A 1,153,433-nucleotide genomic window follows, 5' to 3' on the forward strand; every position below is an offset into this window, starting at 1 on the left:
GTATTTATTTTATCTTACTTGTATTTCCTAAAGTTTTCCCTATTTGTTCCAGTTTTTGCTCTAGTCCTTTACTGTTGGCATGCAGTGATACCATGATATATTGTTAAAAATGTTAGGCTGAAAGAACAACTGGAATCTTTTGGTTTGGGAATAGATAGCTTTTCCTCAACATTTGTATCTGATTTGTTTTTGACAGTGTATCCCTTAGGTAACCCAAACTGGTCTCATACTTAGTGTATACTCCCAGCTACCTTTGCTCTTAGAATTCGGGTTGCCTTGGCCTCCAGAATACCTGAGTTTATAAGCAGGTGCCACCACAATGAGCCAGGAATTTTTTGTGTGTAGCATTGTACTATGTAGTTTACATTTTCTCTGTCAATCAAATACAATTTTCTTTCTCTGTGCCACATTATAATGAACTTAAATATTTAATGGAATAAAGGGGTATTTAGAATAATGCATATTTAAGATTATTTCCTAATTCAAGTCAATTTTTTAATTTTATCCTATAATACTTTCCCACCACTTTAAGATGATTATATTCTATTCAGTGAACAGGACATTTTACATCTCAAAATGAAGTCATGTTTGCTCATTGCCACTCTAAATGTTATCATGGTTCATCACAGTACAACAAATGGATTTTAAGGAGATTTTCAAAAGGGAGACACTACAGAGAATACAAAAAATTTGAAATGAGGACAATCAGAATGACACACTGTAAGAAACACTCTTCCTGTGTCTGGATTAGGAGATGTAAGAGGGCTACAAAACAAGACATATAAATGGTCACCATATACTGAAAAGGCAGGAAATCAGAATGTTTCTCTCCCCAGAAGGAACTGAAACTTGATGCCAGATTGATTTTAACTTATCAAAACTATTTGGATCTCGAGCACATAGAAAACAGTTTTTTAGCAATGACGATAATGTGTTATGACAACAATAAAGTCTAACACAAGCATGTTTTGTATGCTATGTAAGTGTATACATATGTAAACATATAAAGCAAGTAGGGTCAAAATTGGATATCATCTTCAAATGCTTCTCTAATTTATTTTTTGAGACAGGGTCTCAGTCACCCATGGTATGAGTCAGTGTTCTCTAGAGAAAAAAAAAAAACTTATAGGATAAGTATATGTGTGTGTGTGTGTGTTTATTTGTGTGTGTTTGTATATATGTATGTGTATAAAAGAGAGAGGGGGAGAGAGAGAGAGAGAGTAGTGGGAAATTAACCAGAGTGAAAAAGAGATCCCTTTGCAACTCAGAAAGCCAAGTCCCAGTTGCCAAAGAAGAAAATGGAAATGAAAAGGTCTCCACGGGCTTTTGGGATCTGCACCAGTGTGAACAGCTGTGAAGGCCCAGTTGGTGAAAAGAAGGAGCCTGGAGGCAAGGCAGTGTGGCAGGTGTATAACACAGACCCAGTTCCCGAATATGAAAAGAGAAAGGAAAAGCTCTGGGCAGGCGTTTGGGATTTTCACCAGGTGTGTTAGCTTCAGCACTAATGAATATTGTCTTCATTTCTCCCCTTTGTATACATGGATGTTCACGAATAAACATTTGTGTGTATATACATATGATTGGAAAGAGAGAGTCATTCATAGGCATAGCCATAGAGAGTTGATAGCATCTGTGTGAGTGTGCATGTGTGTGCAAGGGTGTGTGTATGTGTGTATGTGTGTGTGTGTGTGAGAGAGAGAGAAAGAGACAGAGACAGAGAGAGAGACAGAGAGAAAGAGTGTGTTTGGGACAGAGAGAGACAGAGAAAGACAGAGAGAGCGCAGTAGGACAGAGTCGCCTATGCATGGAGATGGAGCCACGCAAGCTCTACAAAGCCCTGAAGAAACTCGCCTCCATGCCCAGCCTATCTGAACGTCTGGCAGAGATAGGCTTCAGGCAGACCATCAAGATCTTGAGGAAACAGCAGCTGCTAGTACCCTTCACCAGGGACTTGGCGGCCAAATGGGGGGACAGTTCCCCGCTGGGTCCCAGGTCTGAGCGGGACCCACTCTCCCCTGACTCTGCCTTGGTGCTGAGCGAGAAGGCAGAGCAAGGAAGAACATCTCCGGCAGAGGAGACCCAAGCATCCACGTCTAGAGGAGCCCAAGACAAGCGGGCAGAGGCCTTGCAGCTGAGCAGCAGCAGGCCAGTCCCGAGCAGGAAGGGAAGCACATGCAAGACGCCAGAGGCAAGTGACTCTTGCAGTGAAAGCCTGGACCCAGCAGCCAAGAAGATCCGAAGGTGCAGACAGGACGCCCTCCGCGGGTCCCAGGAGGATGGCCCTGCCTGCTCTTTGGGGGCTTGCCCCAAATCTGACTATTCCCGCTACCCCCTGGGTGTCCCGGAGCCCTCTTGGGGCCAGACTGAGAGAGAAGTGCAGCTGGCGCCTGTCAGGGTGGATTCCAAGACGTCTGTCTACACAGGTGCCAGGAGGCCCGTTCTCCAGCAGGAATGGCCAGAAGGGCTCCTCCTTTCCCAAGATCTCGTGGGCATGTGGGAGGCTCACTGCCAAGCCAAGGAGGCCATTGCAGCCCATGCAGCTGATGCCACCGAACAACCTGCTTTCCAAGGAGTCTCCCAAGCCAAGGAGGCCTTTGAAGCCGCCACAGCCCAAGCAGCCCAAGAAGCGGAACATGGGCACGCAGGCGACGAGACTGAGACCCACAGCCAGACTGAGACCAAGACACAGCAGCAGATGGAGGAGGCAGACCAGGAGCTGAGGCTGCGAGCCGTCACAGCCCGCAACTGGAGCAGACAGGCCAAGAAGCTGCAAGGGCGCCGACAAACCAAGATGGTCACCTTCTTCATCCAGGCCAGGAGCCCAGGCCAGCCAGAGGTGCCCGGACCCCCGGCTCGGGGGCCCTCCTCCGAAGCGCACCTCCTCCCGCAGGCCTCTGGCCACGGCCCGACCCGGCGGGGTCTCTGCACCAAGACCCAGGCTAAGAAGGGACCCGCCCCTCTCATGGCCAAGGCTCTCCGGGATTATCACAACCGGTTCTCTCACAGGTGAACCCCAGAAGGACACTCTCTGCTCAGGCATGTCTTGGGACACCCCGGCGGCACTGGACACACCCACTCTTCTCTCACGGAAAACCCAGGCTTTCCAGAGCTTGCACCTGGGATCCCGCTTGGAGCTCTGGAGACAATCTCTGGAGGCCTCTCGGCCTGATCTCCACACCCTTTGGGCGGGTTCCACCCACCCGTGAGAGCCTAGGCTGCAGCCATCTTCCCAGAGCAAGCACTCCGTCCTGCATCGGCCTACCAGACATCCACTACCCAAAGACTCTGGCCAAGGCTCAAGGTCTAGGCTTCAGGAAGAAAGACCAGCACCCACACCTCAACTCACACCTACGCCTTCACCTGCCCAACGGACTCACTGTCAGACACGCCCACCCACTGATGCACACCTGCGTGATTTGGAAGGGAAGGATGGATTTCCTGGAATTCTCACCCCCTCTTCTGGAGGGCTGTGCGGAAGCAATCATTGCCACTTCTCCAGTGCTTGGACAGATCTTCTTTCCAGAGTTAGTTTTCCACGCCTTAGGTACACAACTGCCCGAGGGAGAACTGCTTAGGGTAAGTGTCAGGTGTGTTAGCTTCAGCACTAATGAATATTGTGTGCATTTCTCTCCTTTGTATACATAGATGTTCACGAATAAACATTTCTGTGTATATACATATGATTGGAAAGAGAGAGTCATTCGTAGGCATAGTTATAGAGAGTTGATAGCCACTGTGTGAGTGTGCATGTGTGTGCAAGGGTGTGTATGTGTGTGTGTGTGTGTGTGTGTGTGTGTGAGTGTGTGTGTGTTTGAGACAAACAGAGAGAGAGAGAGACAGAGACAGAGACAGAGACAGAGACAGAGAGTGCGCAGAGGGAAATTAACCAGATTGAAAAAGGGATCCTTTGGAACCCAGAAAGCTAAGACCCAGTTGCCCAGGATCAGAAGAGAAATGGAAAGCTGTGGGCCGGCTTTTGGGAACTGCACCAGTGTGAACACCTGTGAAAGCCTAGTTGGTTGAAAGATGGGCCCAGGCCGTCAAGGCGGTGTGGCAGGTGTGCAAGACAGGATTTCCAGGCTCCGAGCAGAAATCCACTTTCCCCGACAGGCTCAACTTGCTGGGGTGAAAGCGATGTGTCTCCCACCCACCCTCCATGCACTGTGCGAAATTGGAGCCCAGAGCAGATTCTCGGCTTATTTATTTATTTATTTGTTTGTTTGTTTGTTTATTTACTTATTGATTGATTGATTGACTCGATTTTACTTCCCTCTGCTTTTGTGTGAGCATGTGCAGTCTCTGGCAGGCTCCCGAAGCTGGCGTCCTACAGCGGGGAGCAGACTATCCCGAGAGCCCCAGCAAAGACCTTGAGGAAGCCCCCATTTGCCAGAGCTCGCCTGGAAGCAAGGCAGGGCTGTGAACCCCCGGGATTTGGCCAGAGTGGGCTCTGGCGTCAGAGATCATGTTTTCTGAGCTGTGGATGGGGCGTGGCACAGGGAAGCAGAAGTCAGAAGGGGCGGGCCCAGAACCAGCAGCCTCGGCCGCTGACTGGGCAGATTTGAGCCAAGGCGTGGTCCAGCCCCTGTATATATATCTAGGGTAGGGATGCGCCCCTCCACAGTGAGGCAAAGCGAGGCAGCAGCTGGAAAACTCCCAGCAGCCTAGCCCAGAATCTGCTGCAGAGACACAGGTAGCCACCACGAGAGGAAGAGGAAAAGAGCAGTCCGACGTACTGTCTGCCCGGTGGGGCCCAGTCCTGTTCTCAGCCATGGACATGGAGGCTGGCTCTTCCCAGGCAGCCCTGCAGAAGCTGTGTGATCGCCTGTGCACGGAGACAGAGCCACGCAAGCTCTACAAGGCCCTGAAGAAACTCGCCGCCGTGCCCAGCCTGTCTGAACGTCTGGCAGAGATAGGCTTCAGGCAGACCATCAAGATCTTGAGGAAACAGCAGCTGCTAGTGCCTTTCGCCAGGGACTTGGCGGCCAAATGGGGGGACAGTTCACGGCTGGGTCCCAGGTCTGAGCGGGACCCACTCTCCCCTGACTCTGCCTTGGTGCTGAGCGAAAAGGCAGAGCAAGGAAGAACATCTCCGGCAGAGGAGACCCAAGCATCCACGTCCAGAGGAGCCCAAGACAAGCGGGCAGAGGCCTTGCAGCTGAGCAGCAGCAGGCCAGTCCCGAGCAGGAAGCGAAGCACATGCCAGACGCCAGAGGCAAGTGACGCTTGCCGTGAAAGCCTGGAGCCAGCAGCCAAGAAGATCCGAAGGTGCAGACAGGACGCTCTCCGCGGGTCCCAGGAGCATGGCCGCGCCTGCTCTTTGGGGGCTTGCCCCAACTCTGACCACGCCCGCTACCCCCTGGGTGTCCCGGAGCTCTCTTGGGGCCAGACTGACCGAGAAGTGCAGCTGGCGCCTGTCAGGGTGGATTCCAAGACGCCTGTCTACTCAGGTGCCAGGAAGCCCGTTCTCCAGCAGGAATGGCCAGAAGGGCTCCTCCTTTCCCAAGATCTCGTGGGCATGTGGGAGGCTCACTGCCACGCCAAGGAGGCCATTGCAGCCCATGCAGCTGATGCCACCGAACAACCTGCTCTCCAAGGAATCTCCCAAGCCAAGGAGGCCTTTGAAGCCGCCACAGCCCAAGCAGCCCAAGAAGCGGAACATGGGCACGCAGGCGACGAGACTGAGACCCACAGCCAGACTGAGACCAAGACACAGCAGCAGATGGAGGAGGCAGACCAGGAGCTGAGGCTGCGAGCCGTCACAGCCCGCATCCGGAGCAGACAGGCCAAGAAGCTGCAAGGGCGCCGACAAACCAAGATGGTCACCTTCTTCACCCAGGCCAGGAGCCCAGGCCAGCCAGAGGTGCCCGGACCCCCGGCTCGGGGGCCCTCCTCCGAAGCGCACCTCCTCCCGCAGGCCTCTGGCCACGGCCCGTCCCGGCGGGCTCTCTGCACCAAGACCCAGGCTAAGAAGAGACCCGCCCCCCTCATGGCCAAGGCTCTCCGGGATTATCACAACCGGTTCTCTCACAGGTGAACCCCAGAAGGACACTCTCTGCTCAGGCATGTCTTGGGACACCCCGGCGGCACTGGACACACCCACTCTTCTCTCACGGAAAACCCAGGCTTTCCAGAGCTTGCACCTGGGATCCCGCTTGGAGCTCTGGAGACAATCTCTGGAGGCCTCTCGGCCTGATCTCCACACCCTTTGGGCGGGTTCCACCCACCCGTGAGAGCCTAGGCTGCAGCCATCTTCCCAGAGCAAGCACTCCGTCCTGCATCGGCCTACCAGACATCCACTACCCAAAGACTCTGGCCAAGGCTCAAGGTCTAGGCTTCAGGAAGAAAGACCAGCACCCACACCTCAACTCACACCTACGCCTTCACCTGCCCAACGGACTCACTGTCAGACACGCCCACCCACTGATGCACACCTGCGTGATTTGGAAGGGAAGGATGGATTTCCTGGAATTCTCACCCCCTCTTCTGGAGGGCTGTGCGGAAGCAATCATTGCCACTTCTCCAGTGCTTGGACAGATCTTCTTTCCAGAGTTAGTTTTCCACGCCTTAGGTACACAACTGCCCGAGGGAGAACTGCTTAGGGTAAGTGTCAGGTGTGTTAGCTTCAGCACTAATGAATATTGTGTGCATTTCTCTCCTTTGTATACATAGATGTTCACGAATAAACATTTCTGTGTATATACATATGATTGGAAAGAGAGAGTCATTCATAGGCATAGTTATAGAGAGTTGATAGCCACTGTGTGAGTGTGCATGTGTGTGCAAGGGTGTGTATGTGTGTGTGTGTGTGTGTGTGTGTGTGTGTGAGTGTGTGTGTGTTTGAGACAAACAGAGAGAGAGAGAGACAGAGACAGAGACAGAGACAGAGACAGAGAGTGCGCAGAGGGAAATTAACCAGATTGAAAAAGGGATCCTTTGGAACCCAGAAAGCTAAGACCCAGTTGCCCAGGATCAGAAGAGAAATGGAAAGCTGTGGGCCGGCTTTGGGAACTGCACCAGTGTGAACACCTGTGAAAGCCTAGTTGGTTGAAAGATGGGCCCAGGCCGTCAAGGCGGTGTGGCAGGTGTGCAAGACAGGATTTCCAGGCTCCGAGCAGAAATCCACTTTCCCCGACAGGCTCAACTTGCTGGGGTGAAAGCGATGTGTCTCCCACCCACCCTCCATGCACTGTGCGAAATTGGAGCCCAGAGCAGATTCTCGGCTTATTTATTTATTTATTTGTTTGTTTGTTTGTTTATTTACTTATTGATTGATTGATTGACTCGATTTTACTTCCCTCTGCTTTTGTGTGAGCATGTGCAGTCTCTGGCAGGCTCCCGAAGCTGGCGTCCTACAGCGGGGAGCAGACTATCCCGAGAGCCCCAGCAAAGACCTTGAGGAAGCCCCCATTTGCCAGAGCTCGCCTGGAAGCAAGGCAGGGCTGTGAACCCCCGGGATTTGGCCAGAGTGGGCTCTGGCGTCAGAGATCATGTTTTCTGAGCTGTGGATGGGGCGTGGCACAGGGAAGCAGAAGTCAGAAGGGGCGGGCCCAGAACCAGCAGCCTCGGCCGCTGACTGGGCAGATTTGAGCCAAGGCGTGGTCCAGCCCCTGTATATATATCTAGGGTAGGGATGCGCCCCTCCACAGTGAGGCAAAGAGAGGCAGCAGCTGGAAAACTCCCAGCAGCCTAGCCCAGAATCTGCTGCAGAGACACAGGTAGCCACCACGAGAGGAAGAGGAAAAGAGCAGTCCGACGTACTGTCTGCCCGGTGGGGCCCAGTCCTGTTCTCAGCCATGGACATGGAGGCTGGCTCTTCCCAGGCAGCCCTGCAGAAGCTGTGTGATCGCCTGTGCACGGAGACAGAGCCACGCAAGCTCTACAAGGCCCTGAAGAAACTCGCCGCCGTGCCCAGCCTGTCTGAACGTCTGGCAGAGATAGGCTTCAGGCAGACCATCAAGATCTTGAGGAAACAGCAGCTGCTAGTGCCCTTCGCCAGGGACTTGGCGGCCAAATGGGGGGACAGTTCCCCGCTGGGTCCCAGGTCTGAGCGGGACCCACTCTCCCCTGACTCTGCCTTGGTGCTGAGCGAGAAGGCAGAGCAAGGAAGAACATCTCCGGCAGAGGAGACCCAAGCATCCACGTCCAGAGGAGCCCAAGACAAGCTGGCAGAGGCCTTGCAGCTGAGCAGCAGCAGGCCAGTCCCGAGCAGGAAGCGAAGCACATGCCAGACGCCAGAGGCAAGTGACGCTTGCCGTGAAAGCCTGGAGCCAGCAGCCAAGAAGATCCGAAGGTGCAGACAGGATGCTCTCCGCGGGTCCCAGGAGCATGGCCGCGCCTGCTCTTTGGGGGCTTGCCCCAACTCTGACCACGCCCGCTACCCCCTGGTTGTCCCGGAGCTCTCTTGGGGCCAGACTGACCGAGAAGTGCAGCTGGCGCCTGTCAGGGTGGATTCCAAGACGCCTGTCTACTCAGGTGCCAGGAAGCCCGTTCTCCAGCAGGAATGGCCAGAAGGGCTCCTCCTTTCCCAAGATCTCGTGGGCATGTGGGAGGCTCACTGCCACGCCAAGGAGGCCATTGCAGCCCATGCAGCTGATGCCACCGAACAACCTGCTCTCTAAGGAATCTCCCAAGCCAAGGAGGCCTTTGAAGCCGCCACAGCCCAAGCAGCCCAAGAAGCGGAACATGGGCACGCAGGCGACGAGACTGAGACCCACAGCCAGACTGAGACCAAGACACAGCAGCAGATGGAGGAGGCAGACCAGGAGCTGAGGCTGCAAGCCGTCACAGCCCGCATCCGGAGCAGACAGGCCAAGAAGCTGCAAGGGCGCCGACAAACCAAGATGGTCACCTTCTTCACCCAGGCCAGGAGCCCAGGCCAGCCAGAGGTGCCCGAACCCCCGGCTCGGGGGCCCTACTCCGAAGCGCACCTCCTCCCGCAGGCCTCTGGCCACGGCCCGTCCTGGCGGGCTCTCTGCACCAAGACCCAGGCTAAGAAGAGACCCGCCCCCCCCATGGCCAAGGCTCTCCGGGATTATCACAACCGGTTCTCTCACAGGTGAACCCCAGAAGGACACTCTCTGCTCAGGCATGTCTTGGGACACCCTGGCTGCACTGGACACACCCACTCTTCCCTCTCTGAAAACCCAGGCTTTTTAGAGCTTGCACCTGGAATCCTGCTTGGAGCTCTGAAGACACTCTCTGGAGGCCTCTCGGCCTGATCTCCACACCCTTTGGGCGGGTTCCACCCCCCCGTGACAGCCTAGGCTGCAGACTTCTTCCCAGAGCAAGCACTCCGTCCTGCATCGGCCCACCAGACACCCACTCCCCAACGACTCTGGCGAAGGCTCAAGGTCTAGGCTTCAGGAAGAAAGACCAGCACCCACACCTCAACTTACACCTACATCTTCACCTCCCCAACGGACTCACTGCCAGACACGCCCACCCATGCCAGTTCCTGATGCACACCTGCATGATGTGGAATGGGAAGGATGGATTTCCTGGAATTCTCACCCCCTCTTCTGGAGGGCTGTGTCCTTCTCTCTGCCTGCCAATCTGGATAAAGAACCTTCAGCTACTCTCCAACATTATATCTGCCTGCTTGTTCCCATGTCTCCCACTATGATAATGGACTAAACCTCTGAACTGTAACCAAGTTCTCGTTAAATGCTTTTCAAAAATAAGTGCTTCTGAGTCATAGCATCTCTTCATAGCAGTAGAACATTTGACTAAGAGCACATTTCTAAAGTTCTTTTAATTTCAGTTTTAATTATTTTTATAAATACATATTGATTACTTTCCTTTCACTTTTTCCAGATCTTCCCCACCAACTTTACATTCTCTTGCTTCCCCAAAAGCCCCACCAAACCCCAAAAATTAAAAAAAAAAATAAAGTACAAAACCACAAAAAAGAGAAACAAATCCAACAATCAAAACAACAATGAAACAATAAATGTCAAAACTGAACAAAAATGCTTCTTTGTTAAAGATGGGACCCTGGGGTGCACTTCCTCCTCTCAGTTGAGATCCTTCTCTGGCTTGAAAATATGCAGATCTTGTGCATGTCTGAGAACTTGAGAAGTTGTTTTTGAGTCAGGTTTGAATTGAAGAACCAATAACCTGATTTGAGAAGGATGATCCCAAGCAATTTGTCAATGGTTTCATTCTGGATGCTGCCTTAATGAGAAAATTAATGTTCTTTGGATAATGACAAAGAAAGATGGCACATACTGAATGCTTTCACTTACACTTGCAATTGATGTCCAACTAATACATTGCTTAGTGTCAACATAGAGACTTGCAAAATAAGGAAAAATACAAAACATAACTACTCCAGAAGTTTATACATTCTTAATAACTGATATTGAAAATAGTATAGGACCAAAATGTTAGGTATATAATTCAGTGAATGATTTTTTAAATGATCAATAAATGCAAGAAATGGGTATTGGTAGTTGCATGTATTAACTAATAAACTATAGGCTAATAAAGAACAATTGATTAAGTGATGAGTTTTCTGAACGAGAGAGAAACTCAAATCTTGGCAATGAAAATGTCAATAGACCATATGTAAAATTCAATAGAAATTTTAATCATATTCTAAATCTAATGAAAACAACAGTGTCAGGACTTGGAAAGCAATTGAAATGTCTCATGGTAAGGATTGCTTCTAAGAAGGCCCTTGCCAATATGAGGAAGGACAGCATCCTAGACTGCTCCCGTTGTGAGCAATGTGGGGGGAAATGGTGGACAAGTCTAGATACTATTTCAATGGAACCCACTTGGATACTGAACTGCCATGGGCTACATATGTGCAGGGGCCTTAGGTTATCTCCATGCATAGTGGTTGGGTGGAATAGCAGTTTCAGGAAAAACCCCTGTGCTCATATTTTTTTTTTATTTTGTTTCTCTACTTATGGAGTTCCGATTGGCCTGCTCTTTAATTACTTCCCCCTGAAGGTGAAGCAGCATTACCAGGCCACAGAAGAAGACAAGGCAGCCACTCCTGATGAGACCTAATTGACTAGGATCAGAAGGAAGGAAAAGAAGTCCTCCCCTCTCAGTGCACTTGGGGAGGGGCATGCAATCAGAGGGTGGAGGAAGGGATGGATTGGGAAGGGAGGAGAGAGGGAACCACCAGGTTATACAAAGAGAGTAAAGTCTAATTAATAAAGAAAAATAAATTAAAAAAGAAAAAAAAATTATGTTTTTTTTGCAGTGTCCTCTAGTGGTGAATAGGGCTTCCTTTACTATGATCACAAGACACTTGTTTTATGAAGTTAAAGTTCAGGTAAAGGAACTGTCCACAGTCATTCCTCTCCAAGAACTTGATTTACAGGAAATATCACCCTGCATTTCACTTGGATCAGGAGGCTTCAGGACTTTTCACAGGATGGGGGATGAGCTGCTCTTTTGAGACACTTCATCGATTGACAATATATAACTGTACCATACCAAATATCCTGTCCATGCCATGCTTTTAAAATTCTCTATTTTGCTGCATTATTTAGGTAGTCATTAGAGAAAAATATTTAGTTAATGTCAAGTGGGTTGGTGTTTAATATTTGTTCAGTAAGTAAACAAACCGATTCCTAATGTAAATTTGTGTATATTGTACAAAGTTTATAGCTCTTACAATTTTATAAATAATAAAATCGCTGAATTTAGATTGTAAACTTACTATTTTGAGTTAATATTCCAAGTTTGCTTAGCATTAAGAACACAGACTTCTAGAACTCAGAAGGCTGAAGCAGGTGAAACTTAGGTTTAAGTCCAGTCCAAGATACAAAACAGATTCTACTTCAACTTTTACAAAAGCAAAGCGATCAAAAGAGAGAAGAAACAAGTTTGACAACAAAGAAAAAAGTATTCAAAATAGTCTTACATACTAGACAAGCTCATGTTCATTGTACAGTGATTATAGTTATATGAAAATTTTAGGTATGTGAAAACAGTCAGTGAAGATTGACTTTCAAGCAACCTTTGACCTGATAAAGTTTTTATTATTATTATTACTTATATTTTATTATTTTTACAATTTGTTCACTTTCCATCATGATTGTAACCCCCTCCTTCATCTCCTCCCTGTCGCACCCTCCCTTCCTCTTCCCCCCATCCTCTTCCCCCAGTGCACTGAAAAGGGGGAGTCCTTCTCCCCTACTCTCTAACCCTAGCTTATCAAGTCTCATCAGGATGGCCTGGGTTCTCTTCCTTTGTGGCCTAGTAAGGCCATCCTCTTAGTCGGAAGTGATCAAAGAGCAGGCAACTGAGTTCATGTCAGAAACTGCCCCTGCTCCCTTTATTAGGAATCTGACTTGGATTCTGAACTGCTTATGGACTACATCTGAGCATGAGCTATAAGTTCTTTCCATGCTAGTCCTTGATTGGTGCATCAGTCTCTGCAGTCCTCCTGCAAAGAGCAATGATTTTAATGAAAATTCAAAAAGATGGATGAAATAAATACACCAATTCAAGACTCAGGTGAGAAATTCAGCAACTTAAACAACACATTCTGCAAAGGAAAAAACTGAAGATAATCAAATTAAAAGATTAGAACTTAAAAGTTCCACAAAACATATAATATCAGTGTAAAATATCTCCAGCAGTAAACACTATAAGAAAGAATGTTGAAGATAAAGCTGAAGAATTATTGCCTTTAGAGAGCACTAGTGAAAATATTAAGCAATAATGACCTTAACTTTCAAGAATTCTGGGGAAAAAAACTCAATACTAAATATATGATGAATAATACAGAACAAGGGATGCAGAGAGGGCTCAGCAATTCAAAGTACATGCTGCTCATGCAGTGGACTGAAATTTTGTTTCTTGTGCGCATATGGGGGCTCACAACTTTTTGTAGTAACTCTTGTTTCAGGGGATTTCATGTCCTTTTCTTCCTCCAGGTTCTATCTGATAGGCACCGAAGCACATCTAAAATTCTCAAGCATACCTCTACACCAACTTTTCCAATTTCTTATGGATTAAACTCACAAACTCTTCACCTTCATTAAAATTATAAGTTGTAGTTCATCAATCTCTTCCTTTCCTTCCTTCTTTCCTTCCTTTTTCCTTTCTTTCCTCCTGTCTCCCTTTCTTCTTCTCTCCCTCTCTTCCTCTATCACTCTGTCCCTGACTCTCACTCACACACTCTCCTGCAATTTTGTTTATCTCTCTCCTCTCTCTCTCTCTTTCTTCCTTCCTTTCTTTTTTCTTTCCTGACAGCTTTTTTTTTCCTAACAGCTTATCTTAGAGAATTCATGAATCAGTGCTCCATTCTAAAAACTTTGCATTTTATTGCCACAGGACTTGTAAATTCTGCAAAGAAAAAAGTCTATGTGTAGAGAGCTTTTTGGAATAGCACAGGATATGCAGCTTTGGGTAGAGATCAAGAAGTAAAATTCATAATGAAAAAAAATAAAATGTCAATGTGATCTGCTTTCTATATGGTCCTAACTGCATATTCATTGATGAAAATTATATAAGCGCTATCAAAATGTAAAATAATAATTGTAAAATAATGATTGTAATCAAAATGTAAAATAATAAATGTAAGATAATGATTGTAAATCAGTAATTCACCGAGGAATAGAAAAAAAGGAAATCAAATGGAAAAGAGGAGATACAGGTATAAGCATTATTACAAGGTTATACTTTCATATGTGTAACTTGAAATAGTATGGTAAAGCAGGCCTCAAATGAGACATATAGGAAAAGTACATTAAAATTTCAGAAGAATTTAACACAAAAAAACTTATTTTAGGTTATTGTAGATTTAGTATCCAGTAGATGGAAAAGCTATTTATACTAATTACTTTTTTTGGGGGGTCAGTTTGACAAGTCAGAATTACTGTGAAAAGGAAACCCAGAAGTCTTTCAGATGTCTTCTTAATTAATCTTTGGCACATCAGTACTAGCTCTGGGCAGCTGTGCTGAGCTGTAATAGTGGGCTGAGCAAATCATGAGGAGGAAGCCAGTAAGTAGCATTCCTCCATGGCTTCAGTGTCAGTTCCTACCCGGAAGTTCTTGCCTGCTTGAGTTCTTGTCCTGAGTTCTGTCCATAAAGGACTGTTACCTGTTTACTGTAAGATGATATAAATCCTTTCTTCACCAAGTTGCTTTTGGTCTTAGTGTTTATCATAGTGATGGAAACCCTAACTGAAGAACACTTTTAAGTGTATTGAAAGAGGAAGGATGGAGATATAGATAATATATATTAGAATATATCAGAGAGGCAAAGAAAAAAGCATATACAGAGACAATGTGGTCAAAAGATATTGAGGAAGGAAGGAAAGAAGGAATGAAGGGAGGAAGGAAGGAAGGAAGGAAGGAAGGAAGGAAGGAAGGAAGGAAGGAAAAGGGTAATGGAGGAAGATTTTAAGATATTATAGGGAATGATATGCTTTCTGCAAAGTGTGGAGTATCACTGATAAAAAAAGTTCATTTCACAAGGGTTTACCTTTATTCAGTAGCAGTTAGGCACATAAAAAGCTATAATTAAGTATTAAAATTAAATGTATCGACCTGTACATATGTGATTTTGCACTGGGCAACATACACATTTTTATGGAAGTATATTGTGTTATTAAAATTCCTCCATAATGGTACTTTTCTAAGTCACTAGATGTCAGCATCCAATAATTCTTCAGAAGAACTTACATTGTCTTTTTATTTTCCTCTGTAACAGTGTTTCTGTTTGGCCATTTTCATGTAAGACACAGGAACTAAAAATTGAATGGTGATAATAGTCTCAGACACCCGAGACAATCTTTTGATGTAACTGATTTTCTGATCATGAGTTTAACATTATGTTAGGCAGAGGTATCAATAACAATGTCAGTCTGACCCCACACACACACAAACACACACACACACACACACACACACACACACACACACACACCCCACAACAGGTTATGTATGTGTATGCATGCAAACAAATATAATTCAAATTTCCATGACAGCAGAAAACTGCCTAAATCGTGTTTTCCACTTAAATCTCTCAGCAAATGTTTCTGTATTTTATGACTTATTTCATATACTGTTTCATGAATAAAAATGAAGAGTGAACTTACCTTGCCACTTTTACTATATTGCAAATTTAATTCTTTCTACTTTTCCTGTGGCTATACTTAGATACTGGTCTGCTTCAGGATATCTATTAGTTCTTGTTCCCTAGAGAAATATCTTATGCATTGTATATGAAAGGTAAATTCATATCCTTGTTAATTGTATGGACTTGTTCATAATAAAAAAATAATTTTTGCATCAAATTTTTTCACTTAAGCTAAGTGTTGAGTTCTTGAGGAGCAATGGAGAATACCTACTATGTATATATTAAATATATTTATAATTCACAATATAATATGTATAATTAAATTTCCTTAGACAATAATTATTTAGGATACTTGAATAACAATTTTAAAATGTATATTTCCTTTCCTCTAATATCTTTACCAAGTACCCAGAGCCAAAGGGGATGAATGAAGGTAAGGAGTAATTCTATATTTATCCTAACTAAGACACATACAATCAAAAGAGATCTTCTGAACACTTTGCCTACAGTTGGCAGTGGGAGGGTTTACAGTCTCTGTATTGTGCAGGGTACAGAGAAAATTGGCTACTGTGGACACAAATGTCTTAAACGTTAGTTAGTCGATAATTTACTCTTTTGAACTGGCTGAAGTTTAGATTCATTTGTCTTTCAGGAATTTTGTGTGTTTTCTCTATCTCAGTTTTAAATACAGTCCTTTCTCTGGAAAAAGGTAGTTACAGACTGACTGTAAAATCTATCCCTTTAACAAAAATCATTTTATGCCATCTTTCTGTGAGGTGTTTTGCCAGGTTCTGTGGTGTACACAAAGATGTATTCAAAGGAATTCTTGTTCTAAGAGATTGAAATGGATCCTGCAAGTAAATCACAGTATCATATAGTCTTATATTCTATTAGTACTCCATACCCAGAAAGCACAGCTAGTTAAAAGACATTGAATCGCCTTGCAAATAACAAAATCTCACTGGTACATTTTTACATAAAGAGAAATCAAATCATACCGACAAGATTTCTGTTTTAGTTAAAGTACTTAAAATTCTTAGACTTAATGATTTGCTAAAGGCTATTGAAGAGACTGTGATTACATAACTAGTTTCAATAGCATCCTGGTAATATTCTGTACTAAGTCCTATAAAATCTTGATTGAAACCAATTGGTCAAACAACAGTAAAACACAAAATATGAATTAATGAGTATGTTTTCAATCAATATCACTGTTAGCATGTTAACAATGTGAGTTGGCTGCTGGGAATTTAATGTTTAGTGGAAGAGGCTTCATTTCAGCTTATCTCAGAAAATATGTAGGGTTTTCTTCTGCTTACACTTAACATGAATAGAATGGTAGTGAAGTTAACACTTTTTGCATTAATGTGTACCTGAATTTCTTTTCTCTCTCTTGGTGGTAAAATGAATGCTGAGAAACAGGTCTGTCACTCAGGCAGCATGAACAGATGGAATAAAATATTTTTATGTACAGACAGCTCTGAAGATCTCCTCAAAGAACATATTCAAAGGACAATTCAAACTCAATTTGCCTTAACATTATATTATGCCTTTATGGAAATGCCTCTTTCTTTACCTGAATCTTTTGTTGCACTACTCCATAACCTATTACATTAATTAGCTACTTGGTTTATCATAAGAAAAACTATCAAGGAGTTCTATCTCTTGCACATAATTTAAAGTACAATTTGGTAATGAAGTTTATTCTTCAAAAATTTTGAGATTATAATATACTTAAAATGTTTCTCTTTTCTTTCCTCCCTCCAAACCCTCCAATATACTCCTCCCCGAGGTCCAAATTAATTGCCTTGTTTTTCAATAATGGTTATTGCACAGACACACATACACACCTACCTATATACTTGGAAAGCACACACACACACACACATACACACACATATATATATAATGGAACACACATACATATATATTCTTTAATTTAACTTGTTCAGTACACATACAGTTACTTGTATGTATTTTTTGCAGGTCTGGCATGGGACAACCAATTGCCATACTCTTCTCTGTGGAAAAAATCACCTCTCCTGCTCCAGCTTTTTTCAGTTGCCCACATTTCTATGTAGGGTTGAAGCCTTCTAGACTTTTCTCTATCCATGGTGGCCTGTCCCTTGGTGTTATCCAATTTCATCTCACATTTGGGCAGTCATGTTGATGAGAAATGATGGCTGTAGTCCCCGGTTTTATAAGGAAAAACAATTATAGAAAGCTCCCTGATCCTCTGGTTCTTACAGTCTTACAGTGTCCTCTTCTACAATGTTCCCTGAACCTTAAGTGCTGGATTGTTCTGTATAGGTATTCATTGGGACTGGGCTCCATACTGCTGCATTTTGATAGATCATGGTTTTCTGTAGTAGTCTGAATCTGCTCAAAGAAACATTTTCTCAATGAGAAGTGAATACTACACCGATTTCTGATAATAAGGACAAATATTTATAGTTTGCGCTATTGGTAAATTAATGACTGTAGATATTTTCCCAAAACCCACAACTTCACTAGAACTGGGACGTGAGCTAGGTTTTTAATATGAGGCATGGTATCCTTCTCATTGAGTGGGTTTTTAAGTCCAATTAGAAAGCTGTTGCTCACTGCCAAGGTATGAGTGCTATATTCCAGCCTTATGTTTACCTTGCCATGTTCATCGTTGATATGGTTCATAGGCACCAAAGCTATGAAGGAATGTTAGTTACTTCCCTCATTTGGAAGCTGGCATGGTGTCTTCTGGAAAGCTAATTCTCACAAAGGAAAATTTATTCAGGGCCAGATAATAGGTCTCTGGGTCCTATTTCTAAAGTAAGTGGTATCTTCAGGATGAAAGACTTATCTTTCACTTCTTAGCAGATGGCTAAGGGCAATAGTAGTAATCTGTTTTTGTTGTTGTTGTTGTTGTTGTTTTTTAACTTCCCTGGCCAACAACAAAGAAGAGTGTTTCTTATGTCTGATTTTTTGTTGTTGTTGTTAGGTGGCCTTTGAATCAAAGAGGGAACATCATGAGTACAGATGAAAAAAGTTGAACTTTTTTTACTCTTTGCATATTTCATAGCATGATATTAAACAGGAGCTCCAAAAGGAGAGCAACACAAGCAAAAAACCTGGACACAGGGGTCTTTTCTGAGACTGATACTCCAACCAAAGACCATTCATGATATAACATAGAACCCCTGCTCAGATGTAGCCTATGGCAGCTCAGTATCCAATTGGGTTCCCAGGGACTATCTCTGACATGAACTCAGTGGCTGGCCCCTTGATCACCTCCCCCTGAGGTGGGAGCAGCCTTACCAGACCACAGAGTAAGACAATGCAACCAGGCCTGATGAGACCTGGTAAGCTAGGATCAGATGCAAGAGGAGGAGGACCTCCCCTATCAGTGGACTTAGAAAGGGGCACAGGAGGAGATGAGAGAGGGGAGGTGGGACTTGGAGGGAATGAGGGGAGAGGGCTACCTCTGGGATACAAAGTGAATGAACTGTAATTAAATTTTTTGAGCTATTAAAGGAGAAATGGGTATGTCATCAACATAGGACCATAGAGCCAGGATTTATGCAGATACAATATAAATCACATGCTTTATTCTTTATTATATAAATTTGTGTAATGTAGAAAAAGAATAAAAAATGTCTCTAAAATATTCTGGATAAGGCTTATTGTTAGTAATGTAAATTTGTGTGTATGTGAGTGTGTGTGCATGTGTGTGTGTGCACTTCTTTGTCTTTGTAGTGATTATGTCAAAACATAGAAACAAAAGGCTAATTAATCAAATAAAAAAACAAGACATTGAAATAGTGATCAACTGTTATTTTGAAGAAAAGTAAATAATCAAGTTTCTCAGACAGAATTGCCAAGTGTATTGAGCAAGTACTTATCGATTATTCTTTTACATACAAACTCTTACACATTTGAAAGAAGCAGTATTTATCTTAAGAGAAACAATATAGTTAATAAAAATAAATTTAATGTTTATAGATAATGAAATAAAAAACGCTTTACCCTATGGAAATAGTAACATTTTTTTTTTATTAATTACAGTTTATTCACTTTGTATCCCCCATAAGCCCCTCTCTCCTCCACTCCCAGGGTTTTGAATATGTATTTCAATACTTCAAGGACTTTCAAGCCTTGGTCATTATTTGGTTACTCTTATCTCTATTTTTCCATTTGGGATGGATTAAAGGGCATCATGTTTGCAAGTCTAGTGTTCTCTGTCCTTGAGCTAGAGACTTCTTAAATTTTTTGTTGTTGTTGTTGTGAGAGAGAATCTTACTAATTTGTCCATGTTGGCCTTTAGCTCACTGTGTAGCCTAGCTGAGTCTTGAGTTTATGGTCCCGATGGAACATCCTGAGTAGCTTAGATTACAGGTCTGTGCCTCCAAATCTGGCTAGATCATGAGTCTTATTTCTTCCTATGCTTGCCAAGTTTTTCTGATCCAAGGATTTTTTTTTTTTTTAGTGGAATCTGTTTAAGTAGCCCTGGATGTCTTGGAACTGGATATGTAGATCTGGTTGGTCTTGATCACAAAGATCCATCTGTCTCTGCCTCCAGAGTGGTGGGATTAAAGTTATGTGCAACTGCACCTCTTCGGGGATTATTTTTGATGTTTGTTTCAAATACACAACTTTCAGTTTTTCTTTTTTTTTTTTTTTTGGCTGTCTATAAAAATAAAAAAAAAAACAACAACTTTTTTTCATGGATTCAAATTTATGCCTAAAACGAATTGGATTCAATATCTTATTCTCAGTTTTCAGACAAAAGTTAGAAACTACTTAAATAGTGATAGGATTGTCAGAGAAATCCGGTGAAATCTCTTGGAATTTTCTTCTTTTCCATGTTGAATATAATTGGCAGGAACCTATTCTTCTTCTGTGGACCCACTTGTTTTCAAACCAACACTTTTGGAAAGTTACCTTCCACTATCTTTTTTAGGATACCATGAAGCCAGTCTTCATATTTCCTTGAAAACATGTCACTTCCCCAACTTGTCATAAGCATGAAAATTTTACACTGCAGAAGAAGAAACAAGGCAAATTTAGGCAGGACATTGCTACTCTTTGAGAATAAAAATGGATTCTACATACTAAATACTAAAACATTAAGGACATGCTATTTAAATATTGTGGGAAAGGTACCATAAACTATCTGAGCTAATAATTATGAGGTTAAACTATGGAGGTAATTGAACGGCGGCAGAGTAAAGACACCTTCAAATGCAACTTTACACAGGAAACAGTTTCTGGAATGGCACTCAAGCCATTGGGTAGTAATGAACATAGCTCCCAAAGAAATACAGGCAAATAGAACCAAACAAGTAGAGGCACAATTAGCGGAATATAGAGAGGAAACAAACAAAAAAATAGAAGCCATCATTGAAAAGCAGGACCCTTGGGGTTGGGAGAGCTTCCCAGGATGGGCACATATTATTGGCTTGGTCTGGGATGTTGCCAATTTATATCGGGAAGAATTCCAGGTGCCCAGGCTACTTGATTACTCCAAGAATAGCAGAGGTAGGGGGTCAAGACTACAAGTGCCAATGCATGCTGGCACAGAACAGGGAAGTAGCAATGCTTCCACCTACCCATATCAAGAATGAGATGTCCAAGGTATGAATGTCTCCACCTCACTCTAGCTCTATGCAACAATCCGTGGTGGCAATGTATGCATGCCTCACAACAAATTCTTCATTACCATTACAGCTACCATCTGTCTTTACCCTTTCCCTTTTCCCCACTTATATAAATTTTTAAAATTCTTTATTTATTACATTTTATTCCTCCCCAAGTCCACTGATAGAGGAGGTCTTCTTTTCCTTCCTTTTGATCCTAGTCAATTAGGTCTCATCAGGAGTGGCTGCATTGTCTTCTTGTGTGGCTTGGTAATGCTGCTTCCCCCTCAGGGGAGTTAATTAAAGGGCAGAAAAATCAGTTCATGTCAGAGACAGTCCCTTTTCCTATAACAATAGAACATACTTGAATACTGAACTGCCATGGGCTACATATATACAGGGATCTTAGGTTATCTCCATACATAGGCCTTGGTTGGAGTATCACTCTCAGGAAAGACCCTTGTGCTCAGCTTTTTTTTTTTTGGTTCTGTTGCTCTCCTTGTGGAGTTCCTGTCCTCTCCAGATCTTACTGTTTCCCATTTCTTTCCTAAGATTCCCTGCACTCTGCCCAAAGGTTTCCCATAAGTCTCAGCATCTGCATTGATAGTCTGCAGGGCAGAGACTTTAAGAGGTCCTCTGTGTCAGGCTCTTTCTTGACACAATTCAAAGTAGCCAAGCAATTATTACCTTGCAGTTCTCTTGCCCCAGAATTCTTGCCTGAGAAATGTCCTAAAAAATTAGTGTAAATTTTAAAAGGTAGGAAGTTCATGCTTAGAGGGCCCTTTGTGAAATGAATCTGATGGCTTTGAACAAAGATTGAGCAATAATACATAACTGGAATAAAATAAATTATTAAATGTAATACTCTTTCTAATTAAGATGCTATGAGAAACTTCAGTAATTGGTGGAGAAAGTGGTATGTGTTATATTCCTATTATAAGGTATGGGGAGTGGGAAAGGAAGTAAAACAAAAAGAAAAGTAAGAAGGAAGATAGAGGAAGAAGAGAAGAATTAAGGGGGGAAAAGAAAGAGTGCAACAAGCTAAAATGCAAATGCTAGGATATATACCTTTCAAAAATACAAACTCTTAGTATAAATGAAAAATATCAATGATACAATAAAATCATGAGTGAAAAATATTGTGGTATCTACAGCTACTCTGGGTAAAGCATAAAAATTTTTATTACATTTTAATGTGCTTGTGTGTGAGAGAGAGTGTGAAATTGCTTTAAATTGAAAGTATGTAAGGAAATCATGCATGCCTGAGTGGAGATGAGTATGTGGGATGACTCTGTGTATGTGTGTACAATTTGTGGAGCTTCCTTCTCTTCTCACACTATCTGTGACCTGGGTCATGGACTCAGTTGTCAGCAGGTAAATTTACCTGTCTAAGTGGAAAGAGATACAAATAATTTTTAAAAGCACTGAAAACTGTCAAAAAAAAGGGAGGTATTAAACTTAAATGAAAGGAAAGTCTAAAATCCATGAGGTGTCAAAGGTATTTACAAAGTCATTAGCTACGTGGGGAAGAGCCTAGAACTCATAGCCACAGGAAACAACTTCCTAAACAGAACACCAACAGCACAGGCTCTAAGATCAACAATCAATAAATGGGACCTCATGATTCTCAAAGCTTCTAAAAAGCAAAGGATACTGTCGTAAGAACAAAATAACATGGCTGGATCTTGAGGAAGCAGTATTACTAGTTGTCTGAGAAAGTGCCAGATTGATTTACAGAGTGATTTTACAAGTTTACATTCCCACCAGCAGTGGAGGAGGGTTCCCCTATCTCCAGTATGTGTTGTCATTCAAGTTTTTCATCTTGACCATTCTGATTAGTATAAGGTGAAATCTCAGGGTCATTTTGATTTGCATTTCCCATATGGCTAATGATGTTGAGCATTTCTTTAAGTGTTTCTCTGCCATTCTGTATTCCTCTACTAAGAATTCTCTGTTTAGCTCTGTTCCCCATTTTTTAATTGGATTACTTTGTTTGCTGCTTTTCAACTTCTTTAGTTCTTTATATATACTGGATATTAGCCCTCTGTCAGAAGAAGTTTTGTTGAAGATTTTTTTCCAATCTGTAGGTATTCCTTTTGTTTTGATGACAGTGTCCTTGGCTTTACAGAAGCTTTTCAGTTTCATGAGGTCCCATTTATTAATTGTTGCTCTTAGAGCCTGTGCTGTTGGTGTTCTGTTCAGGAAGTTGTCTCCTGTACCAATGTGTTCTAGGGTCTTGCTCACTTTTTCTTCTAAGTGATTTAATGTCTGGATTTATGTTGAGGTCTTTGATCCACTTGGACTTCAGTTTTGTGCAGGGTGATAAGGATGGATCTATTTGCATTTTTCTACATGTAGACATCCAGTTAGACCAGAACCATTTGTTGAAGATGCCATATCTTTTCCATTATATGATCAGGTGTCCATAAGTGTGTGGGTTTATTTCTGGATCTTCTTTTTGGTTCCATTGATCCACCATTGTGTTTCTAAGCCAGTACCATGCAGTTTTTGTTACTGTTGCTCTATGATAGAGCTTAAGATAAGGGATGGAGATACCCCCAGAAGATCTTTTGTTGTAGAGGGTTGTTTTAGCAATTCTGGGTTTCTTGTTATTCTATATGATGTTGAGAATTTTTCTTTCAAAGTCGGTGAAGAATTGTGTTGGTAATTTGATGAGAATTGCATTCAATCTGGCGTTTGCTTTTGTTATCCAAAAAAAGGCTCAAGTACACATTAAAGACATTTTCACAACCGTGTTTTTAGCAGCCTTATTTGTAATAGCCAGAAGCTGGAAACAGCCCAGATGCCCCTCAACTGAAGAATGGAAGCAGAAATTCTGGTATAACTACACAATGGAATATTACTCATCAATGAAAAATAAGGAAATCTTGAAATTTGCAGGTAAATGGTGGAACCTGGAAAGGATCATCCTCAGTGAGCTGTCCCAGAAGCAGAAAGACACACACAGTATATACTCACTCATATAGACATGTAATATAGGATAAACCTACAGAAATCTGTACCTTTAAAGAAACTAATCAAGAGAGAAGACACTGACTAAAATGCTCAATCCCTATCCCAAAGGCAAAGAGGATGGACATCAGAAGAAGAAGAAAACAGGAATCAAGCTAGAAACCCGCCATGGAGGGCCTCTGTAAGGCTCTGCCCTGCAGACTGTCAAAGCAGATGCTGAGGCTTATGGCCAAACTGTTGGGCAATTAGCATGGAATCTTATGTAAGAAGTGGGAAATAGTAAGATCTGGAGAGGACAGGAACTCCACAAGGAGAGAAACAGAACAAGAAATTTGAACACAGGGGTCTTCCCAGAGTCCATACTCCAACCAAGTATCAGGGATGGAGATAACCTAGAACTCCAGCAAAGATGTAACCCATGGCAGTTTAGTGTCCAAGTGGGTTTCATAGTAATGGGAAGAGGGACTGCAACTGACATGATCTGATTGGACCGCACTTTGATCACCTCCCCCTGAGGGGGTAGCAGCCTTAGCAGGCAGCAGAAGCAGACAATGCAGCCAGTTCTGATGAGATCTGATAAACTAAGATCAGAAGGTAGGAAAGGAGGACCTCCCCTATCAGTGGACTTGGGGAGGGGCATGCATGAAGTAGGGGGTAGGGAGATTGGATCAGGAGGGGATGAGGGAGGGGCTAATGGGGGATACAAACTGAATAACATGTAATTAATAAAAATTAAAAAAAGATACAGAAAAAAAGAACAAAACAACAGCATAGAGACTGGGAAAGTATCATCACCAACCCTACATTAAACATAGGCTAATATCTGGAATATATAAAGAATTGAAGAATTTAAACACTAACACACCAAGTAATCCAAATAAAAAATGAGGTACAGAGTTAAACAGAGAATTCTCTGTAGAGGAATATCTAATGGCAGAGAAAGACTTAAAGAAATGCTCTCCTAATTTCTTTCTCAGCCCTTTTGACTTTTGTATACAGAAGCACTATTCTTTTTTTTTTTTTTTTTTTTTTTGAGTTAATGTTGTAACTGGCCACGTTGCTGAAGGTGTTTATCAGCTATAGGAGTTCACTGGCAGAATTTTTGGGGTCACTCAGGAATGCTATCCTATCATCTACAAATAGTGACACTTTGGCTTCTTCCTTTTCAATATGTATCTGCTTGATCTTCAACTGCATATTGCTCTAGCAAAGATTTCCAGAATAGATATGGAGAGAGTGGGCAGCCTTGCCTTGTCCCTGATTTCAGTGGGATTGTTTTAAGTTTCTCTACATTGAGTTTGATATTGGCTATAGGCTTGCTGTATATTGCCTTTACTATGTTCATTTATGTGTCTGGTATCCCTGATATCTCCAAGACTTTAAACATGAATGTATGTTGGATTTTGTCAAATGCCTTTTCAGCATCTAAGGAGATGATCATGTGGTTTTTCTCCTTCAGTTTGTTTATATGGTGGATCACACTGATGAATTTCTATATATTGAACCACCCCTGCATGCCTTCATTGAAGCAGACTTAGTCATAGTGGATGATACCTTTGATGTGTTCTTGTATTCGGTTTGCAAGTATTTTGTTGAGTATTTTTGCATCAATGTTCATAAGTGAGATTGGCCTGAAATTCTTTTTTCTTGTTGGGTCTTTGTAAGGGTTAGGTACCAAGGTGACTATGGCTTCATAGAATGAGTTTGGTAGTGTTCCTGCTGTTTCTATTTAGTTTGAAGAGAACTAGAGTTAACTCTTCTTTAAAGGTCTGGTAGAATTCTGTACTGAAATCATCTGGTCCTGGGCTTTTTTTGGATGGGAGAATTTTGATGACCACTTCTATTTTCTTAGGGCATGTAGGATTATTTAATTGATTTACCTGATCTTGATTCAGCTTTGGTAAGTGGAATCGATCGAGAAAATTGCCAATTTCATTTATATTTTCAAATTTTGTGGCATACAGACTTTGAAGTAAGTTCTAATGATTGTTTGGGTTTCCTTTGTATCTGTAGTAATGTCCCCTTTTCATTTCTGATTTTCTTGATTTGGATGGTGTCTCTCTGCCTTTTAGTTAGCTTGGCTAATGGGTTGTCTATCTTGTCGATTTTCTCGAAGAACAAGCTCTTGGTTTCATTGATTCTTTGAAGTGTTTTCTTTGTTTCTAATTTATTGATTTCAGCCATGATTTTCATTATTCCCAGCCATCTACATCTTCAAAATAGCCACAAACGACATAAAGTACCTTGGTGTAACCCTAACCAAGCAAGTCAAAGACTTGTATGAAAAAGATTTCAAGTCTCTGAAGAAAGAATTAGAAGATATCAGAAGATGGAAAGATCTCCCATGCCCATGGCTTGACAGAATTAACACAGTAAAAATCGCCATCTTATCAAAAGCAATCTACTCATTCAATGCAATTCCCATCAAATTACCAACACACTTCTTTACAGAGCTTGAAAGAAATATTCTCACCTTCATATGGAACAAGAAGAAACCCAGAATTTCTGAAACAGTCCTCTACAATAAAAGATCTTCTGGAGGCATCTCCATCCCTCATCTCAAGCTCAACTATAGAGCAACAATACTAAAAACTGCATGGTACTGGTATAGAAATAGACTGGTGGATCAATGGAATTGAATAGAAGATCCTGACATAAATACACAAACTTACGAAGATTTTTTTACAAAGATGCCAAAATCATTCAATGGAAAAAAGACAGTATCTTCAACAAATGGTGCTGGTCTAACTGGATGTCTACATGTAGAAAAATGCAAATCAATCCAGCCTTATCACCCTGCACAAAACTAAAGTCCAAATGGTTCGAAGACCTCAACATAAAACCAGATATACTAAAATGCTTAGAAGAAACAATGGGAAAGAGCCTTGAACTCATTGGCACATGAAATGACTTCCTGAAGAGAACACCAACAGCACAGGCTCTAAGAGCAACAATCAACAAATGGGACTGAAAATCTTCTGTAAAGCAAAGGGCACTGTCATCACAACAAAATGACAGCCTACAGATTGGGAAAGGATCTTCACCAACTCCATAACTGACAGAGGACTAATACCCAGTATATATAAAGGAGTAAAGAAGTTAAACAGCAAAAAATCTAGAAATCCAATTAAAAAATGGAGTACAGCACTAAACAGAGAATTCTCAATAGAGGAATATAGAATGGCAGAGAAACACTTAAAGAAATGCTCAATGTCATTAGCCATCAGGGAAATGCAAATCAAAACCATCCTAAGATTTCACCTTACAACCCTCAGAATGGCTAAGTTCAAAATCACAAGAGACAACACATGCTGCAGAGGTTGTGGAGAAAGGGGAACCCTCCTGCACTGCTGGTAGGAATGTAAACTTGTAAAACCACTCTGGAAAGCAACCTGACACTTTCTCAGACAACTAGGAATAGTGTTTCCTCAAGATCTAGCTATACCACTTCTAGGCATATAACCAAAAGAGTCTCAAGTACAAAATGAGGACATTTGCTCAACCATGTTTGTAGTAGCCATATTTTTAATAGCCAGTAGCTGGAAACAGTCCAGATGCCCCTCAGTGGAGGAATGAATGCACAAATTGTGGTATATCTACACAATGGAATATTACTCAGCAATAAAAAAAGGAAATCATGAAAATTGCAGGTAAATGCTGGAATCTGGAAAATATCATTCTGAGTGAGCTATCTCAGAAGCAGAAAGATGCACACTGTATATATTCACTCATATAGATATATGAGATAAACCTACTAAAATCTGTACACCTAAAGAAACTAATTAAGAGGGAGGACTCTTCCTAAACTGCTCAATTCCTATTCAGAAAGGCAAAGAAGATGGATATCAGAAGAAGGATAAAAGAGGTAACAAGTCAGGAGCCTGACACAGAGGACCTCTGAAAGACTCTGCCCTGCAGACTATCCATGCTTGTGTTGAGACTTATGGGCAACCTTTGGGCAGAGTGCAGGGAATCTTAGGAAAGAAGTGGGAAACAGTAAGATCTGGAGAGGACAGGAACCCCACAAAGACAGCAACAGAACAGAAATTCTGAGCACAGGGGTCTTTCCTGAGACTGATACTCCAACAAAGGACTATGCATGGAGATAACCTAAGACCCTTGCACAGATGTAGCCCATAGCAATTGAATATCCAAGTGGGTTTCATTTTATTAGGAACAGAGACTGTCTCTGACATGAACTGTTTGGCCTGCTCTTTAATTACCTCCCCCTGAGGGAGAAGCAGCATTACCAGGCCACACAAGAAGACAATGCAGCCACTCCTGGTGAGACCTAATTGACTAGTATCAGAAGGAAGGAAAAGAAGATCTTCCCTATCAGTAGACTTGGGGAGGGTCATGCATGCAGAGGGTGGAAGAAGGAAGCGATTGGGACTGGAGGAGGGAGGGAACCACAAGGGGGATACAAAGTAAATAAAGTGTAATTAATGAAGAATAAAGAAAAGTTTTAAAATGTCAAAAAAAAATTCTGAATGTGTTGCAAATCAAAATGACCATGAGTTTTCATCTAACATCCATCAGAATGGATAAGAACAAAAAATCAAGTGACAACACATGCTGGAGAGGATGTGGAGAAAGGGGTAAAGTCCTCCATTGTTGGTGGGAATGTAAATAATTACAACCACTTTGGGAATCAATCTGCTGCTTTCTCAGAAATTTAGAAACATTGCCACTTCAAGATCCATCTACAACACTCCCAGTAATATATATCAAAAATATGAGCAAGGACATTTGCTCAAATATGTTCAAAACAGCTTTATTCATAATAACCAGAATATGGAAATAACCCAGATGTCCCTAAACTTAGGAATGGATACAGAAATGGTGGTACATTTACACAATGGAATACTACTCAGCAATTAAAAACAGGGAAATCATGAAATTTTGCAGGGCTATGGTGGGAACTAGAAAAGATGATCCTGAATGAGGTGACCTAGAAGCAGAAGGACACACATGGTATATATTCACTATAGGCATATATTACTCATATAATATGGGATAAACATCTAAAATCTATAATTCTAAAGAATCTAAATGAGAAGGAGGACCCTAGGGAGTTTGCTCAATCCTCACTCAAAACAAATGAGATAGACATTGGGAGTAGGAGAAAACAGGGAATAGGACAGGAGCCTACCACAGAGGGCCTCTGAAGGATTCTAACTAGCAGGGTATCGAAGCAGATGCTGACACTATTTGCCAAACTGTGGGCAGATTTCAGGGAATCTTATGAAATAAAGAGGAAATAGAAAGACCTGGAAAGGATAGGAGCTCTACAAGGAGAGCAACAGAACCAAAATATCTGAGCCCATAGGTATTTGCCAAGTCTTATACTCCAACAAGGACCATGCATGCATGTTACCTAGACCTCTGGCACAGATGTTGCAAATGGCAGCTCAGCTTCCATGTGTGTTCCCAAGTAAGGGGAGTAGCAGGGGCTGTCTCTGATGTGAACTAAGTGTCTGGCTCTTTGATCACCTCACCCTAGAGGGAGTGCAACTGTACCAGACCACAGAGGAAAGCAATGCAGCCAGTCCTGATGACACCTGATAGGCTAGGGCCAGATGGAAGGGGAGGTGGACTTGGGAATTGGCATGAGAGGAGATAAGAGAGGTAGGGTGGAATTGAAGAGGACAAGGGAAGGGGTTACAACTGGGATATGAAGTGAATAAACTGTAATAATGAAAAGTAAATAAATAAAATTATAAAAGAGAAAAATTATAGGAAAAATAAGAGAAAGGAAATTGAAAGAGAGAAAGGAGAAAAAGAGAGACAGAGTCAGAGCCAAAACAAAAGAACTGTGGATTGTCTTCAGTTCTTCTGCTGTTAACCAACAAACAAACAAAATCTAAAAAAACAAATGTGGTAGAATGAACATTGTTTTTTAAAATATCTTCAGTTTGAAGCATGAAGAAATTGAAAAAAGAATAGAGGGAAGCATCCAAGATGTTATTGCCTACTATGCATGGTATCTGAACAACAGCTCAGCAGTGAAAGCAGAATGAATGGCAGGCCATACTGTAGAAAACCCAAACCACAACATCTCTCTGTTTCTCAGATGAGATGAGAATCCACAGGGATACTTGAGAGTCCATCTTTAGTCTAATACTGAGAAAAATAATTGGGCTCCTGTCCAGCACTGACACAGCCCCAGGCTACATGCGAAGCCCACTGTCTGTAGATACCTTCAGATACCAGTAGTTGGTATCTCCAACTTTGGGCACTCACTCTCACTGGTACTGGGGGTGAGGTTACAAACCCAGGTGCCCACTCTCACAGTCCTGTGGACACCTTCTGGGTACCAGTGGCTCCTAGCTTTAAACCCTGGAGCACACTTTCACCATCCAGTGGAACACCTTCCTGGTCACAGTAGCTAGTGGTGCTCACTCTCATGGTCTTATGGAGTGGATACCTCCTGTATTTGGGAAGGAGCATGGCTCCATTCTGCTTGCTCAATGGGCCATCTTCCTGGCCTACCTGGGTCAGAAACATGGAACCCAGCACAGTCAGTGAACCCAGTGAATCTGAACTATATGTGAGAACCACATCATATTGTACATCTTGAGGAAGCCTATGGAGCATTGGTGCAGCCCTAGACTTGGAGATCTTTCTGCCTGAACCACAGCTACCTGGCATACCTGGATCACAGACAGTGAGCCAGTAGAGAGCATGAACTCAGCAGAGAGAACTCCCTTCCTTAGCCACATCTGAATTTCCAGCATGCATTCTCAAGACCTTGGAATCTCCCAGCTTCCTGTATATTAGTGCAGACTTCAGACACAGGTGCACATGGCAGTACAGGCTCCAAGAAAAAAAGAGTCAAGGTTACAGACATCCTGAAAACTAGAGGCTGGGGAAAGAATCTGATCAGCAAAAATCAGGACACTATGGATACACCAGAATCCCCCCAAACCAGTAGATATTCTAATGCAGAGGAAACATAGGAAAATTATCTTAATTCTGTGATTATGAAATTATTTGTGGATCATAAAGTCAAAATAAACAACAAAAAAAATAGAGGCCATCATGGACAGATATGAATCCACAATCAAACAGGTGAAGAAAATGAATAAAATCTTTCAAGACATGAAAACGGAATTAGAATCAATAAAGAAAACACAAACAGAGAAAAGCCTGGACTTGCTGAACTTAGAGAACAGATCAGGAACCACAAAAGTAAGCATCTTCAGCAGAATGCAGGAGACAGGAAAGAGACAGGGAAGAGACTATCAGGCACCAAAGATAGAATTGCAGAAATATATATGTCTCTAGAAGAAAACGTAAAAGTGGAAAAGTTCCTGATACAAAATGTTGAAGAAATCAAGGATACCATGAAAAGAAGAAACCTAAGAATAATAGGAATAGGTAAAAAAGAAAATTCCAGTTTCCAAAGTGCAGAAAATATTCTCAGTAATATCATAGTTGAAAATTTCCCCAACCTTAAGAAAGAGATGCCCTTTAACATACAAGATGCTTACAGAACACAAAATAAATTAGACCGGAAAAGGAATTCCTCCTGTCACATAATAATCAAATCACTAAATCTACAGAACAAAGAAACATATCAAGAGTGGCAAGGTAAGAAGGACAACTAACACATAAAGACAGACCAATCACAACCACACCAGAATTCTCAACAGAAATTACGAGATCCAGAAAGGCCTGGGTGGATATCATGAAAAAGCTAAGAGACCACAGATACCTACCCAGACTACTATGCCCAGCAAAATTTTAAATCAACACAGATGGAAAAACAAAATATTCCATGACATAAATAAATTTAAACAATATATACACAACAACCCAGCCCTACAGCTAAAAAGGAAAAGGAAAACCCAATCAAACAAAATCAACAAGAACAAAGGAAATAGAGGAGAAAAAAATACCTTCACAATAAAACAAACAAAAAAAACCACGCAAACAAACAAACAAAAACCAGGCACACAAACACACAAGCCCCACCAATTCCACAATAAAAGGAACTAGACATCATTGGTCACTAATATCTAACAACACCAATGGACTTGATTCTCCAATAAAAAAAAAACAAAGAATAACAGGATGGTTGTGGAAACAGGAAACAACACTCTGCTGCATTCAGGAAACACAACTTTACAGCAAAAAAGGATGCTCCCTCAGAATAAAGGGAAGGAAAAGTGTTTCTTTAAGCAAGCAGATACAAGAAGCATGCTGAATTAGCCATCCTAATATCTAACAAAATAGACTTTCAACCAAAATTAACCAAAAGAGAGGGGGAGGAACACTTCACTCTCACTATAGGAAAAAAATCCATGAGGAGGATATCACAATAATGAACATTTATGTCCAAACACAAGCTCTTCTGCATTTATAAAATAAACATTATTAAAGCTTAAATCACACATCCATCCCAAGACCTTAATGATAGGAGGCTTCAATATTCAACTCTCACCAAGGGACAGAAGTCAGAAGCTAAGTTATCAAGTCAGAAGCTAAACAGAGAAATGATGTCACTTAAGAGATCCTAAATCAAATGGACCACATAGATGTCTACAGAACGTTTCACCCAAACTCAAAGAAGTATCTCTTTTTCTCAGCAGCTCGGGGAACCTTCTCCAAAACTGACCATATAGTAAGGCACAAAGCAAGCCTCAAAAAAAGATACAGAAGAAAAGTTAAAATACTCCCTTGTATCATATGAGACCACCATGTTATACCTCAACAATAATAGAAATAGCAAAAAGCCTACACATGCATAGAAACTGAGCAACTTTATATTCAACAGCAGCTGGGACAGGGAAGAAAGTTAAGGACTTCCTAGAATTCAACAAAAATGAAGACACAACTTACCCAAACTTATGGGACACAATCAAAGCAGTGCTGAGGAAAGTTCATAGCACTACGTTTCTTCGTAGAAAAATACAAGATTTCACATACAAGCAACTTATTGGCACATCTGAAAGCACTAGGGAAAAAAGCAGACATAACCAGGAGGAGTAGACAGCTGGAAATTATCAAACTAAGAAATCAATAAATTAGAAACAAAACAATTCAAAGAAACCAAGAGCTGTTTCTTTGAGAAAATCAACAAGACAGACAAACCCTTTGCAAAACTAACTAAAGGGAGGAGAGATACTATCCAAATCAACAAAATCAGAAATTAAATGGAGGTCATAACAACAGACACTGAGGAAATCCAAAGATTCATTATGTCCTACTTTAAAATACTATATGCCACAAAATTCTAAAATCTAAGTGAAATGGAAAATTTTCTTGGTAGCTTCCATTTAAAAAGCTGAATCAAGATCCAAAAACTAAATTAAATAGTCCACTTCCCCTATAGAAAAAGAAGAGGTCATCAAAAGTCTCACATCAACATAAAGCCCAGGGCCAGATGGTTTCACTGCAGGATTATACCAGACATTCAAAGAAGACCTAGTTCCAATACTCTTCGAACTATTTCACAAAACACAAACAGAAGGAACATTACCAAATTTATTCTATGAGGACACAATCAACTTGATACCTAAACAACACAAAGACCCAACAAAGAAAGAGAATTTCAGACCAATCTCTCATACGAACACTGACACAAAAATATTCAATAAAATACTCGCTAACCGAATCCAAGAACACATCAAAGATATCATCCCCTATGAACAAGGAGGCATCATTCCAGGCATGTAAGGGTCGTTCAACATAAGGAAATACATCAATCTACCAAACAAACAAACAAAAAAAAAAACATAATCATCTCCTTAGATGCTGAAAAAGGCATTTGACAAAAATCTCACACCTGTTTATGTTTGAAATCTTGAGAAATCATGGACACAAGGCACATACCTAAACATAGAAAAGGCAATGCACAGCAAGCCTATAGCCAACATCAAATTAAATGGAGAATAACTTAAGTCAATTCCACTGAAATCAGGAGCAAGGCAATGCTGCCCACCCTCTCCATATTTCTTTGATACTGTACCAGAAGTCCTAGCAATAGCAATAAGACAACTAAAAGAGCTAAAGGTACAAAATAGAAAGGAAGAAGTCAAAGTATCACTATTTGCAGATAATATGACACTATACATGAGTGACCCCAAAAATTCTACCAGGGAACTCCTACAGCTGATAAAAAACTTTAGTAAAGTGGCTGGGTACAAAATTAACTCAAAATATCAGGAGCCCTCCTGTATACAAAAGACAAATGGATTGAGAAAGAAATTAGGGAAACAACACCCTTCACAATAGCCACAAATAACATAAAACACCTCGTTGTAACTCTAACAAAGAAGGTGAAAGAACTGTTAAAAAAAACCCTTCAAATCTTTGAAGAAAGAATTTGAAGAACATATCAGAAGATGGAAAGATCTACCATGCTCATTGATAAGACAGATTAGCAGAGTAAAAATAGCCATCCTACTAAAAGAAGTCTACAGGTTCAATGCAGTTTCATCAAAATACCAACATTATTCTTCACAGACTTTGAATGAAAAATTCTCAACTTTATATGGGGAAAAAGAAAAAAAAAACCAACTGGATAGCTAAAACCATCCTGAACGGATACCTTCTGAAGGCATCTTCATCACCGACCTCAAGTTGTATTTTTGAGCAACCATAATAAAAAATGGCATGGTGCTAAAATAGAAACAACAGACTGGAGAATCAATGCAATCAAATAGAAGACCCAGAAATAATTCCATACAACTGTGTACACCTGATTTTTGACAAAGAATCCAAAATCATACATTGGGAAAAAAGACAACACCTTCAACAAATAATGCTCTCCTAACTGGATATCTACATGTACAAAACTGAAAATAGATCCATATTTGTCACCCTGCACAAAGTAAGCTCCAAGTGGATCAAAGACCAAAACATAAAACTAGACACACTAAAACTGTTAGAAGAAAAATTTGTGAAGATCCTGGAACTCATTGGTACAGGAGGCAACTTCCTGAATAGAATGCCAACAGCACAGGCTCTAAGATAAACATTCAATAAATGGGATCTCATGAAATGGAAAAGCTACTGTTAAGCAAAGGACAGCCCTCACACTGGGAAAATATCTTCACCAACCCTATATCTGACAGAAGGCTAACATCTAGAATATATAAACAACTCAAGAAATTAAACACCAACAAATCAAATAATCAAAATAAAAATGAGGTACAGAACTAAACAGAGAATTCTCAAAGAAGGAATATCGAATGACAGAGAAGCACTTAGTACAATGCTCAACATCCTTAGTCATCAAGAAAATGCAGATCCAAATGGCTCTGAAATTCCATCTCAGAGCCATCATAATGGCTAAAATAAAAAACTTAAGCTACAACATATGCTGGAGAGGATGTGGAAAAAGGGTAACCCCCCCCCCCAATTGATTTAGGGAATGTAAACTTGTACAACCACCTTGAAAATCAATCTGGAGCTTTCTCAAAAAAATTGGAATAGTGCCAGCTATACTACATGTAGGTATATACCCAAAAGATGCTCAACCATACAAGGTCATTTGCTCAACTATGTTCATGACCTCTTTACTCATTATAGCCATAACCTGTCCCTCAACTGAAGAATGCTACATTTACACAGTGGGACATTACTCAGTTATTAAAAACAAGGACACAATGAAATTTGCAGGCAAATGGTGGGAACTAGAAAAGATCATCTTGAGTGAGGTAACCCAGATACAGAAAGACACAGGTGGTGTATATTCACTCATACATATATATTAGCCACATAGTATAGGATAAACATACTAAAATCTGTACACCTAAAGCAGCCAAGCAAGAAGGAGGACCCTTCTTGAGTCCTCAAGATGCTCAATCCTCATTCAGAAAGGCAAACAAGATAGACATTGGAAGAGGGTGAAAACAAGGAACAAGACAGGAGCCTTCCACAAAGGGCCTCTGAAAGACTGGACTGTAAGACCTGGGGTCTCACAGCTCAGGAGTTCAAGATCACTCCCTTCCCAGAAACTCCCACAGACCACAACTCAATGGAAAAGCAAGAGGTTTAAATTAACCATTGTGCAATGGGGTCACCCCTGCCTGTCAGCAAAGAGTGGCACCAGGCGACAAAGGCCTTAGGTTTTTTAAAAGAAAAAGTGTGGGAAATTTGAAGTTGCAGTTTTGGCAATTTAGGATTGGATGAGGAAGCTATAAATTAAGATAATTGGTTAGTCTTAGGTGCTCAAGCTTGGCCAAGTGTGGATGCAGTTGCAATTGAAGGTGGGTTTGGTTAGCCCATCCTTGAAGATCAGGGTTGTGGGCTTTTGGCTGGAGGTCAGAAGCTACTCAGAAGAAAGATTGAGGTCATCTGGTTTGGTTGCTAAGAAACACTATCTCAAAAACAAGGGTCTGGTCATTCTTTTTGCTGAGTGAAGGTCATTGATTGTTGCTTTTTGTTGTTGTTGTTGTTTGTTTGTTTGTTTTTTGCTTAACCTAGACCTAAAACTCAAAACTATAGGCTTTAAAAGACATATAGGTTACAAAGTTAGTTTGACCCTTTCAGTACCAAGCAGGATATTAAAGTGAATGCTGAGACACATAGCCAAACTTGGGCAGAGTGCAGGGAATCTTATGAATAAGAGGGAGATAGAAAGACATGGAGGAGACAGGAGCCTTACACAGAGTCCAACAAAACAACAAAAACCTGGGCCCAGTGGGGGACTGTAGAGATTGATGCATCAACCAAAGGCTATGCATAGGGAGGACCTAGAACCCCTGCTCAGTCGTAGCCCATAGTTAGCTCAGTCTCCAAGCGAGTACCCTTACTTGGATAAGTAGAGAAGACAAAGTCTCTGTCATGAACTAGGTTGCCTATTCCCTGAGCGCTTTTCCCTGCTTGGAAGACCTAGCTAGCCCACTGAGGAAGAGGATCCAGGCAGTCATGATGGGACCTAATATTCTAGGGTCAGACAGTAAAGGAGAAGGACTTCCCCTATCTGTGGACTAGGGAAGAGGGATAGCGAAGGAAGAGGAAGAGAGGGTGGGACCATAAGCAGAAGAGGGAAGGGGCTACATCTGGGATGTAAATAAATTGTAAATAATAATAGTAAGGATAAAAATATAAACAAGACATATCCACCTGTGCTTATTTCTGCATTTGGATCTGGAAGCATTTAGCTTACACTTAGGACACTGCATTACTAAAACTCCTTCTAGGCCTATATTTTCACCTCCACTAGATGTCAGCATTTTATAATTTTCTGGAAAAGGCTTAAAATTTACTTGTATTAATTACATTTGTTCTTTTTGTTTTGTGACAAAGAAAGAAAGGAAGGAAATATGAAAGAAACAGAAAGAAAGAGGGAAAAAAACAGAAAAAGAAAAAAAAATACCTAACATAGGAAAAATAGAGGGTTAACAATACCTTTTCCTTCCACCTTCCCGATGGTGAGTGCTCTCTGTCACGAACAATTCCACATTTGGCTAAGGCTGAGGATTTGGCTTGCTTCCATGTATGTGGACCTATCTGCATTGCACACGTGGCACACCTGGGTTGGCTACCCAGAGGCTATTTAAGCTGTGGGCTGGCTTTCCCCAGGGTCAGATGATTGTTCAAGGTTCCTGAATAAACTGCATTGAAAAAAAAAAGAATAAAAAAAAAACAATACCTTTTGAGGATTGTTTTGTTATTGCATAGGAATGGTTACACTATGGGAATGGAATTTTTAAACTTGATCTTTAAGCGAATACTTTTTCCATCTGCTGGGTTGAGGTAAGGGAAAAATAGCACCAAGAATCTGTGATCTGCCTGGATTGGTTCAGATGCTCTGGTAATTGTTTAGGTGTGCATAGCAATTAAACTAGCCCTGATGACTACTCTCACACCCAGCAGAGCTCTTCCATCTAACATCTCTATGCTCCCCATAAATTAATCTCTCCATCTCCATCTCTCTCTCTCTCTCTCTCTCTCTCTCTCTCTCTCTCTCTCTCTCTCTTCTCTCCCATTCTTTCTCTCATATCTTTTGTGAGTTATGGAGTATGTGACGCTGAGTTTGAAGGTGTCCATTGATGAGTGTTTTAGCTTCCAGGATCAGACAAGATAAGGCACATTCTGGGTGGTATGAACATGGACTTGATGAGTGTTTTTTTTTTTAAGTGTTTCTCAGCCATGTGTTTTTTTTTTCAATGCAGTTTATTCAGGAACCTTGAACAATCCTCGGACCCTGGGGATTGATGAGTGTTTTAAACTTCTCTTTATGACTCAGGTTTTGCCATTAAGCAGGAAATCATATGATGTTTACAATAATTCTGTAACTCATAAAAAAATAAGTAATTAATTTTCTGTAGCCTGTTTTCAGCCATTATTTCAATTATTACTTGCTATAGGAACAGAAATGTCATTCTATATGTTCTACATATATATACAGTCTGTGCTGTGTATATATATAACTGTGCATGTTTAGTATGTTCATGTATCAACTAGAAGATTGAAGTCCTTTTCTTCCAATATCACTTTTCTCACTTTTTGGTTGTGATTACAATAATAAACTCAAAACAGTTCTTCTAAAAACTGTGTAATGAACCACCAAAGTATATTACAACATTTTATAATCAATACTTGATCATTTAAAGGTGCTTAAAATCCATACAGGATAATCAGGTAACATTAAATCATTCTGAAAAGAAATCTTCACTGTCACCTGTAATATAGGAAAAAAAAATCAAATCTTATGTACTTTTTATAAATTTACGGAAATTCTTAGAAAAAAAATGTGTCTATAGAAATAGTTGAAACTGTATGGCCATGGTAATTTAGAGAATATTAGCATTCATCTTCAGTAAAGCATTAAAGGCCAGACAAGAGCTCAGATGCATCCTTCTGCATTCGGATAGTTTCTTTCTTGCTGATGAAGAACACAGGTCTCTGTCATTCATGCACAAATGATAAAATTCCATGAATTTCTATTTGCAGACAGTCCAAAGCTTAAAATGTATATGCAATGGACAACTCATTCAACTTTCATATTGTGTTGTGATTTTGAGGAAATGTCTATTTCTTTACCTGAATGTTTACTTCAGTTACATCAAATGTGCTGTAAGAGAATTACACATTTACATTCTCAGTTTACAAATAAAGCCCTAAAAGGAAAATTTATGTCCTATTAACTTGTCTTCATTCCTTCATGTCTGCCCACCTCCCTTTGTCTGTCTCTGTTCCTCTCTCTCCCTCATCTCTCTCTCACACACACTATTTGGAGGTATTTTGTTGTTCTTCATTTACTTTAATATTTATCCTCTATTACATTTACTTGTTTAATCTTTACTTATGTTGTCCACGGTCTGCATGATGCATGCTGAACTACCATTACATTTTAGTGTGTCAATTTTCATTGTATCTATCAAGCTATGTATTTATTTGTTTATTAATCTATATGTAAATATACATACAATGATATATCATCTGTCAATAAGTACAAGTACCAATTAAATAACTATGCATATTACTGTCAATTAATTTTGTGCAAATATATATCAACAGGTTTGAAGACAAAGTACAGAAAAGAAAACAATAGTGTTCAAACACACTCACACCAGGCATCTATGATAGGCATCCTCAGTGAAAGGGGTTTTCCTAAATGGGATTGGATATCATAACTTGCAAGCCTGCTTCACCACCTTGCTGGCTGATGCTCACCAACTCTTTCTTCCCACTGTTTGCACATAGCTAGGAGCCCATCCACAGAGAAGCAAAACTTCAAGCCCATCTATGGCTTTTCACTGCTTTTCTGATATTGGGACATTGGATCCTTGCTGCAGCTTATCCATGACATTTTAAGTCCCCCCATTCTTTTCCTCTCTCTTTCTCCTTTTGTAACTGTCAGTGTTTCACTATTATTTTATTTCTTCCATATCTTTCACCTCTTCACTGTCTGTCTGTGGACCCTCCCAACTTCCTTTATAAATTAAGGCATATTCCTCTGTTTTTCTCATCAGGTTTTCTCACCTGATCACTGTGGCCACGAAACAAAGGGCATCCCAAAAGTGTGGGTTGTCATAGGTCTGGTCTATTTTGGCTTCATTTTTTTTCTGCATCAATTCCCCCACCTCTTTTAAAAACAGACATATTCACACATTTTATTTTATGGTTTTTGGTTTTACCTTTAATTTTATTACAGATATCGAGAAGATGAACTTATTGAAACGTTATTCGGAACGGAATAGATGTTTGCATGCCAAAATTTGATCACATTTTGATGTGTTACTCCCCTATGCCTCTTTAATTACATGAATCCATAGGTTACTCTGTTAAATTATATGAACGCATGCTCATCATTCAAAAATATTGGAACGATATGTACAAATACAATGCAAATATCTCTGAATGGTTATCAAATTAAAATTTATCATTCTAAACATAATCATGCTTAAAAGACTGTGAATACAAAGAGGAAAATAAAAACATTAGTGTTCAAACACACACATCTGGCTCTTATCCTAAGCAGTCCTCCCCCAGGCACTTGTGTACCTTGGCATGGGCAAAGCCCTAAGGGATGGAAAACTAACTCTGGGAAAAAGATCTGTCCAAGGACTACAGAGCTGGAAATGGGAAGTGAGGTCAATGATTGGTTTGGCACAGCCCTCCAGAAGAGGGGGTGAGAATTCCAGGAAATCCATCCTTACTTTACAATTCACGCAGGTGTGCATCAGGACGTGGCACTGGTGGGCTTATCTGCCAGTGAGTCCGTCGGGGAGGTGAAGGCCAAGGTGTGAGATGTTGGTGCTGGTCTTCCTTCCTGAAGCCTAGATCTTGAGCCTTCGCCAGAGTCCTTGGGTAGTGGGAGACTGGTGGGCCAATGGAAGACGGAGTGCTTGATCTGGGAAGATGGCTGCAGCCCAGGCTCTCACGGGTGGGTGGAACCTGCCAAAACAGTATGGAGATCAGGCAGAGAGGCCTCCAAAGAGTGTCTCCAGAGCTCCAAGTGGGATGCCAGGTGCAAGCTCTGGAAAGCCTGACTTTTTTTGTGAGGGACAAGTGGGTGTGTACAGTCCCAGGGAATCTCAAGGCATGCCTGAGCAGACAGTGTCCTTCTGGGGTTCATCTGCAAGAGAACTGGGTGCAATTATCCCGGAGAGCCTTGGCCATGAGGGGGGCAGTTCTTTTTTTAGCCTGGGTCGAGGTGCAGAGAGCTCGCTGGATTGGGCCGTGGCCAGAGGCCTCCAGGAGGAGGTGCGTTTCGGAGGAGGGCCCCCGCACCGGGAGTCCGGGCTCCTCTGGCTCGCCTCGGCTCCTGGTCTGGGTGAAGAAGGTGGCCATCTGGGTTTGTCGGCTTCCGGATGCGGGCTGTGAGGGCTTGCAGCCTCAGCTCTTGGTCTGCCTCCTCCATCTGCCACTGTGTCTTGGTCACAGTCTGGCTGTGGGTCTCAGGCTAGTCCCCTGCTTGCCCATGTTCTGCTCCTTGGGCTGCTTGGGCTGTGTTGGCTTTGAAGGCATCCTTGGCTTGGGAGATTCCCTGGAGAGCAGATTGTTTGGCTGCATCAGCTGCATGGGCTGCAGTGGCTTCCGTGGCTTGGCACTGAGCATCCCACGTGCCCTTGGGATCTTTTGCAAGGAGGAGACCTCCTGGCGATTCCTGCTGGTGAACGGGACTCCTGGGACCTGAGTAGACCAGTGTCTTGGAATCCAACTTGACAGGCCACAGCTGCACTTCCCCATCATTTTGGCCCTAAGAGGGACCCGGGACACCCAGGGGGTAGCGGGCTTGGTCAGAGTTGAGGCAAGCCCCCAAAGAGTCAGCGCGACCATCCTCCTGGGCCAGAGGAGGGCCACTGTCTTCACCTTTGGATCCTCTTGGCTGCTGGTCCCAGGCTTCCATGGCCTGTGTCACTTGCCTCTGGCCTCTGGCATGTGCTTCGCCTCTTGCTCGGGCTGGGCCTTCACCTGCTCAGCTGCAAGGCCTCTGTATGCTTGTCTTGGGCTTCGCTGGACGTGGATACTCGGTGCTCCTCTGCCAGAGATGTTCTTCCTTGCTCTGTCTTCATGCTCAGCACCAAGGCAGAGTCAGGGGAGTCCTGGTCTGAGCCAGACCAGGACAACAGCAGGGAACTCTCCCACAATCTGGCCTCCAGGTTCCTGGGTAGGGCACTAGGAGCTGCTGTTTCCTCAAGACTTTGATGGTCTGCCTGAAGCCTATCTCTGCCAGACGTTCAGACAGGATGGGTACGGAGGCGAGTTTCTTCAGGGCCTTGTAGAGCTTGCGTGGCTCTGTGTCCTTGCACAGGTGATCACACAGCTAATTCAGGGCTCCCTGGGAACAGCCAGCCTCCATCCTGAGGACAGGACTGGGCCCCACCTAGCAAACAGCATGTCAGACTGATCTTGTCCTCTTCCTCTGGCGGTGGCTACCAGTGTCTCTGCAGCAGATTCTGGGATAGGCTGCTGGCAGTCTTCCAGCCTGCAGCCTCACTTTGCCTCACTGTAGAGGGGCTCATCCCTCCCCTAGATATATATAGAGTTGCTGGACCACGCCTTGGGATCAAATCTGCCCAGTCAGCAGCTGAGGCTCCTGGATCTGAGTCAGCCCCTTCTGACTTCTGCTTCCCTGGGCCACGCCCCGTCCACAGCTCAGGAACCCTGTTCTCTGACCCCAGAGCCCACACTGGAGGTCTCCAGGGGATTCACAGCCCTGCTTGGCTTTTAAGCAAGCTCTGGCAAATGGGGGCTTCGGTAAAGTCTTTGCTGGCTCTCTCGGTATAGCTGGTTCCCCAGTGGGGGACACCAGCTTCGGGTGCCTGCCAGACACTGCTCATGCTCACACAACAGCAGGGGGAAGGGAAAAAAAGCTTAGTAACTGCTCTGAGCTCCGATTTTAGTCATTGCATTGTGGGGGGAGTTTGGAGGGGACAGATTTCTTTCACCCTAGTGAGTGGAGCCTCCTTGGGTCAAGTGGATTTCTGCTTGGTGCCTGGATGTCCTGTCTTGCACACCTATCACACCACCTTTCTGCCCTGGCTCCTTCAGCCCAGGAGCTAGGCATTCGCAGGTGTTCACACTGGTGCAGATCCCAAAAGCCCGCCCAGAGCTTTTCATTTCCATTCTGATCCTGGGCAACTGGGTCTTGGTTTTCTGGGTTGCAAATGGATCCCTTTTTTTCTCTGGTTTATTTCCCACTACTCCCCCTCACACACACACATAAACACACTTGCACACACATGCATACTCACATAGAGGCTATCAGTTCTCTATGTCCATGCCCATGAATGACTCTCTCTTTCCAATCATATGTATATACACACAGATGATTATTCATGAACAGCTTGTTATACAGAGGAGAGAAATGAACACAATATTCATTAGTGCTGAAACGAACACACCTGGCACTTATCCTAAGTAGTCCTACCCCAGGAATTTCTGTAACTTGGCATGGACGAAGCCCTAAGGGATATAAAACTAACTCTGAAAAGATGATCTGTCCAAGCAGAGGAGAGCTGGAAATGGGAAGTGACGTCAATGATTGGTTCGGCACAACCCTCCAGAAGAGGGGTGAGAATTCCAGTAAATCCATCCTTCCTTTCCAGTTCAGACAGGTGTGCATCAGGAAGTAGCATGCATGGGCGGGTCTGTCAGTGAGTCCCTCAGGAAGGTGAAGGACATTTTGTGAGTTTTTGGTGCTGGTCTTTCTTCCTGAAGCCTAGACCTTGAGCCTTCGCCAGAGTCCTTGAGTAGTGGGAATCTGGTGGGCCAATGGAAGACACAGTGCTTGATCTGGGAAGATGGCTGGAGGAACGCGCCCAAAGAGTGTGGAGATCAGGCAGAGAGGCCTGCAGAGAGTGTCTCCAGAATGTTTGCCCATCAGGTAGTAGTGGGATCCCAAGTTAAAGTGCTGGAAAGCCATGCCTCCTCCATAGCTCATGAAGCCTGTTCTTGGAACCCAGAGCCCACTCTAGCTGACTCCATGGGGTTCACAGCCCTTCCTTGCCTCCAAATGTGCTCAGGTCAACTGTGTTTTTCTGCGTGGTCTTTTTGGTTACCCTGCTCACCACTGTGGTTCTCCAGCTTTGAGGTCATTAGAGGACCTTGTCTCTTCTTAGCCTGGATGATGGTTCTGTAGCCTTCCCAATAGTCAGGCAAGGATCCCTCTGGCATGTGCTGTGGGTAGAGGCTTCATGGAGGAAGTGCTTGTCAGAAAAGTCAACACCTCTCACCTGAGGTTCAGTCTCCTTTTCTGCATTGGTCTTTTTGCCTGGATTTGGAAAGTGACCAACTTGATTTGTCTGCATCCTTGCAGTTTCTTGGCTTGTGTGCTCTGTATGCAGGCTCTCAGGGTTTGCAGCCTCAGCTCTTGTGACTCCTTCATTTTCAAGTGTGTCTTGCTCTTAATCTGGCTCTGGGATAGTTTCCCAAGCTGGGACTTCTCTTCTGAGTGCCCAGGTTCAGGCTTCTCAACCATATATATATATATATGTGATATACATTCATATATTTATATGTATATATAAATGTACCTTGATATATACATATATATTCTCAACCATATATATATGTGATATACATTCATATATTTAAATGTATATATAAATGTACCCATATATATATATATATATATATATATATATATATATATATATCACAGGTTACTTGCACCTGTGTGATGCCTGCTGTGATATATATATATATATATATATATATATATATATATGTGTATATATATAATATTCTGTTTAAATTATCATAAATTATACATATATATATCCCTCTGTATGATGGCCACTGTATATGTGATCTCTGTTTGATATTCAATGTAGTCTTCCCTATCTGATGGAGACAATGTTTGACCATGAGTTGATTTACACTATGAGATGGACTTGTCATGATATTCAACTTTGTGCTGTTCACTCTAATTTAATCCATGTGACGTTTGGGTGAGAACTCTGTTTAATTATCATTTTGTGAGGGCTACAATGTAATGGCCACTGTGAAATGGTCATAATTAATGGCTACTGTGTTGTGTTCACTGTGTGATGGTTACTCTGTGATGGTTACTGTGTTATGGCCACTTTTTGAGGGCCTCTGATTGACAGTAATGTGTTTTTTGACACTGTTGATGGTCACTGTATGCTGGCCACTTAATGATGGCCTGTGTGTGTTGGTCACTGAATTATAAATTCTGTGGGATCCCACTATGTGATGGTCAAAGTTTGATAGCCACTGTGATGGTCACCCTGTGATGGCCATTATCTGATGCTCACTGTTTGATATCCCACTATGTCATTTATATGGTGTGATGGTCACTGTGTAAATTTGACCTTGTGTTGGACAATGTGTGATTGACATTGAGTTTTGTTCACTCTGCAAAGATCAGTGCTTCATCACCAATACATGATTTTCACTACCATGGCCTGTGACTGACGGTTGTTTTGTAATGGCCATTCTGTGCTGGCTAATAATTGATGGTTAGCTGTATGATTTAATTGCATAATGGTCACTCTGTAATCACTGATATGTGATGAACATTTTGATTGATACTGTTTTATTGTCACTGTGTAATATTCATTATATGATGGCCACTGTGTGATAGTGATTATGTCATAAACATGGTGATGCCCAGAGTGTTAAAGACGGCATGTGATGGACACCGAGTGTTGGCCAATGTTAATGTACATGGTGATGGCCAACTCTCTGATGGTCACAGTGTGAGAGACACTGTGTGAAGGCCATGATGTGATGGTCACTGTGTTGGTCAACATATGCTTATCATTTTATACTCTCCACATTTTCATTATCATTGCAATATGAAAGTAGATTGATAGCTGTTGTTTTCTGGCTACAGCATAATGGTCACTCTGTAATGGCATCTCTGTGGTCATATCTGGGTGATGGATACTGTAAAATCCACTATGTTGTGACCAGCATGTGATGGCCACAAATGATGCCCAATTTGTGATAGTCATTGTGATGAACCGCTGTGAGTAATTCACTGAGGGATCATCATTTTGTGATGGACATAGTGTGATGGTCACTGTGTGATGGCCACCTTGGAGTGGAAAGTATGTAATGTTCTCTTTTTATCATCACTATGCGATGGCTTCCATATGGAGGTCACTAGTAATCAACATAATGTGTTGACCAAAGTTTTATATCCTCTGTGTGATGGTTGAGGATCATAACCCCTATAGGATGCCCAATGTGATATAGACACAATGAGATAGCCAACTCTCTGATGGTCACTCTGCAATGGCCACACTGTGAACACTGTCTGATCCCCAGTATTCGATGTTTGCTTTTTGACTGTCACTCTTTAATTGAAATATATGGTGAACACTAAGTGAGCATCACTATTTGATAGCCACTCTAATGGACTCTCTTCTATGGATACAATGGGAAGTCCAGTGACTGATGGCCATTGTGTGATGTCCACTGTTTAAGGGCCAACTCTGTGATTTATTCTCCATGATGGGCATTGTTTGATGCTCTCTGTGTGATAGCCTTAATGATGCTCAATTTATTAAAGGTCCTATGTTAATGTCCAGCTGTGTAATGATCATACTGAGGGACACTATGTGATCGGAATTATGTGATGGCCACTCTGTGATTGCTAATACATGATGGTTACTTTTGATGACTAAAAATATGATGGTCACAGTTTGATGGTCACTATGTGCTGCCCCACTTTAGGTGATGTCTGCAGATGTCCTGCTCCAGCATTGTTGTCTAACCATGGACATTTGTGTGCAGTTTGTGAGAATGAAGACACTAACCACCAGTTCTCATTCAAGCAAGGGGCCTGTAACAGCTTCAGCCATCATTATTTATACAAGATATAAAGCATTGAATCAGTCCTTAAACCATATACACACAATCAACAAAACCAAACTTAGCAGGTTGTCATCATGTATTACAACATACTTCTTCATACAGAAGAAGGAAGAAGTCTGAAGTGAAGGATTTGGAAGGCATGGATGGAAGACAAGAAAGGGGGAAAGTGATGTACTATATTTTAATCAAAGATTATAAAAGTCAATTTAAATTTAGAAAGTTGGTCTAGAAATGTCTCAGCAGTTAACAGCCTGGGGTGCTGTCCAGAGGGCCCTGGTTTTATTTCCAGAACACATATGTGCTGTAAGATCATTTGCTGGAATCTTCCACCCTGCTCTTGCCTCTGTGGGTACTTCACAGAGACACATGCAGGCAAACACCCATATAACTAAAATAAAAATAAAGGGTAAAACACGAAGTAGAACGAATTTTCTACAGTGATGTCACACTCCTGACACAGCAGCCAGGGCTACTGAAAATGAACTCTGTCTGGTCTTGCATGGAAGCAGCTGTGACCTTCTTCTGAGCCAGCCTGCTCAGTGGCAAAAGCATCTTTGTTCTGAGGACACACTGGCTCATCACAGCCATGCATTGTTGAACAATGTCTATGGTGCTAATTAATAGGTGACTATTCCTAGATGATTTTTGTATTTGTGGTTTTGGTTCTTCCTATTTGTGAAAATTGTGACATTGATATCTCTACATTTCGATCATAAATCATGGTTAAGAAATAGCACTGGCTCAAAAGCAATCTACTGTCTCAGTGTCATTGACTTGTAAGGAATCTGTCTGTCTCCATTTTCAATACAGAAGATATGACCCCCGTATTTGTAAATATATGGTTACATTTATTGTATGAGCTGAGTTGCTGCTTTTAAGTCCATTTTCTGGAGCCATCCTTGCCCCAAATCTTGACCTTGACTTGTTTTTGAGAACACCCTGATTCCCCCTCATTACCCTTTAATCACATAGCGAAAAATTGGTGTTAATTTGAGATTTTACTGTATGACTTTACTGCCCCATTTTTTTCACTTTAGTAAACCTTTCTAAAAGTGAAATTTTTCACTTTTGTAACTATCTGTGATTTTACTCCTTAAAAGTGTCCCAGGAAATGAATCCATTGCTGCACTCTTAAACTGGAATTAGGAGCAGTCTTAGCCATCCTTTGGCTACAAACCAGTATAATCAAGCTTGCTTCAAATAATGTGCAAAATTGTGGTAGTGGCCTTATTCTTTCCTGAGGCGATTACTACTTGATCATCATTTAGATGTTACAGTACGAGACGAAAATGGCAGAGATATGTCTTTCTATCACCTTTATGCATGACTTTGAGTAAAATTTCCCCAAATACTAGCTTTTACATTGTGACCATGTTCAAATGTGGAACTGTTAACTTAGCATGTGTAGAAATAACTAGAACTCTACATGAAGGTACCCAGATTCTCAAAGTAAAATCACCACACTTTCGTTTTTTCAATTAATTTTTATTTCAATTAATATGAGTTATAGTTTATTAACTTTTTATCTCAGCTATACAATGCTCCCCCCACTTTCTTTTCTTTCTCTTTTTTTTTTTTTTTTTGAGAAAAAGCATTTCTTTGGGAATGTCTCTATGCTTTTCTTGCTTATTTCAGGTAGGATATGTCTCAGCTGTTCTGACTTGGCTCTTGTGATAGCCAAGCTTAGTAGTAAAACAGCCTACATCTGGAATTAACTCACACAGTTGGATATACCTGTGAGTGGTTTTAATTCTTTTAAATTTATATTCATTTTGCCTTCTTGTTGTAGACTCAAGCTAACTGACACACTGTTTTAAAGGCCTAGGTCCAATTCATTCATAATCCTTGATTGATGCTTCAGTCTCAGCAGGCACCTCTTGGCCTTAGTTAGTTGGCAGTGTTGGTCTTCTTGTGGAGTTCCTGTCCTTTCCAGGTCTTTTTCTCTTTCCTCCCTCTTTTCCACAAATGTCCCTATGCATCACCCAATGTTTGGTTTTGAGACTGCATGTGTTTTGAGGTGCTGCTGGTTAACACCTCTCAGAGGACAATGCTGTCAGGTTCCTGTCTGCAAGTTTAGCAGAGTATCATTCATAGTGTCATGTGTTGGCACTCTCTGGTAGGTTGGGTCTTTGGTTGGGCTAGGCATTGGTTGGGCATTCCCTCAGTCTCTGCTCTCTCTGCTTATCTTCTTTGCTGCACATATTATAGGCAGGGTAAATTTTTGTTCAACGTTTTTGTGAGTGGGTTGGTGTTCCCTTCACTCTGCTAGGAGACTAGTCTAGTTAGTGGGTGTCCTCTTTAGTCCCTATTGCCTCTGCCATTAGGAGTCTCTGCTTGTGTACCCCTCATATCCTCCCAGGAGCCTACCCTGACTTAGGTTTCCAGCTTGTCACAGACACATCCCATGCTCAGATTTTCTTTTCTCTACAGGCCTTCTTTACTCTCGCCTTTGCTCTTTCCAGGTCTGACCTCCTCCTCTTTTCACTGCGACCCCTCTGCCACCTTGTTCTTGTCTTTAGCCTATAACCTCTGTCGATTGCAAATAAATTCCTGAGTGGAATTTATGCATCCCTTCTTGAATCTTCTGTGCTACTTACTGTCTTTGGTTCAGTGCCTTACAGTATGCTTATCATGTACTCTATGGCTAAAATCCACCTGTAAGTGATTACATACCATGTATGTATTTCCAGATCTGACATATCTCACTGAGAATGATCTTTTCGAGTTCTATCCATTTCCCTGCAAATGTCATGGTTTCTTTTTTTTTATAGCTGAGTTGTATTCCATTGTGTAAACTTACCAATTTCTTTATCCATTGTTTGGTGGAGGCACACCTGGGTTGTTTCCAGATTCTGGATATTACTCATAAAGTTGCTGTGAACATAGTTGAGCAAGTATCCTTGTCTGGTGGATTGTCTTTCAGGTATATATCCAGGAGTGCTATAGATGGGTCTTGAGGTAAAGCTATTCCCAGTTTTCTGAGAAATTGCCAGATTGATTTCCAAAGTGGTTTTACAAGTTTACACTCCCACCAGCAATGGAGCAGTGTTCCCCTTTCTCCACACTCTTGCTAGTATGTGCTGTTGCTTGAGAATTTGATCTTAGCCATTCTGACAGGTGTGAGAGGGAATCTCAGGGTCATTTTGATTTGCATTTCCCTGTTGACCAAGAATGTTGAACATTTCTTTAAGTGCTTTTCAGCCATGAGAATCCTCTGTTGAGAACTTTCTGTTTAGTTCTGTACCCCATTTTTTAAATAGGTTATTTCTTTATTGGTGTTTGATTTCTTGAGTTTATTATGTATTTTGGATATTAACCCTTTGTAGGATGTAGGATTGGTGAAAATCCATACCTAATCTACAGACTGTTGTTTCCTTTTATTGACAGTGTCCTTTGCCTCATAGAAGATTTCCAGTTTCAAGAAGTGCCAATTTTGAGTTATTGACCTTAGATTCTGTGCTGCTGATATTCTGATCAGGAAGTTGTCTCCTGTACCAATGAGTTCCGGGTGCTTCTCCACTTTCTCTTTTTATAGATTTATTGTATTTGGTGTTATATTGGGGTTTCAATCAACTTGAATTTGAGTTTTGTAGAGGGGCATAAATAAGAATCTATATTTGTTTTACCATATGAAGTTTAGAGTGTTCTTTCAAGGTCTATTAAAAATTGCGCTGGTATTTTGATGGGGATTGCATTGAATTTGTCGATTGCTTTTGATAAGATGGCCAATTTTACTATATTAATCCCACCAGTCTACAAGCATGTGATATCATTCTATCTTCTAGTATCTTTTTCAGTTTCATACTTCAGACACCTAAAGTTCTTGTCAGACAGGCCTTTCATTTGCTTGGTTAGAGTTACACCAAGATAACTTATATTATTTGTTACTATTGTGAAGGGAGTAGTTGCCCTAATTTCTTTCTCCATCAGTTTGTTGCTTTTGTATAGGATGGCTACTGTTTTTTTTGATTTTTTTTTTTTATCCAGCCACTGTTTATCAGTTTTCAGTGTTGTTTGGTAGAATTTTTGGTGTCCCTTGCATACACTATCATGTCATCTTCAAATAGTGATAGGAGAGCTCTACATGAATTTGTCAAGACTCCCCATGCTTCCTTTTTTGAGTCAAACTGTTGCTTTAGAAATGATTCCAGGCTTTCCTTGCCTGTTTCATGAAAGAACTAAGTCTCAGCCCTTCTGTCTTGGCTGTTGTAATGGCAAAGTTTGCTAATTCAACTGACTCCATCTGGAAATAACTAACACCTTCACACGTAGGTACACTTGTTAGGGTAGTGTATTGTTTTCTTTCTTTCTTTCTTTCTTTCTTTGGATTCAGAACCCAATGTCTAGTGTACTAATAAGGGGCCTTGAGGCAAGAAGTCTTGGATCAGGCCCAGTCTCTAACAGATACTGTCTTGCTTAACCCATAATGTTAAAATTTGATTGAATGACCACACCACACAGCAAAATACCCCTCACCTTGAGGTATTCACCCTTCAATTATGCAACACATCATCTCCTCAGGGATGCTGTTTTGATCCCATGCAGACCACCTCCTTTTGCAGGCAGAAAATAAAGCCTACTTTTTCAAGTTTATGTCTCTGATGTGGGTTTTCTAGGCTTCCTCCTAGAAACCAACACCTACTGAGTACAAGAAGGCAGAAGGGCCAGCTATTGGAGTTCGGGTGCTAGTGCTACTGAAATGCAAGTCTCTGCAGATCTAGGAAAATACTGTGCCTGGGCCTGAAACCAGTGCCAGGAAACACTGTGCTATGTGCCTTTAGCAATCCTAAGGTAAGTGCTCTTGTTTCAGCCCTCACTAGCCAATCAGAATGTGTAGGTGAACTGCCAGTCAGACAAGACGGCAGGATTTCCTGGACAACATCCTCCAAGGCTGGATTCTGTAGCTGAGTAAGTGCTTGTGATCCTGAGCTTCTGCCTGGAGCTGCAAGGGCTCTGAGTATGAGCTTGGAAACCTCAACATGGTAAGTGAGGGACCACCATGTGGGGAGGAGTGGGCTGATGAGCCTTGGGAGCTTCTGCGGTGGACCCTCCTAGTGGCTCCATGTGAAGTAGTGGCCCAATGTGGTCTGAGCAACTATCAGGACCCACACGTTGTACTCTGAATAATTTCATTCTGTGCATTGCCTCTGTGTGTTGGCAACAGGGCTGTGTGTAGACATATCCTAGTACTCCACATTACAATGCTTGTGGTGTGACACACATGGCGGTTAGGTAGGCCGCAGCTGCAGCAGCAGGTGCCGCTGGGACTTGCAGGGGCATGTCCTGCCTGGTGTTGGGTGCTAACATCCTAGCTGGTGTTCCCCTCCAATAAGCAGCTGGCCTAGCCCATGCAAACTGGAGAAGTTTGCAGTTGGCCACAGGAAGGAACACAGCAGGGGCGCCCAGCTTTCTGCTCTTGGCATCTGGGGCTCCTATGAGACCCACCTGTGAGAAGCTGTTGATTCCAAGCTCAGGTGATGGAGCATGGAGCTGAGGGCTGTGCAGTAGAGGCCCTAGCCAGGTGGTAGCCACAAGAACTTGAATTTGGCAGGACTGGGCAGGGGCGTTGATCCTCAATTGGCTGCAGCATTGGATCAGGCTGGCAAGCCATAGCCCTAGGAGGCTTCTTGTAACAGATACTTAAGTTTTGGTAACAGCAAGACCAAGAGCCAAGGCCCGACAACCCCAAGCAGAGGCACATGGGAGAGAAGCGCAACTATCCTCCTCCCTAGGCCTTACAGCAGGGCTGATCCGCATCCTAGGCATCCTGAGGGTCCACTGGGGCCTGTTTCTCGGCATTGTCGGGATTTCTGCCCTAAGACAGCACAGTTGCAGCACGGGTATCCTATCCGTGCCTACCATGCTCAGATGAGGACCTGTACAATGGTGCTGGGCTCCTGACTGCACAAAATGTGCACCCTGTGCCATCTCAACTACTGCACTGGTGGCGTGGAGTCCTGTTAGGGGCAGCATGCCTTCACTACTGCTGCTGCTGCTGCTGCAAGGATCAGGGCTGCAGACCATCCACATCAGCGTCCTAGGCCCTGTGCTTGTGCTCATCCCACAATGCTCAGCACCTCTACTCTAGCAGCAGCAAATGGAAGCCCACTACCCCAGAAGTGGTGCACTACATATCCTGGTAGTACTAGCTTATCAAAGTGTCCTGAGTTCAGGCCCTTGGGGTGGGGACTGAGAGGTGTGAGCTGTGTTGGCTATAACTGGAGCCCAGTGACCTGCTGTTAGCTGCAGGGGAGAGCTGAGTGGGCTAGAAAGACAAGATGACCATAGCTGATGACTACTCAGATCCCTTTGATGCCAAAAATGAGCTGAAGAGCTAATCAGGAAAGGGGCAAAGTACTGGCAACAGGGAGCCCTATGTAGCCCAAAGGATTCTGACAGAATTCAAGAGGTAAGAGAGTGTATGGTCCCAACACAAAGGCATCCAGTTGTATGACTCCACTTGTGAGCCCAAAGGCCAGAGCATGGACTCTGACTCAGAGCACTGTGTGAGTTTTACCTGCAGATGAGCCAGCTGCCCCATTATGATGATAGGATGGCTAATGAGTATCATCAGCCATGGGAAAGGAAGCAGGTCACCATCTCCACCCTGGCATCCCTGTTCAACAGCAATGAAAAGAGGAATTCATCCCCCTCACCCTCCAAGGACCTATGTTGTCATGTCTTTGCTCCTGGAGAAGGGGGTGAGATCCATTTGGACTTCATTTTGTGGAGGTAGAAATCTTTACTACTAAGCTGTGATGTGCAAGATTAGAATTGATGATGGAAAGGATTTACCAATGCTTAGGGATAGTCACACAAAGGGGAAATTACCTAAAGGAGGGTTGCTTCTACAACACTCCAAAATATGTGGTAGGCTAACCAGGCTTGTTAAAGATTAGGTCCTAGAAAATATGTTCATTCACTATGACTGCCCCAACCATAGGAAAAGCAGACAACTGATTTACAACCCACCACTAGCAAATCCCCATGTTAAATGAGAAGGAGACTCAACAAGCTTCTCAAAGGGGCATTACAGGGTCACAACCAACATTAAGACCTGGTGTGCTCTAAAGGTCAATTTTTCTTCCTGAGAAAAGCATAGATCTGCCAGGTAGTCAAGAAGATCCCAGGTGACAACTATTTGAGAAAGACGAACACTGCTGTTCTTGATCAAGCTTGATCTTGAACTCGCTTGATCAAGCAAGGCTTTCCCTGAGTCCTTCATGTGTAGAAAAGAAACAGCTCTTTCTCACACTTAGGAACCTGCTTTTCAGATCCAGTAACACCCTGGGGCCTAGGCCTAGAGAACTATTTGTAGGGCCCTGAGTTACAGCGAAATTAACAGAGCTCCTTCTCCAAAACCAGGAATATGTTTGGGAGAGTTGGACATGCTCTGGTGCCAGGACATTTGGGGTGGGGTCACTTCTGTTACTGAGACCTCCAACTCTTCCCTCTACATGGGGCTGTTGTTTTCAATTCCAAGGCTGCAATGGGCTACATCAGGAATGTATTTGAAATACCCTGCGTGTTCCCCTTAAGCAGCACTCTTTAACTTCCTTGCGTGATTATGCCACTGTATGATTGTTTCTGCTGTCTTCATAGATGTCCACCATTTCCTTCAACTTTTACCTGGAAGTAGTGGACACAATGTTCTTTCTTTCTTCTTTCTTTCTTTCTTTCTTTCTTTCTTTCTTTCTTTCTTTCTTTCTTTCTTTTTTCTTTCTTTCTTTCACTTTATTCACTTTTATGCCCCTTAAGCTCCCTCCACCCCACCACAATCCCTCCCTTCCTCCTCCCTCTGCAAGGATGCCCCTCCCCAAGTCCATTGATAGGGGAGGTCTTCTTTTTCTTCCTTCTGATTCTAGTCAATTAGGTCTCATCAGGAGTGGCTGAATTGTCTTCTGCGGCATTGTGATGCTGGTTCCCCTTCAGGGGGAGGGAATTAGAAAGCAGAAAATTCAGTTCATGTCAGAGACAGTCCCTGTTCCTATTACTATGGAACCAATTTGGACCCTGAACTGCCATGGAGTACATCTGTGCAGGGGTCTTAGGTTATCTCCATACATGGTCCTTGGTTGGAGTATCAGTCTCAGGAAAGACCCCTGTGCCTAGATTTTTTGATTGTGTTGGTCTCCTTGTGGAGTTCCTGTCCTCTCCATATCTTATTGTGTACCACTTCTTTTCCTAAGCTTACCTACACTCTGTCCAAAGGTTGGCCATAAGTCTCAACATCTGCTTTGATAGTCTGCAGGGCAGAACCTTTCAGAGGTCCTCTGTGTCAGGCTCCTGACTTATTCCCTCTTTTCTCCTTCTACTGATGTCCATTCTCTTTGCCTTTCTGGATAGGGCTTGAGCAATTTATCAAGAGTCCTCCCTCTTGATTAGTTTCTTTAGATATACAGATTCTAGTAGGTTTATTCTATATTATATGTCTATATGAGTGAGTATATACCGTGTGTGTGTGTGTGTGTGTCTTACTGTTTGGGGGATAGCTCACTCAGGATGATCTTTTCTAGATCTCACCATTTACCTGAAAATTTCATGATTTCCTTCTTTTTTATTGCATAGTAATATTCCATTGTTTAGATGTACCACAATTTCTGTATCCATTCCTCCACTGAGGGGGATCTGGGATGTTTCCAGCTTCTGTCTATTACAAATAAAGCTGCTACAAACATGGTTGAGCAAATGTTCTTATTGTGTACTTGATCCTCTTTGTGTATATACTGAGGAGTGGTATAGCTGGATCTTGAGGAAGTACTATTCCTAGTTTTCTGAGGAAGTGCAAGATTGCTTTCCAGAGTGGTTGTACAATTTTACATTCCCAAGAGCAGTGGAGGAGGGTTCCCCTTTCTCCACAACCTCTGCAGCATGTGTTGTTATTTGAGTTTTTCCTCTTAACCATGTTGATGGGTGTAAGGTGAAGTGTTAGTGTCCTTTTGATTTGCCTTTCTCTGATGGCTAATGAGGTTAAGCATTTCATTAAGTTTTTCTCTGCCATTCGATAATCCTCACTTGAGAATTCTGTGTTTAGCTCTGTACTCCATTTTTTAATTGGATTACTTGATTTGTTCCTGTTCAACATCTTCTTTTTTTAATTTCTTTTTTTTTCTTATCAGTTACATTTTATTAACTCTGTATCCCAGCTGTGTCCTGTTCCCTCATACCTTCCCAATCCCACCCTCCCTCTCTCATCTCCACCATGCCCCTTTCCATGTCCACTGATAGGGGGGACCTCCTCCACATTCATCCTATCCAGTTTTTTTTTTCAGGTATCGTCAGGACTGGCTGCAAAGACCTCCTCTATGGCCTAACAGGGCTACTCCTCCTGAAAAGAACACCAACAGCACAGGCTCTAAGAGCAACAATCAATAAATGGGACCTCATGAAACTGAAAAGCTTCTGTAAAGCAAAAGACACTGTCATCAAAACAAAATGACTGCCTACAGATTGGGCAAGAATCTTCACCAACCCTTTATCTGACAGAGGGCTAATATCCAGCATATATAAAGAACTAAAGAAGCAAAAAAACAACAAACCAAATAATCCCATTAAAAAAATGGAGAATGGAGCTAAACAGAGAATTCTCGAAAGAGGAACATTGAATGGCAGAGAAACAGTTAAAGAAATGCTCAACCTCATTAGCCATTATGGAAATGCAAATCAAAACGACCCTGAGATTTTACCTTACACGCATCAGAATGGCCAAGATGAAAAACTCAAGTGATAAAACATTCTGAAGAGGTTGTGGAGAAAGGGGAACCCTCCTCCACTGCTGGTGGCAATGTAAACTGGTTCAACCACTTTGGAAGTCAATCTGGTGCTTTCTCAGACAATTAGGAGTAGTGCAACCTCAAGAACCAGCTCTACCACTCCTAGGTATATACCCAAAATTTACTCAAGTACACAACAAGGACATTTGTTCAACAATGTTTGTAGCAGCTTTATTTGTAATAGCCAGAACTTGGAAACAACCCAGATGTCCATCAATGGAGGAATGGATAGAGAAATTGTGGTATTTTTACATGATGGAATACTACTCAGCAATCAAAAAGGAGGAAATCCTGTTTAACTTCTTGAGGTACTTATATATACTGGAAATTAGTCTTCTGTCAGATAAAGGGATAGTGAAGATCCTTTCCCAATCTGTAGGCAGTCACTTTGTTCTGAGGACATTGTCCTTTGCTTTACAGAAGCTTTTCTGTTTCATGAGGTCCCAGTTATTGATAGTTGCTCTTAGAGCCTGTGCTGTTGGTATTCTGTTCAGGAAGTTGTCTTCTGTGCCAATGAGGTCATTTTTGTCAAAAATCAGGTATCCGTAAATGTGTGAGTTTATTTCAGGGTCTTCTATTCAATTCAATTGATCCACCAGTCTGTTTCTGTGCCTGTACCATGCAGGTTTTATTATTGCTCTATAGTACAGCTTGAGATCAGGGATGGAGATACCTCCTGAAAATCTTTTATTGTAGAGAATTATTTTAGCAATTCTGGGATTCCTGTTGTTCCAAATGAAGGTGAGAATTTTTATTTTAAGGATGTAAAGAATTGTGTCGGTAATTTGATCGGAATTGCATTGAATCTGTAGATTGCTTTTGGTAAAATGGCCATTTTTAATATATTAATCCTGCCAAGCCATGAGTATGGGAGATCTTTCCATCTTCTGATATCTTCTTCCAATTCTTTCTTCAGAGACTGAAAATATTTTTCATACAAGTCTTTGACTTGCTTGGTTAGTTTCAGACCAAGGTACTTTATGTCCTTTGTGGCTATTGTGAAGGGTGTTGTTTCTCTAATTTCTTTCTCAGACCTTTTGTCTTTTGTATACAGGAAGGCTACTGATTTTTTTGAGTTAATTTTATATCCAGCCACTTCGCTGAAGCTGTGAATCAGCTGTAGGAGTTCCCTAGTAGAATTTTTGGAGTCACTCAGGTGTACTATCATATCATCTTGTATTTCCTTGTTCTCTTTTAATTGTCTAAATGCTCTAGGAAGGATTTTACGAACAATGTTGAAGGGATATGGAGAGAGTGGGCAGTCTTGCCTTGTCCTGGATTTCAGTGGGATTGATTTAAGTTTCTCTCCATTGAGTTTATTGTTGGCTATAGGCTTGCTGTGTGTTGTCTTTACTATGTTCAGGTATGTGCCTTGTATCCCTGATCTCTCCAAGACTTTCAACATGAATGGATGTGGGATTTTGTCAAATGCCTTTTCAGCATCTAAAGAGACTACCATGCATTTTTTTCTTTCAGTTTATTTGGTGGATCACATTGATGGATTTCCATATATTGAATCACCCCTGCATGCCTGGGATGAAGCCTACTTGGTCATAGTCGATGATGTTTGATGTGTTCATGGATTCGGTTTGCAAGTATTTTGTTGAGTATTTTTGCATCAATGTTCATGAGGGAGATTGGCCTGAAATTCTCTTTCTTTGTTGGGTCTTCAAAAGGTTTAGGTACCAAGGTGACTGTGGCTTCATAGAATAAGTTTGGTAGTGTTCCTTTTGTTTCTATTTTGTGGAATAGTTTGAAGAGTATTGGTGTTTGCTCTTCTTTGAAGGTCTGGAACCATCTTGCCCTGGGCTTTTTTTTTTTTTTTTTTTTTTTTTTTTTTTTTTTTTTTTGCATGGGGGACTTCTGTTGACATTTTCTATTTCCTTAGGGGAAGGGCTATTCAACTGATTTACCTGGTCTTGATTCAGCTTTGGCATGTGGAATTGGTCAAGAAAATTGCACATTTCATTTAGATTTTCAAATTTTGTGGCATATAGGCTTTTGAAGTAAGACATAACTATTGTTTGGATTTCTTTGGTGTCTGTGGTTATGTCCCCCTTTTCATTTCTGATTTTGTTGATTTGGATAGTGTCTCTCTGCCTTTTAGTTAGCTTGGTTAAGGGTTTGTATATCTTTTTTTTATTTTCTCAAAGGTACAGCTCTTGGTTTCATTGATTCTTTGAATTGTATTATTTGTTTCTAATTTATTGATTTCAACCATGTGTTTGATAATTTCCAGCCGTCTACTCCTCTTTGGTGTGTCTGCTTCTTTCTATTCTAGGGCTTTTACGTGAGCCATTAAGTTGCTTGAATGAGATGATTTGAATTTCTTCTTAAAGGCACAGAGTGCTATGTACTTTCCTCTTGGCACTGCTTTCATTGTGTCCCATAAGTTTGAGTATGTTGTGCCTTCATTTTCATTGATTTCTAGGAAGTGTTTAATTTCTTTCTTTATTTCTTCTCTGACCCAACTGCCTGATCAAGCAAGGCTTTCCCTGAATCCTTCATATGTAGAGGAGGAACATAGCTCCTTCTCAAACTTAGGATCCTGCTTTTCTAGTAACAGCCTGGGGCCTAGGCCTTCGACACTTTTTGTAGGGCTCTGAGTTACAGTGAAATTAAGAGAGCTCCTTCTCCAAAACCAAGAATATGTTTGGGAGAATTGGTCATGCTCTGGTGCCAGGACATTTGGGGAGGGTTCACTTCTGTTCCTGAGACCTCCAACTCTTCTCTCCACATAGGGCTGTTGTTTTCAATTCCAAGGCTGCAGTGGGCTAGATCAGAAAGTTTTTGAAATACCCTGTGTGTTCCCCTTAAGCAGCACTGTTTAACTTCCTTGTGTGTTTATTCTACAGTATGCTTGTTTCTGCTGTCTTCATAAACATCCCCCATTTCCTTCTATTTTTACCTGGAAGTAGTGGAGACAATGTTCTTCTTAAGAAGCTTGCATGGCATGAGACCTCTCTACCCAAGCTTTTATCTTTTCTTCCTTGTATTTTACCAGTCTTTCTCATCCCCTGGTACATTCCCTTCTGGACCCCGTCACTGAAGAATGATGTGCTGTTTCAGGACACTCATGTACTTAAGAAATAATTTTGGATATATATTTTGTTTATTTATTTAAAGTTTTCATTCTCTATAATATCTCTACAGTCCTAATTTCTCTCTCTGATTTCACATTCTGCTTCTATGATATAGGAAATAACTCCAAGTTTTAAGTTCTGTTTGCAGATGCCCTCTCTCCATTATTCATTTGTATATACTTTTATGTAGTGCTGTTTAAGTGTTATTGAGGCATTCTGATATGTTTTTAATTAATTAATTAATTAGTTAATTTTCTTTACATCCCAAGCACAGATTTTCTTTCTTCTTCACCTCTTAGTCCTTCTCTCTCACCTTTCCCCAGTAATTCCTCCTCTCCTATTCTTCAGAAAAGGGAAGGCCTCCTAATGACAACAAGCAACCTTGGCATTTCAAGTTGCAGTTGCCTAGGCACAGCTTCTCCTATTGAGGCCAGTCAATGTGATCCAGTTAGGTAAAGAGATTCAAAGGCAGGCAACAGAGTCAGAGACAGTTCCTGCTCTAACTATTAGGAGTCTGACATGAAGACCTTGCTACACAACTGTTGCATGTGTGCAGCGGGTCTTGGTCCTTCCAAGGCATACTCTCTTTGAGCTTTTATTGGCCCAGGTTAGTTGATTCTATAGGTTTTCTTGCGGTGTCTTTGACCCCTCTGCCTCCTACAATTCTTCTTCCTTTTTTTCCATAGGAATTCCCAACTCCATCTAATGTTTGTCTGCATGTTTTTGCATCTGTTTCCATGAGTTAGGGGGTGAAGCCACTCTGATGACAGTTATGCTAGGTTCTTGTCTCTGTACAGCTTATAGGCAGGATGACATCTTGCCTGCTTAGAGGAGATAGCTTGTTTAGGCTCCATAGGTCCTATCACAAGGGAATCTTAGCCAGAGTCACCCTCATAGATTCCCGGAATTTTCTACTGTACTAGATTACTGCCTGTGCCAGTGCTACTCCTCCATCCACAATCCACTAACTCCAGTTTTCTTTTCAGCCATCCTCCACACACTTCTCTCCTATTCTCCTTTCAACCCCTTCTTCCACTGGATTCCCCATCCATATCCACCACAGATATCAGATGTCTCTTTTATTCTACCTTCTCAATGAGATTCAAGCTTCCTACCTTGAGTACTACTTGTTACTTAGCTTCAGGTCCAAGGACGAAAGGAGTTTCTCAGCTGCAGAGGTTCTGCAGGTGTTCGTGGAATTGAGAGAGTGGATAAGGCATTTTCCACAACTTGTGACATAGTTTTTGTGGCAGGAAGCAGACATTAAATTATTCTTCAATGTCATTTTGTGTGTGCACTTCACTGATTCTAGTTTTGCCAGAAACCAAAACGGAATATGAATGACTACAGAGCCAAGGCAGACCTTTCTGATCATATCCATTTGAGAGATAAATCTAGACCATGGGACTTCTTTGTTCAAAAGAAATATTAGTATCTGGTGGTTCAAAAACACTTACACTTGAGAGGTCACTTTGAGTTAATTTTGTGGGAGTTTTAAAGTTTGTCTATAATTTCTTTTTTTCCTTGTTCTTTATTCTTCCCTCTTACAATACATCTTGACTGATTCCTCCTTTTCTTCCTCTTTTTTCAACCCCCATCCCTTCTCTGCAATATTCATTGCTCCTCCATTTCCCTTGAGAAAAGAGCAAATCTTCAGTGATATTAGCTGAACAAGGCATACCAAAATTCTATAAGACTATGCATAAACCATCGTATCAAGGTTGGACAAAGCAACTCAGTTGGAGGAAAAAAATTTTGACATCCAAAAGAGTCAGAGATACCCTACTCCAACTCTTAGGAGTTCCACAAAAACCCCCAAATCAAACAACCACAGCATGTACACAGAAGACCAAGCTCAGACCCATGCAGGCTCCATGATGTTGCTTCAGTGTTGGTATAATGTTCTTTTAAAAAGTATATGCCTTACCCTTGTTAATTCAAATGCTGATTTCTCCACCCACAACTCTCTGGTTTCAATTTGGATATTGCATTGTGATACTCACTATAAGCATCCTGTCCCAGCTCTTGTGTAAACAGGACACAAATAAAGCAGCTGGATACAATGTTGTGTAATGGGAGGAGCCAGAGGACAGGAAAGAGGGGAGGAGCTAGAGAACGAGGAGGAGCTCGAGGAGAGGGGTGCTCTAGGAGAGCAGAGTGGGAGGAGAGCTTGGAGGACTTGGAGCATGAACCAGACCTAAGATTTCACAAAAAGCAAGTATAATGTGGGAAATCTAAATGTTAGGAAACTGAGGGCATGGAGGTTTAGGAGGGAGTAAATATTGCCCAGCATTGTGTTCTAGGTTAACTAAAAACCCAGTCTCTGTGTGGTGATTTGGTTTTACAGCTGCTGAGGATTAACAGCAGCAATACCAGAAGTTAAACCCATAGTAAATATTAATAACTTTATACAACAAATGGCGCCCAACTAATCTAAGAATCCACACCCTTTAAATCATACTTTATCATAATTTGGTGGGGGGAATAAGCTCCCAGTGATGTAAACCAAACTTAAAATCTAAAAACTCTCAGGTCAGTTACTGTCTCTTTAAGAGAGACTCTTAAACAGGCCTTGGAGCAAAAGGCAGCCTACTGTGGGCAGACCTGAGACTTCCCTAACAAAACTAGCTGCCACTACAGTCTAACAGGATGGAAGAAACAATAAAACAGATTTCTTGGAGCTTGGCTGATAATCTATTCTATGGTTTTAAGACTGAAATAAAGGAAAGTCTAGAAATTGTAACTATGCTTACATTCATAGTCCTCAATTTAACCTTAATCATTGCATTAGCCTTTTATGTCTTCTCGAAGGCAAAGGCTTTAGAAAAGATACTGGAACAGCACAAAGAACAACTAGAACAACATAAAGGAAAAAATGAAGACTGGAAACAGGACCAAAAACAAGAGATACAAAAACTTACAGAACGCAATCAACTACAGGAAGATAGGGCAGAGGTTTTAGAAAAGATACTGGAACAGCACAAAGAACAACTAGAACAATATAAAGAAAAAATTAAAAGTTGGAAGAGAAGCATAAAACAAGAGATTCAAGAGATTATTGAACAAAACAAACAACAGGGAGATAGGTATGAAATATGGGTGCAGACCTTAAGAGAAGAATTTAGAATACTAAGTAAAGAAAATACTCAGGTAGAGGCAAAAGACAAAAATAAAGAAAGCCAACCAAAGGTGTTTAGAAAACCAACGTTGGCTTATCCAGTCACTATACAGCAGAAACCAGCAGATGATGATCATCCACTGAATTATCATGAAGCTGAATGGCGCCCTGTGGAAGTGCTAGATCTGAGGAAATTTAAGGAAAGTGTTACTAATTTTGGAATGCATTCACCATTTGTAAAACAAATGTTGACTTCCTGGTCAATCAAAAGTAGAGTAATCCCCAAGGATTGGGAGGATATGGCAAAGGCAATATTAGAACCTGGGCCATATTTACAGTGGCTATCATGGTGGAGAGAAGAGGCTAGAGAGATAGCACCCAAAAATAGAGCCAGAGGTGTTGGTGTTTCTAAGGAACAGCTGCTTGGTGATGGCCAGTATGCTGACACAGAGATACAAGCTGTATATAACGAAGAAACCTTAGCATTATGTCGCTTAGCAGCCTGAAATGCTTGGGACAAGGTTGAGGAATCAGGAAAAAGGCTTGAGCCATTCTCCCAGGTCATACAAGGTCCAAGTGAAACATTTACTAACTTTTCACAAAGATTGACTTCAGCTGTGGATAGAAGTATATCAGATCCACTAGCTAGAAAAGCACTAATAGAATCTTTAGCTTTTGAAAATGCTAATACTGAATGCAAAGAGGCAATAAGGCCATTAAGAGCAAGATCTGCTCCAATAGACGAATGGATTAGAAATATGATTGATATTAGACCTCATTCACCCAATTTGACCTTGGTAAGAGAAGCTACCTCAAAAGACCTTGGGAGATGTTGTAATTGTGATGGGCGAGATTACTACAGAAGAAATTACCAGGAAAACCAATATAATTCAAGAAGGGAGCCTATGCTTCCTAGAATATGCAGAAGATGTGGCAAGGGTCGTCACTGGCCTAGTGAATTAGAGCATTCATAGATAAATGGGGTAATCCTTTATCAAAAAACGCCCAAGGGGGCCTCTTGCAGGCCCCAGAACAGGACAGGGATACTCCTCCACAAGAAAATTAAACACCACTGCTCTGGGAATAAACATTAAAAACTTGGACAGTGAGGCCAAACCAGATTCTATAGATAAATCAAAAAACCAGGAGAACAAAAAACAAATATATTGGCAAACCTCTATAAATGATCAAAGGCCAAAGTTAAAGATAATTTTAAATAATATTGAAATTGAAGGCTTGGTAGATACTGGGGCTGATGTCACAATTCTTACTTGTAAATCCTGGCCTCCAAATTGGCCACTTCAGGAGGTGGATATTCAATTCCAAGGAGTTGGGAATTTATCTAAAGTGAAACAAAGTGTTAGGTGTTAAACGGCTTAAATGTATAGGACCAGGAGGTCAAATAGGAAAACTAAAACGATACGTGGCTGAGATAGCCATAAACTTATGGGGAAGAGATCTGTTACAACAATGGAAGACCCAGATTAACATCCCCCCAAGTTCTGAGAGAAGCCAAAAAAGAGGTAATACTCCTGATAAAGAAGCTAAAATTATTAAAAAAATGTCATCAAAAACAGTTTCAGACTGTCCAGGCTGTCCATAAACAAAATACAGCAGAGGCCGTCTCTTCAACTGCCTGTTAGGAAGCCACTGCTAATAAAATTCCCACAGCCTTACCACTGAGGTGGTTGGCTAACCAACCTATATGGATTGAACAATGGTCTATGAGTAAAGAAAAATTACTGGCACTAGAACAGCTAGTCCTGGAACAGCTGGAGGCTCAACATATAGAGGAGTCCAACAGCCCTTGTAATTCTCCGGTATTTGTCATCAAAAAGAAATCTGACAAATGAAGGATGTTAACAGATCTAAGAGCAATTAACAAAATTATTCAGCCAATGGGATCGTTACAATCTGGAATCCCACTGCCTTCCTTGTTACCTAAAGAATGGCCTATTATAGTGATTGATTTAAAGGATTGCTTTTTCACAATTCCTTTACATGAACATGATAGGGAAAGGTTTGCTTTCTCAGTACCCACTTTGAATAGAAGATGTCCAATAAACAGGTATCACTGGAGGATCTTACCACAGGGGATGTTAAACAGTCCTGCTTTGTGCCAATATTTTGTACAACAACCGTTGGAGGTAATTCGTAAGCAGTTTCCTCAATCCATAATTTACCACTATATGGATGATATCTTATTAGCTGATTCAGATATGAAAACCTTAGAAAATATTTTTGATAAAATAAATAGAACTTTGCCTTGTTGGGGATTACAGATTGCTCCCGAAAAAATACAAAGAGGAGATTCTATTAATTACCTAGGATATAAAATAGGTCTACAGAAAATTCGACCACAAAAAGTACAAATTAGAAAAAAACAGCTAAGAACTCTTAATGATTTTCAAAAATTGCTGGGAGATATTAACTGGCTACGGCCTACCCTTGCTTTAGCTACTCAAGAGATAAGTAACTTATTTCAAACCTTACAGGGTGATAAGGACTTAAATAGTCCAAGAACGTTACCAGCTGAAGCTGAAAAGGAATTGGCTCTGGTAGAAAGGAAATTACAAGATGCATGTATAGACCGTATTGATCCAAAGAGGGCCTGTATTTTGGTTATTTTGCCCTCCACTCATTCTCCCACAGGAATTCTTATGCAGAGGGAGGACTATATTTTAGAATGGATATTTTTGGCACACAAACAAAACAAAAAACTAAAAACCTATATAGAAAAGGTTTCTGAATTGATCCTAAAAGGAAAAATGAGACTTCGTCAACTGGCTGGAATAGATCCAGCTGAAATTGTGGTGCCCTTTACCAATGCTGAGATTTTGTCATTATGGGCAGACAACGAATATTGGCAAAGAGCTTGGTGTGAATTTTTGGGAGAAATCAACAACAAATACCCAAAAAGCAAGCGACTTCAGTTTATAAAAAAACCAATTGGATTCTCCCTCATATAGTAAAAGGAACTCCAATTTCTGGAGCTCCCACATTTTATACAGATGCCAATAAATCAAAAAAGGCAGGTTATAAGTCAGAAAATCTGAGTAAAGTGGTGGAGAGTCCATATGATTCAGTTCAAAAATCAGAATGATATGCAATTCTCTTGGTGTTATCAGATTTTCAGGACTCTCTTAATATAGTCACTGACTCTCAATATGCAGAAAGAGTTGTTCTGCATATAGAAACTGCTGATCTAATTCAGGATAATTCAGACTTAACTTCACTCTTCCTTCAATTACAACCAGTAATCAGAAATAGAAATAATCAATTGTATATAACACATGTCAGATCTCATACAGGTTTACCAGGTCCTCTAGCACAAGGCAATGATGAAATTGATGAACTATTGATAGGAAGCGTGTTAGAGGCCTCAGAATTTCATAAAAAACACCATGTTAACAGCAAAGGTTTAAAAAGAGACTTTTCTATCACTTGGCAACAAGCCAAAGACATTGTGAGAAAATGCCCAGCTTGTTCTTTATATAGCCAAACTCCACTCCCTGCAGGAAGTAACCCTAAAGGTAACCAAAGAAATGAAATTTGGCACATGGACATGCTTTATTTTACAGAGTTTGGTAAATTGAAATATGTGCACCATACTATAGACACATATTCAGGGTTTCAGTGGGCAACAGCCTTAAGCTCTGAAAAGGCTGATTCAGTTATTACCCATTTATTAGAAGTGATGGCAATTATGGGCATACCTAAACAATTTAAGACTGATAATGCTACAGCGTATGTCTCTAATAAAATGGAAGGATTTTTTACATATTACAAGATGAAGCATGTCACAGGTATACCTCACAATCCTACTGGTCAAGCAGTTATTGAAAGATCCAATCGTACTTTAAGGGACATGCTTAACAAACAGAGAGGGGTATTAAAAACCCCAGAGACAGATTACATAATGCTTTGTTGACCTTAAATTTCTTAAATGTTAATGAACAACAAACAACAGCTGCGGAGAGACACTGGGTTATAGAAAAAACTGCTGAATTATGTCAGCCTATATATTTCAAAGATACCCTAACTTCACAGTGGAGAGTGGGGAATGTGTTACGCTGGGGAAGAGGTTTTGCTTATGTTCATGCAGGAGAAGAGAAATTATGGGTTCCTTCAAAACTAATAAAAATCAGAAATGACAGTGGAAGACCACCGGAAGACCTTAGCCACTCAGAAGAGGAGAGAAATCAAGATCAAACAGAACAGGTAACATAAATTGATAATCCCTTTACCTGGAAATACCTCTGAAACTGACAGACATAAAAAATGTCTCCAGTCAGAACTCCATCAATACTTGGCCAGTAATTCTTGGCTATAATATCCTCAAAATGTATTATGCTAACCTTTTAATTTGCATAGATAAAATTGGCTTACATTTTAGTTTCATCCTGCACCTCTCATACATTTATAATTTTAGAACTCTATAATGCTTGTGAGAAATTATATGTTTGCAGAACAAAAGAACTAGACAACAGAGATGCTAGAGCAAACCTAACAGAATCATTCTTCAGCATGTTGAGAAACTGACACATCTGTTCCAGCATCTTGCACGTTCCAGCATTCTGCTTGTACCTGCCTCAACTTCTTCAACTGCCGTTTCACATCAAAGCCTGCTCCCAAAAGAACTTTGAAGAAAGCCACTAATTTTAACTGGTCCAGCATTGTGGACTGTTCCAAAAAAGACTTTTATTAAGCCTGAAATTTCTCAACATTCAAATGTTATTGGACCACAAATGTTATTACTTGCTTAATTAACCATTTTTATTTGGGCCCCCTATAGGATTTCTACATGTCCACAATGTCAGCTAGAAGAAACTCATGAGAATGGCGTCCAATTTCCTTTAAAGGGGGCTGGGTATGTTTTTGGTTGTTTGATATGGCTACAAAATTTTATTGTCATTGGGAGATGTTTATTATTAATGGTCTTATTCCAAGTGAAACAAGGAATATACAGGGATATTTTATAGAAATAGAAAAAGGGTAGATTATTGAATCTACTCAACTTAAGGTTTTATTTGTTATTCACAAATAAGGTTAATTTTAACTCTGGTATAGGATTTTGCATATTGATGCAAAAATAAGTATTTTTAATACATTGGTATAAGCTTTAGTATATTGATAAAAAGTCAAGGTTACTTCCAATATTTTTAAACTACTATTAAAAGGTGGTTAGGATATTAGGTATACAAGTTAATTGTTAGTTATTCAACTCAAAGTCATGTCAGACACTAGTTTAATTTGTCACAGGAGTATATCTTGTAGGTTTGACAGATAAATATGATTTTGTATACAAAGCGATTACATAAAGATAGGTAGTCTTCAAAAACTTCGGAGACCTACAGAATATGGCATTTAAAATGTTCTTATTATTTTAAAGATTCTTTGACAATGAGACAAGTCATTTCCTGGCAGCACCCCACCTACCTGAAAGAAGATAATGAGCATCAAAGAACCTCCATATGGAGATGGCTTCAAATGTGGCAAACAAGCCACTCGGGTAAAGAAAATACCCTCGCTTCACAACAGACAAATTCTGCCTAAAATGGGCAAGCTTAAATGCAGGACAAGTCAACTGCCAAACTCTGCCAAGACAGGGTAAGCAAGTCCTAAAAAGTTCCTGCTTCACGTATATGTCTGTCAAAATATTCTGAGCCAGAAGGCTGAAGATGATGCTCCAATGTTATATAGAGTTATGGGTGACTAACTGTTCAGCAGCAAACTGTCTCTGTCAATTTTTTTATTTTTTGGAAGCTGCTAACATGCACTTCCTATTTACTCTCATAACTAATTTTATTCCGTCTCAAGTCTCTGATGGGGTTGAAGAACAAATAATTACAGTACCACATTTAAGCTTAAGTTGCTTAGAAATTAAGAAATCTTTATATATATTTAATACCAATAAGGATAAAAGTTAATTTAAGTATAGAATTTTAAACTTATCAAGATAGATAGGATAATCAGACACTTTCTCCTAAGATACCCTCTCCATGTGCTAACTACACATGGACTAGACATTGCATGTGTAGATCTTACCTAACAGTTTTCATAATTTCATAATTATTGTTGTATTGAAAGAAAAAGAGCCTTTATTGGACTTAAAGGGGAAATGTTGGTATAATGTTCTTTTAAAATGTATATGCCTTACCCTTGTTAATTCAAATGCTGATTTCCCCACCCACAACTCTCTGGTTTCAATTTGGATATTGCATTGTGATACTCACTATAAGCATCCTGTCCCAGCTCTTGTGTAAACAGGACACAAATAAAGCAGCTGGATACAATGTTGTGCAATGGGAGGAGCCAGAGGACAGGAAAGAGGGGAGGAGCTAGAGAACGAGGAGGAGCTCGAGGAGAGGGATGCACTAGGAGAGCAGAGCGGGAGGAGAGCTTGGAGGACTTGGAGCATGAACCAGACCTAAGATTTCACAAAAAGCAAGTAAAATGTGGGAAATCTAAATGTTAGGAAACTGAGGGCATGGAGGTTTAGGAGGGAGTAAATATTGCCCATCATTGTGTTCTAGGTTAACTAAAAACCCAGTCTCTGTGTGGTGATTTGGTTTTACAGCTGCTGAGGATTAACAGCAGCAATACCAGAAGTTAAACCCATCATAAATATTAATAACTTTATACAACACTTCAGTCTGTGTCTTTTGGAGTATTTCATTGCCCTCCTTATGAATTCTCCTTAGTTGACTTATTAGGCCATGTTCTCGTGGTGTCCTTGAACTTTTTGGCTCCAACAATCCTCCGTCCTCCTCCTCTTTCTCCCGGCTCCCTGAGTTAACCCTAATGTTTGGATGTAGATTACTGTATTTGCTCCCTTCACTATGGGGGCTCCCCCTCTGATCACTATTGAACTAGGCAGCATCTATGAATATAGCAGAATATTGTAAGCTATCATTTCATTGACTTTTTTATTTTATTATTTTTTTTTTTATCAGTTACATTTTATTAACTCTGTATCCCAGCCGTGTCCTGATCCCTCATTCCCTCCCAGTCCCTCCCTCCCTCTCTCATCTCCACCGTGCCCCTTTCCAAGTCCACTGATAGGGGGGACCTCCTCCCCATTCATCTGATCCTGTTTTATTAGGTATCTTCAGGACTGGCTGCAAAGCCCTCCTCTGTGGCCTAACAGGACTGCTCCTCCCTTCGGGGGTGGGGAGACCAAAGAGCCAGTCATTGAGTTCCTGTTAGAAATAGTCCTTGTTCCCCTCACTTTGGGAAACCAATTGGTTACTGAGCTACCACAGGCTACATCTGAGTGGAGGTTCTAGGTTATATCCATACATGGTCCTTGGTTGAATGTCAGTCTCAGAAAAGACCCTGTGCCCAGATATATTTGGTCCTTGTGGAGCTCCTATCCTTTCCCCATCAGACTAACTCCCCTTCTTTCTTGTGATTCCCTGTACTCTGCCAAAGGTTTGGTCATGAGTCTTTTCTTTGAAAACATTGCTAGTTAGAGTCTTTCAGATGCGCTCAGTAGACTCCTGTCATACATTCAATGCACATCCCATCTGTCTTTCTAAATGAGGATTGATCATCTTACCCCATGTCTGCTCAATTGATTATCTTTTTTAGGTGTATAGATTTCATTATGTTTATCATATCTTATAGGTCTAGATGAGTGAGTATATCCCATGTTTGTCTTTCTCCTTCTGGGATATTTCACTCAGAATGATCTTTTCTAGATCCCACCATTTGCCTGCAAATTTCATGATTTCCTCCTTTTTGATTGCTGAGCAGTATTCCATTGTGTAAAAATACCACAATTTCTGTACCCATTCCTCCGTTGATGGACATTTGGGTTGTTTCCAGGTTCTGGCTATTACAAATAAAGCTGCTATAAACATGGTTGAGCAAGCATCCCTTTTGTGTACTTGAATGAATTTGGGTATATACCTAGCAGTGGTATAGCTGGGTCTTGAGGAAGCACTATTCCTAATTGTCTTAGAAAGTGCCAGATAGCTTTCCAGAGTGGTTGTAACAGTTTACATTCCCACCAGCAGTGGAGGAGGGTTCCCCTTTCTCCACAACCACTCCAGCATGTGTTATCGCTTGAGTTTTTCATCTTGGCCATTCTGATGGGTGTAAGGTGATATCTCAGGGTTGTTTTGATTTGCAGTTCCCTGATGACTAATGAGGATGAGCATTTCTTTAAGTGTTTTTCTGCCATTCGATATTCCTCTGTCGAGAATTCTCTATTTAGCTCTGTTCCCCATTTTTTAAGTGGATTACTTGGTTTGCTGCTTTTCAGCTTCTTTAGTTCTTTGTATATACTGGATATTAGTCCTCTGTCAGATACAGGGTTAGTGAAGATTTTTGCCCAATCTGTAGGCAGTCATTTTGTTTTCATGACGGTATCCTTTGCTTTACAGAAACTTTTCAGTTTCATAAGGTCCCATTTATTGATTGTTGCTCTTAGAGCCTGTGCTGTTGGTGTTCTGTTCAGGAAGTTGTCTCCTGTGCCAATGAGTTCTAGGCTGTTCCCCACTTTTATTTCCACTTGATTTCGGTATCTTGTTTTATGTTGAGGTCTTTGATCCACTTTAACTTTGGTTTTCTGCAGGGTGATAAATATGGATCTATTTTCATTTTTCTGCATGTAGACATCCAGTTGGTCCAGCACCATTTGTTGAAGATGCTGTCTTTTTTCCATTGAATGGATTTGGCTTCTTTGTCAAATATCGAGTATTCATATGTATGTGGATTGATTTCTGGGTCTTCTATGTGGTTCCATTGATCCTCCTTTCTGTTTCTACGCCAATACCATGCAGTTTTTATTACTATTGCCCTGTAGTACAGCTTGAGATCAGGGATGGAGATACCTCCAGATGATCTGTTGTTGTACAGGATCGTTTTGGAGATTCTGGGTTTTTTATTTCTCCATATGAAGCTGAGAATCTTTTTTTCAAGGTCTGTAAAGAATTGAGTTGGTATTTTGATGGGAATTGCATTGAATCTGTAGACTGCTTTTGGCAGTATGGCCATTTTCACAATGTTAATCCTACCAATCCATGAGCACGGGAGATCTTTCCATCTTCTGATATCTTCTTCAATTTCTTTCTTCAGAGACTTGAAGATTTTCTCAAACAGGTCTTTCACTTTTTTGGTTACAGTCACACCAAGGTACTTTATGTTATTAGTGGCTATTGTGAAGGGTGTTGTTTCCCTAATTTCTTCCTCAGCCTTTTTGTTTTTGGTATATAGGAGGGCTTCTGATTTTTTTGAGTTGATTTTGTATCCTGCCACGTTGCTGAAGGTGTTTATCAGCTGAAGGAGTTCTCTCATTGAATTATTGGGGTCGCTCATGTATACTATCCTATCATCTGCAAATAGTGACACTTTGCCCTCTTCCTTTCTGATTTGTATCCCCTTGATCTCCTTTAGTTGTCTTATTGCTCTGGCTAGGATTTCAAGTACTATGTTGAAGAGATATGGGGAAAATGGACAGCCTTTTCTTGTCCCCGATTTCAGTGGGATTGATTTAATTTTCTCTCCATTGAGTTTGATGTTGACTAGAGGCTTGCTGTATATTGCCTTTACTATGTTTAGGTATGTGCCTTGTATCGCTGATCTCTCCAAGACTTTAAACATGAATGGGTGTTGGAGTTTTTCAAATGCTTTTTCGACATCAAAGGAGATGATTATGTGTTTTTTTCTCCTTCAGTTTGTTTATGTAGTGGATTACATTGATGGATTTCCGTATGTTGAACCACCCTTGCATGCCTGGGATGAAGCCTACTATGTCATGGTGGATGATATCTTTGATATGTTCTTGATTCGGTTTGCAAGTATTTTATTGAGTATTTTTGCGTCAATGTTCATTATAGAGATAGGCCCGGAGTTCTCTTTTTTGTTGGGTCTTTGTGTGGTTTAGGTATTAAGGTGACTGTGCCTTCATAGAATGAGTTTGGTAGTGTTCCTTCTGTTTCTATTTTGTGGAATAGCTTGAGGAGAATTGGAGTTAGCACTTCTTTGAAGGTCTTGTAGAATTCTGCGCTGAAGCCATCTGGTCCAGGGCTTTTTTTGGAGGGGAGACTGTTAATGACTGCTTCGATTTCCTTGGGAGATATAGGGCTATTCCGTCTTTCTACCTGATCTTGATTTAGTTTTGGTAGATGGAATCTTTCAAGAAAATTATCCATTTCATTTAGATTCTCAAATTTTGTGGCATATAGGCTTTTGTAGTATGACCTAATAATTGTTTGGATTTCCTCAATGTCTGTGGTTATTTCCCCATTTTCATTTCTGATTTTGCTGATCTGGATAGTTTCTCTCTGCTTTTTAGTTAGTTTGGCTAAGGGTTTGTCTATCTTGTTGATTTTCTCAAAGAACCAGCTTTTTGTTTCATTGATTCTTTGGATAGTTTTATTTGTTTCTAGTTGATTGATTTCATCCCTTAGTTTGATTATTTCCAGCCTTCTGCTCCTCTTGGGTGTATCTGCTTCTTTTTTTTTTTTTTCTAGGGTTTTCAGTTGGGCCATTAAGTTGTTTGTATGTGATGTTACGAATTTCTTCTTGCAGGCACTTAGTGCTAAAAATTTTCCTCTGAGCACTGCTTTCAATGTGTCCCATAAATTTGGGTATGTTGTGCCTTCCTTTTCATTAAATTCTAGGAAGTCTTTAATTTCTTTCTTTATTTCTTCCTTAACCAGGCTGTCATTGCGTAGTAAGTTGTTCAGTTTCCATGTGCGTGTCGGCTTTTTGTTGTTTCTCTTGTTGTTGATGTCTAGCTTTAGTCCATGGTGGTCAGATAGTATACAAGGGATTATTACAATCCTTTTGTATCTGTTGAGGTTGTGACCCACTATATGGTCTATTTTGGAAAAGGTTCCATGCGGTGTTGAAAAGAAGGTGTACTCTTTTGAGTTTGGGTGAAACGATCTGTAGACGTCTATTAGGTCCATTTGATTTAGGGATTCTGTGAGTGCTTTTATTTCCCTATTTGGTGTCTGTCTAGTTGATCTGTCCCTTGGTGAGAGTGGAGTGTTGCAGTCTCCCACTATTAAGGTATTAGGATCAATGTATGATTTAAGCTTTAATAATGTTTCATTTATGAATGTCGGTGCTCTTGTATTTGGGGCATAGATATTCAAGATTGTGATGTCCTCTTGGTGGATTTTTCCTTTGATGAGAATATAGTGGCCCTCCTTATCTTTTTTGATTAACTTGGGTTGAAAGTCTATTTTATTAGATAATAGGATGGCTACTCCAGCTTGTTTTCTGGAATCGTTTGCTTGAAAAGCAGTTTTCCAGCCCTTTACTCTGAGGTAGTGTTTGTCTTTGTTGCATAGGTGTGTTTCTTGGATGCAACAGAATGTTGTATCCTGTTTCCTTAACCATTCTGTTAGCCTGTGTCTTTTTATTGGTGAGTTGAGTCCACTGATATTGATAGATAATAGTGACCAATGCATGTTAGTTCCTTTTGTAAAGGAGTCCGTGATCTAACCCTGTTTCATTGCTTGTTTTCTTTTCATTTTTGTTGGGATATTATCTGTATGCCCTGTTTTCTTGGGTGAATTTGTTTTCATTGGATTGGAGTTTTCTTTCTAGTATCTTCTGTAGGGATGGTTTGCTGTGTAGATATTGTGTAAATTTAGTTTTGTCATGGAATATTTTGTTTTCTCCATTTATGTTGATTGAAAGCTTTGCAGGGTATAGTAGTCTGGGTTGACATTTGTGATCTCTTAGAGTCTCCATGATACTTGCCCAGGCCCTTCTGGCTTTCATAGTTTCTGATGAGAAGTCTGGTGTGATTCTGATAGGTCTACCTTCATATGTTACTTGGCTTTTTTCCCTTGCTGCTTTTAATATCTTTTCTTTGTTCTGTAGATTTAGTGTTTTGACTATGATGTGACGTGATGTGTTTCTTTTCTGGTCTAGTCTATTTGGAGTTCTGTAGGTGTCTTGTATATTTATAGACATCTATTTCTTTAAGTTGGGAAAATTTTCGTCTATGATTTTCTTGAAAATATTTTCTGGACCTTGGAGTCTGGAGTCTTCTTTTTCATGAATTCCTAATATTCTTAGATTTTGTCTTTTCATAGCATCCTTGATTTCTTGGATATTTTGTGATTGGAACTTTTCTGATTTTACTTTTTCTTTGAGAGAAGTATCCATTTCTGCTAGTGTGTCTTCACCTCCAGAGATTCTCTCTTCCATCTCTTGTATTCTGTTGGTGATGCTTACTTTTGTGGTTCCTGATCTTTTCTCCAAGTTCTCCAGCTGAAGGGTTTTCTCATTTTGTGTTTTCTTTATTGATTGTAATTCTGTTTTCATGCCTTGCACCATTTCTTTCATGTGTTTGAATTTGGATTCCTGTCTCTCTACAATGGCCTCTATTTCTTTTTTCATTTCCTTCTTATATGCCACTAATTTTTCCTCTACTTGTGTATCTATTTGTTTGGCTATGTTTGCCTGTGTTTCTTTAAGGATATTGTCTATTTCTTCTTTCTTTGCCTCCAATTGACTGGCCATCTCTTTGAAAGACTTGTTCATTTCCTCCTTATGAGCCTCAAATAATTGGGCAAGCATCGCTTTAAAATCATTTTCCTGTGCTTCTGCCGAATTGGAGTATCCATCAATTTGGGGGTTTGCTGGTGAAGTCATGATGTCCTGATTTATGTTGAAAGTGTTCTTTGCCTACCCCTGGCCATTGGCTTATCTGAAACCTTCCCTGTTTGTTTTTGGATTCTGCAGATCAGACTGGTGCTGTCTCTCTCTGGTGTCTGGAGAGTTCTTCAGGAAGCTGAGCACTCTCAGCGTGTGCTGAGGACTAGCTGTACCTGTGGGAGGAAAGTACACAGGCACAAACGGGGCAAATGCAAGCGTGTGTGCACGCGCGTGTGTGTGTCTGTGTGTGTAAGTGTGCGTGGAAATGTTTCTCGAGGGAAGAGTGATGGCTAATGTTGAACCCTTGAGTGTGTGGGAGGGGCTCTGCACTGTATATGTCGCAGGTGCTAAAGATGATAGCGGCGCAATTTCTGGCATTAACTGCCTAAACTCCTCAATCAGGCCCACAGGGCAGGAACTTCAATGTCCCTAGTGCCCCTCTGTTTCCCAAAGTGGGTATGTGGGTGGGAGGGGGTTCGATGCCTGGCTTCTGATTTAGAAGGACCCAGGATCTGGGGAACTGCAGATTCTCAAGGGTGCACTCACTTACAGGCAGGTCTCTTGGCATAGATCCTGGTATCCTGGGCTCTCTGCTCTCTGGTTTGGCCCTGCTTCTTTGATGTGTTCCGCCAGTTCTGTGCTGCTGTCACTGCCAGGTTCTGAGGTCTTGCTGCAGCTGGAGATTTCAGGGTGGTCACTTCAGCAGGGATGGGGTAATCACGCTCTCTGTTCTCTGGTTTGGCCCTGGTTAGTCTTAAACTGGAGGGTTGTGGCGCCCCTCCAGTTCAGTGCTGCTCCACTGCCAAGTCCTGCTGTAACTGGAGACTGGGTCGCTAGTCCCAATGCTTTCTGGGAAGTCCTGGGGTCTCTTCACTGTGCTCTCCAAGACTGGGAGGCCCAGCGCCTGGTGTGTCCAGGTTGTATGATGTTTCTGCCTGGTTTTGGTGAGTATATAGTGTATTCTCTGTCACTGTGGGATTGGGCGGGCAGTACCGTCAGTGATGGCGATCCTGCAGAGCTAGTATGGTGTCTAGCAGATTCGCGCCCTGGGAGGATGGTGCAGCCGCTGCATGAATCTGGGACTCCGGGACACCTCATTGACTTTTTTTAAAAAATCAGTATTACATAGTTTAACACTAGATCTTTGAGGCATCTACCTTTGGGTTCCTGGTCATCCAGGAAGTTTCAGGCATGGGCACTCTCTTATGGCTTGGTCCTCAAGTTAGGCCAGTCATTGGTTACCCATAACCACAAACTCTGCCACCACTGCTGCAGCACATCTTACAGAGAATAGGTTGTGGCTAGAAGGTTTTGTGGCTGAGTTAGTGTCCCAGTCCCACAAGTGGGAACTTAACCTGTTTACCTGTTTATGTTCAGGTTCTATATACTCTATTACTAGGAGGGTTTTTTAGGTTCACCCTCATAGGTTCCCAGAAGATCCCATTGCACCAGGATTCTATGTTACCGCCTAAATGTTCAGAGACTCAAGTTGTCTCTCATTATACTCTCTCCCTCTGCCTCTTTCTCACTTTCTGTTTCTATCCCCACCATGCGCCCCATTACCTGTCTACCCTCAATATTTATTTTATTTCCACTTTCCAAAGATATCCATGCTATCCAACCTAGAACGCTTCCTTTTACTCAGCTTCTCTTATTGTGTGGATTGCAGTGTGATTATCCTACACTTGACAGCTAATATCTTCTTCTAAATACATATCATGTTTGTCTTTCTGTGTATGGGTTACCACATTCAGGATAATTTTTTTCCTAGTTTAATTCATTTGTGTGTGAATTTCATGGTCCTTATTTTATTCCACTAATTTATTTGTTCATTGTACATCACAATTGCAGGTCTACTACCTCTTCCCCATTCCAACCCTCCCATCCACTTTCACTATCCCCCTCCCCCTTCTTACTCAGAGAATGGAGTCTCCCTGCACAGCATACCAATCTGCATTGGCACATCAAGTCTCATCAGGACTAAGTGCCTCCTCTTCCCTTGAGGCAAGACAAGGCCCTGCTAGGGGAAAAGGATTCAAAGGCAGGCAACAGAGCCCAATTTAGAGATGCCCCACCTCTAGTTGCTAGAGAACCCACAGAAAGATCAAGCAGCCCATCAACTTTATATAATTCATAACTCAGGAAGATTTTTTTCAGTTCCATACATTTTCCTGCCTATTTCATGATCCTATTTTTTTTCTAAAACCTGAGTAATACTCCATTTTTAAAATATACCACATTTTCTTTATCCGTTCTTCCATTGAGGAATATCTAGGATATTTCCAGATTCTGGCTATTATGAATTAAAGCCATTATGAATATGGTTGAGCAAGTGTCCCTGTGGTAAGATGGAGTGTCTTTTGGCTATATGCCCAATAGTGGTATAGCTGTATCTTGAGGTCTCAATTACCAAAATTTCTAAGGAACCACCAAATTGATTTACATAGTGGTTGTAAAGTTTGCTTTCCCAACAAAAATGAATAGGTGTTTGCCTTTTTCTACATCTTTGCCTGTCACTTGTTTTGTTGATCTTGGCTGTTCTGACAGGTGCAAGATGGAATTTCAACTAGTTTTGATTGGCATTTCCCTGAAGGCTAAGGATGTTTCTTGTCCATTTAGATTTCTCTTCTGAGAATTCCCTGTTTATTTCTTTGCCCCATTTTTAATTGGATTGTTTAGTTACTGGTTGTCTAATTTATTGAGTTCTTTTTTAAAATTTGTATATTAGCCCTTCATTGCATGCACATTTGATGAAAATCTTTTGTAGGCTGCCATGTTTTCTAATTGATGGTGTCCTTTGCATTTCAGTATTCAAGGTACCATTTATTAATTGTTGATCTTAGTGCCTGCCTGATCAGTATTCTGTTTAAGAAATTGTCTCCTGTGTCAATGTGTTCAAGGCTGTTCCTTATTTGCTCTTCTGTCAGGTTCAATGTGTCTGTTTATATGTTGAGATTTTGTTCCACTTGGACATAAGTTTGTGCAAATATTGATCTCTTTGAATTCTTCTACATATATATATATATATATATATATATATATATATATATCCAGTTATATCAGCAAAATTTCTTGAAGATGCTTTCTTTTCTCATTGTTTCTTTTTAGCTTCATAATAAAAAAGCAACTGTCCTTAGGTGTGTGGATTTATGTGTGGGTCGATGATTTAATTTTATTTAATTGACATGTCTGTTTTTATGCAAATGCCATGAGATTTTTATGACTATGACTTTGTAGTGCAATTTGAAATCAGGGAGGGCAATAACTCCATAAATTCTAATATTGCTCAGGAATGCATTTAGCTATCCTGTTTTTGTTTTGTTTTGTTTTGTTTTGTTTTTTGCTTTTCCATATGAAATTAAGTATTGACTTTCCAAGTTTTGAAAAGAATTCTGTTGAAGTTTTGATAGGAACTATGTTGAATCTATAGATTGCTTTTAGAAGGATGGCCATTTTTACTATGTTAATCCTATCCATTCATGAGAATGAGAGATCTTTCTGTCTTCTGATATTTCTTTAAATTTCATTTGCTAAAGATAAAGAAAAGTTCTGTAACATTTTTGTCATAGAAGTATTTTGCTTGCTTAGTTAGAGTTACCCCAAGATATTTTATATTATTTGTGGCTATTGTGAACAACTGTGTTGTTTTCCTGATATATTCCTCAGCCTATTTTTCATTTGTTTATAGGAGAGCTACTGGTTTTTGTTTTGTTTGTTTTTAGGTAATTTTGTACCCAGCCATTTTGCAGAAGGTATTTATCAACTGTAGGAGTTCCCTGACAGAATTTTTGGAATCTCTCATATATATTATCATATCTTTTGCAATTATTGACATTTTGACTACTATTTTTCCAATTTGTATTTCTTTGATCTCTTGCAGTTTTCTTACTGTCCAAGCTAGAACTACAAGTACAATATTAAATAGATATGGACAGAGGAGACAAACTTGTCTTGTTCCTGATTTTAGAGGAATTGCTTTGAGTTTCTCACCATTTAATTTGCTGTTGGCTATAGGCTTGCTGTAAATTTCCCTAATTATGTTTGTGCATACTCTGTGTATTTCTACTCTCCACAAGACTTTTATCATGAAGGGGCATTGGACTTTCTCAAAGCCTTTTTCAGCATATAATGATTTGATAATGTACTTTTTTCTTTCAATATATTTACATGGTAGATTGCACTGACAGATTTTATATTTTGTACCACCCCTGAATTTCTGGGATGAAGCCTACTTGAATACGGTGAATAATCTTTTTTGATGTGTTTGTAAAATTGATTTGAAATTATTTTATTGAGTATATTTTATGTATATTTATAAGGGAAGTTTTTTTATAATCCTCTGTCTTTATGTAATCTTTATGTAATCTTCGTGTAATCTTTGTGGTTTGAATATCAGGGTGACTCTGGCCTCATAAAAGAATTTGGAAATATACATTTGTAATATTTTGGAATAATTTGAGAAGTGTTGGTATTGGCTCTTCTTTGAATGTCTAATAAAATTCTGCACTAAAACCATGTGAATGTGCAAGTCTCTGGGTTTGGAAATTTTTGTGTTGAAATGTTTGTAGTTTATCCTCAGTTAAAAACAAACTCATGAAGGGACACATCATCTTGCCAGCTGAAAACTGACACATGAGAGAGCCAGTGATGTTTTGCTAGAAGCTGTCCTGTGCAAGGGGCATGGCATGTTCAGGTTGTAAAACAGCTTTGTGTGGGCTATGATAAACAGAAGCCCACAGACAGGGAGACATGCATTTGTATTGCTACTCATTGCTGGTCTTCATTTTTCTAAACTTTTCAAAGAGAAACACTGCAGAGCAGACAACTTCTTGTAGCAATCCAGCTGAGTCTTGCAGCTTTTGCTGACTCTGTTTTTTTTGGGAGTCTTGTTTTCTTTGCTGAATTGTGCCAATTCATGTTGTTGTTGGGTGTTGTCTATTGGATAGGAATGCTGGTATCTGGAAAGCATAGAGTGTATTTGCCCCAAGGAAATACTGCTAAAAAAGGTCCACAAAATCCTTTATTCTAAGAACTTTCTTTCTCCCCTTCCTATGATCAGTGGGATAGAAGGTAGGTAGAAGAATTTAAAAACCCTAAATAAACTAGGGTTTTGGAAAATCAAAGGGTACAGATTTTAATGACTGCCTCTGTTACAGATTATAGATCTATTTAAATTTTGTGTGTGTGTGTATGTGTGTGTGTGTCTGATTGAGACGTAGCTTTGGTAAATGGCATCTATTGGGAAATCTATCCATTTCTTTTATTTTTTTCAATTTTATGGTATACAATTTTTTAAAGTATGATCTGATTATTTTATGGATTTCTTCAGTGTCTGTTATGTCTTTTCATTTTTGATTTTGTTAATTTGTATATTCTCCCTTTGTCTTTTAGTTAGTTTGGATAAGGGTTTGTCCATCTTCTTGATTTTTTTTTCAAAGAGCCAGGTTCTTGTTACCTTGATTTTCTTAAAAATAATGTTCTCGGGCGGAGCCAAGATGGCGACTAGCACACACAGTTTCTGAGCAGTGGGATACCTGATCTTCTGAGTTGGAGAATGGAAGGACCCCCAACCCAGGAAAACCACAGCGAGGCTTTCTGAACACCAGAGAACATCGCAGGAGGTGAAAACTTTGGCCTCCGGTCACCCGGAGACTTGCTTGGGGAGGGAGAGAAAAGATCCTTTGTTCTTGCTGCACTCCCTTCCCCCAGACCTCCTTCCTCCTGGGCACAGCGGCACAGCGGACTCATCTTTCTCAGCGCAGACCTAACTGCCTGGGGTATACAACCGCTGAGACGGAGCCCCAACCACTTTAGCGGCAGACAAAAGCCAGCAGTACGTACCCCGGAGTCCCAGATTCGCGCAGCGGCTGCACCATCCTCCCAGGGCGCGAATCTGCTAGACACCATACTAGCTCCGCAGGATCGCCATCACTGACGGTACAACCCGCCCAATCCCACAGTGACAGAGAATACGCTATATACTCACCGAAACCAGGCAGAAACGTCATACAACCTGGAGACACCAGGCACTGGGCCTCCCAAGCTTGGAGAGCACAACGAAGAGATCCCAGGACTTCCCAGAAAGCATTGGAACTAGCAAGCCAGTCTCCAGTTACAGCAGGACGTGGCAGCGGAGCAGTACTGAACTGGCGGGGCACCACAGCCCTCCAGTTTAAGACTAACCAGGGCCAAACCAGAGAACAGAGAGCCTGATTACCCCATCCCTGCTGAAGTGACCACCCTGAAATCTCCAGCTGCAGCAAGACCTCAGAACCTGGCAGTGACAGCAGCACAGAACTGGCTGAACACATCAAAGAAGCAGGGCCAAACCAGAGAGCAGAGAGCCCCGGATACCACCATCTCGGCCAAGAGACCTGCCTGTAAGTGAGTGCACCCTTGAGAATCTGCAGTTCCCCAGATCCTGGGTCCTTCTAAATCAGAAGCCAGGCATCGAACCCCCCTCCCACCCACATACCCACTTTGGGAAACAGAGTGGCACTAGGGACATTGAAGTTCCTGCCCTGTGGGCCTGATTGAGGAGCTAAGACAGTTAATACCAGAAATTGCGCTGCGATCATCATTAGCGCCTGCGACATATACAGTACAGAGCCCCTCCCACACACTCAAGGGTTCAACATTAGCCATCACTCTGTCCCTCGAGAAACTCATCCACGCACACTTACACACACAGACACACACGTGCGCGCGCGCACACACACGCTTGCATTTGCCCCGTTTGCGCCTGTGTACTTTCCTCCCACAGGTACAGCTAGTCCTCAGCACATGCTGAGAGTGCTCAGCTTCCTGAAGAACTCTCCAGACACCAGAGAGAGACAGCACCAGTCTGATCTGCAGAATCCAAAAACAAACAGGGAAGGTTTCAGATAAGCCAATGGCCAGAGGTAGGCGAAAGAACACTTCCAACATAAATCAGGACATCATGACTTCACCAGCAAACCCCCAAATCGATGGATACACCAATTCAGCAGAAGCACAGGAAAATGATTTTAAAGCCATGCTTGCCCAATTATTTGAGGCTCATAAGGAGGAAATGAACAAGTCTTTCAAAGAGATGGCCAGTCAATTGGAGGCAAAGAAAGAAGAAATAGACAATATCCTTAAAGAAACACAGGCAAACATAGCCAAACAAATAGATACACAAGTAGAGGAAAAATTAGTGGCATATAAGAAGGAAATGAAAAAAGAAATAGAGGCCATCGTAGAGAGACAGGAATCTAAATTCAAACACATGAAAGAAATGGTGCAAGGCATGAAAACAGAATTAGAATCAATAAAGAAAACACAAAATGAGAAAACCCTTGAGCTGGAGAACTTGGAGAAAAGATCAGGAACCACAAAAGTAAGCATCACCAACAGAATACAAGAGATGGAAGAGAGAATCTCTGGAGCTGAAGACATACTTGCAGAAATGGATACTTCTCTCAAAGAAAAAGTAAAATCAGAAAAGTTCCAATCACAAAATATCTAAGAAATCAAGGATGCTATGAAAAGACAAAATCTAAGAATAATAGGAATTCACGAAAAAGAAGACTCCAGACTCCAAGGTCCAGAAAATATTTTCAAGAAAATCATAGAAGAAAATTTTCCCAACTTAAAGAAAGAGATGTCCATAAATATACAAGAGGCCTACAGAACTCCAAATAGACTAGACCAGAAAAGAAACACATCACGTCACATCATAGTCAAAACACTAAATCTACAGAACAAAGAAAAGATATTAAAAGCAGCAAGGGAAAAAGGCCAAGTAACATATGAAGGTAGACCTATCAGAATCACGCCGGACTTCTCATCAGAAACTATGAAAGCCAGAAGGGCCTGGGCAAGTATCATGGAGACTCTAAGAGATCACAAATGTCAACCCAGACTACTATACCCTGCAAAGCTTTCAATCAACATAGATGGAGAAAACAAAATATTCCATGACAAAACTAAATTTATACAATATCTACACAGCAAACCATCCCTACAGAAGATACTAGAAAGAAAACTCCAATCCAATGAAAACAAATTCACCCAAGAAAACAGGGCATACAGATAATGTCCCAACCAAAATGAAAAGAAAACAAGCAATGAATCAGGGTTAGATCATCGACTCCATTACAAAAGGAATTAACATGCATTGGTCACTATTATCTATCAATATCAATGGACTCAACTCACCAATAAAAAGACACAGGCTAACAGAATGGTTAAGGAAACAGGATCCAACATTCTGTTGCATCCAAGAAACACACCTATGCAACAAAGACAAACACTACCTCAGAGTAAAGGGCTGGAAAACTGTTTTTCAAGCAAACGGTTCCAGAAAACAAGCTGGAGTAGCCATCCTAATATCTAATAAAATAGACTTTCAACCCAAGTTAATCAAAAAAGATAAGGAGGGCCACTATATTCTCATCAAAGGAAAAATCCACCAAGAGGACATCACAATCTTGAATATCTATGCCCCAAATACAAGAGCACCGACATTCGTAAATGAAACATTATTAAAGCTTAAATCATACATTGATCCTAATACCTTAATAGTGGGAGACTTCAACACTCCACTCTCACCAAGGGACAGATCAACTAGACAGACACCAAATAGGGAAATAAAAGCACTCACAGAATCCCTAAATCAAATGGACCTAATAGACGTCTACAGATCATTTCACCCAAACTCAAAAGAGTACACCTTCTTTTCAGCACCCCATGGAACCTTTTCCAAAATAGACCATATAGTGGGTCACAACCTCAACAGATACAAAAGGATTGAAATAATCCCTTGTATACTATCTGACCACCATGGACTAAAGCTCGACCTCAACAACAACAGAAACAACAAAAAGCCGACACGCACATGGAAACTAAACAACTTACTACTCAATGAGAGCTGGGTTAAGGAAGAAATAAAGAAAGAAATTAAAGACTTCCTAGAATTCAATGAAAAGGAAGGCACAACATACCCAAATTTATGGGACACACTGAAAGCAGTGCTCAGAGGAAAATTTATAGCACTAAGTGCCTGCAAGAAGAAATTCGTAACATCACATACAAACAACTTAATGGCCCAACTGAAAACCCTAGAACAAAAAGAAGCAGATACACCCAAAAGGAGCAGACGGCTGGAAATAATCAAACTAAGGGCTGAAATCAATCAAATAGAAACAAATAAAACTATCCAAAGAATCAATGAAACAAAAAGCTGGTTCTTTGAGAAAATCAACAAGATAGACAAACCCTTAGCCAAACTAACTAAAAAGCAGAGAGAAACTATCCAGATCAGCAAAATCAGAAATGAAAATGGGGAAATAACCACAGACATTGAGGAAATCCAAACAATTATTAGGTCATACTACAAAAGCCTATATGCCACAAAATTTGAGAATCTAAATGAAATGGATAATTTTCTTGAAAGATTCCATCTACCAAAACTAAATCAAGATCAGGTAGAAAGACGGAATAGCCCTATATCTCCCAAGGAAATCGAAGCAGTCATTAACAGTCTCCCCTCCAAAAAAAGCCCTGGACCAGATGGCTTCAGCGCAGAATTCTACAAGACCTTCAAAGAAGTGCTAACTCCAATTCTCCTCAAGCTATTCCACAAAATAGAAACAGAAGGAACACTACCAAACTCATTCTATGAAGCCACAGTCACCTTAATACCTAAACCACACAAAGACCCAACGAAAAAAGAGAACTTTAGGCCTATCTCTCTTATAAACATTGACGCAAAAATACTCAATAAAATACTTGCAAACCGAATCCAAGAACACATCAAAGATATCATCCACCATGACCAAGTAGGCTTCATCCCAGGCATGCAAGGGTGGTTCAACATACGAAAATCCATCAATGTAATCCACTACATAAACAAACTGAAGGAGAAAAACCACATGATCATCTCCTTAGACGCCGAAAAAGCATTTGACAAAGTCCAACACCCATTCATGTTTAAAGTCTTGGAGAGATCAGGGATACAAGGCACATACCTAAACATAGTAAAGGCAGTATATAGCAAGCCTATAGCTAACATCAAACTCAATGGAGAGAAACTTAAATCAATCCCACTGAAATCAGGGACAAGACAAGGCTGTCCATTGTCCCCATATCTCTTCAACATAGTACTTGAAGTCCTAGCCAGAGCAATAAGACAACTAAAGGAGATCAAGGGGATACAAATCAGAAAAGAAGAGGTCAAAGTGTCACTATTTGCAGATGATATGATAGTATACATGAGCGACCCCAAAAAATCAACCAGAGAACTCCTTCAGCTGATAAACACCTTCAGCAAAGTGGCAGGATACAAAATCAACTCAAAAAAATCAGAAGCCCTCCTATATATCAAAGACAAAAAGGCTGAGAAAGAAATTAGGGAAACAACACCCTTCACAATAGCCACTAATAACATAAAGTACCTTGGTGTGACCCTAACCAAGCAAGTGAAAGACCTGTTTGAGAAAAACTTCAAGTCTCTGAAGAAAGAAATCGAAGAAGATATCAGAAGATGGAAAGATCTCCCGTGCTCATGGATTGGTAGGATTAACATTGTGAAAATGGCCATACTGCCAAAAGCAGTCTACAGATTCAATGCAATTCCCATCAAAATACCAACTCAATTCTTTACAGACCTTGAAAAAAAGATTCTCAGCTTCATATGGAGAAACAAAAAACCCAGAATCTCCAAAACGATCCTGTACAACAACAGATCATCTGGAGGTATCTCCATTCCTGATCTCAAGCTGTACTACAGGGCAACAGTAATAAAAACTGCATGGTACTGGCATAGAAACAGAAAGGAGGATCAATGGAACCGCATAGAAGACCCAGAAATAAATCCACACACCTATGAATACTCGATATTCGACAAAGAAGCCAATTCCATTCAATGGAAAAAAGACAGCATTTTCAACAAATGGTGCTGGACCAACTGGATGTCTACATGCAGAAAAATGAAAATAGATCCATATTTATCACCCTGCACAAAACTAAAGTCAAAGTGGATGAAGGACCTCAACATAAATTCCGATACCCTAAATCAATTGGAAAAAAAAGTGGGGAACAGCCTAGAACTCATTGGCACAGGAGACAACTTCCTGAACAGAACACCAACAGCACAGGCTCTAAGAGCAACAATCAATAAATGGGACCTCATGAAACTGAAAAGTTTCTGTAAAGCAAAGGATACCGTCATCAAAACAAAACGACTGCCTACAGATTGGGAAAGAATCTTCACTAACCCTTTATCTGACAGAGGACTAATATCCAGTATATACAAAGAACTAAAGAAGCTGAAAAGCAGCAATCCAAGTAATCCACTTAAAAAATGGGGAACAGAGCTAAACAGAGAATTCTCGACAGAGGAATATCGAATGGCAGAAAAACACTTAAAGAAATGCTCATCCTCATTAGCCATCAGGGAAATGCAAATCAAAACGACCCTGAGATATCACCTTACACCCATCAGAATGGCCAAGATGAAAAACTCAAGCGATAACACATGCTGGAGAGGTTATGGAGAAAGGGGAACCCTGCTCCACTGCTGGTGGGAATGTAAACTGGTACAACCACTCTGGAAAGCTATCTGGCGCTTTCTAAGACAAATAGGAATAGTGCTTCCTCCAGACCCAGCTATACCACTGCTAGGTATATACCCAAAGTTTGTTCAAGTACACAAAAAGGACACTTGCTCAACCATGTTTATAGCAGCTCTATTTGTAATAGCCAGAACCTGGAAACAACCCAGATGTCCATCACCGGTGGAATGGGTACAGAAATTGTGGTATTTTTATACAATGGAATACTACTCAGCAATCAAAAAGGAGGAAATCATGAAATTTGCAGGCAAATGGTGGGATCTAGAAAAGATCATTCTGAGTGAAATATCCCAGAAGGAGAAAGACAAACATGGGATATACTCACTTATATAGACCTATAAGATATGATAAACATAATGAAATCTATACACCTAAAAAAGATAATCAATTGAGCGGACATGGGGTAAGATGATCAATCCTCATTTAGAAAGACAGATGGGATTTGCATTGAACGTATGACAGGAGTCTACTGAGCGCATCTGAAAGACTCTTACTAGCAGTGTTTTCAAAGCAAAGACTCATGACCAAACCTTTGGCAGAGTACAGGGAATCATAAGAAAGAAGGGGAGTTAGTCTGATGGGGAAAGGATAGGAGCTCCACAAGGACCAAATATATCTGGGCACAGGATCTTTTCTGAGACTGACATTCAACCAAGGACCATGTATGGATATAACCTAGAACCTCCACTCAGATGTAGCCTGTGGTAGCTCAGTAACCAATTGGTTTCCCAAAGTGAGGGGAACAGGGACTATTTCTAACAGGAACTCGATGACTGGCTCTTTGGTCTCCCCACCCCCGAAGGGAGGAGCAGTCCTGTTAGGCCACAGAGGAGGGCTTTGCCGCCAGTCCTGAAGATACCTGATAAAACAGGATCAGATGAATGGGGAGGAGGTCCCCCCCATCAGTGGACTTGGAAAGGGTCATGGTGGAGATGAGGGAGGGAGGGAGGGAGGGAGGGACTGGGAGGGAATGAGGGATCGGGACACGGCTGGGATACAGAGTTAATAAAATGTAACTGATAAAAAAAATAAAATAAAATGGGGAAAAAATAAAAAATAAATAATAATAATGTTCTCTTTTTCCTATTCCTTTGGGTATGCTTGCTTCTTTAGTTCTATACTTTTCAGATGAGCTGTTTTTTTTTTTTTTTTTTTACGTAGTCACTTAATGATATTAAGTTTCTTTTTTGTACTACTTTCATTGGGTCCTATATGTAGGGTATGTCGTGCAGTCATTTTTATATTCTAGGAAATCATTAATTTCTTTCTTTATTTCAATGTTGACCCAATATTCATTAAGAAGTGAGTGGTTCAGTTCCCATGAGTTTGTAGGCCTTTTGTTGTTTTGTTGTTGTTGAAATCTAGCTTTAATATGTGGTGACTAATTGGATACTGGAGGATATTTCAATTTTCCTTTATCCGTGGAAACTTCTTAAGCAAATGCATATGTGGTTAGTTTTGAATGAAGTTCCACAAGGTACTGAGAAGAAGGTATATTCTTTGGTGTTTGGGTGCAATGTTCTATGGAACTCCATTTGGTTTTTAATATATGTTAGCTCGAGTGTTGGTTGGTGAAGTTAGGGTGATAAAGTCTTCCACTACCAGTATGTAAGGATACATGTATGGTTTAAGGGTAAGTCATAATTTTGTTTTTGTTTTTGTTTTCAGATATGGGTATCCTTGCATTTGCAGCATAGATGTTCAGAACTGAGATACCTGCTTGCTGTATTTTTCCTTTGATGAATATGAAATGTATTTTCCAATTCCTTTTGGTTAATTTTGGTTTAAAGAGTATTGTGTTAGATATTAGTAAAGTTACACCAACTTAATTCTCAGGTCCACTTGGTTGGAAAATCTTTTTTCCAATCCCTTTTTGATATTGACGTGTGTTTCTTGTATGCACCAGAAGGATGGATCCTGTTTTCACATGCATTCTGATAGTCTGAAGTTTTTATTAGGGAATCGATGCCTTTTATATTGAGAGATATCTGTGACCAATGGTTGTTAATATCTGTAGTTTTGTTGTTGCTGGTAGTAGTTGAGGTGTGTGTGTGTGTGTGTGTGTGTGTGCATGTGTTTGTGTGTTTTTTTTTTATTTACGTTTTGCTGGTGTGAGATTATTTATTTCCTGTCTTTTTGTATGTATAGTTAACCTCCTTTGTTTAGAGTTTTTCTTCTGACACTTTCTGTAGGGCTGGATTTGTAGATAGATGTTGTTCTAATTGTGGAAGCTCTTATTTTCTCCATCTCTAGTGATTGAAAGTTTTGCTGGGTTTAGTAATCTTGGCCGGTATCTGTGGACTCTTTATTCTTTAGTACATCTTGCCCAAGGCTTTCTGCCTGTTACTGTTTCAGTTGAGAAGTTAGGTGTAATTTTCATAGGCCTATCTCCAGATGTTAGTTTTTTTTTTTTTTCTCTTGCATGTTTTAATGTTCTTTCTACATTTTGATTATTAGGTTGTGAGGAGACTTTGCTTTCTGGTTCAATCTAATTGGTGATCTGTATATCTTCTTGTATATTTATATATTTCTTTTTTTAGTTATGAAAATTTTCTTCTATGTTTTGTTAAAATCATTTCAGTGCCAATGAGCTTCTATTCTTCTCCTTTCTGTATTCCTATTATTCTTAGATATAGTCTTTGCATGATATCTAAGATTTTCTGGATTTTTTGTCATTGGAATTTTTTAGATTTAACATTTTCTTAGACCAACACATGTATTTGTTCGATAGTTTCTTCAGTGCCTTATAAGTACTGCCAATTGAACTCACCTGCTTTAGAAGTCCAAAAAGTACGTTTGATTCTCAAGACATATCTTTGGTTCTCTTATGTTTTTTTTTTCATGATCTACATATACATTGCTTTATTTTCATCTATCCATTTCAAACTGGTTAAACATGCATTCTCTTTTAGTAGTATCTTATTAATAGTTTAAACTGTGAGTATTCATATTTCTGGGAGATAAAAGCAGAGCTAGAGTGAATGCATAACTTTTTTAATGACTTCAGTGAGACCTTCAAATTTTTTAATTTTTTCTCTAACATTTTCATTTATTTAGTTGGTTGATTGGTTAATTTTTGTTTGTTCCTTAGTTTGTTTGTTTATTTGGTGGGGATGAGTAGGGACAAGGTCTTAACATACACCTCAGGTTGTCCTTGAACTCATTCCATAGCTTAGGCCTTCCTCCAACTCAATGAGATACATCTGCCTCTAACTCCTGAGTGCTAGGGATAAAGGCATGTGCCCAAATAACCTGCTTGCCCATGTTTTTTGTTTGTTTTGCTTTTTTGTAGTTAGTAATTGTTCATACAACTTCTCTGATGTGTACTCATTATGATTGATCTGTTGGTTTGTTTTTCTTTTTCTATGTCTATATGTCTGTTAAGAGGAACTTCCCTTGCAAAGCTCTATCCTATTCAAAGAGCACAGAAATGACAGGAATGAACCACCTCTTCTATTTCATGTCATAGAATAAGTATGGAAATCACCTGAATCATTTAAACTTAGTTGTAAAAGATGTATATATTCACAATATTGTCTGAATTATGCTTTCTGTTGGACACATCTTTGGGATATTTTAGGATGTAATGACCTATAATGATGTGCACATAAACTTCACTCTGGAAGACTGTGCTTTGCTGAATCCTTCCAGAAGAGTGTCCATGTAAATATCATGCTAGAGACCTACAGGAATCTCACTGCTATAGGTAAGACTTTGATTTTCTTCTACTTTTTAAATATGGGGGAAAGGTTTTCTTGATTATCAATGCTCTTCTATAATTTTGATTGTGAAAAAAGCAGAATGTGGTAAATAAAACAGGCATAGTTCTAAGGATCACTGAGGATAGTAACTTAAATTTTATGTAATTATCAGTCGTGTTCATTTTCTGGTAATTTATTTTAGGTTACAAATGGAAAGACTAAGATATTGAAGAACACTGTCAAAATTCTAAAATACATGGAAGGTGAGTTTCATGTGCAAGATGACATAAATGTGCTTATAAAGATATTTTAATGTGTTCTGGAAATTTTAAGGAAAAGCAACAGTGTAAAGGAGCACGGCTTTAAGTACATTGATGAGTAGTAAATATTTCATATACCTCAGGGTCAAGTAGCTGATTCATGTTTGCAAGGAACAAGACAAGGAATCAATGATTTAAGAGCTATCAACATTGTAATCATCACAACATAAGATCTACTCTGTAGAACTGCCAATTCATTTAGTTTGATGCTACTCAGATATTGCAGTAGACCTACACAAAAATTACATGTACAAAACCTTCTAGTGCTCAATTAGTTTATGCTGAGTCCCATGTTACTCATGTACTTGTAGTGGCTTATGAAAGTTTACTGAGATGGGCAGTTTATGAGATGCAAAAATGTTTTTGTGGAGAAACCTTAATCTTTATATTATATGTCTGTAATGAGTAATAAGTTAAACTGTATTAATCCAATGTGGATAGCACTTATTTGTTATTCTTGCTTTAATATGTATATCACAGGTCACATTAGATACAAGCAACATGAACATTAGGGATATGGAGAAAGGCAAGATTCCACTCTCTCTCCCAGAACAATTAGAAGATATGACATTGTCACCACTCTGAAAGATTTTGTAAATGTATAAAATTAATCGTGTTTCAGACTTTATTGGGAATACATTAACAAGCTCACACTGCAGTAAAACCCTGTTATTAAATTATGAAAATTCTTCCATTTGTGTTGTTCCAAATACAAATATAGTCTGAGTCGTATTATAGGAAAACATTATGAATGCAATCACTGTGGTAAAGCTGTGAGTTCTTCCAGTTCTCTTCAAAGATGTGAAAATACCTGCTTGGAAAATGGATGCTGTATATGTGAACCACATACAAAACGCTCTACTCTTCACAAATTTATTTTCAGACACACAAAAGACACCTAATAAGTAGGTACTTCATAAATGAAACAATGTAACAAAATCTTAAGGTCTGTTTCTTTTCTACAATTAGACAAAACTGTGAAATTACACAGTTAGACAGATTCATCAGTCTAAGCAATGTGGTAAAAGTTTACACATTCTATTTATCTTTCCAGGCACGAAATAATTCATTCTGGAAAGAAACCCTATGAATGTAGTCAATGTGGTAAAGCCTTCTTTAGTAATGGTAAACTTCAGAGTCATGAAATAATTCATTCTGGAGAGAAACCCTATGAATGCAGTCAATGTGGCAAAGCCTTGGCACATCGCTCTCATCTTCAAAGACATGAAAGAGTTCATATGGGAGAGAGATCCTATGAATGTAAACAATGTGGTAAAGCATTCAGCATTAATAGTAATCTTCAATGTCATGAAAGAATTCATACTGGAGAGAAACCCTATGAATGTAGTCAGTGTGGTAAAGCCTTTGCATGTCACAGCTATCTCCAAATTCATGAGAGAATTCATACTGGAGAGAAACCCTATGAATGTAGTCGATACGGTAAAGCCTTTGCACATCATACAAGTCTTCAAACTCATAAACGAATTCATACCAGAGAGCAATCCTTGAAATGTTATCAATGTGGTAAAGCCTTTGTATGTCACACCTTTCTTCAAAAACATAAAAGAATCCATTTGGAGAGAAACCCTATGAATGTAACCAATGCGATAAAAACTTTGCACTTCACAGCCATCTTCAAAGTCATGAAAGAATTCAGACTGGAGAAAAATCCTATGAATATAGTCAATACGGTAAAGCTTTTTATACATCAGAATACTCTTCCAAATTGTGAAAAAAAATCAAACTGGAGTGCAACCCTACGAATGTAATCAATGTAGTAAAGCCTTTCCATGTTATATAAAATAATGCATACTGAAGGGAATCTATGACTACAAAATATTTAGTAAGATTGTTAGCCAACACACTTGTTTTAGTTACTTGGGATTATTTATTCTGTATTTAAAAGAATCTGACAAGTGTCAGTAATCTGTTCAAGCCTATGTCCATTTTTACTTCATGTGTACCTACAAACTCATGTGGATAAAACATTGTAAATTTACATGATGAGGTAGTTCATTCTGATTTCACATTTCTTTTATTTTTATATGCAATAACTCACCCAGGATGTATATTAATGCCTTTTCCATTGATGTGATAAAATATAATATCTAGGGCACCTTATCAAAGAGTTTAATTTGTTTTATGGTTCCAGAAGGACATGGAATCACCATCAAACAGGCGTCAGCTAAAGCAGCTAAAGCAGTTCAAAGCTCACATCTTCAGGCCAGACAACTAGTCACTAGAAGTGGGGTCAGGATTTAAACTCAAAGCCCATCCCCTAGTGACATATTTCTCAATCAAAGTGGCAGTTACTAAATATTCACAAATTATATCACAAGATGAAAAGGGTTGATTCTCCGATTTCAAGCCTTCCTGCCTGCTTTTTGTTATGTGAACCAGTTCATGGGAAGAAAAACCCTGTTGGTGAGCCACAAGGACACAGGCAGATAAGGTGAATGAATCTAGAATTTATTCCTCCTGTAATGGAGGAAAAGCAATTTGCAGGCTGACTTGTCTGACAGAAGCAGAAATCTGCTTCCCTGCTACCTACGAAACCCTTAGTTAAGAGTCCTGAGTGTAGTGCTGATTCCAGAAGACATTGAGTTTGGCAGAGGTTGTTGAGGCTGAACTCGAAGTCTGGGGGGAATTGAGAATTTACAAAGAACTATGGAATATGGAGACAATTTTGAGTATACAAAACGTAAGACAAGAGGACAATTGCTGGAGTGTGTGCCAAAGGAATAGCAAACAGCTCTAGAATGCATGGAATGCAATCAACCAGTTAGCAGAGCCATGATGGGTTTGTCTCAGTTTGTGGCAGAGCTCAGAAGTACAAGGAAGTACAATTTCTAGGTCTTTCATGCTGTTATGGAACCATAGCTCTGCTTATTACCCTTGTAGCCTTATAATCCTCCTAATATACGAATCATATGAAAACTCTAATGGAAATTCCAGCCCCTGACTATGCAGCGTATCTGGCACTTAAAATTAAGAATGCTTGATCTCTTTTAGGCAAGGTTGTTGGAGACGTTAATGATTTAATTTTAACTACCACCTTTGAGGAGAACCTTCAGATGCAGATTGTTAGCAATGGCCATTAACTTTACAATGAGTTTGGAAAAATAGATTTATTTAGCAAGGTTAGGAAAAGATGCTTTTGCCAGTGGATATGATGTAGAAAATTTTAGGAAAAAACAGAGTGTTTAGCAAGGTTAAGTAAAGATATTTTTGTTAATGGCTGTGATGTAAATTATCTTAGAGAACATTCTGAAGTTCAGGAAAGTACACCTTAATAGTAAGGCCAGGGACTTTTAAAGGTTGGTGAGTGAGAACAATGGCCCAAGATAGCACTGGCTGAGGTGACATTCTCAACAAAACAATTGACTTCCTTATACTTGCTTTTGCTCTCAGCTTCCTGATAGTGAATTAAAACAAAATTATTAATGTGTAGATGTACACCTTAAAGATTTAAAGTAGAGATGGCTGGTTGGTTTTTATTATATAAAAGTTTAGATTTGTGATTCTTTTAAGACTTTTGTGAGAGATTACTTTGTAAGTTAATTCTTTCTTTGTAACTGTAAATTGCAGCCTGCTAGTAGAGAAAAGTAGCTAAGAAATTACCTTGTTTGCTCACCTTGTTAATTTATAACAAGTTGTTTAGTTACAAATGTATATGGATTCTTGAAAATAACTTGTTTTGCTTTTTGGTTTTTCACCCAGAATATGTAAAACCTTGATCATGTGAAGGTATTGGGGAATATATTTTTCTTACATATACTCATTGTAATTCACTTAAAGAAAAATAACATGTAATCAAATTGTAATTTTTATTTTGTTTAAAAGAATTTTCTTGGGTGTATAAACTGGGAGAAAGAAAAGCTAGAAAAGCTTGTTGAAACCTACCTGCTGGAGTCTGTCTTACTTCATCAGGTGTAAATGTGTGTGTGTGTGTGTGTATGTGTGTGTGGTCTTTTCTCTCCTTCCTTTTCTTTTTAAGACGATGCTTTGCCACTTTCAGTGGAGCACCAATGCTAGAGCCAATAGCCATCTCCGATGCTTACACGGTAGATGTAAGACCATGCTACGAAGCTACCAGCACTGGCCTGGCCTACACCAGTAATCTAATTCTGCCCCCTCAGTTTGCCACTGTCAGTGGAAGCCATGGTTGGTAACCATCAGTTGCAGCCTGAAAAATTAGCATCAGAAAAAGCCTGCTGGATTACCAACCAGGCAGCAACTGGGGATCTACACTCTGACTTAGTTTACCCCTTTGGTTTTGAAGCAGGACTTTGACAGAGAAACACAATGTGCAGTTTGTATCTTAGGACAAATTGGCTGATACTGTCTGCTCTATTATAAGCTTCCTTATGAGGTTCTAGGTATTACTCTAAGGTCCTATGGAAAAATAGTATGTGTTCAATCTTTTCAAACACTTCATCCTCTTCCTTATGCCTCCCAGAACCATCTGCTCAAAGGTGGCATTGTACACAATGGGCCGATTCCATGAACACCAAACATTGCTGAAGAGAATGACCCGGTAGATTTACATAAACACTAATCTGGTGGAGGCACTTCCTCAAAGGGGGCTCTCTCTTTCCACATGCTTGTAGCTTAAGTTAAGGAAAACAAACAAACAAACAAACAACAAAAAAAAACCTAACCAACTAACCAGTACAGGACAGAACACAGTTCAGGCACACAAATAAGGTTACTTAAACTTTGCATTTTTGTAATAATGCTTTACATTAAGCAAATGTTACTCAATATATACTGAAATGTTTTATACTATATTAGTGTTCTTAGTGTAATGACAATAACTGAGTTATTTTTTTTTCTTTTTATAATACTGTAGGTTATGTAGGGGGATAAATTTGTACGGTTGTAAAAACATTTGTGTTAAATTTTCTTTCCACAGTGAAATTTACTAGAGATGCAAGCATCCCATCCATATCCATACACAAGGGATGTAGAGCTACTCAGTAATATGAATGTGCTATTATTTTATTAAGCCTTATCGGAAACAGCGTAAATAAATAAATAAGTGAATTAGAATGTTGGCTGCCACAAGGAGTGGCAATAGCACATTATCATTTTACAAATTTTGAACTGAATTCATATATTGGAAGTACAGGAACAATGAGGTCTGTTAGTTTAGACAAGCAAACTTGAGATACTCAATGTTTATGATAGGAGGTGACCTGTAGAGGCTGCTCCAAATGAAGTAGCAGGAGTTTGCACAAAGCATCTGGGGACACCATGACAAGTTGTGGATTAGAAGCTTTTTGAGCATATAGTAGAGTCCACAGAATCCTCAGGAATACTCACAGGGAATCTTCTTCCTGTAAGTACATCTACTTATCTACTTTCTTTGTCTTTTAAATTGATTTGTGTTTGATTTTGCATTTTTTTTTTTTTAGATTTTCATGAAAACTTCCTTTATACTTTGCCAAAATCTCCATTTGACCATAATAAACTAAAGTGAATGTGCTTTCCTATTCTAGAAAATATTCCGGACACTATACGAACAAGAAACAATTATGGCCACCGAATTAGAATGTTATCTTAATTATCAAATCATGTTGGTATTAGATTTGTTTTCTAAAATGCAAGGCAAATGTTTCAAGGTTGACTAGTATAGATTCTTTGTCCCACTAGCATGACCTTTCCATTTACAAATGCTCCAAGGAAAGTGATCAAATGGAATGATGAAATCAATGCCTAATGATGAAATGCTGACATTGGCTAATTTTTTTTCCTGAGTGACATATAACACATAGAGGGATTATATTACCATTCTTAGTGTTCATCGATGGCACCCATGGAGAGACTAACATTGTTATGAGGTCCTATCTAAACACAATGACAGATACTTTTCAATTTTAATGTAACTCCCCTATGAAATGCATCAACTAATTTATTTTAGATATCCTGATTCATAACATTCTTTCTTTTGTTACTGCAGTTTAAAGGAAAAAGTTAAAAAAAAAAACTTCTTGGGACTATTATATGGAACATGAAGTTTGGGTTATCATAGTATCTTACAAGACTATGGTAGACTATGGTCACATATATTAGGTCCTGTAACTGTTATGTTTTCAATGTAAAAAAAAAAATCCTCCTGAAAATTTCTGTTGAATATTGGATCCCAAGGTGGTGATGCTATTTTTCAGTTTGTAGTACCTCTAGGAAATGGAGTCTCCTTGGAGGAAATGAATTACTGTGGAGTATGTGAGGTTTTACACCTGTGGAAATTTCTATTTGCTTGTGAACCTGGCATTAGACCCAGTTCTGGAGGTATACTCCCAACACTGTCCTCATGTCTTTCCCAACATAAGGAAGTATTTCTGTTGGAGTTATAAGCTAAAATATAATTTAATTCCTTACATCACTTGTAGTCAGATATTTTTTTTGAGGAAGCAGGTGTGCAGTAGAACTAGCCTGAAAGACATTCTGTGTGTTACAAGTGACAGAGCCGCAGGAATGGGAACACCTTTGTTTCTTTCTTTGTGGAATGGCAATATTTAGTCTGTGGCATTGTATGTTGGAAGCATAACATTCTCACTTAAGTGTATGGTAGGGTTTGTGCAGATGAAAAGTATTAAAGAAATGTGTGGTGGTTTGAAAGAGAATGACTCCCTTAGATTCAATTGTTTGAATACTTCTTTCCAATTCGGTGGAAGCATTGGAGGTATGGCTGTCTTTAAGGATCTGTGTAACATGAGTAGGCTCTGAGGTTTCCAAAGACTGCACTATCCCAAGTGTACTCTCTCCTTCCTGCTTAGCTTTGGATTTGAACCATCAGTTATTCTTGCTGCCATACCTTTAGTCCCTCATCAGAAATTTCAACTCTCTAGAACATAAGTCCAATTTAATGCTTCCTTTTTAAGTTGCCTTGATTGTGGTGGTTTCCTCACAGTAACTGAGATACCCAAAACAGAATTGTCTTGTCGAAGTTGAGAAGGTGAAATGGTTCCTCTTTCAACTACAGAAACTGTGTAAGAATTTGTTCTGATATTATCTCTACAACAGATACCATAAATCTGTGCCCTTGAGGGTAGAAGCAAACCTGAGATTCACAAGTCTAGATGGCCATGAGAAAGCAACCTTGTTGAGAATGCTCTTCATTAGTTCCACTAGTACTGACATCATATTGCTTGGAAACTTCCCCTTCTATGGATGACTGCCATTCTAGGATTCATGAGCCAAAGATAAATAATTATATATCAGTATTCATCTTAAAATATTTAATATATATTAAATATTATAGTTTACATAGTTCATCAGTGCAGCTCTACCTGCTGCCTGTATATCTGGATGTAGAACTCTCAGCTTTTATTAACCACATCTCTGACTCTGTGCCACCATGGTCTCCACCATGAAAACAATGGACTAAACATCTGAAACTGTAAGCAAGCCCCAATTAAATGCTTTCTTGTACAAGAGATCAATGGTCACAGTATCTCTTCACATCAATAGAAGACTGACTAAGACTTCAGAAGTTGGTGACAGGAACTGGGGTATTGCTGTGACAGGTCTGAATATGCTTTGGTTTTGAGGAATATAGAACATGTTGGAACACAGGACTAGATAAAGATTGGACATTTTATGAGGGCCTTAATGGCCCATCCTAGTTTGCACATGGCAGTCAGTAGGGCTGAGGGTGATGTGAACCATGAGGGTCAGTTTCAGGGGTAACAATATTAATATGTGGCCTAGAGTCCCTTGTTATAATACTCTGGCAAAAGATGTGGCTGATTTTTGCCATTGTCTAAAAACTCAGCCTGAGGCTAAACTAAAGACCCAAGGGCAAGAATTTGATTAATAGAATTAGCAGAGGACATTTCAAAGCAACCTAGTATTGAGTGTGCTGCAGCATTGTTAATGGCCAGTCTTATGCAGATCTATAATGAAAAAGGTTGAGCAAGGAAAAGTACAAAGTATACAGTTCCAGGAAAAAGAGGACCCAAGGTAATGTAATAGAACTAAGTTCTTCATTAAAGGACATAAACAGATGAAATAACATTCTATACTGTTAAATGGAATAAAGGGAGTGGTGATGTTAGCTCAAACTCCAAGTTTTATGAATACATAGCCTGGGGATGATGAAATGCTGACATTGCCACAGTAGTCATCTCGCTGCATTAATATTTCTCTACAGCATGCCAAAGCAATCAGCAAACTTTTAATAACTAACTTAGAAGAGTTTGGGGCCCCTGGTGGGCTAAACTTCTAATATTTCTTGCAAATATTCCCTTGACCCGGTTCTCCAAATTCATAATCTGTTAATCTCTGTTACATTTTTTAATCTAGATATGAGTCATGTATGACAGCACTCAAGTTAAATTCCCAATTTTAGAGATGGATTTCTATAAGTCAGGCTGCCTGGGTTATGGAATGCATGGTATAATTTACCATATGCTTTCTTAGACTAAGTACCTATAGGACATAGGATATAGGACACAGAAAAAACATAATATAATGGAGCAAGAAATGATATTAGCATGTTATTTTTTCTATAGTATGTTTATATCATAGCAACTAGAGATGAAGGCAAGAGCATGGGTTTGGAGGGCCTGTTGCAGCACACACTAGTAGGCAGTGAACTGGACCAAAGGAGTCCCAAGTATCTGAAAGAAAAAGAGGTTAGGAGAGTCCATGAGGAGGGTGGGGCTGGGACAGCACATGAGGACTCAGCACTGCCTGAGGCTACAGCCTCCAGCTGTCATGGCTACAGGGGCAACAGAGTGTCTGAAACCCACCAACCTATTATTTTGATTCCTGTTGGATGTTTGCTTCCCAAGACTGGCTCTGTGCTGATGCAAATTACCATGAGCCTTCCTAGTCAAAACATGTTAAGTTTCAGCATCCTTTGATTGTTATCTATCACTGGAGGCACATGACTAAGAAAATTCTTTAGTAACCTGTGAAAGTCAGAAAGTTTATCACAGAAAGCAAACCACCAAAAATAAAATACAGCATATATACACCCTGGAAATCTGGTGTCACCTTCTTAGTGGAAATGGGGTAACATCCTGATGGCTCAGTCACACCAGAAAGTTTATAGCTGTTCCCATTTTGGTTTATGTAAAAGTGGTTACATCACCCACATTGGGCTTGGCACTCCCTCATCATTCACTAATTAATAAAGTGCACTGCATGCTTGCGTAAAGCTACATGTTATGGAAGCCTTTTATTAAGAGTCCTTCCTCTCAGATGACTTCAGCTTATGTGAAGTTGACATAAAACTATTCAACACAATCACTGACTCAATGTTTTCTCAAAAATGTCAGCTCCTTATTTTTTAATTCTGCCTTTCTGTTTCTCAGGACATGGGCAGAATACAGACAGATTACAGGCAGAATACAGACATTAGAGAAACGACCTTTCTTGGTTTTTGTTTTTCTCCTGTGAGGAGACACCATTGCAAAGCAACACTTACAAGAAAGCTTTTTATTGGAGGCTTGCTTATACTTTCAGAGGATACTTCATTATCCTCATGGGAAAAAACAATGGCAGTAGGCAAGCAAGGAGCTGTTGCAGGATATTTGATTCCATTGTGAACCCTTATATTGTAAAGTATAAACCCCTGTTTCTAATTGTGGTATGGTTCAAACTTTAATGCTAGGGCTTTCTTTCTTCTGTAAATACTAACCCATGGAGCAGCTCACACCCCTCATCCAAGAGCCTTCTGTAAACAGGATTAAATACAGTTAGCCCTAGACCAAGAGTCAGACCAAGTAACCAGCTGATGCTGTGTCTCGACATTTTGTTTTTAGCTGTCGGCTTTGGGCTTTGCCATCTGAGATGTAAGCTGAAGGTCAGCTAGTTGCTTTCTCTTTCCTCACTGAGCCAGCAAGTTCTCAAGCCAGCATCTAGCTCATGAGTTTGTATTGGTAAAATCGAACATCTGGGATTTTCTGATCATTAAATCAACATGGAGCTGAAAAGGTACATCTAGATCTGCAAGCAGCATGCAGAAAAAGAAACTCTGATCCTGGCATGTGATTTTGAAGTTTCAAAACACGTTCACTGAAAGAGCTCCTCCAACACAGCATTTCTACTGATATTTCCAAATCTGTTCCACTAACTGAAAATTGAGTGTTCAAATATATGAGCAGATCTGGGCCATTCCAACCACATGGTCTCTAGTCTAATTGTTAATGTGCTCTTTTCCCCACTGAATCTTCCTCACTGTGACCACTATCTTCTTAAGCTCAACACTTTCATTTTCCAGTTTCTCCTTAAATGGCTCATTGCATGCATACTACAGTTCACAACACATGAGAAGAAACAGAAGCCATGGAACAAAACACTTCTCCAAGTAAGACAAACTCAGAAATAAGGCCTGAATCAATAATTACCTGGAACATTTATACAAAAGAAAAAAAAAACAATGCGAGAATACAGTCTATAAAGAGATCCATGATGGCTGATGGTGTCACCAACCATGCAGAGATCTGAACAGCAGCTCAGGAGTGAGAGCACAGTGACCAGCAGGGAATACTGTGGCCCTCAAAACCTTTACATCTGTTCTTTGCAGGTGAGAGAAGAACCCACAGGGAAACTCAAGGGTCCACCTTCAGGCCACCCTGCTATTCCCTGGAATAGTTCCCAGGCTTCTGCCTGGCACAGCCAAAGTGATAGGCTTCCTGCCATAGCTCACTGTCTGGTACTGGTGGTTTGCAGCTCTTACTTCAGGTGCTTACTCTCACTGACCATGCAGTACATATCTTCCTTCCAGTACCTGGGTGAGGCTCCAGAGCAGAACACACACTCTCACTGTCCCATAAATACCTTCTGGGTATTCTGGTTTATGGCTCAAAACTCAGGTGCCTACTCTCAGTGTCCTTAAAGGGGATACCTTACAGTACCAGGGACACCCAGCTCCAAACTCAGGGACCACTCTCACCATTCTGAGCACCTGGCTCCAACCATGGGCCTTCTGACACTTGGGACCCACAGAAGAAACTAAGACACTGCTCCAAGACACACTCAGTCTTCCTATGGAGACCAGCAGAACCTCTGAGCTCACAGGTTCTCTAGAAAGGCTACATACAGCAAGCACATTGTCTAAGCACAGTGACTGGGCTCACTAACTTAAGAGAAATAAAGGCAGTAGTAGAGTAGCTGACTCCAGGTCTTCCCTGTGAGAGGAGGATCCTTGAGTACCTGAGGAGTCCACATGTTCCCCAGGATCAAACATCTGATGATTCTGACTGGAAATTCCTGGAGAGCCACCCACCAGTCTCAGGTTATTTCCACCAAACTGAGAAGGGCTCCTGCAGGAATATCCAGTTTCTTGTCCAGGATTATTTCCACATCCCTGAGCACTTCAGTAGGCAACAGGATCTAATGTCCAATGCCAGAGTCAGCCAGTTGGCTGAAGGTCAGTATAAAAACACAATCAACAAAAGCCAAAGCAATATGGCCTCCCCAGAACCCAGTGGTCCAAAGGGAAGTAACCATGAATGCCCAAATACAAATGAAACAGAAGAAAATAACCTTAAATCTATGCTTATTAAGATGATAACAAAGGGAACAAGTAAAATCCATAAAGAAATACAGGAAGATAGAGAAAAAAGTCTGAAACCTTTAGAGATAGAAATAAATTAATCACTGAAAGATCAGCAGGAGAATTCAAAGAGATGAAGAATATTGGACAGATCATCTAATAAAAAAAAACAGGAAAATACAAACAAACAGGTGTAGGAAATTAACAATACTGTGCAAAAGCTGAAGATGGAAATGGCAACATTAAAGAAAGCACAAATTTAAGAAATCCTAGAGAGGGAGAACTTAGGGAAGAAAGCAGGAATTACAGAGGTAAGCATTAACAACAAAATACAAAAGATGGAGGAAAGAACCTCAGGTGTAGAAGACACAATGAAAGAAATTGATGCTCCCAAAGTGAGGGGAACAGGGACTATTTCTAACAGGAACTCAATGACTGGCTCTTTGGTCTCCCCACCCCCGAAGGGAGGAGCAGTCCTGTTAGGCCACAGAGGAGGGCTTTGCAGCCAGTCCTGAAGATACCTGGTAAAACAGGATCAGATGAATGGGGAGGAGGTCCCCCCTATCAGTGGACTTGGAAAGGGGCATGGTGGAGATGAGGGAGGGAGGGAGGGACTGGGAGGGAATGAGGGATCGGGACACAGCTGGGATACAGAGTTAATAAAATGTAACTGATAAAAAAAATAAAAAATAAAAAAAAAATCTAAAAAGAAAAAGAAATTGATGCATCATCCAAACCAAAAATGTTAAATCCTAAGAAATCTGTGACAGAAAACATCAAAGAAATCAAGGACACTGTGAAAAGGAAAAACCTAAGAATATTATAAATAGAAGAAAGAAAAGATTCCCAGGTCCAAGGACCATAAAATATTTCCAACAAATTATAAAAGAAAAATTTCCCAAAGTTAAGAAAGAGATGCTTACAAGGATACAAGAGAACTACAATAAATTAGGCCAGAAGAGAAAATCATCTGGCCGCATAACAGCTAAATCACTAAATGAACAGAAGAGAAAATGAAAATTGAATGCTGAAAGGGAAAAGGGCCCAGAAAAAAATTTAAAAAAGGCAAACTTATCAGAATCACAAGTGACTTCTCTATAGAGCTCATAAATGAAAGAAGTGTCTGGGCAGATATCTTGAACACCACCCCCCAGAAAAAAAAATAAATAAAGGATACTGGTCCATACTACTATACCTAGCAAAACTTTCAACATATACGGAGAAAACATACATGGAGAAAAGAAGATATTACAGAACAGAACAAAATTTAAATAATATCTATGCAAATACCCAGTCGTACACATGATACTAAAAGGAAAACCACCACTCAAGGTTAACCATACCCTCCCCCCACCAAAAAAAACAAAAAAACGGACATAAATAACTTCACTATAGCAAAACCAAAAGTAGAAAAGGACACAAACACACTATTGCAACCAACACCAAACTGAAAGGAACTTACAGTCACTGGTCATTAATACCTCAAAATATCAATGAAGTCAACTCTCCAATAAAAAGACACAGACTAAAAGAATGGATGAGTGACCAAGCTTTCTGCTGCATATAAGAAACACAACTCAAACACATCTCAACCAAAGACAGATATTACCTGAGAGTAAATGTTCCCCAAACAAATGGACAACAAGAAGCAAGCTGCAGTAGCCATTCTAATATCTAATAAAATACTTTCAACCAAAATAAATCAAAATGAATGAAGAAAGACACTTCATGCTCAAAAGAGAAAAATTGTGCCAAGAAAAAATTCAATTTTGAACATCTATGCCCCAAATTCAAATGCAGCCACATTTGTAAAAGAAACATTAATAAAATTTAAACCACATATTAATCCCCATACATTAATAGTGGATGACTTCAACATCCCACTCTCATCAAAGGACAGGTCAAGGAAACAGAAACTAAACAGAGAATTAATAACACTAACAAATGTCATGAAACAAATGGATGTAACAGACATCTACAGAACTTTTCTCGCAAACACAAAAGAATATCACTTCTTCTCAGCACTGCATAAAACCTTCTCCAAAATAGATCACACAGTTGGTCACAAAGCAAGCTTCAACACATACAAAAAGACCAACATAATCAACATATACAAAAAGACTGAAATAATCCCTTGTACCTTTCAGACCACCATAGACTAAGCTGACTCTCAACAACAACAGAAATAGAAAAAGTCGACATAAGCATAGAAACTGAACAACTCTCCACTCAATGACAGCTGGGTCAGGGAAGAAAGAAGAAAGAAATTAAAGACTTTCTACAAATCAATGAAAATGAAGGAACAGCATATCCACACTTATGGAAAACAATGAAATCAGTGATAAAAAGAAAGTTCATAGCATGAAGTACATTCATAAAGAAATTAGAGACATCTCATACAAGCAACTTGATGTCACACCAGAAAAAAATGGAAGCAGGTGAACCCAAGAAGAGCAGACAGCTGGAAATAATCAAATTCAGGACTGAAATCAATAAATTAGAACAAAGAAAACAATTCAAAGAATCAATGAAACCAAGAGCTGAATCTTTGGAAATTCAACAAGATAGAGAAATCCTTAGCAAAACTAATGAAAAGGCAGAGAAACACTATCCAAATCAACAAAATAAGAAAAGAAAAGGAGGACATAATGACAGACACTGAGGAAATTCAAAGAAACATTAGGTCTTAATTCAAAAGGATGTATACCACATAATTTAGAAATCTAAATGAGATGGGCAATTTTCTTGATAGATTCCACTTACAAAATTAGAATTAAGATCAGATAAACAAGTTTAATAGTCTTGTGTCCCCTAAAGAAATAGAAACAGTCTTCAAAACTCTCCTATTCAAAAAATGTCCAGCACCAGATAGTTTCAGTGCAAAATTCTACCAGACACTCAAGGAAGAGCTAATACCAACACTGTTCAAACCATTCTACAAAATAGAATAATTTTCCTAATGAACACTGATGCAAAAAATGCTGAATACTTACAAACCAAATACAATAAAACACATCAAAGGTATACATCATGACCAAGTGTGCTTCATACCAGGCATGCACTGTGGTTCAATATATGTAAATCTGTCTGTGTAATAGAGCATATAAACAAATGGAAGGACAAAAAACACATAATCATCACCTTAGATGCTGAAAAAACATTAGACAAAATCCAATACCCATTCATGTTTAAAATTTTGGAGAAATCAGGGCTACAAGGCACATACCTAAACATAGAAAAAGCAATATACAACAAGGTATAGCCAACATCAAGCTAAATGGAGAGAAACTTAAATCAATTCCACTGAAATAAAACAGGCAAGACTGTTCACTCTTGCCCTATCTCTTGAAAATATTACTTGAAGTCCTAGCTAGAGCAATTAGAAATATAAAGGAAATCAAGGGGATAGAAATCCGAAAAGAAGTCAAAGTATCACTATTCAGAGATGATATGATAGTATACATAAGTAACCCCAAAAATTCTACAAGAGAATCCCTACAGCTGATAAACACCTTCAGCAAAGTGGCTGGATAAAAAATTAACTCAGAAAACTCCGAAGCCCTCCTGTATACAAAAGATAAAAGGGGAAAGAAGGAAATTAGGCAAACAGAACCTTCACAACAGAAAAAACAAAAACAAAACAAAACAAAAAACCATAATGTATTTTGGTATAATTCTAACAAAGCAAGTGAAAGACTTGTATGAAAAAAAAAAATTCAAGTCTCTCAAGAAAGAAATCGAATAAGATATCAGAAGATAGAAAGATCTCCCATGCCCATGGATCAATAGGATTAACATAGTGAAAATGGCCATTCTAGCCAAAAGAATATAGATTCAATGCAATTCCCATGAAAATACCAACAGACTTCTTTAAAGATTTTGAAAAAAAAAAAAAACAATTCTCAATTTCATGTGGAAAAAAATAGCTAAAACAATCCTGTACAATCAAAGATCCTCTAGAAGTATCTCCATCCCTGATCTCAAGTGGTACTACAGAACAACAGTAATAAAAATGGCATGGTACTCTCATAGAAACAGAATAGAGGATTAGTGTAATTAATGGGAAATCCAGAAATAAACCCAGACACCTACAGATATTTAATTTTTGACAAAGAAGCCAAAACCAAACAGTGTAAAAAAAGACAGTATCTTCATCAAATGGTAGTGGCCCAGTTTGATGTCTCCATATAGAAAAATGCAAAAAGACCCATATGTATCACTCTGAGAAAAACTGTAGTTCAAGTGGGTCAAAGACCTCAACATAAAACCAGACACAATGAACCTGTTAGAAGAGAAAGGAATGAAGAGCCTTGAACTCATTGGCCCAAGAGACAAGATCCTGAATAGAACACCAAAAACACAGGCTCTAATATCAACAATCAATAAATGGTATCTCATGAACTGAAAAGCTTCTGTAAAGCAAAGGACACTGTCATCAGAACAAAATGACAGCCTACAGACTGAAAACAGATCTTCACCAACCCTACATTTGACAGAAGGCTAATATGCAAAATTTATATAGACTCAAGAAATTAAACACCAAACTGGGATACAGAGCTAAACAGAGTATTCTCAACAGAGGAATACTAAATGTCAGGGAATGACTTAAAAAGGGCTCACTGTCCTTAGTCCTCTGGGAAATGCAAATGCAAATGACTCTGAGATTCTATTAGAATGGCTAATAACAATAACTCAAGTGACAACACATCCTAGCAAGGATGCAGGGAAAGTGAAACCCTCCTCCGTTGCTGGTGGAAATGTAAACATGTACAACCACTTTGGAAATCAAGATGGCGCTGTCTCAGATAATTCGGAATAACTACCTCAAGATCCAGCTATATTACTTCTGGGCATGTACCCAAAAGATGCTCCACCATACATAAAGGACATTTGCTCAACTATATTCACAGCAGCTTTATTCATAATATTCAGAATCTGGAATCAACCTATATTTTTCTCAAGCAAAGAATGGATACAGGAATTCTTATACAATTACACAACAGAATACTATGCAGCTAATAAAAACAAGGAAGTCATGAAACTTGCAGGCAAATGGATGGGACTAGAAAAGATCATCCTGAGTGAGGTAGCCAGAACTAGAAAGATATGCATGGCACATACTCACTTATAAGCAAATATTAGCCAGTTAATATAGGATAATCATACTAAAATCCAAAGACTTAAAGAAAGTAAAGAACAAGGAGGACCCTAGGGAGGATTATGAATTCCCATTAAGAAGGGCAAACAGGATAGACACCGGAAGTATGAAGGAGAGAACAGGACAAGAGTCTAGCACAGATGTTCTCTGAAAGTCTCCACCCAGCAGAAGATGGAAGCAGAAGCTGAGAATTACAGCCAAACTCTGGGCAGAGCACAGGGAGTCTTAAGGGAGAATGGGGAAATGGAAGGGGGTCAGAAGCTCTACAAGGAGACCAAAAAAGTTAAAAATCTTGATCCAAGGAGCCCTGCCAAGACAGATGGGCCAACCAAGTCCCATACATGGAGAAGAATTAGATCTCCTACCAGGAAGCAGCCCATAGGCACTCAGTCTCCATGAGGGTTCCCAATAAGTGGAGCAGGTGTTATCTTTGATATAAACTTTGTTGCCTGCTCTTTGATCACTCCCTTCTGGCAATGTGGCCTTACCAGGACACAGAAGAAGAGGATCCAGGCAGTTCTGATGAGACTTGATAGACTAGGGTCAGATGGTAGTGGAGGAGGACTTCCATTTTCAGTGGATTAAGGAAGGATGTAAGGTGGAAAAGAAGGTGAAGATGGGAATGGGAATTGATGTGGGAGGGGGCTACAATTGGGATGTAACGTGAATAAATTATTAAAAATACAAATAAATAAATAAACAAATAAACAGGTAGCTAGCTAGCTAGCTAGATAAATAAATAAATAAATAAATAAATAAATAAATAAATAAATAAGAATACGATCTATAACAGCCAGGTCGATATATTCCACTGGCTATCCTACTACAGCAAGCCCTGAATAGTCCAACAAAGCAGAAGTACATAACATATAAAATCTGTCAATGTATTCTACCATATAAACAAACTGAAAGGAGAAAAAAAATAACATTATGAGATCATTAGATGCTGAAAATGGCTTTAACAAAATCCAACACCCTGTAATGAGAAAGCATTTGTGGAGAGTAGGAATATACAAGACATACATAAATATAATAAGGGAAATTCACAGCAAGCCTACAGCCAACAACAAATTAAATGGTGAAAAACTCAAGGCAATTCCACTAAAATCAGGAAGAAGACAAGCTTCTTTCCTCTGCCCATATCTATCCAACAGAATACTTTAAATTCTTTCTAGTGAGGGCAATGAAAAAGATCATGGAAATACAAACTAGAAAAGAAGTAATTAAAGTATCGTTAATTGCAGATGATACCATAGTATCCATGAGAGATCCCAAGAATTCTACCAGGGAACTCCTACACCTGATAAATACCTTTCACAAAACAGCTGGATACAAAGTTGCTTGAAACAAACAAAACCAAATAGAGAAAAAGAAATCAAACAAACAGACAAAAAAACAGTAACTCTCCTATATACAAATGACAAACAAGCTGAGGAAGATATGAAAAACCACACAGTTCACAATAGCCACAATTAATATAAAATATCTTGGGGTAATTCTAACCAAGAAAGTGAAATTCTTGTACAGCAAGAATGTTAAAGAAGTTTTTTTTAGGGTCTTTCTAGACTGTTTAGAGAATTAAAGTGAAGAAGATACCAGAAGATAGAAAGATTTCACTCATGGATAGAATTAATATAGTAAAATGGCCATCCTACCAAAAGCAACCTACGGATTGAACACAATTCTCAAATTTCCACACAATTATAATCAAATCAAAGACCCATATATAAATCCACACACCTATGCCCATTTGATTTTTGATAAAGAAGGTAAAAAGACACAACAGAAAAAAGAATGCTTCTTTAAGAAATGCTATGGATTCCATGCACTCTGCCCAACAGTTGGCCATGAGTCTCAGTGTCTGCTTTGATAGTCTGCAGGGCAGAGCTTTTCAGAGGCCCTCTGCAGCAGGTTTCTAGGTTGTTTCCTGTTTTCTTCTTCCGATGTCCATCCTTTTTGCCTTTCGGGATGTGGATTGACCATTTTAGTCAGGATCCTCTCTCTTGATTAGTTTCTTTAGATGTATAGATTTTAGTAGGTTTATCCTATGTTATAAGTCTATATGAGTGAATATATACCTTGTATGTCTTTCTGCTGCTTGGACGGCTCACTCAGGATGATCCTTTCCAGGTCCCAACAATTGCCTGCAAATTTCATGATTTCCTTATTTTTCATTGCAGAGTAATACTCCATTGTGTAGATATACCACAATTTCTGCATCCATTCTTAAGTTGAGGGTCATTTCGGCTGTTTCCAGCTTAGGGCTATTACAAATAAAGCTTCTACAAACATGGTTGAGCAAATGTCCTTATTGTGTACTTGAGCCTCTTTTCAATATATGCCTAGAAGTGGTATGGCTGCATCTTGACGATATGCTATTTCTAGTTGTCTATTAAAGGGCCAGATTGATTTCCAGAGTGGTTGTGCTAGGCTGAAAAGAAATTTAGGTATATAGTTAACAGAATATGACAGTAACAATAGTGTTCCACAGATCTTTGCCAATTCATGAAGAAAAAAAAATGATCCAACTGGAAAAAATTATGATTCTCTTATCCCAAGAAAAGGTCTTTGAACATAACTATTACTATTATCTTTCTGATATTATACTGCAAATGAAACTCATTCACCAATTCTCTGAAGGCAATTCCTCAAATAAATCTTTTTTTTAAATTTTTCATCAATTACACTTTATTCATTCTGCATCCGCCCATAAGCCCTTCCCTCCTCCACTTCCAATCCCACCCTCCCTCCTCCCTCTGCTTGCATGCCACTCCCCAAGTCCAATGATATGGGAGGTTCTCCTCTCCTTTCTGAACTTAGTCTATCAGTGCACATCAAAAGTGGCTGCATTGTCCTCTACTGTGGCCTGGTAAGGCTGCTCCCCCCCTCAGGGGGAGGTGATCAAAGAGCAGGCCAATCAGATTATGTCAGAGGCAGTCCCTCTTCACATTACTATGTAACCCAATTGGACTCTGAACTGCCCTGGGCTACATCTGTGCAGGGGTTCTGGGTTATCTCCATGAATAGTCCTTGGTTGGAGTATGAGTCTCTGGGAAATTCCCTGTGTTCAAATTTTCTTGTTCTGTTGCTGTCCTTGTGGAGACCCTGTCCTCTCCAGCTCTTACTATTTCCCAGTTCTTACATAAAATTCCATTCAATCTGCCCAACAGTTGCCCATCAGGCTCAGCATCTGCTTTGATAGTCTTTACGGCACAGGCTTTCAGAGGCCCTCTGTGGTAGGTTCCTAGGTTGTTTCCTGTTTTCTTCTTCTTCTGATGTCCATCCTCTATGCCTTTCCGGATGGGGATTGGACATTTTAGTTAGGGTCCTCTCTCTTGCTTAGTTTCTTTAGAGGCACAGGTTTTAGTGGGTTTGTCCTATGTTGTATGTCTATATGAGTGAGTATATACCATGTGTGTCTTTTTGCTTCTGGGACAACTCACTCAGGATGATCCTTTCCAGATCCCACCATTTACCTGCAAATTTCATGATTTCCTTATTTTTCATTGCTCAGTAATATTCCATTGTGTAGATGTACCACAATTTCTGCATCCATTCTTCAGTTGAGGGGCATCTGGGTTGTTTCCAGCTTCTGGCTATTACAAAGAAAGCTGCTACAAACATGGTTGAGCAAATGTCCTTTTTGTGTATTTGAGCCTCATTTGGATATATACCCAGGAGTGGTATGGCTGGATCTTGGTGAAGCGCTATTCCTAGTTGTCTGAGAAGGTGCCAGATTGATAACCCCAGAAAATAAATCTTTTTTATAGGCCATATAAACAGAAATGAACTGGTTTGTAACGTTTCCATTTGTTTTCCTACAGAATAAACTCATTACAATCATCCTATGAAAAAATAATATTAAAGATTTAATTGCCTGTGCATATTAAATATGTTTAAATTTAGGAAAATAAACATTTTGAAGTTGAAGAAAAAAAAAAGAAATGCTATGGATATATGAATGCAGAAGAATGCAAACACACCAATATTTACAATCCTGCTCCAAACTTATGTTCAAGTGGGTCAAAGATCTCAACATAGAACTCTGAACCTTACAGAAGAGAAAAACAGGGAACACTCTTGAACACACTGACATAGGAGACAACTTCCTAAGCAGAATATGATTCATGCAGGCACTAATAACAACAGTTAATAAATGGGACCTCAGCATAGTGAAATATAACGAACATCATCAAAAGACAAAATATCAGCCTACAACAAAGAAAAAGATTTTCATGAAATCCCCATCCTATAGAGTGTTAACATTCAAAATTAAAAAAAGCCAAACAAACAAAAAAAAAACTTAACAAATTAATCATCCACAAACTAAACAATCCAACATTTAAAAAATGAGGCACAGAAATACATAATTCTCAGTATGTGAATCTCAAATGGCCAGGAAACACTTAAAGAAATGTGGAATATCCTTAGCCAACAGGGAAATGCACATCAAAACTAGTTTGAAATTCTGTCTCGCAAATGTCAGAATAAAAAAGATCAACAAAATAAGTGACAGGAAATTTGCTCTTGTTGGGAGCATAAATTTTACAGCCACAATGTAAATCAATTTGCTGGTTCCTCAGAAAGTTGGGAATGGAGAACTCAACTGCCAGCTATACCACTATTGGGCATATGCCCAAAAGACACTCCATCTTATCACAAGGACACTTGCTCAACCATATTCATAACATCTTTGTTCATAATGGCCAGAATCTGGAAACAACCAGGATGTCACTCAGTGGAAGAACAGATAAATAAAATGTATATTTTAAGATGGAGTATTACTCAGGTGTTAGAAAAAAATTCTGAAATTCTCAGGCAAATGTATGTAACTGAAAAAATCTTCCTGATTGTTGTAACCCAGACCCAGAAAAGCAAACATTGTATGTACTCTCTTGCAAGAAGACATTAGCTGTTAAGTGTAGGATAATCACACTACAATCCACAAAACCAGAGAAGGTAAGTAAAAAGAAGGGTTTTAGGTGGGATAGCAAGATCTCCCTGGAAATTGAAAATAAAATAAATTTGGGGGGAGTAGACAGGTGGCAGGGTACAGAGAATGGAAAGGAATAGGGTGAACCAAATAGAGGAGGGAGAGGCAGAGAGAGAGAATATGACCAGAAACAACTTGAGTTGCTGAGCATTTAGAGGATGATATGGAATCCTGGTGCAGGGGAAATTTCTGGGAACCTATCAGGGTGACTCTAACAAAGTCTCCTAGCAACAGAGGATATGGAACCTGAACAGACTATCTTCTGTAAACAGGCTATGCTCCCAGTGGTGGTACTGGGACATCAACTCAGCCACAAAGCCTTCTACCTTCAACCTGTCCTCTGTAAGATGTGCTGCAGCAGTGGTGACTCATAGCTTGTGGGTATGAAAAACCCACAAGCTGGCCTAAATCCACAAAAATTGGCCTAGCTTGAGGCCCAAACCATGAGAGAGAGAGCCCATGCCTCACACTTCCTGTATCACCAGGAACCTAAAGGTGGATACCTCAAAGACCTAGGGTTGAACCACATAAGACTAACATTAATAAAAAAGTCAATGAAATAGTATCTTATGATATCCTGCTGTATTCATAGATGCTGCCTAGCCCAATAGTTATCAGAGGGGGATGCCCCAGAAGTGAAAGGAGCAGACACAGTCATCCACCCAAACATTAGACTAACTCAGGAACCCGGGGAAAAGAGGAGAAGGGAGGATTGTTGAAGCCAGAAAGTTCAAGGACACCATAAAAACGTGGACCACTGAGTCAGCTAAGGAGGGCTCATAAGGGCTCACACAGACTGAAGCAACAATCACGGAACCTGCATGGGTCTGAGCTTGGCCCTGTGTGTACATGCTGTGGTTGTTTGATTTGAGTGTTTTTGTGGAACTCCTAAGAGTTGGGGTGGTAGTATCTCTGACTCTTGGCTGCTCATGGAACTCTTTTCCTCCAACTTTGGTGCTTTGTCCAGCCTTGATATGATGGTTTATGCATACTCTTATAGCATCTTGTTATGCTTTGTTCAGCTGATATCACTGGAGGTGTGATCTTTTCTGAAGGGAAATAGAGGAGCAATGGACATGATTGAGAAGATTGGGGGTTTAAAAAAAGAGGAGGAAGGGGACCATTCAGTCAGGATATGTAAGAAAAGAATAAAGAAAAAAATTATAGACAAACTCCACAACTACCACAAAATTAACTCAAAGTGACTCCTAAATTGTTGGGTTTGACCCAACACCTACTGATATTTCCTATAGTGAGAGAGAGTGACCATGCTCTAGAGCTCTCTCTCAAATGGATAAGATCAAAAGCTCTGCCATAGATTGGTAGCCCCACATGTCCCCTTGTGGATTCATGCAAACCCAGACCCACTGAAACTCACAGACAAAATGACATTAAATATTTTAATGTCTATTTTTTGCCACAAAATCTATGTCACAAGATGTGGAATTTGCCTTAGCCACCCAACCCCATGAACACCTGGGAAACCTCTGCAGCTCAGAAACTCCTTTTGTCCTTGGAAATGAATTTCTCTGAATCACAGAAACATAAAAGGATTTTTATTTGATATTTTATTTTATTTTATTTTATTTTATTTTATTTTATCTGTGATTTGGTTGTTGAGACAAGGTTTCTGCATGCAACTTGAGCTATCCTAGAACTGACTGTGTAGACCAGAGTGGTCTTGAACTCCGAGCTCCAGCTGCCTCTGCCTCTTGAGTGTTGAAATGAAATGCATATGTCAGCAACACCTAGCTTTTCAAATATTTTAAATTCTTGTGTATATGAAGAATTGTGTATGTGTGCATTTGTGTGTGTGTGTGTGTGTGTATATATACCCAGTGAAGTAAGAGTAGATCATAAGGTCCCCTGGAGGTGTGGTTGCAGGTAGTTGTGAGCCACATGCTATATATCCTGGGATATTAACTCTGGTCTTATCCATAAGTGCTCTTAACCACTTAGCCATCTCTCTAGCCATAGTATTCTAACCAAGCATTGCTGTATTGTTGAAGGGTAACCCCTGTCACCTATTTACTACCAGTTTCTAAACCCTTCACAGAACTTGTAACACAAACCTAAAAGCAGAATGAAAAATTCAGAACTTCTATAAAAAAGACCTTCAATTTTATAATGTCTTCTTCCTATAATACACCAAAAGCAATGATTGTTTATGCACTATGTAGTGATGTATGTACAAGCACCACAGGGTCCCACAGCCATGGATGCAGAGAGCCTCCTTCTTCCAAAGAATCCACAATCAGCGAAGCTCAGAGGCCAAGGGCCACTGCTCAGGTCACCACATGAACAAACCCACAGTCTGTTTCACAGTCCATCCCAGTACCAGCTGCTCTGACAGTTCAACGGGCCTGCTCCTCCTGACCTAAGAAAAGAGTGACCACAATCACCATGGTGTGGCTTGTGGTCTCCTGCACAGATCCCTAGAGCAGAACCAGGGACGAATCGAGGAAGGAACCTGCAAGCTAACGTCCATTAGAGCTTCTGTTGGCTAGGCCTTTCCAGAGTCTTTCCTAAGCAAGGACCACCAAGGTGGGGTTTGGGGAACAGTGTTTCCCTTACAGGGTGAATAGAAAGCAAATGACTCAGACAGCACAGCCCTTCCTAGCTCTGCCCTTGTACCCTTGGAGCAGACAAGATTTTAGTCTGGAAAAATCTATTTTAATAGAAATTCTTCCAATGTCCCAAAGCAGTTCCTGTTCCAGGACATGGGTCCTTGTGTGACATTTCATTTCATATTCAATGTCCAAGGGAGCCATTTCTTGGCTTACTATCTGGGAAATCCTTGAGCAAAACTTAAGTAAAATTCAACCAGTAACCATAATTTAACCAAAAGGCCATGAAATTGAAGGCAAGGAGCAGTATATGTGAGGGAGAAAAATGAATTTGGAAATAACGTAATTAAAATTACAAAAATTATATTCTAGATGTACAGATTTTAGAAGGATTATCCTATATTATATGTCTATATGAGTGAGAATATACCGTGTGTGTCTTCCTGCTGCTGGGACAGCTCACTCAGGATGATCCTTTCCAGGTCCCACCATTTACTTGGAAATTTCATGATTTCCTTATTTTTCTTTGCTGAGTAATATTCCATTGTGTAGATGTACCACAATTTCTGTATCCATTCCTCCACTGAGGGACATCTGGGATGTTTCCAGCTTCTGGCTATTACAAATAAAGCTGCTACAAACATGGCTGAACAAATGTCTTTATTGTGTACTTGAACCTCTTTGTGAAATATGCCTAGGAGCGGTATGGATGGATCTTGAGAAAGCACTATTCCTAGTTGTCTGAGAAAGCACCAGATTGCTTTCCACAGTGGTTGTACAAGTTTACATTACCACAAGCAGTGGAGGAGGGTTCTCCTTTCTCCACAACCTCTCCATCATGTGTTGTCACTTGAGTTTTTGATCTTGGCCATTCTATGGTTGTAAGGTGAAATCTCAGGGTGGTTTTGATTTGCATTTCCCAAATGGCTAGTGACTTTGAGCCTTTCTTTAAGTTTTTCTCTGCCACTCGATATTCCTCTACAGAGAATTCTCTGTTTAGCTCTGTTCCCCATTTTTTAATTGGATTACTTGGTTTGTTGCTTTTCAGTTTCTTTAGTTCTTTATAAATACTGGGTATTAGCCCTCTGTCAGATAAATGGTTGGTGAAGATTTTTTCCCAATCTGTACGCATTCATTTTGTTTTGATGACAGTGTCCTTTGCTTTACAGAAGCTTTTTAGTTTCATGAGGTCCCATTTATTGATTGTTGCTCTTAGAGCCTGTGTTGTTTGTATTCTGCTTAGGGAGTTTTCTCCTGTACCAGGGAGTTCTAGGGTCTTTCCTACTTTTTCTTATAACTGACTTAATGTTTCTGATTTTATGTTGATGTCCTAACTAATCAAGAGGGAGTCAACCCTGACTAAAATGCTCAATCCCCATCCTGAAAGGCAAAGAGTATGGACATCAGAAGAAGAAGAAAACAGTAAAGGGTCTCTGAAAGGCTCTGCCCTGCAGGCTATGAAAGCAGATGCTGAGACTTATGGCCAACTCTTGGGCAGAGTGCATGGAATCTTATCAAAGAAGTGGTAAATAGTAAGATCTGGAGAGGACAAGAACTCCACAAGGAGAGAAACAGAACCAGAAAATTTGAACACAGGGGTCTTTCCAGAGATGCATACTCCAACCAATTACCAGGTATGGAGATAACCTAGAACCCCTGCACTGATGTAGTCCATGGCAGTTTAGTGTTCAAGTGGGTTACATACTAATGGGAAGTGGGACTACCTCTGACATAATCTGATTGGCCTGCTCTTTGATCACCTCCCCCTGAGAGGGAAGCAGCCTTACCAGGCCACAGAAAATTACAGTGCAGCCACTCCTGATGAGATATGATAGACTAAAATCAAAAGGAAGTAGAGGAAGACCTCCCCTATCAGTGGACTCAGGGAGGGGCATGCGTGAAGAAGGGGGAAGGAAGGTGGGATTGGGAGGGATGGGTGAGGGGCTTATGGGGAGATTCAAAGTGAGTAAGGTTTAATTAATAAAAGTATAAAAATTTATATTTTAAAGTTGAAACCAAGCTGTGGCAGTGGTGACACCTGTAATCTCAGCACTCCAGGGGACAGAGGCACATGGATTTCTGTGAGATCAATGCCAGCCTTCTCTACAGAATGAGTCCAGGACAGCCAAGGTAACACAGAGAAACTCTGTCTCAAAAAACAAAACAAAACAAAAAACAAAACAAAACAAACAAACAAACAAAAAAAAAACAAAGCAAAGCAAAACAAAAGCTGAAACCTGCTTTATGGCCCTATATGCCCCAGGAACAAGCAGTCTATAGAGAAGCACACCACAGAATACTCACAGCTTTTCTCTCAGGATGTACATTTTTAGCCAGAAAAAATAACAATCCTGTCATACAGTGCCACATCAGTTTGTCCAAATCTCCTGTTTTAGTTGAAGTAGTGTAACTACAATAATTTGTTTTCTAGAAATACATTCAGTTTTTTAAACAGATTCTTGACTGCCTGGTTCATGGACCCAAGACATGAAGAGTCACCATCATAGAGTAGACTATTTCATTGTGCCTATAGCACAGGGGGCATCCCTAGGAGTTATGCTATTTGACCATCACACAGAGGTTATAAAACATTGGTCAACACATTATGTTTATTCCTAGTGACCTCCATATAGAAGCCATCACATAGTGATGATAAACAGAGACCATTACATACTTTCCACTCCAAGGTGGCCATCGCACAGTGACCATCACAATATGTCCATCACAAAATGATGATCACTCAGTGAATTACTCACAGCTGTTCATCACAATGACTACCACAAACTGGTCATCACATTGTGGCCATCACATGCTGGTCACAACATGGTGGATTTTACAGTACCCATCACCCAGATATGACCACACAGATACCATCACACAGTGACCATTATGCTTTAACCATAAAACAACAGCTATCAATCTGCTTTCATATTGCAATGATAATGAAAATGTGGACAGTATAAAATGATAACCATATATTGACCAACACAGTGATCATCACATCATGGCCTTCACACAGTGTCTCTCACACTGTGACCATCACAGAGTATGCCATCACCATGAACATTGACATTGGCCATCACTATGTATCCATCACATGCCATTTTTAACACTCTTGGCATCGCCATGTTTATGACATAATGACTATCACACAGTGGCCATCATATAATGAATATTACACAGTGACAATAAAACAGTATCAACCAAAATGGTCATCACAGATTAGTGATTATACAGTAACCATTATGCAATTAAATCACACAGCTAACCATCAATTATTAGCTAGCAGAGAATGGCCATCACAAAACAACTATCAGTCACAGGCCATGATAGTAAAAATCATGTATTGGCGATGAAGCACTGATCATTGCCCAGTGAACAAAACTCAATGTCAATCACACATTGTCCAGCACAAAGTCAAATTTACACAGTGACCATCACACCATATAAAACACATAGTGGTATATCAAACAGTGACCATCAGGTAATGGCCATCACAGGATGACCATCACAGTGGCTATCAAACTTTGACCATCACATAGTGGGATCCCACAGAATTTATAATTCAGTGACCAACACACACAGGCCATCATTAAGTGGCCAGCATACAGTGACCATCAACAGTGTCAAAAACAAATTACTGTCAATAAGAGGCCCTCAAAAAGTGGCCATAACACAGTAACCATCACAGAGTAATCATCACACAGTGAACACAACACAGTAGCCATTAATTATTACCATTTCACAGGGGCCATTACATTGTAGCCATCACACAATAATTAAACAGAGCCCTCACCCAAACATCACATGGATGCAATTAGAGTGAACACCACAAACTTGAACATCATGACACAGCCATCTCATAGTATCAATCAATTCATGGTCATTCATGGTCTCTGTTACATAGGGAAGACTACATTAAATATCAAACAGTGATAAAAATTACAATGGCCATCATACCGAGGGATATATATATATATATATATGCTAATTTATACATATATATATATCACAGCATGCGTCACACAGGTGCAAGTTACCTGATATATATACATATACATATAAATGTACGAATGTATATCACACACAAACACACACACACACACACACACACACACACACACACACACACACACACATATATATATATATATATATATATATATATATATATATATATATGTTTGATAAGCCTGAACCTGGGCACGCAGATGAGGATTCCTAGCCTGGGAAACTAAACCAGAGCCAGATTGAGAGCAACACACATGCAAATGAAGGAGTTACAAGAGCTGAGGCTGCAAACCCTGAGAGCCTGCAAACAGAGCACACAAGTGTAGAAGCTGCAAGGATGTAGACAAAACAAGATGGTCACTTTCCAAATACAGGCAAAAAGACCCATCCAGAAGGAGGAGAGTGAACCTCAGGCGAGAGGTGGGGACTCTTCTGACAAGCACTTCCTCCATGAAGCCTCTACACACAGCACATGCCAGATGGATCCCTGTCTGCCCTATAGGGAAGGCCACAAAAGCATGAAGCAGGGTAAGAAGAGACCAGGTTCTCTCATGACTCCAAAGTTGGAGACCCACAGATGTGGGCAGGTTAACCCAAGAGTACCAAAAAGATCATACAGAAAAACACATTTGACCAGAGAACGTTTGGAGGCAAGGAAGGGCTGTGAACCCCATGGAGTCAGCTAGAGTTGGCTCTGAGATCTGAAACAGGCTTCCTGAGCTATGGAGGAGGCATGGCTTTCCAGCAATTTCACCTGAGATTCCACTTCCTGTTCACGGGCGACCTTTCTAGAGAAACTCTCTGGAAGCCTCTCTGCCTGATCTCAACCCCATTGGATGTGTTCCCCCCACCCGTGAGAGCCTAGGCTGCAGACATCTTTCCAGAGCAAGTACTCCATCTTGCATTGTCCAACCAGACAGGCGATACCCAAGGAATCTAGCAAAGGCTCAAGGTCTAGGCTTCAGGGAGAAAGACCAGCAACAGGACCTCAAACTTTGGCTATAGCCATGGAGACCATTGCAGCCCATGAAGCTGATACAGCCGAACAAACTGCTCTCCAAGGAATCTCCCAAGCCAAGGACGCCTTCCAAGCCAACACAGCCCAAGCAGCCCAAGAGGAGGAACCTCGTCACGCAGGGGACCAGACTGAGACCCACAGTCAGACTGAGACCAAGACAGAGCAGTAGATGGAGGAGGCAGACCAAGAGGTGAAGCTGCAAGCCCTCACAGCCCGCATCCGGAGGACACAGGCAAAGAAGCTGCAAGGCCTCGAACGTATTCAGACGGTCATGTTCTTCCCCCAGGCCAGGACCCCAGGCCAGCATTAGGAGCCCGGACCCCCGGCGCGGGGGCCCACCTCTGAAAGGCACCTCCTCCAGGAGGCCTCTGGACACAGCCTATCCCAGCGGGCTCTCTGCATCAAGATCCAGGCTAAGAAGAGACCTGCCCCCCTCATGGCCAAGGCTCTCTGGGAATATCGCAACCGGTTCTCTCGCAGGTTAACCCCAGAAGGACACTCTGATCAGGCATATCTTTGGATGGCACGGGACTGCACACACCCACTCTTCCCTCACGGAAAACCCAGGCCTTCCAGAGCTTGCACCTGGGATCCTACTTGGAGCTCTGGAGACACTCTCTGGAGGCCTCTCTGTCTGATCTCCACACCCTTTGGGCGGGTTCCACCCACTCATGAGAGCCTAGGCTGCAGCCATCTTCCCAGAGCAAGCACTCTCTCCTGCATCGGCCCACCAGACACCCACTACCCAACGACTCTGGCGAAGGCTCAAGGTCTAGGCTTCAGGAAGAAAGACCAGCACACACACCTCAACTCACACCTAGGCCTTCACCTCCCCATCGGACTCACTGCCAGACATGCCCACTCCTGCCACTTCCTGATGCACACCTGCATGAATTGGAAGGGAAGGATGGATTTCCTGGAATTCTCACCTGCTCTTCTGGGTGGCTGTGCCTCAAAAATCATTGACCTCACTTCCCATTGCTAGTTCTCCAGTGCTTGCACAAATCTTCTATCCAGAGTTAGTTTTCCACACTTTAGGGCTCCGCCCATGCCAAGGTACACAACTGCCTGGGGGAGAACTGTTTAGGATAACTGTCAGGTGTGTTAACTTCAGCACTAATGAATATTGTGTTCATTTCTGTCCTTTGTATACATAGATGTTCATGAATAAACATTTGTGTGTATATAGATATGTTTGGAAAGAGAGTCATTCATAGGCATGGACATAGAGAGTTGATAGCCTCTGTGTAAGTGTGCCTATGTGTGCAAGTGTGTGTGTGTATGTATGTAAGAGAGAGAGAGAGAGAGGAGAGAGAGAGAGAAAGAGAGAGAGAGAGAGAAAGAGAGAGCACACTGAGAAATAAACCAGAGCGAAAAAGGGATCAATTTGCAACCAAGAAAACCAAGACCCAGTTGCCAAGGATCAGAATGGAAATGAACAGTTCTGGGTGACCTTTTGAGATCTGCACCAGTGGAGTTGGAAAGGTCATTGGTGTTTAAGGACACCCTAGGATTGCATTCTTTTGGTTTAGAAGAGGTATTGATCTATTTCACGGAGGTTGGGAATCGTCCTTCTTAATGTCATTAGAAGTTATGTCTCATCCGTCTTTAACTGCCTTTGAAAACCAAATAAACTTGAAGCACAGACGCTAAAGATGACAGAAAGAGATGATGAGGTTCAACAAACTAAAATTTAGGACTGTGGACCATCACGGAGAAATAGAATAAAATAGAATTGGATATATACCTCAAGTAGTTTTCTCATCCCTGGGAGTGGCACTTGTTCCCAGCTTCTATTCACTTAGTCACACTTCCTTTTTGAATTGAGCACAGATGAAACAATACAGCTCCCATGTCAGGCAGCTTTTCATTTGTACAACAACAGATCTGTAGAACTACGCTTATAATAAGGAAACATTTATTTTACTAAATAACTGTGTGTGCTTACCTTCTGCTTTCATGTAATTTTGCATTTAACAACTTTTCTTAGTTCCCTCCATGCCCAAAGAAATCTTTGAACTCCATGGAATTAGACTTACATAATACTCAAAGCAACCGTGATGTGCTGAGAACTCAACTGAATGCTTTCGAGTACAAACTAGTGCACTTATCAGTGAGCCATAAATCTAACACCAAAATATTTATTTTATTTCATGTAAAGCACAATTAAAACTTTTATTCATTTTATATGTTGCCTGCATGGAAGTTGCACACTGCTTGCATTGTGGTGTCCTTGGAAACAAGAAGATGGCAATGGATCTCATAAAACTGAAATTACTCATGCTTGTGAAATTACAGATGCTGAGTCTTCTGAGATAACTGCCAATGAATATAACTTCTGACACACCACTTCACATAATAGTTTACCTTAACCTTGTTTCACCAAGGAATTTACTTTAAATTGTTTTACTGATTGTTTCAAATTTAGTATTGATAAGCTTATTTTTTCATTAAAAGCCTCAGAGTAAAATTTCAGGTGGTGCGAGAAAATTCCTAAGAAGAAAATATATTTTCACTTGTTAAGAAGAAAGCCAATTGAGACACAGGCAGAGAAAGATAGGACACCTGCATTCCCTCTAATACCAGAGCTGCCTACCAGTTGCCTCACAGTGGGGCTTACTTCTTAAAGCATAATTCCCAAGTAAAATCCTTAAAGATTTTATGATTAGCATATATGTCTCCTGAGGATAGCAGCCACTAAGAAGTTGGACATGATAGATTTGCAAACAGAAAGGGTACAAAGTTCAGTAGGAATAGGACTGAATTTTAAAACTGAATAAAATTTAAAAATATAATGCCATAATGTGCAGATGCAGTCTGATAAGACCCTTTTTGTGTTTTTTGTCAAAATGAGAGACAAAAACCTTTTAAGAAAGTATGGGGGGTGCCTTCTTGCAAAAAAAAGGTGCAGAAGAGCTGGCCCTGGTGGCATGATTTGCAGGAGAGTTGGCAAGCTGACTAAGCCAAGACCCAGATCCAAGACTTTGAGCTGGCCCATCCCAACATCTCCATCTATGAACTTTTGGAACATGTGAAGAGGCTGGTCCTGAACGCCCAAAGCTGCTGGAAATCCATGGCTAGGTACAACAGGAGGATATCCAGAATATCTGAGAGAGTCTCTGAGAGGATCTATTATTGATGGTGTAGCACAAAACCATTAGGCTCTGCACCAGAGTATTGACTCATTTTAGTGAACATCTGCAAACGGAGCTGTTTGAGCAAAAGGATATTAGTGTGACACAACACAGCTTACATGGAATAATTTAGTGATTTATACACACACACACGATAATAAAAATTATATATATATATATATATAATATTTTTTTGTTTTCTTTTGTGGGATTTAAAGGGTGGTAAGCAGTAATGGAAGGATTGGGAAATTTGTGGGTTTGGGGTACATGATGGAAAATTCACAAAGAATCAATAAAATCATATGTTAAAAAAGAAGGAAAAGAAATAAAAAGAAAGGAAGGGGTATATTTAACTAGCACCTTTCGGGAATCAGGGGCACAAAACAGAAGTCATGATACATTGCAGTAGTTAAACACAAGTTATGACACTCGCATCCAGGACTCTTCTTGGCTCTATTCAGCTACCAAGCAACTGGCAACCTAAAATCCAAGTCTTAATAAAAATTCACGTTCAGTACAAAAAGAACAATGAAATATAATTTTCACTCTTAAGTGCTATTAATGATTTTCTTTTCTAAACAGTTCTATTCATATATATTCCTTTATGCAGTCAGAGAAGAAAACAAAGAAGGATCACTATTCTGAACTATTTGTGTATGAAACAAGAAAATTACAGCCGCCATTGTTACTGCCATCTCATTGGCGGCTGTTGGAGATACCACTGCTGCATTAGCCATGAGTCATACTATGCAGACTGCTCAGACCCTAAATAATATTTTAGCCAATGTAGCTCATGCTTTAGATGTACAAAAAGAAATTAATGCTCAACAAAAAGGATACTTGATGGTGTTCAATCAGAGGATTGACCTCGTGCAGGAGCAAATTGATACCCTATGGCAAATCGCTCAACTTGGCTGTCAATGGAAGTATGCTGGACTTTGTGTCACTAGCATACAATATAAGATTTTTTTCCGTGCTTTAAATCTGTCTAAACAATTGTCTAGCTATATTTTAGGTAATTGGACTAAAAAATTCGATACTATGGTGGAGCAGCTGAGAGTGGCCATTGTTACGGCAAATTCTACCAGAGTGGACGCAGGACTAGCCAGAGGATTATCATCATGGATTGCTGCAGCCATGAATCATCTGAAGGAATGGGCGGGCATGGGAGTGTTAGCAGGCCTTCTGGGGTTGGTCTCCTTGGTTTGCCTGTGGTGTATATGCAAGATTAGAGTCTCACAACAGCGTAATGCAGCCATGATCATTCAGGCCTTTACAGCCATTGAAGCAGGACAGTCTCTCCAAACATGGTTGGCTACCATAAAAAGCTAAAATGTTACGCTCAGGATGCAAAGCTAAGCACTGCACTCAGGGTCAGCTGCTTTCGACCCAGAGAAGAGCATGTCTGATTGCATGTGGGTTGATGCCCCAGGTCCCGCCTCTGAGAAAAAGGTATCAGACGGGTCTGATGCTCTTTGGGTGGATGGCACCTAAAGGAACATTGGTACAAAGTCCCAATTTATTCCTAATATCAGAGATCAGACCTCTACTCTTGCCTGATGTGTCTAAAACAAAAAGGGGGAACTGTAGAGAGCTGTGTAATGCCACGACTTAAAGATGGAGCTGGTTTCTGCCTTCCACCTTCCCGATGGTGAGTGCTCTCTGTCACAAACAACTCCATATTTGGCTAAGGCTGAGGATCAGGCTTGCTTCCGTGTATGTGGACCTATCTGCATTGCCCACGAGGCACTCTGGGGTTGGCTACAAAGAGGTTATTTTAAGCTGTGGGCTGGCTTTAACCAGGGTCAGAAGATTATTCAAGGTTCCTGAATAAACTGCATTGAGAACAACAACAACAACAAAAAAAAAATCAGAAAGAAGGACCTCCCCTATCAGTGGACTTGGGGAGAGGCATGCATGTAGAAAGGGGGGGAGGGTGGGACCAGGATGGGAGGAGGGAGGTGCCTATGGTGGGACATAAAAGGAATAAAGTGTAATTAATAAAAGTTAAATAAAAAATTAAAAAAAGAGAGAATACAAAAAAAAAGAATATCATCTAAGTGTGATATTCCTGAAAATTATTTCTTTGCTACCTTGTTTAAGACTGGTAAATTATTTTTGGTTGTGAGCCTAGACTTTACCTGCTGAGCTGGCAGGAGGTTCTCACCTGTCACAGGACTTAGGGAAGGGGCAAAGAAGGAGAAGAGGGAGGGTGTGTGGTTCTAAGAGGAGACCAGGGCGTGGACTGCAGTAGGGAAATTTGAATAAATTGTAATAAATGAATAATTTTTAAAAGCCTGGTCAAATATAAAATGAGGTGTATCATGGGAAGAAACATAAAAGTTAAACAAAAACAGTCATTGTTGTGAGGCTACTGAAACTTTTCCTTATTTTACTGACTATACATTAAATATGTGCCCATACTATTCTTACTCTTTTCGTGGGTTGATACCTGCATGTAGTAACTCCTAATTTTTTTGTCATTTCAAGACTCTGGTATCAAATTTGTAAACAATGTGAAATGACAGAATCTAGTTTCTGTACTGTTGATTTACAGGTTTCTCTTATAAAAATTCTCACTGAATATTTTCCAAAGATCTTTGAAGAGGATACTACTACATTGTATAAAGACATGCAAAGGAGTGTGGAGGACATCAAGAACTCCTCTGGTTTATAAACTGCTGTTGAGAAGTCTTGTGATAAGGCTGATGCCCATAACCAAAGTGACAATAACTTTCCAAATGATAATACTGAAGAATTAAATCTTACATCTATTCCTTCTCAGGAGGACTTTCTGACAGGTAACAGGAAGATTTAAAGTAGTAATCAGATGAATGGAAGGATGACATCCTCTCCTGATTTCACAAAACTGTAATTAACATCACAGCAGTATTGGCACACATCTTGATATTTTAGCATGGAAAAAGTCTTTTTTAATTAAATATAATTAAACAGCATAATTAAAAAATATAAATATAATCATACTTACATATTGACCTTGAACACATATACACATGCATGTTTATACTCACATATATGCATGCATGTATGTATGACAGATGTCCTCCTAATTCAGCCCCTGAAAGGATTCTAGAATATTACCTGCTGTGTTTCTCACCTTTCCTTCTCCTGGTCCCTGAGTCAATGTAGGATATCTTGGTTACCAAAGTATTACTTTTGAAAAGATCACTTAGAGACAACGTTTGGATTCAAAAACCCCTCAAATATTCTGGAAGATTAAGCCCTGTGCCACTGTCAACAAACTGTGCAATCCTCCTGCAAAAACAGTAATGTTGGTTGGATTTCTTATGAGAGATAAATCTTATCAATGCTTAGCATTATGTAACTACTGGATTCACAGGATCAACTACAACAAATACATGAAGAATGATAAATAGGAAAAACATATCTGAATCAATAATAGGACCTCTCAAAATCAGATATGTTGTAAACACATGAAATTTTCTGTGTAGAGTTATAAAAATAGACTGAAAGACTCATTTTGTCTGAGTTGAGTGGAATCTGTCTTCTGAGAATGTTTTTTATCATGATTTTTTTTTGTTTTATTGACAGTGAATATTGGAACAATTTTCTTCTCCAGTACAATTGATCATCCTGTGGAGGATGATAACTGAAGAAGCTTTTGGATTGTCCAAGCAACCTTACTTCCCTTCAGTTTCTTATTAAACTGAATCATGGAATCCCACAATTCCATTTGCCTACATCCTTCCTTCCTTTTATAGCTCATTATAATACATCCCTAATGTTCTCTATTTTACTTTATTATTATTTACAATGTTTCACTTCTATTACATTTATGTTGTATATTAAATACTTTTATTGTTGTAATCAATGTCATCTTTGGAAAATGCCATTTGGCAGTCTTCTCCTCCCTCTCAGTTACTTAGGAAGCTGCTTTCATGTGATAGAGCCACAAGAATCAATTTATTAAATATTACAAACTCCCATCAGAAAGACATGTTAAGTTCTGCTTAAAAAATGAAAACGGGACATTTCTCTGACCAAATTCTTTCAGACTCTAGCCGCCAAAAAGTCCCAAAGGCAAAGAATCAACTAAGGGGGTATACCACAAAACCTGACTCAACCTGGGCATTATAAGAACATTTTTATTTGAAGTTATTTCCCTCTTGGTGTGAAAAAGAGCTTTAGGATATTATTTACATTAGAAATACATTTGGCTCAGTGTTTGTAGGCTTATGGTAGCGCTATAGGGCAGGACTGATGTCAGGAGGTCACAGCAAGTGAAGTGGCTGACTTAGTTAAGAAACAGAGGACGCAGAAGATGACAATGCAGCCACTCCTGATGAGATCTGATAGACTAATTTCAGAAGGAAGGAGTGGGAGACCTCCCCTATCAGTGGACTTGTGGATGGGCATACATGAAGAAGGGGGAGGGAAGGTGGGATTAGAAGGGAAGGAGGGAAGTGTTTATGGGAGGATACAAAGTGAATAAAGTGAAATAAAGAAAAAATAAATAATAACAAAGAAGCAGAGGACAATGACGGCTCATACTCACTGAGCTTTCTCCTGTTTATGCATTCTGGAAATCATGTTTGTAATTTCACAGCCCAATAATAGTTGATATAGTTTTCTCACCGTGATTACCTAATCCAATTAATTGCTCAGAAGCATGGACAGAAGGTAACATAATTGAAATAATCCTGCAGAGTTGTGCTTAGGGAACTGTATCATAGATGGTTCCAGACAAAATACCATTAACAATCAAAATTAAGCATCACACATGACAAAGTTGGAAGTAGATTCCAATTGTAAGAATGTGCACAATGGCCTGAAAAGGTGGCTCAATATCTAAAGCAACTAAGATACAAACTTTGTAGCTGACGTGAGTACTGATCTTCAAAACTATAATTAATATAAAAACTAAAAATTGGTGGCTACACCTGGGATACAATTGAATAAACTGTAATCAATTTAATAAAAAAATTATTAAAAATTTGTTTTAGAAATAAAGCTTCAGAGAAAGGAGTGTCTATGACATAGTGTATCTTAGTTATTATATTATATATTATATTATTATATAATATATTATATAAAAATATTATTATATAATATATAATATATAATATATTATATATTATATTATATTATTCCTTGTGAATACCAGGAACAAAAATTGGAAATAGGGGTGTCCTACACATATCTATAAGATTTTTTTTTTTATTTTCTGTGCTCTCACAGAACTGGAGATCATGACTCCAACCACAAACCACTCAGATAGAATTTGAAATAAGAGGTATCCTACACATACTATAGAAGATTTTTCATTCTCTCTGTTCTCAGGCTTGCTTCTTGAAGTACTGGAGATCATGAACCCAATCACTAAGGATAGACATTTACAAGAGGTTATTCCAAGGGGACACTGTGTCCATGTACACCAATTAGAAATAGAAGGCATGATCATGGGTATAGTGATTCAGTGAAAACAGAACAGAAATTAGAATTCTGAGTGATTCATTTACGTAATTTCTTCCTTCAGTTGGTTCATTGCAAATGTCAATGAGAAAAGATAACACACATGGTTTGAGATTAATCTACTTTACATAAACCAAAGTGAATGTTTGGTTTATAGCATGAGAGAAGTCAATAATGTCTACCAAGGTCACAAATGAGGACGGAAGACTTTTAGAACAGAGTCAAGAAGTAAGAAGTTAATTACAGTTTTACTCAGAAATCATAAAATGGCAATCAGTTTCCCTTCAGGAAAACAAGACAAAGGGCATGAGCACCATGGTTATGTTATACCATAATCATGAAGGAGACCCTGCGTAGCACAGTCATGTAGTGTTTAGCCCACGAAGAGATACCAGCAGTTGCTAGTTAGGAGTTAAAATCACATTCTCTCCAAGGACATACTTCTGCGAGCCTTTATTCAGCAAGAGGCTGTCTGGATGTGACAGTGGTTTCATAGAACCCTTCCTTCAAAAAACCTGGAGCTTCTTCCAGTGGATAACTTTGATTGTGTATTCCTCAGTATTTTGGTAAAAACAAACAAAAGAAAAGGAGCATATTGCAAAGTACATAAGAATCAATTTGGGAGTAAAAAATATTTTCCAAAACAAAACAGCCTGAAAATTATAATATAAAAATAACACAAATATAATTAAATTACCTGAAATATTTGACATATCTAAAAGTAATTCAGAATGAAAAAGTTATAAATTACTAAATAAGCATAAATAATTTACAACAATTTAAAATTCAATGGAATTTCATACAGGAATTTAATATGTTCATTCATTAGAAACAAATTAAATTTTAAGTAGATCCTTTATTACTTAATTAGTTAAAACAAAAAGACAATAAAATTTTTAATTAAGTTTTTGTTTTTTATATTAATTACAGTTTATTTACATTGTATCCCAGCTGTAGCCCCCTCCCACATTCCCTCCCAATCCTACTGTTCCTTCCTCATTTCCTCCCTGCCCTTCTCTAAGTCCACTGATAGAGAGTTCCTCCTCCCCTTCCTCTGACCCTAGCTTATCAGGTCTCCTCAGGACTAGCTGCAATGGCCTCCTCTGTGGCCTATCAAGGCTGCTCCTCCCTTGGGGTTGGGGGGAGGTTAAAGGTCCAGCCACTGAGTTCATATCAGTTTCAATCCCTGTTTAACTTACTGGGGTATCCAACTTGGATACTGAGCTGCCTTGGGCTATGTCTGAGCAGGGGTTTTAGGTTACATCCATGCATGATCCCTTGTTAGAGAATCATTTTTAGAAAAGACTCCTGTGCCCAGATATGTTTGATCCTTGTGGAGCTCCTTTCCTCTCCAGGTCTTACTAACTCACCCTTCTTTCATATGATTTCCTGTACTCTGCCCAAGGTTTGGTTATGAATGTCAGCATCTCCTTTGTACTTGTAATAGCTGGAACCTGGAAACAACCTTGTATGGCCCTCTATGGAGGAATGGTTACAGAAATTGTGGTACATTTACATAATGGAATACTACTCAGCAATTAAAAACAAGGAAATCATGAAATTTGCAGGCAAATGGTGTGGTCTAGAAAAGATCATCATAAATAGGGTATCCCAGAAGCAGAAAGAAACACATGGTATATATTCACATATAAGTGGATACTAGACCTAAAAGATAGGATCTACATACTAAAACCTATATACTTAAAGAAGCTAAGCAAGAAGCAGGACCCAGGGTAAGATAATCAGTCCTCATCTAGAAAGACAAATGGGATAGACATTGGAAGTAGGAGAAAAAAAGAAACACGACAGGAGCCTACCATAAAGGGTCTCTGAAAGACTCTATTTTTTCTAGCAGAGAAAATAAATTTCTGATAGGAGGATTGTTATATAAATATTTCTAATTTATGTAAAACACATTTGCACATTTAAAATTATATTAAATAAAAATATTTTCAGGAAAAAGGTTAAATCTAGTGAGAGAGAATACAAATTAGACTACACATATAATTGTCATTGTATAAAAAGAAATATAATAAATACAAATGAATAAGTACCATCAAATACCATTGATGAAAATCAATACATGTTATTCTAAAGGTGAAGAAAAATCTAGTCTAAGAATAAAAAGAAAACAGAGAAATCAATTTGTCACTTGGATTGTTTATGAACATTATTTTGAAATTACATAAAGACAATGATATTTAGAGAAGGTTCTGATAAGAGAATTTAAACAGATATAAATTACACTGGTAGATTATGTTTTGTCCTCTTCTAACTCGCTTTGAAGAGTGAAAACATGGTAACATGTAAGAAAAGCTTAAACAGGTATTTTAGGATGAACTCTTAGGAGAAACTTAAGAGTTCTTAGGAGAAACTCATTATCTCTTGAGAATGAGCTACTGCTTTCATGAGATTGCACTGCTTACCCTGTGAATTGGTTTAAATTGTCTGCCCACTTGCTATGATCTAGAATCTCCAAAAGATAAACCTCACCAGATGCCTATGGGATGAGCCTCAATTAGATCAACTGAGATGGAAAAACTTCTGAAATAGTCTAAGTGTAGCACTTTAGCAATGGTTGGCTTCATTACATGGGTTGAGGTTCTAGATATACTAAAGCTCGAAAACAGGCTGAGCATGCTTTTCCCCCAACCTCCTCTTGGCCATGATGCATTAGCTCCCTTCAAACTGTGAACCAGAATTTACTGTCCTCACATTAAGTTGCTCTTATTAGTTATTTTGTCACATCAGTGAAACAAGGAACTAATAGAATATCCAAGGGCTTTGTAATAAAGCAAGTCATGTAAACAAATTTTCAGTTTCTATTTGTCCATTTTTCCTTCTCCTCCTCAGCCATCTTGTTCCTCTTGGCAAGCTCTATGATAAGCTCCAAGATAGGGAGGGACTCTATTCCTGTACCAACAGTAGATTTCCATCAGTGAATATGTATAAGAATATAAAAGCATGAAGACAGAAACTATGTAATATTAATCATACTAAAATGTATTCAGAAAGTTAGACAATGATTCTAATCCATAACACTGGATAAATGAATCTTGTGCTTTAAAAGCTTAACTATTTATTAAATGGTTTGGTAACCATGACAAAGAACCTCACATACACAGATTTCCTATCTATGCATTCATTCTTAGGACTTATTAGCCCATTATCATAAAAGTATCTTCATTAATTAGTTACAAGAGTAGGAGGAAAACATGTGCAGAGCAGTAGAAAATTAGCTTAAATATTTTAATAAACAAAGTAAAATTAATATTGGCAAAGATTTTAATGAGAATTATTAAAATAGTCATAATGAGCATCCAAGATAACAGCACCAGGAGGACACTGTTTCTGACCAGCAGCACAGCAGGGACAGAGAGTGACCAACACACAGAACTCTTGGCCTTAACACACCAAAATTGTACTTGCCAGCTGAGAGGAAAGCCCATGTTGTGGGAATCAATTTGGTTCAGTTCACCCAGCTAAACTCCTGGAAGAGTACCCAGTCCCAGCTGGCACTTGGTCACCAGCCCAGAGGCGCATGCCTGCATGCCTGAACTGTGGGCCCCACAACACCTGAGACTGGGATTTCCAGTCTGGAGAAAACCCCACGGTGAAGGAAGCGATCAGGAACCAACCCCAGGACACTCAGACAACCCTTGCAAAAGGTACTGGGGTCCAGCTGATAATCAGCTGCCAGCCTAGAGAACTGCTGTGCACCTGACTCATTGTCCCAGACAGAATTCTGTCCCAGACAGAAATGTGGGCCCCAGGGCAACAGAGACTGTCATTTTCTGTCAGAAGGAAAACCGACAGTGTGGGAAAGAGCAGGCCCAAACTCAGGGCACCACAACTCCCATCCACCCACCCCCAACCCAGCCAGGTTCCTCTGGGAGCCCAGTCCATAACAAGGCAGAGTCACTCTGCCTGCACTCTACTTGCCATCCCAGATGAAACTGTGGATGCCAAAACACTGCACACTAGGTCTTTTTGTTGGGAGGAACACACAGTGGTAGATACAACTGGACCGACCTCAGGAAAACCACTTCCAGAAGAGTTTCTGGGTTCCCGCTGGGTTCCCCCTGGGTTCTTTCTGGGTTCTTGCTGAGGTCCTGCTGGGTTCTTGCTGGGTTCCCACAGGCTCCAAGCTCTGGCCTCTGGCTGCCCACATGAGCACTGTACTCAACTGCCATGTTTTACCACTAAGGTACTGGGGCACACAGCTCCAACCTCAGACCTACAGAAGCCTGAGACCATTGGATCAGGCCCCAGATACTGCTCCAAAGTGCAACCAGTTATCTCTAGCTAAACTGAAGAAACCACTGCACTTCCTGGTTCTTCAAGTGGACTATGCTCAGAAAACAAAATAAAGGAGCAAAGGTAGCAGCTCAATATGTTCTAAGCAAGAAACACAGAGAGGCAGCTGTCTCCAGGACTTCTCTTGGAAAGAGGAGAGCCTTCCTGACTACCAAGAACCATAGTTACCACACAGGTCCTTCAACTGGGTTGAATTGTGCCAATTTTGGAAAAGCACCACCAATCCATTGATCACACTCAAAGAGCTGAGGACGCTCCCTTCAGAACCCTACCAAGGGGATTCCCTCCACCCCAGGATTCCAGCAGGTACCAGAAATTAATAGCCCATACCTGAGACACCAAGATGGGTAGAGGCTACTGTTAAAGCACAACCAACAAAAGGCAAAGCAATATGCTATTCCCAGAACCCAATTATCCAGGGACAACCAGCCCTGGACATCCTAACATAAGTAGAATTTAAGAAGATGACTTTACATCAATGCTTAAGAAGAAAATAATGGAGGAAACAAATAAAATGTTTGAAGATTTAGAGGGAGATAAAGTCAAACAGATTACGACCATTAGTAAAGAAATGCAGGAAACTGTAGTAAAACAGCTTGTTGCTTTCAGAAAGAAAATGATTAAATCACTGAAAGAAATAAAAGAAACAGAGGAATGTTCAAACAAACAGGTGAAGGAATTGAAGGAAGATACAGTCAGACAGGTAAAGGAAATAAAAAAATGGTTCAGGATCTGAAAATAGAATTGGAAAAATTAAAGAAAACACAAACAGAGGAAACCATGGTGAGAAAGAACAAAGAAAAGAACACAGGAACTACAGAGGTAACCATAACCAACAGACTACAATAGATGGAAGAAAGAATCTCAGATATGGAAGATACAATGAAATAAATGCAGGTAGCCGTTAAAGAAAATACTAAATCCCAAAAATTCCTGACACAAACCATCCATGAAATCCAAGAAAACATGAAAAGACAAAACCTAAGAGTAGACTTAAGGGTGGAGGGGCCAAGATGGCAGCACTGGGAGAATACTGTGTCTGAGAAGTGGGAAAACACTCTCCGTGCAGCGACCAGGAGACTGAACTCTGGGCCCTAAAACTAAAGCGTGTTTCCCAGGTGAGGGGAGGCTCCCACAGCATGGGAATCAGTCAGGTCCACTCTGAGGCGGCCAGCCAGAACCCGGAAGAGATCCCTGGTAACATGGGCTTTGGGTCTCTGTGCTGGAGCTGCACACCTGCACGTACCGATCACTTTCCCAGGCTGATTGGTGGGCACAAAGGGAGTCCCATTCGCAAGAAAACCCCACGGGGAAGCAAAGTTGCGAGGCTGATTATGGGTCACCCAGTCTTTCCCTGGAAGTTCTCGCTGACTGCGGGTACCCGCCTCCATCACAACTGAGCTCCAGCCATGCTCAGAGAGCAGCTGCGAGCCCAGCTCAAAATCCCTACTCCCTCTTCAGAGGAGGCAGGTGGTGTCTAGCAGAATCTGCCACAGACCACATTGTCTGTACCCCAACCTGAGATCGGAGCTGAGAAAACCCAATCCTTTCGGGCACTCCCCCAAACGCTGCCATAACCCTGCTGCAGTGGAGCAGAAGGACAAAGAGGCGCACAGGGGCTTCACCGTGCTGGCCGCTGCTCCTTGCAAATAAACTTCAGCTCAGGATCTGGGACTGTGATCATTCAACACGTCCTGAGACGCTCCCAGTTCCAGCACAATAAGGTCTATCACCATGTCCTATCACTGGCGACCCCCCCCCGACTCCTGGCAGAGAAAACCCGGCTCAGAATCTGGACTGAGAAGTCCCAACCCCTTCTGGCACTCCCCTGAGAACACTGCCATAAGCTTGCCCTAGCGGAGGGGAAGATCAGAGGGGAAGGACAGAGAGGCAGCCTGCCACAGGACACAGTACCCCCTCTCCAGCTCACCCAGTGGCCCCTGGCAGATAAACCCAAGCTCTGGATCTGAGGACACTCAACCCTACCTGGTACTCTCTCAGGATCAGCAAACATAGGTTCTACCACCAGGCTGCTTCTGGCAGAGAGTTCTGGGCCCAGGATATTGAGAACACTCAACCTAACTCTTTCCCGAGTTACCCCAGGACAAATCAACATAACCCCTCCTGGCAGAGGGAAAGGACAGAGAGGCAGCACACAGGAGAGGTGGAAATCGTGTCCTGCGGCCACAGTGTCACAGAGTTGACTGTTAGCCTACTCGCACATTTCCCGCAGCAGGACCAAATCAGAGAGTAGAGAGCAAGGGAAACCCCAGTGCATTCCAAGTGGTCCTGCAAGAGAGTGAGTGAGCCTTCTAGGGAGAGTTTGCCCCAGACCCAGGGCCTCTCCACAGAAGCAACCAGATGAGATCCCTGCCACCCAGACCCCTAATGTGGGCATCATAGGGATTCTTGGGATAGCGACCCCAACGTTGAAGCCTCTGCCTTGTGGGTCCACCAGTTTAATCCAGGCAAACAGTCCCTGGATCTCAGACATAATACTTCATAATAGTGGCCTGCAGGCCACTGCAATAGTCACAGAATCCCCACATGTACACTACGCCTGCTAAAAGTGCATGCAAATAGTGCCAGCGTCACATTCCTTACTTAGGCAAAACTGAAACCACAAGGCACACTCCCAAACCAGTGAACCTCTCTCATCTTCCTGAAAAAAACGTCCAGAAAACAGGAAGAGATGATCATTGTCTGAACTACAAACTCGAGGAACAAACAGTGAGGGTTATAAATAACCAGATGGCTAGAGGCAGACTTAAGAACACACCCAACACAAATCAGGACATAATGACCTCACCAGCAACCCCACAAAAAAATGGACACTTCAATTCACTAGATATACAAGAAAACAACCTCAAAACTATGTTTCTCCAGCTATTAGAGCCCATATAGGTGAAATGAACAAAGCCCTCAGAGAAATAGCCAAAGAAATCGAGATGAATCAAGAGGAAACAAATTGAGATCTCAGAGAAATGACCATGAATATTGAGGCAAACAAAGAAGAAATGAACAAAGCTTTCAAAGAAACGTCCACACAAATGAAGGCAAATGAAGGAGAAATAAACAAACTCTCATAGAAATACAGGCAATTATACCCAAAGAAATAGAGGCACAATCAGTGATGCATAGAGAAGAAATGGAAAAAAAACAATAGAAGCTGTCATTGAAAAGCAGGACTCCACATTCAAACAGATGAAGGAAATGGTGCAAGTCATGAAAACAGAATTAAAATTAAAAAAAAAGAAAATACAAATGGAGAAAAACTAGGAGCTGTAGAACATAGAGAAAAGATCGGGAACTCCAAAGGTAAGCATCACCAACAGAATACAAGAGATGGAAGAAAGAATCTCAGGCGCCGAAGATACACTTCCAGGAATTGACACGTCTCTCAAAGAAAAAATAAAATCAGAAAAGTTCCAAACACAAAACATCCAAGAACTCAAGGACACCATGAAAAGACAAAACCTAAGAATAATAAGAGTAGAAGGAAAAGAAGACATCAGGCTCAAAGGTCCGGAAAATATTTTCAAGAAAATTATAGAAGAAAACTTTCCCAACTTAAAGAAGGAGATGGCCATAAACATACAAGATGCCTACAGAACACCAAGTAGACTAGACCAGAAAAGAAATTCTTCACGTCACATCATAGTCAAAACACTGAACCTACAGAACAAAGAAAAAATTCTAAAAGCAGCATGGAAAAAAGGCCAAGTAACATATGAAGGTAGACCTATCAGAATCACACAAGATTTCTCAACAGAAACTATGAAACTATGAAGGCCAGAAGGGCCTGGACAGAAATCATACTGTCCTTAAGGGACCACAGATTCCAACCCAGACTACTATACCCAGCAAAACTTTCAATCAACATAGACAGAAATTCAGAATATTCCATGACAAAACCAAATTTAAACAATATCTACATAGTAACCCAGCTCTACAGAAGGTACTAGAAGGGAAACTCCAAACCAAAGAAAACAACTACATCTAAGGAAACAGAGGAAATAGATAACTACACACACACAACACACACACACAAAAAAAGAATACAAGCAATGAAACTCAGTGACACCACCAACCCCATATCAAAAGTAAGCAACAATTGTTGGTCACTAGTATCTATCAACATCAACTGACTCAACTCCCCAAGAAAAAGACACAGACTAACAGAATAGTTGTGGAAACAGGATCCAACCTTCTGTTGCATCCAAGAAACACACTAACCAAGCAAGTGAAAGACCTGTTTGAGAAAAACTTCAAGTCTCTGAAGAAAGAAATTGAATAAGACATCAGAAGATGGAAAGATCTCCCGTGATCATGGATTGGTAGGATTAACATTGTGAAAATGGCCACCCTGTCAAAAGTAATCAACAGATTCAATGCAATTCCCATCAAAATACCAACTCAATACTTTACAGACCTTGAAAAGAAGATTCTCAGCTTCATACAAAGAAACAAAAAAACAGGAATCTCCAGAACAATCCTGTGCAACAACAGATCATGTGGAGGTATCTCCATCCCTGATCTCAATTTGTACTACAGAGCAATAGTAATAAAAACTGCATGGTATTGTCATAAAAACAGAAAGGAGGATCAAAGGAACTGCACAGAAGACCCAGAAATAAACGCATACACCTATGAATACTTGATTTTTTACAAAGAAGCCAAAACCATTCAATGGAAAAAAGAAAGCATCTTCAACAAATGGTGCTGAACCAAATGGATGTCTACATGCAGAAAAATGACAATAGATCCATATTTATCACCCTGCACAAAACTAAAGCCCAAGTGGATCAAAGACCTCAACATAAAACCAGATACTCTAAATCTCTTAGAAGAAAAAGTGGGGAACAGCCTAGAACTCATTGGCACAGGAGACAACTTCATAAACACCAACAGCACAGGCTCTAAGAGCAACAATCAGTAAATGGGACCTCATGAAACAAAAAAGCTTCTGTAAAGCAAAGGACACCGTCATCAAAACAAAATGACTGCCTACAGATTGGGAAGGAATATTCACTATCCCATTATCTGACAGAGGACTAATATCCAGTATATACAAAGAACTAAAGAAGCTGAAAAGCAGCAAACCAATTAATCCAATTAAAAAATGGGGAACAGAGCGCAACAGAGAATTCTTGACAGAGGAATATCGAATGGCAGAGAAACACTTAAAGAAATGCTCAACCTCATTAGCCATCAGAGAAATGCAAATCAAAACGACCCTGAGATTTCACCTTACACCCATCAGAATGGCCAAGATGAAAAACTCAAGTGACAACACATGATGGAGAGGTTGTGGAGAAAGGGGAACCCTCCTCCACTGCTGGTGGGAATGTAAACTGGTACAACCACTCTGGAAAACTATCTGGCGCTTTCTCAGACAATTAGGAATAGCGCTTCCTCAAGACCCAGCTATACCACTGCTAGGTATATACCCAAACTTTGCTCAAGTACACAAAAGGGATATTGTTCAACCATGTCTATAGCAGCTTTATTTGTAATAGGCAGAACCTGGAAACAACCCAGATGTCCATCAATAGAGGATTGGGTACAGAAGTTGTGGTATTTTTACACAATGGAATACTACTCAGCAATCAAAAAGGAGGAAATCATGAAATTTGCAGGCAAATGGTGGGATCTAGAAAAGATCATTCTGAGTGAAATATCCCAGAAGGAGAAAGTCAAACATGGTATATATTCACTTATATAGACCTATAAGATATGATAAACAGAATGAATTCTATACACCTAAAAAAGATAATCAAGAGAGTGGACATGGGGTAAGATGATCAATCCTCACTTAGAAAGACAGATGGGATGTGCATTGAATGTCTGATAGGAGTCTACTGAGGGCATGTGAAAGACTCTAACAAGCAGTGTTTTCAAAGCAGATACAAAGACTCATGACCAAACTTTCGGCAGAGTAGAGGGAATCATATGAAAAAAGGGGAGTTAGTATGATGGGAAAGGATAGGAGCTCCACAAGGACAAAATATATCTGGGCACAGGGTCTTTTCTGAGACTGATATTTAATGAAGGACCATGTATAGATATAACCTAGAACCTCTACTCAGATGTACCCTGTGTTAGCTCAGTAACCAAGTAGTTTCCCATAGTGAGGGAAAAAAGGACTATTTCTAACAGGAACTCAATGACTGGCTCTTTGACCTCCCCACCCCCCAAGGGAGAAGCAGTCCTGTTAGGGCACAGAGGAGGGCTTTGCAGCCAGTCCTGAAGATACCTGTTAAAACATGATCAGATGAATGGGGATGAGGTCCCCCTATCAGTGGACTTGGAAAGGGGCATGGTGGAGATGAGGGAAGGAGGCTGGGATTGGGAGGGAATGAGGGAGCAGGATACGGCTGGGATACAGGGTTAATAAAATGTAACTGATAAGAAAAAAATAAAATTAAAAAAAAAAACTGAGTAATAGGAATAGAGAAAAAAGAAGATTCCTGTCTACAATGCCCAGAAAATATTTTCAAAAAATAATAGAAGAAAATCTCCCAACTTAAAAAAGAGGCCTATAAATAAATATACAACAGACCTACAGAACACCTAATAAATTAAACCAGAAAAAAAAATCCTCCTGCCACATAATATTCAAAACAGAACAAAGAAAAAATACTAAAAGCAGCAAAGGAAAAAGGCCAAGTATCAAGTAACACATAATGGCAAACTATCAGAATCACATCTGACTACTCAACAGAAGCTATGAAAGCCAGAAGGGCCTGGATGGCTATAGTACAAACCCTAAGAGAACATAGATATCAGCCCAGGCTACTTTACACAGCAAAACTCTCAATCATCATAGATGGAGGAAACAAGATATTCAACGACAAAAACAAATTTAAACAATACCTAGACACAAATACAGCATTACAGAAAACATTAGAAGGAAAAATACAGCCGAAGAAAAATAACAACATTAGGAAAACACAGGAAATAAATAACCTCAGTGCAGCAAAACTAAAAGTAGCTAAGCACACAAACCACAACCAGCAGCAAAATCAAAGGATCTAACAGCTACTAGTTATTAATCTCTCTTAACATCAATGAACTCACAAACTAAAAGAGAATGGATGTGCAAGCAAGACCCAAAAATTTGATGCATACAAGAAACACACTTAAGCCACAAAGATAGATATTAACTGAGAATAAAGGGTTAGAAGATGGTTTTCCAAGCAAATGGACCCAAGAAGCAAGCTGCAGTTGTCATTCCAGTATCTAATAAAATAGATATTCAACCAAAATTAAACATAAGAGACCGGGAAAGTTACTTAATACTCATCAAAAAAAAAAAAAAAATCGACCAAGAAGACATCACAATTCTGAACATTTATGCTCCAAATAGGAGAGCACCCACAATAGTAAAAGAAAGATTAATAACACTGAAACCACACATAGATCCACACACATTAATAGTGGGAGACTTCAACACTCCACTCTCAACAAAGGACAGGTGAACAAACCGAAATTAAACAAAGAAACGATGACTCAAATAGATGCCATGAATCAAATGGACCTATCATCTACAGAGCTTTTCACCCTATCACAAAAAGAATTACCTCCTCAGCACCTCATGGAACCTTCTCCAAAATAGACCATATAATTGGGCACAAAGAAAACCTCAACAGATACAGGAAGATTGAAATAATCCCTTGTCTCCTATCAGACTACCATGAACTAAAGCTGGATCTCACCAACAACAGAAATAGCAAAAAGCCTACACACACATGGAAACTGAACAACTCGCTACTCAATGACAGCTGGGTCAGGGAAGAAACAAAGAAAGAAATAAAAGTCTTCCTGGAATGTAATGAAAATGAAGATATAACATACCCAAACTTATAGGATATGATGAAAACAGTACTAAGAGGAAAGGTCATAGCACTAAGTGCCTTCAAGAAGAAATTTGAAGCATCCCATAGAAGCAACTTAATGGCTCACCTGAAAGTTCTAGGAACAAAGAAACAGACACACCCAAGAGGAGTAGACAGCTGATAATAATCAAACTCAACCAAGGAAATCAATAAACTACAAACAAAGAGAACAATTCAAACAATCAAGGAAACCAAGAGCTATTTCCTTGAGAAAATCAACAAGATAGACAAACCTTTACATAAACTAACAAAAGGACAGAGAGACACTATCCAAATCAACAAAATCTGAAATGAAAAGGGGACATATCAACGGACATGGAAGAAATCCAAACAATCACTAGGTCTTTCTTCAAAAGCCTATATCCCACAAAGTGAAAAAATCTCAATTAAATGGACAATTTTCTTGAGTGATTCCACTTACAAAAGATGAATCAAGTTCACATAAATAAACTAAATAATCATACATCCCCTAAGGAAATAGAACTTTTCATCAAAAGTCTCCCATGCAAAACGAAAGCCCAAGGCCAGATGGTTTCAGCACAGAATTTTACCAGACCTTTGAAGAAGAGCTAACACCAATACTCTTCAAAGTAATCCACAAAAGAGAATCAGAAAAAATGTTACCATCTCATTCTTTGAAGCCATAGTCACCTTGAAATTTAAACCTTAAAAAAACTGGAGAGAGAAAGAGAATTTTAGGCCAGTTTCTCTTGTGAACACTGATACAAAAAATACTCAACAAAATCCTTGCAGACTGAATCTAAGAACACATCAAAGATATCATCAATTATGACCAAGTAAGCTTCATCTCAGGCATGCAGGGATGATTCAATAAATGGAAATCCATCAATGTAATCTACCATATAAAAAACGAAAGAAAAAAAAAAAAAACACAAGATCATCTCCTTCAATACTGAAAAAGCATTTGATAAATCTAACACCCATTTCTGTTTAAAGTCTGGAGAGATCAGGGATACAAGACACTTACCTAAACACAGTAAAGACAATATACAGCAAGCTTATAACAAATATAAAACTAAATGGAGAGTAACTTAAATCATTCCAACTGAAATCAGGGACAACAGAGAGCTGCCCTCTCTCTTCATATTTCTTCAACATAGTTCGTGAAATCCTTGCTAGAGCAATAAGATAATTAAAAGAGATTAAGGGGATTCAATACAGAAAGGAAGAAGTCAAAGTATCATTCTTTGCAGATGATATGAAAGTATACATGAGTGTCCCCAGAGATTCTACCAGGGAACTCCTACAGCTGATAAACACATTCAGCAAAGTGTTTGGATACAAAATTAACTCGAAATAAAAGTACAGTAACCCTCCTGCATACATACGACAAATGGACTGAGAAAGAAATTAGGGAAGCAACGCCTTTCACAATAGCCACAAATAACAAAAAGTACCTTTGTGTAACTCCAACCAATCGAGTCAAAGACTTGTATGAAAAACACTTCAAGTCTTTAGGAAAAAAACAGAAGAAGTTATTAGAAGATGGAAAGATCTCCCATGCTCATGGGTTGGCAGGATAAACAGTAAAAATGACCATCTTACCAAAAGCAATCTACACATTCAATGAAATTCCCTTCAAAATAACAACAGAATTCTTTACAAAACTTAAAAGGAAAATTCTCAACTTCATAAAGAATAGGAAAAAACAAAAACAAAAAACAAACAAACAAACAAACAAACAAAACAAACAAAAAAACAGAATAGCTAGAATAATCCTCTGCTCTGCAACAAAAGATCTTCTGGAGATATCTTCATCCCTGATTTCAAGCTGTCCTATAGAACAACAGCAATAAAACCTGCATAGTGCAGGCTGTGAAACAGACTGGTGAATCAATGGAATTGAATAGAGGATTCACAAATAAATCCACACAACTCTGAACACCTGATTTTAGATACCAAAATCATACAATGGCAAAAAAAGATAGCATAATCAACAAATAGTGCTGGTCTAACAGGATATCTACATGTAAAAAAATGGAAATGCATCCATTAACAGTATTAGAATTTTTGTTATTGAAAGTATACCCAGATGATTATCTTCAATGATTTAGAAAAGTGTAAAGTTTGACTTATCTGAATATTCAGCAAAATTGAGTTAAAAAACAAATATAAGACATTAAAAGCTCAAAAATATTTACAAATCCTACAAGCTAATGTACTTATTTTATAGAATTTGAATAAGTTGGGATAATTTTAAATTTGAGAAAAAAAACAAATGGAAAGTAGAACATCAAAAATAAAGCTCATAGACTTCCGAAAATTTTTATGAAGAAAGTTAAATTTAGTACATAATTCATAGGATAAAATACCTTCAGCTGGCTTAGAAATGCATCTGACTTAACTTTTTATATCTGTAGTTGGTTGTAAAAATAATTTTCTGTGAAGATATGTTTAATTCATACTGTGATTATTAATTTTAATATCACAAATTTTAAAATGTTTTAAAATTGTTGCACAGTTTATTATAGAAGAATATGTATAACTTATACAAAAAAATTCCTGGTAAATCTCAAATAATTATAACAGTCTTTATTATCATTACTAGCTGCTACATAAAGATAATATAGTACAAATTTACCATTAAAATTGTCATGAGAAGCTGGCATACAAAAGGAAAGAATCATCTTTCAAATGTCGTAAGCAGACCATAATGGAAATTTTAGTAGCTTAGTGTTTACAACTGTGCAGATTAAAATCTCTGACAATATCAGGACAATTAGCCCCAATGTCTACACCTCCAACTCCCAAAATAATCATTTAGAAAGATCCTTTCTCTAAATAAACTGAATGCAGAACTTTCCATCCATTCATGGAAACAGAAAACAGTGATGTTTGGCATTGGCTAGTGATCACAGTAACATACAGTTCTGAGAACCCAAACCAGACTTTCTCTAGGTAACTCCATATACTCACATTTTATTCTAGAGTGTATAGGCTCGAGTATCTATTTTAACTAATATTTTTATATGAAATAAATCAAGAAGAAATGGGATTTAATTTTGTTCTGTATTTATTTTATCTTACTTGTATTTCCTAAAGTTTTCCCTATTTGTTCCAGTTTTTGCTCTAGTCCTTTACTGTTGGCATGCAGTGATACCATGATATATTGTTAAAAATGTTAGGCTGAAAGAACAACTGGAATCTTTTGGTTTGGGAATAGATAGCTTTTCCTCAACATTTGTATCTGATTTGTTTTTGACAGTGTATCCCTTAGGTAACCCAAACTGGTCTCATACTTAGTGTATACTCCCAGCTACCTTTGCTCTTAGAATTCGGGTTGCCTTGGCCTCCAGAATACCTGAGTTTATAAGCAGGTGCCACCACAATGAGCCAGGAATTTTTTGTGTGTAGCATTGTACTATGTAGTTTACATTTTCTCTGTCAATCAAATACAATTTTCTTTCTCTGTGCCACATTATAATGAACTTAAATATTTAATGGAATAAAGGGGTATTTAGAATAATGCATATTTAAGATTATTTCCTAATTCAAGTCAATTTTTTAATTTTATCCTATAATACTTTCCCACCACTTTAAGATGATTATATTCTATTCAGTGAACAGGACATTTTACATCTCAAAATGAAGTCATGTTTGCTCATTGCCACTCTAAATGTTATCATGGTTCATCACAGTACAACAAATGGATTTTAAGGAGATTTTCAAAAGGGAGACACTACAGAGAATACAAAAAATTTGAAATGAGGACAATCAGAATGACACACTGTAAGAAACACTCTTCCTGTGTCTGGATTAGGAGATGTAAGAGGGCTACAAAACAAGACATATAAATGGTCACCATATACTGAAAAGGCAGGAAATCAGAATGTTTCTCTCCCCAGAAGGAACTGAAACTTGATGCCAGATTGATTTTAACTTATCAAAACTATTTGGATCTCGAGCACATAGAAAACAGTTTTTTAGCAATGACGATAATGTGTTATGACAACAATAAAGTCTAACACAAGCATGTTTTGTATGCTATGTAAGTGTATACATATGTAAACATATAAAGCAAGTAGGGTCAAAATTGGATATCATCTTCAAATGCTTCTCTAATTTATTTTTTGAGACAGGGTCTCAGTCACTCATGGTATGAGTCAGTGTTCTCTAGAGAAAAAAAAAACTTATAGGATAAGTATATGTGTGTGTGTGTGTGTTTATTTGTGTGTGTTTGTATATATGTATGTGTATAAAAGAGAGAGGGGGAGAGAGAGAGAGAGAGAAGTGGGAAATTAACCAGAGTGAAAAAGAGATCCCTTTGCAACTCAGAAAGCCAAGTCCCAGTTGCCAAAGAAGAAAATGGAAATGAAAAGGTCTCCACGGGCTTTTGGGATCTGCACCAGTGTGAACAGCTGTGAAGGCCCAGTTGGTGAAAAGAAGGAGCCTGGAGGCAAGGCAGTGTGGCAGGTGTATAACACAGACCCAGTTCCCGAATATGAAAAGAGAAAGGAAAAGCTCTGGGCAGGCGTTTGGGATTTTCACCAGGTGTGTTAGCTTCAGCACTAATGAATATTGTCTTCATTTCTCCCGTTTGTATACATGGATGTTCACGAATAAACATTTGTGTGTATATACATATGATTGGAAAGAGAGAGTCATTCATAGGCATAGCCATAGAGAGTTGATAGCATCTGTGTGAGTGTGCATGTGTGTGCAAGGGTGTGTGTATGTGTGTATGTGTGTGTGTGTGAGAGAGAGAGAAAGAGACAGAGACAGAGAGAGAGACAGAGAGAAAGAGTGTGTTTAGGACAGAGAGAGACAGAGAAAGACAGAGAGAGCGCAGTAGGACAGAGTCGCCTATGCATGGAGATGGAGCCACGCAAGCTCTACAAAGCCCTGAAGAAACTCGCCGCCGTGCCCAGCCTGTCTGAACGTCTGGCAGAGATAGGCTTCAGGCAGACCATCAAGATCTTGAGGAAACAGCAGCTGCTAGTGCCTTTCGCCAGGGACTTGGCGGCCAAATGGGGGGACAGTTCACGGCTGGGTCCCAGGTCTGAGCGGGACCCACTCTCCCCTGACTCTGCCTTGGTGCTGAGCGAGAAGGCAGAGCAAGGAAGAACATCTCCCGCAGAGGAGACCCAAGCATCCACGTCCAGAGGAGCCCAAGACAAGCGGGCAGAGGCCTTGCAGCTGAGCAGCAGCAGGCCAGTCCCGAGCAGGAAGCGAAGCACATGCCAGACGCCAGAGGCAAGTGACGCTTGCCGTGAAAGCCTGGAGCCAGCAGCCAAGAAGATCCGAAGGTGCAGACAGGACGCTCTCCGCGGGTCCCAGGAGCATGGCCGCGCCTGCTCTTTGGGGGCTTGCCCCAACTCTGACCACGCCCGCTACCCCCTGGGTGTCCCGGAGCTCTCTTGGGGCCAGACTGACCGAGAAGTGCAGCTGGCGCCTGTCAGGGTGGATTCCAAGACGCCTGTCTACTCAGGTGCCAGGAAGCCCGTTCTCCAGCAGGAATGGCCAGAAGGGCTCCTCCTTTCCCAAGATCTCGTGGGCATGTGGGAGGCTCACTGCCACGCCAAGGAGGCCATTGCAGCCCATGCAGCTGATGCCACCGAACAACCTGCTCTCCAAGGAATCTCCCAAGCCAAGGAGGCCTTTGAAGCCGCCACAGCCCAAGCAGCCCAAGAAGCGGAACATGGGCACGCAGGCGACGAGACTGAGACCCACAGCCAGACTGAGACCAAGACACAGCAGCAGATGGAGGAGGCAGACCAGGAGCTGAGGCTGCAAGCCGTCACAGCCCGCATCCGGAGCAGACAGGCCAAGAAGCTGCAAGGGCGCCGACAAACCAAGATGGTCACCTTCTTCACCCAGGCCAGGAGCCCAGGCCAGCCAGAGGTGCCCGGACCCCCGGCTCGGGGGCCCTCCTCCGAAGCGCACCTCCTCCCGCAGGCCTCTGGCCACGGCCCGTCCCGGCGGGCTCTCTGCACCAAGACCCAGGCTAAGAAGAGACCCGCCCCCCTCATGGCCAAGGCTCTCCGGGATTATCACAACCGGTTCTCTCACAGGTGAACCCCAGAAGGACACTCTCTGCTCAGGCATGTCTTGGGACACCCCGGCGGCACTGGACACACCCACTCTTCTCTCACGGAAAACCCAGGCTTTCCAGAGCTTGCACCTGGGATCCCGCTTGGAGCTCTGGAGACAATCTCTGGAGGCCTCTCGGCCTGATCTCCACACCCTTTGGGCGGGTTCCACCCACCCGTGAGAGCCTAGGCTGCAGCCATCTTCCCAGAGCAAGCACTCCGTCCTGCATCGGCCTACCAGACATCCACTACCCAAAGACTCTGGCCAAGGCTCAAGGTCTAGGCTTCAGGAAGAAAGACCAGCACCCACACCTCAACTCACACCTACGCCTTCACCTGCCCAACGGACTCACTGTCAGACACGCCCACCCACTGATGCACACCTGCGTGATTTGGAAGGGAAGGATGGATTTCCTGGAATTCTCACCCCCTCTTCTGGAGGGCTGTGCGGAAGCAATCATTGCCACTTCTCCAGTGCTTGGACAGATCTTCTTTCCAGAGTTAGTTTTCCACGCCTTAGGTACACAACTGCCCGAGGGAGAACTGCTTAGGGTAAGTGTCAGGTGTGTTAGCTTCAGCACTAATGAATATTGTGTGCATTTCTCTCCTTTGTATACATAGATGTTCATGAATAAACATTTCTGTGTATATACATATGATTGGAAAGAGAGAGTCATTCATAGGCATAGTTATAGAGAGTTGATAGCCACTGTGTGAGTGTGCATGTGTGTGCAAGGGTGTGTATGTGTGTGTGTGTGTGTGTGTGTGTGTGTGAGTGTGTGTGTGTTTGAGACAAACAGAGAGAGAGAGACAGAGACAGAGACAGAGACAGAGACAGAGAGTGCGCAGAGGGAAATTAACCAGATTGAAAAAGGGATCCTTTGGAACCCAGAAAGCTAAGACCCAGTTGCCCAGGATCAGAAGAGAAATGGAAAGCTGTGGGCCGGCTTTTGGGAACTGCACCAGTGTGAACACCTGTGAAAGCCTAGTTGGTTGAAAGATGGGCCCAGGCCGTCAAGGCGGTGTGGCAGGTGTGCAAGACAGGATTTCCAGGCTCCGAGCAGAAATCCACTTTCTCGACAGGCTCAACTTGCTGGGGTGAAAGGGATGTGTCTCCCACCCACCCTCCATGCACTGTGCGAAATTGGAGCCCAGAGCAGATTCTCGGCTTATTTATTTATTTATTTATTTGTTTGTTTGTTTATTTACTTATTGATTGATTGATTGACTCGATTTTACTTCCCTCTGCTTTTGTGTGAGCATGTGCAGTCTCTGGCAGGCTCCCGAAGCTGGCGTCCTACAGCGGGGAGCAGACTATCCCGAGAGCCCCAGCAAAGACCTTGAGGAAGCCCCCATTTGCCAGAGCTCGCCTGGAAGCAAGGCAGGGCTGTGAACCCCCGGGATTTGGCCAGAGTGGGCTCTGGCGTCAGAGATCATGTTTTCTGAGCTGTGGATGGGGCGTGGCACAGGGAAGCAGAAGTCAGAAGGGGCGGGCCCAGAACCAGCAGCCTCGGCCGCTGACTGGGCAGATTTGAGCCAAGGCGTGGTCCAGCCCCTGTATATATATCTAGGGTAGGGATGCGCCCCTCCACAGTGAGGCAAAGAGAGGCAGCAGCTGGAAAACTCCCAGCAGCCTAGCCCAGAATCTGCTGCAGAGACACAGGTAGCCACCACGAGAGGAAGAGGAAAAGAGCAGTCCGACGTACTGTCTGCCCGGTGGGGCCCAGTCCTGTTCTCAGCCATGGACATGGAGGCTGGCTCTTCCCAGGCAGCCCTGCAGAAGCTGTGTGATCGCCTGTGCACGGAGACAGAGCCACGCAAGCTCTACAAGGCCCTGAAGAAACTCGCCGCCGTGCCCAGCCTGTCTGAACGTCTGGCAGAGATAGGCTTCAGGCAGACCATCAAGATCTTGAGGAAACAGCAGCTGCTAGTGCCTTTCGCCAGGGACTTGGCGGCCAAATGGGGGGACAGTTCACGGCTGGGTCCCAGGTCTGAGCGGGACCCACTCTCCCCTGACTCTGCCTTGGTGCTGAGCGAGAAGGCAGAGCAAGGAAGAACATCTCCGGCAGAGGAGACCCAAGCATCCACGTCCAGAGGAGCCCAAGACAAGCGGGCAGAGGCCTTGCAGCTGAGCAGCAGCAGGCCAGTCCCGAGCAGGAAGCGAAGCACATGCCAGACGCCAGAGGCAAGTGACGCTTGCCGTGAAAGCCTGGAGCCAGCAGCCAAGAAGATCCGAAGGTGCAGACAGGATGCTCTCCGCGGGTCCCAGGAGCATGGCCGCGCCTGCTCTTTGGGGGCTTGCCCCAACTCTGACCACGCCCGCTACCCCCTGGGTGTCCCGGAGCTCTCTTGGGGCCAGACTGACCGAGAAGTGCAGCTGGCGCCTGTCAGGGTGGATTCCAAGACGCCTGTCTACTCAGGTGCCAGGAAGCCCGTTCTCCAGCAGGAATGGCCAGAAGGGCTCCTCCTTTCCCAAGATCTCGTGGGCATGTGGGAGGCTCACTGCCACGCCAAGGAGGCCATTGCAGCCCATGCAGCTGATGCCACCGAACAACCTGCTCTCCAAGGAATCTCCCAAGCCAAGGAGGCCTTTGAAGCCGCCACAGCCCAAGCAGCCCAAGAAGCGGAACATGGGTACGCAGGCGACGAGACTGAGACCCACAGCCAGACTGAGACCAAGACACAGCAGCAGATGGAGGAGGCAGACCAGGAGCTGAGGCTGCAAGCCGTCACAGCCCGCATCCGGAGCAGACAGGCCAAGAAGCTGCAAGGGCGCCGACAAACCAAGATGGTCACCTTCTTCACCCAGGCCAGGAGCCCAGGCCAGCCAGAGGTGCCCGGACCCCCGGCTCGGGGGCCCTCCTCCGAAGCGCACCTCCTCCCGCAGGCCTCTGGCCACGGCCCGTCCCGGCGGGCTCTCTGCACCAAGACCCAGGCTAAGAAGAGACCCGCCCCCCTCATGGCCAAGGCTCTCCGGGATTATCACAACCGGTTCTCTCACAGGTGAACCCCAGAAGGACACTCTCTGCTCAGGCATGTCTTGGGACACCCCGGCGGCACTGGACACACCCACTCTTCTCTCACGGAAAACCCAGGCTTTCCAGAGCTTGCACCTGGGATCCCGCTTGGAGCTCTGGAGACAATCTCTGGAGGCCTCTCGGCCTGATCTCCACACCCTTTGGGCGGGTTCCACCCACCCGTGAGAGCCTAGGCTGCAGCCATCTTCCCAGAGCAAGCACTCCGTCCTGCATCGGCCTACCAGACATCCACTACCCAAAGACTCTGGCCAAGGCTCAAGGTCTAGGCTTCAGGAAGAAAGACCAGCACCCACACCTCAACTCACACCTACGCCTTCACCTGCCCAACGGACTCACTGTCAGACACGCCCACCCACTGATGCACACCTGCGTGATTTGGAAGGGAAGGATGGATTTCCTGGAATTCTCACCCCCTCTTCTGGAGGGCTGTGCGGAAGCAATCATTGCCACTTCTCCAGTGCTTGGACAGATCTTCTTTCCAGAGTTAGTTTTCCACGCCTTAGGTACACAACTGCCCGAGGGAGAACTGCTTAGGGTAAGTGTCAGGTGTGTTAGCTTCAGCACTAATGAATATTGTGTGCATTTCTCTCCTTTGTATACATAGATGTTCACGAATAAACATTTCTGTGTATATACATATGATTGGAAAGAGAGAGTCATTCATAGGCATAGTTATAGAGAGTTGATAGCCACTGTGTGAGTGTGCATGTGTGTGCAAGGGTGTGTATGTGTGTGTGTGTGTGTGTGTGTGTGTGTGTGAGTGTGTGTGTGTTTGAGACAAACAGAGAGAGAGAGACAGAGACAGAGACAGAGACAGAGACAGAGAGTGCGCAGAGGGAAATTAACCAGATTGAAAAAGGGATCCTTTGGAACCCAGAAAGCTAAGACCCAGTTGCCCAGGATCAGAAGAGAAATGGAAAGCTGTGGGCCGGCTTTTGGGAACTGCACCAGTGTGAACACCTGTGAAAGCCTAGTTGGTTGAAAGATGGGCCCAGGCCGTCAAGGCGGTGTGGCAGGTGTGCAAGACAGGATTTCCAGGCTCCGAGCAGAAATCCACTTTCTCGACAGGCTCAACTTGCTGGGGTGAAAGGGATGTGTCTCCCACCCACCCTCCATGCACTGTGCGAAATTGGAGCCCAGAGCAGATTCTCGGCTTATTTATTTATTTATTTGTTTGTTTGTTTGTTTATTTACTTATTGATTGATTGATTGACTCGATTTTACTTCCCTCTGCTTTTGTGTGAGCATGTGCAGTCTCTGGCAGGCTCCCGAAGCTGGCGTCCTACAGCGGGGAGCAGACTATCCCGAGAGCCCCAGCAAAGACCTTGAGGAAGCCCCCATTTGCCAGAGCTCGCCTGGAAGCAAGGCAGGGCTGTGAACCCCCGGGATTTGGCCAGAGTGGGCTCTGGCGTCAGAGATCATGTTTTCTGAGCTGTGGATGGGGCGTGGCACAGGGAAGCAGAAGTCAGAAGGGGCGGGCCCAGAACCAGCAGCCTCGGCCGCTGACTGGGCAGATTTGAGCCAAGGCGTGGTCCAGCCCCTGTATATATATCTAGGGTAGGGATGCGCCCCTCCACAGTGAGGCAAAGAGAGGCAGCAGCTGGAAAACTCCCAGCAGCCTAGCCCAGAATCTGCTGCAGAGACACAGGTAGCCACCACGAGAGGAAGAGGAAAAGAGCAGTCCGACGTACTGTCTGCCCGGTGGGGCCCAGTCCTGTTCTCAGCCATGGACATGGAGGCTGGCTCTTCCCAGGCAGCCCTGCAGAAGCTGTGTGATCGCCTGTGCACGGAGACAGAGCCACGCAAGCTCTACAAGGCCCTGAAGAAACTCGCCGCCGTGCCCAGCCTGTCTGAACGTCTGGCAGAGATAGGCTTCAGGCAGACCATCAAGATCTTGAGGAAACAGCAGCTGCTAGTGCCTTTCGCCAGGGACTTGGCGGCCAAATGGGGGGACAGTTCACGGCTGGGTCCCAGGTCTGAGCGGGACCCACTCTCCCCTGACTCTGCCTTGGTGCTGAGCGAGAAGGCAGAGCAAGGAAGAACATCTCCGGCAGAGGAGACCCAAGCATCCACGTCCAGAGGAGCCCAAGACAAGCGGGCAGAGGCCTTGCAGCTGAGCAGCAGCAGGCCAGTCCCGAGCAGGAAGCGAAGCACATGCCAGACGCCAGAGGCAAGTGACGCTTGCCGTGAAAGCCTGGAGCCAGCAGCCAAGAAGATCCGAAGGTGCAGACAGGACGCTCTCCGCGGGTCCCAGGAGCATGGCCGCGCCTGCTCTTTGGGGGCTTGCCCCAACTCTGACCACGCCCGCTACCCCCTGGGTGTCCCGGAGCTCTCTTGGGGCCAGACTGACCGAGAAGTGCAGCTGGCGCCTGTCAGGGTGGATTCCAAGACGCCTGTCTACTCAGGTGCCAGGAAGCCCGTTCTCCAGCAGGAATGGCCAGAAGGGCTCCTCCTTTCCCAAGATCTCGTGGGCATGTGGGAGGCTCACTGCCACGCCAAGGAGGCCATTGCAGCCCATGCAGCTGATGCCACCGAACAACCTGCTCTCCAAGGAATCTCCCAAGCCAAGGAGGCCTTTGAAGCCGCCACAGCCCAAGCAGCCCAAGAAGCGGAACATGGGCACGCAGGCGACGAGACTGAGACCCACAGCCAGACTGAGACCAAGACACAGCAGCAGATGGAGGAGGCAGACCAGGAGCTGAGGCTGCAAGCCGTCACAGCCCGCATCCGGAGCAGACAGGCCAAGAAGCTGCAAGGGCGCCGACAAACCAAGATGGTCACCTTCTTCACCCAGGCCAGGAGCCCAGGCCAGCCAGAGGTGCCCGGACCCCCGGCTCGGGGGCCCTCCTCCGAAGCGCACCTCCTCCCGCAGGCCTCTGGCCACGGCCCGTCCCGGCGGGCTCTCTGCACCAAGACCCAGGCTAAGAAGAGACCCGCCCCCCTCATGGCCAAGGCTCTCCGGGATTATCACAACCGGTTCTCTCACAGGTGAACCCCAGAAGGACACTCTCTGCTCAGGCATGTCTTGGGACACCCCGGCGGCACTGGACACACCCACTCTTCTCTCACGGAAAACCCAGGCTTTCCAGAGCTTGCACCTGGGATCCCGCTTGGAGCTCTGGAGACAATCTCTGGAGGCCTCTCGGCCTGATCTCCACACCCTTTGGGCGGGTTCCACCCACCCGTGAGAGCCTAGGCTGCAGCCATCTTCCCAGAGCAAGCACTCTGTCCTGCATCGGCCTACCAGACATCCACTACCCAAAGACTCTGGCCAAGGCTCAAGGTCTAGGCTTCAGGAAGAAAGACCAGCACCCACACCTCAACTCACACCTACGCCTTCACCTGCCCAACGGACTCACTGTCAGACACGCCCACCCACTGATGCACACCTGCGTGATTTGGAAGGGAAGGATGGATTTCCTGGAATTCTCACCCCCTCTTCTGGAGGGCTGTGCGGAAGCAATCATTGCCACTTCTCCAGTGCTTGGACAGATCTTCTTTCCAGAGTTAGTTTTCCACGCCTTAGGTACACAACTGCCCGAGGGAGAACTGCTTAGGGTAAGTGTCAGGTGTGTTAGCTTCAGCACTAATGAATATTGTGTGCATTTCTCTCCTTTGTATACATAGATGTTCACGAATAAACATTTCTGTGTATATACATATGATTGGAAAGAGAGAGTCATTCATAGGCATAGTTATAGAGAGTTGATAGCCACTGTGTGAGTGTGCATGTGTGTGCAAGGGTGTGTATGTGTGTGTGTGTGTGTGTGTGTGTGTGTGAGTGTGTGTGTGTTTGAGACAAACAGAGAGAGAGAGAGACAGAGACAGAGACAGAGACAGAGACAGAGACAGAGAGTGCGCAGAGGGAAATTAACCAGATTGAAAAAGGGATCCTTTGGAACCCAGAAAGCTAAGACCCAGTTGCCCAGGATCAGAAGAGAAATGGAAAGCTGTGGGCCGGCTTTTGGGAACTGCACCAGTGTGAACACCTGTGAAAGCCTAGTTGGTTGAAAGATGGGCCCAGGCCGTCAAGGCGGTGTGGCAGGTGTGCAAGACAGGATTTCCAGGCTCCGAGCAGAAATCCACTTTCTCGACAGGCTCAACTTGCTGGGGTGAAAGGGATGTGTCTCCCACCCACCCTCCATGCACTGTGCGAAATTGGAGCCCAGAGCAGATTCTCGGCTTATTTATTTATTTATTTGTTTGTTTGTTTGTTTATTTACTTATTGATTGATTGATTGACTCGATTTTACTTCCCTCTGCTTTTGTGTGAGCATGTGCAGTCTCTGGCAGGCTCCCGAAGCTGGCGTCCTACAGCGGGGAGCAGACTATCCCGAGAGCCCCAGCAAAGACCTTGAGGAAGCCCCCATTTGCCAGAGCTCGCCTGGAAGCAAGGCAGGGCTGTGAACCCCCGGGATTTGGCCAGAGTGGGCTCTGGCGTCAGAGATCATGTTTTCTGAGCTGTGGATGGGGCGTGGCACAGGGAAGCAGAAGTCAGAAGGGGCGGGCCCAGAACCAGCAGCCTCGGCCGCTGACTGGGCAGATTTGAGCCAAGGCGTGGTCCAGCCCCTGTATATATATCTAGGGTAGGGATGCGCCCCTCCACAGTGAGGCAAAGAGAGGCAGCAGCTGGAAAACTCCCAGCAGCCTAGCCCAGAATCTGCTGCAGAGACACAGGTAGCCACCACGAGAGGAAGAGGAAAAGAGCAGTCCGACGTACTGTCTGCCCGGTGGGGCCCAGTCCTGTTCTCAGCCATGGACATGGAGGCTGGCTCTTCCCAGGCAGCCCTGCAGAAGCTGTGTGATCGCCTGTGCACGGAGACAGAGCCACGCAAGCTCTACAAGGCCCTGAAGAAACTCGCCGCCGTGCCCAGCCTGTCTGAACGTCTGGCAGAGATAGGCTTCAGGCAGACCATCAAGATCTTGAGGAAACAGCAGCTGCTAGTGCCCTTCGCCAGGGACTTGGCGGCCAAATGGGGGGACAGTTCACGGCTGGGTCCCAGGTCTGAGCGGGACCCACTCTCCCCTGACTCTGCCTTGGTGCTGAGCGAAAAGGCAGAGCAAGGAAGAACATCTCCGGCAGAGGAGACCCAAGCATCCACGTCCAGAGGAGCCCAAGACAAGCGGGCAGAGGCCTTGCAGCTGAGCAGCAGCAGGCCAGTCCCGAGCAGGAAGCGAAGCACATGCCAGACGCCAGAGGCAAGTGACGCTTGCCGTGAAAGCCTGGAGCCAGCAGCCAAGAAGATCCGAAGGTGCAGACAGGACGCTCTCCGCGGGTCCCAGGAGCATGGCCGCGCCTGCTCTTTGGGGGCTTGCCCCAACTCTGACCACGCCCGCTACCCCCTGGGTGTCCCGGAGCTCTCTTGGGGCCAGACTGACCGAGAAGTGCAGCTGGCGCCTGTCAGGGTGGATTCCAAGACGCCTGTCTACTCAGGTGCCAGGAAGCCCGTTCTCCAGCAGGAATGGCCAGAAGGGCTCCTCCTTTCCCAAGATCTCGTGGGCATGTGGGAGGCTCACTGCCACGCCAAGGAGGCCATTGCAGCCCATGCAGCTGATGCCACCGAACAACCTGCTCTCCAAGGAATCTCCCAAGCCAAGGAGGCCTTTGAAGCCGCCACAGCCCAAGCAGCCCAAGAAGCGGAACATGGGCACGCAGGCGACGAGACTGAGACCCACAGCCAGACTGAGACCAAGACACAGCAGCAGATGGAGGAGGCAGACCAGGAGCTGAGGCTGCAAGCCGTCACAGCCCGCATCCGGAGCAGACAGGCCAAGAAGCTGCAAGGGCGCCGACAAACCAAGATGGTCACCTTCTTCACCCAGGCCAGGAGCCCAGGCCAGCCAGAGGTGCCCGGACCCCCGGCTCGGGGGCCCTCCTCCGAAGCGCACCTCCTCCCGCAGGCCTCTGGCCACGGCCCGTCCCGGCGGGCTCTCTGCACCAAGACCCAGGCTAAGAAGAGACCCGCCCCCCTCATGGCCAAGGCTCTCCGGGATTATCACAACCGGTTCTCTCACAGGTGAACCCCAGAAGGACACTCTCTGCTCAGGCATGTCTTGGGACACCCCGGCGGCACTGGACACACCCACTCTTCTCTCACGGAAAACCCAGGCTTTCCAGAGCTTGCACCTGGGATCCCGCTTGGAGCTCTGGAGACAATCTCTGGAGGCCTCTCGGCCTGATCTCCACACCCTTTGGGCGGGTTCCACCCACCCGTGAGAGCCTAGGCTGCAGCCATCTTCCCAGAGCAAGCACTCCGTCCTGCATCGGCCTACCAGACATCCACTACCCAAAGACTCTGGCCAAGGCTCAAGGTCTAGGCTTCAGGAAGAAAGACCAGCACCCACACCTCAACTCACACCTACGCCTTCACCTGCCCAACGGACTCACTGTCAGACACGCCCACCCACTGATGCACACCTGCGTGATTTGGAAGGGAAGGATGGATTTCCTGGAATTCTCACCCCCTCTTCTGGAGGGCTGTGCGGAAGCAATCATTGCCACTTCTCCAGTGCTTGGACAGATCTTCTTTCCAGAGTTAGTTTTCCACGCCTTAGGTACACAACTGCCCGAGGGAGAACTGCTTAGGGTAAGTGTCAGGTGTGTTAGCTTCAGCACTAATGAATATTGTGTGCATTTCTCTCCTTTGTATACATAGATGTTCACGAATAAACATTTCTGTGTATATACATATGATTGGAAAGAGAGAGTCATTCATAGGCATAGTTATAGAGAGTTGATAGCCACTGTGTGAGTGTGCATGTGTGTGCAAGGGTGTGTATGTGTGTGTGTGTGTGTGTGTGTGTGTGTGTGAGTGTGTGTGTGTTTGAGACAAACAGAGAGAGAGAGACAGAGACAGAGACAGAGACAGAGACAGAGAGTGCGCAGAGGGAAATTAACCAGATTGAAAAAGGGATCCTTTGGAACCCAGAAAGCTAAGACCCAGTTGCCCAGGATCAGAAGAGAAATGGAAAGCTGTGGGCCGGCTTTTGGGAACTGCACCAGTGTGAACACCTGTGAAAGCCTAGTTGGTTGAAAGATGGGCCCAGGCCGTCAAGGCGGTGTGGCAGGTGTGCAAGACAGGATTTCCAGGCTCCGAGCAGAAATCCACTTTCTCGACAGGCTCAACTTGCTGGGGTGAAAGGGATGTGTCTCCCACCCACCCTCCATGCACTGTGCAAATTGGAGCCCAGAGCAGATTCTCGGCTTATTTATTTATTTATTTGTTTGTTTGTTTGTTTATTTACTTATTGATTGATTGATTGACTCGATTTTACTTCCCTCTGCTTTTGTGTGAGCATGTGCAGTCTCTGGCAGGCTCCCGAAGCTGGCGTCCTACAGCGGGGAGCAGACTATCCCGAGAGCCCCAGCAAAGACCTTGAGGAAGCCCCCATTTGCCAGAGCTCGCCTGGAAGCAAGGCAGGGCTGTGAACCCCCGGGATTTGGCCAGAGTGGGCTCTGGCGTCAGAGATCATGTTTTCTGAGCTGTGGATGGGGCGTGGCACAGGGAAGCAGAAGTCAGAAGGGGCGGGCCCAGAACCAGCAGCCTCGGCCGCTGACTGGGCAGATTTGAGCCAAGGCGTGGTCCAGCCCCTGTATATATATCTAGGGTAGGGATGCGCCCCTCCACAGTGAGGCAAAGAGAGGCAGCAGCTGGAAAACTCCCAGCAGCCTAGCCCAGAATCTGCTGCAGAGACACAGGTAGCCACCACGAGAGGAAGAGGAAAAGAGCAGTCCGACGTACTGTCTGCCCGGTGGGGCCCAGTCCTGTTCTCAGCCATGGACATGGAGGCTGGCTCTTCCCAGGCAGCCCTGCAGAAGCTGTGTGATCGCCTGTGCACGGAGACAGAGCCACGCAAGCTCTACAAGGCCCTGAAGAAACTCGCCGCCGTGCCCAGCCTGTCTGAACGTCTGGCAGAGATAGGCTTCAGGCAGACCATCAAGATCTTGAGGAAACAGCAGCTGCTAGTGCCCTTCGCCAGGGACTTGGCGGCCAAATGGGGGGACAGTTCACGGCTGGGTCCCAGGTCTGAGCGGGACCCACTCTCCCCTGACTCTGCCTTGGTGCTGAGCGAAAAGGCAGAGCAAGGAAGAACATCTCCGGCAGAGGAGACCCAAGCATCCACGTCCAGAGGAGCCCAAGACAAGCGGGCAGAGGCCTTGCAGCTGAGCAGCAGCAGGCCAGTCCCGAGCAGGAAGCGAAGCACATGCCAGACGCCAGAGGCAAGTGACGCTTGCCGTGAAAGCCTGGAGCCAGCAGCCAAGAAGATCCGAAGGTGCAGACAGGACGCTCTCCGCGGGTCCCAGGAGCATGGCCGCGCCTGCTCTTTGGGGGCTTGCCCCAACTCTGACCACGCCCGCTACCCCCTGGGTGTCCCGGAGCTCTCTTGGGGCCAGACTGACCGAGAAGTGCAGCTGGCGCCTGTCAGGGTGGATTCCAAGACGCCTGTCTACTCAGGTGCCAGGAAGCCCGTTCTCCAGCAGGAATGGCCAGAAGGGCTCCTCCTTTCCCAAGATCTCGTGGGCATGTGGGAGGCTCACTGCCACGCCAAGGAGGCCATTGCAGCCCATGCAGCTGATGCCACCGAACAACCTGCTCTCCAAGGAATCTCCCAAGCCAAGGAGGCCTTTGAAGCCGCCACAGCCCAAGCAGCCCAAGAAGCGGAACATGGGCACGCAGGCGACGAGACTGAGACCCACAGCCAGACTGAGACCAAGACACAGCAGCAGATGGAGGAGGCAGACCAGGAGCTGAGGCTGCAAGCCGTCACAGCCCGCATCCGGAGCAGACAGGCCAAGAAGCTGCAAGGGCGCCGACAAACCAAGATGGTCACCTTCTTCACCCAGGCCAGGAGCCCAGGCCAGCCAGAGGTGCCCGGACCCCCGGCTCGGGGGCCCTCCTCCGAAGCGCACCTCCTCCCGCAGGCCTCTGGCCACGGCCCGTCCCGGCGGGCTCTCTGCACCAAGACCCAGGCTAAGAAGAGACCCGCCCCCCTCATGGCCAAGGCTCTCCGGGATTATCACAACCGGTTCTCTCACAGGTGAACCCCAGAAGGACACTCTCTGCTCAGGCATGTCTTGGGACACCCCGGCGGCACTGGACACACCCACTCTTCTCTCACGGAAAACCCAGGCTTTCCAGAGCTTGCACCTGGGATCCCGCTTGGAGCTCTGGAGACAATCTCTGGAGGCCTCTCGGCCTGATCTCCACACCCTTTGGGCGGGTTCCACCCACCCGTGAGAGCCTAGGCTGCAGCCATCTTCCCAGAGCAAGCACTCCGTCCTGCATCGGCCTACCAGACATCCACTACCCAAAGACTCTGGCCAAGGCTCAAGGTCTAGGCTTCAGGAAGAAAGACCAGCACCCACACCTCAACTCACACCTACGCCTTCACCTGCCCAACGGACTCACTGTCAGACACGCCCACCCACTGATGCACACCTGCGTGATTTGGAAGGGAAGGATGGATTTCCTGGAATTCTCACCCCCTCTTCTGGAGGGCTGTGCGGAAGCAATCATTGCCACTTCTCCAGTGCTTGGACAGATCTTCTTTCCAGAGTTAGTTTTCCACGCCTTAGGTACACAACTGCCCGAGGGAGAACTGCTTAGGGTAAGTGTCAGGTGTGTTAGCTTCAGCACTAATGAATATTGTGTGCATTTCTCTCCTTTGTATACATAGATGTTCACGAATAAACATTTCTGTGTATATACATATGATTGGAAAGAGAGAGTCATTCATAGGCATAGTTATAGAGAGTTGATAGCCACTGTGTGAGTGTGCATGTGTGTGCAAGGGTGTGTATGTGTGTGTGTGTGTGTGTGTGTGTGTGTGTGTGTGAGTGTGTGTGTGTTTGAGACAAACAGAGAGAGAGAGAGACAGAGACAGAGACAGAGACAGAGACAGAGAGTGCGCAGAGGGAAATTAACCAGATTGAAAAAGGGATCCTTTGGAACCCAGAAAGCTAAGACCCAGTTGCCCAGGATCAGAAGAGAAATGGAAAGCTGTGGGCCGGCTTTTGGGAACTGCACCAGTGTGAACACCTGTGAAAGCCTAGTTGGTTGAAAGATGGGCCCAGGCCGTCAAGGCGGTGTGGCAGGTGTGCAAGACAGGATTTCCAGGCTCCGAGCAGAAATCCACTTTCTCGACAGGCTCAACTTGCTGGGGTGAAAGGGATGTGTCTCCCACCCACCCTCCATGCACTGTGCGAAATTGGAGCCCAGAGCAGATTCTCGGCTTATTTATTTATTTATTTGTTTGTTTGTTTGTTTATTTACTTATTGATTGATTGATTGACTCGATTTTACTTCCCTCTGCTTTTGTGTGAGCATGTGCAGTCTCTGGCAGGCTCCCGAAGCTGGCGTCCTACAGCGGGGAGCAGACTATCCCGAGAGCCCCAGCAAAGACCTTGAGGAAGCCCCCATTTGCCAGAGCTCGCCTGGAAGCAAGGCAGGGCTGTGAACCCCCGGGATTTGGCCAGAGTGGGCTCTGGCGTCAGAGATCATGTTTTCTGAGCTGTGGATGGGGCGTGGCACAGGGAAGCAGAAGTCAGAAGGGGCGGGCCCAGAACCAGCAGCCTCGGCCGCTGACTGGGCAGATTTGAGCCAAGGCGTGGTCCAGCCCCTGTATATATATCTAGGGTAGGGATGCGCCCCTCCACAGTGAGGCAAAGAGAGGCAGCAGCTGGAAAACTCCCAGCAGCCTAGCCCAGAATCTGCTGCAGAGACACAGGTAGCCACCACGAGAGGAAGAGGAAAAGAGCAGTCCGACGTACTGTCTGCCCGGTGGGGCCCAGTCCTGTTCTCAGCCATGGACATGGAGGCTGGCTCTTCCCAGGCAGCCCTGCAGAAGCTGTGTGATCGCCTGTGCACGGAGACAGAGCCACGCAAGCTCTACAAGGCCCTGAAGAAACTCGCCGCCGTGCCCAGCCTGTCTGAACGTCTGGCAGAGATAGGCTTCAGGCAGACCATCAAGATCTTGAGGAAACAGCAGCTGCTAGTGCCCTTCGCCAGGGACTTGGCGGCCAAATGGGGGGACAGTTCACGGCTGGGTCCCAGGTCTGAGCGGGACCCACTCTCCCCTGACTCTGCCTTGGTGCTGAGCGAAAAGGCAGAGCAAGGAAGAACATCTCCGGCAGAGGAGACCCAAGCATCCACGTCCAGAGGAGCCCAAGACAAGCGGGCAGAGGCCTTGCAGCTGAGCAGCAGCAGGCCAGTCCCGAGCAGGAAGCGAAGCACATGCCAGACGCCAGAGGCAAGTGACGCTTGCCGTGAAAGCCTGGAGCCAGCAGCCAAGAAGATCCGAAGGTGCAGACAGGACGCTCTCCGCGGGTCCCAGGAGCATGGCCGCGCCTGCTCTTTGGGGGCTTGCCCCAACTCTGACCACGCCCGCTACCCCCTGGGTGTCCCGGAGCTCTCTTGGGGCCAGACTGACCGAGAAGTGCAGCTGGCGCCTGTCAGGGTGGATTCCAAGACGCCTGTCTACTCAGGTGCCAGGAAGCCCGTTCTCCAGCAGGAATGGCCAGAAGGGCTCCTCCTTTCCCAAGATCTCGTGGGCATGTGGGAGGCTCACTGCCACGCCAAGGAGGCCATTGCAGCCCATGCAGCTGATGCCACCGAACAACCTGCTCTCCAAGGAATCTCCCAAGCCAAGGAGGCCTTTGAAGCCGCCACAGCCCAAGCAGCCCAAGAAGCGGAACATGGGCACGCAGGCGACGAGACTGAGACCCACAGCCAGACTGAGACCAAGACACAGCAGCAGATGGAGGAGGCAGACCAGGAGCTGAGGCTGCAAGCCGTCACAGCCCGCATCCGGAGCAGACAGGCCAAGAAGCTGCAAGGGCGCCGACAAACCAAGATGGTCACCTTCTTCACCCAGGCCAGGAGCCCAGGCCAGCCAGAGGTGCCCGGACCCCCGGCTCGGGGGCCCTCCTCCGAAGCGCACCTCCTCCCGCAGGCCTCTGGCCACGGCCCGTCCCGGCGGGCTCTCTGCACCAAGACCCAGGCTAAGAAGAGACCCGCCCCCCTCATGGCCAAGGCTCTCCGGGATTATCACAACCGGTTCTCTCACAGGTGAACCCCAGAAGGACACTCTCTGCTCAGGCATGTCTTGGGACACCCCGGCGGCACTGGACACACCCACTCTTCTCTCACGGAAAACCCAGGCTTTCCAGAGCTTGCACCTGGGATCCCGCTTGGAGCTCTGGAGACAATCTCTGGAGGCCTCTCGGCCTGATCTCCACACCCTTTGGGCGGGTTCCACCCACCCGTGAGAGCCTAGGCTGCAGCCATCTTCCCAGAGCAAGCACTCCGTCCTGCATCGGCCTACCAGACATCCACTACCCAAAGACTCTGGCCAAGGCTCAAGGTCTAGGCTTCAGGAAGAAAGACCAGCACCCACACCTCAACTCACACCTACGCCTTCACCTGCCCAACGGACTCACTGTCAGACACGCCCACCCACTGATGCACACCTGCGTGATTTGGAAGGGAAGGATGGATTTCCTGGAATTCTCACCCCCTCTTCTGGAGGGCTGTGCGGAAGCAATCATTGCCACTTCTCCAGTGCTTGGACAGATCTTCTTTCCAGAGTTAGTTTTCCACGCCTTAGGTACACAACTGCCCGAGGGAGAACTGCTTAGGGTAAGTGTCAGGTGTGTTAGCTTCAGCACTAATGAATATTGTGTGCATTTCTCTCCTTTGTATACATAGATGTTCACGAATAAACATTTCTGTGTATATACATATGATTGGAAAGAGAGAGTCATTCATAGGCATAGTTATAGAGAGTTGATAGCCACTGTGTGAGTGTGCATGTGTGTGCAAGGGTGTGTATGTGTGTGTGTGTGTGTGTGTGTGTGTGTGTGTGTGTGAGTGTGTGTGTGTTTGAGACAAACAGAGAGAGAGAGAGACAGAGACAGAGACAGAGACAGAGACAGAGAGTGCGCAGAGGGAAATTAACCAGATTGAAAAAGGGATCCTTTGGAACCCAGAAAGCTAAGACCCAGTTGCCCAGGATCAGAAGAGAAATGGAAAGCTGTGGGCCGGCTTTTGGGAACTGCACCAGTGTGAACACCTGTGAAAGCCTAGTTGGTTGAAAGATGGGCCCAGGCCGTCAAGGCGGTGTGGCAGGTGTGCAAGACAGGATTTCCAGGCTCCGAGCAGAAATCCACTTTCCCCGACAGGCTCAACTTGCTGGGGTGAAAGGGATGTGTCTCCCACCCACCCTCCATGCACTGTGCGAAATTGGAGCCCAGAGCAGATTCTCGGCTTATTTATTTATTTATTTGTTTGTTTGTTTGTTTATTTACTTATTGATTGATTGATTGACTCGATTTTACTTCCCTCTGCTTTTGTGTGAGCATGTGCAGTCTCTGGCAGGCTCCCGAAGCTGGCGTCCTACAGCGGGGAGCAGACTATCCCGAGAGCCCCAGCAAAGACCTTGAGGAAGCCCCCATTTGCCAGAGCTCGCCTGGAAGCAAGGCAGGGCTGTGAACCCCCGGGATTTGGCCAGAGTGGGCTCTGGCGTCAGAGATCATGTTTTCTGAGCTGTGGATGGGGCGTGGCACAGGGAAGCAGAAGTCAGAAGGGGCGGGCCCAGAACCAGCAGCCTCGGCCGCTGACTGGGCAGATTTGAGCCAAGGCGTGGTCCAGCCCCTGTATATATATCTAGGGTAGGGATGCGCCCCTCCACAGTGAGGCAAAGAGAGGCAGCAGCTGGAAAACTCCCAGCAGCCTAGCCCAGAATCTGCTGCAGAGACACAGGTAGCCACCACGAGAGGAAGAGGAAAAGAGCAGTCCGACGTACTGTCTGCCCGGTGGGGCCCAGTCCTGTTCTCAGCCATGGACATGGAGGCTGGCTCTTCCCAGGCAGCCCTGCAGAAGCTGTGTGATCGCCTGTGCACGGAGACAGAGCCACGCAAGCTCTACAAGGCCCTGAAGAAACTCGCCGCCGTGCCCAGCCTGTCTGAACGTCTGGCAGAGATAGGCTTCAGGCAGACCATCAAGATCTTGAGGAAACAGCAGCTGCTAGTGCCCTTCGCCAGGGACTTGGCGGCCAAATGGGGGGACAGTTCACGGCTGGGTCCCAGGTCTGAGCGGGACCCACTCTCCCCTGACTCTGCCTTGGTGCTGAGCGAAAAGGCAGAGCAAGGAAGAACATCTCCGGCAGAGGAGACCCAAGCATCCACGTCCAGAGGAGCCCAAGACAAGCGGGCAGAGGCCTTGCAGCTGAGCAGCAGCAGGCCAGTCCCGAGCAGGAAGCGAAGCACATGCCAGACGCCAGAGGCAAGTGACGCTTGCCGTGAAAGCCTGGAGCCAGCAGCCAAGAAGATCCGAAGGTGCAGACAGGACGCTCTCCGCGGGTCCCAGGAGCATGGCCGCGCCTGCTCTTTGGGGGCTTGCCCCAACTCTGACCACGCCCGCTACCCCCTGGGTGTCCCGGAGCTCTCTTGGGGCCAGACTGACCGAGAAGTGCAGCTGGCGCCTGTCAGGGTGGATTCCAAGACGCCTGTCTACTCAGGTGCCAGGAAGCCCGTTCTCCAGCAGGAATGGCCAGAAGGGCTCCTCCTTTCCCAAGATCTCGTGGGCATGTGGGAGGCTCACTGCCACGCCAAGGAGGCCATTGCAGCCCATGCAGCTGATGCCACCGAACAACCTGCTCTCCAAGGAATCTCCCAAGCCAAGGAGGCCTTTGAAGCCGCCACAGCCCAAGCAGCCCAAGAAGCGGAACATGGGCACGCAGGCGACGAGACTGAGACCCACAGCCAGACTGAGACCAAGACACAGCAGCAGATGGAGGAGGCAGACCAGGAGCTGAGGCTGCAAGCCGTCACAGCCCGCATCCGGAGCAGACAGGCCAAGAAGCTGCAAGGGCGCCGACAAACCAAGATGGTCACCTTCTTCACCCAGGCCAGGAGCCCAGGCCAGCCAGAGGTGCCCGGACCCCCGGCTCGGGGGCCCTCCTCCGAAGCGCACCTCCTCCCGCAGGCCTCTGGCCACGGCCCGTCCCGGCGGGCTCTCTGCACCAAGACCCAGGCTAAGAAGAGACCCGCCCCCCTCATGGCCAAGGCTCTCCGGGATTATCACAACCGGTTCTCTCACAGGTGAACCCCAGAAGGACACTCTCTGCTCAGGCATGTCTTGGGACACCCCGGCGGCACTGGACACACCCACTCTTCTCTCACGGAAAACCCAGGCTTTCCAGAGCTTGCACCTGGGATCCCGCTTGGAGCTCTGGAGACAATCTCTGGAGGCCTCTCGGCCTGATCTCCACACCCTTTGGGCGGGTTCCACCCACCCGTGAGAGCCTAGGCTGCAGCCATCTTCCCAGAGCAAGCACTCCGTCCTGCATCGGCCTACCAGACATCCACTACCCAAAGACTCTGGCCAAGGCTCAAGGTCTAGGCTTCAGGAAGAAAGACCAGCACCCACACCTCAACTCACACCTACGCCTTCACCTGCCCAACGGACTCACTGTCAGACACGCCCACCCACTGATGCACACCTGCGTGATTTGGAAGGGAAGGATGGATTTCCTGGAATTCTCACCCCCTCTTCTGGAGGGCTGTGCGGAAGCAATCATTGCCACTTCTCCAGTGCTTGGACAGATCTTCTTTCCAGAGTTAGTTTTCCACGCCTTAGGTACACAACTGCCCGAGGGAGAACTGCTTAGGGTAAGTGTCAGGTGTGTTAGCTTCAGCACTAATGAATATTGTGTGCATTTCTCTCCTTTGTATACATAGATGTTCACGAATAAACATTTCTGTGTATATACATATGATTGGAAAGAGAGAGTCATTCATAGGCATAGTTATAGAGAGTTGATAGCCACTGTGTGAGTGTGCATGTGTGTGCAAGGGTGTGTATGTGTGTGTGTGTGTGTGTGTGTGTGTGTGTGTGAGTGTGTGTGTGTTTGAGACAAACAGAGAGAGAGAGAGACAGAGACAGAGACAGAGACAGAGACAGAGAGTGCGCAGAGGGAAATTAACCAGATTGAAAAAGGGATCCTTTGGAACCCAGAAAGCTAAGACCCAGTTGCCCAGGATCAGAAGAGAAATGGAAAGCTGTGGGCCGGCTTTTGGGAACTGCACCAGTGTGAACACCTGTGAAAGCCTAGTTGGTTGAAAGATGGGCCCAGGCCTTCAAGGCGGTGTGGCAGGTGTGCAAGACAGGATTTCCAGGCTCCGAGCAGAAATCCACTTTCCCCGACAGGCTCAACTTGCTGGGGTGAAAGCGATGTGTCTCCCACCCACCCTCCATGCACTGTGCGAAATTGGAGCCCAGAGCAGATTCTCGGCTTATTTATTTATTTATTTGTTTGTTTGTTTATTTACTTATTGATTGATTGATTGACTCGATTTTACTTCCCTCTGCTTTTGTGTGAGCATGTGCAGTCTCTGGCAGGCTCCCGAAGCTGGCGTCCTACAGCGGGGAGCAGACTATCCCGAGAGCCCCAGCAAAGACCTTGAGGAAGCCCCCATTTGCCAGAGCTCGCCTGGAAGCAAGGCAGGGCTGTGAACCCCCGGGATTTGGCCAGAGTGGGCTCTGGCGTCAGAGATCATGTTTTCTGAGCTGTGGATGGGGCGTGGCACAGGGAAGCAGAAGTCAGAAGGGGCGGGCCCAGAACCAGCAGCCTCGGCCGCTGACTGGGCAGATTTGAGCCAAGGCGTGGTCCAGCCCCTGTATATATATCTAGGGTAGGGATGCGCCCCTCCACAGTGAGGCAAAGAGAGGCAGCAGCTGGAAAACTCCCAGCAGCCTAGCCCAGAATCTGCTGCAGAGACACAGGTAGCCACCACGAGAGGAAGAGGAAAAGAGCAGTCCGACGTACTGTCTGCCCGGTGGGGCCCAGTCCTGTTCTCAGCCATGGACATGGAGGCTGGCTCTTCCCAGGCAGCCCTGCAGAAGCTGTGTGATCGCCTGTGCACGGAGACAGAGCCACGCAAGCTCTACAAGGCCCTGAAGAAACTCGCCGCCGTGCCCAGCCTGTCTGAACGTCTGGCAGAGATAGGCTTCAGGCAGACCATCAAGATCTTGAGGAAACAGCAGCTGCTAGTGCCCTTCGCCAGGGACTTGGCGGCCAAATGGGGGGACAGTTCCCCGCTGGGTCCCAGGTCTGAGCGGGACCCACTCTCCCCTGACTCTGCCTTGGTGCTGAGCGAGAAGGCAGAGCAAGGAAGAACATCTCCGGCAGAGGAGACCCAAGCATCCACGTCCAGAGGAGCCCAAGACAAGCGGGCAGAGGCCTTGCAGCTGAGCAGCAGCAGGCCAGTCCCGAGCAGGAAGCGAAGCACATGCCAGACGCCAGAGGCAAGTGACGCTTGCCGTGAAAGCCTGGAGCCAGCAGCCAAGAAGATCCGAAGGTGCAGACAGGATGCTCTCCGCGGGTCCCAGGAGCATGGCCGCGCCTGCTCTTTGGGGGCTTGCCCCAACTCTGACCACGCCCGCTACCCCCTGGTTGTCCCGGAGCTCTCTTGGGGCCAGACTGACCGAGAAGTGCAGCTGGCGCCTGTCAGGGTGGATTCCAAGACGCCTGTCTACTCAGGTGCCAGGAAGCCCGTTCTCCAGCAGGAATGGCCAGAAGGGCTCCTCCTTTCCCAAGATCTCGTGGGCATGTGGGAGGCTCACTGCCACTCCAAGGAGGCCATTGCAGCCCATGCAGCTGATGCCACCGAACAACCTGCTCTCCAAGGAATCTCCCAAGCCAAGGAGGCCTTTGAAGCCGCCACAGCCCAAGCAGCCCAAGAAGCGGAACATGGGCACGCAGGCGACGAGACTGAGACCCACAGCCAGACTGAGACCAAGACACAGCAGCAGATGGAGGAGGCAGACCAGGAGCTGAGGCTGCAAGCCGTCACAGCCCGCATCCGGAGCAGACAGGCCAAGAAGCTGCAAGGGCGCCGACAAACCAAGATGGTCACCTTCTTCACCCAGGCCAGGAGCCCAGGCCAGCCAGCGGTGCCCGGACCCCCGGCTCGGGGGCCCTACTCAGAAGCGCACCTCCTCCCGCAGGCCTCTGGCCACGGCCCGTCCTGGCGGGCTCTCTGCACCAAGACCCAGGCTAAGAAGAGACCCGCCCCCCCCCCCATGGCCAAGGCTCTCCGGGATTATCACAACCGGTTCTCTCACAGGTGAACCCCAGAAGGACACTCTCTGCTCAGGCATGTCTTGGGACACCCTGGCTGCACTGGACACACCCACTCTTCCCTCTCGGAAAACCCAGGCTTTTTAGAGCTTGCACCTGGAATCCTGCTTGGAGCTCTGAAGACACTCTCTGGAGGCCTCTCGGCCTGATCTCCACACCCTTTGGGCGGGTTCCACCCACCCGTGACAGCCTAGGCTGCAGACTTCTTCCCAGAGCAAGCACTCCGTCCTGCATCGACCCACCAGACACCCACTCCCCAACGACTCTGGCGAAGGCTCAAGGTCTAGGCTTCAGGAAGAAAGACCAGCACCCACACCTCAACTTACACCTACATCTTCACCTCCCCAACGGACTCACTGCCAGACACGCCCACCCATGCCAGTTCCTGATGCACACCTGCATGATTTGGAATGGGAAGGATGGATTTCCTGGAATTCTCACCCCCTCTTCTGGAGGGCTGTGTCCTTCTCTCTGCCTGCCAATCTGGATAAAGAACCTTCAGCTACTCTCCAACATTATATCTGCCTGCGTGTTCCCATGTCTCCCACTATGATAATGGACTAAACCTCTGAACTGTAACCAAGTTCTCGTTAAATGCTTTTCAAAAATAAGTGCTTCTGAGTCATAGCATCTCTTCATAGCAGTAGAACATTTGACTAAGAGCACATTTCTAAAGTTCTTTTAATTTCAGTTTTAATTATTTTTATAAATACATATTGATTACTTTCCTTTCACTTTTTCCAGATCTTCCCCACCAACTTTACATTCTCTTGCTTCCCCAAAAGCCCCACCAAACCCCAAAAATTAAAAAAAAAAAAATAAAGTACAAAACCACAAAAAAGAGAAACAAATCCAACAATCAAAACAACAATGAAACAATAAATGTCAAAACTGAACAAAAATGCTTCTTTGTTAAAGATGGGACCCTGGGGTGCACTTCCTCCTCTCAGTTGAGATCCTTCTCTGGCTTGAAAATATGCAGATCTTGTGCATGTCTGAGAACTTGAGAAGTTGTTTTTGAGTCAGGTTTGAATTGCAGAACCAATAACCTGATTTGAGAAGGATGATCCCAAGCAATTTGTCAATGGTTTCATTCTGGATGCTGCCTTAATGAGAAAATTAATGTTCTTTGGATAATGACAAAGAAAGATGGCACATACTGAATGCTTTCACTTACACTTGCAATTGATGTCCAACTAATACATTGCTTAGTGTCAACATAGAGACTTGCAAAATAAGGAAAAATACAAAACATAACTACTCCAGAAGTTTATACATTCTTAATAACTGATATTGAAAATAGTATAGGACCAAAATGTTAGGTATATAATTCAGTGAATGATTTTTTAAATGATCAATAAATGCAAGAAATGGGTATTGGTAGTTGCATGTATTAACTAATAAACTATAGGCTAATAAAGAACAATTGATTAAGTGATGAGTTTTCTGAACGAGAGAGAAACTCAAATCTTGGCAATGAAAATGTCAATAGACCATATGTAAAATTCAATAGAAATTTTAATCATATTCTAAATCTAATGAAAACAACAGTGTCAGGACTTGGAAAGCAATTGAAATGTCTCATGGTAAGGATTGCTTCTAAGAAGGCCCTTGCCAATATGAGGAAGGACAGCATCCTAGACTGCTCCCGTTGTGAGCAATGTGGGGGGAAATGGTGGACAAGTCTAGATACTATTTCAATGGAACCCACTTGGATACTGAACTGCCATGGGCTACATATGTGCAGGGGCCTTAGGTTATCTCCATGCATAGTGGTTGGGTGGAATAGCAGTTTCAGGAAAAACCCCTGTGCTCATATTTTTTTTTATTTTGTTTCTCTACTTATGGAGTTCCGATTGGCCTGCTCTTTAATTACTTCCCCCTGAAGGTGAAGCAGCATTACCAGGCCACAGAAGAAGACAAGGCAGCCACTCCTGATGAGACCTAATTGACTAGGATCAGAAGGAAGGAAAAGAAGTCCTCCCCTCTCAGTGGACTTGGGGAGGGGCATGCAATCAGAGGGTGGAGGAAGGGATGGATTGGGAAGGGAGGAGAGAGGGAACCACCAGGTTATACAAAGTGAGTAAAGTCTAATTAATAAAGAAAAATAAATTAAAAAAGAAAAAAAAATTATGTTTTTTTTGCAGTGTCCTCTAGTGGTGAATAGGGCTTCCTTTACTATGATCACAAGACACTTGTTTTATGAAGTTAAAGTTCAGGTAAAGGAACTGTCCACAGTCATTCCTCTCCAAGAACTTGATTTACAGGAAATATCACCCTGCATTTCACTTGGATCAGGAGGCTTCAGGACTTTTCACAGGATGGGGGATGAGCTGCTCTTTTGAGACACTTCATCGATTGACAATATATAACTGTACCATACCAAATATCCTGTCCATGCCATGCTTTTAAAATTCTCTATTTTGCTGCATTATTTAGGTAGTCATTAGAGAAAAATATTTAGTTAATGTCAAGTGGGTTGGTGTTTAATATTTGTTCAGTAAGTAAACAAACCGATTCCTAATGTAAATTTGTGTATATTGTACAAAGTTTATAGCTCTTACAATTTTATAAATAATAAAATCGCTGAATTTAGATTGTAAACTTACTATTTTGAGTTAATATTCCAAGTTTGCTTAGCATTAAGAACACAGACTTCTAGAACTCAGAAGGCTGAAGCAGGTGAAACTTAGGTTTAAGTCCAGTCCAAGATACAAAACAGATTCTACTTCAACTTTTACAAAAGCAAAGCGATCAAAAGAGAGAAGAAACAAGTTTGACAACAAAGAAAAAAGTATTCAAAATAGTCTTACATACTAGACAAGCTCATGTTCATTGTACAGTGATTATAGTTATATGAAAATTTTAGGTATGTGAAAACAGTCAGTGAAGATTGACTTTCAAGCAACCTTTGACCTGATAAAGTTTTTATTATTATTATTACTTATATTTTATTATTTTTACAATTTGTTCACTTTCCATCATGATTGTAACCCCCTCCTTCATCTCCTCCCTGTCGCACCCTCCCTTCCTCTTCCCCCCATCCTCTTCCCCCAGTGCACTGAAAAGGGGGAGTCCTTCTCCCCTACTCTCTAACCCTAGCTTATCAAGTCTCATCAGGATGGCCTGGGTTCTCTTCCTTTGTGGCCTAGTAAGGCCATCCTCTTAGTCGGAAGTGATCAAAGAGCAGGCAACTGAGTTCATGTCAGAAACTGCCCCTGCTCCCTTTATTAGGAATCTGACTTGGATTCTGAACTGCTTATGGACTACATCTGAGCATGAGCTATAAGTTCTTTCCATGCTAGTCCTTGATTGGTGCATCAGTCTCTGCAGTCCTCCTGCAAAGAGCAATGATTTTAATGAAAATTCAAAAAGATGGATGAAATAAATACACCAATTCAAGACTCAGGTGAGAAATTCAGCAACTTAAACAACACATTCTGCAAAGGAAAAAACTGAAGATAATCAAATTAAAAGATTAGAACTTAAAAGTTCCACAAAACATATAATATCAGTGTAAAATATCTCCAGCAGTAAACACTATAAGAAAGAATGTTGAAGATAAAGCTGAAGAATTATTGCCTTTAGAGAGCACTAGTGAAAATATTAAGCAATAATGACCTTAACTTTCAAGAATTCTGGGGAAAAAAACTCAATACTAAATATATGATGAATAATACAGAACAAGGGATGCAGAGAGGGCTCAGCAATTCAAAGTACATGCTGCTCATGCAGTGGACTGAAATTTTGTTTCTTGTGCGCATATGGGGGCTCACAACTTTTTGTAGTAACTCTTGTTTCAGGGGATTTCATGTCCTTTTCTTCCTCCAGGTTCTATCTGATAGGCACCGAAGCACATCTAAAATTCTCAAGCATACCTCTACACCAACTTTTCCAATTTCTTATGGATTAAACTCACAAACTCTTCACCTTCATTAAAATTATAAGTTGTAGTTCATCAATCTCTTCCTTTCCTTCCTTCTTTCCTTCCTTTTTCCTTTCTTTCCTCCTGTCTCCCTTTCTTCTTCTCTCCCTCTCTTCCTCTATCACTCTGTCCCTGACTCTCACTCACACACTCTCCTGCAATTTTGTTTATCTCTCTCCTCTCTCTCTCTCTCTTTCTTCCTTCCTTTCTTTTTTCTTTCCTGACAGCTTTTTTTTTTCCTAACAGCTTATCTTAGAGAATTCATGAATCAGTGCTCCATTCTAAAAACTTTGCATTTTATTGCCACAGGACTTGTAAATTCTGCAAAGAAAAAAGTCTATGTGTAGAGAGCTTTTTGGAATAGCACAGGATATGCAGCTTTGGGTAGAGATCAAGAAGTAAAATTCATAATGAAAAAAAATAAAATGTCAATGTGATCTGCTTTCTATATGGTCCTAACTGCATATTCATTGATGAAAATTATATAAGCGCTATCAAAATGTAAAATAATAATTGTAAAATAATGATTGTAATCAAAATGTAAAATAATAAATGTAAGATAATGATTGTAAATCAGTAATTCACCGAGGAATAGAAAAAAAGGAAATCAAATGGAAAAGAGGAGATACAGGTATAAGCATTATTACAAGGTTATACTTTCATATGTGTAACTTGAAATAGTATGGTAAAGCAGGCCTCAAATGAGACATATAGGAAAAGTACATTAAAATTTCAGAAGAATTTAACACAAAAAAACTTATTTTAGGTTATTGTAGATTTAGTATCCAGTAGATGGAAAAGCTATTTATACTAATTACTTTTTTGGGGGGGTCAGTTTGACAAGTCAGAATTACTGTGAAAAGGAAACCCAGAAGTCTTTCAGATGTCTTCTTAATTAATCTTTGGCACATCAGTACTAGCTCTGGGCAGCTGTGCTGAGCTGTAATAGTGGGCTGAGCAAATCATGAGGAGGAAGCCAGTAAGTAGCATTCCTCCATGGCTTCAGTGTCAGTTCCTACCCGGAAGTTCTTGCCTGCTTGAGTTCTTGTCCTGAGTTCTGTCCATAAAGGACTGTTACCTGTTTACTGTAAGATGATATAAATCCTTTCTTCACCAAGTTGCTTTTGGTCTTAGTGTTTATCATAGTGATGGAAACCCTAACTGAAGAACACTTTTAAGTGTATTGAAAGAGGAAGGATGGAGATATAGATAATATATATTAGAATATATCAGAGAGGCAAAGAAAAAAGCATATACAGAGACAATGTGGTTAAAAGATATTGGGAAAGGAAGGAAGGAAGGAAAGAAGGAATGAAGGAAGGGAGGAAGGAAGGAAGGAAGTAAGGAAGGAAGGAAGGAAGGAAGGAAGGAAGGAAGGAAAAGGGTAATGGAGGAAGATTTTAAGATATTATAGGGAATGATATGCTTTCTGCAAAGTGTGGAGTATCACTGATAAAAAAAGTTCATTTCACAAGGGTTTACCTTTATTCAGTAGCAGTTAGGCACATAAAAAGCTATAATTAAGTATTAAAATTAAATGTATCGACCTGTACATATGTGATTTTGCACTGGGCAACATACACATTTTTATGGAAGTATATTGTGTTATTAAAATTCCTCCATAATGGTACTTTTCTAAGTCACTAGATGTCAGCATCCAATAATTCTTCAGAAGAACTTACATTGTCTTTTTATTTTCCTCTGTAACAGTGTTTCTGTTTGGCCATTTTCATGTAAGACACAGGAACTAAAAATTGTATGGTGATAATAGTCTCAGACACCCGAGACAATCTTTTGATGTAACTGATTTTCTGATCATGAGTTTAACATTATGTTAGGCAGAGGTATCAATAACAATGTCAGTCTGACCCCCCACACACACAAACACACACACACACACACACACACACACACACACACACCCCACAACAGGTTATGTATGTGTATGCATGCAAACAAATATAATTCAAATTTCCATGACAGCAGAAAACTGCCTAAATCGTGTTTTCCACTTAAATCTCTCAGCAAATGTTTCTGTATTTTATGACTTATTTCATATACTGTTTCATGAATAAAAATGAAGAGTGAACTTACCTTGCCACTTTTACTATATTGCAAATTTAATTCTTTCTACTTTTCCTGTGGCTATACTTAGATACTGGTCTGCTTCAGGATATCTATTAGTTCTTGTTCCCTAGAGAAATATCTTATGCATTGTATATGAAAGGTAAATTCATATCCTTGTTAATTGTATGGACTTGTTCATAATAAAAAAATAATTTTTGCATCAAATTTTTTCACTTAAGCTAAGTGTTGAGTTCTTGAGGAGCAATGGAGAATACCTACTATGTATATATTAAATATATTTATAATTCACAATATAATATGTATAATTAAATTTCCTTAGACAATAATTATTTAGGATACTTGAATAACAATTTTAAAATGTATATTTCCTTTCCTCTAATATCTTTACCAAGTACCCAGAGCCAAAGGGGATGAATGAAGGTAAGGAGTAATTCTATATTTATCCTAACTAAGACACATACAATCAAAAGAGATCTTCTGAACACTTTGCCTACAGTTGGCAGTGGGAGGGTTTACAGTCTCTGTATTGTGCAGGGTACAGAGAAAACTGGCTACTGTGGACACAAATGTCTTAAACGTTAGTTAGTCGATAATTTACTCTTTTGAACTGGCTGAAGTTTAGATTCATTTGTCTTTCAGGAATTTTGTGTGTTTTCTCTATCTCAGTTTTAAATACAGTCCTTTCTCTGGAAAAAGGTAGTTACAGACTGACTGTAAAATCTATCCCTTTAACAAAAATCATTTTATGCCATCTTTCTGTGAGGTGTTTTGCCAGGTTCTGTGGTGTACACAAAGATGTATTCAAAGGAATTCCTGTTCTAAGAGATTGAAATGGATCCTGCAAGTAAATCACAGTATCATATAGTCTTATATTCTATTAGTACTCCATACCCAGAAAGCACAGCTAGTTAAAAGACATTGAATCGCCTTGCAAATAACAAAATCTCACTGGTACATTTTTACATAAAGAGAAATCAAATCATACCGACAAGATTTCTGTTTTAGTTAAAGTACTTAAAATTCTTAGACTTAATGATTTGCTAAAGGCTATTGAAGAGACTGTGATTACATAACTAGTTTCAATAGCATCCTGGTAATATTCTGTACTAAGTCCTATAAAATCTTGATTGAAACCAATTGGTCAAACAACAGTAAAACACAAAATATGAATTAATGAGTATGTTTTCAATCAATATCACTGTTAGCATGTTAACAATGTGAGTTGGCTGCTGGGAATTTAATGTTTAGTGGAAGAGGCTTCATTTCAGCTTATCTCAGAAAATATGTAGGGTTTTCTTCTGCTTACACTTAACATTAATAGAATGGTGGTGAAGTTAACACTTTTTGCATTAATGTGTACCTGAATTTCTTTTCTCTCTCTTGGTGGTAAAATGAATGCTGAGAAACAGGTCTGTCACTCAGGCAGCATGAACAGATGGAATAAAATATTTTTATGTACAGACAGCTCTGAAGATCTCCTCAAAGAACATATTCAAAGGACAATTCAAACTCAATTTGCCTTAACATTATATTATGCCTTTATGGAAATGCCTCTTTCTTTACCTGAATCTTTTGTTGCACTACTCCATAACCTATTACATTAATTAGCTACTTGGTTTATCATAAGAAAAACTATCAAGGAGTTCTATCTCTTGCACATAATTTAAAGTACAATTTGGTAATGAAGTTTATTCTTCAAAAATTTTGAGATTATAATATACTTAAAATGTTTCTCTTTTCTTTCCTCCCTCCAAACCCTCCAATATACTCCTCCCCGAGGTCCAAATTAATTGCCTTGTTTTTCAATAATGGTTATTGCACAGACACACATACACACCTACCTATATACTTGGAAAGCACAAACACACACACACACACACACACACACATACACACACATATATATAATGGAACACACATACATATATATTCTTTAATTTAACTTGTTCAGTACACATACAGTTACTTGTATGTATTTTTTGCAGGTCTGGCATGGGACAACCAATTGCCATACTCTTCTCTGTGGAAAAAATCACCTCTCCTGCTCCAGCTTTTTTCAGTTGCCCACATTTCTATGTAGGGTTGAAGCCTTCTAGACTTTTCTCTATCCATGGTGGCCTGTCCCTTGGTGTTATCCAATTTCATCTCACATTTGGGCAGTCATGTTGATGAGAAATGATGGCTGTAGTCCCCGGTTTTATAAGGAAAAACAATTATAGAAAGCTCCCTGATCCTCTGGTTCTTACAGTCTTACAGTGTCCTCTTCTACAATGTTCCCTGAACCTTAAGTGCTGGATTGTTCTGTATAGGTATTCATTGGGACTGGGCTCCATACTGCTGCATTTTGATAGATCATGGTTTTCTGTAGTAGTCTGAATCTGCTCAAAGAAACATTTTCTCAATGAGAAGTGAATACTACACCGATTTCTGATAATAAGGACAAATATTTATAGTTTGCGCTATTGGTAAATTAATGACTGTAGATATTTTCCCAAAACCCACAACTTCACTAGAACTGGGACGTGAGCTAGGTTTTTAATATGAGGCATGGTATCCTTCTCATTGAGTGGGTTTTTAAGTCCAATTAGAAAGCTGTTGCTCACTGCCAAGGTATGAGTGCTATATTCCAGCCTTATGTTTACCTTGCCATGTTCATCGTTGATATGGTTCATAGGCACCAAAGCTATGAAGGAATGTTAGTTACTTCCCTCATTTGGAAGCTGGCATGGTGTCTTCTGGAAAGCTAATTCTCACAAAGGAAAATTTATTCAGGGCCAGATAATAGGTCTCTGGGTCCTATTTCTAAAGTAAGTGGTATCTTCAGGATGAAAGACTTATCTTTCACTTCTTAGCAGATGGCTAAGGGCAATAGTAGTAATCTGTTTTTGTTGTTGTTGTTGTTGTTGTTTTTTAACTTCCCTGGCCAACAACAAAGAAGAGTGTTTCTTATGTCTGATTTTGTTGTTGTTGTTGTTAGGTGGCCTTTGAATCAAAGAGGGAACATCATGAGTACAGATGAAAAAAGTTGAACTTTTTTTACTCTTTGCATATTTCATAGCATGATATTAAACAGGAGCTCCAAAAGGAGAGCAACACAAGCAAAAAACCTGGACACAGGGTTCTTTTCTGAGACTGATACTCCAACCAAAGACCATTCATGATATAACATAGAACCCCTGCTCAGATGTAGCCTATGGCAGCTCAGTATCCAATTGGGTTCCCAGGGACTATCTCTGACATGAACTCAGTGGCTGGCCCCTTGATCACCTCCCCCTGAGGTGGGAGCAGCCTTACCAGACCACAGAGTAAGACAATGCAACCAGGCCTGATGAGACCTGGTAAGCTAGGATCAGATGCAAGAGGAGGAGGACCTCCCCTATCAGTGGACTTAGAAAGGGGCACAGGAGGAGATGAGAGAGGGGAGGTGGGACTTGGAGGGAATGAGGGGAGAGGGCTACCTCTGGGATACAAAGTGAATGAACTGTAATTAAATTTTTTGAGCTATTAAAGGAGAAATGGGTATGTCATCAACATAGGACCATAGAGCCAGGATTTATGCAGATACAATATAAATCACATGCTTTATTCTTTATTATATAAATTTGTGTAATGTAGAAAAAGAATAAAAAAATGTCTCTAAAATATTCTGGATAAGGCTTATTGTTAGTAATGTAAATTTGTGTGTATGTGAGTGTGTGTGCATGTGTGTGTGTGTGCATGTGTGTGTGTGCACTTCTTTGTCTTTGTAGTGATTATGTCAAAACATAGAAACAAAAGGCTAATTAATCAAATAAAAAAACAAGACATTGAAATAGTGATCAACTGTTATTTTGAAGATAAGTAAATAATCAAGTTTCTCAGACAGAATTGCCAAGTGTATTAAGCAAGTACTTATCGATTATTCTTTTACATACAAACTCTTACACATTTGAAAGAAGCAGTATTTATCTTAAGAGAAACAATATAGTTAATAAAAATAAATTTAATGTTTATAGATAATGAAATAAAAAACGCTTTACCCTATGGAAATAGTAACATTTTTTTTTATTAATTACAGTTTATTCACTTTGTATCCCCCATAAGCCCCTCTCTCCTCCACTCCCAGGGTTTTGAATATGTATTTCAATACTTCAAGGACTTTCAAGCCTTGGTCATTATTTGGTTACTCTTATCTCTATTTTTCCATTTGGGATGGATTAAAGGGCATCATGTTTGCAAGTCTAGTGTTCTCTGTCCTTGAGCTAGAGACTTCTTAAATTTTTTTTTGTTGTTGTTGTGAGAGAGAATCTTACTAATTTGTCCATGTTGGCCTTTAGCTCACTGTGTAGCCTAGCTGAGTCTTGAGTTTATGGTCCCGATGGAACATCCTGAGTAGCTTAGATTACAGGTCTGTGCCTCCAAATCTGGCTAGATCATGAGTCTTATTTCTTCCTATGCTTGCCAAGTTTTTCTGATCCAAGGATTTTTTTTTTTTTAGTGGAATCTGTTTAAGTAGCCCTGGATGTCTTGGAACTGGATATGTAGATCTGGTTGGTCTTGATCACAAAGATCCATCTGTCTCTGCCTCCAGAGTGGTGGGATTAAAGTTATGTGCAACTGCACCTCTTCGGGGATTATTTTTGATGTTTGTTTCAAGTACACAACTTTCAGTTTTTCTTTTTTTTTTTTTTTTTTTGGCTGTCTATAAAAATAAAAAAAAAACAACTTTTTTTCATGGATTCAAATTTATGCCTAAAACGAATTGGATTCAATATCTTATTCTCAGTTTTCAGACAAAAGTTAGAAACTACTTAAATAGTGATAGGATTGTCAGAGAAATCCGGTGAAATCTCTTGGAATTTTCTTCTTTTCCATGTTGAATATAATTGGCAGAAACCTATTCTTCTTCTGTGGACCCACTTGTTTTCAAACCAACACTTTTGGAAAGTTACCTTCCACTATCTTTTTTAGGATACCATGAAGCCAGTCTTCATATTTCCTTGAAAACATGTCACTTCCCCAACTTGTCATAAGCATGAAAATTTTACACTGCAGAAGAAGAAACAAGGCAAATTTAGGCAGGACATTGCTACTCTTTGAGAATAAAAATGGATTCTACATACTAAATACTAAAACATTAAGGACATACTATTTAAATATTGTGGGAAAGGTACCATAAACTATCTGAGCTAATAATTATGAGGTTAAACTATGGAGGTAATTGAACGGCGGCAGAGTAAAGACACCTTCAAATGCAACTTTACACAGGAAACAGTTTCTGGAATGGCACTCAAGCCATTGGGTAGTAATGAACATAGCTCCCAAAGAAATACAGGCAAATAGAACCAAACAAGTAGAGGCACAATTAGCGGAATATAGAGAGAAACAAACAAAAAAAATAGAAGCCATCATTGAAAAGCAGGACCCTTGGGGTTGGGAGAGCTTCCCAGGATGGGCACATATTATTGGCTTGGTCTGGGATGTTGCCAATTTATATCGGGAAGAATTCCAGGTGCCCAGGCTACTTGATTACTCCAAGAATAGCAGAGGTAGGGGGTCAAGACTACAAGTGCCAATGCATGCTGGCACAGAACAGGGAAGTAGCAATGCTTCCACCTACCCATATCAAGAATGAGATGTCCAAGGTATGAATGTCTCCACCTCACTCTAGCTCTATGCAACAATCCGTGGTGGCAATGTATGCATGCCTCACAACAAATTCTTCATTACCATTACAGCTACCATCTGTCTTTACCCTTTCCCTTTTCCCCACTTATATAAATTTTTAAAATTCTTTATTTATTACATTTTATTCCTCCCCAAGTCCACTGATAGAGGAGGTCTTCTTTTCCTTCCTTTTGATCCTAGTCAATTAGGTCTCATCAGGAGTGGCTGCATTGTCTTCTTGTGTGGCTTGGTAATGCTGCTTCCCCCTCAGGGGAGTTAATTAAAGGGCAGAAAAATCAGTTCATGTCAGAGACAGTCCCTTTTCCTATAACAATAGAACATACTTGAATACTGAACTGCCATGGGCTACATATATACAGGGATCTTAGGTTATCTCCATACATAGGCCTTGGTTGGAGTATCACTCTCAGGAAAGACCCTTGTGCTCAGCTTTTTTTTTGGTTCTGTTGCTCTCCTTGTGGAGTTCCTGTCCTCTCCAGATCTTACTGTTTCCCATTTCTTTCCTAAGATTCCCTGCACTCTGCCCAAAGGTTTCCCATAAGTCTCAGCATCTGCATTGATAGTCTGCAGGGCAGAGACTTTAAGAGGTCCTCTGTGTCAGGCTCTTTCTTGACACAATTCAAAGTAGCCAAGCAATTATTACCTTGCAGTTCTCTTGCCCCAGAATTCTTGCCTGAGAAATGTCCTAAAAAATTAGTGTAAATTTTAAAAGGTAGGAAGTTCATGCTTAGAGGGCCCTTTGTGAAATGAATCTGATGGCTTTGAACAAAGATTGAGCAATAATACATAACTGGAATAAAATAAATTATTAAATGTAATACTCTTTCTAATTAAGATGCTATGAGAAACTTCAGTAATTGGTGGAGAAAGTGGTATGTGTTATATTCCTATTATAAGGTATGGGGAGTGGGAAAGGAAGTAAAACAAAAAGAAAAGTAAGAAGGAAGATAGAGGAAGAAGAGAAGAATTAAGGGGGGAAAAGAAAGAGTGCATCAAGCTAAAATGCAAATGCTAGGATATATACCTTTCAAAAATACAAACTCTTAGTATAAATGAAAAATATCAATGATACAATAAAATCATGAGTGAAAAATATTGTGGTATCTACAGCTACTCTGGGTAAAGCATAAAAATTTTTATTACATTTTAATGTGCTTGTGTGTGAGAGAGAGTGTGAAATTGCTTTAAATTGAAAGTATGTAAGGAAATCATGCATGCCTGAGTGGAGATGAGTATGTGGGATGACTCTGTGTATGTGTGTACAATTTGTGGAGCTTCCTTCTCTTCTCACACTATCTGTGACCTGGGTCATGGACTCAGTTGTCAGCAGGTAAATTTACCTGTCTAAGTGGAAAGAGATACAAATAATTTTTAAAAGCACTGAAAACTGTCAAAAAAAAAGGGAGGTATTAAACTTAAATGAAAGGAAAGTCTAAAATCCATGAGGTGTCAAAGGTATTTACAAAGTCATTAGCTACATGGGGAAGAGCCTAGAACTCATAGCCACAGGAAACAACTTCCTAAACAGAACACCAACAGCACAGGCTCTAAGATCAACAATCAATAAATGGGACCTCATGATTCTCAAAGCTTCTAAAAAGCAAAGGATACTGTCGTAAGAACAAAATAACATGGCTGGATCTTGAGGAAGCAGTATTACTAGTTGTCTGAGAAAGTGCCAGATTGATTTACAGAGTGATTTTACAAGTTTACATTCCCACCAGCAGTGGAGGAGGGTTCCCCTATCTCCAGTATGTGTTGTCATTCAAGTTTTTCATCTTGACCATTCTGATTAGTATAAGGTGAAATCTCAGGGTCATTTTGATTTGCATTTCCCATATGGCTAATGATGTTGAGCATTTCTTTAAGTGTTTCTCTGCCATTCTGTATTCCTCTACTAAGAATTCTCTGTTTAGCTCTGTTCCCCATTTTTTAATTGGATTACTTTGTTTGCTGCTTTTCAACTTCTTTAGTTCTTTATATATACTGGATATTAGCCCTCTGTCAGAAGAAGTTTTGTTGAAGATTTTTTTCCAATCTGTAGGTATTCCTTTTGTTTTGATGACAGTGTCCTTGGCTTTACAGAAGCTTTTCAGTTTCATGAGGTCCCATTTATTAATTGTTGCTCTTAGAGCCTGTGCTGTTGGTGTTCTGTTCAGGAAGTTGTCTCCTGTACCAATGTGTTCTAGGGTCTTGCTCACTTTTTCTTCTAAGTGATTTAATGTCTGGATTTATGTTGAGGTCTTTGATCCACTTGGACTTCAGTTTTGTGCAGGGTGATAAGGATGGATCTATTTGCATTTTTCTACATGTAGACATCCAGTTAGACCAGAACCATTTGTTGAAGATGCCATATCTTTTCCATTATATGATCAGGTGTCCATAAGTGTGTGGGTTTATTTCTGGATCTTCTTTTTGGTTCCATTGATCCACCATTGTGTTTCTAAGCCAGTACCATGCAGTTTTTGTTACTGTTGCTCTATGATAGAGCTTAAGATAAGGGATGGAGATACCCCCAGAAGATCTTTTGTTGTAGAGGGTTGTTTTAGCAATTCTGGGTTTCTTGTTATTCTATATGATGTTGAGAATTTTTCTTTCAAAGTCGGTGAAGAATTGTGTTGGTAATTTGATGAGAATTGCATTCAATCTGGCGTTTGCTTTTGTTATCCAAAAAAAGGCTCAAGTACACATTAAAGACATTTTCACAACCGTGTTTTTAGCAGCCTTATTTGTAATAGCCAGAAGCTGGAAACAGCCCAGATGCCCCTCAACTGAAGAATGGAAGCAGAAATTCTGGTATAACTACACAATGGAATATTACTCATCAATGAAAAATAAGGAAATCTTGAAATTTGCAGGTAAATGGTGGAACCTGGAAAGGATCATCCTCAGTGAGCTGTCCCAGAAGCAGAAAGACACACACAGTATATACTCACTCATATAGACATGTAATATAGGATAAACCTACAGAAATCTGTACCTTTAAAGAAACTAATCAAGAGAGAAGACACTGACTAAAATGCTCAATCCCTATCCCAAAGGCAAAGAGGATGGACATCAGAAGAAGAAGAAAACAGGAATCAAGCTAGAAACCCGCCATGGAGGGCCTCTGTAAGGCTCTGCCCTGCAGACTGTCAAAGCAGATGCTGAGGCTTATGGCCAAACTGTTGGGCAATTAGCATGGAATCTTATGTAAGAAGTGGGAAATAGTAAGATCTGGAGAGGACAGGAACTCCACAAGGAGAGAAACAGAACAAGAAATTTGAACACAGGGGTCTTCCCAGAGTCCATACTCCAACCAAGTATCAGGGATGGAGATAACCTAGAACTCCAGCAAAGATGTAACCCATGGCAGTTTAGTGTCCAAGTGGGTTTCATAGTAATGGGAAGAGGGACTGCAACTGACATGATCTGATTGGACCGCACTTTGATCACCTCCCCCTGAGGGGGTAGCAGCCTTAGCAGGCAGCAGAAGCAGACAATGCAGCCAGTTCTGATGAGATCTGATAAACTAAGATCAGAAGGTAGGAAAGGAGGACCTCCCCTATCAGTGGACTTGGGGAGGGGCATGCATGAAGTAGGGGGTAGGGAGATTGGATCAGGAGGGGATGAGGGAGGGGCTAATGGGGGATACAAACTGAATAACATGTAATTAATAAAAATTAAAAAAAGATACAGAAAAAAAGAACAAAACAACAGCATAGAGACTGGGAAAGTATCATCACCAACCCTACATTAAACATAGGCTAATATCTGGAATATATAAAGAATTGAAGAATTTAAACACTAACACACCAAGTAATCCAAATAAAAAATGAGGTACAGAGTTAAACAGAGAATTCTCTGTAGAGGAATATCTAATGGCAGAGAAAGACTTAAAGAAATGCTCTCCTAATTTCTTTCTCAGCCCTTTTGACTTTTGTATACAGAAGCACTATTCTTTTTTTTTTTTTTTTTGAGTTAATGTTGTAACTGGCCACGTTGCTGAAGGTGTTTATCAGCTATAGGAGTTCACTGGCAGAATTTTTGGGGTCACTCAGGTATGCTATCCTATCATCTACAAATAGTGACACTTTGGCTTCTTCCTTTTCAATATGTATCTGCTTGATCTTCAACTGCATATTGCTCTAGCAAAGATTTCCAGAATAGATATGGAGAGAGTGGGCAGCCTTGCCTTGTCCCTGATTTCAGTGGGATTGTTTTAAGTTTCTCTACATTGAGTTTGATATTGGCTATAGGCTTGCTGTATATTGCCTTTACTATGTTCATTTATGTGTCTGGTATCCCTGATATCTCCAAGACTTTAAACATGAATGTATGTTGGATTTTGTCAAATGCCTTTTCAGCATCTAAGGAGATGATCATGTGGTTTTTCTCCTTCAGTTTGTTTATATGGTGGATCACACTGATGAATTTCTATATATTGAACCACCCCTGCATGCCTTCATTGAAGCAGACTTAGTCATAGTGGATGATATCTTTGATGTGTTCTTGTATTCGGTTTGCAAGTATTTTGTTGAGTATTTTTGCATCAATGTTCATAAGTGAGATTGGCCTGAAATTCTTTTTTCTTGTTGGGTCTTTGTAAGGGTTAGGTACCAAGGTGACTATGGCTTCATAGAATGAGTTTGGTAGTGTTTCTGCTGTTTCTATTTAGTTTGAAGAGAACTAGAGTTAACTCTTCTTTAAAGGTCTGGTAGAATTCTGTACTGAAACCATCTGGTCCTGGGCTTTTTTTGGATGGGAGAATTTTGATGACCACTTCTATTTTCTTAGGGCATGTAGGATTATTTAATTGATTTACCTGATCTTGATTCAGCTTTGGTAAGTGGAATCGATCGAGAAAATTGCCAATTTCATTTATATTTTCAAATTTTGTGGCATACAGACTTTGAAGTAAGTTCTAATGATTGTTTGGGTTTCCTTTGTATCTGTAGTAATGTCCCCTTTTCATTTCTGATTTTCTTGATTTGGATGGTGTCTCTCTGCCTTTTAGTTAGCTTGGCTAATGGGTTGTCTATCTTGTCGATTTTCTCGAAGAACAAGCTCTTGGTTTCATTGATTCTTTGAAGTGTTTTCTTTGTTTCTAATTTATTGATTTCAGCCATGATTTTCATTATTCCCAGCCATCTACATCTTCAAAATAGCCACAAACGACATAAAGTACCTTGGTGTAACCCTAACCAAGCAAGTCAAAGACTTGTATGAAAAAGATTTCAAGTCTCTGAAGAAAGAATTAGAAGATATCAGAAGATGGAAAGATCTCCCATGCCCATGGCTTGACAGAATTAACACAGTAAAAATCGCCATCTTACCAAAAGCAATCTACTCATTCAATGCAATTCCCATCAAATTACCAACACACTTCTTTACAGAGCTTGAAAGAAATATTCTCACCTTCATATGGAACAAGAAGAAACCCAGAATTTCTGAAACAGTCCTCTACAATAAAAGATCTTCTGGAGGCATCTCCATCCCTCATCTCAAGCTCAACTATAGAGCAACAATACTAAAAACTGCATGGTACTGGTATAGAAATAGACTGGTGGATCAATGGAATTGAATAGAAGATCCTGACATAAATACACAAACTTACGAAGATTTTTTTACAAAGATGCCAAAATCATTCAATGGAAAAAAGACAGTATCTTCAACAAATGGTGCTGGTCTAACTGGATGTCTACATGTAGAAAAATGCAAATCAATCCAGCCTTATCACCCTGCACAAAACTAAAGTCCAAATGGTTCGAAGACCTCAACATAAAACCAGATATACTAAAATGCTTAGAAGAAACAATGGGAAAGAGCCTTGAACTCATTGGCACATGAAATGACTTCCTGAAGAGAACACCAACAGCACAGGCTCTAAGAGCAACAATCAACAAATGGGACTGAAAATCTTCTGTAAAGCAAAGGGCACTGTCATCACAACAAAATGACAGCCTACAGATTGGGAAAGGATCTTCACCAACTCCATAACTGACAGAGGACTAATACCCAGTATATATAAAGGAGTAAAGAAGTTAAACAGCAAAAAATCTAGAAATCCAATTAAAAAATGGAGTACAGCACTAAACAGAGAATTCTCAATAGAGGAATATAGAATGGCAGAGAAACACTTAAAGAAATGCTCAATGTCATTAGCCATCAGGGAAATGCAAATCAAAACCATCCTAAGATTTCACCTTACAACCCTCAGAATGGCTAAGTTCAAAATCACAAGAGACAACACATGCTGCAGAGGTTGTGGAGAAAGGGGAACCCTCCTGCACTGCTGGTAGGAATGTAAACTTGTAAAACCACTCTGGAAAGCAACCTGACACTTTCTCAGACAACTAGGAATAGTGTTTCCTCAAGATCTAGCTATACCACTTCTAGGCATATAACCAAAAGAGTCTCAAGTACAAAATGAGGACATTTGCTCAACCATGTTTGTAGTAGCCATATTTTTAATAGCCAGTAGCTGGAAACAGTCCAGATGCCCCTCAGTGGAGGAATGAATGCACAAATTGTGGTATATCTACACAATGGAATATTACTCAGCAATAAAAAAAGGAAATCATGAAAATTGCAGGTAAATGCTGGAATCTGGAAAATATCATTCTGAGTGAGCTATCTCAGAAGCAGAAAGATGCACACTGTATATATTCACTCATATAGATATATGAGATAAACCTACTAAAATCTGTACACCTAAAGAAACTAATTAAGAGGGAGGACTCTTCCTAAACTGCTCAATTCCTATTCAGAAAGGCAAAGAAGATGGATATCAGAAGAAGGATAAAAGAGGTAACAAGTCAGGAGCCTGACACAGAGGACCTCTGAAAGACTCTGCCCTGCAGACTATCCATGCTTGTGTTGAGACTTATGGGCAACCTTTGGGCAGAGTGCAGGGAATCTTAGGAAAGAAGTGGGAAACAGTAAGATCTGGAGAGGACAGGAACCCCACAAAGACAGCAACAGAACAGAAATTCTGAGCACAGGGGTCTTTCCTGAGACTGATACTCCAACAAAGGACTATGCATGGAGATAACCTAAGACCCTTGCACAGATGTAGCCCATAGCAATTGAATATCCAAGTGGGTTTCATTTTATTAGGAACAGAGACTGTCTCTGACATGAACTGTTTGGCCTGCTCTTTAATTACCTCCCCCTGAGGGAGAAGCAGCATTACCAGGCCACACAAGAAGACAATGCAGCCACTCCTGGTGAGACCTAATTGACTAGTATCAGAAGGAAGGAAAAGAAGATCTTCCCTATCAGTAGACTTGGGGAGGGTCATGCATGCAGAGGGTGGAAGAAGGAAGCGATTGGGACTGGAGGAGGGAGGGAACCACAAGGGGGATACAAAGTAAATAAAGTGTAATTAATGAAGAATAAAGAAAAGTTTTAAAATGTCAAAAAAAAATTCTGAATGTGTTGCAAATCAAAATGACCATGAGTTTTCATCTAACATCCATCAGAATGGATAAGAACAAAAAATCAAGTGACAACACATGCTGGAGAGGATGTGGAGAAAGGGGTAAAGTCCTCCATTGTTGGTGGGAATGTAAATAATTACAACCACTTTGGGAATCAATCTGCTGCTTTCTCAGAAATTTAGAAACATTGCCACTTCAAGATCCATCTACAACACTCCCAGTAATATATATCAAAAATATGAGCAAGGACATTTGCTCAAATATGTTCAAAACAGCTTTATTCATAATAACCAGAATATGGAAATAACCCAGATGTCCCTAAACTTAGGAATGGATACAGAAATGGTGGTACATTTACACAATGGAATACTACTCAGCAATTAAAAACAGGGAAATCATGAAATTTTGCAGGGCTATGGTGGGAACTAGAAAAGATGATCCTGAATGAGGTGACCTAGAAGCAGAAGGACACACATGGTATATATTCACTATAGGCATATATTACTCATATAATATGGGATAAACATCTAAAATCTATAATTCTAAAGAATCTAAATGAGAAGGAGGACCCTAGGGAGTTTGCTCAATCCTCACTCAAAACAAATGAGATAGACATTGGGAGTAGGAGAAAACAGGGAATAGGACAGGAGCCTACCACAGAGGGCCTCTGAAGGATTCTAACTAGCAGGGTATCGAAGCAGATGCTGACACTATTTGCCAAACTTTGGGCAGATTTCAGGGAATCTTATGAAATAAAGAGGAAATAGAAAGACCTGGAAAGGATAGGAGCTCTACAAGGAGAGCAACAGAACCAAAATATCTGAGCCCATAGGTATTTGCCAAGTCTTATACTCCAACAAGGACCATGCATGCATGTTACCTAGACCTCTGGCACAGATGTTGCAAATGGCAGCTCAGCTTCCATGTGTGTTCCCAAGTAAGAGGAGTAGCAGGGGCTGTCTCTGATGTGAACTAAGTGTCTGGCTCTTTGATCACCTCACCCTAGAGGGAGTGCAACTGTACCAGACCACAGAGGAAAGCAATGCAGCCAGTCCTGATGACACCTGATAGGCTAGGGCCAGATGGAAGGGGAGGTGGACTTGGGAATTGGCATGAGAGGAGATAAGAGAGGTAGGGTGGAATTGAAGAGGACAAGGGAAGGGGTTACAACTGGGATATGAAGTGAATAAACTGTAATAATGAAAAGTAAATAAATAAAATTATAAAAGAGAAAAATTATAGGAAAAATAAGAGAAAGGAAATTGAAAGAGAGAAAGGAGAAAAAGAGAGACAGAGTCAGAGCCAAAACAAAAGAACTGTGGATTGTCTTCAGTTCTTCTGCTGTTAACCAACCAACAAACAAAATCTAAAAAAACAAATGTGGTAGAATGAACATTGTTTTTTAAAATATCTTCAGTTTGAAGCATGAAGAAATTGAAAAAAGAATAGAGGGAAGCATCCAAGATGTTATTGCCTACTATGCATGGTATCTGAACAACAGCTCAGCAGTGAAAGCAGAATGAATGGCAGGCCATACTGTAGAAAACCCAAACCACAACATCTCTCTGTTTCTCAGATGAGATGAGAATCCACAGGGATACTTGAGAGTCCATCTTTAGTCTAATACTGAGAAAAATAATTGGGCTCCTGTCCAGCACTGACACAGCCCCAGGCTACATGCGAAGCCCACTGTCTGTAGATACCTTCAGATACCAGTAGTTGGTATCTCCAACTTTGGGCACTCACTCTCACTGGTACTGGGGGTGAGGTTACAAACCCAGGTGCCCACTCTCACAGTCCTGTGGACACCTTCTGGGTACCAGTGGCTCCTAGCTTTAAACCCTGGAGCACACTTTCACCATCCAGTGGAACACCTTCCTGGTCACAGTAGCTAGTGGTGCTCACTCTCATGGTCTTATGGAGTGGATACCTCCTGTATTTGGGAAGGAGCATGGCTCCATTCTGCTTGCTCAATGGGCCATCTTCCTGGCCTACCTGGGTCAGAAACATGGAACCCAGCACAGTCAGTGAACCCAGTGAATCTGAACTATATGTGAGAACCACATCATATTGTACATCTTGAGGAAGCCTATGGAGCATTGGTGCAGCCCTAGACTTGGAGATCTTTCTGCCTGAACCACAGCTACCTGGCATACCTGGATCACAGACAGTGAGCCAGTAGAGAGCATGAACTCAGCAGAGAGAACTCCCTTCCTTAGCCACATCTGAATTTCCAGCATGCATTCTCAAGACCTTGGAATCTCCCAGCTTCCTGTATATTAGTGCAGACTTCAGACACAGGTGCACATGGCAGTACAGGCTCCAAGAAAAAAAGAGTCAAGGTTACAGACATCCTGAAAACTAGAGGCTGGGGAAAGAATCTGATCAGCAAAAATCAGGACACTATGGATACACCAGAATCCCCCCAAACCAGTAGATATTCTAATGCAGAGGAAACATAGGAAAATTATCTTAATTCTGTGATTATGAAATTATTTGTGGATCATAAAGTCAAAATAAACAACAAAAAAAATAGAGGCCATCATGGACAGATATGAATCCACAATCAAACAGGTGAAGAAAATGAATAAAATCTTTCAAGACATGAAAACGGAATTAGAATCAATAAAGAAAACACAAACAGAGAAAAGCCTGGACTTGCTGAACTTAGAGAACAGATCAGGAACCACAAAAGTAAGCATCTTCAGCAGAATGCAGGAGACAGGAAAGAGACAGGGAAGAGACTATCAGGCACCAAAGATAGAATTGCAGAAATATATATGTCTCTAGAAGAAAACGTAAAAGTGGAAAAGTTCCTGATACAAAATGTTGAAGAAATCAAGGATACCATGAAAAGAAGAAACCTAAGAATAATAGGAATAGGTAAAAAAGAAAATTCCAGTTTCCAAAGTGCAGAAAATATTCTCAGTAATATCATAGTTGAAAATTTCCCCAACCTTAAGAAAGAGATGCCCTTTAACATACAAGATGCTTACAGAACACAAAATAGATTAGACCGGAAAAGGAATTCCTCCTGTCACATAATAATCAAATCACTAAATCTACAGAACAAAGAAACATATCAAGAGTGGCAAGGTAAGAAGGACAACTAACACATAAAGACAGACCAATCACAACCACACCAGAATTCTCAACAGAAATTACGAGATCCAGAAAGGCCTGGGTGGATATCATGAAAAAGCTAAGAGACCACAGATACCTACCCAGACTACTATGCCCAGCAAAATTTTAAATCAACACAGATGGAAAAACAAAATATTCCATGACATAAATAAATTTAAACAATATATACACAACAACCCAGCCCTACAGCTAAAAAGGAAAAGGAAAACCCAATCAAACAAAATCAACAAGAACAAAGGAAATAGAGGAGAAAAAAATACCTTCACAATAAAACAAACAAAAAAAACCACGCAAACAAACAAACAAACAAAAACCAGGCACACAAACACACAAGCCCCACCAATTCCACAATAAAAGGAACTAGACATCATTGGTCACTAATATCTAACAACACCAATGGACTTGATTCTCCAATAAAAAAAAAAACAAAGAATAACAGGATGGTTGTGGAAACAGGAAACAACACTCTGCTGCATTCAGGAAACACAACTTTACAGCAAAAAAGGATGCTCCCTCAGAATAAAGGGAAGGAAAAGTGTTTCTTTAAGCAAGCAGATACAAGAAGCATGCTGAATTAGCCATCCTAATATCTAACAAAATAGACTTTCAACCAAAATTAACCAAAAGAGAGGGGGAGGAACACTTCACTCTCACTATAGGAAAAAAATCCATGAGGAGGATATCACAATAATGAACATTTATGTCCAAACACAAGCTCTTCTGCATTTATAAAATAAACATTATTAAAGCTTAAATCACACATCCATCCCAAGACCTTAATGATAGGAGGCTTCAATATTCAACTCTCACCAAGGGACAGAAGTCAGAAGCTAAGTTATCAAGTCAGAAGCTAAACAGAGAAATGATGTCACTTAAGAGATCCTAAATCAAATGGACCACATAGATGTCTACAGAACGTTTCACCCAAACTCAAAGAAGTATCTCTTTTTCTCAGCAGCTCGGGGAACCTTCTCCAAAACTGACCATATAGTAAGGCACAAAGCAAGCCTCAAAAAAAGATACAGAAGAAAAGTTAAAATACTCCCTTGTATCATATGAGACCACCATGTTATACCTCAACAATAATAGAAATAGCAAAAAGCCTACACATGCATAGAAACTGAGCAACTTTATATTCAACAGCAGCTGGGACAGGGAAGAAAGTTAAGGACTTCCTAGAATTCAACAAAAATGAAGACACAACTTACCCAAACTTATGGGACACAATCAAAGCAGTGCTGAGGAAAGTTCATAGCACTACGTTTCTTCGTAGAAAAATACAAGATTTCACATACAAGCAACTTATTGGCACATCTGAAAGCACTAGGGAAAAAAGCAGACATAACCAGGAGGAGTAGACAGCTGGAAATTATCAAACTAAGAAATCAATAAATTAGAAACAAAACAATTCAAAGAAACCAAGAGCTGTTTCTTTGAGAAAATCAACAAGACAGACAAACCCTTTGCAAAACTAACTAAAGGGAGGAGAGATACTATCCAAATCAACAAAATCAGAAATTAAATGGAGGTCATAACAACAGACACTGAGGAAATCCAAAGATTCATTATGTCCTACTTTAAAATACTATATGCCACAAAATTCTAAAATCTAAGTGAAATGGAAAATTTTCTTGGTAGCTTCCATTTAAAAAGCTGAATCAAGATCCAAAAACTAAATTAAATAGTCCACTTCCCCTATAGAAAAAGAAGAGGTCATCAAAAGTCTCACATCAACATAAAGCCCAGGGCCAGATGGTTTCACTGCAGGATTATACCAGACATTCAAAGAAGACCTAGTTCCAATACTCTTCGAACTATTTCACAAAACACAAACAGAAGGAACATTACCAAATTTATTCTATGAGGACACAATCAACTTGATACCTAAACAACACAAAGACCCAACAAAGAAAGAGAATTTCAGACCAATCTCTCATACGAACACTGACACAAAAATATTCAATAAAATACTCGCTAACCGAATCCAAGAACACATCAAAGATATCATCCCCTATGAACAAGGAGGCATCATTCCAGGCATGTAAGGGTCATTCAACATAAGGAAATACATCAATCTACCAAACAAACAAACAAAAAAAAAAACATAATCATCTCCTTAGATGCTGAAAAAGGCATTTGACAAAAATCTCACACCTGTTTATGTTTGAAATCTTGAGAAATCATGGACACAAGGCACATACCTAAACATAGAAAAGGCAATGCACAGCAAGCCTATAGCCAACATCAAATTAAATGGAGAATAACTTAAGTCAATTCCACTGAAATCAGGAGCAAGGCAATGCTGCCCACCCTCTCCATATTTCTTTGATACTGTACCAGAAGTCCTAGCAATAGCAATAAGACAACTAAAAGAGCTAAAGGTACAAAATAGAAAGGAAGAAGTCAAAGTATCACTATTTGCAGATAATATGACACTATACATGAGTGACCCCAAAAATTCTACCAGGGAACTCCTACAGCTGATAAAAAACTTTAGTAAAGTGGCTGGGTACAAAATTAACTCAAAATATCAGGAGCCCTCCTGTATACAAAAGACAAATGGATTGAGAAAGAAATTAGGGAAACAACACCCTTCACAATAGCCACAAATAACATAAAACACCTCGTTGTAACTCTAACAAAGAAGGTGAAAGAACTGTTAAAAAAAAAACCTTCAAATCTTTGAAGAAAGAATTTGAAGAACATATCAGAAGATGGAAAGATCTACCATGCTCATTGATAAGACAGATTAGCAGAGTAAAAATAGCCATCCTACTAAAAGAAGTCTACAGGTTCAATGCAGTTTCATCAAAATACCAACATTATTCTTCACAGACTTTGAATGAAAAATTCTCAACTTTATATGGGGAAAAAGAAAAAAAAAAACCAACTGGATAGCTAAAACCATCCTGAACGGATACCTTCTGAAGGCATCTTCATCACCGACCTCAAGTTGTATTTTTGAGCAACCATAATAAAAAATGGCATGGTGCTAAAATAGAAACAACAGACTGGAGAATCAATGCAATCAAATAGAAGACCCAGAAATAATTCCATACAACTGTGTACACCTGATTTTTGACAAAGAATCCAAAATCATACATTGGGAAAAAAGACAACACCTTCAACAAATAATGCTCTCCTAACTGGATATCTACATGTACAAAACTGAAAATAGATCCATATTTGTCACCCTGCACAAAGTAAGCTCCAAGTGGATCAAAGACCAAAACATAAAACTAGACACACTAAAACTGTTAGAAGAAAAATTTGTGAAGATCCTGGAACTCATTGGTACAGGAGGCAACTTCCTGAATAGAATGCCAACAGCACAGGCTCTAAGATAAACATTCAATAAATGGGATCTCATGAAATGGAAAAGCTACTGTTAAGCAAAGGACAGCCCTCACACTGGGAAAATATCTTCACCAACCCTATATCTGACAGAAGGCTAACATCTAGAATATATAAACAACTCAAGAAATTAAACACCAACAAATCAAATAATCAAAATAAAAATGAGGTACAGAACTAAACAGAGAATTCTCAAAGAAGGAATATCGAATGACAGAGAAGCACTTAGTACAATGCTCAACATCCTTAGTCATCAAGAAAATGCAGATCCAAATGGCTCTGAAATTCCATCTCAGAGCCATCATAATGGCTAAAATAAAAAACTTAAGCTACAACATATGCTGGAGAGGATGTGGAAAAAGGGTAACCCCCCCCTCAATTGATTTAGGGAATGTAAACTTGTACAACCACCTTGAAAATCAATCTGGAGCTTTCTCAAAAAAATTGGAATAGTGCCAGCTATACTACATGTGGGTATATACCCAAAAGATGCTCAACCATACAAGGTCATTTGCTCAACTATGTTCATGACCTCTTTACTCATTATAGCCATAACCTGTCCCTCAACTGAAGAATGCTACATTTACACAGTGGGACATTACTCAGTTATTAAAAACAAGGACACAATGAAATTTGCAGGCAAATGGTGGGAACTAGAAAAGATCATCTTGAGTGAGGTAACCCAGATGCAGAAAGACACAGGTGGTGTATATTCACTCATACATATATATTAGCCACATAGTATAGGATAAACATACTAAAATCTGTACACCTAAAGCAGCCAAGCAAGAAGGAGGACCCTTCTTGAGTCCTCAAGATGCTCAATCCTCATTCAGAAAGGCAAACAAGATAGACATTGGAAGAGGGTGAAAACAAGGAACAAGACAGGAGCCTTCCACAAAGGGCCTCTGAAAGACTGGACTGTAAGACCTGGGGTCTCACAGCTCAGGAGTTCAAGATCACTCCCTTCCCAGAAACTCCCACAGACCACAACTCAATGGAAAAGCAAGAGGTTTAAATTAACCATTGTGCAATGGGGTCACCCCTGCCTGTCAGCAAAGAGTGGCACCAGGCGACAAAGGCCTTAGGTTTTTTAAAAGAAAAAGTGTGGGAAATTTGAAGTTGCAGTTTTGGCAATTTAGGATTGGATGAGGAAGCTATAAATTAAGATAATTGGTTAGTCTTAGGTGCTCAAGCTTGGCCAAGTGTGGATGCAGTTGCAATTGAAGGTGGGTTTGGTTAGCCCATCCTTGAAGATCAGGGTTGTGGGCTTTTGGCTGGAGGTCAGAAGCTACTCAGAAGAAAGATTGAGGTCATCTGGTTTGGTTGCTAAGAAACACTATCTCAAAAACAAGGGTCTGGTCATTCTTTTTGCTGAGTGAAGGTCATTGATTGTTGCTTTTTGTTGTTGTTGTTGTTTGTTTGTTTGTTTTTTGCTTAACCTAGACCTAAAACTCAAAACTATAGGCTTTAAAAGACATATAGGTTACAAAGTTAGTTTGACCCTTTCAGTACCAAGCAGGATATTAAAGTGAATGCTGAGACACATAGCCAAACTTGGGCAGAGTGCAGGGAATCTTATGAATAAGAGGGAGATAGAAAGACATGGAGGAGACAGGAGCCTTACACAGAGTCCAACAAAACAACAAAAACCTGGGCCCAGTGGGGGACTGTAGAGATTGATGCATCAACCAAAGGCTATGCATAGGGAGGACCTAGAACCCCTGCTCAGTCGTAGCCCATAGTTAGCTCAGTCTCCAAGCGAGTACCCTTACTTGGATAAGTAGAGAAGACAAAGTCTCTGTCATGAACTAGGTTGCCTGTTCCCTGAGCGCTTTTCCCTGCTTGGAAGACCTAGCTAGCCCACTGAGGAAGAGGATCCAGGCAGTCATGATGGGACCTAATATTCTAGGGTCAGACAGTAAAGGAGAAGGACTTCCCCTATCTGTGGACTAGGGAAGAGGGATAGCGAAGGAAGAGGGAGAGAGGGTGGGACCATAAGCAGAAGAGGGAAGGGGCTACATCTGGGATGTAAATAAATTGTAAATAATAATAGTAAGGATAAAAATATAAACAAGACATATCCACCTGTGCTTATTTCTGCATTTGGATCTGGAAGCATTTAGCTTACACTTAGGACACTGCATTCCTAAAACTCCTTCTAGGCCTATATTTTCACCTCCACTAGATGTCAGCATTTTATAATTTTCTGGAAAAGGCTTAAAATTTACTTGTATTAATTACATTTGTTCTTTTTGTTTTGTGACAAAGAAAGAAAGGAAGGAAATATGAAAGAAACAGAAAGAAAGAGGGAAAAAAACAGAAAAAGAAAAAAAAATACCTAACATAGGAAAAATAGAGGGTTAACAATACCTTTTCCTTCCACCTTCCCGATGGAGAGTGCTCTCTGTCACGAACAATTCCACATTTGGCTAAGGCTGAGGATTTGGCTTGCTTCCATGTATGTGGACCTATCTGCATTGCACACGTGGCACACCTGGGTTGGCTACCCAGAGGCTATTTAAGCTGTGGGCTGGCTTTCCCCAGGGTCAGATGATTGTTCAAGGTTCCTGAATAAACTGCATTGAAAAAAAAAAGAATAAAAAAAAAACAATACCTTTTGAGGATTGTTTTGTTATTGCATAGGAATGGTTACACTATGGGAATGGAATTTTTAAACTTGATCTTTAAGCGAATACTTTTTCCATCTGCTGGGTTGAGGTAAGGGAAAAATAGCACCAAGAATCTGTGATCTGCCTGGATTGGTTCAGATGCTCTGGTAATTGTTTAGGTGTGCATAGCAATTAAACTAGCCCTGATGACTACTCTCACACCCAGCAGAGCTCTTCCATCTAACATCTCTATGCTCCCCATAAATTAATCTCTCCATCTCCATCTCTCTCTCTCTCTCTCTCTCTCTCTCTCTCTCTCTCTCTCTCTCTTTCTCTCCCATTCTTTCTCTCATATCTTTTGTGAGTTATGGAGTATGTGACGCTGAGTTTGAAGGTGTCCATTGATGAGTGTTTTAGCTTCCAGGATCAGACAAGATAAGGCACATTCTGGGTGGTATGAACATGGACTTGATGAGTGTTTTTTTTTAAGTGTTTCTCAGCCATGTGTTTTTTTTTTCAATGCAGTTTATTCAGGAACCTTGAACAATCCTCGGACCCTGGGGATTGATGAGTGTTTTAAACTTCTCTTTATGACTCAGGTTTTGCCATTAAGCAGGAAATCATATGATGTTTACAATAATTCTGTAACTCATAAAAAAATAAGTAATTAATTTTCTGTAGCCTGTTTTCAGCCATTATTTCAATTATTACTTGCTATAGGAACAGAAATGTCATCCTATATGTTCTACATATATATACAGTCTGTGCTGTGTATATATATAACTGTGCATGTTTAGTATGTTCATGTATCAACTAGAAGATTGAAGTCCTTTTCTTCCAATATCACTTTTCTCACTTTTTGGTTGTGATTACAATAATAAACTCAAAACAGTTCTTCTAAAAACTGTGTAATGAACCACCAAAGTATATTACAACATTTTATAATCAATACTTGATCATTTAAAGGTGCTTAAAATCCATACAGGATAATCAGGTAACATTAAATCATTCTGAAAAGAAATCTTCACTGTCACCTGTAATATAGGAAAAAAAAATCAAATCTTATGTACTTTTTATAAATTTACGGAAATTCTTAGAAAAAAAATGTGTCTATAGAAATAGTTGAAACTGTATGGCCATGGTAATTTAGAGAATATTAGCATTCATCTTCAGTAAAGCATTAAAGGCCAGACAAGAGCTCAGATGCATCCTTCTGCATTCGGATAGTTTCTTTCTTGCTGATGAAGAACACAGGTCTCTGTCATTCATGCACAAATGATAAAATTCCATGAATTTCTATTTGCAGACAGTCCAAAGCTTAAAATGTATATGCAATGGACAACTCATTCAACTTTCATATTGTGTTGTGATTTTGAGGAAATGTCTATTTCTTTACCTGAATGTTTACTTCAGTTACATCAAATGTGCTGTAAGAGCATTACACATTTACATTCTCAGTTTACAAATAAAGCCCTAAAAGGAAAATTTATGTCCTATTAACTTGTCTTCATTCCTTCATGTCTGCCCACCTCCCTTTGTCTGTCTCTGTTCCTCTCTCTCCCTCATCTCTCTCTCACACACACTATTTGGAGGTATTTTGTTGTTCTTCATTTACTTTAATATTTATCCTCTATTACATTTACTTGTTTAATCTTTACTTATGTTGTCCACGGTCTGCATGATGCATGCTGAACTACCATTACATTTTAGTGTGTCAATTTTCATTGTATCTATCAAGCTATGTATTTATTTGTTTATTAATCTATATGTAAATATACATACAATGATATATCATCTGTCAATAAGTACAAGTACCAATTAAATAACTATGCATATTACTGTCAATTAATTTTGTGCAAATATATATCAACAGGTTTGAAGACAAAGTACAGAGAAGAAAACAATAGTGTTCAAACACACTCACACCAGGCATCTATGATAGGCATCCTCAGTGAAAGGGGTTTTCCTAAATGGGATTGGATATCATAACTTGCAAGCCTGCTTCACCACCTTGCTGGCTGATGCTCACCAACTCTTTCTTCCCACTGTTTGCACATAGCTAGGAGCCCATCCACAGAGAAGCAAAACTTCAAGCCCATCTATGGCTTTTCACTGCTTTTCTGATATTGGGACATTGGATCCTTGCTGCAGCTTATCCATGACATTTTAAGTCCCCCCATTCTTTTCCTCTCTCTTTCTCCTTTTGTAACTGTCAGTGTTTCACTATTATTTTATTTCTTCCATATCTTTCACCTCTTCACTGTCTGTCTGTGGACCCTCCCAACTTCCTTTATAAATTAAGGCATATTCCTCTGTTTTTCTCATCAGGTTTTCTCACCTGATCACTGTGGCCACGAAACACAGGGCATCCCAAAAGTGTGGGTTGTCATAGGTCTGGTCTCTTTTGGCCTCATTTTTTTTCTGCATCAATTCCCCCACCTCTTTTAAAAAACAGACATATTCACACATTTTATTTTATGGTTTTTGGTTTTACCTTTAATTTTATTACAGATATCGAGAAGATGAACTTATTGAAACGTTATTCGGAACGGAATAGATGTTTGCATGCCAAAATTGGATCACATTTTGATGTGTTACTCCCCTATGCCTCTTTAATTACATGAATCCATAGGTTACTCTGTTAAATTATATGAACGCATGCTCATCATTCAAAAATATTGGAACGATATGTACAAATACAATGCAAATATCTCTGAATGGTTATCAAATTAAAATTTATCATTCTAAACATAATCATGCTTAAAAGACTGTGAATACAAAGAGGAAAATAAAAACATTAGTGTTCAAACACACACATCTGGCTCTTATCCTAAGCAGTCCTCCCCCAGGCACTTGTGTACCTTGGCATGGGCAAAGCCCTAAGGGATGGAAAACTAACTCTGGGAAAAAGATCTGTCCAAGGACTACAGAGCTGGAAATGGGAAGTGAGGTCAATGATTGGTTTGGCACAGCCCTCCAGAAGAGGGGGTGAGAATTCCAGGAAAACCATCCTTACTTTACAATTCACGCAGGTGTGCATCAGGACGTGGCACTGGTGGGCTTATCTGCCAGTGAGTCCGTCAGGGAGGTGAAGGCCAAGGTGTGAGATGTTGGTGCTGGTCTTCCTTCCTGAAGCCTAGATCTTGAGCCTTCGCCAGAGTCCTTGGGTAGTGGGAGACTGGTGGGCCAATGGAAGACGGAGTGCTTGATCTGGGAAGATGGCTGCAGCCCAGGCTCTCACGGGTGGGTGGAACCTGCCAAAACAGTATGGAGATCAGGCAGAGAGGCCTCCAAAGAGTGTCTCCAGAGCTCCAAGTGGGATGCCAGGTGCAAGCTCTGGAAAGCCTGACTTTTTTTGTGAGGGACAAGTGGGTGTGTACAGTCCCAGGGAATCTCAAGGCATGCCTGAGCAGACAGTGTCCTTCTGGGGTTCATCTGCAAGAGAACTGGGTGCAATTATCCCGGAGAGCCTTGGCCATGAGGGGGGCAGTTCTTTTTTTAGCCTGGGTCGAGGTGCAGAGAGCTCGCTGGATTGGGCCGTGGCCAGAGGCCTCCAGGAGGAGGTGCGTTTCGGAGGAGGGCCCCCGCACCGGGAGTCCGGGCTCCTCTGGCTCGCCTCGGCTCCTGGTCTGGGTGAAGAAGGTGGCCATCTGGGTTTGTCGGCTTCCGGATGCGGGCTGTGAGGGCTTGCAGCCTCAGCTCTTGGTCTGCCTCCTCCATCTGCCACTGTGTCTTGGTCACAGTCTGGCTGTGGGTCTCAGGCTAGTCCCCTGCTTGCCCATGTTCTGCTCCTTGGGCTGCTTGGGCTGTGTTGGCTTTGAAGGCATCCTTGGCTTGGGAGATTCCCTGGAGAGCAGATTGTTTGGCTGCATCAGCTGCATGGGCTGCAGTGGCTTCCGTGGCTTGGCACTGAGCATCCCACGTGCCCTTGGGATCTTTTGCAAGGAGGAGACCTCCTGGCGATTCCTGCTGGTGAACGGGACTCCTGGGACCTGAGTAGACCAGTGTCTTGGAATCCAACTTGACAGGCCACAGCTGCACTTCCCCATCATTTTGGCCCTAAGAGGGACCCGGGACACCCAGGGGGTAGCGGGCTTGGTCAGAGTTGAGGCAAGCCCCCAAAGAGTCAGCGCGACCATCCTCCTGGGCCAGAGGAGGGCCACTGTCTTCACCTTTGGATCCTCTTGGCTGCTGGTCCCAGGCTTCCATGGCCTGTGTCACTTGCCTCTGGCCTCTGGCATGTGCTTCGCCTCTTGCTCGGGCTGGGCCTTCACCTGCTCAGCTGCAAGGCCTCTGTATGCTTGTCTTGGGCTTCGCTGGACGTGGATACTCGGTGCTCCTCTGCCAGAGATGTTCTTCCTTGCTCTGTCTTCATGCTCAGCACCAAGGCAGAGTCAGGGGAGTCCTGGTCTGAGCCAGACCAGGACAACAGCAGGGAACTCTCCCACAATCTGGCCTCCAGGTTCCTGGGTAGGGCACTAGGAGCTGCTGTTTCCTCAAGACTTTGATGGTCTGCCTGAAGCCTATCTCTGCCAGACGTTCAGACAGGATGGGTACGGAGGCGAGTTTCTTCAGGGCCTTGTAGAGCTTGCGTGGCTCTGTGTCCTTGCACAGGTGATCACACAGCTAATTCAGGGCTCCCTGGGAACAGCCAGCCTCCATCCTGAGGACAGGACTGGGCCCCACCTAGCAAACAGCATGTCAGACTGATCTTGTCCTCTTCCTCTGGCGGTGGCTACCAGTGTCTCTGCAGCAGATTCTGGGATAGGCTGCTGGCAGTCTTCCAGCCTGCAGCCTCACTTTGCCTCACTGTAGAGGGGCTCATCCCTCCCCTAGATATATATAGAGTTGCTGGACCACGCCTTGGGATCAAATCTGCCCAGTCAGCAGCTGAGGCTCCTGGATCTGAGTCAGCCCCTTCTGACTTCTGCTTCCCTGGGCCACGCCCCGTCCACAGCTCAGGAACCCTGTTCTCTGACCCCAGAGCCCACACTGGAGGTCTCCAGGGGATTCACAGCCCTGCTTGGCTTTTAAGCAAGCTCTGGCAAATGGGGGCTTCGGTAAAGTCTTTGCTGGCTCTCTCGGTATAGCCGGTTCCCCAGTGGGGGACACCAGCTTCGGGTGCCTGCCAGACACTGCTCATGCTCACACAACAGCAGGGGGAAGGGAAAAAAAAGCTTAGTAACTGCTCTGAGCTCCGATTTTAGTCATTGCATTGTGGGGGGAGTTTGGAGGGGACAGATTTCTTTCACCCTAGTGAGTGGAGCCTCCTTGGGTCAAGTGGATTTCTGCTTGGTGCCTGGATGTCCTGTCTTGCACACCTATCACACCACCTTTCTGCCCTGGCTCCTTCAGCCCAGGAGCTAGGCATTCGCAGGTGTTCACACTGGTGCAGATCCCAAAAGCCCGCCCAGAGCTTTTCATTTCCATTCTGATCCTGGGCAACTGGGTCTTGGTTTTCTGGGTTGCAAATGGATCCCTTTTTTTCTCTGGTTTATTTCCCACTACTCCCCCTCACACACACACATAAACACACTTGCACACACATGCATACTCACACAGAGGCTATCAGTTCTCTATGTCCATGCCCATGAATGACTCTCTCTTTCCAATCATATGTATATACACACAGATGATTATTCATGAACAGCTTGTTATACAGAGGAGAGAAATGAACACAATATTCATTAGTGCTGAAACGAACACACCTGGCACTTATCCTAAGTAGTCCTACCCCAGGAATTTCTGTAACTTGGCATGGACGAAGCCCTAAGGGATATAAAACTAACTCTGAAAAGATGATCTGTCCAAGCAGAGGAGAGCTGGAAATGGGAAGTGACGTCAATGATTGGTTCGGCACAACCCTCCAGAAGAGGGGTGAGAATTCCAGTAAATCCATCCTTCCTTTCCAGTTCAGACAGGTGTGCATCAGGAAGTAGCATGCATGGGCGGGTCTGTCAGTGAGTCCCTCAGGAAGGTGAAGGACATTTTGTGAGTTTTTGGTGCTGGTCTTTCTTCCTGAAGCCTAGACCTTGAGCCTTCGCCAGAGTCCTTGAGTAGTGGGAATCTGGTGGGCCAATGGAAGACACAGTGCTTGATCTGGGAAGATGGCTGGAGGAACGCGCCCAAAGAGTGTGGAGATCAGGCAGAGAGGCCTGCAGAGAGTGTCTCCAGAATGTTTGCCCATCAGGTAGTAGTGGGATCCCAAGTTAAAGTGCTGGAAAGCCATGCCTCCTCCATAGCTCATGAAGCCTGTTCTTGGAACCCAGAGCCCACTCTAGCTGACTCCATGGGGTTCACAGCCCTTCCTTGCCTCCAAATGTGCTCAGGTCAACTGTGTTTTTCTGCGTGGTCTTTTTGGTTACCCTGCTCACCACTGTGGTTCTCCAGCTTTGAGGTCATTAGAGGACCTTGTCTCTTCTTAGCCTGGATGATGGTTCTGTAGCCTTCCCAATAGTCAGGCAAGGATCCCTCTGGCATGTGCTGTGGGTAGAGGCTTCATGGAGGAAGTGCTTGTCAGAAAAGTCAACACCTCTCACCTGAGGTTCAGTCTCCTTTTCTGCATTGGTCTTTTTGCCTGGATTTGGAAAGTGACCAACTTGATTTGTCTGCATCCTTGCAGTTTCTTGGCTTGTGTGCTCTGTATGCAGGCTCTCAGGGTTTGCAGCCTCAGCTCTTGTGACTCCTTCATTTTCAAGTGTGTCTTGCTCTTAATCTGGCTCTGGGATAGTTTCCCAAGCTGGGACTTCTCTTCTGAGTGCCCAGGTTCAGGCTTCTCAACCATATATATATATATATATATATATATATATATATATATATATGTGATATACATTCATATATTTATATGTATATATAAATGTACCTTGATATATACATATATATTCTCAACCATATATATATGTGATATACATTCATATATTTAAATGTATATATAAATGTACCCATATATATATATATATATATATATATATATATATATATCACAGGTTACTTGCACCTGTGTGATGCCTGCTGTGATATATATATATATATATATATATATATATATATATATATATATGTGTGTATATATATAATATTCTGTTTAAATTATCATAAATTATACATATATATATCCCTCTGTATGATGGCCACTGTATATGTGATCTCTGTTTGATATTCAATGTAGTCTTCCCTATCTGATGGAGACAATGTATGACCATGAGTTGATTTACACTATGAGATGGACTTGTCATGATATTCAACTTTGTGCTGTTCACTCTAATTTAATCCATGTGACGTTTGGGTGAGAACTCTGTTTAATTATCATTTTGTGAGGGCTACAATGTAATGGCCACTGTGAAATGGTCATAATTAATGGCTACTGTGTTGTGTTCACTGTGTGATGGTTACTCTGTGATGGTTACTGTGTTATGGCCACTTTTTGAGGGCCTCTGATTGACAGTAATGTGTTTTTTGACACTGTTGATGGTCACTGTATGCTGGCCACTTAATGATGGCCTGTGTGTGTTGGTCACTGAATTATAAATTCTGTGGGATCCCACTATGTGATGGTCAAAGTTTGATAGCCACTGTGATGGTCACCCTGTGATGGCCATTATCTGATGCTCACTGTTTGATATCCCACTATGTCATTTATATGGTGTGATGGTCACTGTGTAAATTTGACCTTGTGTTGGACAATGTGTGATTGACATTGAGTTTTGTTCACTCTGCAAAGATCAGTGCTTCATCACCAATACATGATTTTCACTACCATGGCCTGTGACTGACGGTTGTTTTGTAATGGCCATTCTGTGCTGGCTAATAATTGATGGTTAGCTGTATGATTTAATTGCATAATGGTCACTCTGTAATCACTGATATGTGATGAACATTTTGATTGATACTGTTTTATTGTCACTGTGTAATATTCATTATATGATGGCCACTGTGTGATAGTGATTATGTCATAAACATGGTGATGCCCAGAGTGTTAAAGACGGCATGTGATGGACACCGAGTGTTGGCCAATGTTAATGTACATGGTGATGGCCAACTCTCTGATGGTCACAGTGTGAGAGACACTGTGTGAAGGCCATGATGTGATGGTCACTGTGTTGGTCAACATATGCTTATCATTTTATACTCTCCACATTTTCATTATCATTGCAATATGAAAGTAGATTGATAGCTGTTGTTTTCTGGCTACAGCATAATGGTCACTCTGTAATGGCATCTCTGTGGTCATATCTGGGTGATGGATACTGTAAAATCCACTATGTTGTGACCAGCATGTGATGGCCACAAATGATGCCCAATTTGTGATAGTCATTGTGATGAACCGCTGTGAGTAATTCACTGAGTGATCATCATTTTGTGATGGACATAGTGTGATGGTCACTGTGTGATGGCCACCTTGGAGTGGAAAGTATGTAATGTTCTCTTTTTATCATCACTATGCGATGGCTTCCATATGGAGGTCACTAGTAATCAACATAATGTGTTGACCAAAGTTTTATATCCTCTGTGTGATGGTTGAGGATCATAACCCCTATAGGATGCCCAATGTGCTATAGACACAATGAGATAGCCAACTCTCTGATGGTCACTCTGCAATGGCCACACTGTGAACACTGTCTGATCCCCAGTATTCGATGTTTGCTTTTTGACTGTCACTCTTTAATTGAAATATATGGTGAACACTAAGTGAGCATCACTATTTGATAGCCACTCTAATGGACTCTCTTCTATGGATACAATGGGAAGTCCAGTGACTGATGGCCATTGTGTGATGTCCACTGTTTAAGGGCCAACTCTGTGATTTATTCTCCATGATGGGCATTGTTTGATGCTCTCTGTGTGATAGCCTTAATGATGCTCAATTTATTAAAGGTCCTATGTTAATGTCCAGCTGTGTAATGATCATACTGAGGGACACTATGTGATCGGAATTATGTGATGGCCACTCTGTGATTGCTAATACATGATGGTTACTTTTGATGACTAAAAATATGATGGTCACAGTTTGATGGTCACTATGTGCTGCCCCACTTTAGGTGATGTCTGCAGATGTCCTGCTCCAGCATTGTTGTCTAACCATGGACATTTGTGTGCAGTTTGTGAGAATGAAGACACTAACCACCAGTTCTCATTCAAGCAAGGGGCCTGTAACAGCTTCAGCCATCATTATTTATACAAGATATAAAGCATTGAATCAGTCCTTAAACCATATACACACAATCAACAAAACCAAACTTAGCAGGTTGTCATCATGTATTACAACATACTTCTTCATACAGAAGAAGGAAGAAGTCTGAAGTGAAGGATTTGGAAGGCATGGATGGAAGACAAGAAAGGGGGAAAGTGATGTACTATATTTTAATCAAAGATTATAAAAGTCAATTTAAATTTAGAAAGTTGGTCTAGAAATGTCTCAGCAGTTAACAGCCTGGGGTGCTGTCCAGAGGGCCCTGGTTTTATTTCCAGAACACATATGTGCTGTAAGATCATTTGCTGGAATCTTCCACCCTGCTCTTGCCTCTGTGGGTACTTCACAGAGACACATGCAGGCAAACACCCATATAACTAAAATAAAAATAAAGGGTAAAACACGAAGTAGAACGAATTTTCTACAGTGATGTCACACTCCTGACACAGCAGCCAGGGCTACTGAAAATGAACTCTGTCTGGTCTTGCATGGAAGCAGCTGTGACCTTCTTCTGAGCCAGCCTGCTCAGTGGCAAAAGCATCTTTGTTCTGAGGACACACTGGCTCATCACAGCCATGCATTGTTGAACAATGTCTATGGTGCTAATTAATAGGTGACTATTCCTAGATGATTTTTGTATTTGTGGTTTTGGTTCTTCCTATTTGTGAAAATTGTGACATTGATATCTCTACATTTCGATCATAAATCATGGTTAAGAAATAGCACTGGCTCAAAAGCAATCTACTGTCTCAGTGTCATTGACTTGTAAGGAATCTGTCTGTCTCCATTTTCAATACAGAAGATATGACCCCCGTATTTGTAAATATATGGTTACATTTATTGTATGAGCTGAGTTGCTGCTTTTAAGTCCATTTTCTGGAGCCATCCTTGCCCCAAATCTTGACCTTGACTTGTTTTTGAGAACACCCTGATTCCCCCTCATTACCCTTTAATCACATAGCGAAAAATTGGTGTTAATTTGAGATTTTACTGTATGACTTTACTGCCCCATTTTTTTCACTTTAGTAAACCTTTCTAAAAGTGAAATTTTTCACTTTTGTAACTATCTGTGATTTTACTCCTTAAAAGTGTCCCAGGAAATGAATCCATTGCTGCACTCTTAAACTGGAATTAGGAGCAGTCTTAGCCATCCTTTGGCTACAAACCAGTATAATCAAGCTTGCTTCAAATAATGTGCAAAATTGTGGTAGTGGCCTTATTCTTTCCTGAGGCGATTACTACTTGATCATCATTTAGATGTTACAGTACGAGAAGAAAATGGCAGAGATATGTCTTTCTATCACCTTTATGCATGACTTTGAGTAAAATTTCCCCAAATACTAGCTTTTACATTGTGACCATGTTCAAATGTGGAACTGTTAACTTAGCATGTGTAGAAATAACTAGAACTCTACATGAAGGTACCCAGATTCTCAAAGTAAAATCACCACACTTTCGTTTTTTCAATTAATTTTTATTTCAATTAATATGAGTTATAGTTTATTAACTTTTTATCTCAGCTATACAATGCTCCCCCCACTTTCTTTTCTTTCTCTTTTTTTTTTTTTTTTTTTTTTTGAGAAAAAGCATTTCTTTGGGAATGTCTCTATGCTTTTCTTGCTTATTTCAGGTAGGAAATGTCTCAGCTGTTCTGACTTGGCTCTTGTGATAGCCAAGCTTAGTAGTAAAACAGCCTACATCTGGAATTAACTCACACAGTTGGATATACCTGTGAGTGGTTTTAATTCTTTTAAATTTATATTCATTTTGCCTTCTTGTTGTAGACTCAAGCTAACTGACACACTGTTTTAAAGGCCTAGGTCCAATTCATTCATAATCCTTGATTGATGCTTCAGTCTCAGCAGGCACCTCTTGGCCTTAGTTAGTTGGCAGTGTTCGTCTTCTTGTGGAGTTCCTGTCCTTTCCAGGTCTTTTTCTCTTTCCTCCCTCTTTTCCACAAATGTCCCTATGCATCACCCAATGTTTGGTTTTGAGACTGCATGTGTTTTGAGGTGCTGCTGGTTAACACCTCTCAGAGGACAATGCTGTCAGGTTCCTGTCTGCAAGTTTAGCAGAGTATCATTCATAGTGTCATGTGTTGGCACTCTCTGGTAGGTTGGGTCTTTGGTTGGGCTAGGCATTGGTTGGGCATTCCCTCAGTCTCTGCTCTCTCTGCTTATCTTCTTTGCTGCACATATTATAGGCAGGGTAAATTTTTGTTCAACGTTTTTGTGAGTGGGTTGGTGTTCCCTTCACTCTGCTAGGAGACTAGTCTAGTTAGTGGGTGTCCTCTTTAGTCCCTATTGCCTCTGCCATTAGGAGTCTCTGCTTGTGTACCCCTCATATCCTCCCAGGAGCCTACCCTGACTTAGGTTTCCAGCTTGTCACAGACACATCCCATGCTCAGATTTTCTTTTCTCTACAGGCCTTCTTTACTCTCGCCTTTGCTCTTTCCAGGTCTGACCTCCTCCTCTTTTCACTGCGACCCCTCTGCCACCTTGTTCTTGTCTTTAGCCTATAACCTCTGTCGATTGCAAATAAATTCCTGAGTGGAATTTATGCATCCCTTCTTGAATCTTCTGTGCTACTTACTGTCTTTGGTTCAGTGCCTTACAGTATGCTTATCATGTACTCTATGGCTAAAATCCACCTGTAAGTGATTACATACCATGTATGTATTTCCAGATCTGACATATCTCACTGAGAATGATCTTTTCGAGTTCTATCCATTTCCCTGCAAATGTCATGGTTTCTTTTTTTTTATAGCTGAGTTGTATTCCATTGTGTAAACTTACCAATTTCTTTATCCATTGTTTGGTGGAGGCACACCTGGGTTGTTTCCAGATTCTGGATATTACACATAAAGTTGCTGTGAACATAGTTGAGCAAGTATCCTTGTCTGGTGGATTGTCTTTCAGGTATATATCCAGGAGTGCTATAGATGGGTCTTGAGATAAAGCTATTCCCAGTTTTCTGAGAAATTGCCAGATTGATTTCCAAAGTGGTTTTACAAGTTTACACTCCCACCAGCAATGGAGCAGTGTTCCCCTTTCTCCACACTCTTGCTAGTATGTGCTGTTGCTTGAGAATTTGATCTTAGCCATTCTGACAGGTGTGAGAGGGAATCTCAGGGTCATTTTGATTTGCATTTCCCTGTTGACCAAGAATGTTGAACATTTCTTTAAGTGCTTTTCAGCCATGAGAATCCTCTGTTGAGAACTTTCTGTTTAGTTCTGTATCCCATTTTTTAAATAGGTTATTTCTTTATTGGTGTTTGATTTCTTGATTTTATTATGTATTTTGGATATTAACCCTTTGTAGGATGTAGGATTGGTGAAAATCCATACCTAATCTACAGACTGTTGTTTCCTTTTATTGACAGTGTCCTTTGCCTCATAGAAGATTTCCAGTTTCAAGAAGTGCCAATTTTGAGTTATTGACCTTAGATTCTGTGCTGCTGATATTCTGATCAGGAAGTTGTCTCCTGTACCAATGAGTTCCGGGTGCTTCTCCACTTTCTCTTTTTATAGATTTATTGTATTTGGTGTTATATTGGGGTTTCAATCAACTTGAATTTGAGTTTTGTAGAGGGGCATAAATAAGAATCTATATTTGTTTTACCATATGAAGTTTAGAGTGTTCTTTCAAGGTCTATTAAAAATTGCGCTGGTATTTTGATGGGGATTGCATTGAATTTGTCGATTGCTTTTGATAAGATGGCCAATTTTACTATATTAATCCCACCAGTCTACAAGCATGTGATATCATTCTATCTTCTAATATCTTTTTCAGTTTCATACTTCAGACACCTAAAGTTCTTGTCAGACAGGCCTTTCATTTGCTTGGTTAGAGTTACACCAAGATAACTTATATTATTTGTTACTATTGTGAAGGGAGTAGTTGCCCTAATTTCTTTCTCCATCAGTTTGTTGCTTTTGTATAGGATGGCTACTGTTTTTTTTGATTTTTTTTTTTTATCCAGCCACTGTTTATCAGTTTTCAGTGTTGTTTGGTAGAATTTTTGGTGTCCCTTGCATACACTATCATGTCATCTTCAAATAGTGATAGGAGAGCTCTACATGAATTTGTCAAGACTCCCCATGCTTCCTTTTTTGAGTCAAACTGTTGCTTTAGAAATGATTCCAGGCTTTCCTTGCCTGTTTCATGAAAGAACTAAGTCTCAGCCCTTCTGTCTTGGCTGTTGTAATGGCAAAGTTTGCTAATTCAACTGACTCCATCTGGAAATAACTAACACCTTCACACGTAGGTACACTTGTTAGGGTAGTGTATTGTTTTCTTTCTTTCTTTCTTTCTTTCTTTCTTTCTTTCTTTGGATTCAGAACCCAATGTCTAGTGTACTAATAAGGGGCCTTGAGGCAAGAAGTCTTGGATCAGGCCCAGTCTCTAACAGATACTGTCTTGCTTAACCCATAATGTTAAAATTTGATTGAATGACCACACCACACAGCAAAATACCCCTCACCTTGAGGTATTCACCCTTCAATTATGCAACACATCATCTCCTCAGGGATGCTGTTTTGATCCCATGCAGACCACCTCCTTTTGCAGGCAGAAAATAAAGCCTACTTTTTCAAGTTTATGTCTCTGATGTGGGTTTTCTAGGCTTCCTCCTAGAAACCAACACCTACTGAGTACAAGAAGGCAGAAGGGCCAGCTATTGGAGTTCGGGTGCTAGTGCTACTGAAATGCAAGTCTCTGCAGATCTAGGAAAATACTGTGCCTGGGCCTGAAACCAGTGCCAGGAAACACTGTGCTATGTGCCTTTAGCAATCCTAAGGTAAGTGCTCTTGTTTCAGCCCTCACTAGCCAATCAGAATGTGTAGGTGAACTGCCAGTCAGACAAGACGGCAGGATTTCCTGGACAACATCCTCCAAGGCTGGATTCTGTAGCTGAGTAAGTGCTTGTGATCCTGAGCTTCTGCCTGGAGCTGCAAGGGCTCTGAGTATGAGCTTGGAAACCTCAACATGGTAAGTGAGGGACCACCATGTGGGGAGGAGTGGGCTGATGAGCCTTGGGAGCTTCTGCGGTGGACCCTCCTAGTGGCTCCATGTGAAGTAGTGGCCCAATGTGGTCTGAGCAACTATCAGGACCCACACGTTGTACTCTGAATAATTTCATTCTGTGCATTGCCTCTGTGTGTTGGCAACAGGGCTGTGTGTAGACATATCCTAGTACTCCACATTACAATGCTTGTGGTGTGACACACATGGCGGTTAGGTAGGCCGCAGCTGCAGCAGCAGGTGCCGCTGGGACTTGCAGGGGCATGTCCTGCCTGGTGTTGGGTGCTAACATCCTAGCTGGTGTTCCCCTCCAATAAGCAGCTGGCCTAGCCCATGCAAACTGGAGAAGTTTGCAGTTGGCCACAGGAAGGAACACAGCAGGGGCGCCCAGCTTTCTGCTCTTGGCATCTGGGGCTCCTATGAGACCCACCTGTGAGAAGCTGTTGATTCCAAGCTCAGGTGATGGAGCATGGAGCTGAGGGCTGTGCAGTAGAGGCCCTAGCCAGGTGGTAGCCACAAGAACTTGAATTTGGCAGGACTGGGCAGGGGCGTTGATCCTCAATTGGCTGCAGCATTGGATCAGGCTGGCAAGCCATAGCCCTAGGAGGCTTCTTGTAACAGATACTTAAGTTTTGGTAACAGCAAGACCAAGAGCCAAGGCCCGACAACCCCAAGCAGAGGCACATGGGAGAGAAGCGCAACTATCCTCCTCCCTAGGCCTTACAGCAGGGCTGATCCGCATCCTAGGCATCCTGAGGGTCCACTGGGGCCTGTTTCTCGGCATTGTCGGGATTTCTGCCCTAAGACAGCACAGTTGCAGCACGGGTATCCTATCCGTGCCTACCATGCTCAGATGAGGACCTGTACAATGGTGCTGGGCTCCTGACTGCACAAAATGTGCACCCTGTGCCATCTCAACTACTGCACTGGTGGCGTGGAGTCCTGTTAGGGGCAGCATGCCTTCACTACTGCTGCTGCTGCTGCTGCAAGGATCAGGGCTGCAGACCATCCACATCAGCGTCCTAGGCCCTGTGCTTGTGCTCATCCCACAATGCTCAGCACCTCTACTCTAGCAGCAGCAAATGGAAGCCCACTACCCCAGAAGTGGTGCACTACATATCCTGGTAGTACTAGCTTATCAAAGTGTCCTGAGTTCAGGCCCTTGGGGTGGGGACTGAGAGGTGTGAGCTGTGTTGGCTATAACTGGAGCCCAGTGACCTGCTGTTAGCTGCAGGGGAGAGCTGAGTGGGCTAGAAAGACAAGATGACCATAGCTGATGACTACTCAGATCCCTTTGATGCCAAAAATGAGCTGAAGAGCTAATCAGGAAAGGGGCAAAGTACTGGCAACAGGGAGCCCTATGTAGCCCAAAGGATTCTGACAGAATTCAAGAGGTAAGAGAGTGTATGGTCCCAACACAAAGGCATCCAGTTGTATGACTCCACTTGTGAGCCCAAAGGCCAGAGCATGGACTCTGACTCAGAGCACTGTGTGAGTTTTACCTGCAGATGAGCCAGCTGCCCCATTATGATGATAGGATGGCTAATGAGTATCATCAGCCATGGGAAAGGAAGCAGGTCACCATCTCCACCCTGGCATCCCTGTTCAACAGCAATGAAAAGAGGAATTCATCCCCCTCACCCTCCAAGGACCTATGTTGTCATGTCTTTGCTCCTGGAGAAGGGGGTGAGATCCATTTGGACTTCATTTTGTGGAGGTAGAAATCTTTACTACTAAGCTGTGATGTGCAAGATTAGAATTGATGATGGAAAGGATTTACCAGTGCTTAGGGATAGTCACACAAAGGGGAAATTACCTAAAGGAGGGTTGCTTCTACAACACTCCAAAATATGTGGTAGGCTAACCAGGCTTGTTAAAGATTAGGTCCTAGAAAATATGTTCATTCACTATGACTGCCCCAACCATAGGAAAAGCAGACAACTGATTTACAACCCACCACTAGCAAGTCCCCATGTTAAATGAGAAGGAGACTCAACAAGCTTCTCAAAGGGGCATTACAGGGTCACAACCAACATTAAGACCTGGTGTGCCCTAAAGGTCAATTTTTCTTCCTGAGAAAAGCATAGATCTGCCAGGTAGTCAAGAAGATCCCAGGTGACAACTATTTGAGAAAGACGAACACTGCTGTTCTTGATCAAGCTTGATCTTGAACTCGCTTGATCAAGCAAGGCTTTCCCTGAGTCCTTCATGTGTAGAAAAGAAACAGCTCTTTCTCACACTTAGGAACCTGCTTTTCAGATCCAGTAACACCCTGGGGCCTAGGCCTAGAGAACTATTTGTAGGGCCCTGAGTTACAGCGAAATTAACAGAGCTCCTTCTCCAAAACCAGGAATATGTTTGGGAGAGTTGGACATGCTCTGGTGCCAGGACATTTGGGGTGGGGTCACTTCTGTTACTGAGACCTCCAACTCTTCCCTCTACATGGGGCTGTTGTTTTCAATTCCAAGGCTGCAATGGGCTACATCAGGAATGTATTTGAAATACCCTGCGTGTTCCCCTTAAGCAGCACTCTTTAACTTCCTTGCGTGATTATGCCACTGTATGATTGTTTCTGCTGTCTTCATAGATGTCCACCATTTCCTTCAACTTTTACCTGGAAGTAGTGGACACAATGTTCTTTCTTTCTTCTTTCTTTCTTTCTTTCTTTCTTTCTTTCTTTCTTTCTTTCTTTCTTTCTTTTTTCTTTCTTTCTTTCACTTTATTCACTTTTATGCCCCTTAAGCTCCCTCCACCCCACCACAATCCCTCCCTTCCTCCTCCCTCTGCAAGGATGCCCCTCCCCAAGTCCATTGATAGGGGAGGTCTTCTTTTTCTTCCTTCTGATTCTAGTCAATTAGGTCTCATCAGGAGTGGCTGAATTGTCTTCTGCGGCATTGTGATGCTGGTTCCCCTTCAGGGGGAGGGAATTAGAAAGCAGAAAATTCAGTTCATGTCAGAGACAGTCCCTGTTCCTATTACTATGGAACCAATTTGGACCCTGAACTGCCATGGAGTACATCTGTGCAGGGGTCTTAGGTTATCTCCATACATGGTCCTTGGTTGGAGTATCAGTCTCAGGAAAGACCCCTGTGCCTAGATTTTTTGATTGTGTTGGTCTCCTTGTGGAGTTCCTGTCCTCTCCATATCTTATTGTGTACCACTTCTTTTCCTAAGCTTACCTACACTCTGTCCAAAGGTTGGCCATAAGTCTCAACATCTGCTTTGATAGTCTGCAGGGCAGAACCTTTCAGAGGTCCTCTGTGTCAGGCTCCTGACTTATTCCCTCTTTTCTCCTTCTACTGATGTCCATTCTCTTTGCCTTTCTGGATAGGGCTTGAGCAATTTATCAAGAGTCCTCCCTCTTGATTAGTTTCTTTAGATATACAGATTCTAGTAGGTTTATTCTATATTATATGTCTATATGAGTGAGTATATACCGTGTGTGTGTGTGTGTGTGTCTTACTGTTTGGGGGATAGCTCACTCAGGATGATCTTTTCTAGATCTCACCATTTACCTGAAAATTTCATGATTTCCTTCTTTTTTATTGCATAGTAATATTCCATTGTTTAGATGTACCACAATTTCTGTATCCATTCCTCCACTGAGGGGGATCTGGGATGTTTCCAGCTTCTGTCTATTACAAATAAAGCTGCTACAAACATGGTTGAGCAAATGTTCTTATTGTGTACTTGATCCTCTTTGTGTATATACTGAGGAGTGGTATAGCTGGATCTTGAGGAAGTACTATTCCTAGTTTTCTGAGGAAGTGCAAGATTGCTTTCCAGAGTGGTTGTACAATTTTACATTCCCAAGAGCAGTGGAGGAGGGTTCCCCTTTCTCCACAACCTCTGCAGCATGTGTTGTTATTTGAGTTTTTCCTCTTAACCATGTTGATGGGTGTAAGGTGAAGTGTTAGTGTCCTTTTGATTTGCCTTTCTCTGATGGCTAATGAGGTTAAGCATTTCATTAAGTTTTTCTCTGCCATTCGATAATCCTCACTTGAGAATTCTGTGTTTAGCTCTGTACTCCATTTTTTAATTGGATTACTTGATTTGTTCCTGTTCAACATCTTCTTTTTTTTAATTTCTTTTTTTTCTTATCAGTTACATTTTATTAACTCTGTATCCCAGCAGTGTCCTGTTCCCTCATACCTTCCCAATCCCACCCTCCCTCTCTCATCTCCACCATGCCCCTTTCCATGTCCACTGATAGGGGGGACCTCCTCCACATTCATCCTATCCAGTTTTTTTTTTCAGGTATCTTCAGGACTGGCTGCAAAGACCTCCTCTATGGCCTAACAGGGCTACTCCTCCTGAAAAGAACACCAACAGCACAGGCTCTAAGAGCAACAATCAATAAATGGGACCTCATGAAACTGAAAAGCTTCTGTAAAGCAAAAGACACTGTCATCAAAACAAAATGACTGCCTACAGATTGGGCAAGAATCTTCACCAACCCTTTATCTGACAGAGGGCTAATATCCAGCATATATAAAGAACTAAAGAAGCAAAAAAACAACAAACCAAATAATCCCATTAAAAAAATGGAGAATGGAGCTAAACAGAGAATTCTCGAAAGAGGAACATTGAATGGCAGAGAAACAGTTAAAGAAATGCTCAACCTCATTAGCCATTATGGAAATGCAAATCAAAACGACCCTGAGATTTTACCTTACACGCATCAGAATGGCCAAGATGAAAAACTCAAGTGATAAAACATTCTGAAGAGGTTGTGGAGAAAGGGGAACCCTCCTCCACTGCTGGTGGCAATGTAAACTGGTTCAACCACTTTGGAAGTCAATCTGGTGCTTTCTCAGACAATTAGGAGTAGTGCAACCTCAAGAACCAGCTCTACCACTCCTAGGTATATACCCAAAATTTACTCAAGTACACAACAAAGACATTTGTTCAACAATGTTTGTAGCAGCTTTATTTGTAATAGCCAGAACTTGGAAACAACCCAGATGTCCATCAATGGAGGAATGGATAGAGAAATTGTGGTATTTTTACATGATGGAATACTACTCAGCAATCAAAAAGGAGGAAATCCTGTTTAACTTCTTGAGGTACTTATATATACTGGAAATTAGTCTTCTGTCAGATAAAGGGATAGTGAAGATCCTTTCCCAATCTGTAGGCAGTCATTTTGTTCTGAGGACATTGTCCTTTGCTTTACAGAAGCTTTTCTGTTTCATGAGGTCCCAGTTATTGATAGTTGCTCTTAGAGCCTGTGCTGTTGGTATTCTGTTCAGGAAGTTGTCTTCTGTGCCAATGAGGTCATTTTTGTCAAAAATCAGGTATCCGTAAATGTGTGAGTTTATTTCAGGGTCTTCTATTCAATTCAATTGATCCACCAGTCTGTTTCTGTGCCTGTACCATGCAGGTTTTATTATTGCTCTATAGTACAGCTTGAGATCAGGGATGGAGATACCTCCTGAAAATCTTTTATTGTAGAGAATTATTTTAGCAATTCTGGGATTCCTGTTGTTCCAAATGAAGGTGAGAATTTTTATTTTAAGGATGTAAAGAATTGTGTCGGTAATTTGATCGGAATTGCATTGAATCTGTAGATTGCTTTTGGTAAAATGGCCATTTTTAATATATTAATCCTGCCAAGCCATGAGTATGGGAGATCTTTCCATCTTCTGATATCTTCTTCCAATTCTTTCTTCAGAGACTGAAAATATTTTTCATACAAGTCTTTGACTTGCTTGGTTAGTTTCAGACCAAGGTACTTTATGTCCTTTGTGGCTATTGTGAAGGGTGTTGTTTCTCTAATTTCTTTCTCAGACCTTTTGTCTTTTGTATACAGGAAGGCTACTGATTTTTTTGAGTTAATTTTATATCCAGCCACTTCGCTGAAGCTGTGAATCAGCTGTAGGAGTTCCCTAGTAGAATTTTTGGAGTCACTCAGGTGTACTATCATATCATCTTGTATTTCCTTGTTCTCTTTTAATTGTCTAAATGCTCTAGGAAGGATTTTACGAACAATGTTGAAGGGATATGGAGAGAGTGGGCAGTCTTGCCTTGTCCTGGATTTCAGTGGGATTGATTTAAGTTTCTCTCCATTGAGTTTATTGTTGGCTATAGGCTTGCTGTGTGTTGTCTTTACTATGTTCAGGTATGTGCCTTGTATCCCTGATCTCTCCAAGACTTTCAACATGAATGGATGTGGGATTTTGTCAAATGCCTTTTCAGCATCTAAAGAGACTACCATGCATTTTTTTCTTTCAGTTTATTTGGTGGATCACATTGATGGATTTCCATATATTGAATCACCCCTGCATGCCTGGGATGAAGCCTACTTGGTCATAGTCGATGATGTTTGATGTGTTCATGGATTTGGTTTGCAAGTATTTTGTTGAGTATTTTTGCATCAATGTTCATGAGGGAGATTGGCCTGAAATTCTCTTTCTTTGTTGGGTCTTCAAAAGGTTTAGGTACCAAGGTGACTGTGGCTTCATAGAATAAGTTTGGTAGTGTTCCTTTTGTTTCTATTTTGTGGAATAGTTTGAAGAGTATTGGTGTTTGCTCTTCTTTGAAGGTCTGGAACCATCTTGCCCTGGGCTTTTTTTTTTTTTTTTTTGCATGGGGGACTTCTGTTGACATTTTCTATTTCCTTAGGGGAAGGGCTATTCAACTGATTTACCTGGTCTTGATTCAGCTTTGGCATGTGGAATTGGTCAAGAAAATTGCACATTTCATTTAGATTTTCAAATTTTGTGGCATATAGGCTTTTGAAGTAAGACATAACTATTGTTTGGATTTCTTTGGTGTCTGTGGTTATGTCCCCCTTTTCATTTCTGATTTTGTTGATTTGGATAGTGTCTCTCTGCCTTTTAGTTAGCTTGGTTAAGGGTTTGTATATCTTTTTTTTATTTTCTCAAAGGTACAGCTCTTGGTTTCATTGATTCTTTGAATTGTATTATTTGTTTCTAATTTATTGATTTCAACCATGTGTTTGATAATTTCCAGCTGTCTACTCCTCTTTGGTGTGTCTGCTTCTTTCTATTCTAGGGCTTTTACGTGAGCCATTAAGTTGCTTGAATGAGATGATTTGAATTTCTTCTTAAAGGCACAGAGTGCTATGTACTTTCCTCTTGGCACTGCTTTCATTGTGTCCCATAAGTTTGAGTATGTTGTGCCTTCATTTTCATTGATTTCTAGGAAGTGTTTAATTTCTTTCTTTATTTCTTCTCTGACCCAACTGCCTGATCAAGCAAGGCTTTCCCTGAATCCTTCATATGTAGAGGAGGAACATAGCTCCTTCTCAAACTTAGGATCCTGCTTTTCTAGTAACAGCCTGGGGCCTAGGCCTTCGACACTTTTTGTAGGGCTCTGAGTTACAGTGAAATTAAGAGAGCTCCTTCTCCAAAACCAAGAATATGTTTGGGAGAATTGGTCATGCTCTGGTGCCAGGACATTTGGGGAGGGTTCACTTCTGTTCCTGAGACCTCCAACTCTTCTCTCCACATAGGGCTGTTGTTTTCAATTCCAAGGCTGCAGTGGGCTAGATCAGAAAGTTTTTGAAATACCCTGTGTGTTCCCCTTAAGCAGCACTGTTTAACTTCCTTGTGTGTTTATTCTACAGTATGCTTGTTTCTGCTGTCTTCATAAACATCCCCCATTTCCTTCTATTTTTACCTGGAAGTAGTGGAGACAATGTTCTTCTTAAGAAGCTTGCATGGCATGAGACCTCTCTACCCAAGCTTTTATCTTTTCTTCCTTGTATTTTACCAGTCTTTCTCATCCCCTGGTACATTCCCTTCTGGACCCCGTCACTGAAGAATGATGTGCTGTTTCAGGACACTCATGTACTTAAGAAATAATTTTGGATATATATTTTGTTTATTTATTTAAAGTTTTCATTCTCTATAATATCTCTACAGTCCTAATTTCTCTCTCTGATTTCACATTCTGCTTCTATGATATAGGAAATAACTCCAAGTTTTAAGTTCTGTTTGCAGATGCCCTCTCTCCATTATTCATTTGTATATACTTTTATGTAGTGCTGTTTAAGTGTTATTGAGGCATTCTGATATGTTTTTAATTAATTAATTAATTAGTTATTTTTCTTTACATCCCAAGCACAGATTTTCTTTCTTCTTCACCTCTTAGTCCTTCTCTCTCACCTTTCCCCAGTAATTCCTCCTCTCCTATTCTTCAGAAAAGGGAAGGCCTCCTAATGACAACAAGCAACCTTGGCATTTCAAGTTGCAGTTGCCTAGGCACAGCTTCTCCTATTGAGGCCAGTCAATGTGATCCAGTTAGGTAAAGAGATTCAAAGGCAGGCAACAGAGTCAGAGACAGTTCCTGCTCTAACTATTAGGAGTCTGACATGAAGACCTTGCTACACAACTGTTGCATGTGTGCAGCGGGTCTTGGTCCTTCCAAGGCATACTCTCTTTGAGCTTTTATTGGCCCAGGTTAGTTGATTCTATAGGTTTTCTTGCGGTGTCTTTGACCCCTCTGCCTCCTACAATTCTTCTTCCTTTTTTTCCATAGGAATTCCCAACTCCACCTAATGTTTGTCTGCATGTTTTTGCATCTGTTTCCATGAGTTAGGGGGTGAAGCCACTCTGATGACAGTTATGCTAGGTTCTTGTCTCTGTACAGCTTATAGGCAGGATGACATCTTGCCTGCTTAGAGGAGATAGCTTGTTTAGGCTCCATAGGTCCTATCACAAGGGAATCTTAGCCAGAGTCACCCTCATAGATTCCCGGAATTTTCCACTGTACTAGATTACTGCCTGTGCCAGTGCTACTCCTCCATCCACAATCCACTAACTCCAGTTTTCTTTTCAGCCATCCTCCACACACTTCTCTCCTATTCTCCTTTCAACCCCTTCTTCCACTGGATTCCCCATCCATATCCACCACAGATATCAGATGTCTCTTTTACTCTACCTTCTCAATGAGATTCAAGCTTCCTACCTTGAGTACTACTTGTTACTTAGCTTCAGTCCCAAGGACGAAAGGAGTTTCTCAGCTGCAGAGGTTCTGCAGGTGTTCGTGGAATTGAGAGAGTGGATAAGGCATTTTCCACAACTTGTGACATAGTTTTTGTGGCAGGAAGCAGACATTAAATTATTCTTCAATGTCATTTTGTGTGTGCACTTCACTGATTCTAGTTTTGCCAGAAACCAAAACGGAATATGAATGACTACAGAGCCAAGGCAGACCTTTCTGATCATATCCATTTGAGAGATAAATCTAGACCATGGGACTTCTTTGTTCAAAAGAAATATTAGTATCTGGTGGTTCAAAAACACTTACACTTGAGAGGTCACTTTGAGTTAATTTTGTGGGAGTTTTAAAGTTTGTCTATAATTTCTTTTTTTCCTTGTTCTTTATTCTTCCCTCTTACAATACATCTTGACTGATTCCTCCTTTTCTTCCTCTTTTTTCAACCCCCATCCCTTCTCTGCAATATTCATTGCTCCTCCATTTCCCTTGAGAAAAGAGCAAATCTTCAGTGATATTAGCTGAACAAGGCATACCAAAATTCTATAAGACTATGCATAAACCATCGTATCAAGGTTGGACAAAGCAACTCAGTTGGAGGAAAAAAATGTTGACATCCAAAAGAGTCAGAGATACCCTACTCCAACTCTTAGGAGTTCCACAAAAACCCCCAAATCAAACAACCACAGCATGTACACAGAAGACCAAGCTCAGACCCATGCAGGCTCCATGATGTTGCTTCAGTGTTGGTATAATGTTCTTTTAAAAAGTATATGCCTTACCCTTGTTAATTCAAATGCTGATTTCTCCACCCACAACTCTCTGGTTTCAATTTGGATATTGCATTGTGATACTCACTATAAGCATCCTGTCCCAGCTCTTGTGTAAACAGGACACAAATAAAGCAGCTGGATACAATGTTGTGTAATGGGAGGAGCCAGAGGACAGGAAAGAGGGGAGGAGCTAGAGAACGAGGAGGAGCTCGAGGAGAGGGGTGCTCTAGGAGAGCAGAGTGGGAGGAGAGCTTGGAGGACTTGGAGCATGAACCAGACCTAAGATTTCACAAAAAGCAAGTATAATGTGGGAAATCTAAATGTTAGGAAACTGAGGGCATGGAGGTTTAGGAGGGAGTAAATATTGCCCAGCATTGTGTTCTAGGTTAACTAAAAACCCAGTCTCTGTGTGGTGATTTGGTTTTACAGCTGCTGAGGATTAACAGCAGCAATACCAGAAGTTAAACCCATAGTAAATATTAATAACTTTATACAACAAATGGCGCCCAACTAATCTAAGAATCCACACCCTTTAAATCATACTTTATCATAATTTGGTGGGGGGAATAAGCTCCCAGTGATGTAAACCAAACTTAAAATCTAAAAACTCTCAGGTCAGTTACTGTCTCTTTAAGAGAGACTCTTAAACAGGCCTTGGAGCAAAAGGCAGCCTACTGTGGGCAGACCTGAGACTTCCCTAACAAAACTAGCTGCCACTACAGTCTAACAGGATGGAAGAAACAATAAAACAGATTTCTTGGAGCTTGGCTGATAATCTATTCTATGGTTTTAAGACTGAAATAAAGGAAAGTCTAGAAATTGTAACTATGCTTACATTCATAGTCCTCAATTTAACCTTAATCATTGCATTAGCCTTTTATGTCTTCTCGAAGGCAAAGGCTTTAGAAAAGATACTGGAACAGCACAAAGAACAACTAGAACAACATAAAGGAAAAAATGAAGACTGGAAACAGGACCAAAAACAAGAGATACAAAAACTTACAGAACGCAATCAACTACAGGAAGATAGGGCAGAGGTTTTAGAAAAGATACTGGAACAGCACAAAGAACAACTAGAACAATATAAAGAAAAAATTAAAAGTTGGAAGAGAAGCATAAAACAAGAGATTCAAGAGATTATTGAACAAAACAAACAACAGGGAGATAGGTATGAAATATGGGTGCAGACCTTAAGAGAAGAGTTTAGAATACTAAGTAAAGAAAATACTCAGGTAGAGGCAAAAGACAAAAATAAAGAAAGCCAACCAAAGGTGTTTAGAAAACCAACGTTGGCTTATCCAGTCACTATACAGCAGAAACCAGCAGATGATGATCATCCACTGAATTATCATGAAGCTGAATGGCGCCCTGTGGAAGTGCTAGATCTGAGGAAATTTAAGGAAAGTGTTACTAATTTTGGAATGCATTCACCATTTGTAAAACAAATGTTGACTTCCTGGTCAATCAAAAGTAGAGTAATCCCCAAGGATTGGGAGGATATGGCAAAGGCAATATTAGAACCTGGGCCATATTTACAGTGGCTATCATGGTGGAGAGAAGAGGCTAGAGAGATAGCACCCAAAAATAGAGCCAGAGGTGTTGGTGTTTCTAAGGAACAGCTGCTTGGTGATGGCCAGTATGCTGACACAGAGATACAAGCTGTATATAACGAAGAAACCTTAGCATTATGTCGCTTAGCAGCCTGAAATGCTTGGGACAAGGTTGAGGAATCAGGAAAAAGGCTTGAGCCATTCTCCCAGGTCATACAAGGTCCAAGTGAAACATTTACTAACTTTTCACAAAGATTGACTTCAGCTGTGGATAGAAGTATATCAGATCCACTAGCTAGAAAAGCACTAATAGAATCTTTAGCTTTTGAAAATGCTAATACTGAATGCAAAGAGGCAATAAGGCCATTAAGAGCAAGATCTGCTCCAATAGACGAATGGATTAGAAATATGATTGATATTAGACCTCATTCACCCAATTTGACCTTGGTAAGAGAAGCTACCTCAAAAGACCTTGGGAGATGTTGTAATTGTGATGGGCGAGATTACTACAGAAGAAATTACCAGGAAAACCAATATAATTCAAGAAGGGAGCCTATGCTTCCTAGAATATGCAGAAGATGTGGCAAGGGTCGTCACTGGCCTAGTGAATTAGAGCATTCATAGATAAATGGGGTAATCCTTTATCAAAAAACGCCCAAGGGGGCCTCTTGCAGGCCCCAGAACAGGACAGGGATACTCCTCCACAAGAAAATTAAACACCACTGCTCTGGGAATAAACATTAAAAACTTGGACAGTGAGGCCAAACCAGATTCTATAGATAAATCAAAAAACCAGGAGAACAAAAAACAAATATATTGGCAAACCTCTATAAATGATCAAAGGCCAAAGTTAAAGATAATTTTAAATAATATTGAAATTGAAGGCTTGGTAGATACTGGGGCTGATGTCACAATTCTTACTTGTAAATCCTGGCCTCCAAATTGGCCACTTCAGGAGGTGGATATTCAATTCCAAGGAGTTGGGAATTTATCTAAAGTGAAACAAAGTGTTAGGTGTTAAACGGCTTAAATGTATAGGACCAGGAGGTCAAATAGGAAAACTAAAACGATACGTGGCTGAGATAGCCATAAACTTATGGGGAAGAGATCTGTTACAACAATGGAAGACCCAGATTAACATCCCCCCAAGTTCTGAGACAAGCCAAAAAAGAGGTAATACTCCTGATAAAGAAGCTAAAATTATTAAAAAAATGTCATCAAAAACAGTTTCAGACTGTCCAGGCTGTCCATAAACAAAATACAGCAGAGGCCGTCTCTTCAACTGCCTGTTAGGAAGCCACTGCTAATAAAATTCCCACAGCCTTACCACTGAGGTGGTTGGCTAACCAACCTATATGGATTGAACAATGGTCTATGAGTAAAGAAAAATTACTGGCACTAGAACAGCTAGTCCTGGAACAGCTGGAGGCTCAACATATAGAGGAGTCCAACAGCCCTTGTAATTCTCCGGTATTTGTCATCAAAAAGAAATCTGACAAATGAAGGATGTTAACAGATCTAAGAGCAATTAACAAAATTATTCAGCCAATGGGATCGTTACAATCTGGAATCCCACTGCCTTCCTTGTTACCTAAAGAATGGCCTATTATAGTGATTGATTTAAAGGATTGCTTTTTCACAATTCCTTTACATGAACATGATAGGGAAAGGTTTGCTTTCTCAGTACCCACTTTGAATAGAAGATGTCCAATAAAGAGGTATCACTGGAGGATCTTACCACAGGGGATGTTAAACAGTCCTGCTTTGTGCCAATATTTTGTACAACAACCGTTGGAGGTAATTCGTAAGCAGTTTCCTCAATCCATAATTTACCACTATATGGATGATATTTTATTAGCTGATTCAGATATGAAAACCTTAGAAAATATTTTTGATAAAATAAATAGAACTTTGCCTTGTTGGGGATTACAGATTGCTCCCGAAAAAATACAAAGAGGAGATTCTATTAATTACCTAGGATATAAAATAGGTCTACAGAAAATTCGACCACAAAAAGTACAAATTAGAAAAAAACAGCTAAGAACTCTTAATGATTTTCAAAAATTGCTGGGAGATATTAACTGGCTACGGCCTACCCTTGCTTTAGCTACTCAAGAGATAAGTAACTTATTTCAAACCTTACAGGGTGATAAGGACTTAAATAGTCCAAGAACGTTACCAGCTGAAGCTGAAAAGGAATTGGCTCTGGTAGAAAGGAAATTACAAGATGCATGTATAGACCGTATTGATCCAAAGAGGGCCTGTATTTTGGTTATTTTGCCCTCCACTCATTCTCCCACAGGAATTCTTATGCAGAGGGAGGACTATATTTTAGAATGGATATTTTTGGCACACAAACAAAACAAAAAACTAAAAACCTATATAGAAAAGGTTTCTGAATTGATCCTAAAAGGAAAAATGAGACTTCGTCAACTGGCTGGAATAGATCCAGCTGAAATTGTGGTGCCCTTTACCAATGCTGAGATTTTGTCATTATGGGCAGACAACGAATATTGGCAAAGAGCTTGGTGTGAATTTGTGGGAGAAATCAACAACAAATACCCAAAAAGCAAGCGACTTCAGTTTATAAAAAAACCAATTGGATTCTCCCTCATATAGTAAAAGGAACTCCAATTTCTGGAGCTCCCACATTTTATACAGATGCCAATAAATCAAAAAAGGCAGGTTATAAGTCAGAAAATCTGAGTAAAGTGGTGGAGAGTCCATATGATTCAGTTCAAAAATCAGAATGATATGCAATTCTCTTGGTGTTATCAGATTTTCAGGACTCTCTTAATATAGTCACTGACTCTCAATATGCAGAAAGAGTTGTTCTGCATATAGAAACTGCTGATCTAATTCAGGATAATTCAGACTTAACTTCACTCTTCCTTCAATTACAACCAGTAATCAGAAATAGAAATAATCAATTGTATATAACACATGTCAGATCTCATACAGGTTTACCAGGTCCTCTAGCACAAGGCAATGATGAAATTGATGAACTATTGATAGGAAGCGTGTTAGAGGCCTCAGAATTTCATAAAAAACACCATGTTAACAGCAAAGGTTTAAAAAGAGACTTTTCTATCACTTGGCAACAAGCCAAAGACATTGTGAGAAAATGCCCAGCTTGTTCTTTATATAGCCAAACTCCACTCCCTGCAGGAAGTAACCCTAAAGGTAACCAAAGAAATGAAATTTGGCACATGGACATGCTTTATTTTACAGAGTTTGGTAAATTGAAATATGTGCACCATACTATAGACACATATTCAGGGTTTCAGTGGGCAACAGCCTTAAGCTCTGAAAAGGCTGATTCAGTTATTACCCATTTATTAGAAGTGATGGCAATTATGGGCATACCTAAACAATTTAAGACTGATAATGCTACAGCGTATGTCTCTAATAAAATGGAAGGATTTTTTACATATTACAAGATGAAGCGTGTCACAGGTATACCTCACAATCCTACTGGTCAAGCAGTTATTGAAAGATCCAATCGTACTTTAAGGGACATGCTTAACAAACAGAGAGGGGTATTAAAAACCCCCAGAGACAGATTACATAATGCTTTGTTGACCTTAAATTTCTTAAATGTTAATGAACAACAAACAACAGCTGCGGAGAGACACTGGGTTATAGAAAAAACTGCTGAATTATGTCAGCCTATATATTTCAAAGATACCCTAACTTCACAGTGGAGAGTGGGGAATGTGTTACGCTGGGGAAGAGGTTTTGCTTATGTTCATGCAGGAGAAGAGAAATTATGGGTTCCTTCAAAACTAATAAAAATCAGAAATGACAGTGGAAGACCACCGGAAGACCTTAGCCACTCAGAAGAGGAGAGAAATCAAGATCAAACAGAACAGGTAACATAAATTGATAATCCCTTTACCTGGAAATACCTCTGAAACTGACAGACATAAAAAATGTCTCCAGTCAGAACTCCATCAATACTTGGCCAGTAATTCTTGGCTATAATATCCTCAAAATGTATTATGCTAACCTTTTAATTTGCATAGATAAAATTGGCTTACATTTTAGTTTCATCCTGCACCTCTCATACATTTATAATTTTAGAACTCTATAATGCTTGTGAGAAATTATATGTTTGCAGAACAAAAGAACTAGACAACAGAGATGCTAGAGCAAACCTAACAGAATCATTCTTCAGCATGTTGAGAAACTGACACATCTGTTCCAGCATCTTGCACGTTCCAGCATTCTGCTTGTACCTGCCTCAACTTCTTCAACTGCCGTTTCACATCAAAGCCTGCTCCCAAAAGAACTTTGAAGAAAGCCACTAATTTTAACTGGTCCAGCATTGTGGACTGTTCCAAAAAAGACTTTTATTAAGCCTGAAATTTCTCAACATTCAAATGTTATTGGACCACAAATGTTATTACTTGCTTAATTAACCATTTTTATTTGGGCCCCCTATAGGATTTCTACATGTCCACAATGTCAGCTAGAAGAAACTCATGAGAATGGCGTCCAATTTCCTTTAAAGGGGGCTGGGTATGTTTTTGGTTGTTTGATATGGCTACAAAATTTTATTGTCATTGGGAGATGTTTATTATTAATGGTCTTATTCCAAGTGAAACAAGGAATATACAGGGATATTTTATAGAAATAGAAAAAGGGTAGATTATTGAATCTACTCAACTTAAGGTTTTATTTGTTATTCACAAATAAGGTTAATTTTAACTCTGGTATAGGATTTTGCATATTGATGCAAAAATAAGTATTTTTAATACATTGGTATAAGCTTTAGTATATTGATAAAAAGTCAAGGTTACTTCCAATATTTTTAAACTACTATTAAAAGTTGGTTAGGATATTAGGTATACAAGTTAATTGTTAGTTATTCAACTCAAAGTCATGTCAGACACTAGTTTAATTTGTCACAGGAGTATATCTTGTAGGTTTGACAGATAAATATGATTTTGTATACAAAGCGATTACATAAAGATAGGTAGTCTTCAAAAACTTCGGAGACCTACAGAATATGGCATTTAAAATGTTCTTATTATTTTAAAGATTCTTTGACAATGAGACAAGTCATTTCCTGGCAGCACCCCACCTACCTGAAAGAAGATAATGAGCATCAAAGAACCTCCATATGGAGATGGCTTCAAATGTGGCAAACAAGCCACTCGGGTAAAGAAAATACCCTCGCTTCACAACAGACAAATTCTGCCTAAAATGGGCAAGCTTAAATGCAGGACAAGTCAACTGCCAAACTCTGCCAAGACAGGGTAAGCAAGTCCTAAAAAGTTCCTGCTTCACTTATATGTCTGTCAAAATATTCTGAGCCAGAAGGCTGAAGATGATGCTCCAATGTTATAGAGAGTTATGGGTGACTAACTGTTCAGCAGCAAACTGTCTCTGTCAATTTTTTTATTTTTTGGAAGCTGCTAACATGCACTTCCTATTTACTCTCATAACTAATTTTATTCCGTCTCAAGTCTCTGATGGGGTTGAAGAACAAATAATTACAGTACCACATTTAAGCTTAAGTTGCTTAGAAATTAAGAAATCTTTATATATATTTAATACCAATAAGGATAAAAGTTAATTTAAGTATAGAATTTTAAACTTATCAAGATAGATAGGATAATCAGACACTTTTTCCTAAGATACCCTCTCCATGTGCTAACTACACATGGACTAGACATTGCATGTGTAGATCTTACCTAACAGTTTTCATAATTTCATAATTATTGTTGTATTGAAAGAAAAAGAGCCTTTATTGGACTTAAAGGGGAAATGTTGGTATAATGTTCTTTTAAAATGTATATGCCTTACCCTTGTTAATTCAAATGCTGATTTCCCCACCCACAACTCTCTGGTTTCAATTTGGATATTGCATTGTGATACTCACTATAAGCATCCTGTCCCAGCTCTTGTGTAAACAGGACACAAATAAAGCAGCTGGATACAATGTTGTGCAATGGGAGGAGCCAGAGGACAGGAAAGAGGGGAGGAGCTAGAGAACGAGGAGGAGCTCGAGGAGAGGGATGCACTAGGAGAGCAGAGCGGGAGGAGAGCTTGGAGGACTTGGAGCATGAACCAGACCTAAGATTTCACAAAAAGCAAGTAAAATGTGGGAAATCTAAATGTTAGGAAACTGAGGGCATGGAGGTTTAGGAGGGAGTAAATATTGCCCATCATTGTGTTCTAGGTTAACTAAAAACCCAGTCTCTGTGTGGTGATTTGGTTTTACAGCTGCTGAGGATTAACAGCAGCAATACCAGAAGTTAAACCCATCATAAATATTAATAACTTTATACAACACTTCAGTCTGTGTCTTTTGGAGTATTTCATTGCCCTCCTTATGAATTCTCCTTAGTTGACTTATTAGGCCATGTTCTCGTGGTGTCCTTGAACTTTTTGGCTCCAACAATCCTCCGTCCTCCTCCTCTTTCTCCCGGCTCCCTGAGTTAACCCTAATGTTTGGATGTAGATTACTGTATTTGCTCCCTTCACTATGGGGGCTCCCCCTCTGATCACTATTGAACTAGGCAGCATCTATGAATATAGCAGAATATTGTAAGCTATCATTTCATTGACTTTTTTATTTTATTATTATTTTTTTTATCAGTTACATTTTATTAACTCTGTATCCCAGCCGTGTCCTGATCCCTCATTCCCTCCCAGTCCCTCCCTCCCTCTCTCATCTCCACCGTGCCCCTTTCCAAGTCCACTGATAGGGGGGACCTCCTCGCCATTCATCTGATCCTGTTTTATTAGGTATCTTCAGGACTGGCTGCAAAGCCCTCCTCTGTGGCCTAACAGGACTGCTCCTCCCTTCGGGGGTGGGGAGACCAAAGAGCCAGTCATTGAGTTCCTGTTAGAAATAGTCCTTGTTCCCCTCACTTTGGGAAACCAATTGGTTACTGAGCTACCACAGGCTACATCTGAGTGGAGGTTCTAGGTTATATCCATACATGGTCCTTGGTTGAATGTCAGTCTCAGAAAAGACCCTGTGCCCAGATATATTTGGTCCTTGTGGAGCTCCTATCCTTTCCCCATCAGACTAACTCCCCTTCTTTCTTGTGATTCCCTGTACTCTGCCAAAGGTTTGGTCATGAGTCTTTTCTTTGAAAACATTGCTAGTTAGAGTCTTTCAGATGCGCTCAGTAGACTCCTGTCATACATTCAATGCACATCCCATCTGTCTTTCTAAATGAGGATTGATCATCTTACCCCATGTCTGCTCAATTGATTATCTTTTTTAGGTGTATAGATTTCATTATGTTTATCATATCTTATAGGTCTAGATGAGTGAGTATATCCCATGTTTGTCTTTCTCCTTCTGGGATATTTCACTCAGAATGATCTTTTCTAGATCCCACCATTTGCCTGCAAATTTCATGATTTCCTCCTTTTTGATTGCTGAGCAGTATTCCATTGTGTAAAAATACCACAATTTCTGTACCCATTCCTCCGTTGATGGACATTTGGGTTGTTTCCAGGTTCTGGCTATTACAAATAAAGCTGCTATAAACATGGTTGAGCAAGCATCCCTTTTGTGTACTTGAATGAATTTGGGTATATACCTAGCAGTGGTATAGCTGGGTCTTGAGGAAGCACTATTCCTAATTGTCTTAGAAAGTGCCAGATAGCTTTCCAGAGTGGTTGTAACAGTTTACATTCCCACCAGCAGTGGAGGAGGGTTCCCCTTTCTCCACAACCACTCCAGCATGTGTTATCGCTTGAGTTTTTCATCTTGGCCATTCTGATGGGTGTAAGGTGATATCTCAGGGTTGTTTTGATTTGCAGTTCCCTGATGACTAATGAGGATGAGCATTTCTTTAAGTGTTTTTCTGCCATTCGATATTCCTCTGTCGAGAATTCTCTATTTAGCTCTGTTCCCCATTTTTTAAGTGGATTACTTGGTTTGCTGCTTTTCAGCTTCTTTAGTTCTTTGTATATACTGGATATTAGTCCTCTGTCAGATACAGGGTTAGTGAAGATTTTTGCCCAATCTGTAGGCAGTCATTTTGTTTTGATGACGGTATCCTTTGCTTTACAGAAACTTTTCAGTTTCATAAGGTCCCATTTATTGATTGTTGCTCTTAGAGCCTGTGCTGTTGGTGTTCTGTTCAGGAAGTTGTCTCCTGTGCCAATGAGTTCTAGGCTGTTCCCCACTTTTATTTCCACTTGATTTCGGTATCTTGTTTTATGTTGAGGTCTTTGATCCACTTTAACTTTGGTTTTCTGCAGGGTGATAAATATGGATCTATTTTCATTTTTCTGCATGTAGACATCCAGTTGGTCCAGCACCATTTGTTGAAGATGCTGTCTTTTTTCCATTGAATGGATTTGGCTTCTTTGTCAAATATCGAGTATTCATATGTATGTGGATTGATTTCTGGGTCTTCTATGTGGTTCCATTGATCCTCCTTTCTGTTTCTACGCCAATACCATGCAGTTTTTATTACTATTGCCCTGTAGTACAGCTTGAGATCAGGGATGGAGATACCTCCAGATGATCTGTTGTTGTACAGGATCGTTTTGGAGATTCTGGGTTTTTTATTTCTCCATATGAAGCTGAGAATCTTTTTTTCAAGGTCTGTAAAGAATTGAGTTGGTATTTTGATGGGAATTGCATTGAATCTGTAGACTGCTTTTGGCAGTATGGCCATTTTCACAATGTTAATCCTACCAATCCATGAGCACGGGAGATCTTTCCATCTTCTGATATCTTCTTCAATTTCTTTCTTCAGAGACTTGAAGATTTTCTCAAACAGGTCTTTCACTTTTTTGGTTACAGTCACACCAAGGTACTTTATGTTATTAGTGGCTATTGTGAAGGGTGTTGTTTCCCTAATTTCTTCCTCAGCCTTTTTGTTTTTGGTATATAGGAGGGCTTCTGATTTTTTTGAGTTGATTTTGTATCCTGCCACGTTGCTGAAGGTGTTTATCAGCTGAAGGAGTTCTCTCATTGAATTATTGGGGTCGCTCATGTATACTATCCTATCATCTGCAAATAGTGACACTTTGCCCTCTTCCTTTCTGATTTGTATCCCCTTGATCTCCTTTAGTTGTCTTATTGCTCTGGCTAGGATTTCAAGTACTATGTTGAAGAGATATGGGGAAAATGGACAGCCTTTTCTTGTCCCCGATTTCAGTGGGATTGATTTAATTTTCTCTCCATTGAGTTTGATGTTGACTAGAGGCTTGCTGTATATTGCCTTTACTATGTTTAGGTATGTGCCTTGTATCGCTGATCTCTCCAAGACTTTAAACATGAATGGGTGTTGGAGTTTTTCAAATGCTTTTTCGACATCAAAGGAGATGATTATGTGTTTTTTTCTCCTTCAGTTTGTTTATGTAGTGGATTACATTGATGGATTTCCGTATGTTGAACCACCCTTGCATGCCTGGGATGAAGCCTACTATGTCATGGTGGATGATATCTTTGATATGTTCTTGATTCGGTTTGCAAGTATTTTATTGAGTATTTTTGCGTCAATGTTCATTATAGAGATAGGCCCGGAGTTCTCTTTTTTGTTGGGTCTTTGTGTGGTTTAGGTATTAAGGTGACTGTGCCTTCATAGAATGAGTTTGGTAGTGTTCCTTCTGTTTCTATTTTGTGGAATAGCTTGAGGAGAATTGGAGTTAGCACTTCTTTGAAGGTCTTGTAGAATTCTGCGCTGAAGCCATCTGGTCCAGGGCTTTTTTTGGAGGGGAGACTGTTAATGACTGCTTCGATTTCCTTGGGAGATATAGGGCTATTCCGTCTTTCTACCTGATCTTGATTTAGTTTTGGTAGATGGAATCTTTCAAGAAAATTATCCATTTCATTTAGATTCTCAAATTTTGTGGCATATAGGCTTTTGTAGTATGACCTAATAATTGTTTGGATTTCCTCAATGTCTGTGGTTATTTCCCCATTTTCATTTCTGATTTTGCTGATCTGGATAGTTTCTCTCTGCTTTTTAGTTAGTTTGGCTAAGGGTTTGTCTATCTTGTTGATTTTCTCAAAGAACCAGCTTTTTGTTTCATTGATTCTTTGGATAGTTTTATTTGTTTCTAGTTGATTGATTTCATCCCTTAGTTTGATTATTTCCAGCCTTCTGCTCCTCTTGGGTGTATCTGCTTCTTTTTTTTTTTTTTTTTTTTTCTAGGGTTTTCAGTTGGGCCATTAAGTTGTTTGTATGTGATGTTACGAATTTCTTCTTGCAGGCACTTAGTGCTATAAATTTTCCTCTGAGCACTGCTTTCAATGTGTCCCATAAATTTGGGTATGTTGTGCCTTCCTTTTCATTAAATTCTAGGAAGTCTTTAATTTCTTTCTTTATTTCTTCCTTAACCCGGCTGTCATTGCGTAGTAAGTTGTTCAGTTTCCATGTGCGTGTCGGCTTTTTGTTGTTTCTCTTGTTGTTGATGTCTAGCTTTAGTCCATGGTGGTCAGATAGTATACAAGGGATTATTACAATCCTTTTGTATCTGTTGAGGTTGTGACCCACTATATGGTCTATTTTGGAAAAGGTTCCATGCGGTGTTGAAAAGAAGGTGTACTCTTTTGAGTTTGGGTGAAACGATCTGTAGACGTCTATTAGGTCCATTTGATTTAGGGATTCTGTGAGTGCTTTTATTTCCCTATTTGGTGTCTGTCTAGTTGATCTGTCCCTTGGTGAGAGTGGAGTGTTGCAGTCTCCCACTATTAAGGTATTAGGATCAATGTATGATTTAAGCTTTAATAATGTTTCATTTATGAATGTCGGTGCTCTTGTATTTGGGGCATAGATATTCAAGATTGTGATGTCCTCTTGGTGGATTTTTCCTTTGATGAGAATATAGTGGCCCTCCTTATCTTTTTTGATTAACTTGGGTTGAAAGTCTATTTTATTAGATAATAGGATGGCTACTCCAGCTTGTTTTCTGGAATCGTTTGCTTGAAAAGCAGTTTTCCAGCCCTTTACTCTGAGGTAGTGTTTGTCTTTGTTGCATAGGTGTGTTTCTTGGATGCAACAGAATGTTGTATCCTGTTTCCTTAACCATTCTGTTAGCCTGTGTCTTTTTATTGGTGAGTTGAGTCCACTGATATTGATAGATAATAGTGACCAATGCATGTTAGTTCCTTTTGTAAAGGAGTCCGTGATCTAACCCTGTTTCATTGCTTGTTTTCTTTTCATTTTTGTTGGGATATTATCTGTATGCCCTGTTTTCTTGGGTGAATTTGTTTTCATTGGATTGGAGTTTTCTTTCTAGTATCTTCTGTAGGGATGGTTTGCTGTGTAGATATTGTGTAAATTTAGTTTTGTCATGGAATATTTTGTTTTCTCCATTTATGTTGATTGAAAGCTTTGCAGGGTATAGTAGTCTGGGTTGACATTTGTGATCTCTTAGAGTCTCCATGATACTTGCCCAGGCCCTTCTGGCTTTCATAGTTTCTGATGAGAAGTCTGGTGTGATTCTGATAGGTCTACCTTCATATGTTACTTGGCTTTTTTCCCTTGCTGCTTTTAATATCTTTTCTTTGTTCTGTAGATTTAGTGTTTTGACTATGATGTGACGTGATGTGTTTCTTTTCTGGTCTAGTCTATTTGGAGTTCTGTAGGTGTCTTGTATATTTATAGACATCTATTTCTTTAAGTTGGGAAAATTTTCGTCTATGATTTTCTTGAAAATATTTTCTGGACCTTGGAGTCTGGAGTCTTCTTTTTCATGAATTCCTAATATTCTTAGATTTTGTCTTTTCATAGCATCCTTGATTTCTTGGATATTTTGTGATTGGAACTTTTCTGATTTTACTTTTTCTTTGAGAGAAGTATCCATTTCTGCTAGTGTGTCTTCACCTCCAGAGATTCTCTCTTCCATCTCTTGTATTCTGTTGGTGATGCTTACTTTTGTGGTTCCTGATCTTTTCTCCAAGTTCTCCAGCTGAAGGGTTTTCTCATTTTGTGTTTTCTTTATTGATTGTAATTCTGTTTTCATGCCTTGCACCATTTCTTTCATGTGTTTGAATTTGGATTCCTGTCTCTCTACAATGGCCTCTATTTCTTTTTTCATTTCCTTCTTATATGCCACTAATTTTTCCTCTACTTGTGTATCTATTTGTTTGGCTATGTTTGCCTGTGTTTCTTTAAGGATATTGTCTATTTCTTCTTTCTTTGCCTCCAATTGACTGGCCATCTCTTTGAAAGACTTGTTCATTTCCTCCTTATGAGCCTCAAATAATTGGGCAAGCATCGCTTTAAAATCATTTTCCTGTGCTTCTGCCGAATTGGAGTATCCATCAATTTGGGGGTTTGCTGGTGAAGTCATGATGTCCTGATTTATGTTGAAAGTGTTCTTTGCCTACCCCTGGCCATTGGCTTATCTGAAACCTTCCCTGTTTGTTTTTGGATTCTGCAGATCAGACTGGTGCTGTCTCTCTCTGGTGTCTGGAGAGTTCTTCAGGAAGCTGAGCACTCTCAGCGTGTGCTGAGGACTAGCTGTACCTGTGGGAGGAAAGTACACAGGCACAAACGGGGCAAATGCAAGCGTGTGTGCACGCGCGTGTGTGTGTCTGTGTGTGTAAGTGTGCGTGGAAATGTTTCTCGAGGGAAGAGTGATGGCTAATGTTGAACCCTTGAGTGTGTGGGAGGGGCTCTGCACTGTATATGTCGCAGGTGCTAAAGATGATAGCGGCGCAATTTCTGGCATTAACTGCCTAAACTCCTCAATCAGGCCCACAGGGCAGGAACTTCAATGTCCCTAGTGCCCCTCTGTTTCCCAAAGTGGGTATGTGGGTGGGAGGGGGTTCGATGCCTGGCTTCTGATTTAGAAGGACCCAGGATCTGGGGAACTGCAGATTCTCAAGGGTGCACTCACTTACAGGCAGGTCTCTTGGCATAGATCCTGGTATCCTGGGCTCTCTGCTCTCTGGTTTGGCCCTGCTTCTTTGATGTGTTCCGCCAGTTCTGTGCTGCTGTCACTGCCAGGTTCTGAGGTCTTGCTGCAGCTGGAGATTTCAGGGTGGTCACTTCAGCAGGGATGGGGTAATCACGCTCTCTGTTCTCTGGTTTGGCCCTGGTTAGTCTTAAACTGGAGGGTTGTGGCGCCCCTCCAGTTCAGTGCTGCTCCACTGCCAAGTCCTGCTGTAACTGGAGACTGGGTCGCTAGTCCCAATGCTTTCTGGGAAGTCCTGGGGTCTCTTCACTGTGCTCTCCAAGACTGGGAGGCCCAGCGCCTGGTGTGTCCAGGTTGTATGATGTTTCTGCCTGGTTTTGGTGAGTATATAGTGTATTCTCTGTCACTGTGGGATTGGGCGGGCAGTACCGTCAGTGATGGCGATCCTGCAGAGCTAGTATGGTGTCTAGCAGATTCGCGCCCTGGGAGGATGGTGCAGCCGCTGCATGAATCTGGGACTCCGGGACACCTCATTGACTTTTTTTAAAAAATCAGTATTACATAGTTTAACACTAGATCTTTGAGGCATCTACCTTTGGGTTCCTGGTCATCCAGGAAGTTTCAGGCATGGGCACTCTCTTATGGCTTGGTCCTCAAGTTAGGCCAGTCATTGGTTACCCATAACCACAAACTCTGCCACCACTGCTGCAGCACATCTTACAGAGAATAGGTTGTGGCTAGAAGGTTTTGTGGCTGAGTTAGTGTCCCAGTCCCACAAGTGGGAACTTAACCTGTTTACCTGTTTATGTTCAGGTTCTATATACTCTATTACTAGGAGGGTTTTTTAGGTTCACCCTCATAGGTTCCCAGAAGATCCCATTGCACCAGGATTCTATGTTACCGCCTAAATGTTCAGAGACTCAAGTTGTCTCTCATTATACTCTCTCCCTCTGCCTCTTTCTCACTTTCTGTTTCTATCCCCACCATGCGCCCCATTACCTGTCTACCCTCAATATTTATTTTATTTCCACTTTCCAAAGATATCCATGCTATCCAACCTAGAACGCTTCCTTTTACTCAGCTTCTCTTATTGTGTGGATTGCAGTGTGATTATCCTACACTTGACAGCTAATATCTTCTTCTAAATACATATCATGTTTGTCTTTCTGTGTATGGGTTACCACATTCAGGATAATTTTTTTCCTAGTTTAATTCATTTGTGTGTGAATTTCATGGTCCTTATTTTATTCCACTAATTTATTTGTTCATTGTACATCACAATTGCAGGTCTACTACCTCTTCCCCATTCCAACCCTCCCATCCACTTTCACTATCCCCCTCCCCCTTCTTACTCAGAGAATGGAGTCTCCCTGCACAGCATACCAATCTGCATTGGCACATCAAGTCTCATCAGGACTAAGTGCCTCCTCTTCCCTTGAGGCAAGACAAGGCCCTGCTAGGGGAAAAGGATTCAAAGGCAGGCAACAGAGCCCAATTTAGAGATGCCCCACCTCTAGTTGCTAGAGAACCCACAGAAAGATCAAGCAGCCCATCAACTTTATATAATTCATAACTCAGGAAGATTTTTTTCAGTTCCATACATTTTCCTGCCTATTTCATGATCCTATTTTTTTTCTAAAACCTGAGTAATACTCCATTTTTAAAATATACCACATTTTCTTTATCCGTTCTTCCATTGAGGAATATCTAGGATATTTCCAGATTCTGGCTATTATGAATTAAAGCCATTATGAATATGGTTGAGCAAGTGTCCCTGTGGTAAGATGGAGTGTCTTTTGGCTATATGCCCAATAGTGGTATAGCTGTATCTTGAGGTCTCAATTACCAAAATTTCTAAGGAACCACCAAATTGATTTACATAGTGGTTGTAAAGTTTGCTTTCCCAACAAAAATGAATAGGTGTTTGCCTTTTTCTACATCTTTGCCTGTCACTTGTTTTGTTGATCTTGGCTGTTCTGACAGGTGCAAGATGGAATTTCAACTAGTTTTGATTGGCATTTCCCTGAAGGCTAAGGATGTTTCTTGGCCATTTAGATTTCTCTTCTGAGAATTCCCTGTTTATTTCTTTGCCCCATTTTTAATTGGATTGTTTAGTTACTGGTTGTCTAATTTATTGAGTTCTTTTTTAAAATTTGTATATTAGCCCTTCATTGCATGCACATTTGATGAAAATCTTTTGTAGGCTGCCATGTTTTCTAATTGATGGTGTCCTTTGCATTTCAGTATTCAAGGTACCATTTATTAATTGTTGATCTTAGTGCCTGCCTGATCAGTATTCTGTTTAAGAAATTGTCTCCTGTGTCAATGTGTTCAAGGCTGTTCCTTATTTGCTCTTCTGTCAGGTTCAATGTGTCTGTTTATATGTTGAGATTTTGTTCCACTTGGACATAAGTTTGTGCAAATATTGATCTCTTTGAATTCTTCTACATACATATATATATATATATATATATATATATATATATATCCAGTTATATCAGCAAAATTTCTTGAAGATGCTTTCTTTTCTCATTGTTTCTTTTTAGCTTCATAATAAAAAAGCAACTGTCCTTAGGTGTGTGGATTTATGTGTGGGTCGATGATTTAATTTTATTTAATTGACATGTCTGTTTTTATGCAAATGCCATGAGATTTTTATGACTATGACTTTGTAGTGCAATTTGAAATCAGGGAGGGCAATAACTCCATAAATTCTAATATTGCTCAGGAATGCATTTAGCTATCCTGGTTTTTTTTTTTTTTGTTTTGTTTTGTTTTGTTTTGTTTTTTGCTTTTCCATATGAAATTAAGTATTGACTTTCCAAGTTTTGAAAAGAATTGTGTTGAAGTTTTGATAGGAACTATGTTGAATCTATAGATTGCTTTTAGAAGGATGGCCATTTTTACTATGTTAATCCTATCCATTCATGAGCATGAGAGATCTTTCTGTCTTCTGATATTTCTTTAAATTTCATTTGCTAAAGATAAAGAAAAGTTCTGTAACATTTTTGTCATAGAAGTATTTTGCTTGCTTAGTTAGAGTTACCCCAAGATATTTTATATTATTTGTGGCTATTGTGAACAACTGTGTTGTTTTCCTGATATATTCCTCAGCCTATTTTTCATTTGTTTATAGGAGAGCTACTGGTTTTTGTTTTGTTTGTTTTTAGGTAATTTTGTACCCAGCCATTTTGCAGAAGGTATTTATCAACTGTAGGAGTTCCCTGACAGAATTTTTGGAATCTCTCATATATATTATCATATCTTTTGCAATTATTGACATTTTGACTACTATTTTTCCAATTTGTATTTCTTTGATCTCTTGCAGTTTTCTTACTGTCCAAGCTAGAACTACAAGTACAATATTAAATAGATATGGACAGAGGAGACAAACTTGTCTTGTTCCTGATTTTAGAGGAATTGCTTTGAGTTTCTCACCATTTAATTTGCTGTTGGCTATAGGCTTGCTGTAAATTTCCCTAATTATGTTTGTGTATACTCTGTGTATTTCTACTCTCCACAAGACTTTTATCATGAAGGGGCATTGGACTTTCTCAAAGCCTTTTTCAGCATATAATGATTTGATAATGTACTTTTTTCTTTCAATATATTTACATGGTAGATTGCACTGACAGATTTTATATTTTGTACCACCCCTGAATTTCTGGGATGAAGCCTACTTGAATACGGTGAATAATCTTTTTTGATGTGTTTGTAAAATTGATTTGAAATTATTTTATTGAGTATATTTTATGTATATTTATAAGGGAAGTTTTTTTATAATCCTCTGTCTTTATGTAATCTTTATGTAATCTTCGTGTAATCTTTGTGGTTTGAATATCAGGGTGACTCTGGCCTCATAAAAGAATTTGGAAATATACATTTGTAATATTTTGGAATAATTTGAGAAGTGTTGGTATTGGCTCTTCTTTGAATGTCTAATAAAATTCTGCACTAAAACCATGTGAATGTGCAAGTCTCTGGGTTTGGAAATTTTTGTGTTGAAATGTTTGTAGTTTATCCTCAGTTAAAAACAAACTCATGAAGGGACACATCATCTTGCCAGCTGAAAACTGACACATGAGAGAGCCAGTGATGTTTTGCTAGAAGCTGTCCTGTGCAAGGGGCATGGCATGTTCAGGTTGTAAAACAGCTTTGTGTGGGCTATGATAAACAGAAGCCCACAGACAGGGAGACATGCATTTGTATTGCTACTCATTGCTGGTCTTCATTTTTCTAAACTTTTCAAAGAGAAACACTGCAGAGCAGACAACTTCTTGTAGCAATCCAGCTGAGTCTTGCAGCTTTTGCTGACTCTGTTTTTTTTGGGAGTCTTGTTTTCTTTGCTGAATTGTGCCAATTCATGTTGTTGTTGGGTGTTGTCTATTGGATAGGAATGCTGGTATCTGGAAAGCATAGAGTGTATTTGCCCCAAGGAAATACTGCTAAAAAAGGTCCACAAAATCCTTTATTCTAAGAACTTTCTTTCTCCCCTTCCTATGATCAGTGGGATAGAAGGTAGGTAGAAGAATTTAAAAACCCTAAATAAACTAGGGTTTTGGAAAATCAAAGGGTACAGATTTTAATGACTGCCTCTGTTACAGATTATAGATCTATTTAAATTTTGTGTGTGTGCATGTGTGTGTGTGTCTGATTGAGACGTAGCTTTGGTAAATGGCATCTATTGGGAAATCTATCCATTTCTTTTATTTTTTTCAATTTTATGGTATACAATTTTTTAAAGTATGATCTGATTATTTTATGGATTTCTTCAGTGTCTGTTATGTCTTTTCATTTTTGATTTTGTTAATTTGTATATTCTCCCTTTGTCTTTTAGTTAGTTTGGATAAGGGTTTGTCCATCTTCTTGATTTTTTTTCAAAGAGCCAGGTTCTTGTTACCTTGATTTTCTTAAAAATAATGTTCTCGGGCGGAGCCAAGATGGCGACTAGCACACACAGTTTCTGAGCAGTGGGATACCTGATCTTCTGAGTTGGAGAATGGAAGGACCCCCAACCCAGGAAAACCACAGCGAGGCTTTCTGAACACCAGAGAACATCGCAGGAGGTGAAAACTTTGGCCTCCGGTCACCCGGAGACTTGCTTGGGGAGGGAGAGAAAAGATCCTTTGTTCTTGCTGCACTCCCTTCCCCCAGACCTCCTTCCTCCTGGGCACAGCGGCACAGCGGACTCATCTTTCTCAGCGCAGACCTAACTGCCTGGGGTATACAACCGCTGAGACGGAGCCCCAACCACTTTAGCGGCAGACAAAAGCCAGCAGTACGTACCCCGGAGTCCCAGATTCGCGCAGCGGCTGCACCATCCTCCCAGGGCGCGAATCTGCTAGACACCATACTAGCTCCGCAGGATCGCCATCACTGACGGTACAACCCGCCCAATCCCACAGTGACAGAGAATACGCTATATACTCACCGAAACCAGGCAGAAACGTCATACAACCTGGACACACCAGGCACTGGGCCTCCCAAGCTTGGAGAGCACAACGAAGAGATCCCAGGACTTCCCAGAAAGCATTGGGACTAGCAAGCCAGTCTCCAGTTACAGCAGGACGTGGCAGCGGAGCAGTACTGAACTGGCGGGGCACCACAGCCCTCCAGTTTAAGACTAACCAGGGCCAAACCAGAGAACAGAGAGCCTGATTACCCCATCCCTGCTGAAGTGACCACCCTGAAATCTCCAGCTGCAGCAAGACCTCAGAACCTGGCAGTGACAGCAGCACAGAACTGGCGGAACACATCAAAGAAGCAGGGCCAAACCAGAGAGCAGAGAGCCCCGGATACCACCATCTCGGCCAAGAGACCTGCCTGTAAGTGAGTGCACCCTTGAGAATCTGCAGTTCCCCAGATCCTGGGTCCTTCTAAATCAGAAGCCAGGCATCGAACCCCCCTCCCACCCACATACCCACTTTGGGAAACAGAGTGGCACTAGGGACATTGAAGTTCCTGCCCTGTGGGCCTGATTGAGGAGCTAAGACAGTTAATACCAGAAATTGCGCTGCGATCATCATTAGCGCCTGCGACATATACAGTACAGAGCCCCTCCCACACACTCAAGGGTTCAACATTAGCCATCACTCTGTCCCTCGAGAAACTCATCCACGCACACTTACACACACAGACACACACGTGCGCGCGCGCACACACACGCTTGCATTTGCCCCGTTTGCGCCTGTGTACTTTCCTCCCACAGGTACAGCTAGTCCTCAGCACATACTGAGAGTGCTCAGCTTCCTGAAGAACTCTCCAGACACCAGAGAGAGACAGCACCAGTCTGATCTGCAGAATCCAAAAACAAACAGGGAAGGTTTCAGATAAGCCAATGGCCAGAGGTAGGCGAAAGAACACTTCCAACATAAATCAGGACATCATGACTTCACCAGCAAACCCCCAAATCGATGGATACACCAATTCAGCAGAAGCACAGGAAAATGATTTTAAAGCCATGCTTGCCCAATTATTTGAGGCTCATAAGGAGGAAATGAACAAGTCTTTCAAAGAGATGGCCAGTCAATTGGAGGCAAAGAAAGAAGAAATAGACAATATCCTTAAAGAAACACAGGCAAACATAGCCAAACAAATAGATACACAAGTAGAGGAAAAATTAGTGGCATATAAGAAGGAAATGAAAAAAGAAATAGAGGCCATCGTAGAGAGACAGGAATCTAAATTCAAACACATGAAAGAAATGGTGCAAGGCATGAAAACAGAATTAGAATCAATAAAGAAAACACAAAATGAGAAAACCCTTGAGCTGGAGAACTTGGAGAAAAGATCAGGAACCACAAAAGTAAGCATCACCAACAGAATACAAGAGATGGAAGAGAGAATCTCTGGAGCTGAAGACATACTTGCAGAAATGGATACTTCTCTCAAAGAAAAAGTAAAATCAGAAAAGTTCCAATCACAAAATATCTAAGAAATCAAGGATGCTATGAAAAGACAAAATCTAAGAATAATAGGAATTCACGAAAAAGAAGACTCCAGACTCCAAGGTCCAGAAAATATTTTCAAGAAAATCATAGAAGAAAATTTTCCCAACTTAAAGAAAGAGATGTCCATAAATATACAAGAGGCCTACAGAACTCCAAATAGACTAGACCAGAAAAGAAACACATCACGTCACATCATAGTCAAAACACTAAATCTACAGAACAAAGAAAAGATATTAAAAGCAGCAAGGGAAAAAGGCCAAGTAACATATGAAGGTAGACCTATCAGAATCACGCCGGACTTCTCATCAGAAACTATGAAAGCCAGAAGGGCCTGGGCAAGTATCATGGAGACTCTAAGAGATCACAAATGTCAACCCAGACTACTATACCCTGCAAAGCTTTCAATCAACATAGATGGAGAAAACAAAATATTCCATGACAAAACTAAATTTATACAATATCTACACAGCAAACCATCCCTACAGAAGATACTAGAAAGAAAACTCCAATCCAATGAAAACAAATTCACCCAAGAAAACAGGGCATACAGATAATGTCCCAACAAAAATGAAAAGAAAACAAGCAATGAATCAGGGTTAGATCATCGACTCCATTACAAAAGGAATTAACATGCATTGGTCACTATTATCTATCAATATCAATGGACTCAACTCACCAATAAAAAGACACAGGCTAACAGAATGGTTAAGGAAACAGGATCCAACATTCTGTTGCATCCAAGAAACACACCTATGCAACAAAGACAAACACTACCTCAGAGTAAAGGGCTGGAAAACTGTTTTTCAAGCAAACGGTTCCAGAAAACAAGCTGGAGTAGCCATCCTAATATCTAATAAAATAGACTTTCAACCCAAGTTAATCAAAAAAGATAAGGAGGGCCACTATATTCTCATCAAAGGAAAAATCCACCAAGAGGACATCACAATCTTGAATATCTATGCCCCAAATACAAGAGCACCGACATTCGTAAATGAAACATTATTAAAGCTTAAATCATACATTGATCCTAATACCTTAATAGTGGGAGACTTCAACACTCCACTCTCACCAAGGGACAGATCAACTAGACAGACACCAAATAGGGAAATAAAAGCACTCACAGAATCCCTAAATCAAATGGACCTAATAGACGTCTACAGATCATTTCACCCAAACTCAAAAGAGTACACCTTCTTTTCAGCACCCCATGGAACCTTTTCCAAAATAGACCATATAGTGGGTCACAACCTCAACAGATACAAAAGGATTGAAATAATCCCTTGTATACTATCTGACCACCATGGACTAAAGCTCGACCTCAACAACAACAGAAACAACAAAAAGCCGACACGCACATGGAAACTAAACAACTTACTACTCAATGACAGCTGGGTTAAGGAAGAAATAAAGAAAGAAATTAAAGACTTCCTAGAATTCAATGAAAAGGAAGGCACAACATACCCAAATTTATGGGACACACTGAAAGCAGTGCTCAGAGGAAAATTTATAGCACTAAGTGCCTGCAAGAAGAAATTCGTAACATCACATACAAACAACTTAATGGCCCAACTGAAAACCCTAGAACAAAAAGAAGCAGATACACCCAAAAGGAGCAGACGGCTGGAAATAATCAAACTAAGGGCTGAAATCAATCAAATAGAAACAAATAAAACTATCCAAAGAATCAATGAAACAAAAAGCTGGTTCTTTGAGAAAATCAACAAGATAGACAAACCCTTAGCCAAACTAACTAAAAAGCAGAGAGAAACTATCCAGATCAGCAAAATCAGAAATGAAAATGGGGAAATAACCACAGACATTGAGGAAATCCAAACAATTATTAGGTCATACTACAAAAGCCTATATGCCACAAAATTTGAGAATCTAAATGAAATGGATAATTTTCTTGAAAGATTCCATCTACCAAAACTAAATCAAGATCAGGTAGAAAGACGGAATAGCCCTATATCTCCCAAGGAAATCGAAGCAGTCATTAACAGTCTCCCCTCCAAAAAAAGCCCTGGACCAGATGGCTTCAGCGCAGAATTCTACAAGACCTTCAAAGAAGTGCTAACTCCAATTCTCCTCAAGCTATTCCACAAAATAGAAACAGAAGGAACACTACCAAACTCATTCTATGAAGCCACAGTCACCTTAATACCTAAACCACACAAAGACCCAACGAAAAAAGAGAACTTTAGGCCTATCTCTCTTATAAACATTGACGCAAAAATACTCAATAAAATACTTGCAAACCGAATCCAAGAACACATCAAAGATATCATCCACCATGACCAAGTAGGCTTCATCCCAGGCATGCAAGGGTGGTTCAACATACGAAAATCCATCAATGTAATCCACTACATAAACAAACTGAAGGAGAAAAACCACATGATCATCTCCTTAGACGCCGAAAAAGCATTTGACAAAGTCCAACACCCATTCATGTTTAAAGTCTTGGAGAGATCAGGGATACAAGGCACATACCTAAACATAGTAAAGGCAGTATATAGCAAGCCTATAGCTAACATCAAACTCAATGGAGAGAAACTTAAATCAATCCCACTGAAATCAGGGACAAGACAAGGCTGTCCATTGTCCCCATATCTCTTCAACATAGTACTTGAAGTCCTAGCCAGAGCAATAAGACAACTAAAGGAGATCAAGGGGATACAAATCGGAAAGGAAGAGGTCAAAGTGTCACTATTTGCAGATGATATGATAGTATACATGAGCGACCCCAAAAAATCAACCAGAGAACTCCTTCAGCTGATAAACACCTTCAGCAAAGTGGCAGGATACAAAATCAACTCAAAAAAATCAGAAGCCCTCCTATATATCAAAGACAAAAAGGCTGAGAAAGAAATTAGGGAAACAACACCCTTCACAATAGCCACTAATAACATAAAGTACCTTGGTGTGACCCTAACCAAGCAAGTGAAAGACCTGTTTGAGAAAAACTTCAAGTCTCTGAAGAAAGAAATCGAAGAAGATATCAGAAGATGGAAAGATCTCCCGTGCTCATGGATTGGTAGGATTAACATTGTGAAAATGGCCATACTGCCAAAAGCAGTCTACAGATTCAATGCAATTCCCATCAAAATACCAACTCAATTCTTTACAGACCTTGAAAAAAAGATTCTCAGCTTCATATGGAGAAACAAAAAACCCAGAATCTCCAAAACGATCCTGTACAACAACAGATCATCTGGAGGTATCTCCATTCCTGATCTCAAGCTGTGCTACAGGGCAACAGTAATAAAAACTGCATGGTACTGGCATAGAAACAGAAAGGAGGATCAATGGAACCGCATAGAAGACCCAGAAATAAATCCACACACCTATGAATACTCGATATTCGACAAAGAAGCCAATTCCATTCAATGGAAAAAAGACAGCATTTTCAACAAATGGTGCTGGACCAACTGGATGTCTACATGCAGAAAAATGAAAATAGATCCATATTTATCACCCTGCACAAAACTAAAGTCAAAGTGGATGAAGGACCTCAACATTAATTCCGATACCCTAAATCAATTGGAAAAAAAAGTGGGGAACAGCCTAGAACTCATTGGCACAGGAGACAACTTCCTGAACAGAACACCAACAGCACAGGCTCTAAGAGCAACAATCAATAAATGGGACCTCATGAAACTGAAAAGTTTCTGTAAAGCAAAGGATACCGTCATCAAAACAAAACGACTGCCTACAGATTGGGAAAGAATCTTCACTAACCCTTTATCTGACAGAGGACTAATATCCAGTATATACAAAGAACTAAAGAAGCTGAAAAGCAGCAATCCAAGTAATCCACTTAAAAAATGGGGAACAGAGCTAAACAGAGAATTCTCGACAGAGGAATATCGAATGGCAGAAAAACACTTAAAGAAATGCTCATCCTCATTAGCCATCAGGGAAATGCAAATCAAAACGACCCTGAGATATCACCTTACACCCATCAGAATGGCCAAGATGAAAAACTCAAGCGATAACACATGCTGGAGAGGTTATGGAGAAAGGGGAACCCTGCTCCACTGCTGGTGGGAATGTAAACTGGTACAACCACTCTGGAAAGCTATCTGGCGCTTTCTAAGACAAATAGGAATAGTGCTTCCTCCAGACCCAGCTATACCACTGCTAGGTATATACCCAAAGTTTGTTCAAGTACACAAAAAGGACACTTGCTCAACCATGTTTATAGCAGCTCTATTTGTAATAGCCAGAACCTGGAAACAACCCAGATGTCCATCACCGGTGGAATGGGTACAGAAATTGTGGTATTTTTATACAATGGAATACTACTCAGCAATCAAAAAGGAGGAAATCATGAAATTTGCAGGCAAATGGTGGGATCTAGAAAAGATCATTCTGAGTGAAATATCCCAGAAGGAGAAAGACAAACATGGGATATACTCACTTATATAGACCTATAAGATATGATAAACATAATGAAATCTATACACCTAAAAAAGATAATCAATTGAGCGGACATGGGGTAAGATGATCAATCCTCATTTAGAAAGACAGATGGGATTTGCATTGAACGTATGACAGGAGTCTACTGAGCGCATCTGAAAGACTCTTACTAGCAGTGTTTTCAAAGCAAAGACTCATGACCAAACCTTTGGCAGAGTACAGGGAATCATAAGAAAGAAGGGGAGTTAGTCTGATGGGGAAAGGATAGGAGCTCCACAAGGACCAAATATATCTGGGCACAGGATCTTTTCTGAGACTGACATTCAACCAAGGACCATGTATGGATATAACCTAGAACCTCCACTCAGATGTAGCCTGTGGTAGCTCAGTAACCAATTGGTTTCCCAAAGTGAGGGGAACAGGGACTATTTCTAACAGGAACTCGATGACTGGCTCTTTGATCTCCCCACCCCCGAAGGGAGGAGCAGTCCTGTTAGGCCACAGAGGAGGGCTTTGCAGCCAGTCCTGAAGATACCTGATAAAACAGGATCAGATGAATGGGGAGGAGGTCCCCCCCATCAGTGGACTTGGAAAGGGTCATGGTGGAGATGAGGGAGGGAGGGAGGGAGGGAGGGACTGGGAGGGAATGAGGGATCGGGACACGGCTGGGATACAGAGTTAATAAAATGTAACTGATAAAAAAAATAAAATAAAATGGGGAAAAAATAAAAAATAAATAATAATAATGTTCTCTTTTTCCTATTCCTTTGGGTATGCTTGCTTCTTTAGTTCTATACTTTTCAGATGAGCTGTTTTTTTTTTTTTTTTTACGTAGTCACTTAATGATATTAAGTTTCTTTTTTGTACTACTTTCATTGGGTCCTATATGTAGGGTATGTCGTGCAGTCATTTTTATATTCTAGGAAATCTTTAATTTCTTTCTTTATTTCAATGTTGACCCAATATTCATTAAGAAGTGAGTGGTTCAGTTCCCATGAGTTTGTAGGCCTTTTGTTGTTTTGTTGTTGTTGAAATCTAGCTTTAATATGTGGTGACTAATTGGATACTGGAGGATATTTCAATTTTCCTTTATCCGTGGAAACTTCTTAAGCAAATGCATATGTGGTTAGTTTTGAATGAAGTTCCACAAGGTACTGAGAAGAAGGTATATTCTTTGGTGTTTGGGTGCAATGTTCTATGGAACTCCATTTGGTTTTTAATATATGTTAGCTCGAGTGTTGGTTGGTGAAGTTAGGGTGATAAAGTCTTCCACTACCAGTATGTAAGGATACATGTATGGTTTAAGGGTAAGTCATAATTTTGTTTTTGTTTTTGTTTTCAGATATGGGTATCCTTGCATTTGCAGCATAGATGTTCAGAACTGAGATACCTGCTTGCTGTATTTTTCCTTTGATGAATATGAAATGTATTTTCCAATTCCTTTTGGTTAATTTTGGTTTAAAGAGTATTGTGTTAGATATTAGTAAAGTTACACCAACTTAATTCTCAGGTCCACTTGGTTGGAAAATCTTTTTTCCAATCCCTTTTTGATATTGACGTGTGTTTCTTGTATGCACCAGAAGGATGGATCCTGTTTTCACATGCATTCTGATAGTCTGAAGTTTTTATTAGGGAATCGATGCCTTTTATATTGAGAGATATCTGTGACCAATGGTTGTTAATATCTGTAGTTTTGTTGTTGCTGGTAGTAGTTGAGGTGTGTGTGTGTGTGTGTGTGTGTGTGTGCATGTGTTTGTGTGTTTTTTTTTTTTATTTACGTTTTGCTGGTGTGAGATTATTTATTTCCTGTCTTTTTGTATGTATAGTTAACCTCCTTTGTTTAGAGTTTTTCTTCTGACACTTTCTGTAGGGCTGGATTTGTAGATAGATGTTGTTCTAATTGTGGAAGCTCTTATTTTCTCCATCTCTAGTGATTGAAAGTTTTGCTGGGTTTAGTAATCTTGGCCGGTATCTGTGGACTCTTTATTCTTTAGTACATCTTGCCCAAGGCTTTCTGCCTGTTACTGTTTCAGTTGAGAAGTTAGGTGTAATTTTCATAGGCCTATCTCCAGATGTTAGTTTTTTTTTTTTTCTCTTGCATGTTTTAATGTTCTTTCTACATTTTGATTATTAGGTTGTGAGGAGACTTTGCTTTCTGGTTCAATCTAATTGGTGATCTGTATATCTTCTTGTATATTTATATATTTCTTTTTTTAGTTATGAAAATTTTCTTCTATGATTTTGTTAAAATCATTTCAGTGCCAATGAGCTTCTATTCTTCTCCTTTCTGTATTCCTATTATTCTTAGATATAGTCTTTGCATGATATCTAAGATTTTCTGGATTTTTTGTCATTGGAATTTTTTAGATTTAACATTTTCTTAGACCAACACATGTATTTGTTCGATAGTTTCTTCAGTGCCTTATAAGTACTGCCAATTGAACTCACCTGCTTTAGAAGTCCAAAAAGTACGTTTGATTCTCAAGACATATCTTTGGTTCTCTTATGTTTTTTTTTTTCATGATCTACATATACATTGCTTTATTTTCATCTATCCATTTCAAACTGGTTAAACATGCATTCTCTTTTAGTAGTATCTTATTAATAGTTTAAACTGTGAGTATTCATATTTCTGGGAGATAAAAGCAGAGCTAGAGTGAATGCATAACTTTTTTAATGACTTCAGTGAGACCTTCAAATTTTTTAATTTTTTCTCTAACATTTTCATTTATTTAGTTGGTTGATTGGTTAATTTTTGTTTGTTCCTTAGTTTGTTTGTTTATTTGGTGGGGATGAGTAGGGACAAGGTCTTAACATACACCTCAGGTTGTCCTTGAACTCATTCCATAGCTTAGGCCTTCCTCCAACTCAATGAGATACATCTGCCTCTAACTCCTGAGTGCTAGGGATAAAGGCATGTGCCCAAATAACCTGCTTGCCCATGTTTTTTGTTTGTTTTGCTTTTTTGTAGTTAGTAATTGTTCATACAACTTCTCTGATGTGTACTCATTATGATTGATCTGTTGGTTTGTTTTTCTTTTTCTATGTCTATATGTCTGTTAAGAGGAACTTCCCTTGCAAAGCTCTATCCTATTCAAAGAGCACAGAAATGACAGGAATGAACCACCTCTTCTATTTCATGTCATAGAATAAGTATGGAAATCACCTGAATCATTTAAACTTAGTTGTAAAAGATGTATATATTCACAATATTGTCTGAATTATGCTTTCTGTTGGACACATCTTTGGGATATTTTAGGATGTAATGACCTATAATGATGTGCACATAAACTTCACTCTGGAAGACTGTGCTTTGCTGAATCCTTCCAGAAGAGTGTCCATGTAAATATCATGCTAGAGACCTACAGGAATCTCACTGCTATAGGTAAGACTTTGATTTTCTTCTACTTTTTAAATATGGGGGAAAGGTTTTCTTGATTATCAATGCTCTTCTATAATTTTGATTGTGAAAAAAGCAGAATGTGGTAAATAAAACAGGCATAGTTCTAAGGATCACTGAGGATAGTAACTTAAATTTTATGTAATTATCAGTCGTGTTCATTTTCTGGTAATTTATTTTAGGTTACAAATGGAAAGACTAAGACATTGAAGAACACTGTCAAAATTCTAAAATACATGGAAGGTGAGTTTCATGTGCAAGATGACATAAATGTGCTTATAAAGATATTTTAATGTGTTCTGGAAATTTTAAGGAAAAGCAACAGTGTAAAGGAGCACGGCTTTAAGTACATTGATGAGTAGTAAATATTTCATATACCTCAGGGTCAAGTAGCTGATTCATGTTTGCAAGGAACAAGACAAGGAATCAATGATTTAAGAGCTATCAACATTGTAATCATCACAACATAAGATCTACTCTGTAGAACTGCCAATTCATTTAGTTTGATGCTACTCAGATATTGCAGTAGACCTACACAAAAATTACATGTACAAAACCTTCTAGTGCTCAATTAGTTTATGCTGAGTCCCATGTTACTCATGTACTTGTAGTGGCTTATGAAAGTTTACTGAGATGGGCAGTTTATGAGATGCAAAAATGTTTTTGTGGAGAAACCTTAATCTTTATATTATATGTCTGTAATGAGTAATAAGTTAAACTGTATTAATCCAATGTGGATAGCACTTATTTGTTATTCTTGCTTTAATATGTATATCACAGGTCACATTAGATACAAGCAACATGAACATTAGGGATATGGAGAAAGGCAAGATTCCACTCTCTCTCCCAGAACAATTAGAAGATATGACATTGTCACGACTCTGAAAGATTTTGTAAATGTATAAAATTAATCGTGTTTCAGACTTTATTGGGAATACATTAACAAGCTCACACTGCAGTAAAACCCTGTTATTAAATTATGAAAATTCTTCCATTTGTGTTGTTCCAAATACAAATATAGTCTGAGTCGTATTATAGGAAAACATTATGAATGCAATCACTGTGGTAAAGCTGTGAGTTCTTCCAGTTCTCTTCAAAGATGTGAAAATACCTGCTTGGAAAATGGATGCTGTATATGTGAACCACATACAAAACGCTCTACTCTTCACAAATTTATTTTCAGACACACAAAAGACACCTAATAAGTAGGTACTTCATAAATGAAACAATGTAACAAAATCTTAAGGTCTGTTTCTTTTCTACAATTAGACAAAACTGTGAAATTACACAGTTAGACAGATTCATCAGTCTAAGCAATGTGGTAAAAGTTTACACATTCTATTTATCTTTCCAGGCACGAAATAATTCATTCTGGAAAGAAACCCTATGAATGTAGTCAATGTGGTAAAGCCTTCTTTAGTAATGGTAAACTTCAGAGTCATGAAATAATTCATTCTGGAGAGAAACCCTATGAATGCAGTCAATGTGGCAAAGCCTTGGCACATCGCTCTCATCTTCAAAGACATGAAAGAGTTCATATGGGAGAGAGATCCTATGAATGTAAACAATGTGGTAAAGCATTCAGCATTAATAGTAATCTTCAATGTCATGAAAGAATTCATACTGGAGAGAAACCCTATGAATGTAGTCAGTGTGGTAAAGCCTTTGCATGTCACAGCTATCTCCAAATTCATGAGAGAATTCATACTGGAGAGAAACCCTATGAATGTAGTCGATACGGTAAAGCCTTTGCACATCATACAAGTCTTCAAACTCATAAACGAATTCATACCAGAGAGCAATCCTTGAAATGTTATCAATGTGGTAAAGCCTTTGTATGTCACACCTTTCTTCAAAAACATAAAAGAATCCATTTGGAGAGAAACCCTATGAATGTAACCAATGCGATAAAAACTTTGCACTTCACAGCCATCTTCAAAGTCATGAAAGAATTCAGACTGGAGAAAAATCCTATGAATATAGTCAATACGGTAAAGCTTTTTATACATCAGAATACTCTTCCAAATTGTGAAAAAAAATCAAACTGGAGTGCAACCCTATGAATGTAATCAATGTAGTAAAGCCTTTCCATGTTATATAAAATAATGCATACTGAAGGGAATCTATGACTACAAAATATTTAGTAAGATTGTTAGCCAACACACTTGTTTTAGTTACTTGGGATTATTTGTTCTGTATTTAAAAGAATCTGACAAGTGTCAGTAATCTGTTCAAGCCTATGTCCATTTTTACTTCATGTGTACCTACAAACTCATGTGGATAAAACATTGTAAATTTACATGATGAGGTAGTTCATTCTGATTTCACATTTCTTTTATTTTTATATGCAATAACTCACCCAGGATGTATATTAATGCCTTTTCCATTGATGTGATAAAATATAATATCTAGGGCACCTTATCAAAGAGTTTAATTTGTTTTATGGTTCCAGAAGGACATGGAATCACCATCAAACAGGCGTCAGCTAAAGCAGCTAAAGCAGTTCAAAGCTCACATCTTCAGGCCAGACAACTAGTCACTAGAAGTGGGGTCAGGATTTAAACTCAAAGCCCATCCCCTAGTGACATATTTCTCAATCAAAGTGGCAGTTACTAAATATTCACAAATTATATCACAAGCTGAAAAGGGTTGATTCTCCGATTTCAAGCCTTCCTGCCTGCTTTTTGTTATGTGAACCAGTTCATGGGAAGAAAAACCCTGTTGGTGAGCCACAAGGACACAGGCAGATAAGGTGAATGAATCTAGAATTTATTCCTCCTGTAATGGAGGAAAAGCAATTTGCAGGCTGACTTGTCTGACAGAAGCAGAAATCTGCTTCCCTGCTACCTACGAAACCCTTAGTTAAGAGTCCTGAGTGTAGTGCTGATTCCAGAAGACATTGAGTTTGGCAGAGGTTGTTGAGGCTGAACTCGAAGTCTGGGGGGAATTGAGAATTTACAAAGAACTATGGAATATGGAGACAATTTTGAGTATACAAAACGTAAGACAAGAGGACAATTGCTGGAGTGTGTGCCAAAGGAATAGCAAACAGCTCTAGAATGCATGGAATGCAATCAACCAGTTAGCAGAGCCATGATGGGTTTGTCTCAGTTTGTGGCAGAGCTCAGAAGTACAAGGAAGTACAATTTCTAGGTCTTTCATGCTGTTATGGAACCATAGCTCTGCTTATTACCCTTGTAGCCTTATAATCCTCCTAATATACGAATCATATGAAAACTCTAATGGAAATTCCAGCCCCTGACTATGCAGCGTATCTGGCACTTAAAATTAAGAATGCTTGATCTCTTTTAGGCAAGGTTGTTGGAGACGTTAATGATTTAATTTTAACTACCACCTTTGAGGAGAACCTTCAGATGCAGATTGTTAGCAATGGCCATTAACTTTACAATGAGTTTGGAAAAATAGATTTATTTAGCAAGGTTAGGAAAAGATGCTTTTGCCAGTGGATATGATGTAGAAAATTTTAGGAAAAAACAGAGTGTTTAGCAAGGTTAAGTAAAGATATTTTTGTTAATGGCTGTGATGTAAATTATCTTAGAGAACATTCTGAAGTTCAGGAAAGTACACCTTAATAGTAAGGCCAGGGACTTTTAAAGGTTGGTGAGTGAGAACAATGGCCCAAGATAGCACTGGCTGAGGTGACATTCTCAACAAAACAATTGACTTCCTTATACTTGCTTTTGCTCTCAGCTTCCTGATAGTGAATTAAAACAAAATTATTAATGTGTAGATGTACACCTTAAAGATTTAAAGTAGAGATGGCTGGTTGGTTTTTATTATATAAAAGTTTAGATTTGTGATTCTTTTAAGACTTTTGTGAGAGATTACTTTGTAAGTTAATTCTTTCTTTGTAACTGTAAATTGCAGCCTGCTAGTAGAGAAAAGTAGCTAAGAAATTACCTTGTTTGCTCACCTTGTTAATTTATAACAAGTTGTTTAGTTACAAATGTATATGGATTCTTGAAAATAACTTGTTTTGCTTTTTGGTTTTTCACCCAGAATATGTAAAACCTTGATCATGTGAAGGTATTGGGGAATATATTTTTCTTACATATACTCATTGTAATTCACTTAAAGAAAAATAACATGTAATCAAATTGTAATTTTTATTTTGTTTAAAAGAATTTTCTTGGGTGTATAAACTGGGAGAAAGAAAAGCTAGAAAAGCTTGTTGAAACCTACCTGCTGGAGTCTGTCTTACTTCATCAGGTGTAAATGTGTGTGTGTGTGTGTGTATGTGTGTGTGGTCTTTTCTCTCCTTCCTTTTCTTTTTAAGACGATGCTTTGCCACTTTCAGTGGAGCACCAATGCTAGAGCCAATAGCCATCTCCGATGCTTACACGGTAGATGTAAGACCATGCTACGAAGCTACCAGCACTGGCCTGGCCTACACCAGTAATCTAATTCTGCCCCCTCAGTTTGCCACTGTCAGTGGAAGCCATGGTTGGTAACCATCAGTTGCAGCCTGAAAAATTAGCATCAGAAAAAGCCTGCTGGATTACCAACCAGGCAGCAACTGGGGATCTACACTCTGACTTAGTTTACCCCTTTGGTTTTGAAGCAGGACTTTGACAGAGAAACACAATGTGCAGTTTGTATCTTAGGACAAATTGGCTGATACTGTCTGCTCTATTATAAGCTTCCTTATGAGGTTCTAGGTATTACTCTAAGGTCCTATGGAAAAATAGTATGTGTTCAATCTTTTCAAACACTTCATCCTCTTCCTTATGCCTCCCAGAACCATCTGCTCAAAGGTGGCATTGTACACAATGGGCCGATTCCATGAACACCAAACATTGCTGAAGAGAATGACCCGGTAGATTTACATAAACACTAATCTGGTGGAGGCACTTCCTCAAAGGGGGCTCTCTCTTTCCACATGCTTGTAGCTTAAGTTAAGGAAAACAAACAAACAAACAAACAACAAAAAAAAAAACCTAACCAACTAACCAGTACAGGACAGAACACAGTTCAGGCACACAAATAAGGTTACTTAAACTTTGCATTTTTGTAATAATGCTTTACATTAAGCAAATGTTACTCAATATATACTGAAATGTTTTATACTATATTAGTGTTCTTAGTGTAATGACAATAACTGAGTTATTTTTTTTTCTTTTTATAATACTGTAGGTTATGTAGGGGGATAAATTTGTACGGTTGTAAAAACATTTGTGTTAAATTTTCTTTCCACAGTGAAATTTACTAGAGATGCAAGCATCCCATCCATATCCATACACAAGGGATGTAGAGCTACTCAGTAATATGAATGTGCTATTATTTTATTAAGCCTTATCGGAAACAGCGTAAATAAATAAATAAGTGAATTAGAATGTTGGCTGCCACAAGGAGTGGCAATAGCACATTATCATTTTACAAATTTTGAACTGAATTCATATATTGGAAGTACAGGAACAATGAGGTCTGTTAGTTTAGACAAGCAAACTTGAGATACTCAATGTTTATGATAGGAGGTGACCTGTAGAGGCTGCTCCAAATGAAGTAGCAGGAGTTTGCACAAAGCATCTGGGGACACCATGACAAGTTGTGGATTAGAAGCTTTTTGAGCATATAGTAGAGTCCACAGAATCCTCAGGAATACTCACAGGGAATCTTCTTCCTGTAAGTACATCTACTTATCTACTTTCTTTGTCTTTTAAATTGATTTGTGTTTGATTTTGCATTTTTTTTTTTTAGATTTTCATGAAAACTTCCTTTATACTTTGCCAAAATCTCCATTTGACCATAATAAACTAAAGTGAATGTGCTTTCCTATTCTAGAAAATATTCCGGACACTATACGAACAAGAAACAATTATGGCCACCGAATTAGAATGTTATCTTAATTATCAAATCATGTTGGTATTAGATTTGTTTTCTAAAATGCAAGGCAAATGTTTCAAGGTTGACTAGTATAGATTCTTTGTCCCACTAGCATGACCTTTCCATTTACAAATGCTCCAAGGAAAGTGATCAAATGGAATGATGAAATCAATGCCTAATGATGAAATGCTGACATTGGCTAATTTTTTTTCCTGAGTGACATATAACACATAGAGGGATTATATTACCATTCTTAGTGTTCATCGATGGCACCCATGGAGAGACTAACATTGTTATGAGGTCCTATCTAAACACAATGACAGATACTTTTCAATTTTAATGTAACTCCCCTATGAAATGCATCAACTAATTTATTTTAGATATCCTGATTCATAACATTCTTTCTTTTGTTACTGCAGTTTAAAGGAAAAAGTTAAAAAAAAAAACTTCTTGGGACTATTATATGGAACATGAAGTTTGGGTTATCATAGTATCTTACAAGACTATGGTAGACTATGGTCACATATATTAGGTCCTGTAACTGTTATGTTTTCAATGTAAAAAAAAAAATCCTCCTGAAAATTTCTGTTGAATATTGGATCCCAAGGTGGTGATGCTATTTTTCAGTTTGTAGTACCTCTAGGAAATGGAGTCTCCTTGGAGGAAATGAATTACTGTGGAGTATGTGAGGTTTTACACCTGTGGAAATTTCTATTTGCTTGTGAACCTGGCATTAGACCCAGTTCTGGAGGTATACTCCCAACACTGTCCTCATGTCTTTCCCAACATAAGGAAGTATTTCTGTTGGAGTTATAAGCTAAAATATAATTTAATTCCTTACATCACTTGTAGTCAGATATTTTTTTTGAGGAAGCAGGTGTGCAGTAGAACTGGCCTGAAAGACATTCTGTGTGTTACAAGTGACAGAGCCGCAGGAATGGGAACACCTTTGTTTCTTTCTTTGTGGAATGGCAATATTTAGTCTGTGGCATTGTATGTTGGAAGCATAACATTCTCACTTAAGTGTATGGTAGGGTTTGTGCAGATGAAAAGTATTAAAGAAATGTGTGGTGGTTTGAAAGAGAATGACTCCCTTAGATTCAATTGTTTGAATACTTCTTTCCAATTCGGTGGAAGCATTGGAGGTATGGCTGTCTTTAAGGATCTGTGTAACATGAGTAGGCTCTGAGGTTTCCAAAGACTGCACTATCCCAAGTGTACTCTCTCCTTCCTGCTTAGCTTTGGATTTGAACCATCAGTTATTCTTGCTGCCATACCTTTAGTCCCTCATCAGAAATTTCAACTCTCTAGAACATAAGTCCAATTTAATGCTTCCTTTTTAAGTTGCCTTGATTGTGGTGGTTTCCTCACAGTAACTGAGATACCCAAAACAGAATTGTCTTGTCGAAGTTGAGAAGGTGAAATGGTTCCTCTTTCAACTACAGAAACTGTGTAAGAATTTGTTCTGATATTATCTCTACAACAGATACCATAAATCTGTGCCCTTGAGGGTAGAAGCAAACCTGAGATTCACAAGTCTAGATGGCCATGAGAAAGCAACCTTGTTGAGAATGCTCTTCATTAGTTCCACTAGTACTGACATCATATTGCTTGGAAACTTCCCCTTCTATGGATGACTGCCATTCTAGGATTCATGAGCCAAAGATAAATAATTATATATCAGTATTCATCTTAAAATATTTAATATATATTAAATATTATAGTTTACATAGTTCATCAGTGCAGCTCTACCTGCTGCCTGTATATCTGGATGTAGAACTCTCAGCTTTTATTAACCACATCTCTGACTCTGTGCCACCATGGTCTCCACCATGAAAACAATGGACTAAACATCTGAAACTGTAAGCAAGCCCCAATTAAATGCTTTCTTGTACAAGAGATCAATGGTCACAGTATCTCTTCACATCAATAGAAGACTGACTAAGACTTCAGAAGTTGGTGACAGGAACTGGGGTATTGCTGTGACAGGTCTGAATATGCTTTGGTTTTGAGGAATATAGAACATGTTGGAACACAGGACTAGATAAAGATTGGACATTTTATGAGGGCCTTAATGGCCCATCCTAGTTTGCACATGGCAGTCAGTAGGGCTGAGGGTGATGTGAACCATGAGGGTCAGTTTCAGGGGTAACAATATTAATATGTGGCCTAGAGTCCCTTGTTATAATACTCTGGCAAAAGATGTGGCTGATTTTTGCCATTGTCTAAAAACTCAGCCTGAGGCTAAACTAAAGACCCAAGGGCAAGAATTTGATTAATAGAATTAGCAGAGGACATTTCAAAGCAACCTAGTATTGAGTGTGCTGCAGCATTGTTAATGGCCAGTCTTATGCAGATCTATAATGAAAAAGGTTGAGCAAGGAAAAGTACAAAGTATACAGTTCCAGGAAAAAGAGGACCCAAGGTAATGTAATAGAACTAAGTTCTTCATTAAAGGACATAAACAGATGAAATAACATTCTATACTGTTAAATGGAATAAAGGGAGTGGTGATGTTAGCTCAAACTCCAAGTTTTATGAATACATAGCCTGGGGATGATGAAATGCTGACATTGCCACAGTAGTCATCTCGCTGCATTAATATTTCTCTACAGCATGCCAAAGCAATCAGCAAACTTTTAATAACTAACTTAGAAGAGTTTGGGGCCCCTGGTGGGCTAAACTTCTAATATTTCTTGCAAATATTCCCTTGACCCGGTTCTCCAAATTCATAATCTGTTAATCTCTGTTACATTTTTTAATCTAGATATGAGTCATGTATGACAGCACTCAAGTTAAATTCCCAATTTTAGAGATGGATTTCTATAAGTCAGGCTGCCTGGGTTATGGAATGCATGGTATAATTTACCATATGCTTTCTTAGACTAAGTACCTATAGGACATAGGATATAGGACACAGAAAAAACATAATATAATGGAGCAAGAAATGATATTAGCATGTTATTTTTTCTATAGTATGTTTATATCATAGCAACTAGAGATGAAGGCAAGAGCATGGGTTTGGAGGGCCTGTTGCAGCACACACTAGTAGGCAGTGAACTGGACCAAAGGAGTCCCAAGTATCTGAAAGAAAAAGAGGTTAGGAGAGTCCATGAGGAGGGTGGGGCTGGGACAGCACATGAGGACTCAGCACTGCCTGAGGCTACAGCCTCCAGCTGTCATGGCTACAGGGGCAACAGAGTGTCTGAAACCCACCAACCTATTATTTTGATTCCTGTTGGATGTTTGCTTCCCAAGACTGGCTCTGTGCTGATGCAAATTACCATGAGCCTTCCTAGTCAAAACATGTTAAGTTTCAGCATCCTTTGATTGTTATCTATCACTGGAGGCACATGACTAAGAAAATTCTTTAGTAACCTGTGAAAGTCAGAAAGTTTATCACAGAAAGCAAACCACCAAAAATAAAATACAGCATATATACACCCTGGAAATCTGGTGTCACCTTCTTAGTGGAAATGGGGTAACATCCTGATGGCTCAGTCACACCAGAAAGTTTATAGCTGTTCCCATTTTGGTTTATGTAAAAGTGGTTACATCACCCACATTGGGCTTGGCACTCCCTCATCATTCACTAATTAATAAAGTGCACTGCATGCTTGCGTAAAGCTACATGTTATGGAAGCCTTTTATTAAGAGTCCTTCCTCTCAGATGACTTCAGCTTATGTGAAGTTGACATAAAACTATTCAACACAATCACTGACTCAATGTTTTCTCAAAAATGTCAGCTCCTTATTTTTTAATTCTGCCTTTCTGTTTCTCAGGACATGGGCAGAATACAGACAGATTACAGGCAGAATACAGACATTAGAGAAACGACCTTTCTTGGTTTTTGTTTTTCTCCTGTGAGGAGACACCATTGCAAAGCAACACTTACAAGAAAGCTTTTTATTGGAGGCTTGCTTATACTTTCAGAGGATACTTCATTATCCTCATGGGAAAAAACAATGGCAGTAGGCAAGCAAGGAGCTGTTGCAGGATATTTGATTCCATTGTGAACCCTTATATTGTAAAGTATAAACCCCTGTTTCTAATTGTGGTATGGTTCAAACTTTAATGCTAGGGCTTTCTTTCTTCTGTAAATACTAACCCATGGAGCAGCTCACACCCCTCATCCAAGAGCCTTCTGTAAACAGGATTAAATACAGTTAGCCCTAGACCAAGAGTCAGACCAAGTAACCAGCTGATGCTGTGTCTCGACATTTTGTTTTTAGCTGTCGGCTTTGGGCTTTGCCATCTGAGATGTAAGCTGAAGGTCAGCTAGTTGCTTTCTCTTTCCTCACTGAGCCAGCAAGTTCTCAAGCCAGCATCTAGCTCATGAGTTTGTATTGGTAAAATCGAACATCTGGGATTTTCTGATCATTAAATCAACATGGAGCTGAAAAGGTACATCTAGATCTGCAAGCAGCATGCAGAAAAAGAAACTCTGATCCTGGCATGTGATTTTGAAGTTTCAAAACACGTTCACTGAAAGAGCTCCTCCAACACAGCATTTCTACTGATATTTCCAAATCTGTTCCACTAACTGAAAATTGAGTGTTCAAATATATGAGCAGATCTGGGCCATTCCAACCACATGGTCTCTAGTCTAATTGTTAATGTGCTCTTTTCCCCACTGAATCTTCCTCACTGTGACCACTATCTTCTTAAGCTCAACACTTTCATTTTCCAGTTTCTCCTTAAATGGCTCATTGCATGCATACTACAGTTCACAACACATGAGAAGAAACAGAAGCCATGGAACAAAACACTTCTCCAAGTAAGACAAACTCAGAAATAAGGCCTGAATCAATAATTACCTGGAACATTTATACAAAAGAAAAAAAAAACAATGCGAGAATACAGTCTATAAAGAGATCCATGATGGCTGATGGTGTCACCAACCATGCAGAGATCTGAACAGCAGCTCAGGAGTGAGAGCACAGTGACCAGCAGGGAATACTGTGGCCCTCAAAACCTTTACATCTGTTCTTTGCAGGTGAGAGAAGAACCCACAGGGAAACTCAAGGGTCCACCTTCAGGCCACCCTGCTATTCCCTGGAATAGTTCCCAGGCTTCTGCCTGGCACAGCCAAAGTGATAGGCTTCCTGCCATAGCTCACTGTCTGGTACTGGTGGTTTGCAGCTCTTACTTCAGGTGCTTACTCTCACTGACCATGCAGTACATATCTTCCTTCCAGTACCTGGGTGAGGCTCCAGAGCAGAACACACACTCTCACTGTCCCATAAATACCTTCTGGGTATTCTGGTTTATGGCTCAAAACTCAGGTGCCTACTCTCAGTGTCCTTAAAGGGGATACCTTACAGTACCAGGGACACCCAGCTCCAAACTCAGGGACCACTCTCACCATTCTGAGCACCTGGCTCCAACCATGGGCCTTCTGACACTTGGGACCCACAGAAGAAACTAAGACACTGCTCCAAGACACACTCAGTCTTCCTATGGAGACCAGCAGAACCTCTGAGCTCACAGGTTCTCTAGAAAGGCTACATACAGCAAGCACATTGTCTAAGCACAGTGACTGGGCTCACTAACTTAAGAGAAATAAAGGCAGTAGTAGAGTAGCTGACTCCAGGTCTTCCCTGTGAGAGGAGGATCCTTGAGTACCTGAGGAGTCCACATGTTCCCCAGGATCAAACATCTGATGATTCTGACTGGAAATTCCTGGAGAGCCACCCACCAGTCTCAGGTTATTTCCACCAAACTGAGAAGGGCTCCTGCAGGAATATCCAGTTTCTTGTCCAGGATTATTTCCACATCCCTGAGCACTTCAGTAGGCAACAGGATCTAATGTCCAATGCCAGAGTCAGCCAGTTGGCTGAAGGTCAGTATAAAAACACAATCAACAAAAGCCAAAGCAATATGGCCTCCCCAGAACCCAGTGGTCCAAAGGGAAGTAACCATGAATGCCCAAATACAAATGAAACAGAAGAAAATAACCTTAAATCTATGCTTATTAAGATGATAACAAAGGGAACAAGTAAAATCCATAAAGAAATACAGGAAGATAGAGAAAAAAGTCTGAAACCTTTAGAGATAGAAATAAATTAATCACTGAAAGATCAGCAGGAGAATTCAAAGAGATGAAGAATATTGGACAGATCATCTAATAAAAAAAACAGGAAAATACAAACAAACAGGTGTAGGAAATTAACAATACTGTGCAAAAGCTGAAGATGGAAATGGCAACATTAAAGAAAGCACAAATTTAAGAAATCCTAGAGAGGGAGAACTTAGGGAAGAAAGCAGGAATTACAGAGGTAAGCATTAACAACAAAATACAAAAGATGGAGGAAAGAACCTCAGGTGTAGAAGACACAATGAAAGAAATTGATGCTCCCAAAGTGAGGGGAACAGGGACTATTTCTAACAGGAACTCAATGACTGGCTCTTTGGTCTCCCCACCCCCGAAGGGAGGAGCAGTCCTGTTAGGCCACAGAGGAGGGCTTTGCAGCCAGTCCTGAAGATACCTGGTAAAACAGGATCAGATGAATGGGGAGGAGGTCCCCCCTATCAGTGGACTTGGAAAGGGGCATGGTGGAGATGAGGGAGGGAGGGAGGGACTGGGAGGGAATGAGGGATCGGGACACAGCTGGGATACAGAGTTAATAAAATGTAACTGATAAAAAAAAATAAAAAATAAAAAAAAAATCTAAAAAGAAAAAGAAATTGATGCATCATCCAAACCAAAAATGTTAAATCCTAAGAAATCTGTGACAGAAAACATCAAAGAAATCAAGGACACTGTGAAAAGGAAAAACCTAAGAATATTATAAATAGAAGAAAGAAAAGATTCCCAGGTCCAAGGACCATAAAATATTTCCAACAAATTATAAAAGAAAAATTTCCCAAAGTTAAGAAAGAGATGCTTACAAGGATACAAGAGAACTACAATAAATTAGGCCAGAAGAGAAAATCATCTGGCCGCATAACAGCTAAATCACTAAATGAACAGAAGAGAAAATGAAAATTGAATGCTGAAAGGGAAAAGGGCCCAGAAAAAAATTTAAAAAAGGCAAACTTATCAGAATCACAAGTGACTTCTCTATAGAGCTCATAAATGAAAGAAGTGTCTGGGCAGATATCTTGAACACCACCCCCCAGAAAAAAAAATAAATAAAGGATACTGGTCCATACTACTATACCTAGCAAAACTTTCAACATATACGGAGAAAACATACATGGAGAAAAGAAGATATTACAGAACAGAACAAAATTTAAATAATATCTATGCAAATACCCAGTCGTACACATGATACTAAAAGGAAAACCACCACTCAAGGTTAACCATACCCTCCCCCCACCAAAAAAAAACAAAAAAACGGACATAAATAACTTCACTATAGCAAAACCAAAAGTAGAAAAGGACACAAACACACTATTGCAACCAACACCAAACTGAAAGGAACTTACAGTCACTGGTCATTAATACCTCAAAATATCAATGAAGTCAACTCTCCAATAAAAAGACACAGACTAAAAGAATGGATGAGTGACCAAGCTTTCTGCTGCATATAAGAAACACAACTCAAACACATCTCAACCAAAGACAGATATTACCTGAGAGTAAATGTTCCCCAAACAAATGGACAACAAGAAGCAAGCTGCAGTAGCCATTCTAATATCTAATAAAATACTTTCAACCAAAATAAATCAAAATGAATGAAGAAAGACACTTCATGCTCAAAAGAGAAAAATTGTGCCAAGAAAAAATTCAATTTTGAACATCTATGCCCCAAATTCAAATGCAGCCACATTTGTAAAAGAAACATTAATAAAATTTAAACCACATATTAATCCCCATACATTAATAGTGGATGACTTCAACATCCCACTCTCATCAAAGGACAGGTCAAGGAAACAGAAACTAAACAGAGAATTAATAACACTAACAAATGTCATGAAACAAATGGATGTAACAGACATCTACAGAACTTTTCTCGCAAACACAAAAGAATATCACTTCTTCTCAGCACTGCATAAAACCTTCTCCAAAATAGATCACACAGTTGGTCACAAAGCAAGCTTCAACACATACAAAAAGACCAACATAATCAACATATACAAAAAGACTGAAATAATCCCTTGTACCTTTCAGACCACCATAGACTAAGCTGACTCTCAACAACAACAGAAATAGAAAAAGTCGACATAAGCATAGAAACTGAACAACTCTCCACTCAATGACAGCTGGGTCAGGGAAGAAAGAAGAAAGAAATTAAAGACTTTCTACAAATCAATGAAAATGAAGGAACAGCATATCCACACTTATGGAAAACAATGAAATCAGTGATAAAAAGAAAGTTCATAGCATGAAGTACATTCATAAAGAAATTAGAGACATCTCATACAAGCAACTTGATGTCACACCAGAAAAAAATGGAAGCAGGTGAACCCAAGAAGAGCAGACAGCTGGAAATAATCAAATTCAGGACTGAAATCAATAAATTAGAACAAAGAAAACAATTCAAAGAATCAATGAAACCAAGAGCTGAATCTTTGGAAATTCAACAAGATAGAGAAATCCTTAGCAAAACTAATGAAAAGGCAGAGAAACACTATCCAAATCAACAAAAAAAGAAAAGAAAAGGAGGACATAATGACAGACACTGAGGAAATTCAAAGAAACATTAGGTCTTAATTCAAAAGGATGTATACCACATAATTTAGAAATCTAAATGAGATGGGCAATTTTCTTGATAGATTCCACTTACAAAATTAGAATTAAGATCAGATAAACAAGTTTAATAGTCTTGTGTCCCCTAAAGAAATAGAAACAGTCTTCAAAACTCTCCTATTCAAAAAATGTCCAGCACCAGATAGTTTCAGTGCAAAATTCTACCAGACACTCAAGGAAGAGCTAATACCAACACTGTTCAAACCATTCTACAAAATAGAATAATTTTCCTAATGAACACTGATGCAAAAAATGCTGAATACTTACAAACCAAATACAATAAAACACATCAAAGGTATACATCATGACCAAGTGTGCTTCATACCAGGCATGCACTGTGGTTCAATATATGTAAATCTGTCTGTGTAATAGAGCATATAAACAAATGGAAGGACAAAAAACACATAATCATCACCTTAGATGCTGAAAAAACATTAGACAAAATCCAATACCCATTCATGTTTAAAATTTTGGAGAAATCAGGGCTACAAGGCACATACCTAAACATAGAAAAAGCAATATACAACAAGGTATAGCCAACATCAAGCTAAACGGAGAGAAACTTAAATCAATTCCACTGAAATAAAACAGGCAAGACTGTTCACTCTTGCCCTATCTCTTGAAAATATTACTTGAAGTCCTAGCTAGAGCAATTAGAAATATAAAGGAAATCAAGGGGATAGAAATCCGAAAAGAAGTCAAAGTATCACTATTCAGAGATGATATGATAGTATACATAAGTAACCCCAAAAATTCTACAAGAGAATCCCTACAGCTGATAAACACCTTCAGCAAAGTGGCTGGATAAAAAATTAACTCAGAAAACTCCGAAGCCCTCCTGTATACAAAAGATAAAAGGGGAAAGAAGGAAATTAGGCAAACAGAACCTTCACAACAGAAAAAACAAAAACAAAACAAAACAAAAAACCATAATGTATTTTGGTATAATTCTAACAAAGCAAGTGAAAGACTTGTATGAAAAAAAAAATTCAAGTCTCTCAAGAAAGAAATCGAATAAGATATCAGAAGATAGAAAGATCTCCCATGCCCATGGATCAATAGGATTAACATAGTGAAAATGGCCATTCTAGCCAAAAGAATATAGATTCAATGCAATTCCCATGAAAATACCAACAGACTTCTTTAAAGATTTTGAAAAAAAAAAAAAAAACAATTCTCAATTTCATGTGGAAAAAAATAGCTAAAACAATCCTGTACAATCAAAGATCCTCTAGAAGTATCTCCATCCCTGATCTCAAGTGGTACTACAGAACAACAGTAATAAAAATGGCATGGTACTCTCATAGAAACAGAATAGAGGATTAGTGTAATTAATGGGAAATCCAGAAATAAACCCAGACACCTACAGATATTTAATTTTTGACAAAGAAGCCAAAACCAAACAGTGTAAAAAAAGACAGTATCTTCATCAAATGGTAGTGGCCCAGTTTGATGTCTCCATATAGAAAAATGCAAAAAGACCCATATGTATCACTCTGAGAAAAACTGTAGTTCAAGTGGGTCAAAGACCTCAACATAAAACCAGACACAATGAACCTGTTAGAAGAGAAAGGAATGAAGAGCCTTGAACTCATTGGCCCAAGAGACAAGATCCTGAATAGAACACCAAAAACACAGGCTCTAATATCAACAATCAATAAATGGTATCTCATGAACTGAAAAGCTTCTGTAAAGCAAAGGACACTGTCATCAGAACAAAATGACAGCCTACAGACTGAAAACAGATCTTCACCAACCCTACATTTGACAGAAGGCTAATATGCAAAATTTATATAGACTCAAGAAATTAAACACCAAACTGGGATACAGAGCTAAACAGAGTATTCTCAACAGAGGAATACTAAATGTCAGGGAATGACTTAAAAAGGGCTCACTGTCCTTAGTCCTCTGGGAAATGCAAATGCAAATGACTCTGAGATTCTATTAGAATGGCTAATAACAATAACTCAAGTGACAACACATCCTAGCAAGGATGCCGGGAAAGTGAAACCCTCCTCCGTTGCTGGTGGAAATGTAAACATGTACAACCACTTTGGAAATCAAGATGGCGCTGTCTCAGATAATTCGGAATAACTACCTCAAGATCCAGCTATATTACTTCTGGGCATGTACCCAAAAGATGCTCCACCATACATAAAGGACATTTGCTCAACTATATTCACAGCAGCTTTATTCATAATATTCAGAATCTGGAATCAACCTATATTTTTCTCAAGCAAAGAATGGATACAGGAATTCTTATACAATTACACAACAGAATACTATGCAGCTAATAAAAACAAGGAAGTCATGAAACTTGCAGGCAAATGGATGGGACTAGAAAAGATCATCCTGAGTGAGGTAGCCAGAACTAGAAAGATATGCATGGCACATACTCACTTATAAGCAAATATTAGCCAGTTAATATAGGATAATCATACTAAAATCCAAAGACTTAAAGAAAGTAAAGAACAAGGAGGACCCTAGGGAGGATTATGAATTCCCATTAAGAAGGGCAAACAGGATAGACACCGGAAGTATGAAGGAGAGAACAGGACAAGAGTCTAGCACAGATGTTCTCTGAAAGTCTCCACCCAGCAGAAGATGGAAGCAGAAGCTGAGAATTACAGCCAAACTCTGGGCAGAGCACAGGGAGTCTTAAGGGAGAATGGGGAAATGGAAGGGGGTCAGAAGCTCTACAAGGAGACCAAAAAAGTTAAAAATCTTGATCCAAGGAGCCCTGCCAAGACAGATGGGCCAACCAAGTCCCATACATGGAGAAGAATTAGATCTCCTACCAGGAAGCAGCCCATAGGCACTCAGTCTCCATGAGGGTTCCCAATAAGTGGAGCAGGTGTTATCTTTGATATAAACTTTGTTGCCTGCTCTTTGATCACTCCCTTCTGGCAATGTGGCCTTACCAGGACACAGAAGAAGAGGATCCAGGCAGTTCTGATGAGACTTGATAGACTAGGGTCAGATGGTAGTGGAGGAGGACTTCCATTTTCAGTGGATTAAGGAAGGATGTAAGGTGGAAAAGAAGGTGAAGATGGGAATGGGAATTGATGTGGGAGGGGGCTACAATTGGGATGTAACGTGAATAAATTATTAAAAATACAAATAAATAAATAAACAAATAAACAGGTAGCTAGCTAGCTAGCTAGCTAGATAAATAAATAAATAAATAAATAAATAAATAAATAAATAAATAAATAAATAAGAATACGATCTATAACAGCCAGGTCGATATATTCCACTGGCTATCCTACTACAGCAAGCCCTGAATAGTCCAACAAAGCAGAAGTACATAACATATAAAATCTGTCAATGTATTCTACCATATAAACATACTGAAAGGAGAAAAAAAAAATAACATTATGAGATCATTAGATGCTGAAAATGGCTTTAACAAAATCCAACACCCTGTAATGAGAAAGCATTTGTGGAGAGTAGGAATATACAAGACATACATAAATATAATAAGGGAAATTCACAGCAAGCCTACAGCCAACAACAAATTAAATGGTGAAAAACTCAAGGCAATTCCACTAAAATCAGGAAGAAGACAAGCTTCTTTCCTCTGCCCATATCTATCCAACAGAATACTTTAAATTCTTTCTAGTGAGGGCAATGAAAAAGATCATGGAAATACAAACTAGAAAAGAAGTAATTAAAGTATCGTTAATTGCAGATGATACCATAGTATCCATGAGAGATCCCAAGAATTCTACCAGGGAACTCCTACACCTGATAAATACCTTTCACAAAACAGCTGGATACAAAGTTGCTTGAAACAAACAAAACCAAATAGAGAAAAAGAAATCAAACAAACAGACAAAAAAACAGTAACTCTCCTATATACAAATGACAAACAAGCTGAGGAAGATATGAAAAACCACACAGTTCACAATAGCCACAATTAATATAAAATATCTTGGGGTAATTCTAACCAAGAAAGTGAAATTCTTGTACAGCAAGAATGTTAAAGAAGTTTTTTTTAGGGTCTTTCTAGACTGTTTAGAGAATTAAAGTGAAGAAGATACCAGAAGATAGAAAGATTTCACTCATGGATAGAATTAATATAGTAAAATGGCCATCCTACCAAAAGCAACCTACGGATTTAACACAATTCTCAAATTTCCACACAATTATAATCAAATCAAAGACCCATATATAAATCCACACACCTATGCCCATTTGATTTTTGATAAAGAAGGTAAAAAGACACAACAGAAAAAAGAATGCTTCTTTAAGAAATGCTATGGATTCCATGCACTCTGCCCAACAGTTGGCCATGAGTCTCAGTGTCTGCTTTGATAGTCTGCAGGGCAGAGCTTTTCAGAGGCCCTCTGCAGCAGGTTTCTAGGTTGTTTCCTGTTTTCTTCTTCCGATGTCCATCCTTTTTGCCTTTCGGGATGTGGATTGACCATTTTAGTCAGGATCCTCTCTCTTGATTAGTTTCTTTAGATGTATAGATTTTAGTAGGTTTATCCTATGTTATAAGTCTATATGAGTGAATATATACCTTGTATGTCTTTCTGCTTCTTGGACGGCTCACTCAGGATGATCCTTTCCAGGTCCCAACAATTGCCTGCAAATTTCATGATTTCCTTATTTTTCATTGCAGAGTAATACTCCATTGTGTAGATATACCACAATTTCTGCATCCATTCTTAAGTTGAGGGTCATTTCGGCTGTTTCCAGCTTAGGGCTATTACAAATAAAGCTTCTACAAACATGGTTGAGCAAATGTCCTTATTGTGTACTTGAGCCTCTTTTCAATATATGCCTAGAAGTGGTATGGCTGCATCTTGACGATATGCTATTTCTAGTTGTCTATTAAAGGGCCAGATTGATTTCCAGAGTGGTTGTGCTAGGCTGAAAAGAAATTTAGGTATATAGTTAACAGAATATGACAGTAACAATAGTGTTCCACAGATCTTTGCCAATTCATGAAGAAAAAAAATGATCCAACTGGAAAAAATTATGATTCTCTTATCCCAAGAAAAGGTCTTTGAACATAACTATTACTATTATCTTTCTGATATTATACTGCAAATGAAACTCATTCACCAATTCTCTGAAGGCAATTCCTCAAATAAATCTTTTTTTTAAATTTTTCATCAATTACACTTTATTCATTCTGCATCCGCCCATAAGCCCCTCCCTCCTCCACTCCCAATCCCACCCTCCCTCCTCCCTCTGCATGCATGCCACTCCCCAAGTCCAATGATATGGGAGGTTCTCCTCTCCTTTCTGAACTTAGTCTATCAGTGCACATCAAAAGTGGCTGCATTGTCCTCTACTGTGGCCTGGTAAGGCTGCTCCCCCCCTCAGGGGTAGGTGATCAAAGAGCAGGCCAATCAGATTATGTCAGAGGCAGTCCCTCTTCACATTACTATGTAACCCAATTGGACTCTGAACTGCCCTGGGCTACATCTGTGCAGGGGTTCTGGGTTATCTCCATGAATAGTCCTTGGTTGGAGTATGAGTCTCTGGGAAATTCCCTGTGTTCAAATTTTCTTGTTCTGTTGCTGTCCTTGTGGAGACCCTGTCCTCTCCAGCTCTTACTATTTCCCAGTTCTTACATAAAATTCCATTCAATCTGCCCAACAGTTGCCCATCAGGCTCAGCATCTGCTTTGATAGTCTTTACGGCACAGGCTTTCAGAGGCCCTCTGTGGTAGGTTCCTAGGTTGTTTCCTGTTTTCTTCTTCTTCTGATGTCCATCCTCTATGCCTTTCCGGATGGGGATTGGACATTTTAGTTAGGGTCCTCTCTCTTGCTTAGTTTCTTTAGAGGCACAGGTTTTAGTGGGTTTGTCCTATGTTGTATGTCTATATGAGTGAGTATATACCATGTGTGTCTTTTTGCTTCTGGGACAACTCACTCAGGATGATCCTTTCCAGATCCCACCATTTACCTGCAAATTTCATGATTTCCTTATTTTTCATTGCTCAGTAATATTCCATTGTGTAGATGTACCACAATTTCTGCATCCATTCTTCAGTTGAGGGGCATCTGGGTTGTTTCCAGCTTCTGGCTATTACAAAGAAAGCTGCTACAAACATGGTTGAGCAAATGTCCTTTTTGTGTATTTGAGCCTCATTTGGATATATACCCAGGAGTGGTATGGCTGGATCTTGGTGAAGCGCTATTCCTAGTTGTCTGAGAAGGTGCCAGATTGATAACCCCAGAAAATAAATCTTTTTTATAGGCCATATAAACAGAAATGAACTGGTTTGTAACGTTTCCATTTGTTTTCCTACAGAATAAACTCATTACAATCATCCTATGAAAAAATAATATTAAAGATTTAATTGCCTGTGCATATTAAATATGTTTAAATTTAGGAAAATAAACATTTTGAAGTTGAAGAAAAAAAAAAGAAATGCTATGGATATATGAATGCAGAAGAATGCAAACACACCAATATTTACAATCCTGCTCCAAACTTATGTTCAAGTGGGTCAAAGATCTCAACATAGAACTCTGAACCTTACAGAAGAGAAAAACAGGGAACACTCTTGAACACACTGACATAGGAGACAACTTCCTAAGCAGAATATGATTCATGCAGGCACTAATAACAACAGTTAATAAATGGGACCTCAGCATAGTGAAATATAACGAACATCATCAAAAGACAAAATATCAGCCTACAACAAAGAAAAAGATTTTCATGAAATCCCCATCCTATAGAGTGTTAACATTCAAAATTAAAAAAAGCCAAACAAACAAAAAAAAAAAACTTAACAAATTAATCATCCACAAACTAAACAATCCAACATTTAAAAAATGAGGCACAGAAATACATAATTCTCAGTATGTGAATCTCAAATGGCCAGGAAACACTTAAAGAAATGTGGAATATCCTTAGCCAACAGGGAAATGCACATCAAAACTAGTTTGAAATTCTGTCTCGCAAATGTCAGAATAAAAAAGATCAACAAAATAAGTGACAGGAAATTTGCTCTTGTTGGGAGCATAAATTTTACAGCCACAATGTAAATCAATTTGCTGGTTCCTCAGAAAGTTGGGAATGGAGAACTCAACTGCCAGCTATACCACTATTGGGCATATGCCCAAAAGACACTCCATCTTATCACAAGGACACTTGCTCAACCATATTCATAACATCTTTGTTCATAATGGCCAGAATCTGGAAACAACCAGGATGTCACTCAGTGGAAGAACAGATAAATAAAATGTATATTTTAAGATGGAGTATTACTCAGGTGTTAGAAAAAAATTCTGAAATTCTCAGGCAAATGTATGTAACTGAAAAAATCTTCCTGATTGTTGTAACCCAGACCCAGAAAAGCAAACATTGTATGTACTCTCTTGCAAGAAGACATTAGCTGTTAAGTGTAGGATAATCACACTACAATCCACAAAACCAGAGAAGGTAAGTAAAAAGAAGGGTTTTAGGTGGGATAGCAAGATCTCCCTGGAAATTGAAAATAAAATAAATTTGGGGGGAGTAGACAGGTGGCAGGGTACAGAGAATGGAAAGGAATAGGGTGAACCAAATAGAGGAGGGAGAGGCAGAGAGAGAGAATATGACCAGAAACAACTTGAGTTGCTGAGCATTTAGAGGATGATATGGAATCCTGGTGCAGGGGAAATTTCTGGGAACCTATCAGGGTGACTCTAACAAAGTCTCCTAGCAACAGAGGATATGGAACCTGAACAGACTATCTTCTGTAAACAGGCTATGCTCCCAGTGGTGGTACTGGGACACCAACTCAGCCACAAAGCCTTCTACCTTCAACCTGTCCTCTGTAAGATGTGCTGCAGCAGTGGTGACTCATAGCTTGTGGGTATGAAAAACCCACAAGCTGGCCTAAATCCACAAAAATTGGCCTAGCTTGAGGCCCAAACCATGAGAGAGAGAGCCCATGCCTCACACTTCCTGTATCACCAGGAACCTAAAGGTGGATACCTCAAAGACCTAGGGTTGAACCACATAAGACTAACATTAATAAAAAAGTCAATGAAATAGTATCTTATGATATCCTGCTGTATTCATAGATGCTGCCTAGCCCAATAGTTATCAGAGGGGGATGCCCCAGAAGTGAAAGGAGCAGACACAGTCATCCACCCAAACATTAGACTAACTCAGGAACCCGGGGAAAAGAGGAGAAGGTAGGATTGTTGAAGCCAGAAAGTTCAAGGACACCATAAAAACGTGGACCACTGAGTCAGCTAAGGAGGGCTCATAAGGGCTCACACAGACTGAAGCAACAATCACGGAACCTGCATGGGTCTGAGCTTGGCCCTGTGTGTACATGCTGTGGTTGTTTGATTTGAGTGTTTTTGTGGAACTCCTAAGAGTTGGGGTGGTAGTATCTCTGACTCTTGGCTGCTCATGGAACTCTTTTCCTCCAACTTTGGTGCTTTGTCCAGCCTTGATATGATGGTTTATGCATACTCTTATAGCATCTTGTTATGCTTTGTTCAGCTGATATCACTGGAGGTGTGCTCTTTTCTGAAGGGAAATAGAGGAGCAATGGACATGATTGAGAAGATTGGGGGTTTAAAAAAAGAGGAGGAAGGGGACCATTCAGTCAGGATATGTAAGAAAAGAATAAAGAAAAAAATTATAGACAAACTCCACAACTACCACAAAATTAACTCAAAGTGACTCCTAAATTGTTGGGTTTGACCCAACACCTACTGATATTTCCTATAGTGAGAGAGAGTGACCATGCTCTAGAGCTCTCTCTCAAATGGATAAGATCAAAAGCTCTGCCATAGATTGGTAGCCCCACATGTCCCCTTGTGGATTCATGCAAACCCAGACCCACTGAAACTCACAGACAAAATGACATTAAATATTTTAATGTCTATTTTTTGCCACAAAATCTATGTCACAAGATGTGGAATTTGCCTTAGCCACCCAACCCCATGAACACCTGGGAAACCTCTGCAGCTCAGAAACTCCTTTTGTCCTTGGAAATGAATTTCTCTGAATCACAGAAACATAAAAGGATTTTTATTTTATATTTTATTTTATTTTATTTTATTTTATTTTATTTTATCTGTGATTTGGTTGTTGAGACAAGGTTTCTGCATGCAACTTGAGCTATCCTAGAACTGACTGTGTAGACCAGAGTGGTCTTGAACTCCGAGCTCCAGCTGCCTCTGCCTCTTGAGTGTTGAAATGAAATGCATATGTCAGCAACACCTAGCTTTTCAAATATTTTAAATTCTTGTGTATATGAAGAATTGTGTATGTGTGCATTTGTGTGTGTGTGTGTGTGTATATATATATACCCAGTGAAGTAAGAGTAGATCATAAGGTCCCCTGGAGGTGTGGTTGCAGGTAGTTGTGAGCCACATGCTATATATCCTGGGATATTAACTCTGGTCTTATCCATAAGTGCTCTTAACCACTTAGCCATCTCTCTAGCCATAGTATTCTAACCAAGCATTGCTGTATTGTTGAAGGGTAACCCCTGTCACCTATTTACTACCAGTTTCTAAACCCTTCACAGAACTTGTAACACAAACCTAAAAGCAGAATGAAAAATTCAGAACTTCTATAAAAAAGACCTTCAATTTTATAATGTCTTCTTCCTATAATACACCAAAAGCAATGATTGTTTATGCACTATGTAGTGATGTATGTACAAGCACCACAGGGTCCCACAGCCATGGATGCAGAGAGCCTCCTTCTTCCAAAGAATCCACAATCAGCGAAGCTCAGAGGCCAAGGGCCACTGCTCAGGTCACCACATGAACAAACCCACAGTCTGTTTCACAGTCCATCCCAGTACCAGCTGCTCTGACAGTTCAACGGGCCTGCTCCTCCTGACCTAAGAAAAGAGTGACCACAATCACCATGGTGTGGCTTGTGGTCTCCTGCACAGATCCCTAGAGCAGAACCAGGGACGAATCGAGGAAGGAACCTGCAAGCTAACGTCCATTAGAGCTTCTGTTGGCTAGGCCTTTCCAGAGTCTTTCCTAAGCAAGGACCACCAAGGTGGGGTTTGGGGAACAGTGTTTCCCTTACTGGGTGAATAGAAAGCAAATGACTCAGACAGCACAGGCCTTCCTAGCTCTGCCCTTGTACCCTTGGAGCAGACAAGATTTTAGTCTGGAAAAATCTATTTTAATAGAAATTCTTCCAATGTCCCAAAGCAGTTCCTGTTCCAGGACATGGGTCCTTGTGTGACATTTCATTTCATATTCAATGTCCAAGGGAGCCATTTCTTGGCTTACTATCTGGGAAATCCTTGAGCAAAACTTAAGTAAAATTCAACCAGTAACCATAATTTAACCAAAAGGCCATGAAATTGAAGGCAAGGAGCAGTATATGTGAGGGAGAAAAATGAATTTGGAAATAACGTAATTAAAATTACAAAAATTATATTCTAGATGTACAGATTTTAGAAGGATTATCCTATATTATATGTCTATATGAGTGAGAATATACCGTGTGTGTCTTCCTGCTGCTGGGACAGCTCACTCAGGATGATCCTTTCCAGGTCCCACCATTTACTTGGAAATTTCATGATTTCCTTATTTTTCTTTGCTGAGTAATATTCCATTGTGTAGATGTACCACAATTTCTGTATCCATTCCTCCACTGAGGGACATCTGGGATGTTTCCAGCTTCTGGCTATTACAAATAAAGCTGCTACAAACATGGCTGAACAAATGTCTTTATTGTGTACTTGAACCTCTTTGTGAAATATGCCTAGGAGCGGTATGGATGGATCTTGAGAAAGCACTATTCCTAGTTGTCTGAGAAAGCACCAGATTGCTTTCCACAGTGGTTGTACAAGTTTACATTACCACAAGCAGTGGAGGAGGGTTCTCCTTTCTCCACAACCTCTCCATCATGTGTTGTCACTTGAGTTTTTGATCTTGGCCATTCTATGGTTGTAAGGTGAAATCTCAGGGTGGTTTTGATTTGCATTTCCCTAATGGCTAGTGACTTTGAGCCTTTCTTTAAGTTTTTCTCTGCCACTCGATATTCCTCTACAGAGAATTCTCTGTTTAGCTCTGTTCCCCATTTTTTAATTGGATTACTTGGTTTGTTGCTTTTCAGTTTCTTTAGTTCTTTATAAATACTGGGTATTAGCCCTCTGTCAGATAAATGGTTGGTGAAGATTTTTTCCCAATCTGTACGCATTCATTTTGTTTTGATGACAGTGTCCTTTGCTTTACAGAAGCTTTTTAGTTTCATGAGGTCCCATTTATTGATTGTTGCTCTTAGAGCCTGTGTTGTTTGTATTCTGCTTAGGGAGTTTTCTCCTGTACCAGGGAGTTCTAGGGTCTTTCCTACTTTTTCTTATAACTGACTTAATGTTTCTGATTTTATGTTGATGTCCTAACTAATCAAGAGGGAGTCAACCCTGACTAAAATGCTCAATCCCCATCCTGAAAGGCAAAGAGTATGGACATCAGAAGAAGAAGAAAACAGTAAAGGGTCTCTGAAAGGCTCTGCCCTGCAGGCTATGAAAGCAGATGCTGAGACTTATGGCCAACTCTTGGGCAGAGTGCATGGAATCTTATCAAAGAAGTGGCAAATAGTAAGATCTGGAGAGGACAAGAACTCCACAAGGAGAGAAACAGAACCAGAAAATTTGAACACAGGGGTCTTTCCAGAGATGCATACTCCAACCAATTACCAGGTATGGAGATAACCTAGAACCCCTGCACTGATGTAGTCCATGGCAGTTTAGTGTTCAAGTGGGTTACATACTAATGGGAAGTGGGACTACCTCTGACATAATCTGATTGGCCTGCTCTTTGATCACCTCCCCCTGAGAGGGAAGCAGCCTTACCAGGCCACAGAAAATTGCAGTGCAGCCACTCCTGATGAGATATGATAGACTAAAATCAAAAGGAAGTAGAGGAAGACCTCCCCTATCAGTGGACTCAGGGAGGGGCATGCGTGAAGAAGGGGGAAGGAAGGTGGGATTGGGAGGGATGGGTGAGGGGCTTATGGGGAGATTCAAAGTGAGTAAGGTTTAATTAATAAAAGTATAAAAATTTATATTTTAAAGTTGAAACCAAGCTGTGGCAGTGGTGACACCTGTAATCTCAGCACTCCAGGGGACAGAGGCACATGGATTTCTGTGAGATCAATGCCAGCCTTCTCTACAGAATGAGTCCAGGACAGCCAAGGTAACACAGAGAAACTCTGTCTCAAAAAACAAAACAAAACAAAAAACAAAACAAAACAAACAAACAAAAAAAAAAAAAAACAAAGCAAAGCAAAACAAAAGCTGAAACCTGCTTTATGGCCCTATATGCCCCAGGAACAAGCAGTCTATAGAGAAGCACACCACAGAATACTCACAGCTTTTCTCTCAGGATGTACATTTTTAGCCAGAAAAAATAACAATCCTGTCATACAGTGCCACATCAGTTTGTCCAAATCTCCTGTTTTAGTTGAAGTAGTGTAACTACAATAATTTGTTTTCTAGAAATACATTCAGTTTTTTAAACAGATTCTTGACTGCCTGGTTCATGGACCCAAGACATGAAGAGTCACCATCATAGAGTAGACTATTTCATTGTGCCTATAGCACAGGGGGCATCCCTAGGAGTTATGCTATTTGACCATCACACAGAGGTTATAAAACATTGGTCAACACATTATGTTTATTCCTAGTGACCTCCATATAGAAGCCATCACATAGTGATGATAAACAGAGACCATTACATACTTTCCACTCCAAGGTGGCCATCGCACAATGACCATCACAATATGTCCATCACAAAATGATGATCACTCAGTGAATTACTCACAGCTGTTCATCACAATGACTACCACAAACTGGTCATCACATTGTGGCCATCACATGCTGGTCACAACATGGTGGATTTTACAGTACCCATCACCCAGATATGACCACACAGATACCATCACACAGTGACCATTATGCTTTAACCATAAAACAACAGCTATCAATCTGCTTTCATATTGCAATGATAATGAAAATGTGGACAGTATAAAATGATAACCATATATTGACCAACACAGTGATCATCACATCATGGCCTTCACACAGTGTCTCTCACACTGTGACCATCACAGAGTATGCCATCACCATGAACATTGACATTGGCCATCACTATGTATCCATCACATGCCATTTTTAACACTCTTGGCATCGCCATGTTTATGACATAATGACTATCACACAGTGGCCATCATATAATGAATATTACACAGTGACAATAAAACAGTATCAACCAAAATGGTCATCACAGATTAGTGATTATACAGTAACCATTATGCAATTAAATCACACAGCTAACCATCAATTATTAGCTAGCAAAGAATGGCCATCACAAAACAACTATCAGTCACAGGCCATGATAGTGAAAATCATGTATTGGCGATGAAGCACTGATCATTGCCCAGTGAACAAAACTCAATGTCAATCACACATTGTCCAGCACAAAGTCAAATTTACACAGTGACCATCACACCATATAAAACACATAGTGGTATATCAAACAGTGACCATCAGGTAATGGCCATCACAGGATGACCATCACAGTGGCTATCAAACTTTGACCATCACATAGTGGGATCCCACAGAATTTATAATTCAGTGACCAACACACACAGGCCATCATTAAGTGGCCAGCATACAGTGACCATCAACAGTGTCAAAAACAAATTACTGTCAATAAGAGGCCCTCAAAAAGTGGCCATAACACAGTAACCATCACAGAGTAATCATCACACAGTGAACACAACACAGTAGCCATTAATTATTACCATTTCACAAGGGCCATTACATTGTAGCCATCACACAATAATTAAACAGAGCCCTCACCCAAACATCACATGGATGCAATTAGAGTGAACACCACAAACTTGAACATCATGACACAGCCATCTCATAGTATCAATCAATTCATGGTCATTCATGGTCTCTGTTACATAGGGAAGACTACATTAAATATCAAACAGTGATAAAAATTACAATGGCCATCATACCGAGGGATATATATATATATATATATATGCTAATTTATACATATATATATATCACAGCATGCGTCACACAGGTGCAAGTTACCTGATATATATACATATACATATAAATGTACGAATGTATAACACACACACACACACACACACACACACACACACACACATATATATATATATATATATATATATATATATATATATATATATGTTTGATAAGCCTGAACCTGGGCACGCAGAAGAGGATTCCTAGCCTGGGAAACTAAACCAGAGCCAGATTGAGAGCAACACACATGCAAATGAAGGAGTTACAAGAGCTGAGGCTGCAAACCCTGAGAGCCTGCAAACAGAGCACACAAGTGTAGAAGCTGCAAGGATGTAGACAAAACAAGATGGTCACTTTCCAAATACAGGCAAAAAGACCCATCCAGAAGGAGGAGAGTGAACCTCAGGCGAGAGGTGGGGACTCTTCTGACAAGCACTTCCTCCATGAAGCCTCTACACACAGCACATGCCAGATGGATCCCTGTCTGCCCTATAGGGAAGGCCACAAAAGCATGAAGCAGGGTAAGAAGAGACCAGGTTCTCTCATGACTCCAAAGTTGGAGACCCACAGATGTGGGCAGGTTAACCCAAGAGTACCAAAAAGATCATACAGAAAAACACATTTGACCAGAGAACGTTTGGAGGCAAGGAAGGGCTGTGAACCCCATGGAGTCAGCTAGAGTTGGCTCTGAGATCTGAAACAGGCTTCCTGAGCTATGGAGGAGGCATGGCTTTCCAGCAATTTCACCTGAGATTCCACTTCCTGTTCACGGGCGACCTTTCTAGAGAAACTCTCTGGAAGCCTCTCTGCCTGATCTCAACACCATTGGATGTGTTCCCCCCACCCGTGAGAGCCTAGGCTGCAGACATCTTTCCAGAGCAAGTACTCCATCTTGCATTGTCCAACCAGACAGGCGATACCCAAGGAATCTAGCAAAGGCTCAAGGTCTAGGCTTCAGGGAGAAAGACCAGCAATAGGACCTCAAACTTTGGCTATAGCCATGGAGACCATTGCAGCCCATGAAGCTGATACAGCCGAACAAACTGCTCTCCAAGGAATCTCCCAAGCCAAGGACGCCTTCCAAGCCAACACAGCCCAAGCAGCCCAAGAGGAGGAACCTCGTCACGCAGGGGACCAGACTGAGACCCACAGTCAGACTGAGACCAAGACAGAGCAGTAGATGGAGGAGGCAGACCAAGAGGTGAAGCTGCAAGCCCTCACAGCCCGCATCCGGAGGACACAGGCAAAGAAGCTGCAAGGCCTCGAACGTACTCAGACGGTCATGTTCTTCCCCCAGGCCAGGACCCCAGGCCAGCATTAGGAGCCCGGACCCCCGGCGCGGGGGCCCACCTCTGAAAGGCACCTCCTCCAGGAGGCCTCTGGACACAGCCTATCCCAGCGGGCTCTCTGCATCAAGATCCAGGCTAAGAAGAGACCTGCCCCCCTCATGGCCAAGGCTCTCTGGGAATATCGCAACCGGTTCTCTCGCAGGTTAACCCCAGAAGGACACTCTCTGATCAGGCATATCTTTGGATGGCACGGGACTGGACACACCCACTCTTCCCTCACGGAAAACCCAGGCCTTCCAGAGCTTGCACCTGGGATCCTACTTGGAGCTCTGGAGACACTCTCTGGAGGCCTCTCTGTCTGATCTCCACACCCTTTGGGCGGGTTCCACCCACTCATGAGAGCCTAGGCTGCAGCCATCTTCCCAGAGCAAGCACTCTCTCCTGCATCGGCCCACCAGACACCCACTACCCAACGACTCTGGCGAAGGCTCAAGGTCTAGGCTTCAGGAAGAAAGACCAGCACACACACCTCAACTCACACCTAGGCCTTCACCTCCCCATCGGACTCACTGCCAGACATGCCCACTCCTGCCACTTCCTGATGCACACCTGCATGAATTGGAAGGGAAGGATGGATTTCCTGGAATTCTCACCTGCTCTTCTGGGTGGCTGTGCCTCAAAAATCATTGACCTCACTTCCCATTGCTAGTTCTCCAGTGCTTGCACAAATCTTCTATCCAGAGTTAGTTTTCCACACTTTAGGGCTCCGCCCATGCCAAGGTACACAACTGCCTGGGGGAGAACTGTTTAGGATAACTGTCAGGTGTGTTAACTTCAGCACTAATGAATATTGTGTTCATTTCTGTCCTTTGTATACATAGATGTTCATGAATAAACATTTGTGTGTATATAGATATGTTTGGAAAGAGAGTCATTCATAGGCATGGACATAGAGAGTTGATAGCCTCTGTGTAAGTGTGCCTATGTGTGCAAGTGTGTGTGTGTATGTATGTAAGAGAGAGAGAGAGAGAGGAGAGAGAGAGAGAAAGAGAGAGAGAGAGAGAAAGAGAGAGCACACTGAGAAATAAACCAGAGCGAAAAAGGGATCAATTTGCAACCAAGAAAACCAAGACCCAGTTGCCAAGGATCAGAATGGAAATGAACAGTTCTGGGTGACCTTTTGAGATCTGCACCAGTGGAGTTGGAAAGGTCATTGGTGTTTAAGGACACCCTAGGATTGCATTCTTTTGGTTTAGAAGAGGTATTGATCTATTTCACGGAGGTTGGGAATCGTCCTTCTTAATGTCATTAGAAGTTATGTCTCATCCGTCTTTAACTGCCTTTGAAAACCAAATAAACTTGAAGCACAGACGCTAAAGATGACAGAAAGAGATGATGAGGTTCAACAAACTAAAATTTAGGACTGTGGACCATCACGGAGAAATAGAATAAAATAGAATTGGATATATACCTCAAGTAGTTTTCTCATCCCTGGGAGTGGCACTTGTTCCCAGCTTCTATTCACTTAGTCACACTTCCTTTTTGAATTGAGCACAGATGAAACAATACAGCTCCCATGTCAGGCAGCTTTTCATTTGTACAACAACAGATCTGTAGAACTACGCTTATAATAAGGAAACATTTATTTTACTAAATAACTGTGTGTGCTTACCTTCTGCTTTCATGTAATTTTGCATTTAACAACTTTTCTTAGTTCCCTCCATGCCCAAAGAAATCTTTGAACTCCATGGAATTAGACTTACATAATACTCAAAGCAACCGTGATGTGCTGAGAACTCAACTGAATGCTTTCGAGTACAAACTAGTGCACTTATCAGTGAGCCATAAATCTAACACCAAAATATTTATTTTATTTCATGTAAAGCACAATTAAAACTTTTATTCATTTTATATGTTGCCTGCATGGAAGTTGCACACTGCTTGCATTGTGGTGTCCTTGGAAACAAGAAGATGGCAATGGATCTCATAAAACTGAAATTACTCATGCTTGTGAAATTACAGATGCTGAGTCTTCTGAGATAACTGCCAATGAATATAACTTCTGACACACCACTTCACATAATAGTTTACCTTAACCTTGTTTCACCAAGGAATTTACTTTAAATTGTTTTACTGATTGTTTCAAATTTAGTATTGATAAGCTTATTTTTTCATTAAAAGCCTCAGAGTAAAATTTCAGGTGGTGCGAGAAAATTCCTAAGAAGAAAATATATTTTCACTTGTTAAGAAGAAAGCCAATTGAGACACAGGCAGAGAAAGATAGGACACCTGCATTCCCTCTAATACCAGAGCTGCCTACCAGTTGCCTCACAGTGGGGCTTACTTCTTAAAGCATAATTCCCAAGTAAAATCCTTAAAGATTTTATGATTAGCATATATGTCTCCTGAGGATAGCAGCCACTAAGAAGTTGGACATGATAGATTTGCAAACAGAAAGGGTACAAAGTTCAGTAGGAATAGGACTGAATTTTAAAACTGAATAAAATTTAAAAATATAATGCCATAATGTGCAGATGCAGTCTGATAAGACCCTTTTTGTGTTTTTTGTCAAAATGAGAGACAAAAACCTTTTAAGAAAGTATGGGGGGTGCCTTCTTGCAAAAAAAAGGTGCAGAAGAGCTGGCCCTGGTGGCATGATTTGCAGGAGAGTTGGCAAGCTGACTAAGCCAAGACCCAGATCCAAGACTTTGAGCTGGCCCATCCCAACATCTCCATCTATGAACTTTTGGAACATGTGAAGAGGCTGGTCCTGAACGCCCAAAGCTGCTGGAAATCCATGGCTAGGTACAACAGGAGGATATCCAGAATATCTGAGAGAGTCTCTGAGAGGATCTATTATTGATGGTGTAGCACAAAACCATTAGGCTCTGCACCAGAGTATTGACTCATTTTAGTGAACATCTGCAAACGGAGCTGTTTGAGCAAAAGGATATTAGTGTGACACACAGTGGCACAACACAGCTTACATGGAATAATTTAGTGATTTATACACACACACACGATAATAAAAATTATATATATATATATATATATATATATATATATATAATATTTTTTTGTTTTCTTTTATGGGATTTAAAGGGTGGTAAGCAGTAATGGAAGGATTGGGAAATTTGTGGGTTTGGGGTACATGATGGAAAATTCACAAAGAATCAATAAAATCATATGTTAAAAAAGAAGGAAAAGAAATAAAAAGAAAGGAAGGGGTATATTTAACTAGCACCTTTCAGGAATCAGGGGCACAAAACAGAAGTCATGATACATTGCAGTAGTTAAACACAAGTTATGACACTCGCATCCAGGACTCTTCTTGGCTCTATTCAGCTACCAAGCAACTGGCAACCTAAAATCCAAGTCTTAATAAAAATTCACGTTCAGTACAAAAAGAACAATGAAATATAATTTTCACTCTTAAGTGCTATTAATGATTTTCTTTTCTAAACAGTTCTATTCATATATATTCCTTTATGCAGTCAGAGAAGAAAACAAAGAAGGATCACTATTCTGAACTATTTGTGTATGAAACAAGAAAATTACAGCCGCCATTGTTACTGCCATCTCATTGGCGGCTGTTGGAGATACCACTGCTGCATTAGCCATGAGTCATACTATGCAGACTGCTCAGACCCTAAATAATATTTTAGCCAATGTAGCTCATGCTTTAGATGTACAAAAAGAAATTAATGCTCAACAAAAAGGATACTTGATGGTGTTCAATCAGAGGATTGACCTCGTGCAGGAGCAAATTGATACCCTATGGCAAATCGCTCAACTTGGCTGTCAATGGAAGTATGCTGGACTTTGTGTCACTAGCATACAATATAAGATTTTTTTCCGTGCTTTAAATCTGTCTAAACAATTGTCTAGCTATATTTTAGGTAATTGGACTAAAAAATTCGATACTATGGTGGAGCAGCTGAGAGTGGCCATTGTTACGGCAAATTCTACCAGAGTGGACGCAGGACTAGCCAGAGGATTATCATCATGGATTGCTGCAGCCATGAATCATCTGAAGGAATGGGTGGGCATGGGAGTGTTAGCAGGCCTTCTGGGGTTGGTCTCCTTGGTTTGCCTGTGGTGTATATGCAAGATTAGAGTCTCACAACAGCGTAATGCAGCCATGATCATTCAGGCCTTTACAGCCATTGAAGCAGGACAGTCTCTCCAAACATGGTTGGCTACCATAAAAAGCTAAAATGTTACGCTCAGGATGCAAAGCTAAGCACTGCACTCAGGGTCAGCTGCTTTCGACCCAGAGAAGAGCATATCTGATTGCATGTGGGTTGATGCCCCAGGTCCCGCCTCTGAGAAAAAGGTATCAGACGGGTCTGATGCTCTTTGGGTGGATGACACCTAAAGGAACATTGGTACAAAGTCCCAATTTATTCCTAATATCAGAGATCAGACCTCTACTCTTGCCTGATGTGTCTAAAACAAAAAGGGGGAACTGTAGAGAGCTGTGTAATGCCACGACTTAAAGATGGAGCTGGTTTCTGCCTTCCACCTTCCCGATGGTGAGTGCTCTCTGTCACAAACAACTCCATATTTGGCTAAGGCTGAGGATCAGGCTTGCTTCCGTGTATGTGGACCTATCTGCATTGCCCACGAGGCACTCTGGGGTTGGCTACAAAGAGGTTATTTTAAGCTGTGGGCTGGCTTTAACCAGGGTCAGAAGATTATTCAAGGTTCCTGAATAAACTGCATTGAGAACAACAACAACAACAAAAAAAAAAATCAGAAAGAAGGACCTCCCCTATCAGTGGACTTGGGGAGAGGCATGCATGTAGAAAGGGGGGGAGGGTGGGACCAGGATGGGAGGAGGGAGGTGCCTATGGTGGGACATAAAAGGAATAAAGTGTAATTAATAAAAGTTAAATAAAAAATTAAAAAAAGAGAGAATACAAAAAAAAAAGAATATCATCTAAGTGTGATATTCCTGAAAATTATTTCTTTGCTACCTTGTTTAAGACTGGTAAATTATTTTTGGTTGTGAGCCTAGACTTTACCTGCTGAGCTGGCAGGAGGTTCTCACCTGTCACAGGACTTAGGGAAGGGGCAAAGAAGGAGAAGAGGGAGGGTGTGTGGTTCTAAGAGGAGACCAGGGCGTGGACTGCAGTAGGGAAATTTGAATAAATTGTAATAAATGAATAATTTTTAAAAGCCTGGTCAAATATAAAATGAGGTGTATCATGGGAAGAAACATAAAAGTTAAACAAAAACAGTCATTGTTGTGAGGCTACTGAAACTTTTCCTTATTTTACTGACTATACATTAAATATGTGCCCATACTATTCTTACTCTTTTCGTGGGTTGATACCTGCATGTAGTAACTCCTAATTTTTTTGTCATTTCAAGACTCTGGTATCAAATTTGTAAACAATGTGAAATGACAGAATCTAGTTTCTGTACTGTTGATTTACAGGTTTCTCTTATAAAAATTCTCACTGAATATTTTCCAAAGATCTTTGAAGAGGATACTACTACATTGTATAAAGACATGCAAAGGAGTGTGGAGGACATCAAGAACTCCTCTGGTTTATAAACTGCTGTTGAGAAGTCTTGTGATAAGGCTGATGCCCATAACCAAAGTGACAATAACTTTCCAAATGATAATACTGAAGAATTAAATCTTACATCTGTTCCTTCTCAGGAGGACTTTCTGACAGGTAACAGGAAGATTTAAAGTAGTAATCAGATGAATGGAAGGATGACATCCTCTCCTGATTTCACAAAACTGTAATTTACATCACAGCAGTATTGGCACACATCTTGATATTTTAGCATGGAAAAAGTCTTTTTTAATTAAATATAATTAAACAGCATAATTAAAAAATATAAATATAATCATACTTACATATTGACCTTGAACACATATACACATGCATGTTTATACTCACATATATGCATGCATGTATGTATGACAGATGTCCTCCTAATTCAGCCCCTGAAAGGATTCTAGAATATTACCTGCTGTGTTTCTCACCTTTCCTTCTCCTGGTCCCTGAGTCAATGTAGGATATCTTGGTTACCAAAGTATTACTTTTGAAAAGATCACTTAGAGACAACGTTTGGATTCAAAAACCCCTCAAATATTCTGGAAGATTAAGCCCTGTGCCACTGTCAACAAACTGTGCAATCCTCCTGCAAAAACAGTAATGTTGGTTGGATTTCTTATGAGAGATAAATCTTATCAATGCTTAGCATTATGTAACTACTGGATTCACAGGATCAACTACAACAAATACATGAAGAATGATAAATAGGAAAAACATATCTGAATCAATAATAGGACCTCTCAAAATCAGATATGTTGTAAACACATGAAATTTTCTGTGTAGAGTTATAAAAATAGACTGAAAGACTCATTTTGTCTGAGTTGAGTGGAATCTGTCTTCTGAGAATGTTTTTTATCATGATTTTTTTTGTTTTATTGACAGTGAATATTGGAACAATTTTCTTCTCCAGTACAATTGATCATCCTGTGGAGGATGATAACTGAAGAAGCTTTTGGATTGTCCAAGCAACCTTACTTCCCTTCAGTTTCTTATTAAACTGAATCATGGAATCCCACAATTCCATTTGCCTACATCCTTCCTTCCTTTTATAGCTCATTATAATACATCCCTAATGTTCTCTATTTTACTTTATTATTATTTACAATGTTTCACTTCTATTACATTTATGTTGTATATTAAATACTTTTATTGTTGTAATCAATGTCATCTTTGGAAAATGCCATTTGGCAGTCTTCTCCTCCCTCTCAGTTACTTAGGAAGCTGCTTTCATGTGATAGAGCCACAAGAATCAATTTATTAAATATTACAAACTCCCATCAGAAAGACATGTTAAGTTCTGCTTAAAAAATGAAAACGGGACATTTCTCTGACCAAATTCTTTCAGACTCTAGCCGCCAAAAAGTCCCAAAGGCAAAGAATCAACTAAGGGGGTATACCACAAAACCTGACTCAACCTGGGCATTATAAGAACATTTTTATTTGAAGTTATTTCCCTCTTGGTGTGAAAAAGAGCTTTAGGATATTATTTACATTAGAAATACATTTGGCTCAGTGTTTGTAGGCTTATGGTAGCGCTATAGGGCAGGACTGATGTCAGGAGGTCACAGCAAGTGAAGTGGCTGACTTAGTTAAGAAACAGAGGACGCAGAAGATGACAATGCAGCCACTCCTGATGAGATCTGATAGACTAATTTCAGAAGGAAGGAGAGGGAGACCTCCCCTATCAGTGGACTTGTGGATGGGCATACATGAAGAAGTGGGAGGGAAGGTGGGATTAGAAGGGAAGGAGGGAAGTGTTTATGGGAGGATACAAAGTGAATAAAGTGAAATAAAGAAAAATAAATAATAACAAAGAAGCAGAGGACAATGACGGCTCATACTCACTGAGCTTTCTCCTGTTTATGCATTCTGGAAATCATGTTTGTAATTTCACAGCCCAATAATAGTTGATATAGTTTTCTCACCGTGATTACCTAATCCAATTAATTGCTCAGAAGCATGGACAGAAGGTAACATAATTGAAATAATCCTGCAGAGTTGTGCTTAGGGAACTGTATCATAGATGGTTCCAGACAAAATACCATTAACAATCAAAATTAAGCATCACACATGACAAAGTTGGAAGTAGATTCCAATTGTAAGAATGTGCACAATGGCCTGAAAAGGTGGCTCAATATCTAAAGCAACTAAGATACAAACTTTGTAGCTGACGTGAGTACTGATCTTCAAAACTATAATTAATATAAAAACTAAAAATTGGTGGCTACACCTGGGATACAATTGAATAAACTGTAATCAATTTAATAAAAAAATTATTAAAAATTTGTTTTAGAAATAAAGCTTCAGAGAAAGGAGTGTCTATGACATAGTGTATCTTAGTTATTATATTATATATTATATTATTATATAATATATTATATAAAAATATTATTATATAATATATAATATATAATATATTATATATTATATTATATTATTCCTTGTGAATACCAGGAACAAAAATTGGAAATAGGGGTGTCCTACACATATCTATAAGATTTTTTTTTTTTATTTTCTGTGCTCTCACAGAACTGGAGATCATGACTCCAACCACAAACCACTCAGATAGAATTTGAAATAAGAGGTATCCTACACATACTATAGAAGATTTTTCATTCTCTCTGTTCTCAGGCTTGCTTCTTGAAGTACTGGAGATCATGAACCCAATCACTAAGGATAGACATTTACAAGAGGTTATTCCAAGGGGACACTGTGTCCATGTACACCAATTAGAAATAGAAGGCATGATCATGGGTATAGTGATTCAGTGAAAACAGAACAGAAATTAGAATTCTGAGTGATTCATTTACGTAATTTCTTCCTTCAGTTGGTTCATTGCAAATGTCAATGAGAAAAGATAACACACATGGTTTGAGATTAATCTACTTTACATAAACCAAAGTGAATGTTTGGTTTATAGCATGAGAGAAGTCAATAATGTCTACCAAGGTCACAAATGAGGACGGAAGACTTTTAGAACAGAGTCAAGAAGTAAGAAGTTAATTACAGTTTTACTCAGAAATCATAAAATGGCAATCAGTTTCCCTTCAGGAAAACAAGACAAAGGGCATGAGCACCATGGTTATGTTATACCATAATCATGAAGGAGACCCTGCGTAGCACAGTCATGTAGTGTTTAGCCCACGAAGAGATACCAGCAGTTGCTAGTTAGGAGTTAAAATCACATTCTCTCCAAGGACATACTTCTGCGAGCCTTTATTCAGCAAGAGGCTGTCTGGATGTGACAGTGGTTTCATAGAACCCTTCCTTCAAAAAACCTGGAGCTTCTTCCAGTGGATAACTTTGATTGTGTATTCCTCAGTATTTTGGTAAAAACAAACAAAAGAAAAGGAGCATATTGCAAAGTACATAAGAATCAATTTGGGAGTAAAAAATATTTTCCAAAACAAAACAGCCTGAAAATTATAATATAAAAATAACACAAATATAATTAAATTACCTGAAATATTTGACATATCTAAAAGTAATTCAGAATGAAAAAGTTATAAATTACTAAATAAGCATAAATAATTTACAACAATTTAAAATTCAATGGAATTTCATACAGGAATTTAATATGTTCATTCATTAGAAACAAATTAAATTTTAAGTAGATCCTTTATTACTTAATTAGTTAAAACAAAAAGACAATAAAATTTTTAATTAAGTTTTTGTTTTTTATATTAATTACAGTTTATTTACATTGTATCCCAGCTGTAGCCCCCTCCCACATTCCCTCCCAATCCTACTGTTCCTTCCTCATTTCCTCCCTGCCCTTCTCTAAGTCCACTGATAGAGAGTTCCTCCTCCCCTTCCTCTGACCCTAGCTTATCAGGTCTCCTCAGGACTAGCTGCAATGGCCTCCTCTGTGGCCTATCAAGGCTGCTCCTCCCTTGGGGTTGGGGGGAGGTTAAAGGTCCAGCCACTGAGTTCATATCAGTTTCAATCCCTGTTTAACTTACTGGGGTATCCAACTTGGATACTGAGCTGCCTTGGGCTATGTCTGAGCAGGGGTTTTAGGTTACATCCATGCATGATCCCTTGTTAGAGAATCATTTTTAGAAAAGACTCCTGTGCCCAGATATGTTTGATCCTTGTGGAGCTCCTTTCCTCTCCAGGTCTTACTAACTCACCCTTCTTTCATATGATTTCCTGTACTCTGCCCAAGGTTTGGTTATGAATGTCAGCATCTCCTTTGTACTTGTAATAGCTGGAACCTGGAAACAACCTTGTATGGCCCTCTATGGAGGAATGGTTACAGAAATTGTGGTACATTTACACAATGGAATACTACTCAGCAATTAAAAACAAGGAAATCATGAAATTTGCAGGCAAATGGTGTGGTCTAGAAAAGATCATCATAAATAGGGTATCCCAGAAGCAGAAAGAAACACATGGTATATATTCACATATAAGTGGATACTAGACCTAAAAGATAGGATCTACATACTAAAACCTATATACTTAAAGAAGCTAAGCAAGAAGCAGGACCCAGGGTAAGATAATCAGTCCTCATCTAGAAAGACAAATGGGATAGACATTGGAAGTAGGAGAAAAAAAGAAACACGACAGGAGCCTACCATAAAGGGTATCTGAAAGACTCTATTTTTTCTAGCAGAGAAAATAAATTTCTGATAGGAGGATTGTTATATAAATATTTCTAATTTATGTAAAACACATTTGCACATTTAAAATTATATTAAATAAAAATATTTTCAGGAAAAAGGTTAAATCTAGTGAGAGAGAATACAAATTAGACTACACATATAAATGTCATTGTATAAAAAGAAATATAATAAATACAAATGAATAAGTACCATCAAATACCATTGATGAAAATCAATACATGTTATTCTAAAGGTGAAGAAAAATCTAGTCTAAGAATAAAAAGAAAACAGAGAAATCAATTTGTCACTTGGATTGTTTATGAACATTATTTTGAAATTACATAAAGACAATGATATTTAGAGAAGGTTCTGATAAGAGAATTTAAACAGATATAAATTACACTGGTAGATTATGTTTTGTCCTCTTCTAACTCGCTTTGAAGAGTGAAAACATGGTAACATGTAAGAAAAGCTTAAACAGGTATTTTAGGATGAACTCTTAGGAGAAACTTAAGAGTTCTTAGGAGAAACTCATTATCTCTTGAGAATGAGCTACTGCTTTCATGAGATTGCACTGCTTACCCTGTGAATTGGTTTAAATTGTCTGCCCACTTGATATGATCTAGAATCTCCAAAAGATAAACCTCACCAGATGCCTATGGGATGAGCCTCAATTAGATCAACTGAGATGGAAAAACTTCTGAAATAGTCTAAGTGTAGCACTTTAGCAATGGTTGGCTTCATTACATGGGTTGAGGTTCTAGATATACTAAAGCTCGAAAACAGGCTGAGCATGCTTTTCCCCCAACCTCCTCTTGGCCATGATGCATTAGCTCCCTTCAAACTGTGAACCAGAATTTACTGTCCTCACATTAAGTTGCTCTTATTAGTTATTTTGTCACATCAGTGAAACAAGGAACTAATAGAATATCCAAGGGCTTTGTAATAAAGCAAGTCATGTAAACAAATTTTCAGTTTCTATTTGTCCATTTTTCCTTCTCCTCCTCAGCCATCTTGTTCCTCTTGGCAAGCTCTATGATAAGCTCCAAGATAGGGAGGGACTCTATTCCTGTACCAACAGTAGATTTCCATCAGTGAATATGTATAAGAATATAAAAGCATGAAGACAGAAACTATGTAATATTAATCATACTAAAATGTATTCAGAAAGTTAGACAATGATTCTAATCCATAACACTGGATAAATGAATCTTGTGCTTTAAAAGCTTAACTATTTATTAAATGGTTTGGTAACCATGACAAAGAACCTCACATACACAGATTTCCTATCTATGCATTCATTCTTAGGACTTATTAGCCCATTATCATAAAAGTATCTTCATTAATTAGTTACAAGAGTAGGAGGAAAACATGTGCAGAGCAGTAGAAAATTAGCTTAAATATTTTAATAAACAAAGTAAAATTAATATTGGCAAAGATTTTAATGAGAATTATTAAAATAGTCATAATGAGCATCCAAGATAACAGCACCAGGAGGACACTGTTTCTGACCAGCAGCACAGCAGGGACAGAGAGTGACCAACACACAGAACTCTTGGCCTTAACACACCAAAATTGTGCTTGCCAGCTGAGAGGAAAGCCCATGTTGTGGGAATCAATTTGGTTCAGTTCACCCAGCTAAACTCCTGGAAGAGTACCCAGTCCCAGCTGGCACTTGGTCACCAGCCCAGAGGCGCATGCCTGCATGCCTGAACTGTGGGCCCCACAACACCTGAGACTGGGATTTCCAGTCTGGAGAAAACCCCACGGTGAAGGAAGCGATCAGGAACCAACCCCAGGACACTCAGACAACCCTTGCAAAAGGTACTGGGGTCCAGCTGATAATCAGCTGCCAGCCTAGAGAACTGCTGTGCACCTGACTCATTGTCCCAGACAGAATTCTGTCCCAGACAGAAATGTGGGCCCCAGGGCAACAGAGACTGTCATTTTCTGTCAGAAGGAAAACCGACAGTGTGGGAAAGAGCAGGCCCAAACTCAGGGCACCACAACTCCCATCCACCCACCCCCAACCCAGCCAGGTTCCTCTGGGAGCCCAGTCCATAACAAGGCAGAGTCACTCTGCCTGCACTCTACTTGCCATCCCAGATGAAACTGTGGATGCCAAAACACTGCACACTAGGTCTTTTTGTTGGGAGGAACACACAGTGGTAGATACAACTGGACCGACCTCAGGAAAACCACTTCCAGAAGAGTTTCTGGGTTCCCGCTGGGTTCCCCCTGGGTTCTTTCTGGGTTCTTGCTGAGGTCCTGCTGGGTTCTTGCTGGGTTCCCACAGGCTCCAAGCTCTGGCCTCTGGCTGCCCACATGAGCACTGTACTCAACTGCCATGTTTTACCACTAAGGTACTGGGGCACACAGCTCCAACCTCAGACCTACAGAAGCCTGAGACCATTGGATCAGGCCCCAGATACTGCTCCAAAGTGCAACCAGTTATCTCTAGCTAAACTGAAGAAACCACTGCACTTCCTGGTTCTTCAAGTGGACTATGCTCAGAAAACAAAATAAAGGAGCAAAGGTAGCAGCTCAATATGTTCTAAGCAAGAAACACAGAGAGGCAGCTGTCTCCAGGACTTCTCTTGGAAAGAGGAGAGCCTTCCTGACTACCAAGAACCATAGTTACCACACAGGTCCTTCAACTGGGTTGAATTGTGCCAATTTTGGAAAAGCACCACCAATCCATTGATCACACTCAAAGAGCTGAGGACGCTCCCTTCAGAACCCTACCAAGGGGATTCCCTCCACCCCAGGATTCCAGCAGGTACCAGAAATTAATAGCCCATACCTGAGACACCAAGATGGGTAGAGGCTACTGTTAAAGCACAACCAACAAAAGGCAAAGCAATATGCTATTCCCAGAACCCAATTATCCAGGGACAACCAGCCCTGGACATCCTAACATAAGTAGAATTTAAGAAGATGACTTTACATCAATGCTTAAGAAGAAAATAATGGAGGAAACAAATAAAATGTTTGAAGATTTAGAGGGAGATAAAGTCAAACAGATTACGACCATTAGTAAAGAAATGCAGGAAACTGTAGTAAAACAGCTTGTTGCTTTCAGAAAGAAAATGATTAAATCACTGAAAGAAATAAAAGAAACAGAGGAATGTTCAAACAAACAGGTGAAGGAATTGAAGGAAGATACAGTCAGACAGGTAAAGGAAATAAAAAAATGGTTCAGGATCTGAAAATAGAATTGGAAAAATTAAAGAAAACACAAACAGAGGAAACCATGGTGAGAAAGAACAAAGAAAAGAACACAGGAACTACAGAGGTAACCATAACCAACAGACTACAATAGATGGAAGAAAGAATCTCAGATATGGAAGATACAATGAAATAAATGCAGGTAGCCGTTAAAGAAAATACTAAATCCCAAAAATTCCTGACACAAACCATCCATGAAATCCAAGAAAACATGAAAAGACAAAACCTAAGAGTAGACTTAAGGGTGGAGGGGCCAAGATGGCAGCACTGGGAGAATACTGTGTCTGAGAAGTGGGAAAACACTCTCCGTGCAGCGACCAGGAGACTGAACTCTGGGCCCTAAAACTAAAGCGTGTTTCCCAGGTGAGGGGAGGCTCCCACAGCATGGGAATCAGTCAGGTCCACTCTGAGGCGGCCAGCCAGAACCCGGAAGAGATCCCTGGTAACATGGGCTTTGGGTCTCTGTGCTGGAGCTGCACACCTGCACGTACCGATCACTTTCCCAGGCTGATTGGTGGGCACAAAGGGAGTCCCATTCGCAAGAAAACCCCACGGGGAAGCAAAGTTGCGAGGCTGATTATGGGTCACCCAGTCTTTCCCTGGAAGTTCTCGCTGACTGCGGGTACCCGCCTCCATCACAACTGAGCTCCAGCCATGCTCAGAGAGCAGCTGCGAGCCCAGCTCAAAATCCCTACTCCCTCTTCAGAGGAGGCAGGTGGTGTCTAGCAGAATCTGCCACAGACCACATTGTCTGTACCCCAACCTGAGATCGGAGCTGAGAAAACCCAATCCTTTCGGGCACTCCCCCAAACGCTGCCATAACCCTGCTGCAGTGGAGCAGAAGGACAAAGAGGCGCACAGGGGCTTCACCGTGCTGGCCGCTGCTCCTTGCAAATAAACTTCAGCTCAGGATCTGGGACTGTGATCATTCAACACGTCCTGAGACGCTCCCAGTTCCAGCACAATAAGGTCTATCACCATGTCCTATCACTGGCGACCCCCCCCCCCGACTCCTGGCAGAGAAAACCCGGCTCAGAATCTGGACTGAGAAGTCCCAACCCCTTCTGGCACTCCCCTGAGAACACTGCCATAAGCTTGCCCTAGCGGAGGGGAAGATCAGAGGGGAAGGACAGAGAGGCAGCCTGCCACAGGACACAGTACCCCCTCTCCAGCTCACCCAGTGGCCCCTGGCAGAGAAACCCAAGCTCTGGATCTGAGGACACTCAACCCTACCTGGTACTCTCTCAGGATCAGCAAACATAGGTTCTACCACCAGGCTGCTTCTGGCAGAGAGTTCTGGGCCCAGGATATTGAGAACACTCAACCTAACTCTTTCCCGAGTTACCCCAGGACAAATCAACATAACCCCTCCTGGCAGAGGGAAAGGACAGAGAGGCAGCACACAGGAGAGGTGGAAATCGTGTCCTGCGGCCACAGTGTCACAGAGTTGACTGTTAGCCTACTCGCACATTTCCCGCAGCAGGACCAAATCAGAGAGTAGAGAGCAAGGGAAACCCCAGTGCATTCCAAGTGGTCCTGCAAGAGAGTGAGTGAGCCTTCTAGGGAGAGTTTGCCCCAGACCCAGGGCCTCTCCACAGAAGCAACCAGATGAGATCCCTGCCACCCAGACCCCTAATGTGGGCATCATAGGGATTCTTGGGATAGCGACCCCAACGTTGAAGCCTCTGCCTTGTGGGTCCACCAGTTTAATCCAGGCAAACAGTCCCTGGATCTCAGACATAATACTTCATAATAGTGGCCTGCAGGCCACTGCAATAGTCACAGAATCCCCACATGTACACTACGCCTGCTAAAAGTGCATGCAAATAGTGCCAGCGTCACATTCCTTACTTAGGCAAAACTGAAACCACAAGGCACACTCCCAAACCAGTGAACCTCTCTCATCTTCCTGAAAAAAACGTCCAGAAAACAGGAAGAGATGATCATTGTCTGAACTACAAACTCGAGGAACAAACAGTGAGGGTTATAAATAACCAGATGGCTAGAGGCAGACTTAAGAACACACCCAACACAAATCAGGACATAATGACCTCACCAGCAACCCCACAAAAAAATGGACACTTCAATTCACTAGATATACAAGAAAACAACCTCAAAACTATGTTTCTCCAGCTATTAGAGCCCATATAGGTGAAATGAACAAAGCCCTCAGAGAAATAGCCAAAGAAATCGAGATGAATCAAGAGGAAACAAATTGAGATCTCAGAGAAATGACCATGAATATTGAGGCAAACAAAGAAGAAATGAACAAAGCTTTCAAAGAAACGTCCACACAAATGAAGGCAAATGAAGGAGAAATAAACAAACTCTCATAGAAATACAGGCAATTATACCCAAAGAAATAGAGGCACAATCAGTGATGCATAGAGAAGAAATGGAAAAAAACAATAGAAGCTGTCATTGAAAAGCAGGACTCCACATTCAAACAGATGAAGGAAATGGTGCAAGTCATGAAAACAGAATTAAAATTAAAAAAAAAGAAAATACAAATGGAGAAAAACTAGGAGCTGTAGAACATAGAGAAAAGATCGGGAACTCCAAAGGTAAGCATCACCAACAGAATACAAGAGATGGAAGAAAGAATCTCAGGCGCCGAAGATACACTTCCAGGAATTGACACGTCTCTCAAAGAAAAAATAAAATCAGAAAAGTTCCAAACACAAAACATCCAAGAACTCAAGGACACCATGAAAAGACAAAACCTAAGAATAATAAGAGTAGAAGGAAAAGAAGACATCAGGCTCAAAGGTCCGGAAAATATTTTCAAGAAAATTATAGAAGAAAACTTTCCCAACTTAAAGAAGGAGATGGCCATAAACATACAAGATGCCTACAGAACACCAAGTAGACTAGACCAGAAAAGAAATTCTTCACGTCACATCATAGTCAAAACACTGAACCTACAGAACAAAGAAAAAATTCTAAAAGCAGCATGGAAAAAAGGCCAAGTAACATATGAAGGTAGACCTATCAGAATCACACAAGATTTCTCAACAGAAACTATGAAACTATGAAGGCCAGAAGGGCCTGGACAGAAATCATACTGTCCTTAAGGGACCACAGATTCCAACCCAGACTACTATACCCAGCAAAACTTTCAATCAACATAGACAGAAATTCAGAATATTCCATGACAAAACCAAATTTAAACAATATCTACATAGTAACCCAGCTCTACAGAAGGTACTAGAAGGGAAACTCCAAACCAAAGAAAACAACTACATCTAAGGAAACAGAGGAAATAGATAACTACACACACACAACACACACACACAAAAAAAGAATACAAGCAATGAAACTCAGTGACACCACCAACCCCATATCAAAAGTAAGCAACAATTGTTGGTCACTAGTATCTATCAACATCAACTGACTCAACTCCCCAATAAAAAGACACAGACTAACAGAATAGTTGTGGAAACAGGATCCAACCTTCTGTTGCATCCAAGAAACACACTAACCAAGCAAGTGAAAGACCTGTTTGAGAAAAACTTCAAGTCTCTGAAGAAAGAAATTGAATAAGACATCAGAAGATGGAAAGATCTCCCGTGATCATGGATTGGTAGGATTAACATTGTGAAAATGGCCACCCTGTCAAAAGTAATCAACAGATTCAATGCAATTCCCATCAAAATACCAACTCAATACTTTACAGACCTTGAAAAGAAGATTCTCAGCTTCATACAAAGAAACAAAAAAACAGGAATCTCCAGAACAATCCTGTGCAACAACAGATCATGTGGAGGTATCTCCATCCCTGATCTCAATTTGTACTACAGAGCAATAGTAATAAAAACTGCATGGTATTGTCATAAAAACAGAAAGGAGGATCAAAGGAACTGCACAGAAGACCCAGAAATAAACGCATACACCTATGAATACTTGATTTTTTACAAAGAAGCCAAAACCATTCAATGGAAAAAAGAAAGCATCTTCAACAAATGGTGCTGAACCAAATGGATGTCTACATGCAGAAAAATGACAATAGATCCATATTTATCACCCTGCACAAAACTAAAGCCCAAGTGGATCAAAGACCTCAACATAAAACCAGATACTCTAAATCTCTTAGAAGAAAAAGTGGGGAACAGCCTAGAACTCATTGGCACAGGAGACAACTTCATAAACACCAACAGCACAGGCTCTAAGAGCAACAATCAGTAAATGGGACCTCATGAAACAAAAAAGCTTCTGTAAAGCAAAGGACACCGTCATCAAAACAAAATGACTGCCTACAGATTGGGAAGGAATATTCACTATCCCATTATCTGACAGAGGACTAATATCCAGTATATACAAAGAACTAAAGAAGCTGAAAAGCAGCAAACCAATTAATCCAATTAAAAAATGGGGAACAGAGCGCAACAGAGAATTCTTGACAGAGGAATATCGAATGGCAGAGAAACACTTAAAGAAATGCTCAACCTCATTAGCCATCAGAGAAATGCAAATCAAAACGACCCTGAGATTTCACCTTACACCCATCAGAATGGCCAAGATGAAAAACTCAAGTGACAACACATGATGGAGAGGTTGTGGAGAAAGGGGAACCCTCCTCCACTGCTGGTGGGAATGTAAACTGGTACAACCACTCTGGAAAACTATCTGGCGCTTTCTCAGACAATTAGGAATAGCGCTTCCTCAAGACCCAGCTATACCACTGCTAGGTATATACCCAAACTTTGCTCAAGTACACAAAAGGGATATTGTTCAACCATGTCTATAGCAGCTTTATTTGTAATAGGCAGAACCTGGAAACAACCCAGATGTCCATCAATAGAGGATTGGGTACAGAAGTTGTGGTATTTTTACACAATGGAATACTACTCAGCAATCAAAAAGGAGGAAATCATGAAATTTGCAGGCAAATGGTGGGATCTAGAAAAGATCATTCTGAGTGAAATATCCCAGAAGGAGAAAGTCAAACATGGTATATATTCACTTATATAGACCTATAAGATATGATAAACAGAATGAATTCTATACACCTAAAAAAGATAATCAAGGGAGTGGATATGGGGTAAGATGATCAATCCTCACTTAGAAAGACAGATGGGATGTGCATTGAATGTCTGATAGGAGTCTACTGAGGGCATGTGAAAGACTCTAACAAGCAGTGTTTTCAAAGCAGATACAAAGACTCATGACCAAACTTTCGGCAGAGTAGAGGGAATCATATGAAAAAAGGGGAGTTAGTATGATGGGAAAGGATAGGAGCTCCACAAGGACAAAATATATCTGGGCACAGGGTCTTTTCTGAGACTGATATTTAATGAAGGACCATGTATAGATATAACCTAGAACCTCTACTCAGATGTACCCTGTGTTAGCTCAGTAACCAAGTAGTTTCCCATAGTGAGGGAAAAAAGGACTATTTCTAACAGGAACTCAATGACTGGCTCTTTGACCTCCCCACCCCCCAAGGGAGAAGCAGTCCTGTCAGGGCACAGAGGAGGGCTTTGCAGCCAGTCCTGAAGATACCTGTTAAAACATGATCAGATGAATGGGGATGAGGTCCCCCTATCAGTGGACTTGGAAAGGGGCATGGTGGAGATGAGGGAAGGAGGCTGGGATTGGGAGGGAATGAGGGAGCAGGATACGGCTGGGATACAGGGTTAATAAAATGTAACTGATAAGAAAAAAATAAAATTAAAAAAAAAACTGAGTAATAGGAATAGAGAAAAAAGAAGATTCCTGTCTACAATGCCCAGAAAATATTTTCAAAAAATAATAGAAGAAAATCTCCCAACTTAAAAAAGAGGCCTATAAATAAATATACAACAGACCTACAGAACACCTAATAAATTAAACCAGAAAAAAAAATCCTCCTGCCACATAATATTCAAAACAGAACAAAGAAAAAATACTAAAAGCAGCAAAGGAAAAAGGCCAAGTATCAAGTAACACATAATGGCAAACTATCAGAATCACATCTGACTACTCAACAGAAGCTATGAAAGCCAGAAGGGCCTGGATGGCTATAGTACAAACCCTAAGAGAACATAGATATCAGCCCAGGCTACTTTACACAGCAAAACTCTCAATCATCATAGATGGAGGAAACAAGATATTCAACGACAAAAACAAATTTAAACAATACCTAGACACAAATACAGCATTACAGAAAACATTAGAAGGAAAAATACAGCCGAAGAAAAATAACAACATTAGGAAAACACAGGAAATAAATAACCTCAGTGCAGCAAAACTAAAAGTAGCTAAGCACACAAACCACAACCAGCAGCAAAATCAAAGGATCTAACAGCTACTAGTTATTAATCTCTCTTAACATCAATGAACTCACAAACTAAAAGAGAATGGATGTGCAAGCAAGACCCAAAAATTTGATGCATACAAGAAACACACTTAAGCCACAAAGATAGATATTAACTGAGAATAAAGGGTTAGAAGATGGTTTTCCAAGCAAATGGACCCAAGAAGCAAGCTGCAGTTGTCATTCCAGTATCTAATAAAATAGATATTCAACCAAAATTAAACATAAGAGACCGGGAAAGTTACTTAATACTCATCAAAAAAAAAAAAAATCGACCAAGAAGACATCACAATTCTGAACATTTATGCTCCAAATAGGAGAGCACCCACAATAGTAAAAGAAAGATTAATAACACTGAAACCACACATAGATCCACACACATTAATAGTGGGAGACTTCAACACTCCACTCTCAACAAAGGACAGGTGAACAAACCGAAATTAAACAAAGAAACGATGACTCAAATAGATGCCATGAATCAAATGGACCTATCATCTACAGAGCTTTTCACCCTATCACAAAAAGAATTACCTCCTCAGCACCTCATGGAACCTTCTCCAAAATAGACCATATAATTGGGCACAAAGAAAACCTCAACAGATACAGGAAGATTGAAATAATCCCTTGTCTCCTATCAGACTACCATGAACTAAAGCTGGATCTCACCAACAACAGAAATAGCAAAAAGCCTACACACACATGGAAACTGAACAACTCGCTACTCAATGACAGCTGGGTCAGGGAAGAAACAAAGAAAAATAAAAGTCTTCCTGGAATGTAATGAAAATGAAGATATAACATACCCAAACTTATAGGATATGATGAAAACAGTACTAAGAGGAAAGGTCATAGCACTAAGTGCCTTCAAGAAGAAATTTGAAGCATCCCATAGAAGCAACTTAATGGCTCACCTGAAAGTTCTAGGAACAAAGAAACAGACACACCCAAGAGGAGTAGACAGCTGATAATAATCAAACTCAACCAAGGAAATCAATAAACTACAAACAAAGAGAACAATTCAAACAATCAAGGAAACCAAGAGCTATTTCCTTGAGAAAATCAACAAGATAGACAAACCTTTATATAAACTAACAAAAGGACAGAGAGACACTATCCAAATCAACAAAATCTGAAATGAAAAGGGGACATATCAACGGACATGGAAGAAATCCAAACAATCACTAGGTCTTTCTTCAAAAGCCTATATCCCACAAAGTGAAAAAATCTCAATTAAATGGACAATTTTCTTGAGTGATTCCACTTACAAAAGATGAATCAAGTTCACATAAATAAACTAAATAATCATACATCCCCTAAGGAAATAGAACTTTTCATCAAAAGTCTCCCATGCAAAACGAAAGCCCAAGGCCAGATGGTTTCAGCACAGAATTTTACCAGACCTTTGAAGAAGAGCTAACACCAATACTCTTCAAAGTAATCCACAAAAGAGAATCAGAAAAAATGTTACCATCTCATTCTTTGAAGCCATAGTCACCTTGAAATTTAAACCTTAAAAAAACTGGAGAGAGAAAGAGAATTTTAGGCCAGTTTCTCTTGTGAACACTGATACAAAAAATACTCAACAAAATCCTTGCAGACTGAATCTAAGAACACATCAAAGATATCATCAATTATGACCAAGTAAGCTTCATCTCAGGCATGCAGGGATGATTCAATAAATGGAAATCCATCAATGTAATCTACCATATAAAAAACGAAAGAAAAAAAAAAAAACACAAGATCATCTCCTTCAATACTGAAAAAGCATTTGATAAATCTAACACCCATTTCTGTTTAAAGTCTGGAGAGATCAGGGATACAAGACACTTACCTAAACACAGTAAAGACAATATACAGCAAGCTTATAACAAATATAAAACTAAATGGAGAGTAACTTAAATCATTCCAACTGAAATCAGGGACAACAGAGAGCTGCCCTCTCTCTTCATATTTCTTCAACATAGTTCGTGAAATCCTTGCTAGAGCAATAAGATAATTAAAAGAGATTAAGGGGATTCAATACAGAAAGGAAGAAGTCAAAGTATCATTCTTTGCAGATGATATGAAAGTATACATGAGTGTCCCCAGAGATTCTACCAGGGAACTCCTACAGCTGATAAACACATTCAGCAAAGTGTTTGGATACAAAATTAACTCGAAATAAAAGTACAGCAACCCTCCTGCATACATACGACAAATGGACTGAGAAAGAAATTAGGGAAGCAACGCCTTTCACAATAGCCACAAATAACAAAAAGTACCTTTGTGTAACTCCAACCAATCGAGTCAAAGACTTGTATGAAAAACACTTCAAGTCTTTAGGAAAGAAACAGAAGAAGTTATTAGAAGATGGAAAGATCTCCCATGCTCATGGGTTGGCAGGATAAACAGTAAAAATGACCATCTTACCAAAAGCAATCTACACATTCAATGAAATTCCCTTCAAAATAACAACAGAATTCTTTACAAAACTTAAAAGGAAAATTCTCAACTTCATAAAGAATAGGAAAAAACAAAAACAAAAAACAAAAAAACAAACAAACAAACAAAACAAACAAAAAAACAGAATAGCTAGAATAATCCTCTGCTCTGCAACAAAAGATCTTCTGGAGATATCTTCATCCCTGATTTCAAGCTGTCCTATAGAACAACAGCAATAAAACCTGCATAGTGCAGGCTGTGAAACAGACTGGTGAATCAATGGAATTGAATAGAGGATTCACAAATAAATCCACACAACTCTGAACACCTGATTTTAGATACCAAAATCATACAATGGCAAAAAAAGATAGCATAATCAACAAATAGTGCTGGTCTAACAGGATATCTACATGTAAAAAAATGGAAATGCATCCATTAACAGTATTAGAATTTTTGTTATTGAAAGTATACCCAGATGATTATCTTCAATGATTTAGAAAAGTGTAAAGTTTGACTTATCTGAATATTCAGCAAAATTGAGTTAAAAAACAAATATAAGACATTAAAAGCTCAAAAATATTTACAAATCCTACAAGCTAATGTACTTATTTTATAGAATTTGAATAAGTTGGGATAATTTTAAATTTGAGAAAAAAAACAAATGGAAAGTAGAACATCAAAAATAAAGCTCATAGACTTCCGAAAATTTTTATGAAGAAAGTTAAATTTAGTACATAATTCATAGGATAAAATACCTTCAGCTGGCTTAGAAATGCATCTGACTTAACTTTTTATATCTGTAGTTGGTTGTAAAAATAATTTTCTGTGAAGATATGTTTAATTCATACTGTGATTATTAATTTTAATATCACAAATTTTAAAATGTTTTAAAATTGTTGCACAGTTTATTATAGAAGAATATGTATAACTTATACAAAAAAATTCCTGGTAAATCTCAAATAATTATAACAGTCTTTATTATCATTACTAGCTGCTACATAAAGATAATATAGTACAAATTTACCATTAAAATTGTCATGAGAAGCTGGCATACAAAAGGAAAGAATCATCTTTCAAATGTCGTAAGCAGACCATAATGGAAATTTTAGTAGCTTAGTGTTTACAACTGTGCAGATTAAAATCTCTGACAATATCAGGACAATTAGCCCCAATGTCTACACCTCCAACTCCCAAAATAATCATTTAGAAAGATCCTTTCTCTAAATAAACTGAATGCAGAACTTTCCATCCATTCATGGAAACAGAAAACAGTGATGTTTGGCATTGGCTAGTGATCACAGTAACATACAGTTCTGAGAACCCAAACCAGACTTTCTCTAGGTAACTCCATATACTCACATTTTATTCTAGAGTGTATAGGCTCGAGTATCTATTTTAACTAATATTTTTATATGAAATAAATCAAGAAGAAATGGGATTTAATTTTGTTCTGTATTTATTTTATCTTACTTGTATTTCCTAAAGTTTTCCCTATTTGTTCCAGTTTTTGCTCTAGTCCTTTACTGTTGGCATGCAGTGATACCATGATATATTGTTAAAAATGTTAGGCTGAAAGAACAACTGGAATCTTTTGGTTTGGGAATAGATAGCTTTTCCTCAACATTTGTATCTGATTTGTTTTTGACAGTGTATCCCTTAGGTAACCCAAACTGGTCTCATACTTAGTGTATACTCCCAGCTACCTTTGCTCTTAGAATTCGGGTTGCCTTGGCCTCCAGAATACCTGAGTTTATAAGCAGGTGCCACCACAATGAGCCAGGAATTTTTTGTGTGTAGCATTGTACTATGTAGTTTACATTTTCTCTGTCAATCAAATACAATTTTCTTTCTCTGTGCCACATTATAATGAACTTAAATATTTAATGGAATAAAGGGGTATTTAGAATAATGCATATTTAAGATTATTTCCTAATTCAAGTCAATTTTTTAATTTTATCCTATAATACTTTCCCACCACTTTAAGATGATTATATTCTATTCAGTGAACAGGACATTTTACATCTCAAAATGAAGTCATGTTTGCTCATTGCCACTCTAAATGTTATCATGGTTCATCACAGTACAACAAATGGATTTTAAGGAGATTTTCAAAAGGGAGACACTACAGAGAATACAAAAAATTTGAAATGAGGACAATCAGAATGACACACTGTAAGAAACACTCTTCCTGTGTCTGGATTAGGAGATGTAAGAGGGCTACAAAACAAGACATATAAATGGTCACCATATACTGAAAAGGCAGGAAATCAGAATGTTTCTCTCCCCAGAAGGAACTGAAACTTGATGCCAGATTGATTTTAACTTATCAAAACTATTTGGATCTCGAGCACATAGAAAACAGTTTTTTAGCAATGACGATAATGTGTTATGACAACAATAAAGTCTAACACAAGCATGTTTTGTATGCTATGTAAGTGTATACATATGTAAACATATAAAGCAAGTAGGGTCAAAATTGGATATCATCTTCAAATGCTTCTCTAATTTATCTTTTGAGACAGGGTCTCAGTCACCCATGGTATGAGTCAGTGTTCTCTAGAGAAAAAAAAAAAAAAACTTATAGGATAAGTATATGTGTGTGTGTGTGTGTTTATTTGTGTGTGTTTGTATATATGTATGTGTATAAAAGAGAGAGGGGGAGAGAGAGAGAGAGAGAAGTGGGAAATTAACCAGAGTGAAAAAGAGATCCCTTTGCAACTCAGAAAGCCAAGTCCCAGTTGCCAAAGAAGAAAATGGAAATGAAAAGGTCTCCACGGGCTTTTGGGATCTGCACCAGTGTGAACAGCTGTGAAGGCCCAGTTGGTGAAAAGAAGGAGCCTGGAGGCAAGGCAGTGTGGCAGGTGTATAACACAGACCCAGTTCCCGAATATGAAAAGAGAAAGGAAAAGCTCTGGGCAGGCGTTTGGGATTTTCACCAGGTGTGTTAGCTTCAGCACTAATGAATATTGTCTTCATTTCTCCCCTTTGTATACATGGATGTTCACGAATAAACATTTGTGTGTATATACATATGATTGGAAAGAGAGAGTCATTCATAGGCATAGCCATAGAGAGTTGATAGCATCTGTGTGAGTGTGCATGTGTGTGCAAGGGTGTGTGTATGTGTGTATGTGTGTGTGTGTGTGAGAGAGAGAGAAAGAGACAGAGACAGAGAGAGAGACAGAGAGAAAGAGTGTGTTTGGGACAGAGAGAGACAGAGAAAGACAGAGAGAGCGCAGTAGGACAGAGTCGCCTATGCATGGAGATGGAGCCACGAAAGCTCTACAAAGCCCTGAAGAAACTCGCCGCCGTGCCCAGCCTGTCTGAACGTCTGGCAGAGATAGGCTTCAGGCAGACCATCAAGATCTTGAGGAAACAGCAGCTGCTAGTGCCTTTCGCCAGGGACTTGGCGGCCAAATGGGGGGACAGTTCACGGCTGGGTCCCAGGTCTGAGCGGGACCCACTCTCCCCTGACTCTGCCTTGGTGCTGAGCGAGAAGGCAGAGCAAGGAAGAACATCTCCGGCAGAGGAGACCCAAGCATCCACGTCCAGAGGAGCCCAAGACAAGCGGGCAGAGGCCTTGCAGCTGAGCAGCAGCAGGCCAGTCCCGAGCAGGAAGCGAAGCACATGCCAGACGCCAGAGGCAAGTGACGCTTGCCGTGAAAGCCTGGAGCCAGCAGCCAAGAAGATCCGAAGGTGCAGACAGGACGCTCTCCGCGGGTCCCAGGAGCATGGCCGCGCCTGCTCTTTGGGGGCTTGCCCCAACTCTGACCACGCCCGCTACCCCCTGGGTGTCCCGGAGCTCTCTTGGGGCCAGACTGACCGAGAAGTGCAGCTGGCGCCTGTCAGGGTGGATTCCAAGACGCCTGTCTACTCAGGTGCCAGGAAGCCCGTTCTCCAGCAGGAATGGCCAGAAGGGCTCCTCCTTTCCCAAGATCTCGTGGGCATGTGGGAGGCTCACTGCCACGCCAAGGAGGCCATTGCAGCCCATGCAGCTGATGCCACCGAACAACCTGCTCTCCAAGGAATCTCCCAAGCCAAGGAGGCCTTTGAAGCCGCCACAGCCCAAGCAGCCCAAGAAGCGGAACATGGGCACGCAGGCGACGAGACTGAGACCCACAGCCAGACTGAGACCAAGACACAGCAGCAGATGGAGGAGGCAGACCAGGAGCTGAGGCTGCAAGCCGTCACAGCCCGCATCCGGAGCAGACAGGCCAAGAAGCTGCAAGGGCGCCGACAAACCAAGATGGTCACCTTCTTCACCCAGGCCAGGAGCCCAGGCCAGCCAGAGGTGCCCGGACCCCCGGCTCGGGGGCCCTCCTCCGAAGCGCACCTCCTCCCGCAGGCCTCTGGCCACGGCCCGTCCCGGCGGGCTCTCTGCACCAAGACCCAGGCTAAGAAGAGACCCGCCCCCCTCATGGCCAAGGCTCTCCGGGATTATCACAACCGGTTCTCTCACAGGTGAACCCCAGAAGGACACTCTCTGCTCAGGCATGTCTTGGGACACCCCGGCGGCACTGGACACACCCACTCTTCTCTCACGGAAAACCCAGGCTTTCCAGAGCTTGCACCTGGGATCCCGCTTGGAGCTCTGGAGACAATCTCTGGAGGCCTCTCGGCCTGATCTCCACACCCTTTGGGCGGGTTCCACCCACCCGTGAGAGCCTAGGCTGCAGCCATCTTCCCAGAGCAAGCACTCCGTCCTGCATCGGCCTACCAGACATCCACTACCCAAAGACTCTGGCCAAGGCTCAAGGTCTAGGCTTCAGGAAGAAAGACCAGCACCCACACCTCAACTCACACCTACGCCTTCACCTGCCCAACGGACTCACTGTCAGACACGCCCACCCACTGATGCACACCTGCGTGATTTGGAAGGGAAGGATGGATTTCCTGGAATTCTCACCCCCTCTTCTGGAGGGCTGTGCGGAAGCAATCATTGCCACTTCTCCAGTGCTTGGACAGATCTTCTTTCCAGAGTTAGTTTTCCACGCCTTAGGTACACAACTGCCCGAGGGAGAACTGCTTAGGGTAAGTGTCAGGTGTGTTAGCTTCAGCACTAATGAATATTGTGTGCATTTCTCTCCTTTGTATACATAGATGTTCACGAATAAACATTTCTGTGTATATACATATGATTGGAAAGAGAGAGTCATTCATAGGCATAGTTATAGAGAATTGATAGCCACTGTGTGAGTGTGCATGTGTGTGCAAGGGTGTGTATGTGTGTGTGTGTGTGTGTGTGTGTGTGTGTGAGTGTGTGTGTGTTTGAGACAAACAGAGAGAGAGAGAGAGAGAGACAGAGACAGAGACAGAGACAGAGACAGAGAGTGCGCAGAGGGAAATTAACCAGATTGAAAAAGGGATCCTTTGGAACCCAGAAAGCTAAGACCCAGTTGCCCAGGATCAGAAGAGAAATGGAAAGCTGTGGGCCGGCTTTTGGGAACTGCACCAGTGTGAACACCTGTGAAAGCCTAGTTGGTTGAAAGATGGGCCCAGGCCGTCAAGGCGGTGTGGCAGGTGTGCAAGACAGGATTTCCAGGCTCCGAGCAGAAATCCACTTTCTCGACAGGCTCAACTTGCTGGGGTGAAAGGGATGTGTCTCCCACCCACCCTCCATGCACTGTGCGAAATTGGAGCCCAGAGCAGATTCTCGGCTTATTTATTTATTTATTTGTTTGTTTGTTTGTTTATTTACTTATTGATTGATTGATTGACTCGATTTTACTTCCCTCTGCTTTTGTGTGAGCATGTGCAGTCTCTGGCAGGCTCCCGAAGCTGGCGTCCTACAGCGGGGAGCAGACTATCCCGAGAGCCCCAGCAAAGACCTTGAGGAAGCCCCCATTTGCCAGAGCTCGCCTGGAAGCAAGGCAGGGCTGTGAACCCCCGGGATTTGGCCAGAGTGGGCTCTGGCGTCAGAGATCATGTTTTCTGAGCTGTGGATGGGGCGTGGCACAGGGAAGCAGAAGTCAGAAGGGGCGGGCCCAGAACCAGCAGCCTCGGCCGCTGACTGGGCAGATTTGAGCCAAGGCGTGGTCCAGCCCCTGTATATATATCTAGGGTAGGGATGCGCCCCTCCACAGTGAGGCAAAGAGAGGCAGCAGCTGGAAAACTCCCAGCAGCCTAGCCCAGAATCTGCTGCAGAGACACAGGTAGCCACCACGAGAGGAAGAGGAAAAGAGCAGTCCGACGTACTGTCTGCCCGGTGGGGCCCAGTCCTGTTCTCAGCCATGGACATGGAGGCTGGCTCTTCCCAGGCAGCCCTGCAGAAGCTGTGTGATCGCCTGTGCACGGAGACAGAGCCACGCAAGCTCTACAAGGCCCTGAAGAAACTCGCCGCCGTGCCCAGCCTGTCTGAACGTCTGGCAGAGATAGGCTTCAGGCAGACCATCAAGATCTTGAGGAAACAGCAGCTGCTAGTGCCTTTCGCCAGGGACTTGGCGGCCAAATGGGGGGACAGTTCACGGCTGGGTCCCAGGTCTGAGCGGGACCCACTCTCCCCTGACTCTGCCTTGGTGCTGAGCGAAAAGGCAGAGCAAGGAAGAACATCTCCGGCAGAGGAGACCCAAGCATCCACGTCCAGAGGAGCCCAAGACAAGCGGGCAGAGGCCTTGCAGCTGAGCAGCAGCAGGCCAGTCCCGAGCAGGAAGCGAAGCACATGCCAGACGCCAGAGGCAAGTGACGCTTGCCGTGAAAGCCTGGAGCCAGCAGCCAAGAAGATCCGAAGGTGCAGACAGGACGCTCTCCGCGGGTCCCAGGAGCATGGCCGCGCCTGCTCTTTGGGGGCTTGCCCCAACTCTGACCACGCCCGCTACCCCCTGGGTGTCCCGGAGCTCTCTTGGGGCCAGACTGACCGAGAAGTGCAGCTGGCGCCTGTCAGGGTGGATTCCAAGACGCCTGTCTACTCAGGTGCCAGGAAGCCCGTTCTCCAGCAGGAATGGCCAGAAGGGCTCCTCCTTTCCCAAGATCTCGTGGGCATGTGGGAGGCTCACTGCCACGCCAAGGAGGCCATTGCAGCCCATGCAGCTGATGCCACCGAACAACCTGCTCTCCAAGGAATCTCCCAAGCCAAGGAGGCCTTTGAAGCCGCCACAGCCCAAGCAGCCCAAGAAGCGGAACATGGGCACGCAGGCGACGAGACTGAGACCCACAGCCAGACTGAGACCAAGACACAGCAGCAGATGGAGGAGGCAGACCAGGAGCTGAGGCTGCAAGCCGTCACAGCCCGCATCCGGAGCAGACAGGCCAAGAAGCTGCAAGGGCGCCGACAAACCAAGATGGTCACCTTCTTCACCCAGGCCAGGAGCCCAGGCCAGCCAGAGGTGCCCGGACCCCCGGCTCGGGGGCCCTCCTCCGAAGCGCACCTCCTCCCGCAGGCCTCTGGCCACGGCCCGTCCCGGCGGGCTCTCTGCACCAAGACCCAGGCTAAGAAGAGACCCGCCCCCCTCATGGCCAAGGCTCTCCGGGATTATCACAACCGGTTCTCTCACAGGTGAACCCCAGAAGGACACTCTCTGCTCAGGCATGTCTTGGGACACCCCGGCGGCACTGGACACACCCACTCTTCTCTCACGGAAAACCCAGGCTTTCCAGAGCTTGCACCTGGGATCCCGCTTGGAGCTCTGGAGACAATCTCTGGAGGCCTCTCGGCCTGATCTCCACACCCTTTGGGCGGGTTCCACCCACCCGTGAGAGCCTAGGCTGCAGCCATCTTCCCAGAGCAAGCACTCCGTCCTGCATCGGCCTACCAGACATCCACTACCCAAAGACTCTGGCCAAGGCTCAAGGTCTAGGCTTCAGGAAGAAAGACCAGCACCCACACCTCAACTCACACCTACGCCTTCACCTGCCCAACGGACTCACTGTCAGACACGCCCACCCACTGATGCACACCTGCGTGATTTGGAAGGGAAGGATGGATTTCCTGGAATTCTCACCCCCTCTTCTGGAGGGCTGTGCGGAAGCAATCATTGCCACTTCTCCAGTGCTTGGACAGATCTTCTTTCCAGAGTTAGTTTTCCACGCCTTAGGTACACAACTGCCCGAGGGAGAACTGCTTAGGGTAAGTGTCAGGTGTGTTAGCTTCAGCACTAATGAATATTGTGTGCATTTCTCTCCTTTGTATACATAGATGTTCACGAATAAACATTTCTGTGTATATACATATGATTGGAAAGAGAGAGTCATTCATAGGCATAGTTATAGAGAATTGATAGCCACTGTGTGAGTGTGCATGTGTGTGCAAGGGTGTGTATGTGTGTGTGTGTGTGTGTGTGTGTGTGTGTGTGAGTGTGTGTGTGTTTGAGACAAACAGAGAGAGAGAGAGAGAGAGACAGAGACAGAGACAGAGACAGAGACAGAGAGTGCGCAGAGGGAAATTAACCAGATTGAAAAAGGGATCCTTTGGAACCCAGAAAGCTAAGACCCAGTTGCCCAGGATCAGAAGAGAAATGGAAAGCTGTGGGCCGGCTTTTGGGAACTGCACCAGTGTGAACACCTGTGAAAGCCTAGTTGGTTGAAAGATGGGCCCAGGCCGTCAAGGCGGTGTGGCAGGTGTGCAAGACAGGATTTCCAGGCTCCGAGCAGAAATCCACTTTCTCGACAGGCTCAACTTGCTGGGGTGAAAGGGATGTGTCTCCCACCCACCCTCCATGCACTGTGCGAAATTGGAGCCCAGAGCAGATTCTCGGCTTATTTATTTATTTATTTGTTTGTTTGTTTGTTTATTTACTTATTGATTGATTGATTGACTCGATTTTACTTCCCTCTGCTTTTGTGTGAGCATGTGCAGTCTCTGGCAGGCTCCCGAAGCTGGCGTCCTACAGCGGGGAGCAGACTATCCCGAGAGCCCCAGCAAAGACCTTGAGGAAGCCCCCATTTGCCAGAGCTCGCCTGGAAGCAAGGCAGGGCTGTGAACCCCCGGGATTTGGCCAGAGTGGGCTCTGGCGTCAGAGATCATGTTTTCTGAGCTGTGGATGGGGCGTGGCACAGGGAAGCAGAAGTCAGAAGGGGCGGGCCCAGAACCAGCAGCCTCGGCCGCTGACTGGGCAGATTTGAGCCAAGGCGTGGTCCAGCCCCTGTATATATATCTAGGGTAGGGATGCGCCCCTCCACAGTGAGGCAAAGAGAGGCAGCAGCTGGAAAACTCCCAGCAGCCTAGCCCAGAATCTGCTGCAGAGACACAGGTAGCCACCACGAGAGGAAGAGGAAAAGAGCAGTCCGACGTACTGTCTGCCCGGTGGGGCCCAGTCCTGTTCTCAGCCATGGACATGGAGGCTGGCTCTTCCCAGGCAGCCCTGCAGAAGCTGTGTGATCGCCTGTGCACGGAGACAGAGCCACGCAAGCTCTACAAGGCCCTGAAGAAACTCGCCGCCGTGCCCAGCCTGTCTGAACGTCTGGCAGAGATAGGCTTCAGGCAGACCATCAAGATCTTGAGGAAACAGCAGCTGCTAGTGCCTTTCGCCAGGGACTTGGCGGCCAAATGGGGGGACAGTTCACGGCTGGGTCCCAGGTCTGAGCGGGACCCACTCTCCCCTGACTCTGCCTTGGTGCTGAGCGAAAAGGCAGAGCAAGGAAGAACATCTCCGGCAGAGGAGACCCAAGCATCCACGTCCAGAGGAGCCCAAGACAAGCGGGCAGAGGCCTTGCAGCTGAGCAGCAGCAGGCCAGTCCCGAGCAGGAAGCGAAGCACATGCCAGACGCCAGAGGCAAGTGACGCTTGCCGTGAAAGCCTGGAGCCAGCAGCCAAGAAGATCCGAAGGTGCAGACAGGACGCTCTCCGCGGGTCCCAGGAGCATGGCCGCGCCTGCTCTTTGGGGGCTTGCCCCAACTCTGACCACGCCCGCTACCCCCTGGGTGTCCCGGAGCTCTCTTGGGGCCAGACTGACCGAGAAGTGCAGCTGGCGCCTGTCAGGGTGGATTCCAAGACGCCTGTCTACTCAGGTGCCAGGAAGCCCGTTCTCCAGCAGGAATGGCCAGAAGGGCTCCTCCTTTCCCAAGATCTCGTGGGCATGTGGGAGGCTCACTGCCACGCCAAGGAGGCCATTGCAGCCCATGCAGCTGATGCCACCGAACAACCTGCTCTCCAAGGAATCTCCCAAGCCAAGGAGGCCTTTGAAGCCGCCACAGCCCAAGCAGCCCAAGAAGCGGAACATGGGCACGCAGGCGACGAGACTGAGACCCACAGCCAGACTGAGACCAAGACACAGCAGCAGATGGAGGAGGCAGACCAGGAGCTGAGGCTGCAAGCCGTCACAGCCCGCATCCGGAGCAGACAGGCCAAGAAGCTGCAAGGGCGCCGACAAACCAAGATGGTCACCTTCTTCACCCAGGCCAGGAGCCCAGGCCAGCCAGAGGTGCCCGGACCCCCGGCTCGGGGGCCCTCCTCCGAAGCGCACCTCCTCCCGCAGGCCTCTGGCCACGGCCCGTCCCGGCGGGCTCTCTGCACCAAGACCCAGGCTAAGAAGAGACCCGCCCCCCTCATGGCCAAGGCTCTCCGGGATTATCACAACCGGTTCTCTCACAGGTGAACCCCAGAAGGACACTCTCTGCTCAGGCATGTCTTGGGACACCCCGGCGGCACTGGACACACCCACTCTTCTCTCACGGAAAACCCAGGCTTTCCAGAGCTTGCACCTGGGATCCCGCTTGGAGCTCTGGAGACAATCTCTGGAGGCCTCTCGGCCTGATCTCCACACCCTTTGGGCGGGTTCCACCCACCCGTGAGAGCCTAGGCTGCAGCCATCTTCCCAGAGCAAGCACTCCGTCCTGCATCGGCCTACCAGACATCCACTACCCAAAGACTCTGGCCAAGGCTCAAGGTCTAGGCTTCAGGAAGAAAGACCAGCACCCACACCTCAACTCACACCTACGCCTTCACCTGCCCAACGGACTCACTGTCAGACACGCCCACCCACTGATGCACACCTGCGTGATTTGGAAGGGAAGGATGGATTTCCTGGAATTCTCACCCCCTCTTCTGGAGGGCTGTGCGGAAGCAATCATTGCCACTTCTCCAGTGCTTGGACAGATCTTCTTTCCAGAGTTAGTTTTCCACGCCTTAGGTACACAACTGCCCGAGGGAGAACTGCTTAGGGTAAGTGTCAGGTGTGTTAGCTTCAGCACTAATGAATATTGTGTGCATTTCTCTCCTTTGTATACATAGATGTTCACGAATAAACATTTCTGTGTATATACATATGATTGGAAAGAGAGAGTCATTCATAGGCATAGTTATAGAGAATTGATAGCCACTGTGTGAGTGTGCATGTGTGTGCAAGGGTGTGTATGTGTGTGTGTGTGTGTGTGTGTGTGTGTGTGAGTGTGTGTGTGTTTGAGACAAACAGAGAGAGAGAGAGACAGAGACAGAGACAGAGACAGAGACAGAGACAGAGAGTGCGCAGAGGGAAATTAACCAGATTGAAAAAGGGATCCTTTGGAACCCAGAAAGCTAAGACCCAGTTGCCCAGGATCAGAAGAGAAATGGAAAGCTGTGGGCCGGCTTTTGGGAACTGCACCAGTGTGAACACCTGTGAAAGCCTAGTTGGTTGAAAGATGGGCCCAGGCCGTCAAGGCGGTGTGGCAGGTGTGCAAGACAGGATTTCCAGGCTCCGAGCAGAAATCCACTTTCTCGACAGGCTCAACTTGCTGGGGTGAAAGGGATGTGTCTCCCACCCACCCTCCATGCACTGTGCGAAATTGGAGCCCAGAGCAGATTCTCGGCTTATTTATTTATTTATTTGTTTGTTTGTTTGTTTATTTACTTATTGATTGATTGATTGACTCGATTTTACTTCCCTCTGCTTTTGTGTGAGCATGTGCAGTCTCTGGCAGGCTCCCGAAGCTGGCGTCCTACAGCGGGGAGCAGACTATCCCGAGAGCCCCAGCAAAGACCTTGAGGAAGCCCCCATTTGCCAGAGCTCGCCTGGAAGCAAGGCAGGGCTGTGAACCCCCGGGATTTGGCCAGAGTGGGCTCTGGCGTCAGAGATCATGTTTTCTGAGCTGTGGATGGGGCGTGGCACAGGGAAGCAGAAGTCAGAAGGGGCGGGCCCAGAACCAGCAGCCTCGGCCGCTGACTGGGCAGATTTGAGCCAAGGCGTGGTCCAGCCCCTGTATATATATCTAGGGTAGGGATGCGCCCCTCCACAGTGAGGCAAAGAGAGGCAGCAGCTGGAAAACTCCCAGCAGCCTAGCCCAGAATCTGCTGCAGAGACACAGGTAGCCACCACGAGAGGAAGAGGAAAAGAGCAGTCCGACGTACTGTCTGCCCGGTGGGGCCCAGTCCTGTTCTCAGCCATGGACATGGAGGCTGGATCTTCCCAGGCAGCCCTGCAGAAGCTGTGTGATCGCCTGTGCACGGAGACAGAGCCACGCAAGCTCTACAAGGCCCTGAAGAAACTCGCCGCCGTGCCCAGCCTGTCTGAACGTCTGGCAGAGATAGGCTTCAGGCAGACCATCAAGATCTTGAGGAAACAGCAGCTGCTAGTGCCTTTCGCCAGGGACTTGGCGGCCAAATGGGGGGACAGTTCACGGCTGGGTCCCAGGTCTGAGCGGGACCCACTCTCCCCTGACTCTGCCTTGGTGCTGAGCGAAAAGGCAGAGCAAGGAAGAACATCTCCGGCAGAGGAGACCCAAGCATCCACGTCCAGAGGAGCCCAAGACAAGCGGGCAGAGGCCTTGCAGCTGAGCAGCAGCAGGCCAGTCCCGAGCAGGAAGCGAAGCACATGCCAGACGCCAGAGGCAAGTGACGCTTGCCGTGAAAGCCTGGAGCCAGCAGCCAAGAAGATCCGAAGGTGCAGACAGGACGCTCTCCGCGGGTCCCAGGAGCATGGCCGCGCCTGCTCTTTGGGGGCTTGCCCCAACTCTGACCACGCCCGCTACCCCCTGGGTGTCCCGGAGCTCTCTTGGGGCCAGACTGACCGAGAAGTGCAGCTGGCGCCTGTCAGGGTGGATTCCAAGACGCCTGTCTACTCAGGTGCCAGGAAGCCCGTTCTCCAGCAGGAATGGCCAGAAGGGCTCCTCCTTTCCCAAGATCTCGTGGGCATGTGGGAGGCTCACTGCCACGCCAAGGAGGCCATTGCAGCCCATGCAGCTGATGCCACCGAACAGCCTGCTCTCCAAGGAATCTCCCAAGCCAAGGAGGCCTTTGAAGCCGCCACAGCCCAAGCAGCCCAAGAAGCGGAACATGGGCACGCAGGCGACGAGACTGAGACCCACAGCCAGACTGAGACCAAGACACAGCAGCAGATGGAGGAGGCAGACCAGGAGCTGAGGCTGCAAGCCGTCACAGCCCGCATCCGGAGCAGACAGGCCAAGAAGCTGCAAGGGCGCCGACAAACCAAGATGGTCACCTTCTTCACCCAGGCCAGGAGCCCAGGCCAGCCAGAGGTGCCCGGACCCCCGGCTCGGGGGCCCTCCTCCGAAGCGCACCTCCTCCCGCAGGCCTCTGGCCACGGCCCGTCCCGGCGGGCTCTCTGCACCAAGACCCAGGCTAAGAAGAGACCCGCCCCCCTCATGGCCAAGGCTCTCCGGGATTATCACAACCGGTTCTCTCACAGGTGAACCCCAGAAGGACACTCTCTGCTCAGGCATGTCTTGGGACACCCCGGCGGCACTGGACACACCCACTCTTCTCTCACGGAAAACCCAGGCTTTCCAGAGCTTGCACCTGGGATCCCGCTTGGAGCTCTGGAGACAATCTCTGGAGGCCTCTCGGCCTGATCTCCACACCCTTTGGGCGGGTTCCACCCACCCGTGAGAGCCTAGGCTGCAGCCATCTTCCCAGAGCAAGCACTCCGTCCTGCATCGGCCTACCAGACATCCACTACCCAAAGACTCTGGCCAAGGCTCAAGGTCTAGGCTTCAGGAAGAAAGACCAGCACCCACACCTCAACTCACACCTACGCCTTCACCTGCCCAACGGACTCACTGTCAGACACGCCCACCCACTGATGCACACCTGCGTGATTTGGAAGGGAAGGATGGATTTCCTGGAATTCTCACCCCCTCTTCTGGAGGGCTGTGCGGAAGCAATCATTGCCACTTCTCCAGTGCTTGGACAGATCTTCTTTCCAGAGTTAGTTTTCCACGCCTTAGGTACACAACTGCCCGAGGGAGAACTGCTTAGGGTAAGTGTCAGGTGTGTTAGCTTCAGCACTAATGAATATTGTGTGCATTTCTCTCCTTTGTATACATAGATGTTCACGAATAAACATTTCTGTGTATATACATATGATTGGAAAGAGAGAGTCATTCATAGGCATAGTTATAGAGAGTTGATAGCCACTGTGTGAGTGTGCATGTGTGTGCAAGGGTGTGTATGTGTGTGTGTGTGTGTGTGTGTGTGTGTGTGTGTGAGTGTGTGTGTGTTTGAGACAAACAGAGAGAGAGAGAGAGAGAGACAGAGACAGAGACAGAGACAGAGACAGAGAGTGCGCAGAGGGAAATTAACCAGATTGAAAAAGGGATCCTTTGGAACCCAGAAAGCTAAGACCCAGTTGCCCAGGATCAGAAGAGAAATGGAAAGCTGTGGGCCGGCTTTTGGGAACTGCACCAGTGTGAACACCTGTGAAAGCCTAGTTGGTTGAAAGATGGGCCCAGGCCGTCAAGGCGGTGTGGCAGGTGTGCAAGACAGGATTTCCAGGCTCCGAGCAGAAATCCACTTTCTCGACAGGCTCAACTTGCTGGGGTGAAAGGGATGTGTCTCCCACCCACCCTCCATGCACTGTGCGAAATTGGAGCCCAGAGCAGATTCTCGGCTTATTTATTTATTTATTTGTTTGTTTGTTTGTTTATTTACTTATTGATTGATTGATTGACTCGATTTTACTTCCCTCTGCTTTTGTGTGAGCATGTGCAGTCTCTGGCAGGCTCCCGAAGCTGGCGTCCTACAGCGGGGAGCAGACTATCCCGAGAGCCCCAGCAAAGACCTTGAGGAAGCCCCCATTTGCCAGAGCTCGCCTGGAAGCAAGGCAGGGCTGTGAACCCCCGGGATTTGGCCAGAGTGGGCTCTGGCGTCAGAGATCATGTTTTCTGAGCTGTGGATGGGGCGTGGCACAGGGAAGCAGAAGTCAGAAGGGGCGGGCCCAGAACCAGCAGCCTCGGCCGCTGACTGGGCAGATTTGAGCCAAGGCGTGGTCCAGCCCCTGTATATATATCTAGGGTAGGGATGCGCCCCTCCACAGTGAGGCAAAGAGAGGCAGCAGCTGGAAAACTCCCAGCAGCCTAGCCCAGAATCTGCTGCAGAGACACAGGTAGCCACCACGAGAGGAAGAGGAAAAGAGCAGTCCGACGTACTGTCTGCCCGGTGGGGCCCAGTCCTGTTCTCAGCCATGGACATGGAGGCTGGCTCTTCCCAGGCAGCCCTGCAGAAGCTGTGTGATCGCCTGTGCACGGAGACAGAGCCACGCAAGCTCTACAAGGCCCTGAAGAAACTCGCCGCCGTGCCCAGCCTGTCTGAACGTCTGGCAGAGATAGGCTTCAGGCAGACCATCAAGATCTTGAGGAAACAGCAGCTGCTAGTGCCTTTCGCCAGGGACTTGGCGGCCAAATGGGGGGACAGTTCACGGCTGGGTCCCAGGTCTGAGCGGGACCCACTCTCCCCTGACTCTGCCTTGGTGCTGAGCGAAAAGGCAGAGCAAGGAAGAACATCTCCGGCAGAGGAGACCCAAGCATCCACGTCCAGAGGAGCCCAAGACAAGCGGGCAGAGGCCTTGCAGCTGAGCAGCAGCAGGCCAGTCCCGAGCAGGAAGCGAAGCACATGCCAGACGCCAGAGGCAAGTGACGCTTGCCGTGAAAGCCTGGAGCCAGCAGCCAAGAAGATCCGAAGGTGCAGACAGGACGCTCTCCGCGGGTCTCAGGAGCATGGCCGCGCCTGCTCTTTGGGGGCTTGCCCCAACTCTGACCACGCCCGCTACCCCCTGGGTGTCCCGGAGCTCTCTTGGGGCCAGACTGACCGAGAAGTGCAGCTGGCGCCTGTCAGGGTGGATTCCAAGACGCCTGTCTACTCAGGTGCCAGGAAGCCCGTTCTCCAGCAGGAATGGCCAGAAGGGCTCCTCCTTTCCCAAGATCTCGTGGGCATGTGGGAGGCTCACTGCCACGCCAAGGAGGCCATTGCAGCCCATGCAGCTGATGCCACCGAACAGCCTGCTCTCCAAGGAATCTCCCAAGCCAAGGAGGCCTTTGAAGCCGCCACAGCCCAAGCAGCCCAAGAAGCGGAACATGGGCACGCAGGCGACGAGACTGAGACCCACAGCCAGACTGAGACCAAGACACAGCAGCAGATGGAGGAGGCAGACCAGGAGCTGAGGCTGCAAGCCGTCACAGCCCGCATCCGGAGCAGACAGGCCAAGAAGCTGCAAGGGCGCCGACAAACCAAGATGGTCACCTTCTTCACCCAGGCCAGGAGCCCAGGCCAGCCAGAGGTGCCCGGACCCCCGGCTCGGGGGCCCTCCTCCGAAGCGCACCTCCTCCCGCAGGCCTCTGGCCACGGCCCGTCCCGGCGGGCTCTCTGCACCAAGACCCAGGCTAAGAAGAGACCCGCCCCCCTCATGGCCAAGGCTCTCCGGGATTATCACAACCGGTTCTCTCACAGGTGAACCCCAGAAGGACACTCTCTGCTCAGGCATGTCTTGGGACACCCCGGCGGCACTGGACACACCCACTCTTCTCTCACGGAAAACCCAGGCTTTCCAGAGCTTGCACCTGGGATCCCGCTTGGAGCTCTGGAGACAATCTCTGGAGGCCTCTCGGCCTGATCTCCACACCCTTTGGGCGGGTTCCACCCACCCGTGAGAGCCTAGGCTGCAGCCATCTTCCCAGAGCAAGCACTCCGTCCTGCATCGGCCTACCAGACATCCACTACCCAAAGACTCTGGCCAAGGCTCAAGGTCTAGGCTTCAGGAAGAAAGACCAGCACCCACACCTCAACTCACACCTACGCCTTCACCTGCCCAACGGACTCACTGTCAGACACGCCCACCCACTGATGCACACCTGCGTGATTTGGAAGGGAAGGATGGATTTCCTGGAATTCTCACCCCCTCTTCTGGAGGGCTGTGCGGAAGCAATCATTGCCACTTCTCCAGTGCTTGGACAGATCTTCTTTCCAGAGTTAGTTTTCCACGCCTTAGGTACACAACTGCCCGAGGGAGAACTGCTTAGCGTAAGTGTCAGGTGTGTTAGCTTCAGCACTAATGAATATTGTGTGCATTTCTCTCCTTTGTATACATAGATGTTCACGAATAAACATTTCTGTGTATATACATATGATTGGAAAGAGAGAGTCATTCATAGGCATAGTTATAGAGAGTTGATAGCCACTGTGTGAGTGTGCATGTGTGTGCAAGGGTGTGTATGTGTGTGTGTGTGTGTGTGTGTGTGTGTGAGTGTGTGTGTGTTTGAGACAAACAGAGAGAGAGAGAGACAGAGACAGAGACAGAGACAGAGAGTGCGCAGAGGGAAATTAACCAGATTGAAAAAGGGATCCTTTGGAACCCAGAAAGCTAAGACCCAGTTGCCCAGGATCAGAAGAGAAATGGAAAGCTGTGGGCCGGCTTTTGGGAACTGCACCAGTGTGAACACCTGTGAAAGCCTAGTTGGTTGAAAGATGGGCCCAGGCCTTCAAGGCGGTGTGGCAGGTGTGCAAGACAGGATTTCCAGGCTCCGAGCAGAAATCCACTTTCCCCGACAGGCTCAACTTGCTGGGGTGAAAGCGATGTGTCTCCCACCCACCCTCCATGCACTGTGCGAAATTGGAGCCCAGAGCAGATTCTCGGCTTATTTATTTATTTATTTGTTTGTTTGTTTATTTACTTATTGATTGATTGATTGACTCGATTTTACTTCCCTCTGCTTTTGTGTGAGCATGTGCAGTCTCTGGCAGGCTCCCGAAGCTGGCGTCCTACAGCGGGGAGCAGACTATCCCGAGAGCCCCAGCAAAGACCTTGAGGAAGCCCCCATTTGCCAGAGCTCGCCTGGAAGCAAGGCAGGGCTGTGAACCCCCGGGATTTGGCCAGAGTGGGCTCTGGCGTCAGAGATCATGTTTTCTGAGCTGTGGATGGGGCGTGGCACAGGGAAGCAGAAGTCAGAAGGGGCGGGCCCAGAACCAGCAGCCTCGGCCGCTGACTGGGCAGATTTGAGCCAAGGCGTGGTCCAGCCCCTGTATATATATCTAGGGTAGGGATGCGCCCCTCCACAGTGAGGCAAAGAGAGGCAGCAGCTGGAAAACTCCCAGCAGCCTAGCCCAGAATCTGCTGCAGAGACACAGGTAGCCACCACGAGAGGAAGAGGAAAAGAGCAGTCCGACGTACTGTCTGCCCGGTGGGGCCCAGTCCTGTTCTCAGCCATGGACATGGAGGCTGGCTCTTCCCAGGCAGCCCTGCAGAAGCTGTGTGATCGCCTGTGCACGGAGACAGAGCCACGCAAGCTCTACAAGGCCCTGAAGAAACTCGCCGCCGTGCCCAGCCTGTCTGAACGTCTGGCAGAGATAGGCTTCAGGCAGACCATCAAGATCTTGAGGAAACAGCAGCTGCTAGTGCCCTTCGCCAGGGACTTGGCGGCCAAATGGGGGGACAGTTCCCCGCTGGGTCCCAGGTCTGAGCGGGACCCACTCTCCCCTGACTCTGCCTTGGTGCTGAGCGAGAAGGCAGAGCAAGGAAGAACATCTCCGGCAGAGGAGACCCAAGCATCCACGTCCAGAGGAGCCCAAGACAAGCGGGCAGAGGCCTTGCAGCTGAGCAGCAGCAGGCCAGTCCCGAGCAGGAAGCGAAGCACATGCCAGACGCCAGAGGCAAGTGACGCTTGCCGTGAAAGCCTGGAGCCAGCAGCCAAGAAGATCCGAAGGTGCAGACAGGATGCTCTCCGCGGGTCCCAGGAGCATGGCCGCTCCTGCTCTTTGGGGGCTTGCCCCAACTCTGACCACGCCCGCTACCCCCTGGTTGTCCCGGAGCTCTCTTGGGGCCAGACTGACCGAGAAGTGCAGCTGGCGCCTGTCAGGGTGGATTCCAAGACGCCTGTCTACTCAGGTGCCAGGAAGCCCGTTCTCCAGCAGGAATGGCCAGAAGGGCTCCTCCTTTCCCAAGATCTCGTGGGCATGTGGGAGGCTCACTGCCACGCCAAGGAGGCCATTGCAGCCCATGCAGCTGATGCCACCGAACAACCTGCTCTCCAAGGAATCTCCCAAGCCAAGGAGGCCTTTGAAGCCGCCACAGCCCAAGCAGCCCAAGAAGCGGAACATGGGCACGCAGGCGACGAGACTGAGACCCACAGCCAGACTGAGACCAAGACACAGCAGCAGATGGAGGAGGCAGACCAGGAGCTGAGGCTGCAAGCCGTCACAGCCCGCATCCGGAGCAGACAGGCCAAGAAGCTGCAAGGGCGCCGACAAACCAAGATGGTCACCTTCTTCACCCAGGCCAGGAGCCCAGGCCAGCCAGAGGTGCCCGGACCCCCGGCTCGGGGGCCCTACTCAGAAGTGCACCTCCTCCCGCAGGCCTCTGGCCACGGCCCGTCCTGGCGGGCTCTCTGCACCAAGACCCAGGCTAAGAAGAGACCCGCCCCCCCCCCATGGCCAAGGCTCTCCGGGATTATCACAACCGGTTCTCTCACAGGTGAACCCCAGAAGGACACTCTCTGCTCAGGCATGTCTTGGGACACCCTGGCTGCACTGGACACACCCACTCTTCCCTCTCGGAAAACCCAGGCTTTTTAGAGCTTGCACCTGGAATCCTGCTTGGAGCTCTGAAGACACTCTCTGGAGGCCTCTCGGCCTGATCTCCACACCCTTTGGGCGGGTTCCACCCACCCGTGACAGCCTAGGCTGCAGACTTCTTCCCAGAGCAAGCACTCCGTCCTGCATCGACCCACCAGACACCCACTCCCCAACGACTCTGGCGAAGGCTCAAGGTCTAGGCTTCAGGAAGAAAGACCAGCACCCACACCTCAACTTACACCTACATCTTCACCTCCCCAACGGACTCACTGCCAGACACGCCCACCCATGCCAGTTCCTGATGCACACCTGCATGATTTGGAATGGGAAGGATGGATTTCCTGGAATTCTCACCCCCTCTTCTGGAGGGCTGTGTCCTTCTCTCTGCCTGCCAATCTGGATAAAGAACCTTCAGCTACTCTCCAACATTATATCTGCCTGCGTGTTCCCATGTCTCCCACTATGATAATGGACTAAACCTCTGAACTGTAACCAAGTTCTCGTTAAATGCTTTTCAAAAATAAGTGCTTCTGAGTCATAGCATCTCTTCATAGCAGTAGAACATTTGACTAAGAGCACATTTCTAAAGTTCTTTTAATTTCAGTTTTAATTATTTTTATAAATACATATTGATTACTTTCCTTTCACTTTTTCCAGATCTTCCCCACCAACTTTACATTCTCTTGCTTCCCCAAAAGCCCCACCAAACCCCAAAAATTAAAAAAAAAAATAAAGTACAAAACCACAAAAAAGAGAAACAAATCCAACAATCAAAACAACAATGAAACAATAAATGTCAAAACTGAACAAAAATGCTTCTTTGTTAAAGATGGGACCCTGGGGTGCACTTCCTCCTCTCAGTTGAGATCCTTCTCTGGCTTGAAAATATGCAGATCTTGTGCATGTCTGAGAACTTGAGAAGTTGTTTTTGAGTCAGGTTTGAATTGCAGAACCAATAACCTGATTTGAGAAGGATGATCCCAAGCAATTTGTCAATGGTTTCATTCTGGATGCTGCCTTAATGAGAAAATTAATGTTCTTTGGATAATGACAAAGAAAGATGGCACATACTGAATGCTTTCACTTACACTTGCAATTGATGTCCAACTAATACATTGCTTAGTGTCAACATAGAGACTTGCAAAATAAGGAAAAATACAAAACATAACTACTCCAGAAGTTTATACATTCTTAATAACTGATATTGAAAATAGTATAGGACCAAAATGTTAGGTATATAATTCAGTGAATGATTTTTTAAATGATCAATAAATGCAAGAAATGGGTATTGGTAGTTGCATGTATTAACTAATAAACTATAGGCTAATAAAGAACAATTGATTAAGTGATGAGTTTTCTGAACGAGAGAGAAACTCAAATCTTGGCAATGAAAATGTCAATAGACCATATGTAAAATTCAATAGAAATTTTAATCATATTCTAAATCTAATGAAAACAACAGTGTCAGGACTTGGAAAGCAATTGAAATGTCTCATGGTAAGGATTGCTTCTAAGAAGGCCCTTGCCAATATGAGGAAGGACAGCATCCTAGACTGCTCCCGTTGTGAGCAATGTGGGGGGAAATGGTGGACAAGTCTAGATACTATTTCAATGGAACCCACTTGGATACTGAACTGCCATGGGCTACATATGTGCAGGGGCCTTAGGTTATCTCCATGCATAGTGGTTGGGTGGAATAGCAGTTTCAGGAAAAACCCCTGTGCTCATATTTTTTTTTATTTTGTTTCTCTACTTATGGAGTTCCGATTGGCCTGCTCTTTAATTACTTCCCCCTGAAGGTGAAGCAGCATTACCAGGCCACAGAAGAAGACAAGGCAGCCACTCCTGATGAGACCTAATTGACTAGGATCAGAAGGAAGGAAAAGAAGTCCTCCCCTCTCAGTGGACTTGGGGAGGGGCATGCAATCAGAGGGTGGAGGAAGGGATGGATTGGGAAGGGAGGAGAGAGGGAACCACCAGGTTATACAAAGTGAGTAAAGTCTAATTAATAAAGAAAAATAAATTAAAAAAGAAAAAAAAATTATGTTTTTTTTGCAGTGTCCTCTAGTGGTGAATAGGGCTTCCTTTACTATGATCACAAGACACTTGTTTTATGAAGTTAAAGTTCAGGTAAAGGAACTGTCCACAGTCATTCCTCTCCAAGAACTTGATTTACAGGAAATATCACCCTGCATTTCACTTGGATCAGGAGGCTTCAGGACTTTTCAGAGGATGGGGGATGAGCTGCTCTTTTGAGACACTTCATCGATTGACAATATATAACTGTACCATACCAAATATCCTGTCCATGCCATGCTTTTAAAATTCTCTATTTTGCTGCATTATTTAGGTAGTCATTAGAGAAAAATATTTAGTTAATGTCAAGTGGGTTGGTGTTTAATATTTGTTCAGTAAGTAAACAAACCGATTCCTAATGTAAATTTGTGTATATTGTACAAAGTTTATAGCTCTTACAATTTTATAAATAATAAAATCGCTGAATTTAGATTGTAAACTTACTATTTTGAGTTAATATTCCAAGTTTGCTTAGCATTAAGAACACAGACTTCTAGAACTCAGAAGGCTGAAGCAGGTGAAACTTAGGTTTAAGTCCAGTCCAAGATACAAAACAGATTCTACTTCAACTTTTACAAAAGCAAAGCGATCAAAAGAGAGAAGAAACAAGTTTGACAACAAAGAAAAAAGTATTCAAAATAGTCTTACATACTAGACAAGCTCATGTTCATTGTACAGTGATTATAGTTATATGAAAATTTTAGGTATGTGAAAACAGTCAGTGAAGATTGACTTTCAAGCAACCTTTGACCTGATAAAGTTTTTATTATTATTATTACTTATATTTTATTATTTTTACAATTTGTTCACTTTCCATCATGATTGTAACCCCCTCCTTCATCTCCTCCCTGTCGCACCCTCCCTTCCTCTTCCCCCCATCCTCTTCCCCCAGTGCACTGAAAAGGGGGAGTCCTTCTCCCCTACTCTCTAACCCTAGCTTATCAAGTCTCATCAGGATGGCCTGGGTTCTCTTCCTTTGTGGCCTAGTAAGGCCATCCTCTTAGTCGGAAGTGATCAAAGAGCAGGCAACTGAGTTCATGTCAGAAACTGCCCCTGCTCCCTTTATTAGGAATCTGACTTGGATTCTGAACTGCTTATGGACTACATCTGAGCATGAGCTATAAGTTCTTTCCATGCTAGTCCTTGATTGGTGCATCAGTCTCTGCAGTCCTCCTGCAAAGAGCAATGATTTTAATGAAAATTCAAAAAGATGGATGAAATAAATACACCAATTCAAGACTCAGGTGAGAAATTCAGCAACTTAAACAACACATTCTGCAAAGGAAAAAACTGAAGATAATCAAATTAAAAGATTAGAACTTAAAAGTTCCACAAAACATATAATATCAGTGTAAAATATCTCCAGCAGTAAACACTATAAGAAAGAATGTTGAAGATAAAGCTGAAGAATTATTGCCTTTAGAGAGCACTAGTGAAAATATTAAGCAATAATGACCTTAACTTTCAAAATTCTGGGGAAAAAAACTCAATACTAAATATATGATGAATAATACAGAACAAGGGATGCAGAGAGGGCTCAGCAATTCAAAGTACATGCTGCTCATGCAGTGGACTGAAATTTTGTTTCTTGTGCGCATATGGGGGCTCACAACTTTTTGTAGTAACTCTTGTTTCAGGGGATTTCATGTCCTTTTCTTCCTCCAGGTTCTATCTGATAGGCACCGAAGCACATCTAAAATTCTCAAGCATACCTCTACACCAACTTTTCCAATTTCTTATGGATTAAACTCACAAACTCTTCACCTTCATTAAAATTATAAGTTGTAGTTCATCAATCTCTTCCTTTCCTTCCTTCTTTCCTTCCTTTTTCCTTTCTTTCCTCCTGTCTCCCTTTCTTCTTCTCTCCCTCTCTTCCTCTATCACTCTGTCCCTGACTCTCACTCACACACTCTCCTGCAATTTTGTTTATCTCTCTCCTCTCTCTCTCTCTTTCTTCCTTCCTTTCTTTTTTCTTTCCTGACAGCTTTTTTTTTTCCTAACAGCTTATCTTAGAGAATTCATGAATCAGTGCTCCATTCTAAAAACTTTGCATTTTATTGCCACAGGACTTGTAAATTCTGCAAAGAAAAAAGTCTATGTGTAGAGAGCTTTTTGGAATAGCACAGGATATGCAGCTTTGGGTAGAGATCAAGAAGTAAAATTCATAATGAAAAAAAATAAAATGTCAATGTGATCTGCTTTCTATATGGTCCTAACTGCATATTCATTGATGAAAATTATATAAGCGCTATCAAAATGTAAAATAATAATTGTAAAATAATGATTGTAATCAAAATGTAAAATAATAAATGTAAGATAATGATTGTAAATCAGTAATTCACCGAGGAATAGAAAAAAAGGAAATCAAATGGAAAAGAGGAGATACAGGTATAAGCATTATTACAAGGTTATACTTTCATATGTGTAACTTGAAATAGTATGGTAAAGCAGGCCTCAAATGAGACATATAGGAAAAGTACATTAAAATTTCAGAAGAATTTAACACAAAAAAACTTATTTTAGGTTATTGTAGATTTAGTATCCAGTAGATGGAAAAGCTATTTATACTAATTACTTTTTTGGGGGGGTCAGTTTGACAAGTCAGAATTACTGTGAAAAGGAAACCCAGAAGTCTTTCAGATGTCTTCTTAATTAATCTTTGGCACATCAGTACTAGCTCTGGGCAGCTGTGCTGAGCTGTAATAGTGGGCTGAGCAAATCATGAGGAGGAAGCCAGTAAGTAGCATTCCTCCATGGCTTCAGTGTCAGTTCCTACCCGGAAGTTCTTGCCTGCTTGAGTTCTTGTCCTGAGTTCTGTCCATAAAGGACTGTTACCTGTTTACTGTAAGATGATATAAATCCTTTCTTCACCAAGTTGCTTTTGGTCTTAGTGTTTATCATAGTGATGGAAACCCTAACTGAAGAACACTTTTAAGTGTATTGAAAGAGGAAGGATGGAGATATAGATAATATATATTAGAATATATCAGAGAGGCAAAGAAAAAAGCATATACAGAGACAATGTGGTCAAAAGATATTGAGGAAGGAAGGAAAGAAGGAATGAAGGAAGGGAGGAAGGAAGGAAGGAAGGAAGGAAGGAAGGAAGGAAGGAAGGAAAAGGGTAATGGAGGAAGATTTTAAGATATTATAGGGAATGATATGCTTTCTGCAAAGTGTGGAGTATCACTGATAAAAAAAGTTCATTTCACAAGGGTTTACCTTTATTCAGTAGCAGTTAGGCACATAAAAAGCTATAATTAAGTATTAAAATTAAATGTATCGACCTGTACATATGTGATTTTGCACTGGGCAACATACACATTTTTATGGAAGTATATTGTGTTATTAAAATTCCTCCATAATGGTACTTTTCTAAGTCACTAGATGTCAGCATCCAATAATTCTTCAGAAGAACTTACATTGTCTTTTTATTTTCCTCTGTAACAGTGTTTCTGTTTGGCCATTTTCATGTAAGACACAGGAACTAAAAATTGTATGGTGATAATAGTCTCAGACACCCGAGACAATCTTTTGATGTAACTGATTTTCTGATCATGAGTTTAACATTATGTTAGGCAGAGGTATCAATAACAATGTCAGTCTGACCCCACACACACACAAACACACACACACACACACACACACACACACACACACACACCCCACAACAGGTTATGTATGTGTATGCATGCAAACAAATATAATTCAAATTTCCATGACAGCAGAAAACTGCCTAAATCGTGTTTTCCACTTAAATCTCTCAGCAAATGTTTCTGTATTTTATGACTTATTTCATATACTGTTTCATGAATAAAAATGAAGAGTGAACTTACCTTGCCACTTTTACTATATTGCAAATTTAATTCTTTCTACTTTTCCTGTGGCTATACTTAGATACTGGTCTGCTTCAGGATATCTATTAGTTCTTGTTCCCTAGAGAAATATCTTATGCATTGTATATGAAAGGTAAATTCATATTCTTGTTAATTGTATGGACTTGTTCATAATAAAAAAATAATTTTTGCATCAAATTTTTTCACTTAAGCTAAGTGTTGAGTTCTTGAGGAGCAATGGAGAATACCTACTATGTATATATTAAATATATTTATAATTCACAATATAATATGTATAATTAAATTTCCTTAGACAATAATTATTTAGGATACTTGAATAACAATTTTAAAATGTATATTTCCTTTCCTCTAATATCTTTACCAAGTACCCAGAGCCAAAGGGGATGAATGAAGGTAAGGAGTAATTCTATATTTATCCTAACTAAGACACATACAATCAAAAGAGATCTTCTGAACACTTTGCCTACAGTTGGCAGTGGGAGGGTTTACAGTCTCTGTATTGTGCAGGGTACAGAGAAAATTGGCTACTGTGGACACAAATGTCTTAAACGTTAGTTAGTCGATAATTTACTCTTTTGAACTGGCTGAAGTTTAGATTCATTTGTCTTTCAGGAATTTTGTGTGTTTTCTCTATCTCAGTTTTAAATACAGTCCTTTCTCTGGAAAAAGGTAGTTACAGACTGACTGTAAAATCTATCCCTTTAACAAAAATCATTTTATGCCATCTTTCTGTGAGGTGTTTTGCCAGGTTCTGTGGTGTACACAAAGATGTATTCAAAGGAATTCTTGTTCTAAGAGATTGAAATGGATCCTGCAAGTAAATCACAGTATCATATAGTCTTATATTCTATTAGTACTCCATACCCAGAAAGCACAGCTAGTTAAAAGACATTGAATCGCCTTGCAAATAACAAAATCTCACTGGTACATTTTTACATAAAGAGAAATCAAATCATACCGACAAGATTTCTGTTTTAGTTAAAGTACTTAAAATTCTTAGACTTAATGATTTGCTAAAGGCTATTGAAGAGACTGTGATTACATAACTAGTTTCAATAGCATCCTGGTAATATTCTGTACTAAGTCCTATAAAATCTTGATTGAAACCAATTGGTCAAACAACAGTAAAACACAAAATATGAATTAATGAGTATGTTTTCAATCAATATCACTGTTAGCATGTTAACAATGTGAGTTGGCTGCTGGGAATTTAATGTTTAGTGGAAGAGGCTTCATTTCAGCTTATCTCAGAAAATATGTAGGGTTTTCTTCTGCTTACACTTAACATTAATAGAATGGTAGTGAAGTTAACACTTTTTGCATTAATGTGTACCTGAATTTCTTTTCTCTCTCTTGGTGGTAAAATGAATGCTGAGAAACAGGTCTGTCACTCAGGCAGCATGAACAGATGGAATAAAATATTTTTATGTACAGACAGCTCTGAAGATCTCCTCAAAGAACATATTCAAAGGACAATTCAAACTCAATTTGCCTTAACATTATATTATGCCTTTATGGAAATGCCTCTTTCTTTACCTGAATCTTTTGTTGCACTACTCCATAACCTATTACATTAATTAGCTACTTGGTTTATCATAAGAAAAACTATCAAGGAGTTCTATCTCTTGCACATAATTTAAAGTACAATTTGGTAATGAAGTTTATTCTTCAAAAATTTTGAGATTATAATATACTTAAAATGTTTCTCTTTTCTTTCCTCCCTCCAAACCCTCCAATATACTCCTCCCCGAGGTCCAAATTAATTGCCTTGTTTTTCAATAATGGTTATTGCACAGACACACATACACACCTACCTATATACTTGGAAAGCACACACACACACACACATACACACACATATATATATAATGGAACACACATACATATATATTCTTTAATTTAACTTGTTCAGTACACATACAGTTACTTGTATGTATTTTTTGCAGGTCTGGCATGGGACAACCAATTGCCATACTCTTCTCTGTGGAAAAAATCACCTCTCCTGCTCCAGCTTTTTTCAGTTGCCCACATTTCTATGTAGGGTTGAAGCCTTCTAGACTTTTCTCTATCCATGGTGGCCTGTCCCTTGGTGTTATCCAATTTCATCTCACATTTGGGCAGTCATGTTGATGAGAAATGATGGCTGTAGTCCCCGGTTTTATAAGGAAAAACAATTATAGAAAGCTCCCTGATCCTCTGGTTCTTACAGTCTTACAGTGTCCTCTTCTACAATGTTCCCTGAACCTTAAGTGCTGGATTGTTCTGTATAGGTATTCATTGGGACTGGGCTCCATACTGCTGCATTTTGATAGATCATGGTTTTCTGTAGTAGTCTGAATCTGCTCAAAGAAACATTTTCTCAATGAGAAGTGAATACTACACCGATTTCTGATAATAAGGACAAATATTTATAGTTTGCGCTATTGGTAAATTAATGACTGTAGATATTTTCCCAAAACCCACAACTTCACTAGAACTGGGACGTGAGCTAGGTTTTTAATATGAGGCATGGTATCCTTCTCATTGAGTGGGTTTTTAAGTCCAATTAGAAAGCTGTTGCTCACTGCCAAGGTATGAGTGCTATATTCCAGCCTTATGTTTACCTTGCCATGTTCATCGTTGATATGGTTCATAGGCACCAAAGCTATGAAGGAATGTTAGTTACTTCCCTCATTTGGAAGCTGGCATGGTGTCTTCTGGAAAGCTAATTCTCACAAAGGAAAATTTATTCAGGGCCAGATAATAGGTCTCTGGGTCCTATTTCTAAAGTAAGTGGTATCTTCAGGATGAAAGACTTATCTTTCACTTCTTAGCAGATGGCTAAGGGCAATAGTAGTAATCTGTTTTTGTTGTTGTTGTTGTTGTTGTTTTTTAACTTCCCTGGCCAACAACAAAGAAGAGTGTTTCTTATGTCTGATTTTTTGTTGTTGTTGTTAGGTGGCCTTTGAATCAAAGAGGGAACATCATGAGTACAGATGAAAAAAGTTGAACTTTTTTTACTCTTTGCATATTTCATAGCATGATATTAAACAGGAGCTCCAAAAGGAGAGCAACACAAGCAAAAAACCTGGACACAGGGTTCTTTTCTGAGACTGATACTCCAACCAAAGACCATTCATGATATAACATAGAACCCCTGCTCAGATGTAGCCTATGGCAGCTCAGTATCCAATTGGGTTCCCAGGGACTATCTCTGACATGAACTCAGTGGCTGGCCCCTTGATCACCTCCCCCTGAGGTGGGAGCAGCCTTACCAGACCACAGAGTAAGACAATGCAACCAGGCCTGATGAGACCTGGTAAGCTAGGATCAGATGCAAGAGGAGGAGGACCTCCCCTATCAGTGGACTTAGAAAGGGGCACAGGAGGAGATGAGAGAGGGGAGGTGGGACTTGGAGGGAATGAGGGGAGAGGGCTACCTCTGGGATACAAAGTGAATGAACTGTAATTAAATTTTTTGAGCTATTAAAGGAGAAATGGGTATGTCATCAACATAGGACCATAGAGCCAGGATTTATGCAGATACAATATAAATCACATGCTTTATTCTTTATTATATAAATTTGTGTAATGTAGAAAAAGAATAAAAAAATGTCTCTAAAATATTCTGGATAAGGCTTATTGTTAGTAATGTAAATTTGTGTGTATGTGAGTGTGTGTGCATGTGTGTGTGTGCACTTCTTTGTCTTTGTAGTGATTATGTCAAAACATAGAAACAAAAGGCTAATTAATCAAATAAAAAAACAAGACATTGAAATAGTGATCAACTGTTATTTTGAAGATAAGTAAATAATCAAGTTTCTCAGACAGAATTGCCAAGTGTATTGAGCAAGTACTTATCGATTATTCTTTTACATACAAACTCTTACACATTTGAAAGAAGCAGTATTTATCTTAAGAGAAACAATATAGTTAATAAAAATAAATTTAATGTTTATAGATAATGAAATAAAAAACGCTTTACCCTATGGAAATAGTAACATTTTTTTTTTTATTAATTACAGTTTATTCACTTTGTATCCCCCATAAGCCCCTCTCTCCTCCACTCCCAGGGTTTTGAATATGTATTTCAATACTTCAAGGACTTTCAAGCCTTGGTCATTATTTGGTTACTCTTATCTCTATTTTTCCATTTGGGATGGATTAAAGGGCATCATGTTTGCAAGTCTAGTGTTCTCTGTCCTTGAGCTAGAGACTTCTTAAATTTTTTGTTGTTGTTGTTGTGAGAGAGAATCTTACTAATTTGTCCATGTTGGCCTTTAGCTCACTGTGTAGCCTAGCTGAGTCTTGAGTTTATGGTCCCGATGGAACATCCTGAGTAGCTTAGATTACAGGTCTGTGCCTCCAAATCTGGCTAGATCATGAGTCTTATTTCTTCCTATGCTTGCCAAGTTTTTCTGATCCAAGGATTTTTTTTTTTTTTAGTGGAATCTGTTTAAGTAGCCCTGGATGTCTTGGAACTGGATATGTAGATCTGGTTGGTCTTGATCACAAAGATCCATCTGTCTCTGCCTCCAGAGTGGTGGGATTAAAGTTATGTGCAACTGCACCTCTTCGGGGATTATTTTTGATGTTTGTTTCAAATACACAACTTTCAGTTTTTCTTTTTTTTTTTTTTGGCTGTCTATAAAAATAAAAAAAAAAAAAACAACTTTTTTTCATGGATTCAAATTTATGCCTAAAACGAATTGGATTCAATATCTTATTCTCAGTTTTCAGACGAAAGTTAGAAACTACTTAAATAGTGATAGGATTGTCAGAGAAATCCGGTGAAATCTCTTGGAATTTTCTTCTTTTCCATGTTGAATATAATTGGCAGGAACCTATTCTTCTTCTGTGGACCCACTTGTTTTCAAACCAACACTTTTGGAAAGTTACCTTCCACTATCTTTTTTAGGATACCATGAAGCCAGTCTTCATATTTCCTTGAAAACATGTCACTTCCCCAACTTGTCATAAGCATGAAAATTTTACACTGCAGAAGAAGAAACAAGGCAAATTTAGGCAGGACATTGCTACTCTTTGAGAATAAAAATGGATTCTACATACTAAATACTAAAACATTAAGGACATGCTATTTAAATATTGTGGGAAAGGTACCATAAACTATCTGAGCTAATAATTATGAGGTTAAACTATGGAGGTAATTGAACGGCGGCAGAGTAAAGACACCTTCAAATGCAACTTTACACAGGAAACAGTTTCTGGAATGGCACTCAAGCCATTGGGTAGTAATGAACATAGCTCCCAAAGAAATACAGGCAAATAGAACCAAACAAGTAGAGGCACAATTAGCGGAATATAGAGAGGAAACAAACAAAAAAATAGAAGCCATCATTGAAAAGCAGGACCCTTGGGGTTGGGAGAGCTTCCCAGGATGGGCACATATTATTGGCTTGGTCTGGGATGTTGCCAATTTATATCGGGAAGAATTCCAGGTGCCCAGGCTACTTGATTACTCCAAGAATAGCAGAGGTAGGGGGTCAAGACTACAAGTGCCAATGCATGCTGGCACAGAACAGGGAAGTAGCAATGCTTCCACCTACCCATATCAAGAATGAGATGTCCAAGGTATGAATGTCTCCACCTCACTCTAGCTCTATGCAACAATCCGTGGTGGCAATGTATGCATGCCTCACAACAAATTCTTCATTACCATTACAGCTACCATCTGTCTTTACCCTTTCCCTTTTCCCCACTTATATAAATTTTTAAAATTCTTTATTTATTACATTTTATTCCTCCCCAAGTCCACTGATAGAGGAGGTCTTCTTTTCCTTCCTTTTGATCCTAGTCAATTAGGTCTCATCAGGAGTGGCTGCATTGTCTTCTTGTGTGGCTTGGTAATGCTGCTTCCCCCTCAGGGGAGTTAATTAAAGGGCAGAAAAATCAGTTCATGTCAGAGACAGTCCCTTTTCCTATAACAATAGAACATACTTGAATACTGAACTGCCATGGGCTACATATATACAGGGATCTTAGGTTATCTCCATACATAGGCCTTGGTTGGAGTATCACTCTCAGGAAAGACCCTTGTGCTCAGCTTTTTTTTTTGGTTCTGTTGCTCTCCTTGTGGAGTTCCTGTCCTCTCCAGATCTTACTGTTTCCCATTTCTTTCCTAAGATTCCCTGCACTCTGCCCAAAGGTTTCCCATAAGTCTCAGCATCTGCATTGATAGTCTGCAGGGCAGAGACTTTAAGAGGTCCTCTGTGTCAGGCTCTTTCTTGACACAATTCAAAGTAGCCAAGCAATTATTACCTTGCAGTTCTCTTGCCCCAGAATTCTTGCCTGAGAAATGTCCTAAAAAATTAGTGTAAATTTTAAAAGGTAGGAAGTTCATGCTTAGAGGGCCCTTTGTGAAATGAATCTGATGGCTTTGAACAAAGATTGAGCAATAATACATAACTGGAATAAAATAAATTATTAAATGTAATACTCTTTCTAATTAAGATGCTATGAGAAACTTCAGTAATTGGTGGAGAAAGTGGTATGTGTTATATTCCTATTATAAGGTATGGGGAGTGGGAAAGGAAGTAAAACAAAAAGAAAAGTAAGAAGGAAGATAGAGGAAGAAGAGAAGAATTAAGGGCGGAAAAGAAAGAGTGCATCAAGCTAAAATGCAAATGCTAGGATATATACCTTTCAAAAATACAAACTCTTAGTATAAATGAAAAATATCAATGATACAATAAAATCATGAGTGAAAAATATTGTGGTATCTACAGCTACTCTGGGTAAAGCATAAAAATTTTTATTACATTTTAATGTGCTTGTGTGTGAGAGAGAGTGTGAAATTGCTTTAAATTGAAAGTATGTAAGGAAATCATGCATGCCTGAGTGGAGATGAGTATGTGGGATGACTCTGTGTATGTGTGTACAATTTGTGGAGCTTCCTTCTCTTCTCACACTATCTGTGACCTGGGTCATGGACTCAGTTGTCAGCAGGTAAATTTACCTGTCTAAGTGGAAAGAGATACAAATAATTTTTAAAAGCACTGAAAACTGTCAAAAAAAAGGGAGGTATTAAACTTAAATGAAAGGAAAGTCTAAAATCCATGAGGTGTCAAAGGTATTTACAAAGTCATTAGCTACGTGGGGAAGAGCCTACAACTCATAGCCACAGGAAACAACTTCCTAAACAGAACACCAACAGCACAGGCTCTAAGATCAACAATCAATAAATGGGACCTCATGATTCTCAAAGCTTCTAAAAAGCAAAGGATACTGTCGTAAGAACAAAATAACATGGCTGGATCTTGAGGAAGCAGTATTACTAGTTGTCTGAGAAAGTGCCAGATTGATTTACAGAGTGATTTTACAAGTTTACATTCCCACCAGCAGTGGAGGAGGGTTCCCCTATCTCCAGTATGTGTTGTCATTCAAGTTTTTCATCTTGACCATTCTGATTAGTATAAGGTGAAATCTCAGGGTCATTTTGATTTGCATTTCCCATATGGCTAATGATGTTGAGCATTTCTTTAAGTGTTTCTCTGCCATTCTGTATTCCTCTACTAAGAATTCTCTGTTTAGCTCTGTTCCCCATTTTTTAATTGGATTACTTTGTTTGCTGCTTTTCAACTTCTTTAGTTCTTTATATATACTGGATATTAGCCCTCTGTCAGAAGAAGTTTTGTTGAAGATTTTTTTCCAATCTGTAGGTATTCCTTTTGTTTTGATGACAGTGTCCTTGGCTTTACAGAAGCTTTTCAGTTTCATGAGGTCCCATTTATTAATTGTTGCTCTTAGAGCCTGTGCTGTTGGTGTTCTGTTCAGGAAGTTGTCTCCTGTACCAATGTGTTCTAGGGTCTTGCTCACTTTTTCTTCTAAGTGATTTAATGTCTGGATTTATGTTGAGGTCTTTGATCCACTTGGACTTCAGTTTTGTGCAGGGTGATAAGGATGGATCTATTTGCATTTTTCTACATGTAGACATCCAGTTAGACCAGAACCATTTGTTGAAGATGCCATATCTTTTCCATTATATGATCAGGTGTCCATAAGTGTGTCGGTTTATTTCTGGATCTGCTTTTTGGTTCCATTGATCCACCATTGTGTTTCTAAGCCAGTACCATGCAGTTTTTGTTACTGTTGCTCTATGATAGAGCTTAAGATAAGGGATGGAGATACCCCCAGAAGATCTTTTGTTGTAGAGGGTTGTTTTAGCAATTCTGGGTTTCTTGTTATTCTATATGATGTTGAGAATTTTTCTTTCAAAGTCGGTGAAGAATTGTGTTGGTAATTTGATGAGAATTGCATTCAATCTGGCGTTTGCTTTTGTTATCCAAAAAAAGGCTCAAGTACACATTAAAGACATTTTCACAACCGTGTTTTTAGCAGCCTTATTTGTAATAGCCAGAAGCTGGAAACAGCCCAGATGCCCCTCAACTGAAGAATGGAAGCAGAAATTCTGGTATAACTACACAATGGAATATTACTCATCAATGAAAAATAAGGAAATCTTGAAATTTGCAGGTAAATGGTGGAACCTGGAAAGGATCATCCTCAGTGAGCTGTCCCAGAAGCAGAAAGACACACACAGTATATACTCACTCATATAGACATGTAATATAGGATAAACCTACAGAAATCTGTACCTTTAAAGAAACTAATCAAGAGAGAAGACACTGACTAAAATGCTCAATCCCTATCCCAAAGGCAAAGAGGATGGACATCAGAAGAAGAAGAAAACAGGAATCAAGCTAGAAACCCGCCATGGAGGGCCTCTGTAAGGCTCTGCCCTGCAGACTGTCAAAGCAGATGCTGAGGCTTATGGCCAAACTGTTGGGCAATTAGCATGGAATCTTATGTAAGAAGTGGGAAATAGTAAGATCTGGAGAGGACAGGAACTCCACAAGGAGAGAAACAGAACAAGAAATTTGAACACAGGGGTCTTCCCAGAGTCCATACTCCAACCAAGTATCAGGGATGGAGATAACCTAGAACTCCAGCAAAGATGTAACCCATGGCAGTTTAGTGTCCAAGTGGGTTTCATAGTAATGGGAAGAGGGACTGCAACTGACATGATCTGATTGGACCGCACTTTGATCACCTCCCCCTGAGGGGGTAGCAGCCTTAGCAGGCAGCAGAAGCAGACAATGCAGCCAGTTCTGATGAGATCTGATAAACTAAGATCAGAAGGTAGGAAAGGAGGACCTCCCCTATCAGTGGACTTGGGGAGGGGCATGCATGAAGTAGGGGCTAGGGAGATTGGATCAGGAGGGGATGAGGGAGGGGCTAATGGGGGATACAAACTGAATAACATGTAATTAATAAAAATTAAAAAAAGATACAGAAAAAAAGAACAAAACAACAGCATAGAGACTGGGAAAGTATCATCACCAACCCTACATTAAACATAGGCTAATATCTGGAATATATAAAGAATTGAAGAATTTAAACACTAACACACCAAGTAATCCAAATAAAAAATGAGGTACAGAGTTAAACAGAGAATTCTCTGTAGAGGAATATCTAATGGCAGAGAAAGACTTAAAGAAATGCTCTCCTAATTTCTTTCTCAGCCCTTTTGACTTTTGTATACAGAAGCACTATTCTTTTTTTTTTTTTTTTGAGTTAATGTTGTAACTGGCCACGTTGCTGAAGATGTTTATCAGCTATAGGAGTTCACTGGCAGAATTTTTGGGGTCACTCAGGTATGCTATCCTATCATCTACAAATAGTGACACTTTGGCTTCTTCCTTTTCAATATGTATCTGCTTGATCTTCAACTGCATATTGCTCTAGCAAAGATTTCCAGAATAGATATGGAGAGAGTGGGCAGCCTTGCCTTGTCCCTGATTTCAGTGGGATTGTTTTAAGTTTCTCTACATTGAGTTTGATATTGGCTATAGGCTTGCTGTATATTGCCTTTACTATGTTCATTTATGTGTCTGGTATCCCTGATATCTCCAAGACTTTAAACATGAATGTATGTTGGATTTTGTCAAATGCCTTTTCAGCATCTAAGGAGATGATCATGTGGTTTTTCTCCTTCAGTTTGTTTATATGGTGGATCACACTGATGAATTTCTATATATTGAACCACCCCTGCATGCCTTCATTGAAGCAGACTTAGTCATAGTGGATGATATCTTTGATGTGTTCTTGTATTCGGTTTGCAAGTATTTTGTTGAGTATTTTTGCATCAATGTTCATAAGTGAGATTGGCCTGAAATTCTTTTTTCTTGTTGGGTCTTTGTAAGGGTTAGGTACCAAGGTGACTATGGCTTCATAGAATGAGTTTGGTAGTGTTCCTGCTGTTTCTATTTAGTTTGAAGAGAACTAGAGTTAACTCTTCTTTAAAGGTCTGGTAGAATTCTGTACTGAAACCATCTGGTCCTGGGCTTTTTTTGGATGGGAGAATTTTGATGACCACTTCTATTTTCTTAGGGCATGTAGGATTATTTAATTGATTTACCTGATCTTGATTCAGCTTTGGTAAGTGGAATCGATCGAGAAAATTGCCAATTTCATTTATATTTTCAAATTTTGTGGCATACAGACTTTGAAGTAAGTTCTAATGATTGTTTGGGTTTCCTTTGTATCTGTAGTAATGTCCCCTTTTCATTTCTGATTTTCTTGATTTGGATGGTGTCTCTCTGCCTTTTAGTTAGCTTGGCTAATGGGTTGTCTATCTTGTCGATTTTCTCGAAGAACAAGCTCTTGGTTTCATTGATTCTTTGAAGTGTTTTCTTTGTTTCTAATTTATTGATTTCAGCCATGATTTTCATTATTCCCAGCCATCTACATCTTCAAAATAGCCACAAACGACATAAAGTACCTTGGTGTAACCCTAACCAAGCAAGTCAAAGACTTGTATGAAAAAGATTTCAAGTCTCTGAAGAAAGAATTAGAAGATATCAGAAGATGGAAAGATCTCCCATGCCCATGGCTTGACAGAATTAACACAGTAAAAATCGCCATCTTACCAAAAGCAATCTACTCATTCAATGCAATTCCCATCAAATTACCAACACACTTCTTTACAGAGCTTGAAAGAAATATTCTCACCTTCATATGGAACAAGAAGAAACCCAGAATTTCTGAAACAGTCCTCTACAATAAAAGATCTTCTGGAGGCATCTCCATCCCTCATCTCAAGCTCAACTATAGAGCAACAATACTAAAAACTGCATGGTACTGGTATAGAAATAGACTGGTGGATCAATGGAATTGAATAGAAGATCCTGACATAAATACACAAACTTACGAAGATTTTTTTACAAAGATGCCAAAATCATTCAATGGAAAAAAGACAGTATCTTCAACAAATGGTGCTGGTCTAACTGGATGTCTACATGTAGAAAAATGCAAATCAATCCAGCCTTATCACCCTGCACAAAACTAAAGTCCAAATGGTTCGAAGACCTCAACATAAAACCAGATATACTAAAATGCTTAGAAGAAACAATGGGAAAGAGCCTTGAACTCATTGGCACATGAAATGACTTCCTGAAGAGAACACCAACAGCACAGGCTCTAAGAGCAACAATCAACAAATGGGACTGAAAATCTTCTGTAAAGCAAAGGGCACTGTCATCACAACAAAATGACAGCCTACAGATTGGGAAAGGATCTTCACCAACTCCATAACTGACAGAGGACTAATACCCAGTATATATAAAGGAGTAAAGAAGTTAAACAGCAAAAAATCTAGAAATCCAATTAAAAAATGGAGTACAGCACTAAACAGAGAATTCTCAATAGAGGAATATAGAATGGCAGAGAAACACTTAAAGAAATGCTCAATGTCATTAGCCATCAGGGAAATGCAAATCAAAACCATCCTAAGATTTCACCTTACAACCCTCAGAATGGCTAAGTTCAAAATCACAAGAGACAACACATGCTGCAGAGGTTGTGGAGAAAGGGGAACCCTCCTGCACTGCTGGTAGGAATGTAAACTTGTAAAACCACTCTGGAAAGCAACCTGACACTTTCTCAGACAACTAGGAATAGTGTTTCCTCAAGATCTAGCTATACCACTTCTAGGCATATAACCAAAAGAGTCTCAAGTACAAAATGAGGACATTTGCTCAACCATGTTTGTAGTAGCCATATTTTTAATAGCCAGTAGCTGGAAACAGTCCAGATGCCCCTCAGTGGAGGAATGAATGCACAAATTGTGGTATATCTACACAATGGAATATTACTCAGCAATAAAAAAAGGAAATCATGAAAATTGCAGGTAAATGCTGGAATCTGGAAAATATCATTCTGAGTGAGCTATCTCAGAAGCAGAAAGATGCACACTGTATATATTCACTCATATAGATATATGAGATAAACCTACTAAAATCTGTACACCTAAAGAAACTAATTAAGAGGGAGGACTCTTCCTAAACTGCTCAATTCCTATTCAGAAAGGCAAAGAAGATGGATATCAGAAGAAGGATAAAAGAGGTAACAAGTCAGGAGCCTGACACAGAGGACCTCTGAAAGACTCTGCCCTGCAGACTATCCATGCTTGTGTTGAGACTTATGGGCAACCTTTGGGCAGAGTGCAGGGAATCTTAGGAAAGAAGTGGGAAACAGTAAGATCTGGAGAGGACAGGAACCCCACAAAGACAGCAACAGAACAGAAATTCTGAGCACAGGGGTCTTTCCTGAGACTGATACTCCAACAAAGGACTATGCATGGAGATAACCTAAGACCCTTGCACAGATGTAGCCCATAGCAATTGAATATCCAAGTGGGTTTCATTTTATTAGGAACAGAGACTGTCTCTGACATGAACTGTTTGGCCTGCTCTTTAATTACCTCCCCCTGAGGGAGAAGCAGCATTACCAGGCCACACAAGAAGACAATGCAGCCACTCCTGGTGAGACCTAATTGACTAGTATCAGAAGGAAGGAAAAGAAGATCTTCCCTATCAGTAGACTTGGGGAGGGTCATGCATGCAGAGGGTGGAAGAAGGAAGCGATTGGGACTGGAGGAGGGAGGGAACCACAAGGGGGATACAAAGTAAATAAAGTGTAATTAATGAAGAATAAAGAAAAGTTTTAAAATGTCAAAAAAAAATTCTGAATGTGTTGCAAATCAAAATGACCATGAGTTTTCATCTAACATCCATCAGAATGGATAAGAACAAAAAATCAAGTGACAACACATGCTGGAGAGGATGTGGAGAAAGGGGTAAAGTCCTCCATTGTTGGTGGGAATGTAAATAATTACAACCACTTTGGGAATCAATCTGCTGCTTTCTCAGAAATTTAGAAACATTGCCACTTCAAGATCCATCTACAACACTCCCAGTAATATATATCAAAAATATGAGCAAGGACATTTGCTCAAATATGTTCAAAACAGCTTTATTCATAATAACCAGAATATGGAAATAACCCAGATGTCCCTAAACTTAGGAATGGATACAGAAATGGTGGTACATTTACACAATGGAATACTACTCAGCAATTAAAAACAGGGAAATCATGAAATTTTGCAGGGCTATGGTGGAAACTAGAAAAGATGATCCTGAATGAGGTGACCTAGAAGCAGAAGGACACACATGGTATATATTCACTATAGGCATATATTACTCATATAATATGGGATAAACATCTAAAATCTATAATTCTAAAGAATCTAAATGAGAAGGAGGACCCTAGGGAGTTTGCTCAATCCTCACTCAAAACAAATGAGATAGACATTGGGAGTAGGAGAAAACAGGGAATAGGACAGGAGCCTACCACAGAGGGCCTCTGAAGGATTCTAACTAGCAGGGTATCGAAGCAGATGCTGACACTATTTGCCAAACTTTGGGCAGATTTCAGGGAATCTTATGAAATAAAGAGGAAATAGAAAGACCTGGAAAGGATAGGAGCTCTACAAGGAGAGCAACAGAACCAAAATATCTGAGCCCATAGGTATTTGCCAAGTCTTATACTCCAACAAGGACCATGCATGCATGTTACCTAGACCTCTGGCACAGATGTTGCAAATGGCAGCTCAGCTTCCATGTGTGTTCCCAAGTAAGGGGAGTAGCAGGGGCTGTCTCTGATGTGAACTAAGTGTCTGGCTCTTTGATCACCTCACCCTAGAGGGAGTGCAACTGTACCAGACCACAGAGGAAAGCAATGCAGCCAGTCCTGATGACACCTGATAGGCTAGGGCCAGATGGAAGGGGAGGTGGACTTGGGAATTGGCATGAGAGGAGATAAGAGAGGTAGGGTGGAATTGAAGAGGACAAGGGAAGGGGTTACAACTGGGATATGAAGTGAATAAACTGTAATAATGAAAAGTAAATAAATAAAATTATAAAAGAGAAAAATTATAGGAAAAATAAGAGAAAGGAAATTGAAAGAGAGAAAGGAGAAAAAGAGAGACAGAGTCAGAGCCAAAACAAAAGAACTGTGGATTGTCTTCAGTTCTTCTGCTGTTAACCAACAAACAAACAAAATCTAAAAAAACAAATGTGGTAGAATGAACATTGTTTTTTAAAATATCTTCAGTTTGAAGCATGAAGAAATTGAAAAAAGAATAGAGGGAAGCATCCAAGATGTTATTGCCTACTATGCATGGTATCTGAACAACAGCTCAGCAGTGAAAGCAGAATGAATGGCAGGCCATACTGTAGAAAACCCAAACCACAACATCTCTCTGTTTCTCAGATGAGATGAGAATCCACAGGGATACTTGAGAGTCCATCTTTAGTCTAATACTGAGAAAAATAATTGGGCTCCTGTCCAGCACTGACACAGCCCCAGGCTACATGCGAAGCCCACTGTCTGTAGATACCTTCAGATACCAGTAGTTGGTATCTCCAACTTTGGGCACTCACTCTCACTGGTACTGGGGGTGAGGTTACAAACCCAGGTGCCCACTCTCACAGTCCTGTGGACACCTTCTGGGTACCAGTGGCTCCTAGCTTTAAACCCTGGAGCACACTTTCACCATCCAGTGGAACACCTTCCTGGTCACAGTAGCTAGTGGTGCTCACTCTCATGGTCTTATGGAGTGGATACCTCCTGTATTTGGGAAGGAGCATGGCTCCATTCTGCTTGCTCAATGGGCCATCTTCCTGGCCTACCTGGGTCAGAAACATGGAACCCAGCACAGTCAGTGAACCCAGTGAATCTGAACTATATGTGAGAACCACATCATATTGTACATCTTGAGGAAGCCTATGGAGCATTGGTGCAGCCCTAGACTTGGAGATCTTTCTGCCTGAACCACAGCTACCTGGCATACCTGGATCACAGACAGTGAGCCAGTAGAGAGCATGAACTCAGCAGAGAGAACTCCCTTCCTTAGCCACATCTGAATTTCCAGCATGCATTCTCAAGACCTTGGAATCTCCCAGCTTCCTGTATATTAGTGCAGACTTCAGACACAGGTGCACATGGCAGTACAGGCTCCAAGAAAAAAAGAGTCAAGGTTACAGACATCCTGAAAACTAGAGGCTGGGGAAAGAATCTGATCAGCAAAAATCAGGACACTATGGATACACCAGAATCCCCCCCAAACCAGTAGATATTCTAATGCAGAGGAAACATAGGAAAATTATCTTAATTCTGTGATTATGAAATTATTTGTGGATCATAAAGTCAAAATAAACAACAAAAAAAATAGAAGCCATCATGGACAGATATGAATCCACAATCAAACAGGTGAAGAAAATGAATAAAATCTTTCAAGACATGAAAACGGAATTAGAATCAATAAAGAAAACACAAACAGAGAAAAGCCTGGACTTGCTGAACTTAGAGAACAGATCAGGAACCACAAAAGTAAGCATCTTCAGCAGAATGCAGGAGACAGGAAAGAGACAGGGAAGAGACTATCAGGCACCAAAGATAGAATTGCAGAAATATATATGTCTCTAGAAGAAAACGTAAAAGTGGAAAAGTTCCTGATACAAAATGTTGAAGAAATCAAGGATACCATGAAAAGAAGAAACCTAAGAATAATAGGAATAGGTAAAAAAGAAAATTCCAGTTTCCAAAGTGCAGAAAATATTCTCAGTAATATCATAGTTGAAAATTTCCCCAACCTTAAGAAAGAGATGCCCTTTAACATACAAGATGCTTACAGAACACAAAATAGATTAGACCGGAAAAGGAATTCCTCCTGTCACATAATAATCAAATCACTAAATCTACAGAACAAAGAAACATATCAAGAGTGGCAAGGTAAGAAGGACAACTAACACATAAAGACAGACCAATCACAACCACACCAGAATTCTCAACAGAAATTACGAGATCCAGAAAGGCCTGGGTGGATATCATGAAAAAGCTAAGAGACCACAGATACCTACCCAGACTACTATGCCCAGCAAAATTTTAAATCAACACAGATGGAAAAACAAAATATTCCATGACATAAATAAATTTAAACAATATATACACAACAACCCAGCCCTACAGCTGAAAAGGAAAAGGAAAACCCAATCAAACAAAATCAACAAGAACAAAGGAAATAGAGGAGAAAAAAATACCTTCACAATAAAACAAACAAAAAAAAACCACGCAAACAAACAAACAAACAAAAACCAGGCACACAAACACACAAGCCCCACCAATTCCACAATAAAAGGAACTAGACATCATTGGTCACTAATATCTAACAACACCAATAAACTTGATTCTCCAATAAAAAAAAAAAAACAAAGAATAACAGGATGGTTGTGGAAACAGGAAACAACACTCTGCTGCATTCAGGAAACACAACTTTACAGCAAAAAAGGATGCTCCCTCAGAATAAAGGGAAGGAAAAGTGTTTCTTTAAGCAAGCAGATACAAGAAGCATGCTGAATTAGCCATCCTAATATCTAACAAAATAGACTTTCAACCAAAATTAACCAAAAGAGAGGGGGAGGAACACTTCACTCTCACTATAGGAAAAAAATCCATGAGGAGGATATCACAATAATGAACATTTATGTCCAAACACAAGCTCTTCTGCATTTATAAAATAAACATTATTAAAGCTTAAATCACACATCCATCCCAAGACCTTAATGATAGGAGGCTTCAATATTCAACTCTCACCAAGGGACAGAAGTCAGAAGCTAAGTTATCAAGTCAGAAGCTAAACAGAGAAATGATGTCACTTAAGAGATCCTAAATCAAATGGACCACATAGATGTCTACAGAACGTTTCACCCAAACTCAAAGAAGTATTTCTTTTTCTCAGCAGCTCAGGGAACCTTCTCCAAAACTGACCATATAGTAAGGCACAAAGCAAGCCTCAAAAAAAGATACAGAAGAAAAGTTAAAATACTCCCTTGTATCATATGAGACCACCATGTTATACCTCAACAATAATAGAAATAGCAAAAAGCCTACACATGCATAGAAACTGAGCAACTTTATATTCAACAGCAGCTGGGACAGGGAAGAAAGTTAAGGACTTCCTAGAATTCAACAAAAATGAAGACACAACTTACCCAAACTTATGGGACACAATCAAAGCAGTGCTGAGGAAAGTTCATAGCACTACGTTTCTTCGTAGAAAAATACAAGATTTCACATACAAGCAACTTATTGGCACATCTGAAAGCACTAGGGAAAAAAGCAGACATAACCAGGAGGAGTAGACAGCTGGAAATTATCAAACTAAGAAATCAATAAATTAGAAACAAAACAATTCAAAGAAACCAAGAGCTGTTTCTTTGAGAAAATCAACAAGACAGACAAACCCTTTGCAAAACTAACTAAAGGGAGGAGAGATACTATCCAAATCAACAAAATCAGAAATTAAATGGAGGTCATAACAACAGACACTGAGGAAATCCAAAGATTCATTATGTCCTACTTTAAAATACTATATGCCACAAAATTCTAAAATCTAAGTGAAATGGAAAATTTTCTTGGTAGCTTCCATTTAAAAAGCTGAATCAAGATCCAAAAACTAAATTAAATAGTCCACTTCCCCTATAGAAAAAGAAGAGGTCATCAAAAGTCTCACATCAACATAAAGCCCAGGGCCAGATGGTTTCACTGCAGGATTATACCAGACATTCAAAGAAGACCTAGTTCCAATACTCTTCGAACTATTTCACAAAACACAAACAGAAGGAACATTACCAAATTTATTCTATGAGGACACAATCAACTTGATACCTAAACAACACAAAGACCCAACAAAGAAAGAGAATTTCAGACCAATCTCTCATACGAACACTGACACAAAAATATTCAATAAAATACTCGCTAACCGAATCCAAGAACACATCAAAGATATCATCCCCTATGAACAAGGAGGCATCATTCCAGGCATGTAAGGGTCATTCAACATAAGGAAATACATCAATCTACCAAACAAACAAACAAACAAAAAAAACATAATCATCTCCTTAGATGCTGAAAAAGGCATTTGACAAAAATCTCACACCTGTTTATGTTTGAAATCTTGAGAAATCATGGACACAAGGCACATACCTAAACATAGAAAAGGCAATGCACAGCAAGCCTATAGCCAACATCAAATTAAATGGAGAATAACTTAAGTCAATTCCACTGAAATCAGGAGCAAGGCAATGCTGCCCACACTCTCCATATTTCTTTGATACTGTACCAGAAGTCCTAGCAATAGCAATAAGACAACTAAAAGAGCTAAAGGTACAAAATAGAAAGGAAGAAGTCAAAGTATCACTATTTGCAGATAATATGACACTATACATGAGTGACCCCAAAAATTCTACCAGGGAACTCCTACAGCTGATAAAAAACTTTAGTAAAGTGGCTGGGTACAAAATTAACTCAAAATATCAGGAGCCCTCCTGTATACAAAAGACAAATGGATTGAGAAAGAAATTAGGGAAACAACACCCTTCACAATAGCCACAAATAACATAAAACACCTCGTTGTAACTCTAACAAAGAAGGTGAAAGAACTGTTAAAAAAAAAACCTTCAAATCTTTGAAGAAAGAATTTGAAGAACATATCAGAAGATGGAAAGATCTACCATGCTCATTGATAAGACAGATTAGCAGAGTAAAAATAGCCATCCTACTAAAAGAAGTCTACAGGTTCAATGCAGTTTCATCAAAATACCAACATTATTCTTCACAGACTTTGAATGAAAAATTCTCAACTTTATATGGGGAAAAAGAAAAAAAAAAAAACCAACTGGATAGCTAAAACCATCCTGAACGGATACCTTCTGAAGGCAACTTCATCACCGACCTCAAGTTGTATTTTTGAGCAACCATAATAAAAAATGGCATGGTGCTAAAATAGAAACAACAGACTGGGGAATCAATGCAATCAAATAGAAGACCCAGAAATAATTCCATACAACTGTGTACACCTGATTTTTGACAAAGAATCCAAAATCATACATTGGGAAAAAAGACAACACCTTCAACAAATAATGCTCTCCTAACTGGATATCTACATGTACAAAACTGAAAATAGATCCATATTTGTCACCCTGCACAAAGTAAGCTCCAAGTGGATCAAAGACCAAAACATAAAACTAGACACACTAAAACTGTTAGAAGAAAAATTTGTGAAGATCCTGGAACTCATTGGTACAGGAGGCAACTTCCTGAATAGAATGCCAACAGCACAGGCTCTAAGATAAACATTCAATAAATGGGATCTCATGAAATGGAAAAGCTACTGTTAAGCAAAGGACAGCCCTCACACTGGGAAAATATCTTCACCAACCCTATATCTGACAGAAGGCTAACATCTAGAATATATAAACAACTCAAGAAATTAAACACCAACAAATCAAATAATCAAAATAAAAATGAGGTACAGAACTAAACAGAGAATTCTCAAAGAAGGAATATCGAATGACAGAGAAGCACTTAGTACAATGCTCAACATCCTTAGTCATCAAGAAAATGCAGATCCAAATGGCTCTGAAATTCCATCTCAGAGCCATCATAATGGCTAAAATAAAAAACTTAAGCTACAACATATGCTGGAGAGGATGTGGAAAAAGGGTAACCCCCCCCCTCAATTGATTTAGGGAATGTAAACTTGTACAACCACCTTGAAAATCAATCTGGAGCTTTCTCAAAAAAATTGGAATAGTGCCAGCTATACTACATGTGGGTATATACCCAAAAGATGCTCAACCATACAAGGTCATTTGCTCAACTATGTTCATGACCTCTTTACTCATTATAGCCATAACCTGTCCCTCAACTGAAGAATGCTACATTTACACAGTGGGACATTACTCAGTTATTAAAAACAAGGACACAATGAAATTTGCAGGCAAATGGTGGGAACTAGAAAAGATCATCTTGAGTGAGGTAACCCAGATACAGAAAGACACAGGTGGTGTATATTCACTCATACATATATATTAGCCACATAGTATAGGATAAACATACTAAAATCTGTACACCTAAAGCAGCCAAGCAAGAAGGAGGACCCTTCTTGAGTCCTCAAGATGCTCAATCCTCATTCAGAAAGGCAAACAAGATAGACATTGGAAGAGGGTGAAAACAAGGAACAAGACAGGAGCCTTCCACAAAGGGCCTCTGAAAGACTGGACTGTAAGACCTGGGGTCTCACAGCTCAGGAGTTCAAGATCACTCCCTTCCCAGAAACTCCCACAGACCACAACTCAATGGAAAAGCAAGAGGTTTAAATTAACCATTGTGCAATGGGGTCACCCCTGCCTGTCAGCAAAGAGTGGCACCAGGCGACAAAGGCCTTAGGTTTTTTAAAAGAAAAAGTGTGGGAAATTTGAAGTTTCAGTTTTGGCAATTTAGGATTGGATGAGGAAGCTATAAATTAAGATAATTGGTTAGTCTTAGGTGCTCAAGCTTGGCCAAGTGTGGATGCAGTTGCAATTGAAGGTGGGTTTGGTTAGCCCATCCTTGAAGATCAGGGTTGTGGGCTTTTGGCTGGAGGTCAGAAGCTACTCAGAAGAAAGATTGAGGTCATCTGGTTTGGTTGCTAAGAAACACTATCTCAAAAACAAGGGTCTGGTCATTCTTTTTGCTGAGTGAAGGTCATTGATTGTTGCTTTTTGTTGTTGTTGTTGTTTGTTTGTTTGTTTTTTGCTTAACCTAGACCTAAAACTCAAAACTATAGGCTTTAAAAGACATATAGGTTACAAAGTTAGTTTGACCCTTTCAGTACCAAGCAGGATATTAAAGTGAATGCTGAGACACATAGCCAAACTTGGGCAGAGTGCAGGGAATCTTATGAATAAGAGGGAGATAGAAAGACATGGAGGAGACAGGAGCCTTACACAGAGTCCAACAAAACAACAAAAACCTGGGCCCAGTGGGGGACTGTAGAGATTGATGCATCAACCAAAGGCTATGCATAGGGAGGACCTAGAACCCCTGCTCAGTTGTAGACCATAGTTAGCTCAGTCTCCAAGCGAGTACCCTTACTTGGATAAGTAGAGAAGACAAAGTCTCTGTCATGAACTAGGTTGCCTGTTCCCTGAGCGCTTTTCCCTGCTTGGAAGACCTAGCTAGCCCACTGAGGAAGAGGATCCAGGCAGTCATGATGGGACCTAATATTCTAGGGTCAGACAGTAAAGGAGAAGGACTTCCCCTATCTGTGGACTAGGGAAGAGGGATAGCGAAGGAAGAGGAAGAGAGGGTGGGACCATAAGCAGAAGAGGGAAGGGGCTACATCTGGGATGTAAATAAATTGTAAATAATAATAGTAAGGATAAAAATATAAACAAGACATATCCACCTGTGCTTATTTCTGCATTTGGATCTGGAAGCATTTAGCTTACACTTAGGACACTGCATTCCTAAAACTCCTTCTAGGCCTATATTTTCACCTCCACTAGATGTCAGCATTTTATAATTTTCTGGAAAAGGCTTAAAATTTACTTGTATTAATTACATTTGTTCTTTTTGTTTTGTGACAAAGAAAGAAAGGAAGGAAATATGAAAGAAACAGAAAGAAAGAGGGAAAAAAACAGAAAAAGAAAAAAAAATACCTAACATAGGAAAAATAGAGGGTTAACAATACCTTTTCCTTCCACCTTCCCGATGGTGAGTGCTCTCTGTCACGAACAATTCCACATTTGGCTAAGGCTGAGGATTTGGCTTGCTTCCATGTATGTGGACCTATCTGCATTGCACACGTGGCACACCTGGGTTGGCTACCCAGAGGCTATTTAAGCTGTGGGCTGGCTTTCCCCAGGGTCAGATGATTGTTCAAGGTTCCTGAATAAACTGCATTGAAAAAAAAAAGAATAAAAAAAAAACAATACCTTTTGAGGATTGTTTTGTTATTGCATAGGAATGGTTACACTATGGGAATGGAATTTTTAAACTTGATCTTTAAGCGAATACTTTTTCCATCTGCTGGGTTGAGGTAAGGGAAAAATAGCACCAAGAATCTGTGATCTGCCTGGATTGGTTCAGATGCTCTGGTAATTGTTTAGGTGTGCATAGCAATTAAACTAGCCCTGATGACTACTCTCACACCCAGCAGAGCTCTTCCATCTAACATCTCTATGCTCCCCATAAATTAATCTCTCCATCTCCATCTCTCTCTCTCTCTCTCTCTCTCTCTCTCTCTCTCTTTCTCTCCCATTCTTTCTCTCATATCTTTTGTGAGTTATGGAGTATGTGACGCTGAGTTTGAAGGTGTCCATTGATGAGTGTTTTAGCTTCCAGGATCAGACAAGATAAGGCACATTCTGGGTGGTATGAACATGGACTTGATGAGTGTTTTTTTTTAAGTGTTTCTCAGCCATGTGTTTTTTTTTTCAATGCAGTTTATTCAGGAACCTTGAACAATCCTCGGACCCTGGGGATTGATGAGTGTTTTAAACTTCTCTTTATGACTCAGGTTTTGCCATTAAGCAGGAAATCATATGATGTTTACAATAATTCTGTAACTCATAAAAAAATAAGTAATTAATTTTCTGTAGCCTGTTTTCAGCCATTATTTCAATTATTACTTGCTATAGGAACAGAAATGTCATCCTATATGTTCTACATATATATACAGTCTGTGCTGTGTATATATATAACTGTGCATGTTTAGTATGTTCATGTATCAACTAGAAGATTGAAGTCCTTTTCTTCCAATATCACTTTTCTCACTTTTTGGTTGTGATTACAATAATAAACTCAAAACAGTTCTTCTAAAAACTGTGTAATGAACCACCAAAGTATATTACAACATTTTATAATCAATACTTGATCATTTAAAGGTGCTTAAAATCCATACAGGATAATCAGGTAACATTAAATCATTCTGAAAAGAAATCTTCACTGTCACCTGTAATATAGGAAAAAAAAATCAAATCTTATGTACTTTTTATAAATTTACGGAAATTCTTAGAAAAAAAATGTGTCTATAGAAATAGTTGAAACTGTATGGCCATGGTAATTTAGAGAATATTAGCATTCATCTTCAGTAAAGCATTAAAGGCCAGACAAGAGCTCAGATGCATCCTTCTGCATTCGGATAGTTTCTTTCTTGCTGATGAAGAACACAGGTCTCTGTCATTCATGCACAAATGATAAAATTCCATGAACTTCTATTTGCAGACAGTCCAAAGCTTAAAATGTATATGCAATGGACAACTCATTCAACTTTCATATTGTGTTGTGATTTTGAGGAAATGTCTATTTCTTTACCTGAATGTTTACTTCAGTTACATCAAATGTGCTGTAAGAGCATTACACATTTACATTCTCAGTTTACAAATAAAGCCCTAAAAGGAAAATTTATGTCCTATTAACTTGTCTTCATTCCTTCATGTCTGCCCACCTCCCTTTGTCTGTCTCTGTTCCTCTCTCTCCCTCATCTCTCTCTCACACACACTATTTGGAGGTATTTTGTTGTTCTTCATTTACTTTAATATTTATCCTCTATTACATTTACTTGTTTAATCTTTACTTATGTTGTCCACGGTCTGCATGATGCATGCTGAACTACCATTACATTTTAGTGTGTCAATTTTCATTGTATCTATCAAGCTATGTATTTATTTGTTTATTAATCTATATGTAAATATACATACAATGATATATCATCTGTCAATAAGTACAAGTACCAATTAAATAACTATGCATATTACTGTCAATTAATTTTGTGCAAATATATATCAACAGGTTTGAAGACAAAGTACAGAGAAGAAAACAATAGTGTTCAAACACACTCACACCAGGCATCTATGATAGGCATCCTCAGTGAAAGGGGTTTTCCTAAATGGGATTGGATATCATAACTTGCAAGCCTGCTTCACCACCTTGCTGGCTGATGCTCACCAACTCTTTCTTCCCACTGTTTGCACATAGCTAGGAGCCCATCCACAGAGAAGCAAAACTTCAAGCCCATCTATGGCTTTTCACTGCTTTTCTGATATTGGGACATTGGATCCTTGCTGCAGCTTATCCATGACATTTTAAGTCCCCCCATTCTTTTCCTCTCTCTTTCTCCTTTTGTAACTGTCAGTGTTTCACTATTATTTTATTTCTTCCATATCTTTCACCTCTTCACTGTCTGTCTGTGGACCCTCCCAACTTCCTTTATAAATTAAGGCATATTCCTCTGTTTTTCTCATCAGGTTTTCTCACCTGATCACTGTGGCCACGAAACACAGGGCATCCCAAAAGTGTGGGTTGTCATAGGTCTGGTCTCTTTTGGCCTCATTTTTTTTCTGCATCAATTCCCCCACCTCTTTTAAAAAACAGACATATTCACACATTTTATTTTATGGTTTTTGGTTTTACCTTTAATTTTATTACAGATATCGAGAAGATGAACTTATTGAAACGTTATTCGGAACGGAATAGATGTTTGCATGCCAAAATTTGATCACATTTTGATGTGTTACTCCCCTATGCCTCTTTAATTACATGAATCCATAGGTTACTCTGTTAAATTATATGAACGCATGCTCATCATTCAAAAATATTGGAACGATATGTACAAATACAATGCAAATATCTCTGAATGGTTATCAAATTAAAATTTATCATTCTAAACATAATCATGCTTAAAAGACTGTGAATACAAAGAGGAAAATAAAAACATTAGTGTTCAAACACACACATCTGGCTCTTATCCTAAGCAGTCCTCCCCCAGGCACTTGTGTACCTTGGCATGGGCAAAGCCCTAAGGGATGGAAAACTAACTCTGGGAAAAAGATCTGTCCAAGGACTACAGAGCTGGAAATGGGAAGTGAGGTCAATGATTGGTTTGGCACAGCCCTCCAGAAGAGGGGGTGAGAATTCCAGGAAAACCATCCTTACTTTACAATTCACGCAGGTGTGCATCAGGACGTGGCACTGGTGGGCTTATCTGCCAGTGAGTCCGTCGGGGAGGTGAAGGCCAAGGTGTGAGATGTTGGTGCTGGTCTTCCTTCCTGAAGCCTAGATCTTGAGCCTTCGCCAGAGTCCTTGGGTAGTGGGAGACTGGTGGGCCAATGGAAGACGGAGTGCTTGATCTGGGAAGATGGCTGCAGCCCAGGCTCTCACGGGTGGGTGGAACCTGCCAAAACAGTATGGAGATCAGGCAGAGAGGCCTCCAAAGAGTGTCTCCAGAGCTCCAAGTGGGATGCCAGGTGCAAGCTCTGGAAAGCCTGACTTTTTTTGTGAGGGACAAGTGGGTGTGTACAGTCCCAGGGAATCTCAAGGCATGCCTGAGCAGACAGTGTCCTTCTGGGGTTCATCTGCAAGAGAACTGGGTGCAATTATCCCGGAGAGCCTTGGCCATGAGGGGGGCAGTTCTTTTTTTAGCCTGGGTCGAGGTGCAGAGAGCTCGCTGGATTGGGCCGTGGCCAGAGGCCTCCAGGAGGAGGTGCGTTTCGGAGGAGGGCCCCCGCACCGGGAGTCCGGGCTCCTCTGGCTCGCCTCGGCTCCTGGTCTGGGTGAAGAAGGTGGCCATCTGGGTTTGTCGGCTTCCGGATGCGGGCTGTGAGGGCTTGCAGCCTCAGCTCTTGGTCTGCCTCCTCCATCTGCCACTGTGTCTTGGTCACAGTCTGGCTGTGGGTCTCAGGCTAGTCCCCTGCTTGCCCATGTTCTGCTCCTTGGGCTGCTTGGGCTGTGTTGGCTTTGAAGGCATCCTTGGCTTGGGAGATTCCCTGGAGAGCAGATTGTTTGGCTGCATCAGCTGCATGGGCTGCAGTGGCTTCCGTGGCTTGGCACTGAGCATCCCACGTGCCCTTGGGATCTTTTGCAAGGAGGAGACCTCCTGGCGATTCCTGCTGGTGAACGGGACTCCTGGGACCTGAGTAGACCAGTGTCTTGGAATCCAACTTGACAGGCCACAGCTGCACTTCCCCATCATTTTGGCCCTAAGAGGGACCCGGGACACCCAGGGGGTAGCGGGCTTGGTCAGAGTTGAGGCAAGCCCCCAAAGAGTCAGCGCGACCATCCTCCTGGGCCAGAGGAGGGCCACTGTCTTCACCTTTGGATCCTCTTGGCTGCTGGTCCCAGGCTTCCATGGCCTGTGTCACTTGCCTCTGGCCTCTGGCATGTGCTTCGCCTCTTGCTCGGGCTGGGCCTTCACCTGCTCAGCTGCAAGGCCTCTGTATGCTTGTCTTGGGCTTCGCTGGACGTGGATACTCGGTGCTCCTCTGCCAGAGATGTTCTTCCTTGCTCTGTCTTCATGCTCAGCACCAAGGCAGAGTCAGGGGAGTCCTGGTCTGAGCCAGACCAGGACAACAGCAGGGAACTCTCCCACAATCTGGCCTCCAGGTTCCTGGGTAGGGCACTAGGAGCTGCTGTTTCCTCAAGACTTTGATGGTCTGCCTGAAGCCTATCTCTGCCAGACGTTCAGACAGGATGGGTACGGAGGCGAGTTTCTTCAGGGCCTTGTAGAGCTTGCGTGGCTCTGTGTCCTTGCACAGGTGATCACACAGCTAATGCAGGGCTCCCTGGGAACAGCCAGCCTCCATCCTGAGGACAGGACTGGGCCCCACCTAGCAAACAGCATGTCAGACTGATCTTGTCCTCTTCCTCTGGCGGTGGCTACCAGTGTCTCTGCAGCAGATTCTGGGATAGGCTTCTGGCAGTCTTCCAGCCTGCAGCCTCACTTTGCCTCACTGTAGAGGGGCTCATCCCTCCCCTAGATATATATAGAGTTGCTGGACCACGCCTTGGGATCAAATCTGCCCAGTCAGCAGCTGAGGCTCCTGGATCTGAGTCAGCCCCTTCTGACTTCTGCTTCCCTGGGCCACGCCCCGTCCACAGCTCAGGAACCCTGTTCTCTGACCCCAGAGCCCACACTGGAGGTCTCCAGGGGATTCACAGCCCTGCTTGGCTTTTAAGCAAGCTCTGGCAAATGGGGGCTTCGGTAAAGTCTTTGCTGGCTCTCTCGGTATAGCCGGTTCCCCAGTGGGGGACACCAGCTTCGGGTGCCTGCCAGACACTGCTCATGCTCACACAACAGCAGGGGGAAGGGAAAAAAAGCTTAGTAACTGCTCTGAGCTCCGATTTTAGTCATTGCATTGTGGGGGGAGTTTGGAGGGGACAGATTTCTTTCACCCTAGTGAGTGGAGCCTCCTTGGGTCAAGTGGATTTCTGCTTGGTGCCTGGATGTCCTGTCTTGCACACCTATCACACCACCTTTCTGCCCTGGCTCCTTCAGTCCAGGAGCTAGGCATTCGCAGGTGTTCACACTGGTGCAGATCCCAAAAGCCCGCCCAGAGCTTTTCATTTCCATTCTGATCCTGGGCAACTGGGTCTTGGTTTTCTGGGTTGCAAATGGATCCCTTTTTTTCTCTGGTTTATTTCCCACTACTCCCCCTCACACACACACATAAACACACTTGCACACACATGCATACTCACACAGAGGCTATCAGTTCTCTATGTCCATGCCCATGAATGACTCTCTCTTTCCAATCATATGTATATACACACAGATGATTATTCATGAACAGCTTGTTATACAGAGGAGAGAAATGAACACAATATTCATTAGTGCTGAAACGAACACACCTGGCACTTATCCTAAGTAGTCCTACCCCAGGAATTTCTGTAACTTGGCATGGACGAAGCCCTAAGGGATATAAAACTAACTCTGAAAAGATGATCTGTCCAAGCAGAGGAGAGCTGGAAATGGGAAGTGACGTCAATGATTGGTTCGGCACAACCCTCCAGAAGAGGGGTGAGAATTCCAGTAAATCCATCCTTCCTTTCCAGTTCAGACAGGTGTGCATCAGGAAGTAGCATGCATGGGCGGGTCTGTCAGTGAGTCCCTCAGGAAGGTGAAGGACATTTTGTGAGTTTTTGGTGCTGGTCTTTCTTCCTGAAGCCTAGACCTTGAGCCTTCGCCAGAGTCCTTGAGTAGTGGGAATCTGGTGGGCCAATGGAAGACACAGTGCTTGATCTGGGAAGATGGCTGGAGGAACGCGCCCAAAGAGTGTGGAGATCAGGCAGAGAGGCCTGCAGAGAGTGTCTCCAGTATGTTTGCCCATCAGGTAGTAGTGGGATCCCAAGTTAAAGTGCTGGAAAGCCATGCCTCCTCCATAGCTCATGAAGCCTGTTCTTGGAACCCAGAGCCCACTCTAGCTGACTCCATGGGGTTCACAGCCCTTCCTTGCCTCCAAATGTGCTCAGGTCAACTGTGTTTTTCTGCGTGGTCTTTTTGGTTACCCTGCTCACCACTGTGGTTCTCCAGCTTTGAGGTCATTAGAGGACCTTGTCTCTTCTTAGCCTGGATGATGGTTCTGTAGCCTTCCCAATAGTCAGGCAAGGATCCCTCTGGCATGTGCTGTGGGTAGAGGCTTCATGGAGGAAGTGCTTGTCAGAAAAGTCAACACCTCTCACCTGAGGTTCAGTCTCCTTTTCTGCATTGGTCTTTTTGCCTGGATTTGGAAAGTGACCAACTTGATTTGTCTGCATCCTTGCAGTTTCTTGGCTTGTGTGCTCTGTATGCAGGCTCTCAGGGTTTGCAGCCTCAGCTCTTGTGACTCCTTCATTTTCAAGTGTGTCTTGCTCTTAATCTGGCTCTGGGATAGTTTCCCAAGCTGGGACTTCTCTTCTGAGTGCCCAGGTTCAGGCTTCTCAACCATATATATATATATATATATATATATATATATATATATATATATGTGATATACATTCATATATTTATATGTATATATAAATGTACCTTGATATATACATATATATTCTCAACCATATATATATGTGATATACATTCATATATTTAAATGTATATATAAATGTACCCATATATATATATATATATATATATATATATATATATATATCACAGGTTACTTGCACCTGTGTGATGCCTGCTGTGATATATATATATATATATATATATATATATATATATATATATATGTGTATATATATAATATTCTGTTTAAATTATCATAAATTATACATATATATATCCCTCTGTATGATGGCCACTGTATATGTGATCTCTGTTTGATATTCAATGTAGTCTTCCCTATCTGATGGAGACAATGTATGACCATGAGTTGATTTACACTATGAGATGGACTTGTCATGATATTCAACTTTGTGCTGTTCACTCTAATTTAATCCATGTGACGTTTGGGTGAGAACTCTGTTTAATTATCATTTTGTGAGGGCTACAATGTAATGGCCACTGTGAAATGGTCATAATTAATGGCTACTGTGTTGTGTTCACTGTGTGATGGTTACTCTGTGATGGTTACTGTGTTATGGCCACTTTTTGAGGGCCTCTGATTGACAATAATGTGTTTTTTGACACTGTTGATGGTCACTGTATGCTGGCCACTTAATGATGGCCTGTGTGTGTTGGTCACTGAATTATAAATTCTGTGGGATCCCACTATGTGATGGTCAAAGTTTGATAGCCACTGTGATGGTCACCCTGTGATGGCCATTATCTGATGCTCACTGTTTGATATCCCACTATGTCATTTATATGGTGTGATGGTCACTGTGTAAATTTGACCTTGTGTTGGACAATGTGTGATTGACATTGAGTTTTGTTCACTCTGCAAAGATCAGTGCTTCATCACCAATACATGATTTTCACTACCATGGCCTGTGACTGACGGTTGTTTTGTAATGGCCATTCTGTGCTGGCTAATAATTGATGGTTAGCTGTATGATTTAATTGCATAATGGTCACTCTGTAATCACTGATATGTGATGAACATTTTGATTGATACTGTTTTATTGTCACTGTGTAATATTCATTATATGATGGCCACTGTGTGATAGTGATTATGTCATAAACATGGTGATGCCCAGAGTGTTAAAGACGGCATGTGATGGACACCGAGTGTTGGCCAATGTTAATGTACATGGTGATGGCCAACTCTCTGATGGTCACAGTGTGAGAGACACTGTGTGAAGGCCATGATATGATGGTCACTGTGTTGGTCAACATATGCTTATCATTTTATACTCTCCACATTTTCATTATCATTGCAATATGAAAGTAGATTGATAGCTGTTGTTTTCTGGCTACAGCATAATGGTCACTCTGTAATGGCATCTCTGTGGTCATATCTGGGTGATGGATACTGTAAAATCCACTATGTTGTGACCAGCATGTGATGGCCACAAATGATGCCCAATTTGTGATAGTCATTGTGATGAACCGCTGTGAGTAATTCACTGAGTGATCATCATTTTGTGATGGACATAGTGTGATGGTCACTGTGTGATGGCCACCTTGGAGTGGAAAGTATGTAATGTTCTCTTTTTATCATCACTATGCGATGGCTTCCATATGGAGGTCACTAGTAATCAACATAATGTGTTGACCAAAGTTTTATATCCTCTGTGTGATGGTTGAGGATCATAACCCCTATAGGATGCCCAATGTGATATAGACACAATGAGATAGCCAACTCTCTGATGGTCACTCTGCAATGGCCACACTGTGAACACTGTCTGATCCCCAGTATTCGATGTTTGCTTTTGGACTGTCACTCTTTAATTGAAATATATGGTGAACACTAAGTGAGCATCACTATTTGATAGCCACTCTAATGGACTCTCTTCTATGGATACAATGGGAAGTCCAGTGACTGATGGCCATTGTGTGATGTCCACTGTTTAAGGGCCAACTCTGTGATTTATTCTCCATGATGGGCATTGTTTGATGCTCTCTGTGTGATAGCCTTAATGATGCTCAATTTATTAAAGGTCCTATGTTAATGTCCAGCTGTGTAATGATCATACTGAGGGACACTATGTGATCGGAATTATGTGATGGCCACTCTGTGATTGCTAATACATGATGGTTACTTTTGATGACTAAAAATATGATGGTCACAGTTTGATGGTCACTATGTGCTGCCCCACTTTAGGTGATGTCTGCAGATGTCCTGCTCCAGCATTGTTGTCTAACCATGGACATTTGTGTGCAGTTTGTGAGAATGAAGACACTAACCACCAGTTCTCATTCAAGCAAGGGGCCTGTAACAGCTTCAGCCATCATTATTTATACAAGATATAAAGCATTGAATCAGTCCTTAAACCATATACACACAATCAACAAAACCAAACTTAGCAGGTTGTCATCATGTATTACAACATACTTCTTCATACAGAAGAAGGAAGAAGTCTGAAGTGAAGGATTTGGAAGGCATGGATGGAAGACAAGAAAGGGGGAAAGTGATGTACTATATTTTAATCAAAGATTATAAAAGTCAATTTAAATTTAGAAAGTTGGTCTAGAAATGTCTCAGCAGTTAACAGCCTGGGGTGCTGTCCAGAGGGCCCTGGTTTTATTTCCAGAACACATATGTGCTGTAAGATCATTTGCTGGAATCTTCCACCCTGCTCTTGCCTCTGTGGGTACTTCACAGAGACACATGCAGGCAAACACCCATATAACTAAAATAAAAATAAAGGGTAAAACACGAAGTAGAACGAATTTTCTACAGTGATGTCACACTCCTGACACAGCAGCCAGGGCTACTGAAAATGAACTCTGTCTGGTCTTGCATGGAAGCAGCTGTGACCTTCTTCTGAGCCAGCCTGCTCAGTGGCAAAAGCATCTTTGTTCTGAGGACACACTGGCTCATCACAGCCATGCATTGTTGAACAATGTCTATGGTGCTAATTAATAGGTGACTATTCCTAGATGATTTTTGTATTTGTGGTTTTGGTTCTTCCTATTTGTGAAAATTGTGACATTGATATCTCTACATTTCGATCATAAATCATGGTTAAGAAATAGCACTGGCTCAAAAGCAATCTACTGTCTCAGTGTCATTGACTTGTAAGGAATCTGTCTGTCTCCATTTTCAATACAGAAGATATGACCCCCGTATTTGTAAATATATGGTTACATTTATTGTATGAGCTGAGTTGCTGCTTTTAAGTCCATTTTCTGGAGCCATCCTTGCCCCAAATCTTGACCTTGACTTGTTTTTGAGAACACCCTGATTCCCCCTCATTACCCTTTAATCACATAGCGAAAAATTGGTGTTAATTTGAGATTTTACTGTATGACTTTACTGCCCCATTTTTTTCACTTTAGTAAACCTTTCTAAAAGTGAAATTTTTCACTTTTGTAACTATCTGTGATTTTACTCCTTAAAAGTGTCCCAGGAAATGAATCCATTGCTGCACTCTTAAACTGGAATTAGGAGCAGTCTTAGCCATCCTTTGGCTACAAACCAGTATAATCAAGCTTGCTTCAAATAATGTGCAAAATTGTGGTAGTGGCCTTATTCTTTCCTGAGGCGATTACTACTTGATCATCATTTAGATGTTACAGTACGAGACGAAAATGGCAGAGATATGTCTTTCTATCACCTTTATGCATGACTTTGAGTAAAATTTCCCCAAATACTAGCTTTTACATTGTGACCATGTTCAAATGTGGAACTGTTAACTTAGCATGTGTAGAAATAACTAGAACTCTACATGAAGGTACCCAGATTCTCAAAGTAAAATCACCACACTTTCGTTTTTTCAATTAATTTTTATTTCAATTAATATGAGTTATAGTTTATTAACTTTTTATCTCAGCTATACAATGCTCCCCCCACTTTCTTTTCTTTCTCTTTTTTTTTTTTTTGAGAAAAAGCATTTCTTTGGGAATGTCTCTATGCTTTTCTTGCTTATTTCAGGTAGGAAATGTCTCAGCTGTTCTGACTTGGCTCTTGTGATAGCCAAGCTTAGTAGTAAAACAGCCTACATCTGGAATTAACTCACACAGTTGGATATACCTGTGAGTGGTTTTAATTCTTTTAAATTTATATTCATTTTGCCTTCTTGTTGTAGACTCAAGCTAACTGACACACTGTTTTAAAGGCCTAGGTCCAATTCATTCATAATCCTTGATTGATGCTTCAGTCTCAGCAGGCACCTCTTGGCCTTAGTTAGTTGGCAGTGTTGGTCTTCTTGTGGAGTTCCTGTCCTTTCCAGGTCTTTTTCTCTTTCCTCCCTCTTTTCCACAAATGTCCCTATGCATCACCCAATGTTTGGTTACCCTGCTCACCACTGTGGTTCTCCAGCTTTGAGGTCATTAGAGGACCTTGTCTCTTCTTAGCCTGGATGATGGTTCTGTAGCCTTCCCAATAGTCAGGCAAGGATCCCTCTGGCATGTGCTGTGGGTAGAGGCTTCATGGAGGAAGTGCTTGTCAGAAAAGTCAACACCTCTCACCTGAGGTTCAGTCTCCTTTTCTGCATTGGTCTTTTTGCCTGGATTTGGAAAGTGACCAACTTGATTTGTCTGCATCCTTGCAGCTTCTTGGCTTGTGTGCTCTGTATGCAGGCTCTCAGGGTTTGCAGCCTCAGCTCTTGTGACTCCTTCATTTTCAAGTGTGTCTTGCTCTTAATCTGGCTCTGGGATAGTTTCCCAAGCTGGGACTTCTCTTCTGAGTGCCCAGGTTCAGGCTTCTCAACCATATATATATATATGTGATATACATTCATATATTTATATGTATATATAAATGTACCTTGATATATACATATATATTCTCAACCATATATATATGTGATATACATTCATATATTTAAATGTATATATAAATGTACCCATATATATATATATATATATATATATATATATATATATCACAGGTTACTTGCACCTGTGTGATGCCTGCTGTGATATATATATATATATATATATATATATATATATATATATATATATATATGTATATATATAATATTCTGTTTAAATTATCATAAATTATACATATATATATCCCTCTGTATGATGGCCACTGTATATGTGATCTCTGTTTGATATTCAATGTAGTCTTCCCTATCTAATGGAGACAATGTATGACCATGAGTTGATTTACACTATGAGATGGACTTGTCATGATATTCAACTTTGTGCTGTTCACTCTAATTTAATCCATGTGACGTTTGGGTGAGAACTCTGTTTAATTATCATTTTGTGAGGGCTACAATGTAATGGCCACTGTGAAATGGTCATAATTAATGGCTACTGTGTTGTGTTCACTGTGTGATGGTTACTCTGTGATGGTTACTGTGTTATGGCCACTTTTTGAGGGCCTCTGATTGACAGTAATGTGTTTTTTGACACTGTTGATGGTCACTGTATGCTGGCCACTTAATGATGGCCTGTGTGTGTTGGTCACTGAATTATAAATTCTGTGGGATCCCACTATGTGATGGTCAAAGTTTGATAGCCACTGTGATGGTCACCCTGTGATGGCCATTATCTGATGCTCACTGTTTGATATCCCACTATGTCATTTATATGGTGTGATGGTCACTGTGTAAATTTGACCTTGTGTTGGACAATGTGTGATTGACATTGAGTTTTGTTCACTCTGCAAAGATCAGTGCTTCATCACCAATACATGATTTTCACTACCATGGCCTGTGACTGACGGTTGTTTTGTAATGGCCATTCTGTGCTGGCTAATAATTGATGGTTAGCTGTATGATTTAATTGCATAATGGTCACTCTGTAATCACTGATATGTGATGAACATTTTGATTGATACTGTTTTATTGTCACTGTGTAATATTCATTATATGATGGCCACTGTGTGATAGTGATTATGTCATAAACATGGTGATGCCCAGAGTGTTAAAGACGGCATGTGATGGACACCGAGTGTTGGCCAACGTTAATGTACATGGTGATGGCCAACTCTCTGATGGTCACAGTGTGAGAGACACTGTGTGAAGGCCATGATGTGATGGTCACTGTGCTGGTCAACATATGCTTATCATTTTATACTCTCCACATTTTCATTATCATTGCAATATGAAAGTAGATTGATAGCTGTTGTTTTCTGGCTACAGCATAATGGTCACTCTGTAATGGCATCTCTGTGGTCATATCTGGGTGATGGATACTGTAAAATCCACTATGTTGTGACCAGCATGTGATGGCCACAAATGATGCCCAATTTGTGATAGTCATTGTGATGAACCGCTGTGAGTAATTCACTGAGTGATCATCATTTTGTGATGGACATAGTGTGATGGTCACTGTGTGATGGCCACCTTGGAGTGGAAAGTATGTAATGTTCTCTTTTTATCATCACTATGCGATGGCTTCCATATGGAGGTCACTAGTAATCAACATAATGTGTTGACCAAAGTTTTATATCCTCTGTGTGATGGTTGAGGATCATAACCCCTATAGGATGCCCAATGTGCTATAGACACAATGAGATAGCCAACTCTCTGATGGTCACTCTGCAATGGCCACACTGTGAACACTGTCTGATCCCCAGTATTCGATGTTTGCTTTTGGACTGTCACTCTTTAATTGAAATATATGGTGAACACTAAGTGAGCATCACTATTTGATAGCCACTCTAATGGACTCTCTTCTATGGATACAATGGGAAGTCCAGTGACTGATGGCCATTGTGTGATGTCCACTGTTTAAGGGCCAACTCTGTGATTTATTCTCCATGATGGGCATTGTTTGATGCTCTCTGTGTGATAGCCTTAATGATGCTCAATTTATTAAAGGTCCTATGTTAATGTCCAGCTGTGTAATGATCATACTGAGGGACACTATGTGATCGGAATTATGTGATGGCCACTCTGTGATTGCTAATACATGATGGTTAATTTTGATGACTAAAAATATGATGGTCACAGTTTGATGGTCACTATGTGCTGCCCCACTTTAGGTGATGTCTGCAGATGTCCTGCTCCAGCATTGTTGTCTAACCATGGACATTTGTGTGCAGTTTGTGAGAATGAAGACACTAACCACCAGTTCTCATTCAAGCAAGGGGCCTGTAACAGCTTCAGCCATCATTATTTATACAAGATATAAAGCATTGAATCAGTCCTTAAACCATATACACACAATCAACAAAACCAAACTTAGCAGGTTGTCATCATGTATTACAACATACTTCTTCATACAGAAGAAGGAAGAAGTCTGAAGTGAAGGATTTGGAAGGCATGGATGGAAGACAAGAAAGGGGGAAAGTGATGTACTATATTTTAATCAAAGATTATAAAAGTCAATTTAAATTTAGAAAGTTGGTCTAGAAATGTCTCAGCAGTTAACAGCCTGGGGTGCTGTCCAGAGGGCCCTGGTTTTATTTCCAGAACACATATGTGCTGTAAGATCATTTGCTGGAATCTTCCACCCTGCTCTTGCCTCTGTGGGTACTTCACAGAGACACATGCAGGCAAACACCCATATAACTAAAATAAAAATAAAGGGTAAAACACGAAGTAGAACGAATTTTCTACAGTGATGTCACACTCCTGACACAGCAGCCAGGGCTACTGAAAATGAACTCTGTCTGGTCTTGCATGGAAGCAGCTGTGACCTTCTTCTGAGCCAGCCTGCTCAGTGGCAAAAGCATCTTTGTTCTGAGGACACACTGGCTCATCACAGCCATGCATTGTTGAACAATGTCTATGGTGCTAATTAATAGGTGACTATTCCTAGATGATTTTTGTATTTGTGGTTTTGGTTCTTCCTATTTGTGAAAATTGTGACATTGATATCTCTACATTTCGATCATAAATCATGGTTAAGAAATAGCACTGGCTCAAAAGCAATCTACTGTCTCAGTGTCATTGACTTGTAAGGAATCTGTCTGTCTCCATTTTCAATACAGAAGATATGACCCCCGTATTTGTAAATATATGGTTACATTTATTGTATGAGCTGAGTTGCTGCTTTTAAGTCCATTTTCTGGAGCCATCCTTGCCCCAAATCTTGACCTTGACTTGTTTTTGAGAACACCCTGATTCCCCCTCATTACCCTTTAATCACATAGCGAAAAATTGGTGTTAATTTGAGATTTTACTGTATGACTTTACTGCCCCATTTTTTTCACTTTAGTAAACCTTTCTAAAAGTGAAATTTTTCACTTTTGTAACTATCTGTGATTTTACTCCTTAAAAGTGTCCCAGGAAATGAATCCATTGCTGCACTCTTAAACTGGAATTAGGAGCAGTCTTAGCCATCCTTTGGCTACAAACCAGTATAATCAAGCTTGCTTCAAATAATGTGCAAAATTGTGGTAGTGGCCTTATTCTTTCCTGAGGCGATTACTACTTGATCATCATTTAGATGTTACAGTACGAGACGAAAATGGCAGAGATATGTCTTTCTATCACCTTTATGCATGACTTTGAGTAAAATTTCCCCAAATACTAGCTTTTACATTGTGACCATGTTCAAATGTGGAACTGTTAACTTAGCATGTGTAGAAATAACTAGAACTCTACATGAAGGTACCCAGATTCTCAAAGTAAAATCACCACACTTTCGTTTTTTCAATTAATTTTTATTTCAATTAATATGAGTTATAGTTTATTAACTTTTTATCTCAGCTATACAATGCTCCCCCCACTTTCTTTTCTTTCTCTTTTTTTTTTTTTTTTGAGAAAAAGCATTTCTTTGGGAATGTCTCTATGCTTTTCTTGCTTATTTCAGGTAGGAAATGTCTCAGCTGTTCTGACTTGGCTCTTGTGATAGCCAAGCTTAGTAGTAAAACAGCCTACATCTGGAATTAACTCACACAGTTGGATATACCTGTGAGTGGTTTTAATTCTTTTAAATTTATATTCATTTTGCCTTCTTGTTGTAGACTCAAGCTAACTGACACACTGTTTTAAAGGCCTAGGTCCAATTCATTCATAATCCTTGATTGATGCTTCAGTCTCAGCAGGCACCTCTTGGCCTTAGTTAGTTGGCAGTGTTGGTCTTCTTGTGGAGTTCCTGTCCTTTCCAGGTCTTTTTCTCTTTCCTCCCTCTTTTCCACAAATGTCCCTATGCATCACCCAATGTTTGGTTTTGAGACTGCATGTGTTTTGAGGTGCTGCTGGTTAACACCTCTCAGAGGACAATGCTGTCAGGTTCCTGTCTGCAAGTTTAGCAGAGTATCATTCATAGTGTCATGTGTTGGCACTCTCTGGTAGGTTGGGTCTTTGGTTGGGCTAGGCATTGGTTGGGCATTCCCTCAGTCTCTGCTCTCTCTGCTTATCTTCTTTGCTGCACATATTATAGGCAGGGTAAATTTTTGTTCAACGTTTTTGTGAGTGGGTTGGTGTTCCCTTCACTCTGCTAGGAGACTAGTCTAGTTAGTGGGTGTCCTCTTTAGTCCCTATTGCCTCTGCCATTAGGAGTCTCTGCTTGTGTACCCCTCATATCCTCCCAGGAGCCTACCCTGACTTAGGTTTCCAGCTTGTCACAGACACATCCCATGCTCAGATTTTCTTTTCTCTACAGGCCTTCTTTACTCTCGCCTTTGCTCTTTCCAGGTCTGACCTCCTCCTCTTTTCACTGCGACCCCTCTGCCACCTTGTTCTTGTCTTTAGCCTATAACCTCTGTCGATTGCAAATAAATTCCTGAGTGGAATTTATGCATCCCTTCTTGAATCTTCTGTGCTACTTACTGTCTTTGGTTCAGTGCCTTACAGTATGCTTATCATGTACTCTATGGCTAAAATCCACCTGTAAGTGATTACATACCATGTATGTATTTCCAGATCTGACATATCTCACTGAGAATGATCTTTTCGAGTTCTATCCATTTCCCTGCAAATGTCATGGTTTCTTTTTTTTTATAGCTGAGTTGTATTCCATTGTGTAAACTTACCAATTTCTTTATCCATTGTTTGGTGGAGGCACACCTGGGTTGTTTCCAGATTCTGGATATTACACATAAAGTTGCTGTGAACATAGTTGAGCAAGTATCCTTGTCTGGTGGATTGTCTTTCAGGTATATATCCAGGAGTGCTATAGATGGGTCTTGAGGTAAAGCTATTCCCAGTTTTCTGAGAAATTGCCAGATTGATTTCCAAAGTGGTTTTACAAGTTTACACTCCCACCAGCAATGGAGCAGTGTTCCCCTTTCTCCACACTCTTGCTAGTATGTGCTGTTGCTTGAGAATTTGATCTTAGCCATTCTGACAGGTGTGAGAGGGAATCTCAGGGTCATTTTGATTTGCATTTCCCTGTTGACCAAGAATGTTGAACATTTCTTTAAGTGCTTTTCAGCCATGAGAATCCTCTGTTGAGAACTTTCTGTTTAGTTCTGTACCCCATTTTTTAAATAGGTTATTTCTTTATTGGTGTTTGATTTCTTGAGTTTATTATGTATTTTGGATATTAACCCTTTGTAGGATGTAGGATTGGTGAAAATCCATACCTAATCTACAGACTGTTGTTTCCTTTTATTGACAGTGTCCTTTGCCTCATAGAAGATTTCCAGTTTCAAGAAGTGCCAATTTTGAGTTATTGACCTTAGATTCTGTGCTGCTGATATTCTGATCAGGAAGTTGTCTCCTGTACCAATGAGTTCCGGGTGCTTCTCCACTTTCTCTTTTTATAGATTTATTGTATTTGGTGTTATATTGGGGTTTCAATCAACTTGAATTTGAGTTTTGTAGAGGGGCATAAATAAGAATCTATATTTGTTTTACCATATGAAGTTTAGAGTGTTCTTTCAAGGTCTATTAAAAATTGCGCTGGTATTTTGATGGGGATTGCATTGAATTTGTCGATTGCTTTTGATAAGATGGCCAATTTTACTATATTAATCCCACCAGTCTACAAGCATGTGATATCATTCTATCTTCTAATATCTTTTTCAGTTTCATACTTCAGACACCTAAAGTTCTTGTCAGACAGGCCTTTCATTTGCTTGGTTAGAGTTACACCAAGATAACTTATATTATTTGTTACTATTGTGAAGGGAGTAGTTGCCCTAATTTCTTTCTCCATCAGTTTGTTGCTTTTGTATAGGATGGCTACTGTTTTTTTTTGATTTTTTTTTTTTTTATCCAGCCACTGTTTATCAGTTTTCAGTGTTGTTTGGTAGAATTTTTGGTGTCCCTTGCATACACTATCATGTCATCTTCAAATAGTGATAGGAGAGCTCTACATGAATTTGTCAAGACTCCCCATGCTTCCTTTTTTGAGTCAAACTGTTGCTTTAGAAATGATTCCAGGCTTTCCTTGCCTGTTTCATGAAAGAACTAAGTCTCAGCCCTTCTGTCTTGGCTGTTGTAATGGCAAAGTTTGCTAATTCAACTGACTCCATCTGGAAATAACTAACACCTTCACACGTAGGTACACTTGTTAGGGTAGTGTATTGTTTTCTTTCTTTCTTTCTTTCTTTCTTTCTTTGGATTCAGAACCCAATGTCTAGTGTACTAATAAGGGGCCTTGAGGCAAGAAGTCTTGGATCAGGCCCAGTCTCTAACAGATACTGTCTTGCTTAACCCATAATGTTAAAATTTGATTGAATGACCACACCACACAGCAAAATACCCCTCACCTTGAGGTATTCACCCTTCAATTATGCAACACATCATCTCCTCAGGGATGCTGTTTTGATCCCATGCAGACCACCTCCTTTTGCAGGCAGAAAATAAAGCCTACTTTTTCAAGTTTATGTCTCTGATGTGGGTTTTCTAGGCTTCCTCCTAGAAACCAACACCTACTGAGTACAAGAAGGCAGAAGGGCCAGCTATTGGAGTTCGGGTGCTAGTGCTACTGAAATGCAAGTCTCTGCAGATCTAGGAAAATACTGTGCCTGGGCCTGAAACCAGTGCCAGGAAACACTGTGCTATGTGCCTTTAGCAATCCTAAGGTAAGTGCTCTTGTTTCAGCCCTCACTAGCCAATCAGAATGTGTAGGTGAACTGCCAGTCAGACAAGACGGCAGGATTTCCTGGACAACATCCTCCAAGGCTGGATTCTGTAGCTGAGTAAGTGCTTGTGATCCTGAGCTTCTGCCTGGAGCTGCAAGGGCTCTGAGTATGAGCTTGGAAACCTCAACATGGTAAGTGAGGGACCACCATGTGGGGAGGAGTGGGCTGATGAGCCTTGGGAGCTTCTGCGGTGGACCCTCCTAGTGGCTCCATGTGAAGTAGTGGCCCAATGTGGTCTGAGCAACTATCAGGACCCACACGTTGTACTCTGAATAATTTCATTCTGTGCATTGCCTCTGTGTGTTGGCAACAGGGCTGTGTGTAGACATATCCTAGTACTCCACATTACAATGCTTGTGGTGTGACACACATGGCGGTTAGGTAGGCCGCAGCTGCAGCAGCAGGTGCCGCTGGGACTTGCAGGGGCATGTCCTGCCTGGTGTTGGGTGCTAACATCCTAGCTGGTGTTCCCCTCCAATAAGCAGCTGGCCTAGCCCATGCAAACTGGAGAAGTTTGCAGTTGGCCACAGGAAGGAACACAGCAGGGGCGCCCAGCTTTCTGCTCTTGGCATCTGGGGCTCCTATGAGACCCACCTGTGAGAAGCTGTTGATTCCAAGCTCAGGTGATGGAGCATGGAGCTGAGGGCTGTGCAGTAGAGGCCCTAGCCAGGTGGTAGCCACAAGAACTTGAATTTGGCAGGACTGGGCAGGGGCGTTGATCCTCAATTGGCTGCAGCATTGGATCAGGCTGGCAAGCCATAGCCCTAGGAGGCTTCTTGTAACAGATACTTAAGTTTTGGTAACAGCAAGACCAAGAGCCAAGGCCCGACAACCCCAAGCAGAGGCACATGGGAGAGAAGCGCAACTATCCTCCTCCCTAGGCCTTACAGCAGGGCTGATCCGCATCCTAGGCATCCTGAGGGTCCACTGGGGCCTGCTTCTCGGCATTGTCGGGATTTCTGCCCTAAGACAGCACAGTTGCAGCACGGGTATCCTATCCGTGCCTACCATGCTCAGATGAGGACCTGTACAATGGTGCTGGGCTCCTGACTGCACAAAATGTGCACCCTGTGCCATCTCAACTACTGCACTGGTGGCGTGGAGTCCTGTTAGGGGCAGCATGCCTTCACTACTGCTGCTGCTGCTGCTGCAAGGATCAGGGCTGCAGACCATCCACATCAGCGTCCTAGGCCCTGTGCTTGTGCTCATCCCACAATGCTCAGCACCTCTACTCTAGCAGCAGCAAATGGAAGCCCACTACCCCAGAAGTGGTGCACTACATATCCTGGTAGTACTAGCTTATCAAAGTGTCCTGAGTTCAGGCCCTTGGGGTGGGGACTGAGAGGTGTGAGCTGTGTTGGCTATAACTGGAGCCCAGTGACCTGCTGTTAGCTGCAGGGGAGAGCTGAGTGGGCTAGAAAGACAAGATGACCATAGCTGATGACTACTCAGATCCCTTTGATGCCAAAAATGAGCTGAAGAGCTAATCAGGAAAGGGGCAAAGTACTGGCAACAGGGAGCCCTATGTAGCCCAAAGGATTCTGACAGAATTCAAGAGGTAAGAGAGTGTATGGTCCCAACACAAAGGCATCCAGTTGTATGACTCCACTTGTGAGCCCAAAGGCCAGAGCATGGACTCTGACTCAGAGCACTGTGTGAGTTTTACCTGCAGATGAGCCAGCTGCCCCATTATGATGATAGGATGGCTAATGAGTATCATCAGCCATGGGAAAGGAAGCAGGTCACCATCTCCACCCTGGCATCCCTGTTCAACAGCAATGAAAAGAGGAATTCATCCCCCTCACCCTCCAAGGACCTATGTTGTCATGTCTTTGCTCCTGGAGAAGGGGGTGAGATCCATTTGGACTTCATTTTGTGGAGGTAGAAATCTTTACTACTAAGCTGTGATGTGCAAGATTAGAATTGATGATGGAAAGGATTTACCAATGCTTAGGGATAGTCACACAAAGGGGAAATTACCTAAAGGAGGGTTGCTTCTACAACACTCCAAAATATGTGGTAGGCTAACCAGGCTTGTTAAAGATTAGGTCCTAGAAAATATGTTCATTCACTAAGACTGCCCCAACCATAGGAAAAGCAGACAACTGATTTACAACCCACCACTAGCAAATCCCCATGTTAAATGAGAAGGAGACTCAACAAGCTTCTCAAAGGGGCATTACAGGGTCACAACCAACATTAAGACCTGGTGTGCCCTAAAGGTCAATTTTTCTTCCTGAGAAAAGCATAGATCTGCCAGGTAGTCAAGAAGATCCCAGGTGACAACTATTTGAGAAAGACGAACACTGCTGTTCTTGATCAAGCTTGATCTTGAACTCGCTTGATCAAGCAAGGCTTTCCCTGAGTCCTTCATGTGTAGAAAAGAAACAGCTCTTTCTCACACTTAGGAACCTGCTTTTCAGATCCAGTAACACCCTGGGGCCTAGGCCTAGAGAACTATTTGTAGGGCCCTGAGTTACAGCGAAATTAACAGAGCTCCTTCTCCAAAACCAGGAATATGTTTGGGAGAGTTGGACATGCTCTGGTGCCAGGACATTTGGGGTGGGGTCACTTCTGTTACTGAGACCTCCAACTCTTCCCTCTACATGGGGCTGTTGTTTTCAATTCCAAGGCTGCAATGGGCTACATCAGGAATGTATTTGAAATACCCTGCGTGTTCCCCTTAAGCAGCACTCTTTAACTTCCTTGCGTGATTATGCCACTGTATGATTGTTTCTGCTGTCTTCATAGATGTCCACCATTTCCTTCAACTTTTACCTGGAAGTAGTGGACACAATGTTCTTTCTTTCTTCTTTCTTTCTTTCTTTCTTTCTTTCTTTCTTTCTTTCTTTCTTTCTTTCTTTCTTTTTTCTTTCTTTCTTTCACTTTATTCACTTTTATGCCCCTTAAGCTCCCTCCACCCCACCACAATCCCTCCCTTCCTCCTCCCTCTGCAAGGATGCCCCTCCCCAAGTCCATTGATAGGGGAGGTCTTCTTTTTCTTCCTTCTGATTCTAGTCAATTAGGTCTCATCAGGAGTGGCTGAATTGTCTTCTGCGGCATTGTGATGCTGGTTCCCCTTCAGGGGGAGGGAATTAGAAAGCAGAAAATTCAGTTCATGTCAGAGACAGTCCCTGTTCCTATTACTATGGAACCAATTTGGACCCTGAACTGCCATGGAGTACATCTGTGCAGGGGTCTTAGGTTATCTCCATACATGGTCCTTGGTTGGAGTATCAGTCTCAGGAAAGACCCCTGTGCCTAGATTTTTTGATTGTGTTGGTCTCCTTGTGGAGTTCCTGTCCTCTCCATATCTTATTGTGTACCACTTCTTTTCCTAAGCTTACCTACACTCTGTCCAAAGGTTGGCCATAAGTCTCAACATCTGCTTTGATAGTCTGCAGGGCAGAACCTTTCAGAGGTCCTCTGTGTCAGGCTCCTGACTTATTCCCTCTTTTCTCCTTCTACTGATGTCCATTCTCTTTGCCTTTCTGGATAGGGCTTGAGCAATTTATCAAGAGTCCTCCCTCTTGATTAGTTTCTTTAGATATACAGATTCTAGTAGGTTTATTCTATATTATATGTCTATATGAGTGAGTATATACCGTGTGTGTGTGTGTGTGTGTCTTACTGTTTGGGGGATAGCTCACTCAGGATGATCTTTTCTAGATCTCACCATTTACCTGAAAATTTCATGATTTCCTTCTTTTTTATTGCATAGTAATATTCCATTGTTTAGATGTACCACAATTTCTGTATCCATTCCTCCACTGAGGGGGATCTGGGATGTTTCCAGCTTCTGTCTATTACAAATAAAGCTGCTACAAACATGGTTGAGCAAATGTTCTTATTGTGTACTTGATCCTCTTTGTGTATATACTGAGGAGTGGTATAGCTGGATCTTGAGGAAGTACTATTCCTAGTTTTCTGAGGAAGTGCAAGATTGCTTTCCAGAGTGGTTGTACAATTTTACATTCCCAAGAGCAGTGGAGGAGGGTTCCCCTTTCTCCACAACCTCTGCAGCATGTGTTGTTATTTGAGTTTTTCCTCTTAACCATGTTGATGGGTGTAAGGTGAAGTGTTAGTGTCCTTTTGATTTGCCTTTCTCTGATGGCTAATGAGGTTAAGCATTTCATTAAGTTTTTCTCTGCCATTCGATAATCCTCACTTGAGAATTCTGTGTTTAGCTCTGTACTCCATTTTTTAATTGGATTACTTGATTTGTTCCTGTTCAACATCTTCTTTTTTTTAATTTCTTTTTTTTCTTATCAGTTACATTTTATTAACTCTGTATCCCAGCAGTGTCCTGTTCCCTCATACCTTCCCAATCCCACCCTCCCTCTCTCATCTCCACCATGCCCCTTTCCATGTCCACTGATAGGGGGGACCTCCTCCACATTCATCCTATCCAGTTTTTTTTTTCAGGTATCTTCAGGACTGGCTGCAAAGACCTCCTCTATGGCCTAACAGGGCTACTCCTCCTGAAAAGAACACCAACAGCACAGGCTCTAAGAGCAACAATCAATAAATGGGACCTCATGAAACTGAAAAGCTTCTGTAAAGCAAAAGACACTGTCATCAAAACAAAATGACTGCCTACAGATTGGGCAAGAATCTTCACCAACCCTTTATCTGACAGAGGGCTAATATCCAGCATATATAAAGAACTAAAGAAGCAAAAAAACAACAAACCAAATAATCCCATTAAAAAAATGGAGAATGGAGCTAAACAGAGAATTCTCGAAAGAGGAACATTGAATGGCAGAGAAACAGTTAAAGAAATGCTCAACCTCATTAGCCATTATGGAAATGCAAATCAAAATGACCCTGAGATTTTACCTTACACGCATCAGAATGGCCAAGATGAAAAACTCAAGTGATAAAACATTCTGAAGAGGTTGTGGAGAAAGGGGAACCCTCCTCCACTGCTGGTGGCAATGTAAACTGGTTCAACCACTTTGGAAGTCAATCTGGTGCTTTCTCAGACAATTAGGAGTAGTGCAACCTCAAGAACCAGCTCTACCACTCCTAGGTATATACCCAAAATTTACTCAAGTACACAACAAAGACATTTGTTCAACAATGTTTGTAGCAGCTTTATTTGTAATAGCCAGAACTTGGAAACAACCCAGATGTCCATCAATGGAGGAATGGATAGAGAAATTGTGGTATTTTTACATGATGGAATACTACTCAGCAATCAAAAAGGAGGAAATCCTGTTTAACTTCTTGAGGTACTTATATATACTGGAAATTAGTCTTCTGTCAGATAAAGGGATAGTGAAGATCCTTTCCCAATCTGTAGGCAGTCATTTTGTTCTGAGGACATTGTCCTTTGCTTTACAGAAGCTTTTCTGTTTCATGAGGTCCCAGTTATTGATAGTTGCTCTTAGAGCCTGTGCTGTTGGTATTCTGTTCAGGAAGTTGTCTTCTGTGCCAATGAGGTCATTTTTGTCAAAAATCAGGTATCCGTAAATGTGTGAGTTTATTTCAGGGTCTTCTATTCAATTCAATTGATCCACCAGTCTGTTTCTGTGCCTGTACCATGCAGGTTTTATTATTGCTCTATAGTACAGCTTGAGATCAGGGATGGAGATACCTCCTGAAAATCTTTTATTGTAGAGAATTATTTTAGCAATTCTGGGATTCCTGTTGTTCCAAATGAAGGTGAGAATTTTTATTTTAAGGATGTAAAGAATTGTGTCGGTAATTTGATCGGAATTGCATTGAATCTGTAGATTGCTTTTGGTAAAATGGCCATTTTTAATATATTAATCCTGCCAAGCCATGAGTATGGGAGATCTTTCCATCTTCTGATATCTTCTTCCAATTCTTTCTTCAGAGACTGAAAATATTTTTCATACAAGTCTTTGACTTGCTTGGTTAGTTTCAGACCAAGGTACTTTATGTCCTTTGTGGCTATTGTGAAGGGTGTTGTTTCTCTAATTTCTTTCTCAGACCTTTTGTCTTTTGTATACAGGAAGGCTACTGATTTTTTTGAGTTAATTTTATATCCAGCCACTTCGCTGAAGCTGTGAATCAGCTGTAGGAGTTCCCTAGTAGAATTTTTGGAGTCACTCAGGTGTACTATCATATCATCTTGTATTTCCTTGTTCTCTTTTAATTGTCTAAATGCTCTAGGAAGGATTTTACGAACAATGTTGAAGGGATATGGAGAGAGTGGGCAGTCTTGCCTTGTCCTGGATTTCAGTGGGATTGATTTAAGTTTCTCTCCATTGAGTTTATTGTTGGCTATAGGCTTGCTGTGTGTTGTCTTTACTATGTTCAGGTATGTGCCTTGTATCCCTGATCTCTCCAAGACTTTCAACATGAATGGATGTGGGATTTTGTCAAATGCCTTTTCAGCATCTAAAGAGACTACCATGCATTTTTTTCTTTCAGTTTATTTGGTGGATCACATTGATGGATTTCCATATATTGAATCACCCCTGCATGCCTGGGATGAAGCCTACTTGGTCATAGTCGATGATGTTTGATGTGTTCATGGATTTGGTTTGCAAGTATTTTGTTGAGTATTTTTGCATCAATGTTCATGAGGGAGATTGGCCTGAAATTCTCTTTCTTTGTTGGGTCTTCAAAAGGTTTAGGTACCAAGGTGACTGTGGCTTCATAGAATAAGTTTGGTAGTGTTCCTTTTGTTTCTATTTTGTGGAATAGTTTGAAGAGTATTGGTGTTTGCTCTTCTTTGAAGGTCTGGAACCATCTTGCCCTGGGCTTTTTTTTTTTTTTTTTTTTTTTTGCATGGGGGACTTCTGTTGACATTTTCTATTTCCTTAGGGGAAGGGCTATTCAACTGATTTACCTGGTCTTGATTCAGCTTTGGCATGTGGAATTGGTCAAGAAAATTGCACATTTCATTTAGATTTTCAAATTTTGTGGCATATAGGCTTTTGAAGTAAGACATAACTATTGTTTGGATTTCTTTGGTGTCTGTGGTTATGTCCCCCTTTTCATTTCTGATTTTGTTGATTTGGATAGTGTCTCTCTGCCTTTTAGTTAGCTTGGTTAAGGGTTTGTATATCTTTTTTTTTATTTTCTCAAAAGTACAGCTCTTGGTTTCATTGATTCTTTGAATTGTATTATTTGTTTCTAATTTATTGATTTCAACCATGTGTTTGATAATTTCCAGCTGTCTACTCCTCTTTGGTGTGTCTGCTTCTTTCTATTCTAGGGCTTTTACGTGAGCCATTAAGTTGCTTGAATGAGATGATTTGAATTTCTTCTTAAAGGCACAGAGTGCTATGTACTTTCCTCTTGGCACTGCTTTCATTGTGTCCCATAAGTTTGAGTATGTTGTGCCTTCATTTTCATTGATTTCTAGGAAGTGTTTAATTTCTTTCTTTATTTCTTCTCTGACCCAACTGCCTGATCAAGCAAGGCTTTCCCTGAATCCTTCATATGTAGAGGAGGAACATAGCTCCTTCTCAAACTTAGGATCCTGCTTTTCTAGTAACAGCCTGGGGCCTAGGCCTTCGACACTTTTTGTAGGGCTCTGAGTTACAGTGAAATTAAGAGAGCTCCTTCTCCAAAACCAAGAATATGTTTGGGAGAATTGGTCATGCTCTGGTGCCAGGACATTTGGGGAGGGTTCACTTCTGTTCCTGAGACCTCCAACTCTTCTCTCCACATAGGGCTGTTGTTTTCAATTCCAAGGCTGCAGTGGGCTAGATCAGAAAGTTTTTGAAATACCCTGTGTGTTCCCCTTAAGCAGCACTGTTTAACTTCCTTGTGTGTTTATTCTACAGTATGCTTGTTTCTGCTGTCTTCATAAACATCCCCCATTTCCTTCTATTTTTACCTGGAAGTAGTGGAGACAATGTTCTTCTTAAGAAGCTTGCATGGCATGAGACCTCTCTACCCAAGCTTTTATCTTTTCTTCCTTGTATTTTACCAGTCTTTCTCATCCCCTGGTACATTCCCTTCTGGACCCCGTCACTGAAGAATGATGTGCTGTTTCAGGACACTCATGTACTTAAGAAATAATTTTGGATATATATTTTGTTTATTTATTTAAAGTTTTCATTCTCTATAATATCTCTACAGTCCTAATTTCTCTCTCTGATTTCACATTCTGCTTCTATGATATAGGAAATAACTCCAAGTTTTAAGTTCTGTTTGCAGATGCCCTCTCTCCATTATTCATTTGTATATACTTTTATGTAGTGCTGTTTAAGTGTTATTGAGGCATTCTGATATGTTTTTAATTAATTAATTAATTAGTTATTTTTCTTTACATCCCAAGCACAGATTTTCTTTCTTCTTCACCTCTTAGTCCTTCTCTCTCACCTTTCCCCAGTAATTCCTCCTCTCCTATTCTTCAGAAAAGGGAAGGCCTCCTAATGACAACAAGCAACCTTGGCATTTCAAGTTGCAGTTGCCTAGGCACAGCTTCTCCTATTGAGGCCAGTCAATGTGATCCAGTTAGGTAAAGAGATTCAAAGGCAGGCAACAGAGTCAGAGACAGTTCCTGCTCTAACTATTAGGAGTCTGACATGAAGACCTTGCTACACAACTGTTGCATGTGTGCAGCGGGTCTTGGTCCTTCCAAGGCATACTCTCTTTGAGCTTTTATTGGCCCAGGTTAGTTGATTCTATAGGTTTTCTTGCGGTGTCTTTGACCCCTCTGCCTCCTACAATTCTTCTTCCTTTTTTTCCATAGGAATTCCCAACTCCACCTAATGTTTGTCTGCATGTTTTTGCATCTGTTTCCATGAGTTAGGGGGTGAAGCCACTCTGATGACAGTTATGCTAGGTTCTTGTCTCTGTACAGCTTATAGGCAGGATGACATCTTGCCTGCTTAGAGGAGATAGCTTGTTTAGGCTCCATAGGTCCTATCACAAGGGAATCTTAGCCAGAGTCACCCTCATAGATTCCCGGAATTTTCCACTGTACTAGATTACTGCCTGTGCCAGTGCTACTCCTCCATCCACAATCCACTAACTCCAGTTTTCTTTTCAGCCATCCTCCACACACTTCTCTCCTATTCTCCTTTCAACCCCTTCTTCCACTGGATTCCCCATCCATATCCACCACAGATATCAGATGTCTCTTTTATTCTACCTTCTCAATGAGATTCAAGCTTCCTACCTTGAGTACTACTTGTTACTTAGCTTCAGGTCCAAGGACGAAAGGAGTTTCTCAGCTGCAGAGGTTCTGCAGGTGTTCGTGGAATTGAGAGAGTGGATAAGGCATTTTCCACAACTTGTGACATAGTTTTTGTGGCAGGAAGCAGACATTAAATTATTCTTCAATGTCATTTTGTGTGTGCACTTCACTGATTCTAGTTTTGCCAGAAACCAAAACGGAATATGAATGACTACAGAGCCAAGGCAGACCTTTCTGATCATATCCATTTGAGAGATAAATCTAGACCATGGGACTTCTTTGTTCAAAAGAAATATTAGTATCTGGTGGTTCAAAAACACTTACACTTGAGAGGTCACTTTGAGTTAATTTTGTGGGAGTTTTAAAGTTTGTCTATAATTTCTTTTTTTCCTTGTTCTTTATTCTTCCCTCTTACAATACATCTTGACTGATTCCTCCTTTTCTTCCTCTTTTTTCAACCCCCATCCCTTCTCTGCAATATTCATTGCTCCTCCATTTCCCTTGAGAAAAGAGCAAATCTTCAGTGATATTAGCTGAACAAGGCATACCAAAATTCTATAAGACTATGCATAAACCATCGTATCAAGGTTGGACAAAGCAACTCAGTTGGAGGAAAAAAATGTTGACATCCAAAAGAGTCAGAGATACCCTACTCCAACTCTTAGGAGTTCCACAAAAACCCCCAAATCAAACAACCACAGCATGTACACAGAAGACCAAGCTCAGACCCATGCAGGCTCCATGATGTTGCTTCAGTGTTGGTATAATGTTCTTTTAAAAAGTATATGCCTTACCCTTGTTAATTCAAATGCTGATTTCTCCACCCACAACTCTCTGGTTTCAATTTGGATATTGCATTGTGATACTCACTATAAGCATCCTGTCCCAGCTCTTGTGTAAACAGGACACAAATAAAGCAGCTGGATACAATGTTGTGTAATGGGAGGAGCCAGAGGACAGGAAAGAGGGGAGGAGCTAGAGAACGAGGAGGAGCTCGAGGAGAGGGGTGCTCTAGGAGAGCAGAGTGGGAGGAGAGCTTGGAGGACTTGGAGCATGAACCAGACCTAAGATTTCACAAAAAGCAAGTATAATGTGGGAAATCTAAATGTTAGGAAACTGAGGGCATGGAGGTTTAGGAGGGAGTAAATATTGCCCAGCATTGTGTTCTAGGTTAACTAAAAACCCAGTCTCTGTGTGGTGATTTGGTTTTACAGCTGCTGAGGATTAACAGCAGCAATACCAGAAGTTAAACCCATAGTAAATATTAATAACTTTATACAACAAATGGCGCCCAACTAATCTAAGAATCCACACCCTTTAAATCATACTTTATCATAATTTGGTGGGGGGAATAAGCTCCCAGTGATGTAAACCAAACTTAAAATCTAAAAACTCTCAGGTCAGTTACTGTCTCTTTAAGAGAGACTCTTAAACAGGCCTTGGAGCAAAAGGCAGCCTACTGTGGGCAGACCTGAGACTTCCCTAACAAAACTAGCTGCCACTACAGTCTAACAGGATGGAAGAAACAATAAAACAGATTTCTTGGAGCTTGGCTGATAATCTATTCTATGGTTTTAAGACTGAAATAAAGGAAAGTCTAGAAATTGTAACTATGCTTACATTCATAGTCCTCAATTTAACCTTAATCATTGCATTAGCCTTTTATGTCTTCTCGAAGGCAAAGGCTTTAGAAAAGATACTGGAACAGCACAAAGAACAACTAGAACAACATAAAGGAAAAAATGAAGACTGGAAACAGGACCAAAAACAAGAGATACAAAAACTTACAGAACGCAATCAACTACAGGAAGATAGGGCAGAGGTTTTAGAAAAGATACTGGAACAGCACAAAGAACAACTAGAACAATATAAAGAAAAAATTAAAAGTTGGAAGAGAAGCATAAAACAAGAGATTCAAGAGATTATTGAACAAAACAAACAACAGGGAGATAGGTATGAAATATGGGTGCAGACCTTAAGAGAAGAGTTTAGAATACTAAGTAAAGAAAATACTCAGGTAGAGGCAAAAGACAAAAATAAAGAAAGCCAACCAAAGGTGTTTAGAAAACCAACGTTGGCTTATCCAGTCACTATACAGCAGAAACCAGCAGATGATGATCATCCACTGAATTATCATGAAGCTGAATGGCGCCCTGTGGAAGTGCTAGATCTGAGGAAATTTAAGGAAAGTGTTACTAATTTTGGAATGCATTCACCATTTGTAAAACAAATGTTGACTTCCTGGTCAATCAAAAGTAGAGTAATCCCCAAGGATTGGGAGGATATGGCAAAGGCAATATTAGAACCTGGGCCATATTTACAGTGGCTATCATGGTGGAGAGAAGAGGCTAGAGAGATAGCACCCAAAAATAGAGCCAGAGGTGTTGGTGTTTCTAAGGAACAGCTGCTTGGTGATGGCCAGTATGCTGACACAGAGATACAAGCTGTATATAACGAAGAAACCTTAGCATTATGTCGCTTAGCAGCCTGAAATGCTTGGGACAAGGTTGAGGAATCAGGAAAAAGGCTTGAGCCATTCTCCCAGGTCATACAAGGTCCAAGTGAAACATTTACTAACTTTTCACAAAGATTGACTTCAGCTGTGGATAGAAGTATATCAGATCCACTAGCTAGAAAAGCACTAATAGAATCTTTAGCTTTTGAAAATGCTAATACTGAATGCAAAGAGGCAATAAGGCCATTAAGAGCAAGATCTGCTCCAATAGACGAATGGATTAGAAATATGATTGATATTAGACCTCATTCACCCAATTTGACCTTGGTAAGAGAAGCTACCTCAAAAGACCTTGGGAGATGTTGTAATTGTGATGGGCGAGATTACTACAGAAGAAATTACCAGGAAAACCAATATAATTCAAGAAGGGAGCCTATGCTTCCTAGAATATGCAGAAGATGTGGCAAGGGTCGTCACTGGCCTAGTGAATTAGAGCATTCATAGATAAATGGGGTAATCCTTTATCAAAAAACGCCCAAGGGGGCCTCTTGCAGGCCCCAGAACAGGACAGGGATACTCCTCCACAAGAAAATTAAACACCACTGCTCTGGGAATAAACATTAAAAACTTGGACAGTGAGGCCAAACCAGATTCTATAGATAAATCAAAAAACCAGGAGAACAAAAAACAAATATATTGGCAAACCTCTATAAATGATCAAAGGCCAAAGTTAAAGATAATTTTAAATAATATTGAAATTGAAGGCTTGGTAGATACTGGGGCTGATGTCACAATTCTTACTTGTAAATCCTGGCCTCCAAATTGGCCACTTCAGGAGGTGGATATTCAATTCCAAGGAGTTGGGAATTTATCTAAAGTGAAACAAAGTGTTAGGTGTTAAACGGCTTAAATGTATAGGACCAGGAGGTCAAATAGGAAAACTAAAACGATACGTGGCTGAGATAGCCATAAACTTATGGGGAAGAGATCTGTTACAACAATGGAAGACCCAGATTAACATCCCCCCAAGTTCTGAGACAAGCCAAAAAAGAGGTAATACTCCTGATAAAGAAGCTAAAATTATTAAAAAAATGTCATCAAAAACAGTTTCAGACTGTCCAGGCTGTCCATAAACAAAATACAGCAGAGGCCGTCTCTTCAACTGCCTGTTAGGAAGCCACTGCTAATAAAATTCCCACAGCCTTACCACTGAGGTGGTTGGCTAACCAACCTATATGGATTGAACAATGGTCTATGAGTAAAGAAAAATTACTGGCACTAGAACAGCTAGTCCTGGAACAGCTGGAGGCTCAACATATAGAGGAGTCCAACAGCCCTTGTAATTCTCCGGTATTTGTCATCAAAAAGAAATCTGACAAATGAAGGATGTTAACAGATCTAAGAGCAATTAACAAAATTATTCAGCCAATGGGATCGTTACAATCTGGAATCCCACTGCCTTCCTTGTTACCTAAAGAATGGCCTATTATAGTGATTGATTTAAAGGATTGCTTTTTCACAATTCCTTTACATGAACATGATAGGAAAAGGTTTGCTTTCTCAGTACCCACTTTGAATAGAAGATGTCCAATAAAGAGGTATCACTGGAGGATCTTACCACAGGGGATGTTAAACAGTCCTGCTTTGTGCCAATATTTTGTACAACAACCGTTGGAGGTAATTCGTAAGCAGTTTCCTCAATCCATAATTTACCACTATATGGATGATATTTTATTAGCTGATTCAGATATGAAAACCTTAGAAAATATTTTTGATAAAATAAATAGAACTTTGCCTTGTTGGGGATTACAGATTGCTCCCGAAAAAATACAAAGAGGAGATTCTATTAATTACCTAGGATATAAAATAGGTCTACAGAAAATTCGACCACAAAAAGTACAAATTAGAAAAAAACAGCTAAGAACTCTTAATGATTTTCAAAAATTGCTGGGAGATATTAACTGGCTACGGCCTACCCTTGCTTTAGCTACTCAAGAGATAAGTAACTTATTTCAAACCTTACAGGGTGATAAGGACTTAAATAGTCCAAGAACGTTACCAGCTGAAGCTGAAAAGGAATTGGCTCTGGTAGAAAGGAAATTACAAGATGCATGTATAGACCGTATTGATCCAAAGAGGGCCTGTATTTTGGTTATTTTGCCCTCCACTCATTCTCCCACAGGAATTCTTATGCAGAGGGAGGACTATATTTTAGAATGGATATTTTTGGCACACAAACAAAACAAAAAACTAAAAACCTATATAGAAAAGGTTTCTGAATTGATCCTAAAAGGAAAAATGAGACTTCGTCAACTGGCTGGAATAGATCCAGCTGAAATTGTGGTGCCCTTTACCAATGCTGAGATTTTGTCATTATGGGCAGACAACGAATATTGGCAAAGAGCTTGGTGTGAATTTTTGGGAGAAATCAACAACAAATACCCAAAAAGCAAGCGACTTCAGTTTATAAAAAAACCAATTGGATTCTCCCTCATATAGTAAAAGGAACTCCAATTTCTGGAGCTCCCACATTTTATACAGATGCCAATAAATCAAAAAAGGCAGGTTATAAGTCAGAAAATCTGAGTAAAGTGGTGGAGAGTCCATATGATTCAGTTCAAAAATCAGAATGATATGCAATTCTCTTGGTGTTATCAGATTTTCAGGACTCTCTTAATATAGTCACTGACTCTCAATATGCAGAAAGAGTTGTTCTGCATATAGAAACTGCTGATCTAATTCAGGATAATTCAGACTTAACTTCACTCTTCCTTCAATTACAACCAGTAATCAGAAATAGAAATAATCAATTGTATATAACACATGTCAGATCTCATACAGGTTTACCAGGTCCTCTAGCACAAGGCAATGATGAAATTGATGAACTATTGATAGGAAGCGTGTTAGAGGCCTCAGAATTTCATAAAAAACACCATGTTAACAGCAAAGGTTTAAAAAGAGACTTTTCTATCACTTGGCAACAAGCCAAAGACATTGTGAGAAAATGCCCAGCTTGTTCTTTATATAGCCAAACTCCACTCCCTGCAGGAAGTAACCCTAAAGGTAACCAAAGAAATGAAATTTGGCACATGGACATGCTTTATTTTACAGAGTTTGGTAAATTGAAATATGTGCACCATACTATAGACACATATTCAGGGTTTCAGTGGGCAACAGCCTTAAGCTCTGAAAAGGCTGATTCAGTTATTACCCATTTATTAGAAGTGATGGCAATTATGGGCATACCTAAACAATTTAAGACTGATAATGCTACAGCGTATGTCTCTAATAAAATGGAAGGATTTTTTACATATTACAAGATGAAGCATGTCACAGGTATACCTCACAATCCTACTGGTCAAGCAGTTATTGAAAGATCCAATCGTACTTTAAGGGACATGCTTAACAAACAGAGAGGGGTATTAAAAACCCCCAGAGACAGATTACATAATGCTTTGTTGACCTTAAATTTCTTAAATGTTAATGAACAACAAACAACAGCTGCGGAGAGACACTGGGTTATAGAAAAAACTGCTGAATTATGTCAGCCTATATATTTCAAAGATACCCTAACTTCACAGTGGAGAGTGGGGAATGTGTTACGCTGGGGAAGAGGTTTTGCTTATGTTCATGCAGGAGAAGAGAAATTATGGGTTCCTTCAAAACTAATAAAAATCAGAAATGACAGTGGAAGACCACCGGAAGACCTTAGCCACTCAGAAGAGGAGAGAAATCAAGATCAAACAGAACAGGTAACATAAATTGATAATCCCTTTACCTGGAAATACCTCTGAAACTGACAGACATAAAAAATGTCTCCAGTCAGAACTCCATCAATACTTGGCCAGTAATTCTTGGCTATAATATCCTCAAAATGTATTATGCTAACCTTTTAATTTGCATAGATAAAATTGGCTTACATTTTAGTTTCATCCTGCACCTCTCATACATTTATAATTTTAGAACTCTATAATGCTTGTGAGAAATTATATGTTTGCAGAACAAAAGAACTAGACAACAGAGATGCTAGAGCAAACCTAACAGAATCATTCTTCAGCATGTTGAGAAACTGACACATCTGTTCCAGCATCTTGCACGTTCCAGCATTCTGCTTGTACCTGCCTCAACTTCTTCAACTGCCGTTTCACATCAAAGCCTGCTCCCAAAAGAACTTTGAAGAAAGCCACTAATTTTAACTGGTCCAGCATTGTGGACTGTTCCAAAAAAGACTTTTATTAAGCCTGAAATTTCTCAACATTCAAATGTTATTGGACCACAAATGTTATTACTTGCTTAATTAACCATTTTTATTTGGGCCCCCTATAGGATTTCTACATGTCCACAATGTCAGCTAGAAGAAACTCATGAGAATGGCGTCCAATTTCCTTTAAAGGGGGCTGGGTATGTTTTTGGTTGTTTGATATGGCTACAAAATTTTATTGTCATTGGGAGATGTTTATTATTAATGGTCTTATTCCAAGTGAAACAAGGAATATACAGGGATATTTTATAGAAATAGAAAAAGGGTAGATTATTGAATCTACTCAACTTAAGGTTTTATTTGTTATTCACAAATAAGGTTAATTTTAACTCTGGTATAGGATTTTGCATATTGATGCAAAAATAAGTATTTTTAATACATTGGTATAAGCTTTAGTATATTGATAAAAAGTCAAGGTTACTTCCAATATTTTTAAACTACTATTAAAAGTTGGTTAGGATATTAGGTATACAAGTTAATTGTTAGTTATTCAACTCAAAGTCATGTCAGACACTAGTTTAATTTGTCACAGGAGTATATCTTGTAGGTTTGACAGATAAATATGATTTTGTATACAAAGCGATTACATAAAGATAGGTAGTCTTCAAAAACTTCGGAGACCTACAGAATATGGCATTTAAAATGTTCTTATTATTTTAAAGATTCTTTGACAATGAGACAAGTCATTTCCTGGCAGCACCCCACCTACCTGAAAGAAGATAATGAGCATCAAAGAACCTCCATATGGAGATGGCTTCAAATGTGGCAAACAAGCCACTCGGGTAAAGAAAATACCCTCGCTTCACAACAGACAAATTCTGCCTAAAATGGGCAAGCTTAAATGCAGGACAAGTCAACTGCCAAACTCTGCCAAGACAGGGTAAGCAAGTCCTAAAAAGTTCCTGCTTCACGTATATGTCTGTCAAAATATTCTGAGCCAGAAGGCTGAAGATGATGCTCCAATGTTATAGAGAGTTATGGGTGACTAACTGTTCAGCAGCAAACTGTCTCTGTCAATTTTTTTATTTTTTGGAAGCTGCTAACATGCACTTCCTATTTACTCTCATAACTAATTTTATTCCGTCTCAAGTCTCTGATGGGGTTGAAGAACAAATAATTACAGTACCACATTTAAGCTTAAGTTGCTTAGAAATTAAGAAATCTTTATATATATTTAATACCAATAAGGATAAAAGTTAATTTAAGTATAGAATTTTAAACTTATCAAGATAGATAGGATAATCAGACACTTTCTCCTAAGATACCCTCTCCATGTGCTAACTACACATGGACTAGACATTGCATGTGTAGATCTTACCTAACAGTTTTCATAATTTCATAATTATTGTTGTATTGAAAGAAAAAGAGCCTTTATTGGACTTAAAGGGGAAATGTTGGTATAATGTTCTTTTAAAATGTATATGCCTTACCCTTGTTAATTCAAATGCTGATTTCCCCACCCACAACTCTCTGGTTTCAATTTGGATATTGCATTGTGATACTCACTATAAGCATCCTGTCCCAGCTCTTGTGTAAACAGGACACAAATAAAGCAGCTGGATACAATGTTGTGCAATGGGAGGAGCCAGAGGACAGGAAAGAGGGGAGGAGCTAGAGAACGAGGAGGAGCTCGAGGAGAGGGATGCACTAGGAGAGCAGAGCGGGAGGAGAGCTTGGAGGACTTGGAGCATGAACCAGACCTAAGATTTCACAAAAAGCAAGTAAAATGTGGGAAATCTAAATGTTAGGAAACTGAGGGCATGGAGGTTTAGGAGGGAGTAAATATTGCCCATCATTGTGTTCTAGGTTAACTAAAAACCCAGTCTCTGTGTGGTGATTTGGTTTTACAGCTGCTGAGGATTAACAGCAGCAATACCAGAAGTTAAACCCATCATAAATATTAATAACTTTATACAACACTTCAGTCTGTGTCTTTTGGAGTATTTCATTGCCCTCCTTATGAATTCTCCTTAGTTGACTTATTAGGCCATGTTCTCGTGGTGTCCTTGAACTTTTTGGCTCCAACAATCCTCCGTCCTCCTCCTCTTTCTCCCGGCTCCCTGAGTTAACCCTAATGTTTGGATGTAGATTACTGTATTTGCTCCCTTCACTATGGGGGCTCCCCCTCTGATCACTATTGAACTAGGCAGCATCTATGAATATAGCAGAATATTGTAAGCTATCATTTCATTGACTTTTTTATTTTATTATTATTTTTTTTATCAGTTACATTTTATTAACTCTGTATCCCAGCCGTGTCCTGATCCCTCATTCCCTCCCAGTCCCTCCCTCCCTCTCTCATCTCCACCGTGCCCCTTTCCAAGTCCACTGATAGGGGGGACCTCCTCCCCATTCATCTGATCCTGTTTTATTAGGTATCTTCAGGACTGGCTGCAAAGCCCTCCTCTGTGGCCTAACAGGACTGCTCCTCCCTTCGGGGGTGGGGAGACCAAAGAGCCAGTCATTGAGTTCCTGTTAGAAATAGTCCTTGTTCCCCTCACTTTGGGAAACCAATTGGTTACTGAGCTACCACAGGCTACATCTGAGTGGAGGTTCTAGGTTATATCCATACATGGTCCTTGGTTGAATGTCAGTCTCAGAAAAGACCCTGTGCCCAGATATATTTGGTCCTTGTGGAGCTCCTATCCTTTCCCCATCAGACTAACTCCCCTTCTTTCTTGTGATTCCCTGTACTCTGCCAAAGGTTTGGTCATGAGTCTTTTCTTTGAAAACATTGCTAGTTAGAGTCTTTCAGATGCGCTCAGTAGACTCCTGTCATACATTCAATGCACATCCCATCTGTCTTTCTAAATGAGGATTGATCATCTTACCCCATGTCTGCTCAATTGATTATCTTTTTTAGGTGTATAGATTTCATTATGTTTATCATATCTTATAGGTCTAGATGAGTGAGTATATCCCATGTTTGTCTTTCTCCTTCTGGGATATTTCACTCAGAATGATCTTTTCTAGATCCCACCATTTGCCTGCAAATTTCATGATTTCCTCCTTTTTGATTGCTGAGCAGTATTCCATTGTGTAAAAATACCACAATTTCTGTACCCATTCCTCCGTTGATGGACATTTGGGTTGTTTCCAGGTTCTGGCTATTACAAATAAAGCTGCTATAAACATGGTTGAGCAAGCATCCCTTTTGTGTACTTGAATGAATTTGGGTATATACCTAGCAGTGGTATAGCTGGGTCTTGAGGAAGCACTATTCCTAATTGTCTTAGAAAGTGCCAGATAGCTTTCCAGAGTGGTTGTAACAGTTTACATTCCCACCAGCAGTGGAGGAGGGTTCCCCTTTCTCCACAACCACTCCAGCATGTGTTATCGCTTGAGTTTTTCATCTTGGCCATTCTGATGGGTGTAAGGTGATATCTCAGGGTTGTTTTGATTTGCAGTTCCCTGATGACTAATGAGGATGAGCATTTCTTTAAGTGTTTTTCTGCCATTCGATATTCCTCTGTCGAGAATTCTCTATTTAGCTCTGTTCCCCATTTTTTAAGTGGATTACTTGGTTTGCTGCTTTTCAGCTTCTTTAGTTCTTTGTATATACTGGATATTAGTCCTCTGTCAGATACAGGGTTAGTGAAGATTTTTGCCCAATCTGTAGGCAGTCATTTTGTTTTGATGACGGTATCCTTTGCTTTACAGAAACTTTTCAGTTTCATAAGGTCCCATTTATTGATTGTTGCTCTTAGAGCCTGTGCTGTTGGTGTTCTGTTCAGGAAGTTGTCTCCTGTGCCAATGAGTTCTAGGCTGTTCCCCACTTTTATTTCCACTTGATTTCGGTATCTTGTTTTATGTTGAGGTCTTTGATCCACTTTAACTTTGGTTTTCTGCAGGGTGATAAATATGGATCTATTTTCATTTTTCTGCATGTAGACATCCAGTTGGTCCAGCACCATTTGTTGAAGATGCTGTCTTTTTTCCATTGAATGGATTTGGCTTCTTTGTCAAATATCGAGTATTCATATGTATGTGGATTGATTTCTGGGTCTTCTATGTGGTTCCATTGATCCTCCTTTCTGTTTCTACGCCAATACCATGCAGTTTTTATTACTATTGTCCTGTAGTACAGCTTGAGATCAGGGATGGAGATACCTCCAGATGATCTGTTGTTGTACAGGATCGTTTTGGAGATTCTGGGTTTTTTATTTCTCCATATGAAGCTGAGAATCTTTTTTTCAAGGTCTGTAAAGAATTGAGTTGGTATTTTGATGGGAATTGCATTGAATCTGTAGACTGCTTTTGGCAGTATGGCCATTTTCACAATGTTAATCCTACCAATCCATGAGCACGGGAGATCTTTCCATCTTCTGATATCTTCTTCAATTTCTTTCTTCAGAGACTTGAAGATTTTCTCAAACAGGTCTTTCACTTGTTTGGTTACAGTCACACCAAGGTACTTTATGTTATTAGTGGCTATTGTGAAGGGTGTTGTTTCCCTAATTTCTTCCTCAGCCTTTTTGTTTTTGGTATATAGGAGGGCTTCTGATTTTTTTGAGTTGATTTTGTATCCTGCCACGTTGCTGAAGGTGTTTATCAGCTGAAGGAGTTCTCTCATTGAATTATTGGGGTCGCTCATGTATACTATCCTATCATCTGCAAATAGTGACACTTTGCCCTCTTCCTTTCTGATTTGTATCCCCTTGATCTCCTTTAGTTGTCTTATTGCTCTGGCTAGGATTTCAAGTACTATGTTGAAGAGATATGGGGAAAATGGACAGCCTTTTCTTGTCCCCGATTTCAGTGGGATTGATTTAATTTTCTCTCCATTGAGTTTGATGTTGACTAGAGGCTTGCTGTATATTGCCTTTACTATGTTTAGGTATGTGCCTTGTATCGCTGATCTCTCCAAGACTTTAAACATGAATGGGTGTTGGAGTTTTTCAAATGCTTTTTCGACATCAAAGGAGATGATTATGTGTTTTTTTCTCCTTCAGTTTGTTTATGTAGTGGATTACATTGATGGATTTCCTTATGTTGAACCACCCTTGCATGCCTGGGATGAAGCCTACTATGTCATGGTGGATGATATCTTTGATATGTTCTTGATTCGGTTTGCAAGTATTTTATTGAGTATTTTTGCGTCAATGTTCATTATAGAGATAGGCCCGGAGTTCTCTTTTTTGTTGGGTCTTTGTGTGGTTTAGGTATTAAGGTGACTGTGCCTTCATAGAATGAGTTTGGTAGTGTTCCTTCTGTTTCTATTTTGTGGAATAGCTTGAGGAGAATTGGAGTTAGCACTTCTTTGAAGGTCTTGTAGAATTCTGCGCTGAAGCCATCTGGTCCAGGGCTTTTTTTGGAGGGGAGACTGTTAATGACTGCTTCGATTTCCTTGGGAGATATAGGGCTATTCCGTCTTTCTACCTGATCTTGATTTAGTTTTGGTAGATGGAATCTTTCAAGAAAATTATCCATTTCATTTAGATTCTCAAATTTTGTGGCATATAGGCTTTTGTAGTATGACCTAATAATTGTTTGGATTTCCTCAATGTCTGTGGTTATTTCCCCATTTTCATTTCTGATTTTGCTGATCTGGATAGTTTCTCTCTGCTTTTTAGTTAGTTTGGCTAAGGGTTTGTCTATCTTGTTGATTTTCTCAAAGAACCAGCTTTTTGTTTCATTGATTCTTTGGATAGTTTTATTTGTTTCTAGTTGATTGATTTCATCCCTTAGTTTGATTATTTCCAGCCTTCTGCTCCTCTTGGGTGTATCTGCTTCTTTTTTTTTTTTTTTCTAGGGTTTTCAGTTGGGCCATTAAGTTGTTTGTATGTGATGTTACGAATTTCTTCTTGCAGGCACTTAGTGCTAAAAATTTTCCTCTGAGCACTGCTTTCAATGTGTCCCATAAATTTGGGTATGTTGTGCCTTCCTTTTCATTAAATTCTAGGAAGTCTTTAATTTCTTTCTTTATTTCTTCCTTAACCCGGCTGTCATTGCGTAGTAAGTTGTTCAGTTTCCATGTGCGTGTCGGCTTTTTGTTGTTTCTCTTGTTGTTGATGTCTAGCTTTAGTCCATGGTGGTCAGATAGTATACAAGGGATTATTACAATCCTTTTGTATCTGTTGAGGTTGTGACCCACTATATGGTCTATTTTGGAAAAGGTTCCATGCGGTGTTGAAAAGAAGGTGTACTCTTTTGAGTTTGGGTGAAACGATCTGTAGACGTCTATTAGGTCCATTTGATTTAGGGATTCTGTGAGTGCTTTTATGTCCCTATTTGGTGTCTGTCTAGTTGATCTGTCCCTTGGTGAGAGTGGAGTGTTGCAGTCTCCCACTATTAAGGTATTAGGATCAATGTATGATTTAAGCTTTAATAATGTTTCATTTATGAATGTCGGTGCTCTTGTATTTGGGGCATAGATATTCAAGATTGTGATGTCCTCTTGGTGGATTTTTCCTTTGATGAGAATATAGTGGCCCTCCTTATCTTTTTTGATTAACTTGGGTTGAAAGTCTATTTTATTAGATATTAGGATGGCTACTCCAGCTTGTTTTCTGGAATCATTTGCTTGAAAAGCAGTTTTCCAGCCCTTTACTCTGAGGTAGTGTTTGTCTTTGTTGCATAGGTGTGTTTCTTGGATGCAACAGAATGTTGTATCCTGTTTCCTTAACCATTCTGTTAGCCTGTGTCTTTTTATTGGTGAGTTGAGTCCACTGATATTGATAGATAATAGTGACCAATGCATGTTAGTTCCTTTTGTAAAGGAGTCCGTGATCTAACCCTGTTTCATTGCTTGTTTTCTTTTCATTTTTGTTGGGATATTATCTGTATGCCCTGTTTTCTTGGGTGAATTTGTTTTCATTGGATTGGAGTTTTCTTTCTAGTATCTTCTGTAGGGATGGTTTGCTGTGTAGATATTGTGTAAATTTAGTTTTGTCATGGAATATTTTGTTTTCTCCATTTATGTTGATTGAAAGCTTTGCAGGGTATAGTAGTCTGGGTTGACATTTGTGATCTCTTAGAGTCTCCATGATACTTGCCCAGGCCCTTCTGGCTTTCATAGTTTCTGATGAGAAGTCTGGTGTGATTCTGATAGGTCTACCTTCATATGTTACTTGGCTTTTTTCCCTTGCTGCTTTTAATATCTTTTCTTTGTTCTGTAGATTTAGTGTTTTGACTATGATGTGACGTGATGTGTTTCTTTTCTGGTCTAGTCTATTTGGAGTTCTGTAGGTGTCTTGTATATTTATAGACATCTCTTTCTTTAAGTTGGGAAAATTTTCGTCTATGATTTTCTTGAAAATATTTTCTGGACCTTGGAGTCTGGAGTCTTCTTTTTCATGAATTCCTAATATTCTTAGATTTTGTCTTTTCATAGCATCCTTGATTTCTTGGATATTTTGTGATTGGAACTTTTCTGATTTTACTTTTTCTTTGAGAGAAGTATCCATTTCTGCTAGTGTGTCTTCACCTCCAGAGATTCTCTCTTCCATCTCTTGTATTCTGTTGGTGATGCTTACTTTTGTGGTTCCTGATCTTTTCTCCAAGTTCTCCAGCTGAAGGGTTTTCTCATTTTGTGTTTTCTTTATTGATTGTAATTCTGTTTTCATGCCTTGCACCATTTCTTTCATGTGTTTGAATTTGGATTCCTGTCTCTCTACAATGGCCTCTATTTCTTTTTTCATTTCCTTCTTATATGCCACTAATTTTTCCTCTACTTGTGTATCTATTTGTTTGGCTATGTTTGCCTGTGTTTCTTTAAGGATATTGTCTATTTCTTCTTTCTTTGCCTCCAATTGACTGGCCATCTCTTTGAAAGACTTGTTCATTTCCTCCTTATGAGCCTCAAATAATTGGGCAACCATCGCTTTAAAATCATTTTCCTGTGCTTCTGCCGAATTGGAGTATCCATCAATTTGGGGGTTTGCTGGTGAAGTCATGATGTCCTGATTTATGTTGAAAGTGTTCTTTGCCTACCCCTGGCCATTGGCTTATCTGAAACCTTCCCTGTTTGTTTTTGGATTCTGCAGATCAGACTGGTGCTGTCTCTCTCTGGTGTCTGGAGAGTTCTTCAGGAAGCTGAGCACTCTCAGCGTGTGCTGAGGACTAGCTGTACCTGTGGGAGGAAAGTACACAGGCACAAACGGGGCAAATGCAAGCGTGTGTGCACGCGCGTGTGTGTGTCTGTGTGTGTAAGTGTGCGTGGAAATGTTTCTCGAGGGAAGAGTGATGGCTAATGTTGAACCCTTGAGTGTGTGGGAGGGGCTCTTCACTGTATATGTCGCAGGTGCTAAAGATGATAGCGGCGCAATTTCTGGCATTAACTGCCTAAACTCCTCAATCAGGCCCACAGGGCAGGAACTTCAATGTCCCTAGTGCCCCTCTGTTTCCCAAAGTGGGTATGTGGGTGGGAGGGGGTTCGATGCCTGGCTTCTGATTTAGAAGGACCCAGGATCTGGGGAACTGCAGATTCTCAAGGGTGCACTCACTTACAGGAAGGTCTCTTGGCATAGATCCTGGTATCCTGGGCTCTCTGCTCTCTGGTTTGGCCCTGCTTCTTTGATGTGTTCCGCCAGTTCTGTGCTGCTGTCACTGCCAGGTTCTGAGGTCTTGCTGCAGCTGGAGATTTCAGGGTGGTCACTTCAGCAGGGATGGGGTAATCACGCTCTCTGTTCTCTGGTTTGGCCCTGGTTAGTCTTAAACTGGAGGGTTGTGGCGCCCCTCCAGTTCAGTGCTGCTCCACTGCCAAGTCCTGCTGTAACTGGAGACTGGGTCGCTAGTCCCAATGCTTTCTGGGAAGTCCTGGGGTCTCTTCACTGTGCTCTCCAAGACTGGGAGGCCCAGCGCCTGGTGTGTCCAGGTTGTATGATGTTTCTGCCTGGTTTTGGTGAGTATATAGTGTATTCTCTGTCACTGTGGGATTGGGCGGGCAGTACCGTCTGTGATGGCGATCCTGCAGAGCTAGTATGGTGTCTAGCAGATTCGCGCCCTGGGAGGATGGTGCAGCCGCTGCATGAATCTGGGACTCCGGGACACCTCATTGACTTTTTTTAAAAAATCAGTATTACATAGTTTAACACTAGATCTTTGAGGCATCTACCTTTGGGTTCCTGGTCATCCAGGAAGTTTCAGGCATGGACACTCTCTTATGGCTTGGTCCTCAATTTAGGCCAGTCATTGGTTACCCATAACCACAAACTCTGCCACCACTGCTGCAGCACATCTTACAGAGAATAGGTTGTGGCTAGAAGGTTTTGTGGCTGAGTTAGTGTCCCAGTCCCACAAGTGGGAACTTAACCTGTTTACCTGTTTATGTTCAGGTTCTATATACTCTATTACTAGGAGGGTTTTTTAGGTTCACCCTCATAGGTTCCCAGAAGATCCCATTGCACCAGGATTCTATGTTACCGCCTAAATGTTCAGAGACTCAAGTTGTCTCTCATTATACTCTCTCCCTCTGCCTCTTTCTCACTTTCTGTTTCTATCCCCACCATGCGCCCCATTACCTGTCTACCCTCAATATTTATTTTATTTCCACTTTCCAAAGATATCCATGCTATCCAACCTAGAACGCTTCCTTTTACTCAGCTTCTCTTATTGTGTGGATTGCAGTGTGATTATCCTACACTTGACAGCTAATATCTTCTTCTAAATACATATCATGTTTGTCTTTCTGTGTATGGGTTACCACATTCAGGATAATTTTTTTCCTAGTTTAATTCATTTGTGTGTGAATTTCATGGTCCTTATTTTATTCCACTAATTTATTTGTTCATTGTACATCACAATTGCAGGTCTACTACCTCTTCCCCATTCCAACCCTCCCATCCACTTTCACTATCCCCCTCCCCCTTCTTACTCAGAGAATGGAGTCTCCCTGCACAGCATACCAATCTGCATTGGCACATCAAGTCTCATCAGGACTAAGTGCCTCCTCTTCCCTTGAGGCAAGACAAGGCCCTGCTAGGGGAAAAGGATTCAAAGGCAGGCAACAGAGCCCAATTTAGAGATGCCCCACCTCTAGTTGCTAGAGAACCCACAGAAAGATCAAGCAGCCCATCAACTTTATATAATTCATAACTCGGGAAGATTTTTTTCAGTTCCATACATTTTCCTGCCTATTTCATGATCCTATTTTTTTTCTAAAACCTGAGTAATACTCCATTTTTAAAATATACCACATTTTCTTTATCCGTTCTTCCATTGAGGAATATCTAGGATATTTCCAGATTCTGGCTATTATGAATTAAAGCCATTATGAATATGGTTGAGCAAGTGTCCCTGTGGTAAGATGGAGTGTCTTTTGGCTATATGCCCAATAGTGGTATAGCTGTATCTTGAGGTCTCAATTACCAAAATTTCTAAGGAACCACCAAATTGATTTACATAGTGGTTGTAAAGTTTGCTTTCCCAACAAAAATGAATAGGTGTTTGCCTTTTTCTACATCTTTGCCTGTCACTTGTTTTGTTGATCTTGGCTGTTCTGACAGGTGCAAGATGGAATTTCAACTAGTTTTGATTGGCATTTCCCTGAAGGCTAAGGATGTTTCTTGTCCATTTAGATTTCTCTTCTGAGAATTCCCTGTTTATTTCTTTGCCCCATTTTTAATTGGATTGTTTAGTTACTGGTTGTCTAATTTATTGAGTTCTTTTTTAAAATTTGTATATTAGCCCTTCATTGCATGCACATTTGATGAAAATCTTTTGTAGGCTGCCATGTTTTCTAATTGATGGTGTCCTTTGCATTTCAGTATTCAAGGTACCATTTATTAATTGTTGATCTTAGTGCCTGCCTGATCAGTATTCTGTTTAAGAAATTGTCTCCTGTGTCAATGTGTTCAAGGCTGTTCCTTATTTGCTCTTCTGTCAGGTTCAATGTGTCTGTTTATATGTTGAGATTTTGTTCCACTTGGACATAAGTTTGTGCAAATATTGATCTCTTTGAATTCTTCTACATACATATACATATATATATATATATATATATATATATCCAGTTATATCAGCAAAATTTCTTGAAGATGCTTTCTTTTCTCATTGTTTCTTTCTAGCTTCATAATAAAAAAGCAACTGTCCTTAGGTGTGTGGATTTATGTGTGGGTCGATGATTTAATTTTATTTAATTGACATGTCTGTTTTTATGCAAATGCCATGAGATTTTTATGACTATGACTACTATGCACTTTGTAGTGCAATTTGAAATCAGGGAGGGCAATAACTCCATAAATTCTAATATTGCTCAGGAATGCATTTAGCTATCCTGTTTTTGTTTTGTTTTGTTTTGTTTTGTTTTTTGCTTTTCCATATGAAATTAAGTATTGACTTTCCAAGTTTTGAAAAGAATTGTGTTGAAGTTTTGATAGGAACTATGTTGAATCTATAGATTGCTTTTAGAAGGATGGCCATTTTTACTATGTTAATCCTATCCATTCATGAGCATGAGAGATCTTTCTGTCTTCTGATATTTCTTTAAATTTCATTTGCTAAAGATAAAGAAAAGTTCTGTAACATTTTTGTCATAGAAGTATTTTGCTTGCTTAGTTAGAGTTACCCCAAGATATTTTATATTATTTGTGGCTATTGTGAACAACTGTGTTGTTTTCCTGATATATTCCTCAGACTATTTTTCATTTGTTTATAGGAGAGCTACTGGTTTTTGTTTTGTTTGTTTTTAGGTAATTTTGTACCCAGCCATTTTGCAGAAGGTATTTATCAACTGTAGGAGTTCCCTGACAGAATTTTTGGAATCTCTCATATATATTATCATATCTTTTGCAATTATTGACATTTTGACTACTATTTTTCCAATTTGTATTTCTTTGATCTCTTGCAGTTTTCTTACTGTCCAAGCTAGAACTACAAGTACAATATTAAATAGATATGGACAGAGGAGACAAACTTGTCTTGTTCCTGATTTTAGAGGAATTGCTTTGAGTTTCTCACCATTTAATTTGCTGTTGGCTATAGGCTTGCTGTAAATTTCCCTAATTATGTTTGTGTATACTCTGTGTATTTCTACTCTCCACAAGACTTTTATCATGAAGGGCCATTAGACTTTCTCAAAGCCTTTTTCAGCATATAATGATTTGATAATGTACTTTTTTCTTTCAATATATTTACATGGTAGATTGTACTGACAGATTTTATATTTTGTACCACCCCTGAATTTCTGGGATGAAGCCTACTTGAATATGGTGAATAATCTTTTTTGATGTGTTTGTAAAATTGATTTGAAATTATTTTATTGAGTATATTTTATGTATATTTATAAGGGAAGTTTTTTTATAATCCTCGGTCTTTATGTAATCTTTATGTAATCTTCGTGTAATCTTTGTGGTTTGAATATCAGGGTGACTCTGGCCTCATAAAAGAATTTGGAAATATACATTTGTAATATTTTGGAATAATTTGAGAAGTGTTGGTATTGGCTCTTCTTTGAATGTCTAATAAAATTCTGCACTAAAACCATGTGAATGTGCAAGTCTCTGGGTTTGGAAATTTTTTGTGTTGAAAAGTTTGTAGTTTATCCTCAGTTAAAAACAAACTCATGAAGGGACACATCATCTTGGCCAGCTGAAAACTGACACATGAGAGAGCCAGTGATGTTTTGCTAGAAGCTGTCCTGTGCAAGGGGCATGGCATGTTCAGGTTGTAAAACAGCTTTGTGTGGGCTATGATAAACAGAAGCCCACAGACAGGGAGACATGCATTTGTATTGCTACTCATTGCTGGTCTTCATTTTTCTAAACTTTTCAAAGAGAAACACTGCAGAGCAGACAACTTCTTGTAGCAATCCAGCTGAGTCTTGCAGCTTTTGCTGACTCTGTTTTTTTTGGGAGTCTTGTTTTCTTTGCTGAATTGTGCCAATTCATGTTGTTGTTGGGTGTTGTCTATTGGATAGGAATGCTGGTATCTGGAAAGCATAGAGTGTATTTGCCCCAAGGAAATACTGCTAAAAAAGGTCCACAAAATCCTTTATTCTAAGAACTTTCTTTCTCCCCTTCCTATGATCAGTGGGATAGAAGGTAGGTAGAAGAATTTAAAAACCCTAAATAAACTAGGGTTTTGGAAAATCAAAGGGTACAGATTTTAATGACTGCCTCTGTTACAGATTATAGATCTATTTAAATTTTGTGTGTGTGCGTGTGTGTGCATGTGTGTGTGTATGTGTGTGTGTGTCTGATTGAGACGTATCTTTGGTAAATGGCATCTATTGGGAAATCTATCCATTTCTTTTATTTTTTTCAATTTTATGGTATACAATTTTTTAAAGTATGATCTGATTATTTTATGGATTTCTTCAGTGTCTGTTATGTCTTTTCATTTTTGATTTTGTTAATTTGTATATTCTCCCTTTGTCTTTTAGTTAGTTTGGATAAGGGTTTGTCCATCTTCTTGATTTTTTTTCAAAGAGCCAGGTTCTTGTTACCTTGATTTTCTTAAAAATAATGTTCTCGGGCGGAGCCAAGATGGCGACTAGCACACACAGTTTCTGAGCAGTGGGATACCTGATCTTCTGAGTTGGAGAATGGAAGGACCCCCAACCCAGGAAAACCACAGCGAGGCTTTCTGAACACCAGAGAACATCGCAGGAGGTGAAAACTTTGGCCTCCGGTCACCCGGAGACTTGCTTGGGGAGGGAGAGAAAAGATCCTTTGTTCTTGCTGCACTCCCTTCCCCCAGACCTCCTTCCTCCTGGGCACAGCGGCACAGCGGACTCATCTTTCTCAGCGCAGACCTAACTGCCTGGGGTATACAACCGCTGAGACGGAGCCCCAACCACTTTAGCGGCAGACAAAAGCCAGCAGTACGTACCCCGGAGTCCCAGATTCGCGCAGCGGCTGCACCATCCTCCCAGGGCGCGAATCTGCTAGACACCATACTAGCTCCGCAGGATCGCCATCACTGACGGTACAACCCGCCCAATCCCACAGTGACAGAGAATACGCTATATACTCACCGAAACCAGGCAGAAACGTCATACAACCTGGACACACCAGGCACTGGGCCTCCCAAGCTTGGAGAGCACAACGAAGAGATCCCAGGACTTCCCAGAAAGCATTGGGACTAGCAAGCCAGTCTCCAGTTACAGCAGGACGTGGCAGCAGAGCAGTACTGAACTGGCGGGGCACCACAGCCCTCCAGTTTAAGACTAACCAGGGCCAAACCAGAGAACAGAGAGCCTGATTACCCCATCCCTGCTGAAGTGACCACCCTGAAATCTCCAGCTGCAGCAAGACCTCAGAACCTGGCAGTGACAGCAGCACAGAACTGGCTGAACACATCAAAGAATCAGGGCCAAACCAGAGAGCAGAGAGCCCCGGATACCACCATCTCGGCCAAGAGACCTGCCTGTAAGTGAGTGCACCCTTGAGAATCTGCAGTTCCCCAGATCCTGGGTCCTTCTAAATCAGAAGCCAGGCATCGAACCCCCCTCCCACCCACATACCCACTTTGGGAAACAGAGTGGCACTAGGGACATTGAAGTTCCTGCCCTGTGGGCCTGATTGAGGAGCTAAGACAGTTAATACCAGAAATTGCGCTGCGATCATCATTAGCGCCTGCGACATATACAGTACAGAGCCCCTCCCACACACTCAAGGGTTCAACATTAGCCATCACTCTGTCCCTCGAGAAACTCATCCACGCACACTTACACACACAGACACACACGTGCGCGCGCGCACACACACGCTTGCATTTGCCCCGTTTGCGCCTGTGTACTTTCCTCCCACAGGTACAGCTAGTCCTCAGCACATGCTGAGAGTGCTCAGCTTCCTGAAGAACTCTCCAGACACCAGAGAGAGACAGCACCAGTCTGATCTGCAGAATCCAAAAACAAACAGGGAAGGTTTCAGATAAGCCAATGGCCAGAGGTAGGCGAAAGAACACTTCCAACATAAATCAGGACATCATGACTTCACCAGCAAACCCCCAAATCGATGGATACACCAATTCAGCAGAAGCACAGGAAAATGATTTTAAAGCCATGCTTGCCCAATTATTTGAGGCTCATAAGGAGGAAATGAACAAGTCTTTCAAAGAGATGGCCAGTCAATTGGAGGCAAAGAAAGAAGAAATAGACAATATCCTTAAAGAAACACAGGCAAACATAGCCAAACAAATAGATACACAAGTAGAGGAAAAATTAGTGGCATATAAGAAGGAAATGAAAAAAGAAATAGAGGCCATCGTAGAGAGACAGGAATCTAAATTCAAACACATGAAAGAAATGGTGCAAGGCATGAAAACAGAATTAGAATCAATAAAGAAAACACAAAATGAGAAAACCCTTCAGCTGGAGAACTTGGAGAAAAGATCAGGAACCACAAAAGTAAGCATCACCAACAGAATACAAGAGATGGAAGAGAGAATCTCTGGAGCTGAAGACATACTTGCAGAAATGGATACTTCTCTCAAAGAAAAAGTAAAATCAGAAAAGTTCCAATCACAAAATATCTAAGAAATCAAGGATGCTATGAAAAGACAAAATCTAAGAATAATAGGAATTCACGAAAAAGAAGACTCCAGACTCCAAGGTCCAGAAAATATTTTCAAGAAAATCATAGAAGAAAATTTTCCCAACTTAAAGAAAGAGATGTCCATAAATATACAAGAGGCCTACAGAACTCCAAATAGACTAGACCAGAAAAGAAACACATCACGTCACATCATAGTCAAAACACTAAATCTACAGAACAAAGAAAAGATATTAAAAGCAGCAAGGGAAAAAGGCCAAGTAACATATGAAGGTAGACCTATCAGAATCACGCCGGACTTCTCATCAGAAACTATGAAAGCCAGAAGGGCCTGGGCAAGTATCATGGAGACTCTAAGAGATCACAAATGTCAACCCAGACTACTATACCCTGCAAAGCTTTCAATCAACATAGATGGAGAAAACAAAATATTCCATGACAAAACTAAATTTATACAATATCTACACAGCAAACCATCCCTACAGAATATACTAGAAAGAAAACTCCAATCCAATGAAAACAAATTCACCCAAGAAAACAGGGCATACAGATAATGTCCCAACAAAAATGAAAAGAAAACAAGCAATGAATCAGGGTTAGATCATCGACTCCATTACAAAAGGAATTAACATGCATTGGTCACTATTATCTATCAATATCAATGGACTCAACTCACCAATAAAAAGACACAGGCTAACAGAATGGTTAAGGAAACAGGATCCAACATTCTGTTGCATCCAAGAAACACACCTATGCAACAAAGACAAACACTACCTCAGAGTAAAGGGCTGGAAAACTGTTTTTCAAGCAAACGGTTCCAGAAAACAAGCTGGAGTAGCCATCCTAATATCTAATAAAATAGACTTTCAACCCAAGTTAATCAAAAAAGATAAGGAGGGCCACTATATTCTCATCAAAGGAAAAATCCACCAAGAGGACATCACAATCTTGAATATCTATGCCCCAAATACAAGAGCACCGACATTCGTAAATGAAACATTATTAAAGCTTAAATCATACATTGATCCTAATACCTTAATAGTGGGAGACTTCAACACTCCACTCTCACCAAGGGACAGATCAACTAGACAGACACCAAATAGGGAAATAAAAGCACTCACAGAATCCCTAAATCAAATGGACCTAATAGACGTCTACAGATCATTTCACCCAAACTCAAAAGAGTACACCTTCTTTTCAGCACCCCATGGAACCTTTTCCAAAATAGACCATATAGTGGGTCACAACCTCAACAGATACAAAAGGATTGAAATAATCCCTTGTATACTATCTGACCACCATGGACTAAAGCTCGACCTCAACAACAACAGAAACAACAAAAAGCCGACACGCACATGGAAACTAAACAACTTACTACTCAATGACAGCTGGGTTAAGGAAGAAATAAAGAAAGAAATTAAAGACTTCCTAGAATTCAATGAAAAGGAAGGCACAACATACCCAAATTTATGGGACACACTGAAAGCAGTGCTCAGAGGAAAATTTATAGCACTAAGTGCCTGCAAGAAGAAATTCGTAACATCACATACAAACAACTTAATGGCCCAACTGAAAACCCTAGAACAAAAAGAAGCAGATACACCCAAAAGGAGCAGACGGCTGGAAATAATCAAACTAAGGGCTGAAATCAATCAAATAGAAACAAATAAAACTATCCAAAGAATCAATGAAACAAAAAGCTGGTTCTTTGAGAAAATCAACAAGATAGACAAACCCTTAGCCAAACTAACTAAAAAGCAGAGAGAAACTATCCAGATCAGCAAAATCAGAAATGAAAATGGGGAAATAACCACAGACATTGAGGAAATCCAAACAATTATTAGGTCATACTACAAAAGCCTATATGCCACAAAATTTGAGAATCTAAATGAAATGGATAATTTTCTTGAAAGATTCCATCTACCAAAACTAAATCAAGATCAGGTAGAAAGACGGAATAGCCCTATATCTCCCAAGGAAATCGAAGCAGTCATTAACAGTCTCCCCTCCAAAAAAAGCCCTGGACCAGATGGCTTCAGCGCAGAATTCTACAAGACCTTCAAAGAAGTGCTAACTCCAATTCTCCTCAAGCTATTCCACAAAATAGAAACAGAAGGAACACTACCAAACTCATTCTATGAAGCCACAGTCACCTTAATACCTAAACCACACAAAGACCCAACGAAAAAAGAGAACTTTAGGCCTATCTCTCTTATAAACATTGACGCAAAAATACTCAATAAAATACTTGCAAACCGAATCCAAGAACACATCAAAGATATCATCCACCATGACCAAGTAGGCTTCATCCCAGGCATGCAAGGGTGGTTCAACATACGAAAATCCATCAATGTAATCCACTACATAAACAAACTGAAGGAGAAAAACCACATGATCATCTCCTTAGACGCCGAAAAAGCATTTGACAAAGTCCAACACCCATTCATGTTTAAAGTCTTGGAGAGATCAGGGATACAAGGCACATACCTAAACATAGTAAAGGCAGTATATAGCAAGCCTATAGCTAACATCAAACTCAATGGAGAGAAACTTAAATCAATCCCACTGAAATCAGGGACAAGACAAGGCTGTCCATTGTCCCCATATCTCTTCAACATAGTACTTGAAGTCCTAGCCAGAGCAATAAGACAACTAAAGGAGATCAAGGGGATACAAATCGGAAAGGAAGAGGTCAAAGTGTCACTATTTGCAGATGATATGATAGTATACATGAGCGACCCCAAAAAATCAACCAGAGAACTCCTTCAGCTGATAAACACCTTCAGCAAAGTGGCAGGATACAAAATCAACTCAAAAAAATCAGAAGCCCTCCTATATATCAAAGACAAAAAGGCTGAGAAAGAAATTAGGGAAACAACACCCTTCACAATAGCCACTAATAACATAAAGTACCTTGGTGTGACCCTAACCAAGCAAGTGAAAGACCTGTTTGAGAAAAACTTCAAGTCTCTGAAGAAAGAAATCGAAGAAGATATCAGAAGATGGAAAGATCTCCCGTGCTCATGGATTGGTAGGATTAACATTGTGAAAATGGCCATACTGCCAAAAGCAGTCTACAGATTCAATGCAATTCCCATCAAAATACCAACTCAATTCTTTACAGACCTTGAAAAAAAGATTCTCAGCTTCATATGGAGAAACAAAAAACCCAGAATCTCCAAAACGATCCTGTACAACAACAGATCATCTGGAGGTATCTCCATTCCTGATCTCAAGCTGTACTACAGGGCAACAGTAATAAAAACTGCATGGTACTGGCATAGAAACAGAAAGGAGGATCAATGGAACCGCATAGAAGACCCAGAAATAAATCCACACACCTATGAATACTCGATATTCGACAAAGAAGCCAATTCCATTCAATGGAAAAAAGACAGCATTTTCAACAAATGGTGCTGGACCAACTGGATGTCTACATGCAGAAAAATGAAAATAGATCCATATTTATCACCCTGCACAAAACTAAAGTCAAAGTGGATGAAGGACCTCAACATAAATTCCGATACCCTAAATCAATTGGAAAAAAAAGTGGGGAACAGCCTAGAACTCATTGGCACAGGAGACAACTTCCTGAACAGAACACCAACAGCACAGGCTCTAAGAGCAACAATCAATAAATGGGACCTCATGAAACTGAAAAGTTTCTGTAAAGCAAAGGATACCGTCATCAAAACAAAACGACTGCCTACAGATTGGGAAAGAATCTTCACTAACCCTTTATCTGACAGAGGACTAATATCCAGTATATACAAAGAACTAAAGAAGCTGAAAAGCAGCAATCCAAGTAATCCACTTAAAAAATGGGGAACAGAGCTAAACAGAGAATTCTCGACAGAGGAATATCGAATGGCAGAAAAACACTTAAAGAAATGCTCATCCTCATTAGCCATCAGGGAAATGCAAATCAAAACGACCCTGAGATATCACCTTACACCCATCAGAATGGCCAAGATGAAAAACTCAAGCGATAACACATGCTGGAGAGGTTATGGAGAAAGGGGAACCCTGCTCCACTGCTGGTGGGAATGTAAACTGGTACAACCACTCTGGAAAGCTATCTGGCGCTTTCTAAGACAAATAGGAATAGTGCTTCCTCCAGACCCAGCTATACCACTGCTAGGTATATACCCAAAGTTTGTTCAAGTACACAAAAAGGACACTTGCTCAACCATGTTTATAGCAGCTCTATTTGTAATAGCCAGAACCTGGAAACAACCCAGATGTCCATCACCGGTGGAATGGGTACAGAAATTGTGGTATTTTTATACAATGGAATACTACTCAGCAATCAAAAAGGAGGAAATCATGAAATTTGCAGGCAAATGGTGGGATCTAGAAAAGATCATTCTGAGTGAAATATCCCAGAAGGAGAAAGACAAACATGGGATATACTCACTTATATAGACCTATAAGATATGATAAACATAATGAAATCTATACACCTAAAAAAGATAATCAATTGAGCGGACATGGGGTAAGATGATCAATCCTCATTTAGAAAGACAGATGGGATTTGCATTGAACGTATGACAGGAGTCTACTGAGCGCATCTGAAAGACTCTTACTAGCAGTGTTTTCAAAGCAAAGACTCATGACCAAACCTTTGGCAGAGTACAGGGAATCATAAGAAAGAAGGGGAGTTAGTCTGATGGGGAAAGGATAGGAGCTCCACAAGGACCAAATATATCTGGGCACAGGATCTTTTCTGAGACTGACATTCAACCAAGGACCATGTATGGATATAACCTAGAACCTCCACTCAGATGTAGCCTGTGGTAGCTCAGTAACCAATTGGTTTCCCAAAGTGAGGGGAACAGGGACTATTTCTAACAGGAACTCGATGACTGGCTCTTTGATCTCCCCACCCCCGAAGGGAGGAGCAGTCCTGTTAGGCCACAGAGGAGGGCTTTGCAGCCAGTCCTGAAGATACCTGATAAAACAGGATCAGATGAATGGGGAGGAGGTCCCCCCCATCAGTGGACTTGGAAAGGGTCATGGTGGAGATGAGGGAGGGAGGGAGGGAGGGAGGGACTGGGAGGGAATGAGGGATCGGGACACGGCTGGGATACAGAGTTAATAAAATGTAACTGATAAAAAAAATAAAATAAAATGGGGAAAAAATAAAAAATAAATAATAATAATGTTCTCTTTTTCCTATTCCTTTGGGTATGCTTGCTTCTTTAGTTCTATACTTTTAAGATGAGCTGTTTTTTTTTTTTTTTTTTTATGTAGTCACTTAATGATATTAAGTTTCTTTTTTGTACTACTTTCATTGGGTCCTATATGTAGGGTATGTCGTGCAGTCATTTTTATATTCTAGGAAATCTTTAATTTCTTTCTTTATTTCAATGTTGACCCAATATTCATTAAGAAGTGAGTGGTTCAGTTCCCATGAGTTTGTAGGCCTTTTGTTGTTTTGTTGTTGTTGAAATCTAGCTTTAATATGTGGTGACTAATTGGATACTGGAGGATATTTCAATTTTCCTTTATCCGTGGAAACTTCTTAAGCAAATGCATATGTGGTTAGTTTTGAATGAAGTTCCACAAGGTACTGAGAAGAAGGTATATTCTTTGGTGTTTGGGTGCAATGTTCTATGGAACTCCATTTGGTTTTTAATATATGTTAGCTCGAGTGTTGGTTGGTGAAGTTAGGGTGATAAAGTCTTCCACTACCAGTATGTAAGGATACATGTATGGTTTAAGGGTAAGTCATAATTTTGTTTTTGTTTTTGTTTTCAGATATGGGTATCCTTGCATTTGCAGCATAGATGTTCAGAACTGAGATACCTGCTTGCTGTATTTTTCCTTTGATGAATATGAAATGTATTTTCCAATTCCTTTTGGTTAATTTTGGTTTAAAGAGTATTGTGTTAGATATTAGTAAAGTTACACCAACTTAATTCTCAGGTCCACTTGGTTGGAAAATCTTTTTTCCAATCCCTTTTTGATATTGACGTGTGTTTCTTGTATGCACCAGAAGGATGGATCCTGTTTTCACATGCATTCTGATAGTCTGAAGTTTTTATTAGGGAATCGATGCCTTTTATATTGAGAGATATCTGTGACCAATGGTTGTTAATATCTGTAGTTTTGTTGTTGCTGGTAGTAGTTGAGGTGTGTGTGTGTGTGTGCATGTGTTTGTGTGTTTTTTTTTTATTTACGTTTTGCTGGTGTGAGATTATTTATTTCCTGTCTTTTTGTATGTATAGTTAACCTCCTTTGTTTAGAGTTTTTCTTCTGACACTTTCTGTAGGGCTGGATTTGTAGATAGATGTTGTTCTAATTGTGGAAGCTCTTATTTTCTCCATCTCTAGTGATTGAAAGTTTTGCTGGGTTTAGTAATCTTGGCCGGTATCTGTGGACTCTTTATTCTTTAGTACATCTTGCCCAAGGCTTTCTGCCTGTTACTGTTTCAGTTGAGAAGTTAGGTGTAATTTTCATAGGCCTATCTCCAGATGTTAGTTTTTTTTTTTTTTCTCTTGCATGTTTTAATGTTCTTTCTACATTTTGATTATTAGGTTGTGAGGAGACTTTGCTTTCTGGTTCAATCTAATTGGTGATCTGTATATCTTCTTGTATATTTATATATTTCTTTTTTTAGTTATGAAAATTTTCTTCTATGATTTTGTTAAAATCATTTCAGTGCCAATGAGCTTCTATTCTTCTCCTTTCTGTATTCCTATTATTCTTAGATATAGTCTTTGCATGATATCTAAGATTTTCTGGATTTTTTGTCATTGGAATTTTTTAGATTTAACATTTTCTTAGACCAACACATGTATTTGTTCCATAGTTTCTTCAGTGCCTTATAAGTACTGCCAATTGAACTCACCTGCTTTAGAAGTCCAAAAAGTACGTTTGATTCTCAAGACATATCTTTGGTTCTCTTATGTTTTTTTTTTCATGATCTACATATACATTGCTTTATTTTCATCTATCCATTTCAAACTGGTTAAACATGCATTCTCTTTTAGTAGTATCTTATGAATAGTTTAAACTGTGAGTATTCATATTTCTGGGAGATAAAAGCAGAGCTAGAGTGAATGCATAACTTTTTTAATGACTTCAGTGAGACCTTCAAATTTTTTAATTTTTTCTCTAACATTTTCATTTATTTAGTTGGTTGATTGGTTAATTTTTGTTTGTTCCTTAGTTTGTTTGTTTATTTGGTGGGGATGAGTAGGGACAAGGTCTTAACATACACCTCAGGTTGTCCTTGAACTCATTCCATAGCTTAGGCCTTCCTCCAACTCAATGAGATACATCTGCCTCTAACTCCTGAGTGCTAGGGATAAAGGCATGTGCCCAAATAACCTGCTTGCCCATGTTTTTTGTTTGTTTTGCTTTTTTGTAGTTAGTAATTGTTCATACAACTTCTCTGATGTGTACTCATTATGATTGATCTGTTGGTTTGTTTTTCTTTTTCTATGTCTATATGTCTGTTAAGAGGAACTTCCCTTGCAAAGCTCTATCCTATTCAAAGAGCACAGAAATGACAGGAATGAACCACCTCTTCTATTTCATGTCATAGAATAAGTATGGAAATCACCTGAATCATTTAAACTTAGTTGTAAAAGATGTATATATTCACAATATTGTCTGAATTATGCTTTCTGTTGGACACATCTTTGGGATATTTTAGGATGTAATGACCTATAATGATGTGCACATAAACTTCACTCTGGAAGACTGTGCTTTGCTGAATCCTTCCAGAAGAGTGTCCATGTAAATATCATGCTAGAGACCTACAGGAATCTCACTGCTATAGGTAAGACTTTGATTTTCTTCTACTTTTTAAATATGGGGGAAAGGTTTTCTTGATTATCAATGCTCTTCTATAATTTTGATTGTGAAAAAAGCAGAATGTGGTAAATAAAACAGGCATAGTTCTAAGGATCACTGAGGATAGTAACTTAAATTTTATGTAATTATCAGTCGTGTTCATTTTCTGGTAATTTATTTTAGGTTACAAATGGAAAGACTAAGATATTGAAGAACACTGTCAAAAATCTAAAATACATGGAAGGTGAGTTTCATGTGCAAGATGACATAAATGTGCTTATAAAGATATTTTAATGTGTTCTGGAAATTTTAAGGAAAAGCAACAGTGTAAAGGAGCACGGCTTTAAGTACATTGATGAGTAGTAAATATTTCATATACCTCAGGGTCAAGTAGCTGATTCATGTTTGCAAGGAACAAGACAAGGAATCAATGATTTAAGAGCTATCAACATTGTAATCATCACAACATAAGATCTACTCTGTAGAACTGCCAATTCATTTAGTTTGATGCTACTCAGATATTGCAGTAGACCTACACAAAAATTACATGTACAAAACCTTCTAGTGCTCAATTAGTTTATGCTGAGTCCCATGTTACTCATGTACTTGTAGTGGCTTATGAAAGTTTACTGAGATGGGCAGTTTATGAGATGCAAAAATGTTTTTGTGGAGAAACCTTAATCTTTATATTATATGTCTGTAATGAGTAATAAGTTAAACTGTATTAATCCAATGTGGATAGCACTTATTTGTTATTCTTGCTTTAATATGTATATCACAGGTCACATTAGATACAAGCAACATGAACATTAGGGATATGGAGAAAGGCAAGATTCCACTCTCTCTCCCAGAACAATTAGAAGATATGACATTGTCACCACTCTGAAAGATTTTGTAAATGTATAAAATTAATCGTGTTTCAGACTTTATTGGGAATACATTAACAAGCTCACACTGCAGTAAAACCCTGTTATTAAATTATGAAAATTCTTCCATTTGTGTTGTTCCAAATACAAATATAGTCTGAGTCGTATTATAGGAAAACATTATGAATGCAATCACTGTGGTAAAGCTGTGAGTTCTTCCAGTTCTCTTCAAAGATGTGAAAATACCTGCTTGGAAAATGGATGCTGTATATGTGAACCACATACAAAACGCTCTACTCTTCACAAATTTATTTTCAGACACACAAAAGACACCTAATAAGTAGGTACTTCATAAATGAAACAATGTAACAAAATCTTAAGGTCTGTTTCTTTTCTACAATTAGACAAAACTGTGAAATTACACAGTTAGACAGATTCATCAGTCTAAGCAATGTGGTAAAAGTTTACACATTCTATTTATCTTTCCAGGCACGAAATAATTCATTCTGGAAAGAAACCCTATGAATGTAGTCAATGTGGTAAAGCCTTCTTTAGTAATGGTAAACTTCAGAGTCATGAAATAATTCATTCTGGAGAGAAACCCTATGAATGCAGTCAATGTGGCAAAGCCTTGGCACATCGCTCTCATCTTCAAAGACATGAAAGAGTTCATATGGGAGAGAGATCTTATGAATGTAAACAATGTGGTAAAGCATTCAGCATTAAGAGTAATCTTCAATGTCATGAAAGAATTCATACTGGAGAGAAACCCTATGAATGTAGTCAGTGTGGTAAAGCCTTTGCATGTCACAGCTATCTCCAAATTCATGAGAGAATTCATACTGGAGAGAAACCCTATGAATGTAGTCGATATGGTAAAGCCTTTGCACATCATACAAGTCTTCAAACTCATAAAAGAATTCATACCAGAGAGCAATCCTTGAAATGTTATCAATGTGGTAAAGCCTTTGTATGTCACACCTTTCTTCAAAAACATAAAAGAATCCATTTGGAGAGAAACCCTATGGATGTAACCAATGCGATAAAAACTTTGCACTTCACAGCCATCTTCAAAGTCATGAAAGAATTCAGACTGGAGAAAAATCCTATGAATATAGTCAATACGGTAAAGCTTTTTATACATCAGAATACTCTTCCAAATTGTGAAAAAAAATCAAACTGGAGTGTAACCCTATGAATGTAATCAATGTAGTAAAGCCTTTCCATGTTATATAAAATAATGCATACTGAAGGGAATCTATGACTACAAAATATTTAGTAAGATTGTTAGCCAACACACTTGTTTTAGTTACTTGGGATTATTTATTCTGTATTTAAAAGAATCTGACAAGTGTCAGTAATCTGTTCAAGCCTATGTCCATTTTTACTTCATGTGTACCTACAAACTCATGTGGATAAAACATTGTAAATTTACATGATGAGGTAGTTCATTCTGATTTCACATTTCTTTTATTTTTATATGCAATAACTCACCCAGGATGTATATTAATGCCTTTTCCATTGATGTGATAAAATATAATATCTAGGGCACCTTATCAAAGAGTTTAATTTGTTTTATGGTTCCAGAAGGACATGGAATCACCATCAAACAGGCGTCAGCTAAAGCAGCTAAAGCAGTTCAAAGCTCACATCTTCAGGCCAGACAACTAGTCACTAGAAGTGGGGTCAGGATTTAAACTCAAAGCCCATCCCCTAGTGACATATTTCTCAATCAAAGTGGCAGTTACTAAATATTCACAAATTATATCACAAGCTGAAAAGGGTTGATTCTCTGATTTCAAGCCTTCCTGCCTGCTTTTTGTTATGTGAACCAGTTCATGGGAAGAAAAACCCTGTTGGTGAGCCACAAGGACACAGGCAGATAAGGTGAATGAATCTAGAGTTTATTCCTCCTGTAATGGAGGAAAAGCAATTTGCAGGCTGACTTGTCTGACAGAAGCAGAAATCTGCTTCCCTGCTACCTACGAAACCCTTAGTTAAGAGTCCTGAGTGTAGTGCTGATTCCAGAAGACATTGAGTTTGGCAGAGGTTGTTGAGGCTGAACTCGAAGTCTGGGGGGAATTGAGAATTTACAAAGAACTATGGAATATGGAGACAATTTTGAGTATACAAAACGTAAGACAAGAGGACAATTGCTGGAGTGTGTGCCAAAGGAATAGCAAACAGCTCTAGAATGCATGGAATGCAATCAACCAGTTAGCAGAGCCATGATCGGTTTGTCTCAGTTTGTGGCAGAGCTCAGAAGTACAAGGAAGTACAATTTCTAGGTCTTTCATGCTGTTATGGAACCATAGCTCTGCTTATTACCCTTGTAGCCTTATAATCCTCCTAATATACGAATCATATGAAAACTGTAATGGAAATTCCAGCCCCTGACTATGCAGCGTATCTGGCACTTAAAATTAAGAATGCTTGATCTCTTTTAGGCAAGGTTGTTGGAGACGTTAATGATTTAATTTTAACTACCACCTTTGAGGAGAACCTTCAGATGCAGATTGTTAGCAATGGCCATTAACTTTACAATGAGTTTGGAAAAATAGATTTATTTAGCAAGGTTAGGAAAAGATGCTTTTGCCAGTGGATATGATGTAGAAAATTTTAGGAAAAAACAGAGTGTTTAGCAAGGTTAAGTAAAGATATTTTTGTTAATGGCTGTGATGTAAATTATCTTAGAGAACATTCTGAAGTTCAGGAAAGTACACCTTAATAGTAAGGCCAGGGACTTTTAAAGGTTGGTGAGTGAGAACAATAGCCCAAGATAGCACTGGCTGAGGTGACATTCTCAACAAAACAATTGACTTCCTTATACTTGCTTTTGCTCTCAGCTTCCTGATAGTGAATTAAAACAAAATTATTAATGTGTAGATGTACACCTTAAAGATTTAAAGTAGAGATGGCTGGTTGGTTTTTATATAAAAGTTTAGATTTGTGATTCTTTTAAGACTTTTGTGAGAGATTACTTTGTAAGTTAATTCTTTCTTTGTAACTGTAAATTGCAGCCTGCTAGTAGAGAAAAGTAGCTAAGAAATTACCTTGTTTGCTCACCTTGTTAATTTATAACAAGTTGTTTAGTTACAAATGTATATGGATTCTTGAAAATAACTTGTGTTGCTTTTTGGTTTTTCACCCAGAATATGTAAAACCTTGATCATGTGAAGGTATTGGGGAATATATTTTTCTTACATATACTCATTGTAATTCACTTAAAGAAAAATAACATGTAATCAAATTGTAATTTTTATTTTGTTTAAAAGAATTTTCTTGGGTGTATAAACTGGGAGAAAGAAAAGCTAGAAAAGCTTGTTGAAACCTACCTGCTGGAGTCTGTCTTACTTCATCAGGTGTAAATGTGTGTGTGTGTGTGTGTGTGTATGTGTGTGTGGTCTTTTCTCTCCTTCCTTTTCTTTTTAAGACGATGCTTTGCCACTTTCAGTGGAGCACCAATGCTAGAGCCAATAGCCATCTCCGATGCTTACACGGTAGATGTAAGACCATGCTACGAAGCTACCAGCACTGGCCTGGCCTACACCAGTAATCTAATTCTGCCCCCTCAGTTTGCCACTGTCAGTGGAAGCCATGGTTGGTAACCATCAGTTGCAGCCTGAAAAATTAGCATCAGAAAAAGCCTGCTGGATTACCAACCAGGCAGCAACTGGGGATCTACACTCTGACTTAGTTTACCCCTTTGGTTTTGAAGCAGGACTTTGACAGAGAAACACAATGTGCAGTTTGTATCTTAGGACAAATTGGCTGATACTGTCTGCTCTATTATAAGCTTCCTTATGAGGTTCTAGGTATTACTCTAAGGTCCTATGGAAAAATAGTATGTGTTCAATCTTTTCAAACACTTCATCCTCTTCCTTATGCCTCCCAGAACCATCTGCTCAAAGGTGGCATTGTACACAATGGGCCGATTCCATGAACACCAAACATTGCTGAAGAGAATGACCCGGTAGATTTACATAAACACTAATCTGGTGGAGGCACTTCCTCAAAGGGGGCTCTCTCTTTCCACATGCTTGTAGCTTAAGTTAAGGAAAACAAACAAACAAACAAACAACAAAAAAAAACCTAACCAACTAACCAGTACAGGACAGTACACAGTTCAGGCACACAAATAAGGTTACTTAAACTTTGCATTTTTGTAATAATGCTTTACATTAAGCAAATGTTACTCAATATATGCTGAAATGTTTTATACTATATTAATGTTCTTAGTGTAATGACAATAACTGAGTTATTTTTTTTTCTTTTTATAATACTGTAGGTTATGTAGGGGGATAAATTTGTACAGTTGTAAAAACATTTGTGTTAAATTTTCTTTCCACAGTGAAATTTACTAGAGATGCAAGCATCCCATCCACATCCATACACAAGGGATGTAGAGCTACTCAGTAATATGAATGTGCTATTATTTTATTAAGCCTTATCGGAAACAGCGTAAATAAATAAATAAGTGAATTAGAATGTTGGCTGCCACAAGGAGTGGCAATAGCACATTATCATTTTACAAATTTTGAACTGAATTCATATATTGGAAGTACAGGAACAATGAGGTCTGTTAGTTTAGACAAGCAAACTTGAGATACTCAATGTTTATGATAGGAGGTGACCTGTAGAGGCTTCTCCAAATGAAGTAGCAGGAGTTTGCACAAAGCATCTGGGGACACCATGACAAGTTGTGGATTAGAAGCTTTTTGAGCATATAGTAGAGTCCACAGAATCCTCAGGAATACTCACAGGGAATCTTCTTCCTGTAAGTACATCTACTTATCTACTTTCTTTGTCTTTTAAATTGCTTTGTGTTTGATTTTGCATTTTTTTTTTTTTTAGATTTTCATGAAAACTTCCTTTATACTTTGCCAAAATCTCCATTTGACCATAATAAACTAAAGTGAATGTGCTTTCCTATTCTAGAAAATATTCCGGACACTATACGAACAAGAAACAATTATGGCCACCGAATTAGAATGTTATCTTAATTATCAAATCATGTTGGTATTAGATTTGTTTTCTAAAATGCAAGGCAAATGTTTCAAGGTTGACTAGTATAGATTCTTTGTCCCACTAGCATGACCTTTCCATTTACAAATGCTCCAAGGAAAGTGATCAAATGGAATGATGAAATCAATGCCTAATGATGAAATGCTGACATTGGCTAATTTTTTTTTCCTGAGTGACATATAACACATAGAGGGATTATATTACCATTCTTAGTGTTCATCGATGGCACCCATGGAGAGACTAACATTGTTATGAGGTCCTATCTAAACACAATGACAGATACTTTTCAATTTTAATGTAACTCCCCTATGAAATGCATCAACTAATTTATTTTAGATATCCTGATTCATAACATTCTTTCTTTTGTTACTGCAGTTTAAAGGAAAAAGTTAAAAAAAAAAAAACTTCTTGGGACTATTATATGGAACATGAAGTTTGGGTTATCATAGTATCTTACAAGACTATGGTAGACTATGGTCACATATATTAGGTCCTGTAACTGTTATGTTTTCAATGTAAAAAAAAAATCCTCCTGAAAATTTCTGTTGAATATTGGATCCCAAGGTGGTGATGCTATTTTTCAGTTTGTAGTACCTCTAGGAAATGGAGTCTCCTTGGAGGAAATGAATTACTGTGGAGTATGTGAGGTTTTACACCTGTGGAAATTTCTATTTGCTTGTGAACCTGGCATTAGACCCAGTTCTGGAGGTATACTCCCAACACTGTCCTCATGTCTTTCCCAACATAAGGAAGTATTTCTGTTGGAGTTATAAGCTAAAATATAATTTAATTCCTTACATCACTTGTAGTCAGATATTTTTTTTGAGGAAGCAGGTGTGCAGTAGAACTGGCCTGAAAGACATTCTGTGTGTTACAAGTGACAGAGCCGCAGGAATGGGAACACCTTTGTTTCTTTCTTTGTGGAATGGCAATATTTAGTCTGTGGCATTGTATGTTGGAAGCATAACATTCTCACTTAAGTGTATGGTAGGGTTTGTGCAGATGAAAAGTATTAAAAAAATGTGTGGTGGTTTGAAAGAGAATGACTCCCTTAGATTCAATTGTTTGAATACTTCTTTCCAATTCGGTGGAAGCATTGGAGGTATGGCTGTCTTTAAGGATCTGTGTAACATGAGTAGGCTCTGAGGTTTCCAAAGACTGCACTATCCCAAGTGTACTCTCTCCTTCCTGCTTAGCTTTGGATTTGAACCATCAGTTATTCTTGCTGCCATACCTTTAGTCCCTCATCAGAAATTTCAACTCTCTAGAACATAAGTCCAATTTAATGCTTCCTTTTTAAGTTGCCTTGATTGTGGTGGTTTCCTCACAGTAACTGAGATACCCAAAACAGAATTGTCTTGTCGAAGTTGAGAAGGTGAAATGGTTCCTCTTTCAACTACAGAAACTGTGTAAGAATTTGTTCTGATATTATCTCTACAACAGATACCATAAATCTGTGCCCTTGAGGGTAGAAGCAAACCTGAGATTCACAAGTCTAGATGGCCATGAGAAAGCAACCTTGTTGAGAATGCTCTTCATTAGTTCCACTAGTACTGACATCATATTGCTTGGAAACTTCCCCTTCTATGGATGACTGCCATTCTAGGATTCATGAGCCAAAGATAAATAATTATATATCAGTATTCATCTTAAAATATTTAATATATATTAAATATTATAGTTTACATAGTTCATCAGTGCAGCTCTACCTGCTGCCTGTATATCTGGATGTAGAACTCTCAGCTTTTATTAACCACATCTCTGACTCTGTGCCACCATGGTCTCCACCATGAAAACAATGGACTAAACATCTGAAACTGTAAGCAAGCCCCAATTAAATGCTTTCTTGTACAAGAGATCAATGGTCACAGTATCTCTTCACATCAATAGAAGACTGACTAAGACTTCAGAAGTTGGTGACAGGAACTGGGGTATTGCTGTGACAGGTCTGAATATGCTTTGGTTTTGAGGAATATAGAACATGTTGGAACACAGGACTAGATAAAGATTGGACATTTTATGAGGGCCTTAATGGCCCATCCTAGTTTGCACATGGCAGTCAGTAGGGCTGAGGGTGATGTGAACCATGAGGGTCAGTTTCAGGGGTAACAATATTAATATGTGGCCTAGAGTCCCTTGTTATAATACTCTGGCAAAAGATGTGGCTGATTTTTGCCATTGTCTAAAAACTCAGCCTGAGGCTAAACTAAAGACCCAAGGGCAAGAATTTGATTAATAGAATTAGCAGAGGACATTTCAAAGCAACCTAGTATTGAGTGTGCTGCAGCATTGTTAATGGCCAGTCTTATGCAGATCTATAATGAAAAAGGTTGAGCAAGGAAAAGTACAAAGTATACAGTTCCAGGAAAAAGAGGACCCAAGGTAATGTAATAGAACTAAGTTCTTCATTAAAGGACATAAACAGATGAAATAACATTCTATACTGTTAAATGGAATAAAGGGAGTGGTGATGTTAGCTCAAACTCCAAGTTTTATGAATACATAGCCTGGGGATGATGAAATGCTGACATTGCCACAGTAGTCATCTCGCTGCATTAATATTTCTCTACAGCATGCCAAAGCAATCAGCAAACTTTTAATAACTAACTTAGAAGAGTTTGGGGCCCCTGGTGGGCTAAACTTCTAATATTTCTTGCAAATATTCCCTTGACCCGGTTCTCCAAATTCATAATCTGTTAATCTCTGTTACATTTTTTAATCTAGATATGAGTCATGTATGACAGCACTCAAGTTAAATTCCCAATTTTAGAGATGGATTTCTATAAGTCAGGCTGCCTGGGTTAGGGAATGCATGGTATAATTTACCATATGCTTTCTTAGACTAAGTACCTATAGGACATAGGATATAGGACACAGAAAAAACATAATATAATGGAGCAAGAAATTATATTAGCATGTTATTTTTTCTATAGTATGTTTATATCATAGCAACTAGAGATGAAGGCAAGAGCATGGGTTTGGAGGGCCTGTTGCAGCACACACTAGTAGGCAGTGAACTGGACCAAAGGAGTCCCAAGTATCTGAAAGAAAAAGAGGTTAGGAGAGTCCATGAGGAGGGTGGGGCTGGGACAGCACATGAGGACTGAGCACTGCCTGAGGCTACAGCCTCCAGCTGTCATGGCTACAGGGGCAACAGAGTGTCTGAAACCCACCAACCTATTATTTTGATTCCTGTTGGATGTTTGCTTCCCAAGACTGGCTCTGTGCTGATGCAAATTACCATGAGCCTTCCTAGTCAAAACATGTTAAGTTTCAGCATCCTTTGATTGTTATCTATCACTGGAGGCACATGACTAAGAAAATTCTTTAGTAACCTGTGAAAGTCAGAAAGTTTATCACAGAAAGCAAACCACCAAAAATAAAATACAGCATATATACACCCTGGAAATCTGGTGTCACCTTCTTAGTGGAAATGGGGTAACATCCTGATGGCTCAGTCACACCAGAAAGTTTATAGCTGTTCCCATTTTGGTTTATGTAAAAGTGGTTACATCACCCACATTGGGCTTGGCACTCCCTCATCATTCACTAATTAATAAAGTGCACTGCATGCTTGCGTAAAGCTACATGTTATGGAAGCCTTTTATTAAGAGTCCTTCCTCTCAGATGACTTCAGCTTATGTGAAGTTGACATAAAACTATTCAACACAATCACTGACTCAATGTTTTCTCAAAAATGTCAGCTCCTTATTTTTTAATTCTGCCTTTCTGTTTCTCAGGACATGGGCAGAATACAGACAGATTACAGGCAGAATACAGACATTAGAGAAACGACCTTTCTTGGTTTTTGTTTTTCTCCTGTGAGGAGACACCATTGCAAAGCAACACTTACAAGAAAGCTTTTTATTGGAGGCTTGCTTATACTTTCAGAGGATACTTCATTATCCTCATGGGAAAAAACAATGGCAGTAGGCAAGCAAGGAGCTGTTGCAGGATATTTGATTCCATTGTGAACCCTTATATTGTAAAGTATAAACCCCTGTTTCTAATTGTGGTATGGTTCAAACTTTAATCCTAGGGCTTTCTTTCTCCTGTAAATACTAACCCATGGAGCAGCTCACACCCCTCATCCAAGAGCCTTCTGTAAACAGGATTAAATACAGTTAGCCCTAGACCAAGAGTCAGACCAAGTAACCAGCTGATGCTGTGTCTCGACTTTTTGTTTTTAGCTGTCGGCTTTGGGCTTTGCCATCTGAGATGTAAGCTGAAGGTCAGCTAGTTGCTTTCTCTTTCCTCACTGAGCCAGCAAGTTCTCAAGCCAGCATCTAGCTCATGAGTTTGTATTGGTAAAATCGAACATCTGGGATTTTCTGATCATTAAATCAACATGGAGCTGAAAAGGTACATCTAGATCTGCAAGCAGCATGCAGAAAAAGAAACTCTGATCCTGGCATGTGATTTTGAAGTTTCAAAACACGTTCACTGAAAGAGCTCCTCCAACACAGCATTTCTACTGATATTTCCAAATCTGTTCCACTAACTGAAAATTGAGTGTTCAAATATATGAGCAGATCTGGGCCATTCCAACCACATGGTCTCTAGTCTAATTGTTAATGTGCTCTTTTCCCCACTGAATCTTCCTCACTGTGACCACTATCTTCTTAAGCTCAACACTTTCATTTTCCAGTTTCTCCTTAAATGGCTCATTGCATGCATACTACAGTTCACAACACATGAGAAGAAACAGAAGCCATGGAACAAAACACTTCTCCAAGTAAGACAAACTCAGAAATAAGGCCTGAATCAATAATTACCTGGAACATTTATACAAAAGAAAAAAAAAAACAATGCGAGAATACAGTCTATAAAGAGATCCATGATGGCTGATGGTGTCACCAACCATGCAGAGATCTGAACAGCAGCTCAGGAGTGAGAGCACAGTGACCAGCAGGGAATACTGTGGCCCTCAAAACCTTTACATCTGTTCTTTGCAGGTGAGAGAAGAACACACAGGGAAACTCAAGGGTCCACCTTCAGGCCACCCTGCTATTCCCTGGAATAGTTCCCAGGCTTCTGCCTGGCACAGCCAAAGTGATAGGCTTCCTGCCATAGCTCACTGTCTGGTACTGGTGGTTTGCAGCTCTTACTTCAGGTGCTTACTCTCACTGACCATGCAGTACATATCTTCCTTCCAGTACCTGGGTGAGGCTCCAGAGCAGAACACACACTCTCACTGTCCCATAAATACCTTCTGGGTATTCTGGTTTATGGCTCAAAACTCAGGTGCCTACTCTCAGTGTCCTTAAATGGGATACCTTACAGTACCAGGGACACCCAGCTCCAAACTCAGGGACCACTCTCACCATTCTGAGCACCTGGCTCCAACCATGGGCCTTCTGACACTTGGGACCCACAGAAGAAACTAAGACACTGCTCCAAGACACACTCAGTCTTCCTATGGAGACCAGAAGAACCTCTGAGCTCACAGGTTCTCTAGAAAGGCTACATACAGCAAGCACATTGTCTAAGCACAGTGACTGGGCTCACTAACTTAAGAGAAATAAAGGCAGTAGTAGAGTAGCTGACTCCAGGTCTTCCCTGTGAGAGGAGGATCCTTGAGTACCTGAGGAGTCCACATGTTCCCCAGGATCAAACATCTGATGATTCTGACTGGAAATTCCTTGAGAGCCACCCACCAGTCTCAGGTTATTTCCACCAAACTGAGAAGGGCTCCTGCAGGAATATCCAGTTTCTTGTCCAGGATTATTTCCACATCCCTGAGCACTTCAGTAGGCAACAGGATCTAATGTCCAATGCCAGAGTCAGCCAGTTGGCTGAAGGTCAGTATAAAAACACAATCAACAAAAGCCAAAGCAATATGGCCTCCCCAGAAACCAGTGGTCCAAAGGGAAGTAACCATGAATGCCCAAATACAAATGAAACAGAAGAAAATAACCTTAAATCTATGCTTATGAAGATGATAACAAAGGGAACAAGTAAAATCCATAAAGAAATACAGGAAGATAGAGAAAAAAAGTCTGAAACCTTTAGAGATAGAAATAAATTAATCACTGAAAGATCAGCAGGAGAATTCAAAGAGATGAAGAATATTGGACAGATCATCTAATAAAAAAAAAACAGGAAAATACAAACAAACAGGTGTAGGAAATTAACAATACTGTGCAAAAGCTGAAGATGGAAATGGCAACATTAAAGAAAGCACAAATTTAAGAAATCCTAGAGAGGGAGAACTTAGGGAAGAAAGCAGGAATTACAGAGGTAAGCATTAACAACAAAATACAAAAGATGGAGGAAAGAACCTCAGGTGTAGAAGACACAATGAAAGAAATTGATGCTCCCAAAGTGAGGGGAACAGGGACTATTTCTAACAGGAACTCAATGACTGGCTCTTTGGTCTCCCCACCCCTGAAGGGAGGAGCAGTCCTGTTAGGCCACAGAGGAGGGCTTTGCAGCCATTCCTGAAGATACCTGGTAAAACAGGATCAGATGAATGGGGAGGAGGTCCCCCCTATCAGTGGACTTGGAAAGGGGCACGGTGGAGATGAGGGAGGGAGGGAGGGACTGGGAGGGAATGAGGGATCGGGACACAGCTGGGATACAGAGTTAATAAAATGTAACTGATAAAAAAATAAAAAATAAAAAAAATCTAAAAATAAAAAGAAATTGATGCATCATCCAAACCAAAAATGTTAAATCCTAAGAAATCTGTGACAGAAAACATCAAAGAAATCAAGGACACTGTGAAAAGGAAAAACCTAAGAATATTATAAATAGAAGAAAGAAAAGATTCCCAGGTCCAAGGACCATAAAATATTTCCAACAAATTATAAAAGAAAAATTTCCCAAAGTTAATAAAGAGATGCTTACAAGGATACAAGAGAACTACAATAAATTAGGCCAGAAGAGAAAATCATCTGGCCGCATAACAGCTAAATCACTAAATGAACAGAAGAGAAAATGAAAATTGAATGCTGAAAGGGAAAAGGGCCCAGAAAAAAATTTAAAAAAGGCAAACTTATCAGAATCACAAGTGACTTCTCTATAGAGCTCATAAATGAAAGAAGTGTCTGGGCAGATATCTTGAACACCACCCCCCAGAAAAAAAAAATAAATAAAGGATACTGGTCCATACTACTATACCTAGCAAAACTTTCAACATATACGGAGAAAACATACATGGAGAAAAGAAGATATTACAGAACAGAACAAAATTTAAATAATATCTATGCAAATACCCAGTCGTACACATGATACTAAAAGGAAAACCACCACTCAAGGTTAACCATACCCTCCCCCCACCAAAAAAACAAAAAAACGGACATAAATAACTTCACTATAGCAAAACCAAAAGTAGAAAAGGACACAAACACACTATTGCAACCAACACCAAACTGAAAGGAACTTACAGTCACTGGTCATTAATACCTCAAAATATCAATGAAGTCAACTCTCCAATAAAAAGACACAGACTAAAAGAATGGATGAGTGACCAAGCTTTCTGCTGCATATAAGAAACACAACTCAAACACATCTCAACCAAAGACAGATATTACCTGAGAGTAAATGTTCCCCAAACAAATGGACAACAAGAAGCAAGCTGCAGTAGCCATTCTAATATCTAATAAAATACTTTCAACCAAAATAAATCAAAATGAATGAAGAAAGACACTTCATACTCAAAAGAGAAAAATTGTGCCAAGAAAAAATTCAATTTTGAACATCTATGCCCCAAATTCAAATGCAGCCACATTTGTAAAAGAAACATTAATAAAATTTAAACCACATATTAATCCCCATACATTAATAGTGGATGACTTCAACATCCCACTCTCATCAAAGGACAGGTCAAGGAAACAGAAACTAAACAGAGAATTAATAACACTAACAAATGTCATGAAACAAATGGATGTAACAGACATCTACAGAACTTTTCTCGCAAACACAAAAGAATATCACTTCTTCTCAGCACTGCATAAAACCTTCTCCAAAATAGATCACACAGTTGGTCACAAAGCAAGCTTCAACACATACAAAAAGACCAACATAATCAACATATACAAAAAGATTGAAATAATCCCTTGTACCTTTCAGACCACCATAGACTAAGCTGACTCTCAACAACAACAGAAATAGAAAAAAGTCGACATAAGCATAGAAACTGAACAACTCTCCACTCAATGACAGCTGGGTCAGGGAAGAAAGAAGAAAGAAATTAAAGACTTTCTACAAATCAATGAATATGAAGGAACAGCATATCCACACTTATGGAAAACAATGAAATCAGTGATAAAAAGAAAGTTCATAGCATGAAGTACATTCATAAAGAAATTAGAGACATCTCATACAAGCAACTTGATGTCACACCAGAAAAAAATGGAAGCAGGTGAACCCAAGAAGAGCAGACAGCTGGAAATAATCAAATTCAGGACTGAAATCAATAAATTAGAACAAAGAAAACAATTCAAAGAATCAATGAAACCAAGAGCTGAATCTTTGGAAATTCAACAAGATAGAGAAATCCTTAGCAAAACTAATGAAAAGGCAGAGAAACACTATCCAAATCAACAAAATAAGAAAAGAAAAGGAGGACATAATGACAGACACTGAGGAAATTCAAAGAAACATTAGGTCTTAATTCAAAAGGATGTATACCACATAATTTAGAAATCTAAATGAGATGGGCAATTTTCTTGATAGATTCCACTTACAAAATTAGAATTAAGATCAGATAAACAAGTTTAATAGTCTTGTGTCCCCTAAAGAAATAGAAACAGTCTTCAAAACTCTCCTATTCAAAAAATGTCCAGCACCAGATAGTTTCAGTGCAAAATTCTACCAGACACTCAAGGAAGAGCTAATACCAACACTGTTCAAACCATTCTACAAAATAGAATAATTTTCCTAATGAACACTGATGCAAAAAATGCTGAATACTTACAAACCAAATACAATAAAACACATCAAAGGTATACATCATGACCAAGTGTGCTTCATACCAGGCATGCACTGTGGTTCAATATATGTAAATCTGTCTGTGTAATAGAGCATATAAACAAATGGAAGGACAAAAAACACATAATCATCACCTTAGATGCTGAAAAAACATTAGACAAAATCCAATACCCATTCATGTTTAAAATTTTGGAGAAATCAGGGCTACAAGGCACATACCTAAACATAGAAAAAGCAATATACAACAAGGTATAGCCAACATCAAGCTAAACGGAGAGAAACTTAAATCAATTCCACTGAAATAAAACAGGCAAGACTGTTCACTCTTGCCCTATCTCTTGAAAATATTACTTGAAGTCCTAGCTAGAGCAATAAGAAATATAAAGGAAATCAAGGGGATAGAAATCCGAAAAGAAGTCAAAGTATCACTATTCAGAGATGATATGATAGTATACATAAGTAACACCAAAAATTCTACAAGAGAATCCCTACAGCTGATAAACACCTTCAGCAAAGTGGCTGGATAAAAAATTAACTCAGAAAACTCCGAAGCCCTCCTGTATACAAAAGATAAAAGGGGAAAGAAGGAAATTAGGCAAACAGAACCTTCACAACAGAAAAAACAAAAACAAAACAAAACAAAAAACCATAATGTATTTTGGTATAATTCTAACAAAGCAAGTGAAAGACTTGTATGAAAAAAAAAAATTCAAGTCTCTCAAGAAAGAAATCGAATAAGATATCAGAAGATAGAAAGATCTCCCATGCCCATGGATCAATAGGATTAACATAGTGAAAATGGCCATTCTAGCCAAAAGAATATAGATTCAATGCAATTCCCATGAAAATACCAACAGACTTCTTTAAAGATTTTGAAAAAAAAAAAAAAAAAAAAAAAAAACAATTCTCAATTTCATGTGGAAAAAAATAGCTAAAACAATCCTGTACAATCAAAGATCCTCTAGAAGTATCTCCATCCCTGATCTCAAGTGGTACTACAGAACAACAGTAATAAAAATGGCATGGTACTCTCATAGAAACAGAATAGAGGATTAGTGTAATTAATGGGAAATCCAGAAATAAACCCAGACACCTACAGATATTTAATTTTTGACAAAGAAGCCAAAACCAAACAGTGTAAAAAAAGACAGTATCTTCATTAAATGGTAGTGGCCTAGTTTGATGTCTCCATATAGAAAAATGCAAAAAGACCCATATGTATCACTCTGAGAAAAACTGTAGTTCAAGTGGGTCAAAGACCTCAACATAAAACCAGACACAATGAACCTGTTAGAAGAGAAAGGAATGAAGAGCCTTGAACTCATTGGCCCAAGAGACAAGATCCTGAATAGAACACCAAAAACACAGGCTCTAATATCAACAATCAATAAATGGTATCTCATGAACTGAAAAGCTTCTGTAAAGCAAAGGACACTGTCATCAGAACAAAATGACAGCCTACAGACTGAAAACAGATCTTCACCAACCCTACATTTGACAGAAGGCTAATATGCAAAATTTATATAGACTCAAGAAATTAAACACCAAACTGGGATACAGAGCTAAACAGAGTATTCTCAACAGAGGAATACTAAATGTCAGGGAATGACTTAAAAAGGGCTCACTGTCCTTAGTCCTCTGGGAAATGCAAATGCAAATGACTCTGAGATTCTATTAGAATGGCTAATAACAATAACTCAAGTGACAACACATCCTAGCAAGGATGCAGGGAAAGTGAAACCCTCCTCCGTTGCTGGTGGAAATGTAAACATGTACAACCACTTTGGAAATCAAGATGGCGCTGTCTCAGATAATTCGGAATAACTACCTCAAGATCCAGCTATATTACTTCTGGGCATGTACCCAAAAGATGCTCCACCATACATAAAGGACATTTGCTCAACTATATTCACAGCAGCTTTATTCATAATATTCAGAATCTGGAATCAACCTATATTTTTCTCAAGCAAAGAATGGATACAGGAATTCTTATACAATTACACAACAGAATACTATGCAGCTAATAAAAACAAGGAAGTCATGAAACTTGCAGGCAAATGGATGGGACTAGAAAAGATCATCCTGAGTGAGGTAGCCAGAACTAGAAAGATATGCATGGCACATACTCACTTATAAGCAAATATTAGCCAGTTAATATAGGATAATCATACTAAAATCCAAAGACTTAAAGAAAGTAAAGAACAAGGAGGACCCTAGGGAGGATTATGAATTCCCATTAAGAAGGGCAAACAGGATAGACACCGGAAGTATGAAGGAGAGAACAGGACAAGAGTCTAGCACAGATGTTCTCTGAAAGTCTCCACCCAGCAGAAGATGGAAGCAGAAGCTGAGAATTACAGCCAAACTCTGGGCAGAGCACAGGGAGTCTTAAGGGAGAATGGGGAAATGGAAGGGGGTCAGAAGCTCTACAAGGAGACCAAAAAAGTTAAAAATCTTGATCCAAGGAGCCCTGCCAAGACAGATGGGCCAACCAAGTCCCATACATGGAGAAGAATTAGATCTCCTACCAGGAAGCAGCCCATAGGCACTCAGTCTCCATGAGGGTTCCCAATAAGTGGAGCAGGTGTTATCTTTGATATAAACTTTGTTGCCTGCTTTTTGATCACTCCCTTCTGGCAATGTGGCCTTACCAGGACACAGAAGAAGAGGATCCAGGCAGTTCTGATGAGACTTGATAGACTAGGGTCAGATGGTAGTGGAGGAGGACTTCCATTTCCAGTGGATTAAGGAAGGATGTAAGGTGGAAAAGAAGGTGAAGATGGGAATGGGAATTGATGTGGGAGGGGGCTACAATTGGGATGTAACGTGAATAAATTATTAAAAATACAAATAAATAAATAAACAAATAAACAGGTAGCTAGCTAGCTAGATAAATAAATAAATAAATAAATAAATAAATAAATAAATAAGAATACGATCTATAACAGCCAGGTCGATATATTCCACTGGCTATCCTACTACAGCAAGCCCTGAATAGTCCAACAAAGCAGAAGTACATAACATATAAAATCTGTCAATGTATTCTACCATATAAACAAACTGAAAGGAGAAAAAAAAATAACATTATGAGATCATTAGATGCTGAAAATGGCTTTAACAAAATCCAACACCCCGTAATGAGAAAGCATTTGTGGAGAGTAGGAATATACAAGACATACATAAATATAATAAGGGAAATTCACAGCAAGCCTACAGCCAACAACAAATTAAATGGTGAAAAACTCAAGGCAATTCCACTAAAATCAGGAAGAAGACAAGCTTCTTTCCTCTGCCCATATCTATCCAACAGAATACTTTAAATTCTTTCTAGTGAGGTCAATGAAAAAGATCATGGAAATACAAACTAGAAAAGAAGTAATTAAAGTATTGTTAATTGCAGATGATACCATAGTATCCATGAGAGATCCCAAGAATTCTACCAGGGAACTCCTACACCTGATAAATACCTTTCACAAAACAGCTGGATACAAAGTTGCTTGAAACAAACAAAACCAAATAGAGAAAAAGAAATCAAACAAACAGACAAAAAAACAGTAACTCTCCTATATACAAATGACAAACAAGCTGAGGAAGATATGAAAAACCACACAGTTCACAATAGCCACAATTAATATAAAATATCTTGGGGTAATTCTAACCAAGAAAGTGAAATTCTTGTACAGCAAGAATGTTAAAGAAGTTTTTTTTAGGGTCTTTCTAGACTGTTTAGAGAATTAAAGTGAAGAAGATACCAGAAGATAGAAAGATTTCACTCATGGATAGAATTAATATAGTAAAATGGCCATCCTACCAAAAGCAACCTACGGATTTAACACAATTCTCAAATTTCCACACAATTATAATCAAATCAAAGACCCATATATAAATCCACACACCTATGCCCATTTGATTTTTGATAAAGAAGGTAAAAAGACACAACAGAAAAAAGAATGCTTCTTTAAGAAATGCTATGGATTCCATGCACTCTGCCCAACAGTTGGCCATGAGTCTCAGTGTCTGCTTTGATAGTCTGCAGGGCAGAGCTTTTCAGAGGCCCTCTGCAGCAGGTTTCTAGGTTGTTTCCTGTTTTCTTCTTCCGATGTCCATCCTTTTTGCCTTTCGGGATGTGGATTGACCATTTTAGTCAGGATCCTCTCTCTTGATTAGTTTCTTTAGATGTATAGAATTTAGTAGGTTTATCCTATGTTATAAGTCTATATGAGTGAATATATACCTTGTATGTCTTTCTGCTTCTTGGACGGCTCACTCAGGATGATCCTTTCCAGGTCCCAACAATTGCCTGCAAATTTCATGATTTCCTTATTTTTCATTGCAGAGTAATACTCCATTGTGTAGATATACCACAATTTCTGCATCCATTCTTAAGTTGAGGGTCATTTGGGCTGTTTCCAGCTTCTGGCTATTACAAATAAAGCTTCTACAAACATGGTTGAGCAAATGTCCTTATTGTGTACTTGAGCCTCTTTTCAATATATGCCTAGAAGTGGTATGGCTGCATCTTGACGATATGCTATTTCTAGTTGTCTATTAAAGGGCCAGATTGATTTCCAGAGTGGTTGTGCTAGGCTGAAAAGAAATTTAGGTATATAGTTAACAGAATATGACAGTAACAATAGTGTTCCACAGATCTTTGCCAATTCATGAAGAAAAAAAAAATGATCCAACTGGAAAAAATTATGATTCTCTTATCCCAAGAAAAGGTCTTTGAACATAACTATTACTATTATCTTTCTGATATTATACTGCAAATGAAACTCATTCACCAATTCTCTGAAGGCAATTCCTCAAATAAATCTTTTTTTTTTAATTTTTCATCAATTACACTTTATTCATTCTGCATCCGCCCATAAGCCCCTCCCTCCTCCACTCCCAATCCCACCCTCCCTCCTCCCTCTGCATGCATGCCACTCCCCAAGTCCAATGATATGGGAGGTTCTCCTCTCCTTTCTGAACTTAGTCTATCAGTGCACATCAAAAGTGGCTGCATTGTCCTCTACTGTGGCCTGGAAGGCTGCTCCCCCCCTCAGGGGGAGGTGATCAAAGAGCAGGCCAATCAGATTATGTCAGAGGCAGTCCCTCTTCACATTACTATGTAACCCAATTGGACTCTGAACTGCCCTGGGCTACATCTGTGCAGGGGTTCTGGGTTATCTCCATGAATAGTCCTTGGTTGGAGTATGAGTCTCTGGGAAGTTCCCTGTGTTCAAATTTTCTTGTTCTGTTGCTGTCCTTGTGGAGACCCTGTCCTCTCCAGCTCATACTATTTCCCAGTTCTTACATAAAATTCCATTCAATCTGCCCAACAGTTGCCCATCAGGCTCAGCATCTGCTTTGATAGTCTTTACGGCACAGGCTTTCAGAGGCCCTCTGTGGTAGGTTCCTAGGTTGTTTCCTGTTTTCTTCTTCTTCTGATGTCCATCCTCTTTGCCTTTCCGGATGGGGATTGGACATTTTAGTTAGGGTCCTCTCTCTTGCTTAGTTTCTTTAGAGGCACAGGTTTTAGTGGGTTTGTCCTATGTTGTATGTCTATATGAGTGAGTATATACCATGTGTGTCTTTTTGCTTCTGGGACAACTCACTCAGGATGATCCTTTCCAGATCCCACCATTTACCTGCAAATTTCATGATTTCCTTATTTTTCATTGCTCAGTAATATTCCATTGTGTAGATGTACCACAATTTCTGCATCCATTCTTCAGTTGAGGGGCATCTGGGTTGTTTCCAGCTTCTGGCTATTACAAAGAAAGCTGCTACAAACATGGTTGAGCAAATGTCCTTTTTGTGTATTTGAGCCTCATTTGGATATATACCCAGGAGTGGTATGGCTGGATCTTGGGGAAGCGCTATTCCTAGTTGTCTGAGAAGGCGCCAGATTGATAACCCCAGAAAATAAATCTTTTTTATAGGCCATATAAACAGAAATGAACTGGTTTGTAACGTTTCCATTTGTTTTCCTACAGAATAAAGTCATTACAATCATCCTATGAAAAAATAATATTAAAGATTTAATTGCCTGTGCATATTAAATATGTTTAAATTTAGGAAAATAAACATTTTGAAGTTGAAGAAAAAAAAAAAGAAATGCTATGGATATATGAATGCAGAAGAATGCAAACACACCAATATTTACAATCCTGCTCCAAACTTATGTTCAAGTGGGTCAAAGATCTCAACATAGAACTCTGAACCTTACAGAAGAGAAAAACAGGGAACACTCTTGAACACACTGACATAGGAGACAACTTCCTAAGCAGAATATGATTCATGCAGGCACTAATAACAACAGTTAATAAATGGGACCTCAGCATAGTGAAATATAACGAACATCATCAAAAGACAAAATATCAGCCTACAACAAAGAAAAAGATTTTCATGAAATCCCCATCCTATAGAGTGTTAACATTCAAAATTAAAAAAAGCCAAACAAACAAAAAAAAAAACTTAACAAATTAATCATCCACAAACTAAACAATCCAACATTTAAAAAATGAGGCACAGAAATACATAATTCTCAGTATGTGAATCTCAAATGGCCAGGAAACACTTAAAGAAATGTGGAATATCCTTAGCCAACAGGGAAATGCACATCAAAACTAGTTTGAAATTCTGTCTCGCAAATGTCAGAATAAAAAAGATCAACAAAATAAGTGACAGGAAATTTGCTCTTGTTGGGAGCATAAATTTTACAGCCACAATGTAAATCAATTTGCTGGTTCCTCAGAAAGTTGGGAATGGAGAACTCAACTGCCAGCTATACCACTATTGGGCATATGCCCAAAAGACACTCCATCTTATCACAAGGACACTTGCTCAACCATATTCATAACATCTTTGTTCATAATGGCCAGAATCTGGAAACAACCAGGATGTCACTCAGTGGAAGAACAGATAAATAAAATGTATATTTTAAGATGGAGTATTACTCAGGTGTTAGAAAAAAATTCTGAAATTCTCAGGCAAATGTATGTAACTGAAAAAATCTTCCTGATTGTTGTAACCCAGACCCAGAAAAGCAAACATTGTATGTACTCTCTTGCAAGAAGACATTAGCTGTTAAGTGTAGGATAATCACACTACAATCCACAAAACCAGAGAAGGTAAGTAAAAAGAAGGGTTTTAGGTGGGATAGCAAGATCTCCCTGGAAATTGAAAATAAAATAAATTTGGGGGGAGTAGACAGGTGGCAGGGTACAGAGAATGGAAAGGAATAGGGTGAACCAAATAGAGGAGGGAGAGGCAGAGAGAGAGAATATGACCAGAAACAACTTGAGTTGCTGAGCATTTAGAGGATGATATGGAATCCTGGTGCAGGGGAAATTTCTGGGAACCTATCAGGGTGACTCTAACAAAGTCTCCTAGCAACAGAGGATATGGAACCTGAACAGACTATCTTCTGTAAACAGGCTATGCTCCCAGTGGTGGTACTGGGACACCAACTCAGCCACAAAGCCTTCTACCTTCAACCTGTCCTCTGCAAGATGTGCTGCAGCAGTGGTGACTCATAGCTTGTGGGTATGAAAAACCCACAAGCTGGCCTAAATCCACAAAAACTGGCCTAGCTTGAGGCCCAAACCATGAGAGAGAGAGCCCATGCCTCACACTTCCTGTATCACCAGGAACCTAAAGGTGGATACCTCAAAGACCTAGGGTTGAACCACATAAGACTAACATTAATAAAAAAGTCAATGAAATAGTATCTTATGATATCCTGCTGTATTCATAGATGCTGCCTAGCCCAATAGTTATCAGAGGGGGATGCCCCAGAAGTGAAAGGAGCAGACACAGTCATCCACCCAAACATTAGACTAACTCAGGAACCCGGGGAAAAGAGGAGAAGGGAGGATTGTTGAAGCCAGAAAGTTCAAGGACACCATAAAAACGTGGACCACTGAGTCAGCTAAGGAGGGCTCATAAGGGCTCACACAGACTGAAGCAACAATCACGGAACCTGCATGGGTCTGAGCTTGGCCCTGTGTGTACATGCTGTGGTTGTTTGATTTGAGTGTTTTTGTGGAACTCCTAAGAGTTGGGGTGGTAGTATCTCTGACTCTTGGCTGCTCATGGAACTCTTTTCCTCCAACTTTGGTGCTTTGTCCAGCCTTGATATGATGGTTTATGCATACTCTTATAGCATCTTGTTATGCTTTGTTCAGCTGATATCACTGGAGGTGTGATCTTTTCTGAAGGGAAATAGAGGAGCAATGGACATGATTGAGAAGATTGGGGGTTTAAAAAAAGAGGAGGAAGGGGACCATTCAGTCAGGATATGTAAGAAAAGAATAAAGAAAAAAATTATAGACAAACTCCACAACTACCACAAAATTAACTCAAAGTGACTCCTAAATTGTTGGGTTTGACCCAACACCTACTGATATTTCCTATAGTGAGAGAGAGTGACCATGCTCTAGAGCTCTCTTTCAAATGGATAAGATCAAAAGCTCTGCCATAGATTGGTAGCCCCACATGTCCCCTTGTGGATTCATGCAAACCCAGACCCACTGAAACTCACAGACAAAATGACATTAAATATTTTAATGTCTATTTTTTGCCACAAAATCTATGTCACAAGATGTGGAATTTGCCTTAGCCACCCAACCCCATGAACACCTGGGAAACCTCTGCAGCTCAGAAACTCCTTTTGTCCTTGGAAATGAATTTCTCTGAATCACAGAAACATAAAAGGATTTTTATTTGATATTTTATTTTATTTTATTTTATTTTATTTTATTTTATTTTATTTTATCTGTGATTTGGTTGTTGAGACAAGGTTTCTGCATGCAACTTGAGCTATCCTAGAACTGACTGTGTAGACCAGAGTGGTCTTGAAATCCGAGCTCCAGCTGCCTCTGCCTCTTGAGTGTTGAAATGAAATGCATATGTCAGCAACACCTAGCTTTTCAAATATTTTAAATTCTTGTGTATATGAAGAATTGTGTATGTGTGCATTTGTGTGTGTGTGTGTGTGTGTATATATATACCCAGTGAAGTAAGAGTAGATCATAAGGTCCCCTGGAGGTGTGGTTGCAGGTAGTTGTGAGCCACATGCTATATATCCTGGGATATTAACTCTGGTCTTATCCATAAGTGCTCTTAACCACTTAGCCATCTCTCTAGCCATAGTATTCTAACCAAGCATTGCTGTATTGTTGAAGGGTAACCCCTGTCACCTATTTACTACCAGTTTCTAAACCCTTCACAGAACTTGTAACACAAACCTAAAAGCAGAATGAAAAATTCAGAACTTCTATAAAAAAGACCTTCAATTTTATAATGTCTTCTTCCTATAATACACCAAAAGCAATGATTGTTTATGCACTATGTAGTGATGTATGTACAAGCACCACAGGGTCCCACAGCCATGGATGCAGAGAGCCTCCTTCTTCCAAAGAATCCACAATCAGCGAAGCTCAGAGGCCAAGGGCCACTGCTCAGGTCACCACATGAACAAACCCACAGTCTGTTTCACAGTCCATCCCAGTACCAGCTGCTCTGACAGTTCAACGGGCCTGCTCCTCCTGACCTAAGAAAAGAGTGACCACAATCACCATGGTGTGGCTTGTGGTCTCCTGCACAGATCCCTAGAGCAGAACCAGGGACGAATCGAGGAAGGAACCTGCAAGCTAACGTCCATTAGAGCTTCTGTTGGCTAGGCCTTTCCAGAGTCTTTCCTAAGCAAGGACCACCAAGGTGGGGTTTGGGGAACAGTGTTTCCCTTACTGGGTGAATAGAAAGCAAATGACTCAGACAGCACAGGCCTTCCTAGCTCTGCCCTTGTACCCTTGGAGCAGACAAGATTTTAGTCTGGAAAAATCTATTTTAATAGAAATTCTTCCAATGTCCCAAAGCAGTTCCTGTTCCAGGACATGGGTCCTTGTGTGACATTTCATTTCATATTCAATGTCCAAGGGAGCCATTTCTTGGCTTACTATCTGGGAAATCCTTGAGCAAAACTTAAGTAAAATTCAACCAGTAACAATAATTTAACCAAAAGGCCATGAAATTGAAGGCAAGGAGCAGTATATGTGAGGGAGAAAAATGAATTTGGAAATAACGTAATTAAAATTACAAAAATTATATTCTAGATGTACAGATTTTAGAAGGATTATCCTATATTATATGTCTATATGAGTGAGAATATACCGTGTGTGTCTTCCTGCTGCTGGGACAGCTCACTCAGGATGATCCTTTCCAGGTCCCACCATTTACTTGGAAATTTCATGATTTCCTTATTTTTCTTTGCTGAGTAATATTCCATTGTGTAGATGTACCACAATTTCTGTATCCATTCCTCCACTGAGGGACATCTGGGATGTTTCCAGCTTCTGGCTATTACAAATAAAGCTGCTACAAACATGGCTGAACAAATGTCTTTATTGTGTACTTGAACCTCTTTTTGAAATATGCCTAGGAGCGGTATGGATGGATCTTGAGAAAGCACTATTCCTAGTTGTCTGAGAAAGCACCAGATTGCTTTCCACAGTGGTTGTACAAGTTTACATTACCACAAGCAGTGGAGGAGGGTTCTCCTTTCTCCACAACCTCTCCATCATGTGTTGTCACTTGAGTTTTTGATCTTGGCCATTCTATGGTTGTAAGGTGAAATCTCAGGGTGGTTTTGATTTGCATTTCCCTAATGGCTAGTGACTTTGAGCCTTTCTTTAAGTTTTTCTCTGCCACTCGATATTCCTCTACAGAGAATTCTCTGTTTAGCTCTGTTCCCCATTTTTTAATTGGATTACTTGGTTTGTTGCTTTTCAGTTTCTTTAGTTCTTTATAAATACTGGGTATTAGCCCTCTGTCAGATAAATGGTTGGTGAAGATTTTTTCCCAATCTGTACGCATTCATTTTGTTTTGATGACAGTGTCCTTTGCTTTACAGAAGCTTTTTAGTTTCATGAGGTCCCATTTATTGATTGTTGCTCTTAGAGCCTGTGTTGTTTGTATTCTGCTTAGGGAGTTTTCTCCTGTACCAGGGAGTTCTAGGGTCTTTCCTACTTTTTCTTATAACTGATTTAATGTTTCTGATTTTATGTTGATGTCCTAACTAATCAAGAGGGAGTCAACCCTGACTAAAATGCTCAATCCCCATCCTGAAAGGCAAAGAGTATGGACATCAGAAGAAGAAGAAATCAGTAAAGGGTCTCTGAAAGGCTCTGCCCTGCAGGCTATGAAAGCAGATGCTGAGACTTATGGCCAACTCTTGGGCAGAGTGCATGGAATCTTATCAAAGAAGTGGTAAATAGTAAGATCTGGAGAGGACAAGAACTCCACAAGGAGAGAAACAGAACCAGAAAATTTGAACACAGGGGTCTTTCCAGAGATGCATACTCCAACCAATTACCAGGTATGGAGATAACCTAGAACCCCTGCACTGATGTAGTCCATGGCAGTTTAGTGTTCAAGTGGGTTACATACTAATGGGAAGTGGGACTACCTCTGACATAATCTGATTGGCCTGCTCTTTGATCACCTCCCCCTGAGAGGGAAGCAGCCTTACCAGGCCACAGAAAATTACAGTGCAGCCACTCCTGATGAGATATGATAGACTAAAATCAAAAGGAAGTAGAGGAAGACCTCCCCTATCAGTGGACTCAGGGAGGGGCATGCGTGAAGAAGGGGGAAGGAAGGTGGGATTGGGAGGGATGGGTGAGGGGCTTATGGGGAGATTCAAAGTGAGTAAGGTTTAATTAATAAAAGTATAAAAATTTATATTTTAAAGTTGAAACCAAGCTGTGGCAGTGGTGACACCTGTAATCTCAGCACTCCAGGGGACAGAGGCACATGGATTTCTGTGAGATCAATGCCAGCCTTCTCTACAGAATGAGTCCAGGACAGCCAAGGTAACACAGAGAAACTCTGTCTCAAAAAACAAAACAAAACAAAAAACAAAACAAAACAAACAAACAAAAAAAAAACAAAGCAAAGCAAAACAAAAGCTGAAACCTGCTTTATGGCCCTATATGCCCCAGGAACAAGCAGTCTATAGAGAAGCACACCACAGAATACTCACAGCTTTTCTCTCAGGATGTACATTTTTAGCCAGAAAAAATAACAATCCTGTCATACAGTGCCACATCAGTTTGTCCAAATCTCCTGTTTTAGTTGAAGTAGTGTAACTACAATAATTTGTTTTCTAGAAATACATTCAGTTTTTTAAACAGATTCTTGACTGCCTGGTTCATGGACCCAAGACATGAAGAGTCACCATCATAGAGTAGACTATTTCATTGTGCCTATAGCACAGGGGGCATCCCTAGGAGTTATGCTATTTGACCATCACACAGAGGTTATAAAACATTGGTCAACACATTATGTTTATTCCTAGTGACCTCCATATAGAAGCCATCACATAGTGATGATAAACAGAGACCATTACATACTTTCCACTCCAAGGTGGCCATCGCACAGTGACCATCACAATATGTCCATCACAAAATGATGATCACTCAGTGAATTACTCACAGCTGTTCATCACAATGACTACCACAAACTGGTCATCACATTGTGGCCATCACATGCTGGTCACAACATGGTGGATTTTACAGTACCCATCACCCAGATATGACCACACAGATACCATCACACAGTGACCATTATGCTTTAACCATAAAACAACAGCTATCAATCTGCTTTCATATTGCAATGATAATGAAAATGTGGACAGTATAAAATGATAACCATATATTGACCAACACAGTGATCATCACATCATGGCCTTCACACAGTGTCTCTCACACTGTGACCATCACAGAGTATGCCATCACCATGAACATTGACATTGGCCATCACTATGTATCCATCACATGCCATTTTTAACACTCTTGGCATCGCCATGTTTATGACATAATGACTATCACACAGTGGCCATCATATAATGAATATTACACAGTGACAATAAAACAGTATCAACCAAAATGGTCATCACAGATTAGTGATTATACAGTAACCATTATGCAATTAAATCACACAGCTAACCATCAATTATTAGCTAGCACAGAATGGCCATCACAAAACAACTATCAGTCACAGGCCATGATAGTGAAAATCATGTATTGGCGATGAAGCACTGATCATTGCCCAGTGAACAAAACTCAATGTCAATCACACATTGTCCAGCACAAAGTCAAATTTACACAGTGACCATCACACCATATAAAACACATAGTGGTATATCAAACAGTGACCATCAGGTAATGGCCATCACAGGATGACCATCACAGTGGCTATCAAACTTTGACCATCACATAGTGGGATCCCACAGAATTTATAATTCAGTGACCAACACACACAGGCCATCATTAAGTGGCCAGCATACAGTGACCATCAACAGTGTCAAAAACAAATTACTGTCAATAAGAGGCCCTCAAAAAGTGGCCATAACACAGTAACCATCACAGAGTAATCATCACACAGTGAACACAACACAGTAGCCATTAATTATTACCATTTCACAGGGGCAATTACATTGTAGCCATCACACAATGATAATTAAACAGAGCCCTCACCCAAACATCACATGGATGCAATTAGAGTGAACACCACAAACTTGAACATCATGACACAGCCATCTCATAGTATCAATCAATTCATGGTCATTCATGGTCTCTGTTACATAGGGAAGACTACATTAAATATCAAACAGTGATAAAAATTACAATGGCCATCATACCGAGGGATATATATATATATATATATATATATATGCTAATTTATACATACATATATATATATATATCACAGCATGTGTCACACAGGTGCAAGTTACCTGTGATATATATACATATACATATAAATGTACGAATGTATATCATACACACACACACACACACACACACACACACACATATATATATATATATATATATATATATGTTTGATAAGCCTGAACCTGGGCACGCAGAAGAGGATTCCTAGCCTGGGAAACTAAACCAGAGCCAGATTGAGAGCAACACACATGCAAATGAAGGAGTTACAAGAGCTGAGGCTGCAAACCCTGAGAGCCTGCAAACAGAGCACACAAGTGTAGAAGCTGCAAGGATGTAGACAAAACAAGATGGTCACTTTCCAAATACAGGCAAAAAGACCCATCCAGAAGGAGGAGAGTGAACCTCAGGCGAGAGGTGGGGACTCTTCTGACAAGCACTTCCTCCATGAAGCCTCTACACACAGCACATGCCAGATGGATCCCTGTCTGCCCTATAGGGAAGGCCACAAAAGCATGAAGCAATGTAAGAAGAGACCAGGTTCTCTCATGACTCCAAAGTTGGAGACCCACAGATGTGGGCAGGTTAACCCAAGAGTACCAAAAAGATCATACAGAAAAACACATTTGACCAGAGAACGTTTGGAGGCAAGGAAGGGCTGTGAACCCCATGGAGTCAGCTAGAGTTGGCTCTGAGATCTGAAACAGGCTTCCTGAGCTATGGAGGAGGCATGGCTTTCCAGCAATTTCACCTGAGATTCCACTTCCTGTTCACGGGCGACCTTTCTAGAGAAACTCTCTGGAAGCCTCTCTGCCTGATCTCAACACCATTGGATGTGTTCCCCCCACCCGTGACAGCCTAGGCTGCAGACATCTTTCCAGAGCAAGTACTCCATCTTGCATTGTCCAACCAGACAGGCGATACCCAAGGAATCTAGCAAAGGCTCAAGGTCTAGGCTTCAGGGAGAAAGACCAGCAACAGGACCTCAAACTTTGGCTATAGCCATGGAGACCATTGCAGCCCATGAAGCTGATACAGCCGAACAAACTGCTCTCCAAGGAATCTCCCAAGCCAAGGACGCCTTCCAAGCCAACACAGCCCAAGCAGCCCAAGAGGAGGAACCTCGTCACGCAGGGGACCAGACTGAGACCCACAGTCAGACTGAGACCAAGACAGAGCAGTAGATGGAGGAGGCAGACCAAGAGGTGAAGCTGCAAGCCCTCACAGCCCGCATCCGGAGGACACAGGCCAAGAAGCTGCAAGGCCTCGAACGTACTCAGACGGTCATGTTCTTCCCCCAGGCCAGGACCCCAGGCCAGCATTAGGAGCCCGGACCCCCGGGGCCCACCTCTGAAAGGCACCTCCTCCAGGAGGCCTCTGGACACAGCCTATCCCAGCGGGCTCTCTGCATCAAGATCCAGGCTAAGAAGAGACCTGCCCCCCTCATGGCCAAGGCTCTCTGGGAATATCGCAACCGGTTCTCTCGCAGGTGAACCCCAGAAGGACACTCTCTGCTCAGGCATATCTTTGGATGGCACGGGACTGCACACACCCACTCTTCCCTCACGGAAAACCCAGGCCTTCCAGAGCTTGCACCTGGGATCCTACTTGGAGCTCTGGAGACACTCTCTGGAGGCCTCTCTGTCTGATCTCCACACCCTTTGGGCGGGTTCCACCCACTCATGAGAGCCTAGGCTGCAGCCATCTTCCCAGAGCAAGCACTCTCTCCTGCATCGGCCCACCAGACACCCACTACCCAACGACTCTGGCGAAGGCTCAAGGTCTAGGCTTCAGGAAGAAAGACCAGCACACACACCTCAACTCACACCTAGGCCTTCACCTCCCCATCGGACTCACTGCCAGACATGCCCACTCCTGCCACTTCCTGATGCACACCTGCATGAATTGGAAGGGAAGGATGGATTTCCTGGAATTCTCACCTGCTCTTCTGGGTGGCTGTGCCTCAAAAATCATTGACCTCACTTCCCATTGCTAGTTCTCCAGTGCTTGCACAAATCTTCTATCCAGAGTTAGTTTTCCACACTTTAGGGCTCCGCCCATGCCAAGGTACACAACTGCCTGGGGGAGAACTGTTTAGGATAACTGTCAGGTGTGTTAACTTCAGCACTAATGAATATTGTGTTCATTTCTGTCCTTTGTATACATAGATGTTCATGAATAAACATTTGTGTGTATATAGATATGTTTGGAAAGAGAGTCATTCATAGGCATGGACATAGAGAGTTGATAGCCTCTGTGTAAGTGTGCCTATGTGTGCAAGTGTGTGTGTGTATGTATGTAAGAGAGAGAGAGAGAGAGAGGAGAGAGAGAGAGAAAGAGAGAGAGAGAGAGAAAGAGAGAGCACACTGAGAAATAAACCAGAGCGAAAAAGGGATCAATTTGCAACCAAGAAAACCAAGACCCAGTTGCCAAGGATCAGAATGGAAATGAAAAGTTCTGGGTGACCTTTTGAGATCTGCACCAGTGGAGTTGGAAAGGTCATTGGTGTTTAAGGACACCCTAGGATTGCATTCTTTTGGTTTAGAAGAGGTATTGATCTATTTCACGGAGGTTGGGAATCGTCCTTCTTAATGTCATTAGAAGTTATGTCTCATCCGTCTTTAACTGCCTTTGAAAACCAAATAAACTTGAAGCACAGATGCTAAAGATGACAGAAAGAGATGATGAGGTTCAACAAACTAAAATTTAGGACTGTGGACCATCACGGAGAAATAGAATAAAATAGAATTGGATATATACCTCAAGTAGTTTTCTCATCCCTGGGAGTGGCACTTGTTCCCAGCTTCTATTCACTTAGTCACACTTCCTTTTTGAATTGAGCACAGATGAAACAATACAGCTCCCATGTCAGGCAGCTTTTCATTTGTACAACAACAGATCTGTAGAACTACGCTTATAATAAGGAAACATTTATTTTACTAAATAACTGTGTGTGCTTACCTTCTGCTTTCATGTAATTTTGCATTTAACAACTTTTCTTAGTTCCCTGCATGCCCAAAGAAATCTTTGAACTCCATGGAATTAGACTTACATAATACTCAAAGCAACCGTGATGTGCTGAGAACTCAACTGAATGCTTTCGAATACAAACTAGTGCACTTATCAGTGAGCCATAAATCTAACACCAAAATATTTATTTTATTTCATGTAAAGCACAATTGAAACTTTTATTCATTTTATATGTTGCCTGCATGGAAGTTGCACACTGCTTGCATTGTGGTGTCCTTGGAAACAAGAAGATGGCAATGGATCTCATAAAACTGAAATTACTCATGCTTGTGAAATTACAGATGCAGAGTCTTCTGAGATAGCTGCCAATGAATATAACTTCTGACACACCACTTCACATAATAGTTTACCTTAACCTTGTTTCACCAAGGAATTTACTTTAAATTGTTTTACTGATTGTTTCAAATTTAGTATTGATAAGCTTATTTTTTCATTAAAAGCCTCAGAGTAAAATTTCAGGTGGTGCGAGAAAATTCCTAAGAAGAAAATATATTTTCACTTGTTAAGAAGAAAGCCAATTGAGACACAGGCAGAGAAAGATAGGACACCTGCATTCCCTCTAATACCAGAGCTGCCTACCAGTTGCCTCACAGTGGGGCTTACTTCTTAAAGCATAATTCCCAAGTAAAATCCTTAAAGATTTTATGATTAGCATATATGTCTCCTGAGGATAGCAGCCACTAAGAAGTTGGACATGATAGATTTGCAAACAGAAAGGGTACAAAGTTCAGTAGGAATAGGACTGAATTTTAAAACTGAATAAAATTTAAAAATATAATGCCATAATGTGCAGATGCAGTCTGATAAGACCCTTTTTGTGTTTTTTGTCAAAATGAGAGACAAAAACCTTTTAAGAAAGTATGGGGGGGTGCCTTCTTGCAAAAAAAAGGTGCAGAAGAGCTGGCCCTGGTGGCATGATTTGCAGGAGAGTTGGCAAGCTGACTAAGCCAAGACCCAGATCCAAGACTTTGAGCTGGCCCATCCCAACATCTCCATCTATGAACTTTTGGAACATGTGAAGAGGCTGGTCCTGAACACCCAAAGCTGCTGGAAATCCATGGCTAGGTACAACAGGAGGATATCCAGAATATCTGAGAGAGTCTCTGAGAGGATCTATTATTGATGGTGTAGCACAAAACCATTAGGCTCTGCACCAGAGTATTGACTCATTTTAGTGAACATCTGCAAACGGAGCTGTTTGAGCAAAAGGATATTAGTGTGACACACAGTGGCACAACACAGCTTACATGGAATAATTTAGTGATTTATACACACACACACACACGATAATAAAAATTATATATATATATATATATATATATATATATATATATATATATATATAATATTTTTTTGTTTTCTTTTGTGGGATTTAAAGGGTGGTAAGCAGTAATGGAAGGATTGGGAAATTTGTGGGTTTGGGGTACATGATGGAAAATTCACAAAGAATCAATAAAATCATATGTTAAAAAAGAAGGAAAAGAAATAAAAAGAAAGGAAGGGGTATATTTAACTAGCACCTTTCAGGAATCAGGGGCACAAAACAGAAGTCATGATACATTGCAGTAGTTAAACACAAGTTATGACACTCGCATCCAGGACTCTTCTTGGCTCTATTCTGCTACCAAGCAACTGGCAACCTAAAATCCAAGTCTTAATAAAAATTCACGTTCAGTACAAAAAGAACAATGAAATATAATTTTCACTCTTAAGTGCTATTAATGATTTTCTTTTCTAAACAGTTCTATTCATATATATTCCTTTATGCAGTCAGAGAAGAAAACAAAGAAGGATCACTATTCTGAACTATTTGTGTATGAAACAAGAAAATTACAGCCGCCATTGTTACTGCCATCTCATTGGCGGCTGTTGGAGATACCACTGCTGCATTAGCCATGAGTCATACTATGCAGACTGCTCAGACCCTAAATAATATTTTAGCCAATGTAGCTCATGCTTTAGATGTACAAAAAGAAATTAATGCTCAACAAAAAGGATACTTGATGGTGTTCAATCAGAGGATTGACCTCGTGCAGGAGCAAATTGATACCCTATGGCAAATCGCTCAACTTGGCTGTCAATGGAAGTATGCTGGACTTTGTGTCACTAGCATACAATATAAGATTTTTTTCCGTGCTTTAAATCTGTCTAAACAATTGTCTAGCTATATTTTAGGTAATTGGACTAAAAAATTCGATACTATGGTGGAGCAGCTGAGAGTGGCCATTGTTACGGCAAATTCTACCAGAGTGGACGCAGGACTAGCCAGATGATTATCATCATGGATTGCTGCAGCCATGAATCATCTGAAGGAATGGGCGGGCATGGGAGTGTTAGCAGGCCTTCTGGGGTTGGTCTCCTTGGTTTGCCTGTGGTGTATATGCAAGATTAGAGTCTCACAACAACGTAATGCAGCCATGATCATTCAGGCCTTTACAGCCATTGAAGCAGGACAGTCTCTCCAAACATGGTTGGCTACCATAAAAAGCTAAAATGTTACGCTCAGGATGCAAAGCTAAGCACTGCACTCAGGGTCAGCTGCTTTCGACCCAGAGAAGAGCATGTCTGATTGCATGCAGGTTGATGCCCCAGGTCCCGCCTCTGAGAAAAAGGTATCAGACGGGTCTGATGCTCTTTGGGTGGATGACACCTAAAGGAACATTGGTACAAAGTCCCAATTTATTCCTAATATCAGAGATCAGACCTCTACTCTTGCCTGATGTGTCTAAAACAAAAAGGGGGAACTGTAGAGAGCTGTGTAATGCCACGACTTAAAGATGGAGCTGGTTTCTGCCTTCCACCTTCCCGATGGTGAGTGCTCTCTGTCACAAACAACTCCATATTTGGCTAAGGCTGAGGATCAGGCTTGCTTCCGTGTATGTGGACCTATCTGCATTGCCCACGAGGCACTCTGGGGTTGGCTACAAAGAGGTTATTTTAAGCTGTGGGCTGGCTTTAACCAGGGTCAGAAGATTGTTCAAGGTTCCTGAATAAACTGCATTGAGAACAACAACAACAACAACAACAACAAAAATCAGAAAGAAGGACCTCCCCTATCAGTGGACTTGGGGAGAGGCATGCATGTAGAAAGGGGGGGAGGGTGGGACCAGGATGAGAGGAGGGAGGTGCCTATGGTGGGACATAAAAGGAATAAAGTGTAATTAATAAAAGTTAAATAAAAAATTAAAAAAAGAGAGAATACAAAAAAAAAGAATATCATCTAAGTGTGATATTCCTGAAAATTATTTCTTTGCTACCTTGTTTAAGACTGGTAAATTATTTTTGGTTGTGAGCCTAGACTTTACCTGCTGAGCTGGCAGGAGGTTCTCACCTGTCACAGGACTTAGGGAAGGGGCAAAGAAGGAGAAGAGGGAGGGTGTGTGGTTCTAAGAGGAGACCAGGGCGTGGACTGCAGTAGGGAAATTTGAATAAATTGTAATAAATGAATAATTTTTAAAAGCCTGGTCAAATATAAAATGAGGTGTATCATGGGAAGAAACATAAAAGTTAAACAAAAACAGTCATTGTTGTGAGGCTACTGAAACTTTTCCTTATTTTACTGACTATACATTAAATATGTGCCCATACTATTCTTACTCTTTTCGTGGGTTGATACCTGCATGTAGTAACTCCTAATTTTTTTGTCATTTCAAGACTCTGGTATCAAATTTGTAAACAATGTGAAATGACAGAATCTAGTTTCTGTACTGTTGATTTACAGGTTTCTCTTATAAAAATTCTCACAGAATATTTTCCAAAGATCTTTGAAGAGGATACTACTACATTGTATAAAGACATGCAAAGGAGTGTGGAGGACATCAAGAACTCCTCTGGTTTATAAACTGCTGTTGAGAAGTCTTGTGATAAGGCTGATGCCCATAACCAAAGTGACAATAACTTTCCAAATGATAATACTGAAGAATTAAATCTTACATCTGTTCCTTCTCAGGAGGACTTTCTGACAGGTAACAGGAAGATTTAAAGTAGTAATCAGATGAATGGAAGGATGACATCCTCTCCTGATTTCACAAAACTGTAATTAACATCACAGCAGTATTGGCACACATCTTGATATTTTAGCATGGAAAAAGTCTTTTTTAATTAAATATAATTAAACAGCAAAATTAAAAAATATAAATATAATCATACTTACATATTGACCTTGAACACATATACACATGCATGTTTATACTCACATATATGCATGCATGTATGTATGACAGATGTCCTCCTAATTCAGCCCCTGAAAGGATTCTAGAATATTACCTGCTGTGTTTCTCACCTTTCCTTCTCCTGGTCCCTGAGTCAATGTAGGATATCTTGGTTACCAAAGTATTACTTTTGAAAAGATCACTTAGAGACAACGTTTGGATTCAAAAACCCCTCAAATATTCTGGAAGATTAAGCCCTGTGCCACTGTCAACAAACTGTGCAATCCTCCTGCAAAAACAGTAATGTTGGTTGGATTTCTTATGAGAGATAAATCTTATCAAATGCTTAGCATTATGTAACTACTGGATTCACAGGATCAACTACAACAAATACATGAAGAATGATAAATAGGAAAAGCATATCTGAATCAATAATAGGACCTCTCAAAATCAGATATGTTGTAAACACATGAAATTTTCTGTGTAGAGTTATAAAAATAGACTGAAAGACTCATTTTGTCTGAGTTGAGTGGAATCTGTCTTCTGAGAATGTTTTTTATCATGATTATTTTTGTTTTATTTGACAGTGAATATTGGAACAATTTTCTTCTCCAGTACAATTGATCATCCTGTGGAGGATGATAACTGAAGAAGCTTTTGGATTGTCCAAGCAACCTTACTTCCCTTCAGTTTCTTATTAAACTGAATCATGGAATCCCACAATTCCATTTGCCTACATCCTTCCTTCCTTTTATAGCTCATTATAATACATCCCTAATGTTCTCTATTTTACTTTATTATTATTTACAATGTTTCACTTCTATTACATTTATGTTGTATATTAAATACTTTTATTGTTGTAATCAATGTCATCTTTGGAAAATGCCATTTGGCAGTCTTCTCCTCCCTCTCAGTTACTTAGGAAGCTGCTTTCATGTGATAGAGCCACAAGAATCAATTTATTAAATATTACAAACTCCCATCAGAAAGACATGTTAAGTTCTGTTTAAAAAATGAAAACGGGACATTTCTCTGACCAAATTCTTTCAGACTCTAGCCGCCAAAAAGTCCCAAAGGCAAAGAATCAACTAAGGGGGTATACCACAAAACCTGACTCAACCTGGGCATTATAAGAACATTTTTATTTGAAGTTATTTCCCTCTTGGTGTGAAAAAGAGCTTTAGGATATTATTTACATTAGAAATACATTTGGCTCAGTGTTTGTAGGCTTATGGTAGCGCTATAGGGCAGGACTGATGTCAGGAGGTCACAGCAAGTGAAGTGGCTGACTTAGTTAAGAAACAGAGGACGCAGAAGATGACAATGCAGCCACTCCTGATGAGATCTGATAGACTAATTTCAGAAGGAAGGAGAGGGAGACCTCCCCTATCAGTGGACTTGTGGATGGGCATACATGAAGAAGGGGGAGGGAAGGTGGGATTAGAAGGGAAGGAGGGAAGTGTTTATGGGAGGATACAAAGTGAATAAAGTGAAATAAAGAAAAAATAAATAATAACAAAGAAGCAGAGGACAATGACGGCACATACTCACTGAGCTTTCTCCTGTTTATGCATTCTGGAAATCATGTTTGTAATTTCACAGCCCAATAATAGTTGATATAGTTTTCTCACCGTGATTACCTAATCCAATTAATTGCTCAGAAGCATGGACAGAAGGTAACATAATTGAAATAATCCTGCAGAGTTGTGCTTAGGGAACTGTATCATAGATGGTTCCAGACAAAATACCATTAACAATCAAAATTAAGCATCACACATGACAAAGTTGGAAGTAGATTCCAATTGTAAGAATGTGCACAATGGCCTGAAAAGGTGGCTCAATATCTAAAGCAACTAAGATACAAACTTTGTAGCTGACGTGAGTACTGATCTTCAAAACTATAATTAATATAAAAACTAAAAATTGGTGGCTACACCTGGGATACAATTGAATAAACTGTAATCAATTTAATAAAAAAATTATTAAAAATTTGTTTTAGAAATAAAGCTTCAGAGAAAGGAGTGTCTATGACATAGTGTATCTTAGTTATTATATTATATATTATTATATAATATATTATATAAAATATTATTATATAATATATAATATATAATATATAATATATTATATATTATATATTATATTATATTATTCCTTGTGAATACCAGGAACAAAAATTGGAAATAGGGGTGTCCTACACATATCTATAAGATTTTTTTTTTTTTTTTCTGTGCTCTCACAGAACTGGAGATCATGACTCCAACCACAAACCACTCAGATAGAATTTGAAATAAGAGGTATCCTACACATACTATAGAAGATTTTTCATTCTCTCTGTTCTCAGGCGTGCTTCTTGAAGTACTGGAGATCATGAACCCAATCACTAAGGATAGACATTTACAAGAGGTTATTCCAAGGGGACACTGTGTCCATGTACACCAATTAGAAATAGAAGGCATGATCATGGGTATAGTGATTCAGTGAAAACAGAACAGAAATTAGAATTCTGAGTGATTCATTTACGTAATTTCTTCCTTCAGTTGGTTCATTGCAAATGTCAATGAGAAAAGATAACACACATGGTTTGAGATTAATCTACTTTACATAAACCAAAGTGAATGTTTGGTTTATAGCATGAGAGAAGTCAATAATGTCTACCAAGGTCACAAATGAGGACGGAAGACTTTTAGAACAGAGTCAAGAAGTAAGAAGTTAATTACAGTTTTACTCAGAAATCATAAAATGGCAATCAGTTTCCCTTCAGGAAAACAAGACAAAGGGCATGAGCACCATGGTTATGTTATACCATAATCATGAAGGAGACCCTGCGTAGCACAGTCATGTAGTGTTTAGCCCACGAAGAGATACCAGCAGTTGCTAGTTAGGAGTTAAAATCACATTCTCTCCAAGGACATACTTCTGCGAGCCTTTATTCAGCAAGAGGCTGTCTGGATGTGACAGTGGTTTCATAGAACCCTTCCTTCAAAAAACCTGGAGCTTCTTCCAGTGGATAACTTTGATTGTGTATTCCTCAGTATTTTGGTAAAAACAAACAAAAGAAAAGGAGCATATTGCAAAGTACATAAGAATCAATTTGGGAGTAAAAAATATTTTCCAAAACAAAACAGCCTGAAAATTATAATATAAAAATAACACAAATATAATTAAATTACCTGAAATATTTGACATATCTAAAAGTAATTCAGAATGAAAAAGTTATAAATTACTAAATAAGCATAAATAATTTACAACAATTTAAAATTCAATGGAATTTCATACAGGAATTTAATATGTTCATTCATTAGAAACAAACTAAATTTTAAGTAGATCCTTTATTACTTAATTAGTTAAAACAAAAAGACAATAAAATTTTTAATTAAGTTTTTGTTTTTTATATTAATTACAGTTTATTTACATTGTATCCCAGCTGTAGCCCCCTCCCACATTCCCTCCCAATCCTACTGTTCCTTCCTCATTTCCTCCCTGCCCTTCTCTAAGTCCACTGATAGAGAGTTCCTCCTCCCCTTCCTCTGACCCTAGCTTATCAGGTCTCCTCAGGACTAGCTGCAATGGCCTCCTCTGTGGCCTATCAAGGCTGCTCCTCCCTTGGGGTTGGGGGGAGGTTAAAGGTCCAGCCACTGAGTTCATATCAGTTTCAATCCCTGTTTAACTTACTGGGGTATCCAACTTGGATACTGAGCTGCCTTGGGCTATGTCTGAGCAGGGGTTTTAGGTTACATCCATGCATGATCCCTTGTTAGAGAATCATTTTTAGAAAAGACTCCTGTGCCCAGATATGTTTGATCCTTGTGGAGCTCCTTTCCTCTCCAGGTCTTACTAACTCACCCTTCTTTCATATGATTTCCTGTACTCTGCCCAAGGTTTGGTTATGAATGTCAGCATCTCCTTTGTACTTGTAATAGCTGGAACCTGGAAAAAACCTTGTATGGCCCTCTATGGAGGAATGGTTACAGAAATTGTGGTACATTTACATAATGGAATACTACTCAGCAATTAAAAACAAGGAAATCATGAAATTTGCAGGCAAATGGTGTGGTCTAGAAAAGATCAACATAAATAGGGTATCCCAGAAGCAGAAAGAAACACATGGTATATATTCACATATAAGTGGATACTAGACCTAAAAGATAGGATCTACATACTAAAACCTATATACTTAAAGAAGCTAAGCAAGAAGCAGGACCCAGGGTAAGATAATCAGTCCTCATCTAGAAAGACAAATGGGATAGACATTGGAAGTAGGAGAAAAAAAGAAACACGACAGGAGCCTACCATAAAGGGTCTCTGAAAGACTCTATTTTTTCTAGCAGAGAAAATAAATTTCTGATAGGAGGATTGTTATATAAATATTTCTAATTTATGTAATACACATTTGCACATTTAAAATTATATTAAATAAAAATATTTTCAGGAAAAAGGTTAAATCTAGTGAGAGAGAATACAAATTAGACTACACATATAATTGTCATTGTATAAAAAGAAATATAATAAATACAAATGAATAAGTACCATCAAATACCATTGATGAAAATCAATACATGTTATTCTAAAGGTGAAGAAAAATCTAGTCTAAGAATAAAAAGAAAACAGAGAAATCAATTTGTCACTTGGATTGTTTATGAACATTATTTTGAAATTACATAAAGACAATGATATTTAGAGAAGGTTCTGATAAGAGAATTTAAACAGATATAAATTACACTGGTAGATTATGTTTTGTCCTCTTCTAACTCGCTTTGAAGAGTGAAAACATGGTAACATGTAAGAAAAGCTTAAACAGGTATTTTAGGATGAACTCTTAGGAGAAACTTAAGAGTTCTTAGGAGAAACTCATTATCTCTTGAGAATGAGCTACTGCTTTCATGAGATTGCACTGCTTACCCTGTGAATTGGTTTAAATTGTCTGCCCACTTGCTATGATCTAGAATCTCCAAAAGATAAACCTCACCAGATGCCTATGGGATGAGCCTCAATTAGATCAACTGAGATGGAAAAACTTCTGAAATAGTCTAAGTGTAGCACTTTAGCAATGGTTGGCTTCATTACATGGGTTGAGGTTCTAGATATACTAAAGCTCGAAAACAGGCTGAGCATGCTTTTCCCCCAACCTCCTCTTGGCCATGATGCATTAGCTCCCTTCAAACTGTGAACCAGAATTTACTGTCCTCACATTAAGTTGCTCTTATTAGTTATTTTGTCACATCAGTGAAACAAGGAACTAATAGAATATCCAAGGGCTTTGTAATAAAGCAAGTCATGTAAACAAATTTTCAGTTTCTATTTGTCCATTTTTCCTTCTCCTCCTCAGCCATCTTGTTCCTCTTGGCAAGCTCTATGATAAGCTCCAAGATAGGGAGGGACTCTATTCCTGTACCAACAGTAGATTTCCATCAGTGAATATGTATAAGAATATAAAAGCATGAAGACAGAAACTATGTAATATTAATCATACTAAAATGTATTCAGAAAGTTAGACAATGATTCTAATCCATAACACTGGATAAATGAATCTTGTGCTTTAAAAGCTTAACTATTTATTAAATGGTTTGGTAACCATGACAAAGAACCTCACATACACAGATTTCCTATCTATGCATTCATTCTTAGGACTTATTAGCCCATTATCATAAAAGTATCTTCATTAATTAGTTACAAGAGTAGGAGGAAAACATGTGCAGAGCAGTAGAAAATTAGCTTAAATATTTTAATAAACAAAGTAAAATTAATATTGGCAAAGATTTTAATGAGAATTATTAAAATAGTCATAATGAGCATCCAAGATAACAGCACCAGGAGGACACTGTTTCTGACCAGCAGCACAGCAGGGACAGAGAGTGACCAACACACAGAACTCTTGGCCTTAACACACCAAAATTGTGCTTGCCAGCTGAGAGGAAAGCCCATGTTGTGGGAATCAATTTGGTTCAGTTCACCCAGCTAAACTCCTGGAAGAGTACCCAGTCCCAGCTGGCACTTGGTCACCAGCCCAGAGGCGCATGCCTGCATGCCTGAACTGTGGGCCCCACAACACCTGAGACTGGGATTTCCAGTCTGGAGAAAACCCCACGGTGAAGGAAGCGATCAGGAACCAACCCCAGGACACTCAGACAACCCTTGCAAAAGGTACTGGGGTCCAGCTGATAATCAGCTGCCAGCCTAGAGAACTGCTGTGCACCTGACTCATTGTCCCAGACAGAATTCTGTCCCAGACAGAAATGTGGGCCCCAGGGCAACAGAGACTGTCATTTTCTGTCAGAAGGAAAACCGACAGTGTGGGAAAGAGCAGGCCCAAACTCAGGGCACCACAACTCCCATCCACCCACCCCCAACCCAGCCAGGTTCCTCTGGGAGCCCAGTCCATAACAAGGCAGAGTCACTCTGCCTGCACTCTACTTGCCATCCCAGATGAAACTGTGGATGCCAAAACACTGCACACTAGGTCTTTTTGTTGGGAGGAACACACAGTGGTAGATACAACTGGACCGACCTCAGGAAAACCACTTCCAGAAGAGTTTCTGGGTTCCCGCTGGGTTCCCCCTGGGTTCTTTCTGGGTTCTTGCTGAGGTCCTGCTGGGTTCTTGCTGGGTTCCCACAGGCTCCAAGCTCTGGCCTCTGGCTGCCCACATGAGCACTGTACTCAACTGCCATGTTTTACCACTAAGGTACTGGGGCACACAGCTCCAACCTCAGACCTACAGAAGCCTGAGACCATTGGATCAGCCCCCAGATACTGCTCCAAAGTGCAACCAGTTATCTCTAGCTAAACTGAAGAAACCACTGCACTTCCTGGTTCTTCAAGTGGACTATGCTCAGAAAACAAAATAAAGGAGCAAAGGTAGCAGCTCAATATGTTCTAAGCAAGAAACACAGAGAGGCAGCTGTCTCCAGGACTTCTCTTGGAAAGAGGAGAGCCTTCCTGACTACCAAGAACCATAGTTACCACACAGGTCCTTCAACTGGGTTGAATTGTGCCAATTTTGGAAAAGCACCACCAATCCATTGATCACACTCAAAAAGCTGAGGACGCTCCCTTCAGAACCCTACCAAGGGGATTCCCTCCACCCCAGGATTCCAGCAGGTACCAGAAATTAACAGCCCATACCTGAGACACCAAGATGGGTAGAGGCTACTGTTAAAGCACAACCAACAAAAGGCAAAGCAATATGCTATTCCCAGAACCCAATTATCCAGGGACAACCAGCCCTGGACATCCTAACATAAGTAGAATTTAAGAAGATGACTTTACATCAATGCTTAAGAAGAAAATAATGGAGGAAACAAATAAAATGTTTGAAGATTTAGAGGGAGATAAAGTCACACAGATTACGACCATTAGTAAAGAAATGCAGGAAACTGTAGTAAAACAGCTTGTTGCTTTCAGAAAGAAAATGATTAAATCACTGAAAGAAATAAAAGAAACAGAGGAATGTTCAAACAAACAGGTGAAGGAATTGAAGGAAGATACAGTCAGACAGGTAAAGGAAATAAAAAAATGGTTCAGGATCTGAAAATAGAATTGGAAAAATTAAAGAAAACACAAACAGAGGAAACCATGGTGAGAAAGAACAAAGAAAAGAACACAGGAACTACAGAGGTAACCATAACCAACAGACTACAATAGATGGAAGAAAGAATCTCAGATATGGAAGATACAATGAAATAAATGCATGTAGCCGTTAAAGAAAATACTAAATCCCAAAAATTCCTGACACAAACCATCCATGAAATCCAAGAAAACATGAAAAGACAAAACCTAAGAGTAGACTTAAGGGTGGAGGGGCCAAGATGGCAGCACTGGGAGAATACTGTGTCTGAGAAGTGGGAAAACACTCTCCGTGCAGCGACCAGGAGACTGAACTCTGGGCCCTAAAACTAAAGCGTGTTTCCCAGGTGAGGGGAGGCTCCCACAGCATGGGAATCAGTCAGGTCCACTCTGAGGCGGCCAGCCAGAACCCGGAAGAGATCCCTGGTAACATGGGCTTTGGGTCTCTGTGCTGGAGCTGCACACCTGCACGTACCGATCACTTTCCCAGGCTGATTGGTGGGCACAAAGGGAGTCCCATTCGCAAGAAAACCCCACGGGGAAGCAAAGTTGCGAGGCTGATTATGGGTCACCCAGTCTTTCCCTGGAAGTTCTCGCTGACTGCGGGTACCCGCCTCCATCACAACTGAGCTCCAGCCATGCTCAGAGAGCAGCTGCGAGCCCAGCTCAAAATCCCTACTCCCTCTTCAGAGGAGGCAGGTGGTGTCTAGCAGAATCTGCCACAGACCACATTGTCTGTACCCCAACCTGAGATCGGAGCTGAGAAAACCCAATCCTTTCGGGCACTCCCCCAAACGCTGCCATAACCCTGCCGCAGTGGAGCAGAAGGACAAAGAGGCGCACAGGGGCTTCACCGTGCTGGCCGCTGCTCCTTGCAAATAAACTTCAGCTCAGGATCTGGGACTGTGATCATTCAACACGTCCTGAGACGCTCCCAGTTCCAGCACAATAAGGTCTATCACCATGTCCTATCACTGGCGACCCCCCCCGACTCCTGGCAGAGAAAACCCGGCTCAGAATCTGGACTGAGAAGTCCCAACCCCTTCTGGCACTCCCCTGAGAACACTGCCATAAGCTTGCCCTAGCGGAGGGGAAGATCAGAGGGGAAGGACAGAGAGGCAGCCTGCCACAGGACACAGTACCCCCTCTCCAGCTCACCCAGTGGCCCCTGGCAGAGAAACCCAAGCTCTGGATCTGAGGACACTCAACCCTACCTGGTACTCTCTCAGGATCAGCAAACATAGGTTCTACCACCAGGCTGCTTCTGGCAGAGAGTTCTGGGCCCAGGATATTGAGAACACTCAACCTAACTCTTTCCCGAGTTACCCCAGGACAAATCAACATAACCCCTCCTGGCAGAGGGAAAGGACAGAGAGGCAGCACACAGGAGAGGTGGAAATCGTGTCCTGCGGCCACAGTGTCACAGAGTTGACTGTTAGCCTACTCGCACATTTCCCGCAGCAGGACCAAATCAGAGAGTAGAGAGCAAGGGAAACCCCAGTGCATTCCAAGTGGTCCTGCAAGAGAGTGAGTGAGCCTTCTAGGGAGAGTTTGCCCCAGACCCAGGGCCTCTCTACAGAAGCAACCAGATGAGATCCCTGCCACCCAGACCCCTAATGTGGGCATCATAGGGATTCTTGGGATAGCGACCCCAACGTTGAAGCCTCTGCCTTGTGGGTCCACCAGTTTAATCCAGGCAAACAGTCCCTGGATCTCAGACATAATACTTCATAATAGTGGCCTGCAGGCCACTGCAATAGTCACAGAATCCCCACATGTACACTACGCCTGCTAAAAGTGCATGCAAATAGTGCCAGCGTCACATTCCTTACTTAGGCAAAACTGAAACCACAAGGCACACTCCCAAACCAGTGAACCTCTCTCATCTTCCTGAAAAAAACGTCCAGAAAACAGGAAGAGATGATCATTGTCTGAACTACAAACTCGAGGAACAAACAGTGAGGGTTATAAATAACCAGATGGCTAGAGGCAGACTTAAGAACACACCCAACACAAATCAGGACATAATGACCTCACCAGCAACCCCACAAAAAAATGGACACTTCAATTCACTAGATATACAAGAAAACAACCTCAAAACTATGTTTCTCCAGCTATTAGAGCCCATATAGGTGAAATGAACAAAGCCCTCAGAGAAATAGCCAAAGAAATCGAGATGAATCAAGAGGAAACAAATTGAGCTCTCAGAGAAATGACCATGAATATTGAGGCAAACAAAGAAGAAATGAACAAAGCTTTCAAAGAAACGTCCACACAAATGAAGGCAAATGAAGAAGAAATAAACAAACTCTCATAGAAATACAGGCAATTATACCCAAAGAAATAGAGGCACAATCAGTGATGCATAGAGAAGAAATGGAAAAAAACAATAGAAGCTGTCATTGAAAAGCAGGACTCCACATTCAAACAGATGAAGGAAATGGTGCAAGTCATGAAAACAGAATTAAAATTAAAAAAAAAAGAAAATACAAATAGAGAAAAACTAGGAGCTGTAGAACATAGAGAAAAGATCGGGAACTCCAAAGGTAAGCATCACCAACAGAATACAAGAGATGGAAGAAAGAATCTCAGGCGCCGAAGATACACTTCCAGGAATTGAAACGTCTCTCAAAGAAAAAATAAAATCAGAAAAGTTCCAAACACAAAACATCCAAGAACTCAAGGACACCATGAAAAGACAAAACCTAAGAATAATAAGAGTAGAAGGAAAAGAAGACATCATGCTCAAAGGTCCGGAAAATATTTTCAAGAAAATTATAGAAGAAAACTTTCCCAACTTAAAGAAGGAGATGGCCATAAACATACAAGATGCCTACAGAACACCAAGTAGACTAGACCAGAAAAGAAATTCTTCACGTCACATCATAGTCAAAACACTGAACCTACAGAACAAAGAAAAAATTCTAAAAGCAGCATGGAAAAAAGGCCAAGTAACATATGAAGGTAGACCTATCAGAATCACACAAGATTTCTCAACAGAAACTATGAAACTATGAAGGCCAGAAGGGCCTGGACAGAAATCATACTGTCCTTAAGGGACCACAGATTCCAACCCAGACTACTATACCCAGCAAAACTTTCAATCAACATAGACAGAAATTCAGAATATTCCATGACAAAACCAAATTTAAACAATATCTACATAGTAACCCAGCTCTACAGAAGGTACTAGAAGGGAAACTCCAAACCAAAGAAAACAACTACATCTAAGGAAACAGAGGAAATAGATAACTACACACACACAACACACACACACAAAAAAAAAGAATACAAGCAATGAAACTCAGTGACACCACCAACCCCATATCAAAAGTAAGCAACAATTGTTGGTCACTAGTATCTATCAACATCAACTGACTCAACTCCCCAATAAAAAGACACAGACTAACAGAATAGTTGTGGAAACAGGATCCAACCTTCTGTTGCATCCAAGAAACACACTAACCAAGCAAGTGAAAGACCTGTTTGAGAAAAACTTCAAGTCTCTGAAGAAAGAAATTGAATAAGACATCAGAAGATGGAAAGATCTCCCGTGATCATGGATTGGTAGGATTAACATTGTGAAAATGGCCACCCTGTCAAAAGTAATCAACAGATTCAATGCAATTCCCATCAAAATACCAACTCAATACTTTACAGACCTTGAAAAGAAGATTCTCAGCTTCATACAAAGAAACAAAAAAACAGGAATCTCCAGAACAATCCTGTGCAACAACAGATCATGTGGAGGTATCTCCATCCCTGATCTCAATTTGTACTACAGAGCAATAGTAATAAAAACTGCATGGTATTGTCATAAAAACAGAAAGGAGGATCAAAGGAACTGCACAGAAGACCCAGAAATAAACGCATACACCTATGAATACTTGATTTTTTACAAAGAAGCCAAAACCATTCAATGGAAAAAAGAAAGCATCTTCAACAAATGGTGCTGAACCAAATGGATGTCTACATGCAGAAAAATGACAATAGATCCATATTTATCACCCTGCACAAAACTAAAGCCCAAGTGGATCAAAGACCTCAACATAAAACCAGATACTCTAAATCTCTTAGAAGAAAAAGTGGGGAACAGCCTAGAACTCATTGGCACAGGAGACAACTTCATAAACACCAACAGCACAGGCTCTAAGAGCAACAATCAGTAAATGGGACCTCATGAAACAAAAAAGCTTCTGTAAAGCAAAGGACACCGTCATCAAAACAAAATGACTGCCTACAGATTGGGAAGGAATATTCACTATCCCATTATCTGACAGAGGACTAATATCCAGTATATACAAAGAACTAAAGAAGCTGAAAAGCAGCAAACCAATTAATCCAATTAAAAAATGGGGAACAGAGCGCAACAGAGAATTCTTGACAGAGGAATATCGAATGGCAGAGAAACACTTAAAGAAATGCTCAACCTCATTAGCCATCAGAGAAATGCAAATCAAAACGACCCTGAGATTTCACCTTACACCCATCAGAATGGCCAAGATGAAAAACTCAAGTGACAACACATGATGGAGAGGTTGTGGAGAAAGGGGAACCCTCCTCCACTGCTGGTGGGAATGTAAACTGGTACAACCACTCTGGAAAACTATCTGGCGCTTTCTCAGACAATTAGGAATAGCGCTTCCTCAAGACCCAGCTATACCACTGCTAGGTATATACCCAAACTTTGCTCAAGTACACAAAAGGGATATTGTTCAACCATGTCTATAGCAGCTTTATTTGTAATAGGCAGAACCTGGAAACAACCCAGATGTCCATCAATAGAGGATTGGGTACAGAAGTTGTGGTATTTTTACACAATGGAATACTACTCAGCAATCAAAAAGGAGGAAATCATGAAATTTGCAGGCAAATGGTGGGATCTAGAAAAGATCATTCTGAGTGAAATATCCCAGAAGGAGAAAGTCAAACATGGTATATATTCACTTATATAGACCTATAAGATATGATAAACAGAATGAATTCTATACACCTAAAAAAGATAATCAAGAGAGTGGACATGGGGTAAGATGATCAATCCTCACTTAGAAAGACAGATGGGATGTGCATTGAATGTCTGATAGGAGTCTACTGAGGGCATGTGAAAGACTCTAACAAGCAGTGTTTTCAAAGCAGATACAAAGACTCATGACCAAACTTTCGGCAGAGTAGAGGGAATCATATGAAAAAAGGGGAGTTAGTATGATGGGAAAGGATAGGAGCTCCACAAGGACAAAATATATCTGGGCACAGGGTCTTTTCTGAGACTGATATTTAATGAAGGACCATGTATAGATATAACCTAGAACCTCTACTCAGATGTACCCTGTGTTAGCTCAGTAACCAAGTAGTTTCCCATAGTGAGGGGAAAAAGGACTATTTCTAACAGGAACTCAATGACTGGCTCTTTGACCTCCCCACCCCCCAAGGGAGAAGCAGTCCTGTTAGGGCACAGAGGAGGGCTTTGCAGCCAGTCCTGAAGATACCTGTTAAAACATGATCAGATGAATGGGGATGAGGTCCCCCTATCAGTGGACTTGGAAAGGGGCATGGTGGAGATGAGGGAAGGAGGCTGGGATTGGGAGGGAATGAGGGAGCAGGATACGGCTGGGATACAGGGTTAATAAAATGTAACTGATAAGAAAAAAATAAAATTAAAAAAAAAACTGAGTAATAGGAATAGAGAAAAAAGAAGATTCCTGTCTACAATGCCCAGAAAATATTTTCAAAAAATAATAGAAGAAAATCTCCCAACTTAAAAAAGAGGCCTATAAATATACAACAGACCTACAGAACACCTAATAAATTAAACCAGAAAAAAAATCCTCCTGCCACATAATATTCAAAACAGAACAAAGAAAAAATACTAAAAGCAGCAAAGGAAAAAGGCCAAGTATCAAGTAACACATAATGGCAAACTATCAGAATCACATCTGACTACTCAACAGAAGCTATGAAAGCCAGAAGGGCCTGGATGGCTATAGTACAAACCCTAAGAGAACATAGATATCAGCCCAGGCTACTTTACACAGCAAAACTCTCAATCATCATAGATGGAGGAAACAAGATATTCAACGACAAAAACAAATTTAAACAATACCTAGACACAAATACAGCATTACAGAAAACATTAGAAGGAAAAATACAGCCGAAGAAAAATAACAACATTAGGAAAACACAGGAAATAAATAACCTCAGTGCAGCAAAACTAAAAGTAGCTAAGCACACAAACCACAACCAGCAGCAAAATCAAAGGATCTAACAGCTACTAGTTATTAATCTCTCTTAACATCAATGAACTCACAAACTAAAAGAGAATGGATGTGCAAGCAAGACCCAAAAATTTGATGCATACAAGAAACACACTTAAGCCACAAAGATAGATATTAACTGAGAATAAAGGGTTAGAAGATGGTTTTCCAAGAAAATGGACCCAAGAAGCAAGCTGCAGTTGTCATTCCAGTATCTAATAAAATAGATATTCAACCAAAATTAAACATAAGAGACCGGGAAAGTTACTTAATACTCATCAAAAAAAAAAAATCGACCAAGAAGACATCACAATTCTGAACATTTATGCTCCAAATAGGAGAGCACCCACAATAGTAAAAGAAAGATTAATAACACTGAAACCACACATAGATCCACACACATTAATAGTGGGAGACTTCAACACTCCACTCTCAACAAAGGACAGGTGAACAAACCGAAATTAAACAAAGAAACGATGACTCAAATAGATGCCATGAATCAAATGGACCTATCATCTACAGAGCTTTTCACCCTATCACAAAAAGAATTACCTCCTCAGCACCTCATGGAACCTTCTCCAAAATAGACCATATAATTGGGCACAAAGTAAACCTCAACAGATACAGGAAGATTGAAATAATCCCTTGTCTCCTATCAGACTACCATGAACTAAAGCTGGATCTCACCAACAACAGAAATAGCAAAAAGCCTACACACACATGGAAACTGAACAACTCGCTACTCAATGACAGCTGGGTCAGGGAAGAAACAAAGAAAAATAAAATTCTTCCTGGAATGTAATGAAAATGAAGATATAACATACCCAAACTTATAGGATATGATGAAAACAGTACTAAGAGGAAAGGTCATAGCACTAAGTGCCTTCAAGAAGAAATTTGAAGCATCCCATAGAAGCAACTTAATGGCTCACCTGAAAGTTCTAGGAACAAAGAAACAGACACACCCAAGAGGAGTAGACAGCTGATAATAATCAAACTCAACCAAGGAAATCAATAAACTACAAACAAAGAGAACAATTCAAACAATCAAGGAAACCAAGAGCTATTTCCTTGAGAAAATCAACAAGATAGACAAACCTTTACATAAACTAACAAAAGGACAGAGAGACACTATCCAAATCAACAAAATCTGAAATGAAAAGGGGACATATCAACGGACATGGAAGAAATCCAAACAATCACTAGGTCTTTCTTCAAAAGCCTATATCCCACAAAGTGAAAAAATCTCAATTAAATGGACAATTTTCTTGAGTGATTCCACTTACAAAAGATGAATCAAGTTCACATAAATAAACTAAATAATCATACATCCCCTAAGGAAATAGAACTTTTCATCAAAAGTCTCCCATGCAAAACGAAAGCCCAAGGCCAGATGGTTTCAGCACAGAATTTTACCAGACCTTTGAAGAAGAGCTAACACCAATACTCTTCAAAGTAATCCACAAAAGAGAATCAGAAAAAATGTTACCATCTCATTCTTTGAAGCCATAGTCACCTTGAAATTTAAACCTTAAAAAAACTGGAGAGAGAAAGAGAATTTTAGGCCAGTTTCTCTTGTGAACACTGATACAAAAAATACTCAACAAAATCCTTGCAGACTGAATCTAAGAACACATCAAAGATATCATCAATTATGACCAAGTAAGCTTCATCTCAGGCATGCAGGGATGATTCAATAAATGGAAATCCATCAATGTAATCTACCATATAAAAAACGAAAGAAAAAAAAAAAAAAAAACACAAGATCATCTCCTTCAATACTGAAAAAGCATTTGATAAATCTAACACCCATTTCTGTTTAAAGTCTGGAGAGATCAGGGATACAAGACACTTACCTAAACACAGTAAAGACAATATACAGCAAGCTTATAACAAATATAAAACTAAATGGAGAGTAACTTAAATCATTCCAACTGAAATCAGGGACAACAGAGAGCTGCCCTCTCTCTTCATATTTCTTCAACATAGTTCGTGAAATCCTTGCTAGAGCAATAAGATAATTAAAAGAGATTAAGGGGATTCAATACAGAAAGGAAGAAGTCAAAGTATCATTCTTTGCAGATGATATGAAAGTATACATGAGTGTCCCCAGAGATTCTACCAGGGAACTCCTACAGCTGATAAACACATTCAGCAAAGTGTTTGGATACAAAATTAACTCGAAATAAAAGTACAGCAACCCTCCTGCATACATACGACAAATGGACTGAGAAAGAAATTAGGGAAGCAACGCCTTTCACAATAGCCACAAATAACAAAAAGTACCTTTGTGTAACTCCAACCAATCGAGTCAAAGACTTGTATGAAAAACACTTCAAGTCTTTAGGAAAAAAACAGAAGAAGTTATTAGAAGATGGAAAGATCTCCCATGCTCATGGGTTGGCAGGATAAACAGTAAAAATGACCATCTTACCAAAAGCAATCTACACATTCAATGAAATTCCCTTCAAAATAACAACAGAATTCTTTACAAAACTTAAAAGGAAAATTCTCAACTTCATAAAGAATAGGAAAAAACAAAAACAAAAAACAAACAAACAAACAAACAAACAAAACAAACAAAAAACCAGAATAGCTAGAATAATCCTCTGCTCTGCAACAAAAGATCTTCTGGAGATATCTTCATCCCTGATTTCAAGCTGTCCTATAGAACAACAGCAATAAAACCTGCATAGTGCAGGCTGTGAAACAGACTGGTGAATCAATGGAATTGAATAGAGGATTCACAAATAAATCCACACAACTCTGAACACCTGATTTTAGATACCAAAATCATACAATGGCAAAAAAAGATACATAATCAACAAATAGTGCTGGTCTAACAGGATATCTACATGTAAAAAAATGGAAATGCATCCATTAACAGTATTAGAATTTTTGTTATTGAAAGTATACCCAGATGATTATCTTCAATGATTTAGAAAAGTGTAAAGTTTGACTTATCTGAATATTCAGCAAAATTGAGTTAAAAAACAAATATAAGACATTAAAAGCTCAAAAATATTTACAAATCCTACAAGCTAATGTACTTATTTTATAGAATTTGAATAAGTTGGGATAATTTTAAATTTGAGAAAAAAAACAAATGGAAAGTAGAACATCAAAAATAAAGCTCATAGACTTCCGAAAAATTTTATGAAGAAAGTTAAATTTAGTACATAATTCATAGGATAAAATACCTTCAGCTGGCTTAGAAATGCATCTGACTTAACTTTTTATATCTGTAGTTGGTTGTAAAAATAATTTTCTGTGAAGATATGTTTAATTCATACTGTGATTATTAATTTTAATATCACAAATTTTAAAATGTTTTAAAATTGTTGCACAGTTTATTATAGAAGAATATGTATAACTTATACAAAAAAATTCCTGGTAAATCTCAAATAATTATAACAGTCTTTATTATCATTACTAGCTGCTACATAAAGATAATATAGTACAAATTTACCATTAAAATTGTCATGAGAAGCTGGCATACAAAAGGAAAGAATCATCTTTCAAATGTCGTAAGCAGACCATAATGGAAATTTTAGTAGCTTAGTGTTTACAACTGTGCAGATTAAAATCTCTGACAATATCAGGACAATTAGCCCCAATGTCTACACCTCCAACTCCCAAAATAATCATTTAGAAAGATCCTTTCTCTAAATAAACTGAATGCAGAACTTTCCATCCATTCATGGAAACAGAAAACAGTGATGTTTGGCATTGGCTAGTGATCACAGTAACATACAGTTCTGAGAACCCAAACCAGACTTTCTCTAGGTAACTCCATATACTCACATTTTATTCTAGAGTGTATAGGCTCGAGTATCTATTTTAACTAATATTTTTATATGAAATAAATCAAGAAGAAATGGGATTTAATTTTGTTCTGTATTTATTTTATCTTACTTGTATTTCCTAAAGTTTTCCCTATTTGTTCCAGTTTTTGCTCTAGTCCTTTACTGTTGGCATGCAGTGATACCATGATATATTGTTAAAAATGTTAGGCTGAAAGAACAACTGGAATCTTTTGGTTTGGGAATAGATAGCTTTTCCTCAACATTTGTATCTGATTTGTTTTTGACAGTGTATCCCTTAGGTAACCCAAACTGGTCTCATACTTAGTGTATACTCCCAGCTACCTTTGCTCTTAGAATTCGGGTTGCCTTGGCCTCCAGAATACCTGAGTTTATAAGCAGGTGCCACCACAATGAGCCAGGAATTTTTTGTGTGTAGCATTGTACTATGTAGTTTACATTTTCTCTGTCAATCAAATACAATTTTCTTTCTCTGTGCCACATTATAATGAACTTAAATATTTAATGGAATAAAGGGGTATTTAGAATAATGCATATTTAAGATTATTTCCTAATTCAAGTCAATTTTTTAATTTTATCCTATAATACTTTCCCACCACTTTAAGATGATTATATTCTATTCAGTGAACAGGACATTTTACATCTCAAAATGAAGTCATGTTTGCTCATTGCCACTCTAAATGTTATCATGGTTCATCACAGTACAACAAATGGATTTTAAGGAGATTTTCAAAAGGGAGACACTACAGAGAATACAAAAAATTTGAAATGAGGACAATCAGAATGACACACTGTAAGAAACACTCTTCCTGTGTCTGGATTAGGAGATGTAAGAGGGCTACAAAACAAGACATATAAATGGTCACCATATACTGAAAAGGCAGGAAATCAGAATGTTTCTCTCCCCAGAAGGAACTGAAACTTGATGCCAGATTGATTTTAACTTATCAAAACTATTTGGATCTCGAGCACATAGAAAACAGTTTTTTAGCAATGACGATAATGTGTTATGACAACAATAAAGTCTAACACAAGCATGTTTTGTATGCTATGTAAGTGTATACATATGTAAACATATAAAGCAAGTAGGGTCAAAATTGGATATCATCTTCAAATGCTTCTCTAATTTATTTTTTGAGACAGGGTCTCAGTCACCCATGGTATGAGTCAGTGTTCTCTAGAGAAAAAAAAAAAATTATAGGATAAGTATATGTGTGTGTGTGTGTGTGTTTATTTGTGTGTGTTTGTATATATGTATGTGTATAAAAGAGAGAGGGGGAGAGAGAGAGAGAGAGTAGTGGGAAATTAACCAGAGTGAAAAAGAGATCCCTTTGCAACTCAGAAAGCCAAGTCCCAGTTGCCAAAGAAGAAAATGGAAATGAAAAGGTCTCCACGGGCTTTTGGGATCTGCACCAGTGTGAACAGCTGTGAAGGCCCAGTTGGTGAAAAGAAGGAGCCTGGAGGCAAGGCAGTGTGGCAGGTGTATAACACAGACCCAGTTCCCGAATATGAAAAGAGAAAGGAAAAGCTCTGGGCAGGCGTTTGGGATTTTCACCAGGTGTGTTAGCTTCAGCACTAATGAATATTGTCTTCATTTCTCCCGTTTGTATACTTGGATGTTCACGAATAAACATTTGTGTGTATATACATATGATTGGAAAGAGAGACTCATTCATAGGCATAGCCATAGAGAGTTGATAGCATCTGTGTGAGTGTGCATGTGTGTGCAAGGGTGTGTGTATGTGTGTATGTGTGTGTGTGTGTGAGAGAGAGAAAGAGACAGAGACAGAGAGAGAGACAGAGAGAAAGAGTGTGTTTGGGACAGAGAGAGACAGAGAAAGACAGAGAGAGCGCAGTAGGACAGAGTCGCCTATGCATGGAGATGGAGCCACGAAAGCTCTACAAAGCCCTGAAGAAACTCGCCTCCATGCCCAGGCTATCTGAACGTCTGGCAGAGATAGGCTTCAGGCAGACCATCAAGATCTTGAGGAAACAGCAGCTGCTAGTACCCTTCACCAGGGACTTGGCGGCCAAATGGGGGGACAGTTCCCCGCTGGGTCCCAGGTCTGAGCGGGACCCACTCTCCCCTGACTCTGCCTTGGTGCTGAGCGAGAAGGCAGAGCAAGGAAGAACATCTCCGGCAGAGGAGACCCAAGCATCCACGTCTAGAGGAGCCCAAGACAAGCGGGCAGAGGCCTTGCAGCTGAGCAGCAGCAGGCCAGGCCCGAGCAGGAAGGGAAGCACATGCAAGACGCCAGAGGCAAGTGACTCTTGCAGTGAAAGCCTGGACCCAGCAGCCAAGAAGATCCGAAGGTGCAGACAGGACGCCCTCCGCGGGTCCCAGGAGGATGGCCCTGCCTGCTCTTTGGGGGCTTGCCCCAAATCTGACTATGCCCGCTACCCCCTGGGTGTCCCGGAGCCCTCTTGGGGCCAGACTGACAGAGAAGTGCAGCTGGCGCCTGTCAGGGTGGATTCCAAGACGCCTGTCTACACAGGTGCCAGGAGGCCCGTTCTCCAGCAGGAATGGCCAGAAGGGCTCCTCCTTTCCCAAGATCTCGTGGGCATGTGGGAGGCTCACTGCCAAGCCAAGGAGGCCATTGCAGCCCATGCAGCTGATGCCACTGAACAACCTGCTTTCCAAGGAATCTCCCAAGCCAAGGAGGCCTTTGAAGCCGCCACAGCCCAAGCAGCCCAAGAAGCGGAACATGGGCACGCAGGCGACGAGACTGAGACCCACAGCCAGACTGAGACCAAGACACAGCAGCAGATGGAGGAGGCAGACCAGGAGCTGAGGCTGCGAGCCGTCACAGCCCGCAACTGGAGCAGACAGGCCAAGAAGCTGCAAGGGCGCCGACAAACCAAGATGGTCACCTTCTTCATCCAGGCCAGGAGCCCAGGCCAGCCAGAGGTGCCCGGATCCCCGGCTCGGGGGCCCTCCTCCGAAGCGCACCTCTTCCCGCAGGCCTCTGGCCACGGCCCGACACGGCGGGCTCTCTGCACCAAGACCCAGGCTAAGAGGGGACCCGCCCCTCTCATGGCCAAGGCTCTCCGGGATTATCACAACCGGTTCTCTCACAGGTGAACCCCAGAAGGACACTCTCTGCTCAGGCATGTCTTGGGACACCCCGACGGCACTGGACACACCCACTCTTCTCTCACGGAAAACCCAGGCTTTCCAGAGCTTGCACCTGGGATCCCGCTTGGAGCTCTGGAGACAATCTCTGGAGGCCTCTCGGCCTGATCTCCACACCCTTTGGGCGGGTTCCACCCACCCGTGAGAGCCTAGGCTGCAGCCATCTTCCCAGAGCAAGCACTCCGTCCTGCATCGGCCTACCAGACATTCACTACCCAAAGACTCTGGCCAAGGCTCAAGGTCTAGGCTTCAGGAAGAAAGACCAGCACCCACACCTCAACTCACACCTACGCCTTCACCTGCCCAACGGACTCACTGTCAGACACGCCCACCCACTGATGCACACCTGCGTGATTTGGAAGGGAAGGATGGATTTCCTGGAATTCTCACCCCCTCTTCTGGAGGGCTGTGCGGAAGCAATCATTGCCACTTCTCCAGTGCTTGGACAGATCTTCTTTCCAGAGTCAGTTTTCCACGCCTTAGGTACACAACTGCCCGAGGGAGAACTGCTTAGGGTAAGTGTCAGGTGTGTTAGCTTCAGCACTAATGAATATTGTGTGCATTTCTCTCCTTTGTATACATAGATGTTCACGAATAAACATTTCTGTGTATATACATATGATTGGAAAGAGAGAGTCATTCATAGGCATAGTTATAGAGAGTTGATAGCCACTGTGTGAGTGTGCATGTGTGTGCAATGGTGTGTGTGTGTGTGTGTGTGTGTGTGTGTGTGAGTGTGTGTGTGTGTTTGAGACAAACAGAGAGAGAGAGACAGAGACAGACACAGACACAGAGACAGAGTCAGAGACAGAGTATGCGCAGAGGGAAATTAACCAGATTGAAAAAGGGATCCTTTGGAACCCAGAAAGCTAAGACCCAGTTGCCCAGGATCAGAAGAGAAATGGAAAGCTGTGGGCCGGCTTTTGGGAACTGCACCAGTGTGAACACCTGTGAAAGCCTAGTTGGTTGAAAGATGGGCCCAGGCCGTCAAGGCGGTGTGGCAGGTGTGCAAGACAGGATTTCCAGGCTCCGAGCAGAAATCCACTTTCTCGACAGGCTCAACTTGCTGGGATGAAAGGGATGTGTCTCCCACCCACCCTCCATGCACTGTGCGAAATTGGAGCCCAGAGCAGATTCTCGGCTTATTTATTTATTTATTTGTTTGTTTGTTTATTTACTTATTGATTGATTGATTGACTCGATTTTACTTCCCTCTGCTTTTGTGTGAGCATGTGCAGTCTCTGGCAGGCTCCCGAAGCTGGCGTCCTACAGCGGGGAGCAGACTATCCTGAGAGCCCCAGCAAAGACCTTGAGGAAGCCCCCATTTGCCAGAGCTCGCCTGGAAGCAAGGCAGGGCTGTGAACCCCCGGGATTTGGCCAGAGTGGGCTCTGGCGTCAGAGATCATGTTTTCTGAGCTGTGGATGGGGCGTGGCACAGGGAAGCAGAAGTCAGAAGGGGCGGGCCCAGAACCAGCAGCCTCGGCCGCTGACTGGGCAGATTTGAGCCAAGGCGTGGTCCAGCCCCTGTATATATATCTAGGGTAGGGATGCGCCCCTCCACAGTGAGGCAAAGAGAGGCAGCAGCTGGAAAACTCCCAGCAGCCTAGCCCAGAATCTGCTGCAGAGACACAGGTAGCCACCACGAGAGGAAGAGGAAAAGAGCAGTCCGACGTACTGTCTGCCCGGTGGGGCCCAGTCCTGTTCTCAGCCATGGACATGGAGGCTGGCTCTTCCCAGGCAGCCCTGCAGAAGCTGTGTGATCGCCTGTGCACGGAGACAGAGCCACGCAAGCTCTACAAGGCCCTGAAGAAACTCGCCGCCGTGCCCAGCCTGTCTGAACGTCTGGCAGAGATAGGCTTCAGGCAGACCATCAAGATCTTGAGGAAACAGCAGCTGCTAGTGCCTTTCGCCAGGGACTTGGCGGCCAAATGGGGGGACAGTTCACGGCTGGGTCCCAGGTCTGAGCGGGACCCACTCTCCCCTGACTCTGCCTTGGTGCTGAGCGAAAAGGCAGAGCAAGGAAGAACATCTCCGGCAGAGGAGACCCAAGCATCCACGTCCAGAGGAGCCCAAGACAAGCGGGCAGAGGCCTTGCAGCTGAGCAGCAGCAGGCCAGTCCCGAGCAGGAAGCGAAGCACATGCCAGACACCAGAGGCAAGTGACGCTTGCCGTGAAAGCCTGGAGCCAGCAGCCAAGAAGATCCGAAGGTGCAGACAGGATGCTCTCCGCGGGTCCCAGGAGCATGGCCGCGCCTGCTCTTTGGGGGCTTGCCCCAACTCTGACCACGCCCGCTACCCCCTGGGTGTCCCGGAGCTCTCTTGGGGCCAGACTGACCGAGAAGTGCAGCTGGCGCCTGTCAGGGTGGATTCCAAGACGCCTGTCTACTCAGGTGCCAGGAAGCCCGTTCTCCAGCAGGAATGGCCAGAAGGGCTCCTCCTTTCCCAAGATCTCGTGGGCATGTGGGAGGCTCACTGCCACGCCAAGGAGGCCATTGCAGCCCATGCAGCTGATGCCACCGAACAACCTGCTCTCCAAGGAATCTCCCAAGCCAAGGAGGCCTTTGAAGCCGCCACAGCCCAAGCAGCCCAAGAAGCGGAACATGGGCACGCAGGCGACGAGACTGAGACCCACAGCCAGACTGAGACCAAGACACAGCAGCAGATGGAGGAGGCAGACCAGGAGCTGAGGCTGCAAGCCGTCACAGCCCGCATCCGGAGCAGACAGGCCAAGAAGCTGCAAGGGCGCCGACAAACCAAGATGGTCACCTTCTTCACCCAGGCCAGGAGCCCAGGCCAGCCAGAGGTGCCCGGACCCCCGGCTCGGGGGCCCTCCTCCGAAGCGCACCTCCTCCCGCAGGCCTCTGGCCACGGCCCGTCCCGGCGGGCTCTCTGCACCAAGACCCAGGCTAAGAAGAGACCCGCCCCCCTCATGGCCAAGGCTCTCCGGGATTATCACAACCGGTTCTCTCACAGGTGAACCCCAGAAGGACACTCTCTGCTCAGGCATGTCTTGGGACACCCCGGCGGCACTGGACACACCCACTCTTCTCTCACGGAAAACCCAGGCTTTCCAGAGCTTGCACCTGGGATCCCGCTTGGAGCTCTGGAGACAATCTCTGGAGGCCTCTCGGCCTGATCTCCACACCCTTTGGGCGGGTTCCACCCACCCGTGAGAGCCTAGGCTGCAGCCATCTTCCCAGAGCAAGCACTCCGTCCTGCATCGGCCTACCAGACATCCACTACCCAAAGACTCTGGCCAAGGCTCAAGGTCTAGGCTTCAGGAAGAAAGACCAGCACCCACACCTCAACTCACACCTACGCCTTCACCTGCCCAACGGACTCACTGTCAGACACGCCCACCCACTGATGCACACCTGCGTGATTTGGAAGGGAAGGATGGATTTCCTGGAATTCTCACCCCCTCTTCTGGAGGGCTGTGCGGAAGCAATCATTGCCACTTCTCCAGTGCTTGGACAGATCTTCTTTCCAGAGTTAGTTTTCCACGCCTTAGGTACACAACTGCCCGAGGGAGAACTGCTTAGGGTAAGTGTCAGGTGTGTTAGCTTCAGCACTAATGAATATTGTGTGCATTTCTCTCCTTTGTATACATAGATGTTCACGAATAAACATTTCTGTGTATATACATATGATTGGAAAGAGAGAGTCATTCATAGGCATAGTTATAGAGAGTTGATAGCCACTGTGTGAGTGTGCATGTGTGTGCAAGGGTGTGTATGTGTGTGTGTGTGTGTGTGTGTGTGTGTGAGTGTGTGTGTGTTTGAGACAAACAGAGAGAGAGAGACAGAGAGAGAGACAGAGACAGAGACAGAGAGTGCGCAGAGGGAAATTAACCAGATTGAAAAAGGGATCCTTTGGAACCCAGAAAGCTAAGACCCAGTTGCCCAGGATCAGAAGAGAAATGGAAAGCTGTGGGCCGGCTTTTGGGAACTGCACCAGTGTGAACACCTGTGAAAGCCTAGTTGGTTGAAAGATGGGCCCAGGCCGTCAAGGCGGTGTGGCAGGTGTGCAAGACAGGATTTCCAGTGTCCGAGCAGAAATCTACTTTCTCGACATGCTCAACATGCTGGGATGAAAGGGATGTGTCTCCCACCCACCCTCCATGCACTGTGCGAAATTGGAGCCCAGAGCAGATTCTCGGCTTATTTATTTATTTATTTGTTTGTTTGTTTATTTACTTATTGATTGATTGATTGACTCGATTTTACTTCCCTCTGCTTTTGTGTGAGCATGTGCAGTCTCTGGCAGGCTCCCGAAGCTGGCGTCCTACAGCGGGGAGCAGACTATCCCGAGAGCCCCAGCAAAGACCTTGAGGAAGCCCCCATTTGCCAGAGCTCGCCTGGAAGCAAGGCAGGGCTGTGAACCCCCGGGATTTGGCCAGAGTGGGCTCTGGCGTCAGAGATCATGTTTCCTGAGCTGTGGATGGGGCGTGGCACAGGGAAGCAGAAGTCAGAAGGGGCGGGCCCAGAACCAGCAGCCTCGGCCGCTGACTGGGCAGATTTGAGCCAAGGCGTGGTCCAGCCCCTGTATATATATCTAGGGTAGGGATGCGCCCCTCCACAGTGAGGCAAAGAGAGGCAGCAGCTGGAAAACTCCCAGCAGTCTAGCCCAGAATCTGCTGCAGAGACACAGGTAGCCACCACGAGAGGAAGAGGAAAAGAGCAGTCCGACGTACTGTCTGCCCGGTGGGGCCCAGTCCTGTTCTCAGCCATGGACATGGAGGCTGGCTCTTCCCAGGCAGCCCTGCAGAAGCTGTGTGATCGCCTGTGCACGGAGACAGAGCCACGCAAGCTCTACAAGGCCCTGAAGAAACTCGCCGCCGTGCCCAGCCTGTCTGAACGTCTGGCAGAGATAGGCTTCAGGCAGACCATCAAGATCTTGAGGAAACAGCAGCTGCTAGTGCCCTTCGCCAGGGACTTGGCGGCCAAATGGGGGGACAGTTCCCCGCTGGGTCCCAGGTCTGAGCGGGACCCACTCTCCCCTGACTCTGAATGGTGCTGAGCGAGAAGGCAGAGCAAGGAAGAACATCTCCGGCAGAGGAGACCCAAGCATCCACGTCCAGAGGAGCCCAAGACAAGCGGGCAGAGGCCTTGCAGCTGAGCAGCAGCAGGCCAGTCCCGAGCAGGAAGCGAAGCACATGCCAGACGCCAGAGGCAAGTGACGCTTGCCGTGAAAGCCTGGAGCCAGCAGCCAAGAAGATCCGAAGGTGCAGACAGGATGCTCTCCGCGGGACCCAGGAGCATGGCCGCGCCTGCTCTTTGGGGGCTTGCCCCAACTCTGACCACGCCCGCTACCCCCTGGGTGTCCCGGAGCTCTCTTGGGGCCAGACTGACCGAGCAGTGCAGCTGGCGCCTGTCAGGGTGGATTCCAAGACGCCTGTCTACTCAGGTGCCAGGAAGCCCGTTCTCCAGCAGGAATGGCCAGAAGGGCTCCTCCTTTCCCAAGATCTCGTGGGCATGTGGGAGGCTCACTGCCAAGCCAAGGAGGCCATTGCAGCCCATGCAGCTGATGCCACCGAACAACCTGCTCTCCAAGGAATCTCCCAAGCCAAGGAGGCCTTTGAAGCCGCCACAGCCCAAGCAGCCCAAGAAGCGGAACATGGGCACGCAGGCGACGAGACTGAGACCCACAGCCAGACTGAGACCAAGACACAGCAGCAGATGGAGGAGGCAGACCAGGAGCTGAGGCTGCAAGCCGTCACAGCCCGCATCCGGAGCAGACAGGCCAAGAAGCTGCAAGGGCGCCGACAAACCAAGATGGTCACCTTCTTCACCCAGGCCAGGAGCCCAGGCCAGCCAGAGGTGCCCGAACCCCCGGCTCGGGGGCCCTACTCCGAAGCGCACCTCCTCCCGCAGGCCTCTGGCCACGGCCCGTCCCGGCGGGCTCTCTGCACCAAGACCCAGGCTAAGAAGAGACCCGCCCCCCCCCATGGCCAAGGCTCTCCGGGATTATCACAACCGGTTCTCTCACAGGTGAACCCCAGAAGGACACTCTCTGCTCAGGCATGTCTTGGGACACCCTGGCTGCACTGGACACACCCACTCTTCCCTCTCGGAAAACCCAGGCTTTTTAGAGCTTGCACCTGGAATCCTGCTTGGAGCTCTGAAGACACTCTCTGGAGGCCTCTCGGCCTGATCTCCACACCCTTTGGGCGGGTTCCACCCACCCGTGACAGCCTAGGCTGCAGACTTCTTCCCAGAGCAAGCACTCCGTCCTGCATCGGCCCACCAGACACCCACTCCCCAACGACTCTGGCGAAGGCTCAAGGTCTAGGCTTCAGGAAGAAAGACCAGCACCCACACCTCAACTTACACCTACATCTTCACCTCCCCAAAGGACTCACTGCCAGACACGCCCACCCATGCCAGTTCCTGATGCACACCTGCATGATTTGGAATGGGAAGGATGGATTTCCTGGAATTCTCACCCCCTCTTCTGGAGGGCTGTGTCCTTCTCTCTGCCTGCCAATCTGGATAAAGAACCTTCAGCTACTCTCCAACATTATATCTGCCTGCGTGTTCCCATGTCTCCCACTATGATAATGGACTAAACCTCTGAACTGTAACCAAGTTCTCGTTAAATGCTTTTCAAAAATAAGTGCTTCTGAGTCATAGCATCTCTTCATAGCAGTAGAACATTTGACTAAGAGCACATTTCTAAAGTTCTTTTAATTTCAGTTTTAATCATTTTTATAAATACATATTGATTACTTTCCTTTCACTTTTTCCAGATCTTCCCCACCAACTTTACATTCTCTTGCTTCCCCAAAAGCCCCACCAAACCCCAAAAATTAAAAAAAAAAATAAGGTACAAAACCACAAAAAAGAGAAACAAATCCAACAATCAAAACAACAATGAAACAATAAATGTCAAAACTGAACAAAAATGCTTCTTTGTTAAAGATGGGACCCTGGGGTGCACTTCCTCCTCTCAGTTGAGATCCTTCTCTGGCTTGAAAATATGCAGATCTTGTGCATGTCTGAGAACTTGAGAAGTTGTTTTTGAGTCAGGTTTGAATTGCAGAACCAATAACCTGATTTGAGAAGGATGATCCCAAGCAATTTGTCAATGGTTTCATTCTGGATGCTGCCTTAATGAGAAAATTAATGTTCTTTGGATAATGACAAAGAAAGATGGCACATACTGAATGCTTTCACTTACACTTGCAATTGATGTCCAACTAATACATTGCTTAGTGTCAACATAGAGACTTGCAAAATAAGGAAAAATACAAAACATAACTACTCCAGAAGTTTATACATTCTTAATAACTGATATTGAAAATAGTATAGGACCAAAATGTTAGGTATATAATTCAGTGAATGATTTTTTAAATGATCAATAAATGCAAGAAATGGGTATTGGTAGTTGCATGTATTAACTAATAAACTATAGGCTAATAAAGAACAATTGATTAAGTGATGAGTTTTCTGAACGAGAGAGAAACTCAAATCTTGGCAATGAAAATGTCAATAGACCATATGTAAAATTCAATAGAAATTTTAATCATATTCTAAATCTAATGAAAACAACAGTGTCAGGACTTGGAAAGCAATTGAAATGTCTCATGGTAAGGATTGCTTCTAAGAAGGCCCTTGCCAATATGAGGAAGGACAGCATCCTAGACTGCTCCCGTTGTGAGCAATGTGGGGGGAAATGGTGGACAAGTCTAGATACTATTTCAATGGAACCCACTTGGATACTGAACTGCCATGGGCTACATATGTGCAGGGGCCTTAGGTTATCTCCATGCATAGTGGTTGGGTGGAATAGCAGTTTCAGGAAAAACCCCTGTGCTCATATTTTTTTTTATTTTGTTTCTCTACTTATGGAGTTCCGATTGGCCTGCTCTTTAATTACTTCCCCCTGAAGGTGAAGCAGCATTACCAGGCCACAGAAGAAGACAAGGCAGCCACTCCTGATGAGACCTAATTGACTAGGATCAGAAGGAAGGAAAAGAAGTCCTCCCCTCTCAGTGGACTTGGGGAGGGGCATGCAATCAGAGGGTGGAGGAAGGGATGGATTGGGAAGGGAGGAGAGAGGGAACCACCAGGTTATACAAAGAGAGTAAAGTCTAATTAATAAAGAAAAATAAATTAAAAAAGAAAAAAAAAATTATGTTTTTTTTGCAGTGTCCTCTAGTGGTGAATAGGGCTTCCTTTACTATGATCACAAGACACTTGTTTTATGAAGTTAAAGTTCAGGTAAAGGAACTGTCCACAGTCATTCCTCTCCAAGAACTTGATTTACAGGAAATATCACCCTGCATTTCACTTGGATCAGGAGGCTTCAGGACTTTTCACAGGATGGGGGATGAGCTGCTCTTTTGAGACACTTCATCGATTGACAATATATAACTGTACCATACCAAATATCCTGTCCATGCCATGCTTTTAAAATTCTCTATTTTGCTGCATTATTTAGGTAGTCATTAGAGAAAAAATATTTAGTTAATGTCAAGTGGGTTGGTGTTTAATATTTGTTCAGTAAGTAAACAAACCGATTCCTAATGTAAATTTGTGTATATTGTACAAAGTTTATAGCTCTTACAATTTTATAAATAATAAAATCGCTGAATTTAGATTGTAAACTTACTATTTTGAGTTAATATTCCAAGTTTGCTTAGCATTAAGAACACAGACTTCTAGAACTCAGAAGGCTGAAGCAGGTGAAACTTAGGTTTAAGTCCAGTCCAAGATACAAAACAGATTCTACTTCAACTTTTACAAAAGCAAAGCGATCAAAAGAGAGAAGAAACAAGTTTGACAACAAAGAAAAAAGTATTCAAAATAGTCTTACATACTAGACAAGCTCATGTTCATTGTACAGTGATTATAGTTATATGAAAATTTTAGGTATGTGAAAACAGTCAGTGAAGATTGACTTTCAAGCAACCTTTGACCTGATAAAGTTTTTATTATTATTATTACTTATATTTTATTATTTTTACAATTTGTTCACTTTCCATCATGATTGTAACCCCCTCCTTCATCTCCTCCCTGTCGCACCCTCCCTTCCTCTTCCCCCCATCCTCTTCCCCCAGTGCACTGAAAAGGGGGAGTCCTTCTCCCCTACTCTCTAACCCTAGCTTATCAAGTCTCATCAGGATGGCCTGGGTTCTCTTCCTTTGTGGCCTAGTAAGGCCATCCTCTTAGTCGGAAGTGATCAAAGAGCAGGCAACTGAGTTCATGTCAGAAACTGCCCCTGCTCCCTTTATTAGGAATCTGACTTGGATTCTGAACTGCTTATGGACTACATCTGAGCATGAGCTATAAGTTCTTTCCATGCTAGTCCTTGATTGGTGCATCAGTCTCTGCAGTCCTCCTGCAAAGAGCAATGATTTTAATGAAAATTCAAAAAGATGGATGAAATAAATACACCAATTCAAGACTCAGGTGAGAAATTCAGCAACTTAAACAACACATTCTGCAAAGGAAAAAACTGAAGATAATCAAATTAAAAGATTAGAACTTAAAAGTTCCACAAAACATATAATATCAGTGTAAAATATCTCCAGCAGTAAACACTATAAGAAAGAATGTTGAAGATAAAGCTGAAGAATTATTGCCTTTAGAGAGCACTAGTGAAAATATTAAGCAATAATGACCTTAACTTTCAAGAATTCTGGGGAAAAAAACTCAATACTAAATATAGGATGAATAATACAGAACAAGGGATGCAGAGAGGGCTCAGCAATTCAAAGTACATGCTGCTCATGCAGTGGACTGAAATTTTGTTTCTTGTGCGCATATGGGGGCTCACAACTTTTTGTAGTAACTCTTGTTTCAGGGGATTTCATGTCCTTTTCTTCCTCCAGGTTCTATCTGATAGGCACCGAAGCACATCTAAAATTCTCAAGCATACCTCTACACCAACTTTTCCAATTTCTTATGGATTAAACTCACAAACTCTTCACCTTCATTAAAATTATAAGTTGTAGTTCATCAATCTCTTCCTTTCCTTCCTTCTTTCCTTCCTTTTTCCTTTCTTTCCTCCTGTCTCCCTTTCTTCTTCTCTCCCTCTCTTCCTCTATCACTCTGTCCCTGACTCTCACTCACACACTCTCCTGCAATTTTGTTTATCTCTCTCCTCTCTCTCTCTCTTTCTTCCTTCCTTTCTTTTTTCTTTCCTGACAGCTTTTTTTTTTCCTAACAGCTTATCTTAGAGAATTCATGAATCAGTGCTCCATTCTAAAAACTTTGCATTTTATTGCCACAGGACTTGTAAATTCTGCAAAGAAAAAAGTCTATGTGTAGAGAGCTTTTTGGAATAGCACAGGATATGCAGCTTTGGGTAGAGATCAAGAAGTAAAATTCATAATGAAAAAAAATAAAATGTCAATGTGATCTGCTTTCTATATGGTCCTAACTGCATATTCATTGATGAAAATTATATAAGCGCTATCAAAATGTAAAATAATAATTGTAAAATAATGATTGTAATCAAAATGTAAAATAATAAATGTAAGATAATGATTGTAAATCAGTAATTCACCGAGGAATAGAAAAAAAGGAAATCAAATGGAAAAGAGGAGATACAGGTATAAGCATTATTACAAGGTTATACTTTCATATGTGTAACTTGAAATAGTATGGTAAAGCAGGCCTCAAATGAGACATATAGGAAAAGTACATTAAAATTTCAGAAGAATTTAACACAAAAAAACTTATTTTAGGTTATTGTAGATTTAGTATCCAGTAGATGGAAAAGCTATTTATACTAATTACTTTTTTGGGGGGGTCAGTTTGACAAGTCAGAATTACTGTGAAAAGGAAACCCAGAAGTCTTTCAGATGTCTTCTTAATTAATCTTTGGCACATCAGTACTAGCTCTGGGCAGGTGTGCTGAGCTGTAATAGTGGGCTGAGCAAATCATGAGGAGGAAGCCAGTAAGTAGCATTCCTCCATGGCTTCAGTGTCAGTTCCTACCCGGAAGTTCTTGCCTGCTTGAGTTCTTGTCCTGAGTTCTGTCCATAAAGGACTGTTACCTGTTTACTGTAAGATGATATAAATCCTTTCTTCACCAAGTTGCTTTTGGTCTTAGTGTTTATCATAGTGATGGAAACCCTAACTGAAGAACACTTTTAAGTGTATTGAAAGAGGAAGGATGGAGATATAGATAATATATATTAGAATATATCAGAGAGGCAAAGAAAAAAGCATATACAGAGACAATGTGGTAAAAAGATATTGGGAAAGGAAGGAAGGAAGGAAAGAAGGAATGAAGGAAGGGAGGAAGGAAGGAAGGAAGGAAGGAAGGAAGGAAGGAAGGAAAAGGGTAATGGAGGAAGATTTTAAGATATTATAGGGAATGATATGCTTTCTGCAAAGTGTGGAGTATCACTGATAAAAAAAGTTCATTTCACAAGGGTTTACCTTTATTCAGTAGCAGTTAGGCACATAAAAAGCAATAATTAAGTATTAAAATTAAATGTATCGACCTGTACATATGTGATTTTGCACTGGGCAACATACACATTTTTATGGAAGTATATTGTGTTATTAAAATTCCTCCATAATGGTACTTTTCTAAGTCACTAGATGTCAGCATCCAATAATTCTTCAGAAGAACTTACATTGTCTTTTTATTTTCCTCTGTAACAGTGTTTCTGTTTGGCCATTTTCATGTAAGACACAGGAACTAAAAATTGTATGGTGATAATAGTCTCAGACACCCGAGACAATCTTTTGATGTAACTGATTTTCTGATCATGAGTTTAACATTATGTTAGGCAGAGGTATCAATAACAATGTCAGTCTGACCCCACACACACACAAACACACACCCACACACACACACCCACACACACACACCCACACCCCACAACAGGTTATGTATGTGTATGCATGCAAACAAATATAATTCAAATTTCCATGACAGCAGAAAACTGCCTAAATCGTGTTTTCCACTTAAATCTCTCAGCAAATGTTTCTGTATTTTATGACTTATTTCATATACTGTTTCATGAATAAAAATGAAGAGTGAACTTACCTTGCCACTTTTACTATATTGCAAATTTAATTCTTTCTATTTTTCCTGTGGCTATACTTAGATACTGGTCTGCTTCAGGATATCTATTAGTTCTTGTTCCCTAGAGAAATATCTTATGCATTGTATATGAAAGGTAAATTCATATCCTTGTTAATTGTATGGACTTGTTCATAATAAAAAAATAATTTTTGCATCAAATTTTTTCACTTAAGCTAAGTGTTGAGTTCTTGAGGAGCAATGGAGAATACCTACTATGTATATATTAAATATATTTATAATTCACAATATAATATGTATAATTAAATTTCCTTAGACAATAATTATTTAGGATACTTGAATAACAATTTTAAAATGTATATTTCCTTTCCTCTAATATCTTTACCAAGTACCCAGAGCCAAAGGGGATGAATGAAGGTAAGGAGTAATTCTATATTTATCCTAACTAAGACACATACAATCAAAAGAGATCTTCTGAACACTTTGCCTACAGTTGGCAGTGGGAGGGTTTACACTCTCTGTATTGTGCAGGGTACAGAGAAAACTGGCTACTGTGGACACAAATGTCTTAAACGTTAGTTAGTCGATAATTTACTCTTTTGAACTGGCTGAAGTTTATATTCATTTGTCTTTCAGGAATTTTGTGTGTTTTCTCTATCTCAGTTTTAAATACAGTCCTTTCTCTGGAAAAAGGTAGTTACAGACTGACTGTAAAATCTATCCCTTTAACAAAAATCATTTTATGCCATCTTTCTGTGAGGTGTTTTGCCAGGTTCTGTGGTGTACACAAAGATGTATTCAAAGGAATTCCTGTTCTAAGAGATTGAAATGGATCCTGCAAGTAAATCACAGTATCATATAGTCTTATATTCTATTAGTACTCCATACCCAGAAAGCACAGCTAGTTAAAAGACATTGAATCGCCTTGCAAATAACAAAATCTCACTGGTACATTTTTACATAAAGAGAAATCAAATCATACCGACAAGATTTCTGTTTTAGTTAAAGTACTTAAAATTCTTAGACTTAATGATTTGCTAAAGGCTATTGAAGAGACTGTGATTACATAACTAGTTTCAATAGCATCCTGGTAATATTCTGTACTAAGTCCTATAAAATCTTGATTGAAACCAATTGGTCAAACAACAGTAAAACACAAAATATGAATTAATGAGTATGTTTTCAATCAATATCACTGTTAGCATGTTAACAATGTGAGTTGGCTGCTGGGAATTTAATGTTTAGTGGAAGAGGCTTCATTTCAGCTTATCTCAGAAAATATGTAGGGTTTTCTTCTGCTTACACTTAACATTAATAGAATGGTGGTGAAGTTAACACTTTTTGCATTAATGTGTACCTGAATTTCTTTTCTCTCTCTTGGTGGTAAAATGAATGCTGAGAAACAGGTCTGTCACTCAGGCAGCATGAACAGATGGAATAAAATATTTTTATGTACAGACAGCTCTGAAGATCTCCTCAAAGAACATATTCAAAGGACAATTCAAACTCAATTTGCCTTAACATTATATTATGCCTTTATGGAAATGCCTCTTTCTTTACCTGAATCTTTTGTTGCACTACTCCATAACCTATTACATTAATTAGCTACTTGGTTTATCATAAGAAAAACTATCAAGGAGTTCTATCTCTTGCACATAATTTAAAGTACAATTTGGTAATGAAGTTTATTCTTCAAAAATTTTGAGATTATAATATACTTAAAATGTTTCTCTTTTCTTTCCTCCCTCCAAACCCTCCAATATACTCCTCCCCGAGGTCCAAATTAATTGCCTTGTTTTTCAATAATGGTTATTGCACAGACACACATACACACCTACCTATATACTTGGAAAGCACACACACACACACACACACATACACACACATATATATATAATGGAACACACATACATATATATTCTTTAATTTAACTTGTTCAGTACACATACAGTTACTTGTATGTATTTTTTGCAGGTCTGGCATGGGACAACCAATTGCCATACTCTTCTCTGTGGAAAAAATCACCTCTCCTGCTCCAGCTTTTTTCAGTTGCCCACATTTCTATGTAGGGTTGAAGCCTTCTAGACTTTTCTCTATCCATGGTGGCCTGTCCCTTGGTGTTATCCAATTTCATCTCACATTTGGGCAGTCATGTTGATGAGAAATGATGGCTGTAGTCCCCGGTTTTATAAGGAAAAACAATTATAGAAAGCTCCCTGATCCTCTGGTTCTTACAGTCTTACAGTGTCCTCTTCTACAATGTTCCCTGAACCTTAAGTCCTGGATTGTTCTGTATAGGTATTCATTGGGACTGGGCTCCATACTGCTGCATTTTGATAGATCATGGTTTTCTGTAGTAGTCTGAATCTGCTCAAAGAAACATTTTCTCAATGAGAAGTGAATACTACACCGATTTCTGATAATAAGGACAAATATTTATAGTTTGCGCTATTGGTAAATTAATGACTGTAGATATTTTCCCAAAACCCACAACTTCACTAGAACTGGGACGTGAGCTAGGTTTTTAATATGAGGCATGGTATCCTTCTCATTGAGTGGGTTTTTAAGTCCAATTAGAAAGCTGTTGCTCACTGCCAAGGTATGAGTGCTATATTCCAGCCTTATGTTTACCTTGCCATGTTCATCGTTGATATGGTTCATAGGCACCAAAGCTATGAAGGAATGTTAGTTACTTCCCTCATTTGGAAGCTGGCATGGTGTCTTCTGGAAAGCTAATTCTCACAAAGGAAAATTTATTCAGGGCCAGATAATAGGTCTCTGGGTCCTATTTCTAAAGTAAGTGGTATCTTCAGGATGAAAGACTTATCTTTCACTTCTTAGCAGATGGCTAAGGGCAATAGTAGTAATCTGTTTTTGTTGTTGTTGTTGTTGTTTTTTAACTTCCCTGGCCAACAACAAAGAAGAGTGTTTCTTATGTCTGATTTTTTGTTGTTGTTGTTAGGTGGCCTTTGAATCAAAGAGGGAACATCATGAGTACAGATGAAAAAAGTTGAACTTTTTTTACTCTTTGCATATTTCATAGCATGATATTAAACAGGAGCTCCAAAAGGAGAGCAACACAAGCAAAAAACCTGGACACAGGGGTCTTTTCTGAGACTGATACTCCAACCAAAGACCATTCATGATATAACATAGAACCCCTGCTCAGATGTAGCCTATGGCAGCTCAGTATCCAATTGGGTTCCCAGGGGCTATCTCTGACATGAACTCAGTGGCTGGCCCCTTGATCACCTCCCCCTGAGGTGGGAGCAGCCTTACCAGACCACAGAGTAAGACAATGCAACCAGGCCTGATGAGACCTGGTAAGCTAGGATCAGATGCAAGAGGAGGAGGACCTCCCCTATCAGTGGACTTAGAAAGGGGCACAGGAGGAGATGAGAGAGGGGAGGTGGGACTTGGAGGGAATGAGGGGAGAGGGCTACCTCTGGGATACAAAGTGAATGAACTGTAATTAAATTTTTTGAGCTATTAAAGGAGAAATGGGTATGTCATCAACATAGGACCATAGAGCCAGGATTTATGCAGATACAATATAAATCACATGCTTTATTCTTTATTATATAAATTTGTGTAATGTAGAAAAAGAATAAAAAAATGTCTCTAAAATATTCTGGATAAGGCTTATTGTTAGTAATGTAAATTTGTGTGTATGTGAGTGTGTGTGCATGTGTGTGTGTGCACTTCTTTGTCTTTGTAGTGATTATGTCAAAACATAGAAACAAAAGGCTAATTAATCAAATAAAAAAACAAGACATTGAAATAGTGATCAACTGTTATTTTGAAGATAAGTAAATAATCAAGTTTCTCAGACAGAATTGCCAAGTGTATTAAGCAAGTACTTATCGATTATTCTTTTACATACAAACTCTTACACATTTGAAAGAAGCAGTATTTATCTTAAGAGAAACAATATAGTTAATAAAAATAAATTTAATGTTTATAGATAATGAAATAAAAAACGCTTTACCCTATGGAAATAGTAACATTTTTTTTTATTAATTACAGTTTATTCACTTTGTATCCCCCATAAGCCCCTCTCTCCTCCACTCCCAGGGTTTTGAATATGTATTTCAATACTTCAAGGACTTTCAAGCCTTGGTCATTATTTGGTTACTCTTATCTCTATTTTTCCATTTGGGATGGATTAAAGGGCATCATGTTTGCAAGTCTAGTGTTCTCTGTCCTTGAGCTAGAGACTTCTTAAATTTTTTGTTGTTGTTGTTGTGAGAGAGAATCTTACTAATTTGTCCATGTTGGCCTTTAGCTCACTGTGTAGCCTAGCTGAGTCTTGAGTTTATGGTCCCGATGGAACATCCTGAGTAGCTTAGATTACAGGTCTGTGTCTCCAAATCTGGCTAGATCATGAGTCTTATTTCTTCCTATGCTTGCCAAGTTTTTCTGATCCAAGGATTTTTTTTTTTTTTTTTAGTGGAATCTGTTTAAGTAGCCCTGGATGTCTTGGAACTGGATATGTAGATCTGGTTGGTCTTGATCACAAAGATCCATCTGTCTCTGCCTCCAGAGTGGTGGGATTAAAGTTATGTGCAACTGCACCTCTTCGGGGATTATTTTTGATGTTTGTTTCAAGTACACAACTTTCAGTTTTTCTTTTTTTTTTTTTGGCTGTCTATAAAAATAAAAAAAAAAAACAACTTTTTTTCATGGATTCAAATTTATGCCTAAAACGAATTGGATTCAATATCTTATTCTCAGTTTTCAGACAAAAGTTAGAAACTACTTAAATAGTGATAGGATTGTCAGAGAAATCCGGTGAAATCTCTTGGAATTTTCTTCTTTTCCATGTTGAATATAATTGGCAGGAACCTATTCTTCTTCTGTGGACCCACTTGTTTTCAAACCAACACTTTTGGAAAGTTACCTTCCACTATCTTTTTTAGGATACCATGAAGCCAGTCTTCATATTTCCTTGAAAACATGTCACTTCCCCAACTTGTCATAAGCATGAAAATTTTACACTGCAGAAGAAGAAACAAGGCAAATTTAGGCAGGACATTGCTACTCTTTGAGAATAAAAATGGATTCTACATACTAAATACTAAAACATTAAGGACATGCTATTTAAATATTGTGGGAAAGGTACCATAAACTATCTGAGCTAATAATTATGAGGTTAAACTATGGAGGTAATTGAACGGCGGCAGAGTAAAGACACCTTCAAATGCAACTTTACACAGGAAACAGTTTCTGGAATGGCACTCAAGCCATTGGGTAGTAATGAACATAGCTCCCAAAGAAATACAGGCAAATAGAACCAAACAAGTAGAGGCACAATTAGCGGAATATAGAGAGGAAACAAACAAAAAAATAGAAGCCATCATTGAAAAGCAGGACCCTTGGGGTTGGGAGAGCTTCCCAGGATGGGCACATATTATTGGCTTGGTCTGGGATGTTGCCAATTTATATCGGGAAGAATTCCAGGTGCCCAGGCTACTTGATTACTCCAAGAATAGCAGAGGTAGGGGGTCAAGACTACAAGTGCCAATGCATGCTGGCACAGAACAGGGAAGTAGCAATGCTTCCACCTACCCATATCAAGAATGAGATGTCCAAGGTATGAATGTCTCCACCTCACTCTAGCTCTATGCAACAATCCGTGGTGGCAATGTATGCATGCCTCACAACAAATTCTTCATTACCATTACAGCTACCATCTGTCTTTACCCTTTCCCTTTTCCCCACTTATATAAATTTTTAAAATTCTTTATTTATTACATTTTATTCCTCCCCAAGTCCACTGATAGAGGAGGTCTTCTTTTCCTTCCTTTTGATCCTAGTCAATTAGGTCTCATCAGGAGTGGCTGCATTGTCTTCTTGTGTGGCTTGGTAATGCTGCTTCCCCCTCAGGGGAGTTAATTAAAGGGCAGAAAAATCAGTTCATGTCAGAGACAGTCCCTTTTCCTATAACAATAGAACATACTTGAATACTGAACTGCCATGGGCTACATATATACAGGGATCTTAGGTTATCTCCATACATAGGCCTTGGTTGGAGTATCACTCTCAGGAAAGACCCTTGTGCTCAGCTTTTTTTTTTTGGTTCTGTTGCTCTCCTTGTGGAGTTCCTGTCCTCTCCAGATCTTACTGTTTCCCATTTCTTTCCTAAGATTCCCTGCACTCTGCCCAAAGGTTTCCCATAAGTCTCAGCATCTGCATTGATAGTCTGCAGGGCAGAGACTTTAAGAGGTCCTCTGTGTCAGGCTCTTTCTTGACACAATTCAAAGTAGCCAAGCAATTATTACCTTGCAGTTCTCTTGCCCCAGAATTCTTGCCTGAGAAATGTCCTAAAAAATTAGTGTAAATTTTAAAAGGTAGGAAGTTCATGCTTAGAGGGCCCTTTGTGAAATGAATCTGATGGCTTTGAACAAAGATTGAGCAATAATACATAACTGGAATAAAATAAATTATTAAATGTAATACTCTTTCTAATTAAGATGCTATGAGAAACTTCAGTAATTGGTGGAGAAAGTGGTATGTGTTATATTCCTATTATAAGGTATGGGGAGTGGGAAAGGAAGTAAAACAAAAAGAAAAGTAAGAAGGAAGATAGAGGAAGAAGAGAAGAATTAAGGGGGGAAAAGAAAGAGTGCATCAAGCTAAAATGCAAATGCTAGGATATATACCTTTCAAAAATACAAACTCTTAGTATAAATGAAAAATATCAATGATACAATAAAATCATGAGTGAAAAATATTGTGGTATCTACAGCTACTCTGGGTAAAGCATAAAAATTTTTATTACATTTTAATGTGCTTGTGTGTGAGAGAGAGTGTGAAATTGCTTTAAATTGAAAGTATGTAAGGAAATCATGCATGCCTGAGTGGAGATGAGTATGTGGGATGACTCTGTGTATGTGTGTACAATTTGTGGAGCTTCCTTCTCTTCTCACACTATCTGTGACCTGGGTCATGGACTCAGTTGTCAGCAGGTAAATTTACCTGTCTAAGTGGAAAGAGATACAAATAATTTTTAAAAGCACTGAAAACTGTCAAAAAAAAAGGGAGGTATTAAACTTAAATGAAAGGAAAGTCTAAAATCCATGAGGTGTCAAAGGTATTTACAAAGTCATTAGCTACGTGGGGAAGAGCCTAGAACTCATAGCCACAGGAAACAACTTCCTAAACAGAACACCAACAGCACAGGCTCTAAGATCAACAATCAATAAATGGGACCTCATGATTCTCAAAGCTTCTAAAAAGCAAAGGATACTGTCGTAAGAACAAAATAACATGGCTGGATCTTGAGGAAGCAGTATTACTAGTTGTCTGAGAAAGTGCCAGATTGATTTACAGAGTGATTTTACAAGTTTACATTCCCACCAGCAGTGGAGGAGGGTTCCCCTATCTCCAGTATGTGTTGTCATTCAAGTTTTTCATCTTGACCATTCTGATTAGTATAAGGTGAAATCTCAGGGTCATTTTGATTTGCATTTCCCATATGGCTAATGATGTTGAGCATTTCTTTAAGTGTTTCTCTGCCATTCTGTATTCCTCTACTAAGAATTCTCTGTTTAGCTCTGTTCCCCATTTTTTAATTGGATTACTTTGTTTGCTGCTTTTCAACTTCTTTAGTTCTTTATATATACTGGATATTAGCCCTCTGTCAGAAGAAGTTTTGTTGAAGATTTTTTTCCAATCTGTAGGTATTCCTTTTGTTTTGATGACAGTGTCCTTGGCTTTACAGAAGCTTTTCAGTTTCATGAGGTCCCATTTATTAATTGTTGCTCTTAGAGCCTGTGCTGTTGGTGTTCTGTTCAGGAAGTTGTCTCCTGTACCAATGTGTTCTAGGGTCTTGCTCACTTTTTCTTCTAAGTGATTTAATGTCTGGATTTATGTTGAGGTCTTTGATCCACTTGGACTTCAGTTTTGTGATAAGGATGGATCTATTTGCATTTTTCTACATGTAGACATCCAGTTAGACCAGAACCATTTGTTGAAGATGCCATATCTTTTCCATTATATGATCAGGTGTCCATAAGTGTGTCGGTTTATTTCTGGATCTTCTTTTTGGTTCCATTGATCCACCATTGTGTTTCTAAGCCAGTACCATGCAGTTTTTGTTACTGTTGCTCTATGATAGAGCTTAAGATAAGGGATGGAGATACCCCCAGAAGATCTTTTGTTGTAGAGGGTTGTTTTAGCAATTCTGCGTTTCTTGTTATTCTATATGATGTTGAGAATTTTTCTTTCAAAGTCGGTGAAGAATTGTGTTGGTAATTTGATGAGAATTGCATTCAATCTGGCGTTTGCTTTTGTTATCCAAAAAAAGGCTCAAGTACACATTAAAGACATTTTCACAACCGTGTTTTTAGCAGCCTTATTTGTAATAGCCAGAAGCTGGAAACAGCCCAGATGCCCCTCAACTGAAGAATGGAAGCAGAAATTCTGGTATAACTACACAATGGAATATTACTCATCAATGAAAAATAAGGAAATCTTGAAATTTGCAGGTAAATGGTGGAACCTGGAAAGGATCATCCTCAGTGAGCTGTCCCAGAAGCAGAAAGACACACACAGTATATACTCACTCATATAGACATGTAATATAGGATAAACCTACAGAAATCTGTACCTTTAAAGAAACTAATCAAGAGAGAAGACACTGACTAAAATGCTCAATCCCTATCCCAAAGGCAAAGAGGATGGACATCAGAAGAAGAAGAAAACAGGAATCAAGCTAGAAACCCGCCATGGAGGGCCTCTGTAAGGCTCTGCCCTGCAGACTGTCAAAGCAGATGCTGAGGCTTATGGCCAAACTGTTGGACAATTAGCATGGAATCTTATGTAAGAAGTGGGAAATAGTAAGATCTGGAGAGGACAGGAACTCCACAAGGAGAGAAACAGAACAAGAAATTTGAACACAGGGGTCTTCCCAGAGTCCATACTCCAACCAAGTATCAGGGATGGAGATAACCTAGAACTCCAGCAAAGATGTAACCCATGGCAGTTTAGTGTCCAAGTGGGTTTCATAGTAATGGGAAGAGGGACTGCAACTGACATGATCTGATTGGACCGCACTTTGATCACCTCCCCCTGAGGGGGTAGCAGCCTTAGCAGGCAGCAGAAGCAGACAATGCAGCCAGTTCTGATGAGATCTGATAAACTAAGATCAGAAGGTAGGAAAGGAGGACCTCCCCTATCAGTGGACTTGGGGAGGGGCATGCATGAAGTAGGGGCTAGGGAGATTGGATCAGGAGGGGATGAGGGAGGGGCTAATGGGGGATACAAACTGAATAACATGTAATTAATAAAAATTAAAAAAAGATACAGAAAAAAAGAACAAAACAACAGCATAGAGACTGGGAAAGTATCATCACCAACCCTACATTAAACATAGGCTAATATCTGGAATATATAAAGAATTGAAGAATTTAAACACTAACACACCAAGTAATCCAAATAAAAAATGAGGTACAGAGTTAAACAGAGAATTCTCTGTAGAGGAATATCTAATGGCAGAGAAAGACTTAAAGAAATGCTCTCCTAATTTCTTTCTCAGCCCTTTTGACTTTTGTATACAGAAGCACTATTCTTTTTTTTTTTTTTTTTTTTGAGTTAATGTTGTAACTGGCCACGTTGCTGAAGGTGTTTATCAGCTATAGGAGTTCACTGGCAGAATTTTTGGGGTCACTCAGGTATGCTATCCTATCATCTACAAATAGTGACACTTTGGCTTCTTCCTTTTCAATATGTATCTGCTTGATCTTCAACTGCATATTGCTCTAGCAAAGATTTCCAGAATAGATATGGAGAGAGTGGGCAGCCTTGCCTTGTCCCTGATTTCAGTGGGATTGTTTTAAGTTTCTCTACATTGAGTTTGATATTGGCTATAGGCTTGCTGTATATTGCCTTTACTATGTTCATTTATGTGTCTGGTATCCCTGATATCTCCAAGACTTTAAACATGAATGTATGTTGGATTTTGTCAAATGCCTTTTCAGCATCTAAGGAGATGATCATGTGGTTTTTCTCCTTCAGTTTGTTTATATGGTGGATCACACTGATGAATTTCTATATATTGAACCACCCCTGCATGCCTTCATTGAAGCAGACTTAGTCATAGTGGATGATATCTTTGATGTGTTCTTGTATTCGGTTTGCAAGTATTTTGTTGAGTATTTTTGCATCAATGTTCATAAGTGAGATTGGCCTGAAATTCTTTTTTCTTGTTGGGTCTTTGTAAGGGTTAGGTACCAAGGTGACTATGGCTTCATAGAATGAGTTTGGTAGTGTTCCTGCTGTTTCTATTTAGTTTGAAGAGAACTAGAGTTAACTCTTCTTTAAAGGTCTGGTAGAATTCTGTACTGAAACCATCTGGTCCTGGGCTTTTTTTGGATGGGAGAATTTTGATGACCACTTCTATTTTCTTAGGGCATGTAGGATTATTTAATTGATTTACCTGATCTTGATTCAGCTTTGGTAAGTGGAATCGATCGAGAAAATTGCCAATTTCATTTATATTTTCAAATTTTGTGGCATACAGACTTTGAAGTAAGTTCTAATGATTGTTTGGGTTTCCTTTGTATCTGTAGTAATGTCCCCTTTTCATTTCTGATTTTCTTGATTTGGATGGTGTCTCTCTGCCTTTTAGTTAGCTTGGCTAATGGGTTGTCTATCTTGTCGATTTTCTCGAAGAACAAGCTCTTGGTTTCATTGATTCTTTGAAGTGTTTTCTTTGTTTCTAATTTATTGATTTCAGCCATGATTTTCATTATTCCCAGCCATCTACATCTTCAAAATAGCCACAAACGACATAAAGTACCTTGGTGTAACCCTAACCAAGCAAGTCAAAGACTTGTATGAAAAAGATTTCAAGTCTCTGAAGAAAGAATTAGAAGATATCAGAAGATGGAAAGATCTCCCATGCCCATGGCTTGACAGAATTAACACAGTAAAAATCGCCATCTTACCAAAAGCAATCTACTCATTCAATGCAATTCCCATCAAATTACCAACACACTTCTTTACAGAGCTTGAAAGAAATATTCTCACCTTCATATGGAACAAGAAGAAACCCAGAATTTCTGAAACAGTCCTCTACAATAAAAGATCTTCTGGAGGCATCTCCATCCCTCATCTCAAGCTCAACTATAGAGCAACAATACTAAAAACTGCATGGTACTGGTATAGAAATAGACTGGTGGATCAATGGAATTGAATAGAAGATCCTGACATAAATACACAAACTTACGAAGATTTTTTTACAAAGATGCCAAAATCATTCAATGGAAAAAAGACAGTATCTTCAACAAATGGTGCTGGTCTAACTGGATGTCTACATGTAGAAAAATGCAAATCAATCCAGCCTTATCACCCTGCACAAAACTAAAGTCCAAATGGTTCGAAGACCTCAACATAAAACCAGATATACTAAAATGCTTAGAAGAAAAAATGGGAAAGAGCCTTGAACTCATTGGCACATGAAATGACTTCCTGAAGAGAACACCAACAGCACAGGCTCTAAGAGCAACAATCAACAAATGGGACTGAAAATCTTCTGTAAAGCAAAGGGCACTGTCATCACAAAAAAATGACAGCCTACAGATTGGGAAAGGATCTTCACCAACTCCATAACTGACAGAGGACTAATACCCAGTATATATAAAGGAGTAAAGAAGTTAAACAGCAAAAAATCTAGAAATCCAATTAAAAAATGGAGTACAGCACTAAACAGAGAATTCTCAATAGAGGAATATAGAATGGCAGAGAAACACTTAAAGAAATGCTCAATGTCATTAGCCATCAGGGAAATGCAAATCAAAACCATCCTAAGATTTCACCTTACAACCCTCAGAATGGCTAAGTTCAAAATCACAAGAGACAACACATGCTGCAGAGGTTGTGGAGAAAGGGGAACCCTCCTGCACTGCTGGTAGGAATGTAAACTTGTAAAACCACTCTGGAAAGCAACCTGACACTTTCTCAGACAACTAGGAATAGTGTTTCCTCAAGATCTAGCTATACCACTTCTAGGCATATAACCAAAAGAGTCTCAAGTACAAAATGAGGACATTTGCTCAACCATGTTTGTAGTAGCCATATTTTTAATAGCCAGTAGCTGGAAACAGTCCAGATGCCCCTCAGTGGAGGAATGAATGCACAAATTGTGGTATATCTACACAATGGAATATTACTCAGCAATAAAAAAAGGAAATCATGAAAATTGCAGGTAAATGCTGGAATCTGGAAAATATCATTCTGAGTGAGCTATCTCAGAAGCAGAAAGATGCACACTGTATATATTCACTCATATAGATATATGAGATAAACCTACTAAAATCTGTACACCTAAAGAAACTAATTAAGAGGGAGGACTCTTCCTAAACTGCTCAATTCCTATTCAGAAAGGCAAAGAAGATGGATATCAGAAGAAGGATAAAAGAGGTAACAAGTCAGGAGCCTGACACAGAGGACCTCTGAAAGACTCTGCCCTGCAGACTATCCATGCTTGTGTTGAGACTTATGGGCAACCTTTGGGCAGAGTGCAGGGAATCTTAGGAAAGAAGTGGGAAACAGTAAGATCTGGAGAGGACAGGAACCCCACAAAGACAGCAACAGAACAGAAATTCTGAGCACAGGGGTCTTTCCTGAGACTGATACTCCAACAAAGGACTATGCATGGAGATAACCTAAGACCCTTGCACAGATGTAGCCCATAGCAATTGAATATCCAAGTGGGTTTCATTTTATTAGGAACAGAGACTGTCTCTGACATGAACTGTTTGGCCTGCTCTTTAATTACCTCCCCCTGAGGGAGAAGCAGCATTACCAGGCCACACAAGAAGACAATGCAGCCACTCCTGGTGAGACCTAATTGACTAGTATCAGAAGGAAGGAAAAGAAGATCTTCCCTATCAGTAGACTTGGGAAGGGTCATGCATGCAGAGGGTGGAAGAAGGAAGCGATTGGGACTGGAGGAGGGAGGGAACCACAAGGGGGATACAAAGTAAATAAAGTGTAATTAATGAAGAATAAAGAAAAGTTTTAAAATGTCAAAAAAAAATTCTGAATGTGTTGCAAATCAAAATGACCATGAGTTTTCATCTAACATCCATCAGAATGGATAAGAACAAAAAATCAAGTGACAACACATGCTGGAGAGGATGTGGAGAAAGGGGTAAAGTCCTCCATTGTTGGTGGGAATGTAAATAATTACAACCACTTTGGGAATCAATCTGCTGCTTTCTCAGAAATTTAGAAACATTGCCACTTCAAGATCCATCTACAACACTCCCAGTAATATATATCAAAAATATGAGCAAGGACATTTGCTCAAATATGTTCAAAACAGCTTTATTCATAATAACCAGAATATGGAAATAACCCAGATGTCCCTAAACTTAGGAATGGATACAGAAATGGTGGTACATTTACACAATGGAATACTACTCAGCAATTAAAAACAGGGAAATCATGAAATTTTGCAGGGCTATGGTGGGAACTAGAAAAGATGATCCTGAATGAGGTGACCTAGAAGCAGAAGGACACACATGGTATATATTCACTATAGGCATATATTACTCATATAATATGGGATAAACATCTAAAATCTATAATTCTAAAGAATCTAAATGAGAAGGAGGACCCTAGGGAGTTTGCTCAATCCTCACTCAAAACAAATGAGATAGACATTGGGAGTAGGAGAAAACAGGGAATAGGACAGGAGCCTACCACAGAGGGCCTCTGAAGGATTCTAACTAGCAGGGTATCGAAGCAGATGCTGACACTATTTGCCAAACTTTGGGCAGATTTCAGGGAATCTTATGAAATAAAGAGGAAATAGAAAGACCTGGAAAGGATAGGAGCTCTACAAGGAGAGCAACAGAACCAAAATATCTGAGCCCATAGGTATTTGCCAAGTCTTATACTCCAACAAGGACCATGCATGCATGTTACCTAGACCTCTGGCACAGATGTTGCAAATGGCAGCTCAGCTTCCATGTGTGTTCCCAAGTAAGGGGAGTAGCAGGGGCTGTCTCTGATGTGAACTAAGTGTCTGGCTCTTTGATCACCTCACCCTAGAGGGAGTGCAACTGTACCAGACCACAGAGGAAAGCAATGCAGCCAGTCCTGATGACACCTGATAGGCTAGGGCCAGATGGAAGGGGAGGTGGACTTGGGAATTGGCATGAGAGGAGATAAGAGAGGTAGGGTGGAATTGAAGAGGACAAGGGAAGGGGTTACAACTGGGATATGAAGTGAATAAACTGTAATAATGAAAAGTAAATAAATAAAATTATAAAAGAGAAAAATCATAGGAAAAATAAGAGAAAGGAAATTGAAAGAGAGAAAGGAGAAAAAGAGAGACAGAGTCAGAGCCAAAACAAAAGAACTGTGGATTGTCTTCAGTTCTTCTGCTGTTAACCAACAAACAAACAAAATCTAAAAAAACAAATGTGGTAGAATGAACATTGTTTTTTAAAATATCTTCAGTTTGAAGCATGAAGAAATTGAAAAAAGAATAGAGGGAAGCATCCAAGATGTTATTGCCTACTATGCATGGTATCTGAACAACAGCTCAGCAGTGAAAGCAGAATGAATGGCAGGCCATACTGTAGAAAACCCAAACCACAACATCTCTCTGTTTCTCAGATGAGATGAGAATCCACAGGGATACTTGAGAGTCCATCTTTAGTCTAATACTGAGAAAAATAATTGGGCTCCTGTCCAGCACTGACACAGCCCCAGGCTACATGCGAAGCCCACTGTCTGTAGATACCTTCAGATACCAGTAGTTGGTATCTCCAACTTTGGGCACTCACTCTCACTGGTACTGGGGGTGAGGTTACAAACCCAGGTGCCCACTCTCACAGTCCTGTGGACACCTTCTGGGTACCAGTGGCTCCTAGCTTTAAACCCTGGAGCACACTTTCACCATCCAGTGGAACACCTTCCTGGTCACAGTAGCTAGTGGTGCTCACTCTCATGGTCTTATGGAGTGGATACCTCCTGTACTTGGGAAGGAGCATGGCTCCATTCTGCTTGCTCAATGGGCCATCTTCCTGGCCTACCTGGGTCAGAAACATGGAACCCAGCACAGTCAGTGAACCCAGTGAATCTGAACTATATGTGAGAACCACATCATATTGTACATGTTGAGGAAGCCTATGGAGCATTGGTGCAGCCCTAGACTTGGAGATCTTTCTGCCTGCACCACAGCTACCTGGCATACCTGGATCACAGACAGTGAGCCAGTAGAGAGCATGAACTCAGTAGAGAGAACTCCCTTCCTTAGCCACATCTGAATTTCCAGCATGCATTCTCAAGACCTTGGAATCTCCCAGCTTCCTGTATATTAGTGCAGACTTCAGACACAGGTGCACATGGCAGTACAGGCTCCAAGAAAAAAGAGTCAAGGTTACAGACATCCTGAAAACTAGAGGCTGGGGAAAGAATCTGATCAGCAAAAATCAGGACACTATGGATACACCAGAATCCCCCCAAACCAGTAGATATTCTAATGCAGAGGAAACATAGGAAAATTATCTTAATTCTGTGATTATGAAATTATTTGTGGATCATAAAGTCAAAATAAACAACAAAAAAAAATAGAGGCCATCATGGACAGATATGAATCCACAATCAAACAGGTGAAGAAAATGAATAAAATCTTTCAAGACATGAAAACGGAATTAGAATCAATAAAGAAAACACAAACAGAGAAAAGCCTGGACTTGCTGAACTTAGAGAACAGATCAGGAACCACAAAAGTAAGCATCTTCAGCAGAATGCAGGAGACAGGAAAGAGACAGGGAAGAGACTATCAGGCACCAAAGATAGAATTGCAGAAATATATATGTCTCTAGAAGAAAACGTAAAAGTGGAAAAGTTCCTGATACAAAATGTTGAAGAAATCAAGTATACCATGAAAAGAAGAAACCTAAGAATAATAGGAATAGGTAAAAAAGAAAATTCCAGTTTCCAAAGTGCAGAAAATATTCTCAGTAATATCATAGTTGAAAATTTCCCCAACCTTAAGAAAGAGATGCCCTTTAACATACAAGATGCTTACAGAACACAAAATAGATTAGACCGGAAAAGGAATTCCTCCTGTCACATAATAATCAAATCACTAAATCTACAGAACAAAGAAACATATCAAGAGTGGCAAGGTAAGAAGGACAACTAACACATAAAGACAGACCAATCACAACCACACCAGAATTCTCAACAGAAATTACGAGATCCAGAAAGGCCTGGGTGGATATCATGAAAAAGCTAAGAGACCACAGATACCTACCCAGACTACTATGCCCAGCAAAATTTTAAATCAACACAGATGGAAAAACAAAATATTCCATGACATAAATAAATTTAAACAATATATACACAACAACCCAGCCCTACAGCTGAAAAGGAAAAGGAAAACCCAATCAAACAAAATCAACAAGAACAAAGGAAATAAAGGAGAAAAAAATACCTTCACAATAAAACAAACAAAAAAAAAACCACGCAAACAAACAAACAAAAAAAACCAGGCACACAAACACACAAGCCCCACCAATTCCACAATAAAAGGAACTAGACATCATTGGTCACTAATATCTAACAACACCAATGGACTTGATTCTCCAATAAAAAAAAAAAAAGAATAACAGGATGGTTGTGGAAACAGGAAACAACACTCTGCTGCATTCAGGAAACACAACTTTACAGCAAAAAAGGATGCTCCCTCAGAATAAAGGGAAGGAAAAGTGTTTCTTTAAGCAAGCAGATACAAGAAGCATGCTGAATTAGCCATCCTAATATCTAACAAAATAGACTTTCAACCAAAATTAACCAAAAGAGAGGGGGAGGAACACTTCACTCTCACTATAGGAAAAAAATCCATGAGGAGGATATCACAATAATGAACATTTATGTCCAAACACAAGCTCTTCTGCATTTATAAAATAAACATTATTAAAGCTTAAATCACACATCCATCCCAAGACCTTAATGATAGGAGGCTTCAATATTCAACTCTCACCAAGGGACAGAAGTCAGAAGCTAAGTTATCAAGTCAGAAGCTAAACAGAGAAATGATGTCACTTAAGAGATCCTAAATCAAATGGACCACATAGATGTCTACAGAACGTTTCACCCAAACTCAAAGAAGTATCTCTTTTTCTCAGCAGCTCGGGGAACCTTCTCCAAAACTGACCATATAGTAAGGCACAAAGCAAGCCTCAAAAAAAGATACAGAAGAAAAGTTAAAATACTCCCTTGTATCATATGAGACCACCATGTTATACCTCAACAATAATAGAAATAGCAAAAAGCCTACACATGCATAGAAACTGAGCAACTTTATATTCAACAGCAGCTGGGACAGGGAAGAAAGTTAAGGACTTCCTAGAATTCAACAAAAATGAAGACACAACTTACCCAAACTTATGGGACACAATCAAAGCAGTGCTGAGGAAAGTTCATAGCACTACGTTTCTTCGTAGAAAAATACAAGATTTCACATACAAGCAACTTATTGGCACATCTGAAAGCACTAGGGAAAAAAGCAGACATAACCAGGAGGAGTAGACAGCTGGAAATTATCAAACTAAGAAATCAATATATTAGAAACAAAACAATTCAAAGAAACCAAGAGCTGTTTCTTTGAGAAAATCAACAAGACAGACAAACCCTTTGCAAAACTAACTAAAGGGAGGAGAGATACTATCCAAATCAACAAAATCAGAAATTAAATGGAGGTCATAACAACAGACACTGAGGAAATCCAAAGATTCATTATGTCCTACTTTAAAAGCCTATATGCCACAAAATTCGAAAATCTAAGTGAAATGGAAAATTTTCTTGGTAGCTTCCATTTAAAAAGCTGAATCAAGATCCAAAAACTAAATTAAATAGTCCACTTCCCCTATAGAAAAAGAAGAGGTCATCAAAAGTCTCACATCAACATAAAGCCCAGGGCCAGATGGTTTCACTGCAGGATTATACCAGACATTCAAAGAAGACCTAGTTCCAATACTCTTCGAACTATTTCACAAAACACAAACAGAAGGAACATTACCAAATTTATTCTATGAGGACACAATCAACTTGATACCTAAACAACACAAAGACCCAACAAAGAAAGAGAATTTCAGACCAATCTCTCATACGAACACTGACACAAAAATATTCAATAAAATACTCGCTAACCGAATCCAAGAACACATCAAAGATATCATCCCCTATGAACAAGGAGGCATCATTCCAGGCATGTAAGGGTCGTTCAACATAAGGAAATACATCAATCTACCAAACAAACAAACAAACAAAAAAAAAACATAATCATCTCCTTAGATGCTGAAAAAGGCATTTGACAAAAATCTCACACCTGTTTATGTTTGAAATCTTGAGAAATCATGGACACAAGGCACATACCTAAACATAGAAAAGGCAATGCACAGCAAGCCTATAGCCAACATCAAATTAAATGGAGAATAACTTAAGTCAATTCCACTGAAATCAGGAGCAAGGCAATGCTGCCCACCCTCTCCATATTTCTTTGATACTGTACCAGAAGTCCTAGCAATAGCAATAAGACAACTGAAAGAGCTAAAGGTACAAAATAGAAAGGAAGAAGTCAAAGTATCACTATTTGCAGATAATATGACACTATACATGAGTGACCCCAAAAATTCTACCAGGGAACTCCTACAGCTGATAAAAAACTTTAGTAAAGTGGCTGGGTACAAAATTAACTCAAAATATCAGGAGCCCTCCTGTATACAAAAGACAAATGGATTGAGAAAGAAATTAGGGAAACAACACCCTTCACAATAGCCACAAATAAGATAAAACACCTCGTTGTAACTCTAACAAAGAAGGTGAAAGAACTGTTAAAAAAAAAACCTTCAAATCTTTGAAGAAAGAATTTGAAGAACATATCAGAAGATGGAAAGATCTACCATGCTCATTGATAAGACAGATTAGCAGAGTAAAAATAGCCATCCTACTAAAAGAAGTCTACAGGTTCAATGCAGTTTCATCAAAATACCAACATTATTCTTCACAGACTTTGAATGAAAAATTCTCAACTTTATATGGGGAAAAAGAAAAAAAAAACCAACTGGATAGCTAAAACCATCCTGAACGGATACCTTCTGAAGGCATCTTCATCACCGACCTCAAGTTGTATTTTTGAGCAACCATAATAAAAAATGGCATGGTGCTAAAATAGAAACAACAGACTGGAGAATCAATGCAATCAAATAGAAGACCCAGAAATAATTCCATACAACTGTGTACACCTGATTTTTGACAAAGAATCCAAAATCATACATTGGGAAAAAAGACAACACCTTCAACAAATAATGCTCTCCTAACTGGATATCTACATGTACAAAACTGAAAATAGATCCATATTTGTCACCCTGCACAAAGTAAGCTCCAAGTGGATCAAAGACCAAAACATAAAACTAGACACACTAAAACTGTTAGAAGAAAAATTTGTGAAGATCCTGGAACTCATTGGTACAGGAGGCAACTTCCTGAATAGAATGCCAACAGCACAGGCTCTAAGATAAACATTCAATAAATGGGATCTCATGAAATGGAAAAGCTACTGTTAAGCAAAGGACAGCCCTCACACTGGGAAAATATCTTCACCAACCCTATATCTGACAGAAGGCTAACATCTAGAATATATAAACAACTCAAGAAATTAAACACCAAATCAAATAATCAAAATAAAAATGAGGTACAGAACTAAACAGAGAATTCTCAAAGAAGGAATATCGAATGACAGAGAAGCACTTAGTACAATGCTCAACATCCTTAGTCATCAAGAAAATGCAGATCCAAATGGCTCTGAAATTCCATCTCAGAGCCATCATAATGGCTAAAATAAAAAACTTAAGCTACAACATATGCTGGAGAGGATGTGGAAAAAGGGTAACCCCCCCCCCTCAATTGATTTAGGGAATGTAAACTTGTACAACCACCTTGAAAATCAATCTGGAGCTTTCTCAAAAAAATTGGAATAGTGCCAGCTATACTACATGTGGGTATATACCCAAAAGATGCTCAACCATACAAGGTCATTTGCTCAACTATGTTCATGACCTCTTTACTCATTATAGCCATAACCTGTCCCTCAACTGAAGAATGCTACATTTACACAGTGGGACATTACTCAGTTATTAAAAACAAGGACACAATGAAATTTGCAGGCAAATGGTGGGAACTAGAAAAGATCATCTTGAGTGAGGTAACCCAGATACAGAAAGACACAGGTGGTGTATATTCACTCATACATATATATTAGCCACATAGTATAGGGTAAACATACTAAAATCTGTACACCTAAAGCAGCCAAGCAAGAAGGAGGACCCTTCTTGAGTCCTCAAGATGTTCAATCCTCATTCAGAAAGGCAAACAAGATAGACATTGGAAGAGGGTGAAAACAAGGAACAAGACAGGAGCCTTCCACAAAGGGCCTCTGAAAGACTGGACTGTAAGACCTGGGGTCTCACAGCTCAGGAGTTCAAGATCACTCCCTTCCCAGAAACTCCCACAGACCACAACTCAATGGAAAAGCAAGAGGTTTAAATTAACCATTGTGCAATGGGGTCACCCCTGCCTGTCAGCAAAGAGTGGCACCAGGCGACAAAGGCCTTAGGTTTTTTAAAAGAAAAAGTGTGGGAAATTTGAAGTTGCAGTTTTGGCAATTTAGGATTGGATGAGGAAGCTATAAATTAAGATAATTGGTTAGTCTTAGGTGCTCAAGCTTGGCCAAGTGTGGATGCAGTTGCAATTGAAGGTGGGTTTGGTTAGCCCATCCTTGAAGATCAGGGTTGTGGGCTTTTGGCTGGAGGTCAGAAGCTACTCAGAAGAAAGATTGAGGTCATCTGGTTTGGTTGCTAAGAAACACTATCTCAAAAACAAGGGTCTGGTCATTCTTTTTGCTGAGTGAAGGTCATTGATTGTTGCTTTTTGTTGTTGTTGTTGTTTGTTTGTTTGTTTTTTGCTTAACCTAGACCTAAAACTCAAAACTATAGGCTTTAAAAGACATATAGGTTACAAAGTTAGTTTGACCCTTTCAGTACCAAGCAGGATATTAAAGTGAATGCTGAGACACATAGCCAAACTTGGGCAGAGTGCAGGGAATCTTATGAATAAGAGGGAGATAGAAAGACATGGAGGAGACAGGAGCCTTACACAGAGTCCAACAAAACAACAAAAACCTGGGCCCAGTGGGGGACTGTAGAGATTGATGCATCAACCAAAGGCTATGCATAGGGAGGACCTAGAACCCCTGCTCAGTCGTAGCCCATAGTTAGCTCAGTCTCCAAGCGAGTACCCTTACTTGGATAAGTAGAGAAGACAAAGTCTCTGTCATGAACTAGGTTGCCTGTTCCCTGAGCGCTTTTCCCTGCTTGGAAGACCTAGCTAGCCCACTGAGGAAGAGGATCCAGGCAGTCATGATGGGACCTAATATTCTAGGGTCAGACAGTAAAGGAGAAGGACTTCCCCTATCTGTGGACTAGGGAAGAGGGATAGCGAAGGAAGAGGGAGAGAGGGTGGGACCATAAGCAGAAGAGGGAAGGGGCTACATCTGGGATGTAAATAAATTGTAAATAATAATAGTAAGGATAAAAATATAAACAAGACATATCCACCTGTGCTTATTTCTGCATTTGGATCTGGAAGCATTTAGCTTACACTTAGGACACTGCATTACTAAAACTCCTTCTAGGCCTATATTTTCACCTCCACTAGATGTCAGCATTTTATAATTTTCTGGAAAAGGCTTAAAATTTACTTGTATTAATTACATTTGTTCTTTTTGTTTTGTGACAAAGAAAGAAAGGAAGGAAATATGAAAGAAACAGAAAGAAAGAGGGAAAAAAACAGAAAAAGAAAAAAAAATACCTAACATAGGAAAAATAGAGGGTTAACAATACCTTTTCCTTCCACCTTCCCGATGGTGAGTGCTCTCTGTCACGAACAATTCCACATTTGGCTAAGGCTGAGGATTTGGCTTGCTTCCATGTATGTGGACCTATCTGCATTGCACACGTGGCACACCTGGGTTGGCTACCCAGAGGCTATTTAAGCTGTGGGCTGGCTTTCCCCAGGGTCAGATGATTGTTCAAGGTTCCTGAATAAACTGCATTGAAAAAAAAAAAGAATAAAAAAAAAACAATACCTTTTGAGGATTGTTTTGTTATTGCATAGGAATGGTTACACTATGGGAATGGAATTTTTAAACTTGATCTGTAAGCGAATACTTTTTCCATCTGCTGGGTTGAGGTAAGGGAAAAATAGCACCAAGAATCTGTGATCTGCCTGGATTGGTTCAGATGCTCTGGTAATTGTTTAGGTGTGCATAGCAATTAAACTAGCCCTGATGACTACTCTCACACCCAGCAGAGCTCTTCCATCTAACATCTCTATGCTCCCCATAAATTAATCTCTCCATCTCCATCTCTCTCTCTCTCTCTCTCTCTCTCTTTCTCTCCCATTCTTTCTCTCATATCTTTTGTGAGTTATGGAGTATGTGACGCTGAGTTTGAAGGTGTCCATTGATGAGTGTTTTAGCTTCCAGGATCAGACAAGATAAGGCACATTCTGGGTGGTATGAACATGGACTTGATGAGTGTTTTTTTTTTTAAGTGTTTCTCAGCCATGTGTTTTTTTTTTCAATGCAGTTTATTCAGGAACCTTGAACAATCCTCGGACCCTGGGGATTGATGAGTGTTTTAAACTTCTCTTTATGACTCAGGTTTTGCCATTAAGCAGGAAATCATATGATGTTTACAATAATTCTGTAACTCATAAAAAATAAGTAATTAATTTTCTGTAGCCTGTTTTCAGCCATTATTTCAATTATTACTTGCTATAGGAACAGAAATGTCATCCTATATGTTCTACATATATATACAGTCTGTGCTGTGTATATATATAACTGTGCATGTTTAGTATGTTCATGTATCAACTAGAAGATTGAAGTCCTTTTCTTCCAATATCACTTTTCTCACTTTTTGGTTGTGATTACAATAATAAACTCAAAACAGTTCTTCTAAAAACTGTGTAATGAACCACCAAAGTATATTACAACATTTTATAATCAATACTTGATCATTTAAAGGTGCTTAAAATCCATACAGGATAATCAGGTAACATTAAATCATTCTGAAAAGAAATCTTCACTGTCACCTGTAATATAGGAAAAAAAAATCAAATCTTATGTACTTTTTATAAATTTACGGAAATTCTTAGAAAAAAAATGTGTCTATAGAAATAGTTGAAACTGTATGGCCATGGTAATTTAGAGAATATTAGCATTCATCTTCAGTAAAGCATTAAAGGCCAGACAAGAGCTCAGATGCATCCTTCTGCATTCGGATAGTTTCTTTCTTGCTGATGAAGAACACAGGTCTCTGTCATTCATGCACAAATGATAAAATTCCATGAACTTCTATTTGCAGACAGTCCAAAGCTTAAAATGTATATGCAATGGACAACTCATTCAACTTTCATATTGTGTTGTGATTTTGAGGAAATGTCTATTTCTTTACCTGAATGTTTACTTCAGTTACATCAAATGTGCTGTAAGAGAATTACACATTTACATTCTCAGTTTACAAATAAAGCCCTAAAAGGAAAATTTATGTCCTATTAACTTGTCTTCATTCCTTCATGTCTGCCCACCTCCCTTTGTCTGTCTCTGTTCCTCTCTCTCCCTCATCTCTCTCTCACACACACTATTTGGAGGTATTTTGTTGTTCTTCATTTACTTTAATATTTATCCTCTATTACATTTACTTGTTTAATCTTTACTTATGTTGTCCACGGTCTGCATGATGCATGCTGAACTACCATTACATTTTAGTGTGTCAATTTTCATTGTATCTATCAAGCTATGTATTTATTTGTTTATTAATCTATATGTAAATATACATACAATGATATATCATCTGTCAATAAGTACAAGTACCAATTAAATAACTATGCATATTACTGTCAATTAATTTTGTGCAAATATATATCAACAGGTTTGAAGACAAAGTACAGAAAAGAAAACAATAGTGTTCAAACACACTCACACCAGGCATCTATGATAGGCATCCTTAGTGAAAGGGGTTTTCCTAAATGGGATTGGATATCATAACTTGCAAGCCTGCTTCACCACCTTGCTGGCTGATGCTCACCAACTCTTTCTTCCCACTGTTTGCACATAGCTAGGAGCCCATCCACAGAGAAGCAAAACCTCAAGCCCATCTATGGCTTTTCACTGCTTTTCTGATATTGGGACATTGGATCCTTGCTGCAGCTTATCCATGACATTTTAAGTCCCCCCATTCTTTTCCTCTCTCTTTCTCCTTTTGTAACTGTCAGTGTTTCACTATTATTTTATTTCTTCCATATCTTTCACCTCTTCACTGTCTGTCTGTGGACCCTCCCAACTTCCTTTATAAATTAAGGCATATTCCTCTGTTTTTCTCATCAGGTTTTCTCACCTGATCACTGTGGCCATGAAACACAGGGCATCCCAAAAGTGTGGGTTGTCATAGGTCTGGTCTCTTTTGGCCTCATTTTTTTTCTGCATCAATTCCCCCACCTCTTTTAAAAAACAGACATATTCACACATTTTATTTTATGGTTTTTGGTTTTACCTTTAATTTTATTACAGATATCGAGAAGATGAACTTATTGAAACGTTATTCGGAACGGAATAGATGTTTGCATGCCAAAATTTGATCACATTTTGATGTGTTACTCCCCTATGCCTCTTTAATTACATGAATCCATAGGTTACTCTGTTAAATTATATGAACGCATGCTCATCATTCAAAAATATTGGAACGATATGTACAAATACAATGCAAATATCTCTGAATGGTTATCAAATTAAAATTTATCATTCTAAACATAATCATGCTTAAAAGACTGTGAATACAAAGAGGAAAATAAAAACATTAGTGTTCAAACACACACATCTGGCTCTTATCCTAAGCAGTCCTCCCCCAGGCACTTGTGTACCTTGGCATGGGCAAAGCCCTAAGGGATGGAAAACTAACTCTGGGAAAAAGATCTGTCCAAGGACTACAGAGCTGGAAATGGGAAGTGAGGTCAATGATTGGTTTGGCACAGCCCTCCAGAAGAGGGGGTGAGAATTCCAGGAAATCCATCCTTACTTTACAATTCACGCAGGTGTGCATCAGGACGTGGCACTGGTGGGCTTATCTGCCAGTGAGTCCGTCGGGGAGGTGAAGGCCAAGGTGTGAGATGTTGGTGCTGGTCTTCCTTCCTGAAGCCTAGATCTTGAGCCTTCGTCAGAGTCCTTGGGTAGTGGGAGACTGGTGGGCCAATGGAAGACGGAGTGCTTGATCTGGGAAGATGGCTGCAGCCCAGGCTCTCACGGGTGGGTGGAACCTGCCAAAACAGTATGGAGATCAGGCAGAGAGGCCTCCAAAGAGTGTCTCCAGAGCTCCAAGTGGGATGCCAGGTGCAAGCTCTGGAAAGCCTGACTTTTTTTGTGAGGGACAAGTGGGTGTGTACAGTCCCAGGGAATCTCAAGGCATGCCTGAGCAGACAGTGTCCTTCTGGGGTTCATCTGCAAGAGAACTGGGTGCAATTATCCCGGAGAGCCTTGGCCATGAGGGGGGCAGTTCTTTTTTTAGCCTGGGTCGAGGTGCAGAGAGCTCGCTGGATTGGGCCGTGGCCAGAGGCCTCCAGGAGGAGGTGCGTTTCGGAGGAGGGCCCCCGCACCGGGAGTCCGGGCTCCTCTGGCTCGCCTCGGCTCCTGGTCTGGGTGAAGAAGGTGGCCATCTGGGTTTGTCGGCTTCCGGATGCGGGCTGTGAGGGCTTGCAGCCTCAGCTCTTGGTCTGCCTCCTCCATCTGCCACTGTGTCTTGGTCACAGTCTGGCTGTGGGTCTCAGGCTCGTCCCCTGCTTGCCCATGTTCTGCTCCTTGGGCTGCTTGGGCTGTGTTGGCTTTGAAGGCATCCTTGGCTTGGGAGATTCCCTGGAGAGCAGATTGTTCGGCTGCATCAGCTGCATGGGCTGCAGTGGCTTCCGTGGCTTGGCACTGAGCATCCCACGTGCCCTTGGGATCTTTTGCAAGGAGGAGACCTCCTGGCGATTCCTGCTGGTGAACGGGACTCCTGGGACCTGAGTAGACCAGTGTCTTGGAATCCAACTTGACAGGCCACAGCTGCACTTCCCCATCATTTTAGCCCTAAGAAGGACCCGGGACACCCAGGGGGTAGCGGGCTTGGTCAGAGTTGAGGCAAGCCCCCAAAGAGTCAGCGCGACCATCCTCCTGGGCCAGAGGAGGGCCACTGTCTTCACCTTTGGATCCTCTTGGCTGCTGGTCCCAGGCTTCCATGGCCTGTGTCACTTGCCTCTGGCCTCTGGCATGTGCTTCGCCTCTTGCTCGGGCTGGGCCTTCACCTGCTCAGCTGCAAGGCCTCTGTATGCTTGTCTTGGGCTTCGCTGGACGTGGATACTCGGTGCTCCTCTGCCAGAGATGTTCTTCCTTGCTCTGTCTTCATGCTCAGCACCAAGGCAGAGTCAGGGGAGTCCTGGTCTGAGCCAGACCAGGACAACAGCAGGGAACTCTCCCACAATCTGGCCTCCAGGTTCCTGGGTAGGGCACTAGGAGCTGCTGTTTCCTCAAGACTTTGATGGTCTGCCTGAAGCCTATCTCTGCCAGACGTTCAGACAGGATGGGTACGGAGGCGAGTTTCTTCAGGGCCTTGTAGAGCTTGCGTGGCTCTGTGTCCTTGCACAGGTGATCACACAGCTAATTCAGGGCTCCCTGGGAACAGCCAGCCTCCATCCTGAGGACAGGACTGGGCCCCACCTAGCAAACAGCATGTCAGACTGATCTTGTCCTCTTCCTCTGGCGGTGGCTACCAGTGTCTCTGCAGCAGATTCTGGGATAGGCTGCTGGCAGTCTTCCAGCCTGCAGCCTCACTTTGCCTCACTGTAGAGGGGCTCATCCCTCCCCTAGATATATATAGAGTTGCTGGACCACGCCTTGGGATCAAATCTGCCCAGTCAGCAGCTGAGGCTCCTGGATCTGAGTCAGCCCCTTCTGACTTCTGCTTCCCTGGGCTACGCCCCGTCCACAGCTCAGGAACCCTGTTCTCTGACCCCAGAGCCCACACTGGAGGTCTCCAGGGGATTCACAGCCCTGCTTGGCTTTTAAGCAAGCTCTGGCAAATGGGGGCTTCGGTAAAGTCTTTGCTGGCTCTCTCGGTATAGCCGGTTCCCCAGTGGGGGACACCAGCTTCGGGTGCCTGCCAGACACTGCTCATGCTCACACAACAGCAGGGGGAAGGGAAAAAAAAGCTTAGTAACTGCTCTGAGCTCCGATTTTAGTCATTGCATTGTGGGGGGAGTTTGGAGGGGACAGATTTCTTTCACCCTAGTGAGTGGAGCCTCCTTGGGTCAAGTGGATTTCTGCTTGGTGCCTGGATGTCCTGTCTTGCACACCTATCACACCACCTTTCTGCCCTGGCTCCTTCAGCCCAGGAGCTAGGCATTCGCAGGTGTTCACACTGGTGCAGATCCCAAAAGCCCGCCCAGAGCTTTTCATTTCCATTCTGATCCTGGGCAACTGGGTCTTGGTTTTCTGGGTTGCAAATGGATCCCTTTTTTTCTCTGGTTTATTTCCCACTACTCCCCCTCACACACACACATAAACACACTTGCACACACATGCATACTCACACAGAGGCTATCAGTTCTCTATGTCCATGCCCATGAATGACTCTCTCTTTCCAATCATATGTATATACACACAGATGATTATTCATGAACAGCTTGTTATACAGAGGAGAGAAATTAACACAATATTCATTAGTGCTGAAACGAACACACCTGGCACTTATCCTAAGTAGTCCTACCCCAGAAATTTCTGTAACTTGGCATGGACGAAGCCCTAAGGGATATAAAACTAACTCTGAAAAGATGATCTGTCCAAGCAGAGGAGAGCTGGAAATGGGAAGTGACGTCAATGATTGGTTCGGCACAACCCTCCAGAAGAGGGGTGAGAATTCCAGTAAATCCATCCTTCCTTTCCAGTTCAGACAGGTGTGCATCAGGAAGTAGCATGTATGGGCGGGTCTGTCAGTGAGTCCCTCAGGAAGGTGAAGGACATTTTGTGAGTTTTTGGTGCTGGTCTTTCTTCCTGAAGCCTAGACCTTGAGCCTTCGCCAGAGTCCTTGAGTAGTGGGAATCTGGTGGGCCAATGGAAGACACAGTGCTTGATCTGGGAAGATGGCTGGAGGAACGCGCCCAAAGAGTGTGGAGATCAGGCAGAGAGGCCTGCAGAGAGTGTCTCCAGAATGTTTGCCCATCAGGTAGTAGTGGGATCCCAAGTTAAAGTGCTGGAAAGCCATGCCTCCTCCATAGCTCATGAAGCCTGTTCTTGGAACCCAGAGCCCACTCTAGCTGACTCCATGGGGTTCACAGCCCTTCCTTGCCTCCAAATGTGCTCAGGTCAACTGTGTTTTTCTGCGTGGTCTTTTTGGTTACCCTGCTCACCACTGTGGTTCTCCAGCTTTGAGGTCATTAGAGGACCTTGTCTCTTCTTAGCCTGGATGATGGTTCTGTAGCCTTCCCAATAGTCAGGCAAGGATCCCTCTGGCATGTGCTGTGGGTAGAGGCTTCATGGAGGAAGTGCTTGTCAGAAAAGTCAACACCTCTCACCTGAGGTTCAGTCTCCTTTTCTGCATTGGTCTTTTTGCCTGGATTTGGAAAGTGACCAACTTGATTTGTCTGCATCCTTGCAGTTTCTTGGCTTGTGTGCTCTGTATGCAGGCTCTCAGGGTTTGCAGCCTCAGCTCTTGTGACTCCTTCATTTTCAAGTGTGTCTTGCTCTTAATCTGGCTCTGGGATAGTTTCCCAAGCTGGGACTTCTCTTCTGAGTGCCCAGGTTCAGGCTTCTCAACCATATATATATATATATATATATATATATATATATATATATATATATATATATGTGATATACATTCATATATTTATATGTATATATAAATGTACCTTGATATATACATATATATTCTCAACCATATATATATGTGATATACATTCATATATTTAAATGTATATATAAATGTACCCATATATATATATATATATATATATATATATATATATATATATCACAGGTTACTTGCACCTGTGTGATGCCTGCTGTGATATATATATATATATATATATATATATATATATATATATATGTATGTATATATATAATATTCTGTTTAAATTATCATAAATTATACATATATATATCCCTCTGTATGATGGCCACTGTATATGTGATCTCTGTTTGATATTCAATGTAGTCTTCCCTATCTGATGGAGACAATGTATGACCATGAGTTGATTTACACTATGAGATGGACTTGTCATGATATTCAACTTTGTGCTGTTCACTCTAATTTAATCCATGTGACGTTTGGGTGAGAACTCTGTTTAATTATCATTTTGTGAGGGCTACAATGTAATGGCCACTGTGAAATGGTCATAATTAATGGCTACTGTGTTGTGTTCACTGTGTGATGGTTACTCTGTGATGGTTACTGTGTTATGGCCACTTTTTGAGGGCCTCTGATTGACAGTAATGTGTTTTTTGACACTGTTGATGGTCACTGTATGCTGGTCACTTAATGATGGCCTGTGTGTGTTGGTCACTGAATTATAAATTCTGTGGGATCCCACTATGTGATGGTCAAAGTTTGATAGCCACTGTGATGGTCACCCTGTGATGGCCATTATCTGATGCTCACTGTTTGATATCCCACTATGTGATTTATATGGTGTGATGGTCACTGTGTAAATTTGACCTTGTGTTGGACAATGTGTGATTGACATTGAGTTTTGTTCACTGTGCAAAGATCAGTGCTTCATCACCAATACATGATTTTCACTACCATGGCCTGTGACTGACGGTTGTTTTGTAATGGCCATTCTGTGCTGGCTAATAATTGATGGTTAGCTGTATGATTTAATTGCATAATGGTCACTCTGTAATCACTGATATGTGATGAACATTTTGATTGATACTGTTTTATTGTCACTGTGTAATATTCATTATATGATGGCCACTGTGTGATAGTGATTATGTCATAAACATGGTGATGCCCAGAGTGTTAAAGACGGCATGTGATGGACACCGAGTGTTGGCCAATGTTAATGTACATGGTGATGGCCAACTCTCTGATGGTCACAGTGTGAGAGACACTGTGTGAAGGCCATGATGTGATGGTCACTGTGTTGGTCAACATATGCTTATCATTTTATACTCTCCACATTTTCATTATCATTGCAATATGAAAGTAGATTGATAGCTGTTGTTTTCTGGCTACAGCATAATGGTCACTCTGTAATGGCATCTCTGTGGTCATATCTGGGTGATGGATACTGTAAAATCCACTATGTTGTGACCAGCATGTGATGGCCACAAATGATGCCCAATTTGTGATAGTCATTGTGATGAACCGCTGTGAGTAATTCACTGAGTGATCATCATTTTGTGATGGACATAGTGTGATGGTCACTGTGTGATGGCCACCTTGGAGTGGAAAGTATGTAATGTTCTCTTTTTATCATCACTATGCGATGGCTTCCATATGGAGGTCACTAGTAATCAACATAATGTGTTGACCAAAGTTTTATATCCTCTGTGTGATGGTTGAGGATCATAACCCCTATAGGATGCCCAATGTGATATAGACACAATGAGATAGCCAACTCTCTGATGGTCACTCTGCAATGGCCACACTGTGAACACTGTCTGATCCCCAGTATTCGATGTTTGCTTTTGGACTGTCACTCTTTAATTGAAATATATGGTGAACACTAAGTGAGCATCACTATTTGATAGCCACTCTAATGGACTCTCTTCTATGGATACAATGGGAAGTCCAGTGACTGATGGCCATTGTGTGATGTCCACTGTTTAAGGGCCAACTCTGTGATTTATTCTCCATGATGGGCATTGTTTGATGCTCTCTGTGTGATAGCCTTAATGATGCTCAATTTATTAAAGGTCCTATGTTAATGTCCAGCTGTGTAATGATCATACTGAGGGACACTATGTGATCGGAATTATGTGATGGCCACTCTGTGATTGCTAATACATGATGGTTACTTTTGATGACTAAAAATATGATGGTCACAGTTTGATGGTCACTATGTGCTGCCCCACTTTAGGTGATGTCTGCAGATGTCCTGCTCCAGCATTGTTGTCTAACCATGGACATTTGTGTGCAGTTTGTGAGAATGAAGACACTAACCACCAGTTCTCATTCAAGCAAGGGGCCTGTAACAGCTTCAGCCATCATTATTTATACAAGATATAAAGCATTGAATCAGTCCTTAAACCATATACACACAATCAACAAAACCAAACTTAGCAGGTTGTCATCATGTATTACAACATACTTCTTCATACAGAAGAAGGAAGAAGTCTGAAGTGAAGGATTTGGAAGGCATGGATGGAAGACAAGAAAGGGGGAAAGTGATGTACTATATTTTAATCAAAGATTATAAAAGTCAATTTAAATTTAGAAAGTTGGTCTAGAAATGTCTCAGCAGTTAACAGCCTGGGGTGCTGTCCAGAGGGCCCTGGTTTTATTTCCAGAACACATATGTGCTGTAAGATCATTTGCTGGAATCTTCCACCCTGCTCTTGCCTCTGTGGGTACTTCACAGAGACACATGCAGGCAAACACCCATATAACTAAAATAAAAATAAAGGGTAAAACACGAAGTAGAACGAATTTTCTACAGTGATGTCACACTCCTGACACAGCAGCCAGGGCTACTGAAAATGAACTCTGTCTGGTCTTGCATGGAAGCAGCTGTGACCTTCTTCTGAGCCAGCCTGCTCAGTGGCAAAAGCATCTTTGTTCTGAGGACACACTGGCTCATCACAGCCATGCATTGTTGAACAATGTCTATGGTGCTAATTAATAGGTGACTATTCCTAGATGATTTTTGTATTTGTGGTTTTGGTTCTTCCTATTTGTGAAAATTGTGACATTGATATCTCTACATTTCGATCATAAATCATGGTTAAGAAATAGCACTGGCTCAAAAGCAATCTACTGTCTCAGTGTCATTGACTTGTAAGGAATCTGTCTGTCTCCATTTTCAATACAGAAGATATGACCCCCGTATTTGTAAATATATGGTTACATTTATTGTATGAGCTGAGTTGCTGCTTTTAAGTCCATTTTCTGGAGCCATCCTTGCCCCAAATCTTGACCTTGACTTGTTTTTGAGAACACCCTGATTCCCCCTCATTACCCTTTAATCACATAGCGAAAAATTGGTGTTAATTTGAGATTTTACTGTATGACTTTACTGCCCCATTTTTTTCACTTTAGTAAACCTTTCTAAAAGTGAAATTTTTCACTTTTGTAACTATCTGTGATTTTACTCCTTAAAAGTGTCCCAGGAAATGAATCCATTGCTGCACTCTTAAACTGGAATTAGGAGCAGTCTTAGCCATCCTTTGGCTACAAACCAGTATAATCAAGCTTGCTTCAAATAATGTGCAAAATTGTGGTAGTGGCCTTATTCTTTCCTGAGGCGATTACTACTTGATCATCATTTAGATGTTACAGTACGAGACGAAAATGGCAGAGATATGTCTTTCTATCACCTTTATGCATGACTTTGAGTAAAATTTCCCCAAATACTAGCTTTTACATTGTGACCATGTTCAAATGTGGAACTGTTAACTTAGCATGTGTAGAAATAACTAGAACTCTACATGAAGGTACCCAGATTCTCAAAGTAAAATCACCACACTTTCGTTTTTTCAATTAATTTTTATTTCAATTAATATGAGTTATAGTTTATTAACTTTTTATCTCAGCTATACAATGCTCCCCCCACTTTCTTTTCTTTCTTTTTTTTTTTTTTTTTGAGAAAAAGCATTTCTTTGGGAATGTCTCTATGCTTTTCTTGCTTATTTCAGGTAGGAAATGTCTCAGCTGTTCTGACTTGGCTCTTGTGATAGCCAAGCTTAGTAGTAAAACAGCCTACATCTGGAATTAACTCACACAGTTGGATATACCTGTGAGTGGTTTTAATTCTTTTAAATTTATATTCATTTTGCCTTCTTGTTGTAGACTCAAGCTAACTGACACACTGTTTTAAAGGCCTAGGTCCAATTCATTCATAATCCTTGATTGATGCTTCAGTCTCAGCAGGCACCTCTTGGCCTTAGTTAGTTGGCAGTGTTGGTCTTCTTGTGGAGTTCCTGTCCTTTCCAGGTCTTTTTCTCTTTCCTCCCTCTTTTCCACAAATGTCCCTATGCATCACCCAATGTTTGGTTTTGAGACTGCATGTGTTTTGAGGTGCTGCTGGTTAACACCTCTCAGAGGACAATGCTGTCAGGTTCCTGTCTGCAAGTTTAGCAGAGTATCATTCATAGTGTCATGTGTTGGCACTCTCTGGTAGGTTGGGTCTTTGGTTGGGCTAGGCATTGGTTGGGCATTCCCTCAGTCTCTGCTCTCTCTGCTTATCTTCTTTGCTGCACATATTATAGGCAGGGTAAATTTTTGTTCAACGTTTTTGTGAGTGGGTTGGTGTTCCCTTCACTCTGCTAGGAGACTAGTCTAGTTAGTGGGTGTCCTCTTTAGTCCCTATTGCCTCTGCCATTAGGAGTCTCTGCTTGTGTACCCCTCATATCCTCCCAGGAGCCTACCCTGACTTAGGTTTCCATCTTGTCACAGACACATCCCATGCTCAGATTTTCTTTTCTCTACAGGCCTTCTTTACTCTCGCCTTTGCTCTTTCCAGGTCTGACCTCCTCCTCTTTTCACTGCGACCCCTCTGCCACCTTGTTCTTGTCTTTAGCCTATAACCTCTGTCGATTGCAAATAAATTCCTGAGTGGAATTTATGCATCCCTTCTTGAATCTTCTGTGCTACTTACTGTCTTTGGTTCAGTGCCTTACAGTATGCTTATCATGTACTCTATGGCTAAAATCCACCTGTAAGTGATTACATACCATGTATGTATTTCCAGATCTGACATATCTCACTGAGAATGATCTTTTCGAGTTCTATCCATTTCCCTGCAAATGTCATGGTTTCTTTTTTTTTTATAGCTGAGTTGTATTCCATTGTGTAAACTTACCAATTTCTTTATCCATTGTTTGGTGGAGGCACACCTGGGTTGTTTCCAGATTCTGGATATTACACATAAAGTTGCTGTGAACATAGTTGAGCAAGTATCCTTGTCTGGTGGATTGTCTTTCAGGTATATATCCAGGAGTGCTATAGATGGGTCTTGAGGTAAAGCTATTCCCAGTTTTCTGAGAAATTGCCAGATTGATTTCCAAAGTGGTTTTACAAGTTTTCACTCCCACCAGCAATGGAGCAGTGTTCCCCTTTCTCCACACTCTTGCTAGTATGTGCTGTTGCTTGAGAATTTGATCTTAGCCATTCTGACAGGTGTGAGAGGGAATCTCAGGGTCATTTTGATTTGCATTTCCCTGTTGACCAAGAATGTTGAACATTTCTTTAAGTGCTTTTCAGCCATGAGAATCCTCTGTTGAGAACTTTCTGTTTAGTTCTGTACCCCATTTTTTAAATAGGTTATTTCTTTATTGGTGTTTGATTTCTTGAGTTTATTATGTATTTTGGATATTAACCCTTTGTAGGATGTAGGATTGGTGAAAATCCGTACCTAATCTACAGACTGTTGTTTCCTTTTATTGACAGTGTCCTTTGCCTCATAGAAGATTTCCAGTTTCAAGAAGTGCCAATTTTGAGTTATTGACCTTAGATTCTGTGCTGCTGATATTCTGATCAGGAAGTTGTCTCCTGTACCAATGAGTTCCGGGTGCTTCTCCACTTTCTCTTTTTATAGATTTATTGTATTTGGTGTTATATTGGGGTTTCAATCAACTTGAATTTGAGTTTTGTAGAGGGGCATAAATAAGAATCTATATTTGTTTTACCATATGAAGTTTAGAGTGTTCTTTCAAGCTCTATTAAAAATTGCGCTGGTATTTTGATGGGGATTGCATTGAATTTGTCGATTGCTTTTGATAAGATGGCCAATTTTACTATATTAATCCCACCAGTCTACAAGCATGTGATATCATTCTATCTTCTAATATCTTTTTCAGTTTCATACTTCAGACACCTAAAGTTCTTGTCAGACAGGCCTTTCATTTGCTTGGTTAGAGTTACACCAAGATAACTTATATTATTTGTTACTATTGTGAAGGGAGTAGTTGCCCTAATTTCTTTCTCCATCCGTTTGTTGCTTTTGTATAGGATGGCTACTGTTTTTTTTTTTATTTTTTTTTTTATCCAGCCACTGTTTATCAGTTTTCAGTGTTGTTTGGTAGAATTTTTGGTGTCCCTTGCATACACTATCATGTCATCTTCAAATAGTGATAGGAGAGCTCTACATGAATTTGTCAAGACTCCCCATGCTTCCTTTTTTTGAGTCAAACTGTTGCTTTAGAAATGATTCCAGGCTTTCCTTGCCTGTTTCATGAAAGAACTAAGTCTCAGCCCTTCTGTCTTGGCTGTTGTAATGGCAAAGTTTGCTAATTCAACTGACTCCATCTGGAAATAACTAACACCTTCACACGTAGGTACACTTGTTAGGGTAGTGTATTGTTTTCTTTCTTTCTTTCTTTCTTTCTTTGGATTCAGAACCCAATGTCTAGTGTACTAATAAGGGGCCTTGAGGCAAGAAGTCTTGGATCAGGCCCAGTCTCTAACAGATACTGTCTTGCTTAACCCATAATGTTAAAATTTGATTGAATGACCACACCACACAGCAAAATACCCCTCACCTTGAGGTATTCACCCTTCAATTATGCAACACATCATCTCCTCAGGGATGCTGTTTTGATCCCATGCAGACCACCTCCTTTTGCAGGCAGAAAATAAAGCCTACTTTTTCAAGTTTATGTCTCTGATGTGGGTTTTCTAGGCTTCCTCCTAGAAACCAACACCTACTGAGTACAAGAAGGCAGAAGGGCCAGCTATTGGAGTTCGGGTGCTAGTGCTACTGAAATGCAAGTCTCTGCAGATCTAGGAAAATACTGTGCCTGGGCCTGAAACCAGTGCCAGGAAACACTGTGCTATGTGCCTTTAGCAATCCTAAGGTAAGTGCTCTTGTTTCAGCCCTCACTAGCCAATCAGAATGTGTAGGTGAACTGCCAGTCAGACAAGACGGCAGGATTTCCTGGACAACATCCTCCAAGGCTGGATTCTGTAGCTGAGTAAGTGCTTGTGATCCTGAGCTTCTGCCTGGAGCTGCAAGGGCTCTGAGTATGAGCTTGGAAACCTCAACATGGTAAGTGAGGGACCACCATGTGGGGAGGAGTGGGCTGATGAGCCTTGGGAGCTTCTGCGGTGGACCCTCCTAGTGGCTCCATGTGAAGTAGTGGCCCAATGTGGTCTGAGCAACTATCAGGACCCACAGGTTGTACTCTGAATAATTTCATTCTGTGCATTGCCTCTGTGTGCACCCTGTGCCATCTCAACTACTGCACTGGTGGCGTGGAGTCCTGTTAGGGACAGCATGGCTTCACTACTGCTGCTGCTGCTGCTGCAAGGATCAGGGCTGCAGACCATCCACATCAGCATCCTAGGCCCTGTGCTTGTGCTCATCCCACAATGCTCAGCACCTCTACTCTAGCAGCAGCAAATGGAAGCCCACTACCCCAGAAGTGGTGCACTACATATCCTGGTAGTACTAGCTTATCAAAGTGGCCTGAGTTCAGGCCCTTGGGGTGGGGACTGAGAGGTGTGATCTGTGTTGGCTATAACTGGAGCCCAGTGACCTGCTGTTAGCTGCAGGGGAGAGCTGAGTGGGCTAGAAAGACAAGATGACCATAGCTGATGACTACTCAGATCCCTTTGATGCCAAAAATGAGCTGAAGAGCTAATCAGGAAAGGGGCAAAGTACTGGCAACAGGGAGCCCTATGTAGCCCAAAGGATTCTGACAGAATTCAAGAGGTAAGAGAGTGTATGGTCCCAACACAAAGGCATCCAGTTGTATGACTCCACTTGTGAGCCCAAAGGCCAGAGCATGGACTCTGACTCAGAGCACTGTGTGAGTTTTACCTGCAGATGAGCCAGCTGCCCCATTATGATGATAGGATGGCTAATGAGTATCATCAGCCATGGGAAAGGAAGCAGGTCACCATCTCCACCCTGGCATCCCTGTTCAACAGCAATGAAAAGAGGAATTCATCCCCCTCACCCTCCAAGGACCTATGTTGTCATGTCTTTGCTCCTGGAGAAGGGGGTGAGATCCATTTGGACTTCATTTTGTGGAGGTAGAAATCTTTACTACTAAGCTGTGATGTGCAAGATTAGAATTGATGATGGAAAGGATTTACCAATGCTTAGGGATAGTCACACAAAGGGGAAATTACCTAAAGGAGGGTTGCTTCTACAACACTCCAAAATATGTGGTAGGCTAACCAGGCTTGTTAAAGATTAGGTCCTAGAAAATATGTTCATTCACTAAGACTGCCCCAACCATAGGAAAAGCAGACAACTGATTTACAACCCACCACTAGCAAATCCCCATGTTAAATGAGAAGGAGACTCAACAAGCTTCTCAAAGGGGCATTACAGGGTCACAACCAACATTAAGACCTGGTGTGCCCTAAAGGTCAATTTTTCTTCCTGAGAAAAGCATAGATCTGCCAGGTAGTCAAGAAGATCCCAGGTGACAACTATTTGAGAAAGACGAACACTGCTGTTCTTGATCAAGCTTGATCTTGAACTCGCTTGATCAAGCAAGGCTTTCCCTGAGTCCTTCATGTGTAGAAAAGAAACAGCTCTTTCTCACACTTAGGAACCTGCTTTTCAGATCCAGTAACACCCTGGGGCCTAGGCCTAGAGAACTATTTGTAGGGCCCTGAGTTACAGCGAAATTAACAGAGCTCCTTCTCCAAAACCAGGAATATGTTTGGGAGAGTTGGACATGCTCTGGTGCCAGGACATTTGGGGTGGGGTCACTTCTGTTACTGAGACCTCCAACTCTTCCCTCTACATGGGGCTGTTGTTTTCAATTCCAAGGCTGCAATGGGCTACATCAGGAATGTATTTGAAATACCCTGCGTGTTCCCCTTAAGCAGCACTCTTTAACTTCCTTGCGTGATTATGCCACTGTATGATTGTTTCTGCTGTCTTCATAGATGTCCACCATTTCCTTCAACTTTTACCTGGAAGTAGTGGACACAATGTTCTTTCTTTCTTCTTTCTTTCTTTCTTTCTTTCTTTCTTTCTTTCTTTCTTTCTTTCTTTCTTTCTTTTTTCTTTCTTTCTTTCACTTTATTCACTTTTATGCCCCTTAAGCTCCCTCCACCCCACCACAATCCCTCCCTTCCTCCTCCCTCTGCAAGGATGCCCCACCCCAAGTCCATTGATAGGGGAGGTCTTCTTTTTCTTCCTTCTGATTCTAGTCAATTAGGTCTCATCAGGAGTGGCTGAATTGTCTTCTGCGGCATTGTGATGCTGGTTCCCCTTCAGGGGGAGGGAATTAGAAAGCAGAAAATTCAGTTCATGTCAGAGACAGTCCCTGTTCCTATTACTATGGAACCAATTTGGACCCTGAACTGCCATGGAGTACATCTGTGCAGGGGTCTTAGGTTATCTCCATACATGGTCCTTGGTTGGAGTATCAGTCTCAGGAAAGACCCCTGTGCCTAGATTTTTTGATTGTGTTGGTCTCCTTGTGGAGTTCCTGTCCTCTCCATATCTTATTGTGTACCACTTCTTTTCCTAAGCTTACCTACACTCTGTCCAAAGGTTGGCCATAAGTCTCAACATCTGCTTTGATAGTCTGCAGGGCAGAACCTTTCAGAGGTCCTCTGTGTCAGGCTCCTGACTTATTCCCTCTTTTCTCCTTCTACTGATGTCCATTCTCTTTGCCTTTCTGGATAGGGCTTGAGCAATTTATCAAGAGTCCTCCCTCTTGATTAGTTTCTTTAGATATACAGATTCTAGTAGGTTTATTCTATATTATATGTCTATATGAGTGAGTATATACCGTGTGTGTGTGTGTGTGTGTCTTACTGTTTGGGGGATAGCTCACTCAGGATGATCTTTTCTAGATCTCACCATTTACCTGAAAATTTCATGATTTCCTTCTTTTTTATTGCATAGTAATATTCCATTGTTTAGATGTACCACAATTTCTGTATCCATTCCTCCACTGAGGGGGATCTGGGATGTTTCCAGCTTCTGTCTATTACAAATAAAGCTGCTACAAACATGGTTGAGCAAATGTTCTTATTGTGTACTTGATCCTCTTTGTGTATATACTGAGGAGTGGTATAGCTGGATCTTGAGGAAGTACTATTCCTAGTTTTCTGAGGAAGTGCAAGATTGCTTTCCAGAGTGGTTGTACAATTTTACATTCCCAAGAGCAGTGGAGGAGGGTTCCCCTTTCTCCACAACCTCTGCAGCATGTGTTGTTATTTGAGTTTTTCCTCTTAACCATGTTGATGGGTGTAAGGTGAAGTGTTAGTGTCCTTTTGATTTGCCTTTCTCTGATGGCTAATGAGGTTAAGCATTTCATTAAGTTTTTCTCTGCCATTCGATAATCCTCACTTGAGAATTCTGTGTTTAGCTCTGTACTCCATTTTTTAATTGGATTACTTGATTTGTTCCTGTTCAACATCTTCTTTTTTTTAATTTCTTTTTTTTCTTATCAGTTACATTTTATTAACTCTGTATCCCAGCTGTGTCCTGTTCCCTCATACCTTCCCAATCCCACCCTCCCTCTCTCATCTCCACCATGCCCCTTTCCATGTCCACTGATAGGGGGGACCTCCTCCACATTCATCCTATCCAGTTTTTTTTTTCAGGTATCTTCAGGACTGGCTGCAAAGACCTCCTCTATGGCCTAACAGGGCTACTCCTCCTGAAAAGAACACCAACAGCACAGGCTCTAAGAGCAACAATCAATAAATGGGACCTCATGAAACTGAAAAGTTTCTGTAAAGCAAAAGACACTGTCATCAAAACAAAATGACTGCCTACAGATTGGGAAAGAATCTTCACCAACCCTTTATCTGACAGAGGGCTAATATCCAGCATATATAAAGAACTAAAGAAGCAAAAAAACAACAAACCAAATAATCCCATTAAAAAAATGGAGAATGGAGCTAAACAGAGAATTCTCGAAAGAGGAACATTGAATGGCAGAGAAACAGTTAAAGAAATGCTCAACCTCATTAGCCATTATGGAAATGCAAATCAAAACGACCCTGAGATTTTACCTTACACGCATCAGAATGGCCAAGATGAAAAACTCAAGTGATAAAACATTCTGAAGAGGTTGTGGAGAAAGGGGAACCCTCCTCCACTGCTGGTGGCAATGTAAACTGGTTCAACCACTTTGGAAGTCAATCTGGTGCTTTCTCAGACAATTAGGAGTAGTGCAACCTCAAGAACCAGCTCTACCACTCCTAGGTATATACCCAAAATTTACTCAAGTACACAACAAGGACATTTGTTCAACAATGTTTGTAGCAGCTTTATTTGTAATAGCCAGAACTTGGAAACAACCCAGATGTCCATCAATGGAGGAATGGATAGAGAAATTGTGGTATTTTTACATGATGGAATACTACTCAGCAATCAAAAAGGAGGAAATCCTGTTTAACTTCTTGAGGTACTTATATATACTGGAAATTAGTCTTCTGTCAGATAAAGGGATAGTGAAGATCCTTTCCCAATCTGTAGGCAGTCATTTTGTTCTGAGGACATTGTCCTTTGCTTTACAGAAGCTTTTCTGTTTCATGAGGTCCCAGTTATTGATAGTTGCTCTTAGAGCCTGTGCTGTTGGTATTCTGTTCAGGAAGTTGTCTTCTGTGCCAATGAGGTCATTTTTGTCAAAAATCAGGTATCCGTAAATGTGTGAGTTTATTTCAGGGTCTTCTATTCAATTCAATTGATCCACCAGTCTGTTTCTGTGCCTGTACCATGCAGGTTTTATTATTGCTCTATAGTACAGCTTGAGATCAGGGATGGAGATACCTCCTGAAAATCTTTTATTGTAGAGAATTATTTTAGCAATTCTGGGATTCCTGTTGTTCCAAATGAAGGTGAGAATTTTTATTTTAAGGATGTAAAGAATTGTGTCGGTAATTTGATCGGAATTGCATTGAATCTGTAGATTGCTTTTGGTAAAATGGCCATTTTTAATATATTAATCCTGCCAAGCCATGAGTATGGGAGATCTTTCCATCTTCTGATATCTTCTTCCAATTCTTTCTTCAGAGACTGAAAATATTTTTCATACAAGTCTTTGACTTGCTTGGTTAGTTTCAGACCAAGGTACTTTATGTCCTTTGTGGCTATTGTGAAGGGTGTTGTTTCTCTAATTTCTTTCTCAGACCTTTTGTCTTTTGTATACAGGAAGGCTACTGATTTTTTTGAGTTAATTTTATATCCAGCCACTTCGCTGAAGCTGTGAATCAGCTGTAGGAGTTCCCTAGTAGAATTTTTGGAGTCACTCAGGTGTACTATCATATCATCTTGTATTTCCTTGTTCTCTTTTAATTGTCTAAATGCTCTAGGAAGGATTTTACGAACAATGTTGAAGGGATATGGAGAGAGTGGGCAGTCTTGCCTTGTCCTGGATTTCAGTGGGATTGATTTAAGTTTCTCTCCATTGAGTTTATTGTTGGCTATAGGCTTGCTGTGTGTTGTCTTTACTATGTTCAGGTATGTGCCTTGTATCCCTGATCTCTCCAAGACTTTCAACATGAATGGATGTGGGATTTTGTCAAATGCCTTTTCAGCATCTAAAGAGACTACCATGCATTTTTTTTCTTTCAGTTTATTTGGTGGATCACATTGATGGATTTCCATATATTGAATCACCCCTGCATGCCTGGGATGAAGCCTACTTGGTCATAGTCGATGATGTTTGATGTGTTCATGGATTCGGTTTGCAAGTATTTTGTTGAGTATTTTTGCATCAATGTTCATGAGGGAGATTGGCCTGAAATTCTCTTTCTTTGTTGGATCTTCAAGAGGTTTAGGTACCAAGGTGACTGTGGCTTCATAGAATAAGTTTGGTAGTGTTCCTTCTGTTTCTATTTTGTGGAATAGTTTGAAGAGTATTGGTGTTTGCTCTTCTTTGAAGGTCTGGAACCATCTTGCCCTGGGCTTTTTTTTTTTTTTTTTTTGCATGGGGGACTTCTGTTGACATTTTCTATTTCCTTAGGGGAAGGGCTATTCAACTGATTTACCTGGTCTTGATTCAGCTTTGGCATGTGGAATTGGTCAAGAAAATTGCACATTTCATTTAGATTTTCAAATTTTGTGGCATATAGGCTTTTGAAGTAAGACATAACTATTGTTTGGATTTCTTTGGTGTCTGTGGTTATGTCCCCCTTTTCATTTCTGATTTTGTTGATTTGGATAGTGTCTCTCTGCCTTTTAGTTAGCTTGGTTAAGGGTTTGTATATCTTTTTTTATTTTCTCAAAGGTACAGCTCTTGGTTTCATTGATTCTTTGAATTGTATTATTTGTTTCTAATTTATTGATTTCAACCATGTGTTTGATAATTTCCAGCCGTCTACTCCTCTTTGGTGTGTCTGCTTCTTTCTATTCTAGGGCTTTTACGTGAGCCATTAAGTTGCTTGAATGAGATGTTTTGAATTTCTTCTTAAAGGCACAGAGTGCTATGTACTTTCCTCTTGGCACTGCTTTCATTGTGTCCCATAAGTTTGAGTATGTTGTGCCTTCATTTTCATTGATTTCTAGGAAGTGTTTAATTTCTTTCTTTATTTCTTCTCTGACCCAACTGCCTGATCAAGCAAGGCTTTCCCTGAATCCTTCATATGTAGATGAGGAACATAGCTCCTTCTCAAACTTAGGATCCTGCTTTTCTAGTAACAGCCTGGGGCCTAGGCCTTCGACACTTTTTGTAGGGCTCTGAGTTACAGTGAAATTAAGAGAGCTCCTTCTCCAAAACCAAGAATATGTTTGGGAGAATTGGTCATGCTCTGGTGCCAGGACATTTGGGGAGGGTTCACTTCTGTTCCTGAGACCTCCAACTCTTCTCTCCACATAGGGCTGTTGTTTTCAATTCCAAGGCTGCAGTGGGCTAGATCAGAAAGTTTTTGAAATACCCTGTGTGTTCCCCTTAAGCAGCACTGTTTAACTTCCTTGTGTGTTTATTCTACAGTATGCTTGTTTCTGCTGTCTTCATAAACATCCCCCATTTCCTTCTATTTTTACCTGGAAGTAGTGGAGACAATGTTCTTCTTAAGAAGCTTGCATGGCATGAGACCTCTCTACCCAAGCTTTTATCTTTTCTTCCTTGTATTTTACCAGTCTTTCTCATCCCCTGGTACATTCCCTTCTGGACCCCGTCACTGAAGAATGATGTGCTGTTTCAGGACACTCATGTACTTAAGAAATAATTTTGGATATATATTTTGTTTATTTATTTAAAGTTTTCATTCTCTATAATATCTCTACAGCCCTAATTTCTCTCTCTGATTTCACATTCTGCTTCTATGATATAGGAAATAACTCCAAGTTTTAAGTTCTGTTTGCAGATGCCCTCTCTCCATTATTCATTTGTATATACTTTTATGTAGTGCTGTTTAAGTGTTATTGAGGCATTCTGATATGTTTTTAATTAATTAATTGATAAGTTAATTTTCTTTACATCCCAAGCACAGATTTTCTTTCTTCTTCACCTCTTAGTCCTTCTCTCTCACCTTTCCCCAGTAATTCCTCCTCTCCTATTCTTCAGAAAAGGGAAGGCCTCCTAATGACAACAAGCAACCTTGGCATTTCAAGTTGCAGTTGCCTAGGCACAGCTTCTCCTATTGAGGCCAGTCAATGTGATCCAGTTAGGTAAAGAGATTCAAAGGCAGGCAACAGAGTCAGAGACAGTTCCTGCTCTAACTATTAGGAGTCTGACATGAAGACCTTGCTACACAACTGTTGCATGTGTGCAGCGGGTCTTGGTCCTTCCAAGGCATACTCTCTTTGAGCTTTTATTGGCCCAGGTTAGTTGATTCTATAGGTTTTCTTGCGGTGTCTTTGACCCCTCTGCCTCCTACAATTCTTCTTCCTTTTTGTCCATAGGAATTCCCAACTCCACCTAATGTTTGTCTGCATGTTTTTGCATCTGTTTCCATGAGTTAGGGGGTGAAGCCACTCTGATGACAGTTATGCTAGGTTCTTGTCTCTGTACAGCTTATAGGCAGGATGACATCTTGCCTGCTTAGAGGAGATAGCTTGTTTAGGCTCCATAGGTCCTATCACAAGGGAATCTTAGCCAGAGTCACCCTCATATATTCCCGGAATTTTCCACTGTACTAGATTACTGCCTGTGCCAGTGCTACTCCTCCATCCACAATCCACTAACTCCAGTTTTCTTTTCAGCCATCCTCCACACACTTCTCTCCTATTCTCCTTTCAACCCCTTCTTCCACTGGATTCCCCATCCATATCCACCACAGATATCAGATGTCTCTTTTATTCTACCTTCTCAATGAGATTCAAGCTTCCTACCTTGAGTACTACTTGTTACTTAGCTTCAGTCCCAAGGACGAAAGGAGTTTCTCAGCTGCAGAGGTTCTGCAGGTGTTCGTGGAATTGAGAGAGTGGATAAGGCATTTTCCACAACTTGTGACATAGTTTTTGTGGCAGGAAGCAGACATTAAATTATTCTTCAATGTCATTTTGTGTGTGCACTTCACTGATTCTAGTTTTGCCAGAAACCAAAACGGAATATGAATGACTACAGAGCCAAGGCAGACCTTTCTGATCATATCCATTTGAGAGATAAATCTAGACCATGGGACTTCTTTGTTCAAAAGAAATATTAGTATCTGGTGGTTCAAAAACACTTACACTTGAGAGGTCACTTTGAGTTAATTTTGTGGGAGTTTTAAAGTTTGTCTATAATTTCTTTTTTTCCTTGTTCTTTATTCTTCCCTCTTACAATACATCTTGACTGATTCCTCCTTTTCTTCCTCTTTTTTCAACCCCCATCCCTTCTCTGCAATATTCATTGCTCCTCCATTTCCCTTGAGAAAAGAGCAAATCTTCAGTGATATTAGCTGAACAAGGCATACCAAAATTCTATAAGACTATGCATAAACCATCGTATCAAGGTTGGACAAAGCAACTCAGTTGGAGGAAAAAAATTTTGACATCCAAAAGAGTCAGAGATACCCTACTCCAACTCTTAGGAGTTCCACAAAAACCCCCAAATCAAACAACCACAGCATGTACACAGAAGACCAAGCTCAGACCCATGCAGGCTCCATGATGTTGCTTCAGTGTTGGTATAATGTTCTTTTAAAAAGTATATGCCTTACCCTTGTTAATTCAAATGCTGATTTCTCCACCCACAACTCTCTGGTTTCAATTTGGATATTGCATTGTGATACTCACTATAAGCATCCTGTCCCAGCTCTTGTGTAAACAGGACACAAATAAAGCAGCTGGATACAATGTTGTGCAATGGGAGGAGCCAGAGGACAGGAAAGAGGGGAGGAGCTAGAGAACGAGGAGGAGCTCGAGGAGAGGGGTGCACTAGGAGAGCAGAGTGGGAGGAGAGCTTGGAGGACTTGGAGCATGAACCAGACCTAAGATTTCACAAAAAGCAAGTATAATGTGGGAAATCTAAATGTCAGGAAACTGAGGGCATGGAGGTTTAGGAGGGAGTAAATATTGCCCAGCATTGTGTTCTAGGTTAACTAAAAACCCAGTCTCTGTGTGGTGATTTGGTTTTACAGCTGCTGAGGATTAACAGCAGCAATACCAGAAGTTAAACCCATAGTAAATATTAATAACTTTATACAACAAATGGCGCCCAACTAATCTAAGAATCCACACCCTTTAAATCATACTTTATCATAATTTGGTGGGGGGAATAAGCTCCCAGTGATGTAAACCAAACTTAAAATCTAAAAACTCTCAGGTCAGTTACTGTCTCTTTAAGAGAGACTCTTAAACAGGCCTTGGAGCAAAAGGCAGCCTACTGTGGGCAGACCTGAGACTTCCCTAACAAAACTAGCTGCCACTACAGTCTAACAGGATGGAAGAAACAATAAAACAGATTTCTTGGAGCTTGGCTGATAATCTATTCTATGGTTTTAAGACTGAAATAAAGGAAAGTCTAGAAATTGTAACTATGCTTACATTCATAGTCCTCAATTTAACCTTAATCATTGCATTAGTCTTTTATGTCTTCTCGAAGGCAAAGGCTTTAGAAAAGATACTGGAACAGCACAAAGAACAACTAGAACAACATAAAGGAAAAAATGAAGACTGGAAACAGGACCAAAAACAAGAGATACAAAAACTTACAGAACGCAATCAACTACAGGAAGATAGGGCAGAGGTTTTAGAAAAGATACTGGAACAGCACAAAGAACAACTAGAACAATATAAAGAAAAAATTAAAAGTTGGAAGAGAAGCATAAAACAAGAGATTCAAGAGATTATTGAACAAAACAAACAACAGGGAGATAGGTATGAAATATGGGTGCAGACCTTAAGAGAAGAGTTTAGAATACTAAGTAAAGAAAATACTCAGGTAGAGGCAAAAGACAAAAATAAAGAAAGCCAACCAAAGGTGTTTAGAAAACCAACGTTGGCTTATCCAGTCACTATACAGCAGAAACCAGCAGATGATGATCATCCACTGAATTATCATGAAGCTGAATGGCGCCCTGTGGAAGTGCTAGATCTGAGGAAATTTAAGGAAAGTGTTACTAATTTTGGAATGCATTCACCATTTGTAAAACAAATGTTGACTTCCTGGTCAATCAAAAGTAGAGTAATCCCCAAGGATTGGGAGGATATGGCAAAGGCAATATTAGAACCTGGGCCATATTTACAGTGGCTATCATGGTGGAGAGAAGAGGCTAGAGAGATAGCACCCAAAAATAGAGCCAGAGGTGTTGGTGTTTCTAAGGAACAGCTGCTTGGTGATGGCCAGTATGCTGACACAGAGATACAAGCTGTATATAACGAAGAAACCTTAGCATTATGTCGCTTAGCAGCCTGAAATGCTTGGGACAAGGTTGAGGAATCAGGAAAAAGGCTTGAGCCATTCTCCCAGGTCATACAAGGTCCAAGTGAAACATTTACTAACTTTTCACAAAGATTGACTTCAGCTGTGGATAGAAGTATATCAGATCCACTAGCTAGAAAAGCACTAATAGAATCTTTAGCTTTTGAAAATGCTAATACTGAATGCAAAGAGGCAATAAGGCCATTAAGAGCAAGATCTGCTCCAATAGACGAATGGATTAGAAATATGATTGATATTAGACCTCATTCACCCAATTTGACCTTGGTAAGAGAAGCTACCTCAAAAGACCTTGGGAGATGTTGTAATTGTGATGGGCGAGATTACTACAGAAGAAATTACCAGGAAAACCAATATAATTCAAGAAGGGAGCCTATGCTTCCTAGAATATGCAGAAGATGTGGCAAGGGTCGTCACTGGCCTAGTGAATTAGAGCATTCATAGATAAATGGGGTAATCCTTTATCAAAAAACGCCCAAGGGGGCCTCTTGCAGGCCCCAGAACAGGACAGGGATACTCCTCCACAAGAAAATTAAACACCACTGCTCTGGGAATAAACATTAAAAACTTGGACAGTGAGGCCAAACCAGATTCTATAGATAAATCAAAAAACCAGGAGAACAAAAAACAAATATATTGGCAAACCTCTATAAATGATCAAAGGCCAAAGTTAAAGATAATTTTAAATAATATTGAAATTGAAGGCTTGGTAGATACTGGGGCTGATGTCACAATTCTTACTTGTAAATCCTGGCCTCCAAATTGGCCACTTCAGGAGGTGGATATTCAATTCCAAGGAGTTGGGAATTTATCTAAAGTGAAACAAAGTGTTAGGTGTTAAACGGCTTAAATGTATAGGACCAGGAGGTCAAATAGGAAAACTAAAACGATACGTGGCTGAGATAGCCATAAACTTATGGGGAAGAGATCTGTTACAACAATGGAAGACCCAGATTAACATCCCCCCAAGTTCTGAGACAAGCCAAAAAAGAGGTAATACTCCTGATAAAGAAGCTAAAATTATTAAAAAAAATGTCATCAAAAACAGTTTCAGACTGTCCAGGCTGTCCATAAACAAAATACAGCAGAGGCCGTCTCTTCAACTGCCTGTTAGGAAGCCACTGCTAATAAAATTCCCACAGCCTTACCACTGAGGTGGTTGGCTAACCAACCTATATGGATTGAACAATGGTCTATGAGTAAAGAAAAATTACTGGCACTAGAACAGCTAGTCCTGGAACAGCTGGAGGCTCAACATATAGAGGAGTCCAACAGCCCTTGTAATTCTCCGGTATTTGTCATCAAAAAGAAATCTGACAAATGAAGGATGTTAACAGATCTAAGAGCAATTAACAAAATTATTCAGCCAATGGGATCGTTACAATCTGGAATCCCACTGCCTTCCTTGTTACCTAAAGAATGGCCTATTATAGTGATTGATTTAAAGGATTGCTTTTTCACAATTCCTTTACATGAACATGATAGGGAAAGGTTTGCTTTCTCAGTACCCACTTTGAATAGAAGATGTCCAATAAAGAGGTATCACTGGAGGATCTTACCACAGGGGATGTTAAACAGTCCTGCTTTGTGCCAATATTTTGTACAACAACCGTTGGAGGTAATTCGTAAGCAGTTTCCTCAATCCATAATTTACCACTATATGGATGATATTTTATTAGCTGATTCAGATATGAAAACCTTAGAAAATATTTTTGATAAAATAAATAGAACTTTGCCTTGTTGGGGATTACAGATTGCTCCCGAAAAAATACAAAGAGGAGATTCTATTAATTACCTAGGATATAAAATAGGTCTACAGAAAATTCGACCACAAAAAGTACAAATTAGAAAAAAACAGCTAAGAACTCTTAATGATTTTCAAAAATTGCTGGGAGATATTAACTGGCTACGGCCTACCCTTGCTTTAGCTACTCAAGAGCTAAGTAACTTATTTCAAACATTACAGGGTGATAAGGACTTAAATAGTCCAAGAACGTTACCAGCTGAAGCTGAAAAGGAATTGGCTCTGGTAGAAAGGAAATTACAAGATGCATGTATAGACCGTATTGATCCAAAGAGGGCCTGTATTTTGGTTATTTTGCCCTCCACTCATTCTCCCACAGGAATTCTTATGCAGAGGGAGGACTATATTTTAGAATGGATATTTTTGGCACACAAACAAAACAAAAAACTAAAAACCTATATAGAAAAGGTTTCTGAATTGATCCTAAAAGGAAAAATGAGACTTCGTCAACTGGCTGGAATAGATCCAGCTGAAATTGTGGTGCCCTTTACCAATGCTGAGATTTTGTCATTATGGGCAGACAACGAATATTGGCAAAGAGCTTGGTGTGAATTTGTGGGAGAAATCAACAACAAATACCCAAAAAGCAAGCGACTTCAGTTTATAAAAAAACCAATTGGATTCTCCCTCATATAGTAAAAGGAACTCCAATTTCTGGAGCTCCCACATTTTATACAGATGCCAATAAATCAAAAAAGGCAGGTTATAAGTCAGAAAATCTGAGTAAAGTGGTGGAGAGTCCATATGATTCAGTTCAAAAATCAGAATGATATGCAATTCTCTTGGTGTTATCAGATTTTCAGGACTCTCTTAATATAGTCACTGACTCTCAATATGCAGAAAGAGTTGTTCTGCATATAGAAACTGCTGATCTAATTCAGGATAATTCAGACTTAACTTCACTCTTCCTTCAATTACAACCAGTAATCAGAAATAGAAATAATCAATTGTATATAACACATGTCAGATCTCATACAGGTTTACCAGGTCCTCTAGCACAAGGCAATGATGAAATTGATGAACTATTGATAGGAAGCGTGTTAGAGGCCTCAGAATTTCATAAAAAACACCATGTTAACAGCAAAGGTTTAAAAAGAGACTTTTCTATCACTTGGCAACAAGCCAAAGACATTGTGAGAAAATGCCCAGCTTGTTCTTTATATAGCCAAACTCCACTCCCTGCAGGAAGTAACCCTAAAGGTAACCAAAGAAATGAAATTTGGCACATGGACGTGCTTTATTTTACAGAGTTTGGTAAATTGAAATATGTGCACCATACTATAGACACATATTCAGGGTTTCAGTGGGCAACAGCCTTAAGCTCTGAAAAGGCTGATTCAGTTATTACCCATTTATTAGAAGTGATGGCAATTATGGGCATACCTAAACAATTTAAGACTGATAATGCTACAGCGTATGTCTCTAATAAAATGGAAGGATTTTTTACATATTACAAGATGAAGCATGTCACAGGTATACCTCACAATCCTACTGGTCAAGCAGTTATTGAAAGATCCAATCGTACTTTAAGGGACATGCTTAACAAACAGAGAGGGGTATTAAAAACCCCCAGAGACAGATTACATAATGCTTTGTTGACCTTAAATTTCTTAAATGTTAATGAACAACAAACAACAGCTGCGGAGAGACACTGGGTTATAGAAAAAACTGCTGAATTATGTCAGCCTATATATTTCAAAGATACCCTAACTTCACAGTGGAGAGTGGGGAATGTGTTATGCTGGGGAAGAGGTTTTGCTTATGTTCATGCAGGAGAAGAGAAATTATGGGTTCCTTCAAAACTAATAAAAATCAGAAATGACAGTGGAAGACCACCGGAAGACCTTAGCCACTCAGAAGAGGAGAGAAATCAAGATCAAACAGAACAGGTAACATAAATTGATAATCCCTTTACCTGGAAATACCTCTGAAACTGACAGACATAAAAAATGTCTCCAGTCAGAACTCCATCAATACTTGGCCAATAATTCTTGGCTATAATATCCTCAAAATGTATTATGCTAACCTTTTAATTTGCATAGATAAAATTGGCTTACATTTTAGTTTCATCCTGCACCTCTCATACATTTATAATTTTAGAACTCTATAATGCTTGTGAGAAATTATATGTTTGCAGAACAAAAGAACTAGACAACAGAGATGCTAGAGCAAACCTAACAGAATCATTCTTCAGCATGTTGAGAAACTGACACATCTGTTCCAGCATCTTGCACGTCCAGCATTCTGCTTGTACCTGCCTCAACTTCTTCAACTGCCGTTTCACATCAAAGCCTGCTCCCAAAAGAACTTTGAAGAAAGCCACTAATTTTAACTGGTCCAGCATTGTGGACTGTTCCAAAAAAGACTTTTATTAAGCCTGAAATTTCTCAACATTCAAATGTTATTGGACCACAAATGTTATTACTTGCTTAATTAACCATTTTTATTTGGGCCCCCTATAGGATTTCTACATGTCCACAGTGTCAGCTAGAAGAAACTCATGAGAATGGCGTCCAATTTCCTTTAAAGGGGGCTGGGTATGTTTTTGGTTGTTTGATATGGCTACAAAATTTTATTGTCATTGGGAGATGTTTATTATTAATGGTCTTATTCCAAGTGAAACAAGGAATATACAGGGATATTTTATAGAAATAGAAAAAGGGTAGATTATTGAATCTACTCAACTTAAGGTTTTATTTGTTATTCACAAATAAGGTTAATTTTAACTCTGGTATAGGATTTTGCATATTGATGCAAAAATAAGTATTTTTAATACATTGGTATAAGCTTTAGTATATTGATAAAAAGTCAAGGTTACTTCCAATATTTTTAAACTACTATTAAAAGGTGGTTAGGATATTAGGTATACAAGTTAATTGTTAGTTATTCAACTCAAAGTCATGTCAGACACTAGTTTAATTTGTCACAGGAGTATATCTTGTAGGTTTGACAGATAAATATGATTTTGTATACAAAGCGATTACATAAAGATAGGTAGTCTTCAAAAACTTCGGAGACCTACAGAATATGGCATTTAAAATGTTCTTATTATTTTAAAGATTCTTTGACAATGAGACAAGTCATTTCCTGGCAGCACCCCACCTACCTGAAAGAAGATAATGAGCATCGAAGAACCTCCATATGGAGATGGCTTCAAATGTGGCAAACAAGCCACTCGGGTAAAGAAAATACCCTCGCTTCACAACAGACAAATTCTGCCTAAAATGGGCAAGCTTAAATGCAGGACAAGTCAACTGCCAAACTCTGCCAAGACAGGGTAAGCAAGTCCTAAAAAGTTCCTGCTTCACGTATATGTCTGTCAAAATATTCTGAGCCAGAAGGCTGAAGATGATGCTCCAATGTTATAGAGAGTTATGGGTGACTAACTGTTCAGCAGCAAACTGTCTCTGTCAATTTTTTATTTTTTGGAAGCTGCTAACATGCACTTCCTATTTACTCTCATAACTAATTTTATTCCGTCTCAAGTCTCTGATGGGGTTGAAGAACAAATAATTACAGTACCACATTTAAGCTTAAGTTGTTTAGAAATTGAGAAATCTTTATATATATTTAATACCAATAAGGATAAAAGTTAATTTAAGTATAGAATTTTAAACTTATCAAGATAGATAGGATAATCAGACACTTTCTCCTAAGATACCCTCTCCATGTGCTAAATACACATGGACTAGACATTGCATGTGTAGATCTTACCTAACAGTTTTCATAATTTCATAATTATTGTTGTATTGAAAGAAAAAGAGCCTTTATTGGACTTAAAGGGGGAAATGTTGGTATAATGTTCTTTTAAAATGTATATGCCTTACCCTTGTTAATTCAAATGCTGATTTCCCCACCCACAACTCTCTGGTTTCAATTTGGATATTGCATTGTGATACTCACTATAAGCATCCTGTCCCAGCTCTTGTGTAAACAGGACACAAATAAAGCAGCTGGATACAATGTTGTGCAATGGGAGGAGCCAGAGGACAGGAAAGAGGGGAGGAGCTAGAGAACGAGGAGGAGCTAGAGAACGAGGAGGAGCTCGAGGAGAGGGGTGCACTAGGAGAGCAGAGCGGGAGGAGAGCTTGGAGGACTTGGAGCATGAACCAGACCTAAGATTTCACAAAAAGCAAGTATAATGTGGGAAATCTAAATGTTAGGAAACTGAGGGCATGGAGGTTTAGGAGGGAGTAAATATTGCCCATCATTGTGTTCTAGGTTAACTAAAAACCCAGTCTCTGTGTGGTGATTTGGTTTTACAGCTGCTGAGGATTAACAGCTGCAATACCAGAAGTTAAACCCATCATAAATATTAATAACTTTATACAACACTTCAGTCTGTGTCTTTTGGAGTATTTCATTGCCCTCCTTATGAATTCTCCTTAGTTGACTAATTAGGCCATGTTCTCGTGGTGTCCTTGAACTTTTTGGCTCCAACAATCCTCTGTCCTCCTCCTCTTTCTCCCGGCTCCCTGAGTTAACGCTAATGTTTGGAAGTAGATTACTGTATTTGCTCCATTCACTATGGGGGCTCCCCCTCTGATCACTATTGAACTAGGCAGCATCTATGAATATAGCAGAATATTGTAAGCTATCATTTCATTGACTTTTTTATTTTATTATTATTTTTTTATCAGTTACATTTTATTAACTCTGTATCCCAACCGTGTCCTGATCCCTCATTCCCTCCCAGTCCCTCCCTCCCTCTCTCATCTCCACCATGCCCCTTTCCAAGTCCACTGATAGGGGGGACCTCCTCCCCATTCATCTGATCCTGTTTTATCAGGTATCTTCAGGACTGGCTGCAAAGCCCTCCTCTGTGGCCTAACAGGACTGCTCCTCCCTTCGGGGGTGGGGAGACCAAAGAGCCAGTCATTGAGTTCCTGTTAGAAATAGTCCTTGTTCCCCTCACTTTGGGAAACCAATTGGTTACTGAGCTACCACAGGCTACATCTGAGTGGAGGTTCTAGGTTATATCCATACATGGTCCTTGGTTGAATGTCAGTCTCAGAAAAGACCCTGTGCCCAGATGTATTTGGTCCTTGTGGAGCTCCTATCCTTTCCCCATCAGACTAACTCCCCTTCTTTCTTATGATTCCCTGTACTCTGCCAAAGGTTTGGTCATGAGTCTTTGCTTTGAAAACACTGCTAGTTAGAGTCTTTCAGATGCGCTCAGTAGACTCCTGTCATACATTCAATGCACATCCCATCTGTCTTTCTAAATGAGGATTGATCATCTTACCCCATGTCTGCTCAATTGATTATCTTTTTTAGGTGTATAGATTTCATTATGTTTATCATATCTTATAGGTCTAGATGAGTGAGTATATCCCATGTTTGTCTTTCTCCTTCTGGGATATTTCACTCAGAATGATCTTTTCTAGATCCCACCATTTGCCTGCAAATTTCATGATTTCCTCCTTTTTGATTGCTGAGCAGTATTCCATTGTGTAAAAATACCACAATTTCTGTACCCATTCCTCCGTTGATGGACATTTGGGTTGTTTCCAGGTTCTGGCTATTACAAATAAAGCTGCTATAAACATGGTTGAGCAAGCATCCCTTTTGTGTACTTGAATGAATTTGGGTATATACCTAGCAGTGGTATAGCTGGGTCTTGAGGAAGCACTATTCCTAATTGTCTTAGAAAGTGCCTGATAGCTTTCCAGAGTGGTTGTAACAGTTTACATTCCCACCAGCAGTGGAGGAGGGTTCCCCTTTCTCCACAACCACTCCAGCATGTGTTATCGCTTGAGTTTTTCATGTTGGCCATTGTGATGGGTGTAAGGTGATATCTCAGGGTTGTTTTGATTTGCATTTCCCTGATGACTAATGAGGATGAGCATTTCTTTAAGTTTTTTTCTGCCATTCGATATTCATCTGTCGAGAATTCTCTATTTAGCTCTGTTCCCCATTTTTTAAGTGGATTACTTGGTTTGCTGCTTTTCAGCTTCTTTAGTTCTTTGTATATACTGGATATTAGTCCTCTGTCAGATACAGGGTTAGTGAAGATTTTTGCCCAATCTGTAGGCAGTCATTTTGTTTTGATGACGGTATCCTTTGCTTTACAGAAACTTTTCAGTTTCATAAGGTCCCATTTATTGATTGTTGCTCTTAGAGCCTGTGCTGTTGGTGTTCTTTTCAGGAAGTTGTCTCCTGTGCCAATGAGTTCTAGGCTGTTCCCCACTTTTATTTCCACTTGATTTAGGGTATCTGGTTTTATGTTGAGGTCCTTGATCCACTTTGACTTTGGTTTTCTGCAGGGTGATAAATATGGATCTATTTTCATTTTTCTGCATGTAGACATCCAGTTGGTCCAGCACCATTTGTTGAAGATGCTGTCTTTTTTCCATTGAATGGATTTGGCTTCTTTGTCAAATATCGAGTATTCATATGTATGTGGATTGATTTCTGGGTCTTCTATGTGGTTCCATTGATCCTCCTTTCTGTTTCTATGCCAATACCATGCAGTTTTTATTACTGTTGCCCTGTAGTACAGCTTGAGATCAGGGATGGAGATACCTCCAGATGATCTGTTGTTGTACAGGATCTTTTTGGAGATTCTGGGTTTTTTATTTCTCCATATGAAGCTGAGAATCTTTTTTTCAAGGTCTGTAAAGAATTGAGTTGGTATTTTGATGGGAATTGCATTAAATCTGTAGACTGCTTTTGGCAGTATGGCCATTTTCACAATGTTAATCCTACCAATCCATGAGCACGGGAGATCTTTCCATCTTCTGATATCTTCTTCGATTTCTTTCTTCAGAGACTTGAAGTTTTTCTCAAACAGGTCTTTCACTTGCTTGGTTAGGGTCACACCAAGGTACTTTATGTTATTAGTGGCTATTGTGAAGGGTGTTGTTTCCCTAATTTCTTTCTCAGCCTTTTTGTTTTTGGTATATAGGAGGGCTTCTGATTTTTTTGAGTTGATTTTGTATCCTGCCACTTTGCTGAAGGTGTTTATCAGCTGAAGGAGTTCTCTCATTGAATTATTGGGGTCGCTCATGTATACTATCCTATCATCTGCAAATAGTGACACTTTGCCCTCTTCCTTTCTGATTTGTATCCCCTTGATCTCCTTTAGTTGTCTTATTGCTCTGGCTAGGATTTCAAGTACTATGTTGAAGAGATATGGGGAAAATGGACAGCCTTTTCTTGTCCCCGATTTCAGTGGGATTGATTTAATTTTCTCTCCATTGAGTTTGATGTTGACTAGAGGCTTGCTGTATATTGCCTTTACTATGTTTAGGTATGTGCCTTGTATCGCTGATCTCTCCAAGACTTTAAACATGAATGGGTGTTGGAGTTTTTCAAATGCTTTTTCAACATCAAAGGAGATGATTATGTGTTTTTTTCTCCTTCAGTTTGTTTATGTAGTGGATTACATTGATGGATTTCTGTATGTTGAACCACCCTTGCATGCCTGGGATGAAGCCTACTAGGTCATGGTGGATGATATCTTTGATATGTTCTTGGATTCGGTTTGCAAGTATTTTATTGAGTATTTTTGCGTCAATGTTCATTATAGAGATAGGCCCGGAGTTCTCTTTTTTGTTGGGTCTTTGTGTGGTTTAGGTATTAAGGTGACTGTGCCTTCATAGAATGAGTTTGGTAGTGTTCCTTCTGTTTCTATTTTGTGGAATAGCTTGAGGAGAATTGGAGTTAGCACTTCTTTGAAGGTCTTGTAGAATTCTGCGCTGAAGCCATCTGGTCCAGGGCTTTTTTTGGAGGGGAGACTGTTAATGACTGCTTCGATTTCCTTGGGAGATATAGGGCTATTCCGTCTTTCTACCTGATCTTGATTTAGTTTGGGTAGATGGAATCTTTCAAGAAAATTATCCATTTCATTTAGATTCTCAAATTTTGTGGCATATAGGCTTTTGTAGTATGACCTAATAATTGTTTGGATTTCCTCAATGTCTGTGGTTATTTCCCCATTTTCATTTCTGATTTTGCTGATCTGAATAGTTTCTCTCTGCTTTTTAGTTAGTTTGGCTAAGGGTTTGTCTATCTTGTTGATTTTCTCAAAGAACCAGCTTTTTGTTTCATTGATTCTTTGGATAGTTTTATTTGTTTCTAGTTGATTGATTTCATCCCTTAGTTTGATTATTTCCAGCCTTCTGCTCCTCTTGGGTGTATCTGCTTCTTTTTTTTTTTTTTTCTAGGGTTTTCAGTTGGGCCATTAAGTTGTTTGTATGTGATGTTACGAATTTCTTCTTGCAGGCACTTAGTGCTAAAAATTTTCCTCTGAGCACTGCTTTCAATGTGTCCCATAAATTTGGGTATGTTGTGCCTTCCTTTTCATTAAATTCTAGGAAGTCTTTAATTTCTTTCTTTATTTCTTCCTTAACCCAGCTGTCATTGCGTAGTAAGTTTTTCAGTTTCCATGTGCGTGTCGGCTTTTTGTTGTTTCTCTTGTTGTTGATGTCTAGCTTTAGTCCATGGTGGTCAGATAGTATACAAGGGATTATTTCAATCCTTTTGTATCTGTTGAGGTTGTGACCCACTATATGGTCTATTTTGGAAAAGGTTCCATGCGGTGTTGAAAAGAAGGTGTACTCTTTTGAGTTTGGGTGAAACGATCTGTAGATGTCTATTAGGTCCATTTGATTTAGGGATTCTGTGAGTGCTTTTATTTCCCTATTTGGTGTCTGTCTAGTTGATCTGTCGCTTGGTGAGAGTGGAGTGTTGCAGTCTCCCACTATTAAGGTATTAGGATCAATGTATGATTTAAGCTTTAATAATGTTTCATTTATGAATGTCGGTGCTCTTGTATTTGGGGCATAGATATTCAAGATTGTGATGTCCTCTTGGTGGATTTTTCCTTTGATGAGAATATAGTGGCCCTCCTTATCTTTTTTGATTAACTTGGGTTGAAAGTCTATTTTATTAGATAATAGGATGGCTACTCCAGCTTGTTTTCTGGAATCGTTTGCTTGAAAAGCAGTTTTCCAGCCCTTTACTCTGAGGTAGTGTTTGTCTTTGTTGCATAGGTGTGTTTCTTGGATGCAACAGAATGTTGGATCCTGTTTCCTTAACCATTCTGTTAGCCTGTGTCTTTTTATTGGTGAGTTGAGTCCACTGATATTGATAGATAATAGTGACCAATGCATGTTAGTTCCTTTTGTAAAGGAGTCCGTGATCTAACCCTGTTTCATTGCTTGTTTTCTTTTCATTTTTGTTGGGATATTATCTGTATGCCCTGTTTTCTTGGGTGAATTTGTTTTCATTGGATTGGAGTTTTCTTTCTAGTATCTTCTGTAGGGATGGTTTGCTGTGTAGATATTGTGTAAATTTAGTTTTGTCATGGAATATTTTGTTTTCTCCATTTATGTTGATTGAAAGCTTTGCAGGGTATAGTAGTCTGGGTTGACATTTGTGATCTCTTAGAGTCTCCATGATACTTGCCCAGGCCCTTCTGGCTTTCATAGTTTCTGATGAGAAGTCTGGTGTGATTCTGATAGGTCTACCTTCATATGTTACTTGGCTTTTTTCCCTTGCTGCTTTTAATATCTTTTCTTTGTTCTGTAGATTTAGTGTTTTGACTATGATGTGACGTGATGTGTTTCTTTTCTGGTCTAGTCTATTTGGAGTTCTGTAGGTGTCTTGTATATTTATAGACATCTACTTCTTTAAGTTGGGAAAATTTTCGTCTATGATTTTCTTGAAAATATTTTCTGGACCTTGGAGTCTGGAGTCTTCTTTTTCATGAATTCCTAATATTCTTAGATTTTGTCTTTTCATAGCATCCTTGATTTCTTGGATATTTTGTGATTGGAACTTTTCTGATTTTACTTTTTCTTTGAGAGAAGTATCCATTTCTGCTAGTGTGTCTTCACCTCCAGAGATTCTCTCTTCCATCTCTTGTATTCTGTTGGTGATGCTTACTTTTGTGGTTCCTGATCTTTTCTCCAAGTTCTCCAGCTGAAGGGTTTTCTCATTTTGTGTTTTCTTTATTGATTGTAATTCTGTTTTCATGCCTTGCACCATTTCTTTCATGTGTTTGAATTTGGATTCCTGTCTCTCTACAAAAGCCTCTATTTCTTTTTTCATTTCCTTCTTATATGCCACTAATTTTTCCTCTACTTGTGTATCTATTTGTTTGGCTATGTTTGCCTGTGTTTCTTTAAGGATATTGTCTATTTCTTCTTTCTTTGCCTCCAATTGACTGGCCATCTCTTTGAAAGACTTGTTCATTTCCTCCTTATGAGCCTCAAATAATTGGGCAAGCATCGCTTTAAAATCATTTTCCTGTGCTTCTGCCGAATTGGAGTAACCATCAATTTGGGGGTTTGCTGGTGAAGTCATGATGTCCTGATTTATGTTGGAAGTGTTCTTTGCCTACCCCTGGCCATTGGCTTATCTGAAACCTTCCCTGTTTGTTTTTGGATTCTGCAGATCAGACTGGTGCTGTCTCTCTCTGGTGTCTGGAGAGTTCTTCAGGAAGCTGAGCACTCTCAGCGTGTGCTGAGGACTAGCTGTACCTTTGGGAGGAAAGTACACAGGCACAAACGGGGCAAATGCAAGCGTGTGTGCACGCGCGTGTGTGTGTCTGTGTGTGTAAGTGTGCGTGGAAGTGTTTCTCGAGGGACAGAGTGATGGCTAATGTTGAACCCTTGAGTGTGTGGGAGGGGCTCTGCACTGTATATGTCGCAGGTGCTAAAGATGATAGCGGGGCAATTTCTGGCATTAACTGCCTAAACTCCTCAATCAGGCCCACAGGGCAGGAACTTCAATTTCCCTAGTGCCCCTCTGTTTCCCAAAGTGGGTATGTGGGTGGGAGGGGGTTCGATGCCTGGCTTCTGATTTAGAAGGACCCAGGAACTGGGGAACTGCAGATTCTCAAGGGTGCACTCACTTACAGGCAGGTCTCTTGGCATAGATCCTGGTATCCTGGGCTCTCTGCTCTCTGGTTTGGCCCTGCTTCTTTGATGTGTTCAGCCAGTTCTGTGCTGCTGTCACTGCCAGGTTCTGAGGTCTTGCTGCAGCTGGAGATTTCAGGGTGGTCACTTCAGCAGGGATGGGGTAATCACGCTCTCTGTTCTCTGGTTTGGCCCTGGTTAGTCTTAAACTGGAGGGTTGTGGCGCCCCTCCAGTTCAGTGCTGCTCCACTGCCAAGTCCTGCTGTAACTGGAGACTGGGTCGCTAGTCCCAATGCTTTCTGGGAAGTCCTGGGGTCTCTTAACTGTGCTCTCCAAGACTGGGAGGCCCAGTGCCTGGTGTGTCCAGGTTGTATGATGTTTCTGCCTGGTCTTGGTGAGTATATAGTGTATTCTCTGTCACTGTGGGATTGGGCGGGCAGTACCGTCAGTGATGGCGATCCTGCAGAGCTAGAATGGTGTCTAGCAGATTCGCGCCCTGGGAGGATGGTGCAGCCGCTGCATGAATCTGGGACTCCGGGACACCTCATTGACTTTTTTAAAAAAATCAGTATTACATAGTTTAACACTAGATCTTTGAGGCATCTACCTTTGGGTTCCTGGTCATCCAGGAAGTTTCAGGCATGGGCACTCTCTTATGGCTTGGTCCTCAAGTTAGGCCAGTCATTGGTTACCCATAACCACAAACTCTGCCACCACTGCTGCAGCACATCTTACAGAGAATAGGTTGTGGCTAGAAGGTTTTGTGGCTGAGTTAGTGTCCCAGTCCCACAAGTGGGAACTTAACCTGTTTACCTGTTTATGTTCAGGTTCTATATACTCTATTACTAGGAGGGTTTTTTAGGTTCACCCTCATAGGTTCCCAGAAGATCCCATTGCACCAGGATTCTATGTTACCGCCTAAATGTTCAGAGACTCAAGTTGTCTCTCATTATACTCTCTCCCTCTGCCTCTTTCTCACTTTCTGTTTCTATCCCCACCATGCGCCCCATTACCTGTCTACCCTCAATATTTATTTTATTTCCACTTTCCAAAGATATCCATGCTATCCAACCTAGAACGCTTCCTTTTACTCAGCTTCTCTTATTGTGTGGATTGCAGTGTGATTATCCTACACTTGACAGCTAATATCTTCTTCTAAATACATATCATGTTTGTCTTTCTGTGTATGGGTTACCACATTCAGGATAATTTTTTTCCTAGTTTAATTCATTTGTGTGTGAATTTCATGGTCCTTATTTTATTCCACTAATTTATTTGTTCATTGTACATCACAATTGCAGGTCTACTACCTCTTCCCCATTCCAACCCTCCCATCCACTTTCACTATCCCCCTCCCCCTTCTTACTCAGAGAATGGAGTCTCCCTGCACAGCATACCAATCTGCATTGGCACATCAAGTCTCATCAGGACTAAGTGCCTCCTCTTCCCTTGAGGCAAGACAAGGCCCTGCTAGGGGAAAAGGATTCAAAGGCAGGCAACAGAGCCCAATTTAGAGATGCCCCACCTCTAGTTGCTAGAGAACCCACAGAAAGATCAAGCAGCCCATCAACTTTATATAATTCATAACTCAGGAAGATTTTTTTCAGTTCCATACATTTTCCTGCCTATTTCATGATCCTATTTTTTTTCTAAAACCTGAGTAATACTCCATTTTTAAAATATACCACATTTTCTTTATCCGTTCTTCCATTGAGGAATATCTAGGATATTTCCAGATTCTGGCTATTATGAATTAAAGCCATTATGAATATGGTTGAGCAAGTGTCCCTGTGGTAAGATGGAGTGTCTTTTGGCTATATGCCCAATAGTGGTATAGCTGTATCTTGAGGTCTCAATTACCAAAATTTCTAAGGAACCACCAAATTGATTTACATAGTGGTTGTAAAGTTTGCTTTCCCAACAAAAATGAATAGGTGTTTGCCTTTTTCTACATCTTTGCCTGTCACTTGTTTTGTTGATCTTGGCTGTTCTGACAGGTGCAAGATGGAATTTCAACTAGTTTTGATTGGCATTTCCCTGAAGGCTAAGGATGTTTCTTGTCCATTTAGATTTCTCTTCTGAGAATTCCCTGTTTATTTCTTTGCCCCATTTTTAATTGGATTGTTTAGTTACTGGTTGTCTAATTTATTGAGTTCTTTTTTAAAATTTGTATATTAGCCCTTCATTGCATGCACATTTGATGAAAATCTTTTGTAGGCTGCCATGTTTTCTAATTGATGGTGTCCTTTGCATTTCAGTATTCAAGGTACCATTTATTAATTGTTGATCTTAGTGCCTGCCTGATCAGTATTCTGTTTAAGAAATTGTCTCCTGTGTCAATGTGTTCAAGGCTGTTCCTTATTTGCTCTTCTGTCAGGTTCAATGTGTCTGTTTATATGTTGAGATTTTGTTCCACTTGGACATAAGTTTGTGCAAATATTGATCTCTTTGAATTCTTCTACATATATATATATATATATATATATATATATATATATCCAGTTATATCAGCAAAATTTCTTGAAGATGCTTTCTTTTCTCATTGTTTCTTTTTAGCTTCATAATAAAAAAGCAACTGTCCTTAGGTGTGTGGATTTATGTGTGGGTCGATGATTTAATTTTATTTAATTGACATGTCTGTTTTTATGCAAATGCCATGAGATTTTTATGACTATGACTTTGTAGTGCAATTTGAAATCAGGGAGGGCAATAACTCCATAAATTCTAATATTGCTCAGGAATGCATTTAGCTATCCTGGTTTTTTGTTTTGTTTTGTTTTGTTTTGTTTTTTGCTTTTCCATATGAAATTAAGTATTGACTTTCCAAGTTTTGAAAAGAATTGTGTTGAAGTTTTGATAGGAACTATGTTGAATCTATAGACTGCTTTTAGAAGGATGGCCATTTTTACTATGTTAATCCTATCCATTCATGAGCATGAGAGATCTTTCTGTCTTCTGATATTTCTTTAAATTTCATTTGCTAAAGATAAAGAAAAGTTCTGTAACATTTTTGTCATAGAAGTATTTTGCTTGCTTAGTTAGAGTTACCCCAAGATATTTTATATTATTTGTGGCTATTGTGAACAACTGTGTTGTTTTCCTGATATATTCCTCAGCCTATTTTTCATTTGTTTATAGGAGAGCTACTGGTTTTTGTTTTGTTTGTTTTTAGGTAATTTTGTACCCAGCCATTTTGCAGAAGGTATTTATTAACTGTAGGAGTTCCCTGACAGAATTTTTGGAATCTCTCATATATATTATCATATCTTTTGCAATTATTGATATTTTGACTACTATTTTTCCAATTTGTATTTCTATGATCTCTTGCAGTTTTCTTACTGTCCAAGCTAGAACTACAAGTACAATATTAAATAGATATGGACAGAGGAGACAAACTTGTCTTGTTCCTGATTTTAGAGGAATTGCTTTGAGTTTCTCACCATTTAATTTGCTGTTGGCTATAGGCTTGCTGTAAATTTCCCTAATTATGTTTGTGTATACTCTGTGTATTTCTACTCTCCACAAGACTTTTATCATGAAGGGCCATTGGACTTTCTCAAAGCCTTTTTCAGCATATAATGATTTGATAATGTACTTTTTTTCTTTCAATATATTTACATGGTAGATTGCACTGACAGATTTTATATTTTGTACCACCCCTGAATTTCTGGGATGAAGCCTACTTGAATATGGTGAATAATCTTTTTTGATGTGTTTGTAAAATTGATTTGAAATTATTTTATTGAGTATATTTTATGTATATTTATAAGGGAAGATTTTTTATAATCCTCTGTCTTTATGTAATCTTTATGTAATCTTCGTGTAATCTTTGTGGTTTGAATATCAGGGTGACTCTGGCCTCATAAAAGAATTTGGAAATATACATTTGTAATATTTTGGAATAATTTGAGAAGTGTTGGTATTGGCTCTTCTTTGAATGTCTAATAAAATTCTGCACTAAAACCATGTGAATGTGCAAGTCTCTGGGTTTGGAAATTTTTGTGTTGAAATGTTTGTAGTTTATCCTCAGTTAAAAACAAACTCATGAAGGGACACATCATCTTGGCCAGCTGAAAACTGACACATGAGAGAGCCAGTGATGTTTTGCTAGAAGCTGTCCTGTGCAAGGGGCATGGCATGTTCAGGTTGTAAAACAGCTTTGTGTGGGCTATGATAAACAGAAGCCCACAGACAGGGAGACATGCATTTGTATTGCTACTCATTGCTGGTCTTCATTTTTCTAAACTTTTCAAAGAGAAACACTGCAGAGCAGACAACTTCTTGTAGCAATCCAGCTGAGTCTTGCAGCTTTTGCTGACTCTGTTTTTTTTGGGAGTCTTGTTTTCTTTGCTGAATTGTGCCAATTCATGTTGTTGTTGGGTGTTGTCTATTGGATAGGAATGCTGGTATCTGGAAAGCATAGAGTGTATTTGCCCCAAGGAAATACTGCTAAAAAAGGTCCACAAAATCCTTTATTCTAAGAACTTTCTTTCTCCCCTTCCTATGATCAGTGGGATAGAAGGTAGGTAGAAGAATTTAAAAACCCTAAATAAACTAGGGTTTTGGAAAATCAAAGGGTACAGATTTTAATGACTGCCTCTGTTACAGATTATAGATCTATTTAAATTTTGTGTGTGTGCATGTATGTGTGTATGTGTGTGTGTGTCTGATTGAGACGTAGCTTTGGTAAATGGCATCTATTGGGAAATCTATCCATTTCTTTTATTTTTTTCAATTTTATGGTATACAATTTTTTAAAGTATGATCTGATTATTTTATGGATTTCTTCAGTGTCTGTTATGTCTTTTCATTTTTGATTTTGTTAATTTGTATATTCTCCCTTTGTCTTTTAGTTAGTTTGGATAAGGGTTTGTCCATCTTCTTGATTTTTTTTCAAAGAGCCAGGTTCTTGTTACCTTGATTTTCTTAAAAATAATGTTCTCGGGCGGAGCCAAGATGGCGACTAGCACACACAGTTTCTGAGCAGTGGGATACCTCATCTTCTGAGTTGGAGAATGGAAGGACCCCCAACCCAGGAAAACCACAGCGAGGCTTTCTGAACACCAGAGAACATCGCAGGAGGTGAAAACTTTGGCCTCCGGTCACCCGGAGACTTGCTTGGGGAGGGAGAGAAAAGATCCTTTGTTCTTGCTGCACTCCCTTCCCCCAGACCTCCTTCCTCCTGGGCACAGCGGCACAGCGGACTCATCTTTCTCAGCGCAGACCTAACTGCCTGGGGTATACAACCGCTGAGACGGAGCCCCAACCACTTTAGCGGCAGACAAAAGCCAGCAGTACGTACCCCGGAGTCCCAGATTCGCGCAGCGGCTGCACCATCCTCCCAGGGCGCAAATCTGCTAGACACCATACTAGCTCCGCAGGATCGCCATCACTGACGGTACGACCCGCCCAATCCCACAGTGACAGAGAATACGCTATATACTCACCGAAACCAGGCAGAAACGTCATACAACCTGGACACACCAGGCACTGGGCCTCCCAAGCTTGGAGAGCACAACGAAGAGATCCCAGGACTTCCCAGAAAGCATTGGGACTAGCGAGCCAGTCTCCAGTTACAGCAGGACGTGGCAGCGGAGCAGTACTGAACTGGCGGGGCACCACAGCCCTCCAGTTTAAGACTAACCAGGGCCAAACCAGAGAACAGAGAGCCTGATTACCCCATCCCTGCTGAAGTGACCACCCTGAAATCTCCAGCTGCAGCAAGACCTCAGAACCTGGCAGTGACAGCAGCACAGAACTGGCTGAACACATCAAAGAAGCAGGGCCAAACCAGAGAGCAGAGAGCCCCGGATACCACGATCTCGGCCAAGAGACCTGCCTGTAAGTGAGTGCACCCTTGAGAATCTGCAGTTCCCCAGATCCTGGGTCCTTCTAAATCAGAAGCCAGGCATCGAACCCCCCTCCCACCCACATACCCACTTTGGGAAACAGAGTGGCACTAGGGACATTGAAGTTCCTGCCCTGTGGGCCTGATTGAGGAGCTAAGACAGTTAATACCAGAAATTGCGCTGCGATCATCATTAGCGCCTGCGACATATACAGTACAGAGCCCCTCCCACACACTCAAGGGTTCAACATTAGCCATCACTCTGTCCCTCGAGAAACTCATCCACGCACACTTACACACACAGACACACACGTGCACGCGCGCACACACACGCTTGCATTTGCCCCGTTTGCGCCTGTGTACTTTCCTCCCACAGGTACAGCTAGTCCTCAGCACATGCTGAGAGTGCTCAGCTTCCTGAAGAACTCTCCAGACACCAGAGAGAGACAGCACCAGTCTGATCTGCAGAATCCAAAAACAAACAGGGAAGGTTTCAGATAAGCCAATGGCCAGAGGTAGGCGAAAGAACACTTCCAACATAAATCAGGACATCATGACTTCACCAGCAAACCCCCAAATCGATGGATACACCAATTCAGCAGAAGCACAGGAAAATGATTTTAAAGCCATGCTTGCCCAATTATTTGAGGCTCATAAGGAGGAAATGAACAAGTCTTTCAAAGAGATGGCCAGTCAATTGGAGGCAAAGAAAGAAGAAATAGACAATATCCTTAAAGAAACACAGGCAAACATAGCCAAACAAATAGATACACAAGTAGAGGAAAAATTAGTGGCATATAAGAAGGAAATGAAAAAAGAAATAGAGGCCATCGTAAAGAGACAGGAATCTAAATTCAAACACATGAAAGAAATGGTGCAAGGCATGAAAACAGAATTAGAATCAATAAAGAAAACACAAAATGAGAAAACCCTTGAGCTGGAGAACTTGGAGAAAAGATCAGGAACCACAAAAGTAAGCATCACCAACAGAATACAAGAGATGGAAGAGAGAATCTCTGGAGCTGAAGACATACTTGCAGAAATGGATACTTCTCTCAAAGAAAAAGTAAAATCAGAAAAGTTCCAATCACAAAATATCTAAGAAATCAAGGATGCTATGAAAAGACAAAATCTAAGAATAATAGGAATTCACGAAAAAGAAGACTCCAGACTCCAAGGTCCAGAAAATATTTTCAAGAAAATCATAGAAGAAAATTTTCCCAACTTAAAGAAAGAGATGTCCATAAATATACAAGAGACCTACAGAACTCCAAATAGACTAGACTAGAAAAGAAACACATCACGTCATAGGCAAAACACTAAATCTACAGAACAAAGAAAAGATATTAAAAGCAGCAAGGGAAAAAGGCCAAGTAACATATGAAGGTAGACCTATCAGAATCACGCCGGACTTCTCATCAGAAACTATGAAAGCCAGAAGGGCCTGGGCAAGTATCATGGAGACTCTAAGAGATCACAAATGTCAACCCAGACTACTATACCCTGCAAAGCTTTCAATCAACATAGATGGAGAAAACAAAATATTCCATGACAAAACTAAATTCATACAATATCTACACAGCAAACCATCCCTACAGAAGATACTAGAAAGAAAACTCCAATCCAATGAAAACAAATTCACCCAAGAAAACAGGGCATACAGATAATGTCCCAACAAAAATGAAAAGAAAACAAGCAATGAATCAGGGTTAGATCATCGACTCCATTACAAAAGGAATTAACATGCATTGGTCACTATTATCTATCAATATCAATGGACTCAACTCACCAATAAAAAGACACAGGCTAACAGAATGGTTAAGGAAACAGGATCCAACATTCTGTTGCATCCAAGAAACACACCTATGCAACAAAGACAAACACTACCTCAGAGTAAAGGGCTGGAAAACTGTTTTTCAAGCAAACGGTTCCAGAAAACAAGCTGGAGTAGCCATCCTAATATCTAATAAAATAGACTTTCAACCCAAGTTAATCAAAAAAGATAAGGAGGGCCACTATATTCTCATCAAAGGAAAAATCCACCAAGAGGACATCACAATCTTGAATATCTATGCCCCAAATACAAGAGCACCGACATTCGTAAATGAAACATTTTTAAAGCTTAAATCATACATTGATCGATCCTAATACCTTAATAGTGGGAGACTTCAACACTCCACTCTCACCAAGGGACAGATCAACTAGACAGACACCAAATAGGGAAATAAAAGCACTCACAGAATCCCTAAATCAAATGGACCTAATAGACGTCTACAGATCATTTCACCCAAACTCAAAAGAGTACACCTTCTTTTCAGCACCCCATGGAACCTTTTCCAAAATAGACCATATAGTGGGCCACAAAGCAAGCCTCAACAGATACAAAAGGATTGAAATAATCCCTTGTATACTATCTGACCACCATGGACTAAAGCTCGACCTCAACAACAACAGAAACAACAAAAAGCCGACACGCACATGGAAACTAAACAACTTACTACTCAATGACAGCTGGGTTAAGGAAGAAATAAAGAAAGAAATTAAAGACTTCCTAGAATTCAATGAAAAGGAAGGCACAACATACCCAAATTTATGGGACACACTGAAAGCAGTGCTCAGAGGAAAATTTATAGCACTAAGTGCCTGCAAGAAGAAATTCGTAACATCACATACAAACAACTTAATGGCCCAACTGAAAACCCTAGAACAAAAAGAAGCAGATACACCCAAAAGGAGCAGACGGCTGGAAATAATCAAACTAAGGGCTGAAATCAATCAAATAGAAACAAATAAAACTATCCAAAGAATCAATGAAACAAAAAGCTGGTTCTTTGAGAAAATCAACAAGATAGACAAACCCTTAGCCAAACTAACTAAAAAGCAGAGAGAAACTATCCAGATCAGCAAAATCAGAAATGAAAATGGGGAAATAACCACAGACATTGAGGAAATCCAAACAATTATTAGGTCATACTACAAAAGCCTATATGCCACAAAATTTGAGAATCTAAATGAAATGGATAATTTTCTTGAAAGATTCCATCTACCAAAACTAAATCAAGATCAGGTAGAAAGACGGAATAGCCCTATATCTCCCAAGGAAATCGAAGCAGTCATTAACAGTCTCCCCTCCAAAAAAAGCCCTGGACCAGATGGCTTCAGCGCAGAATTCTACAAGACCTTCAAAGAAGTGCTAACTCCAATTCTCCTCAAGCTATTCCACAAAATAGAAACAGAAGGAACACTACCAAACTCATTCTATGAAGCCACAGTCACCTTAATACCTAAACCACACAAAGACCCAACGAAAAAAGAGAACTTTAGGCCTATCTCTCTTATAAACATTGGCGCAAAAATACTCAATAAAATACTTGCAAACCGAATCCAAGAACACATCAAAGATATCATCCACCATGACCAAGTAGGCTTCATCCCAGGCATGCAAGGGTGGTTCAACATACGAAAATCCATCAATGTAATCCACTACATAAACAAACTGAAGGAGAAAAACCACATGATCATCTCCTTAGACGCCGAAAAAGCATTTGACAAAGTCCAACACCCATTCATGTTTAAAGTCTTGGAGAGATCAGGGATACAAGGCACATACCTAAACATAGTAAAGGCAGTATATAGCAAGCCTATAGCTAACATCAAACTCAATGGAGAGAAACTTAAATCAATCCCACTGAAATCAGGGACAAGACAAGGCTGTCCATTGTCCCCATATCTCTTCAACATAGTACTTGAAGTCCTAGCCAGAGCAATAAGACAACTAAAGGAGATCAAGGGGATACAAATCGGAAAGGAAGAGGTCAAAGTGTCACTATTTGCAGATGATATGATAGTATACATGAGCGACCCCAAAAAATCAACCAGAGAACTCCTTCAGCTGATAAACACCTTCAGCAAAGTGGCAGGATACAAAATCAACTCAAAAAAATCAGAAGCCCTCCTATATATCAAAGACAAAAAGGCTGAGAAAGAAATTAGGGAAACAACACCCTTCACAATAGCCACTAATAACATAAAGTACCTTGGTGTGACCCTAACCAAGCAAGTGAAAGACCTGTTTGAGAAAAACTTCAAGTCTCTGAAGAAAGAAATCGAAGAAGATATCAGAAGATGGAAAGATCTCCCGTGCTCATGGATTGGTAGGATTAACATTGTGAAAATGGCCATACTGCCAAAAGCAGTCTACAGATTCAATGCAATTCCCATCAAAATACCAACTCAATTCTTTACAGACCTTGAAAAAAAGATTCTCAGCTTCATATGGAGAAACAAAAAACCCAGAATCTCCAAAACGATCCTGTACAACAACAGATCATCTGGAGGTATCTCCATTCCTGATCTCAAGCTGTACTACAGGGCAACAGTAATAAAAACTGCATGGTACTGGCATAGAAACAGAAAGGAGGATCAATGGAACCGCATAGAAGACCCAGAAATAAATCCACACACCTATGAATACTCGATATTCGACAAAGAAGCCAATTCCATTCAATGGAAAAAAGACAGCATTTTCAACAAATGGTGCTGGACCAACTGGATGTCTACATGCAGAAAAATGAAAATAGATCCATATTTATCACCCTGCACAAAACTAAAGTCAAAGTGGATGAAGGACCTCAACATAAATTCCGATACCCTAAATCAATTGGAAAAAAAAGTGGGGAACAGCCTAGAACTCATTGGCACAGGAGACAACTTCCTGAACAGAACACCAACAGCACAGGCTCTAAGAGCAACAATCAATAAATGGGACCTCATGAAACGGAAAATTTTCTGTAAAGCAAAGGATACCGTCATCAAAACAAAACGACTGCCTACAGATTGGGAAAGAATCTTCACTAACCCTTTATCTGACAGAGGACTAATATCCAGTATATACAAAGAACTAAAGAAGCTGAAAAGCAGCAATCCAAGTAATCCACTTAAAAAATGGGGAACAGAGCTAAACAGAGAATTCTCGACAGAGGAATATCGAATGGCAGAAAAACACTTAAAGAAATGCTCATCCTCATTAGCCATCAGGGAAATGCAAATCAAAACGACCCTGAGATATCACCTTACACCCATCAGAATGGCCAAGATGAAAAACTCAAGCGATAACACATGCTGGAGAGGTTATGGAGAAAGGGGAACCCTGCTCCACTGCTGGTGGGAATGTAAACTGGTACAACCACTCTGGAAAGCTATCTGGCGCTTTCTAAGACAAATAGGAATAGTGCTTCCTCCAGACCCAGCTATACCACTGCTAGGTATATACCCAAAGTTTGTTCAAGTACACAAAAAGGACACTTGCTCAACCATGTTCATAGCAGCTCTATTTGTAATAGCCAGAACCTGGAAACAACCCAGATGTCCATCACCGGTGGAATGGGTACAGAAATTGTGGTATTTTTATACAATGGAATACTACTCAGCAATCAAAAAGGAGGAAATCATGAAATTTGCAGGCAAATGGTGGGATCTAGAAAAGATCATTCTGAGTGAAATATCCCAGAAGGAGAAAGACAAACATGGGATATACTCACTTATATAGACCTATAAGATATGATAAACATAATGAAATCTATACACCTAAAAAAGATAATCAATTGAGCGGACATGGGGTAAGATGATCAATCCTCATTTAGAAAGACAGATGGGATTTGCATTGAACGTATGACAGGAGTCTACTGAGCGCATCTGAAAGACTCTTACTAGCAGTGTTTTCAAAGCAAAGACTCATGACCAAACCTTTGGCAGAGTACAGGGAATCATAAGAAAGAAGGGGAGTTAGTCTGATGCGGAAAGGATAGGAGCTCCACAAGGACCAAATATATCTGGGCACAGGATCTTTTCTGAGACTGACATTCAACCAAGGACCATGTATGGATATAACCTAGAACCTCCACTCAGATGTAGCCTGTGGTAGCTCAGTAACCAATTGGTTTCCCAAAGTGAGGGGAACAGGGACTATTTCTAACAGGAACTCGATGACTGGCTCTTTGGTCTCCCCACCCCCGAAGGGAGGAGCAGTCCTGTTAGGCCACAGAGGAGGGCTTTGCAGCCAGTCCTGAAGATACCTGATAAAACAGGATCAGATGAATGGGGAGGAGGTCCCCCCCATCAGTGGACTTGGAAAGGGTCATGGTGGAGATGAGGGAGGGAGGGAGGGAGGGAGGGACTGGGAGGGAATGAGGGATCGGGACACGGCTGGGATACAGAGTTAATAAAATGTAACTGATAAAAAAAATAAAATAAAATGGGGAAAAAATAAAAAATAAATAATAATAATGTTCTCTTTTTCCTATTCCTTTGGGTATGCTTGCTTCTTTAGTTCTATACTTTTCAGATGAGCTGTTTTTTTTTTTTTTTTTTACGTAGTCACTTAATGATATTAAGTTTCTTTTTTGTACTACTTTCATTGGGTCCTATATGTAGGGTATGTCGTGCAGTCATTTTTATATTCTAGGAAATCTTTAATTTCTTTCTTTATTTCAATGTTGACCCAATATTCATTAAGAAGTGAGTGGTTCAGTTCCCATGAGTTTGTAGGCCTTTTGTTGTTTTGTTGTTGTTGAAATCTAGCTTTAATATGTGGTGACTAACTGGATACTGGAGGATATTTCAATTTTCCTTTATCCGTGGAAACTTCTTAAGCAAATGCATATGTGGTTAGTTTTGAATGAAGTTCCACAAGGTACTGAGAAGAAGGTATATTCTTTGGTGTTTGGGTGCAATGTTCTATGGAACTCCATTTGGTTTTTAATATATGTTAGCTCGAGTGTTGGTTGGTGAAGTTAGGGTGATAAAGTCTTCCACTACCAGTATGTAAGGATACATGTATGGTTTAAGGGTAAGTCATAATTTTGTTTTTGTTTTTGTTTTCAGATATGGGTATCCTTGCATTTGCAGCATAGATGTTCAGAACTGAGATACCTGCTTGCTGTATTTTTCCTTTGATGAATATGAAATGTATTTTCCAATTCCTTTTGGTTAATTTTGGTTTAAAGAGTATTGTGTTAGATATTAGTAAAGTTACACCAACTTAATTCTCAGGTCCACTTGGTTGGAAAATCTTTTTTCCAATCCCTTTTTGATATTGACGTGTGTTTCTTGTATGCACCAGAAGGATGGATCCTGTTTTCACATGCATTCTGATAGTCTGAAGTTTTTATTAGGGAATCGATGCCTTTTATATTGAGAGATATCTGTGACCAATGGTTGTTAATATCTGTAGTTTTGTTGTTGCTGGTAGTAGTTGAGGTGTGTGTGTGTGTGTGTGTGTGTGTGTGCATGTGTTTGTGTGTTTTTTTTAATTTACGTTTTGCTGGTGTGAGATTATTTATTTCCTGTCTTTTTGTATGTATAGTTAACCTCCTTTGTTTAGAGTTTTTCTTCTGACACTTTCTGTACGGCTGGATTTGTAGATAGATGTTGTTCTAATTGTGGAAGCTCTTATTTTCTCCATCTCTAGTGATTGAAAGTTTTGCTGGGTTTAGTAATCTTGGCCGGTATCTGTGGACTCTTTATTCTTTAGTACATCTTGCCCAAGGCTTTCTGCCTGTTACTGTTTCAGTTGAGAAGTTAGGTGTAATTTTCATAGGCCTATCTCCAGATGTTAGTTTTTTTTTTTTCTCTTGCATGTTTTAATGTTCTTTCTACATTTTGATTATTAGGTTGTGAGGAGACTTTGCTTTCTGGTTCAATCTAATTGGTGATCTGTATATCTTCTTGTATATTTATATATTTCTTTTTTTAGTTATGAAAATTTTCTTCTATGATTTTGTTAAAATCATTTCAGTGCCAATGAGCTTCTATTCTTCTCCTTTCTGTATTCCTATTATTCTTAGATATAGTCTTTGCATGATATCTAAGATTTTCTGGATTTTTTGTCATTGGAATTTTTTAGATTTAACATTTTCTTAGACCAACACATGTATTTGTTCCATAGTTTCTTCAGTGCCTTATAAGTACTGCCAATTGAACTCACCTGCTTTAGAAGTCCAAAAAGTACGTTTGATTCTCAAGACATATCTTTGGTTCTCTTATGTTTTTTTTTTCATGATCTACATATACATTGCTTTATTTTCATCTATCCATTTCAAACTGGTTAAACATGCATTCTCTTTTAGTAGTATCTTATTAATAGTTTAAACTGTGAGTATTCATATTTCTGGGAGATAAAAGCAGAGCTAGAGTGAATGCATAACTTTTTTAATGACTTCAGTGAGACCTTCAAATTTTTTAATTTTTTCTCTAACATTTTCATTTATTTAGTTGGTTGATTGGTTAATTTTTGTTTGTTCCTTAGTTTGTTTGTTTATTTGGTGGGGATGAGTAGGGACAAGGTCTTAACATACACCTCAGGTTGTCCTTGAACTCATTCCATAGCTTAGGCCTTCCTCCAACTCAATGAGATACATCTGCCTCTAACTCCTGAGTGCTAGGGATAAAGGCATGTGCCCAAATAACCTGCTTGCCCATGTTTTTTGTTTGTTTTGCTTTTTTGTAGTTAGTAATTGTTCATACAACTTCTCTGATGTGTACTCATTATGATTGATCTGTTGGTTTGTTTTTCTTTTTCTATGTCTATATGTCTGTTAAGAGGAACTTCCCTTGCAAAGCTCTATCCTATTCAAAGAGCACAGAAATGACAGGAATGAACCACCTCTTCTATTTCATGTCATAGAATAAGTATGGAAATCACCTGAATCATTTAAACTTAGTTGTAAAAGATGTATATATTCACAATATTGTCTGAATTATGCTTTCTGTTGGACACATCTTTGGGATATTTTAGGATGTAATGACCTATAATGATGTGCACATAAACTTCACTCTGGAAGACTGTGCTTTGCTGAATCCTTCCAGAAGAGTGTCTATGTAAATATCATGCTAGAGACCTACAGGAACCTCACTGCTATAGGTAAGACTTTGATTTTCTTCTACTTTTTAAATATGGGGGAAAGGTTTTCTTGATTATCAATGCTCTTCTATAATTTTGATTGTGAAAAAAGCAGAATGTGGTAAATAAAACAGGCATAGTTCTAAGGATCACTGAGGATAGTAACTTAAATTTTATGTAATTATCAGTCGTGTTCATTTTCTGGTAATTTATTTTAGGTTACAAATGGAAAGACTAAGATATTGAAGAACACTGTCAAAATTCTAAAATACATGGAAGGTGAGTTTCATGTGCAAGATGACATAAATGTGCTTATAAAGATATTTTAATGTGTTCTGGAAATTTTAAGGAAAAGCAACAGTGTAAAGGAGCACGGCTTTAAGTACATTGATGAGTAGTAAATATTTCATATACCTCAGGGTCAAGTAGCTGATTCATGTTTGCAAGGAACAAGACAAGGAATCAATGATTTAAGAGCTATCAACATTGTAATCATCACAACATAAGATCTACTCTGTAGAACTGCCAATTCATTTAGTTTGATGCTACTCAGATATTGCAGTAGACCTACACAAAAATTACATGTACAAAACCTTCTAGTGCTCAATTAGTTTATGCTGAGTCCCATGTTACTCATGTACTTGTAGTGGCTTATGAAAGTTTACTGAGATGGGCAGTTTATGAGATGCAAAAATGTTTTTGTGGAGAAACCTTAATCTTTATATTATATGTCTGTAATGAGTAATAAGTTAAACTGTATTAATCCAATGTGGATAGCACTTATTTGTTATTCTTGCTTTAATATGTATATCACAGGTCACATTAGATACAAGCAACATGAACATTAGGGATATGGAGAAAGGCAAGATTCCACTCTCTCTCCCAGAACAATTAGAAGATATGACATTGTCACGACTCTGAAAGATTTTGTAAATGTATAAAATTAATCGTGTTTCAGACTTTATTGGGAATACATTAACAAGCTCACACTGCAGTAAAACCCTGTTATTAAATTATGAAAATTCTTCCATTTGTGTTGTTCCAAATACAAATATAGTCTGAGTCGTATTATAGGAAAACATTATGAATGCAATCACTGTGGTAAAGCTGTGAGTTCTTCCAGTTCTCTTCAAAGATGTGAAAATACCTGCTTGGAAAATGGATGCTGTATATGTGAACCACATACAAAACGCTCTACTCTTCACAAATTTATTTTCAGACACACAAAAGACACCTAATAAGTAGGTACTTCATAAATGAAACAATGTAACAAAATCTTAAGGTCTGTTTCTTTTCTACAATTAGACAAAACTGTGAAATTACACAGTTAGACAGATTCATCAGTCTAAGCAATGTGGTAAAAGTTTACACATTCTATTTATCTTTCCAGGCACGAAATAATTCATTCTGGAAAGAAACCCTATGAATGTAGTCAATGTGGTAAAGCCTTCTTTAGTAATGGTAAACTTCAGAGTCATGAAATAATTCATTCTGGAGAGAAACCCTATGAATGCAGTCAATGTGGCAAAGCCTTGGCACATCGCTCTCATCTTCAAAGACATGAAAGAGTTCATATGGGAGAGAGATCCTATGAATGTAAACAATGTGGTAAAGCATTCAGCATTAATAGTAATCTTCAATGTCATGAAAGAATTCATACTGGAGAGAAACCCTATGAATGTAGTCAGTGTGGTAAAGCCTTTGCATGTCACAGCTATCTCCAAATTCATGAGAGAATTCATACTGGAGAGAAACCCTATGAATGTAGTCGATACGGTAAAGCCTTTGCACATCATACAAGTCTTCAAACTCATAAAAGAATTCATACCAGAGAGCAATCCTTGAAATGTTATCAATGTGGTAAAGCCTTTGTATGTCACACCTTTCTTCAAAAACATAAAAGAATCCATTTGGAGAGAAACCCTATGAATGTAACCAATGCGATAAAAACTTTGCACTTCACAGCCATCTTCAAAGTCATGAAAGAATTCAGACTGGAGAAAAATCCTATGAATATAGTCAATACGGTAAAGCTTTTTATACATCAGAATACTCTTCCAAATTGTGAAAAAAAATCAAACTGGAGTGCAACCCTATGAATGTAATCAATGTAGTAAAGCCTTTCCATGTTATATAAAATAATGCATACTGAAGGGAATCTATGACTACAAAATATTTAGTAAGATTGTTAGCCAACACACTTGTTTTAGTTACTTGGGATTATTTATTCTGTATTTAAAAGAATCTGACCATTGTCAGTAATCTGTTCAAGCCTATGTCCATTTTTACTTCATGTGTACCTACAAACTCATGTGGATAAAACATTGTAAATTTACATGATGAGGTAGTTCATTCTGATTTCACATTTCTTTTATTTTTATATGCAATAACTCACCCAGGATGTATATTAATGCCTTTTCCATTGATGTGATAAAATATAATATCTAGGGCACCTTATCAAAGAGTTTAATTTGTTTTATGGTTCCAGAAGGACATGGAATCACCATCAAACAGGTGTCAGCTAAAGCAGCTAAAGCAGTTCAAAGCTCACATCTTCAGGCCAGACAACTAGTCACTAGAAGTGGGGTCAGGATTTAAACTCAAAGCCCATCCCCTAGTGACATATTTCTCAATCAAAGTGGCAGTTACTAAATATTCACAAATTATATCACAAGCTGAAAAGGGTTGATTCTCCGATTTCAAGCCTTCCTGCCTGCTTTTTGTTATGTGAACCAGTTCATGGGAAGAAAAACCCTGTTGGTGAGCCACAAGGACACAGGCAGATAAGGTGAATGAATCTAGAATTTATTCCTCCTGTAATGGAGGAAAAGCAATTTGCAGGCTGACTTGTCTGACAGAAGCAGAAATCTGCTTCCCTGCTACCTACGAAACCCTTAGTTAAGAGTCCTGAGTGTAGTGCTGATTCCAGAAGACATTGAGTTTGGCAGAGGTTGTTGAGGCTGAACTCGAAGTCTGGGGGGAATTGAGAATTTACAAAGAACTATGGAATATGGAGACAATTTTGAGTATACAAAACGTAAGACAAGAGGACAATTGCTGGAGTGTGTGCCAAAGGAATAGCAAACAGCTCTAGAATGCATGGAATGCAATCAACCAGTTAGCAGAGCCATGATGGGTTTGTATCAGTTTGTGGCAGAGCTCAGAAGTACAAGGAAGTACAATTTCTAGGTCTTTCATGCTGTTATGGAACCATAGCTCTGCTTATTACCCTTGTAGCCTTATAATCCTCCTAATATACGAATCATATGAAAACTCTAATGGAAATTCCAGCCCCTGACTATGCAGCGTATCTGGCACTTAAAATTAAGAATGCTTGATCTCTTTTAGGCAAGGTTGTTGGAGACATTAATGATTTAATTTTAACTACCACCTTTGAGGAGAACCTTCAGATGCAGATTGTTAGCAATGGCCATTAACTTTACAATGAGTTTGGAAAAATAGATTTATTTAGCAAGGTTAGGAAAAGATGCTTTTGCCAGTGGATATGATGTAGAAAATTTTAGGAAAAAACAGAGTGTTTAGCAAGGTTAAGTAAAGATATTTTTGTTAATGGCTGTGATGTAAATTATCTTAGAGAACATTCTGAAGTTCAGGAAAGTACACCTTAATAGTAAGGCCAGGGACTTTTAAAGGTTGGTGAGTGAGAACAATGGCCCAAGATAGCACTGGCTGAGGTGACATTCTCAACAAAACAATTGACTTCCTTATACTTGCTTTTGCTCTCAGCTTCCTGATAGTGAATTAAAACAAAATTATTAATGTGTAGATGTACACCTTAAAGATTTAAAGTAGAGATGGCTGGTTGGTTTTTATTATATAAAAGTTTAGATTTGTGATTCTTTTAAGACTTTTGTGAGAGATTACTTTGTAAGTTAATTCTTTCTTTGTAACTGTAAATTGCAGCCTGCTAGTAGAGAAAAGTAGCTAAGAAATTACCTTGTTTGCTCACCTTGTTAATTTATAACAAGTTGTTTAGTTACAAATGTATATGGATTCTTGAAAATAACTTGTTTTGCTTTTTGGTTTTTCACCCAGAATATGTAAAACCTTGATCATGTGAAGGTATTGGGGAATATATTTTTCTTACATATACTCATTGTAATTCACTTAAAGAAAAATAACATGTAATCAAATTGTAATTTTTATTTTGTTTAAAAGAATTTTCTTGGGTGTATAAACTGGGAGAAAGAAAAGCTAGAAAAGCTTGTTGAAACCTACCTGCTGGAGTCTGTCTTACTTCATCAGGTGTAAATGTGTGTGTGTGTGTGTGTGTATGTGTGTGTGGTCTTTTCTCTCCTTCCTTTTCTTTTTAAGACGATGCTTTGCCACTTTCAGTGGAGCACCAATGCTAGAGCCAATAGCCATCTCCGATGCTTACACGGTAGATGTAAGACCATGCTACGAAGCTACCAGCACTGGCCTGGCCTACACCAGTAATCTAATTCTGCCCCCTCAGTTTGCCACTGTCAGTGGAAGCCATGGTTGGTAACCATCAGTTGCAGCCTGAAAAATTAGCATCAGAAAAAGCCTGCTGGATTACCAACCAGGCAGCAACTGGGGATCTACACTCTGACTTAGTTTACCCCTTTGGTTTTGAAGCAGGACTTTGACAGAGAAACACAATGTGCAGTTTGTATCTTAGGACAAATTGGCTGATACTGTCTGCTCTATTATAAGCTTCCTTATGAGGTTCTAGGTATTACTCTAAGGTCCTATGGAAAAATAGTATGTGTTCAATCTTTTCAAACACTTCATCCTCTTCCTTATGCCTCCCAGAACCATCTGCTCAAAGGTGGCATTGTACACAATGGGCCGATTCCATGAACACCAAACATTGCTGAAGAGAATGACCCGGTAGATTTACATAAACACTAATCTGGTGGAGGCACTTCCTCAAAGGGGGCTCTCTCTTTCCACATGCTTGTAGCTTAAGTTAAGGAAAACAAACAAACAACAAAAAAAAAACCTAACCAACTAACCAGTACAGGACAGAACACAGTTCAGGCACACAAATAAGGTTACTTAAACTTTGCATTTTTGTAATAATGCTTTACATTAAGCAAATGTTACTCAATATATACTGAAATGTTTTATACTATATTAGTGTTCTTAGTGTAATGACAATAACTGAGTTATTTTTTTTTCTTTTTATAATACTGTAGGTTATGTAGGGGGATAAATTTGTACGGTTGTAAAAACATTTGTGTTAAATTTTCTTTCCACAGTGAAATTTACTAGAGATGCAAGCATCCCATCCATATCCATACACAAGGGATGTAGAGCTACTCAGTAATATGAATGTGCTATTATTTTATTAAGCCTTATCGGAAACAGCGTAAATAAATAAATAAGTGAATTAGAATGTTGGCTGCCACAAGGAGTGGCAATAGCACATTATCATTTTACAAATTTTGAACTGAATTCATATATTGGAAGTACAGGAACAATGAGGTCTGTTAGTTTAGACAAGCAAACTTGAGATACTCAATGTTTATGATAGGAGGTGACCTGTAGAGGCTGCTCCAAATGAAGTAGCAGGAGTTTGCACAAAGCATCTGGGGACACCATGACAAGTTGTGGATTAGAAGCTTTTTGAGCATATAGTAGAGTCCACAGAATCCTCAGGAATACTCACAGGGAATCTTCTTCCTGTAAGTACATCTACTTATCTACTTTCTTTGTCTTTTAAATTGCTTTGTGTTTGATTTTGCATTTTTTTTTTTTAGATTTTCATGAAAACTTCCTTTATACTTTGCCAAAATCTCCATTTGACCATAATAAACTAAAGTGAATGTGCTTTCCTATTCTAGAAAATATTCCGGACACTATACGAACAAGAAACAATTATGGCCACCGAATTAGAATGTTATCTTAATTATCAAATCATGTTGGTATTAGATTTGTTTTCTAAAATGCAAGGCAAATGTTTCAAGGTTGACTAGTATAGATTCTTTGTCCCACTAGCATGACCTTTCCATTTACAAATGCTCCAAGGAAAGTGATCAAATGGAATGATGAAATCAATGCCTAATGATGAAATGCTGACATTGGCTAATTTTTTTTCCTGAGTGACATATAACACATAGAGGGATTATATTACCATTCTTAGTGTTCATCGATGGCACCCATGGAGAGACTAACATTGTTATGAGGTCCTATCTAAACACAATGACAGATACTTTTCAATTTTAATGTAACTCCCCTATGAAATGCATCAACTAATTTATTTTAGATATCCTGATTCATAACATTCTTTCTTTTGTTACTGCAGTTTAAAGGAAAAAGTTAAAAAAAAACTTCTTGGGACTATTATATGGAACATGAAGTTTGGGTTATCATAGTATCTTACAAGACTATGGTAGACTATGGTCACATATATTAGGTCCTGTAACTGTTATGTTTTCAATGTAAAAAAAAAATCCTCCTGAAAATTTCTGTTGAATATTGGATCCCAAGGTGGTGATGCTATTTTTCAGTTTGTAGTACCTCTAGGAAATGGAGTCTCCTTGGAGGAAATGAATTACTGTGGAGTATGTGAGGTTTTACACCTGTGGAAATTTCTATTTGCTTGTGAACCTGGCATTAGACCCAGTTCTGGAGGTATACTCCCAACACTGTCCTCATGTCTTTCCCAACATAAGGAAGTATTTCTGTTGGAGTTATAAGCTAAAATATAATTTAATTCCTTACATCACTTGTAGTCAGATATTTTTTTTTTGAGGAAGCAGGTGTGCAGTAGAACTGGCCTGAAAGACATTCTGTGTGTTACAAGTGACAGAGCCGCAGGAATGGGAACACCTTTGTTTCTTTCTTTGTGGAATGGCAATATTTAGTCTGTGGCATTGTATGTTGGAAGCATAACATTCTCACTTAAGTGTATGGTAGGGTTTGTGCAGATGAAAAGTATTAAAGAAATGTGTGGTGGTTTGAAAGAGAATGACTCCCTTAGATTCAATTGTTTGAATACTTCTTTCCAATTCGGTGGAAGCATTGGAGGTATGGCTGTCTTTAAGGATCTGTGTAACATGAGTAGGCTCTGAGGTTTCCAAAGACTGCACTATCCCAAGTGTACTCTCTCCTTCCTGCTTAGCTTTGGATTTGAACCATCAGTTATTCTTGCTGCCATACCTTTAGTCCCTCATCAGAAATTTCAACTCTCTAGAACATAAGTCCAATTTAATGCTTCCTTTTTAAGTTGCCTTGATTGTGGTGGTTTCCTCACAGTAACTGAGATACCCAAAACAGAATTGTCTTGTCGAAGTTGAGAAGGTGAAATGGTTCCTCTTTCAACTACAGAAACTGTGTAAGAATTTGTTCTGATATTATCTCTACAACAGATACCATAAATCTGTGCCCTTGAGGGTAGAAGCAAACCTGAGATTCACAAGTCTAGATGGCCATGAGAAAGCAACCTTGTTGAGAATGCTCTTCATTAGTTCCACTAGTACTGACATCATATTGCTTGGAAACTTCCCCTTCTATGGATGACTGCCATTCTAGGATTCATGAGCCAAAGATAAATAATTATATATCATTATTCATCTTAAAATATTTAATATATATTAAATATTATAGTTTACATAGTTCATCAGTGCAGCTCTACCTGCTGCCTGTATATCTGGATGTAGAACTCTCAGCTTTTATTAACCACATCTCTGACTCTGTGCCACCATGGTCTCCACCATGAAAACAATGGACTAAACATCTGAAACTGTAAGCAAGCCCCAATTAAATGCTTTCTTGTACAAGAGATCAATGGTCACAGTATCTCTTCACATCAATAGAAGACTGACTAAGACTTCAGAAGTTGGTGACAGGAACTGGGGTATTGCTGTGACAGGTCTGAATATGCTTTGGTTTTGAGGAATATAGAACATGTTGGAACACAGGACTAGATAAAGATTGGACATTTTATGAGGGCCTTAATGGCCCATCCTAGTTTGCACATGGCAGTCAGTAGGGCTGAGGGTGATGTGAACCATGAGGGTCAGTTTCAGGGGTAACAATATTAATATGTGGCCTAGAGTCCCTTGTTATAATACTCTGGCAAAAGATGTGGCTGATTTTTGCCATTGTCTAAAAACTCAGCCTGAGGCTAAACTAAAGACCCAAGGGCAAGAATTTGATTAATAGAATTAGCAGAGGACATTTCAAAGCAACCTAGTATTGAGTGTGCTGCAGCATTGTTAATGGCCAGTCTTATGCAGATCTATAATGAAAAAGGTTGAGCAAGGAAAAGTACAAAGTATACAGTTCCAGGAAAAAGAGGACCCAAGGTAACGTAATAGAACTAAGTTCTTCATTAAAGGACATAAACAGATGAAATAACATTCTATACTGTTAAATGGAATAAAGGGAGTGGTGATGTTAGCTCAAACTCCAAGTTTTATGAATACATAGCCTGGGGATGATGAAATGCTGACATTGCCACAGTAGTCATCTCGCTGCATTAATATTTCTCTACAGCATGCCAAAGCAATCAGCAAACTTTTAATAACTAACTTAGAAGAGTTTGGGGCCCCTGGTGGGCTAAACTTCTAATATTTCTTGCAAATATTCCCTTGACCCGGTTCTCCAAATTCATAATCTGTTAATCTCTGTTACATTTTTTAATCTAGATATGAGTCATGTATGACAGCACTCAAGTTAAATTCCCAATTTTAGAGATGGATTTCTATAAGTCAGGCTGCCTGGGTTATGGAATGCATGGTATAATTTACCATATGCTTTCTTAGACTAAGTACCTATAGGACATAGGATATAGGACACAGAAAAAACATAATATAATGGAGCAAGAAATTATATTAGCATGTTATTTTTTCTATAGTATGTTTATATCATAGCAACTAGAGATGAAGGCAAGAGCATGGGTTTGGAGGGCCTGTTGCAGCACACACTAGTAGGCAGTGAACTGGACCAAAGGAGTCCCAAGTATCTGAAAGAAAAAGAGGTTAGGAGAGTCCATGAGGAGGGTGGGGCTGGGACAGCACATGAGGACTCAGCACTGCCTGAGGCTACAGCCTCCAGCTGTCATGGCTACAGGGGCAACAGAGTGTCTGAAACCCACCAACCTATTATTTTGATTCCTGTTGGATGTTTGCTTCCCAAGACTGGCTCTGTGCTGATGCAAATTACCATGAGCCTTCCTAGTCAAAACATGTTAAGTTTCAGCATCCTTTGATTGTTATCTATCACTGGAGGCACATGACTAAGAAAATTCTTTAGTAACCTGTGAAAGTCAGAAAGTTTATCACAGAAAGCAAACCACCAAAAATAAAATACAGCATATATACACCCTGGAAATCTGGTGTCACCTTCTTAGTGGAAATGGGGTAACATCCTGATGGCTCAGTCACACCAGAAAGTTTATAGCTGTTCCCATTTTGGTTTATGTAAAAGTGGTTACATCACCCACATTGGGCTTGGCACTCCCTCATCATTCACTAATTAATAAAGTGCACTGCATGCTTGCGTAAAGCTACATGTTATGGAAGCCTTTTATTAAGAGTCCTTCCTCTCAGATGACTTCAGCTTATGTGAAGTTGACATAAAACTATTCAACACAATCACTGACTCAATGTTTTCTCAAAAATGTCAGCTCCTTATTTTTTAATTCTGCCTTTCTGTTTCTCAGGACATGGGCAGAATACAGACAGATTACAGGCAGAATACAGACATTACAGAAACGACCTTTCTTGGTTTTTGTTTTTCTCCTGTGAGGAGACACCATTGCAAAGCAACACTTACAAGAAAGCTTTTTATTGGAGGCTTGCTTATACTTTCAGAGGATACTTCATTATCCTCATGGGAAAAAACAATGGCAGTAGGCAAGCAAGGAGCTGTTGCAGGATATTTGATTCCATTGTGAACCCTTATATTGTAAAGTATAAACCCCTGTTTCTAATTGTGGTATGGTTCAAACTTTAATCCTAGGGCTTTCTTTCTCCTGTAAATACTAACCCATGGAGCAGCTCACACCCCTCATCCAAGAGCCTTCTGTAAACAGGATTAAATACAGTTAGCCCTAGACCAAGAGTCAGACCAAGTAACCAGCTGATGCTGTGTCTCGACTTTTTGTTTTTAGCTGTCGGCTTTGGGCTTTGCCATCTGAGATGTAAGCTGAAGGTCAGCTAGTTGCTTTCTCTTTCCTCACTGAGCCAGCAAGTTCTCAAGCCAGCATCTAGCTCATGAGTTTGTATTGGTAAAATCGAACATCTGGGATTTTCTGATCATTAAATCAACATGGAGCTGAAAAGGTACATCTAGATCTGCAAGCAGCATGCAGAAAAAGAAACTCTGATCCTGGCATGTGATTTTGAAGTTTCAAAACACGTTCACTGAAAGAGCTCCTCCAACACAGCATTTCTACTGATATTTCCAAATCTGTTCCACTAACTGAAAATTGAGTGTTCAAATATATGAGCAGATCTGGGCCATTCCAACCACATGGTCTCTAGTCTAATTGTTAATGTGCTCTTTTCCCCACTGAATCTTCCTCACTGTGACCACTATCTTCTTAAGCTCAACACTTTCATTTTCCAGTTTCTCCTTAAATGGCTCATTGCATGCATACTACAGTTCACAACACATGAGAAGAAACAGAAGCCATGGAACAAAACACTTCTCCAAGTAAGACAAACTCAGAAATAAGGCCTGAATCAATAATTACCTGGAACATTTATACAAAAGAAAAAAAAACAATGCGAGAATACAGTCTATAAAGAGATCCATGATGGCTGATGGTGTCACCAACCATGCAGAGATCTGAACAGCAGCTCAGGAGTGAGAGCACAGTGACCAGCAGGGAATACTGTGGCCCTCAAAACCTTTACATCTGTTCTTTGCAGGTGAGAGAAGAACCCACAGGGAAACTCAAGGGTCCACCTTCAGGCCACCCTGCTATTCCCTGGAATAGTTCCCAGGCTTCTGCCTGGCACAGCCAAAGTGATAGGCTTCCTGCCATAGCTCACTGTCTGGTACTGGTGGTTTGCAGCTCTTACTTCAGGTGCTTACTCTCACTGACCATGCAGTACATATCTTCCTTCCAGTACCTGGGTGAGGCTCCAGAGCAGAACACACACTCTCACTGTCCCATAAATACCTTCTGGGTATTCTGGTTTATGGCTCAAAACTCAGGTGCCTACTCTCAGTGTCCTTAAAGGGGATACCTTACAGTACCAGGGACACCCAGCTCCAAACTCAGGGACCACTCTCACCATTCTGAGCACCTGGCTCCAACCATGGGCCTTCTGACACTTGGGACCCACAGAAGAAACTAAGACACTGCTCCAAGACACACTCAGTCTTCCTATGGAGACCAGCAGAACCTCTGAGCTCACAGGTTCTCTAGAAAGGCTACATACAGCAAGCACATTGTCTAAGCACAGTGACTGGGCTCACTAACTTAAGAGAAATAAAGGCAGTAGTAGAGTAGCTGACTCCAGGTCTTCCCTGTGAGAGGAGGATCCTTGAGTACCTGAAGAGTCCACATGTTCCCCAGGATCAAACATCTGATGATTCTGACTGGAAATTCCTGGAGAGCCACCCACCAGTCTCAGGTTATTTCCACCAAACTGAGAAGGGCTCCTGCAGGAATATCCAGTTTCTTGTCCAGGATTATTTCCACATCCCTGAGCACTTCAGTAGGCAACAGGATCTAATGTCCAATGCCAGAGTCAGCCAGTTGGCTGAAGGTCAGTATAAAAACACAATCAACAAAAGCCAAAGCAATATGGCCTCCCCAGAACCCAGTGGTCCAAAGGGAAGTAACCATGAATGCCCAAATACAAATGAAACAGAAGAAAATAACCTTAAATCTATGCTTATGAAGATGATAACAAAGGGAACAAGTAAAATCCATAAAGAAATACAGGAAGATAGAGAAAAAAGTCTGAAACCTTTAGAGATAGAAATAAATTAATCACTGAAAGATCAGCAGGAGAATTCAAAGAGATGAAGAATATTGGACAGATCATCTAATAAAAAAAACAGGAAAATACAAACAAACAGGTGTAGGAAATTAACAATACTGTGCAAAAGCTGAAGATGGAAATGGCAACATTAAAGAAAGCACAAATTTAAGAAATCCTAGAGAGGGAGAACTTAGGGAAGAAAGCAGGAATTACAGAGGTAAGCATTAACAACAAAATACAAAAGATGGAGGAAAGAACCTCAGGTGTAGAAGACACAATGAAAGAAATTGATGCTCCCAAAGTGAGGGGAACAGGGACTATTTCTAACAGGAACTCAATGACTGGCTCTTTGGTCTCCCCACCCCCGAAGGGAGGAGCAGTCCTGTTAGGCCACAGAGGAGGGCTTTGCAGCCAGTCCTGAAGATACCTGGTAAAACAGGATCAGATGAATGGGGAGGAGGTCCCCCCTATCAGTGGACTTGGAAAGGGGCATGGTGGAGATGAGGGAGGGAGGGAGGGACTGGGAGGGAATGAGGGATCGGGACACAGCTGGGATACAGAGTTAATAAAATGTAACTGATAAAAAAAATAAAAAATAAAAAAAAAATCTAAAAAGAAAAAGAAATTGATGCATCATCCAAACCAAAAATGTTAAATCCTAAGAAATCTGTGACAGAAAACATCAAAGAAATCAAGGACACTGTGAAAAGGAAAAACCTAAGAATATTATAAATAGAAGAAAGAAAAGATTCCCAGGTCCAAGGACCATAAAATATTTTCAACAAATTATAAAAGAAAAATTTCCCAAAGTTAAGAAAGAGATGCTTACAAGGATACAAGAGAACTACAATAAATTAGGCCAGAAGAGAAAATCATCTGGCCGCATAACAGCTAAATCACTAAATGAACAGAAGAGAAAATGAAAATTGAATGCTGAAAGGGAAAAGGGCCCAGAAAAAAATTTAAAAAAGGCAAACTTATCAGAATCACAAGTGACTTCTCTATAGAGCTCATAAATGAAAGAAGTGTCTGGGCAGATATCTTGAACACCACCCCCCAGAAAAAAAAATAAATAAAGGATACTGGTCCATACTACTATACCTAGCAAAACTTTCAACATATACGGAGAAAACATACATGGAGAAAAGAAGATATTACAGAACAGAACAAAATTTAAATAATATCTATGCAAATACCCAGTCGTACACATGATACTAAAAGGAAAACCACCACTCAAGGTTAACCATACCCTCCCCCCACCAAAAAAAACAAAAAAACGGACATAAATAACTTCACTATAGCAAAACCAAAAGTAGAAAAGGACACAAACACACTATTGCAACCAACACCAAACTGAAAGGAACTTACAGTCACTGGTCATTAATACCTCAAAATATCAATGAAGTCAACTCTCCAATAAAAAGACACAGACTAAAAGAATGGATGAGTGACCAAGCTTTCTGCTGCATATAAGAAACACAACTCAAACACATCTCAACCAAAGACAGATATTACCTGAGAGTAAATGTTCCCCAAACAAATGGACAACAAGAAGCAAGCTGCAGTAGCCATTCTAATATCTAATAAAATACTTTCAACCAAAATAAATCAAAATGAATGAAGAAAGACACTTCATGCTCAAAAGAGAAAAATTGTGCCAAGAAAAAATTCAATTTTGAACATCTATGCCCCAAATTCAAATGCAGCCACATTTGTAAAAGAAACATTAATAAAATTTAAACCACATATTAATCCCCATACATTAATAGTGGATGACTTCAACATCCCACTCTCATCAAAGGACAGGTCAAGGAAACAGAAACTAAACAGAGAATTAATAACACTAACAAATGTCATGAAACAAATGGATGTAACAGACATCTACAGAACTTTTCTCGCAAACACAAAAGAATATCACTTCTTCTCAGCACTGCATAAAACCTTCTCCAAAATAGATCACACAGTTGGTCACAAAGCAAGCTTCAACACATACAAAAAGACCAACATAATCAACATATACAAAAAGACTGAAATAATCCCTTGTACCTTTCAGACCACCATAGACTAAGCTGACTCTCAACAACAACAGAAATAGAAAAAAGTCGACATAAGCATAGAAACTGAACAACTCTCCACTCAATGACAGCTGGGTCAGGGAAGAAAGAAGAAAGAAATTAAAGACTTTCTACAAATCAATGAAAATGAAGGAACAGCATATCCACACTTATGGAAAACAATGAAATCAGTGATAAAAAGAAAGTTCATAGCATGAAGTACATTCATAAAGAAATTAGAGACATCTCATACAAGCAACTTGATGTCACACCAGAAAAAAATGGAAGCAGGTGAACCCAAGAAGAGCAGACAGCTGGAAATAATCAAATTCAGGACTGAAATCAATAAATTAGAACAAAGAAAACAATTCAAAGAATCAATGAAACCAAGAGCTGAATCTTTGGAAATTCAACAAGATAGAGAAATCCTTAGCAAAACTAATGAAAAGGCAGAGAAACACTATCCAAATCAACAAAATAAGAAAAGAAAAGGAGGACATAATGACAGACACTGAGGAAATTCAAAGAAACATTAGGTCTTAATTCAAAAGGATGTATACCACATAATTTAGAAATCTAAATGAGATGGGCAATTTTCTTGATAGATTCCACTTACAAAATTAGAATTAAGATCAGATAAACAAGTTTAATAGTCTTGTGTCCCCTAAAGAAATAGAAACAGTCTTCAAAACTCTCCTATTCAAAAAATGTCCAGCACCAGATAGTTTCAGTGCAAAATTCTACCAGACACTCAAGGAAGAGCTAATACCAACACTGTTCAAACCATTCTACAAAATAGAATAATTTTCCTAATGAACACTGATGCAAAAAATGCTGAATACTTACAAACCAAATACAATAAAACACATCAAAGGTATACATCATGACCAAGTGTGCTTCATACCAGGCATGCACTGTGGTTCAATATATGTAAATCTGTCTGTGTAATAGAGCATATAAACAAATGGAAGGACAAAAAACACATAATCATCACCTTAGATGCTGAAAAAACATTAGACAAAATCCAATACCCATTCATGTTTAAAATTTTGGAGAAATCAGGGCTACAAGGCACATACCTAAACATAGAAAAAGCAATATACAACAAGGTATAGCCAACATCAAGCTAAACGGAGAGAAACTTAAATCAATTCCACTGAAATAAAACAGGCAAGACTGTTCACTCTTGCCCTATCTCTTGAAAATATTACTTGAAGTCCTAGCTAGAGCAATTAGAAATATAAAGGAAATCAAGGGGATAGAAATCCGAAAAGAAGTCAAAGTATCACTATTCAGAGATGATATGATAGTATACATAAGTAACCCCAAAAATTCTACAAGAGAATCCCTACAGCTGATAAACACCTTCAGCAAAGTGGCTGGATAAAAAATTAACTCAGAAAACTCCGAAGCCCTCCTGTATACAAAAGATAAAAGGGGAAAGAAGGAAATTAGGCAAACAGAACCTTCACAACAGAAAAAACAAAAACAAAACAAAACAAAAAACCATAATGTATTTTGGTATAATTCTAACAAAGCAAGTGAAAGACTTGTATGAAAAAAAAAATTCAAGTCTCTCAAGAAAGAAATCGAATAAGATATCAGAAGATAGAAAGATCTCCCATGCCCATGGATCAATAGGATTAACATAGTGAAAATGGCCATTCTAGCCAAAAGAATATAGATTCAATGCAATTCCCATGAAAATACCAACAGACTTCTTTAAAGATTTTGAAAAAAAAAAAAAAAACAATTCTCAATTTCATGTGGAAAAAAATAGCTAAAACAATCCTGTACAATCAAAGATCCTCTAGAAGTATCTCCATCCCTGATCTCAAGTGGTACTACAGAACAACAGTAATAAAAATGGCATGGTACTCTCATAGAAACAGAATAGAGGATTAGTGTAATTAATGGGAAATCCAGAAATAAACCCAGACACCTACAGATATTTAATTTTTGACAAAGAAGCCAAAACCAAACAGTGTAAAAAAAGACAGTATCTTCATCAAATGGTAGTGGCCCAGTTTGATGTCTCCATATAGAAAAATGCAAAAAGACCCATATGTATCACTCTGAGAAAAACTGTAGTTCAAGTGGGTCAAAGACCTCAACATAAAACCAGACACAATGAACCTGTTAGAAGAGAAAGGAATGAAGAGCCTTGAACTCATTGGCCCAAGAGACAAGATCCTGAATAGAACACCAAAAACACAGGCTCTAATATCAACAATCAATAAATGGTATCTCATGAACTGAAAAGCTTCTGTAAAGCAAAGGACACTGTCATCAGAACAAAATGACAGCCTACAGACTGAAAACAGATCTTCACCAACCCTACATTTGACAGAAGGCTAATATGCAAAATTTATATAGACTCAAGAAATTAAACACCAAACTGGGATACAGAGCTAAACAGAGTATTCTCAACAGAGGAATACTAAATGTCAGGGAATGACTTAAAAAGGGCTCACTGTCCTTAGTCCTCTGGGAAATGCAAATGCAAATGACTCTGAGATTCTATTAGAATGGCTAATAACAATAACTCAAGTGACAACACATCCTAGCAAGGATGCAGGGAAAGTGCAACCCTCCTCCGTTGCTGGTGGAAATGTAAACATGTACAACCACTTTGGAAATCAAGATGGCGCTGTCTCAGATAATTCGGAATAACTACCTCAAGATCCAGCTATATTACTTCTGGGCATGTACCCAAAAGATGCTCCACCATACATAAAGGACATTTGCTCAACTATATTCACAGCAGCTTTATTCATAATATTCAGAATCTGGAATCAACCTATATTTTTCTCAAGCAAAGAATGGATACAGGAATTCTTATACAATTACACAACAGAATACTATGCAGCTAATAAAAACAAGGAAGTCATGAAACTTGCAGGCAAATGGATGGGACTAGAAAAGATCATCCTGAGTGAGGTAGCCAGAACTAGAAAGATATGCATGGCACATACTCACTTATAAGCAAATATTAGCCAGTTAATATAGGATAATCATACTAAAATCCAAAGACTTAAAGAAAGTAAAGAACAAGGAGGACCCTAGGGAGGATTATGAATTCCCATTAAGAAGGGCAAACAGGATAGACACCGGAAGTATGAAGGAGAGAACAGGACAAGAGTCTAGCACAGATGTTCTCTGAAAGTCTCCACCCAGCAGAAGATGGAAGCAGAAGCTGAGAATTACAGCCAAACTCTGGGCAGAGCACAGGGAGTCTTAAGGGAGAATGGGGAAATGGAAGGGGGTCAGAAGCTCTACAAGGAGACCAAAAAAGTTAAAAATCTTGATCCAAGGAGCCCTGCCAAGACAGATGGGCCAACCAAGTCCCATACATGGAGAAGAATTAGATCTCCTACCAGGAAGCAGCCCATAGGCACTCAGTCTCCATGAGGGTTCCCAATAAGTGGAGCAGGTGTTATCTTTGATATAAACTTTGTTGCCTGCTCTTTGATCACTCCCTTCTGGCAATGTGGCCTTACCAGGACACAGAAGAAGAGGATCCAGGCAGTTCTGATGAGACTTGATAGACTAGGGTCAGATGGTAGTGGAGGAGGACTTCCATTTTCAGTGGATTAAGGAAGGATGTAAGGTGGAAAAGAAGGTGAAGATGGGAATGGGAATTGATGTGGGAGGGGGCTACAATTGGGATGTAACGTGAATAAATTATTGAAAATACAAATAAATAAATAAACAAATAAACAGGTAGCTAGCTAGCTAGCTAGATAAATAAATAAATAAATAAATAAATAAATAAATAAATAAATAAATAAGAATACGATCTATAACAGCCAGGTCGATATATTCCACTGGCTATCCTACTACAGCAAGCCCTGAATAGTCCAACAAAGCAGAAGTACATAACATATAAAATCTGTCAATGTATTCTACCATATAAACAAACTGAAAGGAGAAAAAAAATAACATTATGAGATCATTAGATGCTGAAAATGGCTTTAACAAAATCCAACACCCTGTAATGAGAAAGCATTTGTGGAGAGTAGGAATATACAAGACATACATAAATATAATAAGGGAAATTCACAGCAAGCCTACAGCCAACAACAAATTAAATGGTGAAAAACTCAAGGCAATTCCACTAAAATCAGGAAGAAGACAAGCTTCTTTCCTCTGCCCATATCTATCCAACAGAATACTTTAAATTCTTTCTAGTGAGGGCAATGAAAAAGATCATGGAAATACAAACTAGAAAAGAAGTAATTAAAGTATCGTTAATTGCAGATGATACCATAGTATCCATGAGAGATCCCAAGAATTCTACCAGGGAACTCCTACACCTGATAAATACCTTTCACAAAACAGCTGGATACAAAGTTGCTTGAAACAAACAAAACCAAATAGAGAAAAAGAAATCAAACAAACAGACAAAAAAACAGTAACTCTCCTATATACAAATGACAAACAAGCTGAGGAAGATATGAAAAACCACACAGTTCACAATAGCCACAATTAATATAAAATATCTTGGGGTAATTCTAACCAAGAAAGTGAAATTCTTGTACAGCAAGAATGTTAAAGAAGTTTTTTTTAGGGTCTTTCTAGACTGTTTAGAGAATTAAAGTGAAGAAGATACCAGAAGATAGAAAGATTTCACTCATGGATAGAATTAATATAGTAAAATGGCCATCCTACCAAAAGCAACCTACGGATTGAACACAATTCTCAAATTTCCACACAATTATAATCAAATCAAAGACCCATATATAAATCCACACACCTATGCCCATTTGATTTTTGATAAAGAAGGTAAAAAGACACAACAGAAAAAAGAATGCTTCTTTAAGAAATGCTATGGATTCCATGCACTCTGCCCAACAGTTGGCCATGAGTCTCAGTGTCTGCTTTGATAGTCTGCAGGGCAGAGCTTTTCAGAGGCCCTCTGCAGCAGGTTTCTAGGTTGTTTCCTGTTTTCTTCTTCCGATGTCCATCCTTTTTGCCTTTCGGGATGTGGATTGACCATTTTAGTCAGGATCCTCTCTCTTGATTAGTTTCTTTAGATGTATAGAATTTAGTAGGTTTATCCTATGTTATAAGTCTATATGAGTGAATATATACCTTGTATGTCTTTCTGCTTCTTGGACGGCTCACTCAGGATGATCCTTTCCAGGTCCCAACAATTGCCTGCAAATTTCATGATTTCCTTATTTTTCATTGCAGAGTAATACTCCATTGTGTAGATATACCACAATTTCTGCATCCATTCTTAAGTTGAGGGTCATTTGGGCTGTTTCCAGCTTCTGGCTATTACAAATAAAGCTTCTACAAACATGGTTGAGCAAATGTCCTTATTGTGTACTTGAGCCTCTTTTCAATATATGCCTAGAAGTGGTATGGCTGCATCTTGACGATATGCTATTTCTAGTTGTCTATTAAAGGGCCAGATTGATTTCCAGAGTGGTTGTGCTAGGCTGAAAAGAAATTTAGGTATATAGTTAACAGAATATGACAGTAACAATAGTGTTCCACAGATCTTTGCCAATTCATGAAGAAAAAAAAATGATCCAACTGGAAAAAATTATGATTCTCTTATCCCAAGAAAAGGTCTTTGAACATAACTATTACTATTATCTTTCTGATATTATACTGCAAATGAAACTCATTCACCAATTCTCTGAAGGCAATTCCTCAAATAAATCTTTTTTTTAAATTTTTCATCAATTACACTTTATTCATTCTGCATCCGCCCATAAGCCCCTCCCTCCTCCACTCCCAATCCCACCCTCCCTCCTCCCTCTGCATGCATGCCACTCCCCAAGTCCAATGATATGGGAGGTTCTCCTCTCCTTTCTGAACTTAGTCTATCAGTGCACATCAAAAGTGGCTGCATTGTCCTCTACTGTGGCCTGGTAAGGCTGCTCCCCCCCTCAGGGGGAGGTGATCAAAGAGCAGGCCAATCAGATTATGTCAGAGGCAGTCCCTCTTCACATTACTATGTAACCCAATTGGACTCTGAACTGCCCTGGGCTACATCTGTGCAGGGGTTCTGGGTTATCTCCATGAATAGTCCTTGGTTGGAGTATGAGTCTCTGGGAAATTCCCTGTGTTCAAATTTTCTTGTTCTGTTGCTGTCCTTGTGGAGACCCTGTCCTCTCCAGCTCTTACTATTTCCCAGTTCTTACATAAAATTCCATTCAATCTGCCCAACAGTTGCCCATCAGGCTCAGCATCTGCTTTGATAGTCTTTACGGCACAGGCTTTCAGAGGCCCTCTGTGGTAGGTTCCTAGGTTGTTTCCTGTTTTCTTCTTCTTCTGATGTCCATCCTCTATGCCTTTCCGGATGGGGATTGGACATTTTAGTTAGGGTCCTCTCTCTTGCTTAGTTTCTTTAGAGGCACAGGTTTTAGTGGGTTTGTCCTATGTTGTATGTCTATATGAGTGAGTATATACCATGTGTGTCTTTTTGCTTCTGGGACAACTCACTCAGGATGATCCTTTCCAGATCCCACCATTTACCTGCAAATTTCATGATTTCCTTATTTTTCATTGCTCAGTAATATTCCATTGTGTAGATGTACCACAATTTCTGCATCCATTCTTCAGTTGAGGGGCATCTGGGTTGTTTCCAGCTTCTGGCTATTACAAAGAAAGCTGCTACAAACATGGTTGAGCAAATGTCCTTTTTGTGTATTTGAGCCTCATTTGGATATATACCCAGGAGTGGTATGGCTGGATCTTGGTGAAGCGCTATTCCTAGTTGTCTGAGAAGGTGCCAGATTGATAACCCCAGAAAATAAATCTTTTTTATAGGCCATATAAACAGAAATGAACTGGTTTGTAACGTTTCCATTTGTTTTCCTACAGAATAAACTCATTACAATCATCCTATGAAAAAATAATATTAAAGATTTAATTGCCTGTGCATATTAAATATGTTTAAATTTAGGAAAATAAACATTTTGAAGTTGAAGAAAAAAAAAAGAAATGCTATGGATATATGAATGCAGAAGAATGCAAACACACCAATATTTACAATCCTGCTCCAGACTTATGTTCAAGTGGGTCAAAGATCTCAACATAGAACTCTGAACCTTACAGAAGAGAAAAACAGGGAACACTCTTGAACACACTGACATAGGAGACAACTTCCTAAGCAGAATATGATTCATGCAGGCACTAATAACAACAGTTAATAAATGGGACCTCAGCATAGTGAAATATAACGAACATCATCAAAAGACAAAATATCAGCCTACAACAAAGAAAAAGATTTTCATGAAATCCCCATCCTATAGAGTGTTAACATTCAAAATTAAAAAAAGCCAAACAAACAAAAAAAAAAAAACTTAACAAATTAATCATCCACAAACTAAACAATCCAACATTTAAAAAATGAGGCACAGAAATACATAATTCTCAGTATGTGAATCTCAAATGGCCAGGAAACACTTAAAGAAATGTGGAATATCCTTAGCCAACAGGGAAATGCACATCAAAACTAGTTTGAAATTCTGTCTCGCAAATGTCAGAATAAAAAAGATCAACAAAATAAGTGACAGGAAATTTGCTCTTGTTGGGAGCATAAATTTTACAGCCACAATGTAAATCAATTTGCTGGTTCCTCAGAAAGTTGGGAATGGAGAACTCAACTGCCAGCTATACCACTATTGGGCATATGCCCAAAAGACACTCCATCTTATCACAAGGACACTTGCTCAACCATATTCATAACATCTTTGTTCATAATGGCCAGAATCTGGAAACAACCAGGATGTCACTCAGTGGAAGAACAGATAAATAAAATGTATATTTTAAGATGGAGTATTACTCAGGTGTTAGAAAAAAATTCTGAAATTCTCAGGCAAATGTATGTAACTGAAAAAATCTTCCTGATTGTTGTAACCCAGACCCAGAAAAGCAAACATTGTATGTACTCTCTTGCAAGAAGACATTAGCTGTTAAGTGTAGGATAATCACACTACAATCCACAAAACCAGAGAAGGTAAGTAAAAAGAAGGGTTTTAGGTGGGATAGCAAGATCTCCCTGGAAATTGAAAATAAAATAAATTTGGGGGGAGTAGACAGGTGGCAGGGTACAGAGAATGGAAAGGAATAGGGTGAACCAAATAGAGGAGGGAGAGGCAGAGAGAGAGAATATGACCAGAAACAACTTGAGTTGCTGAGCATTTAGAGGATGATATGGAATCCTGGTGCAGGGGAAATTTCTGGGAACCTATCAGGGTGACTCTAACAAAGTCTCCTAGCAACAGAGGATATGGAACCTGAACAGACTATCTTCTGTAAACAGGCTATGCTCCCAGTGGTGGTACTGGGACACCAACTCAGCCACAAAGCCTTCTACCTTCAACCTGTCCTCTGTAAGATGTGCTGCAGCAGTGGTGACTCATAGCTTGTGGGTATGAAAAACCCACAAGCTGGCCTAAATCCACAAAAATTGGCCTAGCTTGAGGCCCAAACCATGAGAGAGAGAGCCCATGCCTCACACTTCCTGTATCACCAGGAACCTAAAGGTGGATACCTCAAAGACCTAGGGTTGAACCACATAAGACTAACATTAATAAAAAAGTCAATGAAATAGTATCTTATGATATCCTGCTGTATTCATAGATGCTGCCTAGCCCAATAGTTATCAGAGGGGGATGCCCCAGAAGTGAAAGGAGCAGACACAGTCATCCACCCAAACATTAGACTAACTCAGGAACCCGGGGAAAAGAGGAGAAGGGAGGATTGTTGAAGCCAGAAAGTTCAAGGACACCATAAAAACGTGGACCACTGAGTCAGCTAAGGAGGGCTCATAAGGGCTCACACAGACTGAAGCAACAATCACGGAACCTGCATGGGTCTGAGCTTGGCCCTGTGTGTACATGCTGTGGTTGTTTGATTTGAGTGTTTTTGTGGAACTCCTAAGAGTTGGGGTGGTAGTATCTCTGACTCTTGGCTGCTCATGGAACTCTTTTCCTCCAACTTTGGTGCTTTGTCCAGCCTTGATATGATGGTTTATGCATACTCTTATAGCATCTTGTTATGCTTTGTTCAGCTGATATCACTGGAGGTGTGTTCTTTTCTGAAGGGAAATAGAGGAGCAATGGACATGATTGAGAAGATTGGGGGTTTAAAAAAAGAGGAGGAAGGGGACCATTCAGTCAGGATATGTAAGAAAAGAATAAAGAAAAAAATTATAGACAAACTCCACAACTACCACAAAATTAACTCAAAGTGACTCCTAAATTGTTGGGTTTGACCCAACACCTACTGATATTTCCTATAGTGAGAGAGAGTGACCATGCTCTAGAGCTCTCTCTTAAATGGATAAGATCAAAAGCTCTGCCATAGATTGGTAGCCCCACATGTCCCCTTGTGGATTCATGCAAACCCAGACCCACTGAAACTCACAGACAAAATGACATTAAATATTTTAATGTCTATTTTTTGCCACAAAATCTATGTCACAAGATGTGGAATTTGCCTTAGCCACCCAACCCCATGAACACCTGGGAAACCTCTGCAGCTCAGAAACTCCTTTTGTCCTTGGAAATGAATTTCTCTGAATCACAGAAACATAAAAGGATTTTTATTTTATATTTTATTTTATTTTATTTTATTTTATTTCATTTTATTTTATCTGTGATTTGGTTGTTGAGACAAGGTTTCTGCATGCAACTTGAGCTATCCTAGAACTGACTGTGTAGACCAGAGTGGTCTTGAACTCCGAGCTCCAGCTGCCTCTGCCTCTTGAGTGTTGAAATGAAATGCATATGTCAGCAACACCTAGCTTTTCAAATATTTTAAATTCTTGTGTATATGAAGAATTGTGTATGTGTGCATTTGTGTGTGTGTGTGTGTGTGTATATATATACCCAGTGAAGTAAGAGTAGATCATAAGGTCCCCTGGAGGTGTGGTTGCAGGTAGTTGTGAGCCACATGCTATATATCCTGGGATATTAACTCTGGTCTTATCCATAAGTGCTCTTAACCACTTAGCCATCTCTCTAGCCATAGTATTCTAACCAAGCATTGCTGTATTGTTGAAGGGTAACCCCTGTCACCTATTTACTACCAGTTTCTAAACCCTTCACAGAACTTGTAACACAAACCTAAAAGCAGAATGAAAAATTCAGAACTTCTATAAAAAAGACCTTCAATTTTATAATGTCTTCTTCCTATAATACACCAAAAGCAATGATTGTTTATGCACTATGTAGTGATGTATGTACAAGCACCACAGGGTCCCACAGCCATGGATGCAGAGAGCCTCCTTCTTCCAAAGAATCCACAATCAGCGAAGCTCAGAGGCCAAGGGCCACTGCTCAGGTCACCACATGAACAAACCCACAGTCTGTTTCACAGTCCATCCCAGTACCAGCTGCTCTGACAGTTCAACGGGCCTGCTCCTCCTGACCTAAGAAAAGAGTGACCACAATCACCATGGTGTGGCTTGTGGTCTCCTGCACAGATCCCTAGAGCAGAACCAGGGACGAATCGAGGAAGGAACCTGCAAGCTAACGTCCATTAGAGCTTCTGTTGGCTAGGCCTTTCCAGAGTCTTTCCTAAGCAAGGACCACCAAGGTGGGGTTTGGGGAACAGTGTTTCCCTTACTGGGTGAATAGAAAGCAAATGACTCAGACAGCACAGGCCTTCCTAGCTCTGCCCTTGTACCCTTGGAGCAGACAAGATTTTAGTCTGGAAAAATCTATTTTAATAGAAATTCTTCCAATGTCCCAAAGCAGTTCCTGTTCCAGGACATGGGTCCTTGTGTGACATTTCATTTCATATTCAATGTCCAAGGGAGCCATTTCTTGGCTTACTATCTGGGAAATCCTTGAGCAAAACTTAAGTAAAATTCAACCAGTAACCATAATTTAACCAAAAGGCCATGAAATTGAAGGCAAGGAGCAGTATATGTGAGGGAGAAAAATGAATTTGGAAATAACGTAATTAAAATTACAAAAATTATATTCTAGATGTACAGATTTTAGAAGGATTATCCTATATTATATGTCTATATGAGTGAGAATATACCGTGTGTGTCTTCCTGCTGCTGGGACAGCTCACTCAGGATGATCCTTTCCAGGTCCCACCATTTACTTGGAAATTTCATGATTTCCTTATTTTTCTTTGCTGAGTAATATTCCATTGTGTAGATGTACCACAATTTCTGTATCCATTCCTCCACTGAGGGACATCTGGGATGTTTCCAGCTTCTGGCTATTACAAATAAAGCTGCTACAAACATGGCTGAACAAATGTCTTTATTGTGTACTTGAACCTCTTTGTGAAATATGCCTAGGAGCGGTATGGATGGATCTTGAGAAAGCACTATTCCTAGTTGTCTGAGAAAGCACCAGATTGCTTTCCACAGTGGTTGTACAAGTTTACATTACCACAAGCAGTGGAGGAGGGTTCTCCTTTCTCCACAACCTCTCCATCATGTGTTGTCACTTGAGTTTTTGATCTTGGCCATTCTATGGTTGTAAGGTGAAATCTCAGGGTGGTTTTGATTTGCATTTCCCTAATGGCTAGTGACTTTGAGCCTTTCTTTAAGTTTTTCTCTGCCACTCGATATTCCTCTACAGAGAATTCTCTGTTTAGCTCTGTTCCCCATTTTTTAATTGGATTACTTGGTTTGTTGCTTTTCAGTTTCTTTAGTTCTTTATAAATACTGGGTATTAGCCCTCTGTCAGATAAATGGTTGGTGAAGATTTTTTCCCAATCTATACGCATTCATTTTGTTTTGATGACAGTGTCCTTTGCTTTACAGAAGCTTTTTAGTTTCATGAGGTCCCATTTATTGATTGTTGCTCTTAGAGCCTGTGTTGTTTGTATTCTGCTTAGGGAGTTTTCTCCTGTACCAGGGAGTTCTAGGGTCTTTCCTACTTTTTCTTATAACTGACTTAATGTTTCTGATTTTATGTTGATGTCCTAACTAATCAAGAGGGAGTCAACCCTGACTAAAATGCTCAATCCCCATCCTGAAAGGCAAAGAGTATGGACATCAGAAGAAGAAGAAAACAGTAAAGGGTCTCTGAAAGGCTCTGCCCTGCAGGCTATGAAAGCAGATGCTGAGACTTATGGCCAACTCTTGGGCAGAGTGCATGGAATCTTATCAAAGAAGTGGCAAATAGTAAGATCTGGAGAGGACAAGAACTCCACAAGGAGAGAAACAGAACCAGAAAATTTGAACACAGGGGTCTTTCCAGAGATGCATACTCCAACCAATTACCAGGTATGGAGATAACCTAGAACCCCTGCACTGATGTAGTCCATGGCAGTTTAGTGTTCAAGTGGGTTACATACTAATGGGAAGTGGGACTACCTCTGACATAATCTGATTGGCCTGCTCTTTGATCACCTCCCCCTGAGAGGGAAGCAGCCTTACCAGGCCACAGAAAATTACAGTGCAGCCACTCCTGATGAGATATGATAGAATAAAATCAAAAGGAAGTAGAGGAAGACCTCCCCTATCAGTGGACTCAGGGAGGGGCATGCGTGAAGAAGGGGGAAGGAAGGTGGGATTGGGAGGGATGGGTGAGGGGCTTATGGGGAGATTCAAAGTGAGTAAGGTTTAATTAATAAAAGTATAAAAATTTATATTTTAAAGTTGAAACCAAGCTGTGGCAGTGGTGACACCTGTAATCTCAGCACTCCAGGGGACAGAGGCACATGGATTTCTGTGAGATCAATGCCAGCCTTCTCTACAGAATGAGTCCAGGACAGCCAAGGTAACACAGAGAAACTCTGTCTCAAAAAACAAAACAAAACAAAAATCAAAACAAAACAAACAAACAAACAAAAAAAAAAAACAAAGCAAAGCAAAACAAAAGCTGAAACCTGCTTTATGGCCCTATATGCCCCAGGAACAAGCAGTCTATAGAGAAGCACACCACAGAATACTCACAGCTTTTCTCTCAGGATGTACATTTTTAGCCAGAAAAAATAACAATCCTGTCATACAGTGCCACATCAGTTTGTCCAAATCTCCTGTTTTAGTTGAAGTAGTGTAACTACAATAATTTGTTTTCTAGAAATACATTCAGTTTTTTAAACAGATTCTTGACTGCCTGGTTCATGGACCCAAGACATGAAGAGTCACCATCATAGAGTAGACTATTTCATTGTGCCTATAGCACAGGGGGCATCCCTAGGAGTTATGCTATTTGACCATCACACAGAGGTTATAAAACATTGGTCAACACATTATGTTTATTCCTAGTGACCTCCATATAGAAGCCATCACATAGTGATGATAAACAGAGACCATTACATACTTTCCACTCCAAGGTGGCCATCGCACAGTGACCATCACAATATGTCCATCACAAAATGATGATCACTCAGTGAATTACTCGCAGCTGTTCATCACAATGACTACCACAAACTGGTCATCACATTGTGGCCATCACATGCTGGTCACAACATGGTGGATTTTACAGTACCCATCACCCAGATATGACCACACAGATACCATCACACAGTGACCATTATGCTTTAACCATAAAACAACAGCTATCAATCTGCTTTCATATTGCAATGATAATGAAAATGTGGACAGTATAAAATGATAACCATATATTGACCAACACAGTGATCATCACATCATGGCCTTCACACAGTGTCTCTCACACTGTGACCATCACAGAGTATGCCATCACCATGAACATTGACATTGGCCATCACTATGTATCCATCACATGCCATTTTTAACACTCTTGGCATCGCCATGTTTATGACATAATGACTATCACACAGTGGCCATCATATAATGAATATTACACAGTGACAATAAAACAGTATCAACCAAAATGGTCATCACAGATTAGTGATTATACAGTAACCATTATGCAATTAAATCACACAGCTAACCATCAATTATTAGCTAGCACAGAATGGCCATCACAAAACAACTATCAGTCACAGGCCATGATAGTGAAAATCATGTATTGGCGATGAAGCACTGATCATTGCCCAGTGAACAAAACTCAATGTCAATCACACATTGTCCAGCACAAAGTCAAATTTACACAGTGACCATCACACCATATAAAACACATAGTGGTATATCAAACAGTGACCATCAGGTAATGGCCATCACAGGATGACCATCACAGTGGCTATCAAACTTTGACCATCACATAGTGGGATCCCACAGAATTTATAATTCAGTGACCAACACACACAGGCCATCATTAAGTGGCCAGCATACAGTGACCATCAACAGTGTCAAAAACAAATTACTGTCAATAAGAGGCCCTCAAAAAGTGGCCATAACACAGTAACCATCACAGAGTAATCATCACACAGTGAACACAACACAGTAGCCATTAATTATTACCATTTCACAGGGGCCATTACATTGTAGCCATCACACAATGATAATTAAACAGAGCCCTCACCCAAACATCACATGGATGCAATTAGAGTGAACACCACAAACTTGAACATCATGACACAGCCATCTCATAGTATCAATCAATTCATGGTCATTCATGGTCTCTGTTACATAGGGAAGACTACATTAAATATCAAACAGTGATAAAAATTACAATGGCCATCATACCGAGGGATATATATATATATATATATATGCTAATTTATACATATATATATATCACAGCATGCGTCACACAGGTGCAAGTTACCTGATATATATACATATACATATAAATGTACGAATGTATATCACACACACACACACACACACACACACACACACACATATATATATATATATATATATATATATATATATATATATATATGTTTGATAAGCCTGAACCTGGGCACGCAGATGAGGATTCCTAGCCTGGGAAACTAAACCAGAGCCAGATTGAGAGCAACACACATGCAAATGAAGGAGTTACAAGAGCTGAGGCTGCAAACCCTGAGAGCCTGCAAACAGAGCACACAAGTGTAGAAGCTGCAAGGATGTAGACAAAACAAGATGGTCACTTTCCAAATACAGGCAAAAAGACCCATCCAGAAGGAGGAGAGTGAACCTCAGGCGAGAGGTGGGGACTCTTCTGACAAGCACTTCCTCCATGAAGCCTCTACACACAGCACATGCCAGATGGATCCCTGTCTGCCCTATAGGGAAGGCCACAAAAGCATGAAGCAGGGTAAGAAGAGACCAGGTTCTCTCATGACTCCAAAGTTGGAGACCCACAGATGTGGGCAGGTTAACCCAAGAGTACCAAAAAGATCATACAGAAAAACACATTTGACCAGAGAACGTTTGGAGGCAAGGAAGGGCTGTGAACCCCATGGAGTCAGCTAGAGTTGGCTCTGAGATCTGAAACAGGCTTCCTGAGCTATGGAGGAGGCATGGCTTTCCAGCAATTTCACCTGAGATTCCACTTCCTGTTCACGGGCGACCTTTCTAGAGAAACTCTCTGGAAGCCTCTCTGCCTGATCTCAACACCATTGGATGTGTTCCCCCCACCCGTGAGAGCCTAGGCTGCAGACATCTTTCCAGAGCAAGTACTCCATCTTGCATTGTCCAACCAGACAGGCGATACCCAAGGAATCTAGCAAAGGCTCAAGGTCTAGGCTTCAGGGAGAAAGACCAGCAACAGGACCTCAAACTTTGGCTATAGCCATGGAGACCATTGCAGCCCATGAAGCTGATACAGCCGAACAAACTGCTCTCCAAGGAATCTCCCAAGCCAAGGACGCCTTCCAAGCCAACACAGCCCAAGCAGCCCAAGAGGAGGAACCTCGTCACGCAGGGGACCAGACTGAGACCCACAGTCAGACTGAGACCAAGACAGAGCAGTAGATGGAGGAGGCAGACCAAGAGGTGAAGCTGCAAGCCCTCACAGCCCACATCCGGAGGACACAGGCCAAGAAGCTGCAAGGCCTCGAACGTACTCAGACGGTCATGTTCTTCCCCCAGGCCAGGACCCCAGGCCAGCATTAGGAGCCCGGACCCCCGGCGCGGGGGCCCACCTCTGAAAGGCACCTCCTCCAGGAGGCCTCTGGACACAGCCTATCCCAGCGGGCTCTCTGCATCAAGATCCAGGCTAAGAAGAGACCTGCCCCCCTCATGGCCAAGGCTCTCTGGGAATATCGCAACCGGTTCTCTCGCAGGTGAACCCCAGAAGGACACTCTCTGATCAGGCATATCTTTGGATGGCACGGGACTGGACACACCCACTCTTCCCTCATGGAAAACCCAGGCCTTCCAGAGCTTGCACCTGGGATCCTACTTGGAGCTCTGGAGACACTCTCTGGAGGCCTCTCTGTCTGATCTCCACACCCTTTGGGCGGGTTCCACCCACTCATGAGAGCCTAGGCTGCAGCCATCTTCCCAGAGCAAGCACTCTCTCCTGCATCGGCCCACCAGACACCCACTACCCAACGACTCTGGCGAAGGCTCAAGGTCTAGGCTTCAGGAAGAAAGACCAGCACACACACCTCAACTCACACCTAGGCCTTCACCTCCCCATCGGACTCACTGCCAGACATGCCCACTCCTGCCACTTCCTGATGCACACCTGCATGAATTGGAAGGGAAGGATGGATTTCCTGGAATTCTCACCTGCTCTTCTGGGTGGCTGTGCCTCAAAAATCATTGACCTAACTTCCAATTGCTAGTTCTCCAGTGCTTGCACAAATCTTCTATCCAGAGTTAGTTTTCCACACTTTAGGGCTCCGCCCATGCCAAGGTACACAACTGCCTGGGGGAGAACTGTTTAGGATAACTGTCAGGTGTGTTAACTTCAGCACTAATGAATATTGTGTTCATTTCTGTCCTTTGTATACATAGATGTTCATGAATAAACATTTGTGTGTATATAGATATGTTTGGAAAGAGAGTCATTCATAGGCATGGACATAGAGAGTTGATAGCCTCTGTGTAAGTGTGCCTATGTGTGCAAGTGTGTGTGTGTATGTATGTAAGAGAGAGAGAGAGAGAGGAGAGAGAGAGAGAAAGAGAGAGAGAGAGAGAAAGAGAGAGCACACTGAGAAATAAACCAGAGCGAAAAAGGGATCAATTTGCAACCAAGAAAACCAAGACCCAGTTGCCAAGGATCAGAATGGAAATGAAAAGTTCTGGGTGACCTTTTGAGATCTGCACCAGTGGAGTTGGAAAGGTCATTGGTGTTTAAGGACACCCTAGGATTGCATTCTTTTGGTTTAGAAGAGGTATTGATCTATTTCACGGAGGTTGGGAATCGTCCTTCTAAATGTCATTAGAAGTTATGTCTCATCCGTCTTTAACTGCCTTTGAAAACCAAATAAACTTGAAGCACAGAGGCTAAAGATGACAGAAAGAGATGATGAGGTTCAACAAACTAAAATTTAAGACTGTGGACCATCACGGAGAAATAGAATAAAATAGAATTGGATATATACCTCAAGTAGTTTTCTCATCCCTGGGAGTGGCACTTGTTCCCAGCTTCTATTCACTTAGTCACACTTCCTTTTTGAATTGAGCACAGATGAAACAATACAGCTCCCATGTCAGGCAGCTTTTCATTTGTACAACAACAGATCTGTAGAACTACGCTTATAATAAGGAAACATTTATTTTACTAAATAACTGTGTGTGCTTACCTTCTGCTTTCATGTAATTTTGCATTTAACAACTTTTCTTAGTTCCCTGCATGCCCAAAGAAATCTTTGAACTCCATGGAATTAGACTTACATAATACTCAAAGCAACCGTGATGTGCTGAGAACTCAACTGAATGCTTTCGAGTACAAACTAGTGCACTTATCAGTGAGCCATAAATCTAACACCAAAATATTTATTTTATTTCATGTAAAGCACAATTAAAACTTTTATTCATTTTATATGTTGCCTGCATGGAAGTTGCACACTGCTTGCATTGTGGTGTCCTTGGAAACAAGAAGATGGCAATGGATCTCATAAAACTGAAATTACTCATGCTTGTGAAATTACAGATGCTGAGTCTTCTGAGATAGCTGCCAATGAATATAACTTCTGACACACCACTTCACATAATAGTTTACCTTAACCTTGTTTCACCAAGGAATTTACTTTAAATTGTTTTACTGATTGTTTCAAATTTAGTATTGATAAGCTTATTTTTTCATTAAAAGCCTCAGAGTAAAATTTCAGGTGGTGCGAGAAAATTCCTAAGAAGAAAATATATTTTCACTTGTTAAGAAGAAAGCCAATTGAGACACAGGCAGAGAAAGATAGGACACCTGCATTCCCTCTAATACCAGAGCTGCCTACCAGTTGCCTCACAGTGGGGCTTACTTCTTAAAGCATAATTCCCAAGTAAAATCCTTAAAGATTTTATGATTAGCATATATGTCTCCTGAGGATAGCAGCCACTAAGAAGTTGGACATGATAGATTTGCAAACAGAAAGGGTACAAAGTTCAGTAGGAATAGGACTGAATTTTAAAACTGAATAAAATTTAAAAATATAATGCCATAATGTGCAGATGCAGTCTGATAAGACCCTTTTTGTGTTTTTTGTCAAAATGAGAGACAAAAACCTTTTAAGAAAGTATGGGGGGTGCCTTCTTGCAAAAAAAAGGTGCAGAAGAGCTGGCCCTGGTGGCATGATTTGCAGGAGAGTTGGCAAGCTGACTAAGCCAAGACCCAGATCCAAGACTTTGAGCTGGCCCATCCCAACATCTCCATCTATGAACTTTTGGAACATGTGAAGAGGCTGGTCCTGAACGCCCAAAGCTGCTGGAAATCCATGGCTAGGTACAACAGGAGGATATCCAGAATATCTGAGAGAGTCTCTGAGAGGATCTATTATTGATGGTGTAGCACAAAACCATTAGGCTCTGCACCAGAGTATTGACTCATTTTAGTGAACATCTGCAAACGGAGCTGTTTGAGCAAAAGGATATTAGTGTGACACAACACAGCTTACATGGAATAATTTAGTGATTTATACACACACACACACACACACAATAATAAAAATTATATATATATATATATATATATATATATATATATAATATTTTTTTGTTTTCTTTTGTGGGATTTAAAGGGTGGTAAGCAGTAATGGAAGGATTGGGAAATTTGTGGGTTTGGGGTACATGATGGAAAATTCACAAAGAATCAATAAAATCATATGTTAAAAAAGAAGGAAAAGAAATAAAAAGAAAGGAAGGGGTATATTTAACTAGCACCTTTCAGGAATCAGGGGCACAAAACAGAAGTCATGATACATTGCAGTAGTTAAACACAAGTTATGACACTCGCATCCAGGACTCTTCTTGGCTCTATTCAGCTACCAAGCAACTGGCAACCTAAAATCCAAGTCTTAATAAAAATTCACGTTCAGTACAAAAAGAACAATGAAATATAATTTTCACTCTTAAGTGCTATTAATGATTTTCTTTTCTAAACAGTTCTATTCATATATATTCCTTTATGCAGTCAGAGAAGAAAACAAAGAAGGATCACTATTCTGAACTATTTGTGTATGAAACAAGAAAATTACAGCCGCCATTGTTACTGCCATCTCATTGGCGGCTGTTGGAGATACCACTGCTGCATTAGCCATGAGTCATACTATGCAGACTGCTCAGACCCTAAATAATATTTTAGCCAATGTAGCTCATGCTTTAGATGTACAAAAAGAAATTAATGCTCAACAAAAAGGATACTTGATGGTGTTCAATCAGAGGATTGACCTCGTGCAGGAGCAAATTGATACCCTATGGCAAATCGCTCAACTTGGCTGTCAATGGAAGTATGCTGGACTTTGTGTCACTAGCATACAATATAAGATTTTTTTCCGTGCTTTAAATCTGTCTAAACAATTGTCTAGCTATATTTTAGGTAATTGGACTAAAAAATTCGATACTATGGTGGAGCAGCTGAGAGTGGCCATTGTTACGGCAAATTCTACCAGAGTGGACGCAGGACTAGCCAGAGGATTATCATCATGGATTGCTGCAGCCATGAATCATCTGAAGGAATGGGCGGGCATGGGAGTGTTAGCAGGCCTTCTGGGGTTGGTCTCCTTGGTTTGCCTGTGGTGTATATGCAAGATTAGAGTCTCACAACAGCGTAATGCAGCCATGATCATTCAGGCCTTTACAGCCATTGAAGCAGGACAGTCTCTCCAAACATGGTTGGCTACCATAAAAAGCTAAAATGTTACGCTCAGGATGCAAAGCTAAGCACTGCACTCAGGGTCAGCTGCTTTCGACCCAGAGAAGAGCATGTCTGATTGCATGCGGGTTGATGCCCCAGGTCCCGCCTCTGAGAAAAAGGTATCAGACGGGTCTGATGCTCTTTGGGTGGATGACACCTAAAGGAACATTGGTACAAAGTCCCAATTTATTCCTAATATCAGAGATCAGACCTCTACTCTTGCCTGATGTGTCTAAAACAAAAAGGGGGAACTGTAGAGAGCTGTGTAATGCCACGACTTAAAGATGGAGCTGGTTTCTGCCTTCCACCTTCCCGATGGTGAGTGCTCTCTGTCACAAACAACTCCATATTTGGCTAAGGCTGAGGATCAGGCTTGCTTCCGTGTATGTGGACCTATCTGCATTGCCCACGAGGCACTCTGGGGTTGGCTACAAAGAGGTTATTTTAAGCTGTGGGCTGGCTTTAACCAGGGTCAGAAGATTGTTCAAGGTTCCTGAATAAACTGCATTGAGAACAACAACAACAACAACAACAACAAAAATCAGAAAGAAGGACCTCCCCTATCAGTGGACTTGGGGAGAGGCATGCATGTAGAAAGGGGGGGAGGGTGGGACCAGGATGGGAGGAGGGAGGTGCCTATGGTGGGACATAAAAGGAATAAAGTGTAATTAATAAAAGTTAAATAAAAAATTAAAAAAAGAGAGAATACAAAAAAAAAGAATATCATCTAAGTGTGATATTCCTGAAAATTATTTCTTTGCTACCTTGTTTAAGACTGGTAAATTATTTTTGGTTGTGAGCCTAGACTTTACCTGCTGAGCTGGCAGGAGGTTCTCACCTGTCACAGGACTTAGGGAAGGGGCAAAGAAGGAGAAGAGGGAGGGTGTGTGGTTCTAAGAGGAGACCAGGGCGTGGACTGCAGTAGGGAAATTTGAATAAATTGTAATAAATGAATAATTTTTAAAAGCCTGGTCAAATATAAAATGAGGTGTATCATGGGAAGAAACATAAAAGTTAAACAAAAACAGTCATTGTTGTGAGGCTACTGAAACTTTTCCTTATTTTACTGACTATACATTAAATATGTGCCCATACTATTCTTACTCTTTTCGTGGGTTGATACCTGCATGTAGTAACTCCTAATTTTTTTGTCATTTCAAGACTCTGGTATCAAATTTGTAAACAATGTGAAATGACAGAATCTAGTTTCTGTACTGTTGATTTACAGGTTTCTCTTATAAAAATTCTCACAGAATATTTTCCAAAGATCTTTGAAGAGGATACTACTACATTGTATAAAGACATGCAAAGGAGTGTGGAGGACATCAAGAACTCCTCTGGTTTATAAACTGCTGTTGAGAAGTCTTGTGATAAGGCTGATGCCCATAACCAAAGTGACAATAACTTTCCAAATGATAATACTGAAGAATTAAATCTTACATCTGTTCCTTCTCAGGAGGACTTTCTGACAGGTAACAGGAAGATTTAAAGTAGTAATCAGATGAATGGAAGGATGACATCCTCTCCTGATTTCACAAAACTGTAATTAACATCACAGCAGTATTGGCACACATCTTGATATTTTAGCATGGAAAAAGTCTTTTTTAATTAAATATAATTAAACAGCAAAATTAAAAAATATAAATATAATCATACTTACATATTGACCTTGAACACATATACACATGCATGTTTATACTCACATATATGCATGCATGTATGTATGACAGATGTCCTCCTAATTCAGCCCCTGAAAGGATTCTAGAATATTACCTGCTGTGTTTCTCACCTTTCCTTCTCCTGGTCCCTGAGTCAATGTAGGATATCTTGGTTACCAAAGTATTACTTTTGAAAAGATCACTTAGAGACAACGTTTGGATTCAAAAACCCCTCAAATATTCTGGAAGATTAAGCCCTGTGCCACTGTCAACAAACTGTGCAATCCTCCTGCAAAAACAGTAATGTTGGTTGGATTTCTTATGAGAGATAAATCTTATCAATGCTTAGCATTATGTAACTACTGGATTCACAGGATCAACTACAACAAATACATGAAGAATGATAAATAGGAAAAACATATCTGAATCAATAATAGGACCTCTCAAAATCAGATATGTTGTAAACACATGAAATTTTCTGTGTAGAGTTATAAAAATAGACTGAAAGACTCATTTTGTCTGAGTTGAGTGGAATCTGTCTTCTGAGAATGTTTTTTATCATGATTTTTTTTGTTTTATTGACAGTGAATATTGGAACAATTTTCTTCTCCAGTACAATTGATCATCCTGTGGAGGATGATAACTGAAGAAGCTTTTGGATTGTCCAAGCAACCTTACTTCCCTTCAGTTTCTTATTAAACTGAATCATGGAATCCCACAATTCCATTTGCCTACATCCTTCCTTCCTTTTATAGCTCATTATAATACATCCCTAATGTTCTCTATTTTACTTTATTATTATTTACAATGTTTCACTTCTATTACATTTATGTTGTATATTAAATACTTTTATTGTTGTAATCAATGTCATCTTTGGAAAATGCCATTTGGCAGTCTTCTCCTCCCTCTCAGTTACTTAGGAAGCTGCTTTCATGTGATAGAGCCACAAGAATCAATTTATTAAATATTACAAACTCCCATCAGAAAGACATGTTAAGTTCTGCTTAAAAAATGAAAACGGGACATTTCTCTGACCAAATTCTTTCAGACTCTAGCCGCCAAAAAGTCCCAAAGGCAAAGAATCAACTAAGGGGGTATACCACAAAACCTGACTCAACCTGGGCATTATAAGAACATTTTTATTTGTAAGTTATTTCCCTCTTGGTGTGAAAAAGAGCTTTAGGATATTATTTACATTAGAAATACATTTGGCTCAGTGTTTGTAGGCTTATGGTAGCGCTATAGGGCAGGACTGATGTCAGGAGGTCACAGCAAGTGAAGTGGCTGACTTAGTTAAGAAACAGAGGACGCAGAAGATGACAATGCAGCCACTCCTGATGAGATCTGATAGACTAATTTCAGAAGGAAGGAGAGGGAGACCTCCCCTATCAGTGGACTTGTGGATGGGCATACATGAAGAAGGGGGAGGGAAGGTGGGATTAGAAGGGAAGGAGGGAAGTGTTTATGGGAGGATACAAAGTGAATAAAGTGAAATAAAGAAAAAATAAATAATAACAAAGAAGCAGAGGACAATGACGGCTCATACTCACTGAGCTTTCTCCTGTTTATGCATTCTGGAAATCATGTTTGTAATTTCACAGCCCAATAATAGTTGATATAGTTTTCTCACCGTGATTACCTAATCCAATTAATTGCTCAGAAGCATGGACAGAAGGTAACATAATTGAAATAATCCTGCAGAGTTGTGCTTAGGGAACTGTATCATAGATGGTTCCAGACAAAATACCATTAACAATCAAAATTAAGCATCACACATGACAAAGTTGGAAGTAGATTCCAATTGTAAGAATGTGCACAATGGCCTGAAAAGGTGGCTCAATATCTAAAGCAACTAAGATACAAACTTTGTAGCTGACGTGAGTACTGATCTTCAAAACTATAATTAATATAAAAACTAAAAATTGGTGGCTACACCTGGGATACAATTGAATAAACTGTAATCAATTTAATAAAAAAATTATTAAAAATTTGTTTTAGAAATAAAGCTTCAGAGAAAGGAGTGTCTATGACATAGTGTATCTTAGTTATTATATTATATATTATATTATTATATAATATATTATATAAAAATATTATTATATAATATATAATATATTATATATTATATTATATTATTCCTTGTGAATACCAGGAACAAAAATTGGAAATAGGGGTGTCCTACACATATCTATAAGATTTTTTTTTTTATTTTCTGTGCTCTCACAGAACTGGAGATCATGACTCCAACCACAAACCACTCAGATAGAATTTGAAATAAGAGGTATCCTACACATACTATAGAAGATTTTTCATTCTCTCTGTTCTCAGGCTTGCTTCTTGAAGTACTGGAGATCATGAACCCAATCACTAAGGATAGACATTTACAAGAGGTTATTCCAAGGGGACACTGTGTCCATGTACACCAATTAGAAATAGAAGGCATGATCATGGGTATAGTGATTCAGTGAAAACAGAACAGAAATTAGAATTCTGAGTGATTCATTTACGTAATTTCTTCCTTCAGTTGGTTCATTGCAAATGTCAATGAGAAAAGATAACACACATGGTTTGAGATTAATCTACTTTACATAAACCAAAGTGAATGTTTGGTTTATAGCATGAGAGAAGTCAATAATGTCTACCAAGGTCACAAATGAGGACGGAAGACTTTTAGAACAGAGTCAAGAAGTAAGAAGTTAATTACAGTTTTACTCAGAAATCATAAAATGGCAATCAGTTTCCCTTCAGGAAAACAAGACAAAGGGCATGAGCACCATGGTTATGTTATACCATAATCATGAAGGAGACCCTGCGTAGCACAGTCATGTAGTGTTTAGCCCACGAAGAGATACCAGCAGTTGCTAGTTAGGAGTTAAAATCACATTCTCTCCAAGGACATACTTCTGCGAGCCTTTATTCAGCAAGAGGCTGTCTGGATGTGACAGTGGTTTCATAGAACCCTTCCTTCAAAAAACCTGGAGCTTCTTCCAGTGGATAACTTTGATTGTGTATTCCTCAGTATTTTGGTAAAAACAAACAAAAGAAAAGGAGCATATTGCAAAGTACATAAGAATCAATTTGGGAGTAAAAAATATTTTCCAAAACAAAACAGCCTGAAAATTATAATATAAAAATAACACAAATATAATTAAATTACCTGAAATATTTGACATATCTAAAAGTAATTCAGAATGAAAAAGTTATAAATTACTAAATAAGCATAAATAATTTACAACAATTTAAAATTCAATGGAATTTCATACAGGAATTTAATATGTTCATTCATTAGAAACAAATTAAATTTTAAGTAGATCCTTTATTACTTAATTAGTTAAAACAAAAAGACAATAAAATTTTTAATTAAGTTTTTGTTTTTTATATTAATTACAGTTTATTTACATTGTATCCCAGCTGTAGCCCCCTCCCACATTCCCTCCCAATCCTACTGTTCCTTCCTCATTTCCTCCCTGCCCTTCTCTAAGTCCACTGATAGAGAGTTCCTCCTCCCCTTCCTCTGACCCTAGCTTATCAGGTCTCCTCAGGACTAGCTGCAATGGCCTCCTCTGTGGCCTATCAAGGCTGCTCCTCCCTTGGGGTTGGGGGGAGGTTAAAGGTCCAGCCACTGAGTTCATATCAGTTTCAATCCCTGTTTAACTTACTGGGGTATCCAACTTGGATACTGAGCTGCCTTGGGCTATGTCTGAGCAGGGGTTTTAGGTTACATCCATGCATGATCCCTTGTTAGAGAATCATTTTTAGAAAAGACTCCTGTGCCCAGATATGTTTGATCCTTGTGGAGCTCCTTTCCTCTCCAGGTCTTACTAACTCACCCTTCTTTCATATGATTTCCTGTACTCTGCCCAAGGTTTGGTTATGAATGTCAGCATCTCCTTTGTACTTGTAATAGCTGGAACCTGGAAACAACCTTGTATGGCCCTCTATGGAGGAATGGTTACAGAAATTGTGGTACATTTACATAATGGAATACTACTCAGCAATTAAAAACAAGGAAATCATGAAATTTGCAGGCAAATGGTGTGGTCTAGAAAAGATCATCATAAATAGGGTATCCCAGAAGCAGAAAGAAACACATGGTATATATTCACATATAAGTGGATACTAGACCTAAAAGATAGGATCTACATACTAAAACCTATATACTTAAAGAAGCTAAGCAAGAAGCAGGACCCAGGGTAAGATAATCAGTCCTCATCTAGAAAGACAAATGGGATAGACATTGGAAGTAGGAGAAAAAAAGAAACACGACAGGAGCCTACCATAAAGGGTCTCTGAAAGACTCTATTTTTTCTAGCAGAGAAAATAAATTTCTGATAGGAGGATTGTTATATAAATATTTCTAATTTATGTAAAACACATTTGCACATTTAAAATTATATTAAATAAAAATATTTTCAGGAAAAAGGTTAAATCTAGTGAGAGAGAATACAAATTAGACTACACATATAATTGTCATTGTATAAAAAGAAATATAATAAATACAAATGAATAAGTACCATCAAATACCATTGATGAAAATCAATACATGTTATTCTAAAGGTGAAGAAAAATCTAGTCTAAGAATAAAAAGAAAACAGAGAAATCAATTTGTCACTTGGATTGTTTATGAACATTATTTTGAAATTACATAAAGACAATGATATTTAGAGAAGGTTCTGATAAGAGAATTTAAACAGATATAAATTACACTGGTAGATTATGTTTTGTCCTCTTCTAACTCGCTTTGAAGAGTGAAAACATGGTAACATGTAAGAAAAGCTTAAACAGGTATTTTAGGATGAACTCTTAGGAGAAACTTAAGAGTTCTTAGGAGAAACTCATTATCTCTTGAGAATGAGCTACTGCTTTCATGAGATTGCACTGCTTACCCTGTGAATTGGTTTAAATTGTCTGCCCACTTGCTATGATCTAGAATCTCCAAAAGATAAACCTCACCAGATGCCTATGGGATGAGCCTCAATTAGATCAACTGAGATGGAAAAACTTCTGAAATAGTCTAAGTGTAGCACTTTAGCAATGGTTGGCTTCATTACATGGGTTGAGGTTCTAGATATACTAAAGCTCGAAAACAGGCTGAGCATGCTTTTCCCCCAACCTCCTCTTGGCCATGATGCATTAGCTCCCTTCAAACTGTGAACCAGAATTTACTGTCCTCACATTAAGTTGCTCTTATTAGTTATTTTGTCACATCAGTGAAACAAGGAACTAATAGAATATCCAAGGGCTTTGTAATAAAGCAAGTCATGTAAACAAATTTTCAGTTTCTATTTGTCCATTTTTCCTTCTCCTCCTCAGCCATCTTGTTCCTCTTGGCAAGCTCTATGATAAGCTCCAAGATAGGGAGGGACTCTATTCCTGTACCAACAGTAGATTTCCATCAGTGAATATGTATAAGAATATAAAAGCATGAAGACAGAAACTATGTAATATTAATCATACTAAAATGTATTCAGAAAGTTAGACAATGATTCTAATCCATAACACTGGATAAATGAATCTTGTGCTTTAAAAGCTTAACTATTTATTAAATGGTTTGGTAACCATGACAAAGAACCTCACATACACAGATTTCCTATCTATGCATTCATTCTTAGGACTTATTAGCCCATTATCATAAAAGTATCTTCATTAATTAGTTACAAGAGTAGGAGGAAAACATGTGCAGAGCAGTAGAAAATTAGCTTAAATATTTTAATAAACAAAGTAAAATTAATATTGGCAAAGATTTTAATGAGAATTATTAAAATAGTCATAATGAGCATCCAAGATAACAGCACCAGGAGGACACTGTTTCTGACCAGCAGCACAGCAGGGACAGAGAGTGACCAACACACAGAACTCTTGGCCTTAACACACCAAAATTGTGCTTGCCAGCTGAGAGGAAAGCCCATGTTGTGGGAATCAATTTGGTTCAGTTCACCCAGCTAAACTCCTGGAAGAGTACCCAGTCCCAGCTGGCACTTGGTCACCAGCCCAGAGGCGCATGCCTGCATGCCTGAACTGTGGGCCCCACAACACCTGAGACTGGGATTTCCAGTCTGGAGAAAACCCCACGGTGAAGGAAGCGATCAGGAACCAACCCCAGGACACTCAGACAACCCTTGCAAAAGGTACTGGGGTCCAGCTGATAATCAGCTGCCAGCCTAGAGAACTGCTGTGCACCTGACTCATTGTCCCAGACAGAATTCTGTCCCAGACAGAAATGTGGGCCCCAGGGCAACAGAGACTGTCATTTTCTGTCAGAAGGAAAACCGACAGTGTGGGAAAGAGCAGGCCCAAACTCAGGGCACCACAACTCCCATCCACCCACCCCCAACCCAGCCAGGTTCCTCTGGGAGCCCAGTCCATAACAAGGCAGAGTCACTCTGCCTGCACTCTACTTGCCATCCCAGATGAAACTGTGGATGCCAAAACACTGCACACTAGGTCTTTTTGTTGGGAGGAACACACAGTGGTAGATACAACTGGACCGACCTCAGGAAAACCACTTCCAGAAGAGTTTCTGGGTTCCCGCTGGGTTCCCCCTGGGTTCTTTCTGGGTTCTTGCTGAGGTCCTGCTGGGTTCTTGCTGGGTTCCCACAGGCTCCAAGCTCTGGCCTCTGGCTGCCCACATGAGCACTGTACTCAACTGCCATGTTTTACCACTAAGGTACTGGGGCACACAGCTCCAACCTCAGACCTACAGAAGCCTGAGACCATTGGATCAGCCCCCAGATACTGCTCCAAAGTGCAACCAGTTATCTCTAGCTAAACTGAAGAAACCACTGCACTTCCTGGTTCTTCAAGTGGACTATGCTCAGAAAACAAAATAAAGGAGCAAAGGTAGCAGCTCAATATGTTCTAAGCAAGAAACACAGAGAGGCAGCTGTCTCCAGGACTTCTCTTGGAAAGAGGAGAGCCTTCCTGACTACCAAGAACCATAGTTACCACACAGGTCCTTCAACTGGGTTGAATTGTGCCAATTTTGGAAAAGCACCACCAATCCATTGATCACACTCAAAGAGCTGAGGACGCTCCCTTCAGAACCCTACCAAGGGGATTCCCTCCACCCCAGGATTCCAGCAGGTACCAGAAATTAACAGCCCATACCTGAGACACCAAGATGGGTAGAGGCTACTGTTAAAGCACAACCAACAAAAGGCAAAGCAATATGCTATTCCCAGAACCCAATTATCCAGGGACAACCAGCCCTGGACATCCTAACATAAGTAGAATTTAAGAAGATGACTTTACATCAATGCTTAAGAAGAAAATAATGGAGGAAACAAATAAAATGTTTGAAGATTTAGAGGGAGATAAAGTCAAACAGATTACGACCATTAGTAAAGAAATGCAGGAAACTGTAGTAAAACAGCTTGTTGCTTTCAGAAAGAAAATGATTAAATCACTGAAAGAAATAAAAGAAACAGAGGAATGTTCAAACAAACAGGTGAAGGAATTGAAGGAAGATACAGTCAGACAGGTAAAGGAAATAAAAAAAATGGTTCAGGATCTGAAAATAGAATTGGAAAAATTAAAGAAAACACAAACAGAGGAAACCATGGTGAGAAAGAACAAAGAAAAGAACACAGGAACTACAGAGGTAACCATAACCAACAGACTACAATAGATGGAAGAAAGAATCTCAGATATGGAAGATACAATGAAATAAATGCATGTAGCCGTTAAAGAAAATACTAAATCCCAAAAATTCCTGACACAAACCATCCATGAAATCCAAGAAAACATGAAAAGACAAAACCTAAGAGTAGACTTAAGGGTGGAGGGGCCAAGATGGCAGCACTGGGAGAATACTGTGTCTGAGAAGTGGGAAAACACTCTCCGTGCAGCGACCAGGAGACTGAACTCTGGGCCCTAAAACTAAAGCGTGTTTCCCAGGTGAGGGGAGGCTCCCACAGCATGGGAATCAGTCAGGTCCACTCTGAGGCGGCCAGCCAGAACCCGGAAGAGATCCCTGGTAACATGGGCTTTGGGTCTCTGTGCTGGAGCTGCACACCTGCACGTACCGATCACTTTCCCAGGCTGATTGGTGGGCACAAAGGGAGTCCCATTCGCAAGAAAACCCCACGGGGAAGCAAAGTTGCAAGGCTGATTATGGGTCACCCAGTCTTTCCCTGGAAGTTCTCGCTGACTGCGGGTACCCGCCTCCATCACAACTGAGCTCCAGCCATGCTCAGAGAGCAGCTGCGAGCCCAGCTCAAAATCCCTACTCCCTCTTCAGAGGAGGCAGGTGGTGTCTAGCAGAATCTGCCACAGACCACATTGTCTGTACCCCAACCTGAGATCGGAGCTGAGAAAACCCAATCCTTTCGGGCACTCCCCCAAACGCTGCCATAAACCTGCCGCAGTGGAGCAGAAGGACAAAGAGGCGCACAGGGGCTTCACCGTGCTGGCCGCTGCTCCTTGCAAATAAACTTCAGCTCAGGATCTGGGACTGTGATCATTCAACACGTCCTGAGACGCTCCCAGTTCCAGCACAATAAGGTCTATCACCAAGTCCTATCACTGGCGACCCCCCCCCGACTCCTGGCAGAGAAAACCCGGCTCAGAATCTGGACTGAGAAGTCCCAACCCCTTCTGGCACTCCCCTGAGAACACTGCCATAAGCTTGCCCTAGCGGAGGGGAAGATCAGAGGGGAAGGACAGAGAGGCAGCCTGCCACAGGACACAGTACCCCCTCTCCAGCTCACCCAGTGGCCCCTGGCAGAGAAACCCAAGCTCTGGATCTGAGGACACTCAACCCTACCTGGTACTCTCTCAGGATCAGCAAACATAGGTTCTACCACCAGGCTGCTTCTGGCAGAGAGTTCTGGGCCCAGGATATTGAGAACACTCAACCTAACTCTTTCCCGAGTTACCCCAGGACAAATCAACATAACCCCTCCTGGCAGAGGGAAAGGACAGAGAGGCAGCACACAGGAGAGGTGGAAATCGTGTCCTGCGGCCACAGTGTCACAGAGTTGACTGTTAGCCTACTCGCACATTTCCCGCAGCAGGACCAAATCAGAGAGTAGAGAGCAAGGGAAACCCCAGTGCATTCCAAGTGGTCCTGCAAGAGAGTGAGTGAGCCTTCTAGGGAGAGTTTGCCCCAGACCCAGGGCCTCTCCACAGAAGCAACCAGATGAGATCCCTGCCACCCAGACCCCTAATGTGGGCATCATAGGGATTCTTGGGATAGCGACCCCAACGTTGAAGCCTCTGCCTTGTGGGTCCACCAGTTTAATCCAGGCAAACAGTCCCTGGATCTCAGACATAATACTTCATAATAGTGGCCTGCAGGCCACTGCAATAGTCACAGAATCCCCACATGTACACTACGCCTGCTAAAAGTGCATGCAAATAGTGCCAGCGTCACATTCCTTACTTAGGCAAAACTGAAACCACAAGGCACACTCCCAAACCAGTGAACCTCTCTCATCTTCCTGAAAAAAACGTCCAGAAAACAGGAAGAGATGATCATTGTCTGAACTACAAACTCGAGGAACAAACAGTGAGGGTTATAAATAACCAGATGGCTAGAGGCAGACTTAAGAACACACCCAACACAAATCAGGACATAATGACCTCACCAGCAACCCCACAAAAAATGGACACTTCAATTCACTAGATATACAAGAAAACAACCTCAAAACTATGTTTCTCCAGCTATTAGAGCCCATATAGGTGAAATGAACAAAGCCCTCAGAGAAATAGCCAAAGAAATCGAGATGAATCAAGAGGAAACAAATTGAGCTCTCAGAGAAATGACCATGAATATTGAGGCAAACAAAGAAGAAATGAACAAAGCTTTCAAAGAAACGTCCACACAAATGAAGGCAAATGAAGAAGAAATAAACAAACTCTCATAGAAATACAGGCAATTATACCCAAAGAAATAGAGGCACAATCAGTGATGCATAGAGAAGAAATGGAAAAAAACAATAGAAGCTGTCATTGAAAAGCAGGACTCCACATTCAAACAGATGAAGGAAATGGTGCAAGTCATGAAAACAGAATTAAAATTAAAAAAAAAGAAAATACAAATGGAGAAAAACTAGGAGCTGTAGAACATAGAGAAAAGATCGGGAACTCCAAAGGTAAGCATCACCAACAGAATACAAGAGATGGAAGAAAGAATCTCAGGCGCCGAAGATACACTTCCAGTAATTGACACGTCTCTCAAAGAAAAAATAAAATCAGAAAAGTTCCAAACACAAAACATCCAAGAACTCAAGGACACCATGAAAAGACAAAACCTAAGAATAATAAGAGTAGAAGGAAAAGAAGACATCAGGCTCAAAGGTCCGGAAAATATTTTCAAGAAAATTATAGAAGAAAACTTTCCCAACTTAAAGAAGGAGATGGCCATAAACATACAAGATGCCTACAGAACACCAAGTAGACTAGACCAGAAAAGAAATTCTTCACGTCACATCATAGTCAAAACACTGAACCTACAGAACAAAGAAAAAATTCTAAAAGCAGCATGGAAAAAAGGCCAAGTAACATATGAAGGTAGACCTATCAGAATCACACAAGATTTCTCAACAGAAACTATGAAACTATGAAGGCCAGAAGGGCCTGGACAGAAATCATACTGTCCTTAAGGGACCACAGATTCCAACCCAGACTACTATACCCAGCAAAACTTTCAATCAACATAGACAGAAATTCAGAATATTCCATGACAAAACCAAATTTAAACAATATCTACATAGTAACCCAGCTCTACAGAAGGTACTAGAAGGGAAACTCCAAACCAAAGAAAACAACTACATCTAAGGAAACAGAGGAAATAGATAACTACACACACACAACACACACACACAAAAAAAGAATACAAGCAATGAAACTCAGTGACACCACCAACCCCATATCAAAAGTAAGCAACAATTGTTGGTCACTAGTATCTATCAACATCAATTGACTCAACTCCCCAAGAAAAAGACACAGACTAACAGAATAGTTGTGGAAACAGGATCCAACCTTCTGTTGCATCCAAGAAACACACTAACCAAGCAAGTGAAAGACCTGTTTGAGAAAAACTTCAAGTCTCTGAAGAAAGAAATTGAATAAGACATCAGAAGATGGAAAGATCTCCCGTGATCATGGATTGGTAGGATTAACATTGTGAAAATGGCCACCCTGTCAAAAGTAATCAACAGATTCAATGCAATTCCCATCAAAATACCAACTCAATACTTTACAGACCTTGAAAAGAAGATTCTCAGCTTCATACAAAGAAACAAAAAAACAGGAATCTCCAGAACAATCCTGTGCAACAACAGATCATGTGGAGGTATCTCCATCCCTGATCTCAATTTGTACTACAGAGCAATAGTAATAAAAACTGCATGGTATTGTCATAAAAACAGAAAGGAGGATCAAAGGAACTGCACAGAAGACCCAGAAATAAACGCATACACCTATGAATACTTGATTTTTTACAAAGAAGCCAAAACCATTCAATGGAAAAAAGAAAGCATCTTCAACAAATGGTGCTGAACCAAATGGATGTCTACATGCAGAAAAATGACAATAGATCCATATTTATCACCCTGCACAAAACTAAAGCCCAAGTGGATCAAAGACCTCAACATAAAACCAGATACTCTAAATCTCTTAGAAGAAAAAGTGGGGAACAGCCTAGAACTCATTGGCACAGGAGACAACTTCATAAACACCAACAGCACAGGCTCTAAGAGCAACAATCAGTAAATGGGACCTCATGAAACAAAAAAGCTTCTGTAAAGCAAAGGACACCGTCATCAAAACAAAATGACTGCCTACAGATTGGGAAGGAATATTCACTATCCCATTAACTGACAGAGGACTAATATCCAGTATATACAAAGAACTAAAGAAGCTGAAAAGCAGCAAACCAATTAATCCAATTAAAAAATGGGGAACAGAGCGCAACAGAGAATTCTTGACAGAGGAATATCGAATGGCAGAGAAACACTTAAAGAAATGCTCAACCTCATTAGCCATCAGAGAAATGCAAATCAAAACGACCCTGAGATTTCACCTTACACCCATCAGAATGGCCAAGATGAAAAACTCAAGTGACAACACATGATGGAGAGGTTGTGGAGAAAGGGGAACCCTCCTCCACTGCTGGTGGGAATGTAAACTGGTACAACCACTCTGGAAAACTATCTGGCGCTTTCTCAGACAATTAGGAATAGCGCTTCCTCAAGACCCAGCTATACCACTGCTAGGTATATACCCAAACTTTGCTCAAGTACACAAAAGGGATATTGTTCAACCATGTCTATAGCAGCTTTATTTGTAATAGGCAGAACCTGGAAACAACCCAGATGTCCATCAATAGAGGATTGGGTACAGAAGTTGTGGTATTTTTACACAATGGAATACTACTCAGCAATCAAAAAGGAGGAAATCATGAAATTTGCAGGCAAATGGTGGGATCTAGAAAAGATCATTCTGAGTGAAATATCCCAGAAGGAGAAAGTCAAACATGGTATATATTCACTTATATAGACCTATAAGATATGATAAACAGAATGAATTCTATACACCTAAAAAAGATAATCAAGAGAGTGGACATGGGGTAAGATGATCAATCCTCACTTAGAAAGACAGATGGGATGTGCATTGAATGTCTGATAGGAGTCTACTGAGGGCATGTGAAAGACTCTAACAAGCAGTGTTTTCAAAGCAGATACAAAGACTCATGACCAAACTTTCGGCAGAGTAGAGGGAATCATATGAAAAAAGGGGAGTTAGTATGATGGGAAAGGATAGGAGCTCCACAAGGACAAAATATATCTGGGCACAGGGTCTTTTCTGAGACTGATATTTAATGAAGGACCATGTATAGATATAACCTAGAACCTCTACTCAGATGTACCCTGTGTTAGCTCAGTAACCAAGTAGTTTCCCATAGTGAGGGAAAAAAGGACTATTTCTAACAGGAACTCAATGACTGGCTCTTTGACCTCCCCACCCCCCAAGGGAGAAGCAGTCCTGTTAGGGCACAGAGGAGGGCTTTGCAGCCAGTCCTGAAGATACCTGTTAAAACATGATCAGATGAATGGGGATGAGGTCCCCCTATCAGTGGACTTGGAAAGGGGCATGGTGGAGATGAGGGAAGGAGGCTGGGATTGGGAGGGAATGAGGGAGCAGGATACGGCTGGGATACAGGGTTAATAAAATGTAACTGATAAGAAAAAAATAAAATTAAAAAAAAACTGAGTAATAGGAATAGAGAAAAAAGAAGATTCCTGTCTACAATGCCCAGAAAATATTTTCAAAAAATAATAGAAGAAAATCTCCCAACTTAAAAAAGAGGCCTATAAATATACAACAGACCTACAGAACACCTAATAAATTAAACCAGAAAAAAAAAATCCTCCTGCCACATAATATTCAAAACAGAACAAAGAAAAAATACTAAAAGCAGCAAAGGAAAAAGGCCAAGTATCAAGTAACACATAATGGCAAACTATCAGAATCACATCTGACTACTCAACAGAAGCTATGAAAGCCAGAAGGGCCTGGATGGCTATAGTACAAACCCTAAGAGAACATAGATATCAGCCCAGGCTACTTTACACAGCAAAACTCTCAATCATCATAGATGGAGGAAACAAGATATTCAACGACAAAAACAAATTTAAACAATACCTAGACACAAATACAGCATTACAGAAAACATTAGAAGGAAAAATACAGCCGAAGAAAAATAACAACATTAGGAAAACACAGGAAATAAATAACCTCAGTGCAGCAAAACTAAAAGTAGCTAAGCACACAAACCACAACCAGCAGCAAAATCAAAGGATCTAACAGCTACTAGTTATTAATCTCTCTTAACATCAATGAACTCACAAACTAAAAGAGAATGGATGTGCAAGCAAGACCCAAAAATTTGATGCATACAAGAAACACACTTAAGCCACAAAGATAGATATTAACTGAGAATAAAGGGTTAGAAGATGGTTTTCCAAGCAAATGGACCCAAGAAGCAAGCTGCAGTTGTCATTCCAGTATCTAATAAAATAGATATTCAACCAAAATTAAACATAAGAGACCGGGAAAGTTACTTAATACTCATCAAAAAAAAAAAAAAAAATCGACCAAGAAGACATCACAATTCTGAACATTTATGCTCCAAATAGGAGAGCACCCACAATAGTAAAAGAAAGATTAATAACACTGAAACCACACATAGATCCACACACATTAATAGTGGGAGACTTCAACACTCCACTCTCAACAAAGGACAGGTGAACAAACCGAAATTAAACAAAGAAACGATGACTCAAATAGATGCCATGAATCAAATGGACCTATCATCTACAGAGCTTTTCACCCTATCACAAAAAGAATTACCTCCTCAGCACCTCATGGAACCTTCTCCAAAATAGACCATATAATTGGGCACAAAGAAAACCTCAACAGATACAGGAAGATTGAAATAATCCCTTGTCTCCTATCAGACTACCATGAACTAAAGCTGGATCTCACCAACAACAGAAATAGCAAAAAGCCTACACACACATGGAAACTGAACAACTCGCTACTCAATGACAGCTGGGTCAGGGAAGAAACAAAGAAAAATAAAAGTCTTCCTGGAATGTAATGAAAATGAAGATATAACATACCCAAACTTATAGGATATGATGAAAACAGTACTAAGAGGAAAGGTCATAGCACTAAGTGCCTTCAAGAAGAAATTTGAAGCATCCCATAGAAGCAACTTAATGGCTCACCTGAAAGTTCTAGGAACAAAGAAACAGACACACCCAAGAGGAGTAGACAGCTGATAATAATCAAACTCAACCAAGGAAATCAATAAACTACAAACAAAGAGAACAATTCAAACAATCAAGGAAACCAAGAGCTATTTCCTTGAGAAAATCAACAAGATAGACAAACCTTTACATAAACTAACAAAAGGACAGAGAGACACTATCCAAATCAACAAAATCTGAAATGAAAAGGGGACATATCAACGGACATGGAAGAAATCCAAACAATCACTAGGTCTTTCTTCAAAAGCCTATATCCCACAAAGTGAAAAAATCTCAATTAAATGGACAATTTTCTTGAGTGATTCCACTTACAAAAGATGAATCAAGTTCACATAAATAAACTAAATAATCATACATCCCCTAAGGAAATAGAACTTTTCATCAAAAGTCTCCCATGCAAAACGAAAGCCCAAGGCCAGATGGTTTCAGCACAGAATTTTACCAGACCTTTGAAGAAGAGCTAACACCAATACTCTTCAAAGTAATCCACAAAAGAGAATCAGAAAAAATGTTACCATCTCATTCTTTGAAGCCATAGTCACCTTGAAATTTAAACCTTAAAAAAACTGGAGAGAGAAAGAGAATTTTAGGCCAGTTTCTCTTGTGAACACTGATACAAAAAATACTCAACAAAATCCTTGCAGACTGAATCTAAGAACACATCAAAGATATCATCAATTATGACCAAGTAAGCTTCATCTCAGGCATGCAGGGATGATTCAATAAATGGAAATCCATCAATGTAATCTACCATATAAAAAACGAAAGAAAAAAAAAAAACACAAGATCATCTCCTTCAATACTGAAAAAGCATTTGATAAATCTAACACCCATTTCTGTTTAAAGTCTGGAGAGATCAGGGATACAAGACACTTACCTAAACACAGTAAAGACAATATACAGCAAGCTTATAACAAATATAAAACTAAATGGAGAGTAACTTAAATCATTCCAACTGAAATCAGGGACAACAGAGAGCTGCCCTCTCTCTTCATATTTCTTCAACATAGTTCGTGAAATCCTTGCTAGAGCAATAAGATAATTAAAAGAGATTAAGGGGATTCAATACAGAAAGGAAGAAGTCAAAGTATCATTCTTTGCAGATGATATGAAAGTATACATGAGTGTCCCCAGAGATTCTACCAGGGAACTCCTACAGCTGATAAACACATTCAGCAAAGTGTTTGGATACAAAATTAACTCGAAATAAAAGTACAGTAACCCTCCTGCATACATACGACAAATGGACTGAGAAAGAAATTAGGGAAGCAACGCCTTTCACAATAGCCACAAATAACAAAAAGTACCTTTGTGTAACTCCAACCAATCGAGTCAAAGACTTGTATGAAAAACACTTCAAGTCTTTAGGAAAAAAACAGAAGAAGTTATTAGAAGATGGAAAGATCTCCCATGCTCATGGGTTGGCAGGATAAACAGTAAAAATGACCATCTTACCAAAAGCAATCTACACATTCAATGAAATTCCCTTCAAAATAACAACAGAATTCTTTACAAAACTTAAAAGGAAAATTCTCAACTTCATAAAGAATAGGAAAAAACAAAAACAAAAAACAAACAAACAAACAAACAAACAAAACAAACAAAAAAACAGAATAGCTAGAATAATCCTCTGCTCTGCAACAAAAGATCTTCTGGAGATATCTTCATCCCTGATTTCAAGCTGTCCTATAGAACAACAGCAATAAAACCTGCATAGTGCAGGCTGTGAAACAGACTGGTGAATCAATGGAATTGAATAGAGGATTCACAAATAAATCCACACAACTCTGAACACCTGATTTTAGATACCAAAATCATACAATGGCAAAAAAAGATAGCATAATCAACAAATAGTGCTGGTCTAACAGGATATCTACATGTAAAAAAATGGAAATGCATCCATTAACAGTATTAGAATTTTTGTTATTGAAAGTATACCCAGATGATTATCTTCAATGATTTAGAAAAGTGTAAAGTTTGACTTATCTGAATATTCAGCAAAATTGAGTTAAAAAACAAATATAAGACATTAAAAGCTCAAAAATATTTACAAATCCTACAAGCTAATGTACTTATTTTATAGAATTTGAATAAGTTGGGATAATTTTAAATTTGAGAAAAAAAACAAATGGAAAGTAGAACATCAAAAATAAAGCTCATAGACTTCCGAAAATTTTTATGAAGAAAGTTAAATTTAGTACATAATTCATAGGATAAAATACCTTCAGCTGGCTTAGAAATGCATCTGACTTAACTTTTTATATCTGTAGTTGGTTGTAAAAATAATTTTCTGTGAAGATATGTTTAATTCATACTGTGATTATTAATTTTAATATCACAAATTTTAAAATGTTTTAAAATTGTTGCACAGTTTATTATAGAAGAATATGTATAACTTATACAAAAAAATTCCTGGTAAATCTCAAATAATTATAACAGTCTTTATTATCATTACTAGCTGCTACATAAAGATAATATAGTACAAATTTACCATTAAAATTGTCATGAGAAGCTGGCATACAAAAGGAAAGAATCATCTTTCAAATGTCGTAAGCAGACCATAATGGAAATTTTAGTAGCTTAGTGTTTACAACTGTGCAGATTAAAATCTCTGACAATATCAGGACAATTAGCCCCAATGTCTACACCTCCAACTCCCAAAATAATCATTTAGAAAGATCCTTTCTCTAAATAAACTGAATGCAGAACTCTCCATCCATTCATGGAAACAGAAAACAGTGATGTTTGGCATTGGCTAGTGATCACAGTAACATACAGTTCTGAGAACCCAAACCAGACTTTCTCTAGGTAACTCCATATACTCACATTTTATTCTAGAGTGTATAGGCTCGAGTATCTATTTTAACTAATATTTTTATATGAAATAAATCAAGAAGAAATGGGATTTAATTTTGTTCTGTATTTATTTTATCTTACTTGTATTTCCTAAAGTTTTCCCTATTTGTTCCAGTTTTTGCTCTAGTCCTTTACTGTTGGCATGCAGTGATACCATGATATATTGTTAAAAATGTTAGGCTGAAAGAACAACTGGAATCTTTTGGTTTGGGAATAGATAGCTTTTCCTCAACATTTGTATCTGATTTGTTTTTGACAGTGTATCCCTTAGGTAACCCAAACTGGTCTCATACTTAGTGTATACTCCCAGCTACCTTTGCTCTTAGAATTCGGGTTGCCTTGGCCTCCAGAATACCTGAGTTTATAAGCAGGTGCCACCACAATGAGCCAGGAATTTTTTGTGTGTAGCATTGTACTATGTAGTTTACATTTTCTCTGTCAATCAAATACAATTTTCTTTCTCTGTGCCACATTATAATGAACTTAAATATTTAATGGAATAAAGGGGTATTTAGAATAATGCATATTTAAGATTATTTCCTAATTCAAGTCAATTTTTTAATTTTATCCTATAATACTTTCCCACCACTTTAAGATGATTATATTCTATTCAGTGAACAGGACATTTTACATCTCAAAATGAAGTCATGTTTGCTCATTGCCACTCTAAATGTTATCATGGTTCATCACAGTACAACAAATGGATTTTAAGGAGATTTTCAAAAGGGAGACACTACAGAGAATACAAAAAATTTGAAATGAGGACAATCAGAATGACACACTGTAAGAAACACTCTTCCTGTGTCTGGATTAGGAGATGTAAGAGGGCTACAAAACAAGACATATAAATGGTCACCATATACTGAAAAGGCAGGAAATCAGAATGTTTCTCTCCCCAGAAGGAACTGAAACTTGATGCCAGATTGATTTTAACTTATCAAAACTATTTGGATCTCGAGCACATAGAAAACAGTTTTTTAGCAATGACGATAATGTGTTATGACAACAATAAAGTCTAACACAAGCATGTTTTGTATGCTATGTAAGTGTATACATATGTAAACATATAAAGCAAGTAGGGTCAAAATTGGATATCATCTTCAAATGCTTCTCTAATTTATTTTTTGAGACAGGGTCTCAGTCACCCATGGTATGAGTCAGTGTTCTCTAGAGAAAAAAAAAAAACTTATAGGATAAGTATATGTGTGTGTGTGTGTGTTTATTTGTGTGTGTTTGTATATATGTATGTGTATAAAAGAGAGAGGGGGAGAGAGAGAGAGAGAGTAGTGGGAAATTAACCAGAGTGAAAAAGAGATCCCTTTGCAACTCAGAAAGCCAAGTCCCAGTTGCCAAAGAAGAAAATGGAAATGAAAAGGTCTCCACGGGCTTTTGGGATCTGCACCAGTGTGAACAGCTGTGAAGGCCCAGTTGGTGAAAAGAAGGAGCCTGGAGGCAAGGCAGTGTGGCAGGTGTATAACACAGACCCAGTTCCCGAATATGAAAAGAGAAAGGAAAAGCTCTGGGCAGGCGTTTGGGATTTTCACCAGGTGTGTTAGCTTCAGCACTAATGAATATTGTCTTCATTTCTCCCCTTTGTATACATGGATGTTCACGAATAAACATTTGTGTGTATATACATATGATTGGAAAGAGAGAGTCATTCATAGGCATAGCCATAGAGAGTTGATAGCATCTGTGTGAGTGTGCATGTGTGTGCAAGGGTGTGTGTATGTGTGTATGTGTGTATGTGTGTGTGTGTGTGAGAGAGAGAGAAAGAGACAGAGACAGAGAGAGAGACAGAGAGAAAGAGTGTGTTTGGGACAGAGAGAGACAGAGAAAGACAGAGAGAGCGCAGTAGGACAGAGTCGCCTATGCATGGAGATGGAGCCACGCAAGCTCTACAAAGCCCTGAAGAAACTCGCCTCCATGCCCAGCCTATCTGAACGTCTGGCAGAGATAGGCTTCAGGCAGACCATCAAGATCTTGAGGAAACAGCAGCTGCTAGTACCCTTCACCAGGGACTTGGCGGCCAAATGGGGGGACAGTTCCCCGCTGGGTCCCAGGTCTGAGCGGGACCCACTCTCCCCTGACTCTGCCTTGGTGCTGAGCGAGAAGGCAGAGCAAGGAAGAACATCTCCGGCAGAGGAGACCCAAGCATCCACGTCTAGAGGAGCCCAAGACAAGCGGGCAGAGGCCTTGCAGCTGAGCAGCAGCAGGCCAGTCCCGAGCAGGAAGGGAAGCACATGCAAGACGCCAGAGGCAAGTGACTCTTGCAGTGAAAGCCTGGACCCAGCAGCCAAGAAGATCCGAAGGTGCAGACAGGACGCCCTCCGCGGGTCCCAGGAGGATGGCCCTGCCTGCTCTTTGGGGGCTTGCCCCAAATCTGACTATTCCCGCTACCCCCTGGGTGTCCCGGAGCCCTCTTGGGGCCAGACTGAGAGAGAAGTGCAGCTGGCGCCTGTCAGGGTGGATTCCAAGACGTCTGTCTACACAGGTGCCAGGAGGCCCGTTCTCCAGCAGGAATGGCCAGAAGGGCTCCTCCTTTCCCAAGATCTCGTGGGCATGTGGGAGGCTCACTGCCAAGCCAAGGAGGCCATTGCAGCCCATGCAGCTGATGCCACCGAACAACCTGCTTTCCAAGGAGTCTCCCAAGCCAAGGAGGCCTTTGAAGCCGCCACAGCCCAAGCAGCCCAAGAAGCGGAACATGGGCACGCAGGCGACGAGACTGAGACCCACAGCCAGACTGAGACCAAGACACAGCAGCAGATGGAGGAGGCAGACCAGGAGCTGAGGCTGCGAGCCGTCACAGCCCGCAACTGGAGCAGACAGGCCAAGAAGCTGCAAGGGCGCCGACAAACCAAGATGGTCACCTTCTTCATCCAGGCCAGGAGCCCAGGCCAGCCAGAGGTGCCCGGACCCCCGGCTCGGGGGCCCTCCTCCGAAGCGCACCTCCTCCCGCAGGCCTCTGGCCACGGCCCGACCCGGCGGGGTCTCTGCACCAAGACCCAGGCTAAGAAGGGACCCGCCCCTCTCATGGCCAAGGCTCTCCGGGATTATCACAACCGGTTCTCTCACAGGTGAACCCCAGAAGGACACTCTCTGCTCAGGCATGTCTTGGGACACCCCGGCGGCACTGGACACACCCACTCTTCTCTCACGGAAAACCCAGGCTTTCCAGAGCTTGCACCTGGGATCCCGCTTGGAGCTCTGGAGACAATCTCTGGAGGCCTCTCGGCCTGATCTCCACACCCTTTGGGCGGGTTCCACCCACCCGTGAGAGCCTAGGCTGCAGCCATCTTCCCAGAGCAAGCACTCCGTCCTGCATCGGCCTACCAGACATCCACTACCCAAAGACTCTGGCCAAGGCTCAAGGTCTAGGCTTCAGGAAGAAAGACCAGCACCCACACCTCAACTCACACCTACGCCTTCACCTGCCCAACGGACTCACTGTCAGACACGCCCACCCACTGATGCACACCTGCGTGATTTGGAAGGGAAGGATGGATTTCCTGGAATTCTCACCCCCTCTTCTGGAGGGCTGTGCGGAAGCAATCATTGCCACTTCTCCAGTGCTTGGACAGATCTTCTTTCCAGAGTTAGTTTTCCACGCCTTAGGTACACAACTGCCCGAGGGAGAACTGCTTAGGGTAAGTGTCAGGTGTGTTAGCTTCAGCACTAATGAATATTGTGTGCATTTCTCTCCTTTGTATACATAGATGTTCACGAATAAACATTTCTGTGTATATACATATGATTGGAAAGAGAGAGTCATTCATAGGCATAGTTATAGAGAGTTGATAGCCACTGTGTGAGTGTGCATGTGTGTGCAAGGGTGTGTATGTGTGTGTGTGTGTGTGTGTGTGTGTGTGTGAGTGTGTGTGTGTTTGAGACAAACAGAGAGAGAGAGACAGAGACAGAGACAGAGACAGAGACAGAGAGTGCGCAGAGGGAAATTAACCAGATTGAAAAAGGGATCCTTTGGAACCCAGAAAGCTAAGACCCAGTTGCCCAGGATCAGAAGAGAAATGGAAAGCTGTGGGCCGGCTTTTGGGAACTGCACCATTGTGAACACCTGTGAAAGCCTAGTTGGTTGAAAGATGGGCCCAGGCCGTCAAGGCGGTGTGGCAGGTGTGCAAGACAGGATTTCCAGGCTCCGAGCAGAAATCCACTTTCTCGACAGGCTCAACTTGCTGGGGTGAAAGCGATGTGTCTCCCACCCACCCTCCATGCACTGTGCGAAATTGGAGCCCAGAGCAGATTCTCGGCTTATTTATTTATTTATTTGTTTGTTTGTTTGTTTATTTACTTATTGATTGATTGATTGACTCGATTTTACTTCCCTCTGCTTTTGTGTGAGCATGTGCAGTCTCTGGCAGGCTCCCGAAGCTGGCGTCCTACAGCGGGGAGCAGACTATCCCGAGAGCCCCAGCAAAGACCTTGAGGAAGCCCCCATTTGCCAGAGCTCGCCTGGAAGCAAGGCAGGGCTGTGAACCCCCGGGATTTGGCCAGAGTGGGCTCTGGCGTCAGAGATCATGTTTTCTGAGCTGTGGATGGGGCGTGGCACAGGGAAGCAGAAGTCAGAAGGGGCGGGCCCAGAACCAGCAGCCTCGGCCGCTGACTGGGCAGATTTGAGCCAAGGCGTGGTCCAGCCCCTGTATATATATCTAGGGTAGGGATGCGCCCCTCCACAGTGAGGCAAAGAGAGGCAGCAGCTGGAAAACTCCCAGCAGCCTAGCCCAGAATCTGCTGCAGAGACACAGGTAGCCACCACGAGAGGAAGAGGAAAAGAGCAGTCCGACGTACTGTCTGCCCGGTGGGGCCCAGTCCTGTTCTCAGCCATGGACATGGAGGCTGGCTCTTCCCAGGCAGCCCTGCAGAAGCTGTGTGATCGCCTGTGCACGGAGACAGAGCCACGCAAGCTCTACAAGGCCCTGAAGAAACTCGCCGCCGTGCCCAGCCTGTCTGAACGTCTGGCAGAGATAGGCTTCAGGCAGACCATCAAGATCTTGAGGAAACAGCAGCTGCTAGTGCCTTTCGCCAGGGACTTGGCGGCCAAATGGGGGGGACAGTTCACGGCTGGGTCCCAGGTCTGAGCGGGACCCACTCTCCCCTGACTCTGCCTTGGTGCTGAGCGAAAAGGCAGAGCAAGGAAGAACATCTCCGGCAGAGGAGACCCAAGCATCCACGTCCAGAGGAGCCCAAGACAAGCGGGCAGAGGCCTTGCAGCTGAGCAGCAGCAGGCCAGTCCCGAGCAGGAAGCGAAGCACATGCCAGACGCCAGAGGCAAGTGACGCTTGCCGTGAAAGCCTGGAGCCAGCAGCCAAGAAGATCCGAAGGTGCAGACAGGACGCTCTCCGCGGGTCCCAGGAGCATGGCCGCGCCTGCTCTTTGGGGGCTTGCCCCAACTCTGACCACGCCCGCTACCCCCTGGGTGTCCCGGAGCTCTCTTGGGGCCAGACTGACCGAGAAGTGCAGCTGGCGCCTGTCAGGGTGGATTCCAAGACGCCTGTCTACTCAGGTGCCAGGAAGCCCGTTCTCCAGCAGGAATGGCCAGAAGGGCTCCTCCTTTCCCAAGATCTCGTGGGCATGTGGGAGGCTCACTGCCACGCCAAGGAGGCCATTGCAGCCCATGCAGCTGATGCCACCGAACAACCTGCTCTCCAAGGAATCTCCCAAGCCAAGGAGGCCTTTGAAGCCGCCACAGCCCAAGCAGCCCAAGAAGCGGAACATGGGCACGCAGGCGACGAGACTGAGACCCACAGCCAGATTGAGACCAAGACACAGCAGCAGATGGAGGAGGCAGACCAGGAGCTGAGGCTGCGAGCCGTCACAGCCCGCATCCGGAGCAGACAGGCCAAGAAGCTGCAAGGGCGCCGACAAACCAAGATGGTCACCTTCTTCACCCAGGCCAGGAGCCCAGGCCAGCCAGAGGTGCCCGGACCCCCGGCTCGGGGGCCCTCCTCCGAAGCGCACCTCCTCCCGCAGGCCTCTGGCCACGGCCCCTCCCGGCGGGCTCTCTGCACCAAGACCCAGGCTAAGAAGAGACCCGCCCCCCTCATGGCCAAGGCTCTCCGGGATTATCACAACCGGTTCTCTCACAGGTGAACCCCAGAAGGACACTCTCTGCTCAGGCATGTCTTGGGACACCCCGGCGGCACTGGACACACCCACTCTTCTCTCACGGAAAACCCAGGCTTTCCAGAGCTTGCACCTGGGATCCCGCTTGGAGCTCTGGAGACAATCTCTGGAGGCCTCTCGGCCTGATCTCCACACCCTTTGGGCGGGTTCCACCCACCCGTGAGAGCCTAGGCTGCAGCCATCTTCCCAGAGCAAGCACTCCGTCCTGCATCGGCCTACCAGACATCCACTACCCAAAGACTCTGGCCAAGGCTCAAGGTCTAGGCTTCAGGAAGAAAGACCAGCACCCACACCTCAACTCACACCTACGCCTTCACCTGCCCAACGGACTCACTGTCAGACACGCCCACCCACTGATGCACACCTGCGTGATTTGGAAGGGAAGGATGGATTTCCTGGAATTCTCACCCCCTCTTCTGGAGGGCTGTGCGGAAGCAATCATTGCCACTTCTCCAGTGCTTGGACAGATCTTCTTTCCAGAGTTAGTTTTCCACGCCTTAGGTACACAACTGCCCGAGGGAGAACTGCTTAGGGTAAGTGTCAGGTGTGTTAGCTTCAGCACTAATGAATATTGTGTGCATTTCTCTCCTTTGTATACATAGATGTTCACGAATAAACATTTCTGTGTATATACATATGATTGGAAAGAGAGAGTCATTCGTAGGCATAGTTATAGAGAGTTGATAGCCACTGTGTGAGTGTGCATGTGTGTGCAAGGGTGTGTATGTGTGTGTGTGTGTGTGTGTGTGTGTGTGTGTGTGTGAGTGTGTGTGTGTTTGAGACAAACAGAGAGAGAGAGAGACAGAGACAGAGACAGAGACAGAGACAGAGAGTGCGCAGAGGGAAATTAACCAGATTGAAAAAGGGATCCTTTGGAACCCAGAAAGCTAAGACCCAGTTGCCCAGGATCAGAAGAGAAATGGAAAGCTGTGGGCCGGCTTTTGGGAACTGCACCAGTGTGAACACCTGTGAAAGCCTAGTTGGTTGAAAGATGGGCCCAGGCCGTCAAGGCGGTGTGGCAGGTGTGCAAGACAGGATTTCCAGGCTCCGAGCAGAAATCCACTTTCCCCGACAGGCTCAACTTGCTGGGGTGAAAGCGATGTGTCTCCCACCCACCCTCCATGCACTGTGCGAAATTGGAGCCCAGAGCAGATTCTCGGCTTATTTATTTATTTATTTGTTTGTTTGTTTGTTTATTTACTTATTGATTGATTGATTGACTCGATTTTACTTCCCTCTGCTTTTGTGTGAGCATGTGCAGTCTCTGGCAGGCTCCCGAAGCTGGCGTCCTACAGCGGGGAGCAGACTATCCCGAGAGCCCCAGCAAAGACCTTGAGGAAGCCCCCATTTGCCAGAGCTCGCCTGGAAGCAAGGCAGGGCTGTGAACCCCCGGGATTTGGCCAGAGTGGGCTCTGGCGTCAGAGATCATGTTTTCTGAGCTGTGGATGGGGCGTGGCACAGGGAAGCAGAAGTCAGAAGGGGCGGGCCCAGAACCAGCAGCCTCGGCCGCTGACTGGGCAGATTTGAGCCAAGGCGTGGTCCAGCCCCTGTATATATATCTAGGGTAGGGATGCGCCCCTCCACAGTGAGGCAAAGAGAGGCAGCAGCTGGAAAACTCCCAGCAGCCTAGCCCAGAATCTGCTGCAGAGACACAGGTAGCCACCACGAGAGGAAGAGGAAAAGAGCAGTCCGACGTACTGTCTGCCCGGTGGGGCCCAGTCCTGTTCTCAGCCATGGACATGGAGGCTGGCTCTTCCCAGGCAGCCCTGCAGAAGCTGTGTGATCGCCTGTGCACGGAGACAGAGCCACGCAAGCTCTACAAGGCCCTGAAGAAACTCGCCGCCGTGCCCAGCCTGTCTGAACGTCTGGCAGAGATAGGCTTCAGGCAGACCATCAAGATCTTGAGGAAACAGCAGCTGCTAGTGCCTTTCGCCAGGGACTTGGCGGCCAAATGGGGGGACAGTTCACGGCTGGGTCCCAGGTCTGAGCGGGACCCACTCTCCCCTGACTCTGCCTTGGTGCTGAGCGAAAAGGCAGAGCAAGGAAGAACATCTCCGGCAGAGGAGACCCAAGCATCCACGTCCAGAGGAGCCCAAGACAAGCGGGCAGAGGCCTTGCAGCTGAGCAGCAGCAGGCCAGTCCCGAGCAGGAAGCGAAGCACATGCCAGACGCCAGAGGCAAGTGACGCTTGCCGTGAAAGCCTGGAGCCAGCAGCCAAGAAGATCCGAAGGTGCAGACAGGACGCTCTCCGCGGGTCCCAGGAGCATGGCCGCGCCTGCTCTTTGGGGGCTTGCCCCAACTCTGACCACGCCCGCTACCCCCTGGGTGTCCCGGAGCTCTCTTGGGGCCAGACTGACCGAGAAGTGCAGCTGGCGCCTGTCAGGGTGGATTCCAAGACGCCTGTCTACTCAGGTGCCAGGAAGCCCGTTCTCCAGCAGGAATGGCCAGAAGGGCTCCTCCTTTCCCAAGATCTCGTGGGCATGTGGGAGGCTCACTGCCACGCCAAGGAGGCCATTGCAGCCCATGCAGCTGATGCCACCGAACAACCTGCTCTCCAAGGAATCTCCCAAGCCAAGGAGGCCTTTGAAGCCGCCACAGCCCAAGCAGCCCAAGAAGCGGAACATGGGCACGCAGGCGACGAGACTGAGACCCACAGCCAGACTGAGACCAAGACACAGCAGCAGATGGAGGAGGCAGACCAGGAGCTGAGGCTGCAAGCCGTCACAGCCCGCATCCGGAGCAGACAGGCCAAGAAGCTGCAAGGGCGCCGACAAACCAAGATGGTCACCTTCTTCACCCAGGCCAGGAGCCCAGGCCAGCCAGAGGTGCCCGGACCCCCGGCTCGGGGGCCCTCCTCCGAAGCGCACCTCCTCCCGCAGGCCTCTGGCCACGGCCCGTCCCGGCGGGCTCTCTGCACCAAGACCCAGGCTAAGAAGAGACCCGCCCCCCTCATGGCCAAGGCTCTCCGGGATTATCACAACCGGTTCTCTCACAGGTGAACCCCAGAAGGACACTCTCTGCTCAGGCATGTCTTGGGACACCCCGGCGGCACTGGACACACCCACTCTTCTCTCACGGAAAACCCAGGCTTTCCAGAGCTTGCACCTGGGATCCCGCTTGGAGCTCTGGAGACAATCTCTGGAGGCCTCTCGGCCTGATCTCCACACCCTTTGGGCGGGTTCCACCCACCCGTGAGAGCCTAGGCTGCAGCCATCTTCCCAGAGCAAGCACTCCGTCCTGCATCGGCCTACCAGACATCCACTACCCAAAGACTCTGGCCAAGGCTCAAGGTCTAGGCTTCAGGAAGAAAGACCAGCACCCACACCTCAACTCACACCTACGCCTTCACCTGCCCAACGGACTCACTGTCAGACACGCCCACCCACTGATGCACACCTGCGTGATTTGGAAGGGAAGGATGGATTTCCTGGAATTCTCACCCCCTCTTCTGGAGGGCTGTGCGGAAGCAATCATTGCCACTTCTCCAGTGCTTGGACAGATCTTCTTTCCAGAGTTAGTTTTCCACGCCTTAGGTACACAACTGCCCGAGGGAGAACTGCTTAGGGTAAGTGTCAGGTGTGTTAGCTTCAGCACTAATGAATATTGTGTGCATTTCTCTCCTTTGTATACATAGATGTTCACGAATAAACATTTCTGTGTATATACATATGATTGGAAAGAGAGAGTCATTCATAGGCATAGTTATAGAGAGTTGATAGCCACTGTGTGAGTGTGCATGTGTGTGCAAGGGTGTGTATGTGTGTGTGTGTGTGTGTGTGTGTGTGTGTGTGAGTGTGTGTGTGTTTGAGACAAACAGAGAGAGAGAGAGACAGAGACAGAGACAGAGACAGAGACAGAGAGTGCGCAGAGGGAAATTAACCAGATTGAAAAAGGGATCCTTTGGAACCCAGAAAGCTAAGACCCAGTTGCCCAGGATCAGAAGAGAAATGGAAAGCTGTGGGCCGGCTTTGGGAACTGCACCAGTGTGAACACCTGTGAAAGCCTAGTTGGTTGAAAGATGGGCCCAGGCCGTCAAGGCGGTGTGGCAGGTGTGCAAGACAGGATTTCCAGGCTCCGAGCAGAAATACACTTTCCCCGACAGGCTCAACTTGCTGGGGTGAAAGCGATGTGTCTCCCACCCACCCTCCATGCACTGTGCGAAATTGGAGCCCAGAGCAGATTCTCGGCTTATTTATTTATTTATTTGTTTGTTTGTTTGTTTATTTACTTATTGATTGATTGATTGACTCGATTTTACTTCCCTCTGCTTTTGTGTGAGCATGTGCAGTCTCTGGCAGGCTCCCGAAGCTGGCGTCCTACAGCGGGGAGCAGACTATCCCGAGAGCCCCAGCAAAGACCTTGAGGAAGCCCCCATTTGCCAGAGCTCGCCTGGAAGCAAGGCAGGGCTGTGAACCCCCGGGATTTGGCCAGAGTGGGCTCTGGCGTCAGAGATCATGTTTTCTGAGCTGTGGATGGGGCGTGGCACAGGGAAGCAGAAGTCAGAAGGGGCGGGCCCAGAACCAGCAGCCTCGGCCGCTGACTGGGCAGATTTGAGCCAAGGCGTGGTCCAGCCCCTGTATATATATCTAGGGTAGGGATGCGCCCCTCCACAGTGAGGCAAAGAGAGGCAGCAGCTGGAAAACTCCCAGCAGCCTAGCCCAGAATCTGCTGCAGAGACACAGGTAGCCACCACGAGAGGAAGAGGAAAAGAGCAGTCCGACGTACTGTCTGCCCGGTGGGGCCCAGTCCTGTTCTCAGCCATGGACATGGAGGCTGGCTCTTCCCAGGCAGCCCTGCAGAAGCTGTGTGATCGCCTGTGCACGGAGACAGAGCCACGCAAGCTCTACAAGGCCCTGAAGAAACTCGCCGCCGTGCCCAGCCTGTCTGAACGTCTGGCAGAGATAGGCTTCAGGCAGACCATCAAGATCTTGAGGAAACAGCAGCTGCTAGTGCCCTTCGCCAGGGACTTGGCGGCCAAATGGGGGGACAGTTCCCCGCTGGGTCCCAGGTCTGAGCGGGACCCACTCTCCCCTGACTCTGCCTTGGTGCTGAGCGAGAAGGCAGAGCAAGGAAGAACATCTCCGGCAGAGGAGACCCAAGCATCCACGTCCAGAGGAGCCCAAGACAAGCTGGCAGAGGCCTTGCAGCTGAGCAGCAGCAGGCCAGTCCCGAGCAGGAAGCGAAGCACATGCCAGACGCCAGAGGCAAGTGACGCTTGCCGTGAAAGCCTGGAGCCAGCAGCCAAGAAGATCCGAAGGTGCAGACAGGATGCTCTCCGCGGGTCCCAGGAGCATGGCCGCGCCTGCTCTTTGGGGGCTTGCCCCAACTCTGACCACGCCCGCTACCCCCTGGTTGTCCCGGAGCTCTCTTGGGGCCAGACTGACCGAGAAGTGCAGCTGGCGCCTGTCAGGGTGGATTCCAAGACGCCTGTCTACTCAGGTGCCAGGAAGCCCGTTCTCCAGCAGGAATGGCCAGAAGGGCTCCTCCTTTCCCAAGATCTCGTGGGCATGTGGGAGGCTCACTGCCACGCCAAGGAGGCCATTGCAGCCCATGCAGCTGATGCCACCGAACAACCTGCTCTCCAAGGAATCTCCCAAGCCAAGGAGGCCTTTGAAGCCGCCACAGCCCAAGCAGCCCAAGAAGCGGAACATGGGCACGCAGGCGACGAGACTGAGACCCACAGCCAGACTGAGACCAAGACACAGCAGCAGATGGAGGAGGCAGACCAGGAGCTGAGGCTGCAAGCCGTCACAGCCCGCATCCGGAGCAGACAGGCCAAGAAGCTGCAAGGGCGCCGACAAACCAAGATGGTCACCTTCTTCACCCAGGCCAGGAGCCCAGGCCAGCCAGAGGTGCCCGAACCCCCGGCTCGGGGGCCCTACTCCGAAGCGCACCTCCTCCCGCAGGCCTCTGGCCACGGCCCGTCCTGGCGGGCTCTCTGCACCAAGACCCAGGCTAAGAAGAGACCCGCCCCCCCCCCATGGCCAAGGCTCTCCGGGATTATCACAACCGGTTCTCTCACAGGTGAACCCCAGAAGGACACTCTCTGCTCAGGCATGTCTTGGGACACCCTGGCTGCACTGGACACACCCACTCTTCCCTCTCCGAAAACCCAGGCTTTTTAGAGCTTGCACCTGGAATCCTGCTTGGAGCTCTGAAGACACTCTCTGGAGGCCTCTCGGCCTGATCTCCACACCCTTTGGGCGGGTTCCACCCACCCGTGACAGCCTAGGCTGCAGACTTCTTCCCAGAGCAAGCACTCCGTCCTGCATCGGCCCACCAGACACCCACTCCCCAACGACTCTGGCGAAGGCTCAAGGTCTAGGCTTCAGGAAGAAAGACCAGCACCCACACCTCAACTTACACCTACATCTTCACCTCCCCAACGGACTCACTGCCAGACACGCCCACCCATGCCAGTTCCTGATGCACACCTGCATGATGTGGAATGGGAAGGATGGATTTCCTGGAATTCTCACCCCCTCTTCTGGAGGGCTGTGTCCTTCTCTCTGCCTGCCAATCTGGATAAAGAACCTTCAGCTACTCTCCAACATTATATCTGCCTGCTTGTTCCCATGTCTCCCACTATGATAATGGACTAAACCTCTGAACTGTAACCAAGTTCTCGTTAAATGCTTTTCAAAAATAAGTGCTTCTGAGTCATAGCATCTCTTCATAGCAGTAGAACATTTGACTAAGAGCACATTTCTAAAGTTCTTTTAATTTCAGTTTTAATTATTTTTATAAATACATATTGATTACTTTCCTTTCACTTTTTCCAGATCTTCCCCACCAACTTTACATTCTCTTGCTTCCCCAAAAGCCCCACCAAACCCCAAAAATTAAAAAAAAAAATAAAGTACAAAACCACAAAAAAGAGAAACAAATCCAACAATCAAAACAACAATGAAACAATAAATGTCAAAACTGAACAAAAATGCTTCTTTGTTAAAGATGGGACCCTGGGGTGCACTTCCTCCTCTCAGTTGAGATCCTTCTCTGGCTTGAAAATATGCAGATCTTGTGCATGTCTGAGAACTTGAGAAGTTGTTTTTGAGTCAGGTTTGAATTGAAGAACCAATAACCTGATTTGAGAAGGATGATCCCAAGCAATTTGTCAATGGTTTCATTCTGGATGCTGCCTTAATGAGAAAATTAATGTTCTTTGGATAATGACAAAGAAAGATGGCACATACTGAATGCTTTCACTTACACTTGCAATTGATGTCCAACTAATACATTGCTTAGTGTCAACATAGAGACTTGCAAAATAAGGAAAAATACAAAACATAACTACTCCAGAAGTTTATACATTCTTAATAACTGATATTGAAAATAGTATAGGACCAAAATGTTAGGTATATAATTCAGTGAATGATTTTTTAAATGATCAATAAATGCAAGAAATGGGTATTGGTAGTTGCATGTATTAACTAATAAACTATAGGCTAATAAAGAACAATTGATTAAGTGATGAGTTTTCTGAACGAGAGAGAAACTCAAATCTTGGCAATGAAAATGTCAATAGACCATATGTAAAATTCAATAGAAATTTTAATCATATTCTAAATCTAATGAAAACAACAGTGTCAGGACTTGGAAAGCAATTGAAATGTCTCATGGTAAGGATTGCTTCTAAGAAGGCCCTTGCCAATATGAGGAAGGACAGCATCCTAGACTGCTCCCGTTGTGAGCAATGTGGGGGGAAATGGTGGACAAGTCTAGATACTATTTCAATGGAACCCACTTGGATACTGAACTGCCATGGGCTACATATGTGCAGGGGCCTTAGGTTATCTCCATGCATAGTGGTTGGGTGGAATAGCAGTTTCAGGAAAAACCCCTGTGCTCATATTTTTTTTTTATTTTGTTTCTCTACTTATGGAGTTCCGATTGGCCTGCTCTTTAATTACTTCCCCCTGAAGGTGAAGCAGCATTACCAGGCCACAGAAGAAGACAAGGCAGCCACTCCTGATGAGACCTAATTGACTAGGATCAGAAGGAAGGAAAAGAAGTCCTCCCCTCTCAGTGGACTTGGGGAGGGGCATGCAATCAGAGGGTGGAGGAAGGGATGGATTGGGAAGGGAGGAGAGAGGGAACCACCAGGTTATACAAAGTGAGTAAAGTCTAATTAATAAAGAAAAATAAATTAAAAAAGAAAAAAAAATTATGTTTTTTTTGCAGTGTCCTCTAGTGGTGAATAGGGCTTCCTTTACTATGATCACAAGACACTTGTTTTATGAAGTTAAAGTTCAGGTAAAGGAACTGTCCACAGTCATTCCTCTCCAAGAACTTGATTTACAGGAAATATCACCCTGCATTTCACTTGGATCAGGAGGCTTCAGGACTTTTCACAGGATGGGGGATGAGCTGCTCTTTTGAGACACTTCATCGATTGACAATATATAACTGTACCATACCAAATATCCTGTCCATGCCATGCTTTTAAAATTCTCTATTTTGCTGCATTATTTAGGTAGTCATTAGAGAAAAATATTTAGTTAATGTCAAGTGGGTTGGTGTTTAATATTTGTTCAGTAAGTAAACAAACCGATTCCTAATGTAAATTTGTGTATATTGTACAAAGTTTATAGCTCTTACAATTTTATAAATAATAAAATCGCTGAATTTAGATTGTAAACTTACTATTTTGAGTTAATATTCCAAGTTTGCTTAGCATTAAGAACACAGACTTCTAGAACTCAGAAGGCTGAAGCAGGTGAAACTTAGGTTTAAGTCCAGTCCAAGATACAAAACAGATTCTACTTCAACTTTTACAAAAGCAAAGCGATCAAAAGAGAGAAGAAACAAGTTTGACAACAAAGAAAAAAGTATTCAAAATAGTCTTACATACTAGACAAGCTCATGTTCATTGTACAGTGATTATAGTTATATGAAAATTTTAGGTATGTGAAAACAGTCAGTGAAGATTGACTTTCAAGCAACCTTTGACCTGATAAAGTTTTTATTATTATTATTACTTATATTTTATTATTTTTACAATTTGTTCACTTTCCATCATGATTGTAACCCCCTCCTTCATCTCCTCCCTGTCGCACCCTCCCTTCCTCTTCCCCCCATCCTCTTCCCCCAGTGCACTGAAAAGGGGGAGTCCTTCTCCCCTACTCTCTAACCCTAGCTTATCAAGTCTCATCAGGATGGCCTGGGTTCTCTTCCTTTGTGGCCTAGTAAGGCCATCCTCTTAGTCGGAAGTGATCAAAGAGCAGGCAACTGAGTTCATGTCAGAAACTGCCCCTGCTCCCTTTATTAGGAATCTGACTTGGATTCTGAACTGCTTATGGACTACATCTGAGCATGAGCTATAAGTTCTTTCCATGCTAGTCCTTGATTGGTGCATCAGTCTCTGCAGTCCTCCTGCAAAGAGCAATGATTTTAATGAAAATTCAAAAAGATGGATGAAATAAATACACCAATTCAAGACTCAGGTGAGAAATTCAGCAACTTAAACAACACATTCTGCAAAGGAAAAAACTGAAGATAATCAAATTAAAAGATTAGAACTTAAAAGTTCCACAAAACATATAATATCAGTGTAAAATATCTCCAGCAGTAAACACTATAAGAAAGAATGTTGAAGATAAAGCTGAAGAATTATTGCCTTTAGAGAGCACTAGTGAAAATATTAAGCAATAATGACCTTAACTTTCAAGAATTCTGGGGAAAAAAACTCAATACTAAATATATGATGAATAATACAGAACAAGGGATGCAGAGAGGGCTCAGCAATTCAAAGTACATGCTGCTCATGCAGTGGACTGAAATTTTGTTTCTTGTGCGCATATGGGGGCTCACAACTTTTTGTAGTAACTCTTGTTTCAGGGGATTTCATGTCCTTTTCTTCCTCCAGGTTCTATCTGATAGGCACCGAAGCACATCTAAAATTCTCAAGCATACCTCTACACCAACTTTTCCAATTTCTTATGGATTAAACTCACAAACTCTTCACCTTCATTAAAATTATAAGTTGTAGTTCATCAATCTCTTCCTTTCCTTCCTTCTTTCCTTCCTTTTTCCTTTCTTTCCTCCTGTCTCCCTTTCTTCTTCTCTCCCTCTCTTCCTCTATCACTCTGTCCCTGACTCTCACTCACACACTCTCCTGCAATTTTGTTTATCTCTCTCCTCTCTCTCTCTCTTTCTTCCTTCCTTTCTTTTTTCTTTCCTGACAGCTTTTTTTTTTCCTAACAGCTTATCTTAGAGAATTCATGAATCAGTGCTCCATTCTAAAAACTTTGCATTTTATTGCCACAGGACTTGTAAATTCTGCAAAGAAAAAAGTCTATGTGTAGAGAGCTTTTTGGAATAGCACAGGATATGCAGCTTTGGGTAGAGATCAAGAAGTAAAATTCATAATGAAAAAAAATAAAATGTCAATGTGATCTGCTTTCTATATGGTCCTAACTGCATATTCATTGATGAAAATTATATAAGCGCTATCAAAATGTAAAATAATAATTGTAAAATAATGATTGTAATCAAAATGTAAAATAATAAATGTAAGATAATGATTGTAAATCAGTAATTCACCGAGGAATAGAAAAAAAGGAAATCAAATGGAAAAGAGGAGATACAGGTATAAGCATTATTACAAGGTTATACTTTCATATGTGTAACTTGAAATAGTATGGTAAAGCAGGCCTCAAATGAGACATATAGGAAAAGTACATTAAAATTTCAGAAGAATTTAACACAAAAAAACTTATTTTAGGTTATTGTAGATTTAGTATCCAGTAGATGGAAAAGCTATTTATACTAATTACTTTTTTTGGGGGGTCAGTTTGACAAGTCAGAATTACTGTGAAAAGGAAACCCAGAAGTCTTTCAGATGTCTTCTTAATTAATCTTTGGCACATCAGTACTAGCTCTGGGCAGCTGTGCTGAGCTGTAATAGTGGGCTGAGCAAATCATGAGGAGGAAGCCAGTAAGTAGCATTCCTCCATGGCTTCAGTGTCAGTTCCTACCCGGAAGTTCTTGCCTGCTTGAGTTCTTGTCCTGAGTTCTGTCCATAAAGGACTGTTACCTGTTTACTGTAAGATGATATAAATCCTTTCTTCACCAAGTTGCTTTTGGTCTTAGTGTTTATCATAGTGATGGAAACCCTAACTGAAGAACACTTTTAAGTGTATTGAAAGAGGAAGGATGGAGATATAGATAATATATATTAGAATATATCAGAGAGGCAAAGAAAAAAGCATATACAGAGACAATGTGGTCAAAAGATATTGAGGAAGGAAGGAAAGAAGGAATGAAGGGAGGAAGGAAGGAAGGAAGGAAGGAAGGAAGGAAGGAAGGAAGGAAGGAAGGAAAAGGGTAATGGAGGAAGATTTTAAGATATTATAGGGAATGATATGCTTTCTGCAAAGTGTGGAGTATCACTGATAAAAAAAGTTCATTTCACAAGGGTTTACCTTTATTCAGTAGCAGTTAGGCACATAAAAAGCTATAATTAAGTATTAAAATTAAATGTATCGACCTGTACATATGTGATTTTGCACTGGGCAACATACACATTTTTATGGAAGTATATTGTGTTATTAAAATTCCTCCATAATGGTACTTTTCTAAGTCACTAGATGTCAGCATCCAATAATTCTTCAGAAGAACTTACATTGTCTTTTTATTTTCCTCTGTAACAGTGTTTCTGTTTGGCCATTTTCATGTAAGACACAGGAACTAAAAATTGAATGGTGATAATAGTCTCAGACACCCGAGACAATCTTTTGATGTAACTGATTTTCTGATCATGAGTTTAACATTATGTTAGGCAGAGGTATCAATAACAATGTCAGTCTGACCCCACACACACACAAACACACACACACACACACACACACACACACACACACACACACACCCCACAACAGGTTATGTATGTGTATGCATGCAAACAAATATAATTCAAATTTCCATGACAGCAGAAAACTGCCTAAATCGTGTTTTCCACTTAAATCTCTCAGCAAATGTTTCTGTATTTTATGACTTATTTCATATACTGTTTCATGAATAAAAATGAAGAGTGAACTTACCTTGCCACTTTTACTATATTGCAAATTTAATTCTTTCTACTTTTCCTGTGGCTATACTTAGATACTGGTCTGCTTCAGGATATCTATTAGTTCTTGTTCCCTAGAGAAATATCTTATGCATTGTATATGAAAGGTAAATTCATATCCTTGTTAATTGTATGGACTTGTTCATAATAAAAAAATAATTTTTGCATCAAATTTTTTCACTTAAGCTAAGTGTTGAGTTCTTGAGGAGCAATGGAGAATACCTACTATGTATATATTAAATATATTTATAATTCACAATATAATATGTATAATTAAATTTCCTTAGACAATAATTATTTAGGATACTTGAATAACAATTTTAAAATGTATATTTCCTTTCCTCTAATATCTTTACCAAGTACCCAGAGCCAAAGGGGATGAATGAAGGTAAGGAGTAATTCTATATTTATCCTAACTAAGACACATACAATCAAAAGAGATCTTCTGAACACTTTGCCTACAGTTGGCAGTGGGAGGGTTTACAGTCTCTGTATTGTGCAGGGTACAGAGAAAATTGGCTACTGTGGACACAAATGTCTTAAACGTTAGTTAGTCGATAATTTACTCTTTTGAACTGGCTGAAGTTTAGATTCATTTGTCTTTCAGGAATTTTGTGTGTTTTCTCTATCTCAGTTTTAAATACAGTCCTTTCTCTGGAAAAAGGTAGTTACAGACTGACTGTAAAATCTATCCCTTTAACAAAAATCATTTTATGCCATCTTTCTGTGAGGTGTTTTGCCAGGTTCTGTGGTGTACACAAAGATGTATTCAAAGGAATTCTTGTTCTAAGAGATTGAAATGGATCCTGCAAGTAAATCACAGTATCATATAGTCTTATATTCTATTAGTACTCCATACCCAGAAAGCACAGCTAGTTAAAAGACATTGAATCGCCTTGCAAATAACAAAATCTCACTGGTACATTTTTACATAAAGAGAAATCAAATCATACCGACAAGATTTCTGTTTTAGTTAAAGTACTTAAAATTCTTAGACTTAATGATTTGCTAAAGGCTATTGAAGAGACTGTGATTACATAACTAGTTTCAATAGCATCCTGGTAATATTCTGTACTAAGTCCTATAAAATCTTGATTGAAACCAATTGGTCAAACAACAGTAAAACACAAAATATGAATTAATGAGTATGTTTTCAATCAATATCACTGTTAGCATGTTAACAATGTGAGTTGGCTGCTGGGAATTTAATGTTTAGTGGAAGAGGCTTCATTTCAGCTTATCTCAGAAAATATGTAGGGTTTTCTTCTGCTTACACTTAACATTAATAGAATGGTAGTGAAGTTAACACTTTTTGCATTAATGTGTACCTGAATTTCTTTTCTCTCTCTTGGTGGTAAAATGAATGCTGAGAAACAGGTCTGTCACTCAGGCAGCATGAACAGATGGAATAAAATATTTTTATGTACAGACAGCTCTGAAGATCTCCTCAAAGAACATATTCAAAGGACAATTCAAACTCAATTTGCCTTAACATTATATTATGCCTTTATGGAAATGCCTCTTTCTTTACCTGAATCTTTTGTTGCACTACTCCATAACCTATTACATTAATTAGCTACTTGGTTTATCATAAGAAAAACTATCAAGGAGTTCTATCTCTTGCACATAATTTAAAGTACAATTTGGTAATGAAGTTTATTCTTCAAAAATTTTGAGATTATAATATACTTAAAATGTTTCTCTTTTCTTTCCTCCCTCCAAACCCTCCAATATACTCCTCCCCGAGGTCCAAATTAATTGCCTTGTTTTTCAATAATGGTTATTGCACAGACACACATACACACCTACCTATATACTTGGAAAGCACACACACACACACACATACACACACATATATATATAATGGAACACACATACATATATATTCTTTAATTTAACTTGTTCAGTACACATACAGTTACTTGTATGTATTTTTTGCAGGTCTGGCATGGGACAACCAATTGTCATACTCTTCTCTGTGGAAAAAATCACCTCTCCTGCTCCAGCTTTTTTCAGTTGCCCACATTTCTATGTAGGGTTGAAGCCTTCTAGACTTTTCTCTATCCATGGTGGCCTGTCCCTTGGTGTTATCCAATTTCATCTCACATTTGGCAGTCATGTTGATGAGAAATGATGGCTGTAGTCCCCGGTTTTATAAGGAAAAACAATTATAGAAAGCTCCCTGATCCTCTGGTTCTTACAGTCTTACAGTGTCCTCTTCTACAATGTTCCCTGAACCTTAAGTGCTGGATTGTTCTGTATAGGTATTCATTGGGACTGGGCTCCATACTGCTGCATTTTGATAGATCATGGTTTTCTGTAGTAGTCTGAATCTGCTCAAAGAAACATTTTCTCAATGAGAAGTGAATACTACACCGATTTCTGATAATAAGGACAAATATTTATAGTTTGCGCTATTGGTAAATTAATGACTGTAGATATTTTCCCAAAACCCACAACTTCACTAGAACTGGGACGTGAGCTAGGTTTTTAATATGAGGCATGGTATCCTTCTCATTGAGTGGGTTTTTAAGTCCAATTAGAAAGCTGTTGCTCACTGCCAAGGTATGAGTGCTATATTCCAGCCTTATGTTTACCTTGCCATGTTCATCGTTGATATGGTTCATAGGCACCAAAGCTATGAAGGAATGTTAGTTACTTCCCTCATTTGGAAGCTGGCATGGTGTCTTCTGGAAAGCTAATTCTCACAAAGGAAAATTTATTCAGGGCCAGATAATAGGTCTCTGGGTCCTATTTCTAAAGTAAGTGGTATCTTCAGGATGAAAGACTTATCTTTCACTTCTTAGCAGATGGCTAAGGGCAATAGTAGTAATCTGTTTTTGTTGTTGTTGTTGTTGTTGTTTTTTAACTTCCCTGGCCAACAACAAAGAAGAGTGTTTCTTATGTCTGATTTTTTGTTGTTGTTGTTAGGTGGCCTTTGAATCAAAGAGGGAACATCATGAGTACAGATGAAAAAAGTTGAACTTTTTTTACTCTTTGCATATTTCATAGCATGATATTAAACAGGAGCTCCAAAAGGAGAGCAACACAAGCAAAAAACCTGGACACAGGGGTCTTTTCTGAGACTGATACTCCAACCAAAGACCATTCATGATATAACATAGAACCCCTGCTCAGATGTAGCCTATGGCAGCTCAGTATCCAATTGGGTTCCCAGGGACTATCTCTGACATGAACTCAGTGGCTGGCCCCTTGATCACCTCCCCCTGAGGTGGGAGCAGCCTTACCAGACCACAGAGTAAGACAATGCAACCAGGCCTGATGAGACCTGGTAAGCTAGGATCAGATGCAAGAGGAGGAGGACCTCCCCTATCAGTGGACTTAGAAAGGGGCACAGGAGGAGATGAGAGAGGGGAGGTGGGACTTGGAGGGAATGAGGGGAGAGGGCTACCTCTGGGATACAAAGTGAATGAACTGTAATTAAATTTTTTGAGCTATTAAAGGAGAAATGGGTATGTCATCAACATAGGACCATAGAGCCAGGATTTATGCAGATACAATATAAATCACATGCTTTATTCTTTATTATATAAATTTGTGTAATGTAGAAAAAGAATAAAAAAATGTCTCTAAAATATTCTGGATAAGGCTTATTGTTAGTAATGTAAATTTGTGTGTATGTGAGTGTGTGTGCATGTGTGTGTGTGCACTTCTTTGTCTTTGTAGTGATTATGTCAAAACATAGAAACAAAAGGCTAATTAATCAAATAAAAAAACAAGACATTGAAATAGTGATCAACTGTTATTTTGAAGATAAGTAAATAATCAAGTTTCTCAGACAGAATTGCCAAGTGTATTGAGCAAGTACTTATCGATTATTCTTTTACATACAAACTCTTACACATTTGAAAGAAGCAGTATTTATCTTAAGAGAAACAATATAGTTAATAAAAATAAATTTAATGTTTATAGATAATGAAATAAAAAACGCTTTACCCTATGGAAATAGTAACTTTTTTTTATTAATTACAGTTTATTCACTTTGTATCCCCCATAAGCCCCTCTCTCCTCCACTCCCAGGGTTTTGAATATGTATTTCAATACTTCAAGGACTTTCAAGCCTTGGTCATTATTTGGTTACTCTTATCTCTATTTTTCCATTTGGGATGGATTAAAGGGCATCATGTTTGCAAGTCTAGTGTTCTCTGTCCTTGAGCTAGAGACTTCTTAAATTTTTTGTTGTTGTTGTTGTGAGAGAGAATCTTACTAATTTGTCCATGTTGGCCTTTAGCTCACTGTGTAGCCTAGCTGAGTCTTGAGTTTATGGTCCCGATGGAACATCCTGAGTAGCTTAGATTACAGGTCTGTGCCTCCAAATCTGGCTAGATCATGAGTCTTATTTCTTCCTATGCTTGCCAAGTTTTTCTGATCCAAGGATTTTTTTTTTTTTTTTAGTGGAATCTGTTTAAGTAGCCCTGGATGTCTTGGAACTGGATATGTAGATCTGGTTGGTCTTGATCACAAAGATCCATCTGTCTCTGCCTCCAGAGTGGTGGGATTAAAGTTATGTGCAACTGCACCTCTTCGGGGATTATTTTTGATGTTTGTTTCAAATACACAACTTTCAGTTTTTCTTTTTTTTTTTTTTTTGGCTGTCTATAAAAATAAAAAAAAAAACAACAACTTTTTTTCATGGATTCAAATTTATGCCTAAAACGAATTGGATTCAATATCTTATTCTCAGTTTTCAGACAAAAGTTAGAAACTACTTAAATAGTGATAGGATTGTCAGAGAAATCCGGTGAAATCTCTTGGAATTTTCTTCTTTTCCATGTTGAATATAATTGGCAGGAACCTATTCTTCTTCTGTGGACCCACTTGTTTTCAAACCAACACTTTTGGAAAGTTACCTTCCACTATCTTTTTTAGGATACCATGAAGCCAGTCTTCATATTTCCTTGAAAACATGTCACTTCCCCAACTTGTCATAAGCATGAAAATTTTACACTGCAGAAGAAGAAACAAGGCAAATTTAGGCAGGACATTGCTACTCTTTGAGAATAAAAATGGATTCTACATACTAAATACTAAAACATTAAGTACATGCTATTTAAATATTGTGGGAAAGGTACCATAAACTATCTGAGCTAATAATTATGAGGTTAAACTATGGAGGTAATTGAACGGCGGCAGAGTAAAGACACCTTCAAATGCAACTTTACACAGGAAACAGTTTCTGGAATGGCACTCAAGCCATTGGGTAGTAATGAACATAGCTCCCAAAGAAATACAGGCAAATAGAACCAAACAAGTAGAGGCACAATTAGCGGAATATAGAGAGAAACAAACAAAAAAAATAGAAGCCATCATTGAAAAGCAGGACCCTTGGGGTTGGGAGAGCTTCCCAGGATGGGCACATATTATTGGCTTGGTCTGGGATGTTGCCAATTTATATCGGGAAGAATTCCAGGTGCCCAGGCTACTTGATTACTCCAAGAATAGCAGAGGTAGGGGGTCAAGACTACAAGTGCCAATGCATGCTGGCACAGAACAGGGAAGTAGCAATGCTTCCACCTACCCATATCAAGAATGAGATGTCCAAGGTATGAATGTCTCCACCTCACTCTAGCTCTATGCAACAATCCGTGGTGGCAATGTATGCATGCCTCACAACAAATTCTTCATTACCATTACAGCTACCATCTGTCTTTACCCTTTCCCTTTTCCCCACTTATATAAATTTTTAAAATTCTTTATTTATTACATTTTATTCCTCCCCAAGTCCACTGATAGAGGAGGTCTTCTTTTCCTTCCTTTTGATCCTAGTCAATTAGGTCTCATCAGGAGTGGCTGCATTGTCTTCTTGTGTGGCTTGGTAATGCTGCTTCCCCCTCAGGGGAGTTAATTAAAGGGCAGAAAAATCAGTTCATGTCAGAGACAGTCCCTTTTCCTATAACAATAGAACATACTTGAATACTGAACTGCCATGGGCTACATATATACAGGGATCTTAGGTTATCTCCATACATAGGCCTTGGTTGGAGTATCACTCTCAGGAAAGACCCTTGTGCTCAGCTTTTTTTTTTTTGGTTCTGTTGCTCTCCTTGTGGAGTTCCTGTCCTCTCCAGATCTTACTGTTTCCCATTTCTTTCCTAAGATTCCCTGCACTCTGCCCAAAGGTTTCCCATAAGTCTCAGCATCTGCATTGATAGTCTGCAGGGCAGAGACTTTAAGAGGTCCTCTGTGTCAGGCTCTTTCTTGACACAATTCAAAGTAGCCAAGCAATTATTACCTTGCAGTTCTCTTGCCCCAGAATTCTTGCCTGAGAAATGTCCTAAAAAATTAGTGTAAATTTTAAAAGGTAGGAAGTTCATGCTTAGAGGGCCCTTTGTGAAATGAATCTGATGGCTTTGAACAAAGATTGAGCAATAATACATAACTGGAATAAAATAAATTATTAAATGTAATACTCTTTCCAATTAAGATGCTATGAGAAACTTCAGTAATTGGTGGAGAAAGTGGTATGTGTTATATTCCTATTATAAGGTATGGGGAGTGGGAAAGGAAGTAAAACAAAAAGAAAAGTAAGAAGGAAGATAGAGGAAGAAGAGAAGAATTAAGGGGGGAAAAGAAAGAGTGCAACAAGCTAAAATGCAAATGCTAGGATATATACCTTTCAAAAATACAAACTCTTAGTATAAATGAAAAATATCAATGATACAATAAAATCATGAGTGAAAAATATTGTGGTATCTACAGCTACTCTGGGTAAAGCATAAAAATTTTTATTACATTTTAATGTGCTTGTGTGTGAGAGAGAGTGTGAAATTGCTTTAAATTGAAAGTATGTAAGGAAATCATGCATGCCTGAGTGGAGATGAGTATGTGGGATGACTCTGTGTATGTGTGTACAATTTGTGGAGCTTCCTTCTCTTCTCACACTATCTGTGACCTGGGTCATGGACTCAGTTGTCAGCAGGTAAATTTACCTGTCTAAGTGGAAAGAGATACAAATAATTTTTAAAAGCACTGAAAACTGTCAAAAAAAAGGGAGGTATTAAACTTAAATGAAAGGAAAGTCTAAAATCCATGAGGTGTCAAAGGTATTTACAAAGTCATTAGCTACGTGGGGAAGAGCCTAGAACTCATAGCCACAGGAAACAACTTCCTAAACAGAACACCAACAGCACAGGCTCTAAGATCAACAATCAATAAATGGGACCTCATGATTCTCAAAGCTTCTAAAAAGCAAAGGATACTGTCGTAAGAACAAAATAACATGGCTGGATCTTGAGGAAGCAGTATTACTAGTTGTCTGAGAAAGTGCCAGATTGATTTACAGAGTGATTTTACAAGTTTACATTCCCACCAGCAGTGGAGGAGGGTTCCCCTATCTCCAGTATGTGTTGTCATTCAAGTTTTTCATCTTGACCATTCTGATTAGTATAAGGTGAAATCTCAGGGTCATTTTGATTTGCATTTCCCATATGGCTAATGATGTTGAGCATTTCTTTAAGTGTTTCTCTGCCATTCTGTATTCCTCTACTAAGAATTCTCTGTTTAGCTCTGTTCCCCATTTTTTAATTGGATTACTTTGTTTGCTGCTTTTCAACTTCTTTAGTTCTTTATATATACTGGATATTAGCCCTCTGTCAGAAGAAGTTTTGTTGAAGATTTTTTTCCAATCTGTAGGTATTCCTTTTGTTTTGATGACAGTGTCCTTGGCTTTACAGAAGCTTTTCAGTTTCATGAGGTCCCATTTATTAATTGTTGCTCTTAGAGCCTGTGCTGTTGGTGTTCTGTTCAGGAAGTTGTCTCCTGTACCAATGTGTTCTAGGGTCTTGCTCACTTTTTCTTCTAAGTGATTTAATGTCTGGATTTATGTTGAGGTCTTTGATCCACTTGGACTTCAGTTTTGTGCACGGTGATAAGGATGGATCTATTTGCATTTTTCTACATGTAGACATCCAGTTAGACCAGAACCATTTGTTGAAGATGCCATATCTTTTCCATTATATGATCAGGTGTCCATAAGTGTGTGGGTTTATTTCTGGATCTTCTTTTTGGTTCCATTGATCCACCATTGTGTTTCTAAGCCAGTACCATGCAGTTTTTGTTACTGTTGCTCTATGATAGAGCTTAAGATAAGGGATGGAGATACCCCCAGAAGATCTTTTGTTGTAGAGGGTTGTTTTAGCAATTCTGGGTTTCTTGTTATTCTATATGATGTTGAGAATTTTTCTTTCAAAGTCGGTGAAGAATTGTGTTGGTAATTTGATGAGAATTGCATTCAATCTGGCGTTTGCTTTTGTTATCCAAAAAAAGGCTCAAGTACACATTAAAGACATTTTCACAACCGTGTTTTTAGCAGCCTTATTTGTAATAGCCAGAAGCTGGAAACAGCCCAGATGCCCCTCAACTGAAGAATGGAAGCAGAAATTCTGGTATAACTACACAATGGAATATTACTCATCAATGAAAAATAAGGAAATCTTGAAATTTGCAGGTAAATGGTGGAACCTGGAAAGGATCATCCTCAGTGAGCTGTCCCAGAAGCAGAAAGACACACACAGTATATACTCACTCATATAGACATGTAATATAGGATAAACCTACAGAAATCTGTACCTTTAAAGAAACTAATCAAGAGAGAAGACACTGACTAAAATGCTCAATCCCTATCCCAAAGGCAAAGAGGATGGACATCAGAAGAAGAAGAAAACAGGAATCAAGCTAGAAACCCGCCATGGAGGGCCTCTGTAAGGCTCTGCCCTGCAGACTGTCAAAGCAGATGCTGAGGCTTATGGCCAAACTGTTGGGCAATTAGCATGGAATCTTATGTAAGAAGTGGGAAATAGTAAGATCTGGAGAGGACAGGAACTCCACAAGGAGAGAAACAGAACAAGAAATTTGAACACAGGGGTCTTCCCAGAGTCCATACTCCAACCAAGTATCAGGGATGGAGATAACCTAGAACTCCAGCAAAGATGTAACCCATGGCAGTTTAGTGTCCAAGTGGGTTTCATAGTAATGGGAAGAGGGACTGCAACTGACATGATCTGATTGGACCGCACTTTGATCACCTCCCCCTGAGGGGGGTAGCAGCCTTAGCAGGCAGCAGAAGCAGACAATGCAGCCAGTTCTGATGAGATCTGATAAACTAAGATCAGAAGGTAGGAAAGGAGGACCTCCCCTATCAGTGGACTTGGGGAGGGGCATGCATGAAGTAGGGGCTAGGGAGATTGGATCAGGAGGGGATGAGGGAGGGGCTAATGGGGGATACAAACTGAATAACATGTAATTAATAAAAATTAAAAAAAGATACAGAAAAAAAGAACAAAACAACAGCATAGAGACTGGGAAAGTATCATCACCAACCCTACATTAAACATAGGCTAATATCTGGAATATATAAAGAATTGAAGAATTTAAACACTAACACACCAAGTAATCCAAATAAAAAATGAGGTACAGAGTTAAACAGAGAATTCTCTGTAGAGGAATATCTAATGGCAGAGAAAGACTTAAAGAAATGCTCTCCTAATTTCTTTCTCAGCCCTTTTGACTTTTGTATACAGAAGCACTATTCTTTTTTTTTTTTTTTTTTTTTTTTGAGTTAATGTTGTAACTGGCCACGTTGCTGAAGGTGTTTATCAGCTATAGGAGTTCACTGGCAGAATTTTTGGGGTCACTCAGGTATGCTATCCTATCATCTACAAATAGTGACACTTTGGCTTCTTCCTTTTCAATATGTATCTGCTTGATCTTCAACTGCATATTGCTCTAGCAAAGATTTCCAGAATAGATATGGAGAGAGTGGGCAGCCTTGCCTTGTCCCTGATTTCAGTGGGATTGTTTTAAGTTTCTCTACATTGAGTTTGATATTGGCTATAGGCTTGCTGTATATTGCCTTTACTATGTTCATTTATGTGTCTGGTATCCCTGATATCTCCAAGACTTTAAACATGAATGTATGTTGGATTTTGTCAAATGCCTTTTCAGCATCTAAGGAGATGATCATGTGGTTTTTCTCCTTCAGTTTGTTTATATGGTGGATCACACTGATGAATTTCTATATATTGAACCACCCCTGCATGCCTTCATTGAAGCAGACTTAGTCATAGTGGATGATATCTTTGATGTGTTCTTGTATTCGGTTTGCAAGTATTTTGTTGAGTATTTTTGCATCAATGTTCATAAGTGAGATTGGCCTGAAATTCTTTTTTCTTGTTGGGTCTTTGTAAGGGTTAGGTACCAAGGTGACTATGGCTTCATAGAATGAGTTTGGTAGTGTTCCTGCTGTTTCTATTTAGTTTGAAGAGAACTAGAGTTAACTCTTCTTTAAAGGTCTGGTAGAATTCTGTACTGAAATCATCTGGTCCTGGGCTTTTTTTGGATGGGAGAATTTTGATGACCACTTCTATTTTCTTAGGGCATGTAGGATTATTTAATTGATTTACCTGATCTTGATTCAGCTTTGGTAAGTGGAATCGATCGAGAAAATTGCCAATTTCATTTATATTTTCAAATTTTGTGGCATACAGACTTTGAAGTAAGTTCTAATGATTGTTTGGGTTTCCTTTGTATCTGTAGTAATGTCCCCTTTTCATTTCTGATTTTCTTGATTTGGATGGTGTCTCTCTGCCTTTTAGTTAGCTTGGCTAATGGGTTGTCTATCTTGTCGATTTTCTCGAAGAACAAGCTCTTGGTTTCATTGATTCTTTGAAGTGTTTTCTTTGTTTCTAATTTATTGATTTCAGCCATGATTTTCATTATTCCCAGCCATCTACATCTTCAAAATAGCCACAAACGACATAAAGTACCTTGGTGTAACCCTAACCAAGCAAGTCAAAGACTTGTATGAAAAAGATTTCAAGTCTCTGAAGAAAGAATTAGAAGATATCAGAAGATGGAAAGATCTCCCATGCCCATGGCTTGACAGAATTAACACAGTAAAAATCGCCATCTTATCAAAAGCAATCTACTCATTCAATGCAATTCCCATCAAATTACCAACACACTTCTTTACAGAGCTTGAAAGAAATATTCTCACCTTCATATGGAACAAGAAGAAACCCAGAATTTCTGAAACAGTCCTCTACAATAAAAGATCTTCTGGAGGCATCTCCATCCCTCATCTCAAGCTCAACTATAGAGCAACAATACTAAAAACTGCATGGTACTGGTATAGAAATAGACTGGTGGATCAATGGAATTGAATAGAAGATCCTGACATAAATACACAAACTTACGAAGATTTTTTTACAAAGATGCCAAAATCATTCAATGGAAAAAAGACAGTATCTTCAACAAATGGTGCTGGTCTAACTGGATGTCTACATGTAGAAAAATGCAAATCAATCCAGCCTTATCACCCTGCACAAAACTAAAGTCCAAATGGTTCGAAGACCTCAACATAAAACCAGATATACTAAAATGCTTAGAAGAAACAATGGGAAAGAGCCTTGAACTCATTGGCACATGAAATGACTTCCTGAAGAGAACACCAACAGCACAGGCTCTAAGAGCAACAATCAACAAATGGGACTGAAAATCTTCTGTAAAGCAAAGGGCACTGTCATCACAACAAAATGACAGCCTACAGATTGGGAAAGGATCTTCACCAACTCCATAACTGACAGAGGACTAATACCCAGTATATATAAAGGAGTAAAGAAGTTAAACAGCAAAAAATCTAGAAATCCAATTAAAAAATGGAGTACAGCACTAAACAGAGAATTCTCAATAGAGGAATATAGAATGGCAGAGAAACACTTAAAGAAATGCTCAATGTCATTAGCCATCAGGGAAATGCAAATCAAAACCATCCTAAGATTTCACCTTACAACCCTCAGAATGGCTAAGTTCAAAATCACAAGAGACAACACATGCTGCAGAGGTTGTGGAGAAAGGGGAACCCTCCTGCACTGCTGGTAGGAATGTAAACTTGTAAAACCACTCTGGAAAGCAACCTGACACTTTCTCAGACAACTAGGAATAGTGTTTCCTCAAGATCTAGCTATACCACTTCTAGGCATATAACCAAAAGAGTCTCAAGTACAAAATGAGGACATTTGCTCAACCATGTTTGTAGTAGCCATATTTTTAATAGCCAGTAGCTGGAAACAGTCCAGATGCCCCTCAGTGGAGGAATGAATGCACAAATTGTGGTATATCTACACAATGGAATATTACTCAGCAATAAAAAAAGGAAATCATGAAAATTGCAGGTAAATGCTGGAATCTGGAAAATATCATTCTGAGTGAGCTATCTCAGAAGCAGAAAGATGCACACTGTATATATTCACTCATATAGATATATGAGATAAACCTACTAAAATCTGTACACCTAAAGAAACTAATTAAGAGGGAGGACTCTTCCTAAACTGCTCAATTCCTATTCAGAAAGGCAAAGAAGATGGATATCAGAAGAAGGATAAAAGAGGTAACAAGTCAGGAGCCTGACACAGAGGACCTCTGAAAGACTCTGCCCTGCAGACTATCCATGCTTGTGTTGAGACTTATGGGCAACCTTTGGGCAGAGTGCAGGGAATCTTAGGAAAGAAGTGGGAAACAGTAAGATCTGGAGAGGACAGGAACCCCACAAAGACAGCAACAGAACAGAAATTCTGAGCACAGGGGTCTTTCCTGAGACTGATACTCCAACAAAGGACTATGCATGGAGATAACCTAAGACCCTTGCACAGATGTAGCCCATAGCAATTGAATATCCAAGTGGGTTTCATTTTATTAGGAACAGAGACTGTCTCTGACATGAACTGTTTGGCCTGCTCTTTAATTACCTCCCCCTGAGGGAGAAGCAGCATTACCAGGCCACACAAGAAGACAATGCAGCCACTCCTGGTGAGACCTAATTGACTAGTATCAGAAGGAAGGAAAAGAAGATCTTCCCTATCAGTAGACTTGGGGAGGGTCATGCATGCAGAGGGTGGAAGAAGGAAGCGATTGGGACTGGAGGAGGGAGGGAACCACAAGGGGGATACAAAGTAAATAAAGTGTAATTAATGAAGAATAAAGAAAAGTTTTAAAATGTCAAAAAAAAATTCTGAATGTGTTGCAAATCAAAATGACCATGAGTTTTCATCTAACATCCATCAGAATGGATAAGAACAAAAAATCAAGTGACAACACATGCTGGAGAGGATGTGGAGAAAGGGGTAAAGTCCTCCATTGTTGGTGGGAATGTAAATAATTACAACCACTTTGGGAATCAATCTGCTGCTTTCTCAGAAATTTAGAAACATTGCCACTTCAAGATCCATCTACAACACTCCCAGTAATATATATCAAAAATATGAGCAAGGACATTTGCTCAAATATGTTCAAAACAGCTTTATTCATAATAACCAGAATATGGAAATAACCCAGATGTCCCTAAACTTAGGAATGGATACAGAAATGGTGGTACATTTACACAATGGAATACTACTCAGCAATTAAAAACAGGGAAATCATGAAATTTTGCAGGGCTATGGTGGGAACTAGAAAAGATGATCCTGAATGAGGTGACCTAGAAGCAGAAGGACACACATGGTATATATTCACTATAGGCATATATTACTCATATAATATGGGATAAACATCTAAAATCTATAATTCTAAAGAATCTAAATGAGAAGGAGGACCCTAGGGAGTTTGCTCAATCCTCACTCAAAACAAATGAGATAGACATTGGGAGTAGGAGAAAACAGGGAATAGGACAGGAGCCTACCACAGAGGGCCTCTGAAGGATTCTAACTAGCAGGGTATCGAAGCAGATGCTGACACTATTTGCCAAACTGTGGGCAGATTTCAGGGAATCTTATGAAATAAAGAGGAAATAGAAAGACCTGGAAAGGATAGGAGCTCTACAAGGAGAGCAACAGAACCAAAATATCTGAGCCCATAGGTATTTGCCAAGTCTTATACTCCAACAAGGACCATGCATGCATGTTACCTAGACCTCTGGCACAGATGTTGCAAATGGCAGCTCAGCTTCCATGTGTGTTCCCAAGTAAGGGGAGTAGCAGGGGCTGTCTCTGATGTGAACTAAGTGTCTGGCTCTTTGATCACCTCACCCTAGAGGGAGTGCAACTGTACCAGACCACAGAGGAAAGCAATGCAGCCAGTCCTGATGACACCTGATAGGCTAGGGCCAGATGGAAGGGGAGGTGGACTTGGGAATTGGCATGAGAGGAGATAAGAGAGGTAGGGTGGAATTGAAGAGGACAAGGGAAGGGGTTACAACTGGGATATGAAGTGAATAAACTGTAATAATGAAAAGTAAATAAATAAAATTATAAAAGAGAAAAATTATAGGAAAAATAAGAGAAAGGAAATTGAAAGAGAGAAAGGAGAAAAAGAGAGACAGAGTCAGAGCCAAAACAAAAGAACTGTGGATTGTCTTCAGTTCTTCTGCTGTTAACCAACAAACAAACAAAATCTAAAAAAACAAATGTGGTAGAATGAACATTGTTTTTTAAAATATCTTCAGTTTGAAGCATGAAGAAATTGAAAAAAGAATAGAGGGAAGCATCCAAGATGTTATTGCCTACTATGCATGGTATCTGAACAACAGCTCAGCAGTGAAAGCAGAATGAATGGCAGGCCATACTGTAGAAAACCCAAACCACAACATCTCTCTGTTTCTCAGATGAGATGAGAATCCACAGGGATACTTGAGAGTCCATCTTTAGTCTAATACTGAGAAAAATAATTGGGCTCCTGTCCAGCACTGACACAGCCCCAGGCTACATGCGAAGCCCACTGTCTGTAGATACCTTCAGATACCAGTAGTTGGTATCTCCAACTTTGGGCACTCACTCTCACTGGTACTGGGGGTGAGGTTACAAACCCAGGTGCCCACTCTCACAGTCCTGTGGACACCTTCTGGGTACCAGTGGCTCCTAGCTTTAAACCCTGGAGCACACTTTCACCATCCAGTGGAACACCTTCCTGGTCACAGTAGCTAGTGGTGCTCACTCTCATGGTCTTATGGAGTGGATACCTCCTGTATTTGGGAAGGAGCATGGCTCCATTCTGCTTGCTCAATGGGCCATCTTCCTGGCCTACCTGGGTCAGAAACATGGAACCCAGCACAGTCAGTGAACCCAGTGAATCTGAACTATATGTGAGAACCACATCATATTGTACATCTTGAGGAAGCCTATGGAGCATTGGTGCAGCCCTAGACTTGGAGATCTTTCTGCCTGAACCACAGCTACCTGGCATACCTGGATCACAGACAGTGAGCCAGTAGAGAGCATGAACTCAGCAGAGAGAACTCCCTTCCTTAGCCACATCTGAATTTCCAGCATGCATTCTCAAGACCTTGGAATCTCCCAGCTTCCTGTATATTAGTGCAGACTTCAGACACAGGTGCACATGGCAGTACAGGCTCCAAGAAAAAAAGAGTCAAGGTTACAGACATCCTGAAAACTAGAGGCTGGGGAAAGAATCTGATCAGCAAAAATCAGGACACTATGGATACACCAGAATCCCCCCAAACCAGTAGATATTCTAATGCAGAGGAAACATAGGAAAATTATCTTAATTCTGTGATTATGAAATTATTTGTGGATCATAAAGTCAAAATAAACAACAAAAAAAATAGAGGCCATCATGGACAGATATGAATCCACAATCAAACAGGTGAAGAAAATGAATAAAATCTTTCAAGACATGAAAACGGAATTAGAATCAATAAAGAAAACACAAACAGAGAAAAGCCTGGACTTGCTGAACTTAGAGAACAGATCAGGAACCACAAAAGTAAGCATCTTCAGCAGAATGCAGGAGACAGGAAAGAGACAGGGAAGAGACTATCAGGCACCAAAGATAGAATTGCAGAAATATATATGTCTCTAGAAGAAAACGTAAAAGTGGAAAAGTTCCTGATACAAAATGTTGAAGAAATCAAGGATACCATGAAAAGAAGAAACCTAAGAATAATAGGAATAGGTAAAAAAGAAAATTCCAGTTTCCAAAGTGCAGAAAATATTCTCAGTAATATCATAGTTGAAAATTTCCCCAACCTTAAGAAAGAGATGCCCTTTAACATACAAGATGCTTACAGAACACAAAATAAATTAGACCGGAAAAGGAATTCCTCCTGTCACATAATAATCAAATCACTAAATCTACAGAACAAAGAAACATATCAAGAGTGGCAAGGTAAGAAGGACAACTAACACATAAAGACAGACCAATCACAACCACACCAGAATTCTCAACAGAAATTACGAGATCCAGAAAGGCCTGGGTGGATATCATGAAAAAGCTAAGAGACCACAGATACCTACCCAGACTACTATGCCCAGCAAAATTTTAAATCAACACAGATGGAAAAACAAAATATTCCATGACATAAATAAATTTAAACAATATATACACAACAACCCAGCCCTACAGCTAAAAAGGAAAAGGAAAACCCAATCAAACAAAATCAACAAGAACAAAGGAAATAGAGGAGAAAAAAATACCTTCACAATAAAACAAACAAAAAAAACCACGCAAACAAACAAACAAAAACCAGGCACACAAACACACAAGCCCCACCAATTCCACAATAAAAGGAACTAGACATCATTGGTCACTAATATCTAACAACACCAATGGACTTGATTCTCCAATAAAAAAAAAACAAAGAATAACAGGATGGTTGTGGAAACAGGAAACAACACTCTGCTGCATTCAGGAAACACAACTTTACAGCAAAAAAGGATGCTCCCTCAGAATAAAGGGAAGGAAAAGTGTTTCTTTAAGCAAGCAGATACAAGAAGCATGCTGAATTAGCCATCCTAATATCTAACAAAATAGACTTTCAACCAAAATTAACCAAAAGAGAGGGGGAGGAACACTTCACTCTCACTATAGGAAAAAAATCCATGAGGAGGATATCACAATAATGAACATTTATGTCCAAACACAAGCTCTTCTGCATTTATAAAATAAACATTATTAAAGCTTAAATCACACATCCATCCCAAGACCTTAATGATAGGAGGCTTCAATATTCAACTCTCACCAAGGGACAGAAGTCAGAAGCTAAGTTATCAAGTCAGAAGCTAAACAGAGAAATGATGTCACTTAAGAGATCCTAAATCAAATGGACCACATAGATGTCTACAGAACGTTTCACCCAAACTCAAAGAAGTATCTCTTTTTCTCAGCAGCTCGGGGAACCTTCTCCAAAACTGACCATATAGTAAGGCACAAAGCAAGCCTCAAAAAAAGATACAGAAGAAAAGTTAAAATACTCCCTTGTATCATATGAGACCACCATGTTATACCTCAACAATAATAGAAATAGCAAAAAGCCTACACATGCATAGAAACTGAGCAACTTTATATTCAACAGCAGCTGGGACAGGGAAGAAAGTTAAGGACTTCCTAGAATTCAACAAAAATGAAGACACAACTTACCCAAACTTATGGGACACAATCAAAGCAGTGCTGAGGAAAGTTCATAGCACTACGTTTCTTCGTAGAAAAATACAAGATTTCACATAAAAGCAACTTATTGGCACATCTGAAAGCACTAGGGAAAAAAAGCAGACATAACCAGGAGGAGTAGACAGCTGGAAATTATCAAACTAAGAAATCAATAAATTAGAAACAAAACAATTCAAAGAAACCAAGAGCTGTTTCTTTGAGAAAATCAACAAGACAGACAAACCCTTTGCAAAACTAACTAAAGGGAGGAGAGATACTATCCAAATCAACAAAATCAGAAATTAAATGGAGGTCATAACAACAGACACTGAGGAAATCCAAAGATTCATTATGTCCTACTTTAAAATACTATATGCCACAAAATTCTAAAATCTAAGTGAAATGGAAAATTTTCTTGGTAGCTTCCATTTAAAAAGCTGAATCAAGATCCAAAAACTAAATTAAATAGTCCACTTCCCCTATAGAAAAAGAAGAGGTCATCAAAAGTCTCACATCAACATAAAGCCCAGGGCCAGATGGTTTCACTGCAGGATTATACCAGACATTCAAAGAAGACCTAGTTCCAATACTCTTCGAACTATTTCACAAAACACAAACAGAAGGAACATTACCAAATTTATTCTATGAGGACACAATCAACTTGATACCTAAACAACACAAAGACCCAACAAAGAAAGAGAATTTCAGACCAATCTCTCATACGAACACTGACACAAAAATATTCAATAAAATACTCGCTAACCGAATCCAAGAACACATCAAAGATATCATCCCCTATGAACAAGGAGGCATCATTCCAGGCATGTAAGGGTCGTTCAACATAAGGAAATACATCAATCTACCAAACAAACAAACAAAAAAAAAAACATAATCATCTCCTTAGATGCTGAAAAAGGCATTTGACAAAAATCTCACACCTGTTTATGTTTGAAATCTTGAGAAATCATGGACACAAGGCACATACCTAAACATAGAAAAGGCAATGCACAGCAAGCCTATAGCCAACATCAAATTAAATGGAGAATAACTTAAGTCAATTCCACTGAAATCAGGAGCAAGGCAATGCTGCCCACCCTCTCCATATTTCTTTGATACTGTACCAGAAGTCCTAGCAATAGCAATAAGACAACTAAAAGAGCTAAAGGTACAAAATAGAAAGGAAGAAGTCAAAGTATCACTATTTGCAGATAATATGACACTATACATGAGTGACCCCAAAAATTCTACCAGGGAACTCCTACAGCTGATAAAAAACTTTAGTAAAGTGGCTGGGTACAAAATTAACTCAAAATATCAGGAGCCCTCCTGTATACAAAAGACAAATGGATTGAGAAAGAAATTAGGGAAACAACACCCTTCACAATAGCCACAAATAACATAAAACACCTCGTTGTAACTCTAACAAAGAAGGTGAAAGAACTGTTAAAAAAAACCCTTCAAATCTTTGAAGAAAGAATTTGAAGAACATATCAGAAGATGGAAAGATCTACCATGCTCATTGATAAGACAGATTAGCAGAGTAAAAATAGCCATCCTACTAAAAGAAGTCTACAGGTTCAATGCAGTTTCATCAAAATACCAACATTATTCTTCACAGACTTTGAATGAAAAATTCTCAACTTTATATGGGGAAAAAGAAAAAAAAAAACCAACTGGATAGCTAAAACCATCCTGAACGGATACCTTCTGAAGGCATCTTCATCACCGACCTCAAGTTGTATTTTTGAGCAACCATAATAAAAAATGGCATGGTGCTAAAATAGAAACAACAGACTGGAGAATCAATGCAATCAAATAGAAGACCCAGAAATAATTCCATACAACTGTGTACACCTGATTTTTGACAAAGAATCCAAAATCATACATTGGGAAAAAAGACAACACCTTCAACAAATAATGCTCTCCTAACTGGATATCTACATGTACAAAACTGAAAATAGATCCATATTTGTCACCCTGCACAAAGTAAGCTCCAAGTGGATCAAAGACCAAAACATAAAACTAGACACACTAAAACTGTTAGAAGAAAAATTTGTGAAGATCCTGGAACTCATTGGTACAGGAGGCAACTTCCTGAATAGAATGCCAACAGCACAGGCTCTAAGATAAACATTCAATAAATGGGATCTCATGAAATGGAAAAGCTACTGTTAAGCAAAGGACAGCCCTCACACTGGGAAAATATCTTCACCAACCCTATATCTGACAGAAGGCTAACATCTAGAATATATAAACAACTCAAGAAATTAAACACCAACAAATCAAATAATCAAAATAAAAATGAGGTACAGAACTAAACAGAGAATTCTCAAAGAAGGAATATCGAATGACAGAGAAGCACTTAGTACAATGCTCAACATCCTTAGTCATCAAGAAAATGCAGATCCAAATGGCTCTGAAATTCCATCTCAGAGCCATCATAATGGCTAAAATAAAAAACTTAAGCTACAACATATGCTGGAGAGGATGTGGAAAAAGGGTAACCCCCCCCCCAATTGATTTAGGGAATGTAAACTTGTACAACCACCTTGAAAATCAATCTGGAGCTTTCTCAAAAAAATTGGAATAGTGCCAGCTATACTACATGTGGGTATATACCCAAAAGATGCTCAACCATACAAGGTCATTTGCTCAACTATGTTCATGACCTCTTTACTCATTATAGCCATAACCTGTCCCTCAACTGAAGAATGCTACATTTACACAGTGGGACATTACTCAGTTATTAAAAACAAGGACACAATGAAATTTGCAGGCAAATGGTGGGAACTAGAAAAGATCATCTTGAGTGAGGTAACCCAGATACAGAAAGACACAGGTGGTGTATATTCACTCATACATATATATTAGCCACATAGTATAGGATAAACATACTAAAATCTGTACACCTAAAGCAGCCAAGCAAGAAGGAGGACCCTTCTTGAGTCCTCAAGATGCTCAATCCTCATTCAGAAAGGCAAACAAGATAGACATTGGAAGAGGGTGAAAACAAGGAACAAGACAGGAGCCTTCCACAAAGGGCCTCTGAAAGACTGGACTGTAAGACCTGGGGTCTCACAGCTCAGGAGTTCAAGATCACTCCCTTCCCAGAAACTCCCACAGACCACAACTCAATGGAAAAGCAAGAGGTTTAAATTAACCATTGTGCAATGGGGTCACCCCTGCCTGTCAGCAAAGAGTGGCACCAGGCGACAAAGGCCTTAGGTTTTTTAAAAGAAAAAGTGTGGGAAATTTGAAGTTGCAGTTTTGGCAATTTAGGATTGGATGAGGAAGCTATAAATTAAGATAATTGGTTAGTCTTAGGTGCTCAAGCTTGGCCAAGTGTGGATGCAGTTGCAATTGAAGGTGGGTTTGGTTAGCCCATCCTTGAAGATCAGGGTTGTGGGCTTTTGGCTGGAGGTCAGAAGCTACTCAGAAGAAAGATTGAGGTCATCTGGTTTGGTTGCTAAGAAACACTATCTCAAAAACAAGGGTCTGGTCATTCTTTTTGCTGAGTGAAGGTCATTGATTGTTGCTTTTTGTTGTTGTTGTTGTTTGTTTGTTTGTTTTTTGCTTAACCTAGACCTAAAACTCAAAACTATAGGCTTTAAAAGACATATAGGTTACAAAGTTAGTTTGACCCTTTCAGTACCAAGCAGGATATTAAAGTGAATGCTGAGACACATAGCCAAACTTGGGCAGAGTGCAGGGAATCTTATGAATAAGAGGGAGATAGAAAGACATGGAGGAGACAGGAGCCTTACACAGAGTCCAACAAAACAACAAAAACCTGGGCCCAGTGGGGGACTGTAGAGATTGATGCATCAACCAAAGGCTATGCATAGGGAGGACCTAGAACCCCTGCTCAGTCGTAGCCCATAGTTAGCTCAGTCTCCAAGCGAGTACCCTTACTTGGATAAGTAGAGAAGACAAAGTCTCTGTCATGAACTAGGTTGCCTGTTCCCTGAGCGCTTTTCCCTGCTTGGAAGACCTAGCTAGCCCACTGAGGAAGAGGATCCAGGCAGTCATGATGGGACCTAATATTCTAGGGTCAGACAGTAAAGGAGAAGGACTTCCCCTATCTGTGGACTAGGGAAGAGGGATAGCGAAGGAAGAGGAAGAGAGGGTGGGACCATAAGCAGAAGAGGGAAGGGGCTACATCTGGGATGTAAATAAATTGTAAATAATAATAGTAAGGATAAAAATATAAACAAGACATATCCACCTGTGCTTATTTCTGCATTTGGATCTGGAAGCATTTAGCTTACACTTAGGACACTGCATTACTAAAACTCCTTCTAGGCCTATATTTTCACCTCCACTAGATGTCAGCATTTTATAATTTTCTGGAAAAGGCTTAAAATTTACTTGTATTAATTACATTTGTTCTTTTTGTTTTGTGACAAAGAAAGAAAGGAAGGAAATATGAAAGAAACAGAAAGAAAGAGGGAAAAAAACAGAAAAAGAAAAAAAAATACCTAACATAGGAAAAATAGAGGGTTAACAATACCTTTTCCTTCCACCTTCCCGATGGTGAGTGCTCTCTGTCACGAACAATTCCACATTTGGCTAAGGCTGAGGATTTGGCTTGCTTCCATGTATGTGGACCTATCTGCATTGCACACGTGGCACACCTGGGTTGGCTACCCAGAGGCTATTTAAGCTGTGGGCTGGCTTTCCCCAGGGTCAGATGATTGTTCAAGGTTCCTGAATAAACTGCATTGAAAAAAAAAAGAATAAAAAAAAACAATACCTTTTGAGGATTGTTTTGTTATTGCATAGGAATGGTTACACTATGGGAATGGAATTTTTAAACTTGATCTTTAAGCGAATACTTTTTCCATCTGCTGGGTTGAGGTAAGGGAAAAATAGCACCAAGAATCTGTGATCTGCCTGGATTGGTTCAGATGCTCTGGTAATTGTTTAGGTGTGCATAGCAATTAAACTAGCCCTGATGACTACTCTCACACCCAGCAGAGCTCTTCCATCTAACATCTCTATGCTCCCCATAAATTAATCTCTCCATCTCCATCTCTCTCTCTCTCTCTCTCTCTCTCTCTCTCTCTCTTTCTCTCCCATTCTTTCTCTCATATCTTTTGTGAGTTATGGAGTATGTGACGCTGAGTTTGAAGGTGTCCATTGATGAGTGTTTTAGCTTCCAGGATCAGACAAGATAAGGCACATTCTGGGTGGTATGAACATGGACTTGATGAGTGTTTTTTTTTTTAAGTGTTTCTCAGCCATGTGTTTTTTTTTTCAATGCAGTTTATTCAGGAACCTTGAACAATCCTCGGACCCTGGGGATTGATGAGTGTTTTAAACTTCTCTTTATGACTCAGGTTTTGCCATTAAGCAGGAAATCATATGATGTTTACAATAATTCTGTAACTCATAAAAAAATAAGTAATTAATTTTCTGTAGCCTGTTTTCAGCCATTATTTCAATTATTACTTGCTATAGGAACAGAAATGTCATTCTATATGTTCTACATATATATACAGTCTGTGCTGTGTATATATATAACTGTGCATGTTTAGTATGTTCATGTATCAACTAGAAGATTGAAGTCCTTTTCTTCCAATATCACTTTTCTCACTTTTTGGTTGTGATTACAATAATAAACTCAAAACAGTTCTTCTAAAAACTGTGTAATGAACCACCAAAGTATATTACAACATTTTATAATCAATACTTGATCATTTAAAGGTGCTTAAAATCCATACAGGATAATCAGGTAACATTAAATCATTCTGAAAAGAAATCTTCACTGTCACCTGTAATATAGGAAAAAAAAATCAAATCTTATGTACTTTTTATAAATTTACGGAAATTCTTAGAAAAAAAATGTGTCTATAGAAATAGTTGAAACTGTATGGCCATGGTAATTTAGAGAATATTAGCATTCATCTTCAGTAAAGCATTAAAGGCCAGACAAGAGCTCAGATGCATCCTTCTGCATTCGGATAGTTTCTTTCTTGCTGATGAAGAACACAGGTCTCTGTCATTCATGCACAAATGATAAAATTCCATGAATTTCTATTTGCAGACAGTCCAAAGCTTAAAATGTATATGCAATGGACAACTCATTCAACTTTCATATTGTGTTGTGATTTTGAGGAAATGTCTATTTCTTTACCTGAATGTTTACTTCAGTTACATCAAATGTGCTGTAAGAGAATTACACATTTACATTCTCAGTTTACAAATAAAGCCCTAAAAGGAAAATTTATGTCCTATTAACTTGTCTTCATTCCTTCATGTCTGCCCACCTCCCTTTGTCTGTCTCTGTTCCTCTCTCTCCCTCATCTCTCTCTCACACACACTATTTGGAGGTATTTTGTTGTTCTTCATTTACTTTAATATTTATCCTCTATTACATTTACTTGTTTAATCTTTACTTATGTTGTCCACGGTCTGCATGATGCATGCTGAACTACCATTACATTTTAGTGTGTCAATTTTCATTGTATCTATCAAGCTATGTATTTATTTGTTTATTAATCTATATGTAAATATACATACAATGATATATCATCTGTCAATAAGTACAAGTACCAATTAAATAACTATGCATATTACTGTCAATTAATTTTGTGCAAATATATATCAACAGGTTTGAAGACAAAGTACAGAAAAGAAAACAATAGTGTTCAAACACACTCACACCAGGCATCTATGATAGGCATCCTCAGTGAAAGGGGTTTTCCTAAATGGGATTGGATATCATAACTTGCAAGCCTGCTTCACCACCTTGCTGGCTGATGCTCACCAACTCTTTCTTCCCACTGTTTGCACATAGCTAGGAGCCCATCCACAGAGAAGCAAAACTTCAAGCCCATCTATGGCTTTTCACTGCTTTTCTGATATTGGGACATTGGATCCTTGCTGCAGCTTATCCATGACATTTTAAGTCCCCCCATTCTTTTCCTCTCTCTTTCTCCTTTTGTAACTGTCAGTGTTTCACTATTATTTTATTTCTTCCATATCTTTCACCTCTTCACTGTCTGTCTGTGGACCCTCCCAACTTCCTTTATAAATTAAGGCATATTCCTCTGTTTTTCTCATCAGGTTTTCTCACCTGATCACTGTGGCCACGAAACAAAGGGCATCCCAAAAGTGTGGGTTGTCATAGGTCTGGTCTATTTTGGCCTCATTTTTTTTCTGCATCAATTCCCCCACCTCTTTTAAAAACAGACATATTCACACATTTTATTTTATGGTTTTTGGTTTTACCTTTAATTTTATTACAGATATCGAGAAGATGAACTTATTGAAACGTTATTCGGAACGGAATAGATGTTTGCATGCCAAAATTTGATCACATTTTGATGTGTTACTCCCCTATGCCTCTTTAATTACATGAATCCATAGGTTACTCTGTTAAATTATATGAACGCATGCTCATCATTCAAAAATATTGGAACGATATGTACAAATACAATGCAAATATCTCTGAATGGTTATCAAATTAAAATTTATCATTCTAAACATAATCATGCTTAAAAGACTGTGAATACAAAGAGGAAAATAAAAACATTAGTGTTCAAACACACACATCTGGCTCTTATCCTAAGCAGTCCTCCCCCAGGCACTTGTGTACCTTGGCATGGGCAAAGCCCTAAGGGATGGAAAACTAACTCTGGGAAAAAGATCTGTCCAAGGACTACAGAGCTGGAAATGGGAAGTGAGGTCAATGATTGGTTTGGCACAGCCCTCCAGAAGAGGGGGTGAGAATTCCAGGAAATCCATCCTTACTTTACAATTCACGCAGGTGTGCATCAGGACGTGGCACTGGTGGGCTTATCTGCCAGTGAGTCCGTCGGGGAGGTGAAGGCCAAGGTGTGAGATGTTGGTGCTGGTCTTCCTTCCTGAAGCCTAGATCTTGAGCCTTCGCCAGAGTCCTTGGGTAGTGGGAGACTGGTGGGCCAATGGAAGACGGAGTGCTTGATCTGGGAAGATGGCTGCAGCCCAGGCTCTCACGGGTGGGTGGAACCTGCCAAAACAGTATGGAGATCAGGCAGAGAGGCCTCCAAAGAGTGTCTCCAGAGCTCCAAGTGGGATGCCAGGTGCAAGCTCTGGAAAGCCTGACTTTTTTTGTGAGGGACAAGTGGGTGTGTACAGTCCCAGGGAATCTCAAGGCATGCCTGAGCAGACAGTGTCCTTCTGGGGTTCATCTGCAAGAGAACTGGGTGCAATTATCCCGGAGAGCCTTGGCCATGAGGGGGGCAGTTCTTTTTTTAGCCTGGGTCGAGGTGCAGAGAGCTCGCTGGATTGGGCCGTGGCCAGAGGCCTCCAGGAGGAGGTGCGTTTCGGAGGAGGGCCCCCGCACCGGGAGTCCGGGCTCCTCTGGCTCGCCTCGGCTCCTGGTCTGGGTGAAGAAGGTGGCCATCTGGGTTTGTCGGCTTCCGGATGCGGGCTGTGAGGGCTTGCAGCCTCAGCTCTTGGTCTGCCTCCTCCATCTGCCACTGTGTCTTGGTCACAGTCTGGCTGTGGGTCTCAGGCTAGTCCCCTGCTTGCCCATGTTCTGCTCCTTGGGCTGCTTGGGCTGTGTTGGCTTTGAAGGCATCCTTGGCTTGGGAGATTCCCTGGAGAGCAGATTGTTTGGCTGCATCAGCTGCATGGGCTGCAGTGGCTTCCGTGGCTTGGCACTGAGCATCCCACGTGCCCTTGGGATCTTTTGCAAGGAGGAGACCTCCTGGCGATTCCTGCTGGTGAACGGGACTCCTGGGACCTGAGTAGACCAGTGTCTTGGAATCCAACTTGACAGGCCACAGCTGCACTTCCCCATCATTTTGGCCCTAAGAGGGACCCGGGACACCCAGGGGGTAGCGGGCTTGGTCAGAGTTGAGGCAAGCCCCCAAAGAGTCAGCGCGACCATCCTCCTGGGCCAGAGGAGGGCCACTGTCTTCACCTTTGGATCCTCTTGGCTGCTGGTCCCAGGCTTCCATGGCCTGTGTCACTTGCCTCTGGCCTCTGGCATGTGCTTCGCCTCTTGCTCGGGCTGGGCCTTCACCTGCTCAGCTGCAAGGCCTCTGTATGCTTGTCTTGGGCTTCGCTGGACGTGGATACTCGGTGCTCCTCTGCCAGAGATGTTCTTCCTTGCTCTGTCTTCATGCTCAGCACCAAGGCAGAGTCAGGGGAGTCCTGGTCTGAGCCAGACCAGGACAACAGCAGGGAACTCTCCCACAATCTGGCCTCCAGGTTCCTGGGTAGGGCACTAGGAGCTGCTGTTTCCTCAAGACTTTGATGGTCTGCCTGAAGCCTATCTCTGCCAGACGTTCAGACAGGATGGGTACGGAGGCGAGTTTCTTCAGGGCCTTGTAGAGCTTGCGTGGCTCTGTGTCCTTGCACAGGTGATCACACAGCTAATTCAGGGCTCCCTGGGAACAGCCAGCCTCCATCCTGAGGACAGGACTGGGCCCCACCTAGCAAACAGCATGTCAGACTGATCTTGTCCTCTTCCTCTGGCGGTGGCTACCAGTGTCTCTGCAGCAGATTCTGGGATAGGCTGCTGGCAGTCTTCCAGCCTGCAGCCTCACTTTGCCTCACTGTAGAGGGGCTCATCCCTCCCCTAGATATATATAGAGTTGCTGGACCACGCCTTGGGATCAAATCTGCCCAGTCAGCAGCTGAGGCTCCTGGATCTGAGTCAGCCCCTTCTGACTTCTGCTTCCCTGGGCCACGCCCCGTCCACAGCTCAGGAACCCTGTTCTCTGACCCCAGAGCCCACACTGGAGGTCTCCAGGGGATTCACAGCCCTGCTTGGCTTTTAAGCAAGCTCTGGCAAATGGGGGCTTCGGTAAAGTCTTTGCTGGCTCTCTCGGTATAGCTGGTTCCCCAGTGGGGGACACCAGCTTCGGGTGCCTGCCAGACACTGCTCATGCTCACACAACAGCAGGGGGAAGGGAAAAAAAGCTTAGTAACTGCTCTGAGCTCCGATTTTAGTCATTGCATTGTGGGGGGAGTTTGGAGGGGACAGATTTCTTTCACCCTAGTGAGTGGAGCCTCCTTGGGTCAAGTGGATTTCTGCTTGGTGCCTGGATGTCCTGTCTTGCACACCTATCACACCACCTTTCTGCCCTGGCTCCTTCAGCCCAGGAGCTAGGCATTCGCAGGTGTTCACACTGGTGCAGATCCCAAAAGCCCGCCCAGAGCTTTTCATTTCCATTCTGATCCTGGGCAACTGGGTCTTGGTTTTCTGGGTTGCAAATGGATCCCTTTTTTTCTCTGGTTTATTTCCCACTACTCCCCCTCACACACACACATAAACACACTTGCACACACATGCATACTCACATAGAGGCTATCAGTTCTCTATGTCCATGCCCATGAATGACTCTCTCTTTCCAATCATATGTATATACACACAGATGATTATTCATGAACAGCTTGTTATACAGAGGAGAGAAATGAACACAATATTCATTAGTGCTGAAACGAACACACCTGGCACTTATCCTAAGTAGTCCTACCCCAGGAATTTCTGTAACTTGGCATGGACGAAGCCCTAAGGGATATAAAACTAACTCTGAAAAGATGATCTGTCCAAGCAGAGGAGAGCTGGAAATGGGAAGTGACGTCAATGATTGGTTCGGCACAACCCTCCAGAAGAGGGGTGAGAATTCCAGTAAATCCATCCTTCCTTTCCAGTTCAGACAGGTGTGCATCAGGAAGTAGCATGCATGGGCGGGTCTGTCAGTGAGTCCCTCAGGAAGGTGAAGGACATTTTGTGAGTTTTTGGTGCTGGTCTTTCTTCCTGAAGCCTAGACCTTGAGCCTTCGCCAGAGTCCTTGAGTAGTGGGAATCTGGTGGGCCAATGGAAGACACAGTGCTTGATCTGGGAAGATGGCTGGAGGAACGCGCCCAAAGAGTGTGGAGATCAGGCAGAGAGGCCTGCAGAGAGTGTCTCCAGAATGTTTGCCCATCAGGTAGTAGTGGGATCCCAAGTTAAAGTGCTGGAAAGCCATGCCTCCTCCATAGCTCATGAAGCCTGTTCTTGGAACCCAGAGCCCACTCTAGCTGACTCCATGGGGTTCACAGCCCTTCCTTGCCTCCAAATGTGCTCAGGTCAACTGTGTTTTTCTGCGTGGTCTTTTTGGTTACCCTGCTCACCACTGTGGTTCTCCAGCTTTGAGGTCATTAGAGGACCTTGTCTCTTCTTAGCCTGGATGATGGTTCTGTAGCCTTCCCAATAGTCAGGCAAGGATCCCTCTGGCATGTGCTGTGGGTAGAGGCTTCATGGAGGAAGTGCTTGTCAGAAAAGTCAACACCTCTCACCTGAGGTTCAGTCTCCTTTTCTGCATTGGTCTTTTTGCCTGGATTTGGAAAGTGACCAACTTGATTTGTCTGCATCCTTGCAGTTTCTTGGCTTGTGTGCTCTGTATGCAGGCTCTCAGGGTTTGCAGCCTCAGCTCTTGTGACTCCTTCATTTTCAAGTGTGTCTTGCTCTTAATCTGGCTCTGGGATAGTTTCCCAAGCTGGGACTTCTCTTCTGAGTGCCCAGGTTCAGGCTTCTCAACCATATATATATATATATGTGATATACATTCATATATTTATATGTATATATAAATGTACCTTGATATATACATATATATTCTCAACCATATATATATGTGATATACATTCATATATTTAAATGTATATATAAATGTACCCATATATATATATATATATATATATATATATATATATATATATATCACAGGTTACTTGCACCTGTGTGATGCCTGCTGTGATATATATATATATATATATATATATGTGTGTATATATATAATATTCTGTTTAAATTATCATAAATTATACATATATATATCCCTCTGTATGATGGCCACTGTATATGTGATCTCTGTTTGATATTCAATGTAGTCTTCCCTATCTGATGGAGACAATGTTTGACCATGAGTTGATTTACACTATGAGATGGACTTGTCATGATATTCAACTTTGTGCTGTTCACTCTAATTTAATCCATGTGACGTTTGGGTGAGAACTCTGTTTAATTATCATTTTGTGAGGGCTACAATGTAATGGCCACTGTGAAATGGTCATAATTAATGGCTACTGTGTTGTGTTCACTGTGTGATGGTTACTCTGTGATGGTTACTGTGTTATGGCCACTTTTTGAGGGCCTCTGATTGACAGTAATGTGTTTTTTGACACTGTTGATGGTCACTGTATGCTGGCCACTTAATGATGGCCTGTGTGTGTTGGTCACTGAATTATAAATTCTGTGGGATCCCACTATGTGATGGTCAAAGTTTGATAGCCACTGTGATGGTCACCCTGTGATGGCCATTATCTGATGCTCACTGTTTGATATCCCACTATGTCATTTATATGGTGTGATGGTCACTGTGTAAATTTGACCTTGTGTTGGACAATGTGTGATTGACATTGAGTTTTGTTCACTCTGCAAAGATCAGTGCTTCATCACCAATACATGATTTTCACTACCATGGCCTGTGACTGACGGTTGTTTTGTAATGGCCATTCTGTGCTGGCTAATAATTGATGGTTAGCTGTATGATTTAATTGCATAATGGTCACTCTGTAATCACTGATATGTGATGAACATTTTGATTGATACTGTTTTATTGTCACTGTGTAATATTCATTATATGATGGCCACTGTGTGATAGTGATTATGTCATAAACATGGTGATGCCCAGAGTGTTAAAGACGGCATGTGATGGACACCGAGTGTTGGCCAATGTTAATGTACATGGTGATGGCCAACTCTCTGATGGTCACAGTGTGAGAGACACTGTGTGAAGGCCATGATGTGATGGTCACTGTGTTGGTCAACATATGCTTATCATTTTATACTCTCCACATTTTCATTATCATTGCAATATGAAAGTAGATTGATAGCTGTTGTTTTCTGGCTACAGCATAATGGTCACTCTGTAATGGCATCTCTGTGGTCATATCTGGGTGATGGATACTGTAAAATCCACTATGTTGTGACCAGCATGTGATGGCCACAAATGATGCCCAATTTGTGATAGTCATTGTGATGAACCGCTGTGAGTAATTCACTGAGGGATCATCATTTTGTGATGGACATAGTGTGATGGTCACTGTGTGATGGCCACCTTGGAGTGGAAAGTATGTAATGTTCTCTTTTTATCATCACTATGCGATGGCTTCCATATGGAGGTCACTAGTAATCAACATAATGTGTTGACCAAAGTTTTATATCCTCTGTGTGATGGTTGAGGATCATAACCCCTATAGGATGCCCAATGTGATATAGACACAATGAGATAGCCAACTCTCTGATGGTCACTCTGCAATGGCCACACTGTGAACACTGTCTGATCCCCAGTATTCGATGTTTGCTTTTTGACTGTCACTCTTTAATTGAAATATATGGTGAACACTAAGTGAGCATCACTATTTGATAGCCACTCTAATGGACTCTCTTCTATGGATACAATGGGAAGTCCAGTGACTGATGGCCATTGTGTGATGTCCACTGTTTAAGGGCCAACTCTGTGATTTATTCTCCATGATGGGCATTGTTTGATGCTCTCTGTGTGATAGCCTTAATGATGCTCAATTTATTAAAGGTCCTATGTTAATGTCCAGCTGTGTAATGATCATACTGAGGGACACTATGTGATCGGAATTATGTGATGGCCACTCTGTGATTGCTAATACATGATACATGATGGTTACTTTTGATGACTAAAAATATGATGGTCACAGTTTGATGGTCACTATGTGCTGCCCCACTTTAGGTGATGTCTGCAGATGTCCTGCTCCAGCATTGTTGTCTAACCATGGACATTTGTGTGCAGTTTGTGAGAATGAAGACACTAACCACCATTCTCATTCAAGCAAGGGGCCTGTAACAGCTTCAGCCATCATTATTTATACAAGATATAAAGCATTGAATCAGTCCTTAAACCATATACACACAATCAACAAAACCAAACTTAGCAGGTTGTCATCATGTATTACAACATACTTCTTCATACAGAAGAAGGAAGAAGTCTGAAGTGAAGGGATTTGGAAGGCATGGATGGAAGACAAGAAAGGGGGAAAAGTGATGTACTATATTTTAATCAAAGATTATAAAAGTCAATTTAAATTTAGAAAGTTGGTCTAGAAATGTCTCAGCAGTTAACAGCCTGGGGTGCTGTCCAGAGGGCCCTGGTTTTATTTCCAGAACACATATGTGCTGTAAGATCATTTGCTGGAATCTTCCACCCTGCTCTTGCCTCTGTGGGTACTTCACAGAGACACATGCAGGCAAACACCCATATAACTAAAATAAAAATAAAGGGTAAAACACGAAGTAGAACGAATTTTCTACAGTGATGTCACACTCCTGACACAGCAGCCAGGGCTACTGAAAATGAACTCTGTCTGGTCTTGCATGGAAGCAGCTGTGACCTTCTTCTGAGCCAGCCTGCTCAGTGGCAAAAGCATCTTTGTTCTGAGGACACACTGGCTCATCACAGCCATGCATTGTTGAACAATGTCTATGGTGCTAATTAATAGGTGACTATTCCTAGATGATTTTTGTATTTGTGGTTTTGGTTCTTCCTATTTGTGAAAATTGTGACATTGATATCTCTACATTTCGATCATAAATCATGGTTAAGAAATAGCACTGGCTCAAAAGCAATCTACTGTCTCAGTGTCATTGACTTGTAAGGAATCTGTCTGTCTCCATTTTCAATACAGAAGATATGACCCCCGTATTTGTAAATATATGGTTACATTTATTGTATGAGCTGAGTTGCTGCTTTTAAGTCCATTTTCTGGAGCCATCCTTGCCCCAAATCTTGACCTTGACTTGTTTTTGAGAACACCCTGATTCCCCCTCATTACCCTTTAATCACATAGCGAAAAATTGGTGTTAATTTGAGATTTTACTGTATGACTTTACTGCCCCATTTTTTTCACTTTAGTAAACCTTTCTAAAAGTGAAATTTTTCACTTTTGTAACTATCTGTGATTTTACTCCTTAAAAGTGTCCCAGGAAATGAATCCATTGCTGCACTCTTAAACTGGAATTAGGAGCAGTCTTAGCCATCCTTTGGCTACAAACCAGTATAATCAAGCTTGCTTCAAATAATGTGCAAAATTGTGGTAGTGGCCTTATTCTTTCCTGAGGCGATTACTACTTGATCATCATTTAGATGTTACAGTATGAGACGAAAATGGCAGAGATATGTCTTTCTATCACCTTTATGCATGACTTTGAGTAAAATTTCCCCAAATACTAGCTTTTACATTGTGACCATGTTCAAATGTGGAACTGTTAACTTAGCATGTGTAGAAATAACTAGAACTCTACATGAAGGTACCCAGATTCTCAAAGTAAAATCACCACACTTTCGTTTTTTCAATTAATTTTTATTTCAATTAATATGAGTTATAGTTTATTAACTTTTTATCTCAGCTATACAATGCTCCCCCCACTTTCTTTTCTTTCTCTTTTTTTTTTTTTTTTTTGAGAAAAAGCATTTCTTTGGGAATGTCTCTATGCTTTTCTTGCTTATTTCAGGTAGGAAATGTCTCAGCTGTTCTGACTTGGCTCTTGTGATAGCCAAGCTTAGTAGTAAAACAGCCTACATCTGGAATTAACTCACACAGTTGGATATACCTGTGAGTGGTTTTAATTCTTTTAAATTTATATTCATTTTGCCTTCTTGTTGTAGACTCAAGCTAACTGACACACTGTTTTAAAGGCCTAGGTCCAATTCATTCATAATCCTTGATTGATGCTTCAGTCTCAGCAGGCACCTCTTGGCCTTAGTTAGTTGGCAGTGTTGGTCTTCTTGTGGAGTTCCTGTCCTTTCCAGGTCTTTTTCTCTTTCCTCCCTCTTTTCCACAAATGTCCCTATGCATCACCCAATGTTTGGTTTTGAGACTGCATGTGTTTTGAGGTGCTGCTGGTTAACACCTCTCAGAGGACAATGCTGTCAGGTTCCTGTCTGCAAGTTTAGCAGAGTATCATTCATAGTGTCATGTGTTGGCACTCTCTGGTAGGTTGGGTCTTTGGTTGGGCTAGGCATTGGTTGGGCATTCCCTCAGTCTCTGCTCTCTCTGCTTATCTTCTTTGCTGCACATATTATAGGCAGGGTAAATTTTTGTTCAACGTTTTTGTGAGTGGGTTGGTGTTCCCTTCACTCTGCTAGGAGACTAGTCTAGTTAGTGGGTGTCCTCTTTAGTCCCTATTGCCTCTGCCATTAGGAGTCTCTGCTTGTGTACCCCTCATATCCTCCCAGGAGCCTACCCTGACTTAGGTTTCCAGCTTGTCACAGACACATCCCATGCTCAGATTTTCTTTTCTCTACAGGCCTTCTTTACTCTCGCCTTTGCTCTTTCCAGGTCTGACCTCCTCCTCTTTTCACTGCGACCCCTCTGCCACCTTGTTCTTGTCTTTAGCCTATAACCTCTGTCGATTGCAAATAAATTCCTGAGTGGAATTTATGCATCCCTTCTTGAATCTTCTGTGCTACTTACTGTCTTTGGTTCAGTGCCTTACAGTATGCTTATCATGTACTCTATGGCTAAAATCCACCTGTAAGTGATTACATACCATGTATGTATTTCCAGATCTGACATATCTCACTGAGAATGATCTTTTCGAGTTCTATCCATTTCCCTGCAAATGTCATGGTTTCTTTTTTTTTATAGCTGAGTTGTATTCCATTGTGTAAACTTACCAATTTCTTTATCCATTGTTTGGTGGAGGCACACCTGGGTTGTTTCCAGATTCTGGATATTACTCATAAAGTTGCTGTGAACATAGTTGAGCAAGTATCCTTGTCTGGTGGATTGTCTTTCAGGTATATATCCAGGAGTGCTATAGATGGGTCTTGAGGTAAAGCTATTCCCAGTTTTCTGAGAAATTGCCAGATTGATTTCCAAAGTGGTTTTACAAGTTTACACTCCCACCAGCAATGGAGCAGTGTTCCCCTTTCTCCACACTCTTGCTAGTATGTGCTGTTGCTTGAGAATTTGATCTTAGCCATTCTGACAGGTGTGAGAGGGAATCTCAGGGTCATTTTGATTTGCATTTCCCTGTTGACCAAGAATGTTGAACATTTCTTTAAGTGCTTTTCAGCCATGAGAATCCTCTGTTGAGAACTTTCTGTTTAGTTCTGTACCCCATTTTTTAAATAGGTTATTTCTTTATTGGTGTTTGATTTCTTGAGTTTATTATGTATTTTGGATATTAACCCTTTGTAGGATGTAGGATTGGTGAAAATCCATACCTAATCTACAGACTGTTGTTTCCTTTTATTGACAGTGTCCTTTGCCTCATAGAAGATTTCCAGTTTCAAGAAGTGCCAATTTTGAGTTATTGACCTTAGATTCTGTGCTGCTGATATTCTGATCAGGAAGTTGTCTCCTGTACCAATGAGTTCCGGGTGCTTCTCCACTTTCTCTTTTTATAGATTTATTGTATTTGGTGTTATATTGGGGTTTCAATCAACTTGAATTTGAGTTTTGTAGAGGGGCATAAATAAGAATCTATATTTGTTTTACCATATGAAGTTTAGAGTGTTCTTTCAAGGTCTATTAAAAATTGCGCTGGTATTTTGATGGGGATTGCATTGAATTTGTCGATTGCTTTTGATAAGATGGCCAATTTTACTATATTAATCCCACCAGTCTACAAGCATGTGATATCATTCTATCTTCTAATATCTTTTTCAGTTTCATACTTCAGACACCTAAAGTTCTTGTCAGACAGGCCTTTCATTTGCTTGGTTAGAGTTACACCAAGATAACTTATATTATTTGTTACTATTGTGAAGGGAGTAGTTGCCCTAATTTCTTTCTCCATCAGTTTGTTGCTTTTGTATAGGATGGCTACTGTTTTTTTTGATTTTTTTTTTTTATCCAGCCACTGTTTATCAGTTTTCAGTGTTGTTTGGTAGAATTTTTGGTGTCCCTTGCATACACTATCATGTCATCTTCAAATAGTGATAGGAGAGCTCTACATGAATTTGTCAAGACTCCCCATGCTTCCTTTTTTGAGTCAAACTGTTGCTTTAGAAATGATTCCAGGCTTTCCTTGCCTGTTTCATGAAAGAACTAAGTCTCAGCCCTTCTGTCTTGGCTGTTGTAATGGCAAAGTTTGCTAATTCAACTGACTCCATCTGGAAATAACTAACACCTTCACACGTAGGTACACTTGTTAGGGTAGTGTATTGTTTTCTTTCTTTCTTTCTTTCTTTCTTTGGATTCAGAACCCAATGTCTAGTGTACTAATAAGGGGCCTTGAGGCAAGAAGTCTTGGATCAGGCCCAGTCTCTAACAGATACTGTCTTGCTTAACCCATAATGTTAAAATTTGATTGAATGACCACACCACACAGCAAAATACCCCTCACCTTGAGGTATTCACCCTTCAATTATGCAACACATCATCTCCTCAGGGATGCTGTTTTGATCCCATGCAGACCACCTCCTTTTGCAGGCAGAAAATAAAGCCTACTTTTTCAAGTTTATGTCTCTGATGTGGGTTTTCTAGGCTTCCTCCTAGAAACCAACACCTACTGAGTACAAGAAGGCAGAAGGGCCAGCTATTGGAGTTCGGGTGCTAGTGCTACTGAAATGCAAGTCTCTGCAGATCTAGGAAAATACTGTGCCTGGGCCTGAAACCAGTGCCAGGAAACACTGTGCTATGTGCCTTTAGCAATCCTAAGGTAAGTGCTCTTGTTTCAGCCCTCACTAGCCAATCAGAATGTGTAGGTGAACTGCCAGTCAGACAAGACGGCAGGATTTCCTGGACAACATCCTCCAAGGCTGGATTCTGTAGCTGAGTAAGTGCTTGTGATCCTGAGCTTCTGCCTGGAGCTGCAAGGGCTCTGAGTATGAGCTTGGAAACCTCAACATGGTAAGTGAGGGACCACCATGTGGGGAGGAGTGGGCTGATGAGCCTTGGGAGCTTCTGCGGTGGACCCTCCTAGTGGCTCCATGTGAAGTAGTGGCCCAATGTGGTCTGAGCAACTATCAGGACCCACACGTTGTACTCTGAATAATTTCATTCTGTGCATTGCCTCTGTGTGTTGGCAACAGGGCTGTGTGTAGACATATCCTAGTACTCCACATTACAATGCTTGTGGTGTGACACACATGGCGGTTAGGTAGGCCGCAGCTGCAGCAGCAGGTGCCGCTGGGACTTGCAAGGGCATGTCCTGCCTGGTGTTGGGTGCTAACATCCTAGCTGGTGTTCCCCTCCAATAAGCAGCTGGCCTAGCCCATGCAAACTGGAGAAGTTTGCAGTTGGCCACAGGAAGGAACACAGCAGGGGCGCCCAGCTTTCTGCTCTTGGCATCTGGGGCTCCTATGAGACCCACCTGTGAGAAGCTGTTGATTCCAAGCTCAGGTGATGGAGCATGGAGCTGAGGGCTGTGCAGTAGAGGCCCTAGCCAGGTGGTAGCCACAAGAACTTGAATTTGGCAGGACTGGGCAGGGGCGTTGATCCTCAATTGGCTGCAGCATTGGATCAGGCTGGCAAGCCATAGCCCTAGGAGGCTTCTTGTAACAGATACTTAAGTTTTGGTAACAGCAAGACCAAGAGCCAAGGCCCGACAACCCCAAGCAGAGGCACATGGGAGAGAAGCGCAACTATCCTCCTCCCTAGGCCTTACAGCAGGGCTGATCCGCATCCTAGGCATCCTGAGGGTCCACTGGGGCCTGTTTCTCGGCATTGTCGGGATTTCTGCCCTAAGACAGCACAGTTGCAGCACGGGTATCCTATCCGTGCCTACCATGCTCAGATGAGGACCTGTACAATGGTGCTGGGCTCCTGACTGCACAAAATGTGCACCCTGTGCCATCTCAACTACTGCACTGGTGGCGTGGAGTCCTGTTAGGGGCAGCATGCCTTCACTACTGCTGCTGCTGCTGCTGCAAGGATCAGGGCTGCAGACCATCCACATCAGCGTCCTAGGCCCTGTGCTTGTGCTCATCCCACAATGCTCAGCACCTCTACTCTAGCAGCAGCAAATGGAAGCCCACTACCCCAGAAGTGGTGCACTACATATCCTGGTAGTACTAGCTTATCAAAGTGTCCTGAGTTCAGGCCCTTGGGGTGGGGACTGAGAGGTGTGAGCTGTGTTGGCTATAACTGGAGCCCAGTGACCTGCTGTTAGCTGCAGGGGAGAGCTGAGTGGGCTAGAAAGACAAGATGACCATAGCTGATGACTACTCAGATCCCTTTGATGCCAAAAATGAGCTGAAGAGCTAATCAGGAAAGGGGCAAAGTACTGGCAACAGGGAGCCCTATGTAGCCCAAAGGATTCTGACAGAATTCAAGAGGTAAGAGAGTGTATGGTCCCAACACAAAGGCATCCAGTTGTATGACTCCACTTGTGAGCCCAAAGGCCAGAGCATGGACTCTGACTCAGAGCACTGTGTGAGTTTTACCTGCAGATGAGCCAGCTGCCCCATTATGATGATAGGATGGCTAATGAGTATCATCAGCCATGGGAAAGGAAGCAGGTCACCATCTCCACCCTGGCATCCCTGTTCAACAGCAATGAAAAGAGGAATTCATCCCCCTCACCCTCCAAGGACCTATGTTGTCATGTCTTTGCTCCTGGAGAAGGGGGTGAGATCCATTTGGACTTCATTTTGTGGAGGTAGAAATCTTTACTACTAAGCTGTGATGTGCAAGATTAGAATTGATGATGGAAAGGATTTACCAATGCTTAGGGATAGTCACACAAAGGGGAAATTACCTAAAGGAGGGTTGCTTCTACAACACTCCAAAATATGTGGTAGGCTAACCAGGCTTGTTAAAGATTAGGTCCTAGAAAATATGTTCATTCACTATGACTGCCCCAACCATAGGAAAAGCAGACAACTGATTTACAACCCACCACTAGCAAATCCCCATGTTAAATGAGAAGGAGACTCAACAAGCTTCTCAAAGGGGCATTACAGGGTCACAACCAACATTAAGACCTGGTGTGCCCTAAAGGTCAATTTTTCTTCCTGAGAAAAGCATAGATCTGCCAGGTAGTCAAGAAGATCCCAGGTGACAACTATTTGAGAAAGACGAACACTGCTGTTCTTGATCAAGCTTGATCTTGAACTCGCTTGATCAAGCAAGGCTTTCCCTGAGTCCTTCATGTGTAGAAAAGAAACAGCTCTTTCTCACACTTAGGAACCTGCTTTTCAGATCCAGTAACACCCTGGGGCCTAGGCCTAGAGAACTATTTGTAGGGCCCTGAGTTACAGCGAAATTAACAGAGCTCCTTCTCCAAAACCAGGAATATGTTTGGGAGAGTTGGACATGCTCTGGTGCCAGGACATTTGGGGTGGGGTCACTTCTGTTACTGAGACCTCCAACTCTTCCCTCTACATGGGGCTGTTGTTTTCAATTCCAAGGCTGCAATGGGCTACATCAGGAATGTATTTGAAATACCCTGCGTGTTCCCCTTAAGCAGCACTCTTTAACTTCCTTGCGTGATTATGCCACTGTATGATTGTTTCTGCTGTCTTCATAGATGTCCACCATTTCCTTCAACTTTTACCTGGAAGTAGTGGACACAATGTTCTTTCTTTCTTCTTTCTTTCTTTCTTTCTTTCTTTCTTTCTTTCTTTCTTTTTTCTTTCTTTCTTTCACTTTATTCACTTTTATGCCCCTTAAGCTCCCTCCACCCCACCACAATCCCTCCCTTCCTCCTCCCTCTGCAAGGATGCCCCTCCCCAAGTCCATTGATAGGGGAGGTCTTCTTTTTCTTCCTTCTGATTCTAGTCAATTAGGTCTCATCAGGAGTGGCTGAATTGTCTTCTGCGGCATTGTGATGCTGGTTCCCCTTCAGGGGGAGGGAATTAGAAAGCAGAAAATTCAGTTCATGTCAGAGACAGTCCCTGTTCCTATTACTATGGAACCAATTTGGACCCTGAACTGCCATGGAGTACATCTGTGCAGGGGTCTTAGGTTATCTCCATACATGGTCCTTGGTTGGAGTATCAGTCTCAGGAAAGACCCCTGTGCCTAGATTTTTTGATTGTGTTGGTCTCCTTGTGGAGTTCCTGTCCTCTCCATATCTTATTGTGTACCACTTCTTTTCCTAAGCTTACCTACACTCTGTCCAAAGGTTGGCCATAAGTCTCAACATCTGCTTTGATAGTCTGCAGGGCAGAACCTTTCAGAGGTCCTCTGTGTCAGGCTCCTGACTTATTCCCTCTTTTCTCCTTCTACTGATGTCCATTCTCTTTGCCTTTCTGGATAGGGCTTGAGCAATTTATCAAGAGTCCTCCCTCTTGATTAGTTTCTTTAGATATACAGATTCTAGTAGGTTTATTCTATATTATATGTCTATATGAGTGAGTATATACCGTGTGTGTGTGTGTGTGTGTCTTACTGTTTGGGGGATAGCTCACTCAGGATGATCTTTTCTAGATCTCACCATTTACCTGAAAATTTCATGATTTCCTTCTTTTTTATTGCATAGTAATATTCCATTGTTTAGATGTACCACAATTTCTGTATCCATTCCTCCACTGAGGGGGATCTGGGATGTTTCCAGCTTCTGTCTATTACAAATAAAGCTGCTACAAACATGGTTGAGCAAATGTTCTTATTGTGTACTTGATCCTCTTTGTGTATATACTGAGGAGTGGTATAGCTGGATCTTGAGGAAGTACTATTCCTAGTTTTCTGAGGAAGTGCAAGATTGCTTTCCAGAGTGGTTGTACAATTTTACATTCCCAAGAGCAGTGGAGGAGGGTTCCCCTTTCTCCACAACCTCTGCAGCATGTGTTGTTATTTGAGTTTTTCCTCTTAACCATGTTGATGGGTGTAAGGTGAAGTGTTAGTGTCCTTTTGATTTGCCTTTCTCTGATGGCTAATGAGGTTAAGCATTTCATTAAGTTTTTCTCTGCCATTCGATAATCCTCACTTGAGAATTCTGTGTTTAGCTCTGTACTCCATTTTTTAATTGGATTACTTGATTTGTTCCTGTTCAACATCTTCTTTTTTTTTAATTTCTTTTTTTTTCTTATCAGTTACATTTTATTAACTCTGTATCCCAGCAGTGTCCTGTTCCCTCATACCTTCCCAATCCCACCCTCCCTCTCTCATCTCCACCATGCCCCTTTCCATGTCCACTGATAGGGGGGACCTCCTCCACATTCATCCTATCCAGTTTTTTTTTTTTTTCAGGTATCTTCAGGACTGGCTGCAAAGACCTCCTCTATGGCCTAACAGGGCTACTCCTCCTGAAAAGAACACCAACAGCACAGGCTCTAAGAGCAACAATCAATAAATGGGACCTCATGAAACTGAAAAGCTTCTGTAAAGCAAAAGACACTGTCATCAAAACAAAATGACTGCCTACAGATTGGGCAAGAATCTTCACCAACCCTTTATCTGACAGAGGGCTAATATCCAGCATATATAAAGAACTAAAGAAGCAAAAAAACAACAAACCAAATAATCCCATTAAAAAAATGGAGAATGGAGCTAAACAGAGAATTCTCGAAAGAGGAACATTGAATGGCAGAGAAACAGTTAAAGAAATGCTCAACCTCATTAGCCATTATGGAAATGCAAATCAAAACGACCCTGAGATTTTACCTTACACGCATCAGAATGGCCAAGATGAAAAACTCAAGTGATAAAACATTCTGAAGAGGTTGTGGAGAAAGGGGAACCCTCCTCCACTGCTGGTGGCAATGTAAACTGGTTCAACCACTTTGGAAGTCAATCTGGTGCTTTCTCAGACAATTAGGAGTAGTGCAACCTCAAGAACCAGCTCTACCACTCCTAGGTATATACCCAAAATTTACTCAAGTACACAACAAGGACATTTGTTCAACAATGTTTGTAGCAGCTTTATTTGTAATAGCCAGAACTTGGAAACAACCCAGATGTCCATCAATGGAGGAATGGATAGAGAAATTGTGGTATTTTTACATGATGGAATACTACTCAGCAATCAAAAAGGAGGAAATCCTGTTTAACTTCTTGAGGTACTTATATATACTGGAAATTAGTCTTCTGTCAGATAAAGGGATAGTGAAGATCCTTTCCCAATCTGTAGGCAGTCACTTTGTTCTGAGGACATTGTCCTTTGCTTTACAGAAGCTTTTCTGTTTCATGAGGTCCCAGTTATTGATAGTTGCTCTTAGAGCCTGTGCTGTTGGTATTCTGTTCAGGAAGTTGTCTTCTGTGCCAATGAGGTCATTTTTGTCAAAAATCAGGTATCCGTAAATGTGTGAGTTTATTTCAGGGTCTTCTATTCAATTCAATTGATCCACCAGTCTGTTTCTGTGCCTGTACCATGCAGGTTTTATTATTGCTCTATAGTACAGCTTGAGATCAGGGATGGAGATACCTCCTGAAAATCTTTTATTGTAGAGAATTATTTTAGCAATTCTGGGATTCCTGTTGTTCCAAATGAAGGTGAGAATTTTTATTTTAAGGATGTAAAGAATTGTGTCGGTAATTTGATCGGAATTGCATTGAATCTGTAGATTGCTTTTGGTAAAATGGCCATTTTTAATATATTAATCCTGCCAAGCCATGAGTATGGGAGATCTTTCCATCTTCTGATATCTTCTTCCAATTCTTTCTTCAGAGACTGAAAATATTTTTCATACAAGTCTTTGACTTGCTTGGTTAGTTTCAGACCAAGGTACTTTATGTCCTTTGTGGCTATTGTGAAGGGTGTTGTTTCTCTAATTTCTTTCTCAGACCTTTTGTCTTTTGTATACAGGAAGGCTACTGATTTTTTTGAGTTAATTTTATATCCAGCCACTTCGCTGAAGCTGTGAATCAGCTGTAGGAGTTCCCTAGTAGAATTTTTGGAGTCACTCAGGTGTACTATCATATCATCTTGTATTTCCTTGTTCTCTTTTAATTGTCTAAATGCTCTAGGAAGGATTTTACGAACAATGTTGAAGGGATATGGAGAGAGTGGGCAGTCTTGCCTTGTCCTGGATTTCAGTGGGATTGATTTAAGTTTCTCTCCATTGAGTTTATTGTTGGCTATAGGCTTGCTGTGTGTTGTCTTTACTATGTTCAGGTATGTGCCTTGTATCCCTGATCTCTCCAAGACTTTCAACATGAATGGATGTGGGATTTTGTCAAATGCCTTTTCAGCATCTAAAGAGACTACCATGCATTTTTTTCTTTCAGTTTATTTGGTGGATCACATTGATGGATTTCCATATATTGAATCACCCCTGCATGCCTGGGATGAAGCCTACTTGGTCATAGTCGATGATGTTTGATGTGTTCATGGATTCGGTTTGCAAGTATTTTGTTGAGTATTTTTGCATCAATGTTCATGAGGGAGATTGGCCTGAAATTCTCTTTCTTTGTTGGGTCTTCAAAAGGTTTAGGTACCAAGGTGACTGTGGCTTCATAGAATAAGTTTGGTAGTGTTCCTTTTGTTTCTATTTTGTGGAATAGTTTGAAGAGTATTGGTGTTTGCTCTTCTTTGAAGGTCTGGAACCATCTTGCCCTGGGCTTTTTTTTTTTTTTTTTTTTTTTTTTTTTTTTTTTTTTTGCATGGGGGACTTCTGTTGACATTTTCTATTTCCTTAGGGGAAGGGCTATTCAACTGATTTACCTGGTCTTGATTCAGCTTTGGCATGTGGAATTGGTCAAGAAAATTGCACATTTCATTTAGATTTTCAAATTTTGTGGCATATAGGCTTTTGAAGTAAGACATAACTATTGTTTGGATTTCTTTGGTGTCTGTGGTTATGTCCCCCTTTTCATTTCTGATTTTGTTGATTTGGATAGTGTCTCTCTGCCTTTTAGTTAGCTTGGTTAAGGGTTTGTATATCTTTTTTTATTTTCTCAAAGGTACAGCTCTTGGTTTCATTGATTCTTTGAATTGTATTATTTGTTTCTAATTTATTGATTTCAACCATGTGTTTGATAATTTCCAGCCGTCTACTCCTCTTTGGTGTGTCTGCTTCTTTCTATTCTAGGGCTTTTACGTGAGCCATTAAGTTGCTTGAATGAGATGATTTGAATTTCTTCTTAAAGGCACAGAGTGCTATGTACTTTCCTCTTGGCACTGCTTTCATTGTGTCCCATAAGTTTGAGTATGTTGTGCCTTCATTTTCATTGATTTCTAGGAAGTGTTTAATTTCTTTCTTTATTTCTTCTCTGACCCAACTGCCTGATCAAGCAAGGCTTTCCCTGAATCCTTCATATGTAGAGGAGGAACATAGCTCCTTCTCAAACTTAGGATCCTGCTTTTCTAGTAACAGCCTGGGGCCTAGGCCTTCGACACTTTTTGTAGGGCTCTGAGTTACAGTGAAATTAAGAGAGCTCCTTCTCCAAAACCAAGAATATGTTTGGGAGAATTGGTCATGCTCTGGTGCCAGGACATTTGGGGAGGGTTCACTTCTGTTCCTGAGACCTCCAACTCTTCTCTCCACATAGGGCTGTTGTTTTCAATTCCAAGGCTGCAGTGGGCTAGATCAGAAAGTTTTTGAAATACCCTGTGTGTTCCCCTTAAGCAGCACTGTTTAACTTCCTTGTGTGTTTATTCTACAGTATGCTTGTTTCTGCTGTCTTCATAAACATCCCCCATTTCCTTCTATTTTTACCTGGAAGTAGTGGAGACAATGTTCTTCTTAAGAAGCTTGCATGGCATGAGACCTCTCTACCCAAGCTTTTATCTTTTCTTCCTTGTATTTTACCAGTCTTTCTCATCCCCTGGTACATTCCCTTCTGGACCCCGTCACTGAAGAATGATGTGCTGTTTCAGGACACTCATGTACTTAAGAAATAATTTTGGATATATATTTTGTTTATTTATTTAAAGTTTTCATTCTCTATAATATCTCTACAGTCCTAATTTCTCTCTCTGATTTCACATTCTGCTTCTATGATATAGGAAATAACTCCAAGTTTTAAGTTCTGTTTGCAGATGCCCTCTCTCCATTATTCATTTGTATATACTTTTATGTAGTGCTGTTTAAGTGTTATTGAGGCATTCTGATATGTTTTTAATTAATTAATTAATTAGTTAATTTTCTTTACATCCCAAGCACAGATTTTCTTTCTTCTTCACCTCTTAGTCCTTCTCTCTCACCTTTCCCCAGTAATTCCTCCTCTCCTATTCTTCAGAAAAGGGAAGGCCTCCTAATGACAACAAGCAACCTTGGCATTTCAAGTTGCAGTTGCCTAGGCACAGCTTCTCCTATTGAGGCCAGTCAATGTGATCCAGTTAGGTAAAGAGATTCAAAGGCAGGCAACAGAGTCAGAGACAGTTCCTGCTCTAACTATTAGGAGTCTGACATGAAGACCTTGCTACACAACTGTTGCATGTGTGCAGCGGGTCTTGGTCCTTCCAAGGCATACTCTCTTTGAGCTTTTATTGGCCCAGGTTAGTTGATTCTATAGGTTTTCTTGCGGTGTCTTTGACCCCTCTGCCTCCTACAATTCTTCTTCCTTTTTTTCCATAGGAATTCCCAACTCCATCTAATGTTTGTCTGCATGTTTTTGCATCTGTTTCCATGAGTTAGGGGGTGAAGCCACTCTGATGACAGTTATGCTAGGTTCTTGTCTCTGTACAGCTTATAGGCAGGATGACATCTTGCCTGCTTAGAGGAGATAGCTTGTTTAGGCTCCATAGGTCCTATCACAAGGGAATCTTAGCCAGAGTCACCCTCATAGATTCCCGGAATTTTCTACTGTACTAGATTACTGCCTGTGCCAGTGCTACTCCTCCATCCACAATCCACTAACTCCAGTTTTCTTTTCAGCCATCTTCCACACACTTCTCTCCTATTCTCCTTTCAACCCCTTCTTCCACTGGATTCCCCATCCATATCCACCACAGATATCAGATGTCTCTTTTATTCTACCTTCTCAATGAGATTCAAGCTTCCTACCTTGAGTACTACTTGTTACTTAGCTTCAGGTCCAAGGACGAAAGGAGTTTCTCAGCTGCAGAGGTTCTGCAGGTGTTCGTGGAATTGAGAGAGTGGATAAGGCATTTTCCACAACTTGTGACATAGTTTTTGTGGCAGGAAGCAGACATTAAATTATTCTTCAATGTCATTTTGTGTGTGCACTTCACTGATTCTAGTTTTGCCAGAAACCAAAACGGAATATGAATGACTACAGAGCCAAGGCAGACCTTTCTGATCATATCCATTTGAGAGATAAATCTAGACCATGGGACTTCTTTGTTCAAAAGAAATATTAGTATCTGGTGGTTCAAAAACACTTACACTTGAGAGGTCACTTTGAGTTAATTTTGTGGGAGTTTTAAAGTTTGTCTATAATTTCTTTTTTTCCTTGTTCTTTATTCTTCCCTCTTACAATACATCTTGACTGATTCCTCCTTTTCTTCCTCTTTTTTCAACCCCCATCCCTTCTCTGCAATATTCATTGCTCCTCCATTTCCCTTGAGAAAAGAGCAAATCTTCAGTGATATTAGCTGAACAAGGCATACCAAAATTCTATAAGACTATGCATAAACCATCGTATCAAGGTTGGACAAAGCAACTCAGTTGGAGGAAAAAAATTTTGACATCCAAAAGAGTCAGAGATACCCTACTCCAACTCTTAGGAGTTCCACAAAAACCCCCAAATCAAACAACCACAGCATGTACACAGAAGACCAAGCTCAGACCCATGCAGGCTCCATGATGTTGCTTCAGTGTTGGTATAATGTTCTTTTAAAAAGTATATGCCTTACCCTTGTTAATTCAAATGCTGATTTCTCCACCCACAACTCTCTGGTTTCAATTTGGATATTGCATTGTGATACTCACTATAAGCATCCTGTCCCAGCTCTTGTGTAAACAGGACACAAATAAAGCAGCTGGATACAATGTTGTGTAATGGGAGGAGCCAGAGGACAGGAAAGAGGGGAGGAGCTAGAGAACGAGGAGGAGCTCGAGGAGAGGGGTGCTCTAGGAGAGCAGAGTGGGAGGAGAGCTTGGAGGACTTGGAGCATGAACCAGACCTAAGATTTCACAAAAAGCAAGTATAATGTGGGAAATCTAAATGTTAGGAAACTGAGGGCATGGAGGTTTAGGAGGGAGTAAATATTGCCCAGCATTGTGTTCTAGGTTAACTAAAAACCCAGTCTCTGTGTGGTGATTTGGTTTTACAGCTGCTGAGGATTAACAGCAGCAATACCAGAAGTTAAACCCATAGTAAATATTAATAACTTTATACAACAAATGGCGCCCAACTAATCTAAGAATCCACACCCTTTAAATCATACTTTATCATAATTTGGTGGGGGGAATAAGCTCCCAGTGATGTAAACCAAACTTAAAATCTAAAAACTCTCAGGTCAGTTACTGTCTCTTTAAGAGAGACTCTTAAACAGGCCTTGGAGCAAAAGGCAGCCTACTGTGGGCAGACCTGAGACTTCCCTAACAAAACTAGCTGCCACTACAGTCTAACAGGATGGAAGAAACAATAAAACAGATTTCTTGGAGCTTGGCTGATAATCTATTCTATGGTTTTAAGACTGAAATAAAGGAAAGTCTAGAAATTGTAACTATGCTTACATTCATAGTCCTCAATTTAACCTTAATCATTGCATTAGCCTTTTATGTCTTCTCGAAGGCAAAGGCTTTAGAAAAGATACTGGAACAGCACAAAGAACAACTAGAACAACATAAAGGAAAAAATGAAGACTGGAAACAGGACCAAAAACAAGAGATACAAAAACTTACAGAACGCAATCAACTACAGGAAGATAGGGCAGAGGTTTTAGAAAAGATACTGGAACAGCACAAAGAACAACTAGAACAATATAAAGAAAAAATTAAAAGTTGGAAGAGAAGCATAAAACAAGAGATTCAAGAGATTATTGAACAAAACAAACAACAGGGAGATAGGTATGAAATATGGGTGCAGACCTTAAGAGAAGAATTTAGAATACTAAGTAAAGAAAATACTCAGGTAGAGGCAAAAGACAAAAATAAAGAAAGCCAACCAAAGGTGTTTAGAAAACCAACGTTGGCTTATCCAGTCACTATACAGCAGAAACCAGCAGATGATGATCATCCACTGAATTATCATGAAGCTGAATGGCGCCCTGTGGAAGTGCTAGATCTGAGGAAATTTAAGGAAAGTGTTACTAATTTTGGAATGCATTCACCATTTGTAAAACAAATGTTGACTTCCTGGTCAATCAAAAGTAGAGTAATCCCCAAGGATTGGGAGGATATGGCAAAGGCAATATTAGAACCTGGGCCATATTTACAGTGGCTATCATGGTGGAGAGAAGAGGCTAGAGAGATAGCACCCAAAAATAGAGCCAGAGGTGTTGGTGTTTCTAAGGAACAGCTGCTTGGTGATGGCCAGTATGCTGACACAGAGATACAAGCTGTATATAACGAAGAAACCTTAGCATTATGTCGCTTAGCAGCCTGAAATGCTTGGGACAAGGTTGAGGAATCAGGAAAAAGGCTTGAGCCATTCTCCCAGGTCATACAAGGTCCAAGTGAAACATTTACTAACTTTTCACAAAGATTGACTTCAGCTGTGGATAGAAGTATATCAGATCCACTAGCTAGAAAAGCACTAATAGAATCTTTAGCTTTTGAAAATGCTAATACTGAATGCAAAGAGGCAATAAGGCCATTAAGAGCAAGATCTGCTCCAATAGACGAATGGATTAGAAATATGATTGATATTAGACCTCATTCACCCAATTTGACCTTGGTAAGAGAAGCTACCTCAAAAGACCTTGGGAGATGTTGTAATTGTGATGGGCGAGATTACTACAGAAGAAATTACCAGGAAAACCAATATAATTCAAGAAGGGAGCCTATGCTTCCTAGAATATGCAGAAGATGTGGCAAGGGTCGTCACTGGCCTAGTGAATTAGAGCATTCATAGATAAATGGGGTAATCCTTTATCAAAAAACGCCCAAGGGGGCCTCTTGCAGGCCCCAGAACAGGACAGGGATACTCCTCCACAAGAAAATTAAACACCACTGCTCTGGGAATAAACATTAAAAACTTGGACAGTGAGGCCAAACCAGATTCTATAGATAAATCAAAAAACCAGGAGAACAAAAAACAAATATATTGGCAAACCTCTATAAATGATCAAAGGCCAAAGTTAAAGATAATTTTAAATAATATTGAAATTGAAGGCTTGGTAGATACTGGGGCTGATGTCACAATTCTTACTTGTAAATCCTGGCCTCCAAATTGGCCACTTCAGGAGGTGGATATTCAATTCCAAGGAGTTGGGAATTTATCTAAAGTGAAACAAAGTGTTAGGTGTTAAACGGCTTAAATGTATAGGACCAGGAGGTCAAATAGGAAAACTAAAACGATACGTGGCTGAGATAGCCATAAACTTATGGGGAAGAGATCTGTTACAACAATGGAAGACCCAGATTAACATCCCCCCAAGTTCTGAGAGAAGCCAAAAAAGAGGTAATACTCCTGATAAAGAAGCTAAAATTATTAAAAAAATGTCATCAAAAACAGTTTCAGACTGTCCAGGCTGTCCATAAACAAAATACAGCAGAGGCCGTCTCTTCAACTGCCTGTTAGGAAGCCACTGCTAATAAAATTCCCACAGCCTTACCACTGAGGTGGTTGGCTAACCAACCTATATGGATTGAACAATGGTCTATGAGTAAAGAAAAATTACTGGCACTAGAACAGCTAGTCCTGGAACAGCTGGAGGCTCAACATATAGAGGAGTCCAACAGCCCTTGTAATTCTCCGGTATTTGTCATCAAAAAGAAATCTGACAAATGAAGGATGTTAACAGATCTAAGAGCAATTAACAAAATTATTCAGCCAATGGGATCGTTACAATCTGGAATCCCACTGCCTTCCTTGTTACCTAAAGAATGGCCTATTATAGTGATTGATTTAAAGGATTGCTTTTTCACAATTCCTTTACATGAACATGATAGGGAAAGGTTTGCTTTCTCAGTACCCACTTTGAATAGAAGATGTCCAATAAAGAGGTATCACTGGAGGATCTTACCACAGGGGATGTTAAACAGTCCTGCTTTGTGCCAATATTTTGTACAACAACCGTTGGAGGTAATTCGTAAGCAGTTTCCTCAATCCATAATTTACCACTATATGGATGATATTTTATTAGCTGATTCAGATATGAAAACCTTAGAAAATATTTTTGATAAAATAAATAGAACTTTGCCTTGTTGGGGATTACAGATTGCTCCCGAAAAAATACAAAGAGGAGATTCTATTAATTACCTAGGATATAAAATAGGTCTACAGAAAATTCGACCACAAAAAGTACAAATTAGAAAAAAACAGCTAAGAACTCTTAATGATTTTCAAAAATTGCTGGGAGATATTAACTGGCTACGGCCTACCCTTGCTTTAGCTACTCAAGAGATAAGTAACTTATTTCAAACCTTACAGGGTGATAAGGACTTAAATAGTCCAAGAACGTTACCAGCTGAAGCTGAAAAGGAATTGGCTCTGGTAGAAAGGAAATTACAAGATGCATGTATAGACCGTATTGATCCAAAGAGGGCCTGTATTTTGGTTATTTTGCCCTCCACTCATTCTCCCACAGGAATTCTTATGCAGAGGGAGGACTATATTTTAGAATGGATATTTTTGGCACACAAACAAAACAAAAAACTAAAAACCTATATAGAAAAGGTTTCTGAATTGATCCTAAAAGGAAAAATGAGACTTCGTCAACTGGCTGGAATAGATCCAGCTGAAATTGTGGTGCCCTTTACCAATGCTGAGATTTTGTCATTATGGGCAGACAACGAATATTGGCAAAGAGCTTGGTGTGAATTTTTGGGAGAAATCAACAACAAATACCCAAAAAGCAAGCGACTTCAGTTTATAAAAAAACCAATTGGATTCTCCCTCATATAGTAAAAGGAACTCCAATTTCTGGAGCTCCCACATTTTATACAGATGCCAATAAATCAAAAAAGGCAGGTTATAAGTCAGAAAATCTGAGTAAAGTGGTGGAGAGTCCATATGATTCAGTTCAAAAATCAGAATGATATGCAATTCTCTTGGTGTTATCAGATTTTCAGGACTCTCTTAATATAGTCACTGACTCTCAATATGCAGAAAGAGTTGTTCTGCATATAGAAACTGCTGATCTAATTCAGGATAATTCAGACTTAACTTCACTCTTCCTTCAATTACAACCAGTAATCAGAAATAGAAATAATCAATTGTATATAACACATGTCAGATCTCATACAGGTTTACCAGGTCCTCTAGCACAAGGCAATGATGAAATTGATGAACTATTGATAGGAAGCGTGTTAGAGGCCTCAGAATTTCATAAAAAACACCATGTTAACAGCAAAGGTTTAAAAAGAGACTTTTCTATCACTTGGCAACAAGCCAAAGACATTGTGAGAAAATGCCCAGCTTGTTCTTTATATAGCCAAACTCCACTCCCTGCAGGAAGTAACCCTAAAGGTAACCAAAGAAATGAAATTTGGCACATGGACATGCTTTATTTTACAGAGTTTGGTAAATTGAAATATGTGCACCATACTATAGACACATATTCAGGGTTTCAGTGGGCAACAGCCTTAAGCTCTGAAAAGGCTGATTCAGTTATTACCCATTTATTAGAAGTGATGGCAATTATGGGCATACCTAAACAATTTAAGACTGATAATGCTACAGCGTATGTCTCTAATAAAATGGAAGGATTTTTTACATATTACAAGATGAAGCATGTCACAGGTATACCTCACAATCCTACTGGTCAAGCAGTTATTGAAAGATCCAATCGTACTTTAAGGGACATGCTTAACAAACAGAGAGGGGTATTAAAAACCCCAGAGACAGATTACATAATGCTTTGTTGACCTTAAATTTCTTAAATGTTAATGAACAACAAACAACAGCTGCGGAGAGACACTGGGTTATAGAAAAAACTGCTGAATTATGTCAGCCTATATATTTCAAAGATACCCTAACTTCACAGTGGAGAGTGGGGAATGTGTTACGCTGGGGAAGAGGTTTTGCTTATGTTCATGCAGGAGAAGAGAAATTATGGGTTCCTTCAAAACTAATAAAAATCAGAAATGACAGTGGAAGACCACCGGAAGACCTTAGCCACTCAGAAGAGGAGAGAAATCAAGATCAAACAGAACAGGTAACATAAATTGATAATCCCTTTACCTGGAAATACCTCTGAAACTGACAGACATAAAAAATGTCTCCAGTCAGAACTCCATCAATACTTGGCCAGTAATTCTTGGCTATAATATCCTCAAAATGTATTATGCTAACCTTTTAATTTGCATAGATAAAATTGGCTTACATTTTAGTTTCATCCTGCACCTCTCATACATTTATAATTTTAGAACTCTATAATGCTTGTGAGAAATTATATGTTTGCAGAACAAAAGAACTAGACAACAGAGATGCTAGAGCAAACCTAACAGAATCATTCTTCAGCATGTTGAGAAACTGACACATCTGTTCCAGCATCTTGCACGTTCCAGCATTCTGCTTGTACCTGCCTCAACTTCTTCAACTGCCGTTTCACATCAAAGCCTGCTCCCAAAAGAACTTTGAAGAAAGCCACTAATTTTAACTGGTCCAGCATTGTGGACTGTTCCAAAAAAGACTTTTATTAAGCCTGAAATTTCTCAACATTCAAATGTTATTGGACCACAAATGTTATTACTTGCTTAATTAACCATTTTTATTTGGGCCCCCTATAGGATTTCTACATGTCCACAATGTCAGCTAGAAGAAACTCATGAGAATGGCGTCCAATTTCCTTTAAAGGGGGCTGGGTATGTTTTTGGTTGTTTGATATGGCTACAAAATTTTATTGTCATTGGGAGATGTTTATTATTAATGGTCTTATTCCAAGTGAAACAAGGAATATACAGGGATATTTTATAGAAATAGAAAAAGGGTAGATTATTGAATCTACTCAACTTAAGGTTTTATTTGTTATTCACAAATAAGGTTAATTTTAACTCTGGTATAGGATTTTGCATATTGATGCAAAAATAAGTATTTTTAATACATTGGTATAAGCTTTAGTATATTGATAAAAAGTCAAGGTTACTTCCAATATTTTTAAACTACTATTAAAAGGTGGTTAGGATATTAGGTATACAAGTTAATTGTTAGTTATTCAACTCAAAGTCATGTCAGACACTAGTTTAATTTGTCACAGGAGTATATCTTGTAGGTTTGACAGATAAATATGATTTTGTATACAAAGCGATTACATAAAGATAGGTAGTCTTCAAAAACTTCGGAGACCTACAGAATATGGCATTTAAAATGTTCTTATTATTTTAAAGATTCTTTGACAATGAGACAAGTCATTTCCTGGCAGCACCCCACCTACCTGAAAGAAGATAATGAGCATCAAAGAACCTCCATATGGAGATGGCTTCAAATGTGGCAAACAAGCCACTCGGGTAAAGAAAATACCCTCGCTTCACAACAGACAAATTCTGCCTAAAATGGGCAAGCTTAAATGCAGGACAAGTCAACTGCCAAACTCTGCCAAGACAGGGTAAGCAAGTCCTAAAAAGTTCCTGCTTCACGTATATGTCTGTCAAAATATTCTGAGCCAGAAGGCTGAAGATGATGCTCCAATGTTATAGAGAGTTATGGGTGACTAACTGTTCAGCAGCAAACTGTCTCTGTCAATTTTTTTATTTTTTGGAAGCTGCTAACATGCACTTCCTATTTACTCTCATAACTAATTTTATTCCGTCTCAAGTCTCTGATGGGGTTGAAGAACAAATAATTACAGTACCACATTTAAGCTTAAGTTGCTTAGAAATTAAGAAATCTTTATATATATTTAATACCAATAAGGATAAAAGTTAATTTAAGTATAGAATTTTAAACTTATCAAGATAGATAGGATAATCAGACACTTTCTCCTAAGATACCCTCTCCATGTGCTAACTACACATGGACTAGACATTGCATGTGTAGATCTTACCTAACAGTTTTCATAATTTCATAATTATTGTTGTATTGAAAGAAAAAGAGCCTTTATTGGACTTAAAGGGGAAATGTTGGTATAATGTTCTTTTAAAATGTATATGCCTTACCCTTGTTAATTCAAATGCTGATTTCCCCACCCACAACTCTCTGGTTTCAATTTGGATATTGCATTGTGATACTCACTATAAGCATCCTGTCCCAGCTCTTGTGTAAACAGGACACAAATAAAGCAGCTGGATACAATGTTGTGCAATGGGAGGAGCCAGAGGACAGGAAAGAGGGGAGGAGCTAGAGAACGAGGAGGAGCTCGAGGAGAGGGATGCACTAGGAGAGCAGAGCGGGAGGAGAGCTTGGAGGACTTGGAGCATGAACCAGACCTAAGATTTCACAAAAAGCAAGTAAAATGTGGGAAATCTAAATGTTAGGAAACTGAGGGCATGGAGGTTTAGGAGGGAGTAAATATTGCCCATCATTGTGTTCTAGGTTAACTAAAAACCCAGTCTCTGTGTGGTGATTTGGTTTTACAGCTGCTGAGGATTAACAGCAGCAATACCAGAAGTTAAACCCATCATAAATATTAATAACTTTATACAACACTTCAGTCTGTGTCTTTTGGAGTATTTCATTGCCCTCCTTATGAATTCTCCTTAGTTGACTTATTAGGCCATGTTCTCGTGGTGTCCTTGAACTTTTTGGCTCCAACAATCCTCCGTCCTCCTCCTCTTTCTCCCGGCTCCCTGAGTTAACCCTAATGTTTGGATGTAGATTACTGTATTTGCTCCCTTCACTATGGGGGCTCCCCCTCTGATCACTATTGAACTAGGCAGCATCTATGAATATAGCAGAATATTGTAAGCTATCATTTCATTGACTTTTTTATTTTATTATTATTTTTTTTATCAGTTACATTTTATTAACTCTGTATCCCAGCCGTGTCCTGATCCCTCATTCCCTCCCAGTCCCTCCCTCCCTCTCTCATCTCCACCGTGCCCCTTTCCAAGTCCACTGATAGGGGGGACCTCCTCCCCATTCATCTGATCCTGTTTTATTAGGTATCTTCAGGACTGGCTGCAAAGCCCTCCTCTGTGGCCTAACAGGACTGCTCCTCCCTTCGGGGGTGGGGAGACCAAAGAGCCAGTCATTGAGTTCCTGTTAGAAATAGTCCTTGTTCCCCTCACTTTGGGAAACCAATTGGTTACTGAGCTACCACAGGCTACATCTGAGTGGAGGTTCTAGGTTATATCCATACATGGTCCTTGGTTGAATGTCAGTCTCAGAAAAGACCCTGTGCCCAGATATATTTGGTCCTTGTGGAGCTCCTATCCTTTCCCCATCAGACTAACTCCCCTTCTTTCTTGTGATTCCCTGTACTCTGCCAAAGGTTTGGTCATGAGTCTTTTCTTTGAAAACATTGCTAGTTAGAGTCTTTCAGATGCGCTCAGTAGACTCCTGTCATACATTCAATGCACATCCCATCTGTCTTTCTAAATGAGGATTGATCATCTTACCCCATGTCTGCTCAATTGATTATCTTTTTTAGGTGTATAGATTTCATTATGTTTATCATATCTTATAGGTCTAGATGAGTGAGTATATCCCATGTTTGTCTTTCTCCTTCTGGGATATTTCACTCAGAATGATCTTTTCTAGATCCCACCATTTGCCTGCAAATTTCATGATTTCCTCCTTTTTGATTGCTGAGCAGTATTCCATTGTGTAAAAATACCACAATTTCTGTACCCATTCCTCCGTTGATGGACATTTGGGTTGTTTCCAGGTTCTGGCTATTACAAATAAAGCTGCTATAAACATGGTTGAGCAAGCATCCCTTTTGTGTACTTGAATGAATTTGGGTATATACCTAGCAGTGGTATAGCTGGGTCTTGAGGAAGCACTATTCCTAATTGTCTTAGAAAGTGCCAGATAGCTTTCCAGAGTGGTTGTAACAGTTTACATTCCCACCAGCAGTGGAGGAGGGTTCCCCTTTCTCCACAACCACTCCAGCATGTGTTATCGCTTGAGTTTTTCATCTTGGCCATTCTGATGGGTGTAAGGTGATATCTCAGGGTTGTTTTGATTTGCAGTTCCCTGATGACTAATGAGGATGAGCATTTCTTTAAGTGTTTTTCTGCCATTCGATATTCCTCTGTCGAGAATTCTCTATTTAGCTCTGTTCCCCATTTTTTAAGTGGATTACTTGGTTTGCTGCTTTTCAGCTTCTTTAGTTCTTTGTATATACTGGATATTAGTCCTCTGTCAGATACAGGGTTAGTGAAGATTTTTGCCCAATCTGTAGGCAGTCATTTTGTTTTGATGACGGTATCCTTTGCTTTACAGAAACTTTTCAGTTTCATAAGGTCCCATTTATTGATTGTTGCTCTTAGAGCCTGTGCTGTTGGTGTTCTGTTCAGGAAGTTGTCTCCTGTGCCAATGAGTTCTAGGCTGTTCCCCACTTTTATTTCCACTTGATTTCGGTATCTTGTTTTATGTTGAGGTCTTTGATCCACTTTAACTTTGGTTTTCTGCAGGGTGATAAATATGGATCTATTTTCATTTTTCTGCATGTAGACATCCAGTTGGTCCAGCACCATTTGTTGAAGATGCTGTCTTTTTTCCATTGAATGGATTTGGCTTCTTTGTCAAATATCGAGTATTCATATGTATGTGGATTGATTTCTGGGTCTTCTATGTGGTTCCATTGATCCTCCTTTCTGTTTCTACGCCAATACCATGCAGTTTTTATTACTATTGCCCTGTAGTACAGCTTGAGATCAGGGATGGAGATACCTCCAGATGATCTGTTGTTGTACAGGATCGTTTTGGAGATTCTGGGTTTTTTATTTCTCCATATGAAGCTGAGAATCTTTTTTTCAAGGTCTGTAAAGAATTGAGTTGGTATTTTGATGGGAATTGCATTGAATCTGTAGACTGCTTTTGGCAGTATGGCCATTTTCACAATGTTAATCCTACCAATCCATGAGCACGGGAGATCTTTCCATCTTCTGATATCTTCTTCAATTTCTTTCTTCAGAGACTTGAAGATTTTCTCAAACAGGTCTTTCACTTTTTTGGTTACAGTCACACCAAGGTACTTTATGTTATTAGTGGCTATTGTGAAGGGTGTTGTTTCCCTAATTTCTTCCTCAGCCTTTTTGTTTTTGGTATATAGGAGGGCTTCTGATTTTTTTGAGTTGATTTTGTATCCTGCCACGTTGCTGAAGGTGTTTATCAGCTGAAGGAGTTCTCTCATTGAATTATTGGGGTCGCTCATGTATACTATCCTATCATCTGCAAATAGTGACACTTTGCCCTCTTCCTTTCTGATTTGTATCCCCTTGATCTCCTTTAGTTGTCTTATTGCTCTGGCTAGGATTTCAAGTACTATGTTGAAGAGATATGGGGAAAATGGACAGCCTTTTCTTGTCCCCGATTTCAGTGGGATTGATTTAATTTTCTCTCCATTGAGTTTGATGTTGACTAGAGGCTTGCTGTATATTGCCTTTACTATGTTTAGGTATGTGCCTTGTATCGCTGATCTCTCCAAGACTTTAAACATGAATGGGTGTTGGAGTTTTTCAAATGCTTTTTCGACATCAAAGGAGATGATTATGTGTTTTTTTCTCCTTCAGTTTGTTTATGTAGTGGATTACATTGATGGATTTCCGTATGTTGAACCACCCTTGCATGCCTGGGATGAAGCCTACTATGTCATGGTGGATGATATCTTTGATATGTTCTTGATTCGGTTTGCAAGTATTTTATTGAGTATTTTTGCGTCAATGTTCATTATAGAGATAGGCCCGGAGTTCTCTTTTTTGTTGGGTCTTTGTGTGGTTTAGGTATTAAGGTGACTGTGCCTTCATAGAATGAGTTTGGTAGTGTTCCTTCTGTTTCTATTTTGTGGAATAGCTTGAGGAGAATTGGAGTTAGCACTTCTTTGAAGGTCTTGTAGAATTCTGCGCTGAAGCCATCTGGTCCAGGGCTTTTTTTGGAGGGGAGACTGTTAATGACTGCTTCGATTTCCTTGGGAGATATAGGGCTATTCCGTCTTTCTACCTGATCTTGATTTAGTTTTGGTAGATGGAATCTTTCAAGAAAATTATCCATTTCATTTAGATTCTCAAATTTTGTGGCATATAGGCTTTTGTAGTATGACCTAATAATTGTTTGGATTTCCTCAATGTCTGTGGTTATTTCCCCATTTTCATTTCTGATTTTGCTGATCTGGATAGTTTCTCTCTGCTTTTTAGTTAGTTTGGCTAAGGGTTTGTCTATCTTGTTGATTTTCTCAAAGAACCAGCTTTTTGTTTCATTGATTCTTTGGATAGTTTTATTTGTTTCTAGTTGATTGATTTCATCCCTTAGTTTGATTATTTCCAGCCTTCTGCTCCTCTTGGGTGTATCTGCTTCTTTTTTTTTTTTTTCTAGGGTTTTCAGTTGGGCCATTAAGTTGTTTGTATGTGATGTTACGAATTTCTTCTTGCAGGCACTTAGTGCTAAAAATTTTCCTCTGAGCACTGCTTTCAATGTGTCCCATAAATTTGGGTATGTTGTGCCTTCCTTTTCATTAAATTCTAGGAAGTCTTTAATTTCTTTCTTTATTTCTTCCTTAACCAGGCTGTCATTGCGTAGTAAGTTGTTCAGTTTCCATGTGCGTGTCGGCTTTTTGTTGTTTCTCTTGTTGTTGATGTCTAGCTTTAGTCCATGGTGGTCAGATAGTATACAAGGGATTATTACAATCCTTTTGTATCTGTTGAGGTTGTGACCCACTATATGGTCTATTTTGGAAAAGGTTCCATGCGGTGTTGAAAAGAAGGTGTACTCTTTTGAGTTTGGGTGAAACGATCTGTAGACGTCTATTAGGTCCATTTGATTTAGGGATTCTGTGAGTGCTTTTATTTCCCTATTTGGTGTCTGTCTAGTTGATCTGTCCCTTGGTGAGAGTGGAGTGTTGCAGTCTCCCACTATTAAGGTATTAGGATCAATGTATGATTTAAGCTTTAATAATGTTTCATTTATGAATGTCGGTGCTCTTGTATTTGGGGCATAGATATTCAAGATTGTGATGTCCTCTTGGTGGATTTTTCCTTTGATGAGAATATAGTGGCCCTCCTTATCTTTTTTGATTAACTTGGGTTGAAAGTCTATTTTATTAGATAATAGGATGGCTACTCCAGCTTGTTTTCTGGAATCGTTTGCTTGAAAAGCAGTTTTCCAGCCCTTTACTCTGAGGTAGTGTTTGTCTTTGTTGCATAGGTGTGTTTCTTGGATGCAACAGAATGTTGTATCCTGTTTCCTTAACCATTCTGTTAGCCTGTGTCTTTTTATTGGTGAGTTGAGTCCACTGATATTGATAGATAATAGTGACCAATGCATGTTAGTTCCTTTTGTAAAGGAGTCCGTGATCTAACCCTGTTTCATTGCTTGTTTTCTTTTCATTTTTGTTGGGATATTATCTGTATGCCCTGTTTTCTTGGGTGAATTTGTTTTCATTGGATTGGAGTTTTCTTTCTAGTATCTTCTGTAGGGATGGTTTGCTGTGTAGATATTGTGTAAATTTAGTTTTGACATGGAATATTTTGTTTTCTCCATTTATGTTGATTGAAAGCTTTGCAGGGTATAGTAGTCTGGGTTGACATTTGTGATCTCTTAGAGTCTCCATGATACTTGCCCAGGCCCTTCTGGCTTTCATAGTTTCTGATGAGAAGTCTGGTGTGATTCTGATAGGTCTACCTTCATATGTTACTTGGCTTTTTTCCCTTGCTGCTTTTAATATCTTTTCTTTGTTCTGTAGATTTAGTGTTTTGACTATGATGTGACGTGATGTGTTTCTTTTCTGGTCTAGTCTATTTGGAGTTCTGTAGGTGTCTTGTATATTTATAGACATCTATTTCTTTAAGTTGGGAAAATTTTCGTCTATGATTTTCTTGAAAATATTTTCTGGACCTTGGAGTCTGGAGTCTTCTTTTTCATGAATTCCTAATATTCTTAGATTTTGTCTTTTCATAGCATCCTTGATTTCTTGGATATTTTGTGATTGGAACTTTTCTGATTTTACTTTTTCTTTGAGAGAAGTATCCATTTCTGCTAGTGTGTCTTCACCTCCAGAGATTCTCTCTTCCATCTCTTGTATTCTGTTGGTGATGCTTACTTTTGTGGTTCCTGATCTTTTCTCCAAGTTCTCCAGCTGAAGGGTTTTCTCATTTTGTGTTTTCTTTATTGATTGTAATTCTGTTTTCATGCCTTGCACCATTTCTTTCATGTGTTTGAATTTGGATTCCTGTCTCTCTACAATGGCCTCTATTTCTTTTTTCATTTCCTTCTTATATGCCACTAATTTTTCCTCTACTTGTGTATCTATTTGTTTGGCTATGTTTGCCTGTGTTTCTTTAAGGATATTGTCTATTTCTTCTTTCTTTGCCTCCAATTGACTGGCCATCTCTTTGAAAGACTTGTTCATTTCCTCCTTATGAGCCTCAAATAATTGGGCAAGCATCGCTTTAAAATCATTTTCCTGTGCTTCTGCCGAATTGGAGTATCCATCAATTTGGGGGTTTGCTGGTGAAGTCATGATGTCCTGATTTATGTTGAAAGTGTTCTTTGCCTACCCCTGGCCATTGGCTTATCTGAAACCTTCCCTGTTTGTTTTTGGATTCTGCAGATCAGACTGGTGCTGTCTCTCTCTGGTGTCTGGAGAGTTCTTCAGGAAGCTGAGCACTCTCAGCGTGTGCTGAGGACTAGCTGTACCTGTGGGAGGAAAGTACACAGGCACAAACGGGGCAAATGCAAGCATGTGTGCACGCGCGTGTGTGTGTCTGTGTGTGTAAGTGTGCGTGGAAATGTTTCTCGAGGGAAGAGTGATGGCTAATGTTGAACCCTTGAGTGTGTGGGAGGGGCTCTGCACTGTATATGTCGCAGGTGCTAAAGATGATAGCGGCGCAATTTCTGGCATTAACTGCCTAAACTCCTCAATCAGGCCCACAGGGCAGGAACTTCAATGTCCCTAGTGCCCCTCTGTTTCCCAAAGTGGGTATGTGGGTGGGAGGGGGTTCGATGCCTGGCTTCTGATTTAGAAGGACCCAGGATCTGGGGAACTGCAGATTCTCAAGGGTGCACTCACTTACAGGCAGGTCTCTTGGCATAGATCCTGGTATCCTGGGCTCTCTGCTCTCTGGTTTGGCCCTGCTTCTTTGATGTGTTCCGCCAGTTCTGTGCTGCTGTCACTGCCAGGTTCTGAGGTCTTGCTGCAGCTGGAGATTTCAGGGTGGTCACTTCAGCAGGGATGGGGTAATCACGCTCTCTGTTCTCTGGTTTGGCCCTGGTTAGTCTTAAACTGGAGGGTTGTGGCGCCCCTCCAGTTCAGTGCTGCTCCACTGCCAAGTCCTGCTGTAACTGGAGACTGGGTCGCTAGTCCCAATGCTTTCTGGGAAGTCCTGGGGTCTCTTCACTGTGCTCTCCAAGACTGGGAGGCCCAGCGCCTGGTGTGTCCAGGTTGTATGATGTTTCTGCCTGGTTTTGGTGAGTATATAGTGTATTCTCTGTCACTGTGGGATTGGGCGGGCAGTACCGTCAGTGATGGCGATCCTGCAGAGCTAGTATGGTGTCTAGCAGATTCGCGCCCTGGGAGGATGGTGCAGCCGCTGCATGAATCTGGGACTCCGGGACACCTCATTGACTTTTTTTAAAAAATCAGTATTACATAGTTTAACACTAGATCTTTGAGGCATCTACCTTTGGGTTCCTGGTCATCCAGGAAGTTTCAGGCATGGGCACTCTCTTATGGCTTGGTCCTCAAGTTAGGCCAGTCATTGGTTACCCATAACCACAAACTCTGCCACCACTGCTGCAGCACATCTTACAGAGAATAGGTTGTGGCTAGAAGGTTTTGTGGCTGAGTTAGTGTCCCAGTCCCACAAGTGGGAACTTAACCTGTTTACCTGTTTATGTTCAGGTTCTATATACTCTATTACTAGGAGGGTTTTTTAGGTTCACCCTCATAGGTTCCCAGAAGATCCCATTGCACCAGGATTCTATGTTACCGCCTAAATGTTCAGAGACTCAAGTTGTCTCTCATTATACTCTCTCCCTCTGCCTCTTTCTCACTTTCTGTTTCTATCCCCACCATGCGCCCCATTACCTGTCTACCCTCAATATTTATTTTATTTCCACTTTCCAAAGATATCCATGCTATCCAACCTAGAACGCTTCCTTTTACTCAGCTTCTCTTATTGTGTGGATTGCAGTGTGATTATCCTACACTTGACAGCTAATATCTTCTTCTAAATACATATCATGTTTGTCTTTCTGTGTATGGGTTACCACATTCAGGATAATTTTTTTCCTAGTTTAATTCATTTGTGTGTGAATTTCATGGTCCTTATTTTATTCCACTAATTTATTTGTTCATTGTACATCACAATTGCAGGTCTACTACCTCTTCCCCATTCCAACCCTCCCATCCACTTTCACTATCCCCCTCCCCCTTCTTACTCAGAGAATGGAGTCTCCCTGCACAGCATACCAATCTGCATTGGCACATCAAGTCTCATCAGGACTAAGTGCCTCCTCTTCCCTTGAGGCAAGACAAGGCCCTGCTAGGGGAAAAGGATTCAAAGGCAGGCAACAGAGCCCAATTTAGAGATGCCCCACCTCTAGTTGCTAGAGAACCCACAGAAAGATCAAGCAGCCCATCAACTTTATATAATTCATAACTCAGGAAGATTTTTTTCAGTTCCATACATTTTCCTGCCTATTTCATGATCCTATTTTTTTTCTAAAACCTGAGTAATACTCCATTTTTAAAATATACCACATTTTCTTTATCCGTTCTTCCATTGAGGAATATCTAGGATATTTCCAGATTCTGGCTATTATGAATTAAAGCCATTATGAATATGGTTGAGCAAGTGTCCCTGTGGTAAGATGGAGTGTCTTTTGGCTATATGCCCAATAGTGGTATAGCTGTATCTTGAGGTCTCAATTACCAAAATTTCTAAGGAACCACCAAATTGATTTACATAGTGGTTGTAAAGTTTGCTTTCCCAACAAAAATGAATAGGTGTTTGCCTTTTTCTACATCTTTGCCTGTCACTTGTTTTGTTGATCTTGGCTGTTCTGACAGGTGCAAGATGGAATTTCAACTAGTTTTGATTGGCATTTCCCTGAAGGCTAAGGATGTTTCTTGTCCATTTAGATTTCTCTTCTGAGAATTCCCTGTTTATTTCTTTGCCCCATTTTTAATTGGATTGTTTAGTTACTGGTTGTCTAATTTATTGAGTTCTTTTTTAAAATTTGTATATTAGCCCTTCATTGCATGCACATTTGATGAAAATCTTTTGTAGGCTGCCATGTTTTCTAATTGATGGTGTCCTTTGCATTTCAGTATTCAAGGTACCATTTATTAATTGTTGATCTTAGTGCCTGCCTGATCAGTATTCTGTTTAAGAAATTGTCTCCTGTGTCAATGTGTTCAAGGCTGTTCCTTATTTGCTCTTCTGTCAGGTTCAATGTGTCTGTTTATATGTTGAGATTTTGTTCCACTTGGACATAAGTTTGTGCAAATATTGATCTCTTTGAATTCTTCTACATATATATATATATATATATATATATATATATATCCAGTTATATCAGCAAAATTTCTTGAAGATGCTTTCTTTTCTCATTGTTTCTTTTTAGCTTCATAATAAAAAAGCAACTGTCCTTAGGTGTGTGGATTTATGTGTGGGTCGATGATTTAATTTTATTTAATTGACATGTCTGTTTTTATGCAAATGCCATGAGATTTTTATGACTATGACTTTGTAGTGCAATTTGAAATCAGGGAGGGCAATAACTCCATAAATTCTAATATTGCTCAGGAATGCATTTAGCTATCCTGTTTTTGTTTTGTTTTGTTTTGTTTTGTTTTTTGCTTTTCCATATGAAATTAAGTATTGACTTTCCAAGTTTTGAAAAGAATTCTGTTGAAGTTTTGATAGGAACTATGTTGAATCTATAGATTGCTTTTAGAAGGATGGCCATTTTTACTATGTTAATCCTATCCATTCATGAGAATGAGAGATCTTTCTGTCTTCTGATATTTCTTTAAATTTCATTTGCTAAAGATAAAGAAAAGTTCTGTAACATTTTTGTCATAGAAGTATTTTGCTTGCTTAGTTAGAGTTACCCCAAGATATTTTATATTATTTGTGGCTATTGTGAACAACTGTGTTGTTTTCCTGATATATTCCTCAGCCTATTTTTCATTTGTTTATAGGAGAGCTACTGGTTTTTGTTTTGTTTGTTTTTAGGTAATTTTGTACCCAGCCATTTTGCAGAAGGTATTTATCAACTGTAGGAGTTCCCTGACAGAATTTTTGGAATCTCTCATATATATTATCATATCTTTTGCAATTATTGACATTTTGACTACTATTTTTCCAATTTGTATTTCTTTGATCTCTTGCAGTTTTCTTACTGTCCAAGCTAGAACTACAAGTACAATATTAAATAGATATGGACAGAGGAGACAAACTTGTCTTGTTCCTGATTTTAGAGGAATTGCTTTGAGTTTCTCACCATTTAATTTGCTGTTGGCTATAGGCTTGCTGTAAATTTCCCTAATTATGTTTGTGCATACTCTGTGTATTTCTACTCTCCACAAGACTTTTATCATGAAGGGGCATTGGACTTTCTCAAAGCCTTTTTCAGCATATAATGATTTGATAATGTACTTTTTTCTTTCAATATATTTACATGGTAGATTGCACTGACAGATTTTATATTTTGTACCACCCCTGAATTTCTGGGATGAAGCCTACTTGAATACGGTGAATAATCTTTTTTGATGTGTTTGTAAAATTGATTTGAAATTATTTTATTGAGTATATTTTATGTATATTTATAAGGGAAGTTTTTTTATAATCCTCTGTCTTTATGTAATCTTTATGTAATCTTCGTGTAATCTTTGTGGTTTGAATATCAGGGTGACTCTGGCCTCATAAAAGAATTTGGAAATATACATTTGTAATATTTTGGAATAATTTGAGAAGTGTTGGTATTGGCTCTTCTTTGAATGTCTAATAAAATTCTGCACTAAAACCATGTGAATGTGCAAGTCTCTGGGTTTGGAAATTTTTGTGTTGAAATGTTTGTAGTTTATCCTCAGTTAAAAACAAACTCATGAAGGGACACATCATCTTGCCAGCTGAAAACTGACACATGAGAGAGCCAGTGATGTTTTGCTAGAAGCTGTCCTGTGCAAGGGGCATGGCATGTTCAGGTTGTAAAACAGCTTTGTGTGGGCTATGATAAACAGAAGCCCACAGACAGGGAGACATGCATTTGTATTGCTACTCATTGCTGGTCTTCATTTTTCTAAACTTTTCAAAGAGAAACACTGCAGAGCAGACAACTTCTTGTAGCAATCCAGCTGAGTCTTGCAGCTTTTGCTGACTCTGTTTTTTTTGGGAGTCTTGTTTTCTTTGCTGAATTGTGCCAATTCATGTTGTTGTTGGGTGTTGTCTATTGGATAGGAATGCTGGTATCTGGAAAGCATAGAGTGTATTTGCCCCAAGGAAATACTGCTAAAAAAGGTCCACAAAATCCTTTATTCTAAGAACTTTCTTTCTCCCCTTCCTATGATCAGTGGGATAGAAGGTAGGTAGAAGAATTTAAAAACCCTAAATAAACTAGGGTTTTGGAAAATCAAAGGGTACAGATTTTAATGACTGCCTCTGTTACAGATTATAGATCTATTTAAATTTTGTGTGTGTGTGTATGTGTGTGTGTGTCTGATTGAGACGTAGCTTTGGTAAATGGCATCTATTGGGAAATCTATCCATTTCTTTTATTTTTTTCAATTTTATGGTATACAATTTTTTAAAGTATGATCTGATTATTTTATGGATTTCTTCAGTGTCTGTTATGTCTTTTCATTTTTGATTTTGTTAATTTGTATATTCTCCCTTTGTCTTTTAGTTAGTTTGGATAAGGGTTTGTCCATCTTCTTGATTTTTTTTTCAAAGAGCCAGGTTCTTGTTACCTTGATTTTCTTAAAAATAATGTTCTCGGGCGGAGCCAAGATGGCGACTAGCACACACAGTTTCTGAGCAGTGGGATACCTGATCTTCTGAGTTGGAGAATGGAAGGACCCCCAACCCAGGAAAACCACAGCGAGGCTTTCTGAACACCAGAGAACATCGCAGGAGGTGAAAACTTTGGCCTCCGGTCACCCGGAGACTTGCTTGGGGAGGGAGAGAAAAGATCCTTTGTTCTTGCTGCACTCCCTTCCCCCAGACCTCCTTCCTCCTGGGCACAGCGGCACAGCGGACTCATCTTTCTCAGCGCAGACCTAACTGCCTGGGGTATACAACCGCTGAGACGGAGCCCCAACCACTTTAGCGGCAGACAAAAGCCAGCAGTACGTACCCCGGAGTCCCAGATTCGCGCAGCGGCTGCACCATCCTCCCAGGGCGCGAATCTGCTAGACACCATACTAGCTCCGCAGGATCGCCATCACTGACGGTACAACCCGCCCAATCCCACAGTGACAGAGAATACGCTATATACTCACCGAAACCAGGCAGAAACGTCATACAACCTGGACACACCAGGCACTGGGCCTCCCAAGCTTGGAGAGCACAACGAAGAGATCCCAGGACTTCCCAGAAAGCATTGGGACTAGCAAGCCAGTCTCCAGTTACAGCAGGACGTGGCAGCGGAGCAGTACTGAACTGGCGGGGCACCACAGCCCTCCAGTTTAAGACTAACCAGGGCCAAACCAGAGAACAGAGAGCCTGATTACCCCATCCCTGCTGAAGTGACCACCCTGAAATCTCCAGCTGCAGCAAGACCTCAGAACCTGGCAGTGACAGCAGCACAGAACTGGCGGAACACATCAAAGAAGCAGGGCCAAACCAGAGAGCAGAGAGCCCCGGATACCACCATCTCGGCCAAGAGACCTGCCTGTAAGTGAGTGCACCCTTGAGAATCTGCAGTTCCCCAGATCCTGGGTCCTTCTAAATCAGAAGCCAGGCATCGAACCCCCCTCCCACCCACATACCCACTTTGGGAAACAGAGTGGCACTAGGGACATTGAAGTTCCTGCCCTGTGGGCCTGATTGAGGAGCTAAGACAGTTAATACCAGAAATTGCGCTGCGATCATCATTAGCGCCTGCGACATATACAGTACAGAGCCCCTCCCACACACTCAAGGGTTCAACATTAGCCATCACTCTGTCCCTCGAGAAACTCATCCACGCACACTTACACACACAGACACACACGTGCGCGCGCGCACACACACGCTTGCATTTGCCCCGTTTGCGCCTGTGTACTTTCCTCCCACAGGTACAGCTAGTCCTCAGCACATGCTGAGAGTGCTCAGCTTCCTGAAGAACTCTCCAGACACCAGAGAGAGACAGCACCAGTCTGATCTGCAGAATCCAAAAACAAACAGGGAAGGTTTCAGATAAGCCAATGGCCAGAGGTAGGCGAAAGAACACTTCCAACATAAATCAGGACATCATGACTTCACCAGCAAACCCCCAAATCGATGGATACACCAATTCAGCAGAAGCACAGGAAAATGATTTTAAAGCCATGCTTGCCCAATTATTTGAGGCTCATAAGGAGGAAATGAACAAGTCTTTCAAAGAGATGGCCAGTCAATTGGAGGCAAAGAAAGAAGAAATAGACAATATCCTTAAAGAAACACAGGCAAACATAGCCAAACAAATAGATACACAAGTAGAGGAAAAATTAGTGGCATATAAGAAGGAAATGAAAAAAGAAATAGAGGCCATCGTAGAGAGACAGGAATCTAAATTCAAACACATGAAAGAAATGGTGCAAGGCATGAAAACAGAATTAGAATCAATAAAGAAAACACAAAATGAGAAAACCCTTGAGCTGGAGAACTTGGAGAAAAGATCAGGAACCACAAAAGTAAGCATCACCAACAGAATACAAGAGATGGAAGAGAGAATCTCTGGAGCTGAAGACATACTTGCAGAAATGGATACTTCTCTCAAAGAAAAAGTAAAATCAGAAAAGTTCCAATCACAAAATATCTAAGAAATCAAGGATGCTATGAAAAGACAAAATCTAAGAATAATAGGAATTCACGAAAAAGAAGACTCCAGACTCCAAGGTCCAGAAAATATTTTCAAGAAAATCATAGAAGAAAATTTTCCCAACTTAAAGAAAGAGATGTCCATAAATATACAAGAGGCCTACAGAACTCCAAATAGACTAGACCAGAAAAGAAACACATCACGTCACATCATAGTCAAAACACTAAATCTACAGAACAAAGAAAAGATATTAAAAGCAGCAAGGGAAAAAGGCCAAGTAACATATGAAGGTAGACCTATCAGAATCACGCCGGACTTCTCATCAGAAACTATGAAAGCCAGAAGGGCCTGGGCAAGTATCATGGAGACTCTAAGAGATCACAAATGTCAACCCAGACTACTATACCCTGCAAAGCTTTCAATCAACATAGATGGAGAAAACAAAATATTCCATGACAAAACTAAATTTATACAATATCTACACAGCAAACCATCCCTACAGAAGATACTAGAAAGAAAACTCCAATCCAATGAAAACAAATTCACCCAAGAAAACAGGGCATACAGATAATGTCCCAACAAAAATGAAAAGAAAACAAGCAATGAATCAGGGTTAGATCATCGACTCCATTACAAAAGGAATTAACATGCATTGGTCACTATTATCTATCAATATCAATGGACTCAACTCACCAATAAAAAGACACAGGCTAACAGAATGGTTAAGGAAACAGGATCCAACATTCTGTTGCATCCAAGAAACACACCTATGCAACAAAGACAAACACTACCTCAGAGTAAAGGGCTGGAAAACTGTTTTTCAAGCAAACGGTTCCAGAAAACAAGCTGGAGTAGCCATCCTAATATCTAATAAAATAGACTTTCAACCCAAGTTAATCAAAAAAGATAAGGAGGGCCACTATATTCTCATCAAAGGAAAAATCCACCAAGAGGACATCACAATCTTGAATATCTATGCCCCAAATACAAGAGCACCGACATTCGTAAATGAAACATTATTAAAGCTTAAATCATACATTGATCCTAATACCTTAATAGTGGGAGACTTCAACACTCCACTCTCACCAAGGGACAGATCAACTAGACAGACACCAAATAGGGAAATAAAAGCACTCACAGAATCCCTAAATCAAATGGACCTAATAGACGTCTACAGATCATTTCACCCAAACTCAAAAGAGTACACCTTCTTTTCAGCACCCCATGGAACCTTTTCCAAAATAGACCATATAGTGGGTCACAACCTCAACAGATACAAAAGGATTGAAATAATCCCTTGTATACTATCTGACCACCATGGACTAAAGCTCGACCTCAACAACAACAGAAACAACAAAAAGCCGACACGCACATGGAAACTAAACAACTTACTACTCAATGACAGCTGGGTTAAGGAAGAAATAAAGAAAGAAATTAAAGACTTCCTAGAATTCAATGAAAAGGAAGGCACAACATACCCAAATTTATGGGACACACTGAAAGCAGTGCTCAGAGGAAAATTTATAGCACTAAGTGCCTGCAAGAAGAAATTCGTAACATCACATACAAACAACTTAATGGCCCAACTGAAAACCCTAGAACAAAAAGAAGCAGATACACCCAAAAGGAGCAGACGGCTGGAAATAATCAAACTAAGGGCTGAAATCAATCAAATAGAAACAAATAAAACTATCCAAAGAATCAATGAAACAAAAAGCTGGTTCTTTGAGAAAATCAACAAGATAGACAAACCCTTAGCCAAACTAACTAAAAAGCAGAGAGAAACTATCCAGATCAGCAAAATCAGAAATGAAAATGGGGAAATAACCACAGACATTGAGGAAATCCAAACAATTATTAGGTCATACTACAAAAGCCTATATGCCACAAAATTTGAGAATCTAAATGAAATGGATAATTTTCTTGAAAGATTCCATCTACCAAAACTAAATCAAGATCAGGTAGAAAGACGGAATAGCCCTATATCTCCCAAGGAAATCGAAGCAGTCATTAACAGTCTCCCCTCCAAAAAAAGCCCTGGACCAGATGGCTTCAGCGCAGAATTCTACAAGACCTTCAAAGAAGTGCTAACTCCAATTCTCCTCAAGCTATTCCACAAAATAGAAACAGAAGGAACACTACCAAACTCATTCTATGAAGCCACAGTCACCTTAATACCTAAACCACACAAAGACCCAACGAAAAAAGAGAACTTTAGGCCTATCTCTCTTATAAACATTGACGCAAAAATACTCAATAAAATACTTGCAAACCGAATCCAAGAACACATCAAAGATATCATCCACCATGACCAAGTAGGCTTCATCCCAGGCATGCAAGGGTGGTTCAACATACGAAAATCCATCAATGTAATCCACTACATAAACAAACTGAAGGAGAAAAACCACATGATCATCTCCTTAGACGCCGAAAAAGCATTTGACAAAGTCCAACACCCATTCATGTTTAAAGTCTTGGAGAGATCAGGGATACAAGGCACATACCTAAACATAGTAAAGGCAGTATATAGCAAGCCTATAGCTAACATCAAACTCAATGGAGAGAAACTTAAATCAATCCCACTGAAATCAGGGACAAGACAAGGCTGTCCATTGTCCCCATATCTCTTCAACATAGTACTTGAAGTCCTAGCCAGAGCAATAAGACAACTAAAGGAGATCAAGGGGATACAAATCGGAAAAGAAGAGGTCAAAGTGTCACTATTTGCAGATGATATGATAGTATACATGAGCGACCCCAAAAAATCAACCAGAGAACTCCTTCAGCTGATAAACACCTTCAGCAAAGTGGCAGGATACAAAATCAACTCAAAAAAATCAGAAGCCCTCCTATATATCAAAGACAAAAAGGCTGAGAAAGAAATTAGGGAAACAACACCCTTCACAATAGCCACTAATAACATAAAGTACCTTGGTGTGACCCTAACCAAGCAAGTGAAAGACCTGTTTGAGAAAAACTTCAAGTCTCTGAAGAAAGAAATCGAAGAAGATATCAGAAGATGGAAAGATCTCCCGTGCTCATGGATTGGTAGGATTAACATTGTGAAAATGGCCATACTGCCAAAAGCAGTCTACAGATTCAATGCAATTCCCATCAAAATACCAACTCAATTCTTTACAGACCTTGAAAAAAAGATTCTCAGCTTCATATGGAGAAACAAAAAACCCAGAATCTCCAAAACGATCCTGTACAACAACAGATCATCTGGAGGTATCTCCATTCCTGATCTCAAGCTGTACTACAGGGCAACAGTAATAAAAACTGCATGGTACTGGCATAGAAACAGAAAGGAGGATCAATGGAACCGCATAGAAGACCCAGAAATAAATCCACACACCTATGAATACTCGATATTCGACAAAGAAGCCAATTCCATTCAATGGAAAAAAGACAGCATTTTCAACAAATGGTGCTGGACCAACTGGATGTCTACATGCAGAAAAATGAAAATAGATCCATATTTATCACCCTGCACAAAACTAAAGTCAAAGTGGATGAAGGACCTCAACATAAATTCCGATACCCTAAATCAATTGGAAAAAAAAGTGGGGAACAGCCTAGAACTCATTGGCACAGGAGACAACTTCCTGAACAGAACACCAACAGCACAGGCTCTAAGAGCAACAATCAATAAATGGGACCTCATGAAACTGAAAAGTTTCTGTAAAGCAAAGGATACCGTCATCAAAACAAAACGACTGCCTACAGATTGGGAAAGAATCTTCACTAACCCTTTATCTGACAGAGGACTAATATCCAGTATATACAAAGAACTAAAGAAGCTGAAAAGCAGCAATCCAAGTAATCCACTTAAAAAATGGGGAACAGAGCTAAACAGAGAATTCTCGACAGAGGAATATCGAATGGCAGAAAAACACTTAAAGAAATGCTCATCCTCATTAGCCATCAGGGAAATGCAAATCAAAACGACCCTGAGATATCACCTTACACCCATCAGAATGGCCAAGATGAAAAACTCAAGCGATAACACATGCTGGAGAGGTTATGGAGAAAGGGGAACCCTGCTCCACTGCTGGTGGGAATGTAAACTGGTACAACCACTCTGGAAAGCTATCTGGCGCTTTCTAAGACAAATAGGAATAGTGCTTCCTCCAGACCCAGCTATACCACTGCTAGGTATATACCCAAAGTTTGTTCAAGTACACAAAAAGGACACTTGCTCAACCATGTTTATAGCAGCTCTATTTGTAATAGCCAGAACCTGGAAACAACCCAGATGTCCATCACCGGTGGAATGGGTACAGAAATTGTGGTATTTTTATACAATGGAATACTACTCAGCAATCAAAAAGGAGGAAATCATGAAATTTGCAGGCAAATGGTGGGATCTAGAAAAGATCATTCTGAGTGAAATATCCCAGAAGGAGAAAGACAAACATGGGATATACTCACTTATATAGACCTATAAGATATGATAAACATAATGAAATCTATACACCTAAAAAAGATAATCAATTGAGCGGACATGGGGTAAGATGATCAATCCTCATTTAGAAAGACAGATGGGATTTGCATTGAACGTATGACAGGAGTCTACTGAGCGCATCTGAAAGACTCTTACTAGCAGTGTTTTCAAAGCAAAGACTCATGACCAAACCTTTGGCAGAGTACAGGGAATCATAAGAAAGAAGGGGAGTTAGTCTGATGGGGAAAGGATAGGAGCTCCACAAGGACCAAATATATCTGGGCACAGGATCTTTTCTGAGACTGACATTCAACCAAGGACCATGTATGGATATAACCTAGAACCTCCACTCAGATGTAGCCTGTGGTAGCTCAGTAACCAATTGGTTTCCCAAAGTGAGGGGAACAGGGACTATTTCTAACAGGAACTCGATGACTGGCTCTTTGGTCTCCCCACCCCCGAAGGGAGGAGCAGTCCTGTTAGGCCACAGAGGAGGGCTTTGCCGCCAGTCCTGAAGATACCTGATAAAACAGGATCAGATGAATGGGGAGGAGGTCCCCCCCATCAGTGGACTTGGAAAGGGTCATGGTGGAGATGAGGGAGGGAGGGAGGGAGGGAGGGACTGGGAGGGAATGAGGGATCGGGACACGGCTGGGATACAGAGTTAATAAAATGTAACTGATAAAAAAAATAAAATAAAATGGGGAAAAAATAAAAAATAAATAATAATAATGTTCTCTTTTTCCTATTCCTTTGGGTATGCTTGCTTCTTTAGTTCTATACTTTTCAGATGAGCTGTTTTTTTTTTTTTTTTTTTACGTAGTCACTTAATGATATTAAGTTTCTTTTTTGTACTACTTTCATTGGGTCCTATATGTAGGGTATGTCGTGCAGTCATTTTTATATTCTAGGAAATCTTTAATTTCTTTCTTTATTTCAATGTTGACCCAATATTCATTAAGAAGTGAGTGGTTCAGTTCCCATGAGTTTGTAGGCCTTTTGTTGTTTTGTTGTTGTTGAAATCTAGCTTTAATATGTGGTGACTAATTGGATACTGGAGGATATTTCAATTTTCCTTTATCCGTGGAAACTTCTTAAGCAAATGCATATGTGGTTAGTTTTGAATGAAGTTCCACAAGGTACTGAGAAGAAGGTATATTCTTTGGTGTTTGGGTGCAATGTTCTATGGAACTCCATTTGGTTTTTAATATATGTTAGCTCGAGTGTTGGTTGGTGAAGTTAGGGTGATAAAGTCTTCCACTACCAGTATGTAAGGATACATGTATGGTTTAAGGGTAAGTCATAATTTTGTTTTTGTTTTTGTTTTCAGATATGGGTATCCTTGCATTTGCAGCATAGATGTTCAGAACTGAGATACCTGCTTGCTGTATTTTTCCTTTGATGAATATGAAATGTATTTTCCAATTCCTTTTGGTTAATTTTGGTTTAAAGAGTATTGTGTTAGATATTAGTAAAGTTACACCAACTTAATTCTCAGGTCCACTTGGTTGGAAAATCTTTTTTCCAATCCCTTTTTGATATTGACGTGTGTTTCTTGTATGCACCAGAAGGATGGATCCTGTTTTCACATGCATTCTGATAGTCTGAAGTTTTTATTAGGGAATCGATGCCTTTTATATTGAGAGATATCTGTGACCAATGGTTGTTAATATCTGTAGTTTTGTTGTTGCTGGTAGTAGTTGAGGTGTGTGTGTGTGTGTGTGTGTGTGTGCATGTGTTTGTGTGTTTTTTTTTATTTACGTTTTGCTGGTGTGAGATTATTTATTTCCTGTCTTTTTGTATGTATAGTTAACCTCCTTTGTTTAGAGTTTTTCTTCTGACACTTTCTGTAGGGCTGGATTTGTAGATAGATGTTGTTCTAATTGTGGAAGCTCTTATTTTCTCCATCTCTAGTGATTGAAAGTTTTGCTGGGTTTAGTAATCTTGGCCGGTATCTGTGGACTCTTTATTCTTTAGTACATCTTGCCCAAGGCTTTCTGCCTGTTACTGTTTCAGTTGAGAAGTTAGGTGTAATTTTCATAGGCCTATCTCCAGATGTTAGTTTTTTTTTTTTTTCTCTTGCATGTTTTAATGTTCTTTCTACATTTTGATTATTAGGTTGTGAGGAGACTTTGCTTTCTGGTTCAATCTAATTGGTGATCTGTATATCTTCTTGTATATTTATATATTTCTTTTTTTAGTTATGAAAATTTTCTTCTATGTTTTGTTAAAATCATTTCAGTGCCAATGAGCTTCTATTCTTCTCCTTTCTGTATTCCTATTATTCTTAGATATAGTCTTTGCATGATATCTAAGATTTTCTGGATTTTTTGTCATTGGAATTTTTTAGATTTAACATTTTCTTAGACCAACACATGTATTTGTTCGATAGTTTCTTCAGTGCCTTATAAGTACTGCCAATTGAACTCACCTGCTTTAGAAGTCCAAAAAGTACGTTTGATTCTCAAGACATATCTTTGGTTCTCTTATGTTTTTTTTTTCATGATCTACATATACATTGCTTTATTTTCATCTATCCATTTCAAACTGGTTAAACATGCATTCTCTTTTAGTAGTATCTTATTAATAGTTTAAACTGTGAGTATTCATATTTCTGGGAGATAAAAGCAGAGCTAGAGTGAATGCATAACTTTTTTAATGACTTCAGTGAGACCTTCAAATTTTTTAATTTTTTCTCTAACATTTTCATTTATTTAGTTGGTTGATTGGTTAATTTTTGTTTGTTCCTTAGTTTGTTTGTTTATTTGGTGGGGATGAGTAGGGACAAGGTCTTAACATACACCTCAGGTTGTCCTTGAACTCATTCCATAGCTTAGGCCTTCCTCCAACTCAATGAGATACATCTGCCTCTAACTCCTGAGTGCTAGGGATAAAGGCATGTGCCCAAATAACCTGCTTGCCCATGTTTTTTGTTTGTTTTGCTTTTTTGTAGTTAGTAATTGTTCATACAACTTCTCTGATGTGTACTCATTATGATTGATCTGTTGGTTTGTTTTTCTTTTTCTATGTCTATATGTCTGTTAAGAGGAACTTCCCTTGCAAAGCTCTATCCTATTCAAAGAGCACAGAAATGACAGGAATGAACCACCTCTTCTATTTCATGTCATAGAATAAGTATGGAAATCACCTGAATCATTTAAACTTAGTTGTAAAAGATGTATATATTCACAATATTGTCTGAATTATGCTTTCTGTTGGACACATCTTTGGGATATTTTAGGATGTAATGACCTATAATGATGTGCACATAAACTTCACTCTGGAAGACTGTGCTTTGCTGAATCCTTCCAGAAGAGTGTCCATGTAAATATCATGCTAGAGACCTACAGGAATCTCACTGCTATAGGTAAGACTTTGATTTTCTTCTACTTTTTAAATATGGGGGAAAGGTTTTCTTGATTATCAATGCTCTTCTATAATTTTGATTGTGAAAAAAGCAGAATGTGGTAAATAAAACAGGCATAGTTCTAAGGATCACTGAGGATAGTAACTTAAATTTTATGTAATTATCAGTCGTGTTCATTTTCTGGTAATTTATTTTAGGTTACAAATGGAAAGACTAAGATATTGAAGAACACTGTCAAAATTCTAAAATACATGGAAGGTGAGTTTCATGTGCAAGATGACATAAATGTGCTTATAAAGATATTTTAATGTGTTCTGGAAATTTTAAGGAAAAGCAACAGTGTAAAGGAGCACGGCTTTAAGTACATTGATGAGTAGTAAATATTTCATATACCTCAGGGTCAAGTAGCTGATTCATGTTTGCAAGGAACAAGACAAGGAATCAATGATTTAAGAGCTATCAACATTGTAATCATCACAACATAAGATCTACTCTGTAGAACTGCCAATTCATTTAGTTTGATGCTACTCAGATATTGCAGTAGACCTACACAAAAATTACATGTACAAAACCTTCTAGTGCTCAATTAGTTTATGCTGAGTCCCATGTTACTCATGTACTTGTAGTGGCTTATGAAAGTTTACTGAGATGGGCAGTTTATGAGATGCAAAAATGTTTTTGTGGAGAAACCTTAATCTTTATATTATATGTCTGTAATGAGTAATAAGTTAAACTGTATTAATCCAATGTGGATAGCACTTATTTGTTATTCTTGCTTTAATATGTATATCACAGGTCACATTAGATACAAGCAACATGAACATTAGGGATATGGAGAAAGGCAAGATTCCACTCTCTCTCCCAGAACAATTAGAAGATATGACATTGTCACGACTCTGAAAGATTTTGTAAATGTATAAAATTAATCGTGTTTCAGACTTTATTGGGAATACATTAACAAGCTCACACTGCAGTAAAACCCTGTTATTAAATTATGAAAATTCTTCCATTTGTGTTGTTCCAAATACAAATATAGTCTGAGTCGTATTATAGGAAAACATTATGAATGCAATCACTGTGGTAAAGCTGTGAGTTCTTCCAGTTCTCTTCAAAGATGTGAAAATACCTGCTTGGAAAATGGATGCTGTATATGTGAACCACATACAAAACGCTCTACTCTTCACAAATTTATTTTCAGACACACAAAAGACACCTAATAAGTAGGTACTTCATAAATGAAACAATGTAACAAAATCTTAAGCTCTGTTTCTTTTCTACAATTAGACAAAACTGTGAAATTACACAGTTAGACAGATTCATCAGTCTAAGCAATGTGGTAAAAGTTTACACATTCTATTTATCTTTCCAGGCACGAAATAATTCATTCTGGAAAGAAACCCTATGAATGTAGTCAATGTGGTAAAGCCTTCTTTAGTAATGGTAAACTTCAGAGTCATGAAATAATTCATTCTGGAGAGAAACCCTATGAATGCAGTCAATGTGGCAAAGCCTTGGCACATCGCTCTCATCTTCAAAGACATGAAAGAGTTCATATGGGAGAGAGATCCTATGAATGTAAACAATGTGGTAAAGCATTCAGCATTAATAGTAATCTTCAATGTCATGAAAGAATTCATACTGGAGAGAAACCCTATGAATGTAGTCAGTGTGGTAAAGCCTTTGCATGTCACAGCTATCTCCAAATTCATGAGAGAATTCATACTGGAGAGAAACCCTATGAATGTAGTCGATACGGTAAAGCCTTTGCACATCATACAAGTCTTCAAACTCATAAACGAATTCATACCAGAGAGCAATCCTTGAAATGTTATCAATGTGGTAAAGCCTTTGTATGTCACACCTTTCTTCAAAAACATAAAAGAATCCATTTGGAGAGAAACCCTATGAATGTAACCAATGCGATAAAAACTTTGCACTTCACAGCCATCTTCAAAGTCATGAAAGAATTCAGACTGGAGAAAAATCCTATGAATATAGTCAATACGGTAAAGCTTTTTATACATCAGAATACTCTTCCAAATTGTGAAAAAAAATCAAACTGGAGTGCAACCCTATGAATGTAATCAATGTAGTAAAGCCTTTCCATGTTATATAAAATAATGCATACTGAAGGGAATCTATGACTACAAAATATTTAGTAAGATTGTTAGCCAACACACTTGTTTTAGTTACTTGGGATTATTTATTCTGTATTTAAAAGAATCTGACAAGTGTCAGTAATCTGTTCAAGCCTATGTCCATTTTTACTTCATGTGTACCTACAAACTCATGTGGATAAAACATTGTAAATTTACATGATGAGGTAGTTCATTCTGATTTCACATTTCTTTTATTTTTATATGCAATAACTCACCCAGGATGTATATTAATGCCTTTTCCATTGATGTGATAAAATATAATATCTAGGGCACCTTATCAAAGAGTTTAATTTGTTTTATGGTTCCAGAAGGACATGGAATCACCATCAAACAGGCGTCAGCTAAAGCAGCTAAAGCAGTTCAAAGCTCACATCTTCAGGCCAGACAACTAGTCACTAGAAGTGGGGTCAGGATTTAAACTCAAAGCCCATCCCCTAGTGACATATTTCTCAATCAAAGTGGCAGTTACTAAATATTCACAAATTATATCACAAGATGAAAAGGGTTGATTCTCCGATTTCAAGCCTTCCTGCCTGCTTTTTGTTATGTGAACCAGTTCATGGGAAGAAAAACCCTGTTGGTGAGCCACAAGGACACAGGCAGATAAGGTGAATGAATCTAGAATTTATTCCTCCTGTAATGGAGGAAAAGCAATTTGCAGGCTGACTTGTCTGACAGAAGCAGAAATCTGCTTCCCTGCTACCTACGAAACCCTTAGTTAAGAGTCCTGAGTGTAGTGCTGATTCCAGAAGACATTGAGTTTGGCAGAGGTTGTTGAGGCTGAACTCGAAGTCTGGGGGGAATTGAGAATTTACAAAGAACTATGGAATATGGAGACAATTTTGAGTATACAAAACGTAAGACAAGAGGACAATTGCTGGAGTGTGTGCCAAAGGAATAGCAAACAGCTCTAGAATGCATGGAATGCAATCAACCAGTTAGCAGAGCCATGATGGGTTTGTCTCAGTTTGTGGCAGAGCTCAGAAGTACAAGGAAGTACAATTTCTAGGTCTTTCATGCTGTTATGGAACCATAGCTCTGCTTATTACCCTTGTAGCCTTATAATCCTCCTAATATACGAATCATATGAAAACTCTAATGGAAATTCCAGCCCCTGACTATGCAGCGTATCTGGCACTTAAAATTAAGAATGCTTGATCTCTTTTAGGCAAGGTTGTTGGAGACGTTAATGATTTAATTTTAACTACCACCTTTGAGGAGAACCTTCAGATGCAGATTGTTAGCAATGGCCATTAACTTTACAATGAGTTTGGAAAAATAGATTTATTTAGCAAGGTTAGGAAAAGATGCTTTTGCCAGTGGATATGATGTAGAAAATTTTAGGAAAAAACAGAGTGTTTAGCAAGGTTAAGTAAAGATATTTTTGTTAATGGCTGTGATGTAAATTATCTTAGAGAACATTCTGAAGTTCAGGAAAGTACACCTTAATAGTAAGGCCAGGGACTTTTAAAGGTTGGTGAGTGAGAACAATGGCCCAAGATAGCACTGGCTGAGGTGACATTCTCAACAAAACAATTGACTTCCTTATACTTGCTTTTGCTCTCAGCTTCCTGATAGTGAATTAAAACAAAATTATTAATGTGTAGATGTACACCTTAAAGATTTAAAGTAGAGATGGCTGGTTGGTTTTTATTATATAAAAGTTTAGATTTGTGATTCTTTTAAGACTTTTGTGAGAGATTACTTTGTAAGTTAATTCTTTCTTTGTAACTGTAAATTGCAGCCTGCTAGTAGAGAAAAGTAGCTAAGAAATTACCTTGTTTGCTCACCTTGTTAATTTATAACAAGTTGTTTAGTTACAAATGTATATGGATTCTTGAAAATAACTTGTTTTGCTTTTTGGTTTTTCACCCAGAATATGTAAAACCTTGATCATGTGAAGGTATTGGGGAATATATTTTTCTTACATATACTCATTGTAATTCACTTAAAGAAAAATAACATGTAATCAAATTGTAATTTTTATTTTGTTTAAAAGAATTTTCTTGGGTGTATAAACTGGGAGAAAGAAAAGCTAGAAAAGCTTGTTGAAACCTACCTGCTGGAGTCTGTCTTACTTCATCAGGTGTAAATGTGTGTGTGTGTGTGTGTATGTGTGTGTGGTCTTTTCTCTCCTTCCTTTTCTTTTTAAGACGATGCTTTGCCACTTTCAGTGGAGCACCAATGCTAGAGCCAATAGCCATCTCCGATGCTTACACGGTAGATGTAAGACCATGCTACGAAGCTACCAGCACTGGCCTGGCCTACACCAGTAATCTAATTCTGCCCCCTCAGTTTGCCACTGTCAGTGGAAGCCATGGTTGGTAACCATCAGTTGCAGCCTGAAAAATTAGCATCAGAAAAAGCCTGCTGGATTACCAACCAGGCAGCAACTGGGGATCTACACTCTGACTTAGTTTACCCCTTTGGTTTTGAAGCAGGACTTTGACAGAGAAACACAATGTGCAGTTTGTATCTTAGGACAAATTGGCTGATACTGTCTGCTCTATTATAAGCTTCCTTATGAGGTTCTAGGTATTACTCTAAGGTCCTATGGAAAAATAGTATGTGTTCAATCTTTTCAAACACTTCATCCTCTTCCTTATGCCTCCCAGAACCATCTGCTCAAAGGTGGCATTGTACACAATGGGCCGATTCCATGAACACCAAACATTGCTGAAGAGAATGACCCGGTAGATTTACATAAACACTAATCTGGTGGAGGCACTTCCTCAAAGGGGGCTCTCTCTTTCCACATGCTTGTAGCTTAAGTTAAGGAAAACAAACAAACAAACAAACAACAAAAAAAAACCTAACCAACTAACCAGTACAGGACAGAACACAGTTCAGGCACACAAATAAGGTTACTTAAACTTTGCATTTTTGTAATAATGCTTTACATTAAGCAAATGTTACTCAATATATACTGAAATGTTTTATACTATATTAGTGTTCTTAGTGTAATGACAATAACTGAGTTATTTTTTTTTCTTTTTATAATACTGTAGGTTATGTAGGGGGATAAATTTGTACGGTTGTAAAAACATTTGTGTTAAATTTTCTTTCCACAGTGAAATTTACTAGAGATGCAAGCATCCCATCCATATCCATACACAAGGGATGTAGAGCTACTCAGTAATATGAATGTGCTATTATTTTATTAAGCCTTATCGGAAACAGCGTAAATAAATAAATAAGTGAATTAGAATGTTGGCTGCCACAAGGAGTGGCAATAGCACATTATCATTTTACAAATTTTGAACTGAATTCATATATTGGAAGTACAGGAACAATGAGGTCTGTTAGTTTAGACAAGCAAACTTGAGATACTCAATGTTTATGATAGGAGGTGACCTGTAGAGGCTGCTCCAAATGAAGTAGCAGGAGTTTGCACAAAGCATCTGGGGACACCATGACAAGTTGTGGATTAGAAGCTTTTTGAGCATATAGTAGAGTCCACAGAATCCTCAGGAATACTCACAGGGAATCTTCTTCCTGTAAGTACATCTACTTATCTACTTTCTTTGTCTTTTAAATTGATTTGTGTTTGATTTTGCATTTTTTTTTTTTTAGATTTTCATGAAAACTTCCTTTATACTTTGCCAAAATCTCCATTTGACCATAATAAACTAAAGTGAATGTGCTTTCCTATTCTAGAAAATATTCCGGACACTATACGAACAAGAAACAATTATGGCCACCGAATTAGAATGTTATCTTAATTATCAAATCATGTTGGTATTAGATTTGTTTTCTAAAATGCAAGGCAAATGTTTCAAGGTTGACTAGTATAGATTCTTTGTCCCACTAGCATGACCTTTCCATTTACAAATGCTCCAAGGAAAGTGATCAAATGGAATGATGAAATCAATGCCTAATGATGAAATGCTGACATTGGCTAATTTTTTTTCCTGAGTGACATATAACACATAGAGGGATTATATTACCATTCTTAGTGTTCATCGATGGCACCCATGGAGAGACTAACATTGTTATGAGGTCCTATCTAAACACAATGACAGATACTTTTCAATTTTAATGTAACTCCCCTATGAAATGCATCAACTAATTTATTTTAGATATCCTGATTCATAACATTCTTTCTTTTGTTACTGCAGTTTAAAGGAAAAAGTTAAAAAAAAAAACTTCTTGGGACTATTATATGGAACATGAAGTTTGGGTTATCATAGTATCTTACAAGACTATGGTAGACTATGGTCACATATATTAGGTCCTGTAACTGTTATGTTTTCAATGTAAAAAAAAAAATCCTCCTGAAAATTTCTGTTGAATATTGGATCCCAAGGTGGTGATGCTATTTTTCAGTTTGTAGTACCTCTAGGAAATGGAGTCTCCTTGGAGGAAATGAATTACTGTGGAGTATGTGAGGTTTTACACCTGTGGAAATTTCTATTTGCTTGTGAACCTGGCATTAGACCCAGTTCTGGAGGTATACTCCCAACACTGTCCTCATGTCTTTCCCAACATAAGGAAGTATTTCTGTTGGAGTTATAAGCTAAAATATAATTTAATTCCTTACATCACTTGTAGTCAGATATTTTTTTTGAGGAAGCAGGTGTGCAGTAGAACTGGCCTGAAAGACATTCTGTGTGTTACAAGTGACAGAGCCGCAGGAATGGGAACACCTTTGTTTCTTTCTTTGTGGAATGGCAATATTTAGTCTGTGGCATTGTATGTTGGAAGCATAACATTCTCACTTAAGTGTATGGTAGGGTTTGTGCAGATGAAAAGTATTAAAGAAATGTGTGGTGGTTTGAAAGAGAATGACTCCCTTAGATTCAATTGTTTGAATACTTCTTTCCAATTCGGTGGAAGCATTGGAGGTATGGCTGTCTTTAAGGATCTGTGTAACATGAGTAGGCTCTGAGGTTTCCAAAGACTGCACTATCCCAAGTGTACTCTCTCCTTCCTGCTTAGCTTTGGATTTGAACCATCAGTTATTCTTGCTGCCATACCTTTAGTCCCTCATCAGAAATTTCAACTCTCTAGAACATAAGTCCAATTTAATGCTTCCTTTTTAAGTTGCCTTGATTGTGGTGGTTTCCTCACAGTAACTGAGATACCCAAAACAGAATTGTCTTGTCGAAGTTGAGAAGGTGAAATGGTTCCTCTTTCAACTACAGAAACTGTGTAAGAATTTGTTCTGATATTATCTCTACAACAGATACCATAAATCTGTGCCCTTGAGGGTAGAAGCAAACCTGAGATTCACAAGTCTAGATGGCCATGAGAAAGCAACCTTGTTGAGAATGCTCTTCATTAGTTCCACTAGTACTGACATCATATTGCTTGGAAACTTCCCCTTCTATGGATGACTGCCATTCTAGGATTCATGAGCCAAAGATAAATAATTATATATCAGTATTCATCTTAAAATATTTAATATATATTAAATATTATAGTTTACATAGTTCATCAGTGCAGCTCTACCTGCTGCCTGTATATCTGGATGTAGAACTCTCAGCTTTTATTAACCACATCTCTGACTCTGTGCCACCATGGTCTCCACCATGAAAACAATGGACTAAACATCTGAAACTGTAAGCAAGCCCCAATTAAATGCTTTCTTGTACAAGAGATCAATGGTCACAGTATCTCTTCACATCAATAGAAGACTGACTAAGACTTCAGAAGTTGGTGACAGGAACTGGGGTATTGCTGTGACAGGTCTGAATATGCTTTGGTTTTGAGGAATATAGAACATGTTGGAACACAGGACTAGATAAAGATTGGACATTTTATGAGGGCCTTAATGGCCCATCCTAGTTTGCACATGGCAGTCAGTAGGGCTGAGGGTGATGTGAACCATGAGGGTCAGTTTCAGGGGTAACAATATTAATATGTGGCCTAGAGTCCCTTGTTATAATACTCTGGCAAAAGATGTGGCTGATTTTTGCCATTGTCTAAAAACTCAGCCTGAGGCTAAACTAAAGACCCAAGGGCAAGAATTTGATTAATAGAATTAGCAGAGGACATTTCAAAGCAACCTAGTATTGAGTGTGCTGCAGCATTGTTAATGGCCAGTCTTATGCAGATCTATAATGAAAAAGGTTGAGCAAGGAAAAGTACAAAGTATACAGTTCCAGGAAAAAGAGGACCCAAGGTAATGTAATAGAACTAAGTTCTTCATTAAAGGACATAAACAGATGAAATAACATTCTATACTGTTAAATGGAATAAAGGGAGTGGTGATGTTAGCTCAAACTCCAAGTTTTATGAATACATAGCCTGGGGATGATGAAATGCTGACATTGCCACAGTAGTCATCTCGCTGCATTAATATTTCTCTACAGCATGCCAAAGCAATCAGCAAACTTTTAATAACTAACTTAGAAGAGTTTGGGGCCCCTGGTGGGCTAAACTTCTAATATTTCTTGCAAATATTCCCTTGACCCGGTTCTCCAAATTCATAATCTGTTAATCTCTGTTACATTTTTTAATCTAGATATGAGTCATGTATGACAGCACTCAAGTTAAATTCCCAATTTTAGAGATGGATTTCTATAAGTCAGGCTGCCTGGGTTATGGAATGCATGGTATAATTTACCATATGCTTTCTTAGACTAAGTACCTATAGGACATAGGATATAGGACACAGAAAAAACATAATATAATGGAGCAAGAAATGATATTAGCATGTTATTTTTTCTATAGTATGTTTATATCATAGCAACTAGAGATGAAGGCAAGAGCATGGGTTTGGAGGGCCTGTTGCAGCACACACTAGTAGGCAGTGAACTGGACCAAAGGAGTCCCAAGTATCTGAAAGAAAAAGAGGTTAGGAGAGTCCATGAGGAGGGTGGGGCTGGGACAGCACATGAGGACTCAGCACTGCCTGAGGCTACAGCCTCCAGCTGTCATGGCTACAGGGGCAACAGAGTGTCTGAAACCCACCAACCTATTATTTTGATTCCTGTTGGATGTTTGCTTCCCAAGACTGGCTCTGTGCTGATGCAAATTACCATGAGCCTTCCTAGTCAAAACATGTTAAGTTTCAGCATCCTTTGATTGTTATCTATCACTGGAGGCACATGACTAAGAAAATTCTTTAGTAACCTGTGAAAGTCAGAAAGTTTATCACAGAAAGCAAACCACCAAAAATAAAATACAGCATATATACACCCTGGAAATCTGGTGTCACCTTCTTAGTGGAAATGGGGTAACATCCTGATGGCTCAGTCACACCAGAAAGTTTATAGCTGTTCCCATTTTGGTTTATGTAAAAGTGGTTACATCACCCACATTGGGCTTGGCACTCCCTCATCATTCACTAATTAATAAAGTGCACTGCATGCTTGCGTAAAGCTACATGTTATGGAAGCCTTTTATTAAGAGTCCTTCCTCTCAGATGACTTCAGCTTATGTGAAGTTGACATAAAACTATTCAACACAATCACTGACTCAATGTTTTCTCAAAAATGTCAGCTCCTTATTTTTTAATTCTGCCTTTCTGTTTCTCAGGACATGGGCAGAATACAGACAGATTACAGGCAGAATACAGACATTAGAGAAACGACCTTTCTTGGTTTTTGTTTTTCTCCTGTGAGGAGACACCATTGCAAAGCAACACTTACAAGAAAGCTTTTTATTGGAGGCTTGCTTATACTTTCAGAGGATACTTCATTATCCTCATGGGAAAAAACAATGGCAGTAGGCAAGCAAGGAGCTGTTGCAGGATATTTGATTCCATTGTGAACCCTTATATTGTAAAGTATAAACCCCTGTTTCTAATTGTGGTATGGTTCAAACTTTAATGCTAGGGCTTTCTTTCTTCTGTAAATACTAACCCATGGAGCAGCTCACACCCCTCATCCAAGAGCCTTCTGTAAACAGGATTAAATACAGTTAGCCCTAGACCAAGAGTCAGACCAAGTAACCAGCTGATGCTGTGTCTCGACATTTTGTTTTTAGCTGTCGGCTTTGGGCTTTGCCATCTGAGATGTAAGCTGAAGGTCAGCTAGTTGCTTTCTCTTTCCTCACTGAGCCAGCAAGTTCTCAAGCCAGCATCTAGCTCATGAGTTTGTATTGGTAAAATCGAACATCTGGGATTTTCTGATCATTAAATCAACATGGAGCTGAAAAGGTACATCTAGATCTGCAAGCAGCATGCAGAAAAAGAAACTCTGATCCTGGCATGTGATTTTGAAGTTTCAAAACACGTTCACTGAAAGAGCTCCTCCAACACAGCATTTCTACTGATATTTCCAAATCTGTTCCACTAACTGAAAATTGAGTGTTCAAATATATGAGCAGATCTGGGCCATTCCAACCACATGGTCTCTAGTCTAATTGTTAATGTGCTCTTTTCCCCACTGAATCTTCCTCACTGTGACCACTATCTTCTTAAGCTCAACACTTTCATTTTCCAGTTTCTCCTTAAATGGCTCATTGCATGCATACTACAGTTCACAACACATGAGAAGAAACAGAAGCCATGGAACAAAACACTTCTCCAAGTAAGACAAACTCAGAAATAAGGCCTGAATCAATAATTACCTGGAACATTTATACAAAAGAAAAAAAAAACAATGCGAGAATACAGTCTATAAAGAGATCCATGATGGCTGATGGTGTCACCAACCATGCAGAGATCTGAACAGCAGCTCAGGAGTGAGAGCACAGTGACCAGCAGGGAATACTGTGGCCCTCAAAACCTTTACATCTGTTCTTTGCAGGTGAGAGAAGAACCCACAGGGAAACTCAAGGGTCCACCTTCAGGCCACCCTGCTATTCCCTGGAATAGTTCCCAGGCTTCTGCCTGGCACAGCCAAAGTGATAGGCTTCCTGCCATAGCTCACTGTCTGGTACTGGTGGTTTGCAGCTCTTACTTCAGGTGCTTACTCTCACTGACCATGCAGTACATATCTTCCTTCCAGTACCTGGGTGAGGCTCCAGAGCAGAACACACACTCTCACTGTCCCATAAATACCTTCTGGGTATTCTGGTTTATGGCTCAAAACTCAGGTGCCTACTCTCAGTGTCCTTAAAGGGGATACCTTACAGTACCAGGGACACCCAGCTCCAAACTCAGGGACCACTCTCACCATTCTGAGCACCTGGCTCCAACCATGGGCCTTCTGACACTTGGGACCCACAGAAGAAACTAAGACACTGCTCCAAGACACACTCAGTCTTCCTATGGAGACCAGCAGAACCTCTGAGCTCACAGGTTCTCTAGAAAGGCTACATACAGCAAGCACATTGTCTAAGCACAGTGACTGGGCTCACTAACTTAAGAGAAATAAAGGCAGTAGTAGAGTAGCTGACTCCAGGTCTTCCCTGTGAGAGGAGGATCCTTGAGTACCTGAGGAGTCCACATGTTCCCCAGGATCAAACATCTGATGATTCTGACTGGAAATTCCTGGAGAGCCACCCACCAGTCTCAGGTTATTTCCACCAAACTGAGAAGGGCTCCTGCAGGAATATCCAGTTTCTTGTCCAGGATTATTTCCACATCCCTGAGCACTTCAGTAGGCAACAGGATCTAATGTCCAATGCCAGAGTCAGCCAGTTGGCTGAAGGTCAGTATAAAAACACAATCAACAAAAGCCAAAGCAATATGGCCTCCCCAGAACCCAGTGGTCCAAAGGGAAGTAACCATGAATGCCCAAATACAAATGAAACAGAAGAAAATAACCTTAAATCTATGCTTATTAAGATGATAACAAAGGGAACAAGTAAAATCCATAAAGAAATACAGGAAGATAGAGAAAAAAGTCTGAAACCTTTAGAGATAGAAATAAATTAATCACTGAAAGATCAGCAGGAGAATTCAAAGAGATGAAGAATATTGGACAGATCATCTAATAAAAAAAAACAGGAAAATACAAACAAACAGGTGTAGGAAATTAACAATACTGTGCAAAAGCTGAAGATGGAAATGGCAACATTAAAGAAAGCACAAATTTAAGAAATCCTAGAGAGGGAGAACTTAGGGAAGAAAGCAGGAATTACAGAGGTAAGCATTAACAACAAAATACAAAAGATGGAGGAAAGAACCTCAGGTGTAGAAGACACAATGAAAGAAATTGATGCTCCCAAAGTGAGGGGAACAGGGACTATTTCTAACAGGAACTCAATGACTGGCTCTTTGGTCTCCCCACCCCCGAAGGGAGGAGCAGTCCTGTTAGGCCACAGAGGAGGGCTTTGCAGCCAGTCCTGAAGATACCTGGTAAAACAGGATCAGATGAATGGGGAGGAGGTCCCCCCTATCAGTGGACTTGGAAAGGGGCATGGTGGAGATGAGGGAGGGAGGGAGGGACTGGGAGGGAATGAGGGATCGGGACACAGCTGGGATACAGAGTTAATAAAATGTAACTGATAAAAAAAATAAAAAATAAAAAAAAAATCTAAAAAGAAAAAGAAATTGATGCATCATCCAAACCAAAAATGTTAAATCCTAAGAAATCTGTGACAGAAAACATCAAAGAAATCAAGGACACTGTGAAAAGGAAAAACCTAAGAATATTATAAATAGAAGAAAGAAAAGATTCCCAGGTCCAAGGACCATAAAATATTTCCAACAAATTATAAAAGAAAAATTTCCCAAAGTTAAGAAAGAGATGCTTACAAGGATACAAGAGAACTACAATAAATTAGGCCAGAAGAGAAAATCATCTGGCCGCATAACAGCTAAATCACTAAATGAACAGAAGAGAAAATGAAAATTGAATGCTGAAAGGGAAAAGGGCCCAGAAAAAAATTTAAAAAAGGCAAACTTATCAGAATCACAAGTGACTTCTCTATAGAGCTCATAAATGAAAGAAGTGTCTGGGCAGATATCTTGAACACCACCCCCCAGAAAAAAAAATAAATAAAGGATACTGGTCCATACTACTATACCTAGCAAAACTTTCAACATATACGGAGAAAACATACATGGAGAAAAGAAGATATTACAGAACAGAACAAAATTTAAATAATATCTATGCAAATACCCAGTCGTACACATGATACTAAAAGGAAAACCACCACTCAAGGTTAACCATACCCTCCCCCCACCAAAAAAAACAAAAAAACGGACATAAATAACTTCACTATAGCAAAACCAAAAGTAGAAAAGGACACAAACACACTATTGCAACCAACACCAAACTGAAAGGAACTTACAGTCACTGGTCATTAATACCTCAAAATATCAATGAAGTCAACTCTCCAATAAAAAGACACAGACTAAAAGAATGGATGAGTGACCAAGCTTTCTGCTGCATATAAGAAACACAACTCAAACACATCTCAACCAAAGACAGATATTACCTGAGAGTAAATGTTCCCCAAACAAATGGACAACAAGAAGCAAGCTGCAGTAGCCATTCTAATATCTAATAAAATACTTTCAACCAAAATAAATCAAAATGAATGAAGAAAGACACTTCATGCTCAAAAGAGAAAAATTGTGCCAAGAAAAAATTCAATTTTGAACATCTATGCCCCAAATTCAAATGCAGCCACATTTGTAAAAGAAACATTAATAAAATTTAAACCACATATTAATCCCCATACATTAATAGTGGATGACTTCAACATCCCACTCTCATCAAAGGACAGGTCAAGGAAACAGAAACTAAACAGAGAATTAATAACACTAACAAATGTCATGAAACAAATGGATGTAACAGACATCTACAGAACTTTTCTCGCAAACACAAAAGAATATCACTTCTTCTCAGCACTGCATAAAACCTTCTCCAAAATAGATCACACAGTTGGTCACAAAGCAAGCTTCAACACATACAAAAAGACCAACATAATCAACATATACAAAAAGACTGAAATAATCCCTTGTACCTTTCAGACCACCATAGACTAAGCTGACTCTCAACAACAACAGAAATAGAAAAAGTCGACATAAGCATAGAAACTGAACAACTCTCCACTCAATGACAGCTGGGTCAGGGAAGAAAGAAGAAAGAAATTAAAGACTTTCTACAAATCAATGAAAATGAAGGAACAGCATATCCACACTTATGGAAAACAATGAAATCAGTGATAAAAAGAAAGTTCATAGCATGAAGTACATTCATAAAGAAATTAGAGACATCTCATACAAGCAACTTGATGTCACACCAGAAAAAAATGGAAGCAGGTGAACCCAAGAAGAGCAGACAGCTGGAAATAATCAAATTCAGGACTGAAATCAATAAATTAGAACAAAGAAAACAATTCAAAGAATCAATGAAACCAAGAGCTGAATCTTTGGAAATTCAACAAGATAGAGAAATCCTTAGCAAAACTAATGAAAAGGCAGAGAAACACTATCCAAATCAACAAAATAAGAAAAGAAAAGGAGGACATAATGACAGACACTGAGGAAATTCAAAGAAACATTAGGTCTTAATTCAAAAGGATGTATACCACATAATTTAGAAATCTAAATGAGATGGGCAATTTTCTTGATAGATTCCACTTACAAAATTAGAATTAAGATCAGATAAACAAGTTTAATAGTCTTGTGTCCCCTAAAGAAATAGAAACAGTCTTCAAAACTCTCCTATTCAAAAAATGTCCAGCACCAGATAGTTTCAGTGCAAAATTCTACCAGACACTCAAGGAAGAGCTAATACCAACACTGTTCAAACCATTCTACAAAATAGAATAATTTTCCTAATGAACACTGATGCAAAAAATGCTGAATACTTACAAACCAAATACAATAAAACACATCAAAGGTATACATCATGACCAAGTGTGCTTCATACCAGGCATGCACTGTGGTTCAATATATGTAAATCTGTCTGTGTAATAGAGCATATAAACAAATGGAAGGACAAAAAACACATAATCATCACCTTAGATGCTGAAAAAACATTAGACAAAATCCAATACCCATTCATGTTTAAAATTTTGGAGAAATCAGGGCTACAAGGCACATACCTAAACATAGAAAAAGCAATATACAACAAGGTATAGCCAACATCAAGCTAAACGGAGAGAAACTTAAATCAATTCCACTGAAATAAAACAGGCAAGACTGTTCACTCTTGCCCTATCTCTTGAAAATATTACTTGAAGTCCTAGCTAGAGCAATTAGAAATATAAAGGAAATCAAGGGGATAGAAATCCGAAAAGAAGTCAAAGTATCACTATTCAGAGATGATATGATAGTATACATAAGTAACCCCAAAAATTCTACAAGAGAATCCCTACAGCTGATAAACACCTTCAGCAAAGTGGCTGGATAAAAAATTAACTCAGAAAACTCCGAAGCCCTCCTGTATACAAAAGATAAAAGGGGAAAGAAGGAAATTAGGCAAACAGAACCTTCACAACAGAAAAAACAAAAACAAAACAAAACAAAAAACCATAATGTATTTTGGTATAATTCTAACAAAGCAAGTGAAAGACTTGTATGAAAAAAAAAAATTCAAGTCTCTCAAGAAAGAAATCGAATAAGATATCAGAAGATAGAAAGATCTCCCATGCCCATGGATCAATAGGATTAACATAGTGAAAATGGCCATTCTAGCCAAAAGAATATAGATTCAATGCAATTCCCATGAAAATACCAACAGACTTCTTTAAAGATTTTGAAAAAAAAAAAAAAACAATTCTCAATTTCATGTGGAAAAAAATAGCTAAAACAATCCTGTACAATCAAAGATCCTCTAGAAGTATCTCCATCCCTGATCTCAAGTGGTACTACAGAACAACAGTAATAAAAATGGCATGGTACTCTCATAGAAACAGAATAGAGGATTAGTGTAATTAATGGGAAATCCAGAAATAAACCCAGACACCTACAGATATTTAATTTTTGACAAAGAAGCCAAAACCAAACAGTGTAAAAAAAGACAGTATCTTCATCAAATGGTAGTGGCCCAGTTTGATGTCTCCATATAGAAAAATGCAAAAAGACCCATATGTATCACTCTGAGAAAAACTGTAGTTCAAGTGGGTCAAAGACCTCAACATAAAACCAGACACAATGAACCTGTTAGAAGAGAAAGGAATGAAGAGCCTTGAACTCATTGGCCCAAGAGACAAGATCCTGAATAGAACACCAAAAACACAGGCTCTAATATCAACAATCAATAAATGGTATCTCATGAACTGAAAAGCTTCTGTAAAGCAAAGGACACTGTCATCAGAACAAAATGACAGCCTACAGACTGAAAACAGATCTTCACCAACCCTACATTTGACAGAAGGCTAATATGCAAAATTTATATAGACTCAAGAAATTAAACACCAAACTGGGATACAGAGCTAAACAGAGTATTCTCAACAGAGGAATACTAAATGTCAGGGAATGACTTAAAAAGGGCTCACTGTCCTTAGTCCTCTGGGAAATGCAAATGCAAATGACTCTGAGATTCTATTAGAATGGCTAATAACAATAACTCAAGTGACAACACATCCTAGCAAGGATGCAGGGAAAGTGAAACCCTCCTCCGTTGCTGGTGGAAATGTAAACATGTACAACCACTTTGGAAATCAAGATGGCGCTGTCTCAGATAATTCGGAATAACTACCTCAAGATCCAGCTATATTACTTCTGGGCATGTACCCAAAAGATGCTCCACCATACATAAAGGACATTTGCTCAACTATATTCACAGCAGCTTTATTCATAATATTCAGAATCTGGAATCAACCTATATTTTTCTCAAGCAAAGAATGGATACAGGAATTCTTATACAATTACACAACAGAATACTATGCAGCTAATAAAAACAAGGAAGTCATGAAACTTGCAGGCAAATGGATGGGACTAGAAAAGATCATCCTGAGTGAGGTAGCCAGAACTAGAAAGATATGCATGGCACATACTCACTTATAAGCAAATATTAGCCAGTTAATATAGGATAATCATACTAAAATCCAAAGACTTAAAGAAAGTAAAGAACAAGGAGGACCCTAGGGAGGATTATGAATTCCCATTAAGAAGGGCAAACAGGATAGACACCGGAAGTATGAAGGAGAGAACAGGACAAGAGTCTAGCACAGATGTTCTCTGAAAGTCTCCACCCAGCAGAAGATGGAAGCAGAAGCTGAGAATTACAGCCAAACTCTGGGCAGAGCACAGGGAGTCTTAAGGGAGAATGGGGAAATGGAAGGGGGTCAGAAGCTCTACAAGGAGACCAAAAAAGTTAAAAATCTTGATCCAAGGAGCCCTGCCAAGACAGATGGGCCAACCAAGTCCCATACATGGAGAAGAATTAGATCTCCTACCAGGAAGCAGCCCATAGGCACTCAGTCTCCATGAGGGTTCCCAATAAGTGGAGCAGGTGTTATCTTTGATATAAACTTTGTTGCCTGCTCTTTGATCACTCCCTTCTGGCAATGTGGCCTTACCAGGACACAGAAGAAGAGGATCCAGGCAGTTCTGATGAGACTTGATAGACTAGGGTCAGATGGTAGTGGAGGAGGACTTCCATTTTCAGTGGATTAAGGAAGGATGTAAGGTGGAAAAGAAGGTGAAGATGGGAATGGGAATTGATGTGGGAGGGGGCTACAATTGGGATGTAACGTGAATAAATTATTAAAAATACAAATAAATAAATAAACAAATAAACAGGTAGCTAGCTAGCTAGCTAGATAAATAAATAAATAAATAAATAAATAAATAAATAAATAAGAATACGATCTATAACAGCCAGGTCGATATATTCCACTGGCTATCCTACTACAGCAAGCCCTGAATAGTCCAACAAAGCAGAAGTACATAACATATAAAATCTGTCAATGTATTCTACCATATAAACAAACTGAAAGGAGAAAAAAAATAACATTATGAGATCATTAGATGCTGAAAATGGCTTTAACAAAATCCAACACCCTGTAATGAGAAAGCATTTGTGGAGAGTAGGAATATACAAGACATACATAAATATAATAAGGGAAATTCACAGCAAGCCTACAGCCAACAACAAATTAAATGGTGAAAAACTCAAGGCAATTCCACTAAAATCAGGAAGAAGACAAGCTTCTTTCCTCTGCCCATATCTATCCAACAGAATACTTTAAATTCTTTCTAGTGAGGGCAATGAAAAAGATCATGGAAATACAAACTAGAAAAGAAGTAATTAAAGTATCGTTAATTGCAGATGATACCATAGTATCCATGAGAGATCCCAAGAATTCTACCAGGGAACTCCTACACCTGATAAATACCTTTCACAAAACAGCTGGATACAAAGTTGCTTGAAACAAACAAAACCAAATAGAGAAAAAGAAATCAAACAAACAGACAAAAAAACAGTAACTCTCCTATATACAAATGACAAACAAGCTGAGGAAGATATGAAAAACCACACAGTTCACAATAGCCACAATTAATATAAAATATCTTGGGGTAATTCTAACCAAGAAAGTGAAATTCTTGTACAGCAAGAATGTTAAAGAAGTTTTTTTTAGGGTCTTTCTAGACTGTTTAGAGAATTAAAGTGAAGAAGATACCAGAAGATAGAAAGATTTCACTCATGGATAGAATTAATATAGTAAAATGGCCATCCTACCAAAAGCAACCTACGGATTGAACACAATTCTCAAATTTCCACACAATTATAATCAAATCAAAGACCCATATATAAATCCACACACCTATGCCCATTTGATTTTTGATAAAGAAGGTAAAAAGACACAACAGAAAAAAGAATGCTTCTTTAAGAAATGCTATGGATTCCATGCACTCTGCCCAACAGTTGGCCATGAGTCTCAGTGTCTGCTTTGATAGTCTGCAGGGCAGAGCTTTTCAGAGGCCCTCTGCAGCAGGTTTCTAGGTTGTTTCCTGTTTTCTTCTTCCGATGTCCATCCTTTTTGCCTTTCGGGATGTGGATTGACCATTTTAGTCAGGATCCTCTCTCTTGATTAGTTTCTTTAGATGTATAGATTTTAGTAGGTTTATCCTATGTTATAAGTCTATATGAGTGAATATATACCTTGTATGTCTTTCTGCTGCTTGGACGGCTCACTCAGGATGATCCTTTCCAGGTCCCAACAATTGCCTGCAAATTTCATGATTTCCTTATTTTTCATTGCAGAGTAATACTCCATTGTGTAGATATACCACAATTTCTGCATCCATTCTTAAGTTGAGGGTCATTTCGGCTGTTTCCAGCTTAGGGCTATTACAAATAAAGCTTCTACAAACATGGTTGAGCAAATGTCCTTATTGTGTACTTGAGCCTCTTTTCAATATATGCCTAGAAGTGGTATGGCTGCATCTTGACGATATGCTATTTCTAGTTGTCTATTAAAGGGCCAGATTGATTTCCAGAGTGGTTGTGCTAGGCTGAAAAGAAATTTAGGTATATAGTTAACAGAATATGACAGTAACAATAGTGTTCCACAGATCTTTGCCAATTCATGAAGAAAAAAAAATGATCCAACTGGAAAAAATTATGATTCTCTTATCCCAAGAAAAGGTCTTTGAACATAACTATTACTATTATCTTTCTGATATTATACTGCAAATGAAACTCATTCACCAATTCTCTGAAGGCAATTCCTCAAATAAATCTTTTTTTTAAATTTTTCATCAATTACACTTTATTCATTCTGCATCCGCCCATAAGCCCCTCCCTCCTCCACTCCCAATCCCACCCTCCCTCCTCCCTCTGCTTGCATGCCACTCCCCAAGTCCAATGATATGGGAGGTTCTCCTCTCCTTTCTGAACTTAGTCTATCAGTGCACATCAAAAGTGGCTGCATTGTCCTCTACTGTGGCCTGGTAAGGCTGCTCCCCCCCTCAGGGGGAGGTGATCAAAGAGCAGGCCAATCAGATTATGTCAGAGGCAGTCCCTCTTCACATTACTATGTAACCCAATTGGACTCTGAACTGCCCTGGGCTACATCTGTGCAGGGGTTCTGGGTTATCTCCATGAATAGTCCTTGGTTGGAGTATGAGTCTCTGGGAAATTCCCTGTGTTCAAATTTTCTTGTTCTGTTGCTGTCCTTGTGGAGACCCTGTCCTCTCCAGCTCTTACTATTTCCCAGTTCTTACATAAAATTCCATTCAATCTGCCCAACAGTTGCCCATCAGGCTCAGCATCTGCTTTGATAGTCTTTACGGCACAGGCTTTCAGAGGCCCTCTGTGGTAGGTTCCTAGGTTGTTTCCTGTTTTCTTCTTCTTCTGATGTCCATCCTCTATGCCTTTCCGGATGGGGATTGGACATTTTAGTTAGGGTCCTCTCTCTTGCTTAGTTTCTTTAGAGGCACAGGTTTTAGTGGGTTTGTCCTATGTTGTATGTCTATATGAGTGAGTATATACCATGTGTGTCTTTTTGCTTCTGGGACAACTCACTCAGGATGATCCTTTCCAGATCCCACCATTTACCTGCAAATTTCATGATTTCCTTATTTTTCATTGCTCAGTAATATTCCATTGTGTAGATGTACCACAATTTCTGCATCCATTCTTCAGTTGAGGGGCATCTGGGTTGTTTCCAGCTTCTGGCTATTACAAAGAAAGCTGCTACAAACATGGTTGAGCAAATGTCCTTTTTGTGTATTTGAGCCTCATTTGGATATATACCCAGGAGTGGTATGGCTGGATCTTGGTGAAGCGCTATTCCTAGTTGTCTGAGAAGGTGCCAGATTGATAACCCCAGAAAATAAATCTTTTTTATAGGCCATATAAACAGAAATGAACTGGTTTGTAACGTTTCCATTTGTTTTCCTACAGAATAAACTCATTACAATCATCCTATGAAAAAATAATATTAAAGATTTAATTGCCTGTGCATATTAAATATGTTTAAATTTAGGAAAATAAACATTTTGAAGTTGAAGAAAAAAAAAAGAAATGCTATGGATATATGAATGCAGAAGAATGCAAACACACCAATATTTACAATCCTGCTCCAAACTTATGTTCAAGTGGGTCAAAGATCTCAACATAGAACTCTGAACCTTACAGAAGAGAAAAACAGGGAACACTCTTGAACACACTGACATAGGAGACAACTTCCTAAGCAGAATATGATTCATGCAGGCACTAATAACAACAGTTAATAAATGGGACCTCAGCATAGTGAAATATAACGAACATCATCAAAAGACAAAATATCAGCCTACAACAAAGAAAAAGATTTTCATGAAATCCCCATCCTATAGAGTGTTAACATTCAAAATTAAAAAAAGCCAAACAAACAAAAAAAAAACTTAACAAATTAATCATCCACAAACTAAACAATCCAACATTTAAAAAATGAGGCACAGAAATACATAATTCTCAGTATGTGAATCTCAAATGGCCAGGAAACACTTAAAGAAATGTGGAATATCCTTAGCCAACAGGGAAATGCACATCAAAACTAGTTTGAAATTCTGTCTCGCAAATGTCAGAATAAAAAAGATCAACAAAATAAGTGACAGGAAATTTGCTCTTGTTGGGAGCATAAATTTTACAGCCACAATGTAAATCAATTTGCTGGTTCCTCAGAAAGTTGGGAATGGAGAACTCAACTGCCAGCTATACCACTATTGGGCATATGCCCAAAGACACTCCATCTTATCACAAGGACACTTGCTCAACCATATTCATAACATCTTTGTTCATAATGGCCAGAATCTGGAAACAACCAGGATGTCACTCAGTGGAAGAACAGATAAATAAAATGTATATTTTAAGATGGAGTATTACTCAGGTGTTAGAAAAAAATTCTGAAATTCTCAGGCAAATGTATGTAACTGAAAAAATCTTCCTGATTGTTGTAACCCAGACCCAGAAAAGCAAACATTGTATGTACTCTCTTGCAAGAAGACATTAGCTGTTAAGTGTAGGATAATCACACTACAATCCACAAAACCAGAGAAGGTAAGTAAAAAGAAGGGTTTTAGGTGGGATAGCAAGATCTCCCTGGAAATTGAAAATAAAATAAATTTGGGGGGAGTAGACAGGTGGCAGGGTACAGAGAATGGAAAGGAATAGGGTGAACCAAATAGAGGAGGGAGAGGCAGAGAGAGAGAATATGACCAGAAACAACTTGAGTTGCTGAGCATTTAGAGGATGATATGGAATCCTGGTGCAGGGGAAATTTCTGGGAACCTATCAGGGTGACTCTAACAAAGTCTCCTAGCAACAGAGGATATGGAACCTGAACAGACTATCTTCTGTAAACAGGCTATGCTCCCAGTGGTGGTACTGGGACATCAACTCAGCCACAAAGCCTTCTACCTTCAACCTGTCCTCTGTAAGATGTGCTGCAGCAGTGGTGACTCATAGCTTGTGGGTATGAAAAACCCACAAGCTGGCCTAAATCCACAAAAATTGGCCTAGCTTGAGGCCCAAACCATGAGAGAGAGAGCCCATGCCTCACACTTCCTGTATCACCAGGAACCTAAAGGTGGATACCTCAAAGACCTAGGGTTGAACCACATAAGACTAACATTAATAAAAAAGTCAATGAAATAGTATCTTATGATATCCTGCTGTATTCATAGATGCTGCCTAGCCCAATAGTTATCAGAGGGGGATGCCCCAGAAGTGAAAGGAGCAGACACAGTCATCCACCCAAACATTAGACTAACTCAGGAACCCGGGGAAAAGAGGAGAAGGGAGGATTGTTGAAGCCAGAAAGTTCAAGGACACCATAAAAACGTGGACCACTGAGTCAGCTAAGGAGGGCTCATAAGGGCTCACACAGACTGAAGCAACAATCACGGAACCTGCATGGGTCTGAGCTTGGCCCTGTGTGTACATGCTGTGGTTGTTTGATTTGAGTGTTTTTGTGGAACTCCTAAGAGTTGGGGTGGTAGTATCTCTGACTCTTGGCTGCTCATGGAACTCTTTTCCTCCAACTTTGGTGCTTTGTCCAGCCTTGATATGATGGTTTATGCATACTCTTATAGCATCTTGTTATGCTTTGTTCAGCTGATATCACTGGAGGTGTGATCTTTTCTGAAGGGAAATAGAGGAGCAATGGACATGATTGAGAAGATTGGGGGTTTAAAAAAAGAGGAGGAAGGGGACCATTCAGTCAGGATATGTAAGAAAAGAATAAAGAAAAAAATTATAGACAAACTCCACAACTACCACAAAATTAACTCAAAGTGACTCCTAAATTGTTGGGTTTGACCCAACACCTACTGATATTTCCTATAGTGAGAGAGAGTGACCATGCTCTAGAGCTCTCTCTCAAATGGATAAGATCAAAAGCTCTGCCATAGATTGGTAGCCCCACATGTCCCCTTGTGGATTCATGCAAACCCAGACCCACTGAAACTCACAGACAAAATGACATTAAATATTTTAATGTCTATTTTTTGCCACAAAATCTATGTCACAAGATGTGGAATTTGCCTTAGCCACCCAACCCCATGAACACCTGGGAAACCTCTGCAGCTCAGAAACTCCTTTTGTCCTTGGAAATGAATTTCTCTGAATCACAGAAACATAAAAGGATTTTTATTTGATATTTTATTTTATTTTATTTTATTTTATTTTATTTTATCTGTGATTTGGTTGTTGAGACAAGGTTTCTGCATGCAACTTGAGCTATCCTAGAACTGACTGTGTAGACCAGAGTGGTCTTGAACTCCGAGCTCCAGCTGCCTCTGCCTCTTGAGTGTTGAAATGAAATGCATATGTCAGCAACACCTAGCTTTTCAAATATTTTAAATTCTTGTGTATATGAAGAATTGTGTATGTGTGCATTTGTGTGTGTGTGTGTGTGTGTGTATATATACCCAGTGAAGTAAGAGTAGATCATAAGGTCCCCTGGAGGTGTGGTTGCAGGTAGTTGTGAGCCACATGCTATATATCCTGGGATATTAACTCTGGTCTTATCCATAAGTGCTCTTAACCACTTAGCCATCTCTCTAGCCATAGTATTCTAACCAAGCATTGCTGTATTGTTGAAGGGTAACCCCTGTCACCTATTTACTACCAGTTTCTAAACCCTTCACAGAACTTGTAACACAAACCTAAAAGCAGAATGAAAAATTCAGAACTTCTATAAAAAAGACCTTCAATTTTATAATGTCTTCTTCCTATAATACACCAAAAGCAATGATTGTTTATGCACTATGTAGTGATGTATGTACAAGCACCACAGGGTCCCACAGCCATGGATGCAGAGAGCCTCCTTCTTCCAAAGAATCCACAATCAGCGAAGCTCAGAGGCCAAGGGCCACTGCTCAGGTCACCACATGAACAAACCCACAGTCTGTTTCACAGTCCATCCCAGTACCAGCTGCTCTGACAGTTCAACGGGCCTGCTCCTCCTGACCTAAGAAAAGAGTGACCACAATCACCATGGTGTGGCTTGTGGTCTCCTGCACAGATCCCTAGAGCAGAACCAGGGACGAATCGAGGAAGGAACCTGCAAGCTAACGTCCATTAGAGCTTCTGTTGGCTAGGCCTTTCCAGAGTCTTTCCTAAGCAAGGACCACCAAGGTGGGGTTTGGGGAACAGTGTTTCCCTTACAGGGTGAATAGAAAGCAAATGACTCAGACAGCACAGCCCTTCCTAGCTCTGCCCTTGTACCCTTGGAGCAGACAAGATTTTAGTCTGGAAAAATCTATTTTAATAGAAATTCTTCCAATGTCCCAAAGCAGTTCCTGTTCCAGGACATGGGTCCTTGTGTGACATTTCATTTCATATTCAATGTCCAAGGGAGCCATTTCTTGGCTTACTATCTGGGAAATCCTTGAGCAAAACTTAAGTAAAATTCAACCAGTAACCATAATTTAACCAAAAGGCCATGAAATTGAAGGCAAGGAGCAGTATATGTGAGGGAGAAAAATGAATTTGGAAATAACGTAATTAAAATTACAAAAATTATATTCTAGATGTACAGATTTTAGAAGGATTATCCTATATTATATGTCTATATGAGTGAGAATATACCGTGTGTGTCTTCCTGCTGCTGGGACAGCTCACTCAGGATGATCCTTTCCAGGTCCCACCATTTACTTGGAAATTTCATGATTTCCTTATTTTTCTTTGCTGAGTAATATTCCATTGTGTAGATGTACCACAATTTCTGTATCCATTCCTCCACTGAGGGACATCTGGGATGTTTCCAGCTTCTGGCTATTACAAATAAAGCTGCTACAAACATGGCTGAACAAATGTCTTTATTGTGTACTTGAACCTCTTTGTGAAATATGCCTAGGAGCGGTATGGATGGATCTTGAGAAAGCACTATTCCTAGTTGTCTGAGAAAGCACCAGATTGCTTTCCACAGTGGTTGTACAAGTTTACATTACCACAAGCAGTGGAGGAGGGTTCTCCTTTCTCCACAACCTCTCCATCATGTGTTGTCACTTGAGTTTTTGATCTTGGCCATTCTATGGTTGTAAGGTGAAATCTCAGGGTGGTTTTGATTTGCATTTCCCAAATGGCTAGTGACTTTGAGCCTTTCTTTAAGTTTTTCTCTGCCACTCGATATTCCTCTACAGAGAATTCTCTGTTTAGCTCTGTTCCCCATTTTTTAATTGGATTACTTGGTTTGTTGCTTTTCAGTTTCTTTAGTTCTTTATAAATACTGGGTATTAGCCCTCTGTCAGATAAATGGTTGGTGAAGATTTTTTCCCAATCTGTACGCATTCATTTTGTTTTGATGACAGTGTCCTTTGCTTTACAGAAGCTTTTTAGTTTCATGAGGTCCCATTTATTGATTGTTGCTCTTAGAGCCTGTGTTGTTTGTATTCTGCTTAGGGAGTTTTCTCCTGTACCAGGGAGTTCTAGGGTCTTTCCTACTTTTTCTTATAACTGACTTAATGTTTCTGATTTTATGTTGATGTCCTAACTAATCAAGAGGGAGTCAACCCTGACTAAAATGCTCAATCCCCATCCTGAAAGGCAAAGAGTATGGACATCAGAAGAAGAAGAAAACAGTAAAGGGTCTCTGAAAGGCTCTGCCCTGCAGGCTATGAAAGCAGATGCTGAGACTTATGGCCAACTCTTGGGCAGAGTGCATGGAATCTTATCAAAGAAGTGGTAAATAGTAAGATCTGGAGAGGACAAGAACTCCACAAGGAGAGAAACAGAACCAGAAAATTTGAACACAGGGGTCTTTCCAGAGATGCATACTCCAACCAATTACCAGGTATGGAGATAACCTAGAACCCCTGCACTGATGTAGTCCATGGCAGTTTAGTGTTCAAGTGGGTTACATACTAATGGGAAGTGGGACTACCTCTGACATAATCTGATTGGCCTGCTCTTTGATCACCTCCCCCTGAGAGGGAAGCAGCCTTACCAGGCCACAGAAAATTACAGTGCAGCCACTCCTGATGAGATATGATAGACTAAAATCAAAAGGAAGTAGAGGAAGACCTCCCCTATCAGTGGACTCAGGGAGGGGCATGCGTGAAGAAGGGGGAAGGAAGGTGGGATTGGGAGGGATGGGTGAGGGGCTTATGGGGAGATTCAAAGTGAGTAAGGTTTAATTAATAAAAGTATAAAAATTTATATTTTAAAGTTGAAACCAAGCTGTGGCAGTGGTGACACCTGTAATCTCAGCACTCCAGGGGACAGAGGCACATGGATTTCTGTGAGATCAATGCCAGCCTTCTCTACAGAATGAGTCCAGGACAGCCAAGGTAACACAGAGAAACTCTGTCTCAAAAAACAAAACAAAACAAAAAACAAAACAAAACAAACAAACAAACAAAAAAAAAACAAAGCAAAGCAAAACAAAAGCTGAAACCTGCTTTATGGCCCTATATGCCCCAGGAACAAGCAGTCTATAGAGAAGCACACCACAGAATACTCACAGCTTTTCTCTCAGGATGTACATTTTTAGCCAGAAAAAATAACAATCCTGTCATACAGTGCCACATCAGTTTGTCCAAATCTCCTGTTTTAGTTGAAGTAGTGTAACTACAATAATTTGTTTTCTAGAAATACATTCAGTTTTTTAAACAGATTCTTGACTGCCTGGTTCATGGACCCAAGACATGAAGAGTCACCATCATAGAGTAGACTATTTCATTGTGCCTATAGCACAGGGGGCATCCCTAGGAGTTATGCTATTTGACCATCACACAGAGGTTATAAAACATTGGTCAACACATTATGTTTATTCCTAGTGACCTCCATATAGAAGCCATCACATAGTGATGATAAACAGAGACCATTACATACTTTCCACTCCAAGGTGGCCATCGCACAGTGACCATCACAATATGTCCATCACAAAATGATGATCACTCAGTGAATTACTCACAGCTGTTCATCACAATGACTACCACAAACTGGTCATCACATTGTGGCCATCACATGCTGGTCACAACATGGTGGATTTTACAGTACCCATCACCCAGATATGACCACACAGATACCATCACACAGTGACCATTATGCTTTAACCATAAAACAACAGCTATCAATCTGCTTTCATATTGCAATGATAATGAAAATGTGGACAGTATAAAATGATAACCATATATTGACCAACACAGTGATCATCACATCATGGCCTTCACACAGTGTCTCTCACACTGTGACCATCACAGAGTATGCCATCACCATGAACATTGACATTGGCCATCACTATGTATCCATCACATGCCATTTTTAACACTCTTGGCATCGCCATGTTTATGACATAATGACTATCACACAGTGGCCATCATATAATGAATATTACACAGTGACAATAAAACAGTATCAACCAAAATGGTCATCACAGATTAGTGATTATACAGTAACCATTATGCAATTAAATCACACAGCTAACCATCAATTATTAGCTAGCAGAGAATGGCCATCACAAAACAACTATCAGTCACAGGCCATGATAGTAAAAATCATGTATTGGCGATGAAGCACTGATCATTGCCCAGTGAACAAAACTCAATGTCAATCACACATTGTCCAGCACAAAGTCAAATTTACACAGTGACCATCACACCATATAAAACACATAGTGGTATATCAAACAGTGACCATCAGGTAATGGCCATCACAGGATGACCATCACAGTGGCTATCAAACTTTGACCATCACATAGTGGGATCCCACAGAATTTATAATTCAGTGACCAACACACACAGGCCATCATTAAGTGGCCAGCATACAGTGACCATCAACAGTGTCAAAAACAAATTACTGTCAATAAGAGGCCCTCAAAAAGTGGCCATAACACAGTAACCATCACAGAGTAATCATCACACAGTGAACACAACACAGTAGCCATTAATTATTACCATTTCACAGGGGCCATTACATTGTAGCCATCACACAATAATTAAACAGAGCCCTCACCCAAACATCACATGGATGCAATTAGAGTGAACACCACAAACTTGAACATCATGACACAGCCATCTCATAGTATCAATCAATTCATGGTCATTCATGGTCTCTGTTACATAGGGAAGACTACATTAAATATCAAACAGTGATAAAAATTACAATGGCCATCATACCGAGGGATATATATATATATATATATGCTAATTTATACATATATATATATCACAGCATGCGTCACACAGGTGCAAGTTACCTGATATATATACATATACATATAAATGTACGAATGTATATCACACACAAACACACACACACACACACACACACACACACACACACACACACACATATATATATATATATATATATATATATATATATATATATATATATATATGTTTGATAAGCCTGAACCTGGGCACGCAGATGAGGATTCCTAGCCTGGGAAACTAAACCAGAGCCAGATTGAGAGCAACACACATGCAAATGAAGGAGTTACAAGAGCTGAGGCTGCAAACCCTGAGAGCCTGCAAACAGAGCACACAAGTGTAGAAGCTGCAAGGATGTAGACAAAACAAGATGGTCACTTTCCAAATACAGGCAAAAAGACCCATCCAGAAGGAGGAGAGTGAACCTCAGGCGAGAGGTGGGGACTCTTCTGACAAGCACTTCCTCCATGAAGCCTCTACACACAGCACATGCCAGATGGATCCCTGTCTGCCCTATAGGGAAGGCCACAAAAGCATGAAGCAGGGTAAGAAGAGACCAGGTTCTCTCATGACTCCAAAGTTGGAGACCCACAGATGTGGGCAGGTTAACCCAAGAGTACCAAAAAGATCATACAGAAAAACACATTTGACCAGAGAACGTTTGGAGGCAAGGAAGGGCTGTGAACCCCATGGAGTCAGCTAGAGTTGGCTCTGAGATCTGAAACAGGCTTCCTGAGCTATGGAGGAGGCATGGCTTTCCAGCAATTTCACCTGAGATTCCACTTCCTGTTCACGGGCGACCTTTCTAGAGAAACTCTCTGGAAGCCTCTCTGCCTGATCTCAACCCCATTGGATGTGTTCCCCCCACCCGTGAGAGCCTAGGCTGCAGACATCTTTCCAGAGCAAGTACTCCATCTTGCATTGTCCAACCAGACAGGCGATACCCAAGGAATCTAGCAAAGGCTCAAGGTCTAGGCTTCAGGGAGAAAGACCAGCAACAGGACCTCAAACTTTGGCTATAGCCATGGAGACCATTGCAGCCCATGAAGCTGATACAGCCGAACAAACTGCTCTCCAAGGAATCTCCCAAGCCAAGGACGCCTTCCAAGCCAACACAGCCCAAGCAGCCCAAGAGGAGGAACCTCGTCACGCAGGGGACCAGACTGAGACCCACAGTCAGACTGAGACCAAGACAGAGCAGTAGATGGAGGAGGCAGACCAAGAGGTGAAGCTGCAAGCCCTCACAGCCCGCATCCGGAGGACACAGGCAAAGAAGCTGCAAGGCCTCGAACGTATTCAGACGGTCATGTTCTTCCCCCAGGCCAGGACTCCAGGCCAGCATTAGGAGCCCGGACCCCCGGCGCGGGGGCCCACCTCTGAAAGGCACCTCCTCCAGGAGGCCTCTGGACACAGCCTATCCCAGCGGGCTCTCTGCATCAAGATCCAGGCTAAGAAGAGACCTGCCCCCCTCATGGCCAAGGCTCTCTGGGAATATCGCAACCGGTTCTCTCGCAGGTTAACCCCAGAAGGACACTCTGATCAGGCATATCTTTGGATGGCACGGGACTGCACACACCCACTCTTCCCTCACGGAAAACCCAGGCCTTCCAGAGCTTGCACCTGGGATCCTACTTGGAGCTCTGGAGACACTCTCTGGAGGCCTCTCTGTCTGATCTCCACACCCTTTGGGCGGGTTCCACCCACTCATGAGAGCCTAGGCTGCAGCCATCTTCCCAGAGCAAGCACTCTCTCCTGCATCGGCCCACCAGACACCCACTACCCAACGACTCTGGCGAAGGCTCAAGGTCTAGGCTTCAGGAAGAAAGACCAGCACACACACCTCAACTCACACCTAGGCCTTCACCTCCCCATCGGACTCACTGCCAGACATGCCCACTCCTGCCACTTCCTGATGCACACCTGCATGAATTGGAAGGGAAGGATGGATTTCCTGGAATTCTCACCTGCTCTTCTGGGTGGCTGTGCCTCAAAAATCATTGACCTCACTTCCCATTGCTAGTTCTCCAGTGCTTGCACAAATCTTCTATCCAGAGTTAGTTTTCCACACTTTAGGGCTCCGCCCATGCCAAGGTACACAACTGCCTGGGGGAGAACTGTTTAGGATAACTGTCAGGTGTGTTAACTTCAGCACTAATGAATATTGTGTTCATTTCTGTCCTTTGTATACATAGATGTTCATGAATAAACATTTGTGTGTATATAGATATGTTTGGAAAGAGAGTCATTCATAGGCATGGACATAGAGAGTTGATAGCCTCTGTGTAAGTGTGCCTATGTGTGCAAGTGTGTGTGTGTATGTATGTAAGAGAGAGAGAGAGAGAGGAGAGAGAGAGAGAAAGAGAGAGAGAGAGAGAAAGAGAGAGCACACTGAGAAATAAACCAGAGCGAAAAAGGGATCAATTTGCAACCAAGAAAACCAAGACCCAGTTGCCAAGGATCAGAATGGAAATGAACAGTTCTGGGTGACCTTTTGAGATCTGCACCAGTGGAGTTGGAAAGGTCATTGGTGTTTAAGGACACCCTAGGATTGCATTCTTTTGGTTTAGAAGAGGTATTGATCTATTTCACGGAGGTTGGGAATCGTCCTTCTTAATGTCATTAGAAGTTATGTCTCATCCGTCTTTAACTGCCTTTGAAAACCAAATAAACTTGAAGCACAGACGCTAAAGATGACAGAAAGAGATGATGAGGTTCAACAAACTAAAATTTAGGACTGTGGACCATCACGGAGAAATAGAATAAAATAGAATTGGATATATACCTCAAGTAGTTTTCTCATCCCTGGGAGTGGCACTTGTTCCCAGCTTCTATTCACTTAGTCACACTTCCTTTTTGAATTGAGCACAGATGAAACAATACAGCTCCCATGTCAGGCAGCTTTTCATTTGTACAACAACAGATCTGTAGAACTACGCTTATAATAAGGAAACATTTATTTTACTAAATAACTGTGTGTGCTTACCTTCTGCTTTCATGTAATTTTGCATTTAACAACTTTTCTTAGTTCCCTCCATGCCCAAAGAAATCTTTGAACTCCATGGAATTAGACTTACATAATACTCAAAGCAACCGTGATGTGCTGAGAACTCAACTGAATGCTTTCGAGTACAAACTAGTGCACTTATCAGTGAGCCATAAATCTAACACCAAAATATTTATTTTATTTCATGTAAAGCACAATTAAAACTTTTATTCATTTTATATGTTGCCTGCATGGAAGTTGCACACTGCTTGCATTGTGGTGTCCTTGGAAACAAGAAGATGGCAATGGATCTCATAAAACTGAAATTACTCATGCTTGTGAAATTACAGATGCTGAGTCTTCTGAGATAACTGCCAATGAATATAACTTCTGACACACCACTTCACATAATAGTTTACCTTAACCTTGTTTCACCAAGGAATTTACTTTAAATTGTTTTACTGATTGTTTCAAATTTAGTATTGATAAGCTTATTTTTTCATTAAAAGCCTCAGAGTAAAATTTCAGGTGGTGCGAGAAAATTCCTAAGAAGAAAATATATTTTCACTTGTTAAGAAGAAAGCCAATTGAGACACAGGCAGAGAAAGATAGGACACCTGCATTCCCTCTAATACCAGAGCTGCCTACCAGTTGCCTCACAGTGGGGCTTACTTCTTAAAGCATAATTCCCAAGTAAAATCCTTAAAGATTTTATGATTAGCATATATGTCTCCTGAGGATAGCAGCCACTAAGAAGTTGGACATGATAGATTTGCAAACAGAAAGGGTACAAAGTTCAGTAGGAATAGGACTGAATTTTAAAACTGAATAAAATTTAAAAATATAATGCCATAATGTGCAGATGCAGTCTGATAAGACCCTTTTTGTGTTTTTTGTCAAAATGAGAGACAAAAACCTTTTAAGAAAGTATGGGGGGTGCCTTCTTGCAAAAAAAAGGTGCAGAAGAGCTGGCCCTGGTGGCATGATTTGCAGGAGAGTTGGCAAGCTGACTAAGCCAAGACCCAGATCCAAGACTTTGAGCTGGCCCATCCCAACATCTCCATCTATGAACTTTTGGAACATGTGAAGAGGCTGGTCCTGAACGCCCAAAGCTGCTGGAAATCCATGGCTAGGTACAACAGGAGGATATCCAGAATATCTGAGAGAGTCTCTGAGAGGATCTATTATTGATGGTGTAGCACAAAACCATTAGGCTCTGCACCAGAGTATTGACTCATTTTAGTGAACATCTGCAAACGGAGCTGTTTGAGCAAAAGGATATTAGTGTGACACAACACAGCTTACATGGAATAATTTAGTGATTTATACACACACACACGATAATAAAAATTATATATATATATATATATAATATTTTTTTGTTTTCTTTTGTGGGATTTAAAGGGTGGTAAGCAGTAATGGAAGGATTGGGAAATTTGTGGGTTTGGGGTACATGATGGAAAATTCACAAAGAATCAATAAAATCATATGTTAAAAAAGAAGGAAAAGAAATAAAAAGAAAGGAAGGGGTATATTTAACTAGCACCTTTCGGGAATCAGGGGCACAAAACAGAAGTCATGATACATTGCAGTAGTTAAACACAAGTTATGACACTCGCATCCAGGACTCTTCTTGGCTCTATTCAGCTACCAAGCAACTGGCAACCTAAAATCCAAGTCTTAATAAAAATTCACGTTCAGTACAAAAAGAACAATGAAATATAATTTTCACTCTTAAGTGCTATTAATGATTTTCTTTTCTAAACAGTTCTATTCATATATATTCCTTTATGCAGTCAGAGAAGAAAACAAAGAAGGATCACTATTCTGAACTATTTGTGTATGAAACAAGAAAATTACAGCCGCCATTGTTACTGCCATCTCATTGGCGGCTGTTGGAGATACCACTGCTGCATTAGCCATGAGTCATACTATGCAGACTGCTCAGACCCTAAATAATATTTTAGCCAATGTAGCTCATGCTTTAGATGTACAAAAAGAAATTAATGCTCAACAAAAAGGATACTTGATGGTGTTCAATCAGAGGATTGACCTCGTGCAGGAGCAAATTGATACCCTATGGCAAATCGCTCAACTTGGCTGTCAATGGAAGTATGCTGGACTTTGTGTCACTAGCATACAATATAAGATTTTTTTCCGTGCTTTAAATCTGTCTAAACAATTGTCTAGCTATATTTTAGGTAATTGGACTAAAAAATTCGATACTATGGTGGAGCAGCTGAGAGTGGCCATTGTTACGGCAAATTCTACCAGAGTGGACGCAGGACTAGCCAGAGGATTATCATCATGGATTGCTGCAGCCATGAATCATCTGAAGGAATGGGCGGGCATGGGAGTGTTAGCAGGCCTTCTGGGGTTGGTCTCCTTGGTTTGCCTGTGGTGTATATGCAAGATTAGAGTCTCACAACAGCGTAATGCAGCCATGATCATTCAGGCCTTTACAGCCATTGAAGCAGGACAGTCTCTCCAAACATGGTTGGCTACCATAAAAAGCTAAAATGTTACGCTCAGGATGCAAAGCTAAGCACTGCACTCAGGGTCAGCTGCTTTCGACCCAGAGAAGAGCATGTCTGATTGCATGTGGGTTGATGCCCCAGGTCCCGCCTCTGAGAAAAAGGTATCAGACGGGTCTGATGCTCTTTGGGTGGATGGCACCTAAAGGAACATTGGTACAAAGTCCCAATTTATTCCTAATATCAGAGATCAGACCTCTACTCTTGCCTGATGTGTCTAAAACAAAAAGGGGGAACTGTAGAGAGCTGTGTAATGCCACGACTTAAAGATGGAGCTGGTTTCTGCCTTCCACCTTCCCGATGGTGAGTGCTCTCTGTCACAAACAACTCCATATTTGGCTAAGGCTGAGGATCAGGCTTGCTTCCGTGTATGTGGACCTATCTGCATTGCCCACGAGGCACTCTGGGGTTGGCTACAAAGAGGTTATTTTAAGCTGTGGGCTGGCTTTAACCAGGGTCAGAAGATTATTCAAGGTTCCTGAATAAACTGCATTGAGAACAACAACAACAACAAAAAAAAAATCAGAAAGAAGGACCTCCCCTATCAGTGGACTTGGGGAGAGGCATGCATGTAGAAAGGGGGGGAGGGTGGGACCAGGATGGGAGGAGGGAGGTGCCTATGGTGGGACATAAAAGGAATAAAGTGTAATTAATAAAAGTTAAATAAAAAATTAAAAAAAGAGAGAATACAAAAAAAAAGAATATCATCTAAGTGTGATATTCCTGAAAATTATTTCTTTGCTACCTTGTTTAAGACTGGTAAATTATTTTTGGTTGTGAGCCTAGACTTTACCTGCTGAGCTGGCAGGAGGTTCTCACCTGTCACAGGACTTAGGGAAGGGGCAAAGAAGGAGAAGAGGGAGGGTGTGTGGTTCTAAGAGGAGACCAGGGCGTGGACTGCAGTAGGGAAATTTGAATAAATTGTAATAAATGAATAATTTTTAAAAGCCTGGTCAAATATAAAATGAGGTGTATCATGGGAAGAAACATAAAAGTTAAACAAAAACAGTCATTGTTGTGAGGCTACTGAAACTTTTCCTTATTTTACTGACTATACATTAAATATGTGCCCATACTATTCTTACTCTTTTCGTGGGTTGATACCTGCATGTAGTAACTCCTAATTTTTTTGTCATTTCAAGACTCTGGTATCAAATTTGTAAACAATGTGAAATGACAGAATCTAGTTTCTGTACTGTTGATTTACAGGTTTCTCTTATAAAAATTCTCACTGAATATTTTCCAAAGATCTTTGAAGAGGATACTACTACATTGTATAAAGACATGCAAAGGAGTGTGGAGGACATCAAGAACTCCTCTGGTTTATAAACTGCTGTTGAGAAGTCTTGTGATAAGGCTGATGCCCATAACCAAAGTGACAATAACTTTCCAAATGATAATACTGAAGAATTAAATCTTACATCTATTCCTTCTCAGGAGGACTTTCTGACAGGTAACAGGAAGATTTAAAGTAGTAATCAGATGAATGGAAGGATGACATCCTCTCCTGATTTCACAAAACTGTAATTAACATCACAGCAGTATTGGCACACATCTTGATATTTTAGCATGGAAAAAGTCTTTTTTAATTAAATATAATTAAACAGCATAATTAAAAAATATAAATATAATCATACTTACATATTGACCTTGAACACATATACACATGCATGTTTATACTCACATATATGCATGCATGTATGTATGACAGATGTCCTCCTAATTCAGCCCCTGAAAGGATTCTAGAATATTACCTGCTGTGTTTCTCACCTTTCCTTCTCCTGGTCCCTGAGTCAATGTAGGATATCTTGGTTACCAAAGTATTACTTTTGAAAAGATCACTTAGAGACAACGTTTGGATTCAAAAACCCCTCAAATATTCTGGAAGATTAAGCCCTGTGCCACTGTCAACAAACTGTGCAATCCTCCTGCAAAAACAGTAATGTTGGTTGGATTTCTTATGAGAGATAAATCTTATCAATGCTTAGCATTATGTAACTACTGGATTCACAGGATCAACTACAACAAATACATGAAGAATGATAAATAGGAAAAACATATCTGAATCAATAATAGGACCTCTCAAAATCAGATATGTTGTAAACACATGAAATTTTCTGTGTAGAGTTATAAAAATAGACTGAAAGACTCATTTTGTCTGAGTTGAGTGGAATCTGTCTTCTGAGAATGTTTTTTATCATGATTTTTTTTTGTTTTATTGACAGTGAATATTGGAACAATTTTCTTCTCCAGTACAATTGATCATCCTGTGGAGGATGATAACTGAAGAAGCTTTTGGATTGTCCAAGCAACCTTACTTCCCTTCAGTTTCTTATTAAACTGAATCATGGAATCCCACAATTCCATTTGCCTACATCCTTCCTTCCTTTTATAGCTCATTATAATACATCCCTAATGTTCTCTATTTTACTTTATTATTATTTACAATGTTTCACTTCTATTACATTTATGTTGTATATTAAATACTTTTATTGTTGTAATCAATGTCATCTTTGGAAAATGCCATTTGGCAGTCTTCTCCTCCCTCTCAGTTACTTAGGAAGCTGCTTTCATGTGATAGAGCCACAAGAATCAATTTATTAAATATTACAAACTCCCATCAGAAAGACATGTTAAGTTCTGCTTAAAAAATGAAAACGGGACATTTCTCTGACCAAATTCTTTCAGACTCTAGCCGCCAAAAAGTCCCAAAGGCAAAGAATCAACTAAGGGGGTATACCACAAAACCTGACTCAACCTGGGCATTATAAGAACATTTTTATTTGAAGTTATTTCCCTCTTGGTGTGAAAAAGAGCTTTAGGATATTATTTACATTAGAAATACATTTGGCTCAGTGTTTGTAGGCTTATGGTAGCGCTATAGGGCAGGACTGATGTCAGGAGGTCACAGCAAGTGAAGTGGCTGACTTAGTTAAGAAACAGAGGACGCAGAAGATGACAATGCAGCCACTCCTGATGAGATCTGATAGACTAATTTCAGAAGGAAGGAGAGGGAGACCTCCCCTATCAGTGGACTTGTGGATGGGCATACATGAAGAAGGGGGAGGGAAGGTGGGATTAGAAGGGAAGGAGGGAAGTGTTTATGGGAGGATACAAAGTGAATAAAGTGAAATAAAGAAAAAATAAATAATAACAAAGAAGCAGAGGACAATGACGGCTCATACTCACTGAGCTTTCTCCTGTTTATGCATTCTGGAAATCATGTTTGTAATTTCACAGCCCAATAATAGTTGATATAGTTTTCTCACCGTGATTACCTAATCCAATTAATTGCTCAGAAGCATGGACAGAAGGTAACATAATTGAAATAATCCTGCAGAGTTGTGCTTAGGGAACTGTATCATAGATGGTTCCAGACAAAATACCATTAACAATCAAAATTAAGCATCACACATGACAAAGTTGGAAGTAGATTCCAATTGTAAGAATGTGCACAATGGCCTGAAAAGGTGGCTCAATATCTAAAGCAACTAAGATACAAACTTTGTAGCTGACGTGAGTACTGATCTTCAAAACTATAATTAATATAAAAACTAAAAATTGGTGGCTACACCTGGGATACAATTGAATAAACTGTAATCAATTTAATAAAAAAATTATTAAAAATTTGTTTTAGAAATAAAGCTTCAGAGAAAGGAGTGTCTATGACATAGTGTATCTTAGTTATTATATTATATATTATATTATTATATAATATATTATATAAAAATATTATTATATAATATATAATATATAATATATTATATATTATATTATATTATTCCTTGTGAATACCAGGAACAAAAATTGGAAATAGGGGTGTCCTACACATATCTATAAGATTTTTTTTTTTATTTTCTGTGCTCTCACAGAACTGGAGATCATGACTCCAACCACAAACCACTCAGATAGAATTTGAAATAAGAGGTATCCTACACATACTATAGAAGATTTTTCATTCTCTCTGTTCTCAGGCTTGCTTCTTGAAGTACTGGAGATCATGAACCCAATCACTAAGGATAGACATTTACAAGAGGTTATTCCAAGGGGACACTGTGTCCATGTACACCAATTAGAAATAGAAGGCATGATCATGGGTATAGTGATTCAGTGAAAACAGAACAGAAATTAGAATTCTGAGTGATTCATTTACGTAATTTCTTCCTTCAGTTGGTTCATTGCAAATGTCAATGAGAAAAGATAACACACATGGTTTGAGATTAATCTACTTTACATAAACCAAAGTGAATGTTTGGTTTATAGCATGAGAGAAGTCAATAATGTCTACCAAGGTCACAAATGAGGACGGAAGACTTTTAGAACAGAGTCAAGAAGTAAGAAGTTAATTACAGTTTTACTCAGAAATCATAAAATGGCAATCAGTTTCCCTTCAGGAAAACAAGACAAAGGGCATGAGCACCATGGTTATGTTATACCATAATCATGAAGGAGACCCTGCGTAGCACAGTCATGTAGTGTTTAGCCCACGAAGAGATACCAGCAGTTGCTAGTTAGGAGTTAAAATCACATTCTCTCCAAGGACATACTTCTGCGAGCCTTTATTCAGCAAGAGGCTGTCTGGATGTGACAGTGGTTTCATAGAACCCTTCCTTCAAAAAACCTGGAGCTTCTTCCAGTGGATAACTTTGATTGTGTATTCCTCAGTATTTTGGTAAAAACAAACAAAAGAAAAGGAGCATATTGCAAAGTACATAAGAATCAATTTGGGAGTAAAAAATATTTTCCAAAACAAAACAGCCTGAAAATTATAATATAAAAATAACACAAATATAATTAAATTACCTGAAATATTTGACATATCTAAAAGTAATTCAGAATGAAAAAGTTATAAATTACTAAATAAGCATAAATAATTTACAACAATTTAAAATTCAATGGAATTTCATACAGGAATTTAATATGTTCATTCATTAGAAACAAATTAAATTTTAAGTAGATCCTTTATTACTTAATTAGTTAAAACAAAAAGACAATAAAATTTTTAATTAAGTTTTTGTTTTTTATATTAATTACAGTTTATTTACATTGTATCCCAGCTGTAGCCCCCTCCCACATTCCCTCCCAATCCTACTGTTCCTTCCTCATTTCCTCCCTGCCCTTCTCTAAGTCCACTGATAGAGAGTTCCTCCTCCCCTTCCTCTGACCCTAGCTTATCAGGTCTCCTCAGGACTAGCTGCAATGGCCTCCTCTGTGGCCTATCAAGGCTGCTCCTCCCTTGGGGTTGGGGGGAGGTTAAAGGTCCAGCCACTGAGTTCATATCAGTTTCAATCCCTGTTTAACTTACTGGGGTATCCAACTTGGATACTGAGCTGCCTTGGGCTATGTCTGAGCAGGGGTTTTAGGTTACATCCATGCATGATCCCTTGTTAGAGAATCATTTTTAGAAAAGACTCCTGTGCCCAGATATGTTTGATCCTTGTGGAGCTCCTTTCCTCTCCAGGTCTTACTAACTCACCCTTCTTTCATATGATTTCCTGTACTCTGCCCAAGGTTTGGTTATGAATGTCAGCATCTCCTTTGTACTTGTAATAGCTGGAACCTGGAAACAACCTTGTATGGCCCTCTATGGAGGAATGGTTACAGAAATTGTGGTACATTTACATAATGGAATACTACTCAGCAATTAAAAACAAGGAAATCATGAAATTTGCAGGCAAATGGTGTGGTCTAGAAAAGATCATCATAAATAGGGTATCCCAGAAGCAGAAAGAAACACATGGTATATATTCACATATAAGTGGATACTAGACCTAAAAGATAGGATCTACATACTAAAACCTATATACTTAAAGAAGCTAAGCAAGAAGCAGGACCCAGGGTAAGATAATCAGTCCTCATCTAGAAAGACAAATGGGATAGACATTGGAAGTAGGAGAAAAAAAGAAACACGACAGGAGCCTACCATAAAGGGTCTCTGAAAGACTCTATTTTTTCTAGCAGAGAAAATAAATTTCTGATAGGAGGATTGTTATATAAATATTTCTAATTTATGTAAAACACATTTGCACATTTAAAATTATATTAAATAAAAATATTTTCAGGAAAAAGGTTAAATCTAGTGAGAGAGAATACAAATTAGACTACACATATAATTGTCATTGTATAAAAAGAAATATAATAAATACAAATGAATAAGTACCATCAAATACCATTGATGAAAATCAATACATGTTATTCTAAAGGTGAAGAAAAATCTAGTCTAAGAATAAAAAGAAAACAGAGAAATCAATTTGTCACTTGGATTGTTTATGAACATTATTTTGAAATTACATAAAGACAATGATATTTAGAGAAGGTTCTGATAAGAGAATTTAAACAGATATAAATTACACTGGTAGATTATGTTTTGTCCTCTTCTAACTCGCTTTGAAGAGTGAAAACATGGTAACATGTAAGAAAAGCTTAAACAGGTATTTTAGGATGAACTCTTAGGAGAAACTTAAGAGTTCTTAGGAGAAACTCATTATCTCTTGAGAATGAGCTACTGCTTTCATGAGATTGCACTGCTTACCCTGTGAATTGGTTTAAATTGTCTGCCCACTTGCTATGATCTAGAATCTCCAAAAGATAAACCTCACCAGATGCCTATGGGATGAGCCTCAATTAGATCAACTGAGATGGAAAAACTTCTGAAATAGTCTAAGTGTAGCACTTTAGCAATGGTTGGCTTCATTACATGGGTTGAGGTTCTAGATATACTAAAGCTCGAAAACAGGCTGAGCATGCTTTTCCCCCAACCTCCTCTTGGCCATGATGCATTAGCTCCCTTCAAACTGTGAACCAGAATTTACTGTCCTCACATTAAGTTGCTCTTATTAGTTATTTTGTCACATCAGTGAAACAAGGAACTAATAGAATATCCAAGGGCTTTGTAATAAAGCAAGTCATGTAAACAAATTTTCAGTTTCTATTTGTCCATTTTTCCTTCTCCTCCTCAGCCATCTTGTTCCTCTTGGCAAGCTCTATGATAAGCTCCAAGATAGGGAGGGACTCTATTCCTGTACCAACAGTAGATTTCCATCAGTGAATATGTATAAGAATATAAAAGCATGAAGACAGAAACTATGTAATATTAATCATACTAAAATGTATTCAGAAAGTTAGACAATGATTCTAATCCATAACACTGGATAAATGAATCTTGTGCTTTAAAAGCTTAACTATTTATTAAATGGTTTGGTAACCATGACAAAGAACCTCACATACACAGATTTCCTATCTATGCATTCATTCTTAGGACTTATTAGCCCATTATCATAAAAGTATCTTCATTAATTAGTTACAAGAGTAGGAGGAAAACATGTGCAGAGCAGTAGAAAATTAGCTTAAATATTTTAATAAACAAAGTAAAATTAATATTGGCAAAGATTTTAATGAGAATTATTAAAATAGTCATAATGAGCATCCAAGATAACAGCACCAGGAGGACACTGTTTCTGACCAGCAGCACAGCAGGGACAGAGAGTGACCAACACACAGAACTCTTGGCCTTAACACACCAAAATTGTACTTGCCAGCTGAGAGGAAAGCCCATGTTGTGGGAATCAATTTGGTTCAGTTCACCCAGCTAAACTCCTGGAAGAGTACCCAGTCCCAGCTGGCACTTGGTCACCAGCCCAGAGGCGCATGCCTGCATGCCTGAACTGTGGGCCCCACAACACCTGAGACTGGGATTTCCAGTCTGGAGAAAACCCCACGGTGAAGGAAGCGATCAGGAACCAACCCCAGGACACTCAGACAACCCTTGCAAAAGGTACTGGGGTCCAGCTGATAATCAGCTGCCAGCCTAGAGAACTGCTGTGCACCTGACTCATTGTCCCAGACAGAATTCTGTCCCAGACAGAAATGTGGGCCCCAGGGCAACAGAGACTGTCATTTTCTGTCAGAAGGAAAACCGACAGTGTGGGAAAGAGCAGGCCCAAACTCAGGGCACCACAACTCCCATCCACCCACCCCCAACCCAGCCAGGTTCCTCTGGGAGCCCAGTCCATAACAAGGCAGAGTCACTCTGCCTGCACTCTACTTGCCATCCCAGATGAAACTGTGGATGCCAAAACACTGCACACTAGGTCTTTTTGTTGGGAGGAACACACAGTGGTAGATACAACTGGACCGACCTCAGGAAAACCACTTCCAGAAGAGTTTCTGGGTTCCCGCTGGGTTCCCCCTGGGTTCTTTCTGGGTTCTTGCTGAGGTCCTGCTGGGTTCTTGCTGGGTTCCCACAGGCTCCAAGCTCTGGCCTCTGGCTGCCCACATGAGCACTGTACTCAACTGCCATGTTTTACCACTAAGGTACTGGGGCACACAGCTCCAACCTCAGACCTACAGAAGCCTGAGACCATTGGATCAGGCCCCAGATACTGCTCCAAAGTGCAACCAGTTATCTCTAGCTAAACTGAAGAAACCACTGCACTTCCTGGTTCTTCAAGTGGACTATGCTCAGAAAACAAAATAAAGGAGCAAAGGTAGCAGCTCAATATGTTCTAAGCAAGAAACACAGAGAGGCAGCTGTCTCCAGGACTTCTCTTGGAAAGAGGAGAGCCTTCCTGACTACCAAGAACCATAGTTACCACACAGGTCCTTCAACTGGGTTGAATTGTGCCAATTTTGGAAAAGCACCACCAATCCATTGATCACACTCAAAGAGCTGAGGACGCTCCCTTCAGAACCCTACCAAGGGGATTCCCTCCACCCCAGGATTCCAGCAGGTACCAGAAATTAATAGCCCATACCTGAGACACCAAGATGGGTAGAGGCTACTGTTAAAGCACAACCAACAAAAGGCAAAGCAATATGCTATTCCCAGAACCCAATTATCCAGGGACAACCAGCCCTGGACATCCTAACATAAGTAGAATTTAAGAAGATGACTTTACATCAATGCTTAAGAGGAAAATAATGGAGGAAACAAATAAAATGTTTGAAGATTTAGAGGGAGATAAAGTCAAACAGATTACGACCATTAGTAAAGAAATGCAGGAAACTGTAGTAAAACAGCTTGTTGCTTTCAGAAAGAAAATGACTAAATCACTGAAAGAAATAAAAGAAACAGAGGAATGTTCAAACAAACAGGTGAAGGAATTGAAGGAAGATACAGTCAGACAGGTAAAGGAAATAAAAAAATGGTTCAGGATCTGAAAATAGAATTGGAAAAATTAAAGAAAACACAAACAGAGGAAACCATGGTGAGAAAGAACAAAGAAAAGAACACAGGAACTACAGAGGTAACCATAACCAACAGACTACAATAGATGGAAGAAAGAATCTCAGATATGGAAGATACAATGAAATAAATGCAGGTAGCCGTTAAAGAAAATACTAAATCCCAAAAATTCCTGACACAAACCATCCATGAAATCCAAGAAAACATGAAAAGACAAAACCTAAGAGTAGACTTAAGGGTGGAGGGGCCAAGATGGCAGCACTGGGAGAATACTGTGTCTGAGAAGTGGGAAAACACTCTCCGTGCAGCGACCAGGAGACTGAACTCTGGGCCCTAAAACTAAAGCGTGTTTCCCAGGTGAGGGGAGGCTCCCACAGCATGGGAATCAGTCAGGTCCACTCTGAGGCGGCCAGCCAGAACCCGGAAGAGATCCCTGGTAACATGGGCTTTGGGTCTCTGTGCTGGAGCTGCACACCTGCACGTACCGATCACTTTCCCAGGCTGATTGGTGGGCACAAAGGGAGTCCCATTCGCAAGAAAACCCCACGGGGAAGCAAAGTTGCGAGGCTGATTATGGGTCACCCAGTCTTTCCCTGGAAGTTCTCGCTGACTGCGGGTACCCGCCTCCATCACAACTGAGCTCCAGCCATGCTCAGAGAGCAGCTGCGAGCCCAGCTCAAAATCCCTACTCCCTCTTCAGAGGAGGCAGGTGGTGTCTAGCAGAATCTGCCACAGACCACATTGTCTGTACCCCAACCTGAGATCGGAGCTGAGAAAACCCAATCCTTTCGGGCACTCCCCCAAACGCTGCCATAACCCTGCTGCAGTGGAGCAGAAGGACAAAGAGGCGCACAGGGGCTTCACCGTGCTGGCCGCTGCTCCTTGCAAATAAACTTCAGCTCAGGATCTGGGACTGTGATCATTCAACACGTCCTGAGACGCTCCCAGTTCCAGCACAATAAGGTCTATCACCATGTCCTATCACTGGCGACCCCCCCCGACTCCTGGCAGAGAAAACCCGGCTCAGAATCTGGACTGAGAAGTCCCAACCCCTTCTGGCACTCCCCTGAGAACACTGCCATAAGCTTGCCCTAGCGGAGGGGAAGATCAGAGGGGAAGGACAGAGAGGCAGCCTGCCACAGGACACAGTACCCCCTCTCCAGCTCACCCAGTGGCCCCTGGCAGAGAAACCCAAGCTCTGGATCTGAGGACACTCAACCCTACCTGGTACTCTCTCAGGATCAGCAAACATAGGTTCTACCACCAGGCTGCTTCTGGCAGAGAGTTCTGGGCCCAGGATATTGAGAACACTCAACCTAACTCTTTCCCGAGTTACCCCAGGACAAATCAACATAACCCCTCCTGGCAGAGGGAAAGGACAGAGAGGCAGCACACAGGAGAGGTGGAAATCGTGTCCTGCGGCCACAGTGTCACAGAGTTGACTGTTAGCCTACTCGCACATTTCCCGCAGCAGGACCAAATCAGAGAGTAGAGAGCAAGGGAAACCCCAGTGCATTCCAAGTGGTCCTGCAAGAGAGTGAGTGAGCCTTCTAGGGAGAGTTTGCCCCAGACCCAGGGCCTCTCCACAGAAGCAACCAGATGAGATCCCTGCCACCCAGACCCCTAATGTGGGCATCATAGGGATTCTTGGGATAGCGACCCCAACGTTGAAGCCTCTGCCTTGTGGGTCCACCAGTTTAATCCAGGCAAACAGTCCCTGGATCTCAGACATAATACTTCATAATAGTGGCCTGCAGGCCACTGCAATAGTCACAGAATCCCCACATGTACACTACGCCTGCTAAAAGTGCATGCAAATAGTGCCAGCGTCACATTCCTTACTTAGGCAAAACTGAAACCACAAGGCACACTCCCAAACCAGTGAACCTCTCTCATCTTCCTGAAAAAAACGTCCAGAAAACAGGAAGAGATGATCATTGTCTGAACTACAAACTCGAGGAACAAACAGTGAGGGTTATAAATAACCAGATGGCTAGAGGCAGACTTAAGAACACACCCAACACAAATCAGGACATAATGACCTCACCAGCAACCCCACAAAAAAATGGACACTTCAATTCACTAGATATACAAGAAAACAACCTCAAAACTATGTTTCTCCAGCTATTAGAGCCCATATAGGTGAAATGAACAAAGCCCTCAGAGAAATAGCCAAAGAAATCGAGATGAATCAAGAGGAAACAAATTGAGATCTCAGAGAAATGACCATGAATATTGAGGCAAACAAAGAAGAAATGAACAAAGCTTTCAAAGAAACGTCCACACAAATGAAGGCAAATGAAGAAGAAATAAACAAACTCTCATAGAAATACAGGCAATTATACCCAAAGAAATAGAGGCACAATCAGTGATGCATAGAGAAGAAATGGAAAAAAAACAATAGAAGCTGTCATTGAAAAGCAGGACTCCACATTCAAACAGATGAAGGAAATGGTGCAAGTCATGAAAACAGAATTAAAATTAAAAAAAAAGAAAATACAAATGGAGAAAAACTAGGAGCTGTAGAACATAGAGAAAAGATCGGGAACTCCAAAGGTAAGCATCACCAACAGAATACAAGAGATGGAAGAAAGAATCTCAGGCGCCGAAGATACACTTCCAGGAATTGACACGTCTCTCAAAGAAAAAATAAAATCAGAAAAGTTCCAAACACAAAACATCCAAGAACTCAAGGACACCATGAAAAGACAAAACCTAAGAATAATAAGAGTAGAAGGAAAAGAAGACATCAGGCTCAAAGGTCCGGAAAATATTTTCAAGAAAATTATAGAAGAAAACTTTCCCAACTTAAAGAAGGAGATGGCCATAAACATACAAGATGCCTACAGAACACCAAGTAGACTAGACCAGAAAAGAAATTCTTCACGTCACATCATAGTCAAAACACTGAACCTACAGAACAAAGAAAAAATTCTAAAAGCAGCATGGAAAAAAGGCCAAGTAACATATGAAGGTAGACCTATCAGAATCACACAAGATTTCTCAACAGAAACTATGAAACTATGAAGGCCAGAAGGGCCTGGACAGAAATCATACTGTCCTTAAGGGACCACAGATTCCAACCCAGACTACTATACCCAGCAAAACTTTCAATCAACATAGACAGAAATTCAGAATATTCCATGACAAAACCAAATTTAAACAATATCTACATAGTAACCCAGCTCTACAGAAGGTACTAGAAGGGAAACTCCAAACCAAAGAAAACAACTACATCTAAGGAAACAGAGGAAATAGATAACTACACACACACAACACACACACACAAAAAAAGAATACAAGCAATGAAACTCAGTGACACCACCAACCCCATATCAAAAGTAAGCAACAATTGTTGGTCACTAGTATCTATCAACATCAACTGACTCAACTCCCCAATAAAAAGACACAGACTAACAGAATAGTTGTGGAAACAGGATCCAACCTTCTGTTGCATCCAAGAAACACACTAACCAAGCAAGTGAAAGACCTGTTTGAGAAAAACTTCAAGTCTCTGAAGAAAGAAATTGAATAAGACATCAGAAGATGGAAAGATCTCCCGTGATCATGGATTGGTAGGATTAACATTGTGAAAATGGCCACCCTGTCAAAAGTAATCAACAGATTCAATGCAATTCCCATCAAAATACCAACTCAATACTTTACAGACCTTGAAAAGAAGATTCTCAGCTTCATACAAAGAAACAAAAAAACAGGAATCTCCAGAACAATCCTGTGCAACAACAGATCATGTGGAGGTATCTCCATCCCTGATCTCAATTTGTACTACAGAGCAATAGTAATAAAAACTGCATGGTATTGTCATAAAAACAGAAAGGAGGATCAAAGGAACTGCACAGAAGACCCAGAAATAAACGCATACACCTATGAATACTTGATTTTTTACAAAGAAGCCAAAACCATTCAATGGAAAAAAGAAAGCATCTTCAACAAATGGTGCTGAACCAAATGGATGTCTACATGCAGAAAAATGACAATAGATCCATATTTATCACCCTGCACAAAACTAAAGCCCAAGTGGATCAAAGACCTCAACATAAAACCAGATACTCTAAATCTCTTAGAAGAAAAAGTGGGGAACAGCCTAGAACTCATTGGCACAGGAGACAACTTCATAAACACCAACAGCACAGGCTCTAAGAGCAACAATCAGTAAATGGGACCTCATGAAACAAAAAAGCTTCTGTAAAGCAAAGGACACCGTCATCAAAACAAAATGACTGCCTACAGATTGGGAAGGAATATTCACTATCCCATTATCTGACAGAGGACTAATATCCAGTATATACAAAGAACTAAAGAAGCTGAAAAGCAGCAAACCAATTAATCCAATTAAAAAATGGGGAACAGAGCGCAACAGAGAATTCTTGACAGAGGAATATCGAATGGCAGAGAAACACTTAAAGAAATGCTCAACCTCATTAGCCATCAGAGAAATGCAAATCAAAACGACCCTGAGATTTCACCTTACACCCATCAGAATGGCCAAGATGAAAAACTCAAGTGACAACACATGATGGAGAGGTTGTGGAGAAAGGGGAACCCTCCTCCACTGCTGGTGGGAATGTAAACTGGTACAACCACTCTGGAAAACTATCTGGCGCTTTCTCAGACAATTAGGAATAGCGCTTCCTCAAGACCCAGCTATACCACTGCTAGGTATATACCCAAACTTTGCTCAAGTACACAAAAGGGATATTGTTCAACCATGTCTATAGCAGCTTTATTTGTAATAGGCAGAACCTGGAAACAACCCAGATGTCCATCAATAGAGGATTGGGTACAGAAGTTGTGGTATTTTTACACAATGGAATACTACTCAGCAATCAAAAAGGAGGAAATCATGAAATTTGCAGGCAAATGGTGGGATCTAGAAAAGATCATTCTGAGTGAAATATCCCAGAAGGAGAAAGTCAAACATGGTATATATTCACTTATATAGACCTATAAGATATGATAAACAGAATGAATTCTATACACCTAAAAAAGATAATCAAGAGAGTGGACATGGGGTAAGATGATCAATCCTCACTTAGAAAGACAGATGGGATGTGCATTGAATGTCTGATAGGAGTCTACTGAGGGCATGTGAAAGACTCTAACAAGCAGTGTTTTCAAAGCAGATACAAAGACTCATGACCAAACTTTCGGCAGAGTAGAGGGAATCATATGAAAAAAGGGGAGTTAGTATGATGGGAAAGGATAGGAGCTCCACAAGGACAAAATATATCTGGGCACAGGGTCTTTTCTGAGACTGATATTTAATGAAGGACCATGTATAGATATAACCTAGAACCTCTACTCAGATGTACCCTGTGTTAGCTCAGTAACCAAGTAGTTTCCCATAGTGAGGGAAAAAAGGACTATTTCTAACAGGAACTCAATGACTGGCTCTTTGACCTCCCCACCCCCCAAGGGAGAAGCAGTCCTGTTAGGGCACAGAGGAGGGCTTTGCAGCCAGTCCTGAAGATACCTGTTAAAACATGATCAGATGAATGGGGATGAGGTCCCCCTATCAGTGGACTTGGAAAGGGGCATGGTGGAGATGAGGGAAGGAGGCTGGGATTGGGAGGGAATGAGGGAGCAGGATACGGCTGGGATACAGGGTTAATAAAATGTAACTGATAAGAAAAAAATAAAATTAAAAAAAAAAACTGAGTAATAGGAATAGAGAAAAAAGAAGATTCCTGTCTACAATGCCCAGAAAATATTTTCAAAAAATAATAGAAGAAAATCTCCCAACTTAAAAAAGAGGCCTATAAATAAATATACAACAGACCTACAGAACACCTAATAAATTAAACCAGAAAAAAAAATCCTCCTGCCACATAATATTCAAAACAGAACAAAGAAAAAATACTAAAAGCAGCAAAGGAAAAAGGCCAAGTATCAAGTAACACATAATGGCAAACTATCAGAATCACATCTGACTACTCAACAGAAGCTATGAAAGCCAGAAGGGCCTGGATGGCTATAGTACAAACCCTAAGAGAACATAGATATCAGCCCAGGCTACTTTACACAGCAAAACTCTCAATCATCATAGATGGAGGAAACAAGATATTCAACGACAAAAACAAATTTAAACAATACCTAGACACAAATACAGCATTACAGAAAACATTAGAAGGAAAAATACAGCCGAAGAAAAATAACAACATTAGGAAAACACAGGAAATAAATAACCTCAGTGCAGCAAAACTAAAAGTAGCTAAGCACACAAACCACAACCAGCAGCAAAATCAAAGGATCTAACAGCTACTAGTTATTAATCTCTCTTAACATCAATGAACTCACAAACTAAAAGAGAATGGATGTGCAAGCAAGACCCAAAAATTTGATGCATACAAGAAACACACTTAAGCCACAAAGATAGATATTAACTGAGAATAAAGGGTTAGAAGATGGTTTTCCAAGCAAATGGACCCAAGAAGCAAGCTGCAGTTGTCATTCCAGTATCTAATAAAATAGATATTCAACCAAAATTAAACATAAGAGACCGGGAAAGTTACTTAATACTCATCAAAAAAAAAAAAAAATCGACCAAGAAGACATCACAATTCTGAACATTTATGCTCCAAATAGGAGAGCACCCACAATAGTAAAAGAAAGATTAATAACACTGAAACCACACATAGATCCACACACATTAATAGTGGGAGACTTCAACACTCCACTCTCAACAAAGGACAGGTGAACAAACCGAAATTAAACAAAGAAACGATGACTCAAATAGATGCCATGAATCAAATGGACCTATCATCTACAGAGCTTTTCACCCTATCACAAAAAGAATTACCTCCTCAGCACCTCATGGAACCTTCTCCAAAATAGACCATATAATTGGGCACAAAGAAAACCTCAACAGATACAGGAAGATTGAAATAATCCCTTGTCTCCTATCAGACTACCATGAACTAAAGCTGGATCTCACCAACAACAGAAATAGCAAAAAGCCTACACACACATGGAAACTGAACAACTCGCTACTCAATGACAGCTGGGTCAGGGAAGAAACAAAGAAAGAAATAAAAGTCTTCCTGGAATGTAATGAAAATGAAGATATAACATACCCAAACTTATAGGATATGATGAAAACAGTACTAAGAGGAAAGGTCATAGCACTAAGTGCCTTCAAGAAGAAATTTGAAGCATCCCATAGAAGCAACTTAATGGCTCACCTGAAAGTTCTAGGAACAAAGAAACAGACACACCCAAGAGGAGTAGACAGCTGATAATAATCAAACTCAACCAAGGAAATCAATAAACTACAAACAAAGAGAACAATTCAAACAATCAAGGAAACCAAGAGCTATTTCCTTGAGAAAATCAACAAGATAGACAAACCTTTACATAAACTAACAAAAGGACAGAGAGACACTATCCAAATCAACAAAATCTGAAATGAAAAGGGGACATATCAACGGACATGGAAGAAATCCAAACAATCACTAGGTCTTTCTTCAAAAGCCTATATCCCACAAAGTGAAAAAATCTCAATTAAATGGACAATTTTCTTGAGTGATTCCACTTACAAAAGATGAATCAAGTTCACATAAATAAACTAAATAATCATACATCCCCTAAGGAAATAGAACTTTTCATCAAAAGTCTCCCATGCAAAACGAAAGCCCAAGGCCAGATGGTTTCAGCACAGAATTTTACCAGACCTTTGAAGAAGAGCTAACACCAATACTCTTCAAAGTAATCCACAAAAGAGAATCAGAAAAAATGTTACCATCTCATTCTTTGAAGCCATAGTCACCTTGAAATTTAAACCTTAAAAAAACTGGAGAGAGAAAGAGAATTTTAGGCCAGTTTCTCTTGTGAACACTGATACAAAAAATACTCAACAAAATCCTTGCAGACTGAATCTAAGAACACATCAAAGATATCATCAATTATGACCAAGTAAGCTTCATCTCAGGCATGCAGGGATGATTCAATAAATGGAAATCCATCAATGTAATCTACCATATAAAAAACGAAAGAAAAAAAAAAAACACAAGATCATCTCCTTCAATACTGAAAAAGCATTTGATAAATCTAACACCCATTTCTGTTTAAAGTCTGGAGAGATCAGGGATACAAGACACTTACCTAAACACAGTAAAGACAATATACAGCAAGCTTATAACAAATATAAAACTAAATGGAGAGTAACTTAAATCATTCCAACTGAAATCAGGGACAACAGAGAGCTGCCCTCTCTCTTCATATTTCTTCAACATAGTTCGTGAAATCCTTGCTAGAGCAATAAGATAATTAAAAGAGATTAAGGGGATTCAATACAGAAAGGAAGAAGTCAAAGTATCATTCTTTGCAGATGATATGAAAGTATACATGAGTGTCCCCAGAGATTCTACCAGGGAACTCCTACAGCTGATAAACACATTCAGCAAAGTGTTTGGATACAAAATTAACTCGAAATAAAAGTACAGTAACCCTCCTGCATACATACGACAAATGGACTGAGAAAGAAATTAGGGAAGCAACGCCTTTCACAATAGCCACAAATAACAAAAAGTACCTTTGTGTAACTCCAACCAATCGAGTCAAAGACTTGTATGAAAAACACTTCAAGTCTTTAGGAAAAAAACAGAAGAAGTTATTAGAAGATGGAAAGATCTCCCATGCTCATGGGTTGGCAGGATAAACAGTAAAAATGACCATCTTACCAAAAGCAATCTACACATTCAATGAAATTCCCTTCAAAATAACAACAGAATTCTTTACAAAACTTAAAAGGAAAATTCTCAACTTCATAAAGAATCGGAAAAAACAAAAACAAAAAACAAACAAACAAACAAACAAACAAAACAAACAAAAAAACAGAATAGCTAGAATAATCCTCTGCTCTGCAACAAAAGATCTTCTGGAGATATCTTCATCCCTGATTTCAAGCTGTCCTATAGAACAACAGCAATAAAACCTGCATAGTGCAGGCTGTGAAACAGACTGGTGAATCAATGGAATTGAATAGAGGATTCACAAATAAATCCACACAACTCTGAACACCTGATTTTAGATACCAAAATCATACAATGGCAAAAAAAGATAGCATAATCAACAAATAGTGCTGGTCTAACAGGATATCTACATGTAAAAAAATGGAAATGCATCCATTAACAGTATTAGAATTTTTGTTATTGAAAGTATACCCAGATGATTATCTTCAATGATTTAGAAAAGTGTAAAGTTTGACTTATCTGAATATTCAGCAAAATTGAGTTAAAAAACAAATATAAGACATTAAAAGCTCAAAAATATTTACAAATCCTACAAGCTAATGTACTTATTTTATAGAATTTGAATAAGTTGGGATAATTTTAAATTTGAGAAAAAAAACAAATGGAAAGTAGAACATCAAAAATAAAGCTCATAGACTTCCGAAAATTTTTATGAAGAAAGTTAAATTTAGTACATAATTCATAGGATAAAATACCTTCAGCTGGCTTAGAAATGCATCTGACTTAACTTTTTATATCTGTAGTTGGTTGTAAAAATAATTTTCTGTGAAGATATGTTTAATTCATACTGTGATTATTAATTTTAATATCACAAATTTTAAAATGTTTTAAAATTGTTGCACAGTTTATTATAGAAGAATATGTATAACTTATACAAAAAAATTCCTGGTAAATCTCAAATAATTATAACAGTCTTTATTATCATTACTAGCTGCTACATAAAGATAATATAGTACAAATTTACCATTAAAATTGTCATGAGAAGCTGGCATACAAAAGGAAAGAATCATCTTTCAAATGTCGTAAGCAGACCATAATGGAAATTTTAGTAGCTTAGTGTTTACAACTGTGCAGATTAAAATCTCTGACAATATCAGGACAATTAGCCCCAATGTCTACACCTCCAACTCCCAAAATAATCATTTAGAAAGATCCTTTCTCTAAATAAACTGAATGCAGAACTTTCCATCCATTCATGGAAACAGAAAACAGTGATGTTTGGCATTGGCTAGTGATCACAGTAACATACAGTTCTGAGAACCCAAACCAGACTTTCTCTAGGTAACTCCATATACTCACATTTTATTCTAGAGTGTATAGGCTCGAGTATCTATTTTAACTAATATTTTTATATGAAATAAATCAAGAAGAAATGGGATTTAATTTTGTTCTGTATTTATTTTATCTTACTTGTATTTCCTAAAGTTTTCCCTATTTGTTCCAGTTTTTGCTCTAGTCCTTTACTGTTGGCATGCAGTGATACCATGATATATTGTTAAAAATGTTAGGCTGAAAGAACAACTGGAATCTTTTGGTTTGGGAATAGATAGCTTTTCCTCAACATTTGTATCTGATTTGTTTTTGACAGTGTATCCCTTAGGTAACCCAAACTGGTCTCATACTTAGTGTATACTCCCAGCTACCTTTGCTCTTAGAATTCGGGTTGCCTTGGCCTCCAGAATACCTGAGTTTATAAGCAGGTGCCACCACAATGAGCCAGGAATTTTTTGTGTGTAGCATTGTACTATGTAGTTTACATTTTCTCTGTCAATCAAATACAATTTTCTTTCTCTGTGCCACATTATAATGAACTTAAATATTTAATGGAATAAAGGGGTATTTAGAATAATGCATATTTAAGATTATTTCCTAATTCAAGTCAATTTTTTAATTTTATCCTATAATACTTTCCCACCACTTTAAGATGATTATATTCTATTCAGTGAACAGGACATTTTACATCTCAAAATGAAGTCATGTTTGCTCATTGCCACTCTAAATGTTATCATGGTTCATCACAGTACAACAAATGGATTTTAAGGAGATTTTCAAAAGGGAGACACTACAGAGAATACAAAAAATTTGAAATGAGGACAATCAGAATGACACACTGTAAGAAACACTCTTCCTGTGTCTGGATTAGGAGATGTAAGAGGGCTACAAAACAAGACATATAAATGGTCACCATATACTGAAAAGGCAGGAAATCAGAATGTTTCTCTCCCCAGAAGGAACTGAAACTTGATGCCAGATTGATTTTAACTTATCAAAACTATTTGGATCTCGAGCACATAGAAAACAGTTTTTTAGCAATGACGATAATGTGTTATGACAACAATAAAGTCTAACACAAGCATGTTTTGTATGCTATGTAAGTGTATACATATGTAAACATATAAAGCAAGTAGGGTCAAAATTGGATATCATCTTCAAATGCTTCTCTAATTTATTTTTTGAGACAGGGTCTCAGTCACTCATGGTATGAGTCAGTGTTCTCTAGAGAAAAAAAAAACTTATAGGATAAGTATATGTGTGTGTGTGTGTGTTTATTTGTGTGTGTTTGTATATATGTATGTGTATAAAAGAGAGAGGGGGAGAGAGAGAGAGAGAGAAGTGGGAAATTAACCAGAGTGAAAAAGAGATCCCTTTGCAACTCAGAAAGCCAAGTCCCAGTTGCCAAAGAAGAAAATGGAAATGAAAAGGTCTCCACGGGCTTTTGGGATCTGCACCAGTGTGAACAGCTGTGAAGGCCCAGTTGGTGAAAAGAAGGAGCCTGGAGGCAAGGCAGTGTGGCAGGTGTATAACACAGACCCAGTTCCCGAATATGAAAAGAGAAAGGAAAAGCTCTGGGCAGGCGTTTGGGATTTTCACCAGGTGTGTTAGCTTCAGCACTAATGAATATTGTCTTCATTTCTCCCGTTTGTATACATGGATGTTCACGAATAAACATTTGTGTGTATATACATATGATTGGAAAGAGAGAGTCATTCATAGGCATAGCCATAGAGAGTTGATAGCATCTGTGTGAGTGTGCATGTGTGTGCAAGGGTGTGTGTATGTGTGTATGTGTGTGTGTGTGAGAGAGAGAGAAAGAGACAGAGACAGAGAGAGAGACAGAGAGAAAGAGTGTGTTTAGGACAGAGAGAGACAGAGAAAGACAGAGAGAGCGCAGTAGGACAGAGTCGCCTATGCATGGAGATGGAGCCACGCAAGCTCTACAAAGCCCTGAAGAAACTCGCCGCCGTGCCCAGCCTGTCTGAACGTCTGGCAGAGATAGGCTTCAGGCAGACCATCAAGATCTTGAGGAAACAGCAGCTGCTAGTGCCTTTCGCCAGGGACTTGGCGGCCAAATGGGGGGACAGTTCACGGCTGGGTCCCAGGTCTGAGCGGGACCCACTCTCCCCTGACTCTGCCTTGGTGCTGAGCGAGAAGGCAGAGCAAGGAAGAACATCTCCCGCAGAGGAGACCCAAGCATCCACGTCCAGAGGAGCCCAAGACAAGCGGGCAGAGGCCTTGCAGCTGAGCAGCAGCAGGCCAGTCCCGAGCAGGAAGCGAAGCACATGCCAGACGCCAGAGGCAAGTGACGCTTGCCGTGAAAGCCTGGAGCCAGCAGCCAAGAAGATCCGAAGGTGCAGACAGGACGCTCTCCGCGGGTCCCAGGAGCATGGCCGCGCCTGCTCTTTGGGGGCTTGCCCCAACTCTGACCACGCCCGCTACCCCCTGGGTGTCCCGGAGCTCTCTTGGGGCCAGACTGACCGAGAAGTGCAGCTGGCGCCTGTCAGGGTGGATTCCAAGACGCCTGTCTACTCAGGTGCCAGGAAGCCCGTTCTCCAGCAGGAATGGCCAGAAGGGCTCCTCCTTTCCCAAGATCTCGTGGGCATGTGGGAGGCTCACTGCCACGCCAAGGAGGCCATTGCAGCCCATGCAGCTGATGCCACCGAACAACCTGCTCTCCAAGGAATCTCCCAAGCCAAGGAGGCCTTTGAAGCCGCCACAGCCCAAGCAGCCCAAGAAGCGGAACATGGGCACGCAGGCGACGAGACTGAGACCCACAGCCAGACTGAGACCAAGACACAGCAGCAGATGGAGGAGGCAGACCAGGAGCTGAGGCTGCAAGCCGTCACAGCCCGCATCCGGAGCAGACAGGCCAAGAAGCTGCAAGGGCGCCGACAAACCAAGATGGTCACCTTCTTCACCCAGGCCAGGAGCCCAGGCCAGCCAGAGGTGCCCGGACCCCCGGCTCGGGGGCCCTCCTCCGAAGCGCACCTCCTCCCGCAGGCCTCTGGCCACGGCCCGTCCCGGCGGGCTCTCTGCACCAAGACCCAGGCTAAGAAGAGACCCGCCCCCCTCATGGCCAAGGCTCTCCGGGATTATCACAACCGGTTCTCTCACAGGTGAACCCCAGAAGGACACTCTCTGCTCAGGCATGTCTTGGGACACCCCGGCGGCACTGGACACACCCACTCTTCTCTCACGGAAAACCCAGGCTTTCCAGAGCTTGCACCTGGGATCCCGCTTGGAGCTCTGGAGACAATCTCTGGAGGCCTCTCGGCCTGATCTCCACACCCTTTGGGCGGGTTCCACCCACCCGTGAGAGCCTAGGCTGCAGCCATCTTCCCAGAGCAAGCACTCCGTCCTGCATCGGCCTACCAGACATCCACTACCCAAAGACTCTGGCCAAGGCTCAAGGTCTAGGCTTCAGGAAGAAAGACCAGCACCCACACCTCAACTCACACCTACGCCTTCACCTGCCCAACGGACTCACTGTCAGACACGCCCACCCACTGATGCACACCTGCGTGATTTGGAAGGGAAGGATGGATTTCCTGGAATTCTCACCCCCTCTTCTGGAGGGCTGTGCGGAAGCAATCATTGCCACTTCTCCAGTGCTTGGACAGATCTTCTTTCCAGAGTTAGTTTTCCACGCCTTAGGTACACAACTGCCCGAGGGAGAACTGCTTAGGGTAAGTGTCAGGTGTGTTAGCTTCAGCACTAATGAATATTGTGTGCATTTCTCTCCTTTGTATACATAGATGTTCACGAATAAACATTTCTGTGTATATACATATGATTGGAAAGAGAGAGTCATTCATAGGCATAGTTATAGAGAGTTGATAGCCACTGTGTGAGTGTGCATGTGTGTGCAAGGGTGTGTATGTGTGTGTGTGTGTGTGTGTGTGTGTGTGTGAGTGTGTGTGTGTTTGAGACAAACAGAGAGAGAGAGACAGAGACAGAGACAGAGACAGAGACAGAGAGTGCGCAGAGGGAAATTAACCAGATTGAAAAAGGGATCCTTTGGAACCCAGAAAGCTAAGACCCAGTTGCCCAGGATCAGAAGAGAAATGGAAAGCTGTGGGCCGGCTTTTGGGAACTGCACCAGTGTGAACACCTGTGAAAGCCTAGTTGGTTGAAAGATGGGCCCAGGCCGTCAAGGCGGTGTGGCAGGTGTGCAAGACAGGATTTCCAGGCTCCGAGCAGAAATCCACTTTCTCGACAGGCTCAACTTGCTGGGGTGAAAGGGATGTGTCTCCCACCCACCCTCCATGCACTGTGCGAAATTGGAGCCCAGAGCAGATTCTCGGCTTATTTATTTATTTATTTGTTTGTTTGTTTGTTTATTTACTTATTGATTGATTGATTGACTCGATTTTACTTCCCTCTGCTTTTGTGTGAGCATGTGCAGTCTCTGGCAGGCTCCCGAAGCTGGCGTCCTACAGCGGGGAGCAGACTATCCCGAGAGCCCCAGCAAAGACCTTGAGGAAGCCCCCATTTGCCAGAGCTCGCCTGGAAGCAAGGCAGGGCTGTGAACCCCCGGGATTTGGCCAGAGTGGGCTCTGGCGTCAGAGATCATGTTTTCTGAGCTGTGGATGGGGCGTGGCACAGGGAAGCAGAAGTCAGAAGGGGCGGGCCCAGAACCAGCAGCCTCGGCCGCTGACTGGGCAGATTTGAGCCAAGGCGTGGTCCAGCCCCTGTATATATATCTAGGGTAGGGATGCGCCCCTCCACAGTGAGGCAAAGAGAGGCAGCAGCTGGAAAACTCCCAGCAGCCTAGCCCAGAATCTGCTGCAGAGACACAGGTAGCCACCACGAGAGGAAGAGGAAAAGAGCAGTCCGACGTACTGTCTGCCCGGTGGGGCCCAGTCCTGTTCTCAGCCATGGACATGGAGGCTGGCTCTTCCCAGGCAGCCCTGCAGAAGCTGTGTGATCGCCTGTGCACGGAGACAGAGCCACGCAAGCTCTACAAGGCCCTGAAGAAACTCGCCGCCGTGCCCAGCCTGTCTGAACGTCTGGCAGAGATAGGCTTCAGGCAGACCATCAAGATCTTGAGGAAACAGCAGCTGCTAGTGCCTTTCGCCAGGGACTTGGCGGCCAAATGGGGGGACAGTTCACGGCTGGGTCCCAGGTCTGAGCGGGACCCACTCTCCCCTGACTCTGCCTTGGTGCTGAGCGAAAAGGCAGAGCAAGGAAGAACATCTCCGGCAGAGGAGACCCAAGCATCCACGTCCAGAGGAGCCCAAGACAAGCGGGCAGAGGCCTTGCAGCTGAGCAGCAGCAGGCCAGTCCCGAGCAGGAAGCGAAGCACATGCCAGACGCCAGAGGCAAGTGACGCTTGCCGTGAAAGCCTGGAGCCAGCAGCCAAGAAGATCCGAAGGTGCAGACAGGACGCTCTCCGCGGGTCCCAGGAGCATGGCCGCGCCTGCTCTTTGGGGGCTTGCCCCAACTCTGACCACGCCCGCTACCCCCTGGGTGTCCCGGAGCTCTCTTGGGGCCAGACTGACCGAGAAGTGCAGCTGGCGCCTGTCAGGGTGGATTCCAAGACGCCTGTCTACTCAGGTGCCAGGAAGCCCGTTCTCCAGCAGGAATGGCCAGAAGGGCTCCTCCTTTCCCAAGATCTCGTGGGCATGTGGGAGGCTCACTGCCACGCCAAGGAGGCCATTGCAGCCCATGCAGCTGATGCCACCGAACAACCTGCTCTCCAAGGAATCTCCCAAGCCAAGGAGGCCTTTGAAGCCGCCACAGCCCAAGCAGCCCAAGAAGCGGAACATGGGCACGCAGGCGACGAGACTGAGACCCACAGCCAGACTGAGACCAAGACACAGCAGCAGATGGAGGAGGCAGACCAGGAGCTGAGGCTGCAAGCCGTCACAGCCCGCATCCGGAGCAGACAGGCCAAGAAGCTGCAAGGGCGCCGACAAACCAAGATGGTCACCTTCTTCACCCAGGCCAGGAGCCCAGGCCAGCCAGAGGTGCCCGGACCCCCGGCTCGGGGGCCCTCCTCCGAAGCGCACCTCCTCCCGCAGGCCTCTGGCCACGGCCCGTCCCGGCGGGCTCTCTGCACCAAGACCCAGGCTAAGAAGAGACCCGCCCCCCTCATGGCCAAGGCTCTCCGGGATTATCACAACCGGTTCTCTCACAGGTGAACCCCAGAAGGACACTCTCTGCTCAGGCATGTCTTGGGACACCCCGGCGGCACTGGACACACCCACTCTTCTCTCACGGAAAACCCAGGCTTTCCAGAGCTTGCACCTGGGATCCCGCTTGGAGCTCTGGAGACAATCTCTGGAGGCCTCTCGGCCTGATCTCCACACCCTTTGGGCGGGTTCCACCCACCCGTGAGAGCCTAGGCTGCAGCCATCTTCCCAGAGCAAGCACTCCGTCCTGCATCGGCCTACCAGACATCCACTACCCAAAGACTCTGGGCAAGGCTCAAGGTCTAGGCTTCAGGAAGAAAGACCAGCACCCACACCTCAACTCACACCTACGCCTTCACCTGCCCAACGGACTCACTGTCAGACACGCCCACCCACTGATGCACACCTGCGTGATTTGGAAGGGAAGGATGGATTTCCTGGAATTCTCACCCCCTCTTCTGGAGGGCTGTGCGGAAGCAATCATTGCCACTTCTCCAGTGCTTGGACAGATCTTCTTTCCAGAGTTAGTTTTCCACGCCTTAGGTACACAACTGCCCGAGGGAGAACTGCTTAGGGTAAGTGTCAGGTGTGTTAGCTTCAGCACTAATGAATATTGTGTGCATTTCTCTCCTTTGTATACATAGATGTTCACGAATAAACATTTCTGTGTATATACATATGATTGGAAAGAGAGAGTCATTCATAGGCATAGTTATAGAGAATTGATAGCCACTGTGTGAGTGTGCATGTGTGTGCAAGGGTGTGTATGTGTGTGTGTGTGTGTGTGTGTGTGTGTGAGTGTGTGTGTGTTTGAGACAAACAGAGAGAGAGAGAGAGAGAGACAGAGACAGAGACAGAGACAGAGACAGAGAGTGCGCAGAGGGAAATTAACCAGATTGAAAAAGGGATCCTTTGGAACCCAGAAAGCTAAGACCCAGTTGCCCAGGATCAGAAGAGAAATGGAAAGCTGTGGGCCGGCTTTTGGGAACTGCACCAGTGTGAACACCTGTGAAAGCCTAGTTGGTTGAAAGATGGGCCCAGGCCGTCAAGGCGGTGTGGCAGGTGTGCAAGACAGGATTTCCAGGCTCCGAGCAGAAATCCACTTTCTCGACAGGCTCAACTTGCTGGGGTGAAAGGGATGTGTCTCCCACCCACCCTCCATGCACTGTGCGAAATTGGAGCCCAGAGCAGATTCTCGGCTTATTTATTTATTTATTTGTTTGTTTGTTTGTTTATTTACTTATTGATTGATTGATTGACTCGATTTTACTTCCCTCTGCTTTTGTGTGAGCATGTGCAGTCTCTGGCAGGCTCCCGAAGCTGGCGTCCTACAGCGGGGAGCAGACTATCCCGAGAGCCCCAGCAAAGACCTTGAGGAAGCCCCCATTTGCCAGAGCTCGCCTGGAAGCAAGGCAGGGCTGTGAACCCCCGGGATTTGGCCAGAGTGGGCTCTGGCGTCAGAGATCATGTTTTCTGAGCTGTGGATGGGGCGTGGCACAGGGAAGCAGAAGTCAGAAGGGGCGGGCCCAGAACCAGCAGCCTCGGCCGCTGACTGGGCAGATTTGAGCCAAGGCGTGGTCCAGCCCCTGTATATATATCTAGGGTAGGGATGCGCCCCTCCACAGTGAGGCAAAGAGAGGCAGCAGCTGGAAAACTCCCAGCAGCCTAGCCCAGAATCTGCTGCAGAGACACAGGTAGCCACCACGAGAGGAAGAGGAAAAGAGCAGTCCGACGTACTGTCTGCCCGGTGGGGCCCAGTCCTGTTCTCAGCCATGGACATGGAGGCTGGCTCTTCCCAGGCAGCCCTGCAGAAGCTGTGTGATCGCCTGTGCACGGAGACAGAGCCACGCAAGCTCTACAAGGCCCTGAAGAAACTCGCCGCCGTGCCCAGCCTGTCTGAACGTCTGGCAGAGATAGGCTTCAGGCAGACCATCAAGATCTTGAGGAAACAGCAGCTGCTAGTGCCTTTCGCCAGGGACTTGGCGGCCAAATGGGGGGACAGTTCACGGCTGGGTCCCAGGTCTGAGCGGGACCCACTCTCCCCTGACTCTGCCTTGGTGCTGAGCGAAAAGGCAGAGCAAGGAAGAACATCTCCGGCAGAGGAGACCCAAGCATCCACGTCCAGAGGAGCCCAAGACAAGCGGGCAGAGGCCTTGCAGCTGAGCAGCAGCAGGCCAGTCCCGAGCAGGAAGCGAAGCACATGCCAGACGCCAGAGGCAAGTGACGCTTGCCGTGAAAGCCTGGAGCCAGCAGCCAAGAAGATCCGAAGGTGCAGACAGGACGCTCTCCGCGGGTCCCAGGAGCATGGCCGCGCCTGCTCTTTGGGGGCTTGCCCCAACTCTGACCACGCCCGCTACCCCCTGGGTGTCCCGGAGCTCTCTTGGGGCCAGACTGACCGAGAAGTGCAGCTGGCGCCTGTCAGGGTGGATTCCAAGACGCCTGTCTACTCAGGTGCCAGGAAGCCCGTTCTCCAGCAGGAATGGCCAGAAGGGCTCCTCCTTTCCCAAGATCTCGTGGGCATGTGGGAGGCTCACTGCCACGCCAAGGAGGCCATTGCAGCCCATGCAGCTGATGCCACCGAACAGCCTGCTCTCCAAGGAATCTCCCAAGCCAAGGAGGCCTTTGAAGCCGCCACAGCCCAAGCAGCCCAAGAAGCGGAACATGGGCACGCAGGCGACGAGACTGAGACCCACAGCCAGACTGAGACCAAGACACAGCAGCAGATGGAGGAGGCAGACCAGGAGCTGAGGCTGCAAGCCGTCACAGCCCGCATCCGGAGCAGACAGGCCAAGAAGCTGCAAGGGCGCCGACAAACCAAGATGGTCACCTTCTTCACCCAGGCCAGGAGCCCAGGCCAGCCAGAGGTGCCCGGACCCCCGGCTCGGGGGCCCTCCTCCGAAGCGCACCTCCTCCCGCAGGCCTCTGGCCACGGCCCGTCCCGGCGGGCTCTCTGCACCAAGACCCAGGCTAAGAAGAGACCCGCCCCCCTCATGGCCAAGGCTCTCCGGGATTATCACAACCGGTTCTCTCACAGGTGAACCCCAGAAGGACACTCTCTGCTCAGGCATGTCTTGGGACACCCCGGCGGCACTGGACACACCCACTCTTCTCTCACGGAAAACCCAGGCTTTCCAGAGCTTGCACCTGGGATCCCGCTTGGAGCTCTGGAGACAATCTCTGGAGGCCTCTCGGCCTGATCTCCACACCCTTTGGGCGGGTTCCACCCACCCGTGAGAGCCTAGGCTGCAGCCATCTTCCCAGAGCAAGCACTCCGTCCTGCATCGGCCTACCAGACATCCACTACCCAAAGACTCTGGCCAAGGCTCAAGGTCTAGGCTTCAGGAAGAAAGACCAGCACCCACACCTCAACTCACACCTACGCCTTCACCTGCCCAACGGACTCACTGTCAGACACGCCCACCCACTGATGCACACCTGCGTGATTTGGAAGGGAAGGATGGATTTCCTGGAATTCTCACCCCCTCTTCTGGAGGGCTGTGCGGAAGCAATCATTGCCACTTCTCCAGTGCTTGGACAGATCTTCTTTCCAGAGTTAGTTTTCCACGCCTTAGGTACACAACTGCAAGAGGGAGAACTGCTTAGGGTAAGTGTCAGGTGTGTTAGCTTCAGCACTAATGAATATTGTGTGCATTTCTCTCCTTTGTATACATAGATGTTCACGAATAAACATTTCTGTGTATATACATATGATTGGAAAGAGAGAGTCATTCATAGGCATAGTTATAGAGAGTTGATAGCCACTGTGTGAGTGTGCATGTGTGTGCAAGGGTGTGTATGTGTGTGTGTGTGTGTGTGTGTGTGTGAGTGTGTGTGTGTTTGAGACAAACAGAGAGAGAGAGACAGAGACAGAGACAGAGACAGAGACAGAGACAGAGAGTGCGCAGAGGGAAATTAACCAGATTGAAAAAGGGATCCTTTGGAACCCAGAAAGCTAAGACCCAGTTGCCCAGGATCAGAAGAGAAATGGAAAGCTGTGGGCCGGCTTTTGGGAACTGCACCAGTGTGAACACCTGTGAAAGCCTAGTTGGTTGAAAGATGGGCCCAGGCCGTCAAGGCGGTGTGGCAGGTGTGCAAGACAGGATTTCCAGGCTCCGAGCAGAAATCCACTTTCTCGACAGGCTCAACTTGCTGGGGTGAAAGGGATGTGTCTCCCACCCACCCTCCATGCACTGTGCGAAATTGGAGCCCAGAGCAGATTCTCGGCTTATTTATTTATTTATTTGTTTGTTTGTTTGTTTATTTACTTATTGATTGATTGATTGACTCGATTTTACTTCCCTCTGCTTTTGTGTGAGCATGTGCAGTCTCTGGCAGGCTCCCGAAGCTGGCGTCCTACAGCGGGGAGCAGACTATCCCGAGAGCCCCAGCAAAGACCTTGAGGAAGCCCCCATTTGCCAGAGCTCGCCTGGAAGCAAGGCAGGGCTGTGAACCCCCGGGATTTGGCCAGAGTGGGCTCTGGCGTCAGAGATCATGTTTTCTGAGCTGTGGATGGGGCGTGGCACAGGGAAGCAGAAGTCAGAAGGGGCGGGCCCAGAACCAGCAGCCTCGGCCGCTGACTGGGCAGATTTGAGCCAAGGCGTGGTCCAGCCCCTGTATATATATCTAGGGTAGGGATGCGCCCCTCCACAGTGAGGCAAAGAGAGGCAGCAGCTGGAAAACTCCCAGCAGCCTAGCCCAGAATCTGCTGCAGAGACACAGGTAGCCACCACGAGAGGAAGAGGAAAAGAGCAGTCCGACGTACTGTCTGCCCGGTGGGGCCCAGTCCTGTTCTCAGCCATGGACATGGAGGCTGGCTCTTCCCAGGCAGCCCTGCAGAAGCTGTGTGATCGCCTGTGCACGGAGACAGAGCCACGCAAGCTCTACAAGGCCCTGAAGAAACTCGCCGCCGTGCCCAGCCTGTCTGAACGTCTGGCAGAGATAGGCTTCAGGCAGACCATCAAGATCTTGAGGAAACAGCAGCTGCTAGTGCCCTTCGCCAGGGACTTGGCGGCCAAATGGGGGGACAGTTCACGGCTGGGTCCCAGGTCTGAGCGGGACCCACTCTCCCCTGACTCTGCCTTGGTGCTGAGCGAAAAGGCAGAGCAAGGAAGAACATCTCCGGCAGAGGAGACCCAAGCATCCACGTCCAGAGGAGCCCAAGACAAGCGGGCAGAGGCCTTGCAGCTGAGCAGCAGCAGGCCAGTCCCGAGCAGGAAGCGAAGCACATGCCAGACGCCAGAGGCAAGTGACGCTTGCCGTGAAAGCCTGGAGCCAGCAGCCAAGAAGATCCGAAGGTGCAGACAGGACGCTCTCCGCGGGTCCCAGGAGCATGGCCGCGCCTGCTCTTTGGGGGCTTGCCCCAACTCTGACCACGCCCGCTACCCCCTGGGTGTCCCGGAGCTCTCTTGGGGCCAGACTGACCGAGAAGTGCAGCTGGCGCCTGTCAGGGTGGATTCCAAGACGCCTGTCTACTCAGGTGCCAGGAAGCCCGTTCTCCAGCAGGAATGGCCAGAAGGGCTCCTCCTTTCCCAAGATCTCGTGGGCATGTGGGAGGCTCACTGCCACGCCAAGGAGGCCATTGCAGCCCATGCAGCTGATGCCACCGAACAACCTGCTCTCCAAGGAATCTCCCAAGCCAAGGAGGCCTTTGAAGCCGCCACAGCCCAAGCAGCCCAAGAAGCGGAACATGGGCACGCAGGCGACGAGACTGAGACCCACAGCCAGACTGAGACCAAGACACAGCAGCAGATGGAGGAGGCAGACCAGGAGCTGAGGCTGCAAGCCGTCACAGCCCGCATCCGGAGCAGACAGGCCAAGAAGCTGCAAGGGCGCCGACAAACCAAGATGGTCACCTTCTTCACCCAGGCCAGGAGCCCAGGCCAGCCAGAGGTGCCCGGACCCCCGGCTCGGGGGCCCTCCTCCGAAGCGCACCTCCTCCCGCAGGCCTCTGGCCACGGCCCGTCCCGGCGGGCTCTCTGCACCAAGACCCAGGCTAAGAAGAGACCCGCCCCCCTCATGGCCAAGGCTCTCCGGGATTATCACAACCGGTTCTCTCACAGGTGAACCCCAGAAGGACACTCTCTGCTCAGGCATGTCTTGGGACACCCCGGCGGCACTGGACACACCCACTCTTCTCTCACGGAAAACCCAGGCTTTCCAGAGCTTGCACCTGGGATCCCGCTTGGAGCTCTGGAGACAATCTCTGGAGGCCTCTCGGCCTGATCTCCACACCCTTTGGGCGGGTTCCACCCACCCGTGAGAGCCTAGGCTGCAGCCATCTTCCCAGAGCAAGCACTCCGTCCTGCATCGGCCTACCAGACATCCACTACCCAAAGACTCTGGCCAAGGCTCAAGGTCTAGGCTTCAGGAAGAAAGACCAGCACCCACACCTCAACTCACACCTACGCCTTCACCTGCCCAACGGACTCACTGTCAGACACGCCCACCCACTGATGCACACCTGCGTGATTTGGAAGGGAAGGATGGATTTCCTGGAATTCTCACCCCCTCTTCTGGAGGGCTGTGCGGAAGCAATCATTGCCACTTCTCCAGTGCTTGGACAGATCTTCTTTCCAGAGTTAGTTTTCCACGCCTTAGGTACACAACTGCAAGAGGGAGAACTGCTTAGGGTAAGTGTCAGGTGTGTTAGCTTCAGCACTAATGAATATTGTGTGCATTTCTCTCCTTTGTATACATAGATGTTCACGAATAAACATTTCTGTGTATATACATATGATTGGAAAGAGAGAGTCATTCATAGGCATAGTTATAGAGAGTTGATAGCCACTGTGTGAGTGTGCATGTGTGTGCAAGGGTGTGTATGTGTGTGTGTGTGTGTGTGTGTGTGAGTGTGTGTGTGTTTGAGACAAACAGAGAGAGAGAGAGACAGAGACAGAGACAGAGACAGAGACAGAGAGTGCGCAGAGGGAAATTAACCAGATTGAAAAAGGGATCCTTTGGAACCCAGAAAGCTAAGACCCAGTTGCCCAGGATCAGAAGAGAAATGGAAAGCTGTGGGCCGGCTTTTGGGAACTGCACCAGTGTGAACACCTGTGAAAGCCTAGTTGGTTGAAAGATGGGCCCAGGCCGTCAAGGCGGTGTGGCAGGTGTGCAAGACAGGATTTCCAGGCTCCGAGCAGAAATCCACTTTCTCGACAGGCTCAACTTGCTGGGGTGAAAGGGATGTGTCTCCCACCCACCCTCCATGCACTGTGCGAAATTGGAGCCCAGAGCAGATTCTCGGCTTATTTATTTATTTATTTGTTTGTTTGTTTGTTTATTTACTTATTGATTGATTGATTGACTCGATTTTACTTCCCTCTGCTTTTGTGTGAGCATGTGCAGTCTCTGGCAGGCTCCCGAAGCTGGCGTCCTACAGCGGGGAGCAGACTATCCCGAGAGCCCCAGCAAAGACCTTGAGGAAGCCCCCATTTGCCAGAGCTCGCCTGGAAGCAAGGCAGGGCTGTGAACCCCCGGGATTTGGCCAGAGTGGGCTCTGGCGTCAGAGATCATGTTTTCTGAGCTGTGGATGGGGCGTGGCACAGGGAAGCAGAAGTCAGAAGGGGCGGGCCCAGAACCAGCAGCCTCGGCCGCTGACTGGGCAGATTTGAGCCAAGGCGTGGTCCAGCCCCTGTATATATATCTAGGGTAGGGATGCGCCCCTCCACAGTGAGGCAAAGAGAGGCAGCAGCTGGAAAACTCCCAGCAGCCTAGCCCAGAATCTGCTGCAGAGACACAGGTAGCCACCACGAGAGGAAGAGGAAAAGAGCAGTCCGACGTACTGTCTGCCCGGTGGGGCCCAGTCCTGTTCTCAGCCATGGACATGGAGGCTGGATCTTCCCAGGCAGCCCTGCAGAAGCTGTGTGATCGCCTGTGCACGGAGACAGAGCCACGCAAGCTCTACAAGGCCCTGAAGAAACTCGCCGCCGTGCCCAGCCTGTCTGAACGTCTGGCAGAGATAGGCTTCAGGCAGACCATCAAGATCTTGAGGAAACAGCAGCTGCTAGTGCCTTTCGCCAGGGACTTGGCGGCCAAATGGGGGGACAGTTCACGGCTGGGTCCCAGGTCTGAGCGGGACCCACTCTCCCCTGACTCTGCCTTGGTGCTGAGCGAAAAGGCAGAGCAAGGAAGAACATCTCCGGCAGAGGAGACCCAAGCATCCACGTCCAGAGGAGCCCAAGACAAGCGGGCAGAGGCCTTGCAGCTGAGCAGCAGCAGGCCAGTCCCGAGCAGGAAGCGAAGCACATGCCAGACGCCAGAGGCAAGTGACGCTTGCCGTGAAAGCCTGGAGCCAGCAGCCAAGAAGATCCGAAGGTGCAGACAGGACGCTCTCCGCGGGTCCCAGGAGCATGGCCGCGCCTGCTCTTTGGGGGCTTGCCCCAACTCTGACCACGCCCGCTACCCCCTGGGTGTCCCGGAGCTCTCTTGGGGCCAGACTGACCGAGAAGTGCAGCTGGCGCCTGTCAGGGTGGATTCCAAGACGCCTGTCTACTCAGGTGCCAGGAAGCCCGTTCTCCAGCAGGAATGGCCAGAAGGGCTCCTCCTTTCCCAAGATCTCGTGGGCATGTGGGAGGCTCACTGCCACGCCAAGGAGGCCATTGCAGCCCATGCAGCTGATGCCACCGAACAACCTGCTCTCCAAGGAATCTCCCAAGCCAAGGAGGCCTTTGAAGCCGCCACAGCCCAAGCAGCCCAAGAAGCGGAACATGGGCACGCAGGCGACGAGACTGAGACCCACAGCCAGACTGAGACCAAGACACAGCAGCAGATGGAGGAGGCAGACCAGGAGCTGAGGCTGCAAGCCGTCACAGCCCGCATCCGGAGCAGACAGGCCAAGAAGCTGCAAGGGCGCCGACAAACCAAGATGGTCACCTTCTTCACCCAGGCCAGGAGCCCAGGCCAGCCAGAGGTGCCCGGACCCCCGGCTCGGGGGCCCTCCTCCGAAGCGCACCTCCTCCCGCAGGCCTCTGGCCACGGCCCGTCCCGGCGGGCTCTCTGCACCAAGACCCAGGCTAAGAAGAGACCCGCCCCCCTCATGGCCAAGGCTCTCCGGGATTATCACAACCGGTTCTCTCACAGGTGAACCCCAGAAGGACACTCTCTGCTCAGGCATGTCTTGGGACACCCCGGCGGCACTGGACACACCCACTCTTCTCTCACGGAAAACCCAGGCTTTCCAGAGCTTGCACCTGGGATCCCGCTTGGAGCTCTGGAGACAATCTCTGGAGGCCTCTCGGCCTGATCTCCACACCCTTTGGGCGGGTTCCACCCACCCGTGAGAGCCTAGGCTGCAGCCATCTTCCCAGAGCAAGCACTCCGTCCTGCATCGGCCTACCAGACATCCACTACCCAAAGACTCTGGCCAAGGCTCAAGGTCTAGGCTTCAGGAAGAAAGACCAGCACCCACACCTCAACTCACACCTACGCCTTCACCTGCCCAACGGACTCACTGTCAGACACGCCCACCCACTGATGCACACCTGCGTGATTTGGAAGGGAAGGATGGATTTCCTGGAATTCTCACCCCCTCTTCTGGAGGGCTGTGCGGAAGCAATCATTGCCACTTCTCCAGTGCTTGGACAGATCTTCTTTCCAGAGTTAGTTTTCCACGCCTTAGGTACACAACTGCAAGAGGGAGAACTGCTTAGGGTAAGTGTCAGGTGTGTTAGCTTCAGCACTAATGAATATTGTGTGCATTTCTCTCCTTTGTATACATAGATGTTCACGAATAAACATTTCTGTGTATATACATATGATTGGAAAGAGAGAGTCATTCATAGGCATAGTTATAGAGAGTTGATAGCCACTGTGTGAGTGTGCATGTGTGTGCAAGGGTGTGTATGTGTGTGTGTGTGTGTGTGTGTGTGTGAGTGTGTGTGTGTTTGAGACAAACAGAGAGAGAGAGACAGAGACAGAGACAGAGACAGAGACAGAGACAGAGAGTGCGCAGAGGGAAATTAACCAGATTGAAAAAGGGATCCTTTGGAACCCAGAAAGCTAAGACCCAGTTGCCCAGGATCAGAAGAGAAATGGAAAGCTGTGGGCCGGCTTTTGGGAACTGCACCAGTGTGAACACCTGTGAAAGCCTAGTTGGTTGAAAGATGGGCCCAGGCCGTCAAGGCGGTGTGGCAGGTGTGCAAGACAGGATTTCCAGGCTCCGAGCAGAAATCCACTTTCTCGACAGGCTCAACTTGCTGGGGTGAAAGGGATGTGTCTCCCACCCACCCTCCATGCACTGTGCGAAATTGGAGCCCAGAGCAGATTCTCGGCTTATTTATTTATTTATTTGTTTGTTTGTTTGTTTATTTACTTATTGATTGATTGATTGACTCGATTTTACTTCCCTCTGCTTTTGTGTGAGCATGTGCAGTCTCTGGCAGGCTCCCGAAGCTGGCGTCCTACAGCGGGGAGCAGACTATCCCGAGAGCCCCAGCAAAGACCTTGAGGAAGCCCCCATTTGCCAGAGCTCGCCTGGAAGCAAGGCAGGGCTGTGAACCCCCGGGATTTGGCCAGAGTGGGCTCTGGCGTCAGAGATCATGTTTTCTGAGCTGTGGATGGGGCGTGGCACAGGGAAGCAGAAGTCAGAAGGGGCGGGCCCAGAACCAGCAGCCTCGGCCGCTGACTGGGCAGATTTGAGCCAAGGCGTGGTCCAGCCCCTGTATATATATCTAGGGTAGGGATGCGCCCCTCCACAGTGAGGCAAAGAGAGGCAGCAGCTGGAAAACTCCCAGCAGCCTAGCCCAGAATCTGCTGCAGAGACACAGGTAGCCACCACGAGAGGAAGAGGAAAAGAGCAGTCCGACGTACTGTCTGCCCGGTGGGGCCCAGTCCTGTTCTCAGCCATGGACATGGAGGCTGGCTCTTCCCAGGCAGCCCTGCAGAAGCTGTGTGATCGCCTGTGCACGGAGACAGAGCCACGCAAGCTCTACAAGGCCCTGAAGAAACTCGCCGCCGTGCCCAGCCTGTCTGAACGTCTGGCAGAGATAGGCTTCAGGCAGACCATCAAGATCTTGAGGAAACAGCAGCTGCTAGTGCCCTTCGCCAGGGACTTGGCGGCCAAATGGGGGGACAGTTCACGGCTGGGTCCCAGGTCTGAGCGGGACCCACTCTCCCCTGACTCTGCCTTGGTGCTGAGCGAAAAGGCAGAGCAAGGAAGAACATCTCCGGCAGAGGAGACCCAAGCATCCACGTCCAGAGGAGCCCAAGACAAGCGGGCAGAGGCCTTGCAGCTGAGCAGCAGCAGGCCAGTCCCGAGCAGGAAGCGAAGCACATGCCAGACGCCAGAGGCAAGTGACGCTTGCCGTGAAAGCCTGGAGCCAGCAGCCAAGAAGATCCGAAGGTGCAGACAGGACGCTCTCCGCGGGTCCCAGGAGCATGGCCGCGCCTGCTCTTTGGGGGCTTGCCCCAACTCTGACCACGCCCGCTACCCCCTGGGTGTCCCGGAGCTCTCTTGGGGCCAGACTGACCGAGAAGTGCAGCTGGCGCCTGTCAGGGTGGATTCCAAGACGCCTGTCTACTCAGGTGCCAGGAAGCCCGTTCTCCAGCAGGAATGGCCAGAAGGGCTCCTCCTTTCCCAAGATCTCGTGGGCATGTGGGAGGCTCACTGCCACGCCAAGGAGGCCATTGCAGCCCATGCAGCTGATGCCACCGAACAACCTGCTCTCCAAGGAATCTCCCAAGCCAAGGAGGCCTTTGAAGCCGCCACAGCCCAAGCAGCCCAAGAAGCGGAACATGGGCACGCAGGCGACGAGACTGAGACCCACAGCCAGACTGAGACCAAGACACAGCAGCAGATGGAGGAGGCAGACCAGGAGCTGAGGCTGCAAGCCGTCACAGCCCGCATCCGGAGCAGACAGGCCAAGAAGCTGCAAGGGCGCCGACAAACCAAGATGGTCACCTTCTTCACCCAGGCCAGGAGCCCAGGCCAGCCAGAGGTGCCCGGACCCCCGGCTCGGGGGCCCTCCTCCGAAGCGCACCTCCTCCCGCAGGCCTCTGGCCACGGCCCGTCCCGGCGGGCTCTCTGCACCAAGACCCAGGCTAAGAAGAGACCCGCCCCCCTCATGGCCAAGGCTCTCCGGGATTATCACAACCGGTTCTCTCACAGGTGAACCCCAGAAGGACACTCTCTGCTCAGGCATGTCTTGGGACACCCCGGCGGCACTGGACACACCCACTCTTCTCTCACGGAAAACCCAGGCTTTCCAGAGCTTGCACCTGGGATCCCGCTTGGAGCTCTGGAGACAATCTCTGGAGGCCTCTCGGCCTGATCTCCACACCCTTTGGGCGGGTTCCACCCACCCGTGAGAGCCTAGGCTGCAGCCATCTTCCCAGAGCAAGCACTCCGTCCTGCATCGGCCTACCAGACATCCACTACCCAAAGACTCTGGCCAAGGCTCAAGGTCTAGGCTTCAGGAAGAAAGACCAGCACCCACACCTCAACTCACACCTACGCCTTCACCTGCCCAACGGACTCACTGTCAGACACGCCCACCCACTGATGCACACCTGCGTGATTTGGAAGGGAAGGATGGATTTCCTGGAATTCTCACCCCCTCTTCTGGAGGGCTGTGCGGAAGCAATCATTGCCACTTCTCCAGTGCTTGGACAGATCTTCTTTCCAGAGTTAGTTTTCCACGCCTTAGGTACACAACTGCAAGAGGGAGAACTGCTTAGGGTAAGTGTCAGGTGTGTTAGCTTCAGCACTAATGAATATTGTGTGCATTTCTCTCCTTTGTATACATAGATGTTCACGAATAAACATTTCTGTGTATATACATATGATTGGAAAGAGAGAGTCATTCATAGGCATAGTTATAGAGAGTTGATAGCCACTGTGTGAGTGTGCATGTGTGTGCAAGGGTGTGTATGTGTGTGTGTGTGTGTGTGTGTGTGAGTGTGTGTGTGTTTGAGACAAACAGAGAGAGAGAGAGACAGAGACAGAGACAGAGACAGAGACAGAGAGTGCGCAGAGGGAAATTAACCAGATTGAAAAAGGGATCCTTTGGAACCCAGAAAGCTAAGACCCAGTTGCCCAGGATCAGAAGAGAAATGGAAAGCTGTGGGCCGGCTTTTGGGAACTGCACCAGTGTGAACACCTGTGAAAGCCTAGTTGGTTGAAAGATGGGCCCAGGCCGTCAAGGCGGTGTGGCAGGTGTGCAAGACAGGATTTCCAGGCTCCGAGCAGAAATCCACTTTCTCGACAGGCTCAACTTGCTGGGGTGAAAGGGATGTGTCTCCCACCCACCCTCCATGCACTGTGCGAAATTGGAGCCCAGAGCAGATTCTCGGCTTATTTATTTATTTATTTATTTGTTTGTTTGTTTATTTACTTATTGATTGATTGATTGACTCGATTTTACTTCCCTCTGCTTTTGTGTGAGCATGTGCAGTCTCTGGCAGGCTCCCGAAGCTGGCGTCCTACAGCGGGGAGCAGACTATCCCGAGAGCCCCAGCAAAGACCTTGAGGAAGCCCCCATTTGCCAGAGCTCGCCTGGAAGCAAGGCAGGGCTGTGAACCCCCGGGATTTGGCCAGAGTGGGCTCTGGCGTCAGAGATCATGTTTTCTGAGCTGTGGATGGGGCGTGGCACAGGGAAGCAGAAGTCAGAAGGGGCGGGCCCAGAACCAGCAGCCTCGGCCGCTGACTGGGCAGATTTGAGCCAAGGCGTGGTCCAGCCCCTGTATATATATCTAGGGTAGGGATGCGCCCCTCCACAGTGAGGCAAAGAGAGGCAGCAGCTGGAAAACTCCCAGCAGCCTAGCCCAGAATCTGCTGCAGAGACACAGGTAGCCACCACGAGAGGAAGAGGAAAAGAGCAGTCCGACGTACTGTCTGCCCGGTGGGGCCCAGTCCTGTTCTCAGCCATGGACATGGAGGCTGGCTCTTCCCAGGCAGCCCTGCAGAAGCTGTGTGATCGCCTGTGCACGGAGACAGAGCCACGCAAGCTCTACAAGGCCCTGAAGAAACTCGCCGCCGTGCCCAGCCTGTCTGAACGTCTGGCAGAGATAGGCTTCAGGCAGACCATCAAGATCTTGAGGAAACAGCAGCTGCTAGTGCCCTTCGCCAGGGACTTGGCGGCCAAATGGGGGGACAGTTCACGGCTGGGTCCCAGGTCTGAGCGGGACCCACTCTCCCCTGACTCTGCCTTGGTGCTGAGCGAAAAGGCAGAGCAAGGAAGAACATCTCCGGCAGAGGAGACCCAAGCATCCACGTCCAGAGGAGCCCAAGACAAGCGGGCAGAGGCCTTGCAGCTGAGCAGCAGCAGGCCAGTCCCGAGCAGGAAGCGAAGCACATGCCAGACGCCAGAGGCAAGTGACGCTTGCCGTGAAAGCCTGGAGCCAGCAGCCAAGAAGATCCGAAGGTGCAGACAGGACGCTCTCCGCGGGTCCCAGGAGCATGGCCGCGCCTGCTCTTTGGGGGCTTGCCCCAACTCTGACCACGCCCGCTACCCCCTGGGTGTCCCGGAGCTCTCTTGGGGCCAGACTGACCGAGAAGTGCAGCTGGCGCCTGTCAGGGTGGATTCCAAGACGCCTGTCTACTCAGGTGCCAGGAAGCCCGTTCTCCAGCAGGAATGGCCAGAAGGGCTCCTCCTTTCCCAAGATCTCGTGGGCATGTGGGAGGCTCACTGCCACGCCAAGGAGGCCATTGCAGCCCATGCAGCTGATGCCACCGAACAACCTGCTCTCCAAGGAATCTCCCAAGCCAAGGAGGCCTTTGAAGCCGCCACAGCCCAAGCAGCCCAAGAAGCGGAACATGGGCACGCAGGCGACGAGACTGAGACCCACAGCCAGACTGAGACCAAGACACAGCAGCAGATGGAGGAGGCAGACCAGGAGCTGAGGCTGCAAGCCGTCACAGCCCGCATCCGGAGCAGACAGGCCAAGAAGCTGCAAGGGCGCCGACAAACCAAGATGGTCACCTTCTTCACCCAGGCCAGGAGCCCAGGCCAGCCAGAGGTGCCCGGACCCCCGGCTCGGGGGCCCTCCTCCGAAGCGCACCTCCTCCCGCAGGCCTCTGGCCACGGCCCGTCCCGGCGGGCTCTCTGCACCAAGACCCAGGCTAAGAAGAGACCCGCCCCCCTCATGGCCAAGGCTCTCCGGGATTATCACAACCGGTTCTCTCACAGGTGAACCCCAGAAGGACACTCTCTGCTCAGGCATGTCTTGGGACACCCCGGCGGCACTGGACACACCCACTCTTCTCTCACGGAAAACCCAGGCTTTCCAGAGCTTGCACCTGGGATCCCGCTTGGAGCTCTGGAGACAATCTCTGGAGGCCTCTCGGCCTGATCTCCACACCCTTTGGGCGGGTTCCACCCACCCGTGAGAGCCTAGGCTGCAGCCATCTTCCCAGAGCAAGCACTCCGTCCTGCATCGGCCTACCAGACATCCACTACCCAAAGACTCTGGCCAAGGCTCAAGGTCTAGGCTTCAGGAAGAAAGACCAGCACCCACACCTCAACTCACACCTACGCCTTCACCTGCCCAACGGACTCACTGTCAGACACGCCCACCCACTGATGCACACCTGCGTGATTTGGAAGGGAAGGATGGATTTCCTGGAATTCTCACCCCCTCTTCTGGAGGGCTGTGCGGAAGCAATCATTGCCACTTCTCCAGTGCTTGGACAGATCTTCTTTCCAGAGTTAGTTTTCCACGCCTTAGGTACACAACTGCAAGAGGGAGAACTGCTTAGGGTAAGTGTCAGGTGTGTTAGCTTCAGCACTAATGAATATTGTGTGCATTTCTCTCCTTTGTATACATAGATGTTCACGAATAAACATTTCTGTGTATATACATATGATTGGAAAGAGAGAGTCATTCATAGGCATAGTTATAGAGAGTTGATAGCCACTGTGTGAGTGTGCATGTGTGTGCAAGGGTGTGTATGTGTGTGTGTGTGTGTGTGTGTGTGTGTGTGTGTGAGTGTGTGTGTGTTTGAGACAAACAGAGAGAGAGAGACAGAGACAGAGACAGAGACAGAGACAGAGACAGAGAGTGCGCAGAGGGAAATTAACCAGATTGAAAAAGGGATCCTTTGGAACCCAGAAAGCTAAGACCCAGTTGCCCAGGATCAGAAGAGAAATGGAAAGCTGTGGGCCGGCTTTTGGGAACTGCACCAGTGTGAACACCTGTGAAAGCCTAGTTGGTTGAAAGATGGGCCCAGGCCGTCAAGGCGGTGTGGCAGGTGTGCAAGACAGGATTTCCAGGCTCCGAGCAGAAATCCACTTTCCCCGACAGGCTCAACTTGCTGGGGTGAAAGGGATGTGTCTCCCACCCACCCTCCATGCACTGTGCGAAATTGGAGCCCAGAGCAGATTCTCGGCTTATTTATTTATTTATTTGTTTGTTTGTTTGTTTATTTACTTATTGATTGATTGATTGACTCGATTTTACTTCCCTCTGCTTTTGTGTGAGCATGTGCAGTCTCTGGCAGGCTCCCGAAGCTGGCGTCCTACAGCGGGGAGCAGACTATCCCGAGAGCCCCAGCAAAGACCTTGAGGAAGCCCCCATTTGCCAGAGCTCGCCTGGAAGCAAGGCAGGGCTGTGAACCCCCGGGATTTGGCCAGAGTGGGCTCTGGCGTCAGAGATCATGTTTTCTGAGCTGTGGATGGGGCGTGGCACAGGGAAGCAGAAGTCAGAAGGGGCGGGCCCAGAACCAGCAGCCTCGGCCGCTGACTGGGCAGATTTGAGCCAAGGCGTGGTCCAGCCCCTGTATATATATCTAGGGTAGGGATGCGCCCCTCCACAGTGAGGCAAAGAGAGGCAGCAGCTGGAAAACTCCCAGCAGCCTAGCCCAGAATCTGCTGCAGAGACACAGGTAGCCACCACGAGAGGAAGAGGAAAAGAGCAGTCCGACGTACTGTCTGCCCGGTGGGGCCCAGTCCTGTTCTCAGCCATGGACATGGAGGCTGGCTCTTCCCAGGCAGCCCTGCAGAAGCTGTGTGATCGCCTGTGCACGGAGACAGAGCCACGCAAGCTCTACAAGGCCCTGAAGAAACTCGCCGCCGTGCCCAGCCTGTCTGAACGTCTGGCAGAGATAGGCTTCAGGCAGACCATCAAGATCTTGAGGAAACAGCAGCTGCTAGTGCCCTTCGCCAGGGACTTGGCGGCCAAATGGGGGGACAGTTCACGGCTGGGTCCCAGGTCTGAGCGGGACCCACTCTCCCCTGACTCTGCCTTGGTGCTGAGCGAAAAGGCAGAGCAAGGAAGAACATCTCCGGCAGAGGAGACCCAAGCATCCACGTCCAGAGGAGCCCAAGACAAGCGGGCAGAGGCCTTGCAGCTGAGCAGCAGCAGGCCAGTCCCGAGCAGGAAGCGAAGCACATGCCAGACGCCAGAGGCAAGTGACGCTTGCCGTGAAAGCCTGGAGCCAGCAGCCAAGAAGATCCGAAGGTGCAGACAGGACGCTCTCCGCGGGTCCCAGGAGCATGGCCGCGCCTGCTCTTTGGGGGCTTGCCCCAACTCTGACCACGCCCGCTACCCCCTGGGTGTCCCGGAGCTCTCTTGGGGCCAGACTGACCGAGAAGTGCAGCTGGCGCCTGTCAGGGTGGATTCCAAGACGCCTGTCTACTCAGGTGCCAGGAAGCCCGTTCTCCAGCAGGAATGGCCAGAAGGGCTCCTCCTTTCCCAAGATCTCGTGGGCATGTGGGAGGCTCACTGCCACGCCAAGGAGGCCATTGCAGCCCATGCAGCTGATGCCACCGAACAACCTGCTCTCCAAGGAATCTCCCAAGCCAAGGAGGCCTTTGAAGCCGCCACAGCCCAAGCAGCCCAAGAAGCGGAACATGGGCACGCAGGCGACGAGACTGAGACCCACAGCCAGACTGAGACCAAGACACAGCAGCAGATGGAGGAGGCAGACCAGGAGCTGAGGCTGCAAGCCGTCACAGCCCGCATCCGGAGCAGACAGGCCAAGAAGCTGCAAGGGCGCCGACAAACCAAGATGGTCACCTTCTTCACCCAGGCCAGGAGCCCAGGCCAGCCAGAGGTGCCCGGACCCCCGGCTCGGGGGCCCTCCTCCGAAGCGCACCTCCTCCCGCAGGCCTCTGGCCACGGCCCGTCCCGGCGGGCTCTCTGCACCAAGACCCAGGCTAAGAAGAGACCCGCCCCCCTCATGGCCAAGGCTCTCCGGGATTATCACAACCGGTTCTCTCACAGGTGAACCCCAGAAGGACACTCTCTGCTCAGGCATGTCTTGGGACACCCCGGCGGCACTGGACACACCCACTCTTCTCTCACGGAAAACCCAGGCTTTCCAGAGCTTGCACCTGGGATCCCGCTTGGAGCTCTGGAGACAATCTCTGGAGGCCTCTCGGCCTGATCTCCACACCCTTTGGGCGGGTTCCACCCACCCGTGAGAGCCTAGGCTGCAGCCATCTTCCCAGAGCAAGCACTCCGTCCTGCATCGGCCTACCAGACATCCACTACCCAAAGACTCTGGCCAAGGCTCAAGGTCTAGGCTTCAGGAAGAAAGACCAGCACCCACACCTCAACTCACACCTACGCCTTCACCTGCCCAACGGACTCACTGTCAGACACGCCCACCCACTGATGCACACCTGCGTGATTTGGAAGGGAAGGATGGATTTCCTGGAATTCTCACCCCCTCTTCTGGAGGGCTGTGCGGAAGCAATCATTGCCACTTCTCCAGTGCTTGGACAGATCTTCTTTCCAGAGTTAGTTTTCCACGCCTTAGGTACACAACTGCCCGAGGGAGAACTGCTTAGGGTAAGTGTCAGGTGTGTTAGCTTCAGCACTAATGAATATTGTGTGCATTTCTCTCCTTTGTATACATAGATGTTCACGAATAAACATTTCTGTGTATATACATATGATTGGAAAGAGAGAGTCATTCATAGGCATAGTTATAGAGAGTTGATAGCCACTGTGTGAGTGTGCATGTGTGTGCAAGGGTGTGTATGTGTGTGTGTGTGTGTGTGTGTGTGTGTGTGAGTGTGTGTGTGTTTGAGACAAACAGAGAGAGACAGAGACAGAGACAGAGACAGAGACAGAGAGTGCGCAGAGGGAAATTAACCAGATTGAAAAAGGGATCCTTTGGAACCCAGAAAGCTAAGACCCAGTTGCCCAGGATCAGAAGAGAAATGGAAAGCTGTGGGCCGGCTTTTGGGAACTGCACCAGTGTGAACACCTGTGAAAGCCTAGTTGGTTGAAAGATGGGCCCAGGCCGTCAAGGTGGTGTGGCAGGTGTGCAAGACAGGATTTCCAGGCTCCGAGCAGAAATCCACTTTCCCCGACAGGCTCAACTTGCTGGGGTGAAAGCGATGTGTCTCCCACCCACCCTCCATGCACTGTGCGAAATTGGAGCCCAGAGCAGATTCTCGGCTTATTTATTTATTTATTTGTTTGTTTGTTTATTTACTTATTGATTGATTGATTGACTCGATTTACTTCCCTCTGCTTTTGTGTGAGCATGTGCAGTCTCTGGCAGGCTCCCGAAGCTGGCGTCCTACAGCGGGGAGCAGACTATCCCGAGAGCCCCAGCAAAGACCTTGAGGAAGCCCCCATTTGCCAGAGCTCGCCTGGAAGCAAGGCAGGGCTGTGAACCCCCGGGATTTGGCCAGAGTGGGCTCTGGCGTCAGAGATCATGTTTTCTGAGCTGTGGATGGGGCGTGGCACAGGGAAGCAGAAGTCAGAAGGGGCGGGCCCAGAACCAGCAGCCTCGGCCGCTGACTGGGCAGATTTGAGCCAAGGCGTGGTCCAGCCCCTGTATATATATCTAGGGTAGGGATGCGCCCCTCCACAGTGAGGCAAAGAGAGGCAGCAGCTGGAAAACTCCCAGCAGCCTAGCCCAGAATCTGCTGCAGAGACACAGGTAGCCACCACGAGAGGAAGAGGAAAAGAGCAGTCCGACGTACTGTCTGCCCGGTGGGGCCCAGTCCTGTTCTCAGCCATGGACATGGAGGCTGGCTCTTCCCAGGCAGCCCTGCAGAAGCTGTGTGATCGCCTGTGCACGGAGACAGAGCCACGCAAGCTCTACAAGGCCCTGAAGAAACTCGCCGCCGTGCCCAGCCTGTCTGAACGTCTGGCAGAGATAGGCTTCAGGCAGACCATCAAGATCTTGAGGAAACAGCAGCTGCTAGTGCCCTTCGCCAGGGACTTGGCGGCCAAATGGGGGGACAGTTCCCCGCTGGGTCCCAGGTCTGAGCGGGACCCACTCTCCCCTGACTCTGCCTTGGTGCTGAGCGAGAAGGCAGAGCAAGGAAGAACATCTCCGGCAGAGGAGACCCAAGCATCCACGTCCAGAGGAGCCCAAGACAAGCGGGCAGAGGCCTTGCAGCTGAGCAGCAGCAGGCCAGTCCCGAGCAGGAAGCGAAGCACATGCCAGACGCCAGAGGCAAGTGACGCTTGCCGTGAAAGCCTGGAGCCAGCAGCCAAGAAGATCCGAAGGTGCAGACAGGATGCTCTCCGCGGGTCCCAGGAGCATGGCCGCGCCTGCTCTTTGGGGGCTTGCCCCAACTCTGACCACGCCCGCTACCCCCTGGTTGTCCCGGAGCTCTCTTGGGGCCAGACTGACCGAGAAGTGCAGCTGGCGCCTGTCAGGGTGGATTCCAAGACGCCTGTCTACTCAGGTGCCAGGAAGCCCGTTCTCCAGCAGGAATGGCCAGAAGGGCTCCTCCTTTCCCAAGATCTCGTGGGCATGTGGGAGGCTCACTGCCACGCCAAGGAGGCCATTGCAGCCCATGCAGCTGATGCCACCGAACAACCTGCTCTCCAAGGAATCTCCCAAGCCAAGGAGGCCTTTGAAGCCGCCACAGCCCAAGCAGCCCAAGAAGCGGAACATGGGCACGCAGGCGACGAGACTGAGACCCACAGCCAGACTGAGACCAAGACACAGCAGCAGATGGAGGAGGCAGACCAGGAGCTGAGGCTGCAAGCCGTCACAGCCCGCATCCGGAGCAGACAGGCCAAGAAGCTGCAAGGGCGCCGACAAACCAAGATGGTCACCTTCTTCACCCAGGCCAGGAGCCCAGGCCAGCCAGAGGTGCCCGAACCCCCGGCTCGGGGGCCCTACTCCGAAGCGCACCTCCTCCCGCAGGCCTCTGGCCACGGCCCGTCCTGGCGGGCTCTCTGCACCAAGACCCAGGCTAAGAAGAGACCCGCCCCCCCCCATGGCCAAGGCTCTCCGGGATTATCACAACCGGTTCTCTCACAGGTGAACCCCAGAAGGACACTCTCTGCTCAGGCATGTCTTGGGACACCCTGGCTGCACTGGACACACCCACTCTTCCCTCTCGGAAAACCCAGGCTTTTTAGAGCTTGCACCTGGAATCCTGCTTGGAGCTCTGAAGACACTCTCTGGAGGCCTCTCGGCCTGATCTCCACACCCTTTGGGCGGGTTCCACCCACCCGTGACAGCCTAGGCTGCAGACTTCTTCCCAGAGCAAGCACTCCGTCCTGCATCGACCCACCAGACACCCACTCCCCAACGACTCTGGCGAAGGCTCAAGGTCTAGGCTTCAGGAAGAAAGACCAGCACCCACACCTCAACTTACACCTACATCTTCACCTCCCCAACGGACTCACTGCCAGACACGCCCACCCATGCCAGTTCCTGATGCACACCTGCATGATTTGGAATGGGAAGGATGGATTTCCTGGAATTCTCACCCCCTCTTCTGGAGGGCTGTGTCCTTCTCTCTGCCTGCCAATCTGGATAAAGAACCTTCAGCTACTCTCCAACATTATATCTGCCTGCGTGTTCCCATGTCTCCCACTATGATAATGGACTAAACCTCTGAACTGTAACCAAGTTCTCGTTAAATGCTTTTCAAAAATAAGTGCTTCTGAGTCATAGCATCTCTTCATAGCAGTAGAACATTTGACTAAGAGCACATTTCTAAAGTTCTTTTAATTTCAGTTTTAATTATTTTTATAAATACATATTGATTACTTTCCTTTCACTTTTTCCAGATCTTCCCCACCAACTTTACATTCTCTTGCTTCCCCAAAAGCCCCACCAAACCCCAAAAATTAAAAAAAAAATAAAGTACAAAACCACAAAAAAGAGAAACAAATCCAACAATCAAAACAACAATGAAACAATAAATGTCAAAACTGAACAAAAATGCTTCTTTGTTAAAGATGGGACCCTGGGGTGCACTTCCTCCTCTCAGTTGAGATCCTTCTCTGGCTTGAAAATATGCAGATCTTGTGCATGTCTGAGAACTTGAGAAGTTGTTTTTGAGTCAGGTTTGAATTGCAGAACCAATAACCTGATTTGAGAAGGATGATCCCAAGCAATTTGTCAATGGTTTCATTCTGGATGCTGCCTTAATGAGAAAATTAATGTTCTTTGGATAATGACAAAGAAAGATGGCACATACTGAATGCTTTCACTTACACTTGCAATTGATGTCCAACTAATACATTGCTTAGTGTCAACATAGAGACTTGCAAAATAAGGAAAAATACAAAACATAACTACTCCAGAAGTTTATACATTCTTAATAACTGATATTGAAAATAGTATAGGACCAAAATGTTAGGTATATAATTCAGTGAATGATTTTTTAAATGATCAATAAATGCAAGAAATGGGTATTGGTAGTTGCATGTATTAACTAATAAACTATAGGCTAATAAAGAACAATTGATTAAGTGATGAGTTTTCTGAACGAGAGAGAAACTCAAATCTTGGCAATGAAAATGTCAATAGACCATATGTAAAATTCAATAGAAATTTTAATCATATTCTAAATCTAATGAAAACAACAGTGTCAGGACTTGGAAAGCAATTGAAATGTCTCATGGTAAGGATTGCTTCTAAGAAGGCCCTTGCCAATATGAGGAAGGACAGCATCCTAGACTGCTCCCGTTGTGAGCAATGTGGGGGGAAATGGTGGACAAGTCTAGATACTATTTCAATGGAACCCACTTGGATACTGAACTGCCATGGGCTACATATGTGCAGGGGCCTTAGGTTATCTCCATGCATAGTGGTTGGGTGGAATAGCAGTTTCAGGAAAAACCCCTGTGCTCATATTTTTTTTTATTTTGTTTCTCTACTTATGGAGTTCCGATTGGCCTGCTCTTTAATTACTTCCCCCTGAAGGTGAAGCAGCATTACCAGGCCACAGAAGAAGACAAGGCAGCCACTCCTGATGAGACCTAATTGACTAGGATCAGAAGGAAGGAAAAGAAGTCCTCCCCTCTCAGTGGACTTGGGGAGGGGCATGCAATCAGAGGGTGGAGGAAGGGATGGATTGGGAAGGGAGGAGAGAGGGAACCACCAGGTTATACAAAGAGAGTAAAGTCTAATTAATAAAGAAAAATAAATTAAAAAAGAAAAAAAAATTATGTTTTTTTTGCAGTGTCCTCTAGTGGTGAATAGGGCTTCCTTTACTATGATCACAAGACACTTGTTTTATGAAGTTAAAGTTCAGGTAAAGGAACTGTCCACAGTCATTCCTCTCCAAGAACTTGATTTACAGGAAATATCACCCTGCATTTCACTTGGATCAGGAGGCTTCAGGACTTTTCACAGGATGGGGGATGAGCTGCTCTTTTGAGACACTTCATCGATTGACAATATATAACTGTACCATACCAAATATCCTGTCCATGCCATGCTTTTAAAATTCTCTATTTTGCTGCATTATTTAGGTAGTCATTAGAGAAAAATATTTAGTTAATGTCAAGTGGGTTGGTGTTTAATATTTGTTCAGTAAGTAAACAAACCGATTCCTAATGTAAATTTGTGTATATTGTACAAAGTTTATAGCTCTTACAATTTTATAAATAATAAAATCGCTGAATTTAGATTGTAAACTTACTATTTTGAGTTAATATTCCAAGTTTGCTTAGCATTAAGAACACAGACTTCTAGAACTCAGAAGGCTGAAGCAGGTGAAACTTAGGTTTAAGTCCAGTCCAAGATACAAAACAGATTCTACTTCAACTTTTACAAAAGCAAAGCGATCAAAAGAGAGAAGAAACAAGTTTGACAACAAAGAAAAAAGTATTCAAAATAGTCTTACATACTAGACAAGCTCATGTTCATTGTACAGTGATTATAGTTATATGAAAATTTTAGGTATGTGAAAACAGTCAGTGAAGATTGACTTTCAAGCAACCTTTGACCTGATAAAGTTTTTATTATTATTATTACTTATATTTTATTATTTTTACAATTTGTTCACTTTCCATCATGATTGTAACCCCCTCCTTCATCTCCTCCCTGTCGCACCCTCCCTTCCTCTTCCCCCCATCCTCTTCCCCCAGTGCACTGAAAAGGGGGAGTCCTTCTCCCCTACTCTCTAACCCTAGCTTATCAAGTCTCATCAGGATGGCCTGGGTTCTCTTCCTTTGTGGCCTAGTAAGGCCATCCTCTTAGTCGGAAGTGATCAAAGAGCAGGCAACTGAGTTCATGTCAGAAACTGCCCCTGCTCCCTTTATTAGGAATCTGACTTGGATTCTGAACTGCTTATGGACTACATCTGAGCATGAGCTATAAGTTCTTTCCATGCTAGTCCTTGATTGGTGCATCAGTCTCTGCAGTCCTCCTGCAAAGAGCAATGATTTTAATGAAAATTCAAAAAGATGGATGAAATAAATACACCAATTCAAGACTCAGGTGAGAAATTCAGCAACTTAAACAACACATTCTGCAAAGGAAAAAACTGAAGATAATCAAATTAAAAGATTAGAACTTAAAAGTTCCACAAAACATATAATATCAGTGTAAAATATCTCCAGCAGTAAACACTATAAGAAAGAATGTTGAAGATAAAGCTGAAGAATTATTGCCTTTAGAGAGCACTAGTGAAAATATTAAGCAATAATGACCTTAACTTTCAAGAATTCTGGGGAAAAAAACTCAATACTAAATATATGATGAATAATACAGAACAAGGGATGCAGAGAGGGCTCAGCAATTCAAAGTACATGCTGCTCATGCAGTGGACTGAAATTTTGTTTCTTGTGCGCATATGGGGGCTCACAACTTTTTGTAGTAACTCTTGTTTCAGGGGATTTCATGTCCTTTTCTTCCTCCAGGTTCTATCTGATAGGCACCGAAGCACATCTAAAATTCTCAAGCATACCTCTACACCAACTTTTCCAATTTCTTATGGATTAAACTCACAAACTCTTCACCTTCATTAAAATTATAAGTTGTAGTTCATCAATCTCTTCCTTTCCTTCCTTCTTTCCTTCCTTTTTCCTTTCTTTCCTCCTGTCTCCCTTTCTTCTTCTCTCCCTCTCTTCCTCTATCACTCTGTCCCTGACTCTCACTCACACACTCTCCTGCAATTTTGTTTATCTCTCTCCTCTCTCTCTCTCTTTCTTCCTTCCTTTCTTTTTTCTTTCCTGACAGCTTTTTTTTTTCCTAACAGCTTATCTTAGAGAATTCATGAATCAGTGCTCCATTCTAAAAACTTTGCATTTTATTGCCACAGGACTTGTAAATTCTGCAAAGAAAAAAGTCTATGTGTAGAGAGCTTTTTGGAATAGCACAGGATATGCAGCTTTGGGTAGAGATCAAGAAGTAAAATTCATAATGAAAAAAAATAAAATGTCAATGTGATCTGCTTTCTATATGGTCCTAACTGCATATTCATTGATGAAAATTATATAAGCGCTATCAAAATGTAAAATAATAATTGTAAAATAATGATTGTAATCAAAATGTAAAATAATAAATGTAAGATAATGATTGTAAATCAGTAATTCACCGAGGAATAGAAAAAAAGGAAATCAAATGGAAAAGAGGAGATACAGGTATAAGCATTATTACAAGGTTATACTTTCATATGTGTAACTTGAAATAGTATGGTAAAGCAGGCCTCAAATGAGACATATAGGAAAAGTACATTAAAATTTCAGAAGAATTTAACACAAAAAAACTTATTTTAGGTTATTGTAGATTTAGTATCCAGTAGATGGAAAAGCTATTTATACTAATTACTTTTTTGGGGGGGTCAGTTTGACAAGTCAGAATTACTGTGAAAAGGAAACCCAGAAGTCTTTCAGATGTCTTCTTAATTAATCTTTGGCACATCAGTACTAGCTCTGGGCAGCTGTGCTGAGCTGTAATAGTGGGCTGAGCAAATCATGAGGAGGAAGCCAGTAAGTAGCATTCCTCCATGGCTTCAGTGTCAGTTCCTACCCGGAAGTTCTTGCCTGCTTGAGTTCTTGTCCTGAGTTCTGTCCATAAAGGACTGTTACCTGTTTACTGTAAGATGATATAAATCCTTTCTTCACCAAGTTGCTTTTGGTCTTAGTGTTTATCATAGTGATGGAAACCCTAACTGAAGAACACTTTTAAGTGTATTGAAAGAGGAAGGATGGAGATATAGATAATATATATTAGAATATATCAGAGAGGCAAAGAAAAAAGCATATACAGAGACAATGTGGTCAAAAGATATTGAGGAAGGAAGGAAAGAAGGAATGAAGGAAGGGAGGAAGGAAGGAAGGAAGGAAGGAAGGAAGGAAGGAAGGAAGGAAGGAAGGAAAAGGGTAATGGAGGAAGATTTTAAGATATTATAGGGAATGATATGCTTTCTGCAAAGTGTGGAGTATCACTGATAAAAAAAGTTCATTTCACAAGGGTTTACCTTTATTCAGTAGCAGTTAGGCACATAAAAAGCTATAATTAAGTATTAAAATTAAATGTATCGACCTGTACATATGTGATTTTGCACTGGGCAACATACACATTTTTATGGAAGTATATTGTGTTATTAAAATTCCTCCATAATGGTACTTTTCTAAGTCACTAGATGTCAGCATCCAATAATTCTTCAGAAGAACTTACATTGTCTTTTTATTTTCCTCTGTAACAGTGTTTCTGTTTGGCCATTTTCATGTAAGACACAGGAACTAAAAATTGTATGGTGATAATAGTCTCAGACACCCGAGACAATCTTTTGATGTAACTGATTTTCTGATCATGAGTTTAACATTATGTTAGGCAGAGGTATCAATAACAATGTCAGTCTGACCCCCCACACACACAAACACACACACACACACACACACACACACACACCCCACAACAGGTTATGTATGTGTATGCATGCAAACAAATATAATTCAAATTTCCATGACAGCAGAAAACTGCCTAAATCGTGTTTTCCACTTAAATCTCTCAGCAAATGTTTCTGTATTTTATGACTTATTTCATATACTGTTTCATGAATAAAAATGAAGAGTGAACTTACCTTGCCACTTTTACTATATTGCAAATTTAATTCTTTCTACTTTTCCTGTGGCTATACTTAGATACTGGTCTGCTTCAGGATATCTATTAGTTCTTGTTCCCTAGAGAAATATCTTATGCATTGTATATGAAAGGTAAATTCATATCCTTGTTAATTGTATGGACTTGTTCATAATAAAAAAATAATTTTTGCATCAATTTTTTTCACTTAAGCTAAGTGTTGAGTTCTTGAGGAGCAATGGAGAATACCTACTATGTATATATTAAATATATTTATAATTCACAATATAATATGTATAATTAAATTTCCTTAGACAATAATTATTTAGGATACTTGAATAACAATTTTAAAATGTATATTTCCTTTCCTCTAATATCTTTACCAAGTACCCAGAGCCAAAGGGGATGAATGAAGGTAAGGAGTAATTCTATATTTATCCTAACTAAGACACATACAATCAAAAGAGATCTTCTGAACACTTTGCCTACAGTTGGCAGTGGGAGGGTTTACAGTCTCTGTATTGTGCAGGGTACAGAGAAAACTGGCTACTGTGGACACAAATGTCTTAAACGTTAGTTAGTCGATAATTTACTCTTTTGAACTGGCTGAAGTTTAGATTCATTTGTCTTTCAGGAATTTTGTGTGTTTTCTCTATCTCAGTTTTAAATACAGTCCTTTCTCTGGAAAAAGGTAGTTACAGACTGACTGTAAAATCTATCCCTTTAACAAAAATCATTTTATGCCATCTTTCTGTGAGGTGTTTTGCCAGGTTCTGTGGTGTACACAAAGATGTATTCAAAGGAATTCCTGTTCTAAGAGATTGAAATGGATCCTGCAAGTAAATCACAGTATCATATAGTCTTATATTCTATTAGTACTCCATACCCAGAAAGCACAGCTAGTTAAAAGACATTGAATCGCCTTGCAAATAACAAAATCTCACTGGTACATTTTTACATAAAGAGAAATCAAATCATACCGACAAGATTTCTGTTTTAGTTAAAGTACTTAAAATTCTTAGACTTAATGATTTGCTAAAGGCTATTGAAGAGACTGTGATTACATAACTAGTTTCAATAGCATCCTGGTAATATTCTGTACTAAGTCCTATAAAATCTTGATTGAAACCAATTGGTCAAACAACAGTAAAACACAAAATATGAATTAATGAGTATGTTTTCAATCAATATCACTGTTAGCATGTTAACAATGTGAGTTGGCTGCTGGGAATTTAATGTTTAGTGGAAGAGGCTTCATTTCAGCTTATCTCAGAAAATATGTAGGGTTTTCTTCTGCTTACACTTAACATTAATAGAATGGTGGTGAAGTTAACACTTTTTGCATTAATGTGTACCTGAATTTCTTTTCTCTCTCTTGGTGGTAAAATGAATGCTGAGAAACAGGTCTGTCACTCAGGCAGCATGAACAGATGGAATAAAATATTTTTATGTACAGACAGCTCTGAAGATCTCCTCAAAGAACATATTCAAAGGACAATTCAAACTCAATTTGCCTTAACATTATATTATGCCTTTATGGAAATGCCTCTTTCTTTACCTGAATCTTTTGTTGCACTACTCCATAACCTATTACATTAATTAGCTACTTGGTTTATCATAAGAAAAACTATCAAGGAGTTCTATCTCTTGCACATAATTTAAAGTACAATTTGGTAATGAAGTTTATTCTTCAAAAATTTTGAGATTATAATATACTTAAAATGTTTCTCTTTTCTTTCCTCCCTCCAAACCCTCCAATATACTCCTCCCCGAGGTCCAAATTAATTGCCTTGTTTTTCAATAATGGTTATTGCACAGACACACATACACACCTACCTATATACTTGGAAAGCACGAACACACACACACACACACACACACACACACACATACACACACATATATATAATGGAACACACATACATATATATTCTTTAATTTAACTTGTTCAGTACACATACAGTTACTTGTATGTATTTTTTGCAGGTCTGGCATGGGACAACCAATTGCCATACTCTTCTCTGTGGAAAAAATCACCTCTCCTGCTCCAGCTTTTTTCAGTTGCCCACATTTCTATGTAGGGTTGAAGCCTTCTAGACTTTTCTCTATCCATGGTGGCCTGTCCCTTGGTGTTATCCAATTTCATCTCACATTTGGGCAGTCATGTTGATGAGAAATGATGGCTGTAGTCCCCGGTTTTATAAGGAAAAACAATTATAGAAAGCTCCCTGATCCTCTGGTTCTTACAGTCTTACAGTGTCCTCTTCTACAATGTTCCCTGAACCTTAAGTGCTGGATTGTTCTGTATAGGTATTCATTGGGACTGGGCTCCATACTGCTGCATTTTGATAGATCATGGTTTTCTGTAGTAGTCTGAATCTGCTCAAAGAAACATTTTCTCAATGAGAAGTGAATACTACACCGATTTCTGATAATAAGGACAAATATTTATAGTTTGCGCTATTGGTAAATTAATGACTGTAGATATTTTCCCAAAACCCACAACTTCACTAGAACTGGGACGTGAGCTAGGTTTTTAATATGAGGCATGGTATCCTTCTCATTGAGTGGGTTTTTAAGTCCAATTAGAAAGCTGTTGCTCACTGCCAAGGTATGAGTGCTATATTCCAGCCTTATGTTTACCTTGCCATGTTCATCGTTGATATGGTTCATAGGCACCAAAGCTATGAAGGAATGTTAGTTACTTCCCTCATTTGGAAGCTGGCATGGTGTCTTCTGGAAAGCTAATTCTCACAAAGGAAAATTTATTCAGGGCCAGATAATAGGTCTCTGGGTCCTATTTCTAAAGTAAGTGGTATCTTCAGGATGAAAGACTTATCTTTCACTTCTTAGCAGATGGCTAAGGGCAATAGTAGTAATCTGTTTTTGTTGTTGTTGTTGTTGTTGTTTTTTAACTTCCCTGGCCAACAACAAAGAAGAGTGTTTCTTATGTCTGATTTTTTGTTGTTGTTGTTAGGTGGCCTTTGAATCAAAGAGGGAACATCATGAGTACAGATGAAAAAAGTTGAACTTTTTTTACTCTTTGCATATTTCATAGCATGATATTAAACAGGAGCTCCAAAAGGAGAGCAACACAAGCAAAAAACCTGGACACAGGGTTCTTTTCTGAGACTGATACTCCAACCAAAGACCATTCATGATATAACATAGAACCCCTGCTCAGATGTAGCCTATGGCAGCTCAGTATCCAATTGGGTTCCCAGGGACTATCTCTGACATGAACTCAGTGGCTGGCCCCTTGATCACCTCCCCCTGAGGTGGGAGCAGCCTTACCAGACCACAGAGTAAGACAATGCAACCAGGCCTGATGAGACCTGGTAAGCTAGGATCAGATGCAAGAGGAGGAGGACCTCCCCTATCAGTGGACTTAGAAAGGGGCACAGGAGGAGATGAGAGAGGGGAGGTGGGACTTGGAGGGAATGAGGGGAGAGGGCTACCTCTGGGATACAAAGTGAATGAACTGTAATTAAATTTTTTGAGCTATTAAAGGAGAAATGGGTATGTCATCAACATAGGACCATAGAGCCAGGATTTATGCAGATACAATATAAATCACATGCTTTATTCTTTATTATATAAATTTGTGTAATGTAGAAAAAGAATAAAAAAATGTCTCTAAAATATTCTGGATAAGGCTTATTGTTAGTAATGTAAATTTGTGTGTATGTGAGTGTGTGTGCATGTGTGTGTGTGTGCATGTGTGTGTGTGCACTTCTTTGTCTTTGTAGTGATTATGTCAAAACATAGAAACAAAAGGCTAATTAATCAAATAAAAAAACAAGACATTGAAATAGTGATCAACTGTTATTTTGAAGATAAGTAAATAATCAAGTTTCTCAGACAGAATTGCCAAGTGTATTAAGCAAGTACTTATCGATTATTCTTTTACATACAAACTCTTACACATTTGAAAGAAGCAGTATTTATCTTAAGAGAAACAATATAGTTAATAAAAATAAATTTAATGTTTATAGATAATGAAATAAAAAACGCTTTACCCTATGGAAATAGTAACATTTTTTTTTATTAATTACAGTTTATTCACTTTGTATCCCCCATAAGCCCCTCTCTCCTCCACTCCCAGGGTTTTGAATATGTATTTCAATACTTCAAGGACTTTCAAGCCTTGGTCATTATTTGGTTACTCTTATCTCTATTTTTCCATTTGGGATGGATTAAAGGGCATCATGTTTGCAAGTCTAGTGTTCTCTGTCCTTGAGCTAGAGACTTCTTAAATTTTTTTTTGTTGTTGTTGTGAGAGAGAATCTTACTAATTTGTCCATGTTGGCCTTTAGCTCACTGTGTAGCCTAGCTGAGTCTTGAGTTTATGGTCCCGATGGAACATCCTGAGTAGCTTAGATTACAGGTCTGTGCCTCCAAATCTGGCTAGATCATGAGTCTTATTTCTTCCTATGCTTGCCAAGTTTTTCTGATCCAAGGATTTTTTTTTTTTTAGTGGAATCTGTTTAAGTAGCCCTGGATGTCTTGGAACTGGATATGTAGATCTGGTTGGTCTTGATCACAAAGATCCATCTGTCTCTGCCTCCAGAGTGGTGGGATTAAAGTTATGTGCAACTGCACCTCTTCGGGGATTATTTTTGATGTTTGTTTCAAGTACACAACTTTCAGTTTTTCTTTTTTTTTTTTTTTTTGGCTGTCTATAAAAATAAAAAAAAAACAACTTTTTTTCATGGATTCAAATTTATGCCTAAAACGAATTGGATTCAATATCTTATTCTCAGTTTTCAGACAAAAGTTAGAAACTACTTAAATAGTGATAGGATTGTCAGAGAAATCCGGTGAAATCTCTTGGAATTTTCTTCTTTTCCATGTTGAATATAATTGGCAGAAACCTATTCTTCTTCTGTGGACCCACTTGTTTTCAAACCAACACTTTTGGAAAGTTACCTTCCACTATCTTTTTTAGGATACCATGAAGCCAGTCTTCATATTTCCTTGAAAACATGTCACTTCCCCAACTTGTCATAAGCATGAAAATTTTACACTGCAGAAGAAGAAACAAGGCAAATTTAGGCAGGACATTGCTACTCTTTGAGAATAAAAATGGATTCTACATACTAAATACTAAAACATTAAGGACATGCTATTTAAATATTGTGGGAAAGGTACCATAAACTATCTGAGCTAATAATTATGAGGTTAAACTATGGAGGTAATTGAACGGCGGCAGAGTAAAGACACCTTCAAATGCAACTTTACACAGGAAACAGTTTCTGGAATGGCACTCAAGCCATTGGGTAGTAATGAACATAGCTCCCAAAGAAATACAGGCAAATAGAACCAAACAAGTAGAGGCACAATTAGCGGAATATAGAGAGAAACAAACAAAAAAAATAGAAGCCATCATTGAAAAGCAGGACCCTTGGGGTTGGGAGAGCTTCCCAGGATGGGCACATATTATTGGCTTGGTCTGGGATGTTGCCAATTTATATCGGGAAGAATTCCAGGTGCCCAGGCTACTTGATTACTCCAAGAATAGCAGAGGTAGGGGGTCAAGACTACAAGTGCCAATGCATGCTGGCACAGAACAGGGAAGTAGCAATGCTTCCACCTACCCATATCAAGAATGAGATGTCCAAGGTATGAATGTCTCCACCTCACTCTAGCTCTATGCAACAATCCGTGGTGGCAATGTATGCATGCCTCACAACAAATTCTTCATTACCATTACAGCTACCATCTGTCTTTACCCTTTCCCTTTTCCCCACTTATATAAATTTTTAAAATTCTTTATTTATTACATTTTATTCCTCCCCAAGTCCACTGATAGAGGAGGTCTTCTTTTCCTTCCTTTTGATCCTAGTCAATTAGGTCTCATCAGGAGTGGCTGCATTGTCTTCTTGTGTGGCTTGGTAATGCTGCTTCCCCCTCAGGGGAGTTAATTAAAGGGCAGAAAAATCAGTTCATGTCAGAGACAGTCCCTTTTCCTATAACAATAGAACATACTTGAATACTGAACTGCCATGGGCTACATATATACAGGGATCTTAGGTTATCTCCATACATAGGCCTTGGTTGGAGTATCACTCTCAGGAAAGACCCTTGTGCTCAGCTTTTTTTTTTGGTTCTGTTGCTCTCCTTGTGGAGTTCCTGTCCTCTCCAGATCTTACTGTTTCCCATTTCTTTCCTAAGATTCCCTGCACTCTGCCCAAAGGTTTCCCATAAGTCTCAGCATCTGCATTGATAGTCTGCAGGGCAGAGACTTTAAGAGGTCCTCTGTGTCAGGCTCTTTCTTGACACAATTCAAAGTAGCCAAGCAATTATTACCTTGCAGTTCTCTTGCCCCAGAATTCTTGCCTGAGAAATGTCCTAAAAAATTAGTGTAAATTTTAAAAGGTAGGAAGTTCATGCTTAGAGGGCCCTTTGTGAAATGAATCTGATGGCTTTGAACAAAGATTGAGCAATAATACATAACTGGAATAAAATAAATTATTAAATGTAATACTCTTTCTAATTAAGATGCTATGAGAAACTTCAGTAATTGGTGGAGAAAGTGGTATGTGTTATATTCCTATTATAAGGTATGGGGAGTGGGAAAGGAAGTAAAACAAAAAGAAAAGTAAGAAGGAAGATAGAGGAAGAAGAGAAGAATTAAGGGGGGAAAAGAAAGAGTGCATCAAGCTAAAATGCAAATGCTAGGATATATACCTTTCAAAAATACAAACTCTTAGTATAAATGAAAAATATCAATGATACAATAAAATCATGAGTGAAAAATATTGTGGTATCTACAGCTACTCTGGGTAAAGCATAAAAATTTTTATTACATTTTAATGTGCTTGTGTGTGAGAGAGAGTGTGAAATTGCTTTAAATTGAAAGTATGTAAGGAAATCATGCATGCCTGAGTGGAGATGAGTATGTGGTATGACTCTGTGTATGTGTGTACAATTTGTGGAGCTTCCTTCTCTTCTCACACTATCTGTGACCTGGGTCATGGACTCAGTTGTCAGCAGGTAAATTTACCTGTCTAAGTGGAAAGAGATACAAATAATTTTTAAAAGCACTGAAAACTGTCAAAAAAAAAGGGAGGTATTAAACTTAAATGAAAGGAAAGTCTAAAATCCATGAGGTGTCAAAGGTATTTACAAAGTCATTAGCTACATGGGGAAGAGCCTAGAACTCATAGCCACAGGAAACAACTTCCTAAACAGAACACCAACAGCACAGGCTCTAAGATCAACAATCAATAAATGGGACCTCATGATTCTCAAAGCTTCTAAAAAGCAAAGGATACTGTCGTAAGAACAAAATAACATGGCTGGATCTTGAGGAAGCAGTATTACTAGTTGTCTGAGAAAGTGCCAGATTGATTTACAGAGTGATTTTACAAGTTTACATTCCCACCAGCAGTGGAGGAGGGTTCCCCTATCTCCAGTATGTGTTGTCATTCAAGTTTTTCATCTTGACCATTCTGATTAGTATAAGGTGAAATCTCAGGGTCATTTTGATTTGCATTTCCCATATGGCTAATGATGTTGAGCATTTCTTTAAGTGTTTCTCTGCCATTCTGTATTCCTCTACTAAGAATTCTCTGTTTAGCTCTGTTCCCCATTTTTTAATTGGATTACTTTGTTTGCTGCTTTTCAACTTCTTTAGTTCTTTATATATACTGGATATTAGCCCTCTGTCAGAAGAAGTTTTGTTGAAGATTTTTTTCCAATCTGTAGGTATTCCTTTTGTTTTGATGACAGTGTCCTTGGCTTTACAGAAGCTTTTCAGTTTCATGAGGTCCCATTTATTAATTGTTGCTCTTAGAGCCTGTGCTGTTGGTGTTCTGTTCAGGAAGTTGTCTCCTGTACCAATGTGTTCTAGGGTCTTGCTCACTTTTTCTTCTAAGTGATTTAATGTCTGGATTTATGTTGAGGTCTTTGATCCACTTGGACTTCAGTTTTGTGCAGGGTGATAAGGATGGATCTATTTGCATTTTTCTACATGTAGACATCCAGTTAGACCAGAACCATTTGTTGAAGATGCCATATCTTTTCCATTATATGATCAGGTGTCCATAAGTGTGTGGGTTTATTTCTGGATCTTCTTTTTGGTTCCATTGATCCACCATTGTGTTTCTAAGCCAGTACCATGCAGTTTTTGTTACTGTTGCTCTATGATAGAGCTTAAGATAAGGGATGGAGATACCCCCAGAAGATCTTTTGTTGTAGAGGGTTGTTTTAGCAATTCTGGGTTTCTTGTTATTCTATATGATGTTGAGAATTTTTCTTTCAAAGTCGGTGAAGAATTGTGTTGGTAATTTGATGAGAATTGCATTCAATCTGGCGTTTGCTTTTGTTATCCAAAAAAAGGCTCAAGTACACATTAAAGACATTTTCACAACCGTGTTTTTAGCAGCCTTATTTGTAATAGCCAGAAGCTGGAAACAGCCCAGATGCCCCTCAACTGAAGAATGGAAGCAGAAATTCTGGTATAACTACACAATGGAATATTACTCATCAATGAAAAATAAGGAAATCTTGAAATTTGCAGGTAAATGGTGGAACCTGGAAAGGATCATCCTCAGTGAGCTGTCCCAGAAGCAGAAAGACACACACAGTACATACTCACTCATATAGACATGTAATATAGGATAAACCTACAGAAATCTGTACCTTTAAAGAAACTAATCAAGAGAGAAGACACTGACTAAAATGCTCAATCCCTATCCCAAAGGCAAAGAGGATGGACATCAGAAGAAGAAGAAAACAGGAATCAAGCTAGAAACCCGCCATGGAGGGCCTCTGTAAGGCTCTGCCCTGCAGACTGTCAAAGCAGATGCTGAGGCTTATGGCCAAACTGTTGGGCAATTAGCATGGAATCTTATGTAAGAAGTGGGAAATAGTAAGATCTGGAGAGGACAGGAACTCCACAAGGAGAGAAACAGAACAAGAAATTTGAACACAGGGGTCTTCCCAGAGTCCATACTCCAACCAAGTATCAGGGATGGAGATAACCTAGAACTCCAGCAAAGATGTAACCCATGGCAGTTTAGTGTCCAAGTGGGTTTCATAGTAATGGGAAGAGGGACTGCAACTGACATGATCTGATTGGACCGCACTTTGATCACCTCCCCCTGAGGGGGTAGCAGCCTTAGCAGGCAGCAGAAGCAGACAATGCAGCCAGTTCTGATGAGATCTGATAAACTAAGATCAGAAGGTAGGAAAGGAGGACCTCCCCTATCAGTGGACTTGGGGAGGGGCATGCATGAAGTAGGGGGTAGGGAGATTGGATCAGGAGGGGATGAGGGAGGGGCTAATGGGGGATACAAACTGAATAACATGTAATTAATAAAAATTAAAAAAAGATACAGAAAAAAAGAACAAAACAACAGCATAGAGACTGGGAAAGTATCATCACCAACCCTACATTAAACATAGGCTAATATCTGGAATATATAAAGAATTGAAGAATTTAAACACTAACACACCAAGTAATCCAAATAAAAAATGAGGTACAGAGTTAAACAGAGAATTCTCTGTAGAGGAATATCTAATGGCAGAGAAAGACTTAAAGAAATGCTCTCCTAATTTCTTTCTCAGCCCTTTTGACTTTTGTATACAGAAGCACTATTCTTTTTTTTTTTTTTTTTGAGTTAATGTTGTAACTGGCCACGTTGCTGAAGGTGTTTATCAGCTATAGGAGTTCACTGGCAGAATTTTTGGGGTCACTCAGGTATGCTATCCTATCATCTACAAATAGTGACACTTTGGCTTCTTCCTTTTCAATATGTATCTGCTTGATCTTCAACTGCATATTGCTCTAGCAAAGATTTCCAGAATAGATATGGAGAGAGTGGGCAGCCTTGCCTTGTCCCTGATTTCAGTGGGATTGTTTTAAGTTTCTCTACATTGAGTTTGATATTGGCTATAGGCTTGCTGTATATTGCCTTTACTATGTTCATTTATGTGTCTGGTATCCCTGATATCTCCAAGACTTTAAACATGAATGTATGTTGGATTTTGTCAAATGCCTTTTCAGCATCTAAGGAGATGATCATGTGGTTTTTCTCCTTCAGTTTGTTTATATGGTGGATCACACTGATGAATTTCTATATATTGAACCACCCCTGCATGCCTTCATTGAAGCAGACTTAGTCATAGTGGATGATATCTTTGATGTGTTCTTGTATTCGGTTTGCAAGTATTTTGTTGAGTATTTTTGCATCAATGTTCATAAGTGAGATTGGCCTGAAATTCTTTTTTCTTGTTGGGTCTTTGTAAGGGTTAGGTACCAAGGTGACTATGGCTTCATAGAATGAGTTTGGTAGTGTTTCTGCTGTTTCTATTTAGTTTGAAGAGAACTAGAGTTAACTCTTCTTTAAAGGTCTGGTAGAATTCTGTACTGAAACCATCTGGTCCTGGGCTTTTTTTGGATGGGAGAATTTTGATGACCACTTCTATTTTCTTAGGGCATGTAGGATTATTTAATTGATTTACCTGATCTTGATTCAGCTTTGGTAAGTGGAATCGATCGAGAAAATTGCCAATTTCATTTATATTTTCAAATTTTGTGGCATACAGACTTTGAAGTAAGTTCTAATGATTGTTTGGGTTTCCTTTGTATCTGTAGTAATGTCCCCTTTTCATTTCTGATTTTCTTGATTTGGATGGTGTCTCTCTGCCTTTTAGTTAGCTTGGCTAATGGGTTGTCTATCTTGTCGATTTTCTCGAAGAACAAGCTCTTGGTTTCATTGATTCTTTGAAGTGTTTTCTTTGTTTCTAATTTATTGATTTCAGCCATGATTTTCATTATTCCCAGCCATCTACATCTTCAAAATAGCCACAAACGACATAAAGTACCTTGGTGTAACCCTAACCAAGCAAGTCAAAGACTTGTATGAAAAAGATTTCAAGTCTCTGAAGAAAGAATTAGAAGATATCAGAAGATGGAAAGATCTCCCATGCCCATGGCTTGACAGAATTAACACAGTAAAAATCGCCATCTTACCAAAAGCAATCTACTCATTCAATGCAATTCCCATCAAATTACCAACACACTTCTTTACAGAGCTTGAAAGAAATATTCTCACCTTCATATGGAACAAGAAGAAACCCAGAATTTCTGAAACAGTCCTCTACAATAAAAGATCTTCTGGAGGCATCTCCATCCCTCATCTCAAGCTCAACTATAGAGCAACAATACTAAAAACTGCATGGTACTGGTATAGAAATAGACTGGTGGATCAATGGAATTGAATAGAAGATCCTGACATAAATACACAAACTTACGAAGATTTTTTTACAAAGATGCCAAAATCATTCAATGGAAAAAAGACAGTATCTTCAACAAATGGTGCTGGTCTAACTGGATGTCTACATGTAGAAAAATGCAAATCAATCCAGCCTTATCACCCTGCACAAAACTAAAGTCCAAATGGTTCGAAGACCTCAACATAAAACCAGATATACTAAAATGCTTAGAAGAAACAATGGGAAAGAGCCTTGAACTCATTGGCACATGAAATGACTTCCTGAAGAGAACACCAACAGCACAGGCTCTAAGAGCAACAATCAACAAATGGGACTGAAAATCTTCTGTAAAGCAAAGGGCACTGTCATCACAACAAAATGACAGCCTACAGATTGGGAAAGGATCTTCACCAACTCCATAACTGACAGAGGACTAATACCCAGTATATATAAAGGAGTAAAGAAGTTAAACAGCAAAAAATCTAGAAATCCAATTAAAAAATGGAGTACAGCACTAAACAGAGAATTCTCAATAGAGGAATATAGAATGGCAGAGAAACACTTAAAGAAATGCTCAATGTCATTAGCCATCAGGGAAATGCAAATCAAAACCATCCTAAGATTTCACCTTACAACCCTCAGAATGGCTAAGTTCAAAATCACAAGAGACAACACATGCTGCAGAGGTTGTGGAGAAAGGGGAACCCTCCTGCACTGCTGGTAGGAATGTAAACTTGTAAAACCACTCTGGAAAGCAACCTGACACTTTCTCAGACAACTAGGAATAGTGTTTCCTCAAGATCTAGCTATACCACTTCTAGGCACATAACCAAAAGAGTCTCAAGTACAAAATGAGGACATTTGCTCAACCATGTTTGTAGTAGCCATATTTTTAATAGCCAGTAGCTGGAAACAGTCCAGATGCCCCTCAGTGGAGGAATGAATGCACAAATTGTGGTATATCTACACAATGGAATATTACTCAGCAATAAAAAAAGGAAATCATGAAAATTGCAGGTAAATGCTGGAATCTGGAAAATATCATTCTGAGTGAGCTATCTCAGAAGCAGAAAGATGCACACTGTATATATTCACTCATATAGATATATGAGATAAACCTACTAAAATCTGTACACCTAAAGAAACTAATTAAGAGGGAGGACTCTTCCTAAACTGCTCAATTCCTATTCAGAAAGGCAAAGAAGATGGATATCAGAAGAAGGATAAAAGAGGTAACAAGTCAGGAGCCTGACACAGAGGACCTCTGAAAGACTCTGCCCTGCAGACTATCCATGCTTGTGTTGAGACTTATGGGCAACCTTTGGGCAGAGTGCAGGGAATCTTAGGAAAGAAGTGGGAAACAGTAAGATCTGGAGAGGACAGGAACCCCACAAAGACAGCAACAGAACAGAAATTCTGAGCACAGGGGTCTTTCCTGAGACTGATACTCCAACAAAGGACTATGCATGGAGATAACCTAAGACCCTTGCACAGATGTAGCCCATAGCAATTGAATATCCAAGTGGGTTTCATTTTATTAGGAACAGAGACTGTCTCTGACATGAACTGTTTGGCCTGCTCTTTAATTACCTCCCCCTGAGGGAGAAGCAGCATTACCAGGCCACACAAGAAGACAATGCAGCCACTCCTGGTGAGACCTAATTGACTAGTATCAGAAGGAAGGAAAAGAAGATCTTCCCTATCAGTAGACTTGGGGAGGGTCATGCATGCAGAGGGTGGAAGAAGGAAGCGATTGGGACTGGAGGAGGGAGGGAACCACAAGGGGGATACAAAGTAAATAAAGTGTAATTAATGAAGAATAAAGAAAAGTTTTAAAATGTCAAAAAAAAATTCTGAATGTGTTGCAAATCAAAATGACCATGAGTTTTCATCTAACATCCATCAGAATGGATAAGAACAAAAAATCAAGTGACAACACATGCTGGAGAGGATGTGGAGAAAGGGGTAAAGTCCTCCATTGTTGGTGGGAATGTAAATAATTACAACCACTTTGGGAATCAATCTGCTGCTTTCTCAGAAATTTAGAAACATTGCCACTTCAAGATCCATCTACAACACTCCCAGTAATATATATCAAAAATATGAGCAAGGACATTTGCTCAAATATGTTCAAAACAGCTTTATTCATAATAACCAGAATATGGAAATAACCCAGATGTCCCTAAACTTAGGAATGGATACAGAAATGGTGGTACATTTACACAATGGAATACTACTCAGCAATTAAAAACAGGGAAATCATGAAATTTTGCAGGGCTATGGTGGGAACTAGAAAAGATGATCCTGAATGAGGTGACCTAGAAGCAGAAGGACACACATGGTATATATTCACTATAGGCATATATTACTCATATAATATGGGATAAACATCTAAAATCTATAATTCTAAAGAATCTAAATGAGAAGGAGGACCCTAGGGAGTTTGCTCAATCCTCACTCAAAACAAATGAGATAGACATTGGGAGTAGGAGAAAACAGGGAATAGGACAGGAGCCTACCACAGAGGGCCTCTGAAGGATTCTAACTAGCAGGGTATCGAAGCAGATGCTGACACTATTTGCCAAACTTTGGGCAGATTTCAGGGAATCTTATGAAATAAAGAAGAAATAGAAAGACCTGGAAAGGATAGGAGCTCTACAAGGAGAGCAACAGAACCAAAATATCTGAGCCCATAGGTATTTGCCAAGTCTTATACTCCAACAAGGACCATGCATGCATGTTACCTAGACCTCTGGCACAGATGTTGCAAATGGCAGCTCAGCTTCCATGTGTGTTCCCAAGTAAGGGGAGTAGCAGGGGCTGTCTCTGATGTGAACTAAGTGTCTGGCTCTTTGATCACCTCACCCTAGAGGGAGTGCAACTGTACCAGACCACAGAGGAAAGCAATGCAGCCAGTCCTGATGACACCTGATAGGCTAGGGCCAGATGGAAGGGGAGGTGGACTTGGGAATTGGCATGAGAGGAGATAAGAGAGGTAGGGTGGAATTGAAGAGGACAAGGGAAGGGGTTACAACTGGGATATGAAGTGAATAAACTGTAATAATGAAAAGTAAATAAATAAAATTATAAAAGAGAAAAATTATAGGAAAAATAAGAGAAAGGAAATTGAAAGAGAGAAAGGAGAAAAAGAGAGACAGAGTCAGAGCCAAAACAAAAGAACTGTGGATTGTCTTCAGTTCTTCTGCTGTTAACCAACAAACAAACAAAATCTAAAAAAACAAATGTGGTAGAATGAACATTGTTTTTTAAAATATCTTCAGTTTGAAGCATGAAGAAATTGAAAAAAGAATAGAGGGAAGCATCCAAGATGTTATTGCCTACTATGCATGGTATCTGAACAACAGCTCAGCAGTGAAAGCAGAATGAATGGCAGGCCATACTGTAGAAAACCCAAACCACAACATCTCTCTGTTTCTCAGATGAGATGAGAATCCACAGGGATACTTGAGAGTCCATCTTTAGTCTAATACTGAGAAAAATAATTGGGCTCCTGTCCAGCACTGACACAGCCCCAGGCTACATGCGAAGCCCACTGTCTGTAGATACCTTCAGATACCAGTAGTTGGTATCTCCAACTTTGGGCACTCACTCTCACTGGTACTGGGGGTGAGGTTACAAACCCAGGTGCCCACTCTCACAGTCCTGTGGACACCTTCTGGGTACCAGTGGCTCCTAGCTTTAAACCCTGGAGCACACTTTCACCATCCAGTGGAACACCTTCCTGGTCACAGTAGCTAGTGGTGCTCACTCTCATGGTCTTATGGAGTGGATACCTCCTGTATTTGGGAAGGAGCATGGCTCCATTCTGCTTGCTCAATGGGCCATCTTCCTGGCCTACCTGGGTCAGAAACATGGAACCCAGCACAGTCAGTGAACCCAGTGAATCTGAACTATATGTGAGAACCACATCATATTGTACATCTTGAGGAAGCCTATGGAGCATTGGTGCAGCCCTAGACTTGGAGATCTTTCTGCCTGAACCACAGCTACCTGGCATACCTGGATCACAGACAGTGAGCCAGTAGAGAGCATGAACTCAGCAGAGAGAACTCCCTTCCTTAGCCACATCTGAATTTCCAGCATGCATTCTCAAGACCTTGGAATCTCCCAGCTTCCTGTATATTAGTGCAGACTTCAGACACAGGTGCACATGGCAGTACAGGCTCCAAGAAAAAAAGAGTCAAGGTTACAGACATCCTGAAAACTAGAGGCTGGGGAAAGAATCTGATCAGCAAAAATCAGGACACTATGGATACACCAGAATCCCCCCAAACCAGTAGATATTCTAATGCAGAGGAAACATAGGAAAATTATCTTAATTCTGTGATTATGAAATTATTTGTGGATCATAAAGTCAAAATAAACAACAAAAAAAATAGAGGCCATCATGGACAGATATGAATCCACAATCAAACAGGTGAAGAAAATGAATAAAATCTTTCAAGACATGAAAACGGAATTAGAATCAATAAAGAAAACACAAACAGAGAAAAGCCTGGACTTGCTGAACTTAGAGAACAGATCAGGAACCACAAAAGTAAGCATCTTCAGCAGAATGCAGGAGACAGGAAAGAGACAGGGAAGAGACTATCAGGCACCAAAGATAGAATTGCAGAAATATATATGTCTCTAGAAGAAAACGTAAAAGTGGAAAAGTTCCTGATACAAAATGTTGAAGAAATCAAGGATACCATGAAAAGAAGAAACCTAAGAATAATAGGAATAGGTAAAAAAGAAAATTCCAGTTTCCAAAGTGCAGAAAATATTCTCAGTAATATCATAGTTGAAAATTTCCCCAACCTTAAGAAAGAGATGCCCTTTAACATACAAGATGCTTACAGAACACAAAATAGATTAGACCGGAAAAGGAATTCCTCCTGTCACATAATAATCAAATCACTAAATCTACAGAACAAAGAAACATATCAAGAGTGGCAAGGTAAGAAGGACAACTAACACATAAAGACAGACCAATCACAACCACACCAGAATTCTCAACAGAAATTACGAGATCCAGAAAGGCCTGGGTGGATATCATGAAAAAGCTAAGAGACCACAGATACCTACCCAGACTACTATGCCCAGCAAAATTTTAAATCAACACAGATGGAAAAACAAAATATTCCATGACATAAATAAATTTAAACAATATATACACAACAACCCAGCCCTACAGCTAAAAAGGAAAAGGAAAACCCAATCAAACAAAATCAACAAGAACAAAGGAAATAGAGGAGAAAAAAATACCTTCACAATAAAACAAACAAAAAAAAACCACGCAAACAAACAAACAAACAAAAACCAGGCACACAAACACACAAGCCCCACCAATTCCACAATAAAAGGAACTAGACATCATTGGTCACTAATATCTAACAACACCAATGGACTTGATTCTCCAATAAAAAAAAAAAACAAAGAATAACAGGATGGTTGTGGAAACAGGAAACAACACTCTGCTGCATTCAGGAAACACAACTTTACAGCAAAAAAGGATGCTCCCTCAGAATAAAGGGAAGGAAAAGTGTTTCTTTAAGCAAGCAGATACAAGAAGCATGCTGAATTAGCCATCCTAATATCTAACAAAATAGACTTTCAACCAAAATTAACCAAAAGAGAGGGGGAGGAACACTTCACTCTCACTATAGGAAAAAAATCCATGAGGAGGATATCACAATAATGAACATTTATGTCCAAACACAAGCTCTTCTGCATTTATAAAATAAACATTATTAAAGCTTAAATCACACATCCATCCCAAGACCTTAATGATAGGAGGCTTCAATATTCAACTCTCACCAAGGGACAGAAGTCAGAAGCTAAGTTATCAAGTCAGAAGCTAAACAGAGAAATGATGTCACTTAAGAGATCCTAAATCAAATGGACCACATAGATGTCTACAGAACGTTTCACCCAAACTCAAAGAAGTATCTCTTTTTCTCAGCAGCTCGGGGAACCTTCTCCAAAACTGACCATATAGTAAGGCACAAAGCAAGCCTCAAAAAAAGATACAGAAGAAAAGTTAAAATACTCCCTTGTATCATATGAGACCACCATGTTATACCTCAACAATAATAGAAATAGCAAAAAGCCTACACATGCATAGAAACTGAGCAACTTTATATTCAACAGCAGCTGGGACAGGGAAGAAAGTTAAGGACTTCCTAGAATTCAACAAAAATGAAGACACAACTTACCCAAACTTATGGGACACAATCAAAGCAGTGCTGAGGAAAGTTCATAGCACTACGTTTCTTCGTAGAAAAATACAAGATTTCACATACAAGCAACTTATTGGCACATCTGAAAGCACTAGGGAAAAAAGCAGACATAACCAGGAGGAGTAGACAGCTGGAAATTATCAAACTAAGAAATCAATAAATTAGAAACAAAACAATTCAAAGAAACCAAGAGCTGTTTCTTTGAGAAAATCAACAAGACAGACAAACCCTTTGCAAAACTAACTAAAGGGAGGAGAGATACTATCCAAATCAACAAAATCAGAAATTAAATGGAGGTCATAACAACAGACACTGAGGAAATCCAAAGATTCATTATGTCCTACTTTAAAATACTATATGCCACAAAATTCTAAAATCTAAGTGAAATGGAAAATTTTCTTGGTAGCTTCCATTTAAAAAGCTGAATCAAGATCCAAAAACTAAATTAAATAGTCCACTTCCCCTATAGAAAAAGAAGAGGTCATCAAAAGTCTCACATCAACATAAAGCCCAGGGCCAGATGGTTTCACTGCAGGATTATACCAGACATTCAAAGAAGACCTAGTTCCAATACTCTTCGAACTATTTCACAAAACACAAACAGAAGGAACATTACCAAATTTATTCTATGAGGACACAATCAACTTGATACCTAAACAACACAAAGACCCAACAAAGAAAGAGAATTTCAGACCAATCTCTCATACGAACACTGACACAAAAATATTCAATAAAATACTCGCTAACCGAATCCAAGAACACATCAAAGATATCATCCCCTATGAACAAGGAGGCATCATTCCAGGCATGTAAGGGTCATTCAACATAAGGAAATACATCAATCTACCAAACAAACAAACAAACAAAAAAAACATAATCATCTCCTTAGATGCTGAAAAAGGCATTTGACAAAAATCTCACACCTGTTTATGTTTGAAATCTTGAGAAATCATGGACACAAGGCACATACCTAAACATAGAAAAGGCAATGCACAGCAAGCCTATAGCCAACATCAAATTAAATGGAGAATAACTTAAGTCAATTCCACTGAAATCAGGAGCAAGGCAATGCTGCCCACCCTCTCCATATTTCTTTGATACTGTACCAGAAGTCCTAGCAATAGCAATAAGACAACTAAAAGAGCTAAAGGTACAAAATAGAAAGGAAGAAGTCAAAGTATCACTATTTGCAGATAATATGACACTATACATGAGTGACCCCAAAAATTCTACCAGGGAACTCCTACAGCTGATAAAAAACTTTAGTAAAGTGGCTGGGTACAAAATTAACTCAAAATATCAGGAGCCCTCCTGTATACAAAAGACAAATGGATTGAGAAAGAAATTAGGGAAACAACACCCTTCACAATAGCCACAAATAACATAAAACACCTCGTTGTAACTCTAACAAAGAAGGTGAAAGAACTGTTAAAAAAAAAACCTTCAAATCTTTGAAGAAAGAATTTGAAGAACATATCAGAAGATGGAAAGATCTACCATGCTCATTGATAAGACAGATTAGCAGAGTAAAAATAGCCATCCTACTAAAAGAAGTCTACAGGTTCAATGCAGTTTCATCAAAATACCAACATTATTCTTCACAGACTTTGAATGAAAAATTCTCAACTTTATATGGGGAAAAAGAAAAAAAAAAACCAACTGGATAGCTAAAACCATCCTGAACGGATACCTTCTGAAGGCATCTTCATCACCGACCTCAAGTTGTATTTTTGAGCAACCATAATAAAAAATGGCATGGTGCTAAAATAGAAACAACAGACTGGAGAATCAATGCAATCAAATAGAAGACCCAGAAATAATTCCATACAACTGTGTACACCTGATTTTTGACAAAGAATCCAAAATCATACATTGGGAAAAAAGACAACACCTTCAACAAATAATGCTCTCCTAACTGGATATCTACATGTACAAAACTGAAAATAGATCCATATTTGTCACCCTGCACAAAGTAAGCTCCAAGTGGATCAAAGACCAAAACATAAAACTAGACACACTAAAACTGTTAGAAGAAAAATTTGTGAAGATCCTGGAACTCATTGGTACAGGAGGCAACTTCCTGAATAGAATGCCAACAGCACAGGCTCTAAGATAAACATTCAATAAATGGGATCTCATGAAATGGAAAAGCTACTGTTAAGCAAAGGACAGCCCTCACACTGGGAAAATATCTTCACCAACCCTATATCTGACAGAAGGCTAACATCTAGAATATATAAACAACTCAAGAAATTAAACACCAACAAATCAAATAATCAAAATAAAAATGAGGTACAGAACTAAACAGAGAATTCTCAAAGAAGGAATATCGAATGACAGAGAAGCACTTAGTACAATGCTCAACATCCTTAGTCATCAAGAAAATGCAGATCCAAATGGCTCTGAAATTCCATCTCAGAGCCATCATAATGGCTAAAATAAAAAACTTAAGCTACAACATATGCTGGAGAGGATGTGGAAAAAGGGTAACCCCCCCCTCAATTGATTTAGGGAATGTAAACTTGTACAACCACCTTGAAAATCAATCTGGAGCTTTCTCAAAAAAATTGGAATAGTGCCAGCTATACTACATGTGGGTATATACCCAAAAGATGCTCAACCATACAAGGTCATTTGCTCAACTATGTTCATGACCTCTTTACTCATTATAGCCATAACCTGTCCCTCAACTGAAGAATGCTACATTTACACAGTGGGACATTACTCAGTTATTAAAAACAAGGACACAATGAAATTTGCAGGCAAATGGTGGGAACTAGAAAAGATCATCTTGAGTGAGGTAACCCAGATGCAGAAAGACACAGGTGGTGTATATTCACTCATACATATATATTAGCCACATAGTATAGGATAAACATACTAAAATCTGTACACCTAAAGCAGCCAAGCAAGAAGGAGGACCCTTCTTGAGTCCTCAAGATGCTCAATCCTCATTCAGAAAGGCAAACAAGATAGACATTGGAAGAGGGTGAAAACAAGGAACAAGACAGGAGCCTTCCACAAAGGGCCTCTGAAAGACTGGACTGTAAGACCTGGGGTCTCACAGCTCAGGAGTTCAAGATCACTCCCTTCCCAGAAACTCCCACAGACCACAACTCAATGGAAAAGCAAGAGGTTTAAATTAACCATTGTGCAATGGGGTCACCCCTGCCTGTCAGCAAAGAGTGGCACCAGGCGACAAAGGCCTTAGGTTTTTTAAAAGAAAAAGTGTGGGAAATTTGAAGTTGCAGTTTTGGCAATTTAGGATTGGATGAGGAAGCTATAAATTAAGATAATTGGTTAGTCTTAGGTGCTCAAGCTTGGCCAAGTGTGGATGCAGTTGCAATTGAAGGTGGGTTTGGTTAGCCCATCCTTGAAGATCAGGGTTGTGGGCTTTTGGCTGGAGGTCAGAAGCTACTCAGAAGAAAGATTGAGGTCATCTGGTTTGGTTGCTAAGAAACACTATCTCAAAAACAAGGGTCTGGTCATTCTTTTTGCTGAGTGAAGGTCATTGATTGTTGCTTTTTGTTGTTGTTGTTGTTTGTTTGTTTGTTTTTTGCTTAACCTAGACCTAAAACTCAAAACTATAGGCTTTAAAAGACATATAGGTTACAAAGTTAGTTTGACCCTTTCAGTACCAAGCAGGATATTAAAGTGAATGCTGAGACACATAGCCAAACTTGGGCAGAGTGCAGGGAATCTTATGAATAAGAGGGAGATAGAAAGACATGGAGGAGACAGGAGCCTTACACAGAGTCCAACAAAACAACAAAAACCTGGGCCCAGTGGGGGACTGTAGAGATTGATGCATCAACCAAAGGCTATGCATAGGGAGGACCTAGAACCCCTGCTCAGTCGTAGCCCATAGTTAGCTCAGTCTCCAAGCGAGTACCCTTACTTGGATAAGTAGAGAAGACAAAGTCTCTGTCATGAACTAGGTTGCCTGTTCCCTGAGCGCTTTTCCCTGCTTGGAAGACCTAGCTAGCCCACTGAGGAAGAGGATCCAGGCAGTCATGATGGGACCTAATATTCTAGGGTCAGACAGTAAAGGAGAAGGACTTCCCCTATCTGTGGACTAGGGAAGAGGGATAGCGAAGGAAGAGGAAGAGAGGGTGGGACCATAAGCAGAAGAGGGAAGGGGCTACATCTGGGATGTAAATAAATTGTAAATAATAATAGTAAGGATAAAAATATAAACAAGACATATCCACCTGTGCTTATTTCTGCATTTGGATCTGGAAGCATTTAGCTTACACTTAGGACACTGCATTCCTAAAACTCCTTCTAGGCCTATATTTTCACCTCCACTAGATGTCAGCATTTTATAATTTTCTGGAAAAGGCTTAAAATTTACTTGTATTAATTACATTTGTTCTTTTTGTTTTGTGACAAAGAAAGAAAGGAAGGAAATATGAAAGAAACAGAAAGAAAGAGGGAAAAAAACAGAAAAAGAAAAAAAAATACCTAACATAGGAAAAATAGAGGGTTAACAATACCTTTTCCTTCCACCTTCCCGATGGTGAGTGCTCTCTGTCACGAACAATTCCACATTTGGCTAAGGCTGAGGATTTGGCTTGCTTCCATGTATGTGGACCTATCTGCATTGCACACGTGGCACACCTGGGTTGGCTACCCAGAGGCTATTTAAGCTGTGGGCTGGCTTTCCCCAGGGTCAGATGATTGTTCAAGGTTCCTGAATAAACTGCATTGAAAAAAAAAAGAATAAAAAAAAAACAATACCTTTTGAGGATTGTTTTGTTATTGCATAGGAATGGTTACACTATGGGAATGGAATTTTTAAACTTGATCTTTAAGCGAATACTTTTTCCATCTGCTGGGTTGAGGTAAGGGAAAAATAGCACCAAGAATCTGTGATCTGCCTGGATTGGTTCAGATGCTCTGGTAATTGTTTAGGTGTGCATAGCAATTAAACTAGCCCTGATGACTACTCTCACACCCAGCAGAGCTCTTCCATCTAACATCTCTATGCTCCCCATAAATTAATCTCTCCATCTCCATCTCTCTCTCTCTCTCTCTCTCTCTCTCTCTCTCTCTCTCTCTCTCTTTCTCTCCCATTCTTTCTCTCATATCTTTTGTGAGTTATGGAGTATGTGACGCTGAGTTTGAAGGTGTCCATTGATGAGTGTTTTAGCTTCCAGGATCAGACAAGATAAGGCACATTCTGGGTGGTATGAACATGGACTTGATGAGTGTTTTTTTTTAAGTGTTTCTCAGCCATGTGTTTTTTTTTTCAATGCAGTTTATTCAGGAACCTTGAACAATCCTCGGACCCTGGGGATTGATGAGTGTTTTAAACTTCTCTTTATGACTCAGGTTTTGCCATTAAGCAGGAAATCATATGATGTTTACAATAATTCTGTAACTCATAAAAAAATAAGTAATTAATTTTCTGTAGCCTGTTTTCAGCCATTATTTCAATTATTACTTGCTATAGGAACAGAAATGTCATCCTATATGTTCTACATATATATACAGTCTGTGCTGTGTATATATATAACTGTGCATGTTTAGTATGTTCATGTATCAACTAGAAGATTGAAGTCCTTTTCTTCCAATATCACTTTTCTCACTTTTTGGTTGTGATTACAATAATAAACTCAAAACAGTTCTTCTAAAAACTGTGTAATGAACCACCAAAGTATATTACAACATTTTATAATCAATACTTGATCATTTAAAGGTGCTTAAAATCCATACAGGATAATCAGGTAACATTAAATCATTCTGAAAAGAAATCTTCACTGTCACCTGTAATATAGGAAAAAAAAATCAAATCTTATGTACTTTTTATAAATTTACGGAAATTCTTAGAAAAAAAATGTGTCTATAGAAATAGTTGAAACTGTATGGCCATGGTAATTTAGAGAATATTAGCATTCATCTTCAGTAAAGCATTAAAGGCCAGACAAGAGCTCAGATGCATCCTTCTGCATTCGGATAGTTTCTTTCTTGCTGATGAAGAACACAGGTCTCTGTCATTCATGCACAAATGATAAAATTCCATGAATTTCTATTTGCAGACAGTCCAAAGCTTAAAATGTATATGCAATGGACAACTCATTCAACTTTCATATTGTATTGTGATTTTGAGGAAATGTCTATTTCTTTACCTGAATGTTTACTTCAGTTACATCAAATGTGCTGTAAGAGCATTACACATTTACATTCTCAGTTTACAAATAAAGCCCTAAAAGGAAAATTTATGTCCTATTAACTTGTCTTCATTCCTTCATGTCTGCCCACCTCCCTTTGTCTGTCTCTGTTCCTCTCTCTCCCTCATCTCTCTCTCACACACACTATTTGGAGGTATTTTGTTGTTCTTCATTTACTTTAATATTTATCCTCTATTACATTTACTTGTTTAATCTTTACTTATGTTGTCCACGGTCTGCATGATGCATGCTGAACTACCATTACATTTTAGTGTGTCAATTTTCATTGTATCTATCAAGCTATGTATTTATTTGTTTATTAATCTATATGTAAATATACATACAATGATATATCATCTGTCAATAAGTACAAGTACCAATTAAATAACTATGCATATTACTGTCAATTAATTTTGTGCAAATATATATCAACAGGTTTGAAGACAAAGTACAGAGAAGAAAACAATAGTGTTCAAACACACTCACACCAGGCATCTATGATAGGCATCCTCAGTGAAAGGGGTTTTCCTAAATGGGATTGGATATCATAACTTGCAAGCCTGCTTCACCACCTTGCTGGCTGATGCTCACCAACTCTTTCTTCCCACTGTTTGCACATAGCTAGGAGCCCATCCACAGAGAAGCAAAACTTCAAGCCCATCTATGGCTTTTCACTGCTTTTCTGATATTGGGACATTGGATCCTTGCTGCAGCTTATCCATGACATTTTAAGTCCCCCCATTCTTTTCCTCTCTCTTTCTCCTTTTGTAACTGTCAGTGTTTCACTATTATTTTATTTCTTCCATATCTTTCACCTCTTCACTGTCTGTCTGTGGACCCTCCCAACTTCCTTTATAAATTAAGGCATATTCCTCTGTTTTTCTCATCAGGTTTTCTCACCTGATCACTGTGGCCACGAAACAAAGGGCATCCCAAAAGTGTGGGTTGTCATAGGTCTGGTCTCTTTTGGCCTCATTTTTTTTCTGCATCAATTCCCCCACCTCTTTTAAAAAACAGACATATTCACACATTTTATTTTATGGTTTTTGGTTTTACCTTTAATTTTATTACAGATATCGAGAAGATGAACTTATTGAAACGTTATTCGGAACGGAATAGATGTTTGCATGCCAAAATTGGATCACATTTTGATGTGTTACTCCCCTATGCCTCTTTAATTACATGAATCCATAGGTTACTCTGTTAAATTATATGAACGCATGCTCATCATTCAAAAATATTGGAACGATATGTACAAATACAATGCAAATATCTCTGAATGGTTATCAAATTAAAATTTATCATTCTAAACATAATCATGCTTAAAAGACTGTGAATACAAAGAGGAAAATAAAAACATTAGTGTTCAAACACACACATCTGGCTCTTATCCTAAGCAGTCCTCCCCCAGGCACTTGTGTACCTTGGCATGGGCAAAGCCCTAAGGGATGGAAAACTAACTCTGGGAAAAAGATCTGTCCAAGGACTACAGAGCTGGAAATGGGAAGTGAGGTCAATGATTGGTTTGGCACAGCCCTCCAGAAGAGGGGGTGAGAATTCCAGGAAATCCATCCTTACTTTACAATTCACGCAGGTGTGCATCAGGACGTGGCACTGGTGGGCTTATCTGCCAGTGAGTCCGTCAGGGAGGTGAAGGCCAAGGTGTGAGATGTTGGTGCTGGTCTTCCTTCCTGAAGCCTAGATCTTGAGCCTTCGCCAGAGTCCTTGGGTAGTGGGAGACTGGTGGGCCAATGGAAGACGGAGTGCTTGATCTGGGAAGATGGCTGCAGCCCAGGCTCTCACGGGTGGGTGGAACCTGCCAAAACAGTATGGAGATCAGGCAGAGAGGCCTCCAAAGAGTGTCTCCAGAGCTCCAAGTGGGATGCCAGGTGCAAGCTCTGGAAAGCCTGACTTTTTTTGTGAGGGACAAGTGGGTGTGTACAGTCCCAGGGAATCTCAAGGCATGCCTGAGCAGACAGTGTCCTTCTGGGGTTCATCTGCAAGAGAACTGGGTGCAATTATCCCGGAGAGCCTTGGCCATGAGGGGGGCAGTTCTTTTTTTAGCCTGGGTCGAGGTGCAGAGAGCTCGCTGGATTGGGCCGTGGCCAGAGGCCTCCAGGAGGAGGTGCGTTTCGGAGGAGGGCCCCCGCACCGGGAGTCCGGGCTCCTCTGGCTCGCCTCGGCTCCTGGTCTGGGTGAAGAAGGTGGCCATCTGGGTTTGTCGGCTTCCGGATGCGGGCTGTGAGGGCTTGCAGCCTCAGCTCTTGGTCTGCCTCCTCCATCTGCCACTGTGTCTTGGTCACAGTCTGGCTGTGGGTCTCAGGCTAGTCCCCTGCTTGCCCATGTTCTGCTCCTTGGGCTGCTTGGGCTGTGTTGGCTTTGAAGGCATCCTTGGCTTGGGAGATTCCCTGGAGAGCAGATTGTTTGGCTGCATCAGCTGCATGGGCTGCAGTGGCTTCCGTGGCTTGGCACTGAGCATCCCACGTGCCCTTGGGATCTTTTGCAAGGAGGAGACCTCCTGGCGATTCCTGCTGGTGAACGGGACTCCTGGGACCTGAGTAGACCAGTGTCTTGGAATCCAACTTGACAGGCCACAGCTGCACTTCCCCATCATTTTGGCCCTAAGAGGGACCCGGGACACCCAGGGGGTAGCGGGCTTGGTCAGAGTTGAGGCAAGCCCCCAAAGAGTCAGCGCGACCATCCTCCTGGGCCAGAGGAGGGCCACTGTCTTCACCTTTGGATCCTCTTGGCTGCTGGTCCCAGGCTTCCATGGCCTGTGTCACTTGCCTCTGGCCTCTGGCATGTGCTTCGCTCTTGCTCGGGCTGGGCCTTCACCTGCTCAGCTGCAAGGCCTCTGTATGCTTGTCTTGGGCTTCGCTGGACGTGGATACTCGGTGCTCCTCTGCCAGAGATGTTCTTCCTTGCTCTGTCTTCATGCTCAGCACCAAGGCAGAGTCAGGGGAGTCCTGGTCTGAGCCAGACCAGGACAACAGCAGGGAACTCTCCCACAATCTGGCCTCCAGGTTCCTGGGTAGGGCACTAGGAGCTGCTGTTTCCTCAAGACTTTGATGGTCTGCCTGAAGCCTATCTCTGCCAGACGTTCAGACAGGATGGGTACGGAGGCGAGTTTCTTCAGGGCCTTGTAGAGCTTGCGTGGCTCTGTGTCCTTGCACAGGTGATCACACAGCTAATTCAGGGCTCCCTGGGAACAGCCAGCCTCCATCCTGAGGACAGGACTGGGCCCCACCTAGCAAACAGCATGTCAGACTGATCTTGTCCTCTTCCTCTGGCGGTGGCTACCAGTGTCTCTGCAGCAGATTCTGGGATAGGCTGCTGGCAGTCTTCCAGCCTGCAGCCTCACTTTGCCTCACTGTAGAGGGGCTCATCCCTCCCCTAGATATATATAGAGTTGCTGGACCACGCCTTGGGATCAAATCTGCCCAGTCAGCAGCTGAGGCTCCTGGATCTGAGTCAGCCCCTTCTGACTTCTGCTTCCCTGGGCCACGCCCCGTCCACAGCTCAGGAACCCTGTTCTCTGACCCCAGAGCCCACACTGGAGGTCTCCAGGGGATTCACAGCCCTGCTTGGCTTTTAAGCAAGCTCTGGCAAATGGGGGCTTCGGTAAAGTCTTTGCTGGCTCTCTCGGTATAGCCGGTTCCCCAGTGGGGGACACCAGCTTCGGGTGCCTGCCAGACACTGCTCATGCTCACACAACAGCAGGGGGAAGGGAAAAAAAAGCTTAGTAACTGCTCTGAGCTCCGATTTTAGTCATTGCATTGTGGGGGGAGTTTGGAGGGGACAGATTTCTTTCACCCTAGTGAGTGGAGCCTCCTTGGGTCAAGTGGATTTCTGCTTGGTGCCTGGATGTCCTGTCTTGCACACCTATCACACCACCTTTCTGCCCTGGCTCCTTCAGCCCAGGAGCTAGGCATTCGCAGGTGTTCACACTGGTGCAGATCCCAAAAGCCCGCCCAGAGCTTTTCATTTCCATTCTGATCCTGGGCAACTGGGTCTTGGTTTTCTGGGTTGCAAATGGATCCCTTTTTTTCTCTGGTTTATTTCCCACTACTCCCCCTCACACACACACATAAACACACTTGCACACACATGCATACTCACACAGAGGCTATCAGTTCTCTATGTCCATGCCCATGAATGACTCTCTCTTTCCAATCATATGTATATACACACAGATGATTATTCATGAACAGCTTGTTATACAGAGGAGAGAAATGAACACAATATTCATTAGTGCTGAAACGAACACACCTGGCACTTATCCTAAGTAGTCCTACCCCAGGAATTTCTGTAACTTGGCATGGACGAAGCCCTAAGGGATATAAAACTAACTCTGAAAAGATGATCTGTCCAAGCAGAGGAGAGCTGGAAATGGGAAGTGACGTCAATGATTGGTTCGGCACAACCCTCCAGAAGAGGGGTGAGAATTCCAGTAAATCCATCCTTCCTTTCCAGTTCAGACAGGTGTGCATCAGGAAGTAGCATGCATGGGCGGGTCTGTCAGTGAGTCCCTCAGGAAGGTGAAGGACATTTTGTGAGTTTTTGGTGCTGGTCTTTCTTCCTGAAGCCTAGACCTTGAGCCTTCGCCAGAGTCCTTGAGTAGTGGGAATCTGGTGGGCCAATGGAAGACACAGTGCTTGATCTGGGAAGATGGCTGGAGGAACGCGCCCAAAGAGTGTGGAGATCAGGCAGAGAGGCCTGCAGAGAGTGTCTCCAGAATGTTTGCCCATCAGGTAGTAGTGGGATCCCAAGTTAAAGTGCTGGAAAGCCATGCCTCCTCCATAGCTCATGAAGCCTGTTCTTGGAACCCAGAGCCCACTCTAGCTGACTCCATGGGGTTCACAGCCCTTCCTTGCCTCCAAATGTGCTCAGGTCAACTGTGTTTTTCTGCGTGGTCTTTTTGGTTACCCTGCTCACCACTGTGGTTCTCCAGCTTTGAGGTCATTAGAGGACCTTGTCTCTTCTTAGCCTGGATGATGGTTCTGTAGCCTTCCCAATAGTCAGGCAAGGATCCCTCTGGCATGTGCTGTGGGTAGAGGCTTCATGGAGGAAGTGCTTGTCAGAAAAGTCAACACCTCTCACCTGAGGTTCAGTCTCCTTTTCTGCATTGGTCTTTTTGCCTGGATTTGGAAAGTGACCAACTTGATTTGTCTGCATCCTTGCAGTTTCTTGGCTTGTGTGCTCTGTATGCAGGCTCTCAGGGTTTGCAGCCTCAGCTCTTGTGACTCCTTCATTTTCAAGTGTGTCTTGCTCTTAATCTGGCTCTGGGATAGTTTCCCAAGCTGGGACTTCTCTTCTGAGTGCCCAGGTTCAGGCTTCTCAACCATATATATATATATATATATATATATATATATATATATATATATGTGATATACACTCATATATTTATAGTATATATAAATGTACCTTGATATATACATATATATTCTCAACCATATATATATGTGATATACATTCATATATTTAAATGTATATATAAATGTACCCATATATATATATATATATATATATATATATATATATATCACAGGTTACTTGCACCTGTGTGATGCCTGCTGTGATATATATATATATATATATATATATATATATATATATATATATATGTGTATATATATAATATTCTGTTTAAATTATCATAAATTATACATATATATATCCCTCTGTATGATGGCCACTGTATATGTGATCTCTGTTTGATATTCAATGTAGTCTTCCCTATCTGATGGAGACAATGTATGACCATGAGTTGATTTACACTATGAGATGGACTTGTCATGATATTCAACTTTGTGCTGTTCACTCTAATTTAATCCATGTGACGTTTGGGTGAGAACTCTGTTTAATTATCATTTTGTGAGGGCTACAATGTAATGGCCACTGTGAAATGGTCATAATTAATGGCTACTGTGTTGTGTTCACTGTGTGATGGTTACTCTGTGATGGTTACTGTGTTATGGCCACTTTTTGAGGGCCTCTGATTGACAGTAATGTGTTTTTTGACACTGTTGATGGTCACTGTATGCTGGCCACTTAATGATGGCCTGTGTGTGTTGGTCACTGAATTATAAATTCTGTGGGATCCCACTATGTGATGGTCAAAGTTTGATAGCCACTGTGATGGTCACCCTGTGATGGCCATTATCTGATGCTCACTGTTTGATATCCCACTATGTCATTTATATGGTGTGATGGTCACTGTGTAAATTTGACCTTGTGTTGGACAATGTGTGATTGACATTGAGTTTTGTTCACTCTGCAAAGATCAGTGCTTCATCACCAATACATGATTTTCACTACCATGGCCTGTGACTGACGGTTGTTTTGTAATGGCCATTCTGTGCTGGCTAATAATTGATGGTTAGCTGTATGATTTAATTGCATAATGGTCACTCTGTAATCACTGATATGTGATGAACATTTTGATTGATACTGTTTTATTGTCACTGTGTAATATTCATTATATGATGGCCACTGTGTGATAGTGATTATGTCATAAACATGGTGATGCCCAGAGTGTTAAAGACGGCATGTGATGGACACCGAGTGTTGGCCAACGTTAATGTACATGGTGATGGCCAACTCTCTGATGGTCACAGTGTGAGAGACACTGTGTGAAGGCCATGATGTGATGGTCACTGTGCTGGTCAACATATGCTTATCATTTTATACTCTCCACATTTTCATTATCATTGCAATATGAAAGTAGATTGATAGCTGTTGTTTTCTGGCTACAGCATAATGGTCACTCTGTAATGGCATCTCTGTGGTCATATCTGGGTGATGGATACTGTAAAATCCACTATGTTGTGACCAGCATGTGATGGCCACAAATGATGCCCAATTTGTGATAGTCATTGTGATGAACCGCTGTGAGTAATTCACTGAGTGATCATCATTTTGTGATGGACATAGTGTGATGGTCACTGTGTGATGGCCACCTTGGAGTGGAAAGTATGTAATGTTCTCTTTTTATCATCACTATGCGATGGCTTCCATATGGAGGTCACTAGTAATCAACATAATGTGTTGACCAAAGTTTTATATCCTCTGTGTGATGGTTGAGGATCATAACCCCTATAGGATGCCCAATGTGCTATAGACACAATGAGATAGCCAACTCTCTGATGGTCACTCTGCAATGGCCACACTGTGAACACTGTCTGATCCCCAGTATTCGATGTTTGCTTTTGGACTGTCACTCTTTAATTGAAATATATGGTGAACACTAAGTGAGCATCACTATTTGATAGCCACTCTAATGGACTCTCTTCTATGGATACAATGGGAAGTCCAGTGACTGATGGCCATTGTGTGATGTCCACTGTTTAAGGGCCAACTCTGTGATTTATTCTCCATGATGGGCATTGTTTGATGCTCTCTGTGTGATAGCCTTAATGATGCTCAATTTATTAAAGGTCCTATGTTAATGTCCAGCTGTGTAATGATCATACTGAGGGACACTATGTGATCGGAATTATGTGATGGCCACTCTGTGATTGCTAATACATGATGGTTACTTTTGATGACTAAAAATATGATGGTCACAGTTTGATGGTCACTATGTGCTGCCCCACTTTAGGTGATGTCTGCAGATGTCCTGCTCCAGCATTGTTGTCTAACCATGGACATTTGTGTGCAGTTTGTGAGAATGAAGACACTAACCACCAGTTCTCATTCAAGCAAGGGGCCTGTAACAGCTTCAGCCATCATTATTTATACAAGATATAAAGCATTGAATCAGTCCTTAAACCATATACACACAATCAACAAAACCAAACTTAGCAGGTTGTCATCATGTATTACAACATACTTCTTCATACAGAAGAAGGAAGAAGTCTGAAGTGAAGGATTTGGAAGGCATGGATGGAAGACAAGAAAGGGGGAAAGTGATGTACTATATTTTAATCAAAGATTATAAAAGTCAATTTAAATTTAGAAAGTTGGTCTAGAAATGTCTCAGCAGTTAACAGCCTGGGGTGCTGTCCAGAGGGCCCTGGTTTTATTTCCAGAACACATATGTGCTGTAAGATCATTTGCTGGAATCTTCCACCCTGCTCTTGCCTCTGTGGGTACTTCACAGAGACACATGCAGGCAAACACCCATATAACTAAAATAAAAATAAAGGGTAAAACACGAAGTAGAACGAATTTTCTACAGTGATGTCACACTCCTGACACAGCAGCCAGGGCTACTGAAAATGAACTCTGTCTGGTCTTGCATGGAAGCAGCTGTGACCTTCTTCTGAGCCAGCCTGCTCAGTGGCAAAAGCATCTTTGTTCTGAGGACACACTGGCTCATTACAGCCATGCATTGTTGAACAATGTCTATGGTGCTAATTAATAGGTGACTATTCCTAGATGATTTTTGTATTTGTGGTTTTGGTTCTTCCTATTTGTGAAAATTGTGACATTGATATCTCTACATTTCGATCATAAATCATGGTTAAGAAATAGCACTGGCTCAAAAGCAATCTACTGTCTCAGTGTCATTGACTTGTAAGGAATCTGTCTGTCTCCATTTTCAATACAGAAGATATGACCCCCGTATTTGTAAATATATGGTTACATTTATTGTATGAGCTGAGTTGCTGCTTTTAAGTCCATTTTCTGGAGCCATCCTTGCCCCAAATCTTGACCTTGACTTGTTTTTGAGAACACCCTGATTCCCCCTCATTACCCTTTAATCACATAGCGAAAAATTGGTGTTAATTTGAGATTTTACTGTATGACTTTACTGCCCCATTTTTTTCACTTTAGTAAACCTTTCTAAAAGTGAAATTTTTCACTTTTGTAACTATCTGTGATTTTACTCCTTAAAAGTGTCCCAGGAAATGAATCCATTGCTGCACTCTTAAACTGGAATTAGGAGCAGTCTTAGCCATCCTTTGGCTACAAACCAGTATAATCAAGCTTGCTTCAAATAATGTGCAAAATTGTGGTAGTGGCCTTATTCTTTCCTGAGGCGATTACTACTTGATCATCATTTAGATGTTACAGTACGAGACGAAAATGGCAGAGATATGTCTTTCTATCACCTTTATGCATGACTTTGAGTAAAATTTCCCCAAATACTAGCTTTTACATTGTGACCATGTTCAAATGTGGAACTGTTAACTTAGCATGTGTAGAAATAACTAGAACTCTACATGAAGGTACCCAGATTCTCAAAGTAAAATCACCACACTTTCGTTTTTTCAATTAATTTTTATTTCAATTAATATGAGTTATAGTTTATTAACTTTTTATCTCAGCTATACAATGCTCCCCCCACTTTCTTTTCTTTCTCTTTTTTTTTTTTTTTTTTTTTTGAGAAAAAGCATTTCTTTGGGAATGTCTCTATGCTTTTCTTGCTTATTTCAGGTAGGAAATGTCTCAGCTGTTCTGACTTGGCTCTTGTGATAGCCAAGCTTAGTAGTAAAACAGCCTACATCTGGAATTAACTCACACAGTTGGATATACCTGTGAGTGGTTTTAATTCTTTTAAATTTATATTCATTTTGCCTTCTTGTTGTAGACTCAAGCTAACTGACACACTGTTTTAAAGGCCTAGGTCCAATTCATTCATAATCCTTGATTGATGCTTCAGTCTCAGCAGGCACCTCTTGGCCTTAGTTAGTTGGCAGTGTTGGTCTTCTTGTGGAGTTCCTGTCCTTTCCAGGTCTTTTTCTCTTTCCTCCCTCTTTTCCACAAATGTCCCTATGCATCACCCAATGTTTGGTTTTGAGACTGCATGTGTTTTGAGGTGCTGCTGGTTAACACCTCTCAGAGGACAATGCTGTCAGGTTCCTGTCTGCAAGTTTAGCAGAGTATCATTCATAGTGTCATGTGTTGGCACTCTCTGGTAGGTTGGGTCTTTGGTTGGGCTAGGCATTGGTTGGGCATTCCCTCAGTCTCTGCTCTCTCTGCTTATCTTCTTTGCTGCACATATTATAGGCAGGGTAAATTTTTGTTCAACGTTTTTGTGAGTGGGTTGGTGTTCCCTTCACTCTGCTAGGAGACTAGTCTAGTTAGTGGGTGTCCTCTTTAGTCCCTATTGCCTCTGCCATTAGGAGTCTCTGCTTGTGTACCCCTCATATCCTCCCAGGAGCCTACCCTGACTTAGGTTTCCAGCTTGTCACAGACACATCCCATGCTCAGATTTTCTTTTCTCTACAGGCCTTCTTTACTCTCGCCTTTGCTCTTTCCAGGTCTGACCTCCTCCTCTTTTCACTGCGACCCCTCTGCCACCTTGTTCTTGTCTTTAGCCTATAACCTCTGTCGATTGCAAATAAATTCCTGAGTGGAATTTATGCATCCCTTCTTGAATCTTCTGTGCTACTTACTGTCTTTGGTTCAGTGCCTTACAGTATGCTTATCATGTACTCTATGGCTAAAATCCACCTGTAAGTGATTACATACCATGTATGTATTTCCAGATCTGACATATCTCACTGAGAATGATCTTTTCGAGTTCTATCCATTTCCCTGCAAATGTCATGGTTTCTTTTTTTTTATAGCTGAGTTGTATTCCATTGTGTAAACTTACCAATTTCTTTATCCATTGTTTGGTGGAGGCACACCTGGGTTGTTTCCAGATTCTGGATATTACACATAAAGTTGCTGTGAACATAGTTGAGCAAGTATCCTTGTCTGGTGGATTGTCTTTCAGGTATATATCCAGGAGTGCTATAGATGGGTCTTGAGGTAAAGCTATTCCCAGTTTTCTGAGAAATTGCCAGATTGATTTCCAAAGTGGTTTTACAAGTTTACACTCCCACCAGCAATGGAGCAGTGTTCCCCTTTCTCCACACTCTTGCTAGTATGTGCTGTTGCTTGAGAATTTGATCTTAGCCATTCTGACAGGTGTGAGAGGGAATCTCAGGGTCATTTTGATTTGCATTTCCCTGTTGACCAAGAATGTTGAACATTTCTTTAAGTGCTTTTCAGCCATGAGAATCCTCTGTTGAGAACTTTCTGTTTAGTTCTGTATCCCATTTTTTAAATAGGTTATTTCTTTATTGGTGTTTGATTTCTTGAGTTTATTATGTATTTTGGATATTAACCCTTTGTAGGATGTAGGATTGGTGAAAATCCATACCTAATCTACAGACTGTTGTTTCCTTTTATTGACAGTGTCCTTTGCCTCATAGAAGATTTCCAGTTTCAAGAAGTGCCAATTTTGAGTTATTGACCTTAGATTCTGTGCTGCTGATATTCTGATCAGGAAGTTGTCTCCTGTACCAATGAGTTCCGGGTGCTTCTCCACTTTCTCTTTTTATAGATTTATTGTATTTGGTGTTATATTGGGGTTTCAATCAACTTGAATTTGAGTTTTGTAGAGGGGCATAAATAAGAATCTATATTTGTTTTACCATATGAAGTTTAGAGTGTTCTTTCAAGGTCTATTAAAAATTGCGCTGGTATTTTGATGGGGATTGCATTGAATTTGTCGATTGCTTTTGATAAGATGGCCAATTTTACTATATTAATCCCACCAGTCTACAAGCATGTGATATCATTCTATCTTCTAATATCTTTTTCAGTTTCATACTTCAGACACCTAAAGTTCTTGTCAGACAGGCCTTTCATTTGCTTGGTTAGAGTTACACCAAGATAACTTATATTATTTGTTACTATTGTGAAGGGAGTAGTTGCCCTAATTTCTTTCTCCATCAGTTTGTTGCTTTTGTATAGGATGGCTACTGTTTTTTTTGATTTTTTTTTTTTTATCCAGCCACTGTTTATCAGTTTTCAGTGTTGTTTGGTAGAATTTTTGGTGTCCCTTGCATACACTATCATGTCATCTTCAAATAGTGATAGGAGAGCTCTACATGAATTTGTCAAGACTCCCCATGCTTCCTTTTTTGAGTCAAACTGTTGCTTTAGAAATGATTCCAGGCTTTCCTTGCCTGTTTCATGAAAGAACTAAGTCTCAGCCCTTCTGTCTTGGCTGTTGTAATGGCAAAGTTTGCTAATTCAACTGACTCCATCTGGAAATAACTAACACCTTCACACGTAGGTACACTTGTTAGGGTAGTGTATTGTTTTCTTTCTTTCTTTCTTTCTTTCTTTCTTTCTTTGGATTCAGAACCCAATGTCTAGTGTACTAATAAGGGGCCTTGAGGCAAGAAGTCTTGGATCAGGCCCAGTCTCTAACAGATACTGTCTTGCTTAACCCATAATGTTAAAATTTGATTGAATGACCACACCACACAGCAAAATACCCCTCACCTTGAGGTATTCACCCTTCAATTATGCAACACATCATCTCCTCAGGGATGCTGTTTTGATCCCATGCAGACCACCTCCTTTTGCAGGCAGAAAATAAAGCCTACTTTTTCAAGTTTATGTCTCTGATGTGGGTTTTCTAGGCTTCCTCCTAGAAACCAACACCTACTGAGTACAAGAAGGCAGAAGGGCCAGCTATTGGAGTTCGGGTGCTAGTGCTACTGAAATGCAAGTCTCTGCAGATCTAGGAAAATACTGTGCCTGGGCCTGAAACCAGTGCCAGGAAACACTGTGCTATGTGCCTTTAGCAATCCTAAGGTAAGTGCTCTTGTTTCAGCCCTCACTAGCCAATCAGAATGTGTAGGTGAACTGCCAGTCAGACAAGACGGCAGGATTTCCTGGACAACATCCTCCAAGGCTGGATTCTGTAGCTGAGTAAGTGCTTGTGATCCTGAGCTTCTGCCTGGAGCTGCAAGGGCTCTGAGTATGAGCTTGGAAACCTCAACATGGTAAGTGAGGGACCACCATGTGGGGAGGAGTGGGCTGATGAGCCTTGGGAGCTTCTGCGGTGGACCCTCCTAGTGGCTCCATGTGAAGTAGTGGCCCAATGTGGTCTGAGCAACTATCAGGACCCACACGTTGTACTCTGAATAATTTCATTCTGTGCATTGCCTCTGTGTGTTGGCAACAGGGCTGTGTGTAGACATATCCTAGTACTCCACATTACAATGCTTGTGGTGTGACACACATGGCGGTTAGGTAGGCCGCAGCTGCAGCAGCAGGTGCCGCTGGGACTTGCAGGGGCATGTCCTGCCTGGTGTTGGGTGCTAACATCCTAGCTGGTGTTCCCCTCCAATAAGCAGCTGGCCTAGCCCATGCAAACTGGAGAAGTTTGCAGTTGGCCACAGGAAGGAACACAGCAGGGGCGCCCAGCTTTCTGCTCTTGGCATCTGGGGCTCCTATGAGACCCACCTGTGAGAAGCTGTTGATTCCAAGCTCAGGTGATGGAGCATGGAGCTGAGGGCTGTGCAGTAGAGGCCCTAGCCAGGTGGTAGCCACAAGAACTTGAATTTGGCAGGACTGGGCAGGGGCGTTGATCCTCAATTGGCTGCAGCATTGGATCAGGCTGGCAAGCCATAGCCCTAGGAGGCTTCTTGTAACAGATACTTAAGTTTTGGTAACAGCAAGACCAAGAGCCAAGGCCCGACAACCCCAAGCAGAGGCACATGGGAGAGAAGCGCAACTATCCTCCTCCCTAGGCCTTACAGCAGGGCTGATCCGCATCCTAGGCATCCTGAGGGTCCACTGGGGCCTGTTTCTCGGCATTGTCGGGATTTCTGCCCTAAGACAGCACAGTTGCAGCACGGGTATCCTATCCGTGCCTACCATGCTCAGATGAGGACCTGTACAATGGTGCTGGGCTCCTGACTGCACAAAATGTGCACCCTGTGCCATCTCAACTACTGCACTGGTGGCGTGGAGTCCTGTTAGGGGCAGCATGCCTTCACTACTGCTGCTGCTGCTGCTGCAAGGATCAGGGCTGCAGACCATCCACATCAGCGTCCTAGGCCCTGTGCTTGTGCTCATCCCACAATGCTCAGCACCTCTACTCTAGCAGCAGCAAATGGAAGCCCACTACCCCAGAAGTGGTGCACTACATATCCTGGTAGTACTAGCTTATCAAAGTGGCCTGAGTTCAGGCCCTTGGGGTGGGGACTGAGAGGTGTGAGCTGTGTTGGCTATAACTGGAGCCCAGTGACCTGCTGTTAGCTGCAGGGGAGAGCTGAGTGGGCTAGAAAGACAAGATGACCATAGCTGATGACTACTCAGATCCCTTTGATGCCAAAAATGAGCTGAAGAGCTAATCAGGAAAGGGGCAAAGTACTGGCAACAGGGAGCCCTATGTAGCCCAAAGGATTCTGACAGAATTCAAGAGGTAAGAGAGTGTATGGTCCCAACACAAAGGCATCCAGTTGTATGACTCCACTTGTGAGCCCAAAGGCCAGAGCATGGACTCTGACTCAGAGCACTGTGTGAGTTTTACCTGCAGATGAGCCAGCTGCCCCATTATGATGATAGGATGGCTAATGAGTATCATCAGCCATGGGAAAGGAAGCAGGTCACCATCTCCACCCTGGCATCCCTGTTCAACAGCAATGAAAAGAGGAATTCATCCCCCTCACCCTCCAAGGACCTATGTTGTCATGTCTTTGCTCCTGGAGAAGGGGGTGAGATCCATTTGGACTTCATTTTGTGGAGGTAGAAATCTTTACTACTAAGCTGTGATGTGCAAGATTAGAATTGATGATGGAAAGGATTTACCAATGCTTAGGGATAGTCACACAAAGGGGAAATTACCTAAAGGAGGGTTGCTTCTACAACACTCCAAAATATGTGGTAGGCTAACCAGGCTTGTTAAAGATTAGGTCCTAGAAAATATGTTCATTCACTATGACTGCCCCAACCATAGGAAAAGCAGACAACTGATTTACAACCCACCACTAGCAAGTCCCCATGTTAAATGAGAAGGAGACTCAACAAGCTTCTCAAAGGGGCATTACAGGGTCACAACCAACATTAAGACCTGGTGTGCCCTAAAGGTCAATTTTTCTTCCTGAGAAAAGCATAGATCTGCCAGGTAGTCAAGAAGATCCCAGGTGACAACTATTTGAGAAAGACGAACACTGCTGTTCTTGATCAAGCTTGATCTTGAACTCGCTTGATCAAGCAAGGCTTTCCCTGAGTCCTTCATGTGTAGAAAAGAAACAGCTCTTTCTCACACTTAGGAACCTGCTTTTCAGATCCAGTAACACCCTGGGGCCTAGGCCTAGAGAACTATTTGTAGGGCCCTGAGTTACAGCGAAATTAACAGAGCTCCTTCTCCAAAACCAGGAATATGTTTGGGAGAGTTGGACATGCTCTGGTGCCAGGACATTTGGGGTGGGGTCACTTCTGTTACTGAGACCTCCAACTCTTCCCTCTACATGGGGCTGTTGTTTTCAATTCCAAGGCTGCAATGGGCTACATCAGGAATGTATTTGAAATACCCTGCGTGTTCCCCTTAAGCAGCACTCTTTAACTTCCTTGCGTGATTATGCCACTGTATGATTGTTTCTGCTGTCTTCATAGATGTCCACCATTTCCTTCAACTTTTACCTGGAAGTAGTGGACACAATGTTCTTTCTTTCTTCTTTCTTTCTTTCTTTCTTTCTTTCTTTCTTTCTTTCTTTCTTTTTTCTTTCTTTCTTTCACTTTATTCACTTTTATGCCCCTTAAGCTCCCTCCACCCCACCACAATCCCTCCCTTCCTCCTCCCTCTGCAAGGATGCCCCTCCCCAAGTCCATTGATAGGGGAGGTCTTCTTTTTCTTCCTTCTGATTCTAGTCAATTAGGTCTCATCAGGAGTGGCTGAATTGTCTTCTGCGGCATTGTGATGCTGGTTCCCCTTCAGGGGGACGGAATTAGAAAGCAGAAAATTCAGTTCATGTCAGAGACAGTCCCTGTTCCTATTACTATGGAACCAATTTGGACCCTGAACTGCCATGGAGTACATCTGTGCAGGGGTCTTAGGTTATCTCCATACATGGTCCTTGGTTGGAGTATCAGTCTCAGGAAAGACCCCTGTGCCTAGATTTTTTGATTGTGTTGGTCTCCTTGTGGAGTTCCTGTCCTCTCCATATCTTATTGTGTACCACTTCTTTTCCTAAGCTTACCTACACTCTGTCCAAAGGTTGGCCATAAGTCTCAACATCTGCTTTGATAGTCTGCAGGGCAGAACCTTTCAGAGGTCCTCTGTGTCAGGCTCCTGACTTATTCCCTCTTTTCTCCTTCTACTGATGTCCATTCTCTTTGCCTTTCTGGATAGGGCTTGAGCAATTTATCAAGAGTCCTCCCTCTTGATTAGTTTCTTTAGATATACAGATTCTAGTAGGTTTATTCTATATTATATGTCTATATGAGTGAGTATATACCGTGTGTGTGTGTGTGTGTGTCTTACTGTTTGGGGGATAGCTCACTCAGGATGATCTTTTCTAGATCTCACCATTTACCTGAAAATTTCATGATTTCCTTCTTTTTTATTGCATAGTAATATTCCATTGTTTAGATGTACCACAATTTCTGTATCCATTCCTCCACTGAGGGGGATCTGGGATGTTTCCAGCTTCTGTCTATTACAAATAAAGCTGCTACAAACATGGTTGAGCAAATGTTCTTATTGTGTACTTGATCCTCTTTGTGTATATACTGAGGAGTGGTATAGCTGGATCTTGAGGAAGTACTATTCCTAGTTTTCTGAGGAAGTGCAAGATTGCTTTCCAGAGTGGTTGTACAATTTTACATTCCCAAGAGCAGTGGAGGAGGGTTCCCCTTTCTCCACAACCTCTGCAGCATGTGTTGTTATTTGAGTTTTTCCTCTTAACCATGTTGATGGGTGTAAGGTGAAGTGTTAGTGTCCTTTTGATTTGCCTTTCTCTGATGGCTAATGAGGTTAAGCATTTCATTAAGTTTTTCTCTGCCATTCGATAATCCTCACTTGAGAATTCTGTGTTTAGCTCTGTACTCCATTTTTTAATTGGATTACTTGATTTGTTCCTGTTCAACATCTTCTTTTTTTTAATTTCTTTTTTTTCTTATCAGTTACATTTTATTAACTCTGTATCCCAGCAGTGTCCTGTTCCCTCATACCTTCCCAATCCCACCCTCCCTCTCTCATCTCCACCATGCCCCTTTCCATGTCCACTGATAGGGGGGACCTCCTCCACATTCATCCTATCCAGTTTTTTTTTTCAGGTATCTTCAGGACTGGCTGCAAAGACCTCCTCTATGGCCTAACAGGGCTACTCCTCCTGAAAAGAACACCAACAGCACAGGCTCTAAGAGCAACAATCAATAAATGGGACCTCATGAAACTGAAAAGCTTCTGTAAAGCAAAAGACACTGTCATCAAAACAAAATGACTGCCTACAGATTGGGCAAGAATCTTCACCAACCCTTTATCTGACAGAGGGCTAATATCCAGCATATATAAAGAACTAAAGAAGCAAAAAAACAACAAACCAAATAATCCCATTAAAAAAATGGAGAATGGAGCTAAACAGAGAATTCTCGAAAGAGGAACATTGAATGGCAGAGAAACAGTTAAAGAAATGCTCAACCTCATTAGCCATTATGGAAATGCAAATCAAAACGACCCTGAGATTTTACCTTACACGCATCAGAATGGCCAAGATGAAAAACTCAAGTGATAAAACATTCTGAAGAGGTTGTGGAGAAAGGGGAACCCTCCTCCACTGCTGGTGGCAATGTAAACTGGTTCAACCACTTTGGAAGTCAATCTGGTGCTTTCTCAGACAATTAGGAGTAGTGCAACCTCAAGAACCAGCTCTACCACTCCTAGGTATATACCCAAAATTTACTCAAGTACACAACAAAGACATTTGTTCAACAATGTTTGTAGCAGCTTTATTTGTAATAGCCAGAACTTGGAAACAACCCAGATGTCCATCAATGGAGGAATGGATAGAGAAATTGTGGTATTTTTACATGATGGAATACTACTCAGCAATCAAAAAGGAGGAAATCCTGTTTAACTTCTTGAGGTACTTATATATACTGGAAATTAGTCTTCTGTCAGATAAAGGGATAGTGAAGATCCTTTCCCAATCTGTAGGCAGTCATTTTGTTCTGAGGACATTGTCCTTTGCTTTACAGAAGCTTTTCTGTTTCATGAGGTCCCAGTTATTGATAGTTGCTCTTAGAGCCTGTGCTGTTGGTATTCTGTTCAGGAAGTTGTCTTCTGTGCCAATGAGGTCATTTTTGTCAAAAATCAGGTATCCGTAAATGTGTGAGTTTATTTCAGGGTCTTCTATTCAATTCAATTGATCCACCAGTCTGTTTCTGTGCCTGTACCATGCAGGTTTTATTATTGCTCTATAGTACAGCTTGAGATCAGGGATGGAGATACCTCCTGAAAATCTTTTATTGTAGAGAATTATTTTAGCAATTCTGGGATTCCTGTTGTTCCAAATGAAGGTGAGAATTTTTATTTTAAGGATGTAAAGAATTGTGTCGGTAATTTGATCGGAATTGCATTGAATCTGTAGATTGCTTTTGGTAAAATGGCCATTTTTAATATATTAATCCTGCCAAGCCATGAGTATGGGAGATCTTTCCATCTTCTGATATCTTCTTCCAATTCTTTCTTCAGAGACTGAAAATATTTTTCATACAAGTCTTTGACTTGCTTGGTTAGTTTCAGACCAAGGTACTTTATGTCCTTTGTGGCTATTGTGAAGGGTGTTGTTTCTCTAATTTCTTTCTCAGACCTTTTGTCTTTTGTATACAGGAAGGCTACTGATTTTTTTGAGTTAATTTTATATCCAGCCACTTCGCTGAAGCTGTGAATCAGCTGTAGGAGTTCCCTAGTAGAATTTTTGGAGTCACTCAGGTGTACTATCATATCATCTTGTATTTCCTTGTTCTCTTTTAATTGTCTAAATGCTCTAGGAAGGATTTTACGAACAATGTTGAAGGGATATGGAGAGAGTGGGCAGTCTTGCCTTGTCCTGGATTTCAGTGGGATTGATTTAAGTTTCTCTCCATTGAGTTTATTGTTGGCTATAGGCTTGCTGTGTGTTGTCTTTACTATGTTCAGGTATGTGCCTTGTATCCCTGATCTCTCCAAGACTTTCAACATGAATGGATGTGGGATTTTGTCAAATGCCTTTTCAGCATCTAAAGAGACTACCATGCATTTTTTTCTTTCAGTTTATTTGGTGGATCACATTGATGGATTTCCATATATTGAATCACCCCTGCATGCCTGGGATGAAGCCTACTTGGTCATAGTCGATGATGTTTGATGTGTTCATGGATTCGGTTTGCAAGTATTTTGTTGAGTATTTTTGCATCAATGTTCATGAGGGAGATTGGCCTGAAATTCTCTTTCTTTGTTGGGTCTTCAAAAGGTTTAGGTACCAAGGTGACTGTGGCTTCATAGAATAAGTTTGGTAGTGTTCCTTTTGTTTCTATTTTGTGGAATAGTTTGAAGAGTATTGGTGTTTGCTCTTCTTTGAAGGTCTGGAACCATCTTGCCCTGGGCTTTTTTTTTTTTTTTTTTTTTTTTTTTTTTTTTTTTTGCATGGGGGACTTCTGTTGACATTTTCTATTTCCTTAGGGGAAGGGCTATTCAACTGATTTACCTGGTCTTGATTCAGCTTTGGCATGTGGAATTGGTCAAGAAAATTGCACATTTCATTTAGATTTTCAAATTTTGTGGCATATAGGCTTTTGAAGTAAGACATAACTATTGTTTGGATTTCTTTGGTGTCTGTGGTTATGTCCCCCTTTTCATTTCTGATTTTGTTGATTTGGATAGTGTCTCTCTGCCTTTTAGTTAGCTTGGTTAAGGGTTTGTATATCTTTTTTTTATTTTCTCAAAGGTACAGCTCTTGGTTTCATTGATTCTTTGAATTGTATTATTTGTTTCTAATTTATTGATTTCAACCATGTGTTTGATAATTTCCAGCTGTCTACTCCTCTTTGGTGTGTCTGCTTCTTTCTATTCTAGGGCTTTTACGTGAGCCATTAAGTTGCTTGAATGAGATGATTTGAATTTCTTCTTAAAGGCACAGAGTGCTATGTACTTTCCTCTTGGCACTGCTTTCATTGTGTCCCATAAGTTTGAGTATGTTGTGCCTTCATTTTCATTGATTTCTAGGAAGTGTTTAATTTCTTTCTTTATTTCTTCTCTGACCCAACTGCCTGATCAAGCAAGGCTTTCCCTGAATCCTTCATATGTAGAGGAGGAACATAGCTCCTTCTCAAACTTAGGATCCTGCTTTTCTAGTAACAGCCTGGGGCCTAGGCCTTCGACACTTTTTGTAGGGCTCTGAGTTACAGTGAAATTAAGAGAGCTCCTTCTCCAAAACCAAGAATATGTTTGGGAGAATTGGTCATGCTCTGGTGCCAGGACATTTGGGGAGGGTTCACTTCTGTTCCTGAGACCTCCAACTCTTCTCTCCACATAGGGCTGTTGTTTTCAATTCCAAGGCTGCAGTGGGCTAGATCAGAAAGTTTTTGAAATACCCTGTGTGTTCCCCTTAAGCAGCACTGTTTAACTTCCTTGTGTGTTTATTCTACAGTATGCTTGTTTCTGCTGTCTTCATAAACATCCCCCATTTCCTTCTATTTTTACCTGGAAGTAGTGGAGACAATGTTCTTCTTAAGAAGCTTGCATGGCATGAGACCTCTCTACCCAAGCTTTTATCTTTTCTTCCTTGTATTTTACCAGTCTTTCTCATCCCCTGGTACATTCCCTTCTGGACCCCGTCACTGAAGAATGATGTGCTGTTTCAGGACACTCATGTACTTAAGAAATAATTTTGGATATATATTTTGTTTATTTATTTAAAGTTTTCATTCTCTATAATATCTCTACAGTCCTAATTTCTCTCTCTGATTTCACATTCTGCTTCTATGATATAGGAAATAACTCCAAGTTTTAAGTTCTGTTTGCAGATGCCCTCTCTCCATTATTCATTTGTATATACTTTTATGTAGTGCTGTTTAAGTGTTATTGAGGCATTCTGATATGTTTTTAATTAATTAATTAATTAGTTATTTTTCTTTACATCCCAAGCACAGATTTTCTTTCTTCTTCACCTCTTAGTCCTTCTCTCTCACCTTTCCCCAGTAATTCCTCCTCTCCTATTCTTCAGAAAAGGGAAGGCCTCCTAATGACAACAAGCAACCTTGGCATTTCAAGTTGCAGTTGCCTAGGCACAGCTTCTCCTATTGAGGCCAGTCAATGTGATCCAGTTAGGTAAAGAGATTCAAAGGCAGGCAACAGAGTCAGAGACAGTTCCTGCTCTAACTATTAGGAGTCTGACATGAAGACCTTGCTACACAACTGTTGCATGTGTGCAGCGGGTCTTGGTCCTTCCAAGGCATACTCTCTTTGAGCTTTTATTGGCCCAGGTTAGTTGATTCTATAGGTTTTCTTGCGGTGTCTTTGACCCCTCTGCCTCCTACAATTCTTCTTCCTTTTTTTCCATAGGAATTCCCAACTCCACCTAATGTTTGTCTGCATGTTTTTGCATCTGTTTCCATGAGTTAGGGGGTGAAGCCACTCTGATGACAGTTATGCTAGGTTCTTGTCTCTGTACAGCTTATAGGCAGGATGACATCTTGCCTGCTTAGAGGAGATAGCTTGTTTAGGCTCCATAGGTCCTATCACAAGGGAATCTTAGCCAGAGTCACCCTCATAGATTCCCGGAATTTTCCACTGTACTAGATTACTGCCTGTGCCAGTGCTACTCCTCCATCCACAATCCACTAACTCCAGTTTTCTTTTCAGCCATCCTCCACACACTTCTCTCCTATTCTCCTTTCAACCCCTTCTTCCACTGGATTCCCCATCCATATCCACCACAGATATCAGATGTCTCTTTTACTCTACCTTCTCAATGAGATTCAAGCTTCCTACCTTGAGTACTACTTGTTACTTAGCTTCAGTCCCAAGGACGAAAGGAGTTTCTCAGCTGCAGAGGTTCTGCAGGTGTTCGTGGAATTGAGAGAGTGGATAAGGCATTTTCCACAACTTGTGACATAGTTTTTGTGGCAGGAAGCAGACATTAAATTATTCTTCAATGTCATTTTGTGTGTGCACTTCACTGATTCTAGTTTTGCCAGAAACCAAAACGGAATATGAATGACTACAGAGCCAAGGCAGACCTTTCTGATCATATCCATTTGAGAGATAAATCTAGACCATGGGACTTCTTTGTTCAAAAGAAATATTAGTATCTGGTGGTTCAAAAACACTTACACTTGAGAGGTCACTTTGAGTTAATTTTGTGGGAGTTTTAAAGTTTGTCTATAATTTCTTTTTTTCCTTGTTCTTTATTCTTCCCTCTTACAATACATCTTGACTGATTCCTCCTTTTCTTCCTCTTTTTTCAACCCCCATCCCTTCTCTGCAATATTCATTGCTCCTCCATTTCCCTTGAGAAAAGAGCAAATCTTCAGTGATATTAGCTGAACAAGGCATACCAAAATTCTATAAGACTATGCATAAACCATCGTATCAAGGTTGGACAAAGCAACTCAGTTGGAGGAAAAAAATGTTGACATCCAAAAGAGTCAGAGATACCCTACTCCAACTCTTAGGAGTTCCACAAAAACCCCCAAATCAAACAACCACAGCATGTACACAGAAGACCAAGCTCAGACCCATGCAGGCTCCATGATGTTGCTTCAGTGTTGGTATAATGTTCTTTTAAAAAGTATATGCCTTACCCTTGTTAATTCAAATGCTGATTTCTCCACCCACAACTCTCTGGTTTCAATTTGGATATTGCATTGTGATACTCACTATAAGCATCCTGTCCCAGCTCTTGTGTAAACAGGACACAAATAAAGCAGCTGGATACAATGTTGTGTAATGGGAGGAGCCAGAGGACAGGAAAGAGGGGAGGAGCTAGAGAACGAGGAGGAGCTCGAGGAGAGGGGTGCTCTAGGAGAGCAGAGTGGGAGGAGAGCTTGGAGGACTTGGAGCATGAACCAGACCTAAGATTTCACAAAAAGCAAGTATAATGTGGGAAATCTAAATGTTAGGAAACTGAGGGCATGGAGGTTTAGGAGGGAGTAAATATTGCCCAGCATTGTGTTCTAGGTTAACTAAAAACCCAGTCTCTGTGTGGTGATTTGGTTTTACAGCTGCTGAGGATTAACAGCAGCAATACCAGAAGTTAAACCCATAGTAAATATTAATAACTTTATACAACAAATGGCGCCCAACTAATCTAAGAATCCACACCCTTTAAATCATACTTTATCATAATTTGGTGGGGGGAATAAGCTCCCAGTGATGTAAACCAAACTTAAAATCTAAAAACTCTCAGGTCAGTTACTGTCTCTTTAAGAGAGACTCTTAAACAGGCCTTGGAGCAAAAGGCAGCCTACTGTGGGCAGACCTGAGACTTCCCTAACAAAACTAGCTGCCACTACAGTCTAACAGGATGGAAGAAACAATAAAACAGATTTCTTGGAGCTTGGCTGATAATCTATTCTATGGTTTTAAGACTGAAATAAAGGAAAGTCTAGAAATTGTAACTATGCTTACATTCATAGTCCTCAATTTAACCTTAATCATTGCATTAGCCTTTTATGTCTTCTCGAAGGCAAAGGCTTTAGAAAAGATACTGGAACAGCACAAAGAACAACTAGAACAACATAAAGGAAAAAATGAAGACTGGAAACAGGACCAAAAACAAGAGATACAAAAACTTACAGAACGCAATCAACTACAGGAAGATAGGGCAGAGGTTTTAGAAAAGATACTGGAACAGCACAAAGAACAACTAGAACAATATAAAGAAAAAATTAAAAGTTGGAAGAGAAGCATAAAACAAGAGATTCAAGAGATTATTGAACAAAACAAACAACAGGGAGATAGGTATGAAATATGGGTGCAGACCTTAAGAGAAGAGTTTAGAATACTAAGTAAAGAAAATACTCAGGTAGAGGCAAAAGACAAAAATAAAGAAAGCCAACCAAAGGTGTTTAGAAAACCAACGTTGGCTTATCCAGTCACTATACAGCAGAAACCAGCAGATGATGATCATCCACTGAATTATCATGAAGCTGAATGGCGCCCTGTGGAAGTGCTAGATCTGAGGAAATTTAAGGAAAGTGTTACTAATTTTGGAATGCATTCACCATTTGTAAAACAAATGTTGACTTCCTGGTCAATCAAAAGTAGAGTAATCCCCAAGGATTGGGAGGATATGGCAAAGGCAATATTAGAACCTGGGCCATATTTACAGTGGCTATCATGGTGGAGAGAAGAGGCTAGAGAGATAGCACCCAAAAATAGAGCCAGAGGTGTTGGTGTTTCTAAGGAACAGCTGCTTGGTGATGGCCAGTATGCTGACACAGAGATACAAGCTGTATATAACGAAGAAACCTTAGCATTATGTCGCTTAGCAGCCTGAAATGCTTGGGACAAGGTTGAGGAATCAGGAAAAAGGCTTGAGCCATTCTCCCAGGTCATACAAGGTCCAAGTGAAACATTTACTAACTTTTCACAAAGATTGACTTCAGCTGTGGATAGAAGTATATCAGATCCACTAGCTAGAAAAGCACTAATAGAATCTTTAGCTTTTGAAAATGCTAATACTGAATGCAAAGAGGCAATAAGGCCATTAAGAGCAAGATCTGCTCCAATAGACGAATGGATTAGAAATATGATTGATATTAGACCTCATTCACCCAATTTGACCTTGGTAAGAGAAGCTACCTCAAAAGACCTTGGGAGATGTTGTAATTGTGATGGGCGAGATTACTACAGAAGAAATTACCAGGAAAACCAATATAATTCAAGAAGGGAGCCTATGCTTCCTAGAATATGCAGAAGATGTGGCAAGGGTCGTCACTGGCCTAGTGAATTAGAGCATTCATAGATAAATGGGGTAATCCTTTATCAAAAAACGCCCAAGGGGGCCTCTTGCAGGCCCCAGAACAGGACAGGGATACTCCTCCACAAGAAAATTAAACACCACTGCTCTGGGAATAAACATTAAAAACTTGGACAGTGAGGCCAAACCAGATTCTATAGATAAATCAAAAAACCAGGAGAACAAAAAACAAATATATTGGCAAACCTCTATAAATGATCAAAGGCCAAAGTTAAAGATAATTTTAAATAATATTGAAATTGAAGGCTTGGTAGATACTGGGGCTGATGTCACAATTCTTACTTGTAAATCCTGGCCTCCAAATTGGCCACTTCAGGAGGTGGATATTCAATTCCAAGGAGTTGGGAATTTATCTAAAGTGAAACAAAGTGTTAGGTGTTAAACGGCTTAAATGTATAGGACCAGGAGGTCAAATAGGAAAACTAAAACGATACGTGGCTGAGATAGCCATAAACTTATGGGGAAGAGATCTGTTACAACAATGGAAGACCCAGATTAACATCCCCCCAAGTTCTGAGACAAGCCAAAAAAGAGGTAATACTCCTGATAAAGAAGCTAAAATTATTAAAAAAATGTCATCAAAAACAGTTTCAGACTGTCCAGGCTGTCCATAAACAAAATACAGCAGAGGCCGTCTCTTCAACTGCCTGTTAGGAAGCCACTGCTAATAAAATTCCCACAGCCTTACCACTGAGGTGGTTGGCTAACCAACCTATATGGATTGAACAATGGTCTATGAGTAAAGAAAAATTACTGGCACTAGAACAGCTAGTCCTGGAACAGCTGGAGGCTCAACATATAGAGGAGTCCAACAGCCCTTGTAATTCTCCGGTATTTGTCATCAAAAAGAAATCTGACAAATGAAGGATGTTAACAGATCTAAGAGCAATTAACAAAATTATTCAGCCAATGGGATCGTTACAATCTGGAATCCCACTGCCTTCCTTGTTACCTAAAGAATGGCCTATTATAGTGATTGATTTAAAGGATTGCTTTTTCACAATTCCTTTACATGAACATGATAGGGAAAGGTTTGCTTTCTCAGTACCCACTTTGAATAGAAGATGTCCAATAAAGAGGTATCACTGGAGGATCTTACCACAGGGGATGTTAAACAGTCCTGCTTTGTGCCAATATTTTGTACAACAACCGTTGGAGGTAATTCGTAAGCAGTTTCCTCAATCCATAATTTACCACTATATGGATGATATTTTATTAGCTGATTCAGATATGAAAACCTTAGAAAATATTTTTGATAAAATAAATAGAACTTTGCCTTGTTGGGGATTACAGATTGCTCCCGAAAAAATACAAAGAGGAGATTCTATTAATTACCTAGGATATAAAATAGGTCTACAGAAAATTCGACCACAAAAAGTACAAATTAGAAAAAAACAGCTAAGAACTCTTAATGATTTTCAAAAATTGCTGGGAGATATTAACTGGCTACGGCCTACCCTTGCTTTAGCTACTCAAGAGCTAAGTAACTTATTTCAAACCTTACAGGGTGATAAGGACTTAAATAGTCCAAGAACGTTACCAGCTGAAGCTGAAAAGGAATTGGCTCTGGTAGAAAGGAAATTACAAGATGCATGTATAGACCGTATTGATCCAAAGAGGGCCTGTATTTTGGTTATTTTGCCCTCCACTCATTCTCCCACAGGAATTCTTATGCAGAGGGAGGACTATATTTTAGAATGGATATTTTTGGCACACAAACAAAACAAAAAACTAAAAACCTATATAGAAAAGGTTTCTGAATTGATCCTAAAAGGAAAAATGAGACTTCGTCAACTGGCTGGAATAGATCCAGCTGAAATTGTGGTGCCCTTTACCAATGCTGAGATTTTGTCATTATGGGCAGACAACGAATATTGGCAAAGAGCTTGGTGTGAATTTGTGGGAGAAATCAACAACAAATACCCAAAAAGCAAGCGACTTCAGTTTATAAAAAAACCAATTGGATTCTCCCTCATATAGTAAAAGGAACTCCAATTTCTGGAGCTCCCACATTTTATACAGATGCCAATAAATCAAAAAAGGCAGGTTATAAGTCAGAAAATCTGAGTAAAGTGGTGGAGAGTCCATATGATTCAGTTCAAAAATCAGAATGATATGCAATTCTCTTGGTGTTATCAGATTTTCAGGACTCTCTTAATATAGTCACTGACTCTCAATATGCAGAAAGAGTTGTTCTGCATATAGAAACTGCTGATCTAATTCAGGATAATTCAGACTTAACTTCACTCTTCCTTCAATTACAACCAGTAATCAGAAATAGAAATAATCAATTGTATATAACACATGTCAGATCTCATACAGGTTTACCAGGTCCTCTAGCACAAGGCAATGATGAAATTGATGAACTATTGATAGGAAGCGTGTTAGAGGCCTCAGAATTTCATAAAAAACACCATGTTAACAGCAAAGGTTTAAAAAGAGACTTTTCTATCACTTGGCAACAAGCCAAAGACATTGTGAGAAAATGCCCAGCTTGTTCTTTATATAGCCAAACTCCACTCCCTGCAGGAAGTAACCCTAAAGGTAACCAAAGAAATGAAATTTGGCACATGGACATGCTTTATTTTACAGAGTTTGGTAAATTGAAATATGTGCACCATACTATAGACACATATTCAGGGTTTCAGTGGGCAACAGCCTTAAGCTCTGAAAAGGCTGATTCAGTTATTACCCATTTATTAGAAGTGATGGCAATTATGGGCATACCTAAACAATTTAAGACTGATAATGCTACAGCGTATGTCTCTAATAAAATGGAAGGATTTTTTACATATTACAAGATGAAGCGTGTCACAGGTATACCTCACAATCCTACTGGTCAAGCAGTTATTGAAAGATCCAATCGTACTTTAAGGGACATGCTTAACAAACAGAGAGGGGTATTAAAAACCCCCAGAGACAGATTACATAATGCTTTGTTGACCTTAAATTTCTTAAATGTTAATGAACAACAAACAACAGCTGCGGAGAGACACTGGGTTATAGAAAAAACTGCTGAATTATGTCAGCCTATATATTTCAAAGATACCCTAACTTCACAGTGGAGAGTGGGGAATGTGTTACGCTGGGGAAGAGGTTTTGCTTATGTTCATGCAGGAGAAGAGAAATTATGGGTTCCTTCAAAACTAATAAAAATCAGAAATGACAGTGGAAGACCACCGGAAGACCTTAGCCACTCAGAAGAGGAGAGAAATCAAGATCAAACAGAACAGGTAACATAAATTGATAATCCCTTTACCTGGAAATACCTCTGAAACTGACAGACATAAAAAATGTCTCCAGTCAGAACTCCATCAATACTTGGCCAGTAATTCTTGGCTATAATATCCTCAAAATGTATTATGCTAACCTTTTAATTTGCATAGATAAAATTGGCTTACATTTTAGTTTCATCCTGCACCTCTCATACATTTATAATTTTAGAACTCTATAATGCTTGTGAGAAATTATATGTTTGCAGAACAAAAGAACTAGACAACAGAGATGCTAGAGCAAACCTAACAGAATCATTCTTCAGCATGTTGAGAAACTGACACATCTGTTCCAGCATCTTGCACGTTCCAGCATTCTGCTTGTACCTGCCTCAACTTCTTCAACTGCCGTTTCACATCAAAGCCTGCTCCCAAAAGAACTTTGAAGAAAGCCACTAATTTTAACTGGTCCAGCATTGTGGACTGTTCCAAAAAAGACTTTTATTAAGCCTGAAATTTCTCAACATTCAAATGTTATTGGACCACAAATGTTATTACTTGCTTAATTAACCATTTTTATTTGGGCCCCCTATAGGATTTCTACATGTCCACAATGTCAGCTAGAAGAAACTCATGAGAATGGCGTCCAATTTCCTTTAAAGGGGGCTGGGTATGTTTTTGGTTGTTTGATATGGCTACAAAATTTTATTGTCATTGGGAGATGTTTATTATTAATGGTCTTATTCCAAGTGAAACAAGGAATATACAGGGATATTTTATAGAAATAGAAAAAGGGTAGATTATTGAATCTACTCAACTTAAGGTTTTATTTGTTATTCACAAATAAGGTTAATTTTAACTCTGGTATAGGATTTTGCATATTGATGCAAAAATAAGTATTTTTAATACATTGGTATAAGCTTTAGTATATTGATAAAAAGTCAAGGTTACTTCCAATATTTTTAAACTACTATTAAAAGTTGGTTAGGATATTAGGTATACAAGTTAATTGTTAGTTATTCAACTCAAAGTCATGTCAGACACTAGTTTAATTTGTCACAGGAGTATATCTTGTAGGTTTGACAGATAAATATGATTTTGTATACAAAGCGATTACATAAAGATAGGTAGTCTTCAAAAACTTCGGAGACCTACAGAATATGGCATTTAAAATGTTCTTATTATTTTAAAGATTCTTTGACAATGAGACAAGTCATTTCCTGGCAGCACCCCACCTACCTGAAAGAAGATAATGAGCATCAAAGAACCTCCATATGGAGATGGCTTCAAATGTGGCAAACAAGCCACTCGGGTAAAGAAAATACCCTCGCTTCACAACAGACAAATTCTGCCTAAAATGGGCAAGCTTAAATGCAGGACAAGTCAACTGCCAAACTCTGCCAAGACAGGGTAAGCAAGTCCTAAAAAGTTCCTGCTTCACTTATATGTCTGTCAAAATATTCTGAGCCAGAAGGCTGAAGATGATGCTCCAATGTTATAGAGAGTTATGGGTGACTAACTGTTCAGCAGCAAACTGTCTCTGTCAATTTTTTTATTTTTTGGAAGCTGCTAACATGCACTTCCTATTTACTCTCATAACTAATTTTATTCCGTCTCAAGTCTCTGATGGGGTTGAAGAACAAATAATTACAGTACCACATTTAAGCTTAAGTTGCTTAGAAATTAAGAAATCTTTATATATATTTAATACCAATAAGGATAAAAGTTAATTTAAGTATAGAATTTTAAACTTATCAAGATAGATAGGATAATCAGACACTTTTTCCTAAGATACCCTCTCCATGTGCTAACTACACATGGACTAGACATTGCATGTGTAGATCTTACCTAACAGTTTTCATAATTTCATAATTATTGTTGTATTGAAAGAAAAAGAGCCTTTATTGGACTTAAAGGGGAAATGTTGGTATAATGTTCTTTTAAAATGTATATGCCTTACCCTTGTTAATTCAAATGCTGATTTCCCCACCCACAACTCTCTGGTTTCAATTTGGATATTGCATTGTGATACTCACTATAAGCATCCTGTCCCAGCTCTTGTGTAAACAGGACACAAATAAAGCAGCTGGATACAATGTTGTGCAATGGGAGGAGCCAGAGGACAGGAAAGAGGGGAGGAGCTAGAGAACGAGGAGGAGCTCGAGGAGAGGGATGCACTAGGAGAGCAGAGCGGGAGGAGAGCTTGGAGGACTTGGAGCATGAACCAGACCTAAGATTTCACAAAAAGCAAGTAAAATGTGGGAAATCTAAATGTTAGGAAACTGAGGGCATGGAGGTTTAGGAGGGAGTAAATATTGCCCATCATTGTGTTCTAGGTTAACTAAAAACCCAGTCTCTGTGTGGTGATTTGGTTTTACAGCTGCTGAGGATTAACAGCAGCAATACCAGAAGTTAAACCCATCATAAATATTAATAACTTTATACAACACTTCAGTCTGTGTCTTTTGGAGTATTTCATTGCCCTCCTTATGAATTCTCCTTAGTTGACTTATTAGGCCATGTTCTCGTGGTGTCCTTGAACTTTTTGGCTCCAACAATCCTCCGTCCTCCTCCTCTTTCTCCCGGCTCCCTGAGTTAACCCTAATGTTTGGATGTAGATTACTGTATTTGCTCCCTTCACTATGGGGGCTCCCCCTCTGATCACTATTGAACTAGGCAGCATCTATGAATATAGCAGAATATTGTAAGCTATCATTTCATTGACTTTTTTATTTTATTATTATTTTTTTATCAGTTACATTTTATTAACTCTGTATCCCAGCCGTGTCCTGATCCCTCATTCCCTCCCAGTCCCTCCCTCCCTCTCTCATCTCCACCGTGCCCCTTTCCAAGTCCACTGATAGGGGGGACCTCCTCCCCATTCATCTGATCCTGTTTTATTAGGTATCTTCAGGACTGGCTGCAAAGCCCTCCTCTGTGGCCTAACAGGACTGCTCCTCCCTTCGGGGGTGGGGAGACCAAAGAGCCAGTCATTGAGTTCCTGTTAGAAATAGTCCTTGTTCCCCTCACTTTGGGAAACCAATTGGTTACTGAGCTACCACAGGCTACATCTGAGTGGAGGTTCTAGGTTATATCCATACATGGTCCTTGGTTGAATGTCAGTCTCAGAAAAGACCCTGTGCCCAGATATATTTGGTCCTTGTGGAGCTCCTATCCTTTCCCCATCAGACTAACTCCCCTTCTTTCTTGTGATTCCCTGTACTCTGCCAAAGGTTTGGTCATGAGTCTTTTCTTTGAAAACATTGCTAGTTAGAGTCTTTCAGATGCGCTCAGTAGACTCCTGTCATACATTCAATGCACATCCCATCTGTCTTTCTAAATGAGGATTGATCATCTTACCCCATGTCTGCTCAATTGATTATCTTTTTTAGGTGTATAGATTTCATTATGTTTATCATATCTTATAGGTCTAGATGAGTGAGTATATCCCATGTTTGTCTTTCTCCTTCTGGGATATTTCACTCAGAATGATCTTTTCTAGATCCCACCATTTGCCTGCAAATTTCATGATTTCCTCCTTTTTGATTGCTGAGCAGTATTCCATTGTGTAAAAATACCACAATTTCTGTACCCATTCCTCCGTTGATGGACATTTGGGTTGTTTCCAGGTTCTGGCTATTACAAATAAAGCTGCTATAAACATGGTTGAGCAAGCATCCCTTTTGTGTACTTGAATGAATTTGGGTATATACCTAGCAGTGGTATAGCTGGGTCTTGAGGAAGCACTATTCCTAATTGTCTTAGAAAGTGCCAGATAGCTTTCCAGAGTGGTTGTAACAGTTTACATTCCCACCAGCAGTGGAGGAGGGTTCCCCTTTCTCCACAACCACTCCAGCATGTGTTATCGCTTGAGTTTTTCATCTTGGCCATTCTGATGGGTGTAAGGTGATATCTCAGGGTTGTTTTGATTTGCAGTTCCCTGATGACTAATGAGGATGAGCATTTCTTTAAGTGTTTTTCTGCCATTCGATATTCCTCTGTCGAGAATTCTCTATTTAGCTCTGTTCCCCATTTTTTAAGTGGATTACTTGGTTTGCTGCTTTTCAGCTTCTTTAGTTCTTTGTATATACTGGATATTAGTCCTCTGTCAGATACAGGGTTAGTGAAGATTTTTGCCCAATCTGTAGGCAGTCATTTTGTTTTGATGACGGTATCCTTTGCTTTACAGAAACTTTTCAGTTTCATAAGGTCCCATTTATTGATTGTTGCTCTTAGAGCCTGTGCTGTTGGTGTTCTGTTCAGGAAGTTGTCTCCTGTGCCAATGAGTTCTAGGCTGTTCCCCACTTTTATTTCCACTTGATTTCGGTATCTTGTTTTATGTTGAGGTCTTTGATCCACTTTAACTTTGGTTTTCTGCAGGGTGATAAATATGGATCTATTTTCATTTTTCTGCATGTAGACATCCAGTTGGTCCAGCACCATTTGTTGAAGATGCTGTCTTTTTTCCATTGAATGGATTTGGCTTCTTTGTCAAATATCGAGTATTCATATGTATGTGGATTGATTTCTGGGTCTTCTATGTGGTTCCATTGATCCTCCTTTCTGTTTCTACGCCAATACCATGCAGTTTTTATTACTATTGCCCTGTAGTACAGCTTGAGATCAGGGATGGAGATACCTCCAGATGATCTGTTGTTGTACAGGATCGTTTTGGAGATTCTGGGTTTTTTATTTCTCCATATGAAGCTGAGAATCTTTTTTTCAAGGTCTGTAAAGAATTGAGTTGGTATTTTGATGGGAATTGCATTGAATCTGTAGACTGCTTTTGGCAGTATGGCCATTTTCACAATGTTAATCCTACCAATCCATGAGCACGGGAGATCTTTCCATCTTCTGATATCTTCTTCAATTTCTTTCTTCAGAGACTTGAAGATTTTCTCAAACAGGTCTTTCACTTGTTTGGTTACAGTCACACCAAGGTACTTTATGTTATTAGTGGCTATTGTGAAGGGTGTTGTTTCCCTAATTTCTTCCTCAGCCTTTTTGTTTTTGGTATATAGGAGGGCTTCTGATTTTTTTGAGTTGATTTTGTATCCTGCCACGTTGCTGAAGGTGTTTATCAGCTGAAGGAGTTCTCTCATTGAATTATTGGGGTCGCTCATGTATACTATCCTATCATCTGCAAATAGTGACACTTTGCCCTCTTCCTTTCTGATTTGTATCCCCTTGATCTCCTTTAGTTGTCTTATTGCTCTGGCTAGGATTTCAAGTACTATGTTGAAGAGATATGGGGAAAATGGACAGCCTTTTCTTGTCCCCGATTTCAGTGGGATTGATTTAATTTTCTCTCCATTGAGTTTGATGTTGACTAGAGGCTTGCTGTATATTGCCTTTACTATGTTTAGGTATGTGCCTTGTATCGCTGATCTCTCCAAGACTTTAAACATGAATGGGTGTTGGAGTTTTTCAAATGCTTTTTCGACATCAAAGGAGATGATTATGTGTTTTTTTCTCCTTCAGTTTGTTTATGTAGTGGATTACATTGATGGATTTCCGTATGTTGAACCACCCTTGCATGCCTGGGATGAAGCCTACTATGTCATGGTGGATGATATCTTTGATATGTTCTTGATTCGGTTTGCAAGTATTTTATTGAGTATTTTTGCGTCAATGTTCATTATAGAGATAGGCCCGGAGTTCTCTTTTTTGTTGGGTCTTTGTGTGGTTTAGGTATTAAGGTGACTGTGCCTTCATAGAATGAGTTTGGTAGTGTTCCTTCTGTTTCTATTTTGTGGAATAGCTTGAGGAGAATTGGAGTTAGCACTTCTTTGAAGGTCTTGTAGAATTCTGCGCTGAAGCCATCTGGTCCAGGGCTTTTTTTGGAGGGGAGACTGTTAATGACTGCTTCGATTTCCTTGGGAGATATAGGGCTATTCCGTCTTTCTACCTGATCTTGATTTAGTTTTGGTAGATGGAATCTTTCAAGAAAATTATCCATTTCATTTAGATTCTCAAATTTTGTGGCATATAGGCTTTTGTAGTATGACCTAATAATTGTTTGGATTTCCTCAATGTCTGTGGTTATTTCCCCATTTTCATTTCTGATTTTGCTGATCTGGATAGTTTCTCTCTGCTTTTTAGTTAGTTTGGCTAAGGGTTTGTCTATCTTGTTGATTTTCTCAAAGAACCAGCTTTTTGTTTCATTGATTCTTTGGATAGTTTTATTTGTTTCTAGTTGATTGATTTCATCCCTTAGTTTGATTATTTCCAGCCTTCTGCTCCTCTTGGGTGTATCTGCTTCTTTTTTTTTTTTTTTTTTCTAGGGTTTTCAGTTGGGCCATTAAGTTGTTTGTATGTGATGTTACGAATTTCTTCTTGCAGGCACTTAGTGCTAAAAATTTTCCTCTGAGCACTGCTTTCAATGTGTCCCATAAATTTGGGTATGTTGTGCCTTCCTTTTCATTAAATTCTAGGAAGTCTTTAATTTCTTTCTTTATTTCTTCCTTAACCAGGCTGTCATTGCGTAGTAAGTTGTTCAGTTTCCATGTGCGTGTCGGCTTTTTGTTGTTTCTCTTGTTGTTGATGTCTAGCTTTAGTCCATGGTGGTCAGATAGTATACAAGGGATTATTACAATCCTTTTGTATCTGTTGAGGTTGTGACCCACTATATGGTCTATTTTGGAAAAGGTTCCATGCGGTGTTGAAAAGAAGGTGTACTCTTTTGAGTTTGGGTGAAACGATCTGTAGACGTCTATTAGGTCCATTTGATTTAGGGATTCTGTGAGTGCTTTTATTTCCCTATTTGGTGTCTGTCTAGTTGATCTGTCCCTTGGTGAGAGTGGAGTGTTGCAGTCTCCCACTATTAAGGTATTAGGATCAATGTATGATTTAAGCTTTAATAATGTTTCATTTATGAATGTCGGTGCTCTTGTATTTGGGGCATAGATATTCAAGATTGTGATGTCCTCTTGGTGGATTTTTCCTTTGATGAGAATATAGTGGCCCTCCTTATCTTTTTTGATTAACTTGGGTTGAAAGTCTATTTTATTAGATAATAGGATGGCTACTCCAGCTTGTTTTCTGGAATCGTTTGCTTGAAAAGCAGTTTTCCAGCCCTTTACTCTGAGGTAGTGTTTGTCTTTGTTGCATAGGTGTGTTTCTTGGATGCAACAGAATGTTGTATCCTGTTTCCTTAACCATTCTGTTAGCCTGTGTCTTTTTATTGGTGAGTTGAGTCCACTGATATTGATAGATAATAGTGACCAATGCATGTTAGTTCCTTTTGTAAAGGAGTCCGTGATCTAACCCTGTTTCATTGCTTGTTTTCTTTTCATTTTTGTTGGGATATTATCTGTATGCCCTGTTTTCTTGGGTGAATTTGTTTTCATTGGATTGGAGTTTTCTTTCTAGTATCTTCTGTAGGGATGGTTTGCTGTGTAGATATTGTGTAAATTTAGTTTTGTCATGGAATATTTTGTTTTCTCCATTTATGTTGATTGAAAGCTTTGCAGGGTATAGTAGTCTGGGTTGACATTTGTGATCTCTTAGAGTCTCCATGATACTTGCCCAGGCCCTTCTGGCTTTCATAGTTTCTGATGAGAAGTCTGGTGTGATTCTGATAGGTCTACCTTCATATGTTACTTGGCTTTTTTCCCTTGCTGCTTTTAATATCTTTTCTTTGTTCTGTAGATTTAGTGTTTTGACTATGATGTGACGTGATGTGTTTCTTTTCTGGTCTAGTCTATTTGGAGTTCTGTAGGTGTCTTGTATATTTATAGACATCTATTTCTTTAAGTTGGGAAAATTTTCGTCTATGATTTTCTTGAAAATATTTTCTGGACCTTGGAGTCTGGAGTCTTCTTTTTCATGAATTCCTAATATTCTTAGATTTTGTCTTTTCATAGCATCCTTGATTTCTTGGATATTTTGTGATTGGAACTTTTCTGATTTTACTTTTTCTTTGAGAGAAGTATCCATTTCTGCTAGTGTGTCTTCACCTCCAGAGATTCTCTCTTCCATCTCTTGTATTCTGTTGGTGATGCTTACTTTTGTGGTTCCTGATCTTTTCTCCAAGTTCTCCAGCTGAAGGGTTTTCTCATTTTGTGTTTTCTTTATTGATTGTAATTCTGTTTTCATGCCTTGCACCATTTCTTTCATGTGTTTGAATTTGGATTCCTGTCTCTCTACAATGGCCTCTATTTCTTTTTTCATTTCCTTCTTATATGCCACTAATTTTTCCTCTACTTGTGTATCTATTTGTTTGGCTATGTTTGCCTGTGTTTCTTTAAGGATATTGTCTATTTCTTCTTTCTTTGCCTCCAATTGACTGGCCATCTCTTTGAAAGACTTGTTCATTTCCTCCTTATGAGCCTCAAATAATTGGGCAAGCATCGCTTTAAAATCATTTTCCTGTGCTTCTGCCGAATTGGAGTATCCATCAATTTGGGGGTTTGCTGGTGAAGTCATGATGTCCTGATTTATGTTGAAAGTGTTCTTTGCCTACCCCTGGCCATTGGCTTATCTGAAACCTTCCCTGTTTGTTTTTGGATTCTGCAGATCAGACTGGTGCTGTCTCTCTCTGGTGTCTGGAGAGTTCTTCAGGAAGCTGAGCACTCTCAGCGTGTGCTGAGGACTAGCTGTACCTGTGGGAGGAAAGTACACAGGCACAAACGGGGCAAATGCAAGCGTGTGTGCACGCGCGTGTGTGTGTCTGTGTGTGTAAGTGTGCGTGGAAATGTTTCTCGAGGGAAGAGTGATGGCTAATGTTGAACCCTTGAGTGTGTGGGAGGGGCTCTGCACTGTATATGTCGCAGGTGCTAAAGATGATAGCGGCGCAATTTCTGGCATTAACTGCCTAAACTCCTCAATCAGGCCCACAGGGCAGGAACTTCAATGTCCCTAGTGCCCCTCTGTTTCCCAAAGTGGGTATGTGGGTGGGAGGGGGTTCGATGCCTGGCTTCTGATTTAGAAGGACCCAGGATCTGGGGAACTGCAGATTCTCAAGGGTGCACTCACTTACAGGCAGGTCTCTTGGCATAGATCCTGGTATCCTGGGCTCTCTGCTCTCTGGTTTGGCCCTGCTTCTTTGATGTGTTCCGCCAGTTCTGTGCTGCTGTCACTGCCAGGTTCTGAGGTCTTGCTGCAGCTGGAGATTTCAGGGTGGTCACTTCAGCAGGGATGGGGTAATCACGCTCTCTGTTCTCTGGTTTGGCCCTGGTTAGTCTTAAACTGGAGGGTTGTGGCGCCCCTCCAGTTCAGTGCTGCTCCACTGCCAAGTCCTGCTGTAACTGGAGACTGGGTCGCTAGTCCCAATGCTTTCTGGGAAGTCCTGGGGTCTCTTCACTGTGCTCTCCAAGACTGGGAGGCCCAGCGCCTGGTGTGTCCAGGTTGTATGATGTTTCTGCCTGGTTTTGGTGAGTATATAGTGTATTCTCTGTCACTGTGGGATTGGGCGGGCAGTACCGTCAGTGATGGCGATCCTGCAGAGCTAGTATGGTGTCTAGCAGATTCGCGCCCTGGGAGGATGGTGCAGCCGCTGCATGAATCTGGGACTCCGGGACACCTCATTGACTTTTTTTAAAAAATCAGTATTACATAGTTTAACACTAGATCTTTGAGGCATCTACCTTTGGGTTCCTGGTCATCCAGGAAGTTTCAGGCATGGGCACTCTCTTATGGCTTGGTCCTCAAGTTAGGCCAGTCATTGGTTACCCATAACCACAAACTCTGCCACCACTGCTGCAGCACATCTTACAGAGAATAGGTTGTGGCTAGAAGGTTTTGTGGCTGAGTTAGTGTCCCAGTCCCACAAGTGGGAACTTAACCTGTTTACCTGTTTATGTTCAGGTTCTATATACTCTATTACTAGGAGGGTTTTTTAGGTTCACCCTCATAGGTTCCCAGAAGATCCCATTGCACCAGGATTCTATGTTACCGCCTAAATGTTCAGAGACTCAAGTTGTCTCTCATTATACTCTCTCCCTCTGCCTCTTTCTCACTTTCTGTTTCTATCCCCACCATGCGCCCCATTACCTGTCTACCCTCAATATTTATTTTATTTCCACTTTCCAAAGATATCCATGCTATCCAACCTAGAACGCTTCCTTTTACTCAGCTTCTCTTATTGTGTGGATTGCAGTGTGATTATCCTACACTTGACAGCTAATATCTTCTTCTAAATACATATCATGTTTGTCTTTCTGTGTATGGGTTACCACATTCAGGATAATTTTTTTCCTAGTTTAATTCATTTGTGTGTGAATTTCATGGTCCTTATTTTATTCCACTAATTTATTTGTTCATTGTACATCACAATTGCAGGTCTACTACCTCTTCCCCATTCCAACCCTCCCATCCACTTTCACTATCCCCCTCCCCCTTCTTACTCAGAGAATGGAGTCTCCCTGCACAGCATACCAATCTGCATTGGCACATCAAGTCTCATCAGGACTAAGTGCCTCCTCTTCCCTTGAGGCAAGACAAGGCCCTGCTAGGGGAAAAGGATTCAAAGGCAGGCAACAGAGCCCAATTTAGAGATGCCCCACCTCTAGTTGCTAGAGAACCCACAGAAAGATCAAGCAGCCCATCAACTTTATATAATTCATAACTCAGGAAGATTTTTTTCAGTTCCATACATTTTCCTGCCTATTTCATGATCCTATTTTTTTTCTAAAACCTGAGTAATACTCCATTTTTAAAATATACCACATTTTCTTTATCCGTTCTTCCATTGAGGAATATCTAGGATATTTCCAGATTCTGGCTATTATGAATTAAAGCCATTATGAATATGGTTGAGCAAGTGTCCCTGTGGTAAGATGGAGTGTCTTTTGGCTATATGCCCAATAGTGGTATAGCTGTATCTTGAGGTCTCAATTACCAAAATTTCTAAGGAACCACCAAATTGATTTACATAGTGGTTGTAAAGTTTGCTTTCCCAACAAAAATGAATAGGTGTTTGCCTTTTTCTACATCTTTGCCTGTCACTTGTTTTGTTGATCTTGGCTGTTCTGACAGGTGCAAGATGGAATTTCAACTAGTTTTGATTGGCATTTCCCTGAAGGCTAAGGATGTTTCTTGGCCATTTAGATTTCTCTTCTGAGAATTCCCTGTTTATTTCTTTGCCCCATTTTTAATTGGATTGTTTAGTTACTGGTTGTCTAATTTATTGAGTTCTTTTTTAAAATTTGTATATTAGCCCTTCATTGCATGCACATTTGATGAAAATCTTTTGTAGGCTGCCATGTTTTCTAATTGATGGTGTCCTTTGCATTTCAGTATTCAAGGTACCATTTATTAATTGTTGATCTTAGTGCCTGCCTGATCAGTATTCTGTTTAAGAAATTGTCTCCTGTGTCAATGTGTTCAAGGCTGTTCCTTATTTGCTCTTCTGTCAGGTTCAATGTGTCTGTTTATATGTTGAGATTTTGTTCCACTTGGACATAAGTTTGTGCAAATATTGATCTCTTTGAATTCTTCTACATACATATATATATATATATATATATATATATATATATATCCAGTTATATCAGCAAAATTTCTTGAAGATGCTTTCTTTTCTCATTGTTTCTTTTTAGCTTCATAATAAAAAAGCAACTGTCCTTAGGTGTGTGGATTTATGTGTGGGTCGATGATTTAATTTTATTTAATTGACATGTCTGTTTTTATGCAAATGCCATGAGATTTTTATGACTATGACTTTGTAGTGCAATTTGAAATCAGGGAGGGCAATAACTCCATAAATTCTAATATTGCTCAGGAATGCATTTAGCTATCCTGGTTTTTTTTTTTTTGTTTTGTTTTGTTTTGTTTTGTTTTTTGCTTTTCCATATGAAATTAAGTATTGACTTTCCAAGTTTTGAAAAGAATTGTGTTGAAGTTTTGATAGGAACTATGTTGAATCTATAGATTGCTTTTAGAAGGATGGCCATTTTTACTATGTTAATCCTATCCATTCATGAGCATGAGAGATCTTTCTGTCTTCTGATATTTCTTTAAATTTCATTTGCTAAAGATAAAGAAAAGTTCTGTAACATTTTTGTCATAGAAGTATTTTGCTTGCTTAGTTAGAGTTACCCCAAGATATTTTATATTATTTGTGGCTATTGTGAACAACTGTGTTGTTTTCCTGATATATTCCTCAGCCTATTTTTCATTTGTTTATAGGAGAGCTACTGGTTTTTGTTTTGTTTGTTTTTAGGTAATTTTGTACCCAGCCATTTTGCAGAAGGTATTTATCAACTGTAGGAGTTCCCTGACAGAATTTTTGGAATCTCTCATATATATTATCATATCTTTTGCAATTATTGACATTTTGACTACTATTTTTCCAATTTGTATTTCTTTGATCTCTTGCAGTTTTCTTACTGTCCAAGCTAGAACTACAAGTACAATATTAAATAGATATGGACAGAGGAGACAAACTTGTCTTGTTCCTGATTTTAGAGGAATTGCTTTGAGTTTCTCACCATTTAATTTGCTGTTGGCTATAGGCTTGCTGTAAATTTCCCTAATTATGTTTGTGTATACTCTGTGTATTTCTACTCTCCACAAGACTTTTATCATGAAGGGGCATTGGACTTTCTCAAAGCCTTTTTCAGCATATAATGATTTGATAATGTACTTTTTTCTTTCAATATATTTACATGGTAGATTGCACTGACAGATTTTATATTTTGTACCACCCCTGAATTTCTGGGATGAAGCCTACTTGAATACGGTGAATAATCTTTTTTGATGTGTTTGTAAAATTGATTTGAAATTATTTTATTGAGTATATTTTATGTATATTTATAAGGGAAGTTTTTTTATAATCCTCTGTCTTTATGTAATCTTTATGTAATCTTCGTGTAATCTTTGTGGTTTGAATATCAGGGTGACTCTGGCCTCATAAAAGAATTTGGAAATATACATTTGTAATATTTTGGAATAATTTGAGAAGTGTTGGTATTGGCTCTTCTTTGAATGTCTAATAAAATTCTGCACTAAAACCATGTGAATGTGCAAGTCTCTGGGTTTGGAAATTTTTGTGTTGAAATGTTTGTAGTTTATCCTCAGTTAAAAACAAACTCATGAAGGGACACATCATCTTGCCAGCTGAAAACTGACACATGAGAGAGCCAGTGATGTTTTGCTAGAAGCTGTCCTGTGCAAGGGGCATGGCATGTTCAGGTTGTAAAACAGCTTTGTGTGGGCTATGATAAACAGAAGCCCACAGACAGGGAGACATGCATTTGTATTGCTACTCATTGCTGGTCTTCATTTTTCTAAACTTTTCAAAGAGAAACACTGCAGAGCAGACAACTTCTTGTAGCAATCCAGCTGAGTCTTGCAGCTTTTGCTGACTCTGTTTTTTTTGGGAGTCTTGTTTTCTTTGCTGAATTGTGCCAATTCATGTTGTTGTTGGGTGTTGTCTATTGGATAGGAATGCTGGTATCTGGAAAGCATAGAGTGTATTTGCCCCAAGGAAATACTGCTAAAAAAGGTCCACAAAATCCTTTATTCTAAGAACTTTCTTTCTCCCCTTCCTATGATCAGTGGGATAGAAGGTAGGTAGAAGAATTTAAAAACCCTAAATAAACTAGGGTTTTGGAAAATCAAAGGGTACAGATTTTAATGACTGCCTCTGTTACAGATTATAGATCTATTTAAATTTTGTGTGTGTGCATGTGTGTGTGTGTCTGATTGAGACGTAGCTTTGGTAAATGGCATCTATTGGGAAATCTATCCATTTCTTTTATTTTTTTCAATTTTATGGTATACAATTTTTTAAAGTATGATCTGATTATTTTATGGATTTCTTCAGTGTCTGTTATGTCTTTTCATTTTTGATTTTGTTAATTTGTATATTCTCCCTTTGTCTTTTAGTTAGTTTGGATAAGGGTTTGTCCATCTTCTTGATTTTTTTTCAAAGAGCCAGGTTCTTGTTACCTTGATTTTCTTAAAAATAATGTTCTCGGGCGGAGCCAAGATGGCGACTAGCACACACAGTTTCTGAGCAGTGGGATACCTGATCTTCTGAGTTGGAGAATGGAAGGACCCCCAACCCAGGAAAACCACAGCGAGGCTTTCTGAACACCAGAGAACATCGCAGGAGGTGAAAACTTTGGCCTCCGGTCACCCGGAGACTTGCTTGGGGAGGGAGAGAAAAGATCCTTTGTTCTTGCTGCACTCCCTTCCCCCAGACCTCCTTCCTCCTGGGCACAGCGGCACAGCGGACTCATCTTTCTCAGCGCAGACCTAACTGCCTGGGGTATACAACCGCTGAGACGGAGCCCCAACCACTTTAGCGGCAGACAAAAGCCAGCAGTACGTACCCCGGAGTCCCAGATTCGCGCAGCGGCTGCACCATCCTCCCAGGGCGCGAATCTGCTAGACACCATACTAGCTCCGCAGGATCGCCATCACTGACGGTACAACCCGCCCAATCCCACAGTGACAGAGAATACGCTATATACTCACCGAAACCAGGCAGAAACGTCATACAACCTGGACACACCAGGCACTGGGCCTCCCAAGCTTGGAGAGCACAACGAAGAGATCCCAGGACTTCCCAGAAAGCATTGGGACTAGCAAGCCAGTCTCCAGTTACAGCAGGACGTGGCAGCGGAGCAGTACTGAACTGGCGGGGCACCACAGCCCTCCAGTTTAAGACTAACCAGGGCCAAACCAGAGAACAGAGAGCCTGATTACCCCATCCCTGCTGAAGTGACCACCCTGAAATCTCCAGCTGCAGCAAGACCTCAGAACCTGGCAGTGACAGCAGCACAGAACTGGCTGAACACATCAAAGAAGCAGGGCCAAACCAGAGAGCAGAGAGCCCCGGATACCACCATCTCGGCCAAGAGACCTGCCTGTAAGTGAGTGCACCCTTGAGAATCTGCAGTTCCCCAGATCCTGGGTCCTTCTAAATCAGAAGCCAGGCATCGAACCCCCCTCCCACCCACATACCCACTTTGGGAAACAGAGTGGCACTAGGGACATTGAAGTTCCTGCCCTGTGGGCCTGATTGAGGAGCTAAGACAGTTAATACCAGAAATTGCGCTGCGATCATCATTAGCGCCTGCGACATATACAGTACAGAGCCCCTCCCACACACTCAAGGGTTCAACATTAGCCATCACTCTGTCCCTCGAGAAACTCATCCACGCACACTTACACACACAGACACACACGTGCGCGCGCGCACACACACGCTTGCATTTGCCCCGTTTGCGCCTGTGTACTTTCCTCCCACAGGTACAGCTAGTCCTCAGCACATGCTGAGAATGCTCAGCTTCCTGAAGAACTCTCCAGACACCAGAGAGAGACAGCACCAGTCTGATCTGCAGAATCCAAAAACAAACAGGGAAGGTTTCAGATAAGCCAATGGCCAGAGGTAGGCGAAAGAACACTTCCAACATAAATCAGGACATCATGACTTCACCAGCAAACCCCCAAATCGATGGATACACCAATTCAGCAGAAGCACAGGAAAATGATTTTAAAGCCATGCTTGCCCAATTATTTGAGGCTCATAAGGAGGAAATGAACAAGTCTTTCAAAGAGATGGCCAGTCAATTGGAGGCAAAGAAAGAAGAAATAGACAATATCCTTAAAGAAACACAGGCAAACATAGCCAAACAAATAGATACACAAGTAGAGGAAAAATTAGTGGCATATAAGAAGGAAATGAAAAAAGAAATAGAGGCCATCGTAGAGAGACAGGAATCTAAATTCAAACACATGAAAGAAATGGTGCAAGGCATGAAAACAGAATTAGAATCAATAAAGAAAACACAAAATGAGAAAACCCTTGAGCTGGAGAACTTGGAGAAAAGATCAGGAACCACAAAAGTAAGCATCACCAACAGAATACAAGAGATGGAAGAGAGAATCTCTGGAGCTGAAGACATACTTGCAGAAATGGATACTTTTCTCAAAGAAAAAGTAAAATCAGAAAAGTTCCAATCACAAAATATCTAAGAAATCAAGGATGCTATGAAAAGACAAAATCTAAGAATAATAGGAATTCACGAAAAAGAAGACTCCAGACTCCAAGGTCCAGAAAATATTTTCAAGAAAATCATAGAAGAAAATTTTCCCAACTTAAAGAAAGAGATGTCCATAAATATACAAGAGGCCTACAAAACTCCAAATAGACTAGACCAGAAAAGAAACACATCACGTCACATCATAGTCAAAACACTAAATCTACAGAACAAAGAAAAGATATTAAAAGCAGCAAGGGAAAAAGGCCAAGTAACATATGAAGGTAGACCTATCAGAATCACGCCGGACTTCTCATCAGAAACTATGAAAGCCAGAAGGGCCTGGGCAAGTATCATGGAGACTCTAAGAGATCACAAATGTCAACCCAGACTACTATACCCTGCAAAGCTTTCAATCAACATAGATGGAGAAAACAAAATATTCCATGACAAAACTAAATTTATACAATATCTACACAGCAAACCATCCCTACAGAAGATACTAGAAAGAAAACTCCAATCCAATGAAAACAAATTCACCCAAGAAAACAGGGCATACAGATAATGTCCCAACAAAAATGAAAAGAAAACAAGCAATGAATCAGGGTTAGATCATCGACTCCATTACAAAAGGAATTAACATGCATTGGTCACTATTATCTATCAATATCAATGGACTCAACTCACCAATAAAAAGACAAAGGCTAACAGAATGGTTAAGGAAACAGGATCCAACATTCTGTTGCATCCAAGAAACACACCTATGCAACAAAGACAAACACTACCTCAGAGTAAAGCCTGGAAAACTGTTTTTCAAGCAAACGGTTCCAGAAAACAAGCTGGAGTAGCCATCCTAATATCTAATAAAATAGACTTTCAACCCAAGTTAATCAAAAAAGATAAGGAGGGCCACTATATTCTCATCAAAGGAAAAATCCACCAAGAGGACATCACAATCTTGAATATCTATGCCCCAAATACAAGAGCACCGACATTCGTAAATGAAACATTATTAAAGCTTAAATCATACATTGATCCTAATACCTTAATAGTGGGAGACTTCAACACTCCACTCTCACCAAGGGACAGATCAACTAGACAGACACCAAATAGGGAAATAAAAGCACTCACAGAATCCCTAAATCAAATGGACCTAATAGACGTCTACAGATCATTTCACCCAAACTCAAAAGAGTACACCTTCTTTTCAGCACCCCATGGAACCTTTTCCAAAATAGACCATATAGTGGGTCACAACCTCAACAGATACAAAAGGATTGAAATAATCCCTTGTATACTATCTGACCACCATGGACTAAAGCTCGACCTCAACAACAACAGAAACAACAAAAAGCCGACACGCACATGGAAACTAAACAACTTACTACTCAATGACAGCTGGGTTAAGGAAGAAATAAAGAAAGAAATTAAAGACTTCCTAGAATTCAATGAAAAGGAAGGCACAACATACCCAAATTTATGGGACACACTGAAAGCAGTGCTCAGAGGAAAATTTATAGCACTAAGTGCCTGCAAGAAGAAATTCGTAACATCACATACAAACAACTTAATGGCCCAACTGAAAACCCTAGAACAAAAAGAAGCAGATACACCCAAAAGGAGCAGACGGCTGGAAATAATCAAACTAAGGGCTGAAATCAATCAAATAGAAACAAATAAAACTATCCAAAGAATCAATGAAACAAAAAGCTGGTTCTTTGAGAAAATCAACAAGATAGACAAACCCTTAGCCAAACTAACTAAAAAGCAGAGAGAAACTATCCAGATCAGCAAAATCAGAAATGAAAATGGGGAAATAACCACAGACATTGAGGAAATCCAAACAATTATTAGGTCATACTACAAAAGCCTATATGCCACAAAATTTGAGAATCTAAATGAAATGGATAATTTTCTTGAAAGATTCCATCTACCAAAACTAAATCAAGATCAGGTAGAAAGACGGAATAGCCCTATATCTCCCAAGGAAATCGAAGCAGTCATTAACAGTCTCCCCTCCAAAAAAAGCCCTGGACCAGATGGCTTCAGCGCAGAATTCTACAAGACCTTCAAAGAAGTGCTAACTCCAATTCTCCTCAAGCTATTCCACAAAATAGAAACAGAAGGAACACTACCAAACTCATTCTATGAAGGCACAGTCACCTTAATACCTAAACCACACAAAGACCCAACGAAAAAAGAGAACTTTAGGCCTATCTCTCTTATAAACATTGACGCAAAAATACTCAATAAAATACTTGCAAACCGAATCCAAGAACACATCAAAGATATCATCCACCATGACCAAGTAGGCTTCATCCCAGGCATGCAAGGGTGGTTCAACATAGGAAAATCCATCAATGTAATCCACTACATAAACAAACTGAAGGAGAAAAACCACATGATCATCTCCTTAGACGCCGAAAAAGCATTTGACAAAGTCCAACACCCATTCATGTTTAAAGTCTTGGAGAGATCAGGGATACAAGGCACATACCTAAACATAGTAAAGGCAGTATATAGCAAGCCTATAGCTAACATCAAACTCAATGGAGAGAAACTTAAATCAATCCCACTGAAATCAGGGACAAGACAAGGCTGTCCATTGTCCCCATATCTCTTCAACATAGTACTTGAAGTCCTAGCCAGAGCAATAAGACAACTAAAGGAGATCAAGGGGATACAAATCGGAAAGGAAGAGGTCAAAGTGTCACTATTTGCAGATGATATGATAGTATACATGAGCGACCCCAAAAAATCAACCAGAGAACTCCTTCAGCTGATAAACACCTTCAGCAAAGTGGCAGGATACAAAATCAACTCAAAAAAATCAGAAGCCCTCCTATATATCAAAGACAAAAAGGCTGAGAAAGAAATTAGGGAAACAACACCCTTCACAATAGCCACTAATAACATAAAGTACCTTGGTGTGACCCTAACCAAGCAAGTGAAAGACCTGTTTGAGAAAAACTTCAAGTCTCTGAAGAAAGAAATCGAAGAAGATATCAGAAGATGGAAAGATCTCCCGTGCTCATGGATTGGTAGGATTAACATTGTGAAAATGGCCATACTGCCAAAAGCAGTCTACAGATTCAATGCAATTCCCATCAAAATACCAACTCAATTCTTTACAGACCTTGAAAAAAAGATTCTCAGCTTCATATGGAGAAACAAAAAACCCAGAATCTCCAAAACGATCCTGTACAACAACAGATCATCTGGAGGTATCTCCATTCCTGATCTCAAGCTGTGCTACAGGGCAACAGTAATAAAAACTGCATGGTACTGGCATAGAAACAGAAAGGAGGATCAATGGAACCGCATAGAAGACCCAGAAATAAATCCACACACCTATGAATACTCGATATTCGACAAAGAAGCCAATTCCATTCAATGGAAAAAAGACAGCATTTTCAACAAATGGTGCTGGACCAACTGGATGTCTACATGCAGAAAAATGAAAATAGATCCATATTTATCACCCTGCACAAAACTAAAGTCAAAGTGGATGAAGGACCTCAACATTAATTCCGATACCCTAAATCAATTGGAAAAAAAAGTGGGGAACAGCCTAGAACTCATTGGCACAGGAGACAACTTCCTGAACAGAACACCAACAGCACAGGCTCTAAGAGCAACAATCAATAAATGGGACCTCATGAAACTGAAAAGTTTCTGTAAAGCAAAGGATACCGTCATCAAAACAAAACGACTGCCTACAGATTGGGAAAGAATCTTCACTAACCCTTTATCTGACAGAGGACTAATATCCAGTATATACAAAGAACTAAAGAAGCTGAAAAGCAGCAATCCAAGTAATCCACTTAAAAAATGGGGAACAGAGCTAAACAGAGAATTCTCGACAGAGGAATATCGAATGGCAGAAAAACACTTAAAGAAATGCTCATCCTCATTAGCCATCAGGGAAATGCAAATCAAAACGACCCTGAGATATCACCTTACACCCATCAGAATGGCCAAGATGAAAAACTCAAGCGATAACACATGCTGGAGAGGTTATGGAGAAAGGGGAACCCTGCTCCACTGCTGGTGGGAATGTAAACTGGTACAACCACTCTGGAAAGCTATCTGGCGCTTTCTAAGACAAATAGGAATAGTGCTTCCTCCAGACCCAGCTATACCACTGCTAGGTATATACCCAAAGTTTGTTCAAGTACACAAAAAGGACACTTGCTCAACCATGTTTATAGCAGCTCTATTTGTAATAGCCAGAACCTGGAAACAACCCAGATGTCCATCACCGGTGGAATGGGTACAGAAATTGTGGTATTTTTATACAATGGAATACTACTCAGCAATCAAAAAGGAGGAAATCATGAAATTTGCAGGCAAATGGTGGGATCTAGAAAAGATCATTCTGAGTGAAATATCCCAGAAGGAGAAAGACAAACATGGGATATACTCACTTATATAGACCTATAAGATATGATAAACATAATGAAATCTATACACCTAAAAAAGATAATCAATTGAGCGGACATGGGGTAAGATGATCAATCCTCATTTAGAAAGACAGATGGGATTTGCATTGAACGTATGACAGGAGTCTACTGAGCGCATCTGAAAGACTCTTACTAGCAGTGTTTTCAAAGCAAAGACTCATGACCAAACCTTTGGCAGAGTACAGGGAATCATAAGAAAGAAGGGGAGTTAGTCTGATGGGGAAAGGATAGGAGCTCCACAAGGACCAAATATATCTGGGCACAGGATCTTTTCTGAGACTGACATTCAACCAAGGACCATGTATGGATATAACCTAGAACCTCCACTCAGATGTAGCCTGTGGTAGCTCAGTAACCAATTGGTTTCCCAAAGTGAGGGGAACAGGGACTATTTCTAACAGGAACTCGATGACTGGCTCTTTGATCTCCCCACCCCCGAAGGGAGGAGCAGTCCTGTTAGGCCACAGAGGAGGGCTTTGCAGCCAGTCCTGAAGATACCTGATAAAACAGGATCAGATGAATGGGGAGGAGGTCCCCCCCATCAGTGGACTTGGAAAGGGTCATGGTGGAGATGAGGGAGGGAGGGAGGGAGGGAGGGACTGGGAGGGAATGAGGGATCGGGACACGGCTGGGATACAGAGTTAATAAAATGTAACTGATAAAAAAAATAAAATAAAATGGGGAAAAAATAAAAAATAAATAATAATAATGTTCTCTTTTTCCTATTCCTTTGGGTATGCTTGCTTCTTTAGTTCTATACTTTTCAGATGAGCTGTTTTTTTTTTTTTTTTTTACGTAGTCACTTAATGATATTAAGTTTCTTTTTTGTACTACTTTCATTGGGTCCTATATGTAGGGTATGTCGTGCAGTCATTTTTATATTCTAGGAAATCTTTAATTTCTTTCTTTATTTCAATGTTGACCCAATATTCATTAAGAAGTGAGTGGTTCAGTTCCCATGAGTTTGTAGGCCTTTTGTTGTTTTGTTGTTGTTGAAATCTAGCTTTAATATGTGGTGACTAATTGGATACTGGAGGATATTTCAATTTTCCTTTATCCGTGGAAACTTCTTAAGCAAATGCATATGTGGTTAGTTTTGAATGAAGTTCCACAAGGTACTGAGAAGAAGGTATATTCTTTGGTGTTTGGGTGCAATGTTCTATGGAACTCCATTTGGTTTTTAATATATGTTAGCTCGAGTGTTGGTTGGTGAAGTTAGGGTGATAAAGTCTTCCACTACCAGTATGTAAGGATACATGTATGGTTTAAGGGTAAGTCATAATTTTGTTTTTGTTTTTGTTTTCAGATATGGGTATCCTTGCATTTGCAGCATAGATGTTCAGAACTGAGATACCTGCTTGCTGTATTTTTCCTTTGATGAATATGAAATGTATTTTCCAATTCCTTTTGGTTAATTTTGGTTTAAAGAGTATTGTGTTAGATATTAGTAAAGTTACACCAACTTAATTCTCAGGTCCACTTGGTTGGAAAATCTTTTTTCCAATCCCTTTTTGATATTGACGTGTGTTTCTTGTATGCACCAGAAGGATGGATCCTGTTTTCACATGCATTCTGATAGTCTGAAGTTTTTATTAGGGAATCGATGCCTTTTATATTGAGAGATATCTGTGACCAATGGTTGTTAATATCTGTAGTTTTGTTGTTGCTGGTAGTAGTTGAGGTGTGTGTGTGTGTGTGTGTGTGTGTGTGCATGTGTTTGTGTGTTTTTTTTTTTTATTTACGTTTTGCTGGTGTGAGATTATTTATTTCCTGTCTTTTTGTATGTATAGTTAACCTCCTTTGTTTAGAGTTTTTCTTCTGACACTTTCTGTAGGGCTGGATTTGTAGATAGATGTTGTTCTAATTGTGGAAGCTCTTATTTTCTCCATCTCTAGTGATTGAAAGTTTTGCTGGGTTTAGTAATCTTGGCCGGTATCTGTGGACTCTTTATTCTTTAGTACATCTTGCCCAAGGCTTTCTGCCTGTTACTGTTTCAGTTGAGAAGTTAGGTGTAATTTTCATAGGCCTATCTCCAGATGTTAGTTTTTTTTTTTTCTCTTGCATGTTTTAATGTTCTTTCTACATTTTGATTATTAGGTTGTGAGGAGACTTTGCTTTCTGGTTCAATCTAATTGGTGATCTGTATATCTTCTTGTATATTTATATATTTCTTTTTTTAGTTATGAAAATTTTCTTCTATGATTTTGTTAAAATCATTTCAGTGCCAATGAGCTTCTATTCTTCTCCTTTCTGTATTCCTATTATTCTTAGATATAGTCTTTGCATGATATCTAAGATTTTCTGGATTTTTTGTCATTGGAATTTTTTAGATTTAACATTTTCTTAGACCAACACATGTATTTGTTCGATAGTTTCTTCAGTGCCTTATAAGTACTGCCAATTGAACTCACCTGCTTTAGAAGTCCAAAAAGTACGTTTGATTCTCAAGACATATCTTTGGTTCTCTTATGTTTTTTTTTTCATGATCTACATATACATTGCTTTATTTTCATCTATCCATTTCAAACTGGTTAAACATGCATTCTCTTTTAGTAGTATCTTATTAATAGTTTAAACTGTGAGTATTCATATTTCTGGGAGATAAAAGCAGAGCTAGAGTGAATGCATAACTTTTTTAATGACTTCAGTGAGACCTTCAAATTTTTTAATTTTTTCTCTAACATTTTCATTTATTTAGTTGGTTGATTGGTTAATTTTTGTTTGTTCCTTAGTTTGTTTGTTTATTTGGTGGGGATGAGTAGGGACAAGGTCTTAACATACACCTCAGGTTGTCCTTGAACTCATTCCATAGCTTAGGCCTTCCTCCAACTCAATGAGATACATCTGCCTCTAACTCCTGAGTGCTAGGGATAAAGGCATGTGCCCAAATAACCTGCTTGCCCATGTTTTTTGTTTGTTTTGCTTTTTTGTAGTTAGTAATTGTTCATACAACTTCTCTGATGTGTACTCATTATGATTGATCTGTTGGTTTGTTTTTCTTTTTCTATGTCTATATGTCTGTTAAGAGGAACTTCCCTTGCAAAGCTCTATCCTATTCAAAGAGCACAGAAATGACAGGAATGAACCACCTCTTCTATTTCATGTCATAGAATAAGTATGGAAATCACCTGAATCATTTAAACTTAGTTGTAAAAGATGTATATATTCACAATATTGTCTGAATTATGCTTTCTGTTGGACACATCTTTGGGATATTTTAGGATGTAATGACCTATAATGATGTGCACATAAACTTCACTCTGGAAGACTGTGCTTTGCTGAATCCTTCCAGAAGAGTGTCCATGTAAATATCATGCTAGAGACCTACAGGAATCTCACTGCTATAGGTAAGACTTTGATTTTCTTCTACTTTTTAAATATGGGGGAAAGGTTTTCTTGATTATCAATGCTCTTCTATAATTTTGATTGTGAAAAAAGCAGAATGTGGTAAATAAAACAGGCATAGTTCTAAGGATCACTGAGGATAGTAACTTAAATTTTATGTAATTATCAGTCGTGTTCATTTTCTGGTAATTTATTTTAGGTTACAAATGGAAAGACTAAGACATTGAAGAACACTGTCAAAATTCTAAAATACATGGAAGGTGAGTTTCATGTGCAAGATGACATGAATGTGCTTATAAAGATATTTTAATGTGTTCTGGAAATTTTAAGGAAAAGCAACAGTGTAAAGGAGCACGGCTTTAAGTACATTGATGAGTAGTAAATATTTCATATACCTCAGGGTCAAGTAGCTGATTCATGTTTGCAAGGAACAAGACAAGGAATCAATGATTTAAGAGCTATCAACATTGTAATCATCACAACATAAGATCTACTCTGTAGAACTGCCAATTCATTTAGTTTGATGCTACTCAGATATTGCAGTAGACCTACACAAAAATTACATGTACAAAACCTTCTAGTGCTCAATTAGTTTATGCTGAGTCCCATGTTACTCATGTACTTGTAGTGGCTTATGAAAGTTTACTGAGATGGGCAGTTTATGAGATGCAAAAATGTTTTTGTGGAGAAACCTTAATCTTTATATTATATGTCTGTAATGAGTAATAAGTTAAACTGTATTAATCCAATGTGGATAGCACTTATTTGTTATTCTTGCTTTAATATGTATATCACAGGTCACATTAGATACAAGCAACATGAACATTAGGGATATGGAGAAAGGCAAGATTCCACTCTCTCTCCCAGAACAATTAGAAGATATGACATTGTCACCACTCTGAAAGATTTTGTAAATGTATAAAATTAATCGTGTTTCAGACTTTATTGGGAATACATTAACAAGCTCACACTGCAGTAAAACCCTGTTATTAAATTATGAAAATTCTTCCATTTGTGTTGTTCCAAATACAAATATAGTCTGAGTCGTATTATAGGAAAACATTATGAATGCAATCACTGTGGTAAAGCTGTGAGTTCTTCCAGTTCTCTTCAAAGATGTGAAAATACCTGCTTGGAAAATGGATGCTGTATATGTGAACCACATACAAAACGCTCTACTCTTCACAAATTTATTTTCAGACACACAAAAGACACCTAATAAGTAGGTACTTCATAAATGAAACAATGTAACAAAATCTTAAGGTCTGTTTCTTTTCTACAATTAGACAAAACTGTGAAATTACACAGTTAGACAGATTCATCAGTCTAAGCAATGTGGTAAAAGTTTACACATTCTATTTATCTTTCCAGGCACGAAATAATTCATTCTGGAAAGAAACCCTATGAATGTAGTCAATGTGGTAAAGCCTTCTTTAGTAATGGTAAACTTCAGAGTCATGAAATAATTCATTCTGGAGAGAAACCCTATGAATGCAGTCAATGTGGCAAAGCCTTGGCACATCGCTCTCATCTTCAAAGACATGAAAGAGTTCATATGGGAGAGAGATCCTATGAATGTAAACAATGTGGTAAAGCATTCAGCATTAATAGTAATCTTCAATGTCATGAAAGAATTCATACTGGAGAGAAACCCTATGAATGTAGTCAGTGTGGTAAAGCCTTTGCATGTCACAGCTATCTCCAAATTCATGAGAGAATTCATACTGGAGAGAAACCCTATGAATGTAGTCGATACGGTAAAGCCTTTGCACATCATACAAGTCTTCAAACTCATAAAAGAATTCATACCAGAGAGCAATCCTTGAAATGTTATCAATGTGGTAAAGCCTTTGTATGTCACACCTTTCTTCAAAAACATAAAAGAATCCATTTGGAGAGAAACCCTATGAATGTAACCAATGCGATAAAAACTTTGCACTTCACAGCCATCTTCAAAGTCATGAAAGAATTCAGACTGGAGAAAAATCCTATGAATATAGTCAATACGGTAAAGCTTTTTATACATCAGAATACTCTTCCAAATTGTGAAAAAAAATCAAACTGGAGTGCAACCCTATGAATGTAATCAATGTAGTAAAGCCTTTCCATGTTATATAAAATAATGCATACTGAAGGGAATCTATGACTACAAAATATTTAGTAAGATTGTTAGCCAACACACTTGTTTTAGTTACTTGGGATTATTTGTTCTGTATTTAAAAGAATCTGACAAGTGTCAGTAATCTGTTCAAGCCTATGTCCATTTTTACTTCATGTGTACCTACAAACTCATGTGGATAAAACATTGTAAATTTACATGATGAGGTAGTTCATTCTGATTTCACATTTCTTTTATTTTTATATGCAATAACTCACCCAGGATGTATATTAATGCCTTTTCCATTGATGTGATAAAATATAATATCTAGGGCACCTTATCAAAGAGTTTAATTTGTTTTATGGTTCCAGAAGGACATGGAATCACCATCAAACAGGCGTCAGCTAAAGCAGCTAAAGCAGTTCAAAGCTCACATCTTCAGGCCAGACAACTAGTCACTAGAAGTGGGGTCAGGATTTAAACTCAAAGCCCATCCCCTAGTGACATATTTCTCAATCAAAGTGGCAGTTACTAAATATTCACAAATTATATCACAAGCTGAAAAGGGTTGATTCTCCGATTTCAAGCCTTCCTGCCTGCTTTTTGTTATGTGAACCAGTTCATGGGAAGAAAAACCCTGTTGGTGAGCCACAAGGACACAGGCAGATAAGGTGAATGAATCTAGAATTTATTCCTCCTGTAATGGAGGAAAAGCAATTTGCAGGCTGACTTGTCTGACAGAAGCAGAAATCTGCTTCCCTGCTACCTACGAAACCCTTAGTTAAGAGTCCTGAGTGTAGTGCTGATTCCAGAAGACATTGAGTTTGGCAGAGGTTGTTGAGGCTGAACTCGAAGTCTGGGGGGAATTGAGAATTTACAAAGAACTATGGAATATGGAGACAATTTTGAGTATACAAAACGTAAGACAAGAGGACAATTGCTGGAGTGTGTGCCAAAGGAATAGCAAACAGCTCTAGAATGCATGGAATGCAATCAACCAGTTAGCAGAGCCATGATGGGTTTGTCTCAGTTTGTGGCAGAGCTCAGAAGTACAAGGAAGTACAATTTCTAGGTCTTTCATGCTGTTATGGAACCATAGCTCTGCTTATTACCCTTGTAGCCTTATAATCCTCCTAATATACGAATCATATGAAAACTCTAATGGAAATTCCAGCCCCTGACTATGCAGCGTATCTGGCACTTAAAATTAAGAATGCTTGATCTCTTTTAGGCAAGGTTGTTGGAGACGTTAATGATTTAATTTTAACTACCACCTTTGAGGAGAACCTTCAGATGCAGATTGTTAGCAATGGCCATTAACTTTACAATGAGTTTGGAAAAATAGATTTATTTAGCAAGGTTAGGAAAAGATGCTTTTGCCAGTGGATATGATGTAGAAAATTTTAGGAAAAAACAGAGTGTTTAGCAAGGTTAAGTAAAGATATTTTTGTTAATGGCTGTGATGTAAATTATCTTAGAGAACATTCTGAAGTTCAGGAAAGTACACCTTAATAGTAAGGCCAGGGACTTTTAAAGGTTGGTGAGTGAGAACAATGGCCCAAGATAGCACTGGCTGAGGTGACATTCTCAACAAAACAATTGACTTCCTTATACTTGCTTTTGCTCTCAGCTTCCTGATAGTGAATTAAAACAAAATTATTAATGTGTAGATGTACACCTTAAAGATTTAAAGTAGAGATGGCTGGTTGGTTTTTATTATATAAAAGTTTAGATTTGTGATTCTTTTAAGACTTTTGTGAGAGATTACTTTGTAAGTTAATTCTTTCTTTGTAACTGTAAATTGCAGCCTGCTAGTAGAGAAAAGTAGCTAAGAAATTACCTTGTTTGCTCACCTTGTTAATTTATAACAAGTTGTTTAGTTACAAATGTATATGGATTCTTGAAAATAACTTGTTTTGCTTTTTGGTTTTTCACCCAGAATATGTAAAACCTTGATCATGTGAAGGTATTGGGGAATATATTTTTCTTACATATACTCATTGTAATTCACTTAAAGAAAAATAACATGTAATCAAATTGTAATTTTTATTTTGTTTAAAAGAATTTTCTTGGGTGTATAAACTGGGAGAAAGAAAAGCTAGAAAAGCTTGTTGAAACCTACCTGCTGGAGTCTGTCTTACTTCATCAGGTGTAAATGTGTGTGTGTGTGTGTGTATGTGTGTGTGGTCTTTTCTCTCCTTCCTTTTCTTTTTAAGACGATGCTTTGCCACTTTCAGTGGAGCACCAATGCTAGAGCCAATAGCCATCTCCGATGCTTACACGGTAGATGTAAGACCATGCTACGAAGCTACCAGCACTGGCCTGGCCTACACCAGTAATCTAATTCTGCCCCCTCAGTTTGCCACTGTCAGTGGAAGCCATGGTTGGTAACCATCAGTTGCAGCCTGAAAAATTAGCATCAGAAAAAGCCTGCTGGATTACCAACCAGGCAGCAACTGGGGATCTACACTCTGACTTAGTTTACCCCTTTGGTTTTGAAGCAGGACTTTGACAGAGAAACACAATGTGCAGTTTGTATCTTAGGACAAATTGGCTGATACTGTCTGCTCTATTATAAGCTTCCTTATGAGGTTCTAGGTATTACTCTAAGGTCCTATGGAAAAATAGTATGTGTTCAATCTTTTCAAACACTTCATCCTCTTCCTTATGCCTCCCAGAACCATCTGTTCAAAGGTGGCATTGTACACAATGGGCCGATTCCATGAACACCAAACATTGCTGAAGAGAATGACCCGGTAGATTTACATAAACACTAATCTGGTGGAGGCACTTCCTCAAAGGGGGCTCTCTCTTTCCACATGCTTGTAGCTTAAGTTAAGGAAAACAAACAAACAAACAAACAACAACAAAAAAAACCTAACCAACTAACCAGTACAGGACAGAACACAGTTCAGGCACACAAATAAGGTTACTTAAACTTTGCATTTTTGTAATAATGCTTTACATTAAGCAAATGTTACTCAATATATACTGAAATGTTTTATACTATATTAGTGTTCTTAGTGTAATGACAATAACTGAGTTATTTTTTTTTCTTTTTATAATACTGTAGGTTATGTAGGGGGATAAATTTGTACGGTTGTAAAAACATTTGTGTTAAATTTTCTTTCCACAGTGAAATTTACTAGAGATGCAAGCATCCCATCCATATCCATACACAAGGGATGTAGAGCTACTCAGTAATATGAATGTGCTATTATTTTATTAAGCCTTATCGGAAACAGCGTAAATAAATAAATAAGTGAATTAGAATGTTGGCTGCCACAAGGAGTGGCAATAGCACATTATCATTTTACAAATTTTGAACTGAATTCATATATTGGAAGTACAGGAACAATGAGGTCTGTTAGTTTAGACAAGCAAACTTGAGATACTCAATGTTTATGATAGGAGGTGACCTGTAGAGGCTGCTCCAAATGAAGTAGCAGGAGTTTGCACAAAGCATCTGGGGACACCATGACAAGTTGTGGATTAGAAGCTTTTTGAGCATATAGTAGAGTCCACAGAATCCTCAGGAATACTCACAGGGAATCTTCTTCCTGTAAGTACATCTACTTATCTACTTTCTTTGTCTTTTAAATTGATTTGTGTTTGATTTTGCATTTTTTTTTTTTAGATTTTCATGAAAACTTCCTTTATACTTTGCCAAAATCTCCATTTGACCATAATAAACTAAAGTGAATGTGCTTTCCTATTCTAGAAAATATTCCGGACACTATACGAACAAGAAACAATTATGGCCACCGAATTAGAATGTTATCTTAATTATCAAATCATGTTGGTATTAGATTTGTTTTCTAAAATGCAAGGCAAATGTTTCAAGGTTGACTAGTATAGATTCTTTGTCCCACTAGCATGACCTTTCCATTTACAAATGCTCCAAGGAAAGTGATCAAATGGAATGATGAAATCAATGCCTAATGATGAAATGCTGACATTGGCTAATTTTTTTTCCTGAGTGACATATAACACATAGAGGGATTATATTACCATTCTTAGTGTTCATCGATGGCACCCATGGAGAGACTAACATTGTTATGAGGTCCTATCTAAACACAATGACAGATACTTTTCAATTTTAATGTAACTCCCCTATGAAATGCATCAACTAATTTATTTTAGATATCCTGATTCATAACATTCTTTCTTTTGTTACTGCAGTTTAAAGGAAAAAGTTAAAAAAAAAAACTTCTTGGGACTATTATATGGAACATGAAGTTTGGGTTATCATAGTATCTTACAAGACTATGGTAGACTATGGTCACATATATTAGGTCCTGTAACTGTTATGTTTTCAATGTAAAAAAAAAAAATCCTCCTGAAAATTTCTGTTGAATATTGGATCCCAAGGTGGTGATGCTATTTTTCAGTTTGTAGTACCTCTAGGAAATGGAGTCTCCTTGGAGGAAATGAATTACTGTGGAGTATGTGAGGTTTTACACCTGTGGAAATTTCTATTTGCTTGTGAACCTGGCATTAGACCCAGTTCTGGAGGTATACTCCCAACACTGTCCTCATGTCTTTCCCAACATAAGGAAGTATTTCTGTTGGAGTTATAAGCTAAAATATAATTTAATTCCTTACATCACTTGTAGTCAGATATTTTTTTTGAGGAAGCAGGTGTGCAGTAGAACTGGCCTGAAAGACATTCTGTGTGTTACAAGTGACAGAGCCGCAGGAATGGGAACACCTTTGTTTCTTTCTTTGTGGAATGGCAATATTTAGTCTGTGGCATTGTATGTTGGAAGCATAACATTCTCACTTAAGTGTATGGTAGGGTTTGTGCAGATGAAAAGTATTAAAGAAATGTGTGGTGGTTTGAAAGAGAATGACTCCCTTAGATTCAATTGTTTGAATACTTCTTTCCAATTCGGTGGAAGCATTGGAGGTATGGCTGTCTTTAAGGATCTGTGTAACATGAGTAGGCTCTGAGGTTTCCAAAGACTGCACTATCCCAAGTGTACTCTCTCCTTCCTGCTTAGCTTTGGATTTGAACCATCAGTTATTCTTGCTGCCATACCTTTAGTCCCTCATCAGAAATTTCAACTCTCTAGAACATAAGTCCAATTTAATGCTTCCTTTTTAAGTTGCCTTGATTGTGGTGGTTTCCTCACAGTAACTGAGATACCCAAAACAGAATTGTCTTGTCGAAGTTGAGAAGGTGAAATGGTTCCTCTTTCAACTACAGAAACTGTGTAAGAATTTGTTCTGATATTATCTCTACAACAGATACCATAAATCTGTGCCCTTGAGGGTAGAAGCAAACCTGAGATTCACAAGTCTAGATGGCCATGAGAAAGCAACCTTGTTGAGAATGCTCTTCATTAGTTCCACTAGTACTGACATCATATTGCTTGGAAACTTCCCCTTCTATGGATGACTGCCATTCTAGGATTCATGAGCCAAAGATAAATAATTATATATCAGTATTCATCTTAAAATATTTAATATATATTAAATATTATAGTTTACATAGTTCATCAGTGCAGCTCTACCTGCTGCCTGTATATCTGGATGTAGAACTCTCAGCTTTTATTAACCACATCTCTGACTCTGTGCCACCATGGTCTCCACCATGAAAACAATGGACTAAACATCTGAAACTGTAAGCAAGCCCCAATTAAATGCTTTCTTGTACAAGAGATCAATGGTCACAGTATCTCTTCACATCAATAGAAGACTGACTAAGACTTCAGAAGTTGGTGACAGGAACTGGGGTATTGCTGTGACAGGTCTGAATATGCTTTGGTTTTGAGGAATATAGAACATGTTGGAACACAGGACTAGATAAAGATTGGACATTTTATGAGGGCCTTAATGGCCCATCCTAGTTTGCACATGGCAGTCAGTAGGGCTGAGGGTGATGTGAACCATGAGGGTCAGTTTCAGGGGTAACAATATTAATGTGTGGCCTAGAGTCCCTTGTTATAATACTCTGGCAAAAGATGTGGCTGATTTTTGCCATTGTCTAAAAACTCAGCCTGAGGCTAAACTAAAGACCCAAGGGCAAGAATTTGATTAATAGAATTAGCAGAGGACATTTCAAAGCAACCTAGTATTGAGTGTGCTGCAGCATTGTTAATGGCCAGTCTTATGCAGATCTATAATGAAAAAGGTTGAGCAAGGAAAAGTACAAAGTATACAGTTCCAGGAAAAAGAGGACCCAAGGTAATGTAATAGAACTAAGTTCTTCATTAAAGGACATAAACAGATGAAATAACATTCTATACTGTTAAATGGAATAAAGGGAGTGGTGATGTTAGCTCAAACTCCAAGTTTTATGAATACATAGCCTGGGGATGATGAAATGCTGACATTGCCACAGTAGTCATCTCGCTGCATTAATATTTCTCTACAGCATGCCAAAGCAATCAGCAAACTTTTAATAACTAACTTAGAAGAGTTTGGGGCCCCTGGTGGGCTAAACTTCTAATATTTCTTGCAAATATTCCCTTGACCCGGTTCTCCAAATTCATAATCTGTTAATCTCTGTTACATTTTTTAATCTAGATATGAGTCATGTATGACAGCACTCAAGTTAAATTCCCAATTTTAGAGATGGATTTCTATAAGTCAGGCTGCCTGGGTTATGGAATGCATGGTATAATTTACCATATGCTTTCTTAGACTAAGTACCTATAGGACATAGGATATAGGACACAGAAAAAACATAATATAATGGAGCAAGAAATGATATTAGCATGTTATTTTTTCTATAGTATGTTTATATCATAGCAACTAGAGATGAAGGCAAGAGCATGGGTTTGGAGGGCCTGTTGCAGCACACACTAGTAGGCAGTGAACTGGACCAAAGGAGTCCCAAGTATCTGAAAGAAAAAGAGGTTAGGAGAGTCCATGAGGAGGGTGGGGCTGGGACAGCACATGAGGACTCAGCACTGCCTGAGGCTACAGCCTCCAGCTGTCATGGCTACAGGGGCAACAGAGTGTCTGAAACCCACCAACCTATTATTTTGATTCCTGTTGGATGTTTGCTTCCCAAGACTGGCTCTGTGCTGATGCAAATTACCATGAGCCTTCCTAGTCAAAACATGTTAAGTTTCAGCATCCTTTGATTGTTATCTATCACTGGAGGCACATGACTAAGAAAATTCTTTAGTAACCTGTGAAAGTCAGAAAGTTTATCACAGAAAGCAAACCACCAAAAATAAAATACAGCATATATACACCCTGGAAATCTGGTGTCACCTTCTTAGTGGAAATGGGGTAACATCCTGATGGCTCAGTCACACCAGAAAGTTTATAGCTGTTCCCATTTTGGTTTATGTAAAAGTGGTTACATCACCCACATTGGGCTTGGCACTCCCTCATCATTCACTAATTAATAAAGTGCACTGCATGCTTGCGTAAAGCTACATGTTATGGAAGCCTTTTATTAAGAGTCCTTCCTCTCAGATGACTTCAGCTTATGTGAAGTTGACATAAAACTATTCAACACAATCACTGACTCAATGTTTTCTCAAAAATGTCAGCTCCTTATTTTTTAATTCTGCCTTTCTGTTTCTCAGGACATGGGCAGAATACAGACAGATTACAGGCAGAATACAGACATTAGAGAAACGACCTTTCTTGGTTTTTGTTTTTCTCCTGTGAGGAGACACCATTGCAAAGCAACACTTACAAGAAAGCTTTTTATTGGAGGCTTGCTTATACTTTCAGAGGATACTTCATTATCCTCATGGGAAAAAACAATGGCAGTAGGCAAGCAAGGAGCTGTTGCAGGATATTTGATTCCATTGTGAACCCTTATATTGTAAAGTATAAACCCCTGTTTCTAATTGTGGTATGGTTCAAACTTTAATGCTAGGGCTTTCTTTCTTCTGTAAATACTAACCCATGGAGCAGCTCACACCCCTCATCCAAGAGCCTTCTGTAAACAGGATTAAATACAGTTAGCCCTAGACCAAGAGTCAGACCAAGTAACCAGCTGATGCTGTGTCTCGACATTTTGTTTTTAGCTGTCGGCTTTGGGCTTTGCCATCTGAGATGTAAGCTGAAGGTCAGCTAGTTGCTTTCTCTTTCCTCACTGAGCCAGCAAGTTCTCAAGCCAGCATCTAGCTCATGAGTTTGTATTGGTAAAATCGAACATCTGGGATTTTCTGATCATTAAATCAACATGGAGCTGAAAAGGTACATCTAGATCTGCAAGCAGCATGCAGAAAAAGAAACTCTGATCCTGGCATGTGATTTTGAAGTTTCAAAACACGTTCACTGAAAGAGCTCCTCCAACACAGCATTTCTACTGATATTTCCAAATCTGTTCCACTAACTGAAAATTGAGTGTTCAAATATATGAGCAGATCTGGGCCATTCCAACCACATGGTCTCTAGTCTAATTGTTAATGTGCTCTTTTCCCCACTGAATCTTCCTCACTGTGACCACTATCTTCTTAAGCTCAACACTTTCATTTTCCAGTTTCTCCTTAAATGGCTCATTGCATGCATACTACAGTTCACAACACATGAGAAGAAACAGAAGCCATGGAACAAAACACTTCTCCAAGTAAGACAAACTCAGAAATAAGGCCTGAATCAATAATTACCTGGAACATTTATACAAAAGAAAAAAAAAAAAACAATGCGAGAATACAGTCTATAAAGAGATCCATGATGGCTGATGGTGTCACCAACCATGCAGAGATCTGAACAGCAGCTCAGGAGTGAGAGCACAGTGACCAGCAGGGAATACTGTGGCCCTCAAAACCTTTACATCTGTTCTTTGCAGGTGAGAGAAGAACCCACAGGGAAACTCAAGGGTCCACCTTCAGGCCACCCTGCTATTCCCTGGAATAGTTCCCAGGCTTCTGCCTGGCACAGCCAAAGTGATAGGCTTCCTGCCATAGCTCACTGTCTGGTACTGGTGGTTTGCAGCTCTTACTTCAGGTGCTTACTCTCACTGACCATGCAGTACATATCTTCCTTCCAGTACCTGGGTGAGGCTCCAGAGCAGAACACACACTCTCACTGTCCCATAAATACCTTCTGGGTATTCTGGTTTATGGCTCAAAACTCAGGTGCCTACTCTCAGTGTCCTTAAAGGGGATACCTTACAGTACCAGGGACACCCAGCTCCAAACTCAGGGACCACTCTCACCATTCTGAGCACCTGGCTCCAACCATGGGCCTTCTGACACTTGGGACCCACAGAAGAAACTAAGACACTGCTCCAAGACACACTCAGTCTTCCTATGGAGACCAGCAGAACCTCTGAGCTCACAGGTTCTCTAGAAAGGCTACATACAGCAAGCACATTGTCTAAGCACAGTGACTGGGCTCACTAACTTAAGAGAAATAAAGGCAGTAGTAGAGTAGCTGACTCCAGGTCTTCCCTGTGAGAGGAGGATCCTTGAGTACCTGAGGAGTCCACATGTTCCCCAGGATCAAACATCTGATGATTCTGACTGGAAATTCCTGGAGAGCCACCCACCAGTCTCAGGTTATTTCCACCAAACTGAGAAGGGCTCCTGCAGGAATATCCAGTTTCTTGTCCAGGATTATTTCCACATCCCTGAGCACTTCAGTAGGCAACAGGATCTAATGTCCAATGCCAGAGTCAGCCAGTTGGCTGAAGGTCAGTATAAAAACACAATCAACAAAAGCCAAAGCAATATGGCCTCCCCAGAACCCAGTGGTCCAAAGGGAAGTAACCATGAATGCCCAAATACAAATGAAACAGAAGAAAATAACCTTAAATCTATGCTTATTAAGATGATAACAAAGGGAACAAGTAAAATCCATAAAGAAATACAGGAAGATAGAGAAAAAAGTCTGAAACCTTTAGAGATAGAAATAAATTAATCACTGAAAGATCAGCAGGAGAATTCAAAGAGATGAAGAATATTGGACAGATCATCTAATAAAAAAAACAGGAAAATACAAACAAACAGGTGTAGGAAATTAACAATACTGTGCAAAAGCTGAAGATGGAAATGGCAACATTAAAGAAAGCACAAATTTAAGAAATCCTAGAGAGGGAGAACTTAGGGAAGAAAGCAGGAATTACAGAGGTAAGCATTAACAACAAAATACAAAAGATGGAGGAAAGAACCTCAGGTGTAGAAGACACAATGAAAGAAATTGATGCTCCCAAAGTGAGGGGAACAGGGACTATTTCTAACAGGAACTCAATGACTGGCTCTTTGGTCTCCCCACCCCCGAAGGGAGGAGCAGTCCTGTTAGGCCACAGAGGAGGGCTTTGCAGCCAGTCCTGAAGATACCTGGTAAAACAGGATCAGATGAATGGGGAGGAGGTCCCCCCTATCAGTGGACTTGGAAAGGGGCATGGTGGAGATGAGGGAGGGAGGGAGGGACTGGGAGGGAATGAGGGATCGGGACACAGCTGGGATACAGAGTTAATAAAATGTAACTGATAAAAAAAATAAAAAATAAAAAAAAAATCTAAAAAGAAAAAGAAATTGATGCATCATCCAAACCAAAAATGTTAAATCCTAAGAAATCTGTGACAGAAAACATCAAAGAAATCAAGGACACTGTGAAAAGGAAAAACCTAAGAATATTATAAATAGAAGAAAGAAAAGATTCCCAGGTCCAAGGACCATAAAATATTTCCAACAAATTATAAAAGAAAAATTTCCCAAAGTTAAGAAAGAGATGCTTACAAGGATACAAGAGAACTACAATAAATTAGGCCAGAAGAGAAAATCATCTGGCCGCATAACAGCTAAATCACTAAATGAACAGAAGAGAAAATGAAAATTGAATGCTGAAAGGGAAAAGGGCCCAGAAAAAAATTTAAAAAAGGCAAACTTATCAGAATCACAAGTGACTTCTCTATAGAGCTCATAAATGAAAGAAGTGTCTGGGCAGATATCTTGAACACCACCCCCCAGAAAAAAAAATAAATAAAGGATACTGGTCCATACTACTATACCTAGCAAAACTTTCAACATATACGGAGAAAACATACATGGAGAAAAGAAGATATTACAGAACAGAACAAAATTTAAATAATATCTATGCAAATACCCAGTCGTACACATGATACTAAAAGGAAAACCACCACTCAAGGTTAACCATACCCTCCCCCCACCAAAAAAAACAAAAAAACGGACATAAATAACTTCACTATAGCAAAACCAAAAGTAGAAAAGGACACAAACACACTATTGCAACCAACACCAAACTGAAAGGAACTTACAGTCACTGGTCATTAATACCTCAAAATATCAATGAAGTCAACTCTCCAATAAAAAGACACAGACTAAAAGAATGGATGAGTGACCAAGCTTTCTGCTGCATATAAGAAACACAACTCAAACACATCTCAACCAAAGACAGATATTACCTGAGAGTAAATGTTCCCCAAACAAATGGACAACAAGAAGCAAGCTGCAGTAGCCATTCTAATATCTAATAAAATACTTTCAACCAAAATAAATCAAAATGAATGAAGAAAGACACTTCATGCTCAAAAGAGAAAAATTGTGCCAAGAAAAAATTCAATTTTGAACATCTATGCCCCAAATTCAAATGCAGCCACATTTGTAAAAGAAACATTAATAAAATTTAAACCACATATTAATCCCCATACATTAATAGTGGATGACTTCAACATCCCACTCTCATCAAAGGACAGGTCAAGGAAACAGAAACTAAACAGAGAATTAATAACACTAACAAATGTCATGAAACAAATGGATGTAACAGACATCTACAGAACTTTTCTCGCAAACACAAAAGAATATCACTTCTTCTCAGCACTGCATAAAACCTTCTCCAAAATAGATCACACAGTTGGTCACAAAGCAAGCTTCAACACATACAAAAAGACCAACATAATCAACATATACAAAAAGACTGAAATAATCCCTTGTACCTTTCAGACCACCATAGACTAAGCTGACTCTCAACAACAACAGAAATAGAAAAAGTCGACATAAGCATAGAAACTGAACAACTCTCCACTCAATGACAGCTGGGTCAGGGAAGAAAGAAGAAAGAAATTAAAGACTTTCTACAAATCAATGAAAATGAAGGAACAGCATATCCACACTTATGGAAAACAATGAAATCAGTGATAAAAAGAAAGTTCATAGCATGAAGTACATTCATAAAGAAATTAGAGACATCTCATACAAGCAACTTGATGTCACACCAGAAAAAAATGGAAGCAGGTGAACCCAAGAAGAGCAGACAGCTGGAAATAATCAAATTCAGGACTGAAATCAATAAATTAGAACAAAGAAAACAATTCAAAGAATCAATGAAACCAAGAGCTGAATCTTTGGAAATTCAACAAGATAGAGAAATCCTTAGCAAAACTAATGAAAAGGCAGAGAAACACTATCCAAATCAACAAAAAAAGAAAAGAAAAGGAGGACATAATGACAGACACTGAGGAAATTCAAAGAAACATTAGGTCTTAATTCAAAAGGATGTATACCACATAATTTAGAAATCTAAATGAGATGGGCAATTTTCTTGATAGATTCCACTTACAAAATTAGAATTAAGATCAGATAAACAAGTTTAATAGTCTTGTGTCCCCTAAAGAAATAGAAACAGTCTTCAAAACTCTCCTATTCAAAAAATGTCCAGCACCAGATAGTTTCAGTGCAAAATTCTACCAGACACTCAAGGAAGAGCTAATACCAACACTGTTCAAACCATTCTACAAAATAGAATAATTTTCCTAATGAACACTGATGCAAAAAATGCTGAATACTTACAAACCAAATACAATAAAACACATCAAAGGTATACATCATGACCAAGTGTGCTTCATACCAGGCATGCACTGTGGTTCAATATATGTAAATCTGTCTGTGTAATAGAGCATATAAACAAATGGAAGGACAAAAAACACATAATCATCACCTTAGATGCTGAAAAAACATTAGACAAAATCCAATACCCATTCATGTTTAAAATTTTGGAGAAATCAGGGCTACAAGGCACATACCTAAACATAGAAAAAGCAATATACAACAAGGTATAGCCAACATCAAGCTAAACGGAGAGAAACTTAAATCAATTCCACTGAAATAAAACAGGCAAGACTGTTCACTCTTGCCCTATCTCTTGAAAATATTACTTGAAGTCCTAGCTAGAGCAATTAGAAATATAAAGGAAATCAAGGGGATAGAAATCCGAAAAGAAGTCAAAGTATCACTATTCAGAGATGATATGATAGTATACATAAGTAACCCCAAAAATTCTACAAGAGAATCCCTACAGCTGATAAACACCTTCAGCAAAGTGGCTGGATAAAAAATTAACTCAGAAAACTCCGAAGCCCTCCTGTATACAAAAGATAAAAGGGGAAAGAAGGAAATTAGGCAAACAGAACCTTCACAACAGAAAAAACAAAAACAAAACAAAACAAAAAACCATAATGTATTTTGGTATAATTCTAACAAAGCAAGTGAAAGACTTGTATGAAAAAAAAAATTCAAGTCTCTCAAGAAAGAAATCGAATAAGATATCAGAAGATAGAAAGATCTCCCATGCCCATGGATCAATAGGATTAACATAGTGAAAATGGCCATTCTAGCCAAAAGAATATAGATTCAATGCAATTCCCATGAAAATACCAACAGACTTCTTTAAAGATTTTGAAAAAAAAAAAAAAAAACAATTCTCAATTTCATGTGGAAAAAAATAGCTAAAACAATCCTGTACAATCAAAGATCCTCTAGAAGTATCTCCATCCCTGATCTCAAGTGGTACTACAGAACAACAGTAATAAAAATGGCATGGTACTCTCATAGAAACAGAATAGAGGATTAGTGTAATTAATGGGAAATCCAGAAATAAACCCAGACACCTACAGATATTTAATTTTTGACAAAGAAGCCAAAACCAAACAGTGTAAAAAAAGACAGTATCTTCATCAAATGGTAGTGGCCCAGTTTGATGTCTCCATATAGAAAAATGCAAAAAGACCCATATGTATCACTCTGAGAAAAACTGTAGTTCAAGTGGGTCAAAGACCTCAACATAAAACCAGACACAATGAACCTGTTAGAAGAGAAAGGAATGAAGAGCCTTGAACTCATTGGCCCAAGAGACAAGATCCTGAATAGAACACCAAAAACACAGGCTCTAATATCAACAATCAATAAATGGTATCTCATGAACTGAAAAGCTTCTGTAAAGCAAAGGACACTGTCATCAGAACAAAATGACAGCCTACAGACTGAAAACAGATCTTCACCAACCCTACATTTGACAGAAGGCTAATATGCAAAATTTATATAGACTCAAGAAATTAAACACCAAACTGGGATACAGAGCTAAACAGAGTATTCTCAACAGAGGAATACTAAATGTCAGGGAATGACTTAAAAAGGGCTCACTGTCCTTAGTCCTCTGGGAAATGCAAATGCAAATGACTCTGAGATTCTATTAGAATGGCTAATAACAATAACTCAAGTGACAACACATCCTAGCAAGGATGCCGGGAAAGTGAAACCCTCCTCCGTTGCTGGTGGAAATGTAAACATGTACAACCACTTTGGAAATCAAGATGGCACTGTCTCAGATAATTCGGAATAACTACCTCAAGATCCAGCTATATTACTTCTGGGCATGTACCCAAAAGATGCTCCACCATACATAAAGGACATTTGCTCAACTATATTCACAGCAGCTTTATTCATAATATTCAGAATCTGGAATCAACCTATATTTTTCTCAAGCAAAGAATGGATACAGGAATTCTTATACAATTACACAACAGAATACTATGCAGCTAATAAAAACAAGGAAGTCATGAAACTTGCAGGCAAATGGATGGGACTAGAAAAGATCATCCTGAGTGAGGTAGCCAGAACTAGAAAGATATGCATGGCACATACTCACTTATAAGCAAATATTAGCCAGTTAATATAGGATAATCATACTAAAATCCAAAGACTTAAAGAAAGTAAAGAACAAGGAGGACCCTAGGGAGGATTATGAATTCCCATTAAGAAGGGCAAACAGGATAGACACCGGAAGTATGAAGGAGAGAACAGGACAAGAGTCTAGCACAGATGTTCTCTGAAAGTCTCCACCCAGCAGAAGATGGAAGCAGAAGCTGAGAATTACAGCCAAACTCTGGGCAGAGCACAGGGAGTCTTAAGGGAGAATGGGGAAATGGAAGGGGGTCAGAAGCTCTACAAGGAGACCAAAAAAGTTAAAAATCTTGATCCAAGGAGCCCTGCCAAGACAGATGGGCCAACCAAGTCCCATACATGGAGAAGAATTAGATCTCCTACCAGGAAGCAGCCCATAGGCACTCAGTCTCCATGAGGGTTCCCAATAAGTGGAGCAGGTGTTATCTTTGATATAAACTTTGTTGCCTGCTCTTTGATCACTCCCTTCTGGCAATGTGGCCTTACCAGGACACAGAAGAAGAGGATCCAGGCAGTTCTGATGAGACTTGATAGACTAGGGTCAGATGGTAGTGGAGGAGGACTTCCATTTTCAGTGGATTAAGGAAGGATGTAAGGTGGAAAAGAAGGTGAAGATGGGAATGGGAATTGATGTGGGAGGGGGCTACAATTGGGATGTAACGTGAATAAATTATTAAAAATACAAATAAATAAATAAACAAATAAACAGGTAGCTAGCTAGCTAGCTAGCTAGATAAATAAATAAATAAATAAATAAATAAATAAATAAATAAATAAATAAGAATACGATCTATAACAGCCAGGTCGATATATTCCACTGGCTATCCTACTACAGCAAGCCCTGAATAGTCCAACAAAGCAGAAGTACATAACATATAAAATCTGTCAATGTATTCTACCATATAAACATACTGAAAGGAGAAAAAAAAAATAACATTATGAGATCATTAGATGCTGAAAATGGCTTTAACAAAATCCAACACCCTGTAATGAGAAAGCATTTGTGGAGAGTAGGAATATACAAGACATACATAAATATAATAAGGGAAATTCACAGCAAGCCTACAGCCAACAACAAATTAAATGGTGAAAAACTCAAGGCAATTCCACTAAAATCAGGAAGAAGACAAGCTTCTTTCCTCTGCCCATATCTATCCAACAGAATACTTTAAATTCTTTCTAGTGAGGGCAATGAAAAAGATCATGGAAATACAAACTAGAAAAGAAGTAATTAAAGTATCGTTAATTGCAGATGATACCATAGTATCCATGAGAGATCCCAAGAATTCTACCAGGGAACTCCTACACCTGATAAATACCTTTCACAAAACAGCTGGATACAAAGTTGCTTGAAACAAACAAAACCAAATAGAGAAAAAGAAATCAAACAAACAGACAAAAAAACAGTAACTCTCCTATATACAAATGACAAACAAGCTGAGGAAGATATGAAAAACCACACAGTTCACAATAGCCACAATTAATATAAAATATCTTGGGGTAATTCTAACCAAGAAAGTGAAATTCTTGTACAGCAAGAATGTTAAAGAAGTTTTTTTTAGGGTCTTTCTAGACTGTTTAGAGAATTAAAGTGAAGAAGATACCAGAAGATAGAAAGATTTCACTCATGGATAGAATTAATATAGTAAAATGGCCATCCTACCAAAAGCAACCTACGGATTTAACACAATTCTCAAATTTCCACACAATTATAATCAAATCAAAGACCCATATATAAATCCACACACCTATGCCCATTTGATTTTTGATAAAGAAGGTAAAAAGACACAACAGAAAAAAGAATGCTTCTTTAAGAAATGCTATGGATTCCATGCACTCTGCCCAACAGTTGGCCATGAGTCTCAGTGTCTGCTTTGATAGTCTGCAGGGCAGAGCTTTTCAGAGGCCCTCTGCAGCAGGTTTCTAGGTTGTTTCCTGTTTTCTTCTTCCGATGTCCATCCTTTTTGCCTTTCGGGATGTGGATTGACCATTTTAGTCAGGATCCTCTCTCTTGATTAGTTTCTTTAGATGTATAGATTTTAGTAGGTTTATCCTATGTTATAAGTCTATATGAGTGAATATATACCTTGTATGTCTTTCTGCTTCTTGGACGGCTCACTCAGGATGATCCTTTCCAGGTCCCAACAATTGCCTGCAAATTTCATGATTTCCTTATTTTTCATTGCAGAGTAATACTCCATTGTGTAGATATACCACAATTTCTGCATCCATTCTTAAGTTGAGGGTCATTTCGGCTGTTTCCAGCTTAGGGCTATTACAAATAAAGCTTCTACAAACATGGTTGAGCAAATGTCCTTATTGTGTACTTGAGCCTCTTTTCAATATATGCCTAGAAGTGGTATGGCTGCATCTTGACGATATGCTATTTCTAGTTGTCTATTAAAGGGCCAGATTGATTTCCAGAGTGGTTGTGCTAGGCTGAAAAGAAATTTAGGTATATAGTTAACAGAATATGACAGTAACAATAGTGTTCCACAGATCTTTGCCAATTCATGAAGAAAAAAAATGATCCAACTGGAAAAAATTATGATTCTCTTATCCCAAGAAAAGGTCTTTGAACATAACTATTACTATTATCTTTCTGATATTATACTGCAAATGAAACTCATTCACCAATTCTCTGAAGGCAATTCCTCAAATAAATCTTTTTTTTAAATTTTTCATCAATTACACTTTATTCATTCTGCATCCGCCCATAAGCCCCTCCCTCCTCCACTCCCAATCCCACCCTCCCTCCTCCCTCTGCATGCATGCCACTCCCCAAGTCCAATGATATGGGAGGTTCTCCTCTCCTTTCTGAACTTAGTCTATCAGTGCACATCAAAAGTGGCTGCATTGTCCTCTACTGTGGCCTGGTAAGGCTGCTCCCCCCCTCAGGGGGAGGTGATCAAAGAGCAGGCCAATCAGATTATGTCAGAGGCAGTCCCTCTTCACATTACTATGTAACCCAATTGGACTCTGAACTGCCCTGGGCTACATCTGTGCAGGGGTTCTGGGTTATCTCCATGAATAGTCCTTGGTTGGAGTATGAGTCTCTGGGAAATTCCCTGTGTTCAAATTTTCTTGTTCTGTTGCTGTCCTTGTGGAGACCCTGTCCTCTCCAGCTCTTACTATTTCCCAGTTCTTACATAAAATTCCATTCAATCTGCCCAACAGTTGCCCATCAGGCTCAGCATCTGCTTTGATAGTCTTTACGGCACAGGCTTTCAGAGGCCCTCTGTGGTAGGTTCCTAGGTTGTTTCCTGTTTTCTTCTTCTTCTGATGTCCATCCTCTATGCCTTTCCGGATGGGGATTGGACATTTTAGTTAGGGTCCTCTCTCTTGCTTAGTTTCTTTAGAGGCACAGGTTTTAGTGGGTTTGTCCTATGTTGTATGTCTATATGAGTGAGTATATACCATGTGTGTCTTTTTGCTTCTGGGACAACTCACTCAGGATGATCCTTTCCAGATCCCACCATTTACCTGCAAATTTCATGATTTCCTTATTTTTCATTGCTCAGTAATATTCCATTGTGTAGATGTACCACAATTTCTGCATCCATTCTTCAGTTGAGGGGCATCTGGGTTGTTTCCAGCTTCTGGCTATTACAAAGAAAGCTGCTACAAACATGGTTGAGCAAATGTCCTTTTTGTGTATTTGAGCCTCATTTGGATATATACCCAGGAGTGGTATGGCTGGATCTTGGTGAAGCGCTATTCCTAGTTGTCTGAGAAGGTGCCAGATTGATAACCCCAGAAAATAAATCTTTTTTATAGGCCATATAAACAGAAATGAACTGGTTTGTAACGTTTCCATTTGTTTTCCTACAGAATAAACTCATTACAATCATCCTATGAAAAAATAATATTAAAGATTTAATTGCCTGTGCATATTAAATATGTTTAAATTTAGGAAAATAAACATTTTGAAGTTGAAGAAAAAAAAAAGAAATGCTATGGATATATGAATGCAGAAGAATGCAAACACACCAATATTTACAATCCTGCTCCAAACTTATGTTCAAGTGGGTCAAAGATCTCAACATAGAACTCTGAACCTTACAGAAGAGAAAAACAGGGAACACTCTTGAACACACTGACATAGGAGACAACTTCCTAAGCAGAATATGATTCATGCAGGCACTAATAACAACAGTTAATAAATGGGACCTCAGCATAGTGAAATATAACGAACATCATCAAAAGACAAAATATCAGCCTACAACAAAGAAAAAGATTTTCATGAAATCCCCATCCTATAGAGTGTTAACATTCAAAATTAAAAAAAGCCAAACAAACAAAAAAAAAAAACTTAACAAATTAATCATCCACAAACTAAACAATCCAACATTTAAAAAATGAGGCACAGAAATACATAATTCTCAGTATGTGAATCTCAAATGGCCAGGAAACACTTAAAGAAATGTGGAATATCCTTAGCCAACAGGGAAATGCACATCAAAACTAGTTTGAAATTCTGTCTCGCAAATGTCAGAATAAAAAAGATCAACAAAATAAGTGACAGGAAATTTGCTCTTGTTGGGAGCATAAATTTTACAGCCACAATGTAAATCAATTTGCTGGTTCCTCAGAAAGTTGGGAATGGAGAACTCAACTGCCAGCTATACCACTATTGGGCATATGCCCAAAAGACACTCCATCTTATCACAAGGACACTTGCTCAACCATATTCATAACATCTTTGTTCATAATGGCCAGAATCTGGAAACAACCAGGATGTCACTCAGTGGAAGAACAGATAAATAAAATGTATATTTTAAGATGGAGTATTACTCAGGTGTTAGAAAAAAATTCTGAAATTCTCAGGCAAATGTATGTAACTGAAAAAATCTTCCTGATTGTTGTAACCCAGACCCAGAAAAGCAAACATTGTATGTACTCTCTTGCAAGAAGACATTAGCTGTTAAGTGTAGGATAATCACACTACAATCCACAAAACCAGAGAAGGTAAGTAAAAAGAAGGGTTTTAGGTGGGATAGCAAGATCTCCCTGGAAATTGAAAATAAAATAAATTTGGGGGGAGTAGACAGGTGGCAGGGTACAGAGAATGGAAAGGAATAGGGTGAACCAAATAGAGGAGGGAGAGGCAGAGAGAGAGAATATGACCAGAAACAACTTGAGTTGCTGAGCATTTAGAGGATGATATGGAATCCTGGTGCAGGGGAAATTTCTGGGAACCTATCAGGGTGACTCTAACAAAGTCTCCTAGCAACAGAGGATATGGAACCTGAACAGACTATCTTCTGTAAACAGGCTATGCTCCCAGTGGTGGTACTGGGACACCAACTCAGCCACAAAGCCTTCTACCTTCAACCTGTCCTCTGTAAGATGTGCTGCAGCAGTGGTGACTCATAGCTTGTGGGTATGAAAAACCCACAAGCTGGCCTAAATCCACAAAAATTGGCCTAGCTTGAGGCCCAAACCATGAGAGAGAGAGCCCATGCCTCACACTTCCTGTATCACCAGGAACCTAAAGGTGGATACCTCAAAGACCTAGGGTTGAACCACATAAGACTAACATTAATAAAAAAGTCAATGAAATAGTATCTTATGATATCCTGCTGTATTCATAGATGCTGCCTAGCCCAATAGTTATCAGAGGGGGATGCCCCAGAAGTGAAAGGAGCAGACACAGTCATCCACCCAAACATTAGACTAACTCAGGAACCCGGGGAAAAGAGGAGAAGGTAGGATTGTTGAAGCCAGAAAGTTCAAGGACACCATAAAAACGTGGACCACTGAGTCAGCTAAGGAGGGCTCATAAGGGCTCACACAGACTGAAGCAACAATCACGGAACCTGCATGGGTCTGAGCTTGGCCCTGTGTGTACATGCTGTGGTTGTTTGATTTGAGTGTTTTTGTGGAACTCCTAAGAGTTGGGGTGGTAGTATCTCTGACTCTTGGCTGCTCATGGAACTCTTTTCCTCCAACTTTGGTGCTTTGTCCAGCCTTGATATGATGGTTTATGCATACTCTTATAGCATCTTGTTATGCTTTGTTCAGCTGATATCACTGGAGGTGTGCTCTTTTCTGAAGGGAAATAGAGGAGCAATGGACATGATTGAGAAGATTGGGGGTTTAAAAAAAGAGGAGGAAGGGGACCATTCAGTCAGGATATGTAAGAAAAGAATAAAGAAAAAAATTATAGACAAACTCCACAACTACCACAAAATTAACTCAAAGTGACTCCTAAATTGTTGGGTTTGACCCAACACCTACTGATATTTCCTATAGTGAGAGAGAGTGACCATGCTCTAGAGCTCTCTCTCAAATGGATAAGATCAAAAGCTCTGCCATAGATTGGTAGCCCCACATGTCCCCTTGTGGATTCATGCAAACCCAGACCCACTGAAACTCACAGACAAAATGACATTAAATATTTTAATGTCTATTTTTTGCCACAAAATCTATGTCACAAGATGTGGAATTTGCCTTAGCCACCCAACCCCATGAACACCTGGGAAACCTCTGCAGCTCAGAAACTCCTTTTGTCCTTGGAAATGAATTTCTCTGAATCACAGAAACATAAAAGGATTTTTATTTTATATTTTATTTTATTTTATTTTATTTTATTTTATTTTATCTGTGATTTGGTTGTTGAGACAAGGTTTCTGCATGCAACTTGAGCTATCCTAGAACTGACTGTGTAGACCAGAGTGGTCTTGAACTCCGAGCTCCAGCTGCCTCTGCCTCTTGAGTGTTGAAATGAAATGCATATGTCAGCAACACCTAGCTTTTCAAATATTTTAAATTCTTGTGTATATGAAGAATTGTGTATGTGTGCATTTGTGTGTGTGTGTGTGTGTATATATATATACCCAGTGAAGTAAGAGTAGATCATAAGGTCCCCTGGAGGTGTGGTTGCAGGTAGTTGTGAGCCACATGCTATATATCCTGGGATATTAACTCTGGTCTTATCCATAAGTGCTCTTAACCACTTAGCCATCTCTCTAGCCATAGTATTCTAACCAAGCATTGCTGTATTGTTGAAGGGTAACCCCTGTCACCTATTTACTACCAGTTTCTAAACCCTTCACAGAACTTGTAACACAAACCTAAAAGCAGAATGAAAAATTCAGAACTTCTATAAAAAAGACCTTCAATTTTATAATGTCTTCTTCCTATAATACACCAAAAGCAATGATTGTTTATGCACTATGTAGTGATGTATGTACAAGCACCACAGGGTCCCACAGCCATGGATGCAGAGAGCCTCCTTCTTCCAAAGAATCCACAATCAGCGAAGCTCAGAGGCCAAGGGCCACTGCTCAGGTCACCACATGAACAAACCCACAGTCTGTTTCACAGTCCATCCCAGTACCAGCTGCTCTGACAGTTCAACGGGCCTGCTCCTCCTGACCTAAGAAAAGAGTGACCACAATCACCATGGTGTGGCTTGTGGTCTCCTGCACAGATCCCTAGAGCAGAACCAGGGACGAATCGAGGAAGGAACCTGCAAGCTAACGTCCATTAGAGCTTCTGTTGGCTAGGCCTTTCCAGAGTCTTTCCTAAGCAAGGACCACCAAGGTGGGGTTTGGGGAACAGTGTTTCCCTTACTGGGTGAATAGAAAGCAAATGACTCAGACAGCACAGGCCTTCCTAGCTCTGCCCTTGTACCCTTGGAGCAGACAAGATTTTAGTCTGGAAAAATCTATTTTAATAGAAATTCTTCCAATGTCCCAAAGCAGTTCCTGTTCCAGGACATGGGTCCTTGTGTGACATTTCATTTCATATTCAATGTCCAAGGGAGCCATTTCTTGGCTTACTATCTGGGAAATCCTTGAGCAAAACTTAAGTAAAATTCAACCAGTAACCATAATTTAACCAAAAGGCCATGAAATTGAAGGCAAGGAGCAGTATATGTGAGGGAGAAAAATGAATTTGGAAATAACGTAATTAAAATTACAAAAATTATATTCTAGATGTACAGATTTTAGAAGGATTATCCTATAGTATATGTCTATATGAGTGAGAATATACCGTGTGTGTCTTCCTGCTGCTGGGACAGCTCACTCAGGATGATCCTTTCCAGGTCCCACCATTTACTTGGAAATTTCATGATTTCCTTATTTTTCTTTGCTGAGTAATATTCCATTGTGTAGATGTACCACAATTTCTGTATCCATTCCTCCACTGAGGGACATCTGGGATGTTTCCAGCTTCTGGCTATTACAAATAAAGCTGCTACAAACATGGCTGAACAAATGTCTTTATTGTGTACTTGAACCTCTTTGTGAAATATGCCTAGGAGCGGTATGGATGGATCTTGAGAAAGCACTATTCCTAGTTGTCTGAGAAAGCACCAGATTGCTTTCCACAGTGGTTGTACAAGTTTACATTACCACAAGCAGTGGAGGAGGGTTCTCCTTTCTCCACAACCTCTCCATCATGTGTTGTCACTTGAGTTTTTGATCTTGGCCATTCTATGGTTGTAAGGTGAAATCTCAGGGTGGTTTTGATTTGCATTTCCCTAATGGCTAGTGACTTTGAGCCTTTCTTTAAGTTTTTCTCTGCCACTCGATATTCCTCTACAGAGAATTCTCTGTTTAGCTCTGTTCCCCATTTTTTAATTGGATTACTTGGTTTGTTGCTTTTCAGTTTCTTTAGTTCTTTATAAATACTGGGTATTAGCCCTCTGTCAGATAAATGGTTGGTGAAGATTTTTTCCCAATCTGTACGCATTCATTTTGTTTTGATGACAGTGTCCTTTGCTTTACAGAAGCTTTTTAGTTTCATGAGGTCCCATTTATTGATTGTTGCTCTTAGAGCCTGTGTTGTTTGTATTCTGCTTAGGGAGTTTTCTCCTGTACCAGGGAGTTCTAGGGTCTTTCCTACTTTTTCTTATAACTGACTTAATGTTTCTGATTTTATGTTGATGTCCTAACTAATCAAGAGGGAGTCAACCCTGACTAAAATGCTCAATCCCCATCCTGAAAGGCAAAGAGTATGGACATCAGAAGAAGAAGAAAACAGTAAAGGGTCTCTGAAAGGCTCTGCCCTGCAGGCTATGAAAGCAGATGCTGAGACTTATGGCCAACTCTTGGGCAGAGTGCATGGAATCTTATCAAAGAAGTGGCAAATAGTAAGATCTGGAGAGGACAAGAACTCCACAAGGAGAGAAACAGAACCAGAAAATTTGAACACAGGGGTCTTTCCAGAGATGCATACTCCAACCAATTACCAGGTATGGAGATAACCTAGAACCCCTGCACTGATGTAGTCCATGGCAGTTTAGTGTTCAAGTGGGTTACATACTAATGGGAAGTGGGACTACCTCTGACATAATCTGATTGGCCTGCTCTTTGATCACCTCCCCCTGAGAGGGAAGCAGCCTTACCAGGCCACAGAAAATTGCAGTGCAGCCACTCCTGATGAGATATGATAGACTAAAATCAAAAGGAAGTAGAGGAAGACCTCCCCTATCAGTGGACTCAGGGAGGGGCATGCGTGAAGAAGGGGGAAGGAAGGTGGGATTGGGAGGGATGGGTGAGGGGCTTATGGGGAGATTCAAAGTGAGTAAGGTTTAATTAATAAAAGTATAAAAATTTATATTTTAAAGTTGAAACCAAGCTGTGGCAGTGGTGACACCTGTAATCTCAGCACTCCAGGGGACAGAGGCACATGGATTTCTGTGAGATCAATGCCAGCCTTCTCTACAGAATGAGTCCAGGACAGCCAAGGTAACACAGAGAAACTCTGTCTCAAAAAACAAAACAAAACAAAAAACAAAACAAAACAAACAAACAAAAAAAAAAAAAACAAAGCAAAGCAAAACAAAAGCTGAAACCTGCTTTATGGCCCTATATGCCCCAGGAACAAGCAGTCTATAGAGAAGCACACCACAGAATACTCACAGCTTTTCTCTCAGGATGTACATTTTTAGCCAGAAAAAATAACAATCCTGTCATACAGTGCCACATCAGTTTGTCCAAATCTCCTGTTTTAGTTGAAGTAGTGTAACTACAATAATTTGTTTTCTAGAAATACATTCAGTTTTTTAAACAGATTCTTGACTGCCTGGTTCATGGACCCAAGACATGAAGAGTCACCATCATAGAGTAGACTATTTCATTGTGCCTATAGCACAGGGGGCATCCCTAGGAGTTATGCTATTTGACCATCACACAGAGGTTATAAAACATTGGTCAACACATTATGTTTATTCCTAGTGACCTCCATATAGAAGCCATCACATAGTGATGATAAACAGAGACCATTACATACTTTCCACTCCAAGGTGGCCATCGCACAGTGACCATCACAATATGTCCATCACAAAATGATGATCACTCAGTGAATTACTCACAGCTGTTCATCACAATGACTACCACAAACTGGTCATCACATTGTGGCCATCACATGCTGGTCACAACATGGTGGATTTTACAGTACCCATCACCCAGATATGACCACACAGATACCATCACACAGTGACCATTATGCTTTAACCATAAAACAACAGCTATCAATCTGCTTTCATATTGCAATGATAATGAAAATGTGGACAGTATAAAATGATAACCATATATTGACCAACACAGTGATCATCACATCATGGCCTTCACACAGTGTCTCTCACACTGTGACCATCACAGAGTATGCCATCACCATGAACATTGACATTGGCCATCACTATGTATCCATCACATGCCATTTTTAACACTCTTGGCATCGCCATGTTTATGACATAATGACTATCACACAGTGGCCATCATATAATGAATATTACACAGTGACAATAAAACAGTATCAACCAAAATGGTCATCACAGATTAGTGATTATACAGTAACCATTATGCAATTAAATCACACAGCTAACCATCAATTATTAGCTAGCAAAGAATGGCCATCACAAAACAACTATCAGTCACAGGCCATGATAGTGAAAATCATGTATTGGCGATGAAGCACTGATCATTGCCCAGTGAACAAAACTCAATGTCAATCACACATTGTCCAGCACAAAGTCAAATTTACACAGTGACCATCACACCATATAAAACACATAGTGGTATATCAAACAGTGACCATCAGGTAATGGCCATCACAGGATGACCATCACAGTGGCTATCAAACTTTGACCATCACATAGTGGGATCCCACAGAATTTATAATTCAGTGACCAACACACACAGGCCATCATTAAGTGGCCAGCATACAGTGACCATCAACAGTGTCAAAAACAAATTACTGTCAATAAGAGGCCCTCAAAAAGTGGCCATAACACAGTAACCATCACAGAGTAATCATCACACAGTGAACACAACACAGTAGCCATTAATTATTACCATTTCACAAGGGCCATTACATTGTAGCCATCACACAATAATTAAACAGAGCCCTCACCCAAACATCACATGGATGCAATTAGAGTGAACACCACAAACTTGAACATCATGACACAGCCATCTCATAGTATCAATCAATTCATGGTCATTCATGGTCTCTGTTACATAGGGAAGACTACATTAAATATCAAACAGTGATAAAAATTACAATGGCCATCATACCGAGGGATATATATATATATATATATATATATGCTAATTTATACATATATATATATCACAGCATGCGTCACACAGGTGCAAGTTACCTGATATATATACATATACATATAAATGTACGAATGTATAACACACACACACACACACACACACACATATATATATATATATATATATATATATATATATATATATATATATATATGTTTGATAAGCCTGAACCTGGGCACGCAGAAGAGGATTCCTAGCCTGGGAAACTAAACCAGAGCCAGATTGAGAGCAACACACATGCAAATGAAGGAGTTACAAGAGCTGAGGCTGCAAACCCTGAGAGCCTGCAAACAGAGCACACAAGTGTAGAAGCTGCAAGGATGTAGACAAAACAAGATGGTCACTTTCCAAATACAGGCAAAAAGACCCATCCAGAAGGAGGAGAGTGAACCTCAGGCGAGAGGTGGGGACTCTTCTGACAAGCACTTCCTCCATGAAGCCTCTACACACAGCACATGCCAGATGGATCCCTGTCTGCCCTATAGGGAAGGCCACAAAAGCATGAAGCAGGGTAAGAAGAGACCAGGTTCTCTCATGACTCCAAAGTTGGAGACCCACAGATGTGGGCAGGTTAACCCAAGAGTACCAAAAAGATCATACAGAAAAACACATTTGACCAGAGAACGTTTGGAGGCAAGGAAGGGCTGTGAACCCCATGGAGTCAGCTAGAGTTGGCTCTGAGATCTGAAACAGGCTTCCTGAGCTATGGAGGAGGCATGGCTTTCCAGCAATTTCACCTGAGATTCCACTTCCTGTTCACGGGCGACCTTTCTAGAGAAACTCTCTGGAAGCCTCTCTGCCTGATCTCAACACCATTGGATGTGTTCCCCCCACCCGTGAGAGCCTAGGCTGCAGACATCTTTCCAGAGCAAGTACTCCATCTTGCATTGTCCAACCAGACAGGCGATACCCAAGGAATCTAGCAAAGGCTCAAGGTCTAGGCTTCAGGGAGAAAGACCAGCAATAGGACCTCAAACTTTGGCTATAGCCATGGAGACCATTGCAGCCCATGAAGCTGATACAGCCGAACAAACTGCTCTCCAAGGAATCTCCCAAGCCAAGGACGCCTTCCAAGCCAACACAGCCCAAGCAGCCCAAGAGGAGGAACCTCGTCACGCAGGGGACCAGACTGAGACCCACAGTCAGACTGAGACCAAGACAGAGCAGTAGATGGAGGAGGCAGACCAAGAGGTGAAGCTGCAAGCCCTCACAGCCCGCATCCGGAGGACACAGGCAAAGAAGCTGCAAGGCCTCGAACGTACTCAGACGGTCATGTTCTTCCCCCAGGCCAGGACCCCAGGCCAGCATTAGGAGCCCGGACCCCCGGCGCGGGGGCCCACCTCTGAAAGGCACCTCCTCCAGGAGGCCTCTGGACACAGCCTATCCCAGCGGGCTCTCTGCATCAAGATCCAGGCTAAGAAGAGACCTGCCCCCCTCATGGCCAAGGCTCTCTGGGAATATCGCAACCGGTTCTCTCGCAGGTTAACCCCAGAAGGACACTCTCTGATCAGGCATATCTTTGGATGGCACGGGACTGGACACACCCACTCTTCCCTCACGGAAAACCCAGGCCTTCCAGAGCTTGCACCTGGGATCCTACTTGGAGCTCTGGAGACACTCTCTGGAGGCCTCTCTGTCTGATCTCCACACCCTTTGGGCGGGTTCCACCCACTCATGAGAGCCTAGGCTGCAGCCATCTTCCCAGAGCAAGCACTCTCTCCTGCATCGGCCCACCAGACACCCACTACCCAACGACTCTGGCGAAGGCTCAAGGTCTAGGCTTCAGGAAGAAAGACCAGCACACACACCTCAACTCACACCTAGGCCTTCACCTCCCCATCGGACTCACTGCCAGACATGCCCACTCCTGCCACTTCCTGATGCACACCTGCATGAATTGGAAGGGAAGGATGGATTTCCTGGAATTCTCACCTGCTCTTCTGGGTGGCTGTGCCTCAAAAATCATTGACCTCACTTCCCATTGCTAGTTCTCCAGTGCTTGCACAAATCTTCTATCCAGAGTTAGTTTTCCACACTTTAGGGCTCCGCCCATGCCAAGGTACACAACTGCCTGGGGGAGAACTGTTTAGGATAACTGTCAGGTGTGTTAACTTCAGCACTAATGAATATTGTGTTCATTTCTGTCCTTTGTATACATAGATGTTCATGAATAAACATTTGTGTGTATATAGATATGTTTGGAAAGAGAGTCATTCATAGGCATGGACATAGAGAGTTGATAGCCTCTGTGTAAGTGTGCCTATGTGTGCAAGTGTGTGTGTGTATGTATGTAAGAGAGAGAGAGAGAGAGGAGAGAGAGAGAGAAAGAGAGAGAGAGAGAGAAAGAGAGAGCACACTGAGAAATAAACCAGAGCGAAAAAGGGATCAATTTGCAACCAAGAAAACCAAGACCCAGTTGCCAAGGATCAGAATGGAAATGAACAGTTCTGGGTGACCTTTTGAGATCTGCACCAGTGGAGTTGGAAAGGTCATTGGTGTTTAAGGACACCCTAGGATTGCATTCTTTTGGTTTAGAAGAGGTATTGATCTATTTCACGGAGGTTGGGAATCGTCCTTCTTAATGTCATTAGAAGTTATGTCTCATCCGTCTTTAACTGCCTTTGAAAACCAAATAAACTTGAAGCACAGACGCTAAAGATGACAGAAAGAGATGATGAGGTTCAACAAACTAAAATTTAGGACTGTGGACCATCACGGAGAAATAGAATAAAATAGAATTGGATATATACCTCAAGTAGTTTTCTCATCCCTGGGAGTGGCACTTGTTCCCAGCTTCTATTCACTTAGTCACACTTCCTTTTTGAATTGAGCACAGATGAAACAATACAGCTCCCATGTCAGGCAGCTTTTCATTTGTACAACAACAGATCTGTAGAACTACGCTTATAATAAGGAAACATTTATTTTACTAAATAACTGTGTGTGCTTACCTTCTGCTTTCATGTAATTTTGCATTTAACAACTTTTCTTAGTTCCCTCCATGCCCAAAGAAATCTTTGAACTCCATGGAATTAGACTTACATAATACTCAAAGCAACCGTGATGTGCTGAGAACTCAACTGAATGCTTTCGAGTACAAACTAGTGCACTTATCAGTGAGCCATAAATCTAACACCAAAATATTTATTTTATTTCATGTAAAGCACAATTAAAACTTTTATTCATTTTATATGTTGCCTGCATGGAAGTTGCACACTGCTTGCATTGTGGTGTCCTTGGAAACAAGAAGATGGCAATGGATCTCATAAAACTGAAATTACTCATGCTTGTGAAATTACAGATGCTGAGTCTTCTGAGATAACTGCCAATGAATATAACTTCTGACACACCACTTCACATAATAGTTTACCTTAACCTTGTTTCACCAAGGAATTTACTTTAAATTGTTTTACTGATTGTTTCAAATTTAGTATTGATAAGCTTATTTTTTCATTAAAAGCCTCAGAGTAAAATTTCAGGTGGTGCGAGAAAATTCCTAAGAAGAAAATATATTTTCACTTGTTAAGAAGAAAGCCAATTGAGACACAGGCAGAGAAAGATAGGACACCTGCATTCCCTCTAATACCAGAGCTGCCTACCAGTTGCCTCACAGTGGGGCTTACTTCTTAAAGCATAATTCCCAAGTAAAATCCTTAAAGATTTTATGATTAGCATATATGTCTCCTGAGGATAGCAGCCACTAAGAAGTTGGACATGATAGATTTGCAAACAGAAAGGGTACAAAGTTCAGTAGGAATAGGACTGAATTTTAAAACTGAATAAAATTTAAAAATATAATGCCATAATGTGCAGATGCAGTCTGATAAGACCCTTTTTGTGTTTTTTGTCAAAATGAGAGACAAAAACCTTTTAAGAAAGTATGGGGGGTGCCTTCTTGCAAAAAAAAGGTGCAGAAGAGCTGGCCCTGGTGGCATGATTTGCAGGAGAGTTGGCAAGCTGACTAAGCCAAGACCCAGATCCAAGACTTTGAGCTGGCCCATCCCAACATCTCCATCTATGAACTTTTGGAACATGTGAAGAGGCTGGTCCTGAACGCCCAAAGCTGCTGGAAATCCATGGCTAGGTACAACAGGAGGATATCCAGAATATCTGAGAGAGTCTCTGAGAGGATCTATTATTGATGGTGTAGCACAAAACCATTAGGCTCTGCACCAGAGTATTGACTCATTTTAGTGAACATCTGCAAACGGAGCTGTTTGAGCAAAAGGATATTAGTGTGACACACAGTGGCACAACACAGCTTACATGGAATAATTTAGTGATTTATACACACACACACGATAATAAAAATTATATATATATATATATATATATATATATATAATATTTTTTTGTTTTCTTTTATGGGATTTAAAGGGTGGTAAGCAGTAATGGAAGGATTGGGAAATTTGTGGGTTTGGGGTACATGATGGAAAATTCACAAAGAATCAATAAAATCATATGTTAAAAAAGAAGGAAAAGAAATAAAAAGAAAGGAAGGGGTATATTTAACTAGCACCTTTCAGGAATCAGGGGCACAAAACAGAAGTCATGATACATTGCAGTAGTTAAACACAAGTTATGACACTCGCATCCAGGACTCTTCTTGGCTCTATTCAGCTACCAAGCAACTGGCAACCTAAAATCCAAGTCTTAATAAAAATTCACGTTCAGTACAAAAAGAACAATGAAATATAATTTTCACTCTTAAGTGCTATTAATGATTTTCTTTTCTAAACAGTTCTATTCATATATATTCCTTTATGCAGTCAGAGAAGAAAACAAAGAAGGATCACTATTCTGAACTATTTGTGTATGAAACAAGAAAATTACAGCCGCCATTGTTACTGCCATCTCATTGGCGGCTGTTGGAGATACCACTGCTGCATTAGCCATGAGTCATACTATGCAGACTGCTCAGACCCTAAATAATATTTTAGCCAATGTAGCTCATGCTTTAGATGTACAAAAAGAAATTAATGCTCAACAAAAAGGATACTTGATGGTGTTCAATCAGAGGATTGACCTCGTGCAGGAGCAAATTGATACCCTATGGCAAATCGCTCAACTTGGCTGTCAATGGAAGTATGCTGGACTTTGTGTCACTAGCATACAATATAAGATTTTTTTCCGTGCTTTAAATCTGTCTAAACAATTGTCTAGCTATATTTTAGGTAATTGGACTAAAAAATTCGATACTATGGTGGAGCAGCTGAGAGTGGCCATTGTTACGGCAAATTCTACCAGAGTGGACGCAGGACTAGCCAGAGGATTATCATCATGGATTGCTGCAGCCATGAATCATCTGAAGGAATGGGTGGGCATGGGAGTGTTAGCAGGCCTTCTGGGGTTGGTCTCCTTGGTTTGCCTGTGGTGTATATGCAAGATTAGAGTCTCACAACAGCGTAATGCAGCCATGATCATTCAGGCCTTTACAGCCATTGAAGCAGGACAGTCTCTCCAAACATGGTTGGCTACCATAAAAAGCTAAAATGTTACGCTCAGGATGCAAAGCTAAGCACTGCACTCAGGGTCAGCTGCTTTCGACCCAGAGAAGAGCATATCTGATTGCATGTGGGTTGATGCCCCAGGTCCCGCCTCTGAGAAAAAGGTATCAGACGGGTCTGATGCTCTTTGGGTGGATGACACCTAAAGGAACATTGGTACAAAGTCCCAATTTATTCCTAATATCAGAGATCAGACCTCTACTCTTGCCTGATGTGTCTAAAACAAAAAGGGGGAACTGTAGAGAGCTGTGTAATGCCACGACTTAAAGATGGAGCTGGTTTCTGCCTTCCACCTTCCCGATGGTGAGTGCTCTCTGTCACAAACAACTCCATATTTGGCTAAGGCTGAGGATCAGGCTTGCTTCCGTGTATGTGGACCTATCTGCATTGCCCACGAGGCACTCTGGGGTTGGCTACAAAGAGGTTATTTTAAGCTGTGGGCTGGCTTTAACCAGGGTCAGAAGATTATTCAAGGTTCCTGAATAAACTGCATTGAGAACAACAACAACAAAAAAAAAAAATCAGAAAGAAGGACCTCCCCTATCAGTGGACTTGGGGAGAGGCATGCATGTAGAAAGGGGGGGAGGGTGGGACCAGGATGGGAGGAGGGAGGTGCCTATGGTGGGACATAAAAGGAATAAAGTGTAATTAATAAAAGTTAAATAAAAAATTAAAAAAAGAGAGAATACAAAAAAAAAAGAATATCATCTAAGTGTGATATTCCTGAAAATTATTTCTTTGCTACCTTGTTTAAGACTGGTAAATTATTTTTGGTTGTGAGCCTAGACTTTACCTGCTGAGCTGGCAGGAGGTTCTCACCTGTCACAGGACTTAGGGAAGGGGCAAAGAAGGAGAAGAGGGAGGGTGTGTGGTTCTAAGAGGAGACCAGGGCGTGGACTGCAGTAGGGAAATTTGAATAAATTGTAATAAATGAATAATTTTTAAAAGCCTGGTCAAATATAAAATGAGGTGTATCATGGGAAGAAACCTAAAAGTTAAACAAAAACAGTCATTGTTGTGAGGCTACTGAAACTTTTCCTTATTTTACTGACTATACATTAAATATGTGCCCATACTATTCTTACTCTTTTCGTGGGTTGATACCTGCATGTAGTAACTCCTAATTTTTTTGTCATTTCAAGACTCTGGTATCAAATTTGTAAACAATGTGAAATGACAGAATCTAGTTTCTGTACTGTTGATTTACAGGTTTCTCTTATAAAAATTCTCACTGAATATTTTCCAAAGATCTTTGAAGAGGATACTACTACATTGTATAAAGACATGCAAAGGAGTGTGGAGGACATCAAGAACTCCTCTGGTTTATAAACTGCTGTTGAGAAGTCTTGTGATAAGGCTGATGCCCATAACCAAAGTGACAATAACTTTCCAAATGATAATACTGAAGAATTAAATCTTACATCTGTTCCTTCTCAGGAGGACTTTCTGACAGGTAACAGGAAGATTTAAAGTAGTAATCAGATGAATGGAAGGATGACATCCTCTCCTGATTTCACAAAACTGTAATTTACATCACAGCAGTATTGGCACACATCTTGATATTTTAGCATGGAAAAAGTCTTTTTTAATTAAATATAATTAAACAGCATAATTAAAAAATATAAATATAATCATACTTACATATTGACCTTGAACACATATACACATGCATGTTTATACTCACATATATGCATGCATGTATGTATGACAGATGTCCTCCTAATTCAGCCCCTGAAAGGATTCTAGAATATTACCTGCTGTGTTTCTCACCTTTCCTTCTCCTGGTCCCTGAGTCAATGTAGGATATCTTGGTTACCAAAGTATTACTTTTGAAAAGATCACTTAGAGACAACGTTTGGATTCAAAAACCCCTCAAATATTCTGGAAGATTAAGCCCTGTGCCACTGTCAACAAACTGTGCAATCCTCCTGCAAAAACAGTAATGTTGGTTGGATTTCTTATGAGAGATAAATCTTATCAATGCTTAGCATTATGTAACTACTGGATTCACAGGATCAACTACAACAAATACATGAAGAATGATAAATAGGAAAAACATATCTGAATCAATAATAGGACCTCTCAAAATCAGATATGTTGTAAACACATGAAATTTTCTGTGTAGAGTTATAAAAATAGACTGAAAGACTCATTTTGTCTGAGTTGAGTGGAATCTGTCTTCTGAGAATGTTTTTTATCATGATTTTTTTTGTTTTATTGACAGTGAATATTGGAACAATTTTCTTCTCCAGTACAATTGATCATCCTGTGGAGGATGATAACTGAAGAAGCTTTTGGATTGTCCAAGCAACCTTACTTCCCTTCAGTTTCTTATTAAACTGAATCATGGAATCCCACAATTCCATTTGCCTACATCCTTCCTTCCTTTTATAGCTCATTATAATACATCCCTAATGTTCTCTATTTTACTTTATTATTATTTACAATGTTTCACTTCTATTACATTTATGTTGTATATTAAATACTTTTATTGTTGTAATCAATGTCATCTTTGGAAAATGCCATTTGGCAGTCTTCTCCTCCCTCTCAGTTACTTAGGAAGCTGCTTTCATGTGATAGAGCCACAAGAATCAATTTATTAAATATTACAAACTCCCATCAGAAAGACATGTTAAGTTCTGCTTAAAAAATGAAAACGGGACATTTCTCTGACCAAATTCTTTCAGACTCTAGCCGCCAAAAAGTCCCAAAGGCAAAGAATCAACTAAGGGGGTATACCACAAAACCTGACTCAACCTGGGCATTATAAGAACATTTTTATTTGAAGTTATTTCCCTCTTGGTGTGAAAAAGAGCTTTAGGATATTATTTACATTAGAAATACATTTGGCTCAGTGTTTGTAGGCTTATGGTAGCGCTATAGGGCAGGACTGATGTCAGGAGGTCACAGCAAGTGAAGTGGCTGACTTAGTTAAGAAACAGAGGACGCAGAAGATGACAATGCAGCCACTCCTGATGAGATCTGATAGACTAATTTCAGAAGGAAGGAGAGGGAGACCTCCCCTATCAGTGGACTTGTGGATGGGCATACATGAAGAAGTGGGAGGGAAGGTGGGATTAGAAGGGAAGGAGGGAAGTGTTTATGGGAGGATACAAAGTGAATAAAGTGAAATAAAGAAAAATAAATAATAACAAAGAAGCAGAGGACAATGACGGCTCATACTCACTGAGCTTTCTCCTGTTTATGCATTCTGGAAATCATGTTTGTAATTTCACAGCCCAATAATAGTTGATATAGTTTTCTCACCGTGATTACCTAATCCAATTAATTGCTCAGAAGCATGGACAGAAGGTAACATAATTGAAATAATCCTGCAGAGTTGTGCTTAGGGAACTGTATCATAGATGGTTCCAGACAAAATACCATTAACAATCAAAATTAAGCATCACACATGACAAAGTTGGAAGTAGATTCCAATTGTAAGAATGTGCACAATGGCCTGAAAAGGTGGCTCAATATCTAAAGCAACTAAGATACAAACTTTGTAGCTGACGTGAGTACTGATCTTCAAAACTATAATTAATATAAAAACTAAAAATTGGTGGCTACACCTGGGATACAATTGAATAAACTGTAATCAATTTAATAAAAAATTATTAAAAATTTGTTTTAGAAATAAAGCTTCAGAGAAAGGAGTGTCTATGACATAGTGTATCTTAGTTATTATATTATATATTATATTATTATATAATATATTATATAAAAATATTATTATATAATATATAATATATAATATATTATATATTATATTATATTATTCCTTGTGAATACCAGGAACAAAAATTGGAAATAGGGGTGTCCTACACATATCTATAAGATTTTTTTTTTTTATTTTCTGTGCTCTCACAGAACTGGAGATCATGACTCCAACCACAAACCACTCAGATAGAATTTGAAATAAGAGGTATCCTACACATACTATAGAAGATTTTTCATTCTCTCTGTTCTCAGGCTTGCTTCTTGAAGTACTGGAGATCATGAACCCAATCACTAAGGATAGACATTTACAAGAGGTTATTCCAAGGGGACACTGTGTCCATGTACACCAATTAGAAATAGAAGGCATGATCATGGGTATAGTGATTCAGTGAAAACAGAACAGAAATTAGAATTCTGAGTGATTCATTTACGTAATTTCTTCCTTCAGTTGGTTCATTGCAAATGTCAATGAGAAAAGATAACACACATGGTTTGAGATTAATCTACTTTACATAAACCAAAGTGAATGTTTGGTTTATAGCATGAGAGAAGTCAATAATGTCTACCAAGGTCACAAATGAGGACGGAAGACTTTTAGAACAGAGTCAAGAAGTAAGAAGTTAATTACAGTTTTACTCAGAAATCATAAAATGGCAATCAGTTTCCCTTCAGGAAAACAAGACAAAGGGCATGAGCACCATGGTTATGTTATACCATAATCATGAAGGAGACCCTGCGTAGCACAGTCATGTAGTGTTTAGCCCACGAAGAGATACCAGCAGTTGCTAGTTAGGAGTTAAAATCACATTCTCTCCAAGGACATACTTCTGCGAGCCTTTATTCAGCAAGAGGCTGTCTGGATGTGACAGTGGTTTCATAGAACCCTTCCTTCAAAAAACCTGGAGCTTCTTCCAGTGGATAACTTTGATTGTGTATTCCTCAGTATTTTGGTAAAAACAAACAAAAGAAAAGGAGCATATTGCAAAGTACATAAGAATCAATTTGGGAGTAAAAAATATTTTCCAAAACAAAACAGCCTGAAAATTATAATATAAAAATAACACAAATATAATTAAATTACCTGAAATATTTGACATATCTAAAAGTAATTCAGAATGAAAAAGTTATAAATTACTAAATAAGCATAAATAATTTACAACAATTTAAAATTCAATGGAATTTCATACAGGAATTTAATATGTTCATTCATTAGAAACAAATTAAATTTTAAGTAGATCCTTTATTACTTAATTAGTTAAAACAAAAAGACAATAAAATTTTTAATTAAGTTTTTGTTTTTTATATTAATTACAGTTTATTTACATTGTATCCCAGCTGTAGCCCCCTCCCACATTCCCTCCCAATCCTACTGTTCCTTCCTCATTTCCTCCCTGCCCTTCTCTAAGTCCACTGATAGAGAGTTCCTCCTCCCCTTCCTCTGACCCTAGCTTATCAGGTCTCCTCAGGACTAGCTGCAATGGCCTCCTCTGTGGCCTATCAAGGCTGCTCCTCCCTTGGGGTTGGGGGGAGGTTAAAGGTCCAGCCACTGAGTTCATATCAGTTTCAATCCCTGTTTAACTTACTGGGGTATCCAACTTGGATACTGAGCTGCCTTGGGCTATGTCTGAGCAGGGGTTTTAGGTTACATCCATGCATGATCCCTTGTTAGAGAATCATTTTTAGAAAAGACTCCTGTGCCCAGATATGTTTGATCCTTGTGGAGCTCCTTTCCTCTCCAGGTCTTACTAACTCACCCTTCTTTCATATGATTTCCTGTACTCTGCCCAAGGTTTGGTTATGAATGTCAGCATCTCCTTTGTACTTGTAATAGCTGGAACCTGGAAACAACCTTGTATGGCCCTCTATGGAGGAATGGTTACAGAAATTGTGGTACATTTACACAATGGAATACTACTCAGCAATTAAAAACAAGGAAATCATGAAATTTGCAGGCAAATGGTGTGGTCTAGAAAAGATCATCATAAATAGGGTATCCCAGAAGCAGAAAGAAACACATGGTATATATTCACATATAAGTGGATACTAGACCTAAAAGATAGGATCTACATACTAAAACCTATATACTTAAAGAAGCTAAGCAAGAAGCAGGACCCAGGGTAAGATAATCAGTCCTCATCTAGAAAGACAAATGGGATAGACATTGGAAGTAGGAGAAAAAAAGAAACACGACAGGAGCCTACCATAAAGGGTATCTGAAAGACTCTATTTTTTCTAGCAGAGAAAATAAATTTCTGATAGGAGGATTGTTATATAAATATTTCTAATTTATGTAAAACACATTTGCACATTTAAAATTATATTAAATAAAAATATTTTCAGGAAAAAGGTTAAATCTAGTGAGAGAGAATACAAATTAGACTACACATATAAATGTCATTGTATAAAAAGAAATATAATAAATACAAATGAATAAGTACCATCAAATACCATTGATGAAAATCAATACATGTTATTCTAAAGGTGAAGAAAAATCTAGTCTAAGAATAAAAAGAAAACAGAGAAATCAATTTGTCACTTGGATTGTTTATGAACATTATTTTGAAATTACATAAAGACAATGATATTTAGAGAAGGTTCTGATAAGAGAATTTAAACAGATATAAATTACACTGGTAGATTATGTTTTGTCCTCTTCTAACTCGCTTTGAAGAGTGAAAACATGGTAACATGTAAGAAAAGCTTAAACAGGTATTTTAGGATGAACTCTTAGGAGAAACTTAAGAGTTCTTAGGAGAAACTCATTATCTCTTGAGAATGAGCTACTGCTTTCATGAGATTGCACTGCTTACCCTGTGAATTGGTTTAAATTGTCTGCCCACTTGATATGATCTAGAATCTCCAAAAGATAAACCTCACCAGATGCCTATGGGATGAGCCTCAATTAGATCAACTGAGATGGAAAAACTTCTGAAATAGTCTAAGTGTAGCACTTTAGCAATGGTTGGCTTCATTACATGGGTTGAGGTTCTAGATATACTAAAGCTCGAAAACAGGCTGAGCATGCTTTTCCCCCAACCTCCTCTTGGCCATGATGCATTAGCTCCCTTCAAACTGTGAACCAGAATTTACTGTCCTCACATTAAGTTGCTCTTATTAGTTATTTTGTCACATCAGTGAAACAAGGAACTAATAGAATATCCAAGGGCTTTGTAATAAAGCAAGTCATGTAAACAAATTTTCAGTTTCTATTTGTCCATTTTTCCTTCTCCTCCTCAGCCATCTTGTTCCTCTTGGCAAGCTCTATGATAAGCTCCAAGATAGGGAGGGACTCTATTCCTGTACCAACAGTAGATTTCCATCAGTGAATATGTATAAGAATATAAAAGCATGAAGACAGAAACTATGTAATATTAATCATACTAAAATGTATTCAGAAAGTTAGACAATGATTCTAATCCATAACACTGGATAAATGAATCTTGTGCTTTAAAAGCTTAACTATTTATTAAATGGTTTGGTAACCATGACAAAGAACCTCACATACACAGATTTCCTATCTATGCATTCATTCTTAGGACTTATTAGCCCATTATCATAAAAGTATCTTCATTAATTAGTTACAAGAGTAGGAGGAAAACATGTGCAGAGCAGTAGAAAATTAGCTTAAATATTTTAATAAACAAAGTAAAATTAATATTGGCAAAGATTTTAATGAGAATTATTAAAATAGTCATAATGAGCATCCAAGATAACAGCACCAGGAGGACACTGTTTCTGACCAGCAGCACAGCAGGGACAGAGAGTGACCAACACACAGAACTCTTGGCCTTAACACACCAAAATTGTGCTTGCCAGCTGAGAGGAAAGCCCATGTTGTGGGAATCAATTTGGTTCAGTTCACCCAGCTAAACTCCTGGAAGAGTACCCAGTCCCAGCTGGCACTTGGTCACCAGCCCAGAGGCGCATGCCTGCATGCCTGAACTGTGGGCCCCACAACACCTGAGACTGGGATTTCCAGTCTGGAGAAAACCCCACGGTGAAGGAAGCGATCAGGAACCAACCCCAGGACACTCAGACAACCCTTGCAAAAGGTACTGGGGTCCAGCTGATAATCAGCTGCCAGCCTAGAGAACTGCTGTGCACCTGACTCATTGTCCCAGACAGAATTCTGTCCCAGACAGAAATGTGGGCCCCAGGGCAACAGAGACTGTCATTTTCTGTCAGAAGGAAAACCGACAGTGTGGGAAAGAGCAGGCCCAAACTCAGGGCACCACAACTCCCATCCACCCACCCCCAACCCAGCCAGGTTCCTCTGGGAGCCCAGTCCATAACAAGGCAGAGTCACTCTGCCTGCACTCTACTTGCCATCCCAGATGAAACTGTGGATGCCAAAACACTGCACACTAGGTCTTTTTGTTGGGAGGAACACACAGTGGTAGATACAACTGGACCGACCTCAGGAAAACCACTTCCAGAAGAGTTTCTGGGTTCCCGCTGGGTTCCCCCTGGGTTCTTTCTGGGTTCTTGCTGAGGTCCTGCTGGGTTCTTGCTGGGTTCCCACAGGCTCCAAGCTCTGGCCTCTGGCTGCCCACATGAGCACTGTACTCAACTGCCATGTTTTACCACTAAGGTACTGGGGCACACAGCTCCAACCTCAGACCTACAGAAGCCTGAGACCATTGGATCAGGCCCCAGATACTGCTCCAAAGTGCAACCAGTTATCTCTAGCTAAACTGAAGAAACCACTGCACTTCCTGGTTCTTCAAGTGGACTATGCTCAGAAAACAAAATAAAGGAGCAAAGGTAGCAGCTCAATATGTTCTAAGCAAGAAACACAGAGAGGCAGCTGTCTCCAGGACTTCTCTTGGAAAGAGGAGAGCCTTCCTGACTACCAAGAACCATAGTTACCACACAGGTCCTTCAACTGGGTTGAATTGTGCCAATTTTGGAAAAGCACCACCAATCCATTGATCACACTCAAAGAGCTGAGGACGCTCCCTTCAGAACCCTACCAAGGGGATTCCCTCCACCCCAGGATTCCAGCAGGTACCAGAAATTAATAGCCCATACCTGAGACACCAAGATGGGTAGAGGCTACTGTTAAAGCACAACCAACAAAAGGCAAAGCAATATGCTATTCCCAGAACCCAATTATACAGGGACAACCAGCCCTGGACATCCTAACATAAGTAGAATTTAAGAAGATGACTTTACATCAATGCTTAAGAAGAAAATAATGGAGGAAACAAATAAAATGTTTGAAGATTTAGAGGGAGATAAAGTCAAACAGATTACGACCATTAGTAAAGAAATGCAGGAAACTGTAGTAAAACAGCTTGTTGCTTTCAGAAAGAAAATGATTAAATCACTGAAAGAAATAAAAGAAACAGAGGAATGTTCAAACAAACAGGTGAAGGAATTGAAGGAAGATACAGTCAGACAGGTAAAGGAAATAAAAAAATGGTTCAGGATCTGAAAATAGAATTGGAAAAATTAAAGAAAACACAAACAGAGGAAACCATGGTGAGAAAGAACAAAGAAAAGAACACAGGAACTACAGAGGTAACCATAACCAACAGACTACAATAGATGGAAGAAAGAATCTCAGATATGGAAGATACAATGAAATAAATGCATGTAGCCGTTAAAGAAAATACTAAATCCCAAAAATTCCTGACACAAACCATCCATGAAATCCAAGAAAACATGAAAAGACAAAACCTAAGAGTAGACTTAAGGGTGGAGGGGCCAAGATGGCAGCACTGGGAGAATACTGTGTCTGAGAAGTGGGAAAACACTCTCCGTGCAGCGACCAGGAGACTGAACTCTGGGCCCTAAAACTAAAGCGTGTTTCCCAGGTGAGGGGAGGCTCCCACAGCATGGGAATCAGTCAGGTCCACTCTGAGGCGGCCAGCCAGAACCCGGAAGAGATCCCTGGTAACATGGGCTTTGGGTCTCTGTGCTGGAGCTGCACACCTGCACGTACCGATCACTTTCCCAGGCTGATTGGTGGGCACAAAGGGAGTCCCATTCGCAAGAAAACCCCACGGGGAAGCAAAGTTGCGAGGCTGATTATGGGTCACCCAGTCTTTCCCTGGAAGTTCTCGCTGACTGCGGGTACCCGCCTCCATCACAACTGAGCTCCAGCCATGCTCAGAGAGCAGCTGCGAGCCCAGCTCAAAATCCCTACTCCCTCTTCAGAGGAGGCAGGTGGTGTCTAGCAGAATCTGCCACAGACCACATTGTCTGTACCCCAACCTGAGATCGGAGCTGAGAAAACCCAATCCTTTCGGGCACTCCCCCAAACGCTGCCATAACCCTGCTGCAGTGGAGCAGAAGGACAAAGAGGCGCACAGGGGCTTCACCGTGCTGGCCGCTGCTCCTTGCAAATAAACTTCAGCTCAGGATCTGGGACTGTGATCATTCAACACGTCCTGAGACGCTCCCAGTTCCAGCACAATAAGGTCTATCACCATGTCCTATCACTGGCGACCCCCCCCCGACTCCTGGCAGAGAAAACCCGGCTCAGAATCTGGACTGAGAAGTCCCAACCCCTTCTGGCACTCCCCTGAGAACACTGCCATAAGCTTGCCCTAGCGGAGGGGAAGATCAGAGGGGAAGGACAGAGAGGCAGCCTGCCACAGGACACAGTACCCCCTCTCCAGCTCACCCAGTGGCCCCTGGCAGAGAAACCCAAGCTCTGGATCTGAGGACACTCAACCCTACCTGGTACTCTCTCAGGATCAGCAAACATAGGTTCTACCACCAGGCTGCTTCTGGCAGAGAGTTCTGGGCCCAGGATATTGAGAACACTCAACCTAACTCTTTCCCGAGTTACCCCAGGACAAATCAACATAACCCCTCCTGGCAGAGGGAAAGGACAGAGAGGCAGCACACAGGAGAGGTGGAAATCGTGTCCTGCGGCCACAGTGTCACAGAGTTGACTGTTAGCCTACTCGCACATTTCCCGCAGCAGGACCAAATCAGAGAGTAGAGAGCAAGGGAAACCCCAGTGCATTCCAAGTGGTCCTGCAAGAGAGTGAGTGAGCCTTCTAGGGAGAGTTTGCCCCAGACCCAGGGCCTCTCCACAGAAGCAACCAGATGAGATCCCTGCCACCCAGACCCCTAATGTGGGCATCATAGGGATTCTTGGGATAGCGACCCCAACGTTGAAGCCTCTGCCTTGTGGGTCCACCAGTTTAATCCAGGCAAACAGTCCCTGGATCTCAGACATAATACTTCATAATAGTGGCCTGCAGGCCACTGCAATAGTCACAGAATCCCCACATGTACACTACGCCTGCTAAAAGTGCATGCAAATAGTGCCAGCGTCACATTCCTTACTTAGGCAAAACTGAAACCACAAGGCACACTCCCAAACCAGTGAACCTCTCTCATCTTCCTGAAAAAAACGTCCAGAAAACAGGAAGAGATGATCATTGTCTGAACTACAAACTCGAGGAACAAACAGTGAGGGTTATAAATAACCAGATGGCTAGAGGCAGACTTAAGAACACACCCAACACAAATCAGGACATAATGACCTCACCAGCAACCCCACAAAAAAATGGACACTTCAATTCACTAGATATACAAGAAAACAACCTCAAAACTATGTTTCTCCAGCTATTAGAGCCCATATAGGTGAAATGAACAAAGCCCTCAGAGAAATAGCCAAAGAAATCGAGATGAATCAAGAGGAAACAAATTGAGATCTCAGAGAAATGACCATGAATATTGAGGCAAACAAAGAAGAAATGAACAAAGCTTTCAAAGAAACGTCCACACAAATGAAGGCAAATGAAGGAGAAATAAACAAACTCTCATAGAAATACAGGCAATTATACCCAAAGAAATAGAGGCACAATCAGTGATGCATAGAGAAGAAATGGAAAAAAACAATAGAAGCTGTCATTGAAAAGCAGGACTCCACATTCAAACAGATGAAGGAAATGGTGCAAGTCATGAAAACAGAATTAAAATTAAAAAAAAAGAAAATACAAATGGAGAAAAACTAGGAGCTGTAGAACATAGAGAAAAGATCGGGAACTCCAAAGGTAAGCATCACCAACAGAATACAAGAGATGGAAGAAAGAATCTCAGGCGCCGAAGATACACTTCCAGGAATTGACACGTCTCTCAAAGAAAAAATAAAATCAGAAAAGTTCCAAACACAAAACATCCAAGAACTCAAGGACACCATGAAAAGACAAAACCTAAGAATAATAAGAGTAGAAGGAAAAGAAGACATCAGGCTCAAAGGTCCGGAAAATATTTTCAAGAAAATTATAGAAGAAAACTTTCCCAACTTAAAGAAGGAGATGGCCATAAACATACAAGATGCCTACAGAACACCAAGTAGACTAGACCAGAAAAGAAATTCTTCACGTCACATCATAGTCAAAACACTGAACCTACAGAACAAAGAAAAAATTCTAAAAGCAGCATGGAAAAAAGGCCAAGTAACATATGAAGGTAGACCTATCAGAATCACACAAGATTTCTCAACAGAAACTATGAAACTATGAAGGCCAGAAGGGCCTGGACAGAAATCATACTGTCCTTAAGGGACCACAGATTCCAACCCAGACTACTATACCCAGCAAAACTTTCAATCAACATAGACAGAAATTCAGAATATTCCATGACAAAACCAAATTTAAACAATATCTACATAGTAACCCAGCTCTACAGAAGGTACTAGAAGGGAAACTCCAAACCAAAGAAAACAACTACATCTAAGGAAACAGAGGAAATAGATAACTACACACACACAACACACACACACAAAAAAAGAATACAAGCAATGAAACTCAGTGACACCACCAACCCCATATCAAAAGTAAGCAACAATTGTTGGTCACTAGTATCTATCAACATCAACTGACTCAACTCCCCAATAAAAAGACACAGACTAACAGAATAGTTGTGGAAACAGGATCCAACCTTCTGTTGCATCCAAGAAACACACTAACCAAGCAAGTGAAAGACCTGTTTGAGAAAAACTTCAAGTCTCTGAAGAAAGAAAATGAATAAGACATCAGAAGATGGAAAGATCTCCCGTGATCATGGATTGGTAGGATTAACATTGTGAAAATGGCCACCCTGTCAAAAGTAATCAACAGATTCAATGCAATTCCCATCAAAATACCAACTCAATACTTTACAGACCTTGAAAAGAAGATTCTCAGCTTCATACAAAGAAACAAAAAAACAGGAATCTCCAGAACAATCCTGTGCAACAACAGATCATGTGGAGGTATCTCCATCCCTGATCTCAATTTGTACTACAGAGCAATAGTAATAAAAACTGCATGGTATTGTCATAAAAACAGAAAGGAGGATCAAAGGAACTGCACAGAAGACCCAGAAATAAACGCATACACCTATGAATACTTGATTTTTTACAAAGAAGCCAAAACCATTCAATGGAAAAAAGAAAGCATCTTCAACAAATGGTGCTGAACCAAATGGATGTCTACATGCAGAAAAATGACAATAGATCCATATTTATCACCCTGCACAAAACTAAAGCCCAAGTGGATCAAAGACCTCAACATAAAACCAGATACTCTAAATCTCTTAGAAGAAAAAGTGGGGAACAGCCTAGAACTCATTGGCACAGGAGACAACTTCATAAACACCAACAGCACAGGCTCTAAGAGCAACAATCAGTAAATGGGACCTCATGAAACAAAAAAGCTTCTGTAAAGCAAAGGACACCGTCATCAAAACAAAATGACTGCCTACAGATTGGGAAGGAATATTCACTATCCCATTATCTGACAGAGGACTAATATCCAGTATATACAAAGAACTAAAGAAGCTGAAAAGCAGCAAACCAATTAATCCAATTAAAAAATGGGGAACAGAGCGCAACAGAGAATTCTTGACAGAGGAATATCGAATGGCAGAGAAACACTTAAAGAAATGCTCAACCTCATTAGCCATCAGAGAAATGCAAATCAAAACGACCCTGAGATTTCACCTTACACCCATCAGAATGGCCAAGATGAAAAACTCAAGTGACAACACATGATGGAGAGGTTGTGGAGAAAGGGGAACCCTCCTCCACTGCTGGTGGGAATGTAAACTGGTACAACCACTCTGGAAAACTATCTGGCGCTTTCTCAGACAATTAGGAATAGCGCTTCCTCAAGACCCAGCTATACCACTGCTAGGTATATACCCAAACTTTGCTCAAGTACACAAAAGGGATATTGTTCAACCATGTCTATAGCAGCTTTATTTGTAATAGGCAGAACCTGGAAACAACCCAGATGTCCATCAATAGAGGATTGGGTACAGAAGTTGTGGTATTTTTACACAATGGAATACTACTCAGCAATCAAAAAGGAGGAAATCATGAAATTTGCAGGCAAATGGTGGGATCTAGAAAAGATCATTCTGAGTGAAATATCCCAGAAGGAGAAAGTCAAACATGGTATATATTCACTTATATAGACCTATAAGATATGATAAACAGAATGAATTCTATACACCTAAAAAAGATAATCAAGAGAGTGGATATGGGGTAAGATGATCAATCCTCACTTAGAAAGACAGATGGGATGTGCATTGAATGTCTGATAGGAGTCTACTGAGGGCATGTGAAAGACTCTAACAAGCAGTGATTTCAAAGCAGATACAAAGACTCATGACCAAACTTTCGGCAGAGTAGAGGGAATCATATGAAAAAAGGGGAGTTAGTATGATGGGAAAGGATAGGAGCTCCACAAGGACAAAATATATCTGGGCACAGGGTCTTTTCTGAGACTGATATTTAATGAAGGACCATGTATAGATATAACCTAGAACCTCTACTCAGATGTACCCTGTGTTAGCTCAGTAACCAAGTAGTTTCCCATAGTGAGGGAAAAAAGGACTATTTCTAACAGGAACTCAATGACTGGCTCTTTGACCTCCCCACCCCCCAAGGGAGAAGCAGTCCTGTCAGGGCACAGAGGAGGGCTTTGCAGCCAGTCCTGAAGATACCTGTTAAAACATGATCAGATGAATGGGGATGAGGTCCCCCTATCAGTGGACTTGGAAAGGGGCATGGTGGAGATGAGGGAAGGAGGCTGGGATTGGGAGGGAATGAGGGAGCAGGATACGGCTGGGATACAGGGTTAATAAAATGTAACTGATAAGAAAAAAATAAAATTAAAAAAAAAACTGAGTAATAGGAATAGAGAAAAAAGAAGATTCCTGTCTACAATGCCCAGAAAATATTTTCAAAAAATAATAGAAGAAAATCTCCCAACTTAAAAAAGAGGCCTATAAATAAATATACAACAGACCTACAGAACACCTAATAAATTAAACCAGAAAAAAAAATCCTCCTGCCACATAATATTCAAAATAGAACAAAGAAAAAATACTAAAAGCAGCAAAGGAAAAAGGCCAAGTATCAAGTAACACATAATGGCAAACTATCAGAATCACATCTGACTACTCAACAGAAGCTATGAAAGCCAGAAGGGCCTGGATGGCTATAGTACAAACCCTAAGAGAACATAGATATCAGCCCAGGCTACTTTACACAGCAAAACTCTCAATCATCATAGATGGAGGAAACAAGATATTCAACGACAAAAACAAATTTAAACAATACCTAGACACAAATACAGCATTACAGAAAACATTAGAAGGAAAAATACAGCCGAAGAAAAATAACAACATTAGGAAAACACAGGAAATAAATAACCTCAGTGCAGCAAAACTAAAAGTAGCTAAGCACACAAACCACAACCAGCAGCAAAATCAAAGGATCTAACAGCTACTAGTTATTAATCTCTCTTAACATCAATGAACTCACAAACTAAAAGAGAATGGATGTGCAAGCAAGACCCAAAAATTTGATGCATACAAGAAACACACTTAAGCCACAAAGATAGATATTAACTGAGAATAAAGGGTTAGAAGATGGTTTTCCAAGCAAATGGACCCAAGAAGCAAGCTGCAGTTGTCATTCCAGTATCTAATAAAATAGATATTCAACCAAAATTAAACATAAGAGACCGGGAAAGTTACTTAATACTCATCAAAAAAAAAAAAAATCGACCAAGAAGACATCACAATTCTGAACATTTATGCTCCAAATAGGAGAGCACCCACAATAGTAAAAGAAAGATTAATAACACTGAAACCACACATAGATCCACACACATTAATAGTGGGAGACTTCAACACTCCACTCTCAACAAAGGACAGGTGAACAAACCGAAATTAAACAAAGAAACGATGACTCAAATAGATGCCATGAATCAAATGGACCTATCATCTACAGAGCTTTTCACCCTATCACAAAAAGAATTACCTCCTCAGCACCTCATGGAACCTTCTCCAAAATAGACCATATAATTGGGCACAAAGAAAACCTCAACAGATACAGGAAGATTGAAATAATCCCTTGTCTCCTATCAGACTACCATGAACTAAAGCTGGATCTCACCAACAACAGAAATAGCAAAAAGCCTACACACACATGGAAACTGAACAACTCGCTACTCAATGACAGCTGGGTCAGGGAAGAAACAAAGAAAAATAAAAGTCTTCCTGGAATGTAATGAAAATGAAGATATAACATACCCAAACTTATAGGATATGATGAAAACAGTACTAAGAGGAAAGGTCATAGCACTAAGTGCCTTCAAGAAGAAATTTGAAGCATCCCATAGAAGCAACTTAATGGCTCACCTGAAAGTTCTAGGAACAAAGAAACAGACACACCCAAGAGGAGTAGACAGCTGATAATAATCAAACTCAACCAAGGAAATCAATAAACTACAAACAAAGAGAACAATTCAAACAATCAAGGAAACCAAGAGCTATTTCCTTGAGAAAATCAACAAGATAGACAAACCTTTATATAAACTAACAAAAGGACAGAGAGACACTATCCAAATCAACAAAATCTGAAATGAAAAGGGGACATATCAACGGACATGGAAGAAATCCAAACAATCACTAGGTCTTTCTTCAAAAGCCTATATCCCACAAAGTGAAAAAATCTCAATTAAATGGACAATTTTCTTGAGTGATTCCACTTACAAAAGATGAATCAAGTTCACATAAATAAACTAAATAATCATACATCCCCTAAGGAAATAGAACTTTTCATCAAAAGTCTCCCATGCAAAACGAAAGCCCAAGGCCAGATGGTTTCAGCACAGAATTTTACCAGACCTTTGAAGAAGAGCTAACACCAATACTCTTCAAAGTAATCCACAAAAGAGAATCAGAAAAAATGTTACCATCTCATTCTTTGAAGCCATAGTCACCTTGAAATTTAAACCTTAAAAAAACTGGAGAGAGAAAGAGAATTTTAGGCCAGTTTCTCTTGTGAACACTGATACAAAAAATACTCAACAAAATCCTTGCAGACTGAATCTAAGAACACATCAAAGATATCATCAATTATGACCAAGTAAGCTTCATCTCAGGCATGCAGGGATGATTCAATAAATGGAAATCCATCAATGTAATCTACCATATAAAAAACGAAAGAAAAAAAAAAAACACAAGATCATCTCCTTCAATACTGAAAAAGCATTTGATAAATCTAACACCCATTTCTGTTTAAAGTCTGGAGAGATCAGGGATACAAGACACTTACCTAAACACAGTAAAGACAATATACAGCAAGCTTATAACAAATATAAAACTAAATGGAGAGTAACTTAAATCATTCCAACTGAAATCAGGGACAACAGAGAGCTGCCCTCTCTCTTCATATTTCTTCAACATAGTTCGTGAAATCCTTGCTAGAGCAATAAGATAATTAAAAGAGATTAAGGGGATTCAATACAGAAAGGAAGAAGTCAAAGTATCATTCTTTGCAGATGATATGAAAGTATACATGAGTGTCCCCAGAGATTCTACCAGGGAACTCCTACAGCTGATAAACACATTCAGCAAAGTGTTTGGATACAAAATTAACTCGAAATAAAAGTACAGCAACCCTCCTGCATACATACGACAAATGGACTGAGAAAGAAATTAGGGAAGCAACGCCTTTCACAATAGCCACAAATAACAAAAAGTACCTTTGTGTAACTCCAACCAATCGAGTCAAAGACTTGTATGAAAAACACTTCAAGTCTTTAGGAAAGAAACAGAAGAAGTTATTAGAAGATGGAAAGATCTCCCATGCTCATGGGTTGGCAGGATAAACAGTAAAAATGACCATCTTACCAAAAGCAATCTACACATTCAATGAAATTCCCTTCAAAATAACAACAGAATTCTTTACAAAACTTAAAAGGAAAATTCTCAACTTCATAAAGAATAGGAAAAAACAAAAACAAAAAACAAAAAAACAAACAAACAAACAAAACAAACAAAAAAACAGAATAGCTAGAATAATCCTCTGCTCTGCAACAAAAGATCTTCTGGAGATATCTTCATCCCTGATTTCAAGCTGTCCTATAGAACAACAGCAATAAAACCTGCATAGTGCAGGCTGTGAAACAGACTGGTGAATCAATGGAATTGAATAGAGGATTCACAAATAAATCCACACAACTCTGAACACCTGATTTTAGATACCAAAATCATACAATGGCAAAAAAAGATAGCATAATCAACAAATAGTGCTGGTCTAACAGGATATCTACATGTAAAAAAATGGAAATGCATCCATTAACAGTATTAGAATTTTTGTTATTGAAAGTATACCCAGATGATTATCTTCAATGATTTAGAAAAGTGTAAAGTTTGACTTATCTGAATATTCAGCAAAATTGAGTTAAAAAACAAATATAAGACATTAAAAGCTCAAAAATATTTACAAATCCTACAAGCTAATGTACTTATTTTATAGAATTTGAATAAGTTGGGATAATTTTAAATTTGAGAAAAAAAACAAATGGAAAGTAGAACATCAAAAATAAAGCTCATAGACTTCCGAAAATTTTTATGAAGAAAGTTAAATTTAGTACATAATTCATAGGATAAAATACCTTCAGCTGGCTTAGAAATGCATCTGACTTAACTTTTTATATCTGTAGTTGGTTGTAAAAATAATTTTCTGTGAAGATATGTTTAATTCATACTGTGATTATTAATTTTAATATCACAAATTTTAAAATGTTTTAAAATTGTTGCACAGTTTATTATAGAAGAATATGTATAACTTATACAAAAAAATTCCTGGTAAATCTCAAATAATTATAACAGTCTTTATTATCATTACTAGCTGCTACATAAAGATAATATAGTACAAATTTACCATTAAAATTGTCATGAGAAGCTGGCATACAAAAGGAAAGAATCATCTTTCAAATGTCGTAAGCAGACCATAATGGAAATTTTAGTAGCTTAGTGTTTACAACTGTGCAGATTAAAATCTCTGACAATATCAGGACAATTAGCCCCAATGTCTACACCTCCAACTCCCAAAATAATCATTTAGAAAGATCCTTTCTCTAAATAAACTGAATGCAGAACTTTCCATCCATTCATGGAAACAGAAAACAGTGATGTTTGGCATTGGCTAGTGATCACAGTAACATACAGTTCTGAGAACCCAAACCAGACTTTCTCTAGGTAACTCCATATACTCACATTTTATTCTAGAGTGTATAGGCTCGAGTATCTATTTTAACTAATATTTTTATATGAAATAAATCAAGAAGAAATGGGATTTAATTTTGTTCTGTATTTATTTTATCTTACTTGTATTTCCTAAAGTTTTCCCTATTTGTTCCAGTTTTTGCTCTAGTCCTTTACTGTTGGCATGCAGTGATACCATGATATATTGTTAAAAATGTTAGGCTGAAAGAACAACTGGAATCTTTTGGTTTGGGAATAGATAGCTTTTCCTCAACATTTGTATCTGATTTGTTTTTGACAGTGTATCCCTTAGGTAACCCAAACTGGTCTCATACTTAGTGTATACTCCCAGCTACCTTTGCTCTTAGAATTCGGGTTGCCTTGGCCTCCAGAATACCTGAGTTTATAAGCAGGTGCCACCACAATGAGCCAGGAATTTTTTGTGTGTAGCATTGTACTATGTAGTTTACATTTTCTCTGTCAATCAAATACAATTTTCTTTCTCTGTGCCACATTATAATGAACTTAAATATTTAATGGAATAAAGGGGTATTTAGAATAATGCATATTTAAGATTATTTCCTAATTCAAGTCAATTTTTTAATTTTATCCTATAATACTTTCCCACCACTTTAAGATGATTATATTCTATTCAGTGAACAGGACATTTTACATCTCAAAATGAAGTCATGTTTGCTCATTGCCACTCTAAATGTTATCATGGTTCATCACAGTACAACAAATGGATTTTAAGGAGATTTTCAAAAGGGAGACACTACAGAGAATACAAAAAATTTGAAATGAGGACAATCAGAATGACACACTGTAAGAAACACTCTTCCTGTGTCTGGATTAGGAGATGTAAGAGGGCTACAAAACAAGACATATAAATGGTCACCATATACTGAAAAGGCAGGAAATCAGAATGTTTCTCTCCCCAGAAGGAACTGAAACTTGATGCCAGATTGATTTTAACTTATCAAAACTATTTGGATCTCGAGCACATAGAAAACAGTTTTTTAGCAATGACGATAATGTGTTATGACAACAATAAAGTCTAACACAAGCATGTTTTGTATGCTATGTAAGTGTATACATATGTAAACATATAAAGCAAGTAGGGTCAAAATTGGATATCATCTTCAAATGCTTCTCTAATTTATTTTTTGAGACAGGGTCTCAGTCACCCATGGTATGAGTCAGTGTTCTCTAGAGAAAAAAAAAAAAAAACTTATAGGATAAGTATATGTGTGTGTGTGTGTGTTTATTTGTGTGTGTTTGTATATATGTATGTGTATAAAAGAGAGAGGGGGAGAGAGAGAGAGAGAGAAGTGGGAAATTAACCAGAGTGAAAAAGAGATCCCTTTGCAACTCAGAAAGCCAAGTCCCAGTTGCCAAAGAAGAAAATGGAAATGAAAAGGTCTCCACGGGCTTTTGGGATCTGCACCAGTGTGAACAGCTGTGAAGGCCCAGTTGGTGAAAAGAAGGAGCCTGGAGGCAAGGCAGTGTGGCAGGTGTATAACACAGACCCAGTTCCCGAATATGAAAAGAGAAAGGAAAAGCTCTGGGCAGGCGTTTGGGATTTTCACCAGGTGTGTTAGCTTCAGCACTAATGAATATTGTCTTCATTTCTCCCCTTTGTATACATGGATGTTCACGAATAAACATTTGTGTGTATATACATATGATTGGAAAGAGAGAGTCATTCATAGGCATAGCCATAGAGAGTTGATAGCATCTGTGTGAGTGTGCATGTGTGTGCAAGGGTGTGTGTATGTGTGTATGTGTGTGTGTGTGTGAGAGAGAGAGAAAGAGACAGAGACAGAGAGAGAGACAGAGAGAAAGAGTGTGTTTGGGACAGAGAGAGACAGAGAAAGACAGAGAGAGCGCAGTAGGACAGAGTCGCCTATGCATGGAGATGGAGCCACGAAAGCTCTACAAAGCCCTGAAGAAACTCGCCGCCGTGCCCAGCCTGTCTGAACGTCTGGCAGAGATAGGCTTCAGGCAGACCATCAAGATCTTGAGGAAACAGCAGCTGCTAGTGCCTTTCGCCAGGGACTTGGCGGCCAAATGGGGGGACAGTTCACGGCTGGGTCCCAGGTCTGAGCGGGACCCACTCTCCCCTGACTCTGCCTTGGTGCTGAGCGAGAAGGCAGAGCAAGGAAGAACATCTCCGGCAGAGGAGACCCAAGCATCCACGTCCAGAGGAGCCCAAGACAAGCGGGCAGAGGCCTTGCAGCTGAGCAGCAGCAGGCCAGTCCCGAGCAGGAAGCGAAGCACATGCCAGACGCCAGAGGCAAGTGACGCTTGCCGTGAAAGCCTGGAGCCAGCAGCCAAGAAGATCCGAAGGTGCAGACAGGACGCTCTCCGCGGGTCCCAGGAGCATGGCCGCGCCTGCTCTTTGGGGGCTTGCCCCAACTCTGACCACGCCCGCTACCCCCTGGGTGTCCCGGAGCTCTCTTGGGGCCAGACTGACCGAGAAGTGCAGCTGGCGCCTGTCAGGGTGGATTCCAAGACGCCTGTCTACTCAGGTGCCAGGAAGCCCGTTCTCCAGCAGGAATGGCCAGAAGGGCTCCTCCTTTCCCAAGATCTCGTGGGCATGTGGGAGGCTCACTGCCACGCCAAGGAGGCCATTGCAGCCCATGCAGCTGATGCCACCGAACAACCTGCTCTCCAAGGAATCTCCCAAGCCAAGGAGGCCTTTGAAGCCGCCACAGCCCAAGCAGCCCAAGAAGCGGAACATGGGCACGCAGGCGACGAGACTGAGACCCACAGCCAGACTGAGACCAAGACACAGCAGCAGATGGAGGAGGCAGACCAGGAGCTGAGGCTGCAAGCCGTCACAGCCCGCATCCGGAGCAGACAGGCCAAGAAGCTGCAAGGGCGCCGACAAACCAAGATGGTCACCTTCTTCACCCAGGCCAGGAGCCCAGGCCAGCCAGAGGTGCCCGGACCCCCGGCTCGGGGGCCCTCCTCCGAAGCGCACCTCCTCCCGCAGGCCTCTGGCCACGGCCCGTCCCGGCGGGCTCTCTGCACCAAGACCCAGGCTAAGAAGAGACCCGCCCCCCTCATGGCCAAGGCTCTCCGGGATTATCACAACCGGTTCTCTCACAGGTGAACCCCAGAAGGACACTCTCTGCTCAGGCATGTCTTGGGACACCCCGGCGGCACTGGACACACCCACTCTTCTCTCACGGAAAACCCAGGCTTTCCAGAGCTTGCACCTGGGATCCCGCTTGGAGCTCTGGAGACAATCTCTGGAGGCCTCTCGGCCTGATCTCCACACCCTTTGGGCGGGTTCCACCCACCCGTGAGAGCCTAGGCTGCAGCCATCTTCCCAGAGCAAGCACTCCGTCCTGCATCGGCCTACCAGACATCCACTACCCAAAGACTCTGGCCAAGGCTCAAGGTCTAGGCTTCAGGAAGAAAGACCAGCACCCACACCTCAACTCACACCTACGCCTTCACCTGCCCAACGGACTCACTGTCAGACACGCCCACCCACTGATGCACACCTGCGTGATTTGGAAGGGAAGGATGGATTTCCTGGAATTCTCACCCCCTCTTCTGGAGGGCTGTGCGGAAGCAATCATTGCCACTTCTCCAGTGCTTGGACAGATCTTCTTTCCAGAGTTAGTTTTCCACGCCTTAGGTACACAACTGCCCGAGGGAGAACTGCTTAGGGTAAGTGTCAGGTGTGTTAGCTTCAGCACTAATGAATATTGTGTGCATTTCTCTCCTTTGTATACATAGATGTTCACGAATAAACATTTCTGTGTATATACATATGATTGGAAAGAGAGAGTCATTCATAGGCATAGTTATAGAGAATTGATAGCCACTGTGTGAGTGTGCATGTGTGTGCAAGGGTGTGTATGTGTGTGTGTGTGTGTGTGTGTGTGTGTGTGAGTGTGTGTGTGTTTGAGACAAACAGAGAGAGAGAGAGAGAGAGACAGAGACAGAGACAGAGACAGAGACAGAGAGTGCGCAGAGGGAAATTAACCAGATTGAAAAAGGGATCCTTTGGAACCCAGAAAGCTAAGACCCAGTTGCCCAGGATCAGAAGAGAAATGGAAAGCTGTGGGCCGGCTTTTGGGAACTGCACCAGTGTGAACACCTGTGAAAGCCTAGTTGGTTGAAAGATGGGCCCAGGCCGTCAAGGCGGTGTGGCAGGTGTGCAAGACAGGATTTCCAGGCTCCGAGCAGAAATCCACTTTCTCGACAGGCTCAACTTGCTGGGGTGAAAGGGATGTGTCTCCCACCCACCCTCCATGCACTGTGCGAAATTGGAGCCCAGAGCAGATTCTCGGCTTATTTATTTATTTATTTGTTTGTTTGTTTGTTTATTTACTTATTGATTGATTGATTGACTCGATTTTACTTCCCTCTGCTTTTGTGTGAGCATGTGCAGTCTCTGGCAGGCTCCCGAAGCTGGCGTCCTACAGCGGGGAGCAGACTATCCCGAGAGCCCCAGCAAAGACCTTGAGGAAGCCCCCATTTGCCAGAGCTCGCCTGGAAGCAAGGCAGGGCTGTGAACCCCCGGGATTTGGCCAGAGTGGGCTCTGGCGTCAGAGATCATGTTTTCTGAGCTGTGGATGGGGCGTGGCACAGGGAAGCAGAAGTCAGAAGGGGCGGGCCCAGAACCAGCAGCCTCGGCCGCTGACTGGGCAGATTTGAGCCAAGGCGTGGTCCAGCCCCTGTATATATATCTAGGGTAGGGATGCGCCCCTCCACAGTGAGGCAAAGAGAGGCAGCAGCTGGAAAACTCCCAGCAGCCTAGCCCAGAATCTGCTGCAGAGACACAGGTAGCCACCACGAGAGGAAGAGGAAAAGAGCAGTCCGACGTACTGTCTGCCCGGTGGGGCCCAGTCCTGTTCTCAGCCATGGACATGGAGGCTGGATCTTCCCAGGCAGCCCTGCAGAAGCTGTGTGATCGCCTGTGCACGGAGACAGAGCCACGCAAGCTCTACAAGGCCCTGAAGAAACTCGCCGCCGTGCCCAGCCTGTCTGAACGTCTGGCAGAGATAGGCTTCAGGCAGACCATCAAGATCTTGAGGAAACAGCAGCTGCTAGTGCCTTTCGCCAGGGACTTGGCGGCCAAATGGGGGGACAGTTCACGGCTGGGTCCCAGGTCTGAGCGGGACCCACTCTCCCCTGACTCTGCCTTGGTGCTGAGCGAAAAGGCAGAGCAAGGAAGAACATCTCCGGCAGAGGAGACCCAAGCATCCACGTCCAGAGGAGCCCAAGACAAGCGGGCAGAGGCCTTGCAGCTGAGCAGCAGCAGGCCAGTCCCGAGCAGGAAGCGAAGCACATGCCAGACGCCAGAGGCAAGTGACGCTTGCCGTGAAAGCCTGGAGCCAGCAGCCAAGAAGATCCGAAGGTGCAGACAGGACGCTCTCCGCGGGTCCCAGGAGCATGGCCGCGCCTGCTCTTTGGGGGCTTGCCCCAACTCTGACCACGCCCGCTACCCCCTGGGTGTCCCGGAGCTCTCTTGGGGCCAGACTGACCGAGAAGTGCAGCTGGCGCCTGTCAGGGTGGATTCCAAGACGCCTGTCTACTCAGGTGCCAGGAAGCCCGTTCTCCAGCAGGAATGGCCAGAAGGGCTCCTCCTTTCCCAAGATCTCGTGGGCATGTGGGAGGCTCACTGCCACGCCAAGGAGGCCATTGCAGCCCATGCAGCTGATGCCACCGAACAACCTGCTCTCCAAGGAATCTCCCAAGCCAAGGAGGCCTTTGAAGCCGCCACAGCCCAAGCAGCCCAAGAAGCGGAACATGGGCACGCAGGCGACGAGACTGAGACCCACAGCCAGACTGAGACCAAGACACAGCAGCAGATGGAGGAGGCAGACCAGGAGCTGAGGCTGCAAGCCGTCACAGCCCGCATCCGGAGCAGACAGGCCAAGAAGCTGCAAGGGCGCCGACAAACCAAGATGGTCACCTTCTTCACCCAGGCCAGGAGCCCAGGCCAGCCAGAGGTGCCCGGACCCCCGGCTCGGGGGCCCTCCTCCGAAGCGCACCTCCTCCCGCAGGCCTCTGGCCACGGCCCGTCCCGGCGGGCTCTCTGCACCAAGACCCAGGCTAAGAAGAGACCCGCCCCCCTCATGGCCAAGGCTCTCCGGGATTATCACAACCGGTTCTCTCACAGGTGAACCCCAGAAGGACACTCTCTGCTCAGGCATGTCTTGGGACACCCCGGCGGCACTGGACACACCCACTCTTCTCTCACGGAAAACCCAGGCTTTCCAGAGCTTGCACCTGGGATCCCGCTTGGAGCTCTGGAGACAATCTCTGGAGGCCTCTCGGCCTGATCTCCACACCCTTTGGGCGGGTTCCACCCACCCGTGAGAGCCTAGGCTGCAGCCATCTTCCCAGAGCAAGCACTCCGTCCTGCATCGGCCTACCAGACATCCACTACCCAAAGACTCTGGCCAAGGCTCAAGGTCTAGGCTTCAGGAAGAAAGACCAGCACCCACACCTCAACTCACACCTACGCCTTCACCTGCCCAACGGACTCACTGTCAGACACGCCCACCCACTGATGCACACCTGCGTGATTTGGAAGGGAAGGATGGATTTCCTGGAATTCTCACCCCCTCTTCTGGAGGGCTGTGCGGAAGCAATCATTGCCACTTCTCCAGTGCTTGGACAGATCTTCTTTCCAGAGTTAGTTTTCCACGCCTTAGGTACACAACTGCCCGAGGGAGAACTGCTTAGGGTAAGTGTCAGGTGTGTTAGCTTCAGCACTAATGAATATTGTGTGCATTTCTCTCCTTTGTATACATAGATGTTCACGAATAAACATTTCTGTGTATATACATATGATTGGAAAGAGAGAGTCATTCATAGGCATAGTTATAGAGAATTGATAGCCACTGTGTGAGTGTGCATGTGTGTGCAAGGGTGTGTATGTGTGTGTGTGTGTGTGTGTGTGTGTGTGTGAGTGTGTGTGTGTTTGAGACAAACAGAGAGAGAGAGAGAGAGAGACAGAGACAGAGACAGAGACAGAGAGTGCGCAGAGGGAAATTAACCAGATTGAAAAAGGGATCCTTTGGAACCCAGAAAGCTAAGACCCAGTTGCCCAGGATCAGAAGAGAAATGGAAAGCTGTGGGCCGGCTTTTGGGAACTGCACCAGTGTGAACACCTGTGAAAGCCTAGTTGGTTGAAAGATGGGCCCAGGCCGTCAAGGCGGTGTGGCAGGTGTGCAAGACAGGATTTCCAGGCTCCGAGCAGAAATCCACTTTCTCGACAGGCTCAACTTGCTGGGGTGAAAGGGATGTGTCTCCCACCCACCCTCCATGCACTGTGCGAAATTGGAGCCCAGAGCAGATTCTCGGCTTATTTATTTATTTATTTGTTTGTTTGTTTGTTTATTTACTTATTGATTGATTGATTGACTCGATTTTACTTCCCTCTGCTTTTGTGTGAGCATGTGCAGTCTCTGGCAGGCTCCCGAAGCTGGCGTCCTACAGCGGGGAGCAGACTATCCCGAGAGCCCCAGCAAAGACCTTGAGGAAGCCCCCATTTGCCAGAGCTCGCCTGGAAGCAAGGCAGGGCTGTGAACCCCCGGGATTTGGCCAGAGTGGGCTCTGGCGTCAGAGATCATGTTTTCTGAGCTGTGGATGGGGCGTGGCACAGGGAAGCAGAAGTCAGAAGGGGCGGGCCCAGAACCAGCAGCCTCGGCCGCTGACTGGGCAGATTTGAGCCAAGGCGTGGTCCAGCCCCTGTATATATATCTAGGGTAGGGATGCGCCCCTCCACAGTGAGGCAAAGAGAGGCAGCAGCTGGAAAACTCCCAGCAGCCTAGCCCAGAATCTGCTGCAGAGACACAGGTAGCCACCACGAGAGGAAGAGGAAAAGAGCAGTCCGACGTACTGTCTGCCCGGTGGGGCCCAGTCCTGTTCTCAGCCATGGACATGGAGGCTGGATCTTCCCAGGCAGCCCTGCAGAAGCTGTGTGATCGCCTGTGCACGGAGACAGAGCCACGCAAGCTCTACAAGGCCCTGAAGAAACTCGCCGCCGTGCCCAGCCTGTCTGAACGTCTGGCAGAGATAGGCTTCAGGCAGACCATCAAGATCTTGAGGAAACAGCAGCTGCTAGTGCCTTTCGCCAGGGACTTGGCGGCCAAATGGGGGGACAGTTCACGGCTGGGTCCCAGGTCTGAGCGGGACCCACTCTCCCCTGACTCTGCCTTGGTGCTGAGCGAAAAGGCAGAGCAAGGAAGAACATCTCCGGCAGAGGAGACCCAAGCATCCACGTCCAGAGGAGCCCAAGACAAGCGGGCAGAGGCCTTGCAGCTGAGCAGCAGCAGGCCAGTCCCGAGCAGGAAGCGAAGCACATGCCAGACGCCAGAGGCAAGTGACGCTTGCCGTGAAAGCCTGGAGCCAGCAGCCAAGAAGATCCGAAGGTGCAGACAGGACGCTCTCCGCGGGTCCCAGGAGCATGGCCGCGCCTGCTCTTTGGGGGCTTGCCCCAACTCTGACCACGCCCGCTACCCCCTGGGTGTCCCGGAGCTCTCTTGGGGCCAGACTGACCGAGAAGTGCAGCTGGCGCCTGTCAGGGTGGATTCCAAGACGCCTGTCTACTCAGGTGCCAGGAAGCCCGTTCTCCAGCAGGAATGGCCAGAAGGGCTCCTCCTTTCCCAAGATCTCGTGGGCATGTGGGAGGCTCACTGCCACGCCAAGGAGGCCATTGCAGCCCATGCAGCTGATGCCACCGAACAACCTGCTCTCCAAGGAATCTCCCAAGCCAAGGAGGCCTTTGAAGCCGCCACAGCCCAAGCAGCCCAAGAAGCGGAACATGGGCACGCAGGCGACGAGACTGAGACCCACAGCCAGACTGAGACCAAGACACAGCAGCAGATGGAGGAGGCAGACCAGGAGCTGAGGCTGCAAGCCGTCACAGCCCGCATCCGGAGCAGACAGGCCAAGAAGCTGCAAGGGCGCCGACAAACCAAGATGGTCACCTTCTTCACCCAGGCCAGGAGCCCAGGCCAGCCAGAGGTGCCCGGACCCCCGGCTCGGGGGCCCTCCTCCGAAGCGCACCTCCTCCCGCAGGCCTCTGGCCACGGCCCGTCCCGGCGGGCTCTCTGCACCAAGACCCAGGCTAAGAAGAGACCCGCCCCCCTCATGGCCAAGGCTCTCCGGGATTATCACAACCGGTTCTCTCACAGGTGAACCCCAGAAGGACACTCTCTGCTCAGGCATGTCTTGGGACACCCCGGCGGCACTGGACACACCCACTCTTCTCTCACGGAAAACCCAGGCTTTCCAGAGCTTGCACCTGGGATCCCGCTTGGAGCTCTGGAGACAATCTCTGGAGGCCTCTCGGCCTGATCTCCACACCCTTTGGGCGGGTTCCACCCACCCGTGAGAGCCTAGGCTGCAGCCATCTTCCCAGAGCAAGCACTCCGTCCTGCATCGGCCTACCAGACATCCACTACCCAAAGACTCTGGGCAAGGCTCAAGGTCTAGGCTTCAGGAAGAAAGACCAGCACCCACACCTCAACTCACACCTACGCCTTCACCTGCCCAACGGACTCACTGTCAGACACGCCCACCCACTGATGCACACCTGCGTGATTTGGAAGGGAAGGATGGATTTCCTGGAATTCTCACCCCCTCTTCTGGAGGGCTGTGCGGAAGCAATCATTGCCACTTCTCCAGTGCTTGGACAGATCTTCTTTCCAGAGTTAGTTTTCCACGCCTTAGGTACACAACTGCCCGAGGGAGAACTGCTTAGGGTAAGTGTCAGGTGTGTTAGCTTCAGCACTAATGAATATTGTGTGCATTTCTCTCCTTTGTATACATAGATGTTCACGAATAAACATTTCTGTGTATATACATATGATTGGAAAGAGAGAGTCATTCATAGGCATAGTTATAGAGAATTGATAGCCACTGTGTGAGTGTGCATGTGTGTGCAAGGGTGTGTATGTGTGTGTGTGTGTGTGTGTGTGTGTGTGAGTGTGTGTGTGTTTGAGACAAACAGAGAGAGAGAGAGAGAGAGAGAGACAGAGACAGAGACAGAGACAGAGACAGAGAGTGCGCAGAGGGAAATTAACCAGATTGAAAAAGGGATCCTTTGGAACCCAGAAAGCTAAGACCCAGTTGCCCAGGATCAGAAGAGAAATGGAAAGCTGTGGGCCGGCTTTTGGGAACTGCACCAGTGTGAACACCTGTGAAAGCCTAGTTGGTTGAAAGATGGGCCCAGGCCGTCAAGGCGGTGTGGCAGGTGTGCAAGACAGGATTTCCAGGCTCCGAGCAGAAATCCACTTTCTCGACAGGCTCAACTTGCTGGGGTGAAAGGGATGTGTCTCCCACCCACCCTCCATGCACTGTGCGAAATTGGAGCCCAGAGCAGATTCTCGGCTTATTTATTTATTTATTTGTTTGTTTGTTTGTTTATTTACTTATTGATTGATTGATTGACTCGATTTTACTTCCCTCTGCTTTTGTGTGAGCATGTGCAGTCTCTGGCAGGCTCCCGAAGCTGGCGTCCTACAGCGGGGAGCAGACTATCCCGAGAGCCCCAGCAAAGACCTTGAGGAAGCCCCCATTTGCCAGAGCTCGCCTGGAAGCAAGGCAGGGCTGTGAACCCCCGGGATTTGGCCAGAGTGGGCTCTGGCGTCAGAGATCATGTTTTCTGAGCTGTGGATGGGGCGTGGCACAGGGAAGCAGAAGTCAGAAGGGGCGGGCCCAGAACCAGCAGCCTCGGCCGCTGACTGGGCAGATTTGAGCCAAGGCGTGGTCCAGCCCCTGTATATATATCTAGGGTAGGGATGCGCCCCTCCACAGTGAGGCAAAGAGAGGCAGCAGCTGGAAAACTCCCAGCAGCCTAGCCCAGAATCTGCTGCAGAGACACAGGTAGCCACCACGAGAGGAAGAGGAAAAGAGCAGTCCGACGTACTGTCTGCCCGGTGGGGCCCAGTCCTGTTCTCAGCCATGGACATGGAGGCTGGATCTTCCCAGGCAGCCCTGCAGAAGCTGTGTGATCGCCTGTGCACGGAGACAGAGCCACGCAAGCTCTACAAGGCCCTGAAGAAACTCGCCGCCGTGCCCAGCCTGTCTGAACGTCTGGCAGAGATAGGCTTCAGGCAGACCATCAAGATCTTGAGGAAACAGCAGCTGCTAGTGCCTTTCGCCAGGGACTTGGCGGCCAAATGGGGGGACAGTTCACGGCTGGGTCCCAGGTCTGAGCGGGACCCACTCTCCCCTGACTCTGCCTTGGTGCTGAGCGAAAAGGCAGAGCAAGGAAGAACATCTCCGGCAGAGGAGACCCAAGCATCCACGTCCAGAGGAGCCCAAGACAAGCGGGCAGAGGCCTTGCAGCTGAGCAGCAGCAGGCCAGTCCCGAGCAGGAAGCGAAGCACATGCCAGACGCCAGAGGCAAGTGACGCTTGCCGTGAAAGCCTGGAGCCAGCAGCCAAGAAGATCCGAAGGTGCAGACAGGACGCTCTCCGCGGGTCCCAGGAGCATGGCCGCGCCTGCTCTTTGGGGGCTTGCCCCAACTCTGACCACGCCCGCTACCCCCTGGGTGTCCCGGAGCTCTCTTGGGGCCAGACTGACCGAGAAGTGCAGCTGGCGCCTGTCAGGGTGGATTCCAAGACGCCTGTCTACTCAGGTGCCAGGAAGCCCGTTCTCCAGCAGGAATGGCCAGAAGGGCTCCTCCTTTCCCAAGATCTCGTGGGCATGTGGGAGGCTCACTGCCACGCCAAGGAGGCCATTGCAGCCCATGCAGCTGATGCCACCGAACAACCTGCTCTCCAAGGAATCTCCCAAGCCAAGGAGGCCTTTGAAGCCGCCACAGCCCAAGCAGCCCAAGAAGCGGAACATGGGCACGCAGGCGACGAGACTGAGACCCACAGCCAGACTGAGACCAAGACACAGCAGCAGATGGAGGAGGCAGACCAGGAGCTGAGGCTGCAAGCCGTCACAGCCCGCATCCGGAGCAGACAGGCCAAGAAGCTGCAAGGGCGCCGACAAACCAAGATGGTCACCTTCTTCACCCAGGCCAGGAGCCCAGGCCAGCCAGAGGTGCCCGGACCCCCGGCTCGGGGGCCCTCCTCCGAAGCGCACCTCCTCCCGCAGGCCTCTGGCCACGGCCCGTCCCGGCGGGCTCTCTGCACCAAGACCCAGGCTAAGAAGAGACCCGCCCCCCTCATGGCCAAGGCTCTCCGGGATTATCACAACCGGTTCTCTCACAGGTGAACCCCAGAAGGACACTCTCTGCTCAGGCATGTCTTGGGACACCCCGGCGGCACTGGACACACCCACTCTTCTCTCACGGAAAACCCAGGCTTTCCAGAGCTTGCACCTGGGATCCCGCTTGGAGCTCTGGAGACAATCTCTGGAGGCCTCTCGGCCTGATCTCCACACCCTTTGGGCGGGTTCCACCCACCCGTGAGAGCCTAGGCTGCAGCCATCTTCCCAGAGCAAGCACTCCGTCCTGCATCGGCCTACCAGACATCCACTACCCAAAGACTCTGGCCAAGGCTCAAGGTCTAGGCTTCAGGAAGAAAGACCAGCACCCACACCTCAACTCACACCTACGCCTTCACCTGCCCAACGGACTCACTGTCAGACACGCCCACCCACTGATGCACACCTGCGTGATTTGGAAGGGAAGGATGGATTTCCTGGAATTCTCACCCCCTCTTCTGGAGGGCTGTGCGGAAGCAATCATTGCCACTTCTCCAGTGCTTGGACAGATCTTCTTTCCAGAGTTAGTTTTCCACGCCTTAGGTACACAACTGCCCGAGGGAGAACTGCTTAGGGTAAGTGTCAGGTGTGTTAGCTTCAGCACTAATGAATATTGTGTGCATTTCTCTCCTTTGTATACATAGATGTTCACGAATAAACATTTCTGTGTATATACATATGATTGGAAAGAGAGAGTCATTCATAGGCATAGTTATAGAGAGTTGATAGCCACTGTGTGAGTGTGCATGTGTGTGCAAGGGTGTGTATGTGTGTGTGTGTGTGTGTGTGTGTGTGTGAGTGTGTGTGTGTTTGAGACAAACAGAGAGAGAGAGAGAGAGAGAGAGACAGAGACAGAGACAGAGACAGAGACAGAGAGTGCGCAGAGGGAAATTAACCAGATTGAAAAAGGGATCCTTTGGAACCCAGAAAGCTAAGACCCAGTTGCCCAGGATCAGAAGAGAAATGGAAAGCTGTGGGCCGGCTTTTGGGAACTGCACCAGTGTGAACACCTGTGAAAGCCTAGTTGGTTGAAAGATGGGCCCAGGCCGTCAAGGCGGTGTGGCAGGTGTGCAAGACAGGATTTCCAGGCTCCGAGCAGAAATCCACTTTCTCGACAGGCTCAACTTGCTGGGGTGAAAGGGATGTGTCTCCCACCCACCCTCCATGCACTGTGCGAAATTGGAGCCCAGAGCAGATTCTCGGCTTATTTATTTATTTATTTGTTTGTTTGTTTGTTTATTTACTTATTGATTGATTGATTGACTCGATTTTACTTCCCTCTGCTTTTGTGTGAGCATGTGCAGTCTCTGGCAGGCTCCCGAAGCTGGCGTCCTACAGCGGGGAGCAGACTATCCCGAGAGCCCCAGCAAAGACCTTGAGGAAGCCCCCATTTGCCAGAGCTCGCCTGGAAGCAAGGCAGGGCTGTGAACCCCCGGGATTTGGCCAGAGTGGGCTCTGGCGTCAGAGATCATGTTTTCTGAGCTGTGGATGGGGCGTGGCACAGGGAAGCAGAAGTCAGAAGGGGCGGGCCCAGAACCAGCAGCCTCGGCCGCTGACTGGGCAGATTTGAGCCAAGGCGTGGTCCAGCCCCTGTATATATATCTAGGGTAGGGATGCGCCCCTCCACAGTGAGGCAAAGAGAGGCAGCAGCTGGAAAACTCCCAGCAGCCTAGCCCAGAATCTGCTGCAGAGACACAGGTAGCCACCACGAGAGGAAGAGGAAAAGAGCAGTCCGACGTACTGTCTGCCCGGTGGGGCCCAGTCCTGTTCTCAGCCATGGACATGGAGGCTGGATCTTCCCAGGCAGCCCTGCAGAAGCTGTGTGATCGCCTGTGCACGGAGACAGAGCCACGCAAGCTCTACAAGGCCCTGAAGAAACTCGCCGCCGTGCCCAGCCTGTCTGAACGTCTGGCAGAGATAGGCTTCAGGCAGACCATCAAGATCTTGAGGAAACAGCAGCTGCTAGTGCCTTTCGCCAGGGACTTGGCGGCCAAATGGGGGGACAGTTCACGGCTGGGTCCCAGGTCTGAGCGGGACCCACTCTCCCCTGACTCTGCCTTGGTGCTGAGCGAAAAGGCAGAGCAAGGAAGAACATCTCCGGCAGAGGAGACCCAAGCATCCACGTCCAGAGGAGCCCAAGACAAGCGGGCAGAGGCCTTGCAGCTGAGCAGCAGCAGGCCAGTCCCGAGCAGGAAGCGAAGCACATGCCAGACGCCAGAGGCAAGTGACGCTTGCCGTGAAAGCCTGGAGCCAGCAGCCAAGAAGATCCGAAGGTGCAGACAGGACGCTCTCCGCGGGTCCCAGGAGCATGGCCGCGCCTGCTCTTTGGGGGCTTGCCCCAACTCTGACCACGCCCGCTACCCCCTGGGTGTCCCGGAGCTCTCTTGGGGCCAGACTGACCGAGAAGTGCAGCTGGCGCCTGTCAGGGTGGATTCCAAGACGCCTGTCTACTCAGGTGCCAGGAAGCCCGTTCTCCAGCAGGAATGGCCAGAAGGGCTCCTCCTTTCCCAAGATCTCGTGGGCATGTGGGAGGCTCACTGCCACGCCAAGGAGGCCATTGCAGCCCATGCAGCTGATGCCACCGAACAACCTGCTCTCCAAGGAATCTCCCAAGCCAAGGAGGCCTTTGAAGCCGCCACAGCCCAAGCAGCCCAAGAAGCGGAACATGGGCACGCAGGCGACGAGACTGAGACCCACAGCCAGACTGAGACCAAGACACAGCAGCAGATGGAGGAGGCAGACCAGGAGCTGAGGCTGCAAGCCGTCACAGCCCGCATCCGGAGCAGACAGGCCAAGAAGCTGCAAGGGCGCCGACAAACCAAGATGGTCACCTTCTTCACCCAGGCCAGGAGCCCAGGCCAGCCAGAGGTGCCCGGACCCCCGGCTCGGGGGCCCTCCTCCGAAGCGCACCTCCTCCCGCAGGCCTCTGGCCACGGCCCGTCCCGGCGGGCTCTCTGCACCAAGACCCAGGCTAAGAAGAGACCCGCCCCCCTCATGGCCAAGGCTCTCCGGGATTATCACAACCGGTTCTCTCACAGGTGAACCCCAGAAGGACACTCTCTGCTCAGGCATGTCTTGGGACACCCCGGCGGCACTGGACACACCCACTCTTCTCTCACGGAAAACCCAGGCTTTCCAGAGCTTGCACCTGGGATCCCGCTTGGAGCTCTGGAGACAATCTCTGGAGGCCTCTCGGCCTGATCTCCACACCCTTTGGGCGGGTTCCACCCACCCGTGAGAGCCTAGGCTGCAGCCATCTTCCCAGAGCAAGCACTCCGTCCTGCATCGGCCTACCAGACATCCACTACCCAAAGACTCTGGGCAAGGCTCAAGGTCTAGGCTTCAGGAAGAAAGACCAGCACCCACACCTCAACTCACACCTACGCCTTCACCTGCCCAACGGACTCACTGTCAGACACGCCCACCCACTGATGCACACCTGCGTGATTTGGAAGGGAAGGATGGATTTCCTGGAATTCTCACCCCCTCTTCTGGAGGGCTGTGCGGAAGCAATCATTGCCACTTCTCCAGTGCTTGGACAGATCTTCTTTCCAGAGTTAGTTTTCCACGCCTTAGGTACACAACTGCCCGAGGGAGAACTGCTTAGGGTAAGTGTCAGGTGTGTTAGCTTCAGCACTAATGAATATTGTGTGCATTTCTCTCCTTTGTATACATAGATGTTCACGAATAAACATTTCTGTGTATATACATATGATTGGAAAGAGAGAGTCATTCATAGGCATAGTTATAGAGAATTGATAGCCACTGTGTGAGTGTGCATGTGTGTGCAAGGGTGTGTATGTGTGTGTGTGTGTGTGTGTGTGTGTGTGAGTGTGTGTGTGTTTGAGACAAACAGAGAGAGAGAGAGAGAGAGACAGAGACAGAGACAGAGACAGAGACAGAGAGTGCGCAGAGGGAAATTAACCAGATTGAAAAAGGGATCCTTTGGAACCCAGAAAGCTAAGACCCAGTTGCCCAGGATCAGAAGAGAAATGGAAAGCTGTGGGCCGGCTTTTGGGAACTGCACCAGTGTGAACACCTGTGAAAGCCTAGTTGGTTGAAAGATGGGCCCAGGCCGTCAAGGCGGTGTGGCAGGTGTGCAAGACAGGATTTCCAGGCTCCGAGCAGAAATCCACTTTCTCGACAGGCTCAACTTGCTGGGGTGAAAGGGATGTGTCTCCCACCCACCCTCCATGCACTGTGCGAAATTGGAGCCCAGAGCAGATTCTCGGCTTATTTATTTATTTATTTGTTTGTTTGTTTGTTTATTTACTTATTGATTGATTGATTGACTCGATTTTACTTCCCTCTGCTTTTGTGTGAGCATGTGCAGTCTCTGGCAGGCTCCCGAAGCTGGCGTCCTACAGCGGGGAGCAGACTATCCCGAGAGCCCCAGCAAAGACCTTGAGGAAGCCCCCATTTGCCAGAGCTCGCCTGGAAGCAAGGCAGGGCTGTGAACCCCCGGGATTTGGCCAGAGTGGGCTCTGGCGTCAGAGATCATGTTTTCTGAGCTGTGGATGGGGCGTGGCACAGGGAAGCAGAAGTCAGAAGGGGCGGGCCCAGAACCAGCAGCCTCGGCCGCTGACTGGGCAGATTTGAGCCAAGGCGTGGTCCAGCCCCTGTATATATATCTAGGGTAGGGATGCGCCCCTCCACAGTGAGGCAAAGAGAGGCAGCAGCTGGAAAACTCCCAGCAGCCTAGCCCAGAATCTGCTGCAGAGACACAGGTAGCCACCACGAGAGGAAGAGGAAAAGAGCAGTCCGACGTACTGTCTGCCCGGTGGGGCCCAGTCCTGTTCTCAGCCATGGACATGGAGGCTGGATCTTCCCAGGCAGCCCTGCAGAAGCTGTGTGATCGCCTGTGCACGGAGACAGAGCCACGCAAGCTCTACAAGGCCCTGAAGAAACTCGCCGCCGTGCCCAGCCTGTCTGAACGTCTGGCAGAGATAGGCTTCAGGCAGACCATCAAGATCTTGAGGAAACAGCAGCTGCTAGTGCCTTTCGCCAGGGACTTGGCGGCCAAATGGGGGGACAGTTCACGGCTGGGTCCCAGGTCTGAGCGGGACCCACTCTCCCCTGACTCTGCCTTGGTGCTGAGCGAAAAGGCAGAGCAAGGAAGAACATCTCCGGCAGAGGAGACCCAAGCATCCACGTCCAGAGGAGCCCAAGACAAGCGGGCAGAGGCCTTGCAGCTGAGCAGCAGCAGGCCAGTCCCGAGCAGGAAGCGAAGCACATGCCAGACGCCAGAGGCAAGTGACGCTTGCCGTGAAAGCCTGGAGCCAGCAGCCAAGAAGATCCGAAGGTGCAGACAGGACGCTCTCCGCGGGTCCCAGGAGCATGGCCGCGCCTGCTCTTTGGGGGCTTGCCCCAACTCTGACCACGCCCGCTACCCCCTGGGTGTCCCGGAGCTCTCTTGGGGCCAGACTGACCGAGAAGTGCAGCTGGCGCCTGTCAGGGTGGATTCCAAGACGCCTGTCTACTCAGGTGCCAGGAAGCCCGTTCTCCAGCAGGAATGGCCAGAAGGGCTCCTCCTTTCCCAAGATCTCGTGGGCATGTGGGAGGCTCACTGCCACGCCAAGGAGGCCATTGCAGCCCATGCAGCTGATGCCACCGAACAACCTGCTCTCCAAGGAATCTCCCAAGCCAAGGAGGCCTTTGAAGCCGCCACAGCCCAAGCAGCCCAAGAAGCGGAACATGGGCACGCAGGCGACGAGACTGAGACCCACAGCCAGACTGAGACCAAGACACAGCAGCAGATGGAGGAGGCAGACCAGGAGCTGAGGCTGCAAGCCGTCACAGCCCGCATCCGGAGCAGACAGGCCAAGAAGCTGCAAGGGCGCCGACAAACCAAGATGGTCACCTTCTTCACCCAGGCCAGGAGCCCAGGCCAGCCAGAGGTGCCCGGACCCCCGGCTCGGGGGCCCTCCTCCGAAGCGCACCTCCTCCCGCAGGCCTCTGGCCACGGCCCGTCCCGGCGGGCTCTCTGCACCAAGACCCAGGCTAAGAAGAGACCCGCCCCCCTCATGGCCAAGGCTCTCCGGGATTATCACAACCGGTTCTCTCACAGGTGAACCCCAGAAGGACACTCTCTGCTCAGGCATGTCTTGGGACACCCCGGCGGCACTGGACACACCCACTCTTCTCTCACGGAAAACCCAGGCTTTCCAGAGCTTGCACCTGGGATCCCGCTTGGAGCTCTGGAGACAATCTCTGGAGGCCTCTCGGCCTGATCTCCACACCCTTTGGGCGGGTTCCACCCACCCGTGAGAGCCTAGGCTGCAGCCATCTTCCCAGAGCAAGCACTCCGTCCTGCATCGGCCTACCAGACATCCACTACCCAAAGACTCTGGCCAAGGCTCAAGGTCTAGGCTTCAGGAAGAAAGACCAGCACCCACACCTCAACTCACACCTACGCCTTCACCTGCCCAACGGACTCACTGTCAGACACGCCCACCCACTGATGCACACCTGCGTGATTTGGAAGGGAAGGATGGATTTCCTGGAATTCTCACCCCCTCTTCTGGAGGGCTGTGCGGAAGCAATCATTGCCACTTCTCCAGTGCTTGGACAGATCTTCTTTCCAGAGTTAGTTTTCCACGCCTTAGGTACACAACTGCCCGAGGGAGAACTGCTTAGGGTAAGTGTCAGGTGTGTTAGCTTCAGCACTAATGAATATTGTGTGCATTTCTCTCCTTTGTATACATAGATGTTCACGAATAAACATTTCTGTGTATATACATATGATTGGAAAGAGAGAGTCATTCATAGGCATAGTTATAGAGAGTTGATAGCCACTGTGTGAGTGTGCATGTGTGTGCAAGGGTGTGTATGTGTGTGTGTGTGTGTGTGTGTGTGTGAGTGTGTGTGTGTTTGAGACAAACAGAGAGAGAGAGAGAGAGAGAGAGACAGAGACAGAGACAGAGACAGAGACAGAGAGTGCGCAGAGGGAAATTAACCAGATTGAAAAAGGGATCCTTTGGAACCCAGAAAGCTAAGACCCAGTTGCCCAGGATCAGAAGAGAAATGGAAAGCTGTGGGCCGGCTTTTGGGAACTGCACCAGTGTGAACACCTGTGAAAGCCTAGTTGGTTGAAAGATGGGCCCAGGCCGTCAAGGCGGTGTGGCAGGTGTGCAAGACAGGATTTCCAGGCTCCGAGCAGAAATCCACTTTCTCGACAGGCTCAACTTGCTGGGGTGAAAGGGATGTGTCTCCCACCCACCCTCCATGCACTGTGCGAAATTGGAGCCCAGAGCAGATTCTCGGCTTATTTATTTATTTATTTGTTTGTTTGTTTGTTTATTTACTTATTGATTGATTGATTGACTCGATTTTACTTCCCTCTGCTTTTGTGTGAGCATGTGCAGTCTCTGGCAGGCTCCCGAAGCTGGCGTCCTACAGCGGGGAGCAGACTATCCCGAGAGCCCCAGCAAAGACCTTGAGGAAGCCCCCATTTGCCAGAGCTCGCCTGGAAGCAAGGCAGGGCTGTGAACCCCCGGGATTTGGCCAGAGTGGGCTCTGGCGTCAGAGATCATGTTTTCTGAGCTGTGGATGGGGCGTGGCACAGGGAAGCAGAAGTCAGAAGGGGCGGGCCCAGAACCAGCAGCCTCGGCCGCTGACTGGGCAGATTTGAGCCAAGGCGTGGTCCAGCCCCTGTATATATATCTAGGGTAGGGATGCGCCCCTCCACAGTGAGGCAAAGAGAGGCAGCAGCTGGAAAACTCCCAGCAGCCTAGCCCAGAATCTGCTGCAGAGACACAGGTAGCCACCACGAGAGGAAGAGGAAAAGAGCAGTCCGACGTACTGTCTGCCCGGTGGGGCCCAGTCCTGTTCTCAGCCATGGACATGGAGGCTGGCTCTTCCCAGGCAGCCCTGCAGAAGCTGTGTGATCGCCTGTGCACGGAGACAGAGCCACGCAAGCTCTACAAGGCCCTGAAGAAACTCGCCGCCGTGCCCAGCCTGTCTGAACGTCTGGCAGAGATAGGCTTCAGGCAGACCATCAAGATCTTGAGGAAACAGCAGCTGCTAGTGCCTTTCGCCAGGGACTTGGCGGCCAAATGGGGGGACAGTTCACGGCTGGGTCCCAGGTCTGAGCGGGACCCACTCTCCCCTGACTCTGCCTTGGTGCTGAGCGAAAAGGCAGAGCAAGGAAGAACATCTCCGGCAGAGGAGACCCAAGCATCCACGTCCAGAGGAGCCCAAGACAAGCGGGCAGAGGCCTTGCAGCTGAGCAGCAGCAGGCCAGTCCCGAGCAGGAAGCGAAGCACATGCCAGACGCCAGAGGCAAGTGACGCTTGCCGTGAAAGCCTGGAGCCAGCAGCCAAGAAGATCCGAAGGTGCAGACAGGACGCTCTCCGCGGGTCCCAGGAGCATGGCCGCACCTGCTCTTTGGGGGCTTGCCCCAACTCTGACCACGCCCGCTACCCCCTGGGTGTCCCGGAGCTCTCTTGGGGCCAGACTGACCGAGAAGTGCAGCTGGCGCCTGTCAGGGTGGATTCCAAGACGCCTGTCTACTCAGGTGCCAGGAAGCCCGTTCTCCAGCAGGAATGGCCAGAAGGGCTCCTCCTTTCCCAAGATCTCGTGGGCATGTGGGAGGCTCACTGCCACGCCAAGGAGGCCATTGCAGCCCATGCAGCTGATGCCACCGAACAACCTGCTCTCCAAGGAATCTCCCAAGCCAAGGAGGCCTTTGAAGCCGCCACAGCCCAAGCAGCCCAAGAAGCGGAACATGGGCACGCAGGCGACGAGACTGAGACCCACAGCCAGACTGAGACCAAGACACAGCAGCAGATGGAGGAGGCAGACCAGGAGCTGAGGCTGCAAGCCGTCACAGCCCGCATCCGGAGCAGACAGGCCAAGAAGCTGCAAGGGCGCCGACAAACCAAGATGGTCACCTTCTTCACCCAGGCCAGGAGCCCAGGCCAGCCAGAGGTGCCCGGACCCCCGGCTCGGGGGCCCTCCTCCGAAGCGCACCTCCTCCCGCAGGCCTCTGGCCACGGCCCGTCCCGGCGGGCTCTCTGCACCAAGACCCAGGCTAAGAAGAGACCCGCCCCCCTCATGGCCAAGGCTCTCCGGGATTATCACAACCGGTTCTCTCACAGGTGAACCCCAGAAGGACACTCTCTGCTCAGGCATGTCTTGGGACACCCCGGCGGCACTGGACACACCCACTCTTCTCTCACGGAAAACCCAGGCTTTCCAGAGCTTGCACCTGGGATCCCGCTTGGAGCTCTGGAGACAATCTCTGGAGGCCTCTCGGCCTGATCTCCACACCCTTTGGGCGGGTTCCACCCACCCGTGAGAGCCTAGGCTGCAGCCATCTTCCCAGAGCAAGCACTCCGTCCTGCATCGGCCTACCAGACATCCACTACCCAAAGACTCTGGGCAAGGCTCAAGGTCTAGGCTTCAGGAAGAAAGACCAGCACCCACACCTCAACTCACACCTACGCCTTCACCTGCCCAACGGACTCACTGTCAGACACGCCCACCCACTGATGCACACCTGCGTGATTTGGAAGGGAAGGATGGATTTCCTGGAATTCTCACCCCCTCTTCTGGAGGGCTGTGCGGAAGCAATCATTGCCACTTCTCCAGTGCTTGGACAGATCTTCTTTCCAGAGTTAGTTTTCCACGCCTTAGGTACACAACTGCCCGAGGGAGAACTGCTTAGGGTAAGTGTCAGGTGTGTTAGCTTCAGCACTAATGAATATTGTGTGCATTTCTCTCCTTTGTATACATAGATGTTCACGAATAAACATTTCTGTGTATATACATATGATTGGAAAGAGAGAGTCATTCATAGGCATAGTTATAGAGAATTGATAGCCACTGTGTGAGTGTGCATGTGTGTGCAAGGGTGTGTATGTGTGTGTGTGTGTGTGTGTGTGTGTGTGAGTGTGTGTGTGTTTGAGACAAACAGAGAGAGAGAGAGAGAGAGACAGAGACAGAGACAGAGACAGAGACAGAGAGTGCGCAGAGGGAAATTAACCAGATTGAAAAAGGGATCCTTTGGAACCCAGAAAGCTAAGACCCAGTTGCCCAGGATCAGAAGAGAAATGGAAAGCTGTGGGCCGGCTTTTGGGAACTGCACCAGTGTGAACACCTGTGAAAGCCTAGTTGGTTGAAAGATGGGCCCAGGCCGTCAAGGCGGTGTGGCAGGTGTGCAAGACAGGATTTCCAGGCTCCGAGCAGAAATCCACTTTCTCGACAGGCTCAACTTGCTGGGGTGAAAGGGATGTGTCTCCCACCCACCCTCCATGCACTGTGCGAAATTGGAGCCCAGAGCAGATTCTCGGCTTATTTATTTATTTATTTGTTTGTTTGTTTGTTTATTTACTTATTGATTGATTGATTGACTCGATTTTACTTCCCTCTGCTTTTGTGTGAGCATGTGCAGTCTCTGGCAGGCTCCCGAAGCTGGCGTCCTACAGCGGGGAGCAGACTATCCCGAGAGCCCCAGCAAAGACCTTGAGGAAGCCCCCATTTGCCAGAGCTCGCCTGGAAGCAAGGCAGGGCTGTGAACCCCCGGGATTTGGCCAGAGTGGGCTCTGGCGTCAGAGATCATGTTTTCTGAGCTGTGGATGGGGCGTGGCACAGGGAAGCAGAAGTCAGAAGGGGCGGGCCCAGAACCAGCAGCCTCGGCCGCTGACTGGGCAGATTTGAGCCAAGGCGTGGTCCAGCCCCTGTATATATATCTAGGGTAGGGATGCGCCCCTCCACAGTGAGGCAAAGAGAGGCAGCAGCTGGAAAACTCCCAGCAGCCTAGCCCAGAATCTGCTGCAGAGACACAGGTAGCCACCACGAGAGGAAGAGGAAAAGAGCAGTCCGACGTACTGTCTGCCCGGTGGGGCCCAGTCCTGTTCTCAGCCATGGACATGGAGGCTGGATCTTCCCAGGCAGCCCTGCAGAAGCTGTGTGATCGCCTGTGCACGGAGACAGAGCCACGCAAGCTCTACAAGGCCCTGAAGAAACTCGCCGCCGTGCCCAGCCTGTCTGAACGTCTGGCAGAGATAGGCTTCAGGCAGACCATCAAGATCTTGAGGAAACAGCAGCTGCTAGTGCCTTTCGCCAGGGACTTGGCGGCCAAATGGGGGGACAGTTCACGGCTGGGTCCCAGGTCTGAGCGGGACCCACTCTCCCCTGACTCTGCCTTGGTGCTGAGCGAAAAGGCAGAGCAAGGAAGAACATCTCCGGCAGAGGAGACCCAAGCATCCACGTCCAGAGGAGCCCAAGACAAGCGGGCAGAGGCCTTGCAGCTGAGCAGCAGCAGGCCAGTCCCGAGCAGGAAGCGAAGCACATGCCAGACGCCAGAGGCAAGTGACGCTTGCCGTGAAAGCCTGGAGCCAGCAGCCAAGAAGATCCGAAGGTGCAGACAGGACGCTCTCCGCGGGTCCCAGGAGCATGGCCGCGCCTGCTCTTTGGGGGCTTGCCCCAACTCTGACCACGCCCGCTACCCCCTGGGTGTCCCGGAGCTCTCTTGGGGCCAGACTGACCGAGAAGTGCAGCTGGCGCCTGTCAGGGTGGATTCCAAGACGCCTGTCTACTCAGGTGCCAGGAAGCCCGTTCTCCAGCAGGAATGGCCAGAAGGGCTCCTCCTTTCCCAAGATCTCGTGGGCATGTGGGAGGCTCACTGCCACGCCAAGGAGGCCATTGCAGCCCATGCAGCTGATGCCACCGAACAGCCTGCTCTCCAAGGAATCTCCCAAGCCAAGGAGGCCTTTGAAGCCGCCACAGCCCAAGCAGCCCAAGAAGCGGAACATGGGCACGCAGGCGACGAGACTGAGACCCACAGCCAGACTGAGACCAAGACACAGCAGCAGATGGAGGAGGCAGACCAGGAGCTGAGGCTGCAAGCCGTCACAGCCCGCATCCGGAGCAGACAGGCCAAGAAGCTGCAAGGGCGCCGACAAACCAAGATGGTCACCTTCTTCACCCAGGCCAGGAGCCCAGGCCAGCCAGAGGTGCCCGGACCCCCGGCTCGGGGGCCCTCCTCCGAAGCGCACCTCCTCCCGCAGGCCTCTGGCCACGGCCCGTCCCGGCGGGCTCTCTGCACCAAGACCCAGGCTAAGAAGAGACCCGCCCCCCTCATGGCCAAGGCTCTCCGGGATTATCACAACCGGTTCTCTCACAGGTGAACCCCAGAAGGACACTCTCTGCTCAGGCATGTCTTGGGACACCCCGGCGGCACTGGACACACCCACTCTTCTCTCACGGAAAACCCAGGCTTTCCAGAGCTTGCACCTGGGATCCCGCTTGGAGCTCTGGAGACAATCTCTGGAGGCCTCTCGGCCTGATCTCCACACCCTTTGGGCGGGTTCCACCCACCCGTGAGAGCCTAGGCTGCAGCCATCTTCCCAGAGCAAGCACTCCGTCCTGCATCGGCCTACCAGACATCCACTACCCAAAGACTCTGGGCAAGGCTCAAGGTCTAGGCTTCAGGAAGAAAGACCAGCACCCACACCTCAACTCACACCTACGCCTTCACCTGCCCAACGGACTCACTGTCAGACACGCCCACCCACTGATGCACACCTGCGTGATTTGGAAGGGAAGGATGGATTTCCTGGAATTCTCACCCCCTCTTCTGGAGGGCTGTGCGGAAGCAATCATTGCCACTTCTCCAGTGCTTGGACAGATCTTCTTTCCAGAGTTAGTTTTCCACGCCTTAGGTACACAACTGCCCGAGGGAGAACTGCTTAGGGTAAGTGTCAGGTGTGTTAGCTTCAGCACTAATGAATATTGTGTGCATTTCTCTCCTTTGTATACATAGATGTTCACGAATAAACATTTCTGTGTATATACATATGATTGGAAAGAGAGAGTCATTCATAGGCATAGTTATAGAGAGTTGATAGCCACTGTGTGAGTGTGCATGTGTGTGCAAGGGTGTGTATGTGTGTGTGTGTGTGTGTGTGTGTGTGTGAGTGTGTGTGTGTTTGAGACAAACAGAGAGAGAGAGAGAGAGAGAGAGACAGAGACAGAGACAGAGACAGAGACAGAGAGTGCGCAGAGGGAAATTAACCAGATTGAAAAAGGGATCCTTTGGAACCCAGAAAGCTAAGACCCAGTTGCCCAGGATCAGAAGAGAAATGGAAAGCTGTGGGCCGGCTTTTGGGAACTGCACCAGTGTGAACACCTGTGAAAGCCTAGTTGGTTGAAAGATGGGCCCAGGCCGTCAAGGCGGTGTGGCAGGTGTGCAAGACAGGATTTCCAGGCTCCGAGCAGAAATCCACTTTCTCGACAGGCTCAACTTGCTGGGGTGAAAGGGATGTGTCTCCCACCCACCCTCCATGCACTGTGCGAAATTGGAGCCCAGAGCAGATTCTCGGCTTATTTATTTATTTATTTGTTTGTTTGTTTGTTTATTTACTTATTGATTGATTGATTGACTCGATTTTACTTCCCTCTGCTTTTGTGTGAGCATGTGCAGTCTCTGGCAGGCTCCCGAAGCTGGCGTCCTACAGCGGGGAGCAGACTATCCCGAGAGCCCCAGCAAAGACCTTGAGGAAGCCCCCATTTGCCAGAGCTCGCCTGGAAGCAAGGCAGGGCTGTGAACCCCCGGGATTTGGCCAGAGTGGGCTCTGGCGTCAGAGATCATGTTTTCTGAGCTGTGGATGGGGCGTGGCACAGGGAAGCAGAAGTCAGAAGGGGCGGGCCCAGAACCAGCAGCCTCGGCCGCTGACTGGGCAGATTTGAGCCAAGGCGTGGTCCAGCCCCTGTATATATATCTAGGGTAGGGATGCGCCCCTCCACAGTGAGGCAAAGAGAGGCAGCAGCTGGAAAACTCCCAGCAGCCTAGCCCAGAATCTGCTGCAGAGACACAGGTAGCCACCACGAGAGGAAGAGGAAAAGAGCAGTCCGACGTACTGTCTGCCCGGTGGGGCCCAGTCCTGTTCTCAGCCATGGACATGGAGGCTGGCTCTTCCCAGGCAGCCCTGCAGAAGCTGTGTGATCGCCTGTGCACGGAGACAGAGCCACGCAAGCTCTACAAGGCCCTGAAGAAACTCGCCGCCGTGCCCAGCCTGTCTGAACGTCTGGCAGAGATAGGCTTCAGGCAGACCATCAAGATCTTGAGGAAACAGCAGCTGCTAGTGCCTTTCGCCAGGGACTTGGCGGCCAAATGGGGGGACAGTTCACGGCTGGGTCCCAGGTCTGAGCGGGACCCACTCTCCCCTGACTCTGCCTTGGTGCTGAGCGAAAAGGCAGAGCAAGGAAGAACATCTCCGGCAGAGGAGACCCAAGCATCCACGTCCAGAGGAGCCCAAGACAAGCGGGCAGAGGCCTTGCAGCTGAGCAGCAGCAGGCCAGTCCCGAGCAGGAAGCGAAGCACATGCCAGACGCCAGAGGCAAGTGACGCTTGCCGTGAAAGCCTGGAGCCAGCAGCCAAGAAGATCCGAAGGTGCAGACAGGACGCTCTCCGCGGGTCCCAGGAGCATGGCCGCACCTGCTCTTTGGGGGCTTGCCCCAACTCTGACCACGCCCGCTACCCCCTGGGTGTCCCGGAGCTCTCTTGGGGCCAGACTGACCGAGAAGTGCAGCTGGCGCCTGTCAGGGTGGATTCCAAGACGCCTGTCTACTCAGGTGCCAGGAAGCCCGTTCTCCAGCAGGAATGGCCAGAAGGGCTCCTCCTTTCCCAAGATCTCGTGGGCATGTGGGAGGCTCACTGCCACGCCAAGGAGGCCATTGCAGCCCATGCAGCTGATGCCACCGAACAGCCTGCTCTCCAAGGAATCTCCCAAGCCAAGGAGGCCTTTGAAGCCGCCACAGCCCAAGCAGCCCAAGAAGCGGAACATGGGCACGCAGGCGACGAGACTGAGACCCACAGCCAGACTGAGACCAAGACACAGCAGCAGATGGAGGAGGCAGACCAGGAGCTGAGGCTGCAAGCCGTCACAGCCCGCATCCGGAGCAGACAGGCCAAGAAGCTGCAAGGGCGCCGACAAACCAAGATGGTCACCTTCTTCACCCAGGCCAGGAGCCCAGGCCAGCCAGAGGTGCCCGGACCCCCGGCTCGGGGGCCCTCCTCCGAAGCGCACCTCCTCCCGCAGGCCTCTGGCCACGGCCCGTCCCGGCGGGCTCTCTGCACCAAGACCCAGGCTAAGAAGAGACCCGCCCCCCTCATGGCCAAGGCTCTCCGGGATTATCACAACCGGTTCTCTCACAGGTGAACCCCAGAAGGACACTCTCTGCTCAGGCATGTCTTGGGACACCCCGGCGGCACTGGACACACCCACTCTTCTCTCACGGAAAACCCAGGCTTTCCAGAGCTTGCACCTGGGATCCCGCTTGGAGCTCTGGAGACAATCTCTGGAGGCCTCTCGGCCTGATCTCCACACCCTTTGGGCGGGTTCCACCCACCCGTGAGAGCCTAGGCTGCAGCCATCTTCCCAGAGCAAGCACTCCGTCCTGCATCGGCCTACCAGACATCCACTACCCAAAGACTCTGGCCAAGGCTCAAGGTCTAGGCTTCAGGAAGAAAGACCAGCACCCACACCTCAACTCACACCTACGCCTTCACCTGCCCAACGGACTCACTGTCAGACACGCCCACCCACTGATGCACACCTGCGTGATTTGGAAGGGAAGGATGGATTTCCTGGAATTCTCACCCCCTCTTCTGGAGGGCTGTGCGGAAGCAATCATTGCCACTTCTCCAGTGCTTGGACAGATCTTCTTTCCAGAGTTAGTTTTCCACGCCTTAGGTACACAACTGCCCGAGGGAGAACTGCTTAGCGTAAGTGTCAGGTGTGTTAGCTTCAGCACTAATGAATATTGTGTGCATTTCTCTCCTTTGTATACATAGATGTTCACGAATAAACATTTCTGTGTATATACATATGATTGGAAAGAGAGAGTCATTCATAGGCATAGTTATAGAGAGTTGATAGCCACTGTGTGAGTGTGCATGTGTGTGCAAGGGTGTGTATGTGTGTGTGTGTGTGTGTGTGTGTGTGAGTGTGTGTGTGTTTGAGACAAACAGAGAGAGAGAGAGACAGAGACAGAGACAGAGACAGAGACAGAGAGTGCGCAGAGGGAAATTAACCAGATTGAAAAAGGGATCCTTTGGAACCCAGAAAGCTAAGACCCAGTTGCCCAGGATCAGAAGAGAAATGGAAAGCTGTGGGCCGGCTTTTGGGAACTGCACCAGTGTGAACACCTGTGAAAGCCTAGTTGGTTGAAAGATGGGCCCAGGCCTTCAAGGCGGTGTGGCAGGTGTGCAAGACAGGATTTCCAGGCTCCGAGCAGAAATCCACTTTCCCCGACAGGCTCAACTTGCTGGGGTGAAAGGGATGTGTCTCCCACCCACCCTCCATGCACTGTGCGAAATTGGAGCCCAGAGCAGATTCTCGGCTTATTTATTTATTTATTTGTTTGTTTGTTTATTTACTTATTGATTGATTGATTGACTCGATTTTACTTCCCTCTGCTTTTGTGTGAGCATGTGCAGTCTCTGGCAGGCTCCCGAAGCTGGCGTCCTACAGCGGGGAGCAGACTATCCCGAGAGCCCCAGCAAAGACCTTGAGGAAGCCCCCATTTGCCAGAGCTCGCCTGGAAGCAAGGCAGGGCTGTGAACCCCCGGGATTTGGCCAGAGTGGGCTCTGGCGTCAGAGATCATGTTTTCTGAGCTGTGGATGGGGCGTGGCACAGGGAAGCAGAAGTCAGAAGGGGCGGGCCCAGAACCAGCAGCCTCGGCCGCTGACTGGGCAGATTTGAGCCAAGGCGTGGTCCAGCCCCTGTATATATATCTAGGGTAGGGATGCGCCCCTCCACAGTGAGGCAAAGAGAGGCAGCAGCTGGAAAACTCCCAGCAGCCTAGCCCAGAATCTGCTGCAGAGACACAGGTAGCCACCACGAGAGGAAGAGGAAAAGAGCAGTCCGACGTACTGTCTGCCCGGTGGGGCCCAGTCCTGTTCTCAGCCATGGACATGGAGGCTGGATCTTCCCAGGCAGCCCTGCAGAAGCTGTGTGATCGCCTGTGCACGGAGACAGAGCCACGCAAGCTCTACAAGGCCCTGAAGAAACTCGCCGCCGTGCCCAGCCTGTCTGAACGTCTGGCAGAGATAGGCTTCAGGCAGACCATCAAGATCTTGAGGAAACAGCAGCTGCTAGTGCCTTTCGCCAGGGACTTGGCGGCCAAATGGGGGGACAGTTCACGGCTGGGTCCCAGGTCTGAGCGGGACCCACTCTCCCCTGACTCTGCCTTGGTGCTGAGCGAAAAGGCAGAGCAAGGAAGAACATCTCCGGCAGAGGAGACCCAAGCATCCACGTCCAGAGGAGCCCAAGACAAGCGGGCAGAGGCCTTGCAGCTGAGCAGCAGCAGGCCAGTCCCGAGCAGGAAGCGAAGCACATGCCAGACGCCAGAGGCAAGTGACGCTTGCCGTGAAAGCCTGGAGCCAGCAGCCAAGAAGATCCGAAGGTGCAGACAGGACGCTCTCCGCGGGTCCCAGGAGCATGGCCGCGCCTGCTCTTTGGGGGCTTGCCCCAACTCTGACCACGCCCGCTACCCCCTGGGTGTCCCGGAGCTCTCTTGGGGCCAGACTGACCGAGAAGTGCAGCTGGCGCCTGTCAGGGTGGATTCCAAGACGCCTGTCTACTCAGGTGCCAGGAAGCCCGTTCTCCAGCAGGAATGGCCAGAAGGGCTCCTCCTTTCCCAAGATCTCGTGGGCATGTGGGAGGCTCACTGCCACGCCAAGGAGGCCATTGCAGCCCATGCAGCTGATGCCACCGAACAACCTGCTCTCCAAGGAATCTCCCAAGCCAAGGAGGCCTTTGAAGCCGCCACAGCCCAAGCAGCCCAAGAAGCGGAACATGGGCACGCAGGCGACGAGACTGAGACCCACAGCCAGACTGAGACCAAGACACAGCAGCAGATGGAGGAGGCAGACCAGGAGCTGAGGCTGCAAGCCGTCACAGCCCGCATCCGGAGCAGACAGGCCAAGAAGCTGCAAGGGCGCCGACAAACCAAGATGGTCACCTTCTTCACCCAGGCCAGGAGCCCAGGCCAGCCAGAGGTGCCCGGACCCCCGGCTCGGGGGCCCTCCTCCGAAGCGCACCTCCTCCCGCAGGCCTCTGGCCACGGCCCGTCCCGGCGGGCTCTCTGCACCAAGACCCAGGCTAAGAAGAGACCCGCCCCCCTCATGGCCAAGGCTCTCCGGGATTATCACAACCGGTTCTCTCACAGGTGAACCCCAGAAGGACACTCTCTGCTCAGGCATGTCTTGGGACACCCCGGCGGCACTGGACACACCCACTCTTCTCTCACGGAAAACCCAGGCTTTCCAGAGCTTGCACCTGGGATCCCGCTTGGAGCTCTGGAGACAATCTCTGGAGGCCTCTCGGCCTGATCTCCACACCCTTTGGGCGGGTTCCACCCACCCGTGAGAGCCTAGGCTGCAGCCATCTTCCCAGAGCAAGCACTCCGTCCTGCATCGGCCTACCAGACATCCACTACCCAAAGACTCTGGGCAAGGCTCAAGGTCTAGGCTTCAGGAAGAAAGACCAGCACCCACACCTCAACTCACACCTACGCCTTCACCTGCCCAACGGACTCACTGTCAGACACGCCCACCCACTGATGCACACCTGCGTGATTTGGAAGGGAAGGATGGATTTCCTGGAATTCTCACCCCCTCTTCTGGAGGGCTGTGCGGAAGCAATCATTGCCACTTCTCCAGTGCTTGGACAGATCTTCTTTCCAGAGTTAGTTTTCCACGCCTTAGGTACACAACTGCCCGAGGGAGAACTGCTTAGGGTAAGTGTCAGGTGTGTTAGCTTCAGCACTAATGAATATTGTGTGCATTTCTCTCCTTTGTATACATAGATGTTCACGAATAAACATTTCTGTGTATATACATATGATTGGAAAGAGAGAGTCATTCATAGGCATAGTTATAGAGAATTGATAGCCACTGTGTGAGTGTGCATGTGTGTGCAAGGGTGTGTATGTGTGTGTGTGTGTGTGTGTGTGTGTGTGAGTGTGTGTGTGTTTGAGACAAACAGAGAGAGAGAGAGAGAGAGACAGAGACAGAGACAGAGACAGAGACAGAGAGTGCGCAGAGGGAAATTAACCAGATTGAAAAAGGGATCCTTTGGAACCCAGAAAGCTAAGACCCAGTTGCCCAGGATCAGAAGAGAAATGGAAAGCTGTGGGCCGGCTTTTGGGAACTGCACCAGTGTGAACACCTGTGAAAGCCTAGTTGGTTGAAAGATGGGCCCAGGCCGTCAAGGCGGTGTGGCAGGTGTGCAAGACAGGATTTCCAGGCTCCGAGCAGAAATCCACTTTCTCGACAGGCTCAACTTGCTGGGGTGAAAGGGATGTGTCTCCCACCCACCCTCCATGCACTGTGCGAAATTGGAGCCCAGAGCAGATTCTCGGCTTATTTATTTATTTATTTGTTTGTTTGTTTGTTTATTTACTTATTGATTGATTGATTGACTCGATTTTACTTCCCTCTGCTTTTGTGTGAGCATGTGCAGTCTCTGGCAGGCTCCCGAAGCTGGCGTCCTACAGCGGGGAGCAGACTATCCCGAGAGCCCCAGCAAAGACCTTGAGGAAGCCCCCATTTGCCAGAGCTCGCCTGGAAGCAAGGCAGGGCTGTGAACCCCCGGGATTTGGCCAGAGTGGGCTCTGGCGTCAGAGATCATGTTTTCTGAGCTGTGGATGGGGCGTGGCACAGGGAAGCAGAAGTCAGAAGGGGCGGGCCCAGAACCAGCAGCCTCGGCCGCTGACTGGGCAGATTTGAGCCAAGGCGTGGTCCAGCCCCTGTATATATATCTAGGGTAGGGATGCGCCCCTCCACAGTGAGGCAAAGAGAGGCAGCAGCTGGAAAACTCCCAGCAGCCTAGCCCAGAATCTGCTGCAGAGACACAGGTAGCCACCACGAGAGGAAGAGGAAAAGAGCAGTCCGACGTACTGTCTGCCCGGTGGGGCCCAGTCCTGTTCTCAGCCATGGACATGGAGGCTGGCTCTTCCCAGGCAGCCCTGCAGAAGCTGTGTGATCGCCTGTGCACGGAGACAGAGCCACGCAAGCTCTACAAGGCCCTGAAGAAACTCGCCGCCGTGCCCAGCCTGTCTGAACGTCTGGCAGAGATAGGCTTCAGGCAGACCATCAAGATCTTGAGGAAACAGCAGCTGCTAGTGCCTTTCGCCAGGGACTTGGCGGCCAAATGGGGGGACAGTTCACGGCTGGGTCCCAGGTCTGAGCGGGACCCACTCTCCCCTGACTCTGCCTTGGTGCTGAGCGAAAAGGCAGAGCAAGGAAGAACATCTCCGGCAGAGGAGACCCAAGCATCCACGTCCAGAGGAGCCCAAGACAAGCGGGCAGAGGCCTTGCAGCTGAGCAGCAGCAGGCCAGTCCCGAGCAGGAAGCGAAGCACATGCCAGACGCCAGAGGCAAGTGACGCTTGCCGTGAAAGCCTGGAGCCAGCAGCCAAGAAGATCCGAAGGTGCAGACAGGACGCTCTCCGCGGGTCCCAGGAGCATGGCCGCGCCTGCTCTTTGGGGGCTTGCCCCAACTCTGACCACGCCCGCTACCCCCTGGGTGTCCCGGAGCTCTCTTGGGGCCAGACTGACCGAGAAGTGCAGCTGGCGCCTGTCAGGGTGGATTCCAAGACGCCTGTCTACTCAGGTGCCAGGAAGCCCGTTCTCCAGCAGGAATGGCCAGAAGGGCTCCTCCTTTCCCAAGATCTCGTGGGCATGTGGGAGGCTCACTGCCACGCCAAGGAGGCCATTGCAGCCCATGCAGCTGATGCCACCGAACAACCTGCTCTCCAAGGAATCTCCCAAGCCAAGGAGGCCTTTGAAGCCGCCACAGCCCAAGCAGCCCAAGAAGCGGAACATGGGCACGCAGGCGACGAGACTGAGACCCACAGCCAGACTGAGACCAAGACACAGCAGCAGATGGAGGAGGCAGACCAGGAGCTGAGGCTGCAAGCCGTCACAGCCCGCATCCGGAGCAGACAGGCCAAGAAGCTGCAAGGGCGCCGACAAACCAAGATGGTCACCTTCTTCACCCAGGCCAGGAGCCCAGGCCAGCCAGAGGTGCCCGGACCCCCGGCTCGGGGGCCCTACTCAGAAGCGCACCTCCTCCCGCAGGCCTCTGGCCACGGCCCGTCCTGGCGGGCTCTCTGCACCAAGACCCAGGCTAAGAAGAGACCCGCCCCCCCCATGGCCAAGGCTCTCCGGGATTATCACAACCGGTTCTCTCACAGGTGAACCCCAGAAGGACACTCTCTGCTCAGGCATGTCTTGGGACACCCTGGCTGCACTGGACACACCCACTCTTCCCTCTCGGAAAACCCAGGCTTTTTAGAGCTTGCACCTGGAATCCTGCTTGGAGCTCTGAAGACACTCTCTGGAGGCCTCTCGGCCTGATCTCCACACCCTTTGGGCGGGTTCCACCCACCCGTGACAGCCTAGGCTGCAGACTTCTTCCCAGAGCAAGCACTCCGTCCTGCATCGACCCACCAGACACCCACTCCCCAACGACTCTGGCGAAGGCTCAAGGTCTAGGCTTCAGGAAGAAAGACCAGCACCCACACCTCAACTTACACCTACATCTTCACCTCCCCAACGGACTCACTGCCAGACACGCCCACCCATGCCAGTTCCTGATGCACACCTGCATGATTTGGAATGGGAAGGATGGATTTCCTGGAATTCTCACCCCCTCTTCTGGAGGGCTGTGTCCTTCTCTCTGCCTGCCAATCTGGATAAAGAACCTTCAGCTACTCTCCAACATTATATCTGCCTGCGTGTTCCCATGTCTCCCACTATGATAATGGACTAAACCTCTGAACTGTAACCAAGTTCTCGTTAAATGCTTTTCAAAAATAAGTGCTTCTGAGTCATAGCATCTCTTCATAGCAGTAGAACATTTGACTAAGAGCACATTTCTAAAGTTCTTTTAATTTCAGTTTTAATTATTTTTATAAATACATATTGATTACTTTCCTTTCACTTTTTCCAGATCTTCCCCACCAACTTTACATTCTCTTGCTTCCCCAAAAGCCCCACCAAACCCCAAAAATTAAAAAAAAAAATAAAGTACAAAACCACAAAAAAGAGAAACAAATCCAACAATCAAAACAACAATGAAACAATAAATGTCAAAACTGAACAAAAATGCTTCTTTGTTAAAGATGGGACCCTGGGGTGCACTTCCTCCTCTCAGTTGAGATCCTTCTCTGGCTTGAAAATATGCAGATCTTGTGCATGTCTGAGAACTTGAGAAGTTGTTTTTGAGTCAGGTTTGAATTGCAGAACCAATAACCTGATTTGAGAAGGATGATCCCAAGCAATTTGTCAATGGTTTCATTCTGGATGCTGCCTTAATGAGAAAATTAATGTTCTTTGGATAATGACAAAGAAAGATGGCACATACTGAATGCTTTCACTTACACTTGCAATTGATGTCCAACTAATACATTGCTTAGTGTCAACATAGAGACTTGCAAAATAAGGAAAAATACAAAACATAACTACTCCAGAAGTTTATACATTCTTAATAACTGATATTGAAAATAGTATAGGACCAAAATGTTAGGTATATAATTCAGTGAATGATTTTTTAAATGATCAATAAATGCAAGAAATGGGTATTGGTAGTTGCATGTATTAACTAATAAACTATAGGCTAATAAAGAACAATTGATTAAGTGATGAGTTTTCTGAACGAGAGAGAAACTCAAATCTTGGCAATGAAAATGTCAATAGACCATATGTAAAATTCAATAGAAATTTTAATCATATTCTAAATCTAATGAAAACAACAGTGTCAGGACTTGGAAAGCAATTGAAATGTCTCATGGTAAGGATTGCTTCTAAGAAGGCCCTTGCCAATATGAGGAAGGACAGCATCCTAGACTGCTCCCGTTGTGAGCAATGTGGGGGGAAATGGTGGACAAGTCTAGATACTATTTCAATGGAACCCACTTGGATACTGAACTGCCATGGGCTACATATGTGCAGGGGCCTTAGGTTATCTCCATGCATAGTGGTTGGGTGGAATAGCAGTTTCAGGAAAAACCCCTGTGCTCATATTTTTTTTTATTTTGTTTCTCTACTTATGGAGTTCCGATTGGCCTGCTCTTTAATTACTTCCCCCTGAAGGTGAAGCAGCATTACCAGGCCACAGAAGAAGACAAGGCAGCCACTCCTGATGAGACCTAATTGACTAGGATCAGAAGGAAGGAAAAGAAGTCCTCCCCTCTCAGTGGACTTGGGGAGGGGCATGCAATCAGAGGGTGGAGGAAGGGATGGATTGGGAAGGGAGGAGAGAGGGAACCACCAGGTTATACAAAGTGAGTAAAGTCTAATTAATAAAGAAAAATAAATTAAAAAAGAAAAAAAAATTATGTTTTTTTTGCAGTGTCCTCTAGTGGTGAATAGGGCTTCCTTTACTATGATCACAAGACACTTGTTTTATGAAGTTAAAGTTCAGGTAAAGGAACTGTCCACAGTCATTCCTCTCCAAGAACTTGATTTACAGGAAATATCACCCTGCATTTCACTTGGATCAGGAGGCTTCAGGACTTTTCACAGGATGGGGGATGAGCTGCTCTTTTGAGACACTTCATCGATTGACAATATATAACTGTACCATACCAAATATCCTGTCCATGCCATGCTTTTAAAATTCTCTATTTTGCTGCATTATTTAGGTAGTCATTAGAGAAAAATATTTAGTTAATGTCAAGTGGGTTGGTGTTTAATATTTGTTCAGTAAGTAAACAAACCGATTCCTAATGTAAATTTGTGTATATTGTACAAAGTTTATAGCTCTTACAATTTTATAAATAATAAAATCGCTGAATTTAGATTGTAAACTTACTATTTTGAGTTAATATTCCAAGTTTGCTTAGCATTAAGAACACAGACTTCTAGAACTCAGAAGGCTGAAGCAGGTGAAACTTAGGTTTAAGTCCAGTCCAAGATACAAAACAGATTCTACTTCAACTTTTACAAAAGCAAAGCGATCAAAAGAGAGAAGAAACAAGTTTGACAACAAAGAAAAAAGTATTCAAAATAGTCTTACATACTAGACAAGCTCATGTTCATTGTACAGTGATTATAGTTATATGAAAATTTTAGGTATGTGAAAACAGTCAGTGAAGATTGACTTTCAAGCAACCTTTGACCTGATAAAGTTTTTATTATTATTATTACTTATATTTTATTATTTTTACAATTTGTTCACTTTCCATCATGATTGTAACCCCCTCCTTCATCTCCTCCCTGTCGCACCCTCCCTTCCTCTTCCCCCCATCCTCTTCCCCCAGTGCACTGAAAAGGGGGAGTCCTTCTCCCCTACTCTCTAACCCTAGCTTATCAAGTCTCATCAGGATGGCCTGGGTTCTCTTCCTTTGTGGCCTAGTAAGGCCATCCTCTTAGTCGGAAGTGATCAAAGAGCAGGCAACTGAGTTCATGTCAGAAACTGCCCCTGCTCCCTTTATTAGGAATCTGACTTGGATTCTGAACTGCTTATGGACTACATCTGAGCATGAGCTATAAGTTCTTTCCATGCTAGTCCTTGATTGGTGCATCAGTCTCTGCAGTCCTCCTGCAAAGAGCAATGATTTTAATGAAAATTCAAAAAGATGGATGAAATAAATACACCAATTCAAGACTCAGGTGAGAAATTCAGCAACTTAAACAACACATTCTGCAAAGGAAAAAACTGAAGATAATCAAATTAAAAGATTAGAACTTAAAAGTTCCACAAAACATATAATATCAGTGTAAAATATCTCCAGCAGTAAACACTATAAGAAAGAATGTTGAAGATAAAGCTGAAGAATTATTGCCTTTAGAGAGCACTAGTGAAAATATTAAGCAATAATGACCTTAACTTTCAAGAATTCTGGGGAAAAAAACTCAATACTAAATATATGATGAATAATACAGAACAAGGGATGCAGAGAGGGCTCAGCAATTCAAAGTACATGCTGCTCATGCAGTGGACTGAAATTTTGTTTCTTGTGCGCATATGGGGGCTCACAACTTTTTGTAGTAACTCTTGTTTCAGGGGATTTCATGTCCTTTTCTTCCTCCAGGTTCTATCTGATAGGCACCGAAGCACATCTAAAATTCTCAAGCATACCTCTACACCAACTTTTCCAATTTCTTATGGATTAAACTCACAAACTCTTCACCTTCATTAAAATTATAAGTTGTAGTTCATCAATCTCTTCCTTTCCTTCCTTCTTTCCTTCCTTTTTCCTTTCTTTCCTCCTGTCTCCCTTTCTTCTTCTCTCCCTCTCTTCCTCTATCACTCTGTCCCTGACTCTCACTCACACACTCTCCTGCAATTTTGTTTATCTCTCTCCTCTCTCTCTCTCTTTCTTCCTTCCTTTCTTTTTTCTTTCCTGACAGCTTTTTTTTTTCCTAACAGCTTATCTTAGAGAATTCATGAATCAGTGCTCCATTCTAAAAACTTTGCATTTTATTGCCACAGGACTTGTAAATTCTGCAAAGAAAAAAGTCTATGTGTAGAGAGCTTTTTGGAATAGCACAGGATATGCAGCTTTGGGTAGAGATCAAGAAGTAAAATTCATAATGAAAAAAAATAAAATGTCAATGTGATCTGCTTTCTATATGGTCCTAACTGCATATTCATTGATGAAAATTATATAAGCGCTATCAAAATGTAAAATAATAATTGTAAAATAATGATTGTAATCAAAATGTAAAATAATAAATGTAAGATAATGATTGTAAATCAGTAATTCACCGAGGAATAGAAAAAAAGGAAATCAAATGGAAAAGAGGAGATACAGGTATAAGCATTATTACAAGGTTATACTTTCATATGTGTAACTTGAAATAGTATGGTAAAGCAGGCCTCAAATGAGACATATAGGAAAAGTACATTAAAATTTCAGAAGAATTTAACACAAAAAAACTTATTTTAGGTTATTGTAGATTTAGTATCCAGTAGATGGAAAAGCTATTTATACTAATTACTTTTTTGGGGGGGTCAGTTTGACAAGTCAGAATTACTGTGAAAAGGAAACCCAGAAGTCTTTCAGATGTCTTCTTAATTAATCTTTGGCACATCAGTACTAGCTCTGGGCAGCTGTGCTGAGCTGTAATAGTGGGCTGAGCAAATCATGAGGAGGAAGCCAGTAAGTAGCATTCCTCCATGGCTTCAGTGTCAGTTCCTACCCGGAAGTTCTTGCCTGCTTGAGTTCTTGTCCTGAGTTCTGTCCATAAAGGACTGTTACCTGTTTACTGTAAGATGATATAAATCCTTTCTTCACCAAGTTGCTTTTGGTCTTAGTGTTTATCATAGTGATGGAAACCCTAACTGAAGAACACTTTTAAGTGTATTGAAAGAGGAAGGATGGAGATATAGATAATATATATTAGAATATATCAGAGAGGCAAAGAAAAAAGCATATACAGAGACAATGTGGTCAAAAGATATTGAGGAAGGAAGGAAAGAAGGAATGAAGGAAGGGAGGAAGGAAGGAAGGAAGGAAGGAAGGAAGGAAGGAAGGAAAAGGGTAATGGAGGAAGATTTTAAGATATTATAGGGAATGATATGCTTTCTGCAAAGTGTGGAGTATCACTGATAAAAAAAGTTCATTTCACAAGGGTTTACCTTTATTCAGTAGCAGTTAGGCACATAAAAAGCTATAATTAAGTATTAAAATTAAATGTATCGACCTGTACATATGTGATTTTGCACTGGGCAACATACACATTTTTATGGAAGTATATTGTGTTATTAAAATTCCTCCATAATGGTACTTTTCTAAGTCACTAGATGTCAGCATCCAATAATTCTTCAGAAGAACTTACATTGTCTTTTTATTTTCCTCTGTAACAGTGTTTCTGTTTGGCCATTTTCATGTAAGACACAGGAACTAAAAATTGTATGGTGATAATAGTCTCAGACACCCGAGACAATCTTTTGATGTAACTGATTTTCTGATCATGAGTTTAACATTATGTTAGGCAGAGGTATCAATAACAATGTCAGTCTGACCCCACACACACACAAACACACACACACACACACACACACACACACACACACCCCACAACAGGTTATGTATGTGTATGCATGCAAACAAATATAATTCAAATTTCCATGACAGCAGAAAACTGCCTAAATCGTGTTTTCCACTTAAATCTCTCAGCAAATGTTTCTGTATTTTATGACTTATTTCATATACTGTTTCATGAATAAAAATGAAGAGTGAACTTACCTTGCCACTTTTACTATATTGCAAATTTAATTCTTTCTACTTTTCCTGTGGCTATACTTAGATACTGGTCTGCTTCAGGATATCTATTAGTTCTTGTTCCCTAGAGAAATATCTTATGCATTGTATATGAAAGGTAAATTCATATTCTTGTTAATTGTATGGACTTGTTCATAATAAAAAAATAATTTTTGCATCAAATTTTTTCACTTAAGCTAAGTGTTGAGTTCTTGAGGAGCAATGGAGAATACCTACTATGTATATATTAAATATATTTATAATTCACAATATAATATGTATAATTAAATTTCCTTAGACAATAATTATTTAGGATACTTGAATAACAATTTTAAAATGTATATTTCCTTTCCTCTAATATCTTTACCAAGTACCCAGAGCCAAAGGGGATGAATGAAGGTAAGGAGTAATTCTATATTTATCCTAACTAAGACACATACAATCAAAAGAGATCTTCTGAACACTTTGCCTACAGTTGGCAGTGGGAGGGTTTACAGTCTCTGTATTGTGCAGGGTACAGAGAAAATTGGCTACTGTGGACACAAATGTCTTAAACGTTAGTTAGTCGATAATTTACTCTTTTGAACTGGCTGAAGTTTAGATTCATTTGTCTTTCAGGAATTTTGTGTGTTTTCTCTATCTCAGTTTTAAATACAGTCCTTTCTCTGGAAAAAGGTAGTTACAGACTGACTGTAAAATCTATCCCTTTAACAAAAATCATTTTATGCCATCTTTCTGTGAGGTGTTTTGCCAGGTTCTGTGGTGTACACAAAGATGTATTCAAAGGAATTCTTGTTCTAAGAGATTGAAATGGATCCTGCAAGTAAATCACAGTATCATATAGTCTTATATTCTATTAGTACTCCATACCCAGAAAGCACAGCTAGTTAAAAGACATTGAATCGCCTTGCAAATAACAAAATCTCACTGGTACATTTTTACATAAAGAGAAATCAAATCATACCGACAAGATTTCTGTTTTAGTTAAAGTACTTAAAATTCTTAGACTTAATGATTTGCTAAAGGCTATTGAAGAGACTGTGATTACATAACTAGTTTCAATAGCATCCTGGTAATATTCTGTACTAAGTCCTATAAAATCTTGATTGAAACCAATTGGTCAAACAACAGTAAAACACAAAATATGAATTAATGAGTATGTTTTCAATCAATATCACTGTTAGCATGTTAACAATGTGAGTTGGCTGCTGGGAATTTAATGTTTAGTGGAAGAGGCTTCATTTCAGCTTATCTCAGAAAATATGTAGGGTTTTCTTCTGCTTACACTTAACATTAATAGAATGGTAGTGAAGTTAACACTTTTTGCATTAATGTGTACCTGAATTTCTTTTCTCTCTCTTGGTGGTAAAATGAATGCTGAGAAACAGGTCTGTCACTCAGGCAGCATGAACAGATGGAATAAAATATTTTTATGTACAGACAGCTCTGAAGATCTCCTCAAAGAACATATTCAAAGGACAATTCAAACTCAATTTGCCTTAACATTATATTATGCCTTTATGGAAATGCCTCTTTCTTTACCTGAATCTTTTGTTGCACTACTCCATAACCTATTACATTAATTAGCTACTTGGTTTATCATAAGAAAAACTATCAAGGAGTTCTATCTCTTGCACATAATTTAAAGTACAATTTGGTAATGAAGTTTATTCTTCAAAAATTTTGAGATTATAATATACTTAAAATGTTTCTCTTTTCTTTCCTCCCTCCAAACCCTCCAATATACTCCTCCCCGAGGTCCAAATTAATTGCCTTGTTTTTCAATAATGGTTATTGCACAGACACACATACACACCTACCTATATACTTGGAAAGCACACACACACACACACATACACACACATATATATATAATGGAACACACATACATATATATTCTTTAATTTAACTTGTTCAGTACACATACAGTTACTTGTATGTATTTTTTGCAGGTCTGGCATGGGACAACCAATTGCCATACTCTTCTCTGTGGAAAAAATCACCTCTCCTGCTCCAGCTTTTTTCAGTTGCCCACATTTCTATGTAGGGTTGAAGCCTTCTAGACTTTTCTCTATCCATGGTGGCCTGTCCCTTGGTGTTATCCAATTTCATCTCACATTTGGGCAGTCATGTTGATGAGAAATGATGGCTGTAGTCCCCGGTTTTATAAGGAAAAACAATTATAGAAAGCTCCCTGATCCTCTGGTTCTTACAGTCTTACAGTGTCCTCTTCTACAATGTTCCCTGAACCTTAAGTGCTGGATTGTTCTGTATAGGTATTCATTGGGACTGGGCTCCATACTGCTGCATTTTGATAGATCATGGTTTTCTGTAGTAGTCTGAATCTGCTCAAAGAAACATTTTCTCAATGAGAAGTGAATACTACACCGATTTCTGATAATAAGGACAAATATTTATAGTTTGCGCTATTGGTAAATTAATGACTGTAGATATTTTCCCAAAACCCACAACTTCACTAGAACTGGGACGTGAGCTAGGTTTTTAATATGAGGCATGGTATCCTTCTCATTGAGTGGGTTTTTAAGTCCAATTAGAAAGCTGTTGCTCACTGCCAAGGTATGAGTGCTATATTCCAGCCTTATGTTTACCTTGCCATGTTCATCGTTGATATGGTTCATAGGCACCAAAGCTATGAAGGAATGTTAGTTACTTCCCTCATTTGGAAGCTGGCATGGTGTCTTCTGGAAAGCTAATTCTCACAAAGGAAAATTTATTCAGGGCCAGATAATAGGTCTCTGGGTCCTATTTCTAAAGTAAGTGGTATCTTCAGGATGAAAGACTTATCTTTCACTTCTTAGCAGATGGCTAAGGGCAATAGTAGTAATCTGTTTTTGTTGTTGTTGTTGTTGTTGTTTTTTAACTTCCCTGGCCAACAACAAAGAAGAGTGTTTCTTATGTCTGATTTTTTGTTGTTGTTGTTAGGTGGCCTTTGAATCAAAGAGGGAACATCATGAGTACAGATGAAAAAAGTTGAACTTTTTTTACTCTTTGCATATTTCATAGCATGATATTAAACAGGAGCTCCAAAAGGAGAGCAACACAAGCAAAAAACCTGGACACAGGGGTCTTTTCTGAGACTGATACTCCAACCAAAGACCATTCATGATATAACATAGAACCCCTGCTCAGATGTAGCCTATGGCAGCTCAGTATCCAATTGGGTTCCCAGGGACTATCTCTGACATGAACTCAGTGGCTGGCCCCTTGATCACCTCCCCCTGAGGTGGGAGCAGCCTTACCAGACCACAGAGTAAGACAATGCAACCAGGCCTGATGAGACCTGGTAAGCTAGGATCAGATGCAAGAGGAGGAGGACCTCCCCTATCAGTGGACTTAGAAAGGGGCACAGGAGGAGATGAGAGAGGGGAGGTGGGACTTGGAGGGAATGAGGGGAGAGGGCTACCTCTGGGATACAAAGTGAATGAACTGTAATTAAATTTTTTGAGCTATTAAAGGAGAAATGGGTATGTCATCAACATAGGACCATAGAGCCAGGATTTATGCAGATACAATATAAATCACATGCTTTATTCTTTATTATATAAATTTGTGTAATGTAGAAAAAGAATAAAAAAATGTCTCTAAAATATTCTGGATAAGGCTTATTGTTAGTAATGTAAATTTGTGTGTATGTGAGTGTGTGTGCATGTGTGTGTGTGCACTTCTTTGTCTTTGTAGTGATTATGTCAAAACATAGAAACAAAAGGCTAATTAATCAAATAAAAAAACAAGACATTGAAATAGTGATCAACTGTTATTTTGAAGATAAGTAAATAATCAAGTTTCTCAGACAGAATTGCCAAGTGTATTGAGCAAGTACTTATCGATTATTCTTTTACATACAAACTCTTACACATTTGAAAGAAGCAGTATTTATCTTAAGAGAAACAATATAGTTAATAAAAATAAATTTAATGTTTATAGATAATGAAATAAAAAACGCTTTACCCTATGGAAATAGTAACATTTTTTTTTTTTTATTAATTACAGTTTATTCACTTTGTATCCCCCATAAGCCCCTCTCTCCTCCACTCCCAGGGTTTTGAATATGTATTTCAATACTTCAAGGACTTTCAAGCCTTGGTCATTATTTGGTTACTCTTATCTCTATTTTTCCATTTGGGATGGATTAAAGGGCATCATGTTTGCAAGTCTAGTGTTCTCTGTCCTTGAGCTAGAGACTTCTTAAATTTTTTGTTGTTGTTGTTGTGAGAGAGAATCTTACTAATTTGTCCATGTTGGCCTTTAGCTCACTGTGTAGCCTAGCTGAGTCTTGAGTTTATGGTCCCGATGGAACATCCTGAGTAGCTTAGATTACAGGTCTGTGCCTCCAAATCTGGCTAGATCATGAGTCTTATTTCTTCCTATGCTTGCCAAGTTTTTCTGATCCAAGGATTTTTTTTTTTTTTTAGTGGAATCTGTTTAAGTAGCCCTGGATGTCTTGGAACTGGATATGTAGATCTGGTTGGTCTTGATCACAAAGATCCATCTGTCTCTGCCTCCAGAGTGGTGGGATTAAAGTTATGTGCAACTGCACCTCTTCGGGGATTATTTTTGATGTTTGTTTCAAATACACAACTTTCAGTTTTTCTTTTTTTTTTTTTTTGGCTGTCTATAAAAATAAAAAAAAAAAAACAACTTTTTTTCATGGATTCAAATTTATGCCTAAAACGAATTGGATTCAATATCTTATTCTCAGTTTTCAGACGAAAGTTAGAAACTACTTAAATAGTGATAGGATTGTCAGAGAAATCCGGTGAAATCTCTTGGAATTTTCTTCTTTTCCATGTTGAATATAATTGGCAGGAACCTATTCTTCTTCTGTGGACCCACTTGTTTTCAAACCAACACTTTTGGAAAGTTACCTTCCACTATCTTTTTTAGGATACCATGAAGCCAGTCTTCATATTTCCTTGAAAACATGTCACTTCCCCAACTTGTCATAAGCATGAAAATTTTACACTGCAGAAGAAGAAACAAGGCAAATTTAGGCAGGACATTGCTACTCTTTGAGAATAAAAATGGATTCTACATACTAAATACTAAAACATTAAGGACATGCTATTTAAATATTGTGGGAAAGGTACCATAAACTATCTGAGCTAATAATTATGAGGTTAAACTATGGAGGTAATTGAACGGCGGCAGAGTAAAGACACCTTCAAATGCAACTTTACACAGGAAACAGTTTCTGGAATGGCACTCAAGCCATTGGGTAGTAATGAACATAGCTCCCAAAGAAATACAGGCAAATAGAACCAAACAAGTAGAGGCACAATTAGCGGAATATAGAGAGGAAACAAACAAAAAAATAGAAGCCATCATTGAAAAGCAGGACCCTTGGGGTTGGGAGAGCTTCCCAGGATGGGCACATATTATTGGCTTGGTCTGGGATGTTGCCAATTTATATCGGGAAGAATTCCAGGTGCCCAGGCTACTTGATTACTCCAAGAATAGCAGAGGTAGGGGGTCAAGACTACAAGTGCCAATGCATGCTGGCACAGAACAGGGAAGTAGCAATGCTTCCACCTACCCATATCAAGAATGAGATGTCCAAGGTATGAATGTCTCCACCTCACTCTAGCTCTATGCAACAATCCGTGGTGGCAATGTATGCATGCCTCACAACAAATTCTTCATTACCATTACAGCTACCATCTGTCTTTACCCTTTCCCTTTTCCCCACTTATATAAATTTTTAAAATTCTTTATTTATTACATTTTATTCCTCCCCAAGTCCACTGATAGAGGAGGTCTTCTTTTCCTTCCTTTTGATCCTAGTCAATTAGGTCTCATCAGGAGTGGCTGCATTGTCTTCTTGTGTGGCTTGGTAATGCTGCTTCCCCCTCAGGGGAGTTAATTAAAGGGCAGAAAAATCAGTTCATGTCAGAGACAGTCCCTTTTCCTATAACAATAGAACATACTTGAATACTGAACTGCCATGGGCTACATATATACAGGGATCTTAGGTTATCTCCATACATAGGCCTTGGTTGGAGTATCACTCTCAGGAAAGACCCTTGTGCTCAGCTTTTTTTTTTGGTTCTGTTGCTCTCCTTGTGGAGTTCCTGTCCTCTCCAGATCTTACTGTTTCCCATTTCTTTCCTAAGATTCCCTGCACTCTGCCCAAAGGTTTCCCATAAGTCTCAGCATCTGCATTGATAGTCTGCAGGGCAGAGACTTTAAGAGGTCCTCTGTGTCAGGCTCTTTCTTGACACAATTCAAAGTAGCCAAGCAATTATTACCTTGCAGTTCTCTTGCCCCAGAATTCTTGCCTGAGAAATGTCCTAAAAAATTAGTGTAAATTTTAAAAGGTAGGAAGTTCATGCTTAGAGGGCCCTTTGTGAAATGAATCTGATGGCTTTGAACAAAGATTGAGCAATAATACATAACTGGAATAAAATAAATTATTAAATGTAATACTCTTTCTAATTAAGATGCTATGAGAAACTTCAGTAATTGGTGGAGAAAGTGGTATGTGTTATATTCCTATTATAAGGTATGGGGAGTGGGAAAGGAAGTAAAACAAAAAGAAAAGTAAGAAGGAAGATAGAGGAAGAAGAGAAGAATTAAGGGCGGAAAAGAAAGAGTGCATCAAGCTAAAATGCAAATGCTAGGATATATACCTTTCAAAAATACAAACTCTTAGTATAAATGAAAAATATCAATGATACAATAAAATCATGAGTGAAAAATATTGTGGTATCTACAGCTACTCTGGGTAAAGCATAAAAATTTTTATTACATTTTAATGTGCTTGTGTGTGAGAGAGAGTGTGAAATTGCTTTAAATTGAAAGTATGTAAGGAAATCATGCATGCCTGAGTGGAGATGAGTATGTGGGATGACTCTGTGTATGTGTGTACAATTTGTGGAGCTTCCTTCTCTTCTCACACTATCTGTGACCTGGGTCATGGACTCAGTTGTCAGCAGGTAAATTTACCTGTCTAAGTGGAAAGAGATACAAATAATTTTTAAAAGCACTGAAAACTGTCAAAAAAAAGGGAGGTATTAAACTTAAATGAAAGGAAAGTCTAAAATCCATGAGGTGTCAAAGGTATTTACAAAGTCATTAGCTACGTGGGGAAGAGCCTAGAACTCATAGCCACAGGAAACAACTTCCTAAACAGAACACCAACAGCACAGGCTCTAAGATCAACAATCAATAAATGGGACCTCATGATTCTCAAAGCTTCTAAAAAGCAAAGGATACTGTCGTAAGAACAAAATAACATGGCTGGATCTTGAGGAAGCAGTATTACTAGTTGTCTGAGAAAGTGCCAGATTGATTTACAGAGTGATTTTACAAGTTTACATTCCCACCAGCAGTGGAGGAGGGTTCCCCTATCTCCAGTATGTGTTGTCATTCAAGTTTTTCATCTTGACCATTCTGATTAGTATAAGGTGAAATCTCAGGGTCATTTTGATTTGCATTTCCCATATGGCTAATGATGTTGAGCATTTCTTTAAGTGTTTCTCTGCCATTCTGTATTCCTCTACTAAGAATTCTCTGTTTAGCTCTGTTCCCCATTTTTTAATTGGATTACTTTGTTTGCTGCTTTTCAACTTCTTTAGTTCTTTATATATACTGGATATTAGCCCTCTGTCAGAAGAAGTTTTGTTGAAGATTTTTTTCCAATCTGTAGGTATTCCTTTTGTTTTGATGACAGTGTCCTTGGCTTTACAGAAGCTTTTCAGTTTCATGAGGTCCCATTTATTAATTGTTGCTCTTAGAGCCTGTGCTGTTGGTGTTCTGTTCAGGAAGTTGTCTCCTGTACCAATGTGTTCTAGGGTCTTGCTCACTTTTTCTTCTAAGTGATTTAATGTCTGGATTTATGTTGAGGTCTTTGATCCACTTGGACTTCAGTTTTGTGCAGGGTGATAAGGATGGATCTATTTGCATTTTTCTACATGTAGACATCCAGTTAGACCAGAACCATTTGTTGAAGATGCCATATCTTTTCCATTATATGATCAGGTGTCCATAAGTGTGTCGGTTTATTTCTGGATCTGCTTTTTGGTTCCATTGATCCACCATTGTGTTTCTAAGCCAGTACCATGCAGTTTTTGTTACTGTTGCTCTATGATAGAGCTTAAGATAAGGGATGGAGATACCCCCAGAAGATCTTTTGTTGTAGAGGGTTGTTTTAGCAATTCTGGGTTTCTTGTTATTCTATATGATGTTGAGAATTTTTCTTTCAAAGTCGGTGAAGAATTGTGTTGGTAATTTGATGAGAATTGCATTCAATCTGGCGTTTGCTTTTGTTATCCAAAAAAAGGCTCAAGTACACATTAAAGACATTTTCACAACCGTGTTTTTAGCAGCCTTATTTGTAATAGCCAGAAGCTGGAAACAGCCCAGATGCCCCTCAACTGAAGAATGGAAGCAGAAATTCTGGTATAACTACACAATGGAATATTACTCATCAATGAAAAATAAGGAAATCTTGAAATTTGCAGGTAAATGGTGGAACCTGGAAAGGATCATCCTCAGTGAGCTGTCCCAGAAGCAGAAAGACACACACAGTATATACTCACTCATATAGACATGTAATATAGGATAAACCTACAGAAATCTGTACCTTTAAAGAAACTAATCAAGAGAGAAGACACTGACTAAAATGCTCAATCCCTATCCCAAAGGCAAAGAGGATGGACATCAGAAGAAGAAGAAAACAGGAATCAAGCTAGAAACCCGCCATGGAGGGCCTCTGTAAGGCTCTGCCCTGCAGACTGTCAAAGCAGATGCTGAGGCTTATGGCCAAACTGTTGGGCAATTAGCATGGAATCTTATGTAAGAAGTGGGAAATAGTAAGATCTGGAGAGGACAGGAACTCCACAAGGAGAGAAACAGAACAAGAAATTTGAACACAGGGGTCTTCCCAGAGTCCATACTCCAACCAAGTATCAGGGATGGAGATAACCTAGAACTCCAGCAAAGATGTAACCCATGGCAGTTTAGTGTCCAAGTGGGTTTCATAGTAATGGGAAGAGGGACTGCAACTGACATGATCTGATTGGACCGCACTTTGATCACCTCCCCCTGAGGGGGTAGCAGCCTTAGCAGGCAGCAGAAGCAGACAATGCAGCCAGTTCTGATGAGATCTGATAAACTAAGATCAGAAGGTAGGAAAGGAGGACCTCCCCTATCAGTGGACTTGGGGAGGGGCATGCATGAAGTAGGGGGTAGGGAGATTGGATCAGGAGGGGATGAGGGAGGGGCTAATGGGGGATACAAACTGAATAACATGTAATTAATAAAAATTAAAAAAAGATACAGAAAAAAAGAACAAAACAACAGCATAGAGACTGGGAAAGTATCATCACCAACCCTACATTAAACATAGGCTAATATCTGGAATATATAAAGAATTGAAGAATTTAAACACTAACACACCAAGTAATCCAAATAAAAAATGAGGTACAGAGTTAAACAGAGAATTCTCTGTAGAGGAATATCTAATGGCAGAGAAAGACTTAAAGAAATGCTCTCCTAATTTCTTTCTCAGCCCTTTTGACTTTTGTATACAGAAGCACTATTCTTTTTTTTTTTTTTTTGAGTTAATGTTGTAACTGGCCACGTTGCTGAAGATGTTTATCAGCTATAGGAGTTCACTGGCAGAATTTTTGGGGTCACTCAGGTATGCTATCCTATCATCTACAAATAGTGACACTTTGGCTTCTTCCTTTTCAATATGTATCTGCTTGATCTTCAACTGCATATTGCTCTAGCAAAGATTTCCAGAATAGATATGGAGAGAGTGGGCAGCCTTGCCTTGTCCCTGATTTCAGTGGGATTGTTTTAAGTTTCTCTACATTGAGTTTGATATTGGCTATAGGCTTGCTGTATATTGCCTTTACTATGTTCATTTATGTGTCTGGTATCCCTGATATCTCCAAGACTTTAAACATGAATGTATGTTGGATTTTGTCAAATGCCTTTTCAGCATCTAAGGAGATGATCATGTGGTTTTTCTCCTTCAGTTTGTTTATATGGTGGATCACACTGATGAATTTCTATATATTGAACCACCCCTGCATGCCTTCATTGAAGCAGACTTAGTCATAGTGGATGATATCTTTGATGTGTTCTTGTATTCGGTTTGCAAGTATTTTGTTGAGTATTTTTGCATCAATGTTCATAAGTGAGATTGGCCTGAAATTCTTTTTTCTTGTTGGGTCTTTGTAAGGGTTAGGTACCAAGGTGACTATGGCTTCATAGAATGAGTTTGGTAGTGTTCCTGCTGTTTCTATTTAGTTTGAAGAGAACTAGAGTTAACTCTTCTTTAAAGGTCTGGTAGAATTCTGTACTGAAACCATCTGGTCCTGGGCTTTTTTTGGATGGGAGAATTTTGATGACCACTTCTATTTTCTTAGGGCATGTAGGATTATTTAATTGATTTACCTGATCTTGATTCAGCTTTGGTAAGTGGAATCGATCGAGAAAATTGCCAATTTCATTTATATTTTCAAATTTTGTGGCATACAGACTTTGAAGTAAGTTCTAATGATTGTTTGGGTTTCCTTTGTATCTGTAGTAATGTCCCCTTTTCATTTCTGATTTTCTTGATTTGGATGGTGTCTCTCTGCCTTTTAGTTAGCTTGGCTAATGGGTTGTCTATCTTGTCGATTTTCTCGAAGAACAAGCTCTTGGTTTCATTGATTCTTTGAAGTGTTTTCTTTGTTTCTAATTTATTGATTTCAGCCATGATTTTCATTATTCCCAGCCATCTACATCTTCAAAATAGCCACAAACGACATAAAGTACCTTGGTGTAACCCTAACCAAGCAAGTCAAAGACTTGTATGAAAAAGATTTCAAGTCTCTGAAGAAAGAATTAGAAGATATCAGAAGATGGAAAGATCTCCCATGCCCATGGCTTGACAGAATTAACACAGTAAAAATCGCCATCTTACCAAAAGCAATCTACTCATTCAATGCAATTCCCATCAAATTACCAACACACTTCTTTACAGAGCTTGAAAGAAATATTCTCACCTTCATATGGAACAAGAAGAAACCCAGAATTTCTGAAACAGTCCTCTACAATAAAAGATCTTCTGGAGGCATCTCCATCCCTCATCTCAAGCTCAACTATAGAGCAACAATACTAAAAACTGCATGGTACTGGTATAGAAATAGACTGGTGGATCAATGGAATTGAATAGAAGATCCTGACATAAATACACAAACTTACGAAGATTTTTTTACAAAGATGCCAAAATCATTCAATGGAAAAAAGACAGTATCTTCAACAAATGGTGCTGGTCTAACTGGATGTCTACATGTAGAAAAATGCAAATCAATCCAGCCTTATCACCCTGCACAAAACTAAAGTCCAAATGGTTCGAAGACCTCAACATAAAACCAGATATACTAAAATGCTTAGAAGAAACAATGGGAAAGAGCCTTGAACTCATTGGCACATGAAATGACTTCCTGAAGAGAACACCAACAGCACAGGCTCTAAGAGCAACAATCAACAAATGGGACTGAAAATCTTCTGTAAAGCAAAGGGCACTGTCATCACAACAAAATGACAGCCTACAGATTGGGAAAGGATCTTCACCAACTCCATAACTGACAGAGGACTAATACCCAGTATATATAAAGGAGTAAAGAAGTTAAACAGCAAAAAATCTAGAAATCCAATTAAAAAATGGAGTACAGCACTAAACAGAGAATTCTCAATAGAGGAATATAGAATGGCAGAGAAACACTTAAAGAAATGCTCAATGTCATTAGCCATCAGGGAAATGCAAATCAAAACCATCCTAAGATTTCACCTTACAACCCTCAGAATGGCTAAGTTCAAAATCACAAGAGACAACACATGCTGCAGAGGTTGTGGAGAAAGGGGAACCCTCCTGCACTGCTGGTAGGAATGTAAACTTGTAAAACCACTCTGGAAAGCAACCTGACACTTTCTCAGACAACTAGGAATAGTGTTTCCTCAAGATCTAGCTATACCACTTCTAGGCATATAACCAAAAGAGTCTCAAGTACAAAATGAGGACATTTGCTCAACCATGTTTGTAGTAGCCATATTTTTAATAGCCAGTAGCTGGAAACAGTCCAGATGCCCCTCAGTGGAGGAATGAATGCACAAATTGTGGTATATCTACACAATGGAATATTACTCAGCAATAAAAAAAGGAAATCATGAAAATTGCAGGTAAATGCTGGAATCTGGAAAATATCATTCTGAGTGAGCTATCTCAGAAGCAGAAAGATGCACACTGTATATATTCACTCATATAGATATATGAGATAAACCTACTAAAATCTGTACACCTAAAGAAACTAATTAAGAGGGAGGACTCTTCCTAAACTGCTCAATTCCTATTCAGAAAGGCAAAGAAGATGGATATCAGAAGAAGGATAAAAGAGGTAACAAGTCAGGAGCCTGACACAGAGGACCTCTGAAAGACTCTGCCCTGCAGACTATCCATGCTTGTGTTGAGACTTATGGGCAACCTTTGGGCAGAGTGCAGGGAATCTTAGGAAAGAAGTGGGAAACAGTAAGATCTGGAGAGGACAGGAACCCCACAAAGACAGCAACAGAACAGAAATTCTGAGCACAGGGGTCTTTCCTGAGACTGATACTCCAACAAAGGACTATGCATGGAGATAACCTAAGACCCTTGCACAGATGTAGCCCATAGCAATTGAATATCCAAGTGGGTTTCATTTTATTAGGAACAGAGACTGTCTCTGACATGAACTGTTTGGCCTGCTCTTTAATTACCTCCCCCTGAGGGAGAAGCAGCATTACCAGGCCACACAAGAAGACAATGCAGCCACTCCTGGTGAGACCTAATTGACTAGTATCAGAAGGAAGGAAAAGAAGATCTTCCCTATCAGTAGACTTGGGGAGGGTCATGCATGCAGAGGGTGGAAGAAGGAAGCGATTGGGACTGGAGGAGGGAGGGAACCACAAGGGGGATACAAAGTAAATAAAGTGTAATTAATGAAGAATAAAGAAAAGTTTTAAAATGTCAAAAAAAAATTCTGAATGTGTTGCAAATCAAAATGACCATGAGTTTTCATCTAACATCCATCAGAATGGATAAGAACAAAAAATCAAGTGACAACACATGCTGGAGAGGATGTGGAGAAAGGGGTAAAGTCCTCCATTGTTGGTGGGAATGTAAATAATTACAACCACTTTGGGAATCAATCTGCTGCTTTCTCAGAAATTTAGAAACATTGCCACTTCAAGATCCATCTACAACACTCCCAGTAATATATATCAAAAATATGAGCAAGGACATTTGCTCAAATATGTTCAAAACAGCTTTATTCATAATAACCAGAATATGGAAATAACCCAGATGTCCCTAAACTTAGGAATGGATACAGAAATGGTGGTACATTTACACAATGGAATACTACTCAGCAATTAAAAACAGGGAAATCATGAAATTTTGCAGGGCTATGGTGGGAACTAGAAAAGATGATCCTGAATGAGGTGACCTAGAAGCAGAAGGACACACATGGTATATATTCACTATAGGCATATATTACTCATATAATATGGGATAAACATCTAAAATCTATAATTCTAAAGAATCTAAATGAGAAGGAGGACCCTAGGGAGTTTGCTCAATCCTCACTCAAAACAAATGAGATAGACATTGGGAGTAGGAGAAAACAGGGAATAGGACAGGAGCCTACCACAGAGGGCCTCTGAAGGATTCTAACTAGCAGGGTATCGAAGCAGATGCTGACACTATTTGCCAAACTTTGGGCAGATTTCAGGGAATCTTATGAAATAAAGAGGAAATAGAAAGACCTGGAAAGGATAGGAGCTCTACAAGGAGAGCAACAGAACCAAAATATCTGAGCCCATAGGTATTTGCCAAGTCTTATACTCCAACAAGGACCATGCATGCATGTTACCTAGACCTCTGGCACAGATGTTGCAAATGGCAGCTCAGCTTCCATGTGTGTTCCCAAGTAAGGGGAGTAGCAGGGGCTGTCTCTGATGGGAACTAAGTGTCTGGCTCTTTGATCACCTCACCCTAGAGGGAGTGCAACTGTACCAGACCACAGAGGAAAGCAATGCAGCCAGTCCTGATGACACCTGATAGGCTAGGGCCAGATGGAAGGGGAGGTGGACTTGGGAATTGGCATGAGAGGAGATAAGAGAGGTAGGGTGGAATTGAAGAGGACAAGGGAAGGGGTTACAACTGGGATATGAAGTGAATAAACTGTAATAATGAAAAGTAAATAAATAAAATTATAAAAGAGAAAAATCATAGGAAAAATAAGAGAAAGGAAATTGAAAGAGAGAAAGGAGAAAAAGAGAGACAGAGTCAGAGCCAAAACAAAAGAACTGTGGATTGTCTTCAGTTCTTCTGCTGTTAACCAACAAACAAACAAAATCTAAAAAAACAAATGTGGTAGAATGAACATTGTTTTTTAAAATATCTTCAGTTTGAAGCATGAAGAAATTGAAAAAAGAATAGAGGGAAGCATCCAAGATGTTATTGCCTACTATGCATGGTATCTGAACAACAGCTCAGCAGTGAAAGCAGAATGAATGGCAGGCCATACTGTAGAAAACCCAAACCACAACATCTCTCTGTTTCTCAGATGAGATGAGAATCCACAGGGATACTTGAGAGTCCATCTTTAGTCTAATACTGAGAAAAATAATTGGGCTCCTGTCCAGCACTGACACAGCCCCAGGCTACATGCGAAGCCCACTGTCTGTAGATACCTTCAGATACCAGTAGTTGGTATCTCCAACTTTGGGCACTCACTCTCACTGGTACTGGGGGTGAGGTTACAAACCCAGGTGCCCACTCTCACAGTCCTGTGGACACCTTCTGGGTACCAGTGGCTCCTAGCTTTAAACCCTGGAGCACACTTTCACCATCCAGTGGAACACCTTCCTGGTCACAGTAGCTAGTGGTGCTCACTCTCATGGTCTTATGGAGTGGATACCTCCTGTATTTGGGAAGGAGCATGGCTCCATTCTGCTTGCTCAATGGGCCATCTTCCTGGCCTACCTGGGTCAGAAACATGGAACCCAGCACAGTCAGTGAACCCAGTGAATCTGAACTATATGTGAGAACCACATCATATTGTACATGTTGAGGAAGCCTATGGAGCATTGGTGCAGCCCTAGACTTGGAGATCTTTCTGCCTGAACCACAGCTACCTGGCATACCTGGATCACAGACAGTGAGCCAGTAGAGAGCATGAACTCAGCAGAGAGAACTCCCTTCCTTAGCCACATCTGAATTTCCAGCATGCATTCTCAAGACCTTGGAATCTCCCAGCTTCCTGTATATTAGTGCAGACTTCAGACACAGGTGCACATGGCAGTACAGGCTCCAAGAAAAAAAGAGTCAAGGTTACAGACATCCTGAAAACTAGAGGCTGGGGAAAGAATCTGATCAGCAAAAATCAGGACACTATGGATACACCAGAATCCCCCCCAAACCAGTAGATATTCTAATGCAGAGGAAACATAGGAAAATTATCTTAATTCTGTGATTATGAAATTATTTGTGGATCATAAAGTCAAAATAAACAACAAAAAAAATAGAAGCCATCATGGACAGATATGAATCCACAATCAAACAGGTGAAGAAAATGAATAAAATCTTTCAAGACATGAAAACGGAATTAGAATCAATAAAGAAAACACAAACAGAGAAAAGCCTGGACTTGCTGAACTTAGAGAACAGATCAGGAACCACAAAAGTAAGCATCTTCAGCAGAATGCAGGAGACAGGAAAGAGACAGGGAAGAGACTATCAGGCACCAAAGATAGAATTGCAGAAATATATATGTCTCTAGAAGAAAACGTAAAAGTGGAAAAGTTCCTGATACAAAATGTTGAAGAAATCAAGGATACCATGAAAAGAAGAAACCTAAGAATAATAGGAATAGGTAAAAAAGAAAATTCCAGTTTCCAAAGTGCAGAAAATATTCTCAGTAATATCATAGTTGAAAATTTCCCCAACCTTAAGAAAGAGATGCCCTTTAACATACAAGATGCTTACAGAACACAAAATAGATTAGACCGGAAAAGGAATTCCTCCTGTCACATAATAATCAAATCACTAAATCTACAGAACAAAGAAACATATCAAGAGTGGCAAGGTAAGAAGGACAACTAACACATAAAGACAGACCAATCACAACCACACCAGAATTCTCAACAGAAATTACGAGATCCAGAAAGGCCTGGGTGGATATCATGAAAAAGCTAAGAGACCACAGATACCTACCCAGACTACTATGCCCAGCAAAATTTTAAATCAACACAGATGGAAAAACAAAATATTCCATGACATAAATAAATTTAAACAATATATACACAACAACCCAGCCCTACAGCTGAAAAGGAAAAGGAAAACCCAATCAAACAAAATCAACAAGAACAAAGGAAATAGAGGAGAAAAAAATACCTTCACAATAAAACAAACAAAAAAAAAACCACGCAAACAAACAAACAAACAAAAACCAGGCACACAAACACACAAGCCCCACCAATTCCACAATAAAAGGAACTAGACATCATTGGTCACTAATATCTAACAACACCAATAAACTTGATTCTCCAATAAAAAAAAAAACAAAGAATAACAGGATGGTTGTGGAAACAGGAAACAACACTCTGCTGCATTCAGGAAACACAACTTTACAGCAAAAAAGGATGCTCCCTCAGAATAAAGGGAAGGAAAAGTGTTTCTTTAAGCAAGCAGATACAAGAAGCATGCTGAATTAGCCATCCTAATATCTAACAAAATAGACTTTCAACCAAAATTAACCAAAAGAGAGGGGGAGGAACACTTCACTCTCACTATAGGAAAAAAATCCATGAGGAGGATATCACAATAATGAACATTTATGTCCAAACACAAGCTCTTCTGCATTTATAAAATAAACATTATTAAAGCTTAAATCACACATCCATCCCAAGACCTTAATGATAGGAGGCTTCAATATTCAACTCTCACCAAGGGACAGAAGTCAGAAGCTAAGTTATCAAGTCAGAAGCTAAACAGAGAAATGATGTCACTTAAGAGATCCTAAATCAAATGGACCACATAGATGTCTACAGAACGTTTCACCCAAACTCAAAGAAGTATTTCTTTTTCTCAGCAGCTCAGGGAACCTTCTCCAAAACTGACCATATAGTAAGGCACAAAGCAAGCCTCAAAAAAAGATACAGAAGAAAAGTTAAAATACTCCCTTGTATCATATGAGACCACCATGTTATACCTCAACAATAATAGAAATAGCAAAAAGCCTACACATGCATAGAAACTGAGCAACTTTATATTCAACAGCAGCTGGGACAGGGAAGAAAGTTAAGGACTTCCTAGAATTCAACAAAAATGAAGACACAACTTACCCAAACTTATGGGACACAATCAAAGCAGTGCTGAGGAAAGTTCATAGCACTACGTTTCTTCGTAGAAAAATACAAGATTTCACATACAAGCAACTTATTGGCACATCTGAAAGCACTAGGGAAAAAAGCAGACATAACCAGGAGGAGTAGACAGCTGGAAATTATCAAACTAAGAAATCAATAAATTAGAAACAAAACAATTCAAAGAAACCAAGAGCTGTTTCTTTGAGAAAATCAACAAGACAGACAAACCCTTTGCAAAACTAACTAAAGGGAGGAGAGATACTATCCAAATCAACAAAATCAGAAATTAAATGGAGGTCATAACAACAGACACTGAGGAAATCCAAAGATTCATTATGTCCTACTTTAAAATACTATATGCCACAAAATTCTAAAATCTAAGTGAAATGGAAAATTTTCTTGGTAGCTTCCATTTAAAAAGCTGAATCAAGATCCAAAAACTAAATTAAATAGTCCACTTCCCCTATAGAAAAAGAAGAGGTCATCAAAAGTCTCACATCAACATAAAGCCCAGGGCCAGATGGTTTCACTGCAGGATTATACCAGACATTCAAAGAAGACCTAGTTCCAATACTCTTCGAACTATTTCACAAAACACAAACAGAAGGAACATTACCAAATTTATTCTATGAGGACACAATCAACTTGATACCTAAACAACACAAAGACCCAACAAAGAAAGAGAATTTCAGACCAATCTCTCATACGAACACTGACACAAAAATATTCAATAAAATACTCGCTAACCGAATCCAAGAACACATCAAAGATATCATCCCCTATGAACAAGGAGGCATCATTCCAGGCATGTAAGGGTCATTCAACATAAGGAAATACATCAATCTACCAAACAAACAAACAAACAAAAAAAACATAATCATCTCCTTAGATGCTGAAAAAGGCATTTGACAAAAATCTCACACCTGTTTATGTTTGAAATCTTGAGAAATCATGGACACAAGGCACATACCTAAACATAGAAAAGGCAATGCACAGCAAGCCTATAGCCAACATCAAATTAAATGGAGAATAACTTAAGTCAATTCCACTGAAATCAGGAGCAAGGCAATGCTGCCCACACTCTCCATATTTCTTTGATACTGTACCAGAAGTCCTAGCAATAGCAATAAGACAACTAAAAGAGCTAAAGGTACAAAATAGAAAGGAAGAAGTCAAAGTATCACTATTTGCAGATAATATGACACTATACATGAGTGACCCCAAAAATTCTACCAGGGAACTCCTACAGCTGATAAAAAACTTTAGTAAAGTGGCTGGGTACAAAATTAACTCAAAATATCAGGAGCCCTCCTGTATACAAAAGACAAATGGATTGAGAAAGAAATTAGGGAAACAACACCCTTCACAATAGCCACAAATAACATAAAACACCTCGTTGTAACTCTAACAAAGAAGGTGAAAGAACTGTTAAAAAAAAAACCTTCAAATCTTTGAAGAAAGAATTTGAAGAACATATCAGAAGATGGAAAGATCTACCATGCTCATTGATAAGACAGATTAGCAGAGTAAAAATAGCCATCCTACTAAAAGAAGTCTACAGGTTCAATGCAGTTTCATCAAAATACCAACATTATTCTTCACAGACTTTGAATGAAAAATTCTCAACTTTATATGGGGAAAAAGAAAAAAAAAAAAACCAACTGGATAGCTAAAACCATCCTGAACGGATACCTTCTGAAGGCAACTTCATCACCGACCTCAAGTTGTATTTTTGAGCAACCATAATAAAAAATGGCATGGTGCTAAAATAGAAACAACAGACTGGGGAATCAATGCAATCAAATAGAAGACCCAGAAATAATTCCATACAACTGTGTACACCTGATTTTTGACAAAGAATCCAAAATCATACATTGGGAAAAAAGACAACACCTTCAACAAATAATGCTCTCCTAACTGGATATCTACATGTACAAAACTGAAAATAGATCCATATTTGTCACCCTGCACAAAGTAAGCTCCAAGTGGATCAAAGACCAAAACATAAAACTAGACACACTAAAACTGTTAGAAGAAAAATTTGTGAAGATCCTGGAACTCATTGGTACAGGAGGCAACTTCCTGAATAGAATGCCAACAGCACAGGCTCTAAGATAAACATTCAATAAATGGGATCTCATGAAATGGAAAAGCTACTGTTAAGCAAAGGACAGCCCTCACACTGGGAAAATATCTTCACCAACCCTATATCTGACAGAAGGCTAACATCTAGAATATATAAACAACTCAAGAAATTAAACACCAACAAATCAAATAATCAAAATAAAAATGAGGTACAGAACTAAACAGAGAATTCTCAAAGAAGGAATATCGAATGACAGAGAAGCACTTAGTACAATGCTCAACATCCTTAGTCATCAAGAAAATGCAGATCCAAATGGCTCTGAAATTCCATCTCAGAGCCATCATAATGGCTAAAATAAAAAACTTAAGCTACAACATATGCTGGAGAGGATGTGGAAAAAGGGTAACCCCCCCCCTCAATTGATTTAGGGAATGTAAACTTGTACAACCACCTTGAAAATCAATCTGGAGCTTTCTCAAAAAAATTGGAATAGTGCCAGCTATACTACATGTGGGTATATACCCAAAAGATGCTCAACCATACAAGGTCATTTGCTCAACTATGTTCATGACCTCTTTACTCATTATAGCCATAACCTGTCCCTCAACTGAAGAATGCTACATTTACACAGTGGGACATTACTCAGTTATTAAAAACAAGGACACAATGAAATTTGCAGGCAAATGGTGGGAACTAGAAAAGATCATCTTGAGTGAGGTAACCCAGATACAGAAAGACACAGGTGGTGTATATTCACTCATACATATATATTAGCCACATAGTATAGGATAAACATACTAAAATCTGTACACCTAAAGCAGCCAAGCAAGAAGGAGGACCCTTCTTGAGTCCTCAAGATGCTCAATCCTCATTCAGAAAGGCAAACAAGATAGACATTGGAAGAGGGTGAAAACAAGGAACAAGACAGGAGCCTTCCACAAAGGGCCTCTGAAAGACTGGACTGTAAGACCTGGGGTCTCACAGCTCAGGAGTTCAAGATCACTCCCTTCCCAGAAACTCCCACAGACCACAACTCAATGGAAAAGCAAGAGGTTTAAATTAACCATTGTGCAATGGGGTCACCCCTGCCTGTCAGCAAAGAGTGGCACCAGGCGACAAAGGCCTTAGGTTTTTTAAAAGAAAAAGTGTGGGAAATTTGAAGTTTCAGTTTTGGCAATTTAGGATTGGATGAGGAAGCTATAAATTAAGATAATTGGTTAGTCTTAGGTGCTCAAGCTTGGCCAAGTGTGGATGCAGTTGCAATTGAAGGTGGGTTTGGTTAGCCCATCCTTGAAGATCAGGGTTGTGGGCTTTTGGCTGGAGGTCAGAAGCTACTCAGAAGAAAGATTGAGGTCATCTGGTTTGGTTGCTAAGAAACACTATCTCAAAAACAAGGGTCTGGTCATTCTTTTTGCTGAGTGAAGGTCATTGATTGTTGCTTTTTGTTGTTGTTGTTGTTTGTTTGTTTGTTTTTTGCTTAACCTAGACCTAAAACTCAAAACTATAGGCTTTAAAAGACATATAGGTTACAAAGTTAGTTTGACCCTTTCAGTACCAAGCAGGATATTAAAGTGAATGCTGAGACACATAGCCAAACTTGGGCAGAGTGCAGGGAATCTTATGAATAAGAGGGAGATAGAAAGACATGGAGGAGACAGGAGCCTTACACAGAGTCCAACAAAACAACAAAAACCTGGGCCCAGTGGGGGACTGTAGAGATTGATGCATCAACCAAAGGCTATGCATAGGGAGGACCTAGAACCCCTGCTCAGTTGTAGACCATAGTTAGCTCAGTCTCCAAGCGAGTACCCTTACTTGGATAAGTAGAGAAGACAAAGTCTCTGTCATGAACTAGGTTGCCTGTTCCCTGAGCGCTTTTCCCTGCTTGGAAGACCTAGCTAGCCCACTGAGGAAGAGGATCCAGGCAGTCATGATGGGACCTAATATTCTAGGGTCAGACAGTAAAGGAGAAGGACTTCCCCTATCTGTGGACTAGGGAAGAGGGATAGCGAAGGAAGAGGAAGAGAGGGTGGGACCATAAGCAGAAGAGGGAAGGGGCTACAACTGGGATGTAAATAAATTGTAAATAATAATAGTAAGGATAAAAATATAAACAAGACATATCCACCTGTGCTTATTTCTGCATTTGGATCTGGAAGCATTTAGCTTACACTTAGGACACTGCATTCCTAAAACTCCTTCTAGGCCTATATTTTCACCTCCACTAGATGTCAGCATTTTATAATTTTCTGGAAAAGGCTTAAAATTTACTTGTATTAATTACATTTGTTCTTTTTGTTTTGTGACAAAGAAAGAAAGGAAGGAAATATGAAAGAAACAGAAAGAAAGAGGGAAAAAAACAGAAAAAGAAAAAAAAATACCTAACATAGGAAAAATAGAGGGTTAACAATACCTTTTCCTTCCACCTTCCCGATGGTGAGTGCTCTCTGTCACGAACAATTCCACATTTGGCTAAGGCTGAGGATTTGGCTTGCTTCCATGTATGTGGACCTATCTGCATTGCACACGTGGCACACCTGGGTTGGCTACCCAGAGGCTATTTAAGCTGTGGGCTGGCTTTCCCCAGGGTCAGATGATTGTTCAAGGTTCCTGAATAAACTGCATTGAAAAAAAAAAGAATAAAAAAAAAACAATACCTTTTGAGGATTGTTTTGTTATTGCATAGGAATGGTTACACTATGGGAATGGAATTTTTAAACTTGATCTTTAAGCGAATACTTTTTCCATCTGCTGGGTTGAGGTAAGGGAAAAATAGCACCAAGAATCTGTGATCTGCCTGGATTGGTTCAGATGCTCTGGTAATTGTTTAGGTGTGCATAGCAATTAAACTAGCCCTGATGACTACTCTCACACCCAGCAGAGCTCTTCCATCTAACATCTCTATGCTCCCCATAAATTAATCTCTCCATCTCCATCTCTCTCTCTCTCTCTCTCTCTCTCTCTCTCTTTCTCTCCCATTCTTTCTCTCATATCTTTTGTGAGTTATGGAGTATGTGACGCTGAGTTTGAAGGTGTCCATTGATGAGTGTTTTAGCTTCCAGGATCAGACAAGATAAGGCACATTCTGGGTGGTATGAACATGGACTTGATGAGTGTTTTTTTTTAAGTGTTTCTCAGCCATGTGTTTTTTTTTTCAATGCAGTTTATTCAGGAACCTTGAACAATCCTCGGACCCTGGGGATTGATGAGTGTTTTAAACTTCTCTTTATGACTCAGGTTTTGCCATTAAGCAGGAAATCATATGATGTTTACAATAATTCTGTAACTCATAAAAAAATAAGTAATTAATTTTCTGTAGCCTGTTTTCAGCCATTATTTCAATTATTACTTGCTATAGGAACAGAAATGTCATCCTATATGTTCTACATATATATACAGTCTGTGCTGTGTATATATATAACTGTGCATGTTTAGTATGTTCATGTATCAACTAGAAGATTGAAGTCCTTTTCTTCCAATATCACTTTTCTCACTTTTTGGTTGTGATTACAATAATAAACTCAAAACAGTTCTTCTAAAAACTGTGTAATGAACCACCAAAGTATATTACAACATTTTATAATCAATACTTGATCATTTAAAGGTGCTTAAAATCCATACAGGATAATCAGGTAACATTAAATCATTCTGAAAAGAAATCTTCACTGTCACCTGTAATATAGGAAAAAAAAATCAAATCTTATGTACTTTTTATAAATTTACGGAAATTCTTAGAAAAAAAATGTGTCTATAGAAATAGTTGAAACTGTATGGCCATGGTAATTTAGAGAATATTAGCATTCATCTTCAGTAAAGCATTAAAGGCCAGACAAGAGCTCAGATGCATCCTTCTGCATTCGGATAGTTTCTTTCTTGCTGATGAAGAACACAGGTCTCTGTCATTCATGCACAAATGATAAAATTCCATGAATTTCTATTTGCAGACAGTCCAAAGCTTAAAATGTATATGCAATGGACAACTCATTCAACTTTCATATTGTGTTGTGATTTTGAGGAAATGTCTATTTCTTTACCTGAATGTTTACTTCAGTTACATCAAATGTGCTGTAAGAGCATTACACATTTACATTCTCAGTTTACAAATAAAGCCCTAAAAGGAAAATTTATGTCCTATTAACTTGTCTTCATTCCTTCATGTCTGCCCACCTCCCTTTGTCTGTCTCTGTTCCTCTCTCTCCCTCATCTCTCTCTCACACACACTATTTGGAGGTATTTTGTTGTTCTTCATTTACTTTAATATTTATCCTCTATTACATTTACTTGTTTAATCTTTACTTATGTTGTCCACGGTCTGCATGATGCATGCTGAACTACCATTACATTTTAGTGTGTCAATTTTCATTGTATCTATCAAGCTATGTATTTATTTGTTTATTAATCTATATGTAAATATACATACAATGATATATCATCTGTCAATAAGTACAAGTACCAATTAAATAACTATGCATATTACTGTCAATTAATTTTGTGCAAATATATATCAACAGGTTTGAAGACAAAGTACAGAGAAGAAAACAATAGTGTTCAAACACACTCACACCAGGCATCTATGATAGGCATCCTCAGTGAAAGGGGTTTTCCTAAATGGGATTGGATATCATAACTTGCAAGCCTGCTTCACCACCTTGCTGGCTGATGCTCACCAACTCTTTCTTCCCACTGTTTGCACATAGCTAGGAGCCCATCCACAGAGAAGCAAAACTTCAAGCCCATCTATGGCTTTTCACTGCTTTTCTGATATTGGGACATTGGATCCTTGCTGCAGCTTATCCATGACATTTTAAGTCCCCCCATTCTTTTCCTCTCTCTTTCTCCTTTTGTAACTGTCAGTGTTTCACTATTATTTTATTTCTTCCATATCTTTCACCTCTTCACTGTCTGTCTGTGGACCCTCCCAACTTCCTTTATAAATTAAGGCATATTCCTCTGTTTTTCTCATCAGGTTTTCTCACCTGATCACTGTGGCCACGAAACACAGGGCATCCCAAAAGTGTGGGTTGTCATAGGTCTGGTCTCTTTTGGCCTCATTTTTTTTCTGCATCAATTCCCCCACCTCTTTTAAAAAACAGACATATTCACACATTTTATTTTATGGTTTTTGGTTTTACCTTTAATTTTATTACAGATATCGAGAAGATGAACTTATTGAAACGTTATTCGGAACGGAATAGATGTTTGCATGCCAAAATTTGATCACATTTTGATGTGTTACTCCCCTATGCCTCTTTAATTACATGAATCCATAGGTTACTCTGTTAAATTATATGAACGCATGCTCATCATTCAAAAATATTGGAACGATATGTACAAATACAATGCAAATATCTCTGAATGGTTATCAAATTAAAATTTATCATTCTAAACATAATCATGCTTAAAAGACTGTGAATACAAAGAGGAAAATAAAAACATTAGTGTTCAAACACACACATCTGGCTCTTATCCTAAGCAGTCCTCCCCCAGGCACTTGTGTACCTTGGCATGGGCAAAGCCCTAAGGGATGGAAAACTAACTCTGGGAAAAAGATCTGTCCAAGGACTACAGAGCTGGAAATGGGAAGTGAGGTCAATGATTGGTTTGGCACAGCCCTCCAGAAGAGGGGGTGAGAATTCCAGGAAATCCATCCTTACTTTACAATTCACGCAGGTGTGCATCAGGACGTGGCACTGGTGGGCTTATCTGCCAGTGAGTCCGTCGGGGAGGTGAAGGCCAAGGTGTGAGATGTTGGTGCTGGTCTTCCTTCCTGAAGCCTAGATCTTGAGCCTTCGCCAGAGTCCTTGGGTAGTGGGAGACTGGTGGGCCAATGGAAGACGGAGTGCTTGATCTGGGAAGATGGCTGCAGCCCAGGCTCTCACGGGTGGGTGGAACCTGCCAAAACAGTATGGAGATCAGGCAGAGAGGCCTCCAAAGAGTGTCTCCAGAGCTCCAAGTGGGATGCCAGGTGCAAGCTCTGGAAAGCCTGACTTTTTTTGTGAGGGACAAGTGGGTGTGTACAGTCCCAGGGAATCTCAAGGCATGCCTGAGCAGACAGTGTCCTTCTGGGGTTCATCTGCAAGAGAACTGGGTGCAATTATCCCGGAGAGCCTTGGCCATGAGGGGGGCAGTTCTTTTTTTAGCCTGGGTCGAGGTGCAGAGAGCTCGCTGGATTGGGCCGTGGCCAGAGGCCTCCAGGAGGAGGTGCGTTTCGGAGGAGGGCCCCCGCACCGGGAGTCCGGGCTCCTCTGGCTCGCCTCGGCTCCTGGTCTGGGTGAAGAAGGTGGCCATCTGGGTTTGTCGGCTTCCGGATGCGGGCTGTGAGGGCTTGCAGCCTCAGCTCTTGGTCTGCCTCCTCCATCTGCCACTGTGTCTTGGTCACAGTCTGGCTGTGGGTCTCAGGCTAGTCCCCTGCTTGCCCATGTTCTGCTCCTTGGGCTGCTTGGGCTGTGTTGGCTTTGAAGGCATCCTTGGCTTGGGAGATTCCCTGGAGAGCAGATTGTTTGGCTGCATCAGCTGCATGGGCTGCAGTGGCTTCCGTGGCTTGGCACTGAGCATCCCACGTGCCCTTGGGATCTTTTGCAAGGAGGAGACCTCCTGGCGATTCCTGCTGGTGAACGGGACTCCTGGGACCTGAGTAGACCAGTGTCTTGGAATCCAACTTGACAGGCCACAGCTGCACTTCCCCATCATTTTGGCCCTAAGAGGGACCCGGGACACCCAGGGGGTAGCGGGCTTGGTCAGAGTTGAGGCAAGCCCCCAAAGAGTCAGCGCGACCATCCTCCTGGGCCAGAGGAGGGCCACTGTCTTCACCTTTGGATCCTCTTGGCTGCTGGTCCCAGGCTTCCATGGCCTGTGTCACTTGCCTCTGGCCTCTGGCATGTGCTTCGCCTCTTGCTCGGGCTGGGCCTTCACCTGCTCAGCTGCAAGGCCTCTGTATGCTTGTCTTGGGCTTCGCTGGACGTGGATACTCGGTGCTCCTCTGCCAGAGATGTTCTTCCTTGCTCTGTCTTCATGCTCAGCACCAAGGCAGAGTCAGGGGAGTCCTGGTCTGAGCCAGACCAGGACAACAGCAGGGAACTCTCCCACAATCTGGCCTCCAGGTTCCTGGGTAGGGCACTAGGAGCTGCTGTTTCCTCAAGACTTTGATGGTCTGCCTGAAGCCTATCTCTGCCAGACGTTCAGACAGGATGGGTACGGAGGCGAGTTTCTTCAGGGCCTTGTAGAGCTTGCGTGGCTCTGTGTCCTTGCACAGGTGATCACACAGCTAATGCAGGGCTCCCTGGGAACAGCCAGCCTCCATCCTGAGGACAGGACTGGGCCCCACCTAGCAAACAGCATGTCAGACTGATCTTGTCCTCTTCCTCTGGCGGTGGCTACCAGTGTCTCTGCAGCAGATTCTGGGATAGGCTTCTGGCAGTCTTCCAGCCTGCAGCCTCACTTTGCCTCACTGTAGAGGGGCTCATCCCTCCCCTAGATACATATAGAGTTGCTGGACCACGCCTTGGGATCAAATCTGCCCAGTCAGCAGCTGAGGCTCCTGGATCTGAGTCAGCCCCTTCTGACTTCTGCTTCCCTGGGCCACGCCCCGTCCACAGCTCAGGAACCCTGTTCTCTGACCCCAGAGCCCACACTGGAGGTCTCCAGGGGATTCACAGCCCTGCTTGGCTTTTAAGCAAGCTCTGGCAAATGGGGGCTTCGGTAAAGTCTTTGCTGGCTCTCTCGGTATAGCCGGTTCCCCAGTGGGGGACACCAGCTTCGGGTGCCTGCCAGACACTGCTCATGCTCACACAACAGCAGGGGGAAGGGAAAAAAAGCTTAGTAACTGCTCTGAGCTCCGATTTTAGTCATTGCATTGTGGGGGGAGTTTGGAGGGGACAGATTTCTTTCACCCTAGTGAGTGGAGCCTCCTTGGGTCAAGTGGATTTCTGCTTGGTGCCTGGATGTCCTGTCTTGCACACCTATCACACCACCTTTCTGCCCTGGCTCCTTCAGTCCAGGAGCTAGGCATTCGCAGGTGTTCACACTGGTGCAGATCCCAAAAGCCCGCCCAGAGCTTTTCATTTCCATTCTGATCCTGGGCAACTGGGTCTTGGTTTTCTGGGTTGCAAATGGATCCCTTTTTTTCTCTGGTTTATTTCCCACTACTCCCCCTCACACACACACATAAACACACTTGCACACACATGCATACTCACACAGAGGCTATCAGTTCTCTATGTCCATGCCCATGAATGACTCTCTCTTTCCAATCATATGTATATACACACAGATGATTATTCATGAACAGCTTGTTATACAGAGGAGAGAAATGAACACAATATTCATTAGTGCTGAAACGAACACACCTGGCACTTATCCTAAGTAGTCCTACCCCAGGAATTTCTGTAACTTGGCATGGACGAAGCCCTAAGGGATATAAAACTAACTCTGAAAAGATGATCTGTCCAAGCAGAGGAGAGCTGGAAATGGGAAGTGACGTCAATGATTGGTTCGGCACAACCCTCCAGAAGAGGGGTGAGAATTCCAGTAAATCCATCCTTCCTTTCCAGTTCAGACAGGTGTGCATCAGGAAGTAGCATGCATGGGCGGGTCTGTCAGTGAGTCCCTCAGGAAGGTGAAGGACATTTTGTGAGTTTTTGGTGCTGGTCTTTCTTCCTGAAGCCTAGACCTTGAGCCTTCGCCAGAGTCCTTGAGTAGTGGGAATCTGGTGGGCCAATGGAAGACACAGTGCTTGATCTGGGAAGATGGCTGGAGGAACGCGCCCAAAGAGTGTGGAGATCAGGCAGAGAGGCCTGCAGAGAGTGTCTCCAGTATGTTTGCCCATCAGGTAGTAGTGGGATCCCAAGTTAAAGTGCTGGAAAGCCATGCCTCCTCCATAGCTCATGAAGCCTGTTCTTGGAACCCAGAGCCCACTCTAGCTGACTCCATGGGGTTCACAGCCCTTCCTTGCCTCCAAATGTGCTCAGGTCAACTGTGTTTTTCTGCGTGGTCTTTTTGGTTACCCTGCTCACCACTGTGGTTCTCCAGCTTTGAGGTCATTAGAGGACCTTGTCTCTTCTTAGCCTGGATGATGGTTCTGTAGCCTTCCCAATAGTCAGGCAAGGATCCCTCTGGCATGTGCTGTGGGTAGAGGCTTCATGGAGGAAGTGCTTGTCAGAAAAGTCAACACCTCTCACCTGAGGTTCAGTCTCCTTTTCTGCATTGGTCTTTTTGCCTGGATTTGGAAAGTGACCAACTTGATTTGTCTGCATCCTTGCAGTTTCTTGGCTTGTGTGCTCTGTATGCAGGCTCTCAGGGTTTGCAGCCTCAGCTCTTGTGACTCCTTCATTTTCAAGTGTGTCTTGCTCTTAATCTGGCTCTGGGATAGTTTCCCAAGCTGGGACTTCTCTTCTGAGTGCCCAGGTTCAGGCTTCTCAACCATATATATATATATATGATATACATTCATATATTTATATGTATATATAAATGTACCTTGATATATACATATATATTCTCAACCATATATATATGTGATATACATTCATATATTTAAATGTATATATAAATGTACCCATATATATATATATATATATATATATATATATATATATATATATCACAGGTTACTTGCACCTGTGTGATGCCTGCTGTGATATATATATATATATATATATATATATATATATATATATATATGTGTATATATATAATATTCTGTTTAAATTATCATAAATTATACATATATATATCCCTCTGTATGATGGCCACTGTATATGTGATCTCTGTTTGATATTCAATGTAGTCTTCCCTATCTGATGGAGACAATGTATGACCATGAGTTGATTTACACTATGAGATGGACTTGTCATGATATTCAACTTTGTGCTGTTCACTCTAATTTAATCCATGTGACGTTTGGGTGAGAACTCTGTTTAATTATCATTTTGTGAGGGCTACAATGTAATGGCCACTGTGAAATGGTCATAATTAATGGCTACTGTGTTGTGTTCACTGTGTGATGGTTACTCTGTGATGGTTACTGTGTTATGGCCACTTTTTGAGGGCCTCTGATTGACAATAATGTGTTTTTTGACACTGTTGATGGTCACTGTATGCTGGCCACTTAATGATGGCCTGTGTGTGTTGGTCACTGAATTATAAATTCTGTGGGATCCCACTATGTGATGGTCAAAGTTTGATAGCCACTGTGATGGTCACCCTGTGATGGCCATTATCTGATGCTCACTGTTTGATATCCCACTATGTCATTTATATGGTGTGATGGTCACTGTGTAAATTTGACCTTGTGTTGGACAATGTGTGATTGACATTGAGTTTTGTTCACTCTGCAAAGATCAGTGCTTCATCACCAATACATGATTTTCACTACCATGGCCTGTGACTGACGGTTGTTTTGTAATGGCCATTCTGTGCTGGCTAATAATTGATGGTTAGCTGTATGATTTAATTGCATAATGGTCACTCTGTAATCACTGATATGTGATGAACATTTTGATTGATACTGTTTTATTGTCACTGTGTAATATTCATTATATGATGGCCACTGTGTGATAGTGATTATGTCATAAACATGGTGATGCCCAGAGTGTTAAAGACGGCATGTGATGGACACCGAGTGTTGGCCAATGTTAATGTACATGGTGATGGCCAACTCTCTGATGGTCACAGTGTGAGAGACACTGTGTGAAGGCCATGATATGATGGTCACTGTGTTGGTCAACATATGCTTATCATTTTATACTCTCCACATTTTCATTATCATTGCAATATGAAAGTAGATTGATAGCTGTTGTTTTCTGGCTACAGCATAATGGTCACTCTGTAATGGCATCTCTGTGGTCATATCTGGGTGATGGATACTGTAAAATCCACTATGTTGTGACCAGCATGTGATGGCCACAAATGATGCCCAATTTGTGATAGTCATTGTGATGAACCGCTGTGAGTAATTCACTGAGTGATCATCATTTTGTGATGGACATAGTGTGATGGTCACTGTGTGATGGCCACCTTGGAGTGGAAAGTATGTAATGTTCTCTTTTTATCATCACTATGCGATGGCTTCCATATGGAGGTCACTAGTAATCAACATAATGTGTTGACCAAAGTTTTATATCCTCTGTGTGATGGTTGAGGATCATAACCCCTATAGGATGCCCAATGTGATATAGACACAATGAGATAGCCAACTCTCTGATGGTCACTCTGCAATGGCCACACTGTGAACACTGTCTGATCCCCAGTATTCGATGTTTGCTTTTGGACTGTCACTCTTTAATTGAAATATATGGTGAACACTAAGTGAGCATCACTATTTGATAGCCACTCTAATGGACTCTCTTCTATGGATACAATGGGAAGTCCAGTGACTGATGGCCATTGTGTGATGTCCACTGTTTAAGGGCCAACTCTGTGATTTATTCTCCATGATGGGCATTGTTTGATGCTCTCTGTGTGATAGCCTTAATGATGCTCAATTTATTAAAGGTCCTATGTTAATGTCCAGCTGTGTAATGATCATACTGAGGGACACTATGTGATCGGAATTATGTGATGGCCACTCTGTGATTGCTAATACATGATGGTTACTTTTGATGACTAAAAATATGATGGTCACAGTTTGATGGTCACTATGTGCTGCCCCACTTTAGGTGATGTCTGCAGATGTCCTGCTCCAGCATTGTTGTCTAACCATGGACATTTGTGTGCAGTTTGTGAGAATGAAGACACTAACCACCAGTTCTCATTCAAGCAAGGGGCCTGTAACAGCTTCAGCCATCATTATTTATACAAGATATAAAGCATTGAATCAGTCCTTAAACCATATACACACAATCAACAAAACCAAACTTAGCAGGTTGTCATCATGTATTACAACATACTTCTTCATACAGAAGAAGGAAGAAGTCTGAAGTGAAGGATTTGGAAGGCATGGATGGAAGACAAGAAAGGGGGAAAGTGATGTACTATATTTTAATCAAAGATTATAAAAGTCAATTTAAATTTAGAAAGTTGGTCTAGAAATGTCTCAGCAGTTAACAGCCTGGGGTGCTGTCCAGAGGGCCCTGGTTTTATTTCCAGAACACATATGTGCTGTAAGATCATTTGCTGGAATCTTCCACCCTGCTCTTGCCTCTGTGGGTACTTCACAGAGACACATGCAGGCAAACACCCATATAACTAAAATAAAAATAAAGGGTAAAACACGAAGTAGAACGAATTTTCTACAGTGATGTCACACTCCTGACACAGCAGCCAGGGCTACTGAAAATGAACTCTGTCTGGTCTTGCATGGAAGCAGCTGTGACCTTCTTCTGAGCCAGCCTGCTCAGTGGCAAAAGCATCTTTGTTCTGAGGACACACTGGCTCATCACAGCCATGCATTGTTGAACAATGTCTATGGTGCTAATTAATAGGTGACTATTCCTAGATGATTTTTGTATTTGTGGTTTTGGTTCTTCCTATTTGTGAAAATTGTGACATTGATATCTCTACATTTCGATCATAAATCATGGTTAAGAAATAGCACTGGCTCAAAAGCAATCTACTGTCTCAGTGTCATTGACTTGTAAGGAATCTGTCTGTCTCCATTTTCAATACAGAAGATATGACCCCCGTATTTGTAAATATATGGTTACATTTATTGTATGAGCTGAGTTGCTGCTTTTAAGTCCATTTTCTGGAGCCATCCTTGCCCCAAATCTTGACCTTGACTTGTTTTTGAGAACACCCTGATTCCCCCTCATTACCCTTTAATCACATAGCGAAAAATTGGTGTTAATTTGAGATTTTACTGTATGACTTTACTGCCCCATTTTTTTCACTTTAGTAAACCTTTCTAAAAGTGAAATTTTTCACTTTTGTAACTATCTGTGATTTTACTCCTTAAAAGTGTCCCAGGAAATGAATCCATTGCTGCACTCTTAAACTGGAATTAGGAGCAGTCTTAGCCATCCTTTGGCTACAAACCAGTATAATCAAGCTTGCTTCAAATAATGTGCAAAATTGTGGTAGTGGCCTTATTCTTTCCTGAGGCGATTACTACTTGATCATCATTTAGATGTTACAGTACGAGACGAAAATGGCAGAGATATGTCTTTCTATCACCTTTATGCATGACTTTGAGTAAAATTTCCCCAAATACTAGCTTTTACATTGTGACCATGTTCAAATGTGGAACTGTTAACTTAGCATGTGTAGAAATAACTAGAACTCTACATGAAGGTACCCAGATTCTCAAAGTAAAATCACCACACTTTCGTTTTTTCAATTAATTTTTATTTCAATTAATATGAGTTATAGTTTATTAACTTTTTATCTCAGCTATACAATGCTCCCCCCACTTTCTTTTCTTTCTCTTTTTTTTTTTTTTTTGAGAAAAAGCATTTCTTTGGGAATGTCTCTATGCTTTTCTTGCTTATTTCAGGTAGGAAATGTCTCAGCTGTTCTGACTTGGCTCTTGTGATAGCCAAGCTTAGTAGTAAAACAGCCTACATCTGGAATTAACTCACACAGTTGGATATACCTGTGAGTGGTTTTAATTCTTTTAAATTTATATTCATTTTGCCTTCTTGTTGTAGACTCAAGCTAACTGACACACTGTTTTAAAGGCCTAGGTCCAATTCATTCATAATCCTTGATTGATGCTTCAGTCTCAGCAGGCACCTCTTGGCCTTAGTTAGTTGGCAGTGTTGGTTTTCTTGTGGAGTTCCTGTCCTTTCCAGGTCTTTTTCTCTTTCCTCCCTCTTTTCCACAAATGTCCCTATGCATCACCCAATGTTTGGTTTTGAGACTGCATGTGTTTTGAGGTGCTGCTGGTTAACACCTCTCAGAGGACAATGCTGTCAGGTTCCTGTCTGCAAGTTTAGCAGAGTATCATTCATAGTGTCATGTGTTGGCACTCTCTGGTAGGTTGGGTCTTTGGTTGGGCTAGGCATTGGTTGGGCATTCCCTCAGTCTCTGCTCTCTCTGCTTATCTTCTTTGCTGCACATATTATAGGCAGGGTAAATTTTTGTTCAACGTTTTTGTGAGTGGGTTGGTGTTCCCTTCACTCTGCTAGGAGACTAGTCTAGTTAGTGGGTGTCCTCTTTAGTCCCTATTGCCTCTGCCATTAGGAGTCTCTGCTTGTGTACCCCTCATATCCTCCCAGGAGCCTACCCTGACTTAGGTTTCCAGCTTGTCACAGACACATCCCATGCTCAGATTTTCTTTTCTCTACAGGCCTTCTTTACTCTCGCCTTTGCTCTTTCCAGGTCTGACCTCCTCCTCTTTTCACTGCGACCCCTCTGCCACCTTGTTCTTGTCTTTAGCCTATAACCTCTGTCGATTGCAAATAAATTCCTGAGTGGAATTTATGCATCCCTTCTTGAATCTTCTGTGCTACTTACTGTCTTTGGTTCAGTGCCTTACAGTATGCTTATCATGTACTCTATGGCTAAAATCCACCTGTAAGTGATTACATACCATGTATGTATTTCCAGATCTGACATATCTCACTGAGAATGATCTTTTCGAGTTCTATCCATTTCCTTGCAAATGTCATGGTTTCTTTTTTTTTTTATAGCTGAGTTGTATTCCATTGTGTAAACTTACCAATTTCTTTATCCATTGTTTGGTGGAGGCACACCTGGGTTGTTTCCAGATTCTGGATATTACACATAAAGTTGCTGTGAACATAGTTGAGCAAGTATCCTTGTCTGGTGGATTGTCTTTCAGGTATATATCCAGGAGTGCTATAGATGGGTCTTGAGGTAAAGCTATTCCCAGTTTTCTGAGAAATTGCCAGATTGATTTCCAAAGTGGTTTTACAAGTTTACACTCCCACCAGCAATGGAGCAGTGTTCCCCTTTCTCCACACTCTTGCTAGTATGTGCTGTTGCTTGAGAATTTGATCTTAGCCATTCTGACAGGTGTGAGAGGGAATCTCAGGGTCATTTTGATTTGCATTTCCCTGTTGACCAAGAATGTTGAACATTTCTTTAAGTGCTTTTCAGCCATGAGAATCCTCTGTTGAGAACTTTCTGTTTAGTTCTGTACCCCATTTTTTAAATAGGTTATTTCTTTATTGGTGTTTGATTTCTTGAGTTTATTATGTATTTTGGATATTAACCCTTTGTAGGATGTAGGATTGGTGAAAATCCATACCTAATCTACAGACTGTTGTTTCCTTTTATTGACAGTGTCCTTTGCCTCATAGAAGATTTCCAGTTTCAAGAAGTGCCAATTTTGAGTTATTGACCTTAGATTCTGTGCTGCTGATATTCTGATCAGGAAGTTGTCTCCTGTACCAATGAGTTCCGGGTGCTTCTCCACTTTCTCTTTTTATAGATTTATTGTATTTGGTGTTATATTGGGGTTTCAATCAACTTGAATTTGAGTTTTGTAGAGGGGCATAAATAAGAATCTATATTTGTTTTACCATATGAAGTTTAGAGTGTTCTTTCAAGGTCTATTAAAAATTGCGCTGGTATTTTGATGGGGATTGCATTGAATTTGTCGATTGCTTTTGATAAGATGGCCAATTTTACTATATTAATCCCACCAGTCTACAAGCATGTGATATCATTCTATCTTCTAATATCTTTTTCAGTTTCATACTTCAGACACCTAAAGTTCTTGTCAGACAGGCCTTTCATTTGCTTGGTTAGAGTTACACCAAGATAACTTATATTATTTGTTACTATTGTGAAGGGAGTAGTTGCCCTAATTTCTTTCTCCATCAGTTTGTTGCTTTTGTATAGGATGGCTACTGTTTTTTTTTATTTTTTTTTTTTTATCCAGCCACTGTTTATCAGTTTTCAGTGTTGTTTGGTAGAATTTTTGGTGTCCCTTGCATACACTATCATGTCATCTTCAAATAGTGATAGGAGAGCTCTACATGAATTTGTCAAGACTCCCCATGCTTCCTTTTTTGAGTCAAACTGTTGCTTTAGAAATGATTCCAGGCTTTCCTTGCCTGTTTCATGAAAGAACTAAGTCTCAGCCCTTCTGTCTTGGCTGTTGTAATGGCAAAGTTTGCTAATTCAACTGACTCCATCTGGAAATAACTAACACCTTCACACGTAGGTACACTTGTTAGGGTAGTGTATTGTTTTCTTTCTTTCTTTCTTTCTTTCTTTGGATTCAGAACCCAATGTCTAGTGTACTAATAAGGGGCCTTGAGGCAAGAAGTCTTGGATCAGGCCCAGTCTCTAACAGATACTGTCTTGCTTAACCCATAATGTTAAAATTTGATTGAATGACCACACCACACAGCAAAATATCCCTCACCTTGAGGTATTCACCCTTCAATTATGCAACACATCATCTCCTCAGGGATGCTGTTTTGATCCCATGCAGACCACCTCCTTTTGCAGGCAGAAAATAAAGCCTACTTTTTCAAGTTTATGTCTCTGATGTGGGTTTTCTAGGCTTCCTCCTAGAAACCAACACCTACTGAGTACAAGAAGGCAGAAGGGCCAGCTATTGGAGTTCGGGTGCTAGTGCTACTGAAATGCAAGTCTCTGCAGATCTAGGAAAATACTGTGCCTGGGCCTGAAACCAGTGCCAGGAAACACTGTGCTATGTGCCTTTAGCAATCCTAAGGTAAGTGCTCTTGTTTCAGCCCTCACTAGCCAATCAGAATGTGTAGGTGAACTGCCAGTCAGACAAGACGGCAGGATTTCCTGGACAACATCCTCCAAGGCTGGATTCTGTAGCTGAGTAAGTGCTTGTGATCCTGAGCTTCTGCCTGGAGCTGCAAGGGCTCTGAGTATGAGCTTGGAAACCTCAACATGGTAAGTGAGGGACCACCATGTGGGGAGGAGTGGGCTGATGAGCCTTGGGAGCTTCTGCGGTGGACCCTCCTAGTGGCTCCATGTGAAGTAGTGGCCCAATGTGGTCTGAGCAACTATCAGGACCCACACGTTGTACTCTGAATAATTTCATTCTGTGCATTGCCTCTGTGTGTTGGCAACAGGGCTGTGTGTAGACATATCCTAGTACTCCACATTACAATGCTTGTGGTGTGACACACATGGCGGTTAGGTAGGCAGCAGCTGCAGCAGCAGGTGCCGCTGGGACTTGCAGGGGCATGTCCTGCCTGGTGTTGGGTGCTAACATCCTAGCTGGTGTTCCCCTCCAATAAGCAGCTGGCCTAGCCCATGCAAACTGGAGAAGTTTGCAGTTGGCCACAGGAAGGAACACAGCAGGGGCGCCCAGCTTTCTGCTCTTGGCATCTGGGGCTCCTATGAGACCCACCTGTGAGAAGCTGTTGATTCCAAGCTCAGGTGATGGAGCATGGAGCTGAGGGCTGTGCAGTAGAGGCCCTAGCCAGGTGGTAGCCACAAGAACTTGAATTTGGCAGGACTGGGCAGGGGCGTTGATCCTCAATTGGCTGCAGCATTGGATCAGGCTGGCAAGCCATAGCCCTAGGAGGCTTCTTGTAACAGATACTTAAGTTTTGGTAACAGCAAGACCAAGAGCCAAGGCCCGACAACCCCAAGCAGAGGCACATGGGAGAGAAGCGCAACTATCCTCCTCCCTAGGCCTTACAGCAGGGCTGATCCGCATCCTAGGCATCCTGAGGGTCCACTGGGGCCTGCTTCTCGGCATTGTCGGGATTTCTGCCCTAAGACAGCACAGTTGCAGCACGGGTATCCTATCCGTGCCTACCATGCTCAGATGAGGACCTGTACAATGGTGCTGGGCTCCTGACTGCACAAAATGTGCACCCTGTGCCATCTCAACTACTGCACTGGTGGCGTGGAGTCCTGTTAGGGGCAGCATGCCTTCACTACTGCTGCTGCTGCTGCTGCAAGGATCAGGGCTGCAGACCATCCACATCAGCGTCCTAGGCCCTGTGCTTGTGCTCATCCCACAATGCTCAGCACCTCTACTCTAGCAGCAGCAAATGGAAGCCCACTACCCCAGAAGTGGTGCACTACATATCCTGGTAGTACTAGCTTATCAAAGTGTCCTGAGTTCAGGCCCTTGGGGTGGGGACTGAGAGGTGTGAGCTGTGTTGGCTATAACTGGAGCCCAGTGACCTGCTGTTAGCTGCAGGGGAGAGCTGAGTGGGCTAGAAAGACAAGATGACCATAGCTGATGACTACTCAGATCCCTTTGATGCCAAAAATGAGCTGAAGAGCTAATCAGGAAAGGGGCAAAGTACTGGCAACAGGGAGCCCTATGTAGCCCAAAGGATTCTGACAGAATTCAAGAGGTAAGAGAGTGTATGGTCCCAACACAAAGGCATCCAGTTGTATGACTCCACTTGTGAGCCCAAAGGCCAGAGCATGGACTCTGACTCAGAGCACTGTGTGAGTTTTACCTGCAGATGAGCCAGCTGCCCCATTATGATGATAGGATGGCTAATGAGTATCATCAGCCATGGGAAAGGAAGCAGGTCACCATCTCCACCCTGGCATCCCTGTTCAACAGCAATGAAAAGAGGAATTCATCCCCCTCACCCTCCAAGGACCTATGTTGTCATGTCTTTGCTCCTGGAGAAGGGGGTGAGATCCATTTGGACTTCATTTTGTGGAGGTAGAAATCTTTACTACTAAGCTGTGATGTGCAAGATTAGAATTGATGATGGAAAGGATTTACCAATGCTTAGGGATAGTCACACAAAGGGGAAATTACCTAAAGGAGGGTTGCTTCTACAACACTCCAAAATATGTGGTAGGCTAACCAGGCTTGTTAAAGATTAGGTCCTAGAAAATATGTTCATTCACTATGACTGCCCCAACCATAGGAAAAGCAGACAACTGATTTACAACCCACCACTAGCAAATCCCCATGTTAAATGAGAAGGAGACTCAACAAGCTTCTCAAAGGGGCATTACAGGGTCACAACCAACATTAAGACCTGGTGTGCCCTAAAGGTCAATTTTTCTTCCTGAGAAAAGCATAGATCTGCCAGGTAGTCAAGAAGATCCCAGGTGACAACTATTTGAGAAAGACGAACACTGCTGTTCTTGATCAAGCTTGATCTTGAACTCGCTTGATCAAGCAAGGCTTTCCCTGAGTCCTTCATGTGTAGAAAAGAAACAGCTCTTTCTCACACTTAGGAACCTGCTTTTCAGATCCAGTAACACCCTGGGGCCTAGGCCTAGAGAACTATTTGTAGGGCCCTGAGTTACAGCGAAATTAACAGAGCTCCTTCTCCAAAACCAGGAATATGTTTGGGAGAGTTGGACATGCTCTGGTGCCAGGACATTTGGGGTGGGGTCACTTCTGTTACTGAGACCTCCAACTCTTCCCTCTACATGGGGCTGTTGTTTTCAATTCCAAGGCTGCAATGGGCTACATCAGGAATGTATTTGAAATACCCTGCGTGTTCCCCTTAAGCAGCACTCTTTAACTTCCTTGCGTGATTATGCCACTGTATGATTGTTTCTGCTGTCTTCATAGATGTCCACCATTTCCTTCAACTTTTACCTGGAAGTAGTGGACACAATGTTCTTTCTTTCTTCTTTCTTTCTTTCTTTCTTTCTTTCTTTCTTTCTTTTTTCTTTCTTTCTTTCACTTTATTCACTTTTATGCCCCTTAAGCTCCCTCCACCCCACCACAATCCCTCCCTTCCTCCTCCCTCTGCAAGGATGCCCCTCCTCAAGTCCATTGATAGGGGAGGTCTTCTTTTTCTTCCTTCTGATTCTAGTCAATTAGGTCTCATCAGGAGTGGCTGAATTGTCTTCTGCGGCATTGTGATGCTGGTTCCCCTTCAGGGGGAGGGAATTAGAAAGCAGAAAATTCAGTTCATGTCAGAGACAGTCCCTGTTCCTATTACTATGGAACCAATTTGGACCCTGAACTGCCATGGAGTACATCTGTGCAGGGGTCTTAGGTTATCTCCATACATGGTCCTTGGTTGGAGTATCAGTCTCAGGAAAGACCCCTGTGCCTAGATTTTTTGATTGTGTTGGTCTCCTTGTGGAGTTCCTGTCCTCTCCATATCTTATTGTGTACCACTTCTTTTCCTAAGCTTACCTACACTCTGTCCAAAGGTTGGCCATAAGTCTCAACATCTGCTTTGATAGTCTGCAGGGCAGAACATTTCAGAGGTCCTCTGTGTCAGGCTCCTGACTTATTCCCTCTTTTCTCCTTCTACTGATGTCCATTCTCTTTGCCTTTCTGGATAGGGCTTGAGCAATTTATCAAGAGTCCTCCCTCTTGATTAGTTTCTTTAGATATACAGATTCTAGTAGGTTTATTCTATATTATATGTCTATATGAGTGAGTATATACCGTGTGTGTGTGTGTGTGTGTCTTACTGTTTGGGGGATAGCTCACTCAGGATGATCTTTTCTAGATCTCACCATTTACCTGAAAATTTCATGATTTCCTTCTTTTTTATTGCATAGTAATATTCCATTGTTTAGATGTACCACAATTTCTGTATCCATTCCTCCACTGAGGGGGATCTGGGATGTTTCCAGCTTCTGTCTATTACAAATAAAGCTGCTACAAACATGGTTGAGCAAATGTTCTTATTGTGTACTTGATCCTCTTTGTGTATATACTGAGGAGTGGTATAGCTGGATCTTGAGGAAGTACTATTCCTAGTTTTCTGAGGAAGTGCAAGATTGCTTTCCAGAGTGGTTGTACAATTTTACATTCCCAAGAGCAGTGGAGGAGGGTTCCCCTTTCTCCACAACCTCTGCAGCATGTGTTGTTATTTGAATTTTTCCTCTTAACCATGTTGATGGGTGTAAGGTGAAGTGTTAGTGTCCTTTTGATTTGCCTTTCTCTGATGGCTAATGAGGTTAAGCATTTCATTAAGTTTTTCTCTGCCATTCGATAATCCTCACTTGAGAATTCTGTGTTTAGCTCTGTACTCCATTTTTTAATTGGATTACTTGATTTGTTCCTGTTCAACATCTTCTTTTTTTTAATTTCTTTTTTTTCTTATCAGTTACATTTTATTAACTCTGTATCCCAGCTGTGTCCTGTTCCCTCATACCTTCCCAATCCCACCCTCCCTCTCTCATCTCCACCATGCCCCTTTCCATGTCCACTGATAGGGGGGACCTCCTCCACATTCATCCTATCCAGTTTTTTTTTTCAGGTATCTTCAGGACTGGCTGCAAAGACCTCCTCTATGGCCTAACAGGGCTACTCCTCCTGAAAAGAACACCAACAGCACAGGCTCTAAGAGCAACAATCAATAAATGGGACCTCATGAAACTGAAAAGCTTCTGTAAAGCAAAAGACACTGTCATCAAAACAAAATGACTGCCTACAGATTGGGCAAGAATCTTCACCAACCCTTTATCTGACAGAGGGCTAATATCCAGCATATATAAAGAACTAAAGAAGCAAAAAAACAACAAACCAAATAATCCCATTAAAAAAATGGAGAATGGAGCTAAACAGAGAATTCTCGAAAGAGGAACATTGAATGGCAGAGAAACAGTTAAAGAAATGCTCAACCTCATTAGCCATTATGGAAATGCAAATCAAAACGACCCTGAGATTTTACCTTACACGCATCAGAATGGCCAAGATGAAAAACTCAAGTGATAAAACATTCTGAAGAGGTTGTGGAGAAAGGGGAACCCTCCTCCACTGCTGGTGGCAATGTAAACTGGTTCAACCACTTTGGAAGTCAATCTGGTGCTTTCTCAGACAATTAGGAGTAGTGCAACCTCAAGAACCAGCTCTACCACTCCTAGGTATATACCCAAAATTTACTCAAGTACACAACAAGGACATTTGTTCAACAATGTTTGTAGCAGCTTTATTTGTAATAGCCAGAACTTGGAAACAACCCAGATGTCCATCAATGGAGGAATGGATAGAGAAATTGTGGTATTTTTACATGATGGAATACTACTCAGCAATCAAAAAGGAGGAAATCCTGTTTAACTTCTTGAGGTACTTATATATACTGGAAATTAGTCTTCTGTCAGATAAAGGGATAGTGAAGATCCTTTCCCAATCTGTAGGCAGTCATTTTGTTCTGAGGACATTGTCCTTTGCTTTACAGAAGCTTTTCTGTTTCATGAGGTCCCAGTTATTGATAGTTGCTCTTAGAGCCTGTGCTGTTGGTATTCTGTTCAGGAAGTTGTCTTCTGTGCCAATGAGGTCATTTTTGTCAAAAATCAGGTATCCGTAAATGTGTGAGTTTATTTCAGGGTCTTCTATTCAATTCAATTGATCCACCAGTCTGTTTCTGTGCCTGTACCATGCAGGTTTTATTATTGCTCTATAGTACAGCTTGAGATCAGGGATGGAGATACCTCCTGAAAATCTTTTATTGTAGAGAATTATTTTAGCAATTCTGGGATTCCTGTTGTTCCAAATGAAGGTGAGAATTTTTATTTTAAGGATGTAAAGAATTGTGTCGGTAATTTGATCGGAATTGCATTGAATCTGTAGATTGCTTTTGGTAAAATGGCCATTTTTAATATATTAATCCTGCCAAGCCATGAGTATGGGAGATCTTTCCATCTTCTGATATCTTCTTCCAATTCTTTCTTCAGAGACTGAAAATATTTTTCATACAAGTCTTTGACTTGCTTGGTTAGTTTCAGACCAAGGTACTTTATGTCCTTTGTGGCTATTGTGAAGGGTGTTGTTTCTCTAATTTCTTTCTCAGACCTTTTGTCTTTTGTATACAGGAAGGCTACTGATTTTTTTGAGTTAATTTTATATCCAGCCACTTCGCTGAAGCTGTGAATCAGCTGTAGGAGTTCCCTAGTAGAATTTTTGGAGTCACTCAGGTGTACTATCATATCATCTTGTATTTCCTTGTTCTCTTTTAATTGTCTAAATGCTCTAGGAAGGATTTTACGAACAATGTTGAAGGGATATGGAGAGAGTGGGCAGTCTTGCCTTGTCCTGGATTTCAGTGGGATTGATTTAAGTTTCTCTCCATTGAGTTTATTGTTGGCTATAGGCTTGCTGTGTGTTGTCTTTACTATGTTCAGGTATGTGCCTTGTATCCCTGATCTCTCCAAGACTTTCAACATGAATGGATGTGGGATTTTGTCAAATGCCTTTTCAGCATCTAAAGAGACTACCATGCATTTTTTTCTTTCAGTTTATTTGGTGGATCACATTGATGGATTTCCATATATTGAATCACCCCTGCATGCCTGGGATGAAGCCTACTTGGTCATAGTCGATGATGTTTGATGTGTTCATGGATTCGGTTTGCAAGTATTTTGTTGAGTATTTTTGCATCAATGTTCATGAGGGAGATTGGCCTGAAATTCTCTTTCTTTGTTGGGTCTTCAAAAGGTTTAGGTACCAAGGTGACTGTGGCTTCATAGAATAAGTTTGGTAGTGTTCCTTTTGTTTCTATTTTGTGGAATAGTTTGAAGAGTATTGGTGTTTGCTCTTCTTTGAAGGTCTGGAACCATCTTGCCCTGGGCTTTTTTTTTTTTTTTTTTTTTTTTTGCATGGGGGACTTCTGTTGACATTTTCTATTTCCTTAGGGGAAGGGCTATTCAACTGATTTACCTGGTCTTGATTCAGCTTTGGCATGTGGAATTGGTCAAGAAAATTGCACATTTCATTTAGATTTTCAAATTTTGTGGCATATAGGCTTTTGAAGTAAGACATAACTATTGTTTGGATTTCTTTGGTGTCTGTGGTTATGTCCCCCTTTTCATTTCTGATTTTGTTGATTTGGATAGTGTCTCTCTGCCTTTTAGTTAGCTTGGTTAAGGGTTTGTATATCTTTTTTTTATTTTCTCAAAGGTACAGCTCTTGGTTTCATTGATTCTTTGAATTGTATTATTTGTTTCTAATTTATTGATTTCAACCATGTGTTTGATAATTTCCAGCCGTCTACTCCTCTTTGGTGTGTCTGCTTCTTTCTATTCTAGGGCTTTTACGTGAGCCATTAAGTTGCTTGAATGAGATGATTTGAATTTCTTCTTAAAGGCACAGAGTGCTATGTACTTTCCTCTTGGCACTGCTTTCATTGTGTCCCATAAGTTTGAGTATGTTGTGCCTTCATTTTCATTGATTTCTAGGAAGTGTTTAATTTCTTTCTTTATTTCTTCTCTGACCCAACTGCCTGATCAAGCAAGGCTTTCCCTGAATCCTTCATATGTAGAGGAGGAACATAGCTCCTTCTCAAACTTAGGATCCTGCTTTTCTAGTAACAGCCTGGGGCCTAGGCCTTCGACACTTTTTGTAGGGCTCTGAGTTACAGTGAAATTAAGAGAGCTCCTTCTCCAAAACCAAGAATATGTTTGGGAGAATTGGTCATGCTCTGGTGCCAGGACATTTGGGGAGGGTTCACTTCTGTTCCTGAGACCTCCAACTCTTCTCTCCACATAGGGCTGTTGTTTTCAATTCCAAGGCTGCAGTGGGCTAGATCAGAAAGTTTTTGAAATACCCTGTGTGTTCCCCTTAAGCAGCACTGTTTAACTTCCTTGTGTGTTTATTCTACAGTATGCTTGTTTCTGCTGTCTTCATAAACATCCCCCATTTCCTTCTATTTTTACCTGGAAGTAGTGGAGACAATGTTCTTCTTAAGAAGCTTGCATGGCATGAGACCTCTCTACCCAAGCTTTTATCTTTTCTTCCTTGTATTTTACCAGTCTTTCTCATCCCCTGGTACATTCCCTTCTGGACCCCGTCACTGAAGAATGATGTGCTGTTTCAGGACACTCATGTACTTAAGAAATAATTTTGGATATATATTTTGTTTATTTATTTAAAGTTTTCATTCTCTATAATATCTCTACAGCCCTAATTTCTCTCTCTGATTTCACATTCTGCTTCTATGATATAGGAAATAACTCCAAGTTTTAAGTTCTGTTTGCAGATGCCCTCTCTCCATTATTCATTTGTATATACTTTTATGTAGTGCTGTTTAAGTGTTATTGAGGCATTCTGATATGTTTTTAATTAATTAATTAATTAGTTAATTTTCTTTACATCCCAAGCACAGATTTTCTTTCTTCTTCACCTCTTAGTCCTTCTCTCTCACCTTTCCCCAGTAATTCCTCCTCTCCTATTCTTCAGAAAAGGGAAGGCCTCCTAATGACAACAAGCAACCTTGGCATTTCAAGTTGCAGTTGCCTAGGCACAGCTTCTCCTATTGAGGCCAGTCAATGTGATCCAGTTAGGTAAAGAGATTCAAAGGCAGGCAACAGAGTCAGAGACAGTTCCTGCTCTAACTATTAGGAGTCTGACATGAAGACCTTGCTACACAACTGTTGCATGTGTGCAGCGGGTCTTGGTCCTTCCAAGGCATACTCTCTTTGAGCTTTTATTGGCCCAGGTTAGTTGATTCTATAGGTTTTCTTGCGGTGTCTTTGACCCCTCTGCCTCCTACAATTCTTCTTCCTTTTTTTCCATAGGAATTCCCAACTCCACCTAATGTTTGTCTGCATGTTTTTGCATCTGTTTCCATGAGTTAGGGGGTGAAGCCACTCTGATGACAGTTATGCTAGGTTCTTGTCTCTGTACAGCTTATAGGCAGGATGACATCTTGCCTGCTTAGAGGAGATAGCTTGTTTAGGCTCCATAGGTCCTATCACAAGGGAATCTTAGCCAGAGTCACCCTCATAGATTCCCGGAATTTTCCACTGTACTAGATTACTGCCTGTGCCAGTGCTACTCCTCCATCCACAATCCACTAACTCCAGTTTTCTTTTCAGCCATCCTCCACACACTTCTCTCCTATTCTCCTTTCAACCCCTTCTTCCACTGGATTCCCCATCCATATCCACCACAGATATCAGATGTCTCTTTTATTCTACCTTCTCAATGAGATTCAAGCTTCCTACCTTGAGTACTACTTGTTACTTAGCTTCAGGTCCAAGGACGAAAGGAGTTTCTCAGCTGCAGAGGTTCTGCAGGTGTTCGTGGAATTGAGAGAGTGGATAAGGCATTTTCCACAACTTGTGACATAGTTTTTGTGGCAGGAAGCAGACATTAAATTATTCTTCAATGTCATTTTGTGTGTGCACTTCACTGATTCTAGTTTTGCCAGAAACCAAAACGGAATATGAATGACTACAGAGCCAAGGCAGACCTTTCTGATCATATCCATTTGAGAGATAAATCTAGACCATGGGACTTCTTTGTTCAAAAGAAATATTAGTATCTGGTGGTTCAAAAACACTTACACTTGAGAGGTCACTTTGAGTTAATTTTGTGGGAGTTTTAAAGTTTGTCTATAATTTCTTTTTTTCCTTGTTCTTTATTCTTCCCTCTTACAATACATCTTGACTGATTCCTCCTTTTCTTCCTCTTTTTTCAACCCCCATCCCTTCTCTGCAATATTCATTGCTCCTCCATTTCCCTTGAGAAAAGAGCAAATCTTCAGTGATATTAGCTGAACAAGGCATACCAAAATTCTATAAGACTATGCATAAACCATCGTATCAAGGTTGGACAAAGCAACTCAGTTGGAGGAAAAAAATGTTGACATCCAAAAGAGTCAGAGATACCCTACTCCAACTCTTAGGAGTTCCACAAAAACCCCCAAATCAAACAACCACAGCATGTACACAGAAGACCAAGCTCAGACCCATGCAGGCTCCATGATGTTGCTTCAGTGTTGGTATAATGTTCTTTTAAAAAGTATATGCCTTACCCTTGTTAATTCAAATGCTGATTTCTCCACCCACAACTCTCTGGTTTCAATTTGGATATTGCATTGTGATACTCACTATAAGCATCCTGTCCCAGCTCTTGTGTAAACAGGACACAAATAAAGCAGCTGGATACAATGTTGTGTAATGGGAGGAGCCAGAGGACAGGAAAGAGGGGAGGAGCTAGAGAACGAGGAGGAGCTCGAGGAGAGGGGTGCTCTAGGAGAGCAGAGTGGGAGGAGAGCTTGGAGGACTTGGAGCATGAACCAGACCTAAGATTTCACAAAAAGCAAGTATAATGTGGGAAATCTAAATGTTAGGAAACTGAGGGCATGGAGGTTTAGGAGGGAGTAAATATTGCCCAGCATTGTGTTCTAGGTTAACTAAAAACCCAGTCTCTGTGTGGTGATTTGGTTTTACAGCTGCTGAGGATTAACAGCAGCAATACCAGAAGTTAAACCCATAGTAAATATTAATAACTTTATACAACAAATGGCGCCCAACTAATCTAAGAATCCACACCCTTTAAATCATACTTTATCATAATTTGGTGGGGGGAATAAGCTCCCAGTGATGTAAACCAAACTTAAAATCTAAAAACTCTCAGGTCAGTTACTGTCTCTTTAAGAGAGACTCTTAAACAGGCCTTGGAGCAAAAGGCAGCCTACTGTGGGCAGACCTGAGACTTCCCTAACAAAACTAGCTGCCACTACAGTCTAACAGGATGGAAGAAACAATAAAACAGATTTCTTGGAGCTTGGCTGATAATCTATTCTATGGTTTTAAGACTGAAATAAAGGAAAGTCTAGAAATTGTAACTATGCTTACATTCATAGTCCTCAATTTAACCTTAATCATTGCATTAGCCTTTTATGTCTTCTCGAAGGCAAAGGCTTTAGAAAAGATACTGGAACAGCACAAAGAACAACTAGAACAACATAAAGGAAAAAATGAAGACTGGAAACAGGACCAAAAACAAGAGATACAAAAACTTACAGAACGCAATCAACTACAGGAAGATAGGGCAGAGGTTTTAGAAAAGATACTGGAACAGCACAAAGAACAACTAGAACAATATAAAGAAAAAATTAAAAGTTGGAAGAGAAGCATAAAACAAGAGATTCAAGAGATTATTGAACAAAACAAACAACAGGGAGATAGGTATGAAATATGGGTGCAGACCTTAAGAGAAGAGTTTAGAATACTAAGTAAAGAAAATACTCAGGTAGAGGCAAAAGACAAAAATAAAGAAAGCCAACCAAAGGTGTTTAGAAAACCAACGTTGGCTTATCCAGTCACTATACAGCAGAAACCAGCAGATGATGATCATCCACTGAATTATCATGAAGCTGAATGGCGCCCTGTGGAAGTGCTAGATCTGAGGAAATTTAAGGAAAGTGTTACTAATTTTGGAATGCATTCACCATTTGTAAAACAAATGTTGACTTCCTGGTCAATCAAAAGTAGAGTAATCCCCAAGGATTGGGAGGATATGGCAAAGGCAATATTAGAACCTGGGCCATATTTACAGTGGCTATCATGGTGGAGAGAAGAGGCTAGAGAGATAGCACCCAAAAATAGAGCCAGAGGTGTTGGTGTTTCTAAGGAACAGCTGCTTGGTGATGGCCAGTATGCTGACACAGAGATACAAGCTGTATATAACGAAGAAACCTTAGCATTATGTCGCTTAGCAGCCTGAAATGCTTGGGACAAGGTTGAGGAATCAGGAAAAAGGCTTGAGCCATTCTCCCAGGTCATACAAGGTCCAAGTGAAACATTTACTAACTTTTCACAAAGATTGACTTCAGCTGTGGATAGAAATATATCAGATCCACTAGCTAGAAAAGCACTAATAGAATCTTTAGCTTTTGAAAATGCTAATACTGAATGCAAAGAGGCAATAAGGCCATTAAGAGCAAGATCTGCTCCAATAGACGAATGGATTAGAAATATGATTGATATTAGACCTCATTCACCCAATTTGACCTTGGTAAGAGAAGCTACCTCAAAAGACCTTGGGAGATGTTGTAATTGTGATGGGCGAGATTACTACAGAAGAAATTACCAGGAAAACCAATATAATTCAAGAAGGGAGCCTATGCTTCCTAGAATATGCAGAAGATGTGGCAAGGGTCGTCACTGGCCTAGTGAATTAGAGCATTCATAGATAAATGGGGTAATCCTTTATCAAAAAACGCCCAAGGGGGCCTCTTGCAGGCCCCAGAACAGGACAGGGATACTCCTCCACAAGAAAATTAAACACCACTGCTCTGGGAATAAACATTAAAAACTTGGACAGTGAGGCCAAACCAGATTCTATAGATAAATCAAAAAACCAGGAGAACAAAAAACAAATATATTGGCAAACCTCTATAAATGATCAAAGGCCAAAGTTAAAGATAATTTTAAATAATATTGAAATTGAAGGCTTGGTAGATACTGGGGCTGATGTCACAATTCTTACTTGTAAATCCTGGCCTCCAAATTGGCCACTTCAGGAGGTGGATATTCAATTCCAAGGAGTTGGGAATTTATCTAAAGTGAAACAAAGTGTTAGGTGTTAAACGGCTTAAATGTATAGGACCAGGAGGTCAAATAGGAAAACTAAAACGATACGTGGCTGAGATAGCCATAAACTTATGGGGAAGAGATCTGTTACAACAATGGAAGACCCAGATTAACATCCCCCCAAGTTCTGAGACAAGCCAAAAAAGAGGTAATACTCCTGATAAAGAAGCTAAAATTATTAAAAAAAATGTCATCAAAAACAGTTTCAGACTGTCCAGGCTGTCCATAAACAAAATACAGCAGAGGCCGTCTCTTCAACTGCCTGTTAGGAAGCCACTGCTAATAAAATTCCCACAGCCTTACCACTGAGGTGGTTGGCTAACCAACCTATATGGATTGAACAATGGTCTATGAGTAAAGAAAAATTACTGGCACTAGAACAGCTAGTCCTGGAACAGCTGGAGGCTCAACATATAGAGGAGTCCAACAGCCCTTGTAATTCTCCGGTATTTGTCATCAAAAAGAAATCTGACAAATGAAGGATGTTAACAGATCTAAGAGCAATTAACAAAATTATTCAGCCAATGGGATCGTTACAATCTGGAATCCCACTGCCTTCCTTGTTACCTAAAGAATGGCCTATTATAGTGATTGATTTAAAGGATTGCTTTTTCACAATTCCTTTACATGAACATGATAGGGAAAGGTTTGCTTTCTCAGTACCCACTTTGAATAGAAGATGTCCAATAAAGAGGTATCACTGGAGGATCTTACCACAGGGGATGTTAAACAGTCCTGCTTTGTGCCAATATTTTGTACAACAACCGTTGGAGGTAATTCGTAAGCAGTTTCCTCAATCCATAATTTACCACTATATGGATGATATTTTATTAGCTGATTCAGATATGAAAACCTTAGAAAATATTTTTGATAAAATAAATAGAACTTTGCCTTGTTGGGGATTACAGATTGCTCCCGAAAAAATACAAAGAGGAGATTCTATTAATTACCTAGGATATAAAATAGGTCTACAGAAAATTCGACCACAAAAAGTACAAATTAGAAAAAAACAGCTAAGAACTCTTAATGATTTTCAAAAATTGCTGGGAGATATTAACTGGCTACGGCCTACCCTTGCTTTAGCTACTCAAGAGATAAGTAACTTATTTCAAACCTTACAGGGTGATAAGGACTTAAATAGTCCAAGAACGTTACCAGCTGAAGCTGAAAAGGAATTGGCTCTGGTAGAAAGGAAATTACAAGATGCATGTATAGACCGTATTGATCCAAAGAGGGCCTGTATTTTGGTTATTTTGCCCTCCACTCATTCTCCCACAGGAATTCTTATGCAGAGGGAGGACTATATTTTAGAATGGATATTTTTGGCACACAAACAAAACAAAAAACTAAAAACCTATATAGAAAAGGTTTCTGAATTGATCCTAAAAGGAAAAATGAGACTTCGTCAACTGGCTGGAATAGATCCAGCTGAAATTGTGGTGCCCTTTACCAATGCTGAGATTTTGTCATTATGGGCAGACAACGAATATTGGCAAAGAGCTTGGTGTGAATTTTTGGGAGAAATCAACAACAAATACCCAAAAAGCAAGCGACTTCAGTTTATAAAAAAACCAATTGGATTCTCCCTCATATAGTAAAAGGAACTCCAATTTCTGGAGCTCCCACATTTTATACAGATGCCAATAAATCAAAAAAGGCAGGTTATAAGTCAGAAAATCTGAGTAAAGTGGTGGAGAGTCCATATGATTCAGTTCAAAAATCAGAATGATATGCAATTCTCTTGGTGTTATCAGATTTTCAGGACTCTCTTAATATAGTCACTGACTCTCAATATGCAGAAAGAGTTGTTCTGCATATAGAAACTGCTGATCTAATTCAGGATAATTCAGACTTAACTTCACTCTTCCTTCAATTACAACCAGTAATCAGAAATAGAAATAATCAATTGTATATAACACATGTCAGATCTCATACAGGTTTACCAGGTCCTCTAGCACAAGGCAATGATGAAATTGATGAACTATTGATAGGAAGCGTGTTAGAGGCCTCAGAATTTCATAAAAAACACCATGTTAACAGCAAAGGTTTAAAAAGAGAGTTTTCTATCACTTGGCAACAAGCCAAAGACATTGTGAGAAAATGCCCAGCTTGTTCTTTATATAGCCAAACTCCACTCCCTGCAGGAAGTAACCCTAAAGGTAACCAAAGAAATGAAATTTGGCACATGGACGTGCTTTATTTTACAGAGTTTGGTAAATTGAAATATGTGCACCATACTACAGACACATATTCAGGGTTTCAGTGGGCAACAGCCTTAAGCTCTGAAAAGGCTGATTCAGTTATTACCCATTTATTAGAAGTGATGGCAATTATGGGCATACCTAAACAATTTAAGACTGATAATGCTACAGCGTATGTCTCTAATAAAATGGAAGGATTTTTTACATATTACAAGATGAAGCATGTCACAGGTATACCTCACAATCCTACTGGTCAAGCAGTTATTGAAAGATCCAATCGTACTTTAAGGGACATGCTTAACAAACAGAGAGGGGTATTAAAAACCCCCAGAGACAGATTACATAATGCTTTGTTGACCTTAAATTTCTTAAATGTTAATGAACAACAAACAACAGCTGCGGAGAGACACTGGGTTATAGAAAAAACTGCTGAATTATGTCAGCCTATATATTTCAAAGATACCCTAACTTCACAGTGGAGAGTGGGGAATGTGTTACGCTGGGGAAGAGGTTTTGCTTATGTTCATGCAGGAGAAGAGAAATTATGGGTTCCTTCAAAACTAATAAAAATCAGAAATGACAGTGGAAGACCACCGGAAGACCTTAGCCACTCAGAAGAGGAGAGAAATCAAGATCAAACAGAACAGGTAACATAAATTGATAATCCCTTTACCTGGAAATACCTCTGAAACTGACAGACATAAAAAATGTCTCCAGTCAGAACTCCATCAATACTTGGCCAGTAATTCTTGGCTATAATATCCTCAAAATGTATTATGCTAACCTTTTAATTTGCATAGATAAAATTGGCTTACATTTTAGTTTCATCCTGCACCTCTCATACATTTATAATTTTAGAACTCTATAATGCTTGTGAGAAATTATATGTTTGCAGAACAAAAGAACTAGACAACAGAGATGCTAGAGCAAACCTAACAGAATCATTCTTCAGCATGTTGAGAAACTGACACATCTGTTCCAGCATCTTGCACGTTCCAGCATTCTGCTTGTACCTGCCTCAACTTCTTCAACTGCCGTTTCACATCAAAGCCTGCTCCCAAAAGAACTTTGAAGAAAGCCACTAATTTTAACTGGTCCAGCATTGTGGACTGTTCCAAAAAAGACTTTTATTAAGCCTGAAATTTCTCAACATTCAAATGTTATTGGACCACAAATGTTATTACTTGCTTAATTAACCATTTTTATTTGGGCCCCCTATAGGATTTCTACATGTCCACAATGTCAGCTAGAAGAAACTCATGAGAATGGCGTCCAATTTCCTTTAAAGGGGGCTGGGTATGTTTTTGGTTGTTTGATATGGCTACAAAATTTTATTGTCATTGGGAGATGTTTATTATTAATGGTCTTATTCCAAGTGAAACAAGGAATATACAGGGATATTTTATAGAAATAGAAAAAGGGTAGATTATTGAATCTACTCAACTTAAGGTTTTATTTGTTATTCACAAATAAGGTTAATTTTAACTCTGGTATAGGATTTTGCATATTGATGCAAAAATAAGTATTTTTAATACATTGGTATAAGCTTTAGTATATTGATAAAAAGTCAAGGTTACTTCCAATATTTTTAAACTACTATTAAAAGTTGGTTAGGATATTAGGTATACAAGTTAATTGTTAGTTATTCAACTCAAAGTCATGTCAGACACTAGTTTAATTTGTCACAGGAGTATATCTTGTAGGTTTGACAGATAAATATGATTTTGTATACAAAGCGATTACATAAAGATAGGTAGTCTTCAAAAACTTCGGAGACCTACAGAATATGGCATTTAAAATGTTCTTATTATTTTAAAGATTCTTTGACAATGAGACAAGTCATTTCCTGGCAGCACCCCACCTACCTGAAAGAAGATAATGAGCATCAAAGAACCTCCATATGGAGATGGCTTCAAATGTGGCAAACAAGCCACTCGGGTAAAGAAAATACCCTCGCTTCACAACAGACAAATTCTGCCTAAAATGGGCAAGCTTAAATGCAGGACAAGTCAACTGCCAAACTCTGCCAAGACAGGGTAAGCAAGTCCTAAAAAGTTCCTGCTTCACGTATATGTCTGTCAAAATATTCTGAGCCAGAAGGCTGAAGATGATGCTCCAATGTTATAGAGAGTTATGGGTGACTAACTGTTCAGCAGCAAACTGTCTCTGTCAATTTTTTTATTTTTTGGAAGCTGCTAACATGCACTTCCTATTTACTCTCATAACTAATTTTATTCCGTCTCAAGTCTCTGATGGGGTTGAAGAACAAATAATTACAGTACCACATTTAAGCTTAAGTTGCTTAGAAATTAAGAAATCTTTATATATATTTAATACCAATAAGGATAAAAGTTAATTTAAGTATAGAATTTTAAACTTATCAAGATAGATAGGATAATCAGACACTTTCTCCTAAGATACCCTCTCCATGTGCTAACTACACATGGACTAGACATTGCATGTGTAGATCTTACCTAACAGTTTTCATAATTTCATAATTATTGTTGTATTGAAAGAAAAAGAGCCTTTATTGGACTTAAAGGGGAAATGTTGGTATAATGTTCTTTTAAAATGTATATGCCTTACCCTTGTTAATTCAAATGCTGATTTCCCCACCCACAACTCTCTGGTTTCAATTTGGATATTGCATTGTGATACTCACTATAAGCATCCTGTCCCAGCTCTTGTGTAAACAGGACACAAATAAAGCAGCTGGATACAATGTTGTGCAATGGGAGGAGCCAGAGGACAGGAAAGAGGGGAGGAGCTAGAGAACGAGGAGGAGCTCGAGGAGAGGGATGCACTAGGAGAGCAGAGCGGGAGGAGAGCTTGGAGGACTTGGAGCATGAACCAGACCTAAGATTTCACAAAAAGCAAGTAAAATGTGGGAAATCTAAATGTTAGGAAACTGAGGGCATGGAGGTTTAGGAGGGAGTAAATATTGCCCATCATTGTGTTCTAGGTTAACTAAAAACCCAGTCTCTGTGTGGTGATTTGGTTTTACAGCTGCTGAGGATTAACAGCAGCAATACCAGAAGTTAAACCCATCATAAATATTAATAACTTTATACAACACTTCAGTCTGTGTCTTTTGGAGTATTTCATTGCCCTCCTTATGAATTCTCCTTAGTTGACTTATTAGGCCATGTTCTCGTGGTGTCCTTGAACTTTTTGGCTCCAACAATCCTCCGTCCTCCTCCTCTTTCTCCCGGCTCCCTGAGTTAACCCTAATGTTTGGATGTAGATTACTGTATTTGCTCCCTTCACTATGGGGGCTCCCCCTCTGATCACTATTGAACTAGGCAGCATCTATGAATATAGCAGAATATTGTAAGCTATCATTTCATTGACTTTTTTATTTTATTATTATTTTTTTTATCAGTTACATTTTATTAACTCTGTATCCCAGCCGTGTCCTGATCCCTCATTCCCTCCCAGTCCCTCCCTCCCTCTCTCATCTCCACCGTGCCCCTTTCCAAGTCCACTGATAGGGGGGACCTCCTCCCCATTCATCTGATCCTGTTTTATTAGGTATCTTCAGGACTGGCTGCAAAGCCCTCCTCTGTGGCCTAACAGGACTGCTCCTCCCTTCGGGGGTGGGGAGACCAAAGAGCCAGTCATTGAGTTCCTGTTAGAAATAGTCCTTGTTCCCCTCACTTTGGGAAACCAATTGGTTACTGAGCTACCACAGGCTACATCTGAGTGGAGGTTCTAGGTTATATCCATACATGGTCCTTGGTTGAATGTCAGTCTCAGAAAAGACCCTGTGCCCAGATATATTTGGTCCTTGTGGAGCTCCTATCCTTTCCCCATCAGACTAACTCCCCTTCTTTCTTGTGATTCCCTGTACTCTGCCAAAGGTTTGGTCATGAGTCTTTTCTTTGAAAACATTGCTAGTTAGAGTCTTTCAGATGCGCTCAGTAGACTCCTGTCATACATTCAATGCACATCCCATCTGTCTTTCTAAATGAGGATTGATCATCTTACCCCATGTCTGCTCAATTGATTATCTTTTTTAGGTGTATAGATTTCATTATGTTTATCATATCTTATAGGTCTAGATGAGTGAGTATATCCCATGTTTGTCTTTCTCCTTCTGGGATATTTCACTCAGAATGATCTTTTCTAGATCCCACCATTTGCCTGCAAATTTCATGATTTCCTCCTTTTTGATTGCTGAGCAGTATTCCATTGTGTAAAAATACCACAATTTCTGTACCCATTCCTCCGTTGATGGACATTTGGGTTGTTTCCAGGTTCTGGCTATTACAAATAAAGCTGCTATAAACATGGTTGAGCAAGCATCCCTTTTGTGTACTTGAATGAATTTGGGTATATACCTAGCAGTGGTATAGCTGGGTCTTGAGGAAGCACTATTCCTAATTGTCTTAGAAAGTGCCAGATAGCTTTCCAGAGTGGTTGTAACAGTTTACATTCCCACCAGCAGTGGAGGAGGGTTCCCCTTTCTCCACAACCACTCCAGCATGTGTTATCGCTTGAGTTTTTCATCTTGGCCATTCTGATGGGTGTAAGGTGATATCTCAGGGTTGTTTTGATTTGCAGTTCCCTGATGACTAATGAGGATGAGCATTTCTTTAAGTGTTTTTCTGCCATTCGATATTCCTCTGTCGAGAATTCTCTATTTAGCTCTGTTCCCCATGTTTTAAGTGGATTACTTGGTTTGCTGCTTTTCAGCTTCTTTAGTTCTTTGTATATACTGGATATTAGTCCTCTGTCAGATACAGGGTTAGTGAAGATTTTTGCCCAATCTGTAGGCAGTCATTTTGTTTTGATGACGGTATCCTTTGCTTTACAGAAACTTTTCAGTTTCATAAGGTCCCATTTATTGATTGTTGCTCTTAGAGCCTGTGCTGTTGGTGTTCTGTTCAGGAAGTTGTCTCCTGTGCCAATGAGTTCTAGGCTGTTCCCCACTTTTATTTCCACTTGATTTCGGTATCTTGTTTTATGTTGAGGTCTTTGATCCACTTTAACTTTGGTTTTCTGCAGGGTGATAAATATGGATCTATTTTCATTTTTCTGCATGTAGACATCCAGTTGGTCCAGCACCATTTGTTGAAGATGCTGTCTTTTTTCCATTGAATGGATTTGGCTTCTTTGTCAAATATCGAGTATTCATATGTATGTGGATTGATTTCTGGGTCTTCTATGTGGTTCCATTGATCCTCCTTTCTGTTTCTACGCCAATACCATGCAGTTTTTATTACTATTGTCCTGTAGTACAGCTTGAGATCAGGGATGGAGATACCTCCAGATGATCTGTTGTTGTACAGGATCGTTTTGGAGATTCTGGGTTTTTTATTTCTCCATATGAAGCTGAGAATCTTTTTTTCAAGGTCTGTAAAGAATTGAGTTGGTATTTTGATGGGAATTGCATTGAATCTGTAGACTGCTTTTGGCAGTATGGCCATTTTCACAATGTTAATCCTACCAATCCATGAGCACGGGAGATCTTTCCATCTTCTGATATCTTCTTCAATTTCTTTCTTCAGAGACTTGAAGATTTTCTCAAACAGGTCTTTCACTTGTTTGGTTACAGTCACACCAAGGTACTTTATGTTATTAGTGGCTATTGTGAAGGGTGTTGTTTCCCTAATTTCTTCCTCAGCCTTTTTGTTTTTGGTATATAGGAGGGCTTCTGATTTTTTTGAGTTGATTTTGTATCCTGCCACGTTGCTGAAGGTGTTTATCAGCTGAAGGAGTTCTCTCATTGAATTATTGGGGTCGCTCATGTATACTATCCTATCATCTGCAAATAGTGACACTTTGCCCTCTTCCTTTCTGATTTGTATCCCCTTGATCTCCTTTAGTTGTCTTATTGCTCTGGCTAGGATTTCAAGTACTATGTTGAAGAGATATGGGGAAAATGGACAGCCTTTTCTTGTCCCCGATTTCAGTGGGATTGATTTAATTTTCTCTCCATTGAGTTTGATGTTGACTAGAGGCTTGCTGTATATTGCCTTTACTATGTTTAGGTATGTGCCTTGTATCGCTGATCTCTCCAAGACTTTAAACATGAATGGGTGTTGGAGTTTTTCAAATGCTTTTTCGACATCAAAGGAGATGATTATGTGTTTTTTTCTCCTTCAGTTTGTTTATGTAGTGGATTACATTGATGGATTTCCTTATGTTGAACCACCCTTGCATGCCTGGGATGAAGCCTACTATGTCATGGTGGATGATATCTTTGATATGTTCTTGATTCGGTTTGCAAGTATTTTATTGAGTATTTTTGCGTCAATGTTCATTATAGAGATAGGCCCGGAGTTCTCTTTTTTGTTGGGTCTTTGTGTGGTTTAGGTATTAAGGTGACTGTGCCTTCATAGAATGAGTTTGGTAGTGTTCCTTCTGTTTCTATTTTGTGGAATAGCTTGAGGAGAATTGGAGTTAGCACTTCTTTGAAGGTCTTGTAGAATTCTGCGCTGAAGCCATCTGGTCCAGGGCTTTTTTTGGAGGGGAGACTGTTAATGACTGCTTCGATTTCCTTGGGAGATATAGGGCTATTCCGTCTTTCTACCTGATCTTGATTTAGTTTTGGTAGATGGAATCTTTCAAGAAAATTATCCATTTCATTTAGATTCTCAAATTTTGTGGCATATAGGCTTTTGTAGTATGACCTAATAATTGTTTGGATTTCCTCAATGTCTGTGGTTATTTCCCCATTTTCATTTCTGATTTTGCTGATCTGGATAGTTTCTCTCTGCTTTTTAGTTAGTTTGGCTAAGGGTTTGTCTATCTTGTTGATTTTCTCAAAGAACCAGCTTTTTGTTTCATTGATTCTTTGGATAGTTTTATTTGTTTCTAGTTGATTGATTTCATCCCTTAGTTTGATTATTTCCAGCCTTCTGCTCCTCTTGGGTGTATCTGCTTCTTTTTTTTTTTTTTTTCTAGGGTTTTCAGTTGGGCCATTAAGTTGTTTGTATGTGATGTTACGAATTTCTTCTTGCAGGCACTTAGTGCTAAAAATTTTCCTCTGAGCACTGCTTTCAATGTGTCCCATAAATTTGGGTATGTTGTGCCTTCCTTTTCATTAAATTCTAGGAAGTCTTTAATTTCTTTCTTTATTTCTTCCTTAACCCGGCTGTCATTGCGTAGTAAGTTGTTCAGTTTCCATGTGCGTGTCGGCTTTTTGTTGTTTCTCTTGTTGTTGATGTCTAGCTTTAGTCCATGGTGGTCAGATAGTATACAAGGGATTATTACAATCCTTTTGTATCTGTTGAGGTTGTGACCCACTATATGGTCTATTTTGGAAAAGGTTCCATGCGGTGTTGAAAAGAAGGTGTACTCTTTTGAGTTTGGGTGAAACGATCTGTAGACGTCTATTAGGTCCATTTGATTTAGGGATTCTGTGAGTGCTTTTATTTCCCTATTTGGTGTCTGTCTAGTTGATCTGTCCCTTGGTGAGAGTGGAGTGTTGCAGTCTCCCACTATTAAGGTATTAGGATCAATGTATGATTTAAGCTTTAATAATGTTTCATTTATGAATGTCGGTGCTCTTGTATTTGGGGCATAGATATTCAAGATTGTGATGTCCTCTTGGTGGATTTTTCCTTTGATGAGAATATAGTGGCCCTCCTTATCTTTTTTGATTAACTTGGGTTGAAAGTCTATTTTATTAGATAATAGGATGGCTACTCCAGCTTGTTTTCTGGAATCGTTTGCTTGAAAAGCAGTTTTCCAGCCCTTTACTCTGAGGTAGTGTTTGTCTTTGTTGCATAGGTGTGTTTCTTGGATGCAACAGAATGTTGTATCCTGTTTCCTTAACCATTCTGTTAGCCTGTGTCTTTTTATTGGTGAGTTGAGTCCACTGATATTGATAGATAATAGTGACCAATGCATGTTAGTTCCTTTTGTAAAGGAGTCCGTGATCTAACCCTGTTTCATTGCTTGTTTTCTTTTCATTTTTGTTGGGATATTATCTGTATGCCCTGTTTTCTTGGGTGAATTTGTTTTCATTGGATTGGAGTTTTCTTTCTAGTATCTTCTGTAGGGATGGTTTGCTGTGTAGATATTGTGTAAATTTAGTTTTGTCATGGAATATTTTGTTTTCTCCATTTATGTTGATTGAAAGCTTTGCAGGGTATAGTAGTCTGGGTTGACATTTGTGATCTCTTAGAGTCTCCATGATACTTGCCCAGGCCCTTCTGGCTTTCATAGTTTCTGATGAGAAGTCTGGTGTGATTCTGATAGGTCTACCTTCATATGTTACTTGGCTTTTTTCCCTTGCTGCTTTTAATATCTTTTCTTTGTTCTGTAGATTTAGTGTTTTGACTATGATGTGACGTGATGTGTTTCTTTTCTGGTCTAGTCTATTTGGAGTTCTGTAGGTGTCTTGTATATTTATAGACATCTCTTTCTTTAAGTTGGGAAAATTTTCGTCTATGATTTTCTTGAAAATATTTTCTGGACCTTGGAGTCTGGAGTCTTCTTTTTCATGAATTCCTAATATTCTTAAATTTTGTCTTTTCATAGCATCCTTGATTTCTTGGATATTTTGTGATTGGAACTTTTCTGATTTTACTTTTTCTTTGAGAGAAGTATCCATTTCTGCTAGTGTGTCTTCACCTCCAGAGATTCTCTCTTCCATCTCTTGTATTCTGTTGGTGATGCTTACTTTTGTGGTTCCTGATCTTTTCTCCAAGTTCTCCAGCTGAAGGGTTTTCTCATTTTGTGTTTTCTTTATTGATTGTAATTCTGTTTTCATGCCTTGCACCATTTCTTTCATGTGTTTGAATTTGGATTCCTGTCTCTCTACAATGGCCTCTATTTCTTTTTTCATTTCCTTCTTATATGCCACTAATTTTTCCTCTACTTGTGTATCTATTTGTTTGGCTATGTTTGCCTGTGTTTCTTTAAGGATATTGTCTATTTCTTCTTTCTTTGCCTCCAATTGACTGGCCATCTCTTTGAAAGACTTGTTCATTTCCTCCTTATGAGCCTCAAATAATTGGGCAAGCATCGCTTTAAAATCATTTTCCTGTGCTTCTGCCGAATTGGAGTATCCATCAATTTGGGGGTTTGCTGGTGAAGTCATGATGTCCTGATTTATGTTGAAAGTGTTCTTTGCCTACCCCTGGCCATTGGCTTATCTGAAACCTTCCCTGTTTGTTTTTGGATTCTGCAGATCAGACTGGTGCTGTCTCTCTCTGGTGTCTGGAGAGTTCTTCAGGAAGCTGAGCACTCTCAGCGTGTGCTGAGGACTAGCTGTACCTGTGGGAGGAAAGTACACAGGCACAAACGGGGCAAATGCAAGCGTGTGTGCACGCGCGTGTGTGTGTCTGTGTGTGTAAGTGTGCGTGGAAATGTTTCTCGAGGGAAGAGTGATGGCTAATGTTGAACCCTTGAGTGTGTGGGAGGGGCTCTGCACTGTATATGTCGCAGGTGCTAAAGATGATAGCGGCGCAATTTCTGGCATTAACTGCCTAAACTCCTCAATCAGGCCCACAGGGCAGGAACTTCAATGTCCCTAGTGCCCCTCTGTTTCCCAAAGTGGGTATGTGGGTGGGAGGGGGTTCGATGCCTGGCTTCTGATTTAGAAGGACCCAGGATCTGGGGAACTGCAGATTCTCAAGGGTGCACTCACTTACAGGCAGGTCTCTTGGCATAGATCCTGGTATCCTGGGCTCTCTGCTCTCTGGTTTGGCCCTGCTTCTTTGATGTGTTCCGCCAGTTCTGTGCTGCTGTCACTGCCAGGTTCTGAGGTCTTGCTGCAGCTGGAGATTTCAGGGTGGTCACTTCAGCAGGGATGGGGTAATCACGCTCTCTGTTCTCTGGTTTGGCCCTGGTTAGTCTTAAACTGGAGGGTTGTGGCGCCCCTCCAGTTCAGTGCTGCTCCACTGCCAAGTCCTGCTGTAACTGGAGACTGGGTCGCTAGTCCCAATGCTTTCTGGGAAGTCCTGGGGTCTCTTCACTGTGCTCTCCAAGACTGGGAGGCCCAGCGCCTGGTGTGTCCAGGTTGTATGATGTTTCTGCCTGGTTTTGGTGAGTATATAGTGTATTCTCTGTCACTGTGGGATTGGGCGGGCAGTACCGTCAGTGATGGCGATCCTGCAGAGCTAGTATGGTGTCTAGCAGATTCGCGCCCTGGGAGGATGGTGCAGCCGCTGCATGAATCTGGGACTCCGGGACACCTCATTGACTTTTTTTAAAAAATCAGTATTACATAGTTTAACACTAGATCTTTGAGGCATCTACCTTTGGGTTCCTGGTCATCCAGGAAGTTTCAGGCATGGGCACTCTCTTATGGCTTGGTCCTCAAGTTAGGCCAGTCATTGGTTACCCATAACCACAAACTCTGCCACCACTGCTGCAGCACATCTTACAGAGAATAGGTTGTGGCTAGAAGGTTTTGTGGCTGAGTTAGTGTCCCAGTCCCACAAGTGGGAACTTAACCTGTTTACCTGTTTATGTTCAGGTTCTATATACTCTATTACTAGGAGGGTTTTTTAGGTTCACCCTCATAGGTTCCCAGAAGATCCCATTGCACCAGGATTCTATGTTACCGCCTAAATGTTCAGAGACTCAAGTTGTCTCTCATTATACTCTCTCCCACTGCCTCTTTCTCACTTTCTGTTTCTATCCCCACCATGCGCCCCATTACCTGTCTACCCTCAATATTTATTTTATTTCCACTTTCCAAAGATATCCATGCTATCCAACCTAGAACGCTTCCTTTTACTCAGCTTCTCTTATTGTGTGGATTGCAGTGTGATTATCCTACACTTGACAGCTAATATCTTCTTCTAAATACATATCATGTTTGTCTTTCTGTGTATGGGTTACCACATTCAGGATAATTTTTTTCCTAGTTTAATTCATTTGTGTGTGAATTTCATGGTCCTTATTTTATTCCACTAATTTATTTGTTCATTGTACATCACAATTGCAGGTCTACTACCTCTTCCCCATTCCAACCCTCCCATCCACTTTCACTATCCCCCTCCCCCTTCTTACTCAGAGAATGGAGTCTCCCTGCACAGCATACCAATCTGCATTGGCACATCAAGTCTCATCAGGACTAAGTGCCTCCTCTTCCCTTGAGGCAAGACAAGGCCCTGCTAGGGGAAAAGGATTCAAAGGCAGGCAACAGAGCCCAATTTAGAGATGCCCCACCTCTAGTTGCTAGAGAACCCACAGAAAGATCAAGCATCCCATCAACTTTATATAATTCATAACTCAGGAAGATTTTTTTCAGTTCCATACATTTTCCTGCCTATTTCATGATCCTATTTTTTTTCTAAAACCTGAGTAATACTCCATTTTTAAAATATACCACATTTTCTTTATCCGTTCTTCCATTGAGGAATATCTAGGATATTTCCAGATTCTGGCTATTATGAATTAAAGCCATTATGAATATGGTTGAGCAAGTGTCCCTGTGGTAAGATGGAGTGTCTTTTGGCTATATGCCCAATAGTGGTATAGCTGTATCTTGAGGTCTCAATTACCAAAATTTCTAAGGAACCACCAAATTGATTTACATAGTGGTTGTAAAGTTTGCTTTCCCAACAAAAATGAATAGGTGTTTGCCTTTTTCTACATCTTTGCCTGTCACTTGTTTTGTTGATCTTGGCTGTTCTGACAGGTGCAAGATGGAATTTCAACTAGTTTTGATTGGCATTTCCCTGAAGGCTAAGGATGTTTCTTGTCCATTTAGATTTCTCTTCTGAGAATTCCCTGTTTATTTCTTTGCCCCATTTTTAATTGGATTGTTTAGTTACTGGTTGTCTAATTTATTGAGTTCTTTTTTAAAATTTGTATATTAGCCCTTCATTGCATGCACATTTGATGAAAATCTTTTGTAGGCTGCCATGTTTTCTAATTGATGGTGTCCTTTGCATTTCAGTATTCAAGGTACCATTTATTAATTGTTGATCTTAGTGCCTGCCTGATCAGTATTCTGTTTAAGAAATTGTCTCCTGTGTCAATGTGTTCAAGGCTGTTCCTTATTTGCTCTTCTGTCAGGTTCAATGTGTCTGTTTATATGTTGAGATTTTGTTCCACTTGGACATAAGTTTGTGCAAATATTGATCTCTTTGAATTCTTCTACATATATATATATATATATATATCCAGTTATATCAGCAAAATTTCTTGAAGATGCTTTCTTTTCTCATTGTTTCTTTTTAGCTTCATAATAAAAAAGCAACTGTCCTTAGGTGTGTGGATTTATGTGTGGGTCGATGATTTAATTTTATTTAATTGACATGTCTGTTTTTATGCAAATGCCATGAGATTTTTATGACTATGACTTTGTAGTGCAATTTGAAATCAGGGAGGGCAATAACTCCATAAATTCTAATATTGCTCAGGAATGCATTTAGCTATCCTGTTTTTGTTTTGTTTTGTTTTGTTTTGTTTTTTGCTTTTCCATATGAAATTAAGTATTGACTTTCCAAGTTTTGAAAAGAATTGTGTTGAAGTTTTGATAGGAACTATGTTGAATCTATAGATTGCTTTTAGAAGGATGGCCATTTTTACTATGTTAATCCTATCCATTCATGAGCATGAGAGATCTTTCTGTCTTCTGATATTTCTTTAAATTTCATTTGCTAAAGATAAAGAAAAGTTCTGTAACATTTTTGTCATAGAAGTATTTTGCTTGCTTAGTTAGAGTTACCCCAAGATATTTTATATTATTTGTGGCTATTGTGAACAACTGTGTTGTTTTCCTGATATATTCCTCAGCCTATTTTTCATTTGTTTATAGGAGAGCTACTGGTTTTTGTTTTGTTTGTTTTTAGGTAATTTTGTACCCAGCCATTTTGCAGAAGGTATTTATCAACTGTAGGAGTTCCCTGACAGAATTTTTGGAATCTCTCATATATATTATCATATCTTTTGCAATTATTGACATTTTGACTACTATTTTTCCAATTTGTATTTCTTTGATCTCTTGCAGTTTTCTTACTGTCCAAGCTAGAACTACAAGTACAATATTAAATAGATATGGACAGAGGAGACAAACTTGTCTTGTTCCTGATTTTAGAGGAATTGCTTTGAGTTTCTCACCATTTAATTTGCTGTTGGCTATAGGCTTGCTGTAAATTTCCCTAATTATGTTTGTGTATACTCTGTGTATTTCTACTCTCCACAAGACTTTTATCATGAAGGGGCATTGGACTTTCTCAAAGCCTTTTTCAGCATATAATGATTTGATAATGTACTTTTTTCTTTCAATATATTTACATGGTAGATTGCACTGACAGATTTTATATTTTGTACCACCCCTGAATTTCTGGGATGAAGCCTACTTGAATACGGTGAATAATCTTTTTTGATGTGTTTGTAAAATTGATTTGAAATTATTTTATTGAGTATATTTTATGTATATTTATAAGGGAAGTTTTTTTATAATCCTCTGTCTTTATGTAATCTTTATGTAATCTTCGTGTAATCTTTGTGGTTTGAATATCAGGGTGACTCTGGCCTCATAAAAGAATTTGGAAATATACATTTGTAATATTTTGGAATAATTTGAGAAGTGTTGGTATTGGCTCTTCTTTGAATGTCTAATAAAATTCTGCACTAAAACCATGTGAATGTGCAAGTCTCTGGGTTTGGAAATTTTTGTGTTGAAATGTTTGTAGTTTATCCTCAGTTAAAAACAAACTCATGAAGGGACACATCATCTTGCCAGCTGAAAACTGACACATGAGAGAGCCAGTGATGTTTTGCTAGAAGCTGTCCTGTGCAAGGGGCATGGCATGTTCAGGTTGTAAAACAGCTTTGTGTGGGCTATGATAAACAGAAGCCCACAGACAGGGAGACATGCATTTGTATTGCTACTCATTGCTGGTCTTCATTTTTCTAAACTTTTCAAAGAGAAACACTGCAGAGCAGACAACTTCTTGTAGCAATCCAGCTGAGTCTTGCAGCTTTTGCTGACTCTGTTTTTTTTGGGAGTCTTGTTTTCTTTGCTGAATTGTGCCAATTCATGTTGTTGTTGGGTGTTGTCTATTGGATAGGAATGCTGGTATCTGGAAAGCATAGAGTGTATTTGCCCCAAGGAAATACTGCTAAAAAAGGTCCACAAAATCCTTTATTCTAAGAACTTTCTTTCTCCCCTTCCTATGATCAGTGGGATAGAAGGTAGGTAGAAGAATTTAAAAACCCTAAATAAACTAGGGTTTTGGAAAATCAAAGGGTACAGATTTTAATGACTGCCTCTGTTACAGATTATAGATCTATTTAAATTTTGTGTGTGTGCATGTGTGTGTGTGTCTGATTGAGACGTAGCTTTGGTAAATGGCATCTATTGGGAAATCTATCCATTTCTTTTATTTTTTTCAATTTTATGGTATACAATTTTTTAAAGTATGATCTGATTATTTTATGGATTTCTTCAGTGTCTGTTATGTCTTTTCATTTTTGATTTTGTTAATTTGTATATTCTCCCTTTGTCTTTTAGTTAGTTTGGATAAGGGTTTGTCCATCTTCTTGATTTTTTTTCAAAGAGCCAGGTTCTTGTTACCTTGATTTTCTTAAAAATAATGTTCTCGGGCGGAGCCAAGATGGCGACTAGCACACACAGTTTCTGAGCAGTGGGATACCTGATCTTCTGAGTTGGAGAATGGAAGGACCCCCAACCCAGGAAAACCACAGCGAGGCTTTCTGAACACCAGAGAACATCGCAGGAGGTGAAAACTTTGGCCTCCGGTCACCCGGAGACTTGCTTGGGGAGGGAGAGAAAAGATCCTTTGTTCTTGCTGCACTCCCTTCCCCCAGACCTCCTTCCTCCTGGGCACAGCGGCACAGCGGACTCATCTTTCTCAGCGCAGACCTAACTGCCTGGGGTATACAACCGCTGAGACGGAGCCCCACCACTTTAGCGGCAGACAAAAGCCAGCAGTACGTACCCCGGAGTCCCAGATTCGCGCAGCGGCTGCACCATCCTCCCAGGGCGCGAATCTGCTAGACACCATACTAGCTCCGCAGGATCGCCATCACTGACGGTACAACCCGCCCAATCCCACAGTGACAGAGAATACGCTATATACTCACCGAAACCAGGCAGAAACGTCATACAACCTGGACACACCAGGCACTGGGCCTCCCAAGCTTGGAGAGCACAACGAAGAGATCCCAGGACTTCCCAGAAAGCATTGGGACTAGCAAGCCAGTCTCCAGTTACAGCAGGACGTGGCAGCGGAGCAGTACTGAACTGGCGGGGCACCACAGCCCTCCAGTTTAAGACTAACCAGGGCCAAACCAGAGAACAGAGAGCCTGATTACCCCATCCCTGCTGAAGTGACCACCCTGAAATCTCCAGCTGCAGCAAGACCTCAGAACCTGGCAGTGACAGCAGCACAGAACTGGCTGAACACATCAAAGAAGCAGGGCCAAACCAGAGAGCAGAGAGCCCCGGATACCACCATCTCGGCCAAGAGACCTGCCTGTAAGTGAGTGCACCCTTGAGAATCTGCAGTTCCCCAGATCCTGGGTCCTTCTAAATCAGAAGCCAGGCATCGAACCCCCCTCCCACCCACATACCCACTTTGGGAAACAGAGTGGCACTAGGGACATTGAAGTTCCTGCCCTGTGGGCCTGATTGAGGAGCTAAGACAGTTAATACCAGAAATTGCGCTGCGATCATCATTAGCGCCTGCGACATATACAGTACAGAGCCCCTCCCACACACTCAAGGGTTCAACATTAGCCATCACTCTGTCCCTCGAGAAACTCATCCACGCACACTTACACACACAGACACACACGTGCGCGCGCGCACACACACGCTTGCATTTGCCCCGTTTGCGCCTGTGTACTTTCCTCCCACAGGTACAGCTAGTCCTCAGCACATGCTGAGAATGCTCAGCTTCCTGAAGAACTCTCCAGACACCAGAGAGAGACAGCACCAGTCTGATCTGCAGAATCCAAAAACAAACAGGGAAGGTTTCAGATAAGCCAATGGCCAGAGGTAGGCGAAAGAACACTTCCAACATAAATCAGGACATCATGACTTCACCAGCAAACCCCCAAATCGATGGATACACCAATTCAGCAGAAGCACAGGAAAATGATTTTAAAGCCATGCTTGCCCAATTATTTGAGGCTCATAAGGAGGAAATGAACAAGTCTTTCAAAGAGATGGCCAGTCAATTGGAGGCAAAGAAAGAAGAAATAGACAATATCCTTAAAGAAACACAGGCAAACATAGCCAAACAAATAGATACACAAGTAGAGGAAAAATTAGTGGCATATAAGAAGGAAATGAAAAAAGAAATAGAGGCCATCGTAGAGAGACAGGAATCTAAATTCAAACACATGAAAGAAATGGTGCAAGGCATGAAAACAGAATTAGAATCAATAAAGAAAACACAAAATGAGAAAACCCTTGAGCTGGAGAACTTGGAGAAAAGATCAGGAACCACAAAAGTAAGCATCACCAACAGAATACAAGAGATGGAAGAGAGAATCTCTGGAGCTGAAGACATACTTGCAGAAATGGATACTTTTCTCAAAGAAAAAGTAAAATCAGAAAAGTTCCAATCACAAAATATCTAAGAAATCAAGGATGCTATGAAAAGACAAAATCTAAGAATAATAGGAATTCACGAAAAAGAAGACTCCAGACTCCAAGGTCCAGAAAATATTTTCAAGAAAATCATAGAAGAAAATTTTCCCAACTTAAAGAAAGAGATGTCCATAAATATACAAGAGGCCTACAAAACTCCAAATAGACTAGACCAGAAAAGAAACACATCACGTCACATCATAGTCAAAACACTAAATCTACAGAACAAAGAAAAGATATTAAAAGCAGCAAGGGAAAAAGGCCAAGTAACATATGAAGGTAGACCTATCAGAATCACGCCGGACTTCTCATCAGAAACTATGAAAGCCAGAAGGGCCTGGGCAAGTATCATGGAGACTCTAAGAGATCACAAATGTCAACCCAGACTACTATACCCTGCAAAGCTTTCAATCAACATAGATGGAGAAAACAAAATATTCCATGACAAAACTAAATTTATACAATATCTACACAGCAAACCATCCCTACAGAAGATACTAGAAAGAAAACTCCAATCCAATGAAAACAAATTCACCCAAGAAAACAGGGCATACAGATAATGTCCCAACAAAAATGAAAAGAAAACAAGCAATGAATCAGGGTTAGATCATCGACTCCATTACAAAAGGAATTAACATGCATTGGTCACTATTATCTATCAATATCAATGGACTCAACTCACCAATAAAAAGACAAAGGCTAACAGAATGGTTAAGGAAACAGGATCCAACATTCTGTTGCATCCAAGAAACACACCTATGCAACAAAGACAAACACTACCTCATAGTAAAGCCTGGAAAACTGTTTTTCAAGCAAACGGTTCCAGAAAACAAGCTGGAGTAGCCATCCTAATATCTAATAAAATAGACTTTCAACCCAAGTTAATCAAAAAAGATAAGGAGGGCCACTATATTCTCATCAAAGGAAAAATCCACCAAGAGGACATCACAATCTTGAATATCTATGCCCCAAATACAAGAGCACCGACATTCGTAAATGAAACATTATTAAAGCTTAAATCATACATTGATCCTAATACCTTAATAGTGGGAGACTTCAACACTCCACTCTCACCAAGGGACAGATCAACTAGACAGACACCAAATAGGGAAATAAAAGCACTCACAGAATCCCTAAATCAAATGGACCTAATAGACGTCTACAGATCATTTCACCCAAACTCAAAAGAGTACACCTTCTTTTCAGCACCCCATGGAACCTTTTCCAAAATAGACCATATAGTGGGTCACAACCTCAACAGATACAAAAGGATTGAAATAATCCCTTGTATACTATCTGACCACCATGGACTAAAGCTCGACCTCAACAACAACAGAAACAACAAAAAGCCGACACGCACATGGAAACTAAACAACTTACTACTCAATGACAGCTGGGTTAAGGAAGAAATAAAGAAAGAAATTAAAGACTTCCTAGAATTCAATGAAAAGGAAGGCACAACATACCCAAATTTATGGGACACACTGAAAGCAGTGCTCAGAGGAAAATTTATAGCACTAAGTGCCTGCAAGAAGAAATTCGTAACATCACATACAAACAACTTAATGGCCCAACTGAAAACCCTAGAACAAAAAGAAGCAGATACACCCAAAAGGAGCAGACGGCTGGAAATAATCAAACTAAGGGCTGAAATCAATCAAATAGAAACAAATAAAACTATCCAAAGAATCAATGAAACAAAAAGCTGGTTCTTTGAGAAAATCAACAAGATAGACAAACCCTTAGCCAAACTAACTAAAAAGCAGAGATAAACTATCCAGATCAGCAAAATCAGAAATGAAAATGGGGAAATAACCACAGACATTGAGGAAATCCAAACAATTATTAGGTCATACTACAAAAGCCTATATGCCACAAAATTTGAGAATCTAAATGAAATGGATAATTTTCTTGAAAGATTCCATCTACCAAAACTAAATCAAGATCAGGTAGAAAGACGGAATAGCCCTATATCTCCCAAGGAAATCGAAGCAGTCATTAACAGTCTCCCCTCCAAAAAAAGCCCTGGACCAGATGGCTTCAGCGCAGAATTCTACAAGACCTTCAAAGAAGTGCTAACTCCAATTCTCCTCAAGCTATTCCACAAAATAGAAACAGAAGGAACACTACCAAACTCATTCTATGAAGCCACAGTCACCTTAATACCTAAACCACACAAAGACCCAACGAAAAAAGAGAACTTTAGGCCTATCTCTCTTATAAACATTGACGCAAAAATACTCAATAAAATACTTGCAAACCGAATCCAAGAACACATCAAAGATATCATCCACCATGACCAAGTAGGCTTCATCCCAGGCATGCAAGGGTGGTTCAACATACGAAAATCCATCAATGTAATCCACTACATAAACAAACTGAAGGAGAAAAACCACATGATCATCTCCTTAGACGCCGAAAAAGCATTTGACAAAGTCCAACACCCATTCATGTTTAAAGTCTTGGAGAGATCAGGGATACAAGGCACATACCTAAACATAGTAAAGGCAGTATATAGCAAGCCTATAGCTAACATCAAACTCAATGGAGAGAAACTTAAATCAATCCCACTGAAATCAGGGACAAGACAAGGCTGTCCATTGTCCCCATATCTCTTCAACATAGTACTTGAAGTCCTAGCCAGAGCAATAAGACAACTAAAGGAGATCAAGGGGATACAAATCGGAAAGGAAGAGGTCAAAGTGTCACTATTTGCAGATGATATGATAGTATACATGAGCGACCCCAAAAAATCAACCAGAGAACTCCTTCAGCTGATAAACACCTTCAGCAAAGTGGCAGGATACAAAATCAACTCAAAAAAATCAGAAGCCCTCCTATATATCAAAGACAAAAAGGCTGAGAAAGAAATTAGGGAAACAACACCCTTCACAATAGCCACTAATAACATAAAGTACCTTGGTGTGACCCTAACCAAGCAAGTGAAAGACCTGTTTGAGAAAAACTTCAAGTCTCTGAAGAAAGAAATCGAAGAAGATATCAGAAGATGGAAAGATCTCCCGTGCTCATGGATTGGTAGGATTAACATTGTGAAAATGGCCATACTGCCAAAAGCAGTCTACAGATTCAATGCAATTCCCATCAAAATACCAACTCAATTCTTTACAAACCTTGAAAAAAAGATTCTCAGCTTCATATGGAGAAACAAAAAACCCAGAATCTCCAAAACGATCCTGTACAACAACAGATCATCTGGAGGTATCTCCATTCCTGATCTCAAACTGTGCTACAGGGCAACAGTAATAAAAACTGCATGGTACTGGCATAGAAACAGAAAGGAGGATCAATGGAACCGCATAGAAGACCCAGAAATAAATCCACACACCTATGAATACTCGATATTCGACAAAGAAGCCAATTCCATTCAATGGAAAAAAGACAGCATTTTCAACAAATGGTGCTGGACCAACTGGATGTCTACATGCAGAAAAATGAAAATAGATCCATATTTATCACCCTGCACAAAACTAAAGTCAAAGTGGATGAAGGACCTCAACATAAATTCCGATACCCTAAATCAATTGGAAAAAAAAGTGGGGAACAGCCTAGAACTCATTGGCACAGGAGACAACTTCCTGAACAGAACACCAACAGCACAGGCTCTAAGAGCAACAATCAATAAATGGGACCTCATGAAACTGAAAAGTTTCTGTAAAGCAAAGGATACCGTCATCAAAACAAAACGACTGCCTACAGATTGGGAAAGAATCTTCACTAACCCTTTATCTGACAGAGGACTAATATCCAGTATATACAAAGAACTAAAGAAGCTGAAAAGCAGCAATCCAAGTAATCCACTTAAAAAATGGGGAACAGAGCTAAACAGAGAATTCTCGACAGAGGAATATCGAATGGCAGAAAAACACTTAAAGAAATGCTCATCCTCATTAGCCATCAGGGAAATGCAAATCAAAACGACCCTGAGATATCACCTTACACCCATCAGAATGGCCAAGATGAAAAACTCAAGCGATAACACATGCTGGAGAGGTTATGGAGAAAGGGGAACCCTGCTCCACTGCTGGTGGGAATGTAAACTGGTACAACCACTCTGGAAAGCTATCTGGCGCTTTCTAAGACAAATAGGAATAGTGCTTCCTCCAGACCCAGCTATACCACTGCTAGGTATATACCCAAAGTTTGTTCAAGTACACAAAAAGGACACTTGCTCAACCATGTTTATAGCAGCTCTATTTGTAATAGCCAGAACCTGGAAACAACCCAGATGTCCATCACCGGTGGAATGGGTACAGAAATTGTGGTATTTTTATACAATGGAATACTACTCAGCAATCAAAAAGGAGGAAATCATGAAATTTGCAGGCAAATGGTGGGATCTAGAAAAGATCATTCTGAGTGAAATATCCCAGAAGGAGAAAGACAAACATGGGATATACTCACTTATATAGACCTATAAGATATGATAAACATAATGAAATCTATACACCTAAAAAAGATAATCAATTGAGCGGACATGGGGTAAGATGATCAATCCTCATTTAGAAAGACAGATGGGATTTGCATTGAACGTATGACAGGAGTCTACTGAGCGCATCTGAAAGACTCTTACTAGCAGTGTTTTCAAAGCAAAGACTCATGACCAAACCTTTGGCAGAGTACAGGGAATCATAAGAAAGAAGGGGAGTTAGTCTGATGGGGAAAGGATAGGAGCTCCACAAGGACCAAATATATCTGGGCACAGGATCTTTTCTGAGACTGACATTCAACCAAGGACCATGTATGGATATAACCTAGAACCTCCACTCAGATGTAGCCTGTGGTAGCTCAGTAACCAATTGGTTTCCCAAAGTGAGGGGAACAGGGACTATTTCTAACAGGAACTCGATGACTGGCTCTTTGATCTCCCCACCCCCGAAGGGAGGAGCAGTCCTGTTAGGCCACAGAGGAGGGCTTTGCAGCCAGTCCTGAAGATACCTGATAAAACAGGATCAGATGAATGGGGAGGAGGTCCCCCCCATCAGTGGACTTGGAAAGGGTCATGGTGGAGATGAGGGAGGGAGGGAGGGAGGGAGGGACTGGGAGGGAATGAGGGATCGGGACACGGCTGGGATACAGAGTTAATAAAATGTAACTGATAAAAAAAATAAAATAAAATGGGGAAAAAATAAAAAATAAATAATAATAATGTTCTCTTTTTCCTATTCCTTTGGGTATGCTTGCTTCTTTAGTTCTATACTTTTCAGATGAGCTGTTTTTTTTTTTTTTTTTTTTTACGTAGTCACTTAATGATATTAAGTTTCTTTTTTGTACTACTTTCATTGGGTCCTATATGTAGGGTATGTCGTGCAGTCATTTTTATATTCTAGGAAATCTTTAATTTCTTTCTTTATTTCAATGTTGACCCAATATTCATTAAGAAGTGAGTGGTTCAGTTCCCATGAGTTTGTAGGCCTTTTGTTGTTTTGTTGTTGTTGAAATCTAGCTTTAATATGTGGTGACTAATTGGATACTGGAGGATATTTCAATTTTCCTTTATCCGTGGAAACTTCTTAAGCAAATGCATATGTGGTTAGTTTTGAATGAAGTTCCACAAGGTACTGAGAAGAAGGTATATTCTTTGGTGTTTGGGTGCAATGTTCTATGGAACTCCATTTGGTTTTTAATATATGTTAGCTCGAGTGTTGGTTGGTGAAGTTAGGGTGATAAAGTCTTCCACTACCAGTATGTAAGGATACATGTATGGTTTAAGGGTAAGTCATAATTTTGTTTTTGTTTTTGTTTTCAGATATGGGTATCCTTGCATTTGCAGCATAGATGTTCAGAACTGAGATACCTGCTTGCTGTATTTTTCCTTTGATGAATATGAAATGTATTTTCCAATTCCTTTTGGTTAATTTTGGTTTAAAGAGTATTGTGTTAGATATTAGTAAAGTTACACCAACTTAATTCTCAGGTCCACTTGGTTGGAAAATCTTTTTTCCAATCCCTTTTTGATATTGACGTGTGTTTCTTGTATGCACCAGAAGGATGGATCCTGTTTTCACATGCATTCTGATAGTCTGAAGTTTTTATTAGGGAATCGATGCCTTTTATATTGAGAGATATCTGTGACCAATGGTTGTTAATATCTGTAGTTTTGTTGTTGCTGGTAGTAGTTGAGGTGTGTGTGTGTGTGTGTGTGTGTGTGTGCATGTGTTTGTGTGTTTTTTTTTTTTATTTACGTTTTGCTGGTGTGAGATTATTTATTTCCTGTCTTTTTGTATGTATAGTTAACCTCCTTTGTTTAGAGTTTTTCTTCTGACACTTTCTGTAGGGCTGGATTTGTAGATAGATGTTGTTCTAATTGTGGAAGCTCTTATTTTCTCCATCTCTAGTGATTGAAAGTTTTGCTGGGTTTAGTAATCTTGGCCGGTATCTGTGGACTCTTTATTCTTTAGTACATCTTGCCCAAGGCTTTCTGCCTGTTACTGTTTCAGTTGAGAAGTTAGGTGTAATTTTCATAGGCCTATCTCCAGATGTTAGTTTTTTTTTTTTTCTCTTGCATGTTTTAATGTTCTTTCTACATTTTGATTATTAGGTTGTGAGGAGACTTTGCTTTCTGGTTCAATCTAATTGGTGATCTGTATATCTTCTTGTATATTTATATATTTCTTTTTTTAGTTATGAAAATTTTCTTCTATGATTTTGTTAAAATCATTTCAGTGCCAATGAGCTTCTATTCTTCTCCTTTCTGTATTCCTATTATTCTTAGATATAGTCTTTGCATGATATCTAAGATTTTCTGGATTTTTTGTCATTGGAATTTTTTAGATTTAACATTTTCTTAGACCAACACATGTATTTGTTCGATAGTTTCTTCAGTGCCTTATAAGTACTGCCAATTGAACTCACCTGCTTTAGAAGTCCAAAAAGTACGTTTGATTCTCAAGACATATCTTTGGTTCTCTTATGTTTTTTTTTTCATGATCTACATATACATTGCTTTATTTTCATCTATCCATTTCAAACTGGTTAAACATGCATTCTCTTTTAGTAGTATCTTATTAATAGTTTAAACTGTGAGTATTCATATTTCTGGGAGATAAAAGCAGAGCTAGAGTGAATGCATAACTTTTTTAATGACTTCAGTGAGACCTTCAAATTTTTTAATTTTTTCTCTAACATTTTCATTTATTTAGTTGGTTGATTGGTTAATTTTTGTTTGTTCCTTAGTTTGTTTGTTTATTTGGTGGGGATGAGTAGGGACAAGGTCTTAACATACACCTCAGGTTGTCCTTGAACTCATTCCATAGCTTAGGCCTTCCTCCAACTCAATGAGATACATCTGCCTCTAACTCCTGAGTGCTAGGGATAAAGGCATGTGCCCAAATAACCTGCTTGCCCATGTTTTTTGTTTGTTTTGCTTTTTTGTAGTTAGTAATTGTTCATACAACTTCTCTGATGTGTACTCATTATGATTGATCTGTTGGTTTGTTTTTCTTTTTCTATGTCTATATGTCTGTTAAGAGGAACTTCCCTTGCAAAGCTCTATCCTATTCAAAGAGCACAGAAATGACAGGAATGAACCACCTCTTCTATTTCATGTCATAGAATAAGTATGGAAATCACCTGAATCATTTAAACTTAGTTGTAAAAGATGTATATATTCACAATATTGTCTGAATTATGCTTTCTGTTGGACACATCTTTGGGATATTTTAGGATGTAATGACCTATAATGATGTGCACATAAACTTCACTCTGGAAGACTGTGCTTTGCTGAATCCTTCCAGAAGAGTGTCCATGTAAATATCATGCTAGAGACCTACAGGAATCTCACTGCTATAGGTAAGACTTTGATTTTCTTCTACTTTTTAAATATGGGGGAAAGGTTTTCTTGATTATCAATGCTCTTCTATAATTTTGATTGTGAAAAAAGCAGAATGTGGTAAATAAAACAGGCATAGTTCTAAGGATCACTGAGGATAGTAACTTAAATTTTATGTAATTATCAGTCGTGTTCATTTTCTGGTAATTTATTTTAGGTTACAAATGGAAAGACTAAGATATTGAAGAACACTGTCAAAATTCTAAAATACATGGAAGGTGAGTTTCATGTGCAAGATGACATAAATGTGCTTATAAAGATATTTTAATGTGTTCTGGAAATTTTAAGGAAAAGCAACAGTGTAAAGGAGCACGGCTTTAAGTACATTGATGAGTAGTAAATATTTCATATACCTCAGGGTCAAGTAGCTGATTCATGTTTGCAAGGAACAAGACAAGGAATCAATGATTTAAGAGCTATCAACATTGTAATCATCACAACATAAGATCTACTCTGTAGAACTGCCAATTCATTTAGTTTGATGCTACTCAGATATTGCAGTAGACCTACACAAAAATTACATGTACAAAACCTTCTAGTGCTCAATTAGTTTATGCTGAGTCCCATGTTACTCATGTACTTGTAGTGGCTTATGAAAGTTTACTGAGATGGGCAGTTTATGAGATGCAAAAATGTTTTTGTGGAGAAACCTTAATCTTTATATTATATGTCTGTAATGAGTAATAAGTTAAACTGTATTAATCCAATGTGGATAGCACTTATTTGTTATTCTTGCTTTAATATGTATATCACAGGTCACATTAGATACAAGCAACATGAACATTAGGGATATGGAGAAAGGCAAGATTCCACTCTCTCTCCCAGAACAATTAGAAGATATGACATTGTCACCACTCTGAAAGATTTTGTAAATGTATAAAATTAATCGTGTTTCAGACTTTATTGGGAATACATTAACAAGCTCACACTGCAGTAAAACCCTGTTATTAAATTATGAAAATTCTTCCATTTGTGTTGTTCCAAATACAAATATAGTCTGAGTCGTATTATAGGAAAACATTATGAATGCAATCACTGTGGTAAAGCTGTGAGTTCTTCCAGTTCTCTTCAAAGATGTGAAAATACCTGCTTGGAAAATGGATGCTGTATATGTGAACCACATACAAAACGCTCTACTCTTCACAAATTTATTTTCAGACACACAAAAGACACCTAATAAGTAGGTACTTCATAAATGAAACAATGTAACAAAATCTTAAGGTCTGTTTCTTTTCTACAATTAGACAAAACTGTGAAATTACACAGTTAGACAGATTCATCAGTCTAAGCAATGTGGTAAAAGTTTACACATTCTATTTATCTTTCCAGGCACGAAATAATTCATTCTGGAAAGAAACCCTATGAATGTAGTCAATGTGGTAAAGCCTTCTTTAGTAATGGTAAACTTCAGAGTCATGAAATAATTCATTCTGGAGAGAAACCCTATGAATGCAGTCAATGTGGCAAAGCCTTGGCACATCGCTCTCATCTTCAAAGACATGAAAGAGTTCATATGGGAGAGAGATCCTATGAATGTAAACAATGTGGTAAAGCATTCAGCATTAATAGTAATCTTCAATGTCATGAAAGAATTCATACTGGAGAGAAACCCTATGAATGTAGTCAGTGTGGTAAAGCCTTTGCATGTCACAGCTATCTCCAAATTCATGAGAGAATTCATACTGGAGAGAAACCCTATGAATGTAGTCGATACGGTAAAGCCTTTGCACATCATACAAGTCTTCAAACTCATAAACGAATTCATACCAGAGAGCAATCCTTGAAATGTTATCAATGTGGTAAAGCCTTTGTATGTCACACCTTTCTTCAAAAACATAAAAGAATCCATTTGGAGAGAAACCCTATGAATGTAACCAATGCGATAAAAACTTTGCACTTCACAGCCATCTTCAAAGTCATGAAAGAATTCAGACTGGAGAAAAATCCTATGAATATAGTCAATACGGTAAAGCTTTTTATACATCAGAATACTCTTCCAAATTGTGAAAAAAAATCAAACTGGAGTGCAACCCTATGAATGTAATCAATGTAGTAAAGCCTTTCCATGTTATATAAAATAATGCATACTGAAGGGAATCTATGACTACAAAATATTTAGTAAGATTGTTAGCCAACACACTTGTTTTAGTTACTTGGGATTATTTGTTCTGTATTTAAAAGAATCTGACAAGTGTCAGTAATCTGTTCAAGCTTATGTCCATTTTTACTTCATGTGTACCTACAAACTCATGTGGATAAAACATTGTAAATTTACATGATGAGGTAGTTCATTCTGATTTCACATTTCTTTTATTTTTATATGCAATAACTCACCCAGGATGTATATTAATGCCTTTTCCATTGATGTGATAAAATATAATATCTAGGGCACCTTATCAAAGAGTTTAATTTGTTTTATGGTTCCAGAAGGACATGGAATCACCATCAAACAGGCGTCAGCTAAAGCAGCTAAAGCAGTTCAAAGCTCACATCTTCAGGCCAGACAACTAGTCACTAGAAGTGGGGTCAGGATTTAAACTCAAAGCCCATCCCCTAGTGACATATTTCTCAATCAAAGTGGCAGTTACTAAATATTCACAAATTATATCACAAGCTGAAAAGGGTTGATTCTCCGATTTCAAGCCTTCCTGCCTGCTTTTTGTTATGTGAACCAGTTCATGGGAAGAAAAACCCTGTTGGTGAGCCACAAGGACACAGGCAGATAAGGTGAATGAATCTAGAATTTATTCCTCCTGTAATGGAGGAAAAGCAATTTGCAGGCTGACTTGTCTGACAGAAGCAGAAATCTGCTTCCCTGCTACCTACGAAACCCTTAGTTAAGAGTCCTGAGTGTAGTGCTGATTCCAGAAGACATTGAGTTTGGCAGAGGTTGTTGAGGCTGAACTCGAAGTCTGGGGGGAATTGAGAATTTACAAAGAACTATGGAATATGGAGACAATTTTGAGTATACAAAACGTAAGACAAGAGGACAATTGCTGGAGTGTGTGCCAAAGGAATAGCAAACAGCTCTAGAATGCATGGAATGCAATCAACCAGTTAGCAGAGCCATGATGGGTTTGTCTCAGTTTGTGGCAGAGCTCAGAAGTACAAGGAAGTACAATTTCTAGGTCTTTCATGCTGTTATGGAACCATAGCTCTGCTTATTACCCTTGTAGCCTTATAATCCTCCTAATATACGAATCATATGAAAACTCTAATGGAAATTCCAGCCCCTGACTATGCAGCGTATCTGGCACTTAAAATTAAGAATGCTTGATCTCTTTTAGGCAAGGTTGTTGGAGACATTAATGATTTAATTTTAACTACCACCTTTGAGGAGAACCTTCAGATGCAGATTGTTAGCAATGGCCATTAACTTTACAATGAGTTTGGAAAAATAGATTTATTTAGCAAGGTTAGGAAAAGATGCTTTTGCCAGTGGATATGATGTAGAAAATTTTAGGAAAAAACAGAGTGTTTAGCAAGGTTAAGTAAAGATATTTTTGTTAATGGCTGTGATGTAAATTATCTTAGAGAACATTCTGAAGTTCAGGAAAGTACACCTTAATAGTAAGGCCAGGGACTTTTAAAGGTTGGTGAGTGAGAACAATGGCCCAAGATAGCACTGGCTGAGGTGACATTCTCAACAAAACAATTGACTTCCTTATACTTGCTTTTGCTCTCAGCTTCCTGATAGTGAATTAAAACAAAATTATTAATGTGTAGATGTACACCTTAAAGATTTAAAGTAGAGATGGCTGGTTGGTTTTCATTATATAAAAGTTTAGATTTGTGATTCTTTTAAGACTTTTGTGAGAGATTACTTTGTAAGTTAATTCTTTCTTTGTAACTGTAAATTGCAGCCTGCTAGTAGAGAAAAGTAGCTAAGAAATTACCTTGTTTGCTCACCTTGTTAATTTATAACAAGTTGTTTAGTTACAAATGTATATGGATTCTTGAAAATAACTTGTTTTGCTTTTTGGTTTTTCACCCAGAATATGTAAAACCTTGATCATGTGAAGGTATTGGGGAATATATTTTTCTTACATATACTCATTGTAATTCACTTAAAGAAAAATAACATGTAATCAAATTGTAATTTTTATTTTGTTTAAAAGAATTTTCTTGGGTGTATAAACTGGGAGAAAGAAAAGCTAGAAAAGCTTGTTGAAACCTACCTGCTGGAGTCTGTCTTACTTCATCAGGTGTAAATGTGTGTGTGTGTGTGTGTGTATGTGTGTGTGGTCTTTTCTCTCCTTCCTTTTCTTTTTAAGACGATGCTTTGCCACTTTCAGTGGAGCACCAATGCTAGAGCCAATAGCCATCTCCGATGCTTACACGGTAGATGTAAGACCATGCTACGAAGCTACCAGCACTGGCCTGGCCTACACCAGTAATCTAATTCTGCCCCCTCAGTTTGCCACTGTCAGTGGAAGCCATGGTTGGTAACCATCAGTTGCAGCCTGAAAAATTAGCATCAGAAAAAGCCTGCTGGATTACCAACCAGGCAGCAACTGGGGATCTACACTCTGACTTAGTTTACCCCTTTGGTTTTGAAGCAGGACTTTGACAGAGAAACACAATGTGCAGTTTGTATCTTAGGACAAATTGGCTGATACTGTCTGCTCTATTATAAGCTTCCTTATGAGGTTCTAGGTATTACTCTAAGGTCCTATGGAAAAATAGTATGTGTTCAATCTTTTCAAACACTTCATCCTCTTCCTTATGCCTCCCAGAACCATCTGCTCAAAGGTGGCATTGTACACAATGGGCCGATTCCATGAACACCAAACATTGCTGAAGAGAATGACCCGGTAGATTTACATAAACACTAATCTGGTGGAGGCACTTCCTCAAAGGGGGCTCTCTCTTTCCACATGCTTGTAGCTTAAGTTAAGGAAAACAAACAAACAAACAAACAACAAAAAAAAAACCTAACCAACTAACCAGTACAGGACAGAACACAGTTCAGGCACACAAATAAGGTTACTTAAACTTTGCATTTTTGTAATAATGCTTTACATTAAGCAAATGTTACTCAATATATACTGAAATGTTTTATACTATATTAGTGTTCTTAGTGTAATGACAATAACTGAGTTATTTTTTTTTCTTTTTATAATACTGTAGGTTATGTAGGGGGATAAATTTGTACGGTTGTAAAAACATTTGTGTTAAATTTTCTTTCCACAGTGAAATTTACTAGAGATGCAAGCATCCCATCCATATCCATACACAAGGGATGTAGAGCTACTCAGTAATATGAATGTGCTATTATTTTATTAAGCCTTATCGGAAACAGCGTAAATAAATAAATAAGTGAATTAGAATGTTGGCTGCCACAAGGAGTGGCAATAGCACATTATCATTTTACAAATTTTGAACTGAATTCATATATTGGAAGTACAGGAACAATGAGGTCTGTTAGTTTAGACAAGCAAACTTGAGATACTCAATGTTTATGATAGGAGGTGACCTGTAGAGGCTGCTCCAAATGAAGTAGCAGGAGTTTGCACAAAGCATCTGGGGACACCATGACAAGTTGTGGATTAGAAGCTTTTTGAGCATATAGTAGAGTCCACAGAATCCTCAGGAATACTCACAGGGAATCTTCTTCCTGTAAGTACATCTACTTATCTACTTTCTTTGTCTTTTAAATTGCTTTGTGTTTGATTTTGCATTTTTTTTTTTTAGATTTTCATGAAAACTTCCTTTATACTTTGCCAAAATCTCCATTTGACCATAATAAACTAAAGTGAATGTGCTTTCCTATTCTAGAAAATATTCCGGACACTATACGAACAAGAAACAATTATGGCCACCGAATTAGAATGTTATCTTAATTATCAAATCATGTTGGTATTAGATTTGTTTTCTAAAATGCAAGGCAAATGTTTCAAGGTTGACTAGTATAGATTCTTTGTCCCACTAGCATGACCTTTCCATTTACAAATGCTCCAAGGAAAGTGATCAAATGGAATGATGAAATCAATGCCTAATGATGAAATGCTGACATTGGCTAATTTTTTTTCCTGAGTGACATATAACACATAGAGGGATTATATTACCATTCTTAGTGTTCATCGATGGCACCCATGGAGAGACTAACATTGTTATGAGGTCCTATCTAAACACAATGACAGATACTTTTCAATTTTAATGTAACTCCCCTATGAAATGCATCAACTAATTTATTTTAGATATCCTGATTCATAACATTCTTTCTTTTGTTACTGCAGTTTAAAGGAAAAAGTTAAAAAAAAAACTTCTTGGGACTATTATATGGAACATGAAGTTTGGGTTATCATAGTATCTTACAAGACTATGGTAGACTATGGTCACATATATTAGGTCCTGTAACTGTTATGTTTTCAATGTAAAAAAAAAAATCCTCCTGAAAATTTCTGTTGAATATTGGATCCCAAGGTGGTGATGCTATTTTTCAGTTTGTAGTACCTCTAGGAAATGGAGTCTCCTTGGAGGAAATGAATTACTGTGGAGTATGTGAGGTTTTACACCTGTGGAAATTTCTATTTGCTTGTGAACCTGGCATTAGACCCAGTTCTGGAGGTATACTCCCAACACTGTCCTCATGTCTTTCCCAACATAAGGAAGTATTTCTGTTGGAGTTATAAGCTAAAATATAATTTAATTCCTTACATCACTTGTAGTCAGATATTTTTTTTGAGGAAGCAGGTGTGCAGTAGAACTGGCCTGAAAGACATTCTGTGTGTTACAAGTGACAGAGCCGCAGGAATGGGAACACCTTTGTTTCTTTCTTTGTGGAATGGCAATATTTAGTCTGTGGCATTGTATGTTGGAAGCATAACATTCTCACTTAAGTGTATGGTAGGGTTTGTGCAGATGAAAAGTATTAAAGAAATGTGTGGTGGTTTGAAAGAGAATGACTCCCTTAGATTCAATTGTTTGAATACTTCTTTCCAATTCGGTGGAAGCATTGGAGGTATGGCTGTCTTTAAGGATCTGTGTAACATGAGTAGGCTCTGAGGTTTCCAAAGACTGCACTATCCCAAGTGTACTCTCTCCTTCCTGCTTAGCTTTGGATTTGAACCATCAGTTATTCTTGCTGCCATACCTTTAGTCCCTCATCAGAAATTTCAACTCTCTAGAACATAAGTCCAATTTAATGCTTCCTTTTTAAGTTGCCTTGATTGTGGTGGTTTCCTCACAGTAACTGAGATACCCAAAACAGAATTGTCTTGTCGAAGTTGAGAAGGTGAAATGGTTCCTCTTTCAACTACAGAAACTGTGTAAGAATTTGTTCTGATATTATCTCTACAACAGATACCATAAATCTGTGCCCTTGAGGGTAGAAGCAAACCTGAGATTCACAAGTCTAGATGGCCATGAGAAAGCAACCTTGTTGAGAATGCTCTTCATTAGTTCCACTAGTACTGACATCATATTGCTTGGAAACTTCCCCTTCTATGGATGACTGCCATTCTAGGATTCATGAGCCAAAGATAAATAATTATATATCAGTATTCATCTTAAAATATTTAATATATATTAAATATTATAGTTTACATAGTTCATCAGTGCAGCTCTACCTGCTGCCTGTATATCTGGATGTAGAACTCTCAGCTTTTATTAACCACATCTCTGACTCTGTGCCACCATGGTCTCCACCATGAAAACAATGGACTAAACATCTGAAACTGTAAGCAAGCCCCAATTAAATGCTTTCTTGTACAAGAGATCAATGGTCACAGTATCTCTTCACATCAATAGAAGACTGACTAAGACTTCAGAAGTTGGTGACAGGAACTGGGGTATTGCTGTGACAGGTCTGAATATGCTTTGGTTTTGAGGAATATAGAACATGTTGGAACACAGGACTAGATAAAGATTGGACATTTTATGAGGGCCTTAATGGCCCATCCTAGTTTGCACATGGCAGTCAGTAGGGCTGAGGGTGATGTGAACCATGAGGGTCAGTTTCAGGGGTAACAATATTAATGTGTGGCCTAGAGTCCCTTGTTATAATACTCTGGCAAAAGATGTGGCTGATTTTTGCCATTGTCTAAAAACTCAGCCTGAGGCTAAACTAAAGACCCAAGGGCAAGAATTTGATTAATAGAATTAGCAGAGGACATTTCAAAGCAACCTAGTATTGAGTGTGCTGCAGCATTGTTAATGGCCAGTCTTATGCAGATCTATAATGAAAAAGGTTGAGCAAGGAAAAGTACAAAGTATACAGTTCCAGGAAAAAGAGGACCCAAGGTAATGTAATAGAACTAAGTTCTTCATTAAAGGACATAAACAGATGAAATAACATTCTATACTGTTAAATGGAATAAAGGGAGTGGTGATGTTAGCTCAAACTCCAAGTTTTATGAATACATAGCCTGGGGATGATGAAATGCTGACATTGCCACAGTAGTCATCTCGCTGCATTAATATTTCTCTACAGCATGCCAAAGCAATCAGCAAACTTTTAATAACTAACTTAGAAGAGTTTGGGGCCCCTGGTGGGCTAAACTTCTAATATTTCTTGCAAATATTCCCTTGACCCGGTTCTCCAAATTCATAATCTGTTAATCTCTGTTACATTTTTTAATCTAGATATGAGTCATGTATGACAGCACTCAAGTTAAATTCCTAATTTTAGAGATGGATTTCTATAAGTCAGGCTGCCTGGGTTATGGAATGCATGGTATAATTTACCATATGCTTTCTTAGACTAAGTACCTATAGGACATAGGATATAGGACACAGAAAAAACATAATATAATGGAGCAAGAAATGATATTAGCATGTTATTTTTTCTATAGTATGTTTATATCATAGCAACTAGAGATGAAGGCAAGAGCATGGGTTTGGAGGGCCTGTTGCAGCACACACTAGTAGGCAGTGAACTGGACCAAAGGAGTCCCAAGTATCTGAAAGAAAAAGAGGTTAGGAGAGTCCATGAGGAGGGTGGGGCTGGGACAGCACATGAGGACTCAGCACTGCCTGAGGCTACAGCCTCCAGCTGTCATGGCTACAGGGGCAACAGAGTGTCTGAAACCCACCAACCTATTATTTTGATTCCTGTTGGATGTTTGCTTCCCAAGACTGGCTCTGTGCTGATGCAAATTACCATGAGCCTTCCTAGTCAAAACATGTTAAGTTTCAGCATCCTTTGATTGTTATCTATCACTGGAGGCACATGACTAAGAAAATTCTTTAGTAACCTGTGAAAGTCAGAAAGTTTATCACAGAAAGCAAACCACCAAAAATAAAATACAGCATATATACACCCTGGAAATCTGGTGTCACCTTCTTAGTGGAAATGGGGTAACATCCTGATGGCTCAGTCACACCAGAAAGTTTATAGCTGTTCCCATTTTGGTTTATGTAAAAGTGGTTACATCACCCACATTGGGCTTGGCACTCCCTCATCATTCACTAATTAATAAAGTGCACTGCATGCTTGCGTAAAGCTACATGTTATGGAAGCCTTTTATTAAGAGTCCTTCCTCTCAGATGACTTCAGCTTATGTGAAGTTGACATAAAACTATTCAACACAATCACTGACTCAATGTTTTCTCAAAAATGTCAGCTCCTTATTTTTTAATTCTGCCTTTCTGTTTCTCAGGACATGGGCAGAATACAGACAGATTACAGGCAGAATACAGACATTAGAGAAACGACCTTTCTTGGTTTTTGTTTTTCTCCTGTGAGGAGACACCATTGCAAAGCAACACTTACAAGAAAGCTTTTTATTGGAGGCTTGCTTATACTTTCAGAGGATACTTCATTATCCTCATGGGAAAAAACAATGGCAGTAGGCAAGCAAGGAGCTGTTGCAGGATATTTGATTCCATTGTGAACCCTTATATTGTAAAGTATAAACCCCTGTTTCTAATTGTGGTATGGTTCAAACTTTAATGCTAGGGCTTTCTTTCTTCTGTAAATACTAACCCATGGAGCAGCTCACACCCCTCATCCAAGAGCCTTCTGTAAACAGGATTAAATACAGTTAGCCCTAGACCAAGAGTCAGACCAAGTAACCAGCTGATGCTGTGTCTCGACATTTTGTTTTTAGCTGTCGGCTTTGGGCTTTGCCATCTGAGATGTAAGCTGAAGGTCAGCTAGTTGCTTTCTCTTTCCTCACTGAGCCAGCAAGTTCTCAAGCCAGCATCTAGCTCATGAGTTTGTATTGGTAAAATCGAACATCTGGGATTTTCTGATCATTAAATCAACATGGAGCTGAAAAGGTACATCTAGATCTGCAAGCAGCATGCAGAAAAAGAAACTCTGATCCTGGCATGTGATTTTGAAGTTTCAAAACACGTTCACTGAAAGAGCTCCTCCAACACAGCATTTCTACTGATATTTCCAAATCTGTTCCACTAACTGAAAATTGAGTGTTCAAATATATGAGCAGATCTGGGCCATTCCAACCACATGGTCTCTAGTCTAATTGTTAATGTGCTCTTTTCCCCACTGAATCTTCCTCACTGTGACCACTATCTTCTTAAGCTCAACACTTTCATTTTCCAGTTTCTCCTTAAATGGCTCATTGCATGCATACTACAGTTCACAACACATGAGAAGAAACAGAAGCCATGGAACAAAACACTTCTCCAAGTAAGACAAACTCAGAAATAAGGCCTGAATCAATAATTACCTGGAACATTTATACAAAAGAAAAAAAAACAATGCGAGAATACAGTCTATAAAGAGATCCATGATGGCTGATGGTGTCACCAACCATGCAGAGATCTGAACAGCAGCTCAGGAGTGAGAGCACAGTGACCAGCAGGGAATACTGTGGCCCTCAAAACCTTTACATCTGTTCTTTGCAGGTGAGAGAAGAACCCACAGGGAAACTCAAGGGTCCACCTTCAGGCCACCCTGCTATTCCCTGGAATAGTTCCCAGGCTTCTGCCTGGCACAGCCAAAGTGATAGGCTTCCTGCCATAGCTCACTGTCTGGTACTGGTGGTTTGCAGCTCTTACTTCAGGTGCTTACTCTCACTGACCATGCAGTACATATCTTCCTTCCAGTACCTGGGTGAGGCTCCAGAGCAGAACACACACTCTCACTGTCCCATAAATACCTTCTGGGTATTCTAGTTTATGGCTCAAAACTCAGGTGCCTACTCTCAGTGTCCTTAAAGGGGATACCTTACAGTACCAGGGACACCCAGCTCCAAACTCAGGGACCACTCTCACCATTCTGAGCACCTGGCTCCAACCATGGGCCTTCTGACACTTGGGACCCACAGAAGAAACTAAGACACTGCTCCAAGACACACTCAGTCTTCCTATGGAGACCAGCAGAACCTCTGAGCTCACAGGTTCTCTAGAAAGGCTACATACAGCAAGCACATTGTCTAAGCACAGTGACTGGGCTCACTAACTTAAGAGAAATAAAGGCAGTAGTAGAGTAGCTGACTCCAGGTCTTCCCTGTGAGAGGAGGATCCTTGAGTACCTGAGGAGTCCACATGTTCCCCAGGATCAAACATCTGATGATTCTGACTGGAAATTCCTGGAGAGCCACCCACCAGTCTCAGGTTATTTCCACCAAACTGAGAAGGGCTCCTGCAGGAATATCCAGTTTCTTGTCCAGGATTATTTCCACATCCCTGAGCACTTCAGTAGGCAACAGGATCTAATGTCCAATGCCAGAGTCAGCCAGTTGGCTGAAGGTCAGTATAAAAACACAATCAACAAAAGCCAAAGCAATATGGCCTCCCCAGAACCCAGTGGTCCAAAGGGAAGTAACCATGAATGCCCAAATACAAATGAAACAGAAGAAAATAACCTTAAATCTATGCTTATGAAGATGATAACAAAGGGAACAAGTAAAATCCATAAAGAAATACAGGAAGATAGAGAAAAAAGTCTGAAACCTTTAGAGATAGAAATAAATTAATCACTGAAAGATCAGCAGGAGAATTCAAAGAGATGAAGAATATTGGACAGATCATCTAATAAAAAAAACAGGAAAATACAAACAAACAGGTGTAGGAAATTAACAATACTGTGCAAAAGCTGAAGATGGAAATGGCAACATTAAAGAAAGCACAAATTTAAGAAATCCTAGAGAGGGAGAACTTAGGGAAGAAAGCAGGAATTACAGAGGTAAGCATTAACAACAAAATACAAAAGATGGAGGAAAGAACCTCAGGTGTAGAAGACACAATGAAAGAAATTGATGCTCCCAAAGTGAGGGGAACAGGGACTATTTCTAACAGGAACTCAATGACTGGCTCTTTGGTCTCCCCACCCCCGAAGGGAGGAGCAGTCCTGTTAGGCCACAGAGGAGGGCTTTGCAGCCAGTCCTGAAGATACCTGGTAAAACAGGATCAGATGAATGGGGAGGAGGTCCCCCCTATCAGTGGACTTGGAAAGGGGCATGGTGGAGATGAGGGAGGGAGGGAGGGACTGGGAGGGAATGAGGGATCGGGACACAGCTGGGATACAGAGTTAATAAAATGTAACTGATAAAAAAAATAAAAAATAAAAAAAAATCTAAAAAGAAAAAGAAATTGATGCATCATCCAAACCAAAAATGTTAAATCCTAAGAAATCTGTGACAGAAAACATCAAAGAAATCAAGGACACTGTGAAAAGGAAAAACCTAAGAATATTATAAATAGAAGAAAGAAAAGATTCCCAGGTCCAAGGACCATAAAATATTTCCAACAAATTATAAAAGAAAAATTTCCCAAAGTTAAGAAAGAGATGCTTACAAGGATACAAGAGAACTACAATAAATTAGGCCAGAAGAGAAAATCATCTGGCCGCATAACAGCTAAATCACTAAATGAACAGAAGAGAAAATGAAAATTGAATGCTGAAAGGGAAAAGGGCCCAGAAAAAAATTTAAAAAAGGCAAACTTATCAGAATCACAAGTGACTTCTCTATAGAGCTCATAAATGAAAGAAGTGTCTGGGCAGATATCTTGAACACCACCCCCCAGAAAAAAAAATAAATAAAGGATACTGGTCCATACTACTATACCTAGCAAAACTTTCAACATATACGGAGAAAACATACATGGAGAAAAGAAGATATTACAGAACAGAACAAAATTTAAATAATATCTATGCAAATACCCAGTCGTACACATGATACTAAAAGGAAAACCACCACTCAAGGTTAACCATACCCTCCCCCCACCAAAAAAAAACAAAAAAACGGACATAAATAACTTCACTATAGCAAAACCAAAAGTAGAAAAGGACACAAACACACTATTGCAACCAACACCAAACTGAAAGGAACTTACAGTCACTGGTCATTAATACCTCAAAATATCAATGAAGTCAACTCTCCAATAAAAAGACACAGACTAAAAGAATGGATGAGTGACCAAGCTTTCTGCTGCATATAAGAAACACAACTCAAACACATCTCAACCAAAGACAGATATTACCTGAGAGTAAATGTTCCCCAAACAAATGGACAACAAGAAGCAAGCTGCAGTAGCCATTCTAATATCTAATAAAATACTTTCAACCAAAATAAATCAAAATGAATGAAGAAAGACACTTCATGCTCAAAAGAGAAAAATTGTGCCAAGAAAAAATTCAATTTTGAACATCTATGCCCCAAATTCAAATGCAGCCACATTTGTAAAAGAAACATTAATAAAATTTAAACCACATATTAATCCCCATACATTAATAGTGGATGACTTCAACATCCCACTCTCATCAAAGGACAGGTCAAGGAAACAGAAACTAAACAGAGAATTAATAACACTAACAAATGTCATGAAACAAATGGATGTAACAGACATCTACAGAACTTTTCTCGCAAACACAAAAGAATATCACTTCTTCTCAGCACTGCATAAAACCTTCTCCAAAATAGATCACACAGTTGGTCACAAAGCAAGCTTCAACACATACAAAAAGACCAACATAATCAACATATACAAAAAGACTGAAATAATCCCTTGTACCTTTCAGACCACCATAGACTAAGCTGACTCTCAACAACAACAGAAATAGAAAAAGTCGACATAAGCATAGAAACTGAACAACTCTCCACTCAATGACAGCTGGGTCAGGGAAGAAAGAAGAAAGAAATTAAAGACTTTCTACAAATCAATGAAAATGAAGGAACAGCATATCCACACTTATGGAAAACAATGAAATCAGTGATAAAAAGAAAGTTCATAGCATGAAGTACATTCATAAAGAAATTAGAGACATCTCATACAAGCAACTTGATGTCACACCAGAAAAAAATGGAAGCAGGTGAACCCAAGAAGAGCAGACAGCTGGAAATAATCAAATTCAGGACTGAAATCAATAAATTAGAACAAAGAAAACAATTCAAAGAATCAATGAAACCAAGAGCTGAATCTTTGGAAATTCAACAAGATAGAGAAATCCTTAGCAAAACTAATGAAAAGGCAGAGAAACACTATCCAAATCAACAAAATAAGAAAAGAAAAGGAGGACATAATGACAGACACTGAGGAAATTCAAAGAAACATTAGGTCTTAATTCAAAAGGATGTATACCACATAATTTAGAAATCTAAATGAGATGGGCAATTTTCTTGATAGATTCCACTTACAAAATTAGAATTAAGATCAGATAAACAAGTTTAATAGTCTTGTGTCCCCTAAAGAAATAGAAACAGTCTTCAAAACTCTCCTATTCAAAAAATGTCCAGCACCAGATAGTTTCAGTGCAAAATTCTACCAGACACTCAAGGAAGAGCTAATACCAACACTGTTCAAACCATTCTACAAAATAGAATAATTTTCCTAATGAACACTGATGCAAAAAATGCTGAATACTTACAAACCAAATACAATAAAACACATCAAAGGTATACATCATGACCAAGTGTGCTTCATACCAGGCATGCACTGTGGTTCAATATATGTAAATCTGTCTGTGTAATAGAGCATATAAACAAATGGAAGGACAAAAAACACATAATCATCACCTTAGATGCTGAAAAAACATTAGACAAAATCCAATACCCATTCATGTTTAAAATTTTGGAGAAATCAGGGCTACAAGGCACATACCTAAACATAGAAAAAGCAATATACAACAAGGTATAGCCAACATCAAGCTAAACGGAGAGAAACTTAAATCAATTCCACTGAAATAAAACAGGCAAGACTGTTCACTCTTGCCCTATCTCTTGAAAATATTACTTGAAGTCCTAGCTAGAGCAATTAGAAATATAAAGGAAATCAAGGGGATAGAAATCCGAAAAGAAGTCAAAGTATCACTATTCAGAGATGATATGATAGTATACATAAGTAACCCCAAAAATTCTACAAGAGAATCCCTACAGCTGATAAACACCTTCAGCAAAGTGGCTGGATAAAAAATTAACTCAGAAAACTCCGAAGCCCTCCTGTATACAAAAGATAAAAGGGGAAAGAAGGAAATTAGGCAAACAGAACCTTCACAACAGAAAAAACAAAAACAAAACAAAACAAAAAACCATAATGTATTTTGGTATAATTCTAACAAAGCAAGTGAAAGACTTGTATGAAAAAAAAAATTCAAGTCTCTCAAGAAAGAAATCGAATAAGATATCAGAAGATAGAAAGATCTCCCATGCCCATGGATCAATAGGATTAACATAGTGAAAATGGCCATTCTAGCCAAAAGAATATAGATTCAATGCAATTCCCATGAAAATACCAACAGACTTCTTTAAAGATTTTGAAAAAAAAAAAAAAAACAATTCTCAATTTCATGTGGAAAAAAATAGCTAAAACAATCCTGTACAATCAAAGATCCTCTAGAAGTATCTCCATCCCTGATCTCAAGTGGTACTACAGAACAACAGTAATAAAAATGGCATGGTACTCTCATAGAAACAGAATAGAGGATTAGTGTAATTAATGGGAAATCCAGAAATAAACCCAGACACCTACAGATATTTAATTTTTGACAAAGAAGCCAAAACCAAACAGTGTAAAAAAAGACAGTATCTTCATCAAATGGTAGTGGCCCAGTTTGATGTCTCCATATAGAAAAATGCAAAAAGACCCATATGTATCACTCTGAGAAAAACTGTAGTTCAAGTGGGTCAAAGACCTCAACATAAAACCAGACACAATGAACCTGTTAGAAGAGAAAGGAATGAAGAGCCTTGAACTCATTGGCCCAAGAGACAAGATCCTGAATAGAACACCAAAAACACAGGCTCTAATATCAACAATCAATAAATGGTATCTCATGAACTGAAAAGCTTCTGTAAAGCAAAGGACACTGTCATCAGAACAAAATGACAGCCTACAGACTGAAAACAGATCTTCACCAACCCTACATTTGACAGAAGGCTAATATGCAAAATTTATATAGACTCAAGAAATTAAACACCAAACTGGGATACAGAGCTAAACAGAGTATTCTCAACAGAGGAATACTAAATGTCAGGGAATGACTTAAAAAGGGCTCACTGTCCTTAGTCCTCTGGGAAATGCAAATGCAAATGACTCTGAGATTCTATTAGAATGGCTAATAACAATAACTCAAGTGACAACACATCCTAGCAAGGATGCCGGGAAAGTGAAACCCTCCTCCGTTGCTGGTGGAAATGTAAACATGTACAACCACTTTGGAAATCAAGATGGCGCTGTCTCAGATAATTCGGAATAACTACCTCAAGATCCAGCTATATTACTTCTGGGCATGTACCCAAAAGATGCTCCACCATACATAAAGGACATTTGCTCAACTATATTCACAGCAGCTTTATTCATAATATTCAGAATCTGGAATCAACCTATATTTTTCTCAAGCAAAGAATGGATACAGGAATTCTTATACAATTACACAACAGAATACTATGCAGCTAATAAAAACAAGGAAGTCATGAAACTTGCAGGCAAATGGATGGGACTAGAAAAGATCATCCTGAGTGAGGTAGCCAGAACTAGAAAGATATGCATGGCACATACTCACTTATAAGCAAATATTAGCCAGTTAATATAGGATAATCATACTAAAATCCAAAGACTTAAAGAAAGTAAAGAACAAGGAGGACCCTAGGGAGGATTATGAATTCCCATTAAGAAGGGCAAACAGGATAGACACCGGAAGTATGAAGGAGAGAACAGGACAAGAGTCTAGCACAGATGTTCTCTGAAAGTCTCCACCCAGCAGAAGATGGAAGCAGAAGCTGAGAATTACAGCCAAACTCTGGGCAGAGCACAGGGAGTCTTAAGGGAGAATGGGGAAATGGAAGGGGGTCAGAAGCTCTACAAGGAGACCAAAAAAGTTAAAAATCTTGATCCAAGGAGCCCTGCCAAGACAGATGGGCCAACCAAGTCCCATACATGGAGAAGAATTAGATCTCCTACCAGGAAGCAGCCCATAGGCACTCAGTCTCCATGAGGGTTCCCAATAAGTGGAGCAGGTGTTATCTTTGATATAAACTTTGTTGCCTGCTCTTTGATCACTCCCTTCTGGCAATGTGGCCTTACCAGGACACAGAAGAAGAGGATCCAGGCAGTTCTGATGAGACTTGATAGACTAGGGTCAGATGGTAGTGGAGGAGGACTTCCATTTTCAGTGGATTAAGGAAGGATGTAAGGTGGAAAAGAAGGTGAAGATGGGAATGGGAATTGATGTGGGAGGGGGCTACAATTGGGATGTAACGTGAATAAATTATTAAAAATACAAATAAATAAATAAACAAATAAACAGGTAGCTAGCTAGCTAGCTAGATAAATAAATAAATAAATAAATAAATAAATAAATAAATAAATAAATAAGAATACGATCTATAACAGCCAGGTCGATATATTCCACTGGCTATCCTACTACAGCAAGCCCTGAATAGTCCAACAAAGCAGAAGTACATAACATATAAAATCTGTCAATGTATTCTACCATATAAACAAACTGAAAGGAGAAAAAAAAAATAACATTATGAGATCATTAGATGCTGAAAATGGCTTTAACAAAATCCAACACCCTGTAATGAGAAAGCATTTGTGGAGAGTAGGAATATACAAGACATACATAAATATAATAAGGGAAATTCACAGCAAGCCTACAGCCAACAACAAATTAAATGGTGAAAAACTCAAGGCAATTCCACTAAAATCAGGAAGAAGACAAGCTTCTTTCCTCTGCCCATATCTATCCAACAGAATACTTTAAATTCTTTCTAGTGAGGGCAATGAAAAAGATCATGGAAATACAAACTAGAAAAGAAGTAATTAAAGTATCGTTAATTGCAGATGATACCATAGTATCCATGAGAGATCCCAAGAATTCTACCAGGGAACTCCTACACCTGATAAATACCTTTCACAAAACAGCTGGATACAAAGTTGCTTGAAACAAACAAAACCAAATAGAGAAAAAGAAATCAAACAAACAGACAAAAAAACAGTAACTCTCCTATATACAAATGACAAACAAGCTGAGGAAGATATGAAAAACCACACAGTTCACAATAGCCACAATTAATATAAAATATCTTGGGGTAATTCTAACCAAGAAAGTGAAATTCTTGTACAGCAAGAATGTTAAAGAAGTTTTTTTTAGGGTCTTTCTAGACTGTTTAGAGCTTTAAAGTGAAGAAGATACCAGAAGATAGAAAGATTTCACTCATGGATAGAATTAATATAGTAAAATGGCCATCCTACCAAAAGCAACCTACGGATTTAACACAATTCTCAAATTTCCACACAATTATAATCAAATCAAAGACCCATATATAAATCCACACACCTATGCCCATTTGATTTTTGATAAAGAAGGTAAAAAGACACAACAGAAAAAAGAATGCTTCTTTAAGAAATGCTATGGATTCCATGCACTCTGCCCAACAGTTGGCCATGAGTCTCAGTGTCTGCTTTGATAGTCTGCAGGGCAGAGCTTTTCAGAGGCCCTCTGCAGCAGGTTTCTAGGTTGTTTCCTGTTTTCTTCTTCCGATGTCCATCCTTTTTGCCTTTCGGGATGTGGATTGACCATTTTAGTCAGGATCCTCTCTCTTGATTAGTTTCTTTAGATGTATAGATTTTAGTAGATTTATCCTATGTTATAAGTCTATATGAGTGAATATATACCTTGTATGTCTTTCTGCTTCTTGGACGGCTCACTCAGGATGATCCTTTCCAGGTCCCAACAATTGCCTGCAAATTTCATGATTTCCTTATTTTTCATTGCAGAGTAATACTCCATTGTGTAGATATACCACAATTTCTGCATCCATTCTTAAGTTGAGGGTCATTTCGGCTGTTTCCAGCTTAGGGCTATTACAAATAAAGCTTCTACAAACATGGTTGAGCAAATGTCCTTATTGTGTACTTGAGCCTCTTTTCAATATATGCCTAGAAGTGGTATGGCTGCATCTTGACGATATGCTATTTCTAGTTGTCTATTAAAGGGCCAGATTGATTTCCAGAGTGGTTGTGCTAGGCTGAAAAGAAATTTAGGTATATAGTTAACAGAATATGACAGTAACAATAGTGTTCCACAGATCTTTGCCAATTCATGAAGAAAAAAAAATGATCCAACTGGAAAAAATTATGATTCTCTTATCCCAAGAAAAGGTCTTTGAACATAACTATTACTATTATCTTTCTGATATTATACTGCAAATGAAACTCATTCACCAATTCTCTGAAGGCAATTCCTCAAATAAATCTTTTTTTTAAATTTTTCATCAATTACACTTTATTCATTCTGCATCCGCCCATAAGCCCCTCCCTCCTCCACTCCCAATCCCACCCTCCCTCCTCCCTCTGCATGCATGCCACTCCCCAAGTCCAATGATATGGGAGGTTCTCCTCTCCTTTCTGAACTTAGTCTATCAGTGCACATCAAAAGTGGCTGCATTGTCCTCTACTGTGGCCTGGTAAGGCTGCTCCCCCCCTCAGGGGGAGGTGATCAAAGAGCAGGCCAATCAGATTATGTCAGAGGCAGTCCCTCTTCACATTACTATGTAACCCAATTGGACTCTGAACTGCCCTGGGCTACATCTGTGCAGGGGTTCTGGGTTATCTCCATGAATAGTCCTTGGTTGGAGTATGAGTCTCTGGGAAATTCCCTGTGTTCAAATTTTCTTGTTCTGTTGCTGTCCTTGTGGAGACCCTGTCCTCTCCAGCTCTTACTATTTCCCAGTTCTTACATAAAATTCCATTCAATCTGCCCAACAGTTGCCCATCAGGCTCAGCATCTGCTTCGATAGTCTTTACGGCACAGACTTTCAGAGGCCCTCTGTGGTAGGTTCCTAGGTTGTTTCCTGTTTTCTTCTTCTTCTGATGTCCATCCTCTATGCCTTTCCGGATGGGGATTGGACACTTTAGTTAGGGTCCTCTCTCTTGCTTAGTTTCTTTAGAGGCACAGGTTTTAGTGGGTTTGTCCTATGTTGTATGTCTATATGAGTGAGTATATACCATGTGTGTCTTTTTGCTTCTGGGACAACTCACTCAGGATGATCCTTTCCAGATCCCACCATTTACCTGCAAATTTCATGATTTCCTTATTTTTCATTGCTCAGTAATATTCCATTGTGTAGATGTACCACAATTTCTGCATCCATTCTTCAGTTGAGGGGCATCTGGGTTGTTTCCAGCTTCTGGCTATTACAAAGAAAGCTGCTACAAACATGGTTGAGCAAATGTCCTTTTTGTGTATTTGAGCCTCATTTGGATATATACCCAGGAGTGGTATGGCTGGATCTTGGTGAAGCGCTATTCCTAGTTGTCTGAGAAGGTGCCAGATTGATAACCCCAGAAAATAAATCTTTTTTATAGGCCATATAAACAGAAATGAACTGGTTTGTAACGTTTCCATTTGTTTTCCTACAGAATAAACTCATTACAATCATCCTATGAAAAAATAATATTAAAGATTTAATTGCCTGTGCATATTAAATATGTTTAAATTTAGGAAAATAAACATTTTGAAGTTGAAGAAAAAAAAAAGAAATGCTATGGATATATGAATGCAGAAGAATGCAAACACACCAATATTTACAATCCTGCTCCAAACTTATGTTCAAGTGGGTCAAAGATCTCAACATAGAACTCTGAACCTTACAGAAGAGAAAAACAGGGAACACTCTTGAACACACTGACATAGGAGACAACTTCCTAAGCAGAATATGATTCATGCAGGCACTAATAACAACAGTTAATAAATGGGACCTCAGCATAGTGAAATATAACGAACATCATCAAAAGACAAAATATCAGCCTACAACAAAGAAAAAGATTTTCATGAAATCCCCATCCTATAGAGTGTTAACATTCAAAATTAAAAAAAGCCAAACAAACAAAAAAAAAAACTTAACAAATTAATCATCCACAAACTAAACAATCCAACATTTAAAAAATGAGGCACAGAAATACATAATTCTCAGTATGTGAATCTCAAATGGCCAGGAAACACTTAAAGAAATGTGGAATATCCTTAGCCAACAGGGAAATGCACATCAAAACTAGTTTGAAATTCTGTCTCGCAAATGTCAGAATAAAAAAGATCAACAAAATAAGTGACAGGAAATTTGCTCTTGTTGGGAGCATAAATTTTACAGCCACAATGTAAATCAATTTGCTGGTTCCTCAGAAAGTTGGGAATGGAGAACTCAACTGCCAGCTATACCACTATTGGGCATATGCCCAAAAGACACTCCATCTTATCACAAGGACACTTGCTCAACCATATTCATAACATCTTTGTTCATAATGGCCAGAATCTGGAAACAACCAGGATGTCACTCAGTGGAAGAACAGATAAATAAAATGTATATTTTAAGATGGAGTATTACTCAGGTGTTAGAAAAAAATTCTGAAATTCTCAGGCAAATGTATGTAACTGAAAAAATCTTCCTGATTGTTGTAACCCAGACCCAGAAAAGCAAACATTGTATGTACTCTCTTGCAAGAAGACATTAGCTGTTAAGTGTAGGATAATCACACTACAATCCACAAAACCAGAGAAGGTAAGTAAAAAGAAGGGTTTTAGGTGGGATAGCAAGATCTCCCTGGAAATTGAAAATAAAATAAATTTGGGGGGAGTAGACAGGTGGCAGGGTACAGAGAATGGAAAGGAATAGGGTGAACCAAATAGAGGAGGGAGAGGCAGAGAGAGAGAATATGACCAGAAACAACTTGAGTTGCTGAGCATTTAGAGGATGATATGGAATCCTGGTGCAGGGGAAATTTCTGGGAACCTATCAGGGTGACTCTAACAAAGTCTCCTAGCAACAGAGGATATGGAACCTGAACAGACTATCTTCTGTAAACAGGCTATGCTCCCAGTGGTGGTACTGGGACACCAACTCAGCCACAAAGCCTTCTACCTTCAACCTGTCCTCTGTAAGATGTGCTGCAGCAGTGGTGACTCATAGCTTGTGGGTATGAAAAACCCACAAGCTGGCCTAAATCCACAAAAATTGGCCTAGCTTGAGGCCCAAACCATGAGAGAGAGAGCCCATGCCTCACACTTCCTGTATCACCAGGAACCTAAAGGTGGATACCTCAAAGACCTAGGGTTGAACCACATAAGACTAACATTAATAAAAAAGTCAATGAAATAGTATCTTATGATATCCTGCTGTATTCATAGATGCTGCCTAGCCCAATAGTTATCAGAGGGGGATGCCCCAGAAGTGAAAGGAGCAGACACAGTCATCCACCCAAACATTAGACTAACTCAGGAACCCGGGGAAAAGAGGAGAAGGGAGGATTGTTGAAGCCAGAAAGTTCAAGGACACCATAAAAACGTGGACCACTGAGTCAGCTAAGGAGGGCTCATAAGGGCTCACACAGACTGAAGCAACAATCACGGAACCTGCATGGGTCTGAGCTTGGCCCTGTGTGTACATGCTGTGGTTGTTTGATTTGAGTGTTTTTGTGGAACTCCTAAGAGTTGGGGTGGTAGTATCTCTGACTCTTGGCTGCTCATGGAACTCTTTTCCTCCAACTTTGGTGCTTTGTCCAGCCTTGATATGATGGTTTATGCATACTCTTATAGCATCTTGTTATGCTTTGTTCAGCTGATATCACTGGAGGTGTGCTCTTTTCTGAAGGGAAATAGAGGAGCAATGGACATGATTGAGAAGATTGGGGGTTTAAAAAAAGAGGAGGAAGGGGACCATTCAGTCAGGATATGTAAGAAAAGAATAAAGAAAAAAATTATAGACAAACTCCACAACTACCACAAAATTAACTCAAAGTGACTCCTAAATTGTTGGGTTTGACCCAACACCTACTGATATTTCCTATAGTGAGAGAGAGTGACCATGCTCTAGAGCTCTCTCTCAAATGGATAAGATCAAAAGCTCTGCCATAGATTGGTAGCCCCACATGTCCCCTTGTGGATTCATGCAAACCCAGACCCACTGAAACTCACAGACAAAATGACATTAAATATTTTAATGTCTATTTTTTGCCACAAAATCTATGTCACAAGATGTGGAATTTGCCTTAGCCACCCAACCCCATGAACACCTGGGAAACCTCTGCAGCTCAGAAACTCCTTTTGTCCTTGGAAATGAATTTCTCTGAATCACAGAAACATAAAAGGATTTTTATTTTATATTTTATTTTATTTTATTTTATTTTATTTTATTTTATTTTATCTGTGATTTGGTTGTTGAGACAAGGTTTCTGCATGCAACTTGAGCTATCCTAGAACTGACTGTGTAGACCAGAGTGGTCTTGAACTCCGAGCTCCAGCTGCCTCTGCCTCTTGAGTGTTGAAATGAAATGCATATGTCAGCAACACCTAGCTTTTCAAATATTTTAAATTCTTGTGTATATGAAGAATTGTGTATGTGTGCATTTGTGTGTGTGTGTGTGTGTGTATATATATACCCAGTGAAGTAAGAGTAGATCATAAGGTCCCCTGGAGGTGTGGTTGCAGGTAGTTGTGAGCCACATGCTATATATCCTGGGATATTAACTCTGGTCTTATCCATAAGTGCTCTTAACCACTTAGCCATCTCTCTAGCCATAGTATTCTAACCAAGCATTGCTGTATTGTTGAAGGGTAACCCCTGTCACCTATTTACTACCAGTTTCTAAACCCTTCACAGAACTTGTAACACAAACCTAAAAGCAGAATGAAAAATTCAGAACTTCTATAAAAAAGACCTTCAATTTTATAATGTCTTCTTCCTATAATACACCAAAAGCAATGATTGTTTATGCACTATGTAGTGATGTATGTACAAGCACCACAGGGTCCCACAGCCATGGATGCAGAGAGCCTCCTTCTTCCAAAGAATCCACAATCAGCGAAGCTCAGAGGCCAAGGGCCACTGCTCAGGTCACCACATGAACAAACCCACAGTCTGTTTCACAGTCCATCCCAGTACCAGCTGCTCTGACAGTTCAACGGGCCTGCTCCTCCTGACCTAAGAAAAGAGTGACCACAATCACCATGGTGTGGCTTGTGGTCTCCTGCACAGATCCCTAGAGCAGAACCAGGGACGAATCGAGGAAGGAACCTGCAAGCTAACGTCCATTAGAGCTTCTGTTGGCTAGGCCTTTCCAGAGTCTTTCCTAAGCAAGGACCACCAAGGTGGGGTTTGGGGAACAGTGTTTCCCTTACTGGGTGAATAGAAAGCAAATGACTCAGACAGCACAGGCCTTCCTAGCTCTGCCCTTGTACCCTTGGAGCAGACAAGATTTTAGTCTGGAAAAATCTATTTTAATAGAAATTCTTCCAATGTCCCAAAGCAGTTCCTGTTCCAGGACATGGGTCCTTGTGTGACATTTCATTTCATATTCAATGTCCAAGGGAGCCATTTCTTGGCTTACTATCTGGGAAATCCTTGAGCAAAACTTAAGTAAAATTCAACCAGTAACCATAATTTAACCAAAAGGCCATGAAATTGAAGGCAAGGAGCAGTATATGTGAGGGAGAAAAATGAATTTGGAAATAACGTAATTAAAATTACAAAAATTATATTCTAGATGTACAGATTTTAGAAGGATTATCCTATATTATATGTCTATATGAGTGAGAATATACCGTGTGTGTCTTCCTGCTGCTGGGACAGCTCACTCAGGATGATCCTTTCCAGGTCCCACCATTTACTTGGAAATTTCATGATTTCCTTATTTTTCTTTGCTGAGTAATATTCCATTGTGTAGATGTACCACAATTTCTGTATCCATTCCTCCACTGAGGGACATCTGGGATGTTTCCAGCTTCTGGCTATTACAAATAAAGCTGCTACAAACATGGCTGAACAAATGTCTTTATTGTGTACTTGAACCTCTTTGTGAAATATGCCTAGGAGCGGTATGGATGGATCTTGAGAAAGCACTATTCCTAGTTGTCTGAGAAAGCACCAGATTGCTTTCCACAGTGGTTGTACAAGTTTACATTACCACAAGCAGTGGAGGAGGGTTCTCCTTTCTCCACAACCTCTCCATCATGTGTTGTCACTTGCGTTTTTGATCTTGGCCATTCTATGGTTGTAAGGTGAAATCTCAGGGTGGTTTTGATTTGCATTTCCCTAATGGCTAGTGACTTTGAGCCTTTCTTTAAGTTTTTCTCTGCCACTCGATATTCCTCTACAGAGAATTCTCTGTTTAGCTCTGTTCCCCATTTTTTAATTGGATTACTTGGTTTGTTGCTTTTCAGTTTCTTTAGTTCTTTATAAATACTGGGTATTAGCCCTCTGTCAGATAAATGGTTGGTGAAGATTTTTTCCCAATCTGTACGCATTCATTTTGTTTTGATGACAGTGTCCTTTGCTTTACAGAAGCTTTTTAGTTTCATGAGGTCCCATTTATTGATTGTTGCTCTTAGAGCCTGTGTTGTTTGTATTCTGCTTAGGGAGTTTTCTCCTGTACCAGGGAGTTCTAGGGTCTTTCCTACTTTTTCTTATAACTGACTTAATGTTTCTGATTTTATGTTGATGTCCTAACTAATCAAGAGGGAGTCAACCCTGACTAAAATGCTCAATCCCCATCCTGAAAGGCAAAGAGTATGGACATCAGAAGAGGAAGAAAACAGTAAAGGGTCTCTGAAAGGCTCTGCCCTGCAGGCTATGAAAGCAGATGCTGAGACTTATGGCCAACTCTTGGGCAGAGTGCATGGAATCTTATCAAAGAAGTGGCAAATAGTAAGATCTGGAGAGGACAAGAACTCCACAAGGAGAGAAACAGAACCAGAAAATTTGAACACAGGGGTCTTTCCAGAGATGCATACTCCAACCAATTACCAGGTATGGAGATAACCTAGAACCCCTGCACTGATGTAGTCCATGGCAGTTTAGTGTTCAAGTGGGTTACATACTAATGGGAAGTGGGACTACCTCTGACATAATCTGATTGGCCTGCTCTTTGATCACCTCCCCCTGAGAGGGAAGCAGCCTTACCAGGCCACAGAAAATTACAGTGCAGCCACTCCTGATGAGATATGATAGACTAAAATCAAAAGGAAGTAGAGGAAGACCTCCCCTATCAGTGGACTCAGGGAGGGGCATGCGTGAAGAAGGGGGAAGGAAGGTGGGATTGGGAGGGATGGGTGAGGGGCTTATGGGGAGATTCAAAGTGAGTAAGGTTTAATTAATAAAAGTATAAAAATTTATATTTTAAAGTTGAAACCAAGCTGTGGCAGTGGTGACACCTGTAATCTCAGCACTCCAGGGGACAGAGGCACATGGATTTCTGTGAGATCAATGCCAGCCTTCTCTACAGAATGAGTCCAGGACAGCCAAGGTAACACAGAGAAACTCTGTCTCAAAAAACAAAACAAAACAAACAAACAAAAAAAAACAAAGCAAAGCAAAACAAAAGCTGAAACCTGCTTTATGGCCCTATATGCCCCAGGAACAAGCAGTCTATAGAGAAGCACACCACAGAATACTCACAGCTTTTCTCTCAGGATGTACATTTTTAGCCAGAAAAAATAACAATCCTGTCATACAGTGCCACATCAGTTTGTCCAAATCTCCTGTTTTAGTTGAAGTAGTGTAACTACAATAATTTGTTTTCTAGAAATACATTCAGTTTTTTAAACAGATTCTTGACTGCCTGGTTCATGGACCCAAGACATGAAGAGTCACCATCATAGAGTAGACTATTTCATTGTGCCTATAGCACAGGGGGCATCCCTAGGAGTTATGCTATTTGACCATCACACAGAGGTTATAAAACATTGGTCAACACATTATGTTTATTCCTAGTGACCTCCATATAGAAGCCATCACATAGTGATGATAAACAGAGACCATTACATACTTTCCACTCCAAGGTGGCCATCGCACAGTGACCATCACAATATGTCCATCACAAAATGATGATCACTCAGTGAATTACTCACAGCTGTTCATCACAATGACTACCACAAACTGGTCATCACATTGTGGCCATCACATGCTGGTCACAACATGGTGGATTTTACAGTACCCATCACCCAGATATGACCACACAGATACCATCACACAGTGACCATTATGCTTTAACCATAAAACAACAGCTATCAATCTGCTTTCATATTGCAATGATAATGAAAATGTGGACAGTATAAAATGATAACCATATATTGACCAACACAGTGATCATCACATCATGGCCTTCACACAGTGTCTCTCACACTGTGACCATCACAGAGTATGCCATCACCATGAACATTGACATTGGCCATCACTATGTATCCATCACATGCCATTTTTAACACTCTTGGCATCGCCATGTTTATGACATAATGACTATCACACAGTGGCCATCATATAATGAATATTACACAGTGACAATAAAACAGTATCAACCAAAATGGTCATCACAGATTAGTGATTATACAGTAACCATTATGCAATTAAATCACACAGCTAACCATCAATTATTAGCTAGCACAGAATGGCCATCACAAAACAACTATCAGTCACAGGCCATGATAGTGAAAATCATGTATTGGCGATGAAGCACTGATCATTGCCCAGTGAACAAAACTCAATGTCAATCACACATTGTCCAGCACAAAGTCAAATTTACACAGTGACCATCACACCATATAAAACACATAGTGGTATATCAAACAGTGACCATCAGGTAATGGCCATCACAGGATGACCATCACAGTGGCTATCAAACTTTGACCATCACATAGTGGGATCCCACAGAATTTATAATTCAGTGACCAACACACACAGGCCATCATTAAGTGGCCAGCATACAGTGACCATCAACAGTGTCAAAAACAAATTACTGTAAATAAGAGGCCCTCAAAAAGTGGCCATAACACAGTAACCATCACAGAGTAATCATCACACAGTGAACACAACACAGTAGCCATTAATTATTACCATTTCACAGGGGCCATTACATTGTAGCCATCACACAATAATTAAACAGAGCCCTCACCCAAACATCACATGGATGCAATTAGAGTGAACACCACAAACTTGAACATCATGACACAGCCATCTCATAGTATCAATCAATTCATGGTCATTCATGGTCTCTGTTACATAGGGAAGACTACATTAAATATCAAACAGTGATAAAAATTACAATGGCCATCATACCGAGGGATATATATATATATATATGCTAATTTATACATATATATATATCACAGCATGCGTCACACAGGTGCAAGTTACCTGATATATATACATATACATATAAATGTACGAATGTATATCACACACACACACACACACACACACACACACACACATATATATATATATATATATATATATATATATATATATATATATATGTTTGATAAGCCTGAACCTGGGCACGCAGAAGAGGATTCCTAGCCTGGGAAACTAAACCAGAGCCAGATTGAGAGCAACACACATGCAAATGAAGGAGTTACAAGAGCTGAGGCTGCAAACCCTGAGAGCCTGCAAACAGAGCACACAAGTGTAGAAGCTGCAAGGATGTAGACAAAACAAGATGGTCACTTTCCAAATACAGGCAAAAAGACCCATCCAGAAGGAGGAGAGTGAACCTCAGGCGAGAGGTGGGGACTCTTCTGACAAGCACTTCCTCCATGAAGCCTCTACACACAGCACATGCCAGATGGATCCCTGTCTGCCCTATAGGGAAGGCCACAAAAGCATGAAGCAGGGTAAGAAGAGACCAGGTTCTCTCATGACTCCAAAGTTGGAGACCCACAGATGTGGGCAGGTTAACCCAAGAGTACCAAAAAGATCATACAGAAAAACACATTTGACCAGAGAACGTTTGGAGGCAAGGAAGGGCTGTGAACCCCATGGAGTCAGCTAGAGTTGGCTCTGAGATCTGAAACAGGCTTCCTGAGCTATGGAGGAGGCATGGCTTTCCAGCAATTTCACCTGAGATTCCACTTCCTGTTCACGGGCGACCTTTCTAGAGAAACTCTCTGGAAGCCTCTCTGCCTGATCTCAACACCATTGGATGTGTTCCCCCCACCCGTGAGAGCCTAGGCTGCAGACATCTTTCCAGAGCAAGTACTCCATCTTGCATTGTCCAACCAGACAGGCGATACCCAAGGAATCTAGCAAAGGCTCAAGGTCTAGGCTTCAGGGAGAAAGACCAGCAATAGGACCTCAAACTTTGGCTATAGCCATGGAGACCATTGCAGCCCATGAAGCTGATACAGCCGAACAAACTGCTCTCCAAGGAATCTCCCAAGCCAAGGACGCCTTCCAAGCCAACACAGCCCAAGCAGCCCAAGAGGAGGAACCTCGTCACGCAGGGGACCAGACTGAGACCCACAGTCAGACTGAGACCAAGACAGAGCAGTAGATGGAGGAGGCAGACCAAGAGGTGAAGCTGCAAGCCCTCACAGCCCGCATCCGGAGGACACAGGCAAAGAAGCTGCAAGGCCTCGAACGTACTCAGACGGTCATGTTCTTCCCCCAGGCCAGGACCCCAGGCCAGCATTAGGAGCCCGGACCCCCGGCGCGGGGGCCCACCTCTGAAAGGCACCTCCTCCAGGAGGCCTCTGGACACAGCCTATCCCAGCGGGCTCTCTGCATCAAGATCCAGGCTAAGAAGAGACCTGCCCCCCTCATGGCCAAGGCTCTCTGGGAATATCGCAACCGGTTCTCTCGCAGGTTAACCCCAGAAGGACACTCTCTGATCAGGCATATCTTTGGATGGCACGGGACTGGACACACCCACTCTTCCCTCACGGAAAACCCAGGCCTTCCAGAGCTTGCACCTGGGATCCTACTTGGAGCTCTGGAGACACTCTCTGGAGGCCTCTCTGTCTGATCTCCACACCCTTTGGGCGGGTTCCACCCACTCATGAGAGCCTAGGCTGCAGCCATCTTCCCAGAGCAAGCACTCTCTCCTGCATCGGCCCACCAGACACCCACTACCCAACGACTCTGGCGAAGGCTCAAGGTCTAGGCTTCAGGAAGAAAGACCAGCACACACACCTCAACTCACACCTAGGCCTTCACCTCCCCATCGGACTCACTGCCAGACATGCCCACTCCTGCCACTTCCTGATGCACACCTGCATGAATTGGAAGGGAAGGATGGATTTCCTGGAATTCTCACCTGCTCTTCTGGGTGGCTGTGCCTCAAAAATCATTGACCTCACTTCCCATTGCTAGTTCTCCAGTGCTTGCACAAATCTTCTATCCAGAGTTAGTTTTCCACACTTTAGGGCTCCGCCCATGCCAAGGTACACAACTGCCTGGGGGAGAACTGTTTAGGATAACTGTCAGGTGTGTTAACTTCAGCACTAATGAATATTGTGTTCATTTCTGTCCTTTGTATACATAGATGTTCATGAATAAACATTTGTGTGTATATAGATATGTTTGGAAAGAGAGTCATTCATAGGCATGGACATAGAGAGTTGATAGCCTCTGTGTAAGTGTGCCTATGTGTGCAAGTGTGTGTGTGTATGTATGTAAGAGAGAGAGAGAGAGAGGAGAGAGAGAGAGAAAGAGAGAGAGAGAGAGAAAGAGAGAGCACACTGAGAAATAAACCAGAGCGAAAAAGGGATCAATTTGCAACCAAGAAAACCAAGACCCAGTTGCCAAGGATCAGAATGGAAATGAACAGTTCTGGGTGACCTTTTGAGATCTGCACCAGTGGAGTTGGAAAGGTCATTGGTGTTTAAGGACACCCTAGGATTGCATTCTTTTGGTTTAGAAGAGGTATTGATCTATTTCACGGAGGTTGGGAATCGTCCTTCTTAATGTCATTAGAAGTTATGTCTCATCCGTCTTTAACTGCCTTTGAAAACCAAATAAACTTGAAGCACAGACGCTAAAGATGACAGAAAGAGATGATGAGGTTCAACAAACTAAAATTTAGGACTGTGGACCATCACGGAGAAATAGAATAAAATAGAATTGGATATATACCTCAAGTAGTTTTCTCATCCCTGGGAGTGGCACTTGTTCCCAGCTTCTATTCACTTAGTCACACTTCCTTTTTGAATTGAGCACAGATGAAACAATACAGCTCCCATGTCAGGCAGCTTTTCATTTGTACAACAACAGATCTGTAGAACTACGCTTATAATAAGGAAACATTTATTTTACTAAATAACTGTGTGTGCTTACCTTCTGCTTTCATGTAATTTTGCATTTAACAACTTTTCTTAGTTCCCTCCATGCCCAAAGAAATCTTTGAACTCCATGGAATTAGACTTACATAATACTCAAAGCAACCGTGATGTGCTGAGAACTCAACTGAATGCTTTCGAGTACAAACTAGTGCACTTATCAGTGAGCCATAAATCTAACACCAAAATATTTATTTTATTTCATGTAAAGCACAATTAAAACTTTTATTCATTTTATATGTTGCCTGCATGGAAGTTGCACACTGCTTGCATTGTGGTGTCCTTGGAAACAAGAAGATGGCAATGGATCTCATAAAACTGAAATTACTCATGCTTGTGAAATTACAGATGCTGAGTCTTCTGAGATAACTGCCAATGAATATAACTTCTGACACACCACTTCACATAATAGTTTACCTTAACCTTGTTTCACCAAGGAATTTACTTTAAATTGTTTTACTGATTGTTTCAAATTTAGTATTGATAAGCTTATTTTTTCATTAAAAGCCTCAGAGTAAAATTTCAGGTGGTGCGAGAAAATTCCTAAGAAGAAAATATATTTTCACTTGTTAAGAAGAAAGCCAATTGAGACACAGGCAGAGAAAGATAGGACACCTGCATTCCCTCTAATACCAGAGCTGCCTACCAGTTGCCTCACAGTGGGGCTTACTTCTTAAAGCATAATTCCCAAGTAAAATCCTTAAAGATTTTATGATTAGCATATATGTCTCCTGAGGATAGCAGCCACTAAGAAGTTGGACATGATAGATTTGCAAACAGAAAGGGTACAAAGTTCAGTAGGAATAGGACTGAATTTTAAAACTGAATAAAATTTAAAAATATAATGCCATAATGTGCAGATGCAGTCTGATAAGACCCTTTTTGTGTTTTTTGTCAAAATGAGAGACAAAAACCTTTTAAGAAAGTATGGGGGGTGCCTTCTTGCAAAAAAAAGGTGCAGAAGAGCTGGCCCTGGTGGCATGATTTGCAGGAGAGTTGGCAAGCTGACTAAGCCAAGACCCAGATCCAAGACTTTGAGCTGGCCCATCCCAACATCTCCATCTATGAACTTTTGGAACATGTGAAGAGGCTGGTCCTGAACGCCCAAAGCTGCTGGAAATCCATGGCTAGGTACAACAGGAGGATATCCAGAATATCTGAGAGAGTCTCTGAGAGGATCTATTATTGATGGTGTAGCACAAAACCATTAGGCTCTGCACCAGAGTATTGACTCATTTTAGTGAACATCTGCAAACGGAGCTGTTTGAGCAAAAGGATATTAGTGTGACACACAGTGGCACAACACAGCTTACATGGAATAATTTAGTGATTTATACACACACACACGATAATAAAAATTATATATATATATATATATATATATATATATATATATAATATTTTTTTGTTTTCTTTTATGGGATTTAAAGGGTGGTAAGCAGTAATGGAAGGATTGGGAAATTTGTGGGTTTGGGGTACATGATGGAAAATTCACAAAGAATCAATAAAATCATATGTTAAAAAAGAAGGAAAAGAAATAAAAAGAAAGGAAGGGGTATATTTAACTAGCACCTTTCAGGAATCAGGGGCACAAAACAGAAGTCATGATACATTGCAGTAGTTAAACACAAGTTATGACACTCGCATCCAGGACTCTTCTTGGCTCTATTCAGCTACCAAGCAACTGGCAACCTAAAATCCAAGTCTTAATAAAAATTCACGTTCAGTACAAAAAGAACAATGAAATATAATTTTCACTCTTAAGTGCTATTAATGATTTTCTTTTCTAAACAGTTCTATTCATATATATTCCTTTATGCAGTCAGAGAAGAAAACAAAGAAGGATCACTATTCTGAACTATTTGTGTATGAAACAAGAAAATTACAGCCGCCATTGTTACTGCCATCTCATTGGCGGCTGTTGGAGATACCACTGCTGCATTAGCCATGAGTCATACTATGCAGACTGCTCAGACCCTAAATAATATTTTAGCCAATGTAGCTCATGCTTTAGATGTACAAAAAGAAATTAATGCTCAACAAAAAGGATACTTGATGGTGTTCAATCAGAGGATTGACCTCGTGCAGGAGCAAATTGATACCCTATGGCAAATCGCTCAACTTGGCTGTCAATGGAAGTATGCTGGACTTTGTGTCACTAGCATACAATATAAGATTTTTTTCCGTGCTTTAAATCTGTCTAAACAATTGTCTAGCTATATTTTAGGTAATTGGACTAAAAAATTCGATACTATGGTGGAGCAGCTGAGAGTGGCCATTGTTACGGCAAATTCTACCAGAGTGGACGCAGGACTAGCCAGAGGATTATCATCATGGATTGCTGCAGCCATGAATCATCTGAAGGAATGGGTGGGCATGGGAGTGTTAGCAGGCCTTCTGGGGTTGGTCTCCTTGGTTTGCCTGTGGTGTATATGCAAGATTAGAGTCTCACAACAGCGTAATGCAGCCATGATCATTCAGGCCTTTACAGCCATTGAAGCAGGACAGTCTCTCCAAACATGGTTGGCTACCATAAAAAGCTAAAATGTTACGCTCAGGATGCAAAGCTAAGCACTGCACTCAGGGTCAGCTGCTTTCGACCCAGAGAAGAGCATATCTGATTGCATGTGGGTTGATGCCCCAGGTCCCGCCTCTGAGAAAAAGGTATCAGACGGGTCTGATGCTCTTTGGGTGGATGACACCTAAAGGAACATTGGTACAAAGTCCCAATTTATTCCTAATATCAGAGATCAGACCTCTACTCTTGCCTGATGTGTCTAAAACAAAAAGGGGGAACTGTAGAGAGCTGTGTAATGCCACGACTTAAAGATGGAGCTGGTTTCTGCCTTCCACCTTCCCGATGGTGAGTGCTCTCTGTCACAAACAACTCCATATTTGGCTAAGGCTGAGGATCAGGCTTGCTTCCGTGTATGTGGACCTATCTGCATTGCCCACGAGGCACTCTGGGGTTGGCTACAAAGAGGTTATTTTAAGCTGTGGGCTGGCTTTAACCAGGGTCAGAAGATTATTCAAGGTTCCTGAATAAACTGCATTGAGAACAACAACAACAACAACAACAAAAAATCAGAAAGAAGGACCTCCCCTATCAGTGGACTTGGGGAGAGGCATGCATGTAGAAAGGGGGGGAGGGTGGGACCAGGATGGGAGGAGGGAGGTGCCTATGGTGGGACATAAAAGGAATAAAGTGTAATTAATAAAAGTTAAATAAAAAATTAAAAAAAGAGAGAATACAAAAAAAAAAGAATATCATCTAAGTGTGATATTCCTGAAAATTATTTCTTTGCTACCTTGTTTAAGACTGGTAAATTATTTTTGGTTGTGAGCCTAGACTTTACCTGCTGAGCTGGCAGGAGGTTCTCACCTGTCACAGGACTTAGGGAAGGGGCAAAGAAGGAGAAGAGGGAGGGTGTGTGGTTCTAAGAGGAGACCAGGGCGTGGACTGCAGTAGGGAAATTTGAATAAATTGTAATAAATGAATAATTTTTAAAAGCCTGGTCAAATATAAAATGAGGTGTATCATGGGAAGAAACATAAAAGTTAAACAAAAACAGTCATTGTTGTGAGGCTACTGAAACTTTTCCTTATTTTACTGACTATACATTAAATATGTGCCCATACTATTCTTACTCTTTTCGTGGGTTGATACCTGCATGTAGTAACTCCTAATTTTTTTGTCATTTCAAGACTCTGGTATCAAATTTGTAAACAATGTGAAATGACAGAATCTAGTTTCTGTACTGTTGATTTACAGGTTTCTCTTATAAAAATTCTCACTGAATATTTTCCAAAGATCTTTGAAGAGGATACTACTACATTGTATAAAGACATGCAAAGGAGTGTGGAGGACATCAAGAACTCCTCTGGTTTATAAACTGCTGTTGAGAAGTCTTGTGATAAGGCTGATGCCCATAACCAAAGTGACAATAACTTTCCAAATGATAATACTGAAGAATTAAATCTTACATCTGTTCCTTCTCAGGAGGACTTTCTGACAGGTAACAGGAAGATTTAAAGTAGTAATCAGATGAATGGAAGGATGACATCCTCTCCTGATTTCACAAAACTGTAATTTACATCACAGCAGTATTGGCACACATCTTGATATTTTAGCATGGAAAAAGTCTTTTTTAATTAAATATAATTAAACAGCATAATTAAAAAATATAAATATAATCATACTTACATATTGACCTTGAACACATATACACATGCATGTTTATACTCACATATATGCATGCATGTATGTATGACAGATGTCCTCCTAATTCAGCCCCTGAAAGGATTCTAGAATATTACCTGCTGTGTTTCTCACCTTTCCTTCTCCTGGTCCCTGAGTCAATGTAGGATATCTTGGTTACCAAAGTATTACTTTTGAAAAGATCACTTAGAGACAACGTTTGGATTCAAAAACCCCTCAAATATTCTGGAAGATTAAGCCCTGTGCCACTGTCAACAAACTGTGCAATCCTCCTGCAAAAACAGTAATGTTGGTTGGATTTCTTATGAGAGATAAATCTTATCAATGCTTAGCATTATGTAACTACTGGATTCACAGGATCAACTACAACAAATACATGAAGAATGATAAATAGGAAAAACATATCTGAATCAATAATAGGACCTCTCAAAATCAGATATGTTGTAAACACATGAAATTTTCTGTGTAGAGTTATAAAAATAGACTGAAAGACTCATTTTGTCTGAGTTGAGTGGAATCTGTCTTCTGAGAATGTTTTTTATCATGATTTTTTTTGTTTTATTGACAGTGAATATTGGAACAATTTTCTTCTCCAGTACAATTGATCATCCTGTGGAGGATGATAACTGAAGAAGCTTTTGGATTGTCCAAGCAACCTTACTTCCCTTCAGTTTCTTATTAAACTGAATCATGGAATCCCACAATTCCATTTGCCTACATCCTTCCTTCCTTTTATAGCTCATTATAATACATCCCTAATGTTCTCTATTTTACTTTATTATTATTTACAATGTTTCACTTCTATTACATTTATGTTGTATATTAAATACTTTTATTGTTGTAATCAATGTCATCTTTGGAAAATGCCATTTGGCAGTCTTCTCCTCCCTCTCAGTTACTTAGGAAGCTGCTTTCATGTGATAGAGCCACAAGAATCAATTTATTAAATATTACAAACTCCCATCAGAAAGACATGTTAAGTTCTGCTTAAAAAATGAAAACGGGACATTTCTCTGACCAAATTCTTTCAGACTCTAGCCGCCAAAAAGTCCCAAAGGCAAAGAATCAACTAAGGGGGTATACCACAAAACCTGACTCAACCTGGGCATTATAAGAACATTTTTATTTGAAGTTATTTCCCTCTTGGTGTGAAAAAGAGCTTTAGGATATTATTTACATTAGAAATACATTTGGCTCAGTGTTTGTAGGCTTATGGTAGCGCTATAGGGCAGGACTGATGTCAGGAGGTCACAGCAAGTGAAGTGGCTGACTTAGTTAAGAAACAGAGGACGCAGAAGATGACAATGCAGCCACTCCTGATGAGATCTGATAGACTAATTTCAGAAGGAAGGAGAGGGAGACCTCCCCTATCAGTGGACTTGTGGATGGGCATACATGAAGAAGTGGGAGGGAAGGTGGGATTAGAAGGGAAGGAGGGAAGTGTTTATGGGAGGATACAAAGTGAATAAAGTGAAATAAAGAAAAAATAAATAATAACAAAGAAGCAGAGGACAATGACGGCTCATACTCACTGAGCTTTCTCCTGTTTATGCATTCTGGAAATCATGTTTGTAATTTCACAGCCCAATAATAGTTGATATAGTTTTCTCACCGTGATTACCTAATCCAATTAATTGCTCAGAAGCATGGACAGAAGGTAACATAATTGAAATAATCCTGCAGAGTTGTGCTTAGGGAACTGTATCATAGATGGTTCCAGACAAAATACCATTAACAATCAAAATTAAGCATCACACATGACAAAGTTGGAAGTAGATTCCAATTGTAAGAATGTGCACAATGGCCTGAAAAGGTGGCTCAATATCTAAAGCAACTAAGATACAAACTTTGTAGCTGACGTGAGTACTGATCTTCAAAACTATAATTAATATAAAAACTAAAAATTGGTGGCTACACCTGGGATACAATTGAATAAACTGTAATCAATTTAATAAAAAAATTATTAAAAATTTGTTTTAGAAATAAAGCTTCAGAGAAAGGAGTGTCTATGACATAGTGTATCTTAGTTATTATATTATATATTATATTATTATATAATATATTATATAAAAATATTATTATATAATATATAATATATTATATATTATATTATATTATTCCTTGTGAATACCAGGAACAAAAATTGGAAATAGGGGTGTCCTACACATATCTATAAGATTTTTTTTTTTATTTTCTGTGCTCTCACAGAACTGGAGATCATGACTCCAACCACAAACCACTCAGATAGAATTTGAAATAAGAGGTATCCTACACATACTATAGAAGATTTTTCATTCTCTCTGTTCTCAGGCTTGCTTCTTGAAGTACTGGAGATCATGAACCCAATCACTAAGGATAGACATTTACAAGAGGTTATTCCAAGGGGACACTGTGTCCATGTACACCAATTAGAAATAGAAGGCATGATCATGGGTATAGTGATTCAGTGAAAACAGAACAGAAATTAGAATTCTGAGTGATTCATTTACGTAATTTCTTCCTTCAGTTGGTTCATTGCAAATGTCAATGAGAAAAGATAACACACATGGTTTGAGATTAATCTACTTTACATAAACCAAAGTGAATGTTTGGTTTATAGCATGAGAGAAGTCAATAATGTCTACCAAGGTCACAAATGAGGACGGAAGACTTTTAGAACAGAGTCAAGAAGTAAGAAGTTAATTACAGTTTTACTCAGAAATCATAAAATGGCAATCAGTTTCCCTTCAGGAAAACAAGACAAAGGGCATGAGCACCATGGTTATGTTATACCATAATCATGAAGGAGACCCTGCGTAGCACAGTCATGTAGTGTTTAGCCCACGAAGAGATACCAGCAGTTGCTAGTTAGGAGTTAAAATCACATTCTCTCCAAGGACATACTTCTGCGAGCCTTTATTCAGCAAGAGGCTGTCTGGATGTGACAGTGGTTTCATAGAACCCTTCCTTCAAAAAACCTGGAGCTTCTTCCAGTGGATAACTTTGATTGTGTATTCCTCAGTATTTTGGTAAAAACAAACAAAAGAAAAGGAGCATATTGCAAAGTACATAAGAATCAATTTGGGAGTAAAAAATATTTTCCAAAACAAAACAGCCTGAAAATTATAATATAAAAATAACACAAATATAATTAAATTACCTGAAATATTTGACATATCTAAAAGTAATTCAGAATGAAAAAGTTATAAATTACTAAATAAGCATAAATAATTTACAACAATTTAAAATTCAATGGAATTTCATACAGGAATTTAATATGTTCATTCATTAGAAACAAATTAAATTTTAAGTAGATCCTTTATTACTTAATTAGTTAAAACAAAAAGACAATAAAATTTTTAATTAAGTTTTTGTTTTTTATATTAATTACAGTTTATTTACATTGTATCCCAGCTGTAGCCCCCTCCCACATTCCCTCCCAATCCTACTGTTCCTTCCTCATTTCCTCCCTGCCCTTCTCTAAGTCCACTGATAGAGAGTTCCTCCTCCCCTTCCTCTGACCCTAGCTTATCAGGTCTCCTCAGGACTAGCTGCAATGGCCTCCTCTGTGGCCTATCAAGGCTGCTCCTCCCTTGGGGTTGGGGGGAGGTTAAAGGTCCAGCCACTGAGTTCATATCAGTTTCAATCCCTGTTTAACTTACTGGGGTATCCAACTTGGATACTGAGCTGCCTTGGGCTATGTCTGAGCAGGGGTTTTAGGTTACATCCATGCATGATCCCTTGTTAGAGAATCATTTTTAGAAAAGACTCCTGTGCCCAGATATGTTTGATCCTTGTGGAGCTCCTTTCCTCTCCAGGTCTTACTAACTCACCCTTCTTTCATATGATTTCCTGTACTCTGCCCAAGGTTTGGTTATGAATGTCAGCATCTCCTTTGTACTTGTAATAGCTGGAACCTGGAAACAACCTTGTATGGCCCTCTATGGAGGAATGGTTACAGAAATTGTGGTACATTTACACAATGGAATACTACTCAGCAATTAAAAACAAGGAAATCATGAAATTTGCAGGCAAATGGTGTGGTCTAGAAAAGATCATCATAAATAGGGTATCCCAGAAGCAGAAAGAAACACATGGTATATATTCACATATAAGTGGATACTAGACCTAAAAGATAGGATCTACATACTAAAACCTATATACTTAAAGAAGCTAAGCAAGAAGCAGGACCCAGGGTAAGATAATCAGTCCTCATCTAGAAAGACAAATGGGATAGACATTGGAAGTAGGAGAAAAAAAGAAACACGACAGGAGCCTACCATAAAGGGTCTCTGAAAGACTCTATTTTTTCTAGCAGAGAAAATAAATTTCTGATAGGAGGATTGTTATATAAATATTTCTAATTTATGTAAAACACATTTGCACATTTAAAATTATATTAAATAAAAATATTTTCAGGAAAAAGGTTAAATCTAGTGAGAGAGAATACAAATTAGACTACACATATAATTGTCATTGTATAAAAAGAAATATAATAAATACAAATGAATAAGTACCATCAAATACCATTGATGAAAATCAATACATGTTATTCTAAAGGTGAAGAAAAATCTAGTCTAAGAATAAAAAGAAAACAGAGAAATCAATTTGTCACTTGGATTGTTTATGAACATTATTTTGAAATTACATAAAGACAATGATATTTAGAGAAGGTTCTGATAAGAGAATTTAAACAGATATAAATTACACTGGTAGATTATGTTTTGTCCTCTTCTAACTCGCTTTGAAGAGTGAAAACATGGTAACATGTAAGAAAAGCTTAAACAGGTATTTTAGGATGAACTCTTAGGAGAAACTTAAGAGTTCTTAGGAGAAACTCATTATCTCTTGAGAATGAGCTACTGCTTTCATGAGATTGCACTGCTTACCCTGTGAATTGGTTTAAATTGTCTGCCCACTTGATATGATCTAGAATCTCCAAAAGATAAACCTCACCAGATGCCTATGGGATGAGCCTCAATTAGATCAACTGAGATGGAAAAACTTCTGAAATAGTCTAAGTGTAGCACTTTAGCAATGGTTGGCTTCATTACATGGGTTGAGGTTCTAGATATACTAAAGCTCGAAAACAGGCTGAGCATGCTTTTCCCCCAACCTCCTCTTGGCCATGATGCATTAGCTCCCTTCAAACTGTGAACCAGAATTTACTGTCCTCACATTAAGTTGCTCTTATTAGTTATTTTGTCACATCAGTGAAACAAGGAACTAATAGAATATCCAAGGGCTTTGTAATAAAGCAAGTCATGTAAACAAATTTTCAGTTTCTATTTGTCCATTTTTCCTTCTCCTCCTCAGCCATCTTGTTCCTCTTGGCAAGCTCTATGATAAGCTCCAAGATAGGGAGGGACTCTATTCCTGTACCAACAGTAGATTTCCATCAGTGAATATGTATAAGAATATAAAAGCATGAAGACAGAAACTATGTAATATTAATCATACTAAAATGTATTCAGAAAGTTAGACAATGATTCTAATCCATAACACTGGATAAATGAATCTTGTGCTTTAAAAGCTTAACTATTTATTAAATGGTTTGGTAACCATGACAAAGAACCTCACATACACAGATTTCCTATCTATGCATTCATTCTTAGGACTTATTAGCCCATTATCATAAAAGTATCTTCATTAATTAGTTACAAGAGTAGGAGGAAAACATGTGCAGAGCAGTAGAAAATTAGCTTAAATATTTTAATAAACAAAGTAAAATTAATATTGGCAAAGATTTTAATGAGAATTATTAAAATAGTCATAATGAGCATCCAAGATAACAGCACCAGGAGGACACTGTTTCTGACCAGCAGCACAGCAGGGACAGAGAGTGACCAACACACAGAACTCTTGGCCTTAACACACCAAAATTGTGCTTGCCAGCTGAGAGGAAAGCCCATGTTGTGGGAATCAATTTGGTTCAGTTCACCCAGCTAAACTCCTGGAAGAGTACCCAGTCCCAGCTGGCACTTGGTCACCAGCCCAGAGGCGCATGCCTGCATGCCTGAACTGTGGGCCCCACAACACCTGAGACTGGGATTTCCAGTCTGGAGAAAACCCCACGGTGAAGGAAGCGATCAGGAACCAACCCCAGGACACTCAGACAACCCTTGCAAAAGGTACTGGGGTCCAGCTGATAATCAGCTGCCAGCCTAGAGAACTGCTGTGCACCTGACTCATTGTCCCAGACAGAATTCTGTCCCAGACAGAAATGTGGGCCCCAGGGCAACAGAGACTGTCATTTTCTGTCAGAAGGAAAACCGACAGTGTGGGAAAGAGCAGGCCCAAACTCAGGGCACCACAACTCCCATCCACCCACCCCCAACCCAGCCAGGTTCCTCTGGGAGCCCAGTCCATAACAAGGCAGAGTCACTCTGCCTGCACTCTACTTGCCATCCCAGATGAAACTGTGGATGCCAAAACACTGCACACTAGGTCTTTTTGTTGGGAGGAACACACAGTGGTAGATACAACTGGACCGACCTCAGGAAAACCACTTCCAGAAGAGTTTCTGGGTTCCCGCTGGGTTCCCCCTGGGTTCTTTCTGGGTTCTTGCTGAGGTCCTGCTGGGTTCTTGCTGGGTTCCCACAGGCTCCAAGCTCTGGCCTCTGGCTGCCCACATGAGCACTGTACTCAACTGCCATGTTTTACCACTAAGGTACTGGGGCACACAGCTCCAACCTCAGACCTACAGAAGCCTGAGACCATTGGATCAGGCCCCAGATACTGCTCCAAAGTGCAACCAGTTATCTCTAGCTAAACTGAAGAAACCACTGCACTTCCTGGTTCTTCAAGTGGACTATGCTCAGAAAACAAAATAAAGGAGCAAAGGTAGCAGCTCAATATGTTCTAAGCAAGAAACACAGAGAGGCAGCTGTCTCCAGGACTTCTCTTGGAAAGAGGAGAGCCTTCCTGACTACCAAGAACCATAGTTACCACACAGGTCCTTCAACTGGGTTGAATTGTGCCAATTTTGGAAAAGCACCACCAATCCATTGATCACACTCAAAGAGCTGAGGACGCTCCCTTCAGAACCCTACCAAGGGGATTCCCTCCACCCCAGGATTCCAGCAGGTACCAGAAATTAATAGCCCATACCTGAGACACCAAGATGGGTAGAGGCTACTGTTAAAGCACAACCAACAAAAGGCAAAGCAATATGCTATTCCCAGAACCCAATTATCCAGGGACAACCAGCCCTGGACATCCTAACATAAGTAGAATTTAAGAAGATGACTTTACATCAATGCTTAAGAGGAAAATAATGGAGGAAACAAATAAAATGTTTGAAGATTTAGAGGGAGATAAAGTCAAACAGATTACGACCATTAGTAAAGAAATGCAGGAAACTGTAGTAAAACAGCTTGTTGCTTTCAGAAAGAAAATGACTAAATCACTGAAAGAAATAAAAGAAACAGAGGAATGTTCAAACAAACAGGTGAAGGAATTGAAGGAAGATACAGTCAGACAGGTAAAGGAAATAAAAAAATGGTTCAGGATCTGAAAATAGAATTGGAAAAATTAAAGAAAACACAAACAGAGGAAACCATGGTGAGAAAGAACAAAGAAAAGAACACAGGAACTACAGAGGTAACCATAACCAACAGACTACAATAGATGGAAGAAAGAATCTCAGATATGGAAGATACAATGAAATAAATGCAGGTAGCCGTTAAAGAAAATACTAAATCCCAAAAATTCCTGACACAAACCATCCATGAAATCCAAGAAAACATGAAAAGACAAAACCTAAGAGTAGACTTAAGGGTGGAGGGGCCAAGATGGCAGCACTGGGAGAATACTGTGTCTGAGAAGTGGGAAAACACTCTCCGTGCAGCGACCAGGAGACTGAACTCTGGGCCCTAAAACTAAAGCGTGTTTCCCAGGTGAGGGGAGGCTCCCACAGCATGGGAATCAGTCAGGTCCACTCTGAGGCGGCCAGCCAGAACCCGGAAGAGATCCCTGGTAACATGGGCTTTGGGTCTCTGTGCTGGAGCTGCACACCTGCACGTACCGATCACTTTCCCAGGCTGATTGGTGGGCACAAAGGGAGTCCCATTCGCAAGAAAACCCCACGGGGAAGCAAAGTTGCGAGGCTGATTATGGGTCACCCAGTCTTTCCCTGGAAGTTCTCGCTGACTGCGGGTACCCGCCTCCATCACAACTGAGCTCCAGCCATGCTCAGAGAGCAGCTGCGAGCCCAGCTCAAAATCCCTACTCCCTCTTCAGAGGAGGCAGGTGGTGTCTAGCAGAATCTGCCACAGACCACATTGTCTGTACCCCAACCTGAGATCGGAGCTGAGAAAACCCAATCCTTTCGGGCACTCCCCCAAACGCTGCCATAACCCTGCTGCAGTGGAGCAGAAGGACAAAGAGGCGCACAGGGGCTTCACCGTGCTGGCCGCTGCTCCTTGCAAATAAACTTCAGCTCAGGATCTGGGACTGTGATCATTCAACACGTCCTGAGACGCTCCCAGTTCCAGCACAATAAGGTCTATCACCATGTCCTATCACTGGCGACCCCCCCCGACTCCTGGCAGAGAAAACCCGGCTCAGAATCTGGACTGAGAAGTCCCAACCCCTTCTGGCACTCCCCTGAGAACACTGCCATAAGCTTGCCCTAGCGGAGGGGAAGATCAGAGGGGAAGGACAGAGAGGCAGCCTGCCACAGGACACAGTACCCCCTCTCCAGCTCACCCAGTGGCCCCTGGCAGAGAAACCCAAGCTCTGGATCTGAGGACACTCAACCCTACCTGGTACTCTCTCAGGATCAGCAAACATAGGTTCTACCACCAGGCTGCTTCTGGCAGAGAGTTCTGGGCCCAGGATATTGAGAACACTCAACCTAACTCTTTCCCGAGTTACCCCAGGACAAATCAACATAACCCCTCCTGGCAGAGGGAAAGGACAGAGAGGCAGCACACAGGAGAGGTGGAAATCGTGTCCTGCGGCCACAGTGTCACAGAGTTGACTGTTAGCCTACTCGCACATTTCCCGCAGCAGGACCAAATCAGAGAGTAGAGAGCAAGGGAAACCCCAGTGCATTCCAAGTGGTCCTGCAAGAGAGTGAGTGAGCCTTCTAGGGAGAGTTTGCCCCAGACCCAGGGCCTCTCCACAGAAGCAACCAGATGAGATCCCTGCCACCCAGACCCCTAATGTGGGCATCATAGGGATTCTTGGGATAGCGACCCCAACGTTGAAGCCTCTGCCTTGTGGGTCCACCAGTTTAATCCAGGCAAACAGTCCCTGGATCTCAGACATAATACTTCATAATAGTGGCCTGCAGGCCACTGCAATAGTCACAGAATCCCCACATGTACACTACGCCTGCTAAAAGTGCATGCAAATAGTGCCAGCGTCACATTCCTTACTTAGGCAAAACTGAAACCACAAGGCACACTCCCAAACCAGTGAACCTCTCTCATCTTCCTGAAAAAAACGTCCAGAAAACAGGAAGAGATGATCATTGTCTGAACTACAAACTCGAGGAACAAACAGTGAGGGTTATAAATAACCAGATGGCTAGAGGCAGACTTAAGAACACACCCAACACAAATCAGGACATAATGACCTCACCAGCAACCCCACAAAAAAATGGACACTTCAATTCACTAGATATACAAGAAAACAACCTCAAAACTATGTTTCTCCAGCTATTAGAGCCCATATAGGTGAAATGAACAAAGCCCTCAGAGAAATAGCCAAAGAAATCGAGATGAATCAAGAGGAAACAAATTGAGATCTCAGAGAAATGACCATGAATATTGAGGCAAACAAAGAAGAAATGAACAAAGCTTTCAAAGAAACGTCCACACAAATGAAGGCAAATGAAGGAGAAATAAACAAACTCTCATAGAAATACAGGCAATTATACCCAAAGAAATAGAGGCACAATCAGTGATGCATAGAGAAGAAATGGAAAAAAAACAATAGAAGCTGTCATTGAAAAGCAGGACTCCACATTCAAACAGATGAAGGAAATGGTGCAAGTCATGAAAACAGAATTAAAATTAAAAAAAAAGAAAATACAAATGGAGAAAAACTAGGAGCTGTAGAACATAGAGAAAAGATCGGGAACTCCAAAGGTAAGCATCACCAACAGAATACAAGAGATGGAAGAAAGAATCTCAGGCGCCGAAGATACACTTCCAGGAATTGACACGTCTCTCAAAGAAAAAATAAAATCAGAAAAGTTCCAAACACAAAACATCCAAGAACTCAAGGACACCATGAAAAGACAAAACCTAAGAATAATAAGAGTAGAAGGAAAAGAAGACATCAGGCTCAAAGGTCCGGAAAATATTTTCAAGAAAATTATAGAAGAAAACTTTCCCAACTTAAAGAAGGAGATGGCCATAAACATACAAGATGCCTACAGAACACCAAGTAGACTAGACCAGAAAAGAAATTCTTCACGTCACATCATAGTCAAAACACTGAACCTACAGAACAAAGAAAAAATTCTAAAAGCAGCATGGAAAAAAGGCCAAGTAACATATGAAGGTAGACCTATCAGAATCACACAAGATTTCTCAACAGAAACTATGAAACTATGAAGGCCAGAAGGGCCTGGACAGAAATCATACTGTCCTTAAGGGACCACAGATTCCAACCCAGACTACTATACCCAGCAAAACTTTCAATCAACATAGACAGAAATTCAGAATATTCCATGACAAAACCAAATTTAAACAATATCTACATAGTAACCCAGCTCTACAGAAGGTACTAGAAGGGAAACTCCAAACCAAAGAAAACAACTACATCTAAGGAAACAGAGGAAATAGATAACTACACACACACAACACACACACACAAAAAAAGAATACAAGCAATGAAACTCAGTGACACCACCAACCCCATATCAAAAGTAAGCAACAATTGTTGGTCACTAGTATCTATCAACATCAACTGACTCAACTCCCCAATAAAAAGACACAGACTAACAGAATAGTTGTGGAAACAGGATCCAACCTTCTGTTGCATCCAAGAAACACACTAACCAAGCAAGTGAAAGACCTGTTTGAGAAAAACTTCAAGTCTCTGAAGAAAGAAATTGAATAAGACATCAGAAGATGGAAAGATCTCCCGTGATCATGGATTGGTAGGATTAACATTGTGAAAATGGCCACCCTGTCAAAAGTAATCAACAGATTCAATGCAATTCCCATCAAAATACCAACTCAATACTTTACAGACCTTGAAAAGAAGATTCTCAGCTTCATACAAAGAAACAAAAAAACAGGAATCTCCAGAACAATCCTGTGCAACAACAGATCATGTGGAGGTATCTCCATCCCTGATCTCAATTTGTACTACAGAGCAATAGTAATAAAAACTGCATGGTATTGTCATAAAAACAGAAAGGAGGATCAAAGGAACTGCACAGAAGACCCAGAAATAAACGCATACACCTATGAATACTTGATTTTTTACAAAGAAGCCAAAACCATTCAATGGAAAAAAGAAAGCATCTTCAACAAATGGTGCTGAACCAAATGGATGTCTACATGCAGAAAAATGACAATAGATCCATATTTATCACCCTGCACAAAACTAAAGCCCAAGTGGATCAAAGACCTCAACATAAAACCAGATACTCTAAATCTCTTAGAAGAAAAAGTGGGGAACAGCCTAGAACTCATTGGCACAGGAGACAACTTCATAAACACCAACAGCACAGGCTCTAAGAGCAACAATCAGTAAATGGGACCTCATGAAACAAAAAAGCTTCTGTAAAGCAAAGGACACCGTCATCAAAACAAAATGACTGCCTACAGATTGGGAAGGAATATTCACTATCCCATTATCTGACAGAGGACTAATATCCAGTATATACAAAGAACTAAAGAAGCTGAAAAGCAGCAAACCAATTAATCCAATTAAAAAATGGGGAACAGAGCGCAACAGAGAATTCTTGACAGAGGAATATCGAATGGCAGAGAAACACTTAAAGAAATGCTCAACCTCATTAGCCATCAGAGAAATGCAAATCAAAACGACCCTGAGATTTCACCTTACACCCATCAGAATGGCCAAGATGAAAAACTCAAGTGACAACACATGATGGAGAGGTTGTGGAGAAAGGGGAACCCTCCTCCACTGCTGGTGGGAATGTAAACTGGTACAACCACTCTGGAAAACTATCTGGCGCTTTCTCAGACAATTAGGAATAGCGCTTCCTCAAGACCCAGCTATACCACTGCTAGGTATATACCCAAACTTTGCTCAAGTACACAAAAGGGATATTGTTCAACCATGTCTATAGCAGCTTTATTTGTAATAGGCAGAACCTGGAAACAACCCAGATGTCCATCAATAGAGGATTGGGTACAGAAGTTGTGGTATTTTTACACAATGGAATACTACTCAGCAATCAAAAAGGAGGAAATCATGAAATTTGCAGGCAAATGGTGGGATCTAGAAAAGATCATTCTGAGTGAAATATCCCAGAAGGAGAAAGTCAAACATGGTATATATTCACTTATATAGACCTATAAGATATGATAAACAGAATGAATTCTATACACCTAAAAAAGATAATCAAGAGAGTGGATATGGGGTAAGATGATCAATCCTCACTTAGAAAGACAGATGGGATGTGCATTGAATGTCTGATAGGAGTCTACTGAGGGCATGTGAAAGACTCTAACAAGCAGTGTTTTCAAAGCAGATACAAAGACTCATGACCAAACTTTCGGCAGAGTAGAGGGAATCATATGAAAAAAGGGGAGTTAGTATGATGGGAAAGGATAGGAGCTCCACAAGGACAAAATATATCTGGGCACAGGGTCTTTTCTGAGACTGATATTTAATGAAGGACCATGTATAGATATAACCTAGAACCTCTACTCAGATGTACCCTGTGTTAGCTCAGTAACCAAGTAGTTTCCCATAGTGAGGGAAAAAAGGACTATTTCTAACAGGAACTCAATGACTGGCTCTTTGACCTCCCCACCCCCCAAGGGAGAAGCAGTCCTGTTAGGGCACAGAGGAGGGCTTTGCAGCCAGTCCTGAAGATACCTGTTAAAACATGATCAGATGAATGGGGATGAGGTCCCCCTATCAGTGGACTTGGAAAGGGGCATGGTGGAGATGAGGGAAGGAGGCTGGGATTGGGAGGGAATGAGGGAGCAGGATACGGCTGGGATACAGGGTTAATAAAATGTAACTGATAAGAAAAAAATAAAATTAAAAAAAAAAAACTGAGTAATAGGAATAGAGAAAAAAGAAGATTCCTGTCTACAATGCCCAGAAAATATTTTCAAAAAATAATAGAAGAAAATCTCCCAACTTAAAAAAGAGGCCTATAAATAAATATACAACAGACCTACAGAACACCTAATAAATTAAACCAGAAAAAAAAATCCTCCTGCCACATAATATTCAAAACAGAACAAAGAAAAAATACTAAAAGCAGCAAAGGAAAAAGGCCAAGTATCAAGTAACACATAATGGCAAACTATCAGAATCACATCTGACTACTCAACAGAAGCTATGAAAGCCAGAAGGGCCTGGATGGCTATAGTACAAACCCTAAGAGAACATAGATATCAGCCCAGGCTACTTTACACAGCAAAACTCTCAATCATCATAGATGGAGGAAACAAGATATTCAACGACAAAAACAAATTTAAACAATACCTAGACACAAATACAGCATTACAGAAAACATTAGAAGGAAAAATACAGCCGAAGAAAAATAACAACATTAGGAAAACACAGGAAATAAATAACCTCAGTGCAGCAAAACTAAAAGTAGCTAAGCACACAAACCACAACCAGCAGCAAAATCAAAGGATCTAACAGCTACTAGTTATTAATCTCTCTTAACATCAATGAACTCACAAACTAAAAGAGAATGGATGTGCAAGCAAGACCCAAAAATTTGATGCATACAAGAAACACACTTAAGCCACAAAGATAGATATTAACTGAGAATAAAGGGTTAGAAGATGGTTTTCCAAGCAAATGGACCCAAGAAGCAAGCTGCAGTTGTCATTCCAGTATCTAATAAAATAGATATTCAACCAAAATTAAACATAAGAGACCGGGAAAGTTACTTAATACTCATCAAAAAAAAAAAAATCGACCAAGAAGACATCACAATTCTGAACATTTATGCTCCAAATAGGAGAGCACCCACAATAGTAAAAGAAAGATTAATAACACTGAAACCACACATAGATCCACACACATTAATAGTGGGAGACTTCAACACTCCACTCTCAACAAAGGACAGGTGAACAAACCGAAATTAAACAAAGAAACGATGACTCAAATAGATGCCATGAATCAAATGGACCTATCATCTACAGAGCTTTTCACCCTATCACAAAAAGAATTACCTCCTCAGCACCTCATGGAACCTTCTCCAAAATAGACCATATAATTGGGCACAAAGAAAACCTCAACAGATACAGGAAGATTGAAATAATCCCTTGTCTCCTATCAGACTACCATGAACTAAAGCTGGATCTCACCAACAACAGAAATAGCAAAAAGCCTACACACACATGGAAACTGAACAACTCGCTACTCAATGACAGCTGGGTCAGGGAAGAAACAAAGAAAAATAAAAGTCTTCCTGGAATGTAATGAAAATGAAGATATAACATACCCAAACTTATAGGATATGATGAAAACAGTACTAAGAGGAAAGGTCATAGCACTAAGTGCCTTCAAGAAGAAATTTGAAGCATCCCATAGAAGCAACTTAATGGCTCACCTGAAAGTTCTAGGAACAAAGAAACAGACACACCCAAGAGGAGTAGACAGCTGATAATAATCAAACTCAACCAAGGAAATCAATAAACTACAAACAAAGAGAACAATTCAAACAATCAAGGAAACCAAGAGCTATTTCCTTGAGAAAATCAACAAGATAGACAAACCTTTACATAAACTAACAAAAGGACAGAGAGACACTATCCAAATCAACAAAATCTGAAATGAAAAGGGGACATATCAACGGACATGGAAGAAATCCAAACAATCACTAGGTCTTTCTTCAAAAGCCTATATCCCACAAAGTGAAAAAATCTCAATTAAATGGACAATTTTCTTGAGTGATTCCACTTACAAAAGATGAATCAAGTTCACATAAATAAACTAAATAATCATACATCCCCTAAGGAAATAGAACTTTTCATCAAAAGTCTCCCATGCAAAACGAAAGCCCAAGGCCAGATGGTTTCAGCACAGAATTTTACCAGACCTTTGAAGAAGAGCTAACACCAATACTCTTCAAAGTAATCCACAAAAGAGAATCAGAAAAAATGTTACCATCTCATTCTTTGAAGCCATAGTCACCTTGAAATTTAAACCTTAAAAAAACTGGAGAGAGAAAGAGAATTTTAGGCCAGTTTCTCTTGTGAACACTGATACAAAAAATACTCAACAAAATCCTTGCAGACTGAATCTAAGAACACATCAAAGATATCATCAATTATGACCAAGTAAGCTTCATCTCAGGCATGCAGGGATGATTCAATAAATGGAAATCCATCAATGTAATCTACCATATAAAAAACGAAAGAAAAAAAAAAAACACAAGATCATCTCCTTCAATACTGAAAAAGCATTTGATAAATCTAACACCCATTTCTGTTTAAAGTCTGGAGAGATCAGGGATACAAGACACTTACCTAAACACAGTAAAGACAATATACAGCAAGCTTATAACAAATATAAAACTAAATGGAGAGTAACTTAAATCATTCCAACTGAAATCAGGGACAACAGAGAGCTGCCCTCTCTCTTCATATTTCTTCAACATAGTTCGTGAAATCCTTGCTAGAGCAATAAGATAATTAAAAGAGATTAAGGGGATTCAATACAGAAAGGAAGAAGTCAAAGTATCATTCTTTGCAGATGATATGAAAGTATACATGAGTGTCCCCAGAGATTCTACCAGGGAACTCCTACAGCTGATAAACACATTCAGCAAAGTGTTTGGATACAAAATTAACTCGAAATAAAAGTACAGCAACCCTCCTGCATACATACGACAAATGGACTGAGAAAGAAATTAGGGAAGCAACGCCTTTCACAATAGCCACAAATAACAAAAAGTACCTTTGTGTAACTCCAACCAATCGAGTCAAAGACTTGTATGAAAAACACTTCAAGTCTTTAGGAAAAAAACAGAAGAAGTTATTAGAAGATGGAAAGATCTCCCATGCTCATGGGTTGGCAGGATAAACAGTAAAAATGACCATCTTACCAAAAGCAATCTACACATTCAATGAAATTCCCTTCAAAATAACAACAGAATTCTTTACAAAACTTAAAAGGAAAATTCTCAACTTCATAAAGAATAGGAAAAAACAAAAACAAAAAACAAAAAAACAAACAAACAAACAAAACAAACAAAAAAACAGAATAGCTAGAATAATCCTCTGCTCTGCAACAAAAGATCTTCTGGAGATATCTTCATCCCTGATTTCAAGCTGTCCTATAGAACAACAGCAATAAAACCTGCATAGTGCAGGCTGTGAAACAGACTGGTGAATCAATGGAATTGAATAGAGGATTCACAAATAAATCCACACAACTCTGAACACCTGATTTTAGATACCAAAATCATACAATGGCAAAAAAAGATAGCATAATCAACAAATAGTGCTGGTCTAACAGGATATCTACATGTAAAAAAATGGAAATGCATCCATTAACAGTATTAGAATTTTTGTTATTGAAAGTATACCCAGATGATTATCTTCAATGATTTAGAAAAGTGTAAAGTTTGACTTATCTGAATATTCAGCAAAATTGAGTTAAAAAACAAATATAAGACATTAAAAGCTCAAAAATATTTACAAATCCTACAAGCTAATGTACTTATTTTATAGAATTTGAATAAGTTGGGATAATTTTAAATTTGAGAAAAAAAACAAATGGAAAGTAGAACATCAAAAATAAAGCTCATAGACTTCCGAAAAATTTTATGAAGAAAGTTAAATTTAGTACATAATTCATAGGATAAAATACCTTCAGCTGGCTTAGAAATGCATCTGACTTAACTTTTTATATCTGTAGTTGGTTGTAAAAATAATTTTCTGTGAAGATATGTTTAATTCATACTGTGATTATTAATTTTAATATCACAAATTTTAAAATGTTTTAAAATTGTTGCACAGTTTATTATAGAAGAATATGTATAACTTATACAAAAAAATTCCTGGTAAATCTCAAATAATTATAACAGTCTTTATTATCATTACTAGCTGCTACATAAAGATAATATAGTACAAATTTACCATTAAAATTGTCATGAGAAGCTGGCATACAAAAGGAAAGAATCATCTTTCAAATGTCGTAAGCAGACCATAATGGAAATTTTAGTAGCTTAGTGTTTACAACTGTGCAGATTAAAATCTCTGACAATATCAGGACAATTAGCCCCAATGTCTACACCTCCAACTCCCAAAATAATCATTTAGAAAGATCCTTTCTCTAAATAAACTGAATGCAGAACTTTCCATCCATTCATGGAAACAGAAAACAGTGATGTTTGGCATTGGCTAGTGATCACAGTAACATACAGTTCTGAGAACCCAAACCAGACTTTCTCTAGGTAACTCCATATACTCACATTTTATTCTAGAGTGTATAGGCTCGAGTATCTATTTTAACTAATATTTTTATATGAAATAAATCAAGAAGAAATGGGATTTAATTTTGTTCTGTATTTATTTTATCTTACTTGTATTTCCTAAAGTTTTCCCTATTTGTTCCAGTTTTTGCTCTAGTCCTTTACTGTTGGCATGCAGTGATACCATGATATATTGTTAAAAATGTTAGGCTGAAAGAACAACTGGAATCTTTTGGTTTGGGAATAGATAGCTTTTCCTCAACATTTGTATCTGATTTGTTTTTGACAGTGTATCCCTTAGGTAACCCAAACTGGTCTCATACTTAGTGTATACTCCCAGCTACCTTTGCTCTTAGAATTCGGGTTGCCTTGGCCTCCAGAATACCTGAGTTTATAAGCAGGTGCCACCACAATGAGCCAGGAATTTTTTGTGTGTAGCATTGTACTATGTAGTTTACATTTTCTCTGTCAATCAAATACAATTTTCTTTCTCTGTGCCACATTATAATGAACTTAAATATTTAATGGAATAAAGGGGTATTTAGAATAATGCATATTTAAGATTATTTCCTAATTCAAGTCAATTTTTTAATTTTATCCTATAATACTTTCCCACCACTTTAAGATGATTATATTCTATTCAGTGAACAGGACATTTTACATCTCAAAATGAAGTCATGTTTGCTCATTGCCACTCTAAATGTTATCATGGTTCATCACAGTACAACAAATGGATTTTAAGGAGATTTTCAAAAGGGAGACACTACAGAGAATACAAAAAATTTGAAATGAGGACAATCAGAATGACACACTGTAAGAAACACTCTTCCTGTGTCTGGATTAGGAGATGTAAGAGGGCTACAAAACAAGACATATAAATGGTCACCATATACTGAAAAGGCAGGAAATCAGAATGTTTCTCTCCCCAGAAGGAACTGAAACTTGATGCCAGATTGATTTTAACTTATCAAAACTATTTGGATCTCGAGCACATAGAAAACAGTTTTTTAGCAATGACGATAATGTGTTATGACAACAATAAAGTCTAACACAAGCATGTTTTGTATGCTATGTAAGTGTATACATATGTAAACATATAAAGCAAGTAGGGTCAAAATTGGATATCATCTTCAAATGCTTCTCTAATTTATTTTTTGAGACAGGGTCTCAGTCACCCATGGTATGAGTCAGTGTTCTCTAGAGAAAAAAAAAACTTATAGGATAAGTATATGTGTGTGTGTGTGTGTTTATTTGTGTGTGTTTGTATATATGTATGTGTATAAAAGAGAGAGGGGGAGAGAGAGAGAGAGAGTAGTGGGAAATTAACCAGAGTGAAAAAGAGATCCCTTTGCAACTCAGAAAGCCAAGTCCCAGTTGCCAAAGAAGAAAATGGAAATGAAAAGGTCTCCACGGGCTTTTGGGATCTGCACCAGTGTGAACAGCTGTGAAGGCCCAGTTGGTGAAAAGAAGGAGCCTGGAGGCAAGGCAGTGTGGCAGGTGTATAACACAGACCCAGTTCCCGAATATGAAAAGAGAAAGGAAAAGCTCTGGGCAGGCGTTTGGGATTTTCACCAGGTGTGTTAGCTTCAGCACTAATGAATATTGTCTTCATTTCTCCCCTTTGTATACATGGATGTTCACGAATAAACATTTGTGTGTATATACATATGATTGGAAAGAGAGAGTCATTCATAGGCATAGCCATAGAGAGTTGATAGCATCTGTGTGAGTGTGCATGTGTGTGCAAGGGTGTGTGTATGTGTGTATGTGTGTGTGTGTGTGAGAGAGAGAGAAAGAGACAGAGACAGAGAGAGAGACAGAGAGAAAGAGTGTGTTTGGGACAGAGAGAGACAGAGAAAGACAGAGAGAGCGCAGTAGGACAGAGTCGCCTATGCATGGAGATGGAGCCATGCAAGCTCTACAAACCCCTGAAGAAACTCGCCTCCATGCCCAGCCTATCTGAACGTCTGGCAGAGATAGGCTTCAGGCAGACCATCAAGATCTTGAGGAAACAGCAGCTGCTAGTACCCTTCACCAGGGACTTGGCGGCCAAATGGGGGGACAGTTCCCCGCTGGGTCCCAGGTCTGAGCGGGACCCACTCTCCCCTGACTCTGCCTTGGTGCTGAGCGAGAAGGCAGAGCAAGGAAGAACATCTCCGGCAGAGGAGACCCAAGCATCCACGTCTAGAGGAGCCCAAGACAAGCGGGCAGAGGCCTTGCAGCTGAGCAGCAGCAGGCCAGGCCCGAGCAGGAAGGGAAGCACATGCAAGACGCCAGAGGCAAGTGACTCTTGCAGTGAAAGCCTGGACCCAGCAGCCAAGAAGATCCGAAGGTGCAGACAGGACGCCCTCCGCGGGTCCCAGGAGCATGGCCCTGCCTGCTCTTTGGGGGCTTGCCCCAACTCTGACCACGCCCGCTACCCCCTGGGTGTCCGGGAGCTCTCTTGGGGCCAGACTGACCGAGAAGTGCAGCTGGCGCCTGTCAGGGTGGATTCCAAGACGCCTGTCTACTCAGGTGCCAGGAAGCCCGTTCTCCAGCAGGAATGGCCAGAAGGGCTCCTCCTTTCCCAAGATCTCGTGGGCATGTGGGAGGCTCACTGCCACGCCAAGGAGGCCATTGCAGCCCATGCAGCTGATGCCACCGAACAACCTGCTCTCCAAGGAATCTCCCAAGCCAAGGAGGCCTTTGAAGCCGCCACAGCCCAAGCAGCCCAAGAAGCGGAACATGGGCACGCAGGCGACGAGACTGAGACCCACAGCCAGACTGAGACCAAGACACAGCAGCAGATGGAGGAGGCAGACCAGGAGCTGAGGCTGCAAGCCGTCACAGCCCGCATCCGGAGCAGACAGGCCAAGAAGCTGCAAGGGCGCCGACAAACCAAGATGGTCACCTTCTTCACCCAGGCCAGGAGCCCAGGCCAGCCAGAGGTGCCCGGACCCCCGGCTCGGGGGCCCTCCTCCGAAGCGCACCTCCTCCCGCAGGCCTCTGGCCACGGCCCGTCCCGGCGGGCTCTCTGCACCAAGACCCAGGCTAAGAAGAGACCCGCCCCCCTCATGGCCAAGGCTCTCCGGGATTATCACAACCGGTTCTCTCACAGGTGAACCCCAGAAGGACACTCTCTGCTCAGGCATGTCTTGGGACACCCCGGCGGCACTGGACACACCCACTCTTCTCTCACGGAAAACCCAGGCTTTCCAGAGCTTGCACCTGGGATCCCGCTTGGAGCTCTGGAGACAATCTCTGGAGGCCTCTCGGCCTGATCTCCACACCCTTTGGGCGGGTTCCACCCACCCGTGAGAGCCTAGGCTGCAGCCATCTTCCCAGAGCAAGCACTCCGTCCTGCATCGGCCTACCAGACATCCACTACCCAAAGACTCTGGCCAAGGCTCAAGGTCTAGGCTTCAGGAAGAAAGACCAGCACCCACACCTCAACTCACACCTACGCCTTCACCTGCCCAACGGACTCACTGTCAGACACGCCCACCCACTGATGCACACCTGCGTGATTTGGAAGGGAAGGATGGATTTCCTGGAATTCTCACCCCCTCTTCTGGAGGGCTGTGCGGAAGCAATCATTGCCACTTCTCCAGTGCTTGGACAGATCTTCTTTCCAGAGTTAGTTTTCCACGCCTTAGGTACACAACTGCCCGAGGGAGAACTGCTTAGGGTAAGTGTCAGGTGTGTTAGCTTCAGCACTAATGAATATTGTGTGCATTTCTCTCCTTTGTATACATAGATGTTCACGAATAAACATTTCTGTGTATATACATATGATTGGAAAGAGAGAGTCATTCATAGGCATAGTTATAGAGAGTTGATAGCCACTGTGTGAGTGTGCATGTGTGTGCAAGGGTGTGTATGTGTGTGTGTGTGTGGGTGTGTGTGTGTGTGAGTGTGTGTGTGTTTGAGACAAACAGAGAGAGAGAGAGACAGAGACAGAGACAGAGACAGAGAGTGCGCAGAGGGAAATTAACCAGATTGAAAAAGGGATCCTTTGGAACCCAGAAAGCTAAGACCCAGTTGCCCAGGATCAGAAGAGAAATGGAAAGCTGTGGGCCGGCTTTTGGGAACTGCACCAGTGTGAACACCTGTGAAAGCCTAGTTGGTTGAAAGATGGGCCCAGGCCGTCAAGGCGGTGTGGCAGGTGTGCAAGACAGGATTTCCAGGCTCCGAGCAGAAATCCACTTTCTCGACAGGCTCAACTTGCTGGGGTGAAAGGGATGTGTCTCCCACCCACCCTCCATGCACTGTGCGAAATTGGAGCCCAGAGCAGATTCTCGGCTTATTTATTTATTTATTTGTTTGTTTGTTTGTTTATTTACTTATTGATTGATTGATTGACTCGATTTTACTTCCCTCTGCTTTTGTGTGAGCATGTGCAGTCTCTGGCAGGCTCCCGAAGCTGGCGTCCTACAGCGGGGAGCAGACTATCCCGAGAGCCCCAGCAAAGACCTTGAGGAAGCCCCCATTTGCCAGAGCTCGCCTGGAAGCAAGGCAGGGCTGTGAACCCCCGGGATTTGGCCAGAGTGGGCTCTGGCGTCAGAGATCATGTTTTCTGAGCTGTGGATGGGGCGTGGCACAGGGAAGCAGAAGTCAGAAGGGGCGGGCCCAGAACCAGCAGCCTCGGCCGCTGACTGGGCAGATTTGAGCCAAGGCGTGGTCCAGCCCCTGTATATATATCTAGGGTAGGGATGCGCCCCTCCACAGTGAGGCAAAGAGAGGCAGCAGCTGGAAAACTCCCAGCAGCCTAGCCCAGAATCTGCTGCAGAGACACAGGTAGCCACCACGAGAGGAAGAGGAAAAGAGCAGTCCGACGTACTGTCTGCCCGGTGGGGCCCAGTCCTGTTCTCAGCCATGGACATGGAGGCTGGCTCTTCCCAGGCAGCCCTGCAGAAGCTGTGTGATCGCCTGTGCACGGAGACAGAGCCACGCAAGCTCTACAAGGCCCTGAAGAAACTCGCCGCCGTGCCCAGCCTGTCTGAACGTCTGGCAGAGATAGGCTTCAGGCAGACCATCAAGATCTTGAGGAAACAGCAGCTGCTAGTGCCTTTCGCCAGGGACTTGGCGGCCAAATGGGGGGACAGTTCACGGCTGGGTCCCAGGTCTGAGCGGGACCCACTCTCCCCTGACTCTGCCTTGGTGCTGAGCGAGAAGGCAGAGCAAGGAAGAACATCTCCGGCAGAGGAGACCCAAGCATCCACGTCCAGAGGAGCCCAAGACAAGCGGGCAGAGGCCTTGCAGCTGAGCAGCAGCAGGCCAGTCCCGAGCAGGAAGCGAAGCACATGCCAGACGCCAGAGGCAAGTGACGCTTGCCGTGAAAGCCTGGAGCCAGCAGCCAAGAAGATCCGAAGGTGCAGACAGGACGCTCTCCGCGGGTCCCAGGAGCATGGCCGCGCCTGCTCTTTGGGGGCTTGCCCCAACTCTGACCACGCCCGCTACCCCCTGGGTGTCCCGGAGCTCTCTTGGGGCCAGACTGACCGAGAAGTGCAGCTGGCGCCTGTCAGGGTGGATTCCAAGACGCCTGTCTACTCAGGTGCCAGGAAACCCGTTCTCCAGCAGGAATGGCCAGAAGGGCTCCTCCTTTCCCAAGATCTCGTGGGCATGTGGGAGGCTCACTGCCACGCCAAGGAGGCCATTGCAGCCCATGCAGCTGATGCCACCGAACAACCTGCTCTCCAAGGAATCTCCCAAGCCAAGGAGGCCTTTGAAGCCGCCACAGCCCAAGCAGCCCAAGAAGCGGAACATGGGCACGCAGGCGACGAGACTGAGACCCACAGCCAGACTGAGACCAAGACACAGCAGCAGATGGAGGAGGCAGACCAGGAGCTGAGGCTGCAAGCCGTCACAGCCCGCATCCGGAGCAGACAGGCCAAGAAGCTGCAAGGGCGCCGACAAACCAAGATGGTCACCTTCTTCACCCAGGCCAGGAGCCCAGGCCAGCCAGAGGTGCCCGGACCCCCGGCTCGGGGGCCCTCCTCCGAAGCGCACCTCCTCCCGCAGGCCTCTGGCCACGGCCCGTCCCGGCGGGCTCTCTGCACCAAGACCCAGGCTAAGAAGAGACCCGCCCCCCTCATGGCCAAGGCTCTCCGGGATTATCACAACCGGTTCTCTCACAGGTGAACCCCAGAAGGACACTCTCTGCTCAGGCATGTCTTGGGACACCCCGGCGGCACTGGACACACCCACTCTTCTCTCACGGAAAACCCAGGCTTTCCAGAGCTTGCACCTGGGATCCCGCTTGGAGCTCTGGAGACAATCTCTGGAGGCCTCTCGGCCTGATCTCCACACCCTTTGGGCGGGTTCCACCCACCCGTGAGAGCCTAGGCTGCAGCCATCTTCCCAGAGCAAGCACTCCGTCCTGCATCGGCCTACCAGACATCCACTACCCAAAGACTCTGGCCAAGGCTCAAGGTCTAGGCTTCAGGAAGAAAGACCAGCACCCACACCTCAACTCACACCTACGCCTTCACCTGCCCAACGGACTCACTGTCAGACACGCCCACCCACTGATGCACACCTGCGTGATTTGGAAGGGAAGGATGGATTTCCTGGAATTCTCACCCCCTCTTCTGGAGGGCTGTGCGGAAGCAATCATTGCCACTTCTCCAGTGCTTGGACAGATCTTCTTTCCAGAGTTAGTTTTCCACGCCTTAGGTACACAACTGCCCGAGGGAGAACTGCTTAGGGTAAGTGTCAGGTGTGTTAGCTTCAGCACTAATGAATATTGTGTGCATTTCTCTCCTTTGTATACATAGATGTTCACGAATAAACATTTCTGTGTATATACATATGATTGGAAAGAGAGAGTCATTCATAGGCATAGTTATAGAGAGTTGATAGCCACTGTGTGAGTGTGCATGTGTGTGCAAGGGTGTGTATGTGTGTGTGTGTGTGGGTGTGTGTGTGTGTGAGTGTGTGTGTGTTTGAGACAAACAGAGAGAGAGAGAGACAGAGACAGAGACAGAGACAGAGAGTGCGCAGAGGGAAATTAACCAGATTGAAAAAGGGATCCTTTGGAACCCAGAAAGCTAAGACCCAGTTGCCCAGGATCAGAAGAGAAATGGAAAGCTGTGGGCCGGCTTTTGGGAACTGCACCAGTGTGAACACCTGTGAAAGCCTAGTTGGTTGAAAGATGGGCCCAGGCCGTCAAGGCGGTGTGGCAGGTGTGCAAGACAGGATTTCCAGGCTCCGAGCAGAAATCCACTTTCTCGACAGGCTCAACTTGCTGGGGTGAAAGGGATGTGTCTCCCACCCACCCTCCATGCACTGTGCGAAATTGGAGCCCAGAGCAGATTCTCGGCTTATTTATTTATTTATTTGTTTGTTTGTTTGTTTATTTACTTATTGATTGATTGATTGACTCGATTTTACTTCCCTCTGCTTTTGTGTGAGCATGTGCAGTCTCTGGCAGGCTCCCGAAGCTGGCGTCCTACAGCGGGGAGCAGACTATCCCGAGAGCCCCAGCAAAGACCTTGAGGAAGCCCCCATTTGCCAGAGCTCGCCTGGAAGCAAGGCAGGGCTGTGAACCCCCGGGATTTGGCCAGAGTGGGCTCTGGCGTCAGAGATCATGTTTTCTGAGCTGTGGATGGGGCGTGGCACAGGGAAGCAGAAGTCAGAAGGGGCGGGCCCAGAACCAGCAGCCTCGGCCGCTGACTGGGCAGATTTGAGCCAAGGCGTGGTCCAGCCCCTGTATATATATCTAGGGTAGGGATGCGCCCCTCCACAGTGAGGCAAAGAGAGGCAGCAGCTGGAAAACTCCCAGCAGCCTAGCCCAGAATCTGCTGCAGAGACACAGGTAGCCACCACGAGAGGAAGAGGAAAAGAGCAGTCCGACGTACTGTCTGCCCGGTGGGGCCCAGTCCTGTTCTCAGCCATGGACATGGAGGCTGGCTCTTCCCAGGCAGCCCTGCAGAAGCTGTGTGATCGCCTGTGCACGGAGACAGAGCCACGCAAGCTCTACAAGGCCCTGAAGAAACTCGCCGCCGTGCCCAGCCTGTCTGAACGTCTGGCAGAGATAGGCTTCAGGCAGACCATCAAGATCTTGAGGAAACAGCAGCTGCTAGTGCCTTTCGCCAGGGACTTGGCGGCCAAATGGGGGGACAGTTCACGGCTGGGTCCCAGGTCTGAGCGGGACCCACTCTCCCCTGACTCTGCCTTGGTGCTGAGCGAGAAGGCAGAGCAAGGAAGAACATCTCCGGCAGAGGAGACCCAAGCATCCACGTCCAGAGGAGCCCAAGACAAGCGGGCAGAGGCCTTGCAGCTGAGCAGCAGCAGGCCAGTCCCGAGCAGGAAGCGAAGCACATGCCAGACGCCAGAGGCAAGTGACGCTTGCCGTGAAAGCCTGGAGCCAGCAGCCAAGAAGATCCGAAGGTGCAGACAGGACGCTCTCCGCGGGTCCCAGGAGCATGGCCGCGCCTGCTCTTTGGGGGCTTGCCCCAACTCTGACCACGCCCGCTACCCCCTGGGTGTCCCGGAGCTCTCTTGGGGCCAGACTGACCGAGAAGTGCAGCTGGCGCCTGTCAGGGTGGATTCCAAGACGCCTGTCTACTCAGGTGCCAGGAAACCCGTTCTCCAGCAGGAATGGCCAGAAGGGCTCCTCCTTTCCCAAGATCTCGTGGGCATGTGGGAGGCTCACTGCCACGCCAAGGAGGCCATTGCAGCCCATGCAGCTGATGCCACCGAACAACCTGCTCTCCAAGGAATCTCCCAAGCCAAGGAGGCCTTTGAAGCCGCCACAGCCCAAGCAGCCCAAGAAGCGGAACATGGGCACGCAGGCGACGAGACTGAGACCCACAGCCAGACTGAGACCAAGACACAGCAGCAGATGGAGGAGGCAGACCAGGAGCTGAGGCTGCAAGCCGTCACAGCCCGCATCCGGAGCAGACAGGCCAAGAAGCTGCAAGGGCGCCGACAAACCAAGATGGTCACCTTCTTCACCCAGGCCAGGAGCCCAGGCCAGCCAGAGGTGCCCGGACCCCCGGCTCGGGGGCCCTCCTCCGAAGCGCACCTCCTCCCGCAGGCCTCTGGCCACGGCCCGTCCCGGCGGGCTCTCTGCACCAAGACCCAGGCTAAGAAGAGACCCGCCCCCCTCATGGCCAAGGCTCTCCGGGATTATCACAACCGGTTCTCTCACAGGTGAACCCCAGAAGGACACTCTCTGCTCAGGCATGTCTTGGGACACCCCGGCGGCACTGGACACACCCACTCTTCTCTCACGGAAAACCCAGGCTTTCCAGAGCTTGCACCTGGGATCCCGCTTGGAGCTCTGGAGACAATCTCTGGAGGCCTCTCGGCCTGATCTCCACACCCTTTGGGCGGGTTCCACCCACCCGTGAGAGCCTAGGCTGCAGCCATCTTCCCAGAGCAAGCACTCCGTCCTGCATCGGCCTACCAGACATCCACTACCCAAAGACTCTGGCCAAGGCTCAAGGTCTAGGCTTCAGGAAGAAAGACCAGCACCCACACCTCAACTCACACCTACGCCTTCACCTGCCCAACGGACTCACTGTCAGACACGCCCACCCACTGATGCACACCTGCGTGATTTGGAAGGGAAGGATGGATTTCCTGGAATTCTCACCCCCTCTTCTGGAGGGCTGTGCGGAAGCAATCATTGCCACTTCTCCAGTGCTTGGACAGATCTTCTTTCCAGAGTTAGTTTTCCACGCCTTAGGTACACAACTGCCCGAGGGAGAACTGCTTAGGGTAAGTGTCAGGTGTGTTAGCTTCAGCACTAATGAATATTGTGTGCATTTCTCTCCTTTGTATACATAGATGTTCACGAATAAACATTTCTGTGTATATACATATGATTGGAAAGAGAGAGTCATTCATAGGCATAGTTATAGAGAGTTGATAGCCACTGTGTGAGTGTGCATGTGTGTGCAAGGGTGTGTATGTGTGTGTGTGTGTGTGTGTGTGTGTGAGTGTGTGTGTGTTTGAGACAAACAGAGAGAGAGAGACAGAGACAGAGACAGAGACAGAGACAGAGAGTGCGCAGAGGGAAATTAACCAGATTGAAAAAGGGATCCTTTGGAACCCAGAAAGCTAAGACCCAGTTGCCCAGGATCAGAAGAGAAATGGAAAGCTGTGGGCCGGCTTTTGGGAACTGCACCAGTGTGAACACCTGTGAAAGCCTAGTTGGTTGAAAGATGGGCCCAGGCCGTCAAGGCGGTGTGGCAGGTGTGCAAGACAGGATTTCCAGGCTCCGAGCAGAAATCCACTTTCCCCGACAGGCTCAACTTGCTGGGGTGAAAGCGATGTGTCTCCCACCCACCCTCCATGCACTGTGCGAAATTGGAGCCCAGAGCAGATTCTCGGCTTATTTATTTATTTATTTGTTTGTTTGTTTATTTACTTATTGATTGATTGATTGACTCGATTTTACTTCCCTCTGCTTTTGTGTGAGCATGTGCAGTCTCTGGCAGGCTCCCGAAGCTGGCGTCCTACAGCGGGGAGCAGACTATCCCGAGAGCCCCAGCAAAGACCTTGAGGAAGCCCCCATTTGCCAGAGCTCGCCTGGAAGCAAGGCAGGGCTGTGAACCCCCGGGATTTGGCCAGAGTGGGCTCTGGCGTCAGAGATCATGTTTTCTGAGCTGTGGATGGGGCGTGGCACAGGGAAGCAGAAGTCAGAAGGGGCGGGCCCAGAACCAGCAGCCTCGGCCGCTGACTGGGCAGATTTGAGCCAAGGCGTGGTCCAGCCCCTGTATATATATCTAGGGTAGGGATGCGCCCCTCCACAGTGAGGCAAAGAGAGGCAGCAGCTGGAAAACTCCCAGCAGCCTAGCCCAGAATCTGCTGCAGAGACACAGGTAGCCACCACGAGAGGAAGAGGAAAAGAGCAGTCCGACGTACTGTCTGCCCGGTGGGGCCCAGTCCTGTTCTCAGCCATGGACATGGAGGCTGGCTCTTCCCAGGCAGCCCTGCAGAAGCTGTGTGATCGCCTGTGCACGGAGACAGAGCCACGCAAGCTCTACAAGGCCCTGAAGAAACTCGCCGCCGTGCCCAGCCTGTCTGAACGTCTGGCAGAGATAGGCTTCAGGCAGACCATCAAGATCTTGAGGAAACAGCAGCTGCTAGTGCCTTTCGCCAGGGACTTGGCGGCCAAATGGGGGGACAGTTCACGGCTGGGTCCCAGGTCTGAGCGGGACCCACTCTCCCCTGACTCTGCCTTGGTGCTGAGCGAGAAGGCAGAGCAAGGAAGAACATCTCCGGCAGAGGAGACCCAAGCATCCACGTCCAGAGGAGCCCAAGACAAGCGGGCAGAGGCCTTGCAGCTGAGCAGCAGCAGGCCAGTCCCGAGCAGGAAGCGAAGCACATGCCAGACGCCAGAGGCAAGTGACGCTTGCCGTGAAAGCCTGGAGCCAGCAGCCAAGAAGATCCGAAGGTGCAGACAGGACGCTCTCCGCGGGTCCCAGGAGCATGGCCGCGCCTGCTCTTTGGGGGCTTGCCCCAACTCTGACCACGCCCGCTACCCCCTGGGTGTCCCGGAGCTCTCTTGGGGCCAGACTGACCGAGAAGTGCAGCTGGCGCCTGTCAGGGTGGATTCCAAGACGCCTGTCTACTCAGGTGCCAGGAAGCCCGTTCTCCAGCAGGAATGGCCAGAAGGGCTCCTCCTTTCCCAAGATCTCGTGGGCATGTGGGAGGCTCACTGCCACGCCAAGGAGGCCATTGCAGCCCATGCAGCTGATGCCACCGAACAACCTGCTCTCCAAGGAATCTCCCAAGCCAAGGAGGCCTTTGAAGCCGCCACAGCCCAAGCAGCCCAAGAAGCGGAACATGGGCACGCAGGCGACGAGACTGAGACCCACAGCCAGACTGAGACCAAGACACAGCAGCAGATGGAGGAGGCAGACCAGGAGCTGAGGCTGCAAGCCGTCACAGCCCGCATCCGGAGCAGACAGGCCAAGAAGCTGCAAGGGCGCCGACAAACCAAGATGGTCACCTTCTTCACCCAGGCCAGGAGCCCAGGCCAGCCAGAGGTGCCCGGACCCCCGGCTCGGGGGCCCTCCTCCGAAGCGCACCTCCTCCCGCAGGCCTCTGGCCACGGCCCGTCCCGGCGGGCTCTCTGCACCAAGACCCAGGCTAAGAAGAGACCCGCCCCCCTCATGGCCAAGGCTCTCCGGGATTATCACAACCGGTTCTCTCACAGGTGAACCCCAGAAGGACACTCTCTGCTCAGGCATGTCTTGGGACACCCCGGCGGCACTGGACACACCCACTCTTCTCTCACGGAAAACCCAGGCTTTCCAGAGCTTGCACCTGGGATCCCGCTTGGAGCTCTGGAGACAATCTCTGGAGGCCTCTCGGCCTGATCTCCACACCCTTTGGGCGGGTTCCACCCACCCGTGAGAGCCTAGGCTGCAGCCATCTTCCCAGAGCAAGCACTCCGTCCTGCATCGGCCTACCAGACATCCACTACCCAAAGACTCTGGCCAAGGCTCAAGGTCTAGGCTTCAGGAAGAAAGACCAGCACCCACACCTCAACTCACACCTACGCCTTCACCTGCCCAACGGACTCACTGTCAGACACGCCCACCCACTGATGCACACCTGCGTGATTTGGAAGGGAAGGATGGATTTCCTGGAATTCTCACCCCCTCTTCTGGAGGGCTGTGTGGAAGCAATAATTGCCACTTCTCCAGTGCTTGGACAGATCTTCTTTCCAGAGTTAGTTTTCCACGCCTTAGGTACAGAACTGCCTGAGGGAGAACTGCTTAGGGTAAGTGTCAGGTGTGTTAGCTTCAGCACTAATGAATATTGTGTGCATTTCTCTCCTTTGTATACATAGATGTTCACGAATAAACATTTCTGTGTATATACATATGATTGGAAAGAGAGAGTCATTCATAGGCATAGTTATAGAGAGTTGATAGCCACTGTGTGAGTGTGCATGTGTGTGCAAGGGTGTGTATGTGTGTGTGTGTGTGTGTGTGTGTGTGAGTGTGTGTGTGTTTGAGACAAACAGAGAGAGAGAGACAGAGACAGAGACAGAGACAGAGACAGAGACAGAGAGTGCGCAGAGGGAAATTAACCAGATTGAAAAAGGGATCCTTTGGAACCCAGAAAGCTAAGACCCAGTTGCCCAGGATCAGAAGAGAAATGGAAAGCTGTGGGCCGGCTTTTGGGAACTGCACCAGTGTGAACACCTGTGAAAGCCTAGTTGGTTGAAAGATGGGCCCAGGCCGTCAAGGCGGTGTGGCAGGTGTGCAAGACAGGATTTCCAGGCTCCGAGCAGAAATCCACTTTCCCCGACAAGCTCAACTTGCTGGGGTGAAAGCGATGTGTCTCCCACCCACCCTCCATGCACTGTGCGAAATTGGAGCCCAGAGCAGATTCTCGGCTTATTTATTTATTTATTTGTTTGTTTGTTTATTTACTTATTGATTGATTGATTGACTCGATTTTACTTCCCTCTGCTTTTGTGTGAGCATGTGCAGTCTCTGGCAGGCTCCCGAAGCTGGCGTCCTACAGCGGGGAGCAGACTATCCCGAGAGCCCCAGCAAAGACCTTGAGGAAGCCCCCATTTGCCAGAGCTCGCCTGGAAGCAAGGCAGGGCTGTGAACCCCCGGGATTTGGCCAGAGTGGGCTCTGGCGTCAGAGATCATGTTTCCTGAGCTGTGGATGGGGCGTGGCACAGGGAAGCAGAAGTCAGAAGGGGCGGGCCCAGAACCAGCAGCCTCGGCCGCTGACTGGGCAGATTTGAGCCAAGGCGTGGTCCAGCCCCTGTATATATATCTAGGGTAGGGATGCGCCCCTCCACAGTGAGGCAAAGAGAGGCAGCAGCTGGAAAACTCCCAGCAGCCTAGCCCAGAATCTGCTGCAGAGACACAGGTAGCCACCACGAGAGGAAGAGGAAAAGAGCAGTCCGACGTACTGTCTGCCCGGTGGGGCCCAGTCCTGTTCTCAGCCATGGACATGGAGGCTGGCTCTTCCCAGGCAGCCCTGCAGAAGCTGTGTGATCGCCTGTGCACGGAGACAGAGCCACGCAAGCTCTACAAGGCCCTGAAGAAACTCGCCGCCGTGCCCAGCCTGTCTGAATGTCTGGCAGAGATAGGCTTCAGGCAGACCATCAAGATCTTGAGGAAACAGCAGCTGCTAGTGCCCTTCGCCAGGGACTTGGCGGCCAAATGGGGGGACAGTTCCCCGCTGGGTCCCAGGTCTGAGCGGGACCCACTCTCCCCTGACTCTGCCTTGGTGCTGAGCGAGAAGGCAGAGCAAGGAAGAACATCTCCGGCAGAGGAGACCCAAGCATCCACGTCCAGAGGAGCCCAAGACAAGCGGGCAGAGGCCTTGCAGCTGAGCAGCAGCAGGCCAGTCCCGAGCAGGAAGCGAAGCACATGCCAGACGCCAGAGGCAAGTGACGCTTGCCGTGAAAGCCTGGAGCCAGCAGCCAAGAAGATCCGAAGGTGCAGACAGGATGCTCTCCGCGGGTCCCAGGAGCATGGCCGTGCCTGCTCTTTGGGGGCTTGCCCCAACTCTGACCACGCCCGCTACCCCCTGGGTGTCCCGGAGCTCTCTTGGGTCCAGACTGACCGAGAAGTGCACCTGGCGCCTGTCAGGGTGGATTCCAAGACGCCTGTCTACTCAGGTGCCAGGAAGCCCGTTCTCCAGCAGGAATGGCCAGAAGGGCTCCTCCTTTCCCAAGATCTCGTGGGCATGTGGGAGGCTCACTGACAAGCCAAGGAGGCCATTGCAGCCCATGCAGCTGATGCCACCGAACAACCTGCTCTCCAAGGAATCTCCCAAGCCAAGGAGGCCTTTGAAGCCGCCACAGCCCAAGCAGCCCAAGAAGCGGAACATGGGCACGCAGGCGACGAGACTGAGACCCACAGCCAGACTGAGACCAAGACACAGCAGCAGATGGAGGAGGCAGACCAGGAGCTGAGGCTGCAAGCAGTCACAGCCCGCATCCGGAGCAGACAGGCCAAGAAGCTGCAAGGGTGCCGACAAACCAAGATGGTCACCTTCTTCACCCAGGCCAGGAGCCCAGGCAGGCCAGAGGTGCCCGGACCCCCGCTGTGTGGGCCATCCTCCGAAGCGCACCTCCTCCCCCAGGCCTCTGGCCACGGCTCATCCTGGCGGGCTATCTTCAACAAGACCCAAGGTAAGAAGCGACCCACCCCCTCATGGCCAAGGCTCTCCGGGATTATCACAACCGGTTCTCTCACAGGTGAACCCCAGAAGGACACTCTCTGCTCAGGCATGTCTTGGGACACCCTGGCTGCACTGGACACACCCACTCTTCCCTCTCGGAAAACCCAGGCTTTTTAGAGCTTGCACCTGGAATCCTGCTTGGAGCTCTGAAGACACTCTCTGGAGGCCTCTCGGCCTGATCTCCACACCCTTTGGGCGGGTTCCACCCACCCGTGACAGCCTAGGCTGCAGACTTCTTCCCAGAGCAAGCACTCCGTCCTGCATCGGCCCACCAGACACCCACTCCCCAACGACTCTGGCGAAGGCTCAAGGTCTAGGCTTCAGGAAGAAAGACCAGCACCCACACCTCAACTTACACCTACATCTTCACCTCCCCAACGGACTCACTGCCAGACACGCCCACCCATGCCAGTTCCTGATGCACACCTGCATGATTTGGAATGGGAAGGATGGATTTCCTGGAATTCTCACCCCCTCTTCTGGATGGCTGTGTCCTTCTCTCTGCCTGCCAATGTGGATAAAGAACCTTCAGCTACTCTCCAACATTATATCTGCCTGCGTGTTCCCATGTCTCCCACTATGATAATGGACTAAACCTCTGAACTGTAACCAAGTTCTCGTTAAATGCTTTTCAAAAATAAGTGCTTCTGAGTCATAGCATCTCTTCATAGCAGTAGAACATTTGACTAAGAGCACATTTCTAAAGTTCTTTTAATTTCAGTTTTAATTATTTTTATAAATACATATTGATTACTTTCCTTTCACTTTTTCCAGATCTTCCCCACCAACTTTACATTCTCTTGCTTCCCCAAAAGCCCCACCAAACCCCAAAAATTAAAAAAAAAATAAAGTACAAAACCACAAAAAAGAGAAACAAATCCAACAATCAAAACAACAATGAAACAATAAATGTCAAAACTGAACAAAAATGCTTCTTTGTTAAAGATGGGACCCTGGGGTGCACTTCCTCCTCTCAGTTGAGATCCTTCTCTGGCTTGAAAATATGCAGATCTTGTGCATGTCTGAGAACTTGAGAAGTTGTTTTTGAGTCAGGTTTGAATTGCAGAACCAATAACCTGATTTGAGAAGGATGATCCCAAACAATTTGTCAATGGTTTCATTCTGGATGCTGCCTTAATGAGAAAATTAATGTTCTTTGGATAATGACAAAGAAAGATGGCACATACTGAATGCTTTCACTTACACTTGCAATTGATGTCCAACTAATACATTGCTTAGTGTCAACATAGAGACTTGCAAAATAAGGAAAAATACAAAACATAACTACTCCAGAAGTTTATACATTCTTAATAACTGATATTGAAAATAGTATAGGACCAAAATGTTAGGTATATAATTCAGTGAATGATTTTTTAAATGATCAATAAATGCAAGAAATGGGTATTGGTAGTTGCATGTATTAACTAATAAACTATAGGCTAATAAAGAACAATTGATTAAGTGATGAGTTTTCTGAACGAGAGAGAAACTCAAATCTTGGCAATGAAAATGTCAATAGACCATATGTAAAATTCAATAGAAATTTTAATCATATTCTAAATCTAATGAAAACAACAGTGTCAGGACTTGGAAAGCAATTGAAATGTCTCATGGTAAGGATTGCTTCTAAGAAGGCCCTTGCCAATATGAGGAAGGACAGCATCCTAGACTGCTCCCGTTGTGAGCAATGTGGGGGGAAATGGTGGACAAGTCTAGATACTATTTCAATGGAACCCACTTGGATACTGAACTGCCATGGGCTACATATGTGCAGGGGCCTTAGGTTATCTCCATGCATAGTGGTTGGGTGGAATAGCAGTTTCAGGAAAAACCCCTGTGCTCATATTTTTTTTTTATTTTGTTTCTCTACTTATGGAGTTCCGATTGGCCTGCTCTTTAATTACTTCCCCCTGAAGGTGAAGCAGCATTAACAGGCCACAGAAGAAGACAAGGCAGCCACTCCTGATGAGACCTAATTGACTAGGATCAGAAGGAAGGAAAAGAAGTCCTCCCCTCTCAGTGGACTTGGGGAGGGGCATGCAATCAGAGGGTGGAGGAAGGGATGGATTGGGAAGGGAGGAGAGAGGGAACCACCAGGTTATACAAAGTGAGTAAAGTCTAATTAATAAAGAAAAATAAATTAAAAAAGAAAAAAAAATTATGTTTTTTTGCAGTGTCCTCTAGTGGTGAATAGGGCTTCCTTTACTATGATCACAAGACACTTGTTTTATGAAGTTAAAGTTCAGGTAAAGGAACTGTCCACAGTCATTCCTCTCCAAGAACTTGATTTACAGGAAATATCACCCTGCATTTCACTTGGATCAGGAGGCTTCAGGACTTTTCACAGGATGGGGGATGAGCTGCTCTTTTGAGACACTTCATCGATTGACAATATATAACTGTACCATACCAAATATCCTGTCCATGCCATGCTTTTAAAATTCTCTATTTTGCTGCATTATTTAGGTAGTCATTAGAGAAAAATATTTAGTTAATGTCAAGTGGGTTGGTGTTTAATATTTGTTCAGTAAGTAAACAAACCGATTCCTAATGTAAATTTGTGTATATTGTACAAAGTTTATAGCTCTTACAATTTTATAAATAATAAAATCGCTGAATTTAGATTGTAAACTTACTATTTTGAGTTAATATTCCAAGTTTGCTTAGCATTAAGAACACAGACTTCTAGAACTCAGAAGGCTGAAGCAGGTGAAACTTAGGTTTAAGTCCAGTCCAAGATACAAAACAGATTCTACTTCAACTTTTACAAAAGCAAAGCGATCAAAAGAGAGAAGAAACAAGTTTGACAACAAAGAAAAAAGTATTCAAAATAGTCTTACATACTAGACAAGCTCATGTTCATTGTACAGTGATTATAGTTATATGAAAATTTTAGGTATGTGAAAACAGTCAGTGAAGATTGACTTTCAAGCAACCTTTGACCTGATAAAGTTTTTATTATTATTATTACTTATATTTTATTATTTTTACAATTTGTTCACTTTCCATCATGATTGTAACCCCCTCCTTCATCTCCTCCCTGTCGCACCCTCCCTTCCTCTTCCCCCCATCCTCTTCCCCCAGTGCACTGAAAAGGGGGAGTCCTTCTCCCCTACTCTCTAACCCTAGCTTATCAAGTCTCATCAGGATGGCCTGGGTTCTCTTCCTTTGTGGCCTAGTAAGGCCATCCTCTTAGTCGGAAGTGATCAAAGAGCAGGCAACTGAGTTCATGTCAGAAACTGCCCCTGCTCCCTTTATTAGGAATCTGACTTGGATTCTGAACTGCTTATGGACTACATCTGAGCATGAGCTATAAGTTCTTTCCATGCTAGTCCTTGATTGGTGCATCAGTCTCTGCAGTCCTCCTGCAAAGAGCAATGATTTTAATGAAAATTCAAAAAGATGGATGAAATAAATACACCAATTCAAGACTCAGGTGAGAAATTCAGCAACTTAAACAACACATTCTGCAAAGGAAAAAACTGAAGATAATCAAATTAAAAGATTAGAACTTAAAAGTTCCACAAAACATATAATATCAGTGTAAAATATCTCCAGCAGTAAACACTATAAGAAAGAATGTTGAAGATAAAGCTGAAGAATTATTGCCTTTAGAGAGCACTAGTGAAAATATTAAGCAATAATGACCTTAACTTTCAAGAATTCTGGGGAAAAAAACTCAATACTAAATATATGATGAATAATACAGAACAAGGGATGCAGAGAGGGCTCAGCAATTCAAAGTACATGCTGCTCATGCAGTGGACTGAAATTTTGTTTCTTGTGCGCATATGGGGGCTCACAACTTTTTGTAGTAACTCTTGTTTCAGGGGATTTCATGTCCTTTTCTTCCTCCAGGTTCTATCTGATAGGCACCGAAGCACATCTAAAATTCTCAAGCATACCTCTACACCAACTTTTCCAATTTCTTATGGATTAAACTCACAAACTCTTCACCTTCATTAAAATTATAAGTTGTAGTTCATCAATCTCTTCCTTTCCTTCCTTCTTTCCTTCCTTTTTCCTTTCTTTCCTCCTGTCTCCCTTTCTTCTTCTCTCCCTCTCTTCCTCTATCACTCTGTCCCTGACTCTCACTCACACACTCTCCTGCAATTTTGTTTATCTCTCTCCTCTCTCTCTCTCGTTCTTCCTTCCTTTCTTTTTTCTTTCCTGACAGCTTTTTTTTTTTCCTAACAGCTTATCTTAGAGAATTCATGAATCAGTGCTCCATTCTAAAAACTTTGCATTTTATTGCCACAGGACTTGTAAATTCTGCAAAGAAAAAAGTCTATGTGTAGAGAGCTTTTTGGAATAGCACAGGATATGCAGCTTTGGGTAGAGATCAAGAAGTAAAATTCATAATGAAAAAAAATAAAATGTCAATGTGATCTGCTTTCTATATGGTCCTAACTGCATATTCATTGATGAAAATTATATAAGCGCTATCAAAATGTAAAATAATAATTGTAAAATAATGATTGTAATCAAAATGTAAAATAATAAATGTAAGATAATGATTGTAAATCAGTAATTCACCGAGGAATAGAAAAAAAGGAAATCAAATGGAAAAGAGGAGATACAGGTATAAGCATTATTACAAGGTTATACTTTCATATGTGTAACTTGAAATAGTATGGTAAAGCAGGCCTCAAATGAGACATATAGGAAAAGTACATTAAAATTTCAGAAGAATTTAACACAAAAAAACTTATTTTAGGTTATTGTAGATTTAGTATCCAGTAGATGGAAAAGCTATTTATACTAATTACTTTTTTGGGGGGGTCAGTTTGACAAGTCAGAATTACTGTGAAAAGGAAACCCAGAAGTCTTTCAGATGTCTTCTTAATTAATCTTTGGCACATCAGTACTAGCTCTGGGCAGCTGTGCTGAGCTGTAATAGTGGGCTGAGCAAATCATGAGGAGGAAGCCAGTAAGTAGCATTCCTCCATGGCTTCAGTGTCAGTTCCTACCCGGAAGTTCTTGCCTGCTTGAGTTCTTGTCCTGAGTTCTGTCCATAAAGGACTGTTACCTGTTTACTGTAAGATGATATAAATCCTTTCTTCACCAAGTTGCTTTTGGTCTTAGTGTTTATCATAGTGATGGAAACCCTAACTGAAGAACACTTTTAAGTGTATTGAAAGAGGAAGGATGGAGATATAGATAATATATATTAGAATATATCAGAGAGGCAAAGAAAAAAGCATATACAGAGACAATGTGATCAAAAGATATTGAGGAAGGAAGGAAAGAAGGAATGAAGGAAGGGAGGAAGGAAGGAAGGAAGGAAGGAAGGAAGGAAGGAAGGAAGGAAAAGGGTAATGGAGGAAGATTTTAAGATATTATAGGGAATGATATGCTTTCTGCAAAGTGTGGAGTATCACTGATAAAAAAAGTTCATTTCACAAGGGTTTACCTTTATTCAGTAGCAGTTAGGCACATAAAAAGCTATAATTAAGTATTAAAATTAAATGTATCGACCTGTACATATGTGATTTTGCACTGGGCAACATACACATTTTTATGGAAGTATATTGTGTTATTAAAATTCCTCCATAATGGTACTTTTCTAAGTCACTAGATGTCAGCATCCAATAATTCTTCAGAAGAACTTACATTGTCTTTTTATTTTCCTCTGTAACAGTGTTTCTGTTTGGCCATTTTCATGTAAGACACAGGAACTAAAAATTGTATGGTGATAATAGTCTCAGACACCCGAGACAATCTTTTGATGTAACTGATTTTCTGATCATGAGTTTAACATTATGTTAGGCAGAGGTATCAATAACAATGTCAGTCTGACCCCACACACACACAAACACACACACACACACACACACACACACACACACACACACACCCCACAACAGGTTATGTATGTGTATGCATGCAAACAAATATAATTCAAATTTCCATGACAGCAGAAAACTGCCTAAATCGTGTTTTCCACTTAAATCTCTCAGCAAATGTTTCTGTATTTTATGACTTATTTCATATACTGTTTCATGAATAAAAATGAAGAGTGAACTTACCTTGCCACTTTTACTATATTGCAAATTTAATTCTTTCTACTTTTCCTGTGGCTATACTTAGATACTGGTCTGCTTCAGGATATCTATTAGTTCTTCTTCCCTAGAGAAATATCTTATGCATTGTATATGAAAGGTAAATTCATATTCTTGTTAATTGTATGGACTTGTTCATAATAAAAAAATAATTTTTGCATCAAATTTTTTCACTTAAGCTAAGTGTTGAGTTCTTGAGGAGCAATGGAGAATACCTACTATGTATATATTAAATATATTTATAATTCACAATATAATATGTATAATTAAATTTCCTTAGACAATAATTATTTAGGATACTTGAATAACAATTTTAAAATGTATATTTCCTTTCCTCTAATATCTTTACCAAGTACCCAGAGCCAAAGGGGATGAATGAAGGTAAGGAGTAATTCTATATTTATCCTAACTAAGACACATACAATCAAAAGAGATCTTCTGAACACTTTGCCTACAGTTGGCAGTGGGAGGGTTTACAGTCTCTGTATTGTGCAGGGTACAGAGAAAATTGGCTACTGTGGACACAAATGTCTTAAACGTTAGTTAGTCGATAATTTACTCTTTTGAACTGGCTGAAGTTTAGATTCATTTGTCTTTCAGGAATTTTGTGTGTTTTCTCTATCTCAGTTTTAAATACAGTCCTTTCTCTGGAAAAAGGTAGTTACAGACTGACTGTAAAATCTATCCCTTTAACAAAAATCATTTTATGCCATCTTTCTGTGAGGTGTTTTGCCAGGTTCTGTGGTGTACACAAAGATGTATTCAAAGGAATTCTTGTTCTAAGAGATTGAAATGGATCCTGCAAGTAAATCACAGTATCATATAGTCTTATATTCTATTAGTACTCCATACCCAGAAAGCACAGCTAGTTAAAAGACATTGAATCGCCTTGCAAATAACAAAATCTCACTGGTACATTTTTACATAAAGAGAAATCAAATCATACCGACAAGATTTCTGTTTTAGTTAAAGTACTTAAAATTCTTAGACTTAATGATTTGCTAAAGGCTATTGAAGAGACTGTGATTACATAACTAGTTTCAATAGCATCCTGGTAATATTCTGTACTAAGTCCTATAAAATCTTGATTGAAACCAATTGGTCAAACAACAGTAAAACACAAAATATGAATTAATGAGTATGTTTTCAATCAATATCACTGTTAGCATGTTAACAATGTGAGTTGGCTGCTGGGAATTTAATGTTTAGTGGAAGAGGCTTCATTTCAGCTTATCTCAGAAAATATGTAGGGTTTTCTTCTGCTTACACTTAACATGAATAGAATGGTAGTGAAGTTAACACTTTTTGCATTAATGTGTACCTGAATTTCTTTTCTCTCTCTTGGTGGTAAAATGAATGCTGAGAAACAGGTCTGTCACTCAGGCAGCATGAACAGATGGAATAAAATATTTTTATGTACAGACAGCTCTGAAGATCTCCTCAAAGAACATATTCAAAGGACAATTCAAACTCAATTTGCCTTAACATTATATTATGCCTTTATGGAAATGCCTCTTTCTTTACCTGAATCTTTTGTTGCACTACTCCATAACCTATTACATTAATTAGCTACTTGGTTTATCATAAGAAAAACTATCAAGGAGTTCTATCTCTTGCACATAATTTAAAGTACAATTTGGTAATGAAGTTTATTCTTCAAAAATTTTGAGATTATAATATACTTAAAATGTTTCTCTTTTCTTTCCTCCCTCCAAACCCTCCAATATACTCCTCCCCGAGGTCCAAATTAATTGCCTTGTTTTTCAATAATGGTTATTGCACAGACACACATACACACCTACCTATATACTTGGAAAGCACACACACACACACACATACACACACATATATATATAATGGAACACACATACATATATATTCTTTAATTTAACTTGTTCAGTACACATACAGTTACTTGTATGTATTTTTTGCAGGTCTGGCATGGGACAACCAATTGCCATACTCTTCTCTGTGGAAAAAATCACCTCTCCTGCTCCAGCTTTTTTCAGTTGCCCACATTTCTATGTAGGGTTGAAGCCTTCTAGACTTTTCTCTATCCATGGTGGCCTGTCCCTTGGTGTTATCCAATTTCATCTCACATTTGGGCAGTCATGTTGATGAGAAATGATGGCTGTAGTCCCCGGTTTTATAAGGAAAAACAATTATAGAAAGCTCCCTGATCCTCTGGTTCTTACAGTCTTACAGTGTCCTCTTCTACAATGTTCCCTGAACCTTAAGTGCTGGATTGTTCTGTATAGGTATTCATTGGGACTGGGCTCCATACTGCTGCATTTTGATAGATCATGGTTTTCTGTAGTAGTCTGAATCTGCTCAAAGAAACATTTTCTCAATGAGAAGTGAATACTACACCGATTTCTGATAATAAGGACAAATATTTATAGTTTGCGCTATTGGTAAATTAATGACTGTAGATATTTTCCCAAAACCCACAACTTCACTAGAACTGGGACGTGAGCTAGGTTTTTAATATGAGGCATGGTATCCTTCTCATTGAGTGGGTTTTTAAGTCCAATTAGAAAGCTGTTGCTCACTGCCAAGGTATGAGTGCTATATTCCAGCCTTATGTTTACCTTGCCATGTTCATCGTTGATATGGTTCATAGGCACCAAAGCTATGAAGGAATGTTAGTTACTTCCCTCATTTGGAAGCTGGCATGGTGTCTTCTGGAAAGCTAATTCTCACAAAGGAAAATTTATTCAGGGCCAGATAATAGGTCTCTGGGTCCTATTTCTAAAGTAAGTGGTATCTTCAGGATGAAAGACTTATCTTTCACTTCTTAGCAGATGGCTAAGGGCAATAGTAGTAATCTGTTTTTGTTGTTGTTGTTGTTGTTGTTTTTTAACTTCCCTGGCCAACAACAAAGAAGAGTGTTTCTTATGTCTGATTTTTTGTTGTTGTTGTTAGGTGGCCTTTGAATCAAAGAGGGAACATCATGAGTACAGATGAAAAAAGTTGAACTTTTTTTACTCTTTGCATATTTCATAGCATGATATTAAACAGGAGCTCCAAAAGGAGAGCAACACAAGCAAAAAACCTGGACACAGGGGTCTTTTCTGAGACTGATACTCCAACCAAAGACCATTCATGATATAACATAGAACCCCTGCTCAGATGTAGCCTATGGCAGCTCAGTATCCAATTGGGTTCCCAGGGACTATCTCTGACATGAACTCAGTGGCTGGCCCCTTGATCACCTCCCCCTGAGGTGGGAGCAGCCTTACCAGACCACAGAGTAAGACAATGCAACCAGGCCTGATGAGACCTGGTAAGCTAGGATCAGATGCAAGAGGAGGAGGACCTCCCCTATCAGTGGACTTAGAAAGGGGCACAGGAGGAGATGAGAGAGGGGAGGTGGGACTTGGAGGGAATGAGGGGAGAGGGCTACCTCTGGGATACAAAGTGAATGAACTGTAATTAAATTTTTTGAGCTATTAAAGGAGAAATGGGTATGTCATCAACATAGGACCATAGAGCCAGGATTTATGCAGATACAATATAAATCACATGCTTTATTCTTTATTATATAAATTTGTGTAATGTAGAAAAAGAATAAAAAATGTCTCTAAAATATTCTGGATAAGGCTTATTGTTAGTAATGTAAATTTGTGTGTATGTGAGTGTGTGTGCATGTGTGTGTGTGCACTTCTTTGTCTTTGTAGTGATTATGTCAAAACATAGAAACAAAAGGCTAATTAATCAAATAAAAAAACAAGACATTGAAATAGTGATCAACTGTTATTTTGAAGAAAAGTAAATAATCAAGTTTCTCAGACAGAATTGCCAAGTGTATTGAGCAAGTACTTATCGATTATTCTTTTACATACAAACTCTTACACATTTGAAAGAAGCAGTATTTATCTTAAGAGAAACAATATAGTTAATAAAAATAAATTTAATGTTTATAGATAATGAAATAAAAAACGCTTTACCCTATGGAAATAGTAACATTTTTTTTTTATTAATTACAGTTTATTCACTTTGTATCCCCCATAAGCCCCTCTCTCCTCCACTCCCAGGGTTTTGAATATGTATTTCAATACTTCAAGGACTTTCAAGCCTTGGTCATTATTTGGTTACTCTTATCTCTATTTTTCCATTTGGGATGGATTAAAGGGCATCATGTTTGCAAGTCTAGTGTTCTCTGTCCTTGAGCTAGAGACTTCTTAAATTTTTTGTTGTTGTTGTTGTGAGAGAGAATCTTACTAATTTGTCCATGTTGGCCTTTAGCTCACTGTGTAGCCTAGCTGAGTCTTGAGTTTATGGTCCCGATGGAACATCCTGAGTAGCTTAGATTACAGGTCTGTGCCTCCAAATCTGGCTAGATCATGAGTCTTATTTCTTCCTATGCTTGCCAAGTTTTTCTGATCCAAGGATTTTTTTTTTTTTTTTAGTGGAATCTGTTTAAGTAGCCCTGGATGTCTTGGAACTGGATATGTAGATCTGGTTGGTCTTGATCACAAAGATCCATCTGTCTCTGCCTCCAGAGTGGTGGGATTAAAGTTATGTGCAACTGCACCTCTTCGGGGATTATTTTTGATGTTTGTTTCAAATACACAACTTTCAGTGTTTCTTTTTTTTTTTTTTTTGGCTGTCTATAAAAATAAAAAAAAAACAACTTTTTTTCATGGATTCAAATTTATGCCTAAAACGAATTGGATTCAATATCTTATTCTCAGTTTTCAGACGAAAGTTAGAAACTACTTAAATAGTGATAGGATTGTCAGAGAAATCCGGTGAAATCTCTTGGAATTTTCTTCTTTTCCATGTTGAATATAATTGGCAGGAACCTATTCTTCTTCTGTGGACCCACTTGTTTTCAAACCAACACTTTTGGAAAGTTACCTTCCACTATCTTTTTTAGGATACCATGAAGCCAGTCTTCATATTTCCTTGAAAACATGTCACTTCCCCAACTTGTCATAAGCATGAAAATTTTACACTGCAGAAGAAGAAACAAGGCAAATTTAGGCAGGACATTGCTACTCTTTGAGAATAAAAATGGATTCTACATACTAAATACTAAAACATTAAGGACATGCTATTTAAATATTGTGGGAAAGGTACCATAAACTATCTGAGCTAATAATTATGAGGTTAAACTATGGAGGTAATTGAACGGCGGCAGAGTAAAGACACCTTCAAATGCAACTTTACACAGGAAACAGTTTCTGGAATGGCACTCAAGCCATTGGGTAGTAATGAACATAGCTCCCAAAGAAATACAGGCAAATAGAACCAAACAAGTAGAGGCACAATTAGCGGAATATAGAGAGGAAACAAACAAAAAAATAGAAGCCATCATTGAAAAGCAGGACCCTTGGGGTTGGGAGAGCTTCCCAGGATGGGCACATATTATTGGCTTGGTCTGGGATGTTGCCAATTTATATCGGGAAGAATTCCAGGTGCCCAGGCTACTTGATTACTCCAAGAATAGCAGAGGTAGGGGGTCAAGACTACAAGTGCCAATGCATGCTGGCACAGAACAGGGAAGTAGCAATGCTTCCACCTACCCATATCAAGAATGAGATGTCCAAGGTATGAATGTCTCCACCTCACTCTAGCTCTATGCAACAATCCGTGGTGGCAATGTATGCATGCCTCACAACAAATTCTTCATTACCATTACAGCTACCATCTGTCTTTACCCTTTCCCTTTTCCCCACTTATATAAATTTTTAAAATTCTTTATTTATTACATTTTATTCCTCCCCAAGTCCACTGATAGAGGAGGTCTTCTTTTCCTTCCTTTTGATCCTAGTCAATTAGGTCTCATCAGGAGTGGCTGCATTGTCTTCTTGTGTGGCTTGGTAATGCTGCTTCCCCCTCAGGGGAGTTAATTAAAGGGCAGAAAAATCAGTTCATGTCAGAGACAGTCCCTTTTCCTATAACAATAGAACATACTTGAATACTGAACTGCCATGGGCTACATATATACAGGGATCTTAGGTTATCTCCATACATAGGCCTTGGTTGGAGTATCACTCTCAGGAAAGACCCTTGTGCTCAGCTTTTTTTTTTGGTTCTGTTGCTCTCCTTGTGGAGTTCCTGTCCTCTCCAGATCTTACTGTTTCCCATTTCTTTCCTAAGATTCCCTGCACTCTGCCCAAAGGTTTCCCATAAGTCTCAGCATCTGCATTGATAGTCTGCAGGGCAGAGACTTTAAGAGGTCCTCTGTGTCAGGCTCTTTCTTGACACAATTCAAAGTAGCCAAGCAATTATTACCTTGCAGTTCTCTTGCCCCAGAATTCTTGCCTGAGAAATGTCCTAAAAAATTAGTGTAAATTTTAAAAGGTAGGAAGTTCATGCTTAGAGGGCCCTTTGTGAAATGAATCTGATGGCTTTGAACAAAGATTGAGCAATAATACATAACTGGAATAAAATAAATTATTAAATGTAATACTCTTTCTAATTAAGATGCTATGAGAAACTTCAGTAATTGGTGGAGAAAGTGGTATGTGTTATATTCCTATTATAAGGTATGGGGAGTGGGAAAGGAAGTAAAACAAAAAGAAAAGTAAGAAGGAAGATAGAGGAAGAAGAGAAGAATTAAGGGCGGAAAAGAAAGAGTGCATCAAGCTAAAATGCAAATGCTAGGATATATACCTTTCAAAAATACAAACTCTTAGTATAAATGAAAAATATCAATGATACAATAAAATCATGAGTGAAAAATATTGTGGTATCTACAGCTACTCTGGGTAAAGCATAAAAATTTTTATTACATTTTAATGTGCTTGTGTGTGAGAGAGAGTGTGAAATTGCTTTAAATTGAAAGTATGTAAGGAAATCATGCATGCCTGAGTGGAGATGAGTATGTGGGATGACTCTGTGTATGTGTGTACAATTTGTGGAGCTTCCTTCTCTTCTCACACTATCTGTGACCTGGGTCATGGACTCAGTTGTCAGCAGGTAAATTTACCTGTCTAAGTGGAAAGAGATACAAATAATTTTTAAAAGCACTGAAAACTGTCAAAAAAAAGGGAGGTATTAAACTTAAATGAAAGGAAAGTCTAAAATCCATGAGGTGTCAAAGGTATTTACAAAGTCATTAGCTACGTGGGGAAGAGCCTAGAACTCATAGCCACAGGAAACAACTTCCTAAACAGAACACCAACAGCACAGGCTCTAAGATCAACAATCAATAAATGGGACCTCATGATTCTCAAAGCTTCTAAAAAGCAAAGGATACTGTCGTAAGAACAAAATAACATGGCTGGATCTTGAGGAAGCAGTATTACTAGTTGTCTGAGAAAGTGCCAGATTGATTTACAGAGTGATTTTACAAGTTTACATTCCCACCAGCAGTGGAGGAGGGTTCCCCTATCTCCAGTATGTGTTGTCATTGAAGTTTTTCATCTTGACCATTCTGATTAGTATAAGGTGAAATCTCAGGGTCATTTTGATTTGCATTTCCCATATGGCTAATGATGTTGAGCATTTCTTTAAGTGTTTCTCTGCCATTCTGTATTCCTCTACTAAGAATTCTCTGTTTAGCTCTGTTCCCCATTTTTTAATTGGATTACTTTGTTTGCTGCTTTTCAACTTCTTTAGTTCTTTATATATACTGGATATTAGCCCTCTGTCAGAAGAAGTTTTGTTGAAGATTTTTTTCCAATCTGTAGGTATTCCTTTTGTTTTGATGACAGTGTCCTTGGCTTTACAGAAGCTTTTCAGTTTCATGAGGTCCCATTTATTAATTGTTGCTCTTAGAGCCTGTGCTGTTGGTGTTCTGTTCAGGAAGTTGTCTCCTGTACCAATGTGTTCTAGGGTCTTGCTCACTTTTTCTTCTAAGTGATTTAATGTCTGGATTTATGTTGAGGTCTTTGATCCACTTGGACTTCAGTTTTGTGCAGGGTGATAAGGATGGATCTATTTGCATTTTTCTACATGTAGACATCCAGTTAGACCAGAACCATTTGTTGAAGATGCCATATCTTTTCCATTATATGATCAGGTGTCCATAAGTGTGTCGGTTTATTTCTGGATCTGCTTTTTGGTTCCATTGATCCACCATTGTGTTTCTAAGCCAGTACCATGCAGTTTTTGTTACTGTTGCTCTATGATAGAGCTTAAGATAAGGGATGGAGATACCCCCAGAAGATCTTTTGTTGTAGAGGGTTGTTTTAGCAATTCTGGGTTTCTTGTTATTCTATATGATGTTGAGAATTTTTCTTTCAAAGTCGGTGAAGAATTGTGTTGGTAATTTGATGAGAATTGCATTCAATCTGGCGTTTGCTTTTGTTATCCAAAAAAAGGCTCAAGTACACATTAAAGACATTTTCACAACCACGTTTTTAGCAGCCTTATTTGTAATAGCCAGAAGCTGGAAACAGCCCAGATGCCCCTCAACTGAAGAATGGAAGCAGAAATTCTGGTATAACTACACAATGGAATATTACTCATCAATGAAAAATAAGGAAATCTTGAAATTTGCAGGTAAATGGTGGAACCTGGAAAGGATCATCCTCAGTGAGCTGTCCCAGAAGCAGAAAGACACACACAGTATATACTCACTCATATAGACATGTAATATAGGATAAACCTACAGAAATCTGTACCTTTAAAGAAACTAATCAAGAGAGAAGACACTGACTAAAATGCTCAATCCCTATCCCAAAGGCAAAGAGGATGGACATCAGAAGAAGAAGAAAACAGGAATCAAGCTAGAAACCCGCCATGGAGGGCCTCTGTAAGGCTCTGCCCTGCAGACTGTCAAAGCAGATGCTGAGGCTTATGGCCAAACTGTTGGGCAATTAGCATGGAATCTTATGTAAGAAGTGGGAAATAGTAAGATCTGGAGAGGACAGGAACTCCACAAGGAGAGAAACAGAACAAGAAATTTGAACACAGGGGTCTTCCCAGAGTCCATACTCCAACCAAGTATCAGGGATGGAGATAACCTAGAACTCCAGCAAAGATGTAACCCATGGCAGTTTAGTGTCCAAGTGGGTTTCATAGTAATGGGAAGAGGGACTGCAACTGACATGATCTGATTGGACCGCACTTTGATCACCTCCCCCTGAGGGGGTAGCAGCCTTAGCAGGCAGCAGAAGCAGACAATGCAGCCAGTTCTGATGAGATCTGATAAACTAAGATCAGAAGGTAGGAAAGGAGGACCTCCCCTATCAGTGGACTTGGGGAGGGGCATGCATGAAGTAGGGGGTAGGGAGATTGGATCAGGAGGGGATGAGGGAGGGGCTAATGGGGGATACAAACTGAATAACATGTAATTAATAAAAATTAAAAAAAGATACAGAAAAAAGAACAAAACAACAGCATAGAGACTGGGAAAGTATCATCACCAACCCTACATTAAACATAGGCTAATATCTGGAATATATAAAGAATTGAAGAATTTAAACACTAACACACCAAGTAATCCAAATAAAAAATGAGGTACAGAGTTAAACAGAGAATTCTCTGTAGAGGAATATCTAATGGCAGAGAAAGACTTAAAGAAATGCTCTCCTAATTTCTTTCTCAGCCCTTTTGACTTTTGTATACAGAAGCACTATTCTTTTTTTTTTTTTTTTTTGAGTTAATGTTGTAACTGGCCACGTTGCTGAAGGTGTTTATCAGCTATAGGAGTTCACTGGCAGAATTTTTGGGGTCACTCAGGTATGCTATCCTATCATCTACAAATAGTGACACTTTGGCTTCTTCCTTTTCAATATGTATCTGCTTGATCTTCAACTGCATATTGCTCTAGCAAAGATTTCCAGAATAGATATGGAGAGAGTGGGCAGCCTTGCCTTGTCCCTGATTTCAGTGGGATTGTTTTAAGTTTCTCTACATTGAGTTTGATATTGGCTATAGGCTTGCTGTATATTGCCTTTACTATGTTCATTTATGTGTCTGGTATCCCTGATATCTCCAAGACTTTAAACATGAATGTATGTTGGATTTTGTCAAATGCCTTTTCAGCATCTAAGGAGATGATCATGTGGTTTTTCTCCTTCAGTTTGTTTATATGGTGGATCACACTGATGAATTTCTATATATTGAACCACCCCTGCATGCCTTCATTGAAGCAGACTTAGTCATAGTGGATGATATCTTTGATGTGTTCTTGTATTCGGTTTGCAAGTATTTTGTTGAGTATTTTTGCATCAATGTTCATAAGTGAGATTGGCCTGAAATTCTTTTTTCTTGTTGGGTCTTTGTAAGGGTTAGGTACCAAGGTGACTATGGCTTCATAGAATGAGTTTGGTAGTGTTCCTGCTGTTTCTATTTAGTTTGAAGAGAACTAGAGTTAACTCTTCTTTAAAGGTCTGGTAGAATTCTGTACTGAAACCATCTGGTCCTGGGCTTTTTTTGGATGGGAGAATTTTGATGACCACTTCTATTTTCTTAGGGCATGTAGGATTATTTAATTGATTTACCTGATCTTGATTCAGCTTTGGTAAGTGGAATCGATCGAGAAAATTGCCAATTTCATTTATATTTTCAAATTTTGTGGCATACAGACTTTGAAGTAAGTTCTAATGATTGTTTGGGTTTCCTTTGTATCTGTAGTAATGTCCCCTTTTCATTTCTGATTTTCTTGATTTGGATGGTGTCTCTCTGCCTTTTAGTTAGCTTGGCTAATGGGTTGTCTATCTTGTCGATTTTCTCGAAGAACAAGCTCTTGGTTTCATTGATTCTTTGAAGTGTTTTCTTTGTTTCTAATTTATTGATTTCAGCCATGATTTTCATTATTCCCAGCCATCTACATCTTCAAAATAGCCACAAACGACATAAAGTACCTTGGTGTAACCCTAACCAAGCAAGTCAAAGACTTGTATGAAAAAGATTTCAAGTCTCTGAAGAAAGAATTAGAAGATATCAGAAGATGGAAAGATCTCCCATGCCCATGGCTTGACAGAATTAACACAGTAAAAATCGCCATCTTACCAAAAGCAATCTACTCATTCAATGCAATTCCCATCAAATTACCAACACACTTCTTTACAGAGCTTGAAAGAAATATTCTCACCTTCATATGGAACAAGAAGAAACCCAGAATTTCTGAAACAGTCCTCTACAATAAAAGATCTTCTGGAGGCATCTCCATCCCTCATCTCAAGCTCAACTATAGAGCAACAATACTAAAAACTGCATGGTACTGGTATAGAAATAGACTGGTGGATCAATGGAATTGAATAGAAGATCCTGACATAAATACACAAACTTACGAAGATTTTTTTACAAAGATGCCAAAATCATTCAATGGAAAAAAGACAGTATCTTCAACAAATGGTGCTGGTCTAACTGGATGTCTACATGTAGAAAAATGCAAATCAATCCAGCCTTATCACCCTGCACAAAACTAAAGTCCAAATGGTTCGAAGACCTCAACATAAAACCAGATATACTAAAATGCTTAGAAGAAACAATGGGAAAGAGCCTTGAACTCATTGGCACATGAAATGACTTCCTGAAGAGAACACCAACAGCACAGGCTCTAAGAGCAACAATCAACAAATGGGACTGAAAATCTTCTGTAAAGCAAAGGGCACTGTCATCACAACAAAATGACAGCCTACAGATTGGGAAAGGATCTTCACCAACTCCATAACTGACAGAGGACTAATACCCAGTATATATAAAGGAGTAAAGAAGTTAAACAGCAAAAAATCTAGAAATCCAATTAAAAAATGGAGTACAGCACTAAACAGAGAATTCTCAATAGAGGAATATAGAATGGCAGAGAAACACTTAAAGAAATGCTCAATGTCATTAGCCATCAGGGAAATGCAAATCAAAACCATCCTAAGATTTCACCTTACAACCCTCAGAATGGCTAAGTTCAAAATCACAAGAGACAACACATGCTGCAGAGGTTGTGGAGAAAGGGGAACCCTCCTGCACTGCTGGTAGGAATGTAAACTTGTAAAACCACTCTGGAAAGCAACCTGACACTTTCTCAGACAACTAGGAATAGTGTTTCCTCAAGATCTAGCTATACCACTTCTAGGCATATAACCAAAAGAGTCTCAAGTACAAAATGAGGACATTTGCTCAACCATGTTTGTAGTAGCCATATTTTTAATAGCCAGTAGCTGGAAACAGTCCAGATGCCCCTCAGTGGAGGAATGAATGCACAAATTGTGGTATATCTACACAATGGAATATTACTCAGCAATAAAAAAAGGAAATCATGAAAATTGCAGGTAAATGCTGGAATCTGGAAAATATCATTCTGAGTGAGCTATCTCAGAAGCAGAAAGATGCACACTGTATATATTCACTCATATAGATATATGAGATAAACCTACTAAAATCTGTACACCTAAAGAAACTAATTAAGAGGGAGGACTCTTCCTAAACTGCTCAATTCCTATTCAGAAAGGCAAAGAAGATGGATATCAGAAGAAGGATAAAAGAGGTAACAAGTCAGGAGCCTGACACAGAGGACCTCTGAAAGACTCTGCCCTGCAGACTATCCATGCTTGTGTTGAGACTTATGGGCAACCTTTGGGCAGAGTGCAGGGAATCTTAGGAAAGAAGTGGGAAACAGTAAGATCTGGAGAGGACAGGAACCCCACAAAGACAGCAACAGAACAGAAATTCTGAGCACAGGGGTCTTTCCTGAGACTGATACTCCAACAAAGGACTATGCATGGAGATAACCTAAGACCCTTGCACAGATGTAGCCCATAGCAATTGAATATCCAAGTGGGTTTCATTTTATTAGGAACAGAGACTGTCTCTGACATGAACTGTTTGGCCTGCTCTTTAATTACCTCCCCCTGAGGGAGAAGCAGCATTACCAGGCCACACAAGAAGACAATGCAGCCACTCCTGGTGAGACCTAATTGACTAGTATCAGAAGGAAGGAAAAGAAGATCTTCCCTATCAGTAGACTTGGGGAGGGTCATGCATGCAGAGGGTGGAAGAAGGAAGCGATTGGGACTGGAGGAGGGAGGGAACCACAAGGGGGATACAAAGTAAATAAAGTGTAATTAATGAAGAATAAAGAAAAGTTTTAAAATGTCAAAAAAAAATTCTGAATGTGTTGCAAATCAAAATGACCATGAGTTTTCATCTAACATCCATCAGAATGGATAAGAACAAAAAATCAAGTGACAACACATGCTGGAGAGGATGTGGAGAAAGGGGTAAAGTCCTCCATTGTTGGTGGGAATGTAAATAATTACAACCACTTTGGGAATCAATCTGCTGCTTTCTCAGAAATTTAGAAACATTGCCACTTCAAGATCCATCTACAACACTCCCAGTAATATATATCAAAAATATGAGCAAGGACATTTGCTCAAATATGTTCAAAACAGCTTTATTCATAATAACCAGAATATGGAAATAACCCAGATGTCCCTAAACTTAGGAATGGATACAGAAATGGTGGTACATTTACACAATGGAATACTACTCAGCAATTAAAAACAGGGAAATCATGAAATTTTGCAGGGCTATGGTGGGAACTAGAAAAGATGATCCTGAATGAGGTGACCTAGAAGCAGAAGGACACACATGGTATATATTCACTATAGGCATATATTACTCATATAATATGGGATAAACATCTAAAATCTATAATTCTAAAGAATCTAAATGAGAAGGAGGACCCTAGGGAGTTTGCTCAATCCTCACTCAAAACAAATGAGATAGACATTGGGAGTAGGAGAAAACAGGGAATAGGACAGGAGCCTACCACAGAGGGCCTCTGAAGGATTCTAACTAGCAGGGTATCGAAGCAGATGCTGACACTATTTGCCAAACTTTGGGCAGATTTCAGGGAATCTTATGAAATAAAGAAGAAATAGAAAGACCTGGAAAGGATAGGAGCTCTACAAGGAGAGCAACAGAACCAAAATATCTGAGCCCATAGGTATTTGCCAAGTCTTATACTCCAACAAGGACCATGCATGCATGTTACCTAGACCTCTGGCACAGATGTTGCAAATGGCAGCTCAGCTTCCATGTGTGTTCCCAAGTAAGGGGAGTAGCAGGGGCTGTCTCTGATGGGAACTAAGTGTCTGGCTCTTTGATCACCTCACCCTAGAGGGAGTGCAACTGTACCAGACCACAGAGGAAAGCAATGCAGCCAGTCCTGATGACACCTGATAGGCTAGGGCCAGATGGAAGGGGAGGTGGACTTGGGAATTGGCATGAGAGGAGATAAGAGAGGTAGGGTGGAATTGAAGAGGACAAGGGAAGGGGTTACAACTGGGATATGAAGTGAATAAACTGTAATAATGAAAAGTAAATAAATAAAATTATAAAAGAGAAAAATTATAGGAAAAATAAGAGAAAGGAAATTGAAAGAGAGAAAGGAGAAAAAGAGAGACAGAGTCAGAGCCAAAACAAAAGAACTGTGGATTGTCTTCAGTTCTTCTGCTGTTAACCAACAAACAAACAAAATCTAAAAAAACAAATGTGGTAGAATGAACATTGTTTTTTAAAATATCTTCAGTTTGAAGCATGAAGAAATTGAAAAAAGAATAGAGGGAAGCATCCAAGATGTTATTGCCTACTATGCATGGTATCTGAACAACAGCTCAGCAGTGAAAGCAGAATGAATGGCAGGCCATACTGTAGAAAACCCAAACCACAACATCTCTCTGTTTCTCAGATGAGATGAGAATCCACAGGGATACTTGAGAGTCCATCTTTAGTCTAATACTGAGAAAAATAATTGGGCTCCTGTCCAGCACTGACACAGCCCCAGGCTACATGCGAAGCCCACTGTCTGTAGATACCTTCAGATACCAGTAGTTGGTATCTCCAACTTTGGGCACTCACTCTCACTGGTACTGGGGGTGAGGTTACAAACCCAGGTGCCCACTCTCACAGTCCTGTGGACACCTTCTGGGTACCAGTGGCTCCTAGCTTTAAACCCTGGAGCACACTTTCACCATCCAGTGGAACACCTTCCTGGTCACAGTAGCTAGTGGTGCTCACTCTCATGGTCTTATGGAGTGGATACCTCCTGTATTTGGGAAGGAGCATGGCTCCATTCTGCTTGCTCAATGGGCCATCTTCCTGGCCTACCTGGGTCAGAAACATGGAACCCAGCACAGTCAGTGAACCCAGTGAATCTGAACTATATGTGAGAACCACATCATATTGTACATCTTGAGGAAGCCTATGGAGCATTGGTGCAGCCCTAGACTTGGAGATCTTTCTGCCTGAACCACAGCTACCTGGCATACCTGGATCACAGACAGTGAGCCAGTAGAGAGCATGAACTCAGCAGAGAGAACTCCCTTCCTTAGCCACATCTGAATTTCCAGCATGCATTCTCAAGACCTTGGAATCTCCCAGCTTCCTGTATATTAGTGCAGACTTCAGACACAGGTGCACATGGCAGTACAGGCTCCAAGAAAAAAAGAGTCAAGGTTACAGACATCCTGAAAACTAGAGGCTGGGGAAAGAATCTGATCAGCAAAAATCAGGACACTATGGATACACCAGAATCCCCCCAAACCAGTAGATATTCTAATGCAGAGGAAACATAGGAAAATTATCTTAATTCTGTGATTATGAAATTATTTGTGGATCATAAAGTCAAAATAAACAACAAAAAAAATAGAGGCCATCATGGACAGATATGAATCCACAATCAAACAGGTGAAGAAAATGAATAAAATCTTTCAAGACATGAAAACGGAATTAGAATCAATAAAGAAAACACAAACAGAGAAAAGCCTGGACTTGCTGAACTTAGAGAACAGATCAGGAACCACAAAAGTAAGCATCTTCAGCAGAATGCAGGAGACAGGAAAGAGACAGGGAAGAGACTATCAGGCACCAAAGATAGAATTGCAGAAATATATATGTCTCTAGAAGAAAACGTAAAAGTGGAAAAGTTCCTGATACAAAATGTTGAAGAAATCAAGGATACCATGAAAAGAAGAAACCTAAGAATAATAGGAATAGGTAAAAAAGAAAATTCCAGTTTCCAAAGTGCAGAAAATATTCTCAGTAATATCATAGTTGAAAATTTCCCCAACCTTAAGAAAGAGATGCCCTTTAACATACAAGATGCTTACAGAACACAAAATAGATTAGACCGGAAAAGGAATTCCTCCTGTCACATAATAATCAAATCACTAAATCTACAGAACAAAGAAACATATCAAGAGTGGCAAGGTAAGAAGGACAACTAACACATAAAGACAGACCAATCACAACCACACCAGAATTCTCAACAGAAATTACGAGATCCAGAAAGGCCTGGGTGGATATCATGAAAAAGCTAAGAGACCACAGATACCTACCCAGACTACTATGCCCAGCAAAATTTTAAATCAACACAGATGGAAAAACAAAATATTCCATGACATAAATAAATTTAAACAATATATACACAACAACCCAGCCCTACAGCTAAAAAGGAAAAGGAAAACCCAATCAAACAAAATCAACAAGAACAAAGGAAATAGAGGAGAAAAAAATACCTTCACAATAAAACAAACAAAAAAAACCACGCAAACAAACAAACAAACAAAAACCAGGCACACAAACACACAAGCCCCACCAATTCCACAATAAAAGGAACTAGACATCATTGGTCACTAATATCTAACAACACCAATGGACTTGATTCTCCAATAAAAAAAAAAAACAAAGAATAACAGGATGGTTGTGGAAACAGGAAACAACACTCTGCTGCATTCAGGAAACACAACTTTACAGCAAAAAAGGATGCTCCCTCAGAATAAAGGGAAGGAAAAGTGTTTCTTTAAGCAAGCAGATACAAGAAGCATGCTGAATTAGCCATCCTAATATCTAACAAAATAGACTTTCAACCAAAATTAACCAAAAGAGAGGGGGAGGAACACTTCACTCTCACTATAGGAAAAAAATCCATGAGGAGGATATCACAATAATGAACATTTATGTCCAAACACAAGCTCTTCTGCATTTATAAAATAAACATTATTAAAGCTTAAATCACACATCCATCCCAAGACCTTAATGATAGGAGGCTTCAATATTCAACTCTCACCAAGGGACAGAAGACAGAAGCTAAGTTATCAAGTCAGAAGCTAAACAGAGAAATGATGTCACTTAAGAGATCCTAAATCAAATGGACCACATAGATGTCTACAGAACGTTTCACCCAAACTCAAAGAAGTATCTCTTTTTCTCAGCAGCTCGGGGAACCTTCTCCAAAACTGACCATATAGTAAGGCACAAAGCAAGCCTCAAAAAAAGATACAGAAGAAAAGTTAAAATACTCCCTTGTATCATATGAGACCACCATGTTATACCTCAACAATAATAGAAATAGCAAAAAGCCTACACATGCATAGAAACTGAGCAACTTTATATTCAACAGCAGCTGGGACAGGGAAGAAAGTTAAGGACTTCCTAGAATTCAACAAAAATGAAGACACAACTTACCCAAACTTATGGGACACAATCAAAGCAGTGCTGAGGAAAGTTCATAGCACTACGTTTCTTCGTAGAAAAATACTAGATTTCACATACAAGCAACTTATTGGCACATCTGAAAGCACTAGGGAAAAAAGCAGACATAACCAGGAGGAGTAGACAGCTGGAAATTATCAAACTAAGAAATCAATAAATTAGAAACAAAACAATTCAAAGAAACCAAGAGCTGTTTCTTTGAGAAAATCAACAAGACAGACAAACCCTTTGCAAAACTAACTAAAGGGAGGAGAGATACTATCCAAATCAACAAAATCAGAAATGAAATGGAGGTCATAACAACAGACACTGAGGAAATCCAAAGATTCATTATGTCCTACTTTAAAAGCCTATAAGCCACAAAATTCTAAAATCTAAGTGAAATGGAAAATTTTCTTGGTAGCTTCCATTTAAAAAGCTGAATCAAGATCCAAAAACTAAATTAAATAGTCCACTTCCCCTATAGAAAAAGAAGAGGTCATCAAAAGTCTCACATCAACATAAAGCCCAGGGCCAGATGGTTTCACTGCAGGATTATACCAGACATTCAAAGAAGACCTAGTTCCAATACTCTTCGAACTATTTCACAAAACACAAACAGAAGGAACATTACCAAATTTATTCTATGAGGACACAATCAACTTGATACCTAAACAACACAAAGACCCAACAAAGAAAGAGAATTTCAGACCAATCTCTCATACGAACACTGACACAAAAATATTCAATAAAATACTCGCTAACCGAATCCAAGAACACATCAAAGATATCATCCCCTATGAACAAGGAGGCATCATTCCAGGCATGTAAGGGTCGTTCAACATAAGGAAATACATCAATCTACCAAACAAACAAACAAACAAAAAAAAAAACATAATCATCTCCTTAGATGCTGAAAAAGGCATTTGACAAAAATCTCACACCTGTTTATGTTTGAAATCTTGAGAAATCATGGACACAAGGCACATACCTAAACATAGAAAAGGCAATGCACAGCAAGCCTATAGCCAACATCAAATTAAATGGAGAATAACTTAAGTCAATTCCACTGAAATCAGGAGCAAGGCAATGCTGCCCACCCTCTCCATATTTCTTTGATACTGTACCAGAAGTCCTAGCAATAGCAATAAGACAACTAAAAGAGCTAAAGGTACAAAATAGAAAGGAAGAAGTCAAAGTATCACTATTTGCAGATAATATGACACTATACATGAGTGACCCCAAAAATTCTACCAGGGAACTCCTACAGCTGATAAAAAACTTTAGTAAAGTGGCTGGGTACAAAATTAACTCAAAATATCAGGAGCCCTCCTGTATACAAAAGACAAATGGATTGAGAAAGAAATTAGGGAAACAACACCCTTCACAATAGCCACAAATAACATAAAACACCTCGTTGTAACTCTAACAAAGAAGGTGAAAGAACTGTTAAAAAAAAAAAACCTTCAAATCTTTGAAGAAAGAATTTGAAGAACATATCAGAAGATGGAAAGATCTACCATGCTCATTGATAAGACAGATTAGCAGAGTAAAAATAGCCATCCTACTAAAAGAAGTCTACAGGTTCAATGCAGTTTCATCAAAATACCAACATTATTCTTCACAGACTTTGAATGAAAAATTCTCAACTTTATATGGGGAAAAAGAAAAAAAAAAACAACTGGATAGCTAAAACCATCCTGAACGGATACCTTCTGAAGGCATCTTCATCACCGACCTCAAGTTGTATTTTTGAGCAACCATAATAAAAAATGGCATGGTGCTAAAATAGAAACAACAGACTGGAGAATCAATGCAATCAAATAGAAGACCCAGAAATAATTCCATACAACTGTGTACACCTGATTTTTGACAAAGAATCCAAAATCATACATTGGGACAAAAGACAACACCTTCAACAAATAATGCTCTCCTAACTGGATATCTACATGTACAAAACTGAAAATAGATCCATATTTGTCACCCTGCACAAAGTAAGCTCCAAGTGGATCAAAGACCAAAACATAAAACTAGACACACTAAAACTGTTAGAAGAAAAATTTGTGAAGATCCTGGAACTCATTGGTACAGGAGGCAACTTCCTGAATAGAATGCCAACAGCACAGGCTCTAAGATAAACATTCAATAAATGGGATCTCATGAAATGGAAAAGCTACTGTTAAGCAAAGGACAGCCCTCACACTGGGAAAATATCTTCACCAACCCTATATCTGACAGAAGGCTAACATCTAGAATATATAAACAACTCAAGAAATTAAACACCAACAAATCAAATAATCAAAATAAAAATGAGGTACAGAACTAAACAGAGAATTCTCAAAGAAGGAATATCGAATGACAGAGAAGCACTTAGTACAATGCTCAACATCCTTAGTCATCAAGAAAATGCAGATCCAAATGGCTCTGAAATTCCATCTCAGAGCCATCATAATGGCTAAAATAAAAAACTTAAGCTACAACATATGCTGGAGAGGATGTGGAAAAAGGGTAACCCCCCCCCAATTGATTTAGGGAATGTAAACTTGTACAACCACCTTGAAAATCAATCTGGAGCTTTCTCAAAAAAATTGGAATAGTGCCAGCTATACTACATGTGGGTATATACCCAAAAGATGCTCAACCATACAAGGTCATTTGCTCAACTATGTTCATGACCTCTTTACTCATTATAGCCATAACCTGTCCCTCAACTGAAGAATGCTACATTTACACAGTGGGACATTACTCAGTTATTAAAAACAAGGACACAATGAAATTTGCAGGCAAATGGTGGGAACTAGAAAAGATCATCTTGAGTGAGGTAACCCAGATACAGAAAGACACAGGTGGTGTATATTCACTCATACATATATATTAGCCACATAGTATAGGATAAACATACTAAAATCTGTACACCTAAAGCAGCCAAGCAAGAAGGAGGACCCTTCTTGAGTCCTCAAGATGCTCAATCCTCATTCAGAAAGGCAAACAAGATAGACATTGGAAGAGGGTGAAAACAAGGAACAAGACAGGAGCCTTCCACAAAGGGCCTCTGAAAGACTGGACTGTAAGACCTGGGGTCTCACAGCTCAGGAGTTCAAGATCACTCCCTTCCCAGAAACTCCCACAGACCACAACTCAATGGAAAAGCAAGAGGTTTAAATTAACCATTGTGCAATGGGGTCACCCCTGCCTGTCAGCAAAGAGTGGCACCAGGCGACAAAGGCCTTAGGTTTTTTAAAAGAAAAAGTGTGGGAAATTTGAAGTTTCAGTTTTGGCAATTTAGGATTGGATGAGGAAGCTATAAATTAAGATAATTGGTTAGTCTTAGGTGCTCAAGCTTGGCCAAGTGTGGATGCAGTTGCAATTGAAGGTGGGTTTGGTTAGCCCATCCTTGAAGATCAGGGTTGTGGGCTTTTGGCTGGAGGTCAGAAGCTACTCAGAAGAAAGATTGAGGTCATCTGGTTTGGTTGCTAAGAAACACTATCTCAAAAACAAGGTTCTGGTCATTCTTTTTGCTGAGTGAAGGTCATTGATTGTTGCTTTTTGTTGTTGTTGTTGTTTGTTTGTTTGTTTTTTGCTTAACCTAGACCTAAAACTCAAAACTATAGGCTTTAAAAGACATATAGGTTACAAAGTTAGTTTGACCCTTTCAGTACCAAGCAGGATATTAAAGTGAATGCTGAGACACATAGCCAAACTTGGGCAGAGTGCAGGGAATCTTATGAATAAGAGGGAGATAGAAAGACATGGAGGAGACAGGAGCCTTACACAGAGTCCAACAAAACAACAAAAACCTGGGCCCAGTGGGTGACTGTAGAGATTGATGCATCAACCAAAGGCTATGCATAGGGAGGACCTAGAAGCCCTGCTCAGTCGTAGCCCATAGTTAGCTCAGTCTCCAAGCGAGTACCCTTACTTGGATAAGTAGAGAAGACAAAGTCTCTGTCATGAACTAGGTTGCCTGTTCCCTGAGCGCTTTTCCCTGCTTGGAAGACCTAGCTAGCCCACTGAGGAAGAGGATCCAGGCAGTCATGATGGGACCTAATATTCTAGGGTCAGACAGTAAAGGAGAAGGACTTCCCCTATCTGTGGACTAGGGAAGAGGGATAGCGAAGGAAGAGGAAGAGAGGGTGGGACCATAAGCAGAAGAGGGAAGGGGCTACATCTGGGATGTAAATAAATTGTAAATAATAATAGTAAGGATAAAAATATAAACAAGACATATCCACCTGTGCTTATTTCTGCATTTGGATCTGGAAGCATTTAGCTTACACTTAGGACACTGCATTACTAAAACTCCTTCTAGGCCTATATTTTCACCTCCACTAGATGTCAGCATTTTATAATTTTCTGGAAAAGGCTTAAAATTTACTTGTATTAATTACATTTGTTCTTTTTGTTTTGTGACAAAGAAAGAAAGGAAGGAAATATGAAAGAAACAGAAAGAAAGAGGGAAAAAAACAGAAAAAGAAAAAAAAATACCTAACATAGGAAAAATAGAGGGTTAACAATACCTTTTCCTTCCACCTTCCCGATGGTGAGTGCTCTCTGTCACGAACAATTCCACATTTGGCTAAGGCTGAGGATTTGGCTTGCTTCCATGTATGTGGACCTATCTGCATTGCACACGTGGCACACCTGGGTTGGCTACCCAGAGGCTATTTAAGCTGTGGGCTGGCTTTCCCCAGGGTCAGATGATTGTTCAAGGTTCCTGAATAAACTGCATTGAAAAAAAAAAAGAATAAAAAAAAAAAACAATACCTTTTGAGGATTGTTTTGTTATTGCATAGGAATGGTTACACTATGGGAATGGAATTTTTAAACTTGATCTTTAAGCGAATACTTTTTCCATCTGCTGGGTTGAGGTAAGGGAAAAATAGCACCAAGAATCTGTGATCTGCCTGGATTGGTTCAGATGCTCTGGTAATTGTTTAGGTGTGCATAGCAATTAAACTAGCCCTGATGACTACTCTCACACCCAGCAGAGCTCTTCCATCTAACATCTCTATGCTCCCCATAAATTAATCTCTCCATCTCCATCTCTCTCTCTCTCTCTCTCTCTCTCTCTCTCTCTCTCTCTCTTTCTCTCCCATTCTTTCTCTCATATCTTTTGTGAGTTATGGAGTATGTGACGCTGAGTTTGAAGGTGTCCATTGATGAGTGTTTTAGCTTCCAGGATCAGACAAGATAAGGCACATTCTGGGTGGTATGAACATGGACTTGATGAGTGTTTTTTTTTAAGTGTTTCTCAGCCATGTGTTTTTTTTTTCAATGCAGTTTATTCAGGAACCTTGAACAATCCTCGGACCCTGGGGATTGATGAGTGTTTTAAACTTCTCTTTATGACTCAGGTTTTGCCATTAAGCAGGAAATCATATGATGTTTACAATAATTCTGTAACTCATAAAAAAATAAGTAATTAATTTTCTGTAGCCTGTTTTCAGCCATTATTTCAATTATTACTTGCTATAGGAACAGAAATGTCATCCTATATGTTCTACATATATATACAGTCTGTGCTGTGTATATATATAACTGTGCATGTTTAGTATGTTCATGTATCAACTAGAAGATTGAAGTCCTTTTCTTCCAATATCACTTTTCTCACTTTTTGGTTGTGATTACAATAATAAACTCAAAACAGTTCTTCTAAAAACTGTGTAATGAACCACCAAAGTATATTACAACATTTTATAATCAATACTTGATCATTTAAAGGTGCTTAAAATCAATACAGGATAATCAGGTAACATTAAATCATTCTGAAAAGAAATCTTCACTGTCACCTGTAATATAGGAAAAAAAATCAAATCTTATGTACTTTTTATAAATTTACGGAAATTCTTAGAAAAAAAATGTGTCTATAGAAATAGTTGAAACTGTATGGCCATGGTAATTTAGAGAATATTAGCATTCATCTTCAGTAAAGCATTAAAGGCCAGACAAGAGCTCAGATGCATCCTTCTGCATTCGGATAGTTTCTTTCTTGCTGATGAAGAACACAGGTCTCTGTCATTCATGCACAAATGATAAAATTCCATGAATTTCTATTTGCAGACAGTCCAAAGCTTAAAATGTATATGCAATGGACAACTCATTCAACTTTCATATTGTGTTGTGATTTTGAGGAAATGTCTATTTCTTTACCTGAATGTTTACTTCAGTTACATCAAATGTGCTGTAAGAGAATTACACATTTACATTCTCAGTTTACAAATAAAGCCCTAAAAGGAAAATTTATGTCCTATTAACTTGTCTTCATTCCTTCATGTCTGCCCACCTCCCTTTGTCTGTCTCTGTTCCTCTCTCTCCCTCATCTCTCTCTCACACACACTATTTGGAGGTATTTTGTTGTTCTTCATTTACTTTAATATTTATCCTCTATTACATTTACTTGTTTAATCTTTACTTATGTTGTCCACGGTCTGCATGATGCATGCTGAACTACCATTACATTTTAGTGTGTCAATTTTCATTGTATCTATCAAGCTATGTATTTATTTGTTTATTAATCTATATGTAAATATACATACAATGATATATCATCTGTCAATAAGTACAAGTACCAATTAAATAACTATGCATATTACTGTCAATTAATTTTGTGCAAATATATATCAACAGGTTTGAAGACAAAGTACAGAAAAGAAAACAATAGTGTTCAAACACACTCACACCAGGCATCTATGATAGGCATCCTCAGTGAAAGGGGTTTTCCTAAATGGGATTGGATATCATAACTTGCAAGCCTGCTTCACCACCTTGCTGGCTGATGCTCACCAACTCTTTCTTCCCACTGTTTGCACATAGCTAGGAGCCCATCCACAGAGAAGCAAAACCTCAAGCCCATCTATGGCTTTTCACTGCTTTTCTGATATTGGGACATTGGATCCTTGCTGCAGCTTATCCATGACATTTTAAGTCCCCCCATTCTTTTCCTCTCTCTTTCTCCTTTTGTAACTGTCAGTGTTTCACTATTATTTTATTTCTTCCATATCTTTCACCTCTTCACTGTCTGTCTGTGGACCCTCCCAACTTCCTTTATAAATTAAGGCATATTCCTCTGTTTTTCTCATCAGGTTTTCTCACCTGATCACTGTGGCCACGAAACACAGGGCATCCCAAAAGTGTGGGTTGTCATAGGTCTGGTCTATTTTGGCCTCATTTTTTTTCTGCATCAATTCCCCCACCTCTTTTAAAAAACAGACATATTCACACATTTTATTTTATGGTTTTTGGTTTTACCTTTAATTTTATTACAGATATCGAGAAGATGAACATATTGAAACGTTATTCGGAACGGAATAGATGTTTGCATGCCAAAATTTGATCACATTTTGATGTGTTACTCCCCTATGCCTCTTTAATTACATGAATCCATAGGTTACTCTGTTAAATTATATGAACGCATGCTCATCATTCAAAAATATTGGAACGATATGTACAAATACAATGCAAATATCTCTGAATGGTTATCAAATTAAAATTTATCATTCTAAACATAATCATGCTTAAAAGACTGTGAATACAAAGAGGAAAATAAAAACATTAGTGTTCAAACACACACATCTGGCTCTTATCCTAAGCAGTCCCCCCCCCCAGGCACTTGTGTACCTTGGCATGGGCAAAGCCCTAAGGGATGGAAAACTAACTCTGGGAAAAAGATCTGTCCAAGGACTACAGAGCTGGAAATGGGAAGTGAGGTCAATGATTGGTTTGGCACAGCCCTCCAGAAGAGGGGGTGAGAATTCCAGGAAATCCATCCTTACTTTACAATTCACGCAGGTGTGCATCAGGACGTGGCATGGGTGGGCTTATCTGCCAGTGAGTCCGTCGGGGAGGTGAAGGCCAAGGTGTGAGATGTTGGTGCTGGTCTTCCTTCCTGAAGCCTAGACCTTGAGCCTTCGCCAGAGTCCTTGGGTAATGGGAGTCTGGTGGGCCAATGGAAGACGGAGTGCTTGATCTGGGAAGATGGCTGCAGCCCAGGCTCTCACGGGTGGGTGGAATCTGCCAAAAAAGTATGGAGATCAGGCAGAGAGGCCTCCAAAGAGTGTCTCCAGAGCTCCAAGTGGGATGCCAGGTGCAAGCTCTGGAAAGCCTGACTTTTTTTGTGAGGGACAAGTGGGTGTGTACAGTCTCGGGGAGTCTCAAGGCATGCCTGAGCAGACAGTGTCCTTCTGGGGTTCATCTGCAAGAGAACTGGGTGCAATTATCCCGGAGAGCCTTGGCCATGAGGGGGGCAGTTCTCTTTTTAGCCTGGGTCGAGTTGCAGAGAGCTCGCTGGATTGGGCCGTGGCCAGAGGCCTCCAGGAGGAGGTCCGTTTCGGAGGAGGGCCCCAGCACCGGGGGTCCGGGCTCCTCTGGCTCGCCTCGGCTCCTGGTCTGGGTGAAGAAGGTGGCCATCTGGGTTTGTAGGCTTCCGGATGCGGGCTGTGAGGGCTTGCAGCCTCAGCTCTTGGTCTGCCTCCTCCATCTGCCACTGTGTCTTGGTCACAGTCTGGCTGTGGGTCTCAGGCTCGTCCCCTGCTTGCCCATGTTCAGCTCCTTGGGCTGCTTGGGCTGTGTTGGCTTTGAAGGCATCCTTGGCTTGGGAGATTCCCTGGAGAGCAGATTGTTCGGCTGCATCAGCTGCATGGGCTGCAGTGGCTTCCGTGGCTTGGCACTGAGCATCCCACGTGCCCTTGGGATCTTTTGCAAGGAGGAGACCTCCTGGCGATTCCTGCTGGTGAACGGGACTTCTGGGACCTGAGTAGACCAGTGTCTTGGAATCCAACTTGACTGGCCACAGCTGCACTTCCCCATCATTTTGGCCCTAAGAGGGACCCGGGACACCCAGGGGGTAGCGGGCTTAGTCAGAGTTGGGGCAAGCCCCCAAAGAGTCAGCGCGACCATCCTCCTGGGCCAGAGGAGGGCCACTGTCTTCACCTTTGGATCCTCTTGGCTGCTGGTCCCAGGCTTCCATGGCCTGTGTCACTTGCCTCTGGCCTCTGGCATGTGCTTCGCCTCTTGCTCGGGCTGGGCCTTCACCTGCTCAGCTGCAAGGCCTCTGTATGCTTGTCTTGGGCTTCGCTGGACGTGGATACTCGGTGCTCCTCTGCCAGAGATGTTCTTCCTTGCTCTGTCTTCATGCTCAGCACCAAGGCAGAGTCAGGGGAGTCCTGGTCTGAGCCAGACCAGGACAACAGCAGGGAACTCTCCCACAATCTGGCCTCCAGGTTCCTGGGTAGGGCACTAGGAGCTGCTGTTTCCTCAAGACTTTGATGGTCTGCCTGAAGCCTATCTCTGCCAGACGTTCAGACAGGATGGGTACGGAGGCGAGTTTCTTCAGGGCCTTGTAGAGCTTGCGTGGCTCTGTGTCCTTGCACAGGTGATCACACAGCTAATGCAGGGCTCCCTGAGAACAGCCAGCCTCCATCCTGAGGACAGGACTGGGCCCCACCTAGCAAACAGCATGTCAGTCTGATCTTGTCCTCTTCCTCTGGCGGTGGCTACCTGTGTCTCTGCAGCAGATTCTGGGATAGGCTGCTGGCAGTCTTCCAGCCTGCAGCCTCACTTTGCCTCACTGCAGAGGGGCTCATCCCTCCCCTAGATATATATAGAGTTGCTGGACCACGCCTTGGGATCAAATCTGCCCAGTCAGCAGCTGAGGCTCCTGGATCTGAGTCAGCCCCTTCTGACTTCTGCTTCCCTGGGCCACGCCCCGTCCACAGCTCAGGAACCCTGTTCTCTGACCCCAGAGCCCACACTGGAGGACTCAAGGGGATTCACAGCCCTGCTTGGCTTTTAAGCAAGCTCTGCCAAATGGGGGCTTCGGTAAAGTCTTTGCTGGCTCTCTCGGTATAGCCGGTTCCCCAGTGGGGGACACCAGCTTCGGGTGCCTGCCAGACACTGCTCATGCTCACACAACAGCAGGGGGAAGGGAAAAAAAAGCTTAGTAACTGCTCTGAGCTCCGATTTTAGTCAGAGCATTGTGGGGGGAGTTTGGAGGGGACAGATTTCTTTCACCCTAGTGAGTGGAGCCTCCTTGGGTCAAGTGGATTTCTGCTTGGTGCCTGGATGTCCTGTCTTGCACACCTATCACACCACCTTTCTGCCCTGGCTCCTTCAGCCCAGGAGCTAGGCATTCGCAGGTGTTCACACTGGTGCAGATCCCAAAAGCCAGCCCAGAGCTTTTCATTTCCATTCTGATCCTGGGCAACTGGGTCTTGGTTTTCTGGGTTGCAAATGGATCCTTTTTTTTCTCTGGTTTATTTCCCACTACTCCCCCTCACACACACACATAAACACACTTGCACACACATGCATACTCACACAGAGGCTATCAGTTCTCTATGTCCATGCCCATGAATGACTCTCTCTTTCCAATCATATGTATATACACACAGATGATTATTCATGAACAGCTTGTTATACAGAGGAGAGAAATGAACACAATATTCATTAGTGCTGAAACGAACACACCTGGCACTTATCCTAAGTAGTCCTACCCCAGGAATTTCTGTAACTTGGCATGGACGAAGCCCTAAGGGATATAAAACTAACTCTGAAAAGATGATCTGTCCAAGCAGAGGAGAGCTGGAAATGGGAAGTGACGTCAATGATTGGTTCGGCACAACCCTCCAGAAGAGGGGTGAGAATTCCAGTAAATCCATCCTTCCTTTCCAGTTCAGACAGGTGTGCATCAGGAAGTAGCATGCATGGGCGGGTCTGCCAGTGAGTCCCTCAGGAAGGTGAAGGACATTTTGTGAGTTTTTGGTGCTGGTCTTTCTTCCTGAAGCCTAGACCTTGAGCCTTCGCCAGAGTCCTTGAGTAGTGGGAATCTGGTGGGCCAATGGAAGACACAGTGCTTGATCTGGGAAGATGGCTGGAGGAACGCGCCCAAAGAGTGTGGAGATCAGGCAGAGAGGCCTGCAGAGAGTGTCTCCAGAATGTTTGCCCATCAGGTAGTAGTGGGATCCCAAGTTAATGTGCTGGAAAGCCATGCCTCCTCCATAGCTCATGAAGCCTGTTCTTGGAACCCAGAGCCCACTCTAGCTGACTCCATGGGGTTCACAGCCCTTCCTTGCCTCCAAATGTGCTCAGGTCAACTGTGTTTTTCTGCGTGGTCTTTTTGGTTACCCTGCTCACCACTGTGGTTCTCCAGCTTTGAGGTCATTAGAGGACCTTGTCTCTTCTTAGCCTGGATGATGGTTCTGTAGCCTTCCCAATAGTCAGGCAAGGATCCCTCTGGCATGTGCTGTGGGTAGAGGCTTCATGGAGGAAGTGCTTGTCAGAAAAGTCAACACCTCTCACCTGAGGTTCAGTCTCCTTTTCTGCATTGGTCTTTTTGCCTGGATTTGGAAAGTGACCAACTTGATTTGTCTGCATCCTTGCAGCTTCTTGGCTTGTGTGCTCTGTATGCAGGCTCTCAGGGTTTGCAGCCTCAGCTCTTGTGACTCCTTCATTTTCAAGTGTGTCTTGCTCTTAATCTGGCTCTGGGATAGTTTCCCAAGCTGGGACTTCTCTTCTGAGTGCCCAGGTTCAGGCTTCTCAACCATATATATATATATGTGATATACATTCATATATTTATATGTATATATAAATGTACCTTGATATATACATATATATTCTCAACCATATATATATGTGATATACATTCATATATTTAAATGTATATATAAATGTACCCATATATATATATATATATATATATATATATATATATATCACAGGTTACTTGCACCTGTGTGATGCCTGCTGTGATATATATATATATATATATATATATATATATATATATATATATATGTATATATATAATATTCTGTTTAAATTATCATAAATTATACATATATATATCCCTCTGTATGATGGCCACTGTATATGTGATCTCTGTTTGATATTCAATGTAGTCTTCCCTATCTAATGGAGACAATGTATGACCATGAGTTGATTTACACTATGAGATGGACTTGTCATGATATTCAACTTTGTGCTGTTCACTCTAATTTAATCCATGTGACGTTTGGGTGAGAACTCTGTTTAATTATCATTTTGTGAGGGCTACAATGTAATGGCCACTGTGAAATGGTCATAATTAATGGCTACTGTGTTGTGTTCACTGTGTGATGGTTACTCTGTGATGGTTACTGTGTTATGGCCACTTTTTGAGGGCCTCTGATTGACAGTAATGTGTTTTTTGACACTGTTGATGGTCACTGTATGCTGGCCACTTAATGATGGCCTGTGTGTGTTGGTCACTGAATTATAAATTCTGTGGGATCCCACTATGTGATGGTCAAAGTTTGATAGCCACTGTGATGGTCACCCTGTGATGGCCATTATCTGATGCTCACTGTTTGATATCCCACTATGTCATTTATATGGTGTGATGGTCACTGTGTAAATTTGACCTTGTGTTGGACAATGTGTGATTGACATTGAGTTTTGTTCACTCTGCAAAGATCAGTGCTTCATCACCAATACATGATTTTCACTACCATGGCCTGTGACTGACGGTTGTTTTGTAATGGCCATTCTGTGCTGGCTAATAATTGATGGTTAGCTGTATGATTTAATTGCATAATGGTCACTCTGTAATCACTGATATGTGATGAACATTTTGATTGATACTGTTTTATTGTCACTGTGTAATATTCATTATATGATGGCCACTGTGTGATAGTGATTATGTCATAAACATGGTGATGCCCAGAGTGTTAAAGACGGCATGTGATGGACACCGAGTGTTGGCCAACGTTAATGTACATGGTGATGGCCAACTCTCTGATGGTCACAGTGTGAGAGACACTGTGTGAAGGCCATGATGTGATGGTCACTGTGCTGGTCAACATATGCTTATCATTTTATACTCTCCACATTTTCATTATCATTGCAATATGAAAGTAGATTGATAGCTGTTGTTTTCTGGCTACAGCATAATGGTCACTCTGTAATGGCATCTCTGTGGTCATATCTGGGTGATGGATACTGTAAAATCCACTATGTTGTGACCAGCATGTGATGGCCACAAATGATGCCCAATTTGTGATAGTCATTGTGATGAACCGCTGTGAGTAATTCACTGAGTGATCATCATTTTGTGATGGACATAGTGTGATGGTCACTGTGTGATGGCCACCTTGGAGTGGAAAGTATGTAATGTTCTCTTTTTATCATCACTATGCGATGGCTTCCATATGGAGGTCACTAGTAATCAACATAATGTGTTGACCAAAGTTTTATATCCTCTGTGTGATGGTTGAGGATCATAACCCCTATAGGATGCCCAATGTGCTATAGACACAATGAGATAGCCAACTCTCTGATGGTCACTCTGCAATGGCCACACTGTGAACACTGTCTGATCCCCAGTATTCGATGTTTGCTTTTGGACTGTCACTCTTTAATTGAAATATATGGTGAACACTAAGTGAGCATCACTATTTGATAGCCACTCTAATGGACTCTCTTCTATGGATACAATGGGAAGTCCAGTGACTGATGGCCATTGTGTGATGTCCACTGTTTAAGGGCCAACTCTGTGATTTATTCTCCATGATGGGCATTGTTTGATGCTCTCTGTGTGATAGCCTTAATGATGCTCAATTTATTAAAGGTCCTATGTTAATGTCCAGCTGTATAATGATCATACTGAGGGACACTATGTGATCGGAATTATGTGATGGCCACTCTGTGATTGCTAATACATGATGGTTACTTTTGATGACTAAAAATATGATGGTCACAGTTTGATGGTCACTATGTGCTGCCCCACTTTAGGTGATGTCTGCAGATGTCCTGCTCCAGCATTGTTGTCTAACCATGGACATTTGTGTGCAGTTTGTGAGAATGAAGACACTAACCACCAGTTCTCATTCAAGCAAGGGGCCTGTAACAGCTTCAGCCATCATTATTTATACAAGATATAAAGCATTGAATCAGTCCTTAAACCATATACACACAATCAACAAAACCAAACTTAGCAGGTTGTCATCATGTATTACAACATACTTCTTCATACAGAAGAAGGAAGAAGTCTGAAGTGAAGGATTTGGAAGGCATGGATGGAAGACAAGAAAGGGGGAAAGTGATGTACTATATTTTAATCAAAGATTATAAAAGTCAATTTAAATTTAGAAAGTTGGTCTAGAAATGTCTCAGCAGTTAACAGCCTGGGGTGCTGTCCAGAGGGCCCTGGTTTTATTTCCAGAACACATATGTGCTGTAAGATCATTTGCTGGAATCTTCCACCCTGCTCTTGCCTCTGTGGGTACTTCACAGAGACACATGCAGGCAAACACCCATATAACTAAAATAAAAATAAAGGGTAAAACACGAAGTAGAACGAATTTTCTACAGTGATGTCACACTCCTGACACAGCAGCCAGGGCTACTGAAAATGAACTCTGTCTGGTCTTGCATGGAAGCAGCTGTGACCTTCTTCTGAGCCAGCCTGCTCAGTGGCAAAAGCATCTTTGTTCTGAGGACACACTGGCTCATCACAGCCATGCATTGTTGAACAATGTCTATGGTGCTAATTAATAGGTGACTATTCCTAGATGATTTTTGTATTTGTGGTTTTGGTTCTTCCTATTTGTGAAAATTGTGACATTGATATCTCTACATTTCGATCATAAATCATGGTTAAGAAATAGCACTGGCTCAAAAGCAATCTACTGTCTCAGTGTCATTGACTTGTAAGGAATCTGTCTGTCTCCATTTTCAATACAGAAGATATGACCCCCGTATTTGTAAATATATGGTTACATTTATTGTATGAGCTGAGTTGCTGCTTTTAAGTCCATTTTCTGGAGCCATCCTTGCCCCAAATCTTGACCTTGACTTGTTTTTGAGAACACCCTGATTCCCCCTCATTACCCTTTAATCACATAGCGAAAAATTGGTGTTAATTTGAGATTTTACTGTATGACTTTACTGCCCCATTTTTTTCACTTTAGTAAACCTTTCTAAAAGTGAAATTTTTCACTTTTGTAACTATCTGTGATTTTACTCCTTAAAAGTGTCCCAGGAAATGAATCCATTGCTGCACTCTTAAACTGGAATTAGGAGCAGTCTTAGCCATCCTTTGGCTACAAACCAGTATAATCAAGCTTGCTTCAAATAATGTGCAAAATTGTGGTAGTGGCCTTATTCTTTCCTGAGGCGATTACTACTTGATCATCATTTAGATGTTACAGTACGAGACGAAAATGGCAGAGATATGTCTTTCTATCACCTTTATGCATGACTTTGAGTAAAATTTCCCCAAATACTAGCTTTTACATTGTGACCATGTTCAAATGTGGAACTGTTAACTTAGCATGTGTAGAAATAACTAGAACTCTACATGAAGGTACCCAGATTCTCAAAGTAAAATCACCACACTTTCGTTTTTTCAATTAATTTTTATTTCAATTAATATGAGTTATAGTTTATTAACTTTTTATCTCAGCTATACAATGCTCCCCCCACTTTCTTTTCTTTCTCTTTTTTTTTTTTTTTTTGAGAAAAAGCATTTCTTTGGGAATGTCTCTATGCTTTTCTTGCTTATTTCAGGTAGGAAATGTCTCAGCTGTTCTGACTTGGCTCTTGTGATAGCCAAGCTTAGTAGTAAAACAGCCTACATCTGGAATTAACTCACACAGTTGGATATACCTGTGAGTGGTTTTAATTCTTTTAAATTTATATTCATTTTGCCTTCTTGTTGTAGACTCAAGCTAACTGACACACTGTTTTAAAGGCCTAGGTCCAATTCATTCATAATCCTTGATTGATGCTTCAGTCTCAGCAGGCACCTCTTGGCCTTAGTTAGTTGGCAGTGTTGGTCTTCTTGTGGAGTTCCTGTCCTTTCCAGGTCTTTTTCTCTTTCCTCCCTCTTTTCCACAAATGTCCCTATGCATCACCCAATGTTTGGTTTTGAGACTGCATGTGTTTTGAGGTGCTGCTGGTTAACACCTCTCAGAGGACAATGCTGTCAGGTTCCTGTCTGCAAGTTTAGCAGAGTATCATTCATAGTGTCATGTGTTGGCACTCTCTGGTAGGTTGGGTCTTTGGTTGGGCTAGGCATTGGTTGGGCATTCCCTCAGTCTCTGCTCTCTCTGCTTATCTTCTTTGCTGCACATATTATAGGCAGGGTAAATTTTTGTTCAACGTTTTTGTGAGTGGGTTGGTGTTCCCTTCACTCTGCTAGGAGACTAGTCTAGTTAGTGGGTGTCCTCTTTAGTCCCTATTGCCTCTGCCATTAGGAGTCTCTGCTTGTGTACCCCTCATATCCTCCCAGGAGCCTACCCTGACTTAGGTTTCCAGCTTGTCACAGACACATCCCATGCTCAGATTTTCTTTTCTCTACAGGCCTTCTTTACTCTCGCCTTTGCTCTTTCCAGGTCTGACCTCCTCCTCTTTTCACTGCGACCCCTCTGCCACCTTGTTCTTGTCTTTAGCCTATAACCTCTGTCGATTGCAAATAAATTCCTGAGTGGAATTTATGCATCCCTTCTTGAATCTTCTGTGCTACTTACTGTCTTTGGTTCAGTGCCTTACAGTATGCTTATCATGTACTCTATGGCTAAAATCCACCTGTAAGTGATTACATACCATGTATGTATTTCCAGATCTGACATATCTCACTGAGAATGATCTTTTCGAGTTCTATCCATTTCCCTGCAAATGTCATGGTTTCTTTTTTTTTATAGCTGAGTTGTATTCCATTGTGTAAACTTACCAATTTCTTTATCCATTGTTTGGTGGAGGCACACCTGGGTTGTTTCCAGATTCTGGATATTACACATAAAGTTGCTGTGAACATAGTTGAGCAAGTATCCTTGTCTGGTGGATTGTCTTTCAGGTATATATCCAGGAGTGCTATAGATGGGTCTTGAGGTAAAGCTATTCCCAGTTTTCTGAGAAATTGCCAGATTGATTTCCAAAGTGGTTTTACAAGTTTACACTCCCACCAGCAATGGAGCAGTGTTCCCCTTTCTCCACACTCTTGCTAGTATGTGCTGTTGCTTGAGAATTTGATCTTAGCCATTCTGACAGGTGTGAGAGGGAATCTCAGGGTCATTTTGATTTGCATTTCCCTGTTGACCAAGAATGTTGAACATTTCTTTAAGTGCTTTTCAGCCATGAGAATCCTCTGTTGAGAACTTTCTGTTTAGTTCTGTACCCCATTTTTTAAATAGGTTATTTCTTTATTGGTGTTTGATTTCTTGAGTTTATTATGTATTTTGGATATTAACCCTTTGTAGGATGTAGGATTGGTGAAAATCCATACCTAATCTACAGACTGTTGTTTCCTTTTATTGACAGTGTCCTTTGCCTCATAGAAGATTTCCAGTTTCAAGAAGTGCCAATTTTGAGTTATTGACCTTAGATTCTGTGCTGCTGATATTCTGATCAGGAAGTTGTCTCCTGTACCAATGAGTTCCGGGTGCTTCTCCACTTTCTCTTTTTATAGATTTATTGTATTTGGTGTTATATTGGGGTTTCAATCAACTTGAATTTGAGTTTTGTAGAGGGGCATAAATAAGAATCTATATTTGTTTTACCATATGAAGTTTAGAGTGTTCTTTCAAGGTCTATTAAAAATTGCGCTGGTATTTTGATGGGGATTGCATTGAATTTGTCGATTGCTTTTGATAAGATGGCCAATTTTACTATATTAATCCCACCAGTCTACAAGCATGTGATATCATTCTATCTTCTAATATCTTTTTCAGTTTCATACTTCAGACACCTAAAGTTCTTGTCAGACAGGCCTTTCATTTGCTTGGTTAGAGTTACACCAAGATAACTTATATTATTTGTTACTATTGTGAAGGGAGTAGTTGCCCTAATTTCTTTCTCCATCAGTTTGTTGCTTTTGTATAGGATGGCTACTGTTTTTTTTGATTTTTTTTTTTATCCAGCCACTGTTTATCAGTTTTCAGTGTTGTTTGGTAGAATTTTTGGTGTCCCTTGCATACACTATCATGTCATCTTCAAATAGTGATAGGAGAGCTCTACATGAATTTGTCAAGACTCCCCATGCTTCCTTTTTTGAGTCAAACTGTTGCTTTAGAAATGATTCCAGGCTTTCCTTGCCTGTTTCATGAAAGAACTAAGTCTCAGCCCTTCTGTCTTGGCTGTTGTAATGGCAAAGTTTGCTAATTCAACTGACTCCATCTGGAAATAACTAACACCTTCACACGTAGGTACACTTGTTAGGGTAGTGTATTGTTTTCTTTCTTTCTTTCTTTCTTTCTTTGGATTCAGAACCCAATGTCTAGTGTACTAATAAGGGGCCTTGAGGCAAGAAGTCTTGGATCAGGCCCAGTCTCTAACAGATACTGTCTTGCTTAACCCATAATGTTAAAATTTGATTGAATGACCACACCACACAGCAAAATACCCCTCACCTTGAGGTATTCACCCTTCAATTATGCAACACATCATCTCCTCAGGGATGCTGTTTTGATCCCATGCAGACCACCTCCTTTTGCAGGCAGAAAATAAAGCCTACTTTTTCAAGTTTATGTCTCTGATGTGGGTTTTCTAGGCTTCCTCCTAGAAACCAACACCTACTGAGTACAAGAAGGCAGAAGGGCCAGCTATTGGAGTTCGGGTGCTAGTGCTACTGAAATGCAAGTCTCTGCAGATCTAGGAAAATACTGTGCCTGGGCCTGAAACCAGTGCCAGGAAACACTGTGCTATGTGCCTTTAGCAATCCTAAGGTAAGTGCTCTTGTTTCAGCCCTCACTAGCCAATCAGAATGTGTAGGTGAACTGCCAGTCAGACAAGACGGCAGGATTTCCTGGACAACATCCTCCAAGGCTGGATTCTGTAGCTGAGTAAGTGCTTGTGATCCTGAGCTTCTGCCTGGAGCTGCAAGGGCTCTGAGTATGAGCTTGGAAACCTCAACATGGTAAGTGAGGGACCACCATGTGGGGAGGAGTGGGCTGATGAGCCTTGGGAGCTTCTGCGGTGGACCCTCCTAGTGGCTCCATGTGAAGTAGTGGCCCAATGTGGTCTGAGCAACTATCAGGACCCACACGTTGTACTCTGAATAATTTCATTCTGTGCATTGCCTCTGTGTGTTGGCAACAGGGCTGTGTGTAGACATATCCTAGTACTCCACATTACAATGCTTGTGGTGTGACACACATGGCGGTTAGGTAGGCAGCAGCTGCAGCAGCAGGTGCCGCTGGGACTTGCAGGGGCATGTCCTGCCTGGTGTTGGGTGCTAACATCCTAGCTGGTGTTCCCCTCCAATAAGCAGCTGGCCTAGCCCATGCAAACTGGAGAAGTTTGCAGTTGGCCACAGGAAGGAACACAGCAGGGGCGCCCAGCTTTCTGCTCTTGGCATCTGGGGCTCCTATGAGACCCACCTGTGAGAAGCTGTTGATTCCAAGCTCAGGTGATGGAGCATGGAGCTGAGGGCTGTGCAGTAGAGGCCCTAGCCAGGTGGTAGCCACAAGAACTTGAATTTGGCAGGACTGGGCAGGGGCGTTGATCCTCAATTGGCTGCAGCATTGGATCAGGCTGGCAAGCCATAGCCCTAGGAGGCTTCTTGTAACAGATACTTAAGTTTTGGTAACAGCAAGACCAAGAGCCAAGGCCCGACAACCCCAAGCAGAGGCACATGGGAGAGAAGCGCAACTATCCTCCTCCCTAGGCCTTACAGCAGGGCTGATCCGCATCCTAGGCATCCTGAGGGTCCACTGGGGCCTGCTTCTCGGCATTGTCGGGATTTCTGCCCTAAGACAGCACAGTTGCAGCACGGGTATCCTATCCGTGCCTACCATGCTCAGATGAGGACCTGTACAATGGTGCTGGGCTCCTGACTGCACAAAATGTGCACCCTGTGCCATCTCAACTACTGCACTGGTGGCGTGGAGTCCTGTTAGGGGCAGCATGCCTTCACTACTGCTGCTGCTGCTGCTGCAAGGATCAGGGCTGCAGACCATCCACATCAGCGTCCTAGGCCCTGTGCTTGTGCTCATCCCACAATGCTCAGCACCTCTACTCTAGCAGCAGCAAATGGAAGCCCACTACCCCAGAAGTGGTGCACTACATATCCTGGTAGTACTAGCTTATCAAAGTGTCCTGAGTTCAGGCCCTTGGGGTGGGGACTGAGAGGTGTGAGCTGTGTTGGCTATAACTGGAGCCCAGTGACCTGCTGTTAGCTGCAGGGGAGAGCTGAGTGGGCTAGAAAGACAAGATGACCATAGCTGATGACTACTCAGATCCCTTTGATGCCAAAAATGAGCTGAAGAGCTAATCAGGAAAGGGGCAAAGTACTGGCAACAGGGAGCCCTATGTAGCCCAAAGGATTCTGACAGAATTCAAGAGGTAAGAGAGTGTATGGTCCCAACACAAAGGCATCCAGTTGTATGACTCCACTTGTGAGCCCAAAGGCCAGAGCATGGACTCTGACTCAGAGCACTGTGTGAGTTTTACCTGCAGATGAGCCAGCTGCCCCATTATGATGATAGGATGGCTAATGAGTATCATCAGCCATGGGAAAGGAAGCAGGTCACCATCTCCACCCTGGCATCCCTGTTCAACAGCAATGAAAAGAGGAATTCATCCCCCTCACCCTCCAAGGACCTATGTTGTCATGTCTTTGCTCCTGGAGAAGGGGGTGAGATCCATTTGGACTTCATTTTGTGGAGGTAGAAATCTTTACTACTAAGCTGTGATGTGCAAGATTAGAATTGATGATGGAAAGGATTTACCAATGCTTAGGGATAGTCACACAAAGGGGAAATTACCTAAAGGAGGGTTGCTTCTACAACACTCCAAAATATGTGGTAGGCTAACCAGGCTTGTTAAAGATTAGGTCCTAGAAAATATGTTCATTCACTAAGACTGCCCCAACCATAGGAAAAGCAGACAACTGATTTACAACCCACCACTAGCAAATCCCCATGTTAAATGAGAAGGAGACTCAACAAGCTTCTCAAAGGGGCATTACAGGGTCACAACCAACATTAAGACCTGGTGTGCCCTAAAGGTCAATTTTTCTTCCTGAGAAAAGCATAGATCTGCCAGGTAGTCAAGAAGATCCCAGGTGACAACTATTTGAGAAAGACGAACACTGCTGTTCTTGATCAAGCTTGATCTTGAACTCGCTTGATCAAGCAAGGCTTTCCCTGAGTCCTTCATGTGTAGAAAAGAAACAGCTCTTTCTCACACTTAGGAACCTGCTTTTCAGATCCAGTAACACCCTGGGGCCTAGGCCTAGAGAACTATTTGTAGGGCCCTGAGTTACAGCGAAATTAACAGAGCTCCTTCTCCAAAACCAGGAATATGTTTGGGAGAGTTGGACATGCTCTGGTGCCAGGACATTTGGGGTGGGGTCACTTCTGTTACTGAGACCTCCAACTCTTCCCTCTACATGGGGCTGTTGTTTTCAATTCCAAGGCTGCAATGGGCTACATCAGGAATGTATTTGAAATACCCTGCGTGTTCCCCTTAAGCAGCACTCTTTAACTTCCTTGCGTGATTATGCCACTGTATGATTGTTTCTGCTGTCTTCATAGATGTCCACCATTTCCTTCAACTTTTACCTGGAAGTAGTGGACACAATGTTCTTTCTTTCTTCTTTCTTTCTTTCTTTCTTTCTTTCTTTCTTTTTTCTTTCTTTCTTTCACTTTATTCACTTTTATGCCCCTTAAGCTCCCTCCACCCCACCACAATCCCTCCCTTCCTCCTCCCTCTGCAAGGATGCCCCTCCCCAAGTCCATTGATAGGGGAGGTCTTCTTTTTCTTCCTTCTGATTCTAGTCAATTAGGTCTCATCAGGAGTGGCTGAATTGTCTTCTGCGGCATTGTGATGCTGGTTCCCCTTCAGGGGGAGGGAATTAGAAAGCAGAAAATTCAGTTCATGTCAGAGACAGTCCCTGTTCCTATTACTATGGAACCAATTTGGACCCTGAACTGCCATGGAGTACATCTGTGCAGGGGTCTTAGGTTATCTCCATACATGGTCCTTGGTTGGAGTATCAGTCTCAGGAAAGACCCCTGTGCCTAGATTTTTTGATTGTGTTGGTCTCCTTGTGGAGTTCCTGTCCTCTCCATATCTTATTGTGTACCACTTCTTTTCCTAAGCTTACCTACACTCTGTCCAAAGGTTGGCCATAAGTCTCAACATCTGCTTTGATAGTCTGCAGGGCAGAACCTTTCAGAGGTCCTCTGTGTCAGGCTCCTGACTTATTCCCTCTTTTCTCCTTCTACTGATGTCCATTCTCTTTGCCTTTCTGGATAGGGCTTGAGCAATTTATCAAGAGTCCTCCCTCTTGATTAGTTTCTTTAGATATACAGATTCTAGTAGGTTTATTCTATATTATATGTCTATATGAGTGAGTATATACCGTGTGTGTGTGTGTGTGTGTCTTACTGTTTGGGGGATAGCTCACTCAGGATGATCTTTTCTAGATCTCACCATTTACCTGAAAATTTCATGATTTCCTTCTTTTTTATTGCATAGTAATATTCCATTGTTTAGATGTACCACAATTTCTGTATCCATTCCTCCACTGAGGGGGATCTGGGATGTTTCCAGCTTCTGTCTATTACAAATAAAGCTGCTACAAACATGGTTGAGCAAATGTTCTTATTGTGTACTTGATCCTCTTTGTGTATATACTGAGGAGTGGTATAGCTGGATCTTGAGGAAGTACTATTCCTAGTTTTCTGAGGAAGTGCAAGATTGCTTTCCAGAGTGGTTGTACAATTTTACATTCCCAAGAGCAGTGGAGGAGGGTTCCCCTTTCTCCACAACCTCTGCAGCATGTGTTGTTATTTGAGTTTTTCCTCTTAACCATGTTGATGGGTGTAAGGTGAAGTGTTAGTGTCCTTTTGATTTGCCTTTCTCTGATGGCTAATGAGGTTAAGCATTTCATTAAGTTTTTCTCTGCCATTCGATAATCCTCACTTGAGAATTCTGTGTTTAGCTCTGTACTCCATTTTTTAATTGGATTACTTGATTTGTTCCTGTTCAACATCTTCTTTTTTTTAATTTCTTTTTTTTCTTATCAGTTACATTTTATTAACTCTGTATCCCAGCAGTGTCCTGTTCCCTCATACCTTCCCAATCCCACCCTCCCTCTCTCATCTCCACCATGCCCCTTTCCATGTCCACTGATAGGGGGGACCTCCTCCACATTCATCCTATCCAGTTTTTTTTTTCAGGTATCTTCAGGACTGGCTGCAAAGACCTCCTCTATGGCCTAACAGGGCTACTCCTCCTGAAAAGAACACCAACAGCACAGGCTCTAAGAGCAACAATCAATAAATGGGACCTCATGAAACTGAAAAGCTTCTGTAAAGCAAAAGACACTGTCATCAAAACAAAATGACTGCCTACAGATTGGGCAAGAATCTTCACCAACCCTTTATCTGACAGAGGGCTAATATCCAGCATATATAAAGAACTAAAGAAGCAAAAAAACAACAAACCAAATAATCCCATTAAAAAAATGGAGAATGGAGCTAAACAGAGAATTCTCGAAAGAGGAACATTGAATGGCAGAGAAACAGTTAAAGAAATGCTCAACCTCATTAGCCATTATGGAAATGCAAATCAAAATGACCCTGAGATTTTACCTTACACGCATCAGAATGGCCAAGATGAAAAACTCAAGTGATAAAACATTCTGAAGAGGTTGTGGAGAAAGGGGAACCCTCCTCCACTGCTGGTGGCAATGTAAACTGGTTCAACCACTTTGGAAGTCAATCTGGTGCTTTCTCAGAAAATTAGGAGTAGTGCAACCTCAAGAACCAGCTCTACCACTCCTAGGTATATACCCAAAATTTACTCAAGTACACAACAAAGACATTTGTTCAACAATGTTTGTAGCAGCTTTATTTGTAATAGCCAGAACTTGGAAACAACCCAGATGTCCATCAATGGAGGAATGGATAGAGAAATTGTGGTATTTTTACATGATGGAATACTACTCAGCAATCAAAAAGGAGGAAATCCTGTTTAACTTCTTGAGGTACTTATATATACTGGAAATTAGTCTTCTGTCAGATAAAGGGATAGTGAAGATCCTTTCCCAATCTGTAGGCAGTCATTTTGTTCTGAGGACATTGTCCTTTGCTTTACAGAAGCTTTTCTGTTTCATGAGGTCCCAGTTATTGATAGTTGCTCTTAGAGCCTGTGCTGTTGGTATTCTGTTCAGGAAGTTGTCTTCTGTGCCAATGAGGTCATTTTTGTCAAAAATCAGGTATCCGTAAATGTGTGAGTTTATTTCAGGGTCTTCTATTCAATTCAATTGATCCACCAGTCTGTTTCTGTGCCTGTACCATGCAGGTTTTATTATTGCTCTATAGTACAGCTTGAGATCAGGGATGGAGATACCTCCTGAAAATCTTTTATTGTAGAGAATTATTTTAGCAATTCTGGGATTCCTGTTGTTCCAAATGAAGGTGAGAATTTTTATTTTAAGGATGTAAAGAATTGTGTCGGTAATTTGATCGGAATTGCATTGAATCTGTAGATTGCTTTTGGTAAAATGGCCATTTTTAATATATTAATCCTGCCAAGCCATGAGTATGGGAGATCTTTCCATCTTCTGATATCTTCTTCCAATTCTTTCTTCAGAGACTGAAAATATTTTTCATACAAGTCTTTGACTTGCTTGGTTAGTTTCAGACCAAGGTACTTTATGTCCTTTGTGGCTATTGTGAAGGGTGTTGTTTCTCTAATTTCTTTCTCAGACCTTTTGTCTTTTGTATACAGGAAGGCTACTGATTTTTTTGAGTTAATTTTATATCCAGCCACTTCGCTGAAGCTGTGAATCAGCTGTAGGAGTTCCCTAGTAGAATTTTTGGAGTCACTCAGGTGTACTATCATATCATCTTGTATTTCCTTGTTCTCTTTTAATTGTCTAAATGCTCTAGGAAGGATTTTACGAACAATGTTGAAGGGATATGGAGAGAGTGGGCAGTCTTGCCTTGTCCTGGATTTCAGTGGGATTGATTTAAGTTTCTCTCCATTGAGTTTATTGTTGGCTATAGGCTTGCTGTGTGTTGTCTTTACTATGTTCAGGTATGTGCCTTGTATCCCTGATCTCTCCAAGACTTTCAACATGAATGGATGTGGGATTTTGTCAAATGCCTTTTCAGCATCTAAAGAGACTACCATGCATTTTTTTCTTTCAGTTTATTTGGTGGATCACATTGATGGATTTCCATATATTGAATCACCCCTGCATGCCTGGGATGAAGCCTACTTGGTCATAGTCGATGATGTTTGATGTGTTCATGGATTTGGTTTGCAAGTATTTTGTTGAGTATTTTTGCATCAATGTTCATGAGGGAGATTGGCCTGAAATTCTCTTTCTTTGTTGGGTCTTCAAAAGGTTTAGGTACCAAGGTGACTGTGGCTTCATAGAATAAGTTTGGTAGTGTTCCTTTTGTTTCTATTTTGTGGAATAGTTTGAAGAGTATTGGTGTTTGCTCTTCTTTGAAGGTCTGGAACCATCTTGCCCTGGGCTTTTTTTTTTTTTTTTTTTTTTTTTTTTTGCATGGGGGACTTCTGTTGACATTTTCTATTTCCTTAGGGGAAGGGCTATTCAACTGATTTACCTGGTCTTGATTCAGCTTTGGCATGTGGAATTGGTCAAGAAAATTGCACATTTCATTTAGATTTTCAAATTTTGTGGCATATAGGCTTTTGAAGTAAGACATAACTATTGTTTGGATTTCTTTGGTGTCTGTGGTTATGTCCCCCTTTTCATTTCTGATTTTGTTGATTTGGATAGTGTCTCTCTGCCTTTTAGTTAGCTTGGTTAAGGGTTTGTATATCTTTTTTTTTATTTTCTCAAAAGTACAGCTCTTGGTTTCATTGATTCTTTGAATTGTATTATTTGTTTCTAATTTATTGATTTCAACCATGTGTTTGATAATTTCCAGCTGTCTACTCCTCTTTGGTGTGTCTGCTTCTTTCTATTCTAGGGCTTTTACGTGAGCCATTAAGTTGCTTGAATGAGATGATTTGAATTTCTTCTTAAAGGCACAGAGTGCTATGTACTTTCCTCTTGGCACTGCTTTCATTGTGTCCCATAAGTTTGAGTATGTTGTGCCTTCATTTTCATTGATTTCTAGGAAGTGTTTAATTTCTTTCTTTATTTCTTCTCTGACCCAACTGCCTGATCAAGCAAGGCTTTCCCTGAATCCTTCATATGTAGAGGAGGAACATAGCTCCTTCTCAAACTTAGGATCCTGCTTTTCTAGTAACAGCCTGGGGCCTAGGCCTTCGACACTTTTTGTAGGGCTCTGAGTTACAGTGAAATTAAGAGAGCTCCTTCTCCAAAACCAAGAATATGTTTGGGAGAATTGGTCATGCTCTGGTGCCAGGACATTTGGGGAGGGTTCACTTCTGTTCCTGAGACCTCCAACTCTTCTCTCCACATAGGGCTGTTGTTTTCAATTCCAAGGCTGCAGTGGGCTAGATCAGAAAGTTTTTGAAATACCCTGTGTGTTCCCCTTAAGCAGCACTGTTTAACTTCCTTGTGTGTTTATTCTACAGTATGCTTGTTTCTGCTGTCTTCATAAACATCCCCCATTTCCTTCTATTTTTACCTGGAAGTAGTGGAGACAATGTTCTTCTTAAGAAGCTTGCATGGCATGAGACCTCTCTACCCAAGCTTTTATCTTTTCTTCCTTGTATTTTACCAGTCTTTCTCATCCCCTGGTACATTCCCTTCTGGACCCCGTCACTGAAGAATGATGTGCTGTTTCAGGACACTCATGTACTTAAGAAATAATTTTGGATATATATTTTGTTTATTTATTTAAAGTTTTCATTCTCTATAATATCTCTACAGTCCTAATTTCTCTCTCTGATTTCACATTCTGCTTCTATGATATAGGAAATAACTCCAAGTTTTAAGTTCTGTTTGCAGATGCCCTCTCTCCATTATTCATTTGTATATACTTTTATGTAGTGCTGTTTAAGTGTTATTGAGGCATTCTGATATGTTTTTAATTAATTAATTAATTAGTTATTTTTCTTTACATCCCAAGCACAGATTTTCTTTCTTCTTCACCTCTTAGTCCTTCTCTCTCACCTTTCCCCAGTAATTCCTCCTCTCCTATTCTTCAGAAAAGGGAAGGCCTCCTAATGACAACAAGCAACCTTGGCATTTCAAGTTGCAGTTGCCTAGGCACAGCTTCTCCTATTGAGGCCAGTCAATGTGATCCAGTTAGGTAAAGAGATTCAAAGGCAGGCAACAGAGTCAGAGACAGTTCCTGCTCTAACTATTAGGAGTCTGACATGAAGACCTTGCTACACAACTGTTGCATGTGTGCAGCGGGTCTTGGTCCTTCCAAGGCATACTCTCTTTGAGCTTTTATTGGCCCAGGTTAGTTGATTCTATAGGTTTTCTTGCGGTGTCTTTGACCCCTCTGCCTCCTACAATTCTTCTTCCTTTTTTTCCATAGGAATTCCCAACTCCACCTAATGTTTGTCTGCATGTTTTTGCATCTGTTTCCATGAGTTAGGGGGTGAAGCCACTCTGATGACAGTTATGCTAGGTTCTTGTCTCTGTACAGCTTATAGGCAGGATGACATCTTGCCTGCTTAGAGGAGATAGCTTGTTTAGGCTCCATAGGTCCTATCACAAGGGAATCTTAGCCAGAGTCACCCTCATAGATTCCCGGAATTTTCCACTGTACTAGATTACTGCCTGTGCCAGTGCTACTCCTCCATCCACAATCCACTAACTCCAGTTTTCTTTTCAGCCATCCTCCACACACTTCTCTCCTATTCTCCTTTCAACCCCTTCTTCCACTGGATTCCCCATCCATATCCACCACAGATATCAGATGTCTCTTTTATTCTACCTTCTCAATGAGATTCAAGCTTCCTACCTTGAGTACTACTTGTTACTTAGCTTCAGGTCCAAGGACGAAAGGAGTTTCTCAGCTGCAGAGGTTCTGCAGGTGTTCGTGGAATTGAGAGAGTGGATAAGGCATTTTCCACAACTTGTGACATAGTTTTTGTGGCAGGAAGCAGACATTAAATTATTCTTCAATGTCATTTTGTGTGTGCACTTCACTGATTCTAGTTTTGCCAGAAACCAAAACGGAATATGAATGACTACAGAGCCAAGGCAGACCTTTCTGATCATATCCATTTGAGAGATAAATCTAGACCATGGGACTTCTTTGTTCAAAAGAAATATTAGTATCTGGTGGTTCAAAAACACTTACACTTGAGAGGTCACTTTGAGTTAATTTTGTGGGAGTTTTAAAGTTTGTCTATAATTTCTTTTTTTCCTTGTTCTTTATTCTTCCCTCTTACAATACATCTTGACTGATTCCTCCTTTTCTTCCTCTTTTTTCAACCCCCATCCCTTCTCTGCAATATTCATTGCTCCTCCATTTCCCTTGAGAAAAGAGCAAATCTTCAGTGATATTAGCTGAACAAGGCATACCAAAATTCTATAAGACTATGCATAAACCATCGTATCAAGGTTGGACAAAGCAACTCAGTTGGAGGAAAAAAATGTTGACATCCAAAAGAGTCAGAGATACCCTACTCCAACTCTTAGGAGTTCCACAAAAACCCCCAAATCAAACAACCACAGCATGTACACAGAAGACCAAGCTCAGACCCATGCAGGCTCCATGATGTTGCTTCAGTGTTGGTATAATGTTCTTTTAAAAAGTATATGCCTTACCCTTGTTAATTCAAATGCTGATTTCTCCACCCACAACTCTCTGGTTTCAATTTGGATATTGCATTGTGATACTCACTATAAGCATCCTGTCCCAGCTCTTGTGTAAACAGGACACAAATAAAGCAGCTGGATACAATGTTGTGTAATGGGAGGAGCCAGAGGACAGGAAAGAGGGGAGGAGCTAGAGAACGAGGAGGAGCTCGAGGAGAGGGGTGCTCTAGGAGAGCAGAGTGGGAGGAGAGCTTGGAGGACTTGGAGCATGAACCAGACCTAAGATTTCACAAAAAGCAAGTATAATGTGGGAAATCTAAATGTTAGGAAACTGAGGGCATGGAGGTTTAGGAGGGAGTAAATATTGCCCAGCATTGTGTTCTAGGTTAACTAAAAACCCAGTCTCTGTGTGGTGATTTGGTTTTACAGCTGCTGAGGATTAACAGCAGCAATACCAGAAGTTAAACCCATAGTAAATATTAATAACTTTATACAACAAATGGCGCCCAACTAATCTAAGAATCCACACCCTTTAAATCATACTTTATCATAATTTGGTGGGGGGAATAAGCTCCCAGTGATGTAAACCAAACTTAAAATCTAAAAACTCTCAGGTCAGTTACTGTCTCTTTAAGAGAGACTCTTAAACAGGCCTTGGAGCAAAAGGCAGCCTACTGTGGGCAGACCTGAGACTTCCCTAACAAAACTAGCTGCCACTACAGTCTAACAGGATGGAAGAAACAATAAAACAGATTTCTTGGAGCTTGGCTGATAATCTATTCTATGGTTTTAAGACTGAAATAAAGGAAAGTCTAGAAATTGTAACTATGCTTACATTCATAGTCCTCAATTTAACCTTAATCATTGCATTAGCCTTTTATGTCTTCTCGAAGGCAAAGGCTTTAGAAAAGATACTGGAACAGCACAAAGAACAACTAGAACAACATAAAGGAAAAAATGAAGACTGGAAACAGGACCAAAAACAAGAGATACAAAAACTTACAGAACGCAATCAACTACAGGAAGATAGGGCAGAGGTTTTAGAAAAGATACTGGAACAGCACAAAGAACAACTAGAACAATATAAAGAAAAAATTAAAAGTTGGAAGAGAAGCATAAAACAAGAGATTCAAGAGATTATTGAACAAAACAAACAACAGGGAGATAGGTATGAAATATGGGTGCAGACCTTAAGAGAAGAGTTTAGAATACTAAGTAAAGAAAATACTCAGGTAGAGGCAAAAGACAAAAATAAAGAAAGCCAACCAAAGGTGTTTAGAAAACCAACGTTGGCTTATCCAGTCACTATACAGCAGAAACCAGCAGATGATGATCATCCACTGAATTATCATGAAGCTGAATGGCGCCCTGTGGAAGTGCTAGATCTGAGGAAATTTAAGGAAAGTGTTACTAATTTTGGAATGCATTCACCATTTGTAAAACAAATGTTGACTTCCTGGTCAATCAAAAGTAGAGTAATCCCCAAGGATTGGGAGGATATGGCAAAGGCAATATTAGAACCTGGGCCATATTTACAGTGGCTATCATGGTGGAGAGAAGAGGCTAGAGAGATAGCACCCAAAAATAGAGCCAGAGGTGTTGGTGTTTCTAAGGAACAGCTGCTTGGTGATGGCCAGTATGCTGACACAGAGATACAAGCTGTATATAACGAAGAAACCTTAGCATTATGTCGCTTAGCAGCCTGAAATGCTTGGGACAAGGTTGAGGAATCAGGAAAAAGGCTTGAGCCATTCTCCCAGGTCATACAAGGTCCAAGTGAAACATTTACTAACTTTTCACAAAGATTGACTTCAGCTGTGGATAGAAGTATATCAGATCCACTAGCTAGAAAAGCACTAATAGAATCTTTAGCTTTTGAAAATGCTAATACTGAATGCAAAGAGGCAATAAGGCCATTAAGAGCAAGATCTGCTCCAATAGACGAATGGATTAGAAATATGATTGATATTAGACCTCATTCACCCAATTTGACCTTGGTAAGAGAAGCTACCTCAAAAGACCTTGGGAGATGTTGTAATTGTGATGGGCGAGATTACTACAGAAGAAATTACCAGGAAAACCAATATAATTCAAGAAGGGAGCCTATGCTTCCTAGAATATGCAGAAGATGTGGCAAGGGTCGTCACTGGCCTAGTGAATTAGAGCATTCATAGATAAATGGGGTAATCCTTTATCAAAAAACGCCCAAGGGGGCCTCTTGCAGGCCCCAGAACAGGACAGGGATACTCCTCCACAAGAAAATTAAACACCACTGCTCTGGGAATAAACATTAAAAACTTGGACAGTGAGGCCAAACCAGATTCTATAGATAAATCAAAAAACCAGGAGAACAAAAAACAAATATATTGGCAAACCTCTATAAATGATCAAAGGCCAAAGTTAAAGATAATTTTAAATAATATTGAAATTGAAGGCTTGGTAGATACTGGGGCTGATGTCACAATTCTTACTTGTAAATCCTGGCCTCCAAATTGGCCACTTCAGGAGGTGGATATTCAATTCCAAGGAGTTGGGAATTTATCTAAAGTGAAACAAAGTGTTAGGTGTTAAACGGCTTAAATGTATAGGACCAGGAGGTCAAATAGGAAAACTAAAACGATACGTGGCTGAGATAGCCATAAACTTATGGGGAAGAGATCTGTTACAACAATGGAAGACCCAGATTAACATCCCCCCAAGTTCTGAGACAAGCCAAAAAAGAGGTAATACTCCTGATAAAGAAGCTAAAATTATTAAAAAAATGTCATCAAAAACAGTTTCAGACTGTCCAGGCTGTCCATAAACAAAATACAGCAGAGGCCGTCTCTTCAACTGCCTGTTAGGAAGCCACTGCTAATAAAATTCCCACAGCCTTACCACTGAGGTGGTTGGCTAACCAACCTATATGGATTGAACAATGGTCTATGAGTAAAGAAAAATTACTGGCACTAGAACAGCTAGTCCTGGAACAGCTGGAGGCTCAACATATAGAGGAGTCCAACAGCCCTTGTAATTCTCCGGTATTTGTCATCAAAAAGAAATCTGACAAATGAAGGATGTTAACAGATCTAAGAGCAATTAACAAAATTATTCAGCCAATGGGATCGTTACAATCTGGAATCCCACTGCCTTCCTTGTTACCTAAAGAATGGCCTATTATAGTGATTGATTTAAAGGATTGCTTTTTCACAATTCCTTTACATGAACATGATAGGGAAAGGTTTGCTTTCTCAGTACCCACTTTGAATAGAAGATGTCCAATAAAGAGGTATCACTGGAGGATCTTACCACAGGGGATGTTAAACAGTCCTGCTTTGTGCCAATATTTTGTACAACAACCGTTGGAGGTAATTCGTAAGCAGTTTCCTCAATCCATAATTTACCACTATATGGATGATATTTTATTAGCTGATTCAGATATGAAAACCTTAGAAAATATTTTTGATAAAATAAATAGAACTTTGCCTTGTTGGGGATTACAGATTGCTCCCGAAAAAATACAAAGAGGAGATTCTATTAATTACCTAGGATATAAAATAGGTCTACAGAAAATTCGACCACAAAAAGTACAAATTAGAAAAAAACAGCTAAGAACTCTTAATGATTTTCAAAAATTGCTGGGAGATATTAACTGGCTACGGCCTACCCTTGCTTTAGCTACTCAAGAGATAAGTAACTTATTTCAAACCTTACAGGGTGATAAGGACTTAAATAGTCCAAGAACGTTACCAGCTGAAGCTGAAAAGGAATTGGCTCTGGTAGAAAGGAAATTACAAGATGCATGTATAGACCGTATTGATCCAAAGAGGGCCTGTATTTTGGTTATTTTGCCCTCCACTCATTCTCCCACAGGAATTCTTATGCAGAGGGAGGACTATATTTTAGAATGGATATTTTTGGCACACAAACAAAACAAAAAACTAAAAACCTATATAGAAAAGGTTTCTGAATTGATCCTAAAAGGAAAAATGAGACTTCGTCAACTGGCTGGAATAGATCCAGCTGAAATTGTGGTGCCCTTTACCAATGCTGAGATTTTGTCATTATGGGCAGACAACGAATATTGGCAAAGAGCTTGGTGTGAATTTTTGGGAGAAATCAACAACAAATACCCAAAAAGCAAGCGACTTCAGTTTATAAAAAAACCAATTGGATTCTCCCTCATATAGTAAAAGGAACTCCAATTTCTGGAGCTCCCACATTTTATACAGATGCCAATAAATCAAAAAAGGCAGGTTATAAGTCAGAAAATCTGAGTAAAGTGGTGGAGAGTCCATATGATTCAGTTCAAAAATCAGAATGATATGCAATTCTCTTGGTGTTATCAGATTTTCAGGACTCTCTTAATATAGTCACTGACTCTCAATATGCAGAAAGAGTTGTTCTGCATATAGAAACTGCTGATCTAATTCAGGATAATTCAGACTTAACTTCACTCTTCCTTCAATTACAACCAGTAATCAGAAATAGAAATAATCAATTGTATATAACACATGTCAGATCTCATACAGGTTTACCAGGTCCTCTAGCACAAGGCAATGATGAAATTGATGAACTATTGATAGGAAGCGTGTTAGAGGCCTCAGAATTTCATAAAAAACACCATGTTAACAGCAAAGGTTTAAAAAGAGAGTTTTCTATCACTTGGCAACAAGCCAAAGACATTGTGAGAAAATGCCCAGCTTGTTCTTTATATAGCCAAACTCCACTCCCTGCAGGAAGTAACCCTAAAGGTAACCAAAGAAATGAAATTTGGCACATGGACGTGCTTTATTTTACAGAGTTTGGTAAATTGAAATATGTGCACCATACTACAGACACATATTCAGGGTTTCAGTGGGCAACAGCCTTAAGCTCTGAAAAGGCTGATTCAGTTATTACCCATTTATTAGAAGTGATGGCAATTATGGGCATACCTAAACAATTTAAGACTGATAATGCTACAGCGTATGTCTCTAATAAAATGGAAGGATTTTTTACATATTACAAGATGAAGCATGTCACAGGTATACCTCACAATCCTACTGGTCAAGCAGTTATTGAAAGATCCAATCGTACTTTAAGGGACATGCTTAACAAACAGAGAGGGGTATTAAAAACCCCCAGAGACAGATTACATAATGCTTTGTTGACCTTAAATTTCTTAAATGTTAATGAACAACAAACAACAGCTGCGGAGAGACACTGGGTTATAGAAAAAACTGCTGAATTATGTCAGCCTATATATTTCAAAGATACCCTAACTTCACAGTGGAGAGTGGGGAATGTGTTACGCTGGGGAAGAGGTTTTGCTTATGTTCATGCAGGAGAAGAGAAATTATGGGTTCCTTCAAAACTAATAAAAATCAGAAATGACAGTGGAAGACCACCGGAAGACCTTAGCCACTCAGAAGAGGAGAGAAATCAAGATCAAACAGAACAGGTAACATAAATTGATAATCCCTTTACCTGGAAATACCTCTGAAACTGACAGACATAAAAAATGTCTCCAGTCAGAACTCCATCAATACTTGGCCAGTAATTCTTGGCTATAATATCCTCAAAATGTATTATGCTAACCTTTTAATTTGCATAGATAAAATTGGCTTACATTTTAGTTTCATCCTGCACCTCTCATACATTTATAATTTTAGAACTCTATAATGCTTGTGAGAAATTATATGTTTGCAGAACAAAAGAACTAGACAACAGAGATGCTAGAGCAAACCTAACAGAATCATTCTTCAGCATGTTGAGAAACTGACACATCTGTTCCAGCATCTTGCACGTTCCAGCATTCTGCTTGTACCTGCCTCAACTTCTTCAACTGCCGTTTCACATCAAAGCCTGCTCCCAAAAGAACTTTGAAGAAAGCCACTAATTTTAACTGGTCCAGCATTGTGGACTGTTCCAAAAAAGACTTTTATTAAGCCTGAAATTTCTCAACATTCAAATGTTATTGGACCACAAATGTTATTACTTGCTTAATTAACCATTTTTATTTGGGCCCCCTATAGGATTTCTACATGTCCACAATGTCAGCTAGAAGAAACTCATGAGAATGGCGTCCAATTTCCTTTAAAGGGGGCTGGGTATGTTTTTGGTTGTTTGATATGGCTACAAAATTTTATTGTCATTGGGAGATGTTTATTATTAATGGTCTTATTCCAAGTGAAACAAGGAATATACAGGGATATTTTATAGAAATAGAAAAAGGGTAGATTATTGAATCTACTCAACTTAAGGTTTTATTTGTTATTCACAAATAAGGTTAATTTTAACTCTGGTATAGGATTTTGCATATTGATGCAAAAATAAGTATTTTTAATACATTGGTATAAGCTTTAGTATATTGATAAAAAGTCAAGGTTACTTCCAATATTTTTAAACTACTATTAAAAGTTGGTTAGGATATTAGGTATACAAGTTAATTGTTAGTTATTCAACTCAAAGTCATGTCAGACACTAGTTTA

This window comes from Meriones unguiculatus, chromosome 5 (assembly GCF_030254825.1).
Source record: "Meriones unguiculatus strain TT.TT164.6M chromosome 5, Bangor_MerUng_6.1, whole genome shotgun sequence".
NCBI lineage: Eukaryota > Metazoa > Chordata > Mammalia > Rodentia > Muridae > Meriones > Meriones unguiculatus.